Here is an 833567-nt window from a genome sequence, read left to right as displayed (position 1 = left end):
TTCTGCAGGGTGCCATCCAGCCAAGAGGTTTTTGGGGTGACTCCAGTCAGACACATGCGCTCACCCATCTGAAATCTGCAATTTGCTCCTCGGGTTGGGCTCCTCTCTTCCTGTGAGCACCTCGGGGAGGCCTTGACTTCAGCTGTTCCCCCTGCTCTCCTCATGGGGCTCCTCAGATTCTGACTCACACTAGGGGGAGGGGAGAACAGAACTGCTCCTGGCTTCTCCTGCTGGCTTTTCCTGCACACAGGTCCTGGGCCGGGCTTCCCACATTTAATCCTCACGAAAGCCCTATGACCCCCAAGCAACAGAGGAGCCCACTGAAACTCAGAGTGGGTAAGAAGCATGCCCAAGGCTGCACAGCCGGTGAGCCTCAGGGCTGCCTCAAGCCTAGCCTGACTGACGGGGAAGCCAGTCATCTCCCCACCACTTCACGAGCCTGTTCTCGTGCCAGGGGTACAGCCTGGGGTGCAGACATGCAGTCCAACCTGCCCAGGCTGGGGCAGCCAGAGAAGGCTTCCTGACGTGGACAGGATTACCCCGCGGCGGTAATCAGGATTGTAAAATGCTCAGTCCCCCACCCCGTGCTCGTGCAGATGTAACACGTGCACACATTTACCCCCACGACATGCACCACCCTCTGTCGGTTTGCTTTTCTCGTTTAGCTTGAGGGCTGACTCCAGTAGTCATGATGGTCATAGCACTTTCTTAAAAGGGAGCTTCTCCCACTAAAGATGAGAGTATTATATAACATACATATATGCAAATATATTATTCCTATTACTTCGGCTTCTCTGGGCATCCAGTCATCCTTGTAAGGATGGCTGAACAATGAAATACGAGAAACTACAAAACTCCCCTGAGAACTGTAGAGGGAAGATGACAGAGAAATGAGCCATTGGTTTGACTAGAAAGACCATGTCATCTCCCAAAATACTTCAGTAGCATTTAAATGAAAAATCTCAGTGTTTTGTGGTTGTTGTTTTTAACCTTTATAATACTTCTCAGAATCAGTTGAAAGAATGAATGGTGGAAGAAATCCAGAAACTTAAAATCAAGAGGCTATTTAGGCATAGGAGAAAGCTATGATCGATAAAAGTGTGATATGGGCACAAAAAATACATAGAGGTCCATGTCCAAAACGGGTACCTAAAAATGAAATGTAATGAGGCGCCTGGGTGGCTCAGTGGGCTAAAGCCTCTGCCTTCGGCTCGGGTCATGATCCCAGAGTCCTGGGATCGAGTCCCTCATTGGGCTCTCTGCTCCACAGGGAGCCTGCTTCCCCCTCTCTGTCTCTGCCTACCTGTGATCTCTGTCAAATAAATAAATAAAATCTTTAAATAAAAAAATGAAACATAGTATGTGTAAAAATGTGACAAAGGGAGGCGCCTCGGTGGCTCAGTTGTTAGATGTCTAACTTTGGCTCAGACCGTGATCCCAGAATTTCAGGATCAAGCCCCGCATTGGGCTCCTTGCTCAGGGGGAAGCCTGCTTCTCCCTCTCCCACTCCCCCTGCTTGTGTTGCCTCTCCCTTGTGTCTCTCTGTCAGTTAAATAAATAAATAAATAAATAAATCTTTTAAGAAATAAATGTAACAAAGGATAAGTAAGACATCACTGCATAGAAAGGAAAGAAGGTCTTATCCAACAAAGTGTTCTGGTACAAATGGTTAGCTATTTGGAAAATAAAAATAATTAATCTGTACTCTGTAAGCCAAAATAAATCAAAACAGTTCACACAAACAGCTATGCGCCACAAAGGAAAGAAGAAAGAAAAGAAAGCCTAAGAACTAGAAAGAATGCTCAGTCCCAATCTGTTTTATCTCTTTTTGATAAAGGACTTCCTCAGCTAAAAAGCAATGTAAAGAAGGGGTCTGAAGCAGGGGCGTCAATAGGCAGACTCTGTGCAAAGCCGGAGAAACAAGATCGAGAAGTAGATAACCAGCCAGAAAAACTGTCTCAGTAAGTGTAACAGACATAGGGTTAAAATCCTTAGTTATGAAGAACTTAATACAAATCATTAGGAACAGAAAATGCCAATAGGCGGATGAGAACAGACAAGTCAAAGAATCCAGATGTTGAAATGTTCTAGAAATAAGAGAAATGAAACCCTAAGATGTCATATCTAAACACCATTTTAATAGATTTCTCTGATTATAAAAGTAAAGCATGTTTATGGTGGGCAATCCGGCAAATAACACTGACCCGCTTGGTCACCTTCCAGAAATGACTAGCACTAACTTCTGCCTTCTGTCCTGCTCGTGGTGTCTCCTCGGCCTTTTTCTTATTTAGTTAGGGTTGTATTGTTGGCATCACATTTTCTGCCTATCAAATTAACAAAGATCTTTTTTTAAAGCTCATCCTCAGTGCCAGTCATGGTATATGGGGTTGCAACAGTGGCGGTGCAACTGAATCAGAAAGGGACTTAAATCATCCTGTCCTTCGTCTGAGGCCACAGCTGAGCCCTGGTGTCAGACAGGGGGTGACCCCAGGAGACAGGGTGGGTGTAGGGATTTCAATTGCCGAGGCCACAGCACCACAGTCTGCAGGGAGTTTTTTCACAGGACGGACTTGGGGGCCCCACCCAAGTGCCGTGATTCAGAGGACCTTTCTCCCAGGGTCCCCCAATTATGCTGAGCTTGCTGGCAGCCTATCTGCCCCGAGTCTGGCGGCCCAGGTTGAGGTCCAGGGTCTATCCCTAGCTGGCCGCGTGGACTCAGGCACTTCCTGAGCCTTGGTTTCAACGGAAACTCCCACCTCTCGGGATCATCATGAGGGTCTAGCAAATGGTCTAGCGCACTGCCACACCATTACGCGCTCCAATATGGTTAGCTCCAAAGGACAAACTCCAAGTGAGTATTTGCTTTCTGTTTTTATAACAAAGGACTCATCAAGGGACTTTTGCTGAACAAAGGCACTATGAATTCAAATCTCTACTTCGTTGAGAATCAGAAAACTGTTGGCAGCTTTTAAAGGGCAGTTTCCCCAGCTTCCCAAATATCTCTTGGCTAAATTTCAGAAAGCCCTGCTAACAGTCCTTTCTCTGAACACCTCCTACCTGGTCAAGGTGACACAGCATGTTAGAGGCAGACGTGGCCCCAGGCCCTTGACTCCAGGCCTGCCTCATACTTCCTCCCAGTCTTGATCCTTTAATGCTCAGGGCCAAGTCACCGAGGGGGCAGAGGGACGGCAGGAGGCAGGGGGATGAGGCTGAAGGCAGCTGTAGGCAGGCCCTCGGTTCTGTGCCTGCTGGCTCATTATGGAGTCACTGTGCCCAGAAGTGTGGTCCCCCTCCCCAGACAAGGGGCTCAGGATAGGCCCTGGGCTTCCTCAAGAGTCCACTGCCCACATCCGGGGTACTATTTCTGCTCCCCCAACACACACCATGCCTTGGCATCCTAAATTCTCTAGTCGGATGTACTTTCTTTTTGGGAAAGTCATTAAATAACTTTTGTGGAAACATTTTAATTGAATTAGATTGTTTTCTGATTGTAATAAATGTTAATTAATTGAGTGGGCTGGGTGTCCTTGGATCTAGCTGGCTTCTTGAGGTTTAATTAGGAGGAGACTGTGGACTTCTTTCTTTTTGCCATGAATCTGTGGTTTGAATTTATTTATTGTGCTAATAAAGTGATCAGGGAGTGCAGGGAGCAGATTATGTCTTCTATCTGAAATTTAATAGCCTGCTTCACTCACTGAGCCAAGTGGCAAGCCCCTGCGTGGCGTCATCGGGCCGTGACCCTGTTCTCTCTTCTGGGCTTAATGAGGTTTCTCCCTTTCTCTTGGGTAAAGAAAGAAGTTTTAAGTTCTGCAAACATCCCTTTGTTTCCCAAGAATACGAGTCACTTGGTTCCAGGGGTCGAAGTTGCTGATTTCCATGGGCGCAGCTGACCAGAGAGGCAGGGGGTCGGCTGGGTAACTGAACTCCCCAAGCTTTTTGTTCATACCTGGTGGAGGCAGGCAGGCCCCAAGTAGTGACAAAAAGAGACCCTGGCAGCTTCTTCATTATAGGGATGCGGAGTCTGGAGTCCAGAGAAGGAAGGAGCATGCCCAAGGCTACACAGTATGCTTCTGGGACAGTGACATCTATAGCCCAAGGAGTTTTAACTCCTTGGTTAACCAAGGAGTTTGAACCAAGTTTGGTTCAACCAAGACTGACATGATTCAAGTCCTGCATTAGATGTGAAGACAAAGATAGATCCAAGGCCCCAAGAGAGGCTATACAACAGTGACTGTGATGGTTGTGTAAACCAGGGACAACAGAGGGGTCCACACAACATGGAAGGCAAGCCGGGGGGTCGGCATGTCACCTCGCATAGTCTGGAGAGCCTTCAAGAGGAGGTGTGCCTGCACTGGGTTTTGAAGGATAAACAGGAGTTCTCCAGGTGGACAAAGTATAGAGAAGGGCCTTCTAGACAGAGGTAACAGCATGTGCAAAGCCAAGTTCATTCTGGTGAACATAAGCGCCAAGGATGCTCTCAGAGGCAGGACGTGTTCAGATGTGCACCGCAGGAAAGATCCTTCTGGCAGCTTCAGAGGAGAAGAGTCCAGATGGGGAATCGAGCAGCAGGGACAGCCAGGCGAGGGAGGCTAGGAGCTCCCCAGCTCGGCTCACTGCCACAAGGATGGAAGAGCAGGGCCAGATTCTAGAAATATTCAGGAGGTAGAGTCAAGAGTAGGTCAGGTCTCCCGAGGAGTCCCCTGGAGGAAGCAGGTGAGGAAGAAGGGAGAATTAAGACCCTCCCTTTTGGACTGGCTCCCCTGCAACAGCGTGGTTTTTTCTTCCTCTGAACGTGCTTTGTGGCAATGAGCTTTTACGGTAACAACAACAGCTCCCGGGGCGCAGCTCTCTTTAGCTGGGAGCCGTTACCTGTGCTTTACCTGCACAGCACGTGGAATCTTCAGGATAGCCCTGTGACCTGTGTTCTGTTCTTAGCGCATTTCACCAGTGAGAAAACCTGGGCACAAAGAGGGTCAATGACCCCCCGAAGGTCAGTGAGCTTAGGAAGTGGGAGAGCTGCAGCTCCCCGGCTGAGCCAGGGCTCCTCCGACCTACCCCAGAGAAACGTGTGCTCCCAATCCACATAAGGCTTAATTTGCTCTTTACCCAAAATGGTCCATTCTAACAAGGCAATAGGAGTCTAAGTTTCCCTTTGAGAAATCGGAAGACCTTCTTAGCACCACACTGCCTTCCCTAGGACCGGACTGCGGCATCTTATTCCCTCCCCCATCCATGCCCAGACCCATCCTGTCTGGTGGGAGGGGAGGGAGGAGTGCAGGTTGGAGTTCCTTCTCGAAGGTCCCAAGCAAGGAGGGCTTGGACTCAATCGCACTTACTATCTATATGCCCCTGGGCCAGCCCTTCTCCTCTCCGAGCCTCAGCAACCAACCATGTCTGTGACGGCCTCTCCCATGGCTACATGGTGTCCCCAAAGCCCAGGCACACAGAACTTGGTGGTTGCTATGATTATGGCTGTCCCAGCCTAGCTCCCGATTCTTTCCGGGCTGAGGTGGTCAGAGGACACAGGGCCACCCTCAGGAAAGGATCCTCACAAGGGCAGCCCCTAACCCCAGAAACTGGGTCCCAGGCCTGCCACCCAGGAATCAAGCTCAATGTCAGTGCAGACTCTTTCTTCAGCAGATCCTCACCCTCAGAGAACTCTTGGGTGGTTTCTTTGCTGGGGGCCCTAGAAGCAAACCCTTCCCCATCCATAGGCCAACCCCAACTCTGCCTGTCAGGATTCTGCTCACCCTTCAAGGCTTCGGTCTGTGCACTTCCTTTCCAACCCCATGGAGCATCTCCCTGACTGCTCTCTGTCCGCATCCACCCTGTCTGCCACAGGACATTATCTAATGCTGGTGAGCTCCCAGGCCTGGTCTCTGCCTCTGACCCTGCCGGAGCCATTCTTGAGGGAGCTCCAGCTGAGGGTTGTGGGTAGTTGGAGATGGGATGGAATTTACCAGGATGGTATTCTATCTGCTCCCCGTCACCTCACATGCACACACAGAGGTGTGCCCATACACATACGCATGCAAACATACACACCATCTGGCCTACCTGCCATTTTGTGCAATGCTAACTTTCCCTCCAGCTCTGCCCAGGCTAGCCCTGGGATCTCTCCTCTCTCCACCCTTCCCTTCACTGGGCCCCTGGCAAGCCTCCCCACATCACCCTTCTCTCTAGGGCAGATCCTGACTGTGGTTCGGGGGCTGGCCCGAGGCAAGGCGCCACTACACACAGCAGCAGACCTGTCCCTGGGAGAATGAGAGGAACATGGCTTGGGAGCTGGTCATCTACCAGCGGCAGGAAGCTCCCACAAAATCCAGGGAAGAAGCAAACCTAGATCCTTCCCATTGAGGCCAGGAAAGTGGACCATGAAAAGCAAGGTTGAGAAGGTTTTTTTCCTTCTTTCTCCCCACTTGCTAGAGAGCAAAGCAGCAGGGCCAACTTGTTCCCAAATGATGGGTTTCCTGTCAGCCCCCACCCCGACCCCCTGCAGGATAGACCAGCTGTTGGTGCCAGATTAATGGCCACGATTAAAAGCAAAATGCCCTTGCTGTGGCCGACTGTCCTCCCACACCTGTGAGTCTGGAGGCTGAGCTTTAAGCCCTGCGAATGGAAGATTTGTAATGAAATCAGACAGGCCTCTTAACCGCTGATGGTATCAGGGCCCAGGGGAGATGCAGACTTATTTCCTAATCTCCTGCCGAGCATCTGTCAGCCCCGCCACACAGCAATGTCACTCCTGTGTGCAGCAAGGACCTTCCATGGGGCGGACTGTCAGCTGCCTGCCCTGCTGCCCGCCTCCTCCCACCCCTCCTGTGGTCCCTTCCCCTTGCTTGAGCTTGGGCGGCGCGGACATTCAGAAAGATAGTCACACACTCGTGCACATACACACACCGGTTCATTCATAAGCTGTCTGCTCTGCTCCATTTGCATAAATGGAAGAAAGAGAAAAATAAGAATCGCTCTTCAGCAACATTGGGAAACAGCAAAGAATACCATCGACGGAGTAAACATTCTGAGAGATTTCTAGAAGCTGAGAGGCAAATGAGAACAAAATGAGAATCCTATTGATGTCAGAGTCTGTGACTCACCAGGCAAACTCTAGGGACTGGTTTCCCCACCAGAACCCAGGGCCCCCACTCCCCAACTCTGGGCAGCAGGACTGGGTGGAAGGGTTGCAGGAGGCCTCCGGAGTAGCGACATCCAGCCTACCCTTTGTCCTCAGGATTTACTGGATTAGGACTGCGCGTTGAGTCAGTAGGGGGTCCAGGAGGCCTGCACAGCAGAAGGGGTAGGAACATACAATCCCAGCGAGGGGAACAAGGACAGGGACTCGGTCCAGCAGTGGTAGCTCCTATGATACCGGAAACTTCTCTACGGCTACTGGCTATTACAGCCTTAGGAGACCCTGAGGTCCCATTAGTAGGAGGTGTAGGAGTGGGTAGGTGGGAACAGGTGGCATGGCCTGGACTCTGCCCCTCCCTGGTCCTAGCCTCTCAGTGGAGAGAACTCCCAAGGAGACCTAGGACATGAGATACAAGGAATCCTGTCACTCCTGTCTCTACATGGCCATTTGCTCTCAGCTCATGCTCTCATGCTATTGGGAGAGCATTTCCTGTCCACAGTCCCTCCAGGTTCAGATCAGGTCAGGAAATCCTATGCTCCTCTTGACATTCATTAATATGTCTTACCTTAATAAAGGCTCTGAAAAGTCCTGCAGTAACTTTACTGTATAAATTACATTCAGTGCAGTTGCAGATCTAAAGTGTGCAGTTCAATGAACTTTGACAAGAGCACACTCATATAACCTAGAGTTGCAGCAAGATTTAAAGGATTTTCATTGCACCAGAAAGTTCCCCCATGCCCCTTTCTCATCATCCCCATCCCTACCCTAGAGGCAACCACTTTATAACTTCCATAACAATAGAGTATTTTTGCCTGTCCTAAAGCTTCATATAAATAGATTCTTATACAGCCTGTGATCTTTTGTGTCTGACTTTTTTCCCTCAGCATAATAATTGCAAGATTCATCCATGTTGATCCATGTGCCAGTAGTTCGTTTCTTTTGCTTATTGATCGTTTGCAGTTGTCCACTATAAAAACTTATCTATTACAGTTTGCTTATCTACCATTATTCTGGTAAATATGTAGGCTTTTCCAATTTCTGCTTGAACAAAGCTGCTATAAACACTTCTCCAAAAGACATCATGAACGCACATTCTGTATTTTTCTTGGGCAGTTACACGTAGGCATGGAATTTGCAAGTAAATGCAAACTGCCAGGCTATTCTCCAAAGTATCAATTTGCACTCTGACCAGAAATGTCTGAGACTTTCTGTTGGTCCATACCCTCACTATTACTTGGTGTTGTTTCTGCGGTAACTATTTAAAATTTTTTGTTTTAACTCCTCACTTCCAACACTTATTAAACCACTGAGCATTTTTTCCTATAAATCTTTCTAATACCCCATGGAAATAGTGCCCTGCAGTAGTCACTGTGGATAGTGAGGACCTGAACCTTCACTTATAAATAGAAGTCAAAACATTAGCAACAACAAATCACCAGAATATGAGGAGCAAGAGAAGGTCAAAAGAGGGGATTGAGGCAAGCAGTCAGAAGAAAAGGCTCCAGGGGAAAGGAGTGAGTTTAATAAGTAACTTGGTAAAAATTCTGAGATTCAAGAGGATGTCACACAATAAAACTAGAATGGGCTACTGTGAAAGAGAAAAGAATTCGGAAATCACAAACATGACTGCCAACATGAAGGTCACCTTAGAAGCGTCTAAAAGGAAAATGCTGAAAATGCAGAGAGACGTGGAAAGAGAACCAAGAGTTCAAGAAGTTAGAGGAAAATATCCCCAGAGCAAGGGGAGGCTTGAATTCACAGACTGAAAAAGCACACTACATGTCAGGGAAAGCTTGATAAAGAACAAGATCAATAGCGTTTGGTCCTGATATGTAAATGGACTAATTAAAGGGACAAAATTAGGGCCTCAGAAATACACAAAAATAATAAGAGAATCTAATTTAGGATAAAGGTGGTATTTTATTTTATTTTTTTATTTTTAAAGATCTTATTTATTTGACAGAGAGACACACAGCCAGAGAAGGAACACAAGCAAAGGGAGTGGGACAGGGAGAACAGGCTTCCCAATAAGCAAGGGAGCCCAACACAGGGCTCAATCCCAGGACCCTGGGATCATGACCTGAGCCAAAGGCAGACGATTAACAACTGAGCCATAAACAACTGAGCCATACAGGTGACTCAAAGGTGGTATTTTAAATCAGAGGGGAAAACTATCATTTACTAAAGGGTTTTGGTACAACTGACCATGTATCTAGAAAAAAAAAAAGATGGTTTTCCTTGTTATTTCTTATTCTAAAATAAATTCCAGATGGATTTTAGTTGTAAAAATAAAATTATAAAAACAATAGAATAAAACATGTATATCAGGTAAGGGGTTATTCAAGATAATTTCCAAAAATATCAGCAACTTAGCACAAGAGTTTATTTTTTTGCTCAGGTGGAGCCTGATTGGAGGGAAAGGAGCAAGCTGGAGATCTTGCTGCTTAGTATTCCAGAGACCCAGGGCTAAAGAAGCTCTGGCGTCTTCAACAAGTGGTCCCGGAGGTGTCCCTGAGCATTGACATCCATCGATGAGTTAGAGAATGAGAGAGAGGATCATGCATGAGAGAGCACACGTATCCAAAATAGAAAAGACAAGTGGGAATAACCTTTGAAACTGAGGGATTTTAAAACTGACAAGAGGTTTCTCTCCATAATACTATGTAAATAAATTTGAAAAATCTAGTTGAAATGGTGATTTTCTAGGAATAGATTATTTATCAAAACTGACCCCAGAAAAGAAAGAAAGCCTAAACAAATAAATCTTTTTTTTTTTAAAGATTTTATTTATTTATTTGACAGAGAGAAATCACAAGTAGATGGAGAGGCAGGCAGAGAGAGAGAGAGGAGGAAGCAGGCTCCCCACTGAGCAGAGAGCCCGATGCAGGACTTGATCCCAGGACCCTGAGATCATGACCTGAGCTGAAGGCAGCGGCTTAACCCACTGAGCCACCCAGGCGCCCCTAAACAAATAAATCTTAATGAAAAAAATAGAGAAAGTTGTTCAAGAGCCAATCCCTAAAAAAAAATTTCAGAGGGGAACTCCATAAAGCTGAAGAAATAAGACATTCTCAATGGTCATTCAATTATTCCAGAAAATAGAAAAAACAAGGGCATGAAGAGACAAAGCAAAATTATCCAACAAACCACTATGGAAACTCAGGCTGGCCTGGTAGTAGGTTGTATGTACTCGGAGGGCTACCCTTACCTCAGCAGCCAAAGCTCAATTTTTCACCAGGCTACCAGGTGCCAACAGTTAGTGTTCTAGACAGCTCTCTAAAAAACTGGTGTCTAAATTTAAATTGGACATCTGACTCTTCTTATGACAGACTTGTCTTATTCAATAGATTAATTATTTTCTATTTATTTCTTAATATAAATAGGAAATTATATGCTCAAATACATTAGCTAATAATTTAAAGATAGGCACTAATAATATGGATATAGGATATGGAGCCTGAACACCACAAGAGGAACAAAGAAAAACAATAAAATACTTTGTCAACCCTACGAAATTCAGAAAAAGGAAAAAAGAAAATATTGAGAAAGAATAATGAACAGAAAACATGAAATAAAATGGCAGGAAGACCAAACATTTCACTGTTATGTTATGACTGTGAATTAGTTAAATTTCTTAATTAAAGATAAAGGCCTTAATACTGGGCACATACACACATATCAGTAGTATACACTCACACACATAAATCTGATGATACACCAGTTACAGGATACTCACTTAAAACATAATGACAAAGATTAACATCAACAGTCCAGCAAAGGTATCTCAGGCAGATGCCAGCCAAAAGAAAGCAAGGTATGGTGTACTCATATCAGACAAGGTAGAATTCAAGGCAAGATGCATTTTTTCCAGTAGAAAAACACAGTCTACCAAGAAGATGTGAAATAAAAAGGGACTTGAACAAAACCATAATCGTAGTGAGAGAATTTATCATAACCCAGAACCAAATTCAGTGGGGGAAAGAGGAGGTTTGAATATCAAACTGAGCAAGCTTCACGTGTAGCCCAAAGCAAACTACCTGCTTTCTTTTCAAATTCTCATGGAATGATAACAACAACTGATCACACACCATGCCACAAAGAACTCAGTAACCAAAAAGTAGAAATTACGTGGTCCATGTTCCCTGATCACGATGTAATCAATCTAGAAAATAAACAACAAAAAGATAATGCCTTCACCTCAAGCCTAACCACGTGGAAATTCCCAAACATTCCTCTAAATAGCTCAGGTTAAAATGAAAAATCAGATTAGCATTACAACCTGTCTGAAATTATTAACCACAAGAATATTTCATATCAAACCTAGATAATCTGACTGAAGAGTTCCTCATAGCAGTGGTCAGAACCTTAAACTCCTTTGGGTAAAGTCAGTGACTGACTCATCCATTCCACAAAAGTTTTCTGAGCGCCTATTGTAGGCCAGCACTGCTTCAAGTGGTGGGGACAGAGCAGTGATCAAAAAAGAGAATATTCCTCTTGGTGGAGGTTATGTTCAAGTGATAACTGTAAGAATTATTGAAAAAAACATCCTGAATGTTCAATTCAAGAACCTGGAAAGGTACAATAATATGCCCTCATAAAAGTAAGGGAGAAGAGTAAGGTAAATATAAAAATGGATGACTTAGAAAAAAAATAAGACAAACAGTAAAATTAAGATCTGAAAGTCTAGGGCACCTGGGTGGCTCAGTGGGTTAAAGCCTCTGCCTTCAGCTCAGGTCATGATCCCAGAGTCCCAGGGTCCCTGCTCAGCAGGGAGCCTGCTTCCTCCTCTCTCTCTGCCTGTGTCTCTGCCTACTCATGATCTCTGTCAATTAAATAAATAAAATCTTTAAAAAAAAATCTGAATAGCTAAAATAAGAAACACAAGAAACAACAAGTGTTGCCAAGGAGGTGGAGAAAAAGGAATCTCCCCGCTTGGACTGTTGGTGGAATGCAAACTGGTGCAGCCTCTGTGGAAAACAGTATGGAGGTTCCTCAAAAAATTAAAAATAGAGCTACCCAATAATTGCACTACTGGGTATTTACCCAAAGAATATGAAAACACTAATTTGGGAGTGTATACATACCCCCCATGTTTATTACATCATTATTTATAATAGCCAAATTATGGAAGCTGCCCAAGTGGTCTATCAATAGATGAATGGATAAAGAATATGTAATATACATACACACACACACACATATATAAATATATCTAACAATATAATATATATAACATGTATATATAACGGACTATTATTCAGCCATAAAAAATAATGATATCTTGCCATTTGCAACAACATGGATGGATTGAGAGTATAATGCTAAGCAAAATAAATCAGTCAGAGAAAGACAGTGCCATATGGTTTCCCTCATATGTGGAATTTAAGAAACAAAACAAATGAACAAAGGGGAAAAAACCAAACCAGAAAACAGACTCTGAACTCTAGAGAACAAACAGATGGTTACCAGAGGGAAGGTGGGTGGGGATGGGTGACCTAGGCGATGGGGATTAAGAGCACACTCGTCTCGATGAGCACTATGTACAGAACTGGTGAATCACTGTGTTATACACCAGAAGCTAATACGACACTGTATGTTAACTACATGGGAATTAAAATTAAAAACTTAAAATTAAAACTGAAAAATTAAGATTTGATCAGACTCTGCCATGTCTAAGAAAAAAGAGAGAAATCACAAATACGTATCCTTAGGGAGGACAAAGGGGATGATATGGCTGCAGATACAGAGAAGATTGTAAAGCTTATATGCAAATAATGTGTGTAATACAATGTCAAGAAGTGTAAAAACTTAGATAAAAACAGATGGCTACTGTGGACAAGATGAATAAATTACTAGAAGTATGTGAATTTCCGACATCAACTCATGTGGTAGAAAATTAGCATGGTCCAATAACTACAGAGAATTTGAAAAGATTGTTCAGGATCTACTCACCAAAACACATAAATACCTATACAAGTTCGAAGTAAAACTTGACAGACTATTGAGGCAAAGATAATCTTATTTAAACTATGTAGAACATAAAGATGGAAAGAGACTTTTGCAAGGCTGGAATGTCAAAATCTGAGCTAGAACATGAACACTGGAATTACAATGACGAGCACAGAGGCAGGGAGAGCAGGAAGGCCGGAGCACAAACTGCCCCGAGGGAGAGCTGTCGCAGTGGGAGCTACTGTGTGTGTTCGTTTGGGTCCGTGAATGGCCTGTCAACCAAACATGGCTCTGGGGACATCCCAATCTGTGTCCCTGCCCACCCTTCATGCCCCGCCACAGTCCACATCTATGGCTTTATGGGATACTCCTTACTTACACTCAGCTGATCCCCTGAAAGTGGACTGCTATGGTGTTACTGTCCCATTTGGGGGGTGGCCCCAAAAGATGGTGGGAAGAGAAATCTTCTCAAGGACAGAATGTAGAACAATACATCTTCCTGACCACTTTCCCCAAAGGCAAGATGGCCTGAGTTACAGATTTCCATTGGTTCATGGACATTGGCTAGTGGTCTAGCTGGACAATTGGAAGCTCAGACAGAACAAGATTAGAGACTGGGGACAAGGTCGTCTGGGGAGAAGAATGTGAATGGATCTCTCAGAACTCTCCCAGAGGCAGAGACTCCTCTTCAAAATATACTCCTCTCCAAAATTTTCCCCACTGTGAAGGAAGTTCTCAATGATCAGGTGGACAAGATGCCCACCCAGTGGACAAGTGTATACCAGCTTTTTTCCTCAGTTGCCCCTGAGCCTACTCAGAAATGAAGTGCTTTTGGAGGCAGGAACAGAGAACACCTATCCAAGTAAGGACTTGACAGCCTCTCCAAAGCTGAAGCAGCCAGTGCCATAGACAAGGTTCTAAATTCCAGCAGTGGAGACCAACTCTGCAAATCTGATATATTGCAGTAGAGATGACCTATCAGCATTTGACAGCAACTGGTTATGCTGGACTCCTTCCATCATGGAGGGTCAGTGATTTGTTCTCATTGGGATAAATATTTATATTGGAGCTCGATATATGTTTTCTCTCCCTGCTTCTACCAGGACTACCTTGAGCGGACTTAATAAATACCACTTGAACAACCCATATTCCATACTGTTTCTGTCCAAGAAACTCAGTTTAAAAAAAAAAAAAGTGATGCAATGGACCAATGGTCATGGGATTCACAGGGCTTTATCATATATCAGGAGAGTTTAACAGATTAAAATGGGCCACTGAAGGACCAGTTACAGCACTGATTGACAACATCTTGTGAGTTTGGGACACTGTCCTCCAAGACATGGTAAGTAAATTCAACCAGCAATCAATGGATAGTGGTCAATTTTGGTATTTGTCACTATCGAACCAAATAACCCGCTTTCAAAAAATATGCTTCTCATTCCTGTGTCTGCTCTACATCTGCTAATTTAGAGATTTTGATATCCAAGGGAGGAAAGCTTCAGTCTGGGAACATATAATGGGTGCACTGAATAGGAAGTTAATAGTGCCAAGCCGTCATTATGGGCTGTCTGTGCCAGTGGATAAACAGGCCCAAAGAGAGGTCATCGTGTTGGCTGGAATGATTGGGATTTGTGCTGTCCAATTCTATAGCCACCTGTGGCTATTATAAATTAATTTAAATTAAGCAAAATTAGAAATTCAATTCTTCAGTCCCACTAGCCACATGTCAGGTGGTCAATATCTGCATATGGCTATTGACTACCATATCAGGTGGTAACATATGGCTATTGTCTACAGAAATAGGCAGAGCCGATGTAGAATGTTTCATCACTGCAGAAAGTTGCATTAGACGGTGCTGATTTCAACAACCAAGAGTAATAGGGAGGTCATTTTGTGGGACACAAAGAAATGAGGTTACCTCTCTGGGACCCCGCTGCTCTATCTACTGGCACTGGTATGAGTAGGGGTCAATATGGAAGGAAGACTACAACAAACATATTTAGGCAGGACCATCAGGGCTCAGACCCCTCAAGAATAATGGTCCAGGCCACCTCACAATGTAAAGAATCCCTACCAACTGAGGTGTTGGCTGAAGGCAAAGTCAACACGGAATAAATGGTAGAGGAGGGAGGTCATACACCTTCGCCAAGGCATAGAGCCCTATATTCCCTCCTCATAGTTTCTTCCTTGCTCAGCCACATGTATATTCACATATTTAAATGAATTTCTCTTAGATTTCCCTTCAATTACATATATTGTGTGCAGAATATTGAGATAGGATTGGGACAGAATCAGAGAAGGAATGGACCTTGTCCCAGAAATCTTGGACTTGGAGTTGTATAGAGTAACTAATAAAAGAATGAAGATATTGGGGCACCTGGGTGGCTCAGTGGGTTACAGCCTCTGCCTTTAGCTCAGGTCATGATCCCAGGGTCCTGGGATCAAGCCCCGCATCGGGCTCTCTGCTCTGCAGCTGGTCTGCTTCTCCCCCTCTCTCTCTGCCTGCCTCTCTGCCTACTTGTGATCTCTGTCTGTCAAAAAATAAATGAAATCTTTGAAAAAAAAAAAAAGAATGAAGATATTTTCAGTTTGTTAGGTTACAACTTTGGTGGGGGTGGGGAGGGTGTTCTAAGGATGGAAATCAGGCAGAACTGTACTAAGAACTTACTGGTTATTTTGGCCTCCAAGAGTTTGATTCTGCCAGTAGCCTTCCAGTGTTAGTTTAAGTAGATCTGGTTTCTGTTGTTTGCAAAGAGAATTTCTGATGGGTACAGAACTATAAATGTTGGCAAGGAATTGACATAGTTATTTGTGGATGACACGCTTCTCTTCCTAGAAGTTCCTGGAAAATCAAGAGAGAAAACACTAGGAAACAGCAAACAATTAACTGTGGTAACCAGATATAGATTGTCTTCCTGTTTATCCACTTTATTCTGCAAGAAAATTTAATGGTCAAAATCCCATTTTCAATGTAAAATAAAACCAGACCCTGAAGGGCCCTAAATGCCAGACCATTCTGTCTTGATGGTGGGGAGGAGCCAGAGAAGGTGTCAGAGCATCGAGACCTGTCAGCAAGCTGAATGCAGGAGTTTGGGGGCAGGGGGGTGGCAGGGAGGTGTCATGGCCCTGCCCCCTGTCCTGGCAGGTGCCTGTGGCTGCCGTCCACTGGGCCCGGGGATGGGGGCTGTCAGCTGGAGAGCAGTGACCACTCCAGTGGGCACTGGTGGGGCCGAGGGGGCAGGAGGGACAGGAGCCGTGGTGCGGTCTCTGGGGTGTGAGTCCATGCAGCTCCTCAGGGGACAGCAGACCTACATTTTGCCGTTCTTTGGCTTGTATACATTGGAGGACTTCTGTAAGGAAAATAATAAAAATTATAAATATAAAATAAGGTACAAACATGAATAATTACTTGGAATGAGAAAAGAAATCAAAACCACCCACAAATAAGAAAAGTCAACATAGTCCAAATATTGCATAATCTCCCCAAATAGCCTAATAGTTTTAAATGCTGCACACATCTTTGTAATACTTTTTTTTCCCCTTCATTTTTGGCTACATACCTTTTGGCGGCTTCTTCATATAATGATGCTGTAAAGTACAGTACATGACGTTTCCTATAAAGAGAATAAGTTAGCATTTCCTAAAAAGGAATAGAAAGATAATTCCCGGTGTGGTTAGCCAATCTGTTATTTTGTTACTAGTAGTTTTGGAGAGTTCAACTTCAAAATCTGTCGATAAAGTTGGAAATGTTCAGGATTGTCGCCCAATTGGCGGCAACCTCTATCCAATATCTTTTACAAGTGAGCTGTAAGATCGCAGGGTGAGGGCCAATCTTAAATATTTGGAATTGACAGCTCGTTAACCAGAGCAATTCAGACGCATTCTTAAATTGCTGCTACATTGCTTTTAGCAGCGTAATTGTGTCATAAAATGACTCTTGCGCTATGTACACTGTAGTTATTGATGAATATGTACAGAAGCCTTGTCACGGGAACCCTTGTTCCTCCAGGCTGTCTCGCTCTGTTGGTGAAAATTTCATGTGCCATTTCGTCTGGAGCTACCAGACCTCATCAGGACAAGACGCTTCGGTCACACTGAGATGTGATTCCAAATAATGAGACACATAAAACATGCAACTTGACACAGAAAGACCGGGTGCTTGTGGAACTTGCCCAGGACTCAAGCCCTGCAAACAATGGAATCCTGATACATTTGATTCTGCATGAATCCCATGAAAGAGAAACAGAATGTGCGATGCACTTATAATTGTACATGTAGCGTCACAGAGTATATTCTTCAGCAGGAGTATATTTTTTTAAAGATTTTTAATTTATTTATTTGACAGAGAGAGAGATCACAAGTAGGCAGAGAGGCAGGCAAAGAGAGAGGGAGAAGCAGGCTCCCCATCGAGCAGAGAGCCTGATGTGGGGCTCAATCCCATGAGCCGAAGGTAGAGGCTTAACCCACTGAGTCACCCAGGTGACCCAGGAGTATATTTTTGAGGGGAGAGAATTTCCAGTTTGACTGGGCATCCATGAGAAATGAGTCCTATGTTCTGATGGCGGAAGAATTTTTCACCCGCCCACTCTGGCTCTTTTCACTTCAAACCTCATTTCTCCTCCAAAACTTGCCAGTACTGGGAGCTGACACATTCATATTTCAATATGACCTCTGGCCTGAACCTTCGTGTCATGGTAATTGGTGAGCTGGCATGGTGGGTATTGGTGGGTAGGAATATTATTGCCAGAATGGCTAACAATAATTTAGGTATAAACAGGAGTGAGTATGAACTATATAACTATACCCCCACTAAGCCAAATAAACGTATTTTCAATTCAACTTCCCCTTAGCCAGACCCCAGAGATGTCTACAGCCATCCAACACCTTTCGACATGGTGGAACTATGACAGGGAAGTTACAGTGAAAGACACAATGGTCTTAACGGAAACATTTTACTTCTGTCAGTTTTACAGAACCATTATGACCATGTGAATGCATTGCTCGGATCCCTCCCAGGGCTTTGCAGAAGGCCTGTGTGAGTTTATGAAACATCACAGTATACCCACCTTGGCTTTGGCTGTCAGGGCAGGAGCTAGGGAAACAGGGACTAGTCCCTTTAATCATTCCTCTTACTGAAAATCTCAACACAGTCCACACAGCACCCTTCATACTCGCCCTCTCATCTATTCCCACTACAGCCTGTGAAATAGGTATTATTCTCCCCAGGCTGCAGATGAAAAGTGGAAGCCTAGAAACAGAAGGACTCTTGGCCAGGGTCACACAGTCGACAAGCAGGTCAGCCCAGCTCTTATGTTCCGTCCAGGTCAGTGCCTAACACAAGGCCTGCACGGTCTCATTTACTCCCACGCTCATTGTGACAGAGGGACGAGGAAGTGGTTAGGCTACCATTTTACAGAAGCAGTAGGTTTTATAATCATCCATCATACCTACACCCACAGGACAGTCGACAAGACATTTGTAGGCCCGTGAGTTTTATTTAACTCTCACAGCAACCTGCAAGGAATGTTATCTGGTAGAGGAGACAGACTCAATGGAGGTCATATGGGCTGATTAAGGTCCAGCAGCAAGTCACTCCAAAGAGGCCCTCCAAACCAGGACTCCCCACTCCTGGTTCAATGCTCTTTTCACTGCACTCTGCTCTCTTCCCCTTTGGAGATCAAAGGACCCCAGAGCATCATCTAGTCCCAATCCCTCCTGCCACTCAGGAGAAGCCCAGAGAGTGGGAAGGACTCTTAACCCAATGGTCAAATTTGTTTCTCTGCCTCACTTCTGCAAGAGGCTTCATCTGCCTCCCCATGTTTAGAGGGCCCCAGTGCCCTGGATTTTGCCCTGACCTCTGAGTAACCCTCCTGCAACAGCTTGTACCAAGTCAGTCTGTCACTGCCTTCCGCTTCTTGTAATTGGTCTCCAGCCGCAGGTCCCACTGAAGAGGGAGGAGAGTCTTAAGCAGCCTTAGAAGCCGAGTAGCCCCTTCCCCATGGCCACAGCCAATTGGATGGCACCAGTGAGGGAGACCAATCCAGACTGAGCAAGGTTAGACTTATGCGCCAGAGCAGGTGGGTCTGAGCGGTGGAAAAGGAGCCCGGCAGTAGAAAGGCAGAAGCACAGAAAAGAGGCTAGGGGACCCCAGACAGAGCCTCTGCTCTGTGAGTGTACCAATCCCATGATTCCCAGCAGTACCTGGGCCCAGGTTATTTTTCTGTGCAAACCATTAGCACATTCCCCACATTGAATCACATGAGTGGGTTTTGATACCATGCAACTTAGAACTTACAGAATTATTTTTATTTTTTTTTAACAAGTTTAATGGCTGATACAGTCATATGGTATTAACTCATATGTGGAATTTAAGAAACAAAACAAATGAACAAAGGGAAAAAGAGAGAGAGAGAGGAAGAGACACACCAAGAAACAGATTCTTAACTACAGAGAACAAATGGACGGTCACTAGAGGGGAGGCAGGTGGGGGGGTCGGTGACCTAGGTAATGGGGAGGGGAAGAAGAAGGGCACTTGTGATGTATGATGATGACCGGTGATGTAAAAAAGTGTTGGATCACTATATAATACATCTGAAACTTATATTATACTCTATGTTAATTAACTGGAATTTAAATAAAAACTTTAAAAAAAAGACATTTTGGGGGCACCTGGGTGGTTCAGTGGGTTAAGTCTCTGCCTTCGGCTCAGGTCATGATCTCAGAGTCCTGGGATCGAGTCCCGCATCGGGCTCCCTGCTCAGTGGGGAGCCTGCTTCCTCCTCTCTCTCTGCCTGCCTCGCTGCCTACTTGTGATCTCTCTCTGTCAAATACATAAATAAATTCTTTAAAAAAATAAAAATAAAAAAAATGTTAAAAAGACATTTTTAAAAAGTAACACACTATATGTATTCCTCTGCATCTTGCTTTTTTCACTGAACTGTCCTGGAAATCATTCCAGGCTATAAAATGATGCATTGTTTTTACAACCAAAGTCCATGGTTTATGTCTGGATTCAGCCGACCCCACCAAGGGCTGAGATGGGGCCCGGAGGCCTGTCACTTCGTCAAAAACAAAGGAGAGGCAGGATCAGGAGATATGTCTGGTCTCTTCGCTGGTGGGAGAACAGAGAGACTGAGGCTTTAGTCAGTGTCTGCAGGAGGCCAGGGCTGGACCTAGAGGGTTTGGCCGTGTCGGGGATGAAAGGCCATGGCTTGTCTTGCTGACCTCTGCCCCTCCCTGTGAAGTTCAGAAACAGGTTCCTCAATGACTTCATCATTTGCCTCATCCTCTCTGGTACCACAACTGCTCCACCCGAGTAGGTGGCTGCAGAAAGAGGGAAGCTGCCCAGGCCTCCCTGGCTCTTCCCCCCTTCCAGTTTGTCTCCACTCCCTGAGGGGCCTCCTTCCCCTGTGGCAGCAAGGGCTGTGTGGGCCCAGAACAGGCAGCTTCCCTTGCCCTCTGCCCCTGGGGAGGGGGTTTAGGATATTGAAGTGGGCAGGAGAGGGTGCTGTGCTGGGCTCCCTTGCCTGAGCTCTGGAGATCTTTACCCTCTGCCTCCTTTCCACAGGCTTCCCCAGGGGGCCCAGGCCCCGATGGTGCCCTCCCTTACCTGTTATTTCTGTCCACTGCCCAGCACCCTACCTTGGGCACTGGGGCTCCCCTGGATCTGACCCTTGGAATCTTACACCTTACTCCTTCTTTCTCCCACAATTCTTTATTCTATTCTTCTGTAAATTGCTTTTGTAATTCTATTCCTGCTGAAAGAAATGCCTTTTCCTGACTTTCCAGCCTGCTCCAAAACCCCACAATTTACTGCTGGTCACATCTTGTAAGGACCTCCAAAGGGTTTGCCTCTCTTTCTTCTCTCTCCTTCCCCTAACCCCCACCCCCTCCAATGTATTGTTTAGGTTACGGGAACATTAATTAAGGTCAGGACGTCTTTTCCACGGAGGAAGTTTTGTTTCTGATTCTGGTGGGGCCATTCCACTGAGTCGGCGTCAAATGCGTGTCTCCACCTGAAAAAGGGATTATTTTATCTGCGTGCACATGCGCTGCAGCTGGCAGCCAGGCATGGGAGTCCCTACTGCAGTCAGTCCCTCCATCAGCAAATTCTCCCTGCAGCCTCCAGTCTGTGGGCTCTAGGCTGGGCAGCCAGGGACACACATAAGAACAGGACATCCTCGGGACACTTGGGTAGCTCAGTCGATTGGGCATCTGCCATCGGCTTGGGTTGTGTCCTAGCATCCAGGGATCAAGCCCCACATTGGGCTTCCTGCTCAGTGGGGAGCCTGCTTCTCCCTCTCCTGCTCCCGCTGTTTGTGTTCCCTCTCTGCCTGTCAAATAAATAAACGAAAAAAAATAAATAATGGACATCCTCACTGCCCTCACAGGTGCCCCAGTGTGTTGTGGAGGACAAGGCATGCGCTAAGATAATCGGGAGCTACAGGTTGTATTTGTGCTGAAACTGTTTCCCCTTCAGCGATGGTGAAGCATTTTGAAGGCTCCTGTTCTGTGCCAGGCACTTATGTGGCCTTGTTTCATTTTGACAACCACTTGCAAGTTGGGCTTTGTTAACCTTACCTTACAGATGAGGAAACTGAGGCCCAGAGAGGTTGAGTTGCTCACACAGGTGACAGTGGAGGTGCAGCATCAGGATTTGATTCCAGGATAGTTTCACCCCAAGGCTAGGTTCCTTCCACTGGCTGGAGCAGCCCTCTCTCAGCTCTGATAGCAAAAAGGAGCAGATTTCACACTGGTTCGTTGCTTTGTCTCTTTTCTACCCCAAGTGTGACAGGCGGGGGATGTGGGAGAGAGTTGGGCCCAGAGGACAGAAAAGGGCAATTGGCCTGCACAGGGTGGGGGTGGGAAGCAATGCTTGTCTGTTTGCCTGCACATGCTTAAGGACACAGCCTGCGGGAACAGTAGATGGTATGGGAGTGAATGAGGCTGTCCTTGCCTTTCATGCACCAGCGTCTTCATTTGTGTGGAAGCCTTAGTACCACGAGTATCACATCTGATAGGCCTTCCCAGCCCAAAAAGGAACTACACTGTTAATCAACAACCCATGACTGCCTTCCCTACACAGGACATGGGATAAAGAGATGCTTAAGAAATGGTCCTTTCTCTTAAGAGCTCATAGGTTAGCACAGTCCCTCGAAAACCAATGTGGCAAGTGACTTGACGGTAGAATGCCTGGGAGTTGGGGGCTGCCAGAGCTCAGGGAAGAGGACGTCACTCAGTTGGAGGGGTAGATCAGGAATCCTTCTTGGAGGCAATGACTGAGCTGAATCTTAAAGGATGAGCTGTCCTTCAAGGTCAAGGCAGGTGAGAGAGGGTATCCCAGCACATGTGCATGACATGTCCAAAGGCCAGGAGGCAGGGAGAGGCAGGGCAGTTTTGGAGAACAGTAAATAGTTGGGTATGGCCAGAACCCCCTTCAGGCGCTTTGTTACAAAAGGTCATTTAGCCAAACTGGGAGTTTGGTCCCTATTCAGCAGATAAAGAGAATGATTGAAATCCTTTAAGTGAGGGTAAGGGATAGTCAGAGCTGCATTTTAGAAAGCTCATTCCAGGAGATGTCTTATTCTAAATGGTGCCTGGAGAGCAGTTCCTGCTGCAGCCTTCTGCACTTCTCGCACGTACACACCCACAGAACACAAAAATGCATAACAATTCTGAAAATCAAAACTGGCAATCAATTACAAGAATCTGAAAGACAAAATAATTGCTTGTCCATGCTTGGACTAGGAAACAGAGCAATGCATTCACTTAAATAAAGGTAGAAATACACTTAATTCTGTTTGCCATTTGGAGACCCCAAATATTTAATAATTAGAAAATAGCACAACTGCCTTTTTGCTGTAAATGGGCTGCTTTTTTGAGGTAGCCAGTGCAGTATTCTCATATTCCTGTCCCATATTTTTAAAGATTTATTTCTATTTTTTTAATTTGAGAGAAAAAGAGAGAGCTGGGTGATAGGGGTAGAAGGAGAGAGAGAATCCTAAGCAGACTCCGTGCCAAGCATGGAGCCCAGTGTGGGGCTCAATTTCACGACCCTGAGATCAGGTCCTGAGTTGAAACCAAGAGTCAGTTGCTTAACCGACTACACCACCCAGGTACCCTGTCTTTTTTTTGGTAAAGATTTAATTTTAAGTAATCACTATTCCCAATGTGGGGCTCAAACTCACAACCGCAAGATCAAGAGTCACATGCTCCACTAAGTGAGCCAACCAGGCATCCCATCAAATTACGGTCCTCACATCTACCTTTTTGCACTAAATGAGGTTGCAATCCCCAAAGGACAGAAAATAGGGGAGCCTACTAGGGCTAGCACTTATCATTCTGAAAGGTGAAGAATCGCAACACAAAGCCTTGAGATAGGAGGAGAGAAGGAAGGGAGAGCTGTTAATGATGCATGCTGATGCAGTTTTTCATAAACTCCACTGATCCAGAAGGGCAGAGGGACCAGACAACAGGAACAGAAGATGTCCCCCACTTGTGGAGGAAGAAGTTAGAAAAGTAAAAAGAAAACTAAGCCCAAGTAAAGTAGAAGACATAATAACAAAAATGAATCAAATAAGAAGACAATTCATTAATTAAATTTAGCAATGCAGCTGGATCCGCTCTATAAACAAAACTCCGTAGTACTTCTACTAAGCACCTATAATTAGTGAGGTTCAAAAGCAATGCCATTTGCAGTAACATCAAAAAAGCAACAAAGGGTGCCTGGGTGGCTCAGGGGGTTAAGCCTCTGCCTTCAGCTCAGGTCGTGATCTCAGGGTCCTGGGATGGAGTCCCACATCAGGCTCTCTGCTCAGCAGGGAGCCTGCTTCTCTCTCTCTGCCTGCCTCTCTGCCTACTTGTGATCTATCGCCCTCTCTAAAAAGAAAAAAACAAAAACAAAAACAAAAAGCAACGAATATCTTGGAACACATCTAGTGAAATGTGTACAAGACCACATACTATATTATTGGGGCACATTAAAGAAAATCTAAATTAACAGAGGAAGGGATATACCATGTTCATAGATTGAAGGACTATGAATATTCATACTGACACTATTCTAAATAGCCTAAACTGGAAACAACCCAAATGTTCCTGAACAATACAATGCACAAATTCATCATGATATAATCACCCAGTTGAATATATTCAGTAATGAAAATGAGTAAACTTCTGCTACATGCAACAGCTCTGATGAATTTCATAAACATAATGTGGAAGGATATGCACTGTGTGATTTTACTGGCCAAAGTTCAGAAACATGGGCACCTGGGGGTTCAGTCAGTTGAGCATACAACTCTTGGTTTTGCCTCAGTTGCGGTCTCCAGGTCATGGGACTGTTCTCAACGCAGAGTCGGCTTGAGATTCTCTCCCTTTGCTCCTCTCCCTGCTCATGCTCAGATAAATAAATAAATAAATAAAATATTTTTTAAAAAGTTCAAAAACAGACAAAACTCATCTCTGGTGTCAGAAGTCTGGATAGTGGGAGATAATGACCAACAGGGCCTAGGAGAGATTTCAGATGTTGGTCATCTAGTTCTTGACCTGGATGGTAGCTTCACAAGTATGTTTACTTTGGTACAACCAGATTGTGCATTTATGGTTTGTGCACCTTTCTGAATATGTCTTAATTCAGTAAAAATTTTAATAAAAAAGGAATAAATTAGGAAATGGGAAATTGTGGTATAAAGGATTTACAAGGCTACTCAGATTCTGTGATATAGTTGAATTCCGTGTCATGCATGGATACTGCAGCCCAGCAAGAGAGCTGAGCACTTTATAGTTACTTCATAGTTACTCACTTACTTATCAGCAAATGTCATTTTACAGGTGAGAAAACAGGCCAAGAGAGTTTAAAGGAACTTCCCCAGAGTCACAAAACAACTAAGCGGTAAGGTCCAAGAGTCAAACCTCAGCAGCTGGGGTCCAGGACTCACGCCCAATGCCACCCCACGGAGTCAGCTTGTCAGCTGTTTCTCTTCTGCTCCCCTCCTTCCCCTGTCCCTGGAACAGTGTTTCTCAAACTCTATAATTGATTCCACAATTCATGGGGTGTCTTTGCCATGTTTGATGACACTAAGAACAATAGTGATTCCTATGGTGTTTCAGGACTTGCCAGTAATGGATAAACTTTTTAAGAGCTTGGAACAGTGTCAGGAAAATTGCCGAACAAAATGTCTTCTGTATTTTTGTCACTAGAAGCAGAGTTGTGACGGGCAGCATAATATGCATGTTCACTGCCAAGAAACTTGCATAATGATTTTCTGCATCTTTAAAGCCCTGAATCCATTAAGGCTTTTTAATTGGTATTGAGTAATATACCACATGCATGGCAGAAACTATCCATAGCCATCCCTGAGCTCCTCTTCACACTACCTTTTATCTAGAACTGTTAAAATTGCTCAGTTAACTATGCATAAATGTGTGGAATAATCAGTGTATTCTCAGCTATGTAAAAATGCAGAAAAAGATTTTTTTAGGAAATACACCAAATTATGCACAGCAGTTATCTTGGGTTGTAGCTTTTTCGCATTGGTTTTTATTTTTTTATTTCTTGGTATCCTCAAATTTTCTACAACAAATCTGTTACCTTTTAAATCATATGATTCTTTTTTTCCTTTTTTAGAGACCGGGAGGAGAGGCAGAGGGACATAGAGGCTCTTAAGCAAGCTCCTTGCCCAGCAAGGGGCCGAACCAGGGCTTGACCTTACAACCCCGAGATCATGATCTGAGCCAAAATCAAGAGTCAGAAGCTTAACCTCCTGAGCCACCCAGGAGCCCTAAATCATACAACTGTAAAATCAGCTTAGAGTATATGAAGTTTTATATAATCAAGTACTTGTAATTATGTCAAATATATGTATATAGTAAAAGACTAGAAGAAGTCAATAGTAATTTTTTTCTGTTTGTAGAACAATGGGTTTTTTCCTTTCCTTTACTTTTTAGAACTTTACAATTTTTCTGTAGCAATCATTGTATCAGTCAAGATTCTAGTTTATAGGGGCACCTGAGTGGGTCAGTCAGTTAAGCATCTGTCTCTTGGCTTTGACTCAGGTCATGATCTCAGAGTTGTGGGATCAGGGTGCCACACTGGGCTCCACATTCAGCATGGAGTCTGCTTGAGATTCTCTGCCTCTCCCTTTGCCCTTTCCCCCCTGTTCACATGCTCTCTCTCAATAAAATACATACATACATACATACTTTAAAAAAATGATTTTAGATTATAAACAACAGAAGTTGACTCCAGTCACCTTAAGCAGTAAAGGATTTATTGTAAGAACATTAGGTGCTTCTCAGCATCTTTTGGAAGCTAAGGAAGGCTTAGTAGGAGAGAACCCAACCAAGGTCAAACCAAGGTCAATAGTTTGGTTAGGACATTGTTGCTGAGACTGTCACCAGACATCCCTAGCCATCACTGCTGCTGGACTCCCGATGCCTGCACTGCTGTAACAAATATTCTTTCTAACTGCGCCTGTGTCTTCGTGTCACTCTCTCATGGTCCAGACTTCTGGGCAGAATCATCTGATTCATTAACAATAATCATGTGCCCATGTTCTAGCTGCCTGAGCACAGGAAGGACTGTCTGGCTCTTGCCAGGCTTCCTATAAGGTTCATACGGTAGAGATTCTTCCAAAGAGATAGGGTGTTCAAATGTGAGATAGCTTGAAATAGGATGAATGTCAACTACACTCAAATATTATTATTACAATTATTATTTGCAATGTCCCAAATCAGAGAGCAGAACTGGTCTAATAAAGACACTAATTACCATAAGTAGGCATTGCTTTTATAATGGAAATAATTTTTTTTTCTTTCTTGCTAAAACATAGACACTTGTATTACACAATGTGGATCAGAGTGCATTTTATTTCCCATAGTATGGACTAAAGAACAGGGTTTATTGGGGGAAATTATAAGCCAAGAATCGGTGAGAAAAAGCACAAGTGTTCCATCTTCTCCTTGTCCCCCAGACAGGAGTGTCACAGTCAGGAGCCACAGGGCACACAGTGGGTCTGTGTTTCTGAGGATGACCCTCACTCCTCGTTTGCTTTTTTTCTAGGTACAACTTTACCGGTAAAATAAGACTGCTTGAGCACGAGGCAGTAGGAATTTATAGAGGGCCAGGAGTTACCTGAGAAGGGTAATTTTCTAGAAAGGAGGAGTCTCCCAGTGGGTAGAAGGGGTCAGCGAGGGATACTGTGGGTCATGACACACTGGATAAGAAGACGGGTGTGCTGCACATTGAGCAAAACAATACAGGCAGAAGAAGGGAATGTTTGGGAGAAGTGATGAGTTTGGTTTAGGACATGTTGGTCTGGAGAACATATGAGTCACCCCCAGACAATGTCAAGGTTCCCATTATACACCCCCAGAACAGCCTGCAACTCTCCTTTGTATTGCTTATCCCAATTACACTTTATTCAATAATCACAGAATTAGTATTGAATCTCCATTCCAGATTGTGAGTTCCCGAAGGTCTTGGCCCAGGTCTGACCATTTCACTGCTATAGCCCCAGCACCTGGCATAGGATCAGGCACAGAATAAGTAAGGAAAACAAACGTGTTGAATGAATTAATGAATCTACATGGAGCCCTGCAGCAGGCAGATACGTGGATAGGAAACTGAGAGACCTGGGATAAAGCTCTAGATTCAGGAGAATTCCACACTTAGATAGTAACTGAATCCAAGGCACTGGCTAAGATGGGTTACCCACCGAGCTCAGCTGGGTTGAGAAAATCAAAGAGCCTGAGCCAGAACCCCCAGGGAACATCATCATCCCAGGAAGACAATGTAGGCAAACGTAGGCAGAGAACAAAGGGAGGGTTGTGTTCTGGAAGGTAAGGGAGAAGAGAGTTATAGGCATGGAGGAGTCAATGGAGTCAAATGCTGCCGGGAGGTCTTGTAAAATGAAAAACAGCAATGCTTATGAAGGACTGGTGGGCCACTCTCAGCTCCTAACAGCTCTCAGTGTACTAAATCACTGAATTCTGGAGACCACATGTGCAGCAGGTGTTACCATCATCACTTCCTCCCTGCTATGAAGATACTGGGACACAGAGAGGTCACCAGCCAGTCAGTGTGGGAAGGCTGTATTCTGAACCCAGGTGATCTGGTTCTCAAGTCTGCGCTCTTCACCGTTATATATGCTGCCTCAGATCAGAGGTAACAGGTGGCTCATGGGTAACATTGGGATAACAAATGTCGGCTGTGCTGTGGGGTGAAGCCACATGGCAATGAGCAAACGGTGAGTCGGAAGCAAGAGAGTTAAGACCAGAAATCCAGCTTTTCCTTACAAAGAGTGGTCCAGCGCACTGACACCAACCACCTGGGAGCCCTTTAGACATGCAGAACCTTGAGCCCCAGCCCTATCTTCTGAATCAGACTCTGCAGTTTAATAAGGTGATTGATGTGCACAGTGAAGTCTGAGAAATGTTGGATTAGATGATCTCAGGAATTTTGGTTGAGGAGTAAGAAAGAAAAGCACAGCATTAAGTGAAAGGTTGCTTTTTCTCTTTTTTTAGGTTGGAGAACCTTGAGCATATTTATAAACTGAGACCAATGGCTTGGAACTCCTGTAGCACATTAAAAGCACCTGGGATGGGACGCCTGGTTGGCTCCGTTAGGCTGCTGCCTTCGGCTCAGGTCATGATCCCGGGGTCCTAGGATCAAGTCCCGAATCGTGCTCCTTGTCCAGTGGGGAGCCTACTTCTCACTCTGCCTCTGCCTGCCACTCTGCCTGCTTGTGCTCTCTCTACGACAAATAAATAAAATCTTTTAAAAAAAGATCACAAGTAGGCAGAGAAGCAGGCAGAGAAAGAGGAGGAAGCAGGCTCCCTGATGAGCAGAAAGCCCGATGTGGGGCTCGATCCCAGGACCCTGGGATCATGACCTGAGCTGAAGGCAGAGGCTTTAACACACTGAGCCACCCAGGCGCCCCCAAATAAATAAAATCTTAAAAAAAAAATCTTTAAGAAAAAAAAAAAAGCACCTGAGATGCTGTTAAAATGACCAGTTTTCTAAGGCCTACCCTTGGGAAAGCTGTGTAGCATGTGGGATGGGGTAGAGAGCTACCAGGGGGGTAGGCACACAAAAGGAAGGACAGGATGAAGGTGCAAGCACCGGGGAATGAAAAAGGGATAAAGGCCTCTTCAGGGAAACAGGAAGGGATGGGATGAGGATGAAGAAAGCAAAGGAGATGTTTTGGAGAAGGAGGAAAGGCATTAACAATAAAGCAGAGAGAGGAATTTTTAGAGAGAAGGGTCCAAAAGGCAATAGATACTCAAAGGGAATTGTGCCTGAGAGCCATGATTAATTGTTTTTCTTTTTCTTTTTCTTTTTTTTTTAAGATTTTATTTATTTATTTTAGAGAGAGAAAACGAGAGGGGGAAGGTCAGAGGCAGAAGCAGACTCCGCGCCAAGCAGGGAGCCCGATGCAGGACTCCATCCTAGGATTTGAGGCTCATGACCTGAGCTGAAGGCAGTTGCCCAACCAACTGAGCCACTCAGGCACCCAACCACTTGCTTTCTTAAATGCTAACTAAGACATGCATGGTGGCAAGAATGGTACTTAAAGTCAGACGGGTTACTGGTCTGCTGAGTCTTGCAGTATCTTCCCATCACACATAGCTTACTAGGCACTTGGTGACTTTATTCTTGTCTTTCCACTGACCTCCAGCACACCAGGCTCTTCAGTGTTCCTTTTCCTACTTTCACATTCCAGCCTCAGGGCCTTTACACTTGCTATCCCCACCTATGGGCTGTTCTTCCTCCAGATATTCACATGGCCTGCTTCCTTACCTTCAGTTAGATCTCCTCCAGTGTACTCTCCTCAATGAAGTGATGAGGGTCATCACTCTCTATCCCCGTCCTCTGCATTATTTTCCATTACTGCCCAACATCAGTCCATAAAGCTACTTGCCTATTTGTTTAGGTCTGCTTTCCCTACCCGAATGCAAGCTCCATTGTCTTGCTCGCTGTGGAAAACCCACTGCCTAGAACAGTGAGGCATAGAGGTGCACCTGTAAAAAGTTTGGAGTGAATAAGTGGCAGCTGCAACCTAGTACAAATGAATGGTTTGGTGAGATGAAAAGGTATTGCTGAGTGTGCCTGGGGAAGGTGATGAGCTAGGGAGGTTGAGGAACAACAGGGTGAGTAAGGACAAGTAAACAGGCATCTTAAGGGCCTGACTGAGGAGGAAGCACAGGGTTGTAACGGCAGGAAAGATTGCGGTTTCTGCATTAGACCACCCACTCTGTGTTGGTCTGGACAAGTTTGTTAATCTTCCTAAGATTCAAACCACCCACTCTGTGTTGGTCTGGGCAAATTTGTTAATCTTTCTAAGCCTCAATTCTCGCAACAGTGAAATGAGGCTGATAACCATAGTCCCTCCACCTAGGGTTGCCATGGGGGTTAAATGAGCTAGTAGCCAGAAAGTGTGTGATAGGCAGTAAGCTCTCAATAAATGCTTATTATTATGATCAATCCAAGATTGTGGGGAGAGAATGAAATGTTACAATGTTAAAAAAAAAAAAAAAGAAAGAAAGAAGGAAGGAACGAAAGAAAGAAATTTACATTTCTGTAAACCATCGAGTCCTACTCTGAGAATAAGTTGTTACCTTGCCACCTCACCACGCAATCGTGTCTCCGCCTTGCCAGCGCCGTTAGCAGCCCTTTCTCCTTTCTGATGACGCTTCTGAGAGCTGACCTAGCGCCTGGCCCAAGAAGTTCTCCATAAAAATTTGCTGGTGTTCACTGCACTTATCCCAAACAGTGCTGCTTTGGTGCTACCTTGTCAGGAAAACGACGTGAAGTGGGAGAGATTCACGCTCTGACCGCTTTAGGGGAGAACGGGCTAGGCAGAAAGAGCCTTCTGCGAGCCCTCAATCATCTAGAAGGCTAGCATAGCAAACGTAGCTCAATAATAGGGGAGTAGGTTTGTTCCTCTGGAACTCGTCGACGAGACTAGTGCTTTCAAGGGCGGCCGGAGGTCTACAACAGGCGCTGAATCTTCGACTCCTTTAGGAGGCGTGGCCTCGCTGCAGCTACCGCGGGAGTGATTGGCTGAAGCTGGCGGGGGCGGGACTCGGTTGCCAGGGAGCGGCGCGGGGAGCCTGGGGATCTGCGGCGGCTGCGCGAAGAAGCGAGGTGCTTGCTGGGGCCGGGGCTGCGCGACGGCACCGGGGGCTGCGGTGAGCGCAGCGCAGGCCGGGCATTTACCAGTGGAGAGGCGCCGCCATTGCCGCCGCGCTCGGTGAGCGCATCCCGCTCGCCGAGCAGGGCCCCCGCGGGCCGCCGGCACCATGGGCCAGTGCGGCATCACCTCCTCCAAGACCGTGCTGGTGTTTCTCAACCTCATCTTCTGGGTGAGCGGGGCCGACGGGCGGGGAAGGGCGAGGGGCCGGCGGCGCGGCCCAGGGGAGGCCTCTACTGAGGCGCTCGACGGGCCCGGCGCTGGGGAGGCAGCGGTAACGAGCTTGCGGACGACGGGGCCCGGCGGCGGAGGCTTCCTCTCGGGCTGGGACGGAGGGCGGAGAAGGGAGCTCTCAGGGGCTTCCGGCGGCCTCCGCGCCTGGGGCTCCGGTCTCCGGCCCGCTGGCTCCCCGCCAGGGGCTCCGGGCTGTGAGGCTGCGGCCCTCCCCCTGGACCATCCTGCTCCATGGCGGGCTCTCACTGCAGATTCTTTCAGGACCTCAGGCTCGAAATAGGATACTCCCCAACGGGTCAGGCTCTGCTTCTTTGTCAGGGCCCGGAGCCCCCGTAGCTCCAGTGGCAGTCCCGAGGCGTGTGAGCAAACGTGCTGCTCCGCGGGGACGCTAGCGATTCAGGGCTGAGGGATTTTGACTTACTGCTCTTTGTGTGTAGAGAACTGCTTAGCTAGTTACCCGCCCAGAAAACTGAAAGGTTTCTACTTGATAAGCCAGATTATTCTTTGCCCAAGAAAATCGGTATATTTGTTTTGGTCACTGGGCGTGAGTAACCGGTGATCATAAGCCCTGGTTACATAGGATTCGGATGTCAAAAGACTTTGAAAGCAGTGAGTTCACTTTCAGCAAAAGGTGGCTTATGGGGGTTTTTTGGACACGCCCCCAAAGAAAGGGGCGTTTATAATCACTTCATGGCAGTTTAGGTTCTTATCTCGCCAGGAACTTTTGTAGTAACCGGTGTTGTTCCTATCACTCTCCACCCTCTAGTCCATTTGGACCTTGCACCCTGATAAATTAAGCATTTCTTCCCTCACATCATTTTATTAAAAAAAAAACAAAACAAAACAACCCCTCCCCCCCAGAAAAAATCGTCAGCAATACAATAAGGTTCAACCTCCTCTTGGTATTGCAGCAGAAGTCTTCAGTCACCTTTCCTTCTTCATGACTGGTCATGCTCTTAAACACTTGCTGTCCAGTCCCCAGACACTTCTTGAACATTCCCACTTCCCATACTTTTGTATGCCCCCATTCAGCAATTTCTCACACACACACCTCATTTGGAAAGAATCCTTGCCTTCTTACATGCCCCCACCTCAACAGAGGATGAAACTTTTCATGTTCTGTCTGCTGTAGCATAAAAAGGTAATTATATATAATAAGGCACTACACAAAAATATTGCCATGGAGTCTTTTAGGTTATTTATGGTGTGATGGAAAGGGTCCTGCTAGTACCTGTTCAAAGTCACCCAGGTGACATTGGGGTTTCTATGACCTCTTCTAATTAGAGCAGTGTTTCTCACACTGTAGTTTGAGTTACAAACCTTTTTAAAAGGTAAAAGAATTCTTCAGGGATCTTCAAGTGAGAGACACTCTATTAGATAGTACGGTACTTAGGCAGAGACTTGGTTTTGTACCCTTTACAGTTTCTTGGGATTTTTATGGGCATAGCTATTTGATTCTGAAAAACAGACTATCAAGTGAGTTCTAGACTCTTCAGTCTCATGGACTGGAATTGTTGTTAATGTAACACAATATTTAAAATACAGGAACCATTTTCTTTAAATTTTGGGGGGGCGATTGGGTGGCTCATTTGGTTAAGCATCCGACTCTTGATTTGGCTCAGGTCATGATCTCAGGGTCCCAAGATTGAGCCCTGAGCTCAGCCCAGCTCTCACTCGTGGGGCGTCTGCTTGGGATTCTCTCCCTCTCTCCCTCCCAGTTCCGAGCATTTTCTCTCTCAAACAAATAAATCTTTAAAACCATTAAAAGATAATTAAATTTTCATTTACTCTGAAATATCCGTTAATTCTAAGTGATTGCTCATGAATCTTTAGAAATGGTGTACGTATATGTACTACTGGTACTTCTGTAAAGAAAGGTTAGATTGAATTTCAGTTGTGCATTTCAGAGTGGGTTATTGCCAAGACTAAAGTCATACTGTGTAGTAAAAATATCATTTTTCTAGGTTAGTAGGATAGTAAAGCTTTTGTGAGCTGTGATAAGTTAAGCAGACATGCAAGGGGGAGATTGTGGCTTAGAGCAGGATTAGTGGAACGTAACTAATGAGGAAACAGTATTAGATGTGTCTCCCACTAAAGGATTGGTTTAAGGACAGATTGTTGGAATCTGATGATGTTGGTAATAACTAACATTTGAGTACTTATTACACCCAGGCATTGTGCTGAGCAATTTACAGTGCTGTTCTTACAGTAACCCCATCTGGCAGTAAATATTCTTATGCATATTTTACAAATGAGGGCATTAAGGTTTACTGAGGTGAAGTTGCACACCCAAGGTGTGGCAGAGTCTGTTCAAACCCAGGTTGTCTTATACTCTGGAGCCCGTGATATTAGAGCAAATCTTTTAAAAGATTTGGAAGGGGGAAGGAACTCATTAGCCAGGTTAGAGTCACTTTCTCTAAACCTGGTACAGGATTTAACTAAGGTTAGAGCCTGTACCATCATTTAAAGTACACTGACTTGTCAGTTTAAAAAATTAGGTCATTACGAGGAAGTACATACAACAGATGTTAACTGGTTCTGAGAATTTGTAATGCATTCTTCAGTTCTAATAAGTGTATTCTTTTTTTTTTTTTTTTTAAGGTTTTATTTATTCGTTTTGACAGGGAGACCCAGCGAGAGAGGGAACATAAGCAGGGGGAGTGGGAGAGGAAGAAGCAGGCTTCCCAATGAGCAGGGAGTCTGATGTGGGGCTCGATCCCAGGACCCTGGGATCGTGACCTGGGCCAAAGGCAGATGCTTAATGACTGAGCCATGCAGACGCCCCTAATAAGTGTTCTTTTTTTTTTTTTAAGGTTTTTAAAAATTTATTCATTTGACTGACAGATCACAAGTAGGCAGAGAGGCAGGCAGAGAGAGAGAGGGAGAAGCAGGCTCCCTGCCGAGCAGAGAGCCCAATGTGGTGCTCGATCCCAGGACCTGAGCGGAAGGCAGAGGCTTTAACCCACTGAGCCACCCAGGCACCCCTAAGTGTATTCTTAAATAGCAGCCCCTCCCTCCTTTTAATGCCTTAACACACACCACACACACACACACACATACACACGGAAGAATAAACATTCCCTGCATAGAGTATATCAAAAGTTTACCTAGGTTCCCTTGGGCAACTTTTTAAAGACTTTATAGTTCTGTAGCACCGCCTTTTCACTATCAGATGGTAATGGCTTTTGTGGATAATGGCTGAGTGTGGATTAATTGCTTTGGCAAGATCTTTAAACTATTCCTTTTAAGGGTGCCTGGGTGGCTCAGTGGGTTAAGCCTCTGCCTTAGGTCATGATCAGGTCCTGGGTCCTGAATCAAGGCCTGCATCAGGCTCTCTGCTCTGTAGGGGCCTGCTTCCTCCCCCTCCCCCAGCCCTCCGCCAGTCTCTCTGCCTACTTATGATCTCTCGCTCTGTCAAATAAATAAATAAAATCTTAAAAAAAAAATAAACTGTACCTTTTAATATCTTGATAATCCTGTTTTAGTTGACAGTTTGTTCAATGAGCTGTGGAACTAGATATGTACCTGAAATACCTAGGCTTGGCGCTAAATGGCCTGACAGTTGAAATTGTTAATATTGACTTGGTCTGTATCCTTTTGGACTGTGCAGTCTAAGAAGATTAACTGTGGAAAGGCACAAACTAAAAGGGGGAACAATTGTTACTAAAATCCTGAAGGCTGTCCTCATGGAACTAGAGAGTTCCTTACCAAATTCCAGAATGTTAGGGCCTGTAACTTGAAAGATAATTTTGGACAAGTGAAATCAGGTGTACAACTTGAATTTCTGTTTTTTACATGTAAGTGTATTAGTGCTAGGCCATGATAATTTATGGAAGACTGGAGTGTTTGAGGACATGACTGAATGCTGAAGACTAATGGAATCGTCTTCAATTTATAATGAAATATTTCAAGGAGAACTAATGCCTCTTCTATAAACTGCACCTTTGTACCAAGGTCAGAAAGGATTCTTAATTCACTGGGTCATTTGATCTGACCCAGAGGAGGACTCATCTAAAATAAGTTTAAATCAGTATTTTTTAATTTTCAAGTTTTTTTCTGGGAAATTGGTTGAGTATTCAGTCAAGTTCCACATTACACAAATTGGCTTTACTTTTTCTACCCTGTAAGAAAAAGCCAGTTGGCTTGTATTTATTTTGCTGATATGTGTCTTGGACATTATAGGGACTGCAAGACAAAACTTTGTCCATGTTTGTAGAATATATAATGTGTCATATCTGTTTGGACTTTTTCATTTGTGTGAGAGGCAATAGTAATGCTAAAACATCTATGGAGTAGGAAGTACGACACGAAGGTGAGACACTTTTTAAGTGCCTTTTTAAGTAACTTCAGAATGTGGCACCTTCACTAATCATCATTCACTTATATGTAGTCCCCTATACATACAAATCATATTTGAAAGCCATATGTAACCTTTAAGATTTATCTTTTTAAGAAAAGCTTCACATCATACTTCCATCTCAATATATATAATTAAGGAAAGTTCCTTTGTTAAATATAGCACAGATACTTGAGCATTTAGTTTGAGCTTTTGTTATTGATAAAATGATGGAAGAGACAGTGAAGATTTTACTCTTACTCTTACAGAACTTTCTTTTTAGGGGAGCAAGCAAAAATAAGCAAGAAAAATATCAGATACTGATGTGATTATGCAGACAATTAAAACATGGTAATATCACAGAGTGAATGAGTTAATGGCTGCTTTAGGTTGGCAAAGAAGTCTTCCCTGAAGAGGTGAAATGTAATCTGGAGTATAAGGAGGAGCTGATTTGGGGTGATTTGGGGTGATGAAGGCATTTAAAGCAGGAACAGCCTGTACATCTAATGGTAAAAATATACTTGGTATATTTTCTTTTGGTAAATTACCAAAAGAAGATTTAACTATACATTCCTGCTTTTGTTTAAAAAAAATTTATAATGAAATATTTCAAGGAAAACTTCTTGTCAGAAATCTCCTTATACATATTTTGTGTTTTCCAGCACTTCTTATGCATTTGGGTTGGGGATGTGATACTTTTAAACTGGAACTTTCATCAGACATACTGGAATTTGCTTCTCTGTTTCCCATATTTCTATCATCATGAATGACTGCTCTGACAAAGACTGTGTCACCTTCAGCTAACAGATTTTTCCCCCCATTATTGTTTTTTTTTATATCACCAAAAGAAAAGCTAACTTTGACAGTAAGCTAGTCATGGTACATAACAGGAGACCTATTTCTCACCTTGTGTTTGGCCGTTAAGAAATTGAATGTTTCCAGTCTTAATTCATTTAGAGTCATCTGTCCACTGATCAAGTGCCTTGTGGCTCTGAGTAATTATTGACTGAAAGAACTCAGTCATTAGGACTCAAGTTCATTGGGAACTTGGAATCAGTCAGATGACCAAATGCAGGTGTGTTCTCTTTAGTTGGAATTTAAGGAATAGGTTGTTTCTTAGCTTTTTAGAATATTTATCATGCATTAAAATATTTTCATGGATTTTGTTCCATAAGATCCAGTTCATTCTAGGATTTTTGCAGAAAACATATTCCATAAAATTTACACTTGCACCAGACAGGTATACCCTAAGAATCATTCACTCATAAATGCTTGTTGAATATCTGTGCTTTACTTGTTTCTAAGAAGTACAAAAACCAAAAAGACGGTCCCTGTTTTCTAACAGCCCATGGGGTGAGGGAGCAGATAGGCAAATTCTTCTAATACTTTATTGAATTTAATTTCTAGGTGTACCTTCCTCCCTCTCTCCCTTCAAGTAAATCTTATGGGCAGTCTCAAGTCTTCCTTTATGTCTTCTCCTTCCCCTGCCTTAATAATTTGGTAGAATCAGGTGATGAGAAAAATTACTTGTGTTTATAAATTTGTTTTTAATTTACTAAAGGTGGTATATAGTAAATGCCAAGATATTGTATTTACATTGTTGTTTCTACTGATTAAGTAGATTACTGATTAAATACTCACCTAATATGGACAAACTATAAAGTTTATGCATCTCAGGCTCCTATAGTAATAACTGATTCTTTCTATAGTCAGAGTAGATTGTGGGGACAGAAGGTCTCAGGAAGAAAATGCATGTTTAAATTCCATGCTTCTCAGATGACCCTTGGAGCCCTACAGTCTGAAAATAGCCAGTTTCCATGCTGTTAAAATAATCTGGCTCTGGTAATTATTTCATCTCCAATTTCATTACCACCCAAACTTTGGGTCTTTCAGCTGGTAGCTATAAATTGGATTAGGTGAACAACTTTGTTAAACTAGATAAACAATGGCAAAAAACGGAATACAGAAAATGAAAAGAGGACAGAATTGAGGAACATGACCTCTGGCATATCATCAAAATAATAGCGGTGCAAAAAGATTAAGATATTTCTTCTTTAAGAATGATGACAGTAATGCAGTGATACAGATAATGATGGCAGAAGTGGCTTATTGTCAAAACCTTGCAACCCTAAGTAGGAATTTTTTCATTTTTTTTTTTTTACTTTGTCTCCTTGAAAGGTGATGTTTATGTGGTGATGGGGGTAGGATGGAAGGATAATGTGTACTGAAAGAATCGGAATTGTGTTAGATAATCAGACAACATCTGAAGATGAGTCAAAGGCAGGTAGACCAGAGAAAAGTGATAAGCAGAGGAGATTGGCAGAGGTGCCTAAAGTATTTAGGGTGGAAGAGATGCCTGTTTTATGTTGGTGGTTAAGGACAGATACAGGAATTTATTTGTGAGAGAACAACAAAGTCTGAATTTCAGATATAATTTTAAATATTTTGGGATGCCTGGGTGGCTCAGTTGGTTAAGCGTCTGTCTTCAGCTCAGTCCATGATCTCAGGGTGCTGGGATCAAGTCCCACATTAGGCTCCTTGTTTCAGCAGGGAGTCTGCTCCTCCCTCTGCCTGCTGCTTCCCCTGCTTGTGCTCTGTCTCTGACAGATAAATAAGTAAAATCTTTAAAAAATATATAAATATCTTACTTTTCTCATTATGCAAATTATGTATTTGCTTTTTAAGAAAACAAACTAATATCACCATAATTCCACATGCAGAGACAAAATTTACTGTTTTTTAATGTCCATATGTGATGTATGTTTTCCCCTTAGCACATTACATTATTAGTTATTATTATTACTTATGCTTTAACAAAATATTTAAAAGCTTTAATGCCAAGTATACCTCTGGATGCCAGGGTTTTTTCTTTTGTTTTGCTATAATTTTGTTGCAATATTATAACATTTTGATAAACATACCTTCCATACAAATTCTTTGTTTCCATCTGACTTATTTTCGTAAGGATAGATTCCTAGAAGTGCAATTAATAGGTGTGAAATCATAAATACTGAGGCTAGTATGTGTTGCCAGATTGCTTTCCAAAAAGATTATTCTGTATTAATCTCTACTCCAGCCTGAGGGTTCATTTCTCTGTACCCTCACACATCTTTGAATATAGCTTGGCCTGCTCGTTCCTTCGTTCTTTCTTTCTTTCCTCTCTCTCTCTTTCTTTTAGTGTACAGGAAACTGAATTAAATGTTAAAAGTTGTACATAAGATGGATTTCTACTTGTTTTTTAACGCTCTGCTTTCTTTTTGAAATCTGCTTTCTTAAAAAGTCCAGAGTACACAGTGTTTTTCACCTTGCCTTTTCTTGATTGTTTTTTCTCCCAATATTCCAGTCACTTTTATTTTACCAATTGATTCTTTGAGGCAAAAATTAGTCTGAAGGAGCAGTTCACACAGGTGGATAAGAACTTGTCAAACATTGTGATTTTTGCTGAATGATCTCACATGGTCCCTCAGCTGTACACTGTCTTGAGATTCTTGCCAGTTCTGGACATGAATCAATGACTATACCAGTGTAAGAAAATCACTTCTATTCTTTGCTTTATCTTCACCAGAATGTTCTATGGGATGCCTTCACCATCACATTTCTAAACTTCCATATAGGTACACTTTTCACAACAGAGCTCTTTTATTCCCTAGCTTTTAATAAGGCTGATAGTGCCACATTCCCTCACCAAGTTGCACTGTGCATAATGTGCCCCCTTTTGTTTCATATTCCTTCTTCTTCTGAAAGAATTTAGTAGTTTTTTGGATTTCAGCATTTTATCAGCTACTTCTTTCACAGAAGTTTTGAAAAATAGAACAAAGCAAAAAAAACCCTACTATAGTTTTATATAGCTTATAGTTTCTAAACTATAGAACAAGCAATCTTAAGTAAGAATGAAATGTTTTACTTTAAAGAGACTTTACATTTGTGTGTATGTAGTAGAAGGGTAAAAGGATAAAATGAATATCATACTTCTGGAATTCTGCTTCCAAAATTTGATAGCAAGATAGCTTTAGTTTTTAGAGAACAGCTTGGTATGGAAAAACACTCTCTCTCCTATAATTTTGAAATTCTGTGGCTTAATTTAGGGCATGAGTTTTTTAAAAGATAAGGAAGGATAGTTTTAAAAAAATTATTCTTTTGATAGTTTCAGCCCTCAGCCTTTCCTTTAAATTTCCCTTCATGTCTTTGGAAAAAGGATGAATATTTTTAGTATACTGTCCTGGCACAAATCCTCCTTCGAGGCTCAGATTTTTTTCAGCAGTGACTAAAGCAGTGCAGTGCAGTTTCTTCCAAGTTCTGCATTTCATCTCTTCTGTGGCACCTCCCCCTCTGCAGCTGCTTTGTTGGCAAAGCTCAGATCCTTTGATAGATCCCAATCCCATCATGACCCTTCAAAAGCAGGATTTAACCCAGCTTACCTTTTAGCCTTTCTTATAGCCGTAATTCTTATATTAAACATCTGTGTGACGACTCTGCATACTAGTTAGGAATTATTTATAACTTCCTCTCTGTATGCCATACAGCTCTACCTTTGTTTTTCATACTGGTGGTTAGAATCATTGAAGAAGTTGTATATTGTTTTAGGCCTTCAGCTATTGTTCGGATACCTACTCCCTATTTTCAAAGATACTGATGTCATTTCATAAGTTGCTTATTATGCAACTTAAAATATAAACACTGTATACAGATATCAAAAGAAAATTTTGAAGTTGTCTTCAATTTAGGAAACAAAGCTGTTACGAGCCATTTGATTTATATACTCACCAGCAATCAGTGTTCTGCTTTGTGCAACTACTAAGTTGTTTCCCACTATGTGTTCAAAACAGAGTTCTATTATGTTCTCAACTCTGCTGTGTGAATTGGCTGTTGACTAGTTTGCAGCCTTGGAAAAGATACTGCTCTCAAGTCAATTCGAAAAAAATAGGCAGCCTTACAGATGGCATCTCCTGCTAGCCTTCCATTGCATTTGTTACATGTTTGGTCATATCTGCTGTTGGTTGGTTTTCCTGCTTCCTCAGAGTCTCACTTTCAGTTGAGTGCTTCAAGTCTGGGTAAAGGGTGGCCGCACTGGAAGTATTTCCCTTGGCCCATTCCCAAGGAACACTAATTGTGAGTCTCTTTAATTGTGAGTCTCTTTAGGTAAAAGGCTCATCATTTTGTATTTAAAATGCAAGTACTTTAGTATCTATGCTTCAGATTAATTGAATACATATCTCTTCCAGTTTTATCTTGTTTTCATTCAGATTTCTGTAGGCTAAAATTTCATTTATCAGAAGCTCAAATTTATTTTAATTAAGCTTTCTAAAAAATAAAAATTACCTTTTAGAGTAAGAAAAGCTAAGAATCCGAAGGAATGAAAGATGATTAATGAAGACAAACTGGACAAAATTTGATTGATTCATATTTAGGATTCTAATTCAGTTGAGGACTGAAGATATTTACTTTAGCAAAATATGTATGTGTACATACATGTGTGTGTTTATCACACGCATATATAGTAAAAAATAATAATAATAATAGTATTGGGGTGCCTGAGTGGCTCAGTCATTTGAGCATCCTACTCTTGATTTCATCTCAGCTCATGATCTTGGGGGTGAGATTGAGCCCTGAGTCCCTACTCGGCAGGGAGTCTGCTTGAGATTCTCTCACTCTGCTTCCCACTGCTCGTAAGTGCATGTGGATGCGCTCTGTGCCTCTCAGTTAATAAATAAATCTAAAAAATAAAAGATAGAAAGGTTTTCTTTGGTAAGAATGTTAAGTAGCCCATGTCCTTCTGTAATAATGCACCCAAACTCTTAAGCTGTTTTTCTTCTTTTCCCTTTCCTAGGCTTGCCTTCATCCCATAATAATATACCCCCTAAGTAAGTATGTCAGTGAACTCTGAGAACTTTTGAACAGGCATGGTTGCTATCAGTTCAGCATTTATAAACTAAAAATCTATTCTGGATGTGATGACCATCAGGAATTTAGTAAAGCAGATTAAGTTGCCAAATCATGTTTGAATAGTGAACTAAAAACTATAAAATTAGACCGAAGAGAAAAAACCAAAAACTAAATCTTATGATAGAAAAGGGGGGTGTGCAATTTCAAGGGAAAGGATGAGATGAATTATACTCAATAAATTTTGATTGTGCCAGACACCGTTCTAGGTGCTGGGTGGTGATATGGGGCTAAAAGACAGATGGGCAAAATTTGTGCCCTAAAGGTGTGTTGAGACATGTATGGTTACTGCAGTTGTGTGTCTGCATGTGTGCACTGAGACATTTAAGTTGCAACAGTTGTAATAAATACTCTGTTAGAGCCAGGTGATGTGGGAGTGCATAAAGGGCACCTATTCCAGCCTGAAAAGGCCAAGAACCTGCATCTTAATAGACAAAAAGGAGTCCTCAGGCAGGTGTGGATAGGGCATTCTAACGAGTACAGCAGAGAGGTAAAGAAACGAAAGAATATGTGTACATTTGGGTGTAGCAGTTTTCTCTTAGGGTATATGTAGGCTAATGGAATCTGAGGTGAGGAGCAGGGAGCAGCAGCTTTGTTCATCATGGGCCTTATTTTGCCTCGTTCTGATTTTAACCAAGCTCATGTCTTGATCTGGTTTGCCCAAACTAAATGTGTCCCATAGACTGGAGGAAAAAAAACTGCGTGTTTAGGTTGAAAGAGTTAATGATATTTCTAATATCATTGTGGAGGTTGTTTTCTAGTTTGGAGATTAATGATTTATGTGTTAAATTTTAAAGGACAGTGAAACCATTCTTTTCCTGTGAAAGTCTCAAAGTGTTCTACAAATGATAAGTCATTACACTAAGTGTTTTAACACTTAGCCTCACACTGCATTTGATCATTCACATATAAACACGTGGCATTAAGCTGTCAGCATTGAGCAGGTACAAAATGATAACAAAATGACAATGATAGAGGAGAGGAGAATGCATATAAAACTGTAGTTGGAGAATGGTGTCTGGAGCAGAGGCAAAATAAGATAGATCTCTATTCTGTGACTTTCTGCACTCACTTTCCCTGTAGGAAGCCTTGTTTTCCAAAGTGTAGTGCAAGAACCAGCAGCATCAGCATCATCTGGGAATTTGGAAATGCTGAGTCTCAGGCCCCAACCGCAGAACTACTGAATCAGAGTCTGCAGTTTAATAAGGTCCTCACGTGATTCCTGTTAACTTTAGAGTTTGAGAAGTACCATTCCAAAGAATAAATTGGGGGCGCCTGGGTGGCTCAGTGGGTTAAGCCTCTGCCTTCAGCTCAGGTCATGATCCCAGGGTCCTGCTCAGCAGGGAGCCTGCTTCCTCCTTTCTCTCTGCCTGCCTCTCTGCCTACCTATGATCTCTGTCAAATAAATAAATAAATAAATCTTTTTAAAAAAAAGGCTCTAAAAAAAATAAAAGAATAAATTGAAGGGTTTGCAAAGTTCTTTACTTAACTGAGCCTTCTGGCTTTACTATTGCAGTCTTAGGGCAGTAAGTTTTTTGAAAACGGAGATTCAGGTTACTAACTATTATTGTATTTTCTTTTTCCAAGTAGGTGGATAAAGGTTAGAAGTGCAGATTTTGGAGTTAGATTGCCTGGATTCAAATCCTGGCTATGCCACTTGTACATAACTTGTACATAATTTTTTTCATTCATTGAGGGCAACTACAGTGAGCAAAGGCATACCCACCACCCCATCACTGATCTGTGGTAGACCTGTAATTGAGTTGCATATAAGCCTGTGTGTTTGGGGACGGTAGAGTTTGTTTGTTTGTTTGTTTGTTTTTTAAAGATTTTGTTTGTTTACTTGACACAGAGAGAGAGAGATCACAAGTAGGCAGAGAGGCAGGCAGAGAGAAAGGGGGAAGCAGGCTCCCTGCTGAGCAGAGAGCCAGATGAAGGGCTTGATCCCAGGACCCTGGGATCATGACCTGAGCTGAAGGCAGAGGCTTAACCCAGTGAGCCACCCAGGTGCCCCGGAGAGTTTGTTTTTGACAATATTTATTGGATTCATGGTTTCTTGATCTTAACCAAACCATCAGTTATTGAAAAGAAGGCAGCATTTGGGAAACTTTTCAACTTTAGTAAGGAAGTGTTCTTACTAATGAGTAATAGTTTTTCAGCGTCACTGTAAAAAAAAAAAAAAAAAAAGTGTATGAGTAGATTTAAAAGTGATGGTCGGGGTTAGGGAAGGAAAAAATGGAACAAGATGGGATAGGGAGGGAAACAAACCATAAGAGACTCTTAATCTCAGGAGACAAACTGAGGGTTACTGGGGGTTGGGGAGGTAGGGACAGGGTGGCTGGGTTATGAACATTGGGGAGGGTATGTGCTATGGTGAGTGCTGTGAAATGTGTAAGCCTGGCGATTCATAGACCTGTACCCCTGGGGCAAATAATACATTATATGTTAATAAAAAATTTTTTTTAAGTGATGGCAAATCTCATTAAATAATAACCTACTAAGAAATAGTAGGAACACTTTACTAACAGAGTTTAAAGATTTTTACCAGTGCTCTGATCTTGTTTTCTACAGGGGGCAGCTGGAATTTTATGCTATGTGGGAGCCTATGTCTTTATCACTTATGATGACTATGACCACTTCTTTGAAGATGTATATACTCTCATCCCTGCAGTAGTGATCATAGCTGTAGGAGCCCTGCTTTTCATTATTGGCCTAATTGGCTGCTGCGCCACTATCCGAGAAAGCCGCTGTGGACTTGCCACGGTAAGTCAGCACTTTACTGACTGTGTGTGTCATCATGGTATGTGGGAATATTTTGTTTGTATTACTGGCTTGAATCGAGCATGAAACTCCATAGACTCTTTGGCTCTTACGATTGAAACAGAATTAGCACTTGTCTTCTAGCAGTTATCTCAGGTAACTGGTTTTATATCAAGACTATTTAGAGCAGTTTGTATTTAACTTTGACACTGTTTTCTTCCTTACAGTTTGTCATCATCCTACTCTTGGTTTTTGTCACAGAAGTTGTTGTAGTGGTTTTGGGATACGTTTACAGAGCAAAGGTATGTTGTCTACTGTAACTCATATGTTTTAAAAGGCAGCTTAAGTATTTCAAGTAAAATAGAACAAATTCATTTTATCAGAATAAACATGTTCTTTTGCCTTACTTCAGTTTAGTCACTGCTTTAAATATCTAAAGTTCATTGGAAATTGCACAGAGAACAGATTGGTGGTTGCCATTTGTGGGAGGTTGGGTAAAATGGGTGAAGGGACAAAAGGTACAAACTTCCAGTTATAAAGGTAAGTCAGTCATGGGAATATAATGTACAGCATGGCAACTAAAGTCAGTAATACTGTAAGGCATGTCTGAAAGTTGCTAAGGGAGTAGATTTTTTTTTTTTTTAAGATTTTATTTATTTATTTGACAGACAGAGGTCACAAGTAGGCAGAGAGGCAGGCAGAAAGAGAGGAAGGGAAGTAGGCTCCCCAGTGAGCTGAGAGCCCCATGTGGGGCTTGATCCCAGGACTGTGGGATCATGACCTGAGCCGAAGGCAGAGGCTTTAACCCACTGAACCAACCAGGCACCCCTAAGGGAGTAGATCTTAAAAGTTCTTTTATCAAAATAAAGAAATCTTACATATGGTGAAAGAATTAATTAGACTTATGGTGATCATTTTGCCATATAAAAAGTTTAAACCATGCTGAAACTAATATAATGTTAGATGTCAGTTTTGCCTTCATTTTGTGTGTGTGTGTGTGTGTGTGTGTGTGTAAGAAAACAAAATGCGTTTAGTAAATGCAAGTCCAGTTTTCTGGCTTAATAAAGAATACATACCAGAGAACTGAGCTTTTGTTTTATGTTTAAGAATACTGCAAAAAAAAAAAAAAAAAAAAAAAAAATACTGCAGCAGGGGTGCTTGGGTGGCCCAGTCATTAAGTGTCTGCCTTTGGCTCAGGTCATTATCCCAAGATCCTGGTATTGAGTCCCACCTCAGGCTCTCTGTTCAACGGGGAGCCTGCTTCTCTCTCCCTCTGCCCCTCCCCCTGCTTGTGCGCTCTTTCTCTCTGCTCTTTCTCTAATAAGTAAGTAAAAGGAACTCTTTTTAAAAAAAGAATACTGCAACATTTCAGGCTCTTTCTGAACACTTCTTTCCACTGAAGATACCTATGTAGGCATCTAAGATTATGTTTAAATGTGGTTTCTGATCTCCGGAAGTCTCCTGAAAGCTTAACTTACTTCAGTTTTTATGTATTTTTCTACCACAGTAATTTTTTTCTATAATGTATTGTGTGCTCTGTAATTTGGGGTCTTGTAAGAAGCACATGCAAAAGTGGAATTCAGTGTACATGGATTCTGTTAGAGGAAGGTTCTGTGAGAGAACATGGGGAAGGAACCAGGACTGGCTGTGAGCTATCAGGCCTGATGCAAGTGTACTCCCGAGTAGTTGTTAGTGTAATTATGTAGTTAATTAGATACTACATTTTTATGAAAAAATAAGTACACATAAAAGAAAATTGGGGGTGCCTGGGTGGCTCAGTGGGTTAAGCCTCTGCCTTCAGCTCGGGTTGTGGTCTCAGGGTCCTGGGATCGAGCCCCATGTCAGGCTCTCTGCTCAGCGGGGAGTCTGCTTCCCCCTCTCTCTCTGCCTGCCTCTCTTCCTGCTTGTGATCTCTCTCTCTGTTAAATACATCTTAAAATAAGAAGAAAGAAAGAAAGAAAATTGGACAATTTGAAGAAACTTGGTAAAAACAAGTGGTCACTAAAACCTTTTTGATCAAATCAGATATGGGTATGATCACTGTATAGCTTTAGGGGAAATTTATTAATATTTAATAGATTCTACACTTTGATTTTATTGCAATGTTTCAACAGTTTAAAGAACTGGAAGTCACTGTCAATATATTAAGGATGTGATTTGTGCAGAACAAATGATAAAGTGTTCTAATCAGTGAATCTTATGCAAAGACAAGACAGGCTTGCATCATGAGATCAGTGTGAAGTATACATTTCTGTGCTTTAAGCTAAATGAAAATGTTTACTTTTTTAAAAGCCCATGGTTTTTATGGACTTTCTCAGTTTACCAACCAAGTACTCCTTACTATGGGAGGCTTCTCCATTTGTTAAATATGGTATAACTGCCTTTGCCACTGATTTTTACATGTGAGATAATAATGAAAAGCACAAGATAGTCTTTGGATTGAGAGAGTATGTGAAAGTCAATTTAGGTCATGATTAGGTCCTTTATTCCACAAATATTTGTTAGGAATGGTTTTAGAACTTTGTCAAAATCATAGATGGGCTGCTTGGATTTCAAACTATATTTGACAAATATATGTATATGGGTACCCATATATATACCCAGCTCACCCAGTTGACCTTTGAACAACACAGGGGTTTTGTATGTATAAATTAATTTATGACATAAATCTCTGGAACTCAAAGGATAGAGATCAACCAAAGGGTTTTCCTACTGTCTCATATATTCTCAACCCAAGATATGCTAGAGAATTTTCAGTTATCAGCTACATTACATTTCAGCTGTCTGTTGAAGGAAGGATTCATTTTAAAATTTGATTCATCCAGGCCCACTTTTAACCTCAGGCTATTTCATGTGGTTGATTTGTTCATGAAGAATTTCCAGCTAACCGTTAACTAAACTTTATAGGCACAGCCTAGTGACTATTCCACATGGGGGAGATGTTACAGCCCTTTGTAAAATCCTTCTGGAGCTTAAATTAGAGGCTGTTGTAATATCTGATCATAATTCACTTTCCTCATTTGAGGCAGGATAATAGAAGCATTAAACCAACAAGGAAGTGATTTCTGAACAAGATAGTTTCCTCTCTTTTCCCCTTGTTGGATTCTGCTACAGTGTATCTTCAAAAGATCTAGTCTGGGGACTCCGAATTCCTTTAGGGTGAGGCAGTCATCTTTGACTGTCCAGCAGTGGCTGTAGATGAATTGGGTGATGGATTGAATAAAAAAAATTGTCAAGGCATCTGGTCTTATTTATATAACAAAGTGTTCTGCTGTTCTAATTTGTGAGTATTTAACTTTCTTTACCTCAGTATGAGCTGCAGATGAATAGTTGGTCAGCTGAGAAGTTTGGTCAGATTTCCTTAGCTCATAAATGCCATGTATGAGAGGACGACATACAAGTTTTCTGCTTTCTGTTTTAGAAGAACTAAAGGACTTTCAAAGAACTAATGAGGACTTCATTTTCCTTTGCCTCTTTAAAAAAAATGCCTTGGTTCTGGACTTAGAAAAAGATAATTGTTAGTTGAGATCCTACCATCTATGCCCATCTGGAGGGGCAAGGGGTCCTCCAACTTGAACACCAAGGGAGCCATTGCCAGCCACTCCCTTCTTGTCCCTTTCCTCTTTCTTAGTCACTTCCTCTTTTCTTTCACATATGTTTCTATGTTGCCCGTTTTTGCTATCTACATTAATTAATTAGAGTATAACTTTAAAGCTATGATAAAGATGTAGAAGTATTCCTAATGTAATTTACAGTTTTAAATCAAAGGCATAATATGCCAGTTTAATATTCAGACCATTGATACATAAGGCACCAGGGCAGCTGTGCCCCCAAAAAGGAATGCATCGGATTATACCCTTACTGGTTATCAACTTTATAGTTTTATCACATAACTGGTATAATTACTAAGTAGGTCTCATCATCTTAGAAGGGTATGGAGAATCTGGTACAAGCAAATTTTACTAAATGACACTTTTCTTGCCACTTTAGTGATTGACAGCAATAAGTTAAGTTTATTTCCTGTCTCCTCATTCACACATTGAACTGCACTTTTTTCATAAAAGGCCACTGTTAGGGACTGATTTTTTTTTTTTTTAACTTGCTGATTACTTTTGCATATTTAACCAAATCTAAACATTGAATAAATAAAATGGAAAGCTTGTTGGTATTTGTTCCAAAGGGGAGGGGGGGCTTAAAGTTCTTTTATTTTTACCTCCCTTTGGAAAGGAAAATGAGCAAGTCCAGCCCACTAAAAGTTTATTTGAAATGGAAGGCAGTTCATTTATAATTTACAGTATCTGTCTCAGGGTTCAGGTGCTTTGTCCCTCTTGAATAGATTGTTAATCTGCCATCTTGCACACAATCTTCTCTTTGGATGGTTTTAATCTGTGTTGTAATATGTCTGAATTTTCATCTGAATTTCTGTGGAGACAGGAAGGGAAAAATTTTTGTTTCTAATGAGAAATTCACAGAGCTATCTGGCAACTTGCCATACATGTTAGTTGGGTACTTTAGCTGGAGCCTTGACAAATGTTAATTTTACCAGTATTATTAAGGGACTGAGTTCTTTATTTTGATTCAGGTGGAAAATGAGGTTGATCGCAGCATTCAGAAAGTATATAAGACCTACAATGGAACCAACCCCGATGCTGCTAGCCGGGCTATTGATTATGTACAAAGACAGGTGAGCTCTCTTGAGGTGAATTTCTTTTTGAAGGCCAGTTATTGTTGGGTCAATCTTAAACTCTATTACTATGTAAATTAGACATGTATTTTCATAGTCATGGTTAGCTTCATGATGTGTCTAATATTTTTACTTTTACCCTTGAAAAGTTTTTTCCACTATCACCTAATCAAAACTAGATAAGAAGAATTTGACTTTTTACCAAAAAATAAATAAATAATTAGGAAGGTGATAACTGAAGAAGGGTATGGTCAATAGGAAAGGTGGATGCCTCGAGGGACTTCAGAGGTGGTAAGAGGTTTTTCATATACATTTAGAAAGCAAGACCAGGAAAGATAGTGTGGGGCCAGGGGCGGGGGGCGGTGTGGAAGGACAATTTGAAGTACATGAAGGTAGAATAGTATAGTACCCATAAACCTACCCCCAAATTGTTAGTTTTTGTCAGTCTTATTTCACCTTGACTCCACATGGCTTTGCTAGATTATCTTAAAGCAAATCCCAGACATTTCAGAGAAAATATTTGAAGCACGTTGTCATTGGAAATAATATTTAATTCAGAACCAGATTTTTAACATGTAAGATCTGAAGATTTTTCTTAGCTATAAATTACCTCTTGTGGGTTATGTGCTTTTCATGTGGAGGTTCTAAAATTACTAGTCGTATGTGGCTATTTAAGCTAAAATTTAAAATTCAGTTCCTTAGTCATCATAGCCACATTTTAAGTGCTCAGTAGCCTCAAGTGGCTAGTGGCTAACATGTTGAACATGCAGACACAGAACATTTCAATCATTACAGCAAGTTGTATTGGACCTCCTTGGTCTAGAGTAGATTAAAGCTCTGCAGTGCGCAGAACTATAAAGTTCAACATAGTTATGTGTGTCTTGTGAGGACTGATATTTCTGTTCTCTTCCCCACTAGCTGCACTGTTGTGGAATTCACAACTATTCAGACTGGGAAAATACAGACTGGTTCAAAGAAACTAAAAACCAGAGTGTCCCGCTGAGCTGCTGCAGAGAGACGGCCAGCAGCTGTAATGGCAGTCTGGCCCACCCCTCCGACCTCTATGCCGAGGTAAATTTGGTTTCTTGGCTAAGACTTGAATCTAGCTTGATAGCCTGTTTTTCTCTGTGAATTGTCTTTACCTAGAACATCTTTTCTGTGCTCTTTTGCTTGTCTGTAATGTTGTTTTATGTTATTGTAAATTCTTTTTAAATGCATTGTCTCTCCTTCTTTGAGTTTCTATTATTTCCATTTCCACCACTAAGTAGTAATATTCGACCTTGCAGCTTTCACTTTTAAAAAAGACTTCTAATGAGGATGACTGTGTGTTTCAGGGATGCGAAGCACTAGTTGTGAAGAAGCTACAAGAAATCATGATGCATGTTATCTGGGCAGCACTGGCATTTGCAGCTATTCAGGTAAGTGCAGCTAGCCAAGGAGTTGTTATCAGAGTGTGCTGATTCTCTAATGTCAGCCATGAATGGTTTTAACCATTAAATGCTATTAAAACTTGGTGTATATAGATAACTTGGAAGTGATTGAGGAATAGGCCACCAGTTTCCAACATCTTCCATTTCCTGTCTCTAAATCTAGACCCAAAATGGTTCTAAGAAACCAGAGATCTGGATGTGGGGAGTGTGTCTGAGGGGGCTTTGCTTTATTTTCTTGACTTGATTAATGAGTGGCCTCTTCAAAATACATACTATTCCCAGTCCCAGTGTATTCTTGGAAGGTATTTCAATAGAACTTAACAGAATTTTTTAAAATTTTACTGCTTTATTTCACTTTGAAAATAGAAAGCTTGCTTTCTTTTTGTACTATTTCTTCTGCTTGCTTTTCTGTCCTCAAGGGTTTTGTATGTCCATGTATGTAAAGCAAGAACTGACTACAGCACTAGTCTCTTAAACTAGTAGAAACACTTTCTTTGCTTTATAGAAGAAAAGACCAAGTGAAAACTGAGGTTCTAACCTCTTCTGTATTTGTGGACTTAGTTTTTTCAAACTGACAGCCATCAAGGAGCCCACGTCATCACTTGGCACCTCTGCAAATGGGTAGCCGAAGGGGCTTGTTTTACCAACTCCTACAGTCTTTTTCCCACCTGATAATGGCATGCTCAAAGTAGCTGGTGACTGTTAAATTACTTCTCACTTTACTCCTTCCTCCCTCTCCCACCAGCCCCCCACATCCTTATCCTTTACCTGAAAACAAAGAAGAAAGATAGCTATTTTTCTGCTTGTTGAAACTACATTGCTAGTTTCTCAGGTGTATACAGTATATCTTAGGGATTATATCAGAGGAATCTTAAACTGAGGAACAGCCAATTGTTTGAAATGATTGAGAATCCTTTGTGTCAGATCTAGTTCTCAGAGTGTTCTTTTGGTAGTTCTTGAAATATGCTTTAAGCCTAGAGAATCTATTTTAAGAAAGTGTAGGTATCTTTTAATTGTTAGATAAAACCAATGTAATTGCTAGTTTAAGTTGCTTGGGTTTCCTGCTCTCTGTATATTTGAACAAAAGCTAGTGTATTTGATGGGAAATGCCTTTTAAAATAGCAAAAAGGTGATTGTTTACTTTGCTGGTATTCAAACAGCTCTGAAATGATTCATTAAAAAGCCTAGCTCTTTATTTGCTATGGTCTCTGCCCTTCTAAGCATTTACTTTGCGGCTCAGGCTAGTAATAGGTTGATCAGCAGGCATGTTATTTCATATTTTGATTGTCTGAGCAAACACATTCATTTAGCTAAAAATAATGAAACATAAGGGAGGTTTTTTTTCCCAAGGGAAATCCTGGTCTGTGCGTTCTTAATGATTTTAGTTGTGTTACTAAATCAGCACATACTATCATGTGACAAAAAAGCTTTGAAACTGTAAGGTGCTTGTGATCATGAAATATGCAGCATGAAGACCAATGAAAATCGTTACTTTAGCTATGTCCCTCATCTAGTTACGCTTATTAACCAGGCAGATACTGCTTCATTAAGTATTTTTCAGTGAGGGCTAATAAATATTTTAACTAGTCTCTTAACTTATGTATGCCTTCTCATACGCATTTTATACTTAAATCACCCTGATTTTAGGTAACGGCTGATAAAGATTTGATGTGTTCAGTTCAGCAAAACTCAGTCAAGGATTCAGAACTTTCACAGACTCAAAACCTAGTGGTTTTGAAAATTTAAAAACTTTGATTTTAAGGGGGAAAAAAAACATAGAGTTGAAATAGTGAGTTTTCCCTAATATGTTTTCTTTTTTAAAAGAGTACCTGTAAGTTTTCTCAACTTTTGATACTCAGAATCTGATTTAGATTGGTGTCCTCGGTGTGGAAAACCTGATCAAAGGCAAAAACAACTCAAAGATCAGTGATCTCTTGTGCTTCAAGCAAGGGAGCATGATGTAGGGCTTGATCCCAGGACCCTGGCTTGATTCTGACACACTTTTAAAGAAGTATTTGAAGTAATTCTTCTTTAGAAAATTTAAACTGAGGCTTGGGAAGCTAATTCTTGAAGGACTAGGTTTGGTTTTGTTTTTATTTTAGATGAAATTAAATCTTAATTGTTAACTTTTTTTAGAAGTGGTAAGTTTACCCATTTGATAGAATTCTTTTCAGATGATATAAATTTAGAAAAATGTAAGCCTCCCTCAGTCCTTGTGTGCTTTGTCCAGTTTCCCTTAGTGGTACCTTGCAAAACTATACTGTATCACAACTAGGGTATTGGCACTGATATAATCCACCAATTTTATACAGATTTTTCATTTCTATTTGTGTATATTCTGTTCTGTGTAGTTTTATGACCTGGTTCCTGTATCCACCACCACGATCAAGATACTCAACAGTTCTACCACTACACTGATTCCACCTAGTACCATTTTATAACTAACTGCACCTGCCTCCATCCTGTTCCTCCTCCCCCCATACCCTGGCAAGCACTGATCTGTTCTCCATTTCTAAAATTTTGTCGTTTCAATATATAAATGGAACCATATGGTATATAACCTCTGGTTCCTTCTTGTGTCTCACTGTGGCTGCATAGTATTCCATTTGGGGGACATACTTTATAATTTAATTTACATTAATGGGCATTTATATAAGTCTTGCTATTATAGAAATGCAAGTAGTGGATAACCTCTGTATGCTTGTACAAAGTCTGTAGCAAAACTTTGTAGCTATGAAGTTGAGGAGGCCGTGGCTTTTTGATAGGTTTATTTCCACATTTTTCTTAGAAAAGGTTGTTTCCAGTGTGCAGTTCCAAAACCTTGTATAACAATACCTATTTTCCCATAATGCCCCCTACACAGTATATTCTAGAACATTTAATCCTTGGCAGTTGTTTTTTGTTTTTTTTTTTAATCACCACTTGCCTCTCTCTTTAGCAATCATTTTTTGCAGTTGCTTGGTGTTATATTTAGACTAAGTGCAGATTAGCTGTCATGACTTGAATATTGCAGGGGAAATTTTTATTGCAAGAAATAACTCTGGAGTTAAAATATTTCGAAGTCTGTTGTTGGAAAATTTTAATAATCAGTGAAATTTCTGTATAGCAGAGCTTTGGAAGTGAGCCTGTAGTACTTAAGTGATGAGGTTTGGACTGTAAGAAGTTAATGTGTAGAGCTTAATGTTCGTAAACAGACTCATTCCCAAGCATGAGTAGGTTTTATCAAGCTTTTTTAGTTGTTTTAAAATCAGTACAAGTTGACTTAATTGAAATAAAAGTCAGGAAAAGAAATGATGCTTATTTCAGACCATTTGAGAATGCTGACTCCTTCAGTAGAAGTTAACCAACTGAAAGGAATCTGAGGGAAGTGGGATGGGAAGAGAGATTGTTTTTTTTTCCAGAAAATCAGTATTTTCTGAGCTTAGCATTTTTATTGCTCAGTTTAACATTCCCTGGGAACATAATTGTGTTTGATTTTATAGCTGTTCTAAGAATATTTTGATGATGTACAGTGAATGGAAATGTATTTCTTTAAGAATTAGATACAAAACATGTCCAGAACTGGCTAAAGATATTTACTGAATTTTAATAATATCCACTTTTAGAATGTCTTCAAGGTGCTTTGTGCTATTATTGCACTTAGCAAATATTGATATAATGAAACTGATGGGTTTAAGCAGCAAATATATATCCTGAATGGGTAGAAAGAATGTGGGTTAATTGAGGGCAGAAATTGGAGTGTGTGACTTTTATACCAGGGAGAATTCAGACTGAGGACATCCTTACTCTCTGTGTTTTGTGTCTCATTAGTAATCTTCCACTTCAGACTTTGAGAATGTGTTTATGGATCCAGTACATTTTGTTGAAATTGATTAACCCCATTTGTACAGAAAGCCTTGCCTTTTAAAATCCAGTAACCGAGACCTTTCACTGCCAATGAAAAGTTAGAACAGCAAATTAACTTACTCTTATTTAGCTCTTTGGTTACGATTTATATTTTGTAAGAAGTCAGGTCAAAATTCTAGACTCGTTTTCTCTTTAATCCATTTTAATCCTCTTGCTTATTCAAAATAACGTGGCATGACTTTATTACAATTCCAGTTTGCTGCCACAGAAGGATTAGGACTTATTAAAATAAAATGATGAAAGAAGAGTGACCTTTAAAAAGTAATGTGTGTGTAGTACCATAGAGCCAAATCGGGATTTCAAAAATAGTAAATAATTATGAAAGAGACAAAACCCTTCAAACCAATATTTTGGCATCGAGATTAGTTTTCCACCATAGGGCTTTTGGGCTATTCATGTACTGAATTTTGTGGATTGTTAATAAAGTCTGCGTCCCCAAATCCAGATGCCTAAAAAGACCACCAGTAAGTTTCCTTGATCCACATAGCCTTGGTCTTTCCACTCCCTAGACCTTTGTTGTCCAGTATGGTAGCCACTAGCCAGTTACATGTGTCCCAAGTTCAGATTAATCTAAATAAAATAAAAAACATAATTTTGCAGTTGGTTCCTAAAAAGATCATGCTTTCCTTACAAATTGTTTCTGTTCCTATTGTTACTGCGGAACCTTGAAACAGCTCCATTGCCAACCAAGAAATACACACTTGCTATGAGAGGGTCTTCAGCCTTCTTTTTTCTCCTGTTGTTTTTTTCCCACAGCTGCTGGGCATGTTATGCGCGTGCATCGTGTTGTGCAGAAGGAGTAGAGATCCTGCTTATGAGCTCCTCATCACCGGCGGAACTTATGCATAGTAGAACACGCAAGCCTGAGCTTTTTAGTCTTGTTATTCTGATTTGGAAGGTGAATTGAGCAGGTCGACTGCATTGGCGGCCTGAGTTCATTTAGTTAAAGCACACAGGTGTCGGACAAAGCAGCTTGGCTCTTCATGTGCCCACCTACTTCCCTACCCACCTACGATTTTCTTTTCCTCTAGTCTAGCTGACTCTCCATGTCCCTAAGTTTTTAAGTCTGGCAGTATATGTTCTAATTTCAGAACCATTTGCAGGTTGCATAGTGTGGGAGAATCAAAGGAGGGCCTGGGCCTGCTTCTGTTACCTCCATGCAGTAATGGGGCTGCTGCCAGAGTATCACTGGGCCCTTTCAGTCTTCATGATGGAGAACTCAGGCCAAAAGTTTTTGGGGGGAGGGGGAGGAAACCAGCTGCGGTTAAAGTTAACACCAGATGGTGCCCCTCGTCAGTGTCCTTTTAAAAAACATATACTGTAGTCCAATAAGATAGCAAATGTATAAAATTGCTAAAATAGATTTTAGAATCATACAGTGTGTCTCTTGGTTCATCTTCAAAATCAGACTGATCTTTGAAACTAGCAGTTTTTAATCAAAGCTGGCTTTATAGGAGGAGTATAATGTATGCACTACTGTTTTAAAACAATTAGTGTGAGTGTGTGTGTGTTTTTGTATGATTGAGCCCATTCATTGTAAGTCTAAACTCGTTAGGATTTAATGTACCCATGTAGACTAGCAAAATAGTATGTAGATGTGATCTCAATTGTAAATAGAAAAATCTAATTCAATAAACTCTGTATCACCCCTCAACATGTACTTTTTAATTATTTGGGGATACTTCAGTTCCCAAGCAGCAGTGTAATGTTTTAAATGTTGGTGCTGTCATGATTTGCATGTGTTTTAGTTATATCCGTTGCCAAATTCTAAAGGCCTTGGAATCCAGAAAACCACAGATGCTTTTCAGCCAGTATATCCTACAAATATGGAACAGCTAAGCATGTGCGTACAGTGATGTGATACACTGGCATACAGTGATGGTGCCTTCCTTGCCTTTAAGGGTAATGTGGAGTCCTGTTATAGGAGGCACAGACAGAAGCAGATAATTTCCCTACATGATTGTAGTAACAAAAGAGTGCAGAGGAGGTACCCAGAGGGGTCAGAGGCCAACTTCTTGGAGAAGAGGCCTGAACTCAGAGTTTGGATAGGCTTTGCGGGAGAGGATACACAGGAGTATGAGATGGGTTGGAGTGTGCAGGGAGCTGTAAGTAGCTTATTGTTCCTGGAGCTTAAAATACAGGGCTGGGAAAAGAAGTTGAAGTGGCAAAGTCCTCTAGAGTGTCCCATGACATTCTGTGAAGGTCCAAGATCACCAGAAAATGGAGGCAGCCGAGTATGTGCCAATGGATGTGTTGTGGATGTCCCTGTGGCTACAGCAGGGAGAATGATTGGAGAGAATGTGACTGGGCTTCAGTGAGGTGTGGGTGTCGTGGTTTGGGGGAGAGTGGGAGTGCCTGGAGTAGGGCACTGTTGGTGGCAGTGGGGAGGAGGGTGGTGGAATTCCATCAATGGCTGCACGTGGGACAGTGAGAAGGGAGAGGATGGAAGGAGTCTAGCATGAGGCCCAGGTTTCTGGCTCAGTCAGTTGAGGAAACAGAATTAGGAACAGAGCTAGGGAGTAAATAAGGACCACATCTAGGGGTATGGGTTCACATTCTGTTTTCAATCTGTCAGTTTTGGGGGAAATTATGCAAGTCTGTCCTGCCTGAAAATGGAGGTGTTGAGAGAGGAGTAAAAACTAACTCCTGTTCATAAAGTGGAAATTAACTAAAACAAGTCATGGTTTTTGAGAACTACAGGTGGTTTGATATGGCCCCTGACCCATCCCCCCTCTACAGGTTGCACAGCAGGCAGGGATGTTTTGCTTGTCCGCACAACCTTTCACTAGTGCCTTCTCCCCTCCAGCCGTTTCTTTTCTTCCCCCTTCTGGTTTTTTATGTGTACCATTCGGTGGCTTCCCCGTCACAGGTTGGAGCTGGAGTGCGCGATGATCTGGACTGAGGTTGGTTGCCCTCAGCATTTTCTGCCCTCAGCAGAACTGAGCCTCCAAAGTAAGAAATTGCTTTGGGAAGATATGCCATTGCTAGTCTACTCTTTGAACTTGCCCAAGATGCCCACACACTCCTTTACTCATTCTCTGCTTGCCTGGCAAAAGAACAGCTTCCTCCCTTTAATGGTGGACTAGGAGTTTGTATTACCCTGAAGTTCTTTTCCCCAGTGCTTATTTCTTCAGAGGGCAAAAGAGCCACTTTTTTGGTCTGAATTTAATGGATGAGCCCTCAGGCTGTGCCACTTTCCCCACCATTGTCTGCACATTGGAATCACCTAGAGAACTTTGGGAACTACAGATGCCTGGATCCCAGATCCTTGAGAGCTTCCAGAGAGCAGTGAAGCTAAGAACTGCTACCATATCCCATTGAGTTTGGTTTTCTTTTAAGATTTTATTTATTTATTTGACAAAGGGAGCGAGGATCAGAAGTAGGCAGAGCAGCAGGCAGAGGGAGAGGGGGAAGCAGGCACCCCACTGAGCACAGAGCCTGATGGTGGGGCTCGATCCCAGGACCTTGAGATCATGACCTGGGCTGAAGGCAGTCTTAACCCACTGAGCCACCCCAGCGCTCCCTTGTTGGCTTTTAAAAAATTTTTTTAAATTAATTGTATTTGGAAATAATCTCAAAATTACAGAAAAATTACAAGAATAAGAATGATGCATCCAAGGCGGCCTCAAAACCCTTCATTTAGATTGACATATTCACATTTTGCCCTGCTTACCCTGTCATTCGTGTTCTTGCATGTGCTGTCTCTCTCTGCACCCGTATCATGGCCTTTAGTACTTCAGTGGGTATGTCCTAAGGATAAGTATATTCTAATTGAGCACATGGAACACTGATACAATACTTTAACCTTCCATTTGTGTTTCATTTGACCTCACAACATCCTTTATACCATTTCCCCTCCAGTTCTGGATCCAGTCAAGGACCAGGTGTTATAGTTAGCTGCCCTTTCTCTTTGGTCTCCTGTAATTTAGAACATTGCCATAGCTTTTAATCTTATGACATTGACATTTTGGAAGAATATAGTCCCTTCTTTTAAATGCTGCTGCTCATATTGGGTTTATCAGATGTTACCTCTTGGTTAGATTAGGTTTTGCATTCCAGGTGGCTGGAGCACTACCCATGTCACGCGTCCTCTCAGGGTGTAACAACGGGAGCACACGGTGTCATCTGGCCTACGATGGGGATGTTTATTTTGATCACCTGGTGTAGCATTCAGGGCCCAGTGGGGGGAAAAGTGTAAACAGGAAATGACAGAAACGATTGCTGACTGTGGTAAAGACTGGTTAACTATGAAAAAGGGTTAAAGGAAAAAAAAATAAAAAGGCCCGAAAGCAACTTAGTAGGAAACAGCTGCCACCCAGAGGGTCGAGAGAGAGAGAGGACAAGGAACTAGGAAACTTAGAGCAGGGCCCTGCAAGTCTGAGGCTCCAGCCTCGGACAGGAGCATGCCGCCTGACCTGTGCCGCAGGGTAGAGTGCCCGGAGGTGCCTGGCAGCGAGCCAGGAGGACAGAGTGCTGGCACTGTGGAGAATGCTGCTGGCACCCATGCCAGACCGAAACGCAGTCTCCTTTAGCTGGGCCATCCTCTTCACAGGCCCCTCTTGGCTAGCTGGCGGAAGAGGAATGTCCCAACGTGGCAAGGAAGGGAGACGCAGGGCAAGGTTGACGCACTTGGTTAAGGTGGTTTCTACTCTGAAGGGTGGAGTTACAACCTAGGCCATTTCTGGAGACGTTCTACTATAAGACGAAATGTTTAACTATCCTGCTCCTCATCAAACTTCCTTCGTGGTTTAGCAAAGATCGCAGTCTGACCTGATTCAGGCTTTCTTCTGATGATTAGATTTCACCTTTCCTGTGATGGTCGTAAAACACTGTTCCATTCTGGCACTCCTTCCTTATTTACCAGTCCGTCCTCCCTCCCTTCTCCCCCAGTTATTTTATATATCTGTTTATATTTGTTATGGGCTGATGGATTCCCATTTTTTCCAGTGGTCTAGAAGATCTTATTTTCCTTTTGTGTTTTGTTTTTGGTTCTCAAATAGTTCCACATTTGGCCACTGGGAGCCTCTTGAGGTTGCTTTCTGTGTCCTGACATTTTTGTTGAACATTTTTGTAATTTCTGACTTAATAAGATGTTCCAGGCTCTTCTTGTACCCCTGGTGCCCAGTCCTGGAATCAGTTTCTGAGGAGCCTTGGTCCCTGGCCCAACCTGTGCTCATTACTACTGGGGTGTCTTTGCCTCTCAGCCTATCAGAGCTTGTCTTACTCTTAAAATTGTTCCCCTCCCTTTTTTGTGTGTTTTACAAAAGTAACAGTTTTTTAAAAAATGTAAATCATAACATATCTATAAAGAAAAATGTACCCACAGGTAGATAAGTATAGCAATGATGTGTATCCTTCCAGACTATTCACATATATAAAACCAGATTTGGTGGTGGGGTTTAGTTTTGCTTTTCACTAATATATGAATTCTGTCCTACAAGGTCTTTTTTCCTTCTTCACCACATCGTATGTACTCTATATCAGAATGTAGACTTCTGACATTTTTGTTAGCTCCATGGATATATTAGTATCATGCTTAATAAGCATACAGTGGGCAGACATTCAGATGGAATCCAGCCTTGCTGCAGTGAATACTTCCATACACCTACTGTGAGTCATTTCAGTTTTTTTTTTTTAATTTTTAAAAACTCTTTATTGAGGTGAAATTCACATAGTGTTCACTTAACCACTTTAAAGTGCCCAGTTCAGTGGCATTTAGCACACTCACAGTATTGTGTAGCCACCTCCTCTCTCTGGTTCCAAAGCATTTACATCGCCCATGTTGTGCATTTTTATATGGACTCAAGGATGGAGTCTTTGTAGTGGGTTTACTCTGGACCAAACGCCACAGTGAAGGTTTTTCATAGCTACATCCACTCGCCCTCCAAAAAGGTTATTGCAGTTTATATTCCCACTAGCAAATGAAAATGCATTTCCCTTTATCCTCGTTAACACTTTGGGTGTTATCAGCCTTTATTTTTCTTCCAGTCTGATAGATAAGAATATGTATTTTTTGACTAGTAGCTAGGCCCAGGATGTTTTCAAAGATGCCTCAATCATTTTTGTCTGTTGGATTTCCAGTTTCTGTCATCTGCGTAGTTTGATAGGTTAGCAGTGGGTTTTTTTTCCCTTACAGAGCTGTTTACTTAGGAAACTCTTCCGTGAAATTCAGTGCCTGGTGCTGCTGTGGTGTGTGAGCTAATCTTCCTGATCTGTTTCCTGACTGGTTATTGTTGGTGTGTAGGAACACCTGCACTTCGGATACATTGATCTTGTGTCCAGCATCCAGGGGTTCTTGAAAAAAGTTTGTATCTTCTGGGTGACTCTTTATTGCAGTGTCTCTGAGGTCTCCCGAGGGTGTTTGTGACCTTGTAGAAACACCCTAAGGTTTACCTACTGAACACCTTTCTGGACAGTGCTGAGTGCATCGCTAGTGGTGGGGAAATGGACTCACACACAGGTCTTTCTCTCCTGAGTTTATTTGCTGAAAGGAAAGTAGGTATGGAAGTTATAATAATAGGATAGAAGAGAAATTGTTTATCTTTGCATTTCCAGTACCTGGCACATAGTAGGCCCTGAATGTCTGAAATAAGACACTGATTTTTGTTTTTCTCTTTTTTTAAGCTGAAGAGCCCTTTAGCGAAAGATTCTTATCCCTGGCTGCATATTAGAATCACCGGGAGAATGTTTAAAATATTTATGCTCAAACTTAGCTGGCAGAGAATTGGTTTCAGTCTGTCGGAGGCGAGGCCAAAGCATGAGCATTTTCAAAAGACTTGTTAGTAACTGCCCTGCTTGTCTGCCATGTAAACTCTGTGAGTAGGGCTTGAGGTGGAGCGGGGCTCCCTCGTTCTTCCCGTCGGCCCCCAGCAGGGTTTGCTGGGCACATTTTGAAAGCCAAGTCATCCCTTAGAGCGTGTGGAGGCTGGTGTCCACCTGCTGGTGACAATTTTGTTCGGGGCTTGTACTGCTGCCTCACATGCCAGGAAGGGAACAAGGCAGACATCCTGGTTCAGCCAGAGGAGCTGGCTCTCCTGTGCTGAGGTCGCAGGGCCTGGGAATAGCTCTGGGAAGGTGGTGGGAATTAGGTGTTGGGCCTCTGTGCATCTTGTTTGGCCAAATAATGGATTGCTTCTCCTTGACTCCTTGTCACCTTTGGAAGGGACTTACTGGTGTAATCACAGCTCTCCAAATGGCATGCTGTGTGAGGATGGTTATGCCAAGCCCAGGGTTGCTGTTGATTATAGCCAAGATTCAGAAGTAGTGGGCGTTTTTGTTAAAAATGGCTTTTAGGTAGTGGTTTTATCTAATTTGAGCTTTATGGGGTTAGCAACTTACACAAAGGGCTTATTGCACCTGTATTACTGATGATGAAAATGTGGTCCAGAGAAATGGCAGCTTGCCTAAGAGCACACAGGGAAGGCTGGGCCTGGCTCCACCCTGATGTTCTGACTTCAGGCGCCATTCTCTACCCTCCCCACTCCATCTGTCTGAGCAGCCCTCTGTTGGGAAGAGGGCTACAGTTATTTGTACCCCCAATTACACACATGCCAGCCCCCTCTTTGTCTGGCACCATCTCTTTTGCTGGGAGGGCTGTTGGTCCATTGATTGGTTCACAGCCGCTGAAGCTCTGACCCGCCTGGTGCACAGAGTGGAGAATGCTGCAGAGGCAATGAATCTGACTCAGATTCATTTGTGGGTTTTTTCCCTGGGATGAATTGTGACCCCCAAGTTGCTTTCAGTTCCATTCTCTCACTCCCTGAATGACTGGAGCGCAGGCTCTGTTATCTAACACTCATTACCCAAGTGCCCTCTGGGGCCCGTAGACACTGCAGCACCTGTCAGAGAGATGAAGATAAATATCTAGGCCAAAGGTTTTTAAAAAAATCTATGCAGTCGAATGGAATGCTCAATCAAGATGACAAGGTATTTTCAGAGGATAAATAAAGCACTGATACCTAACTTTCTCTTTTTCTTACCTCTTGGCTGCCCATACATCACCTGACCCTGGTGGGCAGTCTTCTCGGCTGCCCTGCCTCTTCTGGGCCCTTGCTCAGGCTTTGTCCCTGCTTGCTGACCCCTTCTCTGCCTCCTGCTCTGCCTCCTGTCCATCCTCAAGGCCTGGTTCAGCTCAGAAGTCGCTCCTCACCTCCTTCCTTTCCCCTCTTCCTGCTCCTATCTTACAGCCTGTAAGTTACCAAGTCCTGTTGATCTGCTTCCCTTGTCCTTCCAGAATTGTTCTGCAGCCCCATTGTCACTTCCCAGACGAGCCACCATCACCTCTATGTTGGGCAGCCTGGGCCTGCTCCCATCTCACCATGCTTGCTGTCTGCCTTGTGTCTGAGGGATTATGGCATCTGTGTATCCCTCTCTGGAATGAGTGAGCTCTTTGAAGGCACCCCTTTATCTTAGCACCCTTTGCCCCCATTATCAAATACAGGGTCAGTCAGGTCTTGTGCGTGGCCATCCCAGGCAAGAATTTTCATAGGCCTTTATACACTGACTACTCTGTCCTTTGCAGAGTATAAGACCAAGCATAAGATTACATTTTTATTTCTGAACATCCCTATTTATTAACGTCAGATGGGTCAGGGCATTCGGTCACTTCTCTTGTAGGATATGCCTTACAAGGGAAAAGGACATTTTCAGAAGGATTTAAGCCTCAGTCTGATTTTTCTCAGAAGCCCAAAGCCTTTCCCTACCCCATCTGCCACGCATCCTGTGGTCGAAGGACTGGTGGGTGACACCCAGCGAAGGGCCAGCTGGAGTCCTGCTTCCAGGGGCCTACCCTGCCCCAGGCCACCTTGGGCTGTTCCACCCCTGCCTGCCTCAGCATGAGTAGTACGTGGGCGGAAACAACCCTTTCACTGCTTAATAGACTCGTGAGGTGTCCACGCCTGAGAAGTGGAGAGGCTACACTCCAAAGGCACTTTCCCTCCCAGAAGAACAAAGCCTGTCCCCTCTGTCACCAGGTGCCATATTTGCTTAGTCACACACACTTGTTTGCTCAGCTGAGGAAGATGAGGCACGGCTAGAAGTCTACAGGGGCCATGGGAACAGCCCCCTTTAAGGGGCCCTCCTTGCCCTCTGCCTGGTACAGACCTTGGTCAGAGGCCTCATTTTTGTTACCGTGGCACTTAACATTTGCCTGGGCATGCGGGCTTTCGTGGGTGCCACAAGCTGCCTGTCACCAGAAATATTGACGTTGACGGCGGTACGCGGTGTCCAGTGCCCGTCCTGGGCAGGGCAGGCAGCCCTCGTGCAGGAGGTCAGATTAGATTCTCCCAGAGGCTCTTCTGGTCCTGGACCCTGGAGATTCCAGTGCTGACCCTCACTTCCATCTCCACCACACATGAACCGTCTCTCAGCCCATGGTGGACTACTGCAGGCAGGCAGGAGCAGAAGGGAACCCCCTTTAACTCTCTCAGAATAGCCTCCCTGTTTCCTTGGCTTTTCTTAGGTCACCTATTCTCAGAAGTCTCATGACTGCTCTCAATCTCATGACTGCTCTCAATCTCAGGACATTTCCTGTACTGTCATTAACTTACTGGGCTGCTTGGTCTCTTGACTGAGTCAAGAGCTCCCTGAATAAAGCAAGGGACTGAGGCTTTACTCCTCTTGCTCTCACATGGGGCAGACCACAGAGGCTTACGAATGAGCAAGCAAAGGAACAGTTCTAGAGAAGGGTGGTCTGCAGGGGACAGTAACCCCTTTCAGCAGGATTTCTCAAGGTGTGTGCAGTGGAGAAGTATGGCATGTCCCCCTTCTGCCCCTGCAGTCTGGCCCCTTGTGCTGACAGTGTTGGGCTCCCACAGGCGAGTGAGGGGGAGGCCCAGGACTGAGAAGCCATCAGTTCGCACTGCTCTCTCCCTCACACCTAATCCTAGTGCCTTCAGCAAGGGTGGAGCCTTCTGTGGCCAGAGCAGGGCTTTGGCAGGCCTTGGCCAGCAGCGGAAGTTGTGTTTCTGGGGGCCTGGGTCCAAAAAAGAGAAAGGCCTGAGAGCATGTAGAACAGAAGAGGAGTCGTCCCCGCAGGGCCCAGAGCCGGCCTGCATGGGCTCTGGAGCCCCTGCCTGGGTGGGATTTGCCGTGTCTGCAGCACTGGCTGCAGTGGCTTCCCTGTGCCTCAGCTGGGGGTGGGCGACAGGATCACTTGTACCCACGAGGTGCTAAGCCTGTCTTCCTGGACTCTGCACCATGGCCCCTTCACCTCCAGGGGACCCACTGCCTGTTTCCTTCCCAGACTGAGCTTGGCTCATCCCCAGAATGTTCTAGGCATTTCTATCTAAATATCTTCATATCTAAATATGTGTGCCCATATTTACCCCACCTTGATGCTCTTTTCTTCTTTGTGCCCTGTCTATTGCTGCTCTTCCAAGACCCCTTTTTAGTCCCTCTGCCCCAAAGAAGGCTAGTGCCCCACTGCAGGTCTCCTGAGCCCTTTCTCATCGCCCCACCCTGTCCTCCCAACCCCTGCAGCCTTCTCCCATTTGCCCGCATGTGAGTGTGTCTCCCTCACAGTCTGGGAGTTCCCAAACTGGGGCCAGGCTCTTCTCCCCACCAGCAGACCTCAGGACAGACTGGACTGGGCCTCCGTGAGGACACTGAAAGTAAGTAAGCTCTGTCCCCCCAACCCCCAGACTTCTTCCCCCACTCCTCTGTCTCATTTTGGTCGGGGTATTTGGACATGGGGGCAGAAGAGCAAAAGGGACCCCTGCAGACCAAGGAATAAAAATGCACTCCTTTATTCCCTGCAGGAGAGACAGCTCAGGGAGCTGCCAGCATCTATCCTGGGGGACAGGCTCCATCTTGGGGCCCCAGCAAGGCCAAGGCAATGATTAGGGGTACCACTGGCCCCAGAGCCAGGGCAGGTCCAGGTGGGGGCTGCTGCCCCTTCCTCAGAGCTTTTCCAGGTAGGTACCAGGGACGAAGCCACGCTGCCCATTCCGTTCCACTGTCCACCAGCCATCCTCCCCCTCCAAGATGACTTCCAGGATGTCTCCAGCGGAGATATCCAACTCGTCGGAATTCTGGGCAAGAGAACAAAAGTGCGTTGGGCTGGAAGGGCCGCTTTGGGGGGGCTGGGGCTGGGCTCTGGTTGGCGCCCCACCCCAGGCAGTAAATGCAAGCTTGTCTCCTGGGTGGGCAGAGTCCTCAGAGCTACACGTGGCCTCCTGGAGCCACAGGACGAAGCTGCTCTCTGGGCCAGGGTAGCCTCTGGAGACAGGAAGGGGGTGGGGTATCTGTGGGACTCAGCCTCCCGCCCTCCCTGGTTTGTCACTGTAGGTGTCCCTCACCCTGGGGCTTCTTCTCCCCACTTGCCCCCTGCTGCCCCCATCCCCCAGCTCTGTTCCAGACACAGGGTCAGGTGTGCTCACCATGCTGCACACATTTCCAGGCCCACCGCATGCAGCCTCCCCGCTGCTGGTGAGCCAGCCCCTGTCATGCGAGCGCACTCTCATTCTCTTGGCCTGTCCCCCTGCCAGCCAAGGACCAGACTTTGGGAGTCTGCGCAGCCCACGTAGCCCCGAGGGCATGCTTTCCTTTGATCCGGGTGGACTAAGGGGGCTCTGCAACCCTCACCTCAAAGCAGGGAGCAGACTGGACTCCCGAGGATCTTGGCACAGCTGCCCAGTGGCCCCTGACCATCCTCTGTCCCCACAGACCTCGGAAAACCAACCTGGGCCCAGCTGAGGGGCTCATTCTGGCTATGGCCTGTTCTTGGCACCCACAGCCCCAACCCCAGGGCACAGAGGCTGACCCACAGAACCCTTTCCTGCAGGTAGCCCCAGCCTCCATCAGCGCGCCTGCCCCTGCACGCACACCTAGGCAGACACAGGCCCTCATACCCTTCATCGTTTGCTCAGCACAGGTACACAGTGGCAGCTGCTGTTCAAAGGGCACATACCCCAGCACACTTCCAGGGCACATGCCTCTCTGTGTGACCACGTTCAGGCATACCTGGCCCGCCTGAGGAAGGGAGGGTGAGAGCCTCACCTGGGCCGTGTAGTCATAGAGCACCCTGTATCCCTGGGCTGGCAGGGTTGGGGGGCCCGGCGCCTCCTTCACTGCGATGGAAGAGTAGACAACCTCATTGTGTTCGGGCATTGGGGTCAGGGTCTCTGTGGAAGCGGAAAGCAGTATGAGAGGCCTGGAGCCCACCCGTCAGAGGCAGTGATCCCCGGAGACACCCCCGGCACGGAGCTCCCCCAGGCTTGGCTCAGCCACCCCCACAAAAGCATTTGGACAACACATCCGTGCCATAAGGAGTCTTCTCCTTTCCCCTGGGGTTAGTTGTTCAGCAGCCCCCATGTCACCCCCAGTCACCTGCAGAAGCTGCCAGTGATATAGTCTTGGGACTTCCATGCAGCAGCCCAGAGAACCTGGGGACAAGAAGGAAAGCGGGTAGGCCCTGGAGGGAGGGGGATGAGGCAGGGGGCCTGCAAAGCTTCAGGGCTAGGGCCATCTGGCCCCCAGGAACAGAGCAATATGGAGTGCCCCTCAGGCCAGAGGGCTCCCCCAAGGGTGGTCCCCTCAGAGTTCAGCCCACTCGTGCCCCCCTTGGACCTTCTCCTGCCTGGACCCAGCCAATCCTAACTCCCTGCACTTCACCGTGACCCGGCCAGCCCAGCTACTACTCCCTGACCGTGCAACCTAGGGACTCCAGTGTCCACATGAGGCAGTGCCAGGGTAATTCACCCCTTCCCCTGTGCCTGGCTCAGGCCTGGGCTGAGCGGGAGTCATGAAGTTTTGTTGAATAAAAGAACGGAACAAGCAAGAAGCAGACACTCCGTGCACCGGTGGGGAGGCAGATGTGGCTACCCCATGAAGCAGGCAGTGCTGAGGGCTACATAAGTCGAGGCTGATGCTATTCCCAGCTTCAGGAAAGGCTTCCGGGTGGGGTCGAGCCAAGTCCTGAAAGAGCTTTACCAGGGAGATGGCACAAGTGTTGGCCAGTGAGCAGCAGCAGTGCAGGGGGAGCTCCGCATGGGTGGAGGAGTTTGCGAAGTGGGCCCATCTGGGGGTGTCGGGGACAAGACTAGAATAGGGACCAGGCCAGACCCCAAGGGGCCCTGAGTGTGGCTCGCTACTGTGGGAGACTGTCCTGGAGTGCTACCTGGGGCACAAAGGGCCTTTTCCCACAGGTGGGGACACTCAGTGATCCCACCCTCACAAATGAGCCCCGGGCCTGGAAGTGGACACACATGCCCAGGATGGAGACACAGGGACAGGCGCGTGTGGGCCCCAGGCCAGGCAGCTGCAACAGCAGTGGCATAGTCCTGCCCCTTGGGCCACTGAGTCAGGGTAAAAGCCAGCAGGCCTGTGACTGGGAGGAGATCGTGGGCCCCCCCGACTGCCCGTTTCTCTAGAATTATCTAACCCCATGACACCAGTTCCTTTAGGCACTTCCCGGCTGCTGCACACCCCTCCCCCGCTGAGCCTGGCTTCTAGCTGGCCCCTGTAGTGGCCCCTGCCCATCCTGCCAGGGGCCAGGCCCCCTCCACCCGGTTGGGTGTCCCTCTCTGTCGTCCTCAGGACGGCACCCCTTTCTCAACACCGCCCAGATGAGCTCTTCCATCCGGTCATTTAAATGACCATCTGTGTTGAGCTCCAGGTTCTCCCCAGGGCTGCAGGGAGGCCCAAGTCCCCCACGATTCCACCAGGTAAGATGGTGGGGCGGGGGCTGCCCTCCTCCTGGGGTCATTGGCTCCTCACAGTTCCTGGAGGGGCACGCTGGGCTTCCTGTTGAGCACGGGTGGTTGACCTCTGCCTCCAGAGGCGGCCTCCAGGGGAGGCTCCAGGGTTCCTGAGGCCTCAGGAGAAAGCTGTCCTCCGAGGGCTGGGGGACCCATCAGCCCATCCTCATCCTTCCCCACCACCTGCAGCCTGGGCCTTCTCTGCGTGAGGCTGGACGGAGAGAGGACATCACAGGGGCCTCAGAGTGGGAGTGGGGCGCAGGTACACATAAAACCCACAGATGCTCTCAGATCCCCAGCGACAGGGCACACAGCCCCCTCAGGAATCTGGCTGCTGGAGGGCTCCCTGAGAAGGCTGTAGTGCTCTCAGTGGGCTGTCACCGTTGTACCCGCCAGGCCTGAACCAAGAGAGCCCTTAGGTTCTGAGTCTGACACAAACAACTCAGGGGCTCCGGATCTAGAGAAAGCAAGTGACTTGTGCAGGTGACACAGTGACACATGTACGAGGGCCCTCTGCAGCCAGGCCAGAGAAGAGGCCCTGAGAAGCCCAGGGAACTCTCCCAAGAATCTCGGCCCTGCTCCTGTGCCCTGGTCCTGCCCCAGCTGGAGAGTGTCACCACTGCAGCGTGACTGTCCAGGGCACCAACCCAGGATAGCAGCTGGGCCCGAGGGACATGCAAGCCAGCCTGGGGCCTCCCTGGAGCTCCAAGCACAGTCAATGGTGAGTAGTGGGCTGTGATTATTTGCTTAATGTCTGGGACCCCTTGGGCTGTAGGTATCATGAGCCACATTGAGTCTGTCTTGTCCCCAGAGTGCCCAAGACCTAACACAGCACCAGGTCCACAGCAGGAGCTCAATAAATGCACGTGGAAGAGCCACTTGCAGGTGGGAAGGCTAGACCCTCTTCCTGATGCTTCCCCAGCCCCATCAGGCTCCTCACCTCTTTATCATGCCGCAGGATGGTTGGACGCCAGGGCTGCCCGACGACGGGGTGACCTCCCGATCATAGTAGTTCTGGTAGGGCACAGGAGCTGTGGGCAGCAAGCTGGTGAGGCCCACGGTGGCCGAGGACAGGGCAGGCAGGACCTGTGCCACCTGATACTGCAACTTGTCCCCATCCAGAGACCCAGACTGAGGCCCCACTTTCCCATTCTGGCCCAAGGCTGCCTCCAGGCAGGGGAAGGGGCCTCTCTCTCTTCTATGAGACATGGAACCAAAGAGGTTTTAAGAGGGATCCCCAGCCCTACTCCCCCTTCTGAGTGTTGCGGCAGGCAAGGAACCCAGCCAGGGGCCTGCATCGTCCCTGACCCCTCCTCTGGGTCTGCCAAGTCTTCTTCACCCAGAAGTGAGCTGTGAGCTGCCCTATCTTGTCCCTGCAGGGGAGGCTCAGCTGGGGGCCAGGCATCCTTGGGACAGGTGGGGCTGGCCCCAGCGGCTGTGCTGCCTGCGGGCTGGGCCTCACCTGGGGGCTCAGTGCCTGTGCTCTTGGCTTGGATGAAGCCATCGATGTCGGCTTCCACGCTGCAGCCTTCTAGTGTCACCCGCACCTCCTCGTAGAGCTGGGGTTGGGGAAGAGCAGATGCTGAGGGTCTTTGATGCCCACCCTCGTCCAAGTCCTGCTCCTCAGTGCGCCTGAACTCTGGCCAGGGACCCCCATCCCACCAGCCTCCTCTCGGGCCTTGTGTGCACAGCTCAGTGCCTGTATTTAGGCACCATGGCATGAGGGGTCAGAGCCCTGGCTGCCAGCTTCTCCTGGTTCCTAAACACTAGCTGTGCACAAGGTCCCGTGCGAGGGGTGTCCCTCTCTTCTGCCCTCAGAAGTAGACACCGCTTTCCCCACTTCACAGACAAGGAAACAAGGCAAGTGTCTTGCCCAAGGTCCCAGAGCAAGAATTCAGTGCAGCCAGACTGGATTTCATTTGACAGGATACAAAGCCCACACTCCTTCTTTAGGAGGCCACCAGGTGGGCTCAAGTCATTTTCAGGGGGGAAAACTCCAAACCCCGCAGTCCATGGGCAGAAGGGGTCAGGCAAGGAACAGCAATGCGCATCAGGGAGTCCCAACTACCTCAGAAGAGAGCTCATGGCTCTCAGGCTGTATTAACAGAGGTCAGAGCCCCCGGTGTGGAAGTGGCAGCCCCTCTTTCCTGGGGGAACCCCCCTGACACTCCTGGCATGTAGAGTGCAGTAAGGGGAACCAGGACACCCCACAGGGACTGGGGGCCAAGGAGGGACTCCTGCAAGCACCAGGTGGAGTAAGCTGCCCAGGGTCTTCCAGCCTCTGCAAATCTCTGAAAGGCAGTGTCCACTGGCCTCCCTGACCCCAACAGGGGGAACAGGCACTCTGCAGCCCTGAGAGCAGAGCCAGGACCATGGAGCAGGGTAAGCAAGGAGGCAGATGCCCAGGCAACCCCTGAAGCAGCCTTCCAGGTAGGGAAGCCGGGGCCCTGTACCGAGCCTCTGTCCTTGGGACCCTGAGTACTTGTTGATGGACTCAGATGGACCCAGGCATGCTGCTGTCTGCAGGCTGCCCTCCCTAGTAACCCTACCCCCGGCTTACTCCCTGCCCCTCCCTCCCCACGCCCCCCCACCCCCACCTCATCATCCTTGACACACTGCAAGGACAGCTGGTTGCAGTGCACCCACATGGCGTTGCGAAGGATGGTCAGTCGGTCAGACTCTTGCAGCTGGAAGGCCTGGGAGGTGGAGGCGGGAGGGAAGTGAGAAGTGAGGAAGGGCTTTAGGGCCAGGCCAGACTGGGCCCTGCTCGACCCAGCTGGTGCTGACTAGCTTACATCCTGCTCTGCTGAAAGCCAAGTCCAAAGGAAACATCCTTCTTGAGGGATCCCCATCCCCACCTCAGAAGCCTGAGGCTTCTGGTTCCTGCCCTCACCCACCCTCCAGGCTCCACCACACACTGGAAAAAGTCCTGGGGAGTGTTGTAAGGGGAGCACTAGACCCGGAGCCCTGAAGCCTGTGTCCCAGGCCTTGTCTACCAACAGGACCCAGAGAAGCTATGAGTTTTGTCTGAGCCTCAGTTTTGCCTTCAGCAAAAAAGGGGGAGGGATGCCTGCCTATAACAAAAGGGCAGGGCACAAAGCAAGATGGTGAGTTCCCAGAGACATGGACCCAGCACAGGGCCTGGGAAGAGAGTAGATGGGTGAATGAGGGAATGAGGCCTTCCTCCCACCACTGCCTTGCTTTCCCCCCATGAAGCAGCTGGAGGAATGAACATCTTTCCCATTTTGCAGCTGGGGAAACAGGCTCCATGCCCGAGGTCACTTACCTCACAGGTGGTCCGGTGCTCCTGCTCCCACTCACCCCGCACCTTCTCCAACTGCTCAATGTTCTGCTTGTACACTCGCTCTGGAAGCACAGGTGGTTCTCAAGGAGGCCAAGGCCCAGGCACACTCCCCGACCCCTACCCCTTTGCTCCTACAGTGCCCCTGTGTGTACAGAGTGCCCTCCAGATCCTTGGAGTGCCCCCTCCTCCCACAGACCTGCCCTGGCTTGTGGTGCCTCATCTGAATGCCTGTTATGGCCACCTATTCTGGTACTGGTCTTTTGAAGGTGACTCTTCACTTCCCACTGTGCTCTGAGCTGCCCAGTGCTGCAGTCGAGCCCATCCCTCAAGATCAGAGTTCAGGCCTCTTGCCATCCCTGGGTCCCACCTCCTCACCCTTTGTAGATGGGAAAGTGAGGCCTGGAGAAGGCAGCACTGAAGGAGGTAGGAGCATGGGAGCTGCGGGGATGGAACCCATCAGGTTTGGCCATGACCTCCATTCCCAGAAATCTGAGGGACACCCATCTGCCAGCCAAGGGAAAAGCTGGGTCCTGGGGGAGGCAGAGCAGAAAGGAGAGCATTTCCAGGGAGAGGGGGGGTGAGCTCTCTGGACTAGGAGGTGTGCCAACAGAGACAAAGGGTGTTGGGGGGAGGGGTTCTGGCCTCAGGTGAAAAATAGAAGAGAAAGAGATCTAGAGGAGACTGTGTGAGGTGAGTGTGTCTGTCTCCCGTGATGGCAGGGCTGTGAAAGTCCTGGGCTCTGGAGCCAGAGAGCCTGGGCTGAAATGCAATCACCACCATTTCTTGGCTGTGTGACCTTAGGTAAATTACTTTACCTCTCTGTGTGTCAATTTCCTCATCTGTTAAAAAGGGGGATGCTACAGTGTGGCCAAGCCACTAGGAGCTAACCTTACCCACTAGCACACCTGCAACAGCTGCAGCCAAACCTGTCAGCTAGCCATGGTGGTCGGTGACTGGCCCTCCCCACCAGCAAGCCTGCAGCAGTCAAGGCCAAGTCACAACAGGAGGATATATGTAGCCCACACAGGTGATACCTCTGGAGTCCTGGTTCTAGTGAACAGGAAGGATTGTGCTATTGCGCCCCACAGGAAAACTTCTACATAAGACCACTACTTTCAAGTCCAGGATTCATAACTGACCTACCTAATACATAGAAACAAACATAGAAGAAGAATATGTTCCAAATGAAAGAATAAAACAAAACCTCAAAAAAAGAAAACAAAACATAAACAATCTCCTGGTAAAGAGTTCAAAGTAACAGTCATAAAAATGCTCACCAGACTTGAGAGAAGAGTAGATGAACTTAGAACTTCAACAAAGATACAGAAAATATAAAAAAAGAACCAAGCAGAGCTGAAGAATTTAATAACTGAAATGAAAAATACACTCTAGTGTATTTTTAGCACCTGGGTGGCTCAGAGGGTTAAGCCTGTGCCTTCAGCTCAGGTCATGATCTCAGGGTCCTGGGATCGAGCCCTGCATTGGGCTCTCTGCTCAGCAGGGAGCCTGCTTACCCCTCTTTCTCTGCCGGCTTCTCTGCCTACTTGTGATCTCTCTCTTTCTATGTCAAATAAATAAATAAAATCTTTTAAAAAAATACACTAGAGGAAATCCACAGCTGATTAGAGGATGTAGAAGAACAGATCAGTGACCAGGAAGATAGGGTAGTAGAAAATATCCAAGATACATAGCAAGAAGAAAAAAGAATTTTAAAAATGAGCATAGGTTAAGGGACATCAGGTGTACTAAAATTTGCATTTTAGGGGTCCCAGAAGGTAAAGAGAAAAGGGGGCAGAAAACTTACTTGAAGAAATAATAGCTGAAAACATCCCAAACTTGGGGAAGGGAACGGACATCTGGGTCCAGACTTCCAAGGTCCAGTAATCTCAGAAAGCCCCAAACAAAACAAGACAAATCCAAAGAGGACCACACCAAAACAAATAATCATTATGAGGTCAAAAATTAAAGCTAAGAAATCTTAAAAGCAGCAAGAGAGAAGCAACTAGTTATATATAAAAGACACCATAAAGCTGCTAGCTGATTTTTCAGCAGAAACTTTGCAGGCCAGAAGATAGTGGTGTGATATGAATGAAATGCTGACAGAAAAGAAGAAAAAAACAACTTAAGGGATGTCTAACTGGCTCAGTTGGTGGGAGTGTGTGACTTGATCTTGGGGTTGTGAGTTTGAGCTCCACATTGGATGAAGAGATTACTTTTTTTGTTTTTTTAAGATTTTATTTATTTATTTGACAGACAGAGACACGGCGAGAGAGGAAATACAAGCAGGGGGAGCGGGAGAGGGAGAAGCAGGCTTCCCGCAGAGCAGGGAGCCCGGCATGGGGCTCAATCCCAGGACCCTGGGATCATGACTGAGCCAAAGGCAGATGCTTAATGATTAAATGACCCAGGCATCCCAGATGTAGAGATTACTTTAAAAATAAATTTATAAACCTAAAATCAAGAATATTCTACTTAGGGGCGCCTGGGTGGCTCAGTGGGTTAAAGCCTCTGCCTTCGGCTCAGGTCTTATTCCAGAGTCCTGGGATCCAGCCCCACATCGGGTTCTCTGCTCAGCAGGGAGCCTGTTTCCCTTCCTCTCTCTCTGCCTGCCTCTCTGTCTACTTGTGACCTCTGTCTGTCAAATAAATAAATAAAATCTTAAAAAAAAAATAAAGAACATTCTACTTAGCAACATTATCATTCAAAGAAAAGTTAAAGGAGTTCATCATTAAACTGACCTTACAAGAAATGTTAAAGGGATTTCCTTAAATGTAACAGAAAAGGCAAGAAAGTGAAAGGGGAGGGAAGGGAAAGTGAAAGGGAAGAAATGTCACTAGTAAAAGCAAACATATTGTAAAAATAATAAATCACTTATCAAGCCAGTATGAAGGTTTAAAGAAACAAGTAGTAAAATCAATTATATCTACAAAAAGTAATCAAGTAATATGGAAAATAAAAAGATGTAAACTATGACATACATAAAATGTAGAGGGAGGAGTAAAAATTGCAGTGATTTTAGAACATGTTGGAACTTAAGTGACCATCAACATAAAATAAACTGCTATATACATAGAATGTCACATATAAATCTCATAATAACCACAAACCCAAAACCTATAATAGATACACAAAAAAGAGAAAGGAAACCAGGTGTAACACTAAAGTTATCAAGTCACAAGGGAAGAGAGCAAGAGAAGAACTATAAAAACAACCAGAAGACAGTTAACAAAATGCCAATAAATACATACCTATCAGTAGTAACTTTAGATATAAATGTACAAAATGCTTGAATTAAAAGACATAGGGTAACTCAATGGATAAAAAATAACACCTATCCAGGGGTGCCTGGTGCCTCACTTGGTTGAACATTTGATTCTTGATTTCAGCTCAGGTCATGATCTCAGTCTCATGGGATCAAGTCCTGTATCAGGCTCCATACTCATCCTGGAGTCTACTTGTCCCTCTCCCTCTGTTTCTCCCCTGGTCTTGCTCTCTCTTTCTCAAATAAATAAAATCTTTTTTTTTAAAAAATAAGACCCATCCAAATACTGCCTATAAGAGACTCACTTCAGACCCAGAGACACATACAGAGTGAAAGTGAAGGAATGGAAAAAGATAGTCCATGCAAATGGAAGCATCAACAATAACAAAACTGGGGTAGGAATACTTACATCAGACAAACAGATTTTTCAAAAAGATTGTAATGAGACAAAGATGGGCATTACATAGATAAAGGTATCAATCCAACAAGAGGATATAACAATTGTAAATATCCACGCACCCAACATAGGGACACCTAAATATACAAAGCAAATAGTGACAAACACAAAGGGAGAAACTGACAGAATTAACAACAATATTAGGAGACCAACTCCACTTACATCAATGGATAGATGATCCAGACAGAAAATCAATAAGGAAATGATGTCTTTGAATGACACTTTAGAGCATATGAACTTAAGATACATACAGAAGATTCCATCCCCAAACAGTAGAATACATATTCTTTTTAAGTGCACATGGAATACTCTCCCAGGTGGGTGACATGTTGGGCCACAAAACCAGGCTCAGTAAATTTAAGAAAATTAAAATACTATCAAGCATCTTTTCTGATCACAGTATGAAACTAGAAATCAATTACAAGGGGAAAACTGAAAAAAAAAAACAAACCCCACAAATGCATGGAAGCTAAACAGCATGCTACTAAACAGCCAATGGGTCAACGAAGAATACAAAAAGGAAACCAAAAAATACTTGGAGATGAATGAAAATGGAAACGCAACATTACAGAATCTCTGAGAGGTGACCAAAGCAATTATAAGAGGGAAGTTTATACCAATACAGGCCTACCTCACAAAACAAGAAAAACCTCAAATGAACAATTTATTTTACATCTAAAGGACCTAAAAAAAGAACAAAGCCCAAAGTTAGTAGAAGGAAGGAAATAATAAAGATTAGAGTGGAAATAAATGAAATATAGACCAAAAAAAAAAAAGATCAGATTAATAGAACAATAAAGCTCTTTGAAAAGAAACAAGATTGATAAACTTTTAGCCAGATTTGTCAAGAAAGAAAGAGGACTCAAAATCAGAAATGAAAGAATAGTTACAACTGACACTGCAAAAACAAAGAATTATAAGAGACTACTAGAAAAAAAACAAACAGATGCAGGAAAACCATTTGACAAAACTCAACATCCATTCCTGATAAAAACTCTTAACAAATGGGTTTAGAGGGAACATATTTCAACATAATGAAGGCCATCATATGACCTGATCCACGGCTAACAGTGAAAAGTTGAAAGTTTTTCCTCTACGATCCGGAGTAAAACAAGGATATCCGTTCTCACCATATTTATTCAGCAATCAGAAAAGGAAAAAAAATATGCAATTTGCTAAGAAAGAAGTAAAACTGTCACTGTTCACAGATAACATGAGACTATATATAGAAAGCTCTAAAGCTTCCACCAAAAAACTATTAGAACTAATAAATGAACTCAGTAAAGTTGCAGGATGCAAAATCAATATACAGAAGCCTGTTGTGATTCTGTACACCAATAATGAACTAGTGGAAAGAGAAATTAAGAAAACAATCCCATTTATAATTGCACCAAAAAGAATAAAATACCTAGGAATAAATTTAATCAAGGAAATGAAAGATCTATACTCTGAAAACGAAGGCCTTAATGAAAGAAATTGAAGACAACACAAATAAATGGAAAGATATACCATGTTCATGGATTAGAAAATTTAATATTGTTACAATGTCCACACTACACAAATTTACAGATTCAGTACAATCCCTATCAAAACACCAACAACATTTTTCACAGAACTAGAACAAATTCTACAATTTGTATGGAACCACAAAAGACCCTGAACAGCCAAAACAATCTTGAGAAAGAAGAGCAAAGCTGGAGGTATCACAATCACAGATTTCAAACTATACTACGAAGCTATACTAATCAAAACATGTACTGGCACATAAACAGATCCATAGGTCAGTGGAACAGAATAGAGAGCCCAGAAATAAACGCCTGCTTATATGGTCAATTAATCTATGACAAGGAGGCAAGAATATACAATGGGGAAAAGACAGGCTCTTCAACGAACGGCACTGGGAAAACGGGAGAGCTGCATGCAAAAGAACGAAACCAGATGACTTCCTTATACCATATACAAAAATAAGCTAAAATGGATTAAAACCTAAATGTGAAACCAAAACCATAAAAGTCCTACAAGAAAACCTTGGCAGTAAACTCTTGGATGTCAGCCTTAGCAATGTTTTTCTGCATCTGTTTCTTCAGTGAAGGGAAACAAAAGCAAAAGTAAACAATTGGAACTACATCAAACTAAAAAACTTTTGCACAGCAAAGGAAACCGTCCACAAAATGAAAAGACAACCAACTGAATGGGCAAAGGACAATATTAAAAATATATAAAGAACTCATACAACTCTACATTAAAAAAAAAAAAAAAAACAACCAACCCGGGGACACCTGGGTGGCACAGTCGGTTTAGTGTCTGACTGTGGTTTTCAGCTTGGGTCATGACCTTAGGGTCGTGGGATCAAGCCCCACGTTGGGTTCTGTGCTTAGCATAGAGTCTGCTTGAGTTTCTCTCTCCATCTCCTGATGCCCCCCGCCATGCATTCTCTTTCCCTCTCTAAAGTAAATAAATAAATCTTGGTGGTAGAGGCGGGGGGGACCCAATCTGATTTAAAAAGTGGGCAGAAGACCTGACTTTTCCAAAAATGACATACAGATGACAAATAGACATGTGAAAAGATGCACAATATCACTCATCGTCAGGGAAATGCAAATAAAAACCAGTGAGATATCACCTTATGTTAGTCAAAATGGCTAGGATCAAAAAGACAAGAAACAACCAGTGCTGGTGAAGACGTGGAGGAAAGGGAACCCTCTTGGACTATTGGTGGCAATGCAAGCTGGTACAATTCTATGGGAAATAGTACAGGGATTCCTCAAAAAATTAAAAACAGAACTATCATACAATCCAGGAATTCTACTTCTGGCTATTTACTTGAAGAAAATGAAAACACTAATTGGAAAAGATACATGCACCCCTATGTTAATTCCAGCATTATTTACAATAGCCAAGATGCGGAAGCAGCCTGAGTGTCCGTCAACTGATGAATGGATAAAGAAGTGGTATATATACACAACAGAATACTATTCAGCCATAAAAGGGAACGAAATCTTGCCATTCATGACAACATGGATGAATCTAGAAGGCATGATGTCAAGGGAAATAAATCAGACAGAGAAAGAGAACTGCCGTATGATTTTACTTTATGTGTGAAATTTAAAACAAGAAACAACAAAAAACAGAAACAGAATCATAAGAATAGAGAACTAGTGGTTGCTGGAAGGCAAGGGGCTAGGAGGACGAACAAAATAGGGGAAGAGGATGAAGAGCTATAAACTTCCATTAATAAATTACATGAATCACAGGGATGAAAAGTATAGCCTAGGGAACAGAGTCAGTAACGTTGTAATAACACTGCACGGTGACAGGTGGCAACCACATAGATCATGGTGAGCTCTACCTAATGCTTATGATTGTCGATTCACTATGTTGTACATCTGAAATTAATACAACATCATACGCCAACTATGCTTGTTAAAAACTTAAAAGGGAGAGAGCAATAGCAGCCACCTCATAGGGTTGTTAAGCAGAGTAGTTGAAACACACACGGCCCCAAGAACATGGATGTCTTTATTTTACTCGCATGATTATATGAGAGTGGTGAGCGTGTGCCTCTGTGGAGTCATGTGTCCGTGTGCGTCCCCAGGGCGAGGAAAGAGTGCCGGGGGGCGGGGGCAGGCCTGTCTGACCACCCTCCCAGGTCAGAGGAAGCGAGCAGGGCCGCATACCTGCCTCCATGGCTGAGTCCTTGCACTGCTTGGCCTTGTTCTGGCTCTGAAGAGAGAGAGGGAAAGCAGAGCTGAGCTGGCCCCAGCCTCCCTGGGGGTGGGGGGCTCTGAAGGGCTTCTGTCCCAGCCTTCCTGAGCCACCCAAGAGGACACTCAGCAGCCAACTGTGGGCACATCCCACCATTAACTTCAGCCTCACCCCACAGAGGACCACAATCACAAAAGGTCCAATACAAAAAAATAAAAACAGAAGCACGTAGCTCACGCCTACACGTGCGACAACTGGACGTGAAGACCTGAGGGAGAAACGTGGATGGGCAGGTCCCACCGCTCCACCTGGCCACTGCTGACCCTGCTGGCTGGGGCTTGGGCTCTGCCCTCGACTTGCTGCCCCTAACTCACCCTCAGGCCCCTGCTCTTTCTGGGCCTCAGCTTTCCTGTCTGTGCAATGGGCGAAATGCGCTCTTGGGCCCTGGTATCTCTGGCAGCCCACCCTGGTCCGGAGGCCAGAGCAGTCAAGATCTGGGGCACTTGATGACCTGGGTGTGCATCCTTTCTCCACTGCTTCCTGGCTCTGAGACCTTGGACAAGTCATTCACTGTCTCAGGGCCTGTTTCCCCTCTGTGACATGGGTCTCCTGAGCCCCTCTCCATGGCTTATGTGAGAGTTAAGCTGGCCATGCCTGTCCATGCCCTGAGACTCCAGGAAACCCCTTTCGCAGATGAGGAGATGGAGGTTCAGAGAGGAGTGAGCAGATATCCCAGCTGCAGACCTTTCTTGGGGTGTCTACGGCACCTCCTTCCCTCCCCGCCCTGTTCCAGCCCTGTATGGGTGACACCATACGGCCTCAGTGGCCCCACGCACCTTCTCCACCTGCTTCTGGGGGCCATTGGTGCTAATGCGTTCGAAGGCCTGCTCGGCATCATCAGCGTCCCGGCACTTCTGCTCATATGACTTCTTGGACTGGGTGGGAGGGGGTGGAGAAGTGTGACTGCAGGGGCGCCCACAGTGAGGGTCCCTGAACCCAGCCTCCCTTCTCCCTGTCGGGGGCCTGTGGGTGGAGTGGGGGCCTCCTCACCAGGAACAGGGGTCTGGGGGTCCAGAAGGGAGATGGAGAAGGGAGTTTTATTCCCAGGCCCTGCCCCCCTGGGGACTCTGGCCCTGCCCATGGCCGCATCCTGTTTAGAGACATGGTCCCCGCAAATGCCATGCATCCTCATGATGCTGGCCTGTGCCTGTGCTGTCCCCTCTTGCAGAACCCCTTTGCTCCCTCTCAGCTGGAGTCCCAGGGGACACAGCTCAGCAGTCTCTTGTCCCTCCACCCGAGTCCCCAACTGACAGCATAGATCATCCTGTGGGCCACTGTCTGGGACTGACTGCCTGCTCCTCAGTCAGGAGCCCCCCAAGGGCAGGGCCTGGGCCTAGCCACGTGGGCCCTGGGTTCCCTGTGCATCCCGGAGCACCCAACAGGCCATGGCGTGTGTTGTTGGACAGGTGGTCAGAGGCTAGCCCCGTCCCAGGGACCCAGCTCAGGGCTCCTGGGGTCTGCACCATAAGTCCCCCACGCCTCCAGGCCCAACACCCTCACACTCACATCCATGGCCTTCTTGTAGAGCGACAGCTTGCTCTTCTGGACCCGGTCCATGACAGCCTCGTACTGTGGGGGACATGGGGCTCTGAGCAGAGGCGCTGTGGCACCCGGATGCTCCCCTAGGCCAAGAGGATGGACTGGCTCCGGGATGAGGCACAGCATTCCCTCCTGGCTCTGAAGGGGACAGTGACAAGAAGTCCTCTCTCCCGCGCCCCACTCTTTCTCAATCTCTGTTCAGGACAGAAAACTAGAGCCCAGGACAGGATGTGTCCATCATGACTTTTTGCTTCAGACTCCAGCCAAGACTTGGTCTCTGTCCCTGGAGTACCCACCCTGCACACACGCACGCATGCACGCACACAGACACACACACTTAAAGAGACCCCCCTCGTGGCTTCTGTACACTGTGTTCTGCCTCACTGTGTACATACTCTGGCACACGCATGCCAAGCTCCACATGACACACACAGAAGTACACACTAACAGGTCCCCAGTGTCCCCACTGCACACACTTGCACATGTAGGCCTTCATGTGCGCATTCACAGAACGTCCACACACCACACCCAAGGACACACAAGCATACTCTTGCACGTCCCTGTGCACAGCCATGGGCCTGTTCACACAGGGGAACACACACCCCTGCCACCAAACTTCTGCCGCCTGTGGGCACACAAGGCGTACACACAAGGCCAGTGCACCCTGACCTCCCCTCTCAGGCTCCTTGTTCAGGCCGAGACTGAAAGGAGCTGTGACAGAGATCGGGGTGTAAGGAGGACCGGGGCTGGCTCTGCCTCGGGTCTCAGTGGGGCCAGGGCTGACAGGGAGCCCTCTGGCAAGCCAGCAGGTCACAGAGATACAGGCACACACACACGAGACACACGCAGCTGCTCACAGGCAGGCACACACGTGTGCCGGGCCCCCCCCGCTCCCTCCTCCCCCTCACACACACAAGTTCATAGGCACACGGGTGCATACACATGAGCCCAGGCTGTGTTCCTGCAGACTACCCCACAGTTCTTCACTGGGGGGGCCCCGGCCGCTCTGGGGAGGGCGTCTCTCTGAAACACCCCCTCTGGCCCCAGGAGAACTCAAAATAGGCAGTCTAGGGCCTCGCTGCCTCAGCGGGTGCTCTGCACCCTGCAGACAAGCCCCAGCTTCAGAGAGGCCACCTGCTACAGCACCTCGAGGTGGAGCTGGCCTCTGGGGCTGGCTTCGGAGACCAGCTGTCTGCTCAGGGACCCAAATTTAGAATCCTGAAAGCCCGAGGCCCCAAGGTGGCTGGCTGGGTGGGCAGGGAGGGCAGCCACACTAGATTTCTGTGGTCAGAGCCACTCATCAGAGCCGGAGCCTATCTGAGAAGACCGAGGGGGTGGGTGGCTGGACCAGGGCTGGGTCCCCAAAGCCTGCAGGAGGGAAACTTGAGGCACAAAAGGAGAAGAGCTTGCCCAGGACACCCAGGCCCAGCCTGGCTCCAGCCGACAGCAGGCAAGCCTTTCCCCTCACAGCTCAGTTGTGTGGACTTCTCCATTTCTCGGTTCTCTGGAGAGTCTGCAGTGATCCTTCACCTCCAAGCGAGAAGGGTTTCTGTGTGCTGGCCTCTCCCACCCTGCCTGGGGCGTCGCCCTCATCACATTGAGAGAGTGCGCACGTGGACCCAGCTGCCTTCCCAGCAGCCAAGTGCTCAGCCACTCAGAGAGTCTCAGGCCTGGGAAAGGGCCCTGGGACACTGAGATCACCAAGCCCGCCCCCACCCTACCCCTGTAGCTTCCCTGACAAAGAACCTCCAGACTCTGCTTGCATACCTCCCATGATGGGGACCTTACTTCCTTCCCATGTAGATCCTCTGCGCAGGGACAGCCACGCCCCATCCACAGGTGAGAAGTACCTGTGGATGCCAGGGAAGGCCTGGCAGCCCCCCACAGGCTCTGTCTGCCCCTCTCAGGCTGGCAGCGTGGCAGAACAGCTGCGAAGGCCAGCCGCCAAGTCTGCCTTTCTCCTGCTCAAACAGCCCTGACCCTTGGGCTGAGGACCAGTTTCTGGCGACTCCCCCAATCAGGCTACCGCCTTTGGATACCCCCAAACGGTCAGTGATCCTCCACAGTCTCTTGTAGGAGGATAATCAAGAAGACCCATGCCTTTCCCTCTCCCTGGCATGAGACAGCTCAGGGGAAGACCCCCAGTGGGGCTCTCAGGCCTGCATGCTGGGCCCTGATTCCAGGGCCCCGTCTCAGCGCACAGCCATCCTCTCACCATCAAGTCACTCTCATCCCCAAGCCTGGAGTGAGTCTCCCACCCTCCCTGGGCTCTGTCTGGAGGGACCATCCCCCACAACCTTCTCAGTGAGGATGCCCCACCCCCGAGCACCACCCTCACCTTCTTCCTCTGCTCCTTCTGCCTCTCACGGAACTCCTCAAGGCTCCGCAGCTCCTCGCGCAGGGCCAGGGCCAGCTGGATGTGGGAGCTGCCCACATTCTCCATCTCTGGGGGCAGAGCACGGGGGTGAGGAGCTTCAACCACGCACATACTTACTTCTGCCCAGACCGGCCCCACACCCCCCAGATCCTCCACTAGCCTTAGGGCCCTGTGCGCAGCCTGAGCACCGCCCTCCTCCCCGCCCCCCACCCCCAACTAGCACCTATCTACCTCCACCTATGGGGACATGGCTGTTCCCAGAAGGTCCTGTCACTCTGCAGCCTGGGGTTGGGGACAGTCGGAACTTACGCTGCTTCAGGGAGTCAAAGGAGGCCCTCAAGGAGCTGCAAAACAGAAAGGCCAGGGTCAGCGGGAGGAGGGCATGACAGGACGCAAGCGCCCCACCCCCAGCCCAGGGACTTTTCATTTGGTGGGAAGGCTCTAGGTCACTCATACACACACTGATCCAGACCCAGACATGACCACCGCTCAGAAGCAAGCTGGGATTTCTGGAAGGCAGAGTTCCTCTTTTGGAATGGTAAAGCTATCACACCTCCTAGCTGTGGCGCAATGCTCCTGGCTTTGTGTTTTCAGAACTCTCCCTCCCTCACCCAGTCCATCAGGACGAGCTGAAGCTGGACAACGCAGGGTACAGACCTGGCTTTAGGCAAGTGGCCTGGAGGGTGTTTGGAAGAAGCTGGAAGGGAGAGGCAAGCCAGGCAGGGGTACCAGAGGAGAGAGACGTGGGGCAGGAAGAACAGGACGTGTGGGGGAGGACAGTGAGAAACTGTCCCTGTTCCTGGCTGGTATGGCTGGGCACACAGTGGTGACATTTCCAAGAGCGGACCCAGGATGCTGGGCGTACCCAAGTACGTGAGCCAGGAGGAGTATACAATAGGGTGCACTGAGTGGGGGTGGCTGAGAGAGCCTCTCAGGAGGAGTCAGGAGGCAGCATCGCGGCTGTTCTGGAGTAGAGATGTGGGCCCTCGGAGAGCAAGAAGGGAAAAGGCTGGCCCTGGGAGAGAACGCCCAGGGGTGGGGCTGCTGGACAGCAAAGAAAAATACAGGGCACCCAGGTACATGCGAATTTCAGACAAACAACAAATGGTGTTTTAATATAATGTAATATATGGATCACACTTACATCTAAAAAGTGTTTGTTGTTTATCTGAATTTCGCATGTAACTGGGCCTCCTATGTTCTATGCAGCGGCCCGGCCCTACTGTGGGGACTGACCCCCAGAACCACAAATGAGCTAAGGTGTCGGAGCCCACCCAGGACCCAATCCTGTCTCCTGAGGGGTAATGGGGTGCCATGAGGCAAACATCTCCTTGGGTCAGAAACACAACCAACAGGGGCGAACGGCTCTCTCCAGGTCACTGGGGTTCAGGGGCAGGGACCACTCAGTGGGGTGAGCTCCCCGCCAGATGGAGCAGGAGAGTGACTGGCAATCCCAGCCTGGGAAGGCAGCAGGCCCTGGGCAGGGACTCCTGCTCCCTCCGCATTCCCACATGAATCAGAAGCAGACCCGGGAGCCAGGTAGCCTGGGTCCAGGCAAGGATCTGCTGCACACTCACTGTGCGACCTTGGGCAAGGGACTTACTCTCTGTGCCTTGGTTTCCCCCTCTGTAAAATGGGGATAATAGCACAAACAGGACGGTGATGAGGAATAAATTAATTAATAGGTCTAAAGTACCTCTGTCAGGACCTGGCTGCTGTTGTGCCACCCTCCTCCGGGTCCACATCTGCACATCCCCGTCCTGGGTGGGGGGGTCCCCCAGGTCCCTGAACATGACCTGAGCTATATACTGCCCCGCTTAAGAGCTTACTGGGTGCCCCCAGTAATCAGAAACCCCCCAGGTCTTGCTTTCAGTTAGGGGTTCCCTTGAGGTTCTCTCTGGGGTCCCTTCCCCCACCTCGGCCCCCCACCCCCACCCTGCCGCCCTTGCGGGCATTCGTAACAGACCGACTTGTGTCCACCAGCAGCTGTGTGAGGGATGCCTGGGCCTGTCGTGCCCCAGTGTGGGCCCATGGGTGCCAAGTCTCTGAGTGCACCCAGAGACGGATCGCAGAGGTTGCAGACTGGCCCTAAGGTGATATTTGGAGTGAAATTCTCTGCCTGCGTTGGCAGACCCTTAACCAAGGAGGCAAAATAAATTGGGGCACCCTCTGCAACCAGGATGCCTTGAGGAGGCGCAATCAAGGCAGAAAGAGAAACTGAGTCCAGAGAGTGGCCAGACTTGCTGGATCACACAGAAGCAGCGGGCAGGCACCTCTCCCACCTCCCCCAACACGCCCCCCTTCCTCCACCGCCTCCCCCTCCGCTCCCCCCAGATCCCCCCGGAACACCCCGCTCGCCCCATCCCCCACTCGCCCCACCCCTGTTCCTTCTGCCCCCGCCCACCCGCCTCCACGCCCCCACGCCCCCCAGCCCCCACGCCGCGGTCGGGGGCCTCAGGCTCCGCGCTCCGCCCCTCGTGCTCCCTGCCTGCCTCTCCGCGGAGCAGCGCGCCCGCCCCCTGGTGGCCGTATGTCCTCATGACGCCCGCACGGAACAGCTCTGAGCTCCTGCCCTCTGCAGCGTCAAGGCAGGCTTTCGGGGGGCCTCCCTCTTCTCACTGGACAGTTAGGGAAACTGAGGTTTCAGCAACCTGATAGGACCCACAGGGATCCAGGCCTAGAAGAGAACTGCGGGGGTCTGGCCTGGGGTGGACAACATCCCTAAACTAAATAGATCTCCAAATGTGGACCCAGGACGAGCAGCCTGACCATCACCTGGGGGCCTGTCGGAAAGGCAGATCATGAAGCCGAAACTCCGGGGTGGGGCCCAGTTCCCTGGGTTTTAACAGGCCTCGGGGAGCTGCTGATGTCTGTTCCAATGTGAGAATAGTTGGCCTAAATTCTTTAATCCTCACAGCTCTGCCAGAGACAGTCCCCATTTCACAGATGAGAAAAACAAGCATCAGCGAGGTGAGGAAACTGACCCATGGCCACACAGCGGGTGAGAGGGCAAGGCCAACCCCTGGCTTCTCACCAAAGGAAGGAGAGGGGGACTGCCAGGGTGACCCCAGCTGCCCTGGGGATGAGGGGCAGGACCCTTTTCTGACAGAATCGATACCTTGCCAGGGGCTCTCCCCCCGATCCCTCCGCTAACCCACACATCCATGTTCTGCCTCAGTCTCTCCATTCATGGTGAGAGCCCCTCCAGCCTCAGTGCGTGCTCCCACTCCCCTCAGGCCCCAAATCCTTCAGGACCTCATCCTGCCCCAAAGCTCAGGGCAGCCCATGTACTGCCTGGTTTTCACCTCTTTTTAGATCTCACAGCTCAGGAACACCTCAAATGCAGTGTCCAAAACTGGACTCAGCTCCCGCACAAAGCTTGCTTCTCAGCCCACTCCCCACTCAGTGAAGGTGTCAGCCTGCACCTGGCTGTCGGCACCAGGAACCCAGAGTCGTCCTTTCTCAGCCCTCTCCCTCCCCTTCCACTGCCTTCTTTTTCACCTCCTCAGTCTCCTCTCTGTCCGCCTCTCATTACCACCACCCCAGCCCTTGCCCCTTCAGCTCCTGTCCCCTAGCGTCACTCCCCACCTGGTAGCCCGGTTTTCTGGGCTACCTAGCCACCTGACCACCCACCAGTTCCTTCTCTCTGTCAAGTTCCTTCTCCCCTCAGGGCATTTGCACATGCTAATTACCTCTGTGCAACATCTTTGCTAGGCTTCCCCTTCTGTCCCTTTGAGCATTTGTTCCTCTTGTCACCTTGGGCTGATGCCTTGAGTGTCCCCCCACTGAACTGTGAGCCCACTGAGCAAGATTCTCCTTCTGGTTCCGGCCTGGTTCCCCTCCCCCTTATCCCTAGGGGGGAACAAATTCAACACTTGCTAAATACCAAGGCTTTTCTCAATCCCAAACCTACCCTGCCTCACCCTCCTTGGCCTGTGGACCCAGGCCCTCCCTCCCAGGCCCAGAGTGTCTGTAAGGAACACAGTCTCCTGGGACAGCTGGTCCTTCTCCCTACCCCACCCCTGGATGCTGGGAGACCCTGCGTGAGTCCACGGCACTGCCATGTGACATGCAATCTCTGTTTCCACCCTGGTCAGTCCCGATGATGACAAAGCCCATGCTCTCCTTAGGCTCCCATTTGTCCCCTGGCTTGCTGCCCATTGGGGCTGCAGGGGTGACGGTGCTCATTCTGCCTGGGACCAGGGTGGGAGGCAGGACTGTAGGCTGTGACCACTCCAGATGTTCCCCTCCCCCGCCCCTTGCTCACCTCTGGGCTGCAGTCCTTCCTGCCCAGCCCTCCTGTACCCAGTGCCGGGGACCTTCAGGCCACCAGAGCTCCATTCACACAACAGGGCCCGGGACACCACCTCTCTTTCTTGGCCCCAGACTTTCAAGAAGGCCTTGGTTCTGTGGGGGGAGGGCGGTCTTTACCTCTCCTGGAACCAGAGGCAGCCCACGGTGGCTTAGCCAAGACTCACCCCTGGAGAATGGCCTTAAACCCTGATCTTGTGGAGTATTTGTGGAGCATTTATAGTCTTTCTATGCTCCATCTGACCCAGAAAAGATGGCATCTCGTAGCTTTTCTCCTTCCCAGGTCCTCCCTCTTGCTGCCAGGACCTGCTCAAGCTTCTCTTCTATTGTGTCTCTGTCACATGGCAAGGACAGGGCCTCATGCAGGCCTCTACCCTCTGTTATCTCTCACCAGCATCCTTATGTGTGACTCATCTCATTGCCCTTTCTGACTTGGCTCTCAGGACGCACGGCCTGAAACGCTCGGCTCAATCATAGTCAAGAAATTCCGAGTGTGAACACCTCCTTCCATGTTCTCCCCGTCATCTCACGCCCCTGCGGGGGCCTCACTGCCCCTGCCCTGCTGCTGGCCAGAGGCTCTGGCCTCCCAGCTGCCAGCAGCAGGCTCTTCTTGCCTCTGTGCCAGAGGCTGGGCCTGGCTGCACTGCTGTCAGAGGACGCCTGATGGGACGAAGGCCTGCCTCCCTCCCACTAACGCCTCAGCATGTCTTCATTCTCTGAGTTCAAAAGAGAGATCATGAAAAAAAAAAAAAATCCCTTCTGACAGGAAAACCACAGCATTTTAGGCTGTGACAAGGGCAGGTGAGGCGGGGATTCAAACCCACATGGCTGGAGGAGGTATCCTGACTTGTGGCAACAACCCCGGGGCTCACGGGAAGTAGGCCCCAGGACTGCCAGCCTTGATTTCCTTTCATTTCCAGAACCCCTGCCCTGTGGCACCTCAGGACCCTACCTGGGGCAAGGGGAGCAAGACAGGATGGGTAGGACTGAGCAGGGTAGAAATGAGAGCAGCCGCCAGAGCAAAGGCCTGGAGGCTGGAAGGGAGGGTCAAGGTGAATTTTCTGAGCCGACTATGCAGCTTAAACCGTATGGATAAGCCTGTCACCCGCGTAATGAGGTCTTCAAAGTGCACTGAAAGGGCTTGCGAGGCTCCCTCAGTGCGGGTCTTCTCGGGGCATTCTCTGTTCCACAGCCCAGCGGGCGTTAGCTAAGGCAACAGGCAGAGGAGGAGGAGGCGGTGGTGACTGTCAGAAATGGTGTGAAACGGAGCATGACCTCCTGTCAGCATACAGGACTGCGCCTCCAGGCCCTAGCGAGCTTTCTGGCCTGAGGTCAGAGGAACATGAAGAAATGCTGTCCCTTCAGGCAGCAGAAGAGGCCAGGGAGGTTGGCCCTCTGCTCTCACTGGGCTTCTCCTGAGGTCACTTAACTTCTCAGCTTGCATCTCCCCATTTGCTCCTGTCTAGCCTGTGCACCCCCAGTCCTCTACTTGACCCCCAAGGAACTAAGGGAAAGCATCCCATGGGACCTAGAAAGGGGGGTGGCCATGGCAAGGCTGGTTGCTGCACCCCACCTGGTGATGAGCCCTAATGGGCTGAACAGCCAGGCCATTCCCAGGGGCCAACCCCAACACACCTCCCAGTCTCCAGGACAATGAGGAAGTGACCCATGTTGTCCTGTGAGTCACACAAGGCTGAGTGTTTGGGAAGACTTCCTGGAGGAGGTGGGGCAGAAGGCCCTAGATGCAAGTGTTTTAAGGCAAATGATCAGGTAGGTTCCCCAGAGTGTGCTGGAGAGAGTCTAGCTTTGGGATAGTGGGGCCATTTATTTTATGTTATTTTTAGATTTTTGAATCCACCTAACTCAGCAGGGCATGGCACGCACATCATTTAGGTGCTCCATAAACGCTTGCTGACTAAATGAATGGATGCTGGATGCTTGGCCCACCCTTAAAGAAAGGAAGGACTGCACGGTCTCACTAGTCTTAGTACATGCCACGTGGCTCAACAGCAACACTTACTGAGCACCTAGTGTGTGCAGCCAGCCCACTTGGGAGCTGCATAGGGCATGACCCTAAGGCAGGCAGCAGGTGAACCGGGTGGGAACGGTTCAACCCCTGCCCCTCTTGCCCACTGGCTTTGAATGTTCCCCGACTTTGCCCACCTCCAGCAAGTCCTCCGGCAGGAAAGTGTCTCCCCTCCCTCTCCGCCTCTCCCAGGAGGTGCCCTCCCCAGGCCACCCTGCTCAGACCACCGCAGCCTGATGGCAGAGTTGGGGCCATGGTTGTTCTCACCCACCATTCCATCTGTTGTGGAAACCTGCGTGCTGGGCTGTGGGGCCCCCATGCTGGGTCAGCTGTGCCATGAGACCTGGTACTCCCAACCTGGGCTCCAGCTCCTCCTTGGTAAGCAGAAGGCAGGCCCTGTCTCTACTCCTTGCTCTGGTCTGGGGCTCTACCACTGATGCTCCCACTTGGACGAAGGCTGCCCTTCTGGTGATGCTGGCCTCTGGCTTTTTGGGCCAGGGAGGGGCTGGGCCTTAAAGGAAATGGCTAGGTTGCCCGGTCAGGCTACTCAGCCCTAAACCAAGTAGGGCGAGCCCAGTTTGTCTGACATACATGGGTGCCTATAAGACTGGCAAGAAGCCACTGTTGATTGAGCACTGCCTTGACCCGGTTCTCTCTGTTTGACACGGTGATTCCAGGACACCTCCCAAGGGCAACTCCGCTTTCACAGGACTCAGAGGGGCAGTGACCACCCCATGGTCACACCGCACAGGAGGGAAGTAGACCTTGCCCCACTTGGCCTCTTATAGCCATGCAGGGGATCGTGACTGCCCAGACTGTTGTCCCCCACTTCCTAGTCCTGCAGTGGGGCAAGATGCTGTGTCCCTCCTTTCCCGCCATCCACCAGGATCTCCTTCCATTTTGTTCTCTCTGTCAATTGCTTCTCCTTCCCTATTTAAGTGCCCAGTGACTCACAGGCTTCTGAGTGTGAGTGTGCCTCACACGGCTTACCTCCAGCCTATCACAGGCCTGCCCGGAGCACCCTGTCCCCCCACCCCCAGTGGGTCTCCTCTCTTTCTGGGAAGGTTCTCCTTTTCCAGGAGTGGCTAGGAGGGGTGGGTGGGTGGCTAGGAGGTGGGCAGGGACGCCTCCTGGGTCATACTCTCTCAATCCCTCTTCCCCAGAAAAGGCGAAGAAGGTTTTATCAGACTTCCATTCATTCCTTACCAGGTCGTGAGCCCTCCTTGAACCCAGTCTGCGTCCAGCCCCAGCCCTGCCCTGTTTCTCTGCACAAAGTGGGCAGAGGAGAACCCAACTCAACCTGCCCCCAGTCACACAGTTCGGAAAGGCCAAGTGGGGACAGGCGCTCATGCATTCTTACTTCTGGCGCTGTGTTCATGCTTTCTGGACCCATGCACAGACCTTAAGTGTTAATCTTCCCTGGCCCACACTACTTCTAAAACTTCCTCTAGCTCTTCCCATAGCTTCTCTGGCTCCTGTTTGGAAGCAGGAACCAGCCAGGGTCCCCTGTGTCTTTAGAAGACCCGGAGAGTGTTGTATATTCAGGGCGCTCAAATGAGGGAACTTGGTGCCAGGTTTTGGAACCACTTTCCTTGTGCAGAGCCAGATGCTGACTAGCTTGACCTCTGGGGGAGCAGCGGCAGGCTCTGCAGGTGGGGGCTCCTGGACAGAAGGTCCTGACCCAGGGGGAGAGTTCACATCTTCCCAAGGGCTGCCTTGGGAAGAAAGTTCTTCAGCTGCCCTCAAATCCTCACGCTCTCCCAGTCTGCACACAGGGACCCAGGCCTCGGGGCTGGAGAAGAACCTTGTTTCACAGCATCAACCACCCCCGTTGCCTCCCCTCCAAGCCAGGCCTGAGCTGAGCCTCTGGACCTCATTAGTCCTTTGAGGAAGGTTACGTTATTCTTCTGCCCTCTGTCAAGGAAATGGAAGCAGGGAGAGTGTCAGGCAGCAGCCTGACCCAGCCGATGATCACACAGCTGGCAGGTAAGGACATGTCCTGCCGCTGTCCCTGCTCACACCTCTCTCCTTGATGCTCGGCCTAAGCCAAGGCTGCACGGGGCACGGGCGACCAGGGGAGGGCCTGTCACCTGGCTCTCAGGACTTGGGTGGAGGCTACCCAGATGCTGAGGGCTGTGCCACAAACACCAGAGGACAGATGGCCTCTGTCCCCTGCCCACAGCCTTCTTGGCATTCAGACAGCTGGGTTTGCCCCACACAAAACCTGACCTCACCCAGAATCCCCCGCCCCCGAGGGAGTTGTTCTCCAGGCATCTCTGCCCTGGAGCCATCCAGACCCTTCCTGGCCCGCCTCACTCCAACCCATCCCAGGGAGCCCAGGGGACGGGACCTCTTACTTGATCTCTGTCTGGCCACCTGCCTTCCGGGCGATCTGCACCAGCTCCTTGCCATAGCGCTCCTCGGCTTGGGCCCTGCAGGAACAAAGCGCCGGCTCCGTGTCCCCCTTGCTTCTGGCCTCAGCGACCCCTGTACATCTGTGCTGGAAACTGAGGGTCCACCCAGTCGGCTTCTGCGGGCCCTGCAGGCTCCTCCTTGAGAATGTTAAGTCCCAGCACTTCTTTGAAATAAAAGTTAGCCAAATACCTGCGCATTTGAGGGGGTGTCAGATTCTTGGCCAACGGAGGGGAGTCCCAGGCTGGGAAAAGCAGGAAAGTCAGTCACACTCCCAGGGATTGGGGGGGGGAGGGTGGGGAATGTTTTCCTGACCGAAGCTTGGCTGGGAGGGGGAGGCTGCTGCTTCCACAGCCCCCGCCCCGCCCCCTGCAGGCCCCCACCTGGTGTCTGGCTCACCTCTGCCTCAGCAGCTCCTCCACGTCCTTGCACATCTTCCTGCCATCCAGCAGCCTCTGCAGCAGCACCTCGTAGCCTGTGTGGGCTGTGAAGTCCCTGCACTGGGACACGGAACAGAGGGGCGCCTGAGGGCGGGCGGGGCAACGACCCCACTGCCGCCTCCAGGGAAAGTCTCCCTGCAGCGACCTGGGCCTGACCTACCAGACGCCTCCCCCACACCTCCACTCAAGGGCCGGGGCTCGGCTTCGCGCAGGCGCACAGCAGGGCCCTGTCCGTGGACTCACGGGGTGTTGAGCCCACCCGCGATTAGAGCTCCAAGTCCAGGACCGCAGCAAGTCCAACACGAGATGGCCGTGGAAGGGCCCCCTCCAGGGCCCGGGGATGACAGCCTTACAGGGTGTCCCGCACGGCTTGCTGCTGTCACATTCCCCATAACCCTATCATCTCCCTGGTCCAAAGGAGCAAACCAAGGCACAGGTGGGAGAGGCTGCCGACAGGGACGCCGCTGCTTTGAACTCAGGCTGTCCGGCTCGATCCACGCTCTCCACCTCAACACCACATGGCTTCTGCAGCATCAGCACCAGATGTTTCTTGATGGTCAACTGTGTGCCATTTGCTACGCCAGACTCTGTGTGTGGACTCAGGGAATCCTCTCGAACCCGCAGGGTGAGGTGGGCATCGAGAGCGACCTCCGCCGCCAGAAGGCGCGCACACCCTAACACACACCTAGAATCCCTGGCACATGCTAGCACCCTAGGGCCAGCCGTCAAGCAAGACAGTGGGGAAAGGGGCATCTTGAAGAATTCTCCTGGCCACAGCTGGCCCTCCGATCAGGCACTTGCGCAGACTATCCTGGTGCTCCCGACCGGTCGGATTCTCCTTTCTCAGCCTGGAATGGATTTTGAGCTGCTGCTCCTGGAAGCTGGGGAAGGGAGGTCATACTTCCAGGGTCTCCTAGGACATCCCCCCGGGTCTGAGGAGTGGGTCTTAGGGCCAGGCTGCACACAAGGCTGACTGGCAGGGGAGGGAGATCCAGAACGCGGTGAAACATTAAGCTGAGAGCTGGGTCTTCCTGCATCTGTGACCTGAGCCTGGCTCCAGCGTCCATGCTTGAGGAAGGACCCCTACCCCCACTCCTAACCCCCTGGATGCTAGGCCAAGCAACTGTAAATTGAGACAAGCCCTGAGATTCAGCTCCTAGTCTGTCTTCTTTTCCATCTGCATGGACCACCCCACCCAGAGCCTCGGAGACTAGAGAAACAGTCTGCTTTCCTGAACATACGTATCATAACTCCATCTCAGACACAGTGAATCAGTGGGATCACAACCCTGGGGGAGGCAAGTCTAGCCCACCTTAGAGTCAAGAGCTGATGGTGCATCTTTCCCTGCCCTGTGCCTCTCCTCGAATGCTCTGTGTGGGTATGTAGGGAGAGGCAGGAGAGAAGTCTAAAGCCAGGAGAACTTCCCACAGGAGAGGCATTTGAGCCAGTTTCTAGGAGAGAAGGTGTTGTTCTTCAAGGTATAAGTAGAATCAGACATGGTAGGAAGTTCAGAGATTGCACAAATTGCCAGCTCTCCCTCAGCAAATTCAAAACAGTGAAATTTCCAGGCCTATAGGATATATAGGACTCCAAGTTTATGCCCTCCTCCATAAGCATTCCTGGAAAGTCCTGAGGCCCAGGCTGCCTACTGGGTATCAAGCAGTGCTCATGGGCCCTGCTGGCTATTCAGGGCCCCAGCAGAAAGAAATCATCCCCAGGACCCCTGCCAGACTGTCCTGGGTCAGGCGTCAGCCCCCACATTTGGGCTGGTGTGGTTGGACCAGGCTTTCATTTCTCTGGCTTTCCTGAGTGGCCATTTGCCCACTCACTAGCCTGCAGACCAGGGCTTTCTGCCTCTTGGCCCCTGCCCTCCCTCCAAAGCCAGCTGGCAGAAGGTCGTGACAGCTGGGGAAGGGGAGGAATCTGGAGCCTCAGCCTCCTGTCCTCTCCCCAGCAGGGAGGCACCCTGAGCTGGACACCAGTGCTTTCAGGGCCCAGTTCCACAGACCACCAAACTAGGAAGCATCTTGTCCAGTGCCCCTCAGTCCTCAGGGAGGCTGAGGCCCTGAGAAGGGAAGAATCGACTTTAGGAAGCCCAGGCAGAGGCAGGAAAAGCGTGTGGACCTGCAGGGGACCTGTTGCTGCTCCACGAAGCCTGGGAGAGCCAGAAGTAGCCACCCGGCCCCTCTACCTTCCCCTGTCCCCCACCCTGCGGCACGACGCTCTGCTCTACCCTTCCAAGGACCCTGGCCCCAGCTCTACAGGGGTGCCCTCCATCTTTATGAAGCTGCTCAGAGTGAAAAGGCAAGCAAAACCAAACCTACATTGGCCATTCCGTAGGAGGCAGAAGGCTGGATCCCCAGGAGCTCAGGTCCCCCAAGTGCCGCAGGCTCCAAAAGGGTGTTCAGCCTTTGCTCAGAGCAACAGTGGCATCAGCAGCCTCTGTGGCCAAGTGAGCCATGGTCACAAGTGATGAGACTGTTCTGAGGAAGTGCCTCGTTCCGTGGGGGCTGCTCCCTCCCAGCACTACACCCCTCCCCCAGCCTGCACTCTCCTCCTCACCCCTACCCCACCACCTCCTCCAGGGAATGAGGCTGCTCAAGCTGCTGTTGAGGAAATGAATGAACCAATCATTCAATTAAATAATCAATCAGTTCTGTAAGTTCATAGTCCAGGCCCCACCACACATCACCCCTGCCGGAGCCCCCTGGCCTTCCTTCCCAGCACCCACCCAGCTCCACCCTCTAAGTGCCAAGGGCTCGCTGCAAGTCTCTCTCCTTCACTGGCTCACACGTTCACAGTGCAGAAGCTACCAGGCAGGGCCTCACTCCTCCTCCTTCTACCCACAGCCTCTGTTGCCTGAAACCCACCCATGGCCTTGATCTTAGTGAAATTATGGGGTCTAGGAGCCACACACTAGAAACATCACAGCGGTTTTCTTTTTTCTTTTTTTAAAGATTTTATTTATTTATTTGTCAGAGAGAGAGCACGAGCACAACCCAGGGGTGGGGCAGAGAGAGAGGGAAAAGCCAACTCCCAGCTCTCTGGGGAGCCCAACGCAGAGCTCAATCCCAGGACCCTGAGATCATGACCTGAGCTGAAGGCAGATGCTTAACCGACTGAGCCACCCCATCACAGCGTTTTGCTTATTGAAAATGCCTCTCACTCACGGAGGTAAGGACAGTGACAAGGAGACCCACGGAGGGGAAGTGACGGCCCAAGATCTCTCAAGGGGTAAAGGTCAGAATCTGGGCTGTGAACCCAGGCCCGCCTCTCCCCCAGGCCACATACCTACGTCAGTCCTTCACAAGATAACCAGCACTGTTTTTCATTTTGAAAAGTCAAAAAATCATTTTGAAAGATCACTTTTGAAAATGATGACTCAAATTCTTTCCAGCTTAAATCAAAGCTGTATTTTGGGCTATCGTTCCATTCCCATGGATTCCCAGAGACAGGGTCTGAGCCCAGGCCGGGTCAGAGGAGCTCTTCCCTGGAGAGGGGCCGTGCTGGCTCCACAGATGTGCACACCGGGAAGCAGTGAACAGCCAGAATCCGGGCCTGGCCTGGTGACACCCCAGGGCAGTTCACCCCAGGGAAGGTGCCAGGTGTTGAGAAGCCACAGTCCCCTCCTTTAGAAGGCTTGCTCAAGCCAGGTGTGGGAGCCCAGGCCATCACACTGTGTGGCCATGCTGGGGCTCCCTTCCCCCCAGCAAAGCCAAATCAGAACAGCAGGAAGTCTCGCGAGGCTCTAGAAGGAAGTGCTCAGGGGAGACCTGAGCAGGTGGAAGCCTATTCCTACCTCAGCCTTCAGGCAGTGTGGCCCAGGTGCCCCTTGCTGTCCAGGGAAGCCCAGCGGCTTCCTTCTCTAGGCAGTTCTACCTGTCAGCCATTGCCCTGGTCCTGCCATGGCCCCACTGGGTACATAGAAAGACAGTCTTTGTACCCACCACGACTTCCCCCTTTTCTTACCCATATCACCCTTTGGTGGCTGCAGGGGCTAGACCACAAAGACCAGGGCCTGAGGAATTTGGTGGGACTTGGTTTCCTCATTTAGGAAGTGGGGACAGAGGTCAACCTCTCCCCTCTGCCCTGACAACCTGTTCCTCTAGGGAACAGGCCCCTCAGGGCAGACCGAGGCTGCTGAGTCAGGGAGGTGCCTGAGAAAACTGTCTGAGAAACAGTCCAGACTCTGGCAGACTAGCTTTGGGTTCACATCTCGGGTCATTCTCCCTCTGGCAGGAAAAGGGGCCCAACAGTTCCCAGCACCTGAGGTGTTCTGAGAAGTCATGAAATGATGTGCACAGCTCAGAACGGTGAACAGAGAGCACAGCATATCGGGTACAAGGCTGAGGATTATTACCCCCATTTTACAGGTGAGGAAGATGGAAAGCAGGGAGGTCACCTAATGTGCCTTGGGGACAGGCGGGATTTGAATCCAGCTCTCCCAGGCCAAGATCTTAGCTCTTCACCTCCCAGTCTCACGCCTCTCTGCAACTCCCCAAGCTCAGTGGCTGCTGGGCAAGTGGTGTTCTCCAGGCGCTGCCCTGTCCCTGCCTGCCTGTCACCACCAGGCAGAGGCGTGAAAGGGGTTGGCGCGTCCAGGAACCGGCCGATGTTCTTCCTGGGGCCCAAGTGAAGGGCTTTGGAAGGGAACTGGGAAGAGCAGATTTGGGACTTTCCATTCGTGAGAACTACCTGACAGGGAGGGAGGAGACGCCACAAGGGGCCTCGTGGAGCCAACTGCTGGGTGCACTTCGAGGGGTCAGAAGTGGACAGCTGCAGGGAGCAGAGTAGGTCATCCTTGGGGGGACAGGCTCACCAAACAACCAGGAGAGAAAGGGCTACCCCGGGGGGCCTCTGCCACCTGCTGCACCACCACCAGCTCCCAGAGCTCCAGGGAAATAAGACTTTTAACCCCTTTAGAGTCACAGACCTCAGAGCCCACCCTGTCTGAGGAGACACCGTAAGCAGTGGTTATGGGGAGGACATGGCAAGTGAAGAAACGGGCCCGTCCGTTCCCCATTGTCCCCATTGTAGGCTTCCCATGTGGAGTCTGGAGACCGGGAGCGTTCAACTGAACAAGAGAGTGAAACTCTGACATTAAGGTTGAACTGGAGTGAGTTATACAGAGACTAGAAAAGGACTAGAAAAACTCTAACACATGCCCAGGCATGGGGAAGGGAGAACCAACAGCAGCTTTAGAAGGTGGAAGAGAGAAAAATTAAGTTGCTGGCTTGTCCCCTACCAGGCTCAAAAACCATTTTGTAAAATGTTAACCATTTCTTGTTGAAAATCTTTCTAATGTCTGACATGCTATTGGGTTGATGGGCTCTTCATTCTTTTTTAATTTTTAACATTTTTTAATTTTTTAAAAAAGATATTATGTGTTTATTTGACAGAGAGAGACACAGTGAGAGAGGGAACACAGGCAGGGGCAGTGGGAGAGGAAGAAGCAGGCTTCCCGCCCAGCAGGGAGCACGATGCAGGGCTTGATCCCACACCCTGGTGACCTTCCCGCCCAGCAGGGAGCACGATGCAGGGCTTGATCCCACACCCTGGTGACCTGAACTGAAGGCAGTTGCTTAAAGACTGAGCCCCTTAAGTTCCCCCATTCTTTTTTTAGACTTAAAAAAAAAAAAAAATCACCTTTTATCCGTGGGAGAGGAGACAGGAGACTAGACTCACTCTTCTCATCCCAGATGCCCCAGAAGGCTGGGACAGCCGTCCGAGCAGGCATTTGGGGCGGCACAGTCCCAGTGTCACAGAATCGACCTCTGAGGCCAGCATGCCTCCTGAGTTTGCTTACTGGCAACTATTTACTGTTGCTTGTCTTCTGTGGACTGAGAAGACAACTGGAGGTAGTGAGCACTGAGCTCTCCAGGAGGCAGCTCCCTGAAGGCGGGAAGTGGGTCTGTTTCTCTACTGGTTCCCAGAGCCCAGCATCTGCAGCACAAACACATTGGACCAAACAAATGTCTGAGGGAGGCCCTCGAGAGGATGTGGCTTTATGACTACTGGCTCAGGAGAAGTCCTATGGGGAGGACCAGATCATTGGCTTGCACTGCAATTACTCATTACCCAACACCTTTACATAAGCCAGACAGACTCATGCCCTCTCTACTTTTTAAAGCAGTATTGTTCTCTCCATTGTACAGACAAGGAAACTGAGGCTCAGGTTTGGTCAGTCCATGAGTAGCAGCAGGGCCCTTTCCACTGCCCTACAGCTACACCTCACAGTGGGGCTCATCTCCACTATTCGTAGTTGGCAAATTGAGGAAGGCAAAAGACCAAAAACCCAGGTATGGCTTGGATGGTTGGGTGGAGAGATGGATGGCCCGAGACTTCAGTAAGCAAGCTACTTGCTTCCCTAGAGTATCCAGGGGAGGTTGGGTGAAGAGAGGGTCCCAAACCCAGGCACTCAAGAAATCACTGAGGCCTGTAGGCCTTTGTGGGGCCATCAGGAGCATAGGAAGAGTCTGTGGCTGGGGTCCCTGCCGGGACTCTTGGGAGTAGAGGGAGGGAGGCCATCTCCAGATCGGCACAAGGAAGAGCTTCCCAAGAGCCCAGCTGGTCCCAGATATGGTTGCACAGGGCCAGTTACATGAGCAGGTGGAGAGCACCCCCGCACAGGTTAAGGATTCCACAGGGAGGGTGAGCTGGGTCAAAGTGTCCTTGACCCAAGGATAGGAGGGGTTCATACATAAGCCAATAACTGTGGGGTGATTTACAGCTTTTCTAAGATGGCCCAGGGTAGGTGCCAGAGGGACAGCCATGAAGGCAAAGACGGACTTTTATTTTTAAAGAAAAAAAGCACACTGAATGCAGTTCGATGAGTGACCCTAGGTTCAGCTGGGCTGACAGGAGCTGGAGATTAGAAATGAGTTTCCAGAGGATTCCAGCTTTTCACTGAGCCCCAGCCTCCCTGGGGCCTTCAGGGCCCCTGACCCAAGCAGCCAAACAACAGAGCAGCCCTGCTGGCTGGGGCCCCTCCCCACATGGCCAGGGGTCACCCCGTGCCTTCCAGGGGCCCGTCAAGGCCCTGGGAACTTTCAGATCCTCCCAGGAATCCCACCTCACCCGGTGTGGGGGGCAACAAGAACACCAGAAGAGGGCCTCCTGTGCATGGGCCAGTAAGGGGTAGGGGCGCTTATCTCAGTGAGACTGACGTTGGGTGCTGGAGGAAAACAAGGATGAGAGGGTTTATGCAACTAGTCCAGGCCCAGTCAGCATTTGTGTGGGCAGGCCTAACTTTCAACCAGAATCAAGCTGGTTTGAAAGTTTTGTGCTTTTAAATAAACCTCCTCAGATTAGCAGGAAGGAAAGATCTCCTGCAATCGCACTCCCCTCCCCGCAAGTCGGTGAGGCCCTGCCCACTTCCCCTTCCCTCTCTCAAGTCTTAAAGGCCCAGCTCACCACCCCCCAACTTTTTCTTCCTGCTTTATGAAACCAAAACGTGCAGAAAAAGTAGAACAGGGGAGGGACCGGGAGTGAACACCAGTCCAGGCAGGGTTACGCAGATGGGAATGAGCCCCTGGGGTTCAGGAGATGGGAGGTCAGACTCCCAGAGCTCTGACTGGTCCTAGTGAGACTTGAGCAGCTGTCTGAAGAGGGAGCCTGAAGGCAGCTGGAGGAGAGACTCAGGAGCACGTGTGGGGGCTTCCCAGGAAAGAAGGGGATCCAGGGTTCCCTTTCAGGCTTCAAGTTCAGAGGAAGGGAGCTGGGTGGGATGCAGGACTTAGAGGCCAGTGCTCTAAATATTTTGTAACATCGAATCCTCAGAAACCCCTGGAACGTCACACGGTGCCATAATTATCACCCCACCTTTTGGAGGAGCATGTGAGGCTCAGCAAGGTGAATGACGTGCTCAGGTCACACGGTTCCTCTATTGCCCCCATCACGCTGATTTGGCAGCGGGGCTCCCTTGATCTGGCACTCGGTGGAGTAGGAAGCACATCTGAGTGGGCAAGGGTGGGTCAGAGAAGCAGTGGGACGCAGAGGATGGTTGACGGAGGAAAGGAGCCATACCAGACCCTGAGCCCCGGAGGGGATGGACCCCTTCAGCAAGGACAGGCACTGTCCAGCCCCCGCCCATGGCGGGCCACACGGGGCTCCTTGCCACACAGGCTTCAGCTTGTGGTGAGCAGCCAGAAACCAGAGGCTGGTCCTAAAGGCCCACCTACTGTCCCTGCACAACCTGTTCTCCAAGTGTCACCCCTCCCACACTGCCTACCCCTCCCAGGGGAGGCCCCATGGAACCCCACCGCAGGAGGAAGTCCAGGCAGCAGGACGCGGCAAGAGTTCAGGCATTGGATTCTAGTCCTGGACAGTTTCATGCACACAGTCAGTGTGACCTTGGGCAAGTTACTTAACCTCCCGAGCACAGAGTCCCTCCTCCGTAAAATGAATGTGAACTTACCGCCCACCTCTGGGCTGGAATACATGGAAGAGTCCAACAGCGGGCCCCTAACACTGAATGTGTTCCTGGAAAACGGTGCCCACAGTGATGAGGACATATTAGGTCAAAGAAAGGAAATCAAAAAGGGGAGCTGGAACACTTGTTTGGACTGGTGGCTTCTAATTTCTCAGACTCAATTTTTTTTTTAATTTGTAAAATGGGAAGAACAATTGGCCCATGGGCCCTTGCAGGGGTGACAAGGGGTGTCTTTGTGGCTGTGAATGCTCTTCTCTCGGGCGTGAGACTTGCTCAGGAGACAGAGATGGAGGCCTGGAGTGGCAGAGATGGTCCATGGCCACGACCACACCCTTTCCCGAAGGCAGGGACACACCCCTGCAGCCTCTGCAGAAAGCCCTTTGGCCTCTGCCGGCCTTGGCAGGTTCTAGGTCTCAGCAATGACCCTGGGCTCTGGTTGCAAAGCTCTCTAAGCCTGTGTACAAGCTGGGCCTCTGCTCCTGAACGGGGTCTGCACATGAAGCTCCTTGCCCCGATGCGGCCTTTAATGGACATATTGCCACGTCTCTATCTTCTAACCACAAACCTCAGTTTAATACAGACAAGAGGCCAGAGGTTCAAAGAGAAGAGGGACTCATCAGGGCCACTCTGTGAATGCAGTAGACTTAAAGCAGGGCATTGGGTTCTAAAGGCAGCGTGACAGACAAAGATGGTGCCCTCCAAGGAAGGGTTCTGTGTTGGAGACTGGGAAATCGCTTTACGGTGCCCAACACAGCCATGTGTGCCTCTGGAGTAGAGCCATGCTACAGGAAAATTCATCTCTAAATAGAGCAAGATGCTCCCCCAGACCCTGAAGTGCTGGCCTACCTGAGGGACCCCTGGGCAAGCTGAGACCATGCATGGTTTAACTTTCCCTATAGGCCACTGGGAAGTCTGGGGCCAGAAGTTTCAATTTTCAAAGGCTCCTTAGGTCCAGGCAGACCAAGACCAAGGCAAGGGCAGACATCAGTTCCCTGCAGGACGTTCCCACAATCCACCGAGGAACTCGGCGACCCGGCCGGTGTTCCTTAAGAGTGAGAGCCAGTGGGACCTCAAGGAAGCCCAGGAAGCCAGAAGGTATGGCAACTACAGAGAGGATCCCGCCATCTGGTGCTGGTGCCCGTAAGGACTATCACTCTGACATGGAAGCGGGTAGAAATTGACCCTGGGATTAAAGGAACAAATGTGGCCAATACCAGAACAGGAAAACCAGACTCTCTAAGGAGGGGGTTTCTCCAATGTGCCAGGCTGGGAGAGTTATGGAAGGTTTGTCAGAGACTGGTGGCCAGTCCAGGCTGGGCAGCCACAGGAAGACTCAAACCTCAGCTTCCTCACATATAAAATGGGAACAATAAAAACACTTCCACAGGGGTGCCTGGGTGGCTCAGTGGCTTAAGCCTCTGCCTTTAGCTCAGGTCATGATCTCTGGGTCCTGGGATCGAGCCCCTCAGGGGGCTCTCTGCTCAGCAGGGAGCCTGCTTTCCCCTCTCTCTCTGCCTGCCTCTCTGCCTATTTGTGACCTCTCTCTCTGTCAAATAAATAAATAAAACATAAAAAAAAAAAAACTAACCACTTCCATTCAAGACCTCAAATAGCCAATGATGTTGAAAAAGAACAAAGTTGGAAGACACACTTCCTGATTTCAAAACTTACTACAGTACTTTAAGTTACAATACTTTAAATAGTGTGTTACTGTCATAAAGAGAAACCAATGGAAGACAATAGAGAGCCCAGAAATAAACACGTATATGACTTTCAACAAAGATGTCAAGATCATTCAATGGGGAAAGGTCAGTCTTTTTGACAAACAGTGCTGGGAAACTGGATATCCACATGTAAAGGAATGAAGGTGGACCCATTCCTTACACTAAACACAAAAATTAACTAAAAGTGGATTAATGATCTAAATGTAAGAGCTTTAGCTCTTTTAAGCGTAAAACTTTGAAAAGAGAACATAGGGGAAAAGCCTTAAGACATTGACTTTGGTAATGATTTCTTGGATTTGACACCAAATAGCATAGTTAACAAAAGCATAGTTAGCAGAAGAAAGAATAGATAAATTAGATTTTGTCAAAATGAAAAACTGTTATGCATCAAAAGATAGTATCAAGAGAATAACAAGACAACCCACAGACTGAGAGAAAATATTTGCAAACCTTATATATGATAAGGGATTCATATCCATAATATATAAAGAAACACAACAAACACAAATAATTCAGAAGTAGACAAAGGACCTGAATAGATGTTTATCTAAAGAAGATAGATGGCTAATAAGTACATGAAAATATGCCCAACATCATTAGTCATTAGGGCAATACGAATCAAAACCACAGTGAGACATTACTTTACGCCCAGAGTCTGCTGTAATTAAAACACATGGGGGTTGGGGCGCCTGGAAGGCTCAGAGGATTAAGCCCCTGCCTTTGGCTCAGGTCATGATCCCAGGGTCCTGGGATCAAGTCCTCCATCAGGCTCTGCTTGGCGGGGAGCCTGCTTCTCCCTCTCTCTGCCTGCTTCTCTGTCTACTTGTGATCTCTGTCAAACAAATAATTAAAAAAAAAAACCCACACAGGGGCACGTACACACACACACACACACACACACACACACACACACACAGGTATTGGTGAAGATATGGAGAAATCAGAACTCTCATGCCTTGTTGATGGGAATGGAAATAGAACACAGCTGGGGAACACAGGTTGAAATTACTGAATTGGTTAAACATAGGATTACTGTATGACAGCAATTCCACTTGAGGCTAAAGCCCCAATGACCTAAAAGTAGGGATTCAAATGGATATTGTACACTCATGTTAACAGCAGCATTACTCACAATACTCAAAAGGAGGAAACAGCCCCAGAACCCATCCACAGATGAATGGGTAAACAAAATGGGATCTTAAGGAGAATGGAAACTTGTCTAGCCACAAAAAGAATGAAATTCTGATGTCTGTTGAAACATGGATGAACCTGCTCTTTTTAAAGATGTTATTTATTTATTTGAGAGAGAGAGAGAAAGTGGGGGGGGAGGGGTAGAGGGTAAGGGAGAAGCAGACTTCCCACTGAGCAGGGACCCCAATGTGGGACTCAATCCCAGGGCTCTGGGATAATGACCTGAGCTGAAGGTAGCCAGTTAAAGGGTTAACAGACTGAACCACCCAAGCACCCCGAACCATGGATGAACCTTAAAGACATGCTGAGTGAAAGAAGCCAGACACAAAAGGATGAATACTCTATGATGCTACTTCTGCGAGGTTCCTGCCATAGGCAGATTCCTGGCAAGCAGAACAGAAATAGGAGACGGGGGGGGGGGGAGGAAGGTGAGGAGTTATTGTTCCATGGGCACAGTTTCTGCTTTGGATGAGGAAAAGTTCTAGAAATAGTAGTGATGGTTGTGCAACAGTGTGAATGTAATGGATGTCACTGAATTGCAGGTTTAAAAACGGTTAAAGTGGTAAGTTTGTTTTGTTTTGTTTTGTTTTTTTAAAGATTTTTTATTCATCCATTTGACAGAGAGAGATCACAAGTAGGCAGAGGCAGGCAGAGAGAGAGAAAGGAGGAAACAAGCTCCCTGCTGAGCAGAGAGCCCCATGCGGGACTCGATCCCAGGACCCTGAGATCATGACCCGAGCCGAAGGCAGCAGCCCAACCCACTGAGCCACCCAGGTGCCCCCAAAGTGGTAAGTTTTATATTACATTTATTTACCACAATTTTTAAAAAAGTAATGGTAGAAGATTATAAGGCTAAAAAAACTAACACCAAGCTCTAGCCTCGACTCATTCACAAGTGAGTCAGACAAGGTCACATCAGTGGTACTAGCCAGATGTGTGCTCCGTGTCCGCGGTGACACTGCACAAAGCTTCACCACGATGGTGGGCACTGATGCTTCTCAACCCTGGCCGCACAGGGGAAACACTCAAGAACTCCAGAAAATACTGATGCCCAGCCTCCCACCCTGAGATTCAGATCTAACTGGACTTGGGTGTGACCAGGGCACTGGGACCTTGGAGAATACGGTCCTACGAGATTTGGCTCCCTGTTACATTTCCAATCTTAACTCCAAGTACTCCCCATCACGGTTCCTTGGTCCCAGCCACACAGGCCCCCTTGTCCCTTGAACACATCGGGTAGCCCTCACCCCATCGTCCCTCCCCAGGAGGGCTCAGCTTCCGTTTTCCCCTTTTCTGCTGCCGGGAAGCCCTGAGCCCCATCTTGCCACCCCATCGCTGTGCTGGCTATAATTTCTGGAGTGCCAGCTGGTGCTTCCTATTGCCCAATAGTGGATGCTGCAAACACCAGCGGGACGGGCTGCCACTCACCCACCCTCTCACCCAAAGCTTAGGGCGCCAGATCTTTGCAAACCACACGCCTCCCGCTAACCCCTAAGGGCACTCTGAGCCAGGCCTCAGAAGGGAGCAGCCAGGTCTGGCCCAGTAACCCCAAAGTCCACCTCGGTGCACCTCCAGGCCACACCTCCTCTATGAGTTTTCTCTGCAAAACGGAAATAAGAATACCACGTTTGCAGGGCCATTGTTGAAATCAAATGTGTCCTGTCACTTGAAGCCATGGGAATGACTCTCAGAGGGCAGGATTTAACATGCAGTGGTGAACAGAGTTGGGGAGGCATTCTGGGAATCAGGGGGAGCACACTGTCGCACCGTCGTAATTCTGGGACCTTGAGACCCTGTTTCTGTTCTGCTCACTCCCCTGGCCCTTAGCGCCGCCCTTCGCCTCCCCCTCTTCAAAGCCTTTGTCTGAGGTGACCATCACTCTGATGTCTTGCAGGTGAGGACACGGAAACTCAGAGAGGGGCAATCCTTTTCCAGAGCCCAGCAAGGGAAGGAGGAGGCCTGAGTGAGGCTTCAAAGCAGCGTTTGACTCCTGAGTCTGGAGGGAGACCCCGCAGGAGTGGGTCCAGGGCGGGGCCCTGGTGTGGGCAGCCCCCGGGGAACAGGGGGCCGCTCTCTCTTGCTGGAAGCCCAGGCAGTTTCAGTTTCCACACCACGTTTCCCTTCATTGTGTGGTTTGTGGCATCAGCTAGACTCTGGGTGAGGAAGAAGGGCATCCCGCCCACGGCCTGCAACCTCCAGCCTCCTTTGCATGAGAGGAACACCCACCACTGGAGAGTCTGCAGCGGAGCAGAAGAAAGTGTTTCTGCCACCACCTCAGGCCGGTCAGGACCTTTCACAATCTGGCTGGGGCCTTCCCTCCCTACCGAGCTCCCTGCACCCTGCTTTGGGGCAGAACACTGCCTCTAAAACCATTGTGCCCACTTCCCACTGGCACACCTTTGCCCTTGCAATTCCTTCCGCTGGAGTGCCACCTGCCCTCCTGCCATCCCCCAAACCTCTGCCCACCCTGGGAAGCCCAAGCAGGGTCCCCTGTCTCCATTCCTGGGGTTCCTGGGGAACAGCCAAGAGGGGTTCACAAGTCCCTGGGAACTGGAGTACAAAGAGGGCCACTGAGAAGCAGATCTCCTTTCCCACTTAGAATGAAAGCGAAGGTGTGGGTGACTCTCTTGCTCCACCCAGTAAACCTCCCAGACCCCCAGCTGCGGGCATCGCAAAGGCAGAGCAGGCAGAACCACCGACCTCTGCGATCTTCTCTCAGCACCAGCCAGCAGCCTGCATCCTGTGGAAGGCACACAGGTCAACCAGCTCTCCAGCCCCTGAGCCACCATGTACCACCAGTGTGCACAGAGTGTGTGGAACAGCTAAGACTATCAGGCCCCAAATTTCGCCTAAAAACACCATCTTAGGCTTGAAAACAAGAACTGCTTAGTTTTGTTTTTAAATATTTTCCTTTTCAATGACATAAATGGGGAGGCCCCCTGGGTGGCTCCTTTGGTTAAGTGTCTGACTCTGGATTTCAGCTCAGGTCATCATCTCAGGGTTGGGACGTTGAGACCCTGTTTGTGAGCCCCACATAGGCTTCACATTGGGTGGGCAGCCTGCCTGAGAGTCTCTCTATCTCTCTCTCTCTCCCACTCTCTTTCTCTGCCCCTCCCCCACCCCCTCACACACCTATGCATGCACTTGCCATCGCTTTCTCTCTCTCAAAAAATTAAAAAGAAATAACATACATAATCTGTGTTCACTTATGGAAAATTAAGGGGCAGATAGAAAAAAAAAATAACCCTATTTCCAAAGCCACAGAAATCAACGCTAACATGCAGGGGACCCCCCACCCCCATTTGTCCTACACTATTTAGAACTCAAACAAGAATAAACTCACCTATCTCTTTGGCTTCAGGGGCAGAGTAAGATGGCAGCCCACAGGCCTGGGTGGGAGTCCCCGCTCTGTCCCGGACAGGTGACCCTGAAGGAAGCCTGCCCATGTCTCCATTCAGGAGATAGGAGGATGCTGACGGAAAGAGTCTGTCCCCATTCCTTCAGACAGACGCAGCCAGGGAGGCACCGACAGACGCAGCCAGGGAGGCACTGAGAAGGCAGTGGGTAGCAGCAAGGGCAGGACAGCTAGGTCCTCCCTCTCCCATCTCCTCATGGTCTATGACATCCTGCTGCTCAGGAGGACCCATTCTTCAACCGCAGGCTTCCTTGACCTTCGAGGCCACGGCCCTGCGGCAAGTGCTCCCCCAAAGTCTGAGCAGCTTTGGTTCCCAGTAGAGTCCGTCCAGGCTCCTTCCCCCCCAGCCCCAACTGGGCCACTCTGGCCCCTTCTTCCTGGATCAAAAGGCTCCTGCCTGTCTAGAAACGTGGTCCCATTCTCTCCCCCAGGAATGTCTCCTCTTCCAGGAATCCACTCAAAGAAATAATCCGCAAGTGAGAATTTTTGATACACAAGGATATACCCATTGCATCTCTATCCAGAATAATGAATAACTTGCAGCAGCAACCTGGCAGTCCGGCAATAGGGGATTGGATAAATGCTGAACGTCCAGCAATAGGGGATTGGATAAATGCGGAACGTCCAGCAATAGGGGATTGGATAAATGCTGAACGTCCAACAATAGGGGACTGGATAAATGAATCATGCCTGTGTCTACCAAACCCACAAGCTGGACTGGGTAGCCATTAACAATGGTGTTTTGAAACGAGGAAATCACACCCACACCCACACATGTTCAAAATGGAATTATGTTGAAAAGCGGAGGGGAGGGGTGTCCACAACAACGTGAGTACGCTTAACCCTACTGAACTGTACACTTAAACGTTAAGATGGTGAAATTCATGTTAGGTATCCTTTACCACAATTATAGACCAATTTTAAAATGCAAGAAAAACCAAACCAGGGAGAATACAACACTGTACACAATACACTTGCACCTGCGTGAGATACTCTTAGGGAAGCACAGCAAAATATTACCGGTTGTCTTCGTGTGGTGAGACGAAGGGTGCTTTTTTACCTGGTTTTCTCTATTTTCCTCTTTTCCTTTTAGGATCTTATACTGATTGATTTTGTTGCTTTAGGAGGTATATACATAGCTTCAAATGCTCAGAACAGAATAGGTGCCCAGAGAACATGAGCCTCTCCTGATTCTCTGTGAAGGCCCCAGGGCCATGACTGGCAGGTCCGGGGGGCGGGGCGGACAGGCCAAAGTGGGGCCTCTCTCCTAAATGGGGAAACTCAGAGTCTCAGAGCTGGGAAGAGGAAGAGGCAAGAGCCTCTTGAGCCGGCATGTGTGGGAAAGATGGGCCCATCTGTAGCCCCCTGTGCGTCCCTTGTGAGTCATCCCCCCAACCCGGAAAGTGGTGTCTGCCTCAGTCCTCTGCGTGTTGGGGAGCTCTGCCTCTCCCAGTTTGGCTGGTTTCTAGAGGAGGCTGGAGCCTCACCTCAAAGGGAAGCGATGTGGCTACAAGTCAGAGGGGAAAGTTCTGGGCTTACTCCCTCCACCCCCTTGGTGGTTCTTGCCCAAAGTGAGGGGAGATGTCACTGTAGTATGTGGCCCAGCCTCCTCAAGCCCTTACTTTGCCTTTCACAATCTCAAAAGGGGTAGGACGTGGATCTCGATAAAACCTGATTCAGAACTAGATTTTCCTTCTTAAGACAATATCCGGTGGCTCCTTTGCACAGGTCTGGCAGGGAGCGAGAGGGTGGGGTGAAAAGGCACAGCTCAAAGGCCAGCCCCTCCCTGTGCCTCGCCCAGTCTTTAGGGAACCTTTGTCTCCAGTGCAGTACGGTGACTTCCTTGAGGGCCAGACAGTCTCATTCACCTGATTGGATGGATGTGGGGATAAGGCTAGGGATCCAGCTTAGACCACCTCCCAGAGGATCCCACTTGACAGCCATTTGTAGAATAGAACTAAAGTGAAACGAAGAAGAAAATGGGTTCAGGAAGGCGGTGGGACCATGGAGACATTCATTGTTCTTAGATTTATTGTACAAAAACTGAACACTACCTTGCTTGGTAAGGCTGTTGAAGATGCAGACAGATGTTTTCTGCAACAGAGTTGGGCTGCCTGCCTGGAGAAGAGCCACTGGCAAGGAGAGACTGGGAAGTGGGGGACAGGACCCCGCCTTCTCTGGGCTTCTGTGCCCCTCGGATTTATGGCTGAGGCAGGGTTTACAAGATCAAAAGCTGTCTCAGCTCAAGTACCTGGTATTCTCATTCTCAGCTTTGTGTCACTGACAGGCCCCGCTCTGAGGCCCAGCCACCAACTTCCTGCAAAGCTGCGATGCCCCTTATCATCTGTATAACAGAAATCAAATTATCCCCTCGCCCTGTGTCTAGTTCACCCCCACCTCACTCCACAAGTGGCCTGCATCCCGGTGTTTTGCCACAGGAAACAGTAGGCTATAAATAAATACTGGTGGCCACATTGATAAAATGACAAATACAGGCGTACTGAGGGACAGAACGGGCCTGCTCCCACGCTGGATGTTCCCCCTACCTCTGAGCCATTCTGTCTGCTTTTTAGAATATTTTGGTCTCCTCTTGCTCTCAGGCCACCCGCTCCCTGTGACACTGTCTCTAACCATTCAGGCCCAGCAATATTTATTTATCTGTCACCAACTGAATGTCAAGTTCCACATAGACCTCTCCTAACTGCTGTATCTATAAAGACCACATGACTAAGCTTGTTAAAATCATGGGTAAGATTAGGTTCATAGGCCCTAATTAAAAAATGATGGGGCATCTCATGTGAGTAAAGTATATGAGCTTTAATATAAGCTCTTAGCTCCTCAGAAAGCACTTTTGTTTCCTGCTCTTACGACGAACGAGTGCTGGGAACAGGGCTAGCTCTCACCTGTGTCCGGAATGGTTGAGGGTTGAGGGTTCTGGATGTTAACTGCAGTGCTATGGTATTAGACATGATCCTTCTAGTTCAAGGGCTTCCTCCCACTACGCAAGACTACTCATTTTCGAACTGTGAGGCTGTGAGGTTTAATGCCTTGGGCTTGGGTGGGGGCAGGTTGGGTTCTGTCTCTAGTACCCCTACAGCGATTAGATCACTGTGTCTTTCGTGTTATAGATCTGTCTGTAAATTGAGCTTCCAGTTACTTCCATCAGCCTCACCTGATCTTCTTACTTCTCTGGGTGGTAGAAGGACAGAAATTTCCCCTCTGTTTTGTCGATGCCCAAAGATCCAGTGATCCACTGGGTTGAGAGAGGAGGTTAAAGCAACCTGGGTGAGAGCCCAGACACGGAGCTAGCCTTTCAGGGTTTAATCCCTGCTGTGTGACCTTGGGCAAGCTACTTAAGTTCTCTGTGCCTCAACTACCTCTTGTGAATAATAGGGATGAGATAATCTACCTCACCAGTTTAAATGAATGAATAGATAAACAGTCCTTTGAACAGCACCTAACACATCTTTAGTACTCAGTGTTAGCAGTCCTTGTAGGCTGGGCTGGGCCAAGCCCCAGAGAGATGGGTTTAAATTCAGAGGCCTGGGGGCTGTGATGCTGACAGCAACCTTCTGGGGCATTTCCCCAGGCTCGGGGTTAGAGGCTCCTATGGGCCACTTCTCTACCCATCTGCCTCTGGCCTTCCCTGGGCTAGATCCTCACTGGAGCCCAGGGAGGCAGCAGGGGAAAGGAGGAGAAAACTGGACCTCAGGAAGCCTGGGGTGGCTCAGAGGTGGGGCAAGCCCAGAGCATGGCTGCCTGTCCCTCAGTCACAGGTGGGCTCCTTTCTTCCTGCTGCTGCTGTCCCTGCTGCACCCTGCCCACCCCCCCACTATCCCCCACTGCCCAGATCCTGCCATGGGGACTGCTTCTTGCCAGAGCTCTGCCTTGGGAAGGTGGGGCCAGGAGCCCTGGGCTGGGACAGGTATCCTAGAGGTAAAATGGTCAGGATCTCCTGGTCTGCTCTGGGCTACAGAGCACCCTGGGTATCTAGGCCCTACCTCTTTCCCCCACTTTGCACTCTTAGGCAGAGCAGAGGTGATGACTCACTGCCCCACCCCCTACTGCCACCACCGCCCCTTTGTGTGAGCCCAGCTGCCAGCCTGGTGCTTGGCTTGGGCGGAGCCAGGTCTGTCTCCATTGGCATCTCTGACCTGAGCCCACCTCTTGTTTATAGAGTTGGGGAAATGGAGGCCCAGAGAGGAACGGGGTACCCTCCCCTGATGGCCCTCAGCCCACTGTGTGGTCAGGGCAGGCAGGAAGCAGGCCATTCGCATGCTGGCCACAGGCCCCAAGCAGAGCACGGCCCGGAAGGGAAGGAAGGCTTGGCTCGTTAGCTCTCATCCTCCTGGCCGCAGGCCCCAGGAAAGGGCCCAGGGAGGGCCAGGCTGTTGGCTGAGTCTGAGCCGGCTGAGTGAAGGGCCAGGGAGTCCTCTGCCGGGTGGAGGGGGGTGCCCTCAGTACGGCCTCATTCCCCGGCTCTCACCAGAGGGGTCTCAGCTGTTTCCCACAAGCCATTAGGAACAGCCAGAGCTTGAGAAGCAGAGGGACAGGTAGAGGCACAGCTGCAAAAAAAGCTGAGGGGATCTGGGGTCCAGAGTGGACTTGCAGGCTCCCGAGCCTGTTGGGGGCTGTCATTTCATGGGGGAAAAGGACTTGAAGGGCACCTGCCCTGAACTGAAGAAAGTAAGCAAGGAATTGCCTGGGGCCTGCAGCCTCCTCAGAGAACCCCAAGCGTCTGCGAGGAAGAGAGATTGTGTGAGGGGCAAAAGAGTGATCATTTGGCGTGCCAGCAAGGTGCTGGGAACTTGATTACACGAGCTCGCCCCTTTAAATTCTCCCATTCCATTGAGATATTTATTAATATTGATCTGGACTGTGTAGCTGGGGAAAGAGACGCTCGGAGAGGTCAAACAGCTCGCCCCGTTGCTAAGTAGCAGAGCCAAGACCCAAATTCAAGTCTCTCCGGTCCCCAAACACTTGCTCCCCTCCCTCCTTTACCTCACATGGCCTTCTCAAGTTCCCACCCATATAGTAGAGTCTCTTACTAAGATCCTGCCGTTGGGGGCAGGGTCTGTCCCAGAAGTTCAGGCCTGGGAGGACAGATGACATCCCTCGCCCACTGTGGTGAGGTTCCCAGAGCAATCAGTACCCCAGACCAAGGACCCCCCTTCCCCTTCCAACTCAGAAGGGACAGAAGCCCAGGTTATGCCCCATCATAATTAAGACCCCAAATCAACTGCTATTTTCATGAGAAAACCTCCCCCCTGCAGCCGCATCCCCGTTAACAGCCACGGGGCAATCCCAGCCCAGCTGGCCCCCCGGGGGCCCATTCCACTTGCTCAGTGTCCCAGCCAGTCTTCACTCACCCAAAAGGCATCTCTGAACTGGAGCTGGGGCATCATCGTCAGGGGACTGCCGCGGCAAAGCTCACTCTCCTGCCACAGACAGGGCTGAAGGAGGGCCAGGAGCCAGGCGCACCGTCCCAGTCCCGACAGGGCTGGCCCAGGCCCCCCCCTCCCTGGCCGGCGCCGTCTGCAGCGCCTCAGAAGGCAGCCGCAAGCCAGAGAGGAGCTGCCGGAGGGAGGAAAAGGGCTCAACCTGTTTTGTTTGGGGCTAGAATCGGCAGCAAAATGAGGAAGGAGCAGTGGCCGTCCAGCGATGGGAGGGCGGGCCCTGGTGTCCGGCCGGCCCCCCGCCAGCCCTTTGGTGATGGAGACACAGTCCAGGCTGCAGGACTGAGAGCACGGATGCCAGCCCCGGGTGGGAGGCAGTAGCCAGTGGGGAGGCAGGCTGGTGCACTAGCCAGGCGGGAAGGCAGCCTGGGGCCTGCGCAGGAAGGTTTGTGCAAGCTCCCCCCAGGGGTAAGCACGGGGGCCCTCGCCCACAGGAAGTGGAGCCACAGGGCTCCGTGGTGGAGCCCCGCCTGTCACCTGCCACCCTGTGCCCGCCCCCTCTTACCCCCTTCCAGAGCCCCAGCGGGGCCATGCTCAGAGGCTAGAAGCTTTGGGAGCCTGAAGCCTAGACAAGGGAGAAGAGCTGGGGTCTCTCATAGGCAGTGCACCTTAAGTCTCCGGATCACACACTCTGGGGCAGGAAGACCCCTGCCCCTCCCCCAGAGTCTTCAGGCTGAAAGACTGTGGTTGAACTGAGAGACAGGATTATAAAGGCAATGTGGGAGTGAGCCTGAAAACCCAGGTTGAGGTCTCTGTTTCTGTTTTGTCTGGTCCTGCCCTTGAGGGGTTGAGGGACCTTAATGTAGCCTCCAAGTCTCTTAGTTTTAGTTTCCCTATTGGCCACCCCCACACCCCATCTTTATAAAGGAGATGATGCTGAGAATGTTACCGGGATTTCCGGTTTGGTTGCAGGCACAGGGTACAGGTCTGGTACCACCTTAGAAAGAGCCTTGGGCTGCTGACCCAAACAGCCCCAAGGAGCCAGGGCCTGACTACTCAGCAGAATATGCCTTCAGGGGGGCCTGTGCCCAGGCTAGGTAGGGAAGAAGGGATGAGTCAGCCTTGTCCACAAATCACCACCCTTACCAATGCCTGCTTTACCAGACTAGGGATGGTAAGAGAGATGAAAGCTGGTGCAGAAGAGAGCTAGGCCCCCAGGTGCCAGTTATGTGTGCCCCGGGTTAGAGATGAGGCACACCCATCCTTCTGAAATAGCCGCCCAAGACAGAATACTTTAGGGAGAACTGCAGAGCAGCGGGATTGCCCCTGCTAGACCCCGACCTCCAGAGCCCTTAGGTTTGAGCCAATAAACGTCTTCAGCACTGAAGGCACCCAAGCATTCTATTGCTTGCAGCTGATTTTGTAGCTGATGGTGTACACATCACCTTGAACTCTGAAGGCCAAATGCCGAGGCTGCACCTTATCCTACCGGCCTCTGATAGCACCACCTCCAACAGCACTGACTCAGCCTCCCGGGCCTCAGTTTTTTCATCTATCAAATGAGGTGATGCCTCTAGTGCTGGGGGCAGACTGGAAACCCTCTGGTTATAGAAGGCTTCTACCCTCTCATAGGCAGACAACTTCACAGCCAGTTTCCATCCCCTGCCTCTCCAGGGGTTCCTCCCATCACCCCCAACAAATTTCTGCTCCAAACAGACCTTTTCCCTTTCCCCAAAGGTACCTTTCTCAGCTGCCACACTTTTCCCCATCTGCTCTGCAGCCTCCCTCCTGGCATGCATTCCTTGACCTTCCTTACCTGGCCAAGTCCCCCCAGGGCCTACCTCAAGGATCCCACACAGAAGGCCTTCCTTTCCCAACTGCCCTGGTCTAGGCAGGACACCCCAGAAAGATTACCGTGCAGGTCACAGGTCAGAGCAATTGCAGAAGGAAGTACTGGCAGGCATCTAAAGAGGCTCCCGAGTTCTCGGGTGCAAAGGTCTTCCTCCTCCCCTCACACCACCCTACCTTCTGCAGCAACCAAGGCTGGGTGGCCAGAATAGCCAGCTTGGCTTTAGAGCCCTTGCAGAGGGCAAGGGGACCAGGAAGCTTTTCACATGGCCTACCCCTCTTAGCCCTCACCCCAGCCTGTGGGGGGCACCCTACCATTGCCTCCGCTTCCCAGGAGAGCATTCTAGGGATAAGAGTTATGTAACTCACCCAAGGCCTCACAGCCCATGAACAGAGTGCTGGGCTTTAGACCCTGGTCTGTCTGATGCCAAAGCCCATGCTCTTGACCTCCATGGGTGTCTTTTACCAACAGCCCTCTCTTAATAATGGGTTTCAGCCTTCCTTTCTCTACTTCTGCCTCCTGAACATTTCACCCCAATCCAGAGCTGGAGAAACTGAGTCTCGGGAGGTTGTTGGGGCTGGTGGTACTTCTGAGGGACAGTCCAGCGCTGGCACACAGTCGTCCATGTTCACTGTGTTACTTGCATCCACTTGATGCCTTCGCTACAAGAAACAAAACCAAAGTGTCTGGTGTGGAGGAAGTGTGTTGTCTCTACATACGGGGCCGGAGGCAGCGTGGTCCCCAGATGGGGTACCTCAGGGCTTCAGTGCAGCGTCTCTGTGGTTCTCCTCTATTTCTATCTCCCCCTCGGACAGCAGCAGCTCTGCTCTATGACTCCAGACAAAGCCACAAATACAAGAAGAAAAAGGCCACCTCTCCTCACATCTCATTTTCTTTGAAGTCCTCCCCACTCATCCTCCCAGGAGACCTCCCCCAGGGTCTCGTGACCAGAAGTGAGCCACATGTTCATACCTCACCACTGGGAAGGAGATCCCTTGGGGTGTCATGGATGTTGGGGGCCAACCACCGTGACTACCACGGCTGTGTCTCAGCCAAGTCCACAAACACGGCTGGGAACTGACTCCTGCCAGATCTTGCTAGAACTGTGGCCCAGAGTGTAGGTAGCCCTGGTCTCTGCCTGGAGGGACCCACGGACAGGTTCTAGAAAGATTACTCCCGATGAGAAGTACCTTAGGGTAGAAGTTAAGGGGTGAAGTCAGAAGAGGGTGTTCTTATATTCCTGAGACAGAAAGAGTAAGTGAGATGAGGCGTAGGTGGGGCACCCAGGATGGGGAGATGGATGTGAGTCATGGAGGAGGTAGAGAAGTAGGACAGACATCTGAGTGCCCCTCAGAAAACGGAACTCTTTTCAGGCCTCCTTTAGTCACCAGCCCCCCAAGGAGGTGAATCCAGTCCAGAAAAATCACAGCTTTTAAATGACTGTTCCAGTTGCTTCAAAACACAGTTTGCCTTGAGGTGTGGGTGGCTAGGCCTCAGGTCAGGCTCTGGCCCCTCTTTTAAGGGAGAGTCCCCCCCATACAGGCAGAGCCCCTAACCTGTTTTGCCTGGTATTTGAACACATCTGCCTGAAGGATTCAAGATGTAGTAGGTCCAAGGATTGAGAATACAATGCAAAATCAGTTGTCACATCGATCAACGCCTCCAGACCCTGGGCAGGGCTCCTCTCCAAAAGCCACTTCATTTAACCTTCTGAGCCAAATAAACAACAAAATCAATACTACTGGCCACCATCAAAGGCATCTCAGTATCTGCAGGACCTGCATACAGTTTGCGTGCTTTAGCTCACTGACTGCTTTCTACCAGGGCAAGCTATTTCATTTGTGGGGTTAAGGCAAACAGAAAATGAAGAAAACAGAAAGGACAAAAATTGCCGTTAAAGGCACTAAAATGTAAAGTTATCCTCTTTGCCACGTTCTCTCACTCTGTCATGGTGCTTTACTTCCTATTGAATGTGCTTCTGCCCAAACCCCATCAGCTGCTGGGTTTCCTCTCCGGCCCACTGCTGGACTGAGTTCCCTGGCTAGGGACAGGGAGGTTAGCCAGTCCTCTCCCCTTCCCCAGTGGATAGGAAACCCCTGGGGTTTTGCACACTCAAGCCAAGATGTGCTTGCTTGCTCTTTCTTCTCTTTCTTTCTTTCTTTTTTTCTTTCTGATTTTATTTATTTACTTGGCAGAGAGAGAGAACAAGCAAGTGGAGCAGCAGGCAGAGGGAGACTGAGAAGCAGGCTCCCCACTGAGCAGAGAGCCCAATGTGGGGCTCAACCCCAGGACTCTGGGATCATGGCCTGAGCCAAAATGCTTAATAGACAGAACCACCCAGGTGCCCCAAAGATGCACTTTTCACCCGTATCAGGAATGGGAGAAAGACTCACCCAACCTCCTACCCCCACCAAGTCACCTGTTGAATGTACCATGGTGCTGTCAGCCTAGGGCAGCGAAAGCCACTGACGTGCCCCATCCTGAGGTGCTACCAGGCAACCCTGAGCCTCTCCATACCTGAGCCCAGGTCCCTGCAGGGGGCAGAGAGTGGCCGTGGTTGCTAGGCAAGCAAGGAAGCTGAGAACCAACGCAGGGCAGGTAGTAGGAGCCAGGACCACATAGGAGCCCAGGCTCCAAGCCCTTCACTGTCTTGTGACACTGCACTTACAAAACACAAATTTGAAGATTATATTATTAAGAATTTCAAGGGGCTCCCCGGTGGTGCAGTCGGTTGAGCGTCCGACTCTTGGTGTCCGCTCAGGTCATGATCTCAAGGGTCCTGAGATTGAGCCCCACATCGGGCTCCACACTCAATGCCAAGTCTGCCTGAGACTCTGTCTCTCCCTCTCCCTTTGCCCTTCCCCACCCACTCATGTTCGCTCTCTATCTCTCTCAAATAAATAAACCTTTTTTAAAAAGGAAGACTTTCAAGACAGTGACTGGAGAGCATTAAGACCCAAGTGCAGGGTTCTTCTGAGCAACAGGACCCTGTGCGGAGCTGCTCATCCTTGAAGCCCGATCTCTTCACTACTGTCTGTTCCCCACACAACAGTGTCACATTTTCAGACCCAAATTTGATCTTGTGCCTTCCCATTGTCATCTTGCTATGACTTCCCATCATTCTTAGGACAATGGTCATTGTTCTTTTTTTAAAGATTAATTTATTTATTTTGGTGGGGGGACCTGAGTAGAGGGGGAGAGAGAGAGAAGTCTCAAGCAGACGCCCTGCTGAGCACAGAGCTCCATGCAGGGCTTGATCCCAGGACCCTGAGATCATGACCAGAGCTGAAATAAAGAGTTGGCCACTCGACGGATGGACCCACCCAGGTGCCCCTGATGGTTGTTGTTCTTACACAGATTAAAGACCTGTGTGATCTGGCCCCCGCCTACCTTTCAACCTCTTCTTATACAGGAAGAATCTGAAGCAAGACCTTGGAGCATCCTGGAAAGCGGAACAGGCTCTAAAGAAGGAGTCTCTCAAAGCTGCTTGGTAACATCAGGAAGCCAGAAGGCCTTTACCATAAATTTCACTTGGAAATGGCATTGCCTGTGCTGCAAGCGTTATTTGTTTTGTTCCTTTCATTGTTAACATGCTGTCATAATACCATCCGTCATTATCCAGGCAGGCCAGGCAGCGCATGCATCTCCTTCCCTCCTGCAGGAGCAGAGTGCACTCCCATGACATTGGCTGTGACTGTCAGGTGCCCAGTGGCTGAACTGGAATGTTCCTTTACCTGACCACTGTGGTCTGTTGATCCTGGGGGATGCCTGCAGGGTCCTTCCAGAGGCACATGTCCCCTGGATTGGGGCTCACTCTCTCAACCCCACCTACTTTGCCTTGGAATGGGAAAAATCCCATTATAGTGCACCATGAGCTTCTGCTAAGCCTTCCTTCTGGAGACATGAAACAAGGCATGACTCCTGCTAGTCTGGTAGGAGAGGCAGCCCAGGTGGGCAGATGTGCTGAGTGGCAGGACAGCAGTATATGCAGAAAGAGGCAGGGTCGGCTGGGAAGCCCTCCCACAGGAGGGGATCTAGGGCCTGGTAAATGAGAAGGAACTCACTAGTGAGACCAGGCAGGAAGGGAATTCCAAAAAGACTGCCATAGCCTATTGGGGTCTCACTGTACCCGGCCCTGTGCTAAGCTCTTCATGTACCGTGTGTCTCACTTAATCCAGCAGATAAACAAACTGAGGCTCAGAGAATTCATTTAATTGTCAGAGTCCCATCCTAAGTGGAATGTTTCCTTCCTAGAGTGTGGGGCTGGAGGTGAGAGGCTGGGCCAGGGTCTCGGGCAAAAGAATGATGGGAGGGGAAAGAAGGGAAGTCCCCAGCTGAGGAGGAAGTGCGGATACCAGGGGCCCAGATGGCAGGGGTTGGGGCTCCCAGGTCATTTGTCTGACACTAGGAGATAGCCTTCTTCTCCCAGACCCCTGATGTTTCCTGAGGGTGTGAGTCTCAGCCCCAATAGAGCTTGTTTTTCAATTTGCACGGAGAAAGCAGCTGCAACCAGTAAGGCTTCTTTCCACTCAGACAGCCCTTCCGAGTTGACAACAAGCTTTCAGATTTACTAATTTGCGGCCACAAGAGTGTGACTCTGAGTTTCCAAGTATTGTGAGTCTTCAGAAGATGGGGTGCTGCTCAGGATCATTGAGAGACGTCAAAGAGGTGCAAAGTGGCCAGTGGGCAGCTGGCAGAGTAACCAAACAGAGAACCAGCAGCTATGGGGCAGGGGCTCCTTCAGTGAGGGCCAAAAATCACTACCACCAGCTCATTGATCAGAGGACAGAGGCCTGCCATGGTGGAAGGGCCCACAAAGGCCATCTGGAGGTTCTCAAACGTCAGGAGAGAAGCCTCCCAGAAGCCCTGAGATATTTTGTAAAAAAGTATATGGTGAGCTTCCAACTTAGACCTCCTGACTGGGAGGGGGCCAGGGAATCTGCACAGTGTGTAGGTTTCACAAGTGAGGCAGACATACACCCTTGGGTCAGAACTCCTGCTATCATCCTACTGCTTCATTTGGGGACGGAGAAACTGAGGCCCAGCTGGAGAGAACTCACCTGACTCTCTAGAGGGAAAGGCAGGATGTAACCACGTCCCGCCCACCCAGACCGTGGCCCCGCCCTCCACAGCCCCGGCCCCGCCCCCACCCCGTCCAGGAGTTTCTCCGCGTCCTCTCCCCAGTTGGGTTGGTTTTAATTTCGTCAGAAAATTACTTGTTCACTGTAAGGCCACGCTTGATTATGGCCTAATCGATGTTTACTTTTCACTGAGAACTTGGGGGATTCAGGGGTAGGAGACCTTGACTTCACTTGGCGGAGGGCGGGAAATTCAGGACGTTGAGATAGGAGGAGGGGACCCCGGATGTAGGCAAAGAGAAGGGCGCGCGGCAATCCCTGGAGGTAGGAAAGTTGCGGCCCCGTCCAGAGAGGCGGCTCCAGCCCTAGACTTGGAGTAGGAACAGCGGGCTTTGAAACCTGTCCCAGCCTCACCTCGCCGAGACTCGGTTTCCTTAACTGAAAAAACGGGGATAATGAGCCTGTGTATTTAAAGGGTTGCTCTAAATTGGAGCTTAAATAAGGGGCTTCAAATGTGCCTAGCCCAGAGGTTGAGAACGTGAAAAGGCGCCCAGCCAGCACACACAGCAGGCTTCCACCCCACGGTGGTGATGCGTCCTGAGAGCCGGCACTGTTGCTGCCCAAGCTGTCTTCTCTCAGGCTCGCAGGGATAAGCCTCAAAGCCTCATTCGCAGGGCTTCTCATAGCAGAGCCAGGCTGAGGAGGGACGAGTGGCCTGGGCAGCGTGGAGAGCTTGATGGCGACTCCCCTTAGACCATGAGACCTCTTGTTCTCGGGATGCTGTTGTCCAGCTCCCCAGTTCCCTTCCAAGCCTGGCCCTCAGCAGCACCCTCCTCGGGGTTATCTGTAAGAAGCATGTTTTCCAATATGAAGATTCCTCAAAAAGTTGAAAACAGAGCTACCTTATGACTGAGCAACTGCGCTACTGGGTATTTACCCCAAAGATACAAATGTACTGATCCAAGGGGCACCTGCAGCCCAATGTTTATAGCAACAATGTTCACAACAGCCAAACTAGGGCCAGCCAAACTGGGCAAAGAGCCCAGAGGTCCATCGACAGATGAATGGATTAAGATGGAATATATACACGATGGACTATTGCACAGCCATCAAAAAATGAAATCATACCATTTGCTGCTATGTGGATGGAACTACAGGGTATTATGATGAGCAAAATAAGTCAATCAGAGAAAGACAATCATCGTATGATCTCACTAATATGTTGAATTTAAGAAACAAGGCAGAGGATCACAGGGGAAGAGAGGAAAAAATGAAAAAAGAAGAAATTAGAGAGGGAGACAAACCATAACCAACTCTTAATCTTAGGACACAAACTGAGGGTTGCTTGGGGAAAGGGAGTTGGAGGGTTGGGGCCACTGGGTGATGGACATTCAGGAGGGTGTGTATTGTGATGAGCACCTGGTATTTATATAAGACCGATGAATCATAGACCTGTACTCCTTAAAAAAATAATACATTATATGTTAATTAATTGAATTTAAATTTAAAAATAGTATTGGAAAAAAAGCACGTTTTCTCATTTTTTAAAAAGATATTATTTACTTATTTGAGAGAGAGAGAGAGCATGAGAGCCGAGAGGTCAGCAGGAGAAGCAGACAGATGTGGGACTCCATCTCGGGATTCCAGGATCATGACCTGAGCCGAAGGCAGTTGCTTAAACAACTGAGCCACCCAGGCGCCCCATGTTTTCTTTCATTTTTTTAAAAAATGTACATTTTTATTTGGATATGATTTTAAATTGAGAGAAAAGTGTACCAAGAACTCTTGTCTCCTTTACCCAGATTTACCAGATTGTTTAACTTTTACCCCAAGTGCTTTATTATTGTTTCTCTATTTTTATACATGCATATTAATTTCTTATATTATGGACATGGTATCCCTTTACCCCTAATCTCTTAAATGTATGTTTCCTAAAAATAAAAGCATTCTCTCACATAGCCACAGTACAATTTTTACAATGAAGATTTACACTGATACAACGCTATTGTCAAGGCTGCACTCCTCATTCAAATCAGATTCCAGCAATCATAATGTACCTTCAGTCTATTTTCTTCTCTCCTGCTCTCCTTCAGTCTGTGATGGTTCTTCTGTCTTACCTTGACTTTCATGACACTGATGCTTTAGAAAACTGTAAGCCAGTCACTTTGTAGAATGTCTCTCTATTCTATTCTCTATTGGGTCTAATCCTTTCCTCATGATGAGATTCTGATCATGCACAGACCCCAGAAGTGGTTCCGATCATGCACAGACCCCAGAAGTGGTTCTGTGTCCCTCTCAGTGCATCGTATTGGGAGGCACATGATGTAAGCTGGTCCCATGGTGGGGGTGTTGACTTCAGCCGCTTGACTGAGATGGCGTCCACCAGTTTTCTTCATCACAAAGTTACTGTTTTCCCCTTTGTGATTCATAAGTATCTCTAGGAAAACTTTTTTTTTTTTAATTTTATTTATTTATTTGACAGCGAGAGAGACTGTGAGAGAGGGAACACAAGCAGGGGGAGTGGGAGAGGGAGAAGCAGGCTCCCCGCCGAGCAGGGAGCCCGATGCGGGGCTCGATCCCAGGACCCTGAGATCATGACCCGTGCCGAAGGCAGAGGCTTTAACCCACTGAGCCACTCAGGCGCCCCTCATAGGAAAACTTTTTGAGACTATGTAAATATCTGTATCCTGTTCCTCATTGCAACTTCACCCACTAGTTTTGGCCTCCATTGATAATTTTCTAACTCCATCGTTCCAGATGTGTTTGTAGTCGGCATCCTACTGAAAAGGAAAGAGTCCCCTTTCCCTCATTTGTGTGTTTATCCATTTGCTCATATTAATGTGGACTCAGGGTTGTAATCTGTTACTATTATTTATTTTGATGCTCAAACTGTCGCTGATTTAGTGAGCACGAGCCTTTCCCTGGTGTTTTCTGTTTCCTTCTGATACAGCCCTACTGCTTTTTGAGCACTTCCTCAATTTCTTGCATAAGATGCAAAGGCTTATCTTGTAGGTTACCTCCCCCCAGCTCTGCAATCAACCTTTCTCCAAGGATCTTTGGTTCCTTTCAATGGTGAGCCCAAAGCTTTTGCTCTTAACTAGTTGCTCTTTTTCTCTTGTCTCCCAGAAATGGATGGAGTAGACTTTGAGGAGAGGGTCCAGGGTTTGTATGAGCAGGTAAGCCAAGAGGTTTTAGGTCATTGCTTACACTGAACCTGTAAGAGTGCCTATTCTTTGATGGAGCCTAGAAAAGCATGAGTTCTTTTATTATTATTATTGCTATTAATAACAATAAACATTTCCATCCATTCAGTGACGCTCACTGAGTCCCCACTCTGTGCCAGCCTGGGAAGAGCCAGGACCAGATCATAAAGCTATTACATGCCAGGCTAAGGGTTGGGACTTCGCGCTAAGGACACTAAACGGCTCTTGAAGGCCTTGATGGTGGCAGGTCCCATTTCCCTTCTCTTGAAGATTCAAGGCTCAGGTCATGCCTCCTCTAGGATGCCTCTCTCCCTGACATTGAGGACTCAGGGCAGATCACACAGAAAAGGGAAAAGGAGAGAGATAATGTTTAACTAAAGAATAATCTGATTGCCCTCTCCCAGCAGAAAGTTTATTCCCAGCCCCAGGAACTAGCACAGGGAGTGGGGAGGGAAGTGGCAAGATGTAACAAGCCGGACTTTTCAAAACTGCCAGGACGGAAAATCAGAAATCAGTGTGCTCAGAGGATCTGACTCTCCTAAAGGGGACTCCCTTGGTACAAATGCAATGATTTCTTATTTGATTTTGATTTTCTTATTTGATTTTCTTCTCCTTATTCACATTTTTTCAAGCATCTGGACAAGGCACAGGTTTGTGTCCTCCAAAATTTCTTTCATGAGACTGCCTTGTATAGTTCAGCAGGTTGTTCATTGCCCAAGGTGGGACAAATGTGAAGATGCCCTACCCAGATCCCCCTTCATGGAAGGAACTGCTGCCCAGCTGTGGGGAGAGGAATCGGCAGTCTCCGGTGTCAGTTCCCTCCGAGCCTGTCTTGGCCGCAGAGTGAACCAGCACCTGGTAAGGGCGAATTCTTGTGTCAGATCCCATAGTGAGCTAGTCAGAGGGGTGCTGGGCAGCCTGTCAGAGCCCCTTGGTGCCCATTCCTGCCCATTTCTGATCACCTGGTACCTGGATTCACTTTAGGTCCTGGTATTAAACCAGCCCTTCCTGGGGCACCTGGGTGACTCAGTCATTAAGTCTCTGGCTTCAGCTCAGCTTATGATCCCAGGATTCTGGGATTGAGCCAGGCTCCCTGCTCAGCGGGGAGCCTACTTTTCCCTCTCCCACTCCCCCTGCTTGTGTTCCCTCTCTGGCTTTCTCTCTCAGTCAAATAAATGAATAAAATCTTTAAAAATTAAAAAAAAAAACCCAAAAAACAAAAAACCCTTCCCTTTGGATCTCAGCCCCCTGGTCTCTATTTTCCTGTGGGCCCCTCCAGCCCTCTCCCTTCTCCTTCCCAGATCCCCTTCTGAGTCAGCCAGGAGATCACTTCTTCCCTCAGTTCTGCCCTCAGAACACTTTGTTCACTTTCCCTGGCCCTGGTCTCCGCCTTCCGCCCTGCTGTCTGCAGGGCTCTGGGGAGCCCTGGCTTGGTCAGTGTAATGACATGCATGCCGGGGTAGTGGAGACACTTTAGAGCTAAGGTCTCACCCGGCAGCACCAGCTTACAGAAGGGCATGAATTCACACCAGTCCCCATCACGAAGTGTCACACTGGGGCAGTAAACAATTAGTGTGTGCCTGGCATGGAGTTAAATGCTTTATATTCACCATGTCTACGCCTCACAGAGCTGCTCAAGGATTATCACTCTGTCTTAACTCCCTCAGGAGGGAGAATGAATGTGGCCAAAGCCATGAGACCCCCAGATCTGTTGGATTCAACACCCACCCCAACCCTGTCTTTCTACTATAACCATGTACCTCCAGACAGACCTAAACACTGACAGTGCACAACTAGCATAGGGCGCACTAGGAAAACCATTTCAGAAAGTCCTTTGGCAGTAAATATCAAGGGACTGCGGAGGGGTTTTTAACATGTTGACATACTATCGGGAATTCCGTGACAAGAAATCTACTCTGAGGAAATAACAAGAAACCAAGGAAACAATTTATACACAAAGATGTTCGTAACAGCATTCTTTATGATAGGGGGAAAATAAAACCCTGAAAACAACCTAAATGTCCAAGCCTAATTAAATTATGGCATTGCTCTACTGGAAATACACTGTAGCCACTGAAAATATTTAGAGAGTTTAATAATAAAAGGGGAATGTGTTTATGACATAATGCCAAATAAAAATAGGTTTTAAATTATGCATACAGCTTGATCTCAACCATGACAACATACTCTGCAACTAAAACAAAAAAAGAAGGAAGAGCGAGTCTTGAGCAACCCCAGTTCTCCGGTGTCCCCTGCCTGGTGGGGACATCGATCCAACAGCGGGGTGCACTCCTGCTTTGTCTGTCTCCCCACTAGGCCGCGAGCCTCTCAGACAGCGGGCACCTGGGTCTCAGTCCTGTCTGACTGAGCAGCAGCCAAGATAGAATCTGTTTCTGAGTGGATGCGTCCCCATTGTGGAATGAGTGAGCAAATGAAGGAACAGAAGGGGATGGAAGGGTTGGCCCCACTCCCAGGCCACTCACCTCTTTGGAATCAGTCTTCTGAGTGGCAGGATCTTAGATTTGCCACCTCCTGCTCTGAGCCCACAGCCAACCCAAGTCTCTCCGAAAGTCTTTGGCAGCTTTGTAACCTGAGAAACGGGACAGTGTTTCCCCTGAGCCGTCCAGGATGGGGAAGCGGAAGCATCCCCATCACCCTGGGGCAGGGGTGGGGAATGGAGCCAGATGCCTAAGCTGCCACTCAGGAATGGGCACCTTAATACAATCACTCCTGCCAGTGCTCACAGCTCTAAAACATTAGAATGGCAAGCCCCTGTTAATATTTACAGAAACTAAGACTCAGGTTACAACTTGCAACCTGGGCTAGTAAGTTGCAGAGCAGAAATTCAAACTTCTCTATCTGCAAAACCCACACCAGGACTGTAAAGGTGACCTTGGCCTGGTCCCTTTTCCTGTATGAGCCCTGGCTTCCCCTCTGGACAGCAAGGTTCCACTCTGTACAGTAAGGTGCTGACTCAGAGGGTTCAACTGTTCCTCCCCATCATCACAGATAACCAATGATGAGAAAATACTCTGATCCGACCCCAACCCCACCCCGATTCCCTGGGAGCTGCCTGGAGACTTGGAGACTACAGGATGGCAACCATCCAAGTGAGGTCATATCCACTGACCCCTTGCAAGCAGCCTTGGTCTGGGGAAGAGCTCCTGCCCTTTCCTGGACACTGGCAGAAAGCCCAGGAGCATAGGAGCACCTCACTCACACCACAGATCCAGACGTGAGTGGCACATTGCTGGCCATTTACCCCTGCTTTACTCTCCCTGGGCTGGCCTCTGAGGGGCATGGGAGGGGCCTTCTGCTGGCTTTGCTCAGCTCAGGTCTTACGGCCAAGGAGCTCCAAGAAATAGTCATCTGCCTCCAGTCCCCATACATCCTCATTGCAAGCAAACCATTGTAATCACAGCCCACATCTGCACCAAATCTCCCACCCACCTTAATCCAGTAAGGTAGCCAGGACAAGGATGGGTAGTCCCGTTTTGCAGGTGGAGAGCTAAAGGCCCAGAGAGAGCCACTAGCTCTTCACAGGCCACACAGCTAGTCAGTGGCAGAGCTGGGTCTAAGCTCTAGAGTCTCAAGCAAGTGTTTAGTACTCGCCAATCAGAGCCTGCATTTGTCCTATTTACGTGACACACATTTATTGTTCATTAACCCCTGCCACAGGCAGGACACCGTAGATCTGTGAAATGGGCAAGACACAGCTTCTGCTGCAGAAGGGTTTGCAGCTGAGCGGAGCAGAGGAGGAAGGGTGGGGTCTCACATGGGAGGTTAATAGATGAGTTGCAGAGATCATGATACAAGGGGTGAGGTGAGTGGTGGTCATACAGTGAGACACTGTAATATCTGCCAAACGAAAGGTAAGCTGAAGGAGTGAGTTGTTATATTAACCAGATAGAGAGAGGAGAGCAGGATGGACAGGCAGGCTGTGGTGTGGCGGCAGGAATGAGCACATGCTGTGTGACACGCGGACAGGAGACACCTCTGAAAGGAAGGAGAAATAAAGCTGAAAGTTCAGTAGGATCACATTTTTTTTTTTTTTAAACTCCTTTAAATGCCAGGCCAGGAAGCTTCAAGACCCTTTGTAGATAAAGGTCGCCATTATAATACATGTTCTCAGACCATGAATTTGAAAGCAAAATAGTGAATAATCAGGAAAACAATGGCAGCTCTGGTAGATAGGTGTGAGGGGTAGGGCCAGAGACAGAGAGGCAGGGGAAGTTTCTAGAAAAGCCTGAGGAGCTTGTGACAAGGTCAGGCTGGCACAGAGGGATAGGGAAGGAGGGACATGGGTGACAAGTGTATGGGCTTGGCTTCTGATACTGTTCTGACAGCGGGGGCACCCTGCTGGTCAGCCTCAGCTCCATCCCATCCCAAGGGGCAGGCCTGACCCAAGCAAGAAGACTGAGAAGCCATCCAGCAGCAGGTCTCATCAGCTCTAGCTGCTAGTCAGTTTTCCATCTGGATGAAATGCAGCAACACAGTGAGGTGCCTGGCTTGGTGCCTGACACACAGTGGGCACTCAGCCCCTGGGGCTAACGCTAGACCCTGAGCTGCACCTTCCAGACCCCGTAAATGCCACTTCCTCTGGATGGAGGACGGTCCTGCCCCAGATGACAGAGCTGGAGTTAGGGCCAGGAACCCCAGGCCAAACTGCTTGTGTCCCTGATGCTAGGAGCCTCCTGGCTCCATATATGTGTCTGTCTGGCCATTGTCAGCCCTCCCTGCTGGACCACACTACCCCGAGGCAGTGGCAGGAGAAACAGGGAAGGTGACTGGATATCAGATAAACCTGGCTGTGAATTCAGCTCTGTCCCTGCCCAGATGCCCGTCCTTGGCAAGTTGCTTAACTTCCTGTCTTTGGCAAGTTGCTTAACTTCTCTGGGTGTCATTTGTAGAAAAGGACCAACGATGCTCCTGGGACAGGATGTTAAATGGGTCCTTCCTGTCATCTCAGTGTTTTGGCTGACACCGAGAGGTGAAGATGAGCGAAGACATTAGGAGACTGCCTGTGCGGGTAGGGTCTGCCAACAGGGGCTCCAGATAGGTCCCGCACTGTTGCATCTGCCTCCAGCTTTAGGTAGAGTTAGGGACAGAGGGGAGAGCGGTGCAGGAGGATGAGCCCAGAGGGAGTTTTGGGGAATGCTGATGTATCTCCTCCTTTCCCCTCCTGCAGATTCAGAGAATCAAACCTGGTGTTAGAGCTTGATCAAAAGGTCTCTCCCCGCCCCCTCCTTTTCTCAGCTCTGCTCTCCTTGGGGTGGGCTCTACCCTCCGTCAGGCTCTTTCCACGTGGCTGCCCCTGGCTGTTCAAGGCTGGCATCCTCATTTAGCATCCTCAGATGAAAAGGGGCACCCTTCTCCTCCAAGGCTCCAGTCAGGGTTTCCCTGGCCTAACTCCTTTGCCGCTTTGGGGTCGGATGCCCATCTCTGAACCAATCACCGCGGCCAGGATGGGTGGAGTTTTCTGATTGGCCAGATCTGCGTCACATGTCCACTCTAGGCGCCCACGTGGATCCAGAGTGGCAGACGGAACTGAGAAAGCCGCTGTGTGAGAGGAAGGAAAGGGGTGCTGGGCAGGGGAAACATCGCTTAGTTCACAGCTTCAGCCACAGGAAAGCTCGATGTCTCCTTTCCTGATTGCCCCATCGGAAGTAGCTCCTTGCCGCCTCCTCCATTATTCTCGATCTCAGCAGCCTCCTGGTTTCCTTCATTGTTCTTCTTGCATTGTGTAACTATGTATTTTTTGGCTGCTTGTATCTTCTGCCCTCCAGTGTCAGCTCCACGGCAGCAGGAAGGACGCGTCTCTTGTTCACAGTTGTATCCTGCAACTAACACAGTGCCTGACACATAAGAGAGGCTTACAGAACGGTTGTGGAGGCAAGGAAGAAATGCTACCCTCCCAGTGAGTGCCCTTTCTCTAGGCAGCAGCCTTACTTAGAAGGTCCGCCACCCAACACACCCCGGCCCGCCCCAGAGCGCACTGGCACCCCATGTCTCCTACTCACCTCTCCACTCTGACTTCCCCCAATCTCACTGGTCTTGCGCCAGCGTGGGTGTCCTTAACCTGCACTCATGCCCATAAGACAAGAGTCTAGAGGGCAAAGACAAGGACCCCCCCCCCCACCACCACCACCGCCCTCCGCCCCGCTGTTTACTGTGTGGTGGTGTCTGTTATACAAAGAAGTTGGGCTTCTGTCTTCCTGAGATAAGCCACCCCGGGGGCCTAGCAGAGAAGGCCACTGCTGTCCTGCTAGGGAGGAGAGGGGGCAGGACTGCAACACTAGCCAGTGGTGGGAGGAGGGCTCAGCCTGTCTCGGTCACTTTTGGAAAGGTCTGGATAAATGGGAGGAGCTCCTGGAACAATGGTGAAAGGTGGTGCTGTTGGAGCAAGGTGGAAGAGAACCGAGCTATACCACAAAGGACTGGTCCAGGTTTGGGTTCTGCCTGGGCCAATTTCCCTTCATTCTCCACAAGCCATTATTTGAGTGGTCTTTACCATCCCCAGGAGGCCCACCAAGCTTTCCCTTGGGAGCTGCGCTTGGTTCTGGCTCAGACCCTCAGATGTGGAGGAACAGCACCCCCTAAAGGCCAGAAGGGTGAGACAGTGGAAATCAGCAAGAGGAGACCCTGAGGTCCCCCTTTGGGCTTGAAGAGCCTCATGCCAGAATCAGCCTGGGCATTTCTGAGTTGTATTTAGTGCAAGAAGCCTGAGCTTCCTCAGGTGGCTTCAGTCCAACGGTTAGTGAAGATGCTCCCCACCGGCCTTCCCCAGGTGCAGGGACAGGTGCAAAGGCACCATCTGATCCCATCGGATCCCAGGTATACCTGCTCAAGTCTTCTGCCTGCCATGCCTGAGTCTCCTTAGTCCTGGGTGAGAGATGGCTCTTTCCCTACTCTGAGCTGTGCTCAGTATTTAGGACTTTGTAAGCAACACCCGAGCAAATTCTTCAGAGATGTGGGGCCCCTCAACTGGATCCCAGGATGACTTTTCTCAGAGCAGAGACTGGCTGTTCCTCGACTCCGACTTTCGTACCCCAAATCAATAGTTGGGAGCATTAAAGCCTAGCACTAGGGAAAGGCAGTGTGGCTCTTCAGAGTCCAGAGCATCTCTTCCAGGCACAGGGAAAGCATTTTGGCATCTGCTGCACTAGGCAGGTTTCCAGGCTAAAGCCTCCATCTCAGTCCAATGACCCAGAAGTTCTTTCCACGGCCCGTGTTGGAGGAGGGAGCAGGTTGAGTCCAGCCGCAGGGTAGTGGATTAGTAAAACGTGGGCGATGCCCTGCAGGCACACTCAGCAACATGAATGCATCCTAAAATTGAATGATAAATAAATGGGAAATCAGATGAGATTCTATAACACGATACCATTTCTGTACATTAATAATACAGGCATGGGTGCATGCTGATTTTAGCATTGTACTATTGCCTTTGCTGTTCATAAAATGAATACTATCTTGTACCGGTGTAAAATATTTCAGGACTTCGTTTATTTGGGGGACACTGGGGGAATGTTTTCTCATCCAAAATTTGAACACTAACTTCATAGACTGGCATGATTATACAACATCTCACCTATGTGAAAATTTTTTTAATTTGCCACTTTTGCATCTTTCGCATAGTTGAAAGCTATTTCAGTAACTATGGTAATTCAGTACCATTCAGCAATTTGCACTATTTTAATAATAAAATTTTAAAATGTTATAAATTTACAGGAATAAGGTACATCAGTAAAAATGTAAGTATACGAGTTAATCACAATGTATTTTTGCTCCTCAAATTATTTTTCATCTTCACATTGCCTGGCCCTGGGTTTGGAAAAACATACTTATTCTACATGTGGATAAAGTTCTCGTAATATATTAATGCTTATAATTTTCCACTTATATTAAAAAAAAATACATAGTTTTCCAGGTTAAAAATATATTAAAAATATATATACACACAGAACACATACAAGATTTCATGCAAATAAAAACATAGGTATTAAGCACATCAGAATGTTTATCTATAGTGGAGAAAGGGAAAGAAGGAAACTAGGATATAAAAGGGAATTCATCAATTCAAAATCAAGGGAGTCTCACTGAGGGGTGATAATGGGTCAAGAACACTGAGTAACTCAACCTTCCTCCTGACACCTAAGGGCAAAAAAACAAAGAAACTTGCAAAGCCCCTGTCTCTAGGCCAAAGCCAAGACCATCTTCTCCAGCTCTGGGGCCCAACTTCTTCCAAGAGTTTGAATCAAAAGCCTGTGGCTTTTCACCCACCCAGAGATCCTGCATTACAGAAAATTTCTAGAAGCTTGTAGGGGGGATGTTCAAGGCTCAAGTTTCACCCCATGACCTTAAAGACAGAGAAACGCACCCCCTAGAGACCAGAAAGGTGGCCTGTGGTCACAGAATTCTGTTTCTGGTCTATTTGAGTTGAACATAAACTTCCAAGAGAATGAGGCCACCATGGCTGTGAGGACAGGAACTGGATGAGCAGGTCGCTGGCACAGCACTGGTCAACCTGAAGCCTGCTATGCCTTTGGTCCTCTACATCCAGCTCCGGAAAGAAATTCCAAAGAGACACAAGTCTCAGATTCACAGATTCTAAGCCTGGCTTAGAGAGCTCCGAAAAAGGCCAGGCGTTTTATGTCTGTGATACATTCTGTATTCCTACCTCCTGCGGCACAGGAGCCCTTGAAGAAGGTAAACTTGGGCGGATGTCTCTACCCTATCTGAAGTCCTCTGTTCATTCTTCAGCCCTCCATTCAGGGGCCAGGATGTCTGAGCCTCTACTCCCCCAGCCCTGCCTGTGAGAAAAGCTAATCAACTTGTTCTCACTAAGGTGTGAGGGTCTGAAAGTTTTCCTCAGAGAAGTTGCAAGTTGCTCTAAGAGCCTGATGTATGTGTATTGCTGCTGATGCTAACGAATGAAGCGCTGATGGTGGGACTTCAAGCAGCTGAGAAGCAGTTTCCAAACTAAGTCAAGAGACTGCCACCTGGCCAACCATCCCAATAACTCTTGGAGGCATTATTCCCTGCTGGTTTGGTCTTGGAAGCATGCCAGTTTCATCTTGGAAGCACAAGATGAATTCAATTTTAGTGAGTGTTATGACTTTTTAGAAGGTACATTGGGTCTAATTGAATTAATACTTATTTCCCCCATTATAAATAATATAATTATTTTCATAATATAATCAGAAGATGGATTCATCCTTCCAGGGTTTAAAATCTATTTAGAGGGTCGCCTGGGTGGCTCAGTGGGTTAAAGCCTCTGCCTTCGGCTAGGGTCATGATCCTAGGGTCTTGGGATTGAGCCCGCATCGGGCTCTCTGCTCAGCAGGGAGCCTGCTTCCTCTCTCTCTCTGCCTGCCTCTCTGCTTACTTGTGATCTCTGTCTGTCAAATAAATAAATAAAATCTTAAAAAAAAATCTATTTAGAGTAATATTATAAATAATATAATTATTTGATATATAAACAATATATTATTATGTTATTTATATATTATATTATATATTATAAAATAGATAATAATAAAATTGTTTTCACACTATATTATTTATATAATTATTTTAAACCCTCAAAGAAGGTTTAAAATGATTTAAGATGGCTTCCAGGATACCCTCTCCATCTGTGTGCCTTGATTTTGCTATGGCTTGTCATCTTGCTGTGGCAATAGGGTTGAAGACTAAGAAGATGATCCTTTTTCTAGCATTCTTTAGATGAAAGTCATGTATTTAATTGTGGATTTTGAAAGCTCCAAGGGACTCACCATTTTGCTTCATCTGAGATAAAATTCCTGTCCTCCCAGCAACCGTCACTGGTATTACCCTGGGGACCCATAGACTCTGGGCCCCATCACAGCACTCCTCCAACCACATTCCTCTCCATAAGGAGAGTCATAAGGAGTCAACAGGATCAAAGAGATACATCCATGCAAAGCTGTGCATGGATTGTGCTGTGATGGATCCAGCTGTGCTGGAACAAATTTCAGGCTCCTGAACCTCTGGAATAGCCTTCCCAAACTGCTTCCAAGCCTGCAAGGGCCTCTTCTTCACAACTATGTCCTCCTGAGGGTAAACTAAACTGTTGGCATGTGCGACATAGACCCAGAAGTTGGCCAAGGGGAGCTTGGGCAGACAGTGTGGACAGAGGTTGGACATGTGAGCTCAGATTTCTACGTGCATGTGCACACGTTTTCGTTGCAACGTAGGACAAAGCGGGGGCCGGGGGGTCAGGGAGGAAGAAGGAGCCCTTTTTAAGAGTCCATGTTTCAGCGCAGTCTAAGTATTTTATTTTAGTAAATATTTTATTTATTTATTTCAGAGAGAGAGTAAGCATGAGTGGCCTGAGGGGCAGAGGGAGAGGGAGAAACAGACTCCCTTCTGAGCAGGGAGCCCTATGCAGAACTAGATCCCAGGATCCTGGGACCATGACCTGAGCCAAAGACAGACACTTAACCCACTGAGCCACCCAGGCTTCCCTGTATTTCTATTTTTAAACATTTTATTGTGGAAAATCTCAAATATATCCAAAAGTAGAATAGAAGGTGGAACAGAAGAATGAACTCCCAGGTCCCAACATCCACTTTTAGCAATTATGAATTTAGAGCCAAACTCATTTCATCTCTACCCCCATTCCCATTCTTCCCCTCCTCCATTATTTCAAAGCAAATCCCAGACATTATATCATTTCATATGTAGATTTTTTCATGTATTTCTAAAACATAAGGACTCTTGAAAAAAAAAAACATAATTACATCACACTTAAAAACAACTAACAATAATTTTAGTGTCATCAAATATCCAGCCAGTGTTCAAAGTTTTAATTGTCTTTATTATTTTAATATTTTTATAAGATTTTCCTTCTTTTCTTCACCTGGCTAGCCAAGGAGCAGCCTGTGTAAACCAAACACTGACAATGCATGGGTGCATGGACCGTGATTTTCCTACGCCCACCCCCTCACCTCCTGGCTCCTACAAAGGGGGCTGACTTCATAGCTTCCAGGCCCAGCAGAAGCCCAGCAGCTCTACATGCTCAGTAAATGTTCATTGGATGAACATTGCCTTTCCTTTTAAATCAACAAAATCCGCTCCAGGTCACAGCCATGCCTCTCACCAACCAGAAAGTTAGCTGCGCCATAATGAAATCTCCTTGGTGTTATTCTTTTTGTTATCCTTCTGAAGGGAAAGATTTTCCTGCCTGTTAGATGTTTATAAGAGTGATTCAAGTTATCATCACTATGGGGGAGAAAAAGATATCATAATTTAGAAACTCAAGGAGTCTGAGAATTTTACAACAGCTCTGGTTCTGTCAGAAAAAACAGACTCAGAGCCAGCAAGTGTTGGGCAGAGAAGGGAGGACCCCCGAGGCCAGCCTTCCACAGCAGGTCCTTGGGCCATCTCACGTTTGGCCCCTTCAGAGTTGAAGATGTACAGCCCCCCCCCGCCCCCCCCCGTTCACCCTTGGGATTCCCACCAAGGCAGGCCCAGACAGGCTTCTGGGCTTCCATCAAGATGGGTTTCCCACAGGCATGGCAACCGTTCCATTCATGCCTACCTGTTGACTCAGGCTTTGGGGTCTGCCTGCCTTGTCATGTTTGCACTGAAGGCAGCTAAAGACTGGCAGGTCACACTTGGGTGAGCTCCAAAGACAGCCTCAGCCCCCTCCCGGCCACTGGGATCCTCAGCCTTGGCTTGCATGCACACGCACTGGGGTGCTTCTCTAGGGAGAGCAGGGGAGCCCTGTGGCTGCAGCTAGCACACTCCTGGATTTGTCACACACACACCCCCGCCCCCAAACAACGTTATCTTGTTGATGCCACATCCAAGGAAGCTCGTGGGCAGCTCAGGAGAAGCCTGGAAGGAGAAGTTCTGGTTTGAAAAGTTGTCAAAACACCACAGAATCAGAACAACTCAAGTTGGAAGAGACCCCAAGGGTGCCCCAGGGATCACCAAAAAGGCGCTTCTTCAATCTGTTGTATAAATTTAGGTACCACGGTGTACTATCTAGTTTGAAGAAACAGTTCTGATGTTAAAAAAAAAAAAAAGGTAGTAAGTCTGCAAAACACTCAACCTAAGGCTGTTTCATGCCTGATACAAGAATTCCCTTTCCTATGGCATCTCTGTCACATGACCATCCAGACTTACATGCTCCCAGAGCCAGGAGGCTCCTTATTGCCCCTAAGATACCATTTCACTGCTGGGCAGCTCTCATGATAAGGAGCCCCCTAAGCCTCCAGGCTTCTCTGCATTGGTCCTATTCTGTCTTTATCTCTTTGACTGGGCTGCATCCAGCTAAAGGCAGAGCTCACCTCCTTCCCCTCTCCTCCCCGCCTCACCTTTACTCCTTATTAAACATCCTCAGGTCCTTCATGGCTCCTTTGATATTTAACAGACCATTACCTCCCCTAAAGGGATTCTCTTGTCAGAAGTGAAAATGCTTTAAGGCTATCACTTCAATCTGTTGTGCTACTGATTCAAAACAGCAGTTCTCTCTTTAATGTTTTTCTTTTCTTTTTTTTTTTTTTTTGTTTCCTCCTAGTTGTGAGTTCTCTTCCCTGTGTGAAGATGGAAGGCAGGTCCCAGCAGGTCTGAGGTTGCCTCCCCAGACGTTTCCCAGCACTGTCCTTCGTCCCTTCCCCTCACGGAGTTTGTGGCTGTGGGGGTGGGGGGAGCAGCCTTATCGCCAGGTGCGGGGCGCAGAATTACACAGGAAAGGCTTTCTGAACTACAAGTGAAGAGGTCCGATGACCCACACCAACAGAAACTGTCTTTCAAGCTGGTTGTTTCCAACCTGACCGCCTGCACTAGAATCATCTGGAGGGCTTGTTTAAACACATTCCCGGTCCAGCGCCAAGTTTCCCATTATCAGGAGACAAGGGGTGCGGCCCGAGAACTTGCATTTCTAACTGGTCCCCGACGATGCCCAATGCCTCTGCTAGTGGTCGTGGAACTACACGTTAAGAGCCACTGGGTGAAATGACCATGAGAAGCATTCACAAAGAAACCAAGGCTCCAAAGAACAGACGTGTTTCTAAGTGCCCAGGAGGGAAGCTTGTGGCCGGTTCTACACATTCTGCAGGTAGCTTGAGCCCAAGCGCGACCCCACCATCAAATGCCTGCAGCGTCAGCCCCCAAACGGACCCTCACGGGCCTGGAAGCAGTGAATCTGAAACACAAGCCTTGCTTTGCCAACCGTTTCATCTCCGAGACCAAAGGGAACCACTCCTCTGGACCCAATTTTGGCCATTAAAAAGGAATTGGTAAGAAAACAGCCATTTCATCTTGGTGGTGGCGACAATCAGAGAACGGAACATCCTGCTGAGCCCCGTTGTGCCCGCAACCAGCACTTAAGCGTCACCCATGTACGTCAAAGGGCCCTGTAGATGTGTCCGAGAGACCTCAACAGGGCACATTTCAAAATCCTGAGAAATACGGTTCCCAAGAAATGTGGCTCCTTAGAGATGAGAAATACTTGAACAATAGCGGCGACCTGATTTTGTAATCCCAGACCACGCTGCTCAGGAAGAGAAGCTGAGCAGGAAACCAGAGCTGGAGGCTGGGCTGTCAGCGGGCAAAGAGGTGTGAGAATTTGGGGAGGCGTGAGGGAGGTTGTCAGGTTTTTAAATTTTTACCACCATCTGAGCATCAAAGACTGACAACAGACTGTGAAACTTCCTGGTCCAAGAGAATGGGCAATTAACTTTAAGGGACAGGAGCTGTCAATTGGTAGCCAAGGTCCTTGGAAAAGGGGGTTTCGTCTCTGGCATCTTAACTCCTGGCTGTGGGATTCATCTTCCCTTGCCTCCTTATCAAAGCTTTGCCCTTTTGTTGCTTAGAAAGTCACTTTATTGAGATCTTGAAATGCCAGAGTTTTCAAACCATTGTCAGCGGCTATCAGAACTTAGATGAGCTTTAATCAGAATGTGTGTATTTTCAGTTTTAACCTTCAAGAGGAACTGCTAGGATACCCACTGAGGTTTGACAAGAACTGTTTTATGACAGCAGGTTCCAGAACTTTCCTTCACATTGTATTTTGGCCGTGCTTGCTTCATCTTTTTATTATTACCTAGCAAGGAAAGAATTTCCTTTTTTTTTTTTCCTAGTCTAAACATTCCCCATGAGAAAAACAGTCTGCTTCTGAATAATAGGCCAAAGAGGCTGTTAATAAAAAGTAAAGTCTATTTAGAAATTAATGGTAGGTAAGAGTGAAAATAATTCATGTTAATCTTATTTTTGCTACCTGATAGAGCATAAAAAGGACATTGCCTTCCTGAGCTTACTTTGAAGGAATTGATTCTCTCCAAAATGTCTCCACTGTCTGTTGTGAAGGCAGTTGTCTTACCCTAACGGCTCATTATTCCTTTCTAGATGAGTCCACATCTTCCTCACCCCCACCTCCCATCTCCCCACCCTACCTGTCTTTTCCTTCTCATTTTGTTAATAATCCATTTTCTACATACTTCCCCAAACACAGATCTCTCCTAGGGCCATGGATCCTCCACAGGAGGGCACCACAGAGCCCACCACCAACCTGCCTTTCCAGCTTCCCCTTGCTCAGTCTCCTAGTTCCCAGCTCCTGCCCCCATAACCTTTGCAAGTGCGTTGGGCAGCCTGGAGCTCATTCATTCACTGGACACCCACTGTGCCCTTACTTTCACCTCGGGCTACAGTTTTAACAACAATAACAACAGCTAACACTTGCTGAGGACTTTCCAAGGGGCCAGGCACTGTCCCCCTTCAAGAACTCATTTGATCCTCATAATATTAGGTAAATATATATAGTTACTCATCATTCCCAGTTAATAGTATGAAACAGATGCAGAGAGATGCTAAGTGGCTTGCCCAAGGTCAGGTTTCACAGTTGTGGAAGAGAGGATATCTAATGATTAAGTGCTTCAGTAGAGGTGTGAAAGTATAGTGGGAGAAAGAGGAGGCTTCATTCGTTCATTCATTCATTCAATCAATCATGTTAGTGGTTTTGTGCATCTATCACTTTCCAGGCATTGTTCTAGGTGCTTGGAAAACAGGAGAGAAGAAAACAAAGAACCTTGCTTTCATGGAACTTTCATTCTTGTGGCAAGAAATGGACAAAAGAGAACAGACGTTATTAGTAAAGTATACAGTGTGTTTGAAGGTGGCAAGTACTATGGAATCAAAAGAAGGGCTAGGGAAAGGGGAGACAGTATGTGACAGGCTGCAGTCATATGCTGCAGGTGGTCAAGATAGCTGAACCAAACAGGGGATCTTTTACCAAGACCTGAGGGAAGTTAAGGAGTTACCCTCTGGCTGTCTGGGGGGAAGAGCATGCTCAAAAGAAGGAGCAGCTAGTGCAGAAGTCCTGAGGCAGGAATATCGAGTGCCTGGTGTGTTTGAGGAACTAGAATGGTATCCTGTGTGGAGGGAGTGGAGTGGAGAAGGGGAAAGAGCAGGAGATGGGGTCAGAGAGACAAGAGGAGGGGGGCAAAGCCAGATTCTGTAGGACCCTGTAGCTCTCATAAGGACTTCAGTTTTCATGGAGTGAAAGGTGAAGTGGCGGGGAGCAAATCTATTCTCTGGTGCCCTCTAGAGAAGAGATTATGGAGGAGGAGGTGGAGGGTGGGGAAAGGGAGTCAAGATGGAGGCAAGAAATAAAAAGCAACAACATGAACAGAGGAGATATGCCCAGCAGGAGCAGCCAGGGGTGAGAAGTGGCTATGCTGGAAATGGAATGAGAGAGAGAGAGGAGTCAAGGACTCCAAGTCTTCCCAGGCCTCGCTTAGAAGCCCAAGTGCTTTGCCTTTCACAACCCCCCTCCCCCGTCCCCCCCCCCCCACTGCCTCCTTTACAGTTTCCTCAGATTCCACTGTTGGCTCTTAAAGGGCCAGGCATCAGTTTTAGCTGGGTTTTGCATCCCCAGGGCCCAGAGGGGCCGCCCATTTGCCCTACTGCAGGGCTCTCCATACACATTGTGATCTATGGGCGCTGTGGCTGCCCTACCATGTCTCATTAAGGGGGCTCAATCAATGATTGTCAGAGAAAAAAAAAAGGAGGAGAAGGGAAAGAAGGAACGGAGTGTCTATGAATTAGCAGCTTTGTTTGAAATCACGCACCCCAAGCTGGAAATAATTCAAAGAAGTTCCCTTAATATTAGCATTGTATTAAAAAAAAAAAAACCACAACTATGTTAAAAAGATAACATTTACATTTTAAAATTCCTGCAGGTTTTTTTTGTCTTTGAGATTTAAATTGTTAAATCCATCCTCTCCCCTTTTAAATTCCTCTCATAAAAAGGCACTGTTTCTTCCTGTCTGTTTAAATCATATTCCACACTGAAATTGGTTATGTAACTTAGGAATGAAAACAATGTCATGCCTTACTTTTAGTTTGTCCCCTGGGAGGTTGGCGCAGGAAACTTATTGAGAGGAGTGGGGAATCAATAAAGTCATAACCATAAAGCAATTTAATAAACTTTTTCTTAATTAAGTGGGAAATATAAAATTCTCTTCAATAAATGTATCAAGTATTAAAACACACTCCATTTCCAACTGGCTGCTAGGTAAAGCAGGCAAAGACAAAGAGAGCTGGAAGGAAATGTAAAGATCCACTTTGTGTGCTATCTCTTCCCCAGCCCTCTGACGAGGACCCAGACCCAGGTAAGGAGAGAGTGCGGCCAGGATTGCAAGGTCAGGCGCCAGGCTCCCTGGAGTGGCCGAGGCCCCGGTCTGCTCTGACACCAGCTAGTGCCTTTCCCAGACTCAGTGCCGCTGCTTCCTGCCAGAGCAGGCACAGAAAACAAAATTAGAGGCTTTCAAAACCAAGCTCTGAAAGCACTACCCGGAGCAACTAGACCAGTGGTTCCAAATGGGGTGATTTTACCCCCTGGGGAACATTTGGCAACATCTGGAGACATTATCTGTCACAATTTTGGGGGGGAGGGAATGCTATTGGCATCCACCAATAGAGGCCAAAGATGCTGCTCAACACTCTACTACACACAGGACAGCCTCCCAGCCAAGAATCAGCCCCAGTTGCCAGTTGTGCTAAGGAAGAGAAACCCTGAACTAGATGGCGGCCTTTGAAATGAAGATAAAGCCAGTGAGGTGGGGCTCCCACTGTGGGGGCCAGGAACACCCCAGACTACTGGGACAGCTGCCCTGCTGATGGCCCCCAAGCTTCTGTTTCTTTCTTTCTTTTTTTAACATCCATTGATTTTTTTTTTTAAAGATCTATGTATTTTAGAGTGAGTGAGAGAGAGAAGGCGCATGTGAGCAGGAGGAGGGGCACAGGGAGAGGGAGAGATGGTCTTAAGTAGACTCCTTGGGGAGCCAGATTCTGTGCTCTCTCTCAGGACCGTGAGATCATGACCTGACCCGAAACCAAGAGTCAAACACTTAACTGACTGAGCCACCCAGGTGCCCCCATTGATGATTTCCTAACTCCTTCATTTGTTCTACATTTATCAGTGGGCATTCTGCTATATGGAGGCAGGTTCCCTCTTCCTCTCACTTATTTTTTAACACATTACTTTATATGCCCACAGACTCATAGATTCCTTACTTCATTCAAAAGGTTATAATCTATGACCACGATTCATTTTGATGTGTAAACTGTCTATATTTGGCCAGGGGGAAACCTTACAAGCTGACTCCAGTGTCCTTTTGACATGTCCCCATTATTCTTCTTTTGGGAAATTTCAAGAATTCTAGGTTAGTCATTTAGTTGGTCCTCTAGTTTGCTCTGACTTCATGGTTAAGTCTCAAGAACAAAATGCAAATGAGATCTAACTAGAAATGGGAATTTTCTCACAATCTGCACATGGCAACTTTATTTTAAAAGCATATAAGACTGCATTATATACTTTGATTATTTTTGCATTATTAGATGCTACTAGCTTGTGGCCACATAACATCTCCAGCTCTTTTTCAATGTAAATTAACACTGAGGCTTCTGGTAATCATGGCTGACTGAAATCCTGCTCCAAACACATGGGAATCCTGGATAAAATATAATCTAAGACATTTAAGAATATAGACCAGAGTACAAAAACCAGAAAGAGAAATTTCCAGGTGCTAGAAACAAAGAAGGAATAAAAACAAAGGAGGAATCTGGCCATAAAGAAAGGAAGACCTCTTTGAAATGGAACTAGAAAAACACCACTCACTGATCTAAAATGGAGCGAGGAAGTGTAGTACATAAAAAACTGGGATCCTGGGGCGCCTGGGTGGCTCAGTGGGTTAAGCCTCTGCCTTCGGCTCAGGTCGTGAGCCCAGGGTCCTGGGATCGAGCTCCACATCGGGCTCCCTGCTTCCTCCTCTCTCTCTGCCTGCTTCTCTGCCTGCTTGTGATCTCTGTCAAAGAAATAAAATCTTAAAAATTTTTTTTTATAAATACTTAGCAGGTCTTTAAATCTAGCAGGATAGTAGCATTAATGCAAACCATCCTCATCTCTTTCCTTCTGTAAGCATGTATTAATTGTTGTTTGCTTTGGTGGGTTGTTTGGGGGTTAGAGGGATTTTGCCGAGGTGTTGTGGTCTATAATGTGGAAGACTGAAGACTACATTGTTGTGTAACAATAGCTTCATCACAGCTCAGTCTCAGCTTAGCCCAGCTTCCCTTTCCTGACTGCCATGAAGGTAGTCCACAATTAAATGTGACCAAGTTTTTCATTAGCATACTTTTAGAAAATCTATCACTTGTATGATGTCACTGTCGCAGGTAGAACAACAAAACATCAATTCCGACAGTCCCTCAGAGGGCACAAAAAAGACCTTTGTTCATTATTTCAGTGTGTCCTTGTAATGGGATGGCCTCTTTACCTGTATTACCAAATACTACTAGTGGTACAACAGAGCAGAACAGTGATATCCTCTGTTCGCTGGAACCTGGTCTCAGAAGAGAGGAAAAATACCTTTGTAGAACAGAGAACTAGGTAGGGCTTTATTTTTTAAGATACGTAAAACCAAGATTAAAGGCTATGTCATTTCTAAAAATCCCTTCAACCATTTTTAAATAGTTTTATAATCTCAAATGGTTTCTTTTCTATACCTCATGAACTGTCTTTGGTTAATTTGAAATGAAGATATGGTGAACTTTAGGTAATTGTTTTTCTATGTGCTTGGATTGAGTCTTTTTTTCCAAATAAAATTGAGATATTTTATATTTTGGTAGCTTCTCTGGAGGCCCTTAGGTAGCTGAGATACTCTCAACCAATACCAGTCATAAAAAAATTTATAGCAGCCAGGAAATCTAGCCAAATATTTATTCCACAAAACTCAATGTTGAAATGAAGCAAATTAGTTGTTATACTTCTATCAAAAATTGGATTCCAGGAGCTCCTGGGTGGCTCAGTCAGTTGAACATCCAACTTTTGATTTCAGCTAAGATCATGATCTCAGGATTGTGAGATGGAGCCCCAAGTTGGGCTCTGCTCCAGGTGTAGAGTCTACTTGGGATTCTCTCTCTCCCTCACCTCCACTCTCTTTCTCCTCAAAACAAAAATTCGACTCTAGTTGGCTTTCCTAAATCATTTTCTGAAGAAAAATTTCATACCTTAAGTAGAAGTTTCTCACTTAGGAATACTGTTACACAAAAACCTAAAGGAAACAACAGCACAAATTTATTCTTACATTTAAACCAGTAAAGGAAGCTGAAAAGGCTACATACTGTATGATTCCAGCTATGTGACATTCTGGAAAAGGCAAAACTAGAAACAGTAAATTTGGTGGTTGCTAGGGTTTGGGATGGGGAAGGTTAATAGGCAGAGCATAGATGATTTTTAGGGCAATGAAACTACTCTGTACGATACTATAATTGCGGATACATGTCATTATATATTTGTCCAAACCTACAGAATGTGCAACGCCAAGAGTAAACCCTAATGTAAACTATGGTCTTTGGTCTTGGGGTAATAATATTGTGTCAATGTATGTTCATTGATTGTAACAAATACCACCTCTGGTGCAGGATTCTGGGAAATGGGAAGGCTGCAAATGTGGGGAGCAGAAAGTATATGGAAATTCACTATACCTTTTGCTCAAATTTTGCTATGGACCTGTACATGCTCTAAAAAATAAAGCCTATCTAAAAAAACAAAAACAAAAACAAAAAAACCTGCAATGGAAAGAAGTAAGGCAAATATGGCATCATGGCTTTTGCCCTGAGTGTCCTGGTTTCCTTTAAATTTGTGTCACAAACTAGACACTCATTTTCTATCCTGCAAATTTGTCCAATCAGAACCACATATGTATTGATTTGTACAAATCCTCTCCACTTTTCCATTGTGAAGTAGTACCTGCAGCCAAACAGTGGAAGTGATTACACCCTTTAGCCAGGATCAGCCAACAATTCAGAAAGCCACATTCTCTTTTTACTCTTATGCTGTAAGGATAAATTCAAATTCTCCTAATTCTATCAAAATAAAAAGCTTTATTTTTTAGAGTTTATTAAAATCCAAAAATACCCTTAAAAATAAATTTTTCTAGTTTGACTTAGCAGAAGATACAGAAACTCGTTTTAAGCAATTCTCTTTTTCTGTATGCTTATAAAAGCCAATTGTTTAATACTAAATCTTCACTCAGGATAAGCTAGACTCCGCTGTGGCTAAACATATACACCCTCCTTTCCCCCAAATCTCAGAGGCTTAACACATACACAAAATCTCAGTGGCTTAACATAGTTAAAGTTTATTTCCTGATCATGTGAAGTCTACTCAGAGTCCAGCTGGTTTCCATGTGGTCACTCAGAAATCAAGGCCTCTTGGATCTTGTGGACCCATGTCAACTGAGGCCTTCTCTACAATGCCATGTAAAGGAAGTGGGTTTGTCCCTGGCCCAGTCTTGGAGTGACACATACTACTGTCACTCACTTTAACTGACCAGAAGTAGCTACTGTCTACCTGTAAGGGGGCTAGGAAGTATAATTTTCTCTTGACGGGAATGAAAGAACAGATATTAGTGAACACTAACAATGTCACCAAAATTCTTTTATCTGGTAATATCAAGGCTGAATATAGAATGCTAATTCTTAACTCATTAAGATGAAATTAAAATCTGTATCTAACGATCTATTAACAATTCTGGTATAGATTTTGAAGAATCTAGTAATAAAAACAAATTATGATGCTAATCAAATTAGTTATTGCAAATAACCCAATTTCAGAAAGGCTGACAAGTAACAAGTGAGTGATAATGGTCTACGCTTAATTTTTAAACTGTTGTAACCAGATAGGTGTTGTAGGTTAAAATGAAAACCTTGTACTTTAGATACCAAGGGGAGAGAGCTATAGTATGGTATGAAAGTTTACAACTTGCATTCATACTTCACATCAGCAAAGATGGGGATGGGAGAGAGGTAGGCAGATGCTGTCAGTTCTATCAGAAAAGAGCTTCTTGTTTTCCCAAATATTCATTAAGGGCTCATTAAGCCTCCAGAATGCTATGTGTGCCATAGAGGTTACAATTTAAGCCTGGGGAAAGATTAACAGAATACGTAACTGACATCTTCCCCCCACAAATAAAAGTAATTAAAAAAAAAAAAAAAGAAAAGAAAACCCGGGGCATCTGGGTGATTCGGTCGTTAAGCGTCTGCCTCCAGCTCAGGTCATGATCACAGGGTCCTGGGATCAAGCCCCACTTCAGGCTCCCTACTCAGCAGGAAACCTGTTTCTCCCTCTCCCACTCCCCCTGCTTGTATTCCCTCTCTGGCAGTCTCTCTCTCCCCCTCTCTCTGTCAAATAATAAAGTATCTTTAAAATATTTTAAAAATTAAAAAAAAAAAGAAAGAAAGAAAGAAAGAAAAACTATCTGTGGGTAAGGGCTAGAAAACACAAATTCCTCACCTTCTCACTTTTCTTATTCCTTGCAAAGGTAAATAAATTGATCTCCACAATAAGGTTAAAATTGACCATTTAGGTATGGACAAACTTACCAAGTATGATTTTACTTTTAGTGTAATGGATACTGAGCTCTACTGGTGATAACTAACCAGCTCTACTGATTTCAACCTGTGTAATTCTTTTTTTATTTTATTTTATTTATTTATTTGGGAGAGAAGAGAGAGGATGAGCAGGGGTGGGGAGGGAGAGAAGGAGATGGAGAAGCAGACTCCTGGGGCTGGAGTGGTGAGCCTGACCTGGGGCTTGAACCCAGGACCCTGCGATCATGACCTGAGCCAAAGGCAGAGGCTCAACTGACTAAGCCACCCAGGTGTGCTGACCTGTGTAATTCTTATGATTATTTCTAGCATCAAACAGCAAGACCACATTTGTTACACAGCTACTGAAATATGTCAGGTATACATGCAATTGTAACATGATTCTCTTATCAAAAAGGAAAAAAAAACAAAATAACAATATGCATCAAGAATAATTCAAGGTTGTTGAGCAGTCACTACACAAATATAGGAACGGATAAGGTAAGATAATGTATAATTCAACAAAACCTATTCTAAATTCTAGGTTTATCTGGGAGATGAAAGAAAAACAAACAAAACATATAGAAAGATAGGACATTTCATTTTTAATCAGTCAAAAATGAAGAGTTCTGGACAATGTCAAATTCCACACACCATAATGCTATTGTTACACATTAAATATAATTACTATCTATACATATGCAAAAATATAAAGTTCTATTTCATACAATAAAACCCTTTATAGAAACCATTTTAAAAGTAAGCAGAACTTCTCAACATTAAAATGTGAGGTATAAGTCCTTCTAAAGGTTCCTTTAAAGGTTTTAAAACAAAATGCTAAATCTAAAAACAATGTCCTTTTTGTCAGTTCCCAAGTTAAATCTACTTAAAAGAAAAGAAAAACTGATAGCTCAGTCACATACTATTTAAATAATATTGTTCAGGCATCTCTAAAATCCTCCATTTTTTCAAGTATGGATATAGAACTCAAATATCCCACAATACAGTACTAAACAGATGGAATATTTAGGAAAGACTTTGTTGTCATATGGCACAATATTGTTTTATTTCTTCAATACATTTTGAAATAAATACCAGGTTTTGTTTCATTTTTCTTCTAAAAAGCCAAAATTACAATCTACATTTAAGATAATTTTGACTGTGGTAAGACTTGAGTGTAAAATATAATATCAATATTTTATCACAAAAGTAAAGCTGGTAACAAATTATAAAAGAAGACAGTATTCTATTCTGATCTACCCAGGGATTAAAGCTCATCATGATAGAAATATTCATCATGAAGCTGTCTGCCATAATCTGTAGCTTCACTGGTAAGAAACAAGTCCTGGTTCTCCAGAATCTCCGCTTCCGAGAGCTTTCTGTCACTATTCAAATCCATTTCATCAATTAGGTGAAGAGCCTTTAAAACAAAACAAATCAAGTATAATAAGTATTTTCAGCAAGATGTTCACGTTTCAATGTGATCTGATTTGTCAACAATCATTCAGGTATGCCAAGTACTCATTACTGTCTGTGTATCTCAAAACGCTACATTTTATAACCAGGGCTATCTATAGCTTTTCTCATTATCCTCTTTCTTAATTTCTGCTAGGCTCTGCCTCCTCCCCACTCAAATCCTATTTAGGATATCTCAAGGTTAAGCCAAATTAACAAATAAACAACTCTGTTCCTTCTTTCTTTGGCCTGTCTTTGCACTTTCTTTCCTACCAGCTGCACCTAACTTGGGGGAGAAAGAAGGGGATATACAGTCCTTTTGTAACACTCACCTCCTCTTGAGCAATGCCCTGGTTATTGGGTACTACCCAAGACAACAGCTCTTGGGGATCAAGCCTGCCGTCAGTATCTTTGTCATAATCATTCAGGAATCTATCTTTCTCAACCAGTATCCACTCTGGATCTTCATTTGCTGCTTAATAGCAAAAATAAAACATACTATACATACACAAGAATGTAACATGTAGCCAATGAGAAGTACATCCCTAGAATAAAGGAAATGAACTTAAACCTCACTATAAAGGAAGCCTGACAAAACAGATCTACTTATCTAAAAAGTCCTGACATAGGTACACACTACAGAATTTTCAAAAGTGACACTTAAGTCTAAACAGCTCAGAGTTTCTAAATCGATACGTATTATCACAAACCAGTAAGTCTGTTAACTGCTGCTACTTGTTCTGGTATCTAGATTTTTTCCCCACAGTTGAGCTGGGTAATGTTTTTATGTACATCGTGGGACTATATAAAGTTTCCTACGTGTGCTTATAAAGTAATACCATGTTTAATTTTAAAGTGAAAATCACAGTAAGTGATGCTTTTAAGCAACAATTCTGAAAAGACAGCTGTGAACAGAAAAAGCTGCATATGCAAAATCCTCAAATTTTAAACACTCAGTGAGACACCTTCTACACCAGTATTTGTAGTATTTTGTTTATTTTAAGATCTACATGCAAAGGTACAGGATTTTGTTTAAAAATATCAACCTTTACTTCCTCACCCATTTGAATTGAGAATTACATTATACTTGTTCGAAAAGGAAGAAAAATCTTTGAATCCTGACATGGAACTAAGAGTGAGTGAGACAGCATTCTCACATAAGCTGGGAGTCCTGCTGTTTTGCATGTATTACACATTTAACTTGGCAGAACAAGCAGAAATCATGCATACCCCTTCTTGTTCCATTTTCCTGTCAAATACAGCTCACAGTGAGCAACACTGCCTCTCAAATCATTTCTTCTTTAATTCCAGGCTTTTCCCCCCTCCTTCCACACACCCAGGGTACTTACTTGGATCCCGCCTGTAGTCACCAAGAAATTCTTCCAAACTAACAAACCCATCACCATTTTTGTCATGTTCTTCCAAAGCCTCTTGAATGACAAATTCCTATTGCATGTTCATAAAAAACCAAAAATAAAACAATTAAGTCACAAAATTTTCCCACTACCATCTATTCCATTATGGAACTTCCTTAGCAATACTCATTTTTGTTGTCCATTCTTGCAAGGCAATCTTTCTGAACAGTGGAATTTAGAGGCAGGAATAAAACTGGAAGTACTGGGGCACCTGGGTGGCTCAGTGGGTTAAAGCCTCTGCCTTCAGCTCAGGTCATGATCCCAGGGTCCTGGGATTGAGCCCAGCATCGGGCTCTCTGCTCAGCGGGAAGCCTGCTTCTTCTTCTCTCTCTGCCTACTTGTGATCTCTGTCTGTCAAATAAATAAATAAAATCTTAAAAAACAAACAAACAAACAAAAAACTGGAAGTACTGAATTCAACATCTTGAAGCTTCTGCTATCACGAACTCAACTGTGCCCTCCTAAACAACCTGGGCACTAATCTCAAACTCTTAAATTTCTGCATGTTCCCCTCCCTTCTGCAGAAGGACACCTCTTACTACCCTGGTCTTCCGTAACTTCACTTTTCCTCCACTCCATTAACATCCCTAAAAGAACCCTTATCTCTGATCCCTCTGCACAGAACTATTGTTCTGCCTCCAGATCTAAATCAAAGGTGCCAGTCCCCCATAAACCTATACCTCCCTGCTTCCTCTTCAACCAAATCTACCCCATCCACCCCAAACTGCCCCAAATCTGTTCCTCATTCTATCATGGCTTATCAACCAATCCTCTCTAACCCAAAGATTTACGATTTCTAGTTACACTGGACCCAAGATGACCTGTTTAATGGCCAGCTGTTTCAGTTCTTTCCGTATTACCTTCCTATATCTTCTACCTTTTCTTACTTTGCCAGTCTCCACCCTGCACAGCAGACCCATATCATGTTCTCCTTTATTCCAGAATCATAAAGTCTAAAAGAAAGGGAAAGAGAAATACACACCTAACCCTTAAAATTAATTTTTTCCCATTTCAGTGGGCTCTCACTGCAGTTTGGAAGTCTGCCTCTGCCTCAGTTTCCCTAACACATACTCTAAAGCTGTTTTTTGGAAACTCCACTTTGAGTCTTATCAAAACACTCTCCAAATATCTCTCTTGGCAAAGATGTACCCATTTTTCCAAACAAGGTATAAGGCTTCTGAAATGCCTGTTTACCAGCATTGCATTCTCCCCTTTAATTACCTCTATTTTTATGCCTATTCCTCTCATCCTTCTCTTCAACCTCAGGAGTTAAAGTTATCTTTCCCCCTTCTCTAGGGTGAAGCCCTCAAGGGTCTTACTTGATTTCCCACCCTTTCTTACTTCTTGAGTGCTTTCTTTCACTCCTAACTGTGGCCTCTCCTAAGGCTCTACTCTCTTCTGTTAGCTCCTTCTTCTATGCCTTTAAACACATTCAAGTCCCCTGCACTCTTTAATTACCATCCTGGTTTCTTTGCTTCCATGCCAGGTCTCTTATAGGTTACGCTTACTATTCTCATTTCCTCACTACCTGTTGTCACCCAAATACCTTTCAAACCTGGATTCTTGCATCACAACTGTAATGAAAATACACTCTCAAAAGTCTCCAATTCTAGCCAAACCCAAGGGCTTCCTTTTTATCTGTATGAAATAACACTTAAATACAAATTGTTAGTTTTTAAGAAATCAAATGTTACAGATTTTATATATAGAAATCAGGGAATCTTAACCAGAGATCCAAAGATTACTTTTAGAGAATCTGAGACTCTTCTGAAATTATAATCCCATATTTTGTGTATATGAGCATATGTGATTTTTCTGGGACAGAGTCCATAGATTGCTTATTTTTGTTTATTATTTTTGTGTGTGAGAGAGAGAGAACGAGTGTGCGCATACACGTGTGAACGGAACGAACTTCGAGGAGGGAGGGGTGTGGGGGGAGGTAGAGAGGGAGAATCTTAAGCAGGCTGGGTGCTGTCCTCTATCTCACAACCCTAAGATAATGACCTGAGCCGAAATCAGAAGTCAGATGCTTAACCTACTGAGCTACTCAGGCACCCCGATTGCTCCATATTTTTAAAGGAGTCTGTGATCCAAGATAAGTTAAGAATCACTGACTACAATGACTATTCCTCCATTCAAGTAATCCTCTTGGGAAACAACAGACTTATTTCAATAATGTTGCCATGGTTAAAATAAATTACATGACACAATTACATAAATTAAATGTATATATTTGTATATACTTATATTTATATGTAATTTATAACATAAAATAAATTACATAAATTAAAATAAACTACATGAATGAAAGTATCTCTAAATTCTAACTTTTAATCCAAATCAAAATCACCTCATTGATCTTGCACCCTGCCTTTCCCTTCATCAAATATATCCTTAAATGGAAAAAGTGATACAGCAGAACAAATTAAAGGTAAATAAGAATTAATGAAGGTGCTCTGAACTAGACACTTCATGGTCACACCTCTTATGTACTGCAATCAACTCCAACTCAGCACAAGCAAGTTGTGCTGACACACCCCATTCTGTCAAAGGTACTACCATTTTCATCACTTTACACAATCTCAAAACCTTAGAGTCATCTCTGACTCTTCCTTTCTCTTTTCATACTTATTTAATCAGTCAACATTCCTGCTTGCGCTTTCTTCAGAAGGTTATTCACGTCCATTTCATTCCATTGCCACATCGAACTCTGGGGCCACAGCATATGCCCAAATTATTTCAATGCTTTCACTGGTCATTCCCCTCCCCAGTCTTCAATCATTCCTTAATTCCCCTGAGAATCAATATCCAGCATGTTCTGCCTGCCATGCTAGGTAGAGTTCAATTAGCTTGTCTCAACTTAACTTTGGCAGTTAAACAAATTGTGCCCAGCATTGCTCTAAATTTAAGTTGTATGTTTTGTTCCAAGGGAGAAATCAGAAGCCTCAATGGCACAAGTGGTGGCAATAGTCTTGTCTTGCCACTCAAGTATGGAGAAAAATGTTCTCTACAGCCTTGTTATTCAAAGTGGCAGCTTCTAACCATGACCCATTTAACATAAAGCTACATCTTCCCTCCCTGAAATATCCAAAGAACCAAGCCACACAGCTAGAGGCTGAGGCTAGACAATAAGCCTTAATATAAATGTTTAGTCTATTTCCTACAAAGCTATTTGTTATACTAGTCTTTACTCTCCAACATGACAGTTTCTCCTCTCAAGAAGCTTGCCAAGTTATAGTAGGGACTCAATCAATGTTTGTTAAAACTAGAGTTTTAACTGGAGTTAAAACTAGAGTTCAACAAAAATTCTGAAGAACTGGTACTTCTTTCAAGTATTGAAGGGATGAGAGGACTCGCTAGGCCTCTTGCTGTAAACACATTAGTCAGTAGGAGCTACCCCACCCCCCAAAACCCCATGAAAGGGGATCCAAAGGTGATAAGCCTTCTCAGAACCAAAGTTTTTGGAGGTGATATAAACTAAATAGGAAGTACTGATGTTACTGATATTGGAAAACAAAGAAAATTCTAAAAGCTACAAAAAGGCAGGCAATAAAGGTAATGTGGCTGTGTGGGAGGAAACAGCCAGGAAGACTAACCTTCCCTCCTCATCAGCACTCCTCTTCCCACCACCAGTAACCCTCTCCCACCCCTATCTGAAGTAAGGAGAACTTTGGATCTTGCTGTCTCTTAAAATTCTGGTTGCCCCATATAATTCATATTAATGACTTAGGAAAAAAAGCAGGTTTTAAAGTTTTGGTCACCCAAGAATTCTCTCTCTTTTTTTTAAAAAATTATTTATTTATTTATTTGACAGACAGATCACAAATAGTCAGAAAGATGGGGGGGGGGGAAGCAGACTCCCCACTGAGCAGAGAGCCCGATGCGGGGCTCAATCCCAGGACCCTGAGATCATGACCTGAGCTGAAGGCAGAGGCTTTAACCCACTGAGCCACCCAGGCACCCCACAAATTCTCTCAAAATGTTTCTTCCTTACCGTCATATAATCAACTTCTTCAGGATGCTCAAAAGCAATAAATTCTTCAAGATTCAAACCAGGACTTGAATCTTGGTTCGCTTTCTCAAATCGCTTCTTGTCCTTTAAATGAAGCTTTGAAAATTAAATATTGAACATGATTAAGGTCTCATCCACATGGAAACATCATTATACATACTTTGAAAATTACATACTATGTGAAATCTAAAGTACATTCTCATATATTATCTTATCTTCACATTATCCCCTTGAAGGTACATTAGAAAAATCACACATATTTATGAGAAGCAATATAAATAGACTGCAGAGTCAGAGACACAGATCTGAATTCCAGCAACGCCACTTACCAGCTGTGGTAAGGGCATTTTGCCTAACTTAGGGCAAACTGCTTAACCTCTCTGGTTTCCTCAACTATAAAATCAGGGTAAAAATCTCTATAAAGCAACTGGGATGAGGGCTCTTATCAAATTAGTAAACCTGATCATTTAAAAAATGTAATATGTCACATATTACATGATAGAAAATGGAAATTAAATGATTTATTGAGAGGTATGTCAGAAATACAGCAAAATAAGTTGGACTATGATTCTCCCTGTTCTTCTACAGTATTGTACACTCTCTTCTATAACAATCTCAGCTGTTTTGAATGCCCAAAAAACAGTAAATCCAGACTATGTGTTAATTCTTGATATGCCATTTTCAAATTGTTTCTGGTCCTTGTAATGACTTTGCAAAAATGTTAGTAGGTTTCAGAAAAACAGTCCTTCTATGAGAATACTTTTGATATATGTATGTTATATTTGGAAGTCTATTCTTGGTAGTCACTTTATAGTGCTAATAATTATGTATGTTCAGGCATAAACATCAAAAACTGAAGACCTATTTTGAGATTAAGTAAACACACTTTTCTATTTTCTCACACCCATCTTCCTTTTTCTCTTTTTGTAAAGTATGCTTAAGTAGTAAATCAAGTAGCAGCTATTACGGACAAGGCTGCTTTTAATGCATTTCTCAAAGGTAATTCTGTAATCAAGAGCCTTGGAAGCCAATAGTGCTATATTGCTAATCCTGAATAAATTCCATTTTGAGCATTTCTGGGAAAGAAAAAAAAAAAAAACTCTCCTTTCTATAAACTGTATGTACTAAATAGCACATTTAAAAAACCACACAGTTTCAAATATTTTAGGAGCTTTTAATTTATGTGTCTTACTGTTGAAAAGAAATACTCTTTTCAGTTTTCTAGAATAGAGGTTGGGTGGCGGTCATTTACTGAACACTACTTTTACAATGACCGATTTACGGCGGAGAGGCTCACGTCTTCCCCCAAAGAATTCATCTTTTAGACCATCTAGTTTCCATTAACCAGTTATACTTACCAAATCATGACAGAAAAACAACAAACTTGTTTCTAAATAGCTGCTTTTAACTTAACGTTTCTTAATTTCAAATAACTAGACCAAATAATTTATACTTGATGTTCAGGGGCTTAACAAGGGGAGAAGCATACAAACAAGAATTTGAGATACTTTGTTGAGTCAATCAAATTCTTTTTGAATAAACCACTATTCAAAATACTAAGTGCTTAGATTTCCTTATGAAAGAACCCTTCAGTTTGGAGCAAAAAGGTCCATGTTTCAGCAGCAGGAGCTGAATTTGGCCAAATTTGCCTATGGAAATAAAGGATCTCTTTCAGCAAGCCCAGATTGTTGTTTAAAAAAATTAAGGAAAGTAGTTTTCTGGTTCACATTTCTCAAATTTTTAAAATAAAATTAAATAATGAGATTTTAAGAAGCAGTTTTATTCGTGGTCATTTAAAGAAAACAATTAAAGAGCAATTCAAATTAAAGAAGCCAATACACAGAAAGACTGTTTTTCCAAAATGGCAAAGATAACAACAAAAAAGGCTGTCAGTTCCACAAAACCTCAGCACACTTTTTTTCCTTCTGTGTAAAAATTCTGTGTTCTAGTGGAGAGTAGAAAGTGCTACATACAGTAGTAAAAAGGAGGAAACGACAATAATCATTTATTTTTATATATCAATAGAAACTTGAGAAGCACAAAACTGCCATCTTTTGGTAGACTAATGGTTTTACATGAGGAAACAGATGATGCCACAACAAAGTATAGGTCTTAAAAATTCTGATTAGTCACATGCTAGGTTGTACCTTACATAAATAAATATTGCTTGTACATGCACATTCAGCATCTGGCTTTGGGAGTTAGAACAACTGAACTTTTGCCAGGTAGGTCCCCAAACTTTAATTATCCTGCTTTAAAGTGCTGACTATAATTGTTCATCATTACATAAAGAAATGCTTTTTCAGGAACTTCATTGCACAAGAGGTTCTCTACTCTCTACATGGAAGCTTAAAAATAAAATTCAAGCATCAAATTGTTGTTTGTTTGTTTTAATATTTATTATTTTATTTATTTATTTGAGAGTATGAGAAGGGGGGAGCAGAAGGAGAGGGAGAGAGAGAATCTTAAGCATGTAGAGATGGGTTGTCAGAGAATTACCAATAGGACTACCATGGAGAAGTGTTCATTTTAGGGATCCATCAATTCCCTAGCACTATTAAGATCTAACTAATTCATTCTTAAAACGTACAGTCTTATAATCAACATGTACTGAGTACTGTGGTGAACACAGTATTAGAACCAGACTTTTTTTTTTTTTAAAAACAAAAACTGTTCATAAGTCGTTTATATTAATGAGTCCTATATCTCTTCAAAGTGAAGATTTTCTTTTCAACACCACCATCTGTCACTAATCACAACCTCCCAAGAATAAGGAAACTCAAGAAACCACACACACACATTTCTCATGTTTTGATGGGATAGTCATTAAATTTTTGGAGTGCCAAAAGAAAAAAAGGACACAATTATAATCTGATTCTAGAAAGATTTTAAAATACTGTATTTAATGTCTCTCTTGTTACCTAGCAGGGAAGTTATAATACCATACCATGGTTTGGTTTTAGAAAAGTCTCAGAACTTGAATAGTGCTTTTAAGATTAATTCCTACAGGATATCTCTAGACAGACAAATTCCAAATCTCATTATCATTTGTTTCTTTTTTAGCACCAAGTAATACAAAGACTGATTTCTACTCTCTTCAGTCTGCTGTAAGATGAAAACCCAAATAAGGAGGAAAGAAAGTGAAAAGGAATCTTTTTTTTTAAAGATTTATTTATTTATTTATTTGACCGAGAGAGAGAGAGAGAGAGAGAGATAGATCACAAGTAGGCAGAGAGGCAGGCAGAGAGAGAGGAAGGGAAGCAGGCTCCCTGCTGAGCAGAGAGCCCGATGTGGGACTCGATCCCAGGGCCCTGAGATCATGACCTGAACCGAAGGCAGCGGCTTAACCCAATGAGCCACCCAGGCGCCCCCTGCTACAAAAATTTTAAAAAGCTAATCATATATTAAATATTAAATGTAAACTTAGGTGGATCGCACATGCTTTCTTCAACAATATGCTCTTCAATCAACACACACCTGTTTACCAGCCCAACTGCTAGAACAGGATATTTCATAGTATAGTAAAATAAATATATTACTATTCCTCTATACTATTGTTATCCTCATTTTTTGATATGAGGAAACTGAGACATAAGGAAGTTTAATAACTTACCCACAGCTACACAACTCTTAAGTTATACAGCTGGATGTGAAGCTGTGCAGACTGGCTCCAAGGCTGAAGCCCTTAAGCTCTACAATGGTGGCAGATGAATGATCATTAGCAGAAAAAGCAATACGCTTTGTGTTAGTGATGGCTATAGAGTTCAAGTGGCCAACATGATTCTAAAATAAACAGCCTGTATAATGATAAATATGGCCACAACAAAAACTAAGGGGTAGGTACTACAATGGGTAAATTAAGGAATGGAAGAAGCTCAATGTTTTCCAAGCTTGACTAATATTTGGGGAATAACAGTTTGCAACAAGGTGTTTGGTTTTGTTTTTTTCCACATATAAAAATGTATCTTTTCAGAAAGTCCTTATTATAATGGGGTGCCTGGGTAGCTCAGTCAGTTAAGCATCTAATCTTGATTTCAGCTCAGGTCATGATCTCAGGGTCCTGGAGTCGAGCCCTGAGTCAGGCTCTGCTCTCAGGGGGGAGTCTGCTTGTCCCTGTCCCCGCATGCTCTCTCATGCTCTAATAAAATAAAATCTGAATTTAAATTTAGAAAGTCTTTATAATTACCCTTGAAATATAGAAGTATGGAAATAGCAATTTCTTTAGCTTATAGTCCTTTGTCTTGAAAAGTTCCTACATATCACTAAAAGTTCTTATTAATTCCTAAATAAAAATGGGCTTCCTCACCTCTGTTTAAGAAGCATTAGAACAAGACATCTTTTAATTTTGGCAAATTAAACCAGGAGAATCAACAAAAACTATAGTGATACTATATCTTCAAAAATGAGTTATTATTAAATAGTGCAGCTTCTGTGGAATACCATATGATAGTTCCTTAAAGAATTAAAGATAGAATTACTATATGATCCAGATGTTCCATTTTGGGATGTATACCCAAAATAATTAAAAGCAAGGTCTCAAAGAGGTATTTGTACACCCATGTTCATAGCAGCATTATTCGTAATAGCCAAAAAGTTGAAGCAACCCAAGTATCCATCAATAGGTGGATAAACAAAATGTGGTATATATGCACAATAGAATATTACTCAATCTTAAAAAGGAAATTCTCACACACACTACAACATTATGAGAACAGTATCTTAAGTAAGCTACTCACAAAAAGACAAAAAATGTAAGATTCCACTTATACGAGGTACCAAGAAGTCAAATTCAGAGACAGAAAGTAGAATGGTGGTTGCCAGAGAGGCCTAGGGGAGAAGGAATGGGAAATTGTTGCTTAAAGGGTTTAGAATTTCAGTTCTGCAAGGTGAAAAGAGTTCTGGAGATTGGTTGTATAACAATGTGAATGTACTTAACACTACTGAATAGCACACTTTAAAATGGTTAAATTTTATGTGCATTTTATTAAAATTAAAAATTTGTAATCATTATTTTATATAAAACTATCTGTTTAAAAGATGCAAATAGGTCTCTACAGTCTTCGTAACTATGATATAAAACTATTCAATAATAACAAAAATTTAAATAGCAAGATACATATTCAAAATACACCAAAAAGCAACTCGAAATGAGGACAAATGACGCCACTGAGAAAAACAGATGCAAGGATAATTTAGGTAGTACAGAATAAGAGGCCAAAATCCGGCTAGAAAGGAAATCATCAAAACGACCACTGAAGTGGAACAAGTGATTGCCCAGAGAGCAAGGCAATCCCAGTCTATGACCTCAGACCGTCTTGTGCTCATTCATGCAGGAAGGAAAAGTGAACTGATATGATCAAAAGGAACAGCTTTTGCACAGCTACTCACCTGCCTAAAAGACTCCTCTTCGGCATCATCCAAAGCAGCATTCTCATCAAAGTCGATCACACGGTCATACATCTGAATGTTGTATTCATCCCACGACACACTATTATCACTGTTTTTGTCATATTCAACAAACTGTTGTTTTGCTTCTTGCATAGCATAATGTTTAAAAGACATCTGAATCCACGAACTGAGTTCGCCTGTGAGAATTTCCCAGACACAAATGAATGTTGACAAGTAATTTTGATATTTACAGAAGCGAAGGTTTCTAAACTTTCTCTAAAAGGAAAAAAAAAAACAACCTTGAGTGTTTTCAATTTTAGTATATGTGCTGCCGAAGCGAGCACCCTTGAGTGTTTTCAAATACTGAGAGTTGTATCCATAGAAATAGGAATAGAAGGCATGAGAGTGGTTTGGAGCCCAAGAATATAACAATATGTGATCCAAATAGAATGCAAGCTCCTTGAATACAGAGTTCAGGTATGTTTTGTTCATTGAGGTACTCTAAAGACCTAAAAAGTATCTGGCTCCGTCACTTATTTGCTAAATGAATTGCCAACTGGCCAAAACAGTACTTGACTTTTAAAAGTTATCACCCACAAAATTGCAGATAATGTTTGCTAGCTATCACAGATCTCTCAGGAAGTACAAATATGTTAATAATGGCCTATTTATTCTAATATGTAATAGAAAAAAGTGTTTTCCACTTATGAAAGTAATATAAAGTTTCTCTTTAAAATAAATTTTATGTTGAGCTGAATCAAAACCATATTAAGGAAATAATAGATGGTAAATAGCTAGGGCCTAAATTGTGAAAATGTATTCAAGTGACTGAAGTTTGAGAAACATTGTTACAGTATATGTCCTTCGACCATCTTAAAACTTCTGGAGGAAATTTTAACAAAAGTTATGGGTAGCAATTATGAGCCAATCTTGCAATTGGCTCTCTGTCTTGGTACCTGAAGACATGGGGGAAAGTTTCTAAACCTCTAATGTCCGCATTTAGGTCAACTTAAAAAAAAAATCTATTCAGAGATATTTACTACACTGTATTATAGAAAAAAGGTGGTAGGGAGAACATGAATATCTGCAAGGATGGCAAGAGTATAGCATATGATTTAAAGGTAATACACCATTTGGTTTAAAGAGTGCTACCCCTTTATTGGTCTAGGGGAGGTCAGGTGAATAGAAAAGTAAAGACATTGTCTCTCCGGAAACTCTAAATTAAGGCAGAATTATAATTACTATAGCAACCAGGTACTACGCTGGACTTTAAAATAAAAATTAGCAAACTTCTCTGAAGGGTCCTTCAAGTACAATGAGGGTTTCTTCTGTTTTTTTTTAAAGAGATCATCATCACATAATAGAATACCGAACGCAAAAGGGGCCAGAAACATGGGTTCATTCTTCAGCTCTATTATAAGGGGCAAGTTAGCCCTCTCAAGTTTTTGTTTCCTTATATGTAAAATGAATATTTGAACTTTCAACTTTAAAAATTTTTAACTTTAAAAATTTAACTTTAAATTTTTAAAGTTTAGAGTTTAACTCTAAAGTTAAAAAAAATTTTAACTTAAAAAAATTTTTTTTTTAAAGATTTCATTTATTTATTTGACAGAGAGAGATCACAAGCAGGCAGAGAGGCAGGCAGAGAGAGAGAGGAGGAAACAGGCTCCCTGCCGAGCAGAGAGCCCGACACGGGACTCGATCCCAGGACCCCAAGACCATGACCCGAGCCAAAGGCAGCGGCCAAACCCACTGAGCCACCCAGGCGCCCTAACTTTAAAAATTTTTAACTTTTAAAATTTAACTTTAAAAATTTTTAAAGTTTACTATTAATTATTTGAATATATACAGGCCTTTACAAAACGGAACCACAGTCTTCCAAATCAATTTTTTCTGTGTGCTTGCTAGTGTAACCAAAGATAGACCTATTCTTAGTGGAAAACTAGAGTCTAAAGCTCTTGTTTTTATTTAGAGAAATCAAAACCTTAATATTCCCGAGGGCACCAAATTTACTGACAACACATCTTAAATTTACCAATTAGTTTGCAAGTCTCTCTTCAGCAACTTCAATCCTTGGATGGTGAGCAACATTTAAATAAGAGTTATAGCAAAATATCTCCTGAATTTTTTTGGAAAATCAACTTGGAAAGTTGATAGAGTTCACCACTTGAATTAAGAAATAAGGAAAGACAGTTGCAAAGCAATTGAATATTCTTTTAATATTCTGTGCATTTCATTTCTGACTGGAGAACCTAAGAGCACTCAGATTTTTTTTTTTTTTTTAAAGTAAGCTCTACACCCAACCTGGGGCTTGTACTCATGACCCAGAGATCAAGAATCACATGCTCCACCAACTGAGCCAGCCAGGTGCCCCTCAGATTTTTTTTTTTTTTTTTAAGTGAAGGATATTAAAAACTGAATTAAGAGCAAGAAATCTGGATTCTAGTCCTGGCTTTGCCACTCATTTTAGAAAGGCACTTACCCCTCTGGGCTTCAGTATCTTCAGCTCTACAAAGAGAGGTGGATAAGATAATTCTAAGACCCCTGCCAGCTGTAATAATTTGTGATTATCATAAATTCATACGCAACAGGTCTTTTTCTACTTAAAAAAAGATGGAAATTCTTAAATTCCTAATGAAACATATATCAAAACAGCAATAAATCATGTAAAAAATGCCATAAGACGGTTTCTGGCATATTCTTGACATTGATAAAAGTCCTATAAGGAATACGGTGTTTGGTCAGCGTACGACTTGCACATATCGATTAAGTCAACGATGATTATGTATTACTGGAGAAAGTCCTGATTTATACTTGTGACCTATATCGAAAGATTTCCAGATATAAAACCTACTCAACATGTCCTTCTTTCCCCTTCTCACCGCACACCTCACATTTGTTGCAACAGGAGCAATCTACACGAAACAAACAGCCCTGCTTAAATGTTTGTGCTTTTATCTCCTACAAAGGGTCTTCTCCATTGTTAACTGTGTAGGACGTCCTTACTTTCCGTGAGAAAGCCATCTGAGTCCAAGTCAATTTTCTTTATGATTGACTTCAGTCTTTTGTGTTGCTCTTCGGGGGAGAGTTTAACATATTCATCGACTTCTTCCTTTGGGGGGTAAGCGATACACAGAGGGGTAAAGTATTACTATCACTGGGGCAAGATGGTGGCGAAAAAAAAAAAAAAGGCTACCAGAAGCCTTCTCTGTCTAGGGATTTGGGGGTGACCCACACCTGCTCTCCAAGGCCCCCACCTCCTACACACCCTCAGCGATCAAGCCCGTGTAGGGAGGGTGGAAGAGATCCGGCTCCCGGGCCGCGCTATTTCCTCAGAGGTAGAGGCCTCGGGGTCCCCCAGACAGTGAGCGACGCCCCGCCCGGACCCCATTGTCAGGCCGCCCGGGCCAGGCCTGGCCTGGCCGCCCCTCTTTGTCCCGGGACAAAGCCCGCGGCAGCCGCGGTGCGAGGCCCGGCCCTCCCAGCCCCCGGCCTGGCCACCTTACCTGGCCGCCCAGCAGCGCCTCACGGTCGTAGTCGCTGCGGTGCTCGCCCTGCGGGTAGTGCAGCTCCTCGGCGTCCCCGGCGCTGGCTGCCGCGGCGCACAGCAGCAGCAGCCCCAGCGCCGCGGGCCTCGGGCCCAGCCGCATCGCTCCGGCCCGCCGCGGACACAGAGAGGCGAGGAAGGAGACCGGCGGGGGCTCAGGCCCGCGGCTGCGCTCCGCGGGCGGCTGCGGACGGGCGGCGCGGCGTACGTGGGGAGGAGAGAACGCGACGCGCAGGGGGCGGTGGCCGCCGTTCCTCACGGTCTCGACTCTTGAAGCCCGAGCGACAACTGCGGGGCAGGGGCTGGCGAGGCCGAGGCCTATATGGCCCGGGCGGAGGGGGCGGGGCGCCAAGCCGCGCCACTGATTGGGCCGCACCGCGCTGGGGGCGGGCCGCGCCGATGTGGCGGTCTGCAGCGGGCACAGCAGCTTCGCGGCGCCAGCGGTGGCTGCCGGGAGGGGAGACCCCCGCGGGCGCCTACCTCGGCCCCAGAGAAAACACGCCCCCACCTCATTCCCGCCCTGTCTCTTCCCGTCAGCCTTGTTACTGACCCTGTCCGGTCCATGTGTCCATCCGGCTTCCATCAGTGAGAAAGGCTGCAGATTTGAGTGGACAAAAAATACGGTACCCAGAAAAATGTTTGCCTTGAGGAACCAACCTACAGTATGAATTCCCCAGTCTTCAGTGTATGCCTACTTATTTATTTCACCAGAGCAGAACGAACAAACCCAGCTACTGAAGCCAGGTATTTTTATCTGATGCTCAATATCGTGACTTACAAGTTCATTGACCTTGGTCAAGTTACTTGGCCCTTGAAAAACCTGTTTGCTTATTTATAAAATGGGCATAGTAATAAGATGAGCTTAAAGAGTTGTAAAGATTACATTAAATAATATGCTTTCAGAACAGTAGCTAGGACATATGATTAAGTGTTCAATAAATGTGAGCGTCCATCCATGCAGGTAGAAAAGCAGACGATTGTACAGAAGGAATGGCTTACCAAGTATCTAGGAAAACCTTTATGGGTAGAAACCGTATACTGGTGGGCTCTATGCCATGTTTTATCTGCGGGTCTATGTCATTTCTGTACCTCATACTGAGCACACTAAACCCGAAGAAATTTGTAGGCTGCAGCTTGAGCCCTTTTCTTTCATTGATTGCTCCACTTAGGATCAAGCCTTTCACACAGAAGAAAAGGCTTTCTCGGTCTTTTTTCTCTTCTCACAGTTTCTATTTGGATTGGGAGTAAGAATCCTGTTCCAAACTGAAAAACTGAGTGGGCACAGATCAGACAAATTTCCTGGGTCAGGGTGGAAATTTATTGTTTTTGGTCAGAGACTATTGAAAGATTTACAGAGCAGAGTAATTTCAAATGGGATCTTTTAACTGTTATAAAGAGCAATGAAGAATAAAGTCTTAAGTTTCAGAGTCTAAATATAGACTATGCCTTAGAGTTGATTTCTCTAAAACAAAAAAAGAAAAGAAAGGAAAAAACTTTTATCACCGAGCCATTTTAACTTCAGTTCCGGTTTTGAGGCAGTCTGTGAAAAAAGAGATAAATGTCCCCAACTCAGCTCTGTACCTACTGTTCTCCAGTAAGTACAAGGTAAACCTTGACTAACTTCTGATGTGATTCCAGTTCAAAGGGTAAGGGTACGATACCAGGTATTATGGAAGTTCTTCGCATCTCAAAGTTTCCACACATGGAAGATTGGGGGCAAAGGAAATTTTTTTTTTAAGATTTTATTTATTTATTCTTTTAAAAGATTTTATTTATTTATTTGACAGAGATCACAAGTAGGCAGGGAGGCAGGCAAAGAGAAAGGGGAGGACGCAGGCTCCCAGCTGAGCAGAGAGCCTGATGCAGGACTCGATCCCAGGACCCTGAGATCATGACCTGAACGAAGGCAGAGGCTTAACCCACGGAGCCACCCAGGTGCCCTGGAGGCAAAGGAACTCTAATGATATCTGAAGAAGCAGTGAGGTGAACAGCATAAATATCTGAGCACCAGAAGCCATGGGTTCTGTCTTCCCTCAGTCCCTATAAAGGCTGCTTTCCTTCCTTGGGCCTATTTTGTTACTCCATAAGAAAAAAATTGGGTTAGCTCAGAAGGTCTGAATTTGAGATCCTTGGACTGCTAAGTGGGTCCTAAATGGTGTGATAATCTCTGAATCTCATGCAAAATGTTGTACATGTGTACATTTCCGGACAGGAGGTCTATAGTTTGGTTTCATCAGAGTCTCAAAAAGATCCATTGTGGCAGCCCCCATAGAAGCCTCTAAGCAATTCTTCATCTCTCTCTCTCTTTTTTAAAAAAGATTTTACTCGTTTACCTGATAGAAAGAGAGAGAGAGAGCACATAATAGAGGGGAGCGGGACAGAGAGAAGCAGACTCCCCATTGAGCACAGAGCCCGACGCAGGGCTCAATCCCAGGACCCTGACCTCATGACTTGAGCTGAAGGCAGTTGCTTAACCAACTGAGCCACCCAGGCACCAAGCAACTCTTCATCTCTTAAAATCCACAGTTTTATGATCTTGATAGTCAGGATTGTTAGGAAGCTGATTATAATAAAGACCCATGCTCAAGAGAGGCAAGACTAATGCCCTGTCTGTCATTACCTGTAATTAATCCATTTTACTCAGGGGAAAAATAAGTATCTAAAATAAGCAGACTATTAATCAAAAAAAAAAAAAAAAGGCATTGTGAGAACACAGAGATCAGCTTTCTTGCCCTATAAAAGCACAGAACAAATTTGTTATTACTTACATTTTGAGGTATAATTAATAGACAACGAAGTGCACAAATCTTATGTGTACAGCTTAATGAATTTTTAAAAAATATTTTATTTGTTTATTTGACAGCTAGAGAGAGAGCACAAGTAAGCAGAGTGGCAGGGAGATGGGGAGAGAGAGAAGCAGGCTCTCTGCTGAGAGCCTGATGCGGGGCTCTATCCCAGGACCCTGGAATCATGACCCGAGCCGAAGGCAGCCGCTTAACCAACTGAGCCACCCGGGTGCCCCAGCTTAATGAATTTTTAGATACACCTGTGAAACCTGCCCAACACCCCCCAAATCCCCCTCCTGCTCTCCGCCACATCTCCGCCACACATAGTCAGTATTCTGACCTCTCTCCTCCTAGGTAAGTTTTGCTTGTCCTTGAACTTTCTATAGATGGCATCAGACAACACTGAAAATTACTAATCATATGCCCTTCTGCCCTGCTGGAAAGCAGTATGGTGCCATGGAAAGAACACAGGCAATCTTGGAATCAGATGTACAGAGTTTGCATCTTCAGTCTCCATAGCTCACTCACTATGTAACCTTGAACAAGTGGCTTCGTCTTTTTTTTTTTTTTTTTGACTCTGTAAAAACTGGAATAATAAAAAAAACCATCTGATAAGCTTTATGTGTGGAGAATATTAAATAATCTATATATCTGAACCATAGAAAGGGCTCAAAATTTTTTGTTTTTCTTTCTTTCCCCCTGGAAAATTCTTATTCAACCTTCCAGACCCAACACAAGCATTCCCTAAAGGAGGCCTTTCCTAACTCCCTGGCAACCAAAATTTTTGATCTCTTAGGTCTCTCTGTTTCATCATTGTTCCAGCACTGTGCATATGTTCCTCTGCTCCAGCATTTAGCACAATCTACTGTGACTGTTTGTTGACACCCACTACAAGAAGGTGGGAGCCTTGAGGTCAGGAAACGTGTGATTGCGCCTGTATTTCACTAGTGCCCCTGTTAGTAAGAGAAGCTCAGTAAATTTTTGTGGAATGAATTCTGCTGTACTGACATTCTTTTAGTATGTACCATAGATAGGAGAGTTAGCTTGGAAACTATTAAAAGAAGGACTTTACAGATTTCTTCTTGAGTTGGGTAAAATGTGTGTTATGATGAACAGCAGCTTAAAGAACAAAGCAATACTTAACACATATGGTGTGGGCACTTTTGTTATAGGCCAATTCCCATGGGGATGAGGGAGATTTGGCACAATAAACAACTGTAGTGGGAAAGCCAACAAACTCAATGAATTTGTAGCTTTTCCAAAGTTGGGAAACACAAGACAAAGGAACAGACTCTAGGGCAGTGACTGAAGGAACAACTTAGACTGAATGATCACACAATTAGAGGGATTTTGTTGGTTGTTTAATCTCTCAATCATCTTTTGAGGAGAGGAGATGTGAAAATCCCAGGGTTATAATGGAGTCCTAGATGGTGACAGAAAATAGGCAGGTGGGTGGGACTGTTACAATACCTAGAAACTATTTTGATTTCCAAGGAGTATCCATAAGTGTGTAAGTGGTCATAAAATCTTAATAACCTACAAGAAGTAATTTCAAGAAATTCAATGTAACTGTTTCTTACCGAATGAGGATTCCTCAAATTAAACATGAATCAATGATCAAATGTAATGACAGCTCTATCCTCAAATAGGAGTCATCCTCTATATCCGGCAATTAACATTTATGGCCCCAGGCCAGTTACACCCATTTCTGCCCTAAAGCGGCCCAAGTGGACAGATATTAGTCAGATGCCTTACCTGACTTGCTCTCTAAATCCACAGGGCAACTGCATATCTTGGTTGACCTGGCATAATTGTTAATCACGTCCCCTTTCATTCTCAAAAGTATTCCAGAATGGGGTGATAAATTATAATGTCACCTTACCTTTGGGCCTTACAATCAAACTGTTCAGCCACCTCCCAGTCCTCCTCCCCAAGTCCCAGTCTTTATTAAGCCTCAGAACCCTTTCCCACACTCTTTTCCCCAGGTTTTCAACAATAGGTCCTTGAAGTCTTAGTCAAACACAGTAGCAGTAAAAATAAAGAGTACAAAGAAGGAAGGGATAAAACTTAGCTAAAGAAGGAAGTGAGACAAGGAGCAAAAAGAAGAGTAAGACTGTGGACTAAGTAGGAGTTTTTATGAATTATAATGAAATTGATTTTCTTTTGGCATTACTCAACCAGCTCTGAAGACTATTTTGTCCGAGAAACTCCAAAACTGATATGAGCAGAGCGGCTTCTTTGAAAGACAAAACTTCCTGAATGCATAAGTTTTGGGTGTTAGTACAATGAAAACTCAGGATTGCTTTATAGTCATACCATGCTTTCAAGCCTTACATGTTCTCAGATGCCAACTAACAGAGAAAATTCGGTTGCTATGATCGCAATTCCATCACAAGATGGTGTTCCGGGACTTGTGCGTGATTGGGGTTTCAGTTTTTTGGATTCAAAATCAAGCTAAGGTCTGTGGGCTTTTGAAGTTGGTTTCCGTTTAAAAAAAAAAAAAAAAAAAAAGGTTTGTACTGTGATGTAGTGCAGAAACAAAGGAATTACAAATATAATCCATACTTACTTGCATACTTTAGGAAAGTCAGTGTATACAAATAAGCAAAAAGAAAAAAAATCACAAATCCCATTCTTCTAGATAACTGCCATTAACATTGGAGTTTAACTTTCCAGAGTTTTTCTGTATGTTATATATACTTTTGAAGCGGATATGCCTTGTGCAAAAATAAGATAAAAAGGAAGTTACTACTATCAATGAAATAGCTTAAGAAAGCAGAGGAACATAGCCTAGAATGTCATATAAGTTCTGGGGACAAGCTAAAAACATTCTGTCTCAGGAATTTCTTGGTGTCAATTCTGTGTATTGAACTTTTGCCTGGTAGGCTTTTCCTCATCTTTCCCCTTTCTAATTGCACGTCCCCCCCCACCAAATCCTGCCTCATCTAGAGCCATCTCTCCTCTAGGAACGTATAATCTATTTTGGAATCGAGTATAACAAACCAGACCTTTGAGTCTCCTCCAAAATATGGCTCCTGGTCTCTACTCTTACATTTTACTCATAATACCCAAAATTAAAGGTAACTTTCATGCTCTAGCTAAACAGCCCCTTTCCCCCAGCGCTTAATAAGTGAGTGGAATTGGAACACAAGAGGGAAGGACAGACATGATTATATCTGTTATTTATTCTATTACAGAGGCCAGATCTTGGACTCTTACTGCCATTGTCTTTTCCTAAAGATTTCCACACAGTGTGCACTAGGGGAAAAGAAAAATTATATTTTGAAGTTGTTGATCACAGTTTTCTATGTATATCTCTTAGGTAACATTTGTTTATTGCTTAGTATGAATCTTTTTTTATCTATACTGATAGTTTGCTTGTTTTATCAGTTACTGAGAGATACATTTCATAATCTCCTACTCTGGTTATTTCTCTACTTCTTTAAGTTTTGTCAATTTTTGTTATATATATTTGAGGCTATGTTGTTAAGGATACAAACTACTGATTTTTATCTTTCTGGAAGACTGACATTTTGACATTATGAAATATTATCTTTTTTTTTTAAGAGATTTTCATTTATTTAGCATCCTTTTTATTTTATTTATTTATTTATTTTTTAAAGATTTTATTTATTTGACAGAGAGATCACAAGCAGGCAGAGAGGCAGACAGAGAGAGAGGAGGAAGCAGGCTCCCTGCTGAGCAGAGAGCCCGATGCGGGGCTCGATCCCAGGACCCTGAGATCATGACCTGAGCCAAAGGCAGTGGCTTAACCCACTGAGCCACCCAGGCGCCCCTGAAATATTATCTTTACCTTTAGTAAAACCTTTTGTCATAAAGACTATCTTGTCTGATGTTAGTGTAACTACATCAGAGTTCTTTCATTACTGTTTACAGGTGTAATTTTCCTATTCATTTACTTTTAGCTTTGCTGTGTCTTTATATTTAAGGTGTATTTCTTGAAAGCGGCATATAGTTGAAGATTTACATTCAGTTCTTAAAATTTTTCACTTCTAACTTACCTATTCTATTTTTGATCTAGTGACTGACAGATTGGGTTTAAAGGCATCATCTTACTATTTCTTTTCTACCATTCTGATATGTTCTATATTCTTTTTTCTCCCTTTTCTTGCCTTTTTAAAATTAATTTTCTTTTTACTATTTTTTCTCTCATTATCTTACTAGTTATGCACTGATTTACTGTTCCTTTAATGTTATCAAAGAGATTTTAACATACATTTCTCCAATATAAATTAGAATTTTTATTTCTTCTGTACAATGCAATGATCTTCGAATCCTTTAATTACATTTACTACCTACCACATGTCTTACTGCTATTGGTGTCATGTATTATAATTCTTTCTAGGTGTTAGGTTCTGTAAGATGTTATTATTATTTTACAAATCAATATTTATTTTACCCACATATTTACCATAGCAAGTTCCAGAAGGAGAGTCAGGGTGTACTTGGGTTCTACAGTTAAGCCATGGCATCCATGGCAGCTAAGAATTTTCTTTGAAAATGGAATTTTAACCATTTGAAAAACATCTCTAGCTATGCTACTGTGTCTTGGTAAAGAATGAACATCTGGCTGTGATGACTTTGTGAGAATGGGTCTCCATCTTACTTCTCCCCTCAAATCAGCAATCATTGTATAGTGCTATTTCCCAGGCAGTATAATGCATTGGTTTGAAAACCAAAGAGTGAAAGTAGGAGCAGCCCCAGTCATCAGCAATCTCTAAAACCCTTTGGAAGAATTTGTCCCCCCCACCCAACTTTAGTTTCAATGGTAATTGACTTGGATAATCATGAGGAAACAGGCCTGCTGCTGCACAGTGGGGAGAGGCAGAAATATGTAGTACTTGCAGGGTGCCTGGGTGGCTCAGTTGGTTAAGCATCTCACTCTTGATTTCACCTCAGGTCATGCTCTCAGGGTCGTGAGATTGAGTTCTGCATCAGGCTTTGTGCTCAGTGGGGAATCTGCTTGAGATTCTCTTTCTCCCTCACCCTCTGCCCCTCCCCACACTTGTACACCCTCTCTCAATAAATAAATATAAATACACACATACATACATCTTTTTTTTTTTTTTAAAGAAATGTTCAGCACTTAGATGACCACTAAGGAATCTCTTGGTACTCTCATGGCAGTTTTAACTATAAATGGAACTATAGTTGATAAGGGAATAGTAATCAGGATCTCAGGTTCCTCCAAGATGTGGATTGAGTCATCCCACCAGAAAAACCACCTACACCAGCAGAAGCAGTACCTGAGGATGAGGAGAATCTAGATTGGATGGTAGAGGAGAGAGATGGTGAATATCACTGATGGCCTTGGGTTGCAGGCACAGTAGCAGAGGCTATAGCTCATCTCACAAATCCTCATTTCTTACATTTTTTTTTATAAATTTTTTTTTTTAGATTTTATTAATTTATTTGACAGACAGAGATCACAAGTAGGTAGAGAGGCAGGCAGAGAGAGAGGGTGAAGCAGGCTTCCTGCAGAGCAGAGAGCCCGATGCGGGGCTCGATCCCAGGTCCCTGGGATCATGACCCGAGCTGAAGGCAGAGGCTTTAACCCACTGAGCCACCCAGGCGCCCCAGCTCATTTCTTACATTTTGCCAGAAATTATAATTGACCAGAATCCTGGAGAAGTTGTGACAAGATAGAATGAATCCAATATGTAAAGCACATGGGTCGAACAGTACAAGAGGTAGACCTTGGCAGACATTTTTGATGCTCTGCCTAGATCTTCTGAGCTCCCTTCTTCCACTTTGATTTTTGTGTCCATTGACCAGCTGCCATAGATATTTGGAGTAATGGGCCATACCTAGAACTTTCTTTGGAAGATTTCTCTTGTATGCTTGAAGCTTCTAGAGCTAGAAATTCCTGGGAGTTCTACCAACCTCCCATTTCATGAACTGTGGCCAACAAATGATTGGGGCAAAGGTACAAAAATTCTACTCCCTTGCTTCAAGGCAAGACAGGTCCTGCAGTGTTCTTTATACTCCCCAACTTCTTGTAGGATGAAGCTGAAACTAGATTTAACCTGAAAGCCCATTCTTGCATAATTTCTTGCCTCTCCTACTTTCCTCTCTCCCCTCCCTGTCTCTTCTGATTGTGTTCCAATAAATCACACACAAATACCCATCTCAGGTTGTTTCTAGTGAATCTTACTTGAAATTTCTGCCAAATAAACTACAGGTGCCAATTCTTTCTCCAGAGTAAGAAAGCAGTCATTCATCCAATGGATTTTTAGTATCTGGGAAGACCACATACCCCCAAGTTATTGTAGGAAGCAGCTCCTCAACTTCAACTTAATAAAAAAAAATCATTCTCATTAAAATTGGATGAGAGCATATCTTGGCATACATAACAATATATTCCTAAGGCATTTTAATAGACTTTGATTCACATTCTATATGGAAGATTATGTATGTTTGTAGAAACTTCATTAACAATGAAATATGAAAGACTTCAAGATGTGAAATTAGTTTCAAGGGTGTAAATTACAGTGACAAGAAATTCCATTTACCAAAGAGAACTTTTTAGCTATTAAGGTGGTCTCAGGTTAGGTTGAATTTCCTGTGCTCTTAGATTTTCAAACACAAGCTGGATGATCACCTGGTGAAAACATCAGAAGCATTGGATTGGTAGCTAGTTGATGCATTGGATTGGTAGCTAGTGATCTACAGTTGTGATCTGTATTCAGGAACTTAAATATGGTATTTTGAACCCTCCCTTGTTTGGAGAAAAATTAAACTGAGAAATTATTATTTCCAATCATTTACTTTAAAAAATTTGCTTTCTGATACCTAGTACTAAATCCATCATTTGTTTTGTACACATTTTTCTTCAACCAAATCTCATCTTTATGGCAATAACTATGATCAAAAATATAATGAACACACTTCAATGAATTGTTTTGGGCAATGACTATGACTGGAGCTGTGAACTGAAAACCATCAGCTGGCTTCCTACAACTATAAATGGCTGGAAACCAGGTTTAATTTTCAATTGTTGAATTTAGACACTTATTGACACAGCCTTTCTCTTATGTGAAAATGAAGGCATTTATTGGGAGGTAGGATGCCTAGAATTGAAGTGGGATATATGGTAGTTTTTGGATAATTGCTGTCTGATGGTACCATTCAATATCCCTGCACACCATGCCTCAGACCATACCACCATCCATAACCCTTAACTATCTTACACACTATCATGTTATCCCATGTAATATTGCTTCTGGCAAACTCACTTCATGATGAAAGAGTTAAGGCAATGAACTGATGTCTGTGGGATTCATTGGTCTTATCATTTATTTATTCCATCACTCAGAAGCAGGTGGTCTTATAAGGAGATATAATGTCTATTGAAAACTCAGTAATAATGCTAGCAGGAAGATTTTCCAAGGTTAAGATACTACTTTACAAGGTGTGCTCTAAGTCAGCAACAAAGATATAGTCTTATTTTTTCCACAGCAAAAGTACAGGTTCCAAGATGGAAGTGGGAAATGTATGTTTTACACATAATGCAAACTAGAAAAATTTTTTGTTTTCCATCCCTATGATTCTTGATCAGCTGATTTAGAATTTAGGTCTGGTGTGCATGAGAGAAATGCTTCTGTCAGGGGACATACCAGTTCTCCTGAATTGGAAATTAAGACTGCGGGACTTACAGATCTCCTTGGGGTCACTCTTAGTAACGCCATATCCAGTGGTAATGTTAATGGAAGACTCCACCAATCTTATGGTGCAAGACCATCAAGGGCTTGAATCTCTTGGGAATGAAGATTTGGGTCATTCAAACAGGTAATGCCTGACCAGCTGGAGTTCTTGCTCTAGGCAATACAACGTGAAACAGGTGGTAGAGGATGGAGGTTAGAAATATCAATTATAGCTCTATGACTATTTGAAGAAATAAAGGTTATAGAATCTGCCTAATTTTCTCACTTGTTTTGCTATGCATATATTTTAAACTAGTTTTATATTCTTTCTCATCCCTTTCTTCCTGGGCATGCTGGTGGTGGTTAAACTTTGCAGTTTACTCATGGGTTACAGAATTCTGAGACAGGATCATGATGGGACCAGAAGAGGTCCCGTAAATCAGCCGATCAAGAATCATAGGGATGGAAAACAAAAAATTTTTCTAGTTTACATTATGTGTAAAACTGAATACCATATAAAGATTCAAGCTGGTTTCAGCTACCAATGGGATTTGAGGTTATCATCATTTTAGGGAGGGAATGAGCACATTTTAATCTTTTCTTCTGTAGGATTAAATACGGAAAGAAGACTTCATGTTACTATTGGACAGGGGCAGCAAAAAAGTGAACTCTAGTGAATATTGTCACCTTTTTTCAACCAGCATCTGTCTTCCCCTTGATGACTGGAGAATTCCCTGCCTTAAAGTCTGCCTCTCACTCTGAAGCTGAAACTGGCAAATTCTTACTTTCTTACCTTCCTTACAGTTAGGGTATGGGTATATGATCTAACGAGACACAATCTGCCAATACTCTATATCAAGAGTAACCCAAAGGAGGACTGTGGGGGAACTGCTAGGCAACAGCAACATTACAGAATGATCTAGTTTTTTGGGCAGCAGTGGTGCCTTCAATGACAAATTCCAGGGTATGAATCTTGGATATGTTTCTGGCTGGGTAGCAATGAGCCTGAAACATGTTCTTCCACTCTCCTGGCACCTCTAGAAACAGCTTCTATATCATGTTTTCTGTTTGCAAAGTTTGATTTTTATAAAATTTAATACTTATCAGCCAAATTGCCAAGAAGAATTAAGGAACCATATGTCCTTGGCGGGGGGTGGAGGGCAGAAAAAGAGCAAGCATGGGGAAGAATGGTAAAACAAATGAAGCAAAATGTGAGCAATTGGTAAAATTAAATGAAGGGAATATGGGAGTTCCTTAACTTTTTTTTTTTTTTTCAGGGCTTGAATGCAGGGCCTGAACTCACAATGCTGAGATCAAGAGTCAGACACTTAACTGACTAAGCCACCCAGTTGACCAGTTCCCTAACTATTTTAGCAACACACACATACACACGCACATATTTTTTTTCTGATTCATCTGAAAATAAGTTGTAAACATTGTTCCATATCCCTAAATACTTCAGTGTGTATTTCCTAAGAAGACGGGTGTTCTCTTGCATAACCACCATACAATGATCTGAATCAGAAAATGTATCATCGATATAATACAATTATCTAATGTATAGTCCAAATTCAAATTCCTTTATCATTTAAACAAATTTATTTTCTGCTTAACTGAATCAGTGTTGGGTTCTGTGAACTCTGATTAATTCAAAGTTGCAGATATCATTTCCTCCAGGAAAAGTTCCTGGGCCCTAACTTTGGGTTAGGTGACTCTCTTACATGTACCCTCATGATACAGGGTACTCTACCTACCAGAGTATTTATAACACTCTATTCCTGATTATGTGTCTGCCTCTCCAACCTGAATTAAGCCACTTAAAAGGGTAGCTAGGTCTCTTTTTCACTGGTCTTTCTTCACTGACTAGCACAGTTTCTAACACAGTAGATGCCCATAAATATTTTTTGAATAACTGGATCGCTACACTTTAGTGGAAAATCAAATTAAATATGTTCTAACTTGAATTAGTCATATTTGCTCTTTCAGTTGAAAGTTTTACATTTCAAGTTCCAATGCAGAAAGTAAAAACCATTCCAGGTATTTTTTACAGGAAGAAACTTATTATAAGAAACTGATGCCTGTAAGGTTTAAGAGAGCAAGAGCTAGGCTGGACCACTAGAAATTATTCCCAGAAAAATACAAAACTGGACCATCGGCAACATTCCAAGGTCATCACTGGAATTATTTAAGATATACCTCCATAGCCTTGATCCAGGAATCTGGAAACTGTAATCCAGAAGCTGTCCTCACCGCCACCATAGATGGTATCACTGCCTCTTGGTACTCAGAAAGCTGGAAAATGGCCACTGGAATCCAGCTGTGGAAGGAATTCACATTTTCACAAGTTTTCTTGATAGTATAGAGTCTAACAAAGTGGCTTTAAACTTTATCTCATTTTTATGTGTCATATTTCACAAGTTTATCTCAATATCAGAAACTAATTCACATTCGGAAACCTAGATGCAGAAGAGCCTAGAAAAGGCAGTTTTCAGCTCTCCCGGTTTTACAATGCAGGAAGATACTCCATGGAGCCTGAGTCAATCCCCAGGATGAACCACAATGGCATCCCCATTCATGAAGTTGCTGAAGCTAGACACCAGTGTGCAAAACTCAACTCCTTTCTGATGCCAAGATACTCTCCTTGGATGGAGGTGGTAGTGCCTCTTCTCCATGAGATTAAATTTAGAGGATTCAATTTAGTATTTGCAGAGAATGGGACAAAATACACCTTGGTTGACTGCTCCAGAATCACTGAACCTCTGAGCAGTTTTCTGCCCAAGAAAATGGCAGTCAAATGACCAACTTGGACCTTCCTCTCTCTGGAGGTGGCAGTAACATACTATCTCCTTTCCCACATACCCCGTGACCTCTGGGGTCAGTGAAGTGGAAGGAAAGTGGAGAAACCAAAGCCCAGAGAGATGAGATCTCTGTGACATTATAGAAAGAGCTTGGACTTTATAGTCAGGTGGCCTTGACTGGATTTGTCTCTTACTAAGTGTCACACTGGAATAAGTTCCTTAGTTTCCCTATCTCGATTTCCTCATATTTAAATTACCTATCTCTTTATCTCTCTCTCTCTTTTTTTTTTTTAAGATTTTATTTATCCTTTTGACAGACAGAGATCACAAATAGGCAAAGAGGCAGGCACAGAGAGAAGAGCACACAGAGAGTGGCCAAATGCCACTATTTGGCATGAGGGCCCCAAATAGTCAGATGGCAGTTTCCTCTCTCTCACAGGAGAGAGCGGGAAGCAGGCTTCCCGCTGAGCAGAGAGCCCGATGCGATGCGGGGCTCCATCCCAGGACCCTGGGATCACGACCTGAGCCAAAGGTAGAAGCTTTAACCCACCGAGCCACCCAGGTGCCCCTAAATTACCTATCTCTTATGGTTGTTCTGAGGACTAAATTAGATAACACAGGTAAAACGCAGGTATATAAAAGTACACAAAAGAATGCAGGTTCCTTTATTAGTTTCCTATGGCTACTATGATAAATTGTGATCATCTCAATGGCCTAAAACACCATATATTTACTCTCACAGTTTTGGAGGTCAGAAGTCTCAATTCAGTTTGGGCTGAAATGAAGGTGTTGGCAGGGCTCCCTCCAGAAGTCCTTTCCCACCTTCTAGATTGTTTGGAGAGAGCTGGAGACATAGCCATTAATGGACATGTTGCCTGGAAGAAGTGAGACAGCATAATGCCCTGATTGTTCCCTCCTCCCACCCTCCAATTCTTTCAGGGCCTCTCACTGGCCAAATCTGTCTGGAAGCCACTTGCCGAGGGATGCCAGAAGATGTAGTTGCCCTAGAGTCAGAGCAGAGCAAGGGAAGATCAGGGAATGGACCAAGAGCAAATAGGCAAGTAAGTGTCAAAATCCACATTGTTTGGTATTCAAAATATTTACCTCCTTTATCACAGTATCATACTTCTTCCTAACAGGATGCAACTATGCTTCACACACATAAAGATGTCCTCATCATCTGCTCAATGGGGGTGAGATAAGTTATCATTGCCATTTTAAAGTCCAAGATCTCTAGGGAATTCAGTTTTTTCCAATAAACCCTGTTTCTTATGGTCTGGTGATGTATGAGCTAATTGGCAAAGTTAAATATCATTGACCTTCTTTGTGCAAAATAGTAAAGGAAGAAGGAGAAAAAAGAAAAAAATGGTTAATATTAATAGGTACATAAGAAAAATATGCATAGCTGTTAGTTACTTCAATAGCTGGTCAGAAGGGCAGACTTGATATCTATTATTTTCTTCTTTCACTACCCATTCCGTGCTTCTGTTGTTCTCTGTCAGTGTTTTGACTGGTTGTGATTTTTTTTACCTGTGCAGTGACTGAAACCTTCATTCCTGAAGGCTCTGAGTCCTACTGCTCTTGCCTTTATTGGTTTTTGCCTTTTTTGGGGTTCTTCCTTTAAACTTCTCTGTTGGGGATGAAAAAAGAGAGGCACCCCAGTGCTTCCCCCCTGGATACCAGATAGGGTCCTCTCTGCCTTCATTGTTAATTGGACTTACCACTCCATCCAGTATTATAACCTCTCCTCTGGCTATCGGTTCATTGGCATGAGGGCCCCAAATAGTCAGATGGCAGTTTCTATTTCTCATTTACTTGGGTTATTATTGGGTACTCATGACAGTTTACCACCCTTGGGACTGTAGCAGATGAGGTAGATGCCTTTTTCCGTATCCCATCCATCCATCTGAGTTCATCTGCAGCTGCAATGGAGAGTTTCCTGCACAATGACAGCTTTTCCCTCTCTCTTGTCTCTTCTGATGGGCTTTCTCTGGCACCCTGCCAAAGCGAAGTAGAGCCCAGAAATGTGAAAGAGTGAATGTCCTATGAGTTGGTGTTGATGAGTATATACCCTGCTTTCCTTCAAAAGGACAATCCTGAAGCTTGTTCCATACTGTTTTTCAGAGGATTCTTGGTGAGATTGAGCTTCAGTTGCCTGCAGCGCTCATCTACTCATTGTCACACATTTATTGGCTTTTCTCCCTTTTCTGACTCACTTTCCTTCCTTCCTCACTTGTCCTTCCTGGGACATTGCCCAGGGATCATTGCCCAGGCAAACTATCTGCACCCAAGATCTGTCTTAGGACCAGAACCCAGACTAAGACAGGAACCAAGACCTCTAAACTAGAAGAGTATGAGGTTATGGAGAAGGAAAAGTAAATTATTGTCAGTGGGTCGTTAGGTTTTTGGAACCTTGGGTATTTTGCCTGTAAGAGAAATAGCACCATCTGTTGGTCACTGGCTCAAAGCATATATTCCGTCCTGTAGGACAGCACTCTCGTCTCACAAAGGTGTTAGCCTACAGGTGGTGCTGTGATTATGAGTTCAGGAAGCCATTCCACCAATCTTCTAGGTCAGTTGTTCCCAGATGATGGGGGTATGTGATAAGATTGGTGGAGTCCAATAATATGAGCCCATTTCTCTTGCTTTTAAATGAGACCCTTGGTGAGAAGCAACTTGTTTAGGATATCGCAACAATGAAATATGGAATCAGGACATTCCATAAGTCCACAGATGGTATTGCTGGCAGAACCATTTTGGATAGGGAAAGAGAAAAAAGAATCTATTTTAATGAAGACAAATCTCTGCCTCCCCGTGATGACAGAGGTCCACAATAATCAACATGACAGCACTGCCTCCAAAGAATCTTTACAGGGCTCAACACTGGCATCTGCTTTTGGCAGGCTGGGCTTTCTGCCTTGGGGAGGAAGTTCATGTTGTTGGGCATACCCTTAACCCTGCTGCTGTGGCTACTAGTACACAGGCCCACTGTACCAGGACTGAGGTGGCTTCATAAAGGAGCTGATTAATATCAATAACACGGTTCATCCATCTGACTATACTGAGAGCCTTCTCTTCAGGAAATTCCTGTTGATGAGTGTTCATGTGAGAAGCAAAAATCCTCATACTATTGACCAGTTTTGAGAGATCCAACTGTATACCTCTTCCATAGATTTCCTTGTTACCAATATTCTGCTATCGTTCTTGCCAAGTCTCTGAGTAACAGGCATAATATTTAGCTACTACCCATGAACCAGAAGAGGTTTGTACTTTGGGCCATGTCTTCTTCAGGCAAAATGAACATCCAGATGTGCTGCCCAATGTTCTCCCCAATGAGAGAGCTGACCTTCACCATTTTCCTTAAGGGTGACTCCTGAATGTGATGGTGACAGTGCCACGGTCCACTACCACCTGATGATAAAATATTGCACAGACCCATCTTTAAACTAGGTCCAAGTTTTTCCCCCTGACAGCTGGTTATAAAGTACTTTTCATGAGGCCTTGGAGTCTGAGCCACCTGCCCATGCAACTTCCTTGTGTCCTGACCTGTTCAAGCGTAATCTTTTCTATACCATTTAACTTTCTATACCATTTTAATTTTTTTTTTTTTTTTTTTTTTTAAAGATTTTATTTATTTATTTGACAGAGAGAAATCACATGCAGGCAGAGAGGCAGGCAGAGAGAGAGGGAAGCAGGCTCCCCGCTGAGCAGAGAGCCCGATGCGGGACTCGATCCCAGGACCCCGAGATCATGACCTGAGCCGAAGGCAGCGGCTTAACCCACTGAGCCACCCAGGCGCCCCACCATTTTAATTTTTAATTGATTTATTGCTGTGTGTGCCCAGTCTTAATGGCAGTTCAAGAATGGCAGCCGAGATCACATCAATCTTGATGTCATCAGGACCCAGTCTCTACCAGTATCCAGTGCTCTTTCAGCAGAAGAGAACATGGCATTGTGTCAAAACCCTGGGATTCTGTGCTTTGGATCTCTTGCTGGCATTTGCCAGAGGGTCCATATAGTATCCTGACTTACCATAGACACTTTAGATCTTTTGAATTATTAGGCTTGAGAGGCAATGTAGCTTGAACAGCAGTTGGACCTGCTGCAGAGTTTTTTGTTTCCTGGGAACACAGGATTTGCAGTAAATGGGTCAGAGAAATATACCCAAATCTGGTATATGTTGCCTCCAAAATCCAAAGAGGTCTATCAAGATTGTGCTTCTTTCTCAGTATTAGGATGTGCCAGGTACAGAAATTTGTCTTTCACTTTAAGGCCAGGATTCTCAACCTAATTTTGACATTTGGGCTTGATAAATCTCGGTTGTGGGGAGCTGTCCTGTGCATTGCAGGATATTTAGCAGCATCTTTGGCTTCTACCCACTAGATGCCCATAGCCACTAGCTCTTTTACCCCTCTTGGGACAACCCAAAACCTCTCTAGGTATTGCCTGCTTAATGTCCCCTTGGGAATAAAATTGCCTCTGGTTGAGAGCTTTTGCAACAATCATTTCACTGAATTTTTATGTCTCTGGCATTCATATGTCATATTGAAAATAGTTGCTGCTTCCTGTTCACTAAGTTAATAGCATGTTGTTATCAATGTAGTAGATCAGAGTGATGTTCTATGGGATGTCCAGATGATCAAGATCCCTGTGGGCTATACCGTGACAACACTTTGAGAGTTGACATGACCCTGAAGTAAGATTGTAAAGGTATATTGCTGACAGGTGAAACTTTGCTGTTTCTCATGATCTTTGCTAATTAATATGAGGGGGAAATGATCTGTCAGATAATAGCTTTTGACATGACCCTGAAGTAAGATTGTAAAGGTATATTGCTGACAGGTGAAACTTTGCTGTTTCTCATGATCTTTGCTAATTAATATGAGGGGGAAATGATCTGTCAGATAATAGCTGCATACTAGATGGCAGGACTGTGTTGATCTATTCTAGCAAAGATGCCATATCTGGCTCAGAAGCTGCAAGTGAATCACCGGGTAGTTCTGTAACTGTCAAATGTAGGAATTAAACAGAGGGGTAATGAGCCCCATTAATCCTGCATCTATTAAATCTTTGATGGTGGCACTAATTCCTACAATTCCCACAGGGATGTGGTATTACATTCAGCGTACTATTTTGTTAGAGAAGGAAAGTTCCAGGGGCCTGTATTTGGCTCTACCTACCACAGTAGCCCTCTCATTATGAGTTAGGGAGCCAGTGCAGAGAATCTGCTGGCTACCAAGTATGTCTAGTCAAAATACGCATTTAGGACCAAGAAATTGCCTCTGCATGTATCTACAGAAGCCATTGAACCCTCTGTGTGATGGACTTGGATATAAATTTAATTTACCATCTGATCACCCAAATCTAAACCTCAATCTATTCTTCTAATCTAAGCTGCCTAATGCTTGTGACATTGTCAACTTATTCTACAGTCCTTGTGATTATCACTACTAATACATGGCAGAGTACAGAAGGTCCCCAAAGATATGCATAAACTCAGAGTCATATCTAATAATCTTTCAAAAATTTGGATATGTCCCTTTCCTCAGTGCACTCTTGTTGTGTTAATCATCACAGGTGGTTTTTTTTTTTTTGGGGGGGGGGGGAAAGGCTTGGAGAAATATTTGTAGTATATAGTTGCGACAACATTACAGTGTCCTTCTTAAGGGGACTCAGTTTCTCCTTCAGTCACTGCTTCCTGGATATGTGGCATAATTGAGATCTGGGAACTAAATGAGAGGCTATGACTTCCTTTTGTGACCACTCAAGTCAGGTTTTCAAGCACTAGATGTATAGTTTTCGCAGTTGTATATATCAAGTAATACTTTAGTAGACTGCCCATCTATTTCATTCCTAGAGACCTTGTCATTGGGTCTCTTCAGGCATCCTTGGTCTAGAGTGGACAGTCATTGCAGTTTTCAAGGACCCTATGTTTCTCTCACTAATGTTTTCTCAGTCCCTTAATGCCCTCTTGTCCCTTCTGGGAAACATAGTCAGGAAAAGGGTGAGCCAGTTACACATAATAGATCCAGTCCAACATTCCCATCACCTTGATGCTTGCACATATTTTATCCTGTGGCTTGATCCCATTGAATAAGACCTTTTACATTCATTTCTCCACGTTGTGTGGTTGAAGTTCTGGCATCTCAGCTTCAATGAAGTCAATCAACCAAGTAAACCGTTAAAGCTGCTTCCAGGTGCTCAACTTAGTACATCAAAATCAGGACCTCAGGTAATGATGCCTGTATTCCAATTTAGCCTGGCTCATCAATATATTCTATCTTTTCTGATGTAGCATTCCTAGAATCTACTCCTATAGAGTTTTCTAGATTACTGGTGATATAAATACAGATGGTATTGCAATTCTTTGAGTGTATAAGTTTTTTTATTTTGTCCCTAGAATAAACCTTACAATTCTGTCCTGGGTTCCTGGGTTTGATTATGGAAGTGGGTTTGGAGTTAAGGAAGGGTGATGCAAGGAATTTGGAGAGAAAAGACATCCATTTCTTTGCATGGCAACTGTTGTTTACAGGATCTTTAAAAAAGGGAAAGTCAGTTTCTTAAGATGGGAGATAGATCTGTGGTAGGATACTACTATTTTATATTTTTATTTCATGTAATTTCTTTACATGGATTAAATATAGTCTATGTGAAGTGCTTTAGCATAATAACTGCTACATAGTATGAGCTCAATAAGAGCTAACTATCTCTAGTATATTATTACAGCATAATGATTCAAAGAGGGGCTTTGGAGTCAAACAGACCTGGGTTCAAATTCTAGCTCTACTTGGAGCACCTGAGTGACTCAGTTGGCTAGGGGACCAATTCTTGATTTCAGCTCAGGTCATGATCTCAGGATCATGATATCAAGACCTGCATTGAGCCTGGTGGTGATGAGCCCTGCAATGAACCCTACATCAGGCTCCTTGCTCAGCGTGAAGTGTGTTAGAGACTCCCTCCCTCTTCTCTCCCACAACTCATGTATGTGTTCTCTCTCACTCTCTCTCAAATAAAAAAAAATAAAATAGATCTCCAAATCCTAGCTCTACCCACTTCTAGCTGTCTGCCTCCGGAAAAGTAAATCTAGGGTCTTTGTTGATTTGTAAAATGGTAGAAATTACCTAATTCTCAGGGTTGTTTTCAGATGAAAAGAGATTCTCTCTATATATAGTTTGCACATAGGAAATGCTTAGGCAGAGAAAGCTATTATTATTCCAGTAAGAAGGAACAACTTGAGCAAAGGCTCAGATAGGGAGGGAAAGAGAGAGAAAGAAGTGAATTTCAGGTCTCAATGTATTTTATTTTGTCTGGAACATAGAGTGGTTGAGGAAATGACCTGGAAATGAGGCCTGATTTGGGCCTTGTGGGCCATGTCAAGGAGCCTGGAGAGACAGTAGAGCAAGTCATGCAGCACATGGGACAAGTAGTACAGGCTAGGCTAGGGTGCAATAACAAATGTTCCAAGCAACTGAGTGGCTTATGAAAACAAATATTATATGTCTATTGGGGAATCATGCAATTACATAACCTGGTTTTGTTCCATGTCACCTTCACTTTGGAACCCAAGTTGATGGAACAACTTTTCTCTGAAATAAATTGCTGCCAGACAGAAAAGAGATATGGTAAACCCACAAGCTGGCTCTTTAAACTTCTGCTTGGAATTGACCCTTCTGCTCATATTTTATTGGCCAGAGCAAGTCACATGGTCAAGTCTGCCATCACTGGGCCTGAGGAAGGGCATCAGAATATTTGGCAGAACAATAATAGAAACAGATTTTGTGGCAAAAGTTAATGAGTGGTAACCCAATTTAAAAATGGGCAAAGTAGGGGCGCCTGGGTGGCTCAGTGGGTTAAGCCGCTGCCTTCGGCTCAGGTCATCATCTCAGGATCCTGGGATCGAGTCCCACATCGGGCTCTCTGCTCAGCAGGGAGCTTGCTTCTCTCTCTCTCTCTGCCTGCCTCTCTGTCTACTTGTGATCTCTCTCTGTCAAATAAATAAATAAAATCTTTAAAAAAAAATGGGCAAAGTATGTGAAGAGATGTTTCTCCAGAGACATACACAAATGGTCAATAAGCACATGAATAGCTATTGAACGTCATTAGTTATTAAGAAAAATCTAAATCACAACCATTGTTGATACCCACTAGGATGGCTGTAATCCTAAAGACAGACAATACAAAGGCTGGAAAAGATGTGGAGAAATTAGAGCCATTATTAACTTCTAGCAAGAATGTAAAATGGTACAGCTGGTTTTGTAAGTAGTCTGGCAATTTTTCAAAAAGTTAATCGCAGCTACCCTATGACCCAGCAATTCCACTACTAGGTATATACCCAAGAGAAATGAAACCATATGTCCACTCAAAAAGTCATACACAAATGTTCATAGCAACATTATTCATAACAAGGAAAAAGTCGAGATCATCTAAATGTCCTTCAGGTGATGAATGCATAAATCCAATGTGGTATGTCCATAAATTGAAATATTATTTGATCACAAAAAAGGATTGGAGTATTGATACATGCTACAGTGTGGTTGTACCTTGAAACATTATGCTGAGTGAAAGGGGTCAGTCACAAAATATTGCATGATTCCCTTTACATGAAATGTAAAGGAATTGAAGGAAAATGGGCCACTACTAAGGAGTATGAGGTTTCTTTTTGGGATGATGAAAATATTCTAAAATTGATTATAACGATGGTTGCATAATTCTGCAAATGTATTAAAAACCACTGAACCCTTTAAGTGTGTGAATTGTATGGTATGTAAGTTATATTTCACAAGGCTGTTTTACATCATATATAAGGAAGATAATGAGTGGTTTTTATTTTTGTCTTGTTGGTTTTGAGAGGGTCAAGTGGAGGCAACCAGGCAACCATGTGGATCTGGAGCTCAGGAGCAGAAATCAGGCCTGGAGGTATATACTGGGAAATATAAAGCACAAAAATGCTAACTGAAATTATGGGAAAAGCAATCACCTAGAAAAAGTGTGTCCAGTGGGAAAAGAGAGGGCTTGCACCTATCCCTGAGTGATACCAACACTTAAAAGATGGAAGAAAGGAGACTTCAAAAGAGATGAAGAAGGGGTAGGTAGAGATGGAAAAGTGAGATCAAGAGAGTAAAGACGAAAGACAAGGAAATAGTGTTTCCAGAAGTAAGGAGTGTCAACTATTGCAGAGAAATTAATTTAGGTCATGATGAATACGTTCATAGCACCTGCAGTTAGGAGATACCTAGTGACTTTGGAAAGAATGGTTTCCATATGGCGGTAGGGCAGTAACACGAGTTACTACTGTACATGAATTGTAGTTGAGGAAGTAGAGACATTGTTTGGATGACTGGAGAAGTGTAGCGGGAACAGGCAGATCTGTAAAGAGGAGGAAAAAACCAGGTTGAAGTGGGGTTTGGTGGGTTGGGTAGGAGATTTCAAGATCAGAGAGGTTATTTAAATACTATGGGAATTAAAAGAGAGGAGAAAAGGAATAGTTGAAATGAGGAATAAAGCCCCAACCATCTTTTATGAAATTGCATTATGTTCCCTGATGCATCTTATCCTACCGTAAGCTTATAGTCTTAATTGTGAGGTAGATTCAACTGGATTCCACGACTTCTGGATATTGTGGGTAGCAAGGGATAGGGAAAGGTTGAGTCCGAGCATCCCGGGTGGATGAAAAGTGATGTGTAATACTCATTTGACAATTATGGTCTGCCTTGAGTCTCTTTTCTGTTTGTTCAGAACTGTGATTTAAACACCGTTCGTATGTTTACTTTGTCTTTGAAGTAGAGAAAACGCACTTGTTGGGTCTTTGTATTCTGAGCCTTTCACGGCTGGCGTACAAGGGACGAATAAAGCTTCACGGCGGAGGGTAAGCTGTGCTCAAAGCCTTTTCCCAAGTACAGATTTTTGTGAGTCGGCCCTCTAGGTCCTCAATCTCTGGGACTAACTGGCGGTAAAACGGGCGGAAGAAAGGGACTGAATCAAAGATTCTGGCTAAAAGCAGCGATGCGAGTGCAGCCCACCGAGGGGAATACATCCCGGGAAGCAGCGGCGCCGGGACGAGGAAATCTAACACCCGCCCAGTCTCCCGCCTCCCAGCCGGACGGCGCGAACCCGGCTGCGCCTGCGCGCGGGCGGCCGCGGCGAGAGGCGCGGAGCCTCGCGGCCGTGGCTGGAAGTCACGTGGTACACCGGGCAGCCGCCCCGCCCCGCCCCTCCGCTACTGCCCCTCCCCGCCCCGCCCCTTTCCCGGCGGGACGCTCGGAGCCGCCCCGAACTGCGCAGGGCGGCCGGGGGTGAGTGTCCGCGAGGGGCGCGCGAAGCGCAGACCGGGGAGGGTCTGGGCTGGGGCGCTGGTCGGCAGAATGCGTTGCGGGGTCCAAGGGACAAAATGGCGGCGACTACACCCCTTCACCCTTTTCCCTTACCTGGGAGTGCGGGCAGAGAGGGACAGTGATCGGTGCTGGGGGAGGGGAGCCGCGGCTGCCAAAGAGGGCCGGGGGTTCCCCTCAGTAGGCCCGGGGGGCGACGGTGGGCAGGCTCTCGGCCTGCCCAGTGGGTTCAGCTGGGGTGTGAGGGACGTGGTACCCTGTGCACCCCACGGGCCGGGGGGTGGGCAGGGGACTGCTCACCCCTTCTCGGGGTGCGCGGCCGCGCGCTTGTCGAGGCATCTGGAATGTCCAAACTGCAAGGGGCTCCTGGAGGGGACTCCCACAGGCCCTTCATCTGACAGGTGATCGCCATCATCATCTCATTCTCTGCAGGATTTACCACGCTTTCCCTGCTCGATGATTTGGGTCTTAGTTCTGCCAGGGAGGCAGGGCGGGAATGGGCTCTCCGTCTTAACGAGAGCCTAGAGGGGCCTAGAGGGGTGAAGAGTTGAACCAGTGCCTCGCACCTGGGAGTAATAGGACCCAGCCTTCTGCCTCTGTTAGTGCTCCTTTCCCACCACTTCCTTCGCGCCTTCCCCCCCGCTCCCCCGCCAGTGAGTGACGGGATTTTTAGAAAGCAGACAGAAAACTGATTCTCTGAGCACCTGCTGCTGTCAAGTGGCTCTCCCTGAGATGGGGCTGCCTGCCTGAGAGCAGCTTCCTGTTGCTGGTGGACTGTATCCCTCATTTTGTTTGTGCCAAGATATTTTCCATGAACTTATTCATTATAGTCACTTGACGAACAGATAGCAATTCTGTATTATAATTCGTTGCAGTTTACACATTGATTTCACCAACATTAACTATTTCATTCTCATAAGAATGGGGAAACTGAGGTTCCAGAGACAGGTGCCCCAGGGTCACCTGCTGGTAATGGTTGATCTGGGATGATGCTTTCAGACCTAGGGTTGGTAATCCGACCATTATCCCGCTCTGATTTATATTGGTGTTCCGGCCCTTTTATTTTTTTCTAACTATGACTTTTCCTCAAAATGTGTTGGATGCAGATTGATTTATGCCACATATGGAAATGATCCGAATAATATCCACTAAGGAATTAATATTTTATTTTTAGTTCGAGATTTTCTTTAAATTCAAGTTAGTTCACATATAGTGTAGTATTAGTTTCAGGGGTAGAATTTAGTAATTCATCAGTTTCATATAACACCCAGTGCTCATTACCTCAAGTGTCCTCCCAGTGCCCATCACCCAGTTTCCCCATCCCTCCACCCACCCACACACCCTCCAGTAACCCTCAGTTTCTTCCTTAAAGAATCTTTTATGTTTGCTTTCCTCTCTATCGTATTTTGTTTTTCCTTCCCTTCCCCTATGTTCGTCTGTTTTGCTTCTTAAATCCCACATATGAGTGAAATCTTACGGTATTTGTCTTGGACTGATTTATTTTGCTTAGTGTAATACACTTCAGTTCCATCCATGTCGTTGCAAATGGCAAGATTTCATTTTTAAGGTATTAATATTTTAATTATTCAGAGTCCATTTTTAATATTATTTGGGAAGTTTCTTTGTGGGAGGAAGTGTGATAATGATGGTATTGAAGGCAAATTGGTAAGAGTTTGAATCCGAGCCTCACTACTTTGGAAGATTACTAAATTTTTCTGAGTCTTGATTTCCTCATCTGTAAAATAGAGATAATATCGTTCACCTCATATGTTTGTTGATAGCAAGTAAATGAGGTGTCTGTGAAGAATTAAGAACTGCTCCTCCCCCAAAGTCTTCTCTCAACAAATGCTTGCTTTTTCTTTCTCCCCTCTCCCTTGTGCTGTACTTTTTTTTTTTCTCTATAGTTAACCACTTTTGGTCAGTCTGCCTTGTGGATTATGCATGGAAGCATAATCAATGTTACTATATAAATCGATTTATAAATTATTTTGGTGACTAGGATTCAAAGGATTAGTGTTTTAAACATAGGCTTTAAAAATGTCCTTAGGGCTTCATAGATACTTAATAATCATCAAAAGTTTGATTTGATATTAATGTTATTAATACCTTCACTTAACCACTTTCAGGAATGTTTTAAAGATAAGATGGAAGGGGCTTGAGATTCTGTCTTAAAGGAGAAAAAAAATTATTTGGGAATCACATTGTGAACATTCTTTAAATTTTTAGAAAGTTGTGGTGGTATTTAGTGGGAAGTTAAACAGAATTCTCTCTAATGGTGCAATCTGATATCCATTGTGAAATTGGCATTTCTGAAATTGTAGAAGTGATAACTGTAAATGGCTTGAATAACTCAGTAATTAATAAATATCTGTTTACAGTTTTGTGCTTGGATGATAACCTTTTTCACAAATATGTTTGGCTTCGACAGTACATCTTATGTGGTATAAATAGCAAAAAGACCTGCAGTTCACTGGTGGAGCCACCTTAAAAAAAATTTTTTTTTTTCAGAGGTTCTTATTTTTATTTCAAAGATCTTACTCCACCTTAAAAAATTTTTAAGAGGAAATGATATATAGAAAGACTTTATTTACTCTGGACATGAAACACTAAAGATTTTATGAAGATTTGCTAAAATAATGACTACTTTTTATTTTATTTTAATTTATTTATTTAAAAGATTTTTATTTATTTATTTATTTGAGAGAGAGAATGAGAGAGGGAGAGAGAGCATGAGAAGGGGAGTATCAAGGGAGAAGCAGACTCCCTGCTGAGCAGAGAGCCGAAAGTGGGACTCGATCCTAGGACCCAGAATCATGACCTGAGCCGAAGGCAGTCGCTTAACAGACTAGCCACCCAGGTGTCCTAATGACTACTTTTAAATAATTTCTTTCTTTCTTTCTTTTTTTTTTTTTTTAAAGATTATTTATTTATTTATTTATTTGACAGAGAGAGAGAACAAGTAGGCAGAGAGGCAGGCAGAGAGAGAGAGAGGAGGAAGCAGGCTCCCCGCCGAGCAGAGAGCCCGACGCGGGACTCGATCCCAGGACCCTGAGACCAGGACCCGAGCCGAAGGCAGCGGCCCAACCCACTGAGCCACCCAGGCGCCCCTTAAATAATTTCTTAAAGTAGTAAGTGATGTAGGAAAGACATTAGGATTCAAAGCCAACAGCCAAGAAAGATTTCTTGAGATGTCTCTGGGGGCAAAAATTTGGTTTTAGTATAGTGTGGGACAGGACCCATGGGCAGAAAGAGCTGCACTGGGGTCATGAGGAGTGGCCCATTATATACTTTAAAGCTGGGGGTTGGGGTTAGGGATAGTGCAATTCTCTAAGGAATTTTGGAAGCAAGTTTTCCAGGACCTTGAGGGGGCTAGCTATTGTTGGGAAAAAGTCCTTTATTATTGTTTAGTAAAACCCTAGTCAGGAGACCCTTCAGATGTATATTGGTCGGTCATATGCTTGGGAGATGATTGCCAACGTGTATCTTGAGGAGTTGAGATAAAGGAAGTTTCCAAATAAATTTCTATATGTTAAAGTAGACTTACAGGAACCTGGAGGGTCATGTTAAGACTGCCTTTTGCCTTAGCAAAGTAGTAACATCAAGGCAGCTGAGTCCCTAGAGGAATGTCACTCTGCCTGTTTTAAGGACTTGTCAGTGGGCTTTGGGTTGTAAGGAAATTTAATTTTTCTTTTGCCTTTTTCCCCCCATATCAATAAATTCATTATGTATTTTGAAAACGTAGATTAGAATAGTAGAATTAATTGCTATGTATCAGTCTCTATATTTCAGTAATTATGTACACATGGACAGTCTTATCTTATAAAAGCTAACACCCCTTCATTGTTTTGAAGCAAATCTCAGACATATTTGATTTTTAAAGATTTCAGTTTGTGTTAGGCTTGTTTAATATAGTACTGCAAAAGAAAAGTAGTTTGGTATTTTCAAAGAGGCATGCCAGGTTCATGGGAGAAGATAAATGCCTCCTGGTTGATTCATTCATGGTAGTATATATGGGAGTGTGAAAATTGAAAAATTCATTAAACAGTTTGGAATTATAAAATGTCTGTGGTGTTCTTCAGAGTACTTATTTTACCATAATACATTTATTTTCCACTCAGCAAAGATGTGAATAATTACTGATAGTTTTGGGCATAGTTTTTGACAATTGTTTAAGTACCAGACTCAGGGAAATATTCAGATTTTCTTCAATTTCAGAAAATGCCAGAACATTGAGTGATAGATTTTGTGAACATTGTATATTGCCAAATCCAGTTTTTCTAGAATTTACTGGCAAACATGAGAACAATTCATAGATGTACTGTCCTGGCTTCTATTAGATGTGCCTGTATTTTTTAGTTACTAGCAGGCTTCTACTATTTTGGGCCTGCCATTTACTTTTTGCCTTTTCAGGACCTGTGTACCTAAACTCAGGTAAAGAAGAGAGGCAGGCCTTTCCTGGCATTGGAACCAATCTGCCCATTGCCAGTTGTAGCACTCTCAGGTGTCTCCACAGACTTCATGGGACCGTAGGGCAGGCTAGGACAAGTGAGACTTCAGTTTATCACTGGCTCCAGATTGTTCCGAAATCTCTGGCCCAATCAATCCTGGTGTCTGTTCCCTGTTTACTGACTTGTTTTGTTTTTGTTGTTGTTATGTGTTCTATTTTCTGTTTGCCCATTGTTTTGCTGTAGCCTAGAATTTCTTCTTAAGATTAATTTATTTGAATAACATTGCCAATATTTGCCATATCCATCTTTTATATAAACTGTTTGTTTATGGTAGCATTATAAATTTTCTTTTAAAATATAAGTAAAAGTTTTATTTAGAGAAAAATATTATGAAATATGAAATATTTATTACTTTCAAATATGAAAGTAATAACTGAATGCATAACATTTTGGAAGTTCTGGATTAGGTATTAAGTTTTTTTTTTTTTTTTGAGTAGCTTTATTGAGATATATTTCACATACCATAAAATTTAGCCACTAACTTGTATACTTCAGTGGTTTTTAGTGTATTCACAGATTTGTGTAACCATCACCACAATTAACTTTAGAACATTTTCAAAACCCCAATATAAAACCTCATAACAGCCATTCCCCGTTCCTGACCTCCCTTGCTTCTCCATCCTATTTCCTTCACCAGCCCTAGGTAACCACTTATCTACTTTTTTTTTCCTCTGTGGATTGCCTATTCTGGCATTTCATATTAATAGAATCATATAATATGTGGTCTTCTGTGCCTGGCTTCTTCATTTAGCATAGTGTTTTCCATATTCAAGTTGTAGCATGTATCAGCACTACCTTTTCTTTTAATACTTTTAATGTTTTAGGGCAGTTTTAGGGTCACAGAGAAGTGGAGAGGAAAGTACATATCCTTCCTGCCTCCACTTATGCATAGCTCCCCCTGCCCTTTTTAAAAGAGTTTATTTATTTACTTATTTGACAGAGATCACAAGTAGGCAAAAAGGCAGGCAGAGAGAGACTCCCCGCCAAGGAGAGAGCCTGATATGGGGCCTGATCCAAGAACCCTGAGATCGTGACCTGAGCCGAAGGCAGAGGCTTAACCCACTGAGGCACTCAGGTGCCCCCATAGTTTCCCCTTTTATCAACATCCCCTACCAGAGTGGTACTTTTGTTACAATTCATTTAACTTACATTGACAAGCGCCTATCGCACCAAAGTCTGTAGTTTACATTTGTATTTACTCTTGGTGTTGTATTTATGGGTTTGGACAAATGTGTAATGACATGTATTTTGTCCACCATTATAGTATCATAAAGAATACTTTCACTGCCTGAAAATTCTTTGTGTTCTATTTACCCCGCCTTCTTCGTGACCACTAAAACACTTGATCTTTTCCCTGTCTCCATACTTTTGACTTTTTCAGAAACTTCATGTCTTTTATGGCTGAACGATATTTTATTGTGTGGGTATACCATATTCTGTTTATCCATTAGTTGATGGACATTTGGATTGCTTCACTTTTTGAGTATTATGAATAATGCTGCTATAAACATTTGTAAGTTTTTCTGTGGATATGTTTTCATTTCTCTTGGGTGTATACTTAGGAGTGGAATTGCTGGGTCATATGGTAACTCTGTTTAACTTTTTGAGGAACTGCCAGATTATTTACAAAACCAGCTACAGCATATTACATTCCCCAGAAGCTGTGTATGTTGCCTCTAGTTTTTCCACATCCTCTCCAATACTTGTTATTGTTTGTCTTTTGGATTATAGCCATCCTAATGGGTGTAAAGTTGTATCTTATTGCGGTTGTGCTTTGTATATCTGTAATGACTAATGATGTTCAACATCTTCTCGTGTTCTTACTAGCTATTTGTATATCTATTTTGGAAAAATGAGGACATAGCCTTTTTAACCTCTTCATCTTTATAGATGAGAATACTGATACTCAAAGAGATTAAATGACTTCTCAAAGTCACATAGCCAGTGATTTGGTTGATTCCAATGTCTTATATACTACTCTTTGCACTATTTCATGCTTTAAGTAAAGAATACAGCTGAAATGGTCTGGAAATTCAGATGTAGAAGATCTCTGTCAGCTGGGGATGTCAGAATAGGCTTTTTGAAGATAACTTTTGAGTTGATCTGAAACAATTGGAAGGCTCTGGATATGTAGAAGCATGAGAGTAAAGCAATTTGGTAAGCAAGTATTTTTTATAATGAGCTTTATTTATTAGTAAGTAAGTATTTAATGCTTAGTCAGTGCCAGGCACTGTTCTAAGTCCTGAAGCTACAGCAATAACAAAACCAACAAACACCATGAAGCTTATGTTCTTGTAAGGAGAGATGGACAGTATACCCATTAAGTAAATAATGTGATAAATGCTCTAGAGAAGTGGGATAGGGAGTGTCAGGGGTGGGAATCAGGATAAATGGGTTGCTATTTTATTTTATTTAAAGATTTTATTTTATTTTATTTTTGACATTTTACAAATAAAGCTTTATTTTTCCCAAATAACGAGAAGTCCAGAAGAAGTACTTTCTGTCAGACATTCTGCTTTTTAATAATACTATTGGAGACCAAGCCTCTTTCTGTCTTTTTAAGTCTTTTCTCTTATCATTCTGAGCTTATTAGTTTTGAGCCTCTTACAGATCGTCTCGTGATGGCAAGATGGCTGTTATTACCATTGCTTCAGAAAACAATTCCTCTTTTTTTTTTTTTAATTTTTAATTAACATATGATGTATTATTAGGCCTGGGGATACAGGTCTGTGAATCGCCAGGTTTACACACTTCATAGTACTCACCATAGCACAAACCCTCCCCAATGTCCATAACCTAACCACCTTCTCCCTACTCCCCTCCCCTGTTTTGTGAGATTAAGAGTCTCTTATGGTGTGTCTCCCTCCTGATCCCATCTTGTTTCATTTTTTCCTTCCTTACCCCCCAGACCCCCCACTTTGCTTCTCAACTTCCTCATATCAGGGAAATCATATGATACTTGTCTTTCTCTGATTGACTTATTTTTCTCAGCATAATACCCTCTAGTTCCATCCACATCATCGCAAAAGGCAAGATTTCATTTCTTTTGATGGCTGCTTAGTATTCCACTGTATATGTATACCACATCTTCTTTATTCATTCATCTGTTGATGGACATCTAGGTTCCTTTCATAGTTTGGTTATTGTAGATATTGCTGCTATAAATATTCGGGTGCACCTTCCCCTTCGGGTCCCTACATTTGTATCTTTAGGGTAAGTAGTGCAGTAGTGCAGTTGCTGGGTCGTAGGGTAGCTCTATTTTCAACTTTTTGAGGAACCTCCATGCTGTTTTCCAGAGTGGCTGTACCAGCTTGCATTCCCACCAACATTCTCCTTTTTCCGCATCCTCACCAGCATCTGTCGTTTCCTGACTTGTTACTTTTAGTCATTCTGACTGGTGTGAGGTGGTATCTCACTGTGGTTTTGATTTGTATTTCCCTGATACCAAGTGATATGGAGCACTTTTTCATGTGTCTGTTGGCCATCTGGATGTCTTCTTTGCAGAAATGTCTGTTCATGTCCTCTGCCCATTTCTTGATTGGATTATTTGTTCTCTGGGTGTTGAGTTTGATAAATTCTTTATAGATTTTGGATACTAGCCCTTTATCTGATATGTTGTTTGCGAATATCTTCTCCCATTCTGTCAGTTGTCTTTTGGTTTTGTTGACTGTTTCTTTTGCTGTGCAAAAGCTTTTGATCTTAATGAAGTCCCAGTAGTTCACTTTTGCCCTTGCTTCCCTTGCCTTTGGCGATGTTTCCAGAAAGAAGTTGCTGCGGCTGAGGTCATAGCAACTTTCCCACATCGAGGTCTTTCATCCATTTGGAGGCTGTTTTTGTGTGTGGTGTAAGGAAATGGCCCAGTTTCATTTTTCTGCATGTGGCTGTCCAATTTTCCCAACACCATTTGTTGAAGAGACTGTCTTTTTTCCATTGGACGTTCTTTCCTGCTTTGTCAAAGATTAGTTGACTATAGAATTGAGGGTCTATTTCTGGACTCTGTATTCTGTATTCTGTATCAGACACATTCATTCTATGTGTCTGTTTTTGTGCCAGTACCATACTGTCTTGACAGCTTTGTAATAGAGCTTGAAGTCTGGAATTGTGATGCCACCAACTTTGGCTTTCTTTTTCAACGTTCCTCTGGCTATTCGAGGTCTTTTCTGGTTCCATATGAATTTTAGGATTATTCATTCCATTTCTTTGAAAAAAATGGACAGTATTTTGATAGGGATTGCATTAAACATGTAGATTGCTTTAGGTAGCATAAACATTTTCACAATATTTGTTCTTCCAATCCATGAGCATGGAACTTTTTTGCATTTCTTTGTGTCTTCCTCAATTTCTTTCATGAGTACTTTATAGTTTTCTGAGTACAAATTCTTTGCCTCTTTGCTTAGGTTTATTCCTGGTTTTGGGTGCAGTTGTAAATGGGATTGATTTCTTAATTTCTCTTTCTTCTGTCTTGTTGGTATATAGAAATGCAACTAATTTCTGTGCATTGATTTTATATCCTGACACTTTACTGAATTCCTGTATGAGTTCTAGCAGGTTAGGAGTGGAGTCTTTCAGGTTTTCTGCATAAAGTATCATATCATCTGCAAAGAGTGAGAGTTTGACTTCTTTGCCTATTTGGATGCGTTTTATTTCTTTTTGTTGTCTGATTGCTGAGGCTAGGACTTCTAGTACTATGTTGAATAGCAGTAGTGATAATGGACATCCCTGCCGTGTTCCTGACCTTAGCAGAAAAGCTCTCAGTTTTTCTACTTTGAGAATGATATTTGCTGTGGGTTTTTCATAGATGGCTTTGATGATATTGAGGTATGTACCCTCTGTCCCTACACTTTGAAGAGTTTTGATCAAGAAAGGTTGCTGTACTTTGTCAAATGCTTTTTCAGCATCTACTGAGAGTATCATATGGTTCTTGTTCTTTCTTTTATTAATGTATTGTATCACATTGACTGATTTGCAGATGTTGAACCAACCTTGCAGCCCTAGAATAAATCCCACTTGGTCGTGGTGAATAATCCTTTTAATGTACTGTTGGATCCCATTGGTTAGTATTTTGGTGAGAATTTTCCCATCTGTGTTCATCAAGGATATTGGTCTGTAATTCTCTTTCTTGATGGGGTCTTTGGTTTTGGGATAAAGATAATGCTGGCCTCAGAACATGAGTTTGGAAGTTTTCCTTCCATTTCTATTTTTGGAACAGTTTCAGGAGAATAGGTATTAATTCTTCATTAAATGTTTGGTAGAATTCCCCTGGGAAGCCATCTGCCCCTGGGATCTTGTTTGTTGGGAGATTTTTGATGACTGCTTCAATCTCCTTACTGGATATGGGTCTGTTCAGGTTTTCTATTTCTTCCTGGTTCAGCTGTGGTAGTTTATATGTCTCTAGGAATGCATCCATTTCTTCCAGATTGTCAAATTTGCTGGCATAGAGTTGCTCATAATATGTTCTTATAATTGTTTGTATTTCTTTGGTGTTGGTTGTGATCTTTCCTCTTCCATTCATGATTTTATTTGGGTCCTTTCTCTTTTCTTTTTGATAAGTCTGGCCAGGGGTTTATCAGTCTTATTAATTCTTTTAAAGAACCAGCTCCTAGTTTCGTTGATTTGTTCTGTTGTTTTTTTGGTTTCTATTTCACTGATTTCTGCTCTGATCTTTGTGGTTTCTCTTCTCCTGCTGGGTTTAGGCTTTCTTTGCTGTTCTCCTTAAGGTGTAGGGTTAGGATGTGTATTTGAGACCTTTATTGTTTCTTGAGAAAGGCTTGTATCGCTATATATTTTCCTCTCAGGACTGCCTTTGCTGTGTCCCACAGATTTTGAACAGTTGTGTTTTCGTTATCATTCGTTTCCGTGAATTTTTTCAATTCTTCTTTAATTTCTTGGTTGAATCATTCATTCTTTAGTAGGGTGCTCTTTAGCCTCCATGTATTTGGGTTCTTTACAAATTTCCTGTTGTGATTGAGTTCTAGCTTCAGAGCACTGTGGTCTGAAAATATGCAGGGAATGATCCCAGTCTTTTGGTACTGGTTGAGACCTGAGTTGTGACCCAGGATGTGATCTGTTCTGGAGAATGTTCCATGTGCACTAGAGAAGAATGTGTATTCTGTTGCTTTGGGATGGAATGTTCTGAATATATCTTTGATGTCCATCTGGCCCAGTGTGTCATTTAAGGTCTTTATTTCCTTGTTGATCTTTTGCTTGGATGATTTGTCTATTTCAGTGAGAGGGGTGTTAAAGTCCCCTACTATTATTGTATAATTGTCGATGTGTTTCTTTGATTTTGTTATTAATTGGTTTATGTAGTTGGCTGTTCCCATGTTAGGGGCATAGATATTTAAAATTGTTAGTCTTCTTGTTGGACAGACCCTTTAAGTATGATATAGTGTCCTTCGTCATCTCTTATTATTGTCTTTGGCTTAAGATCTAATTGATCTGATATAAGGATTGCCCCCCCACCCCCGCCCCAAGCTTTCTTTTGATGTGCATTAGCATGGTAAATTGCTTCCCCCCCCCCCATCACTTTAAATCTGGAGGTGTCTTTGGGTCTAAAATGAGTTTCTTGAAACAAGTTGATGAGTCTTGTTTTTTTTTTTTTTTTTTTAATCTATTCTGATACCCTGTGTCTTTTGACTGGGGCGTTTAGTCCATTTACATTCAGGGTAGCTACTGAAAGGTATAAATTTAGTGCTATTGTATTGCCTGTAAGGTGACTGTTACTGTATATTGTCCCTGTTCCTTCCTGGTCTACTACTTTTAGGCTCTCTCTTTGCTTAGAGGACCTCTTTCAATATTCCCTATAGAGCTGGTTTGGTGTTTACAAACTCTTTTAGTTTTTGTTTGTCCTGAAAGCTTTTTATATCTCCTATTTTCAGTGTTAACCTAGCTGGATATAGTATTCTCGGCTGCATGTTTTTCTCGTTTAGTGCTCTGAATATATTATGCCAGTTCTTTCTGGCCTGCCAGGTCTCTGTGGATAAGTCTGCTGCCAATCTAATATTTTTACCATTGTATGTTACAGACTTCTTGTCCTAGGTTGCTTTCAGGATTTTCTCTTTGTCACTAAGAATTGTAAGTTTTACTGTTAGAAGACAGGGTGTGGACCTATTCTTGTTGATTTTGAGGAGGATTTTCAGCACCTCCTGGATTTTGGTGCTTGTTCCCTTTGCCATATTAGGGAAATTCTCTACAATAATTCGCTCCAGTATACCATCTGCTCCCTTCTCTCTTTCTTCTTCTAGAATCCCAATTATTCTAATATCGTTTCATCTTACGGTATCACTTCTCTCTCTAATTCTCCCTTGTGATCCAGTAGTTGTTTGCCTCTCTTTTGCTCAGCTTCTTTGTTCTCCACCATTTGGTCTTCTATATCATTATTTCTCTCTTCTGCCTCATATATCCTAGCAGTAAGAGCCTCCATTTTTGATTGCACCTCATTAGTAGCTTTTTAAATTTCAGCTTGGTTAGATTTTAGTTCTTTTATTTCTCCAGAAAGGGCTTTTATTTCTCTGGACAGGTTTTCTCTAATATCTTCCATGCCTTTTTTGAGCCCAGCTAGTGCCTTGAGAATCATCATTCTGAACTCTAGATCTGACATATTACCAATGTCCATATTAATTAGGTCCCTAGCCTTCAGTACTGCCTCTTGTTCTTCTTTTTTGTGTTGAGTTTTTCTATCTTGTCATTTTATCCAGATAAGAATATATGAACAAGGGGCGCCTGGGTGGCTCAGTGGGTTAAAGCCTCTGCCTTCGGCTCAGGTCATGATCCCAGGGTCCTGGGATCGAGCCCCACATTGGGCTCTCTGCTCAGTGGGGAGCCTGCTTCCTCCTCTCTCTCTGCCTACTTGTGATCTCTCTCTCTGTCAAATAAGTAAATAAAATCTAAAAAAAAAAAAAAAGAATATATGAACAAGAGAATAAAATACTAAAAGGGTGGCAAAGGCCCCAGAAAAATGTGCATTAACCAAATCAGAAGAGACCCCAAATCATGGGGAGAAGAAAGGGTGTAAAAAGAAGTTAAGGGGCGCCTGGGTGGCTCAGTTGGTTGAGCAACTGCCTTCGGCTCAGGTCATGATCCCGGACTTCCGGGATCGAGTCCCGCATCGGGCTCCCAGCTCCTTGGGGAGTCTGCTTCTCCCTCTGACCTTCTCCTCTCTCATGCTCTCTCTCACTCATTCTCCCTCAAATAAATAAATAAAATCTTAAAAAAAAAAAAAGGTGTGTGTGTGTGTGTGTGTGTGTGTATATATGTATATATATATATACATATATATATGTATATATATATATATATATATATATATATATTAGACTGGTGAATAGAACAGAGCCACCCACTTGATTTTGGGAGTATTTTGGTCTTTTAGAGGAAACTACCTCCCAGAATTTTAAAGAAAGAAACACACACACACACACACGCACACAAATAAGGGTAAACACGATGAAGGGATGGAGTATAACTGTAAAGATGAAAATTTTTAAAAAATTCTAAAACGGAGTTGATAAGTTGGTTGGGACAAGAAAGAAAAAGAAAGTGGAGAAAATTTGCTAAGGCTGGAGACTAGAACAAACCCTGTGCTAGATTTAGGGTATATTTTGATCTATTAGAAGAAGTTGTGTCCCAAAAATTTTTAGAAGTAAAAACCCCATGTGTATACAAAAGATAAAGTTAGATTCAATGAATGATAAAATATGACTATAATAATAAAGGTTCAAAAATTTTTTTAAAAGAAAGGTATTGTTAAGATAAGCTAGTTAAAAAATGTTAAAAGAGGAAAGAGTAAAAGCTAAAAAAATTAGAATAAGAGAAAAATAAAATTAAAAAAAATAATTTGCAAGACTAAAGAATCATGGGGAGAAAGCCATGAATTCCATGCTTTGCTTTCCCCTCCTCTGGAATTCTGCTGTTCTCCTTGATCAGTGAGCTTGGTCTTGGCTGGATTTCTTGCTGATCTTCTGGGGAGGGCCTGTTGTAGTGATTCTCAAGTGTTTTCGCCTGAGGTGGAATTGCACTGCCCTTGCCAGGGGCTGGGCTAAGTAATCTGCTCGGTTTGCTCTCTGGAATTTTTATTCCCTTGAACGCTTTCTGTAGAGCTCTGGAGGATTGGAAGGAAAATGGCGGCCTCCCAATCTCTGGCCCAGAGGAGCCGAGAGCTCAGGGCCCCACTCCTCAGTGCACCGTCAGAGAAAAGCGATCAATCACTCCCATCTCCCTGGTCTCTGGCCGTGCTCCCAGCTCAATCGGCCTGTGACCAAGCGTTTCTGTCTCTGGAACACAGCCCTGTTTGGAATCTCCAAACCCAGCAGATTCCTGTCGCTCTGCTCTTCTGGTGGCTCTCCCCAGGTCTGCCACTTGTGGGGTTCCTGCTCAAAGAGCAATGGTCTGGTTGTGCTGCAGATCACAGTTTAAGGTAACTCTGAGCTGAGAGCTCACTCTTTGGCTCCGTCTCTGTAGCTGGCTTCCCTGCTCTAATACCTGTGAGCTCTGCTACCCTCAGACACCCCTGATCCTTCTGTGACCCCACGGGACCTGAGACCATGCTGTCTCTGCGAGGACTCCACCCCCGCTTAGCCTCTGGAGTGATGTCCCTCAGTGGAGCAGACTGCTAAAAGTTCTGATTTTGTGGTCTGTTGCTCTGTTGCTTGACTGGAGCTGGCCCCTCACCCTGCAGTCTATCTTCCGGATGCTTCGGATTCACTTCTCCGCAGGTCCTAGCTTTCAGAAAGTGGTCGATTTCCTGTTTCTAGAATTGCTGTTCTCCTTCTCTTTGATGTCCCATTGGATTTGTAGGTGTTCGAAACAGTTTGCTAACTATCTAGCTGAACTCCTGCTACCTGATGTCATCTCAGCTTGCTACTCCTCTGCCATCTTGATTCCTTCCCCCATTTTAACTTTTTAATGTAATCTTTACACCCAGCCTGGGGTTCAAACTCAACAACCCTGAGATCAAGAGTTGCATGCTCTGCTGGCTGACCCAGCCAGGCACTCTTGAATGGGTTGCAGTAATAGAGTGTTTGAGAAGGCCTTACTGAGGAAGTGACATGTGAGCAAAGGGAGTAAATCTTGAGTGTTGCAAATAAGTATCCAATAAGCATAAAGCCCTGAGGCAGGTGTGTGTCTGGCATTTTGGGGAACATAAAGAAGCCAGTGTGGCTGGAGTAGAATGAAATTCAAAGAGGAGAGGAGTTGAGGTGTGTTTAGAGAGGTATGAGTATGGTAGGCTACTGTGAGGATTTGGCTTTTACTCCAAGATGGAGAGGAATTGGAGAGTTGTGAACAGAGGCACTGCATGTAAAAACAAGTTAATTGAGATATAGTTCATACACCATACACTTTTGCCATTAAAATTTTTTTAGATTTATTTATTTATTTATTCATTTGACAGAGGGAGGTGGGGGGATAGAGCGCGAGCATGCATGAGCACGAGTAGGGGGAGCTGGAGAGGGAGAGGGAGAAGCAAGCTCCCCGCCGAGCAGGGAGCCCGACATGAGGCTCAATCCGAGGACTAGAATCATGACTTGTGCCCAAGGCAGACACTTAGCTGACTGAGCCACCCAGGTGCCTGCAATTCAGACATTTAAAAAAAAGGTTTTTAGCATATTTACAGAGGTGTGCAACCATCACCATAATGTATTTTAGAACATTTCGTCATCCCCCAAAGATCTCTATCCTCGTTAGTAGTCAGTCCTATTTTTCTCCAAGTCCCTAACCCTAGACAGCCAATAATCTATTTTCTGACTCTATGGATTTGCCTATTCTGGGCATTACCTATAAATTATACAATATACTGTCTTTTGTGACTGGCTTCTTTCACTTAGCTTAGCATAATCTTTTTTTTTTTTTTTTAGCATTATGTTTTTAAGGTGCCTCCATGTTGTATCATGTATAAGTACCTTATTACTTTTTATGGCCCAATAATAATCCATTGTATGGATATACCAGATTTTAATTATCCATCATTTGGTGGACATTTGGGTTGTTTCCACTTTTGGCCATTATGTATAATGGTGCTATGAATACTTGGGAATAAGTTTTTATGTAGACGTGTTTTCATTTGAGGTGCTGCATTTTAAAAGGATTAAATTCACTTAGCAATGGAAATTCACTAGGCTCTCATCCTAGAAGCATCTAGGTTCTAACTGCTGCTTTTCTTCATTCATTATAGGGTCAGGCCATTCTTTATAGCAATATCTCTGGCCCTTTGTGTTATATCTAGGTTTCTGCATGGTTTCTTTGAGTAAAGGTTTGGCTACCTTATGTTGATATCCTTAAAAGTAAGATCTGTTCTATGTGGAGGCTTTTGTAATAGTAATTAAAAATTCTGATAAAATATCAGTTTTTGAAAGTTCCTAAAAAGAGGTTACAATGTTTTGTATACTAGTAGTCATTCATTAGTGGGTCTTAAATCAATTTAATGAAAGCAGCATTTGAAAAACAGAAAGATATATCAGAATGCATCTCACACAATAGGGATAAACATTACTTTATGAAACTTGTTTCAATTAAGCATGTATTTGTGAAGGATATACTGTATGTGAGTTGTGTGCACTATATAGATGGTAGTAAAAAAAAATCTGCATTGAGATCTCACAGACTATTCATGTAATTAACAGTGTTTTTCTTCTATTTAACTTACAAAATTTTGGGAGTGAGAGCATTAAGTTATTATTCAGTATAGAATATTTAAAATTTGCTATATTATATCCAAATAGGCAGTATAAAGGAGCAATTTTTTGTTGTTGTTGTTTAATATGATGACAAACTTGTGGTGATAAGAATTGATCTTTTTAAGTACAAACATTTTTGACAATGTTATGACTAAGAGTATATATATATATATATATATTTTATTGTAGGAGTCACACCCCAGGGGTTTATGTGCTAAATGAACTTCTTGGCATACAAGGGAATTAAAGAATGATGGTAAGTGATTGATTTACCTTAAACACTAACCTTAGGTTTTTTTGTCCTCCTTTCCTTACATCTCTTTTTCATTTAGTATCTTTGCAGCATATCCTATAGCATCAGAGCTCTTCATTTTCTTTTACTGCTTCATAGTATTTCCTATTGATTTGTCTTGTTTTTTTTCTTAAGATTTTATTTATTTATCAGAGAGAGAGGGGGAGAGAGCGAGCACAGGCAGACAGAATGGCAGGCAGAGGCAGAGGGAGAAGCAGGCTCCCTGCTGAGCAAGGAGCCCGATGTGGGACTCGATTCCAGGACGCTGGGATCATGACCTGAGCCGAAGGCAGCTGCTTAACCAACTGAGCCACCCAGGCGTCCCGATTTGTCTTGTTTTTAAACAACTCTAATGGGCAAAATGTAGTAAAGCACTGCTCGTCTGCCAACCGTGACTTTAAGGAAGGTGGCCAAAAACCCAAGAGTAATTTAAAAATGCCTGTGATCATCCATAACATACAGTGAAAGTATATTCACTGTGCTTGTAGAATTCTTGAACTTTGTATTCAGAACCATAGTGGTAACATTCCCATAATTCTAATAAGTAAGAATTGAAAGCTGATGCCTGGATCAGAAGAGAAAATAATTGAAAATTAAGCTTTTGTGTTCTGCCCAATCATCAGGAAGTAAAGTAATTAAAAGGTCTAAAAAGCACTTTGGTCTGGGCCCATTTATCTTACAGGTACCATCCTCTGTACTTCTACGGCTCCTGAGGGCATATTATAATATCATACAAAAGTTGTTCTTAGTGATAACCTAAAAGTACCAAGAAAAGAGGAAGTTCCTTTAGTAGCTTCCGTTTAAAAGTCAGGGAAGTATGATTCAGAAATTTTTATCCAAAATGGTAAAATGGAAAAAATTTGTGCTTAGCAGGGCAGACATTAGTTATGGATTTATGTTGAATACCTCATTTCCCAATGATGTTGTTCATTTATTCATGACATACTTACTTTAGTTATTCATGATTTCTTTATCATGCCAATTATTCGTCGTTCATGGGGGAAGATAGATGGTAAATACCTAATTAAAGGATTTAAAATGTAATTGTGAGATGTACTGCAAAAGAGTACAGATTGGTTTGAGCATATAAAAGTGATCCTGGCTAAGTCTGGGGTTTAAAAAGACTTCATTCTGAGAGAGTTACTTTTTTTTTTTTTTTAAAGATTTTATTTATTTATTTGACAGAGAGAAATCAGAAGTAGATAGAGAGGCAGGCAGAAAGAGAGAGGGAAGCAGGCTCCCTGCTGAGCAGAGAGCCCGATGCAGGACTCGATCCCAGGACCCTGAGATCATGACCTGAGCCGAAGGCAGCGGCTTAACCCACTGAGCCACCCAGGTGCCCCTGAGAGAGTTACTTTTTAAGTTGAGACTTGAAAGACCAGTAGGTTTTAGTTGGGCTAGAAGGAACACTATGTTAGTGTGCTTTCAGTAGCTTGTGCTCAACAGTGTCACCAAGGATTTGATTGCTTTTCTTCCCTTGTTTCAGCCATCTGTTTTGTTGCCATTATGTTTCTCTTTGTGATCCCTAATTGGTTAGAGTCAGACTTTTTTTTTTTAAGTAGGCTCCATACCCAGTGAGGAGCCCAACATGGGGTTTGAACTCACAACCCTGAGATCAAGTCCTGAGCTGAGATCAAGAGTAGGCTAACTGAGCCATCCCGGTGCCCGTGGAGTTGGATTTTGTATTTTTTGGCAGAGTATCACATGATTGGTGATGGTCATTTTGTTCTGTTTTAGGTCATGTTATCTTTGATCACTTGGTTAATATAGAGTATTGGTTTTTCTTTTTAAAGTTTGTGTTTTCTCTTTTGAAATTAATAAGAGTTTGTTGAGATAGACTTTGAGGCTGTGTATGTACCCAGTACCTCATCAAACATTCACCTGCTAATTTTAGCACTCATTGATGGTAACATTTATTAAAGTTCTGTGAGGAAAACATTTACATTCTCCCCAACTGTCTGTGTATCTAGATTCTTGGATTTTAAAATTTTATTTGGTGTTGTAATCTGTTACTGTTATTATTTTGATGCTCAAATTGTCCCAGAGTTAACAGGTGGAAGCTCCTTCAACCTGGCTCTTGTGGTATGTCCCTATTATTCTTTGAGCATTTCTGTACTTACTGGTGTAACAAACTGAGACAGGCTCATTTTGTGCTTTCACTGTTTCCCTGTTTTTCTCACTAATTGTGCAGGTTAGGGCCTTCACTTCAGTACAGTGTTGAATGAAAGTGGTGATGGTGGGCATCCTTGTCTCTTTCAACATTATGTCATTAAATGTGGTATTTGTTGTAGTTTGTGAAATTTTTATCACATGCTTTTTTTCATCTGTTGAGATAAGCATAAGGCTTTATGCCTTTATTCTGCTCATTTGGTAAATTACATTAACTGACTTAAAAATGTTAAAACAGCCTTGCATTTGAAGTAAACTCAACTTGTGATATCTTACCTGGATTTGATTTACAAATGTGTGTTTGTTTGTTATTTTCACATCTTTACTCCTGAAATAGTTTGAACTGGTGGTTAACTTTGCTTGTTTTATCCTCTTAGGTTCTGATATTAGGGTTATGTAGGTCTCATAAAATGAGTTGTGTTCCTTTTATTTTATTTTCTAGAAGAATTTAGTGTAATTTTTTGCTCCTGTGGTTTTGGAGAATTCATCCGTGAAACCCATCTGGTTCTGAATTTTCTTTTTGTGGGATTCAGTTTCTTTAATAGATGTTCAGATTCTTTTTATGTCAAGATTCGGTAGATTATACTTTTTAAGTCAACAATATTTCAGTATCAGTATTTCAATATCAAATATTATAAGTTGATATGTTAGTTATAATATCCTTTTATCTTTGTAAAGCCTGTAGGTTTTAGAATCTATAGTGGTATTCCTTTTTTATTCCTCATATTGGTTATTCTTTTGTTAATGTTTTCAAATAACCCATTTTAGGTTTTGTTATTAGTTTTTCACTATCATATGTTTGTCTTGTATTTTTTTTTTAATTAATATGCTATTCTTTCTAGCTTCTTGAAATAGAGACTCTGATCATTGATTTTTAACTTTTTGTCATTATGTCATTTTTATGGCTTTACATTTTCCTTTAAGGATAGCTTTGGCTGCTGTATAAGTACTGATGTGTCATATTTTTATTATGATTCAATTGAAAATATTTTAAAATTTCCAATGTGACTTCTTTGATCTGTAAGTTATTTAGAAATGTAATGCTTAATTTTCAAACATACAAGGATTTTTCTGGTTATCTCTCTTTGTTACTTTCTATTCTTTGAAATTTAGTGAGGCCTGCTTTATGACCCATGGTATCGACAGTCTGGAAAATAGCATACACTTGAAAAGAATGTATATTCTACCAGTGTTGAATGTTGGGTTCTGGATATGTCAGATATGTCAAGTTTGTTAATTATGTTGTTCAAGTCTTCTGTATTGTTACTTAACTGTTTTTGTCTACTTATTCTGCTAGCTTCTTAAAGAGGTATGTTAAATCTTCCATGATGCTTTTTTCCTATTTCAGTTTTTCTTTAGATGTTATTAGATGCACATTTAGAATTATTATAATTCACTGGTTGATGAACCTTTTATACTTATGAAATATCATTCTATCTCTAGCAGTAATCCTTGCTTTAAAGTCTGCTTTGTTCAATATTAATAAAGCTACCATTCTTTTTTTAAATTTAGTTTAATTCCAACATAGTTATTATATAGCATTATATTAGTTCCAGGTGTATAGTATAGTGATTCAGCAATTCCATATATTAGTCAGTTTGTTTCTTTTGTTTTTGTCCATTTGTTTTATTTCTTAAATTCCAAATATGATGAAATCATATGGTATTTGTCTTTCTCTACCTGACTTCTTTTTTTAAAAAAGGATTTTATTTTTTAATTTACTTGAGAGAGAGAGAGCATGAGTGGGGGGTGACAATGGCTAGGAACACTGGCAGTCATAGTTTAATCCTGCCAGATATTGAAATGATTCAAAATTGGCTCTGTTTTTTTGTGAGGGCTTATCTATTTCTAGTTTACCCTTATTCTTGGGGTGAAACTTCCAGGTTTCAACCTAATGCCTGGGTGGCCCTGGACAGATTTAGTTTCTGTACTTTTGTTTTGGCTGTATCCGTTGGAATTGCCAGGTGCCTCTGGGGCAAAAGCAGCCCTGATTGCTGGACTCACCTCTTTAAATATCTTATGTTCCCTGATCTTGCTGTATAATTGCTTGCTTCCTTCACTTTTTTCTGGTGCTTTAAACAGATTTTTAAAACATATTTTCTTTAGCTCTTACAGTTTTTCTCAAGTGCATGGTTGGTCTGAATTACCTAGCCCTTTATAAGCAGAAAGGAAGTTTATTTTTTTATTTTTTTATTATTTTAAAAAATATTTTATTTATTTATTTAACAGACAGAGATCACAAGTAGGCAGAAAGGCAGGCAGAGAGAGGGGGGGAGCAGGGTCCCTGCTGAGCAGAGAGCCCGATGCAGGGCTTGATCCCAGGACCCTGGGATCATGACCTGAGCTGAAGGCAGAGGCTTAACCCACTGAGCCACCCAAGTGCCCCAGAAGGGAAGTTTATTATTCATATAATAGTTCAGTGCAGGTATTCAGTATTCAGCCTTTCACATTGTAATTCAGGAACCAACTCTTTTTTTGTTTTGTTTTGTTTTGTTTTTTGTTTTGTTTTGTTTTTTACTCATTTTCTAGAGAGTTCTGTGTTTGGATCATCTGCATCTGGCCAGTAAGTGGGAGAAAAGATAGACTATAAATGATGATGCATGAGATTTTCTTTATAAGCCAGGCCTGGAAATGGCTTATCTTATTTTTGCCTATATTTTAGTGTGCAGTATTTAGTCATATAGCCATCTAGCTTCAAGAGCCCAGTAAGTATTATCTAGCTTTGTAGCAGGACAAAAATGGAGTGGTTTTGGTGAACATATTATTGTCTGTCACAGAAGCTGTTATAATAATATATGTTTGACATGATGATGGCTCAGATTAGTGGATTTACAGTTTCAGAATATATTTAGGACATAGAATTAGTAAGATTCGGTATCTGTTCTAACAGATCTCAAAACAGAGTAGCCCATACAAGGTTGAAGTTTATTTTTGTCCCCTGTGATAGTCTGGACAGCCTTAGTTCATCTAGGACTTGATTTTACCTTTAGAAAGATGTGAAACATCAGTAAGATCTGACAAAGTTATTGTAGGTTACTGTACAGAATTCCACTCCACATCCTATGTTAGGGAAATTGTCCCAGTTACTCAGTTTCTCAGGTAAGTTTGTGGTTTGTTAAGAGTATGTATATGTGCTCCCACTCTTAGAATTTTAATGTACTCCTGGTGTTCAGTGACTGGTAATCTTGTCTTTGAACTACTTAAAAATATGAGGAGCTTTTTTAGTGGGAATTTAAAAGAAAGAGTCTTTGCTTAGTTATTTAGAAAGTTGAAAAATCATTTTAAAAAAGAAGGGAAATTGGGCGCCTGGGTGGCTCAGTGGGTTAAGCCGCTGCCTTCGGCTCAGGTCATGATCTCAGGGTCCTGGGATCGAGTCCCGCATCAGGCTCTCTGCTCAGCGGGGAGCCTGCTTCCTCCTCTCTCTCTCTGCCTGCCTCTCTGCCTACTTGTGATCTCTGTCTCTGTCAAATAAATAAATAAATAAATTTAAAAAAAAAAAAGAAGGGAAATTAGTTTTATGAGCAAGTAGTATTATAGGTGTATTTTGAAGAACTGTGAGAAGTAGTAATTTTAATGGGGGTGCAAACATAAAAATTTAATAAATAGTGCTTGAAACCAGTTTGGGATTATGAACGAAGTTGCTTAAAGTAGAAATTATTTAGATTTTCTTAGCCTTAGCAGATAGGTCAAAAAAAAATTTTTTTCCCAATCTAGGAACAAGTCTCAGAAATTATGCACTTAAATCTCAAATAATTCTTTAAGTGTTAAACATAAAAACTTTAACTTAAGACTGATGGTTATGCTTTTTATTGAAACATTTAGTATTTGAACAAGCATCTGCAAAATCTCCTTATGGCACTAGGTGGCACACTGTGACTTTGGGATGCAAATAATGTATTTTGTTTAAGTCTCTTGGAAGAACCTAGATGAAAATTCTGTTTGAAATAGGTATCTGTAATGTTATGAAGTATCTCAGAGTCATTTATCGAATAGCAAACCCTGATGCTTAGATTAAAATGCTTAAACTATTGTATTTAAGTTACTGCTGACATCTTTATAACAATAGGGTTATTAAAAATGACTAGTATTTGTCAGTTTATTGAAAAGAGTTCAGTTAGAATATATTACAGAATGCACCTGTGATTTTATGGAAAAATGGTTTTCAGTCAGATATTGTAGTAAGGTGAATGTTACAATGTTTTTGCATGTGAAGTATTAGAATTAAGAATTAAAGTTTTGAGTTGGTGATATATTTTTCTTTGAATTGGTGTATGTGTATTGAATATAAAAGAACTAACTTTTGGTGCCTGGATGGCTCAGTTGGTTAGATGTCTGCCTTTCAGCTCAGATCATGATCTTAAGGGCCTGGGATGGAGCCCCATGTGGGGCTCCCTGCCCAGCAGGGACTCTGCTTCTCCCTCTGCACCCCACCCCCTGGCTTGTACACGTGCATGCTCATGCTCGCTCTCGCTCTCTCAAATAAAAATCTTTAAAAAAAAAACTGACTTTGCAAAATTTATGGTAGAATTGAAACATTTATAGAAGAATATTAGATTTCAAGTTTTCTGTTCTAGCATTATTATAACATTGCTATCTTTTGATCACTTTAGTTCCTAGAGAATTATCACTTTATGAGGACTCTTGAATTAGAGAATAATGTATAGAATAATGAATTTTATAGATTTTATGTGATTGCATAATTATCTGAAATTATCTGAAAAAGAGCTGAAAAGTAGGCCACCTGTTTAAACTTGTTCATCTGGCCTGTAAGGAATAGTGATACTTCTTGCTTAAAACAATGTTTTGGTAACTTAAATGATAGATGCCAACCTAAGTTAGAGCTAATAATCACTGGGAGATGTATTTATTCCAAAAAAAGGAGATTTTTATAGTGTTAACTTGATTGAAAAATATGGGAATAGAGATGATTCAAGAATTTTGCACAGGGTGGAGCTGGTATAGTGGTCACAGATTAATGAGTTTCAGCATAAACTTATGAATTAGGTAAGTAGATGCCATGTGGCTATCCAGGATAAGGTCAGAGGAATGAAGGAATGTGGGGGCAGTTATTTTTTTTAAAGATGTGAAAGTTAAGTTCTGGCTGCTTTCACACAAAAAAGTCATGATTGACTAGTCACAGAAACTGTATGACCTGCAAAGCCTAAAATAAAAAGTTGTTATCTGGCCCTTTGTGGAAGTTTGCTGACCCATGCACTAGAGTATAGTGCCTTTTTTCTTTTCTTCAAGTCATGCTCCTTGTCAGTAAGTTACTTTGAGAATAATGTGTTGCTTTCTTTCACATATTCCCCAATAAACAAGCACTTAAAATCAACCAGTAAGTGAGGAGCACCGAAAATGGAACAGAAGGAGTGACATCTTACAAGGGAATAATGTAATCACATTGAAAGGGGTGAGGATGAGAAGAACCAACTTAAGTCATTTTGGGGAAAAAAATCCAGTACTTTGGATACTGTAATGCTAAAGATAAGAACTGTATAGAAATGTGATCTTGTTAATAAATGCTGTGGGTTAGCAATTCTGAAACTATGTATGTATTAGAACTGAACAGATAAGTAAATATATTTTAGGTAATGAGAACTGGGTTTCTGACTGGCAAAGAAAGAAATTATAAATAAGGGAAAGGCTAAAATGAACCTGTATGTAGGACTGAAATCCGAGGGATCAGACCTGTTGCTGTGTAAGTGGTGGTGGTGAAATGTGTACAAAGCAGTATTGTGCTTCTTAGGGCACGTGTTCAAACCTTAGATTGTATTTATTCTTAAAAGAATTTGTTTATTCTTAAAGTTGTAAAACTAGTCTTTTCAGAAATAAAAAGGTCTGTGACTTAACTTTCTTTTCTCTCTTTAACTACCTTTTCAATCCTAAATTAGTTTTAAATGTTGCCTTTGTGAGAAAATGTGAGAAACAATTAATTTGTCAGCCAAATATATTTTATATGTTGACTAATCTAATAATCTAATATATATTTTCTGTATATAGGCATCATTCCAGCGCTCCAATAGTCATGACAAAGTTAGGAGAATAGTTGCAGAGGAGGGTCGTACAGCAAGAAATCTGATAGCTTGGAGTGTTCCTCTAGAAAGCAAAGATGATGATGGTATGTATTTTTAAACTGTTTCATTTTTGTTTTAAATTTAGGAGGGTACATTTAGTCTTAAACAGTAGATAGATCCAAAATTTTATGATTTGAACTGTTGGGCAAATTAGCATACATGAAATAAGAAATAACTTTTTTATTGCTTTTTTAAAAAAGATTTTATTCATTTATTTATTAGAGAGAGGAAGCATCCATGCGTGGGGGAGGGAAAGAGGGAGAAGGAGAGTGAGAATCTCAAGTAGACCCTGTGCTGAGCGAGAAGGCCCCATATGGGTCTTGATGTCATGGCCCTGAGATAATGACTTGAGCTGAAATCAAGAGGTGGACGATCAACTCACTGAGCCACACGGGTGCCCCTTTATTGCCTTTTTTTTCTTAGATAATATACAAATGGTTTTATGAAAGTGTTAGTTTTGCTGTTTCACATAGGAACGAAGGTAGGTTTGTTATGATTGGCAAATTAGTTTTCTTTTTTAACTTATAGGAGATTGAGATTTCTTCTTCTATTAAATTCTAATAAAAATAAACAGGTTTTAAAAAATTTACTATATTCACCACAGTTAGTTACAGGTTAATGTTTTAGGAAAAAAAGATTGTATTTCTTGAGTTGTTATTATTTGAACTAGAAAAAATACCTTTTTAGTCCTTTTACTTTCATGGGTAGGATCATTGTGAGCACTGCCTAAATCCTGGGGACTAGAAGATTGGATGGGGAGATAGAAAACAGGGGGTTGGGGTATACCAAAGAGGATCTCGCTTTGAAATTTTCTGAGGATTTGTAGACTATGCTTCTTATTGGGTTTGTGTGGTATCTTTTCATGCTTAGATTCAGTTATATATTTTTGGAGGGATTCTATAGAAATTATGTTGTTTCCTTTCCATTGGGTCATAGGAGGCACATGATAGTGGTTTTGTTTCATTACTAGTGATGTCAACATTAATCACTTGGCTAAGGTGATATCTCCTGAGTTTCTGCACTGGAAAGTAACTATTAACTTTGTAATTAGTAGGTAATTTGTGGTAAGGTAGTTTGAGACTATGTAAATGTCCTGTTTCTCTTGAAGTAGTCTACTCACTACTTTTAGCTTCTGTTGATAATTCTTAGCTAATTAAGTTACTACTCTGATGGTTGCAAAATGGTGATGTGCTGACCCCAGTGTTCTTTATTAAAAGCTGACATTCTAATGTAAGAGAGAGCTTTCCCTTTTCCCTTTAGTAGTATATGTGTAACTTTGCATTTACTTAAGTTTATATGGAGTCATGGTTCTTATTTAATGAGTTCTGATTTATCTATTTTGATGCTTAGTTCTAGGTTTGTTTTAGTTTTAGTTTTAGTTTAGTTTTGTTCAAACCTAGTCTTTAGTTCTAGGTTTGTCTAGATGAGTGGGAGACCTGTTAAGCTGTCTCCTGTTTCCTTTTGACATATTCTTTGAGAACACCCTTACCCAGGGAGATGTTTCAAGCTATATAGGAGTTCATCCATGTTTTATTCTTTTAAATTTATTTTACTTTTACATATTTTTTACATTTTATTTCTTATACTTGTTATTTAAAAACTTATTTTTATTCTATCTTTATTTTTCTATACTTGTATCAATGATCCATTTGTAGTTTATTCATATATATAGTGTGAGTTATGGATCTAATTTTATCTTTTTCTGTAGGGATTACAAGTTGCTCCAGCACCACTTACTGTAAAGTCTATCTTTGCCCCATTTTTTTGAGATGTCACTGTATCATAAATTGAATTTCCTTATATACTTACATTCTATTTCACCGAACTGTTCATCTAATTCATGTGTGAAAGCCACACTGTTTTAATTATAGAGGCATTATAGTATATTAAAATATCTGCTTAGACCAGTCCTCCCTCAGTAGCTTTTGTCAGTCTTCCTAATTTTTTTTTTTTTGAAGATTTATTTATTTACTTGAGAAAGAGAGAGATACCAGGAGAGAGCACAAGCAGGGGAGAGGAAGAAGCAGACTCCCTGCTGAGCAAGGAGCCCAGTGCAGGAAGGCAGGGCTCTAGGATCATGGTCCTGAGCAAAGGCAGATGCTTAACTAACTGAGCCACCCAGGCACCCCTTCCTAGGTTTTTTTAAGGAGCAGTTACTTTGAATCAAAAACTACCAAATAGAGGGGGAAATTAAATTTATCTTCTTAAATTTACTCTGTACTAGCTGAAGTTTTCATAAGGAAGCTTACTGTTACTTTCATTTCTTTGGTAAAAACATATATCAACATTATTTACTATAAAAATAATAACATAAAACCTAAAAATTTCTTATGGTTGCTGTGTATGATTCATATTATTTTATGAAATTTTATTTTTTCACTTTCCATGGATTAATCAGAACAAAAAATAATCTGAGATTTATTAAAATTGCTTCTATTCAAGGAAGGAAAGAAAATTCAATAATGAATCATATATCTGTATATAACCTGATTTTGCATGTAAGTACATAAAAAATTGGCCATTACAATTATAAAGCTTCATTTATGCTTGTTGAAAAAATATTGAACTGTGAGCCCATAGAATTAGAACTTTCTGAATATCTAAATGATGACAAAATAAGAATGTCAATTTCATAATTTCTGATAAGGATTATTTTATATTGTTAAAACTTTGCCAATAATAGCAAAATCTTTATTTTGCTTTTTTTAAAAAAAGCAACTCATTCTTATCTATAGCTATAATACATACTCAGATATTTCTGAGAATAATCTTTCAATTTTTATAAGTTTTCTTCTGTTGTTTCATTTCTGTTTTCTCTGATACTTGTTCTAAGCTGGTTATTCTACTGGATATTCTAAAAGTCCTGCTCCTACATTGTTCTCTATAATCAAAGGATGGATAAAGGCTGTGTAGTTGAGTGTCGAGTTCTGCTTTCATCCCTGGTAGAAGAGTTGAGGGAGGCCCACTTATGTGTGGGTAAATTGTTAGTAGGTGTTATGGCTCACTTCATTTGTACTGCTTCACAGGTCCTGGCCCAAAATTATTTTGCTGAAAGGAAAATTATTCTGTTGTACATTATAGATAGAATTTTATTTCTATTTTGAATTGCTCTCAAAAATAGAATGATTATGAAATAGTAGTTAGTATCTTTCTTATAAAAAAGAGCAGGTGAGAAAGATATATCTGATGGCAAAAATACAAAGAACTGAAAACTTCTCTTTTCAAATTAAACTGTGAATTTCATGAATCAGATAGGTTTGTCAAAACAAAATACTGGATTTTTAAATGGTAAAAAATGTATTCTCGATTTTATTGTTAAAATAAAATTTGAATTCAAAGAGTATTTTCCAGAACTGTTTATGAGTTGAGAAGTATCAAGTAACTTGGCCTTATTTATTTATTTTTTTTAATAAACATATAATGTATTTTTATCCCCAGGGGTACAGGTTTGTGAATCGCCAGGTTTCACACTTCACAGCACTTGCCATAGCACATACCCTCCCCAATGTCCATAACCCCACCCCCCTCTCCCAAACCCCCTCCCCCAGCAACCCTCTGTTATGTGAGATTAAGAGTCACTTATGGTTTGTCTCCCTCCCAATCCCATCTTGTTTCATTCATTCTTCTCCTACCCCCTTAACCCCCCATGTTACATCTCTACTTCCTCATGTCAGGGAGATCATATGATAGTTGTCTTTCTCCGATTGACTTATTTCGCTAAGCATGATACCCTCTAGTTCCATCCACGTTGTCGCAAATGGCAAGATTTCATTTCTTTTGATGGCTGCATAGTATTCCATTGTGTATATATACCACTTCTTCTTTATCCATTCATCTGTTGATGGACATCTAGGTTCTTTCCATAGTTTGGCTATTGTGGACATTGCTGCTATAAACATTCAGGTGCACGTGCCCCTTCAGATCATTACGTTTGTATCTTTAGGGTAAATACCCAGTAGTGCAATTGCTGGGTCGTAGGGTAGTTCTATTTTCAACATTTTGAGGAACCTCCATGCTGTTTTCCAGAGTGGTTGCACCAGCTTGCATTCCCACCAACAGTGTAGGAGGGTTCCCCTTTCTCCGCATCCTCACCAGCATCTGTCATTTCCTGACTTGTTAATTTTAGCCATTCTGACTGGTGTGAGGTGATATCTCATTGTGGTTTTGATTTGTATTTCCCTGTTGACTTGGCCTTGTTTTTAAATTGCCAGAATATCTGACTTATTTAAGAGGTTGATGTTTTTCCTGTTCTGAGAAAGCCATACAATAAAATCAGTCCCTGGGAACATGGAAGTTTGTTTTTTATTTTATCGGTAGTTCATATTGATCACATATAGATTGTACTGTTCTGTGATCTCTGGAAGGAAATTATGTATTAGTATGCCCAAATGACTTATATAGTTCAATTTTGTACTACCCATTAAAAAAAAATATTTATTTATTTTTTTAATTTTTTTTTAAAAGATTTTATTTATTTATTTGACAGAAATCACAAGTAGACGGAGAGGCAGGCAGAGAGAGAGAGGGAGAAGCAGGCTCCCCGCTGAGCAGAGAGCCCGATGCGGACTCGATCCCAGGACCCTGAGATCATGACCTGAGCCGAAGGCAGCGGCTTAACCCACTGAGCCACCCAGGCGCCCCCCAAAATTATTTATTTATTTAACAGAGAGGGAGAGAGAAAGAGGGGAAGAGAGAGAACACAAACAGAGGGAGCAGCAGAGGGGGAGGGAGAAGCAGTCTCCCTGGTGAGCAAGGAGCCTGATGTGGGGCTTGATCCTGGGACCCTGGGATCATGACCTGAGCTGAAGGCATTTGCTTAATGGACTGAGCCATACAGGCACCCCTGTACTACCCATTTTTTGACCTTTATATTTGTCTATTTTTGCCTTGAAGGGAAATCCAAATGTCAAACTGGTGGAAAATCAAAGAGGACAATTCAAGGAACTCATAAAAATACTAAACAGGTACAGCATATGCAACTTTCTACTTACTGACTTTTAATTTGAATGAGAAAATGTAATTTTTCAGGATTTGAGTATTGTATATTTTGTTTTCGTATAAAATTCCAGTGTAACATTCTTCACTTAACAAATGTGTATACAGTACTGTGTGCCTAGCTAGTACTAAATACTTTACAAATATTAATTTATTTGTTTCTTGTAACAGTCCCTTCAGTGTAGGCATTATTATTATCTAAATGATAATCTAAAAATGAGGAAACACAGGTAGGGAGAGGTTATATAACTTGCTAGTGAGTGGCACAGCAAAGATTTGAACCCAGGTCGTTAATTTCTAGTTTATGCTCTTAAGCCTTCTGCTACACATCCCATATTTGTGAATTCTTTTATGATTTTCTTTCTTGGTATAGTGATGTCTTTAGGTTGTAGAATAGTAAAAGTATTGTCTCTAAAAATTTCCAAATTGCTTTATTAAAATTTTGGAGAGCACAAGCCTATTTTAAAAGTGTTCTTTAGCACATTAGTACTGGCTTTTTAATTCATAGTACTTTCTCTGAACTTTTCCATATATATTATTTTGTTTTGATGTTATTAAATATATCAATATGATTATGCAGACCCAAAACTTCACATAAGGAAAACATGAGTTTCTAATCAACATGTCATTGTGAGTTCATAAAATAATCCCCAACTCCTCACCTACAATGTTACCAATGATAAAAAATTTTTTTACATTAAAAAGATAAAAGAAATAAAACAAATACACTGACAGGTGAGTGGAATTAGGGACACAAACTTAATGGACAAGTCTTAAGGGATTAAAGAAGGCTAAAATTCCCTGATTATGGTGGGGAAACAAATCCAGGCTCATGGTATAAAGTTTTGGGCTTATGCAGGGTTTGCACTAGGAGCAAAAAAAGCTATAATCTGCCTGGGTTGTGCCCTGTGAATTGATGTCTGAAGCAGTAAAAGGAAGTGGCCCATGGTTTATGACTGGTTCTGCTAGTATTCTTGACAGGTGAGAGTGTTAAGTACCCAGTAAAAGACCTGTGGAAGTGGGACCACAGTGGGCTGGAAGATGGTCGCTGTAACAGTAGGATACATGGAATGAGGGTGAGCAAAATGAAGAACTAAAATACAAGAAATTCAAATTCAAAGTAAAATATCAAAGCATGTGAGGAAAATAATGTTATAAAATACAGATAACACATTCTATGAGTGAGAGAATTTACCCTTGAGGTGATGAAAAAAGGCCATTTTCCTAAGGAAGACTTTCAAAAAAATGAGCTTAAGTTCCTCAAAGGAAAGAATAATTATAAACAAGAAGGAGATATTCTGAAGTAAAACAGATATCCATCTATTACATTAATTACATCCATTAATTTTGAACATTTATAGATAGAAGTGAGCCAGTTAGAAATCTTATAAATGAAAATATTGTCAATGAAATTTAAAAAACCCATAATTAATGGAATAAATGTTGTATTGGACAAAGAGAAAATTTGTGAATTGGAAGACACTACTGAGGAGAATTTAAAACATATTGCAGAGAACTAACAAGATGGAAAATAAGAGAATTTAAGATTGAGAAATTCTTATATAGGCCATATCGGACTTTTAAAAATAGAGGGTAAATAATAGTGGGCATTGAATATTTGAAGAAATAATGTTGAAAAATTTTCTCACTTGAGTTCTGAAGAGCTTCAGAGCATGACTGTGGAGCTGAGCAGGGTAAGTAAAAATAGATTTACTGAAGAATGTGAAGATTATGGGAAAAAAATCTTCAAAAAATACCAAGAAGTAAACAGAACCACAGAGGAATGATATATTAATACCCTTGTTATAAACAAAAGGATAATGAAGCAATATATTCAAAGTTATAAGACAAAATTACTTTTAAAAAATGCTTTTTAAATTTTATTTATTTAAGAGTGAGAGAGCACATAGGGAGAGGGAGAAGCAGACTCCCTGCTGAGCAGGGAGCCTGATGTGTGGCTCAATTCCAGGGCCCTGAGATCATGGCCTGAGCTGAAGGCAGCTGCATAACTGACTGAGCCACCCAGGCGCCCTGACAAAATTACTTTTAACTCACAATTCTGTGCCCAGCCAAGTGCAAGAATGAAATAGAACTATTTTTAGTTATTTTAGACAAAAACTAAGTGTTTGCTACCCACTGACCCTTAATGAAGGAACTAAAGATGAACTTCAGCAGGAAGAAAAGGTAACCTGGGGGAAGGAACTTGTTAAAAAGGTATCTGTAGTATGTGATATGATGAGCACTGGGTGTTATATGCAACTGGTAAATTATTGAACACTATATCTGAAACTAATAATATACTATATGTTGGCTAATTGAATTTAAATTAAAATAGATATATGTAAAATGTGTTTGTAAATCTCATTACCTGTTGATGGTTTGAAAAAAAAAAACCCTCACATGATTCGATTTAGAAAAGTGGAACTGTAGTTTTAGACAATATTAACATGAAGACTGGATTGTAGGGATTTTGGAAGGGGGCTAGAGTAATAAAATTCTTGTCTTATTTAAGAAGAAGTTTTTGTTAGGAAAATATGAATATAAGTGTGTATGATAAAAATTTAAGGTTATCAACTAAAAGCAGCCATGATTTCCAAATAGAGGAGTATTAGCAAATTGTATCTCACAATATTTGAAAAGAATGATACACCATGACCAAGTATATAAATTTAATTTTACGTAATTTATCCATGAGTTGTGCTTTTTTTCTATGAAAGCCTCTTTTATTTTAAGATTATAAAAATGTCCTTCTAGATATTTTTAAATTTTTGTTTTCATAGTTGGTCTTTAGTCCATCAACAGACTAAAAGAAAAATCACATTATCACCTCAATAGGTCCAGTAAAAGCATTTGACAAAACTTGACATCCATTTATGATGAAAACTATCAATAAACTATGAGTAGAGGGAATCTTCCTCAACTTGATTAAAAAAATCTACAAAAAACCCTATAGCTAATGTGGTACTTAATGGTGAGAAACTAGAAGCTTTCCCCCTAAGATCGGTTATAAGGCAAGGATGCCCCTATCACCACTGTTTTTCAACATTGTAATGGAAGTTCTAGCTAATGCGAAGATAAGAAAAGGAAGGAAAAGGTATATAGATTAGAAAGGAAGGAATAAAACTGTCTTTGTTTGCAGATATGATTATATAAAAAATCTGAAAGAATCAACAAAAAACTGCTGGAAATAATAATCTGTTATAGCAGGTTGCAGGGTATAAGATTAATACACAGAAGTCAGTGGCTTTCCTGTATACCAGTGCTTAGCAAGTGGAACTTAAAAACACAATATGATTTACATTACCACTCCCTTGAATTAAATACCTAGGTATAAATCTAACAATGTATGTGCAAAGATCTATATGAGAAAAACTATAAAACTCTGATGAAAGAACTCAAAGAACTAAATAAATGTAAGGGCGTTCCATGTTCATGCAGGAAAACTGAATATTGTCAAGATGTCCTTTCTTCCCAGCTTGATGTATAGATTCAATACAATTCTGACAAGTGATTGTATAGCTATTGACTGATTCTAAACTATATGGAGAGGCAGAAGACCCAGAATAGCCAATGAAATATTGAAGAACAAAGTTGGAGGACTGATGCTAGCCAACTTTTACTGTAAAGCTATAGTAACGATGGCAGTGTGGTATTGGCAGAACAATAGGTAAATAGATGAATGAAGAGGGTAGAATATCTACAAATAGATCCACATAAATAATCAACTGCTCTGACAGAGGAGCAAAGGCAATACAATGGAACAAAGGTAATTTTTTCAACAAATTCTGTTGGAACAACTGGACATCCCATATATCAAAAAATGAATTTAGACAGATACCGTACACCCTTCCCAAAATTAAACTCAAAAGTGGATCGTAGACCTAGATGTGAAAGCAAAAACTCTGACATTTCTGATGATAGCATAGAAAACCTAAATGACCTTGGGTATGGTGATGACTTTTTAGGTAAAATACCAAAAGTAGTGATCCATGGAAGAAATAATTGGTAAGCTAGATTTTGCTAAAATTAAAAACTCTGCTTTACAAAAGACAGTATCAAAAGAATGAGAAGACAGGCCACAAACAGGGAGAAAATACTTGCAAAAGACATACCTGATGAGGGATTGTTATCCAAAATATACAAAGAACTCTTAAAATTCAAAAATAAGATACAGTGTTATGTTAGTTTTAGGTATACTATATAGTGGTTCGATACCGTATGTTAACTGTACTAGAATTAAAATAATAATTAAAAAACAAGCAACCTGATTAAAAAATAGGCCTAAGCCCTTAACCGATGCCTCACCAGAGAGGATAGATAGATGGCAAATAAGCATATGAAAAGATGCTCCATATCATATGGCATCAGAAATGCAGATTAAAGTAATAATGAGATATTACTACATATTCAAAATCAGGCCAAAATTAGGAATACTGGCAACACCAAATGCTGGTAAGAATGTGAAGCCACAGGAACTCTAATTCATTGCTGGTGAGAATTCACAATGGTACAGCCACTTGGCAGTTTATAAATTGCCAGTTTATAGAGTCTTCTAAAACTAAACATATGCTTACCATATAATCCAGCAGTCATACTCCTTGGTATTTACACAAAGGAGTTGAAAACTTATATCCTCACAAAAACCTGCACATGGATATTTATAGCTGCTTTATTCACAATTGTCAAAACTTGGGAGCAACCAAGATGTCCTTCAGTAGGCGAATGGATACTGAAACTGTAGTATATCCAGACAATGGACTGTTCTTCATTGCTGAAAAGAAATGAGCTATCAAGCTATGAAAAGACATAGAGCAACCTTAAATGCATTATACTAAGTGAAAAAAGCCAACCTCAAAAGGCTTTATACTGTTTCCAAATATACAGCATTCTGGAAAGGCAAAGCGATGGAAACAGTAAAAAGGTCAGTAGTGCCAGAGGGTCGGAGGTAGGGGTAGGAAGAGGGAAATAGGCAGAACACAGAAGATTCTTAGTACAATTACAATACTATGCATGATACTGTAATGATGGATACGTGTCATTATACATTTGTCCAAACCCATAAAATGAACAACACCAAGAGTAAACTGTAAGGTAAACTCTGAACTTTGGATGATTATTATGTGTCAGTGTTGGTACATCAAGAAAATACATGTTTGACTTTATGTGCCCATGCATTTTTCTGCAATAGGTCCATAAACATTTTTAGATTCTCAGAGGAGTCAGTGAGCCCTTCTGACAGAGACGAGTCAGAAATCTCAATTTCTTCCTTCCTCTTTCCCTTCACTTTTTCTCTTTCTCTCAAAAGTCATTGATTAAAACAATATAACATCATGGAATTCAGTTGTGTCTAACTTTTCCCACAAATTGAGATTGCTTTGTCTTCTTGAGTATCTTGGAAGTAGTAGTAAGCTGTAGTAATAGGATAGTTACCTGATTTTTGGCTTTATCACTTAGTGTGAGACCTGGGGCTCATTACTTAATTTAGCTAAGCCTCAGTTTTCTCTCCTGTAAAAAGGAGATAATAATGTTACCTATGATACAAAATTGCTTCAAAGTTTAAATCAAGTACAACTGTATGGAAAGCACTTAGCACAGTGCCTGGCACCTGGCAAGTGTGTCATGCATGTGAGATGCTGCTGCAATTACTATTATCACTGCTATTGTTTTTATCAGTGGTAGGAGCCCTATACTTTGCAACTGTATACTGACTTAACCTCTACAATTTGATTTGCCAGTCTACTCTTTCACAGATTTGACAATTTTGCCATTAGTTTATTCACATTTTTTTCTATGAGCATATTTCTTCTCTTTATCTTTCCCACTATAATCATACCTAACATTATTTGGGTACTAATTGTGTGCTTGGTGCTATGTAAAATGCTTTATTGTGTGCTTGGTGCTATGTAAAATGCTTTATGAACATGGGAAAAGTTGAAAGACTAGGTTCTGGTTCCAGTTCCACCACTCAACCTTTTGACTTGCAAAGAAATTCAATCTTTCTGAGCCTCAGTTTTGTTATTTACAATGGGAATAATAATATTTGTCCTGTCTTCAGTTTATTGTAATGATTAAATGAGATAATGTATTCAGAATTCCTTCATAAAATATGAATAAGCATGCAAGTATAAAGTATTATCATTTTGGCAAAGTTAAGTATCAAATTTGTGTAGCACATTGCCTTTCAGATGGAATTATGTAACTGTAGTTTTTGTCTTACTGGCATCTTTCTTTGTAAAAGCTTCACCTAGAGCAATCACAAAGAATAGAGACATTTTAACCTGGACGCAATGGTGCCTATTTTACATTGTAAGAAAGGCTGGTAAAATATTTGATGCATGATAAATACATAAATGGGTGAAACTGAGTGAGAGTACTTTTGAGAATTCCTTAAGATTAGAGTCTAAATTCACAGGAAGTTACTAACATTTTGCTGATCATGAAGAAGGTAAAATTGGGAAACCTCTCAAGTTAATTTTAACTTTGGATGGTGTACAGGAGGAGAAATGAGGTAGTCTGGAATATCTGGCCAAGCACTGGCAGCACAGGCCTGATGCGGTATACTGGTAAGCCGCCAGTGTTATTGTAGAGCTCTAATGGGAAGATGGTCTTCTGTGGTTAGATGATCTTTGACAAATGAGTTATTAGCCTTGGGGCCTGTTTTCTAAACTGTAAAGTGGAGCTAATAATACCTACTTTAAAGATTGTGTGAAGGAGGTTAGAAATTATGTGTCGTTGATTTATGATCTATAATCCTGTATAAATGGTCAGTTGTCAGAGTTATCAAGAGAGTGGACAGAATTAAGCTTTACTTCAGGACAGATGCTGCCTGAATGGGATTTTGAATTTGATTTAATGCAAGGAGGGGATATTTGCCATTATAATAAAATTATTTATACTAGGGCTGTAAAGAACTTGGAGAGCAATTGAGGCAATGGTTTTATGGATTGTTGACATTACTTTAAATTTTATTGCTTGAGTATTGAGAATTTGTGCCTGGACCATGGCTATTGCATAAAATATTTGCTAATTTTCATTTGTGAAATCTGGCAACCCTGTCTGGATGGGGGACTTTGGAGGGAGGACAAGTAACTCCATTTTAGCCTCTCCAGCGTGTATGTATCTGTGTGCATACATGTGTTATGTGTGCTTCCTTTTTGGTGGTATACATGCTATATAAATCAATGATTGGCTATAAAAGATTGAAGTTTAGGAATCACTTATATTGAAGGCCAAAGCCTAGAACAAAGCAGAAGGGCATTAACCTGTATTTCAGATACTCTCCACTCTGGGGCTCTCCTATGAAAAAGCAAAACAAGCAAACAGGAATGATACACACACATACAAAACAACCCAAAGAAACCTGGGATTGTTTGTTGCTCTAACTGTAGTAGAGGGTTAGTATTTATTTATTTTTCAGCTTAAGTAGCCAAAGAGAGATAAGCAACTCTTTTGGACTTCTAGTCAGAAGCTTTAGGTTTGCATTTTGAATTTCAGTCTTTATGTAAACTACATGGTTTTTAGTGGAATGATTCTGTGGTACAGTCTGTAAAACTATAGAATGTAATCTTTATTTTCAAATTTTGCCTGTGCAACTGAGGAAAGAGTGGGTCCTTTAGTGCTTATTTTTTGACTAAGGGTCTGTTCACTGTTGAAGCCATGCTAATCTTCAGTAAGACATGTCTGAACTAAAAAAATGACCTTACAAACCTGCTTTTAAGATGAGAAGCTTTGTTTTGATAAATTTAGTGTGATATAAGATAAAAAGAAGAATGTCCATTTTTAAGTATTTATTTTGAAAAATGTGTTTTATACAAAGATCAAATCCCTGGAGGCTTTTATGTTTTGTTTTATTTCACCAGAATGCTGCGGTAGACTGTAAAATAACATCATCTACAACTGGAGATAAACACTTTGATAAAAGTCCCACTAAAACAAGGCATCCTCGGAAAATTGACCTAAGAGCTAGATACTGGGCATTTCTTTTTGACAATCTTCGTCGAGCAGTAGATGAAATCTATGAAACTTGTGAATCAGATCAAAGTGTGGTAGAATGTAAGGTAAGGTTTGCTTTGAGACTTTGTAATCCATTTAAAGCTAAATTCTCCAATTTTTATTAACCTGACCATATCATTTAACTCAATATGTAATACTGTATTATTCAGTGTAGTCACAATGCTGTGCATTAGATCCCTACAACTTACTCATCTTACAACTGAAAGTTTGTACCCTTTGACCAACATCTATTTTCCCCATTCCTTGGAACCACTGTTCTACCCTCCTTCTATGAGTGCTTCAGGTTTTTTTGGTTTTGATTTTTTTGAGTACTCTTGTGTTTTGCGTTATCTAATTGTGTAATGTTCTGTGTAAGATTTGGTACAAAGCAATATTTGGTACATAGTCCTGGGCAAGAAATAAAAAAAGACGGATATGCACACACACAACCATGACACACAAAATTATTTTAAAGATCTCTCTTATCTGCATTGTCTAGTACTGTATGTAGGTGGCACTAGTGAGATTTTCACATTCTTTGGTTTCATGTTTAATGTCTTTAATTGGACATTGCTTCCTTTCTGCTGAGATACTTATCACTCTTCTAATTCACTCTGGTTAGGGAAAAGTGAGATTGATGTCTAACCATAAATAATCCTGGGTGGGATTGGGATGTCATTGTAAGGTGTATTTTCTAATTTCATATAACCTTGTGTTTGTAATAGGATATTAGATACATAGTGCATCTGTCTGTGAAAATTCACTAAAAAGCCCAGTCTTTTAGAAAATAGAAACTATACACTATATTACTTTATGCTGAATGAAATTATTTTGATAAAAACTAGAGTGATTTATCATCATAGATGTATTACACAGCTTGTGTTTCTACAGTGAACAGGATTGAAAACCCTGGCATTCATTATTTAACCTCTGAAATATATGAAGGGTCAAAGAAAAGTTACATGTTGAAACAGCAGCTGTGTTTCCTCTAAAATTGGAAACAGCTTAGAATAGCCTAAAAATATGGTTCATCAGATGCAGGTATCAGAATGAACAGTAATTGAAATCCTCCAAATTTAGTTTGGTTGTCACAAGTAATATTGAAAGCTGGGGTGGCAATCCTTATATCAGACAAATTAGATTTTAAACCAAAGACCAATAGGAGATGAGGAAGTACACTATTTTATAAGTAAAGGGTCTATCCAACAAGAAGATCTAACAGTTGTAAATATTTATGCCCCTAACATAGGAGCAGTGAATTATATAAACCAATTAATAACATAATTAAGCACATCGATAATGATACAATTATAGTAGGGGACTTTAACATACCACTTAGTGCAGTAGACAGATCATCTAAGCAGATGATCACCAAGGTAACAACGGCTTTGAATGACACACTGGACCAGATGGACTATACAGATACATTCAGAGCATTCCATCCTAAAGCAACAGAATACACATTCTTCTTGAGTGCACATGAAACATTGTCCAGAGTAGATCACATACTACATCGCAAATCAGGTCTCAACTGGTATGAGACCTGATCCCAAAAGATTGGGATCATTCCCCACATATTTTCAGACCACAAAGCTTTGAAACTGGAACTCAGTCACAAGAGGAATTTTGGAAATAACTCAGATATATGGAGGCTAAAGAGCATCCTACTAAAGAATGAATGGATCAAGCAGGAAATTAAAGAAGAATTTAAAAAGTTCATGGAAACAAATGAAAATGAAAACACAACTGTTCAAAACCTTTGGGATGCAGCAAAGGCGGTCAGTCCTAAGAGGGAAGTATATTGCAATACAAGAAACAAAGAAGGTCTCAAATGCACAAGATAACCTAATCCTTAAATGGAGAATGAACAGCAAATAAAGCCTAAGCTCAGCAGGAGAAGAGAAATAATAAAGATTAGAGCAGAAAATAATGAAATAGAAACCAAAAGAATAGCAGAACAGATCAACAAAACTAGGAACTTGTTCTTTGAAAGAATAAACAAGATTGATAAACCCCTAGCCAGACTTACCAAAAAGAAAAGAGAAAGGACCCAAATAATAAAATCATGAATGAAAGAGGAGAGATTGCAGCAAATACTGTAGAAATACAAACAATTACAAGAACATATTATGAGGGGCACCTGGGTGGCTCAGTGGGTTAAGCCTCTGCCTTCAGCTCAGGTCATGATCCCAGGTGGGATCGAGCCCCGAATTGGTCTCTTTGCTTGGCGGGGAGCCTGCTTTCCCCTCTCCCTCTCTGCCTGCCTCTCTGCCTATGTGTGATCTCTGTCAAATAAATGAATAAAATCTTAAAAAAAATTAGAACAACTATATGCCAAAAAATTAGGCAATCTGGAAGAAATGGATGCATTCCTAGAAATATATAAACTACCAAAACTGAACCAGGAAGAAATACAACACGTGAACATACCCATAACCACCAAGGAGATTGAAGCAGTAGTCAAAAATCTCCCAATAAAGAGTCCAGAGCTGGATGGCTTCCCAGGAAAATTCTACCAAACATTAAAAGAAGAATTAATACCTATTCTGAAGCTGTTTCAAAAACTAGAGATGGAAGGAAAACTTCCAGACTCATTCTGTGTGGCCAGCATTACCTTGATCCCAAAGCCAGAGAGAGACCTGACCAAAAAGAATTATAAACCGATATCCCTGATGAACATGGATGCAAAAAATTCTCACCAGGATTCTAGCCAATAGGATCCAGCAGTACATTAAAAGGAGTATTCACCATGACCAACTGGGATTTATTCCTGGGGTGCAAGGGTGGTTCAACATCTGCAAATCAATCAGTGTGATACACTAAATAAAAGGACAAGAAACATGTGATCCTCTCAATAGATAGAAAAAGAATTTGACGAAGTACAGCATCCTTTCTTGATTAAAACTCTTCACAATGTAGGGACAGAGGGAATATACCTCAACGTTGCAAAGGCCATATATTAAAAGCCCACAGCAAATATCATACTCAAAGGGGAAAAACTAAGAGCTTTTCCTCTGAGGTCAAGAACCCAGCAGGGATTTCCACTATGACCACTGTTGTTCAACATAGTACTAGAAGTCCTAGCCCCAGCAATCAGACAACAAAAAGAAATAAAACACATCCGAATCAGCAAAGAAGTCGTCAAACTCTTACTCTTTGCAGATGATGTGATAATCTGTGGAAAGCCTGAAAGACTCAATCCCCAAATTGCTAGAACTCATACAGGAATTCAGCAACGTGGCAGGATATAAAATAAGTGCACAGAAATCAGTTGCATTCCTTTACACTAGCAATGAGACAGAAGAAAGAGAAGTTAAATGATCCCATTTACAGTTTCACCCAAAACCATAACGTGCCTAGGAATAAACCTAACCAGAGAGACAAAGGATCTCTACTCAGAAAACTATGGAACACTCATGAAAGAAATTGAGGAAGACACAAAAAAAGGAAAAACGTTCCATGCTCATGGACAGAAGAATATTGTGAAAATGTCTGTGCTACCTAGAGCAGTATATGTATTCAATCCCTATCAAAATACTATCAACTTTTTTTTCTCTACAGAGCTGGAACAAATAATCCTAAAAGACCCCAAGTAGCCAAAGCAATCCTGAAAAAGAAAACCAAAGCTGGTGGCATCACAATTCCAGACTTCAAGCTCTATTACAAAGCTGTAATCATCAAACTAGTATGGTACTGATAAAAACACAGATGCATAGATCAGTGTAACAGAATAGAGAACCCAGAAATGGACCCTCAACTCTATGATCAGCTAATCTTGGACAAATCAAGAAAGAATATCCAATGGAGAAAAGACAGTCTCTTCAACAAATGGTGTTGGGAAAATTGGACAGCCACATGCAAAAGAATGAAACTGGACCATTTCCTTACACCGTACACAAAAATAGACTCAAAAATGGAGGATGAAAGACCTAAATGTGAGACAGGAATCCATCAGAATCCTAGAGAATACATGCAGCAACCTCTTTGACCTTGGCCACAGCAACTTCTTGTTAGACAAGTGTCCAAAGGGAAGGGAAAAAGGCCATGAACTATTGGGACTTCATTAAGATAAAAAGCTTTTGCACAGCAAAGGAAACAGTTGACAAAACCAAAAGATAACCAACAGAATGGGAGAAGATATTTGCAAATGACGTATCAGATAAAGGGCTTATATCCAAAATCTGTAAAGAAGTTACTGAGCTCAACACCCCCCCAAAAACAAATAATCCAATCAAGAAATGGGCAGAAGGCGTGAAAAGATGTTTCTCCAAGGAAGACATATGAATGACCAACATACACATGAAAAATGCTCTCTACCACTCAGCATCAGGAAAATACAAATCAAAACCGCAGTGAGATACCACCTCACACCAGTCAGAATGGCTAAAGTTAACAGGTCAGGAAATAACAAATGTTGGTGAGGATGGAGAGAAAGGGGAACCCTCTTATAGTGTTGGTGGGAATGCAGGCTGGTGCAGGCATCCTGGAAAACAGTATGGAGGTTTCTCAAAAGTTGAAAATAGAGCTACCTTAATTGCACTACTGGGTATTTACCCCAAAGATATAAATGTAGTGATTCGAAGAGGCACCAGAGCAGCAATGTTTATAGCAGGAATATCCACAGTAGCCAAACTATGGAAAGAGCCCGGATGTCCATTGACAGATGAATGGATAAAGAAGATGGGTTGTGTGTGTGTGTGTGTATACATATATATGTATATGTATATATATACTGGATATGTGTACACACATATACAGATACACACACACACAATGGAATACTACTCAGTCATCAAAAAAATGAAATCATGGGGTGCCTGGGTGGCTTAGTCAGTTGAACATCTCCCTTTGGCTTGGGTCATGGTCCCAGGGTCCTGGGATTGAGCCCCACATCAGCAGGGAGTCTCCTTTTGCCTCTCTGCTTGCTGCTCCCCTTGCTTGTGCTTTCTCTCTCTGTGAAATAGATAAAATCTAAAAAAAATCATGCCATTTGTAACAATGTGCATGGAACTAGAGGATATTATGCTAAGTGAAATAAGTCAATCAGAGAAAGACAATTATATGATCTCAGTCCTATGTGGAATTTAAGAAATGAAACAGAAAATGAAGAAGAAAGGATAAAATAATTAAGACAATACCAGGGAGGGAGACAAACCATAGGAGACTCTTAATCATTGGAAACAAACTGGGGCTTGCTGGAGGGGAGGGGGTGGGGGGTGGAGTAACTGGGTAATGGACACATGATGGAATGAGCAATGGGTATTATATAAGACTGATGAATTGGGGCGCCTGGGTGGCTCAGTGGGTTAAAGCCTCTGCTTTCAGCTCAGGTCATGATCCCAGAGTCCTGGGACCTAGCCCTGCATTGGGCTCTCTGCTCAGCAGGGAGCCTGCTTCCCTTACTCTCTCTCTGCCTGCCTCTCTGCCTACTTGTGATCTTTGTCTGTGAAATAAATAAATAAATAAATAAATAAATAAATAAATAAATAAATAAATCTTAAAAAAAAAATAAGACTGATGAATCACTGACCTGTATCTCTGAAACTATTAATATATGTTAATTAATTGAATTTAAATGGACAAAATCTCATAAAAAAAGAGAAAGGTATGACATGCAATAAAAAGAGAGGGATATCACATAACTGTGAAGACTGTGTCACAACAAACATATATATATATACTCTCATTGTTTCACACAGTCATTTAACACTATTCACTGAGCATTTAATATGTTCCAGTTCCAGTACCAAGAATTGATGACAGAAGGATGCAAAACAGTGGCGCTTTGGGGCACCTGGGTGGCTCAGTGGGTTAAAGCCTCTTCCCTCGGCTCAGATCATGATCTCAGGGTCCTGGGATCTAGCCCTGCGTTGGTCTCTCTGCTCAGCAGGGAGCCTGCTTCCTCCCTCTCTCTCTGCCTGCCTCTCTGCCTACTTGTGATCTCTGACAGATAAATAAATAAAATCTAAAAACAACAACAACAACAACCCCCCCCCCCCCAAAACCAAAACCCAATGGAGCTTTAACTAGACAGAGAGCTCAGTGTCTAACAGAGACAGATATAAAACTAAAAATACATGGGGTGCCTGGGTGGCTCAGTGGGTTAAGCCACTGCCTTCGGCTCAGGTCATGATCTCAGGGATATTTCAAATACTTGGTATGCATTTTGCCTCCATCGTCTGTCAGATACTCAGATATTTTGAAGTCTTTCACTACTATTGCAATTTCTTCAACATCTCTCTTAATTTCTAAGAATTTTTGTTACACATTTTGCTGTCTTATTATTACTTGTGTAAAGGATTATAAGAGGTTAACTTTCATTATAAGTTTAACATTTTCTCAGTATAAAAATGATCCCATTGTACAGTTTAATGTTTTTCTTTGTGATTTCTGTTTTGTGTGATATTAATATTATAATTTTTTGTTGTTGTTTGCTCAATTTGCCCGTTACCCTTTAGCTCAGGTATTGAAATTTGCCACAGAGAACAGAGAACATGAGACTCTCCACAGGGATAGCAGGTTAAGAGTTTACCTGTTCTTTAATAGGAGTAGGCTTTTTTTACCTCACCATTGTCTAACATCCATCACCATACATAGTCAAAAATTTTTTTTGTTTTGTTTTTATGATGAGAGCTTTTAAGAGCTACTGTCTTGGGAACTTTTAAATATGTAATATAGTATTATTAACTATAGTCATTATGCTGTACATTAATCCCAGGACTTAATTTTTTTGTAACAGGAAGTTTGCTCCTTTTTAAAGAAGATTTTATTCATTCATTCATTCATTCATTCACTAACTCATTTATTAGTGAGCGCTCACGTGCGTGAGTGAGGGAGGAATGGCAGGGGAAAGAGTTGGAGGAGGAGGAAAAAACCTCAAGCAGGTTCTGTGCTGAGTGAGGGGCTCAGTCTTATGACCCTGAGATCATGACCAAAGCCAAAACCAAGAGTCGGGTGTTTAACCCACTGAGCCACCCATGTGCCCTGGCAAGTTTTTTTTTTTAATTTTTAATTTTTTAGAAACATATAATATATTTTTATCCCCAGGGGTACAGGTCTGTGAATCGCCAGGTTTACACACTTCACAGCACTCACCAAAGCACATACCCTCCCCAATGTCTATAACCCCACCCCCCTTCTCCCAACTCCCCTCCCCCCAGCAACCCTCAGTTTGTTTTGTGAGATTAAGAATCACTTATGGTTTGTCTCCTTCCCAATCCCATCTTGTTTCATTTATTCTTCTCCTACTCCCTTAAGCCCCCATGTTGCATCACCACTTCCTCGTATCAGGGAGATCATATGATAGTTGTCTTTCTCCGATTGACTTATTTCGCTAAGCATGATACGCTCGAGTTCCATCCACGTTGTCGCAAATGGCAAGATTTCATTTCTTTTGATGGCTGCATAGTATTCCATTGTGTATATATTACCACATTCTTTATCCATTCATCTGTTGATGGACATCTAGGTTCTTTCCATAGTTTGGCTATTGTAGACATTGCTGCTATAAACATTTGGGTGCACGTGCCCCTTCAGATCACTAAGTTTGTATCTTTAGGGTAAACACCCAGTAGTGCAATTGCTGGGTCATAGGGCAGTTCTATTTTCAACATTTTGAGGAACCTCCATGCTGTTTTCCAGAGTGGTTGCACCAGCTTGCATTCCCAGAAACAGTGTAGGAGGGTTCCCCTTTCTCCGCATCCTCACCAGCATCTGTCATTTCCTGACTTGTTAACTTTAGCCATTCTGACTGGTGTGAGGTGATATCTCATTGTGGTTTTGATTTGTGTTTCCCTGATGCCAAGTGATATGGAGCACTTTTTCATGTGTCTGTTGGCCATCTGGATGTCTTCTTTGCAGAAATGTCTGTTCATGTCCTCTGCCCATTTCTTGATTGGATTATTTGTTCTTTGGGTGTTGAGTTTGCTAAGTTCTTTATAGATTTTGGACACTAGTCCTTTATCTGATATGTCATTTGCAAATATCTTCTCCCATTCTGTCAGTTGTCTTTTGGTTTTGTTAACTGTTTCCTTTGCTGTGCAAAAGCTTTTGATCTTGATAAAATCCTAATAGTTCATTTTTGCCCCTGCTTCCCTTGCCTTTGGTGATGTTCCTAGGAAGATGTTGCTGCGGCTGAGGTCGAAGAGGTTGCTGCCTGTGTTCTCCTCAAGGATTTTGATGGATTCCTTTCACACATTGAGGTCCTTCATCCATTTTGAGTCTATTTTTGTGTGTGGTGTAAGGAAATGGTCCAATTTCATTTTTCTGCATGTGGCTGTCCAATTTTCCCAGCACCATTTATTGAAGAGGCTGTCTTTTATCCATTGGACATTCTTTCCTGCTTTGTTGAAGATTAGTTGACTGTAGAGTTGAGGGTCTATTTCTGGGCTCTCTATTCTGTTCCATTGATCTATGTGTCTGTTTTTGTGCCAGTACCATGCTGTCTTGATGATGACAGCTTTGTAATAGAGCTTGAAGTCTGGAATTGTGATGCCACCAACTTTGACTTTCTTTTTCAATATTCCTTTGGCTATTCGAGGTCTTTTCTGGTTCCATATAAATTTTAGGATTATTTGTTCCATTTCTTTGAAAAAGAGGGATGGTACTTTGATAGGAATTGCATTAAATGTGTAGATTGCTTTAGGTAGCAAAGACATTTTCACAATATTTATTCTTCCAATCCAGGAGCATGGAACATTTTTCCATTTCTATGTGTCTTCCTTAATTTCTTTCATGAGTACTTTATAGTTTTCTGAGTATAGATTCTGTGCCTCTTTGGTTAGGTTTGTTCCTAGGTATCTTATGGTTTGTGGTGCAATTGTAAATGGGATTGGCTTCTTAATTTCTCTTTCTTCTCTCTTGTTGTTGGTGTAGAGAAATGCAACTCCTTTCTGTGCATTGATTTTATATCCTGACACTTTACTGAATTCCTGTACAAGTTCTAGCAGTTTTGGAGTGGAGCCTTTTGGGTTTTCCATGTATAGTTAGTATCATATCATCTGCAAAGAGTGATAGTTTGACTTCTTTGCCGATTTGGATGCCTTTAATTTCCTTTTGTTGTCTGATTGCTGAGACTAGGACTTCTAGTACTAAGTTGAATAGCAGTGGTGATAATGGACATCCCTGCCATGTTCCTGACCTTAGCGGAAAAGCTTTCAGTTTTTCTCCATTGAGAATGATATTTGCAGTGGGTTTTTCATAGATGGCTTTGATAATATTGAGGTATGTGCCCTCTATCCCTACACTTTGAAGAGTTTTGATCAGGAAGGGATGCTGCACTTTGTCAAATGCTTTTTCAGCATCTATTGAGAGTATCATATGGTTCTTGTTCTTTCTTTTATTGATGTGTTGTATCACATTGACTGATTTGCGGATGTTGAACCAACCTTGCAGCCCTGGAATAAATCCCACTTGGTCGTGGTGAATAATCCTTTTAATGTACTGTTGAATCCTATTGGCTAGTATTTTGGTGAGAATTTTCGCATCTGTGTTCATCAACGATATTGGTCTATAGCTCTCTTTTTTGATGGGATCCTTGTCTGGTTTTGGGATCAAGGTGATGCTGGCCTCATAAAATGAGTTTGGAAGTTTTCCTTCCATTTCTGTTTTTTGGAACAGTTTCAGGAGAATAGGAATTAGTTCTTCTTTAAATGTTTGGTAGAATTCTCCCGGGAAGCCGTCTGGCCCTGGGCTTTTGTTTGTTTGGAGATTTTTAATGACTGTTTCAATTTCCTTACTGGTTTTGGGTCTGTTCAGGCTTTCTAATTCTTCCTGGTTGAGTTGTGGTAGTTTATATGTTTCTAGGAATGCATCCATTTCTTCCAGATTGTCAAATTTGTTGGCGTAGAGTTGCTCATAGTATGTTCTTATAATTGTTTGTATTTTGTTGGTGTTAGTTGTGATCTCTCCTCTTTCATTCATGATTTTATTTATTTGGGTCCTTTCTCTTTTCTTTTTAATAAGTCTGGCCAGGGGTTTATCAATTTTATTAATTCTTTCAAAGAACCAGCTCCTAGTTTGGTTGATTTGTTCTATTGTTTTTTTGGTTTCTATTTCATTGATTTCTGCTCTGATCTTTATGATTTCTCTTCTCCTGCTGGGTTTAGGGTTTCTTTCTTGTTCTTTCTCCAGCTCCTTTAGGTGTAGGGTTATGTTGTGTACCTGAGACCTTTCTTGTTTCTTGAGAAAGGCTTGTACTGCTATATATTTTCCTCTCAGGACTGCCTTTTATGTGTCCCACAGATTTTGAACCGTTGTGTTTTCATTATCATTTGTTTCCATGATTTTTTTCAATTCTTCTTTAATTTCCCGGTTGACCCATTCATTCTTTAGAAGGATGCTGTTTAGTCTCCATGTATTTGGGTTCTTTCCAAACTTCCTCTTGTGGTTGAGTTCTAGCTTCAGAGCACTGTGGTCTGAAAATATGCAGGGAATGATCCCTATCTTTTGATACCGGTTGAGTCCTGATTTAGGACCGAGGATGTGATCTATTCTGGAGAATGTTCCATGTGCACTAGAGAAGAATGTGTATTCTGTTGCTTTGGGATGAAATGTTCTGAATATATCTGTGATGTCTATCTGGTCCATTGTGTCATTTAAGGCCTTTATTTCCTTGCTGATCTTTTGCTTGGATGATCTGTCCATTTCAGTGGAGGGAGTGTTAAAGTCCCCTACTATTATTGTATTATTGTTGATGTGTTTCTTTGATTTTCTTATTAATTGGTTTATATAGTTGACTGCTCCCACGTTGGGGGCATAGACATTTAAAATTGTTAGATCTTCTTGTTGGACAGACCCTTTGAGTATGATATAATGTCCTTCCTCATCTCTTATATAGTCTTTGGCTTAAAATTTAATTGATCTGATATAAGGATTGCCACTCCTGCTTTCTTCTGATGTCCATTAGCATGGTACATTGTTTTCCACCCTCTCACTTTAAATCTGGAGGTGTCTTCAGGCTTAAAATGAGTTTCTTGTAGGGAACATATAGATGGGTTTTTTTTTTTTTTTATCCATTCTGATACCCTATGTCTTTTGACAGGGGCATTTAGCCCATTAACATTCAGGGTAACTATTGAGAGATATGAATTTAGTGCCATTGTATTGCCTGTAAGGTGACTGTTACTGTATATTGTCTCTGTTCCTTTCTGATCTACCACTTGTAGGCTCTCTCTTTGCTTAGAGGACCCCTTTCAATATTTCCTGGAGAGCTAGTTTGGTGTTTGCAAGTTCTTTCAGTTTTTGTTTGTCCTGGAAGCTTTTAATCTCTCCTTCTATTTTCAATGATAGCCTAGCTGGATATGGTATTCTTGCCTGCATGTTTTTCTCGTTTAGTGCTCTGAATATATCATGCCAGCTCTTTCTGGCCTGCCAGGTCTCTGTGGATAAGTCTGCTGCCAATCTAATATTTTTACCATTGTATGTTACAGACTTCTTTTCTTGGGCTGCTTTCAGGATTTTCTCTTTGTCACTAAGACTTGTAAATTTTACTATTAGGTGACGGGGTGTGGGCCTATTCTTATTGTTTTTGAGGGGCATTCTCTGAACCTCCTGAATTTTGATGCTTGTTCCCTTTGCCATATTGGGGAAATTCTCCCCAATAATTCTCTCCAGTATACCTTCTGCTCCCCTTTCTCTTTCTTCTTCTTCTGGAATCCCAATTATTCTAATGTTGTTTCGTCTTATGGTGTCACTTAGCTCTCGAATTCTCCTTTTGTGGTCCAGTAGCTATTTGTCCCTCTTTTGCTCAGCTTCTTTATTCTCTGTCATTTGGTCTTCTATATCACTATTTCTTTCTTCTGCCTCATTTATCCTAGCAGTGAGAGCCTCCATTTTTTATTGCACCTCATTAATAGCTTTTTTTATTTCAACTTGGTTAGATTTTAGTTCTTTTATTTCTCCAGAAAGGGCTTTTATATCTCCCGAGAGGGTTTCTCTCATATCTTCCATGCCTTTTTCGAGTCTGGCTAGAACCTTGAGAATTGTCATTCTGAACTCTAGATCTGACATATTACCAATGTCTGTATTGATTAGGTCCCTAGCCTTTGGTACTGCCTCTTGTTCTTTTTCTTGTGGTGAATTTTTCTGCCTTGTCATTTTGTCCAGATAAGAGTATACGAAGGAGCAAGTAAAATACTAAAAAGGTTTAGTGATTCTCAAGTGCCTTTGCCCCTGGCACAACCCCAGGAAAATATGCTTTAACCAAATCAGAAGAGATCCCAAATCGTGAGGGGGGAGAAAAGGGATAAAAAGAGGTTCAGAAAGAAAGAAAGAAAAAAAAATTAAAAAAAGAAAACGAATAAAGAAAAGTATAAAAAAGAAAAAAATATATATATTAGATAAACTAGTTAAAAATGTTAAAAAAGAAAAGGGTAAAAGTCAAAAATATTTTTAGCAGAAGAAGAGAAAAAAAAATGAAAAAGAAAAAAAATTAAATTAACTGCAAGACTAAAGAGTCATAGGGAGAAAGCCATGAGTTCCGTGCTTTGCTTTCTCCTCCTCTGGAATTCTGCTGCTCTCCTTGGTATTGAAACTGCACTCCTTGGTAGGTGAACTTGGTCTTGGCTGGATTTCTTGTTGATCTTCTGGGGGAGGGGCCTGTTGTAGTGATTCTCAAGTGCCTTTGCCCCAGGCAGAATTGCACCGCCCTTACTAGGGGCCAGGCTAAGTATTCCGCTCGGGTTTGCTTTCAGGAGCTTTTGTTCCTTGAGCGCTTTCTGTAGAGTTCCGGAGGATGGGAATACAAATGGCGGCCTCCTGGTCTCTGGCCCGGAGGAGCCGAGAGCTCGGGGCCCCACTCCTCAGTGTGCTCTCAGAGAACAGCTCCCAGTAACTCCCGTCTGCCTGAACTCCGGCTGTGCTCCGAGCTCACCGAGCCTGCGACTGGTTCAAGATAACCCTAAGCTGTGAGCTCACTGTCTGCTCTGTCTCTGTAGCCAGCTTCCCCGTTCTAATACCTGTAAGCTCTCCGACACTCAGACACCCCCATCCTTCTGTGACCCTGCGGGACCTGAGGCCACGCTGACCCCACGTGGGCTGCACCCCAGTTTAGCCTCAGAGCGATGTCCCTCGGCGGAACAGACTTTTAAAAGTCCTGATTTTGTGCTCCGTTGCTCTGCTGCTTGCCGGTAGCTGGCCCCTCCCTCCGGGGTCTCTCTTCCCGTCGCTTTGGATTCACTTTTCTGCCAGTCCTACCTTTCAGAAAGTGGTTGTTTTTCTGTTTCCAGAATTGCTGTTCTTCTTCTCTTCGACCTGCTGATGGATTTGTAGTTGTTTGCAATCTTTAGATAAGCTATCTAGCTGATCTCCTGCTAGCTGAAGTAGTCTCAGCCTGCTACTTCTCCGCCATCTTGACTCCTCCCTGTCCTGGGAAGTTTGTACCTTTGGACACTTTCGCCCATTGTACCTACTCCCACCCCATTAATAATTGTCCTTTTCTTTATCTGTATCTGTTCTTCTGAGTCTTACTCTAGAGATTTCTTCTTTTTTGTGTTTCATTCATTTTAGGCTTACAATAAAATTTTGCTGTCTGATTGATTAAATAATTAATTTCTCTTATGTTTATAAGTTTACAAAATAGTTTGTGATTCAGTATTAAAGTTGTAGCAATAGATGAGTTTCATTTTAGTCTATTTAACATGACACTTAAATGATGATTTCCTCGTTGACAAATCTTTGTTTCTTATATCTTGTTCTCATATAATCAGTAGAGCATAGATTATTTTTCTTTTGGTTATTTGGGAGAACTTAATAACTGGATTGTACAATTACCATGTCATAACTATTACTGGGGTTAGTTAAACCTGACTTACCCAAGTTATGAGCCTAGTTCTTAGGAGTAAGCCTCATACCATTTTATACCCTACGTTATTAATTGATTAATTTGTAAGCTTGTTTTTAAAAATGTCATATTAATTTCAGGTGCACAATAGAGTAATTCAGCAGTTCCTTACATCACCTGGTGCTCATCTTGACAAGTATCCTCCTTAATCCTCATCACCTATATAACCCCACCCCCATTTCCTCCCCTCTGGTGACCATCACTTCTCTATAATTAAGAATCTGTTTCTTGGTTTCTCATTTTTTCGCCATTATTCTTCTGTTTTATTTCTAAAATTCCACATATTAGTGAAATCACAGGGCATTTGTCTTTCTCTGTCTTATTTCACTTAGCAATATATTCTCTAGGTCCATCTATGTCATTGCAAATGGCAAGATTTTATCCTTTTTATAGTTGAATAGTATTCCTTTTTATGTATATACCACATCTTTTTTATCCATTCATCAACTGATGGGATGCTTGTTGGGGGGGGCTTCCATATCTTGGTTGTTGTAATTAATGCCGCTATAAACATAGTATTGCCTGTATCCCATTGAAATAGTGTTTTTTTATTCTTTGGGTAAAGACCCAATGTTTGATTGCTGGATGGTAGGATAGTTCTATTTTTAACTTTTTGAGGAACCTCCATAGTGTCTTCCACAATGGCTGCACCAGTTTGCATTCCTACCAACAGAGTAAGAGGGTTCCTTTTTCTCCACATCCTTGCCAACACCTGTTGTTTCCTGTGTTGTTGATTTTAGCTGTTCTGACAGGTGTGAGGTGATACTTCATTGTAGTTTCGATTTGCATTTCCCTGGTGGTAAGTCATGGTGAACATCTTTTCACGTATGTGTTGACCATCTCTATGTCTTCTTTGGAGAAATGTCTGTTCGTGTCTTCTGGATTTTTTTGTTTTTGGTTGTAGTAGAGGTTCTTTATGTATTTTGGAAATTAGCCCTTTATTGGTTTTGTCATTTACCATTATCTTCTCCCATTCCACAGGTTGCCTTTTAGTTTTATTGATTGTTTCCTTTGCTCTGCAGAAGCTTTATACTTTGATATAGTCTCAGTAGCTTATTTTTGCTTTTGTTTCCTTTGCTTCAGGAGATCTATCTAGAAAAAAAATGCTATGGCCTGTATCAAAGAGGTTACTGCCTGTAGTCTCTTCTAAGATTTTTATGTTTTCAGGTCTCATGTTTAGGACCTTAATTCATTTTTTAAGAAAGATTTTAGTTAGTTATTTGACAGACAGAGATCACAAGTAGGCAGAGACACAGGCAGAGAGAGAGAGAGGAAGCAGGTTCCCTGCCACGTAGAGAGCCTGATGCGGGGCTCAATCCCAGGACCCTGAGACCACGACCAGAGCTGAAGGCAGAGGCTTTAACCCACTGAGTCACCCAGGCGCCCCACTTTAATTCATTTTTGAATTTATTTTTGTTTATGGTATAAGACAGTGGTCCAGTTTTCCTAACATTTGTTTGAAGGGACTGTCCTTTTCCCCTTGGACATTCTTTCCCCCTTTTTCGAAGATCAATTGACCATATAGTTGTGGGTTTATTTCTGGGTTTTCTGTTCTATTCCATTGATCAGTGTTTCTGTTTTTGTGCCAGGACCATACTGTTTTGATTACTACAACTTTGTAACATAACCTGATGTCCAGAATTGTGATACCTCCAGCTTTGCTTTGTTGTTGTTGTTGTTGTTGTTGTTGTTTTATTTGTTTATTTCTTGTTTGTTTTGTTTTGTTTTGAGAGCAAGAGAGTGCATGTATGGTGGGGAGGGGGTGGGCCAAATTGGGAGAAAGAGAATCCCAAGCAGGCTCCACACCCAGTATGGAACTTGATGCTGGGTTTGATCTTACCACCTTGAGATGATGACCTGAGCTGAAATCAGAATTCGGATGCTTAACCAACCCACTGAACCACCCAGGCACCTCTTTGCTTTTCTTTTTCAAGATTGCTTTGGCTATTCGGTGTCTTTTGTGGTTCTGTACAAATACTTAGAATTGTTCTAGTTCTATGAAAAATGCTGTTGGTGTTTTAATAGGGATTGCATTAAATATGTGGATTTCTTTGGCTAGTAGAGACGTTTTTTTTTTTTTTTTAATATTTTATTTATTTATTTGTCAGAGAGAGAGGGAGAGAGAGCGAGCACAGGCGGACAGAATGGCAGACAGAGGCAGAGGGAGAAGCAGGCTCCCCGCCAAGCAAGGAGCCCGATGTGGGACTCGATCCCAGGACGCTGGGATCATGACCTGAGCCGAAGGCAGCCGCTTAACCAACTGAGCCACCCAGGCGTCCCAGTAGAGACGTTTTTAACGGTATTTGTTCTTCCAGTTCATGAGCATAGGATCTTCAGTTTCTTTTGTTATTGTTTTATAGTGTTCAGAGTACAGTTCTTTCACCTCTTTTGTTAGGTTTATTCCTAGGTATGTTGCTATTTTTGGTACAATTGTAAATAGGATTGTTTTCTTAATTTCTCTTTCTGCTGCTTCATTATTGGTGTATAGAAATACAACAGATTTCTGTACATTGATTTTGTATCCTTCAGCTTTACTGAATTCATTTATTAGTTCAAACAGTTTTTTGGTGGAGTCTTTCAGGTTTTGTTTATATAGTGTCATGTCATGAGCAAATAGTGAAAGTTTGACCTCTTCTTACCAAAGCAGATGACTTTTATTTTTTCTGTTGTCTGACTGTGGTGGCTAGGACTTTTCCAGGATTATGTTGAATAAATATGGTGAGAGTAGGCATCCTTGTTTTGTTCCTCACCTTAGGGGAAAAGTGCTTAGTTTTTCCCCACTGAGGATGGTGTTAGCTGTGGGTTTTTCATATATGACTTTTATTCTGTTGAGGTATATTCCCTCTAACCAATTTTGTTGAGGATTTTTATCAATAATGGATGTTGTACTTTGTTAAATGCTTTTTCTGCATTTATTGAAATGTACATATGGTTCTTATCCTTTCTCTTACTGATGTGATGATGTGTCACATTGTTTGATTTGCAAATATTGAACACCCTTACAACCCAGGAATAAATCCCACTCGATTGTGGTGAATTATGTTTTTAATGTATTTTTGAATTTGGTTTGCTAGTATTTTATTGAGGACTTTTGCATCTGTGTTCATCAGGAATATTGGCCTGTAGTCCTTTCTTTTAGTGGTGTTTTATCCGGTTTTGGTATCAGGGTAATGCTGGTCTTACACAATAAACTTGGAAACTTTATTTCCCTTTCTTTTTTTGGAATGGTTTGAGAAGAATAGGTTTTAGCTTTTCTTTAAATGTTTGGTAGGATTCGCCTATATAGCAATCTGGTCTTGGACTTTTTTTTTTTTTTTTTAAAGATTTTATTTATTTATTTCACAGACAGAGATCACAAGTAGGCAGAGAGGCTGGCAGAGATAGAGGGTGGGGGGAAGCAGGCTCCCTGCTGAGCAGAGAGCCCGATGCAAGGGGGCTTGATCCCAGGACCCTGGGATCATGACCTGAGCCGAAGGCAGAGGCTTTAACTGACTGAGCCACCAACGTGCCTCATAGTCTCGGACTTCTGTTTGTGGGAAGTGTTTGTTTATTTTTCTTACTGATTTAATTTCTTTCCAGGTTATCTATCTGTTCTCATTTTCTGTTTATTCTTGTTTCAGTTTTTGTAGTTTATATGTTTCTAGGAATTTATCCATTTCTTATAGGTTGTCCAATTTGTTGGCTTATAGTTTTTCATAATACTGTCTTAAAATTGTTTGTATTTCTATGGTGTTGGTTGTTATTTCTCCTTTTGCATTGGTGATTTTATTTATTTTAGTCCTTTCTTGTTTTTTCTTGGTAAGCCTGGTTAGAAGTTTATTAACTTTATTGATCTTTTCAAAGAACCAGCTCCTGGTTTCACTGATCTGTTCAATTTTTTTTTTCTTAGTTTCTCTGTCATTTATTTCTACTCTAGTCTTTACTATTTCCTTCCTTGTACTGGTTTTGGATTTTGTTAGCTCTTTTTCTAGCTTCTTTAGGTGTAAGTTTAGATTTTTTTGAAAAATTTCTTTCTTCTTGAGATAGGCCTGTATTGCTATAAACATGCCCTTTAGAACCGCTTTTGCTGCATCCCAGAGGTTTTGCACTGTTGTGTTTTCATTTTCACTTGTTAACATGTAGTCTTTTATTTCTTCTTTTATTTGCCAACCAGCATGTTATTAAGCCTTCATGTATTTGTGTTCTTTCCAGATTTTTTCTTGTGGTCGACTTCTAGTTTCTTAGTGTTGTGGTCAGAAAAGGTGCATGTCCTGACTTCGATATTCTTGAATTTGTTGAAGCTAGTTTTGTGAGCTCTAATCTATTCTAGAGAATGTTCCATGTGCACTTGAAAACAATGTATATTCTGCTATTTTAGGATATACTGTTCTGAATAGATCTGTTAAATCCATCTGATCCACTTTGTCATTCAAAGCTATGTTTCATTGTTGATTTTCTGTTTAGGTGATCTGTCCATTGATGTAAGTTGGTTTTAAATTCCCTATTATTATTGTATTGTTATCTATTAGTTCCTTTATGTTTGTTATTAACTGTTTTATGTATTTGGGTGCTCCTATGTTGGATGCATAAGTATTTACAGTTATTATATCTTCTTTTGGATTGTGCCCTTTATTATATCTTCTATTCTTACAGTCTGTTTTAAAGTCTGTTTTTTTCCAAAATAAGTATTGCAACCCTGGCTTTCTTTTGACAACCATTTGTATCATAGATGTTTCTCTGTCCCTTCACTTTTAATCTGTAGGTGTCTTTAGGTCTAAAATAAATCTCCTGTAGGCAACATATAAGTGGGTCTTGTTTTTCTATGCATTCTGCCACCCTGTGTCTTTTGATTGGAGCATTTAGTCCACTTTCATTCAAACTAAGTATTGATAGATATATATTTCTACTCTATGACTTGTTTTTATGGATGTTTCTGCAGAGTTTCTCTGATCCAGTCTTGTCTTTCTCTCTTTTATGTTTTGTTGATTTTCTTTAGTGATATATTAGGATTTCTTCTCTTTGTTCTTTGCATATTTATTAGTGTTTTTTGACATATGATTACCATTAGGTTTGTATTATTGTTTATAGTTTGTATTAAGTTGATGGTCATTTAAGTTTGAACCCGTTCTTTTCTCCTCTCCTCCTGTTTTAGATATGTTATTGGATTTTATATCTTTTTCTTTTCCAAGGTCCTTGGCTGATTTTTTTTTTACAGAAATAGTCATTTTCACTGCTTTTTTTTTTTAAAGAAAATTACAGTATTTATTTATTTATTAAAAGAGATTTTATTCATTCATTTGACATAGAGAGTGATAGAAAGTGTGAGTGCACAAGCAGGGTGACCAGAAACCAGAGGGGGAGGGAAAAGCAGACTGCCTACCAAGCAGAGGGCCTGATGCAGGGCTGGATCCCAGGAACCTGTGATCATGACTTATGTGGAAGGCAGATGCTTAACTGACTGAGCCACCCAGGCACCCCTTCACTGCTTTTTTGTTTCCTGAACTTATCTTCTTATTTTTCATTTCTCCTTTCCATTCAGAGTATCCCCTTTAATATTTCTTGCAGGACTGGTTTTAGTGGTCATGAACTCCTTTAGTTTTTGTTTCTCTGGGAAGCTCCATCACTCCTTCTATTCTGAATGATAACCTTGCTCTGGATATTCTTGGCTGTGGACTTTTCCCTTTCAGCACTTTGAGTATATCTTGCCACTTTCTTCTGTTGTGCAAAGTTTCTATTGAAAAATCTCCTGCTAGCCTTAAGGATTTTCCCTTGTAAGTTAATAACTTCTTTTGTCATGCTGCTTTTAAGATTTTTTTCTTTATCACTGTTTTTTATAAGTTTAATTACAATATGTCTTGGTGTGGATCTGCTTTTGTTGATTTTGATGGGAGTTCCTTGTGCTTCCGGGATTTGGATATCCCATTTCCTTCTCTAGATTAGGGAGATTTTCAGCTGTTATTTCTTCAAATACATTTTCTGTCCCCTTTTCTCTCTCTCCTTCTGGGACTCCTATAATAATAATGTAATTATCTTTCATGGAGTCACTGAATTCCCAAAGTCTATTTGTTTTATGTAATTCTTTTTTCTTTCTTTTGTTCAGCCTGATTATTTTCCATCACTCTGTCTTCTAGGTAACTAATTTGTTCCTTTGCTTCTTTCACCCTTCTGTTCATTCCATAAAGCTTGTTTCTCATTTCACTTATTGAGCCTTTGTATCTGCTATGTTATTCCTTATCTCTCTGTTTTCCATTCTTTTCTCAAGTCCAGTGAATATCCTTATGATCACTGCTTTAAATTTTCTATTAGACACATTATTACATCTGTTTTGCTTGGATATCTGACTGTGGCCTTGTCCTCTTGTTAAACCTGCATGCCATGCCCAGCTACTATGTAGGTACAAAGCTGTCACATCATGACCCATCCAGCAGCAGCACCCACACAACCCCCCAGCCACTATCCCTTGCCAAGCCCATACATCAGGTTCACAGCTGCCATCTTGCACCCTCCCAGTCAGCCCAGCCATTTTCGTGCATGCCTCACACTCCTGCCCCCTCTGGCCACAGTCTCCAGTTGCCACAGTGTTTCTGGGGATCCAATGTAGGACTAGTGGTATAACACAAATTTTGCTAACACTGCAATCCTCCCGAATTCCTCTGGGGGCATGCTTCCCCAGCTGGCCTGTCTGGGCCCCACTAATAACACGGAGAGCAGGCATAGTCCACAACAGGTAGAAAGTCAGTGTAGACAACTACACTGAAAGGAAAAGTGGCTCAGACACAGGAGCAGGATGTAAGCAATACATACAGGATACTCTCCTGAAGTGCCAGATTCTGGTGAAAAAGGCAGGTGGTTTTTTTTTTCCTTTATTTTTATTTTGTAACAGTATTCGCTGTTTTTGCACCACACCTAGTGCTCCATGCAATAGGTGCCCTCCTTAATACCCACCACCTGGCTCCCCCAACCTCCCACAAACAAGGCAGGTTTAACAAAATTTGCCCTGAGCCCTGGGCTGAGGCTACAAGTGTCTGTGCAGCCTCACCTCCTATAGGTAGCTCTGTCTTTATGCTAGAAGGTGGGGGAAAAAAATGGCACCTGCCACGTACCTTGTTTTCAAAGAAGTACCCTAACACAGTCTGAAACCAGTATTAACAGATCAATCTCCCATTGGCCCTGGTGTTATATAAACTGCCATTTTTATGTTGCAGTCATAAAGGTTGCTGTTTAAAGGTGGCAACCCAGCTTTCTCACCCTCTGAATCAACTGACTTTCAAGCCCCACACTTGAAATTGGACTGATATTACAAACTCATGGAATTCAGGCCCTTTGGTTTTTTGTTTTGTTTTGTTTTTTAAATTCATTCATTTGAGAGGGAAAGCAAGAAAGCATAAGAAAAGGGAGGGGCAAAGGGAGAGGGAGAAGCAGACTCCCTGCTGAGCAAGAAGCTGGGCTCAGTCCCAGGACCCCGAGCCCCTTTGGTTTTTCAAGCTATAGGTTATGGAAATAAGTCTTACCCATGTGAGCTCTATGGTGCAAGTGTCCATTTCCTTGCTCTGTGTGTGCAGCTCCCTCCCTCTTTTGGGCAGTTTCCATTTGCCTTTCTGATCTTCCTAACCTTCCAGATGCAGCTTCTTTTTCTGTATTTAGCAGTGGAGTTTGTTCTTCCAGTCTTTTTTTTTTTAATATTTTATTTGTTTATTTGACAGCTAGAGAGAGAGCACAAGTAAGCAGAGTGGCAGGGAGATGGGGAGAGAGAGAAGCAGGCTCTCTGCTGAGAGCCTGATGCGGGGCTCGATCCCAGGACCCTGGAATCATGACCCAAGCCGAAGGCAGCCGCTTAACCAACTGAGCCACCCAGGCGCCCCTGTTCTTCCAGTCTTTGGATAGTTCTCACTTGGATGTAGATGATACCTAGTAGTAAATGTGGGATGGGATGAGCTCAGAGTCCTCCTATTCTGCCATCTTCCCAAGCTCCCTCTCCATTCTTTTACTTTTAAAGTATTTCTTACTGATTTCTTTATTTCTGCTAATGAAACTACTGTTCTCCCAGTCACCCATATTTCCTCCTCTTGGTCAGCTACAAAGTTCCTGTCCATTCATCTTTTGCATTTTTTTCTTTTCTAATCACAGACTTCTTCTTTCCTAGTGTCAGTATGTTACATTTTAAAACCCTCATGACTCTGTGGTGAGCTCTTGTCTTGTCTTTTTAGGTATGTCCTCCTCTAGTTCCCCCCTCCTTTATAGTTCTTACCAATGACATTAATCTTTGTAGAGAACAGTTCTGATTTTATTATTCCCTTGCTATAAAATTTTTATTGGTTCTATCTCCATAGCCTTCTGAGTCCAGAATAGACTCATTGTGTTGGCTTTAAAAATCTACTATATCGTCTTTGTTGACTTTTTTCCAGGCTTGTTATAATCAGTGCTAACCTGCCTGTATACTGTATCATAAAGGATTCATAGTTTGGGAGAGCTGAATCCTCAGGGTCCAAACCCAAATTTTAGCATTGCCTTAGAATGTGGGAGGCTTTGGGATTTCAACTGGGAACAGTTTACTGAAAATGGATTTAGTGTCTCTCATTTGAAAACTTGGATAATACAATATGGTGAAATAAGCTGTTCTCTGTGACTTCGTTGAATTTGATCTCAAGAGCAGCCACCTGTTGCTTTTAAAGAGAGGAAACTGGGTAGGATCTTTGAAAGTGGATGTTTGTTCAAGTTGGTTTGGCACAAAAGTAGTGTCTGGAGGTGAAATTCATCTCCACTTTATGTAATTTTGTTTGAATTCATTAGGTGCATAATTGTATTTTGGGGGGCTTTCTGGGTATGCCTTCTATCCGTTTCATTTTTAGACATGAATTTTGGGGCACCTGGATGGCTCAGTTGTTAAGTGTCTGCCTTGGGCTCAGGTGACTGGGAGAACAGTAGTTCCTGGCAATCTCCATTCTTTATTTTAAACAAGAAAGGGTTTATTAACAGAATTTACAAACAGGAGCATATCTTGGGCAGCTGCAAGATTAGTAGGTGTCTAGTCTCTAACCCTACCTCCTATAAGACCTGCTTTTGTACCTGTAGAGTCTCAGAGTACAGTCATATCTCAAGAGCAGACCATGAATGTTATGCCCCAAGGGTGTACTTGAGGGTGTGGTTAAATAAAAGAAAGTGTGGGTGGGGGCGTGCTTAAGAAGGCTTCAGGTCACAGAGGGGTCATCATGGCAGATTTGTCCAAGATCTTCGTCTGGTCTGCACACTCTATCCCTCAAATCTGATTCTTATAATTTCAGGAGCCCACCTCTTCTGCACTATTCCCTGAGCTCAGGTCATAATCTTGGGGTTGTGGGATTGAGCACTGCATCGGACTCTGCACTTAGTGTGAGCCTGCTTAATACTCACTCTCCCTCTGACTCCCCTACCCTCCACTTTTACTCTCTAAAATAAATAAATAAATTAAAAAAATGCTTTTGCTTTTGTCTTCTCTATTGTTTTAACCAGGCCTCATTCCATGGTGCCAGTAATTTTGTCAGTTTTTGATTGTGGCAACATGTTAGACTTCTAGATCCTAAGTCTCTTTCTAACCATGCTTATGGCAAAGCAAAATGGGATGTGTACATATAATGGAGTATTATTCAGCCCTAAAAGAGGACCACATTATTCTTGTAAAGCTAAAATTTTATTCCAGTTAAACAATAACTCCCCATTTCTTCCTCCCCTCAGCTCCTAGCAGTCTCCATTCTACTATTGTCTATGTTATTTTAACTATTCTAGGTACCTTATGGCTTCAAGCCTGTGTATAGACTGCCTCATCTTGAATCCTGTTCACTTGCTATAATCCTGTCAAGGTTTTGCTCAATCCCTATTTCCTAGTATTCCGACCATGTCTTCCAATAGCAGGTTTCAGCTGTTCTGTCTATTTGCTCTGGTGCTTATCAGACTCGGGCTTCTTGTTGGAATGACTCTTACCACAATTATGTTAGGAAGATACCTCCTTATCTTTTCATGATTCCTAAAAATTTGAATATATTGCAGTTATAAAGTAGGATAACAGAATAAAACAAGGCAAGAACACTGAAAAGGTAAACATTGAATTCGTTTGAATTTGTAATGTTTACTGAATAATAAGCAAGTTTTGTTTCTTTGGTGAAAACTATTTAAAAGGAATTTACTGGTACCCTTGGACAAATCAGAGTTTGAGCTGATATTCTTGAGAAACAGAGCAATCTTTAGGAAATTGATTTTCTAAAAGGGCTGCAACCCAGGAAAATCCTGTCCTGTGTTTTTAGGCAGGAAGCTTCTTATTTCCTTTTCAGGAGAGGATGAGACAATCATTTGAGTGCGATCTAGGTACACTATCATGCAGTTGCCCTATACCATACATCTTTTCCTCACTATTTTAAAATATTTAATAGAGGCAAAGTCCTATAAGTGAAGTGCTGCCACTGAGCTCAAAATGACAACATGCATGGTTATAACAGTATCAGAACTAACAATAATTAGCTCTCATATGGCTTATCTCTGCAGTCCTCTCAGTTGTTGTTTTTTTTTTTTTAAAGATTTTATTTATTTGAGAGAGGGAGCGCAAGACTGCGCATACACACTTGAGTGCAAATAAGAGGAGATGGAAAGTGGGAGGCAGAGAGAGGATCTCAAGCAGACTCCCTGCTGAGTCAAGGGCCCAGCATTGGACTCAGTATCACCACCCTGGGATCATGATGTGAGCCTAAACCAAGAGTTGGCTGCTTAATGGACCGAGCCACCCATGTGCCCCCTCTTAATTTTTTTATGCACTAATGTCTCAGGTGAACATTCTCTTCAGCTATTTCAGTTTAGTTGGAATGATATACTTAATGATTATGGGATTGAGGTCTTTATACCAGTTTGCTATTCATTTCATTAGGTGCTAGTGAAAATATGAACTACGTAGCAGAATTTATTTATACAAATTATCCTTCCAACAAAAGAATGAATAAATGAAATAGAACAATTTGAGGAGTTTACAGATGTAATTGTTCCCAGTAGGACAAGTTAGACAGATTTCATGGTGATGTATTTGTGTAAAGATTCAGGTATCTTCTATGGTTTTCTTTGTTAATGAGTGTTCACACTGAAATTTGGTCATGATCTGTTTCTTATGTAGAAGTGTTTGGTGGTTTGTGTTTTTAATAAAATTGGAAGCATCTTTAATGAAGACCATGTCATGTGCTTTTTTGTTTCCACCACACTTCAGAGTATATGCAGTAAAAATGTAATAAATTGGTCTTAAATCTAGTCTGTGGTACTCTAGTAGAAATTTACAGGGCCTCCAAAATATGATAGTATTTCTATAATCTTTCCTTGGCAATTAGTTTATTTTTAACATATCATCTTTCTCATTAAACCTAAACTGCGGTGATCTTTCTCAGAGTATTTTTGTTTTAAAATTAAGTTAGTTGCCTCAGAAATAATCTTCTGATAAAGGGTAAAACTTTTTTTTAAATGTATACTTAATTTAATGGATACACTAATACTGACCTTGTAATTCAACAGTATTCACAATAGAGCATGATATTTCTTAAGAGAGTTGAGTTTTAGAAGTATTAAAGAATGAATTTATTAGGATTCTGGGAGATAGAGCAGTTTCCATAAAAGATACAGTTTTTGTTTCCTATTTATAATTAGAGAGTGTTTTCTTCTTGTAAAATGTCACATTTAAAAAATCAAGAAATAGAAACAGACATAAATTTTAATTTAGTTTATCAGAAAAAAGAATTAAAAATGTACATATGATTTGTATTAGAAACAAAAATAACAGAACGTGAAATAGTATCATAAATCATGATACATGAATATGATTTGAGAAATTATATAATCCAGCCCTCTATTTTACCAATAGGAAACTGTAAAACTAAGTGACATACCTGACATTATGTAATGAATTAACAGTAGAGCTATAAGCTAGAACTCAAATGGAGTTATCTTTCAGGCAACAACTGTTCACTGGTTATTTATTATAGCATGTACTGTTTTGGGTGCTATTCATGGACCTGAAAAGCTGTTTCAGGTCAAACATACCAGGTTGATTTAAAAATCAAAGTTTTATTACAGATCACTGATAAAATAAAATTATATTAAATTTTTAAAAAGTCAAAGTTTTAAAAAATTTTATTCAAAGACTTTCTTTCTTTTTTTTTTTTTTTAAGATTTTATTTATTTATTTGACAGACAGAGATCACAAGTAGGCAGAGAGGCAGGCAGAGAGAGAGAGAGGAGGAAGCAGGCTCTCCGCGGAGCAGACAGCCCGATGCGGGGCTCGATCCCAGGACCCTGGGATCATGACCTGAGCTGAAGGCAGAGGCTTTAACCCACTGAGCCACCCAGGCGCCCCTCAAAGACTTTCTTTTAGAAAGAATTATCTGTGCTACTCCTGTTGTGGGTATTATGTTGGGTTATTTATACTTTTCATTGAGGGATTCTGTTTTTTAAATTTTTTTCAATTATTTTCTGCTGTTATTTTGAAATGATAGAAATTTACCAGATAATAAGTGCAACCCAGAACATAGATCTTCTTGGAGCCCAGAACATAGATCTTCTTGGAGCCTGGATCAAAGATCAAAAGATGTACAGCAAAGGTTATCATTCTTTTATATTATTCCTCTGGGTTATGAAAAGAATTTGAGATTTGTTTGCTGAGGAAAGTCTGTTTATGTCTTTTTTTTTTTTAAATGGGGAGGGCATTTTAAGTATTTAAATTAATTTATTTGACAGAGAGAGAGAAAGAGCGAGCACAAGCAGGGGTATTTATGACAGGCAGAGGGAGAAGCAGGCTCCCCATTGATCTGGGAGCCTGATGTACTGATGTGGGGCTCAACCCCAGGTCCCCATGATTATGACCTGAGCCAAAGGCAGACACTTACTGACTGAGCCACCCAGGCCCCCCTGTTTATGTCTTTGAAATAAATTTTGCTCTTCCAAATATGGTCACTCAATAGAGGTTAAAATTTTAGAAAAACCTCATGGTATTTTTCTCTTAGGACGTGAGATGCATTATAACAAATAAATGGCATAGGGAAAAAAGTGTTTTTATCCCTTTCAGGTTCAGGAATAGCACTTAGGATTTTTGCCCATTAGTTATTATACTTGGTAGTATTTATAGCAGGAGAGGTGACTTTGGGCTGTAGGATTGTGGAACAGTTTTTGCATGTGGTATTTGTATTGTCGTTTGCAGGGAAAGTAGTAGATCTTATGGGATATAGTTATTTCTGTGTTTCTGCTAAGCTAGTTGTATGACTTTAGAAAATTCACCAAACCTTATTCAACCTTTGTATTTGTAAATGAAGAGTTTGGTCTACAATGAAGGCTGAAGACCTTCAGCCCGAGTATAAGCTTTTAGTTTGGTATAGGGAAAATATTCTGGTAAAAGAAATGCCTTAAGCAGATGTTTAGGTAACTATGCAGGCTTCAGTGGGGAATTTGATTAAATATGTTACTTTGAGCTTTGTGACAAAATATTTTTTAGCATCTTTATTTATTCTTAGCTGCAGTAGGTCTTTGAGTTTTCTCAGTGGGAAATACCTTAAAAGAAAAGTGTCTTCTCAAGACAACTTGCAAATAAGTTGAGATAAAATTAGCTACTGCAGTAAGATATTTGTATCATTACCCAGACAACTGCAAATTTTATTTATCCACAAAAATCCTGGTAAAGATTGAATTATAGGAGAATGGTTCTATTAGCAGATTTTCATATATAGGTTTTCATTTATTGAATATGTTTTGTATTTCTTTTTAACCAAGCTGTTTATACTGAAAATTAAGGGGAGGTATTTGAAAGAGATGAATGATTGAAAGTTGAAGATGACCATGAATGATACTATTAGTTCTGAAAGTGGTTTACTTGGCATTTTCCTTTCAGCTGATTTCCTTTTTGATTTATTCTATTAGTAGCTTTAAAAAAATTAAGTAAGTTTTTCTTAAAAAATAATGCCTTTTAAAATTTTCACTTTTGGTAAAGCTCTTTCATAGAAGGTCCCTTTATCACTGACTTCTCATGTGATGTATGTTTCCATCCCTGTGTCCCTACAGGGGTACACCACTGTGCTTATTCCTGTAGCTCAATCAGAGGGCTGTGTTGGTGCCCTGAGCCCAAGGGCCTGTGCACTAGTATTGTGTGTCAGGAGGACAAAGGGATGGCGCCAACCATCCTGCTCTGTGCGCCAGTAACTAGAATTAATTACAAACCAATCGAATCCGTTGCAGCCAATTGGTAAACTAATTGGTAATTTTAGCTGTATATCTATATGTAGTTATCTGAATGCCTATAACATTACTTTCAGAGCCACTTTTGTTCTGTTTCATCCTGCTTGACAAAATGGCCTTCATAGCTGTAGGGAGAAAGATGTGCATCAGTGACTAAGAGTCTGCTCCAGCTGCTTGTCTTGTTTGTATTCCCTTGTTCATAAAACATGACTCGGATTACAGTTGCATGGTACCACTCTGATCATTTCTGATAACATTGTGCTCAACATTCCTTAAAATAGGTTGTTCAAGCCACCAAATGTACTTTCTCTGTGCCAACTAGTATCAGAAGTATAGCTGCTTCTATTCTTAATCGTTAGAAGGTTTTTCTTCCTTCTCTTTTTCTTTGTCCTTTCCTTTTTTTTAGCAAAAAGGGAAAGCAATAAAATCCTGAAATAAATTATTCTGAATAATATCTTTCTGTGCCTAATGTAGGTGATTTAAATTGAATTTTATTGAATTTGTATTATATTTGTAGAATCGAGAAGAGGAAGTCAAGTAAATTTTTTTAATTTTTCCTTTTCCGGATTGTAGAAGACTTTTTATTACTAGTGATTTGGCACGAAGGATTACCTTTGAAAGGAAATAAACAATACTTCTTTGTTCAGAAGAGTATTTTAAGTTAGAATGTAACTTTTATGACTAAAGTGAAGTTGGTACTATATTTCATTTGTGACTAATTTGGCATACATTTATTACTAGTTTTGGGTCTGATTTCTGAAGTATATCTATAATTTAAAAAACATTTTTAAGTGAGAAGTATTTTTGAGATTTTGAGTTCCACTGAAACTAGAAGGTGTCTAAGACTTACTTATGGAAAAATGATGTATTTATTAACCAAATAATCATTTTTATAGTTGGTTGGTATTTTTTGATGATTATCTTGGGAGTATGGAAAGTTGTCTTTTATAGTAAAATGAGACTGCATGTCTTTATAGTAAGGTGTGAATGGTATGATAAAATAAATACACTTTAAAGTTCTTTGTCTTATACATTTAAATGACAGCTTTAGCCAATTAACCACTGTCTGCACACATATTTACATTTGAGATAAGTTCTTTCTGAGCAATGAAATAGATCTCAGTGGTCTATGCTTTTACAATCTTTTCTTATATAAATTTTCATTGCCATTGATATGCAAGACTAGTGCCCAGAAAAAAACATCTTAGCCAGATGTGTAGAAAGTAGTGTCACAGTAATGTAACTTGGATTATCTAAAGAAGAAAATTAGATTTCCCTGCTGTAACAGTCACTTTCATTTGCTCTTGCTGCTTATGTTCAGTATTGTACTTGAGGTTCTAACCAGGGAAATTAGACAAGATAAAGAAATAGAAAGCATCCAGATGGAAAAGAAGAAGTAAAACTATATTTGCAGGTGACATGGGTCTACATCTAGAAAACCCTAAAGAATCTATGAACATATATAAACTATTAGAACTAATAAACTCAGCAAGGTTGCAACATACAAAATCAGTAGACAAAAAAATCAATTGTGTTTCCATCTGTCAGTAATGGACAATCAAAAAATGAAGTTAAGAAAGCAGTCGAATTAAGTTTCATCGGAAAGAAAAAAAACATTAAGGAGTAAATTTAACAAAAGAAGTTCAAGACTTGTACACTAAAAACTACAAAACTTCATTAGAAGAAATTAAGGAAGACCTAAATAAAGAGGAAGACATCTGAACTTACGGATTGGAAGAGTTAAGATGGCAATACTCTAAAAGCCACATACAAAAAGCTCACAGCAAATATTCTTAATGGGGAAAAACTGAGCATTTCTTCTAAGGTCAGGAACATGACAGGAATGTTCACTATCACCACTGCTGTTTAACATAGTACTAGAAGTCTTAGCCTCAGCAATCAGACAACAAAAAAAATAAAAGACATCCAAATTGACAAAGAAGTCAAACTCTCTCACTTGTTGTAGATGACATGATACTCCATGGAAAACTCAAAAGACTTAACCCCCAAATTTCTAGAACTCATACAGGAATTCAGCTAAGTGGCAGGATATAAAATCAATGCAGAGAAATTTCTATATACTAACAATGAGACAGAAGAAAGAGAAATCAAAGAGTAGATCCCGTTTATAATTGCACCCAAAACCATAACATACCTAGGAATGAACCTAACCAGAGTGCTGAAGGATCTGTACTCAGGAAATTACAGAACACTCATGAAAGAAATTGAGGAAGGCACAAAGAAGTGGAAATATGTTCCATGCTCATGGATTGGAAGAACAAATATTGTTAAACTGTCTGTGCTACCTGGAGCAATTTACACTTTGAGCAGTTACACTTAAATTCAAAGTGTAACTATCAAAATACTATCTATCTATACTAACTATCAAAATACTATCAACTCTTTTCACAGAGCTGGAAAGAATAATCCTAAAATTTGTATGGACCAGAAAAGACCCCAAATAGCCAAAGGAATGTTGAAAAAGAAAACCAAAACTGGTGGCATCACAATTCCAGACTTAAGTTGTATTACAAAGCTGTAAACATCAAGACGGTATAGTACTGGTGTAAAAACAGATGCATAGATCAATGGAACAGAACAGAGAACCCAGAAATGGACCCTCAACTCTTATGATCAACTAATTTTTGACAAAGTCAGAAAGCCAATGGACAAAAGACAGTCTTTTAACAAACAGAAAGAATATCCAGTGGATAGGGGCGCCTGGGTGGCTCAGTGGTTAAGCCGCTGCCTTCTGCTCGGGTCATGATCCCAGGGTCCTGGGATCGAGCCCCGCATCGGGCTCTCTGCTCAGCAGGGAGCCTGCTTCCCCCTCTCTCTCTCTCTGCCTGCCTCTCTGCCTACTTACAATCTCTGTCTGTCAAATAAATAAATAAAATCTTTAAAAAAAAAAAATATCCAGTGGATAAAAGACAGTCCCTTTGATACATGCAGAAGAATGAAACTGGACCATTTCATTACACCATACATGAAAATAGACTGAAAATGGATGAAAGACCTCAATGTGAGACAGGAATCCATCAAAATCCTAGAGGAGAATGCAGGCAGCAACCTCTTTGACCTTGGCCACAGCAACTTCTTGTTAGATTAAGTGTCTAAAGGCAAGGGAAAAAAAGGCAAAAATGAACTGTTGGGACTTCATCTAAATAGAAAACTTGCACAGCAAAGGAAACAGCCGACAAAACCAAAAGACAACCAACGGAACGGGATGAAAATATTTTGCAAATAATCTATCAGATAAAGGGCTAGTATCCAAAATTTATAAAGAACTTACCAAACTCAACACCCAAAAAACAAATAATCCAATCAAGAAATGGGCAGAAGACATGAATAGGCATTTCTCTAAGGAAGACATACAAATGGTCAATAGATGCATGATAAAGTCCTCACTATCACTCGGCATCAGGAAAATACAAATCAAAACCACAATGAGATACCACCTCACACCAGTCAGAATGGCTAAAATTAACAAGTCAGGAATATCAAATGTTGGTGAGGATGCAAACCCTTGCAAGCTGGTATAGCTACTCTGGGAAACAGTGTGGAGGTTCAAAAAGTTGAAAATAGTGCTGCTGCCCTATGACCCAGCGATTGCATTACTGGGTCCTTACCCTAAAGATGCAAATGTAGTAATCCGAAGGGGCACTTGGATACCAATGTTTATAGCAGCAATGTCCACAATAGCCAAACTATGGAAAGAACCCAGATGTCAGTGAGCAGATGAATGGATAAAGAAAATGTGTATATATACACACACACACACACACAATGGAATACTACTCAGCCATCAACAAAATGAAGTCATGACATTTGCAACAACATGGATGCAACTAGAAGGTATTATGCTACATGAAATAAGTCAATCAGAGAAAGACAATTATCCTGTGATCTCAGTCATATGTGGAATTTAAGAAACAAAACAGAGGATCATATGGGAAGAGAGCTAAAAATAAAATAAGATGGAACCAGAGAGGGAGAGAAACCATAAGAGACTCTTAATCAGAGGAAACAAACTGAGGGTTGCTAGAGGGGAGGGTCCCAGGGGGATGGGGTTACTGGGTGATAGACATTAAGGAGGGTATGTGATGTAATGAGTACTCATTTTATATAGGGCTGATAAATCACTGACCTCTACTTCTGAAGCCAATAATACATTGTATGTTAATTAATTGAATTTAAATTAAGAAAATAAAATGGCAGTGCTCCTTGAAGTGATATGCAGATTCAGTGTAATCTCTACCAAAATTCTAGTCTCCTTTTTTGCAGAAGTGGACAAGCCGATCCTAAAATTTGCATGGAAATGCAAGGGACACAAAATAGCCAAAACATTCTAGAAAAAGAACAAAGTTGGAGGGCCCATATTCCCTAAATTCAAAACTCACTACAAAGCAACAGTAAACAAAATAGCATGGTGCTGGAATAAGGATAGACATTGATCAGTGGAAAAGAACTGAGAGCCTGGAAATAAGTCCACACATCTGTGAATGTTGAAATTTTTAAAAAGATTTATTTATTTATTTTAAAGAGAGAACGAGTGCATGAGGGAGGTGAGGGACAGAGAGAGGGGGAGGCTTAACTGATTGAGCCACCCAGGTGACTCTGTAATCATTGATTTTTGACAAGGGTGGCAAGACCATTTAATGGAGAAAGAATAGTCTTGAGAAAATGGTGCTGGGACCAACTAGATATCCACACACAAGGAATGAATTTGAATCCCTTCCTCATTCCAAATATAAAAAAAAAAACTGACCTAGATTAAAGACCTAAATATAAAAGCTGAAACTATGAAATTCTTTGGAAAAAAAAAAACAACAGGTGTAATCTTTGTGACCTTTGACTTGGCAATAGTTTCTTAGATATGCTACCCAAATGCAAGTAACCAAAGGAAAAAAACAGATATTAATATTAAAAACTTATATGTGTTATAGAACTCTTATCAAGTGATAGGACACGCCACAAAATGAGAGAAAATATTTTCAAGGCATGTATTTTACAAGAGTCTGATACCCAGAATATATAAAGAACTCTTGCAGCTCAAAAATACAGAGGACAAATAACCTAGGTTAAAAATGGTCAGGGAATCTGGGTGGCTCAGTTGGTTCAATGTCTGACTCTTAATTTCAGCTCAGGTCACGATCTCATGGTTGTGAGATCAAGCCCTGCATTGGGCTCTGCTCTGGTTTGGGATCCTGCTTAAGAGGCTCTCTCTACCTCTCCCTCTGTCCCACCCCATCCCACTCTCTAAAAAAAGGGGGGCGGTGCAAATGATTTGAATAGATGTTTCTTCAGAGAAGGTATGCTGTGTCCAGAAAGCACATGAAAATATGCTCAACAATTTTAGTCCTCAGGGAAATGCAGATTAAAAGCACAGTAGTACCACTTAACACTCATTAGGATGACTAGACTCAATAAGTTGGAAAATAGCAAGTACTCTAGGATGTGAATAATTGAGACCCTCATACAGACTTACCTTGGACATCCTGCAGGTTCAGTTCCAAACCACTGTGATAAAGTAAATACCACAGTAAAGTGAGTCAAATGAATTCTTTGGTTTCCCAGTTCATATACGTGTTATGTTTATACCGTGGTCTAAGTGCAGTACCATCATATCTAAGGAAGCAATGTGTTTGCCTTAAATAAAAATATCTTATTGCTAAAAATTGCTAACAGTCATCTGAGGTTTTAATGAGTTGTAATCACTGATTATAGATCACCATAACAAATATAACAGCAATGAGAAAGTATGAAAATATTTTAAGAATTACCAAAATGTAACACAGAGACATGAAATAAGCACTGTTAAAAAAGAAATGGCATAGGTAGACTTGTTCAGTGCAGGGTTGCCACAAACCTTTAATTTGTAAAAAACATGTTATCTCCTAACTGCCATAAGACAAAGCATAATAAAATGAGATGTGCCTGTGTATTGCTGATCAGAATGTAAAAATGGTGCAGTGTTGATGAAAAAGTTTTGGTAGTTCTTGTTAAATTTAGAGTTACATATGATTTAGTAAATCCACTGCTAGGTAATATACCCATGAGAATTAGAAACATGTTCATAGGATAATTTGTACAAAAATGTTCATAGCAGCATTATTCATAATGGGCACAAAGTGGGAACAAGCCAAATTTCCATCAACTGATAAGTGAATAAACAAAATGTGTTTATTTATGCTATTATTTAGTCTAAAAGTTACTGAAGTACAGATACATGCTATCAGGTAGATGAACCTTGAAAACCTTAAGTAAAAAAATCCAGCCACAATAGACCATATTCTATATGATTCTGTTTATCTGAAATGTCTGGAATTGGCCAATCCATAGAGACAGAAAGTAGATAAATGGTTTCCAAGGGTTGGAGGGAGAGGAATATGGGAAATGACTATTAATCGGTACTGGATCTCTTTTTGCGATGATGACAGTATTCTGGAGTTAGTTGTACAACTCTGTGCATATACTAAAAATGACCAGATTGTATAATTTTAAATGGTAAATTTTATGGTGTATGAGTTATATCTTAAAAAATGTTATATCTTGAGCAAAAAAATGCCAGTATTACACAAACTTTTCTAGAACATAGAAAAAGAGAACTCTTTTCAGCATAACCTTGATAGCCAATGCTTTTTTTTTTTTAAGATTTTTAATTTATTTATTTTGACAGAGAGAGATCACAACTAGAGAGAGAGGCAGGCAGAGAGAGAGAGGGGGAAGCAGGCTCCCCGCTGAGCAGGGAGCCCGATGCGGGGCTCGATCCCAGGACTCTGGGATCATGACCTGAGCCGAAGGCAGAGGCTTTAACCCACTGAGCCACCCAGGCGTCCCGATAACCAAAGCTTTTATGAGAAAGAAAAGTACAGACCACTTAGCAGTACAGATGCACAAATACTAAAACAAATATTGATATATTAAATCTGGTGATTCAAATATCTAAAAACAGATTACAGTCAAATTAGGTTCATTCTGGTACTGCAATGTTGGTTTTAATCTTTCAGTATGAAATTAATATTGCCAAATTAGATGATAAAGATGAAAAATCATATGATTGTCCAAATAGATCTAGGAAAAGTATTTGACAAAATTCAGCACCTATTAATGATAAAAATAGCAAACTGAGAATAAAAGAGAACATCCTTACTGAAAGAAACTTCAAAAAAACCTATGTAAACATCATACTTACTGGTGAAATGTTGAGAACTTTCCTTCTGAAATTGGAAATGAGACAGAGTCAGCTTTCTTTATTTCTAGTCAACATTGACTAATGTAATATAATAAAAATAAAAATAATTAATTTAAAAAAGAGGGGAAAAAAGAGGAATCTAGCCAACACAGGAAGATAAGAATAATATATAAAATATATAAGGCTTGGAGAGAAAGAAAGAAATATGTTATTATTCACAGTTGACATATTTACATTTACATATTTAGAAAATCTAGAAGAATCTAAAGAGAAATTATCAGATGTATTGAGTTATTTAAAGTTGCTAGATACAAGTTCAAAATATAACAATCAATAGTGACAGAAAATTTAAAAATATTTAAAGCAACTACCACTTATTCCTAGGGCTAAAGCTAATAAAAGATTTGCAAAACTTTTAGACAGAAAACTGATACATTTTGAGAGACATTGAATAAAATGCAAATGTATGTATATAGGTATATGTGAATTTGTTCATACAATAGAAAAGACAGTATTATAAAAATGTCAGTTTTATTCCAGTTGATCTATAGAATCAATGCAATTACAAATAAAATTCTACCTTTTTCCCCTGGGAAATTGAGAAACTGTGAATTTTTATGGAAATGCAAAGGGCTGGCATTAACCCAGGCTACCCTGCAGTCAAAGATATAGTTGGAGGATTTATTCTGCTGGGTTTTGAGTTTTATTTTATTATCTTATTTATTTATTTATTTATTTAAGTTTGAGAAGTTCTTGTACATTTTTAGATACTGGCCCTTTATCTGATATGTCATTTGCAAATAGTTCTCCCATTCTGTTGGTTGTCTTTTGATTTTGTCAACTGTTTCCTTTGCTCTGCAAAAACTTTTTATCTTGATAAAGTCTCAGTAGTTCATTTTTGCCTTTTTTCCCCTTGTCTTTGGGGACTTGTCTGGCAAGAAGTTGCTGTGCCTGAGGACAAAAAGGTTGCTGCCTGTGTTTTTTAGGATTTTGATGGATTCCTGTCTCACATTTAGGTCTTTCGTCCATTTTGAGTTTGTTTGCTTGTTTGTTTATTTATTACATGTAGGATTTTTTTCCCCCCAAGATTTTATTTATTTATTTGACAGAGAAGCACAAGCAGGGAGAGTGGAAGAGGGAGAAGCAGGCTCCCCATTGAGCAGAGAGCCCGATGTGGGACTCTGTCCCGGGACCCCCAAGATCATGACCTCAGCCAAAAGCAGTCACTTAACCAGCTGAGTTACCCAGGCACCCCATTTTTGAGTTTATTTTTGTGTATGGTGTAAGGCAGCAGTCTAATTTCATTCTTTTGCATGCTGTCCAGTTTTTCCAGCACCATTTGTTGAAGAGACTGTCTTTTCTCCATTGGACATTCTTTCCTACTTTGTCGAAAATTAGTTGATCATAGAGTTGAGGGTCCATTTCTGGGTTTTCTATTCTGTTCCACTGATCTCTGTGTCTTTGTTTGTGCCAGTACTGTACTGTCTTGATGATTCCAGCTTTGTAATATAGCTTGAAGTCTGGAATTGTGTTACATTTTGCTTTACTTTTCTTTTTCAGAATAGCTTTGGCTATTCAGGGTTGTTTTTGTTCCATGCAAATCTTAGGATTGTTTATTCTAGCTCTGTGAAAAATGCTGGTGGTATTTTGATTGGGTTTGCATTGCATGTGTAGGTCTCTCTGGGTAGCTTAGAGATTTCAGCAATATTTGTTCTTACAATCCATGAACATGGAATATATATAATATGTAAATGTAAAAATGAAAATTAAAAAAGACTTAAAAAAAGAATTGATAAAATAAGAAAATAGCTGAAAAGGAAAAAATATAAAACTGAAAGACTATAGAATAATACGAATGCTATATAGTGTTTTCCCCCAGAGCTGGAGTTTTGCAGCTCTATATGATCAGTTAACATGGGATTAGCTGGATGTTTCTGCTGGTATTCTGGGGAAGGGGCCTATTGCGCTGATACTCAGGTATCATTGCCCTGGCAGAATTGTATCCCCCTTTATCAGTGGTCTGGGCTCAGTGTAAGTGGCCTGTGGTTGTCATATGTGGCTGTTTTACTGCCTGAAGCCTTTCAGCAGTAATGGGGGGAATGAAAATGGTGGCACACTGATCTCTGACCCCAAAGCTGAAAGTTTGAGCACCCCCCCTACTCCTCAGTGAGTCCTCACAGAAAAGCAGTCAATCATTCTTGTCTCCCTGGTTTCCATACACACTCTGTTCACCCAGCCTATGACTGAGCGTTTTTATCTCAGGCATGTGACCCCAAACCCCTTTGGAGTCTCCAAACTTTATGGACTCCTCAGGCGTGCACCTGCACTGTTCTTCCCAGGAGAGGTAGGGGATTCTCCCTGTGGGTCTGCCTCTTAATGGACCCCTGCTTGGAGAGCACTTGCCCAACATCACAGTAGTTCATGATTTATGGCAACACTGAGCAGAAAGCTGGTACTCGGACTCACTGTTTTTAGCTGGCTTCCCCACTCCAGTGCTTGGGATCTCTGCCCCCATTCTTTTGGTGACCCCTGGAGATCTTGAGGCCATGCTGTTCCACCTGGGATTCTGCCCTGCTTCACCACCTGAGCACGTTTTAGGCAGACTTCTAAAAGTTCTGATTTTGAACTCTCCTGCTTGTAACACTTTCTGGTACCTGGCTTGTAGAGGCTCCCTCCCCACCGTGGTTTGTCTTCTGATATATCACCCCTCATTCACTTCTTTGCACCTTCTACCTTGTGAAAGATGGTTGCTGTTCTATTGTAGAACTGCAGGAATTCTTTTCTCACGTCTCTGGTTGATTTCACAGGTGTTGAGAATGATTTGGTAATTCCCTAGCTAAATTCCAGGGACCAGAGGAAATTAGGGTCCTTTACATATCTGCCATACTAACTCCTCTGGGAGAGAGAATCTTAAGCAGGCTCCACATCCAGTGCCATGCCTGTCCTGGGGCTTGGTCTTACAACCCTGCGATCATGACCTGAGCTGAAATTAAGAGTGGGACGATTAACTGACTGAGCCACCCAGGCACCCCTTGAGTTTTATTTTAGAACTACAGCAGGGTAACTTAGTTTGGTATTGTTACAAGAATAAACAGACCAATATAACAGAGGAGAGACTCCAGAAAAAGACCCATGCTCTGAAAGGCAGTGTTGGAGAATATCTTCCTGACCTATGGTAGGAAAATAATTTCTTAAAAATAACACAAATAGGGTGCTTGAGTGGCTCAGTGGGTTAAGCCTCTGCCTTCAGCTCAGGTCATGATCTCAGTGTCCTGGGATCGAGTCCCGTATCAGGTTCTCTGCTCAGCAGGGAGCCTCCTTCCTCCTCTCTCTCTGCCTGCCTCTCTGCCTACTTGTAATCTCTGTGTGTCAAATAAATAAATAAAATCTTTAAAAAAATGACACAAATAGTACCAGTCTTAGAAGAGTCAGAAGTTAGACTACCTCAATATTAAGAATTTATGTTCATCAAAAGGTTCTATTCCATTATGAGAGTGGAAAGGCAAATATATGTGGTTAACATATATAACCAAAAAAGGGCCCATATCCAAAAGAGGTAAGGAAATCCCTCCTATCAAAAAGAAAAAGTCAGGAGTGATTAATAGGTGCTTGGGCTAGAGTCTTGAATAGGCACTTCACAAAATGAGAATGGCTAATAGCATGTGAAAAAGGGCTGAAAATCATTTATAATCATCATATTAAAACAAAAGCAAAACCATTACACAGCCATCAACCAGAATGGCTCAGGTTAAAAATAAAGAAAACCCCAAATGGATAATACCAAGTGTAGTCGAAGGTGTGGAGTAAGAGCTCATATACACTGCTGGTGGGGAGTGGCAAACAGTTTGGTGTTATACACTAGAGTAGAACATATGCTCATCTTGTGACCCAGTATTTCCTCTCTTGGGCTTATTCTCAAAAGAAATGCATACATATGTGCAGAGGACATACATATAAATAAGAGCATATAATTTGGAAATCATTCCAATGTTCTTAAACTGTAGATTGGATAAATAAATACACATACAATAAAATACTCTTCAGCAGTGACCTTGGAGAATGACAGTAAATGAATTGCAGGTTCATTCTGCAATATGAATGAACCTAGTAAAAAAAAATACAAAAGAAGTGAAAAAATAATAAATATGATTTCATTTATATGAATTTCATAATCAGATGAAATCAAACTATTAGAAGTCAAAGCAGTGGTTGCCTTGGAGCAAGGATAGAGTAGTGATTAGGAGGGGACACCAGGTAACTTTTGGAGACCAGCATTGGTCTGGGTGGATGGATGCATGGGTCTTTGCTTTGAAATAATCTGTATATTTTATGCATTTTTCTGTTTATTAAACTTAATAATAAAAAAGGTTTATTAAAAGAATGGTCTTCGGGGGGGGGGCGGTTTGAGAAGGAATATCAGTACCGTCTATCGATCGTTAGATTATCAGCTTAGATTTACTAACTTCGTCCTGTATAGTGAGAATAAAAATAAGACCTAAAAAACTTAATCAGTAGGGTTTGTTGCTTTCTCGATGAGGAGTATAATATAAAAATTATTAATTCCCAAGTCCGTCAGTTCTTAAAACTTTTCGGGCTCAGGAAGGAATTTAATTATTATTGTTTGTTTTAATTAGGAGGTGCTAATGATGCTGGATAACTACGTAAGGGATTTTAAAGCATTGATTGACTGGATTCAACTTCAGGAAAAGCTAGAGAAGACAGATGCACAAAGCAGGTAATGAACTCTTATCTTTATAGCAGCTAGCAGTTTCAAAAGCAGTAATTGAAACTGACAATAACCTTGACCTAAGTTTAACTTGAAACCTATAAACAATCTAAAAGTTGGGAGCTGTATTTCTCCTTCAGTTCAGTAACAAATATTATTGGGTCCTTACTAGTGCAAGGTACTTTTATCCAGTATAGAGATTTAATTGCTGAATATGATGCATTTACTACTCCCATGTTTGTAGTCTAAGGGTGGGATAAAAATAGAACTTATTACCACAAAAAAACTATTGCAAGTGTTCAGGGCAAGATGGGGTCATCTCTCTTGTAGAGGATAGATCAGGAAAGATTTCATGGAGGATAGGAAGAAGTGTTGAAAAGATGTGGTGGATTTTAACAAGTGGTTGGTCTTTTAGATGAAGAGAGCAAGTTCAGACAGCTGTTGAAGTGCAGAGCATGTGTGAAGTGAAAGTAATATAGGGAAATATATATATTTCTTCCTAATGTAGGGAAACATATACTACCTTAAGGAGAAATACATATGTGAGGAAGGCAGTAAGGAAAATTGATGATTTTTGATTAGGGTAGTCATGAGAGATCAAAGTTACTTTAGAAACATTCACTTTTTTCTTTTCAATATTTAAAAATAATGTACATTTAAAAAATGTAATATTACACTAAATATAGTGTCATATTAGTTTCAGGAGTAGAATTTAGTAAGATATCACTTCCATATAATCCCCAAAGCTCATCATAGTTGCCTTCCTCAATACCCATCACCCATTTAACTCATCCCCCTGCCCACCTTCTCTCTAGCAACCCTCAGTTTGTTCTTTATAGTTAAAAGTTTGTTTTATGGTTTGCCTCCCCCCCTGCCAAGGTTCATCTGATTTGAGAAACTTTTATTTGGAATCCCCACACAACACCTACGTCCTATGCACCAGGCTCTGGGACTGTTGTGAAGAAGGAAACAAACACAGTCCCTGTCCTCATGAAGTATATAGTGCATTTGCAGGAAAAATTAATGTTAAATACTTAACAGTGTACAAAGTGTCATGAAAATACAGTGTACTTTGGGGATATAAGGAAAAGCACCATCAACCAGTTTGCCGAATCCAGGAAGACTTACCCAAGGAGGTCGTATTTAAGTGAGACAGAAATATCATGTAGGAGTCGGCATGACAAAGAAAGTAAAAGAGTAACCGCACGTAGAGGGAATGAATGGTATATGTGATAACCTGGAAGTAGAAGAGAGCATAGTAAGTCAAGGAATTTCGAGTGTAGCAGGACTGAAATGGGGAGAACAAGGGGAGGAGTAGCATGAGTTGAGCCTAGAGAAGTAGGCTGGGACCAGATCATGTAGAGTTCTGTGGGCATCATAAAAACTTTAGACTTTATTTTGAACCATAAAATGTTTTTAAGTAAGGAAGTGACCTCAGATTTGTGATTTTAAAAGATCTTTCTGGCTGTAGTGTGGTAGGGTTGAGGTACAGCAGTTTAGTTTATAGATTATGGCTACTCAGACTGGAGTAGTAGCAATGGGGAGAGGAGAGATATTCCAAAGATTGATGATCAGCTAGACTTAGTATTATTTCGATTATGTGCAAAGGCAGATATTCACTTATCCTTATAAATGAGACCTGATCCCTTGTGGACTAGGCCAAGTCACATGAAGCTACTATAATACATTTTCTCCTAGAGAAGACAGGCCTAGGCTGCCTCTTTCGCTTGGATTTAACCGTGGTTCAATTTCTATAAGTGGAATCATCCAGTAAAGAACATGTTTTTTGTCCTATCAGCACCATGGGAAACCAGGGGAGTGAAGGAATCCCACGCAATAAATCCAGAAAGTCTTGATCCCCAGGAAACCAAATCCAGGGAAACCATGTTGTGTTGGTCCTTGGAACATTTTTGTTTCTCATAATGAAAAAAAAAATGCTTTTAAATCCCAGTGTAGTAATGTACACTGTTATATCAGTTTCAGGTGTACAGAATAGTGGTTCAACAATTATATACATATACTCCATGCTCATCACAATAAGCGTACTCTTAATCCCCTTCGCCTGTTTCACGCATTCACTGCCCCTCCTCCCCTGCCTTGGCTCTAGCCATCTGTTTGTTCTCTATAGTTAAGGATCGGTTTTGCGGTTTGTCTCCACCAACCTTTGTTTTGTTTCTTTTTTCCCCCCTTTTTTCTTTTCTTTTTTTTAGGTTCAAATGTAGAATTTAGTAATTCATCAGTTGCATACAACACCCAGTGCTCATTATATCAAGTGCCCTCCTTAATGCCCATCACCCAATTATCCCTTCCCCCTATCTACTTCCCCTCCAGCAGCCCTCAGTTTGTATCCTAGAGTTTGGCATCTCTTATGGTTTGCCTTCCTCTCAGTTTTCATCTTACTTTATTTTTCCTTCCCTTCCCCTATGTTCATCTGTTTTGTTTCTTAAATTCCACAGATGAATGAAATCATATGATGTTTGTCTTTCTCTGACTGACTTATCTCTCCTCTCATAATAGCAAGTTTTGATACGGTTTTTACTTGCTTTACCTACAGTCCCTGGGTAGATCAGGCCTAGTCCACATTTGTACCAAGCAGTTTCACTCTTAATCTCTGAGAAGTGATTAAATTTAGGGGTGGTACATTCTTTCATTGGGTTGAACCAAGTTAAGGGATCATCATGCTGATCAGAGATTGGTGGCTCTATTGTTCTTGTGAAGATAAGTAGAAGAAAGCAAGTTCAAATAAAATGGAATAGATATACAAGGGGAATCAGGGATGAAGGAAATCATGTGGTCTTTGAGAGTTTAAGATTGTTGCTTTTATGCTTCTTTCCTCTTGGTCTAATCCTCATGATTCTTTATTCCAGTTTTTCCCCACCTTGGATGTCCTTGACCTTTTATATAGTTTATATCCTTAGAGTAAATCTTCAACTTATTTTTCTTTTTCTTTCTTTTTTTTTTTTTTTTTAAGATTTTACTTATTTATTTAACAGAGATCACAAGTAGGCATAACGGCAGGCAGAGAGAGTGGGAAAGAGGCTCCCTGCCGAGCAGAGAGCCTGATCCGGGGCTCGATTCCAATACCCCAGGACCATGACCCGAGCTGAAGGCAGAGGCCTAACCCACTGAGCCACCTAGGCACCCCTCTTTTACTTTTTACATTCAACTTGAGTTTCTGTTTCTTATGTCCAAAAGGGTCTACAAATATCACCACCAATGCATAAGAAATGAACTAATTTTTTTTTTTTTTTTTTTTTTTGCCTGCCTATAAACTACAGTCAGGTAGCAGTGGCTATGTTGAGGATAGTATTAAGAAAGATTCTGAGGCCAAGTCCAAGGTGAACGCTGTCCTGGTACCATGGTTCAGAAGTATACCTGAGATTTCTCTTTTTATCTTAACTGGTTATCAGCATATCTGCTCTTTGCTTTTTGAGGCAGCTCCTGGTTATAGAAAACAACCTTAAATTCCCTAAAGATGGCATTATCCATCTTACTTTCTTCAAATCATGCATCAAAATTCATTTGAGATTCAAATGTAAAAACTGCAGTTGTACATAGAGAAGAAAACAGATAAATATTTATATATTTTTATTGTGGGTAAGGACTTTATAAGACAAAGGCAGAAACCACAAAGGAAAGTATTAATAGGCTTAATTTAATAGGAATAAAATTTGCCTTTCTGCATAAAAGATTAAACTTTAAGTAGTTATGTTATCTCTGCCAAAGGATATGTAACCATAGTAGTAGTAGTAGTAGTAGTAGTAGTAGTAGTAGTAGTAGTAATAGTACTAAATTAGAAAATGATGAAAATCCCAGTGGAAAAAATGACAAAAGTTACCAACATGCTAATCCCGAAGAAGAAATTTATTTTTTATTTTATATATTTTTTAAGATTTATTTATTTGAGAGAGAGGTTGAGCACAAGCAGGGTCAGGGCAGAAGGAAATTGAGAGAAGCAGATTCCCCACTGAGCATGGAGCCATCAGAAGGCTTGATCTCAGAACCCCAAGATTATGACCTGAGCCAAAATCAGGAGTCAGACACGTAAATGACTGAGTCACCCAGGCACCCTCCCAAAGAAGAAATTTAAATGGCTAGTAAAAAAAAAGATCAGCCTGACTAGTAATGATAATAAAAATATATGATTTTTTTAAAAACAAAAAAAAATTTGCTAATGAATTTTTTAAAAAACACACCATTATTGTGGTTTTGATTTGTATTTCCCTGATGCTGAGTGATATGGAGCACTTTTTCATGTGTCTGTTGGCCATCTGGATGTCTTTGCAGAAATGTCTGTTCATGTCCTCTGCCCATTTCTTGATTGGATTATTTGTTCTTTGGGTGTTGAGTTTGCTAAGTTCTTTATAGATTTTGGACACTAGTCCTTTATCTGATATGTCGTTTGCAAATATCTTCTCCCATTCTGTCAAACTGAGGGTTGCTGGGGGGAGGGGGGTTGGGAGAAGAGGGGGTGGGGTTATGGACATTGGGGAGGGTATGTGCTTTGGTGAGTGCTGATTCACAGACCTGTACCCCTGGGGATAAAAATACATGTTTATAAAAAATAAAAAATTAAAAAAAAACACACCATTATTGAAATTTTTATAAGAAAAAGACCTCGTGACTTTAGAGATTCTCTCTCTCCCTTCCCCTCTGTCTGTCCCACCACTCATGCTCTCCCCCGCCAAATAACTAGATAAATCAATAAGAAAATATTTAAAAAAGTAAAAGAAAACTCCTCACAAGACCAAAACTCTAGCATAGGAGTAAGCGAACTCTTCCTATAAAGTGTCAGGTAGTAATTTTTTACTTTGCAAGCAATGCCATCTCTTTCATAAGCCACTGAAATTTCTAAAACAAGATCCTAACTGTTGGCAATGTTCAAGGGAAATGGGCACTTTTCATCTAGTAGAGGTGTAATTTGTTAGAAGCTTTCTGAAAGGTGATTTGACAATTAATTTAGACTTTATTTGGATAATCTTTTATCTTAATTTCTTGTTTTCTAATGACAAATACCACTTTTTTTTTTTAGAGAGAGGTAGAGAAAGATAGAGGTTGGGGAGGAGCAGAGAGAGAGGGGGAGAGAGAATCTTAAGTAGGCTCAGTGCCCAGCATGGAGCCTATGTAGGGCTTGATCTCACAACCCTGAGATCATGACCTGAACTGAAATCATGAGTCAAATAGACCAGCTGAGCCATGCAGGTGCCCCATCAAATACTACTTTTTAATGTGAGAAAAAAATCACAACCACTAGATTGAATGGAAGGTAAGAGGGAAGGAGATTCTGGGGAGTTATGGAGGGTTGTGCTGAGGCCATTAGAAATACAGGGAATGCTACTAGAGGAAAACAGTTTATTTATTTATTTTTAAGGATTTTATTTATTTGTTAGAAAGAGAGAAAGAGTGAGAGAAAGAGCACAAGCACGTACAGGGAGAAGCAGGCTCTCCGCTAAGCAAGGAACCTGATGTGGGACTCAATCCCAGGAACCTGGGATCATGACCTGAGTGGAAGGCAGATGCTTAAACCGACTGAGCCACTCAAATATCCCTGGAAAACAGTTTAGTAAAGCCTGTGCATCCCTTCAAAGTTCTGGGGCCAGTGAAGAAGTTAGCTTTTCCAGCGAAGAGCAAGGAAATGTTTAAGCTCCCACTCTCATGTAGAGGAAAGGGGACTTCATATTTTCTTGTGTATTCTTCATTTAACCCTCAAAACTGTTTTTCTGTCCTGTTCTGCAACTCAGTTTTCCAGGACAGCAGACACAAGTTGATTTTTATAAGTAGTCTGATTTAGTACAATTGTCTTTTTAATATGTTTTTAGCTGAGTATGTGGAGGCTTTTAAAACGTAAATAGTAGGGACGCCTGGGTGGCTCAGTTGGTTAAGCAGCTGCCTTCGGCTCAGGTCATGATCCCAGCGTCCTGGGATCGAGTCCCACATCGGGCTCCTTGCTCCGCAAGGAGCCTGCTTCTCCCTCTCCCTCTGACTCTGCCTTCCACTCTGTCTGCCTGTGCTCGCTCTCGCCCTCTCTCTGACAAATAAATAAATAAAATCTTAAAAAAAAAAAAAAAAACGTAAATAGTATATCTCGTGTCTTTGTAAACCCATGGCTTTTTTAGAGAAATAGGGTTATGTTGCTGTACTGCAGTGGGTAGAAAATCCTGGACCATGCATTATCTGTGTGGTTTATTGGGTAATATGGTAAACTTTCTGGTGACTCTAGGGAAAATTTGTGACCTGGTTATGTTTTCACCCATTAACGACGAAGGGAAAATACTAGGTTTTTCTTTTTATTCTCTGTTAATTTAATGTCTTCTATAATTTGAATTGACAGACCAACTTCTTTGGCTTGGGAAGTAAAGAAGATGTCTCCAGGACGTCATGTGATTCCAAGTCCATCGACAGATAGAATAAGTGTAACATCAAATGCTCGAAGAAGCTTAAATTTTGGGTGAGATGAACTCAAAAAAACTGACTTGGATTACAGTTAATTATTATCTGTGGATAATACAGTATTATAAACTGATATTCCACTATAAAAAATCCATGTATATGTTTGTTATGTGTTTGAAATTTTTTGAATAAAAAAAATCCAAGAGAATAAAATTTAGCTTTTAGGAAATGTAATGTATTCAAATATAGTTAGGATCCAGAAATTAAAACCCATAAACATATGTCATGCTAAATGATTCATAACATGAATTAGCAATTTCTTTTACAGCAAAAGATCTAAATATATATCATAAGCTGTGTTACTGTCATGAAAATTGTATCTTTATGCATTATAATCCCATCAATGCAGTTTTATAATTATTGTTTTATGTGGTTATATTTTAAATTAGATAGAAAAAAGTTATAAACAAAACATACTTTTATATATTTTTTGTATTTACCTGTGTAGTTACTTTTACTAGTGTTCTTTATATCTTCATGTAGATTCAAGTTATTGTCTAGTGTCCTCTCATTTTGGCCTGAAGGACTCCCTTCAGGATGTGTTGTTGGACGGGTCTGCTACTGACAGTTTTTCTTTTTCTGAGAATATCTTAATTTGTCCTTCGGTTTTGGAAGGACAGTTTCATAGTACATAGAATTCTTGGTTGAAAGTCTTTTTCTTTTAGGACTTTGAACATGTCTTATTACTTCCTTCTTAATTTTTAAAAGTTCTTTTTATTTTTTTAAAGATTTATTTATTTATTTGAGAGAGGGAGAGAGAGAATGAGCAGAAGTGGCAGAGGAAGAGAGAATCTCAAGCAGACTCCATGCTGAGTATGGATCCTTACTTGAGGCTCAGTCTCACAACCCTGAGATCATGAACTGAGCTGAAACTGAGTTGGATGCTTAACTGACTGTGCCACCCAGGAACCCCCTCTCACTTTCTTCTGACTCCCATGGTTTCTGATGAGAAAGCAACTGTTATTCTTATTAGGGATCCATTTTGAGATGCCTCACTTTTCTCTTGCTGTTTTCATGATTTTATCTTTGTCTTTGAATAGTTTGATTGTGATGTAGGTCTCTGAGTTTATCCTATTTAGAGTTCATTTAACCTTTTCGATGAATAGATGAATGTTTTTCATCAAATTTGGGAGGTTTTTGTCCATTTCTGCAAATATCCTGCAAATATTCTTTCCTGGGAATCCCTCTATACCGAGTTGGGATTTGTGATGGTATTGCACAGGTCTTGGAGGTTCTGTTTTTCTGTTGTTTTCTTTTTTCATTCTGTTTCTCAGATAATCTCGATTGTCCTCAAGATTGTCCTTGATTGTGTTCAAGTTTGCTGATTGTTTATTTTACTAGCTCAAATCTGCTGTTGAGCCCCTCTGATGAATTTTTCATTACAGTTACTAATAATTTTCATCTCCAGAATATCTGTGTAGTACTTTTTTATATTTATTTTCTCTTTATTGATATTATAGTTGGTGAAACATTGTTTGCATACTTTAGTTTTTAGACACAATTTTCTTTTGTTCTTTAGTATCCTTTGAAGATAATTATAGTACCTGATTTAAAGTCTGTCTAGGAAGCCCAATGTCTGGGTTTCCTTGAGGACAGTTTCAGTTACTGTTCTTTTATTTTGTGTATGAATGTGTCATATCTTCCTGTTTATTTGCATGTCATGTGACTTTCTGTTGTTGTTGAAACTGAATATTTTAAGTAATTTGGCAGCTTTGGAGATTGCTACCTCTTCAGGATTTGTTGTTGTGGCTGCTTTGTGGTGGTGATATTGTTACTGTTCAAAAACACTATTGAACTTGGGACGCCTGGGTGGCTCAGTTGGTTGGACGACTGCCTTCGGCTCAGGTCATGATCCCGGAGTCCCAGGATTGAATCCCACATCGGGCTCCCAGCTCCATGGGGAGTCTGCTTCTCTCTCTGAACTTCTCCTCGCTCATGCTCTCTCTCACTGTCTCTCTCTCTCAAATAAATAAATAAAATCTTAAAAAAAAAAAAAACAACACTATTGAACTAGTTTTCTGCAGTCTGTTTTCTTTGTCATGTGTAGTCACTAAAGTTTCTACTTGATTTGACAGAAGTTTCCTAGTTCTGTGTATATGTTGTACCTACCTTCAGTGCTCTAGAATTCACTTCCTGCCTCCTCACAGCTTCAAGATTAGTTAGAAGTGAGGTGTTAGGGCCTTCTCAGATCTTTCTGGGGCATGCACTGAACCCTGTCTTATATGTGGCCGTCTTGATTTTCAGGAGCATTTAGGAGCTTTTCAAAGCCCCGTGTGGCCATTCCATTCTCCAGATTTTCCTTTAAAGGTTTTTTGTTTAGGCCCTTGTTTGCCTCAAGTATTACAGCAACTTTTGGCAGCTTGTTAAACAACCCTCACTATTGTTTTTCTTAAATGTTCCTGGGGAGATCTGTTTTTTAAGACACAGTTTTGTTTGGACTCTTAATTCTTTAGAGTGACTCTTAATACTGGATGTGTAATAGAGGGGTGGTAAATAGTTTGCTCTGTCAGTTCTCTTTCCTCTGTTAAAACCTAACCTTTCTTAATTGCTTTTTATCCTCACTCCAACCATGTCACTGTCATCTTCATCTCTTGTTACTGCTGAACCTTGCATCTACTTGTGTTATTAGTACATTTGCCATGTAGTACAACCTTTTTAATGTTTCTTTTTTGTACTCATGCTAGGATCTTTAACACAAATTCTTGTCATATCTTCTGTATCCCAAGCACTTAAGATTGTACTTGGCATTTAGTAAAAGCTTATTAAGGTTGCTAGGCAAAACCAAATTTTTGCTTTCAGCTGAGATTATTGAATAGTATTGCCTCAGGTGAAAGTTAATGGATTTTGGAAACTTAGAGTAATTGTACTTTAATGGAATAGGAGAAAGGTATATAAGCAAACAAAACCAAATAATTGTATATTCAAGCACCATTTTAAGGGATGTACTTATATTATGTATTCCATTGGTCTGTGGCTCAGAATGTTGTATAATGCATGTTTTCTTTTAACATTGGAAGCCTTTAATGCATGCATGGTAAAAGTTCTTGTACTGATCTCCATATAATCATATTGTTGGATTAAATGGCACTCTTTATTATCAATGTAAAACCTGTTTTTTTCAGTGTGCTGAAAAATTGTGGTTCATAGTCTACTTTTAAATTATCTACTCACTTTTCTCCTACTGGTCGAGTTAAATGTTTACTTAGAATATATAGTAAACTAAACTTGCTTATTTAAGTTTCTTCGTTATTTTAACTCATAATTTAAATATTAAATAAAATGGTTAAGTATGATACAGAAAGAGTCATTGTTTCTGTGAAAACTTAAAGTTCTCAGAAAGCTTTGATAAAGGTGAACTATTAAAGTTTTGATGTCAAAAGATTGGGGAAAATATTGTTAAAGTTGAGGAGCATTATTCACTTAGAATGTTTAATAGGTGTTACTAAATTCTCACTTCATTTTAAAGAGACCGAAATTGGATATTGCCAATGAGGCATTATACTTGTGGTCATGGTTCATGTAAGAAATGTACACAAAGAGAAAGCCTGTTTTGATAGTATCTCTGTCAATAGATTGACAAGTTAATGCACATTTATATTATTTAAAGATAGGAGTTTTTAAATCGAAATAAAATAAATGCCTAAATTGAAATAAAATATGTATTTTATAAGGATCCTCCATTTAACTGAAATTTTCTTTTAAACCAAATTAATGAGGGCTTTTATATTATCCCTGTTCCCATACAATATTTGTACTATATTGGATTAATGAAGTATTAGACCAACATAAATTTATGACTGTATTTGACTTCAGTTTCTCTGGTTGTATGGTACTCCATATATGTGGATATACACACCCAATTTATTTAGAACTTAAATATATTAAGTATATATTTAAGATTTCAACTTTTTTTGGGGGAAGTTGAAATAATTTTGAACTGTGCTAAATTTCATTTAAATAAACAAGATGTAAATAACAGTGATAGAAACGTGACATATAACCAAATGAGTGGGGAATAATATGTTATACTGCTTTTTTATTTGGAAATATCCCAAGTTCTTTTTTTTTTTTTAAATCATGCATATTGCATTTGTTCTTATTGGCTGCATAATATTTCATGGTATTTTTTCACTTTTAAATTTTTTTCAAATTTTTAAATTTTTTACAATGTAAATATTAAATATTCAATATGTAAATATTAAGCAACACACTGCTGCACAAGCAGTGGACCAAATAAGAAATCAAGTGGCTAATCAAAATATGCCTCAAAGAAAAAGAAAATACAATGTTCCAAAAACCTATGGGATGTGGCAAAAGCAGATGTTAGAGTGAAATTTAGTCTATAAATACTTGTATTAAAAAAATAATTAAAACAAATAAATTATACTATAAGGAACTGGAAAAAAAAGATCCTTAGCTGAAATTTAGTAGAGGAAGGAAATAATAAAGAAAAATCAGTAAAGGAGACCCAAAATAATATTAAGTATATATTTAAATTTTAAAAAAATTTTAGCTTTTATATTTGATTTATTAATGCAGAATTTTCTCCCTAGGGGTTCGCCTGGCACAGTGGCTGCTCCCCGTCTGGCTCCTACAGGTGTTAGTTGGGCTGACAAAGTGAAGGCTCATCATACCGGCTCTCCTGCTGCTTCAGATGTAGTTCCTGCTCAATCATGCCCACCAATGACTGTGCAGAAGACTTCTCGCAAAAATGGCAAGTGACTTTGTTTTTTTGTTTTTGTTTTTTTCATGAAGAGAGAGAGTTTCTTAAGCAGGCTCCATGCCCAGCATGGATCCTGAAGCAGGCTTGATCTTATAACCCTGCAATCATGACCTGAGCTGAAATCAAGAGTCAGATACTTAACTGACTGAGTGGTCCCAAAATGGCAAATGAATCAATCTTTTTATATAGTAGACAGGTAGAAGCATATGGAGTTCTATATATTTTACCTGAAACTGATGCTAATAACATTACATATTTATCTTTTTGCATCATTCATGTGATATTAATTTGCCTTAAAATAATCTTAATAAAGTAATCTTAAAAACTGTATGAAAGCTTATGCAGATCATTCTAATCTCGGGGTTGCCCTGTGTAAACTTTAAGATAATCATTCTTTTGTCAATTCATTTATGAAATCTTTATAACTCTTTTTTGACTTAAAATAGAAAAAAATTGACTACTAATTCATTCTCTAGGCAGTGTACACTTTTAAGTAGCATGTCACCATTTCATTTCATTTATATTTGAATATTATTTTGGCACTAAAATTATACTCAGTTTATCTTTGCTTACACATTTGTTTTCTATACCATGAAAATAATTCTGGAGCACAAATAAATAGGGCTATTATTCCAAGGGCCTATTTATTCCATAAGAATTTCCTTCATGGACTTTGACAACAATGGTAAAACCTAGAGTATACAGTGGAGAAGCAGAGGTCATAGGAAGGAATTTTAAGTGGACATTAAATAGTATCAGCCTTGATTTGGGAAGATAAATTTGTTGCTACAATGGGGAGGATGGGTACCAGGAGGAAGCAACTAACCATGATCGGTACCCTAGTGAGCAGTCTCACTAGGGAGTGGGATTCTTATTAATCAAAAAGAGAAGTAATGAAAATGAGAACATATCAAATCTAACCAGAATCTCTTTTGGAACATAGACATTATCTTTTCTCTCTTAGCTCAAAATTGTCTGAACTTAGAATATAAAAAGCCAAAACTGATTATCTAATGTAAAAAAAAAAAATTCTTTTCTTTCATAAAGTATTTTTATATAGAAATCCAGAGAGAATTTTTTTAATTGTACAAATTTGCTAAGTTTAAGTTGTGCTAACTTCTGATATATAGAAATGTGTATCCACGTAACTGTATATTTATATGTATAAAAATACAAATATAATTCATATCTGTAGTAATATTTTGAGTTTACCTCTGGAATTAATTTTATTTTGGGTCAAATATTTCACCTTTTACTATAAGCCTAATCTGTTCATGAGCATCTTTAGTCCATCTGAGGTAAGGAATATAATCCTGGATAGAAGAGGGATATGGTAGTAGGATGGTCAGAACAGCATTTAGCCCATACAGGGTGCCTTGGTACAGTTTAGAAAAAGGAGCCACATCATCTGAGTAGACACAGCCTTACACCAATTAACTTGGCTTGGTGAGTGGAGCCTGGCAGGATTTCAGCTTTCATTCACAGTCTTAGCCAGGTACCCTTGTAGGCACCACCTACATATAGGTGGCAATTTTACAATTATATATGTTATATATTTATATCATATATATATGTTATATATATGGAGGGGACTGCTCAGTGGTGGTACAAGCAGAAATTGATTAGGCCACCCTTGCAACAGCTTTACTTCTTGCTCTAAAAGACTGATTTAATTTGTCTGGCTGAGTTTGGTCAGATAGGGGGTCCATTCTTCCAACCACTTCAGTTGATTTAGTTGAAGAGGGAGATCTTGATGGGAGATCATTTTCTTGTTCAAGTGTGCACATGGCTATGCAGCATCCAATTGGACATTAAAGGCTCAATCTTAGGAAATAACCCAGTGTTCATTCTTGACTCCTAAAAGTTATGCTGCCAAGCTGGCAGTAGGTGAGCTATGCGATTTCTCTCTTTTAAGTGTCCTTTAAGTACAAACCATAAGGAAAGCCTATTCCAAAACCAAGATGAATTCTTCACTTGTAGTGGGAGATCAAACCATTGCTCTTGGAGCCTTGGTTCGCCTGCCTTTAGCCCGGGGTAGTGCAGAGAGGCTGAGGGGAGGAGAGAAAGAAGAGCCAGTGGGGAGTCTCCAGGCATGTTTTTGCTTCAGGCCCATGGGTCAGAGGACCAGAGCAGTGGACACCTTGAGCCGGGCCCCTTGGTGAGGTAGGTGTCCATGCCCTGGAGGCTGGCTTTGAGAACTCTGCCAGGCCCTCCCACTCCATCTGTCACTACAGTGGTTGGGAGGCTGTTGGATCCCAGGGGCCACACTTTAGTACTGGGGGCTGCCTCCATCCCCCCCAAGTGAATTTCTTATACTTCTTTTGAGCCTTGGATTTTAGAATTATTACAGTGAATTTACGTTATGAATTAAGGAGCACAATGAGAGTACTGCTTTCTTTTTCTTTGATGAAAGATCCCTGTAGAGCGTGTTCGTTCAAAAAGAAATGTTTTATTGGACGTAACAAATGCCTTGCCATCTTTACATTACAGATTTTTTTTTTCCATTTTGGCCTCAGTAAGTCATGTTTGCTTATTTTAAATAATACTCCTTAGTCTTACCCAGTATATTGCCCTTGGTTTCTCTATATAGACTAGTAGTAGTAGAAAATTGAGAGTAGTTGTGAGTTTTTTCTCTTAGGAGAACGTAAGAGAATGTGGAACCAAGTTTAGTTTCTGTATTGTGAAAGAGTCTGAGAAAAATGTGTTAAATCTAATTGCAAAAAAATACCTTAAAGGAATCATGGTATTAAAGTATATCATGGTTTTGTTTAAAGCATTACTCTCAGATTATTTATTAGTGTGACTCATTTGGTTGAGATGAAATGATAGATCTTGATTATAACTAGGCTTAAAAGTATCCATGTGCATATATCAGGAAATTTTGTTCTTGACTACTTTGATTTCCAGTTTTGGGGTTTTGATGTACTTTTATGAACATGAATTATGGTTTATATCATAAGTAATTTATAATAGCACTAGCTCTAGTATTGAAGTTTGTAATGATAGCCTATAAAAATGATTTTTGTTAAAGGTGACAGTTGGAGCACATACATTTACTGTCTTTCCTAAACTCAGCTAAAATGATATAAAAGGATTGAAAAATAGGACTTAAGGAAAAAGAGATAAGAGTTACAGACAAGTTTTTGGAAGCTGGAAAGTAGACCAGACATTAGAGTGAGTTAGCTGAGTCCTAAACTCAGAGAGTGGGAAAAACTGTAAAGCAATCCAGTTTGTTCCACAGAACTCCCCAGAGGTTAAAAAATTGGGAGCAGTTGTCTCTGGAAGTGAGGATAAAGGTAGGGATTATATGTAGTCATCCCAAATTTCTCCCTGCTTGCCCTCAACTCTGAATAGTAGGATGACAGTATTTCCCTCACCCCAGAAGAATATTGGAGGTTTATTCTATATGGATGGTAAAAGAGATGGTGTCTTACCTGAAGGATACCAGGCACATTGGAAAGTTGGGAGTAATGATTGATAATAAGCAGATTAAGTGGAAGACTGTAAAGATAATGTTGAGATGCCTCTTCCTTGTTTCTACTTCAAGCCATCTTCTCCCTTTGAGCTACCAGGTTTGCAGACCAAGAGAATTCACACCTGTGGAGCAAATCGAGGTCCAGTATAGATCATGAGATATTGGACTTGTGATATTATGAAGTTGATACTGTAATTGGATGACTGTCTGCTCTTCTTAGGGGACTTGGGCAATCTGAAGCCACGTTGTGAACTATGGTAGATTGTATGCAAAGATGGGTGTCGACAATTTCTTCCATTCTTGTGCATGCATGCCAGTTTGATTGTCAAGTGGTAGAGTCTTTTTTTCCTCCCCAGGAATTTTTGGTTTGCCCTATGACTTGATATGATCAGTAGAACATGACAAGAGTGATCGGTAGATTCCCAGTCTAGCCTGTATGAGGCCTTGCAGCTTCCTTTTTTTCCATGTTGGAAGCCAGCTACAATGTAAAGAAGTCCAGCATAGGCTGTTGAATAATAAGTGACTATGTGAGGAGAAAGAGGCCATGAGAAGGAGAACCTAGCTATCTCAGCCAACAATGGTGCCAAGACTTTAGGCATGTAGTGAAGACATCATGAACAGTCTGGCCTTAGGTGAGCCACTCTAGCTGATAATCATGTGTAGATGAAACCTCCCTCCACTGAGCACTCCTCAGATTTCTTACTCAAAGAATTGCATGGACATAACACAGTGTTTCTGAAGGGGCATGTGTATGCAAATGTTTATAGCAGCAGTGTCCAGAATAGCCAAACTATGGAAAGAGCCTAGATGTCCATCAACAGATGAATGGATAAAGAAGATACAATGAATACTATGCAGCCATCAACCCCCGCCAAAATCTTGCCATTTGCAATGACATGGATGGAACTAGAGGGTATTTTGCTAAGCGAAATAAGTCGATCAGAGAAAGACAATTATCTTATGATCTCACTGATATGAGGAATTCGAGAAACAAAACAGAGGATCATAGGGGAAGGGAGGGAAGAACGAAACAAGATGAAACCAGAGAGGGAGACTTTTAATCTCAGGAAACAAATAGGGTTGCTGGAGGAGAGGGGGGTGGCAGGAATGGAGTGGCTGGGGGATGGTTATGTGATATGATGTGTGCTGTGAATTGTGTAAGACTGATGAATCACAGACCATGATTTGCCCCTGGAACAAATAATACATTATATGTATATTATATGTTAATGAAAAAATAAAAATAAGTAAATAAATAAAAGATGCTAGGTTTTGGGTTTGCTGTATAAAAATAGATACTGGAATTATCCACCATTTGAGTAACATGAATTTTAGAAAGCAGAAGCAGAGAATCATGAAATTAGATAATTAAAGGAGATTTCCTTTAACAGAGGATATAAGTTTCTAGACCAAAAGGGCTCATTAAGTGCCCACTTCAGTGGATGAAAACAGATTGACACCAAAACATGTTAGGAAATTTATGAATACTACAGATGATGAGAGTCTTAAAATTAGATAACATAGTCATTTTATATACAGATGACCAGGAATCAGAATGGCATCTGCTTCTGCTAAATTGTGCCTAGAAGCCACAAGAAAATTGAGCAAAGTTTTCAGAATTCTGAAGGAAAATTATTTCTAATGTAAAATTCTATGCTCAGCCAAATTATCTATTAAATGTGAAAGCTGGCTGAAGATATTTTCATTCATGCAAGATCTCAAATTTTTTTTTTTTGCCTCCATGGACCTATTCGCTACTGGAGGATGCCATCCCAGAAGAGAGGCAAAGGTCATACTGTATTTTGGTGATCCCAGTATGATAACTGTTCCAGGTCTAGGGAGCAACCAGTCCAGATTTTTGATGGTTACAGGGCTCTGGAAGATAGGAATAAATGAAATTTTTAAAACATCTGATGTATTTGCACACATCAAAAAGAGTTTTAGAATTTAGGAGCGTTGGGATTGAATTAATTCTAAGTGCAGTAGCAAATATTTAGACTATTTAAATGGAGAAAGAAGAAACAGGAAAATGCGGAGAAGCACAGAAGAAGCATACCTATAAGTTGAGTCTGTGAAGGGGTTGAGTGAATGGTATAAAAGTAATGTTGAAGAGATAATCCCTAAATATTTCCCCAAACCATTAAAATATCAGTCTCATATTTTAGAAGCACTGTGAACTCCAAGAAGGAAAAAAAGAAAACATATCTCATTTAGATGTAATATAATAAAAATACCACAAATCAGAGAATAAATCTTTACTAGTAGAGTAAAAAAGTAAATAAAAAATAGAAGATTTCAGATGACCCTGAACAACACTCGAAAATCCCTGTATAACCTTTGTCTCCCCCCAAACTTAACTAATAGCCTATTATTGATTACAAGCCTTACTGACAACATAAACAGTCAACACATATTTTGTATGCTTTATGTATTATATACCATATTCTTATAGTAAAGGAAGCTAGAGAAAAAATGTTCATGAAGAAAATCCCAGGAACAGATACACTTAAAGTACTGTATCGAAAGAAATCCATATACAAGCAGACCTACACAGTTTAAACTCATGTTGTCCTAAGGTTAACTATACTTTCAAAGGAGTAAGAGTAAGTTGATAGCTGATGGAAGCCAGATGATGACATCTAATGCTGAAAGAAAATAATTGACAAATAGTATTTTATATCAAGCAAGAAAGTGAATTACAGATAAATAAAAGTTGAGAGAACTTGAAATCAGTAGAATTACACTAAAAGAAGTACCACAAGAATTTTTCAGGTTAATGGAAGAAGATCCCAAATTGAAACCCAGGAATGCATAAAGAAATGAAGAACACCAGGAGGAGTAAGCACATGGAGCACATTAAATGTTTAGTATTGACTGGGCTTGAAATACATACAAAATGAGAATTTCTGACAATATTCCAAAAGACAGGAGAAGAATAAATGGAGATTATATTTAGGATCCTTGCATTTTTTTGAAGTTACAAAAATTCTGACTTGTACTAGATATTATAAAACAGATGAGACAAATCAAAACCGAATTATAAAATGCAAAAACCTCAGTTAAAGGTAAATGGTCTTTTAATTTTAATTTAATTTTATTTAAATTCAATTAATTAATATATAGTATATTATTAGTTTCAGAGGTAGAATTTAGTGATTCATCAGTTGCATATAACACCCAGTGCTCATTCCATCAAGTGCCCTCCTTGATTCCCATCACACAGCTACCCCATTCCACATCCCCCTCCAGCAACCCTTAGTTTGTTTCTTATAGTTAAGAGTCTCTTATGGTTTGTCTTCTTCATTGATTTCAGATTGTTTTATTTTTCCCTCTCTTCTCCTATGATCTTCTGTTTTGTTTCTTAAATTCCATATATGACTGAACTCATAATTGTCTTTCTCTGATTGACTTATTTCACGTAGTGTGATAACCTCTAGTTCCATCCGTGTCATTGCAAACAGTTAGGATTTCATTGTTTTGATGGCTGAGTGGTATTCCACTGTATGTATGTGTGTGTGTGTGTGTGTGTGTGTGTGTGTGTATGTGTGTGTGTATCACACCTTCTTTATTCATCTGTCGATGGACATCTGGGCTCTTCCCATAGTTTGGCTGTTGTGGATATTGCTTCTATAAAAGGGGTACAGGTGCCCCTTCAAACGTAGTAGTGCAGTTGTTGGGTTATAGGGTAGGTCTATTTTTATCTTTTTGAGGAACCTCCATACTATTTTTCAGAGTGGTCGTATCAGCTTGAATTCTCACCAAGATTGTAAGAGGGTTCTCCTTTTTCTGCATTTTTGCCAACATCTCTTGTTAGCTGACTTTTTAATTTTAGCCATTGAGATTGGTTTGAGATGGTCTGTCATTGTGGTTTTGATTTGTATTTCTCTGATGCTGAGTGATATGGAGCATTTTTTGTGTGTCTGTTGGCTATTTGCATGTCTTTTTTGGAGAAACATCTGTTCATGTCTCCTGCCCATTTCTTGACTGGATTATTGGTTCTTTGGGTGTTGAGTCAATAAGTTCTTTATAGATTTTGGATACTAGCCCTTTATCTGATATGTCATTTGCAAATATCTTCTTCCATTTTTTTGGTTGTCTTTGGTTTTGTTGAATATTTCCTTTGCTATGCAAAAGCTTTTCATCTTGATAAAGTCCTAATAGTTAATTTTTGGTTTTGGGGGGGGCATGTCTAGCAAAAAGTTGCTGTGGTTGAGGTCAAAGAGGTTGCTGCCTGTGTTCTTCTCTAGGATTTGGATGGATTCCTGCCTCACATTTAGGTCTTTCATCCTTCATTTTGAATCTGTTTTTGTGTATGGTGTAAGGAAATGGTGCAGTTTCATTCTTCTGCACGTGGCTGTCCAGTTTTCCCAAAACCATTTGTTGAAGAGACTGTTTTTTATCCAGTGGATATTCTTTCTTGATTTGTTGAAGATTAATTGGCCGAAAGTTGAGGGTCCATTTCTGGGGTCTCTATTCTGTTCCGTTGACCTGTGCATCTGTTTTTGTGCCAGTACTATATACTGTCTTGATGATTCCAGCTTTGTAATATAGCTTAAAGTCTGGAATTGTGATGCCACCAGCTTCAGTTTTCCTTTTTAACATTCTTTTGTCTGTTCGGGGTCTTTCTGGTTCCATACAGATTTTAGGGTTATTTATTCCAGCTCTTTGAAAAATGTTGATGGTATTTTGACAGGGATTGCATTGAATGTGTAGATTGCTCTAGGTAGCAAAGACATTTTAATAATATTTGTTCTTCCATTCCATGGAGATGTTGAACTACCCTTGCAGCCCAGGAATAAATCCCACTTGGTCATGGTGAATAATGTAATGTTGTTTAAATATAATGTTGGATCATATTGGCTAGGATCTTGGTGAGAATTTTTGCATCCATGTTCATCAGGGATATTGGTCTGTAATTCTCCTTTTTGACCAAGTCTTTGGTTTTGGGATCAAGGTAATGCTGACCTCATAGAATGTGTTTGGGAGTTTCCCTTCCATTTCTACTTTTTGAAACAGCTTCAGAATAGATTAATTCTTCTTTAAATGTTTGGTAGAATTCTGCTGGAAGGCCATCTGGTCCTAGACTCTTGTTTGTTGGTAGATTTTCGATTACTGCTTCCATTTCTTCCATTTCTTTATAGGTCTGTTCAGGTTTTCTATTTCTTTCAGTTTTGGTAGTTTATAAGTTTCTAGAAATGCATCCATTTCTTCCAGATTGCCTAATTTGTTGGTATACAGTGACTCATAATATGTTCTTATAATTGTTTGTATTTTTGAAGTGTTGGTTGTGACCTCCCTTCTTTCATTCATGATTGAAGAAAAGGGTCCTTTCACTTTTCTTTTTGGTAAGTTAGGCTAGGGATTTATCAGTCTTGTTTATTCTTTCATAGAACCAGCTCCTAGTTTTGTTTATCTGTTCCACTGTTTGTTTTTTAAATTTCTATTTCATTGTTTTCTACTCTAATCTGTATTATTTCTCTTATTCTGCTGGGTGTGTGTGTTATTTGCTGTTGTTTTTCCACCTCCTTTGGGTGAAGGTTAGCTTGTGTATTTTAGTCTTTTCTTGTATTGTATTTCAGGCTTGTATTGCTCTGTATTTGCCTCTTAGGACTGCCTTCAATGCATCCCCAAGATTCTGAGCAGTTGTGTTTTTATTTTTATTTCCCCATAATTTTTTTTAAATTCTTTAATTTCCTGGTTGATCCATTCATAGGATGCTTTTTAACCTCCATGTATTTGTGTTCCTTCCAAATTTTCTCTTATAATTGTGTTCAAGTTTTAAAGCATTGTGGTCTGAAAGTATGCAGGGAGTAATCCCAGTTTTACTGGTTGAGACCTGACTTGTGACCCAGTATGTGATATGTTCTAGAGAATTTTCTATGTGCACTCGAGAAGAATGTGTATTTTGTTGCTTTAGGATCGAATGCTCTGAATACATCTGTGAAGTCCACCTGGTCCAGTGGGTCATCATTGCCCTTTTTCCTTGTTGGTTTGCATAGATAGATTGTCCATTGCTGTGAGTGGAGCGTTAACGTCCCCTACTATTACTGTCTTATTATCCATGTGTTTCTTTAATTTTGTTATTAACTGGTGTATATAATTGGCTGCTCCCAATATAGGGGCATGAATATTTACAATTGTTAGATCTTCTTGTTGGAGAAACCCTTTTATTATGATATTAGTGTCTTTTTTCCTGTCTTATTGCACTCTTTGGTTTAAAATCTAGTTTGATATAAAGATTCCTTTCCCAGCTTTCTTTAGAAGTCCACTAAAGGCAAATGGTCTAAATATTAAATTTTTGAAATTATAATTGCATTAGAAATAATGCCCAAGTGTGTTAAACTTAAAGTGATATACCTTCAATTTGAAAACAGAAAAGTCAAAAGAAGATGGGAAAAGATATTCTGTACATGTCTTATTCAAATCAAAGGTGGTATTGCTTTATTACCAGACAAAATATACAGTAGCCAAGAAACATTTTAAAGAGAAATTGTTTTTTAGTTTTTAAAGGAGTATTTTAACAGAATTGGAAAATAATTCTTTTTTTTTTTAATGGAAACTATTTCTTTCTTTTAGATTCTATTTATTTGACAGACAGAGATCACAGGTAGGCAGAGAGGCAGGCAGAGAGAGAGGAAGGGAAGCAGGCTCCCCGCCAAGCAGAGAGCCTGATGCAGGGCTCGATCCAAGGACTCTGGGATCATGACCTGAGCCGAAGGCAGAGGCTTTAACCCACTGAGCCACCCAGGCGCCCCTGGAAAATAATTCTTAATGTAACACATCTTTTTTTTTTTTAAATTTTTTCAATTTATTTATTTTCAGAAAAACAGTATTCATTATTTTTTCACCACACCCAGTGCACCATGCAATCCGTGCCCTCTATAATACCCACCACCTGGTACCCCAACCTCCCCCTGCCCCGCCACTTCAAACCCCTCAGATTGTTTTTCAGAGTCCATAGTCTCTCATGATTCCCCTATCCTTCCAATTTCCCCCAACTCCCTTCTCCTCTCTAACACCCCTTGTCCTCCATGATATTTGTTATGCTCCACAAATAACTGAAACCATATGATAATTGACTCTCTCTGCTTGACTTATTTCACTCAGCATAACCTCTTCCAGTCCCGTCCATGTTGCTATAAAAGTTGGGTATTCGTCCTTTCTGATGGAGGCATAATACTCCATAGTGTATATGGACCACATCTTCCTTATCCATTCATCCGTTGAAGGGCATCTTGGTTCTTTCCACAGTTTGGCAACCGTGGCCATTGCTGCTATAAACATTGAGGTACAGATGGCCCTTCTTTTCATGACATCTGTATCTTTGGGGTAAATACCCAGTAGTGCAATTGCAGGGTCATAGGGAAGTTCTACTTTTAATTTCTTGAGGAATCTCCACACTGTTCTCCAAAGAGGCTGCACCAACTTGCATTCCCACCAACAGTGGAAGAGGGTTCCCCTTTCTCCACATCCTCTCCAACACATGTTGTTTCCTGTTTTTTTAATTTTGGCCATTCTAACTGGTGTAAGGTGATATCTCAATGTGGTTTTAATTTGAATCTCCCTGATGGCTAATGATGAACATTTTTTCATGTGTCTGATAGCCATTTGTATGTCTCGATGGGAGAAGTGTCTGTTCATATCTTCTTCCCACTTTTTGATATGTTTGCCTGTTTTGTGTGGTAACACATCTTTAAAACATATAAAGCAAAAGCTAACATAATTGAAAGGAAAAATGGAAAAATGTATACTCACTCTATGAGCTTTTAAAATAACTGTCTCAACACTGACAGTACAAGTAAACAAAAAAAACCCCAGGGTATCTAAACAATGTGATTAATGAACCTGATATAATTGATATGTCTAACAAATAGGCTTTTTTTTTTAAACAAATATGCTATTCTTTTCCTTTTTCTTTTGATCCTTCAACCTGGAAACTTTTTACTGACATGTCTTCTAGTCCACTGGTCCTCTATTCTGTATGTCTAATCCATATTATCTTAAATATATTAATAATAGCTATTTTGAAAAGTCTGTGTCTGAAAATTAAAAATTCAAATATCTGAACTACCTGTGGGTTTGTTACTTTAAAAACATTTTTGGGGAGTTCTCAGGTATTTGAACCTTATTTTTTAAATGTGCCTCATAATATTTAATTGAATTTTTAACATGGTGTATTTAAAATTATAGAGGCTGTTTTCAAAAATATTGTTGTTTTTCTTTTGGGAAGAAGATAGAGCTTAGGGAGTTTACCTTAATCCTTGAAGGTTTGGTTTGAGGTTTTATTAAAGTTGATGTGTTTCAGTTTTGTCCTTATTCCTTTTGAGTCTTAACTGAAAATCTGGGGTGTTTGCCAAGACTACTACATTCCTGAATTCCTTACCACTCTATAGTTGATATAGTATCTGCTTAGTTCATTAGCATTCCAGCTGCTTCTTTTTTCTGGGTATTTTGGAGTCTTGGTGTGTATGTGCAAAGCGTAGTAGTTGTCAGACTCCTAAGGGAAGGTTAAATACAGTTCCTGCCTTTCCAAGACTTTTGCTCCTGAAGTCTCAGTTATTTTAGACTCAGTGAACTCCAGTATTTGTTTCAGCCAGACATGACTGCTGGTTTCAGCTAGGACTCACTTCCCCCTGAATTTGAAATGTCTTCAGGAAAAGATTCTAGGGCCAATGTGGATCTCATCTTGTCCTTCCCTTTTCTCAGGAATGGTAGTTCCTCAAATCTTGCCTATCGTGATTGCTTTCCAATGCCTTTAGACAGTTCAGTTATGTAGTTGTCTAGCTTTTATAGTTGTGTTTGGCATGAAGAAGGTTAATTTTGATATAGGCTACTTTGTCTTGTAAGTCCAAATATATATTCAAGTATACATGGAATATTTACCAGACTTGACACATGCTGAGCCATTAAATTTCATAAAATTTTAGATGATTGAACTCATTTGTCTTCTTGAATACTGTAGAATTAAGTTAGATATAGTTTAAAAAGATAGCCATTTAATTCTCAAATTTTTGGAATTTTGGAATATATTTCTGAATAATCCATGAGTCAGAGAAGAAATCATAATGAAAAGTATAAAGTGGGAATTCAGTGAAAAGTAACATTTAAAATCTTGTGGGTTTAAGGTAATGCTGTGCTTTGAGGAAAATTTCTAGCCTCAAATTCATATATTAGAAAAGAAGAAAACCTATCTGTGGAAATTAGAAAGGAGCAAATTAAACCCAAGGAACATAAGAAAGAAGGCGAATGTAGAGATGAGAAATGAGAAAATCAGCAGACCAAAAGGTAATTCTTTGAATAGGCTAATAAAATTAATAGACTTCTAATACTGATTATGGAAAAAGAGGAGGCAAGACATAATACCATGTATGAGATAAGGGCACGAGTAGAGATCACACAGATATTGAGAAGGTAATAGGATATTATGAACAATATTTTAGGCTAAATTTAGAAACAGAAGAAAATGACAAATTTCTTGAAAAACAGTATGTAATCAAACTTTTATAGCAGGAATTAGAATAACAGGAAGGGATTTAATAAGTATTTTTTTTAGAAATCTGAGTGTATAATTAAACATTTTTTTCACAAAGAAAAATTCCTGGTCAGGATTGCTTCATTGTGAATTCTTTCAAACTTTTAAGGTAAAACTAACATTAATTATATGGAAACTCTTACTGAGAATAAAAAAGTGGATCTTGTTTTCTGATGCCAGTATAACCTAATAAAGGATATTATAAAATAGAACATTTTCTCTTGAAGAATGATAAATTGTAAACAGAATATTACTACATTAGATATAGTGATAAGTGAAAATAGTAATATATCAGTCATGTTGGGATTATTCTGTTGCTTTTCATTTATTGGTTGTATTAATTTGAATTTAATGTTACTTTATTAATGTCATCTGTAAAATATTAAAAATTATATAAGTTCTGGAGTGTAAAAACTATGATATGAAATAAAATTTTGAGTTTTGTGTATTAACAAAATTATTCTAAGTATTTAGAAGCTCTCTGACAGGTTAATTGCATGATTTGCTATTCTCAGCATACGTTCTTCTTTATGGGAATAATTTTTCAATATAGTTTTTACTGAAGGCTCCTTAAAAATGTAATTTGTTCATAGCTAATTTCTTAGTGTCTAAGAGACCTGTGTTATAGTTTCTGTTTTGATACATTCCTCTGACTTGCTTCAGTTATTTCACTTTTTCTTTTTATTACATGGTAGTGTTTGTGTTGGCCATCATATTGGTTATGGACTAGGTTCAAGTGTTAAGCAGTATTTCTTTCTATAAGAAAGCTTTGAAAGAGGGTGTTTTTCTTTCCTTTAAAATGTAAAGTTATTAATCATACAGTTCCTAAGGGTGAGCCAGTTAAATTAAGTGGAAACTGAAATCTTTTGTTAAACTTAATTTCATAATTTAGTTACTTCTTTTTTTTGTACATATGATTTTAAAAGGTTGATTTTATATTTTTAAATATACATTGTAAAATTAATTAAATATTAAATATAAATTAATAGAATATTTTACTAATTTTTAAAAAAGATTTTATTTATTTATTTGACAGACAGAAATCACAAGTAGATGGAGAGGCAGGCAGAGAGAGAGAGAGAGAGGGAAGCAGGCTCCCTGCCAAGCAGAGAGCCCGATGCGGGACTCGATCCCAGGACCCTGAGATCATGACCTGAGCCGAAGGCAGCGGCTTAAGCCACTGAGCCACCCGGGCGCCCAATATTTTACTAATTTTTTAATGTTCAGTTAACTATAGCACATAATTAGTTTTTTTTTTTAAGATTTTATTTATTTATTTGACAGACAGAGATCACAAGTAGGCAGAGAAGCAGGCAGAGAGAGAGGAGGAAGCAGACTTCCTGCTGAGCAGAGAGCCCAATGTGGGGCTTGATCCCAGGACCCTGGGATCATGACCTGAGCCAAAGGCAGGGGCTTTAACCCACTGAGCCACCCAAGCACCCCCATAATTAGTTTTAGATGTAGTGTTCAGTGATTCATTAGTTAAATATAACATTAGTTAAATATAACACATAGCACATGCTCTCCTTGATACCCATCACCCTGTTACCCTTTCCCTCCACCCTCCTCCCCTCTGAAACCCTCAGATTGTTTCCTGGGGTCCATAGTCTCCCATGGTTCATCTCCCTCTCTGATTTCTCCCCCTTTGGATTTCCCTCCCTTCCCTTTGGTCCTGTGTGCTATTGCTTATGTTCCACATATGAGTAAAACCATATGACAATCGACTTTCTCTGCTTGACTTATTTCACTTAACATAATCCCCTCCAGTTCCATCCATGTCGATGCCAGTGGTGTGTATTCATCCTTTCTGATGGCTGAGTAGTATTCCATTGTATATATGGAACACATCTGTTTTATCCATTCGTCTGTTGAAGGGCATCTTGTCTCCTTCCACGGTTTGGCTGTTGTGGACATTTTTGCTATGAACATTGGTGTGCATGTGATCCTTCTTTTCACTACATCTGTATCTTTGGGGTAAATAGCCAGTAGGGCGAGGACTGGATTGTAGGGTAGCTCTATTCTTAACATCTTGAGGAACCTTGATACTCTTTTCCAGAGTGGCTATACCAGCTTGCATTCCCACCAACAAGAGTGTTCCCCTTTTTCCAAATCCTCGCCAACACTTGTTTTTTCCTGTTTTGTTAATTTTTGCCATTCTAACTGGTGTAAGGTGGTGTCTCATTATGGTTTTGATTTGTATTTCCCTAATGGCTGTTGATGTTGAACATTATTTCATATGTCTGTTATCCATTTGTATATCTTCTTTGGGGAAGTGTCTGTTCATGTCTTCTGTCCATTTTTTGACTGGGTTATTAGTTTTTTGAGTGTTGAGTTTGAGAAGTTCTCTGTAGATCTCAGATATCAGCCCTTTATCTGTAATGTCATTTGCAGATATCTTCTACCATTTCATGGGCTGCCTCTTAGTTTTGTCAACTGTTTCCTTTGCTGTGCAGAAGCTTGCTTTCTTGGTGAAGTCCCACAAGTTAATTTTTGGTTTTGTTTCCCTTGCATTTGGAGTCGTATCTTGAAAGAAGTTACTCTGGTCGATGTTGAAGAGGTACTGGATTTTGATAGATTCCTGTTTCACATTGAGGCCTTTCACCCATTTTGAGTTTATCTTTGTGTGTTTTATTAGGGAATGCTCCAGTATCATTCTTCTATATTGTAACTGTCCAAGTTTCCTAGTACCACTTATTGAAGAGACTATCTAAGATTAGTTGACCATAGAATTGAGGGTCCATTTCTTGAGTTTCTATTCTGTTCCATTGGTCTGTGTGTCTGTTTTTGCGCCAATACCATGCTGTCTTGATGATAAGAGCTTTGTAATATAGCTTGAAGTCAGGCAGTGTGATGCCCCCAGCTTTGTTTCTCTTTTTCATCATTTCCTTGGCAATTCAGGGTCTTTTCTGGTTCCATACAAATTTTAGGATTGTTTGTTCCAGCTTTCTGAAAAATCCCAATGGTATTTTAATAGAGATGGCATTGAAAGTGTACATTGCTCTGGGCAGGATGAACATTTTAATGATGTTTATTCTTCCAATCCATGAGCATGGCATGTTTTTCTATCTTTTGGGTCTTCCTCAATTTCTTCCATAGGTGTTCTGTAGTTTCTAGAGTATAGATCCTTTACCTCTTTAGTTAGGTTTATTCCTAGGTATCTTATGGTTTTTGTTGCTATTGTGAATGGAATTGATTCCTTAATTTCTCTTTCTACAGTTACATTGTTAGCGTACGGAAAAGCCTTCTATATTGATTATAGATCAATATAGATCAATGCACAACAATGATTACTGTGCATTGATTTTGTATCCTGCCACATTGCTGAATTTCTGTATGAATTCTAGTAATTTGGGGGTGGAGTGTTTTGGGTTTTCCACATAAATTATCATGTCATCTGTGAAGAGGGAAAATTTGACTTCTTCTTTTCCAGTTTGAATGCCTTTTATTTCTTTTTGTTGTCTGACTGCTGATGCTAGGACTTCTAGTTCTGTGTTGAACAATAGTGGTGAGAGTGGGCATCCCTGTTGTGTTCCTGGTCTTAAGGGAAACGGTCTCACTTTTTCCCCATTGAGAATGATATTTACTTTGGGCTTTTCATAAACAGCTTTTGTGTTATTAATGTATGTTGTCTCTATCCCTACACTCTGAAGAGTTTTAATCAGGAAAGGATGCTGTATTTTGTCAAATATATGCATCAGTTGAGAGGATCATATGGTTTTTGTCTCTTTTATTAATGTGCTTTCTCACGTTGATTTGTTTGCAAATGTTGAGCCATCCTTGTACCCAGGAATAAACCCCACCTGGTTGCGTGGATAATCCTTTTAACATACTGTTGGATCCTGTTGGCTAGGATCTTGTTGAGTATTTTGGCCTCATGCTCATCAGGGATATTGGTCTGTAATTGTCGTTTTTTATGGGATCTTTGCCTGGTTTTGAGATCAGGGTAATGCTGGCCTCATAGAACAAGCTTGGAAGTTTTCCTTCTGTTTCTATTTTTTGAAACAGCTTCAGAAGAATAGGCATTATTTCTTCTTTTAGTGTTTGGTAGAATTCCCATGGAAAGCCTCCTGGCCCTAGACTCTTGCTTTTTTGGGTGGTTTTTGATTACTGCTTCAATTTCGTTACTGGTTATTGGCCTATTCATATTGTCTCTTTCTTCCTGTTTCAGTCTTGGTAGTTTATAAGTTTCTAGAAATGCATCTTTTTTTCCAGGTTGCTTAATTTGTTGGCACATAGTTGCTGATAATAATTTCTAATAATTGTTTCTATTTCTTGGTGTTAGTTGTGATTTCTCCCCTTTAATTCATGATTTTGTTAATTTGGATTCTTTCTCTTTTATTTTGGATAAGTCTGGCCGGAGATTTATCCATCTTAATTAATTCTTTCAAAGAACAAGCTTCTAGTTTCATTGATCTGTTCTAGTCTTTTTCTGGTTTCTATTTCATTGAGCTCTGCTCTCATTTTTATTATTTCTCCTCTCCTGCTTTGTTTAGGTTTTATATGCTGTTTTTTCTCTGGCTCCTTTAGGTTTAAGGTTAGCTTGTGCATTTGGGATTTTTCCACTTTGAGTGAGGTTTTGATGGCTATGTGTTTCCTCCTAGGACCTCCTTTGTAGTATGCCATAGATTTTGGACCAGTGTGTTTTCATTCTCGTTGGTTTCCATGAATTGTTTAAGTTCTTCTTTAATTTCCTAGTTGACCCTAACTTGGAAGGCTTTTTGCCTTCCAAGTGTTTTAATTCCTTCCAGATTTTTTCTTGTGATTGAGTTCCAGTTTCAAAGCATTGTGGTATGGAAATTTGCAGGGAATAATCTCCATCTTTTGGTATCTGTTGAGACCTGATTTGTTACCCAGTATGTGGTCTGTTTTGGAGAATGTTCCATGTGCATTCAAGAAAAATGAGTATTCTGTTGTTTTAGGTTGGAAAGTTCTGTATATATCTATGAAGTTCCTCTGATCCAATGTGTCCCTCAAAGCTCTTGTTTCTTTGTTGATCTTCTTAGATGATCTGTCCAGTGCTGAGAGTGGAATGTTAAAATCTCCTACTATTAATGTATTATTTTCTTTATGGTTCTTTATTTTGGTTAATAGTCATCTTATATAGTTGGCTGCTTCCATATTGGGGACATAGATATTTACAATTATTATATCTTCTTGTTGGATAGCCCTTTAGTTATGATATAGTGTCCCTCTGCATCTCTTACTACAATCTTTAGTTTATTTTTATTTATTTATTTTTTAAATTTTATTTATTTATTTGACACAGAGAGAGATCACAAGTAGGCAGAGAGAAAGGGAGAAGCAGGCTCCGCTGAGCAGAGAGCCCGATGCGGGGCTCGATCCCAGGATCCTGGGATCATGACCTGAGCCGAAGGCAGAGGCTTTAACCCACTGAGCCACCCAAGCGCCCCGACAATCTTTAGTTTAAAATCAAATTTGTCTGATAAGAGAATTGCTACCCCAGATTTCTTTTGAGGATTGTTGGCATGATAAATGGTTCTCAATCCCCTCACTTTCAATCCCGAGGTATTTTTAGGTGCAAAATAAGTCTCTTGTAGACAGCATATGGATGGATGCATTGATTTTGTATCCTCCCACATTGCTGAATTGCTATATGAGTTCTTGTAAATTGGGGGTGGACTCTCGTGGGTTTTCTGCATAAAGTATCATGTCATCTGCGAAGAGTGTTTGGCTGCTTCTTTGCCAATTCGAATGCCTTTTATTTCTTTTTGTTGTCTGATTGCTATTGCTAGGACTTCTAGTACTATGTTGAACAACAGTGGCAAGAGTGGGCATCCTTGACGTGTTCCTGATCTCAAAGGGAAGGCTGTCAGTTTTTCCCCATTGAGAATGATATTCACTGTGGGTTTTTCATAGTAGATTTTATGAAGTTGAGGAATGTTTCCTCTATCCCTATACTTTGAAGAGTTTTAATGAGGAACGGATGCTGTATTCATTCCTAGTTACAAGCAATTATAAGTATTTTTTCCCCTTTAAATAAAATTCCTTCCCTTTAGTGATTCATTTGGTGGTATGGTCTTGATACCCGTAAAAAATGTAGTTTTCAGCTGTGATGTAAGTTTTCAGTTTTTCAGAAATATGTCTCAGAAATCAGCCCACTTTTTCCTTTTAATTTTTTCCTGTTAATTTTTATACCACCTTTGTTAGGATACAATTCATATGCCATACAATTCATCTATTTAAAATATAGAATTCATCTATTTTTAAAATATTCACACATATGTAGTACCACAACACAGTCAATTACAGAACATTTTCATCACTTTGAAAAGATATCTCTTGGCATTGAATTTTTGTATTTGACACCAAAAGCAAAGGCAACAAAAGCAAAAAGTAAGCATGACTACATCAAATTAAAGGGCTCTGTATAGCAAAGTAAACCAACAGAATAAAGAGGTAACCTATAGAATGGAAGAAAATACTTGCAAATCATATATGTGATTGGGGTTAATATCCAAAATATATAAGGAACTCATACAACTCTGTATCAAAATACAAGCAATGTAATTTAAAAAATGGGCAGAGGATTTGAATAGACATTTTTCCAAAAATGGTATCCAGCTGGCCTCAGGTACCTGAGAAGGTTTTCAACATCATGAGTCATTAGGGAAAAGAAAATCAAAACCACAATGAGATATCACCTCACATCTGTCGGAATGGTTATCATCAAGTAGACAAGAGATAACAAATGGAGAGAATGTGGAGAAAAGAGAACATTTAACCTTGGACATTGTTGGTGGGAATGTAAATTGTTAGAGCGACTATGGAAAACAGTATGGAGTTTAAACTTAAACTTAAAAAATTAAAAAAATACTTAAAAATACATACTTAAAAAATTAAAATAGAACTGCCATATGATCCAGCAATGCCACCTCTGGGTATATATCCAAATGAAATGAAAACACTATCTTGGAAAGATACCTGTACTTGTTCATAGCAATATTGTTCATAGCAAGATTATTTATAGCAGTCAAAACATAGAAGCGGTTTAAGTGCCCATTGATCCATGAGCTAAAGTACGTTTGGATAAAGAACATGTGGTGTATATATATTTGAGAGTTGTTAAAAGAGTAAACTTAGAAGTTCTTATCTCAAGAAAAAATATTTGTAACTAGATAAGGTGCTGGATATTAAACTTGTTTCGGTAATGATTTCTTGATATATACATATATCAAACAATATATTGCACCTTAAACTAATATGATATTATATGTCAATTATATCTCAGGAGAACTGGAAAGAAAAAAAAATCTTATACCATTTACTTATCAGCCTTCTAATCCTAGATTCCCGTCAGTATTTTCACTATATTTTATTTAGCCATTCTGATAGGTATATTTTGATATCTCATTGTGGTTTTTAATTTGCACTTCTCTAATGGCTAATGGTGTTGAACATCTTTTGTGTGCTTTGTCATTTGCATGTACCTTCAGTGTGATGTTTGTTCACATCTTTGGCGCATTTTCTTCTTGTATTGTTTGTAATATTACTGTTGAATTTTGAGTGTTATTTGTTTATTCTGGATGTTAGTCCTTTGTTGGACTGTTGTTTGTCTTTTCATTCTCTTCAGAGTTTGTAGCAGGGGGAATATTTTCAATTTTGATGAGATCCATTAGGCCTTCTGTTTATGGATTATGCTTTTAGTGTCAAGTGTAAGAACTCACTGTGTAGCCATACATTTGAAAGTTTTTTTTTTTTTTAAAGATTTTATTTATTTGACAGAGATCACAAGTAGGTAGAGAGGCAGGTAGAGAGAGAGAGGAAAGGAAGCAGGCTCCCCGCTGAGCAGAGAGCCCGATGCGGGGCTCGATCTCAGGACCCTAAGATCATGTCCTGAGCCAAAGGCAGAGGCTTTAATCCACTAAGCCACCCAGGCACCCCTCGAAAGTTTTTTTTTTTGTTTTGTTTTTCCTAAAGATTTCATAGTTTTACATCTTAAATTGGTGACACTTAAAAGTTAATTTTTGGGTGAAGTGTGAGTTTTAGTTTTAGATATTGACTATGGATGTCTTACTGCTCCATCACCATTTGTTAAATATTCTTTTTAAATTTTGTCAAAAATCAGTTGGGCATATTTTTGTGGATGTATTTCTGGGTTTTGTATTTATTTCATTGATCTGTCTTGATTACTTGATTATTTCATTGATTGTCTTGATTACTCTTGCTCTGTGGTAGACTTAATATTGAGTAGAATGACTGATTTTACTTTGTTCTTCTCTCTAAAAATTGTTTTTAGGTATTTTAGTTTGTGTGTTTCTATATAAATTTTAGAATAAGCTTCTCTAATATCTAAGAAAATGTTACTGGAATTTTTTTTTTTACTTTTTTAAAATTTATTTTTTATTTTCAGCATAACAGTATTCATTATTTTTGCACCACACCCAGTGCTCCATGCAATCCGTGCCCTCTATAATACCCACCACCTGGTACCCCAACCTCCCACCCCCCGCCCCTTCAAAACCCTCAGGTTGTTTTTCAGAGTCCATAGTCTCTCGTGGTTCACCTCCCCTTCCAATTTCCCCAACTCCCTTCTCCTCTCCATCTCCCCATGTCCTCCATGTTATTTGTTATGCTCCACAAATAAGTGAAACTGTATGATAAGTGACTCTCTCTGCTTGACTTATTTCACTCAGCATAATCTCTTCCAGTCCCGTCCATGTTGCTACAAAAGTTGGGTATTCGTCCTTTCTGATGGAGGCATAATACTCCATAGTGTATATGGACCACATCTTCCTTATCCATTTGTCCATTGAAGGGCATCTTGGTTCTTTGCACAGTTCGGTGACCGTGGCCATTGCTGCTATAAACATTGGGGTACAGATGGCCCTTCTTTTCACGACATCCGTATCTTTGGGGTAAATACCCAGTAGTGCAATTGCAGGGTCATAGGGAAGTTCTATTTTTAATTTCTTGAGGAATCTCCACACTGTTCTCCAAAGAGGCTGCACCAACTTGCCTTCCCACCAACCCTGTAAGAGGGAAGAGGGTTCCCCTTTCTCCACATCCCCTCCAACACATGTTGTTTCCTGTCTTGCTAATTTTGGCCATTCTAACTGGTGTAAGGTGATATCTCAATGTAGTTTTAATTTGAATCTCCCTGATGGCTAGTGATGATGAACATTTTTTCATGTGTCTGATAGCCATTTGTATGTCTTCATTGGAGAAGTGTCTGTCCATATCTTCTGCCCAATTTTTCATATGATTGCCTGTTTTGTGTGTGTTGAGTTTGAGTAGTTCATTATAGATCCTGGATATCAACCTTTTGTCTGTATTGTCATTTGTAAATATCTTCTTTCCTTCTGTGGGTTGCCTCTTTGTTTTCTTGACTGTTTCCTTTGCTGTGCAGAAGCTTTTGATTTTGATGAAGTCCCAAAAGTTCATCTTTGCTTTTGTTTCCTTTGACTTTGGAGACATATCTTGAAAGAAGTTGCTGTGGCTGATATCGAAGAGATTACTGCCTATGTTCTCCTCTAGGATTCTGATGGATTCCTGTCTCACATTGAGGTCTTTTATCCATTTTGAGTTTATCTTTGTGTACAGTGTCAGAGAATGATCGAGTTTCATTCTTCTACATATAGCTGCCCAGTGTTCCCAGCACCATTTATTTTTATTATTTCCCAGCACCACTGTCTTTTTTCCACTGTATGTTTTTTCCTGTTTTGTCGAAGATTATTTGACCATAGAGTTGAGGGTCCATATCTGGCTCTCTACTCTGTACCACTGGTCTATGTGTCTGTTTTTATGCCAGTACCATGCTGTCTTGGCGATCACAGCTTTGTAGTAAAGCTTGAAATCAGGTAATGTGATGCCCCCCATTTTATTTTTGTTTTTCAACATTTCCTTAGCGACTCACGGTCTATTCTGATTCCATACAAATTTTAGGATTATTTGCTCTAGCTCTTTGAACAATACCGGTAGAATTTTGATCGGAATGGCATTAAAAGTATAGATTGCTCTAGTCAGTATAGACATTTGAACAATGTTTATTCTTCCGATCCAAGAGCATGGAATGGTCTTCCATCTTTTTGTGTCTTCTTCAATTTCTTTCATGAGTGTTCTGTAGTTCCTCGAGTACAGATCCTTTACCTCCTTGGTTAGGTTTATTCCCAGGTATCTTATGGGTCTTGGTGCTATAGTAAATGGAATCGATTCTCTAATTTCCCTTTCTGTATTTTCATTATTAGTTTATAAGAAAGCCACTGGTTTCTGTACATTGACTTTGTATCCTGCCACATTGCTGAATCGTTGTATGAATTCTAGTAGTTTGGGGTGGAGTCTTTGGGGTTTTCCATATAAAGTATCATGTCATCTATGAAGAGAGAGAATTTGACTTCTTCATTGCCAATTTGGATACCTTTTATTTCTCTTTGTTGTCTGATTGCTGTTGCTAGGACTTCTAATACTATGTTGAACAAGAGTGGTGAGAGTGGGCATCCTTGTCGTGTTCCTGATCTCAACGGGAAGGCTGTCAGTTTTTTCCCCTTTGAGGATGATATTTGCTGTGGGTCTTTCATAGATAGATTTTATGATGTTGAGTAATGTTCCCTCTATCCCTATACTTTGAAGCGTTTTAATCAAGAACGGATGCTGGATTTTGTCAAATGTTTTCTCTGCATCAATTGAGAGGACCATGTGGTTCTTCTCGCTTCTCTTACTAATTTGTTCGATCACATTGATTGATTTGCGAATGTTGAACCATCCTTGTAGCCCAGGGATGAATCCCACCTGGTCATGGTGAATAATCTTTTTCATGTGCTGTTGGATCCTGTTTGCTAGGATCTTGTTGAGAATCTTAGCATCCATATTCATCAGTGATATTGGTCTGAAATTCTCCTTTTTGGTAGGGTCTTTGCCTGGTTTGGGGATCAGGGTAATGCTGGCTTCATAGAAAGAATCAGGAAGTTTTCCTTCTGCTTCAATTTTTTGAAACAGCTTCAGGAGAATAGGTGTTATTTCTTCTTTGAAAGTTTGGTAGAATTCTCCGGGGAATCCATCAGGTCCTGGGCTCTTGTTTTTTGGGAGGTTTTTGATCACCGCTTCAATCTCGTTGCTAGATATTGGTCTATTCAGGTTGTCAATTTCTTCCTGGTTCAATTTTGGGAGTTTATAGTTTTCCAGGAATGCATCCATTTCATCTAGGTTGCTTAGCTTATTGGCATATAACTGTTGATAATAACTTCTGATGATTGTTTCTACTTCCTTGGTGTTCGTTGTGATCTCTCCCTTTTCATTCATAATTTTATTAATTTGAGCTTTCTGTCTTTTCTTTTGGATTAGTGTGGCCAATGGTTTATCGATCTTATTGATTCTTTCAAAGAACCAGCTTCTAGTTTCATTGATACTTTCTACTGTATCTCTGGTTTCTACCTCATCGATCTCAGCTCTAATCTTGATGGTTTCCCTTCTTATGTGTCGAGTTGGTTTGATTTGTTGTTGATTCTCCAGTTCTTTAAGGTGTAGAGACAGCTGCTGTGTTCTGGATTTTTTAATTTTTTTGAGGGAGGCTTGGATGGCTATGTATTTCCCCCTTAGGACCGCCTTTGCTGTATCCCATAGGTTTTGAATTGAAGTGTCTTCATTCTCATTGGTTTCCATAAATTGTTTCAGTTCCTCATTGATCTCCTGGTTGATCCAAGCATTCTTAAGCAAGGTGGTCTTTAGCTTCCAGGTGTTTGAGTTCCTTCGGAACTTTTCCTTGTGATTGAGCTTCAGTTTCAAAGCGTTGTGATCTGAGAATGTGCAGGGAATAATCTCAGTCTTTTGGTATTGGTTGAGTCCTGATTTGTGACACAGTATGTGTTCTATTCTGTAGAAAGTTCCATGTGCACTTGAGAAGAATGAGTATTCTGTTGTTTTAGGGTGGAATGTTCCGTATATATCTATGAGGTCCATCTAGTCCAGTGTGTCATTCAATGCTCTTGTTTCTTTATTGATTTTCTACTTCGATGGTCTATTTCTGAGATAGGCGTGTTAAGATCTCGAACGATTAGTGTATTCGTATCAATATGACTCTTTATATTGATTAACAGTTTTCTTACATAATTGGCTGCTCCCATATTGGGGGTATAGATATTTACAATTGTTAGAGCATCTTGGTGGATAGTCCCTTTAAGAATGATGTAGTGTCCTTCCGTATCTCTGACTACAGTCTTTAGTTTAAAATCTAATTTGTCTGATATGAGAATCGCTACCCCAGCCTTCTTTTGAGGCCCATTGGCATGAAAGATGCTACTCCATCCCTTCACTTTCAGTCTGGGTGTATCTTTAGGTTCAAAATGGGTCTCTTGCAGACAACACATGGATGGGTCCTGTCATTTTATCCAATCTGCAACCCTGTGCTGTTTTATGGGCGCATTTAGGCCATTCACATTGAGGGTGATTATTGATAGATACGTTTTTATTGACATCGTGTTACCTTTGAAGTCTTTCTTTCTGTAGATTGTCTCTATATTTCTGTTCAATGCTATTCTTGGGCTTTTTCCTCCTTTAAAGAAGCCCCCTTAATATTTCCTGCAGTATCGGCTTGGTGGTTGCGTAGTCTTTTAAGCCTTGCCAGTCCTGGAAACTCTTTATCTCTCCATCCATTTTGAATGTCAGTCTTGCTGGATAAAGTATTCTTGGCTGCATGTTCTTCTCATTCAGTGCCCTGAATATATCTTGCCAGCCCTTTCTGGCTTGCCAGGTCTCTGTGGACAGGTCTGACGTTATTCTGATAAGCTTTCCTCTGTATGTAAGGATCTTCTTTGTCCTAGGTGCTTTCAAGAGGTTCTTCCTACAATTATAATTCTTCATTCTTACTATTAGGTGTCTCGAGGACTTTCGAGAATCTGTAATCTTGGGGGGAAACCATTCGGCCTCTAGTACATGAACACTGGTTCCATTCACGAGATTCGGAAAATTTTCATGAAGAACTTGTTCCACTATATCTTTTGGACTTCTTTCTTTCTCCCCCCTTTCAGGGATTCCAATAATTCTGACGTTGGAACGTTTCATGGCATCATTTATTTCCCTGATTCTGTTTTCGTGGCTTCTAAGCTGTTTGTTCCAGGCTTCCTCCTGATCCTTTCTCTCTATGTTTGTCCTCCAGATCACTAATTCTATCTTCTGTCTCAGTTACTCTAGCGTTGAGAGAATTTAGATTAGATTGGATCTCATTGAGAGCATTGTGAAGCTCATCCCTGGTAGCTTTCAGCTCTTCCCTAATATTGAAAACATGATCTCTGGTCGTTTTCAGTTCAGCCCTAATCAATTCCGTTTGGTCACCCATGGCTTTCTCCAACCTAGCTATTGCTTGGATAATTGTTAGCCTGAATTCTCTTTCTGACATATTGTCTATGTTGATAGCGGTTAGTTCTGTTGCAGAAGGTCCATCCTCTGTATTTTTCTTCTTTTGGGCATTCCTCCTCCTAGTCATTTTGGTGAGAGATGGCTGAACGGGTGTAGCTGGGTGTATCGACTGTGGTGCAGTTAAGGTGTACCCTGGAATGCTTCTGAGCAATCAGGGTTCCCCACCCAAATGAGAGGAAAAAGAAAAGGAAAAGAAAAAAAGAGAGAGGGAGAGAGGCAGGAAAGAAAGGTGAGATAAGAGAGAAGGTTTAGCCTAAATGGGCCCCAAGGTAAGATTTATGAAGTATACAAACAGACAGACAAACAAAAAGACTGATAAAAGTATATGACAAGAGAAAAAAATATATATATGCAAATAAAGGAAGAACCTCGTCAAAATAAAGGAAGACCCTGAGTGTAAGATTTATATACTATCAGGATAAACACAAAAACACAGAAATACTGGTGGAAGAAAAAGATGGGAGAGTGGTTGTAAATTCTCAGTGTGGGTGAGGAAGGTTGTTTTGATTCTTCCTGGATGTATCTTGATATCTTTGTTAAAGGACTCAACTTTCCTAAGTTAAGGGGGGATTAGGAATTGGTTTACCTATAGGGGTGGCATTGATTGGGGAAAGGGGATTACCTTGAAGTTTAACTCTATATGAATATTAGAAAATGAATATTAAAAAGAGGAATAAGCTAAACTAAACTAAAATTAAAAAAAAAGAAATTTAAAAAATAGAAATGCCAAAGGAAAACACAGGTATATGTATCAAAAAGTTCAGGTTAGAAGGTTATTATGGAATTTGATGTACTGGACATCTCACTGTGACGGTAAATAGGTTAAAAAATTATCTATATAATAATAAAAAATTATCTATACAAAAAAAAATGAGCCAGAATAGTGGGATCGAATTAATAATAAAAATTGTCCTATGAAGTAGTGGTAATTGTTCTCTTGTCGTCTTTTTTTTTTTTTTTTTCCCCCCTGGTTGGTTTTCCTTGGGGAGGGGCCTGCCACGGGGGTTTTCAGTCAATGATGTTATCTGAGGTAAGTCCTCCTGCCCCCCCTCAAAGGGGTGGGCTCTGAGGAAACTGGTTTTTTCAGGCTTTTGTTCTCTGGAGTTTTTATATTTGTTCACTTTTGTTTTTCTCTCTCACCTTGACCGCTTTTGATGGTTTTTGTAGGTTTAGAGGAAAGCAAACTGCATCCTGACCTCCCTCTCAGAGAGAAGCCTCAGTCTGGCTGCAGAGCCCAGATAAATCCCCCCTTGGCCACTGGCAGAGCAGGTTCCCAGTCGCGGTCCCTGGGGACTCAGGATTTTTTTCTTGTACCCAAAACCATGGCAGTGGTGGCTGTCTGGGCAGCTCCAGACTGCCAGAGAAGTTCCAAGCAGCGATAGCACACTGAGATTTTCCCACTGGCCCGGGCTGGGAGTGCCTGGTCTTTCTGGTCCGAGAGCACCTGGCTGGCGCCTGTGTGCACCTCTCTCAGGGGAGGGCGCGGGGCACGACTCAGACTCTGATGGCATGGCAAGGCACTCCTGTGGGGACTGCAAAAAGGCTGTGCTTCTGTTGGCTGGCGAGGCTTCCAGCCCCTCACGGGAGCCACGCACTCTCAGGTGGGCTAGTGGTTCAGGGACGGAGACCTGGTTTCTCTGCCGCACTCTCTCTGGCTCTGCGCCAGGGGTGGCTGTCCTGGGTCTGGGGACTTAAGCCCCTGACCCTAACACCCCGATTCCTGCAATTTACCCCCGGTGATCCTTTGCTCTTTTTGAGTGCTTTCTACCAGACTCCCGAGTTAATGCTGGTCCCCAGGCACAGGGCACTCTCGTATTGGGATATTACTTTCCAATGGGTGCTTCTGGTGGCTCCCTCCCCCTTTTGTTTATCTTCTGATATCAGTCCAACTTTCCCACTCTGCTTTACCTGCCCACTGGTGTCTTCTGCTTCGGTAGAGATCCGGACGTGTATAATTCTGATCTCAGGCTGATTTCGTGGGTGATCGGAGTTCTTTGAAAGGTAATCAACTCACTTTAGGGTATGGGCTGAAAGGGTGCCTCCTCCTACTTCCCCGCCATCTTGTCTCTGTTAGTGGGATTTTGATAGAAATTGCATTATAGCTGTTGATCATTTTAGAGGAACCAACATTTTTACTAAGTTGAATTTTCTACTCAACATTTATTTTCTAATACATGTGATATGACTTTTCATTTATTAGGTCTTTTTTTTAATCAGTCTTTTGTAATTTTGTAACATATACTGTACCTTTTTTGCTAAATGTATTACTATTTTATTTTCTTCAGTGTAATTGTAAGGTTTTGGGTTTTTTTTTTTTTTTCCAGATTTTATTTACTTGAGAGAGAGAGAGAGCAAAATTGGGAGAGGAGTAAGGGGAGAGGGAAGAGGGTATTGCCCAATGAGCACGGAGCCAGATGTAGGGCTGGATCCCAGGACTTTGGGATCATGACCTGAGCTGAAGGAGATGCTTAACTGAGTGAGCCAGCTGGGCACCCCGGTGTTGTTGTAAATTGTTTTAAATTTTAATTTTCACATGTTCAATGTTAGTATATGCAAATGTGATGGATTTGTGTGTTGACCTATATCCTACAAGTCTACTGAATTTATGTAATAATTCTGGAATTTTTATGTGTATTCCCTGGGATTTTCTATGTAGACCATCATACCATCTGAAATTAAGGACAGTTTTATTTCTTCTTTTGCTTTATTTACTTACTTACTTACTTATTTTAAGATTTTATTTATTTATTTGGCAGCTAGAGAGAGAGACAGCGAGAGGAGGAACACAAGCAAGGGGAGTGGGAGAGGGAAAGCAGGCTTCCTGCTGAGCAGGGAGCCTGATGCGGATGGATGCAGGGCTCAATCCCAGGACTCTGGGAACATGACCTGAGCTGAAGGCAGATGCTTAATGACTGAACCACCCAGGTGTTCCTTTTTTTTTTTTTTTAAGATTTTATTTATTCATTTGAGAGAGAAAGCATGAGCAGGGGATAGGGGCAGAAGGAGAGAGAGAAGTAGACTCCTGCTGAGCAGGGATGCTGATGCAGGACTCAATACCAGGACCCTGAGATCATGACCTGAACTGAAGGAAGGCAGATGCTTAACTGGTAGAGCCACCCAGGTGCCCCTAGCTATAGGTTTTTTGTAGATATTTTTTATCAAGTTGAGTAAGTTCCCCTATATTATAGTTTAATGCGTTTTTCTCTTGAGTGGGTATTAGATTTTGTGAAGTACTTTTTCTGTATCAGTTGATAAGATCATATGATTTTCCTTGTTTAGTCTGCTGACCAGTAGTGGATTGCATTGATTTTTTTTAATGTTGAACCAGGTTTGCATTCCTGAAATTAATTCCACTTGATCATGGTTTGTAATTCTTTGTATACATTGCTAGTTTTGATATGCTATTATTTTGTTGATGATTTTTATATTTAAGTTCATGAGAAATATTGTTAGTTGTTGTTTTTTTTTTTTAATGTACTGTCTTTATGTGTTTTTCTATCGAGGTAAAACTGACCTTATAACTTGGGGGAGTATTCTTTCCTCTCCTATTTTCTGGAATAAAAATTAGTGTTTGTCTAAAATTAGTTTTCATCCTTTTAAAAGTGTTGTGTAGGGGTGCCTGGTTGGCTCAGTGGGTTAAAGCCTCTGCCTTCAGCTCGGGTCATGATCCCAGGGTCCTGGGATTGAGCCCCACATTGGGCTCTCTGCTCGGCGGGGAACATGCTTCCCTTCCTCTCTCTCTACCTGCCTCTCTGCCTACTTGTGATCTCTGTCAAATAAATAAATAAGATCTTTAAAATAAAGTGTTGTTCAGAATTTGTTAGAGAAACCTTCTGGGGATAGAAATATTGTGAGGGAGATTTTAAAGTACAAGTTCAGTTTGTATAATAATTATAAGACTATTCAGATAGTCTGTTTCATCTTGGTTCAGTTTTGGTATTTTGTATTTACTGTAGAATTGGTCTTTCCAGTTTATTTTATAGAATGAATATGGTCTATCATACTGAATGTTCTGTATATATTTTTTGTTTTTTTGTTTGTTTTTAATGTTGTTGAGTAGACTGTTCTGTATATGCTATTATTTCAAGTTGGTTGTATCTAGTTCTGTCAGTTCCTCAGAGTGAGTTAGAAGTCCCCAGGTATAGTTGTAGATTCTTCTCTTTTTCCTTTCAGCCTTATCATTTTATTCTCCTGTGTATCTTGAGTTTGTTTGGTGTATGTATTTAGGGATGTATATCTTCATTGTGGAATGCTTTTATCATTATAGAATGTCTTTATTTCTTTAGTGGTTTTCTTTGCTCTGAAGTCTACTATATCTCATATTAATATAACAATTCCTGGGCGCCTGGGTGGCTCAGTGGGTTAAGCCGCTGCCTTCGGCTCAGGTCATGATCTCAGGGTCCTGGGATCTAGTCCCGCATCGGGCTCTCTGCTCAGCAGGGAGCCTGCTTCCCTCTCTCTCTCTCTGCCTGCCTCTCCATCTACTTGTGATTTCTCTCTGTCAAATAAATAAATAAAATCTTTAAAAAAAAAAAAACAATTCCTGCTTTCCTAATTAATATTTGAATACTTTTTCCATACTTTCACTTTGAATTTACCTAAGACCTTATATTTAAGTGAGTTTCTTATAGAAACATAAAACTCAATTGTATTTTTATTTTTAATTTTTTCATTTTATTTTTATTTTATTTCATTTCTTTACAGTGTTCCAGAATTCATTGTTTATGAACCACACCCAGTGCTCCATGCAATACGTGCCCTCCATAATACCCACCACCAGACTCACCCAATCTTCTCACTCCCCTCCCCTCCAAAACCCTCTGTTTCTCAGAGTCCAGTCTCTCATGGTTTGTCTCCCCCTCCAATTTCCCCCAACTCACCTCCATCTCCCAATGTCCTCTGTGTTATTCCTTATGCTCCACAAGTAAGTGAAACCATATGATAACTGACTCTCTCTCTGCTTGACTTATTTCATTCAGCATAATCTCTTCCAGTCCCTTCTATGTTGATACCAAAGTTGAGTAGTCATCCTTCCTGATGGAGGCATAATACTCCATTGTATATATGGACCATATCTTCTTTATTCATTCATCCATTGAAGGGCATCTTGGTTCTTTCCACAGTTTGGTGACTGTGGCCATTACAGCTATGAACATTGGGTTACAGATGGCCCTTCTTTTCACTACATCAGTATCTTTGGGGTAAATACCCAATAGTACAATTACAGGGTCACAAGGAAGCTCTATTTTTAATTAAGGAATTAAAGGAATCTCCAGTTTTCCAAAATTGCTATACCAACTTCCATTCCCACCAACAGTATAAGAGGGTTCCCCTTTCTCCACATCCTCTCCAACACATGTTGTTTACTGTCTTGTTAATATACTGTGCCAGTCTTTATCATTTGGTATATTTAGACATTTTATAATTAAGGTAATTATTGGTATGTTAGGGTAGGATATAGGCCTGTCATTTTACTGTTTTTCTCTTGTCTCTGTTTCTCTTTCCATTGTTTCCCTTTTTTGGCTTTCTTATCAGTAACTTTTTTTATGATTCCATATTGACTTATTTATAGTGTTTTGGAGTATATTGATTTGTTCAGTTTTTTTAAATAGTTGTTTCCTTAGGTATTACATTGTACATATGTAAATTATCATACTCTATTGGCTTTGATGTTTACCACCATGAATGAAATGTAGAAACCTAATTGTTTCCCTTTATTCTCTCAACTTCTATGTGTAATTGCCTTAATCATATTGTTTCCTATATTAAATGGTATTTTAATTTTTTTATTTCTTTTCAGCATAACAGTATTCATTGTTTTTGCACCACACCCAATGCTCCATGCAATACGTGCCCTCCCTAATTTTTTGTTTTACTTTCAAATGTGATTCAAGAGAGTGAGAAGAATAGTTTATTTACCTCCAGTTTTACTCATTGCAGTGTTTTATTTTTGTTTGTTTTTTTTTTAAACCTTCTTGTCTTATTATTTTTCTTTAGGGAGCTTCCTTTAGCCATTCTTCAATGGGAGGTTTACTATTGATATGTTCTTTCAGTTTTTCCTTCATCTAAGAATGCCTTTATTTATTCTTCATTCCTGAGGGATATTTTAACTGGATATAGAATTTGCAATTGATAGCTCTTTCAGTCCCTGAAAAACATGTCACTTCCTCCTAGCCAGCAGTATTTCAGAGGTGAAATCTGCTGCCATTAGAATTTATGTTACTCTTTGGATAATATATTTTTCCCTGTGGCTGCTTTCAATAATTTTTTCTTTCTTTCTTTCTCCCCCCCGCCCCAGTTGTTTAATTATGATGTGTCTTAGCCTGGATTTGGGGAGGATACATTTCCCAATTTCTTGATTCCGTAGTTTATGTCTTTCACTAAGTTTGGCTAGTTTTCAGCCTTTCTTTCTTCAAATACTTCTTCTACACTCTCTTTCCTCTCTTTCGGGGACTCCAGTGACACATGTTACCTCTTTTATAATTGGCCCACAGGTCCCTGAGACTCTGTTCTTGTTCTCAATGACACTTTCCCAGGAAAACTGATACACCACATTTTACCATCTCCTTGGCTCCTCCTGGTTGTATAAGCTCATCTCTTCTTTGGGGCCCACTGAGCCAGGAAGGAAGGAAATGTTTAGTATACAATATGTGTTTGTGATTGAAGGGAGGACAACTCATGCCATCTTGTTGCTGTATGGTGAGGTGGATTCTTAGGTTCCCTCCTTGGCAAGGGGAAGGGAGATCCATGTGCCAAGTAAACCTGCCCTCCAGCACTTCATTTTGTTACATTAATGTTGGTCTAGTGGGAGCTCAGCTTTCTATAGGGATCTGCTGATACTGGTGAAGGGGGAGAACAGAATGTTGACTAGTCCCTATTTCACACTCTGCCTTTGATGCTGAATGGAAGTGGAGGCTGTGCTTCCATTGGGTCCCGCTGACCCTGGGGTTAGGGAGGACCACTGTTTTCAGTTCTGACTTGCACTGCTTCATTCAGTCTCATTGCTGCTCAGTGGATATGGAGGTTCATCTTCCTACTGGGCCACACTGAGCGTAGGGGTGGGGGAAAAGGTCAAGTGATAAGCAACTCCAGTTCCTGCTACATCTTGGCTTTACCTTTCCTGGGCATGTGACCTTGGGAAATTACTTAATCTCTCTTCGTATCATTTTTCTGAATGACAAAGGGATAAATGAAATGACAATAATAGATTTTATCAATGATAAACTTGGGATGATACGGGACGCCTGGGTGGCTCAGTGGGTTGAACATCTGCCTTCAGCTCAGGTCATGCTCTGGCATCAAGTCCCATATTGGGCTCCTTGCTCCACAGGGAGCCTGCTTCTCCCTCTGCCTGGATCTTTCCCTGCTTGTTTTCCCTCTCTACTCTCTCTGACAAATAAGTAAATAAAATCTTTAAAAATAATTAAAAAAATGTGGGGTGATGGTACTGGTATTACAGGGTTGTTGTGAAGATTAAGAGTTATTCTGTGTAAAACACTTGGAACAGTATTAGCATATAGTATACACTGTATCAGGTACCTCATTAGCACAGTTGGTAGTGCATCAGTCTCATGGTACACACTATATAAATGCTTATTACTACTTTCTGATTCTGTGGCCTTATGGCAGTCTTAATCTGAATCTCAGTTTTGTCATTTGTAAAATAGAGAAAACTATACCTACCCCACAGTGTAGTTGTATTAGACGCTACACATGCACATACCCACACACATTATGCCTTGCATGAAATTAGTGTCCTGTTTGTATATTAGTTACATTTAGTGGGAATTAGATTGGAAATGTTTTTATTTTATAGATTTTTGAAAATATCATCTAAATAAATCTTGACTTATTTCCTTCCCTCAATTGCATAGAACGGAAAGATGCTGAAGGATGGGAGACTGTTCAAAGAGGAAGGCCTGTTCGTTCACGATCAACAGCAGTGATGACAAAAGTTTCAGTAGCAACAGAAACATTAAGGTCAAAGGATGACAGTGATAAAGAAAATATACATCTTTTACCTGACGAAAGCATACAGAAAGGTGAATTTGCTGGAGATGGACTTTCTAATACTATAGAATTTCGGTCCAAAGACTCCTTACACTCTTGTGACCATCCTCTTGCTGAAAGAACCCAGGTAGTACATTCTGCAAATCCTTTTACTGCCTTTTTATAAAGGATATGTCTATGCTGGAATGTCTTATTTTCCTACTTAACTTTTTATTGTGATATATTTCAGATCTCCAGGAAAGTTGCATGAATGAACAATGAACCCTGCTATACCCCCTTTACCTAGATTCACAGATTAAAATTTACCTCATTTTTTTCTTTTCTTTCTGTATCGATGCATCACAAACACAGATTGTATGTTGAACAGTTGAGAATAAAATGCAAACATCATAATTATTCACCTTTAAATATAGGATATATCTCCAAGGAATAAAGAAACTCTTAACCATTTTAATTGTAAAATTCAGGGAATTTGGCATCTGTATAGTGTTTTCATTTAATTTATAACTCATATTTGTGTCCCAGTGATTTCCTTATAGAATTTTTTCCCTTAGCCATGATCCAATGTCTAAATCACTCATTGTATTTAGCTTTGTTGTTGTTGTTGTTGTTTTTTAAACATCTTTCACCTAGGGCAGTTTTTATTTTTGTCTTTCACTGTTAATGTTTTTGAAGAATACATTGCATTTCTTTTTTTGTAGAATGTCTTTCAGTTAGTTCATTATCCAAGTTAGCTTATGTATTTTTGACAGAAATAAAGCGATTGCTATGAGAGGGCATCTAGAGGCATATGATATTAATTTGCCCAAGATTGTTGATTTTTTTTTTTTTAAAGATTTTATTTATTTATCAGAGAGAGAGAGAGAGCGAGCACAGGCAGACAGAATGGCAGGCAGAGGCAGAGGGAGAAGCAGGCTCCCTGACGAGCAAGGAGCCCGATTCGGGACTCGATCCCAGGACGCTGGGATCATGACCTGAGCCGAAGGCAGCTGCTTAACCAACTGAGCCACCCAGGGGTCCCAGATTGTTGATTTTTTGTTTTAAGTGGCATCCTTCTGCTTCATTTGAAGTATTATTAAAAATAATGATGAAAGTAAAGATCTTTTTGGACTTGCTCTCCTTTTATGTCCTGTAATCCAAGTGTAGAATAATTTGCTGATATTTAATACAGTTCTTTAGAGCTGTTGTTTTCGGTATTTGTGCTATTAGTCCATTTGAAATTTATTTTACTTATTTGATGAAGGAATGAATTTTTCAGGTTTTTTTTATATAAATATTCATGTTCAATTAGTATAATTTTATGTAAAATGAAATACAGGAGATATTGTATTTTAATATGTACTTTATTTATTTAAATTTATTTTAAATTGTACTTTATGGATGACACAGGGGCTAAGTAGAAGAGTTGTAAAATAGTCATAATATTTCTCAGTTTAGAATAATGTCCGGTTTTTAATGTTTTCTTTCTTTACCTCTAGTATATTTATTGTTACTGGAAACTTTACTCAACTTCCATGTTTTTCTTCTTAATGATGATAATGGCTCTTACTTGTACATTGTTCCTGATGTTCTGTAACTCCTTAATGTATATATGCCCATGTGAGATTGGAAGCTCCTTGTGAGCAGTATCTTATGTTGCCTTTTAATTTCCCACATTATGGAGCAGAGTCCTAAACACATAGAAAATAATCAGTACTTTTTTGGGGGTATACCTTTAAGAAGCTTTTAATGTTAAACTTGATGAAGTTTCTCTTTTTAAAATTTGGTTTTGTCTTTTTTTTTTTTTTAAGATTTATTTATTTATTAGAGTGAGACTGTGCGAGGCGGGGGAGGGGCAGAAAGAGAAGGAGAGAGAATCTCAAGCAGACTCCCTGCTGAGCACAGAGCCCTACATAGGGCTTGATTTCATGCTGAGATCATGACTGAAGCAAGATCAAGAGTCACTTAACCCTCTGAGCCATCCAGGTGCCCCAAGAAATCTTTTTTAATCACTTAACATATAGTTCAGCTTTGTTCATCCTCATTTTTATGACCTCTGCTTGGGACTGCATCTTGGTAATAGCATTTTTAATCTCATCCTGAGTAGATTTTAGTTCTTTTATCTCTACAGTAAGAGATTCTCTAGTGTCTTCTATGCTTTTTTCAAGCCCAGCTAGTATCTTTATAGTCGTTTTAAATTCAGTTCAGACATCTTACTTATATCCTTATTGACTAAATCCCTGGCGGTGAGTACTGCCTCCTTTTCTTTCTTTTCATGTGAATTTTTCCATCTTGTCATTTTGTCCAGTAAAGAAAGGAGAATGAGGAAAACCAGTAAGAACAAAGACAACAGAAAAAGAAATCACTTAACATTAACACCTAGCATTTTTGCTAACATTTATTTTAGTCATAAAATTTAACAATACAATAATTACATTGGTTTTGTGTAATGAATAAGCTTACATGATTTGGGATTTTAGGAATAATCCTTACATATAGCTTTTGAGTAATTAAAGTATTGCTAAAATATTTCAATATAAAAAGTTCATTGCTATTGGTATCCAAGCTAATTGATAGAATTTTTCCACTGTTGTTCTAAAAATGGAATTAGCATATTTATGTATTTTTAAACATTACTTTATAGTTTAGCTTTGATTTTGTTGTATAAATGATACTGATTTTTTAATATGCAGGGTTGACTATATTGTAAACATCAGTAATGCTAATGTAAATATTGCCAAGAAGATTATAAACTATGGTGACTAATGTATAGATAATGTTGATAGTAATATAAACAATGTGATACAACTTAAATAATACTTATATTAAAATCAACACTTAGAGACACTCTAAGTTTTGACCAATAGAATTTTTATTAAAGATTTTTATTTTTTTATTTACTTGAGAGAGAGAGAGTGAGAAGGTGAGAGAGGAGAAGGTCAGAGAGAGAAGCAGACTCCCCATGGAGCTGGGAGTCCGATGCGGGACTCGATCCCGGGACTCCAGGATCATGACCTGAGCTGAAGGCAGTCGTCCAACCAACTGAGCCACCCAGGCGTCCCGACCAATAGAATTTTTAAAGTAGTTTATAAGACTTGACAAAGTTTAATATTTATATAAATAATTAACCAAACTGGAGTTTTATAGCCACTGCCGTATTTATCTAATGTTTAAATAGTGATGTTAGTGGATTTTAAATTCATAATTTTAGATTTTAGTTCTACCTGGAGCTCATTACTCTGAATATAATTGGAAAACACAGCAGCATTCTTCTATGCTCTGTTATAATATGAAAATAAAAACTTGTTTCTTTTTACTAAATTGGAAAGTTAAAAAAAATGGATATGTATTTGGCCTAAGACAGTATTTTATTTGATTTAAATGGTTTAATGTGTTAAGTATTCCTAAAGGCTAATGAGGAGGATATGGAAATCTAGATAGGAATTACATAAGTAGTGAGAATTCATGCTATGATATACTATAGTTTTTATGGTATATTTCTCTTTAAATCTGAGAATTGGTATTGTGTACCATTGTGGTTTTACATGAAAGATACTTTAAGGTTTGTTAATGTTATTTAAAGAGAGCAAGTGTCATGTTTTGAATAAAATGCCCTCAAAGTGTATATTTTGGTGAAAAGTGCCTTCATTTGATATTCGGCAGACAACCTTTGGAAAAACCACATAAATATCTTTAGTTATTTGAATATAAGACAAAGTATCATACTTCCAACTGGAATTTCCTTTGTGAGCTATATAAAATACTCATCAAGAATCATTACTAAAAAAATGTAATTATAATATAGCTTAATTTCATAAAGCATTTCAGACAGTGCCCTATATACATAGTAGGTGTGCAAATAAAATTTGTGGCTGCTTAATTTTTTTTTCTTTTTTTAAACTTGAAACTTATAAAAAAGATGAATGGGTCATCTGTCGGCTAGTCAACTGCTGCTTTAGTTGATAGGTTTAGTAAAATCAGTTTTTCTAGAACGGAGTAGTTTGTGAGAATTTTTTATTATCTCTGAGTCATTCTGCAAATGTGTTTTGTTAGTTCACAGTGAGTACGTTGGATGATGTCAAGAACTCTGGCAGTAGTACTTTACAAGACAGTTCTGTGAGAACTTCTGAAATACCTGCTGTTCATATTGATACAGAGTGTGTTTCAATTACTCAGCAAGCTGACACACCTCCTTTGCAAGCAAATGACGTATTTTCAGCAGAAAAAGCAGGGATAGAAACTGAAATGGATCCTTCAGATATTTCAAATGTGAGTGCTGCTAACTTGGTAAGAACAACTTATCAGAATTATGAGTAAATATATTAAAAGGGAATAAACCCTAGTAATAATAAATTGTGTTGTGTGTTATTTTACAGTTTATAAAGCATTTTATATATGTTATTTCAGCTTAACACTTTATTCTTATAGCAAGCTTTTAATATAGTTAAGATTCTTCTTGTTCTGTAGAGGAGGAAAATGAGACTGTCCAAGTTAAATAACTATTGCTAAAATCATTCAGTTTGTGATCTGATCAAGTGTTCCTTAGTCTGGCATTAAGAAATGAAACCAGTAACAATAAAGTCTTCCATGCAACATCTAGCACTCTGATGGATGGGAAATGCTGCCTACTGCACTTTTAAAAATTCTCCAGCTTCTATCATTTGCTTGGAGTTGGTCTTTAAGATGAAATTTACTTACCATTTCTGTTGTGGAAATTTTAAAATGTGTTGATTTGGAATTAGAAGTTTATGTATTTGGATGACTACTTATTTATCTTCATGTCTTTCTGTTTCCAACTTTAGAATTAAGATACTTGACCAGAGGATAATCCAGAATGGATCATTCTAATTTAAAACTGACTTTCAAAAGAAGTAGGCACATATAAACAGTTGTTGAGAAAACTTACTCAAATTTTATTTTTTAGATAGCAATTATAATACTATCGTTTTCTTCAAAACTTAAGGCCTCATCATGCTGAAAGATGCTATCAACATATGGTATTAGACCAAATTATACATTTTTTGGACATAATAACATTAGATGTAGATGAAACTTGAGGGTTAAGAGAAAAATAAGGGTTATAGTAATAAGAAAAACATTTAAAAATTTAAAATAAGGAATAAAGAGCAAATTGTATTTTAACTTGGCTTTTTCAGTGTGACTGTTTTTAAAGGTTGAATATAATTGTGACCATATAAATACTAGACAATGTATGGGCTAGAAGTTGATCACTTTTATATTTTTTATATTCACAGCTAGATACCATATTGTTACTTATTTTGTGAGAATCATATTTCAAGAGGAAAAGATCCCATACTTATATAAGCATTAAAAAAGTATTTAAAAATTCTTCCTTAATCCATTTTATTTTGATCACATATGTAAATAAGCTTGTGGTAGAATATTAAAAACTCTTGGTTATTTTAAGAATCAGATTTATATATTTTATGTAGTCTGCTTTATATATGACTCTTCATCTATTTTTAGAGTTGTTAGAGGAATTTTAATTAAACTAAGATTTAAAAAAAATTTTGATTTTGATTTGTCTTGGCAGAGATAAGTCTTTGGCTTGCTCTAGATGTACCTCTTTGTTTAGGTTCTCAGTGGGGGATTATAGAGAATTGCTGCAGTGATGAGAGAACTGTTTTCTTTCTTAATAAGTATCATCATATAGCTGGTTAAAGGTAAAACTCTGCAGCTGTCTCATTTAACAGAAATTTTGGTAAAAAATGACTTAGAACCTTTCTACTTTAAGGTCAACTGTTGCCACTATTGTAAAAATGTGGTAATATAAAACCTAGCTAACAATGGATCTGTGTTTTTAGATTTACTAAAATTTGAAATTTTTTTTTTTAATTTTAAATTTTTTATTTTTTATAAACATATATTTTTATCCCCAGGGGTACAGGTCTGTGAATCACCAGGTTTACACACTTCACAGCACTCACCAAAGCACATACCCTCCCCAATGTCCATAATCCCACCCCCTTCTCCCAACCTCCCTCCCCCCAGCAACCCTCAGTTTGTTTTGTGAGATTAAGAGTCACTTATGGTTTGTCTCCCTCCCAATTCCATCTTGTTTAATTGATTTTAATGAAAATTTGGAAATTAAAAAAGTGATACATGTAGGTATTTATTTGAATTTCACAGTGTGAAAATACTAAAAGTTGTATATGAATAATTGAATCATTATTTCATCCATAAGCTGTACTTCTACATTAAAGTCTTTTCAGATCTTCAGAGACTAAATAGAAATGTACATATGGGGAAAATAAAATTGGGAGAGCAAATAGGCTCATGTGAGAACTTTCTGCAAAGTTATATATATTCAACTTTAACATTTGGATTTTTAAATTGTTCTTAAGTTGTAAGGTCTTTGTTGCACATTAACAACAGTCAGTTTGTATAATAATCTAGGGTTTATAGAGAAGAAGCTTATAGTGCAAAGAATTAGTCTCTCATCTAAACTCCCTCCCCCTCCCATTTTATTCCCCAGAAGCAATCTTTTGTGTTTTGGTGGGACAGATTATCAAGAGAGTAGATAGAAGTTGGGGAGGGAGGAGAAAGCATTAATAAAGATACCAGTGCCCTTCTGCACTCTAAACCAATTCAGTTATAAGTTGGGGCTCAAGCATTTGCATATTTTAATACCTCTATTGAAGTATAATTGATTTTCAGTAAACTTCGGGTATCTAAAATATACAAATTATTAAAATTTTGATGTGTTTATACCTATAAAAGCATCACTACAACCAAGAAAATGAACATACTGATTTCCTCTGAAAGTTTTCAGATTTCCCTTAGTAATCCCTCCTTTCTGTCCTTCCCAGTATTTCCTTCCCAGGTCATCACTGTTCTGCTGTCATTATATAGTGATTGGTATTTTCAAAACTTTATGTAAATAGAGTAATATAATCTTTTGTTTGGCTTCTTTTACTCAGCATAATTATTTTAAGGTTCATCCATGTGGTTTTGTGTACTAATAGTTCATTCTTTTTACTGTCTTTAGAAGTATTCTACTGTATGCGTATAACACAGTATATTCATCCACACAGAATGTTCATCCATCCATTCACTTGTGGACAGATGTTTGAGTCCAGTTTCTATGTTATGAAAAATGGCACCATGAACGTTTGTCTTTGTTTTGAACATACGCTTTCATTTCTCCTACAAAGATACCTAGAGGTCAGTTTTGTTGAGAGTATTGTTCAGGTCTCTTAGATCCATGCCAGTTTTCAATACATGTTCTATCAGTTGAGAAAGAGATATTAAAATCTCTGAATATAACTGTGAAACTGTTTCTTTTTTTAAATACAACTTTATTGAGGTAAAATGTACATAGCATACAGTTTACCCAGTTAAATTTTACAATTCGATATTTTTCAGCATATTCACAGAGTTGTGCAACAATCACCATGATCAGTTTTAGGGCACTTTCATCACTACAGAAAGAAACCCAATACCCATTAGCAGTCACTCCCTTTCACTCCATCCTTCCAACCCTAGATAACCACAGACGGCTTTCTATCTGTATAGGTTTGTATGTTCTGAACATTTCATGGAAGTGGAATATAATGTGTGGTCTTTTGTGACTGGCCTTTTTCACTGGGCATGATGTTTTCAAGGTTCATTGATGTTTTAGCCTTCATTCCTTTTTTGTGGCCAAATAATATTCCATTGTATGGATACACCACATGTTATCCATTCATTACTTGAAGGGCATTTGGGCTGTCTCTGTTTTTTTGGCTGTTATAAATTATGCTGCTTTAAATATTTGTATATACGTTTCTGTGTGGATATATGGTTTCATTTTTCTAGGGTAAATATCTTGGAATTTTTGGCTCATATGGAAACTTTATGTTTCACCTTTTTGAGGGATTATCAAACTTTTCCAAACTGGTAGCACCTTTTTTATTCCCATTAAGTTTTTTTTTTTTTATTTAATTTTTTCAGTATTCCAAGATTCATTGTTTATGCACCACACTCAGTGCTCCATGCAATATGTACTCTCCTTAATACCCTCTACCAGGCTCATCTATCCCTTCACCCCCCAAACCCCTCAGTTTATTTCTTAGACTCCATAGTCTCTCATGCTTCATCTCCTGCTCCACATTTGCCCCAGTTCACTTTTCCTTTCCTTCTTCTAATGTCCTCCATGTTATTCCTTATGCTCCACAAGTTAAGTGAAACTGTATGATAATTGACTTTCTCTGCTTGACTTATTTCACTCAGCATAATCTCCTCCAGTCCCGTCCATGTTGATATGAAAGTTGGGTATTCATCCTTTCTGCTGGCTGAGTAATATTCCATTGTATATATGGACCATACCTTCTTTATCCATTTGTCTGTTGAAGGACATCTTGGCTTTTTCCACAGTTTACATTTGCATTAAGTTTATTTACTTTTGTCGTTCAGTCCATTTCTGCTTCATGTATTTTGAATCTCTGTTATTAAGTCCATAAATGGTTATGTTTGTTTTGTCTTTTTGATGAATTAAACCTTTTATTGTTATGAAATGACCTTTTTTATCCCTCCTGATATTTTTGCTCTGAAGTCTGGTATTAATACTTCAGTTTTCTTTTGATTAGTGTTAGCATTGTAGCACTTTAACTGGTAATTTGTTTATATTCTGATATTTCAGTTAAGTTTCTTTTGGGCAGCATATGTTTGGATCTTGCTTTTTATCCCGTTTGACAATCTCTATTAATTAAGGTGTTTAAACTATTCCACTCTATTGATTATTGATATGGTTCCTTTAAATATACTGTCGTATGATTTGTTTTCTCTATGACTCACCTCTTTTTCACCCCCTTTTTCTTCTCTTTCTCTCTTCTTTTGGATTAATTATGCTTGATAATTCCATTTTTATCTCCTTTGTTGGCTTATTAGTCATAACTGTTTATTATTTCATTGTTTACTTCAGAGTTTCTAGTACACATTTTTAGCTTATCATATGAATTTATTAATTAATGATTTAGTTGCATGTTATACTTTTTTCTAATGTGTATTTTTAAGTTACATATACATGTTCAGAAAGTAACATTACCATTACAGAATAAAATCTTTCCTTGTTCCCTTTATATATTTTTCTTTTGTTTTAAAGATATTTGATCTACAACTGTTTTGAATTTTGGCATTCAAACTAGATTCATACTTTGAAATTAATAATATCTGTCATTTGTATAACTTCACAGTTTCTCATACATAGCGGTCTGATAAAGAAGGTAAGTCATGAATTATTGTACCATTTTGTGGAATACAAAATATGCTTTTGGTGTTAAGAAGCTTCTAAGTCACACAGGTAGCAAGTGGTTGAACCTATACTGAACCCCACATTTTATAATTCCAGATCAATGCTACTTTTTTGTATACTGTTGAATGTGTCGTTAGAACATAAAGAAAGAATAACTTTCTACTCAACTGATAATTCTTTTGTTTATTTTTAACTTTACAGTCAATGGCAGAAGTTCTTGCTAAAAAGGAAGAGCTAGCAGATCGTCTAGAAAAGGCCAATGAAGAAGCCATTGCTAGTGCTATTGCTGAAGAGGAACAGTTAACCAGAGAAATTGAAGCAGAAGAAAACAATGATATTAATATTGAAACTGACAACGACAGTGATTTTTCTGTGAGCTTTTATTTTTTTAATTTAATTTATTTATGTTTTTTATTTATTTCTTTTTAGCGTAACAGAATTCATTGTTTTTGCACCACACCCAGTGCTCCATGCAATATGCGCCCTCCATAATACCCACCACCTGGCTCCCCCAGCCTCCCACCCCTGCCCTTTCAAAACCCTCAGATTGTTTTTCAGAGTCCATAGTCTCTCATGGTTCATCTCCCCTTCCAGTTTCCCCCAACTCCCTTCTCTCCATCTCCCCATGTCCTCCATGTTATTTGTTATGCTCCACAAATAAGTGAAACCATATGATAATTGACTCTCTCTGCTTGACTTATTTCACTCAGCATCATCTCTGCCAATCCCGTCCATGTTGCTACAAAAGTTGGGTATTCATCCTTTCTGATGGAGGCATAATACTCCATAGTGTATATGGACCACATCTTCCTTATCCATTTGTCCATTGAAGGTCATCTTGGTTCTTTCCATAGTTTGGCGACCGTGGCCATTGCTGCTATAAACATTGGGGTACAGATGGCTCTTCTTCTCACTACATCTGTATCTTTGGGGTAAATACCCAGTAGTGCAATTGCAGGGTCATAGGGACGCTCTATTTTTAATTTTTTAAGTTTTTTTTTTTATAAAATTCCACTGTAGTTAACATACAGTATTATATTAGTGTGAGGTATACAGTATAGTGATTCAGCAATTCTCAACATTACTCATTGCTCATCATGATAAGTGTACTCTTAATCCCCATCACCTGTTTCATCCCCCTCCACCTTTGATATACTTTAGTTTAAATGTGTACCCTCAGTTAAAGGTATTTTTTTTCCTAACAAGAACATTTTTTACTTGAAGCATACTGCAGAACACATGTTCTAAAGGATATATATAAAAGATTCCATCCAAGAAAAATTCAATACACATTTTTCTTTAAGTACACACTGAAGAATCCCCTGGCTAAATAATATAAAAAGAGACATAACAAATACTACAAATTTAAGGAGACTGAGATCATACCAAGTATATTTTCTATCCACAGTGGTACAAAACTAAAGACCACAATAAAAGTGGGAAAATCCACAATGTAAATATTAAACAACACACTACTACACAAGTAATGGGCCAAATAAGAAATGAGATAGCAAATCAAAATAAGTCTCAAAAGAAAAGAAGAAGAAAACACTATGTGTCAAACCTATGGGATGTAGCAAAAGCAGACATTAGAGTGAAATTTATGCTTTAAATATTTGTATTAAGAAAAATAGTTGAAGTAGACAACTTAACATTATACCTCAGGGAAGCAGAAAAAGAAGAAACTTAGCTGAAATTTAGTAGTGGAGGGAAGTAAAGAAGATTCAGAAATAAATAAAATAGAGATGAGAATAAATAATAACATAACATTGAAAATCATGACCAGTTCCCCTCCACCAAAAGAAACAAAATTGGCAGTGCTTTAACTATATAACTAAGCAAAAAAAATTTTTGAGTCAAAAACCAAAATGAGAAATGAAAGAGAAAATAATACAACAGATGAGATCATAAGAGATTACTATAAAAAATTATATACTAACAAATCAGATAACTTAGAAAAAAACAAATAGATAATTCCTAAAAACATACAAGTTACTAAGATTGAATCATGAATCTTGAATCCAGAAAGTAGGAAGTCTTCGTACACCAATAACAGGAATGAAAGTTGAATTGGGAACCCGAAATCTCTGAACAAAGAAAAGCCCAAGACATGGTTTCATTGGTGAATTTTACCAAACATTTAAAAAAATATATCTTTGTTGATATCTTATAAATACTGGAATAGAGGGAACACATTCAGAATCATGAGGCCAGTACTATCCTGATACCGAAAAAAGATAAAAACGATACAAAAAAAAGGTCTGGTTTGTCTGATGTAAGTATTGTGTGACAAATGTTTTTCCATCCCCTCACTTTGAATCTGCCAGTGTCTTTAGGTCTAAAATGAGTCTCTTGTAGGCAGCATAGAGATGGCTCTTGTTTTTTTTAACCCATTTTGACACCCTGTTTATTTTGACTGGAGTGTTTGGTCCATTTACATCTAAAATAATTATTGATAGATGCGTATTTATTGCGTTTTACAGTTGTTTCTAGAGATTTTCTCTGATCCTTTCTTGTCTTTATCACTTTTGATCTCTCCTTTGCCCTGGAAGTGTCCCCTTTAATAATTCTTGTAGGGCGGTTTAGGGGTTATAAACTCATTTAGTTTTCATTTGTCTGAGAAACTCTATCTCTGCTTCTAAATTATAGCCATGTTGGGTAGAGTATTCTTGGCTGCAGATTTTTTCCATTTAGTACATTGACTGTATCATGCCACTGACTTCTGGCTTGCTAGGTGTCTGTTGAGAAATCTCCAGCTAGCCTTATGGGGTTTCCCTTGTAAGTTAAGGACTTTTTTTGTCTTGCTGCTTTTAAGATTTTTTTTCTTTATCACTTTATTTTGCAAAATGAATTATAGTATTTCTTGGTGTTGGCCTGCTTTTGTTGATTCTGATTGGAGTTCTCTGTGCCTTCTATATTTGGATATCCGTTTGCTTCCCCAGATTAGGGAACTTTTCTGCCATTATTTCTTGTTCCTTTTCCCCTCTCTCTTCTTCTTCTGAGACTCCTACAAAACAGATGTTTTTACATTTAATGGAGTCACCAAGTTCCTAAATCTATTCTTGTGTTGCATAATTCTTTTTTCTCTTTTGTTTGGCTTTATTATTGTCCATTATTTTATCTTTGAGGTCACTAATTTGTTTCTCTGCTTCTTCTAGCCTGCTGTTCATTGCATCAAGCCTGTTTCCAGTGTCATTTATTAATTCTTCATCTCTTATTGTCTTTTATCTCACTGATTCTCACTGGTGTCTTCTATTCTTTTCTTAAGGCCAGTGAATATCCTTATGATTGTTGCTTTAAATTCTCCATCAGGCATGTTACTTATATCTCTTTTGCCATGGCCTTATCTTGTTCTTTCATTTGGGATACATTTCTTTGTCTTGGCACTTTGTCTAAGTCTCTGCCTTCTTCCCTGTGTTATAAAAAGCCAGTTATGTCTCCTGAAAGTAATGGCTTTCTGAAGAAGAGGTCATGTAGTGCCTCAGGTCTGGCACTTCATGGAATATCTTTGGTATGTGTGTGCTCTGCTGTTGTGTTTTAGCTGCTTTATGCTTCAGGCCAGTTGTCTGCAGAGGCTCTCCATGCCTACTGGGGACACTGTTTAATCCCTGGGCTGAATGTGGTGAGTTTTAACTAGATGTGCTCTGGTATGTTTGTGAATTGAGACCTGACACCAACTCTCTGAACTGAGGCCTTGCAGAACTCTGTTCAGGGTTTGTGATCTGGGCAGGAGTTTATGCTGATCTTCTGTGGGGAGGGGCCTACCATTCTGGGACTGAGGCAAGCTTGACCAAGAAGTGCAGTTCTGCCAGAATGCAGGGGTGTAGGGCATGATATAAGCAAATTAGGCAGGTAGCGTTGGTGCTGAACTTCTTCCCTCAGATGGCTCTGTGTTTATGCTGAGGGGTGTGGAAGAGAAATGGCTCTTCCTAGCTCTTTTGTTCCCAGAGAGGCATCTCTGTGAACACTGTGCTGCACCTCAAGGAAATGCTCTTAGAATAGTGAATAATCTCCCACTGTGTGCCCCAGGTGTGCCCCACTGTTTCCACACTGTCTGCCCCTGTTTTTTTGCCTGTCTTCTCTCCAGGAGCAGGGCTGTGCCCTCTGGGCTCCATCCTAGCAAGCCTGCTGGCTTTTAAAACTCCAAATCTGTTAAGCCCTGCTGGTTGCAAGAACTCACAAAATTCAGCCCCTCTCATTTTCCAAACCAAAGGCTTTGGGGAAAGTTCTCTTTGTGCATGCCCCTTTGTGCTTGTGTGTCTCTCTCTTGCCCTTCCCTGTGACCAGTGCTCTCTCCCATTTGCAGTATCAGCAATCTGATCCATTTCTCCCCTAAATCATGTCTCTGTACTTCCAATCTTCTTCATTGTGACCTCTTCTCTCCCTTTAGTGTTAGAGTTTATCCTGTCAGTCTTCAGAATGGTATCTAGGGGATGATTTGATAGTTACTTTGTTGTGTTCCCGGGACAAGATGAGCCTGGGGTCCTCCTACTTCACCGCCACGTTGGGTTCTTTCTGTGGCCTTTTAGAATTTTTAACATAATTGTTCAAAAAATTACATTTAGAAATAAAATTCATAGGGCCAGAAGGACTTACACTTGTTACAAAAACAATAGGAAATCATTCTTTAGCACTTTTACCATTACAAAGTGTTTTTATACATAATTTCATTGATAAGCTGGAAGTTGTTATACATAATTTCATTGATAAGCTGGTAAAAAGTCATTTTACCGATCGATAAATTGAATCTTCAAAAAAGTAAGAACATTAATCAGATTTTAATTGCAGAGATTGACATAGAATCTAAGGTATTTTAGTTTTTTCTTTTCCACTAATAAAAAGCAAATGATAATGCCTTGCTGTCACTAAGCCCTCAGGATATATATGTTGCTAAGAGGGACTTTTTACAGAATGGACATAACTATAAATGTTTCAAATGTTTTTCTATTAAATTTTAATACCCAGAGAATAATCTTGAGCTCTTCTCATGTGTATTATGAATATGGCAGAGTTACATGGTAATAATATGAGGCCAATATGTTTCTTTTAAATTTACTTGATTTGTTTCTGCTGTTAAAGAAAAGTAGGTTTATCTTCCTCTTAAAACGTATAGACTATAATATTTTAACTTGGTGATTAGTATAACTAAAAGAGGTATATAACCTTTTTCTGGTTTTGAACTGTTTGTTAAATGTATTAGGAAAATTACATTTGCAGTTCATTTTTTTAAGGTTATAATTATGTTCAAGTATTTCTTTTTCACTTTTCCTTATTACATTTTAGGCCAGCATGGGCAGTGGGAGTGTATCTTTCTGTGGTTTGTCAATGGACTGGAATGATGTCCTTGCAGATTATGAAGGTATTCTGTGTGTGTGTGTGTGCGTGTGTGTGTGTGTGTGTGCGCGTGTGTGTGCGTGCGCGCGCATGCAAGCATGCACACTGTGTGTGTAGCTAGAAGGATTTAAAGTAGATTATTTTACTAAATGGGAGTTTATGTATAAAATAAATAATTTGGAGTGGGAATGCTGATACCTTTTAAAATTCTGTTCTCAAATGTTGGTTTTACAGAACTGTGTGGTTAAACAGTTACAGTGGTTTTCTTTTCTTTGGGCAGCTCGTGAAACTTGGCGCCAAAGTACATCATGGGGGGATATTGTAGAGGAGGAACCTGCTAGACCTCCAGGCCATGGAATTCACATGCATGAAAAACTTTCCTCACCATCTCGTAAAAGGTTGGGCTTTGAAAATTAATTTGAAATGTTTCACAGAAGGGAAAATAGCTACTCTTGATTATTAAATAGAGTTGCTAAACAACATTATAAGGCATATTACTCAGGATAGTTACAGATTCATTGAAAAGTGACAATGTTTTCCTGAAACGTTAGACCAGAATTACGTTTGTATACTTTTTATATTTACTTTAGGAATGTTGAAGACTAAAGGAAATATTTTGGCTTTATCATGTAAACATTTGTGTCTTCTTTCCATTTGTTTGTGTTAATAGAACAATTGCAGAATCTAAGAAGAAACATGAAGAAAAACAAATGAAAGCACAGCAGCTAAGGGAAAAGTTACGTGAAGAGAAAACATTAAAGCTGCAGAAATTATTAGAAAGGGTGAGTTTTTAATACTTAGAAAATTCTGATAGCCTTAAATTGATGGGCTGATTTTTAACTTGACTATTTTTTGTCTAAGAGAAGCTAGCAGAACTATAAAAATAATTAAATTTTCTAGGAAACAAAAGCATTTATACCTTTTCAATTACAGAAGGTTGCCTACAAAAAGAAAAAAGTTGACATTTCTAAACCCGCTAATAATTTTGATGTTTGCAGAATTGGCATAAGTTATTAAGCTGTGCTTTGTCTTTTGCCATTTTTATGGGGGTGTTTCTTTGGGGAGTCTTGTAGACAGTGTACAATGGTTGGTAGGATAGTTTTGAGCCTCAGATCATCAGGTTTGAATAAGTGGAGTACTGACTGAATTTATAGAAAAGATTCTCAGCTGATCAGTGTGATAGAGTGGGAAGAACATGGGGTCTGGAGATAGCCAACCAGGGATCAAATTCCGGTTTTTCCACATGATAAAATATTGCCCTGGGCAAGTTACTTGTCAATATTGCATATCAGTTTTTTTATTTGTAAAATGACAATTATAATTATTAACTTGACATGATGATTAACTGTGGCAATTATGTATAATAGTAGCATAGTGTTAGGATGATGGTTGCTCATTGTGTGATCATTCTTATTATTACTTCAACATGCCAGATATAGGCAAGTACTGTATTATTTACGTGTGCTGTATAATAATGACCTTAAAACTGAGCCGCTTTAAACAACAGATGTTTATTATCTCACAGTATATGTGGGCAAGGAACCTGGGAGTGTCTGCCCTAATGATTTTTATTTGGAGTCTCTCGTGAGTTTGCAGTCATGCTATTTGCTGGGGTCAGTCATTTGGAACTGAAGGATCCACTTTTGGACCCACTCATGTGGTTATAGGCAGACTTAAGGTGCTGCTTACCAGTTGACCATAGTCTTCAGTTATTTGTCATGTGTGCCTTTCCACAGCCCAAGTGTCCTTGACATGGTCACTGGCTTCCCTACAGAAAACAGTCCAGGAGAAAGGGAGGAAAGGCGAAGGGGTTGGGGATGGAGATGAGGATGGAGAGAGGGAAAGAACAAATGAGCTGCCAAAATTGAAGCCGCATTGCCTTTTATAACCTGATTGTGGATGTGATATGCTGTCACTTTTGCTGTATTCTATTGGTCAGAATCCTGATACAGTGTGGGTGGGAATTACAGAAGGATCTGAATACCAGGTGACTGGGATTGCTGGGAGCCGTCTTGGAGCCTGCATACTTTAAGTACCTATCACAACATGACAAAAGATATGTGACTGTTATAGTATAGGTGAGCTCCTTTGTTATCTTCTAGTACTAGAAAGGAGTACTAATATACAAAGATGAAAAATATTTGCTTTGGGGCACCTGGCTGGCTCAGTTGGTGGAGCATGTGAAAGTCTCTTGATCTCAGGGTTGTTAGTTCGAGCCCCATGTTGGGTATAGAGATTATTTAAAAATAAAATCTCAAAAAAATATTATTTGCATTACTTACAATGTATATTTTAAATTTTGGAGAGATAATTGGATCAAATAATCAAATATTTTTTAAAATGAGGTGTAGTATAAGATTCTAAGTTTTGTACAGTAGAAAAGTTGACTAGAAAAAGAAGGAAATCTGCAACTTTTATCTTTACCTGAATCTCAAGAATTTGTCATTATTTTTATTTTAATCATTTAGAATGAGTAAATCAAAATGAAAAACAGACTCCATGTTATGGGGTTCTGTAAGAGTTAATATATTATTTAATTTTTAGTTTTAGAGAAATGTTGTAACATAACTACAACTTCCCTCTTACTGTGTCTTTTTAAGTTTTATTTTATTTATTTATTTGGGAGAGGGCAGGTGAGCATGAGTGGGGCGGAGAGGGACAGAAGGAAAGGGAGAGGGATAGGCAGACTCCCCGCTGAGCAGGGAGCCCAGTGTGGGGCTCAATCCCAGGGCCCTGAGATCATGACCTGAGCTGAAGGCAGATGCATAACTAACTGGACCACCCGGGCACTTCTTACTGTGTCTTTAAGACACATAAAGTTATATAGTTTATTTTCTTATGTAATATAATCTGCCAATATTCATGCAAACAGAATAATAAGTTCTTGAAATTGTACAATATGTTAGAGGTTCTTTGGTTTAATTTTCCATTTATGTAAGTTACTCTTTGATTTTAATGATAAATCTACTTTCTCTTTGTATAATAGGTTATAGTTTCAGCACTGTTTTCATATGTGATCTCATCACCAGACTTCTTTGTAGCTCACAGAGTTGGACAGTTACTGAATTCCATTTTATAGGTGTGAAAAATGAGTCTAGGAGAGGTAAAGTACTGTTTCCAGTGGCATATGACTGATAATTGGCTGACCAAAGAGCTTTGAAGATCTGTCTTCTAGCTCCTAATCCAGAGCTGTTAACACATCATACTTTTTTAGGTGGTTAAGGACATAATTATATAGCTGAAATTCAACTGAAATGTTAGTTTTATTCCCACTCATGTTGAACCAACTTTTGCTTTTGCTAGCAAGGGACCAAGGTAGTTGTGAACTCAAGCAGTCTGGCTTCTTAGTCTGGGTTCTAAATCACAAGTCATGCTCCTTTAGGGCTTTCTAGGTTCTAGACTTTGTAATTCCTAAGCTGTTTATCTGTTAAATTACTATGTGTGATTATCTCACTCTGTATAGGAGAAGGATGTCCGGAAGTGGAAGGAAGAATTATTAGATCAACGACGCAGGATGATGGAAGAGAAATTACTTCATGCTGAATTTAAACGAGAGGTGCAATTACAAGCAATTGTTAAAAAAGCACAAGAGGAAGAAGCTAAGGTATATCTTAGGTACTTTGAACACTGAATTAGTTCCCTAAGTTCTCTTTTCAATTGTTAATATAAGAGGCTGATATTTGTGAAGTAATTATTCTATGCCAGAATAATAGGCTTGCTTAAAACATATTAGGTGCAAAATCATATACTTACAATAATCCTTTAAGATGTATATTAATGTTTTGCAGCTTTTTTGAGGTGCAATTGACAGACAACAAATAGCACGTATGTAAAGCATCAGTTTGATGAGTTTTGACATGTATGATTTCCTGAAACCTCAGCACAATGGAGATAAGAAGCAGTTTCTGGGCCCTCAGAAGTTTGCTCACGCTTCTTTGTATTCATTCCTTCCTCCAACTCTGTTACTGTGCAGTTGCTGATTTGCTTTTTGTCACTATGGACGTTAGCATTCACTAGAATTTCATATGAATGGAACCACACAGTATATATTCTTTTCCTCTGGCATCTTTCACACAACATAGTTACTTTGGACGTGATCCATACTATTGTGTGTATCACTTCCTTTTCATTGCTGAGAAGTATACCATTGTGTAGAAATACCATGATTTGTTAAGCCGGTCACCTGTTGATAGCTATTTGTTTACTTTCTTGTTTTTTGGCCATTATAGATCTAGCTGCTGTGAACTGTCATGTACAAGTCTTTGTGCAGATGTGTGCTTTTATTTTCTTGGGTAAATATCTAAGAATGAAATAGCAGAGCCTTATAATAGGTTCATGTATTTTTTTAATTTTTTATTTTTTATAAACATATAATATATTTTTATCCCCAGGGGTACAGGTCTGTGAATTGCCAGGTTTACACACTTCACAGCACTCACCATAGCACATAATAGGTTCATATTTAACTTATATGGTTTTCCAAAGTGGTTATTATATAGGTTCCCCCCACTATCTGAAAGTAGAGTGTTCCAATGAAACTTTTTATAATCTAAAATGGCATAAAGATGCAATTACCATTAATTTATATGGAAAAATAATATCTTTTAGGCTTTTCTGATACGTTAGGACACATCTTGCTAATGGATGCACAAAATAAATTGAGACAAAGCACAGATATTCACCAACACAGTTCAAAACTGTGGTGGCCTGATGCTGAGATGCTGAGTGTAGTTTCCAGGGAAGGAGCTGGGCAGCGCCGCTCATACTGTTTGGGGTGTGCTGACTCTATAATGGCTCACTGTAAAAACAGACACTGAACATGATTTTTGTTTTTTTGCTTTTTTTCATAAAGCAGACATCCTCTTTGAATTTATTTTGGTTAGCAAAAACAAGTGCTAGTGTAGGTCTCTCATAAAAGCAAAGTGGTATAATGAGAACTTTCAAAAAGCAGGGGATAGTTGTGGTATTAGATATTCTTACCAGCAGTGGATGAGAGTTCTAATTAAGCACATTCTAACCAACATTTGACATGGTTACACATTGTAATTTTAGCCATTCCACTTTATTATGTGTCTATGATATCTCATTTGGTTTTAATTTTCATTTTTGAACATCTTTTCAGTGCTTATTTCATATCTTTATCTCTTATTTGGTGAAATATGTGTTCGAACATCTTATTTATTAAAGTTAGATTATTTTATTATTACATTTTTTAGCTTTATTGAGATATAATTGACAAATAGTAAGGCATATAAGGTATACAGCATGATGATTTGTTATACATATACATTGTGAAAGCATTCCCCTCATCAGGTTAAATAAGACATCCATCACCTCATATATTTATCTGTGTGTGTGTGTGTGTGTGTGTGTGTGTGTGTGTGTGTGTGTGAGAGAGAGAGAGAGAGAGAGAGAGAATGTTTAAATTCTATTCTCTTAGCATATTTCATTTATACACTACAGTGTTATCAACTGTAGTCACTGTGTTGCCCATTAGATCCTCAGAAGTTATTCATCTTAAACCTGAAAGTTTAAGCACTTTTACCATCCTCTCCCTATTTCTTTTCCCATTCTCAGCCCCTGGCAACCACTTTTCTACTTTGTTTTTATGAGTTCAACTTTATTTAGATTCCAAATATAAGTGATACCATGCAGCATTTGTCTTTCTTTGTCTGGCTCATTTAATTTAGCATCTTGCCCTCCAGTTTCATCCATGTTGTAATAAATGAAAAGATTTCTTAAAGGACTTCCATGTATTTTAGATACTAAGACCTATGTTTTGTAAATAATTTCTTATGTCTTTGGATTGCCTTTTCCTTTTCTTCTTTCTCTCTCTCTCTCTTTTTTTTTTTTTTTTTTTTTAAAGATTTATTTATTTGTTAGAGAGAGAGAGAGGGAGAGCATGGGCAGGGGGAGTGGCAGGCAAAGGCAGAGGGAGAAGCAGACTGAGCAATGAGCCTGATGTGGGACTTGATCCCAGGACTCTGGGATCATAACCTTAGCTGAAGGCAGATGCTTAACTGACTGAACCATCCAGGCATCCTGCCTTTTCCTTTTCTTTAAAGTGTGTTTTGAAGTTTTAAAAATTGCCAAAGTCCAATGTATTAACTTTTTTCCTTCTATACTTTGTGTTTTTTTGTGTCCTATATAAAAAATCTCTGGGGCACCTGGGTGGCTCAGTGGGTTAAAGCCTCTGCCTGGGCTCAGGTCATGATCTCAGGGTCCTCGGATCGAGCCCCGAGTCAGGCTCTCTGCTCAGCGGGTAGCCTGCTTCCTCCTCTCTCTCTGCCTGCCTCTCTGCCTACTTGTGATCTCTGTCAAATGAATAAATAAAATCTTTAAAAAATATAAATAAATAAAAGATATTTACCTAAATTTATAGTCACTAAGATTTTCTCTTAATTTTTTTTGTAGGAGTTTTACATTTTACAATGAGGTCTATGTTCCCGTTTGAGTTAAATTTTGTATATGGTGTGAGGTAGGATTGAGATTGATTTTTTACGTAGGGATATCCAATATCCAAGTACCAATTGTTGAAAAGAGTATCTTTTTTATATTGAATTGCTGTAGTACTGTTGTTGAAAAGCTATTTGCCATACATATGTATGGGTCTGTTTCTGACCGTCTATTCTGTTTCATTTGTCTCTGTGCCTATTTTTATGCCAATACCACTTTATCTTGATTACCATTATAGTATTGTATCCCTTTGATGTATATGTCTATTTAGTGCTTTGAAGTTTTCAGTGTGAAAGTCACCTTATTTAAATTTATTCCTAAATATGTATTCTTGTAGACATGCTTATAAATTGGAATTTTCTTAATTTCATTTTCAGACCATTTATTATTAGTGCATAAAAATACAGTTGAATTTTATATGTTAGTCTTGTCTCTTGCAACCTTGCTTAAACTGACTCTTTACTTCTAATAGCTTTTTAGTGGATTCTTTAGGACTTTCTATATACAAGATCATGTTATCTGCAAATAGATATAGGTTTATTTCTTTTCCACCTGGTTGTCTTTGATTAGTTTTTCTTCCTTTTTGCTTTAGGTAGAACCTGAAATTCAGTGTAGAATAGAAGTGATAAACGTGGACAGGATATCTTTGTTTTTTTCCCAGTCTTTAGGGGAGGTATTTAGTCTTTCATCATAAAGTATGATGTTAGGTGTGTGTTTTTATAGATGCCTTTCATCGGATTGAGGAAGTTCCTTTTTATTCCTATTTTGTTGTGTGTTTTTATCACAAAGGGATGTTGGATTTTGTCAAATTGCTTTTCTGCATCTGTTGCAAAATAGTGTGCTTTTATTTTTTGTTCTCTTGATATTCGCTATAATACATCAATTGAATTTATGTTTTATATATTTACCTAATTTTTTAGTTATTTAAGGTGAGAGGGTATATCTGGACCCTGTCACTCAGGGCTGGAAGTGGAAGTTTTGAACTATGTATTATTATTATTATCTTTATTTTCTAGAGGGGCAATCTGAAGGTAGATTGTTGATGGTCACACAGCCAGAATTAAAATCCAGGTCTTTGTGGTTCCAAAGCCTCTGCTTTTACAACTGTGGTTTTGGTTTAGTATTCTCATTTTTTGGTCTTCTTTTCATATGAGTTAAATGAATTTTGATTTGTCAAATTGCTTCATATGTTTACTTTATAAAATTATAGTTTTATTAAGCCATAGTGGCTTCATAAGCATATTAACCCAAACTACAGTTTAAAAACTCTCCATCAAGGTCAAGCTGCTGGCTGTCTTTACCTGAGAATATGAGCTGTCTTTTGTTAATAATCAAGGTAAACTGAATCAAGAGTCTGTACTAAAATTATGGATATATGAAACAGGGCTTTAAAACTATGCTACCAATTTCTACCCTATCCATTCTCTTTTTTTTTTTTTTTTTATTTCCAGCATAACAGTATTCATTATTTTTGCACCACACCCCGTGCTCCATGCAATCCGTGCCCTCTATAATACCCACCACCTGGTACCCCAACCTCCCACCCCCCGTCCCTTCAAAACCCTCAGATTGTTTTTCAGAGTCCATAGTCTCTCATGGTTCACCTCCCCTTCCAATTTCCCCCAACTCCCTTCTCCACTCTAAGTCCCCATGTCCTCCATGCTATTTGTTATGCTCCACAAATAAGTGAAACCATATGATAATTGACTCTCTCTGCTTGACTTATTTCACTCAGCATAATCTCTTCCAGTCCCGTCCATGTTGCTACAAAAGTTGGGTATTCATCCTTTCTGATGGAGGCATAATACTCTATCCCCAGGGGTACAGGTCTGTGAATCACCAGGTTTACACACTTCACAGCACTCACCAAAGCACATACCCTCCCCAATGTCCATAATCCCACCCCCTTCTCCCAAACCCCCTCCCCCCAGCAACCCTCAGTTTGTTTTGTGAGATTAAAAGTCACTTATGGTTTGTCTCCCTCCCAATCCCATCTTGTTTCATTTATTCTTCTCCTACCAACTTAAGCCCCCATGTTGCATCACCACTTCCTCATATCAGGGAGATCATATGATAGTTGTCTTTCTCTGCTTGACTTATTTCGCTAAGCATGATACGCTCTAGTTCCATCCATGTTGTCGCAAATGGCAAGATTTCATTTCTTTTGATGGCTGCATAGTATTCCATTGTGTATATATACCACATCTTTTTGATCCATTCATCTGTTGATGGACATCTAGGTTCTTTCCATAGTTTGGCTATTGTGGACATTGCTGCTATAAACATTCGGGTGCATGTGCCCCTTTGGATCACTACGTTTGTATCCTTAGGGTAAATACCCAATAGTGCAATTGCTGGGTCATAGGGCAGTTCTATTTTCAACATTTTGAGGAACCTCCATGCTGTTTTCCAGAGTGGCTGCACCAGCTTGCATTCCCACCAACAGTGTAGGAGGGTTCCCCTTTCTCCGCATCCTCGCCAGCATCTGTCATTTCCTGACTTGTTGATTTTAGCCATTCTGACTGGTGTGAGGTGATATCTCATTGTGGTTTTGATTTGTATTTCCCTGATGCTGAGTGATATGGAGCACTTTTTCATGTGTCTGTTGGCCATCTGGATGTCTTCTTTGCAGAAATGTCTGTTCATGTCCTCTGCCCATTTCTTGATTGGATTATTTGTTCTTTGGGTGTTGAATTTGCTAAGTTCTTTATAGATTCTGGACACTAGTCCTTTATCTGATATGTCATTTGCAAATATCTTCTCCCATTCTGTCAGTTGTCTTTTGATTTTGTTAACTGTTTCCTTTGCTGTGCAAAAGCTTTTGATCTTGATGAAATCCCAATAGTTCATTTTTGCCCTTGCTTCCCTTGCCTTTTGCGTTGTTCCTAGGAAGATGTTGCTGCGGCAGAGGTCAAAGAGGTTGCTGCCTGTGTTCTCCTCAAGGATTTTGATGGATTCCTTTCGCACATTGAGGTCCTTCATCCATTTTGAGTCTATTTTTGTGTGTGGTGTAAGGAAATGGTCCAATTTCATTTTTCTGCATGTGGCTGTCCAATTTTCCCAGCACCATTTATTGAAGAGGCTGTCTTTTTTCCATTGGACATTCTTTCCTGCTTTGTCGAAGATTAGTTGACCATAGAGTTGAGGGTCTATTTCTGGGCTCTCTATTCTGTTCCATTGATCTATGTGTCTGTTTTTGTGCCAGTACCATGCTGTCTTGATGACGACAGCTTTGTAATAGAGCTTGAAGTCCGGAATTGTGATGCCACCAACGTTGGCTTTCTTTTTCAATATCCCTTTGGCTATTCGAGGTCTTTTCTGGTTCCATATAAATTTTAGCATTATTTGTTCCATTTCTTTGAAAAAGATGGATGGTACTTTGATAGGAATTGCATTAAATGTGTAGATTGCTTTAGGTAGCATAGACATTTTCACAATATTTATTCTTCCAATCCAGGAGCATGGAACATTTTTCCATTTCTTTGTGTCTTCCTCAATTTCTTTCATGAGTACTTTATAGTTTTCTGAGTATAGATTCTGTGTCTCTTTGGTTAGGTTTATTCCTAGGTATCTTATGGTTTGGGGTGCAATTGTAAATGGGATTGACTCCTTAATTTCTCTTTCTTCTGTCTTGCTGTTGGTGTAGAGAAATGCAACTGATTTCTGTGCATTGATTTTATATCCTGACACTTTACTGAATTCCTGTACAAGTTCTAGCAGTTTTGGAGTGGAGTCTTTTGGGTTTTCCACATATAGTATCATATCATCTGCGAAGAGTGATAATTTGACTTCTTCTTTGCCGATTTGGATGCCTTTAATTTCCTTTTGTTGTCTGATTGCTGAGGCTAGGACCTCTAGTACAATGTTGAATAGCAGTGGTGATAATGGACATCCCTGCCGTGTTCCTGACCTTAGCGGAAAAGCTTTCAGTTTTTCTCCATTGAGAATGATATTTGTGGTGGGTTTTTGATGATATTGAGGTATGTGCCCTCTATCCCTACACTTTGAAGAGTTTTGATCAGGAAGGGATGCTGTACTTTGTCAAATGCTTTTTCAGCATCTATTGAGAGTATCATATGGTTCTTGTTCTTTCTTTTATTGATGTGTTGTATCACATTGACTGATTTGCGGATGTTGAACCAACCTTGCAGCCCTGGAATAAATCCCACTTGGTCGTGGTGAATAATCTTTTTAATGTACTGTTGAATCCTATTGGCTAGTATTTTGTTGAGTATTTTTGCATCTGTGTTCATCAAGGATATCGGTCTATAGCTCTCTTTTTTGGTGGGATCCTTGTCTGGTTTTGGGATCAAGGTGATGCTGGCCTCATAAAATGAGTTTGGAAGTTTTCCTTCCATTTCTATTTTTTGGAACAGTTTCAGGAGAATAGGAATTAGTTCTTCTTTAAATGTTTGGTAGAATTCCCCCGGGAAGCCGTCTGGCCCTGGGCTTTTGTTTGTTTGGAGATTTTTAATGACTGTTTCAATCTCCTTACTGGTTATGGGTCTGTTCAGGCTTTCTATTTCTTCCTGGTTCAGTTGTGGTAGTTTATATGTTTCTAGGAATGCATCCATTTCTTCCAGATTGTCAAATTTATTGGCGTAGAGTTGCTCATAGTATGTTCTTATAATAGTTTGTATTTCTTTGGTGTTAGTTGTGATCTCTCCTCTTTCATTCATGATTTTATTTATTTGGGTCCTTTCTCTTTTCTTTTTGATAAGTCGGGCCAGGGGTTTATCAATTTTATTAATTCTTTCAAAGAACCAGCTCCTAGTTTCGTTGATTTGTTCTATTGTTTTTTTGGTTTCTATTTCATTGATTTCTGCTCTGATCTTTATGATTTCTCTCCTCTTGTTGGGCTTAGGGTTTCTTTCTTGTTCTTTCTCCAGCTCCTTTAGGTGTAGGGTTAGGTTGTGTACCTGAGACCTTTCTTGTTTCTTGAGAAAGGCTTGTACCGCTATATATTTTCCTCTCAGGACTGCCTTTGTTGTGTCCCACAGATTTTGAACTGTTGTATTTTCATTATCATTTGTTTCCATGATTTTTTTCAATTCTTCTTTAATTTCCTGGTTGACCCATTCATTCTTTAGAAGGATGCTGTTTAGTCTCCATGTATTTGGGTTCTTTCCAAACTTCCTTTTGTGGTTGAGTTTTAGCTTTAGAGCATTGTGGTCTGAAAATATGCAGGGAATGATCCCAATCTTTTGATACCGGTTGAGTCCTGATTTAGGACCGAGGATGTGATCTATTCTGGAGAATGTTCCATGTGCACTAGAGAAGAATGTGTATTCTGTTGCTTTGGGATGAAATATTCTGAATATATCTGTGATGTCCATCTGGTCCAGTGTGTCGTTTAAGGCCTTTATTTCCTTGCTGATCTTTTGCTTGGATGATCTGTCCATTTCAGTGAGGGGAGTGTTAAAGTCCCCTACTATTATTGTATTATTGTTGATGTGTTTCTTTGATTTTGTTATTAATTGGTTTATATAGTTGGCTGCTCCCACGTTGGGGGCATAGATATTTAAAATTGTTAAATCTTCTTGTTGGACAGACCCTTTGAGTATGATTTAGTGTCCTTCCTCATCTCTTATTATAGTCTTTGGCTTAAAATCTAATTGATCTGATATAAGGATTGCCACTCCTGCTTTCTTCTGATGTCCATTAGCATGGTAAATTCTTTTCCACCCCCTCACTTTAAATCTGGAGGTGTCTTCGGGCTTAAAATGAGTTTCTTGGAGGCAACATATAGATGGGTTTTGTTTTTTTATCCATTCTGATACCCTGTGTCTTTTGACAGGGGCATTTAGCCCATTAACATTCAGGGTAACTATTGAGAGATATGAATTTAGTCCCATTGTATTGCCTGTAAGGTGACTGTTACTGTACATGGTCTCTGTTCCTTTCTGATCTACCACTTGTAGGCTCTCTCTTTGCTTAGAGGACCCCTTTCAATATTTCCTGTAGAGCTGGTTTGGTATTTGCAAATTCTTTCAGTTTTTGTTTGTCCTGGAAGCTTTTAATCTCTCCTTCCATTTTCAATGATAGCCTAGCTGGATATAGTATTCTTGGCTGCATGTTTTTCTCGTTTAGTGCTCTGAAAATATCATGCCAGCTCTTTCTGGCCTGCCAGGTCTCTGTGGATAAGTCAGCTGCCAATCTAATATTTTTACCATTGTATGTTACAGACTTCTTTTCCCGGGCTGCTTTCAGGATTTTCTCTTTGTCACTGAGACTTGTAAATTTTACTATTAGGTGACGGGGTGTGGGCCTATTCTTATTTATTTTGAGGGGCGTTCTCTGAACCTCCTGAATTTTGATGCTCGTTCCCTTTGCCATATTGGGGAAATTCTCCCCAATAATTCTCTCCAGTATACCTTCTGCTCCCCTCTCTCTTTCTTCTTCTTCTGGAATCCCAATTATTCTAATGTTGTTCCGTCTTATGGTGTCACTTATCTCTCGAATTCTCCCCTCGTGGTCCAGTAGCTGTTTGTCCCTCTTTTGCTCAGCTTCTTTATTCTCTGTCATTTGGTCTTCTATATCACTAATTCTTTCTTCTGCCTCATTTATCCTAGCAGTGAGAGCCTCCATTTTTGATTGCACCTCATTAATACCTTTTTTGATTTCAACTTGGTTAGATTTTAGTTCTTTTATTTCTCCAGAAAGGGCTTTTATATCTCTCGAGAGGGTTTCTCTAATATCTTCCATGCGTTTTTCGAGCCCGGCTAGAACCTTGAGAATTGTCATTCTGAACTCTAGATCTGACATATTACCAATGTCTGTATTGATTAGATCCCTAGCCTTCGGTACTGCCTCTTGTTCTTTTTTTTGTGTTGAATTTTTCCGTCTTGTCATTTTGTCCAGATAAGAGTATATGAAGGGGCAAGTAAAATACTAAAAGGGTGGCAACAACCCCAGGAAAAAATGCTTTAACCAAATTAGAAGAGATCCAAAATCGTGAGGGGGGAGAAAGGGGAAAAAAAGAGGTTCAAAAAGGAAGAAAAAAAAAAAAAGAAAAAAGAAAAAAAAAAGAAAAGAAAAGAATTAAGAAAAAAAAAAAAGGAAAACACCTAAGAAAAATGTAAAAATGAAAAAATATATATATTAGATAAACTAGTAAAAAATCGTTAAAAAAGAAAAAGGTAACAGTTAAAAAAAAAAGAAATTTACCTGAAGGCGAGGAAAAAAAACCAAAAATTGAAAAAGAAAAAAATTAAATTAACTGCAAGACTAAAAAAAAATCACAGGGAAAAAGCCATGAGTTCCTTGCTTGGCTTTCTCCTCCTCTGGAATTCTGCTGCTCTCCTTGGTATTGAAACCGCACTCCTTGGTAGGTGAACTTGGTCTCGGCTGGATTTCTTGTTGATCTTCTGGGGGAGGGGCCTGTTGTAGTGATTCTCAAGTGTCTCTGCCCCAGGCGGAATGACACCGCCCTTACCCGGGGCCGGGGTGAGTAATCCGCTCGGGTTTGCTTTCAGGAGCTTTTGTTCCCTGAGCGCTTTCCGTAGAGTTCCGGAGGACGGGAATACAAATGGCGGCCTCCTTGTCTCCGGCCCGGAGGAGCCGAGAGCCCAGGGCCGCACTCCTCAGTGCGCCCTCAGAGAACAGCGCCCAGTTACTCCTGTCTGCCTGACCTCCGGCCGCGCTCCGAGCTCACCGAGCCTGCGACCAGTTCAAGGTAACACCGAGCTGTGAGCTTACTGTCGGCTCTGTCTCTGTAGCCGGCTTTCCCGTTCCAATACCCGCAAGGTCTGCGACACTCAGACACCCCTGATCCTTCTGTGACCCTGCGGGACCTGAGGCCACGCTGACCCCGCGTGGGCTTCGCCCCGTTTTAGCCTCTGGAGCGATGTCCCTCAGCGGAACAGACTTTTAAAAGTCCTGATTTTGTGCGCGGTTGCTCCGCCGCTTGCCGGGAGCCGGCCCCTCCCCCCGGGGTCTATCTTCCCGTCGCTTTGGATTCACTTCTCCGCCGGTCCTACCTTTCAGAAAGTGGTTGTTTTTCTGTTTCCAGAATTGCTGTTCTTCTTCTCTTCGATCTGCCGATGGATTTTCAGGTGTTTGCAGTCTTTAGATAAGCTATCTAGCTGATCTCCGGCTACCTGAAGCAGTCTCAGCCTGCTACTTCTCCGCCATCTTGACTCCTCCCCCCTATCCATTCTCTTAATTTTTACATTCCAAAACTCCATTTTGGAATGTAGTATGTCAGGGCACCTGCGTATCTCAGTCAGTTAAGCTTCTGCCTTTGGCTCAGATCATGATCCCAGGGTCCTGGGATCAAGCCCTGCGTCAGGCTCCCTGCTAAGTGGGAAGTCTGATTGCCGCTCTCCTTCCACCCTCCCCCCACATGTGTTCTCTCTCTCTCTCTCACTTGCTCTCTTTCATGTTCACTCTTTCTTTCAAGTAAATAAATAAAATCTTTTAAAAAAGTATTATGATTGAATTGCTCTTAGGGTAATTGCATAAATATCTAAAAAAGTTTTCATGAAATTTATCACATAATTTCATACCCAGACGTACTAATTTATGAGACAGAATCTCTTCTTGCCTTTGGTTTTGTCACATGCCAGTGTTTTCCAAGGTTGCCTGATCATAACAGTCATCTGATTTCTAAGGTCTGTCCTTGCAGGGTCCTTCAGTAAGCTGGAGTGGGGCCTGGAGAACTTTATTTTTTATAGGTCCTCCAGGTGATTCTTAGAATCAGGAACTTTGGCTCAACATTCATCAAGAATTGTTCCTTCTTCAAAAGTAATTTTTTGTCATATTGAAGACTGAAGTCTCTAGAGTTGGATAGAATTGAATTCAGGTCCCGACTTTACCAATTAGTAGCTGAACGACCTTAGGTTATTTTACCTTTTACCCTATTTGTTAATTTTCAAATTAGGAATGACCTTACCTACATTTCAAAAATTTTGAGGAAAGGATTAAATTAGTATATGCTTGTTTCAAAGCAGTCAGTGCCATCTCTGGTGTACTGTAAATACTTTATAAAATGTTAGAATTGTAGAACACCATATTCCATTTGTGTTCTACTTCTTAATTTTTCCTCAATGCATTTTTGTTGTGTTATTACTAATCCAAGAGTGCTAATAATTCAGTCATTTTTTAACTGGCTTTAAAAAATATACTTAAGTTCTACTAAAAATTTAATTCTCTTGAGACGTATATACTAAAGACATTCATTTCAGTCCTGTTATTTAATCAAGATATAATTTTTTTCTCATAATACTTTTTGTGAATTCATGGAATTGTTGAAATTTTCATTTCAAATTCCTTCCTTCTTTTTGTGTACATAGATGGTTGAAAATAAGTCACTGTTTAGTTGATAGTGACCATTACTGTAGCCTGATTTATTCAGAACCTGATTTTATCTTAGATCTTGGTGTTATTCAATATATAAAATTGGCTTTTATTTTCAGTTTCTTAATGGTGTCACTGATTCATTTTCAGTTATAACATCCACTCATAATTACAGTTGATTTTAATTTTCTCATGAGGAAGATAGCGTTTTCCTGATTTATGGCGGTAACCCTTTTCTCTTCTGCTGTGCCTTCTTGCCTGCTCTTGGAATTAGCCTCATCATTTCTTATGTCTTCTCTGCTTTCTTCTTCTAGATTGCCTACCTGTGTACTCCCAATTGTGCAAATTGTCTATTCTGTTCTTCTGTAAATCTTCACATTCCTTGGAAAGAGCAGGCTGAGCCATTTTCTATCACCTTGTCATCCATATTTTCTTGAATTCTTTATAATACCATTTTCCTCTGTGCTATACTGCATTTGCTTTTCAGAATGTTATTAATAAGTTTAAAAGGGTATTCTGATTTTTTCCATTATGCACACAGTGAGGTACCTTTTTCTAGAGTATGCTGCACTATCTTGATTTTCCTTCTGCTTTTCTAACTAATCCTTTCCTATCTTCCCTTTTCCTTTTGCTGCCTATGTTTTACAGACTTTCCCCACTTCACTTGTTCTTTTTCTTCAGTATCACAATCATTATCATTGCTTCAACTCTTGTCTCTCTAGTGCTCCTAGATTTGCATCTTTAGCCCCATCCCCTCAACTAATTTTTATATTTTAAATTTCTTTTGTAATTCCAGTTTATTTAACATATAGTGTTATATTAATTTCAGGTATACAATGTAGTAATTCAGCAATTCTATACATTGCTCAGTTCTCATCACCTGTTTCACTCATCCTCCTCCCCAACTGCCCTCTGGCAACTACTGGATTGTTCTATTTAAGAGTCTGTTTTTTTCTCTTTTTTCTTTGTTCATTTTTAAAAAATTCCACATATAAGTGAAATCATATGGTATTTGTCTTTCCCTGACTACTTTCACTTAGCATAATACCCTCTTGATCCATCCATGCTCTTGCAAATGGTGAGATTTCATTCCTTTTTTATGGCTGACTAATATTCCATTGTGTATATACACCACATATTCTTTACCCTTTCATCTATCAGTTGACATTTGAGTTGCTTCCATAATTTGGATATTATAAATAATGCTGCAGTAAACCTAGGGGTACATATATCTTTTTGAATCAGTGTTTTCATATCTTTGGGTAAATACCTAGTACTAGAATTACTGGATTATATGGTAGTTCTATTTTTTTATTTTTTAAGGAACCTCCATACTGTTTTCTACAGTGGCTATAACAGTTTGCATTCCCATGAACAGTACACAAGGGGTCCTTTTTTTCCATATCCTCTCCAACACTTGGTGCTTCTTGTGTTTTTGGTTTTAGCCATCTGACAGGTGTGAGGTGATACCTAATTGTGGTTTTCATTTGTTGACCATCTTTCTGTTTGTTTGTTGGCCATCTGTATGTCTTCTTTGGAGAAAATGTCTGTTCATGTCTTCTGCCTACTTTTTAGTTAGCTTATTTGTTTTGGGGTTGTTGAGTTATATAAGTTTTTTATATATATTGGATATTAACCCTTTACTGTGTATGTCATTTGCAGATACCTTCCCCTTCAGCAGGTCATCTTTTAGTTTATTGTTTCCTTTGCTTTGTAGAAGCTTTTATTTATTTATTTTTAATTTAATTCCAGTTAACATAGAGTGTAATGTTAGTTTCAGCTATATGATGTAGTGATTCAATACTTCTATACAATACCCGGTGCCCGTCATAGCACATGCACTCCTTAATCCCATCGTCTATTTAACCCATCCCCCCAACCAATCTCCTCTCTGGTAACCATCAATCTGTTCTATGTAGATAATAGTCTGTTTCTTGGTTTGCTTCACATCCCCCCCTTTTGCTCATTTTTTAAAAAATTACACACATGAGTGAGATTATATGGCATTTATCTTTCTCTGTCTTATTTCACCTAGCACCTAGCACAACACTCTCTAGTTCTATCCATGTCATTGCAAATGGTAAGATTCCATTCTTATTTATAGCTAAGTAATATTCCATTGTCTCTCTCTCTCTCTGTGTGTGTGTGTGTGTATCTATATATATATAGATAGATCTATATAGATACACATAATACATCTCCTTTTCCTTTCATCAGTCTGGTCATCTGGGCTACTTTTGTAGATAATGTTGCTGTGAACATCAGCATGCATATATCCCTTTGAATTAGCAATTTTGTATTTGTTGGGTAATACCTAGTAGCACAGTTGAAGGATTGTAGGGTAGTTCTATTCTTAATATTTTGAGGAACCTCCATACTGTCTTCCACAGTGGCTGCACCAGTTTGCATTCTCACCAGCAGTGTAAGAGGGTTCCCCCTTCTTTGCATTATTGCCAGCACCTGTTATTTCTTTTTTTTTTTTTTTTTTAAAAATTAAATTTATTTTATTTTTTTTTTATTTCCAGCATAACAGTATTCATTATTTTTGCACCACACCCGGTGCTCCATGCAATCCGTGCCCTCTATAATACCCACCACCTGGTACCCCAACCTCCCACCCCCCGTCCCTTCAAAACCCTCAGATTGTTTTTCAGAGTCTATAGTCTCTCATGGTTCACCTCCCCTTCCAATTTCCCCCAACTCCCTTCTCCACTCTAAGTCCCCATGTCCTCCATGCTATTTGTTATGCTCCACAAATAAGTGAAACCATATGATAATTGACTCTCTCTGCTTGACTTATTTCACTCAGCATAATCTCTTCCAGTCCCGTCCATGTTGCTACAAAAGTTGGGTATTCATCCTTTCTGATGGAGGCATAATACTCTATCCCCAGGGGTACAGGTCTGTGAATCACCAGGTTTACACACTTCACAGCACTCACCAAAGCACATACCCTCCCCAATGTCCATAATCCCACCCCCTTCTCCCAAACCCCCTCCCCCCAGCAACCCTCAGTTTGTTTTGTGAGATTAAAAGTCACTTATGGTTTGTCTCCCTCCCAATCCCATCTTGTTTCATTTATTCTTCTCCTACCCACTTAAGCCCCCATGTTGCATCACCACTTCCTCATATCAGGGAGATCATATGATAGTTGTCTTTCTCTGCTTGACTTATTTCGCTAAGCATGATACGCTCTAGTTCCATCCATGTTGTCGCAAATGGCAAGATTTCATTTCTTTTGATGGCTGCATAGTATTCCATTGTGTATATATACCACATCTTCTTGATCCATTCATCTGTTGATGGACATCTAGGTTCTTTCCATAGTTTGGCTATTGTGGACATTGCTGCTATAAACATTCGGGTGCATGTGCCCCTTTGGATCACTACGTTTGTATCCTTAGGGTAAATACCCAATAAGCACCTATTATTTCTTGTTGATTTTAGCTATTCTAACTGGTGTGAGGTGACATCTCATTGTAGTTTTGATTTGTATTTCCCCTGATGATGCGTGATGTTGAGATCTTGTCATGTGTCTGTTGGCCATCTGGATGTCTTCTTTGGAAAAATGTCTGTTCATGTCCTCTACCCATCTCTTGATTGGATTATTTGTTCTTTGGGTGTTGAGTTTGCTAAGCTCTTTATAGATTTTGGATACTAGCCCTTTATCTGATATGTTGTTTGCAAATATCTTCTCCCATTCTGTCAGTTGTCTTCTGGTTTTGTTAACTGTTTCCTTTGCTGTGCAAAAGCTTTTGATCTTGATGAAATCCCGATAGTTCATTTTTGCCCTTGCTTCTGTTGTCTTTGGCGATGTTCCTAGGAGAAGGTTGTTGCGGTTGAGGTCGAAGAGGTTGCTGCCTGTGTTCTTCTCAAGGATTTTGATGGATTCCTTTCTCACATTGAGGTCCTTCATCCATTTTGAGTCTATTTTCGTGTATGGTGTAAGGAAAGAGTCCAATTTCATTTTTCTTCATGTGGCTTTCCAATTTTCCCAGCACCATTTGTTGAAGAGGCTGTTTTTTTTCCATTGGATGTTCCTTCCTGCTTTGTCAAAAATTAGTTGATCATAGAGTTGAGGGTTTGTTTCTGGGCTCTCTGTTCTGTTCCATTGATCTGTGTGTCTGTTTTTGTGCCAGTACCATGCTGTCTTGATGATGACAGCTTTAGAATAGAGCTTAAAGTCCGGAATTGTGATGCCACCAACTTTGGCTTTCTTTTTCAATTCCTTTGAAAAATATTCCTTTGGCTATTCGAGGTCTTTTCTGGTTCCATATAAATTTTAGGATTGTTTGTTCTGTTTCTTTGAAAAAAATGGACGGGATTTTGATAGGGATTGCATTAAATGTGTAGATTGCTTTAGGTAGAATAGACATTTTCACAATATTTGTTCTTCCAATCCATGAGCATGGAACATTTTTCCATTTCTTTGTGTCTTCCTCAGTTTCTTTCATGAGTACTTTATAGTTTTCTGAGTATAGATTCTTTGCCTCTGTGGTTAGGTTTATTCCTAGGTATCTTATGGTTTTGGGTGCAATTGTAAATGGGACTGACTCCCTAATTTCTCATTCTTCTGTCTTTTTGTTAGTGTAAAGAAATGCAACTGATTTCTGTGCATTGACTTTATATCCTGACACTTTACTGAATTCCTGTACAAGTTCTAGCAGTTTTGGAGTGGAGCCTTTTGGGTTTTCCACATATAGTATCATATCATTTGCAAAGAGTCATAGTTTGACTTCTTCTTTGCCAATTTGGATGCCTTTAATTTCTTTTTGTTGTCTGATTGCTGAGGCTAGGACTTCTAGTACTGTGTTGAACAGCAGTGGTGATAACGGACATCCTTACCATGTTCCTGACCTTGGCGGAAAAGCTTTCAGTTTTTCTCCATTGAGAATGATATATGCAGTGGGTTTTTCATAGATGGCTTTGATAATATTGAGGTATGTGCCCTCTATCCCTACACTTTGAAGAGTTTTGATCAGGATGGGATGCTGTACTTTGTCAAATGCTTTTTCAGCATCTATTGAGAGTATCATATGGTTCTTATTCTTTCTTTTATTAATGTATTGTATCACATTGATTGATGTGTGCATGTTGAACCAACCTTGCAGCCCTGGAATATATCCCACTTGGTCGTGGTGAATAATCCTTTTAATGTACTGTTGGATCCTATTGGCCAGTATTTTGGTGAGAATTTTCACATCTCTGTTCATCAAGGATATTGGTCTGTAATTCTCTTTTTTGATGGGATTCTTGTCTGGTTTGGGATCAAGGTGATGCTGACCTCATAAAATGAGTTTGGAAGTTTTCCTTCCATTTCTATTTTTTGGAACAGTTTCAGTAGAATAGGAATTAATTCTTTAAATGTTTGGTAGAATTTCCCTGGGAAGCCATCTGGCCCTGGACTTTTGATTGTTTGGAGATTTTTGATGACTGTTTCAATCTCCTTACTGGTTATGTGTCTGTTCAGGTTTTCTATTTCTTCCTGGTTCAGTTGTGGTAGTTTATATGTCTCTAGGAATGCATCCATTTCTTCCAGATTGTCAAATTTGTTGGCGTAGATTTGCTCATAGTATGTTCTTATAATTGTTTGTATTTCTTTGGTGTTGGTTGTGATCTCTCCTCTTTCATTCATGATTTTATTTATTTGGGTCCTTTCTCTTTTCTTTTTGATAAGTCGGGCCAGGGGTTTATCAATTTTATTAATTCTTTCAAAGAACCAGCTCCTAGTTTTGTTGATTTGTTCTATTGTTTTTTTTAGTTTCTATTTCATTGATTTCTGCTCTGATCTTTATGATTTCTCTTCTTCTGCTGGGTTTAGGCTTTCTTTGTTGTTCTTTCTCCAGCTCCTTTAAGTGTAGGGTTAGGTTGTGTATTTGAGACCTTTCTTGTTTCTTGAGAAAGGCTTGTACCACTATATATATTCCTCTCAGGACTGCCTTTGTTGTGTCCCACAGATTTTGAACCGTTGTGTTTTCATTATCATTTGTTTCCATGAATTTTTTCAGTTCTTCTTTAATTTTCTGGTTGACCCATTCATTTTTTAGAAGGATGTGTGTAGTCTCCATCTATTTGGGTTCTTTCCAAATTTCCTCTTATGATTGAATTCTAGCTTCAGATCATTGTGGTCTGAAAATATGCAGGGAATGATCCCAATCTTTTGATACCAGTTGAGATCTGATTTATGTCCCAGGACGTGATCTATTCTGGAGAAAGTTCCATGTGCACTAGAGAAGAATATATATTCTGTTGCTTTGGGATGGAATGTTCTGAATATATCTGTGATGTCCATCTGGTCCAGTGTGTCTTTTAAGGTCTTTATTTCCTTGTTGATCTTTTGCTTAGATGATCTGTCCATTTCAGTGAGGGGAGTATTAAAGTCCCCTACTATTATTGTATTATTGTCAATGTATTTCTTTGATTTTGTTATTAAATGGTTTATATAGTTGGTTGCTCCCACGTTAGGGGCATAGATATTTAAAATTGTTAGGTCTTCTTGTTGGACAGACCCTTTGAGTATGATATAGTTTCCTTCTTCATCTCTTATTATAGTCTTTGGCTTAAAATCTAATTGATCTGATATAAGGATTGCCACCACAGCTTTCTTCTGATGTCCATTAGCATGGTACATTGTTTTCCACCCCCTCACTTTAAATCTGGAGGTGTCTTCAGGTCTGAAATGAGTTTCTTGTAGGCAGCATATTGATGGGCTTTGTTTTTTTTTATCCATTCTGATACCCTGTGTCTTTTGATTGGGGCATTCAGCCCATTAACATTCAGGGTAACTATTGAGAGATATGAATTTAGTGCCATTGTATTGCCTGTAAGGTGACTGTTATTGTATATTGTCTCTGTTTCTCTCTGATCTACTACTTTTAGGGTCTCTTTTGCTAAGAGGTCCCCTTTCAATATTTCCTGTAGAGCTGGTTTGGTGTTTACAAATTCTTTCAGTTTTTGTTTGTCCTGGGAGCTTTTTATCTCTCCTTCTGTTTTCAATGATAGCCTAGCTGGATATAGTATTCTTGGCTACATGTTTTTCTCGTTTAGTGCTCTGAATATATCATGCCAGTTCTTTCTGGCCTGCCAGGTCTCTGTGGATAAGTCTGCTGCCAATCTAATGTTTTTACCCTTGTATGTTACAGACTTCTTTTCCCGGCTGCTTTCAGGATTTTCTCTTTGTCGCTAAGACTTGTAAATTTTACTATCAGGTGACGAAGTGTGGACCTATTTTTATTGATTTTTTTTTTAATTTAAAAAAAAATTTTTTTATTTTTATTGATGTTGAGGGGCGTTCTTAGCATCTCCTGGATTTTGATATTTGTTCCCTTTGCCATATTAGGGAAATTCTCTACAATAATTCTCTCTAATATACCTTCTGCCCCCCCTTTCTCTTTCTTCTTCTTCTGGAATCCCAATTATTCTAATATTGTGTCATCTTATGGTGTTACTTATCTCTCAAATTCTCTCCTCATGGTCCAGTATTTGTTTGTCTCTCTTTTGCTCAGCTTCTTTATTCTCTGTCACTAATTCTTTCTTCTGCCTCATTTATCCTAGCAGTAAGAGCCTCCATTTTTTATTGCACCTCATTAATAGATTTTTTGATTTCAACTTGGTTAGAATTTAGTTTTTTTATTTCTCTCGAAAGGGCTTTTATATCTCCCAAGAGGGTTTCTCTAATATCTTCCATGCCTTTTTCGAGCCTGGCTAGAACCTTTAGAATCGTCATTCTGAACTCTAGATCTGTCATATTACCAATGTCTGTATTGATTAGGTCCCCAGCCTTTGGTACTGGCTCTTCTTCTTTTTTCTGTGGTGAGTTTTTCTGCCTTGTCATTTTGTCCAGATAAGATTTGCTTTCTCCTCCTCCGGAATTCCACTGTTCTCCTTGGTGAGTGACGTTGGTCTTACCTGGGTTTCTTGTTGATCTTCTGGGCCTGTTATAGTGATTCACAAGTGTTTTGCCCCAGGCGGAATTGTACCGCCCTTACCAGGGGCCAGGCTAAGTAATCCGCTTGGGTTTGCTTTTGGGAGCTTTTGTTCCCTGAGCGCTTTCCTTAGAGTTCTGGAGGATGGGAATGACAATGGCGGGCTCCCAGTCTCCTGCCCAGAGGAGCCGAGAGCTCAGGGTCCCGCTCCTCAGTGCGCCCTCAGAGGAAAGCTCCCAACCGCCGCCGTCTCCCTGGCCTCTGGTCACACTTGTAGGAAAGCGCTCAATCACTTGGAGAAAAGTGCCTGGGCCCTTCTGTCTCCATGGCCTCTGGCCGTGCTCCAAGCTCACCCAGCCTGCGACCGGTTCAAGGTAACCCCAAGCTGAGAGCTCACTCCTCGTCTTTGTCACTGTAGTCGGCTTCCCCGCTCTAATACCTGCAAGCTCTGCGACACTCAGACACCCCTGGTCCTTCTGTGATCCCATGGGACGTGGGGTTATGCTGACCCTGCATGGTCTCTCCCCCCCCCCCCACTCGCTGTTTAGCCTCTGGAGCGATGTCCCTCCCTGGAGCAGACTTTTAAATATCCTGATTTTGTGCTCCATTGCTCTGCCGCTTGCCGGTAGCCGACCCCTCCCGCTGTGGTCTATCTTCCTGTCACTTTGGATTCACTTCTCCGCAGGTCCTACATTTCAGAAAGTGATCGATTTTCTGTTTCTAGAACTGTTGCTCTTCTTCTCTTCGATTTCCCATTGGATTGTAGGTGTTTGCAATGGTTAGATAAGCTCTCTAGCTGATCTCCTGCTTCATGATGTCGTCTCAACCTGCTACTTCTCCACCATCTTGACTCCTCCTTCTGCCCGTTTTTAAATTGAATCACTCATTTTTGGGTGTTGTGTTTTATAAGTTTCTTATATATTTTGGATACTAACCCTTTATCAGATATGTTGTTTGCAAATATCTTCTCCCATTCCTTAGGTTGCCTTTTAGTTTTGCTGAATATTTCCTTCACTGTGCAGAAACTTTCTATTTTGATGAAGTCCTAATGGTCTATTTTTGCTTTTGTTTCCCTTACCTGAGGAGGCATAGCTAGTAAGAAGGTGCTATGGCCCCCGTCAAAGAAGTTACTGCATGTAATCATCACTAAGATTTTTATGGTCTCACATTTAGGTCTTTAATCCATTTAAAATTTGTGTTTGTGTATGGTATAAGAGTGTGTTCCAGTTTCATTCTTTTGCATGTTGCTGTCCAGTTTTCCCAACACCATGTGTTGAAGAGGCTGTCTCTTTTTTCCACTGGATATTCTTTCTTGCTTTGTCCAGATTAATTTACCACGTATTTGTTCATTTCTGGATTTTCCATTCTTTGATCTATGTGTCTGTTTTTGTGCCAGTATCATACTGCCTTGATCACTACAGCTTTGTCATATAGCTTGAAGTCTGGAATTGTGATGCTTCCAGTTTTGCATTTCCTTTTCAAGATTCCTTTGGCTGTTTGGGGTCTTTTGTGGTTCCATACAAATTTTAGGATTTTTTGTTCTAGCTCTGTGAAAAATGGTAGTGCTATTATGATCGGGGTTGCATTAAATGTGTGGATTGCTTTGAGAAGCTTTATTTTTATTTTAAATTTTTTTTTAATTTAAATTCACTGTAGTTAACATATAGTGTATTAGTTTCAGGGTGCTTTGAGGATCTTTTAAATTTGATGTATTCCCAGTAGTTTATTTTTCCTTTTGTTTCCCTTGTCTCAGAAGACATACCTAGAAAAATGTTACTTCAGCTGATGTTTGAGAAGATGCTGCTTTATTTTCCTCCTTGAAGATTTTTATGATTTCATGTCTCATATTTAGATCTTTAATCCATTATGAGTTTATTTTTGTGTATGACATAAGAAAGTGGTCCAGTTTCATTCTTTAGCAAGTAGCTGTCCAGTTTTCCTAGCACCGTTTGTTGAAGAGACTGTCTTTTTCCAATGTATATTTTTGCCTCCTTTGTCAAAAATTAATTGATTGTTTAATCATGGGTGTTTTTCTGGGCTCTTCTCTTGTGTTCCCTTGATCTGTGTGTCTGTTTTTGTATCTGTACCATACTGTTTTGATTTCTACAGTTTAATATTATATCTTGAAATATGAGTTTGCAATACCTCCAGTTGTTCTTTTTCAAAATTGCTTTGGCTATTTGTGGTCTTACATGGTTCCACACAAGTTTTAGGGTTATTTATTCTAATTGTGTGAAAAAACGCTGTTGGTGATTTGATAGGGATTGCATTAATGGGTTGTATGGATGTTTTAACAATATTTCTTCTCCCAATCCATAAGCATGAATATCTTTCCATTTGTTTGTGTCATCTTCGGTTTCTTTATCAATGTTGTATAGTTTTCAGAAGGTCTTTGACCTTTTTGGCTAAGTCTTTTCCCAGATATTTTATTATTTTTGGTGCAGTTATAAATGGGATTATTTTCTTAATTTCTCCTTCTGCTACTTTATTATTAGTGTATAGAAAGCAACAGATTTCTATATATTGATTTTGTATCTTGTGACCTTACAGAATTCATTTATCAGTTCTAGTAGTTTTTTTGTGAAGCATTTAGGGCTTTCTATATATAGTATTATATTATCTACAAGTAGGGGATATTTTACTTCTTCCTTACCAATTTCTTTTTCTTGTCTGATTGCTGTGGCTAGGACTTCCAGAATGAAAGCAGTGAGAAAGGACATCCTTGTCTTGTTCCTGATCTAAGGGGGAAAGCTCTCAGCTTTTCACCATTGAGTGTGGTGTTAGCTGTGGATTTTTCATAGATAACCTTTATTATGTTAAGGTGTACTCCCCATAAGCCTACTACTGTGTTTAGAGTTTTTACCATAAGTGGATGTTGTACTTTATCAGACGCTTTCTTTCATCTGTTGAAATGATCATATGATTTTTATCCTTTTTCTTGTTGAGAGGTGTGTCGAGTTGATTGATTTGTGCATATTGAATTACCCTTGCATCCAAGGAATAAATCCCATTTGATCATGGAGAATGATTTTTTAGTGTATTGTTGGATTCACTGATATTTTGTTGAGGATTTTTGCTTGTGTGTTCATCTGAGATTCTGACTTGTAGGTCTCTTTTTTTTGTAGTGTCTTTATCCAGTTTTGATATCAGGATAATATTGGCCTCACAGAATGGATTTGGAAGCTTTTCTTACTCCTCCTCCTCCTCTTCCTCCTCTTCTTCTTTTTTTAATAGCTTGAGAAGTATAGGTATTAACACTTCTTTAAATGTTTAAATTTCATTGCTGGTGATTGGTCTGTTCAAATTTTATATTTCTTCCTGATTCTGTTTTAGTAGATTATAGGCTTCTAGGAATTTATCCATTTTTTCTATGTTGTCCATTTGTTCACATATAATTTTTCATGGCATATTCTTAAAATCCTTTGTATTTCTTTTGTGTCTGATTTTTTGTTTCTGATTTTGTTTGAAAAAAAAATTTTTTTAATGTGTCTGTTTAAAGGTTTATCAATTTTGATGATCTTTTCAAACAATCTGGTTTCACTGATCTCTTCTATGGTTTTCTTAGTTTCTATTTAATTTATTTCTGTTTGTAATCCTTATTGTTTCTTTCCTTGTACTGTTCTGTTTATTTTGTTTGTTGTTCTTTTTCTAGCTCTTTTCGGTATAAGTTTAGATTGTTTATTTGAGCTTTTTCTTGCTACTTGAGGTAGGCCTATATTGTTGTAAACTTCCCTCTTAGAAGAGCATTTGCTGCATCACAAAGATTTTGGACTGTTATGTTTCACTTATCTCCAGGTATTTTTAAATTTTCTCTTTGATTTCTTGGTTGACCCATTCATTGTTTAGTAGCATGTTATTTAATCTCCATATTTTTGTTCTTTCCAGAATTTTTTCTCGTGTTTGATTTCTAATTTCATGGTGTTGTGGTTGGAAAAGATGCATGGCATAAATTCAGTCTTTTGGAATTTGTTGAGACTTGTTTTGTGGCCACAACTGATGTTTGGATTCAGTTATCTATTTCTTGATGATTTTATTCAGTGGAACTCATCAGCTCACTGCTTCTGTCTTCTGCACTATCTGCTTCTCCTGAAATATGTATTTCAGATAATGGTATCACTAATTTCCCATTAACTTAAACTTGGCAAAGTTCTGATCATTTACTTTGATTCATTGTTGTTGTTGTTTTGAGTAATTCTTTTAAAGATTTTTTTTTTTTTTTTAATTTATTAATTTGACAGAGAGAAATCACAAGTAGACGGAGAGGCAGCCAGAGAGAGAAAGAGAGGGAAGCAGGCTCTCTGCTCAGCAGAGAGCCCGATGCGGGACTCGATCCCAGGACTCTGAGATCATGACCTGAGCCGAAGGCAGCGGCTTAACCCACTGAGCCACCCAGGCGCCCGAGTAATTCTTTTATATATAGCAAAAAGATAAGCTGATCTTTTCGACTTCTTCCTCCATTTCCCATGCATATACTGAGCTGCAAATTTTACAGTTCTTTAGTTTCTCATGTGTTTTTATGATAACTGCCACCAGGTTTTTTTTTTTTTTAAATCTCCCTCCGAAATATTTGTAGTTGGTATGCTTGCCTTTTTTCCCCTTTTCCCTTTAAATTAATCTTTCTGCAAGATATTATTGTATTACTTCTTAGCTCAAAAATTTTCAGAGACTTTCGTTTATCTTCAAGTCTTAGTATAAATGCATTTCTTTAGCTTTCTTTAATATTATTTTATATTAAGAGTAGTAGCCATAATTATTATAGAATTAGTTTGTTTTCATTTTAAAGAACTGAAGCAATATAGCGAGAACAACTCAAAATTCCACCTCAGAACTAGCCACCAAAGACATACCTAATGGCAAATAATGGAAAATAGAGAGATGTCCAGACATCTCTCTAGAATAATGTTCACATGGCATGAATATGTAACTTTAAAAAAATAGAATTATACTATAAATGGTACTTATGAATAAGAAGTATTAAACTTGATTTTATTTCCATTTTAGGAGATGGAAATAAAATGGCAGTAAAATTGAGGGAATTTTTGATTTGTAACAAATGTTTCTTTCTCACAAAAGGCATTGTTTTTAATAATTTCTTTTAAGATTATGAAAATTATGAAGAATTCAGAGTTTGGAATGCTTATATTTACTACACTCTATTTCATTGTATAAAGTTTTGAGGAAACTAGCACTACCATTTCTTTCTGTTGTCCTAATCTCCTCCCAACAATTTTTCATAGTTTTATTGTTTTTACATTGTTAAGATAGATAACGTTTATACTTCTGAAATTATAAATTCCTTAATGTAGTTTTCCTTCTGTATATAAATGGACTTACAGCTTCACTCATTCTCCATTTATGAGTTGTTTGTTTTGACTTGTCTCTGGTTGGGTGGATTTTATTAACAAGTGATTTTTTTCAGGAAGAACTTATATATTCTCTATTCCTTGAGTTCTTCCATATCTAAGGCTGAGGGATTTCTTCTGAATACATTTTTGCTAGAGATCAGGTTCATGGTTCATAATGTTTTTCCTTCAAAATTTTGTAGACTATTTTCTTCTAGCATTAACTACTTCTGGGGAGAACCTGAGGCTATACTGAGTTTTCCTCCTCTCCTTCTTATAGGTGATTTGCATTTACTGGTTGGAAGCTTAAATTTATTCTTCTTCCTTAGCATTTTATAATTTAATAAGATTTAATAAGGATATTCTTGGTATTGAACATTTTTTCATGAAATAACGTGTGCTCTTTCAATTTTCAGTTTGCTTTCTTTTTTCCCCCCATAGAAAGGTTTCCATATTATATGTTGGAATATTTTCTTTTGTCTTTTTTGTTTTCAAAGATTTTATTTACTTTTTTATGAGAGAGTGCACCTGAGTGGAGGGAAGAGCAGGGGGCTGTGGAGAGGGAGAAGCAGGCTCCATGTTGTCAGAACCTGGAACTGGAGGCAGGGCTTAATCCCAGGACCCTGAGATCATGACCTGAGCGCTAAACCAAGAGTCAAGTGCTTAAATGACTGAACCACCCAGGTGCCCCTTGTCTTTCTTAACTATAGATATTATTCATCCTTGTATTTGGCAATCTTGGCCTGTTCATTATATTCAGAGCTTATTACTTATACATAAATTTTCATTTTAAGTTCTGCATTAACATTGTTAATGCTATGTTAGCATTACATAATGTTAATGTTAACATTAAGACTTGCCTCTATTTAGTGATATCATTTTTTGTCATTTTTATTTGCTCCATGCTTTTTCTAATTCAGTGATAGAGTTAATTTTGTCCTAACTTTGTTTCCTTAGCTTTCTAATCTTTTATTGTTTTGTTCTCTTACCATTTGTTTGCACCTTTAAATTCAGGGTTTTTTTTTTTTTTAACTTCTTTTATATTAAATAGTTTGCCGAGGGAGTTTTCTGGTTTTCCTTGGGTTATGTTTTCTTCTAGACTGGGTTTTTAATTTTTCTGTTAACTTCTGTTCTGTTTACTTATTTATAGCTTTATTGAGACATCATTGACATATTGAAATTATATATATTAAGGTTTACAGCATGATGTTTAGTATACATATACATTGTGGAATGATCACAGCCTAGCTAATTAACGTATCTGTCACCTCTACTTAATTACCATTTATGTGTTTGCATATATGCTGAGAAAATTGAAGATCTATCTTCTTAGCAAATTTCAAGTATTTTTTAAATGTCATCACCATGCTGTACATCTCTAAAACTTACTCATCTTGCATGATTGAAACTTTGTACCCTTTGACCAACATCACAGTTTGAAATTTTTTTTTTAATTTTTTTTTTTATAAACATATATTTTTATCCCCAGGGGTACAGGTCTGTGAATCACCAGATTTACACACTTCACAGCACTCACCAAAGCACATACCCTCCCCAACACAGTTTGAAATTTTTACCCAACTTTTGCACACTCTTCCCTCTAACTTTAGTTTACTTATTTATTTTGTCTCTAGCATTAAGTCCCATTCCTATTTCTTTGATCTTGATTATGCTTAACATGTGAGCTCTGATGTAGTATGATTCCTTTTCCTTGAGTACAGCTGTTTGTCTTATACTTTCAGTACAGTTTGAAAGATAGTTATGTTATTATCCTACTTTAAAAAGTGGCCACGTGGCAAAGGGATTGGGAAATCGTTTTTAGACATATTCAAACTGTTTTGTCTGAGATTTTTAACATGCCTCATGATAGGTTTTATTCCACCAGCATGGATTCCTGGAGTCTGTACTTCTGTCAGAGTCAGTCTACCATTTCACTGTAGTATGCCTTCACTCTGGCTTTCAAAAATGAGAAATTTGATCCCAACTAACTTTTTCCAGCTTTATCTTTCGCTAAACTTTACACATAAAAACTATGCTTTCTAGCAAAACTTGGCTAGTAAGTATCAACATATGTGAAGTTGAGGATGTCATAGATATTTTACTACCTGACAAATTGTCACTTATTTGCTGTATGTTGAAGAAAAATGATTTATTGCTTATTTTAAGTTTGTTTTCCCAAGTTCATTAGAATAACATGTATGTACCTATTTAAATCTTAATATAATATATGTAATTGCAAATTGTAATTAATTAAGTAGAAATTTATGTTTTTTTAAGAATCTTGATTTGTTTCTTAGCTTAAGATCTGCCACTAAAATACTTATTCTAAATCAATTCTTATGCCTTTGGGTTTCTTACATACACTGGATTACTATCCATTTTTGAGGCAAATATTAAAAGAAAAAAGCTGTTTTGTTTTATGCCTTATTAGTAGTTTATATTACTATCAAAGACTGCTGTTAGGTTTTTTATTTTTGTGGTGTTGTGTCTTAGAATTAACTTGATTTAATACTCACTTTCTTTGTTTTTATCGAAGGTAAATGAAATTGCCTTCATAAATACCCTTGAAGCCCAGAATAAGCGCCATGATGTCTTATCAAAATTGAAGGAATATGAACAGAGGCTTAATGAGTTACAGGAAGAACGTCAGCGAAGACAGGAGGAAAAACAAGCACGTGATGAAGCTGTTCAGGTAGAATTTTATTTGGCAAGCAGTTATTGAACACCTGCCATATCCTAGGCTCTGAGCTATGTGCTGAGGATCCAAAAAGGATTAAAACCTAGTCTTGACCCAAGAGTGCATGGTTTGCTATAGCATTCTGGAAACATGAAGTCTGATTGCCAAAAGACAATGTGTATTCCTTCAGATAAGATAATCAGTGTTTTCATCAATACAGAGCAGTCAAACTAGATTGAGACTAGAGTCTGAATCTAGTTGAATCTCTAGTCTCAACCAGGTGAAAGACTAAATTGCTTTGGACAGATTATTTATTTTTTGCTAATTGGGTTTCATAAGAATATGCTCCCTTCAATTCCACACGAAAGGATTGTGTTTGAACCAGTAGATGTAGCCTTACAGAACGGGGCGATCTTTATGCTCATGACAAGGAATGCCTGTCCTTTATTGGGCAGTATCATCGGATACTTTTAGTTGCTTAGCTTTTGTCCTCTGTGGTTAAACCCTAATTTAGCTACCATTTCAGGATAGGAAGAAAGGTTAACACATAAATTGTACTGATATTTATAAACTGTTTTAGATTTTGACCATAAGACTTTATGGCAGTAGATAGTCTTGCCCATAAGACTTTATGGCAAGTGTGCATTCTGAATTCAAATTATATTTGTGTCAAAGACTGTATTAGGAAAATAAACGTTTTTAGAGGAGGAGGATTTTTTTTTTTTTTGAGGTAGAAAACATCCTCAAATGTGGACATTCACCTAGATGTAAGATTTCAAGCTACATTTTCTTCACACTGAAAATATGGTATGACTCCAAATTTGCTTTTGAGTAGAGGTCCACAGAGAGATTTTGAGGCCACAGAAATACTCAATTTTGCTTAGAAAGAAGGTGATTTCTCAGGGGTATATCCATGATTTCTCAGGGGTATATCCATGACTTGGCTTTTCTACTCAGATTGCAAGCCAAATACAGTTACCATCTCTTCTCTCAGTTGCTATGGCATATTAAGACCAACACTTAAGCAAGTGAAGTAGTGTAGGAAATATATGATTATGACATATATATTCATACACATGTAAGCATATACATATACATAAGCATACACACAAACACACACCCACACCTACACACATTTTACCTTTTACAGCCAGGGTTTAGAAAAACTAAAAAAGAAAAGAACACAAATTTAATTTCAGTTTGTCTTAGAAAAGGATATATTTTGCATATATATGTGCATGTACAAATACACACATATATATGTGTACATGTACAAGTACTCATATACAGCCGTGTTTATGTATGTATATATATTTGCTGTATATGACTCTTGCATGATTATTCAAATATAATGGCATTGTATGATCATTCACATATTGTTTATGATTATGTAAATGAGTATTTTGATCTCTGTTCTGGACTGTTTCTGCTTTGCTGTTTCTTACCTGTGTCGTGATTTGTCATCAGCAGCCAGAGTAGGCCAAGCCCACATGGGGTGAGAAGGCCAACCTCATTGGCTGGAAGTACTACTTACATGGCGATTTTTCTGGGTAGCATGGGTCATCAGAGTGGGTGCAGTGGCCAGGACTCCCAGAGAAGTGTGGCAGGCTGTTCACTTGTAGGGCGGCAAACCGAAAACTTGGGCTGGTAGTCCAGCAGGGAATCCAGTACCAGAGTGGCCTTTGATGTCAAGTGTTGGTGCACGTTTCCATATGGAACCTTGGCCAGCTGCAAGGGCCACCTCCACGCTGTTAGGATTGTCTTCACAGACAAGGCACATTTCCTTGGGAAGAGGAGGAGAAGACGTCTTTTGCACAGTCTAGGAAAAAGGACTTGACATTTAAAAAAAATTTTTTTATAAACATAATGTGTTTTTATCCCCAGGGGTACAGGTCTGTGAATTGCCAGATTTACACACTTCACAGCACATACCCTACCAATAGGACTTGACATTTTTGATGTTGGAAAAGTCCACTGATAATATATAGAATATATATAACTAAAATTTTTTTAATGTGTAGTCATTACTAGATGTGCAAGGCACTAATGCCACATATTCTCTAGATAAAATAATACTAAGGTCCTCTGTCTGCTTTACTTTCCCTACTTTAACATTTTAGCATTCCCATAAATGGTTACAGGCAATTGTGATCCTTCTTTTTGTAGGTAAAATACTAAGTAAATGCTGTCATCATATATTCTCAATTTGTCATTTTTCTTATATAAATTATTGGTTAGTTTGAAGTCCAATTTCTTTAGATATTCTGCCATTCCTTTTGCCCTAATCATTTGAATTATAGGCCTAAAATGGTAGGGATTTGTATTATCCATTCTTAGGCTGCCATAAACAAATCCTTGACTATAAAGCAAAGTGTATGAGTGTTTCAGAGGTTTCAGAAGGCTAAGAATTAGACATCTTTCTAATTCATTATTTGTATGTGATTAGATTTATAATGCATATTATTTTATAAAGTTACGCTTCATTTAACAAATAGTTATGGAACTCCTGTCCTGTATGAAATGCTTATGTGGGGTACCAAGTTTCTTTTATTTAAAAAACTTAAATTTTAGAAAGGAAAATAGTAGCTGAATTTACCGATTTTATTCATTAACTATAGTTACCAATTATCTTTTTCCATTAATTAAAAACAAAAATTGAAAGACTGAATACAGTTTGAAATCCAGTTATTTCTTCTTATACGTTTTTGGAGTATATCTTATATACATGAATAAAATCATCAAGTTGATGTTATATAGAGTCAACTTGGCTACATTGCACATACACATAAAGTATATATATATATACACATATTATTTATAAGACCATTTTATAATTTTTGAAAGTATATTTTTAAAGCTTTTAGTTTTACAAAATATGAAGTGAAAAGTTCTGGTTTAGTTTTTTATATTTAATGCCCAAGCCTTTTGGATTTTATTGTGAAACGTGTTTTCAGACATACTACAGATTTTTTTAAGCTTTTCTTTTAATTTCAGTTAACATACAGTGTTATATTAGTTTCAGTTGTACAGTATAGTGATTCAACAATTTCATACATCACCCAGTGCTCATCACAAGTTCATAAGTGCCCTTCTTAATCCCCACCACCTATTTCACCCATTCCCCCCCCCCCCGTACCCCACCCTCCCCCCTGGTAACTATCAGTTGGTTCTCTGTAGTTACCAGTCTGTTTTCTTGGTTTGTCTCTTTCTTTTTCCTTTGTACATTTGTTTCTTAAATCCCACATATGAGTGAAATCATATGGTATTTGTCTTTCTCTGACTTACTTCACTTAGCATATACTTTCTAGCTCTGTCCATGTCGTTGTAAATGGCAGAGTTTTATTCTTTTCATGACAAAATAATATTCTGGGATGTGTGTTTGTGTGTGCGCATGCACGCCTGTGTGTGTGTGTGTGTGTGTGTGTGTGTGTGTGTATACCACATCTTCTTTATCCACTCATCAGTCAATGGACACTTGGGCTGCTTCCATATCTTGGCTATTGTAAAGAATGCTGCTATAAACATAGGGGTGCCTGTATTCATTTGAAATAGTGTTTTTCTGTTTTGGGCGTAAATACCAAATAGTGACATTGCTGGATCAGAGGGTAATTCTATTTTTTTTTAAAGTTTTTATTTATTTATTTGACAGACAGAGATCACAAGTAGTCAGAGAGGCAAGGAGAGGGGGAGGCAGGCTCCTGGCTGAGCAGAGAGCCCGCTGCGGGGCTCGATCCCAGAACCCTGAGATCATGACTTGAGCTGAAGGCAGAGGCTTAACCCACTGAGCCACCCAGGTGCCCCATGAGAGTAATTCTATTTTTAACTTTTTAGGAATCTTCATACTGTTTTCCAGAATTGCTGTACCAGTTTGCATTCCCACCAACAGTGCAAGAGGGAGGTTTCCTTTTTCTCCACATCCTCGCTGACACCTGTTGTTTCCTATGTTTTGATTGTATTCATCCCCATTCCCCAGGTAGCGCACACAATCTCTCCCTGGCCACACTGATCTAGGTTCTTCTAACTATTACTTACATAGCCTTGTGCAAGTCATTTTGCCTTAGAGAGCCCCAGTTTCTTGTGATGTCAAAACTGCTTATATAAGTAAGGACTTAGCTAAGTGTTTAGCATAGAAAAAAAATAATAAAGCTGTTCCTGTTTAGAGAACACTGAGAAGACATGAATACTTCTAATACGTAATTACACTGACAACAGTAACTTCATACCTACAACAAACCCTATCTACCCCAGTGGAAGAAAATCTTTTTAAACTCGTAAGCCAGAAAGTCCCTACTTATTTTTGTTTTTGGGTTTTTTTTTTTTTTTTTTGGTGGGTAGGTGGGTCCAGGACAGGAAAGGACTGGGAATTAGAGAGAATGCACTGATTTCAGGAAGGTGTGTGTGGCAGATTACGGACTGCTGGAGGCATGCGGTTAGGTTTTTAAATATATTCTTTATGTCGGGTATACTATACACAAACTGGTTATAGTTATTTTACAGTACTAGGTAAGCATAATATGTGGAAACTTGTGTTGCTCTCTAAGATCTCAAAAACTCTTTAAGACTAAAAACAATTAAATTTGGCACAGAAAATTATCTCCAATGAAGAAAATATAAACAAAAGAGTTTTCTCTTAAATTCAGATTTCTTTGTTGTTAAAAAAAGTCTGTATTGACAACCTGTGGAATGGGAGAAGATACTTGCAAATACCATATCCACGAAGGGTTAAAATCCTATATATGTATCTTATATCTTATAAAGCTCAATACCCACAAAACAAATAATTAGTATTTCAGCAGAACATGAAAATATGTTCATCATTACTCAGTGTCAGGGAAATATAGATCAAAACTACAGTAAGATATCACTTCACACCGGTGAGAATGGCTAAAATTAACAACACAAGAAACAACAGATGTTGGTGAGGATGTGGAGAAAAAGGAATCTTCGTGCACTGTTGGTGGCAATGCAGACTGGTGCAGCCATTCTGGAAAATAGTATGGAGATGCCTCCAAAAATTAAAAATGGGGGCACCTCGGTGGCTTAGTCTGTTAAGCATCTGACTCTCGATATCATGATCTCAGGATCATGAGATCGAGCCCTAGTGTGGAGCCTACTTAAGGTTCTCTCTCCCTTTCTCCCTCTTTCCCCACTCACTTTCATGCTCTCTCTAAAAAAAAAAAAAAAAATCCCTGTGTATAGCACCATTCTTTACACTAGCGAAGATATGGAAGCAGCCCAAGTGTCCATTGACTGATGAGTGGAAAAAGATGTGGTATATATACCTAAAATGGAATATTCAGCCATAACAAAGAATGAAATCTTGCTGTTTACAATGACATGATTAGAGCTAGACAAATGCTAAGTGAAATAAGTCGGAGAAAGACACGATATGATTTCAGTCACGCGGAATTTAAGAAACAAAGGCGCAAAGGAAAGGAAGAGAGACAAACCAAGAAACAGACTTAACAATAGATAACAAACTGATGGATACCAGAGGGGAGGCAGGTGGGGGATGGGTGAAATATAGGTGGTCGGGATTAAGCAGTGTGCTTGTGTGGAGCACCAGGTGATTAAAATACAAATAAAAAACGATAATAGAAATGAAAAATAATATCATTAAGAGAAAATGAAGATGTAATAATACATACACTTTCCATGAAGAAAGAATAATAATTTCAAGATAGTCTTGAAATTTACCCATAATGCTGTATTAGTAAATATGGAGGTTAATATATTTAAAAGAATGCTGAAAGACATTGGAGATAAAAATGTCAACATGTGATTTTAACAAAACCGAACAAAAATATTAGGAGCCATGATGGAAACGAAACTTCTAAATACATGGTAGAAATTTTTTCTTAATTATATAACAAAAAGTATCCTCATATTACAAGTGTATATAAAATGCCAAACAGAAAAATAAAACTATATGCACATAAAAATAAAATATATTAGTACGGCTAGTAATATGGTGATAGTCAGCAGTGTACTCCTAGTAGGCAAAAATATACATAGGGCATAGTATTTTGATTATCTTCTGCCTTGATGATGATCAATAATTACTGAAAATTTTCTATGCCAGGCCCTCTCGTAAGTATTTTTTATGCATTATCTCATCTGTTCTTCAGAATATCTGAAGACATTAGTAGTGTTGTTATTTGTCTTCCAGAAAATGAAGGCACATTTATAATATACCGAGACCAGTGTTCCTGAGCCAGTAAATAATAGGGTCATGAAACAAAATCAGGGAATCTGACCCAGTGCCCACTCTCTTACCCACTGTGCTGTATTATGATAGCTCTTTATCCTTGCCACAAGCCCCCCCCCCACACACACCCCTTAACTCCTTCATGAGTGCTTAGTTCAGAAATTTGTTAACTACACTCTTTCATCATGTTCTGGCATTTCTGAAATCTTCTGTAAATATGAGGGTTTAGAAGTGATTAACCACAAAATGCATGTTAGGTTCTCACAGAATATGAATAACATAGTGTCTGCTTCAAGGAGCATTTATTCTTATAATTATGTATAACACTGGTAAATGACATATGAAAGCCACATATCACTGGTACTTATTATTTTTTTTAATTCTGAGAAGCATACCTACTAGCAAGCCAAGGATCTACTTGGCTTGATATATAAATTTATGTCAAAATGGTGCCACCTTTAATTATTTTCACTTTACACTTAATTCTTTAATATTTTAAAATTTTTCTTTCTGATTGTAGGAACGCAAGAGAGCTCTAGAGGCAGAACGGCAGGCCCGTGTAGAAGAATTGTTGATGAGAAGGAAAGAACAAGAAGCCCGAATTGAACAGCAGAGGCAAGAAAAAGAAAAAGCCCGTGAGGATGCTGCCCGAGAAAGAGCTAGGTACCTCATTTACTATTATGATTTTGATCCTGATGAACTTGATGTCATGAGTGGATATTCAGATCATGTCTAAAAGTAAAGCCATTTCTTGTCATGTAGATTTTTAAAGAAATAGTCACAAATACTGAAATGTACTGAATTTCAATTTCCAGGAATTATGTGATTGTAGTTTAAATAGAAACCTTTTGAATCTTCCTACTGAGTGAGAAACTTGATATTTCAGGACTTTTTGATGGCAGAAAACAGAATTTGATACGGGCTAGCTTAAGCAAGAGAGTTTTTGGAAAATATTGGGAGTAAAAGTGATAGGAAGTTAGAGGAACAAGCTTGGAAATGGTCAGGTGTCAAAGCCTAGGTCACAAGAGCACAGTGGTGGTCTTTTGATGGAAGCAGTCCTGTCAGCATATTGCCACTCTGATTATGATAAATGGACTTTCAGCCATCCCTACATTTTGAAATCACTTAAGATTCAAAGATCCAGGAAAAGACATTTAATTGGCTACATCCAAGTCATTTTGGTTGCTCTACACCTAATAATATATTTTCTGACCTCTTAATTGTGGCAAATTTAGTGTATGTGAAAAGATAGCTCTTTGTTGTTTTAATATGCTTTTCTAGTTGGCCAAGATTAATAAGGCTGAGCAACTTTGCTCATACTTACCAACCACACAAGTTTTTTTGTTTTTTTTTTTTAATGTAAAGTGCCTATTTAAATTTTTTGTTCCTTTCTCTATTGGAATATTTTCTTCTTGATATTTGGGAATTATCTTTACTAGATACCAATTCTTTGTCAGATATATTTGTTGCAAATATTTTTATGGGTTATTGGTTGTCTTTTTACTCTTTATGATGGCTTTTAATTAATATAATTCCTTTTCTTAGTTTTTGTTTAAACTCCAGTTAGTTAATATACAATGTAATATTTGTTTCAGGTGTATAATCTAGTGACTCAGCACTTCCCTACAACACTTGGTGCTCCTCACCTACTTAATCACTCCCCCACCTGATTAATATAATTCTTGATTGCAATGCAGTAAAACTGAACAAACTTTGTGATTTGTGCTTTTTAAATCTTGTTTATGAAATCCCTTCCTCTCTGGACTCACTAGATATTCTTCAAAATGTTGTAGTTAAAGAGGACACATGTTGTGTTGAGCACTGGGTGTTACATGCAACTAATGAATCGTTGAACACTACATCAAAAATTTACGATGTACTATATGCGACTAAATAAAGGAAGGATGGAGATGAAAAAGAAACCCAAAATGTTTTGTTTTGGTGTTTTTTTAAATAGTAAAGTCATTATCTACTTAGAATTTATTTAATTGTATGGGTTGAGGTAGGAATCCAATTTCATTTTTTTTCTTCATGTGGATACCCCATTCTAATTTAGGCATCAATTTTTTCCCTACTAATATATAAAATTTCTAATATAAATGAAGCTTCCATGTATGCATGATTCTTTTGTAGGCTCTATCTTCTGGTCCAGTGGTCACTTTTTCTATCTCCTTAAGTCTCAAAGCTTTACCATAATTCTTGGTATCTATTAGTATCCCTTACTTTATTTTTTATTATTAGGACTGTCTTGGCCCTTTTGCATTTCCACTATTAGATTCAGCTTGCTCAATTCTATATTAAAAAAAGGAAATTGTAAAAATTTTGTGATTTTTGGTTTTTTTGGTCTTTTTTTACTTTCAGGTATAGAATTTACTGATTCAACACTTATAAACTACACCAGGTGCTCATCACAACTGCCCTTCTTAATCCCCATCATCTATTGAATCCATTTGCCCCACCCATCTCCCCTCCTATAACCATCAGTTTGTTCTGTGTATTTAAGAGTCTGTTTCTTGATTTTCTTCTCTTTTCCCCCATGTTTGTTTGTTTTGTTTCTTAATTCCACATGCAAGTGAAATCATATGGTATTTGTCTTTGGCTGACTTATTTCACTTAGCACAATACTCTCTAGCTCCATCCACTTGTTGCAAATGACAAGATTTCATTCTTTTTTTATGGTTGAATAATCCATTGTATACAAGTTTTCATTCTTTTTTTATGGTTGAATAATCTATTGTATATATATACACCACATCTTCTTTATTCATTCATCCATTGATCAACATCTGGGCTCTTTCCATATTTTCACTATTATTGATGATGATTGATGATTCACTATTATTGATGATGCTGTAAACATCAGGGTGCATGTATCCCTTCAAATTAGTATTTTTGTTTCCTTTGGGTAAATACATGTTAGTGCAATTGCTAGATTGTAGTGTAGTTCTATTTTTAACTTTTGGAGGAACCTCCATACTGTCTTCTATAGTGGCTGCACCAGTTTGCATTCACACCAAGAATTTAAGAGGGTTTCACTTTTCCATATTCTCGCCAACACTTATTGTTTCCTGTGTTGTTCATTTTAGCCATTCTGACAGGTGTGAAGTAATACCTCATTGTAGTTTTGATTTCTATTTTCCCTGATGATGAGTGATGTTGAGCATCTTCTCTTCACATCTGTTGGCCATCTGGATGTCTTCTTTGGAAAACTGTCTATTCATGTCATGTCACAGATATACCATTTTTAACTGGATTATTTGGTTTTTGTGTGTTGAATTTTTTAAGTTTTTCATGGATACTGGATACTAACCCTTTATCAGATATGTCCTTTGCAAATATCTTCTCTTATTCTGCTGGTTGCTTTTTAGTTTTCTTGATTGTTTACTTCACCTTGAAGAAGCTTTTTATTTTGATGAAGTCCCAATAGTTTTTGCTTTTGTTTCCTTTGCCTCAGGAGACATATCTGGTAAGTTGCTGTGGCCGATGTCAGAGAGATTATTGCCTGTGCTGTCCTCTAGGATTTTGATGGTTTCAGGTCTAACTTATAGGTCTTTAAGCCACTTTGAATTTGTGTTCGTATATGGTGGAACACAGTGGTCCAGTTTCATTCTTTTGCATGTTGCTGTCCAGTTTTCCCAATATCCTTTTTTGGAGAAATTGGTTTTTTCTTTCTTTCTTTCTTCTTTTTTTTTTTTTTTAAGATTTTATTTATTTATCAGAGAGAGACGGGGAGAGAGCAAGCACAGGCAGACAGAATGGCAGGCAGAGGCAGAGGGAGAAGCAGGCTCCCTGCAGAGCAAGGAGCCCGATGCGGGACTCGATCCCAGGACGCTGGGATCATGACCTGAGCCGAAGGCAGCTGCCTAACCAACTGAGCCACCCAGGCGTCCCTCTTTCTTTCTTCTTTTTAAGATTTTATTTATTTATTTGACAGAGAGAGACACAGCAAGAGAGGGAACACAAGCACCAGGAGTGGGAGAAGCAGGCTTCCTGCTGAGCAGGGAGCACAATGTGGGGCTCGATTCCAGGACCCTGGGATCATGACCTGAGCCAAAGTCAAGTGCTTAATGACCAGGTGCCCCAGAATTGTGTTTTGCTTTTTGGTTTTTTTGGATATTCTTTCCTGCTTTGTTGAAGATTAGTTGACCATACATTTTTGGGTTCATTTCTGGGATTTCTGTTTTGTTCCATGGATCTATGTGTCAGTTTTTGTGCCAGTACCATACTGCCTTGATTACTACAACTTTGTAATAGAAATTGAAGTCCAGAAGTGTGGTGCCCCCAGCTTTGCTTTTCTCTTTCAAGATTGCTTTGGCTTCTCAGGGGCTTTTCTGGTTTCCTGCAAATATCAGGATTGTTTATTCCCTGTGAAAATGCTGGTATTATTTTGATAGGGAATGCACTGAATGCATAGATTGCTTTGGGTAATATAGACATTTAAATAATATTTGTTCCAGTCCATGAGCATGAAATGTTTTTCCATTTCTTCTTGTCTTCCTCAATTTCTTTCATCAGAGTGCAGATCTTTTACCTCTTTGGCTGGGGTAATTCCTAGGTATCTTATAATTTTTGTTGCAGTTGTAAATGGGTTTGATTCCTTCATTTCTCTTTCTCCTACTTCATTATTGGCATATAGAAATGTAACAGACTTCCCTGTGTTCATTTTATATCCTCTGACTTTGCTAAATTTGTGTATCTGTTCTACCAGTTTTTTTTATTCTTTCAGGTTTTCTACATAGATTATCATGTCCTCTGGGAGAGTGAAAATTTGACTTCTTCCTTGCCAATCTGGATGCCTTTTATTTCTTTTTGTTGTCTTTTTGTTGTCTGAGGCTGGGACTTCCAGCAGTATGTTGAACAATAGTGGTGAGAATGGATATTCCTGTCATGTTACTGACCTTAGGGAAAAAGCGCTCAGTTTTTCTCCATTGAGGATGGTATTAACTGTGGGTCTTTCATATATGGCCTTTATGATGTTGAGGTATATTCTCTCTGTCCCTACTTTGTGAGGGTTTTTTTCAAGAATGGATGCTGTATTTTGTCAGGTGCTTTTTCTGCATCTATTGGGAGGATTATGTGGTTCTTATTTCTCCTTTTATTATTGTGGTTTATCATGTTGATTGATTTGGGGATGTTGAACCCCCCCTGCTACCCAGGAATAAATCCCACCAGATCATGATGAATAATATTTCTAATGTACTGTTGGATCCTATTGACTAGGATCTTTGTGAGAATTTTTGCGTCCTTTTTCATCAGGAATATTGGTCTGTAATTCTCCTTTTTGTTGGTCTTTGTCTCGTTTTGGGATCAAGGTAATGTTGGCCTCATACAATGAGTTTGGAAGTTTTCTTTCCATTCCTGTTTTTTGGGAACAATTTCAGAAGAATATTTATTAATTCTTCTTTAAATGTTTGGTAGTCCTTCCCTGGGAAGCCACCTGGCCCTGGATTCTTTTTGTTGTTGTTGTTGTTGTTGTTGTATTGTTTTGTTTTTAAAGATTTTACTTATTTGACAGAGCACAAGCAAGGGGAGCAGCAGACAGAGGGAGAAGGAGAAGGAGACTCTCTGCTGAGCAGGGAACCTGATGCAGAGCTCTATCCCAGGACCCAGGAATCATGACCGAACCAAAGGCAGACACTTAACTGACTGAGCCACCTAGAAACCCAAGTCTGGCCCTGGATTCTTATTTGTTGGGAGATTTTTGATTATTGATTTAAGTTCTTTGTTGGTTATGGGTCTGTTCAGACTTTCTATTTTTTCCTGTTTCAGTGCTGGTAGTTTATATGTTTCTAGGAATTTATCCATTTCCTAGTCTAGATTGCCTAATTTGTTACTATATGAGAGCTCATAATATTCTCTTATAACTGTTTCTATTTCTTTTGTGTTGGTTAAGACCTCTACTCTTTCATTCATCATTTTATTTAGGTCCTTTGTCTTCTTTTTGCTAAATCTACCGAAGTGTTTATCAATCTTGTTTATTCTTTCACAGAAACAGCTCCTAATTTTGTTGATCTGTTCCACTGTCTTTTTTTTTTTTTTAATTCGATTTCATTGGTTTCTGCTCTGATCTTTATTATTTCTCTTCTGCTGGATTTAGGCTTTATTTGCTGTTCTTTTTCTGGCTACTTTAGGTGTAATGTTAGATTATGTATGTGAGACTTCCTTGTTTCTTGAGGAAGTCCTGTGTTTCTATATACTTCTCTCCTAGGATGGCTTTTGCTGCATCCCAGTGGTTTTTGGATTGTCATAGTTTCATTTTCATTGGCTTCCATGTATTTTTTTTAAAATTTCTTCTTTAATTTTCTGGTTGACCCATTTATTCTTTAGTAGGATGTTCTTCAACCTCCATGTATTTGTGTTCCTTCCAAATTTTTTCTTGTGTTTGATTTCCAAGTTTCATGGCATTGTAGTCTGAAAATATTCATGGTATGATGTCAGTCTCTTCTTACCAGTTGAGGCCTGATTTGTGACCCAGTATGTGATCTATTCTGGAGAATGTTTCATGTGCATTCGAAAAGAATGTATATTCTGCTTTAGGAAGAAATGCTTTGAATATATGTTATGTCCATCTGGTCCAGTGAGTCTTTTAAAGCCTTTGTTTCTTTGTTGATCTTCTGCTTAGATGATGTGTCCTTTGCTGTGAGTGAGGTGTTAATATCCCCTACTATTATTGTATTATTATCAATGAGTTTCTTTAAGTTTGTTGTGAATTGATTTATATATTTGGCTACTCCCAAATTTGGAGCATAAATACTTAAAATTGTTAGATCTTCTTCTTGGATAGGCCCCTTTATTAAGATGTAGAGTCCTTTTTCGTCTTATATCACAGTCTTTAGTTTAAAATCTAGTTTTTGGGGTGCCTGGGTGGCTCAGTGGGTTAAGCCTCTGCCTTCAGCTCAGGTTGTGATCTCAGAGTCCTGAGATCGAGTCCCACGTTGGCCTCACTGCTCCGTGGGGAGCCTGCTTCCCTCTCTCTCTCTGCCTACTTGTGATCTCTCTCTCTGTCAAATAAATAAATAAAATCTTAAAAGAAATAAAAAATAAATAAAATCTAGTTTGTCTGATATAAGGATGACATATAAAGATAGCTTCTCTAGCTTTCTTTTGATGTCCATTAGCATGATAAATTGTTCTCCACCCCCTCACTTTCAATTTGGAGTCATCTTTGGGTGTCAAATGAATCTCTTATAAGCAGCGTATCAATGGGTCTTGTTTGTTTTGTTTTGTTTTTTATCCATTCTGGTATCCTGTGTCTTTTGATAGGAGCATTTAGTTCATTTACATTCAGGATAATTATTGAAAGATATGAATTTAGTGCCATTGTATTACTTGTAAAGTCATTGTTCCTATAGATTATCTCTTCCTTTCTAGTCTTTACTTTTAGTCTCTCTTGCCCACTCAGTGTCCCCTTTAATATTTCTTGTGGAGCTAGGTTAGAGTTTATGAACTCCTTTAGTTTTTGTTTATTTTGAAGATCTTTATCTCCTTCTAATCTGAATAACAGCCTTTCTGGACAGTTTTCTTGGCTACATATTTTTCTCATTTACTGTGTTGAATATATCATGCTATGGCTTTCCAGCCTTCCAGGTCTCTGTGGACAGGTCTGCTCCTAGCCTAAGTGTCAACCCTTGTATGTTAATTATCTTCTTTCCTGAGCTGCTTTCAGAATTCTGTCTCTGTTTTTGTATTTTTCAGGTTTCACTATGATATGTCATGATGTCGACCTATTTTTGTTGATTTTGAGGGGAGTTCTCTGTGCCTCTTGGGCTTGAATGCCTGTTTCCTTCCCCTGGTTAAGGAAGTTCTTACCTATAATTTGCTCAAATATACCTTCTGTACTTCTCTCTTACTTCTTTTGGACCCCAATAATTCTAACACTGTTTCATTTTATGGTTTTGCTCATTTCTCAAAGTTTTCCCTCATGATCCGGTAGTTGTTTTTCTCTCTTTTCTTCAGTTTCCTTCCTTTCCATCATCTTGTCTTCTCTGTCACTAACTCACTCTTCTGCCTCATTTACCCTAGCTGTTAGAGGATCCATTATAGACTGCATCACAGTTAAAACATTTTTCATTTTGGCCTGTTAGATTTTATTCTGCACTAAGAGATTCCCCAGTGTCTTTTATACTTTTTTCAAGCGCAACTAGTAACTTTATAATCGTTATCCTGAATACCATCTCTGACATTTTACTTATATCTCTACCAATTAGATGTGAAGCAAGAGAGTATTACCTCTGGTTCTTTCTTTTGTTGTGAATTCCTCTTTCTAGTCATTTTGCCCAGAGAAGAATGAATGGATGAGAAAACAAAATAAAAAATATTAACCACAACCCAAAAAAAAATACACATTAGACAAATCAAATAGGTTGCAAGCCAAAAAAGAAAAGGAAAAGAAAAAAAGGGAGGTGGAAGGGAGTATATAATCTCCCAGTTGGACAAAACAGGGTTATTCACTTGGTCCTGAATGTATTTTGGTTTGTTATAACACACTAAATCCAAAAATTGTAAAGAATGCAAAACATATATACATAGTAGAATACAGTGAATGGAAACCAAAAATGAAGTTGTATCAATAAAATGTAAATGTAAAAATGAAAATTCAAAAAAGACTTAAAAAAAGAGTTGATACAAAAAAACTAGTTGAAAAGGAAAAAAAAAAGGAAAAAAAATTTAAACTGGAAAAATAAAGACTTATGCCAAAAAACCTCTGATTTTATGTTCTGTTTTACCCTAGCATAGGAGTTTTTCATTTATGAGTGATCTGTAAACTTGGTATTTTCCTGAGGATCCTGCAGGTCTTCTGGGGGTGGGGCCTCTTCCACTGATTTGCAGCTGTTTTTGCCTAGCAGAGTTGTATTACCCCTTGCCCCAGGGCAGGGCTCCGTGTAAGCTGCTTGCTCTATATAGCTTTTGTTCCCTGAAGGCTTTTTGTATTGCTTTAGAGAATGGAAATAAAAAAATGGCAGCACCTCAGTCTCCAGGTCTGGAACTGAATGATTGTGGCCCCCACTCTTTAGTGCACCCTCAGGAAAAGGTGGTCATTCCCTTTCCTGTGCACCGACTCCACAGACTCCTGCAGGCACAGACACACCAATCCTGAGGGTGGGGAAGGGTATCTCATTATGCCCTGCCACTGGCTGGGCTCCTGCTCAGGAAGTGTTTGCCCTATCCTGTGCACACCTTTGCCGCTACTCTGGGGGGAAGGAGCCAGATCTCCCAGAAGTTGTTGCTGGGCCCCTTCTCAGAGACCTGTCACCTGATTATGCCATGGTTCATGGTTTATGACAACACTTAGCCGAGAGGCTTCTCTGGGGCTTGCTAATTGTAGCCAGCTTCCTTCTGCAATGCTTGGGAACTCTGCCACACTCAGGCATCCTCATTCTTTCTGTGACCCTGGGGATCCGAGACCACACTGTCCCACCTACAGTCTGGGCCATTTCATCACCTGAGCACCCTTCAGGCAGGGACATTCTTTTACAGGAGCAGACTTCTAAAGCTTACGATTTTGTACTTCACTGCTCTATCACTTTCCAGTGGCCGGCTTACAAAGGCTCTCCCCACTTCCCGTGGTTTATCTTCTGATATATCCCCTTAGATTCCTGTGTCTGCACCTCTTACTTTGCAAAAAGTGGTCACTTTTCTGTTTGTAGAATTGCAGCAGTTCTTTTCTTAGATCTGAGGTTAAATTCAGGTATTCAGAATGATTTGGTAGACATCTAGCTGAATTCAAGGGACCATATGAAATATGGATCTCCCACTTTTCCGCCATCTTTCCTCCCTCTTCCCAATTAAAGATATTTTTAAATTCTTTAATGATTTTTTGATCCATGAGTTATTTAGAATCATTTTGTTTAGTTTCTAAGTACTTGGGGATATCCCCAATTTTCTGTCATTTTCTAATCTTTTGTAGTCAAAGAATATACTTTGTGTAAATTTAAATTTGTGTAAATTTTAAATTCATTTTTAAATTTTAAATTCATTGAGACTTATTTTATAACCTTGGGTGTAGATTATCCTAGAGAAGGGTCCTGTATGCCCTTGTAAAAGTATTTGTATTCTGTTGTTGGATGGAGTGTTCTTTAAAAGTCAGTTAACTTAGTTGATTGTTTTGTCTAGAATTCTGTATGCTTATTGGTTTTCTGTTTTGTTTTATTAATTTTTGATAGATGGTTGTTGAAATTTCCAAATATTTTTGAATTGTCCATTTATATCTTAGTTTTGACAGTTTTTGATTTATGTATTTTGGTGCCTTAGTGTTATAGGCATATGATATCTTCCTGAGGTATTGACTCTTTCATCATTATGAAATGTTCCTCTTTGACTTTTAAAAAATATTTCTTGCCTTAAAGTCAACATTTTTCCTCTTTTAAGTATCTCTATTGTCATTATTTATATGATATATCTTTTTCTGTCCTTCTACTTTCATCCTTTTTTGTCTTTTTACTTCAACTGTGTCTCTCATAGACTAAATATAGTTGAGGTTTCCTTTTCCATCTATTCTAATTTCTGCCCTTTGATTAATGTGTTTAGTCCATTCTCATTGAATGTAATTATTGATATGATCACATTTATATCTTCTACTTTGATACTTATTTTCTATATATCTGAAGGGTTTATTTGTTCTCTCTTACTACTGCCTTTTTTGTTAATACTTTTTAGTGCATAATTTAAATTTTTCTCTTCATTTTTTCAAAGATTTATTTATTTATTTGAGAAAGAGCACAAGCAGGGGAAGGGACAGAGAGAGAGAGGGAAAGATGCAGACTCCCCACTTAGCAGGGAGCCTGACATCAGGCTTGATCCCACGAGCCTGAGATCATGCCTTGAGCCAAGATCAAGATGTTTAACTGCCTCACCTACCCACCAGGCATCTCTTTCTCCTTATTTTTAAACTCTTATTTTAGTTTTGCTTAGTAGTTCCTCTCTTTATTATAATATTTTGACTTAAAATGATCTACTTTTGATTAAAACTAACTTAATTTTTGTAAAATAGAGCAACTTTGTTTCATTATAGTTCTGTAGCCTTTCCCTCATCACATAAAGTATACCTACATATGTAATAAATTCAACAATGTAGTGTTATATTATCTCTTTATATAGTGCCACATTTTTCAAAAAAATTAGAATAAGAGAGAAAATGTATTTTTATGTTCCTTTATACTTATTAACATATTTACCATTTCTGGGGTACTTCATTTCTTTTGTGGATTCAGGTTACTTTTTGGCATAACTCCTTTTTAGCTACATGGGTTTCTTTCAATATTTCTTGTAAGAGAGTTTTGCTGTCATTCAATTATCTTGCATTTGCTTATCTGGGAATATTTTGCCTTCATTTTGGTTTTGGTTTTAAAAATTTTTGTTATTGTAGTATACTTGACATTTTCCTTCATTTTAAATGATAGTTTTTTTGGGTACAGTGTTCCTGGTTTTGTTCTTTTTTGTTTTCACTATTTTGAATCTTTTAACTTCTATTTTTTCTGATACAGAAGTTAGCCATTAATTATTTTGATTTTCCTCTGTATGGGGGAATTGCTTTTTCTTTCCTGCTCTTTGAATTTTCTGTTTGTCTGTAATCAGACTATGATTTGTCTAGGTTGGTTCTATTCATGATTATTCAGTTCTGTACAATCAAGTTTGGGAAGTGTTTGGCTTTTATTTGTTCAGATATTTAATTGTCATTTCTCTTCAGGCATCTCTGATTTGTCACATTTTCTCAAGCTGCACATAGTTTTGATGACCTTGACAGTTCTGAATAGTGGTCAGGTATATTGTAGCATGTCCCTCAGGTAGACTTGTCTGATGTCCTTCTCCTGGTTAGATTGATGTTACAACTTTTTGGAAGGAAGAACACAGAAATAACTATGCATTACCATTCATAACATGTCAAAGGTTCATGCTGTCAATTTGACTTATCACTAATTTTTTTAACCTTGATCTCGGCTAAGGTAGTGTTTGTCAGATTTCTCCACTGTATAGTTACTCTAAAATTTTTTCTATGCTATCTTCCCTGGAAGCAAGCCACTAAGCCTAACCAATACTGAAAAGATAGGGAATTTTACCTCCTTGGGAGGAGTATTCCTACGTAAATTATTTGCAGTTCTTCTGTAACAGGACATTTGTCTGTTCTCTCCTACTTAGTTATTAAATTCTTTTTTAAATGTCAGTGTGGACTTATGGATATTTATTTTATACACTGTGCTATAAACCAGTATTATTTTGTTGCTCAAAGTGTTCTAGGTTTAGATGTTGGGAGCTCTTTCTTTCAGCCCCTGTGTGCCTTCAACATACTTCATCATTTTATTTTTTGAGCACCTTCTTGCCCTTCTGGCACTGCAGGATCGTCCATACTCATCTTGTGTTTTCTCTACTCCACCCGTAGAATCAGCTAGTTGTTTAAAGATTCTTGATTCCTTTTATTGGAAAGTTGTCTTTTTTTTTTTTTTTACTTTTTTATTTCTCTGTGGAGTTTCCCTATTTGTTGAATCATTGTCATAATATTTTTCTTTAGTTTGGCATACTTTTTTTTAATTCTTTGAACATATTTGTAACAGCTGTTTTGTAGTCTTTGTCTACTAAATATACGATATAGCCTCATTCAGAGACAGTTTCAACTGACTGCTTTTTTCAAAGCCTGGTCATACTTTTTTGTATGTCTCATAATTTGTGATTGTTTCCTTTGCTGTTACTTTTGTCTTTGTGAGTCTATGCCTTTTCTGTTCATTTCTTGTGGTTTTAGTGTTTTGTTTTGTTTTGTTTTCAGAGAAAAATAGGTTTTCAACATACATATTTAAATGAGAGCTTTGTTTGAACCCATACTTAGTGTGGGTCCAGAAACCTATTTTTATAACTATAACCTATTTTATAATTAAGAATTTGTGTTGCTTCTTAAACATTTATTGAGCAGTATATTTGGGGATTAGGCACTCATAAAAGTATAACAAATAGCATGGAGGACAAGGGGAGATGGAGAGGAGAAGGAAGTTGAAGGAAATTGGAAGGGGAGGTGAACCATGAGAGACTATGGACTCTGAAAAACAATCTGAGGGTTTTGAAGGGGTGGGGGGGTGGGAGGTTGGGGGAACCAGGTGGTGGGTATTGGAGAAAGCACGGATTGCATGGAGCACTGGGTGTGGTGCAAAAATAATGAATAATGTTACGCTGAAAAAATAGAAAATAAAGGAAAAAAATTTAAAAATAATAACTCTTTAGAATATATAAGCGTATATATCCCAGTTGTATTTTTTTTTAAAGATTTTATTTATTCATTTGAGAGAGACACAGTGAGAGAGAGAGAGCATGAGCGAGGAGAAGGTCAGAGAGCGAAGCAGACTCCCCATGGAGCTGGGAGCCCGATGCGGGACTTGATCCCGGGACTCCGGGATCATGACCTGAGCCGAAGGCAGTCGTCCAACCAACTGAGCCACCCAGGCATCCCCCCAGTTGTATTTTTTTAATCTCATGAAATTTGTTATTCCAAGTAGTTGAATTTATAATTTTTACTATTTTTCTACAGAGATAGGGAAGAACGATTGGCTGCACTCACAGCTGCTCAACAAGAAGCAATGGAAGAGCTACAGAAAAAAATTCAGCTCAAGGTAAGGATATGATAATTTTAATTTGAAATTCTAGAGCTTTCAGTGGAGCATAAGATTAAATCTTTTATTTATGGAATTGTGAAAATTTTTTAATTAGTTTGTATTTTTAATATTTAGGTAATGAGACATGATTTGGTTATGATCACTTCTAACTCAACTATCTAAAAACTAAATTTATTTTAATAAGATAAAACAATGTAGAGAATAATTAAGGGAATTCTAACATTTCTTGTTTTTTACTAACTAGTTTGTCAGTGACATGAAGGCATTACTATTTGGCTTCTGATATTCATACTTTCAATCATTTACAAATAAACTAGAAGATGATTAGTGTAAATTGTTTCACTTGCTCTTCAGTGCTTGTGAATTGTGCAGTTGTAACTTGGGAAATTATGATAAACTGCTATTTTCTGGAATATGCTTAGCATTAGGAATATAGTTTCTAGCAGTATATTTCACACTGTTTAACAATTATTTACACATTGGCTTCGCGCGGAGATAGAAAATTCCATAAGGTAGAGGACCATATTGTATTATTTATGTAGTCCTGGAACTTTTATCATTCATTTCAATTTAATGCAGCAAAAATTTATTGAGCTTTGTGGGAGTTATGGGGTACAGAGATGAGTAAGTCATGATCCCAAGTTTCAAGAAACTCTTAATCTAGTGTAAAATTCAGATGCTGATAATTTCCATATGGATAGAGGTGTACTTGGCATGCTATGGAAGTACAGATGAAGACACTTAGTCTAACATGAAGGGTTTCAGAAGTCAGGGGAAACATTTTAGAGATAAACTTCCGAGTTGAAAGAGAGAGGAGTTTAATTAATAGGAGAATAGGTAGGTTGGTTGGATGATATTTCCAGTCATATGAAAAAGCATGAGCATGAAGTCAGAAGTCTGGAATTGTAGTTCTTTTTAAGCTTGGTTTTTCTTTTGTTTTGGGGGGAAGTCACTGCAAGTGTATAACAGCCAGAAATGGTATGGTGTAGAGTTAATGTGGATAGAGGCCTGCATCATGATGGGTTTTGTCTGCTGTGAGGATAAGCTTAGTCTTCCCACATGGGTCAGCATTTCCCAATGTGTTTCCCAAAGTGCTTCTCAAAAGTGTATTATAGTCACATATATGTGTAATATGTTTCTTAGTATAAGCTAGGTTTAATTGAGTCATAGAGCACAGAAACATACTAGAATAGTTCTATTTTTAAAACCTGTTTAGCTTTAATTTAGTGTTTTAATTTTTAAGATTTTATTTATGTATTTGAGAGAGAAAGAGTAAGAGAGAGAGCATGAGAGGGGAGAGGGTCAGAGGGAGAAGCAGACTTCCTGCTGAGCAGGGAGCCTGATGCGGGACTTGATCCCAGGACTCCAGGATCATGGCCTGAGCCAAAGCCTTTTGCTTAAGCAGCTGAGCCGCCCAGGCACTCCTAATTTAGCATTTTTGAAATGTATTTGAAAATACATTTTTGTTTTGTTTCCACAAAATGCTTAGTATTCTCCCATGGTATAGTTCTATGAAGCACACTTTAGGAGACACTTTTGTGCATGCAGGGGATATTGAAGGGCTTTATGTAAATTCTTATTCTTGGTGTTCAAGTTAACGCTGAATTAAGACATTCTTTTGTTCTAGAAAATTCAATGAAAATACTGTTTTTTCAAGTTCTCAGTATAATTTGGATAATTTTTTCTATTTTCACACTTTGACTTCATTCACAGCATGATGAAAGCATTCGAAGGCACATGGAACAGATTGAACAAAGAAAAGAAAAAGCTGCTGAGTTAAGCAGTGGGAGGCATGCAAATACTGATTATGCCCCCAAACTGACCCCTTATGAAAGAAAGAAGCAATGTTCGCTCTGCAATGTCCTGGTAGGTTGTCATTATTAATATTGTGATGATAGAATTTATTACTAAATTTTATTAAACTATGGAAATATATTCTCCCAGTCTTTTAAAATTCATACTAAGGCATCTGATGCATACCATGGATTTCTGTCATGATTTTTATGCAAGGTAAGTACTAGAAAAATAGTATTGGCATTTAGGAGTAGCAGTGCAAAATGCCAATGCAAGCAGTTGCTGCTGAAATGGCTGTATACCTGCTTAATTGTTAGCCCAAGCAGTATTTCTGGGTACTGGAAACAAAAAAGGAAAAGAGCATTTTTAGTGCTGAAACTTGAACTTTAATACTTAGAAGAAATTATATCCTGTTAAGATTGGCTACAAAAGCATGTTTTTTTTGACCATGTATCTTCTAGAGGATTCTCAGAAGTGTGTTTTAAAGAAAATATTTGTAAGCCTAGTATGTAAAGGCTAGAGTGATCTCAACTTGGCTTCAATATGTAATATTTACAATTAGATACAATTATATGTTGATTACAGCTGCTTTGATCTTATGCTTTTAGATCTCTTCAGAGGTGTATCTTTTTAGCCACATTAAAGGAAAAAAACACCAGCAAGCTGTGAGAGAGAATAGCAGCATCCAAGGGCGTGAACTTTCAGATGAAGAAGTGGTAAGCTTTACTTTTATTCATTTACACATATTTATTGAATATCTAATATGTGTTCTTTTATTATGAAGAATTGCATGTTCATATGTGATTATTTAAAACTATAACATTTGGGGCGCCTGAGTGTCTCAGTGGGTTAAAGCCTCTGCCTTCAGCTCAGGTCATGATCCCAGAGTCCTGGGATCGAGCCCCACATCGGGCTCTCTGCTCAGCGGGGAGCCTGCTTCCCTCTCTCTCTGCCTGCCTTTCTGCCTACCTGTGATCTCTGTCTGTCCAAAAAAAATAAATAAATAAAATCTTTAAAAAAAAAAAACAACTATAACATTTAATAATGACTAAAATATAGTATTTAAATGTGTCACTTTAGTGTACATTTTAACAAACATAGGAATAAGAATGTAATACTGTTATTTATATAATTTCAGTGCAAAAAATGCTATTGTATTTTGAAATTTTAATATCAAAGAAACTGGAGGGTTTTATGCTAAGTGAAATAAGCCAGTTGGAGAAAGGCAATTATCATACGGTTTTAAACTCAAATGTGGAATATAAGAAACAGTGCAAAGGATCATAAGGGAAGGGAAGGAAAACTAGATGGGAAGAAGTCAAGAGAGGGAGACAAACCCTGAGAAACTTTTAACTGTGGGAAGCAAACTGAGGGTTGCTTAAGAAGAGGATGGGGTACTTTGGGTGGGGAACATTATTAAGGAGGGCGCGTGATGTGATAAGCGCTGGGTGTTGCACGCAACTGAGGAATTGTTGAACACTACATCTGAAACTAATGATGTACTATGTTTTGGCTAATTGAATTTAAATTTAAAAAATAGTAAAGGAAAGAATTGTTTAGTGATGCTCTACATTTCTTATAAAATAGTTAACAATATAAATGTCAAATGGATAGCTTTTGTATAAATACAGTATGTAGAAGTTTTCAGAAATGCATTATTTATCTACCTATAATTGTTTGTAATGGAATTTAGATTTATACAAATATTTTTATAAATATTTTACAATCAGCTGTTATCTAGACGTGGATGACATTGCTAATCTATGATGTTGGTTCTATTTGTAATAGCTCATTTCTAAAGCTACTCAAAGATGAGACATTCGTGTTTGTCGAGCATCTGTTAAGATGCCCAGGAAAGGTTATTGTGGTTCTTTGAGGGCAGTACCTGTGTATACCTACATGTGTGTGTTTAACTCCTCCCCCGCTCCTTTGTGTACTCTTAATATATGTTAATATATGTACTCTTAACATATATTAAGAGTACACAAATTTCAAATATATAGCTTGATTAATTTTTACATATGTTTCAATCATATATAGATACAGATTATTTCTTGTACCACAGAAGGGTCTCTCATGCTCTGTGCCAGACGTGTCCCCAAAAGGTAACTAGTCTCTGACTCTACTGCCATTAGTTACTTTTGTCTGTTCTGGAGCTTTACTTACACAGTATCAGTGAGCATGAACTTTTTGTATCTGGTTACTTTCACCCATCCCTAACGTGAGATTGATGTTTAATGTTTGTATGAAGCTATAGTTCATTCTTTGTCTTAGCTTTTTTCAGTGCTTTCTAGGCAAAGACCATAAGGAACACATCTGTAGTTGAATAAAATTGGGTTTTATTAATTTATTAAAAGAATGGAAAATGCACATTGTGGAGCGTTATGGAGCTTCTCAATAAGGTGTTAGAAAGGACTTACAGGATTTGGGCTTGTGCTAGGTAATTTCATCTGGGAGGGAAGGATTCAAGGATTTGGGGCTTTGGTCTGGATTGAATACTGTCAGGAAACACAGGGCATTTTGTGGCTGCTTCTTAATAAATCAATAAATCTTAGTGAGGTAGGAGCACCGAAGCCACTCTTTTCTTTCAAGTTTCTGGACATGACTCATGCTTGAAGGGAAATTGCACACAGTTATTGGGCTTACTTCTCTGTGATTTTCTCCTTTTGAGGATTACCCCCTCAATTTCCAGTCACTTCGGCAGCTCAAAACCAAGTTCTCCCTCTTTAGCTCAGTAAGGCTGCTACTTTCAGCTTGCAGTGTTCTCCCATGTCAAAAATAGGCATAAGCCCTTAAGGAAAAGTCCAGAGTAGATGTGGAGCTCATTTCATGTGCTTCCTTTCTTTTAGGGATCATGGTCTCTCAAGTCCTGGCTCTGTTAGCTGTTCTTTAATGCCTTCAAATTGATATTTTATATATTTTGTGCAACGTTTTGAGTTGGAAGATAGTCCAATATAAGCCAGTTCACTGTAGCTGGTGTTGGAAGTCTCCTAATGTTTAATTCCTATATATCCATTGTTTAACAAAATGCTTGACATAGAGTAAGGTATTTAATAAAGGCTCATTGAGCTGAGTTGAACTGAAAGGTTATACAGAATGGCTTTAGGTATTATTAATAAAACATATAATTAATCATCTATTAATTAAAAATTAATCAAATAATTTTTTGTCCTTTACTCAAATTGTACAGATATTTTAAGAGTGAATAATAAGGATTTTTTTTTACTTGAATCATTCATGTAATTATCCCCGTTCACTATTTAAGTTTGTTGTTTAGAACTAGAGTCGTGTGTGTGTATGCCAGTTAGAAAAAAATCTTAAATTGCTTTCATTAGTTAGAATTTAATTATTCTATTACAAATGAAATTCTTCAATTTATAAAAATTATTTGTAATTAAGTTCTTTTAATTAAAAAATACATTATTTAATTTATAACAAATTGTTTAAAACTTTTCTGGAGTATTGCTGTTATATAAATTGAAATCTAAATTTTATGTGTTTTACTTCAATGAGAAAAGTTGAGAAGGAAAGAGTAGTTTATGCAATTTGGAAGAAAAATGTGCAGTATTATCCAACTTTTGTAGCTATTACAGCATAGCCTGCTGTTTAGCTGTTTTGATTTGAGATTTGGTTGATGTGTTTATTTTGTGTACTATTTCAGCTCAAGGGAATTAAATTTTCTTTAAGTTCTCACTTAATTCATGTAGTTATTCTTGGTAATAGTCCTTTCTTCTTGAAAACAAGCATGCAATATAGCATATGAATTATGTGATATAGTAAAGCAATTTTATATTTACTCATGTGGAAGTTTCATTTTTAATCAGTGAAGGTATCTATAGTAAACATACTTGTTCTACTTAAAGTTATTACTTGTCATCTGTGATGTCTTTATGTTATATACACCTTGTCTGTGACCCTTCTTCTTTGACATGTAAGATTTTATTTATATCACCTCTGACCTAATAAAATTTTACCTTTGACCTTATGCACTTGACATATCAGATAACTTACTCTTGATCTTTGACACATTTTGTTTTAAGTCTGTTAAACATAATAGGTAGCTGCCCAGTAAGAAGGCTATATTGTTTTGTGTTTTTATTGTAATTTTACCAGGAAATTTTTCTTGTTTTTTAAAACTTCACAAAAAGAGCTATTTTATGTTTTATTTTTTTCCTCTTTCTTTGTCTTAGAATCCAAATGATAAAAGTAGCTAATTTTTGAAGTTCCCAACATATGGGTGCTAGTATAAATACTTTCCAAAATTTAATTTTTATACATTGCTAAAGATATAATAAAGTATAAGTTTTAACTAAACCTCTGATTTCTGTGTCATCCTGTTTTCACACTAATATCTGAAGAAGTTAATAGTGATTTTTGTGGACATGAATGAAGTACATTCAGTCATACATAGAGAATGAAATTAAAAGGTTTTTTTAAAAATCCATATATTTCTCTTTGTAAGACTCCTTGGGTTTAAAAACATGTAAAATATACGAGCTCTCTTTGTTAACCTGTGTACTTATATGAAGTTTATTTTCATTTGATGTATAGATGTATAAAAAGGACTTTCATGAAGGTTGTTAACTATAATTTATTGAATGTTTACAACCAAATGTGATTTTGAGAATCTCAAATTAGTATTTCAATGTGGAAAAATTATGCACATTAGGTTACTGAAAGAAAAAAATGATATTTTAAATTAGCAGAAACATAAATACATTACTGTATTTAATGAAATGTAAGCTGATTTCTTTTGTGAAAGGGTGCTGGTGTTGAGGTAAAAGAAGTCTCCTAGCTCTCCCCCAGAATTGAGGACAATTCAGAAAATAACAGATATTCCTACTTGATTCATTTCCTCACCTTGCTTACCTTTGTAGAAGCAGGAGTATTTGTTCTTTTTTAATAATCATTTTAGGAAAACATTTTGTCTACTTTTCTACAGAAAATCAAGTCAAATGAACAAATTAGAACTCATTTAGAATAAATCTTTGTCTCCCCCCCACGCAGTACTTCAGTTGGGTATACTTTAAGTTAGACTGGGAAATGAGCTAAAAATGTCTTATCCTTTCTTATAGGATATAACTTCCATTGCCTAAATTTTCTTTCTAATAGGATGGGAAAAATTTTATGGAGTATGTGTGTGTGTGAGAGAGAGAGAGACAGAGAGAGTGCAAGCACCTGTGAGATTTGTGTGAGAAAGAACATGCGTATGTATTCAGTGTATAACGCACACATATATAGTTGATAGTTAACTTCTGTATTTCTTCTAACTTTTGGAATTCTTATGGTGGTAAATTCACCCAAATTGTAACTAGAGACATGTGGAGAATATTTGGCTATTTATCCATAGCTGAGTTCATGTTCTTCATTAATTTAAGGAAGATTTTTAACTAGGTAACCAATTTGTTTTAAACCTTAGTTTGACCCAATAATTTAAACAGTTTCTCTGGTTTGTACCTACCTTCTTTTGAATAACAGCCCTCATTCCCTATATGCTTGCTTATCTCCTTGAGATAGTCCCTATATGAATTAAAGGAAGAGTATGGCTTACAGGACCCCACATTACGAGGAAAAGTTGAGATCTTTCTACATAATGTCTTCTGTCTTTTCTGATTTACGGTGTGAGGCCCTTCTCTACCTATTCACTTAGTCTTCTTTAGGCCACCAATCCTGAAGAATGGCTGATGAACCCTTGATCTGTTCTTTCCACTTAGTGTTCAGTGGAGTATCAGACATTTATTTTCTTCTTCCTGAGCAGGTCACCCCTCAGTCCTCTCTGCCTACATGTCTCTGAGTTTTTGCCATAACCTTCATTCTGGCCCTGGCAGGCCTACTGGCTTCTACCACAGGGTTCACACCACATAAGAATTAAGAACATTTTGGAAAAGCTTAAACACAAGATCTCTTACTGATCGTATAACATGGCCATATTAATATAATAATATTTGGTGGCAGGGACAGGTGGAGAGATCATTTTTTTAAAAAAAGATTTTATTTATTTGACAGAGAGAGAGGCAGGGAGAGAGGGAACACAAGCAGGGGATATGGGAGAGGAAGAAGCAGGCTTCCTGGTCACCAGGGAGCCGGACCCTGGGCTCAGTCCCAGGACCCCGGATGGCAACTTGAGCCAAAGGCAAGTGCCCTATTACTGAGCCACCCAGGTGCCCTGAGATCATTTCTTTTCAGAATCAAAATTACACTTTTGGTATTATTCTCACTTAGCTAATACACTGTCCCCCTTAGGATACATATTTTAAAAGTTTATTTCTCCTTTTATCTCCAAATTTTTTTGACTGGCAAGAAAAATTTTACTTTAACCATTCCTTCTCTTAATTACAACCAAGCAGCTAAGCCTTAAGGTTAGAAAAAGGAATTCTTTATATTGTAGAGTAAAACTATAGTTTGAATCCTCCAGGCCTCATTATTGACATGCTAAAGGATAAGATAGATAAATTTATTAAATCTCAGGCTCTTAGCTTGGTTTATAAACTTTTATCTTTTGCATATATCTGTTTTCCATTTTAAAATTGATTATTAAAGAGTGCATTTTTCTTATATTTATTTTAGAATAAATTCTGATCACCTCTGTAGCCAAGTTGTATTGGACAAGTGCCATATGCTAAGAAGAATAAAAGAGATAATTACTCATAATTTTGAAATGTTACTCCATTGATAGCTGTTTTTCATACTTTTTCTGTTGTAATATGACCCTTGCACTTTTACTGGTAATAATCACAGTATCTTTTCTGTACTGGTTTTCTTTTAATAAGCATTCAGTTTTGGAGATATTGATCATTAATCAGTGATTCAGAACAAGAAGCTTAAAAAACTATATTTTTCTTAGAGATTTTTCAGATTCTGTCATTGGTTTGGTAAATTACAATGACATAATGTTCTCTTCCATGAATCTTTTCTTTCAGACAGTTGCTTTATTTTAAAATGAAATTTCTTTTTTTTTTTTTTAAGATTTTATTTATTTATTTGACAGAGAGATCACAAGCAGGCAGAGAGGCAGGCAGAGAGAGAGAGAGGGAAGCAGGCTCCCTGCTGAGCAAAGAGCCCGATGCGGGGCTCCATCCCAGGACCCTGAGATTATGACCTGAGCCGAAGGCAGAGGCTTTAACCCACTGAGTCACCCAGGCTCCCTTAAAATCAAATTTCTTATAGGTAAAATATCTCTGAAGTTTAGAAACTTAAGCTCGTTAGTGTTTGATAAAACTATTTTGTGACTCTTAGACAGTTCTCATAATACAATTAAACTATAGAAGTGTGAAAAGCCATTTCAGCCATATTTCTCTGCATGAGTCCTTGGACCATATTACTATAACACATGCTGCTTTTTTGTTTGCATTACAGTGGCTATCTAATTTTACAGTTTGCTTAAAGTAATTAAGACTATTTTTTCCTCTTTACATCTGTTTATTTGGGAATTAGAATGGATAAGCTGATAATTTAAGTGTTAAAGTTATAACGTATTTTGGCTATCTTTTTGTAGCTGATACCCATTGCCTTTACACAATTAATTAAATATCTAAATACTGTTCTTTTTAAAAGACTATTTATAAATCTTTAAACTCCTTAAACTCTTATTCAAGATCATGGTAGCTGGGAATGATTACAATAGTGACACTTGTATACCTCTACAGATTACAGACCAGTGCATTCTCATCTGGCTCTTGTGTGTCAATTGTGAGGAGTTGCAGAATTGCGGCCATGGGCAACATTAAAAGACCAAAGCTGTTGTAATGATGACTTTTGCAGCTGCTCTCTTTCAGTTGGATGATAGAGGATCAGAAAGATTGCAGGGAGGCAAATTTATACAATCAAGCTGCTTCTACTTGAATATTCTCTCAAAGTTTTGTGATATGTACTTTATTATATGGAAATTTTATGCATACCCAATCTTGAAATCCATAGTAGGACAATTTCATGTTGGAAGAATAAAGAGAATGAAGGATTTATTAATAGAAGTTTATAAGCAGGAACAAGGGTGCCTGAATGGGTTGGTTATTTGAGGGCCTGACTCTTCATTTTGGCTCAGGTTGTATGTAATCTCAGGGTTATGAGATTGAGCTTCAGGTAGGGCCCTCTGCTCAGCATGGAGTCTGCTTGTCCCTCTCTCTCCTCCTCTGCCCTCTTCCCCCTAGCTCGCTCATGTTCTCTCTCTCTTTCAAATAAATAAATAAATAAATAAATAAATAATAGTCTTTTAAAAAATGGGATATTATAAGCAGGAACACTCTTGCTCTGACAAGGATAGCTGACAAGTTTAGTATTTTTCCTGCCTAATTTATATAACTCTTATTTTCCTTACCATATAATTGATTATTAATGCTTTTGTTTTGGGACACCTGGGTGGCTCACTTGGTTAAGTGTCTGCATTCAGCTCAGGTCATGATCCTAGGGTCCTGGGATCAAGCCCCAAATCTCTGCTTCTCCCTCTCCCTCTGCTTGCTGTTACCCTTGCTTGTTCTCTCTCTGTCAAATAAATAAATAAATCTTTAAAAAAATAAATGTTTTTGTTTAAATTCTGACTGTATTAGGTTCTTTATCTGAAATTCAATGGCCAGTATATTAGTTCCAAAGTAAATATTTATAGAAGATCGTATCTTTGATGAGAGTTAACTGAGTTTTAGTAATAATTATTTTGTCAATTGACTTCTCTTGGAATTGTTAGAGTAGGCACATCTGTTGTGTCAGGAAATCACAAAGCTGTAAAACAAAATTTTCACAATCCCCAAATTTGGTCCTCTCTCATTTCTTTTTGGAGTTTACAAAATATTTCAGCATCAGAAAGAAGTGCAGTAAACCCCACATTCCTGCCACCTAGTAGTTAAATGATAACACTTCTTTTCTGGTCCCTCCCTACATGGAACGATGGAAGGGATACAACATATATCAAGTGTGAGTGGTGGAGCCAGGTTCAGGAAATAGAGGTAAATCCATGGTGAGAATTCCATTGATGATCTTAAAACTGAAAAATGAAGAAGTAGCAATACAATATAGATTCAGGAATATAGAGAAGAAAGATAAGTCTCCTAAAACCATTGCACCTGGATTGGGAAAGGAGTGGGGAGAGCAGTGGGAAAGTACTTTCTTTGAACCACTGACTATGTAAAGTATATTTGCTGGTAACTTTGCAAAAGCAAAAACATTTTAAAAAAAAAAAAATATAACAGTGGTAATTATGTATACGCCCATGTTGCTCAGGAATCTTCTGTGTTCTGTCCATTGTTTTTTGTTCATGGTTAAATTAGAAAACACATCTGCAACCAAAGAAGGCCTTGGGAACTTGAATATTTTGGCCAGTTACCTCCTTAATTCTTTATTCTCTTAAATTTATTGCAGTATCCTTTGATGCCGTTAATCCAAATACTGGATTTTCTGGGTCGACTGGGTGGCTCAGTTGGTTAAGTGGTTGCCTTCAGCTTAGGTCATGATCCCAGAGTCCTGGAATTAAGCCCTGCATCAGGCTCCCCACTTCACGGACAGTCTGCTTCTCCTGCTCCACCACTTGTGCCCTCTCTCTCAAATAGATAAATAAAGTCTTTTAAAAAAGAGAAATATATGTATATTATAAAAAGCAAATGCTGGATTTTCCCTTTTTTTGCTGTTATCTGTAGAATAATAATAAAACAACTATCTGTGTGCCCACTATTCATGTTAATGAGAATCTCCTGGTAGGAAATTATGTTTTTGTTTGTTCATAGTACTTGAAAGTGAAAGATATTTTCACTGGGTGTAGATTTCTAACTTAATAATTATTTTCTCTAAAAATTGAGTAGATGTTATTTGCTGTTTTCTTGCTTCTATTCCTAATAGGGTAGATGTGTTCTTCTTTATTATTTTTCAAAATTACCTTGGCTATTCCTCTCCTTTTTTACTTGGTACATAACATTTCCAATTAACCTGTTAAACTAAGAAAATTCTTTTTTTGATTTTGAGATTGCAGTGAAATTATAGCAAGATTAAATTAATAAGTAGACATCTTTTAAATATTTTTTCTTTTCATCCAACAACATGTTTGCCTACTTATATCTTGCATTTGTTTATGTGTTCTTTAGTTAAGCATTCATTTTCTTGATTTAAGTCTTTTTTTTTTTAAAGATTTTATTTGTTAATTTGACCGACAGAGATCACAAGTAGAGAGGCAGGCAGAGAGAGAGAGAGGGAAGCAGGCTCCCTGCTGAGCAGAGAGCCCGATGTGGGACTCTATCCCAGGACCCTGAGATCATGACCTGAGCCGAAGGCAGCGGCTTAATCCACTGAGCCACCCAGGCGCCCTTCTTGATTTCAGTCTTAAACATTTCATAGTAAGCTTATTTTGTTTCTAAATTAATAGGTTTTAAAAGCATTTTGAATTTCAGGTGATTTTTTTGTTTTGTTTTTTGTTTTTTAGAGTTCCAAGATTCATTGTTTATGCACCACACCCAGTGCTCCATGCAATACATGGCCTCCTTAATACCCACCACCAGGCTCACCCAATCACCCCTGCCTCCCATCCAAAACCCTCAGTTTGTTGTTTCTCAGAGTCCACAGTCTCTCATGATTCTTCTCCCCCTCCAATTTCCCCCAACTCACTTCTCTTCTCCAACTCCCAATGTCCTCTGTGTTATTCCTTGTGCTCCACATGTAAGTGAAACCGTATGATAATTGACTCTCTGCTTGACTTATTTCACTCAGCATAATCTCTGTCAGTCCCATCCATGTTGATACAAAAGTTGGGTAGTCATCCTTTCTGATAGAGGCATAATATTCCGTTGTATATATAGACCATATCTTCTTTATCCATTCGTCTGTTGAAGGGCATCTTGGCTCTTTCCACAGTTTGGTGACTGCACCATTGCTACTATGTACTATGGGTACAGAAGACACTACACTTTTCACTACACCTGTGTCTTTGGCGTAAATACCCAGTGCTGCAGTTGCAGGATCATAGGGAAGCTCTATTTTTAATTTCTTAAGGAATCTCCACACTGTTTCCCAAAGTGGCTGCACCAACTTGCATTCCCACCAACACTGTAAGAGGCTTCCCCTTTCTCCACATCCTCTCCAATACTTGTTTACTGTCTTGTTAATTCTGGCCATTCTAAGTGTAAGGTGGTATCTCAATGTGTTTTTGATTTGAATTCCCCTGATGGCTAATGATGATGAACATTTTTTCATGTGTCTGTTAGCCATTTGTATATTTTCTTTGGAAAAGTGTCTGTTCATGTCTTCTGCCCATTATTTGATGTGATTGTCTGTTTTGTGTGTGTTGAGTTTGAAGAGTTCTTTATAGATCCTGGATATCAACCTTTTGTCTGTAGTGTCATTTGCGAATGTCTTCTCCCTTTTGGTGGGTTGCCTCTTTGTTTTGTTGACTGTTTCCTTTGCTGTGCAGAAGCTTTTTATCTTGATGAAGCAAAAGTTCATTTTTGCTTTTGTTTTCTTTGCCTTTGGAGACATGTCTTGAAAGCAGTTGCTGTGGCCAATGTTGAAGAGGTTACTGCCTATGTTCTCCTCTAGGATTTTGATAGATTCCTTCCTCATGTTGAGGTCTTTTATCCATTTCTAGTTTTCTTTGTGTAAAAGAATAGTCATGGGGCGCCTGGGTGGCTCAGTGGGTTGGGCCGCTGCCTTCTGCTCGGGTCATGATCTCAGGGTCCTGGGATCGAGTCCCGCGTCGGGCTCTCTGCTCAGCAGGGAGCCTGCTTCCTCCTCTCTCTCTCTGCCTGCCTCTCTGCCTACTTGTGATCTCTCTCTGTCAAATAAATAAATGAAATTTTTAGGGAAAAAAAAATAAAAGAATAGTCAGGTTACATTCTCCTATACATAGCTGTCTTTTTTCCCACTCCCAAGAAAATATTTTTTCTTGCTTTGTCAAAGATTAGTTGACCATAGATAGAGTTGTGGGTTCATATCTGGCCAGTAACCACTGGCCAGATCAATCTTACGGATTCTTTCAAAAAATCAGCTTTTGGTTTCGTTGATGTGTTTTACTGTATCTCTAGTTTCTATCTCATTGATCTCTGCTCAAATCTTGATTATTTCCCTTCTTGTGGGTGGGTTTGGCTTAATTTATTGTTCTCCAGTTCTTTAAGGTGTAAAGAGAGCTAGTGTATTCTGGATTTTTCAGGTTTTTTTGAGTGAGACTTGGATGGCTATGTTCCCCCTTAGGACTGCATTTGCCAATCTCCTATAGGTTTTAGACCAATGTGTCTTCATTCTCATTGGTGTCCATGAATTGTTTAAGTTCTTCTTTGATTTCCTGGTTGATCCAAACATTCTTAAGCAGGATGGTCTTTAGCTTCCAAGTGTTTGAATTCCTTTCAAACTTTTTCTTGTGATTGAGTTCCAGTTTCAAAGCATTGTGGTCTGAGAATATGCAGGGAATAATCTCAGTCTTTAGGTATTCGTTGAGCCCTGATTTTTGACCCAGTATGTGGTCTCTTCTGGAGAAAGTTCATGTGCACTCGAGAAGAATGAGTATTCTGTTGTTTTCCGATGGAAATGTTCTGTATATATCTATGAGGTCCATCTGGTCCAGTGTGTCATTTAAAGCTCTTGTTTCTTTATTGATTTTCTACTTGGATGATCTATTACTGAGAGTGGCATGTTAAGATCCCCTGCTATTAATGTATTCATATTAATATTCATATTAATTAATGTATTCATATTTATATTGATTAACAGTTGGCTTATGTAGTTGGCTGCTCCCATGTTGGAGGCATAAATATTTACAATTGTTAGATCTTCTTGGTGGACAGACCCTTCGAGAATGATGTAGTGTCATTCTGTATCTCTGACTATAGTCTTTAGTTTAAAATCTAATTTATCTGGGATGAGAATCACTACCCCAGCTTTCTTTTGAGGCCCGTTGACATGAAAGATGCTTCTCCATCCCTTCGTTTTCAGACTTGATGTATCTTTAGATTCCAAATGGTTCTCTTGTAGACAGCATATGGATGGGTCCTGTTGTTTTATCCAATCTGCAGTCCTGTGCTGTTTTATGGTAGTGTTTAGGCCATCCACTTTGAGAGTTATTATTGAAAGATACGTCTTTATTGACATCATTTTGACTGTGAAATCCTTGTTTCATAGATTGTCTATGTAAACTTCTGTTCTATGTCACTCATGGGTTCTTTCTTCTTTTATAGAACCCCCCTTAATATTTCTTATAGTGCCAGCTTGGTGGTCACATACTCTTTTAAACCTTGTCAGGCTTGGAAGCTGTTTATCTCTCCATTTTGAATGTCAACTTTTCTGAATAAAGTATTCTTGGCTCTATGTTCTTCTCATGCCCTGATTACATCTTGCCAGCCCTTTCTGGCTTGCCAGGCTTCTGTGGACAGGTCTGACGTTATTCTGATGGACCTTCCTCTGTACATAAGGAAACTCTTCCCCCAGCTGCCCTCAGAAGCTCTTGTCTAAAATTATGATTTGTCTGTTTCACAGTTAAGTGCCTTGAGGTCTTTCTAGGTTCCTTGATCTTGGGGGGTGTTCTTTCTTCCTCTAGGACTGAATGCTTGTTCCATTCCCCAGACTGGGACAATTTTCATCCAGAGTTTGTTCAACTACATCTTCTAGTGTTCTGTCTTTTTCCATGCCCTCAGGGATCCTAATAAGTCTGACGTTGGAACATTTCATGGCATCATTTATTTCTCTAATTCTGTTTTCATGGCTTCTAAGCTGTTCATTCCAGGCCTCCTCCTGATCCTTTTTCTCTATCATTTTGTCCTCTAGGTCGCTAATTCTGTCTTCTGCCTCTGTTACCTCTGTTAGAGTATTAGATTAGATTGGATCTCATTGATAGCATTTTTAACTTCTGCCTGGTGGCTCTCATTTCTGCCCTTAGAGATTCTATGTTGTCACTAATGGTTTTCTCTAACCTAGCCATTGCCTGGATAACTGTTTATGTCTATATCCAGTAGTTCTGATGGAGAGGGCACAGTGTCTGAGTTTTTCCTCTTTTGTGTGTTCCTCCTCCTAGTCATTTTGGTGAAAGGTGGTTGAGGGGATTTATAGCTGAATATATCAATCATGATCCAGACTAGGTGCACCCTGGAACGCTTCAGAGCAATGAGAAGTCACCACCAAAAAGAAAGAAAAAAGAAAAAAAGAGAGGGAGAAAGAGAGAGATAGAAAGGAAAAAGAAAACCCAGGCAGATGAGCCCCAAAAGTAAGATTTATAAGGTATGTAAACAAAAACGGACAAAAAGACCGACAAAAGTAAATGAACAAGAAAGAAAGAAAGAAAAAAAAAGAACCCAGTCAAATGAATCCCAAGAATAAGATTTATATAATACCAGAACAAAAACAAATACACAGAAACACTGATAGAAGAAAAAGTTGGGAGGGTGGTTATAAATCCTCGATGTGGGCAAGGAAAGTTATTTTGGTTCTTCCTGGGTGTATCTTGTCATCTTTGTTAAAGGACTCAACTTTCCAAAGATAAAGGGAGATTAAAACTGGTTTATATATAGGGGTAGTATTGAATAGGGAAAAAGGATTACCATGAAGCTGATATCTATATGTATTTTTAAAAAAAGAAAAATAAAGCAGGCATATGTATGAAAAACATTCAAGTTAAAAGGCTATTATGGAGTATGTTGTATTAAACCTCTAGTTATAGTGGTAGGTAGCTTAAAGAAATTAAAAGAACAAGAATCATGAGAGTGAATTTAAAAAAAAACTGTATCTATGAAATATACATGTTTTAGGGCAATACCAGGAGCTTAATATATTGTTTTCTCCTGATGTTGGGGTTTTACGGTTTTATGGGGACCCTGTGGTGGTTGTCCTCTCGTTCTTTTGGCTTGCCTTCTGGAGAGGAGCCTGCCATATTGTTTTTCAGTCAGTCTTGCTTGGGTTGAGTTGTCCTGCTCCCATTAAGGGGCTGGGCTCTGTGGAAACCAGTTTTTCAGGCTTTTGTTTTCTGGAGGGTTTGTTTTGTTTTGTTTTGTTTGTTTCTTTTTTCAGCTTTTTGCGGCTTTTCGGAGGTTTAGTGTAAAGCAAACTCCACCCAGACCTCTGCCTCAGAGAGAAGCCTCAGTCTGCTCCCCTCTGAGCAGTCCAGAACACACAGACTCTGGGCCATCCAGACTCCCCTCTGGGTAGTCCAGAACTTCCCCCTCTGCAAACTCAGCTGAATACCGCAACCTCCCACAGGCAGTGCATGTCCCCAGCCACTGTCTCAGGTGTTGTCTGAAGTGCCCATTTGTCTCTGTACCCCTGTGCCACTAAAACTGTGAGTGATATTGGTCCAGGGAGCCCACTTCTGGTGGCTGCTTTTGCTGGGACTGCTGTCTGGGGACCAGGCCCATGCCTCCAGGTGTGCGCAGTCATGAGGCTTCTGCTGCTGAGGAATCCCAGCCAGGGATCAGGCCAAGATCTTTCAGGGTGGGCTGGAGCATCCAGACCCTCTTCCAGTCCTAGAGACCGCTGGCTAGTGAACACGCAGAGCTCTCTCAGTCGCAGGCAGGGAGTAGGGTCAGACCCCAGTTGCACAGTGCATGCAAAGCGAAGAAGGCTATAGTTCTAGAGAGCAGCCACCAGACTCCCTCATGTGCGACCACCCCACCCAGCAGTGGTGCAAGCAGCACATAGCCAGGGGCGCAGGGACGAGGAACTGGAGGCTCTGCCACAGTCTGTCTGGCACGGGTGATCGCCAGCGGTGGCGTACCTGGGTCTATCGGTTTTGGCCTGTGCCCATGACTGCCTGATTCTACCAGTTGCCCCTTAAGATATTTTGCTCTTTTCGAGTGCTTTTAACCAGACTCCAAGTTAATGCTGGTCCTCAACCATAGGGCACTTTCATATTGGGGCATTACTTTCCAATGGGTTGCTTCTGGTGGCTCCCTCCCCCTTATTCTTATCCTCAGATATCTGTCCAAGTGTTCCCACCCTGCTTTACCTTTCCACTGGTGCCTTCTGCCCCCATAGAGATCCATAAGTGTATAATCCTACATCTCAGGCTGATTTCATGGGTGTTCAGAGTGTTCTGGTAGATATTTAGCTCATTTTAGGGGATCTATTGAAACGGTGTCTCCTACTTCTCCACCATCTTTCCCCTCCTCCAAATTTCAGGGATTTTAAAAGAAGGTTGTTTTGTTTTGTTTTGTTTTTAGTTTTATTTTAGAGACAAAGAGCGCACAAGCAGGGGTAGGGGCAGAGAGAGAAGGAGAGAGAATCTCAAGCAGACTCACTGCTGAGCACAGAGCCCAATGCAGGGCTCGATCTCACTACCCTGAACTGTAATCAGGAGTTGACATTTAACCAACTGAGCCATCCAGGCTCAGTTTTTATTTACTTTCATACTGAGATATTTTCAAGGTTATAGATTAAGAGGGGTTGCAGTACATTTTGTTTTATGAGGATAAGTGTACGTGTGTGTTTAAAAGATTCATGGATTCGACTGCTATTGTATATAGGGACCAGGCTCATCTTTTGGACTTGGGGCTCCCTGCTCAGCGGGAAGCCTGCTTCTCCGTCTCCCACTCCCCTTGCTTGTATTCCCTCTCTTTCTGTCTCTCTCTCTCTCTCTCTTTGTCAAATAAAATCTTTAAAAAGTATACATGTGATATTAAAATGAGTGCTATTTTGTGTTTTCAGTTTCAACTTTTATTGCATTATGATCAGAGATTATGGTTTAACCAGGTTCTACGTTGGATGGTTTATTGATTTTTCTTTATTGCTTAATACATTGTAAAATTTTAACAAGAAGTCTTCTCTCTCTTTGGGTGTATATATTCAATCAGATTTGCTTGTTGTAATGCAAATATTCTGACTTTTTTAACCCATTTTTTTGTCCTCCCTAGTATCATTTTGTCAAAAATGGAAAGACTGTCAATATGCTATTATTATTATTTATGCATGTCTCCTGTGTTTTAAAATTCTTCATATATATATATCAATGTTTTATCATCACGATTAAAACTATTTACATAATTTTTATCTGGTGAATTTTACTTTTTAAGAATATGAAACATCTCTTTCCTATTTCATGCCTCTTCCTTGAATATTATTTTTATATGGTATTAATTTGGCAAACCTAGCTTTGCATGATGCTGCCTGATATGTCCCTTTATTATCCTTCCTCTCCCTTCTTCTCCCTTTTGCTCTTGTCCCCATCATAGTTTTATTTTTGCATGTAGGTCTATTCCTAAAAAGTATAATTTTATTTTAATTGTTTGCTTCTCTGTTAGGTATATTATTAGGTATGTTATATATACCATGCTATATATAATCTTTTGGACTTAACTCTTTTCTACTGAATATTATAGTACCTAGATTCATATGGATTGGGAATTTGTTGCTGTTTCTCAACATCTTTGAGGCCTATCATACATTAAACTACACTTATTTTTAAGTTTACAATTTAATAACTTTTGGCATATTCAGCCTATGAAACTATCATCACGATGAAGACAGTGAACATGTCTGCCACCTTAGAAAGTGTCCTCATTTACTATATTCTTGCTGATTTTTTGCCAACTTTTGTTCTATCATTTTTTGAGAAAAGGATATTGAAATCTTTTAATTGTGAATTTTTCTCTTTCTCATGGCAGTTTAATTGTTTTGCCTTATGTAGTTTCAAGTTGTATTAGGAGCATAAATGGTAACGGTTGTTATGTCCCCTTGAGTATTGATCCCTTTATTATGAAATGACCTTCTCTATTCCTAATAATATTGTTGTTACCTTGTCTAAATATTAATTAGGCATTTCAGCTTTCTTTTGTCTAGTATTAGAGTAGTGTATCTTTTTCTTCTAACATATTTATTTTTTTGTATGTATTTTTTTCTTAAACACTTCAAAGTTAAATAGACTTAAGGAAAATCTTTGTTCTGGTGCTGTTGAGTTTGATGTGAAGCCACTGTCTCTGTCAAGTTCTTGTCACCTAGGGCTGCGAAAGCCGCTCAGAGCTGAAAAGTTCCGGCCCCGTCTCTGAGCATTCCATTTACTTTTATCTTTTTTTTTTTTTTTTTTTTTTTTTGAAAGGGTGCTGTTATTTGTGTCATATCATTACTGGGATATTATTGAAATGATTTCTAAGGATGAAGCCTAATTGCAGTCTAACATGCTGTGTTTGAAATCTGAGAATTCTCTTAAAATAGCTTTCATTACAAGGCTTCGTTCAATATAACTGAACCATTCCCTGTTTTGCTATTGAGCTCAGACCTTTCTCCATCTTAACAGCATGATAAATTAATAGGCTTGTTGAACTCTGTGCTTTTCTTTGAGTCATCTGTTAAACCGCAGATCACATCAGAAAGGAACATCAGAATCTGCAGAAGTCTTTACCTCATTTATCATCTCCACCTACCAGAAAACTGATGGAGTGTTTGTAATTGTCACTGAGTGGCAGGGGGACAGATGGCCAGCTATCATCCTATCTGAAGATGGCCTTTTCTCTTTGGCGTGGTGTCTGATTCACAGTATTTCATTAGCTATATTTTTCCTCTCTGTCACTTCAAACAATACACTATATAGACTGTAGTAGATAAAAAATAAAAATATATCCTACACCTGTAGAAAGGGACCTTGGCAGACTTTAATCTTTTGTATAATTAAAATAATTTATTGCATTTTAAAAGTTGTCATTGTCTTATGTTTAATTTTTCAAAAATGGATGCTATCATAAAAGACATTGTTTTGATACATTATATTTCAGATTTTTAAAAATTTACTGTTTGACAAAATTTTATTTAAATATAATGGAATCTAGGTGTGTCTGGGTGGCTCAGTCAGTTAAGCTTAAGTCTGCCTTTGGCTCAGGTCATGATCCCAGAGCCCTAGGACTGAGCCCCATGTGGGACTCCTTGCTCAGCAGGGAGTCTGTTTGTCCCTTTTCCTCTGCCCTTTTCTCCCACCCCTCATTCCCGCTCATGCTTGCTCGCGCTCTCAAATAAATAAATAAATAAATAAATAAATAAATAAATAAAATCTTTAAAAAATGGAGTTCTCAAACTTTTTATCTTTTTAAAGCATTTTTTTAGCACCTGCTTGTGCACTCTGCATTAGTCCAGGCACCAGGAAAGCACAAGTAAATAATGGCAGGGGTGCTTAACTCCTCGTTGTATGCTATCAGTCTGAGTTTATGAATCTCTAAACACGCTCATTTTAAAAAGTGAGCTAGTTCTTTATATGGTGCTTTCATTTTTAGATAGTGTTTCAGTAATATATGTACATACTTTATTTTAATTAATTTTACTTAGTTTTAGTAACCAAAACTATACTTTAAAAAATACTGTTTTATTTATATTCATGTATGAAAAAAATGGCTGTACTACCATGTTTACAGACATACCAATATTGGAAACAGAATTCAATAATGAATTTCCTCTAAATTTTAAAAAGAGCACACAAACATAAAACTACTGATTGGTTATAGAAAGCAGAGCAGAGAAAAAAAGACATTTGTTATCATTTTCATTTCATTAAAGAGCAGCACCTTCTGAGAAGAATCAAGTCAATTAGTGATATTTATTTATATTTACATAGAAAAGTTAGTGATTGTACTGATTTTAGTTTTACTAAGCCAATTTATCTTCCTCACACTCAATGCAAAGAAATAAAACAATGTAAAGAAAACTATGTCCTCATTGTTATTCACAATAAAAACAGTCTGCATCATTCTGCAGGCCTGGGCATATTATATAATAGGGAGTACTTAATGGCTCAAGTGGATCAAAGTACCATTTTGATTCTGACCCACAGAATAGAATCTCACATATATTTGCAACTGGACTCATTCCATGGGAGCTGTGATGTACTGAACCATTTCTGTGGTGTCCCTAGATCTCACTAAATTAAGAAAAGATGCTGCACAAGAAAAAGATAACAATCTGTCAATAAATTATATATCTGTAGACTCTTTAGTGTCATGTGTGAAAAGCGGCCCTTTCTTGAGTACATGGATACAAGTATTGTTGTGGTCTAAAGATTGCCAGATTGATATGGTGTCTGTTACAGTGAAAAAATGTGTACATCAAAGCCACTGCCAGATTAAGAAACTCCCACAATTTGTCTCAGTTCTTCAAATAACAGAGCAAGTTCCCTTTCTAGGCTGACAGTGAGACCTGTATTGGCATTGCTGCTGGCTATGAAACTTACTGCCAAAAGTAAATGATTGAATTGAACCACTTTTGTAGGTGTTACAGTAACAGATGATTCTCTCACTTTTTGGAAGTCCAAGTTTGCTCCTTTGGTCTGTTGTAAGGGCAAATGTGGATAAGAAACCAGGTCTCTAAGCATGCTCTAGAGCATTATCATTGGCCACTTAATAACAGGGACTCTGTCTCGATCTGACACAACAATAGCATGGAGCCCTTCAACATGTGGTTACTTTTTTTTTTTTTTTTTTTTTAAACCTGGTTACTTTTTAAACAGGAATCTCTTTAGGCCCTAGCTTTCTGGGTTGCTGTGTTCTCTCAGCTGTAAATTCAGGGACAGCTTGTACATACTTTATTTGATAACAACTAATTCCATCTCACAAATCCGTAATTACAAATCAGCTTTCCTCTGAAGTCATTTTGGAGTTTAATCTGCTGGAATAGTTTTATGGAGGAGTGATAGCAGTCAAAATAATAGTTTACTATAGATTGTTTTGGTGTATTCTGGGTGAAACAGACATCCAGAGAATCATACCCTTTAACTTAAGCAGTTAGCATAAGCCCTTGGCAAACAGTAAAGTATTGAATTAAATGTTAGTAAACTAAATGTTAATGAGCTACACTACAATTTATTGTTTTCAGTATACCTTATCTGTGGAGAGTGATATTCAAAATACATGGAAGAGTGCTATCTAAAAATACCATGTTGTTTTTAATTGAGTATTCTATTTTTTTTCTTCTCTTCCGTCATCTGGCTTCTCTTTTTCTCCCAATTTTTCTTCTTTTCTTCCCCAATGCCCTCATCTCTCCATTCCTCCACTCCTTCCTCATCCCTCACTTTTCTTACCTTCATCATCATCCAGAAAAACAAAAAAATGTTGGAGCCCTCCAGCCTCCATTTTTCCCCAGTTTTTGTAGAAGGCAATAGGGAAAGTTGTAAAATGCCTCCTATTTATCTTATTTGTTGTTCTGCCAGGCAGGCTTAAAAGAGTGGAATGCCTTGTGATATTTTTAGGAATTTGAAGAAAAACTTTATGTAACTCTGGAATAGACTGATGTCATTGTCATTGGATTTTAGATTCAAAGTTGAAGTACTGGATGAGGTTTAGAAAAAAATCCTGTTTTTCCAAAGAATATGTGAAAACCCTTACATTAATTTCTCCTCTGTTTAGATTTTAGATTTAGATTTAGATTTTAGAAGTAAGTAAGCCTCTTGTGTGTGAGATTGGATTTCTATAAAGGAAACTTGATTTTCAAAAAAAAAATACATTTGTGTCATTATAATGAAGCTTTAGTCCTTTTTCTTTCCCCCCAAAGGAGACATATTTAAACCCTTTTGAACTAGGATTCAAAGTTCTCATGTCTGTGTTACAATATTTTTTTAAATTTTTTATTTCTTTTCAGTGTAACAGTATTCATTGTTTTTGCACCACACCCAGTAGCTCCATGCAATCTGTCCCCTCTCTAATACCCACCACCTGGTTCCCCCAACCTCCCACCCCCGCCCCTTCAAAACCCTCAGATTATAATATTTTTAAGTAATGGGGAGCAGATTATTTCTTTTGATGTACAACATTTTATGAACTCTGTTTATTCTGAGGTATAACTTGAGTTCTAAAAATGGCAATTTAAAAAATTCTATATTGTGTCATTTATGTTTTCTTGTGTATTCTATTTTTAGAGCTTTTTATATTCTTTCCCCAAGATCGTGCATCTATCTGCAGCTTAATTTTTTTCATGTCTCTTTTAAGAAGCAAGGAACTATGAGAATCTTTAGGAGTCTGAAAGAATATTAAGGTCATAAACTTCTGTATGAATTATTTCATTAAATATGGTAAATTATAGTAGAAAAAAACATAAAAGGTAATTAAAAGATTAAGAAGGGTATAAACTGATGAGATCATGTCTGTATAGGTGTTAGTTTTTTATATATGTTATTTGTATTTCATACTATTAGCAATGGACTTAACAATTTGTGTGTGTGTGTGTGTGTGTGTGTAATTAGCCATCACTGATTAGCTTTTGGACTTGTTACATTGATTTTTAGAATGTTAGAAAAGGGAGGACTTTAGAATTTATTGTCTAATCCCTTTATTTTACTAGGGAAGAAACTAAGGCCCAGATAAGTCACTCTGTCATATGAGTTTCAGAATTTATCTCGGTGTAGGTATTTTGACCCCAGTTCAGTGCTATTTCTACTACACCAACCTGATTTTTATGCCTATAAGAAAAACAGTGTTTCCTATTCATACTTAATTAGGATTAATAGTATCAGATAGTCTAAATGGCCAATTTCCTGCTTGTTAATAAGAGAGTAGGAGTTGCATTGAACAGGATTCCGTGAGGCTAAGAGGTGTACTTTTTTAGTTAGGAAGGGAGGAGATCTAGCAGCTTTTGGCGAGATTTTTTGGTCCCGGGTGCTTCATATTTTGAAAATGACTGAGTAAATCATAGATACTGTGTCTTAAAGAGTACATTTTGCTTTTCCTTATCTCTGTGGCATAATACAACTGTGAGTAGATATGGAAAGTGAGTATATTTTTGCACAGTTATACTCATTATTCTGCAGCATTAATAAGCTTACAGCAGCTATAACCTTGTATAAATCAACACTGTTTTCTTTAGAAAGCTTGCTTTCCTTTGCATTTCCATATTAGGATTAATTTTGTGATAATTAAAATATTAATATTAATTGTAGAAAACTGGAGAAAAAATAATGTCTACTCTTAACATTTTGGCTTATCTTCTGGTCTCTATATATAAATATATGTCTTACATGCTTATTTATATATAAACTACATTGCATAGATTTGAATCCTGATTTTTTAACATTATACATTGTATGTTTTTAATATCATTACTGTTTAAAATTTATCAAGTCTGTGTAGTATCATCTTAATGTATGTGCCATAATTTATGTAATCAATTCCCTACTGCTATTTTGTAAATTTCACTGCAGTGAATATATTTGTAGAGAAATATTTTTGTACCTCTCTGTTTCCTTATGGCAGTTTTGCTGAAGTAAAGTTATTTAAGCTACCTTTATTATTTTTTTTAATGGAGTGTTTTATTAAACATTAAGTAGACAGGGTTGTTTATATAGAATGGAGACAGAGATAGCAATATCTGAAAAGCTCCCTTTGTAAATGACCAGAGCTATAGGTAACTTGAAGCATGTAACATTTCAAATAAAAGGAAATGAGAGTGATAATTTGACTTCTTCTTTGCCGATTTGGATGCCTTTACTTTCCTTTTGTTGTCTGATTGCTGAGGCTAGGACTTCTAGTTACTATGTTGAATAGGAGTGGTGTTAATGGACATCCCTGCCGTGTTCCTGACCTTAGCGGAAAAGCTTTCAGTTTTTCTCCATTGAGAATGATATTTGCGGTGGGTTTTTCATAGATGGCTTTGATGATATTGAGGTATGTGCCCTCTATCCCTACACTTTGAAGAGTTTTGATCAGGAAGGGATGCTGCACTTTGTCAAATGCTTTTTCAGCATCTATTGAGAGTATCATATGGTTCTTGTTCTTTCTTTTATTGATGTGTTGTATCACATTGACTGATTTGCGGATGTTGAACCAACCTTGCAGCCCTGGAATAAATCCCACTTGGTCGTGGTGAATAATCCTTTTAATGTACTGTTGAATCCTATTGGCTAGTATTTTGGTGAGAATTTTCGCATCTGTGTTCATCAAGGATATTGGCCTATAGCTCTCTTTTTTGATGGGATCCTTGTCTGGTTTTGGGATCAAGGTGATGCTGGCCTCATAAAATGAGTTTGGAAGTTTTCCTTCCATTTCTATTTTTTGGAACAGGTTCAGGAGAATAGGAATTAGTTCTTCTTTAAATGTTTGGTAGAATTCCCCCGGGAAGCCGTCTGGCCCCGGGCTTTTGTTTGGAGATTTTTAATGACTGTTTCAATCTCCTTACTGGTTATGGGTCTGTTCGGGCTTTCTATTTCTTCCTGGTTCAGTTGTGGTAGTTTATATGTTTCTAGGAATGCATCCATTTCTTCCAGATTGTCAAATTTGTTGGCGTAGAGTTGCTCATAGTATGTTCTTATAATAGTTTGTATTTCTTTGGTGTTAGTTGTGATCTCTCCTCTTTCATTCATGATTTTATTTATTTGGATCCTTTCTCTTTTCTTTTTGATAAGGCGGGCCAGTGGTTTATCAATTTTATTAATTCTTTCAAAGAACCAGCTCCTAGTTTCGTTGATTTGCTCTATTGTGTTTTTGGTTTCTATTTCATTGATTTCTGCTCTGATCTTTACGATTTCTCTTCTCCTGCTGGGCTTAGGGTTTCTTTCTTGTTCTTTCTCCAGCTCCTTTAGGTGTAGGGTTAGGTTGTGTACCTGAGACCTTTCTTGTTTCTTGAGAAAGGCTTGTACCGCTATATATTTTCCTCTCAGGACTGCCTTTGTTGTGTCCCACAGATTTTGAACCGTTATGTTTTCATTATCATTTGTTTCCATGATTTTTTTCAATTCTTCTTTAATTTCCCGGTTGACCCATTCATTCTTTAGAAGGATGCTGTTTAGTCTCCATGTATTTGGGGTCTTTCCAAACTTCCTCTTGTGGTTGAGTTCTAGCTTCAGAGCATTGTGGTCTGAAAATATGCAGGGAATGATCCCAATCTTTTGATACCGGTTGAGTCCTGATTTAGGACCGAGGATGCAATCTATTCTGGAGAATGTTCCATGTACACTAGAGAAGAATGTGTATTCTGTTGCTTTGGGATGAAATGTTCTGAATATATCTGTGATGTCTATCTGGTCCAGTATGTCGTTTAAGGCCTTTATTTCCTTGCTGATCTTTTGCTTGGATGATCTGTCCATTTCAGTGAGGGGAGTGTTAAAGTCCCCTACTATTATTGTATTATTGTTGATGTGTTTCTTTGATTTTGTTATTAATTGGTTTATATAGTTGGCTGTTCCACATTGGGGGCATAGATATTTAAAATTGTTAGATCTTCTTGTTGGACAGACCCTTTGAGTATGATATAGTGTCCTTCCTCATCTCTTATTATAGTCTTTGGCTTAAAATCTAATTGATCTGATATAAGGATTGCCACTCCTGCTTTCTTCTGATGTCCATTAGCATGGTAAATTCTTTTCCACCCCCTCACTTTAAATCTGGAGGTGTCCTCGGGCTTATAATGAGTTTCTTGTAGGGAACATATAGATGGGTTTTGCTTTTTATCTCATTCTGATACCCTGTGTCTTTTGATTGGGGAATTTAGCCCATTAACATTCAAGGTAACTATTGAGAGATATGAATTTAGTGCCATTGTATTGCCTGTAGGGTGACTGTTACTGTATATTGTCTCTGTTCCTTACTGATCTACCACTTGTAGGCTCTTCTTTGCTTAGAGGATCCCTTTAATATTTCCTGTTGAGCTGGTTTGGTGTTTACAAATTCTTTCAGTTTTTGTTTGTCCTGGAAGCTTTTAATCTCTCCTTCTATTTTCAGTGAGAGCCTAGCTGGATATAGTATTCTTGGCTGCATGTTTTTCTCGTTTAGTGCTCTGAAAATATCATGCCAGCTCTTTCTGGCCTGCCAGGTCTCTGTGAATAAGTCAGCTGCCAATCTAATATTTTTACCATTGTATGTTACAGACTTCTTTTCCCGGGCTGCTTTCAGCATTTTCTCTTTGTCACTAAGACTTGTAAATTTTACTATTAGGTGACGGGGTGTGGGCCTATTTTTATTGATTCTGAGGGGCGTTCTCTGAACCTCCTGAATTTTGATGCTCGTTTCCTTTGCCATATTGGAGAAATTCTCCCCAATAATTCTCTCCAGTATACCTTCTGCTCCCCTCTCTCTTTCTTCTTCTTCTGGAATCCCAATTATTCTAATGTTGTTTCGTCTTTTGGTGTCACTTATCTCTCGAATTCTCCCCTTGTGGTCCAGTAGCCGTTTGTCCCTCTTTTGCTCAGCTTCTTTATTCTCTGTCATTTGGTCTTCTATATCACTAATTCTTTCTTCTGCCTCATTTATCCTAGCAGCGAGAGCCTCCATTTTTGATTGCACCTCATTAATAGCTTTTTTGATTTCAACTTGGTTAGATTTTAGTTCTTTTATTTCTCCAGAAAGGGCTTTTATATCTGCCGAGAGGGTTTCTCTAATATCTTCCATGCCTTTTTCGAGCCCGGCTAGAACCTTGAGAATTGTCATTCTGAACTCTAGATCTGACATATTACCAATGTCTGTATTGATTAGGTCCCTAGCCTTCGGTACTGCCTCTTGTTCTTTTTTTTGTGGTGAATTTTTCCACCTTGTCATTTTGTCCAGATAAGAGTATATAAAGGAGCAAGTAAAATACTAAAAGGGTGGCAACAACCCCAGGAAAATATGCTTTAACCAAATCAGAAGAGATCCCAAATCGTGAGGGGGGAGAAAGGGGATAAAAAGAGGTTCAAAAAGAGAGAAAGGAATAAAAAAAAAAGGAAAAAAAAGAATTAAAGAAAAGAAAACGAATAAAGAAAAATATAAAAAAGAAAAAATATATATATTAGATAAACTAGTTAAAAAACGTTAAAAAAGGGGTAAAAGTTAAAAAAAATTTTAGCAGAAGAAGAGAAAAAGAAATGAAAAAGAAAAAAATTAAATTAACTGCAAGACTAAAAAAATCACAGGAAGAAAGCCATGAGTTCCGTGCTTTGCTTTCTCCTCCTCTGGAATTCCGCTGCTTTCCTTGGTATTGAAACCGCACTCCTTAGTAGGTGAACTTGGTCTTGGCTGTATTTCTTGTTGATCTTCTGGGGGAGGGGCCTGGTGTAGTGATTCTCAAGTGTTTTTGCCCCTGGCGGAATTGCACGTCCTTACCAGGGGCCGGGCTGAGTAATCCGCTCAGGTTTGCTTTCAGGAGCTTTTGTTCCCTGAGCACTTTCCGTAGAGTTCCAGAGGACGGGAATACAAATGGCAGCCTCCTAGTCTCTGGCCCGGAGGAGCCGAGAGCCCGGGGCCCCACTCCTCAGTGCGCCCTCAGAGAACAGCACCCAGTAACTCCCGTCTGCCTGACCTCCGGCCGCGCTCTGAGCTCACCGAGCCTGCGGCTGGTTCAAGGTAACACCGAGCTGTGAGCTTACTGTCGGCTTTGTCTCTGTAGCCAGCTTTCCCGTTCCAATACCCGCAAGCTCTGTGACACTCAGACACCCCGATCCTTCTGTGACCCTGCGGGACCTGAGGCCACGCTGACCCCACGTGGGCTTCACCCCTGTTTAGCCTCAGGAGCGATGTCCTTCAGTGGAACAGACTTTTATAAGTCCTGATTTTGTGTTCCGTTGCTCTGCCGCTTGCCGGGAGCCGGCCCCTCCCCCCGGGGTCTATCTTCCCGTCGCTTTGGATTCACTTCCCCGCCAGTCCTACCTTTCAGAAAGTGGTTGTTTTTCTGTTTCCAGAATTGCTGTTCTTCTTCTCTTCGATCTGCCGATGGATTTTCAGGTGTTTGCAATCTTTAGATAAGCTATCTAGCTGATCTCCTGCTAGCTGAAGTAGTCTCAGCCTGCTACTTCTCCGCCATCTTGACTTCTCTTCCCAGATTCCACTTTTTGAGTGGAATCAAATGCCATGTGATTTTTCAGGGACCCATCTTCTTCTTTCTCTAATATTCTATAGTATACGCCCTCCCCTTGAGACTCAGAGCTTGTTAGAGGCTCTTCTTTGTTCTAGTTTGCTGAGGAGGAATAAAGTGAATGGGCTTTCAAACACAGCATGCATTCATATTCTGTTGATTAGAATTCAGGCCCCTGGCTACCTCTACCTATAAGAGGGACTTACAAGACTAGGAAACTCAGTTCCTAGCCAAGGAATAATGTGACTTCTTAAGGCTCTATCACTGTACAGTGTGCTTCAGTTCAAGGTTTTTCTGTCTTTTCTATTACATTCCCAGGGGCAGATGAATCTAGAGGCCTGATCAGAGTAAGGTTCAACCCAAACCCATAATTAGTATTGAGTTCAGTAACTGGGAAATCTATAATTGGTACTGAATTCTTTCACCAACATGAACATAATAATGTCTAATTGTCTTTTTCTCATGTTTAATGTGTTAGCTATTGATTAAGGGGTACCTAGATCCATTAATTAATAGGTATATTCTAATTTTGCATTTTAGTTTATTATTTGATATATGTTTATAAAGAGATGCTTTCTCTCATCTATTTGGTTACTGAAAGGCAGGGTAAATTTTTGTTTGCCTGTTTTCAAAGTAATGAATTAGTTCCCTAATATTCTGCAAAGCTTCCAACTAGTTTTTTAAAAAAAACATGTGTTATTAAACTCCTGGATTTGAACACTTCTTAGGGGTTTCAGTCATTTGAAATTCTCCTTTTTGGAGCTCAAATTATACCATATTTTGGTCAGTGGGAGCCTCTTAAAAAGTTTTCACTCATATTCTTTTGACATGAGCTTATTAGTTGAATGTGATACTTAGCCTTCTACTTGGTATGGCAAGATATTTACCCTTATTATCAGTTATTTCACTAAGAAGCCCTTGTTACTTTTGCTTAGAGATGGTATTCCAAGAGCATTATTAGGATACATATTGCTACTGGGTTGGTTATTGTGAACAGAATTAGGAAATAAATTAGATATAGTGATACATATATGAATTGTGTATGTATTAACACTCATATACATCTGCATGTGTACATATACATTTATTTTTTACTTAAAGATGATGGATTCATGAATTCTTAAAATTCAAATTTAAGATGACTGGTCTTTTATTTAACCTCCTGTGTATTGTATGTATATCTCTTTTCTTCCATACCAGACATTCTGGAAATCAAAGGCAGGGAATGATAAAATTACAATATCCAAAATACCCTTTACTTCATCCCATATTACACACACAACAGTCTAAGAACAGAATTACCTCTACTTCCGCTTCCAATGTACTTACTGAGATGTAAGTTTTCCCATTCTTTCCATTTTTTAAAATGGTAATACTAAGAAAAGTCTGAGGTACAGCTGTTATATACTATTTTCTTCAGCCTTTAACCATCAGTTTAGTCTTAGCTCTCTAAGTTTGTAATGGTTAATACTAATCCTTATGTCTATGTCTACCTAGTCATTTTGGTTTTCTTTTATTTTTTATTTATTTATTTTATTTATTTATTTGACAGAGAGAGAAATCACAAGTAGGCGGAGAGTCAGGCAGAGAGAGAGAGAGAAGCAGGCTCCCGCTGAGCAAAGAGCCCGATGCGGGGCTCGATCCCAGGACACTGAGATCATGACCTGAGCCGAAGGCAGCGGCTTAATCCACTGAGCCACCCAGGCGCCCCCATTTTGGTTTTCTAAGGCTTATTCTTTTTTAAAAAATTTTCCTTAAATTTATTTTTTTGTAGTTTTTTTTTTATTATGTTAGTCACTGTTCAGTACATCATTAGTTTTGGATGTAGTGTTCCATGATTCATTGTTTTAAATTTTGTTTAATTTTTAAAATTTTTTTCATTTCTTTTCTTATTTAAAAATTTTAATTCCAGTACAGTTAATGAATATACTGATTCAGGAGTCTATACATTACTAAGTGCTCATGATGATAAGTGTACCTTTAGGTGCCCTCTGTTTCACACATCATACCACCCCTTCCCCTCTGGTAACCACCAGTTACCATCTATATTTAAGATTAAGAGTTTGTTTTTTTCTTTGTCTCTTTATTCCTTTGTTCCTTTGTTTTGGTTCTTAAATTCCACACATGAATGACATCATATTATATTTTTCTTTATCTGATGACTTATTTAACATTAGATCCAGCCATGTTGCAAATAGAAAGATTTCAATCTTTCACATGGGATGGATATATATCACATCTTCTTTTATCAGTTCTACTGATGGACTCTTGGTGTGCTTCCATAATTTGGGTATTTGTAAATAATGCTGCAATAAACATAAGGGTGTATTTATCTTTTCCAGTCAGTGTTGTTGTATTCTTTGGGTAAATACCTAGTAATGGAATTACTGGATCAAAGGTAATTCTATTTTTAATTTTTTGAGGAACCTCTGTACTCTTTTCCACAGTAGCTGTACCAGTTTACATTCCCATCAGCAGTGCAAGAAGGTTCCTTTTTCTCCACATCCTGCCTAACACTTGTTGTTTCTTGTGTTTTTGATTTTAGCTATTCTGACAAGTGTAAGGTGATGTCTCATTGTGGTTTTGATTTACAGTTTTGATTTGCATTTCCCTGCCAATTAGTAATGTTTAGCATCTTTTCATGTGTCCGTTGGCCATCTGTATGTCTTCTTTGGAGAAGTACCTGTGCATGTATTCTGCCCATTTTTTAATTGGATTGTTTGTTTCTTTGGGTATTTAGTTGTACAAGTTCGTTATATATTTTGGATACTGACCCTTTATTGGGCATGTCATTTGCAAATATCTTCTCCCATTCTGTAGGTTGCCTTTAATTTTGATTGTTTTGCTTGCTGAGCACAGCTTTTTATTTTGACGAAATCCCAATCATTTATTTTTGCTTTTATTCACTTGCCTCAGGAGACATATCTAGAAAAATGTTGCTATAGCTGATGTCAAGGAAATTGCTCCCTGTGCTTTCTAGGATTTTTATGGTTTCAGGTATTACATTTAGGTCTTCAATCCATTTTGAGTTTATTTTTGTTTAAAGTGCAAGTAAATGGTCCCATTTCACTCTTTTTAGCATGCAGTTATCCAGTTTTCCCACCACCGTTTATTGAAGAGACTCTTTTTTTTCCTAATTGCATTTTTTTGCTTGTAGAATATAATTGACCATATAGAGTGGTTTTATTTCTGGGCTCTGTTCTGTTCCGTTGATCTACGGTATCTATTTTTGTGCCATACCATACACTTTTAATTTCTACAACTTAGTGGTTTATTTTGAAATCTGAGATTGGGATACCTCCAAATTTTGTTCTTTTTCAAGATTTCTTTGGCTATTTGGGGTCTTCTGTGGTTCCATACACATTTTAGGATTATTCATTCTAGTTCTTTGAAAAATGTGATATTTTGATAGGGATTGCATTTAATCTTTAGATTGCTTGGTTTTATGGCCATTTCAACAGTAATTGTTCTCCAGTTCATTAGCATGGAATGCTTTTCCATTTGATTTGTCATCTTCAGTTTCTTCTGTCGATGTTTAATAGTTTTCAGAGTACAGTTCTTTGCCTCCTTGGTTAAGTTTATTACTAGATATTTTTTTGTTTATGGTGCAATTGTAAATGGGATTGTTTTCTTAATTTCTCATTATGGTACTTCATTATTAGTGTCTGGAAATGCAATGGATTTCTGTGTATTGATTTTGTATTCTACAACCTTAATAAATTACTATTTCTAGTAGGTATTTTTTGGTAGAGTCTTTAGGGTTTTCTATATATAGTATCATGTCATCTGCAAGTAGTGAATGTTTTACTTCTCCCTTACCAATCTGAATGCCTTTTCTTTTTCTTATCTGATTGCTATGGCCAGGATTTCAGGACTATGTTGAATAAAAGTGGTGACAGTGTACATCCTAGACTTGTTCCAGATCTTAGGGGAAAAGCTCAGCATTCACCATTGAGTATGAGGTTAGTTGTGGGTTTTTCATAGATGGCCTTTATTATGTTGAGGTAAAATTTCCTGTAAACCTGCTATGTTGAGAACTTTTATCATAAGTGGATGTCATAGTTTATCATATGCTTTTTGGCATCTCTTGAAATGATCATATGATTTTCCCCCTTTCTCTTGCTGATCTGGTGTATCACATTGATTGATTTGTGAATATTGAACCACCCTTGCATCCCAGGAGTAAATCCCACTTGATCATATTTACTGTTTTTTTTACTGTGTTGTTGGATTTGGTTTAATATTTTGTTGAAGATATTTGCATGTGTGTTCACCAGAGATATTGTGATATTGCCTTATTGTTCTCTCTCTCTTTCTCTCTTTTAGTGTTTTGGTATCTGGTTTTGGTATCAGGATAATGCTGGCCTCATACAATGAAATTGGAAACTTTTCTTACTCTTCTATTGTTTTAAATAGTTTGAAAAGAATAGGTATTAACTCTTCTTTTAATGTTTGGTAGAATTACTGTGATGCCATGTCTGATGAGAGTTTTTTTTGATTTAGTGATTCATTTTCATTGCTGGTAATCAGTCTATTTAAATTTTCTATTTCTTCCCAATTCAGTTTTGGCAGGTTGTGTGTTTTCAGTAATTTATCCATTCCTTCTATATTGTCCAATTTGTTGGCATATAATTTTCACAATAGTCTCTTGTAATTATTTGTATTTCTGTCGTGTTGTTTGTTACTTCTCTCTTTCTTTCCTGATTTTGTTGGAGTCCTCTATATTTGTTTTGATGAATCTGGGTAGAGGTATACCAGTTTGTTGATTTTTTTTTCCCCAAAGAACTAGCTCCTTGTTTCATTGATCTGTTTTATCTTTTTTAAAGTTTCTGTTTCATTTATTTCTGTTCTAATCTTTATTATTTCCTTCCTTCTACTGGCTTAAGGTTTTGTTCTTTCTTTCTTTGCCTCTTTTTAGTATAAAATTAGGTTGTTTATTTGAGATTTTTCTTCTCAAGACAGGCCTGTATTACTATAAACTTATTACTATAAAGTTCCTTTTAGCACCAATTTTGCTGCATCCCAAGGATTTTTGACTACTGTGCTTTCATTTTCATTTATCTCCATGTTTTTTGATTTCCTATGATTTCTGATTAACCCATTCATTATTTAATAGTATGTTATTTAACCTCTATGTATTTGTGTTCTTTCCAGAATTTTTCTTCTGGTTGGTTTCTAGTTTCATAGTATTGTGGTTGGAAAAGATGCATGGTATGACTTCCTCTTTTTAATTTGTTGAGACTTATTTTCCGGTATAATATGATCTACTATGTAGAATATTCCATGTGCACTTGAATGTGTATTCTGTTTTAGGATGGATTGTTCTGAATATATCTGTCAGATCCATCTGACCCAATGTGTCATTCAAACCCATTGTTTTCTTGTCAGTTTTCTATTTGGCTATCTGTCCATTGATTTAAGTGGTTTTTAAAGTCCCCTGCTATTACTGAATTATTCCGTTACTTCTTCATGTTCATTAATAGTTGCTTTATGTGTTTCAGTGCTCCTATATTGGGCATATACATATTTACAGTTGTTATTCCTCTTGTTGAGTGTTCCCTTTATGATTATATAGATCATTTTTTGTCACTTATTAACAGTCTTTGTTTTGCCCAATTTAAGTATCACTACTGGCTTTCTTTTCACTGCTATTTGAATGATAAATGCTTTCCCATCTCTTCACTTTTGTCTTCATGTGTCTTTATGTCTGAAATAGGTCTCTTGTAGGCAGCATATGGTTGGGTCTTCTTTTTTTTTTTTTTAATCCATTCCATCACCCTATGTCTTTTGATTGTTCCATTTACATTCAAAGTAATTATTGTTACTATATATTTATTGCCATTTTAGTACTTATTTTTTGGTTTTTTTTTTTTTTTGGGTAGTTCTTCTCTGTTCCTTTCTTCTCTTGCTCTCTCATGGTTTGTTGGCTTGCCTTAGTGATATACTTGGATTCCTTTCTCTTTACTGTTTGCTTAACTATTATAGTTTTTGATTTGTGGTTACCTCTATATATAATATCTTCTGCATATAGTAATCTATATTAAGTTGATGTCACAGAAGCTTGAACCTATTCTAAAAGCACTAAGTTTTTTCTTCTCTCTTCCCCATGTTTTAAGTATGTGGTATCATGCTCTATATCCTTTTATTTTGGGAATACCTTCATTGATTATTATAGATATGCTTAATTTTACTGCTTTTGTGCTTCTTACTTTTCTTATTCGTCCTTATGATTTTTCCTTCCCACACAAATAGTCCCATTTAAGGAGCTGATTTAGTGGTGAGGCTGGTTTAGTGGTGATGAATTCTGTCAACTTTTGTTTGGGAAACTCTTTATCTCTCCTATTCTGAATCACTGCCTTGCTGGATAGAGTATTCTTAGTTGCAGACTCTTTTTGTTTTTTTTTGTTTTTTTGTTTTCAGCACTTTGAATATATCGTGACCCTCCTTTCCTGCCTCTAAAGTGTCTGGTAGAACAATCAGCTGATAGCCTTATGGAGTTTCCCTTGTATGTAATTGTTTTCTCTTCCTACTTTAAAGGTTCTCTCTCTCTCTCTCTCTCTCACTACTTTTTGCCATTTTAATTATTATTTGCTTTTTTCTGGGCCTCTTTGGGTTGATTTAGTTGTGGGATCTCCATGCCGGCTGAATCTGGATTTCTGTTTCTTACCCCAGATTCAGGAAGTTTTCAGCTGTTATTTCTGCAAATAAAATTTTTTGTCCCCTTTCCTCTCTCTTCTCCTTCTAGGATCCCTATAATGCAAATGTTACTCTGCTTAATGGTGCCCCTGTGTGTCTTTTATTATTCTCCTCTTCTATTCATCCTTTTTCTTCTGTTCAGCATGATTGCTTTCCATTACTTTGTCCTCCAGTTCCCTCATCTGTTATTTTGCTTTCTTAAGTCTACTATTTATTCACACTAGTGTATTTTTACTGTAACTAAGTTTTCCATCTCTGATTGGGTCCTTTTCTTTTTCAGCATTCCTCTGGAAATTTGGGGTCATTTCTGTTCCATAGAAATTTTAGGATTGTTTGTTCCAGCTCTGTGAAAATTGTCGATAGTCTCTTGATAGGGATTGCTTTGAATGTGTAGATTGTTCTGGGCAACACAGACATTTTCACAATGCTTATTCTTCCAATTCATGAGCATGGAATGTTTTTCCATCTCTTTGTGTCTTTCTCAATTTCCTTCATAAGTGTTCTGTAGTTTATAGAGTATAGATCCTTTACCTCTTTGATTCGGTCTCTTCCTAAGTATCTTATGGGTTTTGGTGGTATTGTAAATGGAATCGATTTCTTGATTTCTCTTTCTTCAGTCACGTTTTTAGTGTATAGAAATGTAGCTGATTTCTGTGCATTGAATTTATGTCCTGCCATGTTGCTGAATTGCTGTATGAGTTCTAATAATTTGGGGGTAGAGTCTTTTGGGCTTTCAACATAAAGTATCATGTTATCTGTGAAGAAGAAGAGTTTGACTTCTTCTTTGCCAATTCGAATGCCTTTTATTTCTTTTTATTGTCTGTTGATGCTAGGACTTCTAGTACTGTGTTGAACAATAGTGGCAAGAGTGGGCATCCCTTTTGTGTTTCTGATCTTAAGGGAAATGGTCTCAGTTTTTCCCCACTGAGAATGATATTCTCTGTGGGCTTTTCATAGATGGCTTTTATGATATTGAGGTATGTTCCCTCCATCCTTACACTCTGAAGACTTTTAATCAAGAAAGGATGATGTACTTTGTCAAATGCTTTTTCTGGATCTATTGAGAGTATCATATCATTCTTGTCTTTTCTTTTATTAATGGGCTCTATCACATTTATTGATTTGCAAATTTTGAACTACCCTTATATCCCAGGAATAAATCTCTCCTGGTCATGGTGAATAATCCTTTTAATGTACTGTTAGATCCTATTGGCTAGGATCTTGCTGAGTAATTTGGCATCCATGTTCATCAAGGATATTGGTCAGTAATTATTTTTGATGGGGTCTTTGGTTTTGGGATCAAGGTAATGATGTCCTCGTAGAACGAGTTTGGAATTTTTCCTTCCATTTCTGTTTTTTGAAAGAGCTTCAGTAGAATAGGTATTGTTTCATCTTTAAATGTTTGATAGAATTCCCCTGGAAAGCCATCTGGCCATGGACTCTTCTTTTTTTTTTTTTTTTTTTTTTTTAAAGGTTTTTTATTTATTTGCCAGAGACAGAGAGAGTACACACAAGCAGGCAGAGAGGCAGGCAGAGGCAGCGAGAGAAGCAGGCTCCCTGCTGAGCAAGGAGCCCGATGCGGGGCTCGATCCCAGGATCCTGGGATCATGACCTGAGCCAAAGGCAGCGGCTCAACCAACTGAGCCACCCAGGCGTCCCCATGGACTCTTCTTTTTGTGAGGTTTTTTTTGGTTGTTTTTTGTTTTTTTGTTTTTTTTTAAAGAGTTCTTTCTCTCTCTCTTTCTTTCTTTCTTTCTTTCTTTTTTAAGATTTTATTTATGTATTTGAAAGACAGAGATCACAAGTAGGCAGAGAGGCAGGCAGAGAGAGAGGAGAAAGCAGGCTCCCCACGGAGCAGAGAGCCCGATGCCGGGCTCGATCCCAGGATGCTGGGATCATGACCTGAGCTGAAGGCAGAGGCTTAACCCACTGAGCCACCCAGGTGCCCCTTTTTGTGAGGTTTTTGACTCCTGCTTCAATTTCCTTGCTGGTTATTGGTCTTTTGATATTGTCTGTTTCTTCCTGTTTCAGTCTTGGTAGTTTATAATTTTCTAGGAATGCATCCATTTCTTCCAGATTGCCTAATTTGTTAGCATATAGCTGCTGATAATAAGTTCTAATAACTTTGCCTCTATTTCCTTGGTATTGGTTGTGATTTCTCGCCTTTCATTCTTTATTTTATTTTTTTATTTATTTAATTTATTTATTTGATAGAGATACAGCGAGAGGGAACACAAGCAGGGAGAGTGGGAGAGGGAGAAGCAGGCTTCCTGCCGAGCAGGGAGCCCAATGTGGGGCTCAATCTTAGGACCCTGGGACCATGACCTGAGCCGAAGGCAGATGTTTAACGACTGAGCCACCCAAGTGCCCATCATTCTTTATTTCAGTAATTTGGGTCCTTTCTCTTTTGGAAAAGTCTAGCCAGCAGTTTATCAATCTTACCAGTTCTTTCAAAGAACCAGCTTCTAGTTTTGTTAATTTCTTCTGTTGTTCTTCTATTTTCTATTTCATTGATTTCTGTTCTAATCTTTATTATTTGTCTTCTCTCTGTATATATATTTGTATAGACTTTATTTGTTGTTCTTTCTTCAGATCCTTTAGGTGTAAGGTTAGCTTGTACATTTGGGATTTTTCTAGAGTGAGGCTTGGATGGCTATGTGCTGCCCTCTAAGGACTGCCTTTGCAGTATCCCATACGTTTTGAACTGATATGTTTTCGTTTTCATGAATTGTTTAAGTTCTTTTTCAGTTTCCTGGTTGACCCATTCATTCTTCAGCAAAATGCTTTTAAACCTCCAAGTGTTTGAGTTCCTTCCAAATTTCCTCTTGTGATTGAGTTTCAAAGCATTGAGGTCTAAAAATCTGCAGGGAATAATCTCAGTCTTTTGATATCGGTTGAGACCTGATTTGTGACCCAGTATTTGATCTGTTCTGGAGAAAGTTACATGTGCACTCGGGAAGAATGGGTATTTGGTTGTTTTAGGATGGAGTATTCTGTATACAGAATATCTATGAAGATATACACATATCTATGAAGTCCCTCTGGTCCAATGTGTAATTCAAAGTTCTTGTTCTTTGTTGATCTTCTGCTTAGATGATCTGTTCATTGCTGTGAGTGGAGTGTTGAAGTTTCCTACTATTAATGTATTATTATCAATATGTTTTTTTATTTTTATTTTTAAATTTTTTATTTTGCTCCTGTATTCAGAGCATAGATATTTACAGTTGTTAGATCTTCTTATTGGATAGACCCTTAAGTATGATACAGTGTCCCTCTATAGTCTTTGGTTTAAAATCTAATTTGTCTCATGAGGATTACTACCCCAGCTTTCTTTTGATGTCCATTAGGATGATAAATGGTTCTCCATTCCCTCACTTTCAATCTGGAAGTGTCTTTTGGCTCAAAATAATTCTCTTGTAGACAGCATATGGATGGGTCCTGCTTTTTTATCTAATCTGATACCCAGGGTCTTTTGATTGGAGCGTTCTGCCCATTTTCATTCAGAGTAACTATTGAAATATATGAACTTAGTGCTGTTGTATTGCCGAAGAAGTCCCTGTTTCTGTAGATTGTCTCTGTTACGTTCTGGTCTATATTACTTTTGTTGTCTCTCTTCACCTACAGAATCCCCTTTAATATTTCTTACAGGCCTGGCTTGGCGGTTGCTTGTTCTTTCAGTTTCTGCCTGTTCTAGAAGCTCTTTATCTCTCCATCTGTTCTGAATGACAGCCTTGCTGGATAAAGCCTTCTTGGCTGCATGTACTTTTCATTTATTAACCTGAATACGTCTTGCCAACCTTTTCTGACTTGCCAGGTTTCTGTGGCTAGGTCTGATACTATTCTGATGTTCCTCTCTCCATATATAAGGAACCTCATCTCCCTAGGTGCTTTTTTGGCTCTCCAATTTCCAAGTTTCACTATTACATATATTAGGGTGTTGATCTATTTTTATTGATTTTGGGAGGGTTCCTCTCTGCCTCTTGGATGTGGATGCTTCTTTCCTTCCCCAGATTAGGAAAGTTCTCAGCTATGGTTTGCTCAAATATACCTTCTAGGCCCTTGCTCTTTCTCCACCCCTTTGCAGAATCCCAGTAATTCTGACATTTGAACATTTCATGGAATCATTAATCTCTTTAAGCTTTTTCATAGGCTTTTAATTGTCTTTCCCCTTTTTTCTCTACTTCTTTCCTTTCCATCTGCCTATCCTCTACATCACTTATTCCCTTCTGCCTCATTGATCCTAACTGTCAGAGCATGCAGTTTAGACTACATCTCATTCATAGCATTTTTAAATGCAACCTGATTAGATCTCATCTCCACCTTTAGAGATTCTATTGTCACTTGTGTTTTTTTCAAGCCTAGGTATTAACTTTCTGATTGCTATCCTGAATTCTATTGCTGACATCTTACTTATATCCATATTGATTAGCTCTGTGGCAAAGAACAAGGTTCTTGTGTGTGTGTGTGTGTGTGTGTGTGTGTGTGTGTGAGAGAGAGAGAGAGAGATAGTTCCCCCTTCTAGTCATTCTTGCCAGAGAATAGTGGGTGGGCAAATGAACAGAGTCCAAAATATCAACCATGACCCAAGCAAAATCCACCTGACAAAAATCCAAAGTGGTTGGAAGCCACCACAGGAAAGCAAACAAAGCCAAAATGAAACACAAGAATAAAATAAAAATTTTTAAAACTTTTTTTAAAAAAGCAGAAGAAAGAGTATAATCTCGCAGGGTGGACAAAGCAGAGTGATTCTTTTGTTCCTGGGTGAATTTTGGTCTCTGTATTAGAAGACACCATATCCCAAAATAGCGAAAAAGTAAAAACAACAACAAAAAAAACCCATACACACGTGCGCACACACACACACACACACACACACACGTATATGTGTGTGTGTGTGTGTACAATAGAGTGAAAAAAGGACTAAAATGATGCATATATCTATAAAATGTAGATTTTAAGAAATGCAAGTTAAAAACTCTGAAACATAAATTGATATATTAAGAATCTAGCTGAAATGGGAAAAAAGTAAAAAGGAGAAAAAAAAGAACAAGAAAAAGAAAAAAGGAAAGGAGAATTTTACCTGAAAAATAAATGAGTCATGAGGCAACACCTGGAGCTCAATATACTGTTTTCCCCTGGTGTTGGAGTCTTGTGGGATCCATAAGCTTGTTGTCCACCTGTTCTTTCAGTCTGTCTTCTGGGGGTGGGGCCTGCCATGCCGCTTCTGAGGTTTCCCTTCCTGGGCAGAGTAGTCCGACCCCTGTCAGGAGGATGGGCTCAGTGGAAACTGGTCCTCTCTGTGGCTTTTGTTCCCTGGAGGCTTTCTGGTCCTCTCATAGGATCAGAGCAAAAATGGTTGTGCCCATTGTTTCCCTTTGATTTCTCCTTCAAAGACACTGAAACCCTACTGATGTCTTGGTAATATGACCTTACCTACTTTTTCTTGGGTTTAAGAGAATACATTGTCACCTTGTTTTATTGTAAATATTTTCCATGATTTTTGCTTTTGAAACATAGTTGCTCTTTCTGTTCTATATAATAATTTAGAAAGAATCTAAAACTTTGCTGCCACTGCCTTCTTCCATCACAATCTTCTGTTACAAGCATTTTAATTACTAATACTTCCTCATGGAAATATACCAAAATTCTCTCAACCACTCCTTTTTCTAAAATTTAATTTAATTTTATTTTCAGTGTTCCAAAATTCATCATTTGTGCACCTCACCCAGTGCTCCATGCAATATGTTCCCTCCTTAATACCCACCACCAGGCTCACACAACGCCCTACTACCCTCCCCTCCAAAACTCTCATTTTGTTTCTTAGAGTCCACAGTCTCTCATGGTTTGTCTTGCCCTCTGATTCTTAATGTTGAACATTTATGCATGCTTTCCATCTTCAGAAGCCATCTCAGAAATGTCCTGTATAAAGTCTTTATAGTTTTGATGGGAAAATAACTATTATTCTCCATCATATCCAACAATGTGTTTCTTTTATTACCCAGAACCAATCTGTTTCTGACAGAAAGTAAAATAGAATGAAAACCACTAGAAGGAAATATATAAAAACTTGAAATGTGTTTATACAAACCTAGACAAAAGACACATTTTAAGTCACAGAGGACAAAATACAAATGATCTAACATACTAACACCAGTATTTCAACCAAGAGATTGAGAGATTTACAAACAAAATAGAAATACTAGGTACTGGCAGATCCCTTGTGGAGATAAAATTTAATTCCCATTTTGGTTCAGTTTGCGAACACTTAATGAAAATCCTTAAAAATATGTGTAATCTGCGATGCAGGAAGTTCATTCCCATGATTTGATCATAAGGGAAAAGTAGATTATGTGTTTAAAATTTTAACTATAGAAATATTTGTTGCAATGATTTTTATAATATTGAAAATAAAAAATCCAAATATCTAAAAATAAAGCATTTAGTAAAATTATGCATATTCATGGAATGGAATACCTTACAGCCACTAGATTATGTTGTTGAATATTACATAACGGTATAAATATATGTGCAGTTTTTAAAAATTTTTATTTATTTATTTGAGAGAGAGAGTGAGCACAGGTGTTGGGTAGGGGGCGGCAGTGGAGTGGGAGAGGGAGAATCAGTGTGTTTGGGGAGGCCACCGTGCTGCTCATTCTGGGCTCCCAATTGGCCCCAAGGGGACCAGGGATGCTGTGTTTTTCTGCAGAGGCTCAGAGAGTCCTCACGAATTGCTCAGGGTCCCTTAGCAGATGTGAGCCAGAGGGCTGCTTTCCGCACACCTCCCAGTTGAGCAGGGAGCCTGACAGGGCTGGATCCCAGGATCCTGGGATCATGACCCAAGCTGAAGGCAGATGTTTAGTTGACTAAGCCACTGAGGCCACACCTATATTTGCAAAGTTAAATGAAAAAAAAAAAACAGTTTATTAAAAAAAAACAGTTTATAAAATATTATAAATGGTATCTCCCACTTTTACAAAAATATATTTACAAAGAAAGGTTCTGGAAGGATATAATCAAATTATTATTTTTAGGTGTTACCATTATAGATTTTTTCTTTTTTGTTTTTGTTTCTTTATATTTTTTGAGATTTTTATTTCTTAATTTTATTTATATATTCTATAATTAACATTTACTGATTTTATATTAAGAAAAAACTTACTGAGGTGCCTGGGTGGTTCAGTGGGTTAAAGCCTCTGCCTTTGGCTCAGGTCATGATCCCAGGGTCCTGGGATTGAGCCCCGCATCGGGCTCTCTGCTCAGCAGGGAGCCTGCTTCCTCCTTTCTCTCTGCCTGCCTCTCTGCCTACTTGTAATCTCTGTCAAATAAAATAAATAAAGTAAAAAAAAAAAAAGAAAGAGCTTACTATTAAAATAGTCATAAAAATCGAATATGTTCTCATTTGTTTATAGTTGTCAGATTTTTTTAAAATGTTAATATGAGTACATAATGCATGTATGTTTGCATATGTAAATGAATTGTTCTTTAAAAAGATGTAATTTTTTATAGTTCTGGATAAAGCCCCAAGTTTTCTTATGTAGTGTCTGCATTTATTTATAAGGATCCTAAGTGGATTCTATGAGATACCTAAATGACATTTATATATAGCTGAAAATAGTATAATTGGAACTTTTATAAAATTAAAGATGTCATTTAAAATATTACTTTTCCTTGGTGTAGAAATAGAAATTTACATGAGAGACTTAGTCTGTGTGAGCCATGTTAAACATTTGCAGTGGTGGGAATGTAGAGTACTAGAGAGTAGAATGTAGAGTACTAGAAAAGCCTGGTCTTGTGAAGTCAGCCAGTTGTGGTTTTGACCTTGAGCTTTGTGACTGTGGACATAACAACAACCTCTTTGAGCCATTGTTAAGCATCTTGTAAAATGTAAACTTATTGCCACCTGTTTTGTGGGGTTGAGATTATAGGAAATAACGTATGCCATTTAGCCCTTTGCTGATCACACAGTAAGTATTAAAAAATGATAACATGGATGGTGATAACTTGCTTTGTACCATGTACCCTTAGGAGATATGGTAAGAGGATTATCTTTCCTTTAATTTAATTTAATTTAATTTTATTTATCTTTATTTATATTATTGCTTTCATTTGATTTGAGACCTGCATTACTTTTTCTAGTTGGATTTGAAATAAAGGGACCTAGCTTATCAAAGAAAGTAATTGCTTCTACTTTTGAGAGAATATATTCTCCCTTTGGCTATAGAGTTTTGGGTTTATTTTTAATTTTTGGTTCTTTATGATTTGAAAACTTTCATAATGAGTACAATTCTGTGGCCCAAACTTATTTTCCAGTCATATCTTCAAGGTATAGAGTATAGAAGTATAGAGGTATACAGTATAGAAGCCAAGAGTATAGAAACTAATCATACTGTCTGATTTAAATTTAGGCTTTATCACTGTACCCTCTGCAAAAGTTACTCAGTTATGATTTTGACATTCTCACTTTGGGCAAGTAATTTGACTTTTTGTGTTTGTTCTTATAATTTAAATGGAATAATAAAAATACATATCTTCTATGTATGTTCTAAGTATAGCTAAAAGGACTAAATGAGCAATTATATGTAAAGTATAGCTTAATAATAAGCCTTCATAAATATTTTTGTGTTTTTTTAAATTGAGATAATTGACATATAACATTGTATTAGTTTTAGGAGTACAACATAATGTTTTGAATGTGTGTGTATATCTGTGTGTATATATATACATATATACGTAGTGAAATAATTATCACAACTAATTTAATTAATATCTATTACCACATATAGTTACAATTTTTTTCTTGTGATGATGAAGTCAAATTACTTGCCCAAAGTTAGAAAGTCTTCTTTCCTTCTTTTTTCTTTTCAATTTTTAATGATCTAATCTATTAGAAACTTTCAAACTTTTAATACAGTATTGTTAACTATAGTCACCATGCTGTACATTACATCCCCAGGATTTATTTAACTTATGTAACTGGAAGTTTGCACTTTTTGATCACCTTCACTTATTTGACCATAAATACTGTTATTAGTTCTTACTACATTACTCTTTTCTCATTTAGTCATTTATTGAATACATATTTATTGATTGCCTACCATATGTGAGGCTGTAATACCCAGATACAGAAACATCAATGAACAGAACAAAGTCATTACCCTCATGAAACTTGTATTCTAGTGCAGGAGATTGCAAATGAATATTTGATGTTAGGCAAGTCCTATGAAGAAAAATAAACAGAATAAAGAGAGGGCAGCTAGTAAAGAGTGTTACTTGAGATTGTGTATTCATTTTAGCTTAGACCATGCAAATACTTGGAAGAAGACTATTCTTGGCTCAGGGAACAACATAAATAGATTTCTGAGGCAGTAACAGTCCTGATGAATGTGGAGAACAACAACATCCACTCTACTGTGGATGGAGCAAAGTGAATAAAGAAAAGAGTAGTATTCTTGCCCTTTGCAATGAAGTGGTATTATGCTGAGTGAAATAAGTCAATCAGAGAAAGACAACTATCATATGATCTCCCTGATATGAGGAAGTGAAGATGCAACATGTGGGGTTTGAGGGGTAGGAAAATAATAAATGGAACAAGATGGGATTGGGAGGGAGACAAACCATAAGAGACTCTTAATGTCACAAAACAAACTGAGCGGGGAAGGGAGAAGTTGTGGGGTTATGGACATTGGGGAGGGTATGTGCTGTGAAGTGTGTAAACCTGGGATTCACATACTTGTATCCCTGGGGCTAATAATACATTATATGTTTGTAAAAAAATTTTTTTTTTAATTTTAAAAAATTTTTAAAAAAGAAAAGATTAGTATAAGTGAGGTCAGAGAAATCAATGATAGAAGCTTGGTAGGCCATTGTGAGGACTTTGGATTTTACTGAAATGTGGTGAGAAGGCAAAATTTTAATATGAAGGATGATGTGTTGTGATTAATATTTTTAAAATATCACTGACTGCTTTTGTAACAAAAAGACTTGAGTGTCTGATTAGAAGTTGGGAGACCAGTTAAGAGGCTGTTGCAGTAGTACAGACAAGAGCTGATGATGGTGGTGGGGAGAAGTGATTTGGTTTGGGATGAATTTTGGGATTTATTTGGAAGTAAGCTCCTAAGATTTGCTGATGTATTTGTGAGCAATTGTGTGGATGATAGTACCATTTACTGAAATGGGAAACACTCCGGGAAGAGTATGTATATGGGGAGTATAACTGTTTTGTAATGGACTGTTATTTGGAAATGCTTGTGATGGAAATATATGGAGATTTTTAGACAGTTTGATATAGGAGTAGAGTTCAGAGGAGAAGTCAAGGCTAGAGATAAAAATTGGGGAATTGCCTTTGTGTAAATAGTATTTCAAGTCACTGTACTTGATGAGTGAGTTTGGATAGAGAAGACTAGCTGGGGGATGCTCCAACATGTACTGGTTAAGCAGAGCAAAAAGGTCCAGCAAAGAAGAGTTAGAAGGTGTGGCTTGTAGGTTAGGAAGATAGTGTAACATCTGGAAACCTAGTGGGGAAAAAATTTCAGGAAAAAGGAGGTGATCTACAGGGTGTTAGAAATTTGAGGGGAAAGTCTAAAATAATTTCTAGAGTGTGTGGAGAAAATAGTTTGTTTCCTTGATTGCCTGGCAATACTAGAGGCCATTTGAGGTGTAATGTCATAAATTTAATGTGAGAATAGTCAACACAATTTGTAATTATAACCACTTTAATCTGCCCAGGTGTGTGTACAGAGCAGGGTGAAAGTTGGATTTGGAGTTTGGATTTTGCCATGCAAGTATGAATAAAGAAGAGAGGGGAAGGGAATGTACACACAAGGAAGTGATTTTTAGTGAGGGGGATAAAAACAAACATTGGTAAGGAGGGACATGGGACCAGATTCTGCGTGCTCCAGCTAAACCAGATCTCTGTTGCCAGTAACCATATTTTGTTTTCATCTCTGCTTGTGTTTTTTGAGTTGCCCTTTTTATTTTTCCTTTCTGCCACCTTCCTAACACCCAGTCCAAACACACACACATATATCCAATATCCATATGTTCAAATTCAGTCTATCCTTCAAGAGATAGCAGACCTGGTACTTCCTTCTTGAAACCTTTCCTCCTCACCCCCAGTGAACAGTGCTTTTGTTTCCCTTTTGAACTCCTGTAGCACTCTAACTTTCTAATTGGCACTTATTGGTTGATATTGTAGGGGTGTGTGTGTGTGTGTGTGTGTGTGTGTGTGTATTTTAAACCTCTCTACACTGTGTGGTTGTGAGGGACAAGCATATGTCCTTGTAGCCTTAGCATTTATCACAGTTGATGTGCAGCAAATGTTTGATAAGTCAATGAAATCCTTTTTTAAATTTAAATTCAGTTAGCCAACTTACAGTACATCATTAGTTTCAGATGTAGTGTTCAATAATTTATCAGTTTCATATAACACCCAGTGCCCATCACATCATGTGCCCTCCTTAAGTCAATGAAATCTTAAGTAAAACAGTTTCTTCAGTGTTTTCCAAAGCAATTGTGAAAACCAGAATTTCTTAAAGATTGCTTTTACTTTCATCTGTGTACCCTTTTATACTCACTGTAGTCTGTTGCAGTGCTCTGTCATTTTTTAACCAACATCATCATCATCGTTTTTTATCTTGCAGGAGCATCTCTCTTTAAAGAAGTATGTTATTGACATTGTGGTTGAAAGTGCAGCTCTACCAGAACCTTTGAAAGATGGAGAAGAGCGGCAGAAAAATAAAAGAAAAGCCAAAAAGATAAAAGCCCGGATGAACTCCAGGTACCATAAATATCCTTCAAATCAAAACAGAAACTGTTAGTGATATATCCTTTTTAATGTATATCTGAGGAAGACCCTCTGCCTCACACAAAAGTTTAAACTTGTTTGCTTTAAGAAAGCCTTGAAAATAATACTGATGAGCCTAATTTATAGCCACTTTCTTTGATTGAGAAAGAAAACTGCATATCGATCTAAAGCCCTTGCTTTCACCTGTTAAGAGCTCTTCTTATAATTGGATGCCAAAGCCCTGCCAAACTTGTGCCTTCTCCAGCATACAGTAGTATGTTTAAGTATGTGTAAACTAAGCCTATTTTTCTTTCCAACTATTGATTTTTAAATGAGGTATCAAAGAAAATCAATAGCAATCAACAAATAGAAGTCTGCTGGCTATAGTGTCAAATCCCATGACTAGGTTTAATCAATTTGGTTGCCTGTCACAACAAGAAAAAGTTCAAGAAATATCTTGAAATGGAAAGTGAGTTGTCAGACCTGTAGTTTATCATCAGCCTCCAAAGTAACATCCGAGGATCAGACAGCTGTGTAGTAGTACATCATTACCTCACATGCTTTGAGCATCACCTGATGACTGATGAGTCTTAGGACACAAATGTAGTTCCTCTGTAGTGTAGATAATTTTTGCTCTTTGGGAGAAGGTAATCTAAATATGTTGTTTTACTTTTTTTTTTTTAAGATTTTATTTATTTACTTGACAGAGATCACAAGTAGGCAGAGAGGCAGGCAGAGAGAGGAAGGGAAGTAGGCTCCCTGCTGAGCAGAAAGCCTGAGGCGGGGCTCAATCTGGGACCCTGGGACCACGACCTGAGCCGAAGGCAGAGGCTTTAGCCCACTGAGCCACCCAGGTGCCCCTGTTTTACTTTTATTACCAGATGTTTTCAAAGTTGAAGAAGCTTGACCTGTGGGATTATTGCAATACAGTTCTAGAATGTGAATGGTGGTTATCACTCTAGTTTCCAATTTCAGATTGTAATTAAAGGTGTCCATTTCATCTTCCAGAATCAACGAAAACTTGCAAAGTACTCATTCAAGCAAAGAATAGAAAAGGCTTTTTTGTTTGTATTTTTTGAGATCCCTCTAACTTCCTAAAAATACTTTCGTAGTATACTTGAAGGTATTCCTGACCTTCATTTCTAGTTTATGCTAAGAAGTTTGCTGCCCTGACACAGAAATGCTATTTTTATGAATTCTTTTTTTCCCTCTGTGTACACATTCCCTTGCTAAGCTCCCCCAGTCCTGTCTCTGAATATCATCTACTTAGTAATGACCACCAACTTAATATCTTCAATTTACTCCAACACAAGCTCCTGTTCTCTCCCTCACCCCACTCACCAAAACCCCTTTGTCCCATAGTCTTCTCTGTCTCAGTAAATGGATACTGTGTTCTAGCTTTGTATGCCAAAATTCTTGAAGTCATCCTTGACTTTCTTTCTCCCACACCTCACATCCAGTCCAACTGTAAATTATGTTAGCCTTAATTTAAAATATATACATATATTCAGAATTCGACTATGCCTAACTTCATTGCTTCCCCTGAACCAGTCCATCGTCATCTCTTGCCTGAATTACTGCATGAGCTCTGTGACTGTTATCATTGTTTCTGCCCTTGCCTCCTTGCAGTCTATTCCAAATTCTCTAGCCAGAGTATTAAAATGTAAATTAGATCATGTCACTTCTCAAAACCTCAGGTTTCCTCTTCCCACATATATCCATACACCTACATCCCTTATCTCCTTCTGGTCTTTGCTCAAATGTTCCCTTTTTGGTGGGGCTGTCCTCAAGAGCTTGACTTTTGTTTTGTTTGTCTTTTGAAACATAAGTAGTGGTAGTTTATTAAAATTATAAAATTATAGGAAAAGTCTCTACAGTTCTGTATCTAATATTTTCTATACATATCTACTTCTATCTGTAGACTTTATTCTTCATTGCAGTATGATTTATTTAAGTGAAATGTAGAGTGATTCAGTATGGTTTGTTGACTTCTGACAGATCTAGATACTCATGTAATCCATGTCTTTGTGCCTCTTTCAGGTGGGTTTCTTATCACTCCTAGTCTGTGGTAATCACTGACCTGCTTTCTATGATTATAGATTACTTTTTCCTGTTCAGGAAAGGCATACCAATGAAATCAAACTCCCTTGTGGCTGGCTTTTTTTACTAAGTGTACCGTTTTGAGATATATCACTGTTGTTATGTGTAGATAGTTTTGAGTCTTTTTATTATTATACATATTCGTTGTGTGCATATCCTCCAATTTTTATTTATTCATCTGTTGATGGACTTTTGGGTTTCCAGTTTTGAGCATTTGTAAATTAAGCTCCCCTCAAGTCTTTGAGTATATATTTTTTCATTTCTCCTGGGTAAATACCTAGAAGTGGAATACCCTTTTCCATAGTGTTTGTACTCTTTTACATGCCTACCAGCAATATGTGGGAGTTCCAGTTGCTCCACAGTCTTCCCAGTACACACTTGATATTGTTAGTTTTTTCAAAATTTTAGCCTATTTCAGTGAGAGTGTCAAAGTATCTCAGTGTGTTTCTAATTTGCATTTCCCTAGTGATTAATAGTATATATTGAGCATCTTTTCATGTGCATTTTAACCATTCAGTATCTTTCTTTATGAAGTGTCTGCTGAAGGTTTTGGCTCATTTTAAAAGTTGAGTTGTCACCTTACTTTTGAGTTGTTTATATATTCTGACCACAAAGTTCCTTGTCAGATATGTGTATTGCTAATTTGTTCTTACAGTCTGGAAATAGCCTATTACATTTTCTTGAAGATAGCCTTTGATAAGCAAAGGTTTTTACTTGTGATGGTGTCTGTTTTGGGTTTTGGGGTTCTAAGAGGTCTCTGAACAAAGGTTAAAAATCCTTCTGTATTTTTTTCTAGAAGCTTTGTAAGTTTTATTTTTTTATTTAGGCTTATGATTAATCTCAAATAAATTAATGGTTATGATATGAAGCATTGGTCCAAGTTTATTTTTCCATATAGGTAAAGAGTTGTTCTAACATTATTAGCTGAAAAGGTTTCTTTTTCCATTATACAGGTAGCATTTTGGGGAAAAAGAAAGAAAAGAAATGGGGCTGCCTGGGTGGCTCAGTGGGTTAAGCCTCTGCCTTCAGCTCAGGTCATGATCTCAGGGTCCTGGATCGAGTCCCGCATCGGGCTCTCTGCTAAGCAGAGAGCCTGCTCCTTCCTCTCTCTCTCTACTTGTGATCTCTCTGTCAAATAAATAAAATCTTTAAAAAAAAAAAAAAAAGAAAGAAAGAAAGAAAAGAAAAAAGAAAGAAAGAAAAAAAAGAAAGGAAAAGAAGAAAGGTGGGGAGGAAGAGAGAGAGGGAGGAAGGGAGGAAGGAATCTTCCCTTTGTGTATGAGTCTGTTTTTAGACTATTTCATTCTTCTATTCTAAAACCTTGATAAAAAGTAAAAATCAGCCTTTGAAGTGTAGATCCATTTATGGACTCTCTGGTCAGTTCTGTTCCACTGATATATTCATCTGTCTTCAAACTGTCTTGGTTACCATGGCTTTATATTAAGTCTTGAAATTAATTAGAAGTCTTCCAACTTTTTTTTTTTTTTTGAGATTGTTTTCTTTTTCTGGGTCTTTTGTTTTTCCATAAATATTAGGATTAATTTTTAGTTTCTAAAATAAAAAGACCAGTTGGGATTTTGTTTGGTGTTGCATTGTATCTACAGATTAGCTTAGGAGTAACTAGAACTAACATCTATCTGATAGTATTGGGTCTTCCACCTATGATTAGGGTGTTTAGTTTCTTTAATTTCTAGTAATATCTTGTAATTCTCAGTGTAGAAGTTTTACAAATATCTTACTAAATTTATTCCTAGCACTTTTAGTTTTTTGATGCTTTTGAAAATAGTTTTACTTCTTTTTTTGTTGTTGTCAGTATATAGAAACAATTGATTTTTATATTAACTTTATATACTGGGACCTTGCCATATTGACTTATGAGATCTAATAGTTTTGTGAGTTTGTAAGATTTCTTTAGGTACATATGTGAGAATAAAAACAGTTTTGTTTTTTTCAATTATATACTGTCTACTTCTCTTCATTGTCTCTTGCACTGTATTGCATCTTTGTGCAAAATTTTGAACAGATTTTGTCCTGTTCTTAGGGAGAAAGCAATTAGTTTTTCATGTTAAGGTATTAAGTTAGCTGTCATTTTATGTAGATGCCCTTTATCAAGTTGAAGCTGCTTTTTTTATTCTTAGTTTCCTGAGAGCTTTTTTCATGGATATTCGATGTTTTCAAAAGCCTTTTCTGCATCTATTGAAATGTGCCTTTTAATTTTATCAACAAACTTCATTATATTGATTTTTATAATAGTTTTATTGAGCTATAGTCACATCCTATACAATTCACATATAAAAACTGCATAATTCTATATTGATTATTGAGATATAATTGACATAGAACATTGTATTAGTTACAGATGTACAAGATAATGATTTGATGTTTTTATATTGTGAAATGATCACCACAGTCATTAACATCTGTCACCATATATAGTTATAGAATTTCTTTTATTTTTTAAGATTCAATCTCAGCAACTTTCAAATATACAGTACAGTATTATCAACTATAGTTGCTGTGCTATACATTACAACCCATGACATTTATTTTATAACTGGGAGTTTTTACTTTTTGACTCTCCTCTACCATTTTGCTTACCCTCATGTGGCAACCATTAGTCTGTTCTTCATCTGTGAGCTTGGTTGTTTTTTGTTGTTGTTGTTTTGTTTTGTTTTTGGTTACCAAAATGAGATCATACGATATATGTCTTTGTCTGACTTATCTTGCTAAGTATAATGCCCTCAAAGTCCATCCATGTTGTTGGAAATGGCAATTTGCATTTGTATATGACATTCTGGAAAAGACAAAGTTATAAAAACAGCAAAAAAGATGTGTGGTTGCCAGAGGTTGGGGAGAGGGAGAGATGAATAGGCAGAACAAAGAGGATTTTTAGGTTAGTGAAAGGACTCTATATGATACTTATAATGGTGGATACATGTAATTATATATTTGTCCAAACCCATAGAACATAGAACACTATAGAGTAAATTGTAATGTAAACTATAAACTTGGGGTGGTAATAATGTTTCAGTGTAGGTTCATTACTTGTAATGAATGTACCACTCTGTTGGGAGGTGTTGATATCGGAGGTAAGCATGTTTGGGATGGCAGGTATATGGGTGTAAATCTCTCTGAATCTTTCTCTTAATTTTTCTGTGAACCTGAAATTTCTATAAAAAATGAAGTCTTTCAAATTTTTTATCATTTTTTAAACCTGTAAGAATCTATACTAACACCCCCTTTTTAATTCTGGGGAATTATAATTATTCTTTGATTATTCTGGCCAGGAATTTATCAGCTTTATTAATCTTTTCAAAAATGAACTTTTGCTGTCATTGACTTTTCTTTATTTTTTCTATTTCACTTATGTTTTATTTAACTTTTATAAATAATATTTAATGTGTTAAATGATACTAAATTGCCAAAAATTGAGGTTTTTTTCCCCCAAGATTAAGGTGCCACCTAATTCTAAATAGCAATGACAACAATGCACACACATATACATGTACACACTGGTGAGGGAGGCTGGGAAAGAGGCAGAAAGTGTCCTGAGAACACGTTCTACAATGTAATATAGGGAAATGAGCACTTAGGAATTCAGGCTATTGGTAAGAGGAGAAACTGTTCTGTATCAGTGTTTGTATTTCACTTATGTTTTTAATTATTTTTTCTGTGCTTACTTGGTATTTTTTTTTCCTAGATTCGTAAGGTAAAAACTTAAGATTACTGATTTGAAACCTGACTCCTTTTCTAATATATGCGATTATAGCTATAAATTTCCCTCTAAGCTATGTCCCACATATTTTATATGTTGTGTTTTATTGTTCATTCAGTTCAAAATATTTTCCAGTTTCAGGCTCCTGGGTGGCTTAGTTGGTTGAGCGGCAGCCTTCAGCTAGGGTCATGATCCTGGAGTCCTGGGATTGAGTCCTATATCGGGCTCCCTGCTCAGCTGGGGGTTTGCTTCTCCCTTTGCCCCTCCCCCCTGCTCATGCTCTATCTCATTCTCTCTCTGTCTCTTAAGTAAAAAAAATATATTTTTCCAGTTTCACTTCAAATTCATTGACCCTGGGGGGGCAAGATGGCAGGGAAGTAGGAGGAGGCGCCTTTTCAACTTGTATCCCAAAGTGAGCTGATTACCTACCAAAGAACTCCGATCACCCATGAAATCAGCCTGAGATCAGAATTATACATGTCTGGATCTCTACAGGGGGTGAAGACCAGTGGGCAGGTAACGGCGGACTGATATCGGAAGATAAACAAAAGGGAGTCCAGAGGTGACTAGTTGGAAAGTAATACCCCAATACGAGCCAGAGTGCCCTGCGTCTGGGGACCAGCATTGACTTCGAGACTGGTTGAAAGCACTCCAAAAGAGTGAAAGATCTCTGGGGAAGTTGTGGGAATCAGGATGGCTAGGGACAGGGGCTTAAGTCCTCGGTCCCAGGACAGCCTCCCCTGGCGCTGAGGCAGAGAGAGTGCGGCGGAGAAACCACTCCCTAAGCTGCCAGCGCGCCTGAGAATGAGTGGGGTCCATTTCCTGTGAGGGGATGGGAGCCACGGGCGGCAGAACACGTGAGCCCTGCTATAGAGCCTGAGATACTCCCCTGAGAGAGGTATAAAGGCCCAGCCAGTGTCCTTTGATACGCGCCATTGTTTCAGAGCCTGCACCAAACTCTCCCTGCAGAGAGGTGCGTGAAGGCCCAGCCTGGTGCTCATAGACCTGTGCCCCGTTCTCAGAGCCTGAGACCCGCGGGAACCTCAGCCTCCCCTGAAATTGTTACGTGCAAGCCGGGCGCTCTTAGACCCAGAAAGACCAGGCACTCGCAGCCCGGCCAGCTGGAAAATCTCAGTGTGCGATTGCTGCTTGGAACCTCTCTGGCGGTCTGGAGCTGCCCAGACAGCCGCCACTGCCTTGGCTTTGGGTACAAGCAAAAGATCCTGCATCTCCAGGGACCGCGACTTGGAACCTGCTCTGCCAGCGGCCAAGGGGGAACTTACTTAGGCTCTGCAGCCAGACTGAGGCTTCTCTCTGAGAGTGAGATCAGGGTGCGGTTTGCTTTCCTCTAAAACTACAAAAACCATTAAAAGCGGTCAAACTGAGAAAAAAAAAAAAAAGTGAACAAACATAAAAACCGCCAGAGAACAAAAGCTTGGGGAAAAAAAAAAAACAAAAAACAGTTTCCTCAGAGCCCACCCCCTTGAGAGGGGCCTGAGGACTTAAGTCAGGGAACATCATTGACTGAAAATTCACGTGACAGGCTCCTCCCCCAGAAAACAAACCAAGAAAGAAAAAAAAAAAAGAGAGAGAGAGAGAGAGAGAAAAGGAGAGAGAAAAAAAAGAGGAAAAAAAAGGACTACAAGAGAACAACCACTACTTCATAGGAAAACTTTTATTTTTCATTCATTCCCACTATTCTGGTTCATTTTTTTTAATAAATATAGGTAATTTTTTTAACGTAAAAACCATCACAGTGAGCTATCCAGTACATCAAATTCCATAATAACCTTCTAACCTGAACTTTTTGATACATACACCTATGTTTTTCTTTTGCATTTCTATTTTTTGAATTCCTTCTTTTTAAAAAAAATTTAGTTTAGTTTAGTCTAGTTTATTCCTTTTTATTGTTATCTTCTAATATTCATATAGAATTAAACTTCAAAGTAATCCCCTTTCCCCAATCAGTACTACCCCTATAGGTAAACTAATTTTTAATCCCCCTTTATCTTAGGAAAGTTGAGTCCTTTAACAAAGATATCAAGGTACATCCAGGAAGAATCAAAACAAACTTCCTTGCACACACTAAGAATTTATAACCACTCTCCCATCTTTTTCTTCCACAAGTGTTTCTGTGTTTTTGTGTTTGTCCTGATAGTATATAAATCTTACACTTGGGGTTCTTTTTGACGAGGTTCTTCCTTTATTTGCATATATATATTTTTTTCTCTTGTCATATACTTTTATCAGTCTTTTTGTTTTTCTGTTTTTGTTTGTCTACTTCATAAATCTTACCTTGGGGCCCATCTGGGCTGAACCTTCTCTTTCATCTTCACTTTCTTTCCTGTCTCTCTCTATCTCTTTTTTTTTCTTTTTCCTTTTCTTTTTCCTCTCATTTGGGTGGGGTATCCTGATTGCTCAGAAGTGTTCCAGGGTGCACCTTCACTGCACCACAGTTAATACATCCAGCTACATCTGTTCAGTCATCTCCCACCAAAATGACTAGGAGGAGGAATGCCCAACAGAAGAAAAATACAGAGGATGGACCTTCTGCAACAGAGCTAACGGATATTAACATAGACAATATGTTGGAAAGAGAATTCAGGCTAACAATTATCCAGGCAATAGCTAGGTTGGAGAAAGCCATGGATGACCAAACAGAATGGATTAGGGCCGAGCTGAAAGCGACCAGACAGGATGTTCACAATGTTAGGGCGGAGCTTAAAGCTACCAGGGAGGAGGTTCACAATGCTCTCAATGAGTTCCAATCTAATCTAAACTCTCTCAATGCTAGGGTAACTGAGACAGAAGATAGAATTAGTGATCTGGAGGACAAACAGATAGAGAGAAAGGATCAGGAGGAAGCCTGTAACAAACAGCTTAGAAACCACGAAAACAGAATCAGGGAAATAAGTGATGCCATGAAATGTTCCAACGTCAGAATTATTGGAATCCCTGAAGAGAAAAAAAGAAGTCTAGAAGATATAGTGGAACAAGTCCTTCATGAACATTTTCCCAATCTTGCAAATGGAACCAGCGTTCATGTGCTAGAGGCTAAACGGTCTCCACCCAAGGTTATACATTCCAAAAAAAATCACGACACCTGATAGTCAAATTGAGGAATTATAATTGTAGGTATAATTTCTTGAAAGCCGCTAGAGCAAAGAGGCTCCTTACTTACAGAGGAAAGCCCATCAGAATAACATCAGACCTGTCCACAGAGACCTGGCAAGCCAGAAAAGGCTGGCAAGATATATTCAGGGCACTAAATGAGAAGAACATGCAGCCAAGAATACTTTATCCAGCAAGACTGACATTCAAAATGGATGGAGAGATAAAGAGTTTCGAAGACTAGCAAGGCTTAAAAGACTGTGCAACCACCAAGCCGACACTGCAGGAAATATTAAGGGGGGTTCTATAAAAGATGAAAAATCCTAAGAATAGCATTGAACAGAAATATAGAGACAATCTACAGAAAGAAAGACTTCAAAGGTAACTCGATGTCAATAAAAACGTATCTATCAATAATCACTCTCAATTTGAATGGCCTAAATGTGCCCATAAAACGGCACAGGGTTGCAGATTGGATAAAATGACAGGACCCATCCATATGTTGTCTACAAGAGACCCATTTTGAACCTAAAGATAAACCCAGACTAAAAGTGAAGGGATGGAGAAGCATTTTTCATGCCAGTGGACCTCAAAAGAAGGCTGGGGTAGTGATTCTCATATCAGATAGATTAGATTTTAAACTAAAGACTGTAGTCAGAGATACAGAAGGACACTACATAATCCTTAAAGAGACTAAGATGATCTAACAATTGTAAATATCTATGCCCCCAATATGGGAGCAGCCAATTACATAAGAAAACTGTTAATCAAGATAAAGAGTCATATTGATATGAATACACTAATTGTAGGAGATCTTAACACGCCTCTTTCAGAAATAGATCATTGAAGCAGAAAATTAATAAAGAAACAAGAGCATTGAATGACACATTGGACCAGATGGGCCTCATAGATATATACAGAACATTCCACCCTAAAGCAAGAGAATACTCATTCTTCTCCAGTGCACACGGAACCTTCTCAAGAATAGACCACAAATCAGGACTCAACCGATACCAAAAGACTGAGATTATTACCTGCATACTCTCAGATCACAATGCTGGAATTGGAGCTTAATCACAAGGAAAAGTTCAGAAGGAACTCAAACACCTGGAAGCTAAAGGCCACCTTGCTTAAGAATGCTTGGATCAACCAGGAGATCAAAGAAGAACTTAAACAATTCATGGAAACCAATGAGAATGAAGACACTTTGGTCCAAAACCTATGGGATACAGCAAAGACGGTCCTAAGGGGGAAATACATAGCCATCCAAGCCTCCCTCAAAAAAATTGAAAAATCCAGAACACAGCAGCTTTCTCTACACCTTAAAGAACTGGAGAATCAACAACAAATCAAACCAACTCCACACATAAGAAGGGAAATCATCAAGATTAGAGCTGAGATCAATGAGGTAGAAACCAGAGATACAGTAGAATGTATCAATGAAACTAGAAGTTGGTTTTTTGAAAGAATCAATAAGATCGATAAGCCACTGGCCACACTAATCCAAAAGAAAAGACAGAAAGCTCAAATTAATAAAATTATGAATGAAAAGGGAGAGATCACAATGAACACCAAGGAAGTAGAAACAATCATCAGAAGTTATTATCGACAGTTATATGCCAATAAGCTAAGCAACCTAGATGAAATGGATGCATTCCTGGAAAACTATAAACTCCCAAAATTGAACCAGGAAGAAATCGACAATCTGAATAGACCGATATCTAGTAACGAGATTGAAGCAGTGATCAAAAACCTCCCAAAAAACAAGAGCCCAGGACGTGACGGATTCCCTGGGGAATTCTATCAAACTTTCAAAGAAGAAATAACACCTATTCTTCTGAAGCAGTTTCAAAAAATTGAAGCAGAAGGAAAACTTCCAGACTCTTTCTATGAAGCCAGCATTACCCTGATCCCCAAACCAGGCAAAGACCCTACCAAAAAGGAGAATTTCAGACCAATATCACTGATGAATATGGATGCTAATATTCTCAACAAGATCCTAGCTAACAGGATCCAACAGCATATTAAAAAGATTATCCACCATGACCAGGTGGGATTCATCCCTGCGCTACAAGGATGGTCCAACATTCGCAAATCAATCAATGTGATAGAACAAATTAATATGAGCAGAGAGAAGAACCACATGGTCCTCTCAATTGATGCAGAAAAAGCATTTGACAAAATCCAGCATCCATTCATGATTAAAACGCTTCAAAGTATAGGGATAGAGGAATCATTCCTGAACTTCATCAAATCTATCTATGAAAGACCCACAGCAAATATCATCCTCAATGGGAAAAAGCTTGCAGCCTTCCTGTTGAGATCAGGAACAAGACAAGGATGCCCACTTTCACCACTCTTTTTCAACATAGTATTAGAAGTCCTAGCAACAGCAATCAGACAACAAAGAGAAATAAAAGGTATCCAAATTGGCAATGAAGAAGTCAAACTCTCTCTCTTCGCAGATGACATGATTCTTTATATGGAAAACCCAAAAGACTCCACCCCCAAACTACTCATACAGCAATTCAGCAACGTGGCAGGATACAAAGTCAATGTGCAGAAATCAGTGGCTTTCTTATGCACTAACAATGAAAATACAGAAAGGGAAATTAGAGAATCGATTCCATTTACTATAGCACCAAGACCCATAAGATACCTGGGAATTAACCTAACCAAAGAGGTAAAGGATCTGTACTTGAGGAACTGCAGAACACTGATGAAGGAAATTGAAGAAGACACAAAAAGATGGAAGACCCTTCCATGCTCTTGGATCGAAAGAATAAACATTGTTCAAATGTCTATACTGCCTAGAGCAATCTATACTTTTAATGCCATTCCGATCAAAATTCCACCAGTATTCTTCAAAGAGCTGGAGCAAATAATCCAGAAATTTGTATGGAATCAGAAGAGGCCCCGAATAGCTAAGGAAATGTTGAAAAACAAAAATAAAACTGGGGACATCACGTTCCCTGATTTCAAGCTTTATTAGAAAGCTGTGGTCACCAAGATACCATGGTACTGGCATAAAAACAGACACATAGACCATTGGAACAGAGTAGAGAGCCCAGATATGGACCCTCAACTCTATGGTCAAATAATCTTCGACAAAACAGGAATAAATATGCAGTGGAAAAAGACAGTTTCTTCAATAAATAGTGCTGGGAAAACTGGACAACTATATGTAGAAGAATGAAACTCAACCATTCTCTTACACCGTACACAAAGATAAACTCAAAATTGATAAAAGACCTCAACGTGAGACAGGAATCCATCAGAATCCTAGAGGAGAACATAGGCAGTAATCTCTTCGATATCAGCCACAGCAACTTCTTTCAAGATATGTCTCCAAAGGCAAAGGAAATAAAAGGGAAGATGAACTTTTGGGACTTCATCAAAATCAAAAGCTTCTGCACAGCAAAGGAAACAGTCAAAAAAACAAAGAGGCAATCCACGGAATGGGAGAAGATATTTGCAAATGACAAAAGGTTTGTACAGACAAAAGGTTGATATCCAGGATCTATAATGAACTCCTCAAACTCAACACACACAAAACAGGCAATCGTATCAAAAAATGGGCAGAAGATATGGACAGACACTTCTCCAATGAAGACATACAAATGGCTATCAGACACATGAAAAAATGTTCATCATCACTAGCCCTCAGGGAGATAAATTAAAACCACATTGAGATATCACCTTACACCAGTTAGAATGACCAAAATTAACAAGACAGGAAACAACATGTGTTGGAGGGGATGTGGAGAAAGGGGAACCCTCTTACACTGTTGGTGGGAATGCAGGTTGGTGCAGCCTCTTTGGAGAACAGTGTGGAGATTCCTCAAGAAATTAAAAATAGAACTTCCCTATAACCCTGCAATTGCACTCCTGGGTATTTACCTCACAGATACAGATGTAATGAAAAGAAGGGCCCTCCGTACCCCAATGTTTATAGCAGCAATGGCCACAGTCGCCAAACTGTGCAAAGAACCAAGATGCCCTTCAACAGACGAATGCATAAGGAAGATGTGGTCCATATACACTATGGAGTATTATGCCTCCATCAGAAAGGATGAATACCCAACTTTTGTAGCAACATGGACGGGACTGGAAGAGATTATGCTGAGTGAAATAAGTCAGGCAGAGAGAGTCAATTATCATGGTTTCACTTATTTGTGGAGCATAACAAATAGCATGGAGGACATGGGGAGTTAGAGAAGAGTAGGGAGTTGGGGCAAATTGGAAGGGAAGGTGAATTATGAGAGACTATGGACTCTGAAAAGCTTTCTGAGTGGTTTGAAGTGGCAGGGGCGTGGGAGGTTGGGGTACCAGGTGGTGGGTATTATTCAGGGCATGGATTGCATGGAGCACTGGGTATGGTGAAAAAATAATGAATACTGTTATGCTGAAAATAAATAAATCTAATTAAAAAAAATTCACTGACCCATTACTTACTTAAAAAGGTAAGTGCTAAATTTTCAAATAATTGGGAACTTTCCAGATATCTTTTTGTCTTGATATTTCCTGTGGTGAGAGAAGATACTGTGCATAATTTCAGTTCCTTTTAATTTATTGAAGCTTGTTTTATGCCCAACATCTGGTTTGTCTTGGTCAGGGTTGCACTTGCTTGTGGTAGGTGTAGTTTCTATAATGTCAGTTAGGTCTAGTTGGGTGACAGTGCTGTTAAAGTCTTCCACATCTATCTCTAATATTGTCTGTTTCATATTGTATCAGTTACATAAAGAATTTTCATTTCTGATTATTTCACACTTCTATCTCACACTTCAATATTTTCCAGTTTTGCTTTAAATTTTGAAGCTTTGTTGAGAAATAGATACAAATGTAGTATTATTTTATCTCCTTGAAAAATTGATCCCATTACCATTACAAAGTGCCCTTCTTTGTTTTAGGTAATATTTCTTACAGTGAAGTCTACTTGATTTAATATTAGTATCATTTCCACTCAGTATTTTCATGGTAAATCTTTTCCCATTCTTTTAGTTTTATTCTTGTAACTTCATCTCTGTATATTTTTGTGCACCTTTATAATCATCATATGTGCGTCTTTTCTGACAGTCTGTTTGCAGTTTTTCATTAGTTTATTTTTAGTGAAATTATTGCTATAGTTATTTTAACCAACTGAGCCATCCAGGTGTCCTGCTATAGTTGTTTTAAGTATACTATTTCACTATCATTTGTTCATCTGTTGTTCTTTCCTTTTTTTTCTTTTCTCCCTCCTTTTGGGTTTTTTTTTTAGTATTCCATTTTTTCCTTTATTGATTTAGTATCTCTACTGCTTTATTTTTGGTGTTTGCTTCATTTAAAATATGTAACCTTAAACTATCATGATAACTATATAATATTAAACCACTTTAATTATAAGTTTAGAATCTTATCGTAGTATCTATATCCTCTTGTTTTTTTATGTAATTATTTTACTTCTATATGTATATTCCACATCCCACTATAAATTTTTCTTCTGATTTTTCAGGTATCTTTTACATAATTTACAAAACCATTCCCTGTGCTTTTCATTTTTACATGTAGTTCTCAGGTTCTATCTCTTACCTTTTTTCTTCACATGAATTACTTCCCTTAACAATTTTTATATTGCAGGTCTACTGGCAATAGATTTTCTTATCCTTTGTTTTCCTGAAAGTGTTTATTTGACTTTCATTTCTTTTTTTTTAAATTTATTTATTTTCAGCATAACAGTATCATTATTTTTTCACCACACCCAGTGCTCCATGCAATCCGTGCCCTCCATAATACCCACCACCTGGTACCTCAACCTCCCACCCCGCTGCCACTTCAAACCCCTCAGATTGTTTTTCAGAGTCCATAGTCTCTCATGATTCACCTCCCCTTCCAATTTACCCCAACCCCCTTCTCTCTAACTCCCCATGTCCTCCATGCTTTTGACTTTCATTTCTGATTGATGTTGAATTATGTGATAATGTTTTTTTTTTCTTTCATCACTTGACAGTTTTGTTCTATTATCTTATGCTCGGGTTGTCCCTGATTAAAAAGCAACACACAATGCCAGAAACTAATAATTCATCATGTGTTAAATAACTTGAATTTAAATAAATTTTTTTTTAAAAGGCAGCACGCATTCTAATACTTTTTTACTACATACATACAATATTTCTTGTTTTCATTTGGCTGCTTAGTATATTTTTCATATGATGGTTTTAAGCTATTCCATTATAGTATTCCTTGATACGGTTTTGTGTTTTTTTCTACTTTTTGTTCATTAAGTTTCTTGAATCTGTGAGTTTATGCTTTTCCTCAAATTTAGAAAAATTTTGGCCACTGTTTCTTCAAAGAAATTTTTTAAAGATTTTATTTGTTTCTTCTTCAAAACTTTTTAATTTTTTTATTTTTTATAAACAAAACTTTTAATGTGCCAGACCATTTCTTTTTCTTTTCTGGGTTTTCAGTTGCACTTAAAATAGAGTATTTGATGTTGTTCTACAAGTCATTTTTCTTCCTCTGCATCAATTTCGATAGTTCTGTTGCCTTATATAATGTTTTTTTCTGCTCTTTGTCATCTGCTATTAAAATTGTCTGCTGAATTTTTCATTTCATATGTTCCATTTTACATCTTTCAGAGTCCTTTTAGTTCTTCCTTATACTTTCAGTTTACTTATTTCTAATTTCTGATTTGTTCTTTTTATATGTTTATGGTTTCATTTACTTTCTTAACACAGTTATGAATTTATTTGAAGTCCATCATACTTGTAATTTCTCCATCTGAGATGGTTTATTGATTGGGTTTTCTCCCCATTGATTTTGTTGCTATTATTTTTATTTTTATCCTTTCATTGGACAGTATGAACTCTATGTTATTGTATGTGTGGATTTTATTGTTTTTCTTAATAGAATGTGCAATTTTCTTCTCTCATACAGGTTACATGCCTTGATTTTAAGTTTTGTGAGGTGGGTTTTGAGTAACCTTTAATTCTAGAGCTAGATTGGCCCTGCTTCTAAATGTTTGGCCTTTATAAAGTCTCCACTGAATAACTAGAGTGTTCAATAAATTTTGTAATATAGCATTTGAAACTCAAACACCTCTCAGCTTTATGCAGACTCTGGTAATCATTGAACTTACAGTTCCTTAGTAGTTGGTCATTCCTCTGCCCTGCGATGTCTTGCCATGCTCATTCACAGATTAATATGGCCGAAGACTTAAAGAGGACCTTTGGAGATTTCTGGAACTTTGTGGCACACATTCCTTCTTTTTCTCTATTTATAAATTCCACCTGTCTCCTTGGCTCATCCATCCTGTTTTGCTTTTTCTCTCATAGATAGCTACTTGGAAAGTGCCTTCAGGCAAAAGATGAAGGAATCATGGAACCTAGTTAATTTGTTTCCTTTTGCTCAGGGATTACTGTCCTAGGCTACTAGTTGTCTATAGATAAAAATCACTCATTCCATATGCTTTAGGAACTTTTATTGTTGTTCATAACAGAAGGGCCAGTATGATGCTAGTTAGTCTATAGTGACTGAAATCAAAATTGTCAAACAGCATCATTGGCATTTCTGCAGCTCTTTTTGCTGTAGCACTTACCATCATCTAAAGTCCTCTTTATTTGGTTATTATTTACATATTGTTTTCCTCCCATTAGAATATAAACTTTATGAAGATTTTTTTCTCTGTTGCTGGCACCCAGTATATTTTCAACAAACACTTGTTAAAAAGAATTAGATGAGATTAGACTGTGGGACTAGTGTTCATATCATTAGGATTTTTTCGGCTTTTAAAAACTGGATAAAAGAACTATGAGTCTTGCTGGCTTTTTAAAAACTGATATGCTTGGATTTCTTTCTCTTAATTCTGTGCATATTGATTTCGGTTTTTTTATTTGTGGTTACAATTTTTTTTGTATATAGCACAAACTGTATATTGCAGCCTCTATTAAGCTGATGGGCTCTTAAGCTTGAATCCATGTTTTAGATATATGGTATCACTTTTTCCATATTTGTATTTTGTGAATCCTTTGACTGATATTTACAAATAATACTTACTTTTACTGATTTTGTGTTTCCCACTTTTCATACTTTTACCTATGGTCTTTTCTTTGACTTAAAGTATCCCCTTTAACATTTCTTCTGGCCTGGTTCTATGAACTCTTTTAGTTTTGTTTGTTTGTTTGTTTTTATTTAAGTAACTATCTCTCCTTCTATTCTGAATCATAGCCTTGCTGGGTAGAGTATTCTTGGCTGCAGATTTTTCCCTTTAAGCACTCAGCTGAATGTCATTAAGAGTGTTTAATGGCACTTTAATTTACCCTGATTCCACCTTCCACTCCCCAGCTCAGGAGCATCTTTGAAGATAACCACGTGCATCCCTGATACAATCTAGTTCTGGAGGGAGCAAATCTGACCTTACATTCAAAGATGTATAGTTGTTTTGACCTGTTTGTTGGTTCTCTGAAGGATGTTGCCTTTCTTTTATCTAACTCAAAATTCTCCCAGAATTTTGATGCTACCTGGGGGCAATTGTCAAAAACAATTTAAAGGCAAGTGTATTAGTCAGTATAGTATGGAGCAAGGAAAAACAGAGCAAAAAATAGACTAATCAAAAACCTTGTAGGAGTTGGAGGATGCTGAGAATGGAAATGCTTTGAGTAATAAGGGCTTTGAAGAGCTCCCACATACTCTGAAAAATCTAGACAGGCATACTGAGGGCTGAATACATGTTTGGAAAAGACCTGAGAAGTTCCTGAAGTCTTATCTCTGGCTGACCATCAGGCTTCTGTGCAGTAGGAAGTGAAGGCTAAGGAAGAGTTGTAAATGGCCAGAGTTTTGTCATTTTGCCTCAACCACACATACAGCTCATTTACAAATATTAGATTAAGACCTTTTTTTTTTTTTTGGTTATTCCAGGTATTTAAGGAAATCACTCTTATCACTAGTTGATCCCTGAACTAATTGAACAGAGACTTCAGTGGCCATAATGACAAAGAATACAAACTTTAGAAAATTAGTTCAGAGAGGTTACTAAACAAATATATGAAGCTACATCAAGCAGCAAAAACACACCCTGTCAAAGGAGGGAAATTTGATTTTCATCATTCCTACATTATAGTATTTAAGTTGTCTAGTTTTTGGCAAAATGTTAGAAGGTGTTCAAACAGAAAGAAAGTTAGCCTATACACAGGGGAAAAAAATTAATAGAAATGTCCCCGAGGAAACCCAGACATTGGCCTTACTGGACAGACTTTAAATTAAAATGTTAAAATATGCCCAGAGAACTAAAGGACCCATGCAAACAATATCTAACCAACTGGGGAATAGTAATGATGATGTTATATTAAATTTATATTTATATTTTAATACATATAATTAGAAATTATAAAAAGGAGTGAACAGAAACTTTGTTGTTGCAAAATACAGTGACTGAAATGAAAAATTCACTTGGAGAATTGAGCAGCTAATTTGGGTAAGTAGAAATAAGAATTAGTGAACTTGAAGTTAGATCAGTTAGATTATCTCCACAGAACAGAACGGGAAATGAATGAAAAAAAAAAAAATGAACAGAGTTTGAAAGACTTATGGGAACAACAATTAGAGAAAGGAAGACCCAGAAGGAAAGTAGAGAGAAAAAAGGGCAGAACAAATATTTGAGGAAATTATGGGTGGAAATTTTCCAAATTTAATGCAAGATATTAATCTGCATATCCAAGAAGCTTAACAAACCCTAAGAGAAACTCAGAAATCCACACTATAACATACTATAATCCAACTGTTGTTAAGACAAGAACAAAGTAGTGGCACCTGAGTGGCTCAGTCGGTTAAGTGTCTGCCTTCAGCTCAGGTCATGATCGCAGGGTCCTGGGATCAAGTCCTATGTCAGGCACCCTGCTCAGTGGGGAGTCTGCTTCTCCATCTCCATCTGTCCCCTCCCCCTGCCTGTGCTGTTACTCTCTCTCTCTCTCAAAAAAATAAAATCTTAAAAAAAAGAAAGTAAAAGAGAAGCAGTTCTTCATATAGAAAACATTCTTAATATAATTAACAGCTTATTTATCATCAGAACCTATAAAGGCTAGAAGGCAGTAGGATGACATATTCAGTTTCCTGGTTACAAAAACAAAAACAAATTGTCACCAAAAATTCTGTATGGCAAAACATCAGAAATGAAAGAGAAATTAATATATTCCATGATAAAGCCCGAGATAATTTGTTGTTATGACACACCTTCACTTTAAGAAACTCTGAAGTATTTTTAAATATTATATATATATACATACACATACACATATACATATAGTTATGCTTGAAGAAATGAGAAGAGAATGAAAATGGTTCTCTGGAAAATATCTGACACAAAACAAAGCAGTAATAAGGAGAAATTGAAGGACAAAAGATGTATAGGAAATAGCAAAATGGCAAAAGCCAGTCCTCATCAGTTACTACATTAAATCTAAATGTAAATACATTAAATACTCTGGTTTGGCAGAGTGGATTTTTAGAAATTATATATATATATATATATATATACACACATATACACATATATATATATATATATATATATACACACACACACACACACACACACACACACACACACGTATATATATATGTATGTATATATATATATATACTTTAATAATTGACACACTTCAAATAAAAGGACCCAAGTGGTTTAATGTGAAAAGGATTGCAAGATATTTTATGCAGAGTACCTCTACAAAATAATATAGCTGAAGTAACTATGTTGTCATACAACATAGACTTTAAGACAAAAATTGTGCAATAGAAAAGGACATTAAATAATCATGAAAGGGTGAATTCTCATCAAAAAGATAATTACAAACATTTATACACCTAACAGAGCCCCAAAATATATGAAGGAAAAAGTGACAGAATTGAGGGGAGACATAGATAAATCAACAGTAATAGTTGGTGACTTCAGTACCCCACTTTAAGTAGTGGGTAGGACAAGTACACTGAAGATCAACAAGGAAATAAGGGCTACACATTATAAGCTCTCATTTACTCTGCTTCGTAGACTTGGGTATCTTTTCATAGTGTTATGTCTTCTTCTTCCTTGTGGAGAAGAAATTCCTTGAATATTCTTACTACATTTATGCCTCATCCTTGCTATGTTTGTACCTCTTAGTTTATACAAAGCAGACACCTGGAAATAAGTATTTGATTGCTGAAAAGTGAATCAAGACAAGAGTCAAGTTAGGAAAAAGTGATTATCCTCAGTTTGGGTAAAGTTAGAATTTTCTGGATAATTTTTTAGTTGTATGTACATGAATGAGAGAATGGATTTGATCCGTCCCACTTTAAGTATTAGATAAATGTATTTTTTTATATAATAGACGTCCTCTTAAGCCTCAATTTCTCCTTTGTAAAATGGGGATCATACCATATCGAGTTTTTAGGACTGTGTATGAGACAATGGATGTTCAGCTCCTGGAAGAATACTTGGAATATATTTAACCTTCCATAATTGTTGCTCTTTCTCCCTTTCATTCAAGTTCACAATTATTTGCTACTACAATGGTTATTTCCCCATTTTCATATGCTTTAATATTTTGGCTTATAGCGATGAGCGTGTGTAGCTTACAATATATATATTTTTTCATTTTTTAAAGTAATTTTTAAATTTTTTATTAACATATAATTATTATTAGCCCCAGGGGTACAGGTCTGTGAATCGCCAGGTTTACACACTTCACAACACTCACCATAACACATACCTTTCCCAATGTCCATAACCCAGCCACCCCTTTCCCTCCCCCCTCCCCCCAGCAACCCTCAGTTTGTTTTGTGAGATTAAGAGTATTTTAGTTTCATTTATTCCTTTTCTATCCCCCAAACCCCCATATTGGCTCTCAAATTCCTCATATCAGGGAGATAATATGATAATTGTCTTTCTCTGATTGACTTACTTCGCTAAGCATAATACCCTCTAGTTCCATCCACATCATCACAAATGGCAAAATTTCATTTCTTTTATCAATGAAACAAGATGGGATTGGGAGGGAGACAAACCATAAGTAACTCTTAATCTCACAAAACAAACTGAGGGTTGCTGGGGGGGGTTCGGAGAAGGGGGGGTGGGGTTATGGACATTGCGGAGGGTATGTGCTTTGGTGAGTACTGTGAACTGTGTAAACCTGGTGATTCACAGACCTTACCCCTGGGGATAAAAATATATGTTTATAAAAAACAAAAAATTTAAAAAAAATTTCATTTCTTTTGATGGCTGCATAGTATTCCATTGTGTGTATGTGTGCGCGCGTGCGTGTGTGTGTATATATATATATATATATGTATATATATATATCACATCTTCTTTATTCATTCGTCTGTTGATGGACATCTAGGTTCTTTCCATAGTTTGGCTATTGTGGACATTGCTGCTATAAACATTCGGGTGTACATGCCTCTTTGGATCACCACATTTGTATCTTTAGGGTAAATACCCAGTAGTGTGATTGCTGGGTTGTAGGGTACCTCTTTTTTAACTTTTTAAGAACCCCCATGCTGTTTTCCTGAGTGGTTGCACAAGTCAGGAAATGACAGATGCTGGTAAGGATGCAGAGAAAGAGGAACCTTCCTACACTGTTGGTGGGAAAACAATACATAATTTAATGTTTAACTCTAATGTATTCTTTTGCTCCCATGTTTAACCTGTGTTAGTTTCCCTTTTCCTTATTAAAGCTGTTATAGGGACAACTGAGTGGCTCAGTGTGTTAAGCCTCTGCCGTCGGCTCAGGTCATGATCTCAGGGTCCTGGGATCGAGTCCTTCATTGGTCTCTCAGCTTGGCAGGGAGCCTGCTTCCCCCACTCTCTGCCTGACTCTCTGCCTACTTGTGATCTCTCTCTGTCTTGGTCAAATAAATAAAATATTTTTTTAAAAGCTGTTACAATTTGCATCTTTCATGATTTTTTTTGAAGTATTACTTATTTTATCATTGCAGTCTAGATTGGTATACACATTGTGACTAATTCTCTCATAGGTCACTAGACTAATTTCTTTGAGACTAGGACCCTTTGGGTGAGCAGATAAAATTTAAATTAGTATTTTCCTTTTTTTCAAATTTCGAAAGGTGACATTTAAAATTAAGGCAATTATAATGGATTACTATAGTGACACCTATGTTAGATTGATTAACTATTGATGGTTCTCCATATTGGTTCAAGTAAGCTGGAGCCTAGTTAGACAGTGGCAGAGATATGTTATCTCAGATTTTTCCAGACTTTAGGTATTTAGCAAATATAAGTAACAAAAACAGAAGAAGACAAATCTTTGAGTGTGTAGTCATTTCCATGGCCTTTTAAATTATTTCTCATGGTAAATAACTCTTTCTTGTATTCAGTTTTGCATTGTACACCTCTTAAGGCATATGGCTATTTAGCTATTTCAGCTATCTTGTAGAAACTTCTGTGATTTCCAATTTAATTATCATGATTTTAACATTTCTGAAAAATAAGGCCCATTCTATATTAAGTCTGTAAACTGAGAATTGTTATTATGAAGCTTCTCTTTATCCTATGAGGAAATAACTTATTTTTTAGTCATTTTTGATAGCATTTATAGTATTTTAAAGACATATTCTCAGAAATCAAAGTGTTACACTAGTTTCTAATACTGGGATAGGAAAAAATAGGAATGTAGTTTGTTTTAAAAATTGGCAGGAAAATAACTAACAGTGATACTTTTTTTTTCCTCTTCAGGGCCAAGGAATATGAGAGTTTAATGGAAACAAAAAATTCTGGATCTGACTCACCTTATAAAGCAAAGTGAGTATATTACTCTGCATTTTACTTCTATTTTATTGATGTCTGTCCTTATAGAAGTTTACCTGAACTTGTATTCCTGTGACCCTAAACTTTATATCTGAAGCCTAGAACTTCATTTTTCTAACACAATGGTGTCCAGCAGGGAACAGTTGTGGCAGGGGACATTTGGCTATGCTTGGGGATACGTGATCACATTTTGATTACGACAGCTGGGAGAAATGGCGTTATTCCTGTCAAATGCATAGAGACCCGAGGATGCTCTTAAACACTCTTCATTAGGCAAGACTGAAGCAAAGAATTATCTCATCCAAAATGTCAGTAGTGCCCCGGTAGAAAAGTCCTGCTCTTACAGAATAGGTTCTGGCAGCACTGCGCTGGTTCTTGCTCTGAGGGTCTTGTTCAGGACTGTTGCTAATGCCACTTGATAGATGAGGACTTAGACTCCACCACTGGGTGTTAGTTTCACTACACAATAGCTATACAAAACCACCATCATTTTGCTTCTCTCAAATATATTACCAGTAGAGGTGCAGTGAGGAAGGTACTCAAAAACACTGCTGATGGGACTGCAAGTTACTGTAGTCTTATTGGAAGGTAACCTGAATCCAGAACTTAGAACATCTACTTTAGGCTGCTGAGAGAAGTAATGCAAAGTGTACCTGAACATTTATGTACAAAGATTAACTATTTTAATATTACTCCTCATAGTGAAAAATTCAAGAAAGAACTTAACTGCCATAAATTGAAGGATATCTGTAACCAGTGGTTAGTGTAGATATGCTATAGCATTTTGATGCTGCAGTTATTTACATTTAAAACAGAAATATTGTTGCCTGTGAGAAATGAGATAACCAATCAGAAAATTACTTTTATTAATTATTGTTTTAGTCATTGCCATTCTAAAAGAAAAAAATTTGTAAAATAGTAAAGAAGTTAACAAAATTATCAAGATTATGATGATACTGCATATCTGAAAAACCCAAGAGAATAAAGTGAAAAATTAGTAGAAATTAGAGAATCAATTCAGTAAGGTGGCTGATCACCAAATTAATGTGGTAATATTAATAATAGGTAGTTTTTAATGAACCTTCGCTTCATTCCAGGCTCTTTACCTGTGTTGACTCTTTTATTTCTAACAATAACTCAATAAATTTCATTAGGGACGCTAAGCCTTACAGAGGGTGAGTAACTTGCCTTGAGGTTATGCTGCATCTAGTCTGCAAAAGTAGTATTTTCTTTTCTTATAATCAGTTAGGAAACATAAACACCATTTACAATAGCAATAAAAAATAAACTAAAAATAAACTTAAGAAATGTGAAGTCTCCATAAAAATTTAAAACCTTAAAATCCTAACAAAGGGTATTAAAAAAGACTTAAATAATGGAAAGACAAATTATACTCTTGGATAGAAAACATGGTATGGTAACTTCTCTAAATTCTCCTACAAATGAAACATAACCTGAATAAAATAACTACCTTTTAAAAAATAGAATCATTTTAAAGAATGTATGGAAAAATAAAAGAATTTCTAGGGAAAAATGTAAAAGAAGAATGAGGTAGGTCTGTGCTAACAGATACTTAATAATATTTTGATGGTACCTATGTAGTTAAAATAATTTTGCATCAGCACATGAATAAAAATGTAAATTTATAGAAGCAGTTTTTAAAAACAATCTAGAAATAGATTCAAATATTTGAGTAAATTTAATATATGATGGTGGGATAGTGTTTACAAAGATAGCCAGAAGTTGAACCGTTCCTGGAGGCATGCCCCTGTGTAATATAATATAACTTTGCCACTATTCCATCAAGAGGTGAACTCTCTTTCCTTTCCTCTTGAATTTGTCTGGCCTTTTGACTTGTTCTGACTACTGTGGAAGCAATAGGTGATGGCAAGACTTGGCCATAGAGGTCTTGAGCCTTCTGCTTTCAACCTCACTTTCTTGCTCTCTGCTGTGATTGCCCTGTAAGGAAGCCTGGGTCAGCCCTCTTGAAGATAAAGCATCACTTAATCATGGTGATAATCCTTTTAATATGTTGTTGGATTCATTTTGTTTGTTCTGTTGAGGATTTTTTAATTAATGTTCATATGGGATATCAAGTCTTATTAAGCCTCTGCTTATGTTACTTTGCTTATGTCACATTGGCCAAAGCAAGTCATTTCACCAAGTCCAGAGTCACTGTAGGAAACTATACAAGTCTTGGATAGCAAGACAATTCAAGGGGAGCCTTTACTTAACAGTGTATTTCAGAACTTTCTCTGGATTCACCTAACTGGCTACTCTTTTTCAGTATCTTTTGCTTGGTTCTTTTTTGTCTCCCTGACCTCCAACATCCGCATGCCTTTGTCTTGAGAATTCAAATGCAGAATTATTCCCTTGGCAATTTTACTCAGTTTTGTAACGTTAAACATATAGTCACTGATGGATTTTAAATATATGACACCACACCAGTCCTCTCCTCAGAGCTCCAGACTCATATATCCAGCTTCCTGCTTAATATTTCCACATGGATAACCCACCCTCAGGGGTTCAGGTAGACCCCTCCTGAAATTTTCTCCCAATCCTTACCCCTCATATTTTTTTGCTCATCTTTAGGAAATGGTAAGTCCGTCCTTTGAGATTAAAAGCTTTAAAGTCAACCTCTCTTTCTTTTCATTTCATTTTTGGTCCATCAACAAATTCTGTTGGCTCCATCTTTAAAATATATTCAGAATCTGACCACTATTCATTACCTTCCTAGTAACTACTGTAGTCTAACCTATGATCATCTCTCATCTGGGTTATTGTAGTAACCTCCTAATTAGTCTTAAACTGGTTCTGCTTTTCCTTACTACAGTCTATAGGCCGCTGGGCAACCAGGATGTTCCTTTAAATTATAAACCTAGAAAAAAAAATGTCAGTAACTACAGAATCATAATTTTGTAGTGTCTCCAAATCCTCACATAGAAACAAGATAAATAGTTAAAACCAAAAACCCCTGGCAGCATTTACAAAAAAACCCCACATTACCAGATAGCTCCAAGAAATCCAAAAAAAAGCAAGTAAATCCAAACAGCCACAAGACTTGCATGGCATTTACATCAGTGTGAAAGAAAGCAAAAAGAAACAACTGAGATAACATTTGTAAAGAAAGGGAAAGAACCCCCAAATAACTAATATTTTCACTGCAAAGTATAGGGAACCAATTTGACAAAAGCACGTGAATTACATTTTCATATTTCATTATGTTCAGTTAGCCACTGAACATGTTTTTGATGTAGTGTCCAGTGATTCATTAGTTACATATAACACACAGCGCACATAACAACACATGCCCTCCTTATTCCTTACACCATAAACAAAAATATAAACTCAAAATGGTTGAAAGACATCAGTGTGAGACAGAAATCTATCAAAATTCTAGAGTAGAACATAGGCAGTAATCTATTTGATATCAACCACATTAACTTCTTTCAAGACACATCTCCAAAGACAAGGGAAACAAAAGCAAAAATGAACTTTTAGGATTTCATCAAGATAAAAATGTTCTGCACAGCAAAGGAAACAGTCAACAAAACCAAGAGGCAACCCACAGAATGGGGGAAGATACTTCCAAATGACATTACAGATAAAGGGCTGGTATCCAAGATATATAAAGAACTTACCAAATCAACACTCAAAAAAAAAAAAAAAAAAAGTAAAAAAATGGGCAGAAGACATGAACAGACACCTCTCCAAAGAAGACACAAATGGCTAACAGACACATGTAAAAATGCTCCACATCACTAGCCATCAGGGAATTACAAATGAAAACCACAGTGAGACACCACCTTACACCAGTTAGAATAGCAAAATTGACAAGACAGGAAACAACTAATGTTGTTGAGGATGTAGGGAAAGGAGAACCCTCTTCCATTGTTGGTGGGAATGCAAGCTGGTACAGCCACTCTGGAAAACAGCATAGAGGTTTCTCAGAAAGTTGAAAATAGAGCTACCCTATGACCCGGCAATTGCACTACTTGGTATTTACCCCAAAGATACAGATATAGTGAAAAGAAGGGGCACTTGCACCCCAGTGTTCATAGCAGCAACATCCATAATAGCTAAACTGTGGAAGGAGACAAGATGCCCTTCAACAGATGAATGGATAAAGAAGATGTGATCCAGTTTCTGCAAAGAAGACATCCACATGGCCAACAGACACATGAAAAAGTGCTCAACATCACTCGGCCTCAGGAAAATACAAATCAAAACCACAGTGAGATACTACCTCACACCAGTCAGAATAGCTAATATTAACCTGTCAGGAAACAACAGGTGTTGGTGAGGATGCAGAGAAAGAGGATTCCTCCTACATTGTTAGTGGGAATGCAAACTAATGCAGCCACTCTGGAAGAAAGTATGGAGGTTCCTCAGATAGTTAAAAACAGTGGCTGTTGAAACCCAAGCAGGGTGAGAAAGTATTATCACCCAGACTGGGGAGTCAGAGCCCAAGGGGACATAATAGCATACATATGGAAACAAAGATGGGAGGCGCCTGGGTGCCTCATTCAGTTAAACACCAGCTTTAGACTCAGGTCATGATCTTTGAGTCCTATGATCTAGTCCCATGTCAGGCTCCCTTCTTAGCAGGAAGTCTGCTTCTCCCTCGACCCTTCCCCTGCTTGCTCCCCCCCCCCCAAATAAATAAATAAAATCTTGAAAGAAAGAGAGAGAGAGAGAAAGAAAGGAAGGAAGAAAAAGGAAGAAAGAAAGGAGGGGGGGTGGATGGGTGATAAATTACATGTGGGGACTTGGTCAAATACATAAGATAAAGTTAAGAATGATGAAAGGCAGATTGCTGCTTCCCCTGCTTGCTCCCCCCCCCCAAATAAATAAATAAAATCTTGAAAGAAAGAGAGAGAGAGAGAAAGAAAGGAAGGAAGAAAAAGGAAGAAAGAAAGGAAGGGGGGGTGGATGGGTGATAAATTACATGTGGGGACTTGGTCAAATACATAAGATAAAGTTAAGAATGATGAAAGGCAGATTGCTCGCTGTTGGAGAAGAGTTAAAAATATCTAGGGACAATAGGAAGACCCTGTAGCAAATTGGAATTGTAGGTATTGGTTTTAATTATATTTTCCAATATATAGAAATAGAAATATAGATGTAAATATGTAGGGATATATATGATATATATTTTAAATATTTATTTATAAAATAATATACGCATTTCCTAGCTCTTTCCACTGAGAGCGAGGGCCTGGGAATAGCAACATCCTGATAGCAGTGAGCACATCAAGTACACCCATGTAAATGAAGGCAAGGTGGTTCCTTAAAAGGGATAGATGGGTTCTTTTTCTACAAGAAGGGATGCTGGCAGGTAAAAATGAAAGGTGTGCAATGTAGGAGGCAGTGTATGTACACGGATTTTTTTCATCTTATGTAGAGATTTCTTAGGCTCTTATATTTCAAAATAAAGCCTTCAACATATTACTTAAAAATAGAAGGGGAACCAATTGCCCTGAATTTAGACTATGTATCTTTCAAATCGAGAAAGTGAAAGAAAAAAATGTTAATGTGTTCATGTCTTCCTGTCCATTGTACTAAAGAGCAACATTTCCTAAAGTGGGCCCAATCTCCTTAAGTTTTTCTAATCATCCCGGTGATCCTAATAAACTGACCAAAATTTGACTGTGATACAGATTAGGGCTTGTTACAGAAATTTATTTACATTTCACATTTACCAATGACACAGTTGAAGTTGGAATTGTTGTGGGAATTAATGTTTTAGTTTTGAGAAGAGAGTATTTGACCTTACAATATTCTCCACAAAGCTATTTATCTGACAGATAATATTCATGTTCTAGGCTAGGAGTTACAAAGCCTCTACTTTTTCTTTTCATGCTAGAAAATTTTTCTGCCAGAAGTAACTCAGATAACAATTTCTATACTAAAAACTGCACCCTCTAAACAGCTTCTTTTCTTCCCCTATAGGGAAAATATACTTTTCAGGGCCTACGTCCTGACAGTCTGTAATTACTCATAGTATGAATCAAAATCTGATGGTTTTCTCCTTGAGAGGGGCTATATTATTTGTGGTACTTCTGTGGAGGCAGGGAATGAAACAGAGTTTTATCTCATGTTACCAAAGCATCCCCTTGATTTGGCATTCTCCCTTGAAGGGTAGGTTCATATGAATCCCAGATTTGATTTACCTCAGGGTGAAATACAAGCCTCTTGTATTCTGTGAATTAAAATGGTCCTTTTGCCTCCCTAAGTACCCCTGGTTTTCAGTGGAATGTGACCATTCTTGGTAAGAATACTGCTAGATTCATATGCATCCATGGCTATGGCTGGATATTTAGTTACATGGTGTGCAGGCTTTATTCAGCCAAAAGCCGTAGTGGCTACTTATCTATCACACGATAAAGTTCACTGCCAATATTCCTCAACATGATAAGGTCAGTAACTTTAATCGGATGGGACTCCAGCCCATATTCGATTGAAAGGGAAAAGAAGTATGTTGTTCTTATTCTATTTCTGTGTTTTTTATATTCCCTTTTTCCTTTTGTTGGATTGAGACCTTCTGTCAATGAATAGTAATAATAGTTGACCATTTACTGAATGTCTACCTTACTCCTGAATGGTGTTAGGTACATTACATTAATTACTTTCAATCTTCAAAAGCTCTGAAAGGGGGGGAAATATATATATATACACATATATATATATTTACATGTAATATAAATATGTATTATTCTATGGTATTGTTTATTTGTGAATAAAATGTCCTTATTGAATTGATTAGTATGGTTTGGATACAAAAGCATGAGATTTGAGGACCAAAGGGCTAGTCCTAGTAATAACTTTTACCCCTTGTGAGACCTTGGGAAAGTCATTGAATTTGTCTGAACCTTAGTTTCTTCATTTTTCAAATGGGAAAAATACTAATGGACATTGTTTTCATAGGATTACATAAAATCATGTACATTAATGTATTTTGTAACCTATGAAGTTATAGATATTATTAAGATTAGAGAAGAAATTTTTTCTTAGTACACTAATCATTAAGCATCTTTTGAGTGCATTTATGTTAACATATTAGGTGCTGTGGATAGGCAGTGAACAGGTAGACAGGAGCCCTCTTTCATGCAGTTAAGACTGTGCTTCTGCACTGTTCAATAAAATAGCTTCTAGCTACAAGTGGGCATTTAAATTATTAAGATTAAATACAACATAAGGGGCACCTGGGCGATTCATTCGGTTAAACATCTGACTCTTGATTTCGGCCTAGATAATGATCTCAGGATTGCGAGATCAAGCCTTGCAAGGGGCTCTGTGCTGAGCATGAAGTCTGCTTAAGATTCTCTCTCTGCAAAAAAAAAAAAAAAAAAGATTCTCTCTCTGCCCTTCACCATCCCCAACCCCTGCTTGCACACTCTCTCATAAATATAAATAAATAAATAAATAAATAAATAAATAAATAAATAAGACTTAAAATTTAGCTCCTTAGTGATACTAACTATACTTCAGGTGCGTAATGGCCACATTTGCCTAGCAGCCACCATAGTGGGCAGTACAGATACAGAACATTCCCATCATTGCTAAAAGTTCTGTTGCAAACCTCTCCGTGGGAAAGACTTGTGATGAGTGATTTAAAGGACTAGTCAAGGGGCGCCTGGGTGGCTCAGTGGGTTAAAGCCTCTGCCTTCGGCTCAGGTCATGATCCCAGGGTTCTGGGATCGAGCCCCGCATCGGGCTCTCTGCTCAGCGGGGAGCCTGCTTCCTCCTCTCTCTCTCTCTCTGCCTGCCTCTCCGCCTACTTGTGATTTCTGTCTGTCAAATAAATGAATAAAAATCTTTAAAAAAAAAATAAAGGACTAGTCAAATCAGAAAAAGCAATGTCTGAGCTGAAAACTCAGGGATAAGTAGAAATTTTCTAGATAACGTGGAGTTGAGGAAAGCGTTTCAGAAGGAATGAAAGAAGAGTGTTTGCAAAGACACTGAAGTGGAAGAAGAGGGTGATTTTGATAGAAGGACTTCATGTACACAGATTCTGTGTGGCAGGATTAGGCCTACATAGGAGGAATTAGTCTTCCTTGATTGTAATAGGAGAAGCAAAGGAGGGTATGGCTGAAATGCAGATAGGTTTGTAGATTTTGTGGCAGAAAGTGAGGATTTTCCTGTTCCGGTAGATCCACGTTTATTCTGAAGTGAAAGATCTTTTTTTGAAAGCAAGAGGGGAAAGGAAATGATGGAAGAGAATAGATAATGTATGAAGCAAGTCTTTGTGGAGAGTGGGAGAGTGAGAATGCTAAATGGATTCACTAAGATCCTGAATGTGTGGTCATACCAAGATCAGAGATGGAAAAGGCTGGCAGATGTTCATTATCCAGCCAACTAAATTAATACATCAAGACACTGAGAATGGTGCCTACAGAAAGAGTTAAACATTAGTGACTATTACCACTGCTGGGGTTTGGCTAGTAGGAGTAACAAACAGAACAGCAGAGAGGGAATGTAGCATGCTTGCCAGAAAGTGACTATAATGATGGCCTACAGAATCTATCATAGGTAAAAATGAAAGTGAGACAACAGGGGAGTGATGTATAGGGGAGAAGTAGAGAGATCTGGGAGTGTGTCTGGTGAATATCTGTTGGTGGACTACTTAAGCAAGTAAGTGGAAAGGAGAGGATTGCTAAGAATGAGGTATATGAAGCAGAAGAAGGAAGGGCTACAAAGAAATATTACACATACTTCACTCACTAAAGAATCCCACAGTCTAAGTAATGTGTGTTATTTCCTGGTGAAAAGCAAATAATTGCTTTGTTGCCTAAGTAAATGACATCACCAGTGGCAGGCAATCCCCAAATGGCTTGTAAACTGAAACATGGGGAGTTTGACATTTTGAGAGTTTACAATGCTTACAACATGATATCCAAGTCTACCTTGAAGATTTAAATCCAAATATGAAACCCAGAGTTTCTTATACTCATTTTCTCTGCCTGCATAGTCTCACCTTCTCCCCATCTGCAGTTCTGTTCTAGTTTAAATGTCACACAGAAACTGATGGTAGCTGTTGTTCTAGCTAATCTACTGTCCTCTAGTTCTATTTTGTGCCATGAGGACTAGGTCGATAATCATGAATTTAAGTAATATCAGCCTGAGGAGTGGTTTGTTTGTTCCTTCTCAGAGCTGTTCTGTGAAGCAGTTTCTAATACAATAATGAAAGTAACTTTTCTTTCAAAACGTTGAGGAAAATGAAATATAGTCTAATTCATTAAAGTCATTCTTCCCTTTCATTTTATTTTGAAGGCTTCAGCGATTAGCTAAAGATCTTCTAAAACAACTACAAGTACAAGACAGTGGCTCATGGGCAAACAATAAAGTTTCTGCTTTAGATCGGACCCTAGGCGAGATCACTAGAATTTTGGAAAAAAAGGTATGTAACTAATCTTTTGCCTTGCTTGGCCTTAATATTTGTGGTTCTTTCTCACTATGACAGGGCATACATAGGACTATAAGGCTGACTCTCATTTATGCAATTTGTCTGTGTTTCCAAAACCTGGTCAACCACTGATCAATGTTTTTTTTTTTCCTTTCATTAATTAAACTGATGTTGTTTTCAGTCACTTAAATTGGAATCCTCAATAGCAAAAATATGATCATTGGGTCAATCATATTTTCCCCCATACAAACAAAAACAAAATTATTTTAAATGGAATCACAGTAATGAAAGTATACAACTTTATGGCAGAAAATATAAAACTTTGAATTATAGAACTCATGAATCACAACCAGATTTCTACAAAGCACCAATTTCCTTACAGTTGCCAACAGAAAATTTGGCAGTTTTCTTTAGTGACTTAGAGACAGTGAATGTTCTTGTGATAGTTAAAAGATTCTTAATGATTTCTAAAGTATTTATTACTCAATATAGAAAATTTTCAATGCACAAAGAAGTCAACTCCCTATAGTACCCACTGTTGACATTTTATTATATTTTCTTCTTACTTTTTATTGTACATTTCTCACATAATTTTTTTCTTATTATTTATTTTTTTTAATTTTTTATTTTTTATAAACATATATTTTTATCCCCAGGGGTACAGGTCTGTGAATCGCCAGGTTTACACACTTCACAGCACTCACCAAAGCACATACCCTCCCCAATGTCCATAACCCCATCCCCCTTCTCCCAACCCCCCTATCCCATTTCTCACATAATTTTATCTGGCTGATTTTATCATAAATTTTTTCTCATCTCTTTAAATATTCCTTATAGCCAAATGAACATATCAATTTATGCAATTTATATCACTTAGTTGGTTTCTAATTTTTCCATTTGGTGTAATGGCCATCTTTGTTTATTACCTGCAATTTTTGTTTTTTTGTTGTTGTTGTTTTCTGGGTTTAAATTTATAATATTTGAGATACACAAAAGAATGTAGTGATAAAAATAACCTAAATATAATGAACAGCTGTGAATTCACCACCCAACTTAAAAACTATACTGTTCCCAGTACACCCGTGGTTCCTGGTGTGATTCTTCCACCCCCATTCCCATCGCTGCTCCCATACAGTATTAAAGGGATATCTCTTCTTTGTTTTTTAATAAGCTTTTTCTTTATCACCTTTATAAATGTATTACATAATATATTATTTAGTTTTGCTTATATTTGACCTTTATAAAATATCATACTATAGACTTCTATGATTTTTTCAATCAAAATTATGATTCTAAGTTTTATTTAGGCTTATAAATATAGCTGTTTTTCATTTATTTTCTCTATTATGAGTGAGTACTTCATTGTGTTAATAATACAGTTTTTAAATCCATTTTCCTGAAACGGATGTTGTTTTCCAGGATTGATTCAGTCAGAGTTGAATGTGTATCGGTTTGTGTGAGAGAGAGAGAAAAGAAACTGAGCAGTTAGAGACAGTGCTGCTCCAGCATTCTTGTATCAGAGCAAATGAACAAATTTCTCCAAAGTGGGGAGTCTCAGACTTTAGTCTACATCAGAATCATTAGGACTTGATAAAACACAGCCCACCTTCGGTTTCTGATTCTTTAGTTCTGCTGTGGGTCCTAAGCATTTGTATTTCACAGGTGACACTGATGCTGCTGGTCCAGGCATCATATTTTGAGAATCATTGCTCTTGTCTAGGGCATACACCTCAGTGGTGGAATTACTGGATTCTCAGGCATATTCACAAGATGGTGTTCAGCTGCATTTTGGGGTCAGATTGTACACTTCTCTGTAGGAACTGAGAGCAGCATATTCACTGAGGCATTGCAGCAGAGCCACAGAGTCAGTTCTGTGGAACGCATCCCTTTCAGAGTGTCAGAGTTCAGAAACTGGTAGTTATCAGACATGTGCTAGATGGGAGTGTTTGGAGATTTGATATACCTTGGAAAAAATCTCTATTTTAAAAATTAGCACTGATTATTTTTATAAAGGGTACTTATACTTTGAACTAAAAGGGATTTACTTGAAGATACCTCTATGTGCACCTTATCTCATGAATATTGTTTTAGATTGAAGTAATCAGAGAATTTTTGAGGAAAAAGTAAAATGATCTGTATAAGAAAGGTATTCAGTATGAAAATCTAAGTAAAGTTATTTCATTCACAAAGGGGCAATTTACTGGAATACCACTGATTCCTTATAATTTGGGGGAGAAAAATGTAGTCTGGCTCCTGGTCTAAATGGTCTGTGTCAGAAGCCTTGCTGTAAAGCTGTCCTCAGAGTATAAACTGCAGGACCACCTGAGAGTCTAAACTTACCTACAGTAAGATCCTTTTGCTGTTTTTATAACTAAAATCCCTTTTTTACCTAGCCAAGACAGACTCACTTTATGTGGAATTCTGTTCATAGAGTTATACTGACATTTCAGTGTAATTCAGCTGATATTTATGATTTCAGTTTAGGAATTGTAAATAACCATTCGTTTTTGTTTGGAAAACTGCCTGGAGTAAGAAAATCATTAGAGCCAAAGCCAAGTACCCAGTGAAGGAATTGAAGACAGCCTAGAAGTGACAAGGGTGGGCCTCGTAGAACTTGGGCAAGCACTCCCTGAGGAATGGTGAGAGATCAATCTTGAGGTCTTTATCTTCTTAATTGAGATCTCAACACACTGATGCTTTTTGTTAATGCTTTGATACAGTTTTCCTTAGATACTTCTTCTGGAATTCTGAGAACTACTTTAGAGATAGCAGGTTAAACTTTGTGATGCGCAAAGTTGTAATGAAAGATCAGGGAACTGAGGAAACATGCCTATTAGTACTTACCATTTGTGTCAGGTCCCTTCTTACTTTTCAGGTTCTCTGATTCTGTTTAGAATTAAAAAGCCTGTAAGCTGTGTTGCACATGTTATAGTTTTTAACAAACTCCACCCAGTTCTGCAAGAAATACAATGGTCTTGGGTACTTGCACCCACTCTACCAACAAAAACATCTAAAAATACTGGTTTTTCTGTCCCATTTTTATGCCTCCTTATTTGTTTCTCTTGACTAACTGCAATGGCTAGCACCTCCATTATAGTATTGGGTAGAAGTGGTAAGAAGAGACATCATTGTGTTACTCTGGTCTTAGGGAGATAGTGCTGAGTATTTCAAATTTAGGCATCTTATCAGCTATAGGTCTTCCTTAGATGCTGTTCATCACATTGACAAGTTGGCTTGAGTTTGTATTTGTATCATGAATGGTTGGCAAGTTGTGTTAAATACTTGTTTAACATTATAACCTAATTAAATGATTAAAAAATACTGGGAAAAATTTAAAGTAGCTTTCTTAAAAACATGAAATTGCTAAGAAAAAATTGAAGAATTACCGGGTCAAAAAAAAAAAAAAAAAGAATTTAGGAAGTTGTATTCAGTTATAACTGAATCCCCCAAGAGTTATGATTTGCAAGCCTCATGGGGTAGGGAAGAAAAGTAAAAGCTTAAGGGCTGCCTAAGTTATGACATCTAATAGATTTTCTGTTTACAGAGATAAGACCACCATAACCTATTCTGTGATATAATCATGAACCCACTTACTTCATTCTTAGAGACTGCAAAGAAGGTGCTATGGCATAGTGCAGAAGTTATAACTATAATCCAGCCCTGGAGTAGACTTTCAGCCAAAACTCATATCACCTGTATCATTTCAAATGGTGAATTGAATTTGAAGTAGTCCCAGATTGATTAGTGATAACCCTAGACACTTGGCAGAAGGAAATGCAAGTCCTCACTTAAAGAAGACACTTATAATCCTGGGCTTTAGATCATTTCTGTCAAATAATTTTCAAGAACAGATAGCCACAGCCCAAAAAAAAGGTGTGCAAAAGTAAATAAATCATTATGAGTTATAACAAGCAGAGACTAGAATTGCAAATCTTTGTAAATACCAGTTACAGATTGTAAAACTATGATTTTTATCTTCTAAGGAAATAAAAGGATTGAAAATATCTAAACATATGGGCAGGGTATATAAATCAGAATAGTTCTACTGATGCCAATTAATAAAGCTTGACAAAATATAAACTGGAGCTGAATTGCTAACAAAGTGGTAAAGAATTACTGGGCTGAGATCTGGAAACAAGGCATTTTGGGGCTGGGTACGATTGGTGATCCAAAAGAAGTGGATAAGAAGCTGAGTAATATTTTTGACATTATTCAAAATTGGTGGATTAAAAGTGCTGTAGTCTAGGACTGTCAAGGGTAGATTGGAAGTATGCCAGTCATTGCACAGATCGCAGCTTAACTTCAGATCATCTGGGTGGCTGAAAAAAAAGAAAAAAACAGTTGTTGGGGGAAAAAATAAACAAAGTGATCTTGGCTTGCTAATACCTCCAGGTGCCTAACAAAAGCAAATGGGAAATCTACTGTGAAGAAAGATAATATCAACCTAAGTCTCAATTATTTCGACAAAATAAGTTTCAAATACAGTGTCTGACAGAGAAAGGTAGTTAACCATATAAAGGGTCAAGATAACATGGATAAAAATCAGTGGGAACAGACCAATGGGGGCTATGCTTGCTATGTTCAAGGATGTAAGTATTAACCATTTTTTAAAAGGTATAGCACATTTGAAAGAAAATAGAAAATCAAGAACCGAACGTTTTGGTAATCAAAATTAAGAAAACTATTCATCATGTAACAGCAAAATAAACCCACTGAAGAGAAAATAAGTATATTCTAAGTCCTAAGACTAAAACATGGAGAGAATATATGAAAAATAGAGAAAAGAATAGAAGCATATCAAATATAGTGAGGTTTTTAATTTATGTATAATTATTCAGGAAGAGAGGAGAGAAAAGGGCAGAAACAGTACCTGAAGTGATTCTCATTTAGAACTTTCTAAACCTTTACAAATCAGCTCAGATATTCAGGAAACCCAGTGAAGCCCAAACAGTGAGAATAAAAAAGAAATCTACACCTATGTTTATAGTAGCAATGGCCACAGTCGCCAAACTGTGCAAAGAACCAAGATGCCACGACGAATGGATAAGGAAGATGTGGTCCATATATACTATGGAGTATTATGCCTCCATCAGAAAGGATGAATACCCAACTTTTGTAGCAACATGGACGGGACTGGCAGAGATGATGCTGAGTGAAATAAGTCAAGCAGAGAGAGTCAATTATCATATGGTCTCACTTATTTGTGGAGCATAACAAATAGCATGGAGGACATGGGGAGTTAGAGAGGAGAAGGGAGTTGAGGGAAATTGGAAGGGGAGGTGAACCATGAGAGACTATGGACTTTGAAAAACAACCTGAGGGTTTTGAAGGGGCGGGGGGTGGGAGGTTGAGGGAGCCAGGTGGTGGGTATTAAGGAGGGCACGAATTGCATGGAGCACTGAGTGTAGTGCAAAAACAATGAATTCTGTTATGCTGAAAAGAAACTTTAAAAAAAGAAAGAAAGAAATCTACACCTAAATACATCATCATGAAACTGGAGGAAATCAAATTATAAGCCAATCTCATTCATGAACTTAGATTCAAAATTTTTGTCAAACAAAATGTTGCAATGTATACAAAGAATAGAGGGTGGGATTATGGACATTGGGGAGGGTATGTGCTTTGGTGAGTGCTGTGAAGTGTGTAAACCTGGTGATTCACAGACCTGTACCCCTGGGGATAAAAATACATGTTTGTAAAAAATAAAAAATTAATTAAAAAAAAAAGAATAGTATATCACAACAAAATTGGAATTATTCAAGGTATTCAAGTTGATTTAACACTGGAAAGTCAATCAGAATTTATCATATTAATAGATGAAAAGAGAAAAAGATGTGAGCATCTCAAAAGACCCAGCAGAAGCATTTGATAAGTTCAGCATCAAATCAATTCATCATTGTAAACAAGGAATAGAATACAATTTCCTTAACTCACAGATTGTATCTAAAATAAAAATGTAGCTAATTTCATAAACTAATAAGTTTAAAAAGTCTACTAGGTTACAACAACAGTATATAAAAATCAATCTTATTTATATCACCAACAAAATATTAAGTATCTAGGAGTAAATAAATCATGTTCATGGATTGCAACCCTCACTATAGTAATATACCTTTTCACCACAAATTAATTTGTAGATTTAGTGCATTTGGAATGAAAATTCTTTATATTGTGCAACTGAAACTTTATTTTATGGAAATTGAAATGCAGATTCTAAAATTAAAATACACAATTTCAAAGAACTAATAATGTCCAAGACACTGTTGAAAAATAATAATATGGGAGGATTTGCTCTACCAAGTATCAAAACTTACTATAAAGTTGCAGTAGTTAAAATAATGTGTTGTTGGAGCAAAGATAGCAGAAACAAAGAATGGAACATACTTAATTAAATTCATATATAGTATGCTTAATGAACAATGTGAGGCAGTTTTTATGTATATATAGAAAAAGGAAACATGGCAAAACATTAGGGGAAAATATGGTCCCTTTTGTAAATGTTGCTATAATGATTGAATATCCTTACTCTTTTAAAAATAAAACTTGACCCCACCTAACATCATAATCAAAAAATCAGATGGACCTAAATGTGAAAAGTAAAAACAACCTTTTAGCCAATAACAAAGAATATTTTAACTTTGGGGCTTTGCTAGAACAAAAAAAGGACACGAGAAATTGGCTATATAGGGAAGTGAAATTTTAGTTAAAAATCTGGTATCAAAAGATACCAGAAAAACAGTTAAAAGACAATATGATGGAAGAAAATCTTTATCTTTATAACTCATGAAGAAGTGGAATCCAGTGTATATAAGGAATTCTTTTTTTTTATTTTAAGATTTTATTTATTTATTTGTTAGAAAGAGAGCATGCACAAGCAGGCAGAATGGCAGGCAGAGGCAGAGAGAGAAGTAGGCTCCCTGCTCAGCAAGGAGCCTGATGCAGGACTCGATCCTAGGACCCTGGATCATGACCTGAGCCAAAGGCAGCGACTTAACCGACTGAGCCACCCAGGTATCCTGTATAAGGAATTCTTAAAGTTAAAAAGGAAAAGAAATAAACAGCACGTAGGAAAATGGTAATAGGCATTCCAAAAGACGTCTAAGTAGCCAGTAAGTAAATGCAAAGATAGTCAGTCTCTTTGGTAATCAGAAAATTCCAAATGAAAAACATAGTGTGATGCTATGATTCACTTGTCAGAATGGCAAAAATTAAAGACTGAAAATACCAACTATTGCCAAAGATCTAGAGTAATGGAATTCTCATACTCTGTGATTATATAAGTTGGTACTACCACTTTAGAAAGCAGTTTGTTATTATTGACTAAAGCTCAGGCTTTTTTTTTTTTGCATCATATTTTTCTTCTAGGTCTATACCCTAAGACAGCAATGCATTTATGTACCAGGAGACACATATACAATTGTTTGGTGGCATTTTTATAATTACCAAATATGGAAAAAAAGCCCAAGTATCCATTAACAGTTAAATATATAAATTATGATACATTTGTGTAATAGAATATTATTCAACAATAAAAATGAACTACAGCTATTGGTAACAGCATGAATGTATCTCAGAATGTTTCGTGGGCAAAACAGGTCACCAAAAAAGATATATGTATGAATATATGTACATGTGTATATATATATACACAGAGGTGAACATACATAATACACTGTTACATTTCCAGTTATGTAAAGTCTAAGAACAGCCAAAAGTACCTATATTGCTTTGCAATAGACACATAGAAGAGAAAACTATAAGGAAAACACAGGAAATATTTCTCATAAAAATCAGGATAATGATTATTCAGAGAGTTGGGAGGGAGATGTGATCAGGAAGATTCATGTAGGTGGCTTCTTGAGTGTGTCTGGTCTTCTTTTTCTTGACCAGATGGCAATGATATACAATGTTCAAATTACAGTTGTTCTTCAAATTGTACTTACATGTTTTCTCATTTTTCTCACTTTTCCGTATGTCTGTTATGTTTCACAATGAAATTCCATTTAAAATTCAAGTTAAAATAAATGCTCCAAGAACCCTTTTGTTGCAGAAATGTTTAATTATTTCAAATAAAAGTTTCTAAAACTTCCTTATACATGCAGAGGAATTTTCCTTGTTTGTGCCATTTTATGAAATTTGGTCCAAGTGAGCATGATTTGTATTTTCATTGACTTTTCTCATTACTCTGTGATGATGAACATTGCATTTGAATTTGGATAGTAACAGCATCCCAGAAGCTTTCTGTGGTTTATCAGTAACATGAGACATTTGTATGCTGTTACTGTAAGTAAACAGTTTAAGCAGATGGATTGGATATGGAGTTTTTCCAATTCCCTTTCCTGACTTTTTTTTTTTTAATCCTGCCAAATTTAAATAGAGATTCAGCTGTGATTCTCTTGAAGCTGAATAAGCAAACAACATAGCTGACAGCAATCATAATTTGAACTGAATTGAGAGATAGATGTCAAATCACTTTTTGATACCTTTAGTAAACCCTGCCATGTTTCAGTGTTTTTGAAATTTATCTTGCAAAATTTCACCAACAAGTAACTGTGGAAGGTAGAAACATACAAACTTTTCCTGACCCTGCCCTTTTTTCCCTGCTTTTTTGCCAACTGAGGTTTGTGGCTATTTTACACATACGTAGACTCAGAGAAGATAAACCAGTCATCCCTCAGAGCTTTTTCAGTCTAATTGCATTCAGAAAATTGTGTTCAGGTCTGACTAGACACTGCCTGTCTTCCAAATTTCATTCTCTTTTTCATCTGTCTTGCTATTGGTGTAAAGAAATGCAACTGATTTCTCTGCATTGTTTTTATATCCTGACACTTTACTGAATTCCTGTATGAGTTCTAGCAGTTTGGGAGTGGAGTCTTTTGGGTTTTCCACATAAAGTAGCATATTAACTGCAAAGAGTGATAGTTTGACTTCTTCTTCGCTGATTTGGTTGCCTTTAATTTCTTTTTGTTGTCTGATTGCTGAGGCTAGGATAGCAGTGGTGATAGTGGACATCCCTGCTGTGTTCCTGACCTTAGGGGAAAATCTCTCAGTCTTTCCTCATTGAGATTGATATTCACTGTGGGTTTTTCGTAGATGGCTTTTATGATATTGGGGTATGTACCCTCTATCCCTACACTGTGTAGAGTTTTGATCAAGAAAGGATGCTGTACTTTGTCAAATGCTTTTTCAGCACCTATTGAGAGTATCATATGGTTTTTGTTCTTTCTTTTATTAATGTATTGTATCGCATTGATTGATTTGTGGATGTTGAACCAACCTTGCCGCCCAGGAAAAATTCCACTTGGTCGTGGTGAATAATCCTTTTAATGTCCTTTTGGATCCTATTGGCTAGTATTTTGGTGAGGTTTTTGCATCCATGTTGATCAGGGATATTGGTTTGTAATTCTTTTTGAAGGGGACTTTGGTTTTTGGATTGAGGTAATGCTGGCCTCATAAAATGAGTTTGGAGGTTTTCCTTCCATTTCTATATTTTGGAATAGTTTCAGGAGAGTAGGTTTTAATTCTCCTTTAAATGTTTGGTGGAATTACTCTAGGAAAACATCTGGTCCTGAGCTCTTGTTTGTTGGGAGATTTTTGATTACTGCTTCAGTCTCCTAACTGGTTATGGGTCTGTTCTGGTTTTCTCTTTCTTCCTGGTTCAGTTTTTGTAGTTATATGTCTCTAGGAATACATCCATTTCTTCCAGATTGTCAAATTTGCTCGTGTATAGTTGCTCATAATATGTTTTTATAATTGCTTGTATTTCTTTGGTGTTGGTTATGATCTCTCCTCTTTCATTCATGATTTTATTAATTTGGGTCCTTTCTCTTTTCTTTTTGATAAGTCTGGCCAGGGATTTATCAATCTTATTACTTCTTTCTTTCTTATTTTCTTTCTTATTTTCCCTATATATTATATGTTTTATTTTTTAATTTTATTTTTTCAGTGTTCCAAGAGTCATTGTTTATGTACCATACCCAGTGCTCCAAGCAATAGGTGCTCTCCTTAATACCCACTACTAGGCTCACTCATCCTCCCACCCCCCTCCTATCTGAAACCCTGTTTGTTTCTCCGAGTCCACATTCTCTTACGGTTTGTCTCCACTGATTTCCCCCAACTCACTTTTCCTTTCCTTCTCCTAATGTCCTTCATGTTATTCCTTAAGTTCCACAAGTAATTGAAACTATATGATAATTGACTCTCTCTGCTTGACTTGTTTCACTCAGCATAATCTTCTCCCGTCCTGTCTATGTTGATACAAAAGTTGGATAGTCATCCTTTCTGATGGCTGAGTAGTATTCCATTGTATATATGGACGGCATCTTCTTTATCCATTCGTCTGTTGAAGGGCATGTTGGCTCTATCCACAGTTTAGCGATTGTAGACGTTGCTGCTATGAATGTTGGGATTCATATGGCCCTTCTTTTCACTATGTCTGTATCTCTGGGGTAAATACCCAGTAGTTCAATTGCAGGATCAAAGGGAACTCTATTTTAAATTTTTTGAGAAATCTCCACACTGTTTTCAGAAGTGTTTACACCAGCTTGCATTCCCACCAACACTGTAAGAGGCTTCCCCTTTCTCCACACCCTCTCCAACATCTGTTGTTTCCTGCCTTGTTAATCTTTCCCATTCTAACTGGTGTATGGTGGTATCTCAATGTGGTTTTGATTCGAATTTCCCTGATGGCTAATGATGATGAACATTTTTCATGTGTCTGCTAGCCATTTTGTATATCTTCTTGCAGAAGTGTTCATGTCTTCTGCCAATTTTTTGACATAATTATCTGTCTTTTGGGTTTTGAGTTTGAGAGGTCTTTATACATCTTGGATATCAGCCATCTGTCTGTAGTGTCATTTGTAGAGATCTCCCATTCTCTGGTTTCCACTTTGTTTTGTTGACTGTTTCCTTTGCTGTGTGGAAGCTTTTTATCTTGATGATGTCCCAAAAGTACATTTTCAGTTTTGTTTCTTTTACCTTTGGAGGTATGTCTTGAAAGAAGTTGCTGTGGCCAAGTTGTAGAAGTTTTTGCCTATGTTCTCCTCTAGAATTTTGATGGATTCCTGTCTCACATTGAGGTCTTTCATCCATTTTGCGTTTATCTTTGTGTATGGTGTAAGAGAATGGTCGCGTTTCATTCTTCTATGCATAGCTGTCCAAATTTTCCAGCATCATTTATTGAAGAGACTGTCTTTTTTCTACTGGATATTTTTTCCTGCTTTCTCAAAGATTATTTGACCATAGAGTTGAAGGTCCATTTCTGCGCTATCTACTCTGTTCCATTGGTCTCTATGTCTGTTTTTGTGCCAGTAAAATGCTGTCTTGGTGATCACAGCTTTGTAGTGAAGCTTGAAATCAGGCAGTGTTATGCCTCAGCTTTGTTTTTCTTTTTTAACATTTCCTTAGCAATTCTGGGTCTTTTATGGTTCCATACAAATTTTAGGATTGTTTATTCCAGTTCTTTGAAAAAAGCCATTGTTAATTTGATCAGGATGGCATTGAAAGTATAAATTGCTCTGGGAAATTATAGACATTTTAACAATGTTTATTCTTCTGATCCATGAGCATGAAATGTTTTTCCGTCTTTTTATCTCTTCTTTGATTTCTTTCATGAGTGTTCTGTAGCTCCTTGAGTATAGATCCTTACCTCTTTGGTTAGGTTTTTTCCAAGGTTTCTTATGATTCTTGATAATATAATAAATGGAATCGATTATTTAATCCCCTTTCTATAGTTTCATTGTTAGTGTTTAAGAAAGCAACTGATTTCTGTGGATTGATTTTGTATCCATCCTGCCACATGACTGAATTGCTGTATGAGTTTTAGTAATTTGGTGGTGGAGTCTTGGAAGCTAAAGTCCATCCTGCTCAAGAATGTTTGGGTCAACCAGGAAATCAAAGAAGAACTTAAACAATTCATGGAAGCCATTGAGAATGAAGACACATTGGTCCAAAACCAATGGGATACAGTAAAGGCAGTCCCAAGGGGAAAATATATAACCTTTTTTTCTTTTTAAAAAGAATTGAAAAAAATCCCAAGTACACCAATTCTTTTTACACCTTGAAGAACTGGAAAGTCAGCAACAAAATAAGCCAGTCCCCCCACATCAGAAGGGAATAATTAATATTAGAGCAGTGATCAATGAGTTAGAAACTAGAGATATAGTAGAAAACTTCAATGAAACTAGAAGCTGGGTCTTCGAAAGAATTAATAAGATTGGTAAAACACTGGCCAAACTAATCCAAAAGAAAAAAGGGAGGACCCAAATTAATAAAATTATGAATGAAAGTGGAGAGATCACTACTAACATCAAGGAAATAGAAACAATCATCAGAAATTATTATCAAGACTTATATACCAATGCATTAAGCAACCAAGAAAAAATGGTTACATTCCTGGGAGCCTATAAACTTCTGAAACTGAAACTGGAAGAAAGTGACAGTCCAAGTAGACCAATCTAGTAATGAGATTGAAGCACTGATTAAAAACCTCCCAAAAAACAAGAGTCCAGGACCTGATGGATTCCCTGGGGAATTCTACCAATGATTTAAAGAAGAATTAATACCTGTTCTCCTGAAGCTGTTTCAGAGAATTGAAGCAGAAGGAAAACTTCCATATTCTTTCTATGAAGCCAGCATTACCTTCACCGCCAAACCAGGGAAAGGCCCCATCAAAAAGGAGAATTTCAGACCAATATCCCTGATGAATATGGATGCCAAGCTTGTCAACAAGATCCTAGCTAATAGGATCCAACTGTACATCAAAAAGATTATCCACCATGACCAGGTGGGATATATCCCTGGGACGCAAGGGTGGTTCAACATTTGCAAATCAGTCAGTGTGATAGTACAAATCAAATAAGAGAGAAGTGCCACATGGTCCTCTCAATTGGTGTAGAAAAAGCATTTGCCTAAATAAAGCATCCATCCCTGATTATAACTCTTCAAAGTGTAGGGATAGAGGCAACATTCCTCAACTTCATAAAATCTATGAAAAACCCACAGGGAATATCATTCTCAATGAGGAAAAGCTGAGGATGACAAGGATGCCCACTCTTACCACTGTTGTTCAATGTAGTACTAGAAGTCCTAGCAACAGCTATCAGACAAAAAGAAATAAAATGTATTCAGATTGGCAAAGAAGAAGTCACTCTTTCTCTTTTCCCAGATGACATGATACTTTATATGAAAGACACGAGAGAACCTTATTAAATCTTTCAAAGAACAGGCTCATAGTTTTGTTGATCTGTACTACTATTGTTTTGTTTTCTATTTCATTTATTTCTGCTCTGATCTTTATTATTTCTCTTCTCCTTCTGGGTTTAGGCTTTATTTGCTGTTCTTTCTCCAGTTTCATTAAGTGTAGGGTTAGGTTGTGTGTTTGAGATCTTTCTTACTTCTTGAGAAAATCTTGTATTGCTATATACCTTCAGGACCACCTTTGCTGTATCCCAAAGATTTTGAATGGTTGTGTTTTAATTTTCATTTGTTTCCATGAATGTTGTCAATTCTTCTTTAATTTCCTGCTTGACCCATCCATTCTTCAGTAGGATGTTCTTTAGCCTCCATGTATTGGAGTTAGTTCCAACTTTACTCTTGTGGTTGAGTTCTAGTTTCAGAGCATTGTAGTCTGAAAATATGCAGGGAATGATCCCAATCTTCTGGTAGTAGTTGAGACCAGATTTGTGACCCAGGATGTAATCTATTCTGGAGAATGTTCCATGTGCACAGAGAGGAATGTGTATTCTATTGCTTTGGAATGGAATGTTCTGAATATATCTGTGATGTCCATCTGGTCCGGTGTGTCATTTACAGCCTTTATTTCTTTGCTGATCTTTTGTTTAGATGTAATGTCCATTTCAGTGAGGGGATGTTAAAGTGCCCTACTATTATTGTATTATTGTCAGTGTGTTTCTTTGATTTTGATATTTATTGGTTTATATAATTGGTTGCTCCCATGCTGGGGCATAGATATTTAAAATTGTCAAAACTTCTTGTTGGACAGACTCTTTAAGTATGAGTGCCCTTCCTCATCTCTCATTATAGTCTTTAGCTTAAAATCTAATTTGATACAAGGATTGCCATCCTAGCTTTCTTTTCATGTGCATTAGCATGGTAAATTGTTTTCCACCCCTTCACTTTAAATCTGGAGTTGTCTTTGGGTCTAAAATGAGTTTCCTGTAGACAACATATCAATGGGTCTTGTTTATTTATCCATTCTGATACCCTGTGTCTTTTGATTGGGGCATTTAGTCCATTCACATTCAGGGTAACTATTGAAAGATATGAATTTAGTGCCATTGTATTGCCTGTAAGGTGACTGTTACTGTATATTGTCTCTTTTCCTTTCTGTTATGTTACCTTTTGGCTTTCTCTTTTTAGAGGGCCCCTTTCATTCAGTATTTCCTGTAGGGTTGGTTTGGTGTTTGCACATTCTTGTAGTTTTTATTTGTCCTGGAAGCTTTTTATTTCTCCTTCTCTTTTCAATGACAGCCTAACTGGATGTAGGATTCTTAGCTGCATATTTTTCTCATTTACTGCTCTGAATATATCATGCCAGTCCTTTCTGGCCTGCCAGGTCTTTGTAGATAGGTCTGCTGCCAGTTTAATATTTCTACCATTGTAGGTTACAGATTCCTTGTCTTGAGCTGCTTTCAGGATTTTCTCTTTATCTCTGAGACTTGTATGTTTTACCGTTAGATGAGGAGTGTCCACTTATTCTTATTGATTTTGGGGGTTCGGGTGTTCTCTGTGCCTCCTGGAGTTTGATGCTTATTTCCTTCCCCAAATTAGAGAATTTTTCTGCTGTAATTTGCTTCAGTATGCCTCCTGCCCCCCTCTCTCTTTCTTCTTCTGGGATCCCATTTATTCTAATATTGTATCATCTTATGGCATCACTTATCTCTCGAATTCTCACCTTGTGATCCAGTAGTTGTTTATCTCTTTTTCTCAGCCTCTTTATTCTCCATCAGTTTGCCTTCTATATCACTAATTCTCTCTTCTGCCTCATTTATCCTAGCAGTAAGAGCCTCCATTTTTTATAGTACCTCATTATATAGCTTTTTTTATTTCAACTTAGATAGATTTTAGTTCTTTTATTTCTCCAGAAAGGGGTTTTATTTCTCCTGAAATGGATTCTCTGTTATCTTCTATACTTTTCTCAAACACAGCTAGCATCTTTATAGTTATCATTCTGACTCTTGTTCTGACATCTTACTAATGTCCATATTGATTAGGTCCCTAGCAGTTGGTACTGCCTCTTATTCTATTTTTTTGAGTTGAGTGTTTCCATTTTATCATTTTGTCAAAGCACGGATGAACAAGAGAACAAAATGCTAAAAGGGTAACAACAACCCCATAGAAATATACACCAAGTAAATCAGAAGAGACTTGCAACCAGGGGAGGAAGAAGAAAGAGAAAAGAGGGGGAGAAAAATATGATCGCTGGCAGTCCATACTGCCTCTCATTCTTTTTTTGGAGGTGTTTTTCTGCTTTGTCATTTTATCCAGAGAAGAATAGATGAATGAAAGAACAAAATGGTAAAAAGGTAACAATAACCTCCGAAAAATAAACACTAATGAAATCAGAAGAGACCCAAAAGCAGGGGGAGAAGAAAGGGTGAAAAAAAATATCTATATGATTAGGCTGGTAAAAGGAACAGAGCCACACACTTGATTTTGGATATGTTTTGGTTTGTTAGATGAAACTGCTTTCCAAAAATTTAAAGAAATTTAAAGAAACAAAAACTTATATATGTTGAAAAATAAAGGTAAGCACGATGAAGGGGTGGAATATAACTAACTGTGAAGGATGACAAGTTAAAAAAGATTTTAAAAAAGGAATTGATAAGAAGTTGGTTGACTAAAGAAAGGAGAGAATGTGATTAGGCTGGTGACTAGAACAAAGTCATATGCCATATATAAGGTATATTTTCGTCTGTTAGAAGAAACTCTATCTTATGATTTTAAGGAAAGAACTTATATGTATAAAAAATAAGGTTAAATATAATGAAGGGCTGGATAGAATATGACTATGAAGGTGAAAATTTAAAAAAGACTTTTTAAAAGGTATTGATAAGATAAAATAGTTAAAATAGGTTAAAATAAGAAAGAGGAAGAAATTTTAAAAATAGAAAAAAAATAATGAAATTTTTAAAAATTTAACTTTGAAAGACTAAAGAATCATGGAGAACAATCCATGAATTCTATGTGCTGTATTCCCCTAGCACTGGTGTTTTGCAGTTCTCATTGATCAGTAAACTTGGTCTTGGGTGGATATTCTTGCTGATCTTCTGGGGGAGGGTCCTCGTGCAGTGATTCTCAAATGTTTTTGCCTGAGGTGGAATTGCACTGCCCTTGCTAGGGGCCAGTGCTAAGTAATCTGCTTGGGTTTTCTGTGGTTCCTTTTATTCCCTGAATGCCTTTCCCACAGCTTTGGACAGTGGGCATGAAAATGGTGGCCTCCCAATTTCTGGCCCCAGAGGAACCGAGAGCTCAGGGTCCCACTCCTCAGTGAGCCCTCAGAGAAAATCAGTCCATCACTTCTGTCTCCCTGGTCTCTAGCTACACTCCGAGCTCACCCAGCCTGTGACAGAGTGTTTCTATCTCTAGTGTAGAGCCCCATTTGGAATCTGCAAACCCAGCAGATTCCTGCAGCATACTCCTGCACCACTCCTCCCAGTGGAGGAAGGGAGAGTCTCCTCAGATCTGCCGCTTGTGGGGTCCCTGCTTAAAGAGCAGTAGCCCAACCATGCAGGGGATCACGGTTTAAGGCAATGCGGTCTGAGAGTCCACTCCTCATATTCGTGTCTGCAGCCGGCTTCCCTGTTCCAATACCTGGAGCTCTGCGACACTCAGGCACCCCTGGTTTTTCTGTGACCCAGAGCATCCAGAGATGGCACTGTCCCAGGAAAGGCTCCACCCCCTGCCTCCAGGAGTGGGGTCCCTCAGTGGAGCAGACATCTAAAAGTTATGATTTTGTGTTTTCCTGCTCTACCACTTGCTGGCAGCCAGCCCTTCCCCGCAAGGTCTATCTTCCTGTGTATCACCTTGGATTCACTTCTCTGCACATTCTGTCTTCTAGAAAGTGGTCTCTTTTCTCTGGATAATACTGCTATTTTTCGCTTTGATCTCCTGTTGAGTTTATAGGTTTCAGAATGGTTTCATAACTATCTAGCTGAATTCCTGGGATCAGATTAAATTTAGGTCTCCTACTCCTCCTCCATCTTTTTCCTCCTTCTAAGTATTTTATAATTTCTCTAATATTTCTTTTTTTTTTTGCTATTATTATTTCGTCAATTTTAATTCCAGTGTAACTTACAATGTTACTTTAGTTTGCGGTGTATAATGTACTCTTAATCCCCTTCATCTGTTTCACCCATCATGCACTCACCTCTCTTCTTTAAACCCTCAGGTTATTCACTAACTTCAGAGTCTGTTTTTGTTTTTTTATTTGTTTGTTTCTACTTTTCTTTGTTCACTTGTTTCTTAAATTCCACATATAGGTAAAACCATATGATATTTTCTTTCTTTTACTTATTTTCCTTAGCATTACACCTTCTTATCCATTCATGTTGTTGCAAATTGCAAGATTTCATTCTTTTTTATGGCTGAGTAATATTGCATTTATGTATTTAACAACATCTTCTTTATCCATTCATCTGTTGATGGATATTTGGAGTTTTTCCATAATTTGGATATTGTAAATAATGCTTCAATAAACACAGAGGTGCATAGATCTTTTTGAATTAGTGTTTTCATATTCTTTGTGTAAATACCAGTAGTGCAATGACTAGATCTTATAGTATTTCTGCTTTTAACTTTTTGAAGAACCTCCATATGGTTTTCCATAGTAGCTGTATTCCAACCAGCAGTGCGCTAGGGTTTTATTCTCCACATCCCCACCAGCACTTGTTTCTTGTCTTTTTTATTTTAGCCATTCTGACAGGTCTGAGGTGCCCTTGGGATTTCTTATTTCACACATTGGTTGTACAAGAATGTCCGGTTTAATTTCCACATGTATTTGAATTTTCTAGAGTTCCTTCTGTTACTGATTTCTAATTTCAGTCCTTTGTGGTCAGAGAAGACAAATTGTATAATTTCAGTCTTTTAAAATTATTTACATTTGTTTGGGGCATATTGTGTTTGAACAATTTTTTAAAAATTAAGAATAATTTGAGACCTAATATAATGGTATCTTCCTCTGGAAATATTTTCATTTACTTGTGTTAGGTGATAAGAGTATCAGTGTTTCTGGAACCATCTTAATCCAAGTTCAAATTTTAAGGTTCCCAAGGCTACATGGATGTCCTGAACATAGGCCACAACTTGGTTGATTGGCCAGTTTCAGTTTCATGCTTATTATAAGGATGAAATTTTTTATGGTCTTGCTTAAAATGGTTTACCTTTTATCATTCATAAAAGTTTCTTCTAGATTAGCAAAAGCAACTTTGAGAGGGCTATGCTGCTGTCTCTTGGTTTTCACCCCCTCCTGGATTTTGACTTGCAGTTCTCTCCCTGGTAATTTTAATTCATTTAAGGATATTTTTATTTTTATTTTTTAAAATATTTTATTTATTTGTTTATTTGACAGAGAGAGAGATCACAAGTAGGCAGAGAGGCAGGCAGAGAGAGAGGGGGAAGCAGGCTCCCCACTGAGCAGAGAGCCTGATGCAGGGCTCGATCTCAGGACCCTGAGATCACGACCTGAACTGAAGGCAGAGGTTTAACCCACTGAGCCACCCAGGTGCCCTAAGGATATTTTTAAATGTTACCTTTTTGGTTTCAGTGGGAGGACTTGTCTTCATTGCCTTACTTGCCATTTTTTAATGAAGTAGTCCTTCTAGTATCATTTTAAACCACTTTATCAAAGTAAAATATATAAGAGGATGGAAAATACTAAAATAATGTCTGTAATGAGACATCTAGATGGTTCAGTCAGTTAAGTGTTGAATTCTTGATTTCGGCTCAGGTCATGGTCTCAGGTAAGATGGAGTCCTACATTAGGCTCCCTGCTCAGTGGAGAGTCTGCTTCTCTCATTCTGCCCCTTCCTGCATTTACATATTTGCACCCACTCTCTAAAAATAAATAAATAAAATCTTTAAAAATAAAAAATAATAATAATATCTGTAACATCAGGATTTGGGGAATTGGCTGTTCCAGTTATCTAGTGTGGATCAACTTTTTTCATATCAAGCCATGTTGCGAATCTTGGAAAAGAGATGTATGTTGTCTAAAAGTATCAACTTTGGAGGATTAGGTTTTTAAAAAGATTTTGGAGGTCTGTATTTGCTAACTGAGCATAGTGCAGGTCCTCATTCAGAGAATTATTATTTGGGTCTTGACTAGAACTGCAAAAAAAAATTAAAAATTAAAAAAAAAATTATAACAATCTCAGCTACTCACTTTTTTTTTGGTGATTATTGGTTTTTTCCTCTTTGAAATAAGGAGAAAGTGGTATGCCTCATGAGAGGTAAGCATGATGACCAAACACTATTCATCTGACTAAGTGAATGCTAATCTACTGTGATACTTTTCCTTAGAATATTACTAAAGGAAGATACTCAAAGCCATTTGATTTAAAAAAAAAAGTATACTTCCCTAGTGTGTCAATTTTATTCAAACATTAGAGGCAGGGGCACCTGGGTGGCTCAGTGGGTTAAAGCCTCTGCCTTCAGCTCAGGTCATGATCCCAGGGTCCTGGGATCGAGCCCCACATCGGGCTCTCTGCTCTGCGGGGAGCCTGCTTCCTCCTCCTCTCTCTCTGTCTCTGCCTACCTCTCTGCCTACTTGTGATCTCTGTCTGTCAAATAAATAAATAAAATCTTTAAAAAAAAAAATTAGAGGCAAAAAAATGATTAAAATTTTTTATACTCTTATGTTTTTATCCATACCTATACAGAAGAATATTTTAATATTATCTTGTGAAGAAAGTTAATTTATAAAGTAGTTTGTGGTAAAGTAGTTGATAAAGAAGTTTTCAACAAGATACATTTAGTAAGAAGTGTTGTAAACATGATATTTGAGAGCTGGAAGTAGGACCATGATTATATAAACTTAATGTATTTGCTAAAATTACAATGCTATTGATAAAATTAAAAACAGATTGTTAAAATTTTTCACAAATAGTTACTTGTTGAGTATGTCTCTGTTTTAATAAAAAATAAATAAATAATAGATAATAGTGTAAAAGAGCACCTGTTCACACAAAAATAGACACCTATGTCCATGGAACAGAATAGAAAACACAGAAATAAAACCACAGTTATATGGTTGGTCAATTCACGTTCAACAAAGCAGTAAAGAAAATCTAATGTAAAAAAGAGTGTCTGCAACAAATGGTGTTGGGAAATCCGGAGAGCAACATGCAAAAGAATAAAACTGGACCACTTTCTTATACCATCACAAAAATAAATTTAATAAAAAATTAAAAACCAACTCTATGACCCAGCAATTGCACTACTAGATAATTACCCCAACGATACAGATGTGTGAAAAGAAGGGACACCTGCACCCCTATGTTTATAGCAGCAATGTCCATAATAGCCAAACTGTGGAAGGGGCTGAGATGTCCTTCAACAGATGAATGGATAAAGATGATGTAGTTCATATATACAATATAAAACTACTCAGCCATCAGAAAGGATGAATATCTGCCACTTACATCAATGTGGATGGAGCTGGAAGGTATTATGCTAAGTAAAATAAGTCAAGCAGAGCAAGACAATTATCATACATTTTCAGTTGTATATGGAACATAAGAAATAGTGCAAAGGACAGTAGGGGAAGGAAGGAAAACTGAAGGGGGAGAAATCAGAGAGGGAGACAAACATATGAGACTCTTGACTCCAGGAAACAAACAGGGTTGTGGGGGTGGGGAAATTGGGTGATGGGAATTAAAGAGGGCATGTGATATTATGAGCCCTGGGTGTTATATTCGATTAATGAATCATGAATATTATTTAAAAATCTAATGATGTACTATACCTTGGCTATATTGAATTTAAATTTTTTTAAAAAGGAAATAAAATAACTGATACAACTTAACAGTCCCCAAAACAAATAATCCAATTAAAAAATGAACAGAAGACATGGACAGACAGTTCTCCAAGGAAGACATCCAGATGGCCAACAGACACATGAAAAGATGTTCATCATCACTCCTTGTCAGGGAAATGCAAATCAAATACACAATGAAATATTGCCTCACACCTGTCAGAATGGCTAACATCAACAATCCAAGGAACAACAGGTGCTAGTGGGGATGTGTAGAAAAACACTCATGCACTGTTGGTGGGAATGCAGTCATTACGGAAAACAGTATGGAGGTCCCTCAGAAAGTTAAAAATAGTACTACTCTAGTATCCAGCAATTTCACTACTGGAATATTTACCCAAAGAATACAAGAACACTGCTTCAGAGGGACACATTCAGCCCTAGGTTTATAGCAGCACTATTTACAATAGGCAAGGTATGGAAGCAGCCCAAATATACATCAATTGATGAATATGAAGATAAAGGGTGTGAGATAGATAGGTAGATAATGGAATATTATTCAGCCATAAGAGAATGTAATTTTACAACAGCATGGTTGGAGCTAGAAACTATAATGCTAAGCGAAATAATTTAAAGATAAATATCATATGATTTCATTAATACATAAATATATGGAGTATATTTTATATACATATTTAAATATATGGAATTTAAGCAAAGGGGGAGAAAAGAGAAACAAATGAAGAAACACTCTTAGTTATAGAGAACAGATTGATGGTTACCAGAGGGGCAGGGTATGAGAGTTTGGTTCAATAAGTGATGGAGATTAAGGAGTGCACTTTTTGATGAGCACTGGGCAATGTATGGTGTCATTGAATCACTAAATTGCACACCTGAAACTAATATGATGCTATATACTAACTAGAATTAAAATAAACACTTAATAAGAGAGCGTCTTCAACCCAGCATATGCCATGAGTGATTTCACCTCTCAGTAAGGAGCTGTGATTATTGAAGTTTCTACCCATAGCAACCTGACAGTATTCCATCATGATACCTCTCTGGCAATATTCTGTTCTTGGGCTTACCTTAGTGATTGATTGCTTGATGCAGTGAGTAAACACTTACTGTTTTTAACCACATTTATATAAATCTACATTCTCGGAAATAGTGACAGTAAAAAATGAGAAATTGCCCATATAAGGACCTTGATGCTAGCTATCTTCAATTCAGCTCAGTGCTTTTCATTAGTAGACTCCATTTCACGTATCTTACATACTAAGTAAGGCAGGTAGAACACTCTTCCTTCTCCTTGGCATGTAGTACAAAAATTATTTTTTGCTTAACATAAACATTGAAGATATCATGAAAAACGTGCAAAAAATATTTTTCATGAAACCTTATTTGGTGCTGTTACTAGGTATATCCTTACTCAGATATGTCATTTACATATATATCTTCTGTCATTCAGTAGGTTGTCTTTTAGTTTTGTTGACTGTTTCTTTTGCTGTGCTGAAACTTTCTTGATATGACAGTCCCAATACTTGATTTTTGCTTTTCTTTCCTTTGCCTCAGGACATATATTTAGAAAAATGTTAATATAGCCAGTGTCAGAGAAATTGCTACCTATGCTCTCTTCTAGGACTTTTATGGTCTTAAATCTCATGTTTAGGTCTTTTGAGTTTATTTTTGTGTATGGTATAAGAAAGTGGTCCACTTTCATTCTTTAGAATGTAGCTGTCCAGTTTTCCTACCACCATTTGTTGAAAAGACACTAACCCTTTACATATTCTTGCCTCCTTTGTCAAAGATTAATTGACCGTATAGTTATGGGCTTACTTCTGGGCTCTCTCTCCTGTTCCATTGATCTGTGTGTCTACTTTTGGGCCAGTACCTTGCTGTTTTCATTTCTACGGCTTTGTAGTATATTTTGAAATCTGGGATTTTAATACCTCCGGTTTTGTTCTTTTTCATGCTTGCTTTGGCTCTTTAAGGATCTTCTGTGGTTCCATATATATTTTAGGATTGTTTGTTCTAGTTCTGTGGAAAATTCTGTCAGTATTTTGATAGGGATTACATGAAGTCTGTAGATTGCTTTGGGTAGTATGGATATCTTAACAGTATTGATTACCCCAATCTGTGAGCATGGAATAAATATCTCTCTGTGTCATCTTCAGTTTTTTTCATCAGTGTTTTATAGTTTCAAGAGTACAGGTTTTTCACCACCTTGGTTATTTATTCCCCGATATTGTAATTGATGTAATTGTAAATGGGAATGTTTTCTTAATTTTTCTTTCTGCTACTTCATTGTTAGTGTATAGAAATGCAGCTGATTTCTGTTTATTGATTTTATGTCCTGTGACCTTCCTGAATTCATTAATCAGTTCTAGTAGCTTTCTGTTGGAATCTTTATGGTTTTCTATATAGAGTATCATGTCATTTGCAAATATTGGAAGTACTACTTCTTCTTTACCAATTTGGATGCCTTTTATTTCTTTTCTTTCTTTCTTTTTTTTTTTTTTTTTTTTTTTTTTTTGGTCTAATTGTTACAGCTAGGATTTCCAGGACTGTGCTAAATAAAAATGGTGACAGTGGACATCCTTGTCTTATTCCTGATCTTAGGGGGAAAGCTCTTAGTTTTTCACAGCTGGGTATAATATTTGCTGTGGGTTTTTTTGTGGGTGGCTTTTATTATGTTGATATATAATATTATGTTATCCTTCCAAGCCTACTATGTATAGGTTGTGGTGATGAATGGTTACTGTACCTTATCAAATGCTTTCTCTGCATGTGTTGAAATGATCATATGGTATTTATCCTTTCTCTTGTTGATATGTGATGTATCACCTTGATTGATTTGTGAATATTGAACCACTTTTGCATCCCAATAATAAATCCCACTTGACCATGGTGAATGTCTTTTTTAATGCATTGCTGGATTTGGTTTGCTAATATTTTATTGATGATTTTTACATCTGTGTTCATTAGCAATAGGCCTGTAGTTCTCTTTATTGGTAGTGTCTTTACCTGGTTTTGGTGTCAAGGTAATGCTGACCTTGGAGAGTGAATTTGGAAACTTTCCTTCCTCCCCTATTTTGAATAGTTGGAGAAGAAATTAACTCTTTAAATATTTGATAGAATTCACCTGTGAAGCCTTCTGGGTTGGACCTTTGTTTACTGGGAATTTTTTGATTACCAGTTCATCACTGGAAATCAGTCTATTCAAATTTTCTATTCTTAATTTTGTTTTTGTAGGTTATATGTTGCTAGAATTTTATCCATTTCTTCTTTATTGTCTAATTTGCTGGCAAATAATTATTCATAATATTCTCTTATAATCCTTTGTATTTCTGTGGTATTGGTTATCATTTCTTCTCTTTCACTTTTGATTTTCTTTATCTGAGTCTTTTCTCTTTTCTTTTTCTTTTTTTTCCTTTTTGATGAGTCTGGCTAGAGGCTTATCAATTTTGTTGATCTTTTCAAAGAACCATCTTCTGGGGCACCTGGGTGGCTCAGTGGGTTGAAGCCTCTGCATTTGGCTTGGGTCATTATCTCAGGGTCCTGGGATCGAGCCCCGCATCGGGCTCTCTGCTCAGTGGGGAGACTGCTTCCCCCACTCTCTCTGCCTGCCTCTCTGCCTACTTGTGATCTCTGTCTGTCAAATAAATAAATAAAATCTTAAAAAAAAAAAAAAAGAACCAGCTTCTTTTGTCATTGATTTGTTTTGTGGTTTTTTGTTTTTTGTTTAGTTTCTATTTTATTCCTGATCTAATCTTTATTATTTCCTCCCTTCTACTGGTTTGTTTTTTATTTTGTTCTCTTTTTCTAGGTCCTTTAGGTGTAAGGTTAAGTTCTTTGAGATTTTTCCCTACTTCCTGAGGCAGGCCTGTGTTGCTATAAACTTCCCTCTAAGAACCACTTCTGCTACATCCCAAAGGTTTTACACCATTGTGTTTTTATTTTTGTCTCCATTTTTTAAATTTCTTTTTTAATTCTTGTTTGACCATTCATTGTTCAGTAGCACGTCATTTAACCTCTATATATTGGAGTTCTTGTCAGATTTTTTTCTTGTGGTTGATTTCTAGTTTCATAGTGTTGTCAGAAAAAAATGCATGGTACAACTTCAAGCTTTTTGAATTTGTTCACATTATTTTGTGGCATAACATGATCTATTCTGGAAGATGTTCTTTGTACACTTGAAAAGAATGTGTATTCTGCTGTTTTAGAATGGAATGTTCTGAACATATCCTTAGATCCATCTGGTTTAATATATCATTCATAGCTACTGTTTCCTTATTGATTTTCTATTTGGATGATTTGTCCAATTATGTGAATGGCGTGTTAAAATTTCCTACTCTTATCATATTACTATCAGTCATTTCCTTTATGTTTGTTAATAGCTGCTTTATGTATTTGGGTGCTTCCATGTTGGGTGCATAAATATTTACAATTATTATATCAGTCATTTCCTTTATGTTTGTTAATAGCTGCTTTATGTATTTGGGTGCTTCCATGTTGGGTGCATAAATATTTACAATTATTATATCATCTTGTTGGATTGTTTTCTTCATGATTATATAGTATCCTTTTTTTGTCCCTTGTTACAGTTTTTGTTTTAAAGGTATTTTGTCCAAGGTAAGTATTGCTATCCTGGTTTTCTTTTCACTTTCATTTGCATGATAAATCCTTCTCCTTCCTTTTACTATTAAATCTTCATGTCTTTAGGTCTTGTAGACTGCATAGAGGTAGGTCTTGATATTTATTTATTCTGTCATTGCATGTCTTTTGATTGGAATGTTTAGTTTATTTACATTCAAAGTAATTATTGATAGGTATGTATTTATTGCCATTTTGTTACTTGTTTTATGGTTGTATTTGTAGTTCTTTGTTCCTTGCTTCTTTTGTTCTGTTCCCTCACATTTTGCTGACTTTCTTTAGTGATTTTTACTTGGATATTTTTCCATTTATTTTTTGCATATCCCTTACCAACTTCTGATTTGTTGTCATATATAACAACAAATATACAACATGCAGAAGGCATATAGCAGTCTGTATTAAGTTGATAGTTGCATAAGCTTGAACCCATTTTAAAGGCACTAAGTTTTTACTCCTTCTCACCTATTAGGCATATGGTATCATACTTTAAATCTCATTGTTTTGTGAATTTCTTGACTCATTTTTGTAGGTATACTTCCTTTTACTACTTTTGTGCTTCCTGTTTTTCTTACTCCTGCTTATATTCTTCCTTTTCCATGCAGAGTACCTTTAACATTTCTTGTAAATCTGGTTCAGTGGTGATGAATTCCTTTACCTTTTGTTTGTCTGGGAAACTATTCATCTCTCTTTCTATCCTGAATAATAGCCTTGCTGGATAGAGTATTCTTAGTTAAAGATGGTTTGTTTGCTTGTTGTTTTTTTTTTTTTCTTTCAGCACTTTGAATTTATCCTACCACTGGTTTCTGGCCTTGCATAATTTCTGCTGAACAATCAGTTGATAGCCTTATGGGGTTTCCCTTGTATGTAACTGTTTCTTTTCTCTTGCTGTTTTTAAAATTCTTGATCACCACTTATTCCCATGTTGACAATTATGTTTCTTTCTGTGAACCTCCTTGGGTTGATTTTGTTGGGGGTTTTCTATGCCTCCTGGATCTGGATTTCTGTTTCCTTCTCCAGATTCGGGATGTTTTCAGCTATTATTTCTTCAAATAAATTTTCTGTCTCCTTTTTTCTTCCTTCTCCCTCTGTGATCCCTATAATGTGAATGTTATTGTGCTTGATAATGTACCTGAGTTCCCTTAGTCTATTTTTATTTATTTTTATTTTTTTTTCCTCTCTCCTGTTCAGCTTGATTACTTTCTATTACTCTTTCCTCCAGGTTGATGATCTGTTCTTTTGCTCTGTCTGGTCTACCATTTATTCCCTCTGGTGTATTTTTAATTTCAGTTATTGAATTCTTCATTTCTGACAGGTTCTTTTTTAAGTTTTCTATCTCTTTAATGAGGGTCTCCATGAGGTCCTCCCCTCTGGTTTTCAAAGCCAGATGTTATGCAGTTCATCTTGGCACTGCAGTTCCATCGTTCTTGTGGTTCCTGGGGTAGGTTCTGCTCCTGTTCCCTCTCCAAGCCTGTAGTGTCCCTCTCTCCTGTGACCATCCCATGGTCACAGGCCAGTTTGGCTCCTGACCACCTCTCCGTCCTTCCCATCCTTTTGAATTTGGTCTTTTCTCTACATTTAGCTGTGAAAGGTTTGTCCTGCCAGTTTTTTTCATTGTTTTATGGGTTATTTACACTGCTGTAGGTATTAACTACATGTTTCTGTGGGAAGACATGAGCCTAGATCCTCCTTCTCCATCATCTTCCCTAGAAGTCTCAGTTGTTTTTGCTTTTTGGGTATTATAAATAATTCATAAACATTCATGTGCAACTCTTTGTGTGGCTGTATATTTTCATTTCTTTGGTGTATGTGTCTAAAAGTGAAGTTGCTTAGTTTTATAGTAATTTATTTATTTAACTTTTCAAGAAATTGGCAAACTCCTCTAAAGTAGTGAACCATTTTACATTCCCACTAGCAGTATGTGAAGATTCCAATTTATTTTCATTCTCACTAATTTCTCTCTTTTTAAATATAGACTTTCTAGTGGGTGTAGAGTGGTATCTCATGGAGATTTTGATTTGCATTTCCCTGATAACTAATGACACTGAGTATTTGCATGTGGCTAATTGTACATCTTCTTTGAAAAAATATGTATTCAAATCCTTTGCTCATTTTTAAACTAGGTTATTTGTCATTATGTCTTTTATATGTTGTGGATATAAATCCTTTATCAGTAGTATGATTTGCAGAAAATATTTTCTCTCATTATTTGTGTTATCTTTTCATTTCCTTGATGGTGTCCTTTGAAGGATAAAAGTTTTAAATTTGGGGTGCCTGGGTGGCTTATGCAGTTAAGCATCTGCCTTTGGCTCAGGTCATGATCCCAGAGTCCTGGGATTGAGCTCCATGTCAGGCTCCCTGCTCAGAAGGGAGCCTACTTCTCCCTTTTCCCGTTGCTTATGCTCTCTCTTGATGTCTCTCTCTCAAATAAATAAATAAAATCTTTAAAATAAAAAAGTTTTAAATTTGATGTTTAATTTGTATGTTATCTCTTTTGTTGCTTGTGGTTTGGGTTCTCAATCCAAGGTTATGAGATTGAGGTCTTAGTTTTCATGGCATTAGGGAACCCCATACCTTATGAGTACAAGCTTTCCCAAAATGGAAACAAGAAAACTATTTTTCCAGCTTTCCTTACAGCACAAATGATCTAATAAGTTCTCCCATTTAGAAACACCCATGTCATATTTAGTATCAGAGTTTAAGGAGATAAAAAAGAAAAACATAAAAAAAATGGATTCATTCCAGTAAGGGTAGCAACAGATTCATGCAGTTTTCAGATTTCAACATTGTGAGGTGTTAGAGGTAGCATATAGTTCCTTCTGTGCAGTGCAAACTACAGTGCTATGCCCAGTAGTTGCAAGCAGTGTCCACACTGAAAATCTTCCTCTTGCCATTAGTAATCCATGGATTACTGCATCAGGATGCTAACTGGAAGCCTACTTCACATTACTTTAAATAAGAAAAAAAATGTGTTTATTTCTATCTTAAACCTGAGCCAGTTTCCTAAACTATACTAAAATATAGTAAAATGGCCATATAAATAATAGACACATTATGATATAAAATATTTAAAATGTCATAACAATATGGTTAATAGTTTGCTTTGCACACAATAGCATATTACACATCCCCTTTGTTGACAGTGCATTTTTTTTCAAACTGTTCACATGTAATCCTGACATTCTGCAAGTTCTGTTCAGAGTATAATTCAGGTTGTGTTCTTCTGTATTTAAAATGTACTGGTTTGGGGTACATATAAATTTTTCTGTATACATATCTACTGAAAAACTTTGTATTTAGAAATAAGTGTGTTTTATGAATTTTGAGTATTAAAAACCAAGAGGCATTCCAGGAAAATGTTATCCATAGAAACATTTTTCAGAGGTATGCTTGTTTTACTGAGCATCTATACTGTACAAGGAGTACAATTCTTGTCTATAAGCATGTTTGTGGTTCCTAATGCCATCCTGGATACCCTGAAACTTATACCACAGGCAAAAGACATAAAATTCTTCCTTTTTCATGAACTAGATAATCAGCTCTATCTACTCATCTTACTTTGTGGAAAATCATAAAACATCTCATCAGATGAGTTCTGTATTCTAAAGCTAGCTTTGTTTAGATATAACCATAGACAAGTGAATTCCCTTCCCTAGGCTCTACTTTGTTTATAATAAGAGAAGTAGTTTGAATTAGGAGATCTTTATGGTTCTGTCCAGTTCAAATTATTTGTTTTTCTTTAAGCACATCATATAAGCAGAAAATATTGAGATCAGCAAAACAGGTTTTAAAACATCTGCCTTATAATGCTCAGATTTTTCCTCAATGGCTTTTATCTTGTAATCATTCTCAGAGAAATCCAGGTGTTCCCCTTATTTAGAAATTATATACTGATCTTTATCAGCATTGGAAGACAGTGATCAAAAATTGTTTTTATGTCTACTTTGTTCATTTAAAATATGTTATAAGCAGTATTAAGGAAAAAACATATGAACCACAAAATTGATTATTAACTTTTATCATATATATTTCTAGGTGAATGTCTATAATAGGAAAGGGGCAATGGGAAGATAAATTTGGCAGTGTTAATAGGCAAGCCCTCATTGGAGTATTTTTTTCTTTTTCCAAGCATTACTCTGCCACTGGTGAAGTCTCATTATTTCTAAGTGTCCTAATCAATAAGGTCATGAAAGATTGATTTCAGGAGCTGTCACTGTGTTTATGACAAGAAGCATATAAAGTCATTTATAGGAGTGGGCAGTAATTCTCCTGTTAACTAGCAAGTCAGGGAATCAGTAAGCCCATCATACATGTCTTAAGGTGGTGAGGGAGAATCTCAATGGTGTTCATCATTGACAGAGGAGGAGACTAATATTGTTAATTGAATTTCCCTAAAAAGAACAAAAATAAACCATCATGTAGGGAGAAGGGGAGAGGAGCAAATCTATACAAATCTCCAGTAGGTATGAGTTGATTGCATTGATTTTCCTCCGTTAATGGCCTGGGATGGATAGAGAATTGTTGTCAGAAAATATAAAGTTGATTATTGCAGCTCCTTTCTACTTATGACTTTCAGAAGTCCTAAGAGTGGCAACCAACAATGTTTCAAACAAAGCATATGTATTAAAGTATATGTAATTTTAAAATAAAATATTTTAGCTTTATTTTTTAAACTGATGTGTGTTGTAGGAAATATGTAACACTTAAACATTCTCTCATTATTTCTGATGAATATGATTTTAAGGACCACACAATATTCTGTAGTATGGGAATAGTATAATTTATTTAGCTAATCCTCTGCTTAGGGGATCATTCGATTCACAAAGCCTTTCTTAAAGGAAAAATGATCTTTAATATACTTTAATTATAAAAAATAAAGCAATATAGAAATACATAAATAGGAAAAGTGAAATCAACCCCACTTTCCCCTCCTCGTCCTTCTCCTCAGACATACCAGCTATTAACAGTATGGAAAGTATCTTTCCCTCTGTTTTGTCTGTATATTTTCCTGTATTAATAAACATACCTTTTTTCTTATTAAAAATATCAAACTAGGAGCAAGCACTTGGGTGGCTCAGTGAGTTAAAGCCTCTGCCTTCAGCTCAGGTCATGATTTCAGGGTACTGGGATCAAGCCCTGCATCGGGCTCTCTGCTCAGTGGGGAGCCTGCCTCCCCCTCTCTTCTGCCTGCCTCTCTGCCTACTTGTGATCTCTGTCTGTCAAATAAAGAAATAAAATCTTTTTTAAAAATCAAACTATAAAGCTTTCCATATCGGTATTAAGAGCTACCTAATTCGCTTTTAATTAACCAGGTTTTTTTTTATTTTTTTATTTATTTTCAGCATAACAGTATTCATTATTTTTGCACCACACCCAGTGCTCCATGCAATCTGTGCCCTCTATAATACCCACCACCTGGTACCCCGACCTCCCACCCCCCGCCCCTTCAAAATCCTCAGATTGTTTTTCAGAGTCCATAGTCTCTCATGGTTCACCTCCCCTTCCAATTTCCCCCGGGTTTATTTTTTTAATTTAAAAGAAGTGGCTTAAAAAATTAAACTATCTTCCTAAAGGGAATATAATGAAAAGGAAATTCCTCTTTTACTTAATGTTGGCAGTTTTTTTCAAAACTGCATAGTATTTCATGGATTAGTTGTACTAGTATTTTCCTATTTCCTTTATTCCTACAACTATTTTCCTATTGATAGACATTTGTTTGGATTGTTTGGGAGATTTAGCTTTTTCAAAAATGCTTCAGTGACCATCCCTGTACATATGTCATTATGGACTTGGGCTTATTTTCCAGGATAGATTTACTAGATGTGAAACTGAAATTTTGATTTTTTTAAGAAAAGCCCAGATAATCCTTCAGACATGTTAAAAAAAAAAACACATAGTAACCTCAGAATCCGGGAAATACAAATCAAAACCACAGTGAGATACCACCTCACACCAGTCAGAATGGCAAGTCAGGGAATGGCAGATATTGGCGAGGATGTGGAGAAAGGAGAGCCCTCCTACACTGTTAGTGGGAATGTAGGCTTGTGCAGCCACTCTGGAAAACAGCATGGAGCTTCCTCAAAAAAGTTGAAAGTAGAGCCACCCTACAACCCAGCAATTGTATTACTGGGTATTTACCCTAAAGACACAAATGTAGTGATCCAAAGGAGCAGGTGCACCCAATTGTTTATAGCAGCAATGTCCACAGTAGCCAAACTATGGAAAGATCCTAGATGTCCATCAACAGATGGATGGATAATGAAGAGGTGGTATAGGTATACAATGGAATACTATGCAGCCATAAAAAAAACTTGCCATTTGCAATGACGTGGATGGAATTAGAGAGTATTATGCTAAGGGAAATAAGTAAATCAAAGAAAGACAATTATCGTATGATCTCTTTGATATGAGGAATTTGAGAGGCAGAGTGGGGGTTGTTGGGGGAAGGGAAGGAAAAAAATGAAACAAGATGGGACCAAGGAGGGAGATAAACCATAAGAGACTCTTAATCTCAGGAAACAAACTGAAGGTTGTCAGGGGTGGAAGGGGAGGTTATGGACCTTATGGAGAGTGGCTAGGTTATGAACATTGGGGAGGGTATGTGCTATGGTGAGTGCTATTAGTTGTGTAAGACTGATGATTCACAGACCTGTACCCCTGAAGCAAATAATACATTATATGTTAATAAAATTTTAAAAAATAGTAACCTTCTTAGCCAGTATAATTGGTATTAGTAGTTTGGTCAGTTGCCCAAAAGTCAAACCAAGAAAATCATGAAAAATCACCTAAATACTTTTGATACTTGTTTTAACATAAAACTTTTTAAAATGTATATTCATTTGCCAATCTTCTGATGTAGGGGCAAGGCTTTTCTTTATGAATAGTTGTCTTCTTTGGGATTCCAGTAGTTAGTTATACTTAAACAAGTAATACCTATCATAGCTAAAAATTCCATTTTCAGGGTTCTTTTAAGTACAGAATAATTCAAGTTCATAATCATCCTGTAGATTTTTACATTTTTCCTCCACCATTAAACTTGTATAACTTATACCTAATTTGCTCACAGTTTTGTATAGTAACTGCTATTGTTGAATCTTTCTAAAGCATTCAACTTAGTTTTTATAGAAACTTTTTTTCTAATTTTTCATTAGTTTACTTGACATTTAGTTAAATTACATAATTTAGTAAATAGTCAATTGACATAAACTTGTCTGGTAACAGATACAACTTACTCAAGGTAACACTCAGAGGCAAGAATGCTCCCTGGGATATAGGCACCAAATCTACAAGTTTTACTGAGGAAATGAAGAATGTCTATTATTCCATCATTTTGGCTATATGGAGATCTATTAAAGAGTTTCATATTATACTGATTATTATGCCTTTCCGTGGATTACAAGAGCCCATTTATGCTCATCCTTGACAAAACAAAAATTACATAAATTACATAAATAAATTACATAAAATACATTATATTTAATATATATATTTTTTATATATTTATATATATTTTTATATATAATTAAATTACATAAAATACATAAATTACATTATTAATATATTAAGCATTTTAAGATTGGAAAATGTCAGTGAACAACAACAAAACTCTAGAATTTATTGAATATCTACTCTTGTAACACTTTTTAATGTTGTTTTGTAAACTCATTTGAGTAACTCTATAATGTTTTTCCCATTTAAAAAATAAAGACGGAAAAAACAAACAATAAATAAATAATTAAAATAAAAAAGACATTGTAACACAGAGAGATTAACTTATTTGGCCAAGATCACATAGTACGTAGTTGAGCTAAGAGTCAAAAATATTTTTAAGACATTTTTACTTGACAACTAAGTATACTGCATGAATGAGATATTCAGCTTTTCAATGTCATATTCACAAAAGGAGTTAAAACCTTCTGAAAAAAAAAAATAGAAGTAGTCTCCATAGCGTAGGGAATGTATTTTCCTTTCATGATATAAACTTACAGAGTGGTTGATAATATTTGACAAGTATAGATTGAGTCTACAAGGTACTTTCCTATTTTTAGAAATTATTGGATGTTACAGAATGTTAGAAGTTAAGTAACCTTAGTAGCTATTTAGCTGACTCTCCCATTCCCTTATTTGTAGGATGTTGGGGATGCACTATGCTGATGCTTCAAATCTGAAAAGGCCTTAACAACATAAATTAAAATAGAATTTCCTATCCTCTTAGCAGAAGAGGACTGCATAGTCATGATGGACATGATAAACTGTTAGGTCTAGAATCAAAGATTTTAAATTCATTTCTATAGTGTGTCTGCTTGAGCACGTTTCCATCATGCAGGTAAAGACATGTGTTCCTCTTTACATTAAGTTTTGCCTATTATTATGGGAAGTATCCAGATGTAAATGAGAGAGACAGACACACCATCTTGCTAGGCCACAGTTTCTGAAAATGTTTTGTTTGATAATCCTTTTAATTGGTTACCTTGAATTCTCACATACTCCATCCTTAAGTTGATATTTTTGTCACTACAATTCCAAAAGAAGAAAAGCTATTCTTGATTTTTACCTTATGCTCTTAAATTTTTTCTAGAACACAGAATATTAGTAAAATGCGAAGTTGGTTGAATAAAATTATGATCTATATACCTTGCTGAATACTTGCATGAGTATTTCTATAGGACACATTTCTAGAAGTAAAATTACAAAATGCACTGTTGCATCCAGGCTTTTATGAGAATCTTTTCTTCATTCCTTGTCTTTCAAGATCCCCATAATAGGGTAAACTCCTAAAGCATATAAAGTGCTATTCAACTAAGGAGACGTGTAGTTTCTTCTCCACTGGGAATTCTAGCTGAGCCAAGAGGAGAGCTTCAGGAAAAGGGGCTGTAGCAGTGTTACTGTTAAGTAAGCTTAAAATGCCCATGGTAGATCCTCCATTTTTCTGATTGGTAATCTCGTTATTAAAAGACCAGCTTATGTGTCATATCCTCTAGAAGCTTTCCCAAGCAGGCTGCCCCTTCTGTATCCATATACTCATACACCTTGTCTGTCATCACACAGAATGAGCTGCTCTTCTTTTATAATCCCATCCATTCATGTTTACCTCTCTCATAGTCCTTCTCATTAGTGCATTGTAGTGGTTCTCAACTCTGTGTCTCAGAATTACTTAGGAATTTTCTTTTTTATTTTAGAAAGAGAGCATGCACAAGTGGGGGGAGAAGGAGAGAGAATCCTCAAGCAGTCTCCCCGCTGAGCACAGAGCCCAGTATGGGGCTCAATCTCTGGACCTCGAGATCATGACCCAAACTGAAATCAAGAGCCAGATGCTCAATTGACTGAGCCACCCAGGTGCCCTGGGAATTTTGTTAAACTAAATACAGATGACTACTGTGTTTGAAATTTTTTTTTAATCACAAAATTTTTTTAAAAAATTCTTCGGGCCTACCACAGACTCACTAAATAAAAACCTCCACTGAAAATTTTGAGATACAGCCAGTACTTTACAACAGTACTTCATCAGATTGTCTTCTCTTCTTTTTAATTAATTTATGTATTTCTGCAGAGAGAGAGCTTGAGAGTGAGTTGGAGGGAGAGGACCCGAAGGAGAGAGGAAGAGAATCCCAAGCAGGCTCCCCACTGAGCACGGAGCACAATGTGGGGCTTGATCCCATGACCCAGAGATCATGACCTGACCCAAAACCTAGAGTTGGTTGCTCAACCAACTAAGCAAGCTGGCACTTAGTTTGTTTGTCTTCCTACAGGATTGTAGTCTTTGGGGGGCCTCTTGTCTCTGTGTCCCTAGAACCCAGCCCTGTGTCTGACCTATTAGCAGAAACTCAACAAAGACTTACTGAAGAAACCACAAAATTAATGAGTGATTTATATTATTCAGTTAACTGGGAAAATGGTAAAGAGTAAACTTATGAACTGTGTACATATAAAAGGTTTTTGTAAAAGGTATAAGATGCACAATTGCAATTTCTTTGAGGATTGAAGGAAAAATAGGCCAAAATTGTAGACTGTGCATTAGGAGGATTTTCTTGCCTATAAAGATTTCTAAACTCTATCAATAAATAGATAATTTATGAAGGGTATGGATTTCTTTCTATAAACTGGTAGCTAGAGATTTTTTCCTATACACTGAGAATTTAAGCCCAAGCATGCATGTTCTGTAGTTCTAGACTTTAGGTCCAGGACAATGTTGGAGGAAAAAGTTAGAATAATCTGGTCCTAGGGTGAACCAAACCAAGACTATAAAGTGCTCACCTAAGGCTCTTCTGATGTGGTCAGGTTCTTAGGTATAAAAATGGGGCTGAGCATCTTGACTGATATAAAAGGCAAAGGAAGGGCACAAACAGAAGAAAAAGCAACATGACTGTACCTGGGAGGAACAGAAGCATATGGAAATTGCCAAGTAGATTGGGTCAAAAAGTGAGTTAGCCCGAGGCTATGACTGGAGAGTATTGTTGAGCGACTTCTTTTCCTGGTATTGGGTCTTTTCAGAGACATGCATGGTAGCTTAAAAGAAATTTTAGAGGGCTGAACCTAGAACTCATATTCGATGAGAAACAAGACTGAGCCAAACGGTGGCAAGAGCTAGACCAGGTAAAAAATTCATGCTTTTGTCTTTGATTTTATAATCGCATGTTTTACAAAGTGAGTCTGGCAGTTTGGATTTAAAATAATAATGGTATCATAAGACTAAAGCTCTGTCAGTTATTTTAGCTGATGTGATCAGGGTAAAATATATAGATTCCTCTGTTTTCAGTTGTATAGTAAGACTTTCTCCCTTCTCCAATCTTATTTTTTTAAAGAGGTCTTTGCAGTGTGTTTTATGTATTCAGATTATTGGTAGAATGATGGAAGATTAACCATAAATCTATTAGAAAAAACTTAAGATTTAAAAAAAAAAAAGAAAAAACTTAAGATTTTAATTTGCCATACAGTATAATATGAATACCTTATATTAAATATGTGAAATAATTTAATTGTGGACTATAAGAAACCAAGTTCTTGGTTTTGGACTCATTTAGTAGATTGGATACTATGTCTTGAAGAGACCTCCATTCCATTTCTTTAACTTTTTTAAACATACTTAGAAATTAGAAATTCTCATATATTTGTCTTTCATGTTTAGAAGTCATCATTAAGCTGTAAGTGAATGTAGCCTAGGAATGCAGATGTGGGAGTTAGAAACATTTATGGACTGACATAAAAAGTCAGCAATATTCTAATTTATCCAGGTTTCCCATGCTGTCCAAAAGTAGAACATTCTCATGCAACCTTTCCTAAGCCAAAATGGCATAAAGTGAAGAGTATTTCCTACCTTCCAAAAGGTTCATATTACCCCACTTCACTTTTATGAAAAGATCTACATTGTATCTGTTTTTGCTAACTGAAAGAGATCCGAAGAGGATTTTCTTTTAGAGAATGGTAATTGCTTCTTTGCTTTATGCCATTTCAGCTTACAAAAGGTTTCATAGGAGAAAAAATGCTCTGCTTTCAGGTAGCAGGAGAAACCTGTACCAGTGTAGGGCTTTCATAAACATGAAGTGGCGTAATGTGAACTTTCAGAAAGCAGATGTACCTGTAATTTATAAATATAAATGTAACTTAACCTTATTTATAATTGTAAAATAATAGACTTTGGCTTGCAGTGCCATCTTATAAGCTAACTTGATGTCTTCATAAGAACTGGACTGGACTTATGTAACTTTTATTCACTGGATTTGCATAACTCTTCAGGAAAACACTACAAAGAAGTAATAACAAATTTTCTTATATAATTGAGGAATGGAAAGAATGAGATTCATTAAGTTTTATAGAAAATAAGAAGTATACATTTTATTCCATACTCTTCTACCCAAAATCATTTCAAAACCAAAAATTAAGGCTAACAAGATTTTAAATTTTATTCTAATAAAAAACTGTCCTTAAGAGTAAAGAGAAAAATTTACCCTTTTCCTACTGGTTTTTAATTCTTTTGTCTCTCATATTACTTACTCTTGCCTCAACTAAATTGCGACAATATCTTTGGTGCATATTTTTGAAGACTGATGACAACACTTATGACCTCCCAAAGCTGCTCCCTTGGTGACCACTAATGGTTTATCTAGTGTCAAACAAGATCTTTGTTTTCTCGATTTTAGATAAATTTGCAGCCCACTGCTTCACCAGTCATGATGTCAGTTGTTTACATTTCAGCAAAATGTTTGTCGTAACTTTCAAATACAGGGGAACTGTGGACAGACGGTGTTTATCATGTTGTAGAGACTGTCAGAAATGGTTGGCCTCAACATAACTGAGTCGATCTTGGTGTTTACATTTTAATCTGCAAACTGTCAGGCCTGCTCACATTAGTGACCAATTGCAGCATGAGAAGATGAATAACACAGAATTTTTATACTAGTTGCCCTACATTGCTCTGAATTAGTCTTTGTAAAGAGTGTTTTACAGTGATGATGGCTGAAGGAGGAGGAGAAGCCATTCCAGCTTTGGAAATGATACTACTATTTTGGTTAATGACCCTCTTCCAAAAGTGAAATATGGAAACTCATACGTAGAATGTGTTTCCTGTTGGTGATATTCTTGCCTGTCTTTTCCAAGTGAGTTCAGGAAAAAAAGTGCTGACAGGTAGGCAGAGGAGGAGCTCCTAGAAAGGAGGGATAGCTCCTTGCTTGCACTATGCCCATGTCAACTATTATAGCCATTTAAAGCCTGTTTCTCAATTTCAGGCATTTACACAATCACCTATTGAACAGGGGTGTGGGGAAGTATATAAATAAATTTAGTATTGCTTGAGCTGTGTCCATAGATCATGTATATGTATATAAATATTGACATACTGAATTTTTAACAGTGCACTTCCTTCCTGACTGCCTACATGCCATTTCTTCTGGAACACCCATTCCCTGAATCCACCCTCTGCTCATTCTTCAAAACAAATCTCAGTATCCACCTTCAGAAGCCTTATCTAGTCTACTGTTTGACTTTATTATCGTCCCTACCCAGCTTTGTTATAGCTGCATACTATAACTTGTCACTTCTACTACATAATACAATACTGATTTTCTTGTTTATCTCCCCCTACTAAGATATAATCTCCTAAAAGGTAGGGACTCTTTTATTTAACCATGTGTCATTAATGTGAAGAAGAATGTTTGGCCTATGGTAGGTGCTAAATAAATGCTGACTTATTTAATTTAGGACGCCTTATTGCTAATCTAGAATACTAGCATTCATGGCCTCCCTCACTTGTTTTTCATTCCTTGTCTCTCCAAAGGCATTATTACTTGTTGATCAGAACAGCATCCTCTATATTGTGGCTACACCATGCTTTTTACTGCATTTCCTTATGACACTCTTTTCTTCACTCTCTCCCTCTCTCTTTGGGTGCGGGGTCATCAGGGAGGGGCAGAGGGAGAGAGAGAGAATCTGAAGCAAGTTCCATGCCCAGCTCAGAGCCCAACGCAGGACTTGATCTCACCACCTTGAGATCATGACCCAAGTCGAAATCAAGAGCTGATGCTTAACCAACTGAGCCACCCAGGTGTTCTGTGATATTGTTTCTGTCATAGGCCCCCATTTCCTCTCCTTATCTATGTGTCCTGCTTTCTCCAAGACCACATTCAAGATGCATCTCCTTTGGAAAACCCATGTTTACTCAACCCCTTGATTGATTTAGAGACTGTGGTGAGTGATATAGGTCCTCAGGATACTTACTGAAAAAAATGTATGAGACTATAGTTAATAATACTGTATTGTATATTGAAAGTTACCAAAAGAATAGATCTTAAAAGTTCTCATCACAGGAAAAAATTTGTAACTGTGTATGGTGATGGATGTTAGCTTAATGTGGTGATCATTTTGTAATATATACAAATATCAAATTGTTTTGTAGTGTAGCTGAAACTGTATATGTAATATACAATGTCATATAATGCTATGTGTCAATTATATCTCAATAAAAATAATAATCAGTAAAAAAATAAATGATAAGTAGATGAGTAAAAAGTCGACATTAGCCTGAAGACTTATAAGGAAAAAAATAGAGTAAACAAAGAGGAAAATAAGTGATGAGAAAATTATCTTAATGGAGTTTAATATACTGTCAGTGTAGTCATGTCTATGGTGAGGAAGAGTAGTACCTGAAATGATAAGCCTTAGTTGTCCCATTACCTGGATGTATGCCCTGGGGAATGACAAAACCTTTAACTTGTATTTCCTGATGTCTGTAGCAGTTGTGTTTTGTTTTGTTTTGTTTTTTAAGATTTTATTTATTTATTTGACAGAGAGAGATCACAAGCAGACGGAGAGGCAGGCAGAGAGGGAGATAGAGGGAAGCAGGCTCCCTGCTGAGCAGAGAGCCCGATGTGGGACTCGATCCCAGGACCCCGAGATCATGACCTGAGCCGAAGGCAGCAGCTTAACCCACTGAGCTACCCAGGCGCCCTGTACCAGTTGTTTTGAGAGTTCTTTTAGCTCTCCAGTCTAGGATTCTTGCAGATAAGTAAGAGTAGCAAAACTCTTTTCTGAGTGGAACTATTTGGGAGAGTGATTTGAACTTAATTAACATGTGTCTCTGGAACCATACTGCAGAAGCTCTCCCTGCTGGAAGAGTTGTGTAGTCATGGCAGAGGGGGAGTTTTAGGTTATTATTTGACTACAGAGGACAAGCATTATAGGAGTTCCAGACAATGGTTGTATCCTTTAAAAAGAATTTAAATGTACTTTTCCCCCCTTTGATTGACTCAAAGCACAATTACAGAGGAGTAGAATATGAATTAGAAAGCTTTCAGCAGGCAGCATCAGAAGTTGGTAAAATCTCAGAATAGATACGCCATTTCTCTAACTCCAGGCTATTAATAATGCTTATATTTGTAGACTGTGCCGTGGTTTCCAAAAGATCTTTTTCACTCCATTCCTCATGTGAGCAAATCCTCTAACAAAAGTTAGACCAAAGCTGATGGGCCCATAGGAGTTGGAATGAGGACAAAGGAAGTAGAGAGTACCCGGTGGGGCGTGACAGGTGAGAGAGAGCCTATGTTCTAACTTCTCCATCCCAGAGATGATGTGTATGGTTGTTAGGGGATGATTTTGATGATCCGTGTTTAACAAACACAGATACCAAAGGGACAGGGAATCTGCTGAGTAAAAGAACATAAACACAACCTAGTCATCTAATTCATTGACTGTACTGAAGATTGGTAGATAGGCCACTGGCTCTCTGTGGGATGCTGAAGGCTGTCTTTACTCAGAGCCAGAAGATACTAGAGTATAGGAAATATCTCTAAGCAATATAATTAAGTAGGTACAGACTAATAATCATAATTAACACTTATTTTGTGCCAGGTAACGTTCTAAATTTTTTTTTAAAGATTTTATTTATTTATTTGACAGACAGAGATCACAAGTAGGCAGAGAAGCAGGCAGAGAGAAAGGAGGAAGCAGTTTCCCTGCTGAGCAGAGAGCCCGTTGCGGGGCTCGATCCCAGGACCCTGGGATCATGACCTGAGCCGAAGGCAGAAGCTTTAACTCACTGAGCCACCCAGGGGGCCCCCCATTCCTGTTCATTTGACAGACAGAGATCACAAGTAGACAGGCAGGCAGAGAGAGAGAGAGGGAAGCAGGCTCCCTGCCGAGCAGAGAGCCTGATGCGGGACTTGATCCCAGACCCTGAGATCATGACCTGAGCCAAAGGCAGCGGCTTAACCCACTGAGCCACCCAGGCACCCCCCCCATTCTAAATTTTTAACCTATATGAACAAGTTAATCCTCATAGCAACCCTCTTGCTTTTATTATCCCCATATTACGAGGGAAGAAACTGAGGCTGTAGTCCAAGTTCCCACAGCAAGTAGGTGGAGAACCAGGAGTTGAAAACATATAGCTTCCTGTCAGAGTCCATGCTATTAATCACTATGATATACTGACTAAAGCAGGTTGGTATTTATCTTGCTTCTTGTTTGCTCAAGTATGCATCTGAATGTGACTGTCTTTAATTCCCCCAGCAAGAATTTTGGATCTGTCTTCACACATTCTCATACGCTACAGCTGTAAGAGTCATAGTTTCAGTATCATGAAGATTTTTTAAAGGGAGTGTTTTTCCAGCCCAGTAAGGAAAACAGATATCTCATCCCAAGTGGCTTGATCTTCTGATTTCCTCTACCAACTTAAGTAGATTCTTCTAGCACATTTTAATTTAGGATCTCTATGCCCTTAACTTTCCCTCAAATATTCATGAGAAATAACCAGTATTCTTAAAGGCTAACATAATCAACTTTTTAATTCTGAGATTTGCAAACTTCCACCCTCAATTTCTGTTATATCGAGTTAAGTAATAGCTTTTATCTATATAGTCCAAAACTGATTTTTAACTACAGTTGATCTTGAAGAGTGTGGCAGTTAGGGGAGCTCCTCCTGTGCAACCTCCTGTGCAGTTGAAAACCCATGTATAATTTTTTTTTTCATGTATAATGTTTGAGTCCACAAAACCTTAACTACTAATAGCCCGCTATTGACTGGAAGCCTTACTGATAACATAAACAGTCAATGAACACAGATCTTGTGTATGTGTCATATATTATACTCTTACAATAAAGTAAACTAGAGAAAAGACAATGTTACTGAGAAAATTATAAGAAAGAAAAATACATTTACAGTACTGTACTATATTTATTTTAAAAATCCTTATATAATTGGATCCATTCAGCTCAAACCCATGTTGTTCAAGGGTCAGCTTTCTGGTTTCGGTTAAATATAGCATATATTTATATATTTATTATATATATATATATCACATGCAACTTTAAAATTCTTTGATTACAAGAAATATGTTTCTGGATATTTTCTCCCATTGTTACACATCTCTCTCTGTCTCTCCCTTCCTTCCTTCCTTTTCTTTTTCTTCTTCTCAGCACTGTAAAGTTGTTCTGTGAACCATGGTACATGATTAACATATGATGGTGATGATTTCCAGATACATAGCCTATTCACAGGAAACAGATGCTCTCTAGTTCCCTTGGTGCACACTCAGAAACCATGTGCAGGTACACACTCTCACCACCTTCAGTTTTTGGGAAAAAAAAATGTAAGAAGAACAGGATCCTCATAAGTAAGTATGTCAATGAAGGGGTTGATAAATTTGCCATGGTGTCTCTAGAACAGATCTTTCTGGACAGTGGAACCCAGTTCATGATACCTTTAAAATATTCTCATTCTTGGACCACATTAAGATTATCTAAATGTGTTTAAAATGCTCAGTACATGAGTTACAAGTTGATAATGCCCACTTCTCTTTCAAAAGAGTACAGTGACTGAAAAGTAAACAGGGTACCTGAGAGTAGGATTCCCTTGGTCTTTGAAAGCCAATAAGTCATATGAACATTAAAACATAAAGCTGGTATATCACTTGGCTGATGGATGCAGACTTCATTTTGTGTGTGTCCTATCTTGTACTTTGGAAGGATATTTCATCTTCCCACTGAAAGTCATACAGTGTTTGTTATGCAATATATTCTTATGAGTGCATGTTCCTGCATTCCTGAAAACTATGTGAGCAGATCCTTAGGAAGTAGATCATTCTTCCAACAAATATAAATGCCTAAATGGTGTACCAGATCCCGCCCACAAGTTGCTTAGGTCTAATAGCTGACTACAGAGAAGTAAAGAGGCAGTTAGAATAAGATAGAATAAGCCATGATAACAGGTCTTCTTGCTTTCATCCTTGCTACTTTCAGTCTGTTCTCTACATGGCATCCAGAGTGATCCGTAAGTCACATCACATCACTTCCCCACTCAGTCCATTCCAGTGGCATCCCAGAATACTTGGAGCAAAAGCTAAAGTACTTACAGTAGACTAGAAAGCAATAAATTTACCCCACAATTACATTTCTGACTTTATCTCTGACACTTTTCCCCCCTCACTCTGCTTTTGACTCATGGACCTCCTGTACTTAAACACTCCTCTGCCATAGGCCCTTAAATCCGCTCTTCTCTCCTGAAAAGCTGCAGGCTTATTCCTCACCACTTTTGGGTCTACACTCAAATGTCATCTTCTCGGCAGGTCCTCTCTCACCACCCCATTTAAAACTGCAACCCCTTCTCCCTCCACAGCCCACAGCCACTCTTCTCTACTTTATTTTCTGTAATCACCATGTAACATATTTGTTTATATTGTCAATGACTTTCTGCACTAACTGCAATATAACTTTCATGAAAGTACAGATTTTTGTCTGTGCTTAAGCAATACTTATTGAATTAGTCACAGATGAAAGCTAAATACAAGGTACTATGTACTCTCATAATCCTTCTCTGAATATCAGAGAAGACTTTTAAGTTACAGCCATGATTTCACAGATGAACAGAAAGTTTTTAACAGTGTTTCAGGCAGAGAGAATAGCACTTGCAAAGACCCAGAGAAGCACAAAGGAATGTGTGGTACTCTAGCCATTCATCACAACTGAAACACTGCAATGATGGAGAGTGGCAAGCAGTGAGACTGGAGAGATAATCAGGGGCCAGAAAATGAAGGGGCAGATAAAAACTTCAGGAGCCACTGAAAGATTTCAAACAAGGAGTGATTAGGTTTGCTACTTCCTTTGAAAAGAACCTTCAAGCTGCAGTGTAGTTAGTAGATTAGAGGAAGCCAAGCCTGTAGCAGGAAAGCATTTTAGGAGGCTATTTTTTCTTGATTTTTTATTTTTTATTTTATTTTTTTTTAAATATTTTATTTATTTATTTGACAGAGAGAGATCACAAGTAGGCAGAGAGGCAGGCAGAGAGAGAGAGAGGGAAGCAGGCTCTCTGCTGAGCAGGGAGCCCGATGCGGGACTCGATCCCAGGACCCTGAGATCATGACCTGAGCCGAAGGCAGCGGCTTAACCCACTGAGCCACCCAGGCGCCCATTGATTTTTTATTTTAATCCAAGTTAACATACAGTGTACAATATAGTGATTCCACACTTCCCTGAAACCCCCCATGCTCATCACAAGTGCGCTCCTAAATCCCCATCACCTATTTCCCCCATCCCCTCATTCACCTCCCCTTTTGTTTGTTCCATATAGCTAAGAGACTTTCTTCATGGTTTCTCCCTCTTTCTTTCTTATTTTGTCCCCTTGCTTATTTATTTTGGGTATTGAAATGAGATGGTGGCAGACCAAAGTAAGCTGATAGTGGTAGGGATAAGAAATAGATGCATTTGAAAGTATGTAAGAGACAGAATCAATACTGTCTGTGAGAAGTAAGGAAAAGCTGAGAATAGAGTAGATGATGGTGGCTTTCAAGGTCAGGTCTATAAGAGAGAAAAGTAACAAATTTCATTTTGGACATGATATGCTTGTATGACATCCAAATGCTACGGAGATCCCTAGTTGAAAACCATAAAAACATGGTACCCCACCCTCCAACACACACACACACACGCACACACACACACACACACACACACGGCTTAAAAGGCACACAAAAAGATACTCAGCGTCACTAATCATCAGGGAAATCAAAATCAAAATCCACAATGAGATATCATTTCACACCTGTCACGATGGCTAAAGTAAAAAACAAAAGAAACAACAGGTGTTGGTGAGGATGTGTAGAAAAAGGAACTCCCATGAACTGTTGGTGGGAATGTATAGCCTGGTGCCAGCCACTGTGGAAGACAGTATGGAGATATCTCACAAAATTAAAAACAGAATTACCATGTGATCTAGTAATTGCACTGGGTATTTACCCAAAGAACACAAAAATACTAATTCAAAAAGATCTATGCATCCCTATGTCTGTTGCAGCATTATTTACAATAGCCAAACTATGGAAGCACCCCAAGTGTCCTTCAATAGATGAACAGATAAAGAAGATGTAATGTATGATATATGTATATATACATACATACACATACACATACAATGGAATATTACTCTGCCATAAAAAAGAAACATCTTGCCATTCACAGCAACATAGATGGATCTAGAGAATTTTATGCTAAGTGAAATAGGTCAGAGAGAGACAGATACCATACGTTTTCACTCATATATGGAATTTAAGAAACAAAGAACAAAAGGGAAATAAGTGACAAATCAAGAAACAGACTCAACTACAGAGAACAAATTGATGATTACTGGAGGTGGCAGGTGGGAGAGGTGGGTAAAACAGGTGAAGGGGTTAAAAAGGACTTATTATTACACCTGGGTGGCTCAGTCAGTTAAGCATCTGCCTTTGGCTCAGGTCATGATCTCAGGGTCCTGGAATTGAGTCCCTCATCGGGCTTCTTGTTCAGCGGGGAGCCTGCTTCTTGCTCTGCCTGCTATTCTCACTCTTTGTGCGCGTGCTCTCACTCTTTCTGACAAATAAAATCTTTTTAAAAATTTATTTAAAAGTATACTTATCATGATGGACACTGAGTAATGTGTAGAACTGTTGAATCACTGTATTAATTGTACACCTGAAACTAATAAATATAAAAATTTATATAAAAGGATACTTATCATGATGGACACTGAGTAATGTGTAGAACTGTTGAATCACTGTATTTATTGTATACCTGAAACTAATTGTTAACTATACTGCAATTAAAACTAGAGGCATCTAGACTAGCGATAGAGCTTTGGGATCAGCTTGATATAGTGAAGGAAACAATGGAAATGGGTAATAATCTCTAGAGTGGAGGGGTGAGGAATAATATTATTTACTCCACAGATTGAGACTGGTAGGCTACAGTCCATGAACCAAAGCTGGCCTACTGCCAGTTTTTTAATGGCCCACAAACTAAGAATGGCCTTTATGTTTACTAATGATTACATTTTACATAATGCCCTTAATTTTGCATCTTGGCCTACAAAAGTTAAAATATTTACTATCTGGTCCTTCAAGGAAAAGCTTACTGATTTCAGCAAAAGAAGACAAGCTTTCAAAGATGAAAATAAATGTTGATGAGAATGATGGGGGCAAAAAACAGAAGAATGAAGTGCTGTGTTTACCAAGGGGAGAAACAAGGGTTTTCAGATAGGGAAACTTTAAGCATGTTAGCATATCTCTTCTGCTTCAAATATATAAAAATAAGAAAAAAATTATTTAAAAAAGAAAACTAAGAGGACATAGCCAGGTCAAAATCAAAGTTGGGATTTTAGTGGACCAGAAGTGGAATAACTAGAAACACAAAGTAAAAATAGCAGAAACCATAGTACCATGGTACTGCTGGTCCAGAGGCTCAGTGATGACAAGGATTGGGTTCCTGCAGGCTAAAACCAGGTAGATGCCCTGTAGAAAGCCATGTTCATGACCTAAGGTCAGAGCTTGGGGTAGGGACTTTTCCACTAATGATAGGAAGCTGAATAAAAACTGCTGTTGACCACTGCCTAGTGCATCAGCTTGTGGGAAGCTTCAGGCCTAGTAGAGAAGAGAACACAGTGCCTCATGACCAACAATTAAACTAAACCACCTGCCTGCTCAGTGACTGAATCTATGGTATTCTCAGTGTTATTGCTGCAGCTCTAACCTCTGAATTGCCATTTATGGGACCTGAAGTCCTGGGTGCACCTGTGAAGCTGCTAAATAAGGGAAGAAAAGGATTGAATAAAACCTGTCTCTCAAATGTGCCTGCAAACCAAAATTACAGACATGAATAAATCAAATTTTAGGAAATACAGCTGTGAAACAACCTTTTAAAATGGAATCATGATTTATAAAAGATGGCATTAGTTTTATAGAACTGTCTGAAAAAGATTTTTGAACATATGTAATATGCTCAAGGAGATAATGAAAGCACCTAAGCAGAAATGAAATAATAGGTAATATGAAAAAGGACTGACAATCTAGGAAATAATACAATATTTGAAATTAAAAATAAACAACAAGATAAAATCTAAACTGGAAGTAGATGATTAATCAGTAGCTTGAGAAATAGTATTAAAAAATATACCCAAAATGCAGCAGAAAAACAGATAAAAAGGGTCAAAGAAGGCTTAAAACCATGAGAGACTGTGAGCCCTGAAAACCAAACCAAGGGTTTTGGAGGGGAGGGGGGTGAGAGGTAGGGTGAACCTGGTGTTGTGTATTAAGGAGGGCACGTATTGCATGGAGCAGTGGATGTGGTGCATAAACAATGAATCTTGGAATGAACCATGAATCTGGAAAAAAATAAAATAAAAAATTTTTTAAAAGTCATATAGAATGTAGACTGAGGGTCCATAGCATTTTTCTGGGAGTTGTAGAAGGAGAGAATGGATAGAAAAGTGAAGTTAGTATTTTACACTTAATATCTAAGAATTTTCAAGAATTAAAGAAGGGCATGAATTCACACATGTAGATCAAGAAGAAGAAGAAGAAATTTAAGACTACCAGAGTAAAGACAGATTACCTAAAAAGTAGTTAAACTGATAGCAAACTTCTTGTCAGCAATAGGAGTTGCCAAAGGACAACAGAGCAGTATCTTCAGAATGTATAACAACAGATATTTAATGCCACTGAAACATGATTCAAGAATGAAGGCAGGGGCGCCTGGGTGGCTCAGTGGATTAAAGCCTCTGGCTTTGGCTCAGGTCATGATCTCAGGGTCCTGGGATCGAGCCCCGCATCAGGCTCTCTGCTCAGCAGGGAGCCTGCTTCCTCCTCTCTCTCTGCCTGCCTCTCTGCCTACTTGTTATCTCTGTCTGACAAATAAATAAATAAAATTTAAAAAAAAGAATGAAGGCAGAGAAGACGTTTTCAGACACTCAAAAAAAAAAAAAAAAGGAAATTAGAACTAATATAGGCCCTCAGTAAATCAATTAAAGGATCTATTTCAGCCAGAGGAAGTAAGTTCATACTGAAGGAATGGGTTATGTAAAAATGGTGGGCCTAGAGGCTGTGAAAATGCATCTGTTGTTTCATTAACCATTGACAGTGTTAAAACACTTTTTAAAAATTTACCAGAAAAGGAAAAAATATAACCCTTTAGTTCCTGATAACAAAAAAGGAGAAGGGTATATAACTGAAAGTGAAGGTATCCTAAGGGCCTTATGCTGGAAATGGTAAAATAAGAGTTGAAATAGGTGAAGATTTTAAGTAGATTACTATTCCTATGAATCAAAACTACTCCACAGGAATAATGTTAGATTAAGGATTCAAAATTAGATAAGTCAGGGGCACCTGGGTCGCTCAGTCCATTAAACGTCCGACTCTTGATTTAGGCTCAGGCCATAATCTCAGGGTTGTGAGATCAAGCTCTGCATTGGGCTCTGCACTGGACATGAGGTCTGCTTAAGATTCTCTCTCTCCCTCTGCCCCGTCCTCCCTCACTCTCTCTCTTAAAAAAAAAAAAAAAAAAGAAATAAAAGACATTTTAAAAATTAGACAAACCATAGGAGGCAAATGATATCATAAGACAAAGATAAAATTATTTGATCTGGCCTTGAAAATCATTACCAGGGTAAAATTCTAATAGTGATTCATTTAAAAAGCCACCTTGGTAAGGGATGTCTATATTTTCTAAGTATATAATAGAAAATTCAACTAGAAAATATTAGTGTATATTAAGTACAGATAGAAATTTCAACCCAAAAATAGGCGCCTAGATAAGGGATGCCTATATTTTATACATACAGAAAATTTTCCGAAAAATAAAACCACCTTATAGTCATATACAGGCTTAGTCAATATTATTATGACCAATAATAGTGTTTCATTTTTCATCATTTAAGAGGCCTGTGATGGCTTGTTTGAATGGTCCAGGTCTCTTAGAAAATCTTCCCTCCATATAAACCTATAGCTAGCAGAGGCATTTATATTTATTCCTGAGATCTTTCAAAATTAGGCTCCAATGCTTGTTTCATTTCAAGAACATACTCTTCATGTATTGACAAGTTTCTACATGAATGATGAAAGACATCAGAAACTGTTAAAGAATATCCCCAAAAGTACAGAATGAACATTTCTAAGTAGAATATCGGAATATCCTCATTTCCTATTTCTGATTATCAAAGATAATGCAGAGGCAAAAACAACTATTCAGTAAGGTATTAAAAAATAATGTATTTTAAAACATTCACTTATATATATGTTGGTCTTCTTTCTTTTTTTTTTTTTTAATATTTAATTTATTTTTTATTTTTTTTTTTATTTCCAGCATAACAGTATTCATTATTTTTGCACCACACCCCGTGCTCCATGCAATCCGTGCCCTCTATAATACCCACCACCTGGTACCCCAACCTCCCACCCCCCGTCCCTTCAAAACCCTCAGATTGTTTTGGTCTTATTTCTAATGAAACCACCCATAAAAGCCTAGTAACCAAAATGAAAATATTTTCCCAGAAGTAATGATCGATCTCTCTGCCTTTTCTTTTCTTTCTTCCCTTTTTTTCTTTTTTAAGATTTATTTATTTGAGAGAGAGAGGGAGTGTGTGCAGGAGCTGGGGAAGGAACAGAGAAAGAGGGAGAGAAGCTCAAGAGTGTATCTGCTGAGCGTGGGGCCCTGCACAGGGCCTGGGATGCACCGCCCTGAGATCATGACTTGAGCCTAAATCAAGAGTTGGATGAGCCACTCAGGTGCCCCTGTCTTCTTAGAACCCTAAATACCTTTGTATCTTTCTTAGGACAAGTGCCAAGTTTTGCCTTAGTTTAGAGCTGCTTGTCCTGACTTTTATCTCCCCTTATAGACACTGGTCTCCTTGAGGTCTCATACCATGGCTCTTTATTCTTCACAGGGCGCACCAGCGCAGTCCACATGCACAACATGCCACTGTTGCATGAGCGGCTGTTCACATATTGGAGTTTTGTTTGTTTGTTTTTCACTATAAACAAGTTCTTTTTTTACAGTATGTAAAAAAAAGCTTTGTCTTTCAAAGCTATGAAATTTTTATAGATATGCTGGTAAAGTTTCTATTTTAATAATTGGACCATTACATTAAAAAAGAAAACAGATGAACATAGGAAAAGGGAAAAAAGAGGGAGGCAAACTATAAGAGACTCAACAATAGAGAACAAACTGAGGGTCGCTGGAGCGAAGTGGGTGGGGATGGGCTAGGTGGGAGATGGGGATCAAGGAGGGGTTTGTGGCGATGAGCACTACAAATGTTAAATCACTATATTATACACCCAAAATTAATATTATGCTGTATGTTAACTAACTAGAATTTAAATAAAAGCTTGATACAAAAAAAAAAAAAGATTTGTGTACTGACAATTGTGTTGATGTTTTGAAAGAACTTCGAACAATGATTTAACATAAAAGAGTCTTATTTAAGTCCCGACTGTCATTTCAGTCCTAACAGAGTTAGGAATTGATGACATATCTGAAGAAACTGAGGTGGGAGAGGTTAAGTGAATTCACCCTGATCACATAGAACTGTGGGGATTTTTGATAGTTGATTTATGCACCTTTTTTTTTTAAACTGACTAAGACAGTGAAGTGGAAAATATATCATCTTTTCTAGCATGGCTGATAACATGCTGTAGTTATTTTTCATATATAAAGCATGTATTTCCTTAAAAAAGAAACAATAAATAGCAGTTTCTCCTCTTCTCTGCTCTCAGAGCCCTCTGATCATACTTCTATTAGAGCATCTACCATAGAATTATGGGGTGTTCTCTGTCTTCTTAATACAGACCCACCTCAGTACTGGCATTGGATGGATACCCCCCCAAAAACGTTTATCGAATGAGTCCCTGAATGTAGTTTAATTGCCTTTGGAATTTGGATCCTTAAGGCTGTTTACATTATCACATTTTCTGAAGTACATCATTCTGAGTCTCTTTGTTGATTATGGGTTGGTTCTATGAGATTCCCATAAAGTGACTATCCTGAAACCAGTAACTGAGCACTTCGATGGCCTCAGTCTTGGAAATGTACTAAAATGTTCTGTGAGAGAGAGAAACATGTCAGTCTATACAAGCTAACATCAGAGACTTTTGTCTGATTCCCAAGTTTTCCTCATTTTGTGCAAATATATATTTCTGATCTAATATTTAAGACTTTATAACTCTGGTCCTGTCAACTGAGTCTGAATCTTTAGTAAAGTAGAAAATATTTTTTTAAAGATTTATTTATTTATTTGACAGACAGAGATCACAAGTAGGCAGAGAGGCAGGCACAGAGACAGAGAGATGGGGAAGCAGGCTCCCTGCTGAGCAGAGAGACCGATGCAGGGCTCTATCCCAGGACCCTGGGATCATGATCTGAGCCAAAGGCAGAGGCTTTAACCCACTGAGCCACCCAGGCACCCCTAAAGTAGAAAATATTTTTATAAAATAGTGTCCTAATTTGAATTTTATGTATCATGTTTACTTAAAGCATTGTGCCACTTTTATTAGAGTAAATGCTGCATGATAGTTAAATTATTCAGTCTATTTCAAGATTGCTGTAAATGTTTCAGAAACCAGTATTTCAAGAAGTGGTATTTTTAGACCAATTTGTTAGCACTTTTAATCACTTTATTAAGATACAATTCACATAACATAAAATCCACCTATTTTAAAGTTTACAATTTACTGTTTTTTAGTATATTCACAGAATTGTGCAACCATCAATATAATCATTGTTAGAACATTTTAATTACCACATAAGAAAACTCCATACCCTTTAGTCATCACTCCCTAACCCTCCCATACCCCCTAGCATTTTGTTAACTTTTACACTCGTGATTGAAATACTTATTTCCTACCTTGTATTAGTATAAAAATCAGAAGTTCACTCTGTGTGTGTTTCAGATAATCTGTTTCTCTGTACAGTCTTGATTTGCACATTTTGTTACAAGTTATATGTTTAAATGAGCTCCTGATGTAGTAATTTGTATATTATCACTTTATTCTTTATCCTACCAAGAATAAAACTTAAAAATTATTATATTGTTTGAAGACTAACTGTTGCTTTGACAGAATTAAAATCACAGTCTTTTAACTGACTTACCATCAATGATAAGTGATTGCACAGTGATTAAAGAGCTATCTCTCCACCAAATTCATATTAGAAGATATCATATGGGGTTAATCTCTCTCTCTCTTTCTGTCTCTCATAATTTGGATTTTGTGTGTTCAGTTTATACTTCTTGACCTAAATTGTTCTTCATAGATTTAGACAATTATTAGAAGATTAGTCACAAAGCATTTTGAATTTTTCAGAATAAAAAAGCCCATGTATGTGAATGACAAGCTTTACTATACATTAATAGTCTATTTTGATTAATAGAAATGTAAATCACTTGTCAAACACATGAAATGATTTTTTTATCTGTGTCATTTACACTAAATTCTTGCCGGCACAGAGCATTTTCTGAATTAAAATCTCTGTAGACAAGCAGTAAAATGCATAATGTACTTATGAATAATACATTAACAGCCTTATAGTCAAGATCAGTGATAAACGAATTGGTAGCCTAGCATCTGGGGACACATTAGACTGCTGAGTCCATTTGATAGAGGACTTTTTGGACTTGTCTACTATCTTTGTATCAAGTGCCATAGAAACAAATTCAATAAGTTTCTTATCTAATTTGAAGGAGGGTTTTGGTAAATCTGATGAGTCTGTGCAGCTTTCCTGAGGTCTTTGTATCTGCTTTGTGTATCCCTTGTATACCCTCTGTATAAGTTGTATCATTTATGTGTCCTTTTGATGCCTGACTGTAACATCAGGGACAGGAATGAATTACTAAGGGTGGGATCTTCTTATCATTTTGATTTATTAACTAATAAAAATTACTTTGTATATTTTGGTTAACATAAAGCAATAAACTCAATTTGAAAGGTCCTTTCTGATAAAAGCATTCATCATGGTACTTCTTGATCTTACTGAGTTTATAATCCTTACATATTCATGAATAGAAACTAATTATACCAAATTAGAATGCTACACTCTAAATTCCATAAAGGTGCGGACATGTCTGTTTTGTCTGCCCCCAATACCTAGTATGAGAGCATAGTGGTCACTGATAAATGGTTGTTGAATAAATGAATGGCAGTGTTGAGCACTGGTACACGGACAGTATTAACGCCCTGATTAATGGCTCGGATGGTATCCATTCAGGAAAATAGTAACTACTGTCAGTATTTACTTCAAAAAAAAGGGGTATTTTAACCAAGGATTTCATTACAAAAATTATGAGACACGCTAGAAGAGAGAAAAGAGGAGAGCAGTGCTACCTGAAGACTGATAGCCACAGGGAGCTGTTCTCTATGCATGTTCTACCACCCCGCCGCTCAGGGCTGGAGGAGGAGATATGGGAATGGTACGCAGTGACCACTGGCAATGTCAGAGCTCGACCTCTGCCTTTTAAAAAGAATAGTTTTGAATGGTTACAATGTATACATTGTACGTACATACAGTACGTTAAATTCTGGTACCAATAACGTGTATTGGGCAGAGGACTCTATATAGAATATAGTTCTCCTTTGCAGCTTGTGTATTTTGGTATTTCATATATTTAGGGACTTCTATCTTGTGATTTATTCCTTCTGTATGCTGGGAGCTGATTTATCAGTACAAAAATCACTAGTACCTACTTGGTGCCAGGCACTATGTTAGATACTAGGATTATAAAAATTAATTTTTAAAGTGGCAGATAGCATATTATAAAGTACAGCTTTTTTTAAAAGATTTTATTTATTTATTTGACAGAGATCACAGGCAGGCAGAGAGGCAGGCAGAGAGAGAGAAAGGCAAGCAGGATCCCCGCTGAGCAGAGAACCAGATGCAGGGCTCAATCCCAGCACTCTGGGATCAATACCTGAGCCAAAGACAGAAGTTTTAACCCACTGAGCCACCAAGGCACCCCTAAAGTACAGCTTTTAATATGCAAGTTAATTTACCTGATTTAGGCTCACATCTTCATGTAAATATATTCATACTGTGTATATTAAGTGTTAAGGTTGTATAGAAGTTTTTCAGGGTTTTGACTTGCCAGGTTACTTTGAAATAGCCATAGTTCTTACTATCAAATTGTATTGTTCTTTAAAAAAAAAAAAAAAAAAAAGTAACATAACTGCATATCTGCTGCAGTCTCCTGACTGTTTGGCAGTGCAACTCATTGGCCATCTGAAATACAGTAACTATTTCTTGGTAGATGAGAGAAGAGGTGACTTGTCAGAAATAGGTTTACTTAACAAAATGCATATTCTGTGGGATGCCTGGGTGGCTCAGCCAGTTAAGCACCTGCCTTCGGCTCCGGTCATGATTCCAGCATCTAGGGATTGAGTCCCAACATCTGGCTCCTTGCTCTGTGGGGAGCTTCTCCCTCTACCTCTGTTTACCACTCTGCCTGTCTGTGCTCTCTCTCTCTCTCTCTCTGACAAATAAATAAATAAGATCTTTTTAAAAATAAAATAAAATAAAATAAAATAAAATACACATTCTGAGAAGACAAAATGGTGTCTGTGAATAGCTAATAGCTCTCAGAGCTTCAGTAGGCACTGCCTCTGAGCTTATAGATTCTGGCTAGGGCTTGGGAAATGAGCACAAGGGCGCACAAAAATCACTCTGAGTCTAGCCTCCTCTTTGAACTGTTTTGTTTTCAAACAGGTCCACTCTCTAAATTTTGATACAGATTTTAGTGGCCTGTGATGTAGACCCTGGTGCTGTGTTCAGAGAAGAGATGTCAAACCAATATCTACAAAACCTTCAGAGAACATGCAATCTTTGTAAATTCAAATTAAGGAGAAGGAAAAGTAGGCATTTTTTTTTGTTGTTGTTCAGAGTATATGGCAACCAATATATGACAGCCATTAGAATAAAAATTGCCTTTCCTAGAAGAAGCACCATACGTTCTCTTTCTTTCCCCTCCTCCATATTTTGCTTCTTTATCTTTTGCATGGAATTAATATTGAACAAGAATGGCTAATTAATGACAAATACAGTAAAATATCCAGTTTTCAATCCTATATACAAATACCCAATTTGAGCTACTGTTTACTGTCACCAAGGCTATATATTAAAAAGTTAAAATGGTTTTTTGAAGTGTTTTTCATTTGGCATTATGAAAAGGAGTCATGAGAGCTCTTTTTGCCCTGCCCTGCATGAGCCTGGGTTCTGTGACTGCCACATACTCATTTAGTACTTAGACATTATCTTGGAAAATCATTGGATTTTTTTTTTTATATGCCTACTTTACCCAGTTAGATTCTAAGCTGCTTCATGGAGGAAACTATGATTCTGTACCAAACCAGTTCATATCCCTTATGCCTTATGTATACAAAAGGATTGGTAAATTGGCTCTTCTCTCTCCCCTTTCTCCTCACGTCCAATCCATAGCCAAACCTATAGCTTTTACTTGTGTATATGTATAGCTTCTAGCCAGCCATCTATCTTCTCTATTTGAATTGTCACTGATGGTGCTGGGTTCCTGCTCATTTCTACACTTGATCTTAGCCAAATGCTGAGAAGAGATTCCTGCTCATTTCTAAATCAGAATATGATGATCTCCTATTTGAGGTCTTTGTTTTAACTCTCTCCACTGTATCGTCCTTATAGCTTCCATAAGTGAAAATCTGGGTGTGTCACTGTCTCCTTTAAACTGTTTTGTGTCTCTCTGATGTGTTAGAATAAGAGTCATACTCTCTAATATTTTTGTATACAGGATCCCCTGTAAAATATATTTTCTTTCTACCCGTCTGTCATCATGTCTCAATACTTCTCCCCTCCCATGTTACACTCTAACCATTTTAAATGGGTTATGATCCCTTGAATGGGCCCTTGCACCCTCTTATCTCCATACATCTCACCCCCTACCTCTCTCCCACTCAACTTTTTTGCTTCCCCCAACCCTCACACTGCCCCCATCCCAACACACACATTTCCATCCTTATCACATAAACAAATACTTAACGTGGATGGCTTCGTGTTTTTTTGAGACTCAGCTCTGGTGTCCCCTCCTCCAGAAAGTATTCCCTGTCATTCCCCTGATCTCCATCCAACCATGTTAGGTACCTACTAGGTAAGCTCAAGGTGTACCCCGTACCTATGTCATACATAGGACTTACCATGCTATGTTTGTTTTTACCACTAACTTGTTTTCAGAGCTTTCTCCATAGAATGTGAGGTCTTTGAGGGCAGATGCTGATCCTCTCTGCTTCTGTATTTCTACCACTTAGCAAGCACCAGGTTCATAGCTGGCAGACAATAAATGCTTGTTTAATTAAATTCAGTGGGGTTTTGTTGTTTTAGTTTTGTTTTGTCTTTAGTCCATCCCTTGCCTTAAGTCAAGCAAATGCCTAAATACTCAAGACAGATGCTTGTGTGGGCCAAGTAGCGTCCTTTTCAGAAATGGCCAACTTGGTAGATTTGGTGATACCAGGAAACACTTAGTTCTGGGACTACATTACAGTCTATTCAGAGGGAAAACTGGTATTAGAGTGTTAGAGTACTAGCCATGACTCATTATTTTGTTGTGCTTGCTTTCTTTAACATATCCTAAGTTTATTATATTTATGTCAAGGACCAGAGGAAACTAGAAAATAAATTTTTTATCTCAAAAAAACCTTATAATTTATATTGTTCCCTTCAAAATCCAAAGTATTCAAAATCCATTTTTTAGGTTCGGGCTTCTACAGCACCAACTATTTCCTTATATATTCTAGGTACTAGGTAGTTTGTTTGGGGAATTGATATGACAGGCTTGTTCATATATAAACCCAAGCCAATAAGTTGTAAAATATGCCATTAAAAATCTAGTAAAATTATAGAGCACATAATATTTGCCAAACTACCCAAAAAGGCTACCTTACTATATTTTGGCACATCTTGGCCTCATCTAATATGTTTAACTTTCATAAGGAAGTTAGATCATTTTCAAGTTCCATCTAAAATTTTTATATTTTGTAATTCTTTCCTGTCTCTTTCCATTTATTTTTAACTACTTGAATAATGGCCCTTTTCCAAAGCTTCAGGGGTCTCTCTCAAGAACAATATAGAGCCCGCCTAAATCTAGAAGTTTATGGTTTGCCTGTAATGCTATCATCCTTTCTAGGGAAACTTCTCAACACTAGCTCTATCATTCATTACCCCTACTTTGCAGACATTTTAGTTCAGTGAAACAATTTTATTTTTCAGTGTCTGCTGCACAGAGAGGCAATACAGAGTGATGATTAAAGCTGAGATTCTAAAGTCAGACATATCTGGATTTGATTCCTAGATCAGCTCTTACTTGTTAAGTAATCTTAAACAAGTTACTTATCTTCTTGGAGCTTTAATTTCCCCAACTGTGTCCGCCTCACACTGTCATGAATATTTTATAAGATATGACCTGCAAGGCAGTGCTTGGAATACGTGGGGCGTGGACACATGTGCTCAGCAAATGAAGATTTTTTTTTTAACATACCAAGCACATAGGAAATAGCAGTAATTAAGACAGAAAGAGGCCCTGTTCTTCTAGACAATTCAACAAGCAGTTACAATTAAGAGCAATGAGTGTTTGAGGAAAGGATTGAGGAAATGCAGAGGTGCTCATGAATGTAGCAGGAAGATTGACTACAACGTAGAGGTCAGAGAAGGCCCGTTGGAGGAAAATGACATGAAAGTTGAGACTGATAAGGCAAAAAGGTAGACTCATAGCTAAAACAGAGATATTTGTGTGAGAAATCACGCTTTAGTACAATTTCGAGATGTCACAAAGATAGGGGTAGGAGCTGGTATTTGTTTGATGACAGTATGGTGGGTAGCAAGAGGAGGGAGGGCATGTAATCAAGGGGATAGGTGACTTGCCTGATGTTATATAGCTAGTAAGTGTGAAAAGGTTGGGATTCAAACCTTCGCAGAATTATTCCAGAGGCCATGCTGACAGTTACCGAACAGTGACTAAGACACAGTTTGTATCCACAGGGAGCTCAGTCTAGAGGACAATAATTGTTCTGGGCGACAGCTGCCAGGGCAAGAATTATTTTGCAGTCTTTTATATCACGAAGTTAGCAACCTAAATGGTCTTTTTATGTGATTCCCCCATGCAGTACATTATTTCCGCACATCCTTCTCAGATCCCTCCCTCTCCCACTCTCTGCTAAAAAGGTCTAGCACTGTGTGCCATTTCACGTTCACACACGAATGCCTTCAGAGGGACAGATTCTTTTTAGGATCTTTACCAGATGATGACTTTACTTATCATTTTGGAAGGATATGGACTGGCATGCTGATTTAAAAGCAAAACTGGGGGGCGCCTGGGTGGCTCAGTGGTTTGGGCTGCTGCCTTCGGCTCGGGTCATGATCTCAGAGTCCTGGGATCGAGCCCCGCATCGGGCTCCCTGCTCCGCAGGAAGCCTGCTTCCCTCTTTCTCTCTCTCTCTCTCTGCCTGCCTCTCTGCCTACTTGTGATCTCTGTCTGTCAAATAAATAAATAAAATCTTAAAAAAAAAAAAATAAATAAAAATAAAAAAAAATAAAAGCAAAACTGGTTGCAGGCTTCTGACTAAAGGCTTTGTATAAATAAAAATTGATCATCAAATTTCCCTTCAAATGAACTTGAGTAATCCTTTTAAAGAAAAATGAATTTATTTTCTTTTTCATAAAGCAGAAAGATTCTGTAATGGCCTGGTGTTCTCCAGACTTAAAGACTCTTCTGGGTTTTATTTGCCTTGAATAAGCAGACTTTTAAACGTTTTGGTTCATCTTTACTAGAGGTCTTATCTATTCTTACTAGCTAAAAGCGGTAGCACAGAGCAGCTCTAATGTTAGAATTCAGGCGGGCAACATTAACTCTTCAGTCAACATACGATTTTAAAATTAAGAAGAAAGACCAGATATTCTGAAAAAAGCCTTCACACTATTCTCCACAGAAGAAGGTACTATTTGCAACATTGTCATGGAGAACAGAAGTTCTGTGTGATTAAGCAGTTTTCTTCCATAACCGAAATATAAGTTAACATGATCAGCTTCAGGTCCCAAATCTGAAGGACTCCTTATTTTGCCCTCCTTCCTTGCCACATTTTATATCAGTCTCCTAAGTAACAGATTTTGCCCTGCCTTTGTCTCCTGTTTTCTCTCTATACCTTTTAGATGCTAGAGAAGAAGGCCTCAACCAGAGTGCTGGCTCCAGATAATCGCTCTTAAAAAGCATTGTCTGTCACTAGCCATTTCTCTCCTTTTATTTCCTCTGGACTAAATAAAGCAGACCTTAGCAGATTCATTTCTAAAATCAGTTCTTAACTTTCCTAGTACCCAGTCACAAGGCTTTTAACCTAGTTGCTTCTGGGGAAAACAACAACAAAACCTGCAATAAATATCCTACCGTGGGTGCAAGTGGAGAAGGCATACTCAAAAGACTGAAGCAATGTCTGAGCTGAAGTTAGAAGCCAAGCCTACAGAGACTTCACTGTCGTTCGGGAAGGAAAGGGTTTTGAAAGTCTGCCCCAGCTAAAAGTGTACTGATGGTCTTTTGGGACTGGAGCTGTGGAGGGAGTGCATCTTGGGCCACCTGGAGTCTTTTCTAACCCTGGTCCCACATTCCCTCCCTCCTCACTCAAGGTCTGCTTCCCTCCTGCTGTGTGCACATTACTTCCCATTTCCTGACAGTCTCAAGAACTGCACCACCAGTTAAAAGAACTACTCGTATTTCAGTCCCTTAGAATCTAGTTTGCTCTCATTTCCTTTCTTATTTACTTGTGATGGTCAAACTTGGCATTCCTTTACATTCTCTGAGTCTGGATTATTTCAAGAATTTTTTTTAAGTTGTTAGTGAATTCTTATATAAGAGAGCTAAGGATACTTCCTCTAATGCTAAAAGTAACTTCACCTTCTCTTCAAAATAGTGTTGCGCTAAATTCAATGTGGTATTCTAGACTTGATGGTGAACAGAAAAAAGCATCAGTGGGAAAACTAGGGGAAAGCCAAATAATGTCTAGAGTTTAGTTAGCAGTATACTTTTTAATGTGATTTCTTAGTTTTGATAAATGTACAGTGGTTATGTAAAATTTTAACATGAGGGAAAGCTAGATTAAGGTATACAGGAATGCTCTAGTGTCCTTGAAACTTTTCTAAAATACATAATCTAAAATAATAAAAGATCTAAATAATTTCCAAATAAAATTTTCTTTAAAAATTTTTAAACTTTGTAATTTTTAAATTTGGGGGCACCTGGGTGGCTTAGTGGGTTAAGTCCCTGCCTTTGGCTCAGGTCATGATCTCAGAGTCCTGGAATTGAGCCCCGCATAGGGCTCTCTGCTCAGTGGGGAGCCTGCTTCCCCACCCCCTCTCTCTGCCTGCTTGTGATCTCTCTTTCTCTCTTTCTCTCTTTCTCTCTGTGAAATAAATAAATAAAATCTTTAAAAAAAATAAAATTAACTTAATTTTCATTTTTTAAAAAGACTAAGATTTTATAAAATTGGGATGTTTAGTGATAAGTATGCCAGGAGCCAAGCAAATTTCGATAATAATATGCCAGATTTTCCCACAATATTCTTTGAGTAGATCCATCATATGAAGTCAGATAAGCCTAGACTCCATGCCAAGCTCTGCCACTTACTAGGAGGAAGAACTTAAGTGACTCCTCTAAGGCCAACACGAGTAGGGCAGTGTGTAAGCAAAGATGCTTTGGCCTTTACCTCTCTGGGCTTGTCTTCTTCAAACCAGGGCTGTGCTGGCCTGGGCTGGGCTAGGCTGGGCTTGCCTTGCCTTGCCTTGCCAACACAGGCAAGAAGTACTAACCTCTTCCACATTTTCTAGCTTACTTGTACCTTTATCTTGACTTCCCCAAGCACATTGGTGTTTCTACACCTTTTCTTTCTCATTGTAGGCTTGATGGATTTTTCTCTCTCCTCTTAGGACAGTTTCTGATGTTAAAATCCTTGCAACTAGACTGTACCTTTATTTTTTTTGATTGAGCAGCCATTTGCTGAATGCCTACTCTTTTTTTAAATATTTTTAATTGAAGCATAGTTAGCATATAGTGTTACATTAGTTTAAGGTGTACGATATAGTGATTCACAATTCTATACATTGCTCAGTGCTCATCAGTTTAAGTGTACTCTTAATCCCCTTTATCTATTCCATCCATCCTCCAACCTACCTCTCCTCTGGCAACCATCAATTTATTCTCTGTATCTAAGAGTATGTTTTTTTGTTTGTCACTTTTTTCTTTGTTCATTTGTTCTGATTTTTTAATTCCACATATGAGTGAAGTCATATATGGTCTTTGTCTCTGACTTATTTCACTTAGCATTATGCCCTCTAGGTCCATTCGTTTTGCAAATGGAAAGATCTCATTCTTTTTTAATGATTGAGTAATCTCAAACCTACTTTTTCCCCTAGATTCTATATAAACATAATTCCAGCTGTCCAGGAGCTCCTAGTCTGCTTTGTGATTAAGTAAATAGATAATCAGTATGATCTAGTCTATAATTAAATATAATTAAAAAATGAGTCAAGAACTATAAATATAATGATGGAGAGAGAACAGAGTGGTGTAGGAACACTCTCCCTTTCCTTGTCATCGAGGTGGAAAAGAGCCTCTGAGCCTCTCAGGTCCTGCCCTCTGGTTACTGCTAGACCTAAAGGAGTTTGTCCATGTTACTCACTTTTGTCCATATCACATTCTTGGCCAAAAGAGATTTTCCTTGGTCTCACAGTCCCAAGTTCCTTTTGCCTCTAAGTGTTAGAATATCCAGGACCCCTGAGATGCAGAAACGGGGGGAAAAGGAACTTCTTCAGTCAGACTCCTCAAGTTCTGCTGTAAACCAGCAGGTAGCCTGGAATTTGGGAAGGGTGGGGCAAATAAAGCAGTTGTTCAAGGAGCCTTATATGTAGGTCCTTGACTCTGGGTTTTTGTCTTTTTATGTGATAAGTATAGTTACTCAGGAAACTATTCATATGGATGACCCTGTGTCCTGAAGAACTAGTCACAGGAACCATTTCCTTGTGGGCATACGGTTCTGTGTACATCCCTGCGCTATGGCACTCACTGCATTGCATTTGTCACTAGGACTGTGAGTGCTGGGCCTGGCCAGCGCCTGCCATGAGGCAGCATGACAGCATGTGAGGATGAGGGAGATGAGAATAACTTTAATTGTGAGTTTTGTTGGATTGCAGTAGTGAACTCTGTACACTAATCTTTGGTCATCTACCTCATAACAGCTTAAACGGGAGAACAGGAGGTCCTGTGTCCTGCTTTCATCCTTTAGTTTCCACACTACCCCCTCTCACTCACCCTGCCCTCATCTCACTTAGTCCAACCAGGTCAAAAATGGCACAATTCAGCTCCCTTAGGGAGAGCCTTCCAAAGGGTCCACGTTCTGATTAGCATTACAAAGGAATTGTTTCTGTCATCTTGAGAGAGCTTTTCCAGCCTCTCTCAGCCCCACTTACCTTATTACACAAGCCTTCAAGTGGTATGTTTTGATTTTACTCTTTCTGGCACCGCATGTCCTTAAGTTTCTGATTTCCTTGTGATATTCTTGACCCCAACACCTGAATCCTTTCAAGTGTGAGAGTACAGCTGAAAAGCTGAGCCTAGACATTTATGTAGATTATGGGAATTTGAAGAAACCAACATTAAAAGGCTCAGAAGGGAAAAATCATAGAACAAGGACTATCAGCTCATCATGTTAGCTTCTTTTAAGCTAACACTAACAGGTGAAGATAGTAGAGGAATGTCCTTTTGGTGTTAGGAAAATTTTCCATGTGGGAAAAATAACCATAAAAAAATGTACTCCAGGATCTCCTCATCTCTATAAATTGGGCTATTGAGTTCTAAATGTATAGACTTGCCTGAAACCTGCTTGTGTTGTCTCTAAACAGGGCCCAAGGTACCACCAGATGCTCAGAACAAATCTAGCCTATCCTGCTAATGAACAGGCAAACAGTTTTCCCCATCTGCCACCTCTGTCTAAAAGGCTAGGAAGGCCTTCCTCCGTGATCACAAAGAACATAATTAGCGTCTGTAGAGAAGTCAAGTACAAAGGCCACCAGCCTTTGTAGGCCACCAAAGATTAACAGCTGCCTCTTCTTTGATTGGGAGAGGCAATAACAGTTACTCTAGTTAATAATTGAATGGATTCCCAGGCCATGTAATTCAGATTGAAGCTGTCATTTTTTGCTGGCCTTCAGCTAAGCTGGGTTATTAGAATGGAGCCACTAATCCTATTAGTCACTTGTCATTCTCAGAGTCAGCGAGAGCAGAGGAAGGCAGAGCTATTAAGGTGTTATGCCAGGTACGTTAAGTAAAGCCACACATTTCCTCTGTAGGGGTAGTTTTTCCTCACTCAAATCAGAACTCCGTTTTCACATGTCTGAATATAGAGTGTTTGGATAAGGAGTAAAGGGAAAAAGGAAAGGTTACCTTTCTAGATGAGATATTATCTGTCATTAAACAAACTTTGCTCCGTGCCTACAGTGTGCATCCTGTGCCTGACTCTGACTGAGAATGCAGAGGTAGGAGAGTTCAGGCTTTACAGCCTGGCACATGAACACAGGGAAGTATGGGATAAAGGAGAAAGTGATTAGGGCCCCAAAAGAAGTGCAGTTAAATGCAGAGACCTTTCACTTTAGTTGAAGCTGTCAGAAAGGCTTTGTGAAAAACACTGGATCTGGGTCTTTCCCAGACAATGTGTTTGAGGAGCCTCCATTCCCACTGCGGCGTTAAATGTCTATGAGTACAGAGAGTAGTGAGCAGCACTAGAAGTCAGTGTGGTGGCCTCAGAGAGGAAGAGGAAAGGGGAGACTCTCTGCATCCTTTGAGGTTGTGGATTGTTTTGTGAATGTGATTTCCATTTTGTCTTTGCTCATAATGCCATGTGCTTAAGAAGGTGGGTTTCTTCCTCAATTTTAGCATTTGGGCAGCTCATCATTGAGCCAGATTGATTTTCCCTTTCTGTCTGCCTGAGGTGAAAATGTCATAGGCTATCATAGGATCGGTTCATCCACTGTTATGTGTGGAGAGGAGGAAAAGCTATTCATCTGCACTGCGTGAAGGAATTTCCTCCTTTCTCATGGGCCTGGGTGTTGTATTTGCCTCTAAGAGCTCACAAGGCATTTTTTGCCCTCTGAGAGAAGTCTTTTCCTTTGTTCATCCTTTCGTTCAGTCGCTCATCCCACAGGTATTCACCGCGCCTGTTCTTTTTTTTTTTTTTTTTTTGTTAGAGAGAGAGAGAGAGAGAGCAAACACAGGCAGACAGAGTGGCAGGCAGAGGCAGAGGGAGAAGCAGGCTCCTGCCAAGCAAGGAGCCCGATGTGGGACTCGATCCCAGGACGTTGGGATCATGACCTGAGCCGAAGGCAGCCGCTTAACCAACTGAGCCACACAGGCGTCCCTCACCGCGCCTGTTCTAAGCTAGAACTGGGGCCAAGGAGGTGAGCCAGCTGTCACACTTACGGGGCTTACAGATGGAAGGGGGTCCTGAGGTAGGGCAGAGATGACAGGATGAAGACAAGTTGATACTGGAGATGAAGGAGAAGGTAGGAAGATCCTAAATAGGGTTGCCATCGGGCTGAGTTCTATGGAAGAGAATCCTGAAATGGCTTGTTGCATGTGCAGCGCTGAAGTCCATATAACCAGAAACCACCATGACTCCAGAAGGAGATGTGTGAGATTTTTCTTATTTCACAGTTGGTTTTGCTTTTTGGTTTATCTCCTTGAATAGCTGCAAGTGATAAATTAAAACTTCAGTTTTCGATAATACATTAGTAAGAATTTGGCTTTGAATGGCTTTTATCTTCCTGCCACTGGCATACTTCTTCCTGCTTCATGTTAGAGCCTATATCTTACGTTTCTCAAGAGGTCACGTCCATGTTGTTGGCACTGCATAAAAGGCTTTGGGTTTTGTTTTGTTTTTAAAACGTAGATGTATACATTAAAATGGTCTGCTTTTACTCATTCCTTTTCCCCTTCACTTGTGCAATGTTGACCCAGTTCTCTCCCATTGTGGAAAAGTCTACAAGAACAGCCGTGGTGCTGCTTTATTTCCCTGTGGACAGATTGCATCAGTTGGTCCATCTGCTTGGCTTGAGGTATAACATACTGTGTTTCTGAACTAAGAGATATCAATATATGAAGGCTTTACATTGAAATGGCTGTACCTTCCCTGAATGGCTATTAAGGAGGCTCAGTCTCGAAAAACTGAATTTTATTCTTTGGTCATGAAGCTCACTTATAATGAAAAACGATTCTACAAGGCATACACATAACAAGTGCAGGATTTTAACCTGCAGAGAAGTTATTGACTGTATTTTCACTGTCAAATCATGTCCAAGTACCCTTATCTACCGTCTTTCTTAAAACTGTCACTCACAACCATTGAGCACTCACTGAGTGCAATCCCCTCTGCTCGGTGTCGAAGCTGTGGTGAAGCAGACAAGGTCCCTAACCTCAGGAAGCTCTGAGTTTAGTGGGCAATACAAAGATAACATGCTGGAGGATCATCCACCTGGGAAGGTGGAACAGTAGATGCAGCACAGAGGCATGAAAGAGAAAATGGGCCTGGTTGGGAATTTGGTTGAGGGAGAGGCAGGAGCATGGGAGGGAAGAAGGCTATTAATGGGGCATCAGATTCTGAAGATTTGTGCTAAGGAATTTGAGCCTCCTGCAGATAGTGAAGAAGAATTTATTCAAGCGTTTTAAGCAAAAAGTAGCATGATTACATTTACTCTGGAGATTATTATCCTCATTGCACATATAGGCATCTAGAGTAGGACAACTCGAAAGGGAATCCCCAGTCCAGTGCCGGGCCACTGTCACTACAACAGGGTGAGATAAATACGCAAATCAAGAGTAAGTTTTAGTAAATTGGCAGAATAACTTTTGTCTGTTGTCTCTAATACTTTAAAATGTGGTTTCTTATTTTGTACATTTTTTCCCTCATTTGTTCAGTATTATTTTTGTATTGTATTTCACAAAAGTATTGGTCTACAGTGGAGTAAAAATCAAAGGAAGGAAAGGAAAGGAATAACTTTTATCTTAGGATACTTGGGAAATACTACTCCAGAGAATAGGCTTGTTTGGGCTGAGCCCATATCCAAAGATACTAGTTAGGTAATTGCTGCAGTACCTCTAGCAGGAGAGCTGGAAAGTCTGAACTGACATGATAGGAGTAGGCAAGAGTTGAGAGCTCCAACAGAAATGGAATAATCAGAACTTAGAGGCTGAATCAGTGTGAAAGCTGAGAAAGAGGGAAAAGTCTAGAAGGGCAAATATTCTTTTTGGACTCTTGCCCTATGCTTTACTTTGAGCTTTTCCATCCCTGCTTCACAGAGATGTTGCATTTATTTTTTAAGGTGGTTGTGCATTTTTGACATTATTAAATATTTTATCTATAATTCCTACTTCTTTTCTTCACTTTTAAATTTTATTTTATTTTTTCAGTGTTCTAAGATTCATTGTTTATGTACCACATCCAGTGCTCCATGCAATACATACCCTACTCCTTTTGAGTATAAGAAAAAAGGAGGTGTTTGTATGTGTTTACTTCCCTATCTTGACTCAGTGGTTCTCTGCTGTACTCCGTATGCTTTATATGTTTTCATGGTACCAGATGCAATAGAAACGTTGCTGGCAGGATGACCATTCACTACCAAATTAAATCCAGAAAATATTCACGCAAACTATATAACTCATTTATATGAAATTCTACAAGAGACAAAACTAACCTGTATTTTGTTTCTTTTTTTACCTTTTGATCCTCTTCACCCATCCCACTTTCCCCACACCCCGGCCTCTGCAACCACTGTTCCGTTCTCTGTATCTGTGAGTTAATGTTGTTGTTTGTTAAGATTCCACATGTTTTTCTCTGCCTGACTTATTTCCCTTAGCATAATGCTCTCAAGGTTTACCCATTTGTCACAAATGGCAAAATTTTATTCTTTTTGTGACTAAGTAATAGTCTGTGTATCTATATACCACATCTGTAGAGGTTTTACTTATCATTGGACACTTAGTTTGCCCCCACATCTTGTTTATTATAAACAATGCTGCAGTGAACAGAGGGGTATATATAGCTTTTCAAATTAGTGTTTTGATTTGCTTCAGATAAATACTCAGAAGTGGAATTTCTGGATCATATGGTACTTATATTTTTAATTTTTTGAGGAACCTATATACAGTTTTCCATAGTGGCTGTACCAATTTATATTCCCACCTGAAGTGCGTAAGGATTCCCTTTTCTCCCCATCCTCCCCAGCACTAGTTCTTCTGTCTTCCCTCTCTCCTCCCCTCCCTCCCTCTTACCTTCTTCCCAGCCTTCTTCTTTCCTTCCGTCTTCCCTCTCTCCCTCTTTCCTTCCTGCCTGCCCTCTCTTCCTCTCTCTTTCTTTCTTTCTTTCATAATACCATTCTAACAGGTGTGAGATGTATCTCGTGATTTTGATTTTCATTTCCCTGATGATTCATGATGTTAATTGAACATCTTTTCAAGTACCTCTCAGTCATTTGTATGTCTTTTAAAAAATGTATATTTATCTCTTCCCATTTTTTAAATCAGATTGTTTGTGGTTCTTACTGTTGAGTTGTATGAGTTCTTTATATATTTTACCAGAAATGTGACTTGCAAATATTTTCCCCCATTTGGTAGATGGTCTTTTCATTTTGTCGATGGTTTCCTTTGCTGCACAGAAGCTTTTTAGTGTAATGTAGTCCCACTTATTTATTTTTGCTTTTGGTGTGTCATCTGTGGTACTGTAAATCAAATCTGTAGTTGCTTCAAGAAGAGGGGAGCAACTGTAAAAGTGGCATGAGGGAACTTTCTAAGGTGATGGAAGTGTTTGGGTCTTTTTTTTTTTTTAAAGATTTTATGTATTTATTTGACAGAGAGAGATCACAAGTAAGCAGAGAGGCAGGCAGAGAGAGAGGAAGGGAAGCAGGCTCCCTGCCGAGCAGAGAGCTCAATGCAGGACTCGATCCCGGGACCCTGAGATCATGACCTGAGCTGAAGGTAGCGGCATAACCCACTGAGTCACCCAGGCGCCCCAGTGTTTGGGTCTTGATAAGCATCTCAAATTTATTTGAATGGTATGCTTAAGATCTGAGCCTTTCATGCAATTGTAAAGTGTGCCTCAATTTAAAAAACTACTCAGTAAATATAAGGTGTTCGATCCCACTAATTATCAGGGAAAGGCAAATAAAAACCTCAATGAAATGCCATCACACACCATTAGCATGACTGAAGTGTAAAAAAAAACTGATAAAATCAATTTTGGTGTGAATGTAGAATAACTGAAATTATCACTGCACTGTATTGTGTACACAAATTGTTCCAAATGCCTTAGAAAGCTGTTTGGTCATAGCTAGTAAAATTGAACATGTATATATACTGTGTGACCCAGGAATTCCACTTTTAAGCATAAGTGCAGCACAACTGCATGTCACATTTGCACAAATACTTGTACCAAAATGTTTAAAACAGCATCTTCCAGAGTCTGAAAGTGGAAACAATCCAAATGTCAGTTAGCAGTGAAACATTTAAGTAAGCTGAGTAAGATAATAAGATAGTAATCATCTTCAGCCTATAATGTTAAAAGTGAAATTAATGTGGGAGGAGGGAAAAAAGACACTAGAATAAAGTAAATTCTTCTGTTAAAAAAAAATAAGTTGAGGTATATAATCAGACAGAGGAATACTATATTCTAACAAGGAAAAAATGAATGAAATATTGGTATAGACAGCAGTAAGGATAACTTAGGGGAAAAAATGAGCAAGAAAAGCTAGATTCTATAGAATATGTAAAGTATGATTACATTTTTATAGAACTGAAAAGACAAAGGGAGTCTGTGATTCTTTACATTTGGGGAAGAAGGAGAGAGACTTCATGTGATGGGTATCAAAGATATTATGGGATATTATAAAGATTCATTTTTTATTTTGGAGTTGTTACAGGGTATGTTCAGTTTGTCATACCGCATCTAGCTACACAGTTATGATTAGTGCCGTTTTCTTTGTGTTATATGCTAATACAAATTTTTTAAAAATATTTATTATTTGAGAGAGGGAGTGACTGGTAGGAGGGGCCTGCGGGAGAGAGAGAAAGAAACTCTGGCAGACTCCTCATTGGGCTTGGAACCCCAGGCTGGGCTTGATTTCAAGACCTGAGATCATGACCTGAGCCAAAACCAAGAGTTCAGACATCTGACTCTTGGTTTTAGCTGGGTTCATGATCTCAGGGTCCTGAGATTGAGCCCCATGTTGGGCTCCATGCTTAGCATGGAGTCTACTTATCCATCTCCCCCACACACACCTCTTCTCCACCTGCTCATGCTCACAGTCTCTCTCAAATAAATAAAGTAAATAAAATCTTCAAAATTTATTATCATTTTCTAATCACACTGACATCCTAGCATAAGAAGAAAGAATGGTAACAGCATTATGGTTTCATATTACTGAATACATCTGGGTTTTTCAATTTTTTAATTGTTAGTTTTATTGCAAAGAAAATTATCTGTCCTCAAAATATGAGTTCCTGTCTAGGATTCACAATAAACCTATTATAGTCTCAAACTGTATTTTATTGTGCATGTAGTAGGTAATTGAATGACTAAGGCACTATACTGCCAGAGTCTAGACCTATACCAGAGCCGGTCAGTAATCAGTAGTCCATATCAAGCAGAGCGTTGTGCTTAGAACATCAGAAGAATCAGGCAAACATGTTTGACAGAGCCTGTGTATAATTCATATCCCTCCCCTCCGGATCCCCCCCCCAAAATACTTAAGTATGTCAAAGATATTTCAAGGCTTCATGAATTGTAAAATACTATTAGAAGAAACATAAGGTGATGACATAATAAGGGGGTTGTGCATTTTTATGCTGGGGCTGCCGTAACAAAGTATCACAGACTCCAGCGACTTAAACAATAAAAATGTATTTTCTTACAATTCTGGAGGCAAGAATTCCTAGATCAAGATGTTAGCAAGTTTGGTTTTTCCTGAGGTCAGTCTCTCCTTGGTTTATAAATAGCAGGTTTCTCTCTGCCTCACACAGCCTTCTCTCTATGCGCTTGGATCTCTGGTGTCTTTTCCTCCTCCTAGAAGGATACCAGTCATTCGGATTACGGCCCTACCCTAACAGTCTCATTTTAACTAAATCGCTTCTTTAAAGACCTCCTCAAAACAGTCACATGCTGAGGTACTAGGGGTTGGACTTAAACCTAAGAATTTGGGGGCAGGGAGACAGACACAATGTAGCCCATCACAGGTTGCTAGCCTACTTTTTTCGGAATATGATGCAGTGATTCTGTGTGTGCGTTAAAAACCAGTACAGTGGGGCGCCTGGGTGGTTCAGTGGGTTAAGCCTCTGCCTTCAGCTCAGGTCATGATCTCAGAGTCCTGGCATCAAGTCCCGCATCAGGCTCTCTGCTTTGCAAGGAGCCTGCTCCCCCCCACCCCCCACCCCCCACCCCCGCCATCTGCCTGCCTCTCTGCCTACTTGTGATCTCTCTCCATCAAATAAATAAATAAAATCTTTTAAAAACAACAACAACAACAACAACAGTACAGTGGACCATAGATTGGCCCTGGCCTCTCCCCATGCCACAGGAATGCAAAGAACCCAGAGATGGTCCCTTCATGAGATTTGTAAACAATCCAGAAATTATTTCTAGAAAGAAAGAATCATAGGTTGAGTTCTAAAACGGTAACTTAATATCCTCCCTAAAATAGCTGAAGTGGTGAATAAAGACATGTGGATGGTTAGATATTAGATTATCTTCTGCAACTGAAAAGGAATAGGACAGGAAGTTTTTATGGCAGTCCATTTGTCTTGTTAGGTGGGAATTAACATGACAAAATGATGTGGTCCTTTATTGCTAAAAATTCTGTGTGAAAAGATTTTGTCCTCTGCATAGAGTGCTCAATCTTTCCCTTTTCTTTGGCCTGCTTCAAAGCCTCAACTTTCCCAGAAAAGCCTGTGCTGACCCTTTCTCCAATGTGTAGTCGGTTCCCCATTATTCTTATAGAGCACCTTTCCTTTTTCTTTAAGGTACTTATCATAATTGAAATTATTTTATTTATGGTTTTTGACTGGTGTTGCTCTCATCCACTAAATTTTAAGCTTCATGGAGGACAGCGATTCTGTCTTATGTGTTCACCAGTTTTGACCTACTGTTCCTAGCACTGGGTAAACATTCAATAAATATTTGCAGAATAATGGAACCAACACAATGTTTGACACTACCACTAAATATTTTATTTGGTGATAATTTTATGCCTGGGAAATTGGGCTGATTTCTGTTTGTGTTTCTGTCTAGAATGTAGCAGATCAGATTGCATTTCAAGTTGCTGGTGGATTAACAGCCCTTGAACACATTCTTCAAGTAGTAGTCCCAACCACAAATGTGAACACAGCTTCACGAATTCCTCCTAAGTAAGTATAGTTTTTTAATCTGTCTTTCACGTTTCATTTGTGAGTCATTTCTGCCCTATGGTTTCCATATGGAGGACCATAAGAAAATTGTATATATATTCAGGCTTGAATAGCAAAAGCTTACACCCCCCATTAGGGAGAAAAACAGAGGAGCTCAACTTCACTTACAAAACTCAAATCGAGCCAAAAAAGCCTTAGAAAGGAAATCTCTTTGGTCTGTGACCTTCTCGATCCTAAAACAAGGAGACTGGATGAACTCCTGGGCAGCTGTACTGCTTGCATAAATTGCACGGAGCTGAATAGTAGTAACAGAAGGGTTACTTTCTGTGTTGGGTACTAGAAGAGGTAAGTACATTAACAAAAGCCTGAGCTGTGAAATTTGAAGAAATCCCTAACTAACGGAAGAGCAGTCTGAAGCCAAGACTGCCGTAGTGGAGAGTCCCAGCCAAATAGCTGGGGACTGAACTGCAGTTTGGTCTTTAACTGCAAACTGCTCTTTGTCATAAGAATCCTGTGTAAGATTTCCACCCAAGATCTGCTTTCCCCTTCTCTTCAGTCACTCGGTGAGCCCTGGCCACCTGGGATATAGTAGCAGACAGCTTTATTTCAGAAGTATTACATTCCAGAGACATAGCATACACAATTCCTGGATATTTTGCGGAGACTCTTATTTAGAGTTTAAGTAAGTTTTGATAAAAGTTCACTTATATCACTGAGAAAACCTAAATATTTAGTTAGCCCAACATAAGTGAGTACTTTATTTGTCCACTGGATACTATAGAAAAGAAATTCCAAGAATATGTTATCTTTCCTCTTGAGAGACATTTTGGCAAAATAAAAAGAGCACTGGCTTTGGAGTCGGATGAACCTGGATTCTGTTTTACTTCTGTTGGTTCCTAGCTGGGAGAATTTGGGCAAGTGCCTTATTCTTGTTGCATCAGTTTCCTTTAAACAGGGGTCATCATATTCACCTCTACTGTGGTGATCAAGTGAAATACATGTGAGAGTTCTTTTTATATAAATCTGAGCTGACGGTTTCTAGGTGATAGTCTTGCCTCTGCCTTAAGACAGTTTTGTCTTTTTGAAATGAGACATTTCTAAGTACAAACTGTTTGATGCCGAAGTTACTTTGGGTTCCTTTGCTCTGCTGACAAAGTGCAGATTAATAAAAGAAGGTATAGAGAGCCTTTGAGTCAGGTTCTAACCCGGGAGAGTTGGTGTTCCTCTTCAAAATGGAATTTATTGACAGTATGCTGTTCGGCATGTTGTCATCACTCAGTGTTTGTTAATTGACTGGGAGAGAGAGGGGAAGGAAAAGAATGAAACAATAAATTTGAGGTAAGAAAGGAACCGGCTTTTGACTCTTTGGGACAGTGCTTCGATAACTGTTAATCATTCATACTGTTCATCTTAAAAGTACCTGCAGCTTCTTGTTTTGTTTTGTTCTGCTTTTTTTGTTTGTTTGTTTTCCGGTAGGTTTCTGCACGCATGACACTGAGTTCCCTGGCTGGTAAGCCAAACTACATGCCTGTTTCACAAAAGCTACTTTTGTCATTGTGGCAAAAAGCATGCTCTGGTATTTACCTGTACCATCATTTAGGGAACAGAAGAGGTTTCCATGGTTCCTAAGAAGACCTAAGCAAGAATTAGCACACCAACGTTGGCAAGGAGCCCTGGAATCCGGGGAGTCCAGGCCAGTGCGCCTCTGATGGCTGCCGGCTGACCACAGTGCCAGGACTGAGAGTTTGTTTCTTCATCTCACCTTAGACCAATAGATTTGTGTGTTCAGCCAGGCACTGCTTGAGGAGTGGGGCTCTACTCGGGTCATTGGGCATCAAGCAGCAGCTCTAAGATTCTCTTCTCCTGAGCATTGATCAAGATCATGACTCTACTTTCTAAGTTAGCCTCATTTCTCGGAGCTAACAGATTAAGACTATGAGAGTATTATGCTGCTTACTCAGAAAGGGGCAGGAGACATGCCCCAGCTCTGTGAGAATTAGTATAGACTCAGAGCACTCTGGTAGGCATGAGCAGTGGCTTAATGTAAAGTGCTCTTTCTTATATTCCTTCCAGTTACCGTTGTATACAACCCCTCGCCCCCCGCCCTGCTCCTTAGACTTCCATAGTCCCTGGGGACTTCCTTTGCTCTCAGCCTGTCCAAGCCCTCCCCTTCTGACCCTGATGAGCTCCCATCCCTCAACTCTATGAAGCTCCTGTCACATTAGCTCATTTTGTTCTCTGCTTCCTGTGGCATTTCATGGCTCTTACCCAGAGAGGCTGGGTTTGTTGTTGTTTTTTGATTTGTTTGTTTGTTTGTTTTTTTACTATCCTGCATTAATTTTTCTCAATAATAAACAGCAGAGGTTTTGAGAAGTGTCAGTCATTATCGGGGAATATTCACCGTGTGGCTCATCTAGACAGTTACTATATGGCTCACCTATGACTGGAGACCTAGCATTTCACTGCCCCTGCAGCCCTGCAGCCCTGAGCTCTGACAGTGGAGAGACCAGCTCCCTGCTTCTCCTTTCTCAGCACCCTGCCTCGTTCCCTTTTTGTTCTATGTAGTACTTTAGCAGTTTCCCTATAATTCTTGCTGTGCAACTTACTGGGAGTGAATATTTGCTTCCAGCAGATTTTTTTAAAATGTAAAATTGAGAATTATACCCACTTCTGAAAATTTAAGTTTGTGAAACCTTTCTGAAATCGTTGGTGGGTTGTTTTGCCTTTGTTAGAACCAGAAAAGCCCATATAACTGCTTGAATCCTTGAATTCTTGAGAGGACTTTATTAAGATGTGATATTCCAAAATCAACCTTCTTAACAAATGTGCTCCAATAAAATTGTTTTTGGTGCCAAGAAAGATCAGCCTTAAATAAGGTGATTTTCATTTCATGTGGTATATACTTTGGAGAAGCCTCCTATTAATGTACTGCTAACTTAAATTGCAGAAGACAAGTACAAAAGAATAAATAAATATTCTAGCCTTTTCTTTGGTTTAGGCTAATAACAGTTATTTAACTTAGCTTTTAATATTTGAAAATAAATGTTGGTCTGTCATTTTCTTGGGGCATAGAGAATGCCCTGGGTGATGTAAATAAGAAGATAGATCTGCTGTGACCAAAGCTTTGTGTTGTGTTTTTATCATATATTTACAGAGCAGCAATGATACTAAAAGGGAGAGTTGGCACCCAGTGGCACTCCACATCTCCAGACCATTTCAGGCAGCAATAGATGGTTACCTGCAAACCTTTTGGGCCATGAAAAGCAATCACTGGGCTAAATCTTCCCAGGTTGCCTCTTACTTACTTGGTATCCTTAGTTCTTGATACTCACAGACAACAAAGGGGCCAAATGGTTAACTCACCAAGCCACTCCAGGTTTTCAATTGGAGTACTCACCAGGCCGCCATTTCTTCTCTGTCAGCCTTGCTTATCTTCCTTCTTTGTCCCTCTGGACTCAATTTTTTTTTTAATATAAAAGTAGTCTCATCGATACGAACCAATGCAGACTGCATAGCACAGAAGAAAATACACAGGCTCTGGAGTCACATCTGAGCTTAGATTCTCTGCTTTTCACTTATTAGTTATATGACCTTGGGCCAAGTTGTGTGTTCTCACGGAGCCTTGGTTAAGCAGTAACACTACCCTGTGGTGTAGGACTTGTTAGCTGTTGTGAGAATTCAAAGTACGTGTACCACAAAAGCACTTAACTCATATTGGTGGGTTTTGTTTTAGTTGTTATGAGGTGGACTTTGCATGACCCTACTTAATTACTGAGCTTTAAGTCCCTCACTCTGTGTCACTTTGGCTTCTAAAGAGCTGTAATATACTCATTTTACTTGGGCATTTGTTTTTTGTCTGAAGCCCAGTCTTCATCCTGGTCAATTTTAGCCTCACCTGTCAAGATCGTTTTTGGATTCTGACTTGACCTCTAATTTAGTGTCTTTTTCTTAAACTTTGTGCCAGACCTAAAGTTGATCTGTAGAACACCTGCGTCTTCGTCTAAATCACTGATGCCCCAAATATTAGGAAGTAGTTCCATTTAGCATCTTATTAATGTGCTGTCTTGCCAAGTATTCCATCTGTTGTACTGTCATCTCCCCATCTCTGTACAGACAGACTGTAATTTCTTGGTACTGGAAACCATAGTAAATGTATTACTTTTATTATTATAAAAACATTATTACTATTTATTATAAATCACCATGGCATCTTAATAAATATCATTTGGATATGTGAATAAATTCTTTTCCCCATACATGGAGATAAAGCAGTAAAAGAACGCACTGCATTAAATATTTGACTCTGTGGGCTTAGCCAAATAGGGGCCTCTTGATATTGACCACTCTGTTAGCTAGACTTTAGGAAGTTTTCTTAATTCTGTCTTTAAATTTCTGTGTACTTGTAATTATGTCAAGTATCTGTACTGCTACTTATTCAAAAAGCCAAATGGGAATGCTAGAACTGAATTCTTGGTCATCCTTATCACAGTTTTAGAACCAGGGCATGTCAGTATATATAAGATTGTCCCCATTTTAATCTTTGTTGAAAAACAGATCCTTCGGACCGCTGTGTTCTTTATGAAGTTTACCTATTTATTCAGATCAAACAAATTAAGTTGCTTTTTTGCTTCTTCATAGTATAGACCTTTTCCTCTAATAAACCAGTCTTTCTCAGGTAAAACAGTAGTCACTGAATATAATAATAAAAGGGAATGAATTTAGAAGGATATGAGGTGGAGTTTTGCTTCCTAGGAAGATCATTTATAAGATATCACAAATTTATTCTCCTAAGTGTAAAATAAAATGAAACCCACTTGGCAGTATTGCATTTACCGGATCCTTTCTATTGGTGAGGAGACAGACCTTAATTAATATTACCGAGTGTGTCCTCGTGCCAGACACTCTTCCACCTGTATTACCTTGTTCACTCCTCACAGTCACTAGCAGCCATGCCTATGGCCCACTACCAGAATGAGGGTTGGCAGCAATCATATTTGGACCATGACTGCAACCTGAAAGAGCCATGATATCCCTTTTGAAAGCATGTTTATTCATTCCCAATGGCAAAGAGAGCATTCAGAATTGCTTTCCCATGATTACTGAGGTTTTGTCCCTAAAGGCTTCTGTTCCCTTTCTTGGTCTTGTTATTCAGCATAGAGACTGGTGGAGTTCATCTTATAATGGCAAAGAGATATCCCTTTGCATTCCAGAAGCAGGTGAATGATCTAGGGCTTCCAATCCTAATAACCAGGAGAAAAACTATTTTCTTGGCAGTCCCCTTAGTTGTATGCATGTGTGGACATGGGAACGGAATTGCCACATCTAGGAGCCATTCAAAACAGACCCTGTCCACAGGGAACTTAGGGTCATAGACAGTGAGGTGGATTAAACTTTAAATATCGTTAGTAGTAGCCTGCTGTGTACCTTTGCACGGCTGGCACTCTGGTGGTATACACAAACTCATCATAAAAGTACTGTTTTGCTAAATATCCAGTATCTGTAAACGTAGTTTCCTGAAATGCCTCCCCTCATGTGTACTATAGCTTACTTATTCTGGTCTCTTGACTCACTTGTCTGTTCTTTTGGGGGCTTATTTACTTTACATTTTGGTGGGAGTGGGTAGTTGTTTTGTTTTGTTAAATTTGTTACATCTTTGCCTTTCTCTTCAATTTGCAGCACAGTCCAGACCCCGTTCATCCAGTTTTACCATGAGTTTCCCTCCTTATTATCCTTCCATCTCTGGCTGGTTTGTCACATTCACTTCATATTTGTCGGCTCCTTGTTTTTCTGGGTGTTGTGAATACCACCTGTTCTAAACATTGCACCCAGGCCTCTTCTTAGCAGCTCATCTTATGCCATGCGATGCCTCCCTCAGTGGCCATACCTGGTTAAACCAAAAGTGGACATTTGAATTCAGCAGCCAATCTATAGACCAGCCAACAATATCAGACTTAAAACTCAGCCCAGAAAGTTAAACTGAGCCAGTCAGGCTTCTCTCAGGAATTTGCAGTTGGAAAGTTGTACAGCTCCAACTCATTTTTTTCTAGTGTATTTGAATTTGAAAAATCATGTAGAGTAACTTCTGGGATGGCCATTACAGGGCTCTCAGTTTAGCAGGGCCAACAAAAGGCCATTTGGGAAAAAGGGAGAACAGAACTGTTTCAGGAGAGAGAAGGGAGATGGAAATGAGAGTGGGTCCAGTCTACAGAGCTGGCATTGTTCCTGCCCTCCTGAGGTCTAGGAGTTCATATTCTCCTGGATTCGTGGGAAGTTCCCAGTAACCTTATAGCAAATGCCTCTTTTTACTTGAAATATTCTTAGTGAATTTCTGTCCCTTCAAACCAAAAGAGCCTAATACTTTTAAATAAAAGTGATAAAGGTTTTTTCAAGATTTATTTATTTATTTGGGAGAGAGAGTGTGTGCTCGCACCCAAGCTTGAGGGGAGGGGCAGTGGGAGAGTGAGAGAGAGAACCCTCCAGCAGACTCCTAGAGTCTGAGTGAGGAGCCTGACACAGGGCTGGATCCCAGGACCCTGAGATCATGACCTGAGCCGAAATCAAGAGACGCTTAACCGACTGAGCCACCCAGTTGTCCCAATATTGAAGATTTCTTAAACTCTTGATTGGCTTGAAAATACTTAACTATGTTATAGAACCTTCCTTGTGACCTCCTTTGTTTTTCTAAAACAAAGAATCAAATCAATAATGAATGAATGAATGGCCACAGTATAAAGTAGAAATAGAGAGAAAGCACGCTCTGCAGGTTCTCTAGGGTATAGTTCGTTGTGAACATTAAATGTTTCTACAGGCTGAACTTCCCTTTTCTCTACTAACCCTAACTTGGAGAATCTGTGTAGAAAATAATGTAGATTAAACTTGCTATTATCCCTGGTTTCTAAGGCAAACTCACTTAAGTAATATACTCTAGAGTATGGAGCTTATCTTCAGAATCAAAGATAAGAGAATGTATTATGTATTGGTCTTTAAGAACAAATAACAGTACTGCTCATATTTTTTTTCATAGCTCTTAAGTGTTAACTTTCTTGGTGACCCTTGGGTCCCTGGTTGGTTACCTCAGCATTAACTTGATAATTAGGACTTAGTTTGAATCCCAGTAACATTGTCTTATATTTATAAACAACTGAAATATCTATTTCTTTAGACCCTCCTCTCTCAAACTGGATCATAATGGGCCATATTCCAACTTTTTAATAAAGATAACTTTGTTCTTGAGAAACTCAATCATTTCACCAGTTATTTTCTGAAATTGGAAACCAGTTGCCAGTTGAGATGGTGAGGCTGCAGTGTTCAGAAGGTGAGAAGATTGCACGAGCAGCTATCCTGCCCCCGCTCAAGTCCTGGCAGTGTGATGCAGCTCAGAACGTTAATCCTGTGCTCCAAAATAAAGCTTCATTACACCTTTAAGAACAGAATAATATGCCTTTAAGGGCACAGTTTCAATTGCTAGGAGCAAGAACATTTGTAAAAGACAATTTGTTCTCCATTAGTTAAGTCATTTTATAATATGTAACAGAAGGACTAAAAGCACTGGCTTGTATCTTTTCAGGGCAACCTTTCTTGGGATTGCAGTTTTGTTTCTCTCAGGGGAAACCAAGCAGTATCTCCATATTATTCGACATCTACCCCAGAGCATGGCATACTGAAGCAGGTGATGCAAGCTTCGGAGCATTGCATCGTCTCTTATGCTTCTCTCTCTCTCTCTCTCTCTCTCTCATCCACTAAGAAATGTAAGACTTCATTCTGGAGGGGATGGTGATTTTACCAAAATTGCATCTTTAGTTGCTGGATTCACATTTTCTAATAAAATTAGCAGTTTCAAAATTTTGTTTTCATGGTTCAGTCTACATTAAGGCTTTTGCTTCCTAAGTAGAAAGCTCTCAAGTAATGTTTTGTCAAACATTTTTGGTTACCTATCTACTCAAGAAAATCTTTAACTGGACTATCAATATTAAATCACTCCTGGGACAGTACTCACAACTTATCTGAGGCTCTGTTTTCTTTACACTATTACCTTCTCCTGAATTATTTTCACCAAGTCTAGCTATTGCTTCAGGTCAATTGCTTTACTGAAAATCAAGATGCATATGGATAGTTCTCTGCACTGGCATTTGAGTTAAGGTAAATACAAATCCCTCACCTTTCAAAATGATGTATTCTAGCAAAGATGATGGTAAAGTTAATTTCTACTAAGTGAATCCAATTTTCTTATTAATTTTCTTCAAGTCAACGATGAATTTCTATGGGCAAAGTGTCAAAGCATTAAACAATCAGTGGGGAGTTGTAGTCAAGTCCTTTGGTGTTCTAGACAGTGTAACACAGCAGTCTTGTTGAAAACACGCTTCAGCACTTTCAGAATGACAAATTATGTAGCACTTTCCTAACTTTGCAACTCTCTTGTCACCTTCTGTGGCTTGAATTCTTGAAAAACACCTACAGAGGATGAAGATTATATCATATTTTACAAATACTACCATAGTCTAACATGTAATGTATCTTAGGCGAAAATTCATTTCTGTAAACGTAGTCACCTTCCCACTTGGTTTGTTTTGGAACTCAAGCCAGAAATACCTGTATATCGAATTAGAAAAGAGGGAATATAATGCACTAACAGATTAAAGTCAACTGGGACTTGGTGTAAGAGCATTAGGGTTCAGATACCAGCGTTGCCAGTACTTGGTGTGAGACCTGTCTCTTAAAACCTTACTAGCTGTAGTATTTTTCATCTAGGAAATGGGGGAAAGATGCCTATCTTACAGGGTCACTGTGATAATGAAATGCTAATATGTATAAAGGGGCTTTGTGAATTGCCATGCTTTAGCACAGGACACCAGTGGCATTTGGGGCAGAATGCAGGATTGTCCTGCCCACTGCAAGGTATGTGACATTCTTTGGGTCATTAAATGACGTTAAACACCCATTAGATACATGTGTTCCCAGTTGTTTTCAAAACCAAATATGTCATTACACATTTCTATGTTTCACCTAAAGAATTTATATAATCCCGATTGTGCTGAGCAGTAGAGTTGTAGAAATAAATAAGACATTGTCCATATCCTCGGGAGGCTCACTTGTGTTAGGGGGTGAGCTGAACAGGGAATGATGTAATTCAGTACAGTGTGCTAAGTAAAACTGTAGAAGTATGCACTAAGTACATAAATAGCACAAAGGATAGAGTAATTAACTGCCAGAGGAGGACACAGAGTCTTACCTGAAGGTGATAACATGTGAACTCGGTTTTTAAAAAGATTCAGAGTTTGCCAAATTAACAAATCCTCATAAGTGAGCCGAGAGCACAGCATGTGCAAGATCATGGAGGCCTGAAATAATAGGATGTGCTTAGGGAGCTATAAACATTTGGTATTATTAGACCAAAAATGTCCTAATGTCATTAGAATAATATCGGAAGTATCTAGGTATGAGCAAATTGGGCAAATGGCAATTCTGTGAAGAGTAATATGTATTTATTCCTTATTTCTTTCACATTTGGGGGAGAAAAAAGTCATAATCAGTTTTATTCACTCATCTATTAATTGCTGCTACTATCTTACCAAATGCAAAGAGGAATTCAGTCATTTAACACACTTTTATTGCCAGGTACTTGGCACTTGATTTATCCACATGGCTAGAAGGTGAACAAGAGAGGGAGAACTTTTGGAAAGGAGTACTCTAAACCCCTGCAAAACACTTGGCATTTTCAGAAATACAAGAGCAGTAAAGCTGCTTTATAAATATATTAGACTTATTTAACAGTCTTTGGCATATCTTCACCAATATTATCACTTGTATACATGAAGAAACTGAGGCTTAAAAAGACTAAATGATTTATCATCAATCATCATATGGGCAGCCAGAACTGAGCATCCTGGTCTGGTGTCCATTTTTCTATACCTTATTGCCTTATTGTTTCTGCTACGTGAACACTTAGCTCTCACTATTTTAATAAAAATAAAGCACCATTTCATTGATATATTAGAAAAAATTACTGTCATTATTCCTGTGAGTTGCTGGAGGTTTTTTTGTTGTTATTGTTACATGTTTGTTGTTTAGCTTTTGACTTTTGGTAGGGAAGATGTTGCTTGATAGGTTTGGGATTTTTAATTTAGGAGTTTTGGTGGTGGTTTGTTGGTGTAGGTATAGGAAATGCTTGCGGAATCATTTTCCCCACCTAGGAGTCAAAGAGGGACAAGAGGAACTGATCTAACAGAAATTGGGAAACAGTAACCAAAACCACTTAAAGCGATATGTATGTATAAGAGTAAATGCTCAGGAAAGATCTAGCAATGAAGTTGAAAAAAGAAACCCAACATTTCATTGTTTCCTTAAACATCCTTTTCAGAACTTAAATCAGGTGGCACACATGGAGTAAATTTCTCATAGTGTTTACTTGCCATCAGTAACTGATAGAGGTATTCTGAAGTTGGAAACCACATGCTACCTCCTGTGTCCACTACATGATAGCCCTCAGGAAGTGTTAATAAGATGGTATTTGTGGGTGCCTGAGTGGCTCAGTGGAGTAAGCCGCTGCTTTTGGCTCAGATCATGATCTCAGGGTCCTGGGATCGAGCCCCACATCAGGCTCTCTACTCAGCGGGGAGTCTGTTTCCCTCTCTCTCTTTCTCTCTGCCTTCCTCTCTGCCTACTTGTGATCTCTCTCTCTGTCAAATAAATAAATAAAATCTTAAAAAAAAAAAAAAGATGGTATTTGCCATTGTAAGTGAAATCTGGAAGACAGCCCATTGTTAGTAACTCCTTATTTCTAAGCAGGATTCTTAGTATAATTCTAAATATCTATTTTTAGATCAAGGTTTACTAAAAGTAAATAACTTTCCCTAAGACAATAAAGGTAAAAAATTGTTTTGCAAATTAACCATAGTGATTGATAAATACTCTTCTCCATTTGACATATTGAGACATTTTGTTTGTGTCTCAAAGGCTGCACAGAGATGGTTACAGTTGACAGCTGTTGTACCACTAATAAGATTAAAGTAAAGAAATTAGTTTTGTAGACTTTAATCTGCTGTTTAACACTGCAAACCACCTGGGGTCTTCTCCAGGGCCCACATGTTTAATTGTGAATTTAAAATTACATAACCAGATCCTTCTTACGAACATATCTGAAGACTGGCTAATGGTAACTGTCTTGTTACTAGACAAGACAGAGTTAGCCCTAGACTTTAGAATTAATGTTTTAATTTGATGCCCACCCTACATTTTTAAATGTATTATTCTAATCTTTGAAACATAACACCTTCTCAGTGGGAGGTTAATTTTAGGAAATGAAGAAAGTTTAATTAGGTGGGTACTTAAGATATATATGATTTTCCCATCTAAAATTAGAATATGTCTCTGTGGAATAATTAAATTGCCAATTCTTATTGTACCAAATTGACCAATTAAAAAAAGAAACCCTTGCAATAATACATCTAGTTGAAGGTTTCTTACTCCTTGCTCTGGGCATCATTTTAATAAGGAAAATAGTTTAATTTAAAAATTAATTTTGGGGGCCACCTGGGTGGCTCAGTGGGTTAAAGCCTCTGCCTTCAGCTCAGGTCATGATCCCAGGGTCCTGGGATCGAGCCCCACATCGGTCTTTCTGCTCACCCAGGAGCCTGCTTCCCTTCCTCTCCCTCTGCCTGCCTCTCTGCCTACTTGTGATCTCTTTCTGTCAAATAAATAAATCTTTTAAAAAATTAATTTTGGTTTTATCAAAATATGTGGTAGACTGTGATAAGCAGTGCAGAATCCTCTGTGATGATTACATTGAGTTTTAATGCAAACTGAAGTGTAGAGCCTATATCATATATATCTCCACAGTGAAGATCATTTGGTCAACAGCATTATTAACGTCCCTTGAAGAACCCCCATCTTGAGCTGAGATTTGCTGTTCCTGAATGTTGGCTCCCTCACTAGCCCTGCCCATCCCACATGTTGTGGCATCAGACAGATGGAGCAAGAGCAAGAAAGGCAGTATGAGTTTAGACTAGTCTTCACAGTGCCACGTTTCCTCTTCATCCATGGCTCACGCTGATCCACGTGTCCCCTTACCCACTGCAAAAAAAGCCTTCCCAAATTCTGTCACAAGTTCACCTTTTCTGTAGACACAAGAATGTCAAAATTGAATAATCCATACATACATCAGTCATCACATGGGGAATGGAGTTCACTTTGCCTGCCTGCTGCCTCCTCCAGGATCAACACCTTGAAAAAAGTTGGTGGGCACCGCCTCATGGTTCTTATGGATTACGTGGTAGTGCTTCACATAGGACCTCCCATCAGCCTCCCTCCTGCAAGTGGACCCAGACCCACATGACCTTTCCTGAAAGGGTCCCAGGGTCTGGTTAGACCTTCTTCAGGGAGCTTTCCCTGACCTCCATCTTGTGGCCATCTGCAGACTGTCCCTCAGCAGGAAACTTCTGTGCCTTTTGAGGCTTCCCCAGGAGACTAGGTGCTCCCTCCAGGGTAAAGACTGACTTTTACCATTTCCCTTATGCCCATCACTGGGTCAGGCAGCGTGGGTCATGGCAATAAATACTGCTGAAAGAAAACAAATTAAGAGGGAAAGTATGTTAGGAAATGACCATAGTGTAGCTGATAATCTGATAGTGTAGCTAATATAACCTCATTAGAGGTGAGGAATGCATACGGCATATGCCAAAATATGTTTTAACTGTTTTTAGTAATTATAATTAGTGGTGGTACTATTAATTTTGTGTTTCTGAAACTCTTGTGTGTTGTAGCATAATACAAATGAGTACCTAACAGATACTCTATTTCTGTCATCCTTGATGCCTGTGAGGGCCAAGATTTTCAGTGCCAAAGAAAAGATAGAGAGCTATGATTATATAGAAGATATTAAAGAGGAAAAAATCCCTTAATCCTGATTTTGAATTTGAAATATCACTATGCATTCATAAGATATTTTATCTTTAAGTAGGTGCATGATTCCTACTTCTACTCATTCTGGTGACTGTTTTAAAAATAGAATAGTAGAAAGTGTAGGTAACTAAGGTGTTAATATAGTCCATAGTTGTATATTCTTATATATTCTGCTTGAAACAAGGAAGACAGTTGTCCCTTCATTAGACATCTCTGTGCTCAGCCAACTTGGTACCATATACTGTGATGGCTCCAAAGAGGAGGAATCAGGCAAGGACCTTATCTAGAAGAGGGGTGCTGGGGTGGCTTAGTTGGTAAAGCGTATGCCATTGGCTTGGGCGGTGATCCTGGGGTCCTGGATCAAGCCCTGCATTGGGCTCCCTGCTCGGCAGGGAGCCTGCTTCTCCTTCTCCCCACCACTTGTGCTCTCTCTTGCTATCTCTCTCTCTCTCGAATAAATAAATAAATATCTTAAAAAAAAAAAAAAAGTACCTCATCCAGAAGTAACTTAGAGTAATCATGTAATGGAATAGAGTTCTCAGTGGTTCGACAGGAATCTCCGTTTTCTGCCTCAAGAATTGGCACCTGTGGTTCTCATGTGGGCCACTCTGTGCAAGGCCAGACCTAGGTCACAGGCTTCATTCTGTGGGCAGCCACTCACTTGGTGAGTCCAGTTAAGGCATTAGAATTCTTTTTTTTTTTTTTTTAAGACTTTATTTATTTATTTATTTATTTGACAGGCAGAGATCACAAATAGGCAGAGAAGCAGGCAGAGAGAGGGGGAGGCAGGCTCCCCGCTGAGCAGAGACTCTGGGATCATGACCTGAGTGGAAGGCAGAGGCTTTAACCCAGTGAGCCACCCATGCGCCCCAGGGCATTAGAATTCTACCTGCAGTTGGATCTCCCTCGTTTCAGATAGCTCTTTTTAATACTATTGAAATAAATTACCTTAGGGGTGCCTGGGTGGCTCAGTCAGTTAAACATCTGACTCTTGGGTTCGGCTTAGGTCATGATCTAAGGGTTGTGAGATCAGGCCCTGCGTCAGGCTAATTCTGTGTCATTTGCTAACCATTATCTGTGTTTTCTGAGGATCTGTCACTTTTCCACACTTATCTACATCAGGGTAAAAGAGTAATTGATGAAAATTCCAAGTTGCTCTTTGCAGCTCTCTTGATGGGACTCTGGGACTTGCTGTGCCTACTTGGCACAGAATTTTGCTCTGCGGGAACGTAGTCATTCACTCTCCCCTGTGTGTGTGATTACATATCATTTATTAAATGCTTAATGCAAACCAAAGGAATTTGGTAAGTTACAATATGTGCTGGGGCTCCAGTTTTAAAATGCCCATGGCAGTTGTTTTTAAATGTCTGCTGTCTTGACACAGGTGTAAGACGGTGGATTTTGGTGAACAGTATTTTCCGAAAGTCTTAACCACTGCAAACTGCATAAGGATATAAAGTAAACTACGTACTTCCTAAGTTATATTATCAAATCCTCTTAGGCTACAACCACCTGGGGCTTTTCTGTTTAACTATTTCATCATATATAAGTACTAATCTTAATGTCTGAGTTGTACTACACTTGTTTTCTACCACTGTCCTTTTTGTATCTAAATGTGTTACTGTACTTATTGCCGAAATACCCAGTTTTGTGATTCCTTTTCTGTCCTCTGTTTTTCAGAGGCAAGGTCTTCAGTGAGAAGACTTACTGACTTAAGGCTCATTCATGTAGTTGTGATCTTTTGGGACACAAAGCCCTTATCTCAGCCCAGCCACAGTGTACTTTTGACAGAATGGACAGTAAGATTTTAATGTCTTCTCAGAAGATACTTTTAAAATCTGGGGCTTTCTGTTTGATGTTTAAAAGTGCTTCTAGTCATTTGAGTTTTAAATTACAGGGAAAGCTCCTTGAGCAGACCACCCAGGCTGGGTTCAAAGAAGTGATCTTTCCAAGACAGGTGCTTTTCAAATAGAGGTTGTCTTTCAAACAAGTTTTACTGAGTGGACAAGTTTTTCCTGACCTTGAGATTTTTGGTTCCCCCCCCCCTTTTTTCTCATCAAAAAGTAGTTTCTTTGTAGAAGTTTCTTGGGGGAGTTTTGTGAGCAAAAGATTATATAAGTGCACATTCCACAATTTACCAGGAAATGCATTTTCTTTAAAGTACAGAAAGCATTAGGACAAAATCTTATACCTTGTGTTTTTTATGGGCATGTTTTATCATATGTATGGGTATGCTTTATGATATTCTATAAATGACTGTAGACAAGTTGTGTTTCTTGAATAAAACAGAAAAAAGAAATTAATCAAGTTTATAAAATTTATAGATCAAAACAAAAGCAAAAAATAATATACAATTATAGAGCTTTAGGATCCCATATGTCATTCTAAATGTAATACCCTCATTTGTTTTAGTCTTTAGGGATCTATAATTTTATATTTTAATCCTACTGTAAAGCTACAATACTCAAAACCATATAATATGGCACAATGCCTGACAAAATTATCAATTAGAGTACGAAACCAGGGAATATGTCCTGTATTTAGTTACGATAAAGATACCATTTCAAGCCAGTAGAGAAAAGGTGAATTTTTCAATAACCTATTAAAGGAGGGGGGATGGTAAATTTAGCTTCTTGCTCTCATCATATGCCAAAATAAATTCCAAATGATTTGCTAGTGAATTACAAAACCCTAAAATTACTACACACAGTGATAATTCAGGAAAAAATAAATACAAAGGGCTGGGTACAAATGTATAGCTACCCCATCTCATTTTGGAATAAGAACTTATTAAACAATCAAGGGAAGGGAAGAAAAAATAAAACCACAAAGAAAAAAATCATTAGACTACATAAAATTGTTTCACTTCCATACATTAAAAAAAAAAAACCAGCAAAATGAAAGGCAGTGGATAAACTGGAAAAAATACTAACAAAGTGAATTAACCCTTTGCTATATTTATGAGAGAACCCTTCTAAATCGTTGAGAAAAAGATACAAACCTCCAGTAAAAAATGGTTAGAGGATAAGAATAATTAATAAAAAGATGAGTATGAATGGCAACTTCATTTTGAAAAAAAATCTAATAAATCCCTCCCTTATACCTTATCCCACAATCAATTTTATATCATGAGTTTAAATGTGAAATCTATGGAAGTACCAAAAGTAAATTTAAAAGAATACTTTTAAAATCATGAAGTGGAAAATCCTTCTAAGTCTGACACAAAACTCAGATACACTAAAGGAAAGTTTGACAGATTTCATCCAATAAAAATGAAAACATTCTTTATGACAAAACTAAGTTCAGATAAACAGCAAATTGGAATATTTATTTTTCAACATACAGTGATCAAATGTTAACATCTTTACTATTGGTAAAGAGCCTTATAAGTCAGTAAGAAAAACACAAACCTCCCCCAATAGAAAAATGGGTAAAAGGTACACAGTAACAATTCAAGAAAATATAGATACGCATGGCCAATAAGCACATGTAAAATCATACTAGTAATAAAAGAAATGCAATCTTTAAGAATATTATTTTTAGCTGTCAAATTGGTAAAGATTTTTTAATGAGATGATCCAGTTTTGGTAAAGGCATGGAGAAAGTTTTTCTGGGAGGATAAATCAGTTTAAAATATTTTTTTTTCTGATGAGGAATTTTGTCAGTTGTCAGTCAAAAATCTTTAAAATGTTCTTATCTTTTTACCCAAATTATTATTACTGGAAATTTATCCCAAGGAACTAGAATAATATTTTTGGTATAGCTATAATGAGCACAAGTTTTACCATTGAGCATATCCTATGTCTGCTGAGTTCCCAAGCATATAAGGTGGCCCTCCCCCGTAGTACCTGAGAATTGCTGCCCAGTTTTCATTGTGTCTAAGATATAGTCATGAGACCTAAGCTTCACAACCCAGTATACATATTCCAGGCTTCCACTCTGAAGCTGGTAAGTAAGGAGTAGAAAATAAGGGTAAAATAAACAAATATATATATTAAAAAAAAAAAAAAGTAAGGGTAGAGGAGTAAGGAGATCCCAACCTCTCTTCTTTTGACAATTAGAGACAGCTGCAGCTGGCGTCCAAACTCACAGTGTAAGTTCAAGCTGTGGCATATGGTGCCCGCTGGTTTTTTCATCAGATCAGTATAGTAGTGTATGAATTAGTATTGGTCCTGGCCATGTAACTTTAGTGCCTGTGTGTTTTCTAAATCTTACAATATACCCAATAGCCTATCAGTTAATTTCCTTTCTGTTTAAGTCAACCAGAGCTTTCTTCCTGTGACTTGTAACTAAAAGACTATTAAAATAGCATTATTTGTAACAGTGAAAGTTGAAAACAGAAATAGTAAGGGATTAATTGTGGGAAAAAATGTTATATCCTTAGTATAACACTGTTCATCCTTTTAAAATTGTGCAGTATTTCTCAGAAAGGGAATTTAAAATACTAGATGCTTGTAAAATTGTTGGAAGCTGCCGCAGCAACATCTTCCTAGGAACATCGCCAAAGGCAAGGAAAGCAAGGGCAAAAATGAACTATTGGGATTTCATCAAGATCAAAAGCTTTGCACAGCAAAGGAAGCCGTTAACAAAATCAAAAGACAACTGACAGAATGGGAGAAGATATTTGCAAACGACCTATCAGATAAAGGACTAGTGTCCAAAATCTATAAAGAACTTAGCAAACTCAACACCCAAAGAACAAATAATCCAATCAAGAAATGGGCAGAGGACATAACAGACATTTCTGCAAAGAAGACATCCAGATGACCAACAGACACATGAAAAAGTGCTCCATATCACTCGGCATCAGGGAAATACAAATCAAAACCACAATGAGATATCACCTCACACCAGTCAGAATGGCAAAATCAACAAGTCAGGAAATGACAGATGCTGGTGAGGATGTGGAGAAAGGGGAACCCTCCTACACTGTTGGTGGGAATGCAAGCTGGCGCAACTACTCTGGAAAACAGCATGGAGGTTCCTCAAAATGTTGAAAATAGAACTGCCCTATGACCCAGCAATTGCACTACTGGGTATTTACCCTAAAGATACAAACGTAGTGATCCAAAGGGGCACGTGCACCCGAATGTTTATAGCAGCAATGTCCACAATAGCCAAACTATGGAAAGAACCTAGATGTCCATCAACAGATGAATGGATCAAGAAGATGTGGTATATATACACAATGGAATACTATGCAGCCATCAAAAGAAATGAAATCTTGCCATTTGCGACAACGTGGATGGAACTAGAGCGTATCATGCTTAGAGAAATAAGTCAAGCAGAGAAAGACAACTATCATATGATCTCCCTGATATGAGGAAGTGGTGATGCAACATGGGGGCTTAAGTGGGTAGGAGAAGAATCAATGAAATAAGATGGGATTGGGAGGGAGACAAACCATAAGTGACTCTTAATCTCACAAAACAAACTGAGGGTTGCTGGGGGGAGGGGGGTTGGGAGAAGGGGGGTGGGGTTATGGACATTGGGCAGGGTATGTGCTTTGGTGAGTGCTGTGAAGTGTGTAAACTTGGCGATTCACAGACCTGTACCCCTGGGGATAAAAATACATGTTTATAAAAAATTTAAAAAATTAAAAAAAAAATTGTTGGAAGCCATTGTAGGCCTCTGTGTTGACTCCAGAACAATACCAAACATATCCACTGGAGGCACTGCTCCTCTGAGGCCAGCACAAGTTGGAAAGGAAATAATGTAATAACATTACACAGCTGTGTCTCACACCCAAGAAACCACAGAACCAGTAGAGATTGGAGATTAGGAAATCAAATAAAGTAGCACAGTCCCACTGTGTTTATTTAGAGTAATACTCTTCAGAATGCATAGATTATGCCTGGAGGAATATGTAAGCTAGTGACCATGGTAATTTCTAAAGTGGGAAATTAGGTGGCTGAAGGACATAAGAAAGAGGGAGATGGTTTTCACCATATACCCTTTCTTGTGCATACTGTACTATGGTTGTCATTCCTAGTCAAAAAGCTACAAAGCTAAATTATATTACATCAGAGCTCAGTAGTTTTTGTGTTTTTTTTTTAAGATTTTATTTATTTATTTGATAGACAGAGATCACAAGTAGGCAGAGAGAGAGAGGAAGGGAAGCAGGCTTCCTGCTGAGCAGAGAGCCCGACTCGGGGCTTGATTCCAGGACCCTGGGATCATGACCTGAGCTGAAGGCAGAGGCTTTAACCCACTGAGCCACCCAGGTGCCCCAGAGCTCAGTAGTTTTTACTGCACTTCATGGGAACATACCCTCAGGTCTCTGAAGAAACTTTCAAGGCTTTTTGAGAGGAGAAAACAGAGTAGGACCCTGGCTTCCACACTGCTGCTTCAGTCAGAGCAACTCTGGTTTTATCAGTTCTCTGGTTTAAGCATCTAGGATTTTTTAAGTTTTGTTTTGTTTTTAGTTTATTTTTATTTAAGTAATCTCTACACCTAATGTGGGGCTCAAATTCACAACCCTGAGATCAAGAGTCTCATGGTCCTCTGACTGAGCCAGCCAGGCACCCCCAAATTTTGTAAGCTTTTAATCTTCTGAGTAGGAAAGCATTCTGCTGCTTTAAAAAACAAACAAACAAAAAAACCTGAAGACCATTATTACAGAATATTAAATGTCTTGGAGAAATATTCATTATGTATTTGTTAAATAAATGTACATTTATGTGAGTAAGGGAACAAAGACCAGAAGTACAAATACCAAATTGCTTCTTTTTTTTTTTTTAAGATTTTATTTACTTATTTGACAAAGAGAAAGAGATTGCAAGTAGACAGCGAGGCAGGTGGGGAGGGAGGAAGGGAGAGAAGCAGTCTTCCTGCTGAGCAGAGAGCCTGATGTGGGGCTTGATTTCAGGATCCTGAGATCATGACCTGAGCGGAAGGCAGAGGCTTAACCCACTGAACCACCTAGACACCCCCAGATTGCTTCTTGATAGTTTTCTACTATTTCTTTGTCCTTGTCTTTCCCAAATTTATTACAATTACTTTGAAAATTATTTTTATAAGGTGACACCTTCAACGCCCATGCTGTGTGGAAGCTATTTTTTAAAAATAAAATTAACAAAAATTATTTTTGTCATAAATACAAGTTATTTTTTAATTTAAAAGAAAAGCACTCTTTTTTTAAAAAAAATGTTATTTATTTATTTATTTGACAGAGATCACAAGTAGGCAGAGAGGCACAGAGAGAGAGTGGGGGTGAGGAGCAGGCTCCCCGCTGAGTGGAGAGCCCGATGTGGGACTTGATCCCAGGACCCTGAGATCATGACCTGAGCCAAAGGTGGAGGTTTAACCCACTGAGCCACCCAGGCACCCAGAAAAGCACTCTTTAGCAACATCTAGATATATTATCTGATACGTGAAATGGTGCTGATTTACATTTATGAAGTACTTACCAAGTAGAGCCTCCAAACAATTTATCATAAATGAGTTTAGTACGGGCCAGGTTTTTCTGTACAGGCCTCAGGGATTGAGTGAAGCCAGACAGAATTGAGTCTCCTGCTGCCGTGCTGCCTAGAGTCCTTTTTTCATTCATGCCAGTGTACCAGGAAAACATTTGGGAAACAATGTGCTTCATGATCTTGGAAATAATAACTTTTATATCATGTTTTAATTTGACTCAGTTTATTAAATTCCATTTGTGCCTTATTCATAACAAAAATAATAAGATTAGTAACTTAAATAAAGCCTATCACTTATAGTTAACCATGTGCCAGGCACTTTCCTAAGTACTTTACATGTATTGTCTCATTTACTATTCATGATGCTTATGTGAAGGCTGCATATTATTATCCTGGTTTTATATGTGAGAAAATGGATACTAAGATGTTAACTTACTAATTTACTAAGATGTTAATTTACTGATTTACCAGTGCTAAGATGTAGCTTCCTAAAATCTCAAATGGCAGAACTGGGATTCTGACCTAGATATATCTTACCCTAGGGTTGTTGCTCTTAAAAATTATACTCTTATGCCCAGAGTTCAGGAACCTATCAATTATATGAAGCAAGGTCCAACCAAATCAGACAAACAGATGATCAGAAGTACAACAGGAGCTTTCTCACTCTCTCTCTTCCAAATGAGGACAGAGAGGTTGGCTGTTTTTTTCACCTAACAATGCCTGGAAAATCATAGGTACTTAGATATTTGTTAGGTGAATGAATACTCATATGGTGGTTCTTCAATTCTTAACTTTATACGCACATCAGAATTGCTCCCATAGAGCTTTTGAAACACGCAGATGTCTGAAAGTCACCCAGCTGGCATCTTCAGGGGAGGAACTCAGGCAAGAATGTATTTTTAAAGATTCCAATGCTCAAACTATAGAGCCTCTATTCTAGAGCCGGGGGTCTCTGACTAGAAGGTGAATCTGAATTACCTGCAGAATTTGTTAAAGCACACAGTGCTGGACTCTACTCTCTGAGTTTCTGTTTAGCAGGTCTGGGATGGGGCCCGAGAATTTGCATTTCTAAGAAATTCCCAGGTGATATTGATGCTTCTGATCCTGTAGGATCATGGTCCTATAGGATTTGTTCTAATAGACTACGTTAATTCATTTGTACTTGGGACTTAAGCAGGAGATTTATTTAAACAGGCCAGAATCCACATTGATCACTCAGGCAATGTTAGTTTTAAATAGTTTTCAAAGTACCCAGAAGAGTGCCCATTGAGTTTGTGGCTCCAAAAGTTTCTTTGAATGATGGCATATGTAAATTGGTTTTATCCCTTAAGAGGAAAACATTAATTTGAACAGTTTGACCTTAGACTCTTGTACTCTCTAGGTTTTCTTGTGTTGAGGTGCTCTGAATCCTTATCCATACATTCTCTAAGCAGGCGGGGTACTCACTCCCCAGAACTCTGCAGTTCTTAGAGAGAAAGCATCTAGTTTGTCCTCATGTATTCTCCCTTCTTCCATCATCTGCCTTGATCTGGGACCAGGAGATCTGGGAAGAGGAGCTTTGACAGACCTTTGTTTCATGTATTATTCAAAGTTCCAGGTCCAGAGTTCCTGGGTGATAGGTATCTAATCCTTAGATTATTAAGACATTATCAACTGATGAATGGATAAAGAAGATGTGTGTGTGTGTGGAATATCACACACACACACACACACACACAATGGAATATCACACAGTGATCAAAAAGAATGAACTCTTATTACCATTTGCAACATGGATGGAGCCAGAGTATATTACGTTAAGTGAAATGAGTCGGAGAAAGACAAATACCATATGATCTCACTCATATGTGGAATTCAAGAAAGAAAACAGATGAACATATGGGAAGGGGGGGGGGAAGGAGAGAGAGAAACCGTAAGAGACTCTTAACGTTAGAGAACAAACTGAGGGTTGATGGAGGGAGGGAGGTGGGCATGGGCTAGATGGGCGATGTGTGATAAAGAGGGCACTTGTGGAGTGCCTGGGTGGCTCAGTTGTTTGAACACCTGACTCTTGATTTCAATTCGGGTCATGATCTTAGGGTAATGGGATTAAGTCCCATGTCAGGCTCCTCCCGCATCAGGGAATATACTGGAAATTCTCTCTCTCCTCCTTTCCTTCTCCCCCACCTCCCTCCCAAACCCCGTGCACACATGTGCTCTGTCTCTCTCTCTCTCTCAAATAAATAAATCTTTAAAAAAACATAGTGGGGGTACCTGGGTGGCTCAGTCAGTTAGGCATCTGACTTTGGCTCAGCGTCCTGGGATCGACCCCCTCATCAGGCTCCTTGCTCAGTGGGGAGCCTGCTTCTCTCTCTCCTCTCCATTTGTGCTGTCTCTCACTATCTCTCTCTCTCTCAAGTAAATGAATAAAATCTTTTTAAAAAAAACTTTCTTAACAAAGAGGGCACTTGTGATGAGCACTGAGTGTTGTATGTAAGTGATGAATCACTAAATTCTACTCCAGAAACCTGTATCACCCTATGTTAACTAAGTAAATTTTAAATTAAAAAAGACATTATCAGATAGACTATTAAATACATTTCCATTACCTGCTATGTAACTAAGAAATTAGTAAGAGACAACTAACTAACAAACACCTGACCTTGGATAAAAAATTATAAGCCTTTATATCTAGCTGATGGGTCTTGTACTTAATATTTGGCTTTTTTTTTTTCTCAGAATGATTTCCATCTTGTGCCTGTTGCTTTTGTACCATTCGTTTTACATATTTTAAACTGTGTATAGAAGAGCTGCTCAAGTTTTACAAATGGTGTTTCTCTCCTTCTATTAGGTCTCTCTGCAATGCAATCAATGTTTACAACCTCACCTGCAATAACTGCTCAGAAAATTGCACGGATGTTCTGTTTAGTAACAAGATTACCTTCTTAATGGACCTCCTGATACACCAGTTGACGGTATGTAATATTACTGCTTTAAGTTAGAAGCAGTTAAGTTTTGAGAAATATTCCCTGTGGAGAAAACTCAAAGAATTTAGCTTATTTACCCTCTAGATGAAAAAGAGTAAAGATGATGGGGTGAGTAAATTACGGACTGGCAAAGAAACCTCTTAGTTTGGAAATCTCTTATTGGATTCTCCTAAGTTCCAGTATTTAATAGATAATATATTGTAACATTTGCCAAGTTCGCAGATTTACATGGTTAGACTGGGACTTCAGAGTCAGCTGGACTCCAAGCCAAACCTCTGAGCCCACAGGAATGAGTGCTGTAGGAGGGAAGAAAGCTTAGGAAAGCCTCATAACTTCTCTTGCCAACTCAGTTAAAAGGGTGGTTTATAAAGGACTTTTTGATGGCCTTTGATATCTGTTTTTTGATGCAAGAAACTTCTCTGGCAAAAAGGGGCTAACCTGTTATACTTTTGAAATGGGAACAAGCAACCAATTATGGCCTTAAATTTTACTTCAGTTCACAGATGTTGAAAGAGGTAAGCTCAGTATAATATCCAAAGGTTTAGGTCTGTCAACTGCAGCCTCCAGAACACAGCCCTGGGACCAGAAGTTTCCTGGTGAAGTTTCTGAGCCCCTGAGGTATTGACACAAAACCTCTCTTAAGCTACAAGTTTACAACACAAGAGATTTATTTTTCAGAACCAATTTACTTTTACTCAGCACATACTTCTAATACCTCTTTCTAAACTACTTGCCTTGTGCTATCTTTCTTTCTCCCTTCTGATTAATTTCTGTACATTCTACAGACCTTAACTGAAACATAATGGCACCTTCATCATGAAACGTTCCCTAACCTGACTCTCCCCAGGTCCAGGTTAGGAAATTTTTATGTGCTCCTAGGCATTAAATTATTCATAGAATTCATCACATTGAATTAACTGTTTAATTGTCTGTCTACCCATTAACCATAAAATCAACAAGGATAGAAGATAACTTATCATCTTCTCCAGGATCCTAACACAGTACTTGACACTTAGTAGGTTTAGTGTGTCATTGATGACTATGTGAGAGAAGTGGTGGATCCCCACGCATCTCAAGCTAAGAATCAGAAAGGGAATGAGGAGGCCCTTCCAGGCAGGCGTACTAAGATGAGAGGGGTCGCCAGTGAGAGAGAACAAAGTCACAAACCTAGAACTGATTAACACAGTACAGCAATGGCTATTTATCATGGTGATACTGTGTCATCACTTGAGGGCCAATTTTATTTGGTTCTATCTGTAAAAGAAAGCATTGAAATACGGATAAGACATTTTGGCATAAAGTTCTACTCAATATAGTTGAAAGGCAGGGATAAGGAGAAAAGACTTATTATTTGTTGTATGGCCTTATATTCCAGACATTTTAATATATATTGCCTCATTTAATTTTCTTAAACACAAAGTCAGTATTATTATCCCTTTTACCAACAAGGAAACTTGAGTCCCAGAGAAAGTGGCTTGCCCAACACTACAGAGAAAGAAAGTCACAGAGCTGAGAGTCAAACCTATGTCTCTCAAACCCAAACTGAGAGACATTCCATACAATAACTAATTGCTACTTTTCAAAAATGTCAATGTCACAGAAGACAAAGAATGGAGAACTGTCACAGATTGGAAGAGGTACTGACAAGTAAATGAAATGTGGGATCCTACACCAGGAAGAGGACGTTAGTGGGAAAACTGGGAAATTCATTTAAGTCTACAGAATAGTTAATTTCCTGCTTTAATTAGAGTATGGCTTTGTAATTTGTTAACAGTAGGAGGTACTAAGCGAAGAGAACTCTGTTTTTGAACCATATCTCTTAGTTTAATATTATTTTAAAATAAGACATAAAATAAGATGTGAAAAATTTAAAAAAGCACTATGTTTCATGCTGCATCATCTGGCAGAATTTATTCTGTGAAACTTATTCTATACTGTAATGGAAGAAGAGACATTTATATACTTTGAACAGGAGAGGTAACAAAAAAGCCTTTGAAATGTGAAGAGATGGGTAAGAAGATTTACAGACAGGATCTTCTATTCTAGCTTTTCAGTCTTTTCTGTTCAAAACTTATTCTTATTAGGAGATATCATAGAAAAATAGTTTATTATTTTCATACTTAATAATTAAGTGCTTACTGGGGTGCTTGGGTGGCTCAGTCAGTTAAGTGTCTGCCTTTGGCTCAGGTCATAATCCTGGAGTCCCAGGATTGAGCCCTGCAACAGGTTCCCTGCTCCTCAGGGCATCTGCTTCCTCTGCTGTCCCCACCTACCCCCTCCACTGCTGGTGCCTGTGCCCACACACTCTCCCTCTCTCTTTTTCCTGCTCTCACGCTCCCTCAAATAAATAAAATCTTTTTTAAAAATACTGTTAAAAAATAATTAAGTGCTTACTATTTCTACTTCCAGAGAAGCATGGACTATAATCCCCATCACCCGGCAAACCCCATTTTAGGAGTGGGAACAGATACACAGATTCGATGTAGCAAACACTGTGATGGCAGCGTATACAAACTACATTGGGAGCACAGAGGAGGGCTTTTGTAGTCTGACACATCACAAAGGGAGGGACATTTGAACTAGACCTTAGCTCTTCATAATAGCTATCATTTACTAAATGTCTACCATGTGCCAGAAGCTTGTAAGTGGCTCCATGCTCCCCCTCTACTTTGAAAGCCCTAGTTTCCTTTAAGTAGTATTTCCTTGCTTGTGACCTCATGGTTTCTTGACACTCAGAATAGCTTTTAATCTCCCAACCAGTGGATTTTGGCATATTCTGTGTTTATTTTGCTCAGTTCAGAGCTGTAATCCTGGGACATGTTTGGCAAACACATTTTCTTCCTCCTTTCCTTATACGTGGCACTTCCTGGTTTTTACAGTTCCTTTTAGGCTTCTTAATCTGTAGCTGTCAATTCTAGTACTGCTATGACTCAGTTGGTGACACTTCGGAGAAGAGGTTGTGTTTCCTAATTTGGAGAGACGGGGTAGAGATGGCTAGGGATGGTGATTTTTACATTTCTTGAAATCACTTAAATACATTTCCATTTTTCTTGATAATTGGTTTGATACTAATGTAACAAAAATATGGACCATTAATTTGCAGTACCCTGTAAGTAATGGATAGAAAATAGTCATCAACACGTTTTCCAGAAGGATGAGAAGGAAGCGTAAAAGAAGCTAATTAATTGAGATCTGGTGGGATTTATAAGATACCCAATAATGAGGCACTTCAGCCTGTTTTGGTTCTTTAGCAAACTGAGATGGTTTAGAAATTTTTTTTTTTTTGTCTAGCTGCTTTGCCTTTGTTTTAGCATTCCTGTATTTCATATAGATTATGTACAAAGCACTGTACAGATGCCAGGGTTGCAGAGGTAAATTGGACACATTTCCTTCACTCCAGAAGCCCAGTTAAGAGAGGAAGAATGTGCACACATGAATAGCTGTAAGAAGTTATGTCACATAATGAGAGCTACAGAGCCTAAGCAACCTAGAAGAGTACCTGGCTCATAAGAGGTGCTCCTTAAATATTTAATGAATGAATTCTAACTTGGAGGATTAGAAAGGTTTTGGGAAGAAATTGGATTTCAATATGCTCAGAGGAAGGGTAGAAATTCTACAATTCTGAGTTACGATTTTTACAAAAGATAAATTAGCACAGGTGGCACTGTAAAGTATACCTTGCAGTAGAGATTCAAAGTAGGATTTTGGGGATAAGTTCTTGGGGAATTTATTGGGAGCCCTGTAAAAATGGTACATTGAGATAGACATGATCTAGGATAAAGTCTCACATACATGTATTATTTTCCAAGAAGCATGAGAGTTTTTAAATATGTTAAAGCAGATTACTTCTGCCATTCTAGAAGCATGGTTAAGCACCTTTTTTTCTGTGCCTAAATCTTTCCAGTGCACAGAACATGAGTCTCTAGCTTCAAAATGTCTCCTTGAGGAGACCAGACATGAACACTGGAAGGCAATAAAATCACCAGCAAAAAGAGCAAGGTGGCAGAACAGGAAGTCCCAGCCCTCACTACCCCACAGAGACACCAACCAAACAGTATATGGACCAAAATACCATTATGAGAATTCCAGAAGACAGTTAATATGTTGCAGTACCCCCAGCCAATCTCAAAGCCAAGAATGGCCACACTGAAATGAGTAAGAACTGTTTCATTTTACTTGTGTTCTCCCCCTTTCCCCAACCAGCACAGCTCAGCACTAGCAGAAAATACCCCAGTTCATGGGTTCTCCTTAAGAGGGGAGAGAGGAGTAGAGTGGCATTCTGGCTTTTGGGGGTGCTACCCAAGGGTCTTGAACCTGTCTCACCTGACTCAAGACACTGACAGAGAGCTGGCATACTTTGAATGCCTAGTATCCCCTGTTAACAAGAGAGCAGGGCAGCTTGCTGCTGAGAACCAGAGAACTTAAAATGTTGCAGACAGACACCAGAGGGAGCAAGAGATTATGATGTCCTGAAAAAGAAACTAAACCAACAAAACTCTCTAATTGAAAAATTGTCTCATAATCCACAAAAAGGTTTCAGAAGCCCCCAGGTTTCCTAGCCAAGGTGATTGGTGTCTTCTTTTTTATAAAGTCAGGATGTAAAGTCTAGAAGAAGTCCCCCCCCCTTTTTTTTCCAAATGTGCAGATCCCAAAACAAAGGTATAAGACACACAAAGAAACAGGGAAATATGGCACATACAAAGGAACAAGATAAATCTCCAGAAACCAATCTTAAAGAAACAGGTATATGAATTAACTGACAAAGAATTCAAAACAGTTATCATAAAGGTGTTCAATGAGCTCAATAAAATGATGCATGAAAAAAATTTAAAAAAGAAAAATTTTTTTAAAACCAGTTTTATTTATTTATTTTTTAAAGATTTTATTTATTTATTTGACAGAGAGACATCACAAGTAGGCAGAGAGGCAGGAAGAGAGAGAGAGAGAGAGGAGGAAGCAGGCTCCCTGCTGAGCAGAGAGCCCGATGCGGGACTCGATCCCAGGACCCTGAGATCATGACCTGAGCCGAAGGCAGCGGCTTAACCCACTGAGCCACCCAGGCGCCCTAAAACCAGTTTTAAAGCTGAAGAATACAATAATTGAACTGAAAAATTAGGTAATTGGGTACAGGATTTCAAGAGCAGGCTTGATCCAATAGAAGAAAGAATGAGTGAACTCAAAGACAAGTCATCTGAAATCATGCTATCACAGGAACAAAAAGGAAAGAGAATGAAAATGAATGAAGAAAGCCTAAGAGATGCATGCAGTACCATCAGATAGACCAATATACACATTATAGTACTCCCAAAAAGTGAGAGAATGGGTCAGAAAGCTTATTTAAAGAAATAATAGCTAAAAATTTCTCAGTCTGGGGAAGGAAATGGATATCCACATTCAAGAAGTCCCACAAACTCCCAACTATAATGAACCCAAAGAAATCCGCACAAAGCAACATAACCAACTTGTCATAAGTCAGAGACATAGAGAGAATTTTGAAAACAGTGAGAGGAAAATGACTTGTCATGTACAAGGGAACCCTGATAAAATCAGTGATTTCTCACCAGAAACCCTGCAGGTCAAAAGGGATAGACTGATGTATTAAAAATACTAAAAGAAAAAATGGCCAACCCAGAAAACTATACCCAATAAATCTATCCTTCAGAAATGAAGAAGAAAAAGCTATCCCAGGTAAATAAAACCTAAGGGAATGATCACCACTAGACTTGCCTTACAAGAAATTCTAAAGCGAGAGATGCCTAGCTGGCTTAGTCCATATAGCATGGCAACTTTTGATCTTGGGGTGGTGAGTTTGAGCCCCACATTGAGTGTAGAGATTACTTTAAAAAAATCTTTAAAAATTTTTAAAAAGAAATTCTAAAGTGAGTCCTTCAAGTAGGAACAAAAGGCTGCCAAACACCAATATGGAAAGCATATGAAAGTCCAATTGATCCTTTAACAACATGGGATTGAAATGCATGGGTACACTTACATATGGATGTTTTAAATAAACATATGGTACCATAAGTGTATTTTCTTTTCCTTATGATTTTTTAAATAACATGGTCTACTCTTTAGCTTACATCATTATAGGAATATAGTATATAATACATGTAACATTCAAAATACATGTTAATTAACTGTTTATGTTATCATAAGTCTTCCAATCAACAGAAGACTCTTAGTAGTTAAGTTTTAGGGGAATCAAAAGTTGTATTAGGATTTTCAACTGTACATGGGGTTGGCACCCTTAATCCCCATGTTGTTCAAAGGTCAACTGTGTAAAGCTTGCTGGTGATTCAGAATTGTGCATTACTATAACAAGGAGGCTATAAATCATTTTAATTCTGACAAAGAATTATAATATAGAAACTTTATGGTAACAACTTGTATATTTCTATATAAAAGTATAGTAATAACTATAAAAATACATTAATGAATAGCTAATATACAAATAGGTATTTTGTGGGACACTTGGGTGGCTCAGTCAATTAAGCATCCAACTCTTGATCTCATGGTCATGAGTTCAAGCCACACACTGGGCTCCATGCATAAAAATATACATATATATTGTGACATCAATAAAATAAAATGTTGGGGAGATAAGTAAAAGGATAGCATATTTGTTTACAGTTGAAGTTATTATTAGATTAAAATGGATCATTACAACTATTTTATATGTAAGCCCACTAGTAACATAAAGAAAATACCTATCAAAGATACAGAAGAAAGTAAGGAATCAAAGCATGTTACTACAAAACAATCTGCAGAACAAAAGCACAAATCTACAGCAGGAATAGAATGAGGGACAGGGCAACTACAAGATAGAAAACAAAATAATCCCTTTTCTACCAATAATTACTGTAATGTAAGTGTGTTAAAATTCCCAATAAAAAGGCACACAAAAATCAAGATCAAATTATATAGTGTCTACTCAAATAGACTCTAGAGATTCACTTTAGATTTAAGGACACACATAAGATGAAGGTGAAAGAATTGAAAAAAAGATATGCCATGTGAATTAATAACCTGAAGAGAGTAGAGTGGCCATACGTCTATAAGACTAAATAGTCTTAAAGTGACTATTACTAATAGTCCTATAGTGACTCAGAAGAGATAAAGGACAAGTTTCAATTTTCCAGGAATATATAACAATTTAAATACAAAGACACTATCAGGACACCCAGATATAAGAAGCAGACACTGAAAGAACTGAAGGAAAAAGAAGATGGCAAAGCAATAAAGGTAGGGAATTTCAGTACCCAAATTTGGATAATGGATAGACATCCAGAAAGAAAACTAATTAGGGAAACAGATGCTTTAAACAATACTGCAGACCAAATGGACCTAACACATGTATACAAAATATTCCATTCATCAGCAGCAAAATACACATTTTTCTCAGTGCACATGGAACATTCTTCAGTAGAGATCACGTTAGTTCACGAACAAGTCAGCAAATCTGAGATATGCCACGGTTTTATCCATTAATCTGTCATTGGACACTTGGACTACTTCTATAATTTGGTTATTGCAAATGCTGCAATAAACGTGGGGAGCATATATCTCTTTTTATTAGTGTTTTCATATTCTTTCAGTAAATACCCAATAGAGGAATTACTGGATAATAAGGTAATTCTTTTAATTTTTTGAGGAATCCTCATACTGTTTTCCACAGTGGCTGTACCAGTTTGCATTACCACAAACAATGCACTAGGATCCCTTTTTCTCTAATCCTTGCCAACACTTATTGTTACTTGTTTTTTATTTTAGCCATTCTTACAGGTATAAGGTGATATGTCATTGTGGTTTTGATCTGCATTTCCCTGATGATTAGTGATGCAGAGCATCTTTTCTTTTCATATGTTGGCCATCTAGATGTCTTCTTCTGAGAACTGTCTGTTCATGTCTTCTGCTCATTTTTTTTTAATTTTTTATTTTTTATAAACATATATTTTTATCCCCAGGGATACAGGTCTGTGAATCACCAGGTTTACACACTTCACAGCACTCACCAAAGCACATACCCTCCCCAATGTCCATAATCCCACCCCCTTCTCCCAACCCCCCTCCCCCCAGCAACCCTCAGTTTGTTTTGTGAGATTAAGAGTCACTTATGGTTTGTCTACCTCCCAATTCCATCTTGTTTCATTGATTCTTCTTCTACCCACTTAAGCCCCCATGTTGCATCACCACTTCCTCATATCAGGGAGATCATATGATAGTTGTCTTTCTCTGCTTGACTTATTTCTCTAAGCATGATACGCTCTAGTTCCATCCATGTTGTCACAAATGGCAAGATTTCATTTCTTTTGATGGCTGCATAGTATTCCATTGTGTATATATACCACATCGTCTTGATCCATTCATCTGTTGATGGACATCTAGGTTCTTTCCATAGTTTGGCTATTGTGGACATTGCTGCTATAAACATTCGGGTGCACGTGCCCCTTTGGATCTCTACGTTAGTATCTTTAGGGTAAATACCCAGTAGTGCAATTGCTGGGTCATAGGGCAGTTCTATTTTCAACATTTTGAGGAACCTCCATGCTGTTTTCCAGAGTGGTTGCACCAGCTTGCATTCCCAGAAACAGTGTAGGAGGGTTCCCCTTTCTCCGCATCCTCGCCAGCATCTGTCATTTCCTGACTTGTTGATTTTAGCCATTCTGACTGGTGTGAGGTGATATCTCATTGTGGTTTTGATTTGTATTTCCCTGATGCCGAGTGATATGGAGCACTTTTTCATGTGTCTGTTGGTCATCTGGATGTCTTCTTTGCAGAAATGTCTCTTCATGTCTTCTGCCCATTTCTTGATTGGATTATTTGTTCTTTGGGTGTTGAGTTTGCTAGGTTCTTTATAGACTTTGGACACTAGTCCTTTATCTGATATGTCGTTTGCAAATATCTTCTCCCATTCTGTCAGTTGTCTTTTGATTTTGTTAACTGTTTCCTTTGCTGTGCAAAGCTTTTGATCTTGATGAAATCCCAATAGTTCATTTTAGCCCTTGCTTCCCTTGCCTTTGGCGATGTTCCTAGGAAGATGTTGCTGCGGCTGAGGTCGAAGAGGTTGCTGCCTGTGTTCTCCTCAAGGATTTTGATGGATTCCTTTCGCACATTGAGGTCCTTCATCCATTTTGAGTCTATTTTCGTGTGTGGTGTAAGGAAATGGTCCAATTTCATTTTTCTGCATGTGGCTGTCCAATTTTCCCAACACCATTTATTGAAGAGGCTGTCTTTTTTCCATTGGACATTCTCTCCTGCTTTGTCGAGGATTGGTTGACCATAGAGTTGAGGGTCTATTTCTGGGCTCTTTATTCTTTTCCATTGATCTATGTGTCTGTTTTTGTGCCAGTACCATGCTGTCTTGATGATGACAGATTTGTAATAAAGCTTGAAGTCCGGAATTGTGATGCCACCAATTCGGCTTTCTTTTTCAATATCCCTTTGGCTATTCGAGGTCCTTTCTGGTTCCATATAAATTTTAGAATTATTTGTTCCATTTCTTTGAAAAAGATGGATGGTACTTTGATAGGAATTGCATTAAATGTGTAGATTGCATAGGTAGCATAGACATTTTCACAATATTTATTCTTCCAATCCAGGAGCATGGAACATTTTTCCATTTCTTTGTGTCTTCCTCAATTTCTTTCATGAGTACTTTATAGTTTTCTGAGTATAGATTCTGTGCCTCTTTGGTTAGGTTTATTCCTAGGTATCTTATGGTTTGGGGTGCAATTGTAAATGGGATTGACTCCTTAATTTCTCTTTCTTCTGTCTTGTTGTTGGTGTAGAGAAATGCAACTGATTTCTGTGCATTGATTTTATATCCTGACACTTTACTGAATTCCTGTACAAGTTCTAGCAGTTTTGGAGTGGAGTCTTTTGGGTTTTCCACATATAGTATCATATCATCTGCAAAGAGTGATAATTTGACTTCTTCTTTGCCGATTTGGATGCCTTTAATTTCCTTTTGTTGTCTGATTGCTGAGGCTAGGACCTCTAGTACTATGTTGAATAGCAGTGGTGATAATGGACATCCCTGCCGTGTTCCTGACCTTAGCAGAAAAGCTTTCAGTTTTTCTCCATTGAGAATGATATTTGCGGTAGGTTTTTCATAGATGATATTGAGGTATGTGCCCTCTATCCCTACACTTTGAAGAGTTTTGATCAGGAAGGGATGCTGTACTTTGTCAAATGCTTTTTCAGCATCTATTGAGAGTATCATATGGTTCTTGTTCTTTCTTTTATTGATGTGTTGTATCACATTGACTGATTTGCGGATGTTGAACCAACCTTGCAGCCCTGGAATAAATCCCACTTGGTCGTGGTGAATAATCCTTTTAATGTACTGTTGAATCCTATTGGCTAGTATTTTGGTGAGAATTTTTGCATCTGTGTTCATCAAGGATATTGGTCTATAGCTCTCTTTTTTGATGGGATCCTTGTCTGGTTTTGGGATCAAGGTGATGCTGGCCTCATATAATGAGTTTGGAAGTTTTCCTTCCATTTCTATTTTTTGGAACAGTTTCAGGAGAATAGGAATTAGTTCTTCTTTAAATGTTTGGTAGAATTCCCCCAGGAAGCTGTCTAGCCCTGGGCTTTTGTTTGCTTGGAGATTTTTAATGACTGTTTCAATCTCCTTACTGGTTATGGGTCTGTTCAGGCTTTCTATTTCTTCCTGGTTCAGTTGTGGTAGTTTATATGTTTCTAGGAATGCATCCATTTCTTCCAGATTGTCAAATTTGTTGGCGTAGAGTTGCTCATAGTATGTTCTTATAACAGTTTGTATTTCTTTGGTGTTAGTTGTGATCTCTCCTCTTTCATTCATGATTTTATTTATTTGGGTCCTTTCTCTTTTCTTTTTGATAAGTCTGGCCAGGGGTTTATCAATTTTATTAATTCTTTCAAAGAACCAGCTCCTAGTTTTGTTGATTTGCTCTATTGTGTTTTTGGTTTCTATTTCATTGATTTCTGCTCTTATCTTTATGATTTCTCTTCTCCTGCTGGGCTTAGGGTTTCTTTCTTGTTCTTTCTCCAGCTCCTTTAGGTGTAGGGTTAGGTTGTGTACCTGAGACCTTTCTGGTTTCTTGAGAAGGGCTTGTACCGCTATATATTTTCCTCTCAGGACTGCCTTTGTTTTGTCCCACAGATTGTGAACCGTTGTGTTTTCATTATCATTTGTTTCCATGATTTTTTTCAATTCTTCTTTAATTTCCCGGTTGACCCATTCATTCTTTAGAAGGATGCTGTTTAGTCTCCATGTATTTGGGTTCTTTCCAAACTTCCTCTTGTGGTTGAGTTCTAGCTTCAGAGCATTGTGGTCTGAAAATATGCAGGGAATGATCCCAATCTTTTGATATCGGTTGAGTCCTGATTTAGGACCGAGGATGTGATCTATTCTGGAGAATGGTCCATGTGCACTAGAAAAGAATGTGTATTCTGTTGCTTTGGGATGAAATGTTCTGAATATATCTGTGATGTCCATCTGGTCCAGTGTGTCATTTAAGGCCTTTATTTCCTTGCTGATCTTTTGCTTGGATGATCTGTCCATTTCAGTGAGGGGAGTGTTAAAGTCCCCTACTATTATTGTTGATGTGTTTCTTTGATTTTGTTACTAATTGGTTAATATAGTTGGCTGCTCCCATGTTGGGGGCATAGATATTTAAAATTGTTAGATCTTCTTGTTGGACAGACCCTTTGAGTATGATGTAGTGTCCTTCCTCATCTCTTATTATAGTCTTTGGCTTAAAATCTAATTGATCTGATAGAAGGATTGCCACTCCTGCTTTCTTCTGATGTCCATTAGCATGGTAAATTCTTTTCCACCCCCTCTCTTTAAATCTGGAGGTGTCTTCAGGCTTAAAATGAGTTTCTTGGAGGCAACATATAGATGGGTTTTGTTTTTTTATCCATTCTGATACCCTGTTTCTTTTGATTGGGGCATTTAGCCCATTAACATTCAGGGTAACTATTGAGGGATATGAATTTAGTGCCATTGTATTGCCTGTAAGGTGACTGTTACTGTATATGGTCTCTGTTCCTTTCTGATCTACCACTTGTAGGCTCTCTCTTTGCTTAGAGGACCCCTTTCAATATTTCCTGGAGAGCTGGTTTGGTGTTTGCAAATTCTTTCAGTTTTTGTTTGTCCTGGAAGCTTTTAATCTCTCTTTCTATTTTCAATGATAGCCTCGCTGGATATAGCATTCTTGGCTGCATGTTTTTCTCGTTTAGTGCTCTGAAAATATCATGCCAGCTCTTTCTGGCCTGCCAGGTCTCTGTGGATAAGTCAGCTGCCAATCTAATATTTTTATTATTGTATGTTACAGACTTCTTTTCCCGGGCTGCTTTCAGGATTTTCTCTTTGTCACTGAGACTTGTAAATTTTACTATTAGGTGACGGGGTGTGGGCCTATTCTTATTGATTTTGAGGGGCGTTCTTTGAACCTCCTGAATTTTGATGCTCGTTCCCTTTGCCATATTGGGGAAATTCTCCCCAATAATTCTCTCCAGTATACCTTCTGCTCCCCTCTCTCTTTCTTCTTCTTCTGGAATCCCAATTATTCTAATGTTGTTTCGTCTTATGGTGTCACTTATCTCTCGAATTCTCCCCTCGTGGTCCAGTAGCTGTTTGTCCCTCTTTTGCTCAGCTTCTTTATTCTCTGTCATTTGGTCTTCTATATCACTAATTCTTTCTTCTGCCTCATTTATCCTAGCAGCGAGAGCCTCCATTTTTTATTGCACCTCATTAATAGCTTTTTTGATTTCAACTTGGTTAGATTTTAGTTCTTTTATTTCTCCAGAAAGGGCTTTTATATGTCCCGAGAGGGTTTCTCTAATATCTTCCATGCCTTTTCGAGCCCGGCTAGAACCTTGAGAATTGTCATTCTGAACTCTAGATCTGACATATTACCAATGTCTGTATCGATTAGGTCCCTAGCCTTCGGTACTGCCTCTTGTTCTTTTTTTTGTGGTGAATTTTTCCGTCTTGTCATTTTGTCCAGATAACAGTTTTGAAGGAGCAAGTAAAATACTAAAAGGGTGGCAACAACCCCAGAAAAATATGCTTTAACCAAATCAGAAGAGATCCCAAATCGTGAGCGGGGAGAAAGGGGATAAAAAGAGGTTCAAAAAGGAAGAAAGAAAAAAAAAAGAAAGAAAAGAAAAGAATTTAAAAAAAGAAAACGAATAAAGAAAAATATAAAAAAGAAAAAATATATATATTAGATAAACTAGTTTAAAAACATTAAAAAGGAAAATGGTAAACGTTAAAAAAAAATTTTACCAGAAGGCGAGGAAAAAGAAAAGAAAAAAAAAAATGAAAAAGAAAAAAATTAAATTAACTGCAAGACTAAAAAAAAATCAGCGAGAAAGCCATGAGTTCCGTGCTTTGCTTTCTCCTCCTCTGGAATTCTGCTGCTCTCCTTGGTATTGAAACCGCACTCCTTGGTAGGTGAACTTGGTCTTGGCTGGATTTCTTGTTGATCTTCTGGGGGAGGGGCATGGTGTAGTGATTCTCAAGTGTCTTTGACCCAGGCAGAATTGCACCACCCTTACCAGGGGCCGGGCTGAGTAATCCGCTCGGGTTTGCTTTCAGAAGCTTTTGTTCCCTGAGCGCTTTCTGTAGCGTTCTGGAAGACAGGAATACAAATGGCGGCCTCCTGGTCTCCAGCCCAGAGGAGCTGAGAGCCCGGGGCCCCACTCCTCTGTGCCCTCAGAGAACAGTGCCCAGTTACTCCGTCTGCCTGACCTCCGGCTGCGCTCCGAGCTCACCGAGCCTGCAACCGGTTCGAGGTAACCCCCGAGCTGGGAGCTTACTGTCCGCTCTGTCTCTGTAGCCGGCTTTCCCATTCCAATACCCGCAAGCTCTGCGGCACTCAGACACCCCCAATCCTTCTGTGACCCTGCGGGACCTGAGGCCACGCTGACCCCGCGTGGGCTTCGCCCTGGTTTAGCCTCTGGAGCGATGTCCCTCAGTGGAACAGACTTTTAAAAGTCCTGATTCTGTTCTCCGTTGCTCCGCCGCTTGCCAGGAGCCGGCCCCTCCCCCCGCCCCCGCCCCCCCCCCCCCCCCCGGGGTCTATCTTCCCGTCGCTTTGGATTCACTTCTCCGCTGGTCCTACCTTTCAGAAAGTGGTTGTTTTTCTGTTTCCAGAATTGCTGTTCTTCTTCCCTTCGATCTGCCGATGGATTTGCAGGTGTTTGCAATCTTTAGATAAGCTATCTAGCTGATCTCTTGCTAGCTGAAGTAGTCTCAGCCTGCTACTTCTCTGCCATCTTGACTCCCCCCTTCTTCTGCTCATTTTTTAATTGGATTATTTGTCTTGGGTGTTGAGTTGTTATTTTGTTTATTTGTTTGTTTAGCCAACATATAATACATCATTAGTTTTTTTTTTAATTTATTTTTTATTTATTTTCAGCATAACAGTATTCATTATTTTTTCACCACACCCAGTGCTCCATGCAATCCGTGCCCTCTATAATACCCACCACCTGGTACCCCAACCTCCCACCCCCCCGCCACTTCAGACCCCTCAGATTGTTTTTTAGAGTCCATAGTCTCTCATGGTTCACCTTCCCTTTCAATTTCCCCCAATTCCTTTCTCCTCTCTTACTCCCCATGTCCTCCATGCTATTTGTTATGCTCCACAAATAAGTGAAACCGTATGATAATTGATTCTCTCTGCTTCACTTATTTCACTCAGCATAATCTCCTCTTTTTGATGCAATGTTCAGTGATTCATTAGTTGCATATAACATCCAGGGCTCATCACATCACATGCCCTCCTTAATGCCCATCACCAAGTTACTCCATCCCCCTACCCACCTCCCTTTCTGCAGCCCTCAGTCTATTTCCCAGATTTTAAGAGTCTCTCACGGTTTTTCTCCCTCTCTGATTTCTTCCCACTTGGTTTTCTGTCCCTGTCCCTGTGATCCTCTGCTCTATTCCATATCCCATATGTTGAGTTGTATCAGTTCTTTATATATTTTAGATACTAACTCTTTATCAGGTATGTCCTTTGCAAATATCTTCTTCCATTTACTAGTTTATCTTTTAGTTTTGTTGAGTGTTTCCTTTTCTGTGCAGAAGCTTTTAAATTTGAAGTAGTCCCAAGAGTTTATTTTTACTTTTGCTTCCCTTGCCTCAGGAACATATCTAGAAAAAAATTGCTGTGGCTGATGTCAAAGAGGTTACTGCCTGTGTATTCCTCTAGGATTTTTATGGTTTCAGGTCTCACATTTAGGTCTTTAACTCATTCTGAGGGTCTCTCTCTCTTTTTTTTTTTTTTTAAGTATGGTATAAAAAAAGTCATCTGGTTTTATTCTTTTGCATGTAGCTGTCCAGTTTTCCCAAAACCACTTGTTGGAGAGGGTTTTTTTCCCCCCATTGCATATTCTTGCCTCTTCTGTTGAAGATGAATTGACTCTATAATTGTGGATTTATTTCTGGGCTTTCCATTCTGTTCCATTGATCTGTATATCTATTTTTGTGCCAGTTCCATACTGTTCTAATTACTGCAGCTTGGTTTTATATCTTGAAATCTGGGATTATGATACCTCCAGTTTTGTTGTTCTTTTTGAAGATTGCTTTGGCTATTTGGTTTTTTTTTTTAATTCCATACATATTTTATGATTATTTGTTCTAGTTCTGTGGAAAATGCTATTGATATTTTGCTAGGAATTGCTTTAAATCTGTAGATTGCTTTAGGTAATATAGACATTTTAAGAGTATTTGTTGCCATATATCTTCCATGTGAAGCACATGAACATCTTTCCGTTTGTTTGTGTCATCTTTAGTTTTATACTTTATACTCATATATATATATAAATATATATATACTTTATACTTATACTTTATACTTATATCATCATATTTTATACTTTTCAAATTTAAAGATTTTTAATGTCCTTGATTAAGTTTATTTGACAACTTCTTAAAATAAGACAACAAACGAATTAGCTGCATTGGTTGACTCTTCCTTTCACAAATGATTTTTCTGTTACATGTGATGCAGCTTGGTAGCATTTTACCCACAGTACAACTTATGTCAAAATTGGTGTCTGTCCTCTCAAATCTTGCCACCGCTTTACCAGCTAACTTTATATAATATTCTCAATGCTTTTTTGTAATTTCAACAATCTCTCTAGCGCCTTCATCAGAGTCCATCTCAAGAAATTACTTTCTGTCCTAATCCTTAAAAAAGCAACACTTTATCCATTAAAGTTTTGTCACGAGATTGCAGCCTTTCAGCCCCATCTTCAGGCTCCACTTTTAATTCTCTTGCTATTTTCATCACATCTGCAGTTACTTCTTCCACTGAAGTCTAGAACCCCTCAAAGTCCTCCATGAAAGTTAGAACCAGCTTCTTCCAAATTCCTGTTAATGTTGATATTTTGACCTCTTCCCATGAATCACAAATATTCTTAATGGCATCTATGGTGAATCCTTTACAGAAAGTTTTGAATTTACTTTGTCTAGACCCATCACAAGAATCACTGTCTGTGGCAGCTACAGCCTTACAGGTGTATTTCTTAAGTAATAACTCTTGAAATTCACAGTAACTCCTTGATCAATGGAATGTATGTTGTGTTAGCAGGCATGAAAACGACATTCATTTCATTGTACATCTCTGTCAGAACTCTTGGGTAATCAGGTGCATTGTCAATAAGCAGCAGTATTTTGAAAGAAGTCTTTTTTTCCTAAGCAAGTAGGTGTTTGTAAGTAGACTTAAAGTATTCAGTAAAACAGGTTCATAAACAGATGTGCTGTCATCCAGGCTTTGTTCCATTTATAGAGCAAAGGTAGAGTAGATTCAGTGTAATTCTGAAGGGCCCTAGGATTTTCAGAATGGTAAGTAAGCATTCATTTCAGCATAAAGCTACCAGCAGCATTAGCCTCTAACAAGAGAGTTGGCCTGCCCTTTGAAGTTTTGAAACTAGTCATGGATTTCTCCTCTCTAGCTATGAAAGTCCTAGATGGCATCTTCTTCCATTATGAGGCAGTTACATTTACATTGAGAGAATCTGCTGTTTAGTGTAGCCACTTTCGTTAATTACTTGACCTAGATTTTCTGGATAACTTGCTGCAGCTTCTACATCAACACTTGCTGCTCCACCCTACACTTCTATGTTATGGAGATGGCTTCTTTCTTTAAACCTCATGAACCAACCTCTGCTAACTTTTCTTCTACATTTTTCTCACCTCTCAGCCCTTATAGAATTGAAGGGACCTAGGGCCTTCCTCTGGATTATGTTTTGACTTAAGGGGATATGGTAGCTGGTTTGATCTTCTATCTAGACAGCTGAAACTTTCTCTATCTCAGCCATGAGGTTGTTTCACTTTCTTATCATCTGTGTGTTGACTAGAGTGGCACTTTCAATTTCCTTAAAGGAAAAAAAAGTCCCTTAGAACTTTTCCTTTGCATTCACTGCTTGGCTAACTGTTTAATGCAGGAGACTAAGCTCTTGGCCTGTCTCAGCTTTTGACATGCCTTCTTCATTTAGTTCAGTCATTTCTAGCTTTTGATTTAAAGTGGGAAACCTGGAAATCTCCTTGTCACTTGAACATGTAGAGGCCAGTATAAGGTTATTAATTGGCCTAACTTCAGTATTGTGCCTCAAGGAATAGGGAGGCCCAAGGAAAGAGAGTTGGGGGAATGGCTGGTAGGTGGAACAGTCATAACGTACACCTTTATCAAGGTCATCATCTTACATAGGTTCAATTCATGGTACCCCAAAACAACTAAAATGATAACATCATAGATCACTGATTACAAATCACCACAACAAATATAATAATGAAAAAATTTGAAGTATTTCAAGTATTTCCATATGTGACACAGAAGCATGAAGTGAGCAAATGCTGTTGGAAAAATGGCACCAGTAGACTTGCTCAGTGCAGGGTTGCCATAAATCTTCCATGTGAAGCACAATAAATAGAGGTGGGCCTGCATTTGCACTCTCATGGTTTCATTACTAGGAACTTATATGTTCTCTGTCACATTTCAATTTGCTCATCTGTAATATGGACTATTTACAATTTCAAACAGAAGTCTGTTAATCTATTTTCCCGGCACTCAGTAGTACTTTCACTGGTCTTTTAAATGATAAAAACATGTAATATAAATTTACCCTCTAACAATTTTTAAGTATATATTACAATCTAATTAACTATAAGCACAATGTTGTAAAACAAATCTCCAGAACTTTTTCATTTCACATGACTGAAACTCAATACTCACTTAATAGCAGCTTCCCACTTCCTTTCATCCCAGCTCCTGGCAACCACCATTTTACTTTCTTTTTTATGAGTCTGACTACTTCAGATATCTCAAATAAGTGAAATCATATCATGCAGTACATGTCCTTGTGTGACTGGCTTATTTTGTTTAGCACACTGCCCTCAGGTTCATCCATGTTGTAGCATAAGACAGGACCACCTTCTTTTTTATGGCTGAAGAGTGTTCCATATATATATATGTGTGTGTGTGTATGTATACACACACACACACACACACACACACACACATTTTCTGTATCCACTTCGTCAATGGACATTTAAGTTATTTCCACCTCTTGGTTATTATGAATAATTCTACATTGAACATGAGTTCCCTGGTTTATGCCTTTTTGCCTGAGAGCAGGGCATAGTTGTTACCACATGCAACTACTAGAATTACCATAGAAAATCCAGTCTTTCTGGCCTGAAGAACTGGAGGACAATTCAAGACAAAAACAACTGCTAGAATGTGAAGATTAAGTTCAGAAATGAGAGAGCCAGAAAGTGGGATCCCCTAATTATTTATAAATGTCTGAATTATCCTAGTAACATAAATGTATGGGACAGACAGAGCTAAAGACAAAAGAGCTGAAGGGAGATTTCAGCTGCTATCCATGAATAGTTTTGCAGTTTGAATCTAACAAAGTCAAACTTCTGCTCTAAAAAAGAAAATCAAATTAAAAAGTACAGTAATTGAAATAAAAAATGTACTGAATAATAAATGAAAGGGAGTGATGATAATTAGAAAAATTACCAGTAGACAAATACCACAGTAATAAATACTGCAGGAGAGAATCATTAATGGATGTCAAAATTAGTGAGCAAAAGTGTGACAAGAAACAATATTTTCGAAGCCTCAAAGTAACTCCCCGCAAGAAAACTTTTAATTACAAAAAGGGAAAATAGAAACCTTACAATTAAAAACTTGGTAGATATTACCTTAACCATGTGATCAAAGCTTATCACCAGAAACAACATATCAGCATCATTTACTTTCTGATATTATCTACTTAGAAGTTCATAGCATCACTTTTGAGGTATTCTTATAAAAAATGCATAACCATCACTTAGTCATGAGAAAACATCAGACAGATCCAAATTGAGGGCAGTCTATGAAGTGACTGACCAAAATGCAAAGATTGAAAAACTCACAGATTAGAAGATACTAGAGAGATGTGACAACTAAATTTTTTGTGGGATCCTAGGGCCAATAAATAAATAAATAAATAAAATAACATTGGTGAGAAAACTGGGAAAATTCTAATAAGATCTATTTTCTGGTTTTGGTAGTTGTGACATAAGTGAGATTGAGAAAGACATGTATGATTTCACTTATATGGAGTATTGAAAAACAAAACAAAACAGAAAGAGACTCACAGATACAGAGAACAAAGTGGTGATTACCAGAGGTGGTGGGAGTGGAAGGATAGACAAAATAGGTGAAGAGGACTGAGAGACAAACTTCTAGTCATAAAATATATAAGCCATGGGCACATAATGTACAGCATAGGGAATATAGTCAATAATATTGTAATACTTTTGTATGATAATGAATGGTAATTAGACCTATTTGATTATTTCATAATATGTAAAAATATCAAATCGCTATCTTGTACACTTGAAACTGCTATAATTTTGAAAGTCAATTATAATTCTATTTATTTATTTATTTAACTGGTCAGCCTTTCTTTATTGGTGAATAGGCAGGCAATGGGCAAGTTAGGGTGCAGGGAGCAACTGGGATAAGTGTTCTGCATTTGCTATCACAGCAATTCCTGCAGCCTCTGTGACCAGACTACTACTCCCCTGTAACTGGGTGTGTGGACAACCAGAGCAGTGAGGGGGCAGATAGGGCCTACCAGCAGCCACATGGTCCAAGCTGTCTCAACTCACAACACAGACCCAAGGCAGCCCACCAGAACTGTCTTCAGATACGCAGGATATTCATACCATGTACATTTTACCCCTCTTCAAGGCTCCCAACAAGGCCCAGCAACTTTAAGAGGTAGACCCCAGAAAAAGACCAGGCTACCCTTCACAGCTTCTGTGATAGGCTAGTAAGCTAAATGGCCAAGGAACATGGAGGGGATGGGTTGGGGGGAGGGCAGCAGGGTATAGGCAGGAGACAGTGGTAGGACAGGAGGGACAGGTGCAGGGATCATAAGGGGATAGGCAGAGGACAAGAGGGGTCTCACAGGATGCTTATGGCTCCCCCAAGGTACTTACAAAATGTTTCAAAAGGACAAACAAAACCCTAAAGAACAGAATTCTACATGTAGAAAACCCTATTTTAGTTTTAAAAAGGAAAGAAATGTGATCTGACCCATGGCATGGTCTGCTTTCGTGGGGCAGGTCTCCCTTAAGAGGAAAGAACATGGAATCTGCAAATACCAGACAGCTAGGCTGCACTGGACAGAGGCTGGAGGCCTTTGTTGGAGTTCCTCAAGCAAATGTTCTTGCCTTTATTGTTCACATGCCCAGTGCTCTTCAGAGGAACAGAACCCATGCCATCGTCATTACAGGACATTGTCCAGCTTCTGCCGCTTCTCATATATGAAAATAACTTGTGATCAGCACCAGCACCTCAACTACTACACCCAGGAAGGGCAAAAGCGTGGCAAAGTGGTTTTGCACATATGGCACAATGATGGTCTGGCTGGTGGTGCCCTCCAAGTTGGTGCCATTGCAGGCATATTTGCCAGGGTCTGCCTCAACATCCAGATTCGAGATATGCAGCTCCATCTTGGTCTCCAAGGCCACCACGAAGGACTTACTCTGTGAGCAGTTACTGAGGACCTGGTCCCTGGAGCTACTAATTTTACCACACCTAGTTGCTAACCAGGGATTAGGAGTCCAACTTGCAGCCCAGCATGACTATCTCCCCCTCAGTGGCATGCTCTGACTTATTCCTGGCCTTGATGTTAGGGAGCCCCTTCATTTCAATGCTGGTCTTAACTGAATGCTCTGGGAGGAAGATGCATGCGTACTCACTGGAGTGGTCATCCAAGTCCACCTCATACTTCTTCTCCAGGCAGTGTGTCTGTACTTCAGCACCTTGCCCCCCCTTCACCCAGCAGTGGCTGACAATCTCAGTGGCACTATCATTCAAAGCATGTTTTGGAGCCAATATCATCTGCAGAAGTCCAGAGCCTGCTTCCTGCCCCAGAGCTGCCCTTGGTGCTTGGCAGTGCCAGCACCACTAGCTGCCATGTCACCATGTCATCACTGTCCATGCCATCTCCTATAATTCAATTTTTAAAAGGAGTGGAGGTAGCAGAAAGAATAGTTGTTGAACCTGAGTTGTATTAAGATGAATTATTCAATCTGAAGAATAGAAAAGGTGGGGGAAAACAAAGAAGAAAAGGAAAAGGAACAGAACCTTGGGCATTTATTGAAGTATCAAACAGTGTAATACACTGTAGTATACACTGGATATCTACAAGGAAAATAGAGAATGAGGCATCAAAATACTTAGAAAAAATAATGGCTAAAATTTTTCCAGATTTGGTGAAAGACATACACAAAAAGATGAAAGAGCTCAGCAAACTCCAAAAAAAATTACAACAAAGAAAATCATGCCTGGTCAGACAATCTACTAAAAATCAAACCTAAAGAGAAAAATTTGAAAATAGCCACACTGTATACAGGCAAATAATGATTCAAATAGAGTTCAATACATCAACAAAATCTGGAAGACCCTGAAAATCCTTAGAAAAAAACAATCCAGAATTCTGTGTCTAGCAAAAACCAAAACAAAACCTTTAACAATGAAGGTGAATTAAATACATTTGCATATTAAAAAGTAGATGCCCAAGAGAATCTGTTGACAATAGGTTTGCACTACTAAAAGTGTTAAAAGAAGTCTTTTGAGGGGGCATCTGGGTGGCTCAGTGGGTTAAAGCCTCTACCTTCAGCTTGGGTCATGATCCCAGGGTCCTGGGATCGAGCCCCGCGTCTGGCTCTCTGCTCAGCCTGCTTCTCCCTCTCTCTCTGCCTGCCTCTCTGCCTACTTGTCATCTCTGTCTGTCAAATAAATAAATAAAATCTTTAAAAAAAAAAAAAGAAGAAGAAGAAGAAGTCCTTTGGGTGAAGAAAAAGATACCCAATGAAAATTCCCACCTTAATGACAGAATGAAGAGTACTACAGAAATGAAAAATTTTTTCTATTTATTTATTTATTTATTTTAATTATGTTAGTCACCATACATTAGTCATTAGTTTTTGATGAGGTGTTCCAAGATTCACTGTTTATGTGTAACACCCAGTGCTCCATGAAATACATGCCCTTCTTAATACTCCTCACAGGCCAACCCATCCCCCACCCCTCACCCCTCTAAAACTGACAGTTTGTTTCTCAGAGTCCACAGTTTGTCATGGTTCATCTCCCACTCTAATTCCCCACCTTCATTTCTCCCTTCCTTCTCCTAATGTCCTCCATGCTATTCCTTATGTTCCACAAGTAAGTGAAACCATATGATAATTATCTTTCTCTGCTTGACTTATTTCACTTAGCATAATCTCCTCCAACCCCATCCATGTTGATGCGAAAGTTGGATATCCATCCTTTCTGATGGCTAAGTAATATTCTATTGTATATATGGACCACATCTTCTTTATCCATTCTTCTGTTTAAGGGCATCTCCGCTATTTTGGCTATTATGGACATTGATGCTATGAACATTGGGATACAGATGGCCCTTCTTTTCACTACATCTGTATCTTTGGGGTAAATACTCAGTAATGCAATTGCTGGGTCATAGGGTAGCTCTATTTTTAATTTTTTTGAGGAACCTCCACACTGTTTTCCAAAGTTGCTGCACCAACTTACATGCCCACCAACAGTGTAAGAGGGTTTCCCTTTCTCCACATCCTCTCCAACATTTGATGTTTCTTGCCTTGTTAATTTTTGCCATTTCAACTTGTGTAAGGTGTTATCTCAATGTGGTTTTGATTTGAATCTCCCTGATGCCTAGTGATTATGAACATTTTTTCATGAGTCTGTTAAACATTGTATATCTTCTCTGGAGAAGTGTCTGTTCATCTCTTCTGCCCATTTTTTGACATGATTATCTGTTTTTTGGGTGTGGGTTTGAGAAGTTCTTTATAGATCTCGGCTATCAGGCCATTGTCTATAATGTCATTTGCAAATATCTTCTCCCATTCCTTGGGTTGTCTCTTTGTTTGTTGACTGTTTCTTTTGCCGTGCAGAAGCTTTTCATCTTGATGAAGTCCCAAAAGTTCATTTTCACTTTTGTTTCCCTTGTCTTTGGAAATGTGTCTTGAAAGAAGTTGCTGTGGCTGATGTTGAAGAGGTTACTACCTATGTTCTTCTCTAGGATTTTGATGGATTCCTGACTCACATTGAGGTCCTTCATCAATTTTAAGTTTATCTTTGTGTATGGTGTAAGAGAATGGTCGAGTTTCATTCTTCTATATGTAGCTACCCAATTTTCCCAGCACTATTTATTGAAGAGACTGCCTTTTTTCCATTGGATATTTTTTCCAGATTGTTAAAGATTAGCTGACCATAGAGTTGAGGGTCCATTTCTGGGCTCTCTCTTCTGTTCCATTGGTCTGTGTGTCTGTTTTTGTGGCAGTACCATGCTGTTTTGATGATCACAGCTTGGTAACATAACATGAAGTCAGGCAACATGATGCGGCCAGCTTTGGTTTTCTTTTTCAACATTCCCTTGTCAATTCGGGGTCTCTTCTGGTTCCATAAAATTTTAGGATTATTTTATTCCTGCTCTTTGAAAATGCCAATGGTATTTTAATAGGAATGGCATTAAAAGTGTAGATTGCTCTAGGAAGCATAGACATTTAAACAATGTTTATTCTTCCAGTCCATGATCATGGAATGTTTTTCCATCTTTTTGTGTCTTCCTCAATTTCTTTCATAAGTGTTCTGTAGGTTCTAGAGTACAGATCCTTTACCTCTTTGGTTGGGTTTATTCCAAAGTATCTTAAGGTTTTTGGTGCTTTTGTAAATGGAATAGATTCCCTAGTTTCTCTTTCTACAGTTACACTATTAGTGTATAGAAATGCAGCTGATTGCTGTGCATTGATTTTGTATGCTGCCACTTGCTGAATTGATATATGAGTTCTCATAATTTAGGGGTGGACTCTTCTGGGTTTTCTACATAAAGTATCATGTCATCTATGAAGAGTGACTTCTTTGGCAATTTGAATGCCTTTTATTTCTTTTTGTTTTCTGATTGCTGTTGCTAGGACTTCTAGTACTATGGTGAGTAATAGTGATGAGAGTGGGCATCCCTGTTGTGTTCCTGACCTTAAGGAGAAAGCTCTCAGCTTTTCCCCACTGAGAATGATATTCACTGTGGGGTTTTCATAGATGGTTTTTATGATATTGAGGAATGTTCCCTCTATCTCTACACTCTGAAGAGTTTTTGTTTTGGGGTTTTTTTTTTTTAAGATTTTATTTATTTATTTGACAGGCAGAGAAGTAGGCAGAGAGTAGGCAGAGAGGCAGGCAAATAGAGAGAGAGGTAGAAGCAGGCTCCCTGCTGAGCAGAGAGCCTGATGTGGGGCTCAGTCCCAGGACCCTGGGATCATGACCTGAGCCGAAGGCAGAGGCTTTAACCCACTGAACCATCCAGGTGCCCCCACCCTGAAGAATTTTAATCAGGAAAGGATGGCTGTATTTGGCAAATGCTTTTTCTGCATCAATTGAGAGGATCATATGGTTTTTGTCTCTTTGATTGATTTGCAAATGTTGAACCACCCTTGCATCCTGGGAATAAATCCTACCTGATTGTAATGGATAATCCTTTTAATGTACTATTGTATCCTATTAGCTAGGATCTTGTTGAGTATTTTGGCACCCATGTTCATCAGGGATATTGTTCTGAAATTCTCCTTTTTTGATGGGGTCTTTGGCTGGTTTGGGGATCAGGGTAATTGTGGCCACATTGAACGAGTTCAGAACTTTTCCTTCTGTTTCTATTTTTTTGAAATAGCTTCAGTAGAATGGGTTTTATATCTTCCTTGAATGTTTGATAGAATTCCCCAGGGATTAATTTCCATTCCTCGATTTCTCAAACCCAGGTTTAAAAAAAAAATCTAAGGAATACTTACCAAAATCAGGAAAATTAACGTCTGCCTAGTTATTTTTTTAACGTCTGCACAGTTATGAATCAAAATTTTTCTACTGCAACCAAGTTGCATACAATTACGTCAATTGATTCCTTATATAATCTCAAACTGAGCAGGACAAAATTTAGAACAGAAATGCTGTGAGAAATAGATTTTCACTATAGAAGTTGTAAATTTCAAACATGTATGAAACTGGTGTTTATTCTTCTTTATCCATTCTTTTTTTAAAAAATTTATTTTTTATTTATTTTCAGCATAACAGTATTCATTGTTTTTGTACCACACCCAGTGCTCCATGCAATCCATGCCCTCTGTAATACCCACCACCTGGCTCCCCCAACCTCCCACCCCCCCACCACTTAAAACCCCTCAGATTGTTTTTCAGAGTCCATACTCTCTCATGGTTCACCTCCCCTTCCAATTTCCCCCAACTCCCTTCTCCTAACTCCCCAAGTCCACCATACTATTTGTTATGCTCCACAAATAAGTGAAACCATATGATAATTGACTCTCTCTGCTTGACTTATTTCACTCAGCATAATCTCCTCCAGTCCCATCCATGTTGCTACAAAAGTTGGGTATTCATCCTTTCTGATGGAGGCATAATACTCCATAGTGTATATGGACCACATCTTCCTTATCCATTTGCCCATTGAAGGGCATCTTGGTTCTTTCCACAGTTTGGCAACTGTGGCCATTGCTGCTAAAAACATTGGGGTACAGATGGCCCTTCTTTTCACTAAATCTGTATCTTTGGGGTAAATACCAAAGTTGCAATTGCAGGGTCATAGGGAAGTTCTATTTTTAATTTCTTGAGGAATCTCCACACTGTTCTCCAAAGAGGTTCTTTATACATTCATCTGTTGATGGACACTTGGGCTGTTTGCATAACTTGGCTATGGAAAGTAGTGCTGCATTAAACGTGGGTTTGCATTTATCTTTTCCATTAGGGTTTTTGTATTCTTTGGGTAAATACCCAATAGTAGAATTACTGTATCATATAGTAGTTCTATTTTTAAGTTTTTGAGGAACCTCCATACTACTTTTTTTTTAAGTATCTGTACCAATTTGCATTCCCACCAACGGTACATGAGAATTTCTTTTTCTTCACATCCTTGCCAGCATGATGTTTCTTGTGTTTTTTATTTTAGCCATTTTGACAGGTGTAAGGTGATATCTCATTGTGGTTTTGGTTTGCATTTCCCTGATGATTGGTGACATGGACCATCATTTCATGTGTTTGTTGGCCATCTGGATATCTTTTTCAGAGAAATGTCTGTTCATGTCTTCTTCCCATTTTTTAATTTGATTATTTTGTTTTGGGGTGTTTTTTTTAATTAAATTTATTTATTTTCAGCATAACAGTATTCATTATTTTTTCACCACACCCAGTGCTCCATGCAATCCGTGCCCTCTATAATACCACCACCTGATACCCCAACCGCCCACCGCCCGCCACTTCAATCCTTTCAGATTGTTTTTCAGAGTCCATAGTCTCTCATGATTCCCCTACCCTTCCAATTCCCCCAACTCCCTTCTCCTCTCTAACTCCCCATGTCCTCTGTGCTATTTGTTATGCTCCACAAATAAGTGAAACCATATGATAATTGACTCTCTCTTCTTGACTTATTTCACTCAGCATAATCTCTTCCAGTCCCGTCCATGTTGCTACAAAAGTTGGGTATTCATCCTTTCTGATGGAGGCATAATACTCCATAGTGTATATGGACCACATTTTCCTTATCCATTCGTCCGTTGAAGGGCATCTTGGTTCTTTCCATAGTTTGGCAACCGTGGCCATTGCTGCTAGAAACATTGGGGTACAGATGGCCCTTCTTTTCACTACATCTGTATCTTTGGGGTAAATACCCAGGAGTGCAATGGCAGGGTCATAGGGAAGCTCTATTTTTAATTTCTTGAGGAATCTCCACACTGTTCTCCAAAGAGGCTGCACCAACCTGCATTCCCACCAACAGTGTAAGAGGGTTTCCCCTTTCTCCACATCCCCTCCAACACATGTTGTTTTCTGTCTTGTTAATTGTGGCCATTCTAACTGGTGTAAGGTGATACCTCAATGTGGTTTTAATTTGAATCTCCCTGAGGGCTAGTGATGATGAACATTTTTTCATGTGTCTGATAGCCATTTGTATGTCTTCATTGGAGAAGTCTCTGTTCATATCTTCTGCCCATTTTTTCATATGATTGCCTGTTTTGTGTGTGTTGAGTTTGAGGAATTCATTATAGATCCTGGATATCAACCTTTTGTCTGTACAAACCTTTTGTCATTTGCAAATATCTTCTCCCATTCCGTGGGTTGCCTCTTTGTTTTTTTGACTGTTTCCTTGGCTGTGCAGAAGCTTTTGATTTTGATGAAGTCCCAAAAGTTTATTTTCGCTTTTGTTTCCTTTGCCTTTGGAGACATATCTTGAAAGAAGGCTTGCTGTGGGCTGATACCGAAAAGATTACTGCCTATGTTCTCCTCTAGGATTCTGATGGATTCCTGTCTCACATTTTGGGGTTTTAGGTTGTGTAAGTTCTTTATATATTTTGGACACTGACCCTTTACTGAATAGATCATTTGCAAACATCTTCTCCCATTCAGTAGGTTGTTCAGTCTCCCATTTTAGTTTGGTGATTATTTGCTTTCCTATGAAGAAATTTAAATTTTGCTTTTAATTTGATTTAAAATAAATCTATAAATTTATATGTCCCAATAATTTATTTTTGCCCTTGTTTCCCTTGCCTTAGGAGTTCTATCTAGAATGATGTTGCTACAGCTGATGTCAGAGAAATTACTATGGTCTCTTCTGGGATTTTAATCATTTCAGGCTCACATATAGATCTTTAATCCATTTTGAGTTTATATTTTAGTATGGTGTAAGAGAATGTGGTCCAGTTTCATTCTTTAGCATATAGTTGTCTAGTTTTCCCAGTACCATTTGTTGAAGAGATTCTTACCCATTGCATATTCTTGCCTCCTTTGTCAACGATCAATTGACCATGGTTTTATTTCTGGGCTCTTTATTCTGTTACACTGATCAATGTGTCTGTTTCTGTGCCAATTTCATACTGTTTTGATTTCTACAGCCCTGCAGTATATCTTGAAATCTGGGATTATGATACCTCCAGTTTTGTTCTTTTACAAGATTGTTTTGACTACTTGTGGTCTTTTGTAATTCCATACAAATATTAGGATTCTTTGTTCTAGTTCTGTGAAAAAATGCTGTCAGTATTTTGATAGGGATTGCATGAAATCTGTAGACTGCTTTGGGTAGTATGGACATTTTAACAATATTTGTTCTTTTAGTCCATGAGCATGGAATGTCTTTCCATTTGTCTTCACATCCTTTATAGTTTTCAGAGTACAGGTCTTTCACCTCATTGGTTAAGTTTATTCCTCTAGGTACTTTATTATTTTTGTGTATTGATTTTATATTCTGTGACCTTACTGAATTCATTTATCAGTTCTGATAGTTTTTTGGTGGAGTCTTCAGGATTTTCTATATAGTGTATCATATCATCTGCAAATGGTGAAAGTTCTACTTCTTCCTTACCAATCTGGATGTCTTTTATTTCCTTTTCTTGACTGATTGCAGTGGCTAGGACTTCGGTAGTATGTTGATACAAGTGGGGAGAGTGGACATCTTTGTCTTATTCCTTTTTTTTTTAAGATTTTATTTATTTATTTGACAGACAGAGATAATATATTTGAAGTAATGATTTCAAATTCATTCTACGAGGCCCACATTATCTTAATACTAAAACAAGATAAAGAAAATACAAAAAAGAGAACTACAGCTCAATATCTCTGATGAACACAGATGCTAAAATCCTCAACAAAATATTAGCAAGTCCAACAATACATTAGAAAAGTCATTCACCAGGATCAAGTGGGATTTACCCCTGGGTTGCAAGGGTGGTTCAGTATTCACAAAACAATGTGAAATGATAAATAAAAACTGTATGATCATTTCAATGGATATAGAAAACACACTTGACAAAATTGAACATCCATTCAGGATTAAAAACTTTCAAAGGGCTAAGGGGGAACATACCTCAACAAAATAAAGGCCATCTATGAAAAACCCACAGCTAACACCACACTCAATGGTGAAAAACTGAGAGCTTCCCCCCTTAGATCAGGAATAAGACAGGGGCGCCTAGGTGGTTCAGTGGATTAAAGCCCCTGCCTTCCACTCAGGTCATGATCCCAGGGTTCTGGGATCCAGCCCTGCATAGGGCTCTCTGCTCAGCGGGGAGCCTGCTTCCCCCTCTTTCTCTGCTTGCCTCTCTGCCTACTTGTGAAAAATAAATAAAACCTTTAAATATATCTGATAGATCTGTTTGGTCCATTGTGTCATTCAGAGCCATTGTTTTCTTATTGATATTCTGTTTGGGTGATCTATGCATTGAATTAAGTGGGATGTAAAGTCCCTTACTATTATTGTATTAATATTGATTACTTCCTTTATGTTTGTTAATAGCTGCTTTATGTATTTGGGTACTCCATGTTGGGTGCATAAATATTTATAATTGTCATGTCTTCTCGTTGGATTGTTTCCTTTGCGATTATGTAGTATCCTTCTTTCTCCCTTGTTACAGTCTTTGTTTTAAAGTCTGTTTTATTTTGTCCAATATAAGTATTGCTATCTGAGCTTTGTATTTACTTCCATTTGCATGATAAATGCTTTTTCATCCCTTTAGTTTCAGTCTACAAGTGTCTTAGGTATGAAATGAGTCTCTTGTAGGCAGTATATACATGAGTCTTGCTTTTCAATCCATTCTATCACCCTACGTCTTTTTTTTTTTTTTTTGAAGATTTTATTTGTTTATTTGAGGGAGAGAGAGAGTGACAGAGAACATGAGAGGGGAGAAGGTCAGATCCTGGAACTCCAGGATCATGACCTGAGCCGAAGGCACTCGCCCAACAAACTGAGCCCCCCAGGAGTCCCCACGCTATGTCTTTTGATTGGACTGGTTTACATTCAGAGTAATTATTGATAGATATGTACTTACCGAGATTTTGTTACTTGTTCTATGGTTGTTTTTGTAGTTCTCTGATCCCATCTCCTCTTGCTTTCTTCTCTCACAGGTTCCTGGCTTTCTTTCATGATGTACTTAGATTCCTTTCTCTTTACTTTTTGTATGTCTGTTACTGGTTTTTAATTTGTAATCATCATTAGGTTTATATATAATAGCTTATTCATATAGCAGTCTATCATAAGTTTGAATGCAGTCTATAATAAGTTTGAACCCAAGCACTGAATTTTTCCTCCACTGCCCTCTGCATTTTAGGTATATGGTCATACTTTATATCTTTATATTTTGTGACTCTCTTGACTGATTTTTTAAAAGATTTATTTACTATTTTAGAGAGAGAGAGAACACACACAAGGGGGAAAAACAGAGGGAGAGAGGAAAGAGAATACCAAGGAGACTCCATGCTTAATGTGGAGCCCAACATGGACTTCAATCCCACAACTCTGAGATCATGACCTGAGCCAAAATCAAGGGTCGGACACTTAACTTCCTTTGCCACCAAAGCTCCCCATCCCTTGACTGATTTTTATAGATACACTTTATTTTACTTCTTTTGTTCTTTCTACTTTTCTTATTTCTTCTTATGTGGTCTTTTCTTTCCACTAAGAGAGTCCCCCTTAACATTTCTTATTAGGCTGGCTTAGTGGTGATGAATTTCCTTAACTTCTGTTTGGAAAACTCTTTACCTCTTCTTCTATTCTGATAGCTTTTCTGGATAGAGTATTCTTGGTTGCAGGTTTTTTCTTTCAGCATTTTTAATATATCATGCCACTTTCTTCTGGCTTACAAAGTTTTGCTGAAGTGTTAGCTGATAGCATCCAGGGGTTTCCCTTGTATGTAAATGTTTTCTTTTCTCCTGGGGCTTCTAAAATTCTTTCTTTATTACTACCTTTTGCCATTTTAATTACCATGCGTTTTTGTTTGGACCTCCTTGGGTTGATTTTGTTATGGTATCTCTGTGCCGTCTGGACTGGATTTCTGTTTCCTTCCCCAGGTTCAAGAAGTTTTCACTATTTCTTAGAATAAACTCTGCCCCCTTTTCTCTCTCCTCTCCTTCTAGGATCCCTATAATGCAAATGTTCTTACACTTGATGGTGTTGCTGAGTTCCCTTAATGTATTTTCATTCTTTATTTGTCTTTTTTCTATATTCTGTTCAACTTGATTGCCTTCTATTATTCTCTCCTCAAGGTCACTGATCTTCTCTTCAGCTTCTTCTGGACTGTTTATTCCCTCTAGTGTGTTTTTAATATCAGTTATTGAGTTTTTCATATTTTGTTGGTTCTCTTTTATGCTTTCTATCCTTTTATTTATTTTTTTTTAGGGCCTTCCAGTCCTCTCAAATCCAGTGATTTCTTTATGACCATTATTTTGATGTCTCCATCAGGTATATTGCTTATCTCTCTTTTGCTTAGCTCTCTTGCTAGAATTTTGTCCTGTTCTTTCACTTGAGACATATTTCATTATCTCCTCATTTTGTCTAACTTTTTTGTTTCCTGTCTGTGTTAGGAAAGTCACTATGTCTCCTGCTCTTGAAAGTAGTGACTTTATGAAGAAGAGGTCCTGTAGTACCCTTTATGTCCCCTTTTCACCAGAGCATGGCACTTCAGGACATCTCCCATGTATATTATATGTGCTCTACTGTTGTGGCTGAGCCATGTTTCCCTTTAGTCCAGTTGTCTGCTGTTGATCTCTTTCCCTCTAACAGGCAGTATTTGGTCCCTGTGTTGTTAATGGGCTAGTCTGGGCTGCCTTCAACTTGAGTTGGGTCAGACCATGCATTTGTCAGAGCTGTCGTCATACTGAACAGCAGGGCACTTTCCCAGTGTTGTTTCCCTGAGAGGCTTTCATTGGTGGGTAGGGCCTATAATCAGACCCTATAATCTGCCCCCAGACCACTACTGGGACCACAGTGAAACTGGTGTATGTGGTTTTCTTCCCATTTCCCCAGGCAGGAGTCACTTTGGAGGGGTGCTGACCCCTTTCAGGGCTGTTTGCACACTGCCACTTCTGTCGCACTGACTTAGATGGGCCTGCTGAGTGCAAGTTGGAGGGGGCAGGTCACAGGGGAACATGGGGTCTGGGCATGCAGTGTTAACAAAGTTTGCACAGTTTTTCTATGGGAAGGGACTTGGAGCTGTTTTAGAAAACTGCCAAGGCCAGGTCAAAGGGAATGGTTCTGCAGAAGCACACAGTGGCAAAGCATGATATAAACAATCTACATGGAGAGTATTGGCACTGCACTGGTTCCCCATGTGTCTGTGTATCTGAGCTGGGGTTGGGTAGAGAAAAATGGCACTGCCAGCTCTTTTGTTCTTGCAAAAGTCTCCCAACAATTCCTGCCTCTCCAGCATACACTCTGAGATTAATAAACAAATCTCCCTCCCGTATACCCCTGGCATCATTCATTCAAACTACTTTTTTTTTAAATGTATCTTAGAGGGCCTATTTGTTGTGCTGTCTCTTTAAGGGTAGGGACTATGTTTTCTATCACCACCACCACCCTGCCCTCGACCCCCCACCAGTTCTCTCAGAGCCAAGTTCAGTGATTTTTAGTTTCAGGGTTTAAGCCTCACTGATTGTAAGAACTGGTGAAGTTAACCACCCCCCTCTGGTTTTCAAAGCCTAATGTTTTGAGGATTCATTTCTCAGTGCAGCTCCCCTGTGCCTGGGGTGCCTGGGGTACCTGGGGTAGAATCTGCTCATCTCCTGTCTCCATGCCTGGGCATCCCTCCCTCCTTCAGACAGTCAGTTTGGTTCCTGTCCTCATCTCTACCCTTCCTACCCTATAGAACAGGTCAGTGTGACCTGTTCTATACATTTAGCTCTGCAGAGTTTGTTCTGCCAGTCTTCAGGCCATTTTATGGGTTATTTAGAGTGATGTGGGTGTTAATCTAGATGTACAAGGTGAGCCTAGCCTACTCTATTATCTTCCCACTGATTTATTTTTTAAATATTTTTTCATACTCATAAGGAAAACATACATTTATTTAGTTTCCACCATGAACCAACCATTGCTTTGTATGTAATCACAGAATTTTCTTACTAAATCTTTTTTTTTAACTTTTTATTTTTAACATGTTCCAAGACTTGTTGTTTATGCATCATACCCAGTGCTCCATGCAATATGTGCCCTCCTTAATACCCACCATCAGGCTCAACCATCCCCCTGCCTCCCTCCCCTCCATAACCCTCAGTTTGTTTTATAAAAAAATATTGTTTTTATAAAGTGTGAAAGCAAGGAAAACTAAACATTATTTTTTTTTTTTTTTGCAATTTTTCTTCTTTTTTTTATTTTTTTTTATTTTTTATTTCCAGCATAACAGTATTCATTATTTTTGCACCACACCCCGTGCTCCATGCAATCCGTGCCCTCTATAATACCCACCACCTGGTACCCCAACCTCCCACCCCCCGTCCCTTCAAAACCCTCAGATTGTTTTTCAGAGTCCATAGTCTCTCATGGTTCACCTCCCCTTCCAATTTCCCCCAACTCCCTTCTCCACTCTAAGTCCCCATGTCCTCCATGCTATTTGTTATGCTCCACAAATAAGTGAAACCATATGATAATTGACTCTCTCTGCTTGACTTATTTCACTCAGCATAATCTCTTCCAGTCCCGTCCATGTTGCTACAAAAGTTGGGTATTCATCCTTTCTGATGGAGGCATAATACTCTATCCCCAGGGGTACAGGTCTGTGAATCACCAGGTTTACACACTTCACAGCACTCACCAAAGCACATACCCTCCCCAATGTCCATAATCCCACCTCCTTCTCCCAAACCCCCTCCCCCCAGCAACCCTCAGTTTGTTTTGTGAGATTAAAAGTCACTTATGGTTTGTCTCCCTCCCAATCCCATCTTGTTTCATTGATTCTTCTCCTACCCACTTAAGCCCCATGTTGCATCACCACTTCCTCATATCAGGGAGATCATATGATAGTTGTCTTTCTCTGCTTGACTTATTTCGCTAAGCATGATACGCTCTAGTTCCATCCATGTTGTCGCAAATGGCAAGATTTCATTTCTTTTGATGGCTGCATAGTATTCCATTGTGTATATATACCACATCTTCTTGATCCATTCATCTGTTGATGGACATCTAGGTTCTTTCCATAGTTTGGCTATTGTGGACATTGCTGCTATAAACATTCGGGTGCATGTGCCCCTTTGGATCACTACGTTTGTATCCTTAGGGTAAATACCCAATAGTGCAATTGCTGGGTCATAGGGCAGTTCTATTTTCAACATTTTGAGGAACCTCCATGCTGTTTTCCAGAGTGGCTGCACCAGCTTGCATTCCCAACAGTGTAGGAGGGTTCCCCTTTCTCCGCATCCTCGCCAGCATCTGTCATTTCCTGACTTGTTGATTTTGCCATTCTGACTGGTGTGAGGTGATATCTCATTGTGGTTTTGATTTGTATTTCCCTGATGCCGAGTGATATGGAGCACTTTTTCATGTGTCTCTTGGCCATCTGGATGTCTTCTTTGCAGAAATGTCTGTTCATGTCCTCTGCCCATTTCTTGATTGGATTATTTGTTCTTTGGGTGTTGAGTTTGCTCAGTTCTTTATAGATTCTGGACACTAGTCCTTTATCTGATATGTCATTTGCAAATATCTTCTCCCATTCTGTCAGTTGTCTTTTGATTTTGTTAACTGTTTCCTTTGCTGTGCAAAAGCTTTTGATCTTGATGAAATCCCAATAGTTCCTTTTTGCCCTTGCTTCCCTTGCCTTTTGCGTTGTTCCTAGGAAGATGTTGCTGCGGTTGAGGTCAAAGAGGTTGCTGCCTGTGTTCTCCTCAAGGATTTTGATGGATTCCTTTCGCACATTGAGGTCCTTCAACATTATATTTTTTAGGGACATATACAAATGTGATAAAAAGCTTTTTAAGCAAGAGAATGATAAATAGAAGTCATGATCATGATTACTTAGGTACAGAGGCAGGGGAATGGGGTAGCAGAAAAGATAAAAGTAGTTTAAATCTCATGGTATTGTTATAGTTAAATTATTTAATTTTTTTTTTTTAGAAATCTTTTTTTTTTTAAGATTTTATTTATTTATTTGACAGAGAGAGATCACAAGTAGGCAGAGAGGCAGGCAGAGAGAGAGGAGGAAGCAGGCTCCCTGCTGAGCAGAGAGCCCGATGTGGGACTCGATCCCAGGACCCCGAGATCATGACCTGAGCTGAAGGCAGCGGCTTAACCCACTGAGCCACCCAGGCGCCCAAATTATTTAATTTTTAATTAATAAATTAAAACCATAGTCTCAGTCTTCTTGGAATTTACAGTGTCGTAGATAAATAACTGAAACAAGTAAACACATATACCACGTTTTAAGGCTTATGATGAGTCAAGACAGGGCGTGAGATATGAAAAGTCAGGGAAAAGTTCCTGGAGGAGGTGATATTTAAACTGAGACCTGAAGGATGAGTAATGTAATCTTTATGTAGGGAAATGAGAGAAAATGTCAGTCTTAGCAAAGCTTCCAGCCTAAGTAAAGGCAGGGGAAAGAGGAATGAGTGCTAGTGGAAACAGCTTTGGCTGGACATAAGCAAAGATCAGGTTATGAGAGATAATGAGTTGATAGTGAAATTACATGTCTTTAGCTATCTCTCAGGTTTCAAATTTGAAGGAAAATGTGAGGAAAGAATGTACCTTTTTTTAAAATCATTTCTTTTCAGCATAACAGAATTCATTGTTTATGCACCACACCCAGTGCTTCATGCCATATGTGCCCTCCATAGTACCCACCACCTGGCTCCCCCAACCTCCCACCCCCCCCCCTTCAAAACTCTCAGATTGTTTTTCAGAGTAACTATTTTTTAAAAAGATTTTTAAAGATTTTTAAAATTTATTTCAGAGAGAGAGTGTGCAAGCATTGTGGGGGAGGGAGAGGATGAGAAGCAGACACCCCACCAAATGCAGAGCCCTACATGGGCTTGATCCTGAGATCATGACCTGAGCTAAAATCAGGAGTCAGACATTTAACTAACTGAACCAACTCAAACTGAAGTTTGAGATTTTATACAAACACACACACACACAAGTATCTTTTTAAAAAGTGCAAAAGTCAAGTCCTAAAACCTGGGCACCCTGAAAGAATATTTCTATTTTACAACTGCTTGGAGAAATAATGGCTTATATTTTAAATTGATACAGATGATAATTGATCTCTCAGTTTAAGCAGGAAGACTTGTATCTCCAGTTCTGTTCCAGGTATCATTCTGCCATTTTTTTAACAATGAAAGATAAATACATATTTCATGTATGAAATACACTGTACCAATTACTTAAGAATAATGAAAGTATAATGAGGAATGGGATATTTACCTAGTTTCAGAGTACATCCCTACAGAATTATATTTTAAGTTTTTATTTAAATTCCAATTAATTAACATACAATATGATATTAGTTTCAGGTGTACAATCTAGTGACTCAGCAATTCCATACAACACCCAGTGCTCATCACAAGTGCAGTCCTTAATCCCCATCACCTGTGTATCCCTTCCCCTCACCCACCTTCTCTCTGCTAACCATCAGTTTATTCTCTATAATTAAGAGTTTGTTTCTTAGTTTCTCTCTTTTTTTCCCTTTATTCATTCATTTTGTTTCTTCAGTTTCACATATGAGTGTAATCATATGATATTTGTCATTCTCTGACTGACTTATTTCACTTCCCATAATATTCTCTAGCTCCATCCATGTCATTGCAAATGGCAAGATTTCATTCTTTTTTGTGACTGAAACATATATACTGAAACAAAATGTGATATATCTATATATTTTATATATATATATATATAAGTATATATATATATATATATATATATATAGTTTATCTGCTTTTGTTTATCTGCTTTTCAGCCAATGGACACTGGACTGCTTTCATATCTTGGCAATTATAAATAATGTTGCTATAAACATAGGGGTGCTTGTATCCCTTTGAATTAGTGTTTTGTATTTTGGGAGTAAATATCTAGTACTGTGATTAATGGATCTTTTTATCAGTGTTCTCTCTTAAATTTTTATTTATTTTTATTTTTAATTATGCTTTTAATTTAATTTCCAGTATAGTTAACATTACAGAATTGTTATTCATTACAAAATGAAGGTAACTTCATAGTGGAAAAACCTGGCTCACACTACCTTATCAGGTGATCAAAGTGTACATTGTCAATAATGCACAAATCAAAACTGTCTGCCACCTGATAGGCTGCACTGAGAACATAGCATCACTTCTGTAATATGGTGCCAAAGATACATGACCTGAATCTAATCAGGAGGAAACATCAAACATACCCATATTGTGGGACATTCTTCAGAATAGCATATAAACTTCAAAAGTCTCAAAATCACGAAAATTCAAGGAATCACTGAGAATTTTTTTTGGTGGGCAGAAAAGAGACACAACAACTATATGTAACTTAATTCTGGACTAGCAACTTCTCCGAAGTTTGAGATTTTATACAAACAAACACACACAAGTATCTTTTTAAAAAGGGCAAAAGTCAAGTTCTAAAACCTGGAATGATTTAAGACTTATGTGGTTTCCATCAGCTACATGCATTGACCTCAGTGACTGAGACACTTAGTAATTTAAATACTAGGGCTTATTTCTTAGGGCTTAAAAATGACCTTGAACTAACAAAGATCTTTTTGGAAAAAAATGATTATTCCTATGAAAGGAAAATGAAGCTGTCATGGTAGACTCTATATCTATAGTTACATAATTGAAACACATTTATAATACTTGCAGAGGAATTATTAACAGAGCTGTTTATGAAAGTTCTTTAATGGGGAGGACAGCTATTCAATGTAAATTTTGTGCCAATTTGAACGCACTCTTGTCACTCTTTAACATGGAGATTCAAGGAAATGTGCAGGTCCAGTACTCAAATGGGAGCCTGTAGTATTATGTTCTTAGTTGCAGGGAGGAAACTACAACTGAAAAGCTTGAAGGCCATCAACAACTGCAAGGCAATAGTTCTGTTAGTTTAGGAATAGTTCTCATAGTTTAGTTCTAATAGAATATAGTTTATGCCTAACATTTCTGGAGGTACAGATTTGGTAGCTTTTGTTCAGGAAGAGAAGAGACTGGGAACAGAAGCCTGAGATAAAGAAACCTAGCAAGGGTAAGAGTCCTATGCATACACATGTGTGCACACACTGAGAACGCAGAAAGGTGAAAGAAAATGGAAGATTGAGAATAAAAGGAAGACAAGAGTGAGACCCAGGAAGAGAACCAAAAGAGATATAAGAGGAGGGCCAAGGAAGGAGAAAGGATGGAGAAGAGAAGAGACTCAAAGTCACGAACGGGCCATGCAGAGAAATGGGAAAGGCAAATACAGAGAAATCCTGTTTAGGCCTTTCCCAGCACTCTGTAGTAATGCAGTCTCTCTGCCTGCCCTCTTGAAGCTTACATCTCCATGTCTTCATATTTATACTATTATATTTCATGCAGAAGGCCTTTTGGCTTTTTCAGTAAATGAAAGAAAACAGTAACCCCAGACATTAAAATGGTCATACACACAGCTAAGTTCCTGTTTTTGTGCCCTTTCCCATTCTTCTTGGGGTTTTATGAGATGTAGGAAATGGACTAAAAGCATTCTTTGTGGTTGGCCTCTGCTCTTGCTCAGTTGATTCTCACCTGTGAAAGCAGTCTGGTTAGAGAAGTAAAAGCAGCAATATTAGGTCTCATTAATGCCTCTGACTGCAGCAAATGAGAATCCGTTAAGTCTGTACACTTTAGTATGTAATTGTGTTCCTTGAAAGATAACTTTCTTTCTCCTGAATCTTGACAAGTAAGTTAACAAATCCCTATATTTTAAAAAATGTGACTTAAGTTTGACTGTTTATTATAAACATACACTTACCCTACTTCCAAGCAATTTCACTCCTATTTACCCAAGAAAAATGAAAATATTTCTTCACTAAAAAGATTTGCACAAGAATGATCATAGCAGCCAATTATTAAAATTCCTAAACAACACCACCAGTAGGTGAATTGATAAATTGTGATATATCTATTCAATGGAGTAATACTTTACAATAAAAAAGAATGAACTATTGATACATTAAGCAACATGGATGAGTTATTCAGAATCCATGGAAGCATTATTCAGAGTGAAAAAAAAGCCAGATTCAAAAGTCTACCTATGATATGATTCTAGTTATTTGAAATTTTAGAAAGTACAAAAATAATCTATGACACTGCATATCAGTGATTGCCTAGAGCCTCAGGTATGGAGAGCACAGGGGAACTTTTGTGGGTGTTGAATATGTTCTGTATCTTGATTATGATTCTTCTTACATGGACATATACATTTGTCAAAACTTAATGAAGCACTGGTGGGGCCTCTCTAACTACCACTCACAAAACTGTGGAGTTTCTCTCTGAGGAGTTTTTACCCCTCACACTTGTCCACACAGAGCCTCCTGCAATTCATCCATTTTTGTCTCACATTTTCCTGTCCCGGCACTGATTCCTCTGGAGATTTCTGCTCCATGTATATTCTTCTGGAGTTGTTGTTATCCTTTTATCATTTTGTTCTCTCATTCACCTATTCTTCTCTGGACAAAATGACAAGGCAGAAAAACTCACCTCAAAGAACAAGAGGCAGCACTGACTGCTAGGGACCTAATCAATATGCGCATTAGTAAGATGTCAGAACTAGAGTTCAGAATGATGATTATAAAGATGATAGCTGGGCTTCAAAAAAGCATAGAAGATACCAGAGAATCCCTTTCTGGATAAATAAAATACCTTTCTGGAAAAACAATGAACTAAAATCTAGCCAAGTTGAAATTAAACAAGCTATTAATGAGGTAAAATAAAAAATGGAGGCTCCGAGGCACCTGGGTGGCTCAGTGGGTTAAAGCCTCTGCCTTCGGCTCAGGTCTTGATCCCAGAATCCTGGGATCAAGTCCCGCATCAGGCTCTCTCCTCCTCAGGAAGCCTGCTTCCCCCTCTCTCTCTCTGCCTGCCTCTCTGTCTACTTGTGATCTCTGTCTGTCAAATAAATAAATAAATATCTCAAAAATAAAAATGGAGGCTCTTACTGCTAGTGCAAATGAGGCAGAAGAAAGAATTAGTGATCTAGAAAGATCAAATGATGGGGAATAAAGAAGCTGAGAAAAGGAGATATAAACTACTACTGCATCACAAGGAGAGAATTTGAGAGAAAAGTGATGCCATAAGATGAAAGAATATTAGAATAATTGGGTTCCCAGAAGAAGAAGAAAGAGAGAGAACATCAGAAGGTATATTGGAGCAAATTATAGCAGAGAACTTCCCTATTCTGGGGAAGGGAATAGGCATCAAAATCCAGAAGACACAGAGAACCCCCCTCAAAGTCAATAAAAATAGGTCAACACCCTGACACCTAATAGTAAAACTTACAAATCTCACGAAGAGAAAATCCTGAAAGCAGCTTGAGACAAGAGGTCTGTAATCTACAATGGTAGAAATAGTAGACTGGTAGCAGACCTATCCACAGAGACCTGGCAGGCCAGAAAGGACTAGCATGATATATTCAGAGCACTAAACGAGGAAAATATGCAGCCAAGAATCCTATATCCAGCTAGGCTGTCACTGAAAATAGAAAGAGAAATAAAAAGCTTCTAGGACAAACAAAAACTAAAAGAATCTGTAAACACCAAACCAACCCTACAGGAAGTATTGAACGTGGTCCTTTAAGCAAAGAGAGAGCCTAAAAGTAACATACCAGAAAGGAAAAGAGACCATATAACCGTCACCTTACAGGCAATACAGTGGCATTAAATTTATACCTTTCAGTAGTTATCCTGAATGTATGGACTAAATGCCCCAGTCAAAAGAGACAGGATATCAGAATGGATAAGAAACAAGACCCATCAACATGCTGTCTGCAAGAAACTCATTTTAGTCTCAAAGGTACCTCCAGATTTAAAGTGAGTAGGTGGAAAACAATTTACCATGCTAATGCACATCAAAAGAAAGTTGAGATGGTAATCCTTATATCAGACAAATTAGATTTTGAGCCAAAGACTATAATAAGAGATGAGTAAGGACACTATGTCATATTTAATATCATATTTAAAGGGTCTGTCCAACAAGGAGATCTAACAATTTTAAATATCTATGCCCCTAACATGGGAGCAGCCAATTATATAAACTTATTAATAACAAAATCAAAGAAACACATTGACAATAATACAATAATAGGGGACTTTAACACCCCCTCACTGAAATGGACAGATCATCTAAACAAAAGATCAGCAAGGAAATAAAGGCTGTAAATAACACACTGGACTGATGGACATCACAGATACATTCAGAACATCCCATCGCAAAACAATAGAATACACATTCTTCTCTAGTGCACATGAAACATTCTCCAGAAGAGATCACATCTTGGGTCACAAATCAGGTCTCAAGTGGTACCAAAAGATTGGGATCATTCCCTGCATATTTTCAGACCACAATGCTTTGAAACTAGAACTCAATTATGAGAGGAAAGTTAGAAATAACTCCAGTACATGGAGGCTAAAGAGCATGCTGCTAAAGAATGAATGGGTCAAGCAGGAAATTAAAGAAGAATTGAAAAAATTCATGGAAACAAATGAAAATGAAAACACAAATGTTCAAATTCATTGGGATGCAGCAAAGGCAGTCCCAAGAAGAAAGTAAATAGCAATAAAAGCTTTTCTCAAGAAACAAGAAAGGTCTCAAATATATAACCTAACCCTGCACCTAAAGGAGCTAGAGAAAGAACAGCAAATAAAACCTAAACCCAGCAGGAGAAGGGAAATAATAAAGATGAGAGCAGAAATCAATGAAATATAAGCCAAAAGAACAGTAGAACAGATCAACGAAACTAGGAACTGGTTCTATGAAAGAATGAATACTATTGATAAATACTGGCCAGATTTATCAAAAAGAAAAGAGAAAGGACCCAAATTAATAAAATCATGAATGAAAGAGGAGAGATCACAGTCAACAACAAAGAAATACAAACAAGTATAACATATTATTAGCAACTATACGCCAGCAAATTTGGCAATCTGGAAGAAATGGATGCATTCCTAGAGACGTATATACTACCAAAACTGAACCAGGAAGAAATAGAACACCTGAACAGACCCATAACCAGTCAGGAGATTGAAGCAGTCATCAAAAATCTTCCAACAAACAAGAGCCCAGGGCCAGATGCCTTCCCAAACATTTAAAGAAGAATTAATACCTATTCTCCTGAAACTGTCAAAAAAAAATAGAAATGGAAGAAAAACTTCCAAACTCATTTTAGGAGGCCAGCATCACCTTGATCCCCAAACCAGACAAAGATCCCATCAAAAAGAATTATAGACCAATATCCCTGATGAACATGGTTGCAAAAATTCTCACCAAGGGGCACCTGGGTGGCTCAGTGGGTTAAAGCTTCTGCTTTTGGCTCAGGTCCTGGGATCGAGCCCCACATCAGGCTCTCCACTGGGCAGGGAGTCTGCTTCCTCCTTTCTCTCTCTCTGCCTGCCTCTCTGCCTACTTGTGATCTCTGCCTGTCAAATAAATAAATAAAATATTAAAAAAAAAATCCTCACCAAGATCATGGCCAATTGGATTGAACAATACATTAAAAGGATTATTCACCATGACCTAGAGGTATTTATTCTTGGGCTGCAAGGATGGTCAACATCTGCAAATCAATCAATGTGATACAATACATTAATAAAAGAACAAGAACCATACAATACTCTCAATAGATGCTAAAAAAAGTTGACAAAGTACAGAATCCTTTCTTGATCAAAACTCTTCACAGTGTAGGGATAAAGGGTACATACCTCAATATTATAAAAGCCATCTATGAAAAACCCACAGTGACTATCATTCGCAATGGGGAAAGACTGAGAACCTTTCCCCTAAGGTCAGGAATACAGCAGGGCTGCCCACTGTCACCACTGCTATTCAGCATAGTACTAGAAGTCCTAGCCTCAACACTCAGAGAACAAAAGGAAATCAAAGGCATCTGAATTGGCAAAGAGAAGGTCAAACTCTGAGTCTTTGCAAATGATATGATACTTTATGTGGAAAACCTGAAAGACTCCACTCCAAAACTTCTAGAACTCATATAGGAATTAAGTAAAGTGTCAGGATCAATGCATAGAAATCAGTTGCATTTCTATACACCAATAATGAGACAGAAGAAAGAGAAATCAAGGAGTCAATCCCACTTACAACTGCACCCAAAACCATAAGATACCTAGGAATAAATCGAACCAAGGAGGCAAAGAACATGTACTCAGAAAACTACAAAGTTCTCATAAAAGAAACTGAGGAAGATACAAAGAAATGGAAAAAAGTTCCATGCTCATGGATTGGAAGAACAAATACTGTGAAAATGGCTATGCTGTCCAGAGCAATCTATACTTTCAATGCCATCCTGATCAAAATACCATCAATTTTTTTTCAAAGAAATGGAACAAATAATCCTAAAATTTATATGGAACCAGAAAAGACCCTGAATATCCAGAGGAATGTTGAGAAAGAAAACCAAAGTTGGCAGCATCACAATTCCAGCTCTATTACAAAGCTGTAATCATCAGGACAGTATGGTACTGACATAGAAACAGACACATCAATCAGTGGAGCCATAATAGAGACTCCTCAACTCTATGGTCAACTAATCTTTGACAAAGCAGGAAAGAATGTCCAATGGAAAAAAGACAGTCTCTTCAACAACAGTGTTGGGAATATTGGACAGCTGCATGCAGAAGAATGAAACTGGACAATTCTCTTACACCATACACAAAGATAAACTCAAAATGGATGAAAGACCTTGTGAGACAGGAATCCATTAAAGTCCTTGAGGAGAACACAGGCAACAACCTGTTTGACCTCAGCTGCAGCAACTTCTTCCTAGAAACATCACCAAAGGCAAGGGAAGCAAGAGCCAAAATGAACTATTAGGACTTCATTAAGATAAAAGCTTTTGCACAGAAGAGGAAATAGTCAACAAAACCAAAGACAACCAACAGAATGGGAGAAGGTATTTGCCAATGACATATCAGATTAAGGGCTAGTATCCATAATCTATAAAGTATTTATCAAACTCAACTCCCAGAGAACAAATAATCCAATCAAGAAATGGGCTGGAGGCATAAACAGACATTTCTGCCAAGAAGAAATCCAAATAGCCAACAGACAAATGAAAAAGTGCTCAACATCACTCAGCATCAGGGAAATACAAATCAAAACCACAATGAGATACCACCTCATACCAATCAGAATGGCTAAAATTAACAAGTCAGGAAACAACAAATGTTGGCGAGGATGTGGAGAAAGGGGAACCCTCCTACACCTTTGGTGGGAATGCAAGCTGGTACAGCCATTCTGGAAAACAGTATGGAGGATCCTCAAAAAGTTGAAAATAGAGCTACCCTAAGACCCAGCAATTGCACTACTGGGTATTTACCCTAAAGATACAAATGTAGTGATCCAAAGGGGTATGTGCACCCAAATGTTTATAGCAGCAATGTCCACAATAGCCCAACTGTGGAAAGAACCTAGATAGTCCATCAACAGATGAATGGATAAAGAAGATGTGGTGTATAGATATACAATGGAATACTATGCAGTCATCAAAAAGTGAAATCTTGCCATTTGCAATGACGTGTATGGAACTAGGGGGTATTATGCTAAGGGAAATAACTCAGTCAGAGAAAGACAATTGTCATATGACCTCTCCAATATGAGGAATTTGAGAAACAAGACAGAGGATCATAGGAGAAGGAGGAGAAAATGAAACCAGAGAGGGAGACAAAGCATAAGAGACTCTTAATCTCAGGAAACAAACTGAGGGTTACTGGAGGGGAGGGGAGGAGGGATGGGGTGACTGTGTGATGGACATTGGGGAGGATATGTGCTCTGGTGAGTGCTGTGAATTGTGTAAGTGATGAATCACAGACCTGTACCCCTGAAACAAATAATACATTATATCTTAATAAAAAAAATTATTGAAGCATACACTTAAAATGGGTGTAATTTAGCATAAAATTTTTTTAAAATGTGCTTTTGCTAATGTGGCAAAATATCAAGTGCTAAGTCTGGGTAAAGAGTATAGTTCATGGGGCGATGGGTGGCTCAGTGGGTTGAGCCTCTGCCTTTGGCTCGGGTCGTGATCTCAGGGTCCTGGGATGGAGTTCCACATCAGGCTCTCTGCTCAGCAGGGAGCCTGCTTCCTCCTCTCTCTCTCTGCCTGCCTCTCTGCCTACTTGTGATCTCTCTCTGTCAAATAAATAAATAAAATCTTTTTTTAAAAAAAGAGTATAGTTCATTGTATACTAGTCTTCGGCTATTATGACAGCTTGACATTTTTCAAAACAAAAAATTGAGGGAAATGTGCTTTTGTGTACATGCGTAAGGGTCCTTTGACTTCTGGCATTGTATGCTGAGTGAAATTTTATCTTGTCCTAGATTTAGAAGGGGAAAAAAATACTCTGTCCAAAATACAATGATGTGAAGACACCAACTAGATTATCAAAGGGAGAAACAAGCCAGAGGGCTAATGACTAACACATCTTCATATGCATTCATATTCATTCTTTTTTTCTTGATATGAAATAAATTGAGTTAATGGCTATGGATTTTTCTTTCCTCATATTTTAAGTGAAAACAATTTAACTTATTTGTATGTCCTCTGTGTCAAGAATATGCTATGCTAGATATCACAAAGAATACAGAGAGACTATAGTGTAGAATTTGCTCACAGGAACCTTATAATCCAGCATAAATGTCAGCAAACTAAGATCCACAGGTAAAACCATCAGGTGTTTGTAAATAAAGTTTATTGGAATATAGCCACACCCACTCATTACATTTGGCTGCTTACCCCCTACAATGGTATAATTGAGTAGCTGCAAGACTGTGTGATATACAAAGTATAAAATATATATTATCTTGCCCTCTATAGAAAATGTGCACCACCCTCTGGTCTAGTAAAATAAAACATGAATGGCAAAGAAGAGAATGCTATAAGCAAAATAAAAATCAGTGTTCTGAGAGGTCAGAGGAAAGAGATTCCTTCCTAACAGGAAGGCTGGAGAAGGCCTCATTGAGGAAGTGGTGTTGAAAACCAAACCTATGTAGGAATTAGGCAGGTGGGAACAGAGTGTCAAATAGCTGGAACAGAAGGCATGGAAGGAAATCTTTCCATGTGCTCTTGAAAATCACCAAGTAGAGGGAGAAAAAAGCTAATTCAACAACCTTAGACCCACTTGTCAACATATCATAAAATATAAAGAGCTGTAAAGAACTTTAAAGATTCTGTCATACAACCCTTTTAAATTTCAGGTGAGGGAACACACTCAGAGTCTTAAATAACTCTTGCAAGGCGACATGCAAAGTTATTGGGGAAGCCATACTAAAACCCATTGCTTTTCCCTCCAAACCTTGTACCACACTGAGACACTTCAGCATTTACTGAAGTGCCTCCTAGAGTGGCTCTGTGGGAATACAGGCAGACTCTCCAGAAGACTTTTTTCATATCACACATATTCTCCCTTCCTTTGAGATTTAGTGCATGCAATGAGAAATACATGGGGATTTTGTTCCCCAAATCAAAGAGGAAGACTGAAACATTTTTTTTTAATTTTATTTATTTATTTTTTTAACACCACTGGTCAAAATACTTTATTTTTTTAACATCTTAATTTTATTTTTTTCATGTTCCAAGATTAATTGTTTATGCACCACACCCAGTGCTCCATGCAGTATGTGCCCTCCTTAATACCCACCACCAGGCTCACCCATCCGCCCACCTCTCTCCCCTTCATAGCCCTCAGTTTGTTTCCCAGAATCTACAGTCTCTCACCTTTCATCTCCGATTTACCCCAATTCACTTTTCCTTTCCTGAAACCTTTTTAAAAAATTTTAAGTTTTATGTAAAGTTTAATTTGGTAGGTATTTTTAGGAAAATGAATAAATGGCATGATTTTGAAAACTTACTATTGCTTATCATTAACTTGGGAAGATCGCCTTCTTTGTTGAATCACATTACCTGTCTTGAGACTAGCACTTTCATATTTTTATGACAGTTTAATTCCTGCATGTGTTTTTGTCCAAGCTGCCAAAAACTAAGCTATCATGTATAAGACACTAGCATCATCAGGCTTTATTGTATCATGTCATTAGGCACTGTTCTTTCCCCAATATAAGAGAAGTCATAGCTCATGGGCTTCTGTCCCACTTACCGCCCCTTTCTGTCACAACCAAGCTTCTTAAGGAGCTATCTGCCTTCACTCTTCATTTCAGCACTATGCATTCACTTTCTATCCACCATACTTGGGCTTTTCTTCCCACCATCTACTCAGAGCGCTTTCACCAAGATCACCAGTGACTTCCAGGCTGAAACTCTTTCCTCCTTTGGTTTATTTAAGGTCTCCTTTGGACTGTCCTCCCAGTGGGCCATTTTACAAATGTTGATGTTTCCTAGGATTCCTTTTTGAGTTTTTCTTTTCCTCCCCATCAAGCTGTACAATCTTCTTGGACAGTTTTATGTTTATAGCTTCAACTGTTATCCAGACCCTAGTGATCCTAAATCAGCATCTCCATACCCAGTATCCAAAACTTAGCATGTCTGAAACTGGGACCGTCCTCCTCCCTTCTTCTCTATTCCCTATCCTGGTAAATAATTCCTTCTTCCCCATTACCCAAATATGCAATTTAATCAGATTATTCTCCATTCCCCATCATCTTTCAATTTTAACAATACAGTAGCCTCTTTCCCTGCCTTTAGTTTTAACCTCTTCTGTAACAGCCTACACATTGTGACAAGTCCTCTTTCTGAAATAAATCCTTCGCTGGCTAACCCATCACCTTCTAGATTAAGAGCTGAATTTCTTAATGAAATGCACCAGGCCTCTGTGATCTAACAGTCTGATTTCCCGCTGCTCTGGCTATACCCAGCAACTTGCAACTCCCTGAATGTCCACACACTCTGATGCCTTCTTTCATGCTGTTTACTTTGGTGCACTCTGCTGCCCCACACTATCACCACCTCACCAAGTGAAGTTCATCCCTTGATGGGGATGCTCAGGAGGTGCCTCCTTTGGGCAGTGTTCCTTGCACCAGTCCTCAGTGCCATGAGTTTATTTCTAGGGTTGTTGCACTTATCACTTAGAATTCTAATTCTGGTGTACTTATCTGTGAACTCTTGAGAGCGGAACTGTGTCTTCGTGATCTTCACCAATTGAGCTCACCACAGAGCCTAGGAAGTATTTGAAAAATAAAATACTAGTAGTATTTGAAAAATATTTGATAACTGAATAAAAGAAATTGTTGTAAGCTAATGTGTTTTGTGGATCAGAGAATTACAGTTATTTCAAATATAGGTGAAATGTGGATGGCATACATTTCGTTTCTCATGCGAATTCATCTACTTCATGATTTACATATAAGTGCTTCCTTAAACTGAAGGAGTTCCTCCACAATGCTAATGTCCTTTCTGTAATGTAGATAAGCATGGCTCAATGATTATTTATAACCTGTCTCTCCTCACAAGTTTCCACTCAAACCTTTTTGAAGAGATTAAAGCAAAATTCAACTCTCATTTCTATGTATGCAAAATGTAGAAATACCTATGAGAAAGTAATATGTATGTGTATTTTCCTAAAGTTCTACCTTTGAAACTTTCAGAGGTACTTGCTTATAGCTTTTGCTCAATATGAAGCATCATCCTTTGAGTAGCTGTCACAAAGGGAAACAATATTTAAATGATTAACATTGGATGAAGCTTACATTTTGATTTACCTAATCATGGTCACATGTAAAGACTCTGGAAAGTGGTAATAAAAATTCCCTCACACTTGTTTAGTGCTTTCAAATTTCCAAGCGCTTTCACGTGTCCTCTTGATTAACCCTCACTACAGAACAGTCAAGTAGTTAAAGGCTCAGGCTCAGCAGGGGAACCACCTGGATTGAGATCCTGACTCTGCCATAATTTAACCTCTCTAAACCCTAGTTCTCTTTTCTGAAAATAGGGATAATAGTACTGCTCTGTGGGAGTATTATGCGGGTCAAGTGTGAGGATCTGGGTGAAGTTGTCAGCACAGGATCTTACACTGCTAATGTAAGCTGTTACTAGCACTACTGCCTCTTCCACCACTATTACTGCTACAAGAAAAATCCTTGTAAAGTAACATTGGGTATTACTCTCTGGAAAAATCAGAGGCCTTAAGAAGCAATTAAGCACTTGTGCAATGCCCTTCCACTATGGTGGTTTCAGAGAAGGTTGAGTAGGAGGAAACTGGGACTTAACCACCTTTCCCTAGTAACATGCCCCACCACCCTCCTTTGGAGGCCATTTGGGGAAAAGTAACATACTACCTCCAAACCAGTGTGGTATCAGTGGAGAAACTATGTGAGGAGCCTGAACTCCTACTGTCACCAAACTAGAATGGGACACCATCCCTTCCCCCTGAGGGTATCAGTGAAGGCCAAGTGGGCAACCTGGACTTCATCCCTACCTAACAGTAACAAGTTGTCGCCCCTACCCCCCCAACAGTGTGGTATCAGGGGAGGTATTCTAAAATGCAAGATTTAGGTAAGATCCAGTGTTCTTATAACCTATAATCCAAATGTCTAAGATACAATTAAGAATCAGTCATCATACCAAGAGCTAGGAAAATTTATACCTGAATGAGAAAAGAAAGCCAAATAGAAATACGGTGATTATCTCACAGGATTTTAAAGCAGCTATCACAAAAATGCTTCAACATGCAATTACAAATATGCTTTTAAAATGACAAGAGAGAAAGTCTCAGCAAAGAAATAGAAGATACAAAGATAAATCAAATGAAAATATTAGAACTGACAATTATAAATCTATGAAAGTGTGGGCATGCACATGCACACACACACACATACACACACACACACCCCTCCCCTACACATACTTCTTACCCATAGCCCATTAGTCCCAGTTGCTTCTGTTGTACAAATGGCATGGTTTGAATTCCCAAAAGAGAATGAAAGCTATTATGGTAAGATGTATCCCAGTGTGGTTCCTTGGTTGACTATGTGCACTCAGAGAATTCAGGCTAAAGTCTGGTGTGTGAGAGGCATAGAAAGCAGGCATATCACCTTTATACAAAAGTAGGAGGAACAGATAATTTTTAGAGTGATAGAATTGGGACTGATACAGATCCTGATGGTCTGGTGTTCAGTTTGAAAAAAATTAGCTCCAGAATATAAGGTGTGCTAATAACTTAGCTTCTCTGTTGCATCAGTGTAAAAGGCTCAAGGTTAGAGGAAAGACCTATAGGTTTTAGATGACTGTGAACTTAGTATGTCAGGGGTGTTGCATGACTTCTGAAAAAACCGGTGATAGCATGTAGTTGAATAGTGTTTTAGAACAAGAGTATGATAGTCCTTCTCAGAACAGAGAGTAACCAGATAGGTAAAGAAGTATAAACCATGCCCTATAAGAAACAAAAGAAAAAACTGGGACTCAGTATTCATGAGACCTGTTTTGAAATTTTTGAGTGGTTTTCCTGGGAAAAGGGGAGCACTCCTTATTGCCACAGAGGAATGAAGAGACCAATGACCAGTGAGTTGGTGAGGAGCTAAGAGGTTGGGGGAAAGGACAGACATTGCCTTAAACACAATAATTAGAACTATGTAAAATTGGAAAGCCCTGCCTCAGTGAGCACCCTCTGGCTGGGGATGTCAGACCCATATTAAGAAATCCCTCTATTGTTTGAGAAGATGGACCAGATACTGACCTAACTATGGAGCTGTCCAGTGCTGAGAGTCTCTAATTCTCTATTCTAACGGTTCCTCCCTCTAGCATTATTATTATATTATTTCTTAAGTGGTAGTATCGTTATTTTACCTCTGTTTTCACTAGTTAACTGTTTTCTCACTGGCATCAGTATGCCTGCTTCCATCTCCTTTTTCACTGGTTTTGTTATTTCCTGGTTCTTGTTCGTATTCCAGATAGATGACTTTACTTAGATAACTTCATGATCATAAGTAAAGTCCTACAGAATCATAGAATCTGGGGATTGAAGGAGGCCTTAGAGATTAACCAGTCTAACCTTGTACAAGGAAGATACAATGATGTTGAGTGTGATAAATCACTAAACATAGACTCCAGTGTCTGATTTGAGAAACTATTCCACCATTTACTGACTTCGCAATCTTATGCAAGTTGCTTAACCTTTCTGAGCTTCTGTTTTCTCGCTTGCATAAAGGGAGAATAACAGATATATTTGAGGGTTGCTGTAAACATTTAATGAGACAAATGCATATAAAAACACTTCATTCACCCAGTAGACTCTCAGTATATATTAGTGAAAGCTGAATTCCCTGATTTTATAGATGAGGAACTGGAGGCACACGGGTCATCCTGGTACTAGTGGGTAGGCTAGACTGAGACTCTGGCCTCCTGGATCCCAGCAAAGTACTCTCAGCCTACCAAAGCTGCTTTGTAAATGCCTCTAGAAGCTACTCATTCTTTCATTCCACAAATATTTAGGAGTACAAACTAGACCATAAGCACCAGAAGTATAGAAGCAAATAGTAGCTCACAGTCTAGTAGGAAGGACAGTTAAGAGACATTTAAAATGCATGTGGTTAGTGTAATAACGCAGAGCATTCCCAGGGGCTCAGTTGAGGCATAAAACTTATGTTGTTGGTGGGGAAGACAGAATATGTATCACATAGACTGCAGCAACTAAAAGAGGAATAAAAGGTGAAGAAGAAGTAGGACATTGTGTGGACAAGAAGTAACCTGAAAGATTCCTTTGTTCCTTTTACTCACAAATTTACCCAAGGTGACAATATACTATACTTTTTTTTTTAAGTGCTGATTTTATTGATACATGGACCTTCTGAATGAGCCACAGTTTTTGGATGACATAGTCTTTTTCATTAAGTATCAATATCTACATGTAATCAACAATTATTTTTTTAGCACCTGTACTACATAGTCAATGTTGTTTTAGGCCCAAGAACAGAGAAGTGAACAAAACAAAGTCTTGCCCTTATGGAGCTTATATTCTAGTTGGGGGAAAGAAGAAATGCATTTTAGGAGATGACCATTGCAGTGGAACAAAAAGCTGAGTAAAGAGTAAAGAGAAAGTGGTTTGGGGGAAAAGAATGTTACTTTAAAAAGGTAGTCTACAAAGGCTTAAGGATAGGGTAGCATTTGAATAGAGACAAGAGACACAGTGTACTATATGAATTTAGAGAAGTAACTGAGGCAATAGATCAAGAAAGGCCTTGTTGGCCATTATGAGGTTTTAGGCTTTTAGTTTACAAGAGGTAAGAATCCAGGGAATGTTGGGACACCTGGGTGGCTCAGTTGGTTAAGCCGCTGCTTTTGGCTTAGGTCATGATCCCAGAGTCCTGGATTGAGTCCCAGATGGGGCTCTTTGCTCAGTGGGGAGCCTGCTTCTCTCTCTGCCTACCATTCTGCCTGCTTGTGCACGTGCTCTCTCTCTCTCTCTCTCTCTCTGACAAATAAATAAATAAAATCTTAAAAAAAAAAAAAAAAAAAGAATCCAGGGAATGTTTGGAGCAGAAGAATGATATGATTCAACACTTAAAAACAAGACATTTCCAAGCATCATGACCACTAAGGCATGTCCTCTAAAGTTTGTTAAAACTATATTATTTAGGGGGCGCTTAGGTGACTCAGTGGGTTAAAGCCTCTGCCTTCAGTTCAGGTCGTGGTCTCAGGGTCCTGGGATGGAGCCCTGTGTTGGGGCTCTCTGCTCAGCGGGGAGCCTGCTTCTCCTTCTCTCTCTGCCTGCCTCTCTGCCTACTTGTGATCTCTCTCTGTCAAAATAAATAAAATCTTTTTTAAAAAACTATATTATTTAGGACTTTGCATAAAATATGTAAACAGACTAGAAGTTCTAACTATTAGAAAGGGAAATAACATTTGGGATAAAATTTAACATTCTCTTTAATATAGTCATATTATTTGTGGAATTTAAAAAAAGATGTTGAAAATTATTAGCCATTCCTATTTGATTTTATACTTTGAAGCCAAGTAAATCATCAGGGTAAATATCTTTTACTAGTTCTCTTTTTATGCATAAAAACATAAGTATAGATGTTTTATAAAAATCAATAGGGAAAAAACTGTTGTATGTCTAATGACAGTAACTAAAGGAAATAAGATAGTGCCAACAGTATAGAAACATCTTCTGCTCTTGGAACCCTTTTGCATTTTTTGCCCTTTTTTCCTTACTCTGACATGGTCTTGAGAGGGCTTTCCTCTTTTTTTTTTAAGTTTTTGTTTAAATTGCCGTTAATATACAATGTGTTAATACTTTCAGGTGTACAATATAGTGACTGAACACTATCGTACGACACCTGGTACCCATCATAGCAAGTGCCCTCCTTATTCCCCATCACCGATTTCACCCAGCCCCACCCACCTCCAGTCTGGTAACCACCAGTTTGTTCTCTATACTTATAATTCTTTTTCTTAGTTTGCCTCCTTCTCTGTTCTTTTTTCCCCTTAGCTTATTAGTTTTGTTTCTTAAATTCCATTTATGAATGAAATCAAGTGTTGTTTCTCTGACTTATTGTACTTAGCATTATACCCTCTTGATCCATTCCTATCATTGTAAATGGCAAGATTTCATTCTTTTATGGCTGAGTAATATTCCATTGTATATATACCTCATCTTTAGCCATTCATCAGTTGATGGGCACTTGGGCTATTTCCATAATTTGGCTATTGTACATCAGGGTGCATGTATCCCTTTGAATTAGTATTTTGTATTCTTTCGGTAAATACCTCATAGTACAATTGCTACGTCAAAAGGTAGTTCCTTTAACTTTTTGAGGAAATGCCATACTGTTTTTCAGACTGGCTGTACCAGTTTGCATTCCCATCACCAGTGTAAGAGCGTTCTCCTTTTTCCATGTCCTCACTAACACCTATTGTTTCTTGTGTTGTTGATTTTAGCCATTCTGACAGGTGTGAGGTGATAGCTCATCGTAGTTTTAATTTGCATTTCCCTGATGATGAATGATGTAGAACATCTTTCCATGTCTGTTGGCCATCTGTATGTTCTCTTTGGAGAAATGTCTGTTCATGTCTTCTGCCCATTTTTTAATTGTTTTGGTTTTTGGTGTTTTGTAAGTTCTTTATATTTTTGGAAACCCTTTATTGAATATGTCATTTGCAAATATCTTCTCCCATTCTGTAAGTTGCCTTTTAGTTTTGTTGATTGCTTCCTTTTCCTGTGCAGAGCTTTTTATTTTGATGAAGTCACAATAGTTTATTTTTGCTTTTTACCTCCTAGGCTCAGGAGACATATCTAGAAAGAAGTTTCTGTGGCTGATGTCAAAGAGGTTACTGCCTATGTTGTCCTCTAGGATTTTATGGTTTCAGGTCTCACATTTAGGTCATTAGCCATTTTGAATTTATTTTTGTGTCTGATGTAAGAAAGTGGTCCAGTTTCATTCTTTTGCATTGTTCTCGTTTTCCCAACATCATTTGCTAAGGAGACTGTCATTTTCCATTGGAGAATCTTTCCTACTTAGTTGAAGAATAATTGACCATATAGTTGTGGGTTTGTTTCTGGGATTTCTATGTTAATGCATTAATCTGTATGTCTGTTTTTGTGCCAGTACCGTACTGTCTTGATCACTGTGGTTTTGTAATATAACTTGGAACCAGAATTGTGATGCCTCCAGCTTTGCTTTGCTTTTCCACAGTTGCTTTGGCTATTCAGGGTCTTTTATTCCAGGATCATTTAGGATTTCAGGATTGTTTGTTCCAGCTCTATGAAAAAATGCTTTGGTATTTTAATAGGGATTACATTAAATGTGTGGATTGTTTGGGTAGCAAAGAACAATATTTGTTCTTCCAATCCATGAGCATGGAATGTTTTCCCATTTTTTTGTGTCATCTTAATTTCTTTCGTCAGTGTTTATAGTTTTCAGAGTACAGGTCTTTGACCTTTTTGGCTAGGTCTATTCCTAGGTATCTTACTAGTTTTGTTGCAATTGTGAATGGATTGATTCCTTCTCTTTCTGATGCTTCATTGTGGTATATAGAAATGCAAGATTTCTGTACATTGGTTTTGTATCGTGCGACTTTACTGAATTTGTGAATCAATTCTAGCAGTTTTTTTGGTGGAGTCTTTCAGGACTTCTTTATAGAGTAGCATGTCTCTGCAAATAGTGAAAGTTTTACTTCTTCCTTGCCAATTTAGATGCCTTTTATTTCACTTCATTTTCTGATTGCTGTGTCTAGGACCTCCAGTACTAGTTAAATAACAGTGGTGGGGGTGGACATCCCTGTCTTGTTCCTGACCATAGAGGCAAAGCTCTCAGTTTTTCCTCATTGAGGAGGATATTAGCTATGGATTTTTCATATAAGGCCTTTATTATGTTGAAGTATGTTGAGGTATTCTCTCTAAACCTACTTTGTTGAGGGTTTTTATCATAAGTGGATGTTGTATTTTGTCAAATGCTTTTTCTGCATCGCATGAAGTAATCATAAGGTTCTTATCCTTTCTTTCATTAATGTGGTGTGTCATGTCGATTGATTGGTCAGTATTGAATAATAAGTCCCCCTTGATCATGGTGAATGAGTCTTTTACTGTATTAATGGGTTCAGTTTGCTAGTATTTTAGTGAGGATTTTTGCATCCATGTTCATCAGGGATGTTGGCTTTTGGTTCTTTTTTTTTAGCGGAGTCTTTACCTGGTTTGTATCAGAGTAATGCTGGCCTTATAGAATGAATTTGGAAGTTCTCCATCCTTTTCTATTTTGGGGAGTAGTTTGAAAAGAATGGATATGAATTCTTCTTTAAGTGTTTGGTAGAATTCACCTGGAGCCATCTGGTCCTAGACTTTTCTTTATTAGGAGCTTTTATACATTTCTTTCAGGTTGTCCAAATTTGTTGGCATATAGTTAGTTCTTCATAATATTCTCTTATAATTGCTTTTATTTCTGTGGTGTTGGTTGTTATTTCTCCTTTCTCCATTGTGACTTTATTTATTTGGGTCCTTTCTCTTTTCTTTTTGATAAGTCTAGCTAGAGGTTTATCATTTTTATTAATTTTTCAAAGAACCTCTCCTAGTTTCATTGATTTTTTTTCTATTAGTTTTTGTTTTTGTTTTTGTTTTTTAGTTTCTCTTTTATTTATTACTGCTCTGATCTTTATTATTTCCTTCCTTCTACTGGCCTTAGGCTTCATTTGTTGTTCTTTTCCTAGCTCCTTTAAGTTTAAGGTTTGGGGAGCGCCTGGGTGGCTCAGTCCTTAAGCATATGCCTTTGGCTCAGGTCATGGTCCCAGGGTCCTGGGATTGAGCCCCACATCAGGCTCCCTGCTCAGTGAGAAGTCTGCTTCTCCCTCTCCGCCCCCCCCCCCCCGCTTGTATTCCCCCTGTCACTGTTTCTCTCTCTCTCTGTCAAATAAATAAATAAAATCTTAAAAAAAAAAAAAAGTATAAGGTTAGGTTGTTTATTTGAGATTTTTCTTGGTTCTTGAGCTAAGCCTTTATTTCTAAACAATCTCCTAGTGGTTCTCAGTGAACTTAATTCATATACTGACCATTGTGAACAAATACACTATACAACTTAAAAATACATAAACCCAACTTCACAATACTAAAAATCAGTTGGATAGAATTACCACAGGATTACCAAGTTAATTTTCTCTCTCTCTTGGAATCACGTTACAGAAGGATGGATTTGTACTACTAAGAAAAGCATCCTCCTATATTTTGAAAAAGAATGTAGAAAGTTTTTGGAACAATTTTGGTAGTATGAGATAGTGGTGGATAAAGAATGTGAATTTGCCTTTTGAAAGTGATAATGACTTTTAATTTAATTTTACTAAAACTCTTTGCCTCAGGGCTTGGTCCTAAAAATATTGAATTTCTCCTTGGAGCAGGTTTAGAGAAGCAGCACAGTACTTATTCCAACCCTGATGATTTCTTTATCCTCAGGAAAGTCTCCTCCTCTGGACCATGGTTTCCTCAAATATAAAGTAAAAAAAAAAATTTGATTGTGAGGTTCTTTCTAGATCTAAAACTATATGAAATATCTGCAGACTTTACAAAGGTCAAATATATTTTGAGAGGAAGGGGACATTTTGTAGTAAGAATATATACATGAAATCAATTTTTAATTTGCAACTATAAGATAATGGCCACACCAGTGTATTCTGAAGAAATATACTAAAGGAAATACCTTTCATCCATTGGAGAAAGTTGTGGTTTTAGATTTCTGCCTCAGAAGTGACAGATTTAGAAGAGCCAAAAGCTACATAGCTCTGTTTTTTCCCAGGCCAGACCTGGTGCATACCAGCAGGTGGTAGTTACAAGCACTGCTGCATGCTGGGAAAGTAACCTTCCCCTGCCCTTCACAGACCACCCACCCCAGGATGGAATGTGTTCCAGATTCAGGTAAGCCAGGTGTGCAGTAGATCAGGGCAGTGAGCAGGGGGGTGGGGAAGATTTTGCTAGCACACCTTTCCTAAAGGACAGGGTCCTCAACCTGCAGTGTGCTCTTGGCCAAACAACTGTGCTGGAAGTTAGTTCAGACTCCAGTGTTGGTCTATAAACATGTATGAGAACTCGAGGTGTGCCTTTCATCTACTAAGTGTCCCAAAGAGCAGACTGCTAATGAATTATTTTACCTCTGGCAAGTAAAGATGATATCCAAGTAGACAAAAGACAACAGTATAGAGAATTGCTCTGAATACATTATCCTTACAGTATAGATACCTTCTGCAAGTTTCTTTTTATCGAATCTCATTTTTAAAGAGGAGAAAGAATCTTTTTTCTCACTAAAGATAAGCCCCTCCTTACCTTAATTTAGGCAATTTTGAAATTCTTTCCTTGAGAGCTTGTTTGGAGGTCCTGGCTGGGGAGCGCAGCTGCTCTGTACCCTTGACGGAAGAATGATCTTCCTCTATGGGGGAAGGTGCTCCTCTTCCACCAAGCACGCAGCTTCGGGACAGTTGTACATGGACCAGTGAGGGAGGAAGGGGACACCCACCTAGCCAGCCGGACCAGCCAGATCAACCCTGGTGATCAGTGGGGTGGCAGATGTCGCAGCCAGATCACCCTCACATCCTGAAATTCTTTCCTATGGGTGCCTGGGTGGTTCAGTTGGTTAAGCGTCTGCCTTTGGCTCAGGTCGTGATCCCAGAGTCTTGGAATCGAGTCCCGCCATCAGGCTCCCAGCTCCACAGGGAGCCTGCTCTTCCCTGTGCCTCAGTCTCCCTCCCCCCGCTCCCGTCTCTCATGAGTAAATAAATAAAATCATAAAAAGAAAAAACTCCTTCATAGATGAAACATTGGTTTCTTATTAAAGCATTGCTGTTAAATTATTTAAAACCAGCAAAAGAAAAATCTATATAGAAGGATAAGGAAATTTTTTGTGACCATTTGAATAAAATGTCCTGATAAGACAAAAAAAAGACTTCACTAAAGATTTCAGGCAAAAGAAAACTCTGTTCTCAGCAGTGCAGTGATCAATACTAATGAAAAAAAAAACCACAGATATACATGCACAGAATTCTATGGGAAAATATGATGAGGGACTGAACTGAATGTCAGACTAACTTAGACTGTTGGAAACTAGAAAATTATGGGGAGAAAGTAAAATACTGTTCAGTACAGTGAGGGCCTTTAGACCTAGGTCTGAAATCCCAGGATTCAGTGCAGCAAGCCTAATAAGGGAAGGCTGGCTCCTGCCGGCCACAAGCGTTCTTCATCTAACTGCCAGATTGTTAGAGAAGTTTTTCAATTTGTGTTTATGAGAAACTGCCAAGTGGTGTTTCTAAAATCAAGTAGAAAGCCCCAATGAAATAGAAAATCAAAAGTTGTCAGCAGTGGACAAAGAACATAAGAATATCATAAAAATATATCTGATTTACATTATACTGAGCTTATTTTCTTGGGGCTGATGAAGAAGTGACATTTCACGCTCAAACCACATTGACAGTTTCTGAATAATGAGATTAGTACATTTAACCCAGAATTATCCCATCAACCCTTAAATATATTTTCTTGCCCTTTGGCCAAAATGAAGGTCTAAAAGAATTTTTCTTCTTCTTTTTTTTTTTTTTTTTAATGGAAGAGACATCAGAAAAACAATGTTTGGCCCATGACCAATTTTTGCTTCCCTCCACCAAAGACAGAGTTTCTACAGATTCCTCAGTAAAAGAGATACCCAATGAGAGGAAATCTGCAGGGGGTAAGAGAAAGCACATGGGCTTTAAAGTCTCATAAATTCAGGTTCAAGTCCCAGACCTTCCATTAACTAGCATGTCCTTGATATCTCTGAACTTGAATTATTTATTTGTAAAAATTAAATGTGATGATATAAGAAAAATGCTTAAGCATTTTTGGCTTAGTAGAAAAACCTCATAGATGTTAATCTTCATCCTTTCTTCTCTTATCCCCTCCCAGTGAATGTGACTCATAATTTAGCCCCCCTTTTGGGGGGTTATCTTTAGGTTGTCATTTTGAGCATAAGCTAGTTATATGTAGTAAGTAATAATATCAGAAGAAATAAAAATGAGCAAGTCTTAGTAATAACTGAGTCTCACAATAAAGTGCCTTTTTTCACTCATATATGTCCTTTTTTGTGTTTCCAGAACTGGTGTCACATTTTGCTACTACCTGCTTCTAAAATGATCACCGCTTTTCTCTTTTATATTGTTCTTTCTGTTCTTCTATAAACCATAAAACCACAGTTTGTTACAGTTTTTTGTAAAATCAAAGTCTGCAGGCTCTAAATGACCCTTAAGGTCAACAGAGCATCACTCTGATCCCTTGACCATTTATGTAGTAGATATGCAAATGCCAGATAAGCAAGTGATTAAATAAATGACATTAATTTTGGTATTTCAGATTTTTTACATTTTTCCTTAATTCTCAACTATATTCTTTAAAGATGCAGTAGTGGATAAAGTACTTCTGATTTCGTGAAAGATTGCCAAATACACATGCATAGTGTTTTATTTGAAATACTTGAAGGAAATCAGTACAGGTTTCTTGAAAAGAAAGGATTATGAAAATTTGTGATGATGAAAAACCTTGACATTACCCAGAAATGTATTTCTCATATTCTCTCTGTAGTGTATAAAAGAAAAAGTTGTGTTTTTGGTGGATTTATTGAATTAATTTTAAAATGTGGCCAATTTGAACACACAAGTTACATTTCCTCTGCCGGGGGCCCACTAATATTACAGTAAGTAGATACAGGCCTGAATCCTCAAAAACAGAGAGAATGGGAAGAAAAGGAATGCAAATATGTTTTAATCTGGAAAGGAGATAGTTGAAAGATGGTTATCTAAAAGCTAAAACCTAAATTAGCAGGAAGAAAAACGCCAGAAGAAAATTTGTTCCGTAGAACCCCAAAAGGCTCAGAATTAAAAAGTCACCAGGATTATCAGAAAGTGAGGTTGAAAGTGGGGCTATAAAGTCTAATTGATTGACAGTCTAAATAAGAGGCAGTTTAAATGTCCTAGATTTCATCTGCCTTGTGTACAGCCAAGTGCCTCCTCCCTACAACTGTGGCAGAAGAAAAAAGAGTTTGAACCAAGGTAACTCCAGGCATGGGGACACCATCTACAGCCACAAAAAGTCATACAAAAACAAAATGATTGGGTGCCTGGGTGGCTCAGTGGGTTAAGCCTCTGCCTTCAGCTCAGGTCATGATCCCAGGGTCCTGAGATCGAGCTCCACTTCAGGCTCTCTGCTCAGCAGGGAGCCTGCTTCCCCCTCTGTCTCTGCCTGCCTCTCTGCCTACTTGTGATCTCTGTCAAATAAATAAAATCTTTTAAAAAAAATGATTAAGTGAAAAACTATTCCTTAAATAACGAGCCTCTCAGCCTTCTTCAGAATTCTATGAATCTTTGCAAAAATGGGCAGCCCATCTTATGTACTCCAGGCTTGGAAGATACAGGATTTCATTCTTATGAAACTAACTCTCCTGGAAGAACTGATATATAAATACTAATATTTGGGATTCCCACAGTGGAAAAGCTAGGTATCTGTTTAGTCATCCAAACTGAAGCCCTTCACACAGAATTTGTATCCAGCTTGTGACTGGATCAAGATTATGATACACTAATCTGTTTATCAGTCTTGAGTATGAACAGAATGTCCCACATGACCACATATGTAAGGAAAGCTTAAAATATAAAGTACAGAGAAAGAACTCAGAGGAGATAGAGACCATGTAGGAAACAAAATAAAAATCTTTAAAAAGTGTAATCTCGGGGGAGGAGTCAAGATGGCGGAGAAGTAGCAGGCTGAGACTGCTTCAGCTAGCCGGAGATCAGCTAGATAGCTTATCTAAAGATTGCAAACACCTGAAAATCCATCGGCAGATCGAAGAGAAGAAGAACAGCAATTCTGGAAACAGAAAAACAACCACTTTCTGAAAGGTAGGACCGGCGGAGAAGTGAATCCAAAGCGACGGGAAGATAGACCCCGGGGGGAGGGGCCGGCTCCCGGCAAGCGGCGGAGCAACGGTGCACAAAATCAGGACTTTTAAAAGTCTGTTCCGCTGAGGGACATCGCTCCAGAGGCTAAACCGGGGCAAAGCCCACGCGGGTTCAGCGTGGCCTCAGGTCCCGCAGGGTCACAGAAGGAGCAGGGGTGTCTGAGTGTCGCAGACCTTGCGGGTATTGGAACGGGAAAGCCGGCTACAGAGACAGAGCCGACAGTAAGCTCACAGCTCGGTGTTACCTTGAACTGGTCGCAGGCTCGGAGAGCTCGGAGCGCGGCCGGAGGTCAGGCAGACGGGAGTAACTGGGCGCTGTTCTCTGAGGGCGCACTGAAGAGTGCGGCCCCGGGCTCTTGGCTCCTCCGGGCCGGAGACCAGGAGGCCGCCATTTGTATTCCCGTCCTCCGGAACTCTACGGAAAGCGCTCAGGGAACAAAAGCTCCTGAAAGCAAACCCGAGCGGATTACTCACCCCGGCCCCGGGTAAGGGCGGTGTAATTCCGCCTGGGGCAAAGACACTTGAGAATCACTACAACAGGCCCCTCCCCCAGAAGATCAACAAGAAATCCAGCCAAGACCAAGTTCACCTACCAAGGAGTGCGGTTTCAATACCAAGGAGAGCAGCAGAATTCGGAGGAGGAGAAAGCCAAGCACGGAACTCATGGCTTTTTCCCTGTGATTTTTTTTTAGTCTTGCAGTTAATTTAATTTTTTTCTTTTTCATTTTTTTTTTTTTCTCGCCTTCGGGTAAAATTTTTTTTTTTTAACTGTTACCTTTTTCTTTTTTAACGATTTTTTACTAGTTTATCTAATATATATATTTTTTCTTTTTTACATTATTCTTAGGTGTTTTCCTTTTTTTTTTTAATTCTTTTCTTTTCTTTTCTTTTTTTTTTTTTTTTTTTTTTTTCTTTCTTCCTTTTTGAACCTCTTTTTATCCCCTTTCTCCCCCCTCACGATTTTGGATCTCTTCTAATTTGGTTAAAGCATTTTTTCCTGGGGTTGTTGCCACCCTTTTAGTATTTTACTTACCCCTTCATATACTCTTATCTGGACAAAATGACAAGACGGAAAAATTCAACACAAAAAAAAGAACAAGAGGCAGTACCGAAGGCTAGGGACCTAATCAATACAGACATTGGTAATATGTCAGATCTAGAGTTCAGAATGACAATTCTCAAGGTTCTAGCCGGGCTTGAAAAAGGCATGGAAGATATTAGAGAAACCCTCTCGAGAGATATAAAAGCCCTTTCTGGAGAAATAAAAGAACTAAAATCTAACCAAGTTGAAATCAAAAAAGCTATTAATGAAGTGCAATCAAAAATGGAGGCTCTCACTGCTAGGATAAATGAGGCAGAAGAAAGAATTAGTGATATAGAAGACCAAATGACAGAGAATAAAGAAGCTGAGCAAAAGAGGGACAAACAGCTACTGGACCACGAGGGGAGAATTCGAGAGATAAGTGACACCATAAGACGAAACAATATTAGAATAATTGGGATTCCAGAAGAAGAAGAAAGAGAGAGGGGAGCAGAAGGTATACTGGAGAGAATTATTGGAGAGAATTTCCCCAATATGGCAAAGGGAACGAGCATCAAAATTCAGGAGGTTCAGAGAACGCCCCTCAAAATCAATAGGAATAGGCCCACACCCCGTCACCTAATAGTAAAATTTACAAGTCTCAGTGACAAAGAGAAAATCCTGAAAGCAGCCCGGGAAAAGAAGTCTGTAACATACAATGGTAAAAATATTAGATTGGCAGCTGACTTATCCACAGAGACCTGGCAGGCCAGAAAGAGCTGGCATGATATTTTCAGAGCACTAAACGAGAAAAACATGCAGCCAAGAATACTATATCCAGCTAGGCTATCATTGAAAATAGAAGGAGAGATTAAAAGCTTCCAGGACAAACAAAAACTGAAAGAATTTGCAAATACCAAACCAGCTCTACAGGAAATATTGAAAGGGGTCCTCTAAGCAAAGAGAGAGCCTACAAGTGGTAGATCAGAAAGGAACAGAGACCATATACAGTAACAGTCAACTTACAGGCAATACAATGGCACTAAATTCATATCTCTCAATAGTTACCCTGAATGTTAATGGGCTAAATGCCCCTGTCAAAAGACACAGGGTATCAGAATGGATAAAAAAACAAAACCCATCTATATGTTGCCTCCAAGAAACTCATTTTAAGCCCGAAGACACCTCCAGATTTAAAGTGAGGGGGTGGAAAAGAATTTACCATGCTAATGGACATCAGAAGAAAGCAGGAGTGGCAATCCTTATATCAGATCAATTAGATTTTAAGCCAAAGACTATAATAAGAGATGAGGAAGGACACTATATCATACTCAAAGGGTCTGCCCAACAAGAAGATTTAACAATTTTAAATATCTATGCCCCCAACGTGGGAGCAGCCAACTATATAAACCAATTAATAACAAAATCAAAGAAACACATCAACAATAATACAATAATAGTAGGGGACTTTAACACTCCCCTCACTGAAATGGACAGATCATCCAAGCAAAAGATCAGCAAGGAAATAAAGGCCTTAAACGACACACTGGACCAGATGGACATCACAGATATATTCAGAATATTTCATCCCAAAGCAACAGAATACACATTCTTCTCTAGTGCACATGGAACATTCTCCAGAATAGATCACATCCTCGGTCCTAAATCAGGACTCAACCGGTATCAAAAGATTGGGATCATTCCCTGCATATTTTCAGACCACAATGCTCTAAAGCTAGAACTCAACCACAAAAGGAAGTTTGGAAAGAACCCAAATACATGGAGACTAAACAGCATCCTTCTAAAGAATGAATGGGTCAACCGGGAAATTAAAGAAGAATTGAAAAAAATCATGGAAACAAATGATAATGAAAATACAACGGTTCAAAATCTGTGGGACACAACAAAGGCAGTCCTGAGAGGAAAATATATAGCGGTACAAGCCTTTCTCAAGAAACAAGAAAGGTCTCAGGTACACAACCTAACCCTACACCTAAAGGAGCTGGAGAAAGAACAAGAAAGAAACCCTAAGCCCAGCAGGAGAAGAGAAATCATAAAGATCAGAGCAGAAATCAATGAAATAGAAACCAAAAAAACAATAGAACAAATCAACGAAACTAGGAGCTGGTTCTTTGAAAGAATTAATAAAATTGATAAACCCCTGGCCCGACTTATCAAAAAGAAAAGAGAAAGGACCCAAATAAATAAAATCATGAATGAAAGAGGAGAGATCACAACTAACACCAAAGAAATACAAACTATTATAAGAACATACTATGAGGAACTCTACGCCAACAAATTTGACAATCTGGAAGAAATGGATGCATTCCTAGAAACATATAAACTACCACAACTAACCAGGAAGAAATAGAAAGCCTGAACAGACCCATAACCAGTAAGGAGATTGAAACAGTCATTAAAAGTCTCCAAACAAACAAAAGCCCAGGGCCAGACGGCTTCCCGGGGGAATTCTACCAAACATTTAAAGAAGAACTAATTCCTATTCTCCTGAAACTGTTCCAAAAAATAGAAATGGAAGGAAAACTTCCAAACTCATTTTATGAGGCCAGCATCACCTTGATCCCAAAACCAGACAAGGATCCCACCAAAAAAGAGAGCTATAGACCGATATCCTTGATGAACACAGATGCGAAAATACTCAACAAAATACTAGCCAATAGGATTCAACAGTACATTAAAAAGATTATTCACCACGACCAAGTGGGATTTATTCCAGGGCTGCAAGGTTGGTTCAACATCCGCAAATCAGTCAATGTGATACAACACATCAATAAAAGAAAGAACAAGAACCATCTGATACTCTCAATAGATGCTGAAAAAGCATTTGACAAAGTACAGCATCCCTTCCTGATCAAAACTCTTCAAAGTGTAGGGATAGAGGGCACATACCTCAATATCATCAAAGCCATCTATGAAAAACCCACCGCAAATATCATTCTCAATGGAGAAAAACTGAAAGCTTTTCCGCTAAGGTCAGGAACACGGCAGGGATGTCCATTATCACCACTGCTATTCAACATAGTACTAGAGGTCCTAGCCTCAGCAATCAGACAACAAAAGGAAATTAAAGGCATCCAAATCGGCAAAGAAGAAGTCAAATTATCACTCTTCGCAGATGATATGATACTATATGTGGAAAACCCAAAAGACTCCACTCCAAAACTGCTAGAACTTATACAGGAATTCAGTAAAGTGTCAGGATATAAAATCAATGCACAGAAATCAGTTGCATTTCTCTACACCAACAGCAAGACAGAAGAAAGAGAAATTAAGGAGTCAATCCCCTTTACAATTGCACCCAAAACCATAAGATACCTAGGAATAAACCTAACCAAAGAGACACAGAATCTATACTCAGAAAACTATAAAGTACTCATGAAAGAAATTGAGGAAGACACAACGAAATGGAAAAATGTTCCATGCTCCTGGATTGGAAGAATAAATATTGTGAAAATGTCTATGCTACCTAAAGCAATCTACACATTTAATGCAATTCCTATCAAAGTACCATCCATCTTTTTCAAAGAAATGGAACAAATAATGCTAAAATTTATATGGAACCAGAAAAGACCTCGAATAGCCAAAGGGATATTGAAAAAGAAAGCCAACATTGGTGGCATCACAATTCCGGACTTCAAGCTCTATTACAAAGCTGTCGTCATCAAGACAGCATGGTACTGGCACAAAAACAGACACATAGATCAATGGAACAGAATAGAGAGCCCAGAAATAGACCCTCAACTCTATGGTCAACTAATCTTCGACAAAGCAGGAAAGAATGTCCAATGGCAAAAAGACAGCCTCTTCAATAAATGGTGCTGGGAAAATTGGACAGCCACATGCAGAAAAATGAAATTGGACCATTTCCTTACACCACACACAAAAATAGACTCAAAATGGATGAAGGACCTCAATGTGCGAAAGGAATCCATCAAAATCCTTGAGGAGAACACAGGCAGCAACCTCTTTGACCTCAACCGCAGCAACATCTTCCTAGGAACAACGCAAAAGGCAAGGGAAGCAAGGGCAAAAATGAACTATTGGGATTTCATCAAGATCAAAAGCTTTTGCACAGCAAAGGAAACGGTTAACAAAATCAAAAGACAACTGACAGAATGGGAGAAGATATTTGCAAATGACATATCAGATAAAGGACTAGTGTCCAGAATCTATAAAGAACTTAGCAAACTCAACACCCAAAGAACAAATAATCCAATCAAGAAATGGGCAGAGGACATGAACAGACATTTCTGCAAAGAAGACATCCAGATGGCCAACAGACACATGAAAAAGTGCTCCATATCACTCGGCATCAGGGAAATACAAATCAAAACCACAATGAGATATCACCTCACACCAGTCAGAATGGCTAAAATCAACAAGTCAGGAAATGACAGATGTTGGCGAGGATGCGGAGAAAGGGGAACCCTCCTACACTGTTGGTGGGAATGCAAGCTGGTGCAGCCACTCTGGAAAACAGCATGGAGGTTCCTCAAAATGTTGAAAATAGAACTGCCCTATGACCCAGCAATTGCACTATTGGGTATTTACCCTAAGGATACAAACGTAGTGATCCAAAGGGGCACATGCACCCGAATGTTTATAGCAGCAATGTCCACAATAGCCAAACTATGGAAAGAACCTAGATGTCCATCAACAGATGAATGGATCAAGAAGATGTGGTATATATACACAATGGAATACTATGCAGCCATCAAAAGAAATGAAATCTTGCCATTTGCGACAACATGGATGGAACTAGAGCGTATCATGCTTAGCGAAATAAGTCAAGCAGAGAAAGACAACTATCATATGATCTCCTTGATATGAGGAAGTGGTGATGCAACATGGGGGCTTAAGTGGGTAGGAGAAGAATAAAGGAAACAAGATGGGATTGGGAGGGAGACAAACCATAAGTGACTTTAAATCTCACAAAACAAACTGAGGGTTGCTGGGGGGAGGGGGTTTGGGAGAAGGGGGTGGGATTATGGACATTGGGGAGGGTATGTGCTTTGGTGAGTGCTGTGAAGTGTGTAAACCTGGTGATTCACAGACCTGTACCCCTGGGGATAGAGTATTATGCCTCCATCAGAAAGGATGAATACCCAACTTTTGTAGCAACATGGACGGGACTGGAAGAGATTATGCTGAGTGAAATAAGTCAAGCAGAGAGAGTCAATTATCATATGGTTTCACTTATTTGTGGAGCATAACAAATAGCATGGAGGACATGGGGACTTAGAGTGGAGAAGGGAGTTGGGGGAAATTGGAAGGGGAGGTGAACCATGAGAGACTATGGACTCTGAAAAACAATCTGAGGGTTTTGAAGGGACGGGGGGTGGGAGGTTGGGGTACCAGGTGGTGGGTATTATAGAGGGCACGGATTGCATGGAGCACGGGGTGTGGTGCAAAAATAATGAATACTGTTATGCTGGAAATAAAAAAAAAAAAAAAAAAAAAACTCTATGATAAAAAAAAAAATAAATAAATAAATGCTATTTACCTCTGCCAAAAAAAAAAAAAAAAAAAAAGTGTAATCTCACGGAGATGAGAAATATTGTATCCGTAGAACAAAAAACTATAAAAACAAAACATATACGGAGCCAAAAAGAGCACCTAAAATTAGAGACATCTGGGTGGCTCAATCAGTTAAGTATCCAACTCTTGGTTTCCGCTCAGGACATGATCTCTCCCGGGGTAGTAGATTGAGCCCCTTGTGGGACTCCATGCTCAGTGCAGAGTCTGCTTGAGATTCTCTCTCTCCCCCTCCCTCTCACTCTCCCCCAACGTGGTGCTCTTTCTCTTTCTCTGAAATAAATAAATCTTAAAAAAAAAATCTGAAAATTAGAAATATAGTAGATGAAAAACTCAGAAGGAGGACTGGAAAATAAAGTTAGGTGATCTAAGAAGTAGGATAAAAAACAAAGGATGAAAAGCAGGAGAAAACAAAATACTAGAAAGTTACAGGCTCAGTTCAGGACCAGAGTCCAACAGAGAAAATGAATGGGAGGAAATTAGCAAAGAAATAATGCAAGAAATTTCCCCATAAGTGAAACATGCAGTTTTCAGATTAAAAAGACAACTGAGGGGGCGCCTGGGTGGCTCAGTGGGTTGGGCCGCTGCCTTCGGCTCAGGTCATGATCTTGGGGTCCTGGGATTGAGCCCCACATCGGGCTCTCTGCTCAGTGGGGAGCCTGCTTCCCCCTCTCTCTCTCTCTCTCTGCCTGCCTCTCTGCCTACTTGTGATCTCTACCTGTCAAATAAATAAATAAATAAAATCTTTAAAAAAAAAAATGGACAACTGAGTTTTTATACACACACACACACACACACAATGAAGAAGGACCTATACAGGAAATCAGAGATAAGAAGTTCCTAAAAGTTCTGAGAAAGGATGAAACAGACTATGTACAAAAACATTAGGAATTAGATTGGACCTCTTAACAACAGTGCTTGAAGTTGGAAAGAAGGGAGCTGTCTTTCAAAACTCCAAAGGAAAGTTAGTTCCAACCAAGAATTCTCTATTCAGCCAAACTATCATTCAAATATAAGGATGAAAGAAAGATATTTACAGACACACGGGTCTCAAAATTTTTCTTTCCATGTACCATTTTTTTAATTATTATTATTATGTTAACCAGTATACAGTACATGATTAGCTTTTGGTGATTCATTAATTGTATATAACACCCAGTGCTGCACCCTTTCTTAGGAAGTTGTTGCAATATATTCCTCAACAAAATGAGAGAATGAGAAGAAAAAGAGGAATCCAAGAAATAAAGGGAATCTAACCTGGGAAGGGGTGGGAGGAATTCTTAAGATGAAGATAAAAGACAGTCTCAAAATGAGAGTCATACAGTACAGAGCAAGCAGGCCAGGTTAGTGCAAGGGGTGTGGTAGGGTTCAGGAGAATGTCTCCACTGAGGGAGCTAAAAAGAACCAATAATTCCTGATGCATCTGAACTTGAGAGGAAATTCCAATTCAGCCAGAAAGGTTGACAATGCATTAATGATAGGTAAATAGGAAATTCAGCATACAAAAAAGGTTACCGAGGGGCACCTGGGCGGCTTAGTGGGTTAAAGCCTCTGCCTTCGGCTCAGGTCATGATCCCGGGGTCCTGGGATCGAGCCCTGCATCGGGCTCTCTGCTCAGTGGGGAGCCTGCTTCCTCCTCTTTCTCTCTGCCTACTTGTGATCCGTCTGTCAAATAAATAAATAAAAATCTTTTTAAAAAGTTACCCAACTAAACAAAAAACTTGTATAAGAAAGTAAATATAGTCATCATATGATAAATAGCTTAACTGTGAATAATATATGTATAGTCATAATGGGAGAAACAATACCACGCAGTCAGTAGTACTGCAGACCAAATATTCTGCTTCTCTCTTTCCAAGTACATAGTAGGATGACATTTCTTGGCTCCCTTATGGTTGGGTTGGACTATGTGATTAGTTCTAGCCAATAAGGTGAGCAAAAATGGTGTCACTTTCAGATACTGCATTAAATGTTGATATAGAACCTTGCAGAGATCTTTTTTTCTTCTCTGCCACTGTGACCTGCAGTGCCTTGTACTGTCCCTGATAAATTAATTTATTGGACTATTCAAATTAAAATTAATTAAAATTAAAAATTCAGTCCCTGTGTCACATTAACCACATTTCCAGTGCTCAAAAAAGCCACTTGTGACTAGTGCAGATATAGACAGTATAGACTGAACACTTTGATCATCTTAGAAAGTTCTTTGGGTCATTGTTGCTAGAAATGATAGTTGCTTTGTCACCTGGGCTCCCGAGTAAGGACAATAGGGATGCAGAGTTTCAGGCAGCCTGACATGGACATGTCATGTGAATGAAAAATAAAGCTTTATGTTTGAAGCCACTGATATTTTTCAGGAGTGTTTCACTGCACTATAACCTGCTCTTTCTGACCTATAATAGTTTCAAACTCCATTCATCATATACCACCTTCTGAATTGGGACAGTCTACGTTACACTAGCCACAATCTGAAAAGCTTTGTGTGACTGTTTTATAACTGCTATAGAATTTCAAAGGGAACTTTCATCAGTTAACTGGAGTACACACTGCAGAAAAATTCTACTCTAATTACTTGGGCTTCAGAATGGCTCAGTGGTCAGAGATAACTTATGGTCAACAGTCTTATAACAGGCTAGTCTCAGTGAAGTGATTTTCATGAAATGTCTAATTAACAACAAAAGGAATGGAAGAAACATTTGCTTGTGTTTATAAAGATCCTTTTCTTTTTTAATCCAAGTGATTATTTGTTCCTCTGTCTTCTGATAGAACTGGTGCAGGTATAGAGTGAGGATAAACAGAGGGTGATTGTTACTAAGTAAGTGCATTTGTAAAGTGTCATCATTTGCCGGGTGTTTTCCCCTTCATCATTTATTTGAACTTTATAGTAGTCTCAGCAGGTAGGCAGATATAGAAACCAAGTCTCAGAAATGTAAAATTATTAAAATCCTATAATCTGCTGAAGAAAAACTGGATCTTGAATATAGTACCATCTGATTCTAAGTCCATACCTCCTTTCTTCCCATCCTTAGCTTACTGCCTCAGCCCCTTTCTTGGTAGTAAGGCCTTCAGGAGGCAGCTCCTCTTCTTCTTGGAAGAGTGAGCCTTTAAGTAGCCATTTGCAGAACAAGGACACAGAGCTCCTAGCCTGGTAATTATGTATCTAGCCATTGTACTTCTTAAGTCATCCTTCTTTGTGACAGCTGATGTTCATACACAGTAGCATTTACTCCTAGTAATAGGAGGAATCATAGTAAGATTAGCAGTTGTAGTAGCAGATAACATGTCTGTGGGGCTTACCTATGTGCCACACATTGTTCTAAGAATTTACACAAGTTGATTTACTGCTATGATTATGATTATCCTCATTTCACAACTGAAGAAACTGAGACACAGAAAAGTTAAGGAACTTGTCTAATACCATATAGCTTCAGAGCCAAAACCCAAGCCCAGTTCTAACTCCTAGTCCCACTTTTAACCATGTTACTTCCTGTAAACTATACACAAAGATGGCCAAATATGACCCTATATATTAGAGGAAAAGCTGTTTTGCCATTTTGTGATAAAAAAATACAAATTTCACTTTAATAAAGAAATTTAGATTAGATATTTTTAGAATTCAATGAAAGAAAAGAATTCAATTCAAGAAAACAATGCTGCTGTCAGTTTACCCATTAGTTCATTTTCCGGGCTCATACAAAAATTTTTTTTTTTTTTAGATTTTATTTATTTATTTGTCAGAGAGAGAGAGAGCAAGAGCGAGCACAGGCAGAGTGGCAGGCAGAGTCAGAGGGAGAAGCAGGCTCCCTGCGGAGCAAGGAGCCCGATGTGGGACTCGATCCCAGGACGCTGGGATCATGACCTGAGCCGAAGGCAGCTGCTTAACCAACTGAGCCACCCAGGCGTCCCGGGGCTCATACAAATTTTAAAAATAATTTATTCAATTGAATAAACAATATTTATTGAGTACTTAATATATACATAGGCATGAACTAAGCCTTTTATATAGATTAGCTCACTTAATCCTCACAAGAACCCTAAGATATAGGCACTGTCATTGTCCCTGTTTTATAAATGAGAAAATGAAGCTTGGAAGTATTAACCTTGCCAGGGTCGCTCAACTCGCAAGGACAAAGCTGAGACTTGAACTCAGCAACATAACGTCAAAACCAATACCTGAACATTTAACTAGCCACCTCTACAATTTCAAAATTACTTGTGATTCCAGAAAGGTTCCAAATTATCTCTGTCCGTTTCTGGTGGTTTTACTGATATATAATTACTGTATTTTTTCCATCTAGGTTTATGTTCCAGATGAAAATAATGCTATTTTGGGAAGAAATACAAATAAGCAAGTTTTTGAAGGTTTGACAACTGGACTTCTCAAAGTCAGTGCTGTGGTTTTTAGCTGCCTGATTGCCAATCGACCAGATGGAAACAGCCAGCCAGCTACACCAAAAATATCAACACAGGAAATGAAAAACAAACCTTCACAAGGTGATGCTTTTAACAGTCGAGTTCAGGACCTCATCAGGTAAAATTGCTAGATTTCTTCAAACTTTCTTCTTCTTTAAAAAAATACTAAAATTATTTAAATCTCAGTGCCCATGTGAAGGCATTGGTTCTCACAACACCATCCATAAATTCTTGGTGGAAAATACACTACATTTTGTAACACAGAGAAGTCCTGTTAGTGAAAAGCAATACAGTTAGAACTCATCTGTCATTCTTGATATTTAGATATTTGATATTAGAATATGTAGTGTCTTAGCTTTTATAACTTTCTTTCTGTCAACTATTTCCCAACTCAAGAATTTCTAAGAACTCCCTTATTTCAGGTCATCTCTGGTTTTAAACTTGGTTCAGACTTAAAACAATAATAGCTATTATTTATGGAGCACTCATTATGTAAACATATTGTAATAGAAGCTTTGCAGCCCTATAGGTGTAGGATTTCTAATTCAGACTTTGTAGGTGGGGAAATTGCCAGAGAGCTTAAGTGCTTTGCCTAAGTTTATGTAATAAATAAATATAAAAAGTAGGTAGGAGATTTGAGATCAAAACTCAGGTCTAGCTAGATTCCTAAAACTTGTGTGCTTTCCACTACACAAACGTAGCAATTTCTGACACCTGCTTAAGGTCAACCCTTGTTCACTCCTAAGGTCACCTCTTCTCCAGGGAAATTTCCTCCTATTCTGACATTTGAACTCTTTTTCCCTCAGGAATCTTGAATCAGGCAGGGCATTTAATTTCCCAGTAGGGTTCCATTTGGTGTTAAAGAGTTTCTTGCCCCACCAATCAGTAACTTTTCTGTGATCAGCACAGATCTCTGGTTTCCAAAATCCATGCAGTTTATTGCTCTGAAGCTTATGGTAGGTTAATAGGTTAAAAGAGAATGTCCTCTTTTCAACATTTTGAGGAACCTCCATGCTGTTTTCCAGAGTCGCTGCACCAGCTTGCATTCCCACCAACAGTGTAGGAGGGTTCCCCTTTCTCCGCATCCTCGCCAGCATCTGTCATTTCCTGACTTGTTTATTTTAGCCATTCTGACTGGTGTGAGGTGATATCTCATTGTGGTTTTGATTTGTATTTCCCTGATACCGATGGGGATAAAAATATATGTTTATAAAAAATAAAAAATTTAAAAAAAAAAAAAGAGAATGTCCTCTTCTACATTTGTCTCAAAAGAATTATAAATTTCCTCTGGTTTTTCTGTAGTGGTTTCTTGTGAACAGTTGTTTCATTCAATCTTTTTCTTACCCTTGATTATTTTGTTCACTTTTCCCTTCCATTTACCTGTCCTCTTTCCCCAAGCATATTTATTGCTAGAAAGTACTAGGCCCTTTGGGTTCACAACCATTTATCTTATAGCACTTGACTTTCATCCTCCCTGGCCTTTCAGTTTCTTGATCCCCTTCAATTTCCCCACCTCCTTAGGTCACTGTAGAACCTACAGCATCTCTGCTAATACATGCCATTCTGTCCCAGCATTCTCCTTTGGGCTGCCGTGTGATACAGCAACCCTGCATTCTTGTCCATGCCTCAGCTGTGATGAGGTAGAAGGATCAGCCAAAGGCTTCAGTGTAATTCTAATGGACCTTCCAGGAGAAAATACATACGTTTTCACATATATTATCATGGTTCTCAGATCGTTCCTTAATGAGGAAGGTATTGGGGAAAAAAATAACTGGTAATCTGTCAAACCAAATCTCATGTATCTTCAAATGGATAATGGACAATCACAGTCCTTTAGACAAAACTCTGCCACTCCTTATCTCTGACTTGAACACTTTTGGTGAAGGTTCTTTTCTTACATATAATGCATTGTTAGTCGGCTTCATGATGGCTATGTGTAGAACCACAAACTGTAGTTTAGATCTGCCTAATGAAGCAAACAGAACATGTCTAATTCTTTCCATGCTTGCTTTCTCACCACCTCAGATATAATGACTAGAAATCTCACTCCAGCCCCTTCCATAACCTGGGAATTTTTTTCAGTTTATATATCTGTAGAGTTGTAAAGCTGGGCAGAGAAAGTTCGAGCACAGTCTTTAGTGCTATTCTCTGGCTTGTGCTCTAGAAATAGAGGTAGAGCAGAGCACAGCACCCTGACACATGGCTCCTCCTTCTTCTCATCTGGGAGAAAAGAAGCAAGAGGATTTCTAACAAACATGGTAATACCAGGATTTATTGTCATTATTTTACATGGTGTAGTCTAGATCTAAGGACGTCTCAGAAATATTTATCAGTTCATGCAATGGTCACCTGTAGCACTTGGTGCCAGACGCCATACAAGGTCCTGGGATACAAAAACAAATAAAAGGACCTTTAACAAGATGCCCTTCAGTGGACGAATGGATAAGGAAGATGTGGTCCATATACACTATGGAGTATTATGCCTCCATCAGAAAGGACGAATACCCAGCTTTTGTAGCAACACAGACAGGACTCGAAGAGATTATGCTGAGTGAAATAAGTCAAGCAGAGAGAGTCAATTATCATATGGTTTCACTTATTTGTGGAGCATAACAAATAACATGGAGGATATGGGGAGTTAGAGAGGAGAAGGGAGTTGAGGGAAATTGGAAGGGGAGGTGAACCATGAGAGACTATGGACTCTGAAAAACAATCTGAAGGTTTTGAAGGGGCCGGGGGTGGGAGGTTGGGGTACCAGGTGGTGGGTATTATAGAGGGCACGGATTGCATGGAGAACTGGGTGTGGTGCAAAAATAATGAATACTGTTTTGCTGAAAATAAATAAAAAATAAATTTAAAAAAAAGACCTTTAACAGAATATCCAAATATTATTGTTTGGCTGTCAAAAATCAGAACTTCTTTCTAGAAAGTGAAAATATTGGCAGTGACAGTGTTTAGCACAGTTCTATGAAAGCAGTATTGTTTGTAGGAAAGAAGCAGACTGCATTTTTAAAAAATACTGATTTGAAATTTGTTCAGGAAATGGACCAACCCTGAAGCTCCACAATTCTGTTTTCCAACTTTCTTCAGATATGATTGACATATAACATTGTATAAGTTTAAGATGTACATTGTGATGGTTTGATACAAATATACTGCAAAATAATTACCACAATAAGATTAGTTAACACCTCTATCACCTCACATGATTGATTACCTTTTATATGTGTGGTGAAACATTTAAAAGCTACTCTCTTAGCAACATTCAAGTACATGATATAGTACTGTTAACTATAGTCGCCATTGCATCTCCAAAACATATTCATCTTAGAAATGGAAGTTTCTACCCTCGTACCCTTTGACCAACATCTCATTTCCCCTGGGCCCGGGCCTTAGTAACCACCATTCTATTCTCTATTTTTAGGAGTTCAGCTTTTTTAGATTCTACATATAAGAGACATCATACAGTATATGTCTTTTACCATATAACTTATTTTACTAAGCATAGACTTAACATGTCTTCTGGGTCCATCCATGTTGTTGCAAATGGCAGGATTTCCTTCCTTTTTTGGATAATATTCCATTATCGCTTCTTGACCTTTTGGCTAAGATCAAGTGTGGATAATATTCCATTATACACACACACAGACACTCACACACCACATTTTCTTTATCCATTCATCCGCTGATAGACACATAGAGTTGTTTCCGTGTGTTGGCTGTTCTCAGTAATGCTGCAGTGAACGTGAGAGTCCAGATATCTCTTTGAGATGGTGATTCATTTCTCTCAGAAATATACATAGAAGTAGAATTGATGGATCATATAGTAGTTCTATTCTCAGTTTTTTGAGGAACCTCCTTACTGTTTTCCATAGTGACCATACAAATACACATTCCCACTAAAAGTGTACAAGGGTCCACTTTTCTCAACATCCTTGCCAAAATTGTCTTTTGTCTTTTTGATAATAGCCATTCCTAGAAGTACAATGTGGTATCTCATTGTGGTTTTAGTTTGCATTTCCCTGATCATCAGTGAGGTTGAGCATCTTTTCCTGTACTTGTTGGCCATCTCTATATTCTTTGGAAAACTGTCTATTCAAGTCCTTTGCCCACTTTTTAATCAGATTATTTGTGTTTTTACTATTGAGTTGTAGGAGTTCCTTATGTATGTTGGATATTGACCCTTTATCTGATACATAGTTTGCAAATATTTCCTTCCATTCAGTAGGTTGCCTTTTCATTTTGTTGTTTGTTTCTTTTGTTATGCAGGAGCTTTTAAGTTTGGTATAGCCCCACATCTTTATCTTTGTTTCTGTTGCTTATGCTTTTGGTATCATATGACCAAAAAAAAAAAAAATTACCAAGTCCACTGCAAGGAGTTTTTTTTCCCTGTGTTTCCTTCTAGGAGCTAAATGGTTTCAGGAGGTCATAAATACTTAAGTGTTTAAGTCTTTAATCCATCTCAATTTCATTTTTGTGAGTGGTGAAAGATAGGGGTCCAATTTCATTCTTCTGCAAGTGATTATCCAGTTTTTCCAGCACCATTTATTGAAGAGACTGTCCTTTCCCATTGAGTATTCTTGGCTCCCTTGTCAAATATTTGTGCACTACAGATGCATGGGTTTATTTCTGGGTTCTCAATTCTATCCCATTCGTATAGACCAATGGGACAGAATTGTCTTTGTGCTGGTACCATACTGTTTTGGTTACCTCAGCTTTGTATTATAGTTCAAAATCAGGAGGTGATGCCTCCATCTTTGTTCTTCTTTTACAGGGTTGCTTTGGCTCTTTAAAGTCTTTTGTTGCCACACAATTCTTTTCATCATATCCAATTAGAAATTTATATTTATCTCTCAAAACAGGAAAATGAAACAGTACAACCAAAAGGCAAATAGATGAGTCCAAGTCACTGAAATCAGTCTTTTGAAATCAAAAGTTATTAAATATAAGGCATCTATTCAAGAAGTTATAAAACTGTGCTTTAGCATTTTGCTAGCCAACAAACCCTAGCCACATACAAGGAGGTAGCATAGGCACATCAGTCTCCCCAAATTCAAAACTGAATACATAATCTTTCCACCCAGAGGAACTCCTTTTCCTGTGTCCTCTGTACTTGTCAGTGGCACCAGTATCCCATTCAATTACTTAAGCCCACAATCTAAGCATTGTCAGACTCTTCACAGAGACTCCTTTACCAAACCAACATTCAAGTCAGTCTTTACTACTTATTGATTCTCCTTGTCACTCTCTCTCAGATTTACCACCTTCATTCTACTGCTTGTGTCTTTAAATGTGCAGGTTCTCTTGCAATAGCAGATAGTTTGGCTATTTCTCTCTCATTTCTCCTTTTCAAAATAACTTCTTTTTCCTAATTATAAAACTACTCTGTGCTCAATGAGAAAAACAATTTGGAAAACACAGAAGAGAACAATGGGTATTTTTATAAACACACAAAAATTACCTCAATTCCTTCCACCCAAAGATAATCACTGGGTTGGTTTTGATATACAGACATGTATTTTTTTTTAATTTTAAAAATACTGTAATACATGTACATATTATTTATCATGTTTTTATTTATTTTTCTAAATCAATAGGAACTTGCAAATTACTTTTTACTGGCTTTCCCAGTATTTTATTATATAGCAATGATTTGCTTCAAGTAACCTATTATTACTCATATAGGTTTATTCTAGTTTTTTTACTACAGATACCACTATGAAGAACAACTTTGTACACTCATCTTTCCCTACAACTGATTATTTTGTTTTCTTTGTTTTTAGTTGATTATGTACAGGTGAGATTTTATTTTATTTTATTTTATTTGAATTTATTTTATTGAATTTTATTAATGAGCTTGTTTTATTTACAATTTATATTTTTTAATTTAATTTATTTTTTTCACTGTTCCAAGGTTCATTGTTTATGCACCACACCCAGTGCTCCATGCAATATGTGCCCTTCTTAATACCCATCACCAGGCTCACCCAACCCCCCAACCTTCTCCCCTCCAAAACCCTCAGTTTGTTTCTCAGAGTCCAGAGTCTCTCATGGTTCATCTCCCCCTCCAGTGTCCCCCAACTCACTTCTTCTCTCCTTCTCCCAGTGTCCTCCGTGTTATTTCTTATGCTCCATAAGTAAGTGAAATCCTCTTACACTGGTGGTGGGAATGCAAGTCGGTGCAGCCACTTTGGAAAACAGTGTGGAGATTCCTTAAGAAATGAAAAACAGAGCTACCCTATGACCCTGCAATTGTACTACTGGGTATTTACCCCAAAGATATAGATGTAGTGAAAAGGAGGGCCATCTGTACCTCGATGTTCATAGCAGCAATAGCCACAGCCGCCAAACTGTGGAAAGAACCAAGATACCCTTCAACAGAAGAATGGATAAAGAATATATGGTCCATATATACAATGGAGTATTATGCATCCATCAGAAAGGATGAATACCCAACTTTTGTATCAACATGGATGGGGCTGGAGGAGATTATGCTGAGTGAAATAAGTCAAACTGATTGTTTTCTTAAAATAAATGCTAAGGAGTAGAATTTCTAGGTCAAAAGAATATGCATTAAAGTTTTTTGTCCATATTGCCAAATTGACCTACCCAAAGATTACCTATGAGTAATCATAGGTTTATACAATATTTATACAGCAACTCAATTGAGCCAATTGATGGATACATATATCAAGAAACAACAGTGATCTTAAATAAACAACCTAATTTTACATCTCAAGGAACTTGAAAAAGAACAACCTAAGCTCAAAGATAGTAAAAGGAAGGAAATAATAAAGGTTAAAACAGAAATAAATGAAAAAAAAAGAATAGGAAAATGATAGAAAAGATTAACAAACCTTCAAATGGACAAACCTTTAGCTAGACTAACCAAGAAGAGAGTGGACCCAATTGAGCCTTCATACTTTAATAATACTAGGTACATGTACAGAGGGACAACTGTGGAGAGGCAGCAAAAGGGCAGACATCTAAAAACCAAAGAGAGTCCTCAGAGGAGCCCAACATTGTCAGCCCTTTGATCTTGGACTTTAAGCCTTCAGATTGCTGTCAATCCCACCTTCAGAACTTTGCTGAGATGTGGATGGAATGTACTAAAACATTACTAACCATCCTACTATGAAAGTGGTAGCACAGGGCCATGGGTAATGCCTTTGCTTATTTGGAGCAGTACTAGTTCCTTGGGGTAGGTCCCTATTTACAAGACCTTAGTTCTCTGCTGTAGAGCTGACTGTGTCACTGACCAAATGGCAACATAGTTTCCTGCCAACTGCAGTTCCCCTCACAGGAAGACCAGCTAACAACTATCTGTAGATAAGATGCCATTGTGAAAATATCAGAAATTAAGGGTGGGTGAGGCTGAAGTAAACCTCCCCGAACAACAGGGACCAAGAAGAACTGCATTATAAGGGTAAAAGGAAGAGCTAACACTCTGACTGCATCACCCCTCCCGCAGACTGGCACAGTGCTACATACACTGAGAGGGTCCTGCTAAGCCTATAGTTTGTCCAGTGCAAAAAGAGATCCCAGAGTGAACATCCAGCTCCCCTGGGGCACTGGGACACTTCCTCAGAGGCCCACTTGGGTTTTGCCTCATGAGAATCACTGGGGGAGTCTGTAGGGCTATCACACGATGGGGGGTGGTGGGGGGGATTGACAGCAATCAGCTCTCAAATCCTGGTGGACTGCATTCCTGAGCAGAAATCTCAGATAGGATTTCTGCCCATTCATAGACATAAACCAATAGTCCCATCTGGACAAGGAGCTTGGTTGGCAGTTCTCCCTGATTTGGTTCCTTAGTCACCAGGTTGTACTGGCTGTAGAGCCTGTTCTAGAGTCCCACCCAGGCAGGGGAGCAAATTGACATCCCTGCCCAGCTGCTCAGCATTACCTCGGGTCTTGACCAGCCAAAGAACCCAGGAAGCCATGAAGCCCATCCAACAGCTGTGCATAGGCAGGTAGCCAAGCCAGCATCTCTACCCAACTGTTGATCATGGTTTCTTGACCCACACATAAACAGGAAGCCTGAACAGTGACCCTGAGAAATCTCAAAGCATAACCTATAGCCCCATCCAACTATGAGATATAGCTGGGAACCCCTCACAACCAGAGAACCCAGCTGGCAAACTTGCCCAACATCAGAGTACAGCCAGCAGCCTACCTAGAGTGCAGCCTGCAGCCCTGCCCAACATCAAGGCACCACCTTTCAAAATATGGCAAGAAAAAATAGCCAACCAAGAATACTGTACCTGGTAATGCTGTCCTTCAGAAATAGGGAAAAAATACTTTCCCAAATACACAAAAGCTGAAGAAGTTCACCACCATTAGACCTGCCTTACAAGAAACTCTAAAGTGTACTCTTCAAGCTAAAACAAAAGGAGGATAACAACAAAAACACATGGACATGTAATAGTCACTGGAAATAGCAAACATATAGGCAAAGTCTGAATGTCTGATACTGTAATGGTGGTGCACAATTCACTTAAAACCCTAGTTTACAGGTTAAAAATCAAATATATTGAAATTAACCATAACTACAGTAATCTGTTATTGGATAAACACATATTAAAAAATATAAATTATTATATCAATATAATAATATAAAATATATAAATTATATAATATAATATCTTTTCTATTTATAAAATATAAATATATTTTATATATTTATACATAAATATATATTATAAAAATTAAAAATAAAAATATAAATATTACATCAACCTGTAAAAATATATATTATAAAATATAAAATATGCTTTAATTTTAAAATATATATATTTTATAAAAATATATAAAATATATATAAATTATTACATCAATATCCTAAAATATATATAAAATATGTACTTTATATATATAAAAATATCAGTTGTTATTTATAAAATATATAAATATTTATTTAAAATATGTTATTTATTAAAATATAAATTATTTTTATAAAAATATAAAAACAAATTATTGAGAATATAAATTATATAAAATATAAATTATAAAAAATATAAATAAAAATATAAAAAAATCACATCAATAACCTAAAATGTGAGCAGGGAAGAAGTAAAAGCATAAAGGTTCTATATGCTGTCAAACTTAATCTGCTTAAAGTAGGATGTAATAAATATATTTTATTTAAGACTCTTGGTAACTACAAAGGAAAACCTATTGTAGATACACAAAAGATTATTATAAAGAGTCAAATCACACCACCACAAAGAGTCATCAGATCACAAAGGAAAACAGCAAGAAAAGCAAAGAATAAGGAAAGTATAAAAACAATCAAAAAGCAGCAAAATAGTAAGTCCTTACTAATAAATAACTACTAGTGGTGTAATTGGATTAAATTCTCTAATCAAAGCACATAGAGTGGCTGAATGGGAAATAACAAGATCCAACAATATGCTTCCTATAAAAGACTCATTTTAGCATTAAGGACATACATAGAGTGAAGGGATGGAAAGAGATATTTCAAGGAAATGGTAACTAAGAGAAAGCAGGGGTAGCTGTATTTATATCAAACAAAATAGATTTTAACCTAAAAAGAGACAAAGAGGGTCATTGTATAATGATGAAAGGGTCAGTCTACTAAAAAGTTACAACAGTGATAAGTATTTATGTACCCAACTCTGGAGCACCTAAATATATAAAACAAATACTAATAGAACTAAAAGAAATAAACAATAATATGATAGTAGTTATTGACTTTAATACCCCACTCCCAACAATAGACAGATATTCCACACAGAGAATCAATAAGGAAAGAGCAGATTTAAACACTATAGACCAAAGGACCTAATATACATAGAACATTCTATCCAACAGAAGCAGAATATATATTCTTCTCAAGTGCACATGGAACATTTTCTTGGATGGATCATATATTGTGTCACAAAACAAGTCTCAACAAATTTAAGAACATAGAAATTTTATCGGGTATCTTTTCCTACCACAATGGTATGAAACTAGAAAATGGTAATGGGAGGAAAGCTGAAAATTAAACAGCACAGTCCTGAACAATCAGTAGATCAAAGAAGAAATTTTTTAATATTTTTAAGACAAATGAAAATGGAAGCACAACAAGCCAAACCTTATACTACACAGCAAAAAGCAGTTCTAAAATGGAATTTTATATTGATAGACACATATTTCAAGAAACAACAGTGATCTCAAATAAACAACCTAATTTTACATCTCAAGAAACTAGAAAAAGAACAACCGAAGCCCAAAGATAGTAGAAGGAAGGAAATAATAAAGATTAAAGGAGAAATAAATGAGAAAAAAAGAATAGGAAAACAATAGAAAAGATTAGCAAAACCTTTAATACCTTCTTGGCTAGACCAGCCAAGAAGAGAGTGGACTGAAATATAATTATACATGAAAGAGGAGATATTATACCTGATATCATAGAAATACTAAGGATCATAGGAGACTATTATGAACAATTATATGCCAACAATTTGGACAACATAGAAGTGCGTAAAGCTTACAAAATACAACTACCAAGACCATATATCATAAAAAAAAATAGAAAATCTGCACAGACTTGTATCGAGTAAGAAGATTGAATCAATAATCAAAAACACAACAGAAAAAAGCTCAGGACCAGATGGTTTCACTGGCGAATTCTACCAACACTTAAAGAATTAATGCCAATCCTTCTCAGACTGTTCCAAGACAAGCTGAAGAAAAGGGAACACTGCCAGACTCATTTTACAAGGCCAGCATTACCCAAAGCCAGAAAACAAATTACAAGACAAGAGAACTACAGCCCAATATCCCTAACAAAGGTAGATGGAAACATTCTCAACAAAATACTAGCAAACCAAATTCAAGAGCACATTAAAAGTCTCATACACCTAACACCTAAGTACCAACTGATAACATTTTTCAGTAACTGATGACATTTTTTTATATTGCTTTAGATTTTTTTTTCTTATTGATAAGAAAACCAAATGTCGCAGATGCAGCTAACTTCCCATCTTCATGCTTTTCCCCTTACTCCGTCTCAGGAGCTAAATCACTATTTTAGTTTGTGTATATCATTCCCATGCATGGTTTTATAATATATATATGTGTGTGTGTGTGTGTGTGTTTTATATATAAGCAGTCTATAAAAATATGTACGTGTATGTTTTTGTAAACATATGTATAAATTATTTGTACATCTGTATTTAAAGATCAAATAGATATCCATAAAGTACATTATCTACTTTCTATTTTTTCATGTATTTAAAATTTGCATAAATGCCATCATACTGTTTTGTCTACTTCTTTTTTCACCCAACATGTTGTTGAGATTTATTTATGTTAATGCATATACATCTGATTAATTTATTTTTTTTTTAATATATATTTTATTTTATTTTTTATTTCCAGCATAACAGTATTTATTATTTTTGCACCACACCCCGTGCTCCATGCAATCCGTGCCCTCTATAATACCCACCACCTGGTACCCCAACCTCCCACTCCCCGTCCCTTCAAAACCCTCAGATTGTTTTTCAGAGTCCATAGTCTCTCATGGTTCACCTCCCCTTCCAATTTCCCCCAACTCCCTTCTCCACTCTAAGTCCCCATGTCCTCCATGCTATTTGTTATGCTCCACAAATAAGTGAAACCATATGATAATTGACTCTCTCTGCTTGACTTATTTCACTCAGCATAATCTCTTCTAGTCCCGTCCATGTTGCTACAAAAGTTGGGTATTCATCCTTTCTGATGGAGGCATAATACTCTATCCCCAGGGGTACAGGTCTGTGAATCACTAGGTTTACACACTTCACAGCACTCACCAAAGCACATACCCTCCCCAATGTCCATAATCCCACCCCCTTCTCCCAAACCCCCTCCCCCCAGCAACCCTCAGTTTGTTTTGTGAGATTAAGAGTCACTTATGGTTTGTCTCCCTCCCAATCCCATCTTGTTTCATTTTGATTAATTTATTTTAACTGCTCTACAGATTCTTTTAAATGTATAGATTCACAGTTTCCTTATCCATTTTCCACCTGAGGACAGTAATTTTTACTTCTTCAGCATTTCAAGAAATGATGTAGTGAACATCCTTGTAGAACTCTTTTCTTGCACCTAAATGGGAGTTTCTTGAGTTTACATGTTTATAATGTGAATTTATGAATGCGATGATAAATGCATGTTTAACTTTACTAAGTAATGCCAAATTGTTCTCCAAAAATAAGTATACAAACTTCACTTCTCATCAGCAAAGGATAACAGTTCCATTTCCCCATATCTTTATCACTGTTTTATGTTAGCACACATGAATTACCAGTCTGATGATGTGAAATGGCATTTTGTGTCATCTTCATTTACATTGTGTTTATCACTAGTGAGGGTGAATATTGTTTATTGGCCTTTGTTATAATCAGAATTCATTTGTAGGAAACAAACCATCAAAACTATTTTAAGCAGAAAGAATTTAATACATGGAGTTATGTGCTTACCAAATTGTTACAAGGACTGAAATAGCAGGTTCTAGACTAGATCTCTGGAAATGACTCCTAGAAGAGCACTGCAAAACTGAAACGCTGCTATTTCTGTCAAAATCAAGAGCTGCTGTATCATGAATTGTGTTTAACCATTCGTATTGTTCCATCCAGGAGCTCACTGCTGCTGGAACACACTACATTGGCTAGATCTCTGCCCCTCAAAAATATGTGACCCAAATTCTGTCTCTCAACCTCCAGAATACTGGGGAATTCATTTAAAGACTTGAAGACCTCCAAATAACCTGACCCATTGAGCCAAAATTAGGTCTTCCTGCTAAACTGTAGTATTACTTTGAACATCCCTCTTATAGAAATTATTAGGTGTCAGTCTCTAAGAGGTCCTTGAGGTTAGCATCAGTATCATATTTAGAAATTATATATTATCATAAATAATAATAATATTATTATCAATATGTTAATAATAATCTATATATATTAGAAATAATTGAGTGGATTAATGCATGATTACAAATAGTTATCCCCCACATCTCTTGCATCATTTATAGGATGAATTGGTGATATTCAATTAGACAATGTTGGCAGATTTCAGGAGAAGAGTTGATGAGCTTTTGTTTGAACATATCCATGAACTTCTGGCAAGAAGTCCAGAAAAGCAGTAGACCAAATGATAGAGAATTGGGAGTTATTGACATATCGAAGATAGTTGAAACCATGGAATAGCATGAGTTTACTAAACCTAGTTCAGAAATAGAACCCTTCGGACATTTCATTTGGGGCAAAAGTGGGTAGCTGAACAAGGGTGGGCAAAGAAGAAGAGACAGATAATCTTGCAACTTACACATTCCAGTGGCAAAAGCTGCAGAGGGACTCGTTTTTAATTTCAAATGGTAAAATAAATGGAGAGGCCCATTTCTCTGGAGCATTCACAGCAGCCTCTCTTCCAGGATGTATATTCTAAGAAGTCCATGTTAAAGTTTTTACATCTAGTATATGGGTAACAGTCTCAACATTATAATTTCAGGCTAACAGTTAGTGTAAAAGATATGTTGCTGCTGATCCCAACATCCATTGGAAGATTCAACATTCTTCCCTCAAAACTGTGAAGTTGGCAAAATGAATTTTTCTGCACTGATCCTTCAGAGCCATTTAGTTTCACTGTCTTCATGGGCAAATCATCTAAAGATTGCCAGAGCAGAGATTCAGGACCCAGGAAGTTTAGAAAAACATTGGTCAGACTCAGTAGGCACCATTGATGGTCCTCAGTAACCAAAGAAGGCCTTGCTCAGAAAGGACCACCCACTCAATGGTGTTCATTATGGTTTGGTTTGATTTTTCTGTGCTGCTTCATTCATTCTACAAGTCTTTCCTCCTTTCTGGCTATTTCAAGATCAGTACAGGAAATCCAGTTAAACCGTTTTCATCTCAAAACTAGGTGGTTTTGAAGTTTTGTGTGGTCATTATTAGTCTCAGGAATGGTCTGAGAAAATATTTTCCATTCTTGTTTAAAAAACTCATACCTCAGGGTGCCTGGGTGGCTCAGTCTGTTAAGCTTCCAACTCTTGGTTTCTGTCCAGAGCATGATCTCAGGGTTGTGAAATTCACACCCTACATGAGGCTTCATACCCTGCTTAACATTCTCTCTCTCCTTCTCCCTCTGCTCCTCCCCACCCACCCCGAAAAACAACAACAACAATAACTCATACCTCAGTAAGGTAAGAGTGTATTTTATGGGAAGAACACTCTTATCAGGAGTCAGAAGACCTTAGGATATCATATCTCTCCTCACTAGGCTAGTACTTCACAATCCCTGAGCCTCAGTTTCCTCATCTATCAGATGGGAATAGGAATATCAGCCCCCACAGACTGAATGTGGTTTTCTCATACCCTACAGGGAGGATTATAAATTGATTCAAGATTTTTTTAATGTAAGGGGGCTGTACATATCACAAACTCTGAAAATCTGCATACTCTTTGGCTCTGTAATTCTACTTCTAGAAAATAATTTGAAGTCTGGCAAGGATTTATACACAAAATGTTTATCCCAACATGGTTTATAGTGATGGATACTGAAAACTACCAGAAGCTCCAGAAATGTTCCACTGGTAGGAAATTACTCACCCATTAAAAAAAAAAAAAATGATGTTCATGAATGCAATCAGATCTCTAGAATCTAGATCACTTTAAAGGAAATACATAGTTTAAAAAAATATGGTAAATGACATGACAGGGATATAATCAGCAAGATTTAGATTGCAGGAAACTATAAAATAAACAACCAGATTTTTTCAACAAATAAATTTACAAAGGAAGAAAAGAGAGAGATGGAGGGGTAACATACAGAGTAAGAAGAGACCTAGAAAGATATAGTAAACAATTATAATGTATGATTCTTATTTGGATGCTAATTTTTTTAAAAAACTACCAAAAATGTTGAGACTTTGTGATACTTTTGGAATTTTGAATACTAGTTCCTTGATGGTGCTAAGAATTACTGTTATTTTCAGATGTAATGGTATTGTGGGGTTTTTTTTAAGTTCTTATTTTTTAGAGATACAAAGTAAAACATTTATGAATGAAATTATGTAATGACTTAGATTTGCTTATGCATAATACAAGATGTGGATGGTCTGGATGGATAGGACTGTCCATGGTTGTTGGTGATCAGGGATGAATGGTAAGTGCATGGGGGTTTGTTATCCTAGTCTGTCTGTCTTTCTTTGGCTTATGTTAAAACTTTTCAATAATACAGTTTGTTTGTTTTTTTAAATTTTTTTTAATAAACATATATTATTATCCCCAGGGGTACAGGTCTGTGAATCGCCAAGTTTACACATTCAGAGCACTCACCAAAGCACATACCCTCCCCAAAGTCCATAACCCCAACCCCCTACTCCCACCCCCCCTCACCCCAGCAACCCTCAGTTTGTTTTGTGAGATTAAGAGTCACTTATGGTTTGTCTCCCTCCCAATCCCATCTTGTTTCATTGATTCTTCTCCTACCCACTTAAGCCCCCATGTTGCATCACCACTTCCTCATATCAGGGAGATCATATGATAGTTGTCTTTCTCTGCTTGACTTATTTCACTAAGCATGATACGCTCTAGTTCCATCCATGTTGTTGCAAATGGCAAGATTTCATTTTTTGATGGCTGCATAGTATTCCATTGTGTATATATACCACATCTTCTTGATCCATTCATCTGTTGATGGACATCTAGGTTCTTTCCATAGTTTGGCTATTGTGGACATTGCTGCTATAAACATTCAGGTGCACGTGCCCCTTCGGATCACTACGTTTGTATCTTTAGGGTAAATACCCAGTAGTGCAATTGCTGGGTCATAGGGCAGTTCTATTTTCAACATTTTGAGGAACCTCCATGCTGTTTTCCAGAGTGGTTCCACCAGCTTGCATTCCCACCAACAGTGTAGGAGGGTTCCCCTTTCTCCGCATCCTCGCCAGCATCTGTCATTTCCTGACTTGTTGATTTTAACCATTCTGACTGGTGTGAGGTGATATCTCATTGTGGTTTTGATTTGTATTTCCCTGATGCCGAGTGATATGGAGCACTTTTTCATGTGTCTGTTGGCCATCTGGATGTCTTCTTTGCAGAAATGTCTGTTCATGTGCTCTGCCCATTTCTTGATTGGATTATTTGTTCTTTGGGTGTTGAGTTTGCTAAGTTCTTTATAGATTTTGGATATTAGTCCTTTATCTGATGTGTCGTTTGCAAATATCTTCTCCCATTCTGTCAGTTGTCTTTTGATTTTGTTAACTGTTTCCTTTGCTGTGCAAAAGCTTTTGATCTTGATGAAATCCCAATACTTCATTTTTGCCCTTTCTTCCCTTGCCTTTGGCAATGTTCCTAGGAAGATGTTGCTGCAGCTGAGTTCGAAAAGGTTGCTGCCTGTGTTCTCCTCAAGGATTTTGATGGATTCCTTTCGCACATTGAGGTCCTTCATCCATTTTGAGTCTATTTTCGTGTGTGGTGTAAGGAAATGGGTCCAATTTCATTTTTCTGCATGTGGCTGTCCAATTTTCCCAACACCATTTATTGAAGAGGCTGTCTTTTTTCCATTGGACATTCTCTCCTGCTTTGTTGAAGATTAGTTGACCATAGAGTTGAGGGTCTATTTCTGGGCTCTCTATTCTGTTCCATTGATCTATGTGTCTGTTTTTGTGCCAGTACCATGCTGTCTTGATGATGACAGCTTTGTAATAAAGCTTGAAGTCCGGAATTGTGATGCCACCAACTTTGGCTTTCTTTTTCAATATCCTTTTGACTATTCGAGGTCTTTTCTGGTTCCATAAAAATTTTAGAATTATTTGTTCCATTTCTTTGAAAAAGATGGATGGTACTTTGATAGGAATTGCATTAAATGTGTAGATTGCATAGGTAACAGAGACATTTTCACAATATTTATTCTTCCAATCCAGGAGCATGGAACATTTTTCCATTTCTTTGTGTCTTCCTCAATTTCTTTCATGAGTACTTTATAGTTTTCTGAGTATAGATTCTGTGCCTCTTTGGTTAGGTTTATTCCTAGGTATCTTATGGTTTGGGGTGCAATTGTAAATGGGATTGACTCCTTAATTTCTCTTTCTTCTGTCTTGTTGTTGGTGTAGAGAAATGCAACTGATTTCTGTGCATTGATTTTATATCCTGACACTTTACTGAATTCCTGTACAAGTTCTAACAGTTTTGGAGTGGAGTCTTTTGGGTTTTCCACATATAGTATCATATCATCTGCGAAGAGTGATAATTTGACTTCTTCTTTGCCGATTTGGATGCCGTTAATTTCCTTTTGTTGTCTGATTGCTGAGGCTAGGACTTCTAGTACTATGTTGAATAGCAGTGGTGATAATGGACATCCCTGCCGTGTTCCTGACCTTAACGGAAAAGCTTTCAGTTTTTCTCCATTGAGAATGATATTTGCAGTGGTTTTTTCATAAATGGCTTTGATAATATTGAGGTATGTGCCCTCTATCCCTACACTTTAAAGAGTTTTGATCAGGAAGGGATGCTGCACTTTGTCAAATGCTTTTTCAGCATCTATTGAGAGTATCATATGGTTCTTGTTCTTTCTTTTATTGATGTGTTGTATCACATTGACTGATTTGCGGATGTTGAACCAACCTTGCAGCCCTGGAATAAATCCCACTTGGTCGTGGTGAATAATCCTTTTAATGTACTGTTGAATCCTATTGGCTAGTATTTTGGTGAGAATTTTCGCATCTGTGTTCATCAAGGATATTGGTCTATAGCTCTCTTTTTTGATGGGATCCTTGTCTGGTTTTGGGATCCAGGTGATGCTGGCCTCATAAAATGAGTTTGGAAGTTTTCCTTCCATTTCTATTTTTTGGAACAGTTTCAGGAGAATAGGAATTAGTTCTTCTTTAAATGTTTGGTAGAATTCCCCCGGGAAGCCGTCTGACCCTGGGCTTTTGTTTGTTTGGAGATTTTTAATGACTGTTTCAATCTCCTTACTGGTTATGGGTCTGTTCAGGCTTTCTATTTCTTCCTGGTTCAGTTGTGGTAGTTTATATGTTTCTAGGAATGCATCCATTTCTTCCAGATTGTCAAATTTGTTGGCGTAGAGTTGCTCATAGTATGTTCTTATAACAGTTTGTATTTCTTTGGTGTTAGTTGTGATCTCTCCTCTTTCATTCATGATTTTATTTATTTGGGTCCTTTCTCTTTTCTTTTTGATAAGTCTGGCCAGGGGTTTATCAATTTTATTAATTCTTTCAAAGAACCAGCTCCTAGTTTTGTTGATTTGCTCTATTGTGTTTTTGGTTTCTATTTCATTGATTTCTGCTCTTATCTTTATGATTTCTCTTCTCCTGCTGGGCTTAGGGTTTCTTTCTTGTTCTTTCTCCAGCTCCTTTAGGTGTAGGGTTAGGTTGTGTACCTGAGACCTTTCTTGTTTCTTGAGAAAGACTTGTACCGCTATATATTTTCCTCTCAGGACTGCCTTTGTTGTGTCCCACAGATTTTGAACCGTTGTATTTTCATTATCATTTGTTTCCATGAATTTTTTCAATTATTTAATTTCCCAGTTGACCCATTCATTCTTTAGAAGGATGTTGTTTAGTCTCCATGTATTTGGGTTCTTTTCAAACTTCCTCTTGTGGTTGAGTTCTAGCTTCAGAGGATTGTGGTCTGAAAATATGCAGGGAATGATCCCAATCTTTTGATACCAGTTGAGTCCTGATTTAGGACCGAGGATGTGATCTATTCTGGAGAATGTTCCATGTGCACTAGAGAAGAATGTGTATTCTGTTGCTTTTGGATGAAATGTTCTGAATATATCTGCGATGTCCATCTGGTCCAGTGTGTCGTTTAAGGCCTTTTTTCCTTGCTGATCTTTTGCTTGGATGATCTGTCCATTTCAGTGAGGGGAGTGTTAAAGCCCCCTACTATTGTATTATTGTTGATGTGTTTCTTTGATTTTGTTATTGGTTTATATAGTTGGCTGCTCCCACGTTGGGGGCATAGATATTTAAAATTGTTAGATCTGGGGCGCCTGGGTGGCTCAGTGGGTTAAGCCACTGCCTTCAGCTCAGGTCATGATCTCAGGGTCCTGGGATCGAGTCCCGCATCGGGCTCTCTGCTCAGCAGGGAGCCTGCTTCCCTCTCTCTCTCTCTGCCTGCCTCTCCATCTACTTGTGATTTCTCTCTGTCAAATAAATACATAAAATCTTTTTTTTAAAATATTGTTAGATCTTCTTGTTGGACAGACCCTTTAAGTATGATATAGTGTCCTTCCTCATCTCTTATTATAGTCTTTGGCTTAAAATCTAATTGATCTGATAGAAGGATTGCCACTCCTGCTTTCTTCTGATGTCCATTAGCATGGTAAATTCTTTTCCACCCCCTCACTTTAAATCTGGAGGTGTCTTCGGGCTTAAAATGAGTTTCTTGGAGGCAACATATAGATGGGTTTTGTTTTTTTATCCATTCTGATACCCTATTTCTTTTGATTGGGGCATTTAGCCCATTAACATTCAGGGTAACTATTGAGGGATATGAATTTAGTGCCATTGTATTGCCTGTAAGGTGACTGTTACTGTATATTGTCTCTGTTCCTTACTGATCTACCACTTGTAGGCTCTCTCTTTGCTTAGAGGACCCCTTTCAATATTTCCTGTAGAGCTGGTTTGGTGTTTGCAAATTCTTTCAGTTTTTGTTTGTCCTGGAAGCTTTTAATCTCTCCTTCTATTTTCAATGATAGCCTAGCTGGATATAGTATTCTTGGCTGCATGTTTTTCTCGTTTAGTGCTCTGAAAATATCATGCCAGCTCTTTCTGGCCTGCCAGGTCTCTGTGGATAAGTCAGCTGCCAATCTAATATTTTTACCATTGTATGTTACAGACTTCTTTTCCCGGGCTGCTTTCAGGATTTTCTTTGTCACTAAGACTTGTAAATTTTAATATTAGGTGACGGGGTGTGGCCCTATTCGTATTGATTTTGAGAGGCGTTCTCTGAACCTCCTGAATTTTGATGCTCGTTCCTTTTGCCATATTGGGGAAATTCTCCCCAATAATTCTCTCCAGTATACCTTCTGCTCCCCCCCTTTCTTCTTCTTCTGGAATCCCAATTATTCTAATGTTGTTTCATCTTATGGTGTCACTTATCTCTTGAATTCTCCCCTCGTGGTCCAGTAGCTGTTTGTCCCTCTTTTGCTCAGCTTCTTTATTCTCTGTCATTTGGTCTTCTATATCACTAATTCTTTCTTCTGCCTCATTTATCCTAGCAGTGAGAGCCTCCATTTTTGATTGCACCTCATGAATAGCTTTTTTGATTTCAACTTGGTTAGATTTTAGTTCTTTTATTTCTCCAGAAAGGGCTTTTATATCTCCCGAGAGGGTTTCTCTAATATCTTCCGTGCCTTTTCGAGCCCGGCTAGAACCTTGAGAATTGTCATTCTGAACTCTAGATTTGACATATTATCAATGTCTGTATTGATTAGGTCCCTAGCCTTCGGTACTGCCTCTTGTTCTTTTTTTTTGTGGTGAATTTTTCCGCCTTGTCATTTTATCCAGATAAGAGTATATGAAGGAGCAGTTAAAATACTAAAAGGGTGGCAACAACCCCAGGAAAATATGCTTTAACCAAATCAGAAGAGATTCCAAATCGTGAGGGGGGAGAAAGGGGATAAAAAGAGGTTCAAAAAGAAAGAAAGAAGAAAAACAAGAAAAGAATTTTAAAAAAGAAAATGAATAAAGAAAAATATTAAAAAGAAAAAATATTTATATTAGATAAACTAGTTAAAAAACATTAAAAAAGAAAAGGGTAAAAGTTAAAAAAAAAATTAGCAGAAGAAGAGAAAAAAAATGAAAAAGAAAAAAATTAACTTAACTGCAAGACTAAAAAAGTCACAGGGAGAAAGCCATGAATTCCGTGCTTTGCTTTCTCCTCCTCTGGAATTCTGCTGCTCTCCTTGGTATTGAAACTGCACTCCTTGGTAGGTGAACTTGGTCTTGGCTGGATTTCTTGTTGATCTTCTGGGGGAGGGGCCTGGTGTAGTGATTCTCAAGTGTCTTTGCCCCAGGCGGAATTGCACCTCCCTTACCAGAGGCCGGGCTGAGTAATCCGCTAGGGTTTGCTTTCAGGAGCTTTTGTTCCCTGAGCGCTTTCCGTAGAGTTCCGGAGGACGGGAATACAAATGGCGGCCTCCTGGTCTCCGGCCCGGAGGAGCCGAGAGCCCGGTGCCCCACTCCTCAGTGCGCCCTCAGAGAACATCGCCCAGTAGCTCTCGTCTGCCTGACCTCCGGCCGCGCTCCGAGCTCACTGAGCCTGCGACTGGTTCAAGGTAACCCCGAGCTGCGAGCTTACTGTCTGCTCTGTCTCTGTAGCCCGTTTTCCCGTTCCAATACCCGCAAGCTCTGCGACACTCAGACACCCCCGATTCTTCTGTGACCCAGCGGGACCTGAGGCCACGCTGACCCCGCGTGGGCTTCGCCTCGGTTTAGCCTCTGGAGCGATGTCCCCCAGCGGAACAGACTTTTAAAAGTCCTGATTTTGTGCTCCATTGCTCCCTGCTTGCTGGGAGCCGGCCCCTCCCCCCCGGGGTCTATCTTCCCGTCGCTTTGGATTCACTTCTCCGCCAGTCCTACCTTTCAGAAAGTGGTTGTATTTCTGTTTCCAGAATTGCTGTCTTCTTCTCTTCGATCTGCCGATGGATTTGCAGGTGTTTGCAATCTTTAGATAAGCTACCAACTGATCTCCTGCTAGCTGAAGTAGTCTCAGCCTGCTACTTCTCCACCATCTTGACTCCCCCCCCAATAATACAGTTTTTATAGGTTTAAAAAGTAATGCTTACAAAGATACTTTTAATGACTTAGAAAATGCCTAAAATAGTTGAATAAAATTCAATTTAATGTCAATCATATAGAGGAAAAACTCAAATAGAAAAAGACAAAAGGAAACGTATCAAATTGTAGCTGTCTTTGGGGAAATTATGGCAAACTTATTCTGTTTTTTCCTGCTTTTCTTTGCTATATGCATTTTCATAATGAGCCTGTATTACTTTTATAATCAGAAAAAGTAATTTTTTCACTTTCTGTGGTTAGAACTCTTTTGGAAACTTAACCTGAAATAACTTAAGCAAAATGGCTAGTAAAATGGCTTCTCTAACTGGAAAGGTAGAAGTTTAGAGCTAGATGCTAAGACTCCAATTATACCATCTGGGTTTTGTCTGTTTTTTTTCACTTGACTTGTCTCTGCTTGGCTTCATCCTATAAGCATATATTTGTGTAACAAGTAAGTTAGCTACCAGCAAACCCCAGGTTCATATCTCTCAGTTTAGATATCCCCAGAGAAAAGAGATTCATCCTATGGTCTTCTGTTAATCCCACAGAAGATCCTGATTGGTCCTTTTTAGGTCATGTACCATCCTAGAACTCGTTTTTATGACCAGGCTGATGAATACTGTGACTGTCATGGAGTACATACTAACTTCTGCTGTTGTAGGAGAGCACAATATTTAAGAATCCCACCAGGACTTCATGGAATAGGAGAGGGGAATATGCTAGGTGGACAAAAACCAAACTGTCACTATCTGCTCTCTCATGGGATTGTTGGGATAATTCATTGGGATGATTAATATAAAACATCTTCTAAATTGAAAAGTTTTGTGCAAATGTAAGTCCATTTTTTTAGTCTGATTCTATTAAATCAGAATATGATAACATCCTCATTGTGTGCATATATCTGTCAGTTTTGCTCATTACAAGAGAATAGATCTGGTGGTCATCATTTCATACTTCCCAATTTTAAAGCTGTAGGAGATATTGAGTAGCCTGGGTGAATATATTTCCTAATGTAAAAGGAGAAAGGAGGCAGTATATTGAACCTTCTAAGTAGTAAACTTAGAAGAAGCTCCAGTGGGGCACCTGGGTGGCTCAGTGGGTTAAGCCACTGCCTTCAGCTCAGGTCATGATCTCAGGGTCCTGGGATCGAGTCCCACATCGGGCTCTCTGCTCAGCGGGGAGCCTGCTTCCCTTCCTCTCTCTCTGCCTGCCTCTCCGTCTACTTGTGATTTCTCTCTCTCAAATAAATAAATAAAATCTAAAAAAAAAAAAAAAAAGAAGAAGAAGAAGAAGAAGAAGAAGCTCCAGATAGAGTTATTCATCAGATTTTCCTTACTTTTACAAAAAGGTATATTGGTAAATGAATAGTGATGGGGATTACAGTGCACATATGAACGGAAGCATCAGTCCCTTTGCATTTATTGCTAGAAGTTAACGTGTTGATTTTCTCCATATTCAAAGTCCTGCTCTTTTCATATACAAGAGCACTGAATCAGTATAAAATCTCTAAGCTAAGTCTGATTTATCTACAAGGTCATTCATAATCTTAAAATACTATTTTCAATAATAGCTGCTTTGCAGACTAATAAAAGAACTACTATTTTTGGTCCAGTTTAACAAACAGCTCTGGAAAGCTGTTTGATAGGCTGAAAAGATGAAAGTGACTTCTTTTTTTTCCTAAAGATTTTATTGATTTGAGAGAGAAGGAGATCACAAGTAGGCAGAGAAGCAGGCAGAGAGAGAAGGAAGCAGGCTCCCTGCTGAGCAGAGAGCCCAATGTGGGGCTCTATCACAGGACCCTGAGATCACGACCAGGACCCTGAGATCATGACCTGAGCCGAAGGCAGAGTCTTAACCCACTGAGCCACCCAGGCGCCCCTGAAAGTGACTTCTTAAATGCTGTTGTCAACTGTCAAGACTAGTACTTTTTATAACAGAAAGCAAGTAGATTCTCACTGTTATACTTTTAATGGTGATGAGGTTTTGAAAAATAGAGAACCTACATATGGCATTAGAAATTTGGGTTGTAACAAGAGTATATCTGGGTAGCACCATCTTATTTTCTGAATCCCTACATTCTAGTGAATTGGCTGTCTGATACTTTAAAATGTATTGCTTTTCAAAAGTGTAGAGGTAATTATAAGTCATTTTAACTATTGACAGGCTCTTTAGACCACTAAAAATGATCACATAATCATTTTTACTCATCTTTCTTGAAGAATAGGATCAGACTAACCAAGAGGGAAGAGAATCACTTACAGAAATAGCTGATTATTCAGGACTAAATCTAAGGAAATTATTAGTTGAGATGCTTTACCCAGACCTGTGTTGTTTGCTTGTTAGAGGGGTCTAAGCCTGTGTTTTTCAAACTTATCTTTGAAGACATTGCCAGCCCGTGCAGACTGATAATGCAGATGTTTCTTCCTACATCTAGCTACGTGGTGAACATAGGTCTGATCAACAAGCTTCATGGCTGCTTCCTCTCGGTACAAGGACCAGTGGATGAGAATCCCAAGATGGCCACGTTTCTGCAGCACGCTGCAGAACTCTTACATGGAATGTGCATGCTGTGCTTTGCTGTCACCAGAAGGTAAGGCTTCTACTTGATATCAGTCTGGACTCAACTTTGGAAAGATCTCTTAAATTTTGCCCATCTTGAGGCTACTTCATAGGGATACAAGTGGTCATCTTGGCCTCTTTTCTTCTTTGCCCTGCCTTTGTCCTTATTGGTCTCCCATATTGAGACTAGCCTTATCTTTCTTGTCTTTCCCTGGCTACATGCTCCTGTCAGAGTCTGTTTTTCTTGTTGGTATCATACACTTAACTATCTTTGCTGGAAGAGATGTTAGAAAGCATCGAGTCCTAACTTCCACTGAAATTCAGGGGAAGCAAGTGATTTTCCTTGAGTTAGTGAGTCAGTAACAAAGCCTACACCAGATCAAGCCAGAACCTCAGTGCAATACAGCACAGCCTCCTAGCGTCTGTGACTGTGTTCACATGCTTTATTTACAGCCTCCTAGGTTTGTTTATTTTCCCCCTTTTGCCTCTTTCTCCAAGATACCTTCATGTATAAGGGAAGGGAGCCATCCAAAAACAGTAGCTCCCTGAAGTTACATATGACCAATGTGTAGGACAGACAGCCTGAATAGGTGGAGGCCAGTAGCATGGGTAGTGAAAGAATTCACCCAAGGCATAACAAAGGAGATAAATTTTATTCAATATACTGCAGGGAGCAGCAGGCGGGACAGCAGAGGAGAGACAGTCTGCCCTGAGGCAGTGGTGGGGGGCTGTAGTTAAGGAGAGAGTAGTGAAGAGATCTGGGAACATAGGGAATTTTCTGTTTTGGGTACCTGTGCCTGGTAGCCCATTGGTGGAAGTACCCATTGGTCAGCTGGGGCTTATGGATATTCTGAGGTGGGTGGTCTAAGGGACCTATTCGTATTCACCATGGGGGTTGGTCACTGTGGGCCCTCTACCTTACTCAGGTTTCTGTTACACAAGTTGGTTGCCCAAAAGCGGCCTCTACGCTATGGACATAATTATAGCCAGTGTGCCAGGGACAGCTGCTGGCCTGGTTGGCTCTTTAGACCCCTCCCCTTATGCTGTATACTGTCCTCAAAAGTAATAATTCTCTAGGACAGGCCGAGTAAACCCACATTATGTTCTTATCTTTCCCTTCTCACCAATTAAGAATTATTTGCAATAATGATTCAGTGTTTCTGATAGGAATATGACATACCCCTCAGGCATATTAAGAATGTTTAGTAAAATAATTTTCTTACAATTAAATTCTAAACAGCACTGCATATAATTTTTTTTTTTTTTTGCTGTAGCCCATTTTGTTTGTATTTTATATACTTTTGCAAACATTCCTAAAATGAAAGGGTACAGTGATGAGCCATGATAGTATCCATTTTCTAGCTCCAACTATTATCAGTATTTTTCCAGTCTTAAATTTTATTCCCCCATTCACCTCCTCGGTTTTTGTTTTGTTTTGTTGGATTTTTGTTTCAGGTGAAGGGAGATATAGCTAGAGCATGTTATAACAAATTTCAGGTATTCATTTCAGGGAAGATACTAAAGCATGCATCTCTGATGCCATTATCACACCTAGCATAATAAACAGTAATTTTGTAGCATACCTGGTCTATGTTCACTTTTCCCCACTGTCTCAGACATCTTTCTACCTTAAGTTTCTTGGAACCAGAATTCAAATTTCGGGTGTCATTTTGTTGTTATGTCTCTCAAGTCTCTCTTATTCTATAATAGTTCTCTTTCCCCTCTGCCTCTTTTTTTATGCCACCAATTTGTTAGAGAAAGAATTATACGGTTTTTAAGGCATGTCAAGAAGAAAATTAAAACTAAAATAAAAATTAAAAATTTGAAACTTCTAAAGTCCAGGTGCTTAAGAAATATCCATCCATATTCAATGTACACAGAATGCCAGTGACTATGTTCAGAATATTTTAAAAGAGAGAATTTGCTTTCTGAAATGAACTGGCTTAATATTTTTTTAGTCTGTTATACATAGGACCCCAAAACCCATCTATTCTTCTTTATGTTAACCTCCCTCTACCCCTAGTCACATTTCTAGGAAGATTAAGACTACCTGAAAGTTCGGGAGGCCAAGCATAACATATATTCAGTGTTCCCTTCTAGAAGTGCAGACAGAGCCTACCTTCCAGGGATTAGGTGATAACTTAGGAAGTGGCTCTTCATGGGTCTATAACCTAAATATGATCAAGTGCTACCACACCACAGAGAGGCTCACAGAAGGAACAGGGTTCCATCCAGGGCATTGGCGCCTGCCAACTTAGGGTTGGCCATGCTGCCCAGCTAGGCCCTGTGCAGTTGCCAGGCTGCTCGTTGGGAGGTATCCTCTCACCCAGGAGACTCCTTCTGACAGCGGTTCTTTTGTTTACACAGCATTATAAACCTGCCAGCATCCAAGTCTTTGTCACCTATATTCTTTCCTTAAATCCAGATGAATATCACACACGTAAGCTTTTCCTTATGTGTTTGTTGTACAGTTTGTGGGCTTCAGCTTTCACTTACACACACAGATTTAGTCACCTGAAATCTGTGGAGCTTGAAAAGAAGCTTAGAGGCCACTTTTATAGGGAAAGCAACTGAGCCAACCTAACTTGAATCAGGATACAAGATTCCTACTCAGCACTCTCACGCTTGACTTGTATAATTCAAAATGGTAGGAGCCTATATTTAATTTCTTTTAAGATTTTCTCAATTACATATATGGAATATAGGATCCCTTTCTCTTTAACACACACAGTCATTTCCTCTTCAATGGACACTCAGCATCTGCCCTGTGCCAGATGCCAAGACAGGTACCCAAGATACTGCCCTCAGGGAGCCCAGAGCCTGGTCTGGGGTCAGACCTGTAAACTAACAGCTGCCACAGAAGAGACTGTTCACAGACACGGAGGTAAAGCACTCCTACAGGAGGTCAAGAAAGGTTTCAATGGACTAAATCTTAAAGGACCCAGGAAGACAGTAGTGGGAAGAATGCAACAGAGAAAGGGGACATAATACATGCACTGTGTGATGTAGCAGATGTTATTGCTGTCTTTGGAACCCCTGGAGGTTGCCTGACAACAGATTCCTGAATTTCTCTGCCTGCCTGGGGATATTCTCTGGACAAGTAGCTGTTTGCTACAAGTGCCAGGGAGTTGATACTTCCAGGAGTGACTCTCCAGCAGTAAATAGGTGGATTACTCTGCAGCTCCGCTAACCCTCAGTGAGGCAGTTCCAAGGTGTTCTGTACAGTCTGTCAGAGGGGCACTGGTGGTAAACTATGTGGTAGCACATCCTTGATCGGCTTTGTCGCAATTAAACTCTTGTACCCATACCCTTGTTTCAGGGCCTGGTTTGGAAGCAACCCAAACCAAGAGATACAGATAGACAAGATATTTTCTCAGGCTCAGTTTGATGTAGCTGCACAATAGGGTAACTATTGTGACACTATAGTGACAGGAGTTGAAGTATAAATGAATCCCATAGATGTTAGCTCCTAGGGGGCGAAAAGGGAGACAAGAGCTTATGTGCTACACAGAGCTATGGAAAGTCACTGAAGTTGTTTAAGAGAGAGTAACAGGATCACATTTCTGTTAAGTGAAAAGTGTAGAAAGAACTGGAATGGCATGACCTAGAAGTGGAAGGAATAATGGAGAGGCTCTTGCATGAGGCAAGTGGGAACTGTTGAGGACTGTGGGAACAGCAGAAATAAGAGCAAATGCATTAAAAGGAGGCGAAATATATGTAAGAGAGATGGCATAGAGCTTGGTGGCATGGGAAGTAAAAGGAAGCGGGGAGGAATCTAATGGCTCCCAGGCTTCTGACTTGAAATTTGTGAGTGGTAGATGGTATTATCTCCAGAGTAGGGAATATAAGCAGTTTTCCATAGAGGAACTATGCCTAAGGATTATCCAAGTAGACCAGTGTCTTTGTATATATGTATATTGTTTCTATGTTCATGTGCAACTGGATTTTGAATAAATCAGTGGTTAACACATGGTGTTAACACATGGCACATGGTGGTTTTTGAGAGTCCTTGGTCCATATTTTTCCCCTTATAATTTCCTTCTCCATCTTTAGTTACTCAACCAATTTCTATTAGTAGGCCTTGCTACAAAAGCAGATTATTCTAGGAAAAAAGGTCCAGGTGGTTTCCTGGCTTAATTTACCTAGGAAATTCTTAGCAGGATAAGTATCAGCCGCTTGTGTGAATGGGGTGAAAGAAGGATCCCTAATTGCTGCTCTCCTCATCCTTCAGTCCTCAACATTTCCTGAACGCCACCAAGCCGCAAGAATACAGGGCTTTCTGACCTCTTCAGATTAGTTTGCCTCTGATATTTACAAGACCATTTCAGACTACTTCCCCTTTTTTCATGGAAATTTTATTTCTAAACTACAACCTACAATGGCCTGTTGAAAGCACTTTGTTACATGTGTCAGAGTTTCTCTCTAGAAGGTCACACTGTGTCTAGGGAGAAAGGTAATGTGGCTGTTGTATCAGAGTCATTCACATAATGCCTATTTTGGCTATCAGGGCAAACCAAGGAGCCAGAAAGTTGAGGAAGGCTTGTTGTCAAAGCTCTTTTATGACCAGCAGAAATAGAAAGACAAAGAGGAGCCAGAGAGGCCTTCAGAAATCACTTCTTATGAGCTGGCAAGCCCTGAGATAATTAAGTACACTGATTAGCCCAGGGCTCTGGGTAAACACTGCAGTCTGCTGGTGGCCCAGCCTTTGTGACGGTGATTACAGCAGGGCTGCCTTTGCTCTACTCTCCTATTGTGCCCTTAATCTTCTCATTTTTACCTAGGTTTTGTGAAAGACAATTTGGGTGTCAGGGGGTTATGTTAGTAATCTTTGCTTTAGCACTGGTGTGGGAGGGGGTGGGGGAAAGATGGATGATTTTTGTACCAGGCCTGGTTTTGAACTTGTATTTAAGTAAAAATTGAAATTGTGATCTTCGGCTGAAAGGATTGATTTTATGTTAGGATTACTCCAGAATGTGAATCCAAGAACTTTTTGCGAGTTACAATTCTTAATCACTTAAGCAGAATTCAACCCTCTGTAATAGGACTTTCAAAAATGCTCATTTGTTTGGCCTTCACTGTTGTCACTTTTCCATTCTTGTCCTTTAAGTAGTAAAGAGAAAAGGATAGTTTTCAAATCGCAGGGCAGCATCTCAACTGACTTAATTGGCTGAGACTTACGGAGGCCCCCTCAAAGATGCTGACTCCTTAGCTGAATAATAGGATCTGAACAGTAATGAGTGATTATAAATTGCAGCCAACACAGCCCTTTCACTGAGTCAGCAATCACTTCCTAGTCCATAACCATACTAGGCACCACAGGGAGAGGTCTAGAAGCAGTAGTCCTCATCTAAGGAGATGAGCTTATAAAACCTAGCTAATTTTGACTGGTTAGAGAAGACTATTCTGAATTCTAGAATGTATTTACACAAAAAGGAGTTTGTTGTTATATGTATTTGTGGGTTTTATTTTCATATCCACAAACTACACTAAAATCCATAATTTTCATATCCATAAACTACACTAAACTACACTAAACTAAAATGGGTTCTAGCCAAGGTCCCTAGAAACCAGTGTCACAAAATGATAAGAATGATTTATAATTTAGCTCATTAACTATGTGGATATAAATGAGTGCTTCTCAAGTGTTTAAGGGTGCTTGAAAACCATTTGTTCAGGCAAAGGTAAACTTTAACTCTGCCTGCTTGAATTATTGACTCATGCATTAAACAAATATTTATGTAGCACTTGCTCTGTGCCAGGCGCTGTGCTAAGCTTGGGAGAAAGCAGAAATGACTCAGACATCACTTGTGTCCTCAAGGACCTCGTCAACTAGTAGAGGAAAGAAGACGTGTATACAGAGACCCACTGTATAAGGCAGAGAGTGATACAGAGGATAGAAGATAACACATGGAAGCACTTAGCACACTGCCTGGCACGTAGTACATGCTTAGTAAACATTGGCTACTGTTATTACATCATTATCGATGGAGTTAAAAGGAGGGAAAGACCACTCTTTGTTGTAGGAATTAGTGATTCCCTAGAGTGACTAAAATTTAATATAGACCTTGAAAGACAGGAAAGGTTGGAACATTTAGAGCTGAGAGAAAGGCAAATATAGAAAAGAACTAAAGCCAAGACATCATGGGAGAGATACATGAAGAACCAGTGGAGTACTTCCTTGAGCTTCATTGTGAGATGTCTGTAGTGGTGATTTTAGTGCCCCCCAGGTTAGGAGGTTAGATAATAAGTGTAATAATAAGATAGATAAGATAGATAGAAAAGATTAGATAATAAATGCAAGAGTACTGTGTGAACTATATAAAATGACTTGCTGAGATGTGGTTATAGTGGTGTCATCAAAAACCTTTGAAGTGGCTTGCTAAGAAGCATATTCTGAGAGCATTAATCAAGTATCAAGAGTACCCGGTGGAGAACGTATTAGAGAGGAGGTAGAATGTGGGAGAAACCATTAACAATCACCTGGGGAAGAAGCAAAAGGAATGAAAAAGAATTTATTTTAATCCTCTCTAAGTCTCTCTGTATCTGACCTCATCAGACTCCAGACATTGTCATCTCTGTCTCGTCTCTCTTCCTTGTACCCTAGATCTAATCTGTTGTCACATTTTGCTGATTGGAAGGAGCCTTAATGTTACCTTAATCCAGTCTTCTATTCATGTGTGAATCTCTTCAATAACCTCATCCAGTCTATATTTGAATATCCCTTTTGACAGGGAACTCATTACTTATTAAGGGAATGTATTCTGTCATTGGTGAGTTTTAATGCCTAATAAATCTCTCATACCCATCTGTAACGTGTTTTCCTGCTGCTACCCATTAGAACTAGTCCTGATTGCTCTTTGACAACTTACAGAATATTCTAATCCTGCTCTTCTCCCTGAACTTCTCTGGTCTTACCCTTCCACATATTTTCCTTTGCTTTTCTTCTCCTTGTTCCAATTACTATGACCATATAACAAATCACCCCAAAACTTAGTGGCATAAAACAGCCATCTGTAGGGGCGCCTGGCTAGCTCAGCATTAGAGCGTGCAACTCTTGATCTCAGGGTCATGAGTTCAAGCCCCACATCAGGGGTAGAGAGTACATTAAAAAAAAAATTAAAAAAAAAAAAGCCATCTATTAATCTCACAGACTTTGTGTCAGGAATTTTGTCAAGATACATAGAGAATGGCTTGTTTTTGTTCCACGATATCTGGGCCTCAGTTGGAAGAAGGCTACAAGTTGGAAGGCTAGCAGTTGAAATCAAAGTGCTTATTCACACAAATCTGTAGTTCATATGGCTGTTAGCTGAGGACCTTTCTATCTGGTCACTCTGCAGTGCTAATTTGGATTTCCAATGTGGTGCCACATTCCAAGAAGGAGCATCTTGACAAAGAACTATGTAAAAACCATATTACCTTTTATGAGCTAGCCTCAGAAGTTATGCAGAATGACTTCCTCTGAATTCTGTTCATCAAGAGAGTCACAACATCCCCCCAACTGCTTCAAAGGGAGGAGAAATAGGACTTCACCTCTTCATGGGGAATATGAAGGTCCTAGAAGAGCATATAGGACCAGAAATATTGCCATAGTTGTGTTTGAAAGATGCAATCTTCCACGTTCCAGCCTACTCTGAAGATAAATGTGTTTCCAATATCCTGTTCTCATCTGTCTTCTGTTCTCTCTGCAGTCTTGTATCTGGTATTGTCACCCTATCTTTTGACATCACTTCTGTTAACTTTCAAACCTTTTGTGGTCATTAGCTACTGTCCTTAGACAAAAGACTTTCTGACGGGGCGCCTGGGTGGCTCAGTGGGTTAAGCCGCTGCCTTCAGCTCAGGTCATGATCTCAGGGTCCTGGGATCGAGTCCCACATTGGGCTCTCTGCTCGGTAGGGAGCCTACTTCCTCCTCTCTCTCTCTCTGCCTGCCTCTCTGCCTACTTGTGATCTCTCTCTGTCAAATAAATAAATAAAATCTTAAAAAAAAAAAAAAAACTTTCTGAGATTGGGAGATAGGGAATGAAGTAAATATAATAGGACTCAGCAAGTAAAAGTAAAGGAAGTAACATTTGGTGAACACCTTTTATGTGTCCCAGGCTAAATGCTCCTTGTAGAGTTACATTCCAGCAATCCTGCTCATACCAAGGGAGCACGGTAGCCTCTAAGAGTGATAAGGAGGAGTGACTGCCGCATGCTTCAGAGCTAGAGAGTGAGAAGAACACAAGAGCAAAACTTCTGGGCTATTTCTATATTCACAACTGGGTAATGGCTAGTTTAGAGATTTCTGAAAGATCCATCCCTGCTAATAATAAAGACTTAGTTGAGTTATAGAGACAGAATGATGACCATTTCATTGCTACAATTCAACTTGTATGTCCACTATGTGCCAGGCACTGTGCCAGAGAAAGGGAGCTTTCTGGCTCATACCCCACAAGACCAACGTTTAGGGGTAGCCTTCAGTCACTTACCACTCCCAGAGGGGATAAGGTATGACGAAGGCAGGCTGTCAGTACATGTGTAGGCTCACCAGGCTTAGAGCAGCAGAATATATCCAGGATATACTTGCAGTTAGACTCCTCCTGGTTCTAGAACTTTGGAGGGCAGGATCTCAAGAAGAAAGCCTTTGTGTGGGGTTGTGTTGAAGAGCACAGATTGGGAGTGAGAAAAATGTGGGTGCTGTTCCTGCTGTCCTAGCTCTGAGACCAGTGGCAGATTTGGCTTCTCAAAGCCTGTTTCCTCACATTGTAAAAGTGAATTTGATAATTCTTCCCTTACAGGCTTAGACAAGGCAGGGGCAAATGGGAACTAACACATCTGTCTCTTGCCTGAGGTGCTGTTTTTAATATATATTTATTATTCCCCACTTTTTTCCAAACAGATTTGTGAGAGAGTACAGTATATTTTTTTTAATGAAAAAATTAGAACAAAAGAAAATAGGAAAAAGTAAATCAAGGCAGGAGCAAATGAAGTTAAGGCACAGATCATATTCATAACAAAGCCCTGATGGACATGTCCTCTTGGAATTCCTACTGGCAGTTTCTACCAAGAAGTTATACTTAATATGTCAGATTCTAAAACCCATTGGCTTTCACCCGAAGTAGGCTATTGCTCTTCACCACCTTATTCTGCTCATGATTCTTGTCATGTGTCTTTAGTTACCTCTAACTTATCCCCCAGAATCCATTTCAGTCCTCTATGATATAATCAAAGGGATGCTTGCCTCCGAAATATGAGCTGGAACCTACTATTTATACCTCTTACTTAATATTTGCCTACTGCTAATTCATTAGTTCTCTTGTCCTATGTATTTGTTTTATGTCTTCAACTAAGATTTCCCTAAGGAAGGATTCTCCATGTCCTAGCAGTTCCCCTTGAGGCACATAGCACCAGCCAAAAACAAAATAAAAAGGAGATAGCTTGTGACTGGCAGAGTTAGCAAACCCCAGTGTATATAGTTAATCTATGCCAGGACCCCATTTCCTGCACCTGCTCTTCACATGGGAAGAAAGGCTGCCCACATCTCATATTCTTCTCCCTCTGAGGTGAGAAGATATTCAAGACCCTCATTCCTTGGGCAGGAATGAGGCTAATTCTTACTCACTTCCTTCCATTGCTTTATTTATTCATCCCTTTATTTATTCTTTATCCATTCATTTATCTTATATTCTTTATTCATTCATTTGTTTACTCCTTATTCATTGCAAGTTATTGAGCAGTTGATATATGCCAGACATTTGTCCAGGCATTAAGGCTGTAGTAGTAGACAAAACACCTCCACTTATGGAACTTACAATCTAACAGGAAAAGAAGACAATAAATCAGTAAACAGATTAGATAATATGAACTAGTGGTGGCAATACGAGAAAATAAAGTGGGTAATAGTACAGTGGCTTGTAGGTGGAGAGGTTAGGGAAGCCTCTCTGGGGAGATGACACTGAAACTAAGGAGTCAACCATGTAATGATCCAAGGGAAGAATATTGTAGTTGAGAAGAAACGCTAAGTTGATGACTCCCAAATATCTGGGATGGGTGTGTTCCAGAAACAGAGAAGGCAGAATACTAGAATGTGACGAGCAGGAAAGAAAGTGCTCGGTGAAGTCAAAGTAAGGGCCAGGAGTTGAGGACCGAGGGAGTAGAAGTCTGGGTTTTATTCAATGTATGATGGGAAGCCACGTGAGGATTTTAAGCCAGAGAGTGGCATGATCTGATTACTTAAAAAGTAGAAAGAGCATCTGTTCACTGTGAGGAATGGATAAGAGGCGCAAGAAGGGAAGCAGGGAAGTTCTGGCAGGAGGTACTGCTGCCCCAATATGACAGTTTTTCCTCCCAGTTACTCACCCAGCAAAAGCAATTGCCTTCATTTGGCCGCACAGCAGAGCCTCTGGAAGAGCTCCTTCAGCCTAACTGCCAAATTCTGAAGATAGGAGAAGCCAGAACATCAGCAAAACCAGCCAAAAGCAATACAGGGCCCTTCGCTACTTACAGTGCCTATGAGAAAGCTAAAGTTAGGAGGTTAGAAATGTCCCCTCGGAGAGACATGTTTGGACAGTAGCCCTAACCCACAATTCCAAGATCCAGAACTAGATCCTGTTGTCAGTCACCCAGAGCTGCTTGTACTCTCACCTCCTGGGCTCCTCCCTGACACTTCTTCCTTCTACCTTTAGTTGACCCAGACTATCTTTTTTTTTTTTTAAGACTTTATTTATTTATTTGACAGACAGAGATCACAAGTAGGCAGAGAGGCAGGCAGAGAGAGAGGAAGGGAAGCGGGCTCCCTCCCGAGCAGGGAGAGAGCCCGATGTGAGGCTCGATCCTAGGACCCTGGGATCATGACCTGAGCCTAAGGCAGAGGCTTCATCAGTTAGCCACCCAGGTGCCCCGACCCAGCCTATCTTGAAGCCATCACCTCTGTATCTTCCACTTTCTTGGGCCTCTACTCAGACCTCTGTCAGAGCCCCAGTTTCTTCTTAGTGGCCTCACCCTCTACCTCTTGTTTCCATTGGTGTCCTCCTGGTCTTCCTCTTTCTCCAGCCTCTTCCAGGTTGTCAGTTCTAACTAACAAGAATGTCCATCTCTTATCATCATCTATGACTTCTCTTCCCAGGAAGGTTTCCTTCCCAGAAACTCCTCTTGGAGTTCAACTGAAACTTACCATCAGGCACTTTGGAAATCCTCCCAAATATTAGCTAGCCTCACCCTACTTGATAATCTTATTGTAATTGTCCCTATACTTCTTTCCTTCTCTAACCAAATATGCAGGTATCTTACAATGCTTACACATACATCTTTCCCTCCTTCAGTTTTCTCTTCCTCTTACATCTCCACTAAATCATCCGCATTCCCTTCAGTGGGGCTCCAAATTAGATCTGCATCAAACAAGCTATAGTGTGTGTGTGTAGGAGTGTGTAGGAGTGTGTAGGAGAGTATAATTTTCAAAGTAGATTCACAGCTGTTACAGCAACCCAGGAGTGAACAGAATCTTAGACATCGTTGTGTTCCATGCCCAGCTGAGGTTTGAGAACCCTCTGCCACTTAAGTGGATGTGATCTTCTACTTTTTCCAGAATAGGGAAGAATGTAATACCTTACCAATATCCCATTTAACTTTGGGGTGTTCTAATTCTTAGAAAGATTTTCAGAAGTTTATCTACTATCTGTTTTCAGGTAATGTCTTTTCTCTGGGGTCGTAAATAACAATATAATACCTCTTCAGTTTGAAAATAACTTTTATGGCCTTCAGTTCTGAGATACTTCTGAGATATTTCAGCTCCAGATACTTCTACCACACAAGTCACTTTCCTAGGGAACTTTCTGATACATCAGTGTCCTGAATGTGGTATGGCACCCAGTGCTGGAGCCAGTGCTTCCAAGGTAGTGGAAGGTTCCAAGGTTCCCAAACTGAACCTTTCTTGTTATGTACATTGTGCTCCTATTAATTCAGTCAGAAATGGAATAATATTCATTGGTAAAAAAGCAATACTCTTTCCTCATTTGAACTGTTAGGCAGCTAATTTGCTAAGCCTTTACCCCCAGTTACCCCTGAGAGCTGTATTCCAATCCCCTGTCACCATACCATCTTCCCATCGCAGACATATGCAGTTATTTTTTATAAAAATCTAAAAATAGGATTTAACAGTCATTTTTATATAAATTTCATCCTTTTTTCAGTTATCATTCAGTTATCATTTTCAGTTGTCATTTTTAGTTAAACTTTTTTATTGATTCCTTCCTTCTCCTTGAAACTATCTTCACTTTGCTTCTAGGACACCATACTTTCCTGGTTTTCTTCCTACCCTGTTGGTTTCTATTTTTTAGTTTCCTTTGCAATTTGTTCTTCTCTCCCCAACTTCTAAATGTGTGAGTATCCCAAGGTTCAATACTCAAACCACTATCTGTGCTCACTTACTGGATAGGCTCCTGTCTTTAAGTACCATGTATGTGTTGGTGACCCCCACATATCTCAAGTTCAACCACTCCTCTGACCTTTGGCTTATATATTTATTCAGTCATTCAACAAATGTTTATTGAGTGGCTACTATGTCAGACCACTGTTCTAAGCCCTGGGGACAAAACTGACAAAAATAGCTACCTTTGGAAAACTCATTTTATCCAATTTCTAATTCACTATCTCCATTTAGATGTCTAACAGGCATCTTGAGTTTAACAGTTTAAGACTGAACTCCTGGTTTTCCACTCCAGTCATGCTCTATCCACTGTCTTCCCCATTTCTATAAATGGCAGCCACATTTTTCTAGTTACTCAGGCTAAAATCCAGTGAGCCATTTTTTACTCCTCTTTCCTCACACCTACATCCTGTCTATCAAGAAATCCTGTTGACTTTCCCATCTGAAGATTCTCAGAATCCAGCCACTTCCCACCACAGTCATAGCTACCAACCTGGTTCATCCACCATGATCTCTCACTTGGATAATCCAAACAGCCTCCCTGCCTCTGCCTTGGCTCTTCTAAAAGCTCTTCAACCAATTAGCTATGTGATTTTTTTTACATTTTTATTTTTTTATTAACATATAATGTATTATTTGCATCAGGGGTACAGGTCTGTAAATTATCAGTCTTACACAATTCACAGCACCCACCATAGCACATACTCTACCCAGTGTTCATCACCCAACCACCATCCCTCTCCCCACCAGCAACCCCTAGTTTGTTTCTTGAGATTAAGAGTCTCTTACGGTTTGTCTCCCTCTCTGATTTCATCTTGTTTCATTTTCCCCTCCTCCCCCTATGATCCTCTGTCTTGTTTCTCAAATTCCTCATATCGGAGAGATCATATGATAATTGTCTTTCTCTGACTGACTTACTTCACTTAGTATAATACCTTCTAGTTCCATACACGTCGTCGCAAATGGGAAGATTTTGGTTTTTTTGATGGCTGCTAATATTCATTCATATATGTATATCTATACACACACACCACATCTTCCTTTTTTAATATTTTATTTATTTATTTGACAGAGATCACAAGTAGGCAGAAAGGCAGGCAGAGAGAGAGGGGAAGCAGGCTCCGTGCTGAGCAGAGAGCCCGATGTGGGGCTCGATCCCAGGACCCTGGGACCATGACCTGAGCCGAAGGCAAAGGCTTTAACCCACTGAGACACCCAGGCACCCCACCACATCTTCTTTATCCATTCATCTGTTGATGGACATCTAGGTTCTTTCCATAGTTTGACCATTTTGGACATTGCTGCTATAAACATTCGGGTGCACATGCCCCTTTGGATATAGTGATTTTTAAAAAATATTTTATTTGTTTATTTGACAGAGAGCTAGAGAGAGAGCACAAGTAAGCAGAGCAGCAGGGAGAGGGGGAGAGAGAGAAGCAGGCTCTCTGCCGAGCAGGGAGCCCGATGCGGGGCTCGATCCCAGGACTCTGGAATCATGACCCGAGCCGAAGGCAGCCGCCCAACCAACTGAGCCACCCGGGCACCCCTATAGTGATTATTTTTAAACTTAAGTCAGATACATCACTCCTCTGAACCTTACAATGACTTTCCTTCTCATTTAGTGAAATCCTTTTATTTCTCTACAGTGGCCTATAAGACCCTACCTGATCTTCCTGGCCTCTCTGATCTTGTCTCCTAATTCTTCTATTCCCTCAGTCTGCTATAGCCACACTGGCCTTGCTATTTCATATATATATATATATATACACATATATATATGTGTATATATATATATATATGATTTTATTTATTTATCTGACAGACAGAGATCACAAGTAGGCAGAGAGAATGGGGGAAGCAAGCTCCCTGCTGAGCAGAGAGCCCAATGCAGGGCTCCATCCCAGGACCCTTAGATCCTGACCTGAGCTGAAGGCAGAGGCTTTAACCCACTGAGCCACCCAGGCGCCCCTGGCCTTGCTATTTCTTGAACATGTCCTGCATTTTCCTGACTCCCAAGACCTGAGACCTGCTGCTTTTCTGTAAAAAACACTCTGGTCTCACAACCTCATGGCTTCCTTCCTCACTTTCTATAGAACTCTTCTTACTTAACACTTTAGAAAGAGCTTCCCCTGGGATGCCTGGGTGGTTCAGTTGTTAAGTGTCTGCCTTCAGCTCAGGTCATGATCCTGGGGTCCTGGGATCCAACTCTGCATCAGGCTCCCTGCTCAGAAGGGAGCCTGCTTCTCCCTCTCCCACCCCCACTGCTTGTGTTCCCTCTCTCACTGTCTCTCTGTCAAATAAATAAAATATTTAAAGGAGGGAAGGAGGGAGGAAGGAGCTTTCCCAACTATCCTGTATAAAATAGTATTATACATTCACCTACATCTTCATATCTGGCCATGTCCCCTGCTTCACTGTAGCACTTTGTATACCTGCCATACTATTTCATATATAGTTTGTTTGTTCCTAATATCTTCCTGCACTAAAATATAAGCTTTATCAGGAAAAGGGCATAGATTTTACTGCTGATCCCTAGTGCATTGAGTAGTCCTTGTCACAAAGTAGGTCCTCCATAAATAGTTGTTGAATAAATGCATGGATTGTGAATAACGAGTCCCATTGTGATAAGCAGAATGATGCCTCTCCTGAACACTACCCAGAAAAAACAAAATACACATTCTTCTCAAGTGCACATGGGACATGTTCCAGGATAGACCAGCTGTTAGGCCAAAGATGAAGTCTCAGGAGATTTAAAAAGATAGATACCATTCAAAGTATCTTCTCCAACTATAACAGGATGAAGTTAAAAATTAATTATAGAAGTAAAACTAAAAAATTCACAAATTTGTGGAAATTAAACAACACACTCTTAAACAACAGATGGATTGAGGGAAAAAATCACAAGGGAAATTTGAAAATTCTTAACAATGAATGAAAATGAAAACAATATAATATGTCAAAACTTAGAAGACACAATAAAAGCACTGCTGAGGGAGGAAGTGTATAACTATAAACATTTACATTAAAAAAGAAATATTTCAAATCCACAACCTAACTATACAGAGGCAGCTCTGTGGCTCAGTCAGTTAAGTGTCTGCCTTCAGCTCAGGTCATGATCTCAGGGTCCTGGGATCAAGCCCCGAATCAGGCTCCCTGTTGAGCAGGAAGTCTGCCTCTCCTTCTCCCTCTGCCCCACCCTTCCCTCCCACTCATGCTCGCTCAGTCCCTCTCCCTCTCCCTCTCAAATAAATCAAATCTTTAAAAAAAAAAAAAAACTAACTGTACAACTTAAGGAACTAGAAAAAGAAGAGCAAACTAAACTCAAAGCAGAAGGAAGGAGATAATAAAGATTATAGCAGAGATCAATGAAATAGAGAACAAAATAACAAAAAGAAAATCAATCAAACCAAACTTTGAGTTCTTTGAAAGGAGCAAGAGAATTAACAAAACCTTCAACTAGATGAACTAAAAAAGAGAGAGAGAAGAATCAAATTATTAAGCTCAAATGAAAATGGAGTGCTAAAACTGGAACAACACAGAGATTAGTATGGCTCCTGCACAAGGATGACACTCAAATTCTTGAAGTGTTCCATATTTCCTATAGTTATAATATACTTGACATTTACTAAGAGAGTAGATTTTAAGCATTCTACTATATAACTATATGAAGTAATGGATGTGTTAACTTGATTGTGAGAATCATTTCACAGTGTATCCATATATCAAATCATCATGTTGTATACTTTAAATAAGTTATAATTTTGTTTGTCAATTATACCTCAGTAAAGGTGAGGGAAGAAAAGAATGTGGGAACATTACTATCAATTCTACAGAAATAAAAAGGATTATGAGAGAGAGCTATTAACAATGTATGCCAACAAATTGGATAACCTAGATGAAATGGATAAATTTCTAGAAACAAAATACCTACCAAGGCTAAGTCAGAAAGAAATAGAAAATCTGCATAGACCTATAGAACTAGTAAGGAGATTGAATCAGTAATCGAAAATGTTCAAAGGAAAGCCCTAGACTTGATAGCTTCAGTTGTGAATTCTACCAAATATTTGAAGAACTAACACCAATCTTTCTCAAGCCTTTCTCAAAAACTGAAGGGAAGGGAACGCTTTGACTCATTCTGTGAAGCCAGCATTACCCTGAAACCAAAGCTAGACAAAGGTGCGACACAGAGAGAAAATTACACACTGATAACCCTTATGAACATTGATGTAAAAATGTTCAACAAAACTACCAAGCCAAATCTAGCAGGCGTGGTAAAAGGATTATGTACATCATGACCAAGTGGGATTTATTCCTGCAATGCAAAGACGGTTCAGTAAATGAACATCAGTCATTGCAATTAGACCACGTTAACAGAATGATGGAAACAAAAATGCGTGATCATCTCAATTGATACAGAAAAAGCATTGGACAAATTCAACACCCTTTCATTATAAAACACTTGGGGTGCCTGGATGACTCAGTTGTTTAAGCATGTGACTCTTGCTTTCCGCTCAGGTCATGATCTCAGGACTGTTAAAGTCAAGTCCCACATCAGGCTCCTTGCTCAGAGTGGAGTCTGCTATCAGAGTGGATTTGCTATCTCACTATCCCTCGCCCTTTGTCTCTCCCCTGATCATACATGTGCACACGTTCGCTCTCTCCCTCACTAATAAATAAAATCTTTTTTTTTTAATTTTTTAAAACCCTCAAAAAAACTAGGAACAGAAAGAAAGTACCTCCACATAATAAAAACCATATATGCAAATCCCACAGGGAACATCATAATCATGGTGAAAGACTAGATTTTCCTTTAAGATCAGGAACAAGGCAAGGATGCCCACTTCTGCCATTTCAACTCGACATAGTACTGGGATTTCTGTCCCAGTTTTTGCCATTAGGCAAAAAAAAAAAAAAAAAAAAAAAGGCATCCAAATCAGAAGTGTAGTGTTATTAGAATGATCTCTGTTTGCAAATGATATGCTCTTAGATGTAGAAAACCCTTAAGATTTCACACCAAAAAAAAAAAAAAAGAAAGAAAGAAAGAAAGGAAAAACCTGTTAAAAATAGTAAATGAATTTGGCAAGGTAGCAGAATACAAAGTCTAGTAACAAAAAGCGATTGCATTTTTATACATTAACAATGACAAAGAAAAAGTATTTTTCTCATGAAAAATTTTTAAATTTATGCATTAAAAGATGGTATCAACACAGTATAAAGGCAACCTGGAGAATGGGATAAAATATTTGCAAATTATATATCTGACAAGGAATTAATATACGGAAACCATGGAAAACTCCTAAAACTCCACAACAACAACAACAACAAAAACACTTTAAAAAATGGGCAAGGGCTCCTGGGTGGTGTGAGGTCATCATCCCAGAGTGCCAAGATTGAGTCCTGCATTGGGCTCCCAACTCAGCAGGGAGTCTGCTTCTCCCTCTGACCCTCTCCCTTCTCATCCTGTCTCTCACTCTCTCTCTTTCTCTCAAATAAATAAATAACACCTTTTTTTTAAAAATGAGCAAAAAAACTTAAATAGGCATTTCTCCAAAGAAGATATACAAATGCCCAATGAGCACATGAAAAGAAGTTTAACATTACTGATAATAAAATACAAATCAAAACTATAGTGAGATACCTCTTCATACCCATTAGGATGGCTACTATCAAAAAAAAAAAAAAAAAAAAAGGGGCACCTGGGTGGCTCAGTGGGTTAAAGCCTCTGCCTTCAGCTCAGGTCATGATCTTAGGGTCTTGGGATTGAGCCCCACATCGGGCTCTCTGCTCAGCAGGGAATCTGCTTCCTCCTCTCTCTCTCTGCCTGCCTCTCTGCCTACTTGTCATCTCTGTCTGTCAAATAAATAAATAAAATCTTAAAAAAAAAAAGACAATAGCAAGTGTTAGTGAGGATGCAGAGAAATTTGAACCCTTGTGCATTATTGCTGTGAGTGTAAATGATATAGCTGCTGTGGAAAATTTGGCAGTTCCTCAGAAAATTAAAAATAGAATTACCATGTGATCAAGCAATTCCACTTCTGGGCATGTATCTGAAAGAATTGGGAAAAGAGGATTTTAAAAACCTATTTGTATGCCTGTGTTCACAGAAGCATTTTTTGCAATAGCTAAAACACGAAAGCAATCCAGGTGCTCATCAGTGGATGAATGGATAAAAAAAAGTGGTGTATACATTCAATGGAATATTACTTAGCCTTAAAAAGTAGGGAAATTCTGGCACATTCTATAATATAGATGAACCTCGGGGACATTATGCTAAGTGAAATAAACCAGTCACAAAGAAACTAAATATTCTGTGATGATTTCACTTATATGAAGTACTTAGAGTAGTCAAAGTCATAGAGACAGGAAGTAGAATGGTGGTTGTAGGGGGAAGTGGAGGTGGGGAATTATTGTTTACTAGGTATAGATGAAAGAGTTATGGGGATTGTTGGTAGTGAAGGTTAAACATCATAATGGATGTATTTAATATCAATGAACTATACACCTAAAATAAGATGGTAAATTTTATGTTATATGTATCTTAACATTAAAAAAGGGGGGAGAATAATGCCCTGCCAGAGATATCTATATCCTAATCCTCCAAAACTGTAAATGTGTTATTTCACATAACCAAAGAGATTTGCAGAAATTAAGTTAAGATCTTGGGATGGGAAGAGTATCCTGGTTTATCCAGGTGGGCCCAATGTAGTTACAAAGACCCTTGTAAGTGAAAGAGGGAACTGGAAAAGTGTTAGAGAGACTTGAAGGTGCTTTGTTGCTTACACTTTGAAGATGGAGGAAGGGGCCACAAGCCAAGGAATCCATTTGCACTCTAGAAGTTGTGAAAGGCAAGGAAGCGAATTCTCCCGTGGAGCGTCTGGAAGGAACACTGCTCTAACAACACCTGATTTTTAGCCCAGTGAGATTTATTTTGGATTCTGACCTCCCAAACTGTACGAGAATAAATTTGTATTGTTTTGAGCTACAAGCTTGTGATAGTGTGTTCCATCAGCAGTAGGAACTGATACACATGCCTGCGCCTCGTGTAACCTCCCTGGGACAGGAACCAGATCTTCTTTGGCTGCACATGTTACAGTTGGTCACTGTTCTGGGGGCACAGGCACTTTGGCTTTTCAAACTGAGAGTATCTGACAGATCATCATGCCCCTTGTGCTTATCACAAATCCTGATGAATGATATCACTGGATGTAGATCAGCTTTCCCAGAATATCCCTGTACTTAAAAGCCCACACTGGACTACCTCTAAAAAAATAATTCACTTTTGAACAGTGAAGTTTACATCCATCAGTGGGAGAGACAGTGACTTAATCCCATCCATTCCCAACACTATCCAGATGACTGAGTGGAATCTCAAGGTTCAGGGACTAAAATGGGAAGTTCTCACAAGATCCCTCAGAATTCCAGAACTGAAGAAATGAACAAAGCCAAAATCCAAGAAGATAGTAGAACCGTCTAGAAGATCACAGTTGGTGTTACCAAGCCAGAAAAATGGGGACCAGGCAGAAGAGAGCAAACAAGCCAGGAACAAACAACCCCTTTACGGGGTTGTAATATCCCAGCCTGTTGTACTTGCTTTTGGGGGCCAACTAAATGTGAAGCTTTTTATCTTGATAAAGTCCCAAAAGTTTATTTTCACTCTTGTTTCCCTTGTCTTTGGAGATGTGTCTTGAAAGAAGTTGTTGTGGCCGACAACAAAGAGGTTACTGCCTATGTTCTCCTCTAGGATTCTGATGGATTCCTGCCTCACATTGAGGTCTTTCATCATTTTGAGTTTATCTTTGTGTATGGTGTAAGAGAATGGTTGAGTTTCATTCTTCTGTATATAGCTGTCCAATTTTCTAAGTACCATTTATTGAGGAAACTGCCTTTTTTCTATTGAGTATTTTTTCCTGCTTGTCTAAGATTAGTTGACCATAGAGTTGAGGGTCCATATCTGGCCTGTCTATTCTGTTCCATTGATCTATGTATTTGGTTTTGTGCCAGTACCATGCTGTCTTGCTGATCACAGCTTTGCAATAAAGCTTGAAATCAGGCAACGTGATGCCCCCCAGCTTTGGTTTTCTTTTTCAACATTTCCTTAGTGATTCTGGGTCTTTTCTCATTCCATACAAATTTTAGAACTTTTGGGACTTCATCAATATAAAAAGCTTCTGCACAGAAAAGGAAACAGCCAACCAAAAAAAGAGGTAACCCACTGAATGGAAGAATTTATTTGTAAATGACACTACAGATAAAAGACTGGACAAAGAACTTCTCAAACCCAACACCCCAAAAACAAATAATCAAGTCAAAATATGGATAGAAGACATGAACAGACATTTCTCTAAAGAAGACATATAAATGGCTAACAGACATGTGGAAAAATGTTCAACATCATTAGCCATCAGGAAATTTAAAATCAAAACCACATTGAGATTCCACCTTACACCAGTTAGAATAGCAAAAATTGACAAGGCAAGAAATAACAACTGTTGGCAAGGGTGTGGAGAAAGGGGAACCCTCTTACACAGTTGGTGGGAATGCAAGCTGGTACAGCCACTCTGGAAAACAGTATGGAGGTTCCTCAGGATGCTAAGAATAGAGCTACCCTATGTCCCAGCAGTTGCATTACTGGATATTTACCCCAAAGATACAGATGTAGTGAAAAGAAGGGTCACATGCACCCCATTGTTCACAGAAGCAGTGTCCACAATAGCCAAATGTGGAAGGAGCCGAGATGTCCTTAACAGGTGAATGAATAAAGAAGATATGGTACATATATACAATGAACTGTTACTCAGCCTTCAGAAAGGATGAATACCCACTATTTGCATCAACATGGATGGGACGGGAGGGGATTATGCTAAGTGAAATAAGTCAAGCAGAGAAAGACAGTTATCATATGGTTTCACTCATATGTGGAACATAAGGAATAGCATGGAGGATATTAGAAAAAGAAAGGGAAGAATGAAGAGGGGGAAATCAGCAGGAAGATGAACCATAAGAGACTATGGATAACAAGAAACAAACTGAGGATTTCAGAGGGGAGAAGGGTGGGGAGATGGGTTAGCCTGGTGATAGGTATTAAGGAGGGCACGTATTACATGGAGCACTGGGTATTATACACAAACAGTGAATCATGGAACACTACATTAAAAACTAATGATGTACTGTATGGTGACTAACATAATAAAATTTAAAAATAAAGTAAAATTCATCAAATAAAAAAGAAATACCAAAGGTGAATGGATAGCATTTGATTCATGCCCACACAAATCACTGCGCTTTTTTTTTTTTACATCTATACTGTCCAATAAGGCAAAGTAGGGTTTTCATATGCTGTGCAGGAATATTGATGGTCCAGTTATAGTTTTTCCTAATTGAATCTGGCTTTTAATGAACAGAACTTAATATACCACCAAGATCTCTAGTTCTAGAAAATAAACAAAAACACTTTAAAATTCAGTAAAATTAAGATCTCAGAATGTAGTATATAAAGTTTCAGATCTGATCGTTCATTTCCACATATAAGTTATTGAGTGATCATTTAATTCATTTTTCTGAGTCAACATTTTTATTTCACCAGGAGAATATTGCAAAAATCCCGGTTGTGTTGTTTATAGTTTGTGATTAATGTTTTCCCAAATAATAGGATGGAATGGAGAGAGGAAGAATAAGTAATCTGATGACCTTCACTTTTTTAAAATTTTTATTTATTCTTTTGAAGAAGTAATAGCAGTGAATTCATGTCATTTAAATGTTTGGAAAGATTAAGTATGACAAATTGCTTTAAAATGATAAAGTTATATTTCTGAGTACCTGTATTTGTATATGCCAATAATCAGTTTTTAAAAAACACAGGCAATAAGGGTAAGGTCAGCATTCTGAATCACAGAGCAAAAACCCTGTTGTCACCAATACTGATGTTACTCATGCCCAAATTTCCAAAAGCCTAGTGGAAACTAGGTAAAAATGCCTTCTGACTTGCCTTTGGTTCTAAAAGGCAGTCAGTGTTAAGCAAACACAGATCCCTTTTGGGAGCCTATATAATAAAGTCAGACACATTAATCTCTACTCATGTCTCTAGTCAGAATCTGACCCCAAGCTCTTAGGGTATAATGGAAGAAAGGAAAGAGGGGCGGGCCGACTGACATTAGCTAACAGAGTTTGTGGAAAGGTTCAGATGTTCCTGTAAGCAAATAAATATCATTTCTTGACTTTGTGTTCATATCCTGTCCCATAAAACAAAACGTATCTCTCCGTGATGATACAAGATTACATTATAGTCTCCCTATACTTTAATGGCTTTCAGTTAACCCCGAGATTTGACTTAAGAAAAGGGATGGAAAGAAAAATCACCTCCTGGTTATCCTGGATGTTTTGGTCCTCAGATTTGCCTTTGCCACCGATAAGTGTGTATGATCTAGAGTGTCTCAACTAATCTTCGTGGGTACAGTGAAGGGGAGCAATACAATACCTTCCCTACCACCTGTGAAAAACCGATGAGGTAAATGATGTGAATGTACTTAGTAGATCCTGTTATATGACAATGAGATGACAATGCCTCCTGAGAGAGCTACTTTCTTGAAAAGAGAATGAGGTACCCCTCATATATAATATATATATATATATATATATAATGTATATATCATAATATATATCATAATATATAATGTCATCTCACTTAGTATTAGAAATAGTCCACATTCAAGAAATAAATGTTTCCCATGGTTATGAATAAAACTCTACTTTGATGAAACTAGTAGCGAATTAGAAAACTAGACAAGAGACCAGAAACTTGCCAGCCAGCACTTCGGAATTTTTATTAGTACCATCTCCCAGAGTGTTTCTGGGCAAGTTAATGAGATTAGCATAGATCTTTAATGCCCATCTCACATTCCAGATTCCATCTGAAAGGAACAACAACAAAACAACCTTGGAGGGTGGGCATGGTGGGGGACCTGTATCCATGTTACAAATAGGGAAGAGTATCTGTCATAAAGGAAGACGCTGAACAGGGACTTGTAACTTCTCTTCCTGAGGGGGGGAAGAAACGTATGTCCATGAAAGGAAAGACCGGCCCATGTGGAAAGGCATGGAGAGACCTGAGGATCTGTGTAGAATATGCGGCTGTAGCAGCTGCAAACCTTACATCTTCTCAGATTCAAGCCCAGGGGAGAAAAAATAAGGGCTTCTTTCCAAGCATCTCAGCAAAGGCATCTCCATTGGTTCCTTGAGCTCTAACTGTGACAGGTGCCATCCCTGAGCCATACTGGACTGCCAGAGAAATGAAGTGTGCCTTTTAGTACCTTGGGCCCTGGAGTCAGAGTGAAGCGGAAGGGGGCCCCCTGGAGCACATAGGTTATAAGAGAGAGTGGGGGGGTCATTCCTCAGAGAGAAATCTGGGTGCAGTGTCTAGGGGGAAAAAGTGTGGACAAATGCTTGGCCCCCACATTTACTAAAACCACAGGCTCTTGATCACTAGCTGCTTTGTGTAGACCCAAGTTCAGGAGTGAGATGGATTTAGTAAACCCTTGCTGGCTCTCCTGTTGACTTGAGGAACTCACTTGCCACAGCCTTTGCTTCTTGTTCACCCATAGCCCTGCCTGCCACAGCTACTAAGCTGGCTTCATGTTGATTTGTGTAAGGCTAATCCAGCACTTGCTTGTTCTTGGGAGTTCAGCCCCTACAGCCCGTCCTGCCAGTATTCCTCCATGATGGAACTCTGCTTTTAAAAGCAGGTGAAGTGTCTCCCTACCACAGGATACCAACATGCTACTGAGTTTTTGAGGCCTCACACTTTCCTGGTAGCTGCCTCCCCTGAGAAGATTGTGTATCCAGAAAGGAGACTATGCTATTTCGGAGTTCCAGTAGCCCTCCTGGACTCTGTCCAGTTTGCCCAGACCTAGAAGCTAAAACAAAGCAAGCCCACCTAGGTTACAAAGCACAGGGGGGTTCTCCCCAAGGAGAACGGGGCTAGCCGCCCACCCTCCCGGGCAGGGAAAAGCTGCAGGCTGTGTCTATTCCCTGAAGTTTCTGGTTACCTTACTCCATGACTCAGATGGTTTGCTTTTAACGTTCTGCTTGTCTTATTCCATTTGACCTATAAAAATGCTCACATCCTTAGGTAGATTTCTTCTAAAGAGTTGAATGTTTTTTTTGTCAGGTCATACAGCATATTTGACAATAATCGCCAGGATCCCACAGGACTGACCGCTGCTCTTCAGGCTACGGACCTCGCCGGAGTTCTGCACACGCTCTACTGTGTCCTCTTCCACGGCACCATCTCGGACCCTAGTACTGCCAGCCCCAAGGAGAGTTACGCTCAGAATACAGTCCAAGTGGCCATTCAGAGTTTACAGTTCTTCAACAGTTTTGCAGCTCTTGATCTGCCTGCTTTCCAGGTACCAAGCATTGGTCAGTGTTGATGTTAACCAACCAAGAGCTCAGATTTTATTGTAGGTAATGGTGTGAGGTTCTTCTGCATTTGGGACAGAACGAATAAACCACAGTAAAGGAAATCACAATACATACTATTTATGAAGCTACTGTCTTCTGCGAACCATGTTAGGTGCTCTACATATGTGTTCTCATTTATTCTCATGATGGTCCTGCAAAATATTATACCCATTCTACAGAGGAAAATGCTGACAGTTAAATAATTTGCCCAAGGTTACATGTGGCTTTGCCAGGACTGGTACCTGTGGTTTTCTGACCCCAAAATCTGTGCCACTCTGCTACTAACAAATCTTGTCTTGATTTCTTTATGGAAAGGCATTATTATCCCATCAAATTTAAATATTAAGGAAAGTCATGGTTTCTTACATAAACAGAACCAAAATTGTTTTGATTGATAGGACTTTCTGTGGATGATTTAACTGACTTGTGTCCAGTATAAAGTGCATGTGTAGTTATATGTGCACACCCCTATAAATTCAGTTTTTATAGCTGAAGAAAGAAAAATTGCTTTATGCTGTAACACCAGACTGTCAGCTGAGAAATAGATTTTTTTTCATGTAGGAAATTTAATTTTCAAAAACACTGAACCTTTGGAACAGAGCAAGCCCCAAGGAGTAGACTTCTCTTTCGGTTTATTAACTGTCAAGCGATTTCATTAAAAAAGGAACAAACTTGGCAGATGATGAACCCATAATTTAGATGAATTGCTTTGCTCAGAGGGAAAAAGGTTATAGAGATACAAATGTATGAAAATGGTGGACTTTGGCCGTTCCCAATTAGAAGAAACATTTGTTTTGTAGCCAATGACAAATGTGGAATTCTTGTCTTCCTGTCATTCCATTCACAACAGGAAATTAGTAAGTTGTATCATTGGATTCGATATCTTTCCACTTTGAAGAGTTAGTTTATCCATCCCAAGAACAGAAATCTCTTTAGGGTTAATGCATTTCAGTTTCCAAAGGGCTTGAACTGGTCTGAGGTAATAACTACTTAATCTATATAAAGTTCTGAGAGTTTATAGGCACACCTCACGTTGTCTGCTCCAGAAAATGCCAGTGGTTCATGCCTCTGGGTTGAACATAACATCTGGGTTTTGTGAAGAACCAAACCCATTTGTTCAGTGTCGAAACAGCTTGGAAATCAGGAGATACTAAGTTTTTGTCCTGAGAACACGGAGACTAGCAGTCACCCATCAGCTAGTCCAAGTAAAGTGATTTCCTTTGTCACCAGGGATCATGAAAACAAATTATCTGAAAACTGTCTCTTAGCTTCTAGTGGCAGAGGTCTTCTGACCAGGATTCGAACTGCTGCAGGGTGCTCCACGTGATAAGCAAAAGCACCTGTGTTAAGTCAGCCGTTTCATCAGTCACTCTTGAGTGTCAGGGAGCCCAGATCCATGCACCCCCACACCATTCCTGTGAGCTTGCAACCTGTTCAGTCTCACTCAAAAGGAACACCACTGAACCCCAACCAGCCCTGCTCCCGTAGTGGCCCTTAAGTGCAATGACAAATAATATTAGAAAAATCTGAAGCTTATTTTTGGAGCCCTTCATGGCAAATGAACATAAAAACCAAGACTTCTCTCTACCTCCTCACCATGTCTAGCCTGAAATGTATTCCCTACTTGAGCTGCTTTTTTCCGAAACAGCAGGGAAAATGCCAGGGTGACTCAAGAGTGTTCAACCCATTCTTAGAATCAAATGCCCTGTTTCCCAAGTGGAATGCCCTTTCTTGGCTGGTTCCTGACAGTTCTCTGGTACATTTATGTCTTTTCCTCTGTCCTTCATGGAGTTCCAAAGTTCTCTTAACTTTATTTTCTATTTTCTTCTTCTTCTTCTTCTTCTTCTTCTTCTTTTTTTTTTTTATCTCTGTTCTAACTCCTGTTTTATCTTATCTTAGTCAGTTTGGCCATAATTATTTCTCATTCTCTCCCCAGACATTATTCCCACTTACCCTTTTCCTCTTGACTAGTGCATGGGCCAGGAAAGCCTACATGAACCTTCCTCTTGGCTGTCATCCTTTCGAAATTCAAGGTCCAGCTCATTTTTTCTTACTCCTCATCAGCACATGTGGGCCCCCAAATGCCCAGAATTTCTAGCATCAGGGCCTCTAATACATCTACCAATGATTACCTTATTGTTCCAGTTACTTTTATACATTTAAAAGAAAAAACCTTAATAGGCAATAACCACTTTATTATGATCATAGTTTCTATGGGCAGAATTCAGATAGGGGTGACTTGTCACTGCTCCATGATGTAAGGCTTTGGCCGAGACCCTCAGACGACAAGTGGGGGAATGGAGGGACAGGTTGACACAGAGAGCTCGGAGCTAAAATTATCCAGAGGCTCCTTCACTCTTCTTTTTGATGCCTGGGATGACTTAAAGACTGGGTTCACCAAGGACTGTTGCTAAAGACTCTACACGGCTTTTCTGTGTGACTTGGGCTTAAAATATCATGGTGTCTGGGTGCTGAGTGAGTGTCCTGAGAGGAAGCTTCCAGAAAACAAATGTTCCAAAAGAAACAGAAACTGCATGGCCTTTTATGGCCTAGCCTTACAAGTCGTATCGCTACATATCAACCATACTCTATGTTCAATCGGTCATAAGCCCTCCAGATTCAATAGGAGAAGGCATAAGCCCCACCTCTCAGGGGGAGGACTGTCAAGGATTTATAGGCATTTTTTGGGACCACTGCACTCTGTTTGGCAAGCTAAAGTAAAACATCCACCAGATATCACCGATGTAGATGGACATCTGATCAAGCATGTAACACTCAGGTAAATACAGTATAAAATAACAGTGTATGCATCACAAAGCAATGGGCGAGTGTGGGAGAAAAGTGCTATTGTGATAAATATGGTCAGAGAAACTCAGGTTCTAGTTCATCAAGACAACTTACATGTCAAAAGTGAGATCTTAGGAACTACATTTAGAAAAGACAGGAAAAGAGATTTTAGGTACACATAGGTCTGACCTCAGGAAAATATGGGAGACAATTTATGAATTGCCTGAGAGGACCACAATCGAAATGAGATAAATTGTCTGACCTGCCAAAGAGTTGAATTAGATGGTATGAGATGTGTTGACCATTTGAGGCCCAGGGCATCACAAGAATACGGAGCTGTAATGGGCATCCTCATCAACCTTTGGATCTGGAGTCACTGATGTGACTTTGGGCCATTACACTACCAAGTTTTATGACCCTAGACAAATCGTTTGAACTCAGTTTCTCATCTGTATAATAAACAGAAAACACCTACCTCACAAGTATGAGGGCTAAATGAGATTAGGTAGAAGCACTGTGCTAGCTAGCACATAGTAGGCCCTCAAGGAATGTGGAGGAAGAATTTGCCCAAATTGCCTTTGCAGACATTGGTTCAGAAAGTTGACTTTTGAGTGCAGCATTCCCAGTGCCCCTCCACACTTCTGCCAAGCCATAAGCCCATGTGCTCGTTTCATGTGAGAACCCATCATGTAGTCGCAGCATAAGGTTATCCATTCAGATATTTTCTTAGCTTGTTCCATTTCATTGTATACTAATAAGGCTGTCAAAATATTTTCCCCCTTCAGCAAAGAGTCTGATTTCACTGTGAATTCATAGGCACAGATGGCCTTGAGATCCTGGATATTGTATATTGCATACACTTTGACAGATTTTACAATCGAAGGTGGTCTCAAGAAACAAATCAATGTACTGACTTGGCAATTAATTCTGGCTAAAAAGGAAATATAGTTTCCTTGAAAAATTGGTTTAATTTTTATATTCAAACTTACATGCCCCTTGACCTGCTCTTATCAGTGAAGGTTAAACAGAGGGTACTGGGTCACAGCATGCTGGACACAACTAATTAAATAAGGGCTGAGCTGAGAAGGTGTCATTACTTGATTTAAAGGAACAAAGCTCTCGTGAAGCCTCTTTGGGGCTTGAAAAACATTTTGTCTCAGGGCAATGAAACTGAGACAGAAGGCACTCTTAAAATTTAGTGGTCATTTTATTTCAGCAATACTCACTAACAGGACTGTGTTTCACCACCGTTAGGCAAAGTGAATTCATTGCAACTTCCAAACTGCAACGTATCTGACCTGGTTCAAGCCCAGCAAGACCTCAAATCAAGAGATGAGTTTAAAACACGGCCTTTTCCCACAGGCCAGCAGGGGTGCTTCATTCCAGTGTCGGCTGCGAGTGTATTCTGTGGGCTTTGCCTCTCCCCTTTGCCCTCCTGTCGCTCTGTCTGTTTGACATGTTTATTAAATAGAAGCTTCAGGCTGCACAGACAGAGTCAGGCTCTCCTCCTGCGTTGCCCACCAACAACAGCCCTCTGCCTGTCTGGAGAAAGGATCCCAGAAGCCTTACAGTTGAGGGGGCTCCGTGGTTTGTTTTTATTGGGGGGAAGTGGGTTGTTGGTTTTTTTACATTCTTTTGGGAACGCTGGGTTTCTAGAGCCTTTTATTTGAATAATAAGCATTCATTATTCGTATTGCTTCCCTATTGGAACATCAGTAAATATTTGGAATTGTGTTTTTATCCCTGTGTTCAAGAAAATGTTTTCTCCTTCAGATTAAAAAAAAAAAAAAAAAGCGTTAGAAGTTAGCTAAATGATAGATTCGCAGGAGAATTTTGGTATTTTGTATTTTTCCAAATTTTCTACAGTGAGAGTATTTGTACCATGAGAAAAAAATTCCATACTGCAGATGGAATAAATAACCATGGTTTAGGCAGATAGAATCTTGATCCACATAGTAAAGCGTATTTCTCCATGTCTCTTCTCAGGTTAAACATTCAATTTATTGTGGTCATTTATTAGAGCGGGAATCCCTGAACTGAACTCTGAAACATAGTGCTCTAGAAATTTCCTATGCTTTTCCAGCACCATAGCAGAAAGTGCACAGGGTCCAGTCTTGCTCTGTGATTTGCAGCCCCTCTCCCCTAGCTGAGGAGTTCTAACCGCTTCTTGTCTTTGTCAGTCTATTGTAGGGGCAGAGGGCTTGTCCCTGGCTTTCCGGCACATCGCCAGCTCCCTGCTGGGCCACTGCAGCCAAGTCTCTTGTGAAAGCCTCCTTCATGAGGTCATCGTCTGTGTGGGCTACTTCACTGTCAACCACCCAGATAACCAGGTAAGAGGCCCTGGACACTTCTTAGACTGCCCCCCCAACACTGAGAGTGTGAGGTATTGGAGTGAGAAAAGGCAGGCTGGCCTGCTGGAACCCGTCTGTCCTGTGTGAGGCCCTTCACCCAGGGTCCAGGGACAGGTCTCTGACTTATTCTATCCAAAGAGATGTGGTCAGCACTAGATTAGCACCAAGGCCTCCTCTTAGAGCTGTAAAAATAAAATATTTTTAATACAACCTTCACTCCACAGAAGCATCAAACCCTTACCACACAGGTTCTGATGTTCTATCCATGTCTTTGTTTTGTTTTGAGGAGGTCGGTTGCACCTTTCCACTTGGATCACTTTGCAGATAGCATTAGAGTCAGGGGCTTTCTGAAGCCGCTTTTGGTGCTTGGCTTTTGCCTAGGTGCTTAGAGGCTACTAGGTGGTGTTGGAGGGGGGCCTGAGAAAACAGGACTTGGGCTTCTCTCCCTTGAGTCACCCAGAGTAGTTTTGCTTTTAACTGTTGGGATAATGTAGTTTTCAGGCAAGCGTTCATTAGTAAATAGGGTTCTGCTGCTTTAAGAAGTTGGGAAGACTATGTTACTGATTTTGTAAAAATAATAATAATGATGATGATGATGATGATGATGATGATGATGAGCACTTTATTTCTCTTTATTTTAAAAACCAGAGTAATGGCATAACTAACGTATCAAATAGTAGTTCCTGACAGCATCATTTATCTAAAGCCTACTGCAACCTTAACAGTATGGATTATAGCTGAGAAAAAAGCCTCTGGACAACTCTTAACTCTCACTCCAAACTTAATAAGTTTTATCTTAGGCAGATCTCTAACAAGCATGCTCATTAGGTCTTTTTAGCCTACAGCAAACTAGACTAGGGCAGGACTGTATTGACATATAGATGACATATAACACTATGTTCATTTTAGTGTGCAAACTGGTAATTTAATATATGCATATCATACAAAATTACTACCCTAGTAAGTTTAGTTAACATCCATTACTTCACAGAGTTACAGACTTTTTTCTTGTGGCGGGAACTTTTAATATCTCCTATCTTAGCAACTTTCAGATGTATGATACAGTACTAGTCCCCATGTTATACATTACAATCCCCAGAACTTATCTATCCTATAACTGGAAGTTTGTGCCTTCTGACCACCTTCACCTGTTTCACAAACCACCACCCCTGTATGAATATTTTACTTAGCCGAGATCATACTGTGCAAACCCTTATGTGCTGGTTTATACATGTGACATTATAGGTCTTCCTCTCCTTGCACTGGGGTTATGTCCCAATAAACCCATCATACGTTGAAAATACCTTAAGTGGAAAGTACACTTCATACACCTCACCTAGCTTCAGCATGCTCAGAACACTAACAGTTGGGTAAAATCATCTCCCACAAAGCCTATTTTATAGTAATGTGTTGAATATCTCATCTAGCTCATTGAATACTGTAGTGAAAGTGAAAAACAGAAGCACGTCTGAGTACAGAATGGTTGTTCAGTCTGTCAGTTGTTTGCCGTCATGATCACGTGGATGACGAGGCCGAGGAGGGGGGCTGCTGGCTGGGAGCTGCCAACACTGCACATCTCCAGAAAGTGTCCTATCACTAGCCTGGGGAAAGATCAAAATTCAAAGTACAGTTTCTACGGAATGTGTATGCTTTCATAAAGTTGAAAAATCAAAAGTTGAATCATCATAAGTCAGGCGGCATTTGTATATCAAAATCATACTTTGTGGGTATTTTTTTTATTGACATATAGCTGACGCACACTGTTGTATCATTTTTATTGGCTGCATGCTTTATGTTGTATAGACAGACCGTGGTTTACCAAACGATTTCCTGTTTTAAACTTAAGTTGTTCAACATAGATGGCAATGCTATCTACTGCGCTTGTGAAGAGGTGAGGATTTTGCTGTGTTACAGTTTCTCAGCAAGAGTTCAGTTACAGTTTCTCAGCAAGAGTTCAGCTCCTTCAGCACTCCCACATTTGGGGATGGTTTGAAACTTTTTGTCGAAGCCAACTCTTTTGTGATGAATTTACTGAACTCAGAGTTGTGTGGGAGTTAAAAGAGTTTTGCCGCTGCTGCTAGATTACAGACTGATCCTTTTCTGTAGATCAAGCATACCTCCTAAGTTTCTGTGGGCTCACCAGAATGAACAGGAAATGAGGTCGAGGGAACTGGCATTTGGAGATGGCATGGCAGCAGTGACTGGGACCAAGGGACAGAGCAGAGACTGGGCACACTGGGACACGAGGAAGCAGGCAGAGAGAGTACCAGGCGGCACAGGCAGGAGACGGGTGCTCTGTGGCTCATCAGCTGAGGAGGAAGATGCAACAGGGATGTGGAGACAACTGTCGAGAGGTGAGCTCATTATGAAGAAGAGATTAGAAAAGGGAAAAAAGCCAGATCCCCATTTTGACGCCTGCCTCCCAGAAAGACAACACTAAACTGGACATCACTTCTGACTAGAAACAAGATCAGAGAGGTCACTGCAGCCTCAGTGGATGATGAAATGATAAGAAGAAAGACTATGATAAAAAAGTAGAGAAATCAGAAATTGATAGAAATTATAGTAATTGTCAAACACTGAGACACTGTACATTATGGAGGTGCTGTTTGTAAGCATAACCCCTGATATTTGTAGAATTCTCGGTACTGTTCTTCCCATCTGTTGTCTTTTGGACCTCATTAGCTCTTCAGTGAGGCTCTACAGGGTATATTTCTGCCTCTCAAACAAGTGAGGAACCAGGGTCTGAAGAGGTGAAGCAAGTCGCGGACATGACATGATGAATCACTAGAAGACCAGGACTAGAACCCAGGTCTTACAGAGTAACTTGCACTCGGCTCAGTGTACTTTTCATTTCGTGTTGCTTAAGAAAATCCCACGTATCACAGACCCCATCTACTGGGGATCTCTAATGTGTATCCTGGGCAGGGGTTGGGGTACAGAAAATAATGCCCACTTACCAAGACAGTACACTGAGAAGCTGTTGTTCCACAACTCTGAAGACCGATTGGAAAGCTGCTGGGACATACCTGTGTGTTTTGTTCAGGAAACTTGTAAAAATCCTGGCAAGTTATAAATGAGTGCATTTTATGAGCATAAAATCGACTGCAGTCTAGCAAATAGAAGGCCTGGGTTCTAACCTACCTCTCTGCCACAAGCTGTGTGATCATTTTTGGTTTGTTGTTGTTGTTGTTGTTGTTGTTGTTTTAAGATTTTGTTTATTTATTTGACAGAGAGAGAGAGAATACAAGCAGGGGAAGTGGGAGAAGGAGAAGCAGACTCCCTACTGAGCAGGGAGCCCGATGAGGGGCTCAATTCCAGGACCCTGGAATCATGACCTGAGCCAAAGGCAGATGCTTAACTGACTGAGCCACCCAGATGCCCCTTGTGTGATCTTAAATTAATCATATTCCCTCTTGAGATTTGAGCATTTTTGACAATACAGGGAGGTATACTGGTTCTGGAAATGTTGATGGTTGATGGTTGATGATGGTGTTGATGGTTGCATGATGTTGTGAATATACTTCATGCCACTGAATTGCAGTCTTAAAGATGGTTAAAATGGTAAGTTTTATGTTATATATATTTTACCACAATAAAAAAACTTTGTTTAAAGAAGTGGATTGTTCTAGATGACCTCCCTTATGAGTTCCATGAGCCTGTGATATTTTAAAAGCTGAGATTAGAACCACAGACAGAGCAGCCTTCTGATCTCATGGGAACTCCAAGCCATTTTGTGGTTTTTCAGACGCTCCTTGCTCTGCTCCAGATTCTGTCAGCACCAGATGGCTTATTTAGTGGCCTCCATGACAGCTCATCCTTAAAAGCTGAAAATACCCTGGAGTCCCCTGGCCCCCAATTAGTAGAGGAGCTCCACTGACAGACACTGATGAGCTGGGACTTACAGGTGAGATGTCTGGGCCTTGCTCTGTGGAGCCATCTCTGGCCACAGTTCTAGCTGCATCAGAGGCTTGTGCTCACCGGCTCTCAGCCACGCTCCGTGCCATCCGGGTGCATTGGGGGAAAGAGCCTCAGGCTTACTAAGATGATAACTGCTCCTATCCCAGTAGAATCGGGGAGTTTTCTGCAATTAAAAAGCTAATTGATTATTTCATTCTAAAAACCTGTTTTATTGAATTCCCTTCCTAATCTCCCCAAAACCCAGTAATTTGCTGAGTGTTTGCTGAGGGGATGTGGTAAATAGAGCTTTCAGCTCTCTTCCCAGCTCTGGTCAAGATTCATGGAGTCTTCGCCTGGAAGCGCTCTGGAGTCTCCAGTCCAGCTGCCTCAGATTGCAGGTGGAGTAGCTGAGGCTTGGAGGAAGGGAAGGAATTGCGAGCAGGACCTGGGACGCCCCCGCCCCACCACTGGCAGTGCAGTCAGTGCCCTTTCCACCTCTCTTCTGTTCTTGGGAAGCGAATGTATTTAACCTGATGCCACGTTCTCTAAATCAGAGGAATTTCAGAGGAGAAATTATGATGCTCAATTCATTTAATGCTTCTATATCATTAGTCAGAAGTCATGTTAATTTGCAGGCCTGTATGTCCGCAGTGGGTCCTTTATTTCCTCCTGGGGAAACAGCTTGTGTCTTTATAAGACAGGAGATTTTGAACAGCCGAAGGCTGTTTTATTAGGCAACTGCTTTGCATAAAGGATTGGCACTATTTTTTTGCCACCATTTAGTCTATTAACTGGAAGTACTGAGCCCCCCTGATACCAAAGATGACTTCAGAAGAGAAACCTGAATAATAAAATATAATACCCCATTCTTGATGAAACCAATCATCTTTTTCCTATCGGGCTGCAGTATCTAATTAAAATGTTGTTTTTATAATCAAAAACTTCCTTGTATTTTATGGTAATTTCGTGACTCTTTTGAAATCCCTTCCCATTTAATTATTATAATGAACATAATTAGTAGTGCTGTCAGCCCTTCACTTTATTTACATTTTATATTGAATAATTAAATGCAGTCTGATAATTAAATTAACTCGAATGACAGATTGTTTGACTGCCTGCATATTACTGTATTGGGAATAAGCACCTTTGCATATTCCTTTTAGTTAGTGACTTTTTCATTTGGAAAGACCCCATAGATCCCAGCTCCCAGAGCCGGAGTCTCTTGTGGCAGGTGAGAGGAGGGATTCCTGTGGCCCCCTGCCCCCACCCAGCTTCTCCAGAGGGAAGTCCTTGCAGAACCCTGCACTGTACCAGAAGCTCCAGCACTTCTGGGGAGATCAGAACAGGTGAGGAAGTTGGACAGTGAAGCCTTTGAAACCAGATTCTGCCTGAGCTGGGTGACATGCATATCCCAGGTCTTCTGTAATTTGATGACTTAGTAAGAAAACCTAAACATTGATTGACTAAGCATACCTGAACTGTATCTATTGTGCTCACCTTGGACATTTCCCTGCAAACAAAAACTGGTCACTTTCTTCGTTGTACAGCATCTGCAGGTGAGGGAAGCAGAGTGACATTTTCAGAGTGGCAGTTTTCCAGAGCCCCATTTCAGCTTTTAGAACTTACAGAAGGGGCCTAATTTTTCAAACATTCTTAGGTCTTTGTCTTTCTCAAAGCGGATGGTCGCAGGTCACACCCATTTGGGAAACTCCCCTGGCCCCACGCAGGTCCATGAATGAAGTCCAGTGTGGTGGGCTCAGGGCAGAAACGCCAGTGTTTGAAGCCTTCCTGTCCTCCCAGTGTTGGCAGCTCGTTCTTTAGCTGTCACACAGGCATTCAACCTTCCGTATCTTTCTTTGTGTGACAAAGACAGTTCCTCACATAAAATGGAACTGTATGTCTAAGAAAAGCTTAACAATTTTAACAATATAACCATTTTGAAGTTACACTCTGTTATAGTACCAAAGAAAAATGTGGGATTTTTTTCCCTCCAAAAAAAGAACAATAACTTTCCTAACTATACATTAACTTCTGCCCATCCAAACATGTAACACTTCTAGTGAGTGACCTGGTTAGTATTAGAATGGCAAAATTTGCCAGTTGCCAGTTTGGGTTGATTATATTGAAAGTCACCAATTTCAAAGAAGCTAAATAAAAGGCACCTCTTACTCCCCTCATCTCTTCGGATGGGTTTTCCAACACAAGGGTAGTTTGGAGCACCACATGCTCACCCCATGTAAAGCCCCTGAGAGCTTGTAGGGAATGCCTGGCTGCCTCCCCAGGGGATCAGCTGGAGCTGATGGCAGCCCCCACCAAGCTTCAGATGGACCCTTGCACCACTCAGCACCAACCCTGGCCATGGATGCTTGTACTGTGTAACTAAGAAAGGAATGTTCTTCGCTCTTTGTGTGGGATTGCTTCCTGATTCGTAACACTTGTAATTCACACAGATCCTCCTTTATGTGGTCCAGCGGCAGTTGGTAGGGTGGTGCCTGAATGGATTCATATTGTGAATCAGTCTGCCCTGAGGTTTTGAACTCATCTCCAGTGGTTCCTAAAGTCAGATGTCATAGAGGATAAGAGCATGGATGCCTAAGTCAGCTGCCTTGGAAACCTCTATTCTGCTTTATGCTAGCAGGATGACTCTGGGCAAGTTACTGGCCGCTGAGCCTCAGTTTTCTCATCCGGAAAATGGAGGTGTCACCACTACTTCCCAGCTTGTGCAAATTGGGTGAGACAGCCTAATAGGGCCTGACCCACAGTGAATGCTCATGGACGGAGCAGTTGCTACCCCCTTGCCCTGTTAACACCATCTCACAGCACTAAATAATACACCTGCTTTAGCAATGGTTTAAATTCATAATGTTGACATAATGATCTAGGAAAAAAAAAAAAAAAGCAGGATCCTATGGATAAACTGTCTTTCCTTTACCGGTTTCCTCAGTTTCTTGTTTTTGAGGAACTCGGATCCAGAACATTCCAGGAAAATAATTATCCTGAAGTCTAACATTAAAGCTTTGAAGTTGAAAGCTAGCCATAGCTTCATCTCAGTGGGACCATAAAAAGCTGGGAACCCACTAAGCCCCTTCAGCATGGCTGTGAGACCAGGAACGTGAGTAGTGTCATTCTGAAGGCTAGTGTCTTGTGTAATTAAACTGCAAAGGGACACGAAGCTAATCACTCCCTTCCGAGTTCCATCCCAAGATGAGGCAGAGCTGTAGAAGACGCATAAGGGAAGCCAAGAAATAAACTGTCGGCACCCTCTTCCCAAAGTACCTGAACCCAGACCCTCTGAGCAGGGTGAATACAGTTAGGACAGCTGCGCACGCAAATCCCAGTCATCCTTTGCTCCCTGGAAAATCCTCTATTGGGACATCAAATATGTATAAGAAAATGATGTCAAAAGGAACGTCTGATCAGAGTTTAACTCCTGACTGGTGGTAGATCTAATTTTTCTGGGCCTGCCTTGGTCTTCAGTCACTGAGGACCTTTTTCATAAATCACCGAGACAGATTATAAAGAATTAAAGTATAACCGGGCGCCTGGGTGACTCAGTGGGTTAAGAAATAAAGTATCATCACAAAGAAAACCCCTCCACTGAGATAGGAAATTCTATCAATTCTATCATGGAAAGCCCATCGCCATGGATCAAATGCTGGTGCAGCAGTGAGGGCGGCCCAGTCCTTTCACGGCTGCTCAGCCAAGCTGTCCTGGGCACGTCTCTGCTCTTCTCTGGGCTTCACTTTCCTGCTGTCAGAAGAGCCCTTCCTACTCTGATAGAAGATGGATATATAATTCTGAGACAAAGTGTGAATACATGGCCAGACCAACATAAGTAGATAAATTTAATCATTTTCATTTCTAAGGATAGCATTCACAAATATTCCACTCTAGCCACAGCTGGTCTTGTCACTGTTCCACAAACACACCTTAAGCCTTTGTCCTTGCTGCTTTCTACCTCGAATACTTTTCCCTCAGAAGTCAGCATGGTTTGGAGAGGCTTCCAGATTTTTTTTCTCAGATGTCTTATTATCTTATCTGACTTTCCGTGACCACTGTATCTAAAACAGTAGATAAGCCCCATGGTTACTGTTTCCCCCTTTACCTTACTTTATTTTCCTTTATACACTTCCTGCCATATATTTCCTTTGTCAGTCTCCACATTCCCACTCCCATCCCCACCCCATCCCACGAGAATAGAGGTACCTTGAGAGCAGAGTCTGACCCCAGTGCCACAGCAGTGCCTGGCACTTAGCAGCTACCTAATAAGCATGCGTTTAATGAATGATTGGGTGTTGCAAGAATACAGCTTTCCTTGGGCATAATACTGCAGAAAAGGTTAAAATGGTCCCAGATTTGGAACCATACAATACTTCTGTTTTACTGACCACACTTCCTGACCTGATATAGAGCTAAAAATTTAAGAGCCATTTCCTCGGCATTACGGGTTATTTGTCTTCTAATCTATTCTAAAAGAAACCCCATAGTTTCGTTTTTGCTGGAACCAGTGTTCTGAGATCCAGAGGAAGCTACTGTGTTTAAAGATTTTGCAAATACTGTACTTGAGAAAACAGTGATATGTGAGAGAGCGCTTTGGGGGCGGATTTAGGATCATATCCTGGCCACTCTCCTTTCACTTGGATGATAAACGTGGGCCAGCTATCCTGAGTGTCACTTTCTGCAACTATAGCATAGAGACAAACCCCAGCTCCTAGGATTGTTGTGAAGAGTCCATTGTCGTCCTTATTACTCGGGTCTCAGATTTAACTCTCGGCTATGGCAGTGGATGCCTGTGGAGTCTTTGCTCACTTAGTTGGTGGCATTGTCATGGCAAATCTACTCTGACTTATGATTGGGTTTAAAAACGAAGTTTTTTGACGGGTATGTCCCACTCTAAGAAATCACACTGCAGGAAAATCTATACTCAAAGGCTCCCAAACCACCACATCATTCATTCATTTTTTTTAACACATTTCCTGAGGGCAACTTTAAATATTTTTCTTCAATCTCTTCACATGCAGGTCCTTTGGGAACGTGTCCCCTTAGTGGGGCATCAGATGCCGCACACCACGAGAGAACCTGGTGTATGAGAGGCCCTGTCGTGGCAGCGGCATGTGCTCTGGCCTCTGCTTTAAGGTCTCAGTAGTATGTTTTTCTAGCTTGATAAGAGGAACATGGACTCTGGAGCCTGGCGACCTAATAAGTTCTTGTCCCAGCTCCACCATCCTGCACCAGCCCGCTTTCTCATCCATAAAATAGGGATGGCACCAAGAATACTTCATGGCATTGTTGTGCAACGTAAGTTAGACCATGCACAATGGTGATGAGCACATTTCCTGGGCCAGAATGATGTTGATGGTGATGTTATTGAAATGGTCACTGTCTGCCTCCAGATTCCCTGCTCGTAGTGGGAGAAGCTATGGAGTATGCACTTGCTATTAGCGTAGATGGGCCATCTCTGCTGTCTGAGTATGTGTTCCCACCTAGGGAGAAGCTAGAGAAAGCTCTATGCGTCCCCTGCCTCCAAGGTCCCTCTGTGGACCTGAAAGATGCAAAAGCACCAGAGGATCCTCTTGTAGATGTCTCTGGGCCCAGTGCATTCAGTGCACTGCTCTGGTGTAGCCGCCGAAGGGGGTTGGGAGGGCCAGTCTGGCTCTGGCCAGCTGCCAGCCACCCCCTCCCCCAAGGGGCATGCCTTGTTCAGCTGGACATACCTGACAGGTGATAAACATATGCATGACTGGAGGACACTGAAGGAGAGTCTCTGCTCAGCACTTTGGGCTGGAGAAGTAAGAGGAAGGGAGACCTCACACCCAAATAATTCTCTTTTGTACGGGCAACTGCTAAACTGAAAACACACCACAGAGATAACTCAGAGGTGCATTGAGATTGTGTTAGGAAAAGAAACTGGAAAATGGCTCGCATGAATCAATGTGAACATTTAATGGGTCTTAATTGGAACCTTATCCTACTGTACTTAGAGCAGCGAGATGAAAGCAAAAGAAATCTGAGAGACCATTTATTTCACTCAAGAAAGCAGTAAACTGAAACTACAAAAAGATTTGACTACTATTATATTTTTATGATTAAATAAAATTGTCATAGACTAGTGCTAGTGAGCCCATAAATGCTCCATGGAATGCATCCGTGCTCTCTGACTGCTGTTAGGATGTGACCAGAAAATCTATCAGCCTACGCTCGCCATTTGTTAGCCCTGCTGTTCTCACACCACCCAAGATTTGACCCAAGTTCTCCTCACAGGAATGATCCGAAGTCCCCTTGGAATGTCTTTTTTAAAGCATTATTAAAAGTGTCATCTGTCCACCTCCTTCAGACACGTCCTGTAATGTCTGTAATGGATGTGTCTGTGTCCATGTGTAATTATAAGTTCTCTTTTTTTAAAGAAGCTGCTTTAGAAATCAGAACAGCTACTAGTTGAGAATTTGTGGGCAGCATATTTTGCATAATAACTCTTTTATTCATGCTTAAGAAAAAAAAGTAAGCTTTTTTTTTTGTTTTACCATATTTAAGTGTAATATCTGCACAGGTATAGGCAGCATAAGGAGGTCCGATGTGTGAATCCTCATAGCACAGGATTTTAATATTTCTGCAAGTTTACAGGTCTTCAAAGACCATTTAGCCCAGCTCCCCTCATTGCCAAAGAGGAGGAGGACCTGCTCAAAGTCGCCAACCTCGAGCCTCCTGACAAACTATCTCAGGCTTTCTGTGACCAGCCTTCCCCCTCTCCTCCTCCCCCCATCCTGTGGTAGATGGAACACAGATAATGCAAATAAACAGAAAATCCAAAATAAAGTAGTCCCTCAAATGTATGATGATGGGTCTGTATTATTTCCAAGGTCTGTGCTCTTTAGACAAGGTTCTTTCTGAAACATAAATTGAAATGGAACAGCACTTCTGAGCATAGTCCCTGACAGATTGTAGAATCCATGACTTTTAGGGTTAGCCAAGTGTTTAAGATAATCTAGCCCAACCTTCTTGTGCTGTAAGATGTGTTTGAAGGGAATTTAGAACATGCTTCATTTGAAAGGTAACTCTTCTCACAGAATAGGCAACATGAAAGAAGGAAAAAGAAGCTCTAATACAGAACAGAATGCTGGAAGTGACTTATTCTTGGGGCGATGCCAGGACCGTGTGCTTAGTGTCCATGTGAGCATTCATCCCTCATTCCTTCTCTCGCATATCCACTTCTGCCAAATGCCCAGCCTCTGGGAGATGCAGAAAGGAATACAACCCAGATCTTGTCTCGTGGAACCCATAGCCCCGGAGCAGTACTGTCAGTGCAGACAATTCAGTCCCTCCTTGTCCTTCCTTCAGCAAACATTTAACAAGTGCCTTTGGTGGCCCAGGCACTCTGGACACCCAGGATGCAGTGGGAAACAAAATAGACCAAGTCTGCCCTCCAGTTGCTGACATTCTGGGAGGGAGAAAGGGACAGACCATGAACAAACCTGGATCTGTGCTGGAGTTGCTCTAGGGGTATTTCATGGTGGAGGTGGTGCTTTGGCTGATGTCTGAAAGATACTCACTGGGTAGCAAGGAAGGAAAGACATTCGAGGCATAGAAAAGACCATAAGCAAAGGCACTGCCATGTAAAATAGCCTGACAGGTTCAGAGAACAGCAAGCTGTTCACTCCAACTGGAGTTCAGGAGGTGGGAGAAAGAACACGAGCTAGGATGCAGAAGCGGGCCAGGCCCAGGTCAAGAAGGGACCCGTGTGCTAGATCAAGAACTTGGGCATTTCCCCTCTGGAAGAGGATGAGAAGCCCCTAAACGTTACTAGCAGGAGATGATATGTTCAAACTGTGTCTCAAAGTTACTCCAGTTTGTGGGAACAGGAAAATAGGCATCAAGAGATTCATACTGGAGCCCCAGGATGGAGCAGGTGCCCCTGGTTCTGAGGTGTTCTCCGCTATGGGAGCCTAGTGGTGTCGGAGGAGCCCAGACGCCTCTTCTGCATCCTTCTGCTGGGGGTAACCAGCACTTAGCTGATCTCCCTGAGGAAGCAGAGAACAGCAAGTCAGGGGCCTTCTCAGTTTCCCTGGAGGGATACAGGAGGACAGCCACTCACCCCTCACTACATGAGGAGACCCTTGTTCCCATAGGATCACCTGCTCTCCGAAGCTTGTGAGAGGCCACAGCCCCAACTATGGGCTTTTTGTCTCTCCTCCTGACCCTGGCTGCTTTCCTTCCTCTTTCCCTTCTTCCCTCGCTCTCCTTCCTCCTGGACACTGTGCTGGTGCCTGACAGCAATGAATCCCTGGGACCACCAGGAAGAAGGCTAGTGCTTAAAGGACCTACCTCCCACACAGTCTGCCAAGATCTCTGCATTTAATCTCAGCCTAGAAATCTATTTTATGGCAGGAGCAAGTCTGGGAGGAGAAAAACTTCTTGCAGTGCTAACCAATGGACTTTTCATGTTTCTCTGCTTTAAATTTGATTGGCTTATGTATGTGGACAGACTTCAAATTTCTCTCCTGTGATACTTAAATAAAGCCACTCCATACCCTCCCTACTCTACCCACAAGGCATCAGGTTAGTGAGTTTGGGGCATGCCATTTTCTTTCTATGATTCATAGAGGTCACTGACCTCAAGGCCCCTCCTGTCACATTGTTTCTATCCCGGGCCCGGGCTTCCCGTATGAATAAGACTGGTCAATAGCGATGTGGACAGAGCGACTTGGCCTGGTTGCTGTGACTGCTGCCTCTTTGCCCCAGCATTTGTAGCAGGACCAGTTTTACAGAGAGGAACGTAACTACTTTTGTTTCTGGTCTGCTAGAAAAAATATTCTTTGTTCCAATCATTTACAGACTCTCTCTGCTGTCTCTTTTAATGAATCTAGATGTCTAGACACCTATATTTGCCCCTCTGTTGAGGACATCTTGTCTCTGACAAGAAAAAGAAAAAAGCAAAACAAGAATTCTTAAGCGTGAAGAATTTGCTTGGTAAGATTTAACTATTTGTATACATGTGTGTGTGAGTGTATGCTCAACTTACCTTACCACCTGACCGACAGAACCGGCTTGACCTGCAGTTTGACAGGCTCACAAGGGTTGCAGAAGGCAGCTGCCACCGCCCCACCCACCCCTGCTTACTGTTCTGTTGTCCCAGGAGGTTGTTGAATTCCACAGGGTGCTGGCCAGAATACCTGGCCAGCTCGTCTCACAGATGCAAAGATAGTATCACTTGACAACCTTGACGTCTCTGAGCCAAGCAAGCCCGGGGCCCCCGATGCAGCCCTTGGAATTGGGTTTAGGGACCAAACCTCAGCCCTAATTCATTCATTCCCCTGATACTCACTAAGCACCTATCATTTGTCAGGCACTGCGCTAGGCACCATGCCAGATAGCAGAGAGAGAGCAGTGAGTAAAAGGAGCACAGCCCCTGTCCCTACCGAGCTCACAGCCTTGAGACTTTTGAAAACTGGGAATTTACATCTGTTCTTTGCCTGAACAAGTGTCCATGTGCCTGGAGCCAAGCAGGGCCATGTGTATGGTTCCATCTTCTGGTCCATGGCAGACATGGGGCTGGGGTCCTGAGGAAATAAGTTATTTAGAAACTTGCCGGCAGGCATTCTGAATATCTAAATAATTAATAAATAAAGAAATAAAACAAAATGCAGAGCTTCCTAAAACCCATGAGGGAACTCCTAAATAGGGGGAAATTCAGGATCACTCTTGGATCCTAGCAAAATCAGCAGGCTTCATAGAGTACAAGTAGATAAAACAGAATTTGGCCATTTTCCATTTTGTTTCCTTGAATGTGGATGATCTCTAGAGAGCTAAAGATTTCACTATAGACCACCATGGTTGTATCCATGACTGACAGGTAGACATACACATATATATATATTTACGTACGTAGGTAAGAAACTCCTTTCTCTAGCTTATTGCTATTATGTAGTGCCATGGTTTTGGTATTGTCGGGGAATGAATTGTTCCCACATAAGTGGTCATTTGCAAATTACCAAAATTACCTTTAATGATGTTTATTTGACATTAACTATTTGTGATCATTTTTTAAAAATATTATAGTTCCCTGCCTTCTTAAACTTTAATTCTATTTAATATATTATATATTTTTTGATGCCTTGAGAAATAATATGTAGGTGCACCTGAGTGGCTCAGTCAGTTAAGCATTGAGCTCTTGGTTTGGGCTCAGGTCATGATCTCTGGGTTGTGAGATCGAGCCCCGAATGGGCTCCCTCACTCTTTGCCACTCCCCCTGCTCGTGCATGCACGCTCTCTGTCTCTCTCTCTCAAATAAATAAATAAATCCTTCTTTTAAAAAAAAAAGAGAAATTAATATCTACCATAGTGTTAGGCACATGAGGATTACTGTGTGTGTGGAAGCAAATTTTAAAGTGTAGAGTACTAAGTAAAGATAATGGGTTCTAATAAGATACTTTACTACAATATGGTAATGTTCTCAAAACCAAATGAAAAGGGTAGGGATAGTTAGTCTTCTACCAAGTGGTTCCAGACAACTTTCTGAATTTTCATTTCTGTTCAATTCCCACCTCTTCATTTATTGCTGTTGACTGATACTGATACTTCTTTCTGTTGTCAGTTTATCCCCAGCAGTCTCCTAATTTGCTGATTCCAATCTATTATAGGCCAGAAAACCACTTTTATTAGACTTGCTTCTGAAACATGAGTTGGTAGACTGAATTGGAGCTTGCAGAACTTTCCTGTGAGTAATTGACATAGATTTTGTGGAAAGACTGGGCATTCTGAGGGCAGGGATGTCTGTGACTTATCTCTAGCTCCTTCCAGGTGCCTCATACTGCACTTGGCCAGAGTAGATGCTCAGTAAACCTTTCATGAATAGACTAATTTGTCTGCTCGGAGGCCTGCTTGCTCACTTCCTGGTTCTGGGCTGGATTCCAGGTAGTCACAGTTGGAGGAAAGGGGCCCTCTGGGTAAGGAGAATCCGGCTGTTTTCCATTTACATAACAGGATAGACTCCACAGCCTTCCTAGCCACTCTCCTTGGGATCCTATGCAATGAGTGCAGCAGTTGTCATTTTACAGACATAAAATCTACAGACTCTCCCAGGCCTGTTCCATTTCTACACCAGACTCACCACTACTCAGTACCCCACCTCCACTTTCCTTTTTTTTTCTTTTTTAAATTTAAATTATTCAAGTTATACCAAGGATTCACATTATCAGTATATTATACTCAATAGCATTTGTTTCCAGAGTATCAGACCAGCTTTGCGGGCACTCAGAACTCAGAAGACCGATGGCGGCAAGAGTCACAAGCCAGCGCTCACCGCAGAGCAACACCGCCCAGCAGCCTGCCCTGGAGCGTCTGGCTCTCTCCCCGACCCCCCTTTCAGATCCTTCGGTCTTATGGTTTGAGGCAAACCCTTAGCACCACCCAGCACAGCCAAGAACTGGTTATTTGATACCTAGCCAAGCAGAATATAGGTTTTTGAAGAAAGGCCTTTTGTGTTGGTTTAATCTGTGTATGTCGGCTGGTTTAGTCTTTGTGTGATGGCCGTGTGTCATCCTCATCTTCACGTGGGCTGGCAGAGGTGTGCGAGAAGCTGGCTGGCAGCCAGACATGGGAAGGAACTCCAGCGAAGCGACAGAAAGGCTCTGTGCCCAGGAAGGGGCGGCCTCAGGACTCTCCTGGGCAGGCCTGGGAGGTGAGAGGCCACCACTCAGTCAGAGGAGTTTTCCAGACCCAGCTCCACCAGTGACCAGCTGGGGGGAGCTGGGGCAAGTCTCTCGAACTTTCTGAGTGTTAGATTTCTTCTTATAAAAGAGCAGAGTCATCCCTGTCTACCTGCTTCAGAGTGTTCAGAGACTGAGACCATGTAGGTAAGGAGCTTTATAAACTCTTGAGTACTGGCTCTGCCCGTGACAGGCTTTACATTGTGGTGAGTGTTGCTGAGCTTCTAGCAATGCAGTGTCCTAGAGGACTTTGGATTCCTTCACACCAAATGAGAGAGCAGTGTCACTCATGACCTGCTTTGGTGGGGGGAGGGTTTGGATCTTTTCCAGACCCTTCTCTATGACCAGGCCAAGGAGAGCTGAATTGGTACTCAGGACCTTGAGGTTCCCAAACCCAACTTCCTTCTAGGGTAGAAGATAGCTTATCATAAAATTCATTCTTTAGGGAAGTCTTAGGAGTCAGTTCGGGCTGTAGTGTGGTTCTCACAGTTCTGGAGACTGGACGTCTGAAATCAGGGTGCCAGCCTGCTTGGGTTCTGAGGAGGACTCTCTTCCAGGTTGCAGACAGCCAGCTTCTTGTATTCTCACAGGCCGGGAGCAGCCCTGAGAGCTCTCTGAGGTCTCCTCTATAAGGACACTAACCCTATTCATGAGCGCTCCTTCGTTGTCATTTTCAGTCACCTCCCGAAGGCCCCACCTCCTGATGCCATCACACTGGGGGTTAGGATTTCAACATGAGTGGAGGAGGGACATGAACATTCATTCTATAACAAGGGACAACATATGCAGACCTGCGGCAACATGACGTGAAGCCCGTTGAAACCTCTGAGTCAGAAAATGGGCTCTGGACCTAAGAAGAAGAGATGTAGTAGGATTCTTCCCCAAGGCCAGGCACAGATGAATTTGTTAACTATAAACCCCCTGTCACTTTGATTCACTCATTCCAGTAACTCTCATGTGCCTAGTCTTCCAGGAGAGCAATGGAACACACAAGAGTGAAAGACACAGTCCTGGCCCTTTTGGAACTGGAAATGAAGCTATACACACTTACATCGTAATTGCAGCTGCCATGTTTTTGGTTTGAAAATGAAGGACTGTTGCTGGCTGTGCTGCCTGGGCAGATTTCCTGGGCTTAAGGATTTCCTTATGTGCTTTAAGGGAAGCTCATCACAGGTCTGAATCAGGAGCCCACAACACAAGCCTATTAGCTTTAGCCCTTCTTGCTCTGTTTTCAGATTGACAAGTCTAGCATAACAGCCTCAACAGCCTCAACACACACACACACACACACACACACACACACACACACAGAGTTAGCTAAGCCTCTCTTTCTCTGTACCACTCATCTTTGTTTCTTGGATCGTGCTTATGCTGGGATTTTCTTTTCAGAGCTGTCAGAATGTACTTCCTACCCCACCACCGCAAGATCCTGGCTGGCATCCCCAGCTCTGTTTGCAGAGCTCTGTCCTGTGCAGGCAGGGCCAGGGAGAGGCCATGGCAGTGGCTTCGCAGGTAGCCTGAAGCTTTCCGAGGAGTCTCCGCCAGAATGCAGGGCCTGCTGCTGCCAGACCCCCATTCTAATGTGTGGCCCTTATGGAAAGAGGAGGGTGGGATGATGGAAACCACTCATTAGGTCTCCTACTGGGAGGGGACTTCTGGTCCTACAAGTATATGGAAGCCAGATCCAGCAGGAGAAGACTTGGAGCAGCAAAACTGGTGAGATAACCATTCACATTATAGTCACAGATTCACATTATAGTCTAAACCCTGAAGGCTACCATCTATCTCTCTCCCTTTCTTTTTCTTTTAATTCCAGTGTAGTTAACAGACAGTGTTACATTAGTTTCAGGTGTCCAGTATAGTGATTCAGCAGTTCTATACAGTCCTCAGTGCTCATGATGATCCCCCCACCTAGTTCACCCATCCCCCCACCACCTCCCCTCTGCAAATAATTTATCTGTTCTGTACAGTTGAGAGTCCGTTGTCTTTTCTTCTTTGCTCATTTGTTTTCTTTCTTAAATTCCAAATATGAGCCTCTGTCTCTCTCTGACTTCTTTAATAATATTTTTTAAAGATATATTTATTTATTTGAGAGAGAGAACACGAGCAGGGCGGGGAAAGGTGCCCCTCTGACTGACTTCTTTCACTTAGCATTTTACCCCTCTAGATTCATCCACATAGTTGCAAATGGCAATATTTCATTCTTTTCATGGCTGAGTCTTATTCCATTGTGTATATCCACCATATCGTCTTTACCCATTCATCAGTCGGTAGACACGCAGGCTGCTTCCCTAAGTTGACTATCGTAAATAATGCTGCAGTAAACATATGGGTGCATGTGTCTTTTTGAATTAGTGTTTTTGTCTTCTCTGGATAAATACCCTCTAGTGGAATTACTGGATCATATGGGAATTCTATTTACTATTTTGAGGAACCTCCATACAGTTTTCCCCAGTGGCTGCACCAGTTTGCATTCCCACCAACACTGCAAGAGGATTCCCCTTTCTCCACATCCTCGCCCGCACTTGTCATTTCTTGTGTTTTTTATTTTAGTCATTCTGAATGACACCTCACACCTCAGGTGATATTTCTTTGTGGTTTTGATTTGCATTTCTCTGATAATGAGTGATGTTGAGCATCTTTTCATGTGTCTGTTGGCCATTCAGATCTCTTCTTTGGAGAAATGTCTGTTCGTGTCATCTGTCCATTTTTTAATTGGATTATTTGGTTTTAGGTGTTGAGTTGTTTAAGTTTGGTTTTTGGTTTGGTTTGGTTTTCTTTTGTTTTTTTAGAGAGAGCATGTGTAGGAGTGGGAATGGGGGTGCAGCAGAGGAAGAGAGAGAGAGAGACAGAATTTTAAACAGACTTCATGCCCAGCCAGGATCCCAAAGCAGGACTCAGTCTCAGGACTCCTGAGATCAGGACCTGAGCTGAAATCAAGAGTCAGACACTTAAGTGACTGAACCACCCAGGTATCCCTATAAGCTCATTATACATTTTGGATACTAACCCCTTATGTCATTTGCATATTTTTGCTCCCATTCTGTAGGCTGTCTTATAATTTTGTTGATTGTTCCCTTTGCTGTGCAGAATATCTATCCCTATTTTATAGAAAGGACCCTGAGGCTCAAATTGGTTAACTGACCAGAGCTAGCCTTAGGGCCCAGGGCTACCCAATAGCAAGCCCTCTTGAGCCTGTAGATTTGTGACTTACGGCCACTGAGAGACAATTGATTCCCCATCAACTCTGAAATATACCTGGTTAGCAAGGGTAGTCTTTCTTTCTTTTTTTTTTTTCTTTTAATTTTATTAATTTGACAGAGAAAGAGACAGCGAGAGAGGGAACACAAACAGGGGGAGTGGGAGAAGGAGAAGCAGGCTTCCCTCTGAGTAGGGAGCCCACTGGGGGGCTCCATCACAGGACCCTGGGATCATGACCTGAGCTGAAGGCAGATGCTTAACGACTGAAATATTATGCTGGCCAGGAGCAGTTGAGGAATCAGCGCTGTGCTATGGGCTGAATTGTGTCCCCCAAAATGCATATTCTGTCCCTTAACCCCCAATGTGACTGTACTTGGAGATGAATAAGGTCATAAGGTGGAGTCTTAATGAGATAGGATTGGTGGCCTTGTAAGACTAGAAAGAGAGCTCTCTCTTTCTGTGTACACTCACCGAGGCAAGCACTCAGGGAGGTGTCGGTCTACGCACCAAGAAGAGAGCACTCGTCAACCATGCTGGCACCCTGATCTTAGACTTTCAGGCTCCAGAACTATAAGAAAATAAATTTCCGTTGTTTAAGCCATCCAGTCTATGGTATTTTGATACGGCAGCCGGAACAGACTAAAGCAGGCTGGTATTTGCATCTAGGAGCTTCTCTCCACCTAAAATTCCTCCCCACCCATCTGCCCTGAGGTCCAACCCACCCTCTCAGTGCAGCCTTCCACGTTTACCTAAAAGTAATCCTTCCCTCCCGCGGGGTCCCCTAATCCTTTGTCCTTCCCTTCTGATGACCCAGTCTCCTCTGTATTAGTTGTCATTTGCGTACATACCTCTGCTCCCTGAGAGCTGAAGCATGGATTCTGTGTTCCTATAGCACTTGGCACAGGAGGCACTCAGTAAATGTCGGCTGAATTTAGAGCTCTCTCCCGGCTTTGCCTCTCACTGCACCAAGTTATACTTCACCTATACTCTCTACTTTGTGAAAGCACAACAATTAGAGCTGGTGGATGGCCAGAGGTTGGCAGATGAAGGAATCAGCACATCCAGTTATCTTGAAGGAATCAGCACATCCAGTTATCTAGTCCAGATTCCTTTTAAAAAAAAATTTTTTTTTTACTAGATTCCTTCTTAACACTAGCATTCAGATCCTCCTGGCCCTCCAGCAGGCTGTAGTACACATTGGCAGCATGTAAAGCCTTCTTATAAAGCCCCTTCTTCCCAGAACTGTTGATAGTTCCAGAACAAAGAGAGAGTGGGCGGTCCTTCCCCCTCCCCGCCACCATCATTCCCCCAAACCCCTGTCAATCATACTAACGAAAAAAGTGGTGAATACCAGGACATTTGGGTAAGAGATGTCCTTCACTGATGGTGGAATTATGCCCACCGGTTTCTGCTGAGAAGACCAGAGGAGGGACCCATGGTGCTCATAAGTACTCTTTCTTGTGTTCTAACACAGGCAAATAGTTTCCGTATGATTTGTCTTAAATTCAAAGTGTAGGAATCTAGTTTTGAATGAAAAGGAATATATTTAAAGATCCAGCACCCTTGGTCATGTTCTCTCTCTTTATTTGGGCACTGGTGACACAGGTGTTTTCACTTTATAAAAATGGAGCTGTTTACTTGATGAGAAGTTTACTTTTGAAAAAATTCTCTACCTTGAAACCCAGAGAAACTGGACCATTTTCCCAGCGTTACACAACAAATTGGTGCCGGGAGTAAAGGCAAGAACCCAGGCCTCCCAGCTCTTTAGTTAGTACCTATGTGGAACTGCGCCTAAGAGCAAGTGGAAAGTTCAATTTCAATTTCTTTTGATCTGATTGTTGCTGGAAATTCCCCTCATTTCCTTGGAGCGCTGCTGTGCATCTGAAAGTGGACATCATATTGGAGAGGGGGTCTTCTCGTTATTATGGAGCCATCCTGGCCCCCTACATGCTGTCTAACTGATGACTCTGACCCCCAAAGAAATCTATAGCCAAGCACCTCCTTTCTCTCAGGGCAGTGGTCTGGAAAGGAGCTCTGTGGGAAGCCCCTTTGGGTGTGTGTTGGCCTGTGTGCCCTGAAAGGAAGGGCAGGTGGCCTGGCCAGGCTCAGGGTAGAACTCACCTTAGGCCTTATCAGCAGCCACTGGTCTAGAGAAAGGTGACAGACCGATAATTACAGCTCCATCTGGAAGGCAGAGAGAGAGAAAACATCCTTGTAAATCTGAGATTTTTCTTAACTGTTTGCATTTCATTCATTTGCCAAGACTTTCATATTCCGTGATGACTCTCTAAACCTTGGAAAGCTGGAGCAGCTCGTGTGACATTTGACCATGCCAAGGCCTGAGAGCGAGTGACTGGATGAAATAAACCTGAGCCTTGCCCTCAGCCCCTGATCTGCACCAAGCCTCTCGGGCAACTCTCTCCTGGCCCCGAAGGCCCTGCTCAGCAAGATCATGCTCTCTGTGCCCCAGCCTTGCTTCCCCGCCCCTGTGGGAAGTGATGAGCCTAATGACCACTCACCTGTGCTCACTGACAGCAAAATGCCACCCTTCTGTACCAGAATTACCCAGGAGTGGTCTTGCCCACGAGGTCTCAGTGCCCTAGTTTGGCCCCACCCCGGACTTCCTAATCTTGTCTTCCCACAGTGTCAGAAATATGGTTCAAAGGACAGTGCTGATGAGATACCCCACTGCCTCACAGGCAAGCCAGGGGGTGTGGCTCTTAACCACCCCCCCCCCACCCTTCCCCAGCAGACCTCTTACCTATAACCTGATTAAGTTCTCTCCTGGGTGGTCCTATGGGTAGAACACCCTACCCAAGGTGACCAAACTTCCTAACTCCATTTGTGTCTTCTGCACTATAGAGACTTAAAAATAGTGGCCTCTGGTAGGTCATCTCATGAGACTGCTGGTGACCTCTGTAAGCTCACTTCTTCAACGGGCAAGTGAGAGCCAGCTCCATTCCTGGAAGGAACTTCCAGGCCCCCGAGGGGCTCTGCTTTGGCCCATGAGGGTCAGGAGTCCAGGTGGAAGAAGTTCTCATTAAGCTGGCACATTCTGTGCTCATTTACCAGGAACCAGGAGCTGTCATCTGTGAGTTAACATTGTGCCTGTGCCAGCCAGACTGGCTGGTTTAATATCTTTTCAATTAGTGAATCTTCCAATAATAGCATTTTAACAATGAAGTTCCAAAGAAAAAAACTTCTGCTTCATTTTTGGACAAGGGGGAAAAGAGACTTATAATAATGGGATCATTATAAATTCTAAAGTGGTGGTCATTTGGCTGTGCTACAAAATTTGTAGCTAATAATTAAAATAAAGCTTTAAGTAAATGCTTTATCAATAAAATAGATGATGGGACATATTTTTCTCAGCCAGTGGTCAGAAACGGCTGCACCTAGCCATGTGCTGAATTGTCACACTGTGAGTCTTTAAAATTCCTGCTGGATTTGAAGGTATTAACAAGTCCCTATCAACATTCTCTAAAGGTTTTTGATGTCATTTTAGCTATTGAACTAAAATATGTGAACTATTACTTTGTTGATTTTGTTCTTAAACCGAACTGCATTATCATCTGAGAGTGTGTTCTTAAAGTATTGTTAAAAGTACTTTGAAAACTTGTAAATCCCTGTAATTTATGTTTCTCCTGCCTCTGCTATTTCACTCTGTCCTTCTGGTTTTAATTTGAATGCAGTCCTGTCTGGGTGTGTACCTGTAAAATTATGTTTTTCCAAGTACAATTTACAGTCCTGACCTTAGATTTTACAGTGTTCCTAGCTTTCTATGAGCTTCCTCTTATACCAAGAAGTGGGCTTTGGGTCACCAAGCTCTTTCATATTAGAACCGTCTAATCAAGGTTACTTGAAACAGATCTGATTTTGACATTTCCTTAGTTTATCATGGAGGACTAGGGAGTAAATTAGGAGGGCTTCCCTTCAAGCCCATTAATTGCATTGCCCCATTTCTTAAAATGTACACAGTTGTAAACCTAGACTGCTTCAAGACGAGAGTCTCATTTATCTAAACAATTCTCCTTTTAGACTCAATGGCACTGATGGAAACACAGATAAGGAGTATGGATCAGAGGAAGGATCTTTGGGAGCCTGTGCTTGCTGAAACTTCCCACTCTCCTTACAGTCCCCTTTTCTTTGCAAGGGCTCATCTGCGTAGTGAATAGGTCTGTCTATTCCAGGAGCGAGGTTAGGGGAAGACTGCAGCAGGCAGAGGGGTAGGAGAGGGCATCTTTCTTCTGAGCGAGCTTTTGGCAGGTTTCAAGCAATAGGGCTGCTCTGCTTTAAGGGGGAGAAGGGGCAGGCGCTTTATTAAAGCGGTGTGTATCCTGAATCCATTTCGTAGGCACCCTCTCTCCTTTGGCAGCCATGCTCTTTACTGTGGAGTGTAAATGGCTGCAGAACTTTGGGAAGGAGATTTCTTTTCTTTCTGTTCCTTTCCAGTAGCACTTAGGAGTTCCGAGTCTCTCTTTTTTTGTTGTTTTTTTTGTTGTTGTTGTTCTTTTTCCTCTCCCTCTCTCCTTCCACTCCTTCTGCCTGTCCTCCATGTTTCTTACAGACACTGTTGGGGCTGCAGGAGGAAGGAGCAGGCACGGCTCTCTGGCAGTTGACATAGGTTCCCTCCTGTTTCAGGTAATCGTACAGTCTGGCCGCCACCCCACGGTCCTGCAGAAGCTCTGCCAGCTGCCCTTCCAGTATTTCAGTGACCCACGGCTGATCAAAGTGCTGTTCCCTTCACTTATCGCTGCTTGTTACAACAACCGTCAGAACAAGATCATTCTGGAGCAAGAGATGAGCTGTGTTTTACTGGCCACGTTCATTCAGGTACCTTCTGTCTCCTGCCTGATCCCCTGGCTTTATGTGTAAGCTAATGCAGTGGAAAAGTAAAAGTGAACCAGCTGTTTATTTTTGCCATTTTGAATTTTGCACGTATCTCTGTGCTTGAAAATTACTTTCTAAAATATGAGGGTAATAAAACTGGGGTTGAGTGTTATGCAACTTCTACTTGGAGGATTTCAAGAAAAGGACATTTTTCCAGTTGATGAAATGGTAAAACCCACACCAAGGAAATGTTTTTAAAAAGATGGCCCAACTTCTTTAAGGCTTTAGCACTGACATGCATCTAGCTTTTAGCCTCGCTGCAGGGAACAGATAAGGATTACGGAAGAAAGATCAAGTAAAACTTCAATTGATTTGTAAGTTTTTAAATAAATATGATTCATATACACATCGGTGTATGTGTCATAAAATCTTGTTATATTGCTTTTTTAAAAGATCTAATGCTTGTAAGAATGGCCTTATATTTTTCTGATCCAGCTCAAGTCTATAGGACTGGAATCAGAATTAGCACTGGAGCAAAGTATAGCAACGTTTCCGCAGCTAAATTAACTCAGTCAACTGACAATAGAAAATCAAGTTGGCTATTCTTTTTCCCGTCATTGTAGATCATTAATTGTTGAAAATCTTCCATTTTCTTTTAAATGTTCTACCATAAAAACCAGTGTGTTTTTGTTCCATGACGTACGTGTGATTAACAGACAATGTTTTCTGTTTGTAATAATGAAACAGAAAGCAGAGCTCTGTATTCATGTTTTCCCTTATCCTGGCTAGTATGCACATATCATTGTTGAAAGGATGCGATCCTTCCTGGCTGGTTGGGATGGCTGAAGAGTCTAGCTTTCTTCACCTTAGACAGCAGTTCGGGGTTTACATTTTTTAAACTATCCTCTATCAGATGACCAATCAATAAATACAACTAGATCAGTTGTGTTTAGAAATGTCTACTTTCAGCTTAGTTATTCTCTTTGAGTCTGGGTTCTATTTTCTGAAAAATTTTTCAAAGCTATTCAGATCCACAGGTAGGGTATGGATTTTCAAAAAAAAAAAAAAAATCTTACAGTTAAATTAAAATCTTGATGAAGTCTTACGTAACCATCAATTCAACATTTAAGAATTCTCATATATTCTTAAAGCCTTATGGTTAAAAATTAAATAGAAAATATGATATAGAGGATTTTTAAGACTGATCTTAGAATTCTTTCTCTTATTCAACAGGTAATTCTTTCCCTCCACCGCCCCCGCTCTGGGGTACTGGGCACTGTTCTAGGCACTGGGAATAATCAATCAAAAATAAGCAATCAAAAAATACAGCAATACAAAAAAAAAAAAAAAAACCATAAAAATCCCTGCCTTTATAGATCTTTCATTAAAGTTGGGGGAGTCAAACAAACAAACCAACAAAAAAATAAGTCAAACAAATAGCATGTCAGATGGTGTTAAGCGCTGGAAAGAGGGGTAGGGACTTCCGGGGGGTGATGAGCAGAGAGGCCTCAACCAAGACAGTGATATTTGAGCAAAAACAATCTTGCGTCTATACCAGCTTAGTCCCTTACATTTTCAACTGCCTGGAAAACAATTTATAAAAGTACAAATGACATCAGACTCTAAAGTAAAGAACATATATATTACTTGTTTTTATCTCGTATCGATCTTAAAGTATTTCTCTCTCTCTTTTTTAAAGATTTTATTTTTTATTTGACAGAGACATAGCAAGAGAGGGAACACAAGCAAGGGGAGTGGGAGAGGGAGAAGCAGGCTGCAGGACTCAATCCCAGGACCCTGAGATCATGACCTGAGCCAAAGGCAGATGCTTAACAACTAACCCATACAGGCACCCCATCTTTAAAGTATTTCTAAGATAGTTAAATGTAATTTAATGTAACACATTTAACATACATTGGGACACACACATTTTTTAAATGTTATAGAAATTTCTTATTTGAGATAGCTTCTTAGATTAGTGAAATTGAATCAGGTCTTCTTTTCTATAATTATTATCAGTGGAATAAATATATATTAGATTTGAGTTTATAGAATGGTTCTTTGAGGTCCCCATGTGTTAGAGTATTAATAGTCACTAGAAAATGATACTAAAAATAGGAGCTAGTGGTATGTCATAGGTTTATGAAAATTTACGTATTATGTACGATATTTTTCACTTTCCCTCTAAAAGTGAAATTTCTAGACTTTAAAGGTTTAGATGTAGATTGTATAAGGCCTTTTAGAATCATGCTTTTTTTTAAAGTGTTAAAAACCTGTCAATATTTCAGGATAATTAATCTGCCCAAAGCCTTCAGTTTGTTAGCTGAAAGAAAGTTATCGTTTCTACAACAGACAGCAGCATAGCCACTACTGATCCTTAGCAAGATGTAAGTCATCACTGTTCAATTTAAATTGAGAGAACCTGAACATCAACTTCATAAGCTTTTATATTTGGGCTCCAGAGTATTCATGCTAAGATGGTTCTCTCAGAATTCAGAAGCACATCTGAAGCTGCCCTCAGCGGAATTCTCTGTGTCTAGCTTTGGTATAAAAACACTTTCCTTGTCTCACACAGGATTTTGAACAGACATCAGGTCAGGCAGATAACCAGCCTCATCAGCCCAAAGGTACGTCTCTATTGAAATGAAATTGTCGTGTGTTTGTTAGCCGAACAGACATGTTTCTAACTCCACCCTCTGGAACTGTTACAGGAATCAATTTATTACACCACCTAAAACATTTGAGATCTGGATATCAAGTATATTTCAATGAGTAAAGAAACAGACTTTGTCATCAACATGAATGCATCAGAACATACAGAGAAATCTATGGAAGTAAAAATCTATGGAAGTAAAAGAAAAGCACAAAACATCTTTCTGTAATTTATATTCACCTCATGCAAGATATAATAAATGGTGACTAATTACTAAAGAGCTGCTTCATAATACAGAGACAAGCAGATCATTAAGATTCACCTACATTCCTCACATAAATGCTAAAATCACATGGGTTTGGTTTCCTATGTTCAGAATAAAACTATTAATGATAGTAGCCCATATTTTCCCCCTATTTTTTTTATTGAGAATATAAAGTATAAAATTGTTTTTCTTGGAGAAAAAGCCATCAGATTAGCAAGAGTTCAGAGACCAAAGATTTATAAGCTTTTTTTTTTTCCTGTAGTGTTCCTGCTGAGGTGTTTCCTATGATCAGAGCAAGAGATGTAGAATCTTAAAGTGCATTTTTACTTTTCTATTCACACTGTAATTGAGAAGTATTTTTACTTTTCTATTCACACTGTAATTGAGAAGTACAAGTTGCTCTTTGTCTGACTGTCAGGACAGCATCTCTGATTAATGAGACCCTAATACAGATTTTCCCCAATTCTTCCATTAGTGTGATAGTCTTTAAAGTGGCCAGAGGCCCACTTCCAGCAGGACCCTCTAGGGCCCCCACAAAGTAGCCCCTACTTAGGGGGGGTGAGGAGTCACGTTGGAGACACACACACACACACACACACACGTGTGCACCAATTGTCTATGGGGGCAGGTGTTGAAAAGTACATAGAAAAGAATATAAAGCTGTAACAATATCATGAAAAAATGTCATGTTTTATTGATCAGGCATTCAGAGAAGTAAACAGAAATCTATGCCCCTTTTCAGAAATTCCAGTCAACATCATAGTCAGTACCATTTGTCTAAGCCAGAATTAGCGTGCAAGTTCAGGTCTGCCCTGACTCACTCACAGCCTCTTTTTTAAACTATTGGAGGCTGCATGGGAGAAATCAGTATAATTTGTTACCATTTCTTATAAAGCAATGTCTTAAATCTTGAATATATAAAAATATCTTTAAAAATCTTCTAATGTATTTATTTTTAATAGTACAGCATTTTTTTTTTTTTTCCGCCAGTAAGAAGTATAGACATTCTTTTTCCTCCTTTCTCTAGGCTGTAAGAATGAGTCACCATTTGCTACATATCTGGCAGGCAGAGTCCTAAGAGCCCGGACTGTCTGCATGGTGGGCTGAGGCCTGTGGGAGTTTCAACTTACTTTCTTTTCCCAGGGCCCATCTTCTCTGACGTCCATGCTTTCCCCAATTACGATGGGCTTAATCCACAATACAGCAAATGGGGCCTTGTTCTCTGCATTTGTCAGAAAGGGTCATCATTATATTGGTGACAACTCCTGATATGCTTACTTGGTTTAAAAGAAACGATTATGCCACACTAAGTGCCAGTCTGCACTTTGGATGTCTGTTCCCCTTTGGTTAGATTTAGTCCCCATAAAATGTTTCAAGGCATTTTGCGTTCATCGCCCAGGAAAGCTCCGCATTGTAAGTGTAAAGCAGCTCCTCGTAGCACCATATTCTTAATTGCTAAAGAATTCTGGTGTTCCAGTCTCACTGCTTGATCACTCTCCAGCTACGAAGACTGTTTTCTTTGCCCACATCATAACCAATAAAGTTCTTACTCATCCCCTCTGCTTTGTTAGATGACTGAACACCAGATTTGAGCTTTTTAAAAGTCATGCTTAAAATATTTAAATTAGACTATTTTAGAAGATAAACATCGAGTTTACATACAGATTTACCTTTTCAAGGCTATCTTAAGAATGGAATATCTATCATTGTATTTTGTTCACCATACTTACTTTCCCCTGTTTTCTTATTCTGGAGTCCAAAAACAATCTTTTATAATGTTTTACAGAGGGGGGTTAATGTCCGAATATGTGAGAAGCACAAAATCAATTGTGATTTTATATATATATATATATATATATATATATATATATACATAAATATATATAGTGCTGTAGGTAGAGATAAACAAATCAATTACTTTCTTTATATAAACTTACATCATGGTTTATTTGAAGTGAATGACTCCATTTTGTAGTCAGATATCAAAATAATTTCAGTTGCTTAAACTTCAAAGAATTTAACTATTTTCTTTTTTCCCTCTCAGGAAAATCCCTTGGTTCCCAAGACTATCTTGAACTGGCTAACAGATTTCCTCAGGAGGCCTGGGAAGAAGCTCGACAGTTTTTTTTAAAAAAAGAGAAAAAATAAATGACTTTGTTAGTTCTGTATTTGAGTACCCTTGTTAATATTTTAAATTGTTCAAACAAATGTTCTAACTGTTCCTTAAGAAACTCATTTTCACATGTTTATACTCTCCCCCTGCACTGTAGATATGGTATATACTTTGCACTATTTATAATGACTGTAGATACTTTAATGGTCTAATTCTGCAAGTTGAGTTTATTTCACTTATGCACAATATTTTGGAGTTCAGTAACCTACATCCTATGATAATATATACTTTGCATTTATTTGTAACATGGGTGAAATTAGACATTAAATTAGCAAGTCTGTTTTGTTCTTGTAATAAAATAACTTATTCTGTTTGCAGTGGTGACTTTTCTTATTAAGGCAGTAAAATTTGGAAAGAAAAATGTTAACTCCAACTCTGGGAGTGTCTTAGTTAAAGACTTAAAGTTAACCTCTAAATTTCCCTTTTTAAGGTGTGGAGTAAAGATGTTTTAACGCTTGGGTATTCTAATTATATAATATGTTTAGGGGACCATTTGAAATGGACTGGGAGCCCTGTGTTCATTGGTCTGCCCAGCTCTTCCTGGCAGATAGTACTGAGAGCCTCCTATAGCATTGCTGAACTGAAATTATTCTCCAGAATAAACATAAGCGATTCAAAATGATGAGCCACACTGAATCACCTTGAAGTATTTTCTCAATAATTGTGAAGTCAACGCTGAAGTAAAAGTAAAACAGAAGGCCACGAGGGCTCTGGGTAAAAGTTGTAATCGACCCCCGTGCACCGCTCACAGCTGAACATGAGAAGTCCGCCCGGGAGACGTCGACCTTTTCCCAGCTCCTGCTCATCGTTTCTCCACGTTAAGCGGATGGTCAGTGCTAAGCTGTTCATTGAGTGACAACTGTAATCATTTCTGTCAGATAAGGATCAAACATTATCAAGAAAAGAAGATCTGGTTGGGAAAAAAAGTGGCCTGAATATGTGTCAGAGACTAGAGTACAGGGAAGTCGGACGGGCGGGACTAGAAAAATTTAATCGGTTTTTTTAAAGCAAACTTAGCCTACCTAATGTTCAGGACAATTCTTTCTGGAGCCTCACAAAGCTGCTGAGTTACATGTATGTTGTTTTTACTTTTTTGCAAATCGGGAGAAATAAAGAGGTCCCCAAAATTCAAACAATCCATCAATCGATCGACGGCGACCGTCCCCCGCCCCCCCCCCAGCCCCGCGCACCTCGCCCCTACCGGGTGCGCTGCGGGATCCGGCCGGCGCGGGACCCGGCCGGCGCGGGACCCGGCGTCTTCCGCGCGTCGGGCCACTGCCTGGCGGCGGCTCCAACCCCACCAATCTCGCCAGGGCCGCGGGGCGGGAGCGCCCGCTCCCGAGCCGGTGGGACCCGCTCCCGGGAAGCCCCTCCTGCCAGGGCTCCGGGGGCGACTCGGTCCGGAGGCGCGGAAACCGAGACACCGCCCGCGGCGCGCGCAGAACCCAGGCGAGCCGGGCTGTGCGCCGGGACCCTCCTCCCGGAAGGCTGCCGGGGCTCTTCTGCTGCCCTGGGTGGGGAGCAGGCAGGTGTGCGCCGCCTGCTCGCTCCGCGACCCGCAGCGGCCAGCCCGGGGCGCCCCAGCCAGGAGAGGAGTTCCCGAACACCGCCCGCCCAGCGCGTCTTGGGGCGTGAACGCAGAATCCTTGTAGCTGAAAGGAATAATCAAATATTTATAAGATTTCCTGCACGACGCTTCACAATAGAATATACTTCTTATCTAGTCGGAAATTTGCCAGAAAGTCATAAATAATTGAGACAGCTGTGATTAACCTCCCAGAAACCATACCAGAATTCGCAATTAAACATTTAATTGAAAAGTGTCTTTTGCCCCCCTCGTCCGGGAGGGGAGGGGGGGTGGTTGATGGAGACAAATGCCGGCTCCGCCCGGCTAGGGAGTTTGCGAGAATCCGGCCTGGAGTTCCGCGGCGCCCCGCGACCCGCACGGTTTCTTGCGTCTCCCGAGTTCCCTCCTTTAAGGCGCGTTTGGCGCGGCCAGTGATTTAAGCTCTAACTCCCCTGAGTTTTACGACTCCCAAACTCTCCAGGGATCGGGGAGCGCGGCGCGCAGGTGAGCGCCGGCACATCTTGTTCCAATCTGCGGGGACGAGTGCCACCCACTGGCTTTCTCCTGCGGCGGGGGCCGCGTCTCGGGTCTCCCGAGGCTCCGGAGCCACAGGTGGGTCACGCTGCGCCCAGGCGAAAGGCCTCTGCTGGGGCCAGCCTGTAAAGCTGACGGTGTAAATGGGCACAGCCGGGGCAAAAGCAACTATTTCGCTCGGGCATCAGAGCCCAGAATCTAAGCCAAAGAGCAAAAAAGCTGTCCGCGGCCCGGCGGCGATGACATTTGAGCGCCCAACTCGGTTGTCCAACAGAGTTTCCTGCTCCCGGCGGCAGCTCGCTTTCCGGGGAGCCTGGCAGGGCTCGTCGTCATTCTGGTCGCCCAACAGGTTGTCGGGGCTGCAGCTTCCTGCCCGAAGTTCCGGAGCCTCTCCCAGGCTCCAGACACTCGGGGCCTCTGTGACCCCCCCCACCCCATCCCTGAACGCCACCCCCGTTAAGCCCAGGTCTGGACTTCACCTGCCGGACCAGCCTGCCCCTTCGTCCGTCCGTCCTTCCTTCCGTCCGTCCGTCCTTCCTTCCTTCTTTCTTCCCTCCCTCCCTCCCTCCCTTCCTTTCTTCCTCCTTTCCTCCTTTCCTCCCTTCCGTCCCTCCCCCAGCTCGGAAACTTGGGTCCTTTCTTCTAGATCTCCTTGCCAGCCTTCTAAATTCTTCGTTCTCAATAATCTGCAAAGAGATTACTCCTCACCGTCCCTATTCTTCCACTGCTCTCTCCAGTTCCCACACCCTGACACAGGGGTTCTCCCGCCTTCTGTATTCAAACCACCCCCTTATCCAGTTTCCCGGTGAGGAGATTCTCAGCCTTACTGAACCCCTGCCCTGTTGCCCACTCCCTGACTCACTCTCCTGCCAGCTCCTAACCTTCTGGACAAAGGCTCCACTCACCTAACACTCCTGCCTTTCTTTCCCGATTGCTGTGGGGCCCCAAACTTGCTTTATAAATTGAGCCAACCCCAAATCCACGTCTGGATCCCAAAGAGTATATCCTTGTGCCCTTTCTCTCTGCCATTACTACTCTCAGTCCAACTGCATTTATCTTCATCAACAAGGTGCTAGTCTGTAATTGGTCACCCAATCCTCATTATTGCACTGAATCCCAGTATCTTGAGGAGAGTTTACCTTTACATCAATCAGACCCATATTTAAAAGCCTCTAATCTTCCCTACATCAGTTTAATAAACTCTGAATTTCCTGCTTAGAACTTCTCTTCAAATAGTTTATTATTCATTCATTGTTTCCTCTCCAGCATGCTGCTATTCAGCTAATTCTCTTGCTCTCTTTGGTCACCATTTTTATGGGAAAACACAGCTAACTAAATGTAAGGCAATGTATATCCTCCCCTAGGCAGCAGTGGTAGAATCTGAACATTTTCTAGAGAACAATCTTAGACAATGTCTCGTTTAAACCCAGTATTTGCAGCTCTGAGCTTTAAGTCATCCCACATTCAAAATTGAAAGGCTGATTTCTGTTCCACAACCCATTAAATATTAAACTTCATTGGGAATACTGCCACAGGGACTCTGAATTTCCCAGAATTGTGCAGCCTTTCAATATGTATTAAATTTTGTGGTATAATGGCCATAAAGTTTTCCATCTCTGGGAATCCCTTTCCTGCCTCAATTACATAGAGCTATCCAAATCATTAGATAAATCTTCTGGAAAAAAATATTATTCTAAAGTGAATCTAGTTAAATAACTCCCATTTTCCACCTATAGCCCCTTTTCATTGAACTGACTTTTTACCACACAATGGGGTTTCTCACTTTCAAAGTTCAGTAAGCATAAAATACAAAATTTGTGATTGTTACAGGTAATTTAATTTACAAGGAAATCCCAGCTGTATTACTGAACATGTTTAAAGATGACCTGGGAACCAGTAAAACTGATATTTATTAATGTGGCTAACAAGCCATAGATTTGACACCTCACCAGCGACCATTGTAATAAGGTTTCAAAGTCAAAGCCTTTCCCCAGTGTAACCCACATGGGAAACGGTCTGCCCTTTCGGGCGGCTAGCAGCAAACTGCAGGAGAAGAGCTTATCATGTTTTCTACAGTAATACAGATGGTTTCAGGCATCCTGATACACAGTAACCACTTTTATCTGGGTAATTTCCCAATATTCAAAATCAGCACACTCACATAAATATCAAAAAGGGGAATTAGATATCTGATCCAAGAGTAAGAGTTCACTGTAATTAGATAGGCAGATGTTTCCATTCATAGCATTAAATAGTCTGTCAAAAGCAAAAATTCAGAGCTAATGAACAATAAGTATTAATGAAATTCTTTGCTCAAGAACTTGTTTCCTTTTTTAAAATGACAAAACCCAATAAGCCGTATTAATCAAAAGTTTTTTAAAATTAAGTTTTCTTGGAAGTTTAGCCTCCTATCCAATGGCCAGCCAGAAGGTAAGAGGAAATATCTGTATTTCTGTTTGGGAGGGAATGGTCTCAGTTAAGGGAGTGAAGCCTCAAAGAACCTAACTCTGATGATTAAAACCGTTTCTAAGCACTTGAGAGGTAAAGCTGGTCCTCATTAACTCTACAGATCTCCTCCCTTATCTCTAAGTTTGTGCCACTATTTCCTAAATCCCAAAGAAAGGGAATGTTCTCTTCAAATTTTGTGCTGGCATCACCTTGACTTTGAGGAAGTAAAACATAAATTTGGCTTGATTTTCCCACCTCCCATTTTCTTTCAATAATTGACTGCCAGCCCTCCAGCTTTCCTTTTCTAATGGGGGCTCAGGGTTGGGGACTGGGTGGGGTCATGGAATCCTGCCATCAGCTCCGCTGAAAAACCTACAGTGACCTCTGGCCATCCGAGCAGCACATAGCTTCTTAGCAGAAGGCACCTACTCCTCTATCGAGCGGCCACAACTGCCCCACGGACACATTTTTCCTTACCAGACTCTACCTGAGCCATCCCCAATTCAGGGCATTTCCCTCTTTCAAAACAAATCCTGGACAAAGGAGGATATACTTGCGGGTCATTTATCTCGAGGGACAAGGAAGCAGAAACCCAATGCCAGAGATTCTTCAAGAGTAGTGGTTTGACTGGTAGGGTGGCAGCTTCCTGAGTCCACCAAGTGAGGCCTGGTCTGAGGAAAAGAACTGTCCCAGGCTGTCAAAGGGTTAAATATTTGTTAAGGGTAAAACCTGAGCCTCCTGTTTTTTGTGCTAGCCCGGGGGCCTGCTGGAGATTCAGTATCTCTCGCTTATTTCCTGCGATCACTAAAGCCCGTTTTCAAGAAAACAAGTCGCAGGGGTTTGAAATGTCACACCAAGTGACCTGGGCACAGCATATCCAGGGGCCATTCCCAGCCCCCTCCCACCCGGGCCATCCCCCGCCCCCTGCATTTAGGCTCTGGAAAGAAAATAAACCAAGGACACGCCAGACTGGTTCTGGGTGGACTTATTTTCCCGGCCAGCCGCGATCGTAGCGGGGGCTTGTTGTGGCTCCTTCAGTGTATCGCTTGCAGGTGATGCCAAATGCAGATAAGGAGCCGCCGCCCGGCCTTCTCCTCTGTCTAGACGGGGGAATTAATAAATGCAGCGAGATTGATCACGTCGCGCATCCACTCTGGGGACAGCGCCGAGGGTGACCCGTCACAGGCCCCCTGTCCGCTCCGGGGACTTGGCCGGAGTAGCAGGCGGGCGAGACGCCCGGGGCAGAGGGGTCTGCGTGGGGGAAAAGCACGGGCAGGGCCCGAGTGCACCGGCCGAAAATGCAGCTAGGGACCGCAGACTCGGCCCTTGGCGGGCACCAGGCTCCACCCGAGGCAAAGCGGAGGGAGCAAGACACCCTCGCGAGCCTGACTGCAGGCGGGAGTCCGCCGAACTGCCGCCAACCAAGCGTCGCAGGTTTCCCGCTCAAACGAAGTCTCCCCACCTGCCCCGCGGGCTTCAGTTGCGTAGCGCGAGGGACCGTGGTGGAGGGTGCGCGATGCCGAGAACCGCCCGAAGCAGGGAGCGCGCCCGGGCTTCCGGGAGGGCCGCGGCACTTTCCGCCCGGGCGGGAACCGCCTGGGGGCGCACCGACCCAGCCCCGCCCCCCCACGCGGCGCCCAATCCCCGCCGGGCCCGCCCCCGGCCGTGCGGGAGGCCTCGGAGCAGCGGCGCGCGAGGCGCGGGCACGAGCAGCTGGACCCACCCCCGGGACCCCACAGCGGGCGTCGCCGGGCCGCCTTTTCGTTGCACCGAGCTCCCAGCCCCAACCTGCGGACGGACGGCCCTCCCGCTGCGCCCACAGCACACAGCAGCAGCATCGCATTGGGTTATTATTTTTTTTTTATTAAGATCAAAATATCCATCCCACCGTGAACTGGCCGTTCTCACAATAAATAACAATAACTTACGTTTTGTTCGGCAAAGGCTCACACACTCTGTCCTCCGTCGACTGATAATTTAAAACATTTTCAAGGAAAGTCTCGTTTCTACTTTTTTTCCGGCAATCATGCGCTTTGGGGATTCAGTGTCTCTTCCATTTGGATTGTCCCCGCTTAGAGCCCGGACAAAGCCGCCGGCTTTGGGGTAGGAACCGGCCTGAACGAGCTCGGGGTAGCCCCGCGCCGGATGCGCCCCGCCTGTTCTCCACGCGTGGGGGGCGCGGACAGAGCGGCGCTGGCCACGCGGAGCGAGGGAAGAGGAGAGGGCAGAGCTAACGCTAGTAAATCCCAAATTCTGGTTTTGAAAAAATAAAAGTTCTCGAATTAGGGCTCTCCGGTCTGGTGAAAGCAGGTTGTATCCTGGAGCTTTGGGCTGTCCTGACCGCTTCTCTCTCCTCTCTCGTTAAATAACAATAATAATAATTACAAAGGCGAGAGAGTTTTCGGAGCTGGAATGGCTTGAGCACGGGTGAGTCTCATGCAGGGAGCATGCGAGGTCCGCGGGCTGGCGTGGATGGGGTCCTCTCACGTCTCCACGGGACTCGGCACCATGCTGTTGGGGGTGTCCGGGAGCTGCGAGGACAGGGAGGTCACATCGCTGCCGGAGGAGTTGCCTAGCGAGCCAGACTCAGAGAAGGAGACCTGGGGATGTGCAGACACCGAGAAGAGGAGGGTGAAGAGGCCCCGGAGCTGCTGCTCTCAGGCCGAATACTCTGAATTGAGGAGGTCCCTTAGGGACAAACCACCAGCTGGGAGCAAGCCCTTCAGAGATGTGGGCCAGATCCCCAAGAGCTCGCTGGGGTATTAGGGAGGGAGATCGAGTTGGTTAATCTCTCCATCTCCCTTGCGAGTGCTTTAATCCAGCGAGACCTGGTTTAGAACGAATTATGGGCTAAGGTGCATTTGCAGTCCCCTTATCTATCCCTCCCCCTTGCCTAGAGCTGTCCCCAGCCCCTCATCCCCTGGGAAGTCCCTCCATGCCACCTTGATCAACCGCTAAATCCCACCCCACCCAGTCCTGAGGTCTGGGTGAGTAGGGCAGGACCTCACCAGCTGCTGGAAGGCCGGTTGGTCCAGGTCACTCTGGAGGGCAAACTCGCTGAGGGCTTTCCAAGGTGGCTGGTATGTCTGCACCTCCACTGCGCTGCCCTGCACAGCACTCTCGTGACGGATGGGGCTGCCCGCCACCAGGGGCGTTCCGGTCAATCCCTGGAGGCTCTAAGGGACAAGCGGAAGTCAGGGTGAAAGATGCTCAAGTTAGGCCCTGTGTCTCCCACCACGTCCTTGACACTGAGGCTCGAGATTTGGGACCTGAAGCAGTTTGGGGGCCTGAAGCCCTTTTGGGGGAGGCACTCCCAACACCACAACCCGGTAGTCCTCCTTCCCTTTCAAGACACTCGGGACCCAGAAACCTCCACCATAGTCCAGCCTCAATGCTGGAGCCAAGAGGGGGCCAACAGAGCAAAGGACTTCAAGGTTCCCGTTTTTCGGGAGGAAAAGTGTCCAAACCAAGCCATGCCAAGAGGACACAACCTGTCCAGACAGGAGCTGCATAAGCCGCCTCAGGCTCGGAGCTTCCAACTCAGGTCTGCCGCTGGGACAAGATCCGACCTCCGGTACAATGATTAAGCAGCCTTAATCTCCAAGGCAAACCTTGCTCTGAACGCGCAGACACACGCTATTTGGACAATCCAGTTGCCCCTGGATCTCCCCAGAGCGCGCCCAGAAAAGGGCCCGCAGGTGCCTCGGCGAGAACTCGGGGCCCTGCCCTACCCGCTCCTGGTGCACAGTCCCTCACCCTCACCGTCTTGTCGTTGTGCTGCTGCTGCTGCAGCTGCTTCATGAGGATGGATTTCTTCTTGTCCTTGCAACGCTTGTTCTGGAACCAGACGCGGATGACCCGTGGGCTCAGGCCGGTCATCTCCACCAGCTGCTCCTTCATGAGCGCGTCGGGCCGCGGGTTGGCGGCATAGCAGGTCCGCAGAGTGTGAAGCTGCTTCTCGTTGAGCACCGTCCGCACGCGGGTTGTCTTCTCCGTCTGTTTGTGCACGTGCGGGCGCAGCGAGGGCTGCCGGCCCGACCCGGGGTCTGCGAGGGCAGGCGGAGAGGTGAGCGCGGGGCCGCCCCCCGCCCGCCCGGTGCCCCGCCCTGAGGCGGCTGAGCCTTCCCAGGACCTATTTCGTTTCTCTTCGTTGCCGGTGATTTCGCTTTATAGTTCCTCTCCCTTTCCAGCTGTGCGCCCTACCCGGCGAGAGCTATGCATTTTCGTCCCTTCCCAAGTCCCCGAGCAGGCAGCCCCGGAGCGCCAGCAGGGCGTGGGAGTCCCGCGCCAGGCCGCTGCGGGACGGGAGTGGCCGCTCCCGGCTGTTCCTCCTCCACTTACCCTACCCTAGGAATGCCCCCTTGGGCCTTGCGGGACGTAGGAAGCCCTCCGGAAGAAGTCGGAGATTGAGAGGAAGAAGAAGGAGGAGCTCCCGGGACTCTCTGGGCGGGGAAGGAGGCCGACCGGGGCCCCTGCGCCGCGCCGCTTCGGGATTAGGGGGCTTGTCTCCTGCCCCTAGGGGCCTGCAAGAGCCCTTCCTCCTCCTTCAGAGACCACTCGGACAAGGCCGCGAAGACCTGTCCTGGAGCGCCGATGGGCCTCCAGGGACAGAAAGGGCTCGCCTGCCAGCGCTCGGGCCTCAGCTCCCGGGTCTCCTGTAAGGTCTCCTCCTCTAACCTCCTCTAGATTCCCCGGTGCAACGGCCGCTCACCCTCCCGGCCCGAGCGCAGCCGCTAGCATTCTCGCTTGGCTTTGGGTTCTTTGAGCCCCCCGGTAAATAGAGCCTGACGCCCACGGGCCCGCAAGCCAAACCCCCAACAAACAAAAGGGAGCCCCTCTGAAACCCGAGATGTAGTGCACTCGGCACCGGCTTCATCCCGTTTCACACCCCCATCCAAACCAGGTTCACACACCCATGGGAAAAAGTCGCACTGTTTGAATTTTTATCCCCCCACAGGCATAGCTAGGTCTGGATAAATATTTACAAATAACCCATCCAACCCAATTTCCTCACTCTATAAGGGAGGCAAACCGGGGATCAGAGAAGGAAGGAGCACTAGGAGACCACACAGCATCCAGAGGCTGAGACTGGTGCTCCAGTCTGTGGCTGCCCAGCCTGGGGCACGATCTCTGGCCACTAATGTGCACTCAGATCCCATCTCTGGGCAGCTCCTGATTCAGACCCAGAGCATCCCTGGAGTGTTCTCTATGATCCCGAGTCCACTGTGGCTGCCACACCCTCCTCCCCGAGAAGCACTTGGCTAAGTTGTTCATCAAACTGGGCCTCAAAACACCAACACAGACACCCAGTCTTTGTGGGGGCAGCTAGCTAGCTAGCCGTCGGGCTGGTTGAACTCAGGCCCAGCTCTAGGATGGGAACTGTATTTCCTTACACACATACCCCCAGGGGCAAACCCACCTTTCCTCTCTGGCAATACCACACACTACTTGAAATTCCCCAAGCAAACTCCGCAGACGGACACCATTTCAGATTCTGTGGTTATTCACCTTGGTCCGGTATTCCGGGTCATGGAGAACACAATTCTCCACAATACCCCATATGCACACACTCATGCACACACAATCCCGGTTCGTGGTGTTGTGTCCCACCCCACCACGCGACCCCCACCCAAACACACACTTAGCTGTGTTCCTAGCCACAGTTCTGCACTCAAAAATCCTGGCAAACGGGACCACATCCGAGTGACAACTTTTCATCGGAGCACAAGCACCCCGTACACACAGGCACGCACTCACAACGGCATTGGGCCCCGCGCGCGGCTTACCTGGCAGATGCAGGCCTCGGGCGCCAGGGAGCGGGCCGGGGCTGCGCGGGCTGCCGGCCGCGGCGCGCTCCAGCAGGAGGCCGTGGTCCGCGCGGCAGAGCAGCTCGTGCTCCCGCAGCGAGAACTCGTCGCCGGGCAGCAGCTGGCGGCTGCACACGGAGCAGCGGAAGCACTCGATGTGATAGACGCTGTCCCGCGCCCGCATCACAAGATCGCTGCTGCTGAAGCCCACCTGGCACTTGGCGCACTTGATGCCGAACAGCCTGCGGGCCCAAGGCGCGGTCGGTGTCAGCGAGGAGCCTGAGGCCCGCCTCGCCTCCGGGGCTGCAACCGGCTCCGGGCACGCGCGCCCAGGACGCTTTGTGGCCCAAAGGGAGCTTGCGGGGACCCGCCCTCGGGGAGTTCGCGGGCCCAGATGCGCACGGCGGCCCACGTGCGGAACTGGGGTGGCCTTCTCCCCCAGCCTGGGAGCGCGGATGAGCCGCCGCGGGCAGCCCCAGCCCCCGGCAGGCAGTAGCTGAGCCCGGGCTCTCGCCGGCCTCACCTGACATAGTCCCGCTTGCAGTAGGTCTTCCCGTCTCTCACGAAGCACGTGCACGTCTCATCCAGGTACTGGCTGCACTCTGCGCACTTGAGGCAGGCGGCGTGCCACTCCAGGTCGGGCGACACCCGCAGGATAAACTGGTCGTGGATCTGACTCCCGCAGCCCACGCACATGGCCGTCCCGGGCTTCTCTGCCGGGGAAGGGCGCGGGGCCCGCGTCAGGCCAGGCTGCGCGGACCCGGGCGGGCCTCGGCCACTCCAGCCCCAACCCAACCCGCTCGCTCGCTCGCTCCCTTTCAAGAATTGCGACCACAGGGAAAAATGGGTTTTCTAAACGTCCAAACAACTGGAAACGAAAAAACAAAATCTTCCGAATTTGAGAAGGCTTTATGTCTCCCCTTCACCCCCCCTTCTTTTTTTGCTACTAAATTCATTTGGACACAGTCGTTTTATCCATGTATCTTGTAACTGAAAGCTAATACATAGGTGAGAAGAAGGAAAAAAGACATTTAAGCACTGCGGACGCCACCGCATCAATACTGAACGGTGATGTTCCGGCATTTCTGTCCACACACTCCCTCTTACAGCGACTCCCTCCAATCCCAACACAGACACATCAGCTTTCAGCGGAGTCTCTTCTCGTCCTCTCTGACATTTCTTAAATATCCCAGATCAAACTAGAGAAACCTGCCTTTTTCGAAAAGCCAAAAGACAACGCAAGCAAAAAAGCCCACATCCCCAGATCAAACCTAATTGCCCTAGCGCAGAACAGAAGCAGATTTCACAGCCTGAGGTCAGCCTAGCAGCCTAACATTGAGAAAGAATGTTTAATTTTAAATTAAAACAACAGGATTCCAAAGGCTAGGTGGCCTGCAGGGGAAATGCATTCGTTTTGTTTGTTCTCTCCCAGTGTCCTGTCAAATAGAAGCCACTTGTAGAATCCGCTAAACATTCTTCTGCATTAGAAATATTGCATATTAAGCACGCACACATACACACCCACACAGAGAGAGAAAGACTTACTCTTGGAATGATCCCCCATAGCACCCAGAAAAGGATAATGAAAAATAATATCCACCATGCAGAAAAGAGATGTGCGCAAAGTGTGCGGCCAGGGGCAGAAGGACGAGGGTCGCGCGCCCAGCCTCGGCTCTTTGGTAACTAACTCCTCCTGCCCCGCTGAGTTGAAGGAGCGATTCCGCACCGGCCCGCACGCAGCATGACGTCAGCACGCACTCGCCCGGGGCTGGAGCTGGGGGCGGGACCTGTGGCGTCACGAAGCTTCCCCAGAACCGCGAGGGATGCGGGGGAGGTAATGGGGACCTGGGGGCTGCGGGGCGGGGTGGCTTGGGTGGAAGGCGAGGGTGACGGGGGATTGGCTGCAAGGAAATGGGCAAACTCTGATTGGCCCTGAGTGAACAATGGAGCGCAGCCCCCTAGTCCGAAATCTACAAGGATCCTCTCTCTTAACCCGGGTCGGGCTATCCCTGCTGGACCTTGCGTCACCGCCGAGCTGGCTTCTCCGCCACCGCAGCTCTGAGCTTCCTCTTGGACTTGCAGGGCGGTCTCCCAGGCGTGCCCGAGGAGGGTGATGGATACCTGGGGAGTGTAGGCAGGGGGAGGCCTCTCCTTTAAATGCTCCTTTCTTTTCTTTCACAAATTAAAAAAATAAAAATAAAAATCCACTGTTTTGGAACGAGAGTTGGGTGAAAAAGGCGTCTGTTAGGACATAACCATCACCGTCCAGCCCGTCACCTTTCTCTCTTCTCCTGCGCCTTTGTCCTCAGGGTCCAAGCTAGAGGGGGAAGTTAGGGAACGACCACTGCGGGGGTTTGGATAAACTCTTTATAGACTTCCCTATCCCCACACCCCGACCCCCGCCTGTGGAGACTTCTCCAAGTTGGAGCATTAGGTGGGTAGCGCCAGAACTCAAAATCCAAAGACGTTTGTCGGATCCTGATTCGAGCATTGACTTGAATTTGGAGATGGGGGCCGGGAAAGGAAGGTTAATTTGACACGGACTCCCTCATCTTTCCCCTAACCGAATAGCACAGCTCCTTCTAGGAACAATGCTGGGGTCGAATGTGTGTCCTACTTCCCAAATAAGAGATTTTTATAACCTCTTTTGTTTCATTTCGCAAACCAAATGCAAAGCAAATAATCAAAAACAAATGTGGTGCGCGGGGTAATTTACTATCTGTGCAGCGGTTGGTGGGTCCTTAGAAAACCCAAGACTTCTGAGCAGAGTGCAACCATTTTTTTTTTTTTCTTTCAAAGAAATCGCTGTGGGTTTTGTCTGAAAGGGTTCAAAGACTAGCCCATGAATTATAAATAACACCTATCTAACCATGGAGGCTGTTGTTGTTTTCCCGTTAAAAGGTGTACCAGGAACTTGGTGCGCGCCTGGGCGGGACGCGGTGCCCGCCTGTCTCCACTGGAACCCCCGACTCCGACCCAGGTCGGGTAGGCTTGACGGCGTGGTGGAGCGCCTCAGCCCTTCTAATAAAGCTGTTTGGCCTCAGGCCTCTAGACTACTCTCCGGAAAATGGGTGCAGCCAAGGGCGGAGGGAGAGACTTTGCGGGGAGCAGGGGCTAGGCCCTCCATGCACACTAAACTAGCTGCGCAACGATGGTCCCCTGCACAGCCCGCGAACGCCCATCCGCAGCCCGCGCTGTGTCCAGCGATTCACTCTGGCTGTCCCGTCGTCGTCCCGCAAGGCTTCTGATCATCCCTTGAAACGCAAGGCTTCTGATCATCCTTTGAAACGTGGTCCTGTCACCAATCTGAAATCGCTCTGCCAAGCCACGTCTTCGGTCTTTGGCTACTAGCTCCCAAGGGGCGCCCACCCTGAGTGTGTATGGAGCAGGTCTTGGGCGGTGGGGGGCGGGGGCAGGTCTGGGCGGGGTTGGCAATGCTTCCGCTGAATGTGTCCTTTAAAAAAAAAAAAAAAAAAAAGATCGAGAAGCAAGGGGGAAGGCAATCGGTGCTTGTGTCTGCGCCAGGCCCCTCTGTGACCTAAGGTATCTTATTTTACTTTTCAGTCCTTCAGTTTCCTCATCTGTAAAAATAGGGAACAAAATAATAGCTATCTCTGCTTGTAAGAACTAAACTATTCTCTGGAAGAGGCTTGGAATAATACTTGGCATATAGTATGTGTGCAGTAGGCGTTAACTATGGTCATTACTATTATTGGCTATACCCTGGTGTTGGGAGCCTCTGTGTGGTGGGGACGCCTGTGTGTGGATGTGGAGGGGAGGCCTAACTACGTCTGTATATAACCTGAACATTTCTTTGTATGGCTCCATGTGTATTTGCTCTGTGTGGGTCTGCTGTGGGCGGACAATCGAAAAGCGTGGCCTGAGTGTGGAGTTTGTATACATAGGTGATGTCTCTGTATCTGGGGGCACAGTCCTGTAATGGGGGGGCATTAGATGAGTGTCCTGGTGAGCTAGGCTGTTAGCTTCTCTCTCAGGCCACCAGAAGCCTGGCCTGACTCCCAGGACCTGGCCAGGAGCAAGGGAATAATCAATTACTCAAGGAGGAAAGCCACCAGGAGAGGATGGCTCCAGCAGAATCTTAGGCCTCGACTTTAACCCTTTCCTGCCAAGAGGAGAAATTCTTCACCACAGGGTGGGGAGAATTTCTGTGACCATTTTAGGGGGAGGGGAGGCATAGTCACCTCTCCGGGGATGCCAGGAAGCTAAGTCAAGAATTAATATTTGCTCAGCCCCTACCAAGCGCAAATCCCCTGCTACAGCCAGGACTTAAGAGCAATGTTGTGAGGTGGGTAATATCAGACTCATTCAGTCCCCAAGGAAACTGAGGCTTCTGAGCAGACACGACTGTTTCTGGTCACACGCTAAGTCAGAGCTGGCATTCACAGCCAGGTTGGCCTGGCTCCGTCTGCCTTGCTTCTTTCACTGTGCCCTTGAACACCCACAGCAGTGTGATTCCACATTCACCCCCTTCACCTCTCTGGAGCTGTAAAACCAGCAGCCTGTTCCAAGATCCCTCAATCCCTCAATGTGAGACCTGCGTCTCCTGGGTCACAGCCCCTCCACCCCCCTGGGAGATCAGCGCTGGTGTGGAAGGAGAGAAAACCTCTTCCCCTGGCATAGCCACAGGGCTCCATTAATCTGGCCATGCCCAGTTTCTCTGCCTCCTGGCTGCTCCCAGGCTGCCCTTTGGGGAGAGGCAGGGGCCACACTGCTCTGCACATCCCAGGCTACCACACGCAGGAGACCTGGGTGCCTCTTTTGTTGGGCTCTGGAGCACTGTTTTCCCTTAGTAGGAATAGAGCTTAAGCTCCATAGCTCGTGTGATCCCGTAAAATTAACCCCAACTATGACCCTTCTCCTGGGAAGATTTCAGAAGCACAGAGAAGTCTCCCTGAATTTCTTCTCCCTAAATCTCCTCACCCCATCACTGCTGCCTAAAACTCTGCTCACAGTTCCACTGAAAGATCGACTCACTGTGTAAAGAACCTTGAGAAAGAACAGACCAACAGCTGGTCATTCACACTGCAGTGATAGAGGCTCTCACCCTGGGAATGAGACCTGAGGGCCCCAGAGCCGGAGTGGGGGAGGGTCAGCAAAGCAGGCCAGATCACTAAAACAAAACAAAACAAAACAAACCAACTTGTATTATTCACAGTTTTGCTTACTTAGTCCTCTCATCCTTCCTCTTCCTTCTTCTACAACTCTAGAACTAGAAAGCTGGATGAGCCTCTAGAGACATTCTCTTCTGGCCCTGTGTTTGACAGAGAAGGAACTGACTACCAGAGAAGGTGGTCATCCTCTTCCTGCCTGTCTATCCAAGACTAGATCCCACTTGGGGGGCCCAGACAGCCCGGGCGCCTGCATACACGCACGCCCACACGTACATGCTCGCCCACACTGGATTTCCTTCCCATTCCACTCGTGAGATCTTCACTGGCACAAAGATGTTTTGTATCTTTGTTTTCATGGAGTCACGTATGTGAGGAGGAATACTGGATATCACCTACACCTTCAGTATCGTCACCATGATGGCTAAAATACTGGCCTCTCGCTTGGGGCCACCTTCACACGCATGATGGTCCTTATCCTCACAATGATTCTGGAAAGAAGTTACTATTGTTGAAATTGTCCCTGCTTTACAGATGAGGAAACTGAGGCTTGGAGAGGTTGAGTCATTTGTTCCAGGTCACAAAGCTGGTGGAGCCTATGAACCAGTCTCTCTGCCTGCAGATCCTGCTTATGGAGTCATTGCACCATCTCACCTCCTGATCACTCACAAAGGGAATTCCACAGGCACAACGGAAGCTGATGCTTGTGGAAGGAGCATTAATCTTTACCGTGAGTATCAGCAAGGAAACTGAAGCTTGGTGACCTTGTATCCAGCAGGTAAGTAACAGAGATGGAACTGAAAACCAGGGATCTCCCTGCTGGTAACCCTGGGGATGGGCTTCTGCCATTGCCCCTCTGAGGACCAGTCCCATGCCCAGAGTCCTCTCCTATTCTCCCAAGGCAGTTGGAGATGTTGTAGAGAATAGGCCAAGGAGGACCTCAGCATTCACAGCCTCACCCACCATACAATTCTCAGAGCTGGGTTTTGGTGTAGGAGTTTGGCACCATGCTTCAGAGAAAATAACTAGGGCCTGAGAAAAGGCAGAAACTTGACAAGATTCTAGGCCTCTTGACATCAAACCGGTGTTCTTGCCCCAACCTCTCTTGTCTACCTCCCACCAAGTCCCTTAGAACACACAGGCGTCCCCATGGCATGGCACTGGTGGGTGCCCTCTTTCTCCTTCTGAGCTCTTTCCCTCTCCCATAATGCCCACTGAGCATCTGCTGCAGGCTGGGTCCTGGGCTAATCAATTGCAGACTATCTCATTTAATGCACAGGTCGCATGCCTGTGAAGCCAGCCCTGCCTCAAAGGTAGGTAGGTCTTCAACATTTTTAAAAAGATTTTATTGGGGCGCCTGGGTGGCTCAGTGGGTTAAAGCCTCTGCCTTCGGCTCAGGTCATGATCCCAGGGTCCTGGGATCGAGCCCCATATCAGGCTCTCTGCTCAGTAGGGAACCTGCTTCCCCCTCTCTCTCTGCCTGCCTCTCTGCCTACTTGTGATCTATCTGTCAAATAAATAAATAAAATCTTTTTAAAAAAAGATTTTATTTATTTATTTGACAGAGAGAGAGAGAGCACGTGCGAGTGCACAGGCTGGGGGAGGGGCAGGCAGATGGAGAGAGGGAAGCAGACTCCCCACTGAGCAGGGGGCCCAGTGTGATGCAGGTCTTGATCCCAGGCCCCTGGGACCATGACCTGAGCCGAAGGCAGACATTCAACCGACTGAGCCACCAAGGCGCCCTGACCATGGGTTTCTTAATTCACAATGACTTCAGCATATGTCCATTGTAAACCAAGAAACAAACGAACAAACAAGACCATTCCCATGTGGATAGACTCATTAGCACAAATTACTAACTAGTCTCATAGACTAGTGAGGGTGTGGATTTGAGTCTCCGTCCCAACTCTTATTGGGCATTAACAAGGGAAGTTATTGATTTCTTCATTTCTGAGCTGCTGAACAATGAATATAAGACCTACCTAACTTTGGGGTGCCTAGGTGGCTCAGTCAGTTAAGTGTCTGCCTTGGGCTCGGGTCATGACCCCAGGGTCCTGGGAATCGAGCCCGCATGGGGCTCCGTGCTCGGCGGGGAATCTGCTTCTCTTTCTCTCTTCTCCCTCTACCCCAGCCTTTGTTTCTTTCCAAATCACACCCCGAAGATAGCTGCAGGGACGACCGCCATCCTTAGATTTGGGGACTGGAGGGGTCCACATGGAAGAGCTGTGTCTGGTGTTTTAGGGGAAAGCTGCATTTTTCCTCTCTCTCCAGAAGGGGGAGGCCTAGCCAGCTTGGCACAGCCTGGGAGCGCTTCTTGAGCCTTGGCCGGGTGCACTGGAGTTCCTGTCTCCTGCCAGCCCGCAGCCTGACTGGGCCTCCCTTCCAGTTCTCCGCTTCTGCTCAGAACTATTCCTTCCCTTGCTCTGCAGGGGCACGAGCAAAGCCACAGCCATGCCATCCACAGTAGGTGAGTGTGGCTGGACTGTCACAGAGGAGACCGCAGAGCAGGAGACTGAAGGAGAAGTTTGGGTTCCACTGTAGGAAGCCTCACTTGCCAGACGGAGGGCATTCCCCCGGCAAAGGAGAACTTCTGTGACCCCGTTGTAGCGTGAAGAGATTCAGATGGGAACACGGCGTGAACATCTTTCTGTGGAAAGATTAACACACGGATGAGTCAAGCCAGGCAAGAAATAACCAGGCCGTAAATCAGGAGGGTGTGGGGGAGGGGTGTGAGGGAAGAAGACCTGCCTGTGGACTTTGGGCCAGCGGCTCTCTCCTTAGAAACGGGCAGTCCTGAAGGCAGGCTGGTCTGAGGAAGAGGTGGAGGGTGATCAATTGATCTCATCCAGTTATGGGGGGTAAAGAGAAGAATTTCTATATGAAATCCTGAGGCAAGAGGAAAAGAATACCACTCATTTGTAACTTACTTGTTAAAGATATTGAAAAAAGGTACAGAAAATCTGGGTTAAGATTCAGACACCAGTATCAGAGGGACCAGTCTTGCATTGTGAATCCTATTTCCCGGGGTGGGAGGAGACTACAGGTTTTCTCTACAGGTTCTGTCGGTTGGTGGTTGGTGGTGGGGGGAGGGATCTGGGCTCTGGGAACACAGGCGTGGAATCAAGATCTCCCTGACTGCCATGGTCCCCGTATTTCCTGTTAGCAGTATTTCTAGAAAAAATTTGGGGAACTGTCTGCTATCTGCTTGACTTGAACATGAGTGACGCCTATTTTCCAGTGGATTTCCCCAGCAGAAAAATGAAATATTGTCACAAGCTCTGCTCTCCTTTACAGATGTGTGTGGGTTCAGGTTTTGCAGATTTGGGGGGCCAGTTACTGTCCCCTTACCAATCAGAGGTGCTTGCCCTTCATGAGACTCACACAAATGGATAATGGTTTATCGTATATTCTCAAATGTGAGGATGCCTCTTCATAAAGCTGTTGTCATAATCTTTTAAAAGATTATTTGTTTTTTGTTTTTTAAAGTAGGCTCCACACCCTGTGTGGAACCCAGCGCAGTGCTTAAACTCATGACCCTGAGATCAAGACCTGAGCTGAGATCAAGAGTCAGATTCTTAACCGATGGAGCCACCCAATGTCCCTTAAAGGTTTTAAGGGATGTCTTTTATTCTTTCCAACACACATTCATAAGATGCTAACTATGTTTATTTTTTTCTCGTAACAAGGACCACACTCTCCTGCCCTATTTTGTCTCTTCGTCACCTTAAAATAAAATAGGAATTATAAATGACACCAAATATTTGGCTACAGTCAAAGTACTTCAAGCAGAATTTTAAAAAGAAGTGCACAGATGATCCTCTTTCACTGGAAAACATGTTCTGAAGGTTACTATTACCAGAAAATTCCAAAAATAGACTATAAATGAGATAATAGAATCTGGGTTGTCACCTCTACTCCAATGGGATTATCCTATGTCTAATCATAGACAGATTGTGATTAATGTGATTGTGGATGGGGCATTAATCCGATTCAGAAGGGAATCCAGTCAGATTTTCATCTGCTCCAAATGTGTAATTGGTTTGGAAGCAGCAGAAAAGCAGCTTGTACCAGATCTTGCCGCATCACGGTGATGAGGTCTATTTTGATCAGCTTGAGTTATGGACAATATAAATTATTTATAGCCACTTTAGACATGCCTTATACTTGTAAAGACCTTCAAAACAAAATCACACTCTTCTTGCTGTTGTAGGACTCTCATTCAGCTGGATCCCTGTGCCCACAGCTTATAAAAAGCAAGGAAGCGAAGAGATTAAAGGCCGGTAGGTTCCTCATAAAGTACTGACTGAACATTACAAGGAGCAAGAGGTTGAGCCAGGCAGTAGAAAAGGCCAACGGATGCATACAGAATGGTCTTGGCCCACAAGGATTTTGCTCTAGTTGAGGAGAAGGACCCAGCCTCAGAAAAGCACAGGCATCCGGAGAGAGCAGTATGTGGTGAGGCTTGTTCAAGCTGAGCATGAACTAGACAAGTTTCATGAGGGTGGTGGGATTTGAGCTTTAAAGGAGAGAAAGCTTCCAGTATGGCCCATGAGTGAGGAGGGAGTGTGCCAGGGCCAGAGGCTGGGCTGCACCTATGCCCTGGGTGCAGGGAAGCATGGTTTGGGGAGAACAGAGGGAAGGGAAGGTACTATATCATTGGTTGAGCTGCTGCTATGCCCCTGTGGCTGGCAGGTCATACATCTCTTTCAGTCCTCATGCATCAGCAGGAACTCTGGGCTAACAGAAAGCCTAGAGAAGAGCGATATAAATGGAAATGAGCTGACTCAAACAACAAGCCCAGAGGTAGGGTAGACCGTATAGGTAGATGAGCCTGGGGTCTGAAGGTGTCATTAGCAGGTTCTTTCTGTTTCTCTGCTGTACTGTCCATAGCTTCCTTCTGGGGGTGAGTCTTAGGGTCACATAATGGCTGCCAAAATACTTGGGGCCCATATGCCTCCAGCCTGTGACCAGTGAGAGAAGCTGGTGTCTTGGGGCTCTCACCAAAGAATCTCCTAGAAAACCTGATTTCTGTTTCATTGACCCTGGCTTAGATCTGCCCCCTCCTGAACCAGTCACTGAAAGGAATTAGGGATTCCCATGTTAGTTTAGACTAATTGGCACATACCCCACTAGAGGGGTGCTGATAAAAGTTTTAAGAACTGGCTCTTTAGGGTGCCTGGGTGTCTCAGTCATTAAGCATCTGACTTCAGCTCAGGTCATGATCCCAGGGTCTTGGGATCCAGCCCCGCATTGGGCTCCCTGGTTGGCAGGAAGCCTGCTTCTCCTTCTCCCACTCCCGCTGCTTGTGTTCCCTCTCTTGCTGTGTCTCTCTCTGTCAAACAAATAAATCTTTATAGAACTGGCTCTTTAGGAAAGAACATATATATGTATATATATATATATATATATATATATATACACACACATATATATATGTTTATTATAAATTTATTGATACAAAGGAAGCATAGCAAAGAACTTATAAATAATAAAATATGCAATTGTATTCTAATTATACATTGTAATTTGAATTGTGATTGTAAATATGTAATTGTATTTCAATTCTAATTTCCACATAGTCAATTGATTCTTATAGAATGCTTTCACTGATTTTTGCCAGACTTTTGCTAATTTACAGTTGCCTAATTAAGTAAATAAATATCTTTCTTATAATCTAGCAATAAGCAATTATAAAAATGTACTACAATTAGGGGCACCTGCGTGGCTCAGTTGGCTAAGTGTCCGCCTTCGGCTTTGGTCACGATCTTGGGGTTCCGGGATTAGGTCCCACATGGGGCTCCCTGCTTAGCGGGGAGTCTGCTTCTCCCTCTCCTTCTGTCTGCCGTTCCACCTGCTTGTGCTCTCTCTCTCTCAAATAAATAAATAAAATCTTTATCTTTTTAAAGATTTTATTTATTTATTTAACAGAGGGAGACACAGTGAGAGAGGGAAACAAGCAGGGGGAGTGGGAGAGGGAGAAGCAGGCCTCGCGCTGAGCAGGGAGCATGACGTGGGCCTCGATCCCAGGACCCTGGGATCATGACCTGAGCCGAAGGCAGACACTTAATGACTAAGCCACCTAGGCGCCCCTAAATAAAATCTTTAAAAGATATACCACAATTAATATATTTTAAATGAAAACATTTAAAACTGTATCATTAAGTCAACAGGAAATGTAAGAAGACATTATGAAGAAAACTTTCTTGACTAGGGCATTGAAAAACAAAAAAACACATAGAGTACCAAAATATGTTCCAGTGTAGAATTATATATATGACATCAATTTTCCTCCAATTTCTCTTTAAATGTATAAATCTATAAATGTAATTTGGTTTACCACAAATATAGTTAAATTGCCCATGGAATTTGACACAATAATTCTAAAAATAAGATGAAGAAAGAAATGTGTGAGAATTAGTGAGGATAGTTTACAAAAGAAGAGCAATGAAGGGTGCTTTTCCCTATCAGATATTCAAATGCAGTATAAAGTTCTAATAATGAAAACTGTTTGATACTAAAGAAGAACTTGGTAGATTTAATATAACATTGAGAAGCCCCCAAATCAGACTTTTGTTTTAATAGGAGTTCAATAGAAGAGGAATAACAGAACAATTATTCAGTATATATTATTGGTACATTAAAAAAAAATTTAAGTCAGATCTCTCTGCACTGCACTATTCACCCCAACCTTCTCCAAATAGATTAAAGATTTAAGTGTAATGACAAAAAACACAAAGGTACTGGACAAAAATATGTGACTCTTCCTGTAACCTTAGGATGACGATGGGTCTTCCAAGTGGCACAAGGAAGGTAGACCCCAGACAGGAAAGACTAATGAATTTGACTGCATAAGAATGCAATGAGTTGCTCTTTCCAGGCATCCCTGTGAGGGTGACATCGCCCTTAAACCCTGCATGGCACTCCCTCACACACTGCCATGATGCCCAGGGAAGACAGGGTCACCTGGAAGTCCAGCTGCTTCCTTAAGATCATCCAGCTTTTGGATGATTATCCAAAATGCTTCACTGTGAGAGCAGACAACATGGACTCCAAGCAGATCCACAAGACACAAGATGGGCAAGAACACCATGATGCACAAGGCCATCCAAAGGCATCTGGAGAACAACCCAGTTCTGGAGAAACTGTTGCCTCATATGTGTGTGGGGGGCTGTATGGGGGGTCTTGTTACCAAGGAAGACCTCACTGAGATCACTGTTGCTGGCCACCAAGGTGCCAGCTGCCTCCCACACTGGTGCCATAGCCCATGGGAAGTTCCTGTGCCAGCCCAGGACACTGGTCAGGGCCTGTGAAGACCTCCTTCTTCCAAGCTTTAGGCATCACCACTAAAATCTCCAGGGGTACCATTGGAATCCTGAGTGATGTGTAGCTGATTCAGACTGGAGACCAAGTGGCAACCAGTGAAGACACGCTGCTGGGCATGCTGAACATCTCCCCCTTCTCCTTTGGGCTTTGGGCTGATCATCTAGCAGGTGTTTGACAATGGCAGCATTTACACCCCTGAAGTGCTTGACATGACAGAGGAAACTGCATTTGCACTTTCTAGAGGGTGTCTGTGATGTTTCCAGGATCTGTCTGCAGGTAGGTGACCCCACCCTTGCATCAGTGCCCCATTCTGCCATCAATGGATACAAGTGCATCCCGGCTTTGTCTGCGGAGATTGAGGACACCTTCCCACTTGCTGAAAAGGTCATAGACTTAATGGTGGATCCATCTGCATCCAAAGCTGTCGCCTCTGTGACCACAGCCCCAGCTAAAGTGGAAGCAAAGGAAGAGTTGGAGGAGTCCAGTGAGGATATGGGATTTGGTCTCTTAGACTAACTAACAAAAGCAACCAATTCAGCTAACCCTATTTGTGAAACAAGGAAATGTAGGCTTACTTCTTGTACAAAAGAAAATGCAATGGCTGTTTATTATTTATGACAGACAAATGGGTTGATAGCCTTACAAAAAAAGGTTTAGTGTATTAATGATTTAAATAAGAAAATGATGAATTCTAACAAAAAAATGGGCTGGAAAGAAGAAAGAAAATCATGATCAATTACATGAAAAAATTACTGTCTCACCATAAACTCCATAGCTTAATATAACACCAATATATTGTTTCCCAGTTTCTGTTACTCAGAATTCTGGGCATGGCTTAACTGGGTTCTCTGCTTAGGATCTTACAGAACTGAAATGAAGATGTTGGCTAGGCTGCATTCTCATATGAGGCTTGACTAGGGAAAGATAGGCTTCCAAGCTCCCAAACTGGTAGTGGGATTCATTTACTTGCAACCTGTAAATGAATAATTGTTTCTTCAAAGCCAGCAGCAGCAGCAGCAAGAGAGAGAGTGAGAGAAAGAGAGAGATTCTGTTGAGTTGAGTTTCCAACTTGATGGGGCCTTTTAAAAAAGTTACTTATTTATTTGAGAGGGAGAGAGAGCACAAGCATGGGGAAAGGGAGAGGGAGAAGCAGACTCCCTGTTGGACAGGGAGCCCGATTCAAGGGCTTGATCCCAGGACCCTAAGATCATGACCTGAGCTGAAGTCAGATGTTTAAACAACTGAGCCACCCAGGTGCCCCCTTGAGGATGCCCTTTTAAAGGGTTCACCTAATTAAGTAAGGCCCACCTACTTTTCATGAGCCCCAAATCAACTGATTAGAACTTCAATTACATTTGCAAAATCCATTCACTTTTGCTGTACTTGTTAGAAACAAATCATAGGCATTCAAGGGGAGGGGATTACACAGGTTTGGATCATGGGGATCATTCTAACCTTAGAATGTACCCACCACATTAGTTATGAAAGAAAAGCAAATTAAAGCATTATGAATAGTCATTTTTGGCATCTCACACTGGCAAAGATTTAAAAAAATCAAAAACCCCAAAATTCCCAGTGTTGGCAAAGTGTGAGAAAACTGGCCCTACCCTAGCCCAGGGAGTGTTGGGGGGGGGGTACAACAATCCGAAATGCAATTTTGCAAAACTTGTCAAAGACTTAAAACTCTGTGGTCTCTTTGGCCCAGCATAACTTCTGCTAGAAACTATTCATGGAAATACTTACGGATAATGTACTAAAGATTTAATCTTGAGTTGTACACTGAAGCCTTATTTATAAAACCAAAAATGGAAAAAAAAGAGGAGGGGGATAAAAATAAATAAAAGTAAAAGGCTGGTTAAATAAATTGAGGTAAAAATAAATAAATTGTGGTAAATCCACATAATGGAAGTGAACTGATTCACACTGTTTTACAGTTTGAGCTCCAGTGCCAGGCAACCATAGTCAGAATCCAGGCTCTAGCATTTAGGGGCTCTGCAAAATGGGTGTGTACCATAACCTCTCTGAGCCTCAGTTACAAAGAGGATAATAACAGTACCCATCTCATCGGGTTGTTGGGAGGATTAAATGCTCATTCATGTACCTGTTTTGCTAAGACAGCACTTGATTGTGGAGCAGGTTGGGGAGGATAGGGTATCATGACCTTACCAAACAACTTATGCAAAATAATTCCGTTTTTATTAAGGAGTTAAATGACAAACTCAGCAAATAGAACAGAAAGTCATCTTTCAGATTGTTACATTTATTTTCTCTAAGAAGTGGGTTTATAGAGGATGTCTATTTTCTTCTTTGTGAGTTTTTAAATTTACCAACTGTTCTACACTATATACTTATGACTTTAGGGGGGAAATACCCAAACTTTGTTTTTTTAAAGAAAGGAAAAGTGGGGCGCCTGGGTGGCTCAGTGGATTAATCCTCTGCCTTCGGCTCAGGTCATGATCTCAGGGTCCTGGGATCGAGCCCCGCATTGGGCTGCCTGCTCAGCGGGGAGCTTGCTTCCTCCTCTGTCTCTTTGCCTGCCTCTCTGCCTACTTGTGATCTCTGTCTGTCAAATAAACAAATAATATCTCTTTAAAAAATAAAGAAATGAAAAGTAAGCCATCAATAATCAGGAAGTCCTGAAAAATGAGCTGGGCACTGAACAGGTCTTGTATGACAATGGTTCTCAGACTTGGAATTCAAGGTCTAAGAAAAAAACAATAGGGATAACATACGGGACTGCCACTATTCTGTGTTGCTAAGTGAGACATTTTTATTTTTTAAAATTTCATTTGTTTATTTGACAGATAAAGTGAGAGAGCACAAGCAGGGGGAGCAGAAAGAAAGAGGGAGAAGCAGGCTCTCCATTGAGCAGGGAACCTGATGCGGGGCTCCATCCCAAGACCCTGGGATCATGACCTGAGTTGAAGGCAGATGCTCAACCGACCCAGTCATCCAGGCACCCCTGCCAAGTGAGACATTTTTTAAAAAGTTACTATCTAGCATCATCACTTCAAATGAAAGGAAACACATTAACATGGAAAAAAGAAAAGGTTCATTTCAGAATAAATATTCCTTTTCATTGAGTTTTGTGAAAAACTCATTGCATCATTTTTATGTTTCTCATTTGCCCAAAAAATGCTAAAAACTTCATCTTGGGCTGAATATTGGGGGCAACTGAGATAGGGCCTTAGGAATGAAAAGGGTCACCAACAAAGCAGGGAAGCAGCAATGTGGACACTGTGGAAGATATGGCCTCTCTGCTTGTCCCCAAGGCTCTCATTACCGTTTCATGTGTGTGAGGTGAGTATGGAGAGTTCTGGGGGCCAAGTGATGATTTAATTCTCAGGGATCCTAATGAAGATAACTTGAAATCCCTTTTCTAACCACTGAGAATACATCTGTGAATAACACACATAATCCCTACCCTTTCTCTATGGAGGAGGAGACTATGGGACAAGTGTCTTTCATTGAATCTGTGGGATCAGTCTCCTCTCCTGTATTTTCTACAGGACTGGTGGGGACAGCAAGCTCAGCAAAGAGCTTCTGAACCAGAGTCTTCAGGTCCCCTGAAAGTCTGGCTGAGGGCATTACAGGGAAGGACAGTCATCCAGTGTGACTTCCGATGGTATCTCTTGGGCACCTGCAGGCTCTTTGCACCAACAAATGTTTCAGTATTCATTTCTATCTATGGGTATATTGGAAAGATATGCATGTATTATTAAGCTCAGAATAAGACTTCAATATTTATATATAAAGCTCAAGCTTCACTTCAGCATTATGAAGGCAAGCAAAATGCAAGGTTAACTTGATAATGTAGGCAAATTCCTTTGCCATTAATCCCATGAATCATACATGACTCCTCTAAGAGCCTGAAATCTGAATATTTTAGCACAAGTAGAGTATCGGGAGAGTAAAAACCCACTAATTGGGACAAACTGGAAGCAGTCAGAATGCATTCTAGATGATGTTAAACTCAAAGTCATCTTCTTATATAATCTGTACATGTCTGTATATACACATTATATTAAACATCAACAAAATTGATAGTAGATGAGTCATGGCCAAACAGAGGTCCCACCTTGGCTGCTTTCACATGGAGCTAAGAATGCCATGACTTTAGAAGCTTGTTTATTAGTGGGCCTAGAGATGCTGCCAATGTCTGAAAGAATAGTTTTGGAAAATAATCACTCTTCCACAATGGTAGATAAAATCAGTTTGCTTATTACACCTTTTTCTCACGGATGATTATAATGGATGTCATTACTTCAGCTAGGATTCTTTATTCATTGAGGTGGGGGAAGAACAAACAGGGAGAGGGGCAGAGGCAAGGGAGAGAGAGAATCCCAAGCAGACTCCACGCTAGATGTGGAGTCCAACACAGGGCTCGATCTCATGACCCTGAGCTCATGACCTGAGCTGAAATCGAGAGTCAGACCCCAAATGACTGAGCCACTTAGACTCTCTTCAGCTGGTATTCTTACTCTAAATTTGCGGCCTCTAAACTAAAAAGTGCAGAGTCTTCCATCTTGTAATTGTCACATATGGGGAGGGTTTCCCAACTTTCCCAAGTGGGAATTAGTTGGACTGTGGCTATACTTTTGATTGGCAAGGTCTCTTTTTATAAAGTACTTTTGTTTCTTTCTCATTAAGAGAAAACCTATTTCTTAAGCACTTATGAGGAGCTTCTAGGATGGAAGCCCTTGAGGGTGAGGACTATGTCCATTTTATACCTCTAGGCTCAGAATAGAGCCTGCATATAACTGCTCAATAAATGGTTGTTGAAGTAGTGGTGTCCAGATGTCCCTGCTTAGGTGGAGGTGCTAGACAGCTTTCAAGATGGCCCCCAATGATCCCTGCCTCCTGTTATTTTCACCCTAGTGTAGTCCTCTCTCACACTCTATTAGGGTCGGTGAGTGTCACTGGGGGGATATGGCAGTCATGATGATAGGTCACTACCAAGATTAGGCAATAAAAGCGTAGGGCTTACATCTTCATATCTCTGTCCTTTTTTCTTTTTTTTTTAAGATTATATTTATTTACTTGAGAGAGAGAGAGAGAGAGAGAGAAAACCAGGCAGAATGACAGGCAGAGGGAGAAGGAGAAGCCCATTGAGCAGAGAGCCGAAATGGGGCTTGATCCCAAGATCCCAATATGATGACCTGAAATGAAGGCAGATGCTTAACCTACTGAACCACCCAGGTGCTCAGATATCTCTATCTTTATCCACCTCTCTGATCTCTACCTTTGGGAAAAGCCACATAGATAGGTCCCTGTGGTAAGGAACTGAAACCTCCTGCCAACAGCTGCACAGGTGGTCTTGGAAGAGATTCCCCAGCCCCATATAAGTCTTCAGAAACTGCATCCCTGGTCAGTAGCTTGAATGTAGCCTTGTGAGGAAGTTTGAGCCAGAACCACCCAGCTGAGCCGTTCTATGATCCTCCAAACTCAGAAACTGTTAGATAATACATGTTGTTTCAGGATGCTATATGTGGAGGGTAATTTGTAATTTGTTACACAGCAGTAGATAACTAGTACAACATGAAATCCCACTCATTTCTCACAAAAACCCTATGAGGAAGGCATTAACAACACTTTCTGACCAGTGAAGATACAGAGGTCAGCGAAATCAAGGAACCTGTCTAAGACACCTTGGATACAAACTCAGGTCAGACACCTGTTATCTCTCAGAGAACAAAAATAGCACATTTCTCTTACTCAAAAAATATTAACCTTTCAAGTCTGTCTCTCTGTTATCATTTGGGATTTTGGCATCTGGTAATAATAAGAGCAGTGACTATTAAAAATATACCAAGGGAAGCTGTTTGCATAACCCATAAATGTTTGAGGTTTCATGGTCATGATTTCCAAATAGAGAAATGACAACACGTCGGAAGGAACAGAAGAGTTGAAAGGAGAATCTGAAAATGGCACAGTTAAAATCATCTGTAGGTATTTTTAGCACAAAGAAAGAAGTCCTGTTGGCAGACACTGCTAAAACGTAGGACCATTTTCATGTGCTATATTTAGAAAGTCAGTGAATGTCCTAGCAAAACAGCTTGTTGAGAACGTGGATGAACCTTGAAAATATGAATATAGGCCCACTTCTATGTGGCCCTCATTGAAGCAGAGGGGGGACCTCCCGAGAAGCAGTTCTCTGGGACCCAATCTCCATCAGCCTCCAAATGGTAAGGGGAAAAGTGGATCTACTGGGCAAACACAGCTTTAAGACACATCCTTGGACCTCTTTTTCTTCCAACCAGACTGTTGCCCCTGTACAGAAATTCTAGGGTGGCTCTGGGAAGCACCAAACTTGAGCCATATTGATGGATAACAGAGAGAACTGAGGGGTTTTAGGTAGATCAAATTAAGGGGTAAAGCTGCAGTGTTCACTCCTGGAGTCCTGAAACACTGGTGGGTCTAAGTTGGTGTGTGAGATATGTCCGAGGCCTTTGTAATTACCAATGATTAAATTACAGCCTTTTTCAAAGGATTTGTTAAAACAGAAAATAAATGAGAGAACTTACCATAACATTGCTCATCCTCATGCGTGATGTGTGTGTATCTATGTTGTGCGTATATCTACATCCTATGCAATTTAGACACTTAAAGTGTACAGTTTATTGGGTTTTAGTATATTCCCAGAGTTGCCCACCATCACCACAATTTTGACATATTCATTACCCCCCACCCAAAGTACATCCCCATTAGCAGTCACTCCCAATTACTCATTCCCTCCTCAGCCATAGGCAACCACTCTTCTACTTTCTATCTCCCAGACTTGCCTATTCTGGACATTTCATGAATAGAAGCACATACTCTGTCCTGTTTTGTGACTGGCTTCTTTTCCTTGGCATGATCTTCTCAAAGTTCATCCATGCAGTCGCATGCATCAGCACTGCATCCTTCCTTGTTACTGAACTCTCGCTCAGTCTGTTGTGTGGACATATCACGTTTTGTTTATCCATTCATCAGTCGATGGACATTTGCGTCTTCACTTTTTGGCTATTATGAATAATGCCACTATGAACATTTATGTACAAGTCTTGTGGGAGCACACATTTTCATTTCTCTTGGGCACACACCTCAGAACAGAATTGCTGGCCCCCGAGGGAACTCTATGTCTAACATTTTGGGGAGCTGCTAGATTGTTCAGCCAACCAACTGCATAGGATTCCACTTTCTCCACATCCTCCTCAACACCTGTGATGGTCTGTCTGAGGATAGCTGTTCTAGTGCATGTGAAGCTATCTCATTGTGGTTTTGATTTACGTCTCCCTGGTGACTTATGATGTCAAGTGTCTTTTCGTGTGCTTATTGACACATGAAGAAGACATTTGTATATATATTCTTTGGGGGAAAAAGTCTATTCAGATTCTTTGCTCATTTAAAGAAAATGGGTTCTTTTTCATTATTGGGTTGGAAGAGTGCTTTATATATGCTGGATACAATTCCTTATCAGATATATAATTCACCAATATTTTTCCCATTCTGTGAGATGTCTTTTCACTTTCTTGATGGTGTCCCTTGAAGCACAAAAGCTTTAAATATAGATAAAGTCTAATTTATCCATGTTTTCTTTTGTTGCTCATGCTTTTGGTGTCATATCTAAGATGACTTTACCTATACTAAGGTCAAGATAATTTACTCATGTTTTATCCTAAGAATTTTATAGTTTTAGCTCTTATGTTTTGGTCTATAGTTTGAGTTAATTCTTGTGTATGGTATAGGGAAGGGGTCCAGCTTCATTCTTTTGTATGTGGAAAACCTCATAATGAGTTGCTTTTTCAAGAAGAAGGGGAAGAATGAGATTTTTGATGTTTGACCTTTTGTTATAACATGGTTATGTTTTCAAATGGTTATGTTTTAACTTCCCCTGTAGCTCTGAATTCCTGCTCCTTCCCTCCCTCTCTCCCTTCCTTCATTCCTTCCTAGTTGTTGCCAACTTCTGTTGTGATTCTTTCATACAATTAACAAATAGTTAATAGCTGCATGTCTGGCACTTCACCATGGGATGAAGGGAATATGTACAAAACATAGACTCTGTCCTAAAAGAGTTTACAGTTCAGTTGAGGTAGTGAGTGTCACGTATATTAAACATTAACCATTAACAAGGTCAATAACAACCTAAGGTTCAAACTGGTCCCAGAAATACAGCGAAATGTTTGTATTGTGGCAAGACAGCAAAGCCACATATAGATCAATGAATACAACTGAAGAGTTGTGGGGATCAGAGCACTCACAGGTTGCTAGTGGAAATGTAACATGGTGTAGCCACACTGGAAAACAGTTTGGCAGTTCCTTAAATGGTTAGGCATAAAGTTGCCAATTCTAACCCTAGAGAAATGAAAACGTATCCAGATGAAAACTTGCACACAAATGTTTATAGCAGCATTATACATAAGAGCCCCAAAGTGGAAAAAAACCCAAATGTCCACCAACAGATGAATGGATAAATAAAATGCACTTTACCCATATAATAGAATATTATTCAGTCATTGCAAAGAATAAAATATGGACACATGCTACAATGTGGATGAACCTTGAAAAGATTATCCTAAGTGAAAGAAGCCTGTCACAAAAGAGCACAAATTATATGACTCCATTTACAAAAAATGTTCATAATAGGCAAATCCATAGACAGAAGGTAGATGAGTGACTGTTTAGGGTTTGGGGGATGGGGTGACAGGGGTGTGACAGCCAGAGTTCAAGGTTTCTTTTCTTTTTTTTTTTTTTTTAAGATTTTATTTATTTATTTGACAGAGATCACAAGTAGGCAGAGAGGCAGGCAGAGAGAGGAGGAAGCAGGCTCCCTGCTGAGCAGAGAGCCTGTTACGGGGCTTGATCCCAGCACCCTGGGATCATGACCTGGGTTGAAGGCAGAAGCTTTAACCCACTGAGCCACCCAGGCGCCCCTCAAGGTTTCTTTTTGAGGTGATCAAAATATTTTAAAATTGACTGTGGTGAAGGTTGTACAACTCAGAGTTCACAAAAAATAATTTTTTATTATTAAATGGGTAAATTATATGGCACATGAATTATATCTCAATAAACCTGTTGTTAAAAAACAAACAAAAACACAAAGACAACCAAAGCCAGAGGGATGAGGGAAAGGAAGAGAAAGGTGCAGGCTGGGAGGTCTAAGAAGGTTTCATAGGAAAAAGCTCATCTGTTTATCCTCTACTCATTTGTTCATCCAAAAAAGAATAGGCACTGGGTATGTACATGTGCCAGATACTATTCCAGGCACAAGGGATCCAGTAATGAACGGAGCAAAGCCCTTGCCCTGAAAAATAAAGCATAGTTAGGAGAAGGAGAAAATGGAGAAGGGTCTACATAGCTGTGACTGAAGAAAGCCTCTTCTGGGAGGTTGTATTTAAGCTGAGACCTGAATGAAGAGTGGGAGCAAATTCTGCAGAAGCTCTGGCGGAAAAACATTCCAGACAGAGTGAACAGCAACTGCAAAGGCCTCAAGGTAGGAGTGTGCTTCTGTGTTGGAGGCAGAGTAGAAAGAGTACCCAAAGTGGAGGGAATGAGATAAATCAGAGCCAAGCATGGGCCAGATCAAGGAAAGATTTGAAGCCACAGCAAGATCTTTGGATTTTTCTTCCTCAATGTGATGGGGGAGGGTTTTGAACAGAGATGATGGTATAATGTGGTTTATATTTTAAGAGCATCTCTGTTGGTTCTGAGGAGAGCCTGTGAAGGCAAGAGCAGAGGCTTGGAGACTGGTTGGGAGGTTGCTGCAAAAGTCCCAGGCAGAGAGAATGTAGCTTGGACCAGAGTGAAAGCATAAAGCTAAAGCCAAGAACATTTGCAGGTGGATTGAAGGGAGGACTGTGGGTCAGATTTTAAAATGAAATGTTTCGGTTATGTTTCTACCAACATCCTGATTGTAAATTACAGAAGCAGAGCTTTCAAGCTAGTGATCTGCTGTGCATGTTTGTGTGTGCATGTGTTTTAAACAACTTTATTGAGGTGAAATTTACAAAATTTCAAGTAAAATTCACCGATTTCAAATGCACAGGTTTTTTTTTTTTTTAAGTTTTGGTAAATGTATACAGTCATTGCATATACTGCAGTCATGTTATTGAACCTTTTAATCCTCCTAGAATGTTCTCTCGTGCCCATTTGCCAGGCCTAGCTCCTAGAAACCACTCGCCTGTTTTCTCTTCCTTTGGTTGCCTTTCAACAACTGTCACAGAAATAGAATCATATGTCTTTTGCGTCTGGCTTATTTCACTTAGTATAGTGCTTTTCAGGTGGCTCCTCGTCACTCCATGTGTCCGTTTTTCACTGCTTTACAGTGAATGCAATAGACCATACTTTGTTATTTTGGGAAGCCCTAACAAAATACCATAGACAGGGTAACCTAAACAAGGGAAAGAGATGTTTTCTGGCAGTTCTAGAAGTCTGAGATCAGGGTGTCGGCATGGTCAGCTTCTCGCAAGGGCTTTCTTCCAGGCTTGCAGACTGCCAACTTCTCTCTGGGTGGGTCATCATGTGGGGCAGCGGGGAGGGACACAACATTAATCCCATCATGAGAGCTCTGCCTCAGAGCCTCCTTCACACAAAACTACCAAAGGCCCCATCTTCAAATATCAAATTGGGGGTTAAATCTTCAACATATGAGTTCTGGGGAACAGAACTCAGTCCACGGCACAACTGAATATACCAGATCATGATTTGTTCCATATTTGCCAGTAAATAGATGTTTAGTTTATTTCCTGTTTGGAGCTGCGATAAATCAAGCTGTTATAAACATTTGAGAACAATTTCAATGTTAACTCATCAAAAGCCAAGGAAAGCTACTGGAAATAATCTGCTTTGGCTCTCAATTGATTACTGACTTGCTTCCTCATGTTCTCTTCTGCCCTCAAATCTCACAGTAGCAAAGGAGTTCATTTTCTCTGGACATATTTTGTCAGCTGCTACAGTCAGGCCCAGTTTAAGTAATTCCCCATCAGTAAATGACCCTCCTTGTTCGGCTAGCAAACCAACTACTCAGTAACTTCAGTTGCAGCTCACTTGTCTTCTCCACCGTTTTGAAGAAATTCTGATGTAATGAGATAGTCTGTTTTAAATATTTCACGTAGATGATATTTTCCCTTTTAAATTTTCTAGTTTTTCTGATGGTTGTTCTATTATGAATCGAGAATGTTGTGTTGGGCGGTTAGTTAATATAATTGTATTATTTTTAGCATGGCTATCATGTTACTGTGTTATTGCATATTAAACACAATGCACTGTCCTCTAATTCAATAATGGAAGAATTCATATTCCCTTGGATTACTTTCAGGCTGGCATATCAGCCCATGCTCTCCTTCTGCCCAATTCTGCTTCTGTCTCACTTTACACAGGGGTGGATCCTGACAGCATCCTCCTGCTTGTCCAAGAGAAAGGAGCAAGAGTGTAGGAGGGCAGGCGTGCTCTGAGAAAGCAGGGGATGAGATGGGATTTGGGAGCCATCTTTGCTAGCCTCACACTTGAGGACCCCTGCACTGAAGGGACCTGGAACACAGATAACTCTTAGCAGAAAGTGGAGGTCCAGGTGTGAAGACTTTCCCTGATGGTGAACTGGGATGGTATGCATCCAGAAGGGAATGGACGAGGCACGTGGGAAACATGGAAGTAAGGAAATAGCACAATGGGATTGTGGGGCAATTATTATGCTTCTTTGAGGCCTTACAGAAGAAATTATTTTAAAGAGGAAGAGCAAAGGTGCCTGGGTCGATTAAACATCTGCCTTCAGCTGGGGTCATGATCTCAGGGTCCTGGGATCGAGTCCTGCATTGGGCTCCCTGCTCAGCAGGGGGTCTGCTTCTCCCTCTCCCTCCACTGTTCTCAATCTCTCTCTCTCTCTGTGTCAAAGAAATAAATAAAATCTTAAAAAAAATAAAGACAAGGAGTTATAAACAGGCAGTTGTATAAAAGATAGAGGGCCTCCTACAGCAACGCAAACTTCAAGGATCAAACGGCTCCCCATCCTTTTTCTGTTGAATTCACCAGTATTGCCCCTGTGAAAATCAGATGAAACCTAGAGGATAGCAGTAAACTACCACAGACTCACCCAGGGAGCAGCCCTATGCAGCTCCCGCACCAGATTTCCTCTCTCTGTTGGAGAAATTAACACAGCCCCAAGTACACTTCCTATAGACATTGACTTGATGAATAGTTGTTTTTTTTTTAAAGATTTTTTTGGTTTCTTTTTTAATCCCTATGAGAAGAGTGGCCCAGAAACAGTATGTATTCACGTGAAAGATACAACAGTATATGTAGGTACATTTGTGGTCTTCCTCCAAAGCTTTGTTAACTTTCAGCCTGTCACAATGTGGGCTGCAAAAATCAGGAGCGTTTGAACATCCCCCAGAACATCACACTGAATCTATTTCATTGATGATATCATACTAATTCAGCCTGATGGACAAAATGTGGCTAACCCATTAGAGGCCTTGGTGTGACACATATACTCCAGAAGGTGGGCCATAAATTGTATAAAGTTCAGGGGCTGTCATATCATGAAGTGTCCAGTGTAAAGGGCATGCCACATATTCCATCCAAAGAAAAAGAGAAATTACTGCCTCCTACCATGAAGAGGAAGCATAATACCTGGTAGCTCTCTTTGGATTCTGGACACAGTATATTTCACACCAAGAATATTGCTCTGGGCCACAAACCAGGAGACACAAAAGGCCACCAGCTTTCAGTGGAGCTCAAGGCAGAAAAAGCTTATAGAGCAGTTTCAGGCTGCAGTGCAAGCCATCCCTTTATGCTTCTATGGATGGTATAGATGGTATCAGTGTTTTCAGTGGTAGAAAAAGATGCTGTGTCTAGTTTATGGCAAGTTTTGCTGGGAATCACAATGTTGGGGTGCTGGAGCAAGGCTGTGCCATCTGTGGGAGAGATTTATGTGCCTTTTGAAAAAAACTGCTTGTGCACCACTGGGCCTGATCATAAGAAACCAAGTGACCACATGTCAGAACTACCCATCATGAGGCAGGCCCTATCAAACCCACCAAGACATAACATCAGGCCGGAGCAGCAATCCATCCTCTGATGGAAAGGGTGCATCCGGGATTGAACGCAAGTGGGATCAGATGACAAGTCTGGCCTGAGGAGGCAGCCCAGACAGCAGGTCATCACGCCACCATTAGACAAGCACCTCCTCAGCTCACACTGATGGCTCTATGTAGGCTTCCTTGCCACCAGCTGCAAGAGGAGGACAAAGCCTGTATTTGGTTTATGGAGAGTTGCCTCAGCATGTGACTGAGAATGGACGTCAGTTATGATACAGCCCCCTAGGGGTGACCTTGAGAAACAGGGTGAAAGAAGAGGTCAGTGGGCAGAGCTTCAGGAGGTATGCCTGGGCATCCACTTTGTGGACAGAGAAATGTCCCAAGGTTAGAATATATATGACCTCAGGAGCAATGGTGAAAGGGCCTGGAAGAAGAAATTTGGGAAGATTAGGGACAGGTGGTTTGGGATGGAGGCACAAGGATGGATAAGATGTATGGGAGTTGCTACAGGGTATAGAGATCTTTGTTTAAATAGTCTCCACATCCAACGTGGGGCTCAAACTCATGACCAAGATCAAGAGTCACATGCTCTACTGACAAAGCCAGCCAGGTGCCCTAGAGTGTGAAGATCACATGTTAAGACCCACCAGAAAGCATCCACCTTAGAAGAGGCATTAAGTAACTAAGAAAGGCAAAATTCACTTGGTCAGTTGAACTTAGCCAATCTCCCTCATCAGCCACCCAATGCTGGCACTAAGGACACTTGAATGAAGTAGCCACAGTGGCAGATATAGCATGGGCTCCCACTTACAAGGACTACGGTTAGCTCTAGTTGCTGCTGAATGTGTCCCCAGTATAAAAACAGTCCTCCAGGAGACCAGCTGGCCTTGTAGTGGCAAGTTGACTACACTGAACCCCTTCCATCCTGGAGGAGCCGTGATTCATCCTGGCAGGAATTGACATATATTCTGGGTATTGTTTGCCTTTCCTGCCCACAAGATCCTATTCAGTACCACTATGCAGGGGGCATTTAGAATATTTCATTCACCAGCACAAGATCTCACATAACATCATGTAAGATCAGGGACCCCACTCACCAAAGCGGAGGTTCAGGAAGGAGTCCATGATCATCGGATTCACTCATCTCTTCATAGACTGGACCACCCAGAAGGTGCTGGCCTGATAGGGCATCAGAATGGCCTCCTGAAGGCCCACGTGAAGTGTCATCTTGGAGGCAATAATTTATGAAGATGGGGTTCATCTTCCAGGATGCCAAGTACATCTTACATCAAAGACCTTTATATGGTGTTGTGTCTCCAGTCAGAAGAATACATGGGCCCAGTAACCACCGGGTAGAAGCAGGGGAGACGTACTACCATCACTCTCAGGGGGCACTTGTAGAATTTGGGCTTCCAAATCTCACAACTCTGGGCTTGGCAGGGTTAGAGGTATTTCTCCCCAGAGGGGGAATCTTCCACAAGAGGACACAGAAAGAGTCCTATTGAACTATAAGCTACAGCTGCTCCCTGAGCACTTTGTCTGTGGGGACCAGCAGGCAAGAAGAGTCATCGTCTTGGCCAAGAGTGATCTACTTGGGTGCTTCTCAGTACTCTCTTGCTCAATTTTGGCAATAAATGGACAAGTGTAGCAGCCCCAAGCCCCTGAGAATTTGTGGCGGTCAAGGGCTCAGATCTTCAGGTAAGCCACCAAGACCAGAGAAGCTGCTACTTGAAGGTGAGGGGAATTTAGGATTGAAAACAAGGAGGGAGACAATGAGTATGAGTTGTGGCCCCCGGACAGGTGCAGTAGCTGGGTCTGTAGTTTGTCCCACTAACCCTCCTCTTCTAAGTTCCCATCAGGAACCTAGAGGAGTGCTCCTGAAGCTGGCCTGTGGAGAGGAAAGAAGATAATGACACGTTTTCCAAAATAGACTGGAGTAGGCCTTCCATGGTTGACTGGTATATCTACCCTCCCTTTCCCCCACCCATCTCTTCCTTTTCTGCTCACTAAACATCCACAAACATGAACCAAGTAGTAAAAACTGTAGGTCTCACTACCAAAGCATCTTATAACTGAGTGGGAAGGACAGACACCCAAATATGTATACAGAAGATCTTCCAATATAGTGTTCACATTTTGGTAGTACTTGACCTTCATGTAAATATAAAACTCCTCCGCACCCCCCTCAACCCCCACAAAATCCTTAGGGGGTGTCTCATGTGTGCTCAGGAACAGGTCTTGTCTGTTATCGCAGACTTTGGCAGTTTTCAGCCTTCTCCTCTGCTCTGGCTCTGCTCTGCTAGGAAACACTCTACTCCACGGGTATTATGCCTTGAGAACACAGATGATGCTGATTCACGCAGCCTGGAAGGTGACAAAGCTGTCTCATGGGGGTGAGGCTGGGGAATGTTCTCCCCGCTTTTGTGTTTTGCTTTGTCATGGGTGGGGAGGCATGGAAGGAGGTTAGTTTGTGTACCTATCTTTGACATGGTTTTTAGTTAAATATCCCTTTCAGTTTTTACTGACTCTTCCCTCTTCCTTCCACTTCCACAGGACTCAGATGAGTTGAGCTGGGGACCAGATTTGGAGGCAAATGCAGGGATAAGTGGAATACTAAATTGTCCCTTCCACAGACGATTCACTGGGGGAGAGGGGGCGTCCAAAAGCTCCAGTCTCCTCATGGGTACAGACAGACATCATCTACGTGGTTGCATGTAGATGTTCAAGCTAAGTTCTCACCTCATTGTTCACAGAACTGGGAGGATGAAGAGGGAAGGAATCATTTATCCTGGAAGATCAGGGAAGACCCTACAGAAGAAATGGCCCCTGAGTGGAGTGTTAAAGGTGGACTAGACATGAGAAAGAGGAAAGAGGAAAAAGCAAAAGCTGAGCACAGGGTCCTAAGAATGTTTGTGGACTCAAAGTTCTTGCTCCAGAGAACCTACATTCCCATGCAAGTAGATCAGCAATAAGCAAATGAACAAAAATGTGTATCCTATTAGGTGGTGACAAATGCCAAGCAGAAAAATCAAATAAGAGAGGAGGGTGCTATTTTAGCCCAAGTTGTCAAGGTTGGTCTTTCTGAAAATGTGGGTTTTGAGCAGCAATCTGAATGAAGTGATAAAAAGAGCCATGTGGATCCTCTGGAAAGTGCATTTCAGGCAAAGGGAACAACCAAAGTGTAAAGCCCTAAGATGGGAGCCACTTGGTGAGTTCAAGAGCAGCAAGGCCTGTGTCTGGGGCACAGTAACAGAAGAGGGGATATTCAGTTTGCTGTTTGGGGAAGAAAATGCAGGAGGCCAGGGGATACACAGAACAGATTGGATGCTCCTGCAGTCATCTGTGTGAGAGAAGATAGGGAAGGTGGTAGTGGTAGAGGAATAAAGAGGTGTTGGTAGAAGTTATTGATTTCTAGAGATCTTTTGAAGGTAAAGCCAGTGGGATTTATTAGTTAGGATGGAAAAGTGGTGTAAAGATAGGTGGTTGATAAATTGGGAATTGAGACCATTTTCAAACATATCACTCCCCTGCCTAAACATTTTATGGTAAAGTTCAGACTTTTTTAACAAGTCCTTTTTTGGTTTGTTGATTTATTTAACAAACACTGATCGAATGCCTACTATGAGCCAGGCACTGTGGAAGGTGTTGAAGACACAATAAAAAAGAAAAGAGGTAGGACATACCCTCTGCCTTTGTAGGCCTTACAGTCGGATGGGTGAGACAAAGAAGTAACCAGGTCATTACAACCCATATGACAATTGTCAATATAGGGAAAGTACAGGTGAAGATAGGGGCACATGTGAGAGGTATTTCATTCAGAGTTAGTGGGGGAAGGAATGTCCAAGCCAAAATTTCAAAAATGAATAGTTATTAAACAGTTGAAGGAGTAAAGGTAGAATGAGGAAGAAGAGAGTGGGAAGGCAGAGTGGGTAGGGCATTGGAGGATGTGAAGGAAGGTGTGTATGGCCATGGGGGATGAGGGTCGGGGGAAGACAAGGCTCAAGAGAAAGGAAAGGATTAGTTCACGTAGGGCTTATACATCATGTTAAGGGGTTTGCATTTTATCTTAAAAGCCCATGGTAGTGGCACTGAAGTGTATTCAACAAGGGAGTAACATCACCAATCTACTCTTTTGAAAGAGCCCTTTGGTTGCAGTGGGAAGTGGATTGGAGGGTGAAGAATAGAAGCTGGGTGAACAGAAAGAAGGTAACTAGAGCAATTCAAACACAGAGTGGGGTAGAAGAGAGTCTTAGATGGATTTGGGAGCTGTTTGGGAGTGGAATTGCTAGAACTTAGTGACTGGTAGGATAAGCTAATGAAAGGGAGAAAGGAGTCAAGGATGGTCCCCCTAGGTTTCTGGCTTGAGCAGATGAGTGGAGGTGGAAAGCATTTCTGAAAAAAGGGAATACAGGAGAATTAAATCGAGATGGGAATGCAGTCAATTGCATGGGTTTGAGATGTTGCAGGACTTCCCGAGAAGATGCCCATATATACATGGATCCAAAGGTCAGGAGAGATTTGGCAGCCAAAGGCCCTGAAGCCAGGATGTGGGTGGTGTGCCCAGTGACAGAGTGGGGAGAGGACAGGGCCAGGGTGGGCCCCAAGTCACCCACTTTCAAGGCCTTGCCCAATCTGTTGTTCCAGCCATTTTGCCTCTTTTTGTGGGCGGCACACAGTCATATCCCTGTCCTTGAACCTTCCCCTTATGGGTTTTTGCCCACACGGTTATTTTTTTTCCAAGAACCTAGCTCAAATAGCAACAGCTTGGCAGATCCCTCTTTCCATGAAGGAACGATTGTTTCCTTCAGAGTCTGGTGAGGTCAGCATCTCATGCATCCTTTTATTATAATCCCCTGACCTGGAAAATGTGTTCAGCACGTTACAAGTGTAGTGCTATGTGTGAACAAATGAGCGAGCAAAAGATACAGGAGTGTGAGGGCCGGGAAGCCAGGAAAGTGACGTCAGCATCCCAGGGGTTAAGTTCTCGGTAACTACGGTGCCCACTGTGCGGCGGAGAGGCCTTCTGGGCCACCGTAATCTGCAAATGACCAGCTCCGCCAGGCATTCTCCCGCCGCACTTCTCCCGCGGACTCTCAGAGGAACGTCTCACCTTTGCCCTACTTCTAAGTCTGGTCCCTAACTTTCCGCCATCCCCATTGGCTGCGCGACTGCCCAATGGGCAGACAGAAACCGTGAACTCGTGCTCTTGCCTGAGGCGTTCCGAACCGCTCTCGTTCGCGCGTCTCGCGAGCGTTATAGTGACTCGCAGAGGCGGCCCAGCTGCGCTCGGCTGTGGGTTGCTGGAAGACTGACGTTGCTGCGAGGCGGACGGGAGCGGAGACCATGTTCCGAGCTGCGGCTCCAGGGCAGCTACGGCGGGCGGTGAGTCCCGGAGGGGTGGGCCGAGCCCGGTGACGGGCCAGCCTCAGTGTGCCGTCCCCGTGAGTCTTGGCGAAGGTCACCGTCTCCCACGGACCTGACCGACCTTACCGCAGGCAGGCCCAGCCGGGTCTGTAGCTCGGGCTCGGGGTTCTGGAGCCTGCTGTGAACTCCTTCCGGGTCGCTTGCGTTGGGGGCGGGGGCGAAGTCCGAGGTCAAAGTGACCTTAATTAGAGGCTGAGCGTCTGTTTCCCACCCCCACTCCGTGCTCTGGGTTTACTCTGCTCTCTACCAGGCCGCCAGGTTCTCTGTGTTGGCTGGGAGCAGGCTGCCACATCCCGGGGAATCACTAATGGAGGGAGGAAAATGTCGCTGCTGGGATGCCCTCTGGGAAAGTTGGGAAAGAGTTTGAATTCTAAAACCTTTTCTCTGGGCCCGTCGTGGCTGCTGGTATCCGCTCACAATCTGGGGGACGGAGGCTGGAAGGGGAGGTTTTGTGGAAACTTGCTCTGCTCCCTGGCTTTTGGGGCCGTGCTGAGTATAGGTGAATGTAGTGTAAAGTCAGTCATCCAGTTTGACAGCTTTAGCCAGTTTTAAAAGGCAGGCATCTTTTTATACTGCAGTAGTAGATTGTTGGCCAAAGAGCCAGGGAACTCTTGATAGTGGATGAGTTTTCGATGCTTTCTTTTGTGACAAATCATGAGTTTACCACATTTCTCTCTTGTGGGAAATACAGATGGAAAGTATATCTTTGTCTTTATGCTGTGGGACAGTAGTATTTGGAGGTTGATCAATTACAAGTCAAATAACAATTTATATGGTGAATTGTGTAAGTTTTCCAGTTTACAATTAGGCTAACTGAAAAACAAGATTGTTAAACTGGGTCAGAAACCTTGCTGACGTTTTGTACTTTTCCTGCAGGTGGTTTTATGCATGCATATTTTCCCATCCCACGGAGATTTTCTCTCTGAGACATAGCTGGCAATATTCCTAGATGTCAGTAGGCTCTTTTTCTGTGTATTCCTTGTTTCATTAAAAAAAAAAAAATCTCGTGTGTCCCTCTTCCTTGTAAAAGTTCAAATCTCCATCCTTCAAGGCAGTGTTCATTCTTTCTCTCAGGAGATTTTTTTCCTCAGAAGATAAAGACATAAACAAGTTAAAGTCATGGATTTGGGGTAATTCACCTATCAGTGTCAGACTGGCAGAAAAATAGCTACACAGTAATTAGAAAGTAGTTTTGCGGACTGGTTAGGAGTCTGGCATAAGTGAAATAATTTGGCGCCTAGGTGGCTCAGTTGGTTAAGCATCTACCTTTGGCTCAGGTCATGATCCCAGGGTGGAGGGATTGAGCTTCATGTCTGGCTCCCTGCTCACCGGGAGTCTGCTTCTCCTTCTCTCTCTGCCCTCCACCCCCACTGTGTTCTCTCTCTCTAAAATAAATAAAATCTTTAAAAAAATGAAATAATTTTAGTTGGGGGCAGTTTAAGACTCAGATGTTTTTTAAATCTAACGGAAAAAATGGAATGATTAGCTTAAGTAATTCTTTTTTTTTTTTTTTAAAGATTTTTATTTATTTATTTGACAGACAGAGATCACAAGTAGGCAGAGAGGCAGGCAGAGAGAGAGAGAGAGAGGAGGAAGCAGGCTCCCTGCAGAGCAGAGAGCCCGATGCGGGGCTCGATCCCAGGACCCTGGGATCATGACCTGAGCCGAAGGCAGAGGCTTTAACCCACTGAGCCACCCAGGCGCCCCAGCTTAAGTAATTCTTATCAACACAATTTACCGATAGACATTCACAGTATTTCCAAATCTTTATTGTGGTTTGCCAAGAAGTTTGACCTTGACTTATTTTGAAAATATGAAATCAAGCTAAGTAGAGTAGTTGCTCTAAGGTCATAAGAATGTTTCAGAGTTGAATTTCAAGAATATAAGGAAGTGGTGGGAACACTTCTAAAATAGATCCATAAATACCCATACATATTTAACTTTTTAAATTTTGAAATAACTTCAAACTTACAGGAAAGCTCTAAGAATAGTGTACATAATTCTCAAAACCCTTTCAGTTTTACTAGCTATTAACAGTTTGGCTTATTTGCTTTCTCTCTTTTCATATATACTTATTATTTATCTTTTCCCCCTTTTTAAAAAGATTTATTTATTTGAGAGAGATAGCTTGTGTGTGAGAGGGAGGGAGAGAGAGAGAGAGAGAGAAAATGTGCACATTCAGGATCCCATTTGTGGAGCTGAGATCATGACCTGAGCTGAAACCAGGAGTTGGCCACTCAACCAGCTGAGCCACCGAGGTGCCCCTTGTTATTTTTCTGAACAATTTGAGAATGTTTTGCAGACATGCCCCTTATTCTTAAGTAAGTCGGTGTGTATTTTCTGAGAACAAGGAGGTTCATCTTTCATTTCCGCAGTAAAATTGGCAAAGTCAGGAACTTTAACAATGATACAATACTGTTATAAAATCTGTAGACATTCAGATGTTGCCAGTTGTCACATTAATATCATTTGTAGCAATTTTTCTAGCAGTTTGGTTTAGGGTAGTCCAGGATCATGCCTTGCATTTAGTTTTCATGTCTCATTTAGTCTTTGTTGGAAAAGCCCCTCAGCCTTTCTTTAGCTTTGATGGCATTGACATTTTTGAAGAGTACAGGTCTTTTTTGTTGACTGTTTCCAATTTAGGTTTGTCTAGTGTTTCCTCATGTTATTTTGGCAGGAGTTTTGCAGAAGTGATACGTGTTCTCAGCGCATCATGTTAGGAGGCTCATAATACTGATTTATCCCATTATCGGTGGTGTTAACTTTACTTGGCTTAAGTGTTGTTCACCAGGTTTTCCCACTAACAAGTAACTACTTCTTTGTGATTTTAAACTAATTTGGAGGGAGATATATTGAGATTATGTAAATCATTTGTTTCTCTCAGGCTTTCACCCACTAGTCTTTTTTTTTTTTTTTTTAATTAACACATAATGTATTATTTGCCCCAGGCATACTGGTCTGTGAGTCAACACATTTGACTTACACATTTCACAGCACTCACCATAGCACATATACCCTCCCCGCTGTCCGCAACCCAGCTACCCTGTTCCTACCCCCCATTCCCCAGCAACCCTCTTTGTTTTGTAATTTATCTCCCCCGCCATGCCATCTTGTTTCATTTTTTCCTTCCCTACTCCCCCGATCGCCCCCACCTGCTCTGCCTCTCAAATTCCTCATATCAGGGAGATCATACGATAATTGGCTTTCTCAGATTTACTTATTTCGCTCAGCATAATACCCTCTAGATCCATCCACGTCATTGCAAATTGCAAGATTTTGCTTCTTTTGATGGCTGCATAGTATTCCATTGTGTATATATACCACTTCTTTATCCATTCATCTGTTGATGGACATCTAGGTTCTTTCCATAGTTTGGCTGTTGTGGACGTTGCTGCTATAAACATTTGGGTGCACATGCCCCTTCGGATCACTACATTTGTATCTTTAGGGTAAATACCCAGTAGTGTAATTGCTGGGTCTTAGGGTAGCTCTATTGTCAACTTTTTGAGGAACCTCCATACTGTTTTCCAGAGTGGCTGCACCAGCTTGCATTCCCACCAACGGTGTAGGAGGGTTCCCCTTTCTCCGCATCCTTGCCAACATCTGCCATTTCCTGACTTGTTAATTTTAGCCATTCTGACTGGTGTGAGATGGTATCTCATTGTGGTTTTGATTTGTATTTACCTGATGCCGAACGAGTGATGTAGAGCACTTTTTCTTGTGTCTGTTGGCCTTCTGGATGTCTTTGCAGAAATGTCTGTTCATGTCTTCTGCCCATTTCTTGATTGGATTATTTGTTCTTTGGGTGTTGAGTTTGCTAGGTTCTTCATAGATTTTGGGTACTAGCCCTTCATCTGATATGTCATTTGTGAATATCTTCTCCCATCTGTCAGTTGTCCTTTGGTTTTGTTAACTATTTCCTTTGCTGTGCAAAAGCTTTTGATCTTGATGAAGTCACAATAGCCTCATGTTCCTCTTGCTTCCCTTGCCTTTGGCAATGTTTCTAGGAAGAAGTTGCTGCAGCTGAGGTTGAAGAGGTTGCTGCCTGTGTTCTCCTCAAGGATTTTGATGGATATCTGTCTCATGTTGAAGTCTTTCATCTATTCTGAGTCTATTTTTATGTGTGGTGTAAGGAAATGGTCCAGTTTCATTTTTCTGCATGTGGCTGTCCAGTTTTCCCAACACCATTTGTTGAAGAGACTGTCTTTTTCCCATTGGGCATTCTTTTCTGCTTTATCGAAGATTAGTTGACCATAAAGTTGAGGGTCCATTTCTGGGCTCTCTATTATGTTCCATTGATCTATGTGTCTGTTTTTGTGCCAGTACCATACTGTCCTGATGATTAACAGCTTTTAATAGAGTTTGAAGTCTAAAATTGTGATGCCACCAACTTTGATCTTCTTTTTCAACATTCCTCTGGCTATTCGAGGTCTTTTCTGGTTCCATATAAATTTTAGGATTATTTGTTCCATTTCTTTGAAAAAAATTGATGGTATTTGGATTGGGATTGCATTAAATGTGTAGATTGTTTTAGGTAGTATAGACATTTTCACAGTATTTGTTCTTCCAATCCATGAGCATGGAACGTTTTTCCATTTCTTTCTGTCTTCCTCAATTTCTCTCATGAGTACTTTATAGTTTCCTGAGTACAGCTTCTTTGCCTCTTTGGTTAGGTTTATTCCTAGGTATCTTATGGTTTTGGGTGCAATTGTAAATGGGATCGACTCCTTAACTTTTCTTTTTTCTGTCTTGTTCTTGGTGTATAGAAATGCAGCTGATTTCTGTGCATTGATTTTATATCCGGACACTTTACTGAATTTTTGTATGAGTTCTAGCAGTTTTGGAGTGGAGTCTTTGGGGTTTTCCACATAAAGTATCATATCATCTGCAAAGAGTGAGAGTTTGATTTCTTTGCTGATTTGGATGTCTTTAATTTCTTTTGTTGTCTGATTGCTGAGGCTAGGACTTCTAGTACTATGTAGAATAGCAGTTCACCCAGTAGTCTTAACATAGATCGTTCTTAAGAGAAATTATTACTGTGGTATAAAATGGTAATTTTTCTAATTCCATCATTCTTTCTACATTTATTAGCATTCCATTTTAAGGAAAAACATTTCCTTATTGCTTATTTATTTATTTATTATGGATCCGTTAGTATGTTAAAATCCACTAATATAACATTTTTTAGAAAATATTTATTTATTTATGAGAGAGAGTACATGTGCCCCCGAGCTTGTATGGGTAGGGTAGGGGCACAGGGAGAGAGAGAATCCTTAAGCAGATTTGCTGCTGAGTGCAGAGACCAACATGGAGCTCAATCCCAGGATCCTCAGATCACGACCTGAGCTGAAATCAAAAGCTGGCTGGTTGACTGAGCCACACAGGTGCCCTACTATCTTAAATTTTCTGATGCTCTCAAGTTGTCATATATTTCTATAGTGGGAGTCCCTTCTGGCTCCTGTTTTCTTGTGATGATGTGGAAAACAAAGCCAAAAGAAGAAAATTAAATTTTCTTATTGCCTACAGTCTACCGACAAGTCCTTGAAACAGGTAGAGTGACCTTCCTCTAGGAACTCAGCTGCCTCTATGATTAACATTATCCTGACCTCCAGGATCCTGTAAGTCTTCTTTACACATACAAATTCCTTTGGAAACTTCCTTTATCTTTACCACGAAGATACATGTTTGCAATCATCCTCTAAGAATATGGCCTACTAATATACATCTGAAGGGTCTCATGACGAAGGTTTTACTAGATAGTAATAAGTGACCTTTCCCTAACAATGGCTAGCGCCTCAGAAGCTAGTCATCCGTCATAGCGCCAGTATAGCTCTTTCTTGCCATGGGTCCTGTCTCTGTGCTTTACTAAAATCACCCTTTTGCACTGAAGACATCTCAAGAACTCTTTCTTGGCCATCAGCTCTGAACCCCAACATTTATACATCGGTGATGTCATAAAGTCAAATAGCTTATCCAAAATCCCTACTCTTGAAATTTTAGAAAATTGGTTCTGTAGCTAACCATGGATTATTTAGGAAGATACAATTCCATAAAATATATTTTTAATAATAGATTATAATCTATTAAAAGATTATCTTGAACTGTTAACGATGTGTACATAGCTAACCACACACTTAAAAATAATTAAGATGATACATTTTATAAGTATCTTTATATCTTTAAAGAAAAGATATCTTAAATTATTGGAATGTAAGTTAAATGACTTGCATTTGGTTTCCAAGTTCTATTTCCAGTATTGACCTGATATGTGCCCTTGAGCAAAGTCTTTCATCTTTGGGGGGCTCTTCAATGTCATCTGTTTAATGAAGGTGGTATTTTATGTCTACAGTAAAGAACTAGAGAACACATTAAGAGGAAAATAGGTAGGCATTTGCAATTAGTTAACATTCTTGTGGGGATATCAATCTGAATTATGAGTATTATTTTATATTCATTTGCATTTGAAATTGATTTGTTGACTAATTAAGATACCAAAGATATACTTTATGTGGAGAGTGAAGCAACCCTTTTCAAGGGCATTTGAATGTTCCTGTTTTTGTATTCATTGCCACATGGGGAGGCATAACAATCACGATTCAGAAGCTGTGAAACTGGTGTGAAGGAACATGGCATTTTTCAGAGTCCATGCCCTATCATTAACAAATAAGATTGAACTGTGTAATTTGCATGCAAATTTTAATTTCTTTTGAAAGAAGAAAGAGAGCCAATTTTGATGGTTCTAAAAGATTTATTGTATGAGATGAATTCTGTAAAATTATTCTGCCTGCTAGTGTGTCTACTAAGGGCCTTGTCTGTTTTTAAAATGAAGTAAATTGAGTGTGTTTTTAATATTATAACCAATGTCATGACATTTCTAGTCATGATTAAAAGCTACCATATTTTGTCAAAGAGGTTAAAGTAAGTTATTTAGTTTAAGTACAAAAATGTAATATACATTTTATTACTATAAAATGTATGTTAAAATAAGGAAAGGTGATTTTAATTACATATTATTTATCTTTTTCATTAGAACTGGGAAAGTTTTTTTAAAATGATATTTATTATTTGAGAGAGAGAGGGAGAGCATAAGCGGGGTGCGTGGTGGCCAGAGGGGAGAGGGAGAAGCAGGCTTCCTACTGAGCAGGGTGCTGGACACGGGGCTCCATCTCAGAACTGTGGGATCATGACCTGAGCTGAAGGCAGATGCTTAACCAGTTGAACCACCCAGGTGTCCCAGAACTTGGAAAGATTTTATAGCTTATTCTTGCCTTTTTATTTTTGAGTTAAGAAGCAAAAAGACCCTCATGCTGTCCTTCTCCTTACCTATATCTCACTTAGTTTTCAAAGATGGTGGGGTGGGGAGAGGAGTAGGTTAAAATTATTCTTACTACTTTAGGTTTTGAGTGGGTTTGTAAGGGTAAAGTAGGGAATTAGAATCCAGCTTTTTTTTTTTTTTTAAACACTTATGGTAGTTTACTACATGAACACAGACTTGAAGTCATAGCAGGAACTCCTGAGTAGTAAATTTCTGTGGTTACACCTAAAAGACTGAAAAATCAAAAGCAGTGTCAACATTGTTAAGAGAAGGACCAAAATTTATCCATTGGACTTAGCTATAACAAGGTTGTTAGTGACTTTGAAAAAACTGGATTCAGTGTTATAGTGGGTGTGAAAGCCAGTTTGCTGTGAGTAAAGAAGATAGAGATGAGGCAGTAATTGATGATTACATTATTTTCAAGAAGTTTGGCTCTGAAAGGGTGGAGAGAGAATGCTAACCCCTTTAAGGCCTGCCCTCAAAAAGTATACCATCTCAGAAGGGCCAGCGAGCTCTGTGAGTTATGCAGTTGGTATGTGAAAGAAAACTTCACATTTTACTATTTAAACTAAGTCTGGTCAGTTTTGGTAAGTTTTCTGAAAGCGTGATGGGGTATCTTTTGTAGTGGTTTAACAATTTATATACTGTTCTTGGTAGGTAGACATGTAAGTGCTTAGATAATGAAGTTACCAGTGAGATACAAAGAGTTTAGTTTATCATTTTGGGGAAACTTCAGTTAGTCACTAAACATTCATTGAGTGCCTGCTATGTGGCAGGCACAAAGGTAGGTACAAAATTCACTGTGGAGAACAGACACACCTAATTTCTGCTCACATGGTGTGAGTAGATGAGGGAGGACAGACGTTGAACACATTATTTTAAGTATGATCATTGTAACAGGAAGGTGTATAGGGTATTTAGGAAACACGTAGTAGCAGGGAGGATAATCTAGTTGGGGGTTGGGGAAATTAAAAAGATATCTGAAATTACTTTGTAAACTGAAAATTACTTTGCTTTTTAATTGTTATTGAGCGATGAAGTAATAAAGGTGAAGGATTTTCTTTAGGTAAACATTTTTGAGCTTTGGCTATCTTTAATCATTTATTATTTTAATTCTGTTTATATTGTATGTGTTCTTATTAGATATTTTGGTTTTTAAATGGATTATTTGCAGGGTTGAGCTAGAAACAGAAATAAAGCATCAGTCATGTTAGTTTGATTGTTAAAATAAAATTGAAAGTGTATGTGAATTTTGTCCAAGGTAAGGTCCAAGCACATGCTGAAGGAGCCCTGGAACTTAAGAAAAGAAAAAAAATTAGCCCTGGAGTAATGACACACATGAAAAGGAAGATCTGTAGCACCCTTGTTTCATCTCTGTGTAACTCTGAAGGGCCATCATAGCTCCAAGACTCCTTGTGGGATCAGCTGAGATCTTTTTTGTGACTGCAGTGCAGTCTTGCAGTTTAGCTTCTTCCACCACATGGTCTTGTCTCCTTGATGCCTCATAGATGTTGTTTCCAGGAGTACTCCCCAATAAGCTTCTTGTACACTCACACACACAAAAGGAAGTTAGTAAGTGTAAGGTGGCAACAAACATTTAAAGCACCCACTATATGCAATGAATTAATTTCTCTCCTATGTTCATTCTTGGGAGAATTAAGAGAACAGTCATTTAGATTTTCTCTGAGTTAGATTAGCAGCCTTGGAGAAAGGCTGATCTAGAGTCTTAAAATAGTTTTTTATATATATACACATATTTTTTAAAAGTTTTTATGTATTAATTTGACAGACAGAAATCACAAGTAGGCAGAGAGGCAGGCAGGAGGGAGGTGGGAAGCAGGCTCCCTGCTGAGCAGAGAGCCCGATGCGGGACTCGATCCCAGGACCCTGAAATCATGACCTGAAGCAAAGGCAAAGGCTTTAACCCACTGAGCCACGCAGGTGCCCTTAAAATTGTTTTCTGTAGCTCAGTGCATAGAGTAGAACTATTCAAAGGATGTTTTTAAAGCAACAGAAGATTTTTTAAAAATAGACTGTGAAAAAAAAAATACACCATTTGGGGGAGCAGTTTGAGATTTACCACAAAATTGAGCAGAAACTACAGAGAGTTCGCATATATTTCCCTCTGCCAGTCCCCACCTTTCTACACTATCAGTATCCTGCACCACAGTGGTGCTTTTGTTCCAGTTGATGAAACCACATTGACATATTATCATCCAAAGTCCATAGTTTATGTTAAGGTTCACTCTTGGTGTTCTACATTCTGTGGGTGTATCCCAAATGTACAGTGGCACATATCCACAGTTATAGTATTATACAGAATAGTTTCACTGCCCTAAAATCTGTGCTCTGCTTGTTTCCCTCTCACCTCTCTGCCCCCAATCCCTGGCAACTGCTGATCTGTCTCTATAGTTTTGCTTTTCCAGCATGCCGTCTAAGTGGAACTGTACATTATGTAGCCTTTTCATGGTCTGATATGCCTTTTTTTTTTTTTTAAGTGCTGAATATTCTGTTTTCTGGATGAATTACAGTTTATCCATTTACCTACTGAAGGACTTTTTGGTTGCTACCAAGTTTTGGTAATTACGAATAAAGCTGGGGTAGATATCCATATTCAGGTTTTTGTGTGTAAATAAATTCAGCTCATTTGGGTGGATACCAGGAAGTATGACTTTTGGATTATATGACAAGAGTGTATTTAGTTTTGTGAGAAACTGCCGCTTTGTCCTCCACAGTGGCTGTACAATTTTGAATTTCCACCAGAGTTCCTATTGCTCCTCATCTTCACCAGCATTTGGTATTGTCAGGGTTTTGGATTTTCACTATTCTTTTTTTTTTTTTTTTAATGATTTTATTTATTTATTTGACAGACTGAGATCACAGGCAGGCAGAGAGGCAGGCAGAGAGAGAGAGGGGGAAGCAGGCTCTCTGATGTGCAGAGAGCCTGATGCAGGGCTCCATCCCAGGACTCTGAGATCATGACCTGAGCTGAAGGCAGAAGCCTAACCTGCTGAGCCCCACTGACATCCAGGTTTTCACTGTTCTTATAGGTATGCAGTATTTCTCATTTTGTTTAATTTGCAGTTCCCTAATACATGATGTTGAACATCTTTACATGTGCTTATTTGCCATCCACCACTTCTTTGGTGAAGTGTCTGTTCAGATCTTTTGCTTATATTTAAAAATCAGTTTGTTATTGTTGAATTTTAAGAGTTCTTTGTGTTCTTTTAGATAACAGCCTTTTATTATATGTCTTTTGCAAATAGTTTTCTCCCAGTCTGTTGCTTGTCATCTCATTCTTTATTTTTAAAATCAATGTTCAGTTCATTTACTGGATATCTCCTCTGAACTAGACACTGAAGTAGAAACTGGGGTTAGGGGCGCCTGGGTGGCTCAGTGGGTTAAGCCGCTGCCTTCGGCTCAGGTCATGATCTCAGGGTCCTGGGATCGAGTCCCGCATCGGCCTCTCTGCTCAGCAGGGAGCCTGCTTCTCTCTCTCTCTGCCTTCCTCTCCGTCTACTTGTGATCTCTGTCTGTCAAATAAATAAAATCTTTAAAAAAAAAAAAAAAAAAGAAAGAAACTGGGGTTAGTGGTAAGAAAATCAGATATGGCCCCTGTCCTCAAAATCAATGTCAGGGTACCTGGGTGGCTCAGTCGTGAAGCTTCTGCCTTTGGCCCAGGTCCTGATCCCAGGGTTTGGGGATCGAGCCCTGCATCAGGCTCCCTGCTTGGCAGGAAGCCCACTTTTCCCTCTCCCACTCCCCCTGCTTGTGTTCCCTCTCTCGCTGTCTCCCTCTCTCTCTCTGTCAAAAAAATAAATAAAATCTTTTTTTTTTTAATTTCTTTTCAGTGTAACAGTATTCATTGTTTTTGCACCACACCCAGTGCTCCATGCAATACGTGCCCTCCCCAATACCCACCACCTGGTTCCCCCAACCTCCCACCCACCGCCCCTCCAAAACCCTCAGGTTGTTTTTCAGGGTCTATAGTCTCTCAAATCTTAAAAAAAAAAAAAAAAATCAGGTGGACATGGCAGAGTAATTGAGTGAGGATAGTCAAGTGTGATTAGTGCTGTAATGAAGGCAATTCAGTGTACTGTGTTGGTGCTGGCAAAGTTAACTCGTCCAAGGAGATCCAAAGAAAGCTTTTCTGTATAGCTAATGTTTATTGAGCATTTATGTTCTAGGTACTATTCCAGTAATTCAATTCTCACAACTCTGTGAGGCCATCATCATCATCATCTCTATTTTATGATCAGGGAACTGAGACACAGAGAAGTTGCAGTGGTAGTGGAATTTAGACCTACGCAGGGTGGCTCCAGAGCCTGTACTGTTTGCCACTGCACTGTACTAAGGCTTCTTGGAAAGTCTGACATTTAAGCAGAAAACTTAAGGATGATTGACTGGAAGCTAATCAGGTAACAGGGGAAGAGGTCCTCTAGGTAGAAGGAACAACATAAGGGAAAGCTGGGGCTCAGAGAGAGCAGAGCAAGTTCAAGTATCTGAAAATAAGGTATAAATGAAGAGAGGAATATATGGATAAATATATCACACCATGAAATGAATAGAGAGATAGCATAAAATAAATGCCTGGTAAGCCGACCTAAAGAGTTTAGTGGGCAGGAAGCTATTGGTGTTTTTAGGCAGGGGAATAATATGCTGGATTTGTGTCATGGAAAGGACAGAGAAATGGAGTGGAGAGGAGAAAGCTGGTTTGGGAGATGTGGAGTGATAGAGGAGAAGGATGGTGACGTACACTAGGTGTTGGCATTGATGATGGAGAGAAGTGAATGGATTTAGGAGATGCTGTATTTAGAAGGAAGAATTGGTATGACTTTTGTAGTCTGTTGGATGTGAGGGTTGAGGAAGAAACTCAGATATGACTCTCAGATCACGGTTTGGGCAACTTGTTAGAGAGTGGTACATCCCTTAAAGACCTCTGGAGAGGCAATCTGGTAAGGGGCTAGAAGATCAGGGGAAAGATGAATTAAGATTAGGATCTGCTGAGTTGGTGAGTGCTTGATGGAGACAGGCAAGACTGACATCCAAGTCAGTTGGATATGCAGATGTAACTTAATTTTAGGTCCAGTACTTAGGAATAAGATTTAGTATCTTCCTTGTTCCTCCAATATATATATATATATATATATATATATATATATATATATATATATATATATATATATATGTGATTCTTATATAGGTCATAAATTATAAATTAAGCCATGCAAAATGAGAAGTGAGTAGTCAATAATTTCAAATATTCCTGAGAGAATAAGTAAGGTAAAGCCTGAAAAGTATATGAGGGTAATTTTGGTGAGGACATAAGCCAGAGTGCAAGTAGTTGAGGCATGAATGGAAGTTGAGGAATTAGAGAATTGGAGTGGAAGGCGGTGCTAGTGGGTTTTTAATTTGGGGCTTCTTTAAAATTGGGAGAGCCTCAAACATGTTTAAATGTTGATCAGAGGGAGCCCTGGAAAATGGGAGAGGTTAGAGATATTACTGAGAGATTATAGAAAGAAGTCTTCAGCTAGATTTAAGAGGACAGAGTCTAGAGCTCAGATAAAGCTATCAAATCTAGGACCTGTAGTAGCTTCTATTTTGATAGGACAGGGACAGTAATTTTTGTTGGATATTAGGAAGGTGAAGCAAGTCCCCCCACTCTAAGGGCTTCAGTTTTCATTGTGAATAAAGTAGGAAATGAGGCTTCTTCTCATAGTAGGAAGCTGACTCTATTAGCATTTGAGAAACATCAGAAGGGGTTATTTGAAATAGTTGCTATGGAGAGTGAGCTTGCCAATGTGGGTAACATAGTAACATTGTCAGGCAGTTTTGAGGGCCCAGGTCAAATGAGCCAGAATTTATGGTGACAGCCTCCTGCATTAGTAGTTTCAGTGTTTTGAAGAGGTTGAGATTCATTTCTGGGGCTGTTACCTTATTAAGTCTTTCTATAGTTATCTCTGAATGTTTAAAAGAATTTGGCTCTTCCCTCCCTCCCCCATTAAAAAAGAAGGCCCTGGGGTGCCTGGGTGGCTCAGTGGGTTAAAGCCTCTGCCTTCGGCTTAGGTCATGATCTCAGGGTCCTGGGGTGGAGCCTGGAGCCTAGCATTGGACTCTCTGCTCAGCGGGGAGCCTGCTTCCCTCTCACTCTATGCCTGCCTCTCTGCCTACCTGTGATCTCTGTCAAATAAATAAAATCTTTAAAAAAAAAAATAGGGCCCTTTTAAAGTGTACAGATGCAATGGATCATAAGATAATAAAGTATAACTTTTGTTGGGGCGCCTGGTTGTCTCCGTCAGATAAATGCCTGCCTTTGCTTGGGTCGTCGTGGTCCCCCGGTCCTAGGATCAAGTCCCCGCATTGAGCTCCCTGCTCAGCCGGGAGTCTGCTTCTCCCTCTGCAGCTCCCTCTGCTTGTGCTCTCTCTGTCTGTCTCTGACAAATAAATAAATTCTTTAAAAACAAAAACAAAAACAAAAACATAATATAACTTCTGTTTAAAAACCTTTTCAGGAAAAAAAAAAACCTTTTCAGTAATGGACCTTTTTGAATCTTTAGTAGTTACCTATATTGCTCTTATACCTAAAGTAGGATTTTAGGGCTATAGAATGTTTAGAACTGAAGAAGAGGACTTTTACATCATATTTTTTTGTTTCTGTTTGATTAATGCTATTTATTTAAAATTAGGAAAATATTGCTAAGTGAAATCTTATAGGAATGACCCATCTACAGGTTTCCCTTGATACGCAAAACAGAGCTTTTGTATAAAACCTTTCCTAAGCTAAAATGGTGTAAAGTGAAGAAGCAGTTGCCATTAACTTACAAGGAAACATTTTTTAGCGTTCTCAGACCCAAAAAATAACCTCTTAGGTTTTTCTCATATTGTAGGATACATTTTTTTTTTTAAGATTTTATTTATTTATTTGACAGAGAGAAATCACAAGTAGACGGAGAGGCAGGCAGAGAGAGAGAGAGGGAAGCAGGCTCCCTGCCGAGCAGAGAGCCCGATGCGGGACTCGATCCCAGGACCCTGAGATAATGACCTGAGCTGAAGGCAGCGGCTTAACCCACTGAGCCACCCAGGCGCCCTGTAGGATACATTTTGTTAATGGATGCGCAAAATAAGACAAATCACAGACGCTTACACAGTTCAAAGCTATGGTGAGTTGATGCTGAGTGTAGTTCCAGGGAAGGAGCTTGATGGTGCCCCTCTTGCTGCTTTGGGGTATGTGATGCTTTGGGGGTACAGCTTGCTGCAAAACAAATGCTCAGTGCTATTTTTGTTTTTCACCTTTTTTCATAAAAATGAAAATCCTCTTCAGATTTCTTTTGGGTAGTGGAAACAGGTAGGTCCTTCATAAAAGTGAAGTGGCATAAAAGAATTTTTGAAAAGCTAGGGATACCAATATAAAACAGCTTAAAAATGATGGTACTTTGTTGTGAGCTAGTAATTAAAAACGCAAATTCTGGAGTCTGACTGCTTATGCTTTTCAAAAAAAGATTATCTGAGAAAGAGAGAAAGCTTGTGTGAGTGGGCATGAGCAGGGAGAGGGCAGGGAGAGAAATCCACAAGCAGATTACCCACTAAGTGGCTAAGTGTGGGGCTGGATCCCAGGACCCTGAGATCATGACCTGAGCTAAAATCAAGAGCCAGCTGCTTAACTGAGCCACCCAGGTGCCCCTGACTGCTTACACTTTTAAACAGGCTCTGCTTCCTAGCTATGTAGACCCTAAGCTCCAGTTTCCTCATCTGTAAAAAGTTAAGTTAATAATAATACCTACATCAGAGAGTTGTAAACTTTAAGCAAGATATACAGTTGGCTCTTGAACAACATGGATTTTAACTGCATTGGTTCACTTGTATGTGAATTTTTTTTTTTTTTTTTGATAAATAGAGTGCAGTACAGTAAATACATTTTCTCTTCTAATGATTTTCTTAATATTTTCTTTTCTCTGGCTTACTTTAAGAATATGGTATATAGGGGCGCCTGGGTGGCTCAGTGGGTTAAGCCGCTGCCTTCGGCTCAGGTCATGATCTCAGGGTCCTGGGATCGAGTCCCGCATCGGGCTCTCTGCTCAGCAGGGAGCCTGCTTCCTACTCTCTCTCTCTCTGTCTGCCTCTCTGCCTACTTGTGATTTCTCTCTGTCAAATAAATAAATAAAATCTTCCAAAAAAAAAAAAAGAATATGGTATATACTATGCAGACATCAAAAGAAATGAAATCTTGCCATTTGCGATATGTGGATGGAACTAGAGGGTATCATGCTTAGTGAAATAAGTCAGTCGGAGAAAGACAACTATCATATGATTTCCCTGATATGAGGAAGTGGAAATGCAACATGGGGGGTTAAGGGGGTAGGAGAAGATTAAATGAAACAAGATGGGATTGGGAGGGAGACAAACCATTAGTGACTCTTAATCTCACAAAACAAACTGAGGGTTGCTGGGGGGAGGGGAGTCGAGAGAGGGGGGTGGGGTTATGGACATTGGGGAGGGTATGTGCTATGGTGAGTGCTATGAAGTGTGTAAACCTGGTGATTCAGAGACCTGTACCCCTAGGGGAAAAATATATGTTTATTAAAAAAAAATATATGGTATATAATAATATATGTAACATACAAAATATGTATTAATTGACTTGTTATTGGGAAGGCTTCTGGTCAACAGTATGGTATTAGTTTTGGGGGAGTCAAAACCTTAGTTTTAAGGTAGATTTTTGACTGCATCAAGGGTCAGTGCCCTAACCCCCATGTGTTTCCATGGTCGACTCTCTCTCAGTGTCTGTATATTTTGGTTTAGTTAATTTGGTTAAAGCAGAGCTGGGGAGTCATTCTGGCAACCCTGCTTGCCTGGTTTTTACTTTATCCTATGTAGTGGTTCCTGAGGTATGCCTCCCTGACACCCTTAGTCTTATATGGAGTGTGGTTTGAATTCCTCAGAGCTAGCTAACCACCCTCAATTTGCAGATAAAGAAACTGGGCCCTATATTGAGGCATAACATTTTAAAGGCTACAGACTAGTTTCTCCTGCTACACGTAACTATTACTGCTGAATTAAGCCACATAACCATGTTTAGGTGCTGTAGCTTCTCTTCAGGTTGTATCTGAGGAATAGAAGGTAGAAAACACTAAGTTAGAAGGAAACTTAGTGTTAAAAACTATAAGGAGTCAAGTGATAAAGTAATATAGAGTGCCCGTATGATGTAACAATAATTAGTAAATATTGATCAGGTAGATAACTGAGTGGGTTCTTTTGTATGTTCTTTTGTTGTTGTTTACTTTTACAATTTTGAATACTCTTTTAAAAAGAATATACAGTGTTCCCCCAGAAGTTTAAAAAGCTTGATGATTCCTTGGGAGAACTGCCTAATTTATCTTATGCTGAAACTATAATTTATGGCAAGTATGGGCTTTCTGCCACCAAATCTTGGATTTATTCTTGAAATGATGATGGAAATCTCATAATTTTTATAGTAAATGATGAATGAAACATAATCAAAATATGGTATCTGACATATATTGGTAATAAGGAGTTTGTTACTGGCAATTCTTGTGAAATGTGATTTAAATAATAAATTATGCCACTGAGTCCTAATTAGAGTTCTTTGCAAGGTAACTGTGATCATCTGATTAAAATAGAGAAAATGCTATATATTTCTACAGATGTAGATTAAAAAAAATTGTACTAGGTTCTTTGAATAAGCATAGTATTTGCCTTCTAAGAACTTTTATTCCATCCCAAGAATTGTGAACTGTTGTGAATTGCTACAATTTTCTGGAGAACAGTTTGTGTCAGTCAGTATTAAAAAATTTAAAAAATTTAAAAGTGTGCCTTCCTTTTGATTTAACACTTCTAGGAATTTGTCATAAGAAAAGAAGCACAAGATATGCATAAAGATTTCTAACCTTACTTTAACCACCTCCTGTAAGAAGACAAGTTTTTTTAATTGTAAAAAAGAATAAGTTATACAAGCAGGTACTTGATCTGGCAACAACATAAGTCTCATTTCCCCCCTTTCCTTGCTTCCTTTGAGTAAGCAGAAAGGGAAGAAAAAGACAAGAAATGCCATCCATGATACATAATGCAACTATTCCTTCCACTGGCATATCCCTAGAGTTTCTGGTCCCCAGCTCTGGGATTGGTTCATCAAGGAAAGAGGTGATTTAGAGGACTGAGGAGAAGGTTGAGGATGAACTGGTACAGGTAGACAGCTTAGGGGAAGAGGGTCCCTATAACTGATTGAAGGTTGCAGAGAATCTGGCTATGGAAGCAGAGCAGCTAAGGTCTGGCCAGGTTCCAGTCAGAAGGGTCTTTCTACACAAAAACAAACTCTGTTTTGTTGAGGGTGAGTACAAAGATTCAGCTATAAGGATGGTTTTCTCTGGATTGTTTGATTTTTATGCATTTTATTATTTTTTAAAGTAATCTCTACACCCAGTGTGGGGCTCAAAACTATAACCCTGAGATAAAGAGTTGGATGCTCCGCTGACTGAGCCAGCCAGATGCCTCTGCATTGTTTATGATAATAAAATTACAGGGGCACCTGGGTGGCTCAGTCAGTTAAGCATCTGCTTTCAGCTCAGGTCATGATCCCAGGGTGCTGGGATCCAGCCTCATGTTGGGCTCCCTGCTCAGCAGGGGGTCTGCTTCCCCTCTCTCTCTCTCTCTCTGCTGCTCCCCCTGCTTGTGCTTTCTCACTCTCTCAAATCAATACATGAGAAAATCTTTATAAACAATAATAAAAAATTACTAATTACCCAAATGATTACAGAACTGGTTAGACTGGTATGCTCATATACTTAATAGCAATAAAAACATAAAGAATATTAAAATATAGCAATTGGTATTTACAGTATAGTAAATGTATTTTGTAAATTTAGTTGTGTAATGAGCATTAGAGTCCCATGCCTGCCTGCCTTTCATTCATTCCCTCCTTTGTAAATTTCCAGTTCTGGTGTAAATTTTGTACCATGCTTTCCTCACTCCAGCTCCAGATCAAAGATTATTGCTGAATTAAGCCATACAACCATGCCGTTTGATCATCAGCACCTCCTTTTCTCATTTCTCATTGTGATTTTTCACAAGGATAGTTCCAGAGTTTTCTTATTTTGTCACATCTGTGGTAGCCTTCCTCATGTTTTCATATGACAAGAACACCTAAATTTCTTCGTTTCTTCCTCTTGATTCTATATTTCATGATCTGCAACCTCCAGCCTTTTGGATCTCTTCATTGATTGAAAGACTGTTCTCATAATTGTATGAAAACAAGTCACATTTCCCTTAAAGTCCTTGCGTACAGTGACCATTCTTGTTCATCTTTGTGTTCCTGGTGTTGGAAATTATTCCAGATGACTGTGAGCTATTGATGGTCTCTTGATAGTCCACAGTAGATACAGGTGGATACTGGTTGGTTTCAAGATATGGTCTGCAAGCTTCTTTTTTGAATTTAGAACCATGTTTAAACAGTTGGAAGCCCACCAAAATAACTGTGTGATACTGTGTTTTAAAGACAGATTTACATTATCAGTTATTTGGGTATTGAATGCATTTTGCCTGAAAGCAATAAAATCAACTTTAGTAATTGGTTTCAAACCCATTATTTCTGCATATACTGTATCTTTAGCAGTTGTGGTGCAAGCGGATATAACTAGTAATAGTTTGATTCTGAGTTTGATAGTTAATGTGTTCTACTTAAGAATTTTACATCTATTGGGATACCTGGGTGGCTCAGTGGGTTAAAGCCTCTGCCTTCGTCTCAGGTCATGATTCTGGGGTCCTGGGATCGAGCCCCATGTCAGGCTCTCTGCTTGGCGGGGAGCCTGCTTCCCTTCCTCTCTCTCTCTGCCTGCCTCTTTGCCTACTTGTGATCTCTATCTGTCAAATAAATACATAAAATCTTAAAAAAGGGGGGGGGGATTTTACATTTATTTATTTATTTATTTGAGAGAAAGCACATGTGCCTGAGTCGGGGTGGGGATGAGGGGATGAGGGAGAGGAAGTGAGAGAATCTTAAGCAGACTCCAAACCCAGGGCAGGGTCTGCCGTGGGTCTCCATCTTACGGCGCTGAGATTATGACCTGAGCTCAAATCAAGAGTTGGATGCTTAACCAACTGAGCCACCGAGGCACCTCTCGACTTAAGAATTTTAAATTTAGATGCAGTTGGCAGTTTCTCATTGGACACATAATAATCAGAAACATAGATCAATGGGAAATTTGTTTTGAAATAGTTAAATTTTTCTAATAGAATATAAATTCGCACTTTTTATTATTAGTGCAAATAATATTATTAGTAATATTTGTATTATTTTAATATTAGAATATTAGTAATAGAATAATAGACACAAATAGTTTATTTTTGCCATTGAGCAAGTACTTTATGAATACATTTATAGAACTGAGTGTTGTGTGCATTTTTTTAAAAGCACACATGCTTAACAATTAGGGTTTTAAAAACCTATTTGTATTATAATATTCTGTTCCACCTTTTTTTTTTTTTTTTCCCTTTTAGGCCTCATTGCTACGATTTCAAAGTACCCTGGTAATAGCCGAGCATGCAAATGATACCCTAGCACCCATTACATTAAATACCATCACTGCAGCCAAACGTGTTGGAGGTGAAGTGTCTTGCTTAGTAGCTGGAACCAAATGTGACAAGGTGAGAAATCTTTAAGGTCAGCCATAGCAAATATAATCTCCATCAAGAGACAGGGAAAGATGACAACAGAGAATTATGCTGAGGACTATAACCCAAACTGGGCTCTAATCCTCATTAAATGGCCAATGTCATAATCATTACTACATGTGAAAAAGGAACTAAAAGGTTTGCTCACTAAGCATTTTGTCTTTTGAAATGAGTTAAAATACTTGATTTAGTTCCACTGGCACCATCGTGTGCCATCAGGTACCAAATAGAATGATAATATTTGAGTCTCCTTAGAGGTTAATAGCCGATCCCTTTTTTGTATTGATGAATATACTAGCTAATTGCTTTTAATTCCTGAAAGTGGTAAATCTGGAGTATCATGGATTTTAATTTTTAATTGGTTTAAGACTTCAAATGTTAAGTACTGTGCTTTTCAAACTATAGCTCTTAGTAAAAGGTGTTCTTCGTTTTGTTGTTGTTGTTGCAATGAGATAATGGCTTTGTGAACTAACTCTCTAGAAGGGTGCTAGAATATGGTTTGCAGGATCTGTACTCCTGGGCTGCAGTGTAGTTGAAATCATGTTCCAGTTAAGTTGAGCTACCATTTCCCTCCTGTACCGTGCAGGAGCTGCCAAGTGTGCAGCTGGGGACTTGAAGTGCTGTTTTATTCACACTCTTTTGAGAATAATCAAAGCAGAAATCATTTTCTCTTTAGTTACGATCTCGTTTTGTCACAGTCTTATCTGAAGGAAAAATAGTACTTGTGTAAAGAAACAGTTAATAGCTTAGGCAAATTTCAGTTTTATACTTTTTTTTTTGTAGTTATTTATTGTAAGCAGTAAGTGATTTTTCTGTGTAGTGTCAGAAGTTTTTTCTGGTAAAAAAGACAGTTTTGATAGTACCAGATAGTCTGCCAGTGAATTTTTGGTTTGACAGAGTTACTTTTACGACCGTGAATATTGTTGCAGCCTTACCTTCCATTGAGTGGGGGCAGGAGGCACAGCTTTTCATGCCTACTCATCTGCGAATCATCATGGAGGTGAACAAGAAGACAGAGACCATGATATGATAGCTATGTCCCTTCTAAAGCAAAAGCCAATCTTGCTGTAATTAGAGAATAAAAGGGATTCTACTTACCTTCTGTATATAAGAATTCTGAGTAGTCAAAAAATTTTCCCAGAACTTCATTCTGATTCCACACAGGAAGAAATGAGGAATTAAAGTAAAAATTATTTTGCTTTCTCATACCTAAATGTATGTAGTTGGGCAAGAACTCAGAAGTTGACAATGGATCATTATATAAGATTTTTCTCTTGCCTAAATTCAATAATTTTAATGTCAGCAGAAATCTTTATTGCCAAATAGAGTGCAGAGGCCTGTAAACCAGTGTGGTTAGGTCCTATTCTTTGCTTCTAGCAAACCCATAGGCTGTGTTATTATTGTTTGTGTGTCTGAGAGAAAGAACTAACCATTACCTCATTTTCACCATTTCTAAAATGATGAATTTACACTTGAATTAATTGAAAGGTAAGAAGCACAATTTATAACTAAGTTTGAGTAGAAAACTGTGCTAATTTTGGCTTATCAATTAATACTTTTCTTTTTCAAGGCAGGAATTTTTGTTTAAGATAATTGGTAGTAAGATCAATTGGCCTAAGATTTTTTTTGTTGTTGAAGAATTTTTGTTTTTACTTAAGTTGCTCTTTTTCTATTAAGAACTATTTCTGTAGTCTAAAAAGCAATGATTTCTGTAGTTCGCCATCAAGATTTTATGTTCTGTGGTTATTTGTAGTGGTGGCTCTGTTTGTATCTTTCTGTTAGGTGGATAATTACTCTTTGAATTACAGGTGGTACAAGATCTCTGCAAAGTAGCAGGTGTAGCAAAAGTTCTGGTGGCTCAGCATGATACATACAAAGGCTTCCTTCCAGGTGAGCTTTTCCAGTGGAAAAAGTGTAGTGTCTGAGTATGCCTGAATATAAGAATATGAAAATATCACAAAGTGTATTTCACAAATGTGTTTAATTCTCAGAGGAGCTGACGCCATTGATTCTGGCAACTCAGAAGCAGTTCAATTACACACACATCTGTGCGGGAGCATCTGCCTTTGGAAAGGTGAGAAGATCGAGAATGTGGAGTCTGATGTCATTACTTGGAGGGGTTGGATTTCATTATGCTGAAAATGTACAACAGACTCTGTTTAGGTAGCTAATCCTGGCTGTCTGAATTAATATGGTAGTTTTGCTAAAATTTTTTCTCTTAAGACTTTGTTACAATTTCTTTAAAAATGCCAACTCCCAACTCCATGTTTTCAAATTTTGTCACAGAGACAAATCTGTTCTTTCAAGATTTTGTCAGAATTATTAGAATGCTGCTTCCACATGTTCAAATTTTGTCATGGAGAAAACTAGGATCTTTTTAAAGATTATTTTTCTTTAAAAACAGTGTTGAATTGTCTGTGTGTAAATGTCATTTGTAGTAGTAACCCACCCTAAGCAGTGGTTTATTTGAGTGGCTGATGGATATTTACAAAGGCCAAATTCTGTCTCCTTGGAGAATTTGGAAGGGCTGCGTGGTAGTTAGAAACAACCTTAGGATGAAGAAAGCTGTAATCTGATCGTGTGCATTGTGATATGTCTGAAGAAAGAATGTGCCATCAGATGGTTAGTTATCTGCATGAAGTTTTAAAAAAGAGGGAGATAAACTAAGGGGGGGCCCAAGAGAATTTGTCACTGGGTTGTTCTTTCTCTCTCTGTGGCCATGGGTATTCTTTTTTTTTTTTTTTTTAAAGATTTTATTTATTTATTTGACAGAGAGAGATCACAGGTAGGCAGAGAGGCAGACAGAGAGGAGGAAGCAGGCTCCCCACTGAGCAGAGAGCCCGATGCGGGGCTCGATCCCAGGACCCTGGGATCATGACCTGAGCCGAAGGCAGAGGCTTTAACCCACTGAGCCACCCAGGCGCCTGGCCATGGGTATTCTAATTCCCTTTTCTTCTATCCCATTCTTAATAAGTTGTAGTTTTTAGTTTTAAAGATTATAAATTAGGTTGTACACAAATACATTTTTATTAGAAAGGATGCATATAGTACAGTAGTATGCAGAGCAAGATATCAAAGTTCCCCTTTCTTCCCAACTCCCTCTTCCTGTTTCAGAAACATAGGTGTTAACAGTTTTATATTATTTTAGTCCCCTTGCTATGGATTTTGAAATTATAATACCTGTACACACTTTTTTTTTTACTCCTAAAATGTAATATTATATCATGAATTGTTTTGTGACTGGTGGTTTTTACTTAGACTGTGTCTTGAAAAATAAAACGTCTCTCGTTTTTTAAATGGCTGCATAATATTCCATATTTAGCCAGGGCTGGACAGTTAGATTGTTTCTAATTTTTTGCATTTGTAAACCTTGCTGTAAGGAAATGTGCCTGTACATACATCCTTGTATACATGTATTTACTTAGACTAGAGATCTAGAAGTGAAAGAGTTGGGTCAAAGACGGTGTACATTTAAAATTTTGATATGTATTGCTAAATTGCTGTCTTAAAAGGATGTCTCAAGTTGCATTCCATGAGTCGCATGAGAGGGTGACTTGCCAATACCTGGTATTGTACATTTTAACATCTTTTTCCCTAATATGATGGGTGAAAAACTATATCCTTTTAAATTGTGCATTTCTTTGATCATGAGATCAAATACCTTTTCATACAGTTACTGGTTTTTATTTCTTCTTTGAACTGTCGTGATTTGACTTTTTTCCTTTTACTATCATAATTCTGTTGTAATTGATTTTAAAATATGTTTGAGGAATAAGATACAATCTCTTAGATCAACTAATTATGTTGAGTGACAATAACAGTGAGCTTCCAAGACCTTCATCTCTTTTTGTGCAAAATGAGTAGTTTGTGAATATTTATCTGTGGTGCAGTATTGCTTCTAGACATGAATCACTGCAACCCATCTAGAGAACTTGCAGAATAACCCATGTAAATTGCTTGAAGTTTGTTTTTAACCTTTAGAATTATCAGTTTGAACTCATTAAATTTTTTCTTTTAAAGTTAACAGAATTTCTAGGTGTTAACAATGTAAACACATGAGTTTAATAAACAGTTATCCTTCTATTATTAGGTTGTCACATTGTAGACTGTCATAAATTTTTAGGTTTTTTGTACAACTTAGTAATTGGTAAGTAGTTCCACAGACCTATATGGCCTTAGGCTAGTCATTTTACCTTACTGAAGTCTGTTTTTCTTATATGTAAAATGATGAAGTTTAACCAAGTGATGTCCAAGATCTGCCAAAGAGAGATGTTAAAAAAAAAAGGGGGGGGTGTCTTTCCTTACTCTGGAGAAGATTAAGTCAGAGGATTAACATCCAACTTCTGTTACAGATGAGCATCGAACTGAAAGATCTTTGTGGACCATTCTGTCTCTGAGAGTTTTGCTTCTGTGTTAGATGAGTTAAACAAATTTCATGAGTCTTGAGTTTGTGGTGACAGTTCTCCGAAGAGATTATTAAACTCAGACAGGGTGTTTGTTGCATCTAAGTAGCTAGATTTTAATAGTCTGACTTTGATTGCTGTGTTGTAACATATGAAAGTTGTTTTTTTAAAGATTTTATTTATTTATTTGAGAGAGTGAGTGAGGGAGAGAGAGAGTGAGAGAGAGCATAAGTGGGGGGGAGAACGGGGCAGGGGTGAGAGATGCAGAGGAGAGGGAGAAGCAGACTCCCTGCTGAGCAGGGAGCCAGAATCGGGGCTCCGTCCCAGGACTCTGGGATCATGACCTGAGCCAAAGGCAGACACTTAATTGACTAAGCCACCGAGGCGCCCAGCATATGAAAATTTTGAGAACAAGGGTCACATAAGAGTAGCCTGTGCTGTAGCCTCTGAATGGGTTTGGAATGAGAAAGAATCCATTAGATGAGGCTAAGCAATCTGCTCTTTAACAGTCCTTTACCAACTATGGTTTTGAGATAGCACACTTTTATACTGGTATGCTAGAATTTAAAAATCTGTCATCTTTTTATGTATGAACAAACACTCTGACAGTTATGCCTCTCTTCTGAAACCAATGTGGGGAAGCCTTCTTGGAGAGTGTAGAGAGAGATCTGTTCACCATCTACCCTCTCAGGACATTCAAATGAAAGATCATACCTGGAGATACATACTTTAAGCACCATGGTCATTTTTTTTTCAAGATGTGTTAAAATGAAACATGGGATAATGGAAGTACAAAAGATACTAAGTTTCAAGCAATTTAGAAAGTTTAAAACTATAAAGAGAAACATAATCTGCATAACATAATGTTTGTTAGAGAATTTCTTCAGCCAGGTAACAATATTCCAGTGGTATTTCCTAAAGAGTCGAAGGAGATTTTAAAAAAAGAGTTACTTAGTGAAGCAGGCTTTAAATGCTATCAAATTTGATTTATTTTGAAAGTAGGTATCCTCTAAACTTTGTATTTACCAAGTTAGAAGTATGTTTGATGGCATTTTAATTGTTTTCCCAAATGCTTTATTTTTTAAGAGATCTTAATTTTTTTCTAACTGCGGTTTTTATAAACTGTGGTACTTTTTAGTAGTTCTTCTGTTGTGGTTGAAAGAGGACTGCTGTATAATAAGGTAAAAATAAACTGAAAATTAGAAGATCTTTCCTGTTGTAGATACAACATGAGGAAAATTGACTCAGGCTGTCAACACTTGTTAGTTAGCATCAGTATATTTAAAACCACTTAGTATATAGAGGACACAAGAGGAATGGAAGACACAAAACCTCTACCCTAGGGGTGCTTAAGTTTATTTGAGGGTCATTATAAGTATGTATATTAAAGTTTTTTTTTTTTTTAAATTTACAGACAGAGATCACAAGTAGGCAGAGAGGCAGGCAGAGAGAGAGAGGGGGAAGCAGGCTCCCCGCTGAGCAGAGAGCCCAATACGGGGCTCGATCCCAAGACCCTGAGATCATGACCTTAACCGAAGCCAGAGGCTTTAATCCACTGAGCCACCCAGGCGCCCCATATTAAAGTTATTTTAAAACAAACTATATGTAGTGCCAATTAAATAGTGTAATTGTACATGCATGCAGGAGGATACAGAATAAAGGAGTAATTAGAAGGTAATCTTGGGAGAATTCTTAGAGAAAGAGGATTTGGGGATGGAATTGAGGAGAGGAACTTGAATACTGTTATAGTGAGAGTTTGCTCTCACTAGGTTTCATGTACCAAGTTCAGTAGCTGCCATGGAATAAGATCTATGTAGACAGCAGTGTATAATTCAGCTATTTGTGTGATAAAAGCAACGCGGGGTGCCTAGATGGCTCTTAAGCATCTGACTTCAGCTTGGGTCGAGTCTTGGGATGGTGTTCCACGTTGGGCTCCCTGCTCAGCTTTGGGTCTGCTGCTCCTTCTCCCTCTGTACCCCCACCCCTGCTTGTTGGCACGTGCATGAGCACTCCCTCTCAAATAAATACATCTTTAAATTAAAAAAAAATAAATATAACACTTCACTTTTTAAATTATGCTTAGATGATGTTATCATCTAAAGAAACCTTTGAGACTAGAAAGTAATGGATATTCTGGCTTCAGTAACTCTTTTTAATAGCCTTAGAGTCCTCGAATTTTAAGCTAAAACCAGGAATTCTCTTTCTGTCATTTGTGAGATGAAGTAACTGAGACTTGGGGATATTGTGGCTTTCCCATTGATCCCCGCTAGTGAGGGTGCAGTTAGTGCATGTGTCTATTTCAGAGATGTTATGTGCACATCTAGAGAACTTGCAGAATTTACATTAGTTTTGTTGCTCCTGTACATATTATTCAGGCTGCTCCTTACCTTTCTCATTCTTGTTTGCTTTATGGTTATGTAGGATTCCAGTATGTGGATAAGCTATAATTAATAGACCTATCCCCTGTTGATGGATATTTAGGTTAGTTTTGATCTTTTTTAATGCAATATTGAGTTTTTAAAAAGGTGAAAATGTCTGCTTTGAAATCTTTTCTTTCATATACAGTAAGTAAATATATACATGTATATCTGTTCTAGTATTTGAGAATTTTATTGCTCTTCTAAATATTTGTCTGTTTCACCTAAATTCAGTAATCCATGGTGGTCACACTTTGTGAGTGATACTCATTAAAGCGAATATCATATCTTGTAATTCAACATACTGAGTTAAGATGGTTTACAGGGCGCCTGGGTGGCTCAGTGGGTTAAGGCCTCTGCCTTCGGCTCAGGTCATGATCTCAGGGTCCTGGGATCGAGCCCCGCATAGGGCTTTCTGCTCAGCAGGGAGCCTGCTTCCTCCTCTCCCTCTGCCTGCTTCTCTGCCTACTTGTGATGCATATGAAATACAAAAGTTTTGAATTAAAACTTCTGCAGAGTATGCGTTTTAAGAATGTTAGTGTTGGTAGTTGATAGCCATCCATCAGTATATATTGTGTAATTCAAAGCTCTTTTTGCTTTTAGAACCTTTTGCCCAGGATAGCAGCCAAACTTGATGTTGCCCCAATTTCTGACATCATTGCAATCAAGTCTCCTGACACATTTGTGAGAACTATTTATGCAGGTGAGTAACCAAGGAAAATAATCGACGTGTTAACTTTTTGTGAATTTTAAAAGTAGAAATTAATTTGAAGATAGTATTTTAAACAAGTCATGCTTTAAATGGACCATCTTAAACATGTCTGAGAAAAGTCTTAATCCTAGATTTGCTGCTAGACCATGACATGACATTGTGTTTGATAGATCCAGAGCACAGTTCTTTCCTCCTTGGTTATTCAGTTTACAGAGCGATGAGATTTTTCAAGTCATCAATAAAAATTAGATTCACTATTCAATACATTTTGTAAGTGGCACCTGGAGAAACAAAACTTTTCCATTTAAAAGAACAGTATTCTTAATCTTCACTGCTTCTACTCCCATTTCCATCTGCATTAAGATATTCATTTCAGTTTCTCTTTAGTTGATTGCTCTTCTGCTAAGCACACTAGTCTCTAGTGGGGCTAGAGAAGGCAGTGGACTCTTTGTTTTTTCTGATTAAAGTTGTGTGTTTCAGTTTAATGCTCAGTTCTCAGATTAGATCTTTCATCTTTGGTAGTTTTTGAGGGGAAATATTGGTCAAGTTTAGGTCACTCTTAAGTGATTGCTAATCCATAATTCTTTTAAAATCTTGGAGTATCAACACCTCTTGTTCTTTATGCCCTATTATGTTTTCTTTCTTTTTAAAAAAAAAGATATTATTTGAGAGAGAGAGAGAAAGCACCCGTGCAAGCATGAGCAGGGGGAGAGGGAGGGGTTGAGAGAAGCAAACTCCCCATGAGCAGGTAGCTTGATGCCAGGCTTAATCCCAGGACACTGAGTGGAAGGCAGACGCTTAACTGACTGAGTCACCCAGGTGCCTTCTGCCCTATCATGTTGTCATTTATTTTCCTCTCTTAATAAGCCTAGTAGCTGTGTTCCTAAGTTGTTGCAACTCATATTCTTGAGTTACTGACTGTGTTTTTGGAGAAGAAAGCTTTTGTTTTTATTCCTTTTAGAAGAAGTATGCCTTCTTATTGTGGCTGCCTAACCTATTCCAGTTTCTTGCTTCCAGGCAGGTCAGCGCTTGCCCTGCTTTTAAAAATATCCAAGGTTATACAAATCTCTATTGATGAATTTCCTCAGTGTTATGGTACCTTTTCCTATACTTAGTAGAAAACAACTGGTTCATAGTTACTTCTTCCTTGTTTTCATGAAGTAAATTCTGAACCTCAAAGGATTACTTGCCTTTCATGGGTATTTTTAAAAAAATAAATTGTGTATTTCAGGGAATGCTTTATGTACAGTGAAGTGTGATGAGAAAGTGAAGGTATTTTCTGTCCGAGGAACATCTTTTGAAGCTGCAGCAACAAGTGGAGGTAGTGCCAGTTCAGAAAAGGGTGAGTGTTTGTTTGAAATTTGTTTTGTTTCTTGTTTTTCAGTTCATTGATTATATTAGAATAAGGTATGGCCTCTGGTTAAATTTCTTGAACAGTGTCTGAGAGCTCAGTCAAATAATATTTCCAAGCTTTCCAAAAAAAAGAAATATTTATAACGTGCCTTTTCATATCATTTTTGGTACTATTATAGTTGCTTTGATAGATCAAAGGGGTGTTGCTTCACTTTTTTTTCACTGTTTCATATTATAATACTTGGGAGACTCGGTATAATGGAAGAATGTAATTAATAGTAAATGTATAGAGGGTGTTACTCTTTAATGTATATATCGGTACTATGTTTGAACTTCATAGAGGGTTATTCCAGTTTTATAGATAGACTAGAGAATTAAATGACTTCTCAAAGGTCATATAGCTAATGAGGTAAAGGCTGGAATCTTATCCCTTCAATTCTTAACAAAAATCAGAGAGAATGAATTTAGAAGCACAAAAAATTCACAGTAACTAACAAACTTGAATTTCATGGAATTAATTCTTCATGTATTTCTTTAAAAAAATGCTATTATTAAATTTTAACTCACGGTCATTGTTTTGTTATCTGTATCAATGTATGCAGCATCAAGTCCTTCCCCAGTGGGGATAGCAGAGTGGCTTGACCAGAAATTAACCAAAAGTGATCGACCAGAGCTAACTGGTGCCAAAGTGGTAGTATCTGGTGGTAAGTGGAATATTATAATTTATTAATTTTAAAAGATGTTATAAACTTAAAATTGATTTTATTAGTATTTATTATAGAGGAGTACAGATTTTTTTTTTTTTCCAAATGTAAGAAACAGGTAGGTTGCAAGTATTATTCCCATTCTACCAATTAGGATAATGAAATCATGAGCTTGATAATACAATTTCGTCTCTCAGTTGCACATCTATATCACTGGCACCAGGGGGAGCTTGGTACAAGTCATCTCTAAAGCTGTATAGAATGGAGTTTATGTTTACTTACTTACTTAATTAATTAATTAATTTATTTTTCTTGTCTTCTTCAATGAGGTCGGGGTTTGAAGAGCGGAGAGAACTTTAAGTTATTGTATGATTTGGCAGATCAACTACATGCTGCAGGTAAAGGTATTTTCTTTAGTAGAAAAATACTCCCTTTTTGTTGGAAATATGTTTTCTTTATTATTTCATTTGTATATAAGTCACTGAAGGCTACAGATTATTTTGCTTTCTCTGGTTTTCAACTTTTCTCTCTGAAATGGTTTTTCTTAGTTGCCAAGTAAGTGATATAGCATTCAGTGTACAGAGGGCCCTTGTACTTTTTTATTGTTTATGTAACAATCTTAAAGATGTGAAATCTTTGTTGTTTTTCCATTTAGTTATTTATTTATGTATTTATTTAAAGATTTTATTATTTATTTGAGAGAGAGAGAGAGAGAGGACGAGAGCAGGGTGAGGAGCAGAGGGAGAAGCAGACTCCTACTGAGCAGGTAGCCTGATGCGGGGCTTTATCCCAGGACTTGATCCTGGGACTCAGGGATCATGACCTCAGTCGAAGGCAGCCACTTGACTGACTGAGCCACCCAGGCACCCCTGTTTTTCCATTTCAAAAAATCTTTAAATGTCAGCTTCAGTGCCTACTTTAGATTCAGGAATGCCCTTGTTTTTCTCGTTATTGGTAGTCTGATATCAGTCTCTCATAAAAATAGAAGTTAATGTTATTTTAAAATTGCAGTTAACCATTTAAAGGAAAGATAGAATGTATTAAAAATGTACTGAAGAGAATGGAACGGTTTTTGAAATCAGAAAATTGGAAATATTTTAGTTTTTAATTATGGAACTATTGCATGAATATAATCTTTTTACAGTGGGGCGCCTGGGTAACTCTGTTGGTCAAGTGTCCAACTTTTGATTTGATCGTCAGATGGAGCCCTGTGTCGGGCTCCACACTGGGCATGGAGCCTGCTTAAGATTCTTGCTCTTCCCTACTCTCGCTTCCCTTCCTGCTTAAGATTCTCTTTCTTCCTCTCCCACTCCCTCCCCATCTCTTTCGCTTGCTCTCTCTCAAAAAAAAGTTTCCATTCTTTTCTTCTTTCCCCTTTTTAAGAGTTTTGTGTATAACTTTCTAGGTTTTTTTATATGCTTTTATATTAGCTAATACATGTACTCATAGAAACAGTAATGGTTTTGTCTGAATAAGGGCATTATGTTGACTCTATAATCAGATGGTTTTCTTTGAGGGTGTTTATTTCCTTCATTTATTCTTTAATTGAACAAATATTTATTGAGTGTCTGCCATATGTCAGGTATTATCTTAGGAGCTGGGAAATAGTAGTGAGCAAAATAAGCAGCCTCTCTCCTTATAGAAGTTACATTTATATTTGAGTGAGACTAGTATTATTTTTCTGTGGCTACTGTAACAAATTGCTATTAAACTCTGTGGCTTAAAACAGAAAATTATTCTGACAGTTCTAGATGCCAGAACTATGTTGAAATCATGGTGTTGGTAGGACCACACTCTGGTAGCAAATCTGTTCATTTCCAGTTTTTTTTTTTTTTTAAAGATTTTATTTATTTATTTGACAGATAGAGATCACAAGTAGGCTAAGAGGGAGGCAGAGAGAGAGAGGAGGAAGCAGGCTCCCTGCTGAGCAGACAGCCCAATGCGGGGCTCGATCCCAGGACCCTGGGATCATGACCGGGCTTTAACCCACTGAGCCACCCCGGTGCCCCTGTTCATTTCCAGTTTTTAGAGGCTTCCCCAGTATTCCTGGGCATGTGGCTGCATCACTCCAATCTCTGGCTTTGTCTTCAAATCACCTTCTTCTCTGTGTATCTCTATCAGACCTCCCTCTGTATCCCTTTTATAAGGATACATGTGATGATATTTAAGGGGCGACCTAGATAATTCAGGATAAGGACCCTTTCTTAAGATCCTTTGTATCGTATCTTTTGCCATGTTGGTAATACAGGGGATTAGAAAGTGAATATATTTTTGGAGGGGCCGTTTTTCTGCCTACCACAGACACTAAATATAATACATTAGCATATAATAGTATGTTAGAGGATAATAAATGCTATGAAAAGGAGGAGGAGTTTAGAGAGGAAAGATGTCAGTTTTTTTTGTTTTTTTGGTTTTTTTTTAAGATTTTATTTATTTATTTGACAGAGAGAAATCACAAGTAGTCGGAGAGGCAGGCAGAGAGAGAGAGAGAGGGAAGCAGGCTCCCCACTGAGCAGAGAGCCCGATGCGGGACTCGATCCCAGGACCCCGAGATCATGACCTGAGCCGAAGGCAGCGGCTTAACCCACTGAGCCACCCAGGCGCCCTGAAAGATGTCAGTTTTAAGTAAGATGTCAGAGGAGGCCTTAATAAGGAGACATCTGAACAAAGGTTTTTTTTGTTGTTGTTTTTGTAAGATTTTATTTATTTGGCAGGGAGAGGGATAAGGGAGAGAGAGAGTGAGAGAGGGAACACAAGCAGGGGGAGTGGGAGAGGGAGAAGCAGACTTCCTGCTGAACAGGAAGCCCAGTGCAGGGCTCCATCCCAGGACCCTGGGATCATGACCTGAACCAGAGGTGGATGCTTAATGACTGAGTCACTGAGGCATCCCTGAACAAAGGTGTGATAGAAGTGAAGGAGCAAGCCATGAGGAGATCTGAGAAAGAGAATGTTTCAGGTAAAGGGATAGGTAAAATACAAAGGGTCCAGCTAAGGGAGAAGCATGTCTGGTTTATGTGACAAATCGCAAGGAGGCCAATGTGGCTGGAATGGAAAGTGCAAAAAGGGAGAGTAGTAAGAGATAAGATTGGGAGTAATAGACCAGTACACATAGGGCATTATGTGCTTTAGTAAAGAGATTGCTTTTTTCTTGATGAAATAGGAAACCATTGAAAGGCTTGAGTGGAAGAGTCTCATGACTGGACATTCTAGCTACAGTTTTGAGCACAGATATGTGTAGGGGAATAAGTGCATTAAGAGGGAGATCAGTTAGGAGGCTATTTTAATCATTCAGGTAAGAGATACTGGCGGTTTCGATCAGGTTAGTAGCAGTAAATGTGGGGAGAAATAGTTTCAGGATATATAGTTGAAGGTAAAGAAATTGGGATTTCTTGACAGATTGGATATATATATTATGAGAGAGAGTTTTTATCTGGCAGTTGGTAGGATGAAGTTACCATTAGCTGAGACAGTGAAGACTCCAAATGGCACAGTTTCCAGGGAGAGATCAGGAATTCCATTTTGGGCATATTGAGTTTTGAGCTAACAATGAAGAAACAAGTAGAAATGTCAATTAAACTGTTGGTATAGGAATGTGGAGTTCATTGGAGAAGTTTGGGTTGGAGTATAAATTTGGTAATCAGTTGCATTTAGATGTTATTTAAAGCCATGAAACTGGATGATATCGTCAAGGGAGTGAGTGTAGATAAAAAAGAGGTCCCAGGACTAAGCCCTAGACACTGTAAGATTAAAAGGCAGGGGAGAAGGAGAGAAAGACCAAAAGGAGTGGTAAGTAAGGCAACAAAACCAGGACAGAGAGCACGATGTTTTGGAATCCAATTGAAGTGTTTTAGTCAGGTATTGTAATAGGTCAAGGAAAATGAGGACTGAGGGTGACTAATTTAGCCATTTAGAGGTCATTGGTGACTGAGCATTTTTAGTGGAGTAGTGGGGACAAAAACCTGAGTGGAATGTATTTTAAAGAATGATCCAAAATGGTGTTTACATGACTACATTGACTTTATGATAAACCATTGAGCAGTACATTTGTAATTTGCATGTGTTTCTATACGTGTGTTACATTTTAATAAAGTTTTTAGAAATAGATTGGGAGGCCTGGAACTGGAATCAATACAGACAAATCTTTAGAGAGATTTTGCTATATGGGAAAGCAGAGAAATGAACAGTATTTGGCAGGGGAATATTTTAAAGAAGGAACAAATAATAGCATGCTTCTATGCTGATGGGAATGCTCCAGTTGAGGGGGGAAAATTAATCATGCAGGAGAGGGAGGGGAGATATCTGGAGTGGTATCTTAAGTAGGCAGAAAAGTATATGGACACAGCTGTAGGTTGATGGGTGTATGTTAGTTGGAGCATATGGAAGTTCACTTGTGATGATATCAGTTTCTTAAGTCAAATAGGAAACAAGGTCATCGGCTGAGAGTGAGGATGGTAAAGATTTGGGGTGTTTAATGAGAGAAGAAAAGATTCAGAGTTATAGTTTAGGAAGCAGAGAATTCAGGTCTATTTATTTAAAGTAAAACCCAGTGCACACAGCTTTAGTGTTGGTGTTTTTCTCCAGTTATGCTGAACTACAGGGGGACAGGTATGGAAAATGTAGAGAGGTTATTTATCTGTTAACTGTTTATCTGTTAATCTGTTAACTGGAGATGGAGTTTTTCCAGTTGAGTGTGATCTCCAAGGCAAGGAGATTGAAGGCATATGCAATGAAGTGATTAGAATCATTGATCATATAATTTAAGCTAGGTTAAAGAAAAGACAATATAGTGGGAGAGAGGGTCAGCAAATAGAAATGTGGATCCCAGTGAGGTCAAAGGATTGTTAGAGCTGGGTGCGAAGGGAGTCAGCTAGAAAGAGTAGGTCACAAAGAGACATTGGAGATTGAGATTGTCAAAGGATATTGATAATGGAAAGGATGGGGATATGACCACGGGTGTGGCTGAGGACCCAGATGATTGGAGAAGAGTTTAAGGAGCCAAGAGGCCAGGTGTTGAGATCTTTGAGAATTAAGACCAATATTGGAGAAAGTGGCAATGGCCCAGAAGCTAAAAATCATTGAGAAATGAAGGGTAATGGACTTGTGGTTAATAGCCAGCACAGCAATAAATGGGTGACATGATCTGGTCATGTGAGATTCAAAGCCGAAGACTTTTAAGGAGGAAGGAGGGAGAACTTTCTGAAGGTGTCAGTGAGGAGTCCCACCTCCAGGACCAGTGGTATGAAGATGGTGGCAGAGCAGCATCTGCTAGAAGGGACTGCAGGGGAATCATTGTCTTCAGGGAGCATCTAGACAAAGGGGAAGATGGGTGTAGATTAGGGAGTATGCAGGGCTTTATGGAGATTAGTTTGTAGGTTATAAAGGATAACCTTTGAGTCTGGACCTTGTTGTAGTGACTTAAGTAAGTAAAGGGCAGTATGTGACCAGTCCTCACTTAGGTAGTGTCGAGACTGTGTGCATTAGGAGGTAGTGAGTACTGTCTGTGGCTTCCTTTTGTCCTCTCTAGATGAAGATGAAGAAGACCTAAGACTCATTTCAACCCCTGCTGTGAGAGGGGTGACTTCACTCCAAGTACAGGGCTCCTTGTTGACATCTGCTGAAGGAGGATGAAAGGCTACTTAACTTCTCATTTTTTTTTAGATAGGTTAAAACTTATCTTGTGTTATGTATAACTTGTCTTTATCTGATCACAGATGATATCAAAAATTGTGAAGTTACTGCATAAAGGGACATTATATAATGGCGTGCCAAACAGATTATAGTGTATCTTTTATGAATGCCTAGATGCCTTTTTGATAAAGCAAGCAGAGGACTTCAGCCAAATTTAAACTTTTAATCCTTGGGTTTAAATAGAAGGCATTTCTTGGGGCACCTGGATGGCTCAGTGGGTTAAAGCTCAGGTCATGATCCCAGGGTCCTAGGATCGAGCCCCGCATCGGGGGGGGGGGTCTCTGCTCAGTGGGGAGCCCACTTCCTCCTCTCTCTCTCTCTCTCTCTCTCTCTCTCTCTGCCTGCCTCTCTGCCTGCTTGTGATCTCTATCTGTCAAATAAATAAAATCTTAAATAGAAGGCATTTCTTGAAGTTTTGTGAATAAAATGCTCTAGTACTTCCTTTTAGAATTCTTGATCATTGATAAGGGGATTTTTTTTTATAAACAAGGCCTTTATAAAATAAATTTGTAAGTGTACTTATTGGTGTCTTTTTTTTTTTTTAGGATTTTTATTTATTTATTTGACAGAGAGAGAGATCACAAGTAGGCAGATAAGGAGGCAGAGAGGGGTAAGCAGGCTCCCTACTGAGCAGAGAGCCTGATCTGGGGCTCAATCCAGGATGCTCGCGATCATGACCTGAGCCAAAGGCAGAGGTTTACCCCAGTGAGCCACCCAGGCGCCCCTCGGTGTTTATTTATACAGTTATTTATTTATTTTTTTTTTTTTAAAGATTTTATTTATTTATTTGACAGAGAGAAATCACAAGTAGGCAGAGAGGCAGGCAGAGAGAGAGGAAGGGAAGCAGGCCCCCTGCTGAGCAGAGAGCCCGATGTGGGACTCGATCCCAGGACCCTGGAATCATGACCTGAGCCGAAGGCAGCGGCTTAACCCACTGAGCCACCCAGGCGTCCCTATTTATACAGTTATTAGTGAATATCCCAACCAGCTGATGAATAGAGCTTAAAAAAAATGACAAATATGTTTCTCCTTTAGTTGGTGCTTCTCGTGCTGCTGTTGATGCTGGCTTTGTTCCCAATGACATGCAAGTTGGACAGACGGGGAAAATAGTAGCACCAGTGAGTATTGCAATAAAATATGTAATGCAAAATTCTGTAGGGATAAAAAGTTTGTGTGTACATCTATATATATATATATTTGTTGAATAACCATCTCAGATACCTTTCAGTGTTATCTAAGCAGTTAACTATTACAGTGGGGAACATGTCTTCACAAGGTCTGTGGATTTCTTGGTCTCAGTAAAATGCTTAGCAGTTCTTAAATCTGGCGTTGTCTCTCAGATTTTTCTTTTTAAAATTTTTATTTAAATTCCAGTATCTTGGGGTGCCTGGGTGGCTCAATCGATTAAGTGTCTGACTCTTGATTTCAGCTCAGGCCTTGATCTCAGGGTTGTGAGTTCAAGCCCCATGTCAGGTTCTGTACTAGACCTGGAGTCTGCTTGATTCTCTCTTTCCCTCTCTCTCTGCCATTCCCTGTCTCTCCCTCTCTTTTAAAAAAAAGAAAAAGAAAAATATTCCAGTGTCTTTCAGATTTTTTTAAAGCAGTGGAACACTGTCAGATTCACATCAAATCTTTTTTTTTTTTTTAAGATTTTATTTCTTTATTTGACACAGAGAGAGACAGTGAGAGAGGGAACACAAGCAGAGGGAGTGGTTGAGAGGGTGAAGCAGGCTTCCCACTGAGCAGGGAGCTGGATGTGGGGCTCGATTCCAGGACCCTGGGATCATGACCTTAGCCAAAGTCAGACACTTAACAACTGAGCCACCCCAGCGCCACTCAAATAAAAATCTTTAAAAAATATTCAGATTGCACACTAAATATAAAATTGGTGAAAATAACATTTTATTAGTAAATGGATTTTATAAGGTCATGTTAACATTTATTTACCATAAAGCCTATTTACTATTAATAAAAACTGCATTAATGAACACTGAATCTTGAAATCAGGAGCTATGAATAATAGTTGTCTCATCCTGTACAGCAGCTACCTTCTCTCTCTTATTTTGTCTAGCTGCATGAAATTCAGAAAATTATGATCCATATAGATAAGTGATATTAGAATAATTTTCAGTTAATCCTGTCCCAAACTTAGAAAATAAATATTTTGGTTTAAAAGTTCAGTCCTAGGTGCCTGGGTGGCTCAGTTGTTAAGCATCTGCCTTCAGCTCAGGTTATGATCCTAGGGTCCTGGATTGAGCCCCACATCGGGCTCCCTGCTCAGGGGGAAGCCTGCTTCTCCGTCTCCCACTTCCTTTGCTTGTCTTCCCTCTCTTGCAATCTCTCTCTCTTTCTGTCAGATAAATAAATAAAATCTTAAAAAAAAAAGTCACTAGGGGTGCCTGGGTGGCTCAGTGGGTTAAAGCCTCTGCTTTCGGCTCAGGTCATGATCCCAGGGTCCTGGAATCGAGCCCCACATCGGGCTCTCTGCTCAGCAGGGAGCCTGCTTCCTCCTCTCTTTCTGTCTGCCTCTCTGCCTACTTGTGATCTCTGTCTGTCAAATAAATAAATAAATCTTAAAAAAAAAAAAAGTCACTAACCGTATCTAATGATTGTTCACATTACACATTCCATGGGTAGACATCTTCAGGCTTGAATTTACAGAAGATCAGACCCACAACGTTCCTAATTAATAATACTTCTACAAGAAATTAAGAATGGACTGAGGTGGCAGACAAACTTCTATTTAGTTTGACTGAAAGGCAGCCCTTGTTAAGTAGGCTATCTGAATGATGGAATGACCAGTGGCATCTTTATCTGTATTGAAAATAAATGTCATACAGTAGTCACCTTTCTTCAACATTGCCATTATGAATATAGAATTATTTTGGTTGTTTCATAAGGAATTTAAATATATTGAATACTTTAAAGACTTTCTTTAACATAAATCATATAATCCCCAGAGATTCTGCTTCATTAATTCTGAGTCAGGCCTGTTCACATATATACATATTTAATTGTGTTTATGCGCACATGTGTTTAAGCTTTAAAACTTTTGAAACAATCTAGGGGTGCCTGGATGACTCAGTTTAAATATATGGCTCTTGGTTTTGGCGCAGGATGATCTCAGGGTAGTGAGATCAAGGACCTCATTGTGCTCTGCCCTGAGCATGGAGCCATCTTCAGATTCTCTTCCCCTCCCTCTGCCCTTCCCTTCTCTGCTCATGTGTGCATGTGTGCTCTTTCTGTCTCCTAGAAAAATCCCCCCAAACCCTTTTTGAAACAATCTCAAGTGTATAGAAAACTTTCAAATACAGACCAAAAACCTTTATTTTTGTGGGCCGTTTGAAAATAAGTTGCTGAGATGATACTCCATCATTCCTAGATATGTTATGTAGAACATTCTCCCATATAACCACCATACAGCTTTTAAAATCAAGACATTACTGTTGATAGATTAATTCCGTCTTGTCATCAGATCCTATTCAGGTTTTGTCTATTGTCCAGTAATGTCCTTTATAGGAAAAGGCTTTAGCTCAGAATCACATGATGCCTGTAGTTGTCATGTATCCTACCATCTTAAACAATTCCTGTCCTACCTTGACTTTCATGACTTTGGCACTTCTGAAGATTGATTATAGGATAGCCATTTTGAAGAGTAGAATATCCTTCAAATTAGGTTTGTTGTATTTCCTCACAATCCAATTTAGTTTTTGTATCTTTGACAGGATTATCACAGAAGTGGTATTTCATCCTATCAAGTGGTACACAATTTCATTTTGTCTTGTTACCAATGATTTTCATTTTGATCTTTTCATTAAGGTGAAATCTGTGAAATTTCTCTGCTATACAGTCACTTTTCCCTTTGTAATTAGTAAGTGTTTTATGAAGAGATACTTTGAAATGATGTGAACATTCCAATTTTCCTTAGACTTTCAATTCATATATTTATATCAGTTTGGACTTTTTTTTTTTTTTTTAAGATTTTATTTATTTATTTGACAGAGAGAACTCACAAGTAGATGGAGAGGCAGGCAGAGAGAGAGAGAGAGGGAAGCAGGCTCCCTGCCGAGCAGAGAGCCTGATGCGGGACTCGATCCCAGGACCCTGAGATCATGACCTGAGCCGAAGGCAGCGGCTTAACCCACTGAGCCACCCAGGCGCCCCAGTTTGGACTTTTGATTCCCATTTTACCACCAAGTGGGTGAAAATCCATCATCATCATTATTGTACAAATTGTCCCACATTTGGCCTGTGAGAACCTCTTAAAGGTGGCTTCTGTGTCTTTTTTAACATGTTCCCATTTTTCTCTGAGCACTTTCTTACTTTCTAACAGAAACTATGTTCAGGCTCATTTTGTACTTTTCTTGTCTCAGCCCTGGAATCCATCTTTCCTCTAAAGAGCCCTGGTTCCTTTCAGTGAAGAAGAGTATTTAGCAGCCAACAGCTGGATGTTAGCTGCTTTCGTTGCTATTGGGATGTTGTTATTCCCAGGACCTCTCAGTGAGAAAAGCTGGGGAATGTGCATAGCTATGTGTATGTGTAGGCACATAAACACACATTTACATCTGTATTTCTCTATCAGTCTCTATTCCATATATTACTGAAAACCGTAGTTTACTCCGATATTGCCAATTCCAGTCCAATACCGCAGGATCAATTCTAGTTCTCTCTCTTTCCCCGTTTGTAATGCCCTTTTCCTACTGAACAACCTAGACTTTGCCCTTAACAGATGCCCTCCTTGCCCCACTCTGATACCCTGCACTGAACAGTACTTTCATATAGATACCCTCCCCGCTTTGCTTGGACTCTGACACTCCTGTCTGGATAATTTCTTCCCAAAGTACAATTTTACATTCCCACCAACTATGTATTTGGGTTCCAGTTGCTCGTCATTTTTACCAACATTTGGTGTTTTAGCTGTTGAATGGTGAATATGTAGTGGTACATTATTGTGGTTTTAATTTGCATTTGCCTGATATCTAAATGATGATGATGAACATTGCTGTGTTTTGGGGATTCACATGTTTTCCTCAAGAAGTGTCTGTTTAGGGGGCCTGGGTGGCTCAGTGGGTTAAGCCTCTGCCTTCGGCTCAGGTCATGATCTCAGGGTCCTGGGATCGAGTCCAGTATTGGGCTCTCTGCTTAGCAGGGAGCCTGCTTCCCTTCTTCTCTCTCTACCTGCCTCTCTGCCTACTTGTGATCTCTCTCTGTCAAATAAATAAATAAAATCTTAAAAAAAAAAAAAAAAAAAGAAGTGTCTGTTTAATTCTTTGGCCCTTTTTTATTGCTTGTTTTTTTGTTACTGAAATGTGACACATACGTGTGTGTGTGTATAAAATATGTATATAATTAATTCTGTAATAACTAGCTATAATATATGAGCTTTTTGTCAGATATGTTTTGCACATACTTCTTGCAAGCTAAGCCTTGCCTATTTGTTTTCTTAATGGTACGGAGTTGAGGAATTTACCCTCTGTTCCATTTTGTTGAGAGTTGTTACCATGAATGGTTGTTGAATTTTGTCAGATATTTTTCTACATTTACTGAAATGATCTTCTGTTTTTTCTCCTTTATTTTGTTAATATGATGAATTACATTGTTTGATTTTTGAATATTAAAGCACTTTGAGTTACTGCGATAAACCCTACTTGGTCATGATATCTTTTTAATATATTGCTGGTTTTGATTGACTGGTATTGTGTTAAGGATTTTGGGGTCTGGATCAAAATAATCTATAACTTTCTTTTAAAAAATATTTGTTTAATTTTGGTATCAACATTACTCTGGCTTCAGAAAGATGTTCCCTACTGCTCTATTTTCTGAGTGGTTTGTGTAGGATTGGTATTTTTGTTTTGTTTTTTGTTTTGTCTTAAATGTGATAGAATTCACCAGTGATGCCATTTTGGCCTGGAGTTTTCTTTGATGGAGTGTTTCACAGTTAACACAAGTTCTTTAATGGTTTTAGGGCTATTCAGATTTTCTATTTTATTTTGAGAGTGTTCGGCTAAGTGATATATTTCAGTGAATTGGTCCAATTCTTCTAAGTTGTCAAATGTTTTGGATAAAGGTGTTTATAATACTGCCCTATTTTCTTTTTTTGTCTGTCAGATCTGTAGTGATAGCTCTTCTTTAATTTCTGCAGTTAATATGATCTTCTCTTTTTTGTTCACTTTCTCTTCATCAGTCTAGTGAAGAGTTTATAAAAATTTTTTTTTAAATCTCAGTGATCCATCTTTTTTAGAATGACAGCCTTATTGAGATACAATTCATGTACCACACAATTCACCAATTAAATGTTTAATTCAGTGGCTTTTAGTGTATTCACAGTTATACAACCATCATCTCACTTAGTGTTAGAACATCTTCGTTGCCCCCAGAAGACACATACCTGTTTTTTTTCCCCAACTCCCCAGGCCAAGGCAATTAACATTCTACTTTCTGTCTATATAGATTTGCCTATTCTGGACATTTCATATTAAGAGTTCATAATATTAATATACAATTGGTGGTCTTTTGTGTTTTTTTTTTAATTTAGCAAAGTGTTTTCAGAATTTATCCATGTCATAGTATTACTTTTTATTGCTTATAGTATTCCATTATGTGGGTATACCACATTTTATATATCCATTTGTAATTTGATGGACATTTGGATTGTTTTCACTTACTGGCTATTCTGAATAATGCAGATATGAATATTCATTTGCAAGTTTTTGTGTGGACATATATTTTAATTTTTCTTGGATATATACCTAGAAGTGGATTTGCTGGATCATATAGTAACTCTTTGATTAACCTTTAGAGGACCTGCCAAATTGTTTCCCATGGCAGCTACACCAGCAGTGAGTCAAATTTTAGCTTTGTTAATTGTTTTCGTTGTGAGTTTTTTTTCCTCTTAATTTTCTTCTTCTCATTACTTACTAATTAATTACTAATTACTTTGTTCCTAAGGTAGAACTTCATTTATTTTTTGTATTGTTTATTTAAAAAAATTTTTTTTGAAGTTTATTTAAGTAATCTTTTTACCCAATGTGGAGCTTAAGCTCATGACCCTGAGATTAAGAGTTGCATGCTCTTCTGACTGAGTTGGCCAAGCTGTGTTGTTTATTTTTTAATGTAAATACTAAAGGTATAAATCTCTGTCTAAGCACTGCTTCAGCTTATTCCACAAATTTTGATATATTTTTATCATTTATTTAAAAATACTTTCTAATTTATAAAATTAGAAATGTTTAATATTTGTGTTTTTTTTCCCTAGAGGGCTTTCTGTTACTGATTTATAATTTAATTTTGGAGAATATCTCTGTAATATTTCAGTCTTAATTATTGAGACTCATTTCATGGTATGGTAAATGCCCTCTCTTGATGAACTTGAAAAGAATGTATTGTGCCATTAGACAGTGCAGGAAAAAAGAGTGAACTTGAAGATATGGTAGTAAAACTCCAAAATGACACACAGGGAAAAAATAAGAAAAACAAACAAACAAACAAACAAACAAACAAAATGGACAGAGCATTGATGAGCTGTGGGACAATTTTAGCAGGCCTAATATGTGTATAGTTGGAATAGCCAAACTTTTTGTAGAAATAATAACCAGAAAATTTTTAAATTTGATGAAACCTATAAACATTACAGATCTCAGAAGCTCAGCAAGCCCCAAGAACAGTAAACATGACAGAAGCTACAAGGCACATCATAATCAAAGTGTTTAAAGGATGATAAAAAGACATTCTTAAAAGCAAAGGAAAAATAGGAGTTAAATTCTGCAGTCAAAAAGCAGAGACTGGGGGCATCTGCGTGGCTTAGTTAGTTAAGAGGCTGCCTTTATACCACGTCATGATTCTGGAGTCCTGGGGTTGAGCCCTGCCTTGGGCTCCCTCCTCGGTGGAGAGTCTGTTTCTCCCAGCTGCTCTGCCCTCTTGTGTGCACGCGCGCTCTCTCTCTCTCTCTCTGTTAAAGAAATAAAATCTTAAAAAAAAAAAAAAACAAAAAAAAAACCAGTGAAACAGACACTGTCAGAATGTGTAAAAAGTAAAACCTCATCTATGTGCCATCTATAGTAAATACATTTTAAATATAAAAAAGATACATATTGAAAGGGAAGGGAAAGAAAAAGGTAACACCAGGGGTGCCTGGGTGGCTCAGTCCCTTAAGCATCCATCTCTTGATTTTGGCTGAGGTCATGATACTAGGGTTGTGAAATCAAGTCCTGTGTCTGGGCTCAGGGCTCTGTGCGCTCAGCAGGGAGTCTGCTTCAGATTCTTTCCCTTTCTGTCTGCCCCTCCCTGTGTGCACATGCTCGCTCTCAAGTAAATAAATAAATAAATTTTATCACTGACCTTTCCCTCAGAAACCAGTAATATGTTGTAAGTTAATTAATTGAATTTAAGTAAAAATAAATAAATCTTTGGGGGAAATAAAGAGAAACAGATACACCATGCAAGCAGGAAGCATAAGAAATTAAGAAATCTGAATGTCTTTATTAATATCATAGAAAGTAGACTTTAAGACAATGACTACTACCAAAGATAAAGAGAGATGTTACATAATAATAAAAAGATTAATTTTCAGGAAGACAGAACAATCATGATTGTGGAAGTGCCCAAAAACATAGTTTCAAAATACTTCAAGCAAAAACTAAGAGAACTAAAGTTAGAAATAAACAATCCATAATCATAGTTGGGGATTTTAACACTTTCTGCTAATAATTGATAAAATAACTAGACCAAGAAATTCAGTAAGAACATAAAAGATCTAGACCAGGGTCAACAGACTTTATCTGTAAAGAGTAATAAATATAGCAAATACTTTTGTTCCATGGGCTATAGAATGTACAAGTATAGACAAATAAGTAAATGAATGACCATGGCTCTATACCGTAAAACTTTATATACAGAAACAGGCAGCAGTCCAGATTTGGCCTGTTGAACATTTATAGAACAGTGTGTCACCTGTACTTTTACCCTGGAATTCCAGTTACACATATTTTAAATGCGTATTTAAATAATTTCTGTTGGTCTATCATCAGGATCACTGACTATTCCATAATTTCAAATTTGCTGTTAAAACCACCTAGGGAATTTCTTAGTTCAGATTTTTTTCAGTTCTAGATTTGCATTTGGTTTTTTTTATAATTTTTAATTTCTCTGTTGAGATTTCTTATTTGTGTAGTCATTGCAGTTAACTTTTCTTTTACATTCTTTTTTTTTTAAAAGATTTTATTTATTTATTTGACAGAGAGAGATCACAGCAGGCAGAGAGGCAGGCAGAGAGAGGGGAAGGGAAGGAAGCAGGCCCCTGCTGATCAGAGAGCCCGATGCGGAACTTGATCCCAGGACCCTGAGATCATGACCTGAGCGGAAGGCAGCGGCTTGACCCACTGAGCCACCCAGGCGCCCTCTTTTACATTCTTGATCATACTTAACAGTAACTGCTTTAAAAGTCTTGTGTGCTAATTCCAAAATCTGGGTTATTTCGAGGCTTATCTCCTTTGATTTTATTTTCACATTTTCCTGTTTTATTCTGTGTGTAGTACAGTGCTTCTCAAATTTTTTGTCTTAGGATTCCTAAGGCTCTCAAAGAGTTTTATTATATGGGTCATTGTATTAGAAATTCAAATTGAGAAAAATTTAAATATCTTTAAATATTTACTTGAAGATAATAAAACCATTTTTCTTAATATAAATAACATTTTGATGAAAATAACTTATAAAACAAAAATTGATTTTAATGGGGTTAGTTTCGTTGCTTTACATTTTTGGCTTCATAGTTAGCTTAATAGAAAATTACTAGATTCTGGGCGCCTGGGTGGCTCAGTGGATTAAGCCACTGCCTTCGGCTCAGGTCATGATCTCAGGGTCCTGGGATCGAGTCCCGCATCGGGCTCTCTACTCAGCGGGGAGCCTGCTTCCTTCTCTCTCTCTCTGCCTGCCTCTCAGTGTACTTGTGATTTCTCTCTGTCAAATAAATAAATAAAATCTTTAAAAAAAAAAAAAAAAAAAAAGGAAAAAAAAAAAAAGAAAATTACTAGATTCTTATTTCTGCTTCCACTATGTTTTCTTTTATTAGTTTTATTAAAATATATGAAGAAAATCTACCATCACCTAGACATATGTTTGGGAAGAAAGGAGTATTTTAATAGCCTCTTTGGAAAATTGTGGATATCTCTCTTTTACTTTTACATTATACCAGAACTTGACAAGTAATAATTTCTTTTTTTTTCCCCCAAGATTGATTTATTTGAGAGAGAGAGAGGCAGAGCAAGCAGGACAAGGGGCAAAGTGAGAGGGAGATAAGCAGGCTACCCGCTGAGCAGGGAGCCTGATGTGGGGCTTAATCCCAGGATTAAACTCAGCGGGTAGCCTGCCTCTCTCTCAAATAAAAGGTCATTGATATGGTTTCACATTCCACACTGCAAATAACCTTTAAGAAATTACTACTTGTTGGGGCATCTGGGTGGCTCAGTCAGTTACATGTCCGACTTTTGATTTTGGCTCAGGTCATTTTGATTTGGGCTCAGGTCATGAGTTCATGAGTTCATGACCTGAGCCAAAATCAAGTCGGATATGTAACTGACGGAGCCACCCAGTTGCCCCAACAAGTAGTAATTTCTTAAAGGTTATTTGCAATGTGGAATGTGAAACCATATCAATGACCTTTTCATACTTTTATATGAAAATCCATCGGTCTATATTGCGCTTCAAATTGATCTTTTATCATCTTATACATCATACATTGTTCATTTAGAAAAAGACATATCTTGTTTCATTGTCCTTCTCTTTATTGCACTTCACATATATTCTGATGGTTTTTTTTTTTTTAATAAATTAATGGCTTTTGGCAACCCTGCATTGAGGAAGTCTATTAGTGCTATTTTTTCAATAGCATTTGCTTACTTTGTGTCTCTGTATCACATTTTGGTAATTCTTGCAATAGTTTCAAGTTTTCCATTATTATATTTGTTATGGTGATCTGTTATTAGAGATCTTTATGTTACTATTATAATTATTTTGGGGCACCATGAACCTCACCCATATAAGGCAATTAATTTAATTAGTGAATGTTGTATTGTTCTGACTGGCTGTTACCCCATCTATCTCCCTCTCCTTGAGTCTCCCTATTTTCTGAGACACAACAATATTGAAATCAGGCCAATTAATAATCCCTCAATGGCCTCTTCAGTGTTCAAGTGAAAGGAAAAATTGTACATCTCTCTATTTAAATCAAAAGCTAGAAATGATTAAGCTTCATGAAGAAGGCATGTTGAAAGCTGAGACAGGGCAAAAGCTAGGCCTTTTGTGCCCAACAATTAGCCAAGTGTTGAATGCAAAGGAGTTCCTAGGAAAGTAAAAGTGCTACTTCAGTAAACAGATGGATAAGAAAGTTGAAACGGCCTTATTGCTTATGGAGAAAGTGTTAATGGTCTGGATAGATCAAACCAGCCACAACATTCCTTTAAGCCATTTACTCCAGAGCAATTCTCTTCAGAGTAAATCTCTGCAGTTCTATGATGCCTGAAAGCTGAAGAATCAGCAGAAGAAAAGTTTGAAGCCAGCAGAGGTTGATTTATGAAGTTTATGGTAGGAAGCTGTCTCCAAAACATAAAAGTACAAGGTGAAGCAGCAAGATCTGATGTAGAAGCTACAGCAGGTTATCTAGCTCTAGCTAAGATAAGTAATGAAAGTGGCTACACTAAATAGATTTTCAAAATAGACAAAACTGTCTTTTATTGAAAGACGATGCCATCTAGGACTTCCATTGCTGGAGAGGAAAAATCCATGCCTGGCTTTAAAGCGTCTAAGGGCAGGCTAACTCTCTTGTTACGGGCTAACACAGATAGTGACTTTACGTTGAAGCCAATGCTCATTTACCATTCTGAATACCCTAGGGCCCTTAAAAATTATGCAGAATCTATTCTTCCTTTGCTCTGTAAACGGAACAAGAAGGGCTGAATGACAGCACATCTGTTTACATATAGTTTACTGGATATTTTAAGCCTCACGTGGAGACCTCAGAAAAAAAAGATTTCTTTCAAAATATTACTGTTTATTGACAATGCACTGATCACCCAAGAGTTTTGACAGAGGTGCGCAAGGGGAATGTTGTTTTCATGTGTGCTAACACAAGCATCCATTCTCTAGCCCATAGATCAAGGAGTCATTCATTTTGACTTTCAAGTCTTAATATTTAAGAAATACATTTTGTAAGGTTCTAAGTGCCATAGATAGTGATTCTTCTGAGGATCTGGGGAAAGTTAAATTGAAAGCCTTCCAGAGAGGATCCACCATAGATGCCATTAAGAACATTCATGATTCATGGAAGAGTTAGTACCAACATTAATGGTATTTTGGAGGAAGCAGATTCCAACCCTCATGGAGGACTTTTGCAGGGTTCAAGACTTGAGTAGGGGAAGGAACTGCAGATGTGGTAGAAAGAGCAAGAGAGCTAGAATTAGGAGTGGAGCCTGAAGATGGGACTGAATTGCTCCTGGTGAAGATGCTGTGAAGATTGTTGACAACAGAGGATTTAGAATATGACGTAGAGTTAGTTGATAATGAATTTTGATAGAAGTTGGTACTGTGGATAAAATCAGAAAGCAGCTATAGAATGTTCATTAAAGGAAGAGTCACCTAATGTGACAAACTGTGCTGTTGTCTTATTTTAAGAAATTGTCACAACCACCCCAGCCTTCAGCAACTACCATCCAGATGTGAAAAACTCACATGATGGTTAGCACTTTTTAGCAATAAAGTATTTTTGTAAATACTTAGTATTTACAAAAGTTTTATTTTATTTTAGTAAATAGTAATTTTTAGTAAATAAAAATTTTATTTTAGTAAATAAAGTATTTAAAATACTTTTAAATAAAGGTATGTACATTATTTTGTTAGACATAGTGTTATTGTACACTTACTATTGTACAGGGTTTGCATGTACTGGGAAACCAAAAAATTAATTTGACATACTTTAATATTTTCTTGATTATGGTGGTCTGGAACTAAACCCACATCATCCCCAAAGTATGCTGTAAAGGTTTACTGAGTTTTGCAGATCCCCCAAATGTTTACATGTGTTATCAATACTAGAAAGCCAGGTTCATTATTATCACCACTCATCTCAGTAGATGAGTCTTTAAAGCTCATATTAATGGATATAAGTTTTTTTAGAATTGGTGCTGTAATGAAACAATGATTATTTGTGGAGCATAACAAATAGCATGGAGGACATGCAGAGTTAGAGAGGAGAAGGGAGCTGAGGGAAATTGGAAGGGGAGGTGAACCATGAGAGACTATGGACTCTGAAAAACAATCTGAGGGTTTTGAAGGGGCGGGAGGTGGGAGGTCGGGGTACCAGGTGGTGGGTATTATAGAGGGCACGGATTGCATGGAGCACTGGGTGTGGTGCAAAAATAATGAATACTGTTATGCTGAAAATAAAAAATTAAAAAAAAAAGAAACAATGAATCTTGGAACACTACATGAAAAACGAATGACATACTAAATGGTGACTAACATAACATGATAAAAATAGTAATAAAAAACAGAATTCTAATTATTACTTAAAAGCTCAAATATTGGGGCACCTGGGTGGCTCAGTCATTAGGCAGGTATCTGCCTTTGGCTCAGGTCATGATTCCAGGGTCTTGGGATTCCCTTGGGAGGCATGCATCTCCCTCTCCCACTCCCTGCTGCTTGTGTTCCCTCTCTTAATGTGTCTCTGTCAAATAAATAAATCTTAAAAAATAAATAAAAATAGAAGCTCAAATTTTGTGATTGGCAACAAAAACTTCTAAGTTGTTTTCTCAGAATTGATAAGCTCATTTCATTTCAATAAAACGTCTGCTAAAACATCAAATACCTGCCACTTGTTCTTTGAATTTAAAGTGTTATAAAGTGGCTGGTTCAGCTTGTAACTTGAACCATCACCCAAGTGATGTTCCTCATGATGGTTATTGTCCTTTGATACACAGTGGAAGTACCCTGTGTACTTCACAGTTTATAATATGGAATTCTAGAACATGTATACTCAAAGGTCAACTTTTAATAAAACTAAAAATTGATACTGCTTCATCAAGAGCAATCTTAAATGAAATCAGCTTTTTATTTTTCAGGCTTTTTTTTTTTTTTAATTGAGTGTGTGGCCTTGAAGAATATAGTGACAACTAGTTCAGTTTTGGTGCAGCGGTCTGGATTAATGCAGACAGTAGTTTTACCCACTATTGTTCTTTTTGCATCATCAGTGCAAAGGTCAATATAGTTTTTCCAGGATAAATAATGAGATTCAAAAAAGTTATTTAATCCTGAGTATTTATTTCAGCACTGTTCTTGTTGCCAAGCATTCATATAAAGGAATTCTTCAATAATTAGTTGGTATTGATTCTGGACAAATAAAACTAAAGCACAAAACACAAAACAAAACTGAAACTCCAAACTGTTTTCTCTTTCAGTACTAGCCAGACAACTAAGAAGCCACCTTGCACATCTCTAATATGGGGGTCACCAGAGTTTTAAGCAGAGTATATATGTAGAGTGTGTGGTTCTCTTTCTGGAATTTTTTCCTTCCTTTCCAGCAAATATGGCAGCCACAAATTGTGTGTTTCCTCAGCTAATAAGACTGCAGGTTTCTGTCTGAAGCAACTGCTTTCTGATTGGCTTTTATCCCCTGTGAGAAATCTGCAAATGCCCCAAGGGAGAAAGTAGTGGTACAAGGTAAATTCATCTTGTGCTTCCCTCCCCTACAGAATTCAGCCTTCTTAAGTGCTGTCTTGGTTGATCTCCAAACTATTTACATAGTTCTTGTCTGTATTTTAACATGTTTTCATAATTTTTCTCTGCAAGAAGGTTCATTTAGTCTGACAAAAGCAGTTCCCTCAGGACCATGTGCAGGAGTCCTAAGGCCAGAATCAAATGCATTACTTCACATGTACTCTAATGAGTACAGAATTAGATTATCATCTTCCTAAATAATATTTTAATTAATTCTACTTAATATTGCATGAGGTTTTTGGCAGGCATATCCCAGTGTTGGCATGTATTACACTTGTGGACTTCCAAACTTCTCCTTCACCTCTGTTGTCTATTAAACCATGTCTCGCCTATCTAATAATAATGAATTGTTCTTTGTGTTTAAAGCTGAACACTGTCATTATTAAATTTGGGGTTTTGTTCTCCACCATTGAAGTCTCTTGATTCTTTTAAAGTTTGATTTTTTTTCTATTCACATTCCTCTCAACTTTATATTCTTTGAAGATCCTGTGTTCTATTTTGTTGCCATTTGGTAATAGCTATGGGAAGCATCACTGTGGTTGTCTCTGATGAAAACAGTAAAAATTCCCTATTCAAGTAAGGGGACATAAAGGCAAATTTTGTTACCCTCACAAAAGTTTTATTACCAATTGAGAAAATAGGAAAAAGATGCCATGAGTTTAGTTATACTTTTAAATACATTTGTATCATTCACAGCTGTTTATACCTGCATACTGAAGATAGAACAGTTCTTAGTATGTTTATGGATTCGTGTTCCCTGCAAGAATTCAGACCTAGTGATGGGGAACCCCTAATCTATAGCTTACTATTACAAGTTCTTCTATATTAGTCTTTATTTTTTTTTAAAGATTTTATTGATTTATTTGACAGAGATCACAAGTAGGCAGAGAGAGAGAGAGAAAAGGAGAGGGAAGCAGGCCCCGCGCTGAGCAGAGAGCCCGATACGGGGCTTGATCCCAGGACCCTGAGATCATGACCTGAGCTGAAGGCAGAGGCTTTAACCCAATAAGCCACCCAAGTGCCCCATAGTCTTCATTTTTTAATTAACTTTTTATTTGGAAATAATGTCAAACTTACAAAAAGTTGAAAATTAGAAATAGTACATTGTGTATGTATATACACATAGACACACAGGGTTTTTTTTTTCCCTGAACATATGACAGTAATATCTTGATCTCTAAATACTTAAGTGTGTATTTCTTTTATTAATTTATTTGAGAGAGAGCAAGCATAGTGGGGGGAGAGGGAGAAACTCAAGCAGACTCCCCACTGAGCATAGAGACCAACGTGGGGCTCAGTTCCATAAGACATGAGATCATGACCTGAGTCAAAATTATGAGTCAAACATTTAAGCAACTGAGCCACCCAGTGCCCCTTTAGTATGTATTTTCTAAGAATAGAAATATTCTCTTACACTCCAAAGTACACTTACATTCTGTATTTGGACTTCGTCAATTTAAGTTGTAATTTGTTTTCCATATTCTAATGGGATATTCCAGTTTTCTCATTTAGTTTCATAATGCTCATTGTAGTGTTGTCCCATCTTCGTACAGAATCCAGTTTAGGGTTAGGTATTGAATTTAGAAGGAGTAACTCTTCTTTTTTTTGTTAAGATTTTATTTATTTATTTGACAGACAGAGATCACAAGTAGGCAGAGAGGCAGGCAGAGTGGGGTGGGGAAGCAGGCTCCCTGCTGAGCGGAGAGCCAATGCCAGGCTTGATCCCAGGACCCTGAGATCATGACCCGAGCGGAAGGCAGAGGCTTAAACCCACTGAGCCACCCAGGTGCCCCTAACTCTCACTTCTTATTTAACCTCAGTCTTGGGCAGGCCTTCTGTACCCTTCTTAGTGTTCCTACTCCTATTCCCCCACCCCCCATACCTGTAGTAACCAAACTGCCTTTGTCTTCTTCAGGGGAGTCACTGGGTGACAGTTTGGTCTTGAGAAAACTCAGATAAACAAAGGTTGGAAATAAGTTAAAACTGGGAGAGAGGTTTTAAAGAAAATAAATTCTGTATCATTCTATCCATTTGCAGATCTAGTATGCAAATCTGGCACTAGGTTTTCTGAAAGCCTGTTCATATTGGGAAATAAGATCAGTGTCCTGATTACAGTGTCCCTAAGGTTAAAAACAAACTTAATGCACATGGGAAGGATAATTTGGCCTGGTATCAAGATCAGAGAGAGATTTATCCCTTGAGCCCTTATATAGAGGACAGTATTGATTAACATCCTCAACAATGTCCTTACTATAAATAGGACAGTGGTTTCATAAGGCTGTGTTTTTTTGTTTTTTAGATATATAATGTCCCTCAATGTCAGCCAATTGCCCAATATTTAAATGCATTTCCCTAAGGAGCCAGAATTATTTGGTTTGGGGCTTGCTGCTTTGACTTTTCCAGGATAAAATTTCAGAGTAGTAGTGAGTTAGTTGTAGAACCCTTCTTCAGGTGATCTCTTGTCAGGAAGCCCTATGAATAATAGGAAAAGTGGAGTTGCAATGGAGTGGTGTAACCTCAAGTGCTGCTAACATAGCTCTTTTCTTTCTCATTTTTCTGAAAGAGTCTCTGTTGGCCCCTCTGCAGAATGACTAGAGCCCTGAGCACATTTTGAAAACCACTTGTCCAGGAAAAACTGATGGATTGCATAGCCTCACTTCTCCACAAATAGATCTTCTGAACTGAATTTTGATTTTGTCCTCTGTTAGAATATATGAGCATTATCTTAAATTGGACAAAATTTAAAAACTCCTTATTTAGTACTTTTTCCCTTATTCTTAGGCACTGATCTTTCCTTCTACTTCACAAGCCAACTTACTGTCCTCTCTCTAAAAGCAAAACAATACAACTTAACTTATATAAATCAAAGAAAGAGGTGAGCCTTTTCTAATTTAATGCTTATCTCTCTACCTGTATCCTTGGATCTCATTACTTCCTACCTCCTTCAGGACAGTATTCCATTTTTTACCCCCATGCTCTGGGTTCAGAACCTCTCCCTCTCTACTGGCTCCTTTTTAAAATAACCTTAAGAAGGAAAACTCTTGGGGCACCTGGGTATCTCAGTGGGTTAAAGCCTCTGCCTTCGTCTCGGTCTCGGTTCATGATCCCAGGGTCCTGGGATGGAGCCCCGCATCGGGGTCTCTGCTTGGCAGGGAGGCTGCTTCCCTTTCTCTCTCTCTGCCTGCCTTTCTGCCTACTTGTAATCTCTGTCTGTCAAATAAATAAAACTTAAAAATCTTTAAAAAAAAAAAAAAAGGAAAACTCTTTTGTCTATCCTTTTCTAATTTAATGCTCATCTCTCTACTTATATCCTTGGATCTCATTACTTCCTACCTCCTTCTGGACAGTATTCCATTTTTTACCCCCATGTTCTGGGTTCAGAACCTCTCCCTCTCTACTGGCTCCTTTTTTTATAATCTTAAAAAGGAAGACGCTTTGTCTATCCAGCAGCCTCTTTTCCCTACTAGCTTTTCATGTCTCTTGGTAGGCTAATCTTCTTTTCTATTTACTTAAAAAAAACCCAAATATATATATATATATATATATATATATATATATATATATATATATATATATATGCATATATATATTTATACATAAAGAATACAGAATACACCTTTGTTTTTACTACTAAGTTTAAGAAACAATATTATAATGCAGTTTAAAGCCCTGTGTACATTAATACATATCCTTCCTTTCCCTCAGAAGTAACTATTATCTAAATTTGATGATGATTTCAGTACTTTTACTGTATATCTACAGTTCCATAAACAGTATATAGCTGAACTTTTCAACTTGAGTACCGTGCATGATTTACAGGTGTGCCAAGATGTTGATCCTCTCAGTCTTTGGAACATAATAAAACATTATTGTGACTAGACTTGTTCACGTAGCCCAGGGTACCACATACATGCTACGTTCACATGCTGTGTTCCATGATATAAAAAAATTGGGAGACACTGATAGGTTACATTGTTTTGTATACATTTTTAAAACTTTACAGCAACAGCATACTGTATGTGTTTTTTAGTCTAATGTTTGTGAGAATCATCCATTTTAATTCAGGTAGCAGTTCTTCATTTGTGTTTCATTCATGTATGGTATCCTATTAAATAAATACGTCACACTTCACCCATTTTCCCAGTAATGGATGCTTATTTAGGTAGTCTATAATTCCTGCTGTTACAAATAATGTTGCTTTGAAGATTCTTATGTCTCCTTGTATGTTAGTGTTTCCCTAAGGAAGTAAGCCTGAGTGTAACTCTGCTCAATTATAGGAAGTGTTCAGCTTACCAGATGTTGATGAAAGGTCAAGCACAGTAACTCTTTATATTTACCAGCAATTAATAAAACTTACCTTTACTCCCATCCTCTTTGAACTTTGGTATTTTTGGTTTTTTAAAGTTTTGCTGTTCTGGAGATAGCAGTAATGGTTGCATAACAAGGTGAGTATACTTCATGCCACAGAACTGCTCCTAACAATGATTAAAATGGTAAATTTTATGTTATGTGTATTTGCCACAGTTGTTTTTCCTTTTTTTTTTTTTTTAAGATTTTATTTATCTGACAGAGAGAGGTTACAATTAGGCAGAGTGGCAGGCAGAGGGAAAGGGAGAAGTTGGCGCTCTGCTGAGCAAGGAGCCTGATGTGGGTCTTGATCCCAGGACCCTGAGCCACCCAGGCATCCCAAATATCTGTTAATGATTTTTTTCTCTCTGAATTTTTGTTCATGTCTTTTTGCCCATTTTGCTATTGAATTTTTTTCATATCAGTTCTTGGAAGTTTTTAATATGTTTTGGGTTCTAGTCTTTTGTTGGTTATGTGTGTTGCATAAATTTTCAGTTTTTAGCTGTCTTTCCCTTTTTTAAAATTACAGCTTTTGATAAACAGCTTTTAATTTTAATGTGGTTGAACTTAATTTGTCCTTTTTAGTATCTGCCATCTGTGTGTTAAGGAATCTTTCCTAAGACAGGGTCATAACGATATTCACCTGTGTTTTTCTCCTAAAACTTTTATTTTTCAAGATTTTATTTATTTATTTTTGAAAGAGAGAGTGAGCATGAGCGGGGTGGGGGGGTGGGGGATAGGGGGGTAGCATACTCCCCGCTAGCAGGGAGCCTGATGTAGGCCTCTATCCCAGGACCCTGGGATTATGACCTGAGTTGAAGACAGATCCTTAAAACTGACTAAACCACCCTGGCTCCCTTTTTTCCCTAAAACTTGTAAAGTTTGCTTTTCATATTTTGGCTTTTAATCTACTTGATTTGGTTTTTATGTTTGGTGTGAAGTAGGTTTTCACTTTATCTTCATATAACTAATCTTCGATTATACATTCTCTTTCTCCTCCACTGGTCTCTAGAGTCACCTTGTACATGTTTATATACCTGCACAAGCCTATTTTTGGGCTCTCTGTTTTGTCCTGTCAGTTGTTTGTCCTTGAACCAGTACTACCCCTAAAGCTGTAATAAAAATATACCTAGTTGGGCAATTTCCCTCTCCTCTCTTCTCCACAATTGTCTTAGCTGTTGTTGGTTCTCTGCCTTTCTCTTGCAGTTTTAGAATTAGTTTGTCAAACTCCACAGTTGAAGTTTTGATTAGAAATGTAGATTTATCTTATTCAAATTTAGTGTGATTTTTGAAATTGTGTAGTTGATGAAAATTCAAATTTGATGAAAATCAAATCAAAGTTGATGAAAATCTAAATCTGTTTTATTTTATTTTATTTATTTATTTTTTAAAGATTTTATTTATTTATTTGACAGAGAGAGATGACAAGCAGGCAGAGAGGCAGGCACAGAGAGAGGAGGAAGCAGGCTCCCTGCTGAGCAGAGAGCCCGATGCGGGGCTCGATCCCAGGACCCTGAGATCATGACCTGAGCTGAAGGCAGCGGCTTAACCCACTGAGCCACCCAGGCGCCCCTCTGTTTTATTTTTTAAAAGAGAAAGTTAATAACTAGTTCCCAGTCCACCCAAAACCCTTAAATAATAAAATCAACCAAGATTTTCAACATAATATAAAATATTTAAAATCAATTACTTAGTTGTTTCACACTTATTAAATTCATTAGCATCTTTCTGGACAGAATACAGTGATACTGGACAATGTCAGATATTTCTTCTGTACTGCTCCAGACATGTACGAATCGTAATATAAACAAATGATGAAAAAATATGCTAAAGATAAATGATAAAGGCAAATAATTCTTAGCTAATAACCAGGACCATTTAAAAATGATAATTTACTGATTGAGCACTTGCCTGGGTGAGATTTGGTAGCGGGAGTTGGGAGAGTTACATGGTGAATTAGGGTGCATGGGAAGGAGTTGGTAAAGGGGCTCACATTCAGATGCTGAGAGGTATTGGGCAGTTTTCTCTTCATGGCTCCCGAGACTCCAGAAATAGATGCTCTGAATCATTGTCCAAAGACTTTAGTTAAGCAACAAGATGAAAAAAAATCTCAAAATAGATACCTCCTTGTGTTCTTGTTACTTATAGTTATACAGTGTGAGGCTGAGATACAATCCTGTCAGTTAAATAGCTGAGACACAACTGCTGAGTGGACACAGCAGTCTCTCTGAGATTCATAAGCACCTTAAATGTGCACTCACTCAAGTTCATTATAATTTTTTAAAATTATTTGATTAGTGACTTCTGGATTTGGAAAGGACAAGTTGTAGCAAATACTCAGTAGCAGAAATTCTTCAAGTAAGAAATTATGGAACCATGAGAGAGTAGGGACTCTGAAAAACAACCTGAGGGTTTTGAAGGGACGGGGGGTGGGAGGTTGGGGGAGCCAGGTGGTGGGTATTAAGGAGGGCACGTATTGCATGGAGCACTGGGTGTGGTACAAAAACAATTCTGTTACGATGAAAAGAAATTTTTAAAAAATTATGAATGCATGATTTTATTTCCTCCATTTATTTAGGTAGTTTTGTAATTCCTGTATAAATGTAGATAGACAAATAGGAGTGTAATTTATGTTTATGTACTGCTTTTATTAATTTATAGATTCTTGGGTATTGTACATACATAAATCATCTGGGAATAAGGAAATTTTGTTTCATCCTTTTGTTTATTTTTTTTTTTCTTATTACATCAGCTGTGGCTCACATTGTTCATGGAATTGGTCATGATAAACATTCTTTCCCTTATTTTCTAGTAATTTCTAATAAGTTTCACCATTAGGTGTGATGTTTGCCATCTCTTTTTAGTAGATCTCTTTTATGAGATTTAAAGTTTTCTATAATGGTGTCATATAACAGTTGCTTGCTTATGTAACTTGCATTTAACTTCTATGTACCACAGTTTTTTCAATTATATCATGGTGATGATAGTCATTCCCTCGTGGGAAATTGTGAAGATAGAATAAGTATATGTAAAACACTTACAACCAGGGCATATAGTGTAAGTGCTATGTGTTAACTGTTTTTACAGTTACAAATCCTTGTTTGCTAAGAGATTTTTTTGTTTTGTTTTGAAATCATGAACAGGTATTGAAATCTGATTTCTATAACTCATACTTGATTATCTCATTGGATTATTAGGACATTAATTAGTATTTGTTGAGCTTAGTGGAGTGACGTGTTTATGTTATAATGACTAGAATTTAGCTCAAATGACTTTGTAAGCCTTGGCATATTTAATGGTAGTTCCTATTTCACATTTTTCTCTGGGTTGCCTTTAGAAGCTCTTTTTGTCCCTTAACCTTCCTATTCATCCTAATATAAGCATACTGCAGTCATTAAAGAATCTGTTACTTACTGCCAGGGAAATGTGTATTTTTTTTTTTAAGGTTTTATTTGACAGAAATCACAAGTAGGCAGAGAGGCAGGCAGAGAGAGAGAGGAGGAAGCAGGCTCCCTGCTGAGCAGAAAGCCTGATGCGGGGTTCGATCCCAGGACCCCGATATCATGACCTGAGCTGAAGGCAGAGACTTAACCCAGTGAGCCACCCAGGTGCCCCAGGAAATGTGTTTTTACACTTAGCATAACTTCTTAGTGGAAGTAGATTACTTCGTCTATATTTTGGTGTTTTACTAACAGATCAGTGGTCTGTTTATAACTCTGAGAATAGATTATAGTTACTAGGTGAACAAGCAGTTTGGGGGAATTTACCAATACAAGAAATTTTGTTTTGGGGTTTCTCTTTTGAAAATTGACTAATGTTGAAAAGTCTCTGTAGGAACAAACTTGATAGAGTTATTTGTATACAGCTGGGACTGACTTTAGGGACTGCTTTTCTGACTTGCTAAAAAGCTAAAGATTGACAAGCCCTTTCATACTGCATTATCCAGCTTGGCTTTTAACTCCAGGAGAACTATGTTCACAAATTGATGCTCTATTCCTTTGGGGTTGGTATAGAAGCATTAAATTGTACTAAAATATTCATATGTGAGTGCATTTAGCTGAAAGCAATTGATGTTTTATTCCCAAGAGGGCAGAGAAAACTGCTGTATGGACCTGCAGTCCAGAAAACACCCTAAGCATGCTTCTTAAAGGTAATTACGTGGCCTGGATGATCAGAGTCCTGACAGTGAAACTTAAAATGACAATGAAGAAGTTGTAGAATTTATAAACTGGGGTAAGGCTATATAAATTGTTCAGTTGTGCAATAGTTAAAAACTTTTTTGCTAAGTTTTTTTTTTTTTAAGATTTTATTTATTTGACAGAGAGAGAGATCATAAGTAGGCAGAGAGAGAGAGAGAGGGAAGCAGGCTCCCTGCTGAGCAGAGAGCCTGATGTGGGGCTTGATCCCAGAACCCTGAGATCACGACCCGAGCCGAAGGCAGAGGCTTTAACCCACTGAGCCACCCAGGCACCCCTTTTGCTAAGAATTTATTCTGATAATATCTTTGCATTCAAATTATAGCTTTGATTTCTTAGCTAATTTTAATTAGACTGATTTCTTTAAACATTTATTCCAGAGGACCAATATCAATGAGGTTTTTTCATTCATTATCATTTTATATATAAGGTTGAAATTTTTAAGTTTTTGGAGAGTCTTGAACTCTTTTTCCATATATAACTGTTTAAAAGCATGCCATGGTTATGATAAATAGACATATCATATAGGCAGTCAATCTAATTTAACAGCTGGCATGAAAATCGATAAGAGTAGACAACAGATCTTTATCTTAGCTGTTCTTGTGTGGTAACTGGAAAGGAATAAAACTATTCTAAATTCTGGGGCGCCTGGGTGGCTCAGTGGGTTGAAGCCTCTGCTTTCAGCTCAGGTCATGATCCCAGGGTCCTGGGATCGAGCCCTGCATCAGGCTCTTTGCTCAGCAGGGAGCCTGCTTCCTCCTCTCTCCTCTCTCTCTGCCTGCCTCTCTGCCTACTTTTGATCTCTGTCAGTCAAATAAATAAATAAAATCTTAAAAAACAAAACAAAACTATTCTAAATTCTTATTCCTACTGTATTTTTGGTTCTTTCACATAAATGCTAACTTATTTTCTCAGGTATAGCTTCAGATGTGATAAAGATGCACATGAATGTCAGACAACATAAGACACTATAATAGAAGGAAATGTTTATTTATTTATTTATTTTTAAAGATTTTTATTTATTTATTTGACAGACAGAGATCATAAGTAGGCAGAGAGGCAGGCAGAGAGAGAGGAGGAAGCAGGCTCCCTCCGAGCAGAGAGCCTGATGCGGGCCTCAATCCCAAGACACTGAGATCATGACCCGAGCTGAAGGCAGAGGCTTTAACCCACTGAGCCACCCAGGCACCCAGGAAATGTTTATTTAACAGATAATTGTTCATTTAGAATATGTACTTCAGACCTTTTGTTCACTTTAGGGCTAAAGATATGAATACTTGAAATCTTGTACAAAAGAATATTTGAACAACTGAGTCTAATTATTTTATATATATAATTAATATATAATGTTATATATTGATAGTAACCAAATTTAGTTTGGTGAAAAGGAATTTGGGAAATGGTACGGTGTCTGGGACAAAAGAATGTATTCCATTTCCTTGACGTGAGATTACTTAGAGGGTCTCTAGTTAGGTTGGATCAATAGTAAATTTATTATTTTATTATAGGCACTTTCTTTTTCCACATTATTAGCACTGCTAAAATTCTTAGAACTTTAGGCGTCCCTGGGTGGCTCAGTTAAGCATCTGCCTCCAGTCCAGGTCATGATCCTGGGGTCCTTGGATCAAGCCCCAAATTGGGCTCCCTGCTCAGCGGAGAGCCTGCTTCTCCCTCTCCTTCTGCTTTCCCTCTGCTTGCTCTCTCTCTCTCTGTCAAATAAATAAGTAAATAAAATCTTTAAAAAAAAATTCTTACAGCTTTAGAAAGTACTAAAAGGAGTCTTTTAGTTCTTTTAATTCAACTTGGGTTGAATTTCACAACTCTGGTTGCCTTTTTTTTTTTAGTAAACTTTACTTTTGAGAACAGTTTTGGCTTTACAGAAAATTTGCAAAGATTCTTCAGAGAATTCCCATAAATCATGTACTTGGTTTCCTCTGTTATTGTTGTTATTTTTTTTAATGTTATGTGAACTGTTTGTTTTTGATAATTGTCAAAACCACAAGATTCTAGAGCTTCAAGTTTTTTGAAGGTGGAGAATTAAGTGAAGGCTTCTGTCAAGGGTGCTAACTTTCTAATGACTATTTTATTGTAAAATTTAAAAAATTTGCCATTTTAACCATTTTTGAGTGTACAATTCAGTGGCAGTAATTACGTTCACAGTGTTATGCAACCATCACCATCTATGTCCACAATTTTTCATCACCCCAAACTGAAACCCTATATCCATTAAGCAGTAACTCTCTGTTCCCCCCATCCTAGTCCCTGCTAATCTTTCATCTACTTTATGTCTCTGTAATTTTTGCCTCTGCTAGATATTTCATAAAAGTGGAATCATAACAGTATTTGTCCTTTTATGAGTGTCTTATTTTATTTATCATGTTTTCAGATTTCATTTATATTGTAGCACGCTTTAGAACTTCATTCCTTTTTTATGGCTGAAGAATATTCCATTAATATACCATGAACATTTTGTTTATCCATTTATCTGCAGTTGGATACTTGCATTGTTTTGTTTTCACCTTTTGGCTATTGTGAATAATGCTTCTGTGAACATTCACATACAAGTATATGTTTGAGTCTGTTTTTGGTTCTTTTGGGTTTATATCTTAGAGTGGGATTGCTGGGTCTTATGGTGATTCTGTGTTTAGCTTTTTGAGGAACTGCCAAATTGCTTTCCTCTGGTTACTTTGTAGCTCTCATGAGGTCCTTGGCATAGAAGTTATCTTAAGAATTTTAGAATAAAGATCAAGGAATGCTATGCAGAAGCAATGACTTAACTCTTAGTAAGTTTAGGAAAGAGGCAGCTTGGTTGAGGGAAAAGAATATTGCTTGGAAGTCAGGTCCTGGTGCCATGTTTGTTTTGTGGGGCCACAATTTTTTCATTGGTAAAATAAAACAATTACATAGATAATGTCAGAGGTGCCTTACTACAAAATTCTATGTAGGACTATATAATTTAGCATGTTCTAACTGATTTCAATCAATTAAAAAATCTTGCCGACAAAAAATTCGATAATCAAAGTTTTTATTTGACCCACTAAAATACAAAGCTTTGTAATAGAGTGATTCTATATCTAAGTGTTTTGATGGCATATTCCCAAGTATTTCATTTTAATCATCTGAATAATTTTAGCAAAGTATATGATAATAAACTTGGTTTTCTGTTATTCCAAGTATGCATAAAGAGTATTTTCCCACAGTGGGAAATCCGGGAATTAGCATAGAAGTGAATTAGGTAAATGTTGCACATTTAATTTTAAAATAGCTAAATATTTAAAGATTATATTTTATTTAGTTGAGAGAGCATGAGAATGAGAGAGATTGAATGAGTGGGGAGAGGGGCAGAGGGAGAAGCAGACTCCCTACAGAGCAGGGAACGCCATGTGGGACTCAGTCCCAGGACCCTGGGATCATGACCTGAGCTGAAGGCAGACATTTAACCAACTGAGCCACCTAGGCACCTGTAAAATTGATGGTACTTTAAACTTAAGTTAGCTGTTCATCTCATCTTGTGTTAATGATTTTTCTCTAAGATAAATATATTTATTGCAGTTTTAAAGACTAGTGGCTTCAGTTAAAGCATATTACCACTACTGTCATAATATTCAGTTATCTATGGTATAATAGAAAAAAGTACTGAATTTAAAAATCAAAGGAATTGGGTTAAGAAGCCAGCCTTTTACTAGGTACACTATACATAACCTTGGACAACACATAGCCTGCCTGAGCCTATGCTTTTCTCTTCTGTAAAATGGGAGTAATTCCTATCCTATAGAGTTGTCATAGTTATATGAGATCAAGTTTGTAAAGTACAGCGTAGTTACCAGAATATCATAGACGATGTGTGTAACTGTAATGATTCGTATGCTAGCTTGACTCTTGATAAAAACCTGAGCTAGTCCTAGTACAGGAGCATTGTCTAATGGCTGGGACATATGTTCAGCTTCAAATCAAGAGTATGTGTAAAGTCCTCCATTCATGTAAAACTCAGTTTAGCCATAATCCTGCCTGAGAACTTCGTAACACAGGCATAGAGCTCTTGGAGAAAAGAGCCACAGTGAGTTGTGCTTTGTGTTTTGGGGCCTCTTCCAAAAAGAGAAGAGACTTAACACAATTTGGCAAACAGAAGAAATAGTTTGGCCTTTTAAATGAGCAACAGGATGAAATATAGCAATACTAATGCACAGGAGACTTGCAGTAATTAGAAAATATAGCTCTGTTAATCTGCTTCTCAGAGACATTCATTATTTGCTATGATAAATTCCATCTAACTCCTAACCTGGCATTTGTCCTATATATGTGTGTTGTGTTTTAGCTGTAACGGTTGCTGTTTAAAGTAATGCTTCTGTAGTCTTCTAAATAAGAAGGTTGAGAAAGCATTTTCCATTTTGTAAAACTGGTGTCCTATCTGAAGCCATCATGAGGTTATTGTTATTGGTTATTGGATCTCCAAGCTCTAGAATTACTTTTAGTATGTCTTTTCAAATTTCTGTCTTTGAAGAAATGTAGTTTTTATGTTCCTTCCCCAACTCTATCTAGAAAGGGAGACTCCTGGTAGAAAAGAAATTTTAAACCTGATTTTTAAAGAGATAAAGCAATGTTGGCTTGGCTTTTCTGCTCTGAAAGCTTCAGATTTAGCTACTCCACTCATTCATATTTCATATAAACAAAAAAGTGAATGTTTAAATCTTTCTGCTTTGTTTAAAGTAAAGCATATCTGAAGTTGCTGCAGGCAGAATACTGTCCAATTCCAGAAAAAAGGGAATGTATGAATCTAATTTCAACTTCATATATATGTGTATATATATGTATGTGTGTGTGTGTGTATATATATATATATATATATATATATATGGATTTTGTTTTGAGAGAGAGAGCATGCAAGTCAGGGGTAAGGGCAAAGGGAGAGGGAGAGAGATTCTTAAGTGGAACCCAACATAGGGCTTTATCTCAAGACCCAGAGATTAGGATCTGAGCCAAAACCAGGAGTCACCCAGGTGCCTCATATATATGTTTTATATAACCAGTATGATATGTCTTGGTACCTGAATCTGGGGTGTATATTTCTATATAAGATTGCATTAGAATCTTGGAAAGAAATTTACCCCAACTTTCTAAGCAAGCCAACACTATCTAGAAAGTTGGGCAGAATTTCCAACTTTATTGCCAGTACTATATGCAGAGTATCAGTTAAGTAAGTATCAGTTAAAAGAAATTTTCCCAGTGCATTATCCCAGAAGAATTATATCAAATTAATAACAACTTCCTTGAGGTGGTGGTTGCCACTTCAAATTGGAATGTAGATAATAGTTGGCTGTCTTTTGCCTTCTAGTTTAAGGAATTAGTGATCATTTAGTAGTAATAATAATAGCATAAGTATTAACATCTAACCTATTTAGAACACTTCACATGCACTAGGTTATTTAATGATCACAACAGTCCTATTAGCTGCAGTTTATCTCCATTTTGCACACAAGATTGAGATTCTGAGAGGTTAAATAACTTGCTTGAGAATATAGAGGGTATGTGTGGAACAGTCAGGATCTGAACCCATCTCTGATCTTGTTTATTTAGTTATAATAGTGATTGAATAAATGTACTGGCTTTGTATACTTATTTACAACTTTTTAAAAAAGTTTTTTTTATTTATTTGAGAGACAAACAATGGGAGCATGAGCAGAGGGGGAGGGGCAGAGAGAGAGGGACAAGCAGACTCCTCACTGAGCAGAGAGCCATGTGCACAGCTCAATGTGGGACTCAGTCCCAGGACCCTGGGATCGTTACCTGAGCCAAAGTCAGATGCTTAACCGACTGAGCCACCTAAGTGCCCCTCATTTTTGGCTTTCTTGAATTGAGATCTTAGCTCATTAATTTTTGATAATCTTGTTTCCTAATATAAACATTTTAAAGGTATAAATCTTTTTTTGTATTACTTTAGCTGCATCCTACAATTCTGGTAAGCTTTGCCTTTTTTGGTGTTTCATTCCAACTACTTCTAAATTTCTATTTTAAAATATTGTTTTTACTCATTACTTAGATACTTTTTTGAAAAAATGTGTTTTTAAGGATAGATTTTTGAGTTCTTCTAGAGTTTTAAGAAAAAATCATAACCTACAAGAGGCTAAAATTTAATAGTTTTCTTTTTAGAGTATAAATTTACCATATTAAGCCAGTGGTTTTCATCTGCCTTTGGCTTTCCTGTAATGGTCCACACTACCTAAAATTTGATGGACTTTTGTCACCTATTTGTGATTATCTGTTGTTGGCTGCCCTCTTATTTAATCCTGCTGCTTCTCACGCTGGTCTTCAGTTTTGTTACACTGCTGACTTTCCTTTTCGGTTCTCTCTCTGAGTTTAAAACAACCTATAAATGATCTTGTTCTGAGCCAATCCAAGCAAGGCAGACACATGAGACTAATATCATTTTATCTTTAGATCCACTGTCAGACCATGTAGTATAGTACCCTTGTAGAGTTTACAAGAAAGCTGTTCTTTAGCTTATTCTAAAATTATCTTGGATCTGTGCTGTCCAATATGGTAACCACTAACCTACATGTGGCTCTTGGGCACTTGAGATGTACTTAGTCTGAATTGAGATTGCATTATTAAAGTTAGTTTTACTTTTTTGTTTTGTTTTGTTTTACTTTAATTAAGCTTAGTCAGTTAAGCTTCTGGGTAGCTCAGTCAGTTAAGCTTCTGCCTTTGGCCCTGGTCATGATCCCAGAGTCTTGGGATCGAGCCCCATGTTGGGCCCCCTGCTTAGCAGGGATGCTTCTGCCTCTGCCTCTCCCCTCCACTTGTGCACGCTCTCTCTGGCACTGTCTCTCTCAAATAGATAAAATCTTTTTTTTAATTAATTAATTTTTGGGGGGGGGGGGATTTTATTTATTTATTTGATAGAGGGAGACACAGCGAGAGAGGGAACACAAACCAGGGGGAGTGAGAGATGGAGAAGCAGGCTTCCTGCCGAGCAGGGACCCTGATGTGGGGCTCAATTCCTGGACTCTGGATCAGGACCTGAGCTGAAGGCAGACGCTTAATGACTGAGCCACCCAAGCACCCCTCAAATAGATAAAATATTTAAAAAAAATTTTTTTTAATTAAATAGGTGACTCACACATTTTATATTTTTTTGTATCTAACAACAGCGTTAGACAAAAATCACTGTACAAGAGACCACTTTTCTCCTTAGCTTCTGCACTAAAATCCTCTGGAGAATAGGACTCAGATAATACCTTTTAGAATTCCAGGTTTCCTGTACAAGGTTTGGGTTAAGCAGGAGTGATGTTCCTTCTTTCCAAAGAAAGTAACCAAAACTCAAGTCACATATCAGAGAATACTCTGGCCGTGTTGATTCCACAGGTTGGTTAAATTTCTGTAAAAGTAGTTAAGGTTTCATTCCAGTCATCTTTCTGTTTATCAGACATTCAGGTTTATCATTTAGTTAGGACCAATAAAACCTGCTTTTAAAAGTGTGTCTTGAAAAAATTAAATAAAAGCTTGTTTTGTCTGAAGGACTAAGGAGCCATAGCACATGGGATAAGCTGCGAAAGTGGGCTTCTGTCTGGCAGAGAGTAGAAATGACTACAGAGGAATGTCGTCTCCTGATCTGCTTCCTGCTTCCAGAGACCTTTCCACTTCTCAGTGGCAGGTACTGAAAGCATTTACACAAGAGACCAGAGCTCTGACATACTTAGATTTTTTTTTCCCCAGATTGGATTATAGACTATTATGATTTTATCTTAACCTATGTTGTTAGACTGTGAGCTTCTTGAGGGCATGGGACAAAGAAACAGTGTCTTTATATAGTCTCTGTAAGACGTATCAACAAGAGTAAATCATAGTTCGTGTCTCTCAACTTTTTCCTGGTATGGCATACTTAGAAAACTACAGTGTTCTTGTATCACAGAGGATTCTGGCTTCTTTGTACTTCTAGTCCATACAACTTTTTTGTACGAATTAGGAGAAACGTATCTCTTTCTCAGGTTACATTACTGCCATCTGTTGGAAAATTATTGTAATAAAAATGTGTTCTGTGATAATATGCTGTAAGTGACATGACACCTCCCTCTGGAGCTGTTCAGTGTAGTAGCTCAGCTGTATGTGGTGGCCTTGAGACCACCCCAGGAGCCTAGCTGGCCAGTCAGTGGGCTGAGAGAAACAATATTTGAGCAAACCTCAAGACACATCAGTATCTTGGGAAACTGGTTATTATGCTAAGGACTGAAGCCTCACCGTACCCCTCGAAGTAGGGATACTTAATAATCCCAGTTTTTCAAATGAGCAGGCCAAGGCATGGAGAGGTTCAATAGCTGGCCCACAGTCCTGTGTCTGTCAGGTGGCTGAGTTGGAATTTAAACATAGGCGATGAGATTCTAGAGCCTAGGCTCTTAACCTCAGTAATGTATTCCTCTTGCGACCTGGATGCAGCAGTTTCCAATCCCTGTTCCTATTTTCATCTCAGCCCACTGTAAAGTGTTTTAGAGCCTGGCCTCTGAGTTCTTTTGATGAGTCTACAGCTATAGTCTTTCTAGGTTGTTACAAAGAAAGAGGGATTTGTGCTTTGTTCTGCTGGTTCTTGTTTCTATTGAAGTAAGAGTGCTGTCCCTTCTTTACATTTCAGAATAACCTCTGGTCCTGTTACTGCCCTGGTGGCTTTACTTCTTCCTACCAGTCCCCATTCTTTATTTGCAGAATGACCAACGAGAACTGCTGCCAACTCATGTAGGCTGATCTAGTCTCACTTCTAGATTCCTTCCCTTAAGGCTCCTAGGATTTTATCTCTAGAACTTCCCCTCCTTACTTCTCTGTCTGCTCCTTTCTTTAATCCTACCTTTTTTTGAACCCTTAATTGCTGCTCCCTCCAAAATCACCTCTCATTTTTCTATCCAAATTATCTTACTTTCTGATTTTGGAAGGTGCCTCAGGGCAGGGATTGCCTTGTTATGTTGTGAAGTGGTGTCTAAAGTGCTCCATAAATTAGCATCTGTAGAGAGTTTTATACATACTAATTATTATTATTGAAATACAGAAATGCTTTCTGAGCCATAAGGAAGCATCTTAAGGTAATAGTCTAATTGCCTGTACATGTTTTTTAAAAAAGAAGAAAAAATTCTCTCTTCCTGCCAGAGAGAGCTATCAAATCGCAGAACAGATCTCAGAACAGCAGCCCAAATCCCAGGACTCTTTCTGGTTATTGTTTTAATGCTTTTATATTTATTCAGAGAATCATGTTTGTAAGACAGTAAAATGAGGGCCTGTTGGTCATGTGAACCCATTTGGATTACTTAACCCTGGTCAGAAAAGCAGGAATGGCCCTTTGGTTTGCTTTGGTCCAGAATCTTTAATTTCCTTAGTGTCATTTATAGTTAAAGCCGATGGTATTCATTTCTCAGGGGGTGTAAAATAAATTTTATTTATATTATATTTATGTAGATGTTTATTGCCAGAATGATCAGTGTTTTTTATTAGCATTTTATGATGCAAATGGAGCTTTTAAGACTTGTTGAATTTTAACGTAGACATGTATGTTAGAAGGACTCATTTACAGAGCTATTGATTTTTTCCAGTGCTTGCTTTGAGAATGTACTTGGAAGAGTGGTTAGTGAGATAGTTTTCTGAGTCCTCTGAACCTTGAAGACAAACCTTTAGGTTTGTTTTTTCTAAATAACTGCTTTGAAAATCTTGTTGGCCTAGTTTTCCTGAATGTGAGACTTAATAAGTATATTTTTTTGATAAACAATTTAATGATTTTCCTTTAAATGAAAGAAATGCCAGTCAGAATAACTGAAATGATGTTGAAATTATCAATTGAAGTTACCTGAAGTCTTAAATAAAAAATAGTGGTGCTTTCTCAAAGAAAAGAAGCTTGTTTATCACTTATGGTAGTGACCATGCTTGATGAAGTATGACAGGGTCTTATTGCATTGTCCAAGTGTAAGTGGTCATAACAGACTCATTGCATGTGTTTGAGAGAGAATCATGGAGTTGGGATTTTTTTTTTATCCTTACCTGTACGTTTTACTTCCTGCAGCCTAAGAACGTCTTTTTAGGTCAAATTGTACCTACTGAAATTTAGGCTTTTGGTGGTAACTAAAGAGCAAGTTGAATTGGAAAACAAGCCTACCTCATTTTTAGATGATTGAACTCACTTTGGGGACTAGGTTGTCTCCTTTCCCAGGGTTTATAATGGTATCTTGATGCTTTAGAAGTGGTTGGACACTTCATGCCTTTTTTTTTTTTTAATTTTATTTATTTATTTGACAGAGAGAGTGCACTACCTGGGGGGAGGGGCAGGCAGAGGAAGAGGGAGAAGCAGGCATCCTGGTTGACGTGGGACTTGATCCCAGGACCCTGGGATCATGACCTGAGCCAAAGGCATATGCTTAACCAACTGAGCCACCCAGATTCGCCCACTTTATGCCTTTAAAGATAAAGCCTGGGTATATAGCATCCCCTGGCCTGGTCCTATTGGAAAGAATTTAGGTTTTAAGCTCCATAAGAGCTGAGCGATCACCTTTCTAGTGGTTCTTAGCTCTGGCTGCATGTTAGAGTATCCTGGAAAGCTTTTTAAAGAATCTCTAGTTTGGGGGCTATACCCCCCTCTGTTTACAATTGAGAAACTGAGAAAGGGGGAAATTGACTTGTATACAGCCACACATGTTATGTGTTATGAGAAATCATAGCATTATTTACTGACATTATCCTCAGATCTTGGCTGAAATGCTCTCACATTTTGGAGCAAGCAGTTGTTAAATCATAAGCAGTGTAGAAAACAAGGTGGGACTACCTAACACTGTCATTAAATAATAAAACTGAGTGTGACAAAGCCACTTTCAGTGCCTTCCACCTTATTCGTATTGAGGATTGACTGCTGTCAGTTGTGGCAAATCCGTAATGTCAGTTTGGTTATATGGTAGATAAACCTCCTACCCAAGGCCAGACTTGGTCAGTTTATGTGTGGGGAAAAGCTTTTCAGTTAAAGCTTTAATTGTATCTAGTAGACAGAATGAAGCAGCTAAACTCTTTTAAATTAAGCACTTAGTAGTTTTCTAAACATGGACACTTTAAATTTTTTAGGTAAGGGGACAGAGAGCAGTAATCAGTAGTCATTCTCTGTTATTACTAAGGGCAGAGGGCCGGGGCGGGGAGTGCAAATATTGTCATCAACATTTGCTCAGAAACTACAGTCTGGGGGTCCTTTTATAAACCTTGAAATAGGCTTAGCCTATTCCTTCAACAAGTTTGTATTTCTTAGGGAGGTTGTGTATGCATGTGCACATGTATGTGTGTCTGTGTTTAGAAATCCTTAAGGCTGTTTTGTACTTTTGTTCTAAATATGAAAGTTTAATGACTATATCTTATCATTTTAATAAATACTCTTTTATGAAGAGGCAAACAAGTCTAAATATATTTTAATATGTGTATGTGTTTATATGTACATTGTGTATATATTGTGAATGGGTATATATGGATATGTATTGATATGTGTGTGTGTGTGTGTGTATCTAGTGAATGTGTGTGTCTGTGTGTGTGTGTTTGTGTATAGTGAATATATACAGAGTGATGAATTCAAATGTGGTATCTAAGTGAGCAGCCCAACAAAAGTGCTGCCTCACAGCAAATTATGAGATTAAGTGAAACAGTTGATGTCAAATGCTTAGCACATACTTACTGCTCATTGATTTTCATTACCTGCATATTTATTATTATATCACCACTAGTATAGGAATTCAGAAGAAAAAGAAGACTATGGGTTAGATCAGGGAAGGAAGAAAACATGATTTAAGTAAAACATATTGCATCTATTTTATTTAAAATATCTTTAACCGGGGCACCTGGGTGGCTCAGTGGGTTAAGCCGCTGCCTTCGGCTCAGGTCATGATCCCAGGGTCCTGGGATCGAGCCCCGCATCGGGCTCTCTGCTCAGCCGGGAGCCTGCTTCCTTCTCTCTCTCTCTGCCTGCCTCTCTGCCTGCTTGTGATCTCTCTCTCTCTGTCAAATAAATAAATAAAATATTTAAAAAAAAAAAAAAAAAAAAAAAAAAATAAAATAAAATATCTTTAACCTAAGACTTGAATTGCTAATGCCAGTATTGTGGAGGATACAATACAATATATATAAGTACATATTAATGATATGGTTTCTTTTGTTTCAGGAGCTTTATATTGCTGTAGGAATATCTGGAGCCATCCAACATTTAGCTGGGATGAAAGATAGCAAGGTAACTACACAATAATAATCCTAGAAGAAAAATTACCTTATTTTAAAATTTTGGTTTCCTTCGTTCCGTATAGTTACAGTGTGTACGTTCAACCATTCAGATTAATATTCTGTCTAGGAATAGAAAGAAATATAAGGTGCTGTTCACGGCTTGAAGCTGTACCATTGGTAGGAGAGGCATTGTTATGTCATGGAAAGAAGTGTGACCCTGAGTCCCAACTCTGCCCCTAGCTTACCACATGATGTGTCTTGTCTGTTCCTCAGTTCTTTGCCTAATACATGTATTCATTGATGATGTTTAAGGTCCCTGTCAGCTCTGACCATCTATGGGTAGAAAATTTAGGGTGAATAGAGCTTGATGAGGTTCTGACCATCTAACTAGTTTGTGAAGTTTCTGATCCCTGATTGTCTGCTTCACCCTGGTCCCCTTAAAGTCCCACCTTTATATGGCAGCAAAGCTCCTCTTCTCAGGTATGTTACTAAAGTGTGACAGAAACATTTAGGGTTGGAGCATCTCCATATCTCAGTAATTGTTAGCAATATAGTGTATAGAGGAAACACTGGATGCTGACTTGCTACTTAGGACCATATTGGGAAGCCCTGTTTAAGGATTCTCTGAGCATATATTTCAGAAGGTGACACATTAATTCATGCATACCAATGCACACTTTGAATTATGAACTTAGTCTTTCATGAAGACAGAGATGCTTCTGACACTTCAGCTTTTATCCATTCAGATGGAAGTTTGATATAAAGGTAATAAAACTTTTAACAGGTTTAACTTCTAACTTGAAAAAATACATTCACTACCTCCTTGTAACCTCTAAATGAATTGGCTCAAAACCAGTCAGATTTCACAGTTGGATGGCAGGTTTCTTTACTGAGCTATGAAAACAAGCAGTGCCAGTGGGGAAAATGTTATTGCTGCATTAAAGGGAAAAAAAAAAAACACTCCAACATCAGCAACCTTAAAAAATATTTTTAGCTGGGCGAGTTCAGACATATCTAGAATTCTATTTCTCAAACGATTCTGCCTGCCAAGAAGATCCTGGTAAAAATTGTCATGCCATGGCAACAGGACTGGATTAGGGGAGAGAGGGTCTAGCTAGTATGTTAAAACAAAAAAGGGAACGATTGAAGTAAGGAGACCAGTGTTGGGAACTGTTTATAAGAATAAATTTGAGCCAAGATGTTGTCTGTTTATGCAGTCAACAAATTTATTAAGTATTTACTTTTGTAGTAGATGCAGGAGATGTTTAAATGAAAAAAACAGCTCTTGTCATCACCAACTTGTGTAGGAGATGCAACAATCTCTGGTTATAATTTTGGTTGAGGTCTAAAATGGAATATTAGAGTAATTGGCTTAAATCTAATAATCATACTGCATACAAGTTATAGTTTTAATTAACATCGTCATATAGTTTGAAGAATGAGATTTGATTGTTATATGAAACTATTCGATGTAATGAGAGTACTTTCTGGACTATAAACATATTAATATCATTGATTATAATCTGTGCTTTAAAAGCTGTGTAAGGAAGAGGAGCATGAATTTATAAGGACATATTAGGAGAGCTTTAGAATACAAGCAAGATTTTATGATATTCATTTACAGTTGACAATCCAGGAATATTCTTTTAGTAATTTGAAAAACTGTAACCATCCCAAATCTTTTTTCTTAAATACTTTAATGGTTCCTTGTCCACAGTTGTGTGCTTTTGCTTTAAAAATAACTTTTATATGGTTGGAATGAAAAAGCTTTCACATGATTAAAATGTCAGATGTTTGACTAGGTGGCCTCCAGGAAAATCATTAACATCATTAATTAAATAAATGTCTGCTAGTTCCTGTGAAGCAGGCTTACATATTCCCAGAAGAGAAACACCTCGATGCAAATCAAATGCCTGTGCTTTGAAATGTTTGTACTTGTGACTTTGGATTTGAGGCTCATACTGAAACCATCATTTCTTGTCTCTGACCACACATCTTTTAATACATATGGCATGTTTGACTGGAATAGTAGTAACTTGGACTACCACTATGCTTCAATCTCAGATACTCTGGAATATTTTCATCTTTTTTGAGAGAACCTAGGGGAGTTACACATATGTCTTGTATCCTATATGTTAAGTCAGACTGTATCAAAATTCAATTAAAATATGTTTCAGCTATTCTCATGTGATAGAGTAACAAGCAGGTAGAAACTTAATTTTACTTCTATGGAGATAAATCATCATACTGTATTAAAATAACACCACATAAGAATCAAATATTATAGTCAAAACTTTAATTTTACTTTAATTACAGTGGTGTTTGAAGCATCTGTGGAGGAGTGCCTAGGTGGCACACTTACTTAGTAAAGCATCCAGTGGCTGGTTTTGGCTGAGGTCGTGATCTCAGAGTTGGAGGGTTGAGCCCCACCTTGGGCTCTGTGTTTTGCGTAGTCTGCTTGAGACACTCCCTCTCTTGCTGCCCCTCCCCTCTATATGTGTGCACGTGCTGTCTCTCAAATTAATAAATCAAATCTTTTTAAAAGGGGCGCCTGAGTGGCTCAGTGGGTTAAGCCTCTGCCTTTGGCTCAGGCCATGATTCCAGGGTCTTGGCATTGAGCCCCGCATCGGGCTCTCTGCTCAGTAGGGAGCCTGCTTCCCCCTCTCTCTATGCCTCCCTCTCTGCCTTCTTGTGATTTCTCTTTGTCAAATAAATAAATAAAATCTTAAAAAAAAAATCTATGGGGAATACCAAACCATTTGTAATATATAATCCATTACTAATAAAAGAATAATTGGTACATGTAGCACTGTTTTTAGGACTATTTTGCCTTAGTTTGCTCATCTGTCATTATAATCCTTCACATAAAAAATTTTATAGGAGATAATAGGATCTTTTGGTGGTTCATGTAGGAGACATAGTAATTTATTTGTTGAAAAGGCTGTCCTTTTCTCATTAAATGATTTTGACACTCTGGTCAAAAATCATTTGACCATATATGTGAGGGTTTATTTCTCAGTTCTCTATTCTTATCCCCCAAGTCTATATATCTGTCTTTATGCCAGTACCACACTGTTTTAATTCCTGTAGCTTTGTAGTAAGTTTTGAAATCAGGAAGTGTGGGTCTTCCAGCTTTGCTCCTTTTCTAGATTGTTTTAGCTATTCGGGGTCCCTTGCGATTCCATATGAATTTTAGGATGGGTTTTTTAAATTTTTGCAGAAAATGTCATTGGAAGGACAGTTTCAGTGGATATAATACTTTTGGTCAACAATTTTTTTCTTTTTCTTTTTTTTTTTTTTTTTAAAGATTTTATTTATTTATTTATTTGTCAGAGAGAGAGAGAGGAGCGAGAGTGAGCACAAGCAGACAGAGTGGTAGGCAGAGGCAGAGGGAGAAGCAGGCTCCCGGCTGAGCAAGGAGCCCGATGCGGGACTCGATCCCAGGACGCTGGGATCATGACCTGAGCTGAAGGCAGCCGCTCAACCAGCTGAGCCACCCAGGCGTCCCAACAGTTTTTTTCTTTTAGCATTTTGAATGTATCAGCTCACTGCCTTCTGGATTCCAAAATTTCTGAGAAATCTGTCGATATTCTTATTGAGGATCTCCTGTGTGTGATGAGCCACATGTCCTCATTTTCAAGATTCTCTTTTTATCTTTGGCTTTTGAAAGTTTGATTATAATGTGTCTTGGTGTGGGTCTCTTTGAATTCATCTTTCTTGGAGTTTGTTTAGTGTCTTGGATGTTTATATTCATGTCTTTCATCACATTTAGAAAATTTTCAGCCACCATTTCTTCATTTATTCTTTCTGCGCCTTTTTCTTTCTTCTGGGACTCCCACAGTGCATATTTTGGTTTGTTTGATGTTGGTCCACAGGACCCTTAAGTGCTCTGATTACATTTCTTTAATCTTTTTCTTTCTGTTCTAAAGACTTGTTTCTGTCTTCTGATTGCTTAAATCAGCCTTTGAATCTTTCCAGTGAATTTTTCACTTCAGTTATTATACTGTACAACTCCAGAATTTTCTTTTTGGTTTCTCTTTAGGTTTTGTCTTTTGCTTTTTCCCTTTTGTTCATACATTGTCTTCTTGACTTTCTCTACATCTTTTAATTCTTTGAGTATCTTTAAAATGGTTGTTTTAAAGTCTTTTTCTCATAGAGATGCCATCAGACCTTTCTTAGAAGCAGTTTCTCTTGATTTTGTTTTCCTTGAGTGGTCCCATACTTTCCTGTTTCTTAGTGTTTTTTTTATTTTTTTTGTTGTTGTTGTTGAAAACTGGAATTTGAATCTAATAATCTATTCCTGGAAATCAGATTCTCCTCCTTCCCCAGGGTTTGCTGTTTTGTTGTTGTTGTTTTTATTTATTATTGTTGTTTTTTGGTTGTTATAGGTTGTATATGTGCCAAAGATTAACCTGAGGTATAAACTTAAGATCTTTTTGTGTCCTTTTTGAGCCTGTATGTGAGGTTAGTTTGTATATCCAGTTTCTTCTAAGTGTCCTAGTCTTGAATGTCTGGCTTCCAAAAGGGGAAAAGAACATTGAAGAGAGGCAGAAGTGCTTTGACATTTTAAATCCCCTAGAGGTAACTTTAGCCAGAGGAGGGGAGGGGCTTCTAACAATGGGAGAGGTGCAATAAGCAACATCTTTTTGATCAGTAACAGCAATCCGGAATCAGAGCACAGGTCCCCAGTCCCTGGAGGACAGGGTTCTTTTTGCCCACTCTGTCTCCTGCAGGCTGTGTACAAGCAGCTGCAAGAACATGTGCACAGTTGCTTGCCATTGGGGCAGGGAATGAGTACCTGTTACTGCACTAAGAGCTACAGCTCATGCAAGCCTTCCCCTGGAAGTTGCAAGCATTCAGTAGACTCTAGATTTCCAAAATGGTTACATTAGACAGATTCTGCCAGTGCTGTTGTTAACAGTGTAGGTAGGAAGACAGATTCCTCCTGATGCTTCCTAATTTGCCATCTTCCCAGATTCCTCTCCTCTCATTTGTTACTTCCTAAAACATTGTTTTTCATGTCAGAAAAGAACTTAGAAAAATAATGGCTTAAAACCTTTTTAAATACTGTGATGGGCTAGTGGTGGTGTAGGAGATAATTGTATGTGCAAACCCAGAAATCCCTAAATTTACAGTATTGGCACAAATGAATCAAATTCATCTTATTTAGTAAACATCTTTAACAATATAAATTTATTGTTGGGAGTGTTAAAGTAGAAACATCAATCTGTGGTATGTTTTCTTAATAAAGACCAAAGTCTTTGTTTTTATTTCACAGACGATTGTGGCTATTAACAAAGACCCAGAAGCTCCAATTTTTCAAGTGGCTGATTATGGAATAGTTGCTGATTTATTTAAGGTAAGCTGGCCTTGGGAGAGAGGGCTGTTACCTAGCTTGTCATCCAGGAACCTCTTAGAGTTGGTCAGAGAGGAAGCCATTATAGGAAAACACTGTGTGTTTGTTTGTGTACCTGTGTATCTGTGTATGTATTAATATTTGTACACAGTTTTGAACTGTGAAGTTGTCCTAATAAATACGTGAAGTTTATATAGAGTATTATAACTTTTACCTTTAAGGAGTCCATATTGTCTTTAAAATATCCACATGGCTTTTGGCATCTTGTGTTCTAAGTTAGCACACAGTGTGAAGTGATTCAAGTAATTATGACCGAGAATCATTTGGCAGGTACCTTAAAGAAATTCACATCAAATACCCTTACTCAGAGATTTGCCAGAAATGCTACAGCTTTTCTTTTAAGTTTTATTTGTTTGAGTAATCTCTACACCCACCACAGCACTCAGACTCATGATCCCGAGATCAAGAGTTGGATGCTCTTCCAACTGAGCCATCCAGGTGCCCCCGTGCTGCAGCTTTTCAAGGGAAGATTGGGCACTCAGGTCCAGCTTATCTGACTCAACAAGTATGCTCTGCTTCCTGTGTTTGAGAGTTTAATGCCTTCCTAATGTGATATATGTAGGGAAGAACACTTACTCTGCACTCTCCTACTCTTCACATTTTTGAGTGTTCTTTCTACCCTGCCATCACCCCCATCTTTGCCCTCCCCATGAGCAAAATTACTTTAGTGATACTGATGTGTACCATTTGGCCACATTTAAAGGTTCTTAGCTCATGCCTGGCCTGGTTTATTTCTGTCCCTCAGGGCTTGCCTATAAACTTCCTGGTAGCCTTATGCAGAAATCACTCATGCAGCCATTGAGGCTCTGAAAGTAACACCTAACACTGGGAGAAGTAGGTGGGTTTGCTAGAGTGAGGAACCCCTCGCACAGAATTACAACGAGTTACTGTGGGCTTTAAGAGAGAGGCTGCAGCCTGAGAAGAGAGCCAGGGTAGTCCCCTTGACAAGAGAATTGGTCCATTACCATGGCTTCATCAGCACTTTATATGATCCAGATGAACTAATGAGTGTACTTTGAGAGCCCATTTGTACTTTGAAGTTCATGCTCAAATATATGTTCATGCTCAGTGAAAATGGACCCTTCAACTCCTCATGCAGAGACGAGAATGGGGCTGTTTCCCTGGGTCAGCCTTCCCCTCAGCACCCCCTCCCTGCCTCTGGCCTCCCAAAGAGCCTATATCTTGCCCTAGGAAGAATATAGCCCCTCTTCAGTGATCCTGGTGTCCTGTAATTGAAAGTTAGAATTTAGGTAGTTCTGCTGCTCCTGTTACTTGGTTCAGCTGTGTAAGAACAAACAATATTTAATGACAGTCATTTGACCACTACAGTAACATCAGTGGGAGGAAAAGTTAGTATGAAAGAGAAATTTTTAAAAAGTTTCTGTACAAGGATAACTTTGTTCAGGCTGCTAGCATTTAGCTACAGTGAGAAGCTTAAAGGAGTAAAGACCTTGTAATTAAAAATGAAACACCTCTGAACCCTCACCAGGTATCGGGTTGACGTGTTTGGAAACAGACATCTACTGTAGTTGCCTTATATTTTTCTCCAAGTGAATATTTAAATAAGTTTATAAGTAATTTTGCTTATTTTGCAATACATTTTTCTGTTTTCTTGTGTACTATATATTGCAACCTACAGAGTGGGCTTCCTTGATAAATGGATGAAGTGTTAGACAATTGGAAATTTGTGATGTTTATATAGTGGATACCTGCCTTGGGGGCAAGACCATCTTTGTAGCAATTATTGATGGAATGGTCTCATAATGCCTCTTGCATTAAGGGCAGCTCCCAGGTTGAACATGAAAGAGAAAGTATGTGAGCGAGTGAGGGTTGTGTGCATGCTGAGAGAGGTATTTTGGTGAGAGTCCTAAGACAGTAGAAGTGGAAAGGAATTTCAAGAATCAGTGAGCAGATTTCTAACCAGAGATTCTCAAGCTATTTTTGGTGTTTTAAGAAGCCCGCATTTGATAATGTGTTTGGACTATTTGTTAATAGCTAGAATTATATTAAGGTAGTGGTTACCTCATACTCAGAAGTTCTGAACACAGGTATATACACCTTTTTTTTTTTTTTTTAATTTTTAAAGACCTTTATTTATTTGACAAACAGAGATCACAAGTAGGCAGAGAGGCATGCAGAGAGAGGAGGAAGCAGGCTTTTTGCTGAAAGAGCCCGATGTGGGGCTCGATCCCAGGACCCCGGGATCATGACCTGAGCCAAAGGCAGAGGCTTTAACCACTGAGCCACCCAGGTGCCCCGGTATATATACCTTTTGATTAATATAAAGGGAGAAAAGTTAATCCTTTAAAAAGCAGTCTGTGGGGAGAAACAGATTAGATTATGAAAATATTAAAAATCTGCTTGGGAGCAGTTGGCTAGCTTGGTTAGTAGAGCATTTGACTCTGGATCTCAGGGTTGTAAGTTCAAGCCCCACGTTGGGTGTTGAGATTACTTAAAAATAAAATTTCAAAACAAAAAAAAAGCAGTGCTGCTTGAGTTGTAGCCTCCTGGTTGCTACTACATGTATAAGACAAGTGATATGTTCTTTTTAGGTTGTTTTCCCAGAGAGATGTGATTTGTGGAAATTACTCAGCAAGTTTTTGGCACAATTAAGCCAGGCTCCTGATTCTGTTCTTTTACTCATCACCCTGCCTTTCTAACTCATCAGGGACTCTGGCCAGGTGGTTCACCAGGACTCCTCTACCCTTGATAAGTTGCAGTAAAAAGGACCTCACCTTTGACAGACTCTAGGAACCTAGACAGTATCTATCAAATTGTTTTTTCAGTTGAAATTAGAATGAATATGGCACATGAATATTAGTAATTCTGACTAAAGAATGGACAAGGTGGTGTAGTGAATAAGCTCCTCAGGGCCATGCTCTGTTTTTTAAAAATCAAATATTTAAAGGTATAACAGCACATAAAAATATGGCTATGCAAATTATGAATGAGTTAGCATTATCTATTTCAGATTAAGATTTTAAAGAAAATAGTTTAAGTCAGGGGCACCCACCTGGCTCTTGATCTTGGGATTTTAAGTTTGAGCCCCAAATAAATTATAATAAAATCTTTGTTTTTATTTTTTTAGAGAGGGAGGAGGGGTGCAGAGGGAGAGAAAGAATGTTAAGCTGGCCCCACACCCAGTGCAGAGGCCCATGCAGGACTTAATTTCACAACCCTGAGATCATAGGAGTTGGATGCTTAACAGACTGAGCTACTCAGGCATCCCCAAAAATAAAATCTTTAAGAAAAAAAAAGAAAAAGAATATCATGAGTGACATAATAGTTGTGCAAAAAGGACTTTTTAAGACTGAATTTCTGTGTAAAAATTTTAAATTTCAGACTATCACATAATAGACTAATAATGCTCTGAATGATATGGTATCCACCAAACTTTATTATGTCTGGAGTAAAAATGTGTATGGATTTTAATTTTTAATTATTGTTTTACTTCCTCCTTCTAATAATCATGAGTTAGAGACATGAGGGTTTTTTTTTCTTTCTTCATATAAGGAAAATAATACAGTACAGTAGTTAAGAGCTTTAATTCAGATTTTGTCTTGGCCACATACTAGTTAAATTATCTTGGCCAAGTTATTTAATTTTTCTGAATGCAAGCTTCCTCAAAAGTAATATAAATATACTACGTACCTTACAAGGTTGTATTGAAGGTTAAATGAGATTATACTGTACCTAGTACAGTCTGTGTTAATATTAAGCTCCCTATTTATATTTCCTTTCATACAGGTATAATAAGTGTTCAATAAATGGTAAATATTATAATCAGAGTCAGAGTGACAGAGTATGGGATACTACGTGACTGGTGGTTGTTTTTTTATATAGCTTTCCTGAGATTTAATTCATAAATCATAAAGTTTCACCCTTTTAAAATGTATAGTTCAGTGATTTTTAGTATATTAGGAGTTATGTAGCCATCAACTATCTAATTCCAAAACATTTTCATCACACTGAGAAGAAACCACAAACATATTTTCAGTCATTTCCTGTTCCCCCACTCTCCCCAGACCCTGGCAACTACTAATCTATTTTGTGTTTCTATGGATTAGCCATTCATGGACATTTCTTATAAACAGAATCATGTAATATATGGTCTTTTATAGCTGGCTTCTTTGCATAATGTTCTAATGTGCTAAATAATATCCGTTGTGTGGATATGCCTCATTTTGTTTATCCATTAATCATTTGATGGACATTTGAGTTGTTTCTACTTTTTTGCTATTATAAGTAATGCTGCTATGAGCATTTAAGTTTTCATGTAGATATATGTTTTCATCTTGTGTGGGTACATATATAGGAAAGGAATTTTTGGGTCACTTGATAACTCTTATTTTTAACATTTTGAAGAACTGCCAGCCTGTTTTCCTAAGTGGCTGCCCTATTTACATTCCCACCAATAATACTATTCCCAATAATAATGTTTCTTTTCTCTTCTTTCTTTCCTGTCCTTTCCTTTCCTCTCCTTTCTCCCCTCCCCTCCTCTCCCCTCCATTCTCTCCTTTTCTTCACCCCCTCCCTCCCCCTCCCTTCTTTATTTGTTTATTGTATTATTGACTTTATTAAACAAGTCATGTATCAGATAGCATCCATTTAGCAAGTAGAGGGGGGAGCTCCTGTCTTTTCACATTCTTTATGTCCTCTGATGCACAAAAGTTTACATTTTGTTGAAGTCCAGTTTATCTATATATTTTTTATTGCTTTCCCTTTAGTAGGTGTCCTATATTCCTATATGTGAAACTTCTGCCTAATCCAGTACAGTGATTATAGGCCTACAAGTATCTGTTCAAGTCCTCACTTTCATTTCCTTTGTGTGTATGCCTGGGGATTGCTGGGTAATATGGTAATTCTGTGTTTAGCTTTTTGAAGAACTTCCAAACTGCTTTCTCTAGTGGCTGCACCATTTTACATTCCCACCAGCAATGTGCAGGCCTTCCAGTTTTTCCGCATCTTTGCTCACACTTGTTACTTTTTATTTTTCAAATCAGAGCCATCCTGGTAGGTATGAAATGGTATCTCATTGTGGTTTTGACTTGCATTCCTTAATGACTAATGATGTTGAGCATCTTTTTATGTGCTTACTGGCTATTTGTGTAGCTTCTTTAGAGAGATGTTTATCCAAATCTTTTGTCCTTCTTTAATTGAATGTGTGTCTTTGTTCTTGAGTTGTAGGAGATCTTTAAATATTCTGGATATTAACTCTTAACAGATACATAATTTCCAAATATTTTCTCCTATTTTGTAGGTAGATTATCCTTTCACTTTCTTTATAATTACCCCTTGGCACAAAAGTTTTTAATTCTGATGAAGTCCAGTTCATCTGTATTTTTCTTGTTACTGTTGTTTTTTGGTGTCATATCTGAGAATCCATTGCCAAATCCAGAGTCTTGAAGCTTTAGCCCTAAGTTTTCTTCTAAGAGTTTTATTTTAGCTCCCATAGTTAGGTCATTGATTGATTTGGGATTAATTTTTGCATGTGGTATGAGGTGAGGTTCCATCTTCATTCTTTTGCATGTTGTCACAGCACCGTCTCTGTTGGAGAGATTCTTATTCCCATTCATTGGACTTTGCATACCATCTGTTTTTTAAAACTTTTTCTACTTCTTCCTATCATAGCTGCCCATTAGAGTCATTCTAACCCCTTATGCTCTCTCTCTGGAACTTGCAGGGTTTATCTCTGTCTGCCTCCTCAGTTTTTGTCCAGAATCCTTTTCTCCTCCATGTTAATGTTCTGATTTTTCTGAGCCCACACTTAATCTCTTCCTTAGAACCCCTGGATTTTGAGCATTTAGTGCTATTCTTCTCATCTTCTTACGTTACAGTGTAAGACGGGTACATTTTTGGTTGTGTGGTTCATAGATCTCGGTCTTTTCTCCCCAGCTAGGGGGTAGAACTCCTTGTGGGCAAGAATTACACCTGAACTTTATTTCCCATGGTGCTCACTCTGGGGGAATACTAATTAAATGACTCGAATGTAGTTGTGTTTTTTTGTTTGTTTGTTTGTTTGTTTTTTATAAACATATATTTTTATCCCCAGGGGTACAGGTCTGTGAATCACCAGGTTTACACACTTCACAGCACTCACCAAAGCACATACCCTCCCCAGTGTCCATAATCCCACCCCCTTCTCCCAAACCCCCTCCCCCTGGCAACCCTCAGTTTGTTTTGTGAGATTAAGAGTCACTTATGGTTTGTCTCCCTCCCAATCCCATCTTGTTTCATTTATTCTTCTCCTACCCACTTAAGCCCCCATGTTGCATCACCACTTCCTCATATCAGGGAGATCATATGATAGTTGTCTTTCTCTGCTTGACTTATTTCGCTAAGCATGATACGCTCTAGTTCCATCCATGTTGTCGCAAATGGCAAGATTTCATTTCTTTTGATGGCTGCATAGTATTCCATTGTGTATATATACCACATCTTCTTGATCCATTCGTCTGTTGATGGACATCTAGGTTCTTTCCATAGTTTGGCTATTGTGGACATTGCTGCTATAAACATTCGGGTGCACGTGCCCCTTTGGATCACTATGTTTGTATCTTTAGGGTAAACACCCAGTAGTGCAATTGCTGGGTCATAGGGCAGTTCTATTTTCAACATTTTGAGGAACCTCCATGCTGTTTTCCAGAGTGGCTGTACCAGCTTGCATTCCCACCAACAGTGTAGGAGGGTTGCCCTTTCTCCGCATTCTCGCCAGCATCTGTCATTTCCTGACTTGTTGATTTTAGCCATTCTGACTGGTGTGAGGTGATATCTCATTGTGGTTTTGATTTGTATTTCCCTGATGCCTAGTGATATGGAGCACTTTTTCATGTGTTATAGTTGTGTTTTGATTTCTATCAGTAGATTGTCTTATTTTATTTTTTAAAAGATTTTACTTATTTATTCAACAGACAGAGATCATAAGTAAGTAGAGAGAGAGAGAGGAGGAAGCAGGCTTCCCACTGAGCAGAGAGCCCGATGCGGGCTCGATCCCAGGACCCTGGGATCATGACCTGAGCCGAAGGCAGAGGCTTTAACCCACTGAGCCACCCAGATGCCCCTAAATTGTCTTATTTTAAATGTAAATTCACTTTCATCTGGTCTTACTGACTAGAGAGCTGGGCCTGCACTATCTAAAATAAAAATAAGAATCCGAATCTCTGAGTTAGTGCTCAGGCTGTCAGACATGCAGTGAACTTGAGTGGCATTTTTCTTTTCCTTAACTGATAAGGCATTGTGTAATATGCTTGGAAAGTCTGAGGTTGATCTAATAAAAAAGGATATAGATGGTGGACAGAGTGCCTTTAGCCCTTTTTGGGGGGTTGTAGCAGGGAGACATTCTGGAAGATTTTTAAAAATTATATGTTCCAAATCAAGTTAATGTTTAAAAGTTAATGTTTCATGTTAATGTTTAAAAGAAGTTGGGCTCTAGCCTATTTTTCATGAAACACATAGGTCCCACAAGAGGCCTCTTTAGCGTGTCATCTGTGTGCCTGGCATCAGCTCATGGACTCTCCACTGAGCAGAGCTGGGAGAAGTGGTGCCAGCTCTTAGTGCTGCCCCTGAGCTACTGCCCACTGGCTCCATGGTAAACATGGGCCTTTAATAGGCTGGAGACAAAGTGACATTCGGAGGAAACAACATGTTGACAATTTCCTTAATAAATTTTGTACGAACACATTATTTCCACCTAATGGAAATGTAGCTCTCTTAAATAATTGAGAGGCTGTATTCATCAGTGGCGAGTTCAGCTGGGATCTCTCCGAGCTAGGACAGTCGACAGCCCCGTGGAAGACTGGGTAATTGATATTTTACACAGATGGCTCAGCTAGTTTTCAGGTGGGCTCCATGTGACACCACCTGCAGTCCCCGTGCCCAGGGCGCCTGTGCTGTCAGGCTACCCCAAAGCAGCTCCGCGTGGAAAGCTCCAGTTGCAGCCACTGAACTGCGGAGACTAAGAGTTAGTAATTCATCTTTTTTAAAATGGGAGCCAACTTGGTCAGTTTTTCCTCGCTGTGGTTTCTTACTCTGTCTGCTGACCAGACACCGCATTAGCACAAGGCCTTTAACAGAGGATGATGAAACTGAATGTTCAGCATGCAGCTCATTCTTATGTGCCAAAAGATAGGAACGTGTGCTGAGGAAGCAACTACAGTGTTTGTCGAATGACAGATGTGTAAGCAAATGAACAATGAGAAAACAAGTGCTAGAGCAGATTGACGGGGTCATGTCTGAATATTGCTGTGGACTTTGAAGGAAAGGCAGGAGAGCAGTAAGGGTAGGAAGAATAACCAGAAATCACAGAGGTGAAAAATACACATTACTCTCCTCACAGAAGAAAAATTGGACTCCTGTTTCTTGTGGTGCCTTTCTGAGGTTTGTGATTATGTCAGAAGGTTTCCTAGTCAGGGCGTCTGGGTGGCACAATCGGTTAAACATCTGATTCTTGGTTTCGGCTCAGGTTATAATCTCAGGGTCATGATCTCAGGGTTATGAGGTCGGGCTCCACGGTCAGTGTGGAGTCTCTTCATGACGCACTCTCCCCTGGGCGCCTGGGTGGCTCCGTCACTTAAGTGTCTGTCTTCGCTCACGTCATGATCTCAGGGTCCTGGGATAGAGTCCCTCATCGGGCTCCCTGCTCAGTGGGAAGTCTGCCTCTCCCTCTCCTCAGCCCCCACCCCCCCAAAATAGAAAAATAAATCTTTATTTATTTAAAAAAAAAAAAAAAAGAAAGAAAGAAAGAAAGTAAAGTTCCAAGGCAGTGTGTACACTCCTGATCCTGCCAGCCGTGTGTCTGGGTGGTCTTCCCTTCAAAGGCTGTAGTCTTGGAGTGCCCGGGTGGCTCTGTCGGTTGAGCGTCTGATTCTTGATTTCAGCTCAGGTCATGATCTCAGGGTCATGAGGCCAAGACCGCCCCCCCCCATGGGGCTCTGTGCTCAGTGGGGAGTCTTCTTGAGATTCTCTGTTGACCTGTGCTCCTCCCCCCACTCATGCTCTCGCCTCTCTTTCTCACTCCCTAAAGTAAATAAATCTTTAAATGTAGTCATTCCACAGACCCCACATTCTCACAGATAAGAGGAGAGCCTAGAGGAACATGTTGGGGATGGGGACACACCTCGAGCCTCAGCAGCAACGCGCGTAGCTTCTTTTGGCTTCTGTATACTTTTTTTAAAAAAATATTTTATTTATTTATTTATTTAGAGTGAGAGCAAAAGAGAGAGCATGAGCAGGGAGAGAATCTTCAAGCAGACTCCCTGCTTGTGTGGAGCCCAACTCAGGGCTTGATCCCTTGACCCTGAGATCATGACCTGAGCTGAAATCAAGAGTCAGACGCTCAACCGACAGAGCCAGCCAGGCGCTCCAAGACTGCAGCCTTTGAAAGGAAGACTACCTGGACACAAGGCTGGCAGGACCAGGGGCACACACGCTGCCTCAGCGCCCCATCTCTGTGTACTTCCTATAGAGCTGTGACCATATCACACTGAAGGCTCAAGTTGCTTAATGACTTTTTTTGTTTTAATTTGCAGGTAGTTCCTGAAATGACTGAGTTGTTGAAGAAGAAATGAGTTACAGTGTTTTAAGAAGGAAAATATATCAAAGTATTCAACTGAAATAGAAATTCATGGCTATTACAGTAATCATTGGAAAGTATGGAGAGCTACATATCATAATTTGAGAAAAAAATTCTTACAGATGCCAGAATGCTTTTTTATGAGCCTGTTACTATATTTCTTTTAATTATTTGTGGCTCCAAGTAATAATTTTTTAAATTTTTCTAATTCTGTAAAAAATATATAATAAAACATTTCCACGGCTTTAAAACTACTAACAGAAATATGCCTAGCTTTGTAAAGAAAGAAAATTGAAGAAATGGGGTGAAAATTTATTTTTTCTCTGCCTGTCTTTTTCATGGAGGATTCTGTGATTTTTGTTTGTTTGTTTGTTTGTTTGTTGTTTATTTATTTGACGGGGGGGGGGGACACAAGGAGGGGGAGTAGGAGAGGGAGAAGCAGGCTTCCAGTGGAGCAGGGAGTCCGACATGGGTCTTGATCCCAGGACTCTGGGATCATGACCTGAGCTGAAAGCGGGCGCTTAATGACTAAGCCACCCAGGTGCCCGAGGACTCTGTGTTTAGGCAAGATTGTGAACATGATTGTTCTCTCCAGACTAATCATTTAATTTAGTTGTTGAGAGAAGGGACCTAGATTGGCAAATTCCGAGTTAAAAAAGCATGGCCACAAAGCATGAATATTAACTTAAATATACTCCAGTCTTCAGAAAACCTTAATAGGACCAAAGCAGACCCAACTTAAACCTGAACTTGCTGAATGAATTTAGTTGGCTTACATTAAATTTAATTTTCCATTTCATTTCAAAGTTTTGTCAGCTTATAGGACTTTGTGTCTCGGAAGGAGAGGGGAGAAGGACGGGCTGTGGTGATGCAACATGGCCTCTTACGCTAACAGATAGTGTGATTAATATAAATGTTTAATTCCTGCTCAGAGAATGCTTTGGCTTTTCTCTGGCCCTCCTGATGCTTCCTTTGAGCTGTCTTAGAAAACAGCCAAGCATGTGAGATGACCATATGTTTGTTTAGCTTTGGCATTCTCCCTCTGCTGCCCTGAGGCATGACTGAGATGGAGAGTGTCACAAGGGCTAGAAGCCAGTGTTCATGCAGGCCCAAGAACGGGGGCTGGGGAGGCTTTGGTCTGTACTGTGGGAGGGTGTCCTGGAAAGGTTCTGGAAAGGCCCAGGTCAGCCCCTGAATAACATGAAGACAGCTGCCACCTGAAGCAGATCTGCAGAAGGTACAGTAGTTAACAGACTAAGGACGACAGCAGGGAGGAGCTGGGAAGTGGCCAGTGGTACAAGAGGGGATGGGGCAGAGGTGGTCAGCCCGTCCCTCTCTTTGGCCATCCTGGGGCTTGGCTTCTTGAACTCTTTGATTTTGTCACAGTCACTGGCTTTTGAAACACTTTTGGAAGTTAAATGTCTCTGGGATTTCAACCTTCTTGAACCTAATAGGATGAGAAGATAGCAATAAAATGAACCACAGCATCCTAGAGTGTCAGAGCTGAGCATGACCATCTGGTTCAGCATCCCTGTTCACAAAGGATTACTGAAGCACAACCAAGTGACTTGTCCAAGGCCATGTGGTTTGAACCACTCTTGTGAACATAATTCCCATATAGAGTTGTTGGGTTTGAGGCTCTTCCCAGCGGAACTAACCTTGCTTATCAGGGCCTTCTCCATTTACCCTGTTGACACTATAACTTGGGGAGAGGAGAAATGTGAAGGTGCCATGGTAGAGGTACCCTGAGTCTAGGGTATGCTGGCTCAGGGAGGACCAGTCCCGGGTGGTACATTTGCATGGCTCCTAGCCTTGAAGTGGAATTGATGGTTCTTTCTCTCCGTGTCCTCCTGTCACGACTGCCATGTCCCACCTTCAGGCAGTTCACTCCAGTTTTACTGGGTACAACTCATCATCACAGTAGCACTGAGTGGCGCTTACTGTGTGCTAGGCGCCACAGTAATGCTGTACACATACCGAACCCCTGCTGTCCGCAACACCCTTAAGATTGATGCTATGATTACCATCCCTGTTTTACAGACATGGAAGCTGAGGCACTGCAAGTTCTGTAACTTGCCCAAATTCAGATCACCTGTAATGAGAGCCAGGGTTTGAAACCAGGAAGTCTGGGTCAGAGCCATGGTTTTACCAGTATATGTTTCTACCTCACCTTGGCTCAAGGAACAGGGGGAGTCACTGCTCAGTAAAAGGCACTAGTGCTTGGTGCCGGTGGACAGGGCACACATTCAGGATCCTCGCTGGGGAGGAGACCCTGTGCTCTGGGCTTGTTTCTCCAGTGGGATTTTATTCAGTTCTAAAAGCCCTTCTTAAGTGCCCACATAGAGTTCACCTTAAAAAGGCAGCTGTGTGAGGTGG

The 833567-nt window shown here is 40.0% G+C and overlaps 6 protein-coding genes, 1 long non-coding RNA gene and 2 pseudogenes across 11 annotated transcripts; 5 read left to right on the top strand and 4 right to left on the bottom strand.

The window, feature by feature from the left end:
• Positions 1–15770: 15770 nt before the first annotated feature.
• On the bottom strand, positions 15771–31121 carry LOC116590510. The gene is made up of 4 exons (XR_004285633.1): positions 30701–31121; positions 21662–21805; positions 16642–16695; positions 15771–16431 (listed from the first exon to the last, which is right to left on the bottom strand). It is a non-coding gene; the product is annotated as an uncharacterized LOC116590510 (long non-coding RNA).
• A 59-nt stretch (positions 31122–31180) lies between these two features.
• On the top strand, positions 31181–56101 carry TSPAN3 (tetraspanin 3). The gene is made up of 7 exons (XM_032342358.1): positions 31181–31447; positions 44357–44548; positions 44773–44847; positions 49128–49229; positions 50148–50300; positions 50564–50647; positions 55322–56101. Exons 1-7 carry the CDS (start codon positions 31385–31387, stop codon positions 55412–55414), a joined length of 762 nt encoding a protein of 253 aa, XP_032198249.1. The 5' UTR covers positions 31181–31384; the 3' UTR covers positions 55415–56101.
• A 9190-nt stretch (positions 56102–65291) lies between these two features.
• PSTPIP1 (proline-serine-threonine phosphatase interacting protein 1) lies at positions 65292–112717 on the bottom strand. Its single transcript, XM_032342357.1, has 15 exons — positions 112286–112717; positions 92115–92215; positions 91661–91810; positions 83276–83310; positions 82928–83034; positions 80557–80619; positions 79827–79925; positions 78963–79008; positions 71549–71628; positions 70860–70958; positions 69725–69821; positions 69203–69293; positions 66893–66948; positions 66563–66687; positions 65292–65595 (listed from the first exon to the last, which is right to left on the bottom strand). The coding sequence occupies exons 1-15, from the start codon at positions 112319–112321 to the stop codon at positions 65464–65466; spliced, it is 1317 nt and encodes a 438-aa protein (XP_032198248.1). The 5' UTR covers positions 112322–112717; the 3' UTR covers positions 65292–65463.
• Positions 112718–144918: 32201 nt separating this feature from the next.
• RCN2 (reticulocalbin 2) lies at positions 144919–160472 on the bottom strand. 2 transcript variants are annotated; one of them, XM_032342355.1, is made up of 7 exons: positions 160113–160472; positions 159613–159718; positions 156607–156803; positions 151201–151314; positions 147141–147237; positions 146124–146266; positions 144919–145756 (listed from the first exon to the last, which is right to left on the bottom strand). In XM_032342355.1, exons 1-7 carry the CDS (start codon positions 160254–160256, stop codon positions 145604–145606), a joined length of 954 nt encoding a protein of 317 aa, XP_032198246.1. In that variant the 5' UTR covers positions 160257–160472; the 3' UTR covers positions 144919–145603. The 2 variants fall into 2 exon arrangements, with proteins under 2 accessions (XP_032198246.1, XP_032198247.1); XM_032342356.1 differs by having other exon boundaries at positions 146124–146263.
• Positions 160473–183597: 23125 nt separating this feature from the next.
• Positions 183598–704479, top strand: SCAPER (S-phase cyclin A associated protein in the ER). Of its 3 annotated transcripts, none has more exons than XM_032342353.1 (32): positions 183598–183693; positions 200099–200165; positions 208371–208488; positions 213338–213408; positions 221299–221496; positions 261306–261406; positions 267729–267845; positions 272401–272561; positions 306820–307082; positions 310988–311203; positions 316389–316559; positions 321471–321546; positions 321802–321919; positions 322192–322303; positions 324985–325125; positions 353078–353233; positions 359947–360089; positions 372937–373018; positions 374735–374887; positions 375424–375531; positions 420823–420959; positions 443597–443662; positions 452942–453068; positions 524814–524929; positions 548072–548195; positions 620981–621213; positions 645320–645475; positions 670010–670247; positions 675270–675419; positions 698885–699076; positions 701649–701700; positions 704036–704479. In XM_032342353.1, the coding sequence occupies exons 2-32, from the start codon at positions 200160–200162 to the stop codon at positions 704137–704139; spliced, it is 4206 nt and encodes a 1401-aa protein (XP_032198244.1). In that variant the 5' UTR covers positions 183598–183693; positions 200099–200159; the 3' UTR covers positions 704140–704479. The 3 variants fall into 3 exon arrangements, with proteins under 3 accessions (XP_032198244.1, XP_032198243.1, XP_032198245.1); XM_032342352.1 differs by having other exon boundaries at positions 310988–311221; XM_032342354.1 differs by lacking the exon at positions 221299–221496 and having other exon boundaries at positions 310988–311221.
• On the top strand, positions 661347–661445 carry LOC116592157 (annotated as a pseudogene).
• Positions 704480–710566: 6087 nt separating the features above from the next.
• ISL2 (ISL LIM homeobox 2) lies at positions 710567–716215 on the bottom strand. 2 transcript variants are annotated; one of them, XM_032342350.1, is made up of 6 exons: positions 716121–716215; positions 715044–715233; positions 714500–714762; positions 712476–712759; positions 711722–711889; positions 710567–711313 (listed from the first exon to the last, which is right to left on the bottom strand). In XM_032342350.1, the coding sequence occupies exons 2-6, from the start codon at positions 715214–715216 to the stop codon at positions 711197–711199; spliced, it is 1005 nt and encodes a 334-aa protein (XP_032198241.1). In that variant the 5' UTR covers positions 715217–715233; positions 716121–716215; the 3' UTR covers positions 710567–711196. The 2 variants fall into 2 exon arrangements, with proteins under 2 accessions (XP_032198241.1, XP_032198240.1); XM_032342349.1 differs by having other exon boundaries at positions 716066–716214.
• Positions 716216–726566: 10351 nt separating this feature from the next.
• LOC116589905 lies at positions 726567–727488 on the top strand (annotated as a pseudogene).
• Positions 727489–745217: 17729 nt separating this feature from the next.
• Positions 745218–831455, top strand: ETFA (electron transfer flavoprotein subunit alpha). Its single transcript, XM_032342348.1, has 12 exons — positions 745218–745367; positions 765235–765381; positions 767217–767298; positions 767400–767482; positions 772832–772931; positions 774172–774282; positions 774896–774997; positions 775327–775395; positions 781721–781803; positions 816149–816214; positions 821483–821563; positions 831148–831455. Exons 1-12 carry the CDS (start codon positions 745329–745331, stop codon positions 831184–831186), a joined length of 1002 nt encoding a protein of 333 aa, XP_032198239.1. The 5' UTR covers positions 745218–745328; the 3' UTR covers positions 831187–831455.
• Positions 831456–833567: the final 2112 nt, after the last annotated feature.

This window comes from Mustela erminea, chromosome 5 (assembly GCF_009829155.1).
Source record: "Mustela erminea isolate mMusErm1 chromosome 5, mMusErm1.Pri, whole genome shotgun sequence".
NCBI classification, from domain to species: domain Eukaryota; kingdom Metazoa; phylum Chordata; class Mammalia; order Carnivora; family Mustelidae; genus Mustela; species Mustela erminea.
Note: the sequence above shows the minus strand (reverse complement) of the source record. Positions and strands in the feature narration are given on the sequence as shown.

Excerpts from the sequence above, each read along its gene's own strand:
- ISL2 (XM_032342349.1), bottom strand. The coding sequence starts at position 716,123 with ATGGTGGATATTATTTTTCATTATCCTTTTCTGGGTGCTATGGGGGAT. Across the intron at positions 712,760-714,499 it reads CCGAGGCCTGCATCTGCCAG|ACCCCGGGTCGGGCCGGCAG; the intron begins GTAAGCCGCGCG and ends CTGCCCTCGCAG. Across the intron at positions 711,314-711,721 it reads AACCGGCCTTCCAGCAGCTG|GTCTCCTTCTCTGAGTCTGG; the intron begins GTGAGGTCCTGC and ends GCACATCCCCAG.
- RCN2 (XM_032342355.1), bottom strand. The coding sequence starts at position 160,256 with ATGCGGCTGGGCCCGAGGCCCGCGGCGCTGGGGCTGCTGCTGCTGTGC. Across the intron at positions 159,719-160,112 it reads AGGCGCTGCTGGGCGGCCAG|GAAGAAGTCGATGAATATGT; the intron begins GTAAGGTGGCCA and ends TACCCCCCAAAG. Across the intron at positions 145,757-146,123 it reads AGGGCATTGCTCAAGAGGAG|GCTCTTCACCTAATTGATGA; the intron begins GTGAGTGTTACA and ends TTTGTTTTAAAG.
- SCAPER (XM_032342352.1), top strand. Across the intron at positions 353,234-359,946 it reads CACGTGATGAAGCTGTTCAG|GAACGCAAGAGAGCTCTAGA; the intron begins GTAGAATTTTAT and ends TTCTGATTGTAG. Across the intron at positions 453,069-524,813 it reads CTAGAATTTTGGAAAAAAAG|AATGTAGCAGATCAGATTGC; the intron begins GTATGTAACTAA and ends GTTTCTGTCTAG.
- ETFA (XM_032342348.1), top strand. The coding sequence starts at position 745,329 with ATGTTCCGAGCTGCGGCTCCAGGGCAGCTACGGCGGGCG. Across the intron at positions 767,299-767,399 it reads ATACAAAGGCTTCCTTCCAG|AGGAGCTGACGCCATTGATT; the intron begins GTGAGCTTTTCC and ends TTTAATTCTCAG. Across the intron at positions 772,932-774,171 it reads TGTGAGAACTATTTATGCAG|GGAATGCTTTATGTACAGTG; the intron begins GTGAGTAACCAA and ends TGTGTATTTCAG.
- TSPAN3 (XM_032342358.1), top strand. The coding sequence starts at position 31,385 with ATGGGCCAGTGCGGCATCACCTCCTCCAAGACCGTGCTGGTGTTTCTC. Across the intron at positions 44,848-49,127 it reads GATACGTTTACAGAGCAAAG|GTGGAAAATGAGGTTGATCG; the intron begins GTATGTTGTCTA and ends ATTTTGATTCAG. Across the intron at positions 49,230-50,147 it reads TTGATTATGTACAAAGACAG|CTGCACTGTTGTGGAATTCA; the intron begins GTGAGCTCTCTT and ends CTTCCCCACTAG.
- PSTPIP1 (XM_032342357.1), bottom strand. The coding sequence starts at position 112,321 with ATGATGCCCCAGCTCCAGTTCAGAGATGCCTTTTGG. Across the intron at positions 79,926-80,556 it reads TCTACAAGAAGGCCATGGAT|TCCAAGAAGTCATATGAGCA; the intron begins GTGAGTGTGAGG and ends CCTCCCACCCAG. Across the intron at positions 69,822-70,859 it reads AGTGTGTCAAGGATGATGAG|CTCTACGAGGAGGTGCGGGT; the intron begins GTGGGGGTGGGG and ends CCCCAACCCCAG.